This window comes from Bactrocera oleae, chromosome 5 (genome assembly GCF_042242935.1).
Source record: "Bactrocera oleae isolate idBacOlea1 chromosome 5, idBacOlea1, whole genome shotgun sequence".
Taxonomy (NCBI): domain Eukaryota; kingdom Metazoa; phylum Arthropoda; class Insecta; order Diptera; family Tephritidae; genus Bactrocera; species Bactrocera oleae.
In genome coordinates this window covers 6,049,182-7,192,926 of record NC_091539.1, presented here as the reverse complement: position 1 = coordinate 7,192,926, position 1,143,745 = coordinate 6,049,182, and the positions used below count along the sequence as shown (strand labels likewise).

Below are 1,143,745 nucleotides of genomic sequence, written 5' to 3'. Positions count from 1 at the left end.
TCACGCCAGCACTTAAGCGCTGCGGTCGGCGGCACGTGCCTCTAGTGGGGAACTTATGCAAATTTTCCATATGTGTGTGTGCGTACGTGTGTATCGAGTGATAAGTCACAGCTGCTTGCCATGCGCGAGCTAGGAAGGCTGTTGACAGCTGTTGCAAATGCAACTCTGCGTAAAAGTGGGTCAAGAGGATGTAAATTGTATGTAAGAAATTATAGTGTTGTTGTTGTTGTTGTTGCCATTGTTTTGGTCATAATAGCGATGTGACAGGTGAGCGCTGATGCATGGAGAAATTTTGCAATTGCATTGTAAGTGTATTCTAACTGAAATTGCACGAGTGCAAAAATGTTGCACATGTGAAAGGTGGATTTTTACTGAAGCATGCCGGTGAAGTCGCTAAGTGAATGTAGCAAGTAATTGCGTGTAATGGTTTAACGTGAAATATTGAAATTGTAGAAATACAAACTGTGGCAGCTGGTAATAAGTAGACTGTAATGAATTTCAAATTCCGTATACCACAGGTGAAATGAAATGTATACCGCTAAAAATGAAAAGAAAACGCTCCGAAAGTATTTTAATAACAGGAAGACTTTTAGTGCAGCCTTAGGACATTTTCAGGAAATATAATATTACTGCTTGGGACTCGGGATCCCGAAATTTTAAATTAACTAAATTGTGATAAAAGCATTTTAAAACTGTCTCTCAGCGTTTTAAAAACGCCTACAAAAAATATACAATAAATCCCGAATCCCGAAAACTGAAAATCCCGAAATAATTTGTATATGAATTTTAAAAATGTCTTACCGCAATCTACGAAACTTTGAATGCAATATATACTAAATCCCTAATTTTGAAAACTGAAAAACTGAAAATCCCGAAAAACTTTTTATATGAAATTTTTCTCCAATAATCGGTAACACTTACAAACTTCTAAACATTGCAGCCAAAAATAATAAAAGTATAGTTATATACAAATTTACTATATGAAAAGCTGAAAGTACATATGTACATACATACTATATTAAAGAGTTATACATCAAATATTCACACATTTTTTCATTTAGATCGGCAAAATCTTCCTAATTTCTTGGTTTTCAAAAATATTTATAATTTATTACAAGTTAAGTATTAAAAGAGTGAAAACTATTAGATTTTAAAAAAATAATCAGGATCCCGAAAACTTTATTTGAAATCCCGAAAATTTTAAAACCTTTAACGGACGAAATAATGCAACCACCTTAGGCTCCTGCTTGCGATACAATAATGGTACCATGAGTAATAAAAACTCATATGACGAGAGTTTAGCTGACTTGAGGTGTATACCTTTAGATATAATATATTCTGCGGTATTAGCAGTATAAAGCAGTCTAGTTAAAAGTTGAAAATAATTTAAAGCTATGAAAATTATAAATGTAATTAAAGAAATTTGGGTAGCACACTTTTAGGCGCGGAGACGTAGAAATGTCCTTATACTACCATATAGGCACTTTTTAAAGGCTATTTATCAACTATAAGCGCATTTAAATTTATTTTTAAAAATATTTAAGTTGATTACCTAGCTTTTGGCAGAGATTAGGTTATTTTATAGAACAGTTTACAATCGCAACCACTTCAAAGGCGGCTTTTTGGCTGAAGCATATATTGTACGCATAACAATAATATAGCTCAATTCGAGGACAATATGTAAACTCGACCTACATTTTTTAAAACCTAAACTCATAAATTTGAAATCTTAATATCTAATATACTATGTACATATATGTTATATAGCATTATGTGAGTTTTTAACTTCAACTGCAGCTTTAACGAACGCTTTACAAACTTCAAACTCAATATCGAGGCTCATTTTTATGCATAACTAATAAAGCATACCTTTAGGCGCTATTTTTTTTTGTCAAATTTATTTTAAAAAAAGTTACGGTAGTATTTAAGTTATTATTTTTGTAAAATGACACAAACTAAGCTGCGAATATGTATAAAAATTGTTAGTTTGTTAAAAAAATTGGCTATTAAGCACCCAAAAGTATGCAACGAATTAAGAAATCGTCTGTGTGCACGAATTATTGCAATTTTTTATCCGAGTTTTTATTTTGATTTATTTTTTCTTTTTGCTTATTTGTTACCTCAACACTTCCACCAGTTTATGCAATCGCAAAACATTTCTCAAAGTATATGCCAACATAAATGTTTTTCTGAAAGAGTTGTTGCATGTTGCAAATGAAGTATATGTTGCTCTTGTTGCTATAAACAGTAAAGATCCACACTACAGTCCGACAATCACTAGCTGACATTCTCACAGCCATTTACGCATAATAAGGCCGTATAACGGCTTGCCGATGCAGTTACTCAACATGCAACATGCACTCTGCCACCACACACACACACACAGCCACACGCATTGCAAACATTGTTGAGCAGCAACTGAGAGGTTGTAGCTCGGCAACCGGGGGCTGTTGGCGTAGAAAGCAAGAATCACGTCTTTAATTGGCTGCTGCAGCGACTTCTGTGCCTAAAGGTGCTACTTTGCGGTCTCTAGAACACTTTTTTATAGCAGTTGCTGCTTAATAGTTATGCTAAAAGCTTTTTGATGCTGCTGCGTTATTTTAAAAGCAGCTAAAAGCGGTTGAATTTTTGATGAATTGCCAGCAGAAAATGCTTGCGGCCAAGTATTTTGAGTAGTAATAATTAATAACAACTGAAATTAAACAAAAAAATTTCTCTTCTCAAAAAACAATAAAAAAGTTGAAAAAAATTTAAAAAATTAAAAAAAAAATATTTAAAAAAATTCAGTTTTTTCCACTTAGTTGCAGGCAAAAAGGTGTGATTTTTTGTGTCTGTCTTCACCCATTACTCACACGCCAGCCACCGCCAGTTTATTAAAATTTTGACAAGCAATTAAACTGCATTTCAAGCCATCATTAAAGGCCACAACTATTTTCTCTTAGTTCGAAAGAAATTCAAAGCGAAAACGCATCATTAATTAAGTACATTTTAGTTTTTTTCACAGCCACTTTCTTGCTTCATTTATTCAGCTGCAATTAATCACATTTTGTTGCACAAAACGAGCAATTTCCTGCTGTTGCAGGTACTAGCATAAGCATGTAACCGGCTGCAGCTGTTGGTGGCACCACAAAATGGCTTCCATGCCGCATACAATGTGCCACCAATTGGCTCTAAGAGCTATCAATCATTTATGCTTTTCTACGGCGGCTGATTAATGAGCGCCAAGCTGTGGCGGTGGAGTAGGGTGGCAGCGCATACTAGTCTAATGAAGTTCTAGAGTTGAAGTGAAATTATATTAAAAACAAAATTTGAGAAAATTATAAATATTGGATTGACAAAAAAATTTTATTTAAAAAAATTTGATATAAAAAATTTGATATAAAAAATTTGATATAAAAAATTTGTTAAAAAAAATATTTTAAAAAATTAAAAATTTAATTTGCACTTAACAAAAAATTTAAAATAATAAAATTTTATAATTTTTACATAAAACGTGCATCAATTTTTAGGGAAAAACAAAATTTTTATTGTCTCAAAAATTAATTTTTAAAGGCAAATACATACATATATCTCACAATAATCTTGATCGAAATAAAATATTCAAAACATAATTTAAATTAACCAAACTAATGAAGATTAAAAAAAAATAAATTTAATATAATTTTTTTAGGAAATATGAAATTTTTTTAAATTTTCTTTTCATGTTAAAAAATCAATATTCAGAAATTTGAAAGCCTTTTCTTATTTTAAAAAAAAATTCCGAAATAATTTTGAAAAAAAAAATATATGTGGAACTGAAAACAATGAAAAATAATAGCTAAAAAACTTTAAACTTAAAAAAAGTTTAATTATTTATACTTTATGTATTAATTTTTTTTAAATATTTTTTTGATTATGGTTGTAATATTATATTTTTTAAAGGCCAGTTTAAAATTATTCTTTATACCATTTTCATTTAACATTTGAAATTTTATAAAAAACAATTTATTTCCGAAAAATATTTTACAAAATATACAGAAAAATATGTAAGTTTTTAAAAGAAATTCATATAAACATATTTTTTTTTAATAAAGAATAACAATTTTCCTTGAAATCTTGAAATTCTATTTCATTTTCGTAATTTTTCAAAATAAATAAATTTTTGAAAATTAAAATTTTTATTATAAGTTAAATAGTTATATCCGAAAAAATTTTGACTATAAGGTAAAATTTAATATTATTTTTATGAAAAAAAAGTTCGTTTCAATAATTGCAATTTGTATCAAACAATTTTAAACTTACTATGCTATTAATTTTTTTTAATATGTTTTGTTTTTAATTTAATTTTTTTAATAATTAATAATAACTTTTTTTATATTCTAATTAACTTTTAGAAACGAAAAATTTTTCAACATAAATATATAAAAAATTAAATATAAATATTTATGAAATTAAAATGTTTGAATTAAAATATTTTAAAAAAAAGATTCTGAAACATTTTTGACTCAAGGGAAAAGTAACATAAACTGTTCATAAAAAATGGACGATCTGCTTAAATAGATTTTTATTACAAAATGTAAAATATATTAATCTATTTTTTTTTAAACATTTTTTTAATTAAGTTTTTTTTATGAATTAATAAACATGTTCTTTAAAACTCCGAGATTCTAATTAACTTTTACAAACGAACAATTTTTCGAAATATACATATATACAATATATATTATACATACAAGTAGATAGATTAATATGAGGTTTGCACTGCGACCTAGGGGCTATTGTGGCCTCCATACATATATATGAAAAGTCAAAAAAAAATTTAATGAAATAAAAAAATTTTAATTTAAATATTTAGAAAAAAGGCACATATTTCATTATTATTTAGTTTTTTTCGAAAGTTTCATTATACTTTTTGTCTTACATTCACAAACATATTTTGTTGAAAATTTTTCCAAAAATACCCACGCTACCTAAAGAAAAACTATAATATCATTCGGTCTTCTTACTTTTCAACGCCTTCTATGACTCCGCCCAACAAATTATGCTGCCTTGCTTTGCGTGCAAAATAACGCAGCACTGGCAATTCAATTCAATATTTTGTAATGGCTTCGAATTCTATTTTTATGGCATGCAATTATTTCTGCTTTACCAACAACTGGTCTTGCCACACCACCAATTATAGGCGCAAAAACAAGCAAACAGACAGGACGAGCCACATAAATGCCTCCAATGTGCAGCAATGCCACATTATAAAGGAAACAACAACAACAATAAATGATGCTTAATAGCAGTGGCAATGCACTACAGCCTGGTTGTTGTTGCCATCAGCAGAAAAAAAAAGTTATTAATGAAAATTACAATTCAATGCAAATTGCTGTGGCATGAACGATTGTGACACGGTTGCAACGAATATACGCTGAGACATTTGTAGGCGGCCGCAGCAGGAGCAACTAAGTGGTGAGCAACAAAAATATGAAAGCGTGTGGCAACTGCTGACCAGCCAAATGCAGTGCTCGGTAGTGGTGAAGCGGCAGTGCGCTGCATGTGGCAACGGTCATCCGTTGGTAGGCTGCCTGCTGCATGCATTTTCACGCTCGAATTAAAGTAATTTCGTTTTTGTCGCTGGCCGTTGTATTTGTTTCTGCAAGTTCGGGTGTTGCAACAGCAATTCGCCAACACCTCATCGTGGAGAGAAGGATTGATGAGCAGGAAGTCAGAGTTTATGCATTCAAGCTTGTTTGTTGTTATTGTTTTGTTGGTGGCCTTCAGTCGGCATTGAGGCAATTTGGGGATGTAATAGGAAAAATAAAGTATTCGAGGTGGAAGAAAATAAAAAAAATTCCGAACGAAATATAAAATTATAAATAAAACAAATTAATAAATTATAAAAATTAAAAACATTTAGCTTTAAAATAAATTTCCAAAAATTTTAAATATCCCAAAAAACAAATATGTGTTTAATTAATACAATTAGTAACTAGTTAAATTTATAAAAAAAAATACTTCAAAGTAAAAAATTAAAATAAAATTAATTAATTAATTAAAATAAAATACATGATTTGAAAAATTATAAAATAAAAAATTTTAATTTTAGATAAAATTCCTAAAACAATTAAATCTCAAACTTCAAAAATAATTAATAAAACTAGAAAAATAATTTAATTTCGAAACAGTCTGAATTAAATTTAAAAAAATAACTTGAAGTAATAAATTTAAAAATATTAAATTAATTAATTAAAATAAAAAAAATTATTTAAAATAAATTTAATTTAAATACTATACGGATAAAAAACAAATTTTGCTAAAATCAGAATTAATTAATAAAACTAGTTAAAAATTTATATTGAAATTATAGAGAAAATTCTGAATTAAAATTTATAAAAAAAATTTAACTAATTAATTAAATTAAAGTTGAATTTTAAAATAAATTTCCAAAATATTTAAATTGTCTCAAATAAATAAAACAATAACAAATATTAAATTAAAAAAAAAAAACCTAATAAAATTTATAAAAAAAATACTTTAAATTCATAAACTAAAAAAAATTAATTTAATTAATATAAAATAAGTGAAGTAAAAAATTTAACAACGAAGAAAATAAAATTAAAAAATAAAACAATTTAAGATTTCAGAACAAAAATTAAAAATAACTAATAAAATAATAGTATAAACAGTAATAATAGAAAAAATATTAAACTAAGAAAGTACCGAATGAAATTGAAAAAAATTAATTTAAAGCAATAAACAAAGAAATAATTTTAAAAAATTATTACAAGAAATTCAAAAAATTTCAAATTTAAATAAATATTTTATATGAAGGTTTTTTATAAAAGGTGATTGTTTGAAAAAAGTAAAATAATTAATTTCAACATATTTAAAAAATTCTAAATTTAGATTAAAAATGTTTTAAAAAAATTTATATAAAAAGTTTGTTTGCCATTTCCGCTCTAATAGTATTGGTGCTAGCTCTCTCTAAATGTTTTTTTATTGTCCGTTTAAATTATTTTTGTACTTTTTTACAAACTATCATTTTTAGCACCATTTTTATTGTCATTTTACTGCCACAAATTCTATTATTCACTAAAAGTTAAATTAAAATTTCTTTAACTTAGATTATATAACTTTTTATGCAAATTAAATGACCTCTCCAAATCATAGCTGAACTCACCCACAATAATTTTTACTGCTACAATTGCCTCTCTCTCGCTAATCCCCTCTATGACCACTCAGCACACTTGCTAAGAGATCACCATACACCCAACTTGGCAGGCTGTCCTTTCATGCCCACGCACCTTTTTAGCTCAGCACTGCACTTTGGTCATTAAAGCTGGAATTTACGATGGCAATGGAGTCTGTGATGTTTCTGCAGATATAAAATCTACAATTCGTTTGTTGCTGTTCTTTTTCTTGTGATTTTTCTAAGCATTGCACCTATTGTCGATTTTCTTGCTGTATTTTTATGCGTAGTTTTATAGCTGGTTTATGACTTGAGTGGGCGTTGTAAAGGCCAAATCTAACGGTGGTATTTGCCTGGCAGCAAGATTTAAGTGGAAAAATGCCAGTGAATTTGCGATGGAAAGGTGATTGTAAGCGGTCTCAAAAATTGAAAGATTTATTATAACTAAGAGTAATAAAATACTGAAATATAAATAAAAGCTTTGACTGTGTATACTATAAAAGCTTTCAAATATCTTTTTAAGTGAATATTATAATTTTTTTCCATTCACATATATTTAATAGGTAATTAATTAAGAAATACAAAAAAAACGTTTATGAGCTTTTAAAATTATCTACACTACAAAAATATTTCAAAGTAAACTTTAAAAAGTTTTACGTTTGAGCTTTTAAGCTTGTTAAATGGTTTTATACATGAAACATTCGAAATTATATAAATGTATTGCATTTTTTTAAGAAATGTGTTTAAAGGTTTTTCACATAACACACTTGAGAATAAAAAATGCTACAACTTTTACATCAATCTAAGCGGCTAAAGTTTTATGAAATTTTTAAAAGCTCTCTTATGATTTTGGTTTTTGAAATTTTAAACTCAAAACTTACTCAAACCGTACTAAAGAGCTTTAAAACTTTATAATTACTATTTTTTGTAAATTTTAGCAGTTTTACCAAAGCTTTAAAAGTTTTATTGAATCGGTTAATAAATTTTCAAATCGTACTTTTGAAGCTTTTTAAAATAAAAAATATCGCAAACTATACTGAAAAGCTCTAAAATTTAATGTTAGATTATATAGATTTATATAGAAAATTTAGATATAATAGAAGCAATTGATGAATGACAAAACCCTTACTACAAAATCGTTCTACAAACTATAGGTGAGATTATACAAAAAGCTTTCCAAGCTTTTACAAAGCTTTGAACTATACACTTTTGTAAAGCTTGTAGGTTTTGAGCATTGGCGCACCCAAATCGTTCCACAAAATGTAAGATTGTACAAAAAGCTCTATAAAAGCTTTAGACTATTAGTTTTGTAAAGCTTAGAGTTTTAGAGCATACAAATTTTACTAACTGATTCAATAATCAATTGCTTACAATTTCCATGTTTTGTAAAAAGTTCGAAAGCTCTTGAGCAAACTTTGAGCTTACATTTTTACTTTCAAGCCACGCTTCAATGTCGCAAAGCTCTAACTAAAAAGTATATAATTTCTTCAACTAAAATACTAAACCGCCCTCATCGCACTGTTCATATAGTTTTCGATAGGCAGCCGCATTCCTTACCCATTTAACACACTGGCTTCATGTTTCACTCGCCGTTCGCAGCAATTCCGAAACAAATTGTTACAATATGCCACATAATGTTGCAGACACTGCAGCCAATTGGCTATGTTACTTTATACCGCTGCTCAATCAGCAGCTTTTTCCACACACACGTTTGTATATATATGTGTGTGTGCATAAGCCTCGCACAGCCTCAGTGGCAATCGAGAAGCATCCGTTGTGTCGTGGCCTCACTTTCTTGCCGTTTCGTTTGCGGTTCTTTGAGTTCTTTGTGCCGTTATTTGGCATGACTTTACCGCAACATTGTCATTGAATGCGGAAAGCGTGTGGCGTGGCGAGCAGGCGCAATTGCACAGCGTTTGGAAAATCTAAATCAAGTTGGCAATCAAACGGACCTGAAGTGTAATAAAAGCGTAGAAGTAAAAAGCGACCACCAGTGATAATTTTTTGCCCCTAATTTTGTTGTTCTTTTTTGAAGACTTTTTTTCTACTTCTCGTATTGTCTAAGCCAATCATGAAGACGAGCGTTGCGCAGCAGGCAAAAAATTGTAGAAAATAAAGACATTAATATGCTAGAGAGGCGATGTTAGAGGATTGAAGGGTAAAGTGCTTATTTAAATAAAATAAATTTAAAAAAAATAAAAAACAAAATAAAATAAATGAAACAAAAAATTACAAAATGTACGCGTATGCCAAAATTTTTGCGTATGGGTTAAATTTAGTTAAATTAAACACACAAATTTAAAAAAATAAGATTTTTGACAATTTTTTGAATTCTGTTTTCAGAAAAAATAATTTTCTTTCATTTCATACAAAAAAGTCAATTTTTTTGGTCATTTGTTGATTATGCACTAAATATGAAGAAAAAATTTGTTGGCGATTTTTCGAATTTTAAATCAAATGTTTCAGAAAAAAATTATTTTCTTTAATTTTATATGATTTTCGAAAAATGTTTTAAACAATAGTTTCAAAACTTCTACTAAATTTCTATGGAAAGCTTAAAAATTTTAATGATTAAAAAGTAGGACATTTCTTCACTAGTTCTTAAGAAATTTTTAAATATTTAATTTTTGGTATTTAATTTATTAACCATGCTTGGTGCAAACTGTTTAAATTTTGAAAAAAAAATTGAACATTAAAAAAAAAATTATTTTGTTAAAATTTTTAATATATAAATAATTATAATTTTTAAAAATTTATTTTAATTTTCAAAGCTTTTATTTTCAAAATCTTTTTATTTAATCTTTTTTATTAAGTTTATTTTTTGTAGAATTCTTAATATTTAAATATTTAATTATTATTTTAAAGTATTAAGCTCAATTTTATTTAATAAAAGGTAGAAAAATTAAAAAAAAATTTAAATTAAAAAAACGATTAATTTTTTAAAAGTTTTAAAATGTAAATAATTATGATTTCGGAAAAAAAATTAAATTTAATTTTCAAAGCTTTTATTTTCAAAATCTTTTTATTTAATCTTTTTTATCAAGTATAGTTTTTGTAGAATACTTAATATTTAATTATTATTTTAAATTATTAAGCTCAATTTTATTTAATAAAAGGTAGAAGAATTAAAAAAAAATTTATATTAAAAAAACGGTTAATTTTTAAAAAAATTTTAAATATAAATAATTATAATTTCTGAAAAAAAATTTATTTTAATTTTCTAATTTCAAAATCTTTTTATTATATATTTATAACCTTAAAATTTTTTGCAGAATTCTTAGTTTTCATATATTTAATTTTTATTTTTACTTATTAAGGTGAATTTTTTTTAGAAAAAAGTAATAAGTAAGGTAATAATTTAAAAAAATCCAAATTTAAAAAAAAATATTAGTTTTTTAAAATTTTATATAATATTTATGATTTCAGACAAAAAATTAATTTTAATTTTCAAAATTTTTTTATTTTATTATTTAGAATTTTAATTTTTATGGTATTTTTATATCACAAATTTTAAGATTTCATTTCATAATATATTAATTTTTTCATGAGTTCATTGCCGTTTTCTATACAACAATGCCTCACACTCTCACCGCATAATGGTGATATTCTTTGAAGCATAACAACGAGACCGATGTGCATTCAAGTTTGAAATTTATACGGCGACGACATTACAAGATCAATGCTGTCTCAGCTAATTTTCCCAAAGTGCAAATCTTAATTTTATTGCCGGTAAATTAATTTCCCATAACGTTACACGCTCACAGCGTCAGTGAAGTTGAAAAGAAGGCTTCAAGCGGAGAGTCTTGCCTCAAATACCTATTTTGTAGATTAGTTTTTCTATTAATAAAAAATCTCAGCCTGAGCCCCGTCACCGCCTGAAGTCACATTCACACTTACACCCATTCTTCTTGTCTTTTGCAGATGCGATTACTACACCGTCAAACCGCAGCAATCATGTCCGGTTGGACAGCGCCGTCCGCCAATCTGCGCTTTGTGCTCGCCCTCTGCCTAGCCGTCGCGCTGATGCCCAGCTCCAGTGTGGCGCGCATGGCATTCGAGAAGCTCACAGACTTCGATTTCGCCGGCACCACATACTACAGCGTAAAGAATCTCTCGTTGTATGAGTGTCAGGGCTGGTGTCGTGAGGAGGCCGATTGTCAGGCCGCTGCATTCAGTTTTGTCGTCAATCCATTGTCGCCCTCGCAGGAGACACACTGTCAACTGCAGAATGATTCGTCGGCACACAATCCGTCTGCGGCGCCACAACGCTCCGCCAACATGTATTACATGGTGAAATTGCAGCTGCGCAGCGAAAATGTCTGCCATCGGCCGTGGGCGTTCGAGCGTGTACCCAATAAGATTATACGCGGTCTCGATAATGCGCTCATCTACACCAGCACCAAGGAGGCCTGCTTGTCGGCTTGTTTGAATGAGAAACGTTTCGTTTGTCGCTCGGTCGAATATGATTATAATAATATGAAATGTGTTTTGAGCGATTCGGATAGACGTAGCTCGGGTCAATTTGTGCAGCTGGTCGATGCGCAAGGCACCGATTACTTTGAGAACTTGTGTTTGAAGCCGGCGCAGGCGTGTAAGAATAATCGTTCATTTGCTGTAGCTCGCGTGGGTGTGTCCGAGGAGAAGGTGGCACAATATGTCGGTTTGCATTACTATACCGACAAGGAATTGCAAGTGACTTCGGAATCTGCTTGCCGTTTGGCTTGTGAAATTGAAACAGAATTTTTGTGTCGCTCATTCTTGTATCTCGGTCAACCACAAGGTTCACAGTACAACTGCCGCTTGTTCCATTTGGACCACAAGACACTACCCGATGGTCCATCAACTTATCTGAACCATGAGCGCCCACTGATCGATCACGGCGAACCCATTGGTCAATACTTTGAAAACGCTTGCGAAAAGACCACCTCACTGCCCGGCACTTTGGACAAGTTGGACACACTGCCTCTCAGTCTAGACACCACCGAAGATCCTAACTTGACCAACATCACCAGAAATGACGTGAACTGCGATAAAACTGGCACCTGCTATGATGGTGAGTACAAATACAAGTGAAAGGTTCTCCGAATCACGTTTCAAGGTCTGAGCAGATCTAATGAAACTCTCTATTCATAACATTGCGCAATTTCTGGTCTTACTTTCTTGTCATCAAGGATTTGGGGAGCTCATTTGAAACAAAGTTTATCAAAACCTCGTTTTACTAACCTCACTTTCCTCGCAATTTTTTTCGTTCCTTTGCTCTCCACAGTATCTGTTCACTGCAAAGACACCCGCATTGCTGTACAAGTCCGCACCAATAAACCATTCAATGGTCGTATCTATGCTCTGGGCCGTTCAGAGACTTGTAATATCGATGTCATCAACTCGGATGCGTTCCGTCTAGATCTGACCATGGCTGGACAAGACTGTAATACGCAAAGTGTGGTAAGTCAATTAAAATTTTTTTCTTCTTACTATGCCTTATATTCCCATAAGATAAAAGCGGTATGCATGGTTGTCAAAAAGTTAATGAACAATAAACCGTCTTGACCAAAAACTGGTCTCAAATATTGAAATCGCAACGATTGCAGCTCCCGACATCGTTTTCTTCATAGCTCTTGCAATGGTCTTGCGTTGTATGCCTTTGCGATATGAGTGTTTGGCATACAGATCTCCGCTTTGACTTGGTAGACCCCACGCCGTATAGCCGTCAGGTACTCGATAAGACCTTGCCGAACACGCTACGCCTTCCATACATCGATGTTAAAAACATTTTTTATATTTTTTATTGTTTCTTTTTATAAATTCTTACATAATTTTTTTGTGAGTTTGTTGCACACGTTTTACTCAAACCCCACCTAACCCCTAAGCACGTATCGCTTCTCTTATTTTAGACCGGCGTCTATTCGAATACTGTAGTACTCCAGCATCACAGCGTTGTTATGACCAAGGCCGATAAGATCTACAAAGTTAAGTGCACCTATGATATGAGTTCGAAGAACATCACCTTCGGCATGATGCCCATACGCGATCCAGAAATGATCCATATCAACTCATCGCCTGAGGCACCACCACCAAGGATTCGCATACTCGATACACGTCAACGTGAAGTGGAGACTGTACGCATCGGTGATCGACTTAACTTCCGCATCGAAATACCCGAAGACAGTAAGCGAAACGACTTGCTTGACAAAGCGCACCGAATGTCAACTAATAATTGGTTTATTTTTACCCTTTACTCCCATTTGATTTTGCTCAAGCTCCTTATGGTATCTTTGCACGTTCCTGCGTCGCGATGGCTAAGGATGCACGCACCAGCTTCAAAATCATTGATGACGATGGCTGTCCTACTGATCCGACCATCTTTCCTGGTTTCACCGCCGATGGCAATGCATTACAGTCGACCTATGAGGCTTTCCGTTTCACCGAGAGCTACGGTGTTATCTTCCAGTGTAATGTTAAATATTGTTTGGGTCCTTGCGAACCGGCTGTGTGCGAATGGAATATGGAATCCTTCGAATCTTTGGGTAGAAGACGTCGTCGTCGTGCTGTCGAGAGGTGAGTGCGCCGAGCTTTCTCTTCTTTTTGGCCCTTTAGGTTATATGTTTGTTCTATTTCTCTTTCATTAGCAACGAGACTAAGGAGGCTGATGATGATATGAATATCTCACAAGAGATTCTAGTCCTGGACTTTGGCGATGAAAAACGTGAATTCTTCAAGGCAGATCCCAGCACAGACTTTGCCAAAGGTAAATTGCGCTCTCACAAACTTGCGAAGCTCTATGTGATACTGAATTTTCCATGTCTTCCTTTCTCTCACCCACTTTTGCGATCTCTTTTCTCCCTCTCTCCCTGTCTTTCTACCTCACCTTCTGTTTCTCCGCCACAGATAAGACTGTCACCATCATTGAGCCCTGCCCCACGAAGACATCCGTTTTGGCGCTGGCCGTCACATGTGCGCTTATGATTCTGCTCTACATTTCGACGTTGTTTTGTTATTATATGAAAAAATGGATGCAACCTCATAAGATTGTAGCATAAACAAAATATTAAGCAACACAAAAACCACACTCATACACATACATTTACGAAAAATAATATATATTTTAACGGAAGAAACTCTAAAGTAAGCAACAAAAATTAAGTGGAACACAGGGGTATCGGACTAAATCAGAAAAGTAATTTTATGTAATGCAAGAAATGATATTACCACAAAAAATTATGCAAAATAAGATTTCAGAAAAAGCTCGCAAAAAGCTTTTGCAAAAAAGTTTCAAGCTAGTAATTTAAGTTTTAAATTAAACAAAGAATAATGCATTTCATAATATTAAGCTTAGCAAGAGTCTAAAACGAAAAGCTGGTGAGCCACTTTTCCCCGAATTTGGTGGTAGCGGGAGCTTGAAAGTTTTCGTAAACTTTTCATTTTCTCTAAAGGGGTAGTATAGGCCTACTGGCACGCAAGGAATTATGCAATAATAAGTAATAAACTATATGCGTATCATAGTTTTAGTTTTAACATATAGAAGTACTTATGCATAAAAGCTCAGTGGAATAGAGCTTTTTTTTAAATGTTAGTCTTAATTATAATACTTCATTCCTACATACATACATATATATTTGTATACACTAAACTATCATCTTATATGTTCCACAAAATTTAAGCTATCGAGTGTGTAACTGATAGATTGGACATGCTTTAGTAGTTCTGAAAACTGAGTGGAGCTTTCGGACATCGCAGATGCGGTACTTATGTTACGTAAATTTGAGAATTGCTATACATTCTTAAATGTTTTGTAGAGCTTATATTTCTCATTTGAGCTTTTTACGCTGCAATGGGAGTTTTTTTACATGAAATAATAGATGCGGTTTTTAAATAAGCTAACAAGAAAATAATTTATTATGCTGCAAAATCAGTAAAAAATATAAAGACCAATTCTAAATTAAAGCTAACTAAAAAAACTTTTAAAAGCGCTCAGCCGAGCTGGGACTTATTAGAGCTATACATTTTTAATAAAAAACTTATGATTGCTTATCTCTGGCAGAGACATTTTAAATAACATATCAGCGAAAGCTTCTGAAAGCTCTGAAGGTCAAAGTAGTTTGCAATTTAGAATGCAGTTATTAAAAAAGTGTGATGCCCCGCTGAATGTAGGAAAGTGGATGGTCGTTGAACGGAATGTTTCGAAGCAAAAAAAGGAAACGTTTAGTTATCTGCAGAGAGAAAGCTCTTGCTTTCTACTACTAAATGTTCTACCAACCAATACTCAAAATTATATGCAATTCAGTAGTGTTCAATTATAGTTATTGTTTTCATCAGACATATCAGTGAAAGCTCTTTGAAAGCTCAACTTTTGTCATAGTGATAGCTTCTACGCAAGCTCTGGCTATACTTTCGGCTTTCAGCCAAATTCGGTTTATTTTTGCACATTAGCAATATTTCAACACTACCAACAAAAGCGCATCTCTTAATCTTTAATATTTTTTTTTAGTATTTATCTAAAGCTTAACTATTTAGCAACAAGGCGCACTTTCTATGAGGTTCCGAAAACCATAATATACACATATTTCGGAACCTACTTATAGAGATTGCAGCTTTGACTAAAAAATAACGAAAAATATTTAATTTTTAATGTTTATGCAGACTTTGTACTTTTACTTTCGCTTTTATTTATTTAATTGTATTTAATATTTAACTAATTTATATTTAAAAACTAAAATAAATAAATAAAAACTACACATTAAATATAAAAAAAACTGTGCTTATTTATATTGCATTTATCAAACAATAAAAAGTCGAAATACTTTTTTTAAGAATTTTAGCAAATTTTAAACGTAACCTAAAAAAATCGAATTGCAAAATATTTAGAAAATGTCAATATCACTAAATAATTAATTTGTATACATTTCATGAAGCTTTTTTATAAGTTTGTAAATAAGTTTAACAAAATACAACAAGAACAAACAACAAATTTAAATCGATTAAATATTTTCTGTTTGAAAACAAAAAGGAGCAATCAAATTTTTAATTTTTAATAAAAAAGCAAACATCGAAAAATGCATGCGCACTCACACAGGCATAAAGCTGCCTTCTAGGCATACACTTAAAGAAAATAGTAGTTATTATTTAACTTTTATAAAGCGTAAATGAAAATGTAATAGGTAAAGCTAATACTTAAACACAATTTTGAAAAGTAAATAAAGTGAATCTTTATAAAAACTTTAAGGAAATGTCTTTTATTTGATATTTAAGAAAATATTTTAATTTAGAAAAATATATAAAGAAAAAAGCTCGCAGAGGTAAGAAAAGCTGCTCTTCACTTCAAAATTGTTTAATAATACTTGTAATTTACAGCTGTTTTTAGCTTTATTTAAAATCACTATAATGTTTTTATTGCATTAAAACTTAGTTTCGTAAAGAGCTTTCATCCAAGCAAAGCTTTGAAAGCAGTCAACATATTTTTTTCAACACTGACCCTAAATCCCTAAATGGTCGGAGAAATATTTAAAAAAAATTATATAAAATCTATACAGATAATTGTTTACTTAGCTCTCAGAGGCAAGCTCAAACCTGAAATGCAGCTCTTCATTTCATAAGCTTTTAAGGGTATTTGGCAGGTTTTGTGAACTTTTTTGAGCTTTACAACAGGGTTCACTTTCTTTGATTTGCTTTTGTTTGAAAAACTTTCACGCATGCAAAGTTTTAAAAGCTGTTAACATGTATTTTTTTTAATGTTGAGCTTAAATGGCCACAGAAAGCTCTAAAATATATTATGTGAAAGCTTTACGAATAATTGTGTTCTACGTTTTACGATGTAAAAGCAAATGAGCTTTCAAATACTTTCACTTCAGTGTACAATAATTTTTTATGCGAGTATACTGAAAGCTCTCCAAGCCACTTTTTCTGCAGTGTTTAAACTTATTGAAAAACCTCAGTATTCCAAAAAAAAAATGCAAATTATCTCCAGCTCAAGTTCAGCGTTGCAAAACCAACCTTTTTTGATGTTTTAATTTAAGCTCAATAAGCTCTTGAAACTTTTCATTTATATATAGCTTAGAATGCAAATAATACAGGCTATATTTTTTTGAAATCTATGTTGAAAACCGTGCAATTGATGAAAGCTCTCATCCTTTTACCTTTTTAAGTCCAATAAGCTTTCTACTATCTCAAAAGCACGGATTCTGTTTATTTTATAAAAACATACAAGAAAAAGCTTGTTTTGAGAGCTTTAAAAACACTTTGATCTTTAATTTTAACAAAAGCATGAAGTAAGCTTTTTAGAGGTTCAACTTATTACTAAATTAAGTACTAAGTACAATTGGTGAAAGCTCTCTTCAGTTGTTCATAATATGTTTTATGAAGCTTTCGAATATCCCAAAATCACGGATTATTTTATTTACAAAAAACTGAAAATTAAAGGAATAAAGAAGCTTATTCTGAGAAAGCTTTTTTGAGAAAGCTTTTACCTTTTCACAAATAGTTTGCACTTATAGATTAAAATTACAACTACATCTACTTCCATATTCATTACTCAAATAATAAATTCGCCGTGGCAACAGCGATGAAAGTAAAGCAAATTAAGTAAAAGTCATCTTGTAAGAATACTAGACCGGTGAAAAGAAGAACCAAGTGCATTCAAAAAATAGTTTAGGTTTTATAAAAGAAGACCGTGAAAATTTAATGCGCTCCTGAATTTTAAAAGTATTGCCAATTTGCTACCGCAACTAATGAAAGCAATTTCACACACTTTCCATGCAAGCAAAGCGCACAAATGAAAGTAAATCCGTAAAGTAAATAGCATTTGAATTTATGCGAATCATTCAAACATTTTATTTGCATTGGCAGAATTAAATTGAAATTGAAAGACAAATGGAACGAAATTATTTCAATTGAGCCATAAATTATAGTTTGCAAACTAATTACACGCTTTGGCGGCAGCGCGACTAATGCGATTGATGGCAGTAGGTGAGTTTACAGAATTATACGCACAAATGCAATAAACGTGTCTACAGATGAGTGCGAAAGCGTACAGTAATAAACTTGGTAGCAATTTCGAGCGGAAATTTATGAATGAAAAATTAGGTATAGCAACGTGTATAAAATGTTGTACGGTAAGCAACGTGAATTCGTATAAAATCATTACTTTTACGACCAGCACGGTTATTATCCTTACAATCATTACTTTTTAAATTACATTACCGCAACCATTACCTCTCTAATTACATTTACTATTTTAATTACTTTCTATATGATGTTAATTATCACTTTTACAATTACATTACCGCTATCAAGACCTCTAGAATCAGCATTACCATTACAATTACCTTCAATATGCGATTAATTCTTACTTTTACCATTACATTAGCGCTAATGATACCCCTGAAATTACCTTTTTCATTACAATTACTTTCAATATGCATTTAATTAAATCGCTAATAAAATCTCTGGTATTACCTTTATCCTTCCAATTACTTTGAATATGAATTTAATAATTAATTATACAATTGTATTACCACTACCATTACCCTCCTATAATATTTACCATTACAATTATTTTAAAAATTTATTTAATCATTACTTTAACAATTACATTACCACTACCATTACTTCTGGAGTCCCCATTACACTTACAATTACTTTCAATATGAATTTAATAATTAATTTTACAATAACATGACCGCTACCATTACTTCTGAAATTACCTTTACCATTATAATTGCTTTCAATATTAGCAACATTAACACTTTAATTGCATTTAGCATTACAATTACTTTTAATATGCATTTAATTATTACTTTCACAATCACATTAACGCTACCATTACTTCTGAAATTACCTTTACCATTATAATTGCTTTCAATATTTATTAAAGCATTACTTTTACCATTACATTACCGCTAATAATATCTCTCGTAATATTAATTATAATAGTGTTGGTCGGTTGTTACTTTCCAACCTTTACCATGTCAGCTTCGGCTGTACGTATTTCCGTTAATTTTCTATTTTAGACTGCCAGCCACTCAGAGAGGAAGCCGCTAATTTCCAACACGATTAATGCTTTCACCGACACCTTCGATTTCAATGCGCGTAGAAAAAAAGCACTGGCAACCTTTTTTTCATGAAATAAAAATAGTTCGGAAAATTAGGCATACTTTCTTCAGCCATGCCCTCGTGCCTGCCACTCACCTCACAGACTATAATTGCGTTCATTAGGCGCCTGACTAAGCATAAAAATAAAAAGCTCAAATACGAGTACACATACTTATGTATGCACATATAGCGTCATTCTGCCCTACCACTTAACCAATTATCCGGTCACTTATTGACTTCGTGCCTCATTCGTGCACTTGATATCTTCATTGTGTTTTTTTTTATTATTATTATTTTTTTTGTATGTACATTTTATTCTTACTATCTTATGATATTGACCTCACTCGTCTTTTCATTGTTATTCTTTAGTGCTGGTGTAGATCAAAGATTTCCTTTGTGGGCGTGTCAATGGGCCTTTATGCTTTCCTGTGTGTTAACTTTTTTGATCTCTTACTTTAAGCAGCGCGCAAAAGAGCCGCGATTTGTGTGCTTCTTTTGTGTTTTTATTTTTTTTACTATTTTTTACAACTTTATTTTCAACTTTCAACTCTAGTTTTTAACTGTAATTGTTGGGCATTTCGTAGGCCTCACTGGCCACTCCTTGGCATTGCAAAAGGTTTGCCTATTTTTCCTTTCCTTTGTAGTTTGTTTTTCTTCAAACAATTGCTAGTTACTTAAAACTGGGTGTGTAGTGGGTTGAGCTAAAGCTTTGGCTATTCGAATTTTGCATATAAAGATAAGATAAATTGAAATAGTATTTTTTTTTTTTAAATTTTGAAATTCTGATTATTTTCCGTATTTATATCATACAAATAAATTTTAGTTTTTTTTTATTAAATTAAAAATCTAAACTAACAAAAAAAAAACAAATAAAATAGCATCGACTCTCACACTTCGAATACCTCAAAGTGTTCCCTCTCTACAAGCAGCTCTGCTGCTGCCTCCTTCATGACTCACTTCTTATGCTGCTCGTTCTCGACTCGCTTCAGAATCGTTCATGCCACTGTAATTTTCTGTCGACAATTTGCATTGAATTGTAATTTTCATTAATAATTTCTGTTCTCGATCACAACAACAACCACTACTATTAAGCAACAGTTGTTGTTGCTGTAACTTCTTCTTTACGAGTTTAATGTAGCAATGTTGTACTTTAGTGGCATTTATGTAGTTCTTCTTGTCCGCTGGCTTTTTTCACTCCTATAATTGGCAGTGTGGCAAGACCAGTTGTTGGTATGCCAGAAATAATTGCATACCATAAAAATAGAATTCACAAGTATTACAAAAGTGATCGCTTGTTGATGCGTTAATATATTTAGAATAAGACTTGCAAACTATCACCTCAACCTTGAGAGTGTGCTTGGGTGAAAGGCTAGTGCAAAAAAGCTAATTTTTACTTGGGTTCGCTGGCTTGCTGAAACTCAAAGGTAATGGCTCAGATCTCTTCTCTGCAATTATTGCAAACTTGAGTCCAAAAGCTGAGCCTTTGGTTAAATCCTCGTGTTCTTCGGAGATCAAAATCTTCTAAAGAAACCGTTGCGAGAGCAGGCGGGCTTACGTAACTGAATAGTATCCAGATTTCAGCATAAGTATTTCCAAAAGCTGAGCCCTTTGTCAAATCCTTATGATCCTCGGAGATCAAAATCTCTTACGTAACTGAATAGTGCCCAAAATTCAACATAAGTATTCTCCAAAAGCTGTCAGGTAGTCCTAGGCTAAAAGTAGATCCTGTTGCTTAGGCTTAGAACTGTGAAACTTTGCGTGGACTCAGAAATTTTTCCGGTATTTTAATCGTCCACAGCGACGTATGGAATGAGTTTGCCTACCTCCATCCAAAATGCGAAAGTCCAGCATAGGCCAGGCTAAGATATCGTATTAAACGCCGACCGCTATTAATTTTGTAGCATGGTATTAAAGATTTTTTGCGATTCAGACCGAGCTCACTTCTAACTTCTATACGCACTTTACTATTTTTGAGCAACTGAGTTAACTAACTTGTTCTTTGGTAACCCTGTGGGCTTACACCCAATCTTTCTGCAGTACAAAGCTGCCTTCATTCCTTTAGAGATCGATTTATAATTTTTTATACACAAAGCAGAGTCGCCAAAAAGTCGTTGAAGTCAACAATAGTGTAGTCCTTCGTCTGTTAAGTAATATCCTAACATTTTACTGAGCTAATCGCTGAAACTAGCGTACCATCCCTTTACCATATAGTCGGAGATAAAGTAGCTGAACCTTAAGATGGGTTTCTATCTATCAAATCTATTACTGAAAGCAACAATTCATCACAAATATCTCTTAGAATCAAAAGAATCTGGCTTTTTCCCTACTTTGAAGACCTACATACATAGTTTTGGCTCTTCCAATCGGAACTCTTTTCTTCGCTTTTTTTAACGTGTTCTGAAGAGAGCTATCTCCCTTGTTCCAAGAGAAAAAATTTTTTTCCACTATATAAGATCATATTCAGTATTGTTGGACAGTGGATACTATGTACTATTTACCAATCCAAGCAGAGTTAGATCGCCGAAATAGCAGCGCTGTAACCCGGGGCTGATAAAAACTGGTCCAATTCAGGTAACGTACACTCGAGAGTGGGTCGTGAGCCTTGGTTATAGAGGATGCTTCACAGTCGTTTAGTTAAATACCCAGATATTCCCCGTAAATGTTTGCCTCCGTAGACCTATATATCCATGTATATATGTGTGTATGTATATAGGTATGTATGTAAATATATACAAAACAGCTGAGTTGGAATGTAATCAAATGTCACCGAGACAGTAAAAAAATAGGTCAAACTTTGGTTATGCTTTCCGCACAACAACGGAACCAACAACCACAGCAACAACAAGTGAATAACACGCTTACAATGGCTTAAAGATGACGCAAAGATTGAGTTAACACCGAGTGTTAAGAACATTGTTAAGCCAAACAAAGCAAAAACAATAGCAAAATAATAGTAATATAAAGCTATGCAAAACTCAAGCTGCACAAAGAAAAAAGTGGAACTTTTTGCGTAAACAACAACAACAGCAACAACACAAATAACGGCAAATGGCTATTGGGTTGCTAGCGGCAAAGTTTGTCAGCTTGATCAGCAACAACAATAACACATGATTAACATCAGTAAAACTGCTGTGATTTCAAACAAACAAATGAGAGCATGTGTGTGTACACACACATATACATACACATTTAGAACTGTAGTAAAGCATGTTTGTTTGTGGCGCAAATCTAATACCCAAACCACTTGACTGCGTTCAAAGTGAACGGAAGCTCTTAATCCGCAGCGACGAGCGCGAAATTATCAAGCTATTAAATACATACATACATACACACACATATGGCACACACTTGCTGCAGAATATGTAAAGAAATCATTGCTTTTACACAATTTCAATTTAATTGCGCTGAATGGGAGGAATGTGGGTCAGCGCATTCTTAGCAGCCCGTTGGCAAAGGAAATGAATAGAAAATTTGTTCAGCTCGCGCTGGTAACTAATAAAAGCCGCGCAGATATTAAAAAATTAATACCCATAATTGTTAAAATTAAGGTGCGTTTTAACTTTCAACTAAAAAATTTACTATAAACTCGAATATCCATACATATTTTAATTAACTACTTTGACAATTTGTAAAAAAATTAAGTTTGCTATAAAATTATAGCAACATTTTATAGCAACATAATATGAGTAAAAACAAATTTCTTACGTATCAGTTACTTTCAAATGTATTTTTAAATATAAAATTCGCTATATTAAGTTGCTATTAAAATTATGGCAACACAAATTTATACACATAGCAGCGCAGAAGCACTAAATGATTATAAATTAAAAAGACTTATGCATAAGAGACGAATTGTGTTTGTGTATCATGAAGAATTTAATGTCATCAGTAATTAAAATTTGTTTAAATATATGTGTGTATTAGGGCGGAACGAAAAAAAACATTTTTTTATGCTTAGCCTGAGGGTCAAATTTGTAGATTATAATAAATGAAAATTTTTGGGAGAAAAAAATTTAACATGTAGAGGCCCACTCACTTTTAAAGTAAATTTCGAGTTAAAATTTTTATTTCGTAAAAATAAATGTGTAAGTGTTCTAGATGCTGTGGAGTCTCCTCTTTCGGGCCAATTAAAATTTATCAACTTTAAAAATATGTTTGTGGTCATTATTGGAGTTATAAAATAAGTCTAAACGACAACATGATTTCCTTAAGCGTATAAATAAATTTTGAGTCGAAAATTCGGTAATTTTTATATAAATGTAAAGAGTTTAACCCAAAAAAATTTTTTTTGTCCTCTAGATGTTATGTTTTTTTCACAAAGTTTTGTATAAATTTAAAAATTCATAAATCTATAAAAATGAAGTTATAGGTATGCCACTTTGCCGGATTGAAATATATAAAACTTGTATAAACATAATTGGAATAATGTTATACGACACCAAAGCATTTATTAAAATACTTTTTTGGTTATAAAATTTTTTAATTTAATTTGCTTTAAAAATTATAGCAACTTAGTTATTGCGAAAACTCCTGCAAAATCAATTGCCGAGCTGATATAAGTTCTAAAGTGGCTTTGAATGTGTGCTATAAATGTTGATATTAAAATTATAGAAACAATTTTTTAAGGAAATATGACTAATTCTTCGGCGAAACTGTATTTACTAAAGTCCTTATCATCAACAGTATACAATTTTAAATTAGCTTTTATAATAATCATTATAATATTTTTTTTTCTATTAAAATTCGCTTTCGAAAGTAATTTGTTAAATTTTTCGCAATTGACAGAAAATTGTGTTAATTATTGCACAATACATACTTTAAAGGTAGTTGAAGTACCTTTCGCTTGTTGCCTGATAACAAATTGATTAAGTACACTGGCACATACCAACTTATATACATACATTTATGCGGGCGTACAACAACAAGCAGTAGTTTGTACATAATTTTTCCATTGTTTTTGTAAATTTATTTATCACATGGCCGGCACACTTTTCGTTGCGGTCGACTGCGGCGCGTTTAACTAGAGTAGGTGTGAATGAATGGATATTATATATATATATATGTGCATATGTATATACATGCATATATGTACATACAACGGTACGTGTGTATTGGAATACAATAACAAATGGTGTTTGAAAACTATTCAGAAAGTTATAACCAGTTTTCCACGTTCGCTGACTCTAAATGAGCAGTCAAACTATCTAAGTATGGACATTTTGAAAACACTGTATGTTTAAAAGCTTTCGAAAACTTATGAGTAGTTAACGCTTTTGTCGACTAGATTTTATTTTTATACCATTCAAACATTTTTCCAGTTTTTATTATATCCATTTAAGAATCTTCCTCACAAAACTCAACCTACATAGGTCGCTGTATTAAACTTAAAAGTTCCCAAATTAAATTTACTTCACATAGCAAACACTTACCGAAATATACTTTCACAAGACTACAAAGACTTTAAACATTACCATTTTTGTTTGCTTCAAGACACTTTATCTCCGAGGATACAGACCATAACTTTATAAGCATCACAGAGAGGCTTGGGAACTATTTTGAAAGCTATAGTAAGGTCCCATGCGGACAGAATATGTGGATAAGTTAAAAACTGCTCGATTATTTTTATAAATTTTAGAATATTAAGGTTTCCAATTTAAAAAAAAAATTTTTTTCAAAAATATTAATTTTAACAACGTAGTAATTAAGTTTTCGATGAGGATTTAAAAAAAATATGACTTTGAAGCATTAATTTCGAAAAAATATATGATTTTGAAATTTGAAATAAGTATTTTTTTTAATTTTTGGATTTTTGAAACAATTTTAGGCATTTTCGAAACACGAACTATGAGTGGAATAAATTAATAGATATTCAAAAATCTATTTTTGTATTTTTTTTCTTCGAAAGTTATATCAATTTTTAGAACCCGAAATTTGTGTGAATTTAAGCTTTCGGCGCAGAACTATAAAATAAAAATAAGATTTTAAAGAATATTTTCAAAAGTATATGGTTTTGAAAAGTTAGAGCAATTCATATTTATTGTTTGTTGATTTTTGAAACGATATTGTGAATATTCGAAACCGAAACAATAAGTGGAATAATCTTACATAAAATGTTTAAGATTCTGTGTCAATTAACTAACCTTACATATAAAATTTATAATTACGAAGTGTGCATTTTAGAAAATAAAAAATTTTTTTTTCATCAATAATTCCGAAAATTATAGATTTTAAAGTTTACAAATTAAATTCTTCACATTTTTATAACATTAACAATCATCAAAAATCGCATACGTCGTTAAAAAAGAATGATTTTTCAATATTTATAATTAATAATATTTTTTTAGTAATTATAAATTTCAAATTATGAAAATTTTGATTTTATAATTCTTTTTTTCAAAAAAAAATTTTTTTCTAAATTTAGATTTTCTTTTCAAATGCATTAAAGCTATTATGGTTGGAAAAAATTGAACAAAAAATTTCAATTTGAAAAATTATTTTACAAAATGTGTGAATTTCAAAAATTATTTTTCAAATATTTCTATATACAACAATCGATGGTGGGAAAAAGTAGTAACTATAAATTTTTAAAATTAAAATTCGAAATCTAAAACATTAAAATTTTCATTTCATTTTAAAAATATAATTTTTTTTAACTAAATTTAGAATTTTCTTTCCAACGGCATTAAACCGATTATGGTAAAAAAATTTTATATAATTAGTATTTAAAAATTTATTTCTCACATATTTCAGCATTTGAGAAATTATTTATCGCAAAGTTAACAACACATATTTCAGAATTTGAAAAATTATTTTTCAAACATTTTAGTACTGCAAAAATTATTTTTCATTAATTACTTATTTTAAAAATAATTTTTCATAAATTTTTTATTTTAAAAATAATTTTTCACACATTTTTCTACACGAAAAATAATTTTTTTTACCAATTCTACATACACCGATCAATTATGGCAAACAGTTATAAATTTTTAAATACAAATTTCAAAATCTTTAGAAATATTAAAATTTTAAAATTTTCCAAGCAACAGAACCATATAATGAATACTTTATTGCGTAAGACCTTGTTAATAAATACTCAATATTACACCCATGCATGTATGTATGTACGTATATTTTTATTATATATATTTTTCAAACATTCACATTGCATGCTTATTAAACAAATATTCATTTATAATTTTTATTTTTATGTAAATTTTATTTAATAATATGTGTATATGTATTTTTTTACTTTTTACAAAGTCATAAGATAGAGTTATCAAAGTAGTGTGATAAAATATTAATTTTTTTCATATAATTATTAGTGTTTTTTAAGCTTAGTTGACTATTCTTTTGTAATAATTAATTAAAAGAAAACTAAATAATAATTATTGCTAAGAAAATATACAGTTAACAGTTACAGTATTTAGTTTTTAGTGTTCCAGAAAAGCTCTATAGCAGTATATAGAAATTTAGACATACATAGTTGCAATTTAGAAATGTTTATTATATTTTTTTTATAGAAACCCGCTTGCCACATATCTTTTGCAATTTCTTCAATATTTCGCTTCACTCTCGCCGCACTTTCAGTCTAAAGTAAGTTTATTTACGGCTACGCATTTTCAAGTTTATCAAGGCACTTTTGGCAAACATTTGCATAACTTTAAATCCGAAAAGTGTTGTGAATTAGGAAATCGTGTTAGAAAGTGATAAAATTTGAGTGCTTTTATCTTTAATTACTTGCTAATGATTATGTTTATATATGTATGTATGTATTGGTATTTCAACTATTTACTACATACATTTTCGAAACAAATTTTTTTAATATTCTTCATTAATAACTATAATTATTTGGTAGAAAATAATAAATAGTATAGCATGGAAATAAAAAAATATACATAGTGGCAGTACTGTACTATATAAAATATAATTAGGAAAAAAATTGTCTACAGTGATTGTATAACAAAAAAATGTTTCAATAACAAAAAAATTTACTGACTCAATGTAATTTATTTCTTATACTAGAACCTATACATTTTAAATTAATTTACAAGCAAAAACAAAATACTAGCTTTAAACTCACACCTCAAGTAATAGTAAATATGAAAAACAATTAAAACACTTAAATTTAAAAAAAGGTTAACTATAAAAAAAGTTAAATTAAAAAAAAAAAATTTTAAAAATTATAAAAAAAATTTATTAAATTTTAAAAATTAAAAAAAAAATTTATTAAATTTAAAAAAAAAAAAAAATTTTTAAATTATAAAAAAAATGTATTAAACTAAAAAAAAAAAATTTTTAAAATTATAAAAATAATTTAATAAACTCATTTTAAAAAAAAATTTAATATTAAAAAAAAAATTTTAAAAATATATGCTCTATTCATTTATAAGAAATTTATAAAAAGAAATTAAAACAAAAAAAATTAAATCAAAAACATAATAAATAATAATTTTTAATTCAAAAATAATTTAAGAAAATAATTCAAAAAACAAATAGAAAAATATAAAAAGAATAAAACCAAAAAAAAGTAAAAATTTAAAAAATGTTCAGTTAAAATATGTTCAATAAAAATTTTTTTTTAAAAAAGTTACAAAAAAATTGTTTGAAAAAACCGTTTAAAAAAATTTTGTTTTAATTAAAAAATAAAGTTGAAATATAATTCAACAAAAAAAATTTAAAATTTATAATAAATAAAAAAAAATTAAACATTAAAAATAAATAAAAAATAAAAAATATAATTAAAAAAGAAAATTAATATGAAAAAATTAGTTAAATAAACGATTGATATTTATTTTTTCAAAAAAAAAATTTAATTATAAAAATATATTTTATTAAATATTTAAACAAAAAATTAAAATATAAAAAAAAATTAATTAACAATTATATTTAAAAAATTAGTTTATATGAATAATATATAGTGCTTATATTTTCTTTCATTAATACAATAACTTAGGTTTAAACTAAAATTACAACTTAAAACTAAGGTTTAGGCAGCATGACCATTTCTTAAACTACTATTGCTTGCTACCTCAGACGCCTGCTGTAGAGCGCCGAGTGAAACCGAAGTAGTAGGCAACAACGTCGTATTCGTTGTCGGCGCAGCATCAGCGCCATCGGGTTTTGACGACGCATAACGACAAGCCGCCGTTAGACACTTGCACGACAGATGGCGATTTTTGAAAAGCCAAAATGTGTCACCATAATCGAAACTGTTGGAGAAGTCATTTGAGTTTTGCATTAAAAAAATATAAATATAAATTTTCAAACTTACCACAACTCTTCACCCGCTTGTATGTCGCGACAAGCGAAAAATGCAATTTTCGGAAAACGGTAGTCCTGATGTTCGAAAAACACGCGTACCGACACAATATTCGGTTCACACGAGTGATTATAGAAACGACTGACATTGCCAAAGTAATTTGCATCGATGCAATGACCATTTTCCAAGTCGAAACAATAACTGTCGTCTGTGCGACGATCGGCTTCCGTATTGCTGAGTATTTCGCCGATATACTCGGACACAAAGGAGCCTTTCGCCACTTGCACGAGGGTGCGTACACCCCAACCTTTAGTGGTATCATTGCATTCGAACACTTGTAGTGGTATGCGTATGCCATTTTGAACAACACGATTTCGACAAGAGAGCTGAAAGAGAATAAAATTAATTTATTAAATATTTTTACATTAAATATTCAAAAATTTATTAAAGAGTAAACATATACAAAAAATTTTAAACAAAAATAAAAAAAACTATTAAAAAAAAATAAAATAAAAAAAATAACATAAAAAAATATAATAAAAAATATAACATAAAAAAAATAAAATAAAAAATAAAATAAAACAAAATAAAAAAATAATAAAATAAAATAAAAAAAAATATATAATAAAAAAAAAAAATAAAAATAAAAATTAACAAAAAAAATTATTAAAAAATTATAAAAAAAAATATTTAAAAACTTTAAAAAAATTATTTATTCTAACTAAAACAAATGTTCAAATTAAAAAACAATTAAATAAATAAATTGAAATAAAAAAATTTAATTAATAAAATGTAAAAAAAAATTATAATCAAAAAATTAAAATCAAATAAAATAATATTTTCCGAATAAAACAGAACAAAAATATTAAAACAATTTTATTATTTTAAAAATTGTAAACAAGCATATAAATTAAAAAGTTATAAATAAAATAATATATTAAATAGTTATAATAGTTAAAAGATTACTCGTTTCAAAATTATTCTTACAGTTTTAATATAAATATTTATCCCGATCCCCTGCAAACTCACCTTATTACAACCGCACACATCATTGCATTCGAATATGGGCACTGGATCTTCGAAATTGAAATCGCCACTCAAACGGCCCTCAGCAGTATACCAATTTTGACCAGATGCCTCGCCGCATTGGCACTGTGAGGAAATGCAGCTACAAATATTTAAAAAAAAAATAAAAAATATATATATACATATATTTATTTTATATATAATTTTTTTTTACACTACTCACCCATCCATACACGAGCAGATGCGCATTTGCGCCACCCGATAATCGATTGGCGTACAATTTTGCAAAATTATCGACTTTTTGATATACTTCAGATCGGGCAACATAATCTCATCGGACTCGTCATGCGCTATAGCGGTCGTTGAAGCGCCCGCCGACAACAGTAGCTCACTGCCGCCATTCTGCTCAGCGGCATTCGCACTGCAGCACAATTTCTGCTCATTACGCACCACTTGTATCGGACGCGCCTCTCGCCCATTCGATATATCATCGCAGATAATGCGACTGCGCAGACCCAAGGGACGGAATGAGCGCATTTGCATGTTGAAACCAACAGTACGTGCACATTCCGAGTCTTCGTGTGGTATACAATCATAGGGTAATTCGTCGGCTTTATTCTTGACCATCAAATCGGCGCCGTTAGCGATGAGCGCAATGCAAAGGCGGGTGATGGAGTGACGGCAGGCGATGTGACTACACAAAAAATAGTGTGGAGAGAGAGCGAGAAAAGAAAAGTAGAGTTAGTTTTTGTTATTTGATTCCGAAGAAGCATACTTACAGCGGCGTATCGCCCTCCACATTTTGTACATTGCAATCGGTGCCGGCTTGTAGCAGCATTGTGATCGTCTCCAAGCCATTACTATGTAGTGTGGCCCAATGTAGCACAGTATTATTGTCATTGTCGCAAATATTCGGATCGGCACCGTGATTGAGTAGTAAACTGTAAAGAGAGAAATGGCAGAAATCAGAGCATTACTATAGCTTCTTCTTCTTGTTGAAGTTATAATAGCAATTTCGATGCTGTTGTATGAATCCTTTGACAATTCCGTTATGTTGTTGTTGTAGCTGTAAAAAAACATCTCTGAAGTAATTTGGAGGAATACTCTCCAGTTGACAGTCTTTGGCCGGATAATAATCCAGATTCGTTCCGGTTACGTAGACCCGCTTGACATAAAAAACGTTATATAAAGCCACTCACCTCACAATTTCCGTATGTCCCAACTCAGCTGCCCACACCATAGCGGTCCAGCCACCATCATCTTGTGTATTTATGAAGTCCATAAAGTTCAATATGCTGCGACATGAACGATAACTATCGATTATTAATTGCGCCGCTTCCAGATTACCCAGTTTGGCGGCAATGTGCAAACAGGTTTTGCCATCAAGACCCTTAGGTGACATACAATGCAAAAAAAAAAAGAGCGAGAGAGAAAGAGAGAGAGGATAATTTTATTTTTATCTTTAAAATTTTTGCCACATACCTTTATTGCCAAATCGGCGCCGCATTGTATGAACAAATTCAGTATATCACACTTGTCACCCAATACCGCACACATCGACGCGGTGCGCAGCTCACGGTCCAACATATTCATAAACTCCTTGGCATAACCCTTGCAAAGTAACAGAAAAGCCATCGGCAATGTGCCGGAAAGCGCCACCAAATGCAAGCAGGTGCCATTGAGAAATTCGCGCATGCGCGTTTTCACATCAAAATCAGAGGCTGTAAAAAATGCCAAAAGAAAAAACAATATATATATTTTTTTGCGTTTATTTTTAATATCACAGCACGCACCGAGTATTTCAGCGACGCGCTCGAGATCATCATTCTTCACCGCATAGTACATGTCGCGCGTGGAGAATTCCGACATAGAGCTGCGTGTGCTGCTGGCGCCACGACGCGCATCGCGGTTGCTTGGCGCACGACCGCGCAGCACCACATTCATAACGGATTCGGGTATCAGTTGCTCGAAATTGATTTGATGTGTACGCAACGTACGTAGCGGCACAGTGTTGCTGGCGGCACTGCCAACAGCAGCAAGAGACGGTGACGCGCCGACGCCAGCGTTTACGCATGCAGTGCTGTTTACTGTCACAGCATTGGAATGGCCATTTGGTTGCGGTGTGCCGCTCAAAATAGGCAACGGTAATTTCGCAGCTTTGCTGTAAGCAAGAAATAATAACGGTTATTTCGCATATACAATATCTTTGGAGTGATGCCACAATTTGTATTTACATACATCTTTGGCGCTCTTTGACTAGGCAAGAATACAGGCAATGTTTGGCATTTCATCGTGACGATGGAGGTACGTTCTGGTGTGTCGATGCCGCAGTGCGGACACTTCAGCACTAATGTGGGACTAGTGTAGTTACTGGCCGTTTGTTGCGCATCTATTGGGCTGCTCAGTATGAATTTCTCGGCACAATCGGCGTGGAAAAAGTGTTGACGCTTACAAAGCACAAATTTACCCTACAGGTAGATGTAAAAGAAGAAAAAGTTTAGAAAGCATAGGCAAAACATATTCTATTCAACACGCACCTGCGTACAAAATATGCCACAACCGGCGCAGCAATTGTGCGTACGCAGCCGCTTTTTGTGGTCTTCGCACAGCACCATATAGCTAACGCGCTGACTGGGGCGCAGCAGATTGAACACTTCACCGCTCAGTTGATTGCTGCAGCCCACTTTCTGTTCCTCGATATTGTCAATGGCCCAACAGTAGGCCGTATCGGGCGTGTTGCGTGTGTAGAATTGTGTTTTCTTCTCGCAGTAACAAATTAAATTGCGTTGCTGCGCAGTTCTAGCAGGTGGCGTTGGTGACGGTATGGTTACCACAGTGCCAATTGCGTTTAACGCGCTGACTGTGGCAGCTGCCAAGCCCACTGAGCGGCTGCTAGGCGATTGTAGCTCTTGTGATGATTCATTTATTTCGATGACTTCAAGTGAGGGCGCTTTCAGTAATTTCTTTTTGCACACGCTTATGTTTGCAGTTTGCTTAGTGGTCGCTGCTGTTGCTGGCTTCTCAACGGCGTTACGTTGGCGCGCTTGCGGCTTACGACCCGCTTTTGCGCTTGTCGGCGAAGCGGTGGCAGCGCGCACTGGTATTGACGGCACAGGCGCGGGTGTTGGTGTTGGTGTGCTCTCCTTAATGGTGGAGCGTTGTCGCAGCGTATGGCTGCGTCGCTCCACCTGTACGCGCGTAGTCGGCACGAACTCCTCATTGTCGCTTAGGCTCTCTATATCGCTGGCCTCTTCGCTGGTATTACGGCGCAGTCCGAGCTTGCGCAAATTATTTTCCTTTTGTTTTGCCAGCTTGCGCTGCTGCTTCTTGGTGAGTTTGCGCTCCTCTAACAAGCGATTTGTATGCCATTTCGCCGCTTTGATTTCGCACAAGAACTTATCTACGTCTACACGTGGACGCGCGAGCTGCGCTTGCTCTTCGGCCAGCAATGCGGCGCGCGATGCTTCAATGTCGCGCAATAATTTACCGCACATTTTTTTCTTGACAGAGTTGGAACCATGCGTGGTAGCCTTTTCTTCAACGGTATCTGCGCGTTCAGGCTTCTCCGTCTTCACTTGCTTGTTAGCCGTATGCGCTTTGTCCGTTTCTAGCGCAGCGTTTGACTCGACGTTTTGACCGCCACTACCGCCGCTGTCCTCCCAGTTCTGCGCTTGCGTCAAACGCACTATATTATTCGTTTCGAATTCATAGCGCAGCTGGCTGTTCTCAAGTATTTTTGTCGTGGGCTTAATACGTCGCTGTGATCGCTTCGGTATGACAACATCCGCGTTGTGACTACTGCGTTTTGTTGCTGAGCCGGGCGGCGTGTGATCGCTACACTCGCTATTCGCGCCACTTGCGCCAGATTGTGATTTTTCTAACTGTTGTTGCTGCTGCAGTTGTTGTTGCTGCAGGTGATGTAGTTTTGACTTGCGTCCGCGTTTTTTTGGTGGCGTGCGCTCTTCCACCGCAGGTATGGGCGACTTACCAACACTTCCTGGTGCTTCCGTCAAGCTTAGCGGATCGACTAGTGTCAGTTGTGGATTTGCCACACAAGTCGTTGGTTCGATTTTGATTTCTTCAAGCGGTGGACCATCCTAAAAGTAACGGTATACATATTAATTTATCAAACGCACTGCAAAATATATTCAAACTTACCAACTGTTTGCTATTGCCGCTAGGCGTCGCGCTGCTATCGTTGCGATTACCCAGCCGCACGCTGCGGCGCATGCGCTTACCGCCATCCCCGCTATTTGCTGCGACGCCGGTGCCAGGACTCACTGAAACGTCCTTAGCACTTACAGTAGTATCGTCCTGCTCTATTTTAACGGCTGGCAACGTCATTAGCGTTGTACCTTCCATGTCATCCGGTTGTTTGCGCTTGCGCCCAACTGTTTTGCGTTCTTGCGGCGCGACGCTTGTCGTTGCTAATGTAGTAGTGTCCGTCGGTGCACCCAATTGCTGTTTATCCTCCTCCCTACCCGGCAAGTCAACACTTTGCTCAAAACCCTCCATCGTCACAGTAATTTTTCTGCCACGTCCACGACCACGCTTCACCGGCTGCAGCTGTTGGGTTTGTGCTGCAGCTGCCGCCGCTGCCGCTGTTTCAAGCGCGCCAGCTGCTATAGTAGTTGTAGCTGGTGGCGGACCAGCAGCGTCAGTTGTTGTGGTAGGAAGATTAAAGTTTTGAACCGGCTCTAGCTTTGTTGTTGGCTGCGCTTCGTCAACGTTTGCTGCAATTTCCGGATTTTCCACTTTGGTCACCGCCTTTGTCGTCTCAGCAGGTAGAGAATCAGGCGTATTAGTAACCTCGGACAATCGACGCGTGCGGCGTAAACGACGTAGTGGACTAACACTGGCGGCACGCGCATTTGTAGCCTGTGAATGACAAGATACCAGAGTTTAAAGATTTACCCACCTGGAAAAATATTAACTCTCAAGGGTGCAATCCCAAAAAATAGTAGCGGCTTAACCTTATATCGGTTAACACGACTATCGAACCGATAAACTTTGAATTGGCTCTAGGAAATTCACGTTGGGGCTCCGATCCCAGAAACCATACTACAGATTAGTTTGCTATGATATAAGATCCTGATTTAAAAAATGGTTACTGTAGGAAAAAAACTAACCTGAACCGAGATTCGTGATCTCTTATTTCTATAAGAAAAGGCTATTCTCTAATACCACAGTTCACGAGGCCTGCAATTTCCATTCCCTAGACAGTCGGGTCTACGTAACCGAAACGGACCCGGCTTTTAAGCCCACCAAAGGGCTGACAACTCGACAGCATTTCTCAAAATTATTACAGAAATGTTTTCTGCCGCTACAACAACAACAAGACCTTCACTTTGTAATCAATAATAAGCCCGAATAGGAAGAAACCGTGAACAAATCTCGTTGTGAAGGTATCGACGGTGTTAAGCTCTAATATTCAGCTTTTTTCTAAACTTATTGTTTTTATCTATGAAGATGTCATGTATGACGTATGGCTATACGAACGACGTAACATTTGCACATAAGTCTAACTACGAAAACTTCGAAAAATTCTAGAGAGTCTGAATTGGGCTCCCCACTTCGGACTCTTTCATCTTTGTCTCATTAGTACCTCATAGTGAGAGATGAGCACCTCAAGCACTACATAATAAGATACAAACAACTGCTAAAGCTTAGACAAACGAAGAGCACTGAAGCGATTTAGGCATCTCTCAAGAGTTTACCAAGTCCATTTCGATCTCTACCACAAAATCTGAAGCATCCATGCACTCAAACTCATGCAGCTATGCAAAGCACCAGTCATTCAAAACTTTACATTACCATTCTCCGACCTGACTCAAACACGAAACTTGGACACACCAAATAGGCATATACCACAAAAATGGTATGAAAAAAGCAAAAAATAAAATTCCATCCACTCAAGTAAACACAAAAATGATATCATTAGTGGCGTTATGCACGTGTTTTGGAACTGAAAGCTCTCGCTGCCTTGAATCGATATGTGCATATACACTTGTGTTCAATTAGTGCTGGCAATCCCGAAAGACGTGGCATAACTGAATTTCAGGAGAGCGCTCGTTATAATTTAAGGAAGAAAAGAGCCGAGTAACGAGTTACCAAAAAGGTCGGGTTTAAGTTATAGTAAAGAACTTATTGCCCTAAAATATAGAAAAAACTCTCCAAATAGCTGTCCCGAACGGTTGTGAACAGATTTAACCTTCAACTTGTTAGATAACATGGCCGAATATTTAGAAGCTTCATAGGGGTCAATTAGGATCAATTAGAGAGAAAAGTAAAAGCGTTACGATTGCCTGTTGCGGTGGAATTTTGTTTATAACTGAGTGAGAACGTTTAATAAACGTAAGAAATACAAAAAAAATTGGAACAACGTTGACGCTAGCTTTCGGAAAGCTTTTCACTGTGGCAAAAAGCTTAAATGTACAGCTCTGTGAACTAATAATAGCAGAGTTGACTCTTAAACACTTGTAAATTTTAAACTCGTCTATAAACTGAATTTTGGTTTAAGTACTGGGTGATTCGAATATTTATTTTTTTAAATAAATATTTGAAATTCGCTGTTATTCTGCATATTTTTTTTTATTTATTTACACAGAAATATATAAATCCGATTCGTAAAATATATTTCGGGATTCGGTAAAAATCGGGATTCGATAAAATTCGGGACTTTTACTTATACATTTTTTCCCGTTATTTATTCATGCTAATCAGAAAATTCAAATTCGATCCCGAACAATATATTTCGGTACTAAATCAATTTTCGGGATTTCGATTTAAGCTGACATTAACAAATCTAAGAGATAAGCATATACAAATAAAAATATGTACATATATACATACATATTTATATTTAGTATGAACGAATCGATTGCTAGTGGACAGCGAAAACTAAACATTTGCTAGCTTTCACGTAGCAGACGGCAGTGGCATCAAGTGAGGGAATTCCCTGAACTTTAAGCAAATGCCACATATTTAGTCAACACAATTTTCCTATATGCAGACTAGGATATATACCGTTATTTCTTGTCAATTTTATTTTTCAGAACAATGAGTGACAAAATGATTTACAAATAAGAGGAAAAGCTTCAAAAAGCTCAAGCACAAATATGCTTGAGGGCAAAGTGCAGACAAAACTATGTAAAATAACGCTTTATTAACTAAAAGGTGATAATGATTTGCTTATTTTTAAGTATTTAATAAACGCCAAGCAGAAATAGTAAAAGCTAAGAGAGCTTGCGAGAGCGCCAAAATTGGAGTGGGCATACGTATATATGTTTATTTTTATGTTAATTCTCTTAAATTTCAAACGTTTTTTCTAGCGAAATAGAAAGAAGTTGGTAACAACAAGCTCAAGGAAAAGCAAATATTTTTTGTAAAAGCACGAAATAAATTATAGTAATGTAGCCGAACTAAAAGTAGAGTAAATGTGATCGTAATTGGGTAGATGCGTCTTGCTTCAACCGAATTACACACGTACGAGTATGCATGCATACATAAGTGAATTATTGGGAGAAAAAGCGAAGCACGAATAAAACAAATGTTTGAGACCGAAGGCAAGGAAGAGACTGGAACACTTTTCGGGTTTATATTGAGCACTCTCAATCAGCGCGAACGAGTTGCCTAGAAATCTCTTTCGTTTCATTCCGGTTAAATAGGATCGCAATACATAGGAACTGCACCAATGACATCGTCCTTAACCAATAATGGACCGTAAGTTTTCAACTTTCATGTGTTATAATTTTAATCTAGAGGTTGTTGTTGTAACGGTTATCAAATCCCCGTTTGGGTGGCAAGGCTCAAGTTGCTTGTCAGCGAAACTATCTAATGAGGCCCGCGAAACGTGCTGTTTCGACGCCGTCGGTGCCTAGGGAGAGGGGTGTTAGTTGAGTGGGATTCATTGTGCCTGCAAAGAGGAGGTTGGGATCATGCGCGGACTCATTGCACGCAGGACATACATACATATGTTCATATGTATATTTGGTATTTCGCATCTTCTGGATGGTTAGAAGTTTACCCGGCTACAATATTCAGAACGAATTTACGCAAGAGTCACTTAAGATTCGCGAGGTAACTCAAGCTCTTCTCCACCATTGTTCAGCTTTTGCACGACTGAGGCTAAAACATCAACAATTTTGTGATTGGCACAAATCGCTTTTTTTTCAATGTACCACAACGGACCGGCGTTCTAAGCTGTGCAAGTGAGTTTCCTGTTAGGATCGACCTTTAAACCTAACCTAACCTAACAATAAATATTTGGATACAAGTAAACCGCGTTCTAACCATTCAAATAGCTTCTATCTTGCCTATAAATGGTTCGAACAGGTTTTAACTGAATTGGGTATTACGTTACTCTAATATGCATTATTGGAAAAAGAAAATAATCTGAACAAAAAACTTACTTTACTTACGACCAAATTCCTAATTTGGTTGCGGTCTTCAAAATTTTTTCCAACATAACATTTTTTGAATATTATCTAAATTGTTTGCCATTGAGGTTTTGCCAACTTATTATATTTATTTTATTAATTTCTTCATTTCTACATTCCGCCACCATCCGTATCCGTATTTAATTTAATATTTTTGCTTATGTACTTACATTTTTATCAGTAGCATCGCTGTTGACCACATCGCTATCGGCTGTTTTCGCACTCTCATGCTCCGCGGCTACTGCCTGCTCTAAGCTGAGTAGTGTGCCACTATTCATGTTGCTGGGTGTTGTGCTGGTGACTTCCTCTTTCGGCAGTTGTACTGTAGTCGTTAGCAGCATATTTGAAGTTGGTGTAATTGCTGTTGTTGTTATAGTATCAACAATTGGCATTTCGCATGAGTCACCTCTAGATGACGTTATAAGCAAATCCTCATCTATATCGTCGATATCTTGCTTAATTGAATCCAATTCGACCATAACTAAGTCTGCAGCATCCGCGCTAATGGTAGCTGCCACTAATGATGCTTCCAAATTATCATTTGCTGACTGTGCTGTCATAACACCATCCAGCTGCACATCGGTTGTGTACGGCACAACTTGTTGGCATGTACGTTTTGTGTCAATAACGCCATCATGAAAGCTGTCATCGGATTGACCTTGTGCGAGTGTGCCAATGCTGGCATTACTGCTGCTATTGTAGTTACTGCAGTTGCTATTGCTGGTGCTGGTGTTGCTGCGTCTTTTCCTGTGCGCACCATCAACGCCAGCGCCTGCAGCAATTGAAGTTTCACTTTCATGCAAAGATACTTTATCTTCTATAGCGATTGCTTCCTCTTTACTCACAGCCGATACACATTGTATATGCTCTGTTAGCGCAGCGCCACTTGTTTGGCTCTCAGTTGCTTGTGGCACATCCTCATCATCGGCCAACAAAGCTTTCATTTGTTCTTCCATAAAATCGGTTGTAGATGCACGATCTTCTTGATCCTGTGCCGTCAATTTTACTTTATTTTCTGTTTTGTCCAGCTTCTCCAACTTGTTGTCACCACTGCCCTTGGCTAATTGCTCGAGTTTTATATGCTTGGTGTTGTTATTGTTGTTGCTACTGTTGGTACTGCCGTTTTGGCTTTGTTTGCACTCCTGTTGAGTGCTGTTGGCCGACGTCGTTGACGCCTGCTGCTGCTGCTGCTTATGTGTTTGTGCTTTTCTGTCCTTATCTTTGCATGCGAATCGATTATTCACCATAGTGCGCCATTTCAGCGTTTTGTCTTCGGCCAAATCGTGATTGAGCAGCGAACCACCTTCAGCGGTGCTCGTAGCGCATTCAGCATCAAAAGTACTGGACATAGAGCTCAGCAGTGACTCCATACAATCGGCGGTAGTCATGTTATTAATTGGTATTAGTGCGGAAAACCAATGCCACTCTACAATCTTAAATTGTAGTTATATTTTTTTATTATGTATGAAATATTTACATGTACATATAGCTAATTTTATTTTCTATTCGACATATGTGCATACATATGTACATAAATGCTTGTGATATTTTGTATGTTTATATAGCAATCGCACGTTAGCAATGTATTGTAATTTCTTGTTATTTTTTTCTTAATTAGTCACCACGGATTTGTTCAAAACACACATATTGAGTAGTCAACTTCAATAATTGAATTTCGTTTATCACCTTTGTTATAGACAAACTGCACAAATTGTCCGATTTTTTAACATAAAAATTGTGTTCACAGCTGTTTACGCCCAACGCCCCCTCGTACACGTCGCCAGTTCTGCTTACCGAGAAGAGTGCGTTGTCTTACTTCATCGCAAAACGAGCATCGTGTTAACACACTTTTAAATACTTTACACCAAATATTTAATATTTCAAAATATTTTTATGCAATTTTATTATGTGAGATATATTGTCAATTTTTTACGCTCAATCAATTTACATATATTCACAGCTCCACAAATCTCTATACATCGGTAATACACTTATAGCTGCTCTTGAACGTAATAATGCTTTGCTTCTTAGCACTGCTGTTTTTTCTTGCATTACTTTATCTACACTTTTGCTTTTTCTGCTTCTTCTTCAGCTATTAGTTAAATACTTATGTATTGGCTTTTCTATATGTATGTGCTCACATGTTTGCTGTTTTTTGTATAATTAAAAAAAATTTATTTGCACTTTTAATTTCAATTTTCGAACATTTTCAATATTTTAGTAATACAATAATTTTGATCAATATGTATGAAGTGCATATTCACGCTCGGTATACATACGTTCGATTTACTTGCGCCAACGCTGCTTTCTTACTTCATTTTCACCTCACTGCCCCGCTCATTCCCAAGACCATACATCATCCATAGCACGTTCGCACGTCTCAATTTCATTGTAAATTTTATTTTTTCTTTTACACTAAAATTCACTTCATCGTCATACGTTTAATTTCATAATATTAGCACTTGATTTTATTTAAATTGTACAATTTTTAAATTACAAACATTATGTTTTTTGTCTTTACACAAATCTTACTGAAATTCTTCAGCTGCTTTGCTCCCGTCTTGTTGGAACGAACTCTTCTGTTGGCATACTCAATGCCGTCGTATAGCCAATAGACTCACATCAGCAACGTAGCCGTCACTGGCATCGCTGCCTCAGCTCTCGCTTGTCGCTCGCTTGCTTCCCATTCAATGAGGAACTGCTATTCGCCTGACAGCGCTGCCGGCAGGCTATACTCTGCCACTATGTGACGCCCCTGTTTAATTTGTTGTTGATATTATTAAACATACGCTCTTTAATCATTCAATTTAATTGACCAAAGTTCTCTTCCATTCGCGCGTAGTAGTTCCAAAAGTATGACTTTTGTTTACCCCCTCTCCAATAGGTACCCAACAACACAAACAACTCAATGTAATTAGCCCCTTGATGTTTGCTTTGCTATTGTTTTTGTACCGTGTGTCGTTTGTAGGGTGTCTTCTGTCGTGTTGTTATTGCTATTCAAAATTGCTGGTGTTTGTGCAATTAGCGGTTTCATTTGCATTCTCACATATACCCACGCTCTTTTTGCACTTCCCTAAACTCGTTTACTCTCGCTCTTTGTTTGCGGCTACCATACAGACGTTTTTCTTTTGTTACTACTTCTCAGCTGCTGATGTTGCTGCACCCCCTTTTTAATGAACTTTGTTTGCTGTTAATTTTTCGTTTGTTTTTCACGATATTCCTTGCTTGCGGAAATCAGCGCGGTTTTCCAATTTGATATGTTCGCACTTTCAATGATTTAATTTCACTTTTCAAGAGCTATTTTCATGTTTTCCTACAGCAACTGTTTTCAATTCTCTCGATAATGACTTTCCTTGCGTTTGTGCTTTCTGAACACACCCGTTCGGGAAAATTGAAATACAGAGTTGCCTCAAAAAAACATGATTTGACAGATGTGCGATAATTTAAATTCAATGATATATTCGTTATAACTTAATAAAAGTATTATTTATGCATTTATTTATAATGCGTTGAGATTTGCATTTTAATAATTAACAGTAACAAGTTTGTGTATAAATTCTAGTGATGGAGAGAGAGTGGAAAGTGCTACTATTTATATATATATTTCAAATGCAAATAAAATTCTCAAACTAAGACGGAAACGGAAATATAGCCTTGGATTATTTTATTTAATAGCACATAATTTTTTTATTACCACATCAATTTAATTCCGAATTGTTTTAAATGTTAATTATTATCGTCATTGGATTTAACTCTGGTTTAGAAACGTTGGATTTGCTAAATGCCATCTTGAAAAATTGATAATACACCGGTATTACACAAATTAAACAGTTAAATGCAAAAATCAATTTAATATATATTATAAATAAATTATACAAATATATTTTCTATAATAATTTTCTTCATAATGTACATGAATCGTTTGTATCATAACTATAAAAAATGTGTAGTACAACTGACTAATTCTTTGTCATCAGAAACACCCAGTACGCTGCTGCACAACACACTGTTCACGGTGAATTATGACAACCATGGTGAGTATATTGCATGGTGTCATTTGATGTTTTTAATATTTTGTTTTTGTTGCTTTGCAGAGCTGAAAAGAAAAGGTTATAGTGATTTTGCGCTCCGTCGCGGTTCAGTGAAATTATAAATTTTGTAAAGAAAAATCCGAAACCAAATTCTTATAAGGTGTGTGCATAGCACTGAAAACGTGTTAAAAGGCATTGCCAAAATTCGTTCAAGTGCGCGGAATTGTTTTAAAGGTTCAAAATAGAAAATTTATGCATACCACCCCCAGTGAAAAATTGTGAAAAAACACAGCCACACAAACAGGCTTTAACAAGCGTGAAAAGCTTTTTGCAGTGTAGAAAGGCAATAAGAGCAAATTCAGTGGGAATAAATAATTGTAAAGCAATTAAACATTGTGTAGTTAAACACCGAAAAAAATCAGGCATTCCATTTTGTCGCATAACTTTATTTATTAAGTACCTACAGTAAAAGCGTCAAGACGCCGCCAACAGCGCCAGCTTCACCCCCCGCGGAGCATACGTGCGTGATGCGTGACCTCGGCACCAAAATGGCCGAGCTGAAATTCGAGGCTCCATTAGCAAAATTCGAGGAGACTGATGAATGGGGCGGTTGTGACTTCATTACTAATCAAAATACGATTAATGATACATTGAATTTGAATCTGAAAGATTCGTCGTTGAAGCAGGAAAACAAGATGCGCCTACTTGAAGAGGCTGTGCGTGATGCACACTTAAGCAGGAATGGCGTGCTCATGACGAACGTCACTAATGCTGATAAAGCTGACAGCGGTGCAATAAGTCCCAATTGTAATTCTTTATTGGCCGCTGAGCTGGGATTGGATGTGGGTTCGGCGCCCGGTGATGACGGTTGCGATAAGCGTTCCACCGTAGGTGATACCGTTGATAATTTTGCTGAGACATTCGGCGGTAGTCTTGAGGATTTAGTTAATACATTTGATGAAAAAATAACCAAATGTTTTGGAAATTTTGAAGAGAATGTTGAGGATTTGGCACCGGTGCAAGTGCGCAGTCAAGAGGAGATCATGAATGAATGCCAGTGAGTAAAAAATATTTTAAACATTAAAATACAGAATAAGTGGGTGACTCATAGTGTTAAATCCATTTTAATTATCCATGCTAATAGCCGGCGCATATTAAGTCGATTATGCGACTTTGTAACTTGTCAAATTGGTGTATTGCACAGCTTATTTGTTGTGCTATTATTTTATTACATTATTTGCAACTATTATGATGTTATGGTCAAACGTGCGGTGCTTTATGTATTAAAAGTTATATTTTTTTTTAATAAATCATGCGGCATGTTTTCCATGTATGCACTACTCTTGACACTTATGCTAGCGCCTGCGCATTGAAACTGCACTACCCGCAAGCATTAAGCTGGTATTGTTTGTAAAATACGCTTGAATTTTCCTTCAAACAAAAAAAAAAAAAACAGCGCACACCCACTAATTCTCTGCTGTTACTCCTGACGAGCCGCTAAGAATATATGTATATATTTACATTTATATGATTCTACATATATATACATATATCATATGTGTATGTACCATATAAATACGCAGGCCTTACAGGTCATACATTTGTCACCATTTGCATCGCCAGAAACTCCAATAAGCTATATTCTGCCTTTGTCAAGTCTTGACGCTCGTATGTCCTGCCAAGCGTATGGTAACCGGGGAGAATGTATGACAACAGCTAAACACTAGCATACAAGTTATTTAGTACAAAAAGGAGGTGGTGGATTTTTATTTTGCTCAGCGCTATATTGGATCGATAGTCATAAAGTAGGTGTAGGGTTGGTGGTGGCACGAAATGATTTTATTCTGGCTGGTGAAAGCGCTACAGTTGGTAATATGAAATGTGTGCATGTGTGACATTTGGGGTGCCTTTAATAAATACATAAATACACAAATATTTTGGTTTGCGAAATTCATGTTAAATGTGCCATTTCTCTGATGAAATGTAAAAATATTATTTTAGTAAACTTATTAATGCTATAGCAAATAAATTTGGCATGTTGTTGTTTGTTTATTTAACTAGTTTTATTGGACAAATATTCAAACAATCGATAACCCCCTGTTGCTAGGGACAACATTTATTGTTAGAGTAAACAAATTTAATCCGCTATTTGTTTGAAAAAAGCCAAATCAAATGTTCAAATATGTGGAATTTCTTTAAAATTATTGCAATCAAATATCATTATTACACACAGTTGCTAGCGAGAATAGCGCTTGTGTAGCTGCCCATACTCTTGCATGCACTGTGCAAATGTAGAAATTAATTTTATTTGTTGTTCACATCACTTTATAAACAATTCCATCTATTGTACTTATGTTTGTATATAGTAGTAAACACAAAAAAAATTAGTTCAATTTAATTATGACCTATATACAGTGCCTGTGCATACATGCTGATAAGGAAGGCAATAATGACAGTTCAAGCAAATGTTTTTATGTGCAAGGCTACTTTAAATTGATTATTTGCTTTTTTTCTTGTTGTTTTTGTTTTTTATATTCCATAATTTACAAAAAATCGCTAAAATTTCTGTTGTATGTTCTGCAATAATATTTTAAAGAAAAGTAGTGATTGATTGTTCTATATATTATCGATTATTAGCGATTATTCTGTTAAATCGCAACAATATTTTGCTGATGTAAACAAAATGCAATCTTATCTCATTGACAGCGATATTTATAGCGACAAAATAAAATATATATATTTTGCACGTAATTGGCCAATATTTTCATTTAATTACAATTATTTTGATCATTGTTTTATAATAATAATGTTTGCATGTATTAAAAATATTTTTTCCGTGTATAAATTGTTATTTAGTCACTTTCATTTGTACTACCATATTTGCATCTATGTATTTATTCTCTGTATTTCTCTAAAATACGCTGTCACTACCATATATGTCAGAGCTGCACAAGTATTCTTATCAATTTAAGCATACTTACGCGTATGCTTGACAAATTTATACAATTTGCCTATGCAACAACGTAAAGTCACAAACAACACTTGACTTCAGACGGATGTGGAGTAGTTGTGTTATTATTTTTTATTTGATAATTTTATCAGAGTTTACCCCAGTTGCGTTGATCTTGTTTCAACAGACAAATATTACAAAAGTGGCTAGGCGCGACATAATTGCGGAAATAATAATTTTCTTAATGTCACTGCCGTATAAACGTAGTTGAAATGGAAAAATTTGCTTTGAACACCAAGCAAATAAGTAGATAGTTTTACACTTGAGATTTTTAGCATCAATGTGACCCCTGAAGGCTTATTTTAGTGCGTGATTTTCCAATTGTATGCTGTTTATAATTTTTAACGTAAAATTTCTTGTTTCACAAAAAATGTATTCCTATATCCGGCCCGAATTCTGGTCACTCAAAATTAAGCAAAATTTTGATTTTCTATTCCTATTTTATAATACATAGTGTTTGAAGTGATTTGTGACAATTTATAACGATTCAACGTTAAAGCTGTGCCAATCTCAGAAAAAAAATAACATTTTATTTAAGGTTTACCTACTTAAATTTCAAGTGTTGAAATGTATGATGTGTTGAAGTGAGAAAGCGCCCTTTTTTGTTTTTTTTTCTTTATTATTATTAACCTAAATACGAGTTTACACTACCTGTTATTTTTTACTTCATTGTTTTGTGTTTTTGTTTCAAATTGCTTATGTTCCTAAATAACCTTACAGACTCGGCGGCAGTTTTATCTGTTTATCTTTTACTAATGAGATAGGCACGCACAGACACATGTCTGTATGTTTGTATTGCTTATTGTTTTTATTGATTATTTGCTTCTATCAATTTCTGCTATATCTATCTGTACAGCAAACATAAATGTTGAAATTCTCAATGCTCGCTCGTGATGAAGAATGTTTACTTATAGCAAACCTTTTTGTCGCACTTAGAAATGATTTAAAAACAACTCTGGTACCTACCTGAGTTTTTATACCCTGATCAGCGTATATTAAGTTTGCCACGAAGTTTGTAACACCCAGAAGAAAATAAGAAAGGAGACTCAATAAAATCATCGTCTCGCACGTCTTTTTCTCCGCAAGAAGCTGTTCATTTGTCGGAATCGCCAATATCGGACAACTAACATATAAAATAACCGATCAAAATCAAATCCTTTTATGTAAAACTTTTTTATTTCACAAGATATCTTCACGAAATTTGGCATAGATAATTATCCAAGGCAGCACTACAATCTCCAAACAAATTGTTCCGATCGGACTACTATATAATTTAGCTGCCGTGCAAATTGAACAATTAAAATTAAGTTTTTGTATGGAAAGCTTTTTTATTTGTGAAGGGTATTATAATTTTTATTTATTGTACGTCATTCAAGTTATACTTACTTGTACCTTATGCCAAGCCTAAAAACAAACAGCTTCTAATTAAAAAGGCAGCAAATTGCGAATACCACCAATACCTTCACAAGCACTTATACATTATTTATGTGTGTGCATATGGATATGCAAAAATAAAAAGTGACGCTTGAACTTTCTTCACGTTTTACGCAGTTAAGAACAAGTTTATTTTTATTACGTCTTATTTTTTCGCTTTACCTTGCTAGCTTGTTCGTTCCTTGTGCCTTTTTTTGGTTTGTCCATTCAACGTTCTCCTGTGACCCATGCGATGCTGCGGCATTTAAATGGAGTACGTGCAAAGTTTACAATGCAGCAAACTGCTGGTCGATAATGCGGTTTTGTGGCAGGAGCACATTTAATTTATTTTTTTTATTGCTTTTGAAGCAGAAAGTTGTTTACCAGCTGAGCGTCCTCCTTTACATACATTGCTTAAAAAGTTGCATCCTCTTAATATGTTTTATTTTTTATTTATTTATATTATATATGTATAATTACCACCAACACCTTACTACTCAAAGTAGCTGCCTTTGTCAGCGCATTAATCTAATTACATCATTTACAGCTATTAATCTAAGTTATGCACGTTGATTGCCTACCTAATTTGCTTGATAGTCGTTGCTCAATCTCCACTGCAACCCATTTGTGCATATATCAATCTCAAGTGCTCAACATGCAAGCATTTCCATTCCGAATGCAAGGCAGCAGCGTTGCTGTCAAACGCGTTGACACTTCTCACGCACACATCGCTAATAAAAATAAAATGTATTTATTTGTTATGAAAATATTAAAGCCGCACAATGTTTTCAAATAAAATAAACAAAGGAAAAAAATAAATGCCGTGAGTTGAAATGCAATGAGAACGTTAAGTATGCGGAGTGGTAGTTTGACACGTCGAAAAATACTTACACACAATTATGTCACCTGAAAATGCATGTAATATATACATATATATATAAGATAGATATACATATAACTATTTCCACATTGGTATAAAATCACACCAGCTGTGGGCGTTTTATAGAGCCGGCACTTGATAAATGACTACTGGTATTTACTTTGCATTCTGCATACCAATAAGGTAAGGTAGATAGATAGCAGCACCGCGGTGTAGCGGCGCACTTCGTGAAACGTATTTTTTATTCCTTCGAATAGTAATAAAAGAAATAAAAAGAAAAATAACTAAAAAGTGTCGAGTGAAGAGCTAGGGAACAGGCTTAGCTCATTAACTAAAGTTCAAGCAAGTAATTTTCTATTTAATGCAGAAATAACAGCTAAGTAATTAAAACATAATCGTTTCTTTAACTATATTCGTGCATTTTTTTAACCTGTACGTTTATTTAACGAAAACATGTACAATAGTATTATTCAAAGTATTACACATCTGAAGCTACAATATTTAGCCAACTCTCTGACAATTTATGATTTCCGTCGTAAAATAACTGCGACAATTTTTGTTACACCGTTCTAATGGGAACCGTATTTTAGTGTGGTGTTCAGCGTCAACTGAAACAAATGGTAGTCAGAAGAGGCAAGGTCTGGGTCATGAGATAGGTGTAGCAAAACTTCCCAGCTACTGTTTTCCAAATATGCGGGTATTCTAACTTGGTGCTGAGCGTTGTCATGATGGAACATTTTTGCATCGTGCCTAGTCGCGAATTCCGACCGTGTTGTTGCTGGTAGCTAGCCTTTAGAAACATATAATACAACACGCTCTTCTGTTTCCACCAAATACAGAGTATTACCTTGGCCGAATATGCAGGCTATTCCGTTGATTTGGTTCGTTGGTGATGTTTTTTTTTGACAATCCAATGCAAAAACGACTTCTTTTTGTAACATACAAGCAGCATTTCTTTCGTCTTTCAACGTATCTGGGCTTCAATTCTTATGGCACTCAATTTCCTTGCTTTTAAATGTATTCGGCGGCTTTTAAACGTTTTGCAATGACTGCTTGAGTACATCCCAAAGGTTTTGCGAGCTCTTATCGGGTTTGTCAAAAATCTTCATCGTGTAATGCTTCTAGGTACCTCATATTTAAACTTTTTTGATCGCCTAGGGCATTCTTCGTTTTCCAAGTCAAAATCACCACTTTTAAATCGTACAAACCACTTTTGGCACGTTCGCTTAACATGCTCTAGCTTCACCATAAACTTCCACTAACTTTCGTTCACCTTCGACTGAGGTTTTTGTTTCATATTAAACTAATGAAGAAGAACTCACTACAAACACACTTTTTCCGTCGCAAGGTTCGTCAAATTTAAGTGAAAAAAAATTATTTTTGTGTACACCTCAAATGAATGACAGATGTATACTGAAAAATACACACAAGGACAGTAGCTTTCTAACGCATGTTCGGAATATTGGAACAATGGAATAATAATGAAGTTACGCCATCTCTTGGCAAACCACACCAATATAGTTATAGACCCGATATAATCAAATAATGTCGATAATAGCTACTTTTCTTATAAGAATATTGTTCCATTCACTGTGTTATTGGGTTCGAAGTTCAAATTTCCCACCAAAAACAGCAACCTAAAACACTAGACACATTACATATGTTTTATATTTGGTCTCAGATCAGCATACCACTGCTCTAGATGTAACCATTCCGAGTTAATTTCTCAGATATATTAAGTTTTGAATACAAATATAACGAAACTTCTCGTTTCGACCGAATGATTATTGCCTATGAGATAAAAAAAATTATGTTTCTGGTTTAAACGGTTTACAAAAATCTTGGCCTAACCACATAACCTTAACTTGAAATTTTTGCTGGATTAACACAAACCAACGCGCTTATAAACTTCCTGTGCTCGGAGGCGAAGAATTGATGACAGTTCGTCTTGCAGCTATATTTCTGCTCTTTCTATAAAAGTCAACAGTATTACCATGAGTTTAAACAACTGCAACTGTACTCTGTATATTTTTTGCAAACCCATTAAACATCAATAAAACGCCTGCGCAACAACAGCTCATTTTACATGCAAGCTTAGTGCGAAAAATTCAATTGCGCCTTAAATCATTACATTCTACCTGCGCTGTAACTACCACACATAAAATTGTGGCTGATCGTGCCATACATAACACCTACGCAGTGTATTCATTAACAACCGCAGCAAAAACGAGCTTCATACGCCTGCGTAAAAGTGAAAAGTGTCAAACAGTATGTCAATGTCAACGACGAAAATGAGCGCATACGCGTCGAGTACACCACATACGTCACACAAGCCACACACATAATTCTTTACCACCTATTCACTTTCATATCTAGTGTGTGAACGCGCGCACGCTTGTGGCACAAACCAACAGCGACAGCGTCTATTTTGCATGCATTACGGCAATGGCATCATAGACGATGCCAAAAGATAACTTAAACCGCTTCACATTACTTCACACGTGTGCTGTGTTTTATTGACATTTTACTGTGTGAATTGACTTTTCAAGCGACAACGTCATTAGCAAGTTGTCAACTTGTATGACAGCGTGTGCTTGTGTTTGCGCCTGCCGCTGTGCCCTGGAGCTACTGCAGCCAAGGTGACTTCATCGTCGCCAACGGTATTGTCTGCTGTGGCACGTTTTGCATTTTTATCTTTTTGTTGTTATTACACTTTATTGGTATGATTTTGCCAACTGTTTATTGGTTTTTCTTGCCGGCTACACCTTTGCTATATGCACGAAATGAAAACTGAAAGTCAAATGTAAGATAAACAAAATTAGGTAAATAAAGGTGTACACGTTTACATACTTATGCAAAGTAAGCAATATTCATTTGCGCTGTTTGCATTAGTCGCCATGGTTGTGATGCGTTATTATACCCCGAACGGTGTATATTAAATTGACCACGAGTCCCACAGTTTTTGAGATATCCATCTGTAATTTTGTACACTTTTTTTCGATCTAAGGAGTTGCTCATTTGCCGAAATCGCCATATCGGACTAATATAGCATATAGCTGCCGTACAAACTGTTCGATCAAATCAAGTCCTTGTATAGAAAACTTTTTTATTTCACAAGATATCTTCCGGAAATTCGGCATAGTTTATGTTCCATGGCAACGCTACAATCTCCGAACATATTGCTCAGATTGCACCACTATAGCATATAGCCTCCACACAAGCTGTTCGAACAAAATCACTATAATTATTTTGATAAACGATTTTTTTTTTTCTTATAAAGAAATGCAAGAAGTGCAATTAGAAATTCATTGTGAAGGGTATTAAAGCTTCGGTGCTGCTGAAGTTAACGTTTTTTTTCTTGTTTTTACTATCACTGAACAAATGTACTACTTGCCTCCTTTCATTCGTAAGAAAATGTATTATATGTGTTTAGAGATGAATTTAACTAGATATTATGTTGGCATATTATGCAATAAAGTGTGGATGGAGCGTATAAGTCTCTGACAAATGATGTATTTGACATTTCACTGCAAAAATTGGTACTCGTACAAGTCGATTGAAAAGTGTCTGCGCTCGAAATGAAAAAATACTGTTTTTGGCACGAAATATATATTTTTATTCAATATAATCTTCCTAACCCTCAATACACTTATTCTAATGATCATCCAAAAATTTTATGCCATCCCTATAATGACTTTCCGGAAGCGCTGCAAAATACCCGTCTACGGCTATAATATCTTTTTTATTAGACGAAAAACGCTTTCCACGAAGCAATTGTTTAAGGTTTCTAAAGAGGTAGTAGTCGCTGGGAGCCACATCTGGCGAATACGGTGGATGCTTTGGCAATTCATACTTTAATTCGTTGGATTTTGTCATTGTTAAAACACCTTTGTGAGCAGGTGCATTGTCTTGATGAAAAATTATATTTTTGTGCTGCAAACCAGTTATTTTCTCACCAATTTTTTTCATCCAGCTGATCCAAAGGACTGCAATAATATGCAGCGTTGATTGTTATACTTTTCTGCAGATAATCAATCAACAAAATTCCTTTTGCATCCCAAAAAATGAATGCCATAATCTTCTTTGCTGATGGTTGTGACTTCAACTGCTTTGGAGCTGAACAACCAGCTTCAGTCCACTGTAAACGTTCTTATTTCAATTTTGGATCATGTTGGTAGATACAAGTCTCATCCATAGTTATACAACGACGCAAGAAATCGAGTTTATTCTGCATAACATGCTCCAAATTATGCTGAGAAGTTTGTTTTTCTTCAATCATTCAATTCTGCATGAAAAATATGAAGTACTCTTTCGTCTGATTAGCAATTTCACGCTTAGTCAAGCTTGGATCTTCACTAACAATATTATGAACTTGCTCAATGATTTCTGGTGTGGTTGCAGTTTTTGAATGTCCTTCACGTGGATCGTCTTCAAGCCTAGTATGGCCACGTTTAAATTCACTCGCCTAAAATTCAACTGTAAGTTTTAAAGTTGAGGAGACAAAGAATCTAATCACTGCGCGATATGAAATTTTTTCCATATTAAATATATTCTGACACGTCAACTTCAAATGGCTTGTAAACAAATAATTAATTGATAGAATGACTTGTAACTTTGCATGTGTTCTCACGACAGATGTACTAACTTGAGAAAAAAAAAATTTGGAGCTAGTAGTGTTATTTCTTGGTAAGAGCAGAAACGTCACAACCAACCTGTAAGTCATATAATTTTTAGAATTTTTCTTTGTTTATTTTGGTAAATTATTACGTATTACAACACTTACAATATTTTGAAACAGAAAATGCTAAATTCGGAGAGTAAGCTGATTAAGATGACAACTCCCAAGTTTTTATAATTACATAAGTAGCTAAATTTCAGTTTTAAACTGTACTACCCATAATATACCCCTTTCCTAACGAAATCTAAAATAAAATATTATTATATTTTAAATTGGCTTATGCCTACCCTAAAGTTTACTTCAAACGAAATCTAACATAAAAAGTTATTATCTTTTGTAGAAGCAGAGACTCAAGTGTCTTAGTTTCCTCAAAAAGTTGACAATCTATCATTTATTAATATGACAGCTGAACAGCTGATATTGTCAAATTGATTGAGAGTCGTTTATCGATAGCTTAAGGTTCCAATTTTCGAGCGTTTTTTTGCTATTAATAAAAAAAATCAATTCTTATTTTTACTATAATTTTTTTTTAATATGTTTATTTATATTATTTGAAAAGTACACAAAATAAATTTCAAAAAATAATAATATAAATTTTCATGTTGCGTTTTCATAAAGTTGCGCGTTTTTGAAGTAAAGGAGTAGAAAACAGCTGCGTTCTCGTCGTCCGGATTTGTACATTTGTGATCATTTCAAAAATAAAGCAATGACGGATTTTTGTTTAGTATAAATGTCACTAGCGTATGAATCAAGAAAACTGAAGAAAAATTTTGTTGTGTAAAAATTCGTATTTTTTCACTAATTTTTTAGCTTTCACGAAGTTTTTTCAAAATATTACAATTTGGAAATTTTCAGTTTTTGTTGGTGCATACGGTAAGTAGAATATTCGTGCTAAACTGCAAGTAAATCGACGTTTAACTAGAACCTGAAATATCATGACGACCGCAACGAAAAAGTTTTTTTGTTAAGACTTAAACGGGCGAGTTGTCACGACACTAAAATGGCTTTAACAGTGAAAATAATTTGATTTTGAAAAAAATTTTAGGAAGATATTTTTGAGTATCTAAACTCTTGAAATATGGCAAAAAATCTGATGTTTTAAAGTTTCTAAACTAGAAGGCACCCTTAAGGTTCAACGAACTTAACCCTTCTATTTGCACTTATGAATTTCAAAAAAATGTTGCTTATATGTATTTCGTATGTACATATATGTATATAGGAATATATTCTCCGAAAAATTTTATCCGGCAAATAGTTTTGGAGATACGAGCGTGTTGGTGTAATTAGCTACCCAAAACTTAAAACGTAATGATTGAAGAAACAAAATTTTGAAAATGGTTTCGAGTTTTAAGCCAATCTGAAGAGTAAATTTTCTCACAAAATTAAATTAAATAATTGTTCAAAAAAAAAAAAAAATTACAAAAAAAACGTTTTTTCTGATTTGCAAGTGGTTATAACCGCTTAAAGAAATTAGTGCTCTACCTTTAGAAAAAAAAAAAACCTTTTTGACGCATACTTTTGAATGTCAAAATTATGTTTTCCATGTTATTTTTTTATTCCAAAAATATATATTTTACTATTATTGCACTGTATTACGTTTTTTTAATCATTTAACTTTCTCTCTTTACTTTCAGGTAAGTGCTTTATTATTATTAGACAATTAAAAGTTGAATTGCACACTTTGGTGGTAAGTTTAATGACATCATAGTTGCTATCTAGTTTCCGGCTTTACACTTTTAATATCGCCGCTCATTATACTGTATATTATAGCCTATGCACACAAATGCATTATAGCCTATTCACACCTACTTACAATGACAGATACTAGCGTGTTGCCAAATGATCTGTAAAAATGAATTTTCATAGTGTGCATCAACCAAAGAGTGTTCCATCTAAATATTATGGTAAAATATATAATATATAAAACCAACATAAAGGCAAGCTGTAACCTAAATTTCGCTTCCTTGGTTCATTGTCCTTCACATTTGCTGCCTTTCGGTTTCCTTCTATGCTTAGGCAGCATGAATAGAAAGCTGCTCATGACACTTACACAGCAAGCGTAGATTTTTATTTATGTATATATATATATATATTGTTTTTATTGCTCGCCTGTGAATCCCACTCACTTGTTGTTGACGCTCCTCTTAGTATTCTTTAGCAATGCTTTTCACCTTCGACTTCTTGCACAGTCAATGAATGTCTGGATATGCTGTGCAAATATTTGTCAAAGCTGACATTAGACTTCCTGCTTTCTATAGCAACATACTTTACTTGCCACTCTTGTCTAAGAAAAAGCTTAAAAAAATATAATTTGCGTAAAAAGGAAGCGCATTCTCCGTGATTGCTTTTGAGAATGCTTCCGCTCGTTTTATATGCCATTCAAAGTGACAGTACGCCCAGTTGTCTTTGAAGTTGTGGCAGTATTTCGTAAGCCATTTCCTTTAAAGTTAAAATTAAATATGCTTTAGTTGCGCAACAACTATTTTTCCGTCTCTTCGAAGCATTCGCATATTTCCTCTGTTTTTTTACTGCAATTTGCTGTCTCCGCTGTCAATTTCGTCTAAACCAAAACTGTCCTTGACCGGTTCGTTGCAAATATTTATTGCTGTATAAAAATTTCTTCTCACTCTCTGACATTTATCACGCTTTGATGATGTAATTTCTTTTGATTCATCATATCGGTTCAGTGCTTTTTTCGGTCACTATTTAATAATACGTTGCTTGGCCTGCGCTTTAAATACTCTCGAGAGCGCTCAATTCAATTGCTTGCTGACTTAATAGACAACTTTTTTTTATTATATTTATAATATAAGCTATATATTTTGCTACACAAGCACTTAATTTTTTATCTTACTTATCTCACAAAGTTTGCGGCCGCCGCCACATTTCCAGTTGAGGCAAGTCAAAGTTTAGCTTATGAATTGGCTCGCATTCAATTTAGATATTGCTTCAAATATATTGCCTCCAAATTCATTTAAACTTTTCTTACACTGACTCATTCATAACAATTTATCAGTAATAAAGTCTGACAGTTAAATAGAGCTGGTGGTCGTGTTGCTTTTGAAGACGCCAAGTACTTGAAATAATATTATATATATGGCATACATATATGCATATACTTACATTTACTGTAAATAAAGTATTTCATTATGTGAGCATTCTTAATTATTTTATTTTTAGGCTTAAAATGTTGACAGACCTATTAGCCATATATTTTACTTGACAGAAAAAATTCTTTTGTGTGCGCCTTTCAGAAGCGTTAAAGTGCTGCAATTTTCTTTAGCAATGCATACTTTTAAAATTGATAAAAAAATCGACAAAAAAATTTAAAAGCAAAAGAGTATTATTACAGGCAACACCGTATACTATTTATTACAAGTATTAGATGTTTAAATCTTTTTATTCTATGTTCGTTTATTTTTCTTTCATTCTAAATTATTCCAAATTTTTAGTACGCTCAAAATTGTATATAAAAACACTCATAAATAAAACGTTGCCTACATTCAGGCACATTTCAGCCGAACCACATACCTGGATCGAAAACACGAGCTTATTAACGTTTACTAGACATTTATATCATTTTACCTCCTATAACCTTTTGTGCCTTTTCCATTCAAAAACGTTGTACATTCATAAAACGGTTGTATTCGCAATTAAAATCACATACCTGCAATGAAAACTCCAGTTTCTAAATGGTTGAAAAATTTAGATAGCTTATTTTGACTTAAAACATTTTAGTAGAGCCTCAAGCTCAGCTTATCTGAGGCCAATCTGGGTGAAACGCCTAATTGCGTCACTCAAAATTGTTGAGTTCACACAAACGTTATTCTTTGTTTCATTTTTAATATTTCTTTTTCCAACACACGTCTTTATTTATCTACATATGTCTGTATATGTATATGAACGTCTCCAAAATAAATATTGTATAATTAGCAGGTTATGTAAATATGCCATTTGTCTTAATTCTCGGTATAGGCTTTATAAAACCTTTTTGACTGATTTTTTACGTTTTCATAAATTTGTAATAAACTTACCTGGCGGCATACTAACGTTTTATTTATTTTTTTTGCTTTTAAAACAGTGCATGTGTGCTCGTGCGCTTAAATAAAGCCTCATTTACTCGTTTTGTTGTCAGTCATTGTCCCTTGGGCTAATTTGCTATTCTGTATAATGAATGGCAGTTTAATGTTGGGAAAAGTGCTACGCTTTCTTGCCTCTCTGCTGCATGAAGTGCGGACGCACACATTTTTAAGTGCGAGTGCTTGACTTAGCGTAGTATGCTACTACTATATATACACATGTACATACATATATAGAAGTATTAGCATTTGATTATGTCAATACTTGCGTACGATTTGTAATTCCTTTTCCATTTTATTTTGATTGAAAAGTTGGAATTATCGCAATTCGATATACAATGCCATAGCGCTTACACCGCGTATACGTTATTTTGAATGCTTACAAGGAGTATGCAATATGCAATTGTAAATAGACTTTAAGAAACACACGTAGTGTGAAAGTTGTCAATTCAAGTCAATTGTTTAAAAATGTTAAGGGTATATTTCTACATATTTTAAAAATACACAGTAAAAAATTTTGAAGAAAATGGAAGATATTGTCCGTACAATGGCGTACGGTCAAAGAAAAGTATAAATTTTAGGCAAAATTTTGATTGTTTGGTCTGCCAAAATCGATTCGAATTATTTGCGTTGGAATAATCACTCAAGCAAATTTTAGGAACGTAAATAGTTATAAGAAAAACGCGTTTAAATATAAACTGTTGAAAAACTGAACGGCTACACTTCATAAGGCTATAGCTTAAATACTATCTAAGATATGGATTTCAAATTTTAGTGTATTTTTTAAGAAAAAAATCGATTTTTTTTGTTTACACTATATGTGCCTCTTAACTGACTTAATGGATCGATGATATTTATTAGTTTCCAGAAGTATTTCTGCTATGAAAAATCTACTAAACTAAATCAACCACTCAGGGGTGATTCCCATTGTAAAACTATACATTTATAGCCAAAAAAAAATGTCATAAATCGGCTTCCACTATACTAATATCTATATAAATGTGTTATTTTTTATTACTAAAATTATATTTTTTGTTCAGTCTGCAGTGATAAGCGTACCATAGAACCATGTTATTCAGCATTTACAATAGGTAGTTAGTTTTACTTATACTTTGTAAGCAATACTTTGAGGAAGTAGTGTGGGTTTGCATGCTATCATTGCGAAGGTTAATGTCCTCTTCCTGTTTGCGTTTTACCCGCATGACAACAAAATTATATACTACGTTGACAATGCTAACAAAGCGGTTAAATATAAAGCCAAACACACATATCGACGCACACATGCTGCTTCTTAACCATTGCGCACTGACAGTACATATTATGTCATCTCAAACACAACCCTGCGTCTAATAAATGGGATGGTGAGCATAAATTATAGACTGAAGTATAAAAGTACAATAAGATATTTCGAATTGCTTTTTCTGCAACTTTTTTATATTTTTATTTTCTTAATTTTTTTTGTTTGATTTGTTTGTACTGCGCATGTGTCGTCTAAATGTAACACAAGGACCTGTTATTGCGTGCTAAAATTACTGCAAATGTGTGCGTTAATAACTGGTAGAATACAAAATAACAGGGTTTAATTTGAAAGTCGTTGCGGTTCAATCATTTTGTTATTGGTTTTATGCAAATATATATATCCTTGCACGCCCGAAAGGACATAAGAAACATATTTGTCTTATCAATAAACTGAGAAATATCAAAGCTTACTGTAAGACGTTTGTTTTCTTGCTTTCATAAAAATTTCGCTAACCTAAACTATTTTCTATTGCAATTTTTCTTGTCCAATTAGAATTTTTTTCCGGCAAAAAGTTTTAAATTATTACATAATCAGACATGTCTTTTCAACTTATACGCCCCCATATATCTGTATATCGCACAAAGATATCTCAATCACGTAAGCGTATAAATATTTTATAAATGTTTATTACACGCATGGCTCATCATGAATTTGCTGCCAGAAATTTCGGTCATCCTAAAAATAAAAGTGTCGATTTCCAACAACCCACTAAACATGTGTAAGGCCATAAACAAAACTTACTTTTAAAGCAAACACATTCTGTTATATAATATAATATAATATAAACGCCTAATAAATTATTTAGCGCAGACTCATAAAGTCAAAGCGTAGAGAGTAAAGAAAAAACAAATACAAGAACTTTTTAGCACGATTGAAGGATATAAAATTTGCCAGCCATAACTATTACGTTGCGCTGCTTCCGGACACTCACTGCATATGGTAACGAACTGACTGATATTCGGTCTGTCTGTTGTTGTCGCATACCCTCTAACTGTACTACACATGAATTAAGCTCGCATATTGATATGACTCATTGTTAGCGCGCCAGTTTGCCCTCCATAACATCTTATGCTACTTCTTACTTTTCTTCTGCACGTTGTCCTTGTTGTGCCTTTCTGCCACTACAAATACTACGTCGTATCGAAGTTATACTGACATTTGGTGCGCAAAACATCAAAACACAGGAAACCTTATTAAATGTTGTTGGCTTCACGCGAATAAAAATAATAGCAGACATAGAGCGTAAATGCAAGCTGGTGATATGAAAATCGTCTCCAGTGTGTCGCTTGTGTGACCCAAAATCATTTATGTAGTTGCACAGTGCTGGTTTGGAAGTTGGAACGCCTTATTATTATTATTATTATTTGATTTAGTATCGAATAATCGTTTGAGTTTATCGAACTAAAATTTGACGTTTGTCTTTAGTAGCGTATTAATAGTAAGCTTCAGAGACTCAAGTTTCCTCTCGTTGCTAATATAAAAAAATGTGAAATGTCTTTCAGTCCTTCATCAGAATATTATACATTATAATATCTAGTAATAAAAAATACAATAAATTTGTATTACTCTGAAGGCTTTATTTAGATGATTAGAATGATGCGATTTATCCGATAACTTGTTGCCATTTCGAAGATAATTTCATAGTACTCTCATAGAAACTCACGTCGCTATGTGCGAAAAACTGGAACAGTCAAGATTCTCTTGAGTCGAATTTTTCACTAACAAAATCATTCGCCATAGACGAAAACAGGTAGTAATCACTTGTTGTCAGTTTAGGACTATAATGTGATGCATAAAAACCTCCCAACCAAGCTTCTGGCGCGTCACTATCGATTTGTATGGTCTGGCGTTGTCTTGATGGAACACAATTCCTCTCCTATTGGCCAAAGTGTGCCAATTGTTGACAGCACAGGTCCGAATTAAGAGTTTGGCCGCAGAGCAGCTCCTCATAGTAGCGATGCCGCGTTATTTAAAGGGTTACAAACAGTTGAATGTCTGACTTCTGAACAATAGAACAGCGCTTACATGGCGTCCGGACTCGAAAATATATTATAGATATTTTCGACAAATTTCGAAATATAGCGTATTTTCTTTTTGCCGGTGTGAATTTTTGACGCTTGCTCAAACTATACTGGTCGACCCATGACAAAATTGTCTGAGAAGTATTTTTAGTACGAAATATTATCTTTCTTACGCCAAATAGCATAACCCGATTGCACTTATACAACGCTTATTAAAGCCATATATTGGAAAAATTATTAATTACTTTTTACCAGATCCTTTATACATGTTTTAGAATAAATAGACTTAAAATGAAATTTTTTGTTCTCTCCCAAGTAGATTATTGATGATAAGTCGGCGGCGAGGCCCCGCAGTTTCAAATTGAGTACACTAAACAGCCAAACTCGTGCGCAACTCAACATGTTTCCATAATTGGTAATGACAACTAAGCAAGGGGGCCGCAAAAAAAAATAATATCGTCGAAATAGCCCACTTACTTAACTAAAAATTGCGCTTGCCAATTGCAGATAGCGCTTATTGCTGAGATATTTTTTGCATCATTACTTGCTTATAGTTTTGCCTTGGCGCTGCCAACGTAACTTTTGCCTTAACAGCATTGCTTTGGCAGTCAGCGAATTAATGTTGTCGTTCGCTTGTCCATAATTAAGCGCATGGTTGCCACTACACATTTAAAATGCATTTTCCATTTTTTTTATCTTTATGGTGACCATTTACGGTCAGAGTATGAATATTTAAATAACAAGTGTGCTGCATATTAAGCAATTTATTAATTAGGTAAGTGAGTAAGGTGGAAAAAGGTTGTAGAGAAAGAAAAAGAAAGAAGCAGAAAATATTAGCAGCCAAATAAATTCCTATACGACTCACAAACTTTTATAATAATTACTGTTTGCAGTTCGAAAAATAAATACTCGCGACAAACTGTCAAAAACCTTCCACCTTATTAGTTGCTCGTTTGTCTATAATTAGCCAACTAGTGTGCGAACTGTGCGCACATGTTTTATTACGATATGATTGATGGCTTTGTGAGTTTCTTTTTAATAAATTTGTCTGTTAGTGGAACAGGTTTTCGGGTAAATAGCACATAGTGGCATTAAATTTTGTAGATGTGGAATTTTTGTTTTTTTTTATGCGCGCTTTAACGCACTTGACACAGTTTGAGTGTTGTTTTATTAAATATCATTGTAAATGCTAAAAAATAAATATATTTTGAAATACCTATAGCTAAATCAATTTTGAAACTAATATTAATAAATGTTTAGTCGATAACTTATCGATGACAAAATTTGTATTTATATAAGAATATTGATTAATTGTTGATGACAATAATTATCATTCTTTGTAATACAGTGATAATGTAACGATAATTTACTTTACCTTTTCTGTAAGTATCGATAATTTATCGATGACAAACTTTATATATAATAAGAATATATATCAATTATTTTTAACAAAATATTTATTGTGCCTGCAAATATCGATAATTTATCGACAACAATATTTTTTTTTCGGAAAATAGCAATAACGTAGCGATAATTAACTAAACCTTTAATAATATTAATTGATTTTTTTCTGAATTCAAAATTTAAACAATATGTTATAGTATGTATTTAAAATGCATATTTGATAATTTATCGATAATAACAAATATTATTTTAATAAATATACATATACTTTAATCAAACATATTGTATATCACTTTTAATATTTTAGAGGGTTTGAAATGCGTTTTCGTTAATTTATCGGTAATAAATCAATAATTTTTATAAATATCGATATGTTCTACACAGCCGTAAACACATACATACATATATGTTTTAGTTCTTTCAGTTAGTAAATTTATAAATTTTTATTTAAGAAATTTGCCCTTACATTAATTATTCCATCCCCAAAATATAAATTCTTTACATAAACACACTAAACATGCCAACGTGGGCGCTAGTAAATGCTACTGTATACTACAAAAATGTATATACATATGTATGTATATGTACACAAACCTACTAATCTATATATACTCATCATATTGTCCAATACTGTCAGCCAACGCCACTTTTCTTTATTGCCAACCCTCTATTTCTAAATGCAGCAAATTTGGGGGGTCCCATACGCGTTGCGCTAAAACTACATACATAAGTGTATGCCAATGCCAGCACCGTCATCAACACAGCATCCACACACACGCACAGCCCATTTCAATCAAGCTATCAAGCATAAGGATGTGAATGAATAATTTGTGGGGGAACTAAATATAAACTATGTAACCATGTGAAAGAAAGTCAAATACATTGTAATGAAAAATATTTTGTGGGATAAAGTGGTTGTTTTTGCATTTCCGATTACGTAGTACATATTGTACATGAATTTGTGTATGTTTGCAGTATATTGTTTTTTTTATAAACCACCGGAATTTTTGTTTGATGACGCAAAAATGGCATTCCATAATTTGTAACCAAGAGTTTGTCAAAAATCTTTTCATAGGTATATACAGATTCTTTCGGTAAAGCTTATTTTTAACTGCAAACTCTGGTTTGGACCCTTGATTTCCTGTACCTGTTACTTCTTCGTCCGGCTTATGTATCTGCGGTGAAACATCCTCAATCTGGCTCGGCAAATTATTTTAGATATCGATCTGAAATTTTGCACACTTTTTTTTCCCCAAGAAACTGTTCATTGGTCAAACCGTGGATATCGGACCACTATAGGATATAGGATGTCATACAAGCTGAACGATCAAAATTAAATTCTTGCTCCCTTTTATTTGACAAGATATATACAAGTATCTGAAATTTGGCACGGGTTATTGCCTAAGGCAACGGCGCAATTTCCGAACAAAATGTTCAAATCGGACCAATAAAGCATATAGCTCTCATACACAATGAACGATCAAAATGAAGATAAAGATCTTTTTATATCCTTTATACTATAAGAAATGCATCTGTTGAGGGCATTGTGGCTTCGCTGCAGCCGAATGTAAGGTTTTTTTCTTATTTGAGGTTATATCGAAATATTTTCTACGTTGTTTTTCTACTTTTCAGCTTATATTAAAATTGAATTATATACAAATCACCCGAGAGCAATAAGAACTTATAAATGGATATGGAAATTGCTAGCATACAAAGTGTCCTATATGAAGCCACATGTGGTTTAAAAAAGTTTAAAACCTTAAAATGCTGAAAAGCAACTCTGTATAAAGTTTTTAAAGCAGGTTTAGGGACATTTTACGCATTTTTTAGTAGTAAGATGTAACTGAAAACACACCCTATTTATTTTTTAAAGAAGCTTTTCCACCCACTCTAAACACCACAAACACAAAATCAAAACATGTTTGGTATTTTAGTAGGTTCAATACTTTTCTAAATATGTGTTTGTATGTATTTATAAGCATTTAGGTATATCACACCGGCCTAAAAATTCTTAATGTAGCCAATTGAATGTAAATTAAACGGTCATTGTGCTACTTTTACACAAAAAAAATATTTTCGATTGCTTTTCATGCCACCTCATTTTACTTACATACACACATGTGAGTGTGTGCGCATTGTTAGCGCATTACGAGAGCTCATTAAACTTGTGGGCGCTTTCCATGACCAAATTATGAAAATAATTGATTTCTTGTCAACCGAGCAGTGAACGTGTGGACAATGAGTAATATTTTTTTAAAGCATAATAAAAATTGAAATACACATGAATGTATGTGCGTATGTGTGTGTGTGATATAAAAAATGAAAGCATGTCACATAATGTTATGCTCACTTAACGTTGACTGCCGCAGAAGGCGGCGACCACACCAAAAGCATGACGCGACGTCATAAATCACACAATTTTACTATATCAAAAAGCACATGCATTAAAGAAAGTACGAAAGCAAAGAAACAAAAACAAAGGAGTAATAAATGTAATGAATAAATGTGGATACACCGGCTTGTTGAGTGAGCTAAGCCAAGCAAATTGCTGGTGAATGCCGGTTGGCTGGCTTCGTGCCAAAGACATTTTTGAAATTCACAGAAATTCTCGGAAATATTTTTCAACGATTGCATTGTGTCATAAAAAAATCACACCAACCCACACAACAGCCGCGTCACTTACAAATAGACATACATACATATGTATAAAAATAATCTAGATGCAAGCATATTTATTATATACTATTTGCAAATCCATTGCAATTGCAACGTGCCTGCTGTATGAAATTCATAAAATTTACGCGTCTGTAAGTCATCATAAAAAGCGTTGTGCAGATTTATTTTCCAAACAAATACAAGTATGCGTAAATAATTATTTTACTACAAAAATATTAAAAATAAAAAATCCAAAAACAATTGAAAAAATTTATTGCGCAGATTGTATGTGTCAAGTGCATGAGCGGACGAAGAAAACCCAGCGCGCTAATAAAAATTTGCATGAATTTCGTTACAATGCAATTAATTGAAATTATTTTCACAGCTTTTGTGTTGCCTCTGCGTCCAGTTATTTGTAGAAACAAAAGTGAATACGTCAAAGTGACGCACAAACAATTTAACGGCATCAAGTATTTGATGGAAGAAGTTATTGCAAATGTAAGCAAAGCTTACCAAGAATTTAATTAAAACATTTCAACAAAACCCATATGATGTTTAAAGATTTGTTTGCAAATGTATGAATACAGCAAAATAGTATAAACCTTAGATTCTTTCTTATGAGTACTATAAACGTAGTATGTATACTCATCAGATCACAATATTAAACGAAGGATAAACGATTTTTGAAGGCATATATGGTATTTATACAATAAATGTCTATTTATATAAGTATGGTATACAATAAATTTTACGTGACAATCGATTTTCTTGTTTTTTAAAATTTTACGCACATCTAGTCATTTTTGGTGATTACATCAAGGTTTTGTATTTTTTTCGAATTATTTCGCTTTTAAGATTTTTTTTATTTTCTGGTAATCGAGAATTGATTTTTTGATATTTTTTCGATATTTTTTTTTCCTTCAGCGTTTTAATAATTTTTTTTCCTTATTCGGTTTTTTTTTAATCTATTTTTTAAAATTTCTTTGATTTATAATATTTCTATAAATGCATCATATTTTTTTTTTACATATTTTTCGAATTTCATAGATTTTTCATGTTTTTCCGATTTGTATGCTTTTAATCGAAAATTTTAATATTTTTAATCGATGTTTGGTAAATTTTTTTGAGTTTCCTGTATTTTTTTTATCGCTTTTTCGTTTTTAACAATTCTTCGTGTATTAAAATATTGTATATTGTAACGTATTTTTATCGATTTTCCATATATTATATTTTCCATTTTTTTTATATTTACGGATTTCTCTCCAATACAATTGGTATCATTATACTTTTGTCAGATTATCGATATTTCATGCACATCAAGAATAAGAAGTTCTTGAATTCATCGATATTCGTGTTATTTGTCGATATTGGTTAGCTTTACCATTTATTTATTTTTTTTTGAACTACTTGGCTTTTCATAAATTGTATCACATTCTCCTGATGTATTTTTTCTTATCTATCTATTTTTCAATGGCCTTATTTATTATTTATGCACTTCTCTCTCCGCTCATTAGCGACGTGATTATTGCTTCCTTCAAAATAGTCGACTTTTTGTAAATTTATCGATTTAGTATTTTTTATCGCTTTTTTCGATAAATCAATTTTATTTCTTATTATTTTTCTTGTTTTTGTATATGCACTTTGTTTTATTTTCCTTATTTCATCTAAATGCTAATTTGTTTTAAAATAATATGCGCACATCGCCTCATAGCCAGAGAGGAAGTCGATGATTTCATTAATTAATTCGACCGCACTACAACACTTTGCTGCTTTGTCGAAAGGGGATTACTCATATGACGCGTGGGATCACACCGACATGTTTGTAGATTTTCCCTGTCCATATCTGTTTGTTGTTTTTAGCGCACTTTGCAGGGCAAAAGCTCAGCAAATGACATCCACAACAAATAGAGGAATAAAAACCTGCTAGAAAATAACACTTGAGCATACGCTTCGAGCACATCTGTTTGCTAGAATGCCACAGACTGACATTTGTGTACAGCAATAAGTACGTAAATGTGCATACTACTTAATTATTGTTGTTATTGCAGCACATTTGCTGCGGTCTGTTTCTGGTATCGTCTGTCGCTCTTTTTTATTGATGTAGTTTTTGTTGTTATTTTTGCTGGTCGGCGGCCGTCATTAGCAACAATTATGGAATTTAACTATGTACGAAATTGCTTGCTACTGTTGTTGTTGTTTTGTGTTGTTGGCAATGATAATGAATTGTAATCGAATATCAAATGTAGCGCGAAAAAATTATGTACATATGTGTATGTATGTATATATGTTTGCATAATTATGAGCGTTTTCTCCCATGGGTTCTTTTGTATGTGGAAAAAAGTTAACGAATTTGAATGACAGCTGTGTACATATGTAGCTATAATGCGATCTGAACAAGTTCTTTGAAGCTTGTACTGTTGCCTTGGACAATAATCTATCCTAATTTCATGAAGATATTTTACATTAATAAAAAAGTGGGCTTGGAGCTACATAAGTCTTTGCTCAAAAGTCTTCAGACTTTTGCAGGAGGCTGATGGCTAAAATAGTTCTCTTCATTTGTTGCTTTAAATAGTGACTCAACAGCCGATTCATACGAATATCCCGTTATACAAAACGTGTAAATATTACTTTCGTAGGAAAATGCATAATTAATAATTTCTTTGTGCTCATTTTGGAATAATATTGCTTGAGGCGATGAGTGTGTATAAAAGTTATCGATAAATTTCAAAAGAGAAATCATTAAACTAATATTAATAATATATTTACGTAGGAAAATGTATATTTGCATTAAATGTAACTGAAAATAATATTTTGGTTTTTAAATAATAAAAATAAATGAAATTGTAATTATGAAAAACATACACGCTCGTACAAACAAAACACGAAGAAATTATTGCCATTTAAACAAATTGTATGAATTACGTTGCTTGATTTGAAATACGAGTTGTATAACATTTTCAACAACACTGAAGGTGTTTTTGTAATCAATCAGTGGCAGCATTACTATGATATAAATGTCTTGTGTTGTCAACACAACAATAATGCCAACTAATGCCACTTTCGTAAAAGTATAAGAAACTTTTTCATCAACGCTATCACTATGCAATGAGTTCACATTTTTTTCTACGAACTGCTTAATCACTTGCAGCATTCATTTACTTTTTTTTTCTAATAACACACACACACACAAAAACACACATATTTCTATGCATCACAAATTAAGCGTGGTAATTGCTCAATCAAGTCGAATTGTGTTGACGCAATGTTTGATGAATGCATGCTCTATTGAGTGAAAGAAGTTTGGACACGCAACAAAAACAATAAAAAAAACTGATACAACGAAGTAAAAACGACATAAAAGTTGACGTATGTAACGTACAAAGCGACAGCGCAGACTCCTTTGTTCAGTTATGCCGCTAATTGTTTTGTTTTTTTCTTTATTGTCAACAAAACGTAAAAAATAAAAAAAAGTTAAAATGGTATAAAAAGATCGTTTTTTTTTATTATAATCGATAATTTTATTTGACAGCTATGTGCTATATCAGACCGATACTGAGCGAACTGAACGATTTGTTCGGATATTATAGCTTTGTCGGGGACAATAATTTATCCTTACATACTTTATACTTACACGTTTCCTTCTGGGTGTTGTAAACTTAACATAAACTTTTCATGGTATAAAAAATTACAATCATTAACAAATTTATGACAAAAACTCACAATTTTGTACAATGCTATTGCAATAATTGAAAAATCAAAGTGTGGAACAAGTATAAGATTTACTAAAAATTTTAAATAGTCTGTGCGCGACGTTAGTGTTTACCATTATCAATAAATATTTATCGACTTTAATCAATTTATTTGCACGATTTGCGTTTAAATTAAAAATTATTTATATAACAACAAATACGGCGCACATTCAACATAATTTTTTAAGGGGATTATGAGCTTTTTTTATCACGCCTCGATTAAATAAGGAATAATGGCAATCCAGAGTTTGTAATTTGTTCAAAATTCACTTGGTATCTTCTAAGCCACCCACAATGAGTGCAACAACTCTGAACTAAATTTTTATAGAATAGAACCTTCTGCCATGTGCTGCCTTACCATATTCATATATACATACATACGTACATATGTGGAATAATAGCCGGCTGACTTCATTTGTCCGCCAATTCGGTCATGGTCATTATTTAATATTAAGGGTTAGAATAAATGAAACACTGCCAACATTTCGCACAATTAAAAGAAGTTTATCGCAACTGAATAGTCTTGAAACGACATCATTTTCACTGCTATCTACAGACAAGGCACTCACTTCCGTTTGCCTCCATGCACACAGTCACACATCAACATTTTTAGAAAGATAGTATGTGCCGACTTTGGACCAAGTAGAAAACGCATGTGCATTGAATAGATACCACGAAATTATGTACAACGGATGCATGGGATGGAGACGATATGAGGTGCTTTTTACATAAGTGCATGTATATCTGTACTTTGGACTAACGGTATCAAATGCACGCACATCTCTACAAATGCTTACTCATCAGAATATAGCATTGTTGTAGGCCTCATACAACAATGAGGGCGCAGTAGAGTAACAAAAACAAAAAAACAACAACAAAAAATCGCCCAAAACAATGTGCACCATCAACAAGTCCAACAAAATTCAATTCATTCAGCAATTCAACCAGCTAGCAAAACAATCTACTCAACACCATCTGTAGGTTCGCGGCAAGGTTGCACAGCCAACGCACACAACTGCGCCGATAGCTTTTAGCAGTCAGTTCCACATGCTCAGATCTTCAATTAATGTGTTGCGCCGTACTGAATGTGCATACGTACATATACAAACATATATCATATTTGTGTGTGTTGATTAAGAGCAAAAAAAAAACAATTACAATTTTTAAAGTGGGGGAAAAGGACGTGATAAATAAAAATATCAGCAAAAATGCATAATTGAGTGCCACTTCAGCACCCCGCACATGTTGTCTTTAATATTTCTTTCTGCTAGGCAGAATAGTTAAATGTATGCCAAACAAAAAAAAATTCCCTGGAAATCGTGTTCAATTTGCGCACATTTCGATAATTACGCGAGGTGTTGATGCATGAAAATAGAAATGAAAAAAATCGATTATTTTATAGATTTCCCATAACTACAAAGTAATCATAAATGTAGTTGTTGATGTATTTACTGAAATGATAAAACAGGCGCGTACAAGGTCAATGCAAATTAATTTGGTTTTGGATTGAAAATTTTAAATGTAATGGAGACATAAAATAATCTTAATATAATATATTTTGCTTTTTATTTTTGATAAAAAAAAAACGATTTTGTACTTTTCTTAAAATTTTTTACGCTTAAAATTTTTTAAACAGTATTTATCAAATAACTCTTAATTTCCAGAGGATAACTTTCACCAGTTGTTTCTTTATTAAGCAGTAATTTCCATAAAAAATATTCAATCCAGACAAAGTACCTTAAAAATTCTGAATAAATATAAATTAAGCCACACACGTTAGTTGTAGCTTAGTTGCGGAAACAAAAGTGAATCATCTAATAAAATAATTAAACCGCACATACATCATCTGCAATAAATTATAATAAAGTGAGTGATATGACTCGTGCAACTAACCACAAATAGCCACATAAAAATTAATAACACGCAATTTTAAAAACATAAGGCTGAGGTCACAGCGTAGCGAAAAACTAAGCAATGCAATTAAAGGCTAAATAAAACAAGAAAAAAAGGTTAACTTCGGTTGCACCGAAGCTATAATGCCCTTCACAGGAACATTTCTTATAGCATAAAAGGGTATAAAAGATCTTAAACTTGTTTTTGATCGGTATGTTTGTATGGCAGCTATATGCCATCGTGGTCAGATCTGAACAATTTAGTCGTATATTGTAGCGCTACCTTGGAAAATAATCCATGCCAAATTTCGTGAAGATATCTTGTCAGATAAAAAATATTTTCATACGCATGGTAGCTATAAGCTTTAGTGGTCTGATATCAGCGATTCCAATAAATGAACAGCTTCTTGGAGGGAAAAGAACGCGTGCAAATTTTCACAACTATATCTCAAAAATTGGGGGACTAGGTCACGTATATGCAGGCCGACGGACATGACTAAATTGACTCAGCACGTCGCTTTTTCTTCTAGGTGTTACAAATTTCGTTGAAAACTAATTATGAATATATTCTGTTCAGTGTGTAAAATTTGAAAATGCGCGATAAGCATTATATGTAATCATGATTATTACATTTAAAAGCAGGCATTTTTTATATATATTATAAACAAATAATAGTCTTAAATTCAAATTAAATGCATTTTTATTTAAGTATTTATTTAATTTTTTTGAGTTTTAACTCAATCTCGTTCAATACAATAAGAAATGCAAATTCCATTCCGTCTGGGAGTAATTACCTTTATAGCTTTGCGCGTGCGCAACTAAATTGCTCGCAATGTAAACACGCCACAGCTTGTTTGTCGCCGTTTTCTTTATTGTTTTGGATACTTGTCTCTTTTTGCGTTTTTTTTTTTTTATTTATTTTTTTTTTTTACTTGAAGCCACTCAACAAGTGTGCCCATCGCCACTCAGCGATAAGGTTACCAACGCCATCCATAACTATGTGCCTTCCACATACTTTCTAATATTTTTTTGCGATCTTCATGCGTGTTGACTTTGTGGTTGAGCGCATTGTTTTCACCAGTGTCTTTTTCGAGGCATTGCATTGTTTTTTTTTACGATTTTTTACGTTTTTCTTTCAATGCCTTATTAGCGCCAAGTGTCTTTTTATGTTAACGCTTCATACTTTCAAATGTTTGTAAAATTGCATTGTTTTGAAAGCGCCTACACAATTTTTACTGTCTGCTTGTTAGCTCTTTCACTATTAGATTTCAAGTCAATTCACCACACTCGTAATGACTAAATAACTATTTTTCAGGCGTAGTAAATGCAATTGATTGGCGCAACGGAATTTTAATTTTGTAATTTATACCAATAACTATTCGTGTTGGCGTGTTTGAACAGCATAATGCGAGTATATGTATATTTTATAAAATCAAATAATTATTTTAATTAAATCTATATTGAAGTTTTTTATATGAAAAAATCTGTTCGTGGTTTCCATGTTTCAAATATACACCCAAGATTAAATTTGACCAGGGCAGGTCCATAAAAACATTTTCTCCTAGATTGGTACAACCTTTTTTTTAAGTTCGTGTGAAGTTTGTTCTTCATATATCAAATAGTAAGTGCTTCGAAGCTGTTGTATCTTGAATATCTATTGTACAAAAATTTTTCAGTACACTGCATTTTGTTTTGAAATATCCGCTGTCGAGTTAAGGTTTATTTAGTGCATTTATGATGGGGACTCATTATGATCAGAAGGTTGAGGTCAACGGCCCTTTTGTTTACATTTAGCGAAATCAATAATCATTCCTGTTATAAGATCAATGATCCCTTTGTTTACCATTAACAAGGTGAGCAACCATCCCTGGTGAGTTCAATGACCCCTTTGTTTACGTTTAGCTCAGTCGCAAACCTTGTCGTGGACCATCATCCTTATGGTTTTTCACTATAGATGTTTGACTTCGCTAAGGATCATTAAAGATTGCGACAAAATCTCTGACATTTCTTATAGGATTTTCTTTTAGCTTAGATGTTTTCTGATAATAACACAATATTATCTAATTATGATTGAGAACCAAACAGAACACATGAAGGAAAAACTTAGAAGTATTGCTTATATTTATAAACTTTCGGGAATCATAAAGAGTTCAAACTATACTTTCAAAAAGCACCACTGTCAAATATTATAAAAAAATCGCACCGTTCTCTCGCATCAAAATGTTTCGCATCATTTTATTTATGATTGCTAGTAGTTGGGTTTCGAAATTAAACTTTACGTACCTATTATTGCAGAAAGTTTAACTAATTTCTCCCATGTTATGTATAAGTCATCGCAAAACACCATATATAATACATATGAAAGAGGCCATTGAAAGTCATGCTCATTGCAATGTGTAATGATTTGAAGTGAGAGTGTGCGGTTTGGGCACTAATTGTAATAACTTTTATTGCACTCATTACTTTTTAACTATTCGTATAGTTAAATGCCATTTTACACACCTATTTTTCGCATAGTTTTCTACACGAATGGTCATAATAATTATATACACTATTTTTAAGCGTAAAATCGCTCTTTACCGAATTTTACCGAAAGAAAATTCAACGTAATATAGTGTTACTTAATGGTTAACGCACAAATTAAGAAAGTTTTTTACTTGTAATATTTTATTTTTTATTTTCTCATTTGCTCAACATGCCAAATACTCAACATTTTACAAAAACGAAAATGAAAATGAAATCATTAATCCAATTAACCTACGGCAACCTCGTTTTCATTTAATCAATTCCAGTTGAGCAATAAAAATTCAAACTTAAATAAATGCTTACATACATGTCCTCCTTAACACTTTTTAATTACACATACCACACGCTGCGTGCAAAACCCACCCACCATTCGCGCCACAATTTCATCTAAGTATGTGTGCAAGTACCGTAAGGCGCTCTTGCGCCCATTTGTGACCCACATTTTAAAACAAGCGCATAACATTTCTTTTCGTTTTGTTTTAATTTTGTATAGGCATTACTACTATGCCGTTATCTGCGTTGCCATGCTAGAATTTTAATCATTTAAGTTGACATATTACGAGGAGAAATGGAGGAAAATTAAAAATTATTTCAGCTATTACTAGTTTGGAGAAGAAATAGTACGGTAAGGAAATATAATAACGGGGCATCCGCGGTAAATATTTGTAAGCAAAATCCAAATACGTATGACCTTAAATGTTTAACTAAGATTAGTCATTTATCTACTGCAATGTAGAAAATATTAGTGAAGCCTCGATTAGACGAAAATGATTTTTCTTTAATTTTTTTTTCTTTTTAAATCTTTTTTTTTATTCTTTTAAAATTTAATCGTTATGGTTCACGTAATCTCTTACGGTAGATGATTATCGTCAATTAAATTTTTTGTAATACTAATCGTTTAATCGCTTACATTCCATTATCTTTCACTTCTTTGTTAATCAATTGCAGAAAGAAAAGAGATTTGCTTTTGAATATTGGGTTAACAAAAAATTAACTGTATTTCTGGTTGTATAACCGTTATTTTAAATGTACAAACTTCATAGTATACTTTTCGGTATATTCATCTACGCATTGCTGCAGGTTTATGGTAGTGCACTTGACAAGTTACTTAAACTTTTTTATTGCCTTAGCCCAAATCTTGACAAGCCTTAAGCGCAAACAAAAAGACAAAACGTTATGTGCGTTAGTTTTAATATATTATATGTGATACTATATAATTTGTAAGCATATTGCTATGCATATATGGCTTGTAAAATTTATATAGTAAATTCTATATGTGGAACAACATGAATGTACGGCGATTGTCTGTGATTTTGTAACCTACATTTTATGTGCTGGATACTTAACTGTCTTAAAAACATTTTTTTGTTATTTTTAGTTTGTTTTTGTTAAAACTACTTTTGTTGGTTGTATATGTATATATATTTTTGCGATTTATAGTTTGTAAGTTGGCAAGCCGCAAATAAGTTGCTACAAGTTTTGTTTAACATGACTGTTAGTGGCAGTTGAAGTGCTCTTAGAAAATGTGCGCTAAAAAGACCCATTGAGATGTTTTAGAAATGCTTGCACATTTGTTTCGATTTGTTAAATATAATGGGTGTTGCTGGCACAAACTTGCTCATTAAAAAATATGCTATTAAAATGAGGTGAAGAGTTGCTGGCAACTGCGAAATATATTTTTCCATTATATCAAGTATTAATATAAATATACATATACTTTTTTCATTTTATTTATTTTTTTTTTATTCTATTTTTTTATAGAAAAAATATATTCGTAATATTAATAACTTTTTAATTTGCTTCACTCCTCAACAGAATGTGGTGGACTATTACTGGCAACTTTGGCAACATATTGCCTATCGATTGGTCGAAATCATTCACACGCCAAATGCATATGCCCACATTGAATTTGGGCCAAAATCAGCTTGGTGCCGGTAATGGCAGTATTGGCAATTCGCTTGATGCCACCACACCGGGTGATGAATTGACCAGCGAAGATGAGGCTGTAGCCAATGATCTCGATATGCATGCATTGATATTGAACGGGCTGAATGCCGAGCATGAGGAGCCTATTAAAACGGTTGAGGAGGTAATTAAAGAAATTGATGATATTATGGATGAGGCCGAGAGTCCATTGGATGAAGCAGAGACCTGTGAATCGGAGGTGATAGAGAAAGCTAGAGAGGTGTTGGGTGCGCCTTTGTATGCGGAGAGTGAGTATACACTTTCTTCTTTATTATTTCTTTTCTACTAAAAAGCTAATTTTCTTATAGAATTACAATATTTATCGATATCACAATTGAATGAGCTCTACATGGAAATGGAAATGCTCATACAGGAACTTAGCGAGACACTAATCAATGAGTTGGCGTTGCGCGATGAGCTCGAATATGAGAAAGAGCTGAAGAATTCGTTCATTTCATTGTTACTGGCGGTACAGAATAAACGTCGACAGTATCATGTGGAGAAGAAGCGTGGAAAATTACAAGGTAAGTTAGTTGTTAGCTATTTAAATGCACAATAAATATAAACGATTTTGGGTGTTAAGGTTAGATTGAGAGCGAGTCAAACAAAACCGAATTTTTAAACATTTTCATTCTTTTAAAACTTTAACGTGAATTTGAAAATTTTTCAAATTATTTAAACAAACCTAACCTAAATGTTTTTGAAATTTTGGATACATTCAAAAATGTTAGAAAACTAAAGCTTGCTCTTAAAAATACTTTTTCTATGCGTTTTGAGTAAAAAAATGTTCTCGTACGAAGCGTTTAAGGAGTTATATTCACTTGCAAGTCCGAAAGAAGCGTTTTTTGGATTTTTTTTGAAGCGGCATTTTATATATTAAATAAATGTATTGTTACAGAATTAAATGTAATTTTATAATTGAATATTTATTTGGAAAAATGTTTGATTCCCTTGATCACGTAGCCGATCTCCAGAAGAACCTCCGAAAAAAGATGTCTGGCGGTAAGGTCTGCTTAAAAATATCACAAATCCAAAAACAAAAAAAAAAGTGTTTTTAAAATAGATGAATAATGATCGGAGGACCTAGTCAAAATTTTGATTTTTCACAAAATTGTGACTTCCCAAAAAAGTCGTTTTTTTTTTAAAAACATTTACACTAAAAAGTGGTTTAGAAAATCAAACTTTTAAAATTATCGAAAATTAAAACTCTTATTCTTGCGATCATTACTTGACAAATATATCTTAGAAGGTCCTGTGAAAATTTCAAGTTGTTCGGAAGCAGAAAAAATTTTCCTCACCAACTGCGAAAATAGAGTTTTGAGAAAAAACGTGTTTCAAGTTTTGTGAGCCGATTACACTAAGTTAAAAAATCTTACAAACGCGATTATATCTTTTAAACTACAATATATGGTAGATCAATTTTATTCGGAGAATATTATTCGTATAATCGATAATTTTTTAATAAGAAATTAACTTCAAATCTTAGCTAAGTATCCGGCGGTAAGGTTTTCGACTTAGACCTATCTTTCTAACTTGCTTACAAATTTTATCAGTAGATATAAGTATATGTATGTATGTTTTGCGTGCACTAAATTGCTATATTGGTTTTCACCTAATCAAGTTGACAGTTATTAAAAAAATATTCTTGATCACCGGTAATAGTTTTAAATTAAACAAAACACTCAAAAATCAAAGTCGGCGCTTATTCTTTTTTTATTGTAATTACCAGGGCCGGAGCCAAAGTATCTGACCACTGTCATACCTTACCACATGGAGAATGGCACACCAAACAACCAGTCGTTGCAAGTGCTAATCAAAAGTGAGTACACCAACAAATTATCTATACAAAGCAACTAATTCAATTACATTTCTCTGTTCTGTTTCTCTATTGCTTGGCAATTTACAGTACTAAAAGCAATCAATGAGGACAGTCCAACCGTTCCCGCGCTGCTAACGGACTACATACTGAAAGTACTTTGCCCCACATAAATATGCACTGCGGCTGAGCAGTCAGTTGAGTTGTTAGGTGTTTTAGTACGTAATTGCAGTCGATACATTTAGAACAAAAAAGAATACAAAATACAACAAAAACATAAACAAAAAAGAATAGTAAACTCATATACAATCGAGTAAAAAAGAGAAGCTAATTTAAATGAACAATTCTAAGTTATATACAAATATATTTCTAATTAATGTTTTTCTATTTTTAGTTACTTATTAAAAGCAAAAAGTAAACAAAAGAGCATAATAATAATGGCTAAACATAGAAGATTTTAATTAAAAACGTAACGAGTACCATATATATGTAGGAGTGTATAGTTTATAGACCGTTATTTTTGTCGGCATTAACGAGCGTTAAAAATATCGAAGCGTATTGGCGATTTAGTGCTCTTGAAAAGCAGCAGAAGAAGAAGAAAATTCTTAAAATGCAAAGAATTTTTGGTACACCCCAAAGAATAATGCATAAATTTCGGCAAAAATATGTATATGTGCAGGCGTGTAATCAATTAAAAATGTACCATTTCGAAAAATTATGCAAATTTAAAATAATAGGTATACAAAATATATGCGCGTTAGCTAATTCTGCGCGCTGAAGAGCTAGTGAATTTCATTTAACCTAAACTGCCTACGAGTAATAATAATTTATATAAGTTTTTTGGTAGAAATAATAATTATTAAATCGTAAAAATTTATTTGTAATCGAGTAAAATTATTAAAGCCATATTAAATGATTTTTTTTTCGAGTTATTAAAGCCATATTAAATGACTTTAAGTTAAAAAGATATTCAACACGCCTCTTGACTTTAAATGCAAAATATTTGTAAACTCAACATAATTTTTTTTTTATTTATTACAAAAAATATTTGAATTATTACAAATACATTGAAATTCATACGTAATGAGCACAAAAATATGAAAACTGCTTCGATATTATTTGCGCACTTATGTATACATATATGGCATGTAGAAATATTTTGCGTAAAGCATGCTTATAAGTTATGTATGTACATATTAATGCCGCAAAAATTATTTATAAAAAAACTTATATGTATAATTTTGTAAAGCTTAATGTAAGTAATTGTAAGTTATTATTTTATGAAACTAATTAACTGTGTTGCTTTTCGTATTAAGTCAAAATACATTACATATAATATCAGTTATGTGAAAAATGCATAATTATAAACCCACTTAGGTACATACATATGTACGTATGAGTAATGTGTGCATTTGCGCAAAAAAAATACAAAGACAGAATACAAAACCTGCATTTTTTGCACACTTTTCTTTATTGTTACCAGCGTTTATTAGCCGAATTTATTCCTTGTACTCTATACTGCCTTGAAAGAAAGTTTTTGTAATTTCGAAAGCATTTGAAATTTTGTTGCTTTTAAGTTATTACCATATTAACATACATATGTTTGTATGTATGTATATAAAGTTGCTTTGAGAAATATTTCCAATTAACGATAATTAATAATAATGCTTTGCCTTTAATTTATGTGGAATTAATTAAAGATTTCATATTTTTAGTACATTTTCTCAATAATTTTTTGTTTGAAATTTTTTATTTGTAAACATTTTTGCTTGCAATATTTTGTATATAATTTTTGAAATTTCAAAATTTTTATATATATTTTTTAACTTGTAAATTTTTATAATTGCAAATTTAATTTTTTTTTAATTTAATATAAGTATTTAACTTTTTAAATATTTAAATTTTTTGCTCACTTAATCTTATTTTTTTATATGTTTTAAAAAGCTGAAATTTTATATTTGTAATATATACAAATAAATTTATTATTTTTATATTTTATATTTACTTAAATTTTTGTCTGCATTTATGCAATAATCTTTTTTGTTGCTAAATTTTCAATTTACACTTTCGTGCATTATTATTTTACATTATGCAATATTTTAAATACATTTAGTTGTTTAAATTGCTCATAATAATCAAAACAGGAAAAAAATATTATTTAGAAAAATACAAGCAAATAATTTAAATTAAATAAAAAATAAAAAGTAGTTATTAAATAATTTACAGTGGCCATATTAATGCTTTCAATATTGTAAAAATAATGCAAATAATATAACAAAATCTTTTCTAAAATAATGTTTGCCTAAAATAGTATAAAAATATATGCGTGCAAAAAATAATTTTTGCTGAAATTAAAACACCAACTTTTCAACTCAAATACTTTTAGCGACATACTCTTATTTTGTATTATGTAATAAGCAAACTATTTCTTCCTACGCACTGTGTTATTTTTATTTTACTAATTATAGCTATTGTTATTATTCTTATAACGTTTTGTTCAAAACTGCAGCAATGTTTTGTATTGATTTATTTAAAAAAAGATTGTATTGTATATTTTGAAAGATGAGATTTTAATCTAAACAGGTTTTGAAAATAAATATTTTTAATTGTGAAATATAATTTTAATAAAGCCTACTTCGTATATATGTATACAAAACTTGTTTAATTTAATTTTTTTTAATACATTTTTTCAAGATATTTCTTTTTTTCTTAATTTTAATTATCAAATCGGGTTTAATTTTTTTAATTTTTCAATCCCTTATTCAAGTTCAAATTTTTTATGGCAATATTTGGTTTTAAAAATTTATTTTTAAGTGTTCAATCCGGTTTTTGGGATTATAAATTTGAAAATTATTTTAATTAAAATTTATAGGCTTTCAAAATTTAAAAATAAAAATATTTAAATGTTAATTCAATAATTTTTTAATGCATTATTTGCAACCCTGCATAGTTCAATCCGGTTTTTGGAATCCGAAATGTAAACATAATTTTTTAAAAATTTTATAGGATTTCAAAATAAAACAAAAATTTTATTTTAATTATTTTTTAAAGCATTATTTGCAACTCTGCATATGTATATAGGTTGTTTTTGTTTTATGTATCTATTTAAAGTACTTTTTTTTATAAAACTAGTAAAGTTTTTTGTTTTCAAATTGCCATTCCATCCATCTTCCTTTCTTTTCTAACTGTTTGTTATTGTGCGTTTTAGTCGCATGCTGGGCAATTTTTCTTTCAAATAGCATAAATTGAAGGTTCGTTAGTAGTCTACTCAACCCTATTCTATTGTCACCACTATTATGAAATTCAACATAGTCTATAGTCACCATGATAGTAATAAGCATCGGGATTTGCTAGTCCATATGAAAAGCGGGGTTACTTCACTATAACTTTTAGTCTTTAACTTTGCGTCTATCTATTCTGACTGAACTCATTTATAAAATATATGACGTCTGATTGTAAACACACAATACGATTTGCTCTTGTTTATTTATTTTGACAGCGTGTAGAGATTATCATATGTGTCGTCATCTAATCCTTTATCATAAAGTGTGATGGCATCAGCTGACTAATCATATGAATAATCACATCATTAGTATTTTCAAACTTTTGTGTTTTCCTCATTATTGGTCATATATACACGACAAGGGCTTTGTGGGGTGGACCTGAATATTACTAACAACTGTTTATAGAAATAGTATATATATATATATAAACTCGATAATGACTTATTTACCGTACTATGTCTACATTTTCCACTAAAACAACTTTAAGTACTTCCCATTTTTTTAAGAACTAATTAAAAATAGCAACAGAAAAACTCAATCATATATAAAATAAGTCGAAAGTAACCGTGCATGCTTAACGTCTTAAAACATTTCCACATTTATTATATAAACTCAGCTTTGCCACACGCAGCTTTTAGAAAAATATTTCCAATTAAACCACAAACATACATAAATACATAAACAATCGCTAGAAAGTTAGCTAAAAATAGTACAGCTTCTTATACGAAATAATAAAAGTAGCCATAAGCAAATAATAAACAAAAATAAAAATGCAAACCCAGCAGTGGAATTTTGTAGTTCAGTGTCATATTTAACGTAACAAACAAGAAAGAAAAACCAATTACAACACAAACAAGCACCCTAGGTACCTTAAAAAATTCTATTTACACGCAATTATATAACGCAAACCTATTAAAAATTTGAACTTCAATAAAAAAAATTTTACACCACTTTTCGATATTCAAAAATAATTTAATTAAATTAAAAAATTATTGTACACTTTTTTACTTTCACTTAAAAAAAAATGGTTAAAAGGACATTTTTTAATGACAATTATTTTTATTTTTTAATGCAAAAGCATGAGAATTTATTTCAACTTCTTTAATAAAAATCTCTTTTTTTAAAGAAAATTCTTCTTAATAAAAATATCATTATTTTAATGAAAATTCTTAATAAAATTTTTTTTTTTATGAAAATTTATGAAAAAAAATTTTTTTTAATAATAAAGAGCACATTTTAATGAAATTTTTTTTGCTGTTCATTTTTGATGTACAGTTTTTAATAAGTAAATAAAAATCCATTCCCAAATTACAAAAAAAATTAAACGACTTCAAATAAAAATAATTTTTTTTTAATGAAAATTGATTTGCTGTTCAATTTTTATATACAGTTTTTGATAGGTAAAACAAAAAATCATTCTTAGCATATAAAAAAAACTAAGCGACTTTAAATAGAAATATTTATTTTTATTAATTTTTTTTTGTTACTAATTTCAAGCACAAGCCTAACTAAGTAAATGCCTAAATATATTAAACACAAAAATAATTGAAATTAAAATTTTTAAGAAAAAATATAATACACAAAGCAACTACAATTTAAATAAAATTTATATAAAAAAATTAATGTATCAAAAAAAAAATTCAAATAAAAATAAAAAAATTAAAATAAAAATAAAAAAATTTAAAAAAAAAATGATAATGGCGATAACTGTATTTGACGAAGTTGTTGCCTATCAAGCAAGTAAATTTAAAGAATGTCCATGTCTATTAGTTGTAATAAAAAATTAAATATTTATAAAAATATTGCAAATAATAAATAATATATATAATAAACGCAGAACACTATCAAATAATGACGTATTAAGCAGAAAAGCTTACGTAATTTAGTTGAAAGAGCGAAAATATTAAAAAAAAAAAAAAAACATTTAATACAATAATAATACATTAACACAAATTGACCATAAAAAGCGCGTAAAAATATTATTATAATAAATGTAATGCAATTCTCTATATACAAATATTTAAAAATGCTTAAATAAAAAATTATGGAAAATGCACAAAAAATTGGTTGAAAGCTGACTTCATTAATATTCGTGCGGTTAATAATGTTCAAAATATTACACATAATATTAAAGTGTAGGATTTTAAAGCCAAATTTCCGATGCATATAGGGCTCAAAGGTTTATGATATTTTTCAAAAGCTTGCTTATTTTCTCCAAACATTGCTACTAGAAATATTATATGTACCATATGTATATAGGAGGCTATAAAGCGCCAATTAAGGGGTTATATACACTTGCAAGTCAGAAAAATAAATAATTATTAAAAACAAGAAAAAATGTTAATGTGATGCGATATGAACAATTTCTACGAAGGTTGCACTATTGCCTTAGACAATAGCTCATGCTGAATTTCATGAAGATATCTCGTCAAATGAAAGAGTTTTGCATACAAACACTTGATTCCGATTGTTCAGCTTGTATGGTAGCTATATGCTATAGTGGTCCGATATCGGCCGTTCCGACAAATGAGCAGCTTCTTTGTGAGAAAAGGACAGGTGCAACATTTCAGATCGATAGCTTAAAAACTGAGGGACTAGTTTGTATATATACAGACAGACGGAGACACAGACGGGCATGGCTAAATCAACTCAGCTCATCATGCTGATCATTTATGTATATATTTTATAGGGTCTCCGACGTTTCCTTCTGGGTGTTACAAACTTCGTGGCAAACTTTATATTAAGTTCAGGGTATAAAAACAAAACTAAAACATTTATTATTACAATAGATGAATATACATAGGTAATCAGCGAAGAACTAGATCACTACAGAGTGGCTTATAAAATCGAATTGATTGTCAAAATCCTATTTATTCGATAATTAGCTGACAAATATACATATCTACGAAGGTCGTGTGAAAATTTCAATCGTTCTAGCCGTTTCGTAGAAATATTCCTCACTGACTCTGAAAGGAGCGTTTGGAGAAAAATACGTTTGAAACTATTTGCCGGATTAACTTAAAATTTTCAGACAATATTCTCAAATATATGTGCATTCGTTATAAGTATGTGCAAAACGAAAAATATAATCGATATAAGACACCCTCGGATCTACATTGAAATCATAACCAAAAGATTAAGTTTCTATTAATGAAGGTTTTTAGGAGCATATCCTTTTAAAAAAAGGTTCTAAATACGTTTCATCTTGAGGTGTTTCCAGTCTGAGGTCTTCGAATGTGTCTCTGCTGCTTTTGTAAGTGAATTACTTATGGATTATTCGTTTTTCAGTCTGCTACTATTATCCGCCGAAATTATAGAAGATATGCTTTGGAAGCACCCTAATATTACTTGAGCCATAGGTTTATCTACGAAATAGTCGTGCTTTGTGTACGATCAGTGTTTACGTTTGATTTACACACATTTAATTAGCTGAGAGTTAATATTTATATCATCAATTAAAAATGTTGAAGTATATTTTTAAAGCACAACCAGTTATGACCAGTTATCTTGTCAGTCTGCAGAGTTGAGCACACTTCGGTTGTACTCGAGATTGCTAGGTTTTATATTTGCTTTAGACACAATTTCGAAATATGTGCGAAAAATTTTCTTATACACTATTCCCTATATATATTTGCACTTTGGGGGCTGGCACTGTAAACACTTCTGATGTACTATAAATTTGCGATAAGCCAGAGAGTACGGCTGTCAAATAGCACAACACCGATCTCTGACAATAACAACACGAACCGACACACGAATATTACCGAAAGTATATTATACATGTATTTAGTGTTTATGAACTTTATAGCATCCCTCCAATGGCTAGACAAACAAAGTGTAATTATCTTATCAATCGCAAATTTAACAGCTTTCGGCTGCATAAAGTACGAGTATCTCGAGAAGCGTTTTGATTACGACCACTAGACTATAAAAATTTTTACTCTTCTTATCAGCGGCAGGCGCACGAGCTTATCGAGACAGCGTTTAATCACACTTATAATATTAACACAGCTTCCACGTACCGAATCGGTTCAAATATGTATATACGTATTGCAAACGTCGAAAATTTAGTTTCATTCCAACACTCGCGCGCAATGGTTGAGAAAGTAATTTTGGCGTATTCCGGCGGTCTGGACACCAGCTGTATACTGAAATGGCTGTTGGACAAGGGTTATGAGGTGATCTGCTTGATGGCCGATGTCGGCCAGAAGGAGGACTTTGCGGCGGCACGTCAGAAGGCGCTAAATATCGGCGCCACCGAAGTAATCGTCACAGATGTGAAGGAAAAATTCGTTGAACACTACATTTGGCCAGCCATACAAATGGGTTTGATCTACGAGGAACGCTATCTGTTGGGCACTTCATTGGCGCGCCCTTGCATTACCGTGGCGCTCGTGGAAGCAGCCAAGAAGTATGATGCCAAATATTTAGCGCACGGCGCCACAGGCAAAGGAAATGATCAAGTGCGTTTTGAATTGAACGCATACGCGTTGCTGCCACATATTAAGGTGAGGAGGTATTTTGGAAGGCGTCGAAGATGTATAGAAATTCTTAACGTGTAACACATTTTGTGGGATTTGTGCGAGTTCGTGCTAATTTTCGAAAAATCCAAATCAGCAGTCGTGACCGTGGAAATGCTACTTTCGTTCTCGAAATCGAACGATGTTTGTTTGTATTTGTAGAGATCTTCAAGAAATTAGCTTCTCACATCAAAGTAACCGTGTATCTCTTCATTAAACACTGCGAAAACATTACTAATGTTCTGTAGCTTCCGGTTCGTGCTTAACTAGATCCAATTTGTTTATAAAAATTACGAAAGAGCGAAAGCGTCGGATATCTTACGCGGTTGCTTAATGCATAACGTTCAAATTCTTGGACGAACGCATTTATTATGAGCGCCAAAAACGGTATTTATCTGCGAGTAAACGTCTTGGTCACCGCCAAGCACTAATCTTGTAATCACCTTACTGGATCAGTTCGTGCAAGGTTATCACGGCCGTAGGCTTATGCGCATGCACTTAGGTCAAACGCGCATTCAATTATTTTGAAATGCGTTCGAAACCGATCATTTGTCAGCATTCTACTAATGGATTGTGCTTAAAATATATGCGCTAGTGACTTACCGGCTGAGACGACACCCTTTTCTTTGTAGATTTACTTTTTATTGTCAATATCAAATAATTTCTTACAGATTATCGCACCATGGCGTGATGAGGAATTCTGCAAATGCTTTCAAGGACGCTTGGATCTTATCGAATATGCGAAAAAACACGGCATACCAGTGAGTGCAAAACCGGCTGCCCCGTGGAGCACAGACGCCAACATCCTGCATATCAGTTATGAGTCGGGCGTTTTGGAAGATCCCTTCCACGTCGCACCCGAATCATTGTACGAAATGACTGTTGATCCCAACACAAAAGCGCCAAAGTCACCTAAACGTGTTGCCGTACATTTCTCAAGCGGCTTACCCACTGCTGCGGTCGACCAATCTACGGGCAAGCAATACACAAGGCCTTTTGATATACTGCAATTTTTGAATGAGGTGGGGGGCGCCTATGGTATAGGTCGCATCGATATTGTTGAGAATCGTTTTGTGGGACTTAAATCGCGCGGTGTCTACGAGACACCCGGCGGCAATATACTCTACACTGCCCATCAGGATTTGGAAGTATTCTGTTTGGATCGCGAGGTGTTGCGCACGAAGCAAGTTTTGCGTAATCGCATGGCCGATTATGTGTACAATGGTTTCTGGTTCAGTCCGGAGGCGCAATATGCGCGTCGTTGCATTGAAATCTCTCAGGAGCATGTAAGCGGTGAAGTCATTGTTGAATTGGCACCAGGTTATGCGCGTGCTATTGCTCGTAAATCGGCCAAGGAGTCGGGTGGTTTGTACAATGAGGAGCTGGTCTCCATGGATGTACATGGTGGATATGTGGCAAATGATGCGAGCGGTTTCATTGCCATCAATTCGGTGCGCATTCGTGAGCATGTGCGCGCTTTTGGCGATTACGAACAGCACTGAAATGATCGTGGATCGTATTGAAGGATTGGGTAATAATAGTGAACGTGATTTTTTTTAAATAAAACTAAATTTTAGATATAGTATATATGTATATGTAAATATAAAGAAAATATAGATGTTTTATTCAAGCTTATAACATCAGGGTGGTCAGTTATTTTTTTTTTTTATGTTTTTTTACTAGCAATGAAAAATATTGAAAACTTCAGTAATTCTGCAGTTTTGTTTTTTTGTTTTTGGTCTAGTAAAGAAAAAATCGATGTTTTCTTCTCAGAAAGTTGATATGGCGCTCCATTTTTATGTATATTTTGCTCCAAATATCAAAAATATGGTACCTGAAAGGAAGTTATATATTTGAGAGCGCGAAAAGTAAATTTCCACAATATGCAGTTATAATGTAATAGGTAACTCTGCTCTTACGTTAAGTTAAGTGAAACATTAGTCAGCTGTTATAGTCTCATATGTAAATAAACAAAATATTTCACAAAGCCGGTCAGTTTATAATTATTTTGTGCAAAAAAAAATTAAAGAAAATGTTGGAAGAACATCACGCTGTAGGCAGCTTATTATTTATGTACATTTGCACGTTATATAGACGTTTAAAACGTGATCAGCCGGTGGAGCCTACACAAGCGCAAATTCAAGAAACACATCAACCTTCACATTCAGATGAAAGAAGTATTCAGCCCTCAATAAATTTTGAAACCTATAGTAAGTTTTGGAAACGTCGTGGATATTTTGAGACGGTGTTTTTACCAATGAAAGAACAAAATAGTTTAGAGTTTTTTAAGAATACATGTATGAATGCTGCCATGTTTGATTCACTTATCTCCATGATAAAAGAAGAATTAGTGCAGTCAAATGTACCAAAGGATATAACAGTTGAAGAACGGCTTGCTTTAACATTAACGTAAGTGAAAATGTTTTCTTTCAATGACAATCATAATAAATTATAAAATCAGTTTTTTAGCAAAAGGGCTTTCTTATAATCATGTAGTTCGTGTCCATAAACTGGACTGGATAGAACTGGCACGAACTATCCTATTGGAGACTTGTGATGCCTTATGGAAAGTGTTACAACCAATTTATTTTGCTAAGCCAACAGAAGCAATGTACAGTGAATTGGCAAAAAGTTTTTTGGAAAAGTGGCACTTACCTTACTGTGTTGGGGCAGTTACAAACAAAGAAATTACACTCTCTAATTCCGTTAGGAAAACTGAAACTGGTTCTATTATACTAATGGCCACCTGTGATACGAATTATAAACTTACATCGGTTAGTATTGGAAATAAAGGTGAGTTTGAGTATTTCTTAGCGCTTGAGTTGTGAATATATGTTTCTCATTCAGGACAGTTTTCTTCATCGTCTTACGGTCAAGCTCTGTTAGAAAATGTCTTACCGCTGCCCAGTAGAGGGGAACCCACTGAAGCCCAGCCGTCATTTCCACATTATTTGGCAGGCGATTTTTCTTTCCCTTTACTAACTAATCTTATGCGTCCTTTTCCTGGTATGGAACTAAATAAGCGACGACAAATTTTCAACTATCGCTTATCTCGTGGTCAACAGGTTATTGAGAATACTCTGGGTATTATTGCAGCGCGTTGGCATATATTTAAAAAACCAATAAATGCAAAATCAGATGAATGTAAGAAGTATGTGCTGACAGCTTGCGCTCTACACAATTTTATTATGTCAAACGATAGTGATCATATATATTGTCCGGAAAAGTATGCAGATTGGGAGGATGAAAACCATATGATTAATAATGGCGATTGGAGAAAGGATGCTGATAGAAGATATTCAGCAATATGTTATTCGAAATGTTTCATTCGAAAATCAATGGAATCTGCTTTTAAACAGAGAGAAGATTTAGCTAAATATTTTGAAAATGATGGAGCCGTAGAATTTCAAGATGAAGTTATAAACGCTATTAGTTATTAAAGTACTTTATTTATTTTGTTAATTTGGGGTTGAGTAAGAAGACATTTAATAAAGTTCTATAACTGATAAAAACTTTGGCTTTAATTGGGTTTGGGATATATGAAACTAGGCAAAAAAGAAATTATAATCTATTAAATTAGTTGTATCTTATACCATAATATTTCCAGGTTACGGAGATAAACATTGTTTCGAAAATAGTAAAGTTCTTTAATATTTAAATAGCTGCAACCGTCACCCTATTTTCAAATATTGTAGCACTGCGTTGCCCTGTTGTCATGTATACGGCGAAAAGAAGTGTCACTTGCAACCGATTATTTGTATCGACTTTATTATTCATCGCTACTCATATATTGCAGCAAAATTTAGTCAACTTCTGTGAGTACTTGTAGTGAATTGAAAAAATTATTAGCATCGAAAGAAAAGTGTAAAATTTATTCAGTAATTTGTGTGCGGGTGCAAGACGGAACCATAACGCGGATAAGGAAAAAGCATCGTAAAAAATGGCGTTGAAAGTGCTGGTTGGGCAAAGTAAGTGAAATGCAGAATATTTAACTGTATAGTGAAAATTAACCTTTATACATACTATATCTATAGTAAAAAGTGTTTTGGAGTGACCGACTAACGATAAGATTATGTATTGGAATTTATATAAATTCATTATATTATCTTAGAAGAATTTTATTTAATCTGACCCTTAATAATGAAAATTGCCTAGTATTCGAAAAGGTATTTCCGCATCCTCGTTAAGCAATTATTGATTTTCCCCCGTTTTGTATGCCCCCGGTGCGACCTTTTTCTTGCGCAGCCCCACTTGGCTGCGCTCAGCTGGAGTTGTATATCCGTACATACCTCTACAATTTAATTGTGTAGTTTTCTATTGCCAACGATATGAAGGTTGTGGTTTTGTTGCAAATGTTGCATACTGTATATAATGTAGGTCGATTGTTGTTGGTCTTATCAGCATTTATCCAAACACCCACTACCAACGCCCACTTATCAGCAATGCCGTATTAATAGTGCTGCGAAAATTGTAGGATTTTCCATTAGCGTGCGCGTAGATCTATCAAATATATGCAACGAAATGTCAATTAAAGAAACATTGTGACGTCATTGGACGAAAGCGGCTTTGTGCACACAATTGCATTGCATATACAAACATATATTTAAAATTGATAAACGAATGCAAATGAAATTTGTTGTATATGAACTTACATCTAAAAGATGTATTTCTTTCGTTTAATACACATATAGACACCTTTCGCTTGTGTTATTTAGCGCTAATTGTTTTCAGTGTCGTTTTGTTATTGTTTCTTGATTGTATGTTTGTTTTCATTAGCCATTCACAGGTTGCAAAATGATTCATTATTTGTTAGCATATTTACCTGCTGATTTTATATACGCCGATAAATATGTACACATATATAACTAATAATATCTTCCTAACACGGGAAATTTCTTTGGTAAAAAGCAAAGTAATTTAAATATCCATATAAAGAGAAAATTAATTCCAGACCGCCACCCATAATTGTTTACATACAATCATAATATGTATTTCTTTTAAACTAAACACGGAATTCATGAGAAGTCATGTAATAAAAAATAATCACTATCGTGATTCATAGTTTTTCATACACTCAACACTGGCAATAGATCAATAGTTATAAGTCATGTCCATAATGAAAAATCAATGTCTGGATTATAGCCAAGAAAACGCAAATAAAATCAAATATTCAGTTGCTGGAAAAGTCTGTGACTATTGACTGGCAATTCTATTTTTAATCGTGTATAATAAGAACGTTAGTGGTTTGTGTTTCCCACCACCAAGCTGTAGCACGCCATGTAATTGCTGCACAATGTTTAAACCTAAATTTGTATGATTTGCGCCTTGATAAATTGCAATCATATGATTTACACAACATTAAATTCACTCCAAATCATCACTCCACAAACCTGTTAAAGCGTGAATCACGGTTTGCAAATTTATGTATATATGTATATACAAGGTAAAAAAAAACCTAAGCTTCGCTTGCATAGAAGCTTTAATACTATTCATAAACTCAAAAGTATGCATACAAAAACTGAATTTTGATCGATCAGTTTATATAAAATCTATTCGGAGATTGTACCGTTGCCATGGACAATAATCCATGACGTTCCTACGACAGTCGGGTCTACATAACCGGAACGGATCCGGATTTTTATCCGGCCAAGGACTATCAACGCAGATAGGCGGCAGAATTCTGCCACTACAACAACAACAATAATAATCCACGCAAGAAAAACGCGTTGGAAAAATGATACATTTACTACAAGTATATACATACATATATATTATTCATACGGTCTCAAGCGTTTATTTCTTGATGTTACAAACTTCGTGGCAAACTTATTATACCCTTTACCGAATATATTAAATGACAGTATCTTACTACATTCGCTTATAAATACATAGTATGTATGGTATGTGTAATAGATGTATATTTATTGATGAATATACATAAATTAGCTTCAATATACTACCGATTTTTAATATTTATTGTGAGCTAAGCAAAATATATGAACATTTTTTACTTAATAATAAATTTTTCTCCTCATTTGCGCAGAGATTATGAACGAGGTGGTGAAGTATAAGCCTCCACCACCCAAGAAGGCTGGAGCTGTAGCTGCTGCAAAAGCGCCAGGTGGCATGGAATGGCGTGTATTGGTTGTCGATAAGTTGGGTATGCGTATGGTGTCTGCGTGCACCAAAATGCATGAAATAAGTGCCGAGGGTATTACCTGTAAGTAATTTATACCATAATTATTGCTCTTTTTCGGCTTATATATTATATTGTTGATTTTATTTATAGTGGTGGAGGATATCAACAAGAAGCGCGAGCCGCTTCCAACAATGGATGCTATCTACTTGATAACACCATCGGATGAATCGGTGCGCGCATTAATACGCGATTTCGAGAATCCGGCTAGACCGATGTATCGTTATGCGCACGTCTTCTTCACTGAGGGTATGTAGTGTTTAAAGAAAATTATTTTATTTAATATTTGAATTTGTTAATATTTTTTTGTGTTAATTTCCCTTAAAAAAACCTAAAAATCTTGCAGCAATACCTGAAGACATATTCCATATGTTGCAAATACGCAGCGATATTACGCGCAAATATATACGCACATGCAAAGAAATAAATGTTGCATTTTTAGCCTATGAAGACAAGGTAGAGCAATAAGTTAAACAAAACAATATATGTGTACAAAAGGCAAATTCGAAATTATTTGTTAAACTGCCTACTAATTAAAACTAATTAACCTATTACTGCTTATGGGAACATGGCATGTCATAACAAGCTGCTGTTTAGCAGCCTTTCCTTAATACTAAACCTTTGTGAAATCGCGCAAAACCACTTTGTGATATATAATATTACTTTTTGCGACAATTTGTGGAGCGATTTGTGATGCGAGTCCTTATGTCCTGTAAATAATTTGCATATGTCTGACATTTCAATATTTCATACGGTTTCGGTCATTTCTTGCGAACTCTATAAATTAAGTGCAATTCATGCGAATATACTAACTGAATGTCTGAAATTCTCTCTAAAATATCAATAATCCATTTCTATCTAAAAATGTGCATACGTGCATAAATATACCGCACTACTGTCTTCAAGTGTATTGCTTTATAGTTACAAGTATTTTACATATTTTTTATATATATTAAGAAATATTAAGTGATTTTTTACAGCAAAAATGGGTAAGCGGGTGACGCTAGATTTTTCGTTATGTACATTTTTCGTAAAAACTTATATTATATAATTACTGTTTTAAGTTCGTAAATATAAAGCTAAGCTGTTGTTTAGGAAAATTTTAAAATTAAAAACTAATGTAAAAAGATGTTTAGCATTAAAATCGTACTTTTATAAAGTAAAAATTATTATTTTTTAAGTCGTTCCAATTAAAATGCAAAAACATTAAATTTTCAATTTGAAAGTCGCGTCTGCACTTTTTCTATATACAATTTTTATAGAACATTTATTTTGAAATATAACAACAATAACATTTTTTGAATATAAAAACAAGTAAATAAATATTTGGAACTTACTTTGTTAATGAACAGCTACAGCTTTTAACTCACGTATAGATTAAAAAATTATGATTTTAATATTGAAATTTTAGAAATACATATACAAATTGATAATTATATTGATAATATCATTTATAAAATAATTTCTTTTATTGAAAATTAGTGCGTATTTTCATTAACGAACCAATAATTATTTAAATTTACATTAATTACGCAGGAAGCTATTTTTTTTTGTTGAAATTTTTTAATAATAATTTCGTATTCTTATTATTAATATTAAATATAGCAACAAAATATAAAAAAATAGTTTTTCCAACTTAGTTCAGTAATAATAATTTTAATATCAAAATTATATACATACCTACATATTTATGCACAATACATATATTTATAAATTTTAGTGATAATATCATTTAGAAAATATTTTTTTTATTTAAAATTAGTACGAATTTTTCATAATTTACATTAATTACGCAAAAATCAAAAAAAACAAGTAAGGAAGGGCTAAGTTCGGATGTAACCGAACATTTTATACTCTCGCAAAGTCAAATAGTATACTCGTTTGAGATTTCTTTGTGGATTGGCTGATATTTTCGGTAGAAGGTCAACTATAGGCACTGGGGTCCACATATTTAGTACTTAAGGGCTTAAACAGTTTTGGTTCGATTTAGACAATTTTTGGCCACAAGGTGGCATACTTTAATCGCATTATTCACGCAAAGTTTTATCCCGATACAGTCATTGTTGCCTGATTTGCATAGTGGAAAGTGAAATAATCAGATGGAATTTAAAATGGTGTTATATGGAAAGTAGGCGTGGTTGTAGTCCGATTTCGCCCATTTTTGCACTGTGACATAGAAACATGAAAAGAACGTTATGCACCGAATTTGGTTGAAATCGGTTAAGCAGATCTCAAGATATGGGTTTTCACCTAAAAGTGGGCTGTGCCACGCCCACTGTCTAATTTTGAACGCGGTTCCTATAAAGTCATCTCATACCATCCCAGAGATAAAATTTAATGACTCTGACGTGTTTAGTGCTTGATTTATCGCGCTTTTAGTAGTTTTTAACAGTACCCTTATATGGGGAGTGGGCGGAGTTGCCACCCGATTTCAACTATTTTCACACCGTCAATAGAAGTGCTAAAAATATTTGCTTCCAGTGAATTTTGTTATTATAGCATTAGCGGTTTAGGAGATATGCACATTAAACCTATTAGAGGCGGGACCACGCCCACTTTTTAAAAAAGTTTTAACTGCAGATGCCCCTCCCTAATGTGATCCTGTGTACCAAATAACAGTCTTGTATCTTATTGCGGAGCTTAGTTATGGCAAGTTATTTGTTTTTGATTAATGGCGTTTTGTGGGCGTGGCAGTGGTCCGATTACGCCCATCTGCAATACCAACCATCTTACGGTACCAAGAAACATGTCTACCAAGTTTCATAAAGATATCTCAATTTTTACTCAAGTTAGAGCTTGCACGGACGGACGGACGGACGGACAGACAGTCACCCGGATTTCAACTCGCCTCTTCATCCATTTATATATATATAACCCTATATCTACCTCGATTAGTTTTAGGTGATACAAACAACCGTTAGGTGAACAAAACTATTATAATCTGTAGCAACAGGTTGCGAGAGTATAAAAAAAGATGTTTAGCATTAAAATTGTACTTTTATAAAGTAAAAATTATTATTTTTTAAGTCGTTTTGCTGCTAGTTCCAATTAAAATGCAAAAACATTAAATTTTCAATTTGAAAGTCGCGTCTGCACTTTTTCTATATACAATTTTTATAGAACATTTATTTTGAAATATAACAACAATAACATTTTTTGAATATAAAAACAAGAAAATAAATATTTGGAACTTACTTTGTTAATGAACAGCTACAGCTTTTAACTCACGTATAGATTAAAAAATTATGATTTTAATATTGAAATTTTAGAAATACATATACAAATTGATAATTATATTGATAATTCATTTATAAAATAATTTCTTTTATTGAAAATTAGTGCGTATTTTCATTAACGAACCAATAATTATTTAAATTTACATTAATTACGCAGGAAGCTATTTTTTTTTTGTTGAAATTTTTTAATAATAATTTCGTATTCTTATTATTAATATCAAATATAGCAACAAAATATAAAAAAATAGTTTTTCCAACTTAGTTCAGTAATAATAATTTTAATATCAAAATTATATACATACCTACATATTTATACACAATACATATATTTATAAATTTTAGTGATAATATCATTTAGAAAATATTTTTTTTATTTAAAATTAGTACGAATTTTTCATAATTTACATTAATTACGCAAAAATCAAAAAAAAAAATTATGAAATTTTTTTTAATAATAATTTCTTATAAATATATTTCTTTAAATTTTTATACACAATTTATTTTCAAATATAACAAAAAAAAATATAAAAAGAAATAAATTTTCCAGCTGACTAAACTAAAAATAATAATTTTATTATAAAAATTTTGAACATATGTACATACATATATAAATGTATTATCAATGAAAAAATTTAAAAAATATTTAATTTATTCAAAATTAGTACGATTCCATCATTAACGAACCAATATTAGATTATTTTCATTAATTATGAAGATAATATGCATATACATATATGCATATGTATGTTTTTTTTTATTTTTACATCAATAATTATTTCGTATTCTTATTAATTTTTATTTTTTGAGTATTTAAAGTTTTAAATATAAACGTATTAACTTCAATACAAACATACCACATACAATAAATATTGTTTTTTCTTTTTCGTTTTGTTTTTGTTTTTTTTTTGTTTTTTTATAAATAAATATTTCGCATTCTTCATTCATATATAATTATTAACTTTAACACAAACATACTGATACACATTTGATTTAATTATTTTTATTTGTGTTTTTATTACTTTTGTTTTCTTAACTAATTAAAATTTTATTGAAAAATAATATTTTGAGCAATTTTTTTTAATAGTATGCTGATACACATTGAATTTAAATTTTTTTATTTATAAGTTTTTTTTTATTATTATTTTCTTATTGTAGCTATTTAAAATTTCAACAATACATATACGTAAATTTTATTAAAAAAAAAAAGTATTAAAAAAAATATTTTGAGCAATTTTTTAATAGTGTATAAGAATATTTTTGTTTTATTATTTCATATAGTATATATAATATATAAATTTAAGCTAATTAAACTACTAGCGGAGATGAAGTGTGTCAAATCCCCACTGGCTGGCGGCATGCTGCTGCTTACTCTGCTTAAACCCAGTTACAAAATCCTCTAAATTGTATTATTATTTATATGTCTAACAGAAAATGCATTTTTTTGCATAAAAAACAGAAAATTATTGAATTTAATTTGAGAAAATATTATCGTAGACAAACATACATAGTATGTATGCATAGATAAATATGTTAAGCGTCATTTGCGTACTTTTGCCAAACTATTAATTACATGCTCACGCAACATACATATTTACATCAATACATGCCACTTTAACTGCATACGTATACAAATACAACTATGTATATATGTATATGTATGTAATCATTATCATTTCTAATTTGTATCGTTTATCATTTCTTTATATGATTACATTTATATATTTATAGTTTGCCCGGAGGAATTATTTAACGATTTGTGTAAATCGTGCGCTGCAAGAAAGATCAAAACTCTAAAGGAGATAAATATTGCATTTCTACCATACGAATGCCAGGTGCGAAAAAAAACGAAATTTTCGAAACAAAAATGTTTATGTATATAAATACTATACTACAAAAGTATAACTAAATTGTGTGCAAGCATTCGGCAATTGTGTTTTTTTTTCAATTACAAAAACGTATTTTTTTTAATCAAATGAACTTTACACGCCTCTTCAACGCGCTCTACTTACTTTTCAACACACGCACATGCTCTAAATAGTAATTATTAAAAATCCTTTTAAAAGTTTGTATGTTTGTACAGCAATGTATCAAAATCATAGCGAAGGGGCGGCACACTCGGCGGTGCCAGCTTTGATATTTTTTCCTTGCTTTCTACATAATGCAGTTGTTCAGAACGCCTACTCAAGTGCGTACGTCTATCTGTTAAGGATTTTCGGTAGATATAAATTTAAACCGAAATTTGCGTTAATCCAATAAATTAAAAAGCAACAGCTGTTTACTGGGTCACAATGCCAGTTTGTATACCCTAAACAAGGTTAAGTTTGCCACACACAGAAGGAAACGTCGAAGACTCTCTACAAACTGTTTAGCTTGATAAGCTAAATCGATTAGCCATGTCTGTCTGTCTGTCTATGCATACGAGCATCGTCAGTTTTTGCGATATCGAACTGAAATATTGCACACGTTCTTTGCACACCAAGTAGCTGCTCATTTGTCGCAACCGTCGATATTAGACCACTATAGCATATAGCTGTCATACAAACTGAGCCATCAAAATCAAGTCCTTGTAAGGAAAACTTTTTTATTGAACAATATACCTTCACGAATTTTGGCATGAATTATTGTACAAGGCAGCGCTACAAGCTCCATAGATATGGTTGAGATCGAGCCACTATAACATATAGCTGCCATACAAACTGACTGACTAATCGAAATCAAGATAACTATCTGTTTACTATATCTTTTTATGCTATAAGAAATGCAGCTGTAAGGGTATATGGCTTCGGTGCATAAAAATCGGCTATTTGTCAAATTTTAATTAAAAATTGCTTAGAAAATATACCGATTTGACAACTACTCTCCTCGAGTAACACCTAATCTGCAACTCAGAAATTAATTTTCTTTTAGAAAATATAGAGTTTACAGCTATGTATTTTTAATTCAAAAGGATCACTTATATATCCATCATAGATAAAATGATCCGAAACTCCTCTCTTTATCCATGATATCCATTTCTCCATCGCTGCATTGCTGCGTGTGCCACTCCTCCTTAAACGCAATTTTTGTACTTTACTCACTGTTTGCCACAGTTTGCGCGCGCTCTTTCCTTTCTCTCTGTCTCTCTTTCTCCACTCTCCCTTTCTTTCTCTCTCTGTTTTACTATATCTCTGAATGTTGTAAATAACTAAGTAAAAAATATTGTTGTGTACTTTATATGTGTAAATTACTTGCTAAATTCAAAACTTGAAGTTGAAAAGCGCAAAGTGGTAAAAAATATTATATATACTTTTTACTTGCCACCTTATGCTTTCGGCGCTTCGCTACGTTTTTTTTTTTTTCATTGTAACTAAAGATGCATATTGCAAGCACTACACTGGCGCAAAAATAAATTTAATTTTTTTTTAAAGAGAATGCAACCTTGCGAAATTGCCACAGTTAAAGTGTTCGTCAGCAATGGCTGTCTGCCACTTTAGCTGTTTGCGCAATGCAATTAATTAACGAAACGAAACAACGAAATATCTCCTTAAGTTTTGTTTAACTTGTTTTGTAGTGTTCAATTTAATGTATGTAAATTGTATACAGAAAAGCAAATCGTTTACAAGCGGCGCCTCCATTGCCGGCGCTTACGTCTATAACTACGTCTATGTTGTTTTTATACTTTATTGATTTCTTTCTACTAACCAAACACGTGGAATGAAAGAATGTCAAAACAAAAAAATATATAAATTTAAAAAAAACAACAACAACAAATACTATATGCCAAATTACACGCCCAACACACAGCACTTGCCGCATGCCACATGCAACACAAGCAAAAACCAAACACATAAGCAAAGCAAATACTAGTGCAAAATGTTGGCAACAAAATAATAACAAGCATATTGTTGCAAGCAAAATGCTTGTTAGCAAATAAATGCGAAATTGCTGAGCAAATTGTGTAAATTTACGAAACTAGTTTATGCGTAAAATATTTAGTAGAAATTTTTATTTTTTGCTATCTATAAGCTATTAAATAATTATTAAAAAAAAACTTTTTTTGTTTGTTATATACAAGGTTTATATATTTTATTAGGACATATTATGTGCGAATATTGTATTTTTTATCTTATTGTTTTTATTTTTTATTGTTGTCTTTAGTACTAACCCAAGCGTATATAAATTTACAAAAACAATTTGCCAATTTCGCATTTATTCGCAGTTTTGTTTGCTGTAATTTGACATGTAACTCACGGGCTTTAGAAATACTCCAAATAAAAAGTAAAAAAAAAATTGAAAGGCACTGTTGAAAGTTCCCTTTTGAACAAATACTTGTATAGTTTATAAGAAAATAATATTTTTAGAGGAAACAACGTAAATCAAATAAAATACAAAAAAAAAAATAAAAAAGGAAAAAAAGTGTTAGCTTTGATTGTATAGTAAAGTTAGAGTTTGAAAAGCAATTCGATTGTATAACCAACGCCACTGCATCGGATTTTCAGTCGGTTCAATTTAGCACAATTAACCGACTTGAAACTGGTCGGTAAATCATTCACATTGTCGTCCCCACAAATAAACGTCAAAAACATGTGTTTACTTTGACAGCTAAAGAACTAGAAAATGTATATCATATAAAAATGCACTCCATATATATTTAGTACTAGCAAAATTTCAAACAATTGCTCTAAGATTAGCAGAATTAAGACTCGCACAGATATGTTTGCATATGCCTGAAAAGACTAGTTCAACTATTGATCTACTACTGAGTTGGAAAAAAGTCCACGACATCTGTTATTTGACTTCAAAGAGCTTCGAAAGAAGATATCTGGTATCCTAACTATATATAATGTGTTACAATGCAACCCTAAATATTTCATAGGCGAATCTTTAGCTTAAAAGGACTATCTGTCTAAAATGATTCCTCAAATTCAATTTCCCAAACGCTTAGTTAACCAGATTTGCATTTTTTTTAGCAATTTTTTTGGAAAATGAAAAGAAAGATGTTAAAACAATAAAAAGTAAATATTTTTTTGTAAAAATTGTAAAACAATTATATATATATTTTTTTTTTTGTAAAAGCGAATATTTTTGTAAAACAAATATAGATATTTTTTTTGTCAACAAGAATATTTTTTTGTAAAAATTGTAAAACAAAAAAAAAAATATATACACTATACTCAGATATTATCTTTCTTCAGCCAACGCATCGATTAAATTACAGATCTACATAAACACATCTGCCATTGCATAGCTGTATTCCTGCTTCCTTTCTTGCCGAAAAGTTTTACCACTGACTTTAAGAAAATCCATGACATAGTTTCTACAAAGCGAACTTTCAGCAGTACCCAATTAATTATAAAATTATAAATTTTTTTTTACGCCAATTTCACATTTTCTTATGGATCAGCACACTTGTTATATGGTGTAACCGAAACATTCCAGTAATTATGCTTTCCACATAAACACACCACATGATTACATATTCATAATAGATTAAATGTTCTTGCATGTAAATACAATAGATATGAGTATCAGATAATCATAATTGTTTTTTTTTATATTATTTTTATTTCGAGTAATTTTAATTACCTTTTTATATTACAAGTTTTTTTTAAAATACAATTTTTTTTAATTTTTTTTTTTTTGATTTGTTATTAAATATTTTTAGTTGCCATTTTATACTGCGATAATTTTATTTTCCATAGCTCAATTTTTTAAATCATATATGTATATAATTTTTTTTAATTTTTTTTTTTTAATAAAAATTGTTAACTCTAAAATTTTATTAAAACTAATTCCTTGAGACAAAAAGTCGATTTTTGAATTCAACAGAATATGGACTTGAAAATCTTCAATTCATTGTTTTCAGCTAGTTTTTCCTAGAATATTAAAAATTTTCAAATGAGAATTTGTTATAAAATAAATACATATTTCCCAATACTCGGTGTAAACATGCTATTAGTTTTATGTATTTTTTTTTTGGCAAGAGATCAGTCAAAAAACGTGTTGTGTTTACAAACATATTAACGGTATTTCGAAAAAGAAAAAAAGAAACATTTTATGTTTAAAATCGGCATAACGGTACTATTAGTTTATGCAATATTTCATTGATATTATTGTTTGAAATTTTAAGCAATAAATTTTGAAGTGAGCACTGCAATATGCATAAAAGATATTTTCCGCTAAGTAGCCTCAGTTGAAACTTAAAAACTTTAATACCGAGTCTCACTAGGTCTCTAAATAAAAAAATTGCAATTACCACGCCTGGGAAGCGCAATAATTTGGAATAATATTTCAAGAAAATACTTTTTACTCAATAAAAACGTGCTATAAGTTATACACACGTGCTGGACCTAAAAAAAATATTTTTTTATTACATAACCAAAAAAAAAATTAATTTTTTTTGTTACTAGCGCTATTAATTAAGTTTATTAACTTTTTCTTCTTTTTTTCTCATCCCTCATCTTAATGTTTTTTAAGCATTGTATATAAATCCATGCATTTGCAAAAACAAAAACGTATGTAGTTTTGTCAAATGTTGTTTGTGCCTAATAAATACGCTTGCTTGTTTTTTTTGTGATCCCATTAAATGTTAACTGCTAGAATGTAACTAACGCTTAGTCAGTCCGGACAGTCGTTATAAAATATTGCCGCTTTGTACAAATTTTGTAAATTTATTTTAAGTATAATTTTCATAAAAAATAATCTTTATGTATATATTAATTACGTTCATTTATTTTTATTTTATCCATAAACCCAAAACCAAAACAAAAACAATGTCAACTGAACCACTTCTCCCCCACACCAAATGCTTCGCACCATCGCTTTCGCCCACTCTATCTTCCAATCGTCTGTCGTGGCTATCGCTCCCTCAGGTCTACTCGCTCGATTCGCCAGACACCTTTCAGTGTCTGTATTCGCCAGCGTTTGCTTCGATACGCGCCAAGCACATCGATCGCATCGCCGAGCAAATCGCGACTTTGTGTGCCACACTCGGCGAGTATCCGATGGTGCGATATCGCACTGACTGGGATCGCAACATAGATTTGGCTGCTGCGGTGCAGCAGAAGTTGGACGCCTACAAGGCGGATGAGCCCACAATGGGTGAGGGTCCGGAGAAGTCACGTTCGCAGCTGCTAATATTGGATCGTGGTTTCGATTGTGTCTCACCATTATTACACGAATTAACGCTGCAAGCGATGGCCTACGATCTATTGCCAATCGTCAACGATGTCTATCGCTATACACCCGGCCCGAATCAACCCGAAAAGGAAGTGCTGCTCGATGAGAACGACGATTTGTGGGTGGAATTGCGGCATGAGCATATCGCTGTGGTGTCCACGCAGGTGACACAGAACCTGAAGAAGTTCACCGAATCGAAGCGCATGACATCGAGTAAGTGAGCAGAAAAAAACACAATATTGTATACATTACCCTATATTTATATGTGCAATTCGTAAAATGAAAATATTTGACTTTATTTTGCTTGCTTGTACTCTTCTTATGATAACTTAATCGATTTTTATTGCTTTCAATTTCATATTATAGCTGATAAAGCTTCCATGCGCGATTTATCTCAAATGATCAAGAAAATGCCGCAATATCAGAAGGAGTTGTCCAAGTATTCAACACATTTGCATTTGGCTGAGGATTGCATGAAGACTTATCAGGTAAATATAGATTTTCTGATGATATCGTGTTTAATATTTTGTTCCCCAAAACATATTAATTTTTTTAAATTGATTTTTTCTTGCCAAAAAATTAACAAAAATTCCTAAAAATTGTTTATTATTGTTTAAATTTTTATTTTTATTATTTAATATTTTTTTTTAAATATTATTACTTAATATATTTTTTTGTTATTATTATTTAATATTTCATTATTATTATTTAAATATTTTTTTTTTTTATTATTGAAACGTTTTTTTTATTATTATTTACACCTTTTTTTTATATATTTTTAATTTGTTTACTAAAAATGTTCGATCTGTCTCTACTTTAGAGCTACGCCGATAAGTTGTGCCGGGTTGAACAGGATTTGGCTATGGGTACCGATGCTGAGGGCGAAAAAATCAAGGATCATATGCGCAATATCGTGCCAATTCTTCTCAATGCGGTATATAAAAGTCTTCTTTTGTTAAAAGTCTTTTTCAATAAAACTTCCGATTTCTTTCAGGATGTCTCCAACTTCGATAAAGTACGCATAATTGCGCTCTATGTTATGATCAAAAATGGCATTTCTGAGGAAAATCTAACCAAACTCTTCACACACGCCTCACTATCGCCGAAAGATCAAGATATGGTGCGCAATTTAAGCTTTTTGGGCGTGAATGTGATTGCCGATGTAAGTTGGTGTTTATAAACATTTTTGGGCGACAAATATTTCTAGTTCAAAATTAATTCTTTTTGTTTCAAATAGAAATTTTTAATTTTGTATTACGATTATTGTCCAAGTAAACAAACAATTTATATAGAAAATAGTCTTGTAAAAAATATTCAAAAAAGCTTTAATAATAAAAAATAATATCCATTAAAAAATATTTTATTTTCTATGTGCAAAATATTTGATTTTTTTGTTTAGTTTATGTCCCATATAAAATTATTGTTTTATATAGATTTTGCATACCAAAAATTATTCAAAAAATTAATTTATAAAAAATAAAATATATTATTTTTTAAATTTATAAAAAATATTTTTTTTATTAATTCTGTTATTGTTGTCTCTCCACCCACCACAGTCACGCAAAAAAGTCTACAACGTGCCACGCAAAGAGCGCATCACCGAACACACCTATCAAATGTCCCGTTGGACACCTGTCGTGAAGGATATTATGGAGGATTGCATTGAGGATAAGTTGGATCAGCGTCATTTCACTTTTCTGGCCGGCCGTGCACAGAATACCAACTATCATGCGCCAACTAGGTAAAATTTCTCGAAATTTTTTTATATGTTTTTTTTGTAGTATGGAAAAAACGCCAAATTGTTGTATGTAATAACGTTATAATGCTGTCATTTTAACGGTTACCTATATACTTTTATCATTACGTAGATTCGAAGTCGCTATAATGATCTCAATATAAGACAGAATCCGTTTCGTTTCGACAATTACTAATAATCCATTTGCATATATGCGAACTAGTCTAGTCCCTCAGTGATTAATATATCGATCCACTATAGCATATAATTACCAGACAAACTGACCGATCAAAATTAAGTTATTGCACCGAAAACTATTTTATTTGACAAATTATTTTGCAAAAATTTGACATAGATTATTGTCCAAGATAAGGCTACAAGCTCGGAACAAATTGTTCAGATCGTACCACTATAGCCTATAGCTGTCATTCAAGCTGACCGATCAAATTCAAATTATTGTATGGAGAATTTTTATTTGTGAAGATTATTGTAGCTTCTGTGCAAATAAATAAATATATTTATACTAATTATATTTTCCTTTTCTCAATCACCATCACAGCGCACGCTATGGCCACTGGCATAAGGACAAGGCACAGGCGCAGGTGAAGAATGTACCGCGCCTCATTGTATTCATTGTGGGCGGTGTTAGCATGTCCGAGATGCGTTGCGCTTACGAAGTAACCAATTCCGTTAAGAATTGGGAAGTGCTCGTCGGTTCGTCGCATATACTAACACCCGAAGGTTTTCTCAGCGACTTGGGCAGTCTCTCCAAAGAGGATTAAGCAGCTACAGCGCAGGCTCTATAAATAATTAATTAAAATTTATTAATTTAAAGGTAAAATTATAATTCTTAATTTAAAAGCAAAACAACTAACACAAATGGTATGTAGATTAAATATATATCCTACTAATAATTGAATTCAGGTATTGAAAGAAAACGTACTTTAATGTACAAGCTTATGTTGTGTAGTTATTAGTTTAACAAATTTAACAAGCGTTATTGGTATTTTTGTGTATTTGCTTTGTGAAATTTAAATGAAATTTATTTAAAGTTAATGCAATTTTATTGAAAATATGTTATTATTACTACCTATTGTATTTGTAATCGATAATTGTTAGCGATATTTCGTTTTGTCTTTAGTTTAACTGTACACTGCAGTGTTTATATATGTATTAATAACTGTATTGATGACACTGTAACAACTTGTAAACATGATTACATGGTGTACGCACTGTTGGAGGCAACTCTAACGCGTATTCACATACAACTTTGGTAAAAAAAACAATAATTATTGCACACAACCATACTTGTGTGTGTGTTGTGTTAAATATATATAAATATATAATTAAATGCTAATAACAACAATATTTATGCGCAAGCATGTCAATAAAATCCAAAGTATACACGTTGTTTATTGCATTGTATTTATGTCGCATATTTAAATGGAAAAATATAAAGATTTTATGTAACTATAATTCCACTTCAACTTATATATGTTTATATAATACTTTATAACCTACTATTACTTGCAATATTTGAACAATTTATGCGCTTAGTATGTACTGTATTCAAAAGCAAAAAAATGTCAAAAACATAATAAATGCAAAAGAAAAATTTGCGCTAATTAACAAAACACCGGTTTTTAATTTGAAATTTAAATTAATAATAAATTAATTAATATGAGAAATAAAAATTCAAGTAAAAAGTTAAAAATTAATTAAAAATTTAAATTATTAGTTTAAAAATATTTTTTAAAAATAATAAAATTGAAGTAAAAAATCGAATTATTGAGAGAAAAAATATTTTCAAAAATAATAAAAATTTAGTAAGAAATCGAAATTAATAAGTAAAAAATCTGAATTAATTATAAAACAAATATTTAAAAAAAATAATAGTAAATAAAAAATTGTAGCATGCGCACAAGGCTGTTAATTTGAGCAGAAGTTGTCGGTAAAAATGTGCTGTTAAACAAAATTATATAAACAAAAATTTTCAAATATATTAAATTTAACATTTACTGCACTTGCAAAGTAACTGTATGCATATTTAGTATAAATAACATTTGGTGTAGCAGCAAACAGTCACAAACAACATTTGAAAACACTTATTTAACACTAATAAATTACATATATAGTATGTATTAAAAGAACGGTTTGTTTTCAACCTTATCCATAAAACGTATGGCAAAACAACTTCGCGAATTAAAATTAAATTTTCAAAAAAATAAACAAAAAATGTTTGCATAAAATTTATTCAACTATTAGCAAAATTACATATGCATTGTAAAAGAGACCACACGTGGTCGTAAACGTAACCATCTAAATGCGTAGTAGTAACAATAAGAATTATTATGCTTACGACGACGCTTCAATGAAATTCGCAAAATACGTGCAGTGAAAAGTTTGGCGCGGATCAACTACAGTAAAACTTATGCTAATAAACTAAAATACAATTTCAATTATTAACAAATTTTACAGCAATAAAACTTTATAATATTTTAAAATACTTAACAAATACAAATTACGAGTGCTAAATATTTGTATGCGTTGAAAACTTAAATAATTACATATATTTCGTTGTACAAATATGCTAAAGGCATTAGGCATTTATCAGCAAAGCAGCAAAGCTTTTCTCAACTCACTGAGCTCCGGTGATGTGCTACCGCAGTTTTGGTAGGCCGCTGTTTATAAATTTATATTATGCGAGCATCTATAAGCACAAATAGGCGCTTGTTTTTTTGAGTATGTAGTATATTTTGCATAATATGTTTAGACTTTCAAATACATTTTTAAATTATGGAAAAATGTTATAAATATAAATATAAATGAATTATAAATAATAAAGTATAAATTATTTACACTCTCAGATAAATTTTTTTAAATGTTCATATAAATGTTTTAAAGTTTCATATAAAATTTTTAAATTTTCAAATAAAATTGTTGTTTACTAAAAAAAAAATAATAATAAAATGTTTAATTTTTAAATAAAAATGTTTCAAATTTCAAATAAAATGTTTATTTTTAAATTTAAAAAATTTTACTTTAATGTTTAAATTTTGTTAATATTTTCAAATAAAATAATATTTAAATTTTCAAATAAAAACGTTTAAACTTTCAAACATAATTTATTTATTTTCAAATAAAATTTTTAAATCTTCAAAAAAAATTCTACATTTGCTAATAAAAATTTTAATTTTTTACATTTTCAAATTAGAGTTTTACATTCAATTAATTTTTAACATTAATAACAAAAATGGTTCAATTTAAAATAAAAATATTTACAATCCCAAATATAATTTTTAAGTTTACAAATAAAATTTTTATGTTTACTAAAAAAATAGATTTTTTGCATTTGTGTTTACAAATAAAACTTTTAATTTAAGTTTACAAATAAAATTAATTAATTATTAACATTAATAATAAGAATCTTTTAATATTTCAATAAATTATTAAAGTTTACAAATAAAATTTTAAATTTTCAAATAAAGTTTTTTAATTTTCAAATAAAGTTTTTGATTTGCAAATAAAAATTTTGAGTTTACAATACAATTTTTATTAATTAAATATTTTTTTTCAAATATAATTTTTTAATTTCGCTAAAATTAAATTTTCAAATACAAATTTTACATTTACAAATAAAATTTTTAAAAACACAAAATTTTGAATTTTCATATAAAACTTGCAGCTTTGCTGGCAAACGCTTAACAGCTACTTCCAACTATGACCCAAAATCACAAAAACTAATCTAAAAAACTTGCGACTTAACGTTCTATACATATTAGGTTTGTTATGTAACTCTATTTGCGACTAAAAAAACCGTAAAGCATCTATGCATATACATATGTATGTATGAAACACTGCGTATATGCGCGGCTGGCATACAAACTCTAATGACTATTCATCGCACCACATATGTATATACATACATACCTGTGTGATACTTCCAAAACAAAAAAAACCAAAAAACGAAAAACAAAAATATAAACTTACTCGTACACCTCTACATACTTACTTTAAATAATTTATAATAAAAGTAGATGAGCAGCGCGTGTAAGCGGCGCAGTTAAAAAAAAAAGTAAATAAAAAGGAATGCGTTTACAAAGTTGGCAAAGCAGAAAAAAAAGAAATCCATACGAATGTTCGAAATGCAATACAGTATTTTACAATTTACATAAATATAAAATAACGAGCTAGTGTATAACGGTATAACGAGCGAACAGCATTAAATAACGAGCAGCAATTTCAATTCTTTATATATACATATATACATATACATATAAATATAGTTAAATTCAATAAATTTAGTTAATAAGTATGGAAATTATAAAATATACGCTAAAGAGAAAATTATAATAAATAAATAACAAAAGAGTAGCAAACGCCTACACCGAAAGCGCTGCACCCGGTCCAAGCAACAACAACAGCTGACAGCAGGCGCACGCACCCACACGCGCTGCTGGCTATTGGCATTTTTGCGGCCACTTAAGCGACCAACCAACAACAACAACCGGCAAATGATGCTGCAATTTGTCGCATTGGCAAAAACAACAACAATTGCCGTGCATAAATTGAGGATCACATGACAAATTGTAGCATCTGCAACTATATTGACAGCTGGCAGCGATGCGTGCGCGCGTGCGCCACTTGCGCTTTGCTGCTGTTGTGCGCGACGAAGAGTGTCGAGCGCGCGTGTAGTTGTGTTTGCTATGCATATTTCATGTATTTAAGTAGTGAGAAAATATAAAATATTAATTGTTTATTGCTTGTTATAAAGAAAACATATAGTAGACAAAAAAAGTTATCGCAATTAAGTGTACTAAAATCAAAACATAACGAAAAAGTGTCGAATTATGCATGCAAGTAAGTATTTAGGCTATTTACATATGCAAAAAAAATTCAAATTCAAATAACATAATTATATATAAAAATTATAAAATTATATAAAAAATTAATAAAAATACAAAATTATATAATAATATACTAATAAATATAAAAAAATAAAAATACATACAAGCGTATATGTATACATTAGTATATGTGTGCGCAAACGTCAAAATTATTAATAATTAAAAATTAGTAATTGATTAAAAAAAATCCATTTACACATATGCATAGATGTATGTAAGCACAGGCAACATTTAGTACCAAAAAGAAAAATAAACACTTATACATTAATATTGCAAACATTTATTAACAACATACATATATGTAAACCGTATTAATAATTATACAACACATATGTACATTTAACTAATAATTGCAACAAAAAACAATATAGCTAATAACGAACGCATAACAATTTGCAATAACAGCGCTGAACAACTGGCAGCACGCGCGTGCTAACGGCAGAGAATGTTAATGAATGTCATTAAATTTCTCTGCTAACGAATATGTGATAGCAGAGATTCATTAACATTCTCTGGTGATAGCAGCCACATGTAAGCAAAAATGTAACAGCAGTCGAGCTGTCCTACGAACTGCAGCAGCAACAACTGACATGCGCATAACGGTAAACTGCAGGGCCAAGCATTTAGATTGTTAGAAATGTGGAGCAACTGGCGCGTGCGCGTTAATCAAACGAATTCGTAATCATTGTAACACCAAAAACAAAAGTCAAAACAATCGCTTAGATATTGAGGAAAACGCCTTGAGTATACATATGTATACCATACATAGGGTATATATGTATATATATTTCAACAAACGAGCAATAATATTAGAAGAAAACATATACATATATGTATACATATGTAATTTTCAATATATAAACGCAAACAGTAACAGCAACAACAACAACAAAAAAACAACGTTCAACAAACTCGTAAATAATTCTGTCAATTTTTTTCTTATTAACGCCACGCTGCTTACAGTGTGTGCAATTTTTATAGCGTAAGCAAATTTTATATATTTATGTATGCACGCCCAACGCACGTGTGGGGTTTTAAGCATTCAGCATAGCAATTAAAATAAACACAAAATAGAAAAAAATTCTGTTTTAAAGAAATTGTAATTAAAAAAAAAAAAAACATACAAAAATGTAGCGCGCGGCTGAGATATGAAGCAAAAAAAACATACAAAGTTTGCGAAAATTATTAGAAAGCGGACAAATGGCGTGCTTGAAATGCTAAAAAATGTATGAAGGCAAGCAAAAAATGTAAAGTGTAGATTGAAAAATTGTTAATAGAGAAGATTTTGCAAATTTCATTGAAGCCAAAGTTAATATATGTGCAAATAAATGCATTGCAGCCTAATATTAAAATTTGAAGAAAATTTTAATAATTTAAAAAATTTAAAATAATTAAAAAAATGAAATTATTAAAAGAAATTAAATAATAAAAATAATTTTAAAAAAATTAAAATAAGTTAAAAAAGAATTAAATAATTGAAAAAATTAAATAATTTAAAAAAAATTAAATAATTTAAAAAAATGAATAATTAAAAAAAATTAAAAAATTGTATAATAATGAAACAGTTGAAATGAGCATGGTAACTGTGAATTTATCGATATTAAAAAATAATATGAGCAGTGAAAAAATTTAAATTGATCTTAAAAAAATCTATGAGCAGGATAACGCTAAATTTATCGATATTAAAAAAATTATATGATGATGGTAACTCTAAATTTGTTTACATATGTATATTAAAAAATAATATTTGAAACTACAGCAGTAATGCTTTAAATTTATAAAAAAAAAAGCGAGGCACACGAAAGTCAAACGTTTATAAAAATGTAGCAAAAAAGTGTTAACTCTTAATATAATTGAAATACCTATGTATATGCCTAAATATGTATAAAATTACATAAAGAATTTCAACTAGCAAAAATTAAATACCATAGCGACACGTAAAAATCTTTGAATAGTGGATATTTTAACTAAAACAAAAACTACAACATATTGAAAGAATGTTTCAATTTATAAAAAAAAAACAATTTATTAAAAAAACATAATCTACTATAATATATTTATATAAAAAACTGCAATTTATTTAAAAAAAAAATTACAATTTATAAATAAACTGCAATTTATTTAAAAAAAAACTGCAATTCATTTACATAAACTACAATTTATTTAAAAAATTTACAATTTATAAAAAAAACTGCAATTTATTGAAAAAAATACAATTTATTTAAGAAACTACAATTTATTTAAAAAACTACAATTTATTTAAAAAATTTACAATTTATAAAAAAAACTGCAACCTATTTTAAAAACTACAATTTATAAAAAAAAACTGTAGTTTTTTTATAAAAAAATCTACAATTTATTTTAAAAAATCTTATTAACATAAAAAAAAACAGAAACATGTTTATGTTGTACACTTTGTGCAAAATATATTAGCACACATACATATTTATTACAAATTATATAATATACGAAAAAGTTATATAACATTAAAATATAAAAAAGTTATAAAATATGTAAACAAAACAATTATAAAAATATAGTATTTAAATTAGCAAATTATATATACAAACATATAAATATTATTACTAATCACACATATATACTTAAAATTACCGTTAAATTAGTGATACATGCGCGTATAATTTAACTTACACATAAATTTCAACTCAGTCAACTTAATATTAAATGCAACTGCTAATAATAAATGTTATTATGGTATGTCATTGAATTTAATTCCACAAATTCAGCAACTAAATAAATAAAAAATGTTATAAAACACAATGGTTAGATGCAGTAGTATTAGTATTGTTTGAATTATTTAAATATTTAAATACACACACACAAATGTTACAAAAAATTTTACGAAATATGCATACACAAATACATATAACGATAATCACACACACGCATAAAAATATACAAAAAAATATATTTAAAAAAAAAAAATTAATTATAAATTGTATGAAACCAATTCATAAATATGTTATTGCAACTCTATTAATTGATTGCTAATACAAAATACAAACGGAAACTATTTAAACAAACACTCTATATGTATATTATATGATTAAAAATATATACTAAATTTCCAATACTTATATATATGTATATTATTATTGTATTTAAGTTTACAGCACGTTAGTTACTTCTGCTGAATGAAGCAAGCTCTAATAAGCTTCTAATTGTTATGCGACATGAATTCAATTACTTTCAAATATATTTAACAAACATACATATATTGTACAATATTATACGAAAACTCAAAAAAGCAGAAATTGCAAAATATATTATTCTTATTATTATTATTATGTAAGCAATTACTGGTCTAACTAAGAAATACTGGTTCAAAAAGTGAAAAAAAAAATTACAAAAGCAAAGTATAAACGTGAATAAATAAGTGCGACCGAGGTGTATGTGCATAGAGCCAAAAATGGCGTAAAAATTATGTAAAAACATGTATGCATCTATGTAAATACTGTTGTGCGGCTCAATGTAAATTCGGATAGCAAATTATTAAAGATATGTATATCCTTACTTTGAATGGTATGTAGCTGCAGATCAATAAAAAAACACTTGAAAAACGACAAGCTGGTGTTTTCATTAATTAATATTTTAAAAAAAATTTTTTTTTGCTAATCTGCAGTTTTATTTATATACATTAAATATTATAAAATACATAAAAAAAATTTTTTTTTGTTATACAATAAAATATATAATTTTTTTTTGTTTTACAATAAAATATATAATTTTTATTTTGTTATAAAATTGTATATATATAATTTCTTTTATTATAAAAAAAAAATATTTTGTAAGTACAAATTAAAAATTTCAAAAATTGAGCTTTAAAATTATTTTTTATTTATGTATAACTAACGAGTAAATTATTTCTAATTAATTTAAAATATTATGCTTTCAAAATTTTCTTTATAATTCTTTTTTAAGTACAAAATCATTTAAAAATTATTTGTAACTCGTTTTAAAATTATTCTTTCAGAATTTGGCTTTAAATTATTTTGTACGTAAAAATAATTTTCATTTGCATTTTATTATTTATTTAAAAATGTACACACGCTTTCAAAATTTAGCTTTCAAATTATTTTTTATTTATTAATTCCAAAAAAAACGAATTTTGATTATATTTAAAAAATTTTCCACTCAAAATTTGACTTTAAAATAAATAAAAATAATTTTGGTTTTCATTTTGTTACGCATTTAAAAATCAAGTTTTCAAAATTTAGCTTTAAAATTATATTATTTGTGCAAATAACATAAAAATAATTTTGAATTCATTTAAACAATTATTCTTTCAGCTGCACCGCCTTCCTCTACGCTTCCATCTGACACCTCAAGCATCAAAATCGGTTAAGAAATGTATGAGTTATGCGTAAATAACTGCAGCCGCACCGCGAAGCACGTGTGCGTGTGTTTGTGCAAGCACGCAAAATGACTCGCAACTACCTGTTGAACGCTTCTGTACACCTGGTGCAATGGGGTGTGTTGGTTTGACATGTGAAATGTGTTTAGTTGCGCGCAATGGCGCTTTTACGCTACATGCTTTTAGGCGTTTGTGTATAGGGTGCAGCAGCTTATGCGAAATCATATTTTATGTGCCAGGTTTGTGTCTATGTTAAGTGTGTTGTTTGCAAGGTGACACGGATGAAATGAAATCGCTTGCCATGGTCACCTGTGTTGTGGACTTCTGAGCGCCTGCTGCAAATCCTGTCGCCACATGTGAGAATTAAAATTTCTGCGTTCACTAAAGTGGTGGCGAAAAAAAATGGAAAAATTGCAAGAATTTTAGAATTGCAGCGATACTTACGAACATTTTATTATGCCATAAAAATAAGCAAAATTCGGTTTTACAATTTTATAATATATTCATTTATTTTTTTTCTTTTAATTAAATATTTTTTTTGTATTAAATATACAGAACTTAGCTTGACTGTTGTTACTATTATGGTTACAATACTTAAAGCGCTATAATGTTATACTTTAATTTTCTACACTTATTGTAGCATTTATAAATTTATAGTGGAGTAATTTTAATTTTTAATTAAAAAAGAAATACTTAAATCAGCTGATCATCACGATTTGTTTGCTAACAATTGTACGTAGCTGTGCAGTTGTAATTAATATATAATTATGTATTGTGTATTTTTTATTTTTTATTTATTTACAAAATATCGATTTTAATAGAAAACTTAGTTGTGAAAGCGTGTGCTGCAAAGTGTTTAGCTGTGGCTTAGCTGATATTTAATCATTCTGGCATACAAATTATTTATTTTCGCTACTAAGTTTTAAGTATTTACATGTTTCGTTTGCATTTTTAAATAAGAAAATTCAATTTTGGTAAATTATGTTGTGTTAGTTTCGGGTAGGCGATTGAATAGACGCTTAAGCGTTAGGTTAGCTTTATTTTTTATTTTCTTTACGTATTTTATTCAGCATTTCTTGTAAAACAATTCATTTTACAGTTTGGAAACAATATTACAGATAATTTTGTATGCATTTTGCTGACTAAAAATTTAATTTCTTTTGCACTAAAGCCTGTTGAGCAATAAACAAATCAGCTAATAACCACAATTTTAAACTACAAATGAAAAATTGTGCACACCACATACTATACATACAAACTGTGATTACGGCCACAAATTACAAATTTAACGTGCGCGCACACAAGAAAAAACTACGCGCTGTTTATACTTTCAAATTTCCTTTTTTTTTCGCTTTTAAACTTTTGCTAAACACTAAGTTCAATTAGGCGTTTGTCAATCTTATCAATTTAAACGCTATTTTGCTTTCGCTACCTTCTTGTTAATATTTAAAGTCTAATTGTGTCTATTGTTGCATACGAACACCAACAAAAGCGGTGGAATCCACTCGCAATACGAGTACTTCTAAATGGCACAACCGCCATTTGCATTGTCTGCTTAGTATGGCCGCCCGTTTGTGGTGTTGCCATAATATGAAGGTCGTTCCGGCAGCTTGGGTGGCGCATTCGGCACAGGACGACTGTGGGAAGAAAATTTGAGCGAATTAAAAGTTAGAAAAGTAAATAAAAATGCATAAAAAAAAGTATCACAAAAGAGTGAAAACGAGATAGAGGGCAGCTGCATAGTTGAAAGAAACTAAATATACAAAATAAATACGTGTGCAGTTAAATATTAGTTATAGAGTTGCTGTGTGGCACAGACATTAGTTTTATATACATATATGCACTTTTGTTTGTTTTTAAATAAAATTTAGCGTACACTCACCTTGGCGTTTGTGGAATATACAGTGATTGTAGTAAAAGCGTGAAAGATTAGGTAAATAGAGAGAAAATGCCCAGCACCGAAAACAGACAAGTGGGCTATCTACGCACTAAATTGACAAAAGTCAGACAGAGCAAATGTTTATAATTTAAATTTTTAGTAGTTAAATTAACCGGCGAATGGTTAAGAATGCAGTGATGATTTGTGATCTATTGCAAGAAAATATAATACAATATTACTTTCTACCATGATTTGCCATGATTTCAAAAATAAAGAAATAAGACTGTGCGCTTATTTTGGCAAACAGTTCATCATAATGTCACTTTACGAACTGTATGATGTCAATTAATAAAATAACAAAATTTGTATTTAATATAATATATATTTTATTCATAACATTTCCTTGCGTAATTCACTGCTGTTTCATTTATGTTGCATTATAGATTCATATAAGGTGTTTTATAATGCAAACCTTAATTGCATTAAATGTTGATATATCATATATTTATTTATTTTGCTTAGTACGGTGGCTACTATGGAGGAGCCCAATAATTTGACACACAAAAAATTTACTTCAGTTATACATACATAAGTACATAGATATGAAATATATATTTAAATGCTTATAAATTATGTATTGTTTGAGTGAAATTCTAAAGGAGTAAAGAATGTGATGGTATTATAGCGTTAATCCATCAACTGACAGATGCGGCGTTGTCAAAAGGTTTTCTACAGATGAACGAATAAATTTAAAGCAATATTTTATTAACAATTTTTGTATAGCAACCAAAAAGAATGTATTACGAAAGTAGTAACGCTGAGAAAATTATAAAAAAAAAACTAATTTGTGCCAAACAAATGCAGTCTAAATAATGACGTAAAAGTTGTTTACTGTCCTATTTACTGAGATCGAACTGCAGTTTACTACCGAACTTGCGAAATTATGACAGTTTCGTCAGCAAAAAATCATGATTTTCATGTGACGTACGTATACATACAACCATGTACGAGTACATACAACAAAGTATTCGCGTTAAAGTACTGTCAGAAAATAATTAAATGCAAAAAAATGTACTTGCATATTAGTTTTTGTCGGCTTTTTGTTGTCATTTGACACAGTAATAACTTCCAACTAAGTTTTTCTTTATAAGCCATATAATTTATGCGTTCAAATTGTCAAAATACTGGAAAAAAAAATGAAAATTTTTTAGAAGAAATGGTTTAAAATTGTTTTATCAGGGTTGCAAAAATTGCAGGCGTGTTTTTCAGTGTCAAAATTATTAACGGTATAAATAGCAGGTAATTTGGTTTACTGTTACATACTCAAAAAGGGAAACAATATTTTCTTTGTCAGTTTGCTTCTAGTTACTTCCGCGTTTACTTGTAAAGATTGTTTTTATAATTATTTTTTATTTATTACTCTTATAATGGAATCTCAGCTCAAAATGTACATATATTATTTAGCAGCAATAATACATGCTTGATGTTATTATTTTTTTGTTTCCAAAAGCGGCTGACTCCTTTTCATCAATATTATTGCTGAATAGTATGTATGTTTGTATATTTTAAAACTAATAATTATACTTTTGCACTTTTCTCTGCGTTTTTCTAACAGTACTACTAAATTTTTTTACGCAATTGTGTTTTAGATGTTTCTATGCAGCAAGTTTGCAATATTTTTTTTTATTTAATATTTATTCTTATGTTTTGTTCGCTTCATACTTTTATTTTTATCATTTTTTATATTTTTATATTATGATCATTTTATAGGTTATGTTTTTTTTATTTTATATTTTTCTTTTATTTGTGTTTCGTTCGCCTCCCCATACAATTTGTCATTCGTTCACGCGTCTTTCGGTAATTTTCTCTATTCTACACCGTACACTTGTAAGTAAGAACACCAAAAACAGCTAAGGCATATTATTGGCATTTTCTTAAAAGCAGTAAGTATGTCATTTATAACTTCGAAAAAACGATTATTGCTCCCCCACCGCAAGTTTTTTATGTAATGTGTGGCATGTTTTGTTTTAATGTATCTAGGGTATATGTGGTGAGCACTTAGTTAACTATACATATTTACATATGTATTTTTATAGTTTTTTCATGAGATTTGCGTTGCTTTTTAAAGTTTTTAAGATCAAGGATCAGAGTAAATTTTTTCTACACTCAAAAAAATAACACACTAGTTATATGCATAGCAATAATTATTTGAGAATTTAAAGATATATAAATTTTTAATACATATACATATTGATAATGCACGCATAGTTTAATTGTAGTTTTTTTTATGCTGTCTATAATTTTACTTTGTAAAACTTTGATTTTTCTAAACTCACCTCAAATTATTCAAATGCCTCGAAAGCGCTACTACGTTCTGTACCTACAGTTATATGCAAACATATAAAGTCCGATAATTTTTTAACAGTATATTTTAATTTCATTTGAAATCTTCGAACAAACCGTTAGAGTTCTAAAATTGCACCTAACTGTAGCACGCTAATTGTTTTTACTCAATTAAAAAGTTTGCTCTTATTCTAGTAGTCAAGTTAATTTGCGTTGTATATACTTTGTAGCTTACCGTTATTTCTTAGTTAGGTTATGCATGGTTGTTTCAATTTTTATATTTTTTTGCAAGACAAAATTAATTTTAATGCGCTGTATGTATGTAAGTATGTCTTTTTCATAATTTTTTAATGCTCATATTTCCTACAATTCTTTTATTTCAGGGTTACCCCAATTTTCAACAAAAAAAATTAAATAATTAATTAAATTTGTTGGCAATATATTAAAAAACTTAAAATAAACAGATAATTCTTTAGCAGTTTTAATACAACTTTTTAGAGTTGCCATCAATTTGATTTAAAATAGCAATAACTTTTAAGTTAAAATCAAGTTTTAAAATATCAAACAATTATTAAAAAATAAAAAATAAACAGTTTTGATTGAAAATAAATAAATAAACAAAATTAAATATACAAAAAAATTATAGTAAAAAAATTTATATTAAAAAAATGTATATAAAAATAATTATATAAAATAAAAATAAAAAATATACAAGCACATATGTAGATATATATTTTTAAACTAAGTCGAGAAAATAGTTATGTTAAGCCGATAGAGCTTAAGAGAACAGAAATACTGTGGAATTTAATTTCTTTCGCAGCATATCAATTAATTGATTGCTAAAGTTGACATAATCCGTAGATTGTCAACTGACATAATCTAAAAAATTGCCTATTTATTAAAATATTTTTTCTAAATCATATGATATAATAGAATATAGAAATAAAAAATAATTATATTTCGTTTGCCTTGTGCACGAATCTCTGCATCCAACCTTACTTTGTTCGGGCACGCGCAATGAAAAATTTGTATTTTATATATATTTATGTATACTGTTTCAATTAACTTTATTATAAGCAACTATTTTAATACATACATACAATACAATTTTTTAGCTTTGTTGTTGTTATTGTGTACTTTTTTTTTATTAAAATATGCAATAATGTTCAACAATTGAAAGCAAATACACATAACTGCATTTAAATACTTTGCGAAATAGCAGTAAAGTGGTAACTAAATTCTAATATCGTTATAGAGTTGTCACAAAAACAACTTAGTTTGCATACGCAAAGTTGCATTTTTTACAACATTCAAATTTAAACATTTGTCATCATAAATCTATGTAGTTCACATATTAAGTGCGTATGCATTAAAAGAGCAGTGAATAATTGAGTATGTTTATAAATATTTTTTATAGTATAATAATTTTTTCATTATTTACTACATTAACACACAAATAGCAACAACGAATTTTTAATTCAATTACTTATGTACTTAAATTGTAGATTAATTGTAATTGTATTTTTCATTACTTTAAGAATTTTTCTTGTCTCTTCTTTTTTGTTTTTGTTTCAATTTTAATATGTATACTTAACGCATTTGTTTAATTCCCTAAATAATTGTTTATATGTATAATATTGTATATGTGTGTGTATACGTATTTAATTAAATTTGCTTGTTCATTGTATGTATGTAAATATGTATGTATTTAGGTTTGCTGGTTTATCGAAGAGTAATAAATTTATCGAAAATTCAAACGTCAGAGAAACGTCAGCATAATTAAAAAAAAAATTAAAAGGAAAAAAAACAATAATAATAATAAAATAAAAAATATAAATATAAATAAAATAACATGCAAAACAAAATAAAAAATATTAAATATGTAACAAAAATAAAACATATTTTAAATATGTAAGAAAAATAAAAAATATTCAATATGTCATAAAAATACCAAAAAATATTTAATAATTTTTTGAATTTTCAGAAGTTATCAAATGTATGACAAAAAATTTATTTATTAAAAGAAAAATACAAACACTAATAATGAATTTAAAGAATTAAAAAATAAAAAAAATTAAATTAAAAATTAAATAAAACAATATAAAAAAATATGAAATAAATATGAAATAAATAATCAAAGTACAAAAAATAAAATACTTTTTAGAAAATTAAAAAAAAAATGTTAAAAAAATTTAAAAAGAAAAAAACTTTTAAAAATTTAACAATTTATAAAAAAAATTAAAAATTTATAAAAAAAAATTTACAAAAAATTTTTTTTTTAATTTAAAAAAGAACTAAAAAAGTATAAAATATGGAAAAAAGGCTATTAACAAAAATTAAAAATATTACCTAATTAAAAAATAATAATATAGTACATATTATATTTACAACACTAAGAGAACTTTAATTGTTTTAAACAATATCGTGAATTTCAAAAATTTTTTTCCAATAACTTTTTTTTTGTTTTGAAATTTCTTTCCTATATAATATTTTATGGGGTTTTGAGAAAAATTTGTAAAAAAAAAAACATATTAACGAGATTTCTGATGAATTTTAAATAAAATAAATGAACTGATAATTAAAAGAAAGCATAACAATGTAAACTAAATAAAATTTATAATTTTAGTAATTAAAAAATGAGAAGCAAAGAATTCAGTATTTAGGAAACATAACAAACACATAAGCAAATTAATTAAAAGTCAATAATAACTAAAACTAATGAAATTCGAACACAACAACACATACACAACAAATGCGTAACGCAGTCAATACTGTGGTATGTGTGTATGTATATGGGTGCGTTTGTTTTTATGTGTAGAAATTTGCTTAATAAATGTTTGTTTTTAATTTTAGTTGGTTGTTTTGTTGCAGTAATTAGTAACCAAAGCTTAGCATTTCATATTTTAATTTCGCAAGACAAATGCAAAATTTTTTTTTGAAATTTTATTGGTAAGCTTTTTTTTCAATTGTTTACTTGAAACGTGTCGCAAAAACGTTCGAAAGTTCATTCACGGCTGCCTGGCCCACGACTTGGTTCACCTGTCCCTGCATACTCGCCGGTATGTAACGGTTTGCTCCAGATTGTTGCGTAATTGCGCCGCCAACCGCTCCGGTGACACGGCTTTAAAGGACAAGAGTTGCCGGTTGGCAAAAAAGATTTGTTGATTTTCATTTTTTTTTGTGGTATTATTATTTGGTATTTATAGAATTTGTAGGTGTTTCTGTGTGTCTCGTTTATTTTTTTATTGTTATACAAACAATTAATGAACAAACGAACAAAATTCGAAAAAAAAAAATATTTTGTAACGAGTATCGGTTGTGAAAAATGTAAATTTATCGAAACGTTTGAAACCCCTTTTTAACTAAATTTCTATAAGCGAGATTTTTTCGTGAAAATATAATTAACTACTACATTAATTTAAATTTAACTGCGAAAAAAATTATAAGAATCATTAGTGGAAAAATAATTAAAAAAATTTTTTAAAGTTAAAAAATTAAAAATTTTAACTAAAAATAAATAAATTAAAAATTTTACAAAAATATATATTAAATTTTTTTTATTTATTTGTAATATCAAATAAATAGAATATAGCTATTATATGATAAAATAAAATAATAACAAAATAATGCTAAACAATTAAATATTTTTTATAAAAAAAAAACTACAAATTACCTTGCAAATTTGGCCTAAAAACTATTCGAAAAAAATTTAATTAACTGTAAATAGCTGTAGTTTATGAGTTTAAATTTTTTTTTAACAGATTATTGTAAAAGATATATACATTTCATAACAAAAAAAGCAATACCTAATCAAAAAAAAACATTAAAAAAATATATATGTATAAGTATAACAATAAATGCCTGTTTTTGATAATGATAACAAAAAAAATTAAATAAATATATTTCCTTAAACAAAAACACATAAATTAGTCACAACAGAATGATGATGAAATGAACATACAAACATACAAAAAGCGCAACAAAATGATAGCTTGGTATGGGAAATATTATATAAGAACACTTCTCAAAAAAAAAAATTCAAAAACAAAAAACAACTTAATTGGGCCACAAAATTTCAGACAAAGATCTGTTATGAGCTAAAAAAAATTCCTAGCGCCGAATATAGCCAGCCGCAACTTATTTTTTCTTCTGAATAGCAAACCACAAGACGCTACTCGCTAGTTCGAGTTACATTGCTCTATGAGGATATTCACAATGTTGCGTGAAATAGTGAAAGTATTCATAAATGAATAAATTAATTTACAATAAAAAATGTTTAGACAATTATTTATATTAATTTTTATAAAGCAAAATTTTTTAAACAAATATCAATAACACAAAATTTTAACTGAAAAATATGTTTCTCATACAAATTTTAAAAACTGAAATACTTTAAAATTATACCAAACTTTTTTTTTTATACATTAAGGCATTCGTACTGCTCAAAAAAATATTACTTAAAAACATTATTCGTATTTTTTTATTGTAATTAACTTTTATTGCATATTTTCATTACAATCAATAACAACAATATGCCTAGAAATAATGGCAAACATTTTAGTGATTATTTAAATATAAGTATATGTATATGCAGTTGATTTACTATGTTTAACATTGTTATTTTATGTGTTATATTTTTTACTTTTCTTTATTTTTTATTATTAATTTTATTTTATTTATATATTTTGTTAAATATCGAAGTTTCTTTGCTATTTTTTATTACATTTTTAGTTTTGCAATAAGCGTTGAATTGTTTCTGCGATTTTACAAAACAACTCAAATGAAATTTTGTTATTTTTCAAAACGTTTTATTTCTCTTTTTTTTATTGTTTTTTTTTTTGTGTTTTGTGGCAAAAACGCGCTATCTTACACTAATTTTATATATGCATTTGTATAGGTTTACTTTATTTGTTTGCGTTTAATTTGCTGCTGCAAGTTTTCAAAAACTTAATATTTGGGTGACAATTTTTTTTTATTTTTATTTTTATTTTTATTTTTATTTTTTTTTTTATGGCAAGAAACAAATTGGTTTGTGGTTTATATATATTATACTGTTAATAAATATTTTTTCTTCATTATTGCCATTATTTGCATGAAATGTTTACATTGAGATGCCGGTAGATATTTGTTTGCTTATATAATTTCTTTTAATTAATTAGATTTATATGTAATGGTAGGAGGATAGGTATTTGTAAACACATTTCAAGTGCGATGTAGTTGATTTAGCGACGACTTTTAAAATAACCAAAAACGCGGAGTTGTATTTTGTATTAGGGTAGGTGGATGGTTTGTATGTAATAATTTTTTTGTTTATTTATTATGTTATTTAGTTTTATTATTACGTTAATTAGTTTATTTTATTATTTTTTTAAATTAAATTATTATTTTTGATTTTTTTGATTGTTTTATTTTTATGCATATTAATATAATATTTTTTGATAACATTTATTTTTTTATATTATATTTGAATTATTGTGATTGTGATAAAAAGAGACAAAAAATATGTTTTTGTTTAATAGTGCCATTTTTGGTGTTAGCAAGTTTTGTAGACACACACAGAATCGTGTGCAAAAAGTAAGCGAGCATTTTGGGAGAAAGGAAGAAAAGAGACAAAAACATTTTGGTTTATTTTTCTTTTTTTTCAAGTGTTAGAAAATATTGTGAAAATTCTATATACAACTTTAACCAAATGATCATGGATAAAAAAAAGTAAGTAGAAATTATATTTCAAATGTATGAATTTGATGAGGCATACATAAATATGTACATATTAGTTAAAATCAACAAATTAATACAATGAAAATGATGAAACGTTTGTTAAATTGGAAGCATGTAATTGAATTTAAAGCACCCCAAATAAATACTAGTTTTGAACACAGGTTAGGTACCGAATGAATATATGAATATAAAATATTTATTTAAAGAAAGGATTTATTGGTATCGATAAAAAAAATCGACAAAAATTATTACCGGTAAAAAATTCGTATCGATAAAAACTTTATCGGTGAAACTTTTTTTGATAAAAATTGTTATCGCTAAAAATTAATGAACACAAATATTATCGATAACAATAATATATTGTATATCCCATATTCAGATATTGTGTACCTTTTGTTTTAGTTCACGTTTTTATTTTAGTTCATGAAAATGTAGTGATTAGGCATGTAAATAAAAAAATCTTCCTTAACCCCTACATAGTTCGAGAAATGAACGCACATGGCTTAGGTTATGCATTTAAAAAGTATTTTAACTAAGTTAATAGATCCCAAAATCTTTTTCCTATTAAGTCTTAGGTAGAATTTTAATACATGACCTTGACAAAAATTAAATTTAAAATTATAATTATTTAAACAGCATTATTTTAAATAGTGTGTAACTTTTTAATCCTAATAGTAGTGCAAAGGCGTGTGTTTTGAAGCAAAAAAGAGGTCCCAACCGTCGATAAATTAAAAATTTCATTAATTATGTGTAATAAATATTCTACTTGTATTAAGAAGCTAATAAAATTGTATGATGACTGATTTTGTAAAATATTTTTGAATCAACTGATTTTGCTCAATACTTGTTGAATATTTGTTTCTTTGAAAAACGATAAACAACTTACAAATATAACTAACAAAAAAATAAAACTCAAGCAAAACTTAAAAAAATTGAATATTAGAAATATATGTATATAATACTCAAAAAAATAATAAAATAAAATTTAATTATCTATACTTACGAAGGTAATAGTGGTGGTGGCAAAGCGCCGCCAGGACGGCCGCCTGGCAATGGTGGTGCACCGCCGCCTGGGCGATTGGGAATCGCTGGTGCCGGGCGCCCTGAAGCGGGTGGTGGTGGTGGGCCGCGTCCACCGGCGCTGCCTGAAGAGCCCTGTAAGTGAGGAAAAAATAATTTAAATATAAGCGAAAAATATTTGATTATTTATTATGGTATAAACCGCGAAATTTCGAAAAAAATCAGTTATCAAATATTTACTAAAACTTAATAAATTATATTCAAAAATATTATACTGATCGAATAAATAATGATTCTTAGCTGATAAACTGTATTTGTTCCTCCAAGTTCCTAGAAAATTATATTTTGTCCGTTTTTTAATATATGAAAACTATATCAGTCAAACCTTTTATTTTACAATGCAGTGATAACAGTTAAAATAATTCCTTCAAAACCGATAAACTGTGAAAACAGTATTCACAAAATAAAGTAGTAAATATCCACAGCTCTCTCTGAGAGTGCTTAACTATTAGAAGCCTTAATATTTTTATATGGACCGAGCATCCGAGGTAATCATAATAAAATTTGTAATTTAAGTATCTATTTTTATATTTTACCTGTGATGTAGGTGCTGGTTTGCGTGGACCACCAGGACTGGGTGGTGAGAGACGTGGATTATCCAAGCCGCTGGGCAACCAGTCATTTTTGACGGGAGGTGGTAGCGGTGACGACACTGTGGCCATGGAAACATCGCCTGAAAAATAATATTATTTTAAATTTGTGTTTAAAAAAAGTTAAAATACAAAAAAAAATCATTAAAATAATATTTTTTTTTGTAAATAAATATGTTTTTTGAAATTAGAATATTTTTTTGTAAATTAAGTATGTTTTTTGAGGTTAAAATATTTTTTTCGAAAATGCTTTTTTTTATGTTAGAATAGGTCATAAATATACGTGCAGTGTTCAACATGTTAATTTAATTACATATTGCTGGTTTTTAGAATAACTAATAAAGAAGCAATCAAAATTTTGAAATAAAAGACTTAAAATATGGCTGAAGGCATCAAAATGCTTGTTTGTCACAGATATGTAACTATAACCTATTGTATTTTCAAATAGTAAATGGTTTAAATTAAAGCTCTCTATCTACAGCGCTATTTACCAATAATTCTAAGCGATTCCTTGCAGGCATGGTACATGCGTAACATCTCCTCACGTTTTGTAGCTGATTCCGCCGATTCTTCCATCATTTGTGCCTATAAAAGAAGAAGTGACATTATGAGTGAAGTAATGGACATTTTTCAAAATTTATAACCAAAAACCAGATCACATGCACTCACCTGATCACCTGTGGCATACAAATGCGCCAACAGTTCGCCGTTAATGAAATCTTTTGTATTATTAATAATCAACATCATTATAGATTTGGGTACCATATCACGTGTGGTCTTTGTGACAATCTTCATGTATGAGTCAACCAAATTGCGTATGGTCTCCACTTGACGTTCCAATTGCGGATCCGTTGCGCTCTCTTCGCTGGCGGACTGTTGTTGGATGCAGCGCATAACGGTAACAGTGGTGGGTGAACAAATTGTGTTGGTGATTTATGGTGATGAACACAAAGTTGTTGTAATTTGTGTGTAAACAGGTGTGGATGTGAGAGAAAGAGTAGTGAGTGTGTGTGCGTATGTGCAGCAGCAGCAAAGGTAGCAGCGGCAGCGAAAGCATTACACATACGTATTTTTTTTTATTTTATATTGTCAATTGTTGTACAATTCATTTGAGTAGTTTTAGTATTTTTTTTATATTTATTTTAAAAAATTTAAATATTTAGGAAAAGGGAAAGAAAAAAGAAAAAAATGGATATGTACAAATTTTCTTTCTCTCAAATCAATAAAAAATCATAAATATAATAATTATAGCGTAAGTAATCCCATTGCAACAAATTTCCATTAGAGAGTTTCTCATTCAATGTGTTAGTAGTAAACAGTCGGAAAAAAATATTGAAAAATAGGTAAATAGAAAATAGCTTATAAATTCATATAGGATAAATATTAAATATCAAGCACTTTCAAAAAAATCAAATGTCAAATAAAATCTCAGAGATATTCCAATGCAATGTTGTCACAAGATATTCAACATTTAAAAATTTGTAAATATTTTTTCTCTAGTAAATAAATAGTATTAATTTAAACAAGTAAGGAAGGGCTAAGTTCGGATGTAACCGAACATTTTATACTCTCGCAAAGTCAAATGGTATACTCGTTTGAGATTTCTTTGTGGATTGACTGATATTTTCGGTAGAAGGTCAACTATAGGCACTGGGGTCCACATATTCAGTACCTAGGGGCTTGAACAGTTTTGGTTCGATTTAGAAAATTTTTGGTCACAAGGTGGCATACTTTAAACGTATTATTCACGCAAAGTTTTACGCCGATATAATCATTGTTGCTTGATTTGCATAGTGGAAAGTGAAAGAATCAAGTGGTATTTAAAATGGTGTCATATGGAAAATAGGCGTGGTTGTAATCCGATTTCGCCCATTTTCGCACTATGACATAGAAACATGAAAAGAACGTTACGCACCGAATTTGGTTGAAATCGGTTAAGCAGATCTCAAGATATGGGTTTTCACCTAAAAGTGGGCTGTGCCACGCCCACTGTCTAATTTTGAACGCGGTTCCTATAAAGTCATCTTATACCATCTCAGAGATAAAATTTAACGTCTCTGGCGTGTTTAGTGCTTGATTTATCGAGCTTTTAGTAGTTTTTAACAGTACCGTTATATGGGGAGTGGGCGGAGTTGCCACCCGATTTCAACTATTTTCACACCGTCAATAGAAGTGCTAAAAACATTTGCTTCCAGTGAATTTTGTTATTATAGCATTAGCGGTTTAGGAGATATGCACATTAAACCTATTAGAGGCGGGACCACGCCCACTTTTTAAAAAAACATTTTAACTGCAGATGCCCCTCCCTAATGTGATCCTGTGTACCAAATAAAAGTCTTGTATCTTATTGCGGAGCTTAGTTATGGCAAGTTATTTGTTTTTGATTAATGGCGTTTTGTGGGCGTGGCAGTGGTCCGATTACGCCCATCTGCAATACCAACCGTCTCACGGTACCATGAAACATGTCTACCAAGTTTCATAAAGATATCTCAATTTTTACTCAAGTTAGAGCTTGCACGGACGGACGGACAGACGGACGGACAGACGGACGGACGGACAGACAGTCACCCGGATTTCAACTCGTCTCTTCATCCTGATCATTTATATATATATATAACCCTATATCTAACTCGATTAATTTTAGGTGATACAAACAACCGTTAGGTGAACAAAACTATTATACTCTGTAGCAACAGGTTGCGAGAGTATAAAAAAACTGAATGAACTAAGCGGTTATTATATTTATCGCTTTTGAATTATATGGAGAATACACTTAAACAAAAAATTTATATATAAATCAAAGAATCGATCAAAGGCTCAGAAAATTGTATAATGTATTGTATTGAATAAAATGCGAAAAAATGTATTCATAACAACAGCAATAATTAAAGTTTAGTTCAAAAAACACGATTCAGTAAAAAAATTTGCAGTATTACGTTAGAGAGTAGCAGTACTCACATAATTTATTTGAATTTAATTATCGGTAAAAGTTATCGCAATTGATTGACGTAGTGAGTACGTTTATGACGTGAAGAGCAAATAAAAAATATAGATATGGAGCAATTTTGTGTAGCAAAATAATAATGAAACAATAGAAATACAATGTAAGTATTATATAAGAGTATTATAAACATTTAAAAACGAAAACCCGAAAATTTTAATATCAAATTCACATTTAACCAAATAGAAACTTTTACTAACAATGTTTTATAATAAAAGCCGTTACCAATTTTGAATTACAACGATGATTATATAATATTATATAAAATAAAAATTCAACCAATAAGTATCATACACATGTTATACCAACTTATTATTTTTTCCATAATATTTACCAAAAATTAAAAAAACAAAAAATTAGACAGCTGATTGTGTGACACTTGTCAAATATTGACATTTGCTAACAGTCTCAGATGTCAATTAATTTGGAAAAAACTGTGCCACACCTTTTACTGAAACACCGAACATTTATGAAATAATGAGTTAGTATTTATATAGTAAGTGTTTATGTATTATGTGTTGTGTGTGTATTTCGATAAACTGTTAAAAATAACTTTGAACTTTAATCCTTTAGGGGACATACTACTGATGTTTCAAAAAAAAGTTTTGATCGTGGAAGAGTTTAACAAGAAACAGTGTTTTTTTCTAACACCCACTGATTGATAATTTCAGAACGAACGTTTAAATAAAATTGTTTTCATTTCGAAATAAGGCTATGTAAGTTTAGTTTTGTCACAATCGGTTGCAAAGAAGAAAGAATATTTAGAATTGGTACTCGAGTAGTATCTGAGTAAATTGAGCAATTAAATATCGATATATTATTCAAGGCGTTATATTTACTTGTGAATTTCAAAAAATCGATTTTTTAGGCTTAAATCTCGAATAAATAAGTACATACTTGTACAATGTATATTTAAAAAAAAAAATGTTTCGAAAATTTTAAATTGATGCGACAATAGCTCATATCTGCCTATTTGTAAGAATTTTTTAACTTGTGCAATCGGCTCCTAAAACTTTAAACACGTTTTTCTCGAAAACTGTTGGATCAAAACTAATTTGTGATAACACTTTCGATACCATTTAATTATAATAATGAATAATTATATCACGATCAAAAAATCGATAGTAGGAAATCGATTCATACATCGCAAAATTGTAGGGAAATTTTGAAATTTAATCATTATATTGAGGTTTTCATATTTATGGTAGTGAAATATTGATTTATTTGTTTAACTGTTTGAGATAAAAGGTACTTGAGGTTGTTTGTTTTTCCTTGTTTCATTGAAGGTATTTCAAATATGATGACGGGATGATTTGAACAAAAAAAATGTAAGAAGCCTTATATGGTGCAGGTTGGTAAAGACTTTTTAAGCCACTGAGATTTTATTGAACGAAATATAGAAAACGAACAAATAACGTATAACAAATAAACGTATAACAATAAACAAGAAATTAACCGTAAGCTAGTCGAAATAATTAATCCGAGAACTATGCATAAAAAAGGACGCATATATATAACATATTTAAATCGATATTTTTTGATCGATTTTGAATTTTAGTTAGAGTTTAGATATGTATGCGCCCATATTTAAAAATAGCAACAGCCGCCGAAGTTATTATGCAAGGAATTCCAGCAGATATTTCTAATACAAGTTGTTATGAACAATTCATAAAAACATAAATTAAAGTCTAATTTTATTACTTATTTAAAAGAAGAGATATAAATTGAAAAAATATATATAAAATTCGTTAAAAAAGTTTAAAACCAAAATTAAACTTTTTTCAGAAACTGAACGAACCCAACCCGATGTAAAAGTAAAAAAAAAAATATCAGTAATGAATGTTGAAATAATGAAAAATAAATAGAAAATTTCAATAAAATGTAACATTTTAAGCGAAATAAAAAAATAAACGAAATTAAAAATATAAAGAAAACCACTAAATAAAAAAACTTAAAAAAAAAATAAAATAAAATATAAAAACAGTAAAATAAAATTTAAAAACTATATAAAAAATTAAAAAAAAAAAACAATATAAAATATAATATATAAAAAATTAAAAAAAAAAACAAATAAAATAAAATATATAAAAAAAATATATATATATATAAATGTATATAAAAAAATTTAATAAAATAAAGAAATAGAAAATAATTAAATTAAAAATTTTTTGTTGAGAAATTTAATTTTAATGATAAATATAACAAAAAGAAACCTTAACGAAATTAAATTTATCTAAGAGTTTTATATTTAAAAAAAAAAAAAATTAACGCACTATTCAAATTTATTATCAAATATCAATTACAAGAATTATAATTTGCTGTATTTATCTGCATTTGCGTCGGTTGCTGTTCCAAGTAATATTTAACTCAAAGCAAGAAAAAATTAACAAAACAAATTAGCAGCGATAACAAGGAATTCGTTTTATCGAATAATTTAAATAAACAGGGTGGTTAATATGTATTCACATTTGCACCACACATACGCATAACAAACAAAATGAACAGTAAAAAAATTAACGGTTAAAAAAAGAATACGCAACAAAAAATTAATTTGATTGATTTTGCAAACATACGTTTTTCGTTTTCTGTAGTACATATTTCATATTTTTTACACATTTTTTCATTTAAGTATCGTACAAAAATAGATTTGGAAAAAATAAGAAAAAAGACGAATTAAAAGTGTAAGTGAAGTTCTTCTTTTATATAAAATTTACTGGCTTATTGAACTTAAATAATTATTTGTAAAATAAAATGAAATAATAATGAATGAATATAAAAATTTAACAACAAAAAAAAAATAAATAAATCATAAAAACTTATAATATAAATATACTTATTTATACAAAAAAAAAAATACACCATAACTTAAGTGTCAAGCACCATAAAACCAATTCACCAAATTAAAATTAAATTATTTTTGTTAATTTTGTTTTGCTTTTTTACAAATTTATATTTTCTTTTTTTTCCTGTTGTTAAAACCATGACTTCCATACATTATATAATGTTACGAAGTACCAATAAAATGCAAAATAAATACCAAAAGTTTATGAATTAAGTGAAACAAACCTCTTGTCCTTCCTGCTATGGAGTAAAATTCGATAAAACAGAGAAATATACGAAAGTTTGCGTTACAAAAGTAGTTTGGATTGTTGACATTTTTTAAAACTAATTTTCAATAATAATTATTTATTTTATTTACGTAGCTTAATGTGTAACTCTGTGTGTGTGTGGGTTAGTAATTTCAATTTAATTACATACATTAAATTGGGTAAAGGAGGTGGAAGGACAAGGTTGAAGTTAGGGTTCTTGTTCAAGAGCAATTTACAATCAAAATTTTGTTATATTTATTAAAAAAAAGTAAAACCAAATAAAAATTAGATTTGAAAACAAATTTTTGGCTAGGAATTGGAGTCATTTTAATATTAAGCCTCAGTTTAGAGAGAATGTAAGTCCAAATATTAGAGAAATAAAGAAACAGATAGACTCAGGTGTTGACAAAGTCGACTTTTACAACATTATTTAATAAGCAACATTGACAGTAGCGAACTAGGTAAGTTTTCAACCGCTATTGTTTATATAAAAATACTAAAAGTTTTATTAATTGAGACATAAATTTGGAATATTTTTTTTTAATCCCAAAAATATCATAATAATTTAACAAAATTTATTTTTTTTTTTTTAAATCAAACAAAATATTTTTTTAATTAAATAAAATGTGTATATATTTTTTTTAAATTAAAAAATTGTTTTATTTTGAAAATTTAACAAAATATTCTCTTTTTTTTTTTAAATTTACTAAATTTTTTTTTTATAATTTAACAAAATATTTTTATTTAAATTCCGTAAACATTGGCAACACAGGTAGTGGAGTGGGTGTAACGTTGTTTTTCATTTCAGGAATGTATTTATTACAAAAAAAAAAGGTTTGACATTTATATAGCCAGTTGAAAACTTCCCAGCCAGTCTAAATGTGAACAGGCCACAATTAATATACAATATATAATATATTCAATATACTAAATGTACACAAATAATTTTTCGCATATACATACATATGTGCAGCACATATGCATATACTTTGCATACCTACATGAAATTACACAAAAATATTTATTTTTAGTATGCAAAACAACTTACCTCATCACCATTCTCCTGTGCCACTTGTTTCTCGGGGTATACGCCGGCGCGTAGGAATGAAGCCTTCCACGATTCCACATCCTCGACGGTCTCACAGGAAAGCTCAAGTTGTTTGTAATCCTAAATGCGGGAAAAGTGCCAAAAAAAATTAAATATTTATTAGTAAACATGTAGAATTGTAATTGAAAACATGAAAAGCAAATTAAGCCAAACCAAATTTCAATGAGCAACAGGAGTAGAGAATACAAGAAAAAATAAATTCAAATAAAAGAAAACTTATAAATTTTGTACGCAGGAAGTCAGGTTTGGTGAGTATTTGAAAAACTAAAAAAAAAGGCATTAAAATTGGTGTTTAAAAATAAATGGAAATAACGTTTAGCAAGTGGCTACTTACGAAGAGCTAATGCAACTATTTATAAATATTTTATTTAAACAAGTTTTCATTTAAAATATGCAGCAGTTGACAAAAGCACAGTTTTCAAGACACTAAATGATTTTTTTTTTGCTAAACGCTTTGAAAATCATGCCATGTCCTGGCATATTGCAAATGAAAATTTGTTGCTGGGAAAAATGTTGATAAAAACATAGTAATTTTTATCAAATACAAAAAAATTTAAACGCCATTACCAAACAGATTGTTGCCACACAGGGTTGCAAATATTATTTTATCGTTTAATTTTTCTTTCGCTTACGCGCAACACGCTATTCAATTGAAATAAACCATCAGGAGCGCACACTTACATAATAGTACATTTGTATGCATGTACTAAATATAACGAAAATCAAATTTAAATAACGGGTACAAAACAGTATTGTGTGTGTGTGAAAGAGAGGCATACATACATTCAGTAATATACAATATTATAAGAGGGCAGGTAAATTAAAGAAATTATTACATTTTAAATTGTATGCAACGCAATTGTTTAGAAATTATTAGGGTAAGTAATTTGAATAATATTCGTAATACGCTACACACCACAGGTTAAAAGAGAGAAAGGTGAATGAAATATTTTTGAAATAAATATGTCAATGTAACAAAAACAAAATGTAAAAATATAACAAAAAAAAAAAACAATAGATTAAATATAAAATATAAAAAATAATAATAATAATAATAATAAAAAATATAAAAAAATTAAATAATAAAACAAAAGTCAAAAAAAAATTAAAAACTTTTTAAGTATAAAATAATAAAAATTATAAAAAGACAAAAAAAAATTAAACTAAAATTTTTCATTACATACAATTTTAATTAAAATAATTAATTGATGCAAATAAAGCACTTTGAACAAAATTTTAAGTTCAAAAATTTAACAATAATGAGTTAATAAATAATTATGGCAGCAATAAATAATGATTGAAAAGGGATTTTTGTAGAATTATATAATAAAAGTTAAAAAATTACTTTTTTTTCTTTCATAAATATTTGAATGTTTTAATTATGGAACAGTTAAATAAAGTTGTCTGTTATTGTACTTGTATTAATAAAAAGTAATAACAATTAATTTAAATTTATATTTTCTAAGACAATTCACGAGTATATAAAACATGATAGTTTATGTGTCTTTCAAAAGTATGTTCATTAATATTGTTTTAATTTTTTATTAAACAGCTGCATTACATTTATTATTACTTTTTATTTTTTTATTTATTTTTTATAATTTTTAATTGTTTTTTATAATTTTTTATTTTTTTTTTATTATTATTATTTTTTTTTTTTATAATTATTTATGGTTTTTTAAAGGTTATTTATTATATTTTATTGTTTTTAATTATTTTACATTGTTATTTATTATTTATTATTTTATATTGTTATTTATTATTTTATATTGTTATTTATTATTTTTTATTGTTATTTATAATTTCTTTTATTATTTTTACTTTTACATTTTTGTATGTTCATTTAATTTCTAGAATATTATATATTTTGCTGACTTCGTTTTAAATGATTTTATTATAAAATTATAACAAATATTAGCATGTTTCTATCAATATTACTTTGTCTTTAATAAGCGTGGTGTGTAGCGCTATACGTATTCGGTTGAAAAAAACTCTCATTACTTATAAATAAACCGTGGGGCAATACTTTACATTTCCTCTATGAAAGCAAACGTTTCAAAATAAAATTGTAAAACACCATGCGACATTGAGCTAAAGCGCGATTTTCATTTCTCTTGTTCTTGTATATTGTTTTTTTTTTACAAGTTTTTGTTGCTGTTTTTTGTTGCATTTTCTGTTGCTGTTACTGTTACTGTTTACTATTTTGAATTTTGTACGTGGTCTTTGGTGGTTAAACGTTGTAAAATTTTTTTGTACTTTACAAAAATTACTAACCTTATAAACATTACGTCCATCAGGACTGAATAAAGCAAATGTGACACGTCTTGACATTGACATGAAGCCCTGTTCAATATCGCGTAATTTCAAACCATCCAACGGCAACATAAATTTCTTCTCCTTCTCATCCTCATCCTTGTACCAGGAAATACTCTCCGATGTCAGTACAAACCAATAGGGACGCGAACCGCCTGCAATGTTGTGTTGTTGTTTTTTGAGGTGTTGGAAAACAAAATATTTCGTGTTGCAAGTTTGTAGTGTTGAGTGATAGAATGTAGCAAGTAATGGACGGAAGATGGCAGGTGTTTGTAAGTATTGAATTTCATTTTTTGTTTTTAATTTGTGAATTGTAGTGTCAAGTTTCATTTGCCCGGGAAACAGAGGTGTATTGGTGTTGTTGGCGTGCAGTCAATTAGAATTGTTGCAATTATGTTGTTGTACAGTTGACAGTTTTTAATGAATTTATTTATTTAGTTTTTTTTTTTAGGAAATTTTAAAAATTTTGTTGTTAAATATAAAGATGAGAAGCATAAGAAGAATTGGCGAATAAACAGCAATTGTACGATGAAGAAATGCAGATATAGCAATAAGACGTGCATGGAATGAGACAAAAAGGAAGAAAATTTCGAAAAAAATGATTATTAACATTTTAGTTGGTTTTCATTTATATAAACTTTATGAGCATGTAAAATTGATAACTCTATACAATTATAAACTATAATAATTTACAATGTACATACGTATATATTTGTGAGACCTAAGCTATACTAAATCAACCTATATATATAATATGAAATATTTTAATTAGCTTAATACACTATTTACAATAAGGAATAAAGTAGATTATAAATAAATTTAAACATTTTTCAACAGAACTATTTACATATTAACATGAAAATTTGCCAAAGGTCAGTTTAAAAATAAAAATGAGAATATCGACGAATCTAAACTTAAAACCGGAGGTACTGTATGGTAAAAACCGAAATCTCAACGAGACAAAGAAATTATGGAGATTAAAGTAGAAATGGTGGAAGGTTCGATATGCAGCAAGTGTGAGGTGTAATAGAAAATATATTAGGATATAGAGAAAAAGAAAGTATAAAGAGTTGTCGAAGAGTTACAGATAGGAAGTAAAAAAAAATAGACGTTAGATTAATATAAAAAAAAGAAACAAGAAAAAACAAGTAAGGAAGGGCTAAGTTCGGATATAACCGAACATTTTATACTCTCGCAAAGTCAAATGGTATACTCGTTTGAGATTTCTTTGTGGATTGACTGATATTTTCGGTAGAAGGTCAACTATAGGCACTGGGGTCCACATATTTAGTACTTAGGGGTTTGAACAGTTTTGGTTCGATTTAGACAATTTTTGGACGCAAGGTGGCATACTTTAATTGCATTATTCACGCAAAGTTTTACCCCGATATAATCATTGTTACCTGATTTGCAAAGTGGAAAGTGAAAGAATCAGATGGAATTGAAAATGATGTTACATGGGAAGTAAGCGTGGTTGTAGTCCGATTTCGCCCATTTTCGCACTATGACATAGAAACATGAAAATAACGTTACGCACCGAATTTGGTTGAAATCGGTTAAGCAGATCTCAAGATATGGGTTTTCACCTAAAAGTGGGCTGTGCCACGCCCACTGTCTAATTTTGAACGCGGTTCCTCGGAACCTCGCGGATGTCTCTGGCGTGTTTAGTGCTTGATTTATCGCGCTTTTAGTAGTTTTTAACAGTACCGTTATATGGGGAGTGGGCGGAGTTGCCACCCGATTTCAACTATTTTCACACCGTCACTAGAAGTGCTAAAAACATTTGCTTCTAGTGAATTTTGTTATTATAGCATTAGCGGTTTAGGAGATATGCACATTAAACCTATTAGAGGCGGGACCACGCCCACTTTTTAAAAAAAGTTTTAACTGCAGATGCCCCTCCGTAATGTGATCCTGTGTACTAAATAACAGTCTTGTATCTTATTGCGGAGCTTAGTTATGGCAAGTTATTTGTTTTTGATTAATGGCGTTTTGTGGGCGTGGCAGTGGTCCGATTACGCCCATCTGCAATACCAACCGTCTCACGGTACCAAGAAACATGTCTACCAAGTTTCATAAAGATATCTCAATTTTTACTCAAGTTAGAGCTTGCACGGACGGACGGACGGACGGACAGACAGTCACCCGGATTTCAACTCGTCTCTTCATCCTGATAATTTATATATACATAACCCTATATCTAACTCGATTAGTTTTAGGTGATACAAACAACCGTTAGGTGAACAAAACTATTATACTCTGTAGCAACAGGTTGCGAGAGTATAAAAACGTTAACTTCGATTGCAACGAAGCTGTAATGCTAATGGAAACAGTCACCGACGCAAAACCGTAGACCGAATCAGCTGATACGACCTATCTTATGGGAGCGCAATGTAAATGAACACTCACCACCGCTTCTACCGTACGGTAGGATAACCGTGTAAATTGGATTTTTCCCGTAGCAACGGGTCAGCTGATATATATATATATATACTCTGTGGTAATTAAAAATTCATGTTTAATATATTTGAAAAATACTTAAACTAACTCAAAATCACAGTCGAATACATATATTTACAAATAGGTACACTATTTATAAAAGTTGGATTTTAGTTTTGAGCTTTTACGTTATAAAAAATAATAACTAAAAAACTATATGTGTGCAAAATCATGTATACAAATTGAGCAATGTCAACTTTGGTGAAATGAAAACAAAAGAGAATAACAGATTTCTACGTTACCACTACGGGCATAACTTTTGACAAATTTTGTTTAATACGAGCGGTAAGTACGGAAGGGCCGAACGTCGGTGACTGTTGCCAGCATAATACCCTGCACAAATAAAATCAGTCAGTCACCCTCAATATACCCTGTTCAGGGTATAAAAATTCCAACCATAAAGTACTGAACTACGGAATCAACCGTACTAGATTAATGTTCGGTGAACAAGTAAATTATTTTAGAAAAACATATTTTTTTCCAGATGCCGAAAATATCGCTTGATACTTATGTAGTGAAAATAAAATATATATATAATATATTAAGAATGGCAATAAAAATATTATAAAAGTGTATTACAGTTATTTTTTTATAAAACAAAAAGTTCCTAAAACAGATTTAAAAATCCGCATTTATATTTTTAAACACGCCAAAAGCTCATTCATCGAAGTTTCAACTAATTTGTACACAAATCGAACACGCAAATAATCACAAATACTTAAAACAACGTAATTTACAACTGCGCTAACAGAAATATTAAAAATTATGCGCATGCGCAATCACCGAAAAAGGAATACTAAAGCCAGTGGTGCCGTGCGTGCGTTTAAACGTTCATTAATACTATTATATTATTTAGAAATTTATATAGATTCATAAAAACTTCATTTATTACACATAAATATGTTATATATTATTATTTGAAAATATCAAATAACAGTAAAAACGCAACACAATACTAATGACAATATTACTTTAAATTTAGTACACATAAATTGAAAACAAATTGCAAGAGGAGGAGAAAGAATTGCAACGAAAAATGCAAATATAAAAATTAAATTTTTTTTGAAAACTTTTTAAAATATATCGAGCATTATACAAACCAAGAATTTGTGGCAAAAATCGCTTCAAGGCTACAAAAATGAATAAAGAAAATCATAAACATAGGAGTAGGAGAGACAGAGAATCAAAATAAACATAGAAAACTAAATATATAAGTTAAAACATGCAATTTGTAATTTAAATTAAGTAGACGAACACAAAGACTCAGAACGAAAAGTGAAGCGATTACGAAACGAATAATAAAAAATGTATACATATATTTCTAAATAAAGCTTAAAAAACGTTACACGTTTACTTTTTATGAGGAGCTTAAAAAAAAAAACTATAATTGGTTGTACTAAGTAAATCCTAAGAAAAAAGTAGTAAATATACATTATTTATAAAAAATGTGAAGTACAGAAATTAAGTGCGCCAAAATAATAAATAATATTCAACACGTCGATATTAAAAACGAGTTATTGTCGTCGCTATATTTTTTTAGTTCTAAAAGTTATTGAACAAAAAAGAAGTGTTCGAAAAAACTAAAATATGAAAAATTAATGACTATATAAGTGTTATATTATATAACCAAACTGCAGAGTGAAGAAAACATTTTCAAAAAAATTGCGATTGATATTTTTAAAATTATTTTTAAACTTTGATTAAGTATAACTTAATTTAATACACGATTAGCTAGATGAATCCATTTAAAATCGACAAATATTTGCAATTTTGCATACAATGCCCTACTGCCGCCATTTTGCCATTTTTTAATTTTTTTTTTGACCGCAGGTCATTGCACGCACAATATCTTCAGACCGGCATCGCTGCAGTAGAGCAGGAACATTTTTGTTTTTAGCACCGTCGCAGTTTCGAATTACACGCGAAAAATATTTGCAGTTTTTTTCCAAAAACTTTACTCTGTATTCTTAAAATTTTAAAATAATTGATAGTAGCTTTTTGGATTTTTTTAGGATGTCACACCATGTATGCCCATTAATTTGGAAGTCACAATTCTTTTAATAAACAAAATTATAGACACATACAAAATTTTACTATTGTAAGCAGGTTTGCCAATAAAGTATTGAAAAAAATTTAATTAACATTAAAATATTTTTATTTTATTTTGAAAACCCAAAAAAATGTTTAAAAAATACTCCCAAATATCGGCTTAAAAATAAATGTATACCCACATTACGTTAAAAAAATTAAATTTTAATCTCAACATTGACATTAAAAGATTAAAAAATTAAAATTTAATTTTTAATCCAAAATGTTTCAATAAAAAAATTCGCAACGCTGGTTATAGGATTACAATATAGACATTTTATACACTTTTGTAGTCTAAGCAATCTTAAAAACTGTATTTTAAATACTAGTGGCCAAAATCCACATTTAAGCTGTATAAAGGCTTGAAAATACAACAAATTCCGATTAATTAACGGTTATTTGCACAAATTTTCATTACGCCCACAATACAAAACTACCTTACTTAATTATCATAACGATTTCCAAAGAAATTATTAACTAGTAAAAAATACACAAAGCGAAATAACTCGAAAGCAGTCATACAAAAACAAATACAACGAAAAATCTCACAAATATCTAAACAAACCTATTATAAACTTAAAATTACCATAACTAACAGCGAACAACCACAAACGCGCTGGAATATCTACACCCGCACCAAACTAATTAAATCACAATAGACTTATAATTTACAAAATACGATAAATATATACAAAACAACAATCATAAATCGATAATAGTAGACACTGCACGATATCTGGAATGACGTAAAAACTAAGCTACGCTTAAACTATTTACAGTACAACTAAAAAATAAACCAGAAACTTTCATTATATAGGTCACGCACCTTTCATAATGCCCAAATTTTGTATGACCATATAGCCTTTGCGTATAACCTGATTGCCCAACTGGCGTGTGCCAGTCTTATTGGCATTTTCAGATTTATTCTGAGCACTAAAACAAAAGAATTGCATATAAAAACATATTAATTGTGATATTTTGAAGAACTACGCACTTTGCAAAGCCAATGAAATCCTCATGATTGGTATTCATGTAGGCCAATTCGAAATCGATGAGCAATAGGATTTGTTCCTTACAGTACTGTTCACGCTGCCGTATGTGTGTAGTGATGATGCGTTCGGTTTCCTCACGTAAACGTGGATAGCGTGACATCTGAAGCGAAATTTACATCGAATTTTATTTGAATGGCATTTATATTTAAGCCAAAAATATATATGTATATACCTTATCTGTGCACATGCGCACCACAACGGACAACTCCTGCACGACTAGATCGACACATTTGATAACCGGCTCCTTTAATTGTGCAATTTGACGCTTGACAATCGCCTCGAATGCCATGTCGGGTGTGAACAGGCCCACACGAATACCATGTATATTACGAATGGCGAATGAGATTTCGCGACGTAATTCCTTTTCATCACAAGCCATTTTTACAATCTCGAATCGTAAACTGAAAAATGTTAAATACGTAAATTAATATTGGATATGGTACAGTGCTATACAATTCGACAATATAATGTAATATGTAAATTTTTTTTTTTAACGAACAAAATTTTTGTTTTGAAAATAATAATTTTCAAGCCATACTAACTCACCGTTCATGGAACATTTTATTGATTTTAGCACCACCAGAAAAAATTAACGTCGAAAAATGCTATTTCATAAAAAATTTAACTTCGAAAAATTGTTCGAAAAACTTTAACGTTTCAAATATTTTATTCAAATTATCCTCCCGCGATAAAACTTAATTTTAAATTTCGAATAATATTTTTTCGAACAAATAGAATTTTAAGTTACGGAAATAATATTTTTCAAGCCATACTAACTCACCGTTTAACAAAATTTTATTGATTGTAGCAAAAATTTTTACGGTCAAAATAATTTATCTGCATTATCTTTCCTCGAAAAAACTAAATTTTCAATTCCGAAGTATAATATTTTTTTCGAACCGAAATATTTTATATATAAAAATATTAATTGTCAAGCTTTACTAACTTACCGTTCATGGAAAATTCTATTGATTTTAGCACCACCAGATAGTTCATTTGTATTGACCAAAGCTGAACCGGAACCTTCAATGGTACGCTCAAAATCTGACTGCAACTGTTGGATCATTCTGTTACGAAATAAAAAAGATGAAGATATAAGCAATACGAATCCATATTTAACAACTATTGACGCCAACTTACTGTAACATCGCCTTCGTCTTAATGCTGGGGTCATCGGGTCTGAAGTGCTTAAATTGCTCCACATCCTTTTCCAGTGTCAACATTTGCTTTTGCAATTTATCACGTAAACCGGGAAGCGTATCACGAATATGATTGGTCAACTGTTGATTGAGCACACGCTGTAGATATGGTGTGCCCAAACGATCGGCCATATGTCTATAAGATGGATGACTAAGGAAGAATTTGCGTTCAGCCGATAAGGCTTGATGAATATCCTTACGTCCCTCAATATCCTTTTGTGAGCGATTCACCACACCAATGTAGCCGCGTCGCAGCGGCAATAATTTATTCTCTAATATATCACGCGCATCTGTGCCTTCGTCCATAAGATCGAGCTTAGTGATTACACCAATTGTGCGCACACCCTGTGGATCGACCTCTTTGGCCAATTTCAATGCATCCGAATTGGCTAAATCTGTATTAGCTGGCGTTACAGCCAAAATAAGACAAGTTTCCTTGCGTATAAATTGAAAGATCATTCCTTTAATTTGTTGTTCAATATCAACGGGCTGATCACCGATTGCCACCTTGGTTAGACCAGGCAAATCGATGAGTGTCAGATTGAGTACGTGTGGTGAGTAGACACGCAAATTGATTGGTATATTAGATATGCCCTTATTACTGCCTGTTACACGATCCGTTTCATCCTCGATCTCTTTGCGGATCTCATCGAAACTGGTGAATTTCTTACCCTTACAATGCAGAAACTCACCATGTTCTGGATGAATAAAATGTATGTAGATTTTGAGTGATGAGAAAAATAAAATAATACAACATTAACTTACCGGTTACACCGTTAATCAACTGCAAGATTAATGGTCGACGTGTTACAATGCCAGAACCACGAGGCAAAAAATCTCTGCAAAGAAAAGAAATCTTTAATCTTAACTGTTTGTAAAAATAAACGAAATGCATTTGTAAACAAATATTTTGTGTTGACGGCATACACAGCGGATTTATTTTAAAATTGGAAAGACCTGCATCTTCAAGACAAAATTTCAATTTTATAACAAATAATTTCGGAATATTAGGTCCAGAGCCTCTCGTGGATGAAAATAATTATAATGATTTTCATCGCGAATGATTGCTGAACCTCTCTCTTATTTGTGGTATACGGTCCAAGGTTAACTAACAAAATTGGAAATCCGAAAGGCTAATGAATCTAATGAGCAAGTCTTTCATGACCGGTATACACTCGGGCGTTCACTATTGCCTATCAAGTGGCATGAGATTCAAACTCTGTTTTGGTTGTTATAGCGGTTAGCTAGTCCCCGGGTTGGTTTTCATCGAAGACATCTAATGGTAGGCCCAGAAAACGTGTTGTTTCGACGTGGTCAGACCATAGGGAGAGGGGTGTTAGATGAGTGGGGTTCGCTGGGCATGCAAGGAGGTGGTTAGAGTCATGCGGGAAATCTTTGCACGCTGGTTATATAGTTGGTATTTCAGGGTCGATTCTGTATAAGTAGCAGTTGAATCTTCTATGTTACAGTATACAGAAAGAAGTTGCGCAAGAGTCACTCTAGCTTTTTGAGGCAACTCAAGCTCTTCATCTGCAATGGGTGGTTATTTTACGCTCAAGAGACATCCTATAATCGTTCAGAGTGCAGTATTTTGACACGTCTGAAGGCGACCATATCGGTGTAGCATAGTTTATTCAGACAATAAAATATAATTATCGAAAATATTTTCAGCTGGAAAGCTGTACTCGCAATTAGTACCAGCACGATACGTTCGTTTCCTCTATGAATACAAACATACACATACAGATAACTTGCGATTGTGGGTGTCGCTATGACGCATCGAGTCAACAAAAGTCCAGCGCATGCAACTGACTAATTAGAGAAACAAAGTCTAAGCGGCGTGTGAAATGATTTAATCAAGCGCTTGTGGTGGTGCTTCTGTGCATCAACAGCGTTGTATTTAAAACATAACATCTTCTACAAATTTGACAGCTGACAACTGACTGATACACATTATATATACTCATATAATCGTACAATGCTCATCAGCTGTGCACATTTACTGTTATGCAGACATTGCTTCAAAGTCTAACTGGCCGCTTTACAATGACTTATGGTTTTTAAACACATTTCCCGTTCGCTTAACGGCTTTTCTCTTTGTTTACAGTATAAAAACAAAATTTTTAATCATTTGACTTTGGAGTTTAAAGTTCAATACACCGCAAATGCTTACTTTCTTCGCGAGACTACCATATTCTTGGATTATATACGTATGTATGTTATGTATGAATTTAATTAATGAAAGTACAGAAATTCTTCGGCGACAAACGACGGTCGCGTTTCAGTGAACTTTGACATCCAGTAAATTTCACTTGAAATTTGGCAATGTTTGTTTTTTCTTGACTCTAAATTATGAGCGCAACAGCCTCGAATATTTTATTTTGTTGCATAAACAATGGCAATAGTCTTTAGGAGGTATAGACAAATCAGCCTATCAACCGTTCCCATGACAGTTGGATATACAATAGTGACCCGGATTTGCAACCAGACTGCTTTTTTGTTTAGCAGCATTCACTAAAATAAATTTTCATTAGATTGATTTCACTTAGACACGACTGTGGCTCGACAATTTAGAAAAACAGTCTTCCAATCAATCCCAGTTGGGTATACATAACCGAAACATACCCGGATTTGCATCCAGGCGAATAATTTCTTCAGCAGCATTCTAAAAAATCTATCTACATATACTTGGAGACGCTTCTAGTGCGGCAAATCAGAAAACCAGCCACCCAAATGTTCCCAGAACCACAACGTACCCGGATTTGCATCCAGCGGGATACTTACTCAGCAGCATTCTAAAAAAAACCAATTGGACTTTGCATCTGCAGAGAACTTCAGACATATGTTAAGCTGGATTTCTAGACTTAGTTCTTGGCCGGCCGATAATCAGAGCAGGAATTAAGTTAAACAGCTGTTCTCGAACAAAACAACAGGATTTTAACAATAAATACCTTGGAACTTTCGAATTCAAATGTGAGTAGAGTTAAGGTAGACTCAAAGACGACGAAACGTCATTCGCTTCAAAATATATTGACGGAGTATCTGTCTGATAAACGAGGGGATTAAGTTTTTTGTCGTCACATGAGAACTTTTGCGCTTTACTTGAGCTTGACTTGAGCCTTTTCCAAAAGAATTTAGGATTCTTAGTTGTAGTAGCAAATATTTAAAAATGAGAGAGTATACGGTATTTATGTATATATATACAAGTATATGGGTACTCTGGAATTCAAATAATAGTGTCCATTGGAGCGTTTTGTGAAACCCAAGTGGGTTTAATAAAAATATAAAAAGCGGATGTTTGTCGCCTAAGTGTTTTACTAAGCTGAATCTCTTCTCACGACAATAGACGGTACCGGAACGGACTCGGATTGTTTTCCGCCAGGTAGTTTAACAGGCTCGACAGCATTTCCAAAAAATAGGCAAGGAATGTTTTCTGCCGCTACAACAACCACAACAACAATAACGAATCTCTTTATTCGTAAGAAGTAGATTCACACGACAATCCGACAGTCGATTCGACTTTACCCGAACGCAACCGGAAATGTTTCATGTCACTGCAAGAACAACAGATTCGATCTTTCAAATCACCCTGAACAGGGTGTATTTAGTTCGTCATGAAGTTTGTAACACTGAAAAAAACCGTCGGAGAGCATATTAAATGTATACCATATGTAAATGATCAGCGTGACGAGCTAAGTAGATTTAGCCATAACCATCTGTCTTCACGAAATTTGACTTTGATTATTATCCAAGACAACACTCCAATCACCAAGCACATTGTACAGTTTGGACACTATAGCATATAGCTGCAATACAAACTGGAGAATCTTAATCAAAATAAAGATATTTGTATACCCTTTTATGTTATAAAAAAAACACTTGTGAAGGATATAGCTTCCGCAGCAAGTTAACGTTTTATGCTTGTTTTAAATACCGTTATATGAAAAGCGTGGAAGCCAATTTCGTTAATTTCGTATACCGTTTTTAATAAAACCAATTAATTTTAGTAGATAAAAGTGATAGAATTTTATTGCAAAATTATAATAATAAAGATTTTATGTGAATTTTTCACGCTAGCTGCATTATATTTACTAACTAACCTATATTTCGCTACATACTTTGTTTTATTTGTTACTTTTTTCACTTGCTCTTCAACTAATCTGACATAAGTCTACTAATTTGTCACATATACTCGATAAAATGTTTGTACAAGCAAAGTGTTCAAAGTGTCATTGTTGTTGCTAGTTTGCTGACGGTTGGCGTCCCCTTTTGTATTTATGGCCATACAAGGTGTATTGGCTTTACACACTAATTGACGACATATTGCATAATGGAAGTGTATGTATGTATGACAATCAAAACTATACAAACATTGGCACATAGTAAACAGCAATATCAAATTATTTATATATAAACATGTACAGAAACATGCTAACATATGTATGTATGTATAACATATATGACTAGGTATGTAGGTAACAAAAAAATTATAAGAATTATATAGATAAGAAATAGCAATAGCAGAAAGTGATCGGAGATAATGTACGTCGACAAATCGACAGCATTTTTATTGCACAGGTGTCATCGAATATGGAGCCATATGCATACAATGTATATGTATAAATATATTTATATAGTTAATAAGCAAGGCTAGCGAATTACGTTGGGCTCACCATAGCTGCTGCCAAGCTGAGTTTGCGTCCCCTTTTCCATTCACCACTGTGCATATCAAATGACCAATGCAATATGGTAAGCCCAGGAAAGGGGTATATAACAACAGGAATAATGAATTATGCTGCAGGTGTTGCAAGCAAAATCAATTGCGATCGACGTAAATCGAAACTCAATCATTCAAGTAATTAAATTATAAATGAAGAGTTGCCCGAGTGAATAGAAGATCTAAGCCCGTGGGTTTGAAACACGAACGTGGTGGTGATTAAGGCAGCACTTAAATTCAGTTGTGAAAAATATTTACTTATCCCTATATTTAAGCATAATCAGAATGTTGATGTGATTTGAAATGACATGCTTCTAGCTACTGGCTCTATTTAAGAAAAGATGTTGGTGTAAGCTAACTGCAAGCCATGTGACTGGATTGAGTTCAGGTGATGTGCAGTGGTGATGTCACACAATATAAATTGCCGTGCTGTTGGCCCCATATACGAAAGGCTATTGCGGTGGCTTACTGGAAGCCATGAGACCTGATTGTGTTGATTTGATGTAAAGTGGTGATATCATGCGAAGTAATTTGTCGAGCTACTGGCCGCCGGTTCTATATAAGAAAGGGGTGGTTGGCTGGATGCCATGTGGCTTGATTGAGGGTATGTGTGGTGAAGTGATGACGTCATACATAAAGCTTTAATCGCGGGTTTTGCTCAAGAATCGTAGTGTTACCACAAGCAGCTCAATTAAAATTAAAATTAATCATTTTGTGGAGTGAATACATAAATACTTGAGTTCTATTGCTTTGCAATATATTAAATTTCTTCTTATCACGAACAAAAAAGGCTTTCTGTGAAGTATACTTAAAATTTTTTTCAATATTTGCTTAGTCAGCTTATCAGCATAAAAAATTTGATAAACAAAAATAGAGAGCGATCCCGCTTGTTGGCTTATTTTTTATGCAAATTTGCTTAACATTTTTGAATTTATAAAAATGTTCCATTAAATATTAAAACAAAAAAATAAAGTTATATATAATTTTTACCTTTCATCGAGTTTACCTTTCGTCGAGTCAACAAAAAATTTGAAGTCCTTTATGCTTCAACTAATTACTAGGCAATTCACAATCACTGATAAATTTTGTTTATTTGGTTTTTTTTTTTTAATATAAACCAATAGAATAATTTTACCGTTCTGAGTCATGCACTTCAAGTGTACTTGTGAGCATTGAACTCATTGAAAATTGCGTTATTGCCAAAAAAGGTCATAATTGATAATGACTTCTGGAAAATGCTTGTACATACCAGCTGTCTACAGTATGCACTAAAAGTTGACTCACCACACCACTTTATAGATCATTTGGTTAAGTACCTAAAGTATTTCATTTTTGTTTATCATATAATTTTCCTCACTGATAGAAAAAATCACAAAAAAATCCACCGTTAATCACCCAAACCATGTTTTTAGTTTGTGTGTACCTATTTATCTGCGACTTTAATTGATATGTATGATGTTATGCTGTATATTCCGCTACTAAAATTTATTTCTTACATAGGCTTCCCATTTCTACTTGGTTTTACTTGTTTCTGTCTCTCCTCTAGCTTTTGGCTGCTTTAGCTTTCTTTATGCTTTATTTTAGTTCTAGTTTTTTATCTTTTCATTTCAGTTATTTTCATAGGTCTGCCTGACAGTTTTGTTACTAACAATTGTTTTGTGATCATTTCACTCAGAGACATATTTTCGACGTCAGAACATAAGCGACTTTTAAGGTTGTGTTTTCTCTACCGTCACTAACGTGTAATACATTAAATATTTTCTATTCACAGGTATATTTATCTTCGGTCGGTATAGTTTTGCATATTACAGGGTCTAGGTATATTGAATATATCCTAACTATTATACCAGCGCTGGCAGTTTTCGTTGCGAGTGAGTTGTACTTTGATTTATAAGGCTCCTTAGGTTAGGTAATACTGGCTGGCTGTCACGCCTAATATATTTTGTAATGCCAGATGGAGATTCACTGGAATATGAGCGAAATTTTATATCATGCACGACGTCAACACTTTTTGCGAAGTTTAATAGGACTAATCAGAGAGATATCTAATTCTGATGCTTCACCCAGGCTCTTAAGCTCTGAAATTTTTAGATAGAGGAGGTGTTCTAGCGTCTCTCTCATGCCCACTTCCCTGCACTTTCTACATGTGTCATCGATAATAATGTCCACACGGCTCACATGTGTTACCAGTAAGTTGTGACGTGTGACTAGGCCAACAACCGTCCTGCAGTCTTTTCGAGACCATGTGAGTAAAAACCATTGACCGATTAAAATCAAGATAAAGATCTTTTTATACTTTTTATGCTAGTAGAAATGCAGCTGTGAAGGGTATTATAGCTTCGATACAGCTGAAGTTAACATTTTTCTTTGTTCTTATTTAAAGTTCTCCAATTTACAGCTGTCAGGGGAGGAGTTCTTAAACAGTCGGACCGCATAGTGCTCAAATTGAATTTTTATAATTTTTAGTATCGAAAAATGGTTAAGCTTGAGAATAGATAAACAAACCATAGAGAGAACCTCACGTTCAAGTTCAATCTACGTATTCGCTGATCACTCTTTAATATACCCTACACAATGCAAACGCAAACGTTTGCTAAGTGTTTCCTTACCCGAGTAGCGTAGAAAAACATATTGAAGATGCTAGCTAAACATTACTCTATTACCCACACGCGGTAAACCGAAACTTAACACGTTTTAGGAATAGTAAAATCACATCATTCAAATAACTCACGCGCGTAAGGTACCAGTATGTTAAGGTAACATGTATAAAGCCAACAGAGGTTAGTTGCGGACGAAGAAAAAAAAACAACAAAAAACCGGTCAATCTGTCAAAAGCGACGCCATTGCCGCCTAAAACGATTGAAAGAGGGTAAAAAGAACAGAAAATAGTGATTTTAATGGCTGATGCTTTATACATATGTATATACAAAAACGTTGCAAGCAGCGCTCATTGTTTTCCAGTGACGACTGTTTTTTTTCAATAACTTCAGGCAACTGCAAATATCTTGCTTTGTGTTAGCTTTTGGAACCCTCCCTGTTTGGCAAGAAGAACGGTGATAAACAGTATATGAGAAGACATGACGGTATCCCCCCAAAAAATGGAAATTAAAATAATAAAGGTTGGAAACAACAGCGAATACACGAATACAAATACAAATCAACAATGTGCGATCAACAGCGATCACGTACAGCCAGCAAAAAGCTATTGAAGCTTACAAAAAAGTGAAGGCAATAATGATGAGAAGAAAGAAAATATAATTCACATAAAACATAAAATATTTAAAATAACGGTTTGAATGGTTAAATTGTGAGTAATTTTGCTCATTACTTTGCAATGAAATCAAATTGTTAATGGAGTGGTCTACGGTTTTAAAACATACTTTACAATGAAATGATATTGTTAATGGAGTGCTCTGTGAGTTTAAAGGATAGATTGCCATGTTCAGACGCCACGCACAATATTCACCAAATAAACCAACTCGGCGACAATAACCGCTAGAGCAGTACAAAATTTAAAATACTGAACATTTAAAATCAGAATATTCAATTAAACTAACCTCTGCTGATGTGATTATTGTTATCGAAAATCGATGTTCAATTTTATTCGGGAATACGATAGTTAAATTAAATGATAAACAAATGTGTTTCGTTCATGAAATTTGAATTTTATTAAATATAGAATAATTTATCGGTTTGCGAGATCGATAATGTAGTAAACAATTATTTTATGCCAAAATTTTTTAATGTAACCTAAAATTTTTTAATGCTTTTTTTAATTTAAATAAATTACAAAAATATAAATTTGAAAATTATTATATACCACCATTTTTTTATGTAACCTTTAATTTTTTGGTATTTTTTTTAATTTAAATAAATTACCAAAATATAAATAAAAAAATTATTTTAAGCCACAAATTTTTTATGTAACCTAAAACTTTTTAATTTTTTTTTTAATTTGAATAAACTATAAAAACATAAATTATTTTAAGCCACACATTTTTTATGTAACCCAACACTTTTTAATTTTTTTTTTTTAATTTGATTAAATTATAAAAATATTAATTATAAAAATATAAATTTAAAAAATTTTTTATGCCACAATTTTTTTTATGTAACGTAAATTTTTTATACTTTTTTTAATTTAAATAAAATATTGAATGTGGTTGCCAGAACGCTAAAGTAAAAAGTAAATATTTTATGCTCTAAATTTTTAATGTAGAATAACGTTGTTAATACTGTGTGAAATTATATGCCAGTCGAAAAGCCTTATATAGTAAATTCAATGTTTTATGTATTGTTTATATAAATTACTCATAGTCCAACCCTATAGTAAATGTATGGCATTTTATGGCATTTGTGCTACCAACCTTAAAATATTTTCAATTACAATAGACTTTTATGGGCACTCAAAGGCGAGAGCCAAAAATTAAGGTATAACCGGTGATTTTCAATACAAAATAATCCATTACTTGCCAACTAAAAGGGGTTGCGGTGGAATATGCGCAAAACAAGGGAGAACTAGAAAGCTTTTCCAACTGCCGCAAGCAAGGCACATGCAAAACCTACAATATAGACACAAACAGAATCGACATGTCGACTGAATGTTTTATGGACAAAATTCGCAAAGACTATTACAAAGCTGTTGCTCTCACCTAAGTGTGTAAACACACAAAGCCTTGCATAAGCTGTGCAGATGTAAAATTGCAATGCAGAAAGTAATATTTGTCAGCTTTTATGTGCAATATAAGGCATATAACAATAAAAGTATGGAAAAAATTGGGATGGAAGAAAAAATACAATGAATACAAATCGTTTGTTGAAATCCTAAGCAACCAAAGCAAATAAAATGTGTATGTCAGTGATGACAACAAAACTGTAGACAAAGTGAAAATATGAAAACCGCTAACAGCGAATGCCAAGTTGAAAGAAACTTAGTAGCTAAGTACAAGAATAAAAACAAAAAAAATTGTTTTCCACAATTGATAAAATGGCAAATGGCATTGAAGAAAAACTTTTAGCGTTCCCAAGTGTGTATTAACAACTAAATGGCAGGCATGTAAGAACAACAATATCCACACAATATTACTAAAAACTCCAACATCGTTACAACAAATCGAAAGCAAACGTTAACGTTAATGACCCAGATTTTTGTATACTGCTTCTGCTTTATTTTACTTCATACACCAGCGCATTGACCATAAATTTTCGTTGTAAGCGCAAAACTCAAATCTAAAAAAAAATTACCGTTGTTGGTCATAGTTTTGCATGAAGTCGGCAGGCGGCCGTTCAACTACTCGCTAATGTTAAAAAAATATATAAAGAACGTGTGTAATAATTGCGGCAAAAGAGTAAAGCGTTGTTTAACACACGCATTGAAACCACCAAGCTGTGTTCAATACGAAAATGAAAAAAATATCTGTTCAACTAAACTTCGAGCAACCAAGCTAACAACAGATAACAGTCCAAAAACGTGGCGTACTTGGTGTCAAACCACCACCCACGGCAGAAGAAGAGCTCGAGTTTCCTTGTAAATCTAGAGTGAGTGCAATTTCGTTCTGAATATTGTAACAGGTTAAGCTCCTTACAATCCAGAATCGACCCCGAATACCAAATATGCATACATATGTCCTGGGTGAAATGACGTTAACCCTCTTTGAATGCCCAATGAATCTCACTCATCTAACATTCCTCTCCCTATGATCCAAACCCGTCGACTTAAACAGCTTGCCGCTACATCAACAAAGTGTAAGGAAATTTTGCTCGCGGCATGTGCTCATAAAAACATCAAATTTAAACAATTTCAACCGTGAGAAACGTAGAAAAAACATACGTTTGTCCCGAGACTTATATTTACATCTTCAATTGGGTCTACAAGCCGGAACGAGTTATGGTAAATGTATGTCTGGAGATAAGTTTTATGTCACAAACACAATAGTTATCGATTTATCTTTTTCCACATGTCGCTAGACACCATCAGGGATCATGGCAGCGTAAACTTAAAAATATGTCTGTTCATCTCAGACTTCAATTATTTAGTTTTTTTTTTTTTTCTTGACAGGGCTCGAGACAATATCCTTTAATATTTTGGCCAATTTGTTAATTTAAAAAATCAAGTGAATTTTAACAAATTATTAAATTTGTCCACCTAGTCTACGACGGAAACGAATTGTGAAGTGAAAAGCGTTAAAAATGTCGTTTATATAACAAATTTCCGTCAAGCAGTGTACTTGCTTAGAACTTATAGGGCACTCAATGTTAGCTGGCAAGCATAATGAGTTAGGTATGCAATTAAGTCCTCCTCGCAGTGATTGAATGTGTAGGCTGGTTTAAGTCCCAGCGGATTAGTAGAAAATGAATTTGAAAACAAGCCAAATGATAAGTACGTAAGTAAAAGTCAGTAGGACATGAAAAAAAAGTAAATAAATAAATGGGTGGGGAATGTTATTTCAAATTTTTTTTATTTAAATGCGAAACAATTCACATAAAAATATATATGCTTTTGTGTTGTTATATAAAGTTTGTAGCGAAGTTTGTAACACCCAGGAATTAAGGTCGGAGATGCTATAAAATATACATATATACAAATGATCAGCGTGACGAATTGAGTCGTTTTAGTCATGTTCGTTTGTTTGTATATACGCGAACGAGTCCCTCAGTTTTTTAGATATCGATTTGAAATTATGCACACAACTATTAACGGTTATTTTGGTTTTACAATAAATTTTACAGGGTAGAAAGTTATCGATACCTTGAATCTATATTGATTTCAACTGTGTGCTCTTATAGAAGACTACCTTCAACTAAACTAAAATTTTCTATTAATATATAAACATATTTTGAAAATTTTACATGTCAAAAACAACACCATAAAGTTGAAGTATATTTTGATTCATTAATTTCTTAACTCATAATAATCGGTATATATTTCTAACTCACTTTAGTCGATAAAGTTTACCCAGCGCATGAAAATGTAATTTGGAAGTAATAAATTTTATCGATTTTATTTGCATTCCAATTAGGTTACTAGCACAGCATACAACCACGTGTAATTAAGTATATATGTATGTAATTGGCTATGTAAATATATATGGATTTACAAACAAATAAAGATAGCAGGTATTAAAAGATTTGTCGTAGAACTCGCCGTACAAAAATATTTTAACTAATATTTTTAAGGTATGTTAAATATAACAAATTAAATATCAAAAACAGATGTTTATTAATACCTATATGAATGTATGTACATTTAGTAGGCGGCAACAGGAGAATATTTCTGATATCATCTAGAGAGGGACAGCAAGCTTCCTGAACATATATTGTATATTTAAGTCAAATCCATTAATAAATACCATAGATGTTACGATTCATTTTTTAGTAGGTAAAATAACTCCTCTATTATCTGAATAGTAAAAAAAGAGACAAATTCTTTGATTTACATAACTAAACTTTTTCTACATATATAAACATATATGTGCCAATAGGTGTATGTTTATATGTATCCTTTGATCAAAAGGTCAATGAAAACTTCACAAAGTGGCAGCTCTGCACTTGATATTTACGCACGTAACACTACAGGGATGATAACACTGAAACATTAAAACGATATAGGGATAGTGTGAAATGGCGAAAAAAGCGTAGGAGTGCGATACAGAGAGTGCACATAAAAAAAAACATGTGATTTCAATAGAAAATATGAAACGTTCTCAAGTGTGCGATTTCATTGCATCGATTTAAGGTATGCTCTTTGAAAGCGTGCTCCCTAGCGCTCTCTTTCTCACTGCCATGACCTTTTTCGTCAGCTGATAGTGCGCATACGCTATGTGTAAACACCCCCTTAGGTTGTGATAATTTTTTTCTGTATTTGCAGTTTATGCTTAGTTCTTCTATTTTATTTAATTTTTTGTTGGTCTCATTTAACCCTTTTCATAACATAAAAGTGTTATTTTGTTTATATACTTTCATTAATTTTTTAAAATTTGGTTTGAAAATGGAAATGTATGCCGTGCGGAAGTACTCCCCCTTTTGTACAATGCTTTTTTTATTTCGATGCATTCTTGTTTCCTGTTGTTGTGGTTGTGGTTGTAGTAGAGGTTATTATCGCTATTTGATAATGTTTTTGAATGCGGATGCAGAAAACAAAGACTTACAGAGGAATTCATAAATGGAAACAAAATCAGCGCATGGTTAATCAAAATAACAAAAAAAAAACACTATACGGTTAGTAGAAATCAACGCCTCAAAAAAAAATCTGAACCACAGGTTTAACCAATATTTGCTTTGAAGAAAGAATCATTCAATTTTTGTAAGAAATTTAAAATGGAGCTCCAGCTCTGGCCATATTCGCGATGGTGTAGTTATACGCACAAATGTTAAAATTTTGTGCGTACAAATAAAGCACAAAAGGCAGAGGCGTTAAAAAACGCGTACGAAAAGGCAAAAAGTAAAAAAAAAATTTAGCTAAAAAAGTGATATATAAAAGTAAAAAATTAATTGGAAAGAAAAAGCTAGTAGCTACGAAAATATATGAACGTATTTATGTGCGTTTGGAACATGCTTTATTTTTAAAAATCCATTGAGTAAAGTGTATTCTGTATTTAATGATAGAAAACCACTGACGTTGTATTTTTTCTTTACTCTTTCAAGTAATAAATAGTTGCAGTTAAGCCTTCAAGTATGTATAGATTGGTTACAAAAATCTAGAAATGAAATTTAAAGACATTGATTTTTCCACATATTTCGCATTCATTTATTGCTTTGGCCACTCAGACAGCAGCCAGGAGAATAAGCCGCAATAAAAACCGAAACACAAAAGCAAGGCTGAACCAAATACAGCACAAGGTGGTCGGAGTAGGAGACAAAAATACATGCGAGTACATATGTATATAAATCTTTGCGCATGGCACCACCACGTCTTGCTTCCTGCTGCATAATAACCGCTACACAATGTACATTTTTCCTTTGAAAGTGTGCCTACCAACCAATCAGTCGGACACAACCACCAAGCTATTTTATACCACCCCACATACGACCCATGGAGCACAGCCAAATTCATTGATTATTCAAATACAAATTGTTAAACCATAAAAAAAAACATGCTTATACGAATTTTTTTATATAGTATGTTTATATATACATATATAATGTTATCTTTAGTGTATACTTACTTGCCAACGAAATTCTCCAACACAGAACTCTTTCCGGCCGATTGGCCGCCTACGACAGCGATCTGTGGCAAATCAAGCTGCATATGCACGCCCAATTGCGTGAATGCATCTTGTAGCTTATTAACAATTGGAATTAGTTGCTCCATTTTGCTGGTAGTTGTACTGCTTGGGCCTCTGCCCTGACTCGAAAAGTGGCTGCCTTACGGCCACTGATTACTGCGCGACTACGTTTATAGATTATTCGGTTGTTGTAACTGTTTTTTTTTTTCTTAATTCGTTTGTGTTATACCTAAATAAAGTTTTATTTTACAATTTACACATTTAATTTTTTCGTTAATTTCTAGACATCACATAGTGGTGTCCAGAAATTTTCGCATACACTGCACTAGCGATTACGCTTTTATGTACTGCGCCCACTTTTTTCTTAATCACTTTTTTTTTTTGCCTGAGATCTTCACAATTTGTCACCACGTACTTTTACACAATGTTGAAAGCGATTGCGAGTATTTTTCGATTATTTGTATATTAAATATTTTTAATTTCAACAAATGGAATAATATTCAGCACTTTATGGAATTATTGGAGAAAAAAAGTATACGTTCTTTCCTCACATCCACTTCTTTGGTATCTATCACGATTTTGATTCGCCCTCGACTGATTTCGATTTTTCGTTCCTTGCTTTGAATTGCTTTTACGTTACCATTCTTTTTCATCCGTTAATTCTACTTTTACTGCTGCTTCTTCTTATTTTGACAATTTTAACGAATAGCTTCGCAAAGAGAAATTTAAGAGAAAGCAACACAAAGCAGAATAAATAAATAAATGACACGAAGAAATTACAAAACAAAAAATTCCAATTGTCAAAAATCGAAAGAAAATATTACACACTATTGAAAATGAACAACAAAAAGAAAACAGCAACCAACAAACAAGTGTCATAAATGTACCAAAGCAGATGCTTTTGTTAAAATATTTCAAAACGCGCAAGTTACGTTTACGAGTAGAATTAAAGCGAATCCGGCTGCTAATTACTATTTCATTGCTATCTGACGCTGATTCATAATGGCAGTTCGGCTATCGAACAATACTTTCTCTACCGCACCCCACTTCGGCGTCTTTTCTAAAACTGCATTTTACTTTCTTTAATCAGAAAAGCTCATTTGTATTTATACACATGTATACATATGGTTATTAACCAATTTCAGGGCCAATTCACACCATCACTTGCAAAAACTTTGAGTTCGTTATTTCCTAGTTAAAATTTTTGTGGCTCGCCATTTACCGTTTTCTATGTATTTCACTGCGATTGTCAAATTGGAATGTATAAATTCAAAATGCTAGTACACGTCAAGTCACTATAACTTATTTTTTTGTTGTATAAAATGCTTTTGCATTTAAAACTTGTTTACTTTATCTGCAACTACTATGAAATTAATAAATCGTTTATACAGAAAATTTTTAGAAACACCAACGGCGGTGCACAAAGCAACTGAGCAAATTCGGAAAAAGAATGCTACCACTGAGCAGCTTATAAATATGATGAGCTTTGCCAACCAGTTTCAAAAACAAAATTTAACTAGTCGAACTGATAAAAAGCAATTTTTATTGCACAGAACTAATTGTTAATACATTCATTATTTTTATTATATAGTGAACATAATAAAAAATTATATAATTTTTACTTATATTTATTAATTATTTGCTTATAAGAATATGCTCTAACTTTTGCGGGAACATATGTTTAAATATATTCAGTATTATCAGAGAACATTATCTGGTAATAGATCATCGTATCAATTGTGAATATATTCATTACATATTTCTACGTTAATATTTAACAAAATAAATTGTTCAATGTGGTTATGATACTTACTTTCAAAGCAACAGCAACAATAATTCTATATAATATAGTTATTTAAATTAATTTTATTCATGTCAAAACATTAAATTTCTCGAAAACTATATTTAGTAAAATGCAACACTATTTTGTAGTAATAGCTTAAGTTACTGTGCAGTGGCGGTGAGACGGAAGTATCGTCTAAATGTCAACTAGTTGATATAGTTCTTTTCGTTCTAAAGTTTTTAAACGAAAGTTGTATTTTCTTGTGCTGTACACGTTTCGTGTCAAAAAAAAGGACTTAAAAGTAAGTTTATAAGAAAAAAATTAAAGCTAACGCGAACACAACTATCAGTGCATAATATTTATATGTTATTGGTTGCCATAAATGCAAGATGTTGAGGATTTTAAAAGATAAAAATTTTGCATTTCTCGAAGTTGGACAGCAGTTGTTGATAATGGAGCTGAAATGTTATTGTGCGAAAACTTTTGCCTAATACGCAATTAGTTTCTGATTGTTGAGTTTTACTAAAGAATTGATTGATATTTGCTTTTAGAATGCGTTACGTGGCTGCATACTTGTTGGCTGTTCTTGGCGGTGCCGAAAACCCCAAAAATGCCGATATCGAGAAGATCCTCAGCTCGGTCGGTATTGAAGTTGACTCCGAACGCCTCACCAAGGTTGTCAAGGAATTGAACGGCAAGTCCGTCGAAGAATTGATTGCCCAGGGTCGCGAGAAACTCTCGTCCATGCCTGCTGGTGGTGCCGCTGCTGCTGTAGCTGCTCCAGCTGGTGGTGCCGCTGATGCTGGTGGCGACAAGAAGGAAGCCAAGAAAGAGGAGAAGAAGGAAGAATCTGAGTCCGAGGACGACGATATGGGCTTCGGTCTCTTTGAATAAGTTATTAATTCTTTGTAACGGGGTCCACTGGCAATTGCTGGTGCAACTAAAAACGTGCATAAACTTCTGGGTGAGTCATTGCTAAATTAAGTTTTTTTTTTACATTATTGTGATGAATTAAACTTCACCATCTTTCGACTGAGAACAAACGTTGATGTCACATAAGTTTTATACTGACTAAATATACAACAAAACTATTTGATGTATAAATTAATGTGTACATAATTGCTAATTGAGTTTTTATCTTATTTACAGGTTACTGCTCAAGCTTCAGTCAACAACGTCAGCATGGGAGGGTTTAAAATGAATGTCGATTTCCTTGCAGAAAGCACAACTGTGTTTTTTCCCAAGGATATTTACAAACTGACAACCTATACAACATAGTTGAAATTTATTTCTATGAAATAAAAGAAATTAAAGTTTTACACGTTTAAAATTACAATTTTTAATTTAAAAATTTGGGTATAAGTAATAGGGTCATTAACATAATTGGTGGTTGGAGAAATTGTTTTAATATTGTATGGGAAGTTGTGAATTGTACAACTTTAAAAAATTAAATTTCAATTTCAAGAACAGTATACATATAGCTAATACATGGCTACATAAGTAAACAAAGATGAAGGAAATCGAGATCTATGCCGCTTGGTGCAAACATACGAGTTTATTTCTTTGGAACAACACAACCAATAACTACAATAATTAAGGTTAGTAAAAATAATTTTCCACACACAAATATATATGTGAATTTGATAAACAAGTTAATTTTGTTTTAACTTGATAACTTATGATGAATAAAACTTTCACCATCTTTCGACTGAGAATAAACGTTGATGTTACATAAGTTTTTAACTGATTAAATTAAAAAAAAATTAATTGCTATCGTATTTAGCTATGAAAAATGCTAATAACAATTTCTTCTATTTATTTTAGGTTAATATGGGACTGCTACCCAACAGGGTCAATATGATCAACATACCGATTTACTATTTCTTTTCAGCTACTATGAGGTTTCTTAAATTATAAAAAAATATATATTATTAATAAATAAATTAAAGATTTTTTACACTAAAATTACGATTTTATGTTATTAAACGACATGTATAGTTATTGCATTTATTAACTTGTATAGTTTTGCACAATTGCTATTTGTCATTTCCATTTCGTTTGTCGTCTTGATCTTCTAATATATAATCTTCAGACTCCAACAGTCTTCGTTGCGCAGGTGTGAGCACAGTGGCAGCTGCTGCTTCCAAAGCCGCTTGTTCAGCACGTTCATCCATCCATTCAGACGCACGATCGTGTCTTTTACGCTCTGGTGTATTTTTACGTTCACGTCGTTTAGCCAAAAACTTTTCAAAGCTTGCTGACTTTGCCGCCGCCTCAGCAAGCTTTTGTTGAATTTGCTCAAGCGATTCCACAGTATTACCTGCCTCGTTAGTACTAACAGTGCCGCTATCTTTTCTCGAATGCTGTTCCCAAGCATGTTGTGATTTTCGCATTTTCGTCAATATTTTGGACATGATATGCTGATGATCTAGGCCAAGTACATCTTGTCGCATTTCAGGAAATTGTTCCTCGTTGTCACACTTATTTGCATTTGCTTCGCTTTTATCATTTTTGCCATAAAATTCACGTTGCATCAGATTTGCCACCAAATTGTGTTGCACTTGTTCATCTACAGCTTTTATATTTTCCTCTGCTGTGTCTTCTGGTGTGCCAAAATCAATTGTGCGCAAAAGCTCTTCCACTTGTGCGATATTCGACAATTTTTTCTCACGTGCAAATTTAATCCTTGGAACTTCACTCATTAACATTAATTGTGACAGTTCATGCCGTAAACGTCCACTACAACGTTGCAATTCAGTTTCGAGTTGGGCATCTGCTAAAGGCTCACCACCAGCTAACCAATACACGTTAATATATGCGAAATCAGGTGAGATCTTTACGCGTGTCACTTGCAAACCACGTCCTAATATGGACTCCGAAGCTTCTCCAGTTGCCAATAGATCGGTTATGTGTTTCATAAACAATTTGTTCAATACCACCATACGACGTGTCGTATTTTTGCCACTACCGCTACCACTGGATTTCGTTATATGCGCACTGTTAAACATTTCAGCGTTACGCTGTCTAGTTGAATTCGACGTATTTAAATCATTACTGGGGTACCAACGTTTTTTGCTTCCTGATATACGGTGACCAACAAGTTTACTTATTACCTTGCTCTGAAACTTGATGTTATCAGCTTTTGAATAGCTAATGCCTCCACCAGCGGTTGAAATATGAGCATATCCTTTCGAACTCCATTCTATATGTAGCAGGTGTTGATTGCAGCGAGGCACATTTCTTAACATTGCACCGCAGATAGCAGTAATCTTTTAATATTTTATATTATATTTTGATATTATATATTATGTACTGATATTATGTATTAATTTTCTGTGGCTAATTTGCGTAGTGCTGGAGGGCAGCGCAACACATCAGCTGTTTATTTGTTTACAATTGTAGGGGTGGAAATACAGTTAATGGAGTAGCAGTGTTGCAATTGTTACCTAAAATATATTCAAACATTTTTTTAAATTGAATTTTGTATTAATCTTTCGTTAGTTTTAAAAAATTTCATTTCAAAAATCATAAAAATGTAATTGTAATAATTTTTTTAAATTGAATTTTGTATTAATCTTTCGTTAGTTTTTAAAAATTTCATTTCAAAAATCATAAAAATATATTTACTTATAATATTAAAATATCAACAAACAAAAATTCTTTTAAAGTTTTATTATTTTTATAGCATACATTTTTTAAAAACAATTGTAATTTCATACTTACGTTTATTAAGATTTAAATTATTACGCCGATTCACCAATCGTATTCATTATTGCATTTGATTTTATTATACACATTTTATTTTGTTTACACTTCCTATATATTAAAATATCGTACATTGTAAGTATTTTACAATATTTTTTCAATAGCGTGTTTATTTATAAATAAATTATAGTATTTATATACATTGATTTTTTATTAACTTTCATGCTATAGTCGGAATGCCACTACAGCTTTTCAGAATGCACTTATTTCTTTTAGAAAAATTACACACTTCTATTTAACCACTCTACTATGCCTATGTGTATGTATGTATATATATTATTTATTTTTCTCAATAACGATTTTACAATTCTTAGTTTAATAATAAATGAAACAAATTAATTGTTAATTGTCAAAAAAATATGTGTATATAATAATAAAAATTTATTTATTTTTTTTAGATAAATTTCGAACTCAAAACAGAAAAACAGTTTTATTACGTTTAATAGCGTAAAATTTCGAAAATTTAGCATATTTCTTTAAAATTTGGAACTTGTTTACTTTTGTTAAAACTGTCGTTTTAGCAAGTCAAAATAAGCTATTTAATTTAGTTTTAATATTATTAAATTATTGTACAAAAATTTAAAATTTTCGAACTAAAAATTTTCTTATTTACTTTTTCAGTATTTATTTTCAGCTTACAGTTGTAAAGAATTATTTGTAGATTTTCCAGGAAGATCGTTGATCGATCGACAATTTTTTTATTAAACTTTATAAACCTATTTTAATATGAATTGGTATAAATTATTATTTTTGGTTATAAGAAAAGCAATTATTAACGAGGTATATATAACCAATATTTTAATTTTTATTTGCATACTTTTAGGCTATTTCACAAGAGAATTGATATACAAAATATTTTCAACATAAATCTGATTAACTTTTGCGTAAAGAGGTATGTTTATAAAACATAAACTAATAACTATGTATTAAAGCATTTTTGATGACTAAGAAGTTTTTAAATTAATTTTAATGCAAATCACTGTACGTATGTAAAAAATCAGTTCGGTTTTAAAAGTTATATGGCAATTAACATTACTGAGATTTATTTTCCGGAAAAAATAAACTGCTATAATTATTATATTGAGAATAAGTTTCAATTAATTAACTAAATTTACCGAGTAGAGTAAAAAAAAATCAAACAACAAAAAATAATTAAAATATAGAAAAATGTATATGAATGTACATACATATGTATATGTAAGAAATGCTTTAAATTTTCGAAAATGTATATTTTTTCAACTAATTCTAAAGTTCCACACTTAATACATAGCCTTAATTCTAATACTGAACCACGCTGAATTGATTACTTTCGTTTACGTGGTTCTATGGAAAATAATACTACTTATTATTTGGAGTATTTAAAACTTACGTATAATGATTGTTAGCTTATTTAAAAATATACAAAAAAAGCACATGAAAGTTGCATGTATTTGAAATCGTATTAGCAAAGCGAAATATCGAAAATTACAGAAAGTCGTAGCTTTCAAAAACGATTCTGGAGTTCAGATTATTTTCGAAATCACTATTAAATGTTCAAATGCTCTTCAAAAACATTGAAAACCGACTGGTCATCTAGTTTCTGGTTTTCATTGAAAGCAACAAAAATTTAAGATATTTTTTTGAGGTTGTATGAATTCATGCTTCGTCAAATTTTCGATTAAACTTAATTGATTCGTTTAATTTTTTTTCAATGTAATTTTTTGCATGTTTTTTATGTTAGTGCTTACTCTACCACTCATTGTGTTCTTTGTATAGAGATTATCGCGCAGACATTTTTTTACTTTTATTTTATATATAAATATAATGTTATACACATTTGTATTTGTAAATATAAGTTTACATACTTAATATAGGAAACCCATGGAACTGAAGCATATGATAGCTAACCGTTATGAAGCGTACATGTGCTAGTGGAAGCTAATGGATTTGCACAAATAATTTTTTGTAAATTAAAAAAAGAAAATCGAAAATCAGTAATAAATAAAAAAAAAATATATAAAAAAAAAGTTAGTTATTATAAAATATTTATTATTTTAAAATTTTCCTATTTGTTTTTTTATTTATTTATAAATGAGTTATTGCAGAAATTTGTATTAAAAGTAAAAAAAAAGTTTTTTTTAGCACTAACACACTGAACGCTTCGTCAACAGTAATTTAGTTGAAGCTTAAAACTATTAACTTAATACTATAGTCAACTAGCTTTAAGTAGTACTAAATTAAAAATGCAAACGTTTTACTTTTGTGCATTAAAATTATGAACTTACTACTAAATATAAATATTTACAGCACGAAAGCATATTCACAATGACTGAATGTGAAAAAAACCACAACTAAAAAATTAATTGTTTTGAAGCATAGTTTTTTTGTAACAAATGCATACTTGGCATTTTGTTTGAAATGGAAAATGTTCGTGTATTAAAAATTAATTGAATATTGTAAATATTACAAAATTAAAAATCGAATTTGCACACAAGCGCAATGTTTTGTCGTTTGTCAAAAGTTTCACGTAAAATATGATACAGCTGCTTTTAACACATTTTAAAATATATAAAAACCTTAAATATAAATGCGATGTGCATAAAAATAAAACCTTTTGCGCGCAGCACAACAAATACGAACATTTAAACTGCGTATGACAATTTGACGTTTAGAAAAATATATATGTAAATTGCATATAGCTGCCGCTACTTATGAATGTAGCAAACTAAAATAATACTTTGTACATCGTAACTTGCTTATGTGTGCACACACAAGAATGATTTACGTAAAATTGAACTTTAAGAATAATAAAATTTTAAAAATAATTCAATATTAATGTATACCATATAATTACTTAAGTAAATTGGCGTTTGCGGTATATTTTCTTATACATACATCAATAGCTTAAGAGTATTTTTACTGTGTTTTTTCACCGTACGACGCTTAAGTGTACGTGTAGTTGTAGTTGTATAATCTCACTCGTAACCGTTGAGAGCTTTTGAACGCTTACTGCTAAACTTTACAAGTTTAACATGTCTTCGTTGCTGTGTTTGAATTAGATGTGTGCCTTGCCGCCAACACCGGCACCGCTCACCAACTGATGCGCCGGAAAGCCACTCGGACTTTCGGCACGCTTCATTTGCGATAACGCTTGTGCCATAGTTGCTGCCGCCGTGGCTGTCATCAAGCCACCACTAGCGGCGCTCACGCTATTCACCGCTGATGAGGCGCCACGTCCGCGCTTACGACGTGGCAATATACCCTTGCGCGCCATGAAGAAGCGTATTGTTGATACTGGTATGTTGAACATGTTGCTGACCGTTTGGAAGGTTTGTCCTTTTGAAACGCACTTTGCTGCTTGTGCCAGTGATGCCTCGGAGCGGCGTACACGTTTCAGCGAACCGGCTATTTCACCGGTATTAGCAGCGCCGCTATTCGCTTGCGCCGCCAGCATGCTGAGTAATGATGCATTGGCTGAGCTGTCGTGTTCAGTGTCTGCGCTAGCGCAATAGCTACTATCCTCATCATGCGCGGCCACGTAGTTATGATCATCTTCTATGGTGGAGTCCAGATGTGCGCCAGCAGCGGCGGCCGCTTGTGTCGTTTTCATATTATTGGCAGCCACTTTTTGCTGCATTCTATATTTATTCTGATCTTCATAGGCCTGATTGGAATTGGAATCATCGCCCGAATCGTCATCCTCGCTGTTGGCATTCGAATTTGTCGTTGCGCTAGCGGCGGCCATGGCTGCGGCGGCGTTGGCCACATGTGCCAATGTTGCTTGCGGCACGCGTTGTTGTTGCTGTTGTTGTTGTTGTGCCAATAGCTGTTGCTGATGTACGAGCTGTTGCTGGTGTTGTAGGTGATTTTGCTGCAAGGCGTTATGCGCGATAGTGCCGTTACTTTGCTGTTGATGTTGTAGCAATTGCTGTTGCTGCAACTGTTCCATTTGTTGTTCATGTTCCATATCCTGTTGAATGGGCTCCTTCTTAATCATAAATGTCTGTTGTTGCTGATACTTTTGTTGTTGCTGCTGCTGTTGCTGTTGCAGCTCTTGCGCCATCATAGCCGCTGCCATGCCGCCACCCGCATGCAACTGTTGCAATGCACTTGCCGCTGTCGCTGTTGTTGTTGTCGTCGAATTGGTAGCGGTATCCGTGTCCGTCTCAATGCCATCCGCATGTTGTTGTTGCGTTGCGGCAACAGCAGCCGCAGCCGCTTTATTCGTAAGCGCTTTCAATTGATTCAAATTCAATGCGGCATCAGAGCCATAGAGACCGCGTATGCGCAACTGTTCGGCACAGCGCAGTAGTTGCGGTAAACCGGCTTGTGTGACATTCACCTCACCTTTGTACATAAAGTCGACTAGCGCCTGGATCTCCCACAACTTGATTTCACTGGGCAATATGATGACTGGATGTTTGCAAGGATTTTCAGCCAAAATGCTATCAAAATACGATGAACATGCCGCCAAAACAAGGCGATGACAATGCACTTGATGCCCCTCACAGGCCAAGGTCACGTCAACGAAACGCTGACCGGCTAAAAGTTGAGGAAATGCGGCGCCGATACTACCCAAATGGCTGTTCCAGCGCACACAAAACTCCTGACGCTGAGACGCGTTCATTGTGGCGTTGCCGTTGGTAGGTAAACCGGGCGTTCAGATTCAGGTACAGGCTTTCGTTAGCTCGAGGTAAAATAATGCTGTTGCCGTGAGAAATTGACGTTTTCACTTAAAACTCGTCGTATATGTATATATATTCGTCCTAGCACTTTTCAATTAGAACTGTCGTGTTTTTTGATTGTAGGGAAGTCTAAACTCTTTACGGAGTCTTAGGGAAGCGCTAATAGTTCTAAGCGACGACAGAGAGTTACCCCTTCATAGTTTATTTGAAGGAGCCGCAATACTAAAAAGAGAAAACATAAACGATATTTATAACAGAACTACTAATATATTTATTGTTATAATTAAATACACGGTATTTGGAGTTTTATTAAAATTTACTAACAACTGCATAACAGGTAATTCACAACTGCCGGGTAGACTCTAATAGCGTTGTATCATAGCTACTTATATACGATTGAGAATTGCATTAAAACTAGCGTTTAATACACTTTTAGTAGTACTGTCAGATTCCTGCTATGGAAAAATTGCAGAAATTTTGACATCACCACACCACTGCAGATACGAGATATTCTTAATCGGAATGCTCAAGTCCACAGTTCTTCCAAGCAGCTGTGTCACTCATTTCTTATGGGTATCTGGATTTTATAAGCGCAATATTTTACTTATAATTCCCGTTCATCAATTAAAATCATTAACATGCACTTTTAGTTAATAAATAAAAAAATATTTTATATACCAAAAGTATGTGAAGATTTAGTTGTTTTTTTTTACCAAATATTCGCCTTTCGAAATTTGTGTTCTTATGCTGCTATCCGCTTCTATTTTTATTAGAAATTTAATTACTTGAGTTCAAATAAAAATAACCTCATACAGTTCATTTAGCAGATATATGTACATATGTTTTATTATTAAATTTTATGTATTTTGCTGCATAATATATTTAAATAGTAAATTATTTATGTTATAATTATTATCTATTTATTTATATTATTTTTGATTTATTATAATGCAAATTTTAGTAATTTTTTTTTTTTCATTTCATTATGAGCGTTTTTCTACAACCGCCAAATGTTGCTTTAACTTTACTTACTATACACACATACACATATGTACATTAAATCAAACCAAGGACAAAGAAGCAACCAAAATTAGTGTAACTGAAAATTCACTATATTTAACTATAAATACTTAGGTTAGTAGACCATAACCAAATTTGTGAATTAAATATTTAATAGATATATTTTTGTTAAAAACAATACAACACACACCGTTTTGAAAGAAAATTTCTTATTTTTCACATTCTTAAGACATAAATTTTCTGCAGCAAATTTATCTGTGCGCGAGTAGCGAATTCCTTTTTTGCATTTAACAGAAAAGGCCAAATGACAAAGAAATACTGAAATCGAAAAAGTAATAAAATAAAAGTAGCAGCAGCAACAAACAACTACATACAAGCAGAAGTTTAACCAGAGAATGTAAAGCAGAATGGCAACAGCAATTATAACAACAATAACAACTACAATTACTAAAGTGTAGCGCAAAATTTCGAACACTGTACTTTAGCATTTCTCAACAGCAAAAAGCGGAAACAACAAAAATAAAATAATATTTTAAGGAAAAATAAAAAGGAGAGCAGGCAGACAAACCGCCACCGCCTGCCTGTTAACCAGCTACCAAGCATAGAACAGGCGCGGCACACATGTGGCAACATAACCGAGACATTGCTGACAAGCTGAGAGACACCAAGGAACATTAACAAATACAATTTTATAAAAAAAAAAATAAGACAAGAAACAATATTGTGTACATGCAGCAGGATCGAGTAAAACAAATTGAAAAGCAAGCCGTATAATAGCGTGGTGAGAGCGCGCGCATATGTATTATGTTTAATATTCCAAGGAGGAGAGCGCGTAGAATGGCAAAATGTTTAATGGTGGTTAAACAACATTGCATGCGTAGAGAAGACATAAATAAAACTACAATATGGCGTACAAGGAAAAATAATAATTTTATACAAAGTAGCGGGCAAGCAAGCTACTTAAAAATATATACAATAAATATGTATCTGGTAGCTGTGCATATGCATTTTGTGCAGCAGAGGTCAGCGTCACAAAAAACGAAAGAGATAGCAAGTAAATTTGCTTGAGAAAAAATTTAAATAATTTTTTTTGTATCATATCTTGCGCTCGTGAAAGGCAATGAGAGAGAAGTTATAAAAAAAAACAAGAACAATATATAAAGACTTGCAACAACCACAAAAGGGAGACGCTAAAATCCGCAGTGGCGGCAGCAACTATAAAAACAATAATGATGTATTTTTGCGTATGTAGTTATATACTATGGCATATAAGTATTTATGCGTATGCGAAGCAAGCTACAGAAATCAATAACAATTTTTAAATAGTGAAATAAAAAACTGTAAATTATTAAACCTCCATATTGTTATTACAACAGAACACTGCTGAAAAACAGTCCTTGTCAGGGATATATACATATATATTTGCCTAATTAATCGGACCGTCTTGTGTACCTTATTGTTGTAGTTGTTGTATCGATTAACCAAAATCGTATCTAATTGTGAGCTGGTAGAAAGTTATTAACACTAGAACTACGAAGGTTTACCATATTCCTATTTCAAATAGGCCTCTCTCTCTCTGAAAATTAGAAGCGTAAGAACAAAATAATCTATAATATTATTTTATACACAAATTTAATAAAAATCATGACATTATCGTAAAACATTAAAAAGGAATAAATAGGAAATTATATAAATAAATGATGCAACCGGTAATTTTGACCGGTTCGTAGTTCTAGTGTTAAGTTCATACATATATTATTAACATTAACCTCTGCGAAAAATCTAACCTCAAATTTTAAATACATGAACGTTTTTTGGAAAGATGGTAAAAAGCTAGTAGAGCAGAACACAAATTCTTCAATATGTACAAAGATAACTAGATTCATTATCCGCCCACCCCTTACGTTTTAATTTGGCAACATCGCTGTTAACTAAAATAACAGCTTTCCAAATAAACATACATACATATATACAAAAAATGTTGGCGCAAAATTTACAATATTAAAGTTACCGCGAGATATTTTTATATGTATGTGAAAATTTACGTGCACACATATAAATGTTAACAAAACCAGAATTTTAAATACACACGTACATATATACATACAGCTATACATATACGAACATACATTTAGGCTAAGAGCAAGAAAGGATGAGGTATCTAGTGGATGAAATGTACCGAAACAGGAAACAAAAATAAAAGCAATAAGAAATGGATTTTCAACAAAAATAAACAAATACGATAACTCAGAGAGCGCAAAACCAAAAGACAGCACTGAGCACAAGAAAGAGAGAATTTATAAATAAACAAAACGTTTGATTGCCACTACGTTAATAAGGTGAGACTAATGATGGTAAAATTTAAGATAGTTTTTTATATAATGGTAGTGGTGTACAAAATTTAGAGTAAAATGTAGCAACATTTATTTTTTAGGTTCAGTTGGTAAAGTATTATTAAATATTTTGTATATAAATTTTTCATTTTTTTAGTAGGTATTTAATTTAAAATAAAAATAATTTTATAAGCTTAATAATCCATATAAAAATTACAAGATTAAACTATGGTTGTAAGTTTTATTTTTATATCAGAAACCTTACACATTTTTATTCGAGCACATTGTATTCAACCCTAATGCACGACGCCAAACTTGGTAACCTTGTCAAGGATTTAAACAAAATTTTGCGATGAGCGCGCTACATATAGAAAAATAGAGGGATGAACATAAGTACAAATCAAAAAAAACATATTTTAAAATATGCAATGTACTAATATCAGGCCTACAAATGCGGCTTATTATTATTTTTACAGAAACAAAAACGCCAATAAGTGAATTGTGCGTGACAAGCTATTTACAAACTTCGCAGTATAAAATCAAAGAACACATTACATAAAATAATGACAAAAGGACGGCGAGATGTGCAGGAAAGCGATGTATACATAGTGCAACATTAACTTTTGCTGTGTCATGCAGAGGGGAAGGAAACTTTGTTAAATACCAATGTGAAGACGATGGAGAAGAAATATGTTGCAAAAAAAAACAGCGACGAATGGATAAGTGAATAAATTAATGTATATGTACGTACATATTTTCGTATATATAGATATGTACATATTTATATGTGTATGCAATTTTTTTTTTGTAGGGAAGCCTGTACGTACACAACTTGAATAACGCTTGCTGGGGAGCCAGTGCTTCTTAACTTTACCAAATCATGTCACATTGCTAGCAAAATGCAGCAGCGAAAGAATCAGACGTTTCTAAAATTAGCAATAATATAGGAGGGTGGGTTTTGATTTTTTTTACAATAGGCACCAACTTTTCTGAGTGTATAAGTGGAATTAACATAGAATTGACACATCTTTCATTGATATAGCTAATCAAACATAACTTCCTCCATACGATTATTTGTCACAATCTGCATGATCCATATTAAAAATCACCAAGTGTGACTCGTCAATCGCAGCATTATATTGTAAACTTGCTTTTTTCCTTTTTTTGTTTTTGATTTTTATACAAAAAAAATTATCACTCAATTTATGCCAAAACATTGCACTTTAGCGCAGGCACGCTTCGCATATGAAAAGTATATAATAAAACTAGTAACAGTAATAACCACCAATAAGGTAGGGGACAGGAAAAAATTAAAAACAAGCTGTGCATAATAAAAATATAACAACAGCACAAGACAACGCCATTAAAGAGGAGTTTATATGGAAAAAACATAAAAACTAAATACAACGAATACAGCGAAAACTAGCAAAGGAACAAATTCACCGTACATGCTGCACATGGAGATCAAAAACAATCAAACGAAAGAGTCGTAGCCAAGTACAAGGCACGGCAGGAGGCGTCTATATATGCATGCAGACATATATATTTACATATATGTATAGGTATATAATTGCAAGTAAATCTGTGTGCAGCAAGTTAAACTAGCGAAGCACAAAATTTAAGCAATAATCGCAAGGTAGAATAATTCTGTTAAAACTTTTAAAATGAAATACAACAAAGAGTTGATGTTTATGTTTGCAGAAATTATAAATTCATATAAATTATAAGAAAATATAACTATAGTTATACACAATTATATAGCTTCTCAAAAATAGATACATATACCATAGAAATGCGTATGAACTATTTTTGGTGTAACTATGCAAAAGCTAGAGGCTATCACATTATGTTAAAAACTATTTTCACTTATTTCATATTTTTAAAACTCACCTTAATTCATCGATAAAAGAACGCGGCTTTTTATTACCATTATTATGTGCACATAAAAACTCATGCGAATACATACACAGTTATTCAATGGACACTAAACTTAAGTAAAATTAAATTTAGTACTTTCACTGTAGCTATGCTATATACTTCATTTACTAATTTATTGATTTTTCACATTCACTAAGACGATGCGACGCTCTTCACTTTGGCACACACTAAATACATTTAAATTTTTATTCACGAATTTTTTGCGTCCCTCCGCCACTGTACACTTTATTTGCTCTTTTTTTGCACAATTACAATTGTTTACATGCCTTGTTTGTTGGCTATTGTGACTCCGTGAGACTTGAGTTTGTCCGCACGCGCGGGTTCACTTGCTTACACAGGGTGGTATTTAATGGGCTAACTTTATTAAAGGCTCTATAGATTTAAATAAGCAGCTATGATGAAAATGCTTGATTGAACATTTTTATAGATTCTCTTCGTTCACGTCACGTTATTAACGTTGTAAAACAATTTTTGTTCTATAGTATCGAAAAAAAAAATTTTATTCGAGACGTATTCAATATTTATAAATCATTCAGTTTTACAGCCAAAGTCACTGCGCTTAAAATTTACAGCCCTGTCGATTATTTAAAAGCAGCCAACTTTTCTATGCATAAAATCCTACACTGCGAAAACCTGTACCTAAAAATATAAAAAATAGCATAAATAATTAATATGGAAATAATATATATGAACAAAAATGAATTGTGCAGCATTTTTTAGTCTATTCTGATTTTGGGAAATTTACCAATATTAAATTTATTTTCTAAAAATATAAAGCTTACGCTTGTTTTATGATTTCAATATCTTATCTGGAATATTTAAAATTATAAAACAAAGTTTTGTAACTTATAATTAACTTGTTCATTATTCGCTTTATAATTTTTATATAGTTTTATTTATTAAAGGGCCATCTAAAATTCCTCTTTTTTTATTGCAATCGAAAATCGAACAGTTCTTGTTGTGAATTCACCATGGAACGAATGCAATCGTATTTGCTTAAGTGATTTTGACATCAGTTGAGGAGTTTCATTTGTCAGAAGGAATTTTTCTTGTCATTTTCGCTTTTCGGTGGTGGAGAAATCAATATGGTTAAACTCGTTTTAAGTGCAATTTAAGTGGATTTTAAATGCGAATTTAACCAAATAATTAATAAAGAAAGCTTCAACGATAAATGGTAATTGTGTGGCATATGAAATATACCGAAAAATAAGTTTCTGTGCAAAGAAAGATGAATTTGTTGTAACATTATAAAGTGACCGAAAAGGAAAAGTGGAAATTTTTCAAGTTGGCTAGAGAAAGGGTAGACGACGTAAACGACGAAGAAACATGGTAGAAACAGAGATACTGTAGATAACTACAATGAAAAATGACTATCATTCGGAAAAGTTAAATACATAGCTTGTCATCTCATTCTAACTAATATGTTAAGGTATTGGATATCATGTTGTAGCTACGTTTGTTGCGCTTGTTGGCGGTGGGCGGTTGTTGACTAGCAATGAAGCATTACTTATTGCCGTATTCATGCATACATATTTTTTGTTTATGTGGCATACGTGGATTTTACAAAGCATTCTAGGTGTTTTAAACGAATTCTGTAGTTAACTAAAGGCGTTGATTAATTGTAATTACCTGCGTTGTTGTTGTTTTTGTGCGTTCGTACGTATGTCACACATTTGCTTTCTGTAAAATGCAGCATCACTTCATACATTTAATTCGTTTGTACTAAATAGCTGTGGTGAATTTTACAGCCTAGTTGTTTTTTTCTCAATTTCCTTCATACGTTTTGCATACTGAAAAACATGTCTTTCTTTAATTTGGCATATGGAAAATTAGAAGCAAACATGTAGTACCCTTCAAAACGCGTATTATTTCGAAAATTTCCGATTAGGTCATTCTTACCAAAGTATTTAACTTTGAATTCACCACAATTTATTATTTTTTATTTCTTTTCAATTCGCCGTTTTCGCTGTCAGTGGTGCACTTTCTTTTGCTTAATTTTTCATTGCTGTCAAATGAAAAAAAACCAACGATATCGGTGAGCAGTAAACGAGTTCCAGTGCAAAGTTAAAACCAATGCCGCTAAATTTTGTATAATTTTTTCACATTACCAGTTATTATATTTTGAATGATAAAATATTGCGAATGTAATCAAAATTTTAATGTAATATAGTAAGTTTATGATTTTTAAAAGTAAAAATTGGTGTATGTAGAACGCATCACTTTTTTTTTGTGCATTTGCTCATTGACATTTACTTTCTTTGTGAGGCGGTGACGTTCCAAAGTGAATCGGAGTAATTTTTCTATCTACCCACTTTCCGTGCGGTCACGTAGTTTTTTTTTTATAGAGCATTACACTTTATATACCTTGTGAAGATCTATTGAATTTATAATAACATAATTTTCTTTAAAATTTCAGTGTTTTTGTGGACAAAGCAAAGCAAAAGTGAACAGGTCAAAAGTCTTGTAATATACGGATGTGTGTTTTGTAACACCGAGAAGTGAATCTGAACATTGAAGTCAATTTTAAAAAGTAAAGTTTTTACGCAAAGCAGTGCAATTATTGAATTGCAGTGATTTCATTAGCTTGGCATTACATATTAGAATGCCATTCATTTAATCTTTAATTTTTTTTCATGTTATCTCTTTTCGCTGTAATTTTAAATGCAGAAGGTTCACTGAGAAGAGATTAATAATTAAATAAAGTGAATAAGTGCTAAATAAACGCTGGCAAAACGAAAAACAACTAATAGCAAAAGCACGCAATCGATCGAACGAAAAAAAAAGAATTTGAAGAAATTAAAATTAATTTAAATAGTGCGAAAGGTGTCAACTATAAGATAACACAGTGCGATCCTGAAGCACTAAATCATAACCGCAATCATAATTGCAGCAACGTTGCAGTTAAAGATAAGGAGTGTGTCAATATTGTAGCTGCATAAAATGACGCAAGTTTTGCCTATACGCTTCCAGGAGCATTTACAGGTGAGTGTTAGAATCATAGCATTGAAGATTTTGAAACATTTTTTGTAGGTTATTTAAAATTTTCGGACAGCATATTTGGTATAAAAATATGTTTGAGTGTTTTATCGGATAATAACCATTAAAAATTATGGTAAATGTATAGTTTAGGTCCCCCAACTAAGGAACCAAAATTATCATCTAATTCTTCAGTGTTACTAAAAAAAAACTCCCACTTTTCCGCTGTTCTCTTCAGCGCCCACAAGAAAAATTCAGTTTCATTATCGGCCTCCTGTGCTATAAAAAGCTCCAGAGATTATTCTTATATATACATACATATATGTATTGTACGTTTTCATTGAGTTGTGATAAGAAGACTGTTTTTTCATGTTTGCCTTATACACCCACATAAATCCTACATCAAATCACCGCTACATTTCCAACAATTGCTTGGTACATATGTATGTATATAAACATGGGTATATAAAGCAGAAAAATAATATAAATTTAAACTAGTTATCTTACTTGCACGGTTTTTTGATCAAAAATGAAACTGAAATTGAAACGCATTGTAGTTTACAATATATGTATAAAAAAATTGTATTACCGAGTGTATCGGTGACTGGTGCAACCGGCCGCCGGTTCGCTCATTATTTGTGTGTTCACTTGCGGCATTCCGGCACATTGCTGCGCTCAGTATAGCCGCTACTGTCATTCAATATATTTATGCGCCGTATACGTCTATGTATTTGTGTATGTGCCAGCATGTTTTAGTGTTCAAACAGCGAAAAATGTGACTCATCACTTGGCGTTTGGGGGTTAACGCAAATATAGGTTTCTTGCCTAAATGCTTGATTTATTTTGTTACTTACTGGTTTTACAACTTTTTCTTTTTATTTTTTCGGCTGTGTATTAAAATAGATGCATTATCTAAAAAATGAAATGGAATTCATAGTTCAGGTTCAAATTGTCAGATCAAATCATACGTTTCTAGGAATTACTTTTTTGAAATATTTTGTATTATACATTTTGCAGCATTAAATATTTCACTCAACGTCATTTGCTAATATTTTCTTTCATTCTTCATTATCTAATCACTAATTTTATGTTTTCTACATAATTGTTTTCTGCCTTCGTCAATAGTCGGTATGCGTTTGTCCAATGTAGCACTGACACCAATTCATCTCACGCTGTTGGCTATTCATTTCAGTTACATCAATAGTTCTTCTTTAACTATTACATACTTCTTACTGTGTTTCTTTTGAATTTTCGTTTTGGCTTCAGCTTCTGAACCGGTTCGTTGCCTTTATTTAAGTACAACGCGCTGGTTGAGTGAGCTTACTCATACTTTTGCGTCTTTTCCACTTTCTTATGATATTTGTGATTTATTAAAATTTATTTTCAACTTGTCTAGTATTGTAGTGAAAAAATATACAAATTTACAATTACTCCATTGAGTCTACCTGGCGGTGATTTAGCTTATTCACAGGCACTGTAATATGAGTATGTGCATTTGTATGTATTGTATTCAGGTATGCGTACTGTGACTCAAGCTTAATTTTTGTTAACCCATTGGTGCCAGAGAAACCTTTTTTGGCATAACAATGATTTTCGTTAGTTGCGGTTAAGGTTTCTTCATATTCTCTTCATTAATTCATAATTAGATTATTAACTGTGGGCCACAACTGAACACAATTGGTATATACTGTTATATGTTTGTATATGTTTATGTACCACTGTCAACAAATTTTATTTGTTACGTGCTTCTTTATGCACTATGCTGATTTCGTATACCCGAGTTCATTAATCCCATTTCAGAGCGTTGGTCACGTTTCCCGCGAAGTAAAACTCATGAAATTTTAATATTTGTCTTTTTAATAAAAAAATATTTATACCCTTAACAGGGTATATTAAATTTGCCACGAATTTTGTAGCACCAATAAGTAAACGTCGGAGACCCTTAAAGTATAAGTAAGTATATGTACATACATACATATGTATATAAATGAACGGAGTGACGAATCATGTCCGTCTGTCGGTATGTACGCGAACTAGTCCCTCAGTTTTTGAGGTATCGTTCTGAAATTCCTTAAGAAGCTGCTCAGTTGTCGGAACCACTGAAATCGGACCACTATAGCGTGTAGCTACCATACGTATGTATGTATGTATTTATGTAAAAAATTCCACATGCAATCACATTAATACTTGACCCACTGCTACTCAGTGGCATTACCGTACATATGTTTATACATATGTACATTCATATTATAGTAACAGAACTAAACTATAACGAAAATGCATTTTATGCCGTTATCCTCATTATAACTAATGTACTCGTATGTATGTATGCATGTATAGCTTTATTTGTACACATCTACACATCTACAATGTGTGTTCATTCGTCTGCTTCACCGCACAATAACAATAGTCAACTTTTACTGCTCCACAATTATTTACATTATTACCAATCACTTGTTGTTTTTGTTAACTCCCCTTATAGGCTCATACATAAATGCATGTGTTGATCTTACTTTATTCAACAGGCGAGTTTTCTAATGCTATGTGCTTCCATATGCTCTAAAGTATAAGCGAAAATTTGGAAAAAAGTGGAGTGTATTAGCAGATTACATGATACAAAAAGCAAAATCTTTCATATACATACATACATACATATATATTATTATTTAATATACTCTGAAATAAAATTTATTATTTCACCTAATATCTAATTCCTCTTATAATGATTGAATAATTTCATAAAAAAATTGCAATTTAATTATTTTCAAAAATAGTATTTTTTTTAATAAGATATACTTATGTACATATGCATATATATAAAGCCACAAACATTCACCTAACACCGTTTGCTCAGTTGGGCCCATGGAATTTGCAATCTTTAGTCAAATGAGTTCAAGCACACAAAAACGTATCCGTTTTTAACATATTCAACGTTCACACTAAGCTTCTTAGTAGATTCTAATAATTAGCGTGTAAATATTGAATACATATTTGCGAATCTAGCGTGTGATAGGTAAACCAAACAAGAGCTAATGTTCTGTTTTATGGATCATTTTTTTTTTAAATCCTAGAAGTTTGTAAATTTCAATTATAAGAAGTTTAAAAAAAAGTACGTGTGGCACTCGGGGACTGCTGCGGTAAAGCTTTTTTTTATCAACTTATGCAATTATAATATTTGATATTAATTCAAGTTACACATTTTGAGCGTGGTGGTCGATAAGAAAACAATTTTTTGATATTTGAATAAATGAGAGGTTGTGTAGTAGGTTATTCAGGAATTTTTATAATTGAAACTATAGGTTTATGGCAACTGAAATAAGAAACATAAGTTTGAGATTTGATATTCTCTAAATATCTGGAAAATATCGCGTCAATAGTGGTCCCATATTTTTGGATATTGATTCTTGTGGATAATTATTCATTTTCAGCTCTGATATTTTATCAGCGTAGTTGATGTTGAAATCGCCAGCCAAGATAAGTAGAAATTTATTAGCATTGATAATTCTATTGAAATACCTTATAACAAATGTATTTTTCAAGTCACACATGAAACTGTTCCAAAAGATGGGGTAGCTATTTACCAAAATAATAATAATGTTAGTAATATTATGACTCTGAATATTGAAGAATTTATTTTTTTTTATATAAATTTTATTATTTTATTTGCCATTAAAAAAAGTGTATCTTAAATAGTATTATTTTTGAATCACGCTCTCTTCAATTGATTTGTTCCGCTTGAGATATGCGCAAATACGCCTAAAAGTTTGCAAACATTTTGCGCATACTTTGTGATCGTGTTAGGTTTTCTTACGTTACGGAATTTCTTGCAACTAACATAAACTGACATTTCTGGACGCCTAAAATTATGCCTTAATTGTATGCTATAATTACTGATGTATAATATAATATATGTAAAATGTGAATTTTCGAATAACATTTGTGAAAACGGTGACAATAATAACGCTTTAGCGCCTAAAAGTATGCTTTATTTTTTATATAAGTTTTAATAGTTCGTTTATATAATGAAATGTGTAAGTGTAGGAAAAAGAGGTTAACTGAAAACTCGTATATATTGTATTGCATAAATAATCAACTCCTGAATGTATACTTCAAAATTAAACGATATTCCATACTTCAAGATTATTATTGTAACGGCATACTTATACGTACAAATGTATGTAGTGTATTATAGCCACAATGGCGTTAAATTGGGTTATTTTGGTTTTTTTTATCGCATTCTGCTTTGCAATCGTTTCGAAATCAAACAAAGAAATGCGCAGCAGCATTTCCGATGAAGAAATCAACAATTACGTCTCGATGTTTAGAATCGCTTGCAATATTTTTGAGAGCTGCTCTCTCTTTCTTTCTGTGTTCTGTGTGTGTGAGAATTTGCAGATGCGCCATCGCATCTTATCGCCGTCAACTGACGGAAGTTTTTCCCTTTCAAAAACATAGAATTGAAAACATTTTTCATCTAATCGTGATCACTCATCCGTCGGCCGGCTTCGCGGTCTTTATTTAGCTGATGCCATTGAATTTCTATTGAGAAAATAGCAAATTGCATATTTTAAAAATATACTGAGTGTTTTTTTGGTTGCTCTTGCTGTTTTTTACTAATAGTTTATTGCACTTCAAAATAAATCGTACTCACATTGCGTTTCGTGCGCCACTCAAGTGCTGCAGTATGTGTGTACGCCTTTCGCTTATCACTGATTATGCTCTAGTCACAAAGAGTTCAAAAAGCTTGTTAATTTTTCTTATGACTTTGACGCAGTTAGGCTCATAATGCATTTTGTATTTATTCTATAATATATTTTATATTTGCTCATGTGATTTGTCTCTAAATCTACTATGTACTTGTTGTTTCTGTTTTTGTTGTTTGCATTGTAAAATTTGGCCGCAATTTTCTTTAGGCACATGCCGACTTGCGGGCGCTATTGGAGCTAGAAGGGCTTGTATTGGGTGTAAACAAATGTTAACCTTGAACTCGACAGAATTTTTTTTCAGAAAAAAATTAATAAAAATAGAAAATGTTGGCGCTAAATGAAAATGATGACGCGGTTTTACTTCCTTTTATCTATTTTGTTTTTTTTTTTGGATTTTATTCCTTTGTTTTTAAATTTTTTATTATTATATATATTTTCATTTTTATTACTATTATCATTTTGTTTTTATAATTTTTTTAAATTGCTTTTTTTATAATTAAAAAATTTTTTTTTATAATTTTTTATTTTTTTTTATAATTTGTTTATTTATTATTATTTTTTTAATAAGCATGCGTTTTTATTTTCTTTTGGCTATTTTACTTTATTTATTTGTTTTGGCATTTATGTACATTTTTTTTTGGTATTTTATATATTTTGTTTTTATTCCTTTGTTTGTAAATTTTTTATTATTATATATATTTTAATTTATATTGTTTTTATTACTATTATCATTTTGTTTTTTTAAATTTTTTATTTGTTTTTATAATTTGTTTATTTATTATTATTGTTTTTAATAAGCGTGCGTTTTTTGTTTTTATTCCTTCGTTTTTAAGTTTTTTATTATTATTATTATATTTTTTTTTATTATTGTTATTATTACTATTATTTTTTTGTTTTTATTTTTTTTTTGTACAATTTTTTAAATTTTTTATTATTTTTATTATTTATTTTTTTTTTTTGATAATTTATAATGGTTTATTATTTTTATTTTTAAATTTTTTTTTAAATAATTTTTTTAATTTTTATTTTATTTATTATTATTTTTTTTTTTAAATTTTTTATAATTTTTTTTTTATATAATTTTAATAATTTTTTTTTATAAATTTTTTATAATTTTTTTTTAATATATTTTTTATAATTTTTTTATTCATTATTGTGTTGTTATAATTTTTTTATTTTATAATTTTTAATTATTCTTTTTTTATAATTTTGTGTTATATTTTTTTTTTTAATGTTTTGTTATATTTTTTTTTTAATGTTTTGTTATATTTTTTTTTTAATTTTTTGTTGTTTTTTTATTTTTAATGTTTAATTTTTATTTATTTTTCATACATATTTTTTTTTTTAATTTATTTTTTTTATACGATTTTTTATTATTTTACTCTTACATAATGAAGCGTGCGTTGTCCGTTTTTATTATCTTTTGGCTATTTTACAAATTTTGACATTTATGTACTTTTACCAAAATACATATGTATTCACTTAATAATATCCTTTAAATTTTAATTTATTTCCTTACAGCTCACAAATGTCGGCATCAATATCAATTCGATTTCGTTCAGCACTCTCACCATGGAGTCGGACAAATTCATTTGCGTGCGTGAAAAGGTCAATGACACCGCACAAGTGGTCATTATCGACATGAACGATGTCAGCAACCCGACCCGGCGTCCAATCTCCGCCGACTCGGCCATCATGAATCCAGCCAGCAAAGTTATTGCGCTCAAAGGTAAGGATCACATTTTTTTTTAAATATAAACACGATTATATGTATTTGTAATTGCAGCTCAAAAGACGTTGCAAATCTTCAATATCGAAATGAAATCGAAAATGAAGGCGCACACCATGACCGAGGATGTTGTCTTCTGGAAGTGGATTTCTTTGAACACGCTGGCCTTGGTCACCGAAACCTCTGTCTATCATTGGTCCATGGAAGGCGATTCCACACCGCAAAAAATGTTTGATCGCCATTCATCGTTGAATGGCTGTCAAATTATCAACTATCGTTGCAATCCAACGCAACAATGGTTGTTGTTGGTGGGCATATCGGCATTGCCAAATCGTGTGGCCGGTGCTATGCAGTTGTACTCGGTGGAGCGCAAGGTCTCACAGGCCATCGAAGGTGAGTGCCGATTATTGTAAATATTGTCTACAATTTATAAAAATTAATTAAATATTTTTCTTTTTTTTTTGCACTTAATTTTACGTGCTATGTCACGCAGGTCACGCTGCCTCTTTTGCCAGCTTCAAGTTGGAGGGCAACAAGGAGGCATCGACACTGTTTTGCTTCGCTGTGCGTACCGCAAGCGGTGGTAAATTGCATATTATCGAAGTAGGTGCACCACCGGCTGGCAATCAGCCTTTCCCCAAGAAGTCGGTGGATGTGTTCTTCCCACCGGAGGCGCAAAGCGATTTCCCTGTCGCCATGCAAGTTTCAGCCAAATATGATACCATTTATTTGATCACCAAATATGGCTATATCCATCTATATGACATGGAAACGGCCACGTGCATCTACATGAATCGTATCTCGGCCGATACGATCTTTGTGACGGCACCGCACGAGGCCAGTGGCGGCATTATCGGTGTTAATCGCAAGGGGCAAGTACTCTCTGTGACCGTCGATGAGGAGCAAATCATACCGTACATCAATACGGTATTGCAGAATCCCGATTTGGCTTTACGCATGGCCGTGCGCAATAATCTCTCCGGCGCTGAGGATCTCTTTGTGCGTAAATTCAATAAACTTTTTACAGCAGGTCAATACGCCGAAGCGGCTAAGGTGGCGGCGCTCGCACCAAAGGGTATCTTGCGTACACCGCAAACAATACAACGCTTTCAGCAGGTGCAGTCGCCTGCTGGCTCTACGACACCACCACTCTTACAATACTTTGGCATACTACTTGATCAGGGCAAACTGAACAAGTACGAGTCGCTGGAGTTGTGCCGCCCAGTCTTGGTGCAGGGCAAGAAACAGTTATGTGAAAAGTGGTTGAAGGAGGAGAAACTCGAGTGCAGCGAGGAGTTGGGTGATTTGGTGAAGACATCCGATTTGACATTAGCGCTATCAATTTACTTGCGCGCCAATGTGCCCAATAAGGTTATACAGTGTTTCGCCGAGACAGGACAATTCCAAAAGATCGTATTATACGCTAAAAAGGTCAACTATACGCCCGATTATATATTCCTTTTGCGTTCGGTGATGCGCACCAATCCGGAACAGGGCGCCGGTTTCGCTTCGATGTTGGTGGCCGAAGAGGAGGAACCATTAGCCGATATCAATCAGATTGTCGATATATTTATGGAGCATTCAATGGTGCAGCAATGTACTGCCTTCCTGCTGGACGCACTCAAGCATAATCGCCCGAATGAGGGTGCTTTGCAGACGCGTTTATTGGAAATGAATTTGGTATCGGCGCCACAAGTAGCTGATGCTATACTCGGCAATGCTATGTTTACGCATTACGATCGTGCGCACATCGCACAACTATGCGAGAAGGCCGGCTTGTTGCAACGCGCATTGGAACACTACACCGACTTGTATGACATCAAGCGCGCTGTGGTGCATACGCATCTGCTGAATGCCGATTGGCTGGTGGGCTACTTTGGCACGCTATCCGTGGAGGACTCGCTGGAGTGCTTGAAAGCCATGTTGACGGCGAATATACGCCAAAACTTGCAGATCTGCGTGCAAATCGCTACCAAATATCACGAGCAATTGACCACAAAAGCGTTGATTGATCTCTTCGAGAGTTTCAAATCTTACGAGGGACTCTTCTACTTCCTCGGCTCGATCGTTAACTACTCGCAGGATCCCGAGGTGCATTTCAAGTATATACAGGCGGCTTGCAAAACCAATCAAATCAAGGAAGTGGAACGCATTTGTCGGGAATCAAACTGTTATAATGCGGAACGCGTTAAGAATTTCCTAAAGGAGGCCAAACTGACCGATCAGTTGCCGCTTATTATTGTTTGTGATCGTTTCGACTTCGTGCACGATCTAGTACTCTACCTGTACCGCAACAATCTACAGAAATATATTGAAATTTACGTGCAAAAAGTGAATCCATCACGTTTGCCTGTTGTCGTTGGTGGTCTCTTGGACGTTGATTGCTCTGAGGATATTATCAAAAATTTGATACTTGTCGTAAAGGGCCAGTTCTCGACCGATGAGCTAGTGGCTGAAGTGGAGAAGCGTAATCGTTTGAAATTACTATTGCCGTGGTTGGAGTCGCGCGTGCATGACGGTTGTGTTGAGCCCGCTACGCACAATGCATTGGCTAAGATCTATATCGATTCGAATAATAATCCGGAACGTTTCCTCAAGGAGAACCAATACTACGATAGTCGCGTGGTCGGACGTTATTGCGAGAAACGCGATCCCCATTTAGCATGCGTAGCCTACGAACGTGGTCAATGTGATCGCGAGCTGATCGCTGTTTGCAATGAGAATTCGCTGTTCAAGAGCGAAGCGCGTTATTTGGTGCGTCGTCGCGACCCCGCCCTCTGGGTGGAAGTGTTGTCCGAATCAAATCCCTACAAGCGCCAATTGATTGATCAGGTCGTGCAGACAGCGTTGTCTGAAACACAGGACCCAGATGATATCTCTGTGACGGTGAAGGCCTTCATGACCGCTGATCTACCCAATGAGTTAATTGAATTGCTCGAAAAAATTATTCTTGACTCGTCTGTGTTCTCCGACCATCGCAATTTGCAAAATTTGCTGATCTTGACCGCTATCAAGGCCGATCGCACACGCGTCATGGACTATATCAATCGTTTGGACAACTACGATGCGCCCGATATTGCGAATATCGCTATTTCGAATCAATTGTACGAAGAGGCATTCGCCATCTTCAAGAAATTCGATGTGAATACCTCAGCTATACAGGTGCTTATCGAGCAGGTGAATAATTTGGAGCGCGCTAATGAGTTCGCCGAGCGCTGCAACGAGCCGGCCGTTTGGTCACAGCTCGCCAAAGCACAATTGCAACAAGGACTCGTTAAGGAGGCCATTGACTCGTACATCAAAGCCGACGATCCAAGCGCGTACATGGATGTGGTGGATGTCGCCTCGAAGGCCGACTCCTGGGACGATCTGGTGCGTTATCTACAGATGGCACGCAAGAAGGCGCGCGAGTCGTATATTGAAAGCGAACTGATCTATGCCTATGCGCGTACCGGACGTCTCGCTGATTTGGAGGAATTCATTTCGGGTCCGAATCATGCCGATATACAGAAGATCGGCGATCGTTGCTTTAACGATGGCATGTACGATGCGGCCAAATTGTTGTACAACAACGTGAGCAATTTTGCACGTCTCGCCATAACATTGGTCTATTTGAAGGAGTTCCAGGGCGCCGTAGACTCGGCACGTAAAGCTAATTCGACACGCACCTGGAAGGAGGTGTGCTTCGCTTGTGTCGATGCCGAGGAATTCCGTCTAGCGCAAATGTGCGGTCTGCACATCGTCGTGCACGCCGATGAATTGGAAGATTTAATCAATTACTATCAAGATCGTGGCTACTTTGAGGAGCTCATTGCGTTGTTGGAGTCCGCTTTGGGACTGGAACGCGCACATATGGGCATGTTCACTGAACTGGCTATACTCTATTCGAAATTTAAGCCGTCTAAGATGCGTGAGCATCTCGAGCTGTTCTGGTCGCGTGTCAACATACCAAAAGTGTTGCGCGCAGCCGAATCGGCACACCTTTGGTCCGAACTGGTATTCCTCTACGACAAGTATGAAGAGTACGATAATGCAGTGCTTGCCATGATGGCACATCCGACGGAGGCTTGGCGTGAGGGTCACTTCAAGGACATCATTACTAAAGTGGCCAACATCGAACTCTACTACAAAGCTATACAATTCTATTTGGATTACAAACCATTGTTATTGAACGATATGCTATTGGTGTTGGCACCACGTATGGATCATACACGTGCCGTTAGCTTCTTCTCGAAGACCGGTCATTTGCAATTGGTGAAACCATATTTACGTTCAGTACAATCGCTCAACAATAAGGCGATTAACGAGGCGCTCAACGGGCTACTCATCGACGAGGAGGACTATCAGGGTCTACGTAATTCCATTGATGGTTTTGATAACTTCGACACAATCGCATTGGCACAAAAACTGGAGAAGCACGAATTGACCGAATTTAGACGCATTGCTGCCTATCTGTACAAAGGTAAGTGAGGAAGTAGAAAACTGGCTAAAAATAAGTTGCTTGGTTTAAGGGAAAATGCGAAACGTTGTGGTTTTCTATCATTACAGACCTAGAAACACTGTACAAATATTATGAATTGTATAAACTTTCACTTTAATACTTTTTTAGGCAACAACCGCTGGAAGCAGAGCGTCGAATTGTGCAAAAAGGACAAACTTTACAAGGATGCAATGGAGTATGCGGCTGAGTCGGGCAAGCAGGAGATCGCAGAAGAGCTACTGGGTTGGTTCCTGGAGCGCAATGCCCATGACTGTTTTGCTGCCTGTCTATTCCAAGTGAGTGTGTAGTGGTCGAAAGACAGTATATAGAATAGAACGAGAGAATTTGAAAAAGTTAAAATAAGTGGCAAAAAACCATTTAAAACAGTAATGAAAGCACAATTAGTAGTAGTAAAGATATATTTTAAAACAATTTGTCATTAAAAATAATTTTTTTTGTAAATTTTTAAAAATTTTTTTTTTTTTAATTTTTTTTAGTGTTACGATTTGCTGCGGCCTGATGTTATACTGGAGTTGGCATGGAAACACAATATCATGGACTTCGCCATGCCCTATTTGATACAAGTAAGATTTTTCTAAATTACTGTTGTTTTTTTTTAACAAAATCTTAATTTGTATATGCTTGTTACAGGTAATACGCGAATACACCACCAAAGTGGATAAACTGGAACAAAACGAAGCGCAACGCGAAAAGGAGGACGAAACCGTCGAACACAAGAATATCATCACAATGGAACCACAACTGATGATAACCGCTGGACCGGCTATGGGCATACCACCACAATATGCGCAAAATTATGCGGCGGCGCCTGGCTATGCGCCAAACATGGCTTATCCCGGCTATGGAATGTAGGCAACAACTACAAATACAACACCACCACAACAACCACTACTACTACTACATTATTAAAAAGTGAAAATGAAACGAAATTCAACAAAAACAAAAAACTAGCAAAAAAATCTAGAACACAATCCGTAACGTTGCAAATATTTGAAACATACAAACACACACTCAAACACAAGTAAAATTGCAAATCGAAAACGAAAATTGAAACGCGAAATCAAAATTTCCCATGTAAATGTAGTTGTAGTTAGAGCGTATAAACGCTATAGCAGGGAAATACAAGCGAAAACACTGCATTACATACACATATATATATATATATATAAATACATATATACATACAAAGCGAAACAAAACAAAACAAAAACAAAGAGCGTTAGGCGTGTGTGTGTTCGGCATAGATTTTGCATATATTAAACTATATACAATTATACATAAATGTATTACAAGTATATATATAATAATTATTATTTACACATATACATTACCATTATTACGATTACCAATTAAAATTATAATTACAAGTTGTTTGTTTAATTAATTATTTCGTGCTTTGTTGTCTCTTCTTTGCATATATATAATTCAAATATTGTGTTTTTTTTTTGTATTTGTATTTGATGTATTTGAACTTATTTCATTACTGTACTGTTATAACTCCTCAATTGCTTGACTTGTCATGTTTCGATGCTGAAAACATAAAAAAAAAAATAATGATCTAAAAAGAAAATCCGTATTACAAAGCACGTGTAGTGTTGAACAAATGATGAAGAGAACCAACAAGAACACCAACAAATAACGTAAATGAAATGAAAAATTTATGCTAATTTTTTTGTCTTGATTATAAGTAAAAATAAAAACTTTTTAGTTAATAAATATCTATTAATAAAAAAACAAGAGGAACATTTTTATTTATACGAGGAAGTATATAAAAGTTAAATATAGACCACAAAATATGTCTTAAAAAGTAAAAACTTTTTGCGTCAATATATTTTCGAAAATTTATTACAACTATTTTCGAAAATTAATTACAACTGTTTTCGAAAATATAGCTTTAAGAAAATAGCTAAGCAGCGTTGCAAATTTTTTCGTTTAGATTTTTTTTATTAAAAAATATTGTAAACAAGTAAATTCAGATAAGATTAAAATTTGAAAATTTCGTAGTATTTTCGAAGTAGTAAACAATAACTTTTTTAAATTTTTAATTATAAGTTTGGGTTTAAATTTTTTTTATCCGGCAGTTTGTGTTTAAAGTTTTTTTCAAACGGTACTTGGTATTAACAATTTCTTTGTTTATTCGGTATTTGGGATTAGAAATTTAAACATTTTTTTAATTAAGGTTAACGGGATTACAAAATCGAACAAAAATTTCATTACAAATGTTAATTCAATTATTTTTTTAATGTATTATTTGTAACGCTGTATAGAAAGTATCACGGAGTAATTAACAAGTTTGATCAATAAACTTCAAAAAAATTAAAAATATTTAAATAAAAAAAAAAAATATTAATTTTATTAAAAAATATTATTTTAATTATTTAATGATTTTCTGAGAAAATCTGCAAATATATTGAGTTGAAAAAATGAATATTACATTCCTTTGAACAGTTTTGAAATTCAAATTATGCTTCTATATTTTTTAAAAACATTTTTTTTTTATTTCAATAATTAAACAACTATCACGCTTTTTCAGTATTACTTAAAAAAATATCGCTACTAAAAGTTTGAGTCATTTGAGAAAAAAGATTAATAAACATTTTTCAATTTCTTTACTCTCTTTTTTACAGTTACAAATAAGGTAAACGTCAAATCAAACTACACCAACAACCATTCAGTTATATAGCTTGGTTCCTCATTGTCATGTACAACTGTCTGCCCACTCAAACACGCTCTATAACATATGGTCGCACACTAGAAAACCGTTAAGCGATTATTGGAATTGCATAGGGAAATTAACAGTTATAATTAGAGATTTTTGTTTGGGAAATATGTTTTTAGAGCGTTTTGTACTAAACAAATAGCATTGGAGGAATATAATTTTTGTAAACTTACTTTAAAAAATAAAAAAAATTTAAATTTTTATAAAAAACAGTTTTTTGAAAAAAAAAAATTTTTTTTGAAGAAACAGTTTATTTAAAAAAATTCTTTTTTGAAGAAACAGTTTTTTGGAAAAAAAAATTTTTTTTTGAAGAAACAGCTTTAAGTTACTGATAAAATAATAATGAAATGCCTAATACAGCATAGAATATTGAATGAAAGTTGCATAAAAATGCGAAATGTACATTTCTTGAGGTTTTAATTAAAAAATATAGTATTACAATTCGTATTTTTTTAAACTCCATATTTTGAATTTTTAAAACATATTTTCATTGTACATCGAATTTAAGGCATATGAAGAAGTTGAAAATACGTTTTTATGTGAATATATGTATGTATAATACAAAAAAATATTTTATTAAAAGTTTTACTTTTAAAATTAATTTTTTTCGAAATAATTTCTGTTAGCCTAGAAAGCCAGTAAAAATATCGTATTCACAAATTTTATGTAAAGTGAGGTCTAAAATAATTGTTGTTTTTTTGGAGTTAGTTCCAAAAAAAATTTAAAATTTTCAAAAACACTACAGTACAGAGGAAGGAGAAGCACTTTGAAGGAGAAAATGTAGACACTATGACAGCGCAAGAAAATTTAATTTACAAAAAAATTAAATATACATATTTATGTTTTCGGTGAAATAAAATTTTGAAAATGCAATGCAATATCCAAATAAAAATGCTTTTGTTCGCCTGACCATTGTAAAAACACATAAACAGAGGTAGCGTATTTTAGTAAAGTCATTCATAATGCTAACAACTACAAACAATCACAAAAATAATAGAAAAACTCATTAGAAATGGCTTGGATTGAAATATTAAAAAAACTTACTTTAATAAAAAAATGTTTTAATCAAAAAAAAATTTTTTTTAATAAAAAAAAATGTTATAATTAAAAAAAAAATTTTTGTTTAAAAAACTACATAACAAATTTGAGTAATTAAGTACAACAAAAAAAAAGAAGACATATTAAGTTAACTACAATAAAAATACAAAAAAACATGTTTAAAATAGTAAATTTTTAAGGTTAAAGCATAAAAAATCTTAAAATATAGTTTTGCGCCGTATTTGCAAAGAAAAAGTTATATACGCGAAAATTACAGAAAAGGGAAGCATTTAAAATCATACGTTAAAAAATTAAGTCACAAAAACAAAATAAAACAAAAGTAATAAAATACAAATAAAAGAAACTTATTATATTCACTAACTAGTTCACAGATACAGTTTTTGTTGTTGCAAAATTGAAAATATACTACTCTTATTGTTTATTAATGTTAAAAAACGGCAGATTGCAAAGTGTAAAATATGAATATTAAAAATCAGCTATAAAAAATTATATGATAAATATTATTATTGAAAATATTTGTCTCTATTTTATTTAAGCTTTCTGTAATTGTGCTATTTGTGTGTGTATTTTTAAATTATTATAACTGCAACACATACATACATACATTATACATACGGAAATTAAGAAATAAAAAAATACAAAATTGAATTTATTTCTTTTTAATTCAAAAATATTATCAAATTCAGGAAAAGCGTAAAAAGACGCAGCTATAATACCGCTTAAAGATGCATTTCGAATAGCATAAAAGTGTAAAAAAAGATCGGTCAGTTTGTATGACAGCTATGTGCTATAGTGGTACGATCTGAACAATTTGTTTGGATATTGTACCATTGCCTTCGACAATAAATCATACCAAATTTCGTGAAGATATCTTCTCAAATAAAAATGTGTTCCATACAAGGATCTAATTTTGCTCGCTCAGTTTGTATGACAGCTATGTGCTATATAGATCCGACATCGGCGGTTGCGAAAGATGAGAAGCTTCTTGGGGAGAAAAGAACGTGTGTCAAGTTTCAGGTCGATATCTCAAAAACAGATGGAGACGCACATGGCTAAATGGACTCAGGGTATGAAAACGCCAAAATGTCAATAACCTAGAGGAATCGAGATTATCCTTCAGTTTGTAAGAGTAAAGTCGAGTTAGAATTTCACAATGACTATTAAGAGCAATTTCACAAGATCTTCAAAAGATTCGAATTCAATTATTGTTCAAATTATAGAAAATACTGTTATAAGTTTCCCAAACCATCTTTTAAATGGCAATTTTTCTACTACCTAATACAATTCAAAGTACTTGAAACCGTTAAAATCCTTTCAGAGTCAAGTTTATCCTTCAAATTGTACTAAAAAAACAGTCGGACAGGATTTAGAATGGTCTTTGAGAGGAGACTGCGGTTCAGTCTCCTAACAGCAAATACGACTACTGGAAATACAGACGATCTACGTGTACGTGAACTCATCCAAATTCTAAGCCCTATATTATTATTGCTTCATATAGGGTTTAATTCATTCATTCGAATATGGAATTAACAAGCATGGAAGGGTGAGTGACTGACTTCGTTACCAAGACGACAAAATTATTATTGACAAGCAATCAGAAAAAATATTTTACATATTTTACGCACACAAATAATTTCTAACAATATTTTATATTTTAGATTATATACCGAATCGATTAGAAGTTATCTGTCTGATAAAAAAAGATGCCACGTCTCAAGCCCACAACCAAAATCGACGTTATTGGCAATTTGGATTTGAGTCCGGAGAAGGCAGTTGGCGATTATATTGAATCTAAGCAGCAAGATGTATATTTCGTGTAAGTTGCTGTAACGATTTGTCTAGATATTGACTAAAGTGCTGACCTTGAATTCAACTAGCAATAGTTAGAGGCACAGGGCACATAGGGCCAAAACAGTGGGATAATTGCTTTGGTTACAGGGGTCACATATTACTTTATAGAGTTCACCATGCTAATACCTAACTAATATGAACTTTAAACGCTTACTAGCAAACCACCCAATTGGGATTCGGCAGGCGACTCCATTGAACTGCTTTATATACGCAATGAACGTGAGCATGCTGCCATGTTGCGTCTCCAAGATGAGATGCTGGAAAATTCGAAGCGTCAGGCGGCAAGTAATGCCAGTCGCATACGCAAACTCTATAAGATACATGCGCATTTGCGTAAACGCTTCATTGAGGTGAATAATTTCATCAAAGACTGTGAGGATAAGCGGCGTGTAGCTGATAAAAAGATAGCCGAAGAGACCGCACTGCATGCAGAGCTGGCAGAGAATATCGAAAAGTTCAAGCGCGCCATATCGGAGTTGGCTGAGTTTCGTGAAGTGCTGAAAGCGACTGTCGACGATTTGGAGCCATATGAGACGGTCATTCAGGAAGTGGTGGAGAAATCGGAGATATTCGATTCAGTGAAGGATTGTATGGATCGTTGTGATGCGTTAAGTAAGCACATAAGTTCAGCTGTACTTAACGCGTGGCAATTAGATATTTTTCTTTTTATTTCGTTTATTTTTATGTAGTGTTGGCGCAGGTGGAGATATCACGTTTAGAGCAAGAAAAATTTATGGAAATCGAAGAGATGCGCAAACGTATGGTGAAGGTGACAAATGAGGCCGCATTAACGGTATTGGGTTTGAAAAACGATTTAGCTGAGCTGGAACGTTCGTATAATAAGGCGCGTAGCGAGTGTCTGCATTGGGAGCGTATTTTAGCAAATGCCAAAGATTGCGTGGCCACAAATGAGCTTAATAAGGATCGTGCGTTAGATGGCATACGTGATATTTATAGAATGTTGCGACGCAGGCAAGGTAAGTGTTGGGATAATAGCCACAAATAAAAATTACATGAAAACAAAATTTTAATATTTTATAATACGTATACTTCTATAGAATGTGTTTGCTTAAAATTCCAGGACGTGATCCTTTGTTCCAACGACACGAAGTCGAAAAAGAGTTGGATTTTATTAAAGATGAAATTGAACTGCTGAAGGAAGTGGTAAAAGAGTGTAATAAGACGCGTGCTGGTACTAAACGTGGTTATGTAGAGAAGGTTGAGGACAGATGCTAAATTATAAATACAAATAATATGGTAAAAATATTATATATTATTTTATAAGATATTAAAAAATAACAAATAATAATACATAAAATAGCAAAAAAAAAAAAATAAATAATATAATAAAAATAAATATATTAATAAAATAATAATAAAAATAATAAAAATAAATAAATAATTAAAATAATAAAAAAATACAAAAAAAATAAATAAATGAAGTAATAAAAATAAATAAATGAAGTAATAAAAAAAAAATAAATAAAATAATAAGAAATAAATAAATAAAATAATAAAAAATTAATAAATAAAATAAAAAAAAAATTAATAAAATAATAAAAAAATTAATAAATAAAATAAAAAAAAATTAAAATAATAAAAAAAATAAAATAATATTAAGAAAAAAAATATTATAAAACAAATTAGTATTAAAAAATGTAATATAAAAATATAATATAAAAAAATAAAATATAAAAAAATATAATATAAAAAAATATAATATAAAAAATACAAAATATAAAAAAATTAAATAAATAAAATAATTAAATAACGAAAAAAATTGTGAATAAAAGAAAAAAGAGGCTAAAAAATATAAAATTTTAAGCTATATTTATAATTAAATACAAATAAACATAGAAATTAAAAAATAAAACAAAATATTTAATGTTATTGCAAGAATTATTAAGAAACAACGATAAATTAAAAACATTAATAAAGGTTAAAAAATTAAATGTTTTAACAATAAAAAATATAAATAAAATATAATATGTAACAATAAAAAAACATATATAAAATATGTGTGAATAAAAAAATAAAAATATATGTACGTATGTATATAAAATACATAAAATAAAATTATAAACAAATATTTTTAAAGATTATAACAAACATAAAATATAAACATTTAATTCTGAAACATAAAAATGAAGTCAAACAATAGATTATAATATAAAAATTATACAGTTTCATACAAAATACACGATCTTTTATTTTTTTATTACATTTCACGATAATTTGTGTATCATAGTGACTAATAAACAGTTTTTATTTCATAAAATCCGCAATAAACATATTTATTTATTTACACATTTAATGAAACGATTTAATAAAACTTATGTAATTTTTTCTTTCAATATTAATACATTTTTTGTTCTTTGCGAGTACATACATACTTATTAACGCATATACATATAAAATATTTAAGAAAATGCGTATAATCACATGGGTACATACATATAAATTTTATATATAATAAATCAAATTAATATCCATGAGTGCTTTGTGAAAATAAACGAAATTTAACAATACTGAGTAAGTGGGTATAAAACGAATGTAGAGAATATTATTCAACAATGTAACTCTAAATATAAACATGATCGAAATAGCGCCAAAAATTTGCAACAATTCAATTACGAATTGGTTCGGCCAAACTGTGTGTGTGAAATATTACAAAAAGAGAGTAGAGAATTAATGAAAATTAATACAATTAAATAATACAAAATACATACCGATGTATTTTTATGTAGTCGGAAGCTTCAATGGACATATCTTGTGGTGTCAAGAATACAAATTGACGATTAGGACGTTTTTGGCCTTCAAACTTCAATAAACGCGTCATATATTCGCGATTCACCTCATCCTAATGCAAAGCGTTATATATTTGGAAAATTTTGTTTGAAAAATTAATAAAAAAAAAAATATATTTTTACATACCGCAAACACATCGTATTCATCGAGAAAGAAGAATGGATGATCTACGCAGGCCCACAGTGATATTAGGAAAGCCACCGTTGTATACGAGCGCTCACCACCGGATAATGAACGCGTATTTGTAACAGCATCGGCGATGTGGTTGTCACGTGGCACCACAGATATTTCCATCGTTTGTTCTTTGTGATCGACCTCGATTTTGCCGGTAAAGCGGCGTTTACTCAGCACATTCTGTAAAGCGTTTGTATGAAATAAAAAAAACAACAATAATAAATAGTAAAAATATGAATAAAAAGTTAACAAATCAAACATAAAAAACCACTTACATTGAAAGTATACTGCAACATGGTAATCATGTGCCCCTTAAAATGTTTCACAAAATACATACGCCGCGAATGTGATTGCTTCAATTGTTCAGTGACCAGTTTGAATGTCTTCAAAGTGCTCCGATCAACGGAAAGTTTACGTCTCAAACGCTTTATTTCCTGCTCTAATTTGTCGGGGTCTTCTTTTAAGGGCGCACCTTGCTTCAATTTAACTTCACCTAATTTGATTTCATCCAGTATCTCATCGGGTGTGCGCTCTGTCTGCACACGTTGGCCACGCTTTTGCGCCACTTTCATTTGTTCATATAGCTCCTTTAACTTGACGGATTTGTTTCGCTGTGCGAATGTTTAATATGTTAAAAATATAAGCATAGAGACTATTTTTGGTTTTATTAAATATATATAACTATTTATACCCTGAAACTGTATATACCCTAAGTATGCCACGAAGCTTGTAACACGCAGCAGGAAACGTCGGAGACCCCATAAAATATATACAATATATAAATGATTAACCTGACGAGCTGACGAGCTGAGTCTACGCGAACTAGTTCCACAATCTTTGAGATAACGACCTGAAGTTTTGCACATGTCCTTTTCTCGCCAAAGAGCTCCTCATTTATTGGAACCGCCGATATCGTACCACTAGAGCACATAGCTGGCATACAAACTGAGCGTTAAAAATTAGGTCCTTGTATGAAAAACGTTTTTATTTGACAAAATATCTTCACGAAATTTGACATGAATTATTGTAGAAATCAACGCTACAATTTTACAGCATATTGTACAGAACGGGTTACTATAGCATATAGCTGCCATACAAACTGAACGAACAAAATCACGTTAAAACTCCTTTTATTCCCTTTTATGCTATAAAAATATGCTGCTGTGAAGGGTATTATAACTTCGGTGCAGCCGACGTTAACGTTTATGTACAGACGCTATATGAAACTTACCTCTTCTGTGTGTATACGCTCGTCAATGCGTCGTTTTTTATCTTCAAATTTCTGAAAATTGTCCTGCATGGTGCGCATGTCCATTTGTAATTGGTTTAATTCATTCTGTAAAGCAAGCACATATATATGTATATAGGAAAAGTAGGCGATATATGTCTCCTAATATAATAATACTTTCTATATACTTTTTTGAATCTAACCACTTCATAATCGTAAAAAACACATTTTAATAAATTAATTTACCTCTTTTTCGCGTATATTACGCTGAGTAACCTCTAGTTTATCCGTATGCTTGCGCATTTCAATTTCCACATTCTGCTTTTCAAGCTCAGCTTCAGCACATTCCTTCTTCTTATCCTCCATTTTCCTCTTATATTGCTCTAGCTTACTTTCATTTTCAGCGAGCTCTTTTTGCTTGCGTATAAACAAAAATATAATTGAAAAAATGTCTGCATAAGTATAGTATGACTTTTTCACTTTACCAGTATGCACAATTCATTCGTATTTGGATATTCGTAACTTTCCAAATCGGCAATACGTTGCTCCAGGCGCATAATTTTATCGCGGTGGCGTTGCATTAGCGCTTGCTTCTCTTTAAATTGTTCCAGAGAGGTGCTTAACTCACGTCCTGAATTCGCATAAGCTTCTTGCAGTTTTAATCTTTCGCTTTCGATGGAACGGTAGTTGTCGTTAAGCTGGCTGCGAACGAAAAATATTTCCAAAAGAAAAAAATATATAAAAATTATTATAAATAAAAATATTAAATATTAATATATTATACATAAAAATCTCACAAGCATTACCTAATGCATTCGTCAACATTCATTTGTATCAGCCGTGCTGGTCGTATATTCAACGAGTACATACGATATTTTGGCGCCGGAAAGTACTCCAAAGCCGGTTGTGTGTCTACGATAATTTTACGTAAGTTTTGCGGCACCTGTTCCTGCTGTATGGTTAAATGCTCAGCGGTCTGCTTGGCGTCTGTTAACAGTATGGTCTCAATACCCAACTGATCGATTAAGCAATTCATTACCACAGGATCACGACACTTGATGACGTCATAAAGTAAACGCGTGCCGGCGGGTGGACGTACGCAACCGGCACGCACATCATGTACCTGATAAATTATACATTTAAATATGATTATATTCAAAGTTATGGTTTCCATATACAATTATGTACCTTGTTTAAAAATTTCGCCGTTATAATTGTCACATGCATATTGGGGCAGCGTTGCTGTATAATCGAATTCAATAGCGTACGATCGGCTGTATTGTTGACTATGAAGGCGCGCAGCAAATCGGCAATTTGATTTTCGACAACATCACGATATTTTTGCTCAGGTACACTTAAATAACTACCAATAGGACCGCGCGGCCGCTCACTAAATTTCCGTGCGCGATATTGGCGTTCGATCTCTTCCAACAGCGTTTGCATTTCCTGACCATAAATCGAATAGCGATTCCTTTTGTTCGCTTGTAAATTGGTAATTTCACTCTTGATGCCATCTGTTGAGCAAAGTAGGCGGAAAAAATATAAAAATTTATACATATAAAAAAAATGTAATAACTTTCTATTGATCATTCAGTTTGCATGTCAGCTATATGCTATAGTCGTCCGATCTGAAAAATTTGTTCGGAGATTGTGCCATTGTTTTGGATAAAAATGGAATACATTTTGTTAACTTCAAAAGTTTTCCATACAAGAACTTGCTTTTAATCGTTCAATTTGTATGGCAGCCATATGCTACAGTGGTACGATCTAAGCAATTGTTCGGATATGGTATCATTGCCTTCGACAATAATTCATACCAAATTTCGCGAAGTTATCTTCTCAAATAAAAATGTTTTTCATACAAAAACTTTATTTTGATCGTTCAGTTTGTATGAGAGCTATGTTGTTGTAGTAGCGGCAGAAAACATTTCTGAAGTAATTTTGAGGAATGGTCCCGAGTTGACAGTCTTTGGCCGGATAAAAATCCAGGTCCGTTCCAGTTACTTAAACCTGACTATCGAAGGAACGGGTAGAAGAGGTAGCTTTATTTTTAAGTGATTCGATATTGATAAGCTACTTGGGGAGAAAAGAATGTGTGAAAATTTTCTGATCGATATCTTAAGGACTAGTTCACATATATACAGATAGACGGATAGACAAACGGACAAACGGACATGGCTATATCGACTCAACTCGTCACGCTTAATATACCTTGCTTGGCGTATAAATATACATAGTTAAATTTTAAAATATAAATTTCATGCATATAACACTATTTATTTGCATTTCTGCACCACTCACCGATTCGGCGCATTGAATTATCTATTTGAATTTTAATATTTCTAAATTCCTCTTCCTTTTGTGTTTTGTTTTCGACAAAAATTTCATAGTCACGTTTGGCTGATTCACTCATAGCTTTATTCTCCGCCATCTCTTTGCGTAAGCTCTCCAGTTCGGCTTCATTGCGACGGCGTAGCTCTTCGACGCCCATTGTTCTAATAAGACGGTATTAAATTTAAAAGCGTAATATTATTTAATATTAAATGAAAGCAATTAGCTAAAGCCTAACTTGATTGGACTTTTTAAAATCTATGTTGTTTTGTCTATACTAACTTTGAGCGTTGCGCTATGTTCTGCTCCAAATCTGTAGTAAGCGTTTCTAAATGAGAAATTCGTTTTTTTAAATTCTCCACATCAATTTTGGCACCATGACACACTGTTGCTTTCTCTTTCAAACGCGTATTAATCGCTTGACAGTTATCCTTTTTTTGACTGTACTCTGTGCGGTTCAAGCCAATGACTTCTCTGCAGGTACTACAGATTTATAAAAAAAAAAAATTCAAAAGTTTACAACGTTTAAAAGTGTTCGCAAACTTACTCCATTTCGGCTTTGAGTTTATTTTCGATTTCGTTTTTGCGGTTCGCCTGCTCCTCAAGTTTGTCGCGATCGCGCTTAACTTCGGAAAGCGCTTCTTCTATATCACTAAGGGCCAATTCCAACTGATTTACCAAAGACCACTCATATTCGGTCCTTTTTCGATTTGTTTCTTGCTGTAACAAATATGTGTAAATTTTTTGTACTATTAACAATAATTAGTTGCAATTAAAATTACCTTTAGTTGCGAAAAAGATAATATTTTACGGTACTCTGTCTCAAGTTCAGTTATACTTTGTTGATCTTGTTCCAATTTCTTTATTAAAACAATTAAACTTTTATACGTTATTATATATTTTATCGTCGTAATTATGATAACAAACCTTTTCAATATGTATTAAGCGTTGTTTATGGTCTTGATATTCATAATAGCATTTTATGAGTTGTTCTTGTATTGAATCTAATTGTGTAGCTTTCAGAAACAGCTGATAATTCTTCTTTGGCTCCATGCTGATAAGGAAATGACATCATTGGCATTTATTAGGCGTTACTTATATGATTTATTATTGAACTTACTCTTTGAGAAATTCACGCGCACTATCCTGGTTCATAACAAAAGCTGGATTGTCCACTTGTATATTGTGTATGTCCATAATACGTTTCAATTCATCCAACTTTTCTGACACAACACGCCCACCCGCATTCTTTATTTTATAATTACTTGCCGATTGTGTAATGGCGCGTACAATTGTTATTTCATCACCATACACCTCTGGCCGGAAAGCCTCAACACCCTCGTTGGAAATTGTGATTTCGACACGCGCAGAACTTTGACCATTACGGATTAAGCCTTAATATTAATAAAAAAAATTAAATTAAAAAAAACAAACGGCAAATGTTTAACAATCTCGTTTTTGTAAGTATTTGCATTTTTGAACAAAACGTTTTAAATTTCATTGTGCATATGAACTATAAAGTTTATACTCACTATGTAATGAAGTTGAGCGATTGGTGGCACGCGCACGCCCACCCATACCCACAACCAGTGCCGCTAATATAGCACTTTTGCCGCAACCGTTGCGACCGACCATGAAATTGACGCGCGGATGTAACTCAATGCAGTAGTGTGCATGGCACATAAAATTTACCAAAACCACCTTTTTGATTTTTCCACAGCGTGTAGCGTCTAGTGCAATTTGGGAATTTGACTATAATTAAAAAATTTATAAAGGAAATTCCAAAGCACATTCTAAACTGTTTACCAGTGTGCCCTCGCTCTGTTTTTGTCTTTTCGCCTGACTGCACGTTGGGCCATCTTCTTGCGCCACCGCTTCGTTTTCCACATTTTCAGTAGGCAGCTTGTTCCTTCTGCGTTGTCGTGCACTACGATGCTGCGTATTTACGGTTGAATTTGTGGAAATGTTAGACGCATCGTCCTGGTCCTGGACGCGCCGTTTCCGACAAAGGCTCAAACTCATATTTTTAAAATATCTATAGTATTATCACTTGTTTCTTTGGATCGTATATCTAAATAATTATATATTTCATTATACAATGTTGAACAACCATTTATATTAATTGAAATACAAAAATAACTAAATAGTTTTGGCAATTGGCTTTCCTTTGGCGCAAAACAAACCTTAATACCGTTGCCAGATGGTTTGATTTTGGTAAATAAAATAAAACTACAGGACTCGAAGTTATGTTTTGTGAGATAACTAATAACGTAATTATGTAATTACGTAAAAATTTATAAAAAAATATATATATTTGAATAATTCTACAATTTGAATTCGAAAAATTTAAACAAAATTATAATTTAGGGTAAATTTTAGAATAGCATCCCCCGAATATAGGAGTTAAAATGGGTATGTGCCGATAGAGGAAGTTCTCCAGATTCAGAATATATACACATTTAGTTGCCGCAGACTTAAGTTGCCGCTGATTTATGGTTTTTGGATATTTGCATTTAAAATTCAAATATTCAACTATTTAGAGTGTGTGTTTCTTTGATTTATAATCAATTTTATACTCATATTTTTAACTTTTTTATCCTCTAACATTTCACTAATCCGTTTCTACACATTTATTTTATATTATTGTAAATGGTAGAAAAATAACTTTAATTCAATATTTAACTTTTATGTGTTATTATTCATTTCCTGTGATTGGGGTATTATTATTTTTTTCTTTCTTTTTTCCTTTTGGTTCCTTAGTAAAATTTGTAGATAAGGTAACACTAATTATTTGTTACAATGCAACCCTTTTGTTATTGTGTGAATAAAAAGAATTTAACAAAAAAATACATTATTATAGATTTTTTAAGCTTTTTGCTTAGCTATTTTAAAGCCATTGTCATTACAAATAATGAAATAAAGTCAATAATATGTTATAAACAGAACTGTAAAAAATTATATAGTTTTTAGTAAAAGAGTTTTGGAAACAGAAACAGAATCGGCAACAGAAACAGAAAATCTTAAAAGCCTTTATATTGAGTGCCTCAAGCTATAGATAGTATGAACATAACTGTCTTCAAGAAGTCACAATAAATCTTACGTCGCAGGGCAAACCTCAATTTATTCTATTTCTATTTCTAATAGCTACAACAATAACACATGTGGTCTATTCTGTGTAGTTTCTATATCGTTCTGTTTCTGTTCTAAAGTTACGCTTTTATTCTGTTATACTTGACTCTCAGCGTTAAGCTTAGCAAACATTTATTTAGATATAAGTAAATACAAGAAAACAGTTTTTTTATATATCAAAAATTGTTTTTATTATAAATAAAATAAAAAGAAATATCCATTTTAGGTTGAAATAATAAAAAAATCGCTTAAACTTTGAAAACGGCGGAGTAATTTCAAAACCAGATAAATTGTGACTACTGATTTAAATTTTCAGCAAAATTCGTTAGTGTTTGTATAAACAATTATACAAATTATCAATAACCACCACAGCTTTTTGAATCGCTAATCCGCCTAAAATTAATATAAAAATTAAAAAAAAATATATATATAAATTTAAAAAAATATGTATATAAAAATTAAAAAAAAAATATAAAAATTAAAAAAAAAATATAAAAATTAAAAAAAAAATATAAAAATTTAAAAAAAAAAATAAAAATTAAAAAAAAAAATTTTAAAAAATATAAAAATTAAAAAAAATTTATAATAAAAAAATTAAAAGAAAAATTATATAAAAAAACAAATAAATAAAAATAAGAAAATAAAAACAAATAAAAAACAGAAAAACAAATAAAAAAAAAAACAGAAAAACAAATAAAAAAAAAGAAAACAAATAAATAAAAAAAAAAAACAATTTAAGAAATAAAAAGAAATGTTTCTTATAAATAAATAAAAAACAGAAAACCAAATAAAACAAAACATAAAATATGAAAAAAACAAAATATTAAAAAAAAGAAAAAAAAAATATTAAAAACAATACATAAAAAAGTAATCAAATAAAATATAAAAAAAATAAAAATTGCAAAAAAAAATAAAAAATAGAAAATAACTAAAAAATAAACGAATTTATAAAACAAAAAAATTATTAAAAAAAATAAAAAATTATTTAAAAAAAATAAAAAATTATTAAAAAAAAATAAAAAATTATTAACAAAAATAAATAAAAAAAAATAAAAAATTATTAACAAAAATAAATAAAAAAAAATAAAAAATTATTAACAAAAAAAAAATAAAAAATAAACAAAATTATTAAAAAATAAAATAAAAAATAAACAAAATTATTAAAAAAAAAATAAACAAAATTATTAAAAAAAAAATAAACAAAATTATTAAAAAAAAAATAAACAAAATTATTAAAAAAAAAATAAACAAAATTATTAAAAAAAAAATAAACAAAATTATTAAAAAAAAAATTACAAAAAGAAAAAATTAAACAAATACAATACAACCAAAAAAAGTATTAAATAAAATAAATTAAATTATAAAAAGAACCATAGAGAAGAAAATATGTTTTATAAACTTTAAAATTAAATGTTTTCATTTCTTTGTCTAATAAAATAAAAATATTAGAAAAATAAAAATAAAATTACTACATTTCTTTGTCTAAATTTTATTTCATTCAAAATAATATGCAAAACTGAAAAGATGATTTTACAAAACTACAATATTGTATCACACACCTTATAGACAAAATGTTTTCACACGATTTTGTTTACAACATATAATCGCAGCCACACACACACACACACACACACACACATTATCTAAAGCATACACACACTCACAGATGCATATGTTTCCACTTAATTATTGTTTGTTATAAGATGCACAATAGTTTTAATGATCTTCAAACCATTTTCGTGATTTAGCAAATTCAAACACGGATCGCTGATCTTTTCCTCCAATAATTTTAACAATTCCAAACGCAAACACTGTATCATCTCGGCCGTTTCATGCGTATGCGCCTTTAATATGATCCAATCCTCTTCTAGCAGAAATACAAAATCGCCGCCATGCAATTCGATTTTAAAATCACTACCAGCGAATAACACCAACGGCACCAGCGGCAACATAGAGCACTCACGTATAAATATACGCGATGTTTTCACTTTTTCCTGATAGATGAGGAACGGCGATTGAAAGCTGCCCACAATCGCGTTCACCGACGATGGGTGAATGGCGACGAAGCCGTCTTGACGTGTTTTGAAGCGCAAATCTTTGGCCGCATGCATTTTGGCCATTGCACCGCCGACAGTCGATATGTAGCTGCGTTCGGGTGTGAGCACCTTGACAATGTTTGGATAGAGCGCGGCGTAAAGCAACGATATGAGCAAACGATTATTGTCACCATTCACGTTCAGGTCCGCACCTGTGCAATATAGGTAATTTTATTAATTTTTATCAAATATTATTGATTTACTACGAAAATTATATTACCAGTTAAATCGAGTATATTATCGCTGGCGTTTTTGCGCTTGCGCGGTATGTTCATGGGCACAAAACCAATTGAGACTAGCAATTCCAGGAATTGATATTTTACCTCAGAAATGGTTTCCAGTGTTTTCAGTGAGAGAAAGTGCTCATCGGCGTAATTGCGACTGGCGTAGAAGTTGCGGCGCGACACTTCCAACCATTTCTGCAAGTTAAATGTGCGATAAGTTAAACAACGGCAATCAATTTTCAACACACTCACCTTGTACGCCAATAACATAGTCAAGTGGTCGCTATTGCATATAGCAAATTCACGTTTGCGCTTCTCTGCTTCGGCGCGTTTATTAAATGGACTAACAAAGGGCGATTTGTGACTCAAACACGCCGCTATTGTCAGCACGCTGTCCAAACACTGGAAAATGGCGCCATACAACATGAGTTTGCCGATACGCACATCGACCGGCAACGCTGACAAATGGTGACCCAACGCTGTCAAGTCTTGCGTCTCATCTAAAGCACCGACATCCTGTAAACGTCGCACAGCCGAAAGTATATTTTCTTCGGTGGGCGGTTCCAGTGTACGCCCCAACACCTCCAGCGTATTCTTGGCGCTGAAGCAAGGTAAGGTTTTTATGCGCAACACCAGCTGTTCCAATGGTACACGATGTATTTCTGGCACGGGTTGTGCTAGGAAATTGTGGCGGAAACGATGACCCGTATAGAGATGTATACAAACGCCTGGCATGACGCGTCCGGCACGTCCTTTGCGTTGCAGTGCGTTAGCGCGTGACACCCACACTAACTCCAGTGACTCCATGTTACGATTAGCATCGAAACGCTTCTCTTTCATCAAACCGTAGTCAACAACGAACACGCAGTCGTCGATGGTGAGCGAAGTCTCGGCAATATTAGTGCTAAGCACGATTTTTCGTTTACCTTTCGGTGCTGGTCGAAAAATGGACGCTTGTTCTTCACTGGAGAGTGATGAGTGTAGCGGTATGACGATAAAGTTACCGTTTCTGCAGAGAAATGACTAAATGATGAGCGTATGCAACACAAAAATTTAATTAATTGTAGTAACCTGTTTCCAAAGAGTGCGCTATCGCCGAGCGCTTCATGCACGGTTTGGATTTCTTGTAGACCTGGTAGAAATACCAATATTGTGCCTTCTTTGGGCCAGTTGTGCTCCCCTTCCACAATGTATTTGAGCACAGATTCCACTAATTCGGGATTGATTTTCATCGGCTCCATGAGGTAGATGCTTTTGCAAGTTTTCTTCGAATAATCTTTGTATTGTGTGAACAATAAGAAAATTTTATCACATAAAAATTATTTTAAAACACTACATAAATAAGAAAACGAAAAAAAACGTAACTTTGGCTGCACACAAGTTATAATACCCTCCACAGTTGCATATATTATTATTATAGCATAAAAACATATTTATTTTAATTTTGATCGATCAGTTTGTATGGCAGCTATATGCTATAGTGGTCCGATCTGAACAATTTGTGCGGAGATTGTGGCGCTGCCTTAGACAATAACCCATGCAAAATTTAGTGCAGATAACTTATCAAATAAAAAAGTTTTCTATACTAGAACTTGATCTTGATGGAATAATTTATATGGCAGCTATATGCTATAGGGGTCCGATCTGAACAATTTGTGCGGAGATTGTGGCGCTGCCTTAGACAATAACCCATGCCAAATTTGGTGCAGATATCTTATCAAATAAAAAAGCTTTCCATACTAGAACTTGATCTTGATGGAAAAATTTATATGGCAGCTATATGCTATAGTCGTCCGATCTGAACAATGATCGGAGATTGTGGCGCTGCCTTGGACAATAACCCATGCCAAATTTAGTGCAGATAACTTATCAAATAAAAAAGTTTTTCATACTAGAACTTGATTATGATGGAAAAATTTATATGGCAGCTATTAGCTATAGTGGTCCGATATAGGCGGTTCCGACAAATGAGGAGTTGCTTGGAGAGAAAAGAACGTGTGCAAAACTTCAGGTCGATATCACAAAAACTGACCGACTAGTACGTGTATATGCAGACATACGGATATGTCTAAATTGACTCAGCTCGTTACGCTGATCAGTTATACATATATAATTTTATAGGGTCTCCTAAGTTTCCTTCTGGGTGTTACAAACTTAATATACTCCTTTCAGAGTAGACAAATTGGAAGATATAAATAAATAACTATTATTGCTAAAAGAAGCACATAAATGCGTTGAAAAACTGCTTAAACAATAAAAAAAAATAGATAAGCAATTTCAAAAAAGCACTCACCACTATAGCGTCCATACATTTGCGCCAACGTAAGCTTGTCATCTTTTATGCTCCTGGCCGGCTCGGCCGCTTCCGACTTTACATCCGAGTATTCTAATTCACGCATTAGCTCTTCCTCTTCCTTTTTGGTTATTTTACGACAAAATTGTGAATCACATTCCATTACATAATCACATACTTCCAGAATATCTTCGAGAAATAATTGCTCGACGTGGAATGTGCGTCCAGGTATATCCAACACTGGCGCACCACCAAAATATTCTGAAAACAATTTGGCATTTAGAGTGGCGGACATGAGTATCACTTTAAGTTCGGGTCGTTGTTTGAGCAGGTCTTTAAGTATCATAAGTAGAAAATCGGATTCTTCACTTCTTTCGTGCACCTCGTCGACAATGACATGCGAAACGGTACTTAGCAGCGGATCGGCAGTGAGTCGTCGCAAGAGTATACCGGTGGTGCAGAAGGTTAAACGTGTGGTAGATGAAATTTTATTTTCTAGACGTATTTGGTAGCCCACCGTTTGACCCACACGTTCGGTGCGCTCATCGGCAACACGCTCAGCCACACCTATCGCTGACAAGCGTCGTGGTTGCGTGCACACTACTTCGACGTGTGGTATTTTATTAGAATCTTTAAGTTTGGATGCTTGAAATAGCCAATTGTCGAGTATGAATTGCGGTATTTGTGTGGACTTGCCACAGCCGGTCTCGCCTGATATCACAATGACCTAAAGGTATAATTTGCTTTTTAACAATTATGTTTGTTTTTTTATCAGCATATGAAAATACCTGCGATTTCTCTATTAAATCCAATATTTCAAGCATTTTCTCGAAAGCTGGCAAATTACGACGTCCTAACATCATTTTGCGGTATCTTTCATCTTCCTGTCGTTGTAGAAATTTTCGCAGCAGCACACGATCTTCATTTTCGGTTTGTTTGGTGGAACGCTGTTGTTCGGCATGTGACGTCTGACCACGTTCGTAGTGTGTTGGCAGTACTTCGGGCAGGCCGCCATTTGTTGTGGTTTCGACATCGCCATCATTGGCGAAAAGTGATTTGGCATCTGAAGGAAATGGATAGGCATCGACTTTTGGCAGCTGTGAGTAGGCCTCTTCGCTTTGTATAGCTTCGCAAATGCTATAAACACAACCCATACCGTCAGCGCAAATGCTGCGTGCCTCACAATGTAAACGACGCGCTACAAGCAGCAATATATCACGCGGTAGATCGTGGCATGTTGTTTTGAGGTAGATAAATGGCGCTTCATACGGATATTTGGTATCGGGTGGAAATCGTATTTCCAGAAAAAACCAGTTGTATTCTTCATTACCATCGAGGAAATCTGAAATTGCGGCAAAAATTTTTAAAACATCCGTGTTAAACAAATCACTTATTTCTACCATCGTGCTTTTTCCGCTGTCCCTCTCCTACTTCCACAGCAGGCGCTATGTGGGCAAAGCGGCACTTGTTGCCGAACCGACATGTGCCATCGCGTTCAAAATTACGACAACGCGCTTTTCCAATGACTGTTTGTTTAACTTTTTGTTTTGCTGCTGGGTTGGGTATACCAGTACGTTTTCGTCGCTCTGACGGACTGTGTACTAGTAAATGGTCTATTTTGAATTTCAAACTCCAAACCGTATTTTTTTCCTTTTCTTCAAAAGCTGTATCATAAATAGATTCTAAGGCTGCTTTTTCATCGTTACGCATTTCCAATAGATCTTCTTTGCTTATATCATTATTCAAGAACTCGTTAGCTTCGTCATCCGTTTGTGTAACTAGTACACGCATATATTTACGGTAAAGCAACAATAACGCAGCATCGGTGTCTCCATTGCAGTGATCAAAAGCTTCCGCACAATGCAAGGCCGCGAATCCATAATTTTCCAACTTTAGCAAAGCGAAACGCCGCAAACGGTCCTCTGGCGTTTCTGCCTTTTGATTGTCGGCTGAGTAGTTCGTGACACTATGTACAACTAATGTGCCACGATCTTCCCAGTAAGCCTTTTTCATATGACTACCGCGATCGGCGTAAACTGATGCGTCATTGAGACGAAAATCGGGGCCATGTATTGCCCGCAGTGTCTCCATTGTCATTTTTTGTGAAGCTTCCGAAAGACGCAGTTCTTGCAGCTCGGTCTTGATAGCAACTTTGGCAGGTGCGACTTTGATAGGAGCATTACTTAAATGAAAAATAATAAAGTTATACACTTAAGGATGAAAAAATATTAATAATGCACTCACGTTGTTCGCGGGTCGCAGAGTGGGCGGAGGTACCAGTTTTCGTCTTGCTCAGGTTCCATGGTGTTGGCCAATAACAACTATGTATATATTGATTGGTATCAATAATTAATTTCACTATATTTATTTACAATTTAGCTATTATTACATCTACTGGCGAAGTCACCAAAATTATAAATAAGTTGAAAGTTTGTAGAAAAAAAGCAACAACCAGCAGATATGCAATAAACGTGTCAGCAATGATCAGCTGGTCTTGCTGTTTATAGCGCTGCCGTATGCGATAAATATTTTTTTTTTCAAACACGAGGAAGAGGAAGAACACACCGGAAATGATTATAAAGTCAGTTGTATGATGTTACACGAAACTAATACGAAAACGAAAAACGCTAAACATATTATAATTGAGATGAAATTTAATAATTTTAAAAATAAAATGCAATTATTATAATAAGGTATTTGTTAATTTAAGTATCTCAATTACTTAAAACACTTATCGATTGTTTAATGGCAACCTATCGATTTAAGCCGTTTGCAGCTTTCACGCTTTTTGCAACTCTGTGTTTCTTTACAAATGCTAACGGTTCTTCTGTCACCTTGATTGTTATTCCCGTCTTATCAGAAATTAATATTTTTGATTGTTTAGTGATTTAAATATGAATTTTGTGGCTGCTCTTAAATGTGGTACTACACCAGATGTAAGCTTCTGCTTTATAAATAAACATATATGTGGACTATATTGTGAATATGTATTCGGCAGGTGGTGGCAGCGCGATGTATTAACCAGTTCCTGTTTCGATCCGGGCCTCAAGAGGAGCTTTGCCTAGAGACGTCAGCAGATTTTATTAATGAATTGTTCAAAGCGATTGGCATGCACACCCAGTTTACTGCACAAGATTTGGAAAAGGGAAAAGATTTCGATTGGGAGGCAGCTGGTTGCCGTTGCTACATTTTTCATCGTGATGCCATGTTCTTCAACAATTTTGAGCGTTTTCTTACTCAACTAAGTAAAGCAGTGCGCAAGGTACAAGCAACTGCCTCGGAATCCAAGGCACTTCTACTATACTGCGAATTGCTGGGTGTTTGGTGTAATTGTTGCATAGATTTGCAGAAACAAGATGCCGATATGCAAGTGAAGTTTCTCGTAGAGCCAATTGCGCGCATTAGTATACATACATAAAATAAGTAATTTTCGGCATACATTTCAAATTCAGTATTTTTACAGATTACATGCTCTTTCTTGGTGTGCACAAAATTAAAACAAAATGTAGTGTGGACTTTTGCGGTGTAGACACAATTTCTAAATACCTGCTGAACAGCGCGTTACATGGTTTATTGTATGTTTTGTAATGTAGTTTATAATTTAAGATTTCGCATTTTAATTTTTACAGCTTTGAGGAATGTCATTCATACATAGCTGAAGGTTTAAGTAAAATTGTAGAAAATTACTTTGCAACATCGAATGCCTTTAATGAAGATGCATTTAAATTCTATCGCCTTGTTTTTAGAGTGGGGGTAATATAGCCGTAGTATCCATATTTTCAATAATAAAAATCTGCAACATCTTCACGTAGCAACACAAAGCCACACATTGTGGTATTTTCAAAAGCCTCATACGTATGCTGGACAATCTTTCAATACAGCAAGATGTAAGCAACCACCGTCAGCTTGTACGCTTTCTTATTGAAAAGGATATGCAGGAGATTTACTACACATTTCTAAAATTGGAAAAGACAAAAGGCTTGCTAATGGCCACACTCAATTTTTTGCAGAAATTGCAGCCGTAAGAAATTCTTGAAGTTTTTGTTGTACGAAAAAGCATTTATTAATAGAAAACTCATTGTAGACAGTTAATTGATTTGGAATGTTTCTCGAAAACGTTTCTGGAGGCAATACTTGGGCTTGCATTGCATAAAGATGAAAATATTTCATTAACTGCTGCGGAATTGTACATTAAAATGGCACGTGCCAAGGCATGCGATGATGACCATATACTAAAGCATGTACTGGAGTTTTATTTGGAAGAAACGGTGCTGAGTACTTATAATACACGTAACAGTTATTGATTTAAATATAACTTTAATTTTTTCAGACAAATATTGAGTTGATGACTACTTATGTTAATGCTTTATGGTCATATTTTCCCTATATGCAGTCAATAGAAATATATTTTAACTTGCTGAAAGATGCTGAGAACGTGCCAATTGTCATGCATTATTTTGTTGCACAATTTATAGTTGTGGTGTATAAAAAAATGTTGGAACAACCAGGTATAAGCACAACGTTTGATATATATTTACCAAAATTTTAATAATTACTAAATTTTTATACGCTGAACAGGGTATATTTAGTTTGCCATGAAGTTTGTAACACCCAGAAATGTCGGAGATCCCATAAAAAATATATATAAATGATCTGTATGATAAACTGAGTCGATTTGGCCATGTATGTTTGTCTGTCTGTATATACGCGAACTCATCTCTCAGTTTTTGAGATATCGATCTGAAGTTTTGCACACGTCCTTATCACCCAAAAAAGCTGCTCATTTGTCGGAAACGCCGATATCGGACCACTATAGCATATAGCTGCCATACAAACTAACCGATCAAAATCCAGTTTTTGAATGAAATCTTTTGTATTTGTGAAGGGTATTACATCGAAATTAACGTATTTTTTCTTGTTTATTGTGAGTTTTAGGTCGTGAGCGATATACAAACGAATTTATTTTCGTTTATAAAACATTGCCATCATTATTCGAAGAATTAAATAGCCAATGCGTGAAAGGCATACTACTGCAGTTATATAGCTTTTCTGATCAGCAATTGTTGTGTGAGAATTGTGCTGAATTAAAACAAGTATAGTGGCATTAATACTAAAATAAAAATAGTATTATAAATAACTTTGCTTCCAGTTACTACCTAAGTATGAAGATCATTTCGTATCGACATTTAAAGGTGATACAAAGTTGCACTATCTCTATTTGTACGCTTCATTTGCACATTTTGCACGCTCCATTGAAAAGACAACAAATTTTTATAAATTAGATGTATGCGGATTACACGTTTATGCACAATATGTAGACATAGAGCGTAAGCTCCAAGCACTTGATACAGGAAAGGTACATATTTTTTCAAATTTTATAAAATTTCTTTGAAATATATATATACATATAAATATCTACAGTCACCAAGTGCGCAGCAAGTGAGTGCCTACTGCTATATAATACAAAAAATCGGCGTTTTATTGAAGTTAGGCTATAATGTATTTGATCAGTTGGAACATATTTTAAAAACGCTGCATGTGCGCTTGCTCGATACTAAACAATTAGAAAAGTTTGCTGCTAAAGAAATTTTTATTGGTAAGTGTCAATTGCTGTCTACTTAAATCAAGTATTTTTTTTAAATTTTCTAAATAAAATATTTTTCTACATCTACAAAATTTTCATAAATACTAGATGTTTATGCCATTGATTTGCTGGTGAGTGGCTGTATTCAATTATCACGCAACAAAGATTTCACGAAGTCTTCAAAATTGTGGCTTGTGCGTGAAATACACGCCTTGGAAACTTGTTTAGTTGCTTGTTTAAGCAAAGCGGAGTCAACAACTAATGCACAAATGTATCGTGTCAAAACGGTAATAATAAAAAAAATATTAAAAATATAACTTTTTTAAATTAAAGTCTATTTTATTTAAAAAAAATCAAATTTTTAAATCAAAATCTATTTTAATTTTACATATTCTTTCGTTCAATAGTATTTTCTCTGTCTTGCAAATTTGTATTACACATTTCGTGAAGCCTCTGACATACCCAAGTTGCAACTTAAGCTGCAACCATATCATGTCATGGTTGAAACATTGCTGTATAGTTGTTTACAGCGTAAGCCAAGAACACAAGTTGTCAGCGAAGAGCAGTCGGAATTGCATCCTAAGCATATAATGAGCTTTCAGCAAAGTATGTTTAACAAATTCACGAAGCTGCACTCAACGAAAGATATTGAACTGCCAACGCCAGCAGCTTGGAAGTTATGCTTGCGCTATGGTGTGGTGAGTAACATTATTCTCTTTTAAATATATTGCATACATTGAGGATGAGCTTTTGGAAAGTTACAAATTTTAGCGGTAAAATGTAAAAACAGATGCAATAAAGACCAAATTTTTTTTTTTTAATTTAGCTTTTTAAATTTTAACTTTATCGCATCTGGTTTTACATTTTACCGCTAAAATTTTCAATTTTCAAAAATCTCATCCGCAATTTCAACTTTACAAATAAAAAAGTGTCAATACAAGAACTTACATTTGATGCGTCAGTTTGTATGCTAGATAAATGCTATAGGGGTGCGATTTGCACAATTTGTTCGGAGATTGTAGCGTTGCCTTGAACAATAATCCATGCCGTTCCCATGACAGTCGGGTCTACCTAACCGGAATGGACCCGGATTTTTATCCGGCTAAGGACTGCCAACTCGGCGAAATTCTGCCGCTACAACAACAACAATAACAACAATAGTCCATGCAAATTTTCGTGAAGATATCTTGCCAAATTAAAAAATTTTAATTTCTACAAAAATAACTTATTATCTCTAAATTTTGCATTTACTTATTGAAACATTATTTTTTTTGTCATTTAACCATTTCTTTTCCACACAGACTGCACATAAGTTTTCCGATGAATTATTTGCATTTATGAAAGCTTTAACAAAATACCATTTCAAAATATTTACACATATTTCTGCCGTATTGGTATACAATTTGTACAATCAAAAGCCACCGTTCACAATGGACGTTATACAGGTGAGTCGTAGAAAAAAATTCTATGCTTTTAGGTTTTTGGTAGTACAAAATTAAATATATGTAAGTTGAAAATAAATAATATATATCACATCTCACGCTATTACGATAAAACGTAACCTCAAATTTGCTTCAAATAATCACAATATAAATATGCTAAACTTTCTAGCAAGACAATTAACTGTTAAATACGTATACAAAACAATAAAAGAAATCCCAAGCATATAAGCTCAAAACTTATCTGAAAAGCTGTAGGCTAGATAACTAAAATTTCTAAAAAATATCACATTTCTTTAGCGAAACTTCAAGACACTATATTTGCTTAGCAACGCCATCACTGACCCAATCGTTTTACTCTCGTTTTTAGTCCGTTATTCGTGCACAAAAGTCCTTCATTGATCAGCTTCCAGCAGAGAATACGCCCACTTTGATCTGTGTTAATGTAGTATTGCGTGTTTTGCAATTTCTACAACAAGCCCTAATAAAACTACCACCCATCACCGGCGGCAATCGTTTGACAGCTTTGAAACATCTATATCTCTATACACACAATTTGAATGTTAACAATGATAATGTGTTGCCCGATATGTGAGTAATGCCATACAATTTACACAAGTATTTCCGCAGAAATACCTGTGCACGCTTTTTAATTCGAAATTATAATATGTGCCAACGTTTTTTGTTTGTCTTTTCTTTTGTACTCGTTTTTGTAGTCAAGACCAAGCGAAAGCCTTGCAGAATCACATGTTAAATAATGCCGAACAAATGTGTTTAAAGGCGTATTTATGCGCTTTGAGCGCGAACACAGAAAGCCGTGCAAGAATATGAGCTTAACTTGCACACACAACAAAGTTTCACGCAAAAGTATAAAATTATCCCTATGTTGACAAATAACTAAAAATGCACTGCGGCGATATATTCTAGAAATTCATCGATATACTTATGTACTTACGCGTATGTCATTTACTTTTAAGTTTTAAGTTATTCTCATAAGTTATTCTCATAAATTAAACTGATTTCCTTTTCATTATCAATATTTGTAAACAATGAGTTATTGTATACACATACATATGGTATATACTTCTGTACGTGGATGTGTGAATATGAAAATGGAAGTTGCGAATTTGTACTTTTCCTATGAAATGAAAAAACGCCATATTTTCATAAATTATATTTTAAAGCACTATATTTATAAAAATACATACAAATAATTATATACCTATCGGTTTCTAGCAAATAATTTGTGATTGCTTATCACTGAGTGATTAATTAATAATATTTGTACATTTATTTCTAATGTTCTCATTTATTTGCATATACATCATATATATGCGTCTAATTTTACTTCTGTGCCAATATTTTATAATGAATTACCGCACCATGTTTCCTGCGCACCACGTTTTCATTCGTGTATTAACCTCAATCTTAAAAAACCTCAATCTTAAAAATCGCCCGTTTGTTAATATTGCCTGTTAATTTTTAACTTATGTGCATATGTATATAAGTAAAAGCATTATGCGGGTCATCGAAAAATATAAGCAAAGTTACTTAAACAATTTTAGATTTCATTGACTGTTTGCTTAAGTTATTAACAAGCATGAATGCAGTCGCATATGTAACTAACCAAGAGTCGTAAATTGTTTGCGAGTTGTGTTTTTTTGTTGCAAGTTTCTGAAAAAACCACCTATTTTTAATATTAGTTTAAGTGGGCTTTCGATAAAATTTGTTAAATATATATATAATTAATGCGCGCGAGATTTGGCAAAAAATTCACAAAATAATTAAATATTTTTGTTTTCAGTATCTGCACTACAACTTTTATGTGTTGTTTAAAATTTAGTAATTTTATGTATTTAAATATTGAAATCTGTTAAATTCAACAGCTTTAATAATTTAGAGGCTTATATGATTTATCTATGATTTTAGTTATAGCAATATGTAAATTTAACATTATTACTTATATTTTGATTAGTAAAAACATTCAATTAAATACTAATTATATATTATTATTTTATTTTGATTGATTGTTAAAAAACAATCGGTATTTATGGTGACAGGATTTAGTTCGATTAGCGTTTATGGTATGTTTAGAGGTGCAAGTTTGCTTAGATACATTTCAGTTATAAATATAAAAAGTGACAAGCAAAACAATTACTTAATACTAATATAAAATACATTTTAAAATAAACTAATATAATACAATAAAATTAAATGTTTAATTATTAAATCGTATATAAAATATTGTAAATAAATTATATAACTATGTAAGAGTGTGAAATTGATTAAACGATAAATAAATTTTAGTTTTATTGAATTTTAAAATTTAAATTTATTTCATCTAAATGAAAACAAAAAAGAATTCTAATAGTAATTATGTCTAATTTAAATACTAAATACTACCATATAGCGTTAAATTTTCAAATAAAGCCTACTTCACTGTTCAGAATTCATAAAATTTCACACTTCGATTTCGTTTAAAATATTTTAAAAAGTCTGCCAACAGCTAACACATAAATCACAAGACACTTTCTTTTTTGCATTTAGCGCGCATTTTAAAAATATAGTAATAATAAATTAATAGCAATCTCTGTAATAAAAATCTTTGTCGGCGGAAGTTTACATGTAAATTACGCATTAATTTGAATACCTAGGCACTTGTTGATGTGTCATTTACACTTGTCTATCTAGGCCTTAAGTGTGTACTTAATTTTTAGCTCTTGAGGGGAATTAAAGCAGACACACAGGTACTTGGAATAACATTTTTTACGCTATCTGATTGATCGGCGGTCATCCATTAAAATCAATTTAAATATATCTAGTGCAAATAAATTTAGAAATTTTGACAGGTGGAGATACATCGTGTTTCACTTAAAAGAAAAATAACAATTCGACAATTTTGATAATTTTCCAGAACATTCAAATTTTGGGTATGTATGCAAATAAAATATGTCAATAATCAACATATAATCATACCAAGGGCTAGTCTAGCACTCCTATAGCACACGCGTACGTCACAGGCACCCTTGAAGACCAGCGGCTTATGGTGATATCTCTGTATGCCCATCTGTTGCCCATAGATTTCAATATATGTATGTATGTAAAAAAACCAACTCCTTAGCTGCGCCTTCAAGTATTTATTTTATCTAAAGTCAATTATCAATTTTATTGGCGCGGTTAGTTGGTTGAAAGTGATGATACATATCTTCTTTTGCTTTCTTTTTTTGTATTTAAATTCTTTACGTAAAGGTAATAAATTATGTTTGTATATATTGTTATTTTTGACTAAGGGTTGACTACAATTTTCGATTTATGCTAAGAAAATGCATAAAATTCAAGTTTATGTATATTATTTATAGTAGTAAGGACTTTGATTTCAGTTGTTATATTTAAAATTTTATTTCTTTTATATATTTTTTTGATATTTTAAACTTAAATTTTATTTTTATAAACTTAAAATTTTTCATTATATTTTTTTTCACTTAAAGTTTTTAATATTCTATTTTATTTTTTATTTACTTTGTTTTATTTTTTATTTATTTATTTATGCTTTTTGATTACAAATTTTTATTATGTGTTTACACTTTTTTCTCTTTCACAAGCACACAAATATTTAAATATTAAATTTTCTGAGTCTCTACTCATTTTCACTTATGACTAAAAAATATTAATTTTTGCGTAAATCGCACTAAAAATGCGCCGGTTAGTCTCCAACTGTTAGCTCATTGTATGCTCTGCAGCCTCTGCGGCCAGCAACAGGCGCATCGTTAAGGTGATAATACATTTAATTCATTGCTACTGTTTGTTTGTGTTGCTTATTTGCAGATTCGCTACCTCTTACAGCTTGCTATTACATGAATGTGCGTGCGCATACTACATATAAATATACATATACTTATGTATTTGTATACATATACGATTGTACAATAATTTACGAGTATTGGTGTAACTTAAATTCATCTATTTTCGCTTTGTTGTCATTTTTGCTGCATTGCCATCTGAAGTAGTATATTTTAGCGTCAACAAATTATTTATTGTCATAATCAACACTTTTGGATTTCCTCTTATTTACAAAAATACAATATGTACACTCTTCCCAGCGTCGTGTTTGTTGAGTGTATAACTATTGAGTGTAAAAATTGGAGTAATCGGTTTTACATTTATTAATACAAACAATTTTAAGTATTTGTCAGAAAAACTATAATACACGCTACTAACAAGCATCATTAAAACTTTGCGTAAAGCCGCGCCGTCATTATTACAACAAGCAACGGCGTAACATTCTCAAGTAAACAAACTTCACAACAAGCACTTCCGTTAATCGAACGTCAATATCAGTCTGCCAACAGTTCAAACTAAATTTAATAGAAGTGATTTAATTGCCTGTAACTAGCCATTAAATGTACAAATATTTATGTTTAAAACGTGTTATGGTTTTAGTGTGAATATCAGTACGTTAATTGTGTTGCAAAAACGGATGCAAAATGTGCTATAGAAAAGTTCAGGAAATTCAAGGAAATTGTACGCGAACGCCCTTTGTGAAGTATGACATTGAAAAAATTCGACAACGGAAATTATTGGAAGCAGCACAAAATGGTAAACAGGTAAGTAGGACGTAGTTGGGCTTAGTTATTGATACATTTAAAATAAGATGCTTTGAAATAAACATAAAAATAATGAAAAAGAATAAAGGTTGGGTTTAATCTATCTAATTATGTAACTGAGGCAAAGCCAGCCACTCTGCCACATTATACGCGTTTACTAAAACTATTGTAAAAAAAATCAGTTAGTAAATTAATTCGAAACGCTCGCCTAGCAAAGCACATATAAAATCTAGGTCTTAAGTCTATTCCTTTCTGATTAAACAAAAACTGCTTTGAATTTTTAAATTTTTTAACTCAAAGTTTGCACTATAATAAGTGTTAATTTTGCATTTGAAACGAACTCACTAGCGAGTTACCGGTTTTTAGTAAGCTTTAGAAAGCGTTACCGCTATTTACACATCATTAGTGAGGTAGCAAAATGTAAGGAGTACGTAACTGCTCCGATTACTGTCTGTCTAAAAATATTTGCGTTTGAGAACACTATAATAAAACAAAAAAAAAATGCATACGATACTTACTACTTGCTTAGCTAAAATTTATCTATACATTGCAAAAATATGTTATTTTTACAATCTGTATTTATTTTATTTAGCTTTAGTATGACAAACTAAGCGATGTGTCGATACATATGTGCATACATACAAACCTATGCGAGTCGATCGCGAAAAGCGCTCTTCGCTTGCTGTTTTGTAATTGTGTTTGTGACGGCGTATGTGTGGGTGCGTAAGCAACGCTGAATTCGACAGGCGTATTTATATGGCCAACGAATTTTCGGGGAGCGTTTTATTTCTAACATAAATGTATGTACTTGTATGTATATATGTTTGACAACGTATTTTATGGCAAGCAATAAATAAAAGTTAAAAATTGAAATTGAAGACGACAGCAGAAATGTCAAAAAATTCAGCGCTTGTCACCACTGATTACTCACACACAAACACACACACACACACACGCACACACAGTCGTTTACTAATCTAAGTAAACAACTACCTGTTAATTTGTCTATAGATGTGCAACAACAAAGCGCCGGCGTATGGCTGGTGGGGGTGGTAGAACGTCAGCGACGTGCGCTCATATTGTGTTGCGAAAGCGAATTTGATTTATTTAGTGAATAGAATAAAATAAATTATAATAAAAGCTTGAAAAATATTACAACAAAATATGCGCGTTGCGCTCGAGCTTTGCTCAATTACGCGGATATTTGCTGCTGTGCTTTAGAAATCTTCAAAGGCGCTTTAAGCAGCGCTCTGAATGTCTGTCCCTACATACAACTGCGCGCTAAACCAATTTGCGTGCATATACATACACACATACATATATTCATCTCTGTGTGCCTGTAAGCAATAGCGCTTTTGCTCGACATTTTAAATCGCGCCGCGATCGACTTTAGCTGCAGCGTTAAACAAAATGTGTGCGCCGCTTTTTGTGTGTGAGTGTGCGCGAAAGCATTATTGTGACACCTACGCGCGCTGCTCACTTCTGCGCCTGTGTTATGCGCTTACGTGTGTATGCGTGCGATCGCGATTGTGATCGCCAACGTTACTTCCCCTAACGCTATGTAACGAATATACAATAATAACAACTCAATCACTAACACGTACGCAGCTATATAGAGCGGCAGCAATGCTCAGCGCTACTTGGTGTGAAATTGAAAATCGAGCAGCAGCAACAGCAACAAATCACAGTCGTGCCAATATCAGCAACAGCAACATCAGCAGTAAAGCGTTTAGGAGCAGCAGTCAGTATGCGCAACGACGTTAACAGCCACAACACAGTAAAGGCGCGTCAAGAAAACTCGGTTCAGCAATCTGTGTTGTGAGCGCGTTTTATCGTTACTTATTATAAAATTCTTTTTTTTTTTAAATATATTCGATTTTGTGCAAAAAGAAAATTTTCATTTAACGTTAGCGTTGCACATTGGCAAACGGTCAGTCATATGATGGACGTGCCGGTGAGCGTATGCCGGTTTGCAGTGATACATTTTTAACTCAAAAAATAATAATAATAATACGTAAATTTAAACCGCCAAGCTTACGCGCAACTAATACGTAAACGCGACTCAACGCGCACACACGCGTCTGAGTTTTACGAAAAATACGAACTTTATTTATTTATTCGAAAAAATTACAAAAAAAAAAATTAATTATTTTTATAAAATAAAAAAAAAATAAAAAAATAAATCGCATTACGACACGAGCAGCAGCTCATTACAAAGCTGTAAACGTCGCCTGGCGTTGAGCTGTCTGTCCATACGCACGCAAAACTCGATCAATCTGTGCGCTGAACGCTTGCAACTACAAACATATTTCTGTATATTTGACGGCCAGTAAGTCAATCAGACGCGGCGGGTGGTGTGGCTTTATCGGTGCTAAATCGTGTGTCAAGGCGTGAAAGTAACAAGTCTAAGTGCATACGCACATACACACAAATATACAAATATTGGCATTACAAATGTTGAATTTGTTTAATAATAAATAATATAAGAAAACGTTTAAATAAATCGCTTTTGGCGGCATATAAATTTCTTGTACAAGTAAAGTCACAAGCGCAGCATAAATATTACACAAAAAAAAAAAAAATAAAAAATAAAAAAAAAACAGATAAATAAATAATAAAAATAAGAGAAGCGCAACACAATTTGTTTTACAAGTCGTTAACGCCTTGCGACTTTTTAAATGCTACTTAAATGTTTTACAAGCGTGCAATTAAATAATAATAAAAATTATCATTTTGTGCCGTTAACACTTTATTTAAATTAAGTGTATTATTAAAAAGATTTTAAACGAAACCACACAGTCTGGTTACATTGTTGGCCACGCACAATTGTTGGAATTAACGCCGACGCGCAGGATCAGCGGCAGTGCAGCAGTTGGTGTGAGACATTTTATCACTGTAGGTTGAGTATTTACTACAAATAAACAAATTATTTAATTTAAAAAATTATAAAATCAAAAATGTGCAAAAAAATCATTTGAAGGTGCGACACATGCGTGGCAACTTAAGTACTAAATTAGCTCATAAAAACTCAGCTATAATCTACTTAAGTACTAATTGTGGCACTGAGTCCAATGTTTTCTGAATTTATTCTGAAAATTAAAAGTGCGGTTAGCCGTTATGTATGTCAAAAGGAGAAGCGTTAACTTCGACTGCACCGATTTTATAATACCCTTCACGGGTGCATTTCTTATAGCATAAAAGCGTATAAAAATATGTTTAACTTGATGTTGATCGTTCGGTTTGTATGGCAGCTATATGTTATAATTGTACGATTTGCACAATTTGTGCGGAGATTGTAGCATAGCCTTGGACAATAATCTATGCCAAATTTCGAGAAGATATCTTGTCAAATAAAAAAAGTTTTCCAAACAACAACTTGATTTAGATCGGTCAGTTTGTATGGCAGCTATATGCTAAAGTGTATCGTTATTGGCGGCTCCGACAAATGAGCAGCTTCTTGGGGTGCAAAGAATATATGCAAAATTTCGAAAGGGGAGGGAAGAGAGACTAGTTCGCGTATATACAAACGGATTTTTTTTCGGAAGATGGGCTTGCTTCGCTTCGGTAAATTAATCAGTAACTAGAAGAGAAATCCGATTTATGGACGGTTCAAAATGTTACTCGTTCCAGCAAATCCGTTAAATTTTTGCACCAGCCTAATATCAGCACATCTTTCTACTACTAAACCTTTTGACATTTTATTGTGCAAGTCCAGAATTTGCGGTTGATAACTCAGACGACAGCCACCAACGTCCTCAAAAGTGAAAACTTTTGCAGTTATAGCTTATAAATTTGCAGCTTTTTATCCAAATTTCGTAGTATGAAATGAGCTAAACTCTCAAACTGATGACTTCATTCACGTTTTCATTTTTTTAGACGTTTAAAGCGATCAAATAGTTATAACAATAGATCAGCAAATATCTCATTGATTTTTTCCCGAAGAAGTCTCCAAGTTATAACAATAGATCAGCAAAGATCTCGCAATAACTGCAAATTTATCGTCTAACGAGGGATGAAAAACAGTTTTGAGTCAGCCGGTTTACGTAAGCGGAAAGAACGCGGATTCTTATTCGGTCTGTCAACTCGACAGCTTTGGAGCAATGCTTTAGACAGGTTTTCTGCCGCTACAACAAGAACAATTTTGGTACTGAACTCAATTCTTTTCCGTCATGGGCTTCAACTAGCTTTGACCTCGAACGTGCGATGGCAGAAATGTGTTAAGAAATACATCCAAGCTATCGTCGGCTGTTAGAACAGCTCTCTGGTCTTCTATTCTACCTATTTTTGACTCTGGTCTTCTATTCTACCTATTTGGTACTCGTTTTTAGATAACGTCTGTAATCAGTCTCAAAGTCAGCTTTGAACTTCACTTTGCAATGACTTCAGCACTAAATAGTAAGTAGTTCGCGAGCTCGCGGCGCCTCAATGTGGCCTAACTCTAACGGCATAGCCAGAAACTGTACTACATTGCAACTTTTCAGCAACCGAAAAGTACTCAAGAAGTAAAGACTGTGGTTAACGAATTTTCCTGACCGCAGACGGCTTACGTATAGTATATACTATAGGTATATGCAGTTCAGTTGAAGAGCTTGATTCCAATGTGTGGGCGATTTATTTATGGAATTAATGTTATAGTGGCTGGCAAGTGTAATAATAAATATGCATAAATACCTGTTAACCGAGCCCTTAAGCTTATAATGTGTCTGACTTTAAAAAATAAACGGTTTAAATTCACTTAAGACGGTAAATATATATGCAAATATATGTAGATTTGTATGTGTGTATATAAAACCTTAAACGCTGTAAATATGCTTGATCTGCATTTCGTCTGAAAGTAATTAATAAAGAATACCCCAAAACACCGAATTAGAAAAGCAGCTGAATTTATTTTACAAGTGTGACGAATGTCTTCTCATTGCATTAAAGCCGATTCCGGTTTCCGTTGTTTTTTATATTGAAATGCTGTTGGCTGAATTCTGCCAGTTCAATAACAATTAAAAATTACTCATTAATAATATCAACACATTGTTATCATTATGTAATTAATAATATGTTAAGATTACATTAACCGATTTTGTAATTAGCACTCAAGTAATGAGTGATGTAAACAAAATGTATGACAAAAATACTTGTCTCTTCTTTCCTTTATTTTTTTTTATATTCCACTGTAGTTTGATTAGCTGTTCTGAGTATTACACTTTTTAGGTTATTATAATGACATTTTGTCATATGCTCTCACTCCTTTTATCATTCTTATGTTACTGATTCTGTTAATTAAACTCCAGTTAGCATGCATACAGTGGTTGCTGGCTTCATTTTAGTACTCTCATTCATCGTAGCAGAGCTCGAGCTCGTTTAATGAGCAGGCTCGGTTATGGAGGAATCCAGTTATATTTTTTTTCTGTAAGAAGTTAAAAAGTTCCGACAACTTTACGTTTGTCTCTGAAAAGAGATTTAGTACCGCTAGCTCATTCAGTCGTTTTGCGCTCAAACTTTGAAATGTTCTGAGGTTTCGGTCTATAGATTAATATCAGACAGCCTTTAAATAGTGTGGTATTATCGTTATCTTGGATTTGATCTACAAATAAATATCATAAACTTAAAACCCATAAATCTTTCGTGTAAACCAAGCAGTTCCAAAGGCATTGACAAGCCGTTGACACGAAAATCTGATCTAAGTAACCGTAACGAACTCGGTTTTATATCCGACCAAGGAATGTGTACTCGGTTATGTTCTCCCTATTATTTGGAGAATGGTTTCTGCCGCTATTACAACAACAACATTGAAAACCTACTATGGCTAAATGGCTAAAAGGATTAATTTAACAATTAATGTTTACATTTTCAGGCAGCGCTTCTGAGGTATCCACGCATTTAAAGCTCATAAATGGTTCATCAAAAACGGGAACCGCATTACCAGAAATTCGAAAATTTAATAATTCATATTATAATATTAAACTCAGATCCACGATACTGGTGTGCATTTTTCTTTATATTGGAAGCTTGAAGCCGCCTTTGAACTAATATCAAGTTAGACTGGAAAAATTTGTATAAAAAATTGTTCAGAATCGTCTATTGCTATGTTTTTCTACCTTTAGAACCACACACTTTATCATTTCATGGAGACTTACTCAACGACTGCGCCATATAGTTTTCAAAATTAAATGAAAAGAATTTATGGTTAGCTTTACTGACGCCACAAGTAGCCAAATCTGAGCGTCGCATCGGTGATACCCACACCTCATAACATCAAAAATCTAAGCAGATAATAACATGTCAAATGATGGTACGAAGTGTGACAGTTTAGATTTACAAGTAATGTTATCAAAAACAGAACGAACATTTTAATACCAACTTGTCAAAGAAGTTTCGAGAACACGCCAAATTAGTGGTATTGACACGCAGCAAAGACACTTAAATTGTTACTATGATGAGATAAGTAAGGAATTCTATGAATCTTATTTATGTTGTGTGCTTTTGACAGTGATTGGGCAAAAATTCAGTGAAAGCAATTGATTTTTTGTATTCAAAGACTTCTAGTGATGAGAGAGAGTAAGCAGAGACTTGATATTTAGAAAAGAAAAGAATGAGTCTAAAGCCTTGCCTTCGTCAGCTACTAGGCTGTAACTGTTATGGTAATGTTATAAATGATCAAAAAAGCTTTCTCGATATTCTCATAGAAATGCTATTAAAAATCCATCAAAATTCATATCCAAAAATTTAGAAGAGTGGTAAATCGAACCAACGACTCACTAAGCTTATATAATGGAGAGGGTTTACCACGAAGAAAAGAGTTTAAGACCAAAGACACAACTTTTCCTAGAGCTTTTCTACTAAAACCGAAATGAAAAACGAGTATTTTTGCTATACATTCAGCAACCATACTTATAATTTCGCCATAGCAACTTTGCCAATGGCATTTTGAAAAACTAATCTGCCTGCTTACTGTATTACTGTTTCGATAAATACGCTGGTTTGAATTTAATACCGCTATGCTCATCAATTATGAGCTTGTTCGCACACTTACATACACAATTATTCGATATTACCTTTTATGTTATATGATTATTATTAAAATGTGATTTGTCTAAATATTTGCGTTGTTGATATTATAAATATTAACATACTCGCCGTACTTACCAGCAAATCGTTGAAGGAATAAATAGGAGTTAAATATTGCCAACGAAAGCAGCGACACAATCAGCTGATTGATGGCTTTGAAAAGGCGTCACATTGTATTATATGAATATATTAATTAAAACGGTTTAATTGCCGTTATTAATTGTAAAGCACATTCGTTCAAATGATCGATTAATTATCGGTTTATGATCATTAGGCAAAATCTAACGCACTGAAATTTTGCACACTACCTTTTTTCTCTAAGAAGCTGCTTATTTGTCGGAACTGCCGATATCGAACTACTATAACATATAGCTGCCTTACAAAATGATCGATCAAAATCAATTTCTTGCACGGAAAACTTTTTTATTTAACGAGATATCTTTGTCATGTTGTTTTGTTTAAGATAATGCCACAATCTTTGAACATATTGTTCGTAGCGGACTACTATAGCATATAAATATGTTGCTGCCATACAAACTGGCCGATCAGTATTAAGTTCTTTTATGGCAACTTTTTTTTATTTGTGAAGGGTATTAAGTATATTACGTAAAATCAAAATTAATTTATTATATTTAGGAAATTTTTAAAAAAGTGTATTTTCATTTTATTCTCTCTCTCATCATTCGTTACACCATTGCGATTTTGATGACATTTAACTAGTATTTACATAAATAACGCATAGTAGGTATTAGTATTTGCTACTCCATTTGGTAGCCACTCTCATTGATACTTCCTCTTTGCCAGCGTATAAAAATATTCATGCATTCTCGGCTCAATTGCTATGCAAACAGCGTTTTTATTTATACCTTTACCGAACCGAGTTAATGCCCCGACGAAGGTCATGCTTTCAGCACTATGCCAAATGCCAACGTCATAATAGCCAAAACTCACCAACAAACATATATGCAAACACATAAATTAACCAGAAAATCCAGGCTTAAGTATATAACTGTTTGTAACATTGTACGTCTAAGCAATCTATTGTTGTGCATGCATTAATAGTCGATCGATTATTTTCATATACCATATGTGCGTTATCGACTCATACTCACCTGTGCTTACAAGGCATGCTGTCAAATTTAAATAGCAAAAGAAGCGCTAAAGCCAATACAAATCCTGCTTGCGAAAACAAAGCGCTGGCATTTAAACTTCAAGTGTTAGAGTATGCAAATATGAATTATTTACAAGTTTATTTGTAAACAATCAATCATAACTGATGTGTGCGTGTGTGTGTGTATACTTTGTGTTGTTCATTACTATTATAGCGTATGATTTGGCGTTGAACTTGATTTTACGGATTTTGCGGGGGACAAGACTTTTTTAACTTATTTTGTTGTTGCTACTGCACAGCCTATAATAGTTGGCCGCGTGCTGCATTTAAATTTATGAATAACATAAATTTTGTGCACCACTAATTAAGTGCCAACAATGCACGTGAGAGACAAGTGTTTGTGTAGTATTTTGTATTGAAAGTACTGCAAGTAAAATATATCACCAAGTATGCACACATATTAAAAAATAAATAAATAAAAATTAAAAGTTATAACAACAAAGTTGAATTACATGTGTAATTGCGTCAATACAAATATATACCTGTAATCAAATTGCAATGCTCAAGTTATGATATCAGTGTCGTTTGCCGCCAACAGCTTAGCTGTTGATCAAGCAAGTGGGCGGCTGGTAGGCAGGCCGGCAAGCGCGGCGTGGCATATGGGTTAGACCAACGCAAACTGGGGCAATCTTATCGAAGTTTACGCTAAATTGACACTCGAAATGTGTGCAATACGATTAAGTATGAGTTGATTTGTGCTAAATTGTGATTTATGCGCATTGCCAACTAGAGAATGGGCTAGCGCATGGTCAGCGTAAATGTTGTAGTATGCATGCTGTAGCACCATAATAGAATGGGCCGATTCTTAAACTTATTTTTTAAATTTAAAGAGCAATCAGCGTAATGGTAGAGTTGGCGTTAAAAGATATGCAAAAATGAACTATGTAATAAATAGAAATCATATTAGTGCGATGAGGAATTACTTTTGTTCATGCACATTTTTTTTCATTCAAAAATAGTAAAATGAAAGCTCAGCTTATATAATCATGCTCTGAACAGGGTATATTAAGTTTACCACACAGTTTGTAACATCCAGCAGGTAATGTCGGAGACCCTAAAAAATATACTCATTTGTCGGGATCGCTAACCGATCCAAATCACGAAATTTGACATAGATTATTGTTCAAGACAATGCTATTATCTCCGAACATATTGTTCAGATCGGACCACTATAGCATATAGCTGCCATACCCACTCACCTAACAAAATCAATATAAAGCTCTTTTTATCCTCTTTTATGCTATAGATAATGCGCCTGTGTAGCATATTATAGCCTCGGTGCGATCAAAGTTAACGCTTTTTCTTGTTCCACCAGAAAAGACTAAAGTGTTACCTTAGCTTCATATATAATTTTTCTTTAAGCGTCAACCTTGACTCATTAACAAAAAAAAAAAACAAAAAAAAAATACCACTATTGACACTTAATAGCAAGTATAACAGTAATAAATAATACTTACAATAATTAAAGTAACAGTATCATTAACTACTGTTCATTGACCTGCTTGAAGTATTGATAAGCTGTCGTCGCAATCGCTGGTGTTGTAAAGCGATTAATTAATGCGATGCGGTAACTAGGAAATACATATATATATGCATACAAAAAACGGCTACTTGCAAGAACGTTTAAAAATTGTAAAAAAGTATGTAGAACAGCGACCATGTGATTTATTTATAGCAAACTTTCTTTGTTCAGCAAATATAATGTGAAGAAAGCATGAGCTTTATTACAGTATTATTGAGGAGTTAACTTCAATTCGAATCGCTAAAATATTTGAAATAACTGTGCACTTTAATGTAGCCGAGTTCTTACGAAGTCACTGAGTATACATTTGGTACACTATATAGGCATTTATAGAGCGCTCAGTCCTATCTTGGGCCCACAAACTTCTACAGATTTTTGTTTTCTTAGATTGCGTTCGCACACGGAGTTTTTTGTTGTCCAAACCGATTTTTTTGTAGACGAGGGAACGACAAAGAAAGGCGAAGGGACCTTGCCGCTCTTGCTCGTATGTGTCTTTGTGTGGCTCTTTTGAACACACTGAGTGTTACCAAAACAGAATTTACCTATAATGAGCGACAAAAGCGTCCGTGTGTGCGCGCAGTCTTAGTTCTAATATTCACTGATAGGCGGTTATGTAGATTTTACGCTTTTGCATAGGTTTTTTTTGTAGTAAGCGCCTCTATTAGTAAATCTATTATGTAACTACATATATAGTCCAAATTGTTTATATTCGCGATGTTTTTGTGAAGCGCAGTACAGCTCGCTTCTTAATTTGGAGAGTTCTATTGTTTCACAATACATTTTTTTTTCTTCTTAATGGGTACGTTATTGTGCAGAGTTACTTAGTTTCGACACAGCGTCGAGTTATCAGCACCGCAATCATCTGTTTGTTCTTGTCTTCTTTCTTTTAAATATTTAGTTTCAATTATTTATTTTAAATAAATTTAGCTAACACCGTAAATTGCTATATCATTTGGGTATAATAATGTTTACTTGGAAGTATATTGCTACTTCGCTAGTAAATGTACTTCTAAATTATCAAATTTTCTAAAGTAAATTTAAATTTAGCAAATAAGCATTTAAATACATAATTTTCTTTATTATTTACTGATACATTTTGACAACATTGATATCAGCGCGCTTAGAATAAATACACCAAAAAAAAATTAAATATTTTGACACAGCGTATTTAGTCAGTAAACATTTTTTGTATAATTGTTTCGTTAATTATTTTAGTGTGCTTTTAAAAATTTAGAAATATTAATTTTAAAATGTGTTGTATTACTCATTTTATTATTCACTATTAGAGCAGCTATCACTTATTAATCTATCGATAATAATCGATTTTCATATTGAACACTCCTTATGTCGGCTGTTTGTTGCCGCGCAGACATAATTTGTTGGTTATAACATACGTAAATAATATATCTTTTAACTGATAAATGCAAAAGATATATATTTTAATAAAATTTCCACTACATCTTAGAGGCGTGTTTTTTTTAATAACTTGTAGATAAAATAAAAGATAAAACTCCTTTAAAATGATTAAAAACAGAAACCGACAAGACAACGCCTTTTTTAAAACTTTTCCATAAAGTTTATTTACTTAGCTAATTAATCTTAAGTAAATATTTCATTATTTACTTATTTTTCAATTTCTTATGAAAGGGTGTAGGTTATGCTGGAAAGTTTTCTGTCGAGCCCAAATAATAAATTCACATATATTTTTATATATAGTGCATATAACATCATATTGTGCCATCGCTACTACAATTTAACGAACACTTGTTAATTATTTAATGAAAATGTATAACGAAAGCCATGTCTGCGGCTTTGTTTTGGCTAAAAATATTTTATATTGTTTTATAATTAATTTAATTGACACTTTCGAACGTCGGGACGTACAGTTTACCATATGTGGGTGTTTTAATTTTAAATTTTTGTTCAAAACATCATTTATGGTTAGTCTCAGATTATTTAGTACACCATAATCGATAATACGATAATTTTTTTTAATATAAATTTGTGTACGCTGTTTTATTGCAAACACGTGGTTGAGCTTTGAAATGGGCTTGGAGCGTTTCTACTGCTTTTATTGTTAAGTTTAGTCTTTTCATGGTTAGATATCTTGTTAGATATTTATATATGATTTTTATCACTAAAGATCAATTAACAGCACAACGAGCTGAGTTGATTTAGCCATGTGCGTTTGTCCGTATATACCCCAACTAGTCCCCAAGTTTTTGAGATATCGGTTTGAAATTGTTCACACGTTCTTTTCTCCACAAGAAGCTGCTCATTTTTTGGAAACGCCGATATCGGACTACTATAGCACATAGATGATAAATAAACCCTTGTATGCAAGGGTCTAAGGCAACGCTACAATCTGCAAATAAATTTTTCAGCTCTTTTTATAACATTTTAAGCTATAAAAACGCAATTGTAAGGGGTATTCTAGCTTCTTGTTCCATTTTTAATTGTGTCATTTTGACATTTGTCGAAATCACGAATTTTTGCTACAGCGTGCACTGCGCCTAAGGATTTCTTCTTTTTCTAATCTGCACATATGTACATATGTATGTGCACTTTTCTATTATCAAAGATTATTAACAAATTTGAAATAAATGCACGTAAAAGCTGTTTACTTTTGCTTATAAAAAATAATTCACTGCAGTGCTACCGGTCTTTTGTCATTTTATTTGTGGCCATAATTTTTCTGCGAAAAAATCACGATCAATGAGCTTATTTACGTTTATCCGTTATTTACAAGACGTTTTTATTTATTGAAGTTGTTTTTTTTTGATATTTTTTTAACTGCTAATCATTTAAATTACATGTGACAAATTGCGGAATTCACACGAAAATTTCGGTAGTTAAATGTGTATGTGTGTGCATATGTTTGTATGTTTGTTATTGTATGTGTAAATATGCAGAAGTGTCTAGTTGACACAACAAATATGTCATAAGAATAATGCAAATATCGTTGAATATCATAATTGAATGAGGAAATATAAGCAGGTGAAAAAATGTTTGTATGTATGTACATATGTTACTTATATACTACTGATTATTTTTGACAAAAAATTAAGCATCTGTTGGCTAAGTGGTGGGTGGTAAGAAAAAATATATACTCGTATTTTATCGTTTTTTGTTTATAAAATAAATATATTTACACATAGCAACTTTAAATTAACTATATTTTTAAACTATTTTCTGCATTTCCCGTTGGTAAAAACAAACTTTTTAATCTCAAATATGCACTTCCTTTGCCACTCTAATTTAGCTTAATGTCGTCGAAAACGCCGCTAATAAAAACAACTTAGCGCTGATCACGTATAGAAATACTCGCAAATTGCATTGACACTTGTGCATATAAATACAAGTACACTTACATACATACACTCATACAAACATGCGCATTCTCGTTAACGTGTTTGTTTTGTTTACAAAGTTGTCAACTGACGCCACTGAGATTTAATTTTTCACTTCTTTTTCAAGAAATTTGCAACAAAAACAAAAAACGAAACCGCAGTTACTAATTTTTGAACGTAAGTCGCTAAAAAGGTATCGCGTTGTTACGCTGTGAGGGGAATTACCGTTCGTTATTTTGTCAAATAAATGTCAAACAAATGCTAATAAGCGGTGGAGCTGACAATATGTGCCAGGAAAGTTTGGAAAATCACGCCTTATCGCATATACTATGAACGGGGGACACTCGATAAATACATAGAAAATAATAGTTTTAACAAAATTTGAATGTTAAATAAAGTGATCCTTACAATAGTAAAAGTAGCAAAAAAGATTTGCAAATTTTTCATTTTCTAAAAACATAAAAAGGTAGTAACAGGTTTTTATTATTAAAAAATGTTCAATTTTGAATCAACTTTAGTCGTGATTACGCTCCGTTTACATTGTTTAAAATCAGGGTTGCAAATTTTGCGAATTAAAAAATTTTTGAATAAAAATTAAAATTTCAGGCGTGAATAATTTAAAATTTATTCGTGATTATGCTGCGTTTACATTGTTTAAAATCAGAGTTGCGAATTTAGCAAATTAAAAATTTTGGTTTAAAAAATAAAATTGCAGGCGTGAAATAATTTAAAGTTCTAAAACAATTTTTTTTTTAATTTTTAATTATAAACTTTTGATTAACATTTTTTTATTTTTCAATCCGGTATTTAAAATTAAAATCTTTACTTATCTTTATCCGATTTTTGCTGGTTTACATATTTTACATATGTATGTAGCCCTTACTTTTTCTGCCTTAAATGGTAATTTCAAGCGCCGCTAACATTTTTTTCTCAATAGTGTGGACATTTTTATTAGAAATAATTTAATCTTTATACGATTTTTTACTTTGAAAGTCGAATGATCGGAATATCGATAAAACTATTTGTCTGCATAGGTGATGAACTGTTTTCGGTGTCTTATTTTTATAGTTTCTACGTATCGAAGCAATTACTTGGACAAACCAGAGCTGAGGGCGGTCATCGATACTTCTTCTAGCTTTATATTCGACCTGCAGTTTGAATCCGTTATAAAAAATACAGTTTTCAAGAAACCACTGTCGTCGTATGACCTTTGACACAAGTGGATTTCATAAGATTTCAATCCTTACAAGACCTAAGGTCTTCAAGTCCTGAGGTTGAAATGTTTTTACTGCTAATATCGAAGTTATGTTATCTGTGTGTTTTAAAGTAGTTTTAATAGTTATTTTTACTGGAAAAATATATTTACTTTTCTGTCCTTGTTGCAGTATTTAGCACGTGCTTACCTAAGCATAACTGTACTTGCACTCGAAAAATTAACGACTTATAACGCCACTTGTATATTCACGTTTATGATAATGTTATTATAAGAATTAAACACTGCATTTCTGGAAATTTCAAACTTAACATATGACATTCGAGAAATTGATAACAGAAACTAAACATGTTCTTGATAAGTACTTATTTTCTTCAAGAGTTATGAATGGGATTTCTTTATAAATTTTAACGCCTGGAAACCGATAAATTCTGTAGTATAAAAAGTGCAGGAAAAAAATCATGTAAGAATTACAAAAATTATATTTGTATTTACACCTTCAAATTCTCGCCTATCTAGAGTGCCATTCATGCATTTCGTTTTAAAAAAGTAAAATCTCAAAGAAAGTTTGCAAAATATACTCAATTTTATTTACACTACACTCTTATAAATTCACGCAATCGCACACCGAAATTTTCCTCTCATCACTGTTATTTTCCTTAATTCAATGATTAACGTCAACGTCATCGCTCATTTATTTATACTAATATTTATTGCTTACAAGCGCGTATACATATGTTATGGATATTTACAAGTATTACTTAAGTGTGCTTTTTATCATCCGTTAAGCGCTTCATAATATTGTATAAATGCAAGCACGAGTTTGAGAATATCATTACGTTATCGTTAGTCGATGCGAGTGCTTGGCCCATACTCGTGAGCTATCGATTATTAAATGATAAGTGTGAGCCTTTAAGACTTTAAGCGGCTACTACTTATAGGTATGCGCGCATATTTTGAAATGAACACGCTTATCACGCAGAATAATATGTTTGTATCCAATTTCATGTATTTATAAGATGAGCTATTGTTTACAAATACTCATTGCTTGCTGAACAATCAATATACGCTATAAAGTTATGTAATTGCGATCGTTGCAGAAGGCTATTCAGAGAAGCTTACTTAGCGTTCGATAGCAAGCTAGTAGGAGCAATATGTTGAAGTAAAGCTATCGAACACTTAAAAGCTTAACACGCGCACTTCAAAGAGCTTTACTTATAAGCTACTGTATCAGAGAGTATGAAAGCTTTGGAGTATTCATTAGTGTTACGAAATTTCGAGTTCGCAGAAGTTCTTACTAAAAATTAAAGGATCTCTCATCTATCGGTTCAGAGTATAGTAGTATAATATAAAAAATGTCTCCTTATCAGGAAATTCGATATATCACGGCACTCAGACTAAAATAAGCTCATCGCAATCGGGTGTATGGGTTTCCGCTCGACTTTATTTTCTTCTACTTATTTTATGTTATTTTCGGCGTTTACCGATTCAGAAATCTCGGAACAGCGCTAACGTAAAGCCCTTCTGTTGAAAGATGGCTCCCCAAGTAATTGATTAACTCATTACCAAATGATGGCTCCAACGAGCGTAGGGTTAAGCATAATAACGGATTGTGGACGGACGTAGCCTCATTTTTTCCGAATGAGTGACTAATTTAAAATCGTTCTAGTTCTATTATTCATTATTGCTGTTATAATATGTCTCCTTATCACGAAATTCTGTACGTCATGTCTAATTCATAAAAAAAAACACAATTTGTTCCATTTCTCCTTGACTCCATGAAGTTTCTGTAATTAATCAATTCTACAAACCAATCACTTAAGTTATAAAAAATCAAAACAACAACTAAAAATAACGTAACCAATCAAAACACTCTTCTACATATAAATCACTGGTTTTTATGCTCCTATCTGCGCCGAAATATTCCATACCAATAAATCATAGCAAAGCGTATTCCTCTCTAGTAATCTTTATTTTGTGCGAGATATCAGTAAACAGGTTATAAAAAAGCAATTAACTACTTTAATAATTGGTTAATTACTTGAATTCTAATCTGCCGCCAGGTGAGGCACAAAATGCCTGGTATCAGACATACAAGTACGTCATCAAAAGAAATATAGCAACTATGTGATTACTCCAAGTTGAAGAAGAATTAACAGAACGTGTAAGCATGCGTATATATAATATTTATTTTTTTATGTGGGTTATGTTCGCACAATATGTTCTTTACGCTTTTAATACATACATACTTATATAAATTTTGTAGAAATACAATTTTTGAGTTTGATTAGCGTCTAATTCGTTTTCTTCGAAGACCGTGGGTATACAAATTTACAATGTGTTTAATAAATGGCTTTAAGAGCTAATTTTTTTCTGTTCTAAAGATAAAGTTGAGTGCTTTGTATAGCATTTTCCCGACAACTATCATACGTTTGTCAGATTTTTAGTGCAAATTCGATAAATCGATGATATTTGAATAGGTATACTTAGCTCTTACTGCAGACTGGATAATGAAAATTAATATATATACTTTAAAAGTGCGTGGCTATCACTTTTTTCTTTCTCTCAAATCACGTCTTAGATTAAAGTGGTACTTGAGAGTGCTGACAAGAGTTATATACCGCTATATTAAACAGTTCTACAACAACAAAAACATAGAATAATTTAAAACAATCTTCATTTTTACGTTGTGGTCATTTCAATTAAATAATAATAATAATAAAACTCCTTTGAATTCCTTAACACAGCTCCGCACAAAAGACATTGCATTATAATAAACAATAAAAAAACGTTAACTTCGGTGGTATCGAAGTTATAATACCCTTCACAAATACAAATCATTTATACAAGAATTTGATTATGACCGGTCAGTTTGTATGGCAGCTACATGCTGTGGTGGTCCGATCTAAATAATTTGTTCGGAAACTGTATCACTGCCAAATTCTCTGAAGATATCTCGTTAAATAAAAAAGTTTTTCACGCAAGGACATGATTTTGATTGTCTTAAGGGACTAATTCAAGTATATACAGACAGACGGACATGACTAAACCAACTCAGCTCCTCCCACTGATCATTTGTATATATGTATATATTTTATAGGCTCTCCGACGTTTCCTTGTGGGTGTTAAAAACTTCGCGGTAAACTACTGTTTAAGATATAAAAATAGTAAATATTGAATCTTCATGGCTAAGTAAACCATTTTCTATGAAAAGCAAAGAAAAATCTCTCTTTGTTCCTCAAAGCTTTAGAGAGAGAAAATCTAGGAATTTTGGTATAACTTTTCTCATATCTGCAACATGCAGCGATAAATCAAATTTAATCTGTTAACAAATTTTTTTCTTCCATTTAAAAAATTATAAAAAATTTAAATGTATGTATATATTATCTATATATATAAAGTACATATAGTATTTAATAAATACATAATCAACATTGTGCACTTCAATTAGCCACATGCCTTATCGATATTTGGAGTTTTTGATATTTAATTGCTATGTAACAGTTGTTCTGGTGATATATCATCCACATTTGGGTACACTCAGAAAAATTTTTAATACCCGAAAATATTTGATTTACTTTTTTTTCTTATAAAAAAAAATTATTATATTTTAAGCATTGTAAAATAAAACATATAATAATATTTAAAATTTTAATATTTAAGCTATTTTGAGTATTTATGTAATGTAAACTCTAAACCAGGCTTTGAGCTTACACGGCGTATGAGTAACCTTCTGGTATGATACTTGAATTGGTTAGTGCTGAGTATTTGACTTTATAATATTGTGATTTACGTATATGTGTATTTGCAGATTATGACTGTAAGTAATAGAGAAAGAAATTCTTATTTATAGATAAATTAACAAAAAATTTAAAGCTTCTAAAAATATGAATGATTGTGTACTTAGCTACAGGTCCGTTCAACTTGGAAGTTCGACTTAACTTTCGAAAAGCGGTTGATTAATTATGGTTTATTAGAGCTATTTTTTTAAGCTAGCGTGAGCATCATCATATGGTTATACTTAATTTTAAAATTCGACAAATTCTTTAATTTATTATTTTTTATTTTTTTAACTTATTGAATAAAATTGGCATTTTTTCATATTTATCAGATTATAATATGTTTTAAATTCACATTTTATTGTTTAGAAAAAAAAAATTAAATTTTAACTTTTAACAAATACATTTTCTAATGAATAAAATTTACTGCATATATATTTACAAAAAAGTTTTAACAATCAATTTTTTATTTTATTGTTATTTTAATTTATTTCCATTTTTATTGAGTAATTTGGTATTGTATTATTTATATATTCGAATTTTTTAATCTTTCAGTTTTTGTGATTTATGCTTAATTTTTTTTCCAAAAATTTCAAAAACAATTTAATATACATATCTGTATATTTTAATAATTTACCTACGTCCATTTTTGAAGTATTAATTTTATTATTTTGTTTTTGATTTAAATATACACATACTTCTATTGTATAACAGTTATATTACTTAATTTGTATATCACATTTAATTTTTTAGTTTTGGTAGTTATACTTATTTTTTTTTTTAACTATATTATATATAATTTTATAGACAATTTACATAAAATTTTTAACAGTATTTTTTATGTTGTGTTTATTTAATTTCTTTATTTGAATTGAATGATTTGGTATTACATAATTATAATATTAAATTTAATTTTATATCTTTTAGTTTTTATAATATTAAATTTAATTTTATTTCCAAAAACTTCAAAAACAATCGTTCATATTTTTTAAAAATTTGTTTATATTAATTTAATTATTATTAAACGTTTTTTTATTAATTTTTCTGCAAATATTTTTTTTTTATAGAAATTTCTGAAATATATACGTATATTTAATAAAAAAATTGTTTTATTAATTTTTTATTCATCTAACTCTTTTGATACTTTTAAAAATATATATTTTTATTTAAACTGTAATAGTTTTTTATTTTTTCATTTAGGTTTTAGTGTTTTGTTTTTCTTTCTTTTTAATTTGGTTTATTTTTATTTTATTATTTATGTATATATGTATTTCATATTAAAGCGATATATCTTTATTTTGAATTTGTCTATTTAGTTCTTTTATATTTACAATTTGTTCCAAGATATAGATAATAGAAAATTCCCGAAGAACGTACATAATCAATATTTAAGTATAATTAAGTGTCTCCTCTATCGCACTATTATCTTTAAGTTATCTAACTATTTACTCAATACTTATCGATTTTTTTATGTTCACTATTGAAAATTACTATCAGAAATTTATATTTTTAAAGTAAAACTTATCATTATTTGCCAATAATGATCACTAAACAATATAAGTTTAATAATGAACCTCGAACTGGGCCACCATAAAATAGATTTCGCCAAACAGCGCAATTTTTCGCTGCGTGTACACCTTCTGTACATCTTTAAGTAACTCTAATCTATTGCTCGCTATATTTTGTCAATAAAAATACACACCTGTCTTAGATACGCGAATGTAGACATTCTTGAAATACATACAACTAACGGTATGCATAAGCATAAGCAACGTCATCATCATTATGTTATTTATACAAAATACGCGAGATTTGCAGGGTCGATATCATCGCATCTCTACATTTTGTAATTAACAAATAATTATAAGGCGCTCAATTAGCAAAAAAATAAAAAATTAATTAAACAATAGCAAAATATCGCTGTTTATATGGCAGCAGGCGTAGACGCGTTGTAGTGTAGCAGCGCACAGGTGCTTGGCCGTAAGGCGCTGATAATGCGCTCACTCACTTCAAACAATACTTAAGCACTTACTACAATGGAGTATTTGGAATGTTTTGTTACTATTTTCTTTGATTTTATTTCTCTTGATATAATTTCTTATATCTACGCTGCCTTTGAATACACTTTTATAAGCGACAGAGTCAGCAGTTTGCGCGTAATACTCCTCGCGGCATGTGCATATTGCGTCGCTCAAACGCGTTTCTAGCGTTTAATTGTAAATTAAAATTTAAAGCGTTACACAAGTTGTTGGGGAGTTCAATAAAAATAAATTCGGAAATCAAAAAAAAAAATTGAAATTAAAATTTTCAATTTAAAAATAAAGAAAAGTTGAAAAAAAAATTTAAAAACTCCTTCGTCACCTTCAAATGATTTGCCGCATGCTTAAGTGTACAATAAATTTGAAATGTGCATTATTTGATTTGTTTTTGTTGTGCTTCTGTGTTTTTTGCTTTGTCCTGCATTCGTCAAACGTCGAAAAATCGCTGTGTCAATATGTATTGCTTGATGTTTGCCAAACTTTTGCGTGCATTTCCGCGTGGTAAAGTGCTTTGCGGAGGCGAGCGCAAACGGCCGCAGGATTGTGTCAGCAGAGTTATGTCGCCGCGACGCTGGATTTTATTACTCATCTTTTACATAGCGTACTTGATGTTCGGTGCCAGCATCTACTATCATATAGAGCATGGCATCGAGAAGCAACAACGTGCGACGGATCTGCGCGAACGTATTGAAATGAATGGTAAGTAAAAATTTAATTATGCTAAATTTATGTGGATTCCCGAAATTTCGAGATTGGTTAAGTTAGCTTTCGGGGCCACGAAAAACTATATTTGTGCCGTTTTTAACAACATACCTCTAAGCTTATCAAATAACTGTATATATTTAGTTATTTAAATGACAGATCTATTCTATTGAAATCAATATAAACACTGAAAAGCATCGTTATGGGATAATAAAGTTATAAATAATACATTAACCTCAAATTTGTTTATGTTACATATTGTAGCTGTTTATAGTTTACTTTACTAAGGACCTTCATGAGAGTTCACAGATTCTGAGATAAATTTTTATAATTAAAATAAAAAAATAACGGTTATATTTTTTAACAGCAAACTTAAAATTATAATTAAAACAAAACTATACAAAATATAAAATATTTAATAAAAAATAAAGTCCGCAAATTTTCGGGAACCCGAAATTAAAATCGCGTGGTTTCGGGATTCATTACATAAACTATGGTATTTTAGTAATATTGTATAACGAATAAAGTACAAAAACCTTCGGGATTCCGAAATTAAATTTCCGTGGTTTCGGGGGAACAATTCAAACTGAGCGATCCTTTTTTCTTTCTTGCATTTTCTTACTCTTTTAAACAATTGTACTATTTGAGATGGGAAATTAATATAGGATTTTAACAGATTTTATTTCAGTATCGATGTTTCTGTCTTGAATAAATTTCCACATCTGAATTCAGTCAATATGGATTGAGTGTTTAATTCTTCAGTGCTTTGTGTTCTTAAGACATTATATTGGGCTTAGACGCGCCACTTTTCGCCTTGAAATACATTTGAAGCTCAAATTCGCACAATCTTCAATTTGATTGAGGCCTAGTAAAAAGAATGCAAACGTGAATAAATTTGTGCATGAGTCAAAGCGAGGGCAATTGCTAAAGCAATTTACACTGCATTTCAAAGCATATGCGACACAGTTTTTTATTAATTGATTTAAAAAAAAAAAAGGGTTAATTTTAGTCATTTGTACAAGTAAAATATGCATATCCACCTAATTTGCATTACAAACCGTTGAAATGCAAATATTTGCCGTTCGTGCCCGATTTGCTATGCTTCTGGCAATTTGTTAACACTTCGGCAACTGATTTTTATAATAATTATTTATAATCTGCTACAACTAGCTGCTGTTGGAATGTGGGTTTGTTTGTTTATCGATGCTTCGATACACGTCAGTTTGTATGCACATCACTGTCAGTCTCACGAGCGCGCTCATTGTGCGACTATAAAAATCCAATTCATTAGCGTTTATTTCGTCAGGCGTTTATTACTTGTGTAAAGTAACTATAAAAGTTGTCTAATTTGTTTAAGCAAATTAGTGCAGACGCTTAGCTGAGATATTTGCTCTTGTTGTGGGATCAAACTTTTCACACAAGACTTTTAACTGACCAACGAAAAGAGAAATTTGGAAAGAAATAGCAAGTTTTAAGATATTTTTAATCTCTACTGACGTATTTAAATATTTACATATTTATTTATGTGTGGTTTCTTCTTTAAAGTGTTATTTCTAGAATAGTGCATTAGCATCGCACGTGTTCTTATTATATTTACATTGCATAGAAAACCAAGGGGTTCAAGGCTTTTGATCACCGATCCTTAATGTGCTGGTTAAGTAATACATCTTTCACCGAAGAATAATACGAAGTCAAAATGCCGATCTCTCACTAAGAAAGAGACATGTCGAAGACCATAAATCCCTATTTAAGCGAAAGACACGACTCTACTCTGAGCGTACAAAAGCTCAAGTCGTTGATTTTATACCGAGATTTCATAAGGGATCCCTGTATTAACTCTAATTAGTCTTGAGACGTGGAGTGCCAGTTTCAGCGTACAACAAACGAACGTAGAAACAAGCGTTTAAAACGAGAAGAAATATATAACAAGCCAACTGAAGCACAAAACTTTCTTCTGAGGGTATGATTGAATTAAATACATGTTCAAAACTTTACTAAGTCTATTGAAGATACGTTCAGCCTGGTATTACTGGAACTATAGGAAGTATTTTCTTAACATTCAATAAATCTATTGTAAGTTCTGAAAACCAGCGACGCCAAACTGCACCTACCGACCCACAAACTCATCAATGAGCGCTCAAACGCAAACGAAATCAAACAAAACATTGACATCGAACTTGAAATTTTTGTCGCTAACCCTTATTTAAGTAGTTGGTATTGTTGTAGGTTAGTTGTAAACCACACTCACACGTATTTTGCTTAAAATGATATGCAAATTCAGGCTGAATGCCCAACGACCAATGACCAGCGAAACTGCAAACACAGCTATTTCGGTAATGTATCGTCGTAAAAGCGCTTCCGTAAACGAACTTTGTTGCTCGCGCATGAATTAATTTGTATGTGAAACACACCTACGATCAGTATTTTTTTTTTGCAAATTTTTCTTTTGTCTCGTTTAGTTGATTGAAATTTAGCTGTGCGACTAAAGTAGCGTAAATTAAGCAAAATGTCCAATGAACCACATAAAAGTGACAACTCAAAGCTGCTGAGCAGCGGCATAGCCGATTTATGAGACTTCGGCGTTGTAATATCATGCGCTTAGTGGGGATAAGTGGGCGTTCGGCTTACAAAGCATGTGTTTGTGTATGCGTATTTTGACGCGGAAGTATTATATATTATATCTTCATTGGTGGCTCGTGTGTTTAGCCACAAGAACTTCGTGCGCGCATTCAAGTGAATAGATTGCGGCACTCAAAATAAATCTCTGCTCAAAATCAAAATCTTCTGGCATTGTCTTGTTCTAAATAACTATGTAATATGCCTCTAAACATTACATTCTTTTTTTTGTCTGTTGGTCATATGTTTCATTGTAGTTGCCGCCGCCACTTCGTGTGATGTCACTAATTGATGGCTTTCGGAAGTAACGGTATTTACGGTGTCACGGCTATGCGCTGACATAGTGACAGTGAAAATTAACAATAAAAAGACGAAAAACAAATTGTAGCACATGTTTTGCTGTAATCGATTTTAATTGCACGTGTTATCGATATATTGTCTGTGATTTTAAGTGCAAGTAACGCTTTCAGTTTTATACTTTTCACTTTCGTCGCCTATTTTTATGCATGATCGCATTTTCCGCATACATAATTTATACTATTATACAGACTGATAGCTAATATCAGTGAATCAGCGATTTTTACCAATTTATTTTAATTAATTAATTTCGTTTAAATGGCGCATTTTGTATGGCAGCTGTGTTTTATGTAATTTTAGGTGTGCATAAGTACTTACACATGTTTTTATATATAAATATAAACATTTACATATAGCTATACCGTTCAATTTGCACATATTTACTCACAGTGTGACGTTCCTATTTTACTTTAAGTACATTTTATTGACATTTACAATAACTTAATGACATTTTATTTATTTAATTTCATTTGGTTTTGTTGACTTAGTAGTTGTTTCACTGTTCGACATTAAGATTAGGTATTTGTATCGCTTATCAGTTATATTTCGCAAATGCAATCAAAATAAAATGCTTCGCTGGCAGTATAAAGCGTACTACATAGTATTGCACAGAAACAAATTTATGTATGGTTCTATGCAAACAAAAGAAAACAAAACAAAACAAGAGAAAACGTTAGCTTTGGCTACACCGAAGTTATAATACCCTTCACATGTGCATTTCTTATTGCATAAAATGGTATAAAAAGATCGTTATGTTGGCTTTGAACTGTAAGTTAGTACTGTAACTATATGTTATAGTAGCCCGATCTGATCGATATATTCTGAGTTGTTGCGTCGTCTTAAACAATAATTTGAGAGAACTTTTGTAAAAATATCTTGTGAAATACAAAAATTTTTCATACAAGAACTTGATTTGGAGCGGCCAGTTTGTATGGTAGCTATATGCTATAGTGATACGATATCGGCGGTTCTCGCAAACGAGCAGCTTCTTGGAAAGAAAAGGACGTGTGTGTCTCAACATCTCAAAAACTGAACATCTCAAAACAGGACATGGCTAAATCGACTCAGTTCCTACCGCTGATTATTTATATTTCTACCTTATAGGGTCTCCGACGTTTCCTTTAGGGTGTGACAAACTTCGTGACAAACTTAATACACCCTGTTAAGGGTATCAAAATTAAAATTTTATAATTTTTGTATAAAATGTTTGCTGCTAGCCGTTAAAAGTAGAGTTTGAACTTTTTTGTAGAAGTCAAAAGGAAGGGAAAAATTTTAAAAACGGTTATATGTTATTTTTTTTCAATGAATTGAAAGTCTTATTTAGCATAGTTAGAATAATGCAATTTAGGTAGAAAACCACGTCACTATTGGCAAAACCTACGATAGTCGATTTTCACCAGTTTCTCTTGAGGCGAATTTTTCAACAGCAAAATTATTAGTCATAGACAGGAGTAGGTAGTGCACACTTGGTGTCAGTTCCAGACTATAAGTTGGCATAAGAACTTTCCAACCAAGCTCCTGGAGTCTCTGGCGAATCACTATCGATGTGTGTGGCTGGGCGTTGTCTTGATGGTACACGATTCCTCTTTGTAGGGGAGCCACTCATTAGCGATTCGACCACGCCCGTTTTCGCTTGAAGCTGTCGTTAAACAACCACTTTTCATTAACCTAATCTACTTCAGAAAGAGATCGATTTCGTTTCAATTCAACAGCAATTCGCAGATAGAAGTTCGGTTCATGAGGTTCTTTAATGACATTATTTCTTCATTCTCAGCCATTGCTTGCTTTTAAAGCCCAGCTGAGGCTTAGTTTCGCGTTGAATTTGAACTTAGTTAGAATGAATTTGAACCTGATAAACTTTTGCGCTTCGGTGTTTACATAGTTTAATTGGTCCTTAAGCGAAAGGTGAGTTTTCAAAATTTAAACTATCGGCAACTTCAGCATTTTCTTGGAAGATTTATCTTCTGTAAATTTGAAAGAAAGTTATTCAGTTCGCTTTCAGAAGCACATTAACGCATGCATCTATCCGAAGGTATTAGGTAACAGGACAGTCAGGTTTACGTATGCGGAGCACAGCCGGATTTTTATCTGACCAAAGAGCTGTCAACTCGGCAGCGTTCATCACAACTATTTGAGAAATGTTTTGTGCCGATAAAACAACAAAAACATTGGTCGAAGGTGACTTCTTTTAGATCCAAAGCAATCGGATGACGAATCCAGCTACAGAAAAAAAATTGCGAAGGTTTAAGGATCTCAGCAATTATTAGTATTATTATTATTAAAATTATTACAAGACCACGAGAACCGATTGATCCTGCAATATATTTTCCTATCGCTTAATCTAATTAGCTTAGTGGGAAAACGGCTCTGAGGGTCAAAAATGCTTTAGCATTATTTTTCTCATGTAACTAATTAGTGTCTAGACCCGACTCCATTTGTTGCTTATGTTAATGCCGCCTGAACATTTTATATGGTTTTCCAATGTCAAATCATTAATGCAAGCAATTATAATTTTGAGGCACATTTTTTGATTAATAAACACAACGAAAGCAATGCCAAACTGTTGATTAGAGCTATATTCTTATTTTCTAAAGCGTTCGCAGAGGTCATAATGGTTACAAAAATTTTCTAATTAAATACGCCCGACATTACCTTTGCGACATGTTTTTCTGCTTCCGTTTGTGTATGCAAATTCTCCAAAGAAAAGAAATAGCACAATTTTCAAATTATTTACACAGTCATAAACGCCTACAGTTTTCTTAATTCACACACAATTCCTGGCAATTCCTACAAAGAAAGAAAAAAAGTAGATTGCAAGAAAATATAATGTTAATAACTGAAAATTGCTACTAATTTAAGCAAAACGTTTAACTTATGCAAACAAACAGCCTGGACAAAGCGACAACAAATCAAAGTAGTGTTGTATTTTGACAATGGCGAACAGCTGTTCGAATGTCCGTGGTTGTTAAGTGGCTGCCAAATGCAATTTGTCGCACAAATAAAGCAACTGAGCAACAATAAGCAAGACACCGATTAAGTGCAAGTATATTGCACTACTAAGTCACTTGTGTTATTATGATTATTGCTTTAAATTGTTGTAAATCTCAAGCTGTGCATGTTTACATGGTTGATGCGAGCATGTTTGCTTATATGATGTCTATAAGTATATTTATGAGTGACTGTAGTGCCTTCACGTCTTCTTAATAAGAAGTGTCGCTCTTCTTTTGTCGAAAGTTGTACCAGGTGAAGAATAGCAGAATCAGAATCATATTTACATTAAACTATTTTGTTGTAAGCTAAAACTAATTCAATTAATCTGATTAGTAACTAATTGACATTGCTTAGGTAATGTAAGAATAGAGCTGATTATAAAAATCGAATACGATTCGTAAATTGCAGTTTTGATCATTGTAAAGGTAGATACAGTTTTCGGATAGCTTTGTCTACTTTCGTAGTGACACCGAATTTACGTCAGGCATTTTAAAAGTTTTTATTTTTGCAATAAAAGAAATAGTCTCAAAGTATATTTTTTTAGTTTTAGGAGTAACTCTGAATTTGCAAAATGACTCGCAACTTTAAGTTTTTATTGTTGTTATAGAAAAAAAATATCAAACTGGTTCCTTAAGTTTTCGGAGTGACTCCGAATTTGCCTAATGGATGCTTAACTTGAAGTTTTTGTTATTGTTATAAAATAAAAAGTATTAGAATAGTAAAAAATAAAATTGTTTTCGGAGTGAGTACGAATTATTTGACAAAGGAACAAAGTATTCAAATAATGTTTCGGTTATATATATTATTTATTAATAAAGCCACATATTTTAACTATTCCTTTGCTTTAAACATTTCTGTAATTTTTTAAATGTTATTCCCAGAATACCTTGTTAGCGAATTAGCCGGCAAGAACGAGACAACCGTCACAGAGATACTTGAGAATATTTCCGACTATTGCGGCAAAAAGGTGACCAATTATACAGCGGATGAGTTTGAGCCACCTTATACATGGACATTTTATCATTCGTTTTTCTTTGCCTTCACTGTCTGCTCAACCGTCGGTTATGGCAATATATATCCCACCACATTAGCGGGACGGCTGATTATGGTATTTTACTCGATCATTGGCATACCGGTTAATGGTATACTTTTTGCGGGCTTGGGTGATTACTTTGGCAAAACGGTTAGTAAACTAAATACTTTTTATAATATTTTTAAATTAACATAATTATATCTAAATTTTAACTTTTAGTTCGAGTTAATTTATCGCCGCTATAAAAAGTTCAAACTAACACGCGATAAACATTATGTGCCACCACAATTGGGTCTGCTCACCGCTATACTGATCGCCTTGATACCGGGTATTGGTATTTTTATACTGTTACCGGCGCTTGTGTTTACTTATTTCGAGAAGTGGTCTTACTCCATTTCGATTTATTTCGCTTATGTAACTACAACCACTATTGGTTTCGGTGACTACGTGCCCACTTTTGGAGCAGATCAGGTGAGTTTAGTGGTTTATTATTAAAAGATATGATTGAATGGAAATTTTGCATTTTTTTTCTTCTCATTTCAGCCACGCGAGTTCGGCGGTTGGTTTTTGGTTTATGAGATATTCGTCATATTCTGGTTTATATTCGCTTTGGGATACTTAGTAATGATTATGGGCTTCATAACACGGTAATTATTTAATATTTTTATTTTTGTATTTAAAAATAAATATTTGTGTGGGAATCTATGTATGTGTGTTCATGTGTATTGTCTAGCTAATCGAAGTGCAAAATACGTTTTATTATTAATGCCTTACTTTTAATATTTTTCTAATACTTTCAATAAATGCGTACGAGTATATGTAAACTTATGTTTTTTTGAACGTTTTATATTTCTTCTTCAACTAATATCGTTACTAAAATTTGTAATATATTTAAATATTAAATCGTCGAAAAATAGTTTCTAACAATTATATTAAATTTTGCGTATTTCGTTTTAAAATTTGGTGCTATTATAAAATATTTTTATAAACGAGCTTTTTTATGTATATTTTTAAAAATTTTAAATCTCCAGGTTTTTATTTACTTTTTTCAAAAAATTATTATAATACTTTATAAAATCAATCAAAAACCTCTTGGTAGCTGCTGCGGTCAGTTAGTTTGCCTCCTTTGCTAGTATAGGTTTATGGTTTCTTATATCACGTACTCCCTAAGGCATTCAGTGTCATAGCACTCTTCACATAATATCACATATATCACATCACATCACTCTGCACCGTCTAAAATTAGCAGTTTCATATATAGTCGATAAGCCATTCGTTGTCACAGCACTTAAAACGCATCATATGATATCACGTCACAACACATGAGGTCACATCGTATGACGCTATTTCGGACCGCCTGCAGGCAGCTACCACTGTTTCTTATATATGTCACGTCACATCACAGCTACCATACATCATTTAATACACGTCATATCGTATGACGTCTTTAAAACGGCTTGTAGGCAGATACCACAGTTTCTTATATAGGCGATGCTGCATCCGCCCCAATCATTACTGGTGATATGATATCACGTCACATCACTTGGTGGCACATCGTATGAACTACCACGGTTTTTTACCATATATAGCCCTGGGCTGAAAACTGCCGCCTTGGCCATCACAACACAGCATAAGATATTCATATTATCTGAGACGCTAAGAGAGCACAAAAAATATCCTTATGTGTATCTATGTTTATAAAAAGGTGTTCGGTACTTTTATATTATATTACAATATTTCTATGTATACAGTTTATTCAAACTAATTTATTTTTTCATTACCATTTCTTTCTAAAAAATATTTTACAATTATTTATGTTGGGTGTTTTTTTTTAATAAGAATTGAGTTTTACGTTGATATATATTTTTTTTAAATATGTAACACATAAATGAATGTTTTTATAAAAGAATTTATACATTTTAATATATGCAATCTCAACGCTAACACATTAAAAGTTTCATACTGGTTTTGAATAACTAATTGCACATACATATAATATTTATAATTCGTATTTAATATGATCATTGAATAAATTTGCACCCTACATTTATTTCCAAAATCGTTTGCAGTGGTTTACAAAGTAAGAAACTAAAACGTTTAGAACAACAACTCTCTACGAATATAAAAACAACACAAAATCGCATATGGAGTGGTGTTACAAAAGATGTCGGACATTTACGAAGGATTTTGAATGAGCTGTATATACTGAGAGTGAAGGTAAAAAAAAAAAATAATATGAATAAAATAACAAAAATAGTTTTATTATGTATTATAATATAATTTAAATATTTAGTCTATATTTAACGTCGCCAAAAGTATAACTCATTTGAATTGGAAATTCAATGCTAAAATTACACATATTAGAACTTTGAAACATAATTAGTTTTAAAATTCAATGCTAAATACTTAATAGTACTTTGAAAATGTTTTTCGAAATGTCTGCAAACTACTTTTTAAAATAAAATTTAGCTAAGTGAGTTTAGAAGTCTCTCTATCAAATGTTTTTTTTTTATAATTAACAAATATTAATGACAGTCGATAGAAAAATCGATTTAAAATACTGCACTAACGCCATTTATAACATGACACGAAGGAGCTTGAAAATCGAAGTTCCTAATTTTGTATAAAATAATGCTCAACAAAACGTAATTTTATTGTAAAAAGATGTGTTGTTATTTTCCGTGAATGCTTTGTTTACATAACCAGATGTTCACACTATTCAACTTTATTTGCGACGATTTATCAATAAGTATTAATGTAAATAAATTAATATTTAAATAGCTGCTATTTACATTTTTAGAATTTTTTAAAAAGATATTAATTGGAAGTAAAATTTATTTTTATTAACACAAATGCTACCAGATGTTTTGAATAATGATGAGCGTGGTAAGATGATTGAAAAAAAAAACTGGAAACTTATTTGTAAATAGAAGATAATCTTGTTGTTAAGTACTTATTTATTTAATTTATTTTTTTATTATTTTACTCCAATAGCTAGTAACTTTTTAGTATACAGTAATCTTGGGTTATTTTCACATAAAATAAATTAATACCTTCAAGTAGAATATTTATAAAAGTGAATTATTAGCACTTTAACAAATAACACACCATTAATAACGGGTCTAAAACTTTAACCTTAAAATAATTGAACAATTTTGTTGTTTCCTGCAACTTTTAAAAGTGTTATTTTTGTGTACCACAATTACTAAGCGGGTTAAACATAGTTGACAGAAAACAAAGTGATTTAAGAAAAGTTTTATTCTCTTTTAATTCTTTATAGTTATTTTACTAAAGTAATCTTTAATATTGGACGCAAGAAATTTGCTGTAAGTATTTAAAATTAGTAATAAACAGCAATAAAAGAAACAAAAATTGTTTAAAAATTTATTATATAAAAAAAATAAAAATAAAAACTAAAAAAATTGGATGATTAATGTGCAGATAACGCAAAGATTACGCAAATATTATTTTTTATAATTTTTTTTATAAAATTTAATAAATTTAATCCGCTCTTCGTACAATTAATTAATTTTCCTACCTTTCAACTAGCCTGTATACGCCGAACCAGATCCAACAATGCAGCTGCACCGTTCGAGCTCCGCACCCGAGCTCACCATGTATCGCGAGGATGCGCCACCTGAATTCCTGCGTAAGCGCGCATTTTCCGAAACTTATGACGTCATCGAAGCGCGCGGCGCACTCGCACCGGTTCATGCTTCTTCCGATACTGCGCTCGATAAACTGGATAAGCAGAAATCCTTTCAAGACGCAGACGCTTTTCTGCAGACGACCGAACTGCTGGCCAAAGTGGTTGGTGCGTTGGGCGCTGTACGTGTGCCACCGCCAGAGGAGGATGACTTCAGCATATATGGTGGCTATCACGGACTGTCTGATTCGCAAATATTGGCTAGTGAGTGGTCGTATCCGAGCATTCATGAGGCGCCTAAGCCGCGTGGACGCGCTAACTCCGATTACAACTTTGAGCCACCATGGCGTCAACGTCGTCCCACAGCATTGCCAACGGAATGGACATGGAGCGGTGATAATGACCGCATACAAGAGGCGATCAATAATCGTTACAAGGAGGGTGATAGTCGTGATCTATATCGTTCCAGTTTTGGTTTGCCGCCACGTGAATACGTTGTGAATATGGAGGAGGATGAGCCACCAAAGCCACGTGTGAAGAAGTTCTCAATGCCCGACGGTTTGCGTAAATTGTTCCCATCAAAGAAGCGACCCTCACAAGAGCGCATAACTGCCGCTGAGGCTGGTACGGATGTTTCCATACCAAATGGCACACGCCGCTTTTCGATTATGAGCGTGCCAGAGTCGGCGCGTCGCGCACCACCGCTCGACTATTACAGCACAGTGGCAGCTGATGCGAATGCGCCTCCTTATGGTAATGGCAAACCTTCAGGTTTACCTGGAGCACCCAGCAGTTATCCTTCGGACGGCAGCTTGACGTCAAAACAGCCCAATGGTTTGGCTGGTACACGCATTGACAGTAATGCAGCAGTTGCTGGTGGTCCACGTAAAAGACGTGAATCCATATTCACGCAGAAACCGTCCGCAGGCGCCAGACGTGGAAGCCTGTTTCCCACTTCCAATGCGGCTGGACTTACACAACGACGCGGCAGTCTTTTCACGTCTGGTATGCAGCCAAATACAGGCGCACCGTCTCGTCGTGGCAGTCTTTTCCCCGCTGGCGGCCGTGGTGCAGCTGATCGTCGTCCTAGCCTCTTCTCGGTTGCCTCAGAGGAGGAACGTGAGGTGTTGGAGAATACAACAATTGCTGACCTGATACGCGCTCTAGAGGTGATGCATACGCAAACTGTAATGGAGGAAGCCGCCGACAGTCCACCAGTAATAACGCATAGCGATATGGGTGGCATCTTCGGTGCCAGTAATAATCAACGTAAAATGGGTAATGCTGGCATGGACTTGCCAGATGTGCCACCATTATTCTCACTCTTCAGCAATGACAATAAACGCGCTATGAATAACGCTGCTGCCAATCGTTTGTATGCACGCCGCTCCACAGTCGTTGGCGCTTTACCCACCTCTTTCAATGCGCCCACAGGCTCAACAACAACGCTAGCGGCGTCGGGTCCAACTAGCATGCTGACGCGTCGCCGTAAGTCATCAGCCGTGCAACAAATACCCGAACCGCCACCAAGCTACAGTGAACGCGACACTAATGTGTCCACAACAACTAACAATACTACTGCGCCTGGTAATAAATTTAAACGTCGCTTCAGTGTGCGTCCCACAGCGCTACAAATACCGCCCGGTAAAGCGCCACCACCGGGCGCAAATATGAATAGCGCGCTAGCATCACAAAATATAGCACCAACAGCGCCAACATTACCATCAGCATCTACGCAAAGCGTCTTACAGCGTCGGCTCTCGTTGCGTCCATCGCCGTTAGCGCGCGAGCTCAACATATCAACATCGTCCTCGTCGACAAGCAGTTCAGGTGATCCCAGTCCGACCAGTCCGACGGGCAGTGGTGGAACCGTGACGAGCACCACTCGTCTGCTACCATCCACCTCTCTCGCTTCGCCCACAGTTGGCGCGGCCACACGTCCACCTACAACTGGCAGCACACATTCGCCACTCTCGCGTATCGTGCAAATCGCGCAAGCGCAAAGAAAGAGCAGTATGCAAGAGGGATTCCCACTGGAGCGTACACAAAAGCCGGACGATTTGTAGAGGTGGGCAGTATTGAAAGTTGTTACTTGTTTAAGTAAATCCAAAGTGCCTATATGTAGTTTAATGCCAATAATAATGACAACTACTCATTGCTTGTGTACTGACAGCTAAAGCAAAGATGCATGTAAGCGCAATAACGGTATGCCATAAGTTTGCCACAGTTTATTTGAAATAACTGACACAATTAGTATTATTTGTTACAATGTTAAATTATGCATAAAGACAATGACATTTTAAAACATTCCTCAATCGCTATAAAAGTTGAAATATAGTTAATTTAACATTTATTTTTAGTGATAAAAACTAAATTTAATACAATACACTGTCTTATAATCCAAGACACAACAACCGCTTAAGTGTCAATCCCCGAAATTGCCAAAAACAAGTTATTGTGATAAGTTTAGTATTAGCCGAAAAAGTAGCTATTAGTTAATGCCGTCGAAATTGACAATTACCATAATTATTACACACGCAAAACATACTACACACTAAAAAACTGTTACATAAAAATCATATTATTTATTGTTTATTCATTTATTGTATTTATGTACCTACATAATGGTGCGTACACACTTATTCTATGAACACATCAAATGCGAACGAATGTAAACGTTTTTCTGCTTTCCTGTTATAAGTAGGGACTTTTATTTTAAGAAATATTCAATAATTCTTGAATGTATGTATGTATAGAGCGCATATGAACAAAAATTGTTACCAAATAAAGATGCTATGAAATGATAAACATGCTTTTTATTTTATTTTTTATTATTAATAATTTATTGTAATGTATTTATATGTACCATGTAAAAAAATTTAAAAGACATTTTAATTGTTTAAATACATTATCAAAATTTTCCTTTAATTATTATTTTTTGCTTTATTTTTTATATAATTTATTTTATTTCCATTTTTTAATTTGGTTTTTATTTCAATCTTTCCCTTGTCTTTTATAGTTTATTTGATTTTTTTTAAATATTATATTTCATTTTTATGTATTTTTTTAAATACTATTTTATTTTAGTTTTTATTTTGTAAATAAAAAATATATATTTTTATTTAGTTCTAGATTTTTAAAATATTTTTATAAAATTTTTATAAATTTTCTGATTGTTATAAACGTTTTATTTATGTTTTTTTTTTAATTTTTAATTTTAAGTTTTTTTTTAATTTAATTTTTAAATTTTTATACTAGTGTTTTTATAGTATTGTACGTATGTATGTATGTATGTATGTACAAAGGTATATTAACTATTAGTTTTCTATTTAAGCGTTTTTTATTTGATTTGTTTTGTTTATTTTCTATTTTTTTCGTAATTTTAAGTTTTTCTAAATTTTTTATTAGTTTATTTTTTTTTTGCTTATGTTATTTTATTTGTATCTTTATAATTAAATATTATTTTTAATGATTTTTATTGAAATCTCTTTGAATTCAGATTTTACATTATATCACACGAATATATTATATTCATAACCAATAACATCTTAAAAATTATATCAAATTTTTAAATTTGAAAAAGGGTTTCTAATATGATTTTACTTAACGGATATGGAAATCGGTTCACTGTGGACTTGGCAGCACTTACTTGCCGGATAAAAATCCAGATAACGTAAATTTACTCCTGCTGTCAAAAAATTATTTTGTATTGAAAACACGGTAGCTCTGCCGCTCAGCTGTTGTTTGGCACAGTACAAACTGTCAATTCATTCATAAATTTGTGCTAATTTCTTGTTGGCGACATCTATACTGTGGTTCATTGTGCGTTTACATTCTGGTATACAGACAAAGCAATTGGAAAATTGCAACGAAAGAACACAATTTTGGTGAAAAATTGTTTGAAAAATGCACAAATATAAATACTAGCTGGTGGCTTTGCTAACAGTGCAAGTTTTGTGTGGAGCAGTGCGAAGTGCTGGACTTCTCGACATTGGCTTTGTTGTTTGCCTGCTCCAGTAAAGCGTGTGTGCCTTTGTGTGTGCGTGTTTGAAAATTCCGTGGGCGTTAACTATTAATTTAATTGCAAGAACATAGTATAACTGTGTTTTTAGTTTATCTACACGCTTGAAACTTTTTCACTCTGTACAAGTGCGTAAAAAGCTATCAAAATAAGCCAACGAAAGCGATTCTACACCTGTAACTCGTTAATGCTGAAGGCTTTGCTCGGCTCAGAGTCTACAGATTCAACCGAAGACGCAGGCGGTGGCAGCGGTGGCAACGCGAGCGGTAGTGGCAGCGGCAGCAGTGGCGGAGGTGGTGGTGGCGTTGCAGGCGCTGGCGGCGGCGGAGGTGGTGGGGTTAGTGTCAGTCTAGCATCGAGTTCTATTTCAAGTAGCTTGAACGCTGCAAGTGTCAGTGTCATTGGCACGGGTGGCAATTCTAATCAAACGATTTGCGTTGGTAGTGTAGGTGGCGCTAATAGCGGCTTCGTTTGCAGTCTCTCCTCCAGTGGTTACTGCAACGTCTGCCTGGCAAGTGTGGAAAAGTGTCATAGCAACACGGGCAGTCGTAAAAGTCGGAAAAGTTTTTCATCGCGCAGCAAAATGTCGCATTCCAATTCGAGTTCAATGCGTGGCAGCAGCGGCAGCAGTTGTCGCAGTAGTGGCGCCGTCTGTATGTATGATGTCGTCAGCTGCAAATCAATATCACCGGGCAGTTATAGCATGAACGCATTGAATGTGGACTTTAGCTCCTACATGGCCACACATCAGTGGTCGAAAATGCTCGAATGTGCCGAGTTTGTAGGCGCCAAGTAAGTGTTGTGCCTACAACCATTGTTCTGCGTGTTTACTTATTTTTTTTTGTTATTGCAGACGTAGCAAACACACCGTGGTGGCGTATAAGGATGCAATGTTTGTGTTCGGCGGTGACAATGGTAAAACGATGCTCAACGATTTAATACGCTTTGGCGTGAAGGACAAATCGTGGGGCCGTGCTTGTGCAACCGGCGTGGCGCCGGCGCCACGCTATCATCACTCCGCCGTAGTATACGGCAGTTCAATGTTCATCTTTGGCGGCTACACCGGCGACATACATTCGAACTCGAATTTAACGAATAAAAATGATTTGTTCGAGTATAAATTTCAGACGGCCATGTGGGTGGAGTGGAAATTCACCGGACGGTGCGTAGCAAATGTGGGCAAAGTGAAGTGTTAAATAAATTGTTATTGTTATTTTTAGTGTGCCAGTGCCGCGTTCAGCGCATGGCGCTGCGGTCTACGATAATAAGATGTGGATATATGCCGGTTATGATGGCAATGCACGTCTAAACGATATGTGGACGCTCAATTTATTGGTGAGCTTTTAAAAATTTAAATAAAACGAGTTGAAAAATAATTAAATTTTATCTGCAGGGCGAAAACCATCAATGGGAGGAGGTGGAGCAAAAGGGCGAACGTCCGCCGACTTGCTGCAATTTCCCCGTCGCCGTTGCGCGCGACTGCATGTACGTCTTCTCCGGCCAAAGTGGTCTACAGATCACCAACTCGCTCTTCGAATTTCATTTTAAAACCAAAACGTATGTAAATGTGTGTACAAATAACTGTAAATATATGCATAAAACTTCTCTCGCAGCTGGCGTCGCATCTACAACGAATCGGTGCTACGTGGCGCTGCTGCAGCACCACCTTCACGCCGTTACGGACACACTATGGTGCATCATGATCGCTTTTTATACGTTTTCGGCGGCTCGGCGGACTCAACATTGCCCAACGATCTGCACTGTTATGACTTGGACTCGCAGGTGTGGTCGGTAATCACGGCCGAGCCGAATTCGGATGTGCCGTCGGGTCGTGTATTTCATGCGAGCGCTGTTATCGGCGATGCTATGTACATTTTCGGCGGCACCGTTGATAATAGCGTGCGTCGCGGCGATACTTATCGCTTTCAATTCTCCAGCTATCCGAAGTGCACGCTGCGCGACGATTACGGCAAATTCTTTCATGATAAACAATTTTGCGATATACAGTTTATAGTTGGTGCGGAGGAGATTAAAATTCTAGCGCATATTGCTTTTGTGGCTTCGCGTTCGAAGCATTTGCGCACGAAAATTTTAGCGGCACGTGAAGCGCGCCAACAGCAGATGGAGAAAGTGTTCGGGACAGCCATGGATATACGCAGCGCTTTGGTTGGTAGCGGTGGCGCTGATCGTGCGCCCATGCTGGAGGTACGTTTGGCGCAGGCGTCACCGGAGGCATTCGAAATCATCTTAAACTACATATATACAGATAGAATCGACCTGAAGGAGTCGTATAGCAAAAATATAATAATTTTGATAACCGATATATACCAGTTGGCGGGTAGATTTCTAATGCCGCGCTTGGCGCAAGGCTGCATACAATATTTGGATTTCAAGATCAACAAACAGAATGTGCTGGAGGCGCTGTACAATGCAGACAAGAACAAGTAGGTGTAGGTGGTTTCTTTTATTTTCTCTTTTATGCATAAACTCTCATTGTATATTGTAGAATACAAATCATCAAGGATCACTGCATGCAATTCATAATAAAGGATGAAAATTACGCGGACGTCGTGCTGTCGAGCGAATTTGGTGATCTAGACAAAGCGTTGATTGTTGAAATTGTGCGCAGGCGCCTTAATCCAGGCAAAATTGTTATGGAAAATAATAATTTCGAAAAGAGTGATGGTGCGTTGCACAAAAGCTTCTTTGCTTACAATTATTTTAAAATATTTACTAATTTTACTCTTAACACTTAGGCACTACGCTGGAAAGTGACATGGCGGTCTTTCTGGAGTCCACAGGCAAAGAATTTTGTGATATACATCTCATACTTGATGGCCAAGCCATACACGCGCACAAATCCATACTCTCGGCACGCTGCACCTACTTTCAAGGCATGTTTCGCTCCTTTACGCCACCCGATAATACAGTGAATGTAAGTATACATGATTTTACTGTTAACTTGCTGCCACTCATAACTCTCACTGCGTCTACTAGATACAAATCGGTGAAATCTCGCCCTCACAAGAAGCTTTCCAATCGCTGCTGCGCTATATTTATTATGGCGAAACGAAAATGCCACCACAGGATGCTTTGTATCTGTTTCAAGCGCCTTGCTTTTACGGCTTATCCAACAATCGTCTAGCCGCTTTCTGTAAATATTCGCTCGAGCATAATATAACGTATGAGAATGTCTTGCAGACGCTGGAAGCCTCGGACATAACGAGAATCTACGATATCAAAGATTATGCCTTGCGTTTAATAGTAAAGGATTTTACGAAAGTGGCACGCTTGCCGAAGATCGGCGCACTCTCTCGTGAGCTGCTCTTGGAGATAATACGCGCGGTGGCCGATTCGCAAGGCGAGTTTCTGACACGCATCAGTCTCAATACAGATATCTGAAATTTGGTATTGCTATGGCCGGCATTACAACTGCTTTTGGCTTGGCTGCAGATTGCCGGTGGGCGTGGCGGCATGGCCGAGGGGCTGGACGGCGCCAACGGTAGTGCTAGTGCAGTTTGTGATGAGTGCGCGTGCGCGTGTGAGTGTGAAAGCGAGCAGGAGTGATGTGCGTTGCAGGCAAACAACATAAATGTAGCAACAACAACGACAAGCATGAAACTAACACATGTTAGCCAATGTATAAAGCCGTAAATGTCTAGTTTTTTTATGCAACATTTTGCACTTACTGCACATTAGCGCCGTGAATTAGTGTAAATGCAGGCGATAGTTATGCAAAAAAGCAAATGAAAATCTAAGAAACGAAATCGGTGGCCAAATTGCTTCTAAAAATAGTATGTACAATTATTTACGCCCCCTTCCGCTCACTGTACGCATATACGTTTATGCACTTAAGAAATGCTTAATAAGCATTTGCATTTTTAATCTAAATATGTTTATCTTAAAAGATGTTCCATAATGTGATATAAAAATTTTTAAAGTTAAACCATGAAATTTTTTTATAAATTCTAGTTTTAAATGTAAGCAGTTGTAGTTATTACAAACTTTTTTGTGCTTCTTCTTATTATTTATAAGTTATATTAAAAAAAAAAATCTGTGTATAAATTTTTTTTGTATTCTTTTTTAATTGTTTTCATATTTTTGAATTTGCTTTTTTAGTTTGTTTATTTATGTATGTACATATATTTCAATGTTTTAATTTTATTTAATAAATTGTTCGGTATTTTAGAATTAAACATTACTTTTTATATATATTCAAAAATTGTTTTTTTTTAATTTTTTTAAATTTTATTTTTATTAAATTTATTTTATTTTAAAAAGTTTTTTTTTTTTTTATATATTTTTTTTTTTTTTTATATATTTTTTTTTTTTTATATATATTTTTTTTTTTTTTTTATATATTTTTGTTGTTTTTTCTTTATATATTTTTTTATTATTTGTTTTTTTATATATATTTTTTTATATATATTTTTTTAATATTTGTTTTTTTTTATATATTTTTTAATATTTGTTTTTTTTTATATATTTTTTTAATATTTGTTTTTAATTATTTTTAAAAAATGTTTTAATAATTTATATCTGTTTAAAATTTTTTATTTTATTTTATTTTTTTTGGAAGTTAAAATTGGCCAAATTCTCCAATATTTATTAATGAGCATACGAATTTTATTATATATTTATACAAAATAATTAACGAAATATAAATATATGTATGTATGTACTTATAAGTGTATGTTTATTTACGAAAAATATGCAAAACGTCAACAATTTTGTTAAGCATCAGTTATTATATGGCGAATAAAGCAAAATTCTGGCTGCGTATTTACGTAGCGCGCGTAAAATAATAAGATACAATAAAAAAATTATAAAATTGAAAAATATCTTTATTCATAGTAATATAGCAGTTAACTCAAAAAATAAAATTTGAGCACAATTAAAGTTGACTGGAAAAAAAACTATTTAAACTTAAAGCAAAATTAATAAACTAAAAAAATCTGACTTTTTAAAATAACAAAAAAAAATCTGTATATTAAAAAATATTAATTTTTCAAAATTACAAAAAAATTTGCTTTTCAAAATTACAAAAAAATTTGCTTTTCAAAATTACAAAAAAATTTGGTTTTTAAAATTACAAAAAAAAAATAATAGTATTATAATAAATATTATATATAGTATAAATTCGAAAAGTAGTTGTAGTAAACATTAGTTGTGAACACGAACTAGGCACCGTTATGGCAGCGTCAGGAACGAAATTCTTTTTACCCTTTCTCAACAAAAAAAAAACCATACAAAATTAATATCAAAATCATTCAACTATTTATTTCAGCAATGCGCCGTCTTTTATACTTATTTCACTAAAATACATGCATACGTACAACTATTACAAAGTTATATTAATAATACTACTTGAAATGCTTACAAAACTATTGAAAATTAAAAGCGAATTAAATGCATACACTTTTCTGCCCTATAAATGCCACTCAAAATGGTTTATATATGTTGTAAATGATCGCTTGCATATAATATTAATGTAACTGTAATTTACAGCAAAACCGCCGTCACTCCATCGGCTCTTCCATAATGTGCACTGCACTCGTTCTATTCTCCAATTCCAACAACTCCACTGAACGTTGCAGCATCTCCATTTGCTCACGCATATGCGCCTGTTTGTCCTTCAATGTGCCCGTTATGGGGCGTATGCTGCGAGCGGTGCGCTGTATCTCATTAACAGCTTCAAGCAGCTCCATCAGTTTAACTTCGCCCGCATCGTTAGTTTCGTTTTGTGTAGTAATGCTGTGCTCAAAGTCGCAAAGATCTTTGTAGATTACATCCAGACGCGTGTTAATGTGATCGGTCTGTGAATAAATATGCAACACAAAACAAAACCATGTACAATGTACTAATCAATAAAATTTGTATGACTGGGCCGCTTACCCAATCCTCGAGTGACATATTACTGGAGTTGTGCGACATGACGCTGTTGTCTTTAGACATCTTTGCTGTTTTCAAGTGTACAAGTCTTCTAATATAGTTTTTACAACGTTTTTGTTTTCTTTTTTTATAAAACTGTCAAAATAACAAGTTTTATTTGCTTAAGCAAAAATAATTACAATTTTTGTGGCGTACATTTGCAATTTTTAAACCAAATTACAGCTGCTCAAGATAATCAGCAGAGAACGTATATTATATATGATGCTATGACATACGTTCTCGTAATCAGCTGTTAATTGTCATGATTGCCACTACTATTACAACAGACAACGTAAATTATGATATACGTTCTCTGAAAAAAGTTGTTGAGACATGCTTCTACGATAGGAGGCGCAGTAAAGTAACAATAAATGTAAAATCTCTGCCGGAAGTTGTTACTTTAATTTGTGGTTTCAAAGCCTAAATTTCGTGATCAAGTGTCGGTCGAAACATGTTATAAGGTTAATTCATGCAAAAACAACAATTTACATTATTTTCGGAGATATAGACATTTTACTGAGGCGGTGCTAGTGCTTGTGCCAATTTTTTGATCCTTCAGCATAGTGGCGGGTTCACACTTAGACTGCTATATTCAGTCCTTTTTGAAGCCAGACGAAATACGCCTATAGTTGGATATTAGCTATCGACAAAGCGCCCTGCATCTATCACAAATCTGCTTAGCTGTTTAATTTCTATTTTCGCTATTTCACCTGGATGTCTGTATGTATGAGAGCCGAGGTGTTTTTTCCTTAATCTGGCAAAAGCGAAACATTCGAGAAGGAAGTGTTGAGATGATTATATCTCAGCTTCTTCCAAACATCCGGTATATTTAATCTTACTGCATGAATCTGGAACGGACGATGTCCTAGATCTCTCGCGATTTACGTTAGGCCAGACGGAAATTAAGACTGCACAGCTGCTGGTAGTTGACCAACGCTTGCTGAGCTGGTCTGAAGAACAAAAGTGCAGTAGTGAACCACAAGAAGCCAACGTAGCTTCTACCCGTTCCCATTTCGCAGTTATTGAGACTGAAGTGCCGGTGCTAGCAAGCTCATCAGTTACCTGCAATACCGCTGTAGCCAGGCGGCCAAACCAGTCTAATCGTAAAAGGGCTTGATGCTAGAGATAAGGAGTCTAGACATCCTTTCACTAGTCTTGAGTGCACAGTCAACGAAATTATGGCTAATATTGCTGCCCAATATACCAATCCAATTAATTTAAGTGCCTAGACTCGCAGTCATTTAAGTACTCAGTTTCTCTGATACTGAGGGAGGCTACCGCAGCCATGCACCTTGCGGCTATATCTACCGCTGCTATATGCAGCAAGGCATTCGGTGCTGTAATTGGTGTGGTTCGTAGTGTACCACAAATGCTGATGAGAGCAGCACGTTGAACACTCGTCTAACAAACAAGAATTTCGTAGAACATAAAAGGCTTAACTATTGTTTCATAGAGTCAAAGAACTACCTTTGGTGAGAGTCTATACCTTTTCCTAATGGTTTCCCTGCAGCAGTACAGCGCAACCGATGCCTTCCTTGCTCTATCCACGATGTTTGGTTTCCACGAGAGCTTTCTGTCTAGGATTTAGGTACTTAACTCTGTCACTTAACTCTGTCAGGCCGAAATTTTCCAGAAGTTTTTCTGCGAAAACTTTTAAATTTATTGATCCTAAAATTTATACACATATTATGGTATCTTTTAACAATATTTTAAGACTTGGTACTAGTAAAAATATTTATTTGAAAAAGAGCTACAGCTGTTCTCCAGAGCTTCTCTCAAAAAAAAAAAACGTTTTGCGGTAAACACTATATCACTGAACTGGATCATCTAAAATTAAAAAACCAAATAGATTTCGTTAAAGTAATATTAAATCTAGTAATTAATCGAAGGAATAAACAAAATACATTTTTTTGACAAAATGGCTGTTTCTCACAAAAAAAAAAATTGATTTTTCACCGACAATTTCGGCCTTAAATTGTTTATAAAAACAAAAATATTTATCGGAGAGAAAAACTCTTCGATTAATTACTAAAAAATATATTTAAGCAGCTCGTTTTTAAACTAATCGGCTTAGCCGTTTTCGACTAATGTTGGTCACCGATTTTGAAAACACCATGCTGAGAAAAAGTCGCTGCCGCCGGCCTTGTACTTCCAAGCACTCTGAAACGCCTTTTCAAATTTGCGTGTAACTTCGAAAATATTTATCGGAACGATATGCAATCTGTGTGTATTCCTAAAGATATGAAAATTAAGAAAAATTAAAAGAAAAAAAATCGATATTTGAAAATTCTAACTGCATATAACCCCATAAATCACGCGGCAAATGCACAGTTTTTTCATTTGCGTTTTTAGTTATGATTGCCGCGTAATATTCAAGCCTGCCATAAACAGCTCTGCGAAAACTTTCAATTTACCAAATGCTTATTAGCCCGCCAACAAGTTTCAACTATATTGTCTACTTTCTACGCATATGTCTTATTAGAATTTTATGCCTGCGAGCGTTTAATCAGCCAAGCAATACATCAGATAGCGTTTAATGCGAATAATTTCCGTTTGCACTATTTCTTTTTAATATCCGTTACGCCTGACGTTTACGACCGACCGGACTCACGCTGTTTTTATAAGCACAAACGCAGACCACTGACCCACCGCTCACCGCTGTGCCATGTTATTTCGTACGTCTCGGGGGGGTAAATGAATTGACCTTTTTCGCCCTCACTCACATATCAATTTCATGCCAATGTTGCACTACATAAATTTTATAAACTCCATTTGAGTGGAAGTGAGTGAAATGTGGAAAAAAGCATGTGAAAGTTGTCTGGAAAAAAAAGAATTATTATGCTTATTAAAGGGCGCATTTGTTGTTGGCGCAAATTTAAAAGCATTCAGCGGTACATATGTTCATAAAAGCAGCACTAAATTGGCTATCTTTTGGCAGCTTTGAAAGCTGCCGGCGCTTGTGCGTATTGAGGAGGCAATGTTGTACTGCTATTTTTCTGCTTTTATCTTTTGCTTTTGGCCTAGAAAAAACGTCCAAATTGTTGACCCTTTTCATTAATTTAAAAGATGTTTCCACCCCATTGTTTTTGTTTCTGCACTGGCGGCAAGTTTACATCTTGGAAGATTGGTTACTAAAGATAACCCTTTCCTAATATTCTAGCGCTCACTCCCTCCAACTGCAGCCAAGCTGGAGGTTATAAATTAACTAGCTTTCAGTTATTTACTTCCGCCTAAGTTAGCTTCAAATCAGTTAATTGGTTAGTATTGTAGGTATATAACCGGGCACTAACGCCAGGTTTGTAAAATTATCTTGCTTGCTGATTTTAATTACGGCATTTCTTCGTCGTTGCGAGACTTTTAAGTTCTAGTAAACCTTAAACTTGTAATGGAAACTGCAGTAAAAACCAGTAAAAAATTTAACTTCAGCTGCACCGAAGTTATAATACCCTTCACAGACGCATTTTTTTTTTAACAGAGAGTGTAAGCTTTATCTCGATTTTTATACCCTTGAAGGAAACGGCGGAAACTCTATAAAATAAATACATAAATGATCAGCATGATGAGCTGAGTTGATTTAGCTATGTCCGTCTGTCTGTCCATCTGTCCGCCTGTCTGTATATACGCCAGCTAGTTTCTCAGTTTTTGAGATATCCATCTTAAATTTAGCATATAACCTTTTCTAACCAAAAAGCTGCTCATTTGTCTCAATGGCTGATATCGGACTACTAGCTGCCATATAAACTGAACGATCCGAGCCAAGAGCTTGCATGGAAAACTTTTTCATTTGACGAGATATCTTGACAAAATATGGAACAGATCATTATCTAAGGCAATAATAGAATCTCCGAAGAAATTCTTCAAAACAAATCACTATAACATATTGCTGTCATACAAGCTGAATAATCGGAATCAAGTTCTTCTAAGGTACCTTTTGTATTTGTGAAAAGCATTAACTCAACAATTTATTCGGCGATTGCAGAGTTGCCTTCGATAATAATCTGTGCCAAAGTTCGTGATGATATCTTCTCAAATAAAAAAGCTTTCCATACAAGGCCGTGATTTTGAGTGAGCAGTTGCTATGGCATCTATGTCCCATTATGGTCCGATATCGGCGGTACGAACAAATTAGCAGCTTATTGGGGGGCAAGGGACTTTCAGATAGATATTTCAAAACCTGAGCAACTAGTTCGCATATATTCAGACAACGGACAGACGAACATGGCTAAATTGACTCAGCTCGTCACGATGATCTATTATATATATATTTCATAAGGTTTCCGACACGTTAGACTTGTTTTTATATCGTTCTTCCTTTTGATCCCATAACCTTTCTTCTTCTTTTAATTACTGCTTTGGCTTTCAGTGCTGAACCTCGTTGGAAAAAACAATGATTACTTCACCTTCACAACAGCAATTGCTCTCATGTTTCATGGCTACCGTCTAAAGACCAGCTATTGTCGCTTGGAGATTCTATTTCATTTGCCTTTTTTGCGATATTTTCAGCATTATTATTCAAATTTACAGCCAACCATGTTTTTGCTGTCGTACACCGATTTTCAGTAGTTGGTGTTGCCTCCACTAAGCAATTCTTCATTTTAAATAGGTTGAAGCTGAACAATGCGCAGTAAAAAGTTTCAAAATTTCATGAGATCTACAAGCCAACTGGAAACGGAGAAATCGATTATTAAAAACCATGAGTGATTTTTTATCGATTTCGCTGTTTCCAGCTTCATCCAAATTTCACATTTCACGAGATCTTGCAGTTGTTTGACCCTGGTCGATTGAATAATTGTTTTTTTACACTAATCCACTTCTATTTCTCGTTTCACGTTTTTCAGGTGATTGTTGTTGTAGCGATAGAAAATATTCCTGAAATAAATTTGAAGAATGCTGCTGAGTTGACAGTTCTTGGGCAAATAAAAATCCGTGTTACGTTTACTCGACTGTCGTGGGAACGGACGTGTTTTAGTGCTTCGTCTACGGTTTCCTAGGCAACTCTTCATGCTTAATGAATTGAATTTAAAAAAATTCACAAAAAAAGTATCAAAATCTAAAAAGGTTCTTAAAGAAGACTCTTCTTTGGGTGACGGCGCTTCTAGCAAGGTCTAAAATGTATAAGTTTACCATCAAAGAATTGCAAGAATATAGTCATATAAAGAAAACTGTTGACCAAGAGGTTCGACGCACTTTACTCTGTCGAAGCTGATTGATTAACTAATTTGCTGTGGAAATAATGTTTTTTGTAGATGAGATGAGTGACTCGTCTTGACTACTGTTAGAATAGCAAAAACAATGAAGAAATGTGTCTTTAGATTTCACTGTCCAATCATACAATATACTCGTATTCTAATAGCCGCACCAGGAATATGAACCGGCTTAACTGTCGGTGGTACATTTAAAAAGCTTGAGAAATCATACGTCTTTCCACACCCGAAACCTTCGCACACCACAATTTGCCCACAACAATGTTCCCATTCAACATTCTATTCCATTCACAATCAACACTGTCACCATTCCTCGAAACCCCAAATAATATTTAAATACAAATGGCAATTTCCAGCTTTGTGTCTGTGTCATTATGAGATATCTGCATTTAATTGATTTGTTTACAGCCTCTAGTCAGTGGACTGTCAGTCCGGCAGACGCACTGTGTGAACATAACACAGTTTCGGTTTGATTACACGACAAATTTGCTTAGCAACCCCATCGAAGCCATAGAAACAAAGACGAGAAAGGGTTCCACGAATTACCAAGCAAATAGCAGAACAATAGATGGTAAGCAAATATTTGCTGACTTATTGTTCCAAAATGAATAGTTGCTGTTAGTGAAGGCATATTTGCATTTAATATTGCGCCTAAGTGGGCTATAACACAATTGTATAAGACTGTCAGGGTATTTACACATAAATTTGTGGTTGGTAGGCACTGGAAACGATTATGAAATGATTAGAAGTTAGTCAATTGTCGGAACGGTTGAAGTTGAAGAAGAGAAGAAGTAAGTGGAGTTTGGTGAAAGCTAAAAATGAAATCCGTGTAGCACTGAAGCCGCCAAACGAGAATTACAGCTATTCTTTCATGCTATAGTTGAGAAACCTAGCGCTTGTGTGTATATAATTGATTTAAATATGAGTTTCTAATAGAAACTACTTCAACCCTACAACACTACTTAAAATTTTTGGACACCCTGAGTACTTTCAATATATAAAAATTTCTACATAAATCGTTTGAGAAGTACAGATTATGAGAAGACACGCTAGTGAGTTGAGAAAAAAGGCATCTCAAAAGACGGCATGGGCTACATTTTACATGAAATACTAGTCATTCGAAAGCTTTCTGCCTATTGGATACCGTCTTTGCTCTCTCCCGACAACAAGTGCAACCGTGAGTACGCTGCTAAATAGTATTTAATGCTGTTTAAGCGCTTTCTGAAGTTATTTCTGTCTCGTATCGAGACCGTCAACTAAACCTGGATCCATTGGCACACAACAGAGGCCAAGAATCAGTCGAACAAGTTGACTTTATGTGGCGAAGTAGCATTAAAGAAGGCGAATACTGCCTTATGAGTTGGAAACGTGACTCAGTGAGGGATTCACAGGCTGGGATGTACATCTCATTTGGCAGGAAAAGTGGTCTTGCAGGGCCACCACGGCCAAATTCGTCCAATATGTATACGAACTACTGTCTCATCCATCTTATACACCATATAAATTTTAATCTTGTTTTTATATATAATAATTTCTACCATATATATCTTACCTTATTTTTTTTTTACATATTTTTTTTGTTTGCATTAGTATTATTTTTTTTGTCACCCACAAATCTGAAGAACAAGTTAATCTTGTTTTTGACTAAGTGTCAATGAAAAGCAAATTGAAATAAAATTAGGCACGAATTAAGTACAAAACTAAAAGTTAGGCGAATAAATATTAAAGGTAAATACTAAACCAATTAAAATGCTTAGATGTAAAAAAAAGCGTAAAGGTGTTTATATTTTATGAGGTCAATGACCCTTTTGTTTACATTCAGCTAAGTCAACAACCTTTGTTTATATTTAGTTAAGAACTTTTGTTTACATTTAGCTAAGTCAAGAACTTTTGTTTACATTTGGGGCAATGACCCTTTTGTTTATATTTTATGGGGTCAATTACCTCTTTGTTTACTTTTAACTAAGTCAACAACCTTTGTTTACATTTAACTTTGTTTAAATTTCATGAAGTCAGTGACCCTTTTGTTTACATATGGGGTGAATGTCCTCTTTGTTTACATTTTATGAGGTCAATGACCCCTTTTTTTACTTTGTGAGGTCACTGACCACTTTATTTACATTTTACGAAGTCAATGACCCTTTTGTTCATATATAACCAAGTCAACAAACATTGTTCACATTTAGTAAAGTCAACAATCTTTGTTTATATTTAGTCAAGTCGAGAACCTTTGTTAACATTTGGGGTCAATGATCTCTTTGTTTACATTTTATGAGCTTAATGACCCTTTTGTTTACATTTTATGAGGTCAATGACCTCTTTTCGTTTCCTTTTAGCCAAGGCAACAACCTTTGTTTGTTACATTTGTTGTCAAAAACCCTTTATTTCATTTTATGACTTCAATGACTTCTAAGGATTTAATAAACATAAATATTTAACTTTAATTTCAAAATTAATGCTTTTCTTGATTTTAATCGACGTTTTTAACTAATTTATATAATTTCATAATCCCGACACTTCCAAATTTAATATGCATATTTTATTTTAATTTTGAGATTTTACGGGATTACTTCTATCTCCACCTTAAATGTTATATCTTACATGCATCTAACCTGTGAACCGTCAAAATTCGCTTACTCTAAGCGTAACTCAGCAAAGCATGAGTGACTTCTATTTCCCACAACAACAACACAATAATTTAATAAATTCCATATGCCAGTTAGCTTTTCGCGGCTTTCGTCATTTTACTCGTAAACTTACAATTGCACCACTTTTGCTGAATATGTGTTTGCTTCCTGTATGTGGTTGGTCATAGCTTTTCCTAAAATTTTTTACTTCCTTTTCTTCATATTTTTATTTTGTGAACTCACGTGCCTATTGCGCGTAAAGAAAAACTGAGTGAAAAACTAAAGTTGCTCGCAGAAAAGTCAAAAAGTAGAAATATGCGAAATTAAGCGGTTGGGGTAATGCCTACTTTTAGGCGCACACAAACACTCTAACATACACACACACATACACAATATATATATATATATGCAAGCACTCAGCAAATCCTCAACGCTGCGCTGATGAAATCTAAGGAAGTGGAACGCTTCATGCGCTTTATGGAGCATGTGATTGCATGCAGGCTGGCAAGCAACACATACAAGTACTCAACGTAGGGCTAACGCTTTGCCCTTACATGTTTGTGTGTGTGCGTGTACTCTTAAGTAGTTGGCCTAAAGTGGCGTGGGTAGCGGTTTTCAAGTGCGTTAAGTTGTATTTTTGAGAAATTTGTTTAGTTTGCCAATTTGTTAGTTGGAGCTTTTTAAAGGTAGTTACTCAGGGGAAAATCATTTAATAAAAATTGCTAGGATTTAGTTGCATTTGCGTATATATAAACATATAAACATAAATTGAAGCATTAAAGTGTGATTTGAAAAGTTATTTAAATTTGTTGCGTCACTTTCAAGAGCTTTGAAGATAAAATAAAAGCTTAGTGTGTGTTTGTAGCTGAATCGATGTGTTTCAGGAGTGTAAAAGTGATGTTGGAAAATATTATTTTATATATAACTTTTAACCTCTAATATGACGCTCTCGAAGGAGATATAGCTAGTAGTTTTCAACTGAAACCTCTTGTCGAAACTACTAAAAGCATTAACCTTAAGAATAACTGTGTGCTACTCGGCTTCTTATGGTACTTTTTATTATATGTCTTGGAGTAGTTATAGGAGTGAGTTTATTTTCTCTCGTCGTATTTTTCACGCAAACAAAATAGGTCTGAAAGAGTTTCTGTAGAATTTTTCTTATGGATGGACTGAAATTCCACTTAAATGCACTAACCTAGAAGCAGGAACGAAGTATGACACTAAATAGAGGCTTCTTATCGAATATTAGCTCTCTTGGTGAAAAGATCAGACACAAGGTATCGTACAATATGGTAAAGTTTTGTGTGGTGAGAATAGTTGTTATTGGTACCTTGGTAGACTTGTATGACTTTTTGGGTTCAGTTTTTCATAGCATAAATTTAGGCTTAAGATACACTTTTTGAATATCACAAAAGCTGATTATGAATTAGTTGATGAAGCAATGGATTATCTATATCTAGCAGAGTCGGTGCATGTCTAAAAATCTGTTCACAAAAGCGATACGGAGTAGTAAGTGCTCTCGAAGCAATAAATGTGGTATTTTCTGTCTATCCAATGAGGATTTTAGGGTTCGTCCCTATTCTAATTGGGTCTACGGAACTAGAACGGTTTGTAAATAGCACTGAATAGGGTTAATCGGTGGAACTTTCAAATAACGGTTGTTTTTAAATACCTACTAATATGCAAGAATATTGTGTTATCGTGTTCATATCAGGTAGTGAGGAACAGTTTTGTCATGAAAATAATATATGCAGAAAGGGATGTGGTCAAAGGAATTTCATGTTTCCGAAGCAGATAGCAGAAATTCTAAGATGTTGTAATGAGATTGTATATTTACCACAATTTTATTCTTATAATTATTTTGTTAAAAAGTGGGTTTTTTTTTTGAATCAAAGTCATATAACGGTTTACCCCTTTCAAATCGAAATTTTGAGCTTTAAAGCACAAATTTGGTATTCACCACGCTTACGACTGGCGTAAGCTCATTTTATGAGAAAATATTAAATTTTCATCCAATATACTTATATATATTATATATGTATATGTATTCACATGCTTGCTTTCTATCTGTCATATAACGGTTTTCATGTTTCAAGTGGAACTATTGAGCTTTAAAGCACAAATTCGGCATTCACCACGCTTACGACTGGCGTAAACTCATTTTATGAGAAAATATTAAATTTTCATCCAATATATTGTATACATACATAAAGGTACGCATATGCTTACTTACCATTAACGCCGCTTGCTTTTAAGGCAGCTCTCTATCGCGAACTCTTTGAAATAATTCTTATTAAATCGCTCCACTGCCAGCTTTTGATTGAATTTCACCAATAACTATAACTAACACGTACAATACGCATACGTAGCACGCTTCCGCCTTAATTCAATTTGTGATAATAAAATTTTGTGGCACGCCATATACACACACACTGGCATATGCACATGGTTGTGGCAAGCGAACGCGCAAGTGCAATAAAATATCGCTATAAATGCGCCACATTTATGATTTTTTGGTTAGTCGCTATTTTCAATAGCTTTTCAGTTATACAATTTACCACACAAACACATATACACCAACACCTACCTACGCACACACAAAGCGAGTAGTTGTTAATATGGCGCGCTGTTACTTTTAAGCTTTCTAAGCAACCGTTTTAAACCTTATGTCGTGTTTAATGTACATATATATGTTTGTGTGTGTATATTAGGGTGGAGCGAAAAAAATAATTTTTTTTTGCTTAACCTGAGGGTAAAATTTGTAGATTATATAAAAAGAAAATGTTTGGAAAAAAAAATTTTTTTAACATCGAGCTTAATAGTAAATTTTCGAGTTACAATTTTTTTTTTTCATAAAAAATTTTTCATGTTCTAGAAGCTGTGGAGAGTCCTCTTCCTGGCCCATTAAAAGTTATTAATTTAAGAATCAACTTTGGAGTTTTAAAAAAAAGTCTTAAACGACCACATGCTTTCCTTAAGTGTTAAAATAAATTTTGAGTCAAAAACCGACACATTCGGTAATTTTTATATAACTGTAAAGAGTTTAAACCAAAAATAATTTTTTCTTGTCCAAAAAAAATATTGACTCGAAATTTACTTTAAAACTGAGTGGGCCTCTAGATGTTGGAAAAAATTTTTTTTTGTCCAAAAATTTTTTTTTTATTACTTACAGATTTTACCTCCAGGCTGAGCAAAAAAAAAAATTATTTTCGCTCCACTCTAGAGTATATATAAAATGAAGCAGTCATATTTTACTACCTGTTCACACCATATACAAATGCACACATGCACAGTCAGCGAATGCCAGCCACTCAGCCATGAATGTTTGTGAATTCAAAAGTTGTTGTTTACATATAAGCAAACATACAGTTATGATACATACATATGTATGTACGAGTATATTTATAACAATATGCTGTTGATTTGTTGTTGTTGCTTTTTGATTGTTGTTGTTCTATTGGCTTTGTATTTGACAGTTGTTAAAAGCACGTGTGAAAGGCGTAAAAGCTCATTAACAATACAAGTGTGGTTTGGTCAGGTTATTATTGTTGTTGTTGTACTTGTTGTTGTTGTAAATAGCAGTGAATTCAATTTTATGCTTTCTTCTATATGTCTGTACATTGTGCAATGTGAAGCAGATCGTAAAGAAATAAAATGAATTTATATTTTACTGCTTGATTTCGAAAATTCGAGGTTTCCATTGAATTTTTGGTGAAATAAAATTTTATTTCAATTTATACAAATTGTGATTAATGCGAAAAACAAGTAAAACTTTAGAGGAGACAGTTTTTTTAATGCGCAATTAAAACTTTTGTGTCCCCAGGAGCTATCTGTAGACTTCCTCTTCGAAGATTTTGGCAGCTTTGGGGTTCTGAGCGGTGACCAATAGCCTTAGATATTGTTGCTTCTTCTTCTTTTTCTAAAGTTTTGATGACTTTTAGGTCCTCAGTGACTAGCTGTAGTCTTATACATACATATATACTTTCTTCTTCTTCTTTTTCTAAAATTTTGGTAACTTCTGGCTCCTCAGTGACCTCATATCTGTAGCTTTATATACTGCTGTAGCTTTTTATTCTTACTAATTTTCATTCAATTATTCCAAACCACATCTCATTCGACAAATCCCTAGAATACTTCGTCTTCCTAAATGTTCTGGCTGTCAAAATAAAGGTTCTGCAGTTACAGTTAGAGCTGATCTATGTATAATTGTCATACAGTTAAAGAGCTCACTATAAACTTTACGTCACGACTTATTTTTAGAATAATTCTTTAAAGAAATTCTCTATGCAATACATCAGATAAGTGCAAGACATCTGGATAACGTCAATTAGGTATTTGGACGTACAATTTGCTTTTAATAGAAGGAAAAAGAAGGAGAAAGGGATCTACAAGAGCTGGTACCAAAGTACTTCTACGATTGTCTCGAGCATGACTTTAATTGAATTTGTTTAGGAAAGCTTCGCAGAGTGCTTTTGCTATGTAAACTAGTGCAGGCCTAGTGAACATCTTTTATCGCTAATGTTTAGGTTACTGTTTTGGAATGAAGGGTTGAGTAATTTCATACATTGTTGTCCTTGTTTTATGTAAACCTAACCTATACCTGTCATATACTAGTATTTTGTAACTTTGCCTGTAAGAGAAACACTGCTGAAAACATTAGAATGCTTTGTTACGTCGAGGTCAACCGATCCAAAATTGAAGTTAAGAAAAAATGTATATGCAATACTATAGTACATACTTCCGTTCTTTTTATACCCTGGACAGGTTATATTAAGTTTGCTACGAAATTTGTAACACCCAGAAAGAAACGTCGGAGCCCCTATAAAGTATAAATAATCGTATAAATGATTATGCCGACTGAATCTATTTAACCGCGCTCGTCTGTCTGTATATTTGAGAACTAGTAACTCAGTTTTTGAGATATCGATCTGAAACTTTGCTCTCGTTCTTTGCTTCCCAAATAGCTACTCAATTGTCGGAACCGTCGATTTCTGACCACTATATCATATAGCTCTCATACAAACTGAACGATCGGATTCAAGTGCTTGTATGAAGAGCTTTTTAATTTGATGAGATATCTTAATGAAATTTCATATGGATTTTTGTCTAAGATAATGTTTCAATCTCCAAAGAAATTATTCAGATCGGATGAATATAGCATATAGCTGCCATACAAACTGTAGGATCGGAATCAAGTGCTTGTATGGAAATTTTTTTCATTTGACGAGATATTTTCACGATTTTTGGTATGGGTTATTGTACAGGGCCACAGTGTGAACTCCGAAGAAATTGCTCAGATCGAATCACTATAGCATAAAGCTGCCATACAAACTGATCGAACAAAAGCAAAATTTTTTAAGTAATCTTTTGTATTTGTGTAGGGTGTTATAGTTTCGTTAACGTTTTTTCTTGTTTTACATATGTATATGTAAATCTTCTTTTGCTTGCAATTTACATTTTTTCGTTTATAGTCCACTGTCCGCCCATCATCAAAATTCATTATCGTCAAATTGCCGCACACACACCCAACGCAGTTGAGAAGCATAATTGTCTAAAATAAGTATGCTCAAAAGTTCCCACACAACGTTGCAATCACATTGGTTGACATTAAGTTGTCATGATACAGTTATTTTTACGACAAACTTTCGAGGGTTGCCTTTTGATGCTATCTATTTCTGCCCTTCTCATTCTTTTGGCTTATGCCACCACATTTTGTGTTCTTAGGCTCATTAGCTGCTTTCGCTTAACGCTTATCGCTGTTTCACATGCTCGCTATTACTTTACCTTTTCAGCTGATATCTTTATACCTACTGACCTTTAAAGTTTTTACCTTTTATTTTGCTTGTTGCCTTATTGTTTGTTTACTTTTGTATCTATTAACGGCAAGCGTCTTTTCCAAGTGAAAACACTTCCTTCCCTTTAAGTATTCCTGCTTGACAGTCGTAGTCAGAAGGTGCTAAATATTTATGAGTGCAACCGTGTCATTAGCGCTTTTATTATAAATCAGATAACAGATGAAGTAATGATAAGTGGCAAAGCTAAAGTAGCGAGTGGATGCAAGTGAAAATGAAAAGAAAGTGTCAAAAAAGTTCATTTGTTAATTTATTTGAAATGAGAAAGCAAAAATCGGTTATCGGTTATTTTTCGGTTATACAGCTGAAACTGTTAAATATGAATTGTTTGCAATAAATTGAAGAAAATGTTGTGCAGACATTGAAATCTTAACTTAGTAGCCAAGCGCCTAAAACCGTTAAGATAATACTTGCAAAAGAAATTTTCAAATCATTGCTGCTGCTGCGATTATTACATTTGCTCTCCAAACACACTTTGCAATCCTGCAACGCACCCTCGCCATACTTCGTTGCTAGCAACTCGCAGGCGGTCCGATTTGCAGGTACTGCGATGCAGCCTTTGTTAATTTGCACTTTATTTTCACCTGAAATATTTGGGGAAAAAAATTTGAATATTAAAAAATATGAAAAATATTATGAAAAGATGTGTAATTTCGGAGAAAAATGATGAACCATTTAAAAACGTGGCAACCGCAAGAAAATCTAGCGATATCTCTTTGATGTGCAAAGTACTAACACAAACCCAAACTACGGCATCGAAATAGAAACATGTTCGATTCATTTCAACAGCATTTACAAGTTACAGTTATTTTAATTTAAGTTCTAAGTTCAAAATCTAAGATTTCTTTGAAAAGCAAGTTATGCCAAGCCCTTTCTTTGATGGAGCAAATGCAGATTGAAGTCATGTAGTCCTTTCAACAGGCAAGAATTATTAAAATTTTGAAATGATCTACGAAAAATATTACGTAGATAATTTCGACGTGCAGTCTTTTAACAAAATAAATTTCTTAGATTTGCAAAAAATACTTTACAACTTCGAAAACTCCCAAACTTCTCAAATTTGAAATTACTTTAAAAAGTGTTGTTAAAGTTTTCTTTACTTTAAATATCAAATAAGCAATACTTCTACGATTAGAGCTCATTCGTGGACTAGTCTTACCTTTAACGCGCACAGTGTAACATTTGTAGGTTATGTTCACTTGCTTCAGTCCTGCTATGTACCTCAGTTTACTATATTTGTTGAGCAAGAAGTCTGTAGGGTTTTGCTTAACCAGGAACTTCGTAGACTCCTGAATGGCGTTGACTGTTGATACCCCAGCATTTATAGTATTCCTTTCAGCGCGCAGCTTTCCTAAATTCTTCGAGCGTTTGCGAACGTCGTCTTCAGAATCCAAAAAGTTATCATTCTCATCTTCGTTCGTATATTCTTCGGAAATAGTCCATCCAGCTCCAGTTTGTGTATTATTTACAGTTGTTGCAACTGTTGTAATGTTGACATTTGATAATATTGTTGGCGCATTGGTTTGAGACTCTGTCTCACTTGTAACATCGCCTGTTTCATTGGCTATTAAATTTGGCAAAAGTGCTGTTGTGGTTATATTTTGCAGCATACCGTTCACATTTTGTAGCATACCATTAGTGTTTGCAGTTAATATTGCACTAGAAACATTTCCACTGTTGGTATTGGTTAGTTCCATTATTCCAGGAACTGTAGAATTACCTGATTCTAATGTGAATGTGGAATTCATGAACCCAATTTCTAATGTCGAGTCGCCTTTTGTTATCACGTTACCAGAATTTAGAGCTAGATCACTGCCTAGTGTTGTTTCACTTGCTCCCATAGTAGTTTCCAATATTGGCATCTCGGTGATCAGGTTACCTGAACTTATAGCCATTGTATTGACTTGTGTTGTGCCATTAAGACCCACGAAACTTGTGGATTCCAATGGCGCAATCTCGGTAGTTGTTACATTCCCAGCAGTTAGGGCTGTTGTACCATTAAGTTCGACAGAATTCGCGTTTCCGTTTTCTAATAACGATATCCCGGTAGTTATTACATTTCCGAAACTTTCGGTTGTTGTAATGTTTTCTATTGTACCATTAAGCCCCAAAGAACTCGAGTTCTCATTTACTAATACCGGCATGGCTGTAATTGTACCATTCGAAGAATTAATGGTTGTTGTATTGACTTGTATTGTACCATTAAGTCCTACAGAGTTCGTGAACTCATTTCCTAATATTGAAATCTCTGTACTTGTTAGATTGCCAGCATTCAGAGCTGTTGTATTGACTTGTGTTGTGCCACTAAGCTCCACAGAACTTATGCTTTCATTTTGCAATATCGACATCCCCGCAGTTGTTGGGTTGCTAGAACTAACGCCTGTTGTATTTTCGTTAAGCTCCAATGAGCTTGTGGACTCATTTCCCAATATCGAAAACCCTGTAGACATTTCGTTGCTAGAACTAACGTTCGTATTATTAACTGATGTGGTTTCACCTGCAGAACTTACGGCAATTGTGTTAAATACTGTTGCTCCATTTACTGCTTCGAAAATCGTGGACTCTGTACCATTTAGTTCCAATACCTCTGTAATTGTAGTTGTAGAATTTACGTTTAACGAATTATTTAGGGAATCTGCAACTGTAGTTTCGATCGTAGCAGTGTTGTTCTCAGAACTTTCACTCCATGGTATTGTTGCCGAGGTGGCATTGGGTGCTGTGGCAACTGTAGTTAAGTTCAAGAAATTATCACTTGTAGTTGCATTCAGTCCAAGCACTTCTGTAGTGTTCGTGGTAATATTTTGTTGTAGAGTGTTGGTCAAATTAATCAACAAGTTTGGCGCAGTTTCTGCTAACAGCATTGTGCTTTCTTCATCAGTTGGCTTGACGGTCTCATTGGCCGAAATCACAGTTGCGTTGACTAACAAAGTTTCCATTTCCGCATTCGTTCCATTCGTCGTTTCTATATGAGGTGGTATTGGCGATTCTGCGCTTTCTCGCTCCCACTCCATGTCCTCATAAGATTCTATGGATTCAATAGCATTGGGTATACTAACTGTAGTTAGATTTCGTTGGACTGCAGCAGTCGTCGACGTCGGATTCTCAAAATTGGCGGTTGTGACTGCTGCAGTCGTTGACGTCGGATTCTCAAAATTAGCTGATGTGGTATAATTGATTTCATTTGCTGTGGTTGTCGTCTGAGTGGTGCTGATGATCACAGCGGTCTCTGCTGTGGTCTCTACTATTGTGTCTATTAGTTGTAACTCTCCAAGAAGTGCACAGGACACTAGTTCGCCTTCATTTTCCTCGCAATCTTCACATACGTAGCATTGAATGTAGTCAGCATTGCCTGTAAAGAAAAGAGGTATCATCTTGAAACCAGTATTTTGTAAGGTTTTTTCTGGTTCGTGAGTGAATATTAACTTTTAGGAGAAGTGTGGCTGGACTATAAAGACAAGTTTTAAAGTACTTAAAGGAATGATGATGACCTGGTTCGTCTGCATAGATGTTAAGGTTTTGCAAAATAGTTTTGAATAATGGGTACTTATGATTAGCGAACGGGCCCGTATTAGTGAGTAGTGCGTGATGCGTCATGCGGTATGAAAGTTTCGCTCTCTTGTGTGGACGGTACTCGTAAAGATAATTTTACATGAACTAGGATACAGAAAAGGCGCGGAAGCTTTTATTTCGGAGCACATTTTTTAACATACGTTGGCTGTACGATGTCGTCAAGCCTAGAAGAACCGATCTTAATGAACATGGCTTGGGAATGTAAAGGTGTATATGTTGGTAATGAGCTATTTATCGGGGCCTGAGTCTTTTCTAAAGAAAAACTAAGTAGAAAAAAGATAAAAATGCTTCTAGACTGTTCCCAATGTCGCCTTGGCAGTTAGCTCTCAATAATTTGCATAATTAAAAATTAAATACTCGCTTTATATAAGTAGTCGAGGCAATTTATTTAATGAACGTAAAGAATTTCTTTTCTTGTACTTAACCGCACTGTTTTATCTTTTGAAAAGATAACTGTTATCAGTTATGAAACTAAAATATTTTACAATTATTTTTAAAGATCTCAATCAGCTATCGATTGCCAATACAAAAATGCGACTTCGAAGTTTCTAGCTATATTTTCTGACTCACCTTTTTTCATGAAAAATAGTAGAACAACAAAATATATATGAAATTTCATTTTGCAATTTCATGCGCTTTGCCAAAAAATTCTGGAACAGTTAATTTTTATGAGTTAAAACACGTTGCGCAGACTTTTTTTTAATAAAATTGTTTTATTAGAGTTTTGAAATTTAAAATTTTTTAACACTTGGCAATTTAAACAGTTGTTGTTTTTTTTTATAAGAATTTAGTAATTTATTAAACCAAAATTTAATGAAATCGTATTATTTTTTTATTTAAATTTAGATATTATATTTTTTATAATTTCGATTTTTGTATAAGTTTTTTTTTTATTTATTTAAAATTGTTTAAACTGTTTATTTTTCACACTTTTAGTATACTGCTAGTGTTTCCTCTTTCCACCTCTTTCCTATAGCGTTTTTACTTGTTTTATAAAATTTTCAATATAATTTTTCTGTCTTGAATAAATACATCCAGCAGCTCCATTCAGTTAGTACTCACTGAAATTTCATCAGTTTTCCATCATCAATTATTTCTACTTTTCACAATTGCCATTTTTATCTTAACGAAATAACAAACTATTTTATCTGCTTGCTTGCGCGTTTGTCACTTAACATCACGAACTGATAAAATTATTCAACCGTTAGACATATGTCTTATTTTGCTGCGCTTGTGCCTTATGTCGCTTCATTAATGTCGGAGTAGTAATCAAAGTTGTTTTCCTTGTCGAATGATTTATAATTACAATTCGGTTAAAAAGTGAAGTAGCTTCAGAGGTTTGTTCTCGAGCAATATTTCGAATGGGATGCATAGGAAAGTTAATAACGATAACGATATTTGCATATTTTTATCGTTAATAAAGCGAAATATAATTTATACGAGTAAAAAAAATGATTGAACGATGCCAATTCCGATCTGAAATATTTTTTTACAATGTAATAGCCCTTATTAAGTTAATCCATATTTTTTCAAGCTAACTGCAATTTCTAAAAATATGGCAACTCTAAACTAAATATATCTGTATTTAGTAAACCTATCTGTAATGCATTTCGTCTAATATCAATTTTGGTTTAATTCAATATTACTTATTATGGTGTTAGTTTTTTCTGATATGATTACTCTGTTTCAAAAACATACAGCAACACTATACTTAAAACTGTGTAATAGTATTTTTTAGTAAAAGATTTCTCTTCATAATAAATTTTTTGTTGTATGCCTTTTTTTACAATGGCAACCCTTAAATAAAGTCTTTTTGTAGTAAACAAATTTGCCTTAATACCAATTTTATTTTATAACTTTTTTTACATATGGCAACCCTATACTCCAAAATATGTAAGGAAGTCCTTTTTTAGTAAAATATTTTCTTTCATACAAAATTTTTGACCTTTTTATTTTATACACCCTTTTTTACATATGGCAACCCAATACTCAAAAATATGTAACAAGGTATTTTTTAGTAAAAGATTTCTGTTAATAATAATTTTTTTGTTTTATACTTTTTTTTACATATGGTAACCCTATGCTCCAAAATATCTAATAAAGTCCTAGTCCATATGGCAACACTATACTCAAAAATATTTAATAAAGTCTTTTTTTAGTAACAGATTTCTCTTCATAATCATTTTTTAATTGTTTTTGTTTTATACCATTTTTAACATATGGCAACACTACTACACAAAAATATGTAATAAAGTCTTTTTTAGTAAAACATTTCCCTTCATACAACATTTTTTAATTATTTTATTTTATACACTTTTTTTACGTATGGCAACACTATACTAAAAAATATGTAATAATAAACTTTTTTTTTACATAATTTTTCAAATTTTTATTTCCGTGTAAATGGCAAACATATAATGCAAAATTCTTTTGCTAACTCGTACCTTTTTTATTTTTGGGCAAGCTGGCATTTCTTTTGCTAGTCTACATACTTTGACCACATTATTTCCACCACCGGTTATCAATGGACCGAAGGATACCCTAAACTTTGACTCTCATTTTGAGAAAGTCCACATTGCATTCTATTAAATGACCATGTGGCTACTGTGAAATACTATTATTTAAAGGACTACTGTCAAATGCTCGATTTTTGAAATCAAAATCAGGCGAGATCAACTGATTTTAGTCCACTTTTAATTAAAAATCTATCACATAATTATAATCCTCCTGACTTAGATTAAATGAAGCCAGATATGTGCCGGATATATTATTTAAGTTCACATAAAGTAAAAGACCCTTAGAACATCCTTTACGTTCAATACATATTACAACATCATTCTAATTCTCTGACAAAATATTGTCGTACTCGGCTCTTACAGCAATAAATAGTGCTCGTATACGGCTTTTACAACTGCTAAGAGTGAGTACGCAGTAGCTTTCGCTATACCGCTCCGTTTTCGGTATTTTCCTATCTTACTTTGCCAACTAAATAACCCATAGAAAGAATTACGTAGCTTCTGAGGTCCTACGAAACTTGCTCATTGATAAGTGGAGATATAGCTCAGGTACTCGGTATCCCAAGTTTGAGCTTTCCAACTGGACTATTTTTCCCTTGATTTATGAAATGGGACAATTTAAAACCACCAACTCTTAAAACTGTTGAAGCTCCGAATCTCGCTTCTTAGAACAAAATCTCAGCTCTACCAACGGTTTGCAACATCTTTCGTTAGTACTTTGTGACTTTGTAGACTAACCGTAGAAGTGACCATTAATAAAGGCAATTAGTTGAGTGAAGAGTGTAAAAATAACAAGTGACTGTGCCATCTCTCATCAGCTCAACCGCCACACTAGAGTGGGCACTTGACCACAGCTGTGCATAACTATCTACGAGCATATATGCTTACACCCTTCTATTGTTTGCAGTTAAACTAGAAGAATACGATTACAAATTTACCTTTCCCAAACAAGAACGTACTGAGCAAACACCCACAGGCAACGCTACGACGAAGCTTAGCCGCTTGCATACACTCTTCGGAGCCCTTTCCTAGAGCCCAAAGGCTATTAAACACTTGTACCTAAGTGTTTCCGTTATTGTCGAGCGGTTGCTCGCTTGGCGCAGACGAAAACCAATATGACAACAACTATAAATTATGAATGTCGTGCAATTCATTATCAAACACTGAGTGTTGAGCATTAAGTGTGGCATGTAAACAGAGACGCGTGTCACTACATACGAGCAACACATACGAATATAGTACTTACTTACAGCTAACTCGTAGCAAATATATTTACTGGACCTTTCTACCATTTTGTTGTAAAGTAAGCGCTGTAAAAGCTGAGCACTTGCTTGAGCAAATACATTTTAAGTGCTTTAGCGCAGCAGCGCAATCGTTAAGCTTGCTGTGGATTTGCTATTAAGTGCAGAAAAATAAATGTGTTGTTATCGGTAATATGGAGTTGGCGTGAAAAATATTTATACACATTTATTTTACTATTTTTCCGATGGTCGTCTTGCTCTATGGTGCTTTAGCCATTCGTCAATTGAATCTTGGATCGTTAAGGCTTCGTTAGTTACAAGTACTTCACTCGTCTATTGCGGTTGCTAATATCAGTTAATTGTCGTTGCTTCTGTATGAAGTTTTGTTGGTAAGTGGTTGTTGTATGTCCAAGCTTCCGTCTAACCACCCTTTTCCATTTTTCAGATATACTAATCATCCATAGTTACCGTCCTTTTTAAGCTTCCAAACTCGGTTTTGGTGTGCTTGCTTGGTTTCCTTCTCAGTTTCTGACCAGCTACATGTATCCAGGAATTGTAAGAACTATTTATTCACATGCACCATCCCTTAAACAAGCCAGATGTTTTCTTGTTGCTAGGAATCATCCACGGAAGCGAATTATTCGAGATATTAGGATTATCTTTTCTGGCTTTGATGAAGGTTTTTGAACTTCTCAAAATTTTATATCAGCTAGTCTAAGCTCTTTAGAATTTAAAATTTTTAAGTTCTCTCAATTACTTCGGTCTTGCTCAGACATTCTTTGAGAAAAGCACATCTCCTTCGGCTAGAATTGATTTTTTATCTCTTACATCTATTGTAGTGGCTGCTTTCGATATCAATATCAGAGACATTGGTTCGTTGATATTCTTCCACAGTATTGTTTATAAACATCAACCAGAACGTTTGGACTACCCTTGAACCACACTGTAAGCAGAGACATCTCTTAAAAGCTTCACGAATGTCTGAAAATAGGTAACTCGTTGCTTTGTTAATGCTACAACAGAACATATTGATATCTCTTTAAACTGAAGAACCGTCTTGTTCTGATCAGATTCAGTTAGTTTCTGTGCAGCGGATGACCGAATTGAAAGAATTATAATAGTAAGATTTAAAATCCTTTCCGATGTGGTCTTTCTGATTCAAGATCTCTTTCATCCAACATAGGCTCTCTGTTTTTACAATAATTTAATGTTTATTTATGTGAGCTTTGTAGGGCTCTTAGACTTCCCCGGTTTCGAACGGACGGGAGAAGTTCCGCTAAAATCAAGAGCATATGTGGTCTATGGCATGTTTTAGGGCTACACATGGCAGTGGCTGGTGGCAGCTTGTTGAATAAGTTGCTTCCTAAGAAATAGGTTGATTTTGTAATCGCTCGGATACACTTCGCGGTCTACACGAAATAATACAATTGAATTGCTTAAATATGTAGGCTTAGGTTATTGCGGGTTAGCCGGGTTAATACGCTTAGATTTTGTAAGTTATAATTGTATAGTATGGCAAAAAGGAGAGTCAAAGTTAAAGAAGAACTATACAAATAGACAGATAGTTCGGCTGAATCTAGAAGCGGTCCGTAAAGCTAACAAACCTAAGACTCTATTCGAAAGTACAACAAAAACTGTCAGTAGCAAGTTTAAATTAATGCCAAGGTGCAACAAAACTTTTATCGTATAAAAATACTGAACCAAAGTTACATACTCTTATATGTTTAATTACATAAATAGTGTAAGAATTTCGAAACGTGTATACCTTATTAATGAAATTTCAAACTTAAAGTGCTTAAGCAGCAAAAGTTAATGAAAGAATGATGATTCCATAGGAGTACTTAGCCATGTTTCAATTGGTGTACCAAACACTTAAAATAAGGCACTCTTTTTGTCCCTCCTTCCCGGCTTATAAGCGACAAAGCACTGCGGTTGACAGATTTTTTACGACTATTCAATAGCAATCATGCAGAAATATTGATTTATTTCGCATAGCAATGTAAAAATTAATATGAAAAATACAAAAAATTGAATGAAAACTGTTTGGCGCACAAAAGTATGCAACACAATGTGGTATGCCTGATAGCGTATGTGAATGCACAGCAATTCAAAGCAAATCAAGTGTAACTTGCTTGTCCACAACAATTACCAGGCGCAGGCAAAATATTGGCGGCGGAACTGATGTGTGTGTGTAACTCCAGCGGTCTTCTCTCCTCTGTGTGTCCGGGTGGGTGGAGAGGAAACGGTGTGGCGAGCAGCGTGTAGTGGCGAGGAGTGTTTATGCGTCGAAAAATAACAAGCTTAAATGAAATTGAAGGCAAACTGTGCTATTATAACAACAACTTCGACGTGAATATAGCTTGTATGTGTTGGTTTGCGTTTTTAAATGCACACTTTTTGGCGTTTACTACAAGAAAATTCGAATTGTGTACTGTGGTTTTACTATTGTGAAGTATTTTGCGCTGCGGCGGTTGTGCTTGCTGTGCTACACATTTACAGCTTTTATAACTTGACGTGTATTTGGTTGTGAGCGTTACTTTGTAACGGTAATTTTTCATTTTGTGCGCGCGCTGCACTTGACGTATAACTTTTTACTTGGGTCTAACGCCCCATTTCGTTAAACTGCCGTATCGTTACGCTGAGCGACACTCAGTTTGGAGCTTACAGCTTTGTTGGTTATATATTTATACTGCGCCAATATGTAGGCAACAAAATTTCGTTACCAAAACATTTTTAAATTCATTAGCTACGTAAGTGATGTCACAATTTACAGCTGTTGCTTTGCCATAAAGAAATACGCGCTACTCTATAATTTTCAATTGTAGCATTAGCTCAATGCTTTTACGCCCATAAATATGCTATGCGATTTATGCGCTTTTATGCACAACAAAAAGTCAATGAAAAATTTTCAAACAATTTTACAACATTTTTATGTCGAAACCCACAGCTGTTGGGCATATCAAAAACGGAGTAGCAAGCTAACGGCATTGCGCGGCAGTCGCTTCTCCCCCGCCAAGCGAACAGAAAGACATGTTCGCTGACATAACTTGCGCGTAATGACATTTGAACTGTCAACATTTGTCATTTTACGCTAAAAACGTTGAATGCGCGCCAACAGCAATCTAATTAATACGCACAGACAGACATTATATTACGTTGTAAAATTCAATTTTGCCGCTGTCATTGAAATATTTGCTACAAATTTGATTTTCAAATTTATTTTGATTTTTTTTACAAATATTTCGTCATAATACAAACGCCTGCCATAGCCATGCACTTTGCAGCGACCCCACAAACATTTGCTGGTTGTTGCTTTTAGGCGCTTAAGCTTCGTCGAGATATTTCCCACATGTCAATCACCCAAGCGGCTTATAAGGCAATCAGCACGGCTATGAGTGTCGCATAGCATCGTCGTGTAGCAGCTGCAATGTCTTAGCTCACTGCATGTAATTATTTATAGCATACAATTAGGCGTAGCGGAAACACTTAAATAGCTACTACCCGAAATTGCAAGTTGTTGCTGTTGTAAGTGCAATTTACCCCTAAAGCTATGCTATGTCAACTGCAATTAGCCGTAATAATGGTAGATTTCGCATAGTAAGCAGCCTCGACGCCATACGAAGGACGTGAAGAGAGTGCCTGCGTGTGTGTATGTGTGTGTGTGAGTGCAAGTGGAGTACATGCATATCTGGTGTAGCTGAAGCGCATTGCTACAACATACCGTCGTAAGTAGCGCAGGATTAGGCACCTACAAATATTTTGTTACTAAATTTAAGCGCTTATTGTTGTTGTTGCCATCTACAAATGCATATTTAAATATGTATAGCTGTACATACATATGTATGCCGATATTCATGCAAAGTCCATAAAGTTAGCCTAATTTACGGCGTAAGCAGCTGCTGGCGGTTAAGTCGACGCGTAAGCTATATTTGATAGTTTCTGGAATATTATGCTTATGAGAGAGTTATGCATACATACATATGTTTGTAGACATACATACACACTCTCATTGTGATGCCTAATATATTTATATAACAAGGTTTTACTACATTATTGCGTATTCAGCTTACTGTAATTTAACATCCGGCATCCGGTATTTATTATCTACAATACTTATGTATACATTTATTTAAACTTCTTCATTTAAATGTCATTAAACTAATTCTGACATCATTAAAAAAAATAGAGAAACATGTGCATTTGCATTCCTACATCTCAACAACTTTGTTTAGATAACAAAATAAAATTTCCCTTTTGGGGAATTTTTTTTAACCGCTTTTTTCCACAAAATTACATTTAGCAGCACATAATTATAAGCACCTTGGACATTTCTTAAAGCAAAAGAAAATTTCCCTTATAGGCATCTTTTTGCAACTAATTTTTTGTACAATTTTTCACTTTTAAATTGAGTTTAGCTGACAAACAGAGAAGCCGCGCATTTATATTTTTACACAACTTTGTTTTGTAGAAAAAAAATTTCCTTTTTGGGAAATTTTTCTAAACTATTTTTTTCATGTGATTGTATTTCAACGCTAAACATACAGTTATTATGTAGAATAGAAATATGTAAAGGTTTCGAAAAATATCTTTGAGGGATATTTCTAATGGGGGTGCTGTTTAATGTTAAAGTATTTCGGAAATGTAAAAAATTGCACATATTTTCAGTCAAATGCTTTTTTGGAGCAATAATAATATTTCCCTTTTGAGGTATTTTTTTTTAAGACCGGTTCCTTGGTTGTCTGCACCCATAAATGTACATATGCAGATTTATTGCACGCTTTATTTAATTTTTGTAACCATACAAATCTGCAGACCCATATTTTTCAGCACTCTGAGTAAATCTCTTAATACCTTGAAACAATTGCTCATCGCTTGAGTATGTTAGTCTATGTTTACATACAAGAGGATAAATCCGGAGTATGTAAATATAAAGTAAGTCGATTTAAGGTACATTCAGTGTCTATGTAGCTGTAAGGCAGTGCCCCCACAGTCATACTTTCTTGCGCTCTGTTCTAAATATTTATTCTTCCTCTTCACATTCCACTAAACAAAGCTTAAAGGAGATTTATCTATTTTTCACTTGCTTGAACATGCACAGCCAGAAATTGCTTAAAAAACAGCTATTGTCCAATAATGGAAAACTTTTTTACAAATATTAAAATTGTTGAAAAATTAAATATTCAGTAGAATCCTGTTTTTTCGATTGTCTGCAACATTGTCGTTATGGCCTTTCACGCAGAAATTCATTTCACTTTTTAATTGAAACTACATGCAATAAAAATGGAAATAATTCAACTTTCAGCAACTTTTATTACACAGCATAAAATTGAAGCGAGCAAATTGAAAATTATACATAAAATGTATGCAATCAGCGTTGCATGGCTTACGGTGAGGTACTAAAAAAGAACACAGAAGAAGCAATGATGTGAAAAGTTGCAATAAAGAGCGTAATTAAAGTTGATGAATAAAGGTGGAAAGCATATTTGACTTAAAATTAAAAAAAGTGGAGGAAATAAAATTTTTAGCTGAATATACGTTCAGAATTTTTATTTGAAACAGCCAAAACCACAGCCAAAGTTTAAAAATAGAAATCACTGCTAAAGCTACACAATTTGTTGATTGCAAAATTTTACAAAATTTATATAATTATATTAAATTTATAATGTTTAAAAAGAACTATAGAATATATTATATAATATAAACACTAATTTGCAGCAGAAATTAAAAAATTTCCCTACGGAAAGTTTATTTAAATAGCCGTTTTTTTAAGCAATATCATATTTTCGAACAATGTTTTTCAATAACACACTGTTTTTTGAAAGAACACAAAATTTCCCTTTAGGGTAATTTGTTAGGAATTGAGTAAACAACATTGTTTTGTGTTTAGGTTTAAAAACTAAGTAAAATACGACAGCATAAACACAATCACAAAAATACCCCGTTGGGGAAATTTGCTAAAGTTGTGGTCTCTGCATACACAGCACCTAAAAATTCGTTTAAAATAAATATCTGCGTAATAAATTTACTAATATTAAAGGTAATTTATTATTATTTAAATATAGCAAAAAAGTAATAAAATGCAGCAAATAAATTCAGTATAAAATCTAAACCTTTTGTACTTAAATACTATCTCAATATTTGCACGGAAGTACTTTTTTATAAATTCTGTTAAAATCACAAAGCACTGTGGTAAATTTAATTATTGTCAATTTTAGTGACAGCATTTTTTTTTTTTGCAATTTGATCATATAAAAATATTATTCTAAATTAAAATTGGTTGCAGACAGTTGCAATGATAAAACTGGCAAAAGTAGCTGTGCAAAAAAATATAAAAAAAAAACTGAAACAAATAATTTAATTAATAATAAATAACAGCTTAAAAACGCTCACAGCTAGTCAATGAAAAAAATTGATAACGAAATTGTTATAAAAAACAGAAAACTGCAACATTCCCACACAACGCAGCTTAAATAAACTGCCATTTTCAGACTCACCTGAAAGTTTCGGCGAAAATTCGCTTTCAACACGACTTTTTTTTGTTTATATTTTTTTTCTGTTATTTTTGACCGTTTTTTTTAACGGTTTTGTATTTTTTGCACTATGCGTTTTTGCTGCTACACCAGCAAATATTGACAATGTCATCGAATAAGCGTAGTTGGCAACGCCGCTGTGAAAAAGAAAATAGATTATAAGCGCAAAGCTTTTTTGTTGGCAATTTTTCACCGCTTGCGTTCAATGCAAATGTGACAACACACTACCACTACATAGAAACGGCTTATTGTTTGCTATTTGCTGTTTTTTTTGTGTTTTTGGCAAACCGTTACATTTGCAGTCTTACAATTGCGCTGCAAAATTGCTGTAAGCAAATTGTAAGCGATCACGAGTGATGTGAGAGACCGTTTCAATGTTTACAATTTTCACATGCAGTTGTTATTGTAAATTTTATAGTTGTTGTTATTGTTAGTTTCATGGCTATTGTCTAAGCTATGCTGGTATTTAGGTGCAATTTTACTTTAGCAGCTGGCAACAAGAGCATATTGCGATTTATATGCTATACCATTGTTGCTGTTGCCTGTTTTTTGTTGCTGCTAAAGGAGACTTTGGCAGACTTTGTTTGTTATTGTAGCTGATTGTTTATTGTTTTGATTTTGTTACGTTCGTTTTGTTGGTTTACGTTCGCATTCGTGCGGATTCTGTGGATAATACACGCATGAATGCAATTTTATGGTGTTATACAGGGTGCTGCATTAAGGTTAGTTGTTAAAGTATTTAATTATAATTTTACTACTGTTACAAAAAATGATTAAATTGAAAATATAAAATATTTTTATACTTTTATAAAAAAGTAAACAAAAATATTTATATGAAGAAATATATATAAAAATGAATTATACATAAAAATTTTCTTCATAAATATGTTTTATATAAAAAGCTGTTTTTTTTAGATTAAAAAAAATTCTAAACATTAAAAAAAATTCATTTTAGAAAAGTATCATTGTTAAAAATTTCATTATTATTTTTTAAAATTGTTTAAATTCAAAATTATTGTTCTATTGTTTTCTTAAGAAAAAAATAATAAAAAATTAAAAACCTAATTAAAAGCTTTTTCTTAAGAAAAAAATAATAAAAAATTAGAAACCTAATTAAAAGCTTTTTTTGGAATAAAATAAATTTTAAATTGGAATTTTCAAACCTTTTTTTTATACTCTAGTGTCTTAAGTCAAATTTTTTCAATAAAAAATTTTTTGATTAAAACGCCTTAAAATTTTATACAACAAAATTTTCGGTGTTTTCCTATTTACGCTTTTCGTTTCCAATTTGCATTTCATTCTTCTCACTCTTCGGCTCATTTTTGCTACAAAATCGCCTGAAAGGAAAAATAAACCAATAAAGCTTAGAAAAAAGCACAATAAACAAAGGAAGTCTGTAAAGGGTATTTTGCTATGCATATGTATGTACAACTTTTACTAGTATGATTTTGTCAAATAAAGCCTTGTTATCAAATATAGTATTGTGATACATTTTTTTACGAATTTTTAATATTTTTTCAAAAAAAAAAATAATAATTGCAATTTAACAATATAATATAAAAATATTATAAAATGTTTAAAAAATAAAATTTAGGTAAAAAAATACAATACAACTGCCTGCTGTCAGTTGACAGCTGTCAACTAGAGTAGTTTTTAAAGACAAAGAAATGTATCCGTATGCATTAACTAACAGTTATTATCTTTATCAGTTGTCAGCCTGTCAATAATTGTCATTCAACATGTATTACTTCTGAAACATTTTTTTTTTTGTTTTGTATGCCTTTGTATGGATGAAGTCAAAAATGTTGATTTTGACACTAATTTTTCAAATTTTGGTATTCTTACTACCAAAACGTATTAAACATTAAAAAATATATATTATTTTTTGCTATAATTTTTAGCGTCATTACTCAACTGTCATGTCATGCATATCATATGCGATTTAATATTATACAGCTATATTTTTCGTTGAAATTCAGGTAATGGTTGCACAAAAACATATTTGTTGTTGGATTGAAGCTATGAAATTTCGACACAATTTTTTTTTTTAATTTTAGTTTTCTTACCACCAAAAGATATTCGTCTTTAAAATTTTTAAATATTTTATGCTATAATTTTTACTGTCAGCTGTCATGCCATACATACTATATGTTATCTAGTATTGTATAACCAGCGTTATTTTGCGTTGAAACTAAGCTAATTGGTGCTGAATTTATTTTTTTCTTGTAGTCAAGCCAAAATTGCGTTTATAGTTAAAATTGAATTGTATTTTATGCCGTCAGCTGTCAACTGTCATGCGCTATTTACAAAAATATTGAATTTTTGGTTAATCAAATGCATTTTTTGTACTTTGATATTAAGTGCTAATACTTAAATTGGAAATGTGGTTACATTTTCTGCTGTCAGCTGTCTGCTGTCATATATAATTCAAAACGAAATTTAAAATCTATAACTAAAATATTGCTTTCTTCAAAAAGTATGAGGTAGTCTTTTTACTAAAATAGGTAATATAAAAAAATGCAATAAATTTGAAGTTTCCTCTGTAAACTATCACTTTTTATTTGTCAATACTTAAATAAATATTTAATTACAAAAACATTAAAATTTAGTAGCTAGTCTTAAATTGTTAGCGCTTTAAATATATTTGCGAATACCTCAGTTCTTCACATACGCATTGCGCTTAGAAAATCAGCAGCTGAGCCCACATTTCCTTTTATTACTTTATGCCGCGCTGAAAGCACTGCAAATCAGCAACAAAAACCGGAGAAAAAAAACCAGCAACATGCGAACATTTATAAACATGTTTCAGCGAGTTTTTAGCCTTTTAAGTGGCAGCTGCAGCTAGAACATTAATCTCACCGCATACGCGCTGCTCCAGTACATGCTTGCTTAGACAGCGGCAGTGGGTACGTGGCGTATGCGTAACCTGCCATGGGCAAACGAATGTGCTGGCGAGGCCACCTGCGTTGCGATTGCGTTTGCAATTTGTGCGCATCCACACACATATGCATTTGTTTTTATTGTCGTTGTTATTGTTGTTGTTATTATAGCTGTTATTCGTGGGACGAAAAGCAAATATTGCTGCAATTGCTACAGTTGGTGCCCCTAGAAGTATGCAATAAAGTAGGGGATCACAAAAAAAAAAAGAAACAACGCCACAGCAATCTTTCTACACCGACAATGCATAATTGTTGTAGTTATTGTTGTTATGGTATTTGCACAACGTTGGGTCATGCGTGCACCTGCTGCAATTTCAACTGCCACACACGCAGCTTAAGGCAATTTTTGCATTGGCGCCGGTGTAAGGCAAGCGCTGTTTCGTTGTTGTTGCTGTGTGTAGTGTATTTGTTGTTTTTGTTGTAGCTTACTACTTTTATTGCTTTGGCAACAATGTGTAGCTTTGGCATTAACGTGCAACACTAACACATATACGCACCTATATACACTCATGCGCGATTTAACAAGCGCTACAGCGCCGGCAATAGCAGCAAAGTGATTTGCGCTACAGCAATAACAACAACACATAAAACTATATTGCACATTTGCATGGCAACAATTCTTCTATTGTTATTTTTCTTCGGCTGGTGTTATTCTTTCGCCACATGTCCGGATTTTGTTGAGCGGACGGATGCGTTTACGCGGTAATACCCGTCTACAAAAACAACAATAACAAGAAACAAGTAAAAACGTTAGCTTCGGTTGCATCGTAACTATAATAACCTTCATATATTGCATTTTTCCATAGAGCACATGAGATGTTGATCGGTCAGTTTGTATGGCAGCTATATGTTATAGTGGTCCGATCTAAAAAAAATTTTTAGAGATCATATCGCTGTCCTTGAAAAGTAGTTACACCAAATTTCGTGAAGATATTTTGTCAAATAAAAAGTTTTTCATACAAGAACTTAATTTTGACCGTTCAGTTTGTATGGCAGCTATATGTTATAGTAGTCCGATCTAAAAAATTTTTATCTGAGATTATATCGTTGCCTTGGAAAATAATCCATCCTAAATTTCGTGAAGATATCTCTTCAAACGAAAAAGTTTTCCATACATGCACTGGATCCCGATTGTTCAGTTTGTTTGACGGCCATATGTTATAGCAGACGATTCTGTTAAATAAACAGCCACTAGGCACGGCAGCGACGTGTGAAAAATTTCCAATCGATATCTCCAAAATTTCGTGGCAAACTTAATATACCCGGTTCAGGGTATAATAACAACAATAGTAAAGAAAGCAATAAAAATAGCAACAGCAATCTAAGCAATAGTGCAATAGTAACGGTATATACATATATAGCGGCAAAGTAATCATAAATTTTGCGCACATTTCGCTGTCAGTCGCTTTTTGTGTTTGCTGTTACTCCTTTAAACCTTTACAATAGTTTCCTGGCGCTTCGAATTGGCATCTATGGAAAACAGGATTTAGCGGCTTTTGAGTTGTTTGGCAATTTCCTTTGTAATATGTTTGTACGATAATTTTGGAGATTTTGCCGCTAAATGTTGTATGCCATGTGAGTGTTCTTAAAGTAAAGTATACTTTTTAGCGCGCATGCAAATTTCTGGGTACAACATTCATGAATTTGAAATGCTTCAACGCATTTTGTGTGGGTTTAGTAAAAATAATGAAAAATCATCAATTTGACCCTTAACTTGACTTTGCGCTATCCCTAGGTTGACCGTACTTGTCCCTTAGATAGACTTCACTTGTCTCTAAGCTTGATTTACCTAAGCCTCTAGCTTTACCTCATTTGTCACCTAGCTTGAGCACATTTTATACTTGAGCTTGACCTCTAAGTAGATTTCGCTTGATTTATAGCTTGACATCGCTTGACCCCTTTATTTTGCGTTATCATAAGGTTGGCCGTGCTTGACGCTTAGATTGACTGCGCTTGTCTACATGCTTGAATAACCTTGGCCTGTAGCTTTACCTTGCCCGACCCCTAACTTGTTATCGTTTGATCTCTAATATGACCTGGTTTAAGTTATAGCTTGGTCGCTCTTGATTTCTAAGTTGACCTCGCTTGATTTATTGCTTAGTCTCGCTTGACCTCTAATTTGACGCCGATTGATCATTAGCTGCACCTCGCTTGAACTCCCGTAACTGGACCTAATTTATCCAAGCTTCTTCCTTATATGGAACACGAATAAAGAAATAATGATAGTCATAGTTTATAATGGTTGGGTATTCTGAGCCGTTTCCTTATGTGGCCCGTACTACATTAGCTAAACATGTCGTAAGGTCGAAAGTTGTCTGAATCGAAGGCTAAAAGGTTATTGAGCTCATATTTCAATTAGTTTGAGCGCTACTCAAACAAAAAACTGCTAAGCAATCCATTCTACAAATCGAAATTTCGAGGTTAGAACCGATTTTTTGAAGGTTGGGCGATTAAAGAGCTTAAAAAATATCTTCAAGCTTGCAAGAGCTCTAAAACGTTTTCAATGTACTGGCTTATGAGATGCAGTGTGGTTATTTAATAATACGCTAAATTCGAAGGCTACATGGCGTATGAGTAACATCGAAAATGTATGTAATATTTGGCAACGTCTCACTGTTCAAATTTGTTTTCTTTACACTGCACACTACTTGCCACTACATTGCATTTCATTTCGCTTCCATTTATCATGCCTTTTCCTCATTCTATGCATATGATTTATTCTTGGATTTTAGCAAATAATTCTTAACGCCGGACAATGACGGAGAATATACGTTGCAGCTGGGTTCATTTTGAAAATTATTTCGAAAAATATATACTCATATGCATAGACATAAATATATAAGACAGTAGGATGCACTTACACTGACATATTTGCTCTTTGAGTAATGAATTAGCACTCATTTCCGCTTCATCACTGCAAAACAAATGAAAATTTAGAATGTTCGTGTGCAAAAATGCGGACACAAATAAATATGTGCGACAAACAATGCCAGGATATAAAAGTGAATGACATTTTTCAAAGCACATACCACAATAAGGACAATGGCGGCGCTAGAATATCACTATGTAAGGACATCAGTTGTTGCAACAAATGTTTAATGTTGCACACAGATGGGTCTCCGAAAAAATATAAATAGTGGAGCAGTGCATAAAGCAACACATGAAATAAAAACAAGTTTGGCAAAATAACGCTAAATAAAATTGAACAAAAAAAAAACAAAAATATATAAATGTAATTTTTTTTTTTAATTAATAAAAAATAAAAAAATTGAAATGACAATTGCAAAAAAATATTAGAAAACATTTTAACAAGAAAAGCGCATAGAAACAAATGCTTTAAAATATCGTATAATAGTCGCAACTCGCTGTGACAGCAACCAATATTTTGTTGCCGTTGCTTTCAATGTTGCTAACTGCATTTGTAAGGTTGTTTTAGAGTCGCTGCTGCCGCTGACTAGCGGTGGTGGCTACTGTCAGTAAAAGTGTTGCAAATAAATCGTTCGTTCACAGAAGTTGCCAACTATCATTTTTATTTGCTGTTGTTGCACTAAATATTGCTGTTGTTCTTGCCTTTGTGAGCTTGCCATTTTATTTCTTCTAACGCGTTGCTGTTTTTATTGTTGTTTGTTTGGCATTTGACACTTTTAAGAGTTGCTGTTTCGTCGCTTGTTAGCTGCACTGAGAGCAAAAATTGGTAGAACTTACTAATGAACAAAAAAAACGAATAAAACAGAATTTTTAGAAAATAAGTTTTGAAAAACAGTAAAAGTTTAAAAATGCTTGGAAAATGTGCTACGAACTAGAAAAAATTGGATTTTGTAGAAAAAATATTCTTGGCAAATACTTTATTTTTAGAAAATATTTTTGAAAAGGAATATTCGAAAAATTTTAACAAAAGCATTACTTATGCATAAAAAACTATTTTTAGAAAAAGTTTTAGAAAAAAGTTTAGACATTTTGAAAACTTTTTAGAATTTTGAAAAATTTTTATAGAAGCGTTTTTGTTAACAAAAACCAATTTTAGATAAAGTTTTAAAAAAAAGTTTGATATTCTGAAAACTTTTTGAAATTTTGAAAACTTTTAGAAAAATTTGGAATAAATGTGTAGTTGCCAAAAAAATGTTTTTGAAAAAAAAATTCAATTTTGGAAAAAATTTTGAAAGCAAGCTAGAAAAAAAATTGGAAAATTTGAAATAATTTTGAAAATTTTAGAAAAAAAATTGAAAAAAAAGTTTGACATTTTTTTTGATTTTTAGTAAAGTCTTATCACAATGGGCCTCCTATAGGTCTAGGTGCATCGTCAGACAGCCACTCTACCTACCTACCTAGTAAAAATTCTTCCAAAACGATAAATAATCATAAATTTCTTAATGAAAAAAATATAATTTTATTTCTACTACTTTGAAGTTATTTTCGCTGCATAGTGTTATATTTAAGCAACGCTGCCGCCAAAAGTGAATTGTTATACAATATAACGATCTGGTATGACCAATCTTCAAAATTATTGTTCAAGTTGTGTTTAAAAATCTAGGAATTTGTACCAAACGAAGGTGGATTTTAAGTTTTCGGTTTTTTTCATATTTTTAATTTTTTTCAAACTTTTTCACAACTTTTTTTTAAACTTTTTTCTATTTAAGATTTAAAAACGTTATTTTTTTCAGTGTAAACTTGCTTTAAGTCTCGCATTTGTATTGGTTTAAGCACATGTGTTTTTGTTTTTGCTCTTCACTTTACTACGTTGTTTATTTATCCAACCAAATGTGTCGCTCTTTCCAAAATCTCTGACAAATACAAATCACTTTAGATTTATTTGTACAATTTTATATTTTATCACTGAGTTGTATTACAATGTTGTTGGTGTGCAACAGCAAGACACAAATGCGTTAAAATTTAGTGTCTAAAAGTAACAGAATGAATTAAATTAATGAAGCTATAAGTTTAAGCGTTTATATGGAGACATTATCTTATCGACTCTTTGCTTCAAAAAGAGCATTAAACCACCTTTCCGTCACAGTGTACCTAATTCTGGAATGATACGAGTATATATATAAAATGACCCAGAAACTAGATTAAATCGGGATCTGTACTTAAAGTGGTATTAACCGTCTTATCAGTGAATATTTAGGTAGAAAATTGATGCAGGAATATCTGAAAATTGAGCCCAGAAATCATTGTGATTAAGTGTGTAGCACTTCGGTCTGTCAACTGGGTTAAAATTAACGAACCAGTGTTTCATTTTGATCAGGAGAAGGTTGGAGCTAACTATGGTGGTTTATGAAAAATTAGGAAATGCTGACGAACCAACTTTTTAAACTAGAGTGCTTCAAGTATTATGAAACTTCTGAAAAATTCGTTCGAAATTGTTTCTCTGGCTTCCTCCAAGCAGGGGAGCGAGTTGTCGAGCTCTGAAATTTATCATCAATTTATGAACAAAGTTATTGAACTGCTTTCAACCAAATGCTGCCACTTCAAGCGGCAAGAGGGCAGTTGCTGCACTTCCGTTGCAGCTCAGCCGGGTTATCATGTTTGAGACGGCTGTAGCCAGCGGACATTCAAATTATTTCTGTATGTCCAGACTTTTCAAGGAAAAATAATATGAAAATATGGACATGAAGGAAAGCAAAAGCCGGAGGGCGCAAGTACTCATAAAGTTAAGTAAAGATTTGGCATGGAGGAAGTAATACGCTGCACTTTTCTTGAGCTGGAGTGCTAGAACGTGTGATTTTCAGGTGAAGGGTGGGTTTATGGCAACCAAAAGCGAACTGCGGCTAAACATAACCCTGAAAAAAAAAACAAAAAAGAGTAACCACTAAGCAAAACTACTAGTCAGCAATTGTTTTTAGAACAAACAAGACCGCAAGGCTTACACAAAACCGACACAAACTAAACCAAGGTATGGGGGAAAAACTAATGTAACAACTGAAACAATAATAATAACAATAAAAATGATAATAATAATCAAAATGTGTAAAGTAAAGAAGAGATAGTCAAATGTTGTCAGCTCAGCAGTTGTCGTGAAGAAGTTCCAACAGCAATGGTAATAGCCCACGGCGGCCATACACTCAAATCAAAGTGGCAACAATCGTAGTAAGACGGACCGCTACTTATATTTGCGACGTTGTGCCACTTACAGGCACTCAAAGTGGTGCATGCGACGACAGTGGGTGAGCTCGTTTGGGTCGGTATGAGCTGCGAGTTCACTTGAGCTGCTCAACATCTCACTGTTGTTCCACCGGTGAGCTTGATGGTGACGATATGGGCTGTTAGTTAGAACCTGTGTGTTGTTGAACCGGTGAGCTCGTTGGACTATTCTTCATTTGAGTTTCTTGTTAGCTGTTGGATAGGTGTCTCGATGGCAGCTGACACGAGTGTGAATTCACTTCAGTTGTTAGTATACTCGCTGTTGATAGAGAGCTGACTGAGTCGTGTGCTTACTGGTAATATTGGGTGGATAACTAATGTTGCTGCCTAGGGGTTTCTTTCACATTTTTCATTGCCTTGGTAACTTTTACTTTCGAACCACTTAACCGTTACTACAAAAGCTGTGGATTATTGTTAAGTTGCAAGGTAGCTTGTCAGACACTTTGATGTCTGCAAATTGCTGACAATTGTCGCGAGTTGAGACACATTCCTGCATGAAGTGAAAAAGAAAGTGAGGTTTGGGTAAATATGAATATTAATTTGGGCAGAAGACTGTCAAGTGGCTAACTTTGGCGTAGATTGGCACTCTTAAGTTGAAGGAATTGTGTGGATTCTATTCTCAGAAATGGAATATGAATGAGTATTCATACAATGGAGCGTATAAGGTCGACGTGGTGTGGAGTCATAGTATATATTATAGCATTTTCGTTCCTGTCTCAGACACATTGATCTGAACTCATTGCTTGTCATCATTGCTGCGGCTGTTGCGAACTCCGAACCCACTCTGCCCTTCGTCTACCAACTCATTTTGGGCTTTGAGACTTTGTGTTTTAATATTAGGTAAGATCTAGTGAAGTGAGACGTCGATGAAGCCTACATATATTCCTTACGCGAGCGACGCAACGCTGCCCTTGTCTTAGGCTGTATTTAGACCAATTCGGTAAAGAATCAGAAGCGAGACCCAACAGTACTTATTGCTATGCAAATAATCCAACCGACTGTGGGTTTTGTGGAATATTGCTAAGTATACCTGAAACCAAAATCATTTGTTCACGCAGACGATGCAACGCTAGCCTATAAAGACTAGACTTAGTGTATAAAGACTCTATATATGTAGAGAATCAGGGAGTAATTCCAACCGAACTTATTGACTATGTGAATCATGTTTACCGACTATGGTTTTTGTGGATTAATAGCACGTATAACTGAGGAACTGGATGGAGGTAACTTCGAGCCAAAGTAGAGAACCCAGCCGAGCTCATTTTCTGAGTGGATAAGTTAGAAAACTATAAAATAGCTGTAGACTTTGTGGATTACTATTCAGTGAACACAAGGATTTGAACGATCATTAACATATGAGACCAATTTTTAAGTGGATGAAGTCCTACAAGGCTTACGTTTCCAGTTAGTATAGAATTCGAGGTTAAATAAAATATGCAGTACAGTTAAAGAATTTTATGGAGAGCGTAACCGAATTAATAGCTTTCGCAGATAGTGTCAGATCGACTGTGAAATTATTGTAATAGTGGATGGAGGTTACGCCGAGAACTTTTCTTTTGGAAACGAGGTCAATACACCGCGGTCTGGGATTTAGTTTTAAGTATCTGAAATCTGGGATAAAAAAATATTATATTTTAATAATGATTTAAATCGATGTCTGCCGGTCCGCCTGTATAAACACAAACTAGTCCCTCAATCTGAAAAGATATCGATCTGAAATTTTGCACACTTCTTTTTCTCACCAAAAGGCTTTTTGTTTGACGGAACCGCCGAGATCGGTTGACTATAGTACTCAGCTGCCATACAAGCTGACCGAACAAACTACTGTTCTTGTATGGAACCTTTTTAATTTAACAATATATATTCAAGAAATTTGGCATGAATTATTGGCCAAGGCAGGCCTATAATTTCTAGAGAAATTGCTCACATCAGGCTACTAGCGTATGAAAAACTTTTTTAGTTGAAAAGATATCTTCACGAAATTTGGCATGGTTTAACATTTAGGGCAATGATGAAAACTCCGAAGAAATAACTCAGATCAGACCACTATAGCATACAGCTGCCATACAAACTGTTCGTTCAAAATCCAGTTTTAGTATGAAAAACTTTTTTATTTGATAATATATCTTTACGAAATTTGGAAGAAATTATTATCCAAGGGAACAGTCTGTGAATTTTTTAGATCGGACAACCATAGCATATAGTAACGATTAAAATAAAGTTCTTGTATGGATACATGGATATGGTTAACGTTATTTCTTGTTCTTCAAAATTATACAACCATATCCAAAAAAAAAAAAAAAATAATATTTTTTCTTATGTAAAAATAACCTATTAGTGATTTCAACTAAATTAAAATTAATTTTGACTTTAGTAACAAACAAAGTGTTCCTGGACTTGCCAACAATAAGTCAACGCTGTCGAAAAAATTTAATTTCAGTTTGTTGCAAATCTTTTCTGGTCCAATTGCGACTTTGTGGCGCTGTAGTGCTTGCATGATAAGTCCAAAAAAATATATATTATAGTTTTCTATACAATTATTAAAAAAATTGTACTCACTTGTCATAAATATTAACTATTTTATACGAGAACCATTTACTTGTCTGCATTTTATAAGATTAAAAAAAATAAATACACCAAAATTGTTTACTTTTACCGCATTGCGAAACATATTAAAAAACGAAAAAAACATTCCTAACCTCAAAAAATATACATATAAACAAATACTTCATGCCAAGCGCTGCCAGACTAGTGAATTTTGCGTTGTCAGCAAATAAATAACTGCGGCAGTTTATGAAATATATTTGCGCTTGTGACTAAAGCAGAGCACACAAGCGCATAAAATGTGTTTGTCACAACAACACACACATACTCACATAGTGTATAATACACACCTACACGCGTAATTTAGGCCAACACAAACACACTGGCAACAATAAATTATTTGCAGCACATTTTTGGGTGCAAATCTGTTTGTCAGTTCTTGAGTTTGTTTTTCGCTCTATTATTATGTTTGCCTTTACCGTTATGTATTGTGTATTGTTGTTCTCCTTGGCTGTAGGTTGTTAAATTATAACAGACAGCATGTGTTGTTGTTGTGTTTGCTGTTATGCTCCTTGTTTTTGATTTAATATAATGGAAATTGGCTAGTTGAAACGGCACTGGAGAAAATTCACACACACACACACATAAATATTGCTTTGTCTACTTATATACATACATGTGTGTATCCTAATCCTTATTTGCCGCAACTTCTTACAATGATTTCTACTCGACTAGCTACTTGTATTAGTGCTGTGTTCGTCTTTTTGCGGTCAAGTGGCTTATATGCAGAAGCAATAATAATGAGTTGTGTGTGAAAAGGGGATGGTGGCTAAAAAAGTGACACTGTAGAGTGCTTAGTTGGGGCTTTTTTAGAGCTTTAGCGTCGAATTGTTGTGCATTTTTATCGATGACACAAAAGTCGAATTTTCGTATACTGCTTCGATATTTTTATTATCATATATTTTTATATCAATAACAAAAATTTCTCTGACAATTGGAGTTCAAAAAGGTTTTAGACAAATAGCAGTATGTGTTTATCTGAAGAAAAAGTCAGCATAAAAGTCGATATTTTTATACGTTTCTTCAATATTTTTCAGTTTTTTCATTTTTACAATATATTGAGCTTAACGAATTTCACGTTTTTTAAATAAATCGTTCATACCAATAATCAGTTATCGATAACTTAAAAATCGATACATATAATTTAGTGTCAACATTTTTCGGTTTCTATATCGATAATTCAAGTTTCCTTGCAATTTTAGCGTTTTGTAAATAGTTGGTTATAACAATAATCGGTTATCGATAACACAAAAATCGATATTTATTTTAATTTTAATTTATTTCATCAATACTTTCAGTTTACGGTTTTTAATGTAGCTGGCTATGAATAATTAGTTATCGATAACACAAAAGTCTATACATGTTTTTTCGTATCAAGAAAAGTCAATGTATGTTTATGTATTTTAAATTTTTCAGTTTCTATATTAAAAATTAGATTTTATGTTACAATTTTTAAATTAATTGATTATATGTGAATGTATTAATTACCAATTAACGGCAACACAAGAGTCAAAACCTTTGTCACTAAATTTGTTTGCCAAAAATCAGTCAGTCAGTAATCACTGAAGGCATATTTTAAAAATTAATTTGCTATATGCGCAAATTTGTGACCTTAAATATTTCCACTAACTATTCTATAAGTAAGTGGTAAATCTGGCAACCTTACTTCAGCTATTCTTATAATTTTATTATTAGTAAGCTCTATCTGCTATTTGTTGCGTAACATTTGCTCTGCCAAGACCACTTTGCTGCATCATAACTTTCAAGTGCTGGTAATTTATGGCTAGTTGAATGCGTAACCGTTGATTTGACGTCCACAGCTTCCACGCTACTGCCCAGTAAAGCAACTTACAATATAACAGTGTTGTACATACTCGTATTGCAGAAATATTTTGTTGTTTACTTTTATGCGCTTTTTTCTATAATTTATGCTTTTATATTTCAAGTTTGATTAATATTTTTTTAGATTTTTCCCATAAGTAATGGAAAATATGCTTGTTAGATTATTTATTGCTTGAAATGGTGAATAATTTTTTACTTCAAATGAACAATAGTCAAAAAGGTTGGTTGTTTGCTTTAAAACGATAAAATTTAATTTAATTTTAATTTAATAATAATTTTAATTAAATATTGTATTGAGTTTCTATATATAACGAAAAATTTCAGAATCCCGAAATATCGGGATTCAAAAACCGTTTCGGGATTCAAAGCCATAACTCTCAGTTACGTCAATGTGACAATGTCTATGTATACCAAAAAATTCCGGGATCCCGAAATATCCGTTTCGGGATTAAAAGAAATAGCTCTCAGATAAGTAATTTTGAGAATTTCTGTACACATACGTATGTACATGGTATGTATGTATACTAAAAAATTTCGGCATTCGTTAAATGTTTCGGTACTCAAAGAACTAGCTTTCAGATATGTATGTATACCAAAACTTTCGGGATCTCCAAATATCGGGGTTTGTCAACTGTTTCGGGATTCAAAGAATTAGCTCTCAAATATGCCATTTACCGAATGTGTATTATGTATAAAAAAACTTTCGGGATCCCGAAATATCGGTTTCGAGATTAAACGAGTAAGCTTACTTTCTATTTGTTAATAGTTTTTAGACGGTTAGCTTCCAACTTCCAGAAAATCGAAACCGTGATGCGTCGCTAATCAGAAGACGCTAGTATTCTGATTATCTATAAAATTGATTGGTATGGGGTCCGATAGAGCTTTTGTATTGTTGGAGAATGAGAAGGAAATAAAAATTATCATAAATTCCGCGCTGCTGTAGTCTTTAGTTTGCAGGTGGCATCACAAGCGCTCTATTTTTCAACAACTGCTTTCGACGTATCTAACCACTATTAAGAAAATTGCTTTCCTACAAACACTCTTCCTAAGTTGCTCCGGAGATAAATAACAAAAACTTTCAAATTGATTGATTAGTAAAATTTATTTAAAACTTAGCCCCAAACGCACACTGGTAAAAAAACTTTTTCCCAGCACAAGTGACTGCGAGTCACTTGAAATTCACTTAACTGCACGCCAGCTTCGCGAAAAGGGGCGCGATTGCACTCTATTAAGCAAAGCCACTACTCACACGCGCAACTACTTAACCACATTAACCCTTAACATACTGCAACAGAGGGTTGTGCCCCCGCCATTAACGGCACACGCATGTGTTGCGCTCGCATATGTGCGTGGAATTTATTGGCTTCATTGCCATGCAACGACAGCGGCGATAATTCAAAAATAAAAATATATCTAGAAATCATAGCATACTTGCAGGCGTGCGTGGCTTTGACGGGGGTGGTGAAAAATCAAAAACACTTAAGCTTTATTGTTATTAGAAATACTTTGGCGCTACACTGTTTTCTTTCAGCTTGGAGGCTATGCGGCGCTGAGTCTCTAGAATTTTCTTCCGCTTCGTTTGTTGCTGGCGGAAAGCGAAGACAGTTTTCCAACCAGAAACTTTCGTTTGTCGTGTCAGTTGTGGTGGCAAATCTACGAATTTATGACGGCGCACACATAGTTTCCTACAATAACAACGCTTGTCAATTAGCCGCGTATAGTATGAGCAGCTGTTGTTGAAGGGTAGAGAGAGAGAATATGGAGTATGGAGTGTGGAGTGTGGCTGAGAACCTAAGAGCTGTTTTGTGGTTTACAATTAAATCCAAATCATATTTCTTACAGTAAAGAAGTGCTGTTAATATTCATTTCGTGTAGATGTGTGAGTTCATGTGATTTCTGTAAGAACACACACTACTCTCTCGTTTAAAATATCTGTCAAAATGAACCAAGCGTGGTGTGCTAAGCTAGCCACAATACCAAAGGGTAGCAAAAAATAGGTCTTAAGTGATAGGAAAATGTAAATTTTAAGATTTTAGTCATGTTTTCTTCCTTAGTAGTCTATTTGAAAAGTCACCCAATCATGATTGTTTAGTTTAAGTTAGTTATTACACTTTGGAATCAATAGTTTGCGGCTACTCCGGTATTTAGGTCGAGTACGATCATTCGTAATACATATATCTGTATAAGATTCTTCGAATTCTCTTTAAAAACGAGCTTTTATAGTAATTCAAATTGATTGCATAGTCGACCTCAATGGGTCTCAGTAAATCATTTGACATTTTTATTGTAATAATTCCAAAATCTTCGCAGAGTTTTGAATTAAAAACATCGGGTCTCTTGTTGGTCCTTGTTGTTGTAGTAGATGTTATACAGACTAAGTTTGGCTGCCAAGACGCAAGCTAATTGTCATCAAAACCATCTAACGGAAGGCCGCCCAGAAAACCTGCGGTTTCGATCGGTTCGGACCACAGGGAGAGAGCTGTTAGATGAGTTGGTTTCAAAGGGCCTGCATAGAGGTTAGTTGCTTATAGTTAAGCGGGGACTCATTGCTCATGTAGAACATACTACATAATATATATTAGGTATGTCTAAGTCGATTCTGGATAGGAAGGAGTTTAACCTGTTACAGTATCCAGTAGTGAATTTGCTCAACGGTCACTTTAGATTCGCAAGTTCTGCTTCTGCAATGAGTCCGCCTCTACTTCATATAGGGAAAATATACTCTTATACTTGCATAGAATATGACCATTTCTCTTCGCCGTTAACCCCAAGAAAGCTTCAAAATAGAAACTTTTGAAGCCTTTTATAAATTTGGCTCATTGCTGATCTATGTTAAATGTCAGTTATTTCTAAAAAAGTCACAAAATTTTTAATTTTTGTAGCGGGCATATAAAAAAGAGATTACAAAAATTTATTTTTTTAGTCTTTTATCTAAGTTTTTTTTGTTTTTAATATTTTTTTTACTGCAAAATATTTTTGAAAATTAAATACATATTATAATTTTGCAACTAGCAAGCAAAAAATAATTACCGTTAATACTCAACGGGAGTTATTGGAAATTAAATGCCCGGCTAGTATTAAAGAAATGCGATTAATTTCTCAGTTGTATAGAATAGAGAAGAGCGTTGAAGATGTGTGGCTGTTGAAAAGATGAAAGAGGCGTATAAAACAGAAAATACAGCAAATAACAACAATAGCAACGTACAGGCCTTATCAGCCAACAAATTTTTACACTTATTCGTTGAATATGCGCTTATTTTTACAGCCGCCTTTAAGGCGTGCGCTTAAAACTCAAATTTAAAATTAAATTAAACCGAACCGAATTTTAACTCTCCCTTTTATTTATTTCGCGCTATATTGCTATATTATATAATGCTGCCCGCCTTCCCTATACCCATCACCATTTGAAATTTTCGGACATTTCTGACTTTAATCAAATTAGATTGAGTTGTTGTACGTGCTGCGCGCGGCGAGATAAAATGAAAAAGATAATAAAATAAAAATGAAACCAAGCAAAAAACGGTGCATTTTTCGCTCTCGCGCGTTGACGGCTGCTCCTGTTGGCCACCAAATGCTAGAGGTCAAATGCTGCCGGCGGCATTGCGTTTGTTTTACGATGTCAGCGAGTGTTGGTTGAGCGCGTCGGCGTTTTGATTTAATTTAAATAAAAAATTCTGCTTTGTTGTTGTTGTTGCTGTTTTCGCCGTTATTGTTTAGTGGCGTGCAATCTTCCTCTGGCTGTGATTTTACAGCCATTGACCAGATTGTTGTTATTGCTGTTGCTGTTGTTGCTGTCGTCTGTCCATCAGCGTACACGTTTGTCATAAGCAATTGTTGCTGTCGTGAATTGTGTAGCGCTGCATTATTCGCTTACAAGATTCTGTGTGCGTGTTTGTGCGATTCTTAGTTCCTTGGCTGTAGCATACTACTGGGCGTTTTTAGAAATTATTTTGAAGTAATTTCATTTAAAGAGCTGCCATTCGTTTGTTCTCTTAAGTTTTTTTAAAAATAAATATTTTATAATGGAAAAAATTAATTTCAAATACAATATATTTGTACAATCTACAAATCTACAAAAAAAAATAATTTTTAATATTAATAATTCTTCGTTTTTTAAATAAGTAAAAAATTTATTTTGGAAACACAATTTATTAAGGTACTTCAAAATAATTAAAATTTGTGTTTTAAATTTGGAAAAGATTCTGTTGTATAGTTTTTTTGTTTCACATTTTTTTAATTGTTTTCAAGTTTTGTATTGTATAAACAATTAAAACAAAAGTTATTTTAATATTAATATTTGTTTCTTTTTTAAATAAATAAAAATTAATTTTATTTAAATTTCTGAATTTTAAATTATTAAACAACTTTTTTTGTAGAAAAGTCTAAAATATTGTAATTAGTTATAATTTGTATTTGAAATTGGAAAAAAATTATAACCATATATACATTAGGGGGGAGCGAAAATTTTTTTAATATTATTTTTTTGCTTAGCCTCTGTAGATTATAAAAAAAGAAAATTTTTGGACAAAAAATAAATTTTTTTTTAACATCGCCTCTAGAAGCTCTCAGTTTTAAAGTAAATTTCGAATACAAATTTCTTTTGGACTAGAAAAACTTATTTTTGGCTTAAATTCTTTACATTTATATCAAAATTACCGAATGTCACGGTTTTTGACTCAAAATTTATTTTAGCGCTTAAAAAAGTCTAAAATATTGATAGAACTTACAGTTTTAAGTTAAAAAAAAAAAAAACAATTATATATTATTGTTTTTTTTTTCAATAAACAAAAATAAATTTTTTTTTTTATTTTAAACATAAATAAATTTTTTTATTTTTATTTTAAACAAAAATAAATTTTGTTATTTATATTTTAAACATAACCAAATTTTTTCATTTTTATTTATTGATTTGTGTTTAAAAAATGTAATGCGCTGGTAGGGATTTTCCAAAAATTTATGAAAATGTTAAAATATAAATAAAATTGGTGTTTGAAGTTTTATTGTGTCTTATTGAAATTTTTGAAAATTGAATGTTTTAAGAATTTTTGAAGTTGAAAAATTTTTGCACACGCAAATTTTTTTTAATATTAATTATTTTGTGTGAAATATTTTTATAGATAAAATATTAGGTTTAGTAAATAATTTTTTATGTTCAAACAAAAAATTCTAAAATAAATGTTTATTGAAATTGTTCATGGTTTAGTAATTAAAAATTTTATATTTGTACAACTTTTGTAAACTTTGTAGATTTTTTGAACTTTTAAGGAAATAATATTGCAAATAAATAAATTATTCTTGCATTTTTTGAGTTTTCTATCTAATCAAACATATTCGCATAACTGTGATAATTTTAACGAATTTATTCGAATTTATATACGAAAATAATTTTTTGATTAAATTTTCTACAAAATTACAATAAAATAAGAAGATGAAAATGATGTAATAAAAGCAGCAATAAAAATTACAGCACTATTTCAAACTTTAAGCACACGAAAGTTGATACGAAAATTTATCAAAGCACAATTAAGCACAACCACATAGAAAGGTAGTAGTTATTGTCACACATGGGGAGATAAGGAGAGAAGGGAGAGAGTTAGGTGAGTATTTGGCACTATGTTGTTGTAACTACTTTCAGTTTATTGTCACATGCATGCCCACTTTTCTTTACTGCCGTGGCAAATAATTCGCACTTCGAATTGCGAAATTTATTGTCCTTCATACATACAAGCACACACATGCATACAACTCACACACGCTCGCTTGTAGAGAGGGGAATACCATTCGTTTGCTTAAGTCAGTTGAATTTCTCAATGAGGTGTAGGTAATATAAACTCTTATGTATGTATGTATGTCGCCATCGCATGTACCCCCCGTTTGCTTGCTATTCACCCCCCACGGAGGGCATGCAATTGTAATTTCTCGCTGCTTACAAAGGTAATTCGCGTTAACTTATCGTGTAATGTGTAAATTTATGGCGTGAAATTCGCAGCGCACATTAACACACACACGTGAGATTGCGAACGATACTCGTAAATTCATATGCGAGCACTTGTAGTTATCCCCCTTTTGCAAATGAAAAAGTGTTCGCGTAAAATTTGTCGCCTTTTGGGGCCAAACCATAATTTAACTACTTGACTTTGGCTTTTGCTGGTTGCCGGCTGCCGACTGTTTTCGTGGAGTGCAAGTGCACTTGAACTGCGAGTGGCGCATGGTCACACACACATGTACATACATACATATCTACATAGGTGGCTGCAATGACAACTAGTTAATATTGTAAATTATACCAATGCGTGCATATGTTTGCCTTTTTTTGGGGTTTCCGCAGAACTATACATTTTTTTATTTTTTTTAGTTTTTTTACACATCAGTTAAGGTGGTTCTCAAATTATATATAATTTTTCTAAAGACAACAATTTTTAGTTTCTTTTTTATAATTTTGTTTTTTATTATTATTTTGTTACAATAATACATGTAAAAATTATTCAAAATAAATAATATTGTGTTAAAAAATGTATCAATAAAAATTTATAAGAAAATTTTTTAATAAAAAGATAAAAAGAACATAATAAAAAAAAATTACAAAGAAAAATATTTTTTATTGTTACAATAATATTTGTAAAAGATATTAAAAATAATTAATATTGCGTAAAAAAATGTATCAAAAACAGTTATAAGAAAATTTGTTAATAAAAATATGAGAAGAATGTGCAGTCAAAAAAAACACAAATTTGAAAAAAAAATATTTTTGTAAACAAATTTTTTCAATACAAAAGAAAATTTCTAGAAACAAATAAATTCGAAAAAAATATGGAAAAATAGTTTTTAATATTTTTTTAGTTTTTTGTTACAATATTTTTGTAAACAAATTTTTTCAATACAAAAGAAAATTTCTAGAAACAAATAAATTCGAAAAAAATATGGAAAAATAATTTTTAATATTTTTTTAGTTTTTTGTTACACACGAGTTAAGGAAGGAACAGAAATTAAGTTCTCAGATATTTTCTAATACTTTTCAAAAACAAAATTTTTGTATAGTGTTCTAGTTTTTGTTATTGTATGACTATCTCTTGTTTTTACAATAATATTAAAAAAAACTTTTTAAATATTATAAAAAAATTTTGTGAAAAGCATTTTGTAAAAAAAAAACTTTTTTAAAAAATAATTTGTAAAAAAAAATAAAAAAAAAATTTGTAAAACAAGTTTGTTAACAAAAATGTTAAGAAAAAAAAAATACATCTATAATTTTTTTAAATTTTTGGTAGAGAACTTAATAGAAACAAGTGAATTCGTAAAATATATAGAAAACTAATTTTTACATATAATATAAGACGTTATTCATTATAATACACTAAGAATTTCTTAATTTTTTTTTAACAGTACATCATTTTCATTATAATACAATAGTGATTTTTAGAAATTATTTTTTACTTTTTTATTCTTTTCTAATTTTTTGTAAACAATTTTTTTTCTACTAAGTAGTGCAACATATTGCTACTGAACACTATACTTTTTATAGTATACAAGTAGTAAAAATCAAAATTTTAAAATATAAGCACCTAGATATGTGGCAACTCTAATGAACAATTTTTGATCTATTTTTGTCCTCTGCGCTACGGTCTGCTAGTAGTTTACAACTACAGCCCTGTTTTTAACATAATAAATATTTTTTAAAAAGTATTTTTTCATTTGTAAAAAAGTATATATGAAAAGATTTTTAAAGGAATTTAAAAAAAAATAGTTTTTTGTAAACGTTAAACCATTTTTAAAGAAAATGACAAAAATATTTTTTTTGTTTATAAAAGTAGAATATAAAAAAATATTTTTATATAAAAGTGGATTAAATTAAATAGCTTATATTAACAAATATATTTTTTTATCTTAGATTTTTTTTTTAAATTTTAAATTGGAATATCTTATAAATAAAAAAATGAAAAAAATAAATTCGTATAAAATATTATTAGATTTCAAGTTTTAAAAGTTAAAAAAAAATTCTTCAAATGATTTTTTTCTCTCTCCAGAGACTAAAGTTATTTTTTATTGAAAATTTATTTAGAAATAGCGTCCAAGTATATTCTAAAAATATATTTTCTGTTAACAGTTTGAGCACTTTATTTTTTCCATTCTTTTGCAATAACATTTTTTTTAGAATTAAATGATTTTCAACTATTTAGAATTAAATAAATATGTTTAATATTATATATTGTATATATAATATAAATATTTGTAACCTCTTTTAAACTGTTATATTAGTCTTCAATGAACTTTAGTAATAGTAAAAATAGAACTTTTTTTTGTAAATATTTAAATATGATAAAAAAAAATATATATGGCAACCTTATTTTTCAATATAACACGAATGAATTCCTCAATTATTTGTAATTAAAGCTCACGTATATTTAAATGTTTTTGTAACACAATTTTTTTGTAACGCAATTTTTTTCACACCCTGTGATTTCTGTCAAAAAAAATTTTGTACCCAATCGCAAACCACAAACCATCATACATTTTATATGTGAGAGCAAATACCTATATAGCTGGCTTTATAGAGATAGATATTGTAGACATACCCCCTGCTTTTCACTCCTTCTAACTCTACTCCTTCACCTTAACCCGCCACAACGGTTTTTGCCATGAATTTACGAGCAATAGGGTTGCATGCTTGTTGCGAAATTTCTCAAGTGCGCTTTTCCGCTTTTATTGCCGCCAGCAGCAGCGCAATTATTTGCATTGCATACTTTTAGTTGTTCGTGAAAACTTACTTTAAACTGATAACATAAATGAGTTTGTTCGGAATTTGTTACCAATTGTGATTAATGCAAACAATTTATTGCTATGTGAATGAGCAATTTAATCAGTGGTTTATCGAGTAGTTTATTTAGTTGTTTAAAAATTGTTTTCATTGAGCGGTATTGTGGAGAGGTTTCATTTTTAAAATGGTAGATTATATTTTTCAACCATGTGAGGTTCAAAGAGTATAGCTTCATAAGCTTGCTTACTTGGTTGAACTATCTTTTTTATTCAGATATTTTCCGTTATTGGCAAGTTTAAGTTCTCATTCTAAGATAATTTATGGGTTTTGAAGACAGGAAAAAGCCAAAAGTCGCTCGGAATACGTGTAACCCGTCAATCTTATTTGAGTAATGAAACCGCATGAGTTTACTTCTCGTGAGACTAAGTTGGTAATTTTTTTTCCGTTGTGTACAGCTCTGAGAGGGTGTAAGGTATTCTCTGTCTCAAGTCCCCCAACCTACTAGATTCAGTTTTAAATTTAGCTATTTTGTAGATCGAACTAAGGAACTTACTGACAATTAGTAGAAAATTACCCTTAACAAAATTGCCTCTTTGATTTGTGAATTTCGAGATTAGTTGCTATTTTAAATGCTGAGTACATTTGCGGTGGTAATGATGAGCCATAGGCAACAAAGAAATGTTTAATGATAAATTATTTATCATAATTGTTTGAGCTTTGGTTTATCCAAAATAAGCTCCAGAGACCGTTGAAATCCGATTACCTTGATAAGCCAATAATTTGAGAAACACATTTTATCTATCAAAAGCTCACGATTTTGGAAAGTAGTAAAAGTTTCACAGTGCCTCTGCTCTAGCTAAGATAACTTTGGTATATTTTTCAACATTAAAGCTGATGTCTCAAACATTTCTTCAATCAACTCTTTTCTAAGATTATTAAGTGCCCGATAATACTTGTCATATTCACTTTAATCTGAGAGCTTCTAACTCTAACTACCAGTTATTTCGTAAGTTATTTGATAGTAAAAGGGTCCTTGGAACTGGCATGCCTCCTCTTTTTCCCTGCTAATACTATTGAAACAGTAAGCATAACCCCTAAGCCATCAAATTAACAACCACGTACTCCCCCCCCCGCCGAAAGTGTTGCCACAGCGCGAAGTCAGACAAAACGAAGAGTACAAAATTGGGGCTCAAACTACGAATCCGATGTGACAGCTGTACAATTCTACAATACTTTTGTCAATTAAATGTGTGGGTTTATTATAATTAAAAGCATTGTCAGCTGCATTAATAGTGGGAAGTCTAATCCGGCTACAACTTTACAAGAAACTAATAAAAGGGCGTGAAGTTAAAATGCTTAAAGAAATATAAACGCATAAGAAATGTACGTACTGACAACTTAAGTAACCAACAAGGGACAATGAAAATGTCAGCGCTGCAACACACAGCTTATCAAGGTTGTAACTGAAATTGCAGTGAGATTAGATTTTACGAGGATTGCACCCTTTGTGCTTAGCTTCGCGGCTAGTTGCCGGTAGATGTATTAAAAAGTATAAAAGTCTCTCTTTTACACCGGATTGACAACATTACCTTAGCTAAAAATTCCGAGCTTTTCGGTATTCGGCATTGCCAAAACCATTCGCTAAACATCCACTTACTGACTCAATCTCACAATCAAACTTGAGTGAACTCTAAACTTTAGTAAAATGCAAATGTGTCCAGCAAACGAGGAAGAGCTTGTCTATAAAAAATATTGTTCAGAATTACATTTTCTACTGCGTCTAAAAAAGAAATTTCTTTCGGCTATTTATCCTTTGTTTTCGGATTAAAACCAAACAATCTTGTGCAAGTCTGTTGTGTCTTCAAGAGCAACGGTCAGTTCGTAACCAATATTAAGCTAGACGATGAAGAGTGTGGTTTAGAAAAAAAGCATAGAAATAATATTCCTTAGTTTTAAGCTTTAATTGCTGTATTTTCCGGACTCCCTTGTAAAGTGTTTCATTTAATTACTCCAAAAGGTGAAAGGTAGTGCATGCAATGACAATTCCTTCTCAAAAATACCAGTTTCTCAACACTGTTAACAATGTAGCGAAATCTTCCGCACTCACACTAACAAAAAGCACTTTATTGCAAGAAATTTTTAAAAAATTTAAATTTTACTTTTCAAATTCCTAGGTAATTTCTTAATTTATATGCATAACGCTTTAGCTGAGACACATTCAATTAGACACACTTGTGACCATATACAAATGCATAACTGTAAAAATATTTAACTCAAAGACACATATGAATAAAAGCAATGTGAGCGTCACGTTTTTTACGACTTATTCTATTTAAAATTCAACATTGTATTATATTTGAATGAGATTTCCGCACCACTTTGTCGTTATGTGTTTTGGGAGGGAAATTAATTTTCCCCACAAAGTGATGAGGAGTTTGAGAGTTTGGTAGTTAGAGCAGAAGCCCAGCTGCCCTGGAGGAAATGTGAGAGCAAATGTGGTGCGAAGTTTATAAAAGTTCCCAGCCTCCGAAATCATTTGGATTCATATACATCTTTCCAATCTGGAAGGACTTTGAAGATGAGCTATACGAATATTTGTTTATTTTCAAGTTATTAAGATCCATTTCTCATAGTCGCTTCAACCGGACTTGCGTTTTTAAGGCGCTTTTCTAAAAAGTACGCACAATTTGTTGTACCACGGAGATTGTTGATTCTCGACTGAGTCATTTAAACCATTTCACTGAAGGGTAGTTGTGGTCCTTAAGAATATATTTATTATAATCGCTGAGTTTTGGTTCATTAGATATTCGCATCAACCAAAAATCTGAATTCGATGTTCTCAAAGTTTTTATTTCAAGTAATTTGTGAATTTCGAGATTAGCTGCTATCTTAAAAGCTGGGAACATTTAGAGGTTTGGCCGACCGGGAAAAGGTGACAAAGAAATGTTATCAGATAGAAGTCCGAAGTTCGTTGGTCAGTCTGTAGTCTGTGCATTATGAAAATGCCGAGTATGGATTGCTTTTGATTAGAAGAGTTGTCTAGATGACCGTAAGTAATGTTGATGTTCCAGATAAGTTCAATCGGCTTAGGTTAGGTTAAAACGTCGATCCTAGCAGGAATCCTACTGTGATATCAGTACACTTCGCAGGGCAAATATTTTAAAGCGCTCTTACAGCATATCTATAGAAGCTCCGACCATGAGCTTGATTCATCGAGCACTGTATGGAACACTCTGTCGGTCAGTTTTTCTTTCAGGTCACTCGTCTGCTCATCTACTTCTGCATTGGGCATGTGCGATCACGCAAAAGACATAAACAACTTTGAATGTGAGTAAAAGCTCGACGCACCAGTACAATGTTGCGTTGAATGCGGCATTGTTGTGAAGCATAAAATTGAATGAATGAGTGAATGTGCGAGCAGCGAAAGGCAAATAACGAAAATAAAACAATAATAAGAAAAGCGTCGACAGCATGACGTATAGAGCTGGCGGAAGGTGGAAGCTCTTATGACAGATTGCGGCAGCAACAATATATAAGAGGTGTATGCGACAGGGGAGCTCAGCAAAACTCATTACAAACCCAAAAACACCTGCGTGCGTGCAGAAACGGAACCTGTGGTCGGGCGAAAGCGGATGAAAAGCAACTGAAATGGCGCACAAGTGCCGGTTGACTACACACATGCTGAAAATATTATAACATGCCATTTGCTATTGTTGCAGTTACATTTAAAATAGCATTTCGTCATTTCACATTTGTGATGACTGCGAGTCGTTGGTGCGAAATATGCGAGCGCGCATTAATGTCAGTGCCGAACGGCGTCATTGGACGAGTACCGGCACGTATAAGTAGCAGTTGGGGCGACGTTCACGGTTCCGTTGTAGCTATGTTTTATTGTACAGGTATAAATAGGAAACACTCATCATAAACACTTGCGTGCAACAGAGTCGCCGTGTTGTCGTGCCGTCAACAGCTTCATGACATGCGAAGTGCCAGGTAAATGAGTATGCTGTGTGAAGTCCGTCCGTTCGGATACTCATATGGCTAAATGCGTGCGAGCGTAAATGTAGTAATTTGTATAAATGGCAGGCTGGCCACTTCTGGCGCTCATTTTCCCACACAAACTCTTGTAAGGACCTTAATACTCGTGCCGCTGTTGATTGTGCCAGCGTCACGTTTGGCCGTAAATGTCATGCAGAATTAATCTGAGAATTTCAATCAAATATAATCACAGCGGCACAGGAAATAAGCAGATGTAGGGGTCTCACAATGACAATGGTCTACTAGACAAAATAATTATTGTGTCGGAGCTTTATACCCCACGCAATCATGAAGCGGACCGGAAAGTGGTAGAGCGCTAGGAAAGTGACCACCTGAAGCGAAGATTTGCTTTGAAGTAGTGCCGTTCAGTGACTTTTTCTGACTACCTTGGTTAATTGTCATGGTCCATGGTTGAAGACATTCATTTACCGCTCAGCAGGCAGCAAAACCTCTAACTGAAGAAACAGTGTATGTGGCGAGTCTCTTAGTATCCGATAGTTAAAAATATTTTTCTAGAAATCTTTGGGAATCAAATTCTTCAGTTAACACAAAAGCTACTTCGAACTAAGCAACTTACTACACGAGGTTAAGTTTCACCGTCAAGTAGTCAGACTTCCAAGGTTCTTCGGTGGCCAAATTATAAATTGCTTAGGTGACCCCTTCCAAAAAAAATTAACTTTAAAGACCATCAGTACCTTCTTTGGACTGACCGCCCTGAAAGAATGAAAATATCCAGACTGAAGGCTTCAATAGTGTCGAAAGGAAAAAAATTCTAAAACCGCAATTGGACTTTGCGAAGCTTTAAGATATAGTACTCTAGCAAACACACTATTGCTGATACTGCTCCAGACTGAAATCTTATAAAGTAAGTTATGCTAAAGACTTAGTATTTCTGTGTCGTAAGAGCCTTAGGAGCGAGAAAGAGCATAAATTAGTTAGAGTCTTGTTAGACGTTATTCATCACCTTTAGTATTTTGAGTTTGCTCTTTTTCCGGACTTTGGATTAAGTTTAATATAAGCAAGGCCTTACCAATCATACTTTCCGTCGAGTAGGGGCTTGTGGACTCTGGAATGCGTTTCCAGTTTAAAAAGTTGTCAGAACTTAGATCGAAGAATCAGACGAAATGCACAACGGTGTATACCTCTACTCAAATCTAACTACAAGTATCTATCAGACGAGATGAGTTATTGAATGCCTTATCACTTGAGCGTGACAGCAGAAACTTTCTAAATAAATAAGAGTGTTTCTGAGAATTTATAAGCATTTAGGATTTATCATTATGACACAAAGGTCTAACCTCTTCAAAAGGATGCATTTTTCTTCAGTCTTTTTATGGTTCGTCACTTTTAGAATAGTGTGCGGATCCAAGTACGGAAATCTGTTTGTGGAGGCGCGGTTTTATTTATCCGCTGATGTCGTTTAAATTTGCTGTTCTTTTAATGAGTTTAACGTTATGTGACAACGAAAAAGTCGAATCTAAGTTCTAATGCAAAGTTTCTTAAAGATTAATAACTGTACCGATATAAAGGGACCAATGCTTTTTCTTCCATGATGGTTAGAGATTTTAGATTTTCATATTAGTATCCGCTAGTTTTATACTCCAATTGTAAATGGGCCTTCGATGTAGCTCGTCCACTAGTAGCCTGCGCTGAGCAGCCTTCAAATCCTGAAGGTATGTTATAATAGGGATGCGTTCTCAAACCCCTTCAGCTTTCATAGCTACCTACACATTGCAGGTTTGTCGGTAATAATTTAAATCTTTGCACATTTGCGCTATGACTGCATGATTTTCCGCACCCAACCTGCCATTTGCAGTGAAATCTCTTCCACATGCCATAACGTCATCACATATGTGCACATATAAACCATTAAACAATGCTCAGACACAGCAGAAGGACATGGAAAGGCGCACAGGACGTTGAACAAAATACCGTTGACATACTGAAGAGGCAAATAAATGCCAACAGACACACACCCCAACACTCACACTAACCTAAAAGCGGTAAAGCATATTGAAGTTGCAGTTGAAGTTGAAGTTGGTCGTTAGTGTTTGTAGTGCTATGCTGTGTAGTGTTGTGTAATGTTGACTTGGCTTGTCGGAAGTTGGCAAAAGCATATACCCAGCTTTAGCGTACACCTGTATAACGGCACAAATCAGCGAAGTGCAGTGAAGTGAGCAGACATTGCAAAAGAAAGTGCTTGCAACACACGAGCTCATGAGCTTGGCAATGAAGACACACGCATACAACGGTTGTCGGGAATTTTATGTGTCCAACGTACGTGCTAAATGAGAAAGTCAAGAAGTGAGAAGCTATCTGCCGCTTGCAGTCAGTGGAAATCATGTTGAGACGCCACTGATGAATATACTGATGCCGTTGATGTGCCAACTGATGACGATGTTGATGGTGGTGGTTCTGGTTCTGGTGTTGATGCTAAAGCTGTTAGCGTTCACTATAGCTGTTGCTGTTTTTGCTTGCGAGGCAACCGAGATTGATGTGAAATTGGATTTATGCGTATTGCAGCACTGACAAATGCTTAACGGAAATGCTAGTTATTGTACGAAATCGGTTACCTACAAAAGGTATTTTTGTTGAATTCTCTCTTTGTTTTGTACCATCGAGTGGTGTCCATTGCGTGCAATTGACAATTGCCCCTATTGAGTTGTTGTCTTGACTGTATAGTTGAATGGTGCTACACAGGTTTGCAATTGTTTTAGTACGAAACAATAAAATTTCAATACCAAAAACGATTTCGTTGCAAATGTGTATTAGTTGAAGCGGCTGTTGTGTAGCGTTTGGCGATTTACGCGTTGTCTGTAAGTTGTGAGCCAAGTATGCAACTAGAATTGGTAGCAACCCAACAAGCTTTCTCTTTTGGTGACAACTGAAATTTAATTTCTTATCACAGGTCTCTCAACAAGCTAGTTACCTCCTTAGTGAGCTTAAATTATTCTATCTAGTTCTCCAATAAATACAATATATAGCGTCATATATTGTACAGTATTTCAGCAAGCTTTTATTGTCGTTTATAGTGTTTGAATAAGAAAAATATCAGTCTCAAACGCATCTCAACAAGCATTGTATACATTCTAAATAGAATCTCAATAACCGTATCAACAATGCTTGCATTCAACGTTTAATTGTAAATGACTAAACATATATAATTATAGCATCCTTAGTGAGTTTAAACTGTTTTATAGTACTTGAGTCCCATGTAACAATCTTTTTTTTTTGGTTTTGTGGGCGAATGCCTTCCGCATCATCAACGCTGTCGTCACAGCAACGGTATGTGCCGCTTGTAGATCATTAAAAACTCCCCCTCTAAGAAACCGTCGCCCATCCTGGACCCACATTTGCATTACTTCAGGGTGGCGTTCCATTTTTCTCATTGAGAGATTTACATCTGCGCACCTCACCTCCTGGTCCCACTTTTTGCTGCGTAGCATAATTGCATAATATTTATGGATAATCCCCCAGTTTGCTTTGCTCTCCAGCAAAGCGTTGATTAAATTGTTCGCGTTTATTGGATCAAACAGGGCCTTCCCATTGTCATCGCGCACATTCAAAGAACCCCTTCAAAGAACGTATTTTCAGCGTCGTCTTCTGTTGCGTCGTTTGCGTCCTTGTATGGGCATGACGGCTCCTCGACTTTTCCCATTCTCTGAAGGTACTTATGGAAGTAACCGTGATCGGATAGCAGCTGTGTCGTGTAGAAGTCGACTTCTCCAAATTTTCGGCTTTTCCATAATTTTACATCTCTTACAAGTCTGGCCGTCCATCTGCTGCGACACTCATTCTCCCATCTTACTTGCTATGCTGATATCGTGTCTTTCTTTATTTGTTCGATTGCTTTCTTGTTGTTCAGAGATGTTTTCTTTTCCCATAGCTTTTTCCTTTCGTATGCCAGAATGTCAATTGGAATATTACCGCTTATTACTAATATTGCATCGCCTGACACCGTTAGGTAAGCTGTTGCAACTCTGGGCTGCCTTGGGGTGCACTCTGACAAATACCTTACGGCGGTTTTCTGTTTTAGCACATCTGCTCAAATCGCTGCTTCGTATAACAGGATGCTGATAGTCATGGATATTAGGAGCTGTCTCTTTTCTTGGCTGGGCCCCCTATGTTGGCCTTTAGTTTGTTAGTTATAATTTTCTCAAAAAATATTTTACCGTTTTCTTAACAGTAGCTCAAGAAGTAATAAGTCCATAGTTACAGCTTTAATATATCGTAACTTTGCTACCATATATTTGTCAGTTATAGTTTTCTCAACAGTTTCTCAATACACTTTCTCAATAGTTTTCTTAATTTTGAAAGTACACCCAAGTAGCTGTAAGGATAAGCGCTTAGCTTGATAAATATGTGAGTTTTCAACTCGAGAATTTTAATTTTCTCCAACGGCTCTAAAGAACATACATATCTCATGTTCAAATTTCTCAAACGCTTAAGAAAAACACATTTCACGCTCGCTGGGAAATAAGTTATCCTGTTTTTTTAGGCGAACACTTAGTAAAAATTCCAAAACGTTTTTCACTTGCCGTCTGCAGGCGAAATTCTTGGCCATAAATAACATACGTAGCCCTTAACCCTCAATACAAAAACCCACAGCCTAGCGCTCCCACAACTCTTGCAGCGTCTGGGCAAAAATAAAAGACTTGTAAAACAGCAAAGTACTTGGTCGGTCTGTCGATGAAATGGTCATCTCCAGAAAACCAAGTGAGATACAGAGTTCGACTGTGTGTGTAGCTGCTGCTCCTGTACGCCAGTTTATCTGCCTTCTAAGTGAATTTAATGGCATTTAAAGTTACATAAAGTTGCAGGTGATGCAACAGTGCATCAGCGTGTGAACTCAGATTTGCGCTCGTAACTTGGCAAGGAGCTGTGTAGCGTAGACCTTCACAAGTAAGAGAGTGTGAGCGAGCGTGTAAGAATTACAGCTCGCAGCAAATGAACATATCACAGCTGATGAAAAGCAGTTTTCAAGTCAAAGGAAGCGTTTCAGAGTGATGATGTTCGACAATAAAAAATACTCGCGAGTGATTTAAAGACCACACTTAGGAAGCACGAAATAATGTGCGATTTTAAATGCATTTCTGTGATATGTGATAAAAGTTCAGAGCATGCAACGACTTAGGGAGCTAAAATGAACAACAGAAGAGTATAATTTACTACAGATCTACAATGATGTCATTCCTTTATTTATATTTACTTCGGAATACGTTCTCGGCGAACTAATAAGTATTTAAACTATTGCTACACAGAAGTAGCTAATGATGGTTCTTCCCTGCCTAACCGAAACATCTTATACAGTTCAACTCAAACTTATACTTCTCAGTGGAGGCGATACTTGTAGTGTTGTACGTCATGTGCTCCTATGATCACCGTTTGCAATTACCTGTGATCGGGTTGACTTCATAACCTCATTTGTATGTTCAGGGCTTCATATCAAGGCAAGTCTACCACTCAGAAATCCAAGACATATCAACTTGTTAGATAACTAGTTTTGAGAGTAGCAGCCTTGCTGGGTTCAATGAATTTGCATACGGCTCCTCACAGTTTTATGTCTTCTTACCGGTCTGAAGTTACAGAACATTTTCATAGTCATATCAGCAGGTGGTTGGACCCAAAAAGACTAATGGAGAGCAACTTTTTGGAAAAAAAAAACTCAAAAGAAGATGAAAAGAAAGGGAATGTTTTGGGTTGTGGAAATTAAGTAGTAGGTGTACTTGTTTACATCTACTTTCAATTGTTGTGCTATTTTGAAGCGTATGAGCAACTGTTGAGGGGAGAAGTCGCTAAATTGATTAGCATTTCAAACAGAAGAAAATTTTTTTATAATTAAGGCGGACTTCTCTACTCTAGAAACATTGACCGTTTAACTAACGGTACCTTCATCAGTGATTATGTTTAGAGATTATATCAAAGCTTCTTAAAAATAGCTGAGCTAGAACATGTTGAAATGTTTGTTCATGGCAGTTGGAAAATATTTCAGTTGAAGAAAACATTTGCAATATTTCTCTGTCCTCTGACACACCCTGTGTGCATACAATAAACGCCAGCTAAAAGCACATGCAATTTTCTCTTTAACAAAAATAACACCAAATTCATGCTCGCTCAGGTGAAGAGTATCCATTTCCACATATGCAGTTAGTTGAGCGCATACTAAAGAGCGCCATTACTATATACAAGTAGGAGACCGCTCCAACTAGCACCACTACTCAATAGTTTGGCACAGTAAACAAGCGTACAAGTAGTGACATTACGTAGTCTGACTTCACAATAGGTTTCCAAATAATTTTCTTGTATGCCTGTAACTGCGTGTATATTGCCCTGCGGCTGTTGCTGATGACCTCAAAGAGCGTAAATTCCAATTGTGCGCCACCAACACACACACTCAACTGAGCATGAGAAATTCGCATGCCACAATACTGTATTTATGTATAGATTCATGTAGTTGTATGTGTGTGTGTGTGTGTATCGCCTTCATGCTTGCCACTGTTACTCACTGTTGTTGCCACAAACTCACCGACACTAATGGGCATGGCCCAACTCAGCTGCTCGCTGTTGCTTCGGCTTGCATAGCCGTCGACGAAACTCGTTGGGGAAGAGCAGTTTTTCTGCTGGCATTCATCAGTGAAGTTGTGTTGTCGTTGCCGTTGTAGCCGTCGTAGCCGTCGCGCGGTCCATTGTCAGTTAGTTAGTTGTTCGTTGCCTTAGCCCATGCGTTTGGGTTTGGTTTGCCGTTTTATTTCTGTGTGTGTTTTCCTCGATACTTTTATCGTTGCGGTGTTTTCAGTAAAGGTAAAATAGAAGAAAATAGAATATTTTTAAAAATTTATATAAATATATAAAACTCGCACTCGAATTTCTTGACGCGTAATTTTGTGTGTTTTAAGTGCGAAATAAGTGTAAGCGTTTATCAAATAAATATAGCAGCGTGTGTGTAGCGGCATTCGCGTAAGAAAAACAACAAAAAATTGTAGTGCTCGCGCAACAACAGCAAATAAGCAAAGTAAGTGCATGTGAGGGTGTCGCAAGTGCTGAATTTTGTAAAGTGCATTGACGTATAGTGTGGCAATTGCTTACATGCATACATAAATACATACGTACCTATACACATGCAAAAGTGCAATTTTACATGAAAAATATATACGTACATATATTTATGTATACATAAGCGTACAAATGTGGGGCTGTGACAGCTGCAGGCCTATGACAACTGCCAATAGGCCAAGCTATATGCCGACATATGTGAATTGGCGTGCGAAAATCGCTGCAAGCAGCGCCATGTAATTGCATGTGCATACATACATATGTATGTACATACTATATACATATATAGAGCGGCATGCGTGCAGTGAAGAGGCAAAACGCTCGTGTCGCTGGAAAGCGTGCTATTTTGACAGCTGCTAGCTGGCGTTTGTGCAAAAATCTGCACTGAGTTATTGTAATATATAAAAAACTACAATAAATTATTAAATATTATCAAAAATAAATATGCATGCCATTAAAAATTTACTCCAAATTAATATTTTATTTTACCGTTTTGTGCGAAAAATCGAATTGAGCCTTTGCGTTTGCAAAACAAAACAAGAAAAATAAGCAAAAAACGAATGTCAACGAAAAACCAACTCCCAAACTTCCTTTGACGTTTACGCCAACAAACAACATTAAAAAAAATCACAACAACAGCATAGCAATAGCAACAACAATAGACAAGTAATAGCAACTACTTACATATGGCCACCTGCTGGCACAGCCCAAAACATTGGCGCAGCCAACCGCCCACAAAAGAGCATAGCAAATGGAGAAGAGAGAGAGAGAGAGATTTAAAGTGCGCGAGAGCGTGTGCATATGCAGTAGATATGCTGAGAAAGTGCGTATTTTTATGCAAATAATAATAAAAACAAAGCCGAAGTGACAACGAGAAGATAGCAATTGATGCAGTTGCATGTTAGGGTGGAGTATTTGAAGCGAAAGTGCAATGATCAGGAAGTTAGAAAGGGAATAACAAAATAAAAAAGTCTTAAACTGAAGACAACTGCAATAATAAAATAAAAAATAATAAAAATACATATTCTATCTATTTAAAAAAAAAAAAAATTCAAAAATAAAAAATTTATAAAATAAAAATGTAATGATAAAATATGTTATAGGATTCAAGTTGAAATTTAACAAAACAAAAAAAAATATAAAAATAAATGAATTGGAAAATTTTTTTCAAAATTAAATTAATTATTTAAAATTAAGAAATATATATATGTATATTCTTTTTAAGATATTCTTAAAGTACAATAGTAAAAAAAAAAATTTTTTTTAAGCCAAATTTTTAAAAATTGATTTGTTAAAAATATCAAAAAAATTAAATAAATAAAAGTATAAATAATTAACAAGAAAATAAATTTAAAAAGAAATTTATTTAAATATTATGGAAATTTACAAATTAATAATGATAGTTTAATAATAAGAAATAACTAAAATTTTATAACTCCGAAAATTTTTTAAGAAAAAATTAATAATTTTTTAAATTATTTCTAAACAAAAAGTTGGGAAGAATAAAAAATATTAAGAACCATTTTAAAACATTAATTTGCTAGCAGTGTTTTCATTATAATAAAAAACCGTGTAAACAGTGACGAAAAAAATTTAAGTAACAAATTAAATTTATAAGTTTGGTTGATAAAAAAATCTTTGAATATTTAAATATAAGTTGGAAAATTAAGAAAAAAAAATTAAAAGTTGATTATAAAAAAATATTGCTAAGTAAGTTATGCACTAAAAAAATATAATCAAAAATTACAATTAAAAAAAATTAAAAATTATAAGAATTAGCAATAAATAAGTTATAAATTTAAAAAAAAACAATAAAAATTAAAATAAAAAATTATATTAACAATTTAAAGTAAAAGAGTTATCGATAATTAAGTTATAAATTTTGATAAAAAGATACTATAAAAAATAAAATTAGTTAAATAAATTATAGATAAAAAAGTTTAAAAATTTAAAAAAATGTTATAAAAAATTTATTTAAAAAAAAAAATTAAAACAAAATTAAACGAATTATCAATAAATGATTTTAAAATAATAAAAAAAAAATACTATAAAAATTAAAATATAAAATTTCATTAAAAGAATTATCAATAAATGAGTTATAAATTAAAAAAACCATAAAAACTAAAATAAAAAGTTACATTGAAAAATTAAAGTGAAAGAACTATCGATAATTAAGTTATAAAATTTGATAAAATAATGCAATAAAAATTAAAATATGCTTTATAAAATTATCGATAAATAATTTATAAGATCAAAAAAAAAAATTCAGTAAAACATAAATTAAAAATTACAATAAAAATAAAAATTAAATGAAAAGAATAATCGATAATTAAGTTATAAAATTTAATAAAATATTACAATAATATTAAAAATTAGATATAAAAAGTTATAAAATTTAATAAACAATTACAACAAAAAAATTAATTTAAAAATTACAATAAAGAAATAAAATATAAAAAACTTAAAAAATCATCGATACATTTTTTATATAGAAAGCTTTTAGCTGCATAAAAGAAGTACCAGCGGATTGAACTGTTATAACGGATTAGCTAAACTTCCATATTTTTTCTAAAGAGCCTAATTTCAATATTCAGGCTAGATATATATACATATTATATACTTGTATATAGATTAATTGGAACTCTCTCTGACTTAATGCTGATCCTGATAAACTGATCCTGAGGTCAATGATGTATGATAGAGTAGTCCTTGTTTAACAAAACCTTTTGTGTGACTTAAAGCTACTTTCAGAGTCTATGCCTTGTTTAGTGAAAGCTTCGAATTAACAAAAGCTCTTTTAAGCAAATTTCTATTGTGAACCTGTCATCCTTAAGTTTTTAGCTATACAAAAATATTGCTATTGCAATCAAGTTCTCTAAGGTTATATATGAACATAGGTATTCAAATTCATATAGTGTTTTAACGGAAGATAACAAAATATAAAGAAACAAACCGGAGGAGGACAAGATAGATTTTATTGTGGTTAAAGGTCAGATGTAGGGAACGCTCATAGTGTCATGAAAGCTTACGATATTTACAAAGTTTACCGAGAAACACAAATAAAGGTTTATGAAATTTGCAATGAAGGATCTTTGGGATTAAAGTAGTCTAATTGGTGTATGTTACTAGTAAAGTAAAAGCTCATTATAACAAACCGTTATGAATAAATATTTATGTATATCATAACAACAACGGCATGCATGGCACCGTTATTTGCAACACTGTTATCAGCGTACAGAGTTATAGGCCTCTGACTAAGCGTCAGATTAACAACATATGGACCAAAACAACAACAAATTTACATGTGTTAGTCATCATTGTTGTTGTAACTATTTTTACGCTCAGAAGAAAGTGCATTATCTGCAATTAGTAATGTTTATTTTAAAAACAAGTAACAAGACAATAACAACACAAGCGGAAAACAACAACAAGCAACAATTGGCATAGTGATAAGTGAAATTCCCACGTAGCGCCAAGCGGCGGTGCATTGCACCCACTCTCGTGCGCTCTCTCTTTTTGTACAAGACTCGGCATTTTGACGTTACACGCACCAATTCGCAACGCTCTCTGCTTTCGGTCTCTCTCTCGCTCTCTTATGCTCTTTATAAGTCACACAGCAACTGACGCTAATAATTCGTTTTATGTTTTTCCACTTTCTGCTATCTATCGAACTCAGCTGCTGGGCCAACTTGCGCTCCCTGTCCCGCAAAACCGTGTTACATGGCTGGCGTCTGCTAAACGCTGACGCTGCTGCTGTTGCATTTAAATGAGAACCACAGCGACGCCATTCAGTCTGCACGTTTTCGTCGTTATCAGCCGGGATTAAGGCTTAAGGATTAAAGGTGCTTCAACTGTGACAAGGAGCACTGAGCAAATGCAAGAAGGGGGCGCAGAAGAAACAACAACAGTGTTGTACATATGTGTAGCGTAGCATCTCAAAATGTCACATATTTAGATTTTACCTCAGCAAATCAGCTGTCAAGCTGCGGCAAGCCTCAATCTGCCATATTTGAGCTCACAAAGGCTTCGGTCTCAAACAGCGCTACCAACCCACCTGCGTCTTTAGCGCTTACTATGCCGCGAAAGCGGTACTTTTAAGTGGATAATTTACTTTGCCTCATAAGCATATGCATAAATGCATATAAATAAGCGGAAGTTACTAGTTCGTGCTTGTGCGGTTATGCTGTAGCCGGCGTCTGTGCATTGCTGGTAAATCTCAAAGTTTCCGGTTTTGCTGTGTTGCAGTATTTAAGAATAAAACCGCAAGTTGAGTCAGTGAAGGAGTGCCCTCTTTCAGCGGATATTTTCAGTGAACGGTGAGTTAGATCTTTAGATCTTTGAGTTTTCTGTATTTCAAGTGATGTATGCCATGAAGTCTTCGCTTAAAGTGCTCGAAAATACATTTTTTTTAAACAATTTTTGTAATAAATCAATTTAGAAACTAACAAAAAGCTACAATCCGCGTGAAGGCCTGAAAAGTTGGTACTCTCCGATTTTGGAGCTCCTAGTTAAATAAGGTTGAAAAGTGTTGAGGTAACTTAGACTTAAGTGTCGAGTTTCGCCGAAAACGTAAGAATCAAACATTTACTTCCAAACTTATCACAAAAACGACGCGTTAAGGTCCCTGACCAGTCTCAGCCTACAACAATCATGAGCGCTGATATTTAAGTTTCGTCATAAAGGATTTGTGCTTTACACTTAACGCATTTGGACCAGACAGGTTTTGAGAACTACTAGGTTTGAACTTTTATCTAGCCATTGTTGAGATATGTATTTCTGGATTTACCAAAAATGGATTATTATTCTTAAACAGAAAGGCTTATTCTTGCTTTGGCCGAATTAGTCCAGAGTTGTATTATGAGCGTGCTATACAACCTTGTACTTCATGTTGTCCCTTTTCAATCCAATATTAGAGTTCTGTGTGATCAATTTTTTTTTAGTTTTATGCCTAAAGTAGATGAAATCGGTTTAGATCTTGCTCTAGCCTCCGCAATCGTATAAAAAATATTCTCTAGTTGATTTTCTGTTCATCGAATTGGCTAATGTGGAGGATATTGTCATATTTATGAAAATATTTCCACGCCTTTAATTTTTAAGAATTTCAGCTGAGAGCTGAATCTGATGTCTGATAAAGATATAGAGAACTGACGCTTCCATCTCTGGTTGTATTCAAGTAGAGTGTTTTTGAAGTTTCCGCGATAAAAATCCACATAAAACAACAAAACACTTTGAGTGTATCACAAATTTGTTGAGACGGCTATAATATTAATTTCGTTCAATAGCTCTATTGGCTCGCTGGAAGTATGACTGCCAAGTTGTTTCAAACTCATTCTTGCAAAAGCTGAACAACTGATAGAAAAGTACCTAGAGGTTGCTACCTCGCCTTTCTCCATCCAACTTTGACGATTTGGTAGTTCTTTTCCTTAAGTGGCCTGCCATACTATTGTACTTCAATAGCCTTGATAGAATAAAAAATATGCGTAGAAATCTTCAATCTAACCTGAACTCTATATGTCTATCGATTATCGATTTTTTCGCATCAACTACAACCACCTTACGGCTGATTTATATTATTTTTGGCACACATTTTTCGTTAGCTCTTTTTCATTAGGGGAAACAACAAAACTATCTGTGAGTGTTCTCATTATTTTGCCCATTTTCAACAGCATTCAGGGCATTCACTAATAAATTTCAAGCGAAGAAGAGGAAGCAAAAACTGTGTCACTTGCATTACAATCTCAATGAAATGGCTTGAACAATGGCATAATAGAAACAAATGATGGCAAAATGTAGACAAGTGTGACGGTTGCAAAAGAGAAGTGAGTGCAAAAATGGAAAATGAGAAAAACACGAAATAAAAAATTAATAAAAGCAAAATAAACGTAAGAGAAGAAAAAATCACGCGAAATGGTTGGAGAGTAAAAAAGTCAGTACCAAATAAGTAAATACGAGTCACCAGCTGCCTGTCTGCTGGGCACTGCCGGCAGCAGGCGTCGTCAGTAGTCCATTCAACGCTGTCGCCGCCATTGATTTTTCTTACGGGAATTGGCAGTGTCTATGGCAACTTCAAATGGACTTGTAGCTGCTGTTGTCACTTTATTGCTTTGCCTGTGCGACGTGTTGTCCTCAGCGATTGCCTAGTTGACTCCGTGTCTGTTGCAGCCTTTGCCAGCCATGTACCGTTGGTTGGGTTGGTAACTTGGCATGTCGCCTTTTTTGTACACTCCTTGTGCATTTACGCGTTTTGTTTTACTTTTTCACCGTTACAACTGGAATTTATGCTAATGCTGACTGGCAGCTCGTTGTTTTTTGTTGGCGTTGAGGCTTTACTTCGCCATTGACTGGCTATAGTGCGAATGTTGCCACCCTTTTTGTGTTGGCTTTATGTTGTTGTGAGTAAAATGTGTTTGTTTCTGTTTTTTCTGCTTTGGCGGCGTTTTGCAGTTTTCAGCGGCAATTTGAATAATAATTTTGTTAATATCAGAGTTGCCAACTCCACAGTTGCGCTCTCTAGGGATTAGTCGGCGTAAGAAGTGTTGATACAATTGTGGTTTTAATTAGTTGTGTTAGAAAATCTACTATTTAAGGAGGAAATAGCAAGTTTGTTCAAAAACAAATTGGTTAAAAAATATTAAATAAAAAAAAGAAAACTAACTAGAATTATCAACTTCATAAAAAATGTTTAAGCAATGTATTAATATTAACTATAAAAAATTGAGCGGTGAGAGCGAGAGAGAGAAAACTTTGTTTTAAACAAAATACTATAAAATAGAGTTGCCAACTAAAATTTAGATATTTATTTTTCAATAAATACAATTTAATCTTATGAATTTTTAAGTAATAATCAAAAGTTTTTTCTATAAAATTAACAAAAATTGTGCTGCATAGGGTTGCCATATAAATTTTTTGCCAACCGTGGTAATGTTAAAACAATTTACTTATATATTCAGTAAAACAAATTGAGTGGAGAGGGAAAGTTTTGTTTTAACAAAATACTAAAAAACCGCATTGCCAACTAAAATTAAAATATTTAACTTTCAATATTTATATACGAGTATTTTCAATTTGCAACAAATTATATTTTTTGCTGATAAATTTTGAGGCTCTAATCAAATTATGATTTCTATAAAATTAAAACAGACTCCGCCACATAGGATTGCCATATAAGTTTGCTATAAGTATGCTAGGGTTGCCATCTACATTATTTTGCAAATCTTTTAGAATATGCTTAAAAAATGTTTCTGATGAATTTTCACCTTCTATTAAAATAATTATTTCTACAAAATTAAAGGATAGGGTTGCCGTGGCAATTTGTTACTAATAATCTTTTAAAATATAAATGAAAATTTATAACAATTAATTTCTTTTCAACACTTCAAAAGCATATGGTATAAATATATTTTTACGTTTAGGGTTGCCAATTAGTTTTTTAATAGCTAATGCAGTTTTTCAAGTATTTTTACATTAATAAGAAATCTCAAAACACTTATTAAAAATTAAAGAATTTTTTAGTAACTAAACTTATTCTTTAAATTTCTTGTCAATGAGAAAAAAAAATTTATTTTAGTAAAAAAAATATTAAAAATTTTTTTACTACATTTTTGTGCTAAAAATAAGTTTTTGCAACAGAAATATATTGAAAATTATAATTTATCCTTTATAAGGACTCTACGTTTACCACTCTTTAATATTGCCACAACAACTGCAATTACAATGTCTGCGCATTTTCATATCCAGCCAGAATCAACCTTGAAATCGCTCGCGGCTTCTAACTACGTTTAGTATTTCTTTAGCATTTCTGATATTGCCACTTTTCCACACTCGCATTTCATTGTTGTTGTTGCCGTTGCAATTATTTGCATTTGGCATAACAAGACTCCAACGCTTATCGCCACTTTTATATAAATACCCGCGTTGGTGAATTTGCCGGCACTTCCGGTCGCGTCGCTTAGCCGCTTTTTGTTGCTTATTTATCGCTGCGTTGTGATTTTATTTTATTTTATTTTTACCATTTCAAGACTCCTACAAAACTTCGTTCTTAGAAAGTTTGCGGCGTATGCGGCCGACGGCCTCCTTCCGCTGCAGCTGCCTCTTCTTCTTCTTTGCTGCTTTGCTTTTTCGCTTCGCCACATCGAATGTCAACACCCATTTTAACTGTTTTTCATTATTGCCATTATTTGCCAAGACATCGTGTGCGTTGCTTCACCACCAGCAGACATTCAAATACTGCTGCTTTGCCGTCTAAACTAACGGACTTTGGTAATCTCTTTAGTGCATTGGTTGGCAAATATGTATGTAGCATTTTTGCTTGTTTGCTCTTTGCTGCACCCACATTCCAGGCGCTTAGTTTGTTGGCGTGTCGTTCTTGTTGTTGCTTTTGTTGCAGCCGTTGTTAAAATATATTGCAATTGCATGTGGCAGGCAATAAACTTGGCCGAAATGCTAAAAACCAAAATAAACACCCACTCAGCAATGCACATGTACATTCACACTGTCTGTATAATGCATAAATATTTATGTTGAAATACAGTGGTGGCTAGTGAAATGTATATGTATAACTTAACTTACTTAAAATTATTAGCGCAAACAGTTTAGCTTCACTTAAGTAATTTTTGAGCATAAAAACTTAACGTAACGTAACTTAACATAGCTTTACGTGACGTAACATAACTTAACATAAATTAAATTAATGTAAGTAAACTTAACGTAAACTTAAAAACATTTAAATTTAGCTCCACTCAAAATACTTATACATTATATTAATAAAGTAACTTAACTTAACATACCTAATATTTACGTATTTTAACTTGACGTGAACTTCGTATAATTTAATTTTAACTTCATTGAAAATAAATAAATTTTATTTTTATAACCCAAAAAACTAACACATCCAAACTTAACATGACCTTGCATTATGTTACATACATACCTTAACTTAACATAACTTAAACTAACTTAATGTAAATTTGGCTCCATTGGCTTACAATATATTTTAATACCGTAACTTAACTTAACGTAATTTAACTTAACATAAACTTAGTAAAATTTAAATTTAGCTGTATTGAAAATACTTCTATTTTATTTTTTTATAAAACAAATTGAAATACTTTAATTTTTAAATGTTGCTTAACTTAACTTAGCTTGACTTAACATAACGTGAACTTAGTAAAATTTAAATTAAGTTTCATTGAAAATTCTTAAATTTAATTTTTATAATGTAAAAACTTAACACAACTTAACTTAACAATACTTAACTTAACGTGAACTTAGTGTAAATTAAATTTACTTACTGCGGTAGAGTTTTTGTACAATGCTTTTACTATAAATTCTCCTCAACTTTAAGTGACTTAACTTAGTAAAACTTAAACTTAACGCGATCTTAGTATAATTTAAATTAATTGAACTGCAATTTGTCTATAACGTGACTATAAATATTTCTCAATTTTGTATTACTTAACTTAATTGACTTAACTTAACTTAATACAACTTAGCACAATGTATTTTTGGCTTGACGTAAATTGACTCAATTTACTATAATTTTAATTAATTGCAATTATGTTTTCTATAACGTGACCATATATTTTTCTAAATTTTGAGTAACATAACCAAAATTTACTTAACTTAACGTAACTTAGCCCCGTGTATTTTTCACTTAATTTAACTTAGCGTAACATATCCTAATGTATTTTTGGCTTGACGTAAATTGACTAATTCTAATTTCCCACCACTGTTGCTGCTTGCCATTTACATATCATCTATATATAGACCGATGGACAGACAGCCTCATTTCAGCATAACAATTTCAAATGTTTACTTGCAAAAAATTTAAAAACAAAAACAAACAACACAACTCTTTCATAGACCCCTGAAAATGTACTGGCTTACCCGCTCACAGCCGCGCAGCACCGTACTTCATTGCTCGACTGTGGATATATTTAGTTTTTCTTCGCATACAGTTTTTGTCATGGCATAAATTTAAATTTACTCTTGACAGGATGTTGCTTCAAATATATACATACACACTATTCGCACACACTGTATGCATGTGGATACAAGTATTTATTTAAATGTAATGCTACTTTCTGCATATCTAATATAATAGTTTTGTGGACTTACAACATTGTAATACTGAACATTTCTAGTATCGTATTTTATTTCATACGTATTTTGCATACAAATGGTGTGGCAACACAATAAATATAGACAACGTTTATTCTTGTTTTCTTGTTGTCGAAGAAGTATGCAATGGAGCTTGAAATTTATGTAAGTGGTTCCATTTGTTTAACTTTGTTAGCCAAATAAAACACGATTGAGTTTGAGAAAAATGCAGAAAACCATTTTAATAAGTGTGTTGAGAATTTAAGGACAATTAAAAGCTGGAAAGAAATGGAAACTGTGTATGAAATTAAGAAATAGTGGTTTCGATATCGTGCCTAAAATCATTGCACTGACTTAGTTGGGAGTGATATTGAGTTTATAAGGCAGGTAGTAAGGTAAATAGTTTTAGAGCTGCGACCAGTATTTCCAAAAACTGAAGCCTTCCACAAAAAAAAAAAATTGGTCTAAATGCTCAATAGGTCTAGTCTTATGCTGTTCTTTCACTATAGGAATACCCTTGTACTATCCTAAAATCTTAGCACCCGATCATCAATAGAATGCTTTAACTTTTTGTTACGAGCTGAACGAACTAACGAAATATTTTCATGGTATGTCCGCAGATAGGTAGGCTTTTCACTCCCAAAAGGTCGTCAGAATGTGGATAAATGGAAATATACTTGCATGTGCCCCTCCAGTCATTCCCTTGACAGTCGGTTCTGCAAACTGAACTGATCCAGACCAAAGCCTTTAAAGCAGGTAGCATCCAGAAATACGTGTTCGCATAACCCATTATATAAGAAAATCTTATAATTTTAGTAAGTTGGACGCACCTATGAAAAACTCTAGTTTAAAAGCTTTTTTAGCCATAGAATTCGTAGTTAAGTTTACTCAAGAGTGCACTGGATTATTGAACTTTTCCAATATTGGCCATGTGCTCATCGGTAAGCACTAATAATTATTTCGGCTGAGTTCCATTCTTGCAAAAGGTTTCTATTAGCCGTTCGGAGGTGGTTCAAAGCTTTTAGAGCTATTTGCCGAACAACAGTACCTCACTAACGGCATTGGAAAAGAAACACGTCCAAAACATCTGGAAAACTCTAAGCGGACGCCATTGCACCTGCACACTTAGTTTGACTTTACTGCTTCGAAAAAACTATGCCGCAGCTCATTTAATCAAAGTGACGAGCTCTATATAACTTGGAGTGTATATGGTAACTACGATGCTTTTGACAAGACGGCAGCTTTGAAGACTGGCCAATTAGAAACTCTTCGTTATAACTTCAAATGTCGATTACCTATCATACGGAAATCTATCCGTTCTGGCAGACATAATTCTCCAACCGCAACTAAGCTTGTGTTCGGCATGTCAGCTTCAGTGGCGGCAGCCCCTTTAAATCTGTCATTTTCTGCGTAACAATAAAATATGTCACAACCGCATTTTGCAAAAGAAAGAACCCCACACACTTGCATATTTTATAAAGTCAATTACCGAGCTCGTAATCAGCCAACATTGTTTACTTAAAATAAAGCACGAAGACCTTTTGCTACTCACCACTACGAGTTGCCGTTATACTTATGTCTGTTTCCCTTATTTTTAACCTTTCTTCAAGCTCCCTCTCTCTACCACCCACATATTCTCCACCCTATCAAGCGCCTTTGCCACGTATGCATCACATCTTTCGCCTACAGCGTCTAAACCAAAGTTAACCAATTTACCGTTACAACCGTTATAGGCGGTCATTTAATCAATTATGCAAAAAATGATTCACAATAAAAATGAACACCTTTAAAACGTATCAGCGCCGTCACTTGATGGGGCCACACGAATACTAAGTGCCAACAATAAAAGACGTTGCCGGTTGCCGCAGTTTGTGCTATGAGTGCGGGAGCGCGCGGGCTGCTGCACTCATCATCACCTCACATATAATGTAACGGCACCGCGTCGCTCTATGCGAGACGTCAGTTTACATTCACTACAGAGGCTGCTTGTTGTTTGTGTTGTTATGTCGTAAATCGTCGCATGTCGTGTCTGTCGTATATGTGCGCCGTTATTATGTTTGTTGCTGTATTGACTTATTTTTTTTCCTTTCGCTGTTTTGTGAATGAAAATTTTTCCTTGGCTTGGTCGCTTTCTTTTCATTTTGCTGCCTTTCGGTTGTTGTTACGGTCTTCAGATGTTGCAGCACGTATCGGCGTCTTGCATTAATAATTAATTAAATGTACTGCATGGGCGTTGCATTCATGCTGCGGTTCAGTTTGCTGAGGGGTTCCCATAGGGAACTGTTGAGACGAAAAGGGGTAGTGTTGTATTTTTCGAGGCGTAGTTGTTGAATCTGATAGCCTAGATATTTAAGGTCCTAGTATACTGCCAATTGACTATTGTACAAAAGTCGACAATTTAACTCGACCGGTTCGTTTTCGATAAGTCTAGCATCCACTGGTGTCAGTCCAGACTGCGCTGAAAGAGGTACAGTTATATCCCGTCATCTAATACAAACCTACATGTCTTATCTTCTAGTCTTGCCGCTGTACTGGTCATCCACTTACGTGGAAAAATCACGATCCCAAATTTTAAACTTGGAAAGTGGACTTCGAAGATCTTCTAGGAAATTGTTGAATGCCGAACTGGCAGATTTCTGAACCTAGAGAGAGAAGGCCTTTTAATGTTTAGTGGGTTTCTATGAGGCTAACTAAAGAACACAATTAAGAAAAAGCAAGCAAGATATTAACGTATATATATGTAGATAGTTAACACCAGGCACTAAAAATATATTATATAACACGTGCTTCATAGAACACGCACATCGACAGAATCTGAGGATATATAATAGAAAAGTCCTCTTTTTAGCGCCAGGTCCACGAAATGACGAAGAACCAAACTACATTCAGCTTTACCAAAGCCTACTTCTGCGATGTTTTATCCGGGTTTCTTTTGTAACTGAGGCACTTAAAGTGTGGAGTTATGAGCTCACCTTCTATTCGTATCATTTACTTTGGAGGCGGATATATCAAGTTCAGCGAAACCAGAAACCCAAGAATTACTTAAGACATGAGATTTTTTTAGGATAGAAGACTAGAAAATATAGGTTTTTTCCTCCTATATACCTGAAATTGTAAGGAAATGGATGATTATCAGATCCTGTCGAAATCTGGGACAAATTTTCTTTTAGAGAGACGGCAAAATTTTTTAATCGAAACGTCAAATAAAGCGTCAAAGTTCTACATATTTCTTTGGTATATGAAAATCCAGCGTATCCGGCAGCTCTCAATAGTTTTGCCACCTGAGTCCTAGTCTTTTTGGAAGAACTCAGTGCGGCAAACAACTAAGAACATTAAAGTTTGCGAAAATAACTTTTTCAAGTAGAAACAACAAATGTCGACACCAAGCAAAAGAGACAAAAAGTGGAACACGCCAAAGGAAGGCGAGCAAGTGTTCGTAAATGCAGTCGGGAAATAGATAAAATCATTAAAAAGTTATTTCGCTGCTGAAGTGGCGGGCGGGCGAAACAAAGCAGTGAACAGCTAACGTGTATGAGGTCACAGAGCGGAACAGGTCAACAACAATAGCAATAACAATATTAATGCATAAGTGCATACAAACTATGAGAACCACAAAGCAATGATTGTGCAAAAACGGCAAAGCATGCGAAGTTAGAAATAATGGAAATACCACAAAGCCAAGACGCGAAGTCGTAGTTAAATCAAAACATGCAAACTGCTCGAGCTGTTGGGGGCACTCGAGTGCATGCGAGACGACGACGACGAGGCAAACTCAAAGGCGTTAAACTTATTGTTATTGCTGTTGTTGTGACGGCGGCGGTCACATGTCACGTGCAGTCGATGGAAAGTGTGCGACCTCAATGACGCCGAGCGTCAAAGTGAAGACGAAGCGGCAAACGCAAGTAAAAAGTTGTAGAAGATACTTGAGTGCAAAGGAAAAGAAGCAGTGGTTGAGACAAGTAGTTGAATCCGGGGTGTTGCAATAGATAGTGTGGATGTTAGTCGAAGATAAGACGAGAGGTAGTAAGTAGCAAGATAACGGTGCTCGGGTGGTATATAGTGAAATGCAGAAAAATGTGCAGTAAAGAAGCTGCTCGCTTGGGGTAAAAAGAAAGTTGGGAGGTAAAGAAAATAAAAGGTAGTCCTGATTTTCAACTGACGATAACCATTTCCAATTATTCTGATTGCTTAATGGCTCGAGCGACTGTACCAGTCTATTAAGATGTAAACCATGATATTGGAAATGAACTTGATGCTTGTACCTACATGTTGATTTTTTTTTTTTTTTAAGTTTTTTAGCCGCCTATACCGGAAGTCTGCGCGGTATTCGTAAAACCTATTTATGGTAGGTGGATCTGGTTCCAGCACTATCAGCTTGTAGTTCTTGCTCTACCATTTTAGGCGCTCCATTAAGCATGTTTACTAAATTTCAACTTCATCGCTTCATATTTATATGTTCTAGCTTAGGAATTAATAAACCGTTATATGACAAGTCGGTGTGGTTTCCATACGATCTTATAGATCTCCGAATAATTGAATTACTGGTTAAAAAGAAAAACTCGTGCCAAATTTGGACACGTTCGCGTTACAAATGTGGACTAGAGGATCGACGGTCTACCACAAACCTACACAGAGTCTTAACTATCCATGCACTGCGTATTTCACTCGAGGCAGCAAACTCTATCTAGCTTTAGTACTGACAAAAATAGGGTATACAAATTAGTAAGAGCTTCACTGATGTTGTGAGACTGGGCGAATGAGCAGTTACTATGGTGGCGCTCTTGGTGTGCCTCGTTCTGTTGTTGCCTCTTAGTTCGGTGGGGCAAAGCGCTGCTGCTGGCTTACTGCACACTTTTACTCGGTGTCAGTGGCGACATAACAAGTTACTGAAGCTTATTAGACGACATTTTGTTGTCACTGTGATTGTTGCTGTTGCTGTTGCTTTTAGTAGCCGTTTTTGCGATAGTTAGAGAAGTCAAGTCGTGCGCTATTTTACATACTATGTTAATAGCACGACAGCCAATGGCAACAACAATAATAATAATACAACATTAGCAACAACCACACATAACAATAGTAACAACAACAAAAACAATAGTAGCAACAACAACAGCGTCAAAGACAACGTTAAAACGAACATCTGTGTGGCATTGACGCGTTGCTGTGTGTCATAGTCTGCTGTTGGCGTTGCATGTTTACAATGTTGCATGTTGCATTTAGCTATTTCGCACTCATACATACGCTGGCACATAGTTACACATGCACACATACATATATATACTCACTTGAGCTACTTGCGTCATTTGCAGCTTTTTCTAAGCTAAGTAGTGTACACATACATATACATATGTATGTACTCGTATGTATATGTGTATATAAGTAAGCGTGTACTTATATATAGTCTTTGTTGTTTTTCTTGCTAACTAATATTATATACTTAACTATTTTTTTACACACAGCTGTGAATGGCAAAAGTAAAGGCGAAAAGGTGTAAAGTTCAAGCCACAAATAAAAATATTATTAGCATATATTTACTATAGCTAAGTATGTACATATGTATGTAAGTATATATGTATTTACTTGTTTGTACATGACTGCATGGGGCATGACACCTAAAAGTAAAACCTAGTAGTATTAGTTTCATTATCTTTATTATCTTTTTTCCTTGTTGCTATATATTGTTTGTTGTTGTCTATTGCACGCTAATGAGCAGCGTATTGCGGATCTACATGTGGGTGTGTGTGTGATGCTCAGTAGGGCAGTAATTAGTGTTGTCAGCGTGTGGGCGTTGATATGACAAGTGAGTGATGCTGTTATGAGAAAAGTGGCGCTTGGAGAGCAACTATAGAAAATACTTGGCGAAAAATTGAAACAAAAAAATTAATTTAATTATTAATTTTTATTTTTTAAAGTTTTTGTAATTTCTTAAATATTTTAAATTTTATTTAAATAATTTGCAGTTTTAAATAGTTTTGGGTAGTCAAATATTGAATAATAATAATTAATTCGTTTTGTTAAACCCTTATTTTTCTTAATATCTTTATTTTAATTGTAATTTTAAAACTTTTTTGGAAATTTTTAAATTTTGGTTTGATGTCTTAAATATTTTTAAGTAGCCAAAAATTGGATAACAATAATTTGTTTTTTATTTCTTAATTTATTTTGTGATACTTTAACGTTTTTATAATTTTCTTAATTATTTGTAGTTTTATTATTTTATTTTTAAGTAGAATAATTGAATTATAATAAATATTTTTTATTGTTAAATTCTTAATTTTTTTTAATATCTTTATTTTATTTGTAATTTTGAAAAAAAATTTTTGAAGTTTTAAATATTTTGTTGTAGCTAAAAATTGGATAATAATAATTTTTTTTAAAGTATTTTTTAAATTAAGTTTTAAATTCTTTGAAATTTTTTTAATTTTTTATAATTTTCTTAATTGTTTGTAGCTATAATTATTTGAAATAAACAAATATTAAATAGAAATAAGAATTTTTTAATTTTTGAGTTTTTATGTAACTTTTTATTTTTTTTATAATTTTCTTAACTTTTTGTAGCTTTATATATTTTAAGTATTTGACATATACTAATAAATTTTTTAACCATTTCTTAAATTTTTTATCCATTTCTTAATTTTTTTACCCATTTCTTAAATTTTTTACCCATTTCTTAAATTTTTTTATTATTGTTGTAATATCTTTGTTATGTTTTAAAAAAATTCTGAAGCTTTAAATATTTGTAATTAGCCAAAAATTGAATAATAATAAGTTTTAGTTTTAAATTATTTGTGATTTTTTAAATTTAAAAGTTTGGAAGTAAGTATTGAATAATAAGAATTAATTTTTTTTTAATTTAAAAAATTTTATTTTTTAATATTTTAATATTTTTTAGGCTTTTAATATTTTTGAGTGGATATATAAATATTGAAACAAGAAATAATTTTTTTGTTTATTTTTAAAATTATTTTAATATCTCAAATGTTTAGTAATTTGTTAATTTTATTGTAATATATTTGAGTTTTGAATATTTTAAGTAATCCAATATTGAATAATAATATTTATTTTAATTTTCTTAAATGCTTTTAGTTTCTTTGTAAATTTTTCCAAATTTTTTTTGGAGTTTTAAATATTATTAAGCAGCCAAATATTGAATTCAGTATTTATTTCTGTTAATTTGGTTTTAAAATGTTAGGCTTAAGTCCAATAAACTTTAGTTTTCGTTTAATTAACTTTATATTTTGAAATTCTCAACCAGTTTATGAAATAATTTTTTTTATAGCTTTGAGCTTGGTGCATCCAGCTTAATTCGATAATGCAAAAGTGATAAGATTGCTAATAACTTTTCAATTGGGGAAAGCTGAGCTCTTCTTTCGACTAAAATTTCTTACCGACAAGCCACATTAATAGATTTTGGCGAACGACCCTACTTCAGTATACTATTACTGATGATTTTCACTCATATCTAATATATGTATATTTCTAAACTCTCTCCCCATTGTCATCGCAATACTTGTAAACCTAAATCCTCCTTAGTAATACTTGGATGTAGGGGTTGAATTTTTTGACTAAAGAAATTGAAAACACTGCAGCTGTGCGTTGCTGTAGTAACTAACGGCACTTATATACACACGTTTCACTGCATATAAAAACTATCAGCGTTGTTAAAACTCGTACGGTTCTTTTGAAATGCAAATTAGTGTGCCAAAAGGTGAAAATATAATAGAAACGATTTGAAACTGAGTTCGTATTTCATCAGCAAGCCTATAAACGGTATTATTTGAAAATAATGCATTTACTTTGTGCTGACGCACGTTCGATGGAAGGGACTGGAAGGGATCAGGAAAGGTGTTGCTTATGAACAATTATATATTTTTGTATGTAGCAGAGAACTAATAAATACATAGAAACGTATGAAAATTTTTTGGATGGTCCACCAGCTCTCAAAACGTATTGAATTCGAGTGGAACCGAAATAAGGCGGACCAATTCGTCGGTAGGATATAAAACGTTGGTCGAGGAGCTTTTATTGGACTCCCGATACCATAATCGATATAATCGATGCAGGATTTACCGATGCCAGTTTTTACCAGCGCGACCTAAATATCTCAATACCAAATTATCGATGGATTAACTGTTATTATGATAAGACCTCACTATAGCCTAGGACCATTAATATTTCACTCAAAATACATGGGACAGCAAATGGAAAATAAAAAAGATTGGGTTAGTGAGGCGAGCACATATTCAGCTATACCCAATTGCTAAAGAATGGAGCTTAGGGAATAAATTTGACCAACACCTTAGGGCTCCAAATCCAGTAATGTGACTGGAATTAAGAATGCAGTAAGCTTTTTGGCAAGCAATTATACTGGAAATCTTAGTTAAAAGCGTCAGAGTCGGGTGATTTTGTGGAAGGAAAAAGGCATACGCTTTTGCTCGAAAATATACCAGCATAGTTCAAGCTTTTTGCTTGTAATTTCTTAGACTCTTTAAGGTTTGTAGCGCTTCCAAATTATTTTATAGACGCTGATCTGTATTTTAAGAATTATATAGCTTGTTCAGTAAGGTAAGAACTTAATTATGTCTTACAGACAAAATATAAGCATCCAACTGTTGGCTTGCATAAGCGCTGAGTGTAGTTTATGTCACTTTTATTCAGTTTGTGGGCTTACCAAATTTTCCATTGAAGTCTGTGTCAGATATAGAGTAAATAAATTGTCAAATTATAACGACAGAATCCAATCTGCAACGTCCGTTGGATGCAAGAAAACACGGTGAACTCTTCCAAAGCATACTTTGAGTTAAACATTAGCGCTGAGTGATAGTTTGGTGGTTCCGAACACCCGACCTGCTTCTACCACTCTTCCTAATCAAACACTTATTTCCTATTACTTGATTTCTTCGCAAATACTTTCCTCATGGAAAATATGCATTTACCAATCGTATCTACTTATTTATTGCTTTCCACCAATAATAACAACAATTGAAACTCTGACGCCAGCATATCTTTTGTTTTGCCACAACTTTTGTTATAACTCTTAGACGCGTGTGGCCGCTTTCCGTATATCCCCACACTTGTGTTGAGTAAAAATATTTCTTTTGCGCACAAAAATAGCTCATAACAAACAAATAACAACAAGTGTTTGTATGAGTAAGATATGGAGAATCTTGAAATATCGATTAAACAATCGTTAATGTAAACACAAGAAATAGTGGAAAGAGTCAATATAATAGAGTACATCTATTTTTATAGCAATTTTCCATTTCTCGTTAGAATTTGTTTGAGTAAATTAAAGCTCAAAGTGACCCTGACCTTATTCACTGACATAAAACATATGTAAATAAAAATTTAATTGCACACATTTGAGGAATTTTAATTGACCGTAAAAGCGATGGTCACTTCAGGAATCATTTACATGCGTGAATATGTGAGTGTGTCGAATGGGAATAACAGTAAATGAAAAACTACAATAAATGAAAAATTATTGCACAAAAACTATACGAGGGTGGTTTGATATTTAAAAATATAAGCTCGAGAAAAAAATTTCATAGTGAGCTTGTCGGTGTTGAGTCCACGTTTTTTTCAACTTTCTAAAGCGTTTTGAGAAGTATATTTCCTGAAAATATGCTGCATACTTTTTTTAGCGTGAAACTTCAACCACTGAACTCTATTCAGACATTTGAGAACTCGAACTCCCTGCGGTGTCCAGACCTGTAATGTATTTTAAGGGTGTGGCACCAATTTTCAACATATTCCAAGCAAATATGAAGCTCCAAATTCATTTCTGGGTAGTCTTAGGTAACGACGGCCTATAATGGGTCTGGGTTGTTTTAGTTGTTCAACTATACAGAGTATTATTGTAGGAAGAGTACGGTTTGAGTAAATTAATGTGGCTTTCAGTTCATTAACTGTTTTTTGAGCTCTTAGCCTATAGGAGGCCCATTGTGATACCACCGGGACTAATGTTCCCTCACTCTATTGTCTCCTGTGCTTCGCGGATAACCCTTCAACTTTTCTCCTGAGTTTGAACCATGGTGTATTGTTGACGAGCCGTATTCTGTCTACGTTTAAAATAAGTCGCAAAATATCATTTGGATAACGATATTACATCGACAGACAGGTTATGTAAGCACTGGAAACTCTAGCTTAACTTGACCTAGTTAAGACATTTGCAGCCTGAGGAACCTTGTAGATCTTACATTTCGGATAGTTCTACCCAATTCTATATAATTTTGTAATTTTCTTGCAGTGTGAACTCTTTTGGAAGGCCTGAATGAATGTTTATTGTCACTAAGGTGGGATTTAACTTACGTGTTAAAATTTTTGCTGAGACCTTATAGTGTTGGTACAACAGTGACTGTGTTTATAAAACTTTTATTGAACTTGGTCATGAAGCTTCGTAAACTTCAGTACCTCGATATCGGAGGCGTTTTCTACAAGTGTATAGGCTTCTCTAATCGGGGATGGACAAGTTTATCTTCGATGTTAACTCAAAAGGGTTTAAGTGATCAGCTATCAAAATGTTTGACAGCTGCAGGGTGACATTGAAGGCTAAGAATCGGGACTGTCACAACTTCGCTGACTTATCGAACCGCGCTCGTTTGCTATATAATTAAATTAAGAAAACCAAAAAGACATCTTATTGAAAAAAATATGAATAGAGTAGTGCGTTAAGTAAATGAGACTAATTAGAATGCAGCACATTTAAAACCACAAATGTACTCAAGAAAGTGAGTGGCTGGCATGAAAATAAAAGTAATCGAAAGAAAAAAATCCCTACAACTTAATGGGCATGCACACAATCGCAAAAGCTGAGACGAAGTAATAAGCGACAGAAAAGAGGAATCTACAAACAACTATTAATTGAAACCTTTTGCAGAGCGCAGAAGTGACAGTGGCTGTCAGAAATGCGGGCTGGCTGATGACTATAACGGTATGGCGCATGAAAATTGGAGCCAAGCTGGGAGAGGGAGTGAAGCATTGTACTGAAATGAGATGATTATGGATTATGTCATGAATAGCGAAATGGACAGCGAATGACAAGCGTGGCAAACTATATAAGTAACTTGTGAGAGACAAAAGGAAGAACTGAAGTTTCACTAAGAAAAATTGTAAAGATGTGGATAGGGAAACAGTATTTTTATGGAAAGATTATGAAGTTGAGACTTGCCATTGCTAGTAGAGAAAAGCTTTTATGAACCGTCGTAGCGATTTTCTGATATATTTTTGAACTGAAACAGACAGGCTTTGAGAGCGCATCAAGCGCCTTTTATAAAAAAGTATTAAGGATATTTGAAGAACCATTTGTATTTAGAGAATCGTAAACTCGGCACATACGTATTTGTGTGATTCTCTGGTGGCAATCCAAATCGGTTAGGATCATTCGGAAATTCGCTGTTTAAAACTTACCAGACTTTCAGGTGTGTCTAAAACATGTAGGATGTAGGATCATCCATTAAAGATATGGTGATGACAAAAAGTAGAAGAAATTCCGTAAAATACGTAGGCAAGGTCTTGGTACAAATAAGATTGCGATAAGATTACGAGTACAAATCAGGTTCCAAATATAGACGGTCTGTAATTAAACTAACCTATCTTTCGAAAACGTTTACCACCAAATAACAACAATCAAATAGTTAACATTTACATCGGTGTAAATTAGTACAGCCCTCACTGACATATTTACGCAGACCAAATAGCAGCTAGAGCCTTTGCCTAAGAAAATCTAAACGTCAAAGTCTCACAGCATTCTCACAAACATATCGAGTTATGTCCCACAGGATTGTCAATTCCCGCGAGAGCACGCACACTCTGCTAATGTCAAGTTTAGGCGTTTACCCGCTGTCAAAAACAGCTGTTCGCTATGGCAGCTGACGAAAGAGCTTGGAAGTTGAAGTTAAAAGCAGGAAGAGAGAAAAATCAAGAGTGAGTGCGTTATCAGCGAAAATATATGTACACTTAGCGACTTGTTTGCAAGAGCAGGCTCTTGTCGTTCTCTAAGAGTATCAATACTAACAATAAAGTAAGCGAGTTGTAAGAGCGCTTTTTGCATGTTGCTGCCAAAAAAAGAGACAAAAATGGCAGTGAGTGATTGTTGCTGAGAGTTGAATTAAAAAGCATGTATATTAGACTACTTGGTTGTGGTATCAAAATTTAAGTAGTTGTGGGGAAGGTCGTTCACTTATGTGCATTCCGTTAGGTTTTTTTGATACCACCCTACGGTATTAGATTTATCAGTTGGGATAAGGCTCTATTATTGTCCATATACTCTATATATGAGATTTTTCGATCTACTCAAAAGTTGACATAAGAGCATGTAACGACTAAGATTAATACCTGGAGATTTATTGATAATAATGTTTGAACTATTCTTAACTAAAAAAGCAATTAAAATCAAAGATTATTTCACAATTTATAAAAAAATTTACTCAAATTATAGACTGTGACTACAACTAACTTGTACTTTGACTAAAACTAACTATAAAATTATTTCAATGACTTTAGTTGCCAAATACTTTGGATTTTGATTAATAATTATATCAATTAGTAGACTGAAACTGAGTCATGATCATTGCATAATCATGTACCAAACATTTGACTGTAAACTTAGATATAATTTAGGAATAAATTTATAGTGGAGACTTTGTTCCAAAACTGATACTTTTTGCTGTCGTTAAAATAATATTTGTTTAAAGACTTTGACTGCAAACTAGCGACTATGAATATTTCATTGAATATGACTAAAATTAACTTATAGTTGCGGAATAAATTTGAGCTTATTTACAGCTTGTGTAAGACTAAGTCAAAGATTTTTGCTAATATTAATTTGATTTAATTTTTGATTAATGATTGGATGAGGTTAATTCAAATGTTTTTGGGAAAAGTAAGCCAAGTTTCTTGACTTATGTAAACTTACATACAGTAGATGACTATTTAATTATTATTGAATGAAGAATCTAATTGACTAAAACTTACTTAGTTTAACACTGTAACTAATTTAGATCTTCTGACTAATTTCCCAAATAATTAATTCTTCGGCTGATATGTAGATTGAGTGACTAATTTTTAAACACCAAAAAAGTCGAAGTACTACATTATGTACAATTACAAAGTACCCAAGTGCGCTTTAATATTCCCACAAGCTTGAAGCCAAAGGTAGATCAAAGTATACCTCCAACGCTTAATTAATTTTTTTTTACAAAATCCCTTCCGCTTTTAAGTTTACGACCGCAAGTAGCTATCATATTTATTAAATTTCCTCCAGACACATACTACATAATTATTAATTGATGCCGCAGAACCCATAAATTTATACCAAAAAAAAAATTCAACTAATTTAAATGTAATTTAGACAGCATGTACCCCGCTTACAAAACATGGCAAACAAGTTAACAATCGAACAACCAAATGGGGGTGAAACTTGTGGCTGACCAAACGTTGACGACGCCGCTCATGCACATTTGGCTGCCAGCCGACGAACAACAGGTGTTTAAAGCTTGTGAGCCGAAAAGCTCAAAACAACACAAAAAAGAAACATAACCACTAACCACAACAACAACAAAGGAAATAATAAAATACCACCACTTTCGTGATAATTCGTGACTGTGGCGAGTGGTCAGCAGTAGTAACGGGGCAGCAAAAGTCAGCGTCGAAGCAACAAATAGGCATGAAATTAAATATTTATCGGGAAAGGGGTCATTGAAATGTTATTGTTCGTACATATGTATGTGTTTTTGTAATGAGGTTTGGGTGTGTAAAATTGTACATTTTTGTTGGTGGAAAACTCGAATGCATTGCAATGTGCGGCGATTTCATACGAAATTCGATTAGGTAGTTAGCAAAGAGTGGCTTTTGGCGGCTTCATTTCGAAGGCTCACTGTTGTCAATTTACAACGATGAGGCGGAAATCTTAATAGAATTTGAGTGATTTTAGACGCTGTTGCAATCTTTACGAAAGTATTTTAATTAAATAGCTTGACTTTCGTTTACGTTCGTTTGCTTTGTACTTCTCAATTGGTTTAAGAAATATCTCAAATTTCTTATATAGTAAACATTTTTCACTTTGTTTGTTTGTAGAAAAGTTCTAGTGACAATTTGGCGTTGCAAAAGGTGGGATTGGCTATATATAAGCCTGAGTTAAAGAAAGCCAAGAGAGTCTCATGGAGTGCCTTATGCGGAAGTGTAGGTGGCTGTCACTAGTTCTCACGGTTTAGGCACATTCAAGTGACAAATTCTATTCCACTGGGGTATCTAAGAAACGTTGATGGTGATTGGACCGTGAGCAGCGAGGTGTCGTTGAAACTACTCCTGTATGCTCATTCTCGTTTGAACCATTCCGCTGAAGATGTGCCACTAGGGGAGTTTTGTGAGGGCACTGGCTTCTTGAACTTTTCGGTTGAACGGACGATCCGCTCCACTTATTCTACTGCGAATACCTGGAATTTCTACATAAAAGGCTTTCATGGAGACCAAATATTGAGGAGAACGTAAAGAAGGCATCGGTTGCCTAATGGAAAACTTTTTCATTTGACGAGAAATCTTCACGAAATTTGGCATGAATTATAATCCTAAGCAATATTGTAATATCCGAAAAATTGTTCAGAAGGGATCGCTATTGTATATAACGGCCATATAAACTGACCGGTCAATATCAAGTTTTTGAAAAGAATCTTTTTAATTTGTGAAGGATATTATAGCTTCGGTGCAACCGAAAGTTTACGTTTTTTTTGTTCTTACTTAGCACGAGCAATTACCAACAAATTTATGAAGAAAAAAATGTAAATTATAAATTCTTTCAAAATCTTTGACGATCAAATAAAACCAAAGTGGAGCGCGAAATTTGTGTGTGCGAGTGACTGATTCAACGGCGCACGCCTGAATAACGTCGAAACACGTCGAAAAAGCACAAAAAAAAATAATAATAATACTGACTGCTAGCATGCAAGCGTAAGCATGGCGCAAAAACAATGCCTCGTCTGACGTTCGTTATGTTGCAACGGCACATTTCGTCAGCTGGGACAGGTGATGCTCAAACATACCTACAATTTTTTGTTGTTTAGCCCAAACACGTTTTATTTTGTTTTGTGATTTTCTTTTTGTGTTTTATTATTTGTGTTATTGTTTATATTAGCTGTCGGGCTGTCGGGCTGTCGGTAAGTAAGTTGAATTTGAAATTGAAGTGCGCTCGTCAGACTGCTTGACAGCGTAGGGTATAGGCGCGCAGGCGAGAGGCGCTGAAAATAATTTCAACTGTAGCAAAAAACAACACGAAACAACATAGTGAGGAGCAGCCAGCAGTGGTGTAGACCAGCAGGCACAGCATAGTGGTTGGAGACTGTGGCGGCGGAGGCGCGCCTAAAACGTAAACAGTGAAACAGTGAGCCGTTTTGTAAATCAGATAAGTTGGTAGCCGCGTATAATTAGGTAATAGCATTGTGCTGCCTTGAGGGCGTTCTCATGTCGAGTTAGTGTTGTGCCGCCTTAGCGGTTCAACAATAATTGCCGTGTTACGAAATATAACGATTGATTGTTGTGAAGCAAACGCTGATTTAATACAAACAAATCATTTATTTGTATTTAACTTTCGTAGTCTAGAAAGTTCATTTAGCCAATTTACGGTATGTGAAGTTGATTTTGGAAAAGCAAGAGCGCTGAATCGTATCAGATATGAGAATAAAAGCAACCAAAATAAAAAAATCTAGCGCAGAAATCAACGAAATTCCCATAATTAAATAGAATGGGTTTTTAATTACTTTACCTTTCTTCGGCTAATCGTTATTATAAAAGCTCTGAAGGCCTAAACTGAGAATGTATGCAGACTGACATATAATAATTCACCAACCGACTAAAGAGAAGTATGCCCTTGGCAAGTTTGGTTAGATGACCTTGAAGGTAGTAGGTTTAGACCGCATTCTTGTTGTTGTTATAGGTTGTAGCACAAAGTCAATTAATTTTTGCAACAATAAATCTAGATATTAAATGGGAAGTGCTTGGAAGGTGCTACCTAAAGCGCTACTATATTTCTTGGAAGCCTTAAACATGTATCCAAATCTCTAGATCATGTCGGTAAAAATACAGACTCTTATTACAACTATGTAAAACTTTTAGAAAATCTGACAAATTAGATTTCTTCCATGGTTTGCAAATTCTTCTAAAATTCTAGCTATATCCTAATTATGTAAAACTTTGAGAAAAGCTGATAGATTCGATTTCTTCCAAGGTTGCAAACTCTGGCTCTATCCTAACTATGTCTATCATTGAGTTGTGGCTTCTAGTAGCCAGTTAGACTAAAACTTCAGCTTGTAGATAACAAAAGTGTACAAATATCTTTATAAATTTAGTATTAGAAAAATATATCATACCTAGTGAGACTATTGTAGCGATAGAAGATAGATAGTAGAGATTTCTTTTTAAACTTTGTTCATTGAAGGTCTGAAGGTCATAGCAGATGAAAGTGATCTACAGGGGATAAGAGGAATAGCTTTTAATGGACGCATAGTTTGAGCTCATTGCACTGAAATATACATCAAATATGTAACCTATCTTTGATTCAAAAGTAGTGTAGTCGGTATCGGTTCTTCCACACAGAATAGCGCGACAAATAACTCTTACTACTGATTCAACCACTTTTCATTCATCTTTGGTATTTCACTTGATTCTGAGACCTTTGTCTGTAATGGTTTTTCGAACATTGTGCGAATCTTATCTGTGAACTGTCGAATAAAATATCTGCTCGACTATTGTTTCGATGATATGTAATTGGTTTGAGTCTGTTATACCATACATATACTGGTCCATTTTGGTAATGAAGTTAGTTGAAAACCTTAATCTACGGTGCTCATAAGAACACACCTATTTTCAACTTCAACGTGCTTTGTAGAGTTCTAATCTTTTTCTGTTATTATGCGCTAATAACAACTCGTTTCTGTTCCAGTCCGGCTAGAGTGACGTCATAACTCATTCAGGCGCTGTTAAATAAAGCGAACTTCGAAAATTTCTTTTTTTTTCACATTTCAATTTAAAAGCGATTTTGTAATTCTTGAAAAAAGAATAGTGAAACATTTTATATGTACGATCTTTAACCAGAGCAGTTTCTCAACTTTCATCTTTATGTAAGGCATATTCGTTTTTATTCGCCGCCAATTTGCGTTCATTTAAATTCCATCGATACATATATATATTATTGTATATACATGGTATGTATCACAAAATATTTACTTAATCCATTGCACAAGCTGACTCTCAGTTTTCCTCCTTTCACGCTTTCGCCTTGCTTTTATTCGCGTAATTTTTCTGCACCTACAACGCGCCTTAATCACTGTCAAGCAACGCGCCTACAAGCACACCAACCGAACAATCAATACGCCAGGCTTTTGTGGTTGGCAAACAGCCCATACATACATATATACATGTGACTATGCGTAATAAAAATGGCGTATTGACCGAGCTGCCAAGAGCGAAACACCTTCAACACAACCTTCAATCCTTCACCAAGCGCCTTTTCAGCGCAAGTGAGTCCTTCGAGCGTTGCAACAACAATGTTTTACCTTAACCCCATTGTTTGTTGTTTGCTGAAGTATTATTACTTAACATTTGTTGTTATTGTTGCTGATGCTGTTGCATTATGCAAATTGCTGCAGCTTAAATATGTTGGCGACAAAAAATGCAGCCGTCCAATAATGCAGCAACAAAAATAACAATAGCGAATGCGAGAAGAATGGCAAATCCCCAACAAATGAACGAATGAATTGCTGACTGGTTGGCAGACTAAAGGTTGGCGGGGGTAACTGACGGTTTATCTGACTGACTGGTTGACTGAGTATCTGAATAGCGTGTGTTGGCGGCTTGTCGCTTTGGTTTCTTTATTTCAACAGCAAATCTGTATACAATTATGCTGTGGCCCAGCATTTTTGTGAATTTTTGAGCACAATGTAAAATTTTAAGCACAAGGGCGGTCTCAGTACAAATGGATCAAACATTATTTGGTCAAAAACAATGTAGAAACAAATAATTAAATTTTTGTTTTTAAGAACTCGCGCTCATAAATCTAGCTTCATTCATAAAGATTTACCCTTGGTTCTTTATTCCTCATTTATCAACCATCTTCTTCATTCATTGCCGTATCACTTATTATTTTCATAAGTCATTATTTTTTCTCAATCATCAACCTTAATTCATCAATCTTAAATCTTTAACCTTTAATCATCAATTGTCAACTATCAGCCATCAATCATCAGTCATCAATAATGAGTCATCAATTAAGAGTCATCAATTTTAAATCATTCATCAATTGGTCATTATCAGCCATCAATCATAAGATATCAATCATTTATTAATCATTAAACTTCAGTCATCAAATGTCAATTATTAGTCATCAATCATAAATCATCAATCATTATTCATCAATCTTTAATTATACACCAATCAATTTACTTTAATCAGCAATTGTTAATTATCAGTTGTAAATCATAAATCATCAATCATGATTCATAAATCATTGATCTTCAATCTTCAATCATCAATTGTCAATTATCGATCTTTAATCAAAAATCATCAATCATGATTAATCATTCATCCGTTATAAATCAGCAATCATCGCTTATAATTATTCACTTTTCATAAATAATTCATTACTATCGTTCGTTCACTAGTTCCTTATATGATGTATTTATAAGATCTACTTTTCGATGATTTTAGAGAGCATATGCCATCGAAATATTGCATTTGAGTTATTCCAGTTTTAAGCAGGGCTAATTATAAGCAAGTAAAACATATTTAACTCGACTGTTTTAGTAAGGCTATGTCATCGCAACGATGCTCTCTCGACCTTAAGTTGGACCAAAACTACGTTTATAAACTTTGAAAAAGAACTAGGTGCTGTTTTGTTTAGTGAACTGTTGAGGGAAAATAATTTGTTTGATTCAGTTTTTGCATTGGTTTAGACTTATTCATAGAACTATTCCAGTAAGAACGGGTCTCTTTAGGGACTACTTTATAGAGTGCTTTTCTCTCTAAGCAGCTGCTCATTTGTCGGAACTGTCTATACCGGAACACTATAGCATATAGTTGCCATACATACTGACTGATAAAACTCCAGTTCAGTCCAGTCGTATGAAGAACTCTTTTATTTGTCAGAGTATCTTCATGCAATTCGGCATAGTTTATTATCCGAGGCAACGCTATAATCTACGAAGAAATTTTCTAGATCGGATCACTATAGCGTATGGCTGCCATACAACTGTACGATCAAAATCATGACCGTGTATGGAAAATAAGATATCTTTACGAAATTTAGTATAGATAATTGTCTAAGACAGCGCTGCAATTTCCGAACAAAATTTTCAGATCGGACCAGTATAGCATATAGCTGCCATACAAAATTACCGATCAAAATCATGACCGTGTATGAAAACTTTTTTATTTGTGACGTGTACGTTTTTTCTTCTTTTGATTTTGGCACTCCTAAGATTTACAGTTTCAAGCACATGCGAATTTTCGTTGTTCTTTCAAGCGTAGTCTGAATGTTACTCACACACATGACAAGATTTTCTCAAAGATTTAGCAAACAGATAGTCAACTTTCGACATTGCCATAAATTCTCTAAAGTATAATTTGACGCATAACAACAACAACAACAGCAACAACAACAACAAGAGCAACAAACAGCAAAGTGCAAATAAAGTAAGAAATTCAAGATGAGCAAATATTATTAGAGGAAGGGGAAAGCAGGCGAGCGGAAGTGAGTTAAAATTTTCCAAATTACTAGTGCCGTTGAGCTGACAATTTTCGGCAATCAACTTGACATGTGTAATAAGTGTTATATGAGCGTAGATCTATATGCATCATTGTATGTGTATGTATATGTGTTTGTACAATATATATATTATATATACATATGCAAACACTCATGCCGTTATTTATGCTTACATTTCCATCTACGTTTAAGACATCTGCAATTTTGTAATTTACTTGAAATCTTTTTCATATATGCCTTTTGATCTCTCGTCGCTTGCGCCTAAGATGCTGCTACAGTTTTATTCGCCATTGCTTTTGGAAAATTTTTGCAAGCTGCTTAACAGTGTGCAAGCACAATAACAAAAGCAGCAACAAATAGCTGCTGCTGCTGCGCTACTGCTGTGTGACAATCACAACAACAGCAACAATAACAATAAAAAGCAACGCCTACCAAGGCAAATGTGCATATTGTTGCGCAAATATGAGTAGTTAATGAAAGGCAAGTTCACTAACGACAAAAATAGCTAGCAGTGCTGTGTCGGCGCCACACACACGCCTACTGAAAGGCATACATACATGCATTTTATATGCATATGTGTGTGTTATTTAAGCATTGCTATACTTTTAGGCGCTAAAATGTGTTAAAATGTGTATGTATATGACATTTTTTCCTTAAGATTTTACTTTTCCTCACCCATTTTTGCCCTCCCTCATAAACTCCTTTTACCTTCTTGATAAATTGTTAAAATAATTTAATTTATTAGTGCTGCCACATTGCGCTAGTGCACACTTAAGCAATTGTAATTGAGCAGCTGGCTTAAGACACACACACCCATACACATTCATAAACAAATAAAGGGTGTTTTTTTGAGACATGTAGTTTTCAAGTAGATATAAAATGTATATAATTTAATGTCATAGTCAAGAACTCGGCTATATTATATAGAAAAAGCTTTGCCAATATGTATCAGAAACAAACAAAAAAAAAAAGAAACGTAAACTTCGGTTGCACCGTAGTTGCAATACCATTCACAATTACCAGCGGTGTTAAATCACACGATCTCGTAGGCCAGACCATAGGCCAACCATTCGATATATTACGCTCCCTAAAAGTTTCTTTCAATAAATTGATTGTTTCGTTGCCTGTGGCGCCGCCTTGTTGGAACCAAAGATCGTCCACATCAACATTATTCAATGCAGGCACGAAAAAGTCATTAATCATGGCTTTATAGCATTCTAACGTTATGGCCGGTTTAGTTTTTGATTAAATATGGACCAATGATTTCCTCTCATTATGAAATGGCCAACCAAACTGAGTATAAATCAAGTAACAGCTTTCAGAAAGACCAACTCTGTAAAAAGCATTGCCACACTGAAACCCACACGTTAAAAAAAAAAACACCCGTTACACTTCACTTTTACTCCAAAAAGACTCGGAAACTTATAAGAACCCTCTATCGAGCATCTTAACAAGGTCCAGCTAACCATCAAGTGTCCATGTGTCTGCCACTTAAGCATATGCTTTAAGTGTACTTAATGAAAAATTCTAATTGATTTTACAACAACACATATTCTAAGTGTAAAGTTTTTCCGACTAGCTTATGTTTGTCTTGTACTTCCAGCTTTGCCATGAGCGCAATGGCGCTTCAATAAGTTTATTAATGTCTCGCATATGTACTTTAGTATTCAACTAAGTATGCATGTATGCATGCCTGTAGATATATATTGTAGCCCTACATTCCAACTGCTTTATTCACTTGCAACACTTGCAGCATTTTCTTGCGCTTTTCGTAGTCGTTTCTTTGCCACAAAAGCTCGTCCGCCAGGAATTGCGCAATTTTCTTACTTAATGAATTATGAACTTAAGTGCATTTAAGTGAATTGCAAATCACTTTTAGCCGATTTATGTCTGCCGCATTTAATAAATATGGTTTCCCATAGGCAAGCACTTCAAATCACAATAAATTTGTGTTGCGTCATGAGGCTGGATGGTTCGGAAAGTTTGAGTAGTTTCGAAAGTTTGTGAAGCGCTGAAGCTTTAAGAAATAATCTGCAACTTAATTGATGTTATAAAGTTTCAGCAGGTATTGCTGAGCCCATAAATGTGTAGCATTGTTTCTTTTGCGGATTCCAAAAACAAAGAGAGTATAAGTTCTCCACAAGATATTTTCAAAGCAAAAAAGGAAAGTCGCGTCTTCTGGGTTTGGTTCTATTCAAACCGCTTAATTTTTTCAGCGAATCTCGTTGATTTGCTGAAATCGAGTATACCCATTGGGAGTTTAGCGTTTTCAGTCCAGCAGATTTCACATCATCGTGGCTTCTTTAGCTTAACTAATGATTTTACTATCAAGTAGGAGCAGACTTTAGAAGCCGGATTGGTTTCGAAGTTGTATTTGCCAAGTTGTAATGCTTAAATCAATTATTCAATTGACTAAAAAACTTAAAAATGGTCTTCGTTGATCCAGTGAGTTTTGCCAGAAAGTTTAAAAGGTGATCAGTAGCTCTGTTTTACTCATTTCCACTCTCCACTCAGTCTCTCCTTTTGGTTGTCATCTCTTTTGAAGTGAAATGTGTTGATCAGTATTTCAAAAGCTCTTTAAAGCTTTATACAAATAATGAAAAGCAAACTTGGTTAGTAGTTTTGTGGGCTGTAAGTATTTAAATACCTCAAAAATTCCTGAAAGCTTTGTGAAGCTCATAAAAACCATCTATAGGTAGAGAGTGGTTCTTGAATGCTCTGTAAAGCTCATAAAACCCTCCACAGTACAGATTTAATTGATATTTTAGTGCTGAAGAACCTTAAAAGCTCCTGAAAAATCTTTGAAGCTCATACCAAATACCTATAGATATAGTTCCTAACAGCACCGTAGAGCTCAGAAAAATCACCATAAATGCAGGTTTTGTAGATTCTTTAATGCTTAAGAGCTTCAGAAGCTTTTAAAAGCTCTAGAAAGCCCCACCGCTCTTTAAAACTTATTAGTGCAGACCATAATTATATATATATTTTGGTAGTTTCGTTGCATAAGATATTTGTATAAGTATGTATTAGTATATATAATATGTATGTATGTACTATGCAAATAGCGTGAGGTTAAATCAATTTAAGCTTACTTCAATACGCGATTTTCTTCGCGTTTCCATTTTTAGTTTCGCACTATTGAGTTGTCGCGAAGACTTTCCGGGGGCAAGAAGGGAACGTAGCAAGACGCGTTGTTTGCCATTTCGCATGCAAAGGCAAAGAGCACATAAATGCCATGGCGCGCGACGCAGTCACGTAAGTCACAACAGCCACACACTCGCACATTCAGGAGAGTATTTACATGCAAGCAGCAATGCAACATATTAATAAAATAGTAATGTGGCACGCACTTTGTGGCATGCATATATGTACGCTTACATGCATTTGCATTTAAATTTGCACGCACACACACACAAACTCATATATCACATTTATCCATAGTTATGTGACATAAAACACTATGTAGCACACTCGGCGAACCATTAAAACGCACGCCACGACTCGCTTTGTTTAAATAATTTTCGTATATTATTATAGTTGGCGTTGCTGTTGTTATTATTGACTATTTGCTGTGCTTGCCACACATATGCAGGAATAGTGTGTCGCGCAGCGTGCAGTAGTTGCTGCAGCTTAAATTAAAATGCGCGACACATGAGCGCGCGTATTTTATAAAGGCATGTGGGTGCATGCAAAGGAAACAGAAGAAGCTACATAAAAAGTATGTGAAACTAGCTTAAAGATGTGTATGATACAGAAAGCTAGTGCTAGCTGGCAAATATGAAGTAGCAAAATGCTGTGATACAGCTGAGCAACAAGTAAATGCATGTACTACAGTGTTAAGCAAATAGCTTGGAAGTATATTTTATATTTCAGAACTTTAAAAACAATGCATCTGGACATTACATAAAATTGCATAAACGCTATATAATAAGTTTTAGAATTTTTCGTTTAAGTTTCGAGATTTTCGGTTGGCTTTATTATTTTTTAACTAGAAAAAAACTCGTTTCGGAGTATATTAAATTAAGAATTTTATCGTTTCGTGAAACCGAAAATTTTCGGGACTTAAAAATTATTCAGCTAGTCATTACATAAAGTTACATAAATTTTATATAACAAATTCTAAAATTTGTCTTTTAAGTTTCGGGATACAAAATTTCGGGATACCGAAAATTTTCGGGACTGGTTAGCGTTATTATTTTTTAACTATATGAAAAACTGTTTGAATTAAAAACAATTTTGAATGACTGAACTTTTCGGGATTTTTTTTAGTTTTATTTTATGGACATTTAATGAAATTAAATTAAGAATTTTATTGTTGCGGAATCCCGAAAATTTTCGGGATTGGTTGGCGTTATCACTATATTTTTTGTAGCAAATAAAAAATAAAATTATATGAGAAAACCAATTTTGAGTAAAATTTTCGGGATTCCGGTTTTTTCGGGATTGCGTATATTTTATGAAAATTAAAACAGTTTACTTGAAAAATTTTTATTTCCAAATAATTGATATAAGAAATTTGAAACTTTCGGGTTAAATGATGTAGGCGATATTTATATTATTCGAGCTCTTGTGTCTCAGCTCTTTTCTCTCTGGTGCAGAATTTGTGTGGAGTTGTGAGAAAAGTTCCTGCGCGCATATTAATAATTTTTAAAATTTGCACACAAGTATACAAACATACATATATTCTCATAAACGAACATATACACATATGATGCAATATTCCCGAACCGCTTTTATGGCTGCAATTTTCTTGCATATCGTGCACCCTGTCTCACTCACAGTTTCGCCTTTGGCTTTGCCAGCACCTAAAAAAGCCTAAAACAAAATGCCTTTGAGTTGCGCAGCAATTTTTAATAAAAGCTGTCGCATTTTTATACACGTGTGCTATGCGCTTCAGTGTGGGTCAGGTAGAGGATCTGTTCATATTGAAGCTTGAGTTTGGTTATAAAATAGCGGAGAAGCAAAATAAATGCATAGCTTTTTTGCACAAGCGCCAGAAATTGTGAAAAATTTAAATAAAACTAACGGTAAACTTCGAATAGGTATAAAAACATTGCAGCTAAATAACCCAGAGAGGGGGAGAAAGTGTGTGAGAAAGAGTAGTGAGTTAAGTCGATACTCGTTAAATTGATCATTGACCTGGCGACCTTTTAGGATTCTTGATAGATTGTTCTTTTTAGATAGAAACATAAAACGTATATTGACGTATACCTAGATTATTGCATATCTCGCAATAGAAGTCTAACCAGAACATTTTTTGTGGCTACTTGTTTTGAAATCTCCTGTAAATGTGAGTAGCATAGCGGCATTGCGAATATCCACTTCGGTTCTCACAAAATCTTATGTCAAATTAGAATTCTTACTGCGTACACATGTCTTCCGGTCTCTGAAACAGCGTCGCTTGCGTCTGCGTAGAAGGAAGTCACATGCATTGCTTGCAAAATGAGCATTTTAAATGCAGCAAAGTACGTCACTGTCCATCCATGCGCTGCGAAAGATTTGCAATGCAGTAACAAACCACTCCTTCACACATTATGAATTCGCGACTATAAATAGAATTGCACTTTATTTGCATTGCTTACCGATTTTGCAAAAACCTACAAAGAAAGCATGTTCCAACTTTCGTGAATACTTTCATGACGCATTTCAAGTAATTTCCGTTACCTACCTCAATGACAAGCTGTATACAGCGTCAACAGGTTCGACAACTGTATTGTTTATGAAAAGCGTGCCTTCCCTTTTCATATATTCTATTGTCCCGTATTTCAATAACTGTCAGTGTTTTTTGAAATTTCCGTCAGTGTGGCACGCAACATGTACAGGAAATTATTGGCGGTTGTCAATATATGTTACCTTCAAAGTTTTATGGTGATGTGTACTCTATATAAAAATGTGGATGCAAGTGGGTGGATATATTCAAATGCCACTGCGCAACTTTTTTCTATTGTTAAATTTCAAATATATATATTTGCGTACAAAGACGAAAGAAACAATTACAAATACTATTATTAATTTCGTATTTTTTTTTTTAATTTAACTTCTATTGGACATCCCGAAAAATTCAGGATCCCGTTAAATTTCGGAACAGATCGGGATAATAATTTTGTGAGACCATCTCTCATACAATAACATTTCTTATTAAACTTAAAATTTTTTATGGCTTTGAATTTTTTTTTAGTGGCAACCCTATCCCAAAATTTTTAAAATTCTTTTCCGTCTTTCATAAAATATAGTTTTTATTAAACTTAAAATTTTTTATAGTTTATGAAGTGTGTAATGGTGGCAACGATATCCTCAATTTTACAGAATACTTTATGTAATTTGTGAAACCGTCTTTCAGAAAACTAAGTTTTTATTAAACTTAAAAATTTTTATAATTTTTGAATTGTGTAATGGTGGCAACGATATCCTCAATTTTACAGAATACTTTATGTAATTTGTGAAAACCTTTTACGGTTTTTGAATTTCTTAATGCTGGCAACTCTACCCTAAAATCAGAATATTTTTTGTAACCGTCTTTCATAAAATAAGATATTTAAAAATCTTGAAACTTTTTATCGTTTCTGAATTTTTTAATGGTGGCAACTCTACCCAAAATTTTGGTTTTTTGATGCTAAAAAGTATTTTTTATATATTGTATATTGTCATTAACTTTTATTTCAAATATATACCACAACACATTTTTTTACCTTTCTCTCTCTCTCTCTCTTTCTCTTTCTTCACAGTTACGCTATGTTTACTTTGCGCGCGCCAAACATTTAACCAAGCGCCTACCCCTCGAATACTTTAAACACGCACTTTGCTTTGCTCAACAGCGACGCGCCCACAAATGTCTGACGAAGTGCCTTCGGGGCGCTTATCGCAAATCTTCGATTCGCTTACCAATCTACAACAGCAACAAGTGTTACATGCGCGCCGCCGTTCTGCGTCTTCATCTTCACCTTCGCCAGCTAATTCTGGCCGCGCCACGCCATCCACTGCCAGCGCTGGTCAACAACCGTTTGCCTTTCACCATCAGCACTTCAGCAATCATGCGCATGCGTATTATATGCGGGCGCAGGATGGCAACGCGTATATGCATACCTTTCCAGCGGCGGCGGCGACGCAAGCGCATCATCATCATCACTTGCATCACATGCAATCGGCGCACTACTATGCGCATCAACAAAACGCACAACAGCAGCAGCAGCAATTGTACTGCGGCGCGCAGCAACAGCAAATGTCCTTACCACCCATGTATGCCTCACAGTCGTTGAACTCATCGCCTATGCTCACCAAACGCGCCACATCCTTTAGCGGTAACATGCCCTTAACGCGTCCGCACTGTGAAAATATCGCCGCAATGCGCATCTCTGTGGCCACATCGGGCGCGAGTGGCAATGGCGTCTCGCAATCAACGCCAAATAGTCCGCGTTTAATGCCACGACGTGTGCAGCGTCCACCGCCCATACCAGCTAAGCCAAGCGCGGCGTCGCTGCAAAGCGCTAGTGGGAGCGGTAATGTTGCTATGGCTAAGAAGCACGTGTCAGCGTCCGGCAGTGATGCAGCAGAAAAGTCAGATTCGGGCGCGACGCAGTCGGTTACTGGTGCGACGATTAATCCGGGTTTGGCCGCATTAGATACCGATGCGCCTTGGCCGCATTTCTCCACGCTCACCGAACATTTGGATGTGCATCAGGTGAATAACTACGCGCAACCAGTGCCGGAGGTAAGTTTTTAACCTAAGGAATACTTTAATTTTAGTTACCTTCTATGGTTTAGCCTAGAAGACAGACACATTTGTGGATCAACAAATTTTCGAAAGGAAATACACTTTGTTGACTTCATCAGCTTTCCTCACTTTGCCTGCAAAGACATCTGTAGAATTAGGACTAGGAAAACCTTAATTTTTTCCGTTCTTGACTTCATCAGCTTCCCTCTTTCTGTCTGGAAACTATATATAGACCATAGACTAGAGTAGGACCTAGTTTTTTCCTTCCTCGGCTTCAACAGCTTCTCCAGGTCTGCCAGGAAAGCTACCTTTAGATTTTAGACTAGAGAACTTCTCGACTTTATGACCTACTCCTTACCCATCTGCAACGGTATCTATCTACTATAAACTAGAGAAATCCTTAATTTTTTCCTCCTGAACTCAAGGATGTTCTTTCGTTCGATGATGAAACAACCTTTCTGGTTCGAACTCTATAACAAGAGCACAGCGGTAATATTAGATCTGAGCTCGCTAACTGTGTGCTCAAAGCTAGTCAAGGAGTGTCTGTCATTACTAGAAATAGCATCTAGTTACTTCATCATCAGGCATGGTCATAGCGGAATCGCTGATAATTGCCAGGGGGAGGCGGGTGGGCATCCTTGCCCCGCTCGCATAAGAATGAGACCGAGTTGGATCTCTATTGGCATCTTGCGTTCTAGTACTGGACTAATGGACCTCGAGTCATAAACTTACCTAATCTAAGGTGCTAAGAGGTTTTCAGCTACAATTCATTCTTGTGGATTTCTGTAGACTTAACTTTATGAACTGACTTTGTGGAGTTAATAAATTTCGAAGCTTGATTATATTGGATCAGATTTAAATTATAATTAGGAATATGTTCTACTAATGCCATTTTTAAAGCTGCTTTCTTTTTATTTAATTCTCTAAATTCTCGGTTTTCAGATTAACTGGCAAGAACGTTGTGTAGAACTTCAACTCGAGCTGCATCGCTCCAAGAATCAAGCCGGCCGCATACGTGATATGCTACGTGAAAAGGTGAGTTCGTAATGGTTTTCCTGTTTTTTCAAATCTCTTTTATTTGAATATTGTAAATTATGTGCCTAAAAGTAGACTAGACACATTTTACGGCTTAACATGTCTCGACTGAGGGCAGCTTGTATGCTGTCACGTAGAATGAAAATTAAATGCGCTTTTGGGAATAATTCAAATGTGTGTATGAGCAGCGGCATAGGCGAGAGGACATTGAAAAATTAAGAACAAAAAAGTGTGTGTGGCACGAAAGATTATCCCATTGGCGACACTCAGCCGTTGAAATTAATAGAGCGAAATGAAAAAGAATGTTTTGAGAGTTTGGAAGCCAGTTTGCTGTAGTTGAATTTTGGCATTCTTAGTTTGGTTTGACGCAGCCCACTCTTTGTGTGTGTGTGTGTGTGAGAGTATGAGTGAGTGTTTTTTTATACTTTGGCGCGCATAGGCGCTTCATTTATTATTTTCGTCATTAATTTGGCGTGCACGTATGACATGCAATTGTGTATACATATGTGTGTGCGTGGGGTGGCTCATGCGGCAGCTGTCAAGGAGACTTTAATCCTCGTCATAGAATCATACGCACATTCAGCAGCCGCCTACCCACTCGCGAACTCTTGTTTAGGCCACTCAAAGCACATTAGCTCGCTACCTTCAGGGTGTCCGGGAAAATATGTATTAAAATTGAAGTGAAAACGTGGTGAAAGAACAGCGACATTCCAAAGTCTGGCTATCTATCAATTTTTTTGAATCGGCCTTGAAAGCAATATGTATTATTAGCTGTGTTGTTGTAACGACTAGTATTTTTTGTAAGCCCAAAGAGCTGCTAGAACTTCAAAATAGAATTTTCCGCAATTTGGCGAATCCTGCCGAGTTGAGAGTTCCTGCGGATCTTTTACGGTTTCCTAGAACTAATTGTCATGGAAACATTGCTTGAAATCGCTTTTTTGAACTGTTTAGAGTCTTGTTGTTGATTGTTTAGAGTTTAGAGTCTTAAGTTCATGTTAAGCGGTGATAAAAGGTCCTTTGGTTTGTTAAGATTTTATATTCTGAACAATCTCAAAGAATTTTAGTAAATCCAGCAGGTCCATAACTAATAAGTCCGATTTGTCTTTGATTACTTCTTGACAGATATAATTTTTTCAGTTTCTTGCTAGAGTTGCTCTATATTTTTGTTGTCGGTACCTTGTTGGTATTCGTCCAACGTAACGCCTTTTAAGTTTTAATTGCCGCCGACTAGCTATAAGATGTTTTATAAACAATCCGGAGCTCTTTACCTGCTGTAACTTGAGACTGTCTGCCTTTGGGGTTGCGATTTTGCAACAGAATTCCTTGCTATTGTTTCGGTTTTTATCCATATTTATAATCATCTATATAAAGTTCTACGCTTTGATGATGTTGTTCGCTGCAAATTGGTACTGGAAGCTCATCGTTTTAAAAAAATTATTTTCTGGTATATAAGAAAGTGGGATTAAGTCAGATTTTTAGACCAAATATTATATATTCCGAGACTCGTGTTGCTTTGCCTTTAACCGGCTAAATTTTGGTGTGATTATTATGAGTCTTACATAGCGTTTCACAAATTGAACTTTAAAATTTTGTTAAAAGTTCGAAAACATTGGATCTCCATTCTCTGGCACCACCTTACTTCCTTTCTTTCTAATCATCAACTTTCTAATTACATTTCTACAAGCATAATTTTAACCACAACTTGTCATATTACTGCGCCTTACATCACCACATTCTCAAAAACCCTTTAGTCCTGCCGCATACGCACGCATTTATTGTCAAAATGTCGTACGTTCTGCGCATATTAATTCACCACCAAATAATTTAACCCTAATAAAGCTTTCCTTGAATCAGTCCATGCAGCGGCGCACCCGCAATTTTGTTCAATACTTTTTTTGTGGAACGAAGTTTATGGGTTTTTCAATTGCTTAGACATAGTTAAGCCTTTTTTAATAGGTAAATTTCATTACCAAACATGCTTCGTAAATATTTGAAGAAGAAAATAATCAATTAAGCCATCCACTCGTTATGCTTAATGAATGCTAACGAGCGTGTAAAGCGTGATCGAATTGAGGGATTTGAGCTTCACACCACTCCTTTTGCATCGTGTGTGTGATTATGCGTGACTTGTAAAATTATCGTGCGTGAGAGGTTGAAAGGCAGCTTTTTACTCAATCGAAGTGAGTTTCATTTTTTTATTAAGAACGTATTGACGTATCTCATAGTCTGTCTCAGATCACAAGGGGACCAGTTAAAGTCATAGGTGCAGATATTCCCTTCCATTAAATGTTATGTGTCCGCTAAAAAAATCGTCACAACATCATTTCTTGTCTCAAGTTTCCAAAAGCTGTACCTTTCGATTTATACTTATAATCTACATCCGAAAGAAAGCACCGCGTGGTAAGGCTTTCTAAGTACGATACATTGTCTACCCGAATATTAGATGGATAACCAAGCGAATCAAAACGTAGGAAGCTCTCGCACGATCTCTCGAAAGCCTTATACAGTCATTGTAAGGGAGGAAGATCCTAGTCTATCAGGCACTGGTACTGAAACGATTAAAATAATAAATATTTGTAGGCATTCGGCTTGTTGTAAGATTAGCCGTGTATGAACACATCCGTTTTATAACAGTAGTATTCTCTAGATAGATGATACTTCGATCAAATATATATTTTTTCTTGATAAATACGATAACGAAGTATAAACGGTCTTACTTAGTATTGAAGTGAATTTTGTTCTTAGGTTGGTCGTATTTCTTCATCTAAGCGTCGATCCCCCTCTTTTTATGATAGTAGTAACAGAAAAGTTCCTGGTAATAACTCACTTAGACCGAAATTTATCAAGAAGAAGCATAGAGAGTCAAACTGCATCTCTCTACATCAACTCTAGCTTCAGGCTACCAGATCACTGCAGTGTCTTCCAAATGAACGTGGCTGATGGCAATTTAGCAGTTGATGTACTGCTCCGAACTTCAGCTTCCTGCAGAGAGATGTGCATTCATTCCGCCAGCAGAACAGTTATATTGGCTTTGAATTCGCCGACCGTGCACTTAAAGCTAGTCAAAGAGTGCATGACTTCATTAGTAATAGCGTCAAACTTCTGCCGTATTAGATTTGCTAGGGTACCGGGTCACAGTGCAATCGCCGGAAACTGCAAAGCCGATGAGCTTGCTAGGGAGGACATTCTTACCCCAAATTCTTTATCCGATTGGAAGTGAGTTAATTTTTGTTGAGTTTTTGGGTATCACAAAGTACCAACGTTCACAGCTATCCAAGTGAGATCCACCGCTACGCGCTAGGATCAGCGCTATGACCTAACCTAACCTAACCGGTATAGAGTCAAAAATAGGCAAAAAAAAAAACGTTTGAAGGCCACGCATACTTTCATATAACGGTATTCTACTTTACTCACTAGTTCTGCCAAAATAGCAGATAACAAAATAAAAGTCGGTACTAACGTCGCTTTTGAACACAAACTTCGTATATTGAAAAATATATTTGATGAGTCAAACCATCTTCGAAAATAACGGTTTAAGCTTTAAACGCTAATCGTTTGGTAAAATTGAAGCTTTCAGGCGGAAATTCAGCACCCTTTTATTGTGTTCATCAAAAGCCAACTTTGATTTTTCAACATTAGTTGATTTTCAAATTAACTATCCCCTTACCTCCTCTACCAAAAAATAAACTTAACGCTTTTAGCTTCCAATTTTCTAACATTTAAGCATGTGTTGCCAAATTTTTATTGCCATTAAAATTTTATTGTCAGTTTGCGATTTGCTTCGGTTTTCGTAGGAACTTGGCTGCCCTCTGCCTCTCACGATTTCTTCTGCTGTGGTATTTGTGCGGCATTTTATGCGCAATTTTTTCCTTAACGGTACTAAACTTGTATTTTATTACTTTACAAGAATGTTGCAATATGTTTGCCCATAATTTTGTTGCGAAATACCGTTATGCAGTTAACTATTGGTGTGTTTTTTTGGAACAATTTTGGTTTTCAGCGGTCAATTCGCCTTAACTGCTGCAACACAAAACTTACTGAGTTTATAGCTCAGTTGTTTTTGTGTGCAGATTTCTTGTTTTTGTATTTTTTTTTTGGCAAGCGTTTATACTTTTGTGTTATATTTGGTGGAAAAAATATTTTTTGGGTCTAATAACTTTTGGTTAAAAAAAATAATAAGAAGTCAAGTGAAGGTCAAATATAGGCTGATATATTTTTTATTCTCTATGCTACGCTTACGGATGTACTTTTCTCCCCCTAAACTATTTTTTAACCTGCTTCTTCCCCGCTCTTTTTTAATTCTTCATATTACAGCTCCCCTTGCAACTGTTTTCTCCCCTTAGATCTTAGCCTTACTGTACCATATTAACCACCTTTCTTCACTTTTTTCCTACTCACCTTTATCTACTTCTCCACTTCCCCTATTTTACCTTCTTTTTAGCACTACATTTGTTATTAGTTAGTTGGGCATCTTGCCAATTGTCCTTTTTGTATTATTTGACATTTTACTGCATATTTTCAGGCGCAACATTGTTGCCCAAAACCATTCGCTTTTGCCAGCTTTTACAGTGTTGCTGCAATGCATGCACTTTACTGATGTTTTCTTGTATGTATTTTCACTTTTATTATTATTGTGTTTGTATTGTTGTTTTAACATCACTATTTATTGCCACACAAATTGCTTGCAACGTGAGCATGAAATATTGGCGTGTTTTGCGGTTAAGTTGTACTGTTATTGATGCGGGATTTTTACGGAGATTAAAAAATTTTTTATGTGCCAAATATTTTACCCACATAATTTGTGGGAATTTATGCACTCGGACCTATATTTATGGTAAGAATTGTGATTTATTTTATTCAAACCATGATATCGTGGAGGAGAGTAGATGGATAAGTTGCGTCTTCCATAACTTTTAGCCTCACCGTGTGAGTGCCAATGAGGCAGTGTCCAGTTAGGACTGGTTGCTGAGCAACACTTGCGTCGCGCGAAGCCCATAGATCCAGCGCCTGAATGCACGAATGATTCCGCTGTGGCCAGGCACCCAGGCAAGTTTAATCTGGAAGTGGCTTGATGCTACATAAACTCCTTGACTATTTTGAGCTCGATGTCAGCGAGTTCAAGGCCTGTAAAGCATTATTTATATGCTATTGGAATGGTGGCATACTTCCCTAAGAGAAGCCGCACTTCGGAGAGGTACGTCTGTTGCTAACTTGGTGGCTGCTACTTCTGCTTGTAAGGCACTACAGTGGTCTGGCAGTCTGAAACAAGAGTTCAGTGAGAGCTCCTGATAGAAGATGGAGGGGAAGTCTTTCTTCCTCATGAGTTTCGATCCATCCGGAACCCTTAATATGTCTACTTTCCCGAAGTCTCATAGCAACCTTCGCAGAAATGCATTTGCCGGCTGTGTTCACGAGTGCTAAATGTTGAATGGCATTGAGTGCCATTGTTGGGGTTGTAGGTAGATCACGTTTCCTAAAGAACTCGCAAAAACATTTGAAGAATTTTATAAACAGGTTGAGAATTATGGATTTGATTCCATGGAGCTAATGAAATGTATATATATATATATATATATGTACATATATAACACTTAAGATGACAAACACAGATAGTTATGTTCCCCTTTAGGTCAATTATGTTGAACTTGAACGCAAGTTCAAAACATTTAGCTTATCAAATTATTTATAAATCAGTGGAGAATTGCGACAATATTGTCAATGAAGTTAGTATATCGAGTGAGATGATGGATTAAGACTGGCGGCTAAAGCATTTTAAGAGCGACAGTGTAGTATAGGGAGTACAAACGCCTATCGAAGCTATCCTCGCTTTTTCTTTGAATTTTAAAATTTTCCACTGCATTCCACAGGCCTCTTATAGTCTACATTTTGCGCACAAAACTATGCAACTAATTTAATGATACTTTGCATACCGAATTCATTGCACACTTAGATTGAACTATGTAACTAGAAACTTTCCAATTGCAAAAAATAAAAACGCTATTTACATTCAAATTTAATTGTTTTATGAGTTTGCTACTTCAAAATTCCATAAAACTTTTGCGCGCATTCGCAGTGTTGAAACAAAACTCCACTCACAGTGTGCATACTTTTAAGCTGTTAACGAATTCCACTTTCAGTTTGCATACTTATAGGCTGTTAATAAATTCATGTCCATTTCCAATCTGTATGCGCGCAAATGAAAAATAAAAGTTGTGTATATTGGAAAATATGGTACGGAAATCAAAGCGGTATAGCATACTTTTGGGCGTAAATATCATATATATTGCTAAATTTTTAAAAGCTTTCGCAACCAAGGTAAAGAAAAATTTTTATTTTGGAAAAAATTTAATTTCGAAATTTTTTATGAAAATATTTATTTTGAAAAGAAATATACTTTATTTTAAGAAAAAAAACATATTCTTAAATTTTGTTTTTAAAACCAATTTTTTGGATATAAAATTTTATAATGCGCAGAAAACTCTTATCAACATTGTCGTTATATTCGCACAAGAACTTTATCACGCTTCCGCCCGTGCATTTCCGCTGCTGAAAAGCGCATTTATTATTAACAGTCATTGTTGTTGTTTTGCTTTATTTATTTAAATATTTTATTGTTATTGATTATAATGCGTATGATTGCATATATGCTGAATGGCAACCTATGTCGGTTTGACATGATTTGCTGCGGTTGGAACTGTCGTCATCGTTAAGCGTTGGAGCCAAAAATAACGAATAGTGTTATCGATGACTTTCGAAAGTAATGAAAGTTGCAAAATATATTTCATTTTGATTTGTGTTATTATTTTGCAATTAAATGCTTGAAACCTTTCAAAAATTTTTAAATATTATTTTATACCTAAAACCGGTTACTGAGGTTACTAACCATTTAAAATTTTCGCCTTTTTCTATACTAAACAATATTTTGAGATTTAGAAAATTACAGATAATAGCAAAACACCGGTTACTGTACTATATGGGTACTTTTTATTTCCTATCAGTTTAATCAATGCTCAGTTTTTGACTCTATTAACATTATATATATCGCTTTAGAATGCAAAAAATAAAACCGGTTACTGAATGTCTATAACATTAAAACATATCAGAATCGGTTACTTAATATTCACTAAGTAACCATTTGACGTTTTTAATAATGAGTGTAGTAAAATAAATTTCCGAAGTGTTGGAAATATCAGATAATAACAAAAAACCGGTTACTTAACTACGTGGGTACTTTTTCTTTCGCTTCAGTTTTATAAAAACCTGTTTCTCAACTTTACAAACATTATTTATTTCACTTTAAAATCTAAATAAACCCGGTTACTTAATATCGTTTTTATACCATTTCTAATATGAGAAAATCTTTTTCAAGGTAAATTTAATAGAAGTGTAAAATTTTAATAAAAAAGAGTTCAATGCATTTAAAAAAATGACGAAAGTTGTAAAACCTAAAGTAGGAAAAAACCCGCTTACTTTTTACCCGCACATATTTTTAATATTTTTAGTGCATATTTAGTTGATCAATATATAAAAATTCATATTTCAAATGTAATTATAACAATTATTTGGTAATCATTTACATATTACCAATCACGGGTACTTGGTATTCACTTTCAAATATTACGCCAGTTATCAAAATGGCTTTTAAAAAGTGTTTGGCAGCATAAAATTATATAAACACTGCACTAAAATGTTATTAAACCGATTACCGGTTACCCATTCCATGTAACCATATATTTTTCTACATCACTATCACGACGAATTTTTAATGTTCCACTTGCATACATAGATATGCAAATATATGCAGTCACTCTCGCATACATTCACACTACAACCAACACTCAGCGCCTATGCATATGCAACAGTTACCGGTGTATTCATATTTTCAACACGCCATACGCTTAACAACCATATATAAGTAGTTATATTGTATGTCGAATATTTGCTTCGTGTTTATCATGACTTGTTCTATTTAAATAGACACAATGAATGGCGTACAAGTCATTGCGCCTCGATGTAGGCAATGCATTATATTGAGATGAGCAATAAGGTGGGTGGTGCGCAGGGCGCAGTATATACACAAAGCGCAGCTATGGAAAGTGTGTTAGTATTTGCATGGCTTTGTTGCAATGTTCTATGTTTGACTTACATACATATGTATTTGCCTAGATGTATGCTTCAATAGTATCAACTTGCAGCATACGGGCATGCTGCGAATGACAGTTACACGGAAGGATACGCGTAAGCGATCAAATGAAGTGAAATGAAGGCAATGGAAAATCGGTGTAGGCAAAGTGAAGTGGAGACACGAAGTGGCGGCTCGAATAAAATGGGCGTTGAAGCACACATTTTTCCTATCCATGCAAAATCTGTAAAACATTAAATCACACACATATGCAGCCTTGTAATACGGATGCTATAAATATATATGCTTGCATAAAAATTGCCATATTTCACCAACATATGTATGTCATTCGTGATAATAGTAGCTGATGGCTGCTGTGCTTTATTATTGCCTACATGTAGGCGTTGCATTTTATGTTAACTTCAATGCGCTACATTTTGCTTTCATTTCCTTTTTCAACTGAAAAGTTAAAGTTTTTGAAATGCATTGCAGGAAGTTAGTGTCTCTGCTTATGTATTTGAGGAGTTGAAGTGCATTAATCGACTTTTAGGCGTTGAAATAGGTATGTTTTCACAAAAATGTTTAAGCCCTTTAAATTCAGAAATATTTAGTTAAAATATATTTGCTTTGTAGAATTATTTTTAATGCCAAATATGTATTCATGAATGTTTGCATATCTTAGGGCGTTTGGTTCAAAATGACACAGTAAAGGCAAAGGGGTTTAAAGACAATTTTACAGTTCTTTAAAGAATTCTTAATTCATTCACGTTATGCAGCATATTTCGGTATGCTATTTAATACTTATTTTTATGCAGTTTAACATATAATTAGGCGCTATTATCAAAAGATTTAAGAATAACTATTTTTATGGCTTTGATCATAAGACTGAAACGAAATCGAGTAATGTGATAAAATTATAATGGCGTTCGGTTGCACTGGCATACTATTTAAATTTATTATTAAAAGTTTCAGAAGTATACTTTAAGGCGCTTGATTTTTCAGAATCCTGAAATGCTTCACTAAAGTGTGTTATTTAAGAGTGTCACACACTAAGTATAGCACATATTTCAAAAAAATGTTCACTCTGCATGTTTATAATCGCAATTTTTAACATACATACGGGCGCTAGCATATCGTTATAGGTGTATATTAGAGTTAGTTTGCAATTTATCGTAGTTTTTGTATACTTTAGTATTTTTAATATATATTTTAAATATTTTATGTGGGTTTTAATGCTTTGGCAGCTTAAAACATATACTTTTAGGCGCATTATGATGTTTAAAGGCTGAGTGCAACACGTAATTTTCAACTACTGAGAGCTACAAAACGCTCTTACGTTATTTGCATCTAATTTTACTTTGGCTCAACGTCTCACAATCCACATACTTTTAGGCGCCTTATAGAGATTAAAGTATTTTAAAGCATAACGCCAGTTTCAAAGCATATTTAAATAGTTTTCCTACGCATTAACAAATGATACATATGAAATACGCTTTTGTTTGACGTTCGGTACAACCTTTCCATTCGCAAAACTACAACGCCACCTCATATCACAGATTACTTACCCCATGGGAACTCTTTATGGCCGCACATTGCTAACCAACAACAACAACAGCAAAATTTTGGTGGCAAAATTACCAACACATTCATACTTGAAGTCGCTTTAATTATTGTGGAGTGTGTTTTGATGGACGCACTAAATGATCGGCAATTGCGTATACGCAGTGTTACGCACTCACACCCATACATATAACCGGTGCTGCTGTGCTGTGTATGTGCGTGCGTGTAGGGCGGTAAAGGCGCAAATGTGTTTTAGTATTCCCTCAGCGACGCACAACTAATGCGTCGGCCAACTGACTGACGAATGAATGCGCATTAATGAGTAAACGCACACACAAATATATAGAGTGTATATGTGTGTGTGGTCATATATTAACGCATATATGTTTATTTAACAGCATTAATAGTGAAAATGAGTTAATAAGTAGGCCAGCGGTAGACAAAACTGTGCTTATATTATATATGCTGCATACTCTCGGGCGCACTAATTACACACAAATATATTTACAGTAATGAGGAATACAAAACAGCAAGAAATTCATATACTCTATTTATATAAGCGTAATTAATGTTATCATAACATAGCTAGCGACAGTTCTTCATATATATACACACACACACACATATACATTTTTGTTTATGTAACTATATTAGCTTATCATTTCGGCGGTGTGTGCACGTTTGTTTATAAGACACAGCAATGAGCAAATGTTTAACATCAAAAAATAATTAACACCACACAAAATAAAACACGCAGAAGAAGAAGAAAAATGCCAAAAAGCTTTCAGTGTACGTGTGTGTGTGTGCATATAAATGCTTCCGCATGAGTTATAATTACGTTAGTAAATGGCCAACCCGCAAATATGTAGACATAAAGCAGCAGCGTTGTCATTTCAATGGCAAATAGGCTTTAAGGCGCAATTTTCGGCCCCAAAAATGTTGTATTACCTAAAAGTAGGCTTCAAATTTACATAAAATTGTTTAGTGGCGCTAGTAGAGTCTTTAAAAGTGGCTTAACATTGTCGAAATTATTTACTTAAAAAATCAATAAATATAAGAATTGCTGATTTCATACCCAAAAGTAGTAGTTAAAATTATATAAATAGTATTAATAACGGCATTTGAACCTTCGAAAGTGGCTTAATTTTGTCGATTTATTTATTTACGCGTAAATAAGCGCGCATGTAAGAATTGCTGTTTTTTGACCTAAAAGTATGCTTCAAATTTATATAAAAAGTAATAATAACGGTATTTAAACATTCGATGGTGACTGAACTTAGTCCTGTTTTATTTATGCGAAAATATACATAAATAAATATGGCAATTTGAGAATTGCTGTCTTACATATCCTGAAACTATGCTTCAAATTTATGTAAGCAATGTCCCTAACGGCATTTAAATCATATAAATAATATTTTATAATAACGGTATTTAAACCTTCGAAAGTGACTGAACTTAGTCTTATCTTATTTTTGTGCAAATATGCTTAAACTGATATGAAAATTTAAGAAGTGCTATCTCACATATCCTAAAACTATGTTTTAAAAATTTATGTAAAATATGTTATTAACGCTGTTTGAATCTTCGAAAGTGACTTAAATTGATTGAAATTGTTTATTTAAGCGAAAATATTGTTAAGTGATGATGCCAATTTAAGCACTAAGTGCTTCTGCAAATATAAAATGAAAATTTTTGATATTTTTTATTTTAATGTATAAAGTTTCTGCTCGATACACAAAAACTTTGTTAATTCTGACGTAATAAATATTTCAAACGCCTCTGGGTATGCAATGATAATTTAGTGTGCAATTTTTTTGGAGCAAAAATCAATAGGTTTAAGAGGTGAAACTTATTTGTTTTATTTTATAATAATAATAATTATTTTTTTAATAAAAAGTAGGTGCCTAAATGTATGTTAATGTCTCAATAAATTAGCGGTTCAGGTTAAATAAAGCTTATAAGTACCCTCATTTACTATATTAATGTTGTCTTAAGCTTAAATTTTGTATAAAAACTTCCTTTTACACTACTGAAAATTTTAAAAGTTAATTATATAGTACGTTCAGTGCCCTAATTCAACTTACGGCATTAAAACAGAAGTAGAATTTGTACATAATTTATTTAAAAAAAAAATATAAATGAAATGACAAATCCATTGTTTAAAAATTGTACAAAAGGAAAAAATTTAAAAAAATAAACTAAAATAAAATAAAAAAAAATTCTAAAAAATTTCTAAAAAAATTAAAATTTTTGTTTTTAAAAATTATATTTCATTTAATTGTTTTTGCTCGTAAAGCTTACTTTTTTAATATATTGGAGCTTAATGTTTATAAATACATCAACATTTTTAATTACTTAAAAGTTATTGCCTACCCATAGGCTGATATTATTTATACTAAACGTTTTTTAGGTATTGTAAAATCAAAATTGAAATCTTTTGCTTACGTAACAATATTTGTTGTTAACAAAGCTGTTGTTGTATATAATTAATTGTATATAATTATTATAGTATATATGTACATGGGCGTACAGATTGATCTAAATTAATATATGTATGTATATTAAAGCGAAAAATTAGTTTTTCGTCGGGAAAATTGATGAATTTTTGAAAAAAAATATTGCTGATAAGATAAGCCATTTAAATTAATAAAAACCATTTAAATTAAGTAAAAATATTTATATAAAATTTTTTTTTCTTTTTTGCATTTTATTATTATTATTATAAATTATTATACTATTTCTGACGTCAGCAACTCTAATTTAAGTATTTTACTAAAAAATCTTGCCAAAAAGCTTTGTTTTTACAAAAAAAAAATCATCTTTCAAGTAACCACTCCATATGCTTCACCTCTCCACCTTCAGCAGCATAGTATGCCACATTTTTCAGACACAAGCACCCACATTGCTTAAATAGTACAGCATTTTGTACAAATTTATTTTCTTTGCTGCTCTCCATTGACTAGCTGCAATTGTTGAGAAAATGTGGCAACTAACTTTCCGAATGAAAACCGCAAGCTGAAAAGCCTTGCCATTCTACGATTTAATATATTTAAGTAGGCAGCCAGTCGACAGCCAGTCAATGCACTCAGACAGCGCGTGCAGACTACGGAGCCACGTTTCTAAAACGAAAAATGCCAACGAAGTACTCAAGCGGCACAATTACCCCCCAACTCAACAAAGCGGGAAATGAGCACGCTCCTCCTCCATTGCCGGCCTGCCAAATACATTGAGGAAGTAATTTCTGTGGAATGTCACCGCAAAATTTTGTTTACTAAAAATATTTTCGTTCGCTATGCTGTATTCGTTAAACCACTCGAAATATATTTCGACCACAAAATAACTTATTGTCATTTTGTGCTGATGAAGGAAGTTATGCTGGCTGCTTTTTGTGACTTGATTTTCTTGTATGCCGCTTTTTTCGCTGGCATCTTTGTTTTGCATATTATCTGACGCTGGCAGTATTTTCTTATGGTTTATGATAGGATCGCTTGACAAAGTGCCAGTCATTTGCAGTTTTAATACAGCAATTGGTTTAAGTTTCGCAGCTAGTGTGATGGCTTAGGTGGCGATAGTTGAGCAGTGTTGCTAAAACGCAATTTGTATGAGTGAATTTTTGTTAAAGCATACTTCTGAGCGCATTAGAAATATATTTTGCTAAAGATAGTTCTAGTTGTGCATATTGTATAGAAAAGACGACACAAATAAATCGTTAAATATTGTAGAAAGAGTGAAATGCAAAATGATGAAGCATACATTTAGGTGCTTTATACGAATTTATGCAAATTTCGCACATAAAAATGGTTAATGATGAGATGTATACAGCACATTTATGTTTTCCTGAACAGAGTTTAGAGTAAATGACTGATAAAATATACAATAAAAATATATATAAACTTTTGCATCACAAAATATTTGTATGAATAACCGAAGCATACTTTTAGGCGGTTTCTTTCAAATTAAATTACAATCTCGGCTTTACTGCTGCCTTATTGTTTTTTGACTTTTAAATTATGCTTTTGCGTCTACAACTAATGTAGCTGTAATTTTAAAGTATACTAGCTCACCAAGAAAAACCGACTGCTGTGTTATTATGACCGAAGTGTAAATTTGCCACAACGAGGATTCGACATCGCTATCAAATTTAAGAAATTTGAAAGCAGAAAACCACGCTCAAGACTTAGGGAAGTTAAAGTTCACAGTAGCTATGGAATAAGGTATTTGGTTGTGAAGAACCAATTTAACTAAAGCCAGCAGCAACACACTCAACTGCTATAATTATAGTCAATAATTCTAGTGCTTAACACACACTGAAGCGCCTCAAAGTAGGCAACACATTTTATAAACATGCTTTATACAAGATTATAAGATTCACCTTCAAAAAAGAAAGACTAAATGATGAAGTGGCAACCAAGTAAAGAGGCTATCTTAGATGAAAAGGGTTATTTACCCCACGTACATGCAAAATGAGGAAGTAAAGCTGAGTGGAACTCAAAAAGGAAGCACGAAACTAGCATGCTAAGTGCGTTAGCTTGTAGAGGTAGCGAGCCGCTGAGGAAAGCATGTAGTTGGCGTGCAAGTAAGATGTGTGGTGTGTGTGGCATGAGCTTGCGTCGGCTGTCAATGTACTGTTATGAGCACATTTTGACACAGAAAATATGTTTGCATGCATTTGAGCGCAAACAACGTAACGTGTAACCGAAAATACACACACATACAACTACATATACTGAATATAAACCTATATGCAACATAACCGTCGGTGTATGCCAAGTGAAAGTGCCAACCGCAGATTGCCTTTCACTTCCGCATTGCCTACTTTTGTGAGCGCACTTACAGTTATACACATGTATACCGAAATATTTTTATGGCAGCTAGAAAATTGTCTACGCCACAGCATTCGCAATTCAGCACAGTAAAACAATGTTTATGGTGTATGTGTTGTGGAATGCAAAAAATTTGACATTTGCTTAAGGCATGTCAGCGTGGACTTTGGCTGACGCTGGGTAGGCAGGCAGTCAAAGAGACGATGATGAATGTGAAAAATAAGAATTCAGAGTAGTGGATGAAGTAATGGCAAAATATTTGTTGTTGTGAAATGCAGAAGCTTTAAAGTAATATGTACGCTGTATGCACGTTTTCTCAGCATAATTGCAGGTTGCCTTCGGTGAGCTGGTTCACAAATTGTTGTAAAATGTCAAAGAAAACGAAAAAAAAAATATATTGCTTTCTTTTTAATTTGTCTACGCTTTACACAAATCAACGCTCTTCTATCAAAACCTTAAATTAACTATTAAGAAAAATGTGTACAATAATTTCAATTCAAATTATGAAATACAAAATTAAAAACATGTGCCACAAACGCATGACATTAGAAATTATAGCCTACCTACAGACGTCATATTGAAAACTCGCCTAGATCTTTCTAAAAGCAGAACTTAGTGAAAACAAAAAGATATTATATTAATATTGAGCGACATTAATTAGAACCAATTAATTACAAACAATTAAAAAAAAAAAATTATTAAACACATTTTTAAGCAGATATTATTCTGTTTCAGTTGTTAAAACAGTAAGTAGGATGTCTTCAAAGTCTTTCAAATTAGATTTCCTATTTAAAAATATGTTTGTAGGTGCGAATATATTTATTAAAATCTGTAAATTATGTTGTGACTGCCCGAAAGTATGCTTACAAAAGTAATTTTCAATAGTTTTGGTAATAAATAAACTGCATCGGCTTACTAAGCCGAAAGTAAGCTTAATTTATTTTAAAAAAATTTCTTTAGTTTGGTTAGCCTGACCTACGAACTGCTTTACGACCTCTTTTAGCTTTCCTGAGTCTGGAGATTGGTTTTCTGCTTTCAAATGTCTTCTTTCTTTCAAATTTCTTAAATTTTGTAGCGATGTCTCGTTGTAGCAAATTTTAACTTCGGTCATAATAACACACCGCACCGTTTTTATTTGAGACTTAGTATAGCAAGAGACTTCTTCTTTCTGCAACTGTTCTAGTTCAATAAGCTCACTTCCAAATGCTTTCATTTTCAAGTTTTCTTGTGTGTCGCCAATGTCTTCACCTATCTCATATCTTGGTAGAAGGTTCGACTGAGACCAGCGACTGAGTCTGTCTTCTTCTGTTCTCTATTTTTATCTTATTATAGTTTATCCTAATTAGATGAGTTCCCTTCTCATATGCCTTATCGACATAGCACGGATTTAAAACCGCTTCTTATACATAGTTTTGATCATTGTCAGTTAAGATCTCATTCACTGTTGATCCCTTTATTTTCTTAACCTTTTTACACTCCCTTGTTTATTTCATATAAATTCATTGCGTCACCTGAAGTCAACTCAGAACACCGTCTCATTTAAAGCATTCGTATTCCTTCTTCCGACCAATGAAGCTAAATCTAATGGAGTTTCTACATTCAATCTGACTGAAACGTTTATAAATCCATTAAATATTGCACTGAGTTGGTTGGAGCCATCGAAAAAATAAGTTCTCCCATCAGAAACTTTTGAACTTGTACACTGCGGCCGCAGCAGTTGGGAACTACTGTCTCGATTTTTGAAATTATCGCGTAAGATTTTCGGTTTTTCTAAAAATACAGAGTTCTTCAAGGATTAAGTCCGCTGACATTGCCTCGTTGAATATCAATATGCATAAATATGGGAACTGCAAAAATCTGTAATGAAGTGCGTGGAAAAAGGCAAATACTTCCAAAAGTAACGGCAGCCATCTTAATCCCACTTTAAGCGGTTTTAATACATTTAATCCTTTTATGTGTGGAACTTTCTTACTCTTTAAGCGTGGTCAGCATATTAATGTGTGTATGTGCCCTTAACCTCTAAGTACGCGAGTCTTACCACTTGTAAGTACACATAACACTTGCCACTATTCAATTCTTCTTTTCACTTGGTTCTAATACTACAAGTAATGATAATAAGCGGATTGTATTTGTGGTGAAATTTATGAAAATTACACTTTCACCGCATTTAATGCATTGACTGATCATATTTTTGTTTCGACGTATACATTAGAAACACCAAAGGTATAAGCATAGCCAAGCATATTGTCTGAAGGGACTGCTTCTCTAAGCGAATCGCTACTTATTAAATTTTCATCCGACCAGTCTATGAAAATTTACTTCAAATACAGTTTCCTACAAACTTCAAGCGTAAAGTTCGTTAAACATTGCCTCCCTTTGTGCGCGCACAATATTTGAAGACTTCAAATTTCCAGTAGCTTCAACTAAATTAATGTGCACACGCTGTGTTAGCACCGCTAACTTCTGTGTCTAAAAAAAAATGAAAAAATAAAGAAACATTAAATGGAGAAAGCAAATGAAATGAGCAATCATTTGGCGAACGTCAACGTCACAGCCCAAAAGTATGCTACAGCTGTTGTCGATTACTTCCGTTGTTAACTTGTCGCTGTGTCTTGATATATGCTTGTATACTATACATATGTACATAATTTGTCGTGCGCTTCGTGTCGTCTGCTGTTGTGCGAAGGACACTATAGGAATTTATTAAATTTGACGTTTGGGTTTTGATTGACGGTTGTTTGGGGATATATTCGTGCTCTATTTTCAGTTCTATTTTGCTGTAACTAATAAAAGGGAAATTATTTGTTGAGCGTGAGAGCATAACACAGAGAGAAAGAGCGCTGCAGAGATTACTACACGAATATACTGGGACATTATTGTCACAGGTACTCAATGGCGCCTTAAAGTATGCTTTAATTCTGGTTATGTGCCTGCATTTGGATATGTTTTTGCATTTGTTTATTAACATTTTATGAAAAAATGGCAGTATAAAAGAAATTTAGTTAAGTAAAAAAAATCAAATATTTATATGCTTGTAAGCCAGTAATCATAGCGCACAAAAGTATGCTTTGAATTAGCTGGGAGTCTGAAATTACCTAGATTTATACATAGTGCATTAAAGTTCTATTAAAAATTGAAATTGTATATATGTTGCTACTTATTATTGGCTTTATTGAAGCGCTGAAATGTAGGCAACTTTTCCATAACAATTATTATAGCATACTTTTCAGCTGCAATTAAACTTTTTTAAACCTTTGACCGCATTTGAACTTGAATTTTTCTATCCTCCAAACTGCAGGGACCTTATAATTTACCTTTAACTGTTCAGTGCTACCTTCCTTATATCACTACTCCATCACACGCCTCACAACAATTTCAGCGCCTAAAGGCATGCAAAGAATTTTGCGGTCACAACAAAACTAGCCACAACATTGAATATTGCAAAAGCAGTGTATATCTGCACTCTCTCACTACGTGTTCTCTCATTTTCTTTTTATCTTTTCATCGCTGCTTCGTAAATTCTCTGCAAAAAATTCCCCGTTTTTCTTTCGCAACATCTGTTTGAGGGATGACGTTTTTGTCTACGACATTCCACGCAATACAGCTCGGATTTGCTAAATCACAACCACGAATGTGTTGCTGGTGTCGCTAGTCTGCCAGTTGAATTTTTGCTGTGAAACGCGTTGCGTGTCTTCAGGCGTACTAGCGCGTTCGTGTGCACGCTTTGCAGTGGCGTAGCGTTTTTTTCGTGCGCGTTTTGCTCTCGCTATAAAATATCTTTCTGTAATATATATTATTAAAATATTACCTAGTGAAATTGTGGTGAAAATAGTGAGCAAACGAAATTATTGCCTACATATAGGCTTGCGAAAAAACAATATAAGTAAATTGTCAACTCTTTGTTCTTTAATATACTTTATGTTTGTCCGCATAATTTTTGGTAGTGCTTGGCTGGTTCGTTGGTTGCATTGTCTTTTGATTTTCGCTTGGCAGACTTTTGTAATGTTGAGCGTTTAACTGCGCCTTAATTTATGCATAGAATTTTAAATTTAAAATAAACCCACAAGAAGTGCTGTTGTGTTCGTTTATGCTATCCTGCGTTTTCGTTTCAAGTGTCTTCCGCTTTTCCCTGCTGCTACAGCTTTGCTGTCTTCTATTTGGTTGCGCTTGAGTTAAAGCATAAGGCATACTTTTAGGCATCTAATGGCAGCGATGAAGTTATAAGCACTTTTTGCTAGGCATATGCTTGGCGGATTAACCAAAGTAAGCAAAGCGAGACGTTACTAAGCATTTTTGATTGCAGATGTCGAGTTAGAGCAGTGGAATATACTGAGTACGCCGGCAAATATGCTATGAATTTAAAATTGTATACTAGTTTCCAGTGAAGGCTGCATGAACAGATTTATTTTAAAGACTTTTTAAGTGTAAGAATGCATATTTGAGTAAGTGACAAATTCTTTGGAAGTTTTCACAAATTTTTTTAGTAAATAATTTTTCTAAAAATGAAAAAAGAAAATTAATGAAATATTATAAAACAAATTTTTTTTTGCTTATGTGAGAAATAAAAGCAACTGAAATTATCAGACGGCGGTGATTTAAGTGAAAACTCCTGAAAGTATGCAACATATAAGTAATTAGTAATTCAGAAATAGTTTAAGTTTGCACGTGTTATGAAATTTTTTAGAAATAGTTAGAAGTGCATTGAAAAAGGCCTTATGTGCAAATGCAGAAATTTGTTACGCGCTCAAAAGTATGCAAATATTTTCACGTTGAACTTTTGTAAATTTTTTTACACAATTCGCACAAAGTGAAGCTTTTACTTAAATAACAATATAAATAAGAGCAAAAGATTTTGTAAAATTTTTGAACTTGAAAATAAATTTTTTTTTTGTAAAATAAATTTTGAATATGTTGTAAAAAACTTAGAAAACTATGTATAACAATAACTCAGCTATTGAAAACATAATTTTTTTTGTTAAAAACATAATTAGAACTTGGTGAAAATTGTTTTGCAAATTGTTGAATTTATGTTCACAAAATTTTTATCTATTTCTATCAAAATTTTTGTCTGATTAAAGTTTTTTTGGAAATTTTGTGTAAAATTTAAATTTTAATAACTAAAAAAGTAAAATTTTTACACGTACTTTTTCACTTTTGAAAAGGAGTAAATTTATTTTACTAGAATATTTAAAGAACTGTTTTGGTAAATATATGAAATTTGCCAAAATTTTGAAAGAAGTATTTTTTTTTTGATCAAAAAGTGTTCAATTTTCCAGAAAAGGTTTAACGAATATAATTTATTTATTTTTAATTATTTTTCAATTGTTTTAAGTGATATGTTAAATATTTGAAATACTGAAAAATAATATATTTTTTAACTAAAAAATTTTAAAATTCCCCGCAAAGCTTTAACGAAAATATTTGATTTGAACTGATTTTTAAAAATTGCTCACATTTTGTGTTGTAAAAATTGTAATTTTTAAATTTTTATATGAAAAATGTACAATTTGTTCTTCATCTTAAGTTTTTTAAAGCAACAAATTTTTTGAAAAACACAAAAATGTAAAAAAAAATTTCAAAAAGAAAAGTTATTTTAAGGTTTTTGAAATTTAGTTAAAATTGTAGAATTAAAGAAATCAAATTATATCGAATTTTAAAATATATAGTTTTCCTGAAATATTAAGATATTATATATAAAATTTCTAATTTTTCAAATTTTGCTTATAATGTTTTTACATGTCAAAAAATTACCAATTCCTAGTAATTTCAGAAATTATAATATTGAACTTATTTAAAAAACAGTAGTAAAAAATTTTATTTAAAACTTAATTTCTTTCTTTAATAATTAAAAAAAAATATTTATTTTGTACATTTGAGCTATATTAGTAAAACTATTAAATATATCTCTAGTGTAACATTAAATCGAAACTCTACTACACTCATGTGTGTTATAATCCCAAAAGCATGGCTACAATTATTAAGCCTGTTTGGTCGCCGTCTGCGGCAAATAAATAAATTTACTTATACAATATTTTTGTTTTCACACCATAAACCACAATAAATTCAATTGCTGCACATAAATAACCCAATTGCAAGCAACAAAGTAGCGAAAACAAAAACAGCAAAACTAAATAGCAAACACACGCAAACTACGGCATTGTTGCATACTTATAGGCGTGCAAACGTGTCAATGTCAGTGTCGCTAGTGAGGCGTAAAAGCGCTGAGAAGACTTTTGTAAGCGAACAAGCGCAAGCAAGTGCAATAACAAATAAATTCGATTATGGTGGAGGCCAAGCGAAACAAAAAGTGCAACAAACAGCTGAACAAAAAGTGGAGCAAGAGCAAAAAAAAAAAATAAAATAAATAAATAAATAAAATAATAAAATTGCTTCAAAATCAGATTTAAAAGCGAAAGAGAGCGTAAAGCATGTGAGGAAAAGGTAGAGAGCGTGAAAATTAAAAAAAAGTTGAACAAAAATTAAAAAATTAAAAAAAAAGATTAAAAAATAAATTAAAATAAAAGAACTAAAAAAAGTTAAAAAAGTATTGAAAAATTGAAAATATTACAAAAAATTAAAAGGAAATAATTTTAAAAAAAAAAAATTAAAGGAAATAACATTGAAGAAGAAGTATGAAAAAAGTATTCATAAATATTTCATGCCGCTTAAGAACTGGCTTAAATAAATTCTCTGCTTGTGTATGTACTTGTATGTGTATACACTCATATGCCGTTACACAATTTTCTACACAGTTATGCTATAGTTTCAAGGCAGCAGCCACTTGTTTGTGGTCTAGAGAATGCCCGCACCGGTTAGGCTTCACGCCACCCACACCTTTTGGCTTTTCACACACACATATGTATATGTACGTGCTTATATATTTGTGTGCGTGTTTTAGTGTTACACTCGCATTGTTTGTTGTCCAACAACTGGCCCTCACTGACCGGCGTGTAGTCTGAGTACGCTGAACCCATGTGACTCGAGTGCGGGTTGTGGTTTTGCTGACGCTGGCAAACTCGGGTCACCAACCGATCCGACGTAACCAGTGTTGGCTCATTCGGTGGCAGAATAATATGTCTGTGCATGTGTGTGTCTGGCCATATATGTACTTGTATGCGTTGTTTATCCAACCATAATTCACTAGCGTTATAAAATACAGTGAGCTTTAGATAGTTCAGCTGGCACTGCAGTTTTTATGCACACATACGCACAAACATACACTTTCAGAAATGTCGCCGCAGTCTTCTCATTATACCGTTACTGCTTTCTGGTGTACGTTAGCAGACCGCTTCACCTCGGTCAGTTGCAGTTTTTTGTGCGTTTAAAATTTCCTACTTTTTTTTTGAAAGGCGCAAAAATAGTGCGACACATAACCTCAAAAAGTTAATATAGAATACCTAGACAAAAAAAAAACAACCAATAAATGAATAATAAAAATGTATAAGGCATTTAATATAATAATTAAATAAGTAAATAAAAAATTCACAAAAGCCGTATTAAACAATGGAACCTCACTACACTACATATTATTTTTTTAAATAAAATTTCTTCACATAGTAAAAATGTATTTCATGACATATTTTTTAGTTTTTTTTTATCGCATATTTTTTATTCCTTTTTATGTTCATAACCCTTTACTAAATATCTAAATATATTATCTTTTATACTTCTTTGCTTGATTAATGCTTTGAAATCCAGCAATAAATTAGCTTAATTAAAAATACTACCTATTCCTAAATATATGCAACAATGTTTTTCAAAAATTTAAATTATTATTAAAATCACTAATTACAATAAATAATAAATTTTGACATTTAAATAAAACTAATATATACATAAAATATTTTTGTTTACATATGCAATAAATTAAAAAAAAAAGTTAGAAAATAATTTTTCCCAACATAATTAAAATGATTTAAAGCCAAAATTCGACAAAAGACAACACGAAAAATTATTTAGTAACACGTCAGCAGAAAATTTAAATAAATAAATATTTTATTTTAAAAAGCACTTCCTAACGCCTTAATATATGCCACATTTTATGAAGAGCTTTTTTTTTGTGATTAAAATATGCTAGTATTAATGCCAAAAAAAATGTTAATAAAAAATTTTAAAAACTTGAATCATAGGACAAAATCAAGAATACCACAAAGCAATTTTTCAGTTACAACTTGCAGAAATTTTAATCGGAAAATTAAATAAATTAAAATAAATTAATATTTGCTGCCCAAATGTATGCAACGCATTAAAATATGTTAAATAAATATTTTAAATTAAAGCACAAAATCGAAAAAGTCACAAACCATTTACTTAAATTATAATCTAAAATTTCTCAAATTTGATGATATCACTATTAAATGCCTAAATATATGCAACTAATTTAAAAAAATGCTTATTTTTAGTATATTTTATAATATTTTTTTTTATACCAATACAATACTAACGAACTGTTAATCCCTTAACATTTGGTTAACTTCTTTAAAATATTTTGGAAAGCCTTAAAGTATGCAAAGAAAATATTATTAAAAAAGTAAATTAAAAATAAAAGTAAATTAAAATAAATTACTTTTTTTGTCTGATGCTTAATTCAACTGCCATTAATCATTTAATATTTCACATAATATTTATTTAATACTAAATTTTAGCTACTAAAAGCATGCAATAACTGCGTTAAGCTGCCTCAAAATATAACAACTTTTAAGTTTTATTAACACTATTAACCTCCGGTTTGGAAATAGTCTATTCTAGTATTCGCGGTATTGAAAAATTTTTAAGCGCCTGAAAATATGCATTAATATCTTTAGTTTGCTATTACAGCATAAATTTTCGTAAATTTTAAACTGAATATAGAAATAAAAAAATGAAATAAAAATAAAAATATAGAAGTTAAATGTGCTTCATTTTAAAAGTGTTTCTCGATAGAAACAAAGCCCCACTCCCCGAAAAGTATGCAATTTTTTTACGTTACTTTATATTTATATGCAAAGTAGTAGTATGTGCATGTCTCAGTATAAATTTACTAGACACTAAATCTGAATTTTGACGACTAACATTCCAAAAAATAGCATTACGCCTAAAATAATGCAATTTTTCTTTATATTTTTATAATAATATAATGCGGACATCCATAAATATTTATGTTTGTATAAATGTACTTGACACTGACCCTCAATTTTGGCAACTACCATTTCAAATCAAAACTTAGTTTATTAAAAATTGTATACTTTAAGGCAAATAAAATGTACAAACTTATTTTTTTTTTAATATTAATATCAAATATATACAAACATGGTTAAAACTTTTTATCGACTCAGTCAAGTGGACAACTAACTAGCCTGCGAACCACAATCAAAAATATGCGCCAAAAGGTATGCAATAAAATTTTATTTCGCAGGTTATTTTACTGAAAAAAAGTTGAATTAAAATATAGCAATAAGTTGAAAAAACAATTTAAATATTGTGTACAATACGATATGAAACAACAATTGAAGCCGAAAAGTATGCTAATTTTTTTTATGTAGTATGAATACTACAATAAAAACATATATATGTATGCTGTGGCGATATTAAGGTGATAAAAAAGTTAAAACACGCGTCAAATAAAACTTAGATAAAAAAAAGCAGCAATAGCGCCTAAACGTATGCCATGATTTTAAAGTGAAATTTTGTTATCGCGAATAAAACTTATTAAAAAGTGCTTATATAGTGCAAATAATACAATTACCAAAAATTAAATACCCAAAAATGGATGCCACTGTAATGCTTGTTGATGCCACACCCGCTCAATTGGAGGTGCAACAGCAGCACTTACGCAAAAACAGTATGTCACCACCAATGCCAAGTGGCTCTGGCCCACACGCCATGCTAGACGTCGACACCACAACAACCAACAACCATAAACAGCAGCTGCACACCAACAGCGCTGCTTCCACGACCGCCAATAGCGGTCAAACGCCCAATTCAAATTGCTCTTCGACCAGCGCTTCACCATCAAAGATGATGCTTGTTGGCGGCGTCGCCGGCGGTGTCAGCTCAGCACTTTTTCACCATCACAACAATCAACATCTGCAGCATCAGCATCAGCACCAACAGCATCATCATCATCACCATCACAACAACGGTCATGCGCATACATTACATACGCTGCATCAGCATCCAGCCATTGTTAATTTGAAACAATGTGCGGCTGGTGGCGGCAATGGCGTTGGTGTGTGTTGCAATTTAAGTGGCTGCAGCTTGAGCGGCAGTAGCACGCCAACGCCACCGCAACAGACGCTACATCACACACTCTATCCGCTGCTGGTGAGCGGTGTCGGCTCGAGTGGACCCAGTTCCTTGGTCAACTCGCCAGCAATGGGTAGGCGTAAGCGTTACACGAGCACTTCATCGAATTGTTCCAGTCAATTTAATAACAATTATGCAGGACTCGACATGGAATCACTGGAGGATATGCTGAGAAAGGTGAATATTTTTTTAATGTTTTTGGAGTGTCCTTTAGGTTATAAATTTGAGTAATAAGTAGTAGTAGTTTCAGTTAGAAAATATATTTCCATTGTATATGAGTATGTCAAAAATAAAAGTTGGAAAGACATATACTTCATAAGTAAAATAATTCGCTTTACATTTTTTTTTAATATGTGCCATAAGCGTTTTAACGTTTAAACGAAGTTTTTACAAAATTTCCCAGAGAGGAAATTTCTCAAAAATGCTCTTAAAATTGTTTGCTATAACTTAGTAATGTTTTTTTGCTTCAGTTTTAAGCTTTTTTAAAATTTCCCATTAGGGAAATTTGTGGGAAATTTTTATTTTTTGTTACGTTGTGCTAAAGTAAACTATTTTGTCTATTTCTGATTAGGTATTTACTAGATTATTGTGTGTATTGAAACCTAAGTACATACATATTTTCACATTTTTAATTAAAATAGTATTTGTTAAAATTAATTACACTTCCTGCTTGACGTGCTTTTTTTGTAAAAGTAATATGTACTATTGTAGCAATGTTCAAGTTTTCCAAGATCACTAGCTATTCACACAGTTCTTTCTGAACACTATTTACTTGAGAAAGTTAACTGCTGTGCTTGTAAGTTACATTCCACTGCATTTAAGCCGAAGTAATCTACAAAAAATTCTCTAAGTTTAATAAAACAAAACTAAGATTTGCAATCCTTTAACAACAAAAAAATATAACTGAAATAGTTGTTGAAGAAAATCTTTTGGAATGCTAAAACAAACTAACCGACGATTCACTTGAACTCCCTAGTTTATGTGCGCCAAGCCAAAGCAATTTCGCCGTATTTCAACGCCACACACTCTGCCGGGGAAATCCTATCAACCAGGCCACATGTCGGCAATCAATGCGGCCAACAAGCAAGTGAATATAAAAATATCTAGCAAAATAATAAAGAAAAAAACGAAGCTGAAGAAAGGAGTCTAGTTAGAAATCAGAACGCTGGCGCAAATGGCTAGTGATGAAACCCCAAAACGCAGAAGAATTCAAAAACATAAAATACCAAACTAACGAACTAAAAAAGGGTTGCATACATCAGGGAGCCCCTTAAGGGCGAAGCGATAAGTAGTAGCTGGAGCAGCTAAAGGGTGTAAAAAATGTTTGTGGCGTTAACGGGGCATGCTATGTGCTGACTTACATATAAATAGACATTTATTTAAACTTCTGCACTACTACACACACACAAATACCCATATGTGTGCGTGAGTGTGTGTGCGCGCATATCTTTAGCACTAAGTAAGCGTCTATGCTTCAATTAGGTTCAAGTTTGTGCGATAGCGTTTGGAAAAAAGTGCAAAATAACACAAAAGAAATGTGGCTAAGGAACAAAACTTAAAAAAATGCTGAAAAAATGCACAAGAAGAGAGTAGAAAAGTAACAGAGGCTACCAAGTAGCTGCGCTGCCGCAGAAGTATCGCCCATAAATGCCTGCAGCCGCAACTAACTAGGGTAATGTGTTACTGCTGTGCCCCAAAGCAAAAGCTGCCTCGAAGTCAGCGCAACGGTATATGATAAGCTGTGTTTATATGTGTACTTGTGTGAGGGAAATTTTTTCTTTTCCAATTGTTTTGACTTTTCGGCGTGAATTGCACACAATTGTGGTATTATTAGCAAAGTAGTTGTATCCGTTTGTTTTTGTACTATTTTCTGTTACAAATTTGTTCGAAGAATGAAAAATAAATGACAACAATACCAGAAAACAAAAAAAAAAAATATCGACAAACTACACAAAATAAATTGTCCTACTTTTTGCGACATTGCTCGAGGAATTGTTATGAAAATCTTGCTTGGCGCAGGAAAGTAGGCAATGTAAATTTTGTCGAACGTTTTTTTTTTCTAATAGTCACACAATGAAAATAATGCTTTTGTTATCTTTTTTTGCAACGCATTTATACAAATTTCTATTTCTTTGCATTCAGCCACAGCCATTCATCCGCCTCCCCCTCTGGCGCACAAATAACTTCGAGGTCATTTAAACTTTTTGACACTTTTGCGGCATTGCGATGCGTCGCAGCAGTGTTTTTCTCAATTTCCCCAAAAACTTTTTCACTTCCGCTTGCGTGTGGCGTTGTTGGTCAGCTTAAAATTTATTGTGCTTTAACTAATAAGTTGTGGGATTTAGCTGAGGTCCTTAAAAAATTTTGCGCTTACATAGTTTGCAAGCGTTTGTTTTTGCTGAAAATAGGCCCACACCAAGTTTTTACTTATAACTTTTGATATTCTGACCATTGTTCTTGCTTTGTAAACACTTCCATTTACATTCTCTTTCACAAACTTTTTTCGTGTGTTTTGCAAATTTCTCTTCTTTATTGTATTTGCTGTCAAATTAAATTTGTACGCATTTATTTCAAAATTTAATAGCGGCAAAAGTTTGTTGTCAACAACAGGCTGAAACGTGTGGAAAAATATATTTGTTGCGCCTAAAAGTATGCAAATTTGCTAAGTCAGATTATAAACTTTTCCAAATAAGGGAAATGTTATTATTTAAATTATAATTATTGAATTACAAACACAATGGAAGGTTGTATTAGCGAAGAAGGAAAATAAAATAAAAACATAAAAACTTATATTGCAGATCAAAAGTAAATTATATTTTTTTTGCAAAAAAATTGTGTATGCAAAATTTCCTTTTTGCGAAATTTTTATGGCAGCTACTATGTTAATAAGAGAATAATTACGCTAATGCTTACCACTTGGTAGTTAAAAAATAAGTTAAGTAAAAAATTTCCCTGTAAGGTAATTTTCGCATATATCTTACTTATCAATTAAGATAACTAAAATCGAAATTTCTGGTATTTTTTAGTAAAAATTAATCGTTTTAAAACATGTTTCAGCAGTTTGTACTTAAACTTTGAACAGTATTTGTTCTTGGTAATTTTTAATATATTATAGTAATGGTTTACGTTTTAATAAAAATTTGAAACTATGCAACAATTTTACATATAATTCACTAACACTAAAATTACCCTCAAGGTAAATTTTTAGGAAAACGACATTAGGATGGAATTTGATTTTAAAATTGCGCAGACTATCAGATGTCAGGATTCCTTGCCTGAAATATTTTGAATCAAAATTAAACTTAAGGAATACTTGAAGTACAATTTCAAAACTGATTTTTCAGTCAGTAAACACTGCCAGAGAAACAGGCTAAAGCACTGAATTCTAATGAACTATAAATTAATTAGAATTGAAAAAATATTATTTAGTGAAATTTTTTTTGCTTCTAAGTAAAAATGTATCAGTTGTACTTTCTATCGTTTTGTGTGTAGCTCGAAAAATTTTAAGGAAAAATAAAATTTCCCAAAGGGTAATTTTTTTAAGTCTGATTTTTGCTATTGTTTTCTAAGTTTAGCTTTGCTATTTTCAAGCATTATGCTCCCACCTTCGCATATATCCACACATTCCTACCAGACTCTGTAGCGCGTGGCACATGGCAAGTTAAAATCCTATACGCGGCTTGCATGTCATTACCACATTAATACTCGCCACTCGTCAGGTGTAATACGATATGTGCCATACATTTCTACACAAGTGGTTACGAAATTTGCCTGAGCAGCACAGCAAATACTGCCGACCGCAGGTGGCACCAAGCTGTCTGGCACAAAAAAACTGCACAAGGTGGTACACAGCAGTACTCGAGTACAACGAAAACCAGGACAATGATGGTTTGCGCCTAAAACGTGGCTAATATGGGCGAAACCTCGCAGTTGTGGGCTATATTCGTAAAAGTGCGCATATTCGCATTTTATTAGCATAAATGAAGCTTCCAAAAAGCACACATAATAGCGTATTAATTGCGACGCCATTATGCATTGCATAGTTTTGTGCGTGCACCTCAATTTTGCTGCATTGTTTTGCGCAACACAACTGCGGTTTTGTCGTCAAACTTCTGCCCGGCAGCACTATTATTGCAATTTGCTGCGTATGTTTAGGCGTTTATCCATTTTTGTAACGATATTTTGCTTTTTCGCACACATGCTCGTGAGACGTGCATTACTGGCAAAATGTAGTTTCAATTTGACTAAAGCGTAGTTTTAGGCGCAATTATCCTTTTGCCATAAAGGGTTATTTAACTTTAAGCAAACACCTTATCGCAGATATCAGTATACAACACTCTTAACTGGCTAATGTTTTGATAAATGCCAATCTTTGACCTTTTCGCTGTCGTGACACCGTATTGCCTACTTTTAAGCGCGAAATTACCTTACGTTCACCTAACCTCCATAAAAGCAAGCTTTCGCGCTTTGCCTCTTTTCAGCTCAGTGAATATCAACTAAAACTTTCCTTCGTCCTTTGTATGTATTGTAATTCCCAGCGGGCAGCGAAAGTCGGTTACGGAAGAGCTGAGTGTGCCAAACGCCTGAAAGTAGCTTTCGTACTCTTTAAACAGCGCTTTATGGCGCCGTTAGATAACCTTGAAAAGTGCTTACGCCTTACAGCTACATATGCATATGCCAGGCGTCCTTAAACCCCTACTCTCACCAAGTGTGGTTGTTTGTGAGTAAGGCTACTAATGTCGGGCGTTGCAACAACAAACAAATATATTATTATTTTTCTAAAAACAAGTTTTGCTTTCTTTCTCTGTGCTCGCTATTCTCATGCATTGCAATTTTCCTGCTGCTGCGTATAATCATTTGAAATAAATCACCGCGGGAATGAAAAGTTCTAAATGACATGCCACATGCTGAGCGCTTTGACCCTACTGCGGGTGCTGATGGTCTCGTAGCTGACGGTTGTGCGTGCCACCTCCTTTCATTCGCTGTTAGAGGTTTAAATTTCAATGTTTGGTTTCCTTCTCTTCAAGTTCTTTGTTTTGCTTAATGTGAAATGTATATATGCGCCTAAAAGTATGCTTTTAAACACTGTAAACTTGCCTTAGCATTGGTTATGAAACTGAAAAATATTTTAAAATAACACACAAGAAGGTAATTAAAGTTTTTGAGTTATTTTTTTTAATTTGAAAAAATATCCCTTAAAAGAAATTTCAAATTTTCTTAAAGGACATGCGTTTTCTTTTAAAGGACATGCGTTGAAATTTTAATGATTAAGATATTTTTTTAGTTAACACAAATGATAAGTTTAATATGTCTTTTGGACACTTGTTTGAGTCCTGAGTCTTTAAAACTTACAAAAATAAAATTTCCCCTTGTAAAATAAAAATCTCCCTTGAGGGAAATTTGTGAAAAATTTGTTTATAAAAATATATCTGATACTAAATCATTACATTCTTCAGTAGTGTTTAAAATGAGTTAGAATCCAAAAAGCTATGTAGGGAAATTTTTGAAAAGCTGATATAATTGCATAAAGGAAAGCCATATGTGGCCAGTAATAATTTAAGTGTTATTTAAACCTAGGAAAATAAGTGCAAAAATACAAAATTTTCGTTCACATGCGCCATAAAGTATACATCAATAAATAATGTTGCATAAATAAAAATAGTCAAAGAAAAATAAAGCCTCTGTTGTAAACACTTAAAAAGCATACTTTCTATGTGGCAGGTAATAAATCGTATGCGGGGTATGCTAAAATACATTGTGAACACATACTCGTACACACAATCGCCCAAAATATAAAATAAAAAAGCTGAAAGCAAAAAATGATAAGCCAAAACAATATTTTAAAATAAAAATTTTGGCGCAGAAACGTATATATTCCCGAATATAGCTGAATATTGAAAAGCTCGATGTCTGCGCGCCTGTCTTCACTTCACTCGTTAGTTTTTAAGCTTTCTCAGCCTAAATATATGCTGTGGGAAAATTTACATTTTCATTCAGCATTGCTTACTTTGGGCTGATGGCAGGCAGCATTGCGGCTTAGAATTCCCTCTACGATGATATTTCAAAGTTTTTAGTGCAATAATATTTTTGTAGCATCTAGCAGGTGTTTTGCAGACGTGTAGCATGCTTTCTAGCGCAACGTATAGAAATAACTGACTTTTGCTGAAATTCGAATTTGTCTGGTAAGTCAGGGGAAACTACAATTTATGCAACTGTTACTTTCTCCAGCTAAAATGTATATTTTTTATGTATTTTTAGAGGCCACACACCTGTCTGCCAGTATTGGCTTAGACTGCCTGTCGTCAGGCCACAAATCCCTACAACTTACTAACCATGTGGTCCGCTGTGGCGGCAGCCAACGAAGTCGTTTGAAATTAAATACACTTTTTAGTAGCGTTCAGCGTTTCCCCCCATGTCTTTTCAATGTAAAGTACTTATTTTTATGGTGTAATAAATTTTTCGGCGTTGCATACTTTCGGGCTCCATAGCTAACTTGGTTGTAAAGTGAGTGTTGATGGCAATTGAAATGACTACTTAGAGAAAATAAAGTTATTGGAACACATACATATGTACATATATACAAGTATGAAGAAAAGTTATTTGTGTTACATAAAATGTGCATACTTTTTGGCGCTACGGTTATACTATTGGAATATGTTAAATACCCATTTTGTGGGTATATTTTATATTATTTAGACACAAAAAAATTACAAGAATATTGTCACAGCTGTTTCTAAAGCAATATAGCGCCTAAAGGTATGCCTAAATTTTAAAGTATAATGCATATTTAACTAATGCTTCGACATATTTACGCTCCAAAAACGATTTGTTTCGTGCTACAGTGATACTTAATCCAGTCTTAATAACTTTAGTGCCTAAAAGTATGCAATTTTATTTAAATATAATACAGCGCCTACGCTATAATAAAGCCTAGTTATTTATTTGTGTGAGCTAATTATTATTTGTATGCATTAAATATCAGCACCTAATCGGAAAAGCTCTGCTATTATTTTTATAATTATGCGCCTGAAATTATGCACGAATAAGCATAAAATAAACAACCACAGCACATGGCATACATACCTGCATGTCGCGATTGTGATAAATCTCATAAAATGTATGCGGACGAATTTGCGGAAATTAACAATATGAAAATTGCATTGCCTATTTTTAGGCGCATAATACCAAACAGCTGCATTCATTATGTCTACGTAGTAACTAGCTCATAAATTTTATTACCGTTGCTGGTTTTATGATCGCCATGGCTGACCAACTATACCACGATTAATTTGCTGCCTAAAAGTATGCTACATAATTGCACATGTGTATGTGTTTTTGTATTTTTGTTAGTATTTTGTGTGTGTGCTGCTGCATTTATATGTATCACCGTTTCCACTATACTAATATCTGTGTGTATGTGCATGTTGCTCTATGTGTATGTATGTGTGTGCCACGCCTCCGACCATTAAATATTTCTATGGCGTATTCATTGAATGCCCAAAGTGCTCGTTAGTATGACCATATAAAATGTCAATTGTCTTTTACGACAACAAAAACTACAACAACATTCAATGAACTTACATGCCACGTCATTACAACAGCAACAAAATCCTATAGTTAGCGTTTGTATTACGGCAGTAAACATGCTTGTATAGACATGCATGTATGGTTGTGAGTATTAGTATTTTAGTCTTAATAGTTGTTGTTGTTGTAGCTGTTGCCCAATAACGGTCATTATTTAAGTCATGCGACACTTGTCTACCAGCCAGCCAGCTTTCCATCCTTGCCCCTGCCTTTTGTGTGCAATAGTGCTCTGGTGGTATAATTTTAGTCGTGGGCTGTATTCTTTTAATTTGCGCCTAAACTTCTACATAGCTTACACATATTAGTATGCAGGCATACAATTGATTGTTTGCTCGCAAAGTTATGCTACAGCATAGTTAAACCAAACAATGTTTTAACTGTGCTTGTATTTGTTTATACAATATATGTATTCATATGTGTATATGTCAAATTGTATTTATTAAATTTGAAGTAAATAATTACCCTGGCCTCTTATAAGTCATAGAAATTATTAGTATCGTCAAGTTGTGGTGAATTAATGGATATGTCAAGAAAAAAAAACATACATTTAGGCGCTAATGTCTTTTATGTGATGTCTGGGATTCTAAAGATGTTAATAAATAAACGAATTAACCTACTTTATAACAAAAAATAATAAATATATATAAAAAACTAAATTATGGACATTCTTTCATAAATTTCAATTGGAACCTAAAACTATGCTGTTTGAAGTGAAATACACTAAATTTGTTATTGTGGAAAGGGCAACCCATTTGTTTTAGTTGATATTGAATATTAAAAAATAATTTAAAAAAAACGTTTAATATAATTTATTCGCTCTTAAAAGTATACTAAATTTGTAAAAATATTAGGAATCTATAGCTTATTTGCTCCCAAGCTGCTTAAAAATTCATCTATAGTGTTTATAACCATAATAAATACTATAAAAAACATTATTGGAAATTTTGCTTAAAATTCTACAGTTGCCTAAAACTGTGCTTTTAAAACTGAGATACAGTAAACAATTCGTATTGCATAAACTTCATACAATTGGCTTTAGTATACGAGTATATTATTTTGGTTAAATTACACAAAAAGTATAAATATTAATCATCGCACCAAAAAGTATACTTATTTCTTTTTTAAATTTGTCATAGATTTTATTAGATTTATTTGCTTTTAAGTTAAAAAGACCCTTCGAAAAATTGGTTTCTTAGCTCAAACTTAACGTGATGCCTTCATATAGTAAGTAGAAAAGTACACTGCTATATACCGTAGTCTCCGGTAAAAAATTAAGTTTTGAAAAATATAATCTCTTTTAAACTCCTTGACTACCCATATCTATATTCAAGAACAAGGTATACGTTTGAGGAGTTGTTTTACAACAACTTGTACCTCAGCTTAGATATTTTCAGAATTGTAAAATATAAAACATTTCAGGAATCTACTTGAAATGTCAGTAGCTTTGAACCATGGCTTCACATATCTTTATAAATACAAAATAAGTCGGATAGTTCACACTGGTGGCTTGAAGGACGAAATGAATGAATTTGCTGAAAAAATTTAGTATCTCAGATCAAGGAAGCAATAACTAAACAGTTAAATTTGGTCGTTCTTTTGACTAAACCGTTTATATGAGCTTTTGTTTGCCGATGCAAAAACTTGCAAAATTTTGTTTAGATCTCCAATTTTGGGGTGATAACATTGGTTAATAAATATAATATTTTAAAAATTTGAATATGAAACATGTAAGGAAATTCCGATTAAGAGAACTAAAGAAATTGTATAAAGAAAATTTCCGCTCTTAAATGTATGCTTTGATTTTATACAATTAAATTTATTTAATACAACACAACACATTCAAAATTGTAGAATTTTATAGAAAATTATGTAGGTTCATTTTTCTTATAAAATATATTAGTATGCTCACTATTTGCTTATATACTAGTTTATGTCCAATTGCGAATTGAAAAGTATGCAATAAATTTTTTAAATTAAATATTTCGCAATATGATGCTGTTCATACATAACATGCTTAGTTTTCATGGTACACTTTATATATTGCTTTAAACTGATGTACTTGTCAGCAAATGCATCTAAAAGTATGCAATATTGTTTAGGAAGTTCCCAATTTATGCACTTTAGCAGGCAATTGTTGTTTCTAACCTTTATAGATTTGCTGCATCAGCTTTCCACTCCACTTTAATAATGTTTTGTTTTTTCCATTACATGCCGTTTGTCCAAAATTATGTCACATTTTGTCATGGCAAATATTGAAAAACTCTCTTTATTACTATTTGCATTCTAATGCCACCACAATTTCCGCTTAGCATGCAATTTCCGGCACTTTCAAAATGCTGCACTGCCGCCGCGCCGTATGCGTGCCATTTATTTGGCAAAAACTTCACTATTCGCCCAAAAGTATGTAAGGATTTACTTCTCTTGGCATTTATTTCATGCGCACACACTTACGAATATTCATACTTTGCGTGCTCATATTTACAAGCACTTTTCGCCCTGCTTTAGTTTGCCTGCGTGTTGGCACCCATTGTTAGGCAACACTTTCCCCCCTCGCCTCCACCGCATTGTGCACACAATTTTGAACAAACATTTTCTAAACAAAATTCAAAATTGAATCAGAAATTCATAAATACTTTTTGGCTGCACTCAGCGACTGCCTTCATGCCTAGCTGTTTATATATTAAACTGCGTATGCTTATGCGCCTGAATGTATGCAAATTTAATGCGATTTTAATTTGGCTGCGAGCATTACCGAAGTGCCTGCGCTTTGTCTGCACACTCCACAGCACAATTCTTCATTTATCCATTCATACACGTTCATTCATTGTGCGCAAATGGACCAAAGATGGTGGTGATTTGTATATGAGCGTCTAACAGTACTTTGGTTGAGTCCTTTATGAACTCGAAACATATGAATTCATTATGCAAATGCAAAGTGGCACGAGATAATATAGCATATATATTCGTATGTAAATTGCTAGAGAGAAATTTTTCACTTAAAAGGCGGAAGATTATTCAAGTGAATTGTTGGTTGGTAAATGAGTAGAAAGTGTGTAAATGAAGGTGGAAAAGGGTGGTAAAGGTGGAAAATTTTAAAAGGATAAAGTTTAAGGGGTTACTGGGACGCATTGATTCATAATATAAACTCCACAAAGATTTTGATTTTCCTAAAATTCATTTCTTTCTGTTTTCTTTTTCAGGTGAGTGAATCTTCTTGTTTCTATCGAAGTATAAATTTAACGTGAATCGTGTAAAATTTACGAGAAAGCATCAGGTATGTGCACAGAAAAGTATTGTAACATTAAGGTCAAAGTGCTTCAATTTTTAGGCTTTAAGTGTATAGTGAATACCAAGACTGATCTGAAGCCGACTGCGATAGTGTCCTCAGATAATAACATAAGTACGACGAGATTGACTAAAACTATTCAGACGTTTGAATTCGACGTTTCTTTATACTTGATCCAATAGACTTTTCGAAGCCAAATTTGACCAAATTAAACTTTGTATAGGGTGAACTTAACACGATTGAGACGATCTCTCAATGTATGTTGCTTGAAAATTTTTCTAAGACGGCTTCAACTGATTTAATGTGAGGCAATTGGGATTCGTAAAACCTCTTTTGGGACTGGTTCGATATGCGAAGACTATTAGCGGGTAAGAGCCGCTTTTGACTGAAAAAAAAACTTATCTTTAGCTCTTTCTGTTTACCTTTAGTGAGGACAACCACTCGAGATCAATGAACTCTGGGGTGATCATAACGCTTTGTCAACCATTAGCGGGGTCAACAACCCAAGACCACTAACCTTTAGTAAGGTCAATGACTCTTTATTTTCCTTTAGCGGGGTCAACAACCCGCGGTCGGTAAGCTATTTACCGAAGTGAACTGGTAAGGTGACCCGTTTTTTTTTATGAGCAATTATCTTTAGGAATTCACTGACTTTGTGTTTACCTATATACAAAACAGCAACCCTTTGTTTACCTTAATCGAGGTTAAAAACTTGAGTCCAGTGATCTATAGCGAGGCCCTCCCCCTTTTCCTTTCTTCATATACCTTCTTTCAGCTCGATAAGAGGTACTTAGAAGTTATAGAGCCTGTCTTCAGTATTTCCTCATCAAATTACAAGTCTCACAGCTCATAACCCTCTAACATATTTATCCAAGTATATTTATTTTGTTATGATTTTTGCCTTGACTTCCCATAAAATGCTAAAACTTCATTTATTCTTATGAAACTGCCGAAAAGTTTAAAGTTTGTTCGCGATAAACTTTCCTTCCCCACCTACTAAAAATATTCCGACCATACCACATATGACATTTTTAAAACGACTCCTCATGCCTCTGTGCTACAGCGGTATACCCGCAGTCACCTTGGTGGTTGCGCCACAAGAGCAAACAGTTTCTTTTAAATAACCTTGGCGTAAATCTAATCAACTCCTTTGCCATTCTGTGTAATCTTCTGCCTGACTACTTTCAATACGTTCAGCGCCTTAGTACACGTATTCGATCGAGTGTCTTTGCTCTCATCCCTTTTGGCCAATATTTTTTTTCTGTGGCTTTTACCAAATTAAGTAGCATTCACACACATCAGCGCCTCAGAGATTGCAATGCGTACTTCCAAACTCATAGAGAAGCGCGCTTAAAAGTACATTTTACTAAGAAACCACGAAAAAGTCAACAAGCCGGCAGATATTATACTGAGCTGCTTTTGTGGTTTGTTCGCTTTTTTGGTAACAAATTGTCGTGAAAGAGAAAAAATGAAATAAAACAGTGCTTTCCTAATAAGTCTTGTGGTGAAGGAATAAAAGACTAAGTTAGACCATATAAGCTGTTCCATGTAGGAATTGTGAGCGTTGAAAAAACATTGAAAAATGTAGAACAATATATTCAACAGCTAACAAGAGCTCAAAGCTCATTGAGGTGAAGGGAAGTGTTAGGTACGGTACTAACGGGCAAAAAGGCGGCTACAGTACCAGGTTCCCAATCGATGTAGAGAACAAAGAGCAGGGAACTTGCAGGAACCGGAGCATGATGTGCGGACCCAGGCTTCCAACAGATATCGAGGTGTAGCACGTGATATAAGGTGAGCTCGATCTGAACGGATTGCTGAGGAGAAGATAGTGAAAGAAGCCTAAGTGAAAATGGAGTCTTTCATGAGCTTGATCATGAAAAGATCGAAGGTTTGATCATGAAAAGACCGCATGGTATGCGGTATAATTTCGAAACTGAGAAGAAAAGTAATCCTGACTTATAGCTTTGGATTTAAATGAATGACGACCAGTGAGCAGAGTTCATGGATTACGACTATGCCAATAGTCACCCTTTGGGTTGATCCAACTGACGATAACTGGGTAGAGTTCGTTGTCATCACCGTAGACCTTAATACAAGTTGTTGAAAATTGGAATGTAGTAATTTGGAAAGTAGCTCGTTAAAGAAGTTGAAGTAGAGACCAAATTTTCTTGCTTCGGCTTTGAGTGATGTTATGAGAATCAACCAGAGTTCTGTAAGGCCTTTGCGGTTGACACTCTGCGAAAAGCAGGACTGAAGTTCCACTAGATGAAAACTTAGAACAGAGCTTGCTAACGTAGTTGGGCTCAAGTCTAATTATTATGGACCTGTATAAAATTAGGAGTTATTCGATGAGATATTTGGAGCTGAAATGCGTCTTTAGAATAGTTTTCGGACTGAACGGTATAAAGTTACTTGAGTTTTGTTTAATATACTATAAAAGCTAACAGAAACCTCGTGGAATGGAACAATTTTTTTCGAGTAAGTAAGGTTTCAATGTAAGGCAGAAGTCGAGTTCAGACGATAGCTATAAGGAGGCGCATAGAAAGCCAATTTGACGATACTTAAGTTACGTTCTGAGGTTATAAAGATCTCAGTAGAAGCTTCAAAGAGCTTTTCTCACCAAATTTTCGTTCGGGGTCAGTCTAACAAATTTGTTGGCAACATAACAGCCACATGTCCTGCCGCTGGCTGCATGCAGTCCGCTTGCAAGCAAAGACTCTATAGCGAATGTGGAATGAAAGAAATGCCAACGGTTGTTACATAAGGTTTGTTTCTACACATATTAAACCAGTTTCTCATTTTACTTTTAGATTTTTTTTTGTTAATTTTCTCGCTCTATTTTTCGACTGCCAACAGTCAAAAGGCGCAATTCAACCGCAATGTGAACGTGTTGTTAGAGAACGTGTGCGGACACACACACACACACACCTTCGAAAGATTCTAAAGCTTGTGCCCTTTGGTAGCGCTCTATATTGGTCGGTGTGTATTGCTCCCTTCATTGCATGAAAATTGCACGGGCTTTACGCGCTGTTTGGTAAGCAAACAGCAATTTTTGGTGGCGTTTTTCGCATTTAGACGACAGCAGTCGCTATGCTGTCATTTTCATAGCATACTTTTAGGCAATAAGCTTGCATTCGCGCTTGTATTGCTCGCATGCGCCTAATACTGAACCACTGTGTGCTTTTTCTTTCATTTTCTTCCGCTTTCTTCACCCACCTCCTACGTCTTTCACATGCCTCTGACGATTTTCACTTCATTGCTGCAGTTCATTTCGCTTCGATAGTTTGCTTTGGCGTATGTTTACTTTGTGTTTGTGTCAACCCTCGTGCACTGCCTAATTGTATGCAATATAAAACGTGTGCTTGCATGCGCCAGTGCCGGCATTTCTTGTTTACCCAGAGACCTAGTGCAGGTATGTAGGTATTTGTGTTCGTGTGTGGGCGGTAGGCGGAGAACCGGGTGTGTGTAAGTGGCATTGTAGATGAAAATTGTGTTTACATTTTGTTCTATTAATTGTTAAAAAGCTATGACTCTAGGCGGCGTATGCCGTTTGGTGTCGGAACTGTCTTTGAATTATTTAGCAGCCCACTTTTCGGCTGAGTGTTTTCATTTGCTGTAAGCAACTGTGAAACAAATAGATGCCCAAATTTAAATATATCAATTGTAGTTAAAAACGTATACATATTTTGCTTAATAAAATGATATTTAAGTATATTAAAGCATACCTTTAGACGCACTGTAATTTTATTTATTAAATGGTAATATTTCTGAATAATATTTTTAATAAGTATGAAGATATTTAAAAAAAATTTAATTGCAGTTAAAAATGTATACATATTTTGCATAATAAAAATGATATTTCAGTATAACAACGCATACCTTTAGGCGCACTGTAATTTTATTTATAAAATGGTAATATTTCTGAATAATATTCTTAATAAGTATGAAGATATTTAAAAAAAATTTAATTGCAGTTAAAAATATATACAAATTTTGCATAGTAAAAATAATATTTAATAGTAAGGCATACCTCTAAGCGCACTGTAATTTTTTTTTTTATTAAAAAGTAGTATGGCTGCATGATATTCTTAAAAAATATGAAAATATTTAATTCTATTTAGTAATTGTACGTTTGTCAAGTGAAACGAAAATATATATTTGCATACTTCTAGGCGTGAGGAGGGTTCTAACAGTTGCTCATTAATTCTTTGCAATTGCATTTTTTGGGCGATTTTTGATCACTAATAATATAATATAACTATCTACATATTTCAATTCAACTGTTCGAGAAGTTCTTAAGCCAAAAATATTGTTTGCATACTTTTCTTTTGATATGCTACACATTTTTAGAGGAAAGGTATACCTTTAGGCTTGTATGATTGCTTTGGAGCCGTATGTCTACGCTTTATTTTTAATTGTTTTCAAAAAAATCGTTTATTTTGAATACTCATACCTTCTAACTTCCAGCTCAAATCAAACTGGTCTATTACTAAAACTGTAGTATGCTTTTAGGCTAACATTTCAGCCTTATGTGTACACTTTGATTTTTTGACTTGTTGTATTTTGGAATTCTTTCCTAGAATGGCTTTATTTTGCTGCAAATTTGACTAAAAAGTTAACTCTATAAGATATTTGACATAGAGATATATGGTTTCTGGCGCAAACGATTTTTTAAGCATATTTTAAAAATTTCGTAAGAACTTGCAACAGTTTAGGTAATAACTTTTAGCTATTGTGAAGAGAATCTCGATCCTTTTTGTATTATATAATAAATCTATAAAATTAAAATTAAGTGCTGCACACTTTAAGGCCCCATGTAATAAAATTTTCTTCAAATACTTACATTTTCTTTATTGCTTAAGGTATACATTAAAGAAAATCTTATATCACCTTGCCGCTATGTGTTTAAAGCCTGCATTTAGTTTACTTTTAAAATATTTCCTCCAATCGCCCACATATGCACTGCTTCTCCTATAAAACCCACACAATTATTTCTTTGTACACATTTGCACATGCCCAAATTGCAAATTTGTCTGCGGCACACGAGTCGTTTGCTTATTAACCGAGTCCTTTGTGTGTTTCCGCACGCCTTTCAACGCATGCAGTCCCTTTGCAGATTGTCACTACGCCCTGCCATCGCTATGTTAGCGCTTGCCTCGATTTCTTTCAGCTACTTTTTTCGCTGACATTCTCCCAATGGTCGTATAATTCTTTTCCGCAATTTTTCTTTGACACTGTTTGCTTTCGACACCGTTTTTTTTTTTGGGGTGCTCCTTTGTTGCCGCCACGCAGGCCAGTTGCTTGTAAAGACCGCAAAATTCAGAAGTCAGCGCTCGAAAAGCATTTCTGACTTTTCTTCACCGCAACCTTGCAACCTTTAGCTTTTGTCTGCCACCTTTACTTTTTAAGTATATACTTTTTTTAACCATTCGCTGTACAAAGAATGACTGCGCGGAATGAAAACGCCAGCATTTGCGGTCGTCGTGTTTTCCTCTCTTTACATTTCCTATAATTACATGTATGTAAAAGTACGTACACTTTTTTAATGCACTGTCAATATGCGTTTAATAAGTTATGGAAGGTAAAGAATTGCTGATGATTGCAAATTCCTTTAGCGAGGCAGGATCAGGAAGGTAAAATTCAGAATATAAATTAATGTTTCCATTTCGTGGCTTTTAGCAAATGAATAATGTGTGAGTTCGCATTTTATTTTATTTATATATTTATGTTCAGTAATATAGCTTGATTTTTCAGGAGAACCACGATACGTTTATTCTTTCCTTTTTTCAGACTTTTTTTCGAACTTTTTTCCTCGAACTCGTATCCTTCAAACAACAAGATGATCTCGTTCCTTACGCAGTTCTTCCAAAAAATCAAACGAACGAGAAGACCCCAGACTAGTAATGAACCAATACTTTCATTAGGCATTAAAGTATTAATTTGTCTGAAGATCTGAAAGAAGCCCATATTTAGAATGTCACTTCAAACTCTGTGCAATATTTGCGCTGACAAAAAACTTCATAGCAAGCAAGGCGTATCCGCAGCTTCTACGCAAAAGTATACATACAAAAAATGCGCGTATTGCAACATAAATGCGCTTAAATGTATGTAACTACAGTGTCACTGCAGCCATCGCCAACACCGCGTGGTCTACTGCATTAATGGTTGTGGTATTAAAAATTGCTGCGCCAGAAAGACCACAACAAACTAGCAGCTGACCACCCGGTCAAACGGTCGACCAACTAACCGACCATCAGCTGCTTTTCATATGTGGCAAAGTTGTGCGGTGTATGCTTTTAGGCGTCAGTACTGTATGCATAAGTGCAGGCATTTCGTTTTTGGCAAATACCCGCATACGATTTGGTGGCACAATAGAAAACAGTTGAGTGGAATGCATGGTATTTGCGGCTAAAAATATGCAATGCATATGCAATTGGTTGCCTGAATTCCTAATGAAGGCGTATGACCCCAAAAGTATGTTATGTTTTGCGGTACGCTTTTGTCTTCCATATTGGGATTTGGCTAGCTTTGCTTTAATAGTTGCTGAGAGTTTAAGTACTTATGTTTCTTTGTAAATTATTTGTAATTATTTTCCGCCTTAAAGCATGCAATTTTTTATCAATGTCGCACATTTATAAAATATAATGGCGAATCCCATATCAATAGCTTCTTAAAAAATTCCAGCAAATCTTCTTCTATGCGTCTTTATCTGGAGGCTTGCCAGCCTTTAAGGTTTACAAGTACGTTTCATGCTGGAGCTTGCCCAGAGCTACCCATCTGCCAATACAGCGGTTAGTAGTAGATCAATCGAATTCAGCTGAAGAATCTAATGTCTTAGTAGTTGACGGATATTTTTTTTGGGAGCCCTGTGAATCAACTTTGGTGATTTGAGGACTTCTAATGAAGAGAGAATCCAGAGAGCTGTCTGTTTATTCTGAGAAAGTATAAATCTTTGGTGGGAGGCTTTTGAGGAATTTTTGCCAGAAATGGGAAGTAAAAAAACATTATAAGTAGATTTACTTCTCTACCTTACTCGCCTTTTTGACTTCAGCGCATAAAATATTGTAAAAGTTTCATTTGAAAAACTGTTTTAAACTAAGGTGGAACCTACAAAATGTTTCGAACTTCCAAACTTTATTGCTCTAAAAATAAATCACCACAAATTGTCATTACATAAAAATATGCCATTTATTATGTATTCCCACCCCCGAACAACTGACCTTATGCCATGACCGCGCTTAAGTCACACTCAGCAGCCGACCATTTCAGTTGCCAAAGATGCCGTTAAAACTTTCTCGACTCAGCTCGTCAAGCAGGCAAGTATTCAGCTAAATCATTTTCGCCTAAAAGTATGCTATGCACAACAACATTTCAAAAAGTTTTGTCAACACGTTTGAATAATTAAAATGCTCCCCTGTTGACTGTTGCAGTTGACAAGCAAGGTTGACAAACAGGAAGTGCGGCAACGGCGGCAGCAAAAGGCACAACAATGTTTGGTAGTTCGTCTGCAAGCTCTAAACTCATCAGCAATTCTCAATTGCTATTATAATTTCCCGCTTTTGTGCTGTGTGAGTGTATGTGTGTGTGCATTTGAGTGCCTGTGAGTGACAGCCGTGCGGCACTTTGGTGATTGTGATGGGATTTTGACTACTCGCGTGCTATTCGCTCGCCTATAACTAGCGGTACTTAGCTGTCTATGACACACCTGAGCACTCATCTGACGTTCTTGCTCTCACGCGCTTCCACCTTCATCGCCATTGCCGGATTAAGCCACTTATCTGCTATAGTATACATTTTAGGGCGCATTTGAGTTACGACTATTAGAAAAATTCATCAACTTTTGCTTGCATAATATTTCAATTGAATATGCTGGAGATGCTGGGTGTGCTTGTTGGAATGTGTCGTAAAATTACAGCACACTTTTAGGCACTTTCTAGGCGTTCTTATCTACGCTGCAACTGTGCGCTGGGGAATAGGCATACATGTAGGTGCTTGTTTGGAACGCTTAAGCTGAGCGTGTTTTTAAGTAAATTAATGGAATGGAATTGTATCGCAGCGTTCTGAGGGTAAACTTTATTAAGTTATTATTTTTTTTAATATATGTATTGCTTTAATAATTCATTTAAATATTTTTTTTCTCAAAAATTTTAAATTTAAAAAAAAATTGTTTCCTTCAAAATTTTTATATTTGACAAACAATTTTTAAATGTTAATTTAAAATATTTAAATTTTATGAATATTTTTCATTAATTGTATCCTCACAGAAAAAAAATTGTTGCTTAAAAAAAAGTATCTTAAATTTTGAAAAAATTTCATATAAATACATATAATGATTTCAATTTCAAACAAAAAAATTTCCTCAGTTTTAGTAAAAAAATGCAAAAAGTTAGTTTAAAATGTTTATAATATCTGATAACTTACAAAAAATAAACAAAATCTCTTGACAAAAATTTTCTCTGTCAAAATATAGACATATTTTTTTTAAATTAAATTAATAACATATATAATTTCGAATAAATTACAAAGAATATTGCAAAGCGAATATCAGTAAAAATTTTCTGTGGCAGAATTTTTTTCGAAACAGCGCATTAATCATTAAAAAAAAAAAAATTTAATTTTTAGAATATATATTTTTTTAATATTTTTAATCAATTGTATCTAATTTCTGATAAATCCGAAATTTTTTAGGAAACAGTGAATCTATCCTCTTAAAGAAATTTTACAATTTATTTAATTATTTATAATTTTTGATAAATTCAAAAAATAATAATAAATTTTGCAAAACGAAAATTAAAAACTTTTTTCAATATTTTTAGTAAATTATTTATATATTCAGATTAAGTTATAAAAAATTTTACAAAACAGAAAATTTAAAAAAAATTTGTATCAAATTAAGTAAATACTTTTTTTTCAATTATTTTAATAAATTATTGTATTTATAATATCTGATCCAATAAAAAAAGTAACCAAACACTTTCTTCTGTCAATATTTTTTTTGCAAAATTTTTATATTGATTACTTTTTACATTTTTTTCTTAATTAGTTTTTGCGAAATTCAATTTTAAAATATTTTTGTTTATAAAAAAAAATTTTTTAGCCTAAAATTTCTTTTCAACTTTTTTTTTTTTAATTTTACAATTTTTTTTTCTTGTGTGTTGAAAATTTTTATTGTGATTATTGCAAAATATTGTTTCGAAAAATAACGAATTCTATAAAAAATAAATTAATATATTTATATATAAAAAATAATTCGAAAAAACAATTATAGTAGTTGTTGTATTATTTAAAAAAATTTAAGAAGTATTAAAACTCACTATTTTTAATTTTTTAAAATTAAAATAATTTTTCAATTTTAAAAAATGTTTGTTTATAAAAAAAGATTGAAGTTATTCAAAATTTTTTAGCTTAAAATTTCTTTTCAACTTTTATTTTTTTAATTTTTCTTATTTTTTTTTATGTGTTGAAAATGTTTAAGCTTTTCATTGTTATTATTGAAAAATATTAAATATGTTTCTAAAATCTGGTTTAGAAAAATTACGAATTGTCTAAAAAATAAATTAATATATTTATATTTATAAAATAATTCAAAAAAAAATTTAGTAGCTGTTGTATTATTTAAAAAAATTTAAAAATTTTAAACTCACAATTTTTAGTTAAAAATTTTTATATTTTATAATAAAATTTTTCTGGGATTTAAAAAAAATTTTGCTTATAAAACTCACTATTGGTTAGCTTAAAATTTCTTTTTAAAATTATATTTTAATTTTTACATTTTTTTCGTGTTTTTTTTTAACTTTTATTAAATAATGTTTATATATATAATATATTTCATTGCTTATAAAACTAAGGCGTGTTTTGTAAAACCTTTTTTTTATTTTATATATATATATTGTTTTTTAATGATCTTTTTTATTTATTTTTTATTATGTCATTAATTAAACAAAATAAACAAGTTGTACAATATTAACAAAATACTACTAAAAAATAAGATTTTTTAGAGATTACAATATATTTTTTACCAAGCGTGTTTTTACATTTTAGTAATAATAATATATTTGATTCTTTATAAAACTAAAAAAAATTAATAGGATAAAAATAATTTAGAAAAAGTCTTAGAATTCTAATAAGGCAACCGTTAAAATTGCTTACCAGTTTCGGTTTTGATGGTGACTTTTCCACAAAAATCTTCGAATCTATACTTAAATATGTAGCATAAATTTCGGCGTTTTTCTCATCAAACTTGCCTGTGTATGTTTAATTTTAATCCAATTAAACTTAATTAACTTATGCTGTGCACACAAGCAGTAAATAACACCAGCAAGCAAACTTTTACACCGCACACACAATAACGAAAATAAAAGGCTGCGCATAAAACTATGCTACATTTTACGTATTCATCCTTTTTCTCCCGGATTAACGTGCGAAGTTTGTATTTAACGTGCGGCTACCGCAAAACGTAATCATTAGCACTTAAGGCTAAATAGTAACATGAAGCCGCTTTGCCGGTACAGTTATAACAGAAACAACAAACAGGCACTAGGAGCCAAGCAAAGTTTTCCAAAACAAAATAACAAAAAAGTGAAGTAGTAAAAGTTGCCGTCATTTGAAGTTTACCTACAAGCGACTGCTGATATTATTCATACGCCTACGCGGTCGGCAGCATACATACACACTCATTTAAGCATACTTAAAGGCGCGCAGACATGTACACACAGCAAAAGCTGCCGCTTGGCGCAAACTGAAACAAACAAAGTCATTTGACGGCCAACGCTTCGCCAGCGCTAAGTCTGGTTTAAAGTTGCCTGTGTCTCCCTCCACCCGCACTCGAGTCTGATGCTGCTTGCGCAAACTTTCCTGCCTTGTTGTTGTGCAGCGCCGCGCTGTTGGCCGATTATACTTTCACTCTGCCGCTGCAGATAAACACGTAAACCTGCTTTATATATATTTGTGCAGCATATTTTCAGGCGTACACGCCTTTCACTCGGGTACGGGTGAAAACAATTTCGAGTTGCGCCAAGTCGAGCCGTACGCATAAATCTTTGTTACGCCATAAATACGGCATCGTTGCGCGGCGACTTTGGCTTTGCCGCTTGTTGTATTAAATCACAGCCGTCTTTTAGGCGCACAGCTGGTAATTTTTGCCACTTTGTCCTTGAGGCTATCGCAACACAGAGAGCGGCTAGTGCCGAAAGCTTCGTTGTTATTGTTGCATTAGTTGTTGTTCGAGTGAAATTATTAGCCCTTTGCTGGGATTTAAAACGATGAACGCCTGCAAGTAGACTATCTTTGTAAAGTAGTATGAATTACAGAGTAATTAAAGGTTTCACAAACAAAGCAAGTGAAACGCAACTGACGTTAGATTTATGGCTGCGCATATGTGTGCTGTCCGTGGACAAAGCAAAAGGTACGTAACGCGTCGCTGGGGGCAGTTAACGGAAGACAGTTTATTGTGTCTAGTGGCTTAAAAAGGCTAGCTTTTACTGAGTTGTCGTGAAAAAATCGCTTATAAAAGGGGTTGTTATAATTCCAATAGAGCTTTGTTTTTAGAATCATCCAGGTAACGCAGGAGATAACTAAAGAAAATAGTTCGCCCGGTTTCCAAGTCGGTTTATAGCAATAGCAAGTAGTTTTGTGATTCGTTGTAAATCCTCTTCAATCGGAGCTCATCCTGAGCCATGTAGAAACCTTTTTTGCATGGCCTATTCTTTACTAGGCGGTAATCTAGTAATTTTTCATCTAATTGGTTACTGAAAACACAACCTCTCATACCTTTCTTGCATAATATACCCTGATGAATCAGCTGAAGGCTTCTCTTTCACACGTTGCAAACTTTGAGCCGTTATCTAACCCTTCTTACATAACTTATTCTCGTAAACTAACGAGTTCTGACCCTACTTCCATAGTGAAAAAAGTATTTCCCAGGCTATTCTTGCTTAAGCTACCCGACACAAGTAGCTGTTTCAATAATGTGCTCGTCCACATAATAAGAGTTGACAAAAATCGAGGCATTGGAGTGATAGATGTGGTTTTCCATCTCTCGGACTTACAGAGTACTTTATGTACGTTGCAATGCTAAGACTTTAGTGTTGAATACTACCAATATCACATTCTAACAGACAATATTAACATCTTTCAAGCAATAACCTATAAATATAAGTTAGTCGCTTTCGTTGCACCGACCTAGAGGGGAGACAAACGCTTTTTTATAGATATTCAGATTCCTCAAGTGGGATGGTCCCCGCAGCTTCTACGGAGTTCCCATCCAGTCCAGTCCAAGAGAAAAATAGCATTTTGAACAAAAGTTAAGAAGATGTATATTTCGTGAGCAGAGACTTAAGCTTAACAACTGGCAAAAACATAAACTTTAGAAAGTTCTGCTACCTTCGTTGCATGCCTTCTTCGGTTGATCGTGAACAGTTAGGTTCCCTTCAACTAGCCCACTGAGTTTCTGTAGAAGACTGGACTGTTGGAATCATTTCTTTTTTTGACTACAGCCTTGCTATTGAATCCTGTGGAAGATTAGACTGGTGAAACAACTAGCCTTGTGACTTCAGCTGTCTTGGAGTAATGAAATCGTTACATTTTTTACTCCAGCTATCCTACCGAATCGTGCGAAAGACTGGACCACTACTTTTCTGACTTCAGCTATCTTGGACTTATGGAGTCATTATAAATTCAGCTATCCCACTGAAACCTGTGGAAGATGGACCGCTACTTTTTGACAAAAGTCTTCGTCTCATGCACTTTTTGTGTTTTGTGTTTAATTTCTTTAAGCCGATTTTCCATTAGTTGAGTATTCAAAATGGTTAGTGGCAGCGTCATGAAATCCTGTCGCATATGTTTTCTTTAAAAGGATTCGTCTTCTTTTCTCCTTTTCTCCTCTCATGTGACTCACAACGTGTATATATTATAAATCCTCATAAATTTGATTGCCAGAACAATAAATCGTTTCATCCAAAACTGCTAATGATGCCAAATAAACACCAAATATATTGCAGTTATGTGATTTCGACCATTCTGAAACCTCCAAAACACGTCCGACCCAAATTGATTGTGTGATAATTGCTCAGTGCAAATATTGGGCAAAAAATTATGAACAAACGACAGCGGTGCGCTCACAAAATGAATTTCCAAATGAAAATGTGGCATATTTTTAGGCGCACCGACATTCGAAACGCCTTGCTCGTTAGCTATAACGCAGACTAACTATTACAAAAATACACGCCCACATTAATTGGCCGCCGATGTTGTGTTCAGAGTTTGGGTATTGCTACTATTGTGAAATGGCACGTTTTAGTGCGCCTAAAATGCGACTATGCTATTATGAATTTCGTGTACGTAGCCACCCATATTTGTAACAGAAGTTTAAGTGAATGTTAATGTCGCGTGAGCTGCCAACGTATATACTTTCGTATGTGTGGTAGCAGTCTGTGTCCAGCCAATGTCCACACTGTAGGCGAAGCAAAGCCAACCGGGTTCGGCTAATTAATGTTATCACTTCGCATGCATCATTTGGCAATTGTTATCGATAAATTTTATTACCGCACAGCACACAACAACAACAATACCGTTTATAAGACAACAACAATCTAATAATAACAACAACACAGCAATAACATTAATAGATTATCGCTCTGCGCACTGGCTCTCACACTTTTCTAACGTCACCGCCCTTGCCTTAGTCTGCTTTAAGGCGCGCTCACCACTACTGCCACGCTTGAACATGGGATTTTAGTATTATTTAATTTACGAGACAAATGTTAATAACGGTTAAGCGTACAATGGCACGTTCAAGGTGGGCACAACCAGCGGGGTATGGGCGGTGTATAGATAAATGATTTGTGAAATCACGTGTATATAACAGGATGTCCGTAGGCGAACAATCGGACAGTCAGCGGCTGAAGGCAAAGCAGCCGCTTGACATATTGCTTGCGTAGAAATAAATCAGGCTCACCGGTATGGACATGTGCGAATAGGTAGTGGAGCCAGATCTGCGTATGGCGTGAAGGCGAGGTATTGCGCAGCAGAGGTTAGAACACATTGTATTTAATGCCTAAAAGTGGACTAGCATAAATATCGATTATATAAAGATTATATAATATTTTCTTTAAAGAGCTATTTTCGTCTCGCATATAAATAAAAGCTACTGAACTTTTGCTCTTAATAGCTTAAGGGCCACTTGTGAACTTCAAATAATCGATTTTTTTTCATATACATATGTATGTTTATCGATTGTACATTTATTTAAAAATATTCTGCCAAAATTTGAAATTGATTCGGCAAATTGTTAATAATAGTAGATACGAGCATGAGCTTATTTTTTAACTTGTGTAATTGGCTACCAAAACTTTAAACTTGTTTGTCGTGAAACGTTTCTTTTAGAGTCGGTAAGGAAAATTTCTTCGAAATGATTGGAGCGATCGACTTCTTCTAAGATATGCTTATCAGATAATGATCGAGGGAATCGGAGAACCCGCCATTTCATCAAAAGCCAAAATTTTGACTAATCGCCTAATCATTATCTGAATTTTGATATTGTAATAATAGATATTTTGGTTTTTGGCTAATTTAAAGCAGAAAAAACTGCTTATCGGCAGGTACCTGTTTTCGTAAGTCTTCCTCTAAATCGGCCACGGGATCAAGGGTCACTAAAAATCGCCAATTATTAAAGTGCATTGCTCTCTCACTCTCAGCTCACTCGTTTATAAGAAATAAAAGGTCTTTTAAAAAAATAATCACAAAAGTGGCAATTTTTCTGAATTGCAAGTGGTTACTTAAGTAACATTTCTTACTTTCTTAAATCTCGCCGTAATGTTGCCCAGTTTTCCACAGTGCGTAAGCTTTATTTTGTCAAACTTAAATTAATTTAGCGTAACTTAACTTAACTTGATATAATTCAACGTAACTTTATATAATGTAAAATAACTTAACGTAATTTAACTTAACTTAACGTCGTTTAATTTAACATAACTTAACGTAGTTTAAATTAACGTAACTTAACTTAACATAGCTTAACCTAACATATTTTATTTAACATAGCTTATCTTGAGAAAACTTTACTTAAAGTAATTAAATGTATCGTAAGTTATCTTAAGAAAACTTAACTTAAAAAATCAATTTAAGATTGTTAGTTTAGCATATTATTTAAATAAAGTCAGCATGCTATTGCTACGCTTTACTCTTCCGCCTTAACTTAACAAAGGTAGTACAAACATACCTACATATGTTAAACCTTTTCACACTTATATTCGTTTTATTTTTTAACTTGATTTCACTCAGTTTAACTTAACCTAACTTAGCTTAACTTGACTTAATTTAAATTAACAAGACAAGGTAACTTAACTTAAAGAAGCTTAACATAACGTAACTCAACTCAACTCAACTTAAAGTAAAATCTTAATCGAACATATTTTTGCTTAAATTAACCTAACTTAACTTAAATTAACATAACTGAATTGAGTTTTACACGCGCATAACATATAACTTCTAATAAGATATTTTTCCTAGCTAAATAATCACCCGTATATTTTTTGCTTTGTTATATCGCGTATATGCTACTTCCGTTGCACAACTACAACAGCAAATTCCTGTAGACTAGCCGAACTTATGGCGAGTACGCAAATGTGTATTGCTGATGCGCCCATAATCGCTTCAGCAGCTGTACAACGCTGACATTAACATTACTTAAACATAGGGGAATATGAAATGATGATCGCCAAGCAGCAGCCGCATATAACTACACATACATTTACACATATATGCATATGTAAATCTACTGCACTATGGCACTGTGGCTGCTGCGGATGAAGCTGCTTTGAGGGTATGTGTTGACGGCACTTGTCAAGTGTTTAGTATATATATGTGTGTGTGTATTTAAAGGCAGTCTATAGCTGATAACAGTAATGACAATGAATGCAATAACAACAAACACTTGCAACAAAAACCATTTAGTGCAAGTTCAGCAACAGCTGTTCACTGTTTACCTCAAGCGCTTTCAGTAGCGGCAGCGCTGTCAGTCTGTCAGTTGATTCTAACTGCTGCAAAGCGCAGTTGTTGTTGTTATTTCGCCATACAATTCTCATAACAGCAACTAAGCGTACATATGTTATATGTTTGTAACAAAATAAAAAAAATGTTCTCCAACGCTTTAAGTGCTTGCAATTTACAACTATAAAAATGTTGTTTGCATATGCACAGGCGTCTGCGTGCTGTATATGTTTGTTAAGGTGCAGCAGTTGACTGCCCGAATGTTGTTGCTGATACCATTTATGTTTTTGTTAACAAAGCAACAACTATTACTGTCTGAACTCCACTAAAAAAGCAACAACAACACAAATCACTCCAGTTATAGTTCGTCATAAAAAAGTCGGCGAGCTCATTGTCATTATTTCAAGCGCAAAGTTCAGCCATGCAGCCGTCATTGTTGTTGCCAACGCAAACATTTTGCCACGGGCATACTAGTAAACAGTTATCAGACACACATATTACGCTTGTGTGTGTTATGTGTATAAACGTTTGCTTGTGCGTTCCTCTGTGTATGCTTTAAATGAGCGCATTCCAACATTCATTCTATGCTTAAGGCGTGTTTAAAGCTTATAGAGATGTAAGCGCATATATTTAATTAAAATAATGCTCATAAAATAATGTATACAATCAAGCTTCTGTAGGACGATGGTCATTTTGAAGCGGTTTTGCTGTGATCGTTCAGTTTGTACGGCAGCTATGGGCTATACTGACTCGATGTGACTTAATTTTTTCGGAGATTGCATCGTTGTCTTGGCCAATATTCCGTCCCAAATTTCGTAAAGATATCTCTTCAAATGAAAAAGTTGTCCATACAAGCACTTGATTCCGCTCGTTCAGTTTGTATGACAGCTATATGCTATAGTGATCCGATATCAGCGATTTCGACAAATGTGCAAATTTTGGCGAAAAAAGGGACGTGTGCAAAATTTCAGAACGATATCTCAAAAACTGAGGGACTTGTTCCCACTGGGTACTAGTTACTATATACAGACAGACGGACATGGCTAAAGCAGCTAGTCACGCTTATCATATATGTATGTCTTACCAACATAGTTTATACTCTTTTCGGGGTAGTTCAGAGGTCAATTTCGGTTTCCAATTTTAATGTTTACGATCTGATATGGCAACCTGATGTATAGAAATCTAATTTTTAGTAGCTGTATAAGCAAATATTTTTACTTATAACCATATTTTTATACTTAATTTCATATTTAAAATTCAAATTCGAGTACGCCGGCAAAACATATGGCAACCATTCATGTGAAAAAAAACATTAATTTCTAGCACATACATAAAAAATATTTAATAATATATATACCTTTTTTTAATATTTTTGCATATCACATATTATGTGGCAACCTTTATTAAAATTATTGTCAACAATAAAAAACGGGCATTAATGAAAATAACATTTCGCTTTACTTCTATATACCAAATGGCAACTCTGTGTATACAATTTTTGTTCACAATCAACCTTTAATTAACTCAATATGATTCTCTTAGAAAAAAATTCTTTGATATACATTGTAAATCTCATTTAATTAATTTTTGTGTATAAAAATGTTATCTGGCAACCCTATATATACATGAAATATAAAACTAAACCCGCTGAAATTTTAAAATCTCGCTTAGAATATAAGTAAATTTCAGTTAAAAAATATATTTCATAATTCATACTTTTTATTTGAAAAATTAGTGGCAACGCTTATTCTAAATCTGCATGCAGAAAGCAAATATGTACGAAATATTTTACTGCAAATATCATACAAATTAAAATTACATGGCAATTCTAATTTTTTGAAAGCTTTCATAAACTAGTAATTGGAAATGTCATACATACATATGCACAAAATATATTTTTTAAATATCTTACAAAGAAAAAATTATATGGCAATTAAATTTTCTTAATACTTTTCTTTTTAAAAATTATGGAAATTGAGTTTTTACACTCATGCAAGTTTCGATAAATTCTTTTATAACATAATTAAATTCTTTAATTTTTTTTATTTAAATATGGCAGCTCTATTTTTAGAAATATTTAAAAATACATTAACAAATTTGTAGTGGTTTCGAATGTTTAGCTATTTTAATTAATATAATCATAAGTTTTAAGTCAATATAACAATAGATAAATAAACTACATGGCAGATCTTTCAAAAATTTACATATACATATGCACAATGTATAATATAAATTTGTTTATTAATTTAAAAAGTATATATTTTCTGCTAAAATTTTTCACATTAATCTAGAAAAACAAATAACTTGCTTGCTTTTAATAAAGAACAAAAATACATTTTATGTGGCAACCCTATAAACTTAATTATTTTAGCGGAGCAGTTCAAAGCTTTAGACCTAAATAAGGCTCAACTACAAATAAATTATATAAATTTTATTTAATTTTTTTTCTAATAAATTTTTTACATTTTTTTATAATTTTTATCATTTTTTATAATATTTTTTATTATTTGTTAATTTATAATTTTTTTTTAAATATTACTTTTTTTAATTTCTTAATTTATTTTTATTTGTTAATTTTTTTTTTTAATTTTTTAAAAATTGTTGGCTTATGTTTGAAATGTGGCATTAGTCGTTTTATTGCCAATTGCACTTTCTAATTGGGAGAAGCTCATAGTTCAGCTTTAACTATTTTTACATTTCCTATTAGGCAGTGTCTTTTGTTGGTCATAAAACTGTTTACATATATGTATACGTTTGGATATGTATATGTATATTATTGTATATACATATACAAATATATACAGCAGCAAACGTCTTCAGCTGACTTGTAGTCTTTCACGCGCTCGCGGCTGCTATAAACACAACGTCAAATGTCAGCGCCAGCACTTCTACCCTCACTTCATTCTCGCCGCTCAAATTCCACTGCCTTGTAGTGCTGTGTCCTTTGGCCTTCACTTCAACTACATATTTAGTACTATCTGTCCGTTCGTAATTTATCGATAATTGTGTATTTATTGTTGTTAATTGCATTGACATATGGAAATGAATACTTATGAAAGCAATTACTGCATGTGTTTGTATGTATATGTGTGTGTGTGAGAGTGGTTGTAAATTGCTACATGGGAATGTGTGTATATACGAATATATACATTTATAAGTATAAAGACTTTCGATTACAAACAGCATGCACATGTAAACAAATTATCTGTGGCATTGGCCTTAAGCGCCTCAATCTAGGCACTGACCATTTATTTTCAACTACATTCAGGCATGTTTGTATGAGTTCCGGTCGAAGCTGGCGATATTTTTCAACGAGCCAACTTTTGTTGGTAATTACTGAGAAATAAAAAGTTAATTTGAGCGTAAATAAATTCGTTTGGTGCGATTTCAGTTACATGAAATTGGGATTAAAATGTTACGTATTGAAAAATCATATAATAAAATAAAATACAACAGCAGTAAACAAATTTTATAAAAAGAAGAGGAAAGCTAAAAATAAAATTAAAGCAAGTTAACTTCAGTTGTACCAAAGCTACCAATGCCAATACCCTCCACAAATAAGCAAGTTTTTCATACAAGAATTTGATTTTGATCGTTCAGTTTGTATGGCAGCTATAAGCTATAATAGTCCGATCTGGAAAATATTTCCGGATACCTTAGCGTTGCTTTGGAAAATAGTTCGTGAATTCCGATATTGCTGATTACGACCTTGCCTTCCAAAATTAAATAATTTTTTTATTGCTACACACATCTTTTTAAATTTTCTTTAAAATTAATTTTCAAATATTTTTTTATATAGAAAACAAATGGTCTTCGTAAAAAGATTAATATAGTAATTTGTTTGTGCAATTTTGATTAAAATTTTCAAAATAAATAAAATAAAATAATTTAAAATAATTTTAGAATAAAAGAAAGTCTTAAAGGACAATAAAATTTGTAAAGAAGACAAAATTTTAAATGGCAATAAAGCTTTTAAGAAAAATAAAATTTTAAAATAATATTTTTTAGAAAAGTTCAAAAAAAATTCCATCAAAAAATGCTTTTTTAGAAAATTTGATTTATTTAATAAATCTGATATTTATCTCTTCAACTCAATAATCAAATATTTTATTAAATTTAAAAAAATGGCAATAATGCTTTTAAGAAAAATAAAATTTTAAAATAAAATTCTTTAGAAAAGTTTAAAAAAAATTCCATCAAAAAATGTTTTTTAGAAAATTTTATTTATTTAATAAATCTGATATTTATCTCTACAACTCAATAATCAAATATTTTATTAAATTAAAATTTTGAAACAGTTCATTAAATTTCATTTTCTTCCCACGTAAAATTAATTTTTTTAATTTTTGGCGATCTAATTTTTGTGTTACTACTTTTAAAAAACATTTTTTGCCGCATTCATTTAAATTTGAAATTTTACTTGTAAAATGTTTTTTCTTTAAACTTTTTTTTTGGTACTATGCATATAAATACATATGTATACATACCGATAAATATTTTATATATTTATTTATTTTTTTTGTACTATATTTTTATTGTTTTGAAAAATAATTTAAATATTTTTTTGTAAGCAAAATTTTAAAATTCCTCTACTTTTTGTGTAAAAATCTAGGGTTAGTGGTGCCTAAAAGAAGGCTAAAATTGTTAGGGTGTGCTATATTGGTGTCTTTACGTGGATAGTCTTTCAATACTAAGAAAATTTTGGCTTTTAAAGAACGCATTGTTGATATAATATATAATATTACTACACTAAAATATTTTGAAATTTTTATAATACAGGTATATTTGAAAAAGAGCATATTTAATATAAATATATCTAAGTATTTCCAATCCATGTAGATTTTTATTTGGCGGCTTAGAGTAGGCAATATTTCTAGTCTGCCTATAGCTAAATGTATGCGCTAGCTTTTCAAATTAATATGTTATATCTACGTTCTAAAAAGCAGTAAAGCTGATTTCATTTTAAAATTCCATAATAAATACTGAAATCCTTAAATTTCATCCAGTTGCAGAATTTTGCTTTTCTAAATTTTTAGTTATTTTTTATATTCACGAATGTTTAGTTGCTAAGCTCACAGCTTTGACTGCTTATATAGGTATATTTTGCAGTACATTCGCGTTGACATCCAACTCCATTAAACTCATTGACACGACTACACTTTGTTTTGCCGCACGACACCTTCTTCGCAAACTTTCTTCCATTTTCAGTTTTTCCCGTCACATTTCGCACGGTTGTCATATGTGTTTGAATTTTTATTTGACAATCACAAAGTGTGACATCGTTTTATTATCGCCCGCTGCATCGTGGGCACATATGTACTCTACCTACCAATACTTATATATTTGTTTATGTAAAAATACATAACATAGATACAGGCGCGGCAACTAAACACACTCACATTTGACTCTATAACAAGCGTTTATTGTTGTGTGCGTTTGCTTGTGGCAAAACGTTTTAAACACGCACAAATTCACTGGCAGCCATAAGCCAAGTCAAGTATTTTCAAGCACACACATACTCACACAGCTTTATGTAAATGTTGGTGTACAACAACAGCATACTTCAAAGTAGCGCGGCGCAAAAAATATCACGCGTTCGGAAGCGCCTGTCAACGCTTATCTTTATGCGTTTCCGCTTTACTCTAAAAGTCATTGACACTGCCGACACACCAGCACTAACAGCAAATGTATTGCATACTTTTAGCTGGCAAGCAGGTGTCAAAAGTGCTGAAAAAAAGCAAAGATGGCTTAAGAGAAAAATGTGCGCAGAAGATGCGGCCACTAGAAGAAATAAATGTAAAAATAAACTATGCGACGAAATATATGCTTTTTACACCACTAATACAGCTTGCTTTTTGGCGTGTTCACACTACCTGCGTTTAAGTTGTATATGTTAGCGCGTTATCTTATAAGCCTTATACATAGCTTTGTTTGCCTCGCACTACACTTAAGGGAACTCGCAAATTGCTGTAAATCGCTATTGTGCTTTTAGGCGCTGAAGCGTTGTGAAATACATAATAAAGTGAAATCTTGTATGCAAATAAAGTACAGGGTATACCTTCTGGACCTTGCTATTGTGCAGACACAAAGCAGTAATATGTATAACAACGAAATTGGCGCAAATTAGAAAATATAATTGCTAAGAAAAACGTTAAATGTGCATACTTTTAGGCAACGCTTATTTTTAGCATGCGCTTTTGAACAATGATTATTGCTTTAATTGGGAAAATTTATCTCCATAAGTAAATAGAATAATATGTGTAATTATATTGCTAATAACTGTCTACCTAATCTGCTTTTAGGCGCAACTTAAGTTTTTGTCAAAATTAGCGCTCCCGAATGAATTTTATGGCTGTGGGGTAAAAAAATAAAGCTATTTAATAATATAATTAACTCTGAGTACGTGAAATATTTTATTGCCCCTAAATTTATACAGCGATTTTTTATTTGTTCTTATAACTCAGTTCTTTCAGCCAATTTTTCTTTTATAATTTTTTGACAGAAAGTTATTCTATGTAAGTCTAATCTTTTATTGCCCCAAAATGTATACTAAGATTTTTTATTTATTCTTATTACGAAGTCTTTTCTTTCAGTAATGTGTTCTTTTATTAATTTTTTGATAGCAAGTTATTCAGTAAATTATTAAAAGCAATCGTCCCATCTTTCATTGCCGCTAAATGTAGACTACAATTTTTTATTTGTTTTCATACTGATGTTCTTTCAGTAAAGTGTTCTTTTATTAATTTTTTGATAAAAAGTTATTCAGTAAAATTACTAAAAGCAATCTTCCCCTCTTTCATTGCCCGCTAAATGTAGACTACAATTTTTTATTTGTTTTCATACTGATGTTTTTTCAGTAAAGTGTTCTTTTATTAATTTTTTGATAAAAAGTTATTCAGTAAAATTATTAAGAGTAATCGTCTCATCTTTTAATACCCCTACATGTATACTACGATTTTTTATTTGTTTTAACAACGAAGCGTTTTGATTAAAATTCTTTTTATTTATTTTAAGTTATATTCTAAACTTATTAATTTTCTTACAATTTTAAGGCATTAAATGTAGTTTCATATTTTACCGTTATTCATTCTTTTTCACGTTTCCAATGTTTAATACAAATTTCCAATACAGAACTATACCAAAAACTCTCCACTTGTACAAGGTAATAACGTAAGCGCATATAGCCTATATGCGCCTGTAAGCATGCTGTCTTTTTCATATATGAATAAGTATGAGACAACCTTTTATAGCCAGTCCCTAAAGTGCAAAGTAGTACACGACATAAAAAATTGGTTTGGAACAGTTTTGTATGTGAGAAAATTGTTGTAAAAAATTTTTACAAAAAATATTTCCAAAAAAAAAATTGGAAAAAATTTTAAATTTTTTTTAGAATGTTTATATAAAGCGAGTTTTTTCTTAGCAATTCTTAGTGAAAATTTCAATATATTGGGTCTTATTTTAAGCATTAGGTAAGCATTTTATAAAAAATTATTAAAGAACGTTGAGAAAAGTTCAAAAAAAAATTTTTAATATATCAAAAAAAAATTTTTTGGTCTTATAAACATTTTTTAAAACGCATATTTAATACTATTTGCTCAGTCAGCATAATTCTATCAATTCATAATTAATTAAAGACTGTCTTTTCACATAATGCCTAAAGTATGCAATTTTCATGCACCTCAAACTCCCTCTCACTTAAGTCAAGCATTACGGATTACATGCGCTGTCATTCAACCTGTCAAAAATAATATTTAATGCTAACAACCTATCAATTGAGGCAACTAGTGCATGTGAGCGCCTACAAGTAGGCTTTGTTTGCTTGTTTGTTGTGGTTAAACAGCACGTATGCATTAATTAATATGCAGCAGCACACAGCTGCACATACAAACACATGCAAACAAATAAGCAATTATTAATAACATTACAATAGTAAACAAATAAACGCACGTTGAGCAAACAAAGCGCCTGAGTGTATGCAACACTGTTTGTTTCTGTGAATTTTCAATAGATGCGCAGGCTAATCGCCACTGATTGACTTGCTGTCATTGCATAAATGCCATGTATTTGCGCGCCAGCTAAGCTGCATAACGGTAGATTTAACAAAACTGGCATATTTAGAGGACTTGAAATATTTAAAAGCTTAATTGTTGTATTACTTTGATTGGTGCTTAAAGTGAATTAATCTCGGTTACACCGAAGCTGGAATTTCCTTTACAATCACAAAAGCTTGCCATACAAGAATTTTTGTTCGGAAACCCAAGTAATGCTATGGACAATAATCCACCGTATCGTAAAGATATATTTTCAAATAAATAGCTTTTCCATACAAGAACTTAATTTCGGTCGTTCAGTTTATATGACAGCTATATGCTATAGAGCAGTATAAATATCAAATTAATAAGAATAATATATACGCAATAAGAGATTTTTCCTTATATTTGCTGCATACATTTAAGTATCCGACGCTTGAGAAACCCTTCCATCAACCTTTTGCCGTTTAGTAATTCCACTGTCGATTGCATTTCACTTACTTAATTTCATTGTGACAAGTGACGAAGACATATTGATTGCTGCAGAAGTGCATTAAGTGCTTTTTCCAATACGCCGAAAAGTATACAAAGATAATAGAAGTCAGCCAATAATGCTGAAGAGAGGGGTATGTAGGCATGGAAGTCAGTATTTGTAGCGTGACTATTTCTTTCATTTGTTAATTTGTGAAATTGAGTTCATTAATGTTTGGATTCTAAATGATGCAAGGTCATAGTTCAAGTAAACAATAATATAAGTTTTAATTATTAAACACTTTTTCATGTTGTGCAACTCAAACATTAGCAGTTTTGAGGTAGTATATAAATTCTGTTACAAAAATTACACAATTAATGTTTCTGATATACTCGTATGTCTATATTTTGGGTATATCTTTAGGCGTTTATATGCAAAAAATTTTAATTTAATTTAAAATTAAAAATCACAATAAGTTGTGCAAAAATTTCAATTTACGATAGTATATAAAGTTTATTTGCGTAGTTTTATCAATAATTTTTAAATGTACGCCTTAAAGTATGCAGATATTTGTATTAAACTACTTTCTTACTTTTAAATTTAGTACATTTTTGGTTATTTGTAGTTGTTGATAACTTTCATTTGCTTTAATTACACTTGTGAGTTATTTATAGCCACTACAATTGTTAATAAAAATTATTAAAATTTTATCAAAAAATATTCAATTCCTCTTGCAAAAATCCCTTCGACCACACTTTTCGTCCAATTAGTACACGCTCGTTTGCTACAATTCGCTAAAACTTTTCTTAACTCGACTTTTATAAATGAATTCGCTCTTACATGCGCCCGCAAGTATGCAATGTAACAGTGTAAAACAAGATATTAACTAGCAGAAATGTTGCTGAAAGTGTAAAGTGCAATGAAGTGCAATGTTGTAAAGTTCTGATTACTTCGTTTTATTTGAGAATATTGTAAATCGTATTGAGAAGTAAAGAGCTTGATTAGAAACTGTTGCCAGAGTAAATTGATTCAATATTTTTGACCAAGATTTAATAAATAAAAACAAGTGCGTTGAAAAAAATATATCAAATTCTTGCATTTAATTACATGTTACCATTACCATTAGATCTTACATTACCATTATATTTTAATTATAATAGAAAAAATATATAAAATTATTGTATTTGATTACATTTTATCATTACCATTACTTATACATTACCATTACATTTTGATTACCATACATTTAGCGCAGACTAATACCAAAACCAACATCATTAAATGTACCATTACCAAAGCAGATTAATATAAATATCAATGCCAGTGCAAATATCTAAATCAACAATATACCAATACAAGTATCAATACTAATATCAACGCCAATACCAATACTACTGTCAGCAATAAATCTATTACTAATAATAATTCGAATACTAAATATATTTTTTATATTCACAGTGATAATTAAAATGGTATGGTTTGGATATTTGATAAGGTATTGCTACTGTTACTGCTATTATTTGTTTAAAAGCATTGCTTTATTATTATAAGACTCTGTTAAATTACGATTTCCAATACCATTATAATTGCCGTTACCAATACAATTACCGTAACCCTAACTACTATTAGTATCATTACAAATAACATTACCGTTACAATTACCATTACAAATATCATTACCATTACAGTTGTATTACCACTGCCTAGTCATTTATCTTTACCATTACGAATAACATTATCATTACCATTACAATTACAATTACCCATAAAATTCATATTACTTTTGCAATAATTTTAAAGTATTACAAATACCATTACGAACAACATTGTCATTACCATTAGAATTACCATTACCCTAACAATTATCATTACCAATATAATTCGTATTACTTTAACAATAATCTTTGTCATAATTTAAAAACATTTTATGTCCTATTCCCTTGTGCTATTTATTGTGCAAAATATGAATTGACAATTAAAGAAATTGTAGTAAAACTTTGTGCTGAACTTCTAGCTTGTTAACTTCTATATTCTCATACCTATTAACCAAATATTACAACAACTCCACTGCTATCAACACAGCACCCGCTTTACCACTACACCCAATCTAGTGATGAGCGCCTCAAGTTTGCAGTTCAATACTCACCAAACAACACTCGACTTGACTTACTCGCTGGCTCATCATGCCGAAAAGAAGCAGGACATTGCATGTCCGCTACAGGAATCGAAAGTTTTAAAGTGTCTAAGCACACGCTGGGCGAAAACTTCCAGCACACAGGGCACCGAAAACACAGCATGAACTCGAAAACTTTTCAAGATGTCCAACAAGACACCAGCACTTCGGCATACTTCAGTGAGCAGATAACGCGTGGATGTGTGGTTGAACGAAAGTTGAGAGAGGGAGATAGAGGTTGCGGGTTGAGTATAGAGCCTGTGAGGCAGAACGTTCGTTACACCGCAGGACACTTGCAGGAAATTTCTTGCGGATCGCACGCTTAACTAGTGGGTGGGCAAGTCAATAAACTTTTCAGGATATATGAAGGAGACTTGGGAAATATGCGAATGTCCTGCCGCGAAAATACTACTTCCTCGTATTTTCGATTTTATATTTCGTATATTCTTACTTGCTAACTTTGGTCTGCTTTTTATTGTCTTCAAGTGAAGCGGAATAAGTGAGTAAGTAGTGGTGTGATTGAACGCGTATAAGTTGTAGCAAATAAATGAAGTACGCGCTGGCTGCTAGTGGCGCCGTTAGCGGCGAGTTTTCGGTAATGAAATTGAAATCAATAACTTACTTCGGTTGCCTGGTTAGCAGGCGGTGGTGAATGGTGGAATTGTCTTGTTTAACTTAAAGCGCTTTTAAAATTTTAAAACAGCTAAAAGTTTACCAAATAGGATTCTACGTCGCAAGGAACAGTTATAGAATTAAGTGCAGTATTTTAGAATTCTCTAGCTCAGTATCTTAGCATAAACATTTCTAAAAGTACCGGTGGTAAGAGGTAAAGTTAACCGAATCCTTAACAGCTCAATTTGCCTGGGTCCTTGAGAGAGCTCGAGACATCAAAACCACTGGTATTCTAGAACACTCTAGCCCAGCCTTGAATACTGTGAAACTGGGGAATCAATCAGTCAAGTTGTTTCATTGCCCAAGTCCTTGGATAATTCTAAATTTTGCCTCAGGAACATGAAGATGGAATGTACATATCTAATTAGCTAGCAATTTGAGCTCTGAGTTCAGAGATTTCTGGTTTCAGAATTCAGACACTGTGAAAGGAGAAAAATCAGTTCGAGCTTAGCACAAACCACAGCCGAGACCATCTTATGAATGTCACCACCTCAAAAAATGATCTTTTGTATAGATTCAGCCTATAGCTTCATCTAAATTTATCTCAAAACTTAATGCCAGCTGTTTTGGTAGTTAAGCCGAACTTACTAAACTACTATGGTAAAGTTTTAAATACCACTGATCCAGAGCTCCTTCAGGAAGCTCGAAATCGTTTTAAACGGAGCTCCTTTCGATAGATTATATTTCTTGCCAAATTTTTCCCAGAATTTTAAAGGTTTATAAATAAAGATAAGGCGAATGAGTTCAGCGTAAGTTGTCGAAATGGATCTCACGAACCCTATAAATTCTATAACGACGGCAAATACAATTTTTTTTCGCTCCAAGATTATATGCCAGAAAATTAAACATTTTCCTTTGAAACGCTAAGAGTATAAGTTTCACATACGTTTGATTTTAAAGTCTACATGCAGGCGCGTTCACTTAAACCCAATAATACCGCGTCTCTTTACTCAAGTATTCCAAACATAAAGTGACACCACAAAATCCCTCTACATTTCATTCGCTTATCTAATCTACTTGAATACCTTGTGTTCAAACGAAAAAGGATTTGCGTACATACTAACATACTTTCGAGCGCACACAGGCAATTTTGCACATAACAACGTAAAAGCAAAAAGTATACTCTAAACAACTTCAAAATTCTCCAACTGGCTACATGCCTATATCGATTTTAAGGTAACACCACCACAGGCCATATAAATGTATGCGCCTAAAAGCACACACACACACACCAGCATGTTTTCCGCTGTGCGTTATATATAAAACAAATGGTTCTTAGAAAATTGTGTAGAATTGACAATTTCTGCAATTGTCTTTGCTTTGTTGGCAGCGCAGATTTTCGGCGATGTGTGGGTTGTCGGTTCATGCGCTTAGCTATCGACCTTATTTTAGAGCCTGCGAAGTTGCTGCCAAAAATCATGGCCGTACAAAGGCAGCGCGCAATAAATTGGCGGGCGTGTCGATATAAACATTTTGTCAACAATCGAATAGACAGCCAAACTTGTTTGCCAATTGCCAATTTTTGTCGAGGATTTTCGTTTTCGGCAAGCCTATCGTAAAATTTCTCCCTACTTTACACCGCTGACATTGGGTTCCTACACTGAGAGATGTAAAATGTACAAATATACAAATAATAAAAGTGAAATCTGTTAAGTGTTGAAGAGAAATCAAATTTATGATTGCCATTTATTGATTTTCGTTTCGGTTATGCGCGAAAGTGTAGCATATTTGTAGGCGTATTGTGGAGAATATATAATTTTACGATTTCACAATATTTGATATGGCAATTTGAATGCGAAATATGCGCCGTTTGATTTGCTAGCTGAATAAAGACAAGAATAATATGCGTACAGTGTTGACTTTGTAGGTCAAACGCTTAGAAGTAGGCTATAAAGTAATTTAAAATACGGATGGCGTAATATTTAAGTGTAGGAAAAATAATACAAAATTGTTGAAAAATATAAAAATGTTGCTAGCTTTTATATTTTTGGTAAACCGCCTGAGTTTATGTTAAGGTAAATTGTTTCTTAACAGGAAATGAATGATTAGTGATATTTTTTGGCATATATTATACAAAATATTTAATTTTTTTTACATATTTTATGAATTTATTAGCTTTTTCAAAAGTTTCTCAAAACTTTATTTAGAAAATCGTTGCGTCTGAAAGGTTTGGTTTAATATTCAAAACATAATATTCATCTGTTTAGTCGTATTTAATAACAGTTATACGCCTCTAAATATTTATTAAGCTGGTCTTTGCGTTTGAAATAATGTTTAGTGCCTAAATGTATACTTAAATCGAAGAAACATCCATTGGTTTTATTTAATTATGAACTATACTATTTGCTTCATTTTAAATTTTTTAGGAAACAGTTCCAAAACCGCAGTCAGTTTTAGTTAATAATTTTATAAACTATTAAAAAGTGTCTACAAAAATGTGTATTCATACTATTCTCCTATAAATTAGCTTAGGCAACGTTAATATTGCAGTAAATCAACTACATAACAGCTCTCTTAAATTGTGGGCGCCAAAAAGTATGCTTCAAATATTTTTGTTTGCGAAAAATCAAAAAATTGGTGAAGCGAAACTATAATATAATTATGAAAAAGTTTAAATTATTCTATAACATGCAACAATTTTATAAGAACTTGTATGTTCGACAAAGAAAAATTAAAAAAAAAAAACGATTTCACTTTCCACCAAAGTACAGCAGCAGGCAACTGTAGTCAAAGGCAATGGAAACCGCAAAAAATCACTTTTACCGCACCGTCACGTGACCCGGCCACATAAATTACCTTCACCACACAACCAACCTGCACCACTCAATGCAATATATTGTGACTTGCGCCCAAAAGTATGCCAGCCACATTAATTTTGTATTAAAGTGCAAGCAATTACAGTTTTATTTTGCAATACTTGAGACGAAAAACTTTCAGGGCAATATTTCAAAAAGAAAGTAACCAAAAAAAAAAACACAAAAAAATCTGAGGTGAAGATATGCTACCTCATGCTTGCTATATATAAACGAACGTGGCAAAGGGGTTGATTGCATGCTGCCAGCAAACACCATTATATTCGTACAGCCATACAAGTATATTGCACTTAAACGAATTTATCATGTGCCAATTGCATTCGATTCATGCCCGCACTTAGTTTGTTTGCACGCTCAGCTAGTGGCTTGGTAGCTGTGTGTGTGTGAGTGTGTTTGTTTGTCTGTCTGTCGAAATGGATACAAAGCAATCAGAGGTAGCACGTGACCAATCAGTTGTTGAGCCTGTATTTTCATCTTCGATGCTCGAGCAGCAAGCAATAGTTTCAATCATATATTCTATGTATCCAAGTTGTGTATCTGTATGTGTGTCAGTAGTTTCGTTAAACCGCATTGGGAATATTGAGTTACTATCGGCGCCAAGCAGCAACATCATAGTTGAGTAAATACTGCAAAAGTAGTTGGTAGACACGTAAATTCAGTTTGAGTTGGTATTAAAGTGTATAAAAGTTTGCTTTTAGGCGTGCTTGCTTAAGTTTTCGGTATGCGGGCTAGTTTAGAGGCGACATAACACAAATAAAGCGAATAAAGTATGTGTGTGCGTGAACTATTGTGTATGCTGATTGATTTCGTGAAATTTTTTGGTGAAATGTTGCCTACTTTTGGGAGCTAAATTAAAGTATATGCTGTAATTCAACATATTTTGATATTAACTGGCATGAAGTTTTCTAAATTTTAAACTGGGGTTAATTAAATTTTCCATGAACTAATTTTTGAAGGTTATTGCAGACTTTTAGGATGTAATATCTAACTAAAAAGCAAATGAAGAATTTAGATTTAACGCATAATACTGTGCTAAACATTTGGCGATTTCATGTCAAATACGATTGCTTTGATTATGCATTTAAAAGTTTTGAAATTAACTTGAAATTGAAACGCTACTTGAAAACATATTTAATATATGATTTCAATATTCAACACTGCCTAAAACTATACTTGTATAAAATAAATATTTAAAAAATTTAATGCAATAAATTAGGTCCAGATCTGTGAAGAATGATTCTGAAGTGAACAAAAATTTAAATAAAGCTTAGAAGTCCTTACCAACGCCTACAAGTACGTGAACTTTTTTCGATACCAAAAAAAATTTGTGTATAAGGAATAACTAAGATAATAAGTCAGTGTATACGAGTCAATATTATGCACAAAACCCTTAAGCAGCACCTAACTAGTGTGTAAACTATTAAGTTTTCTTCAAGAGTGCTAAGTTTAAAATGAAATGAGTAGGTGTAACTATATCAGAAATAATTTCAAAGCAGTCAGATAATTGGAAGCAAACAAGAAATATAAAATATTGTAATAAAATTGTGAACTGTTCCTAAATATATACTGCGCCTCATATACTTAACACTCGACAGCTGTTTAAAATCAAGTTTTAAATTTAATTTCTTTCAAAGCATATTCTATTTCAAATTTAAGAAAATATTTAAATATCTTCTTTATTTTCTACTCAGCTTTGCTCTTTTCGCTTTGCCTACTTTAAGACGTGCACGCATAGGTTGGCAACCGTTAAATCGTAGAGAAAATCCGGTCAAGTAAATAAAATGAAATGAGTTAAATTACGATGTGACGAAGCGAGCAATGAAAAAGCTTTATCACATTAATTTCAACCTTTTTCTATGCCGTCACTTTCTTTTTTTTTATCAAAGCTCCTGCCACAACGCCGTAAAGCAGGCAATCTTGCAGCGGCAATGCCGTGTTGCTGCATTTATTATTTAAGCGCACACGTAGCGTGTATAAAGTGCCTAACGCCGGCAAGGCAAAGCAAAGCCAGCTTATAAAGGTGCACATACGTAAACTCGGCTCGTGGGTGTGTTCGTGTGTGTGACTGAGGGTATAAGCGTGTTTTTGTGGTAGCTTTGATTGGTTTATGCAGCCAATGAGTAGCCAAACACATATGAAATGCTTAAAGGAAATATTTTCGAATGCAAATTTGAAGCCAAAAAAAAGTTTGACTTAGTTAAAATTCTTTGAAAAAATTTTTCTTCGAAAAATTTTCGTATTCACATGTTTAGTTTTTTTTTAAAATAACCTTACTGCATTTAAGAACCAAAAAATTTTAACTTTCGACAAGTAAATCGGCGGCAATGTCAACAACTCCTAAAAGTATACTATCGCTTACGTGTTTCAACACTTTCTTTTTAAGCACCAAGCTTGCATCAGCTTTTTGTGGCTCCAACATACGCTTGCTCGCATTTTAACTAGCCACCTAACTGAATTTTGCCACTTTAACAAATAGTCTATGGCAATGGCTTGTGTCTGCTACCGTTCTATATGCCGTGGCCCAACATTTTTCTTTACTATATCGCCTAAAGCTGAGCTCTCGTTGCTCTCTTTCAGTCACTTGCTTTGCGCTGTATTTGTTTTCCACAGTAATTTGAAATTCATGCGGTTCGTAAGTGGAATAAATTTCAGTTTCCACTTTTTATTTATAGACACTTGTTTTGCCACATACTGCTCAGCCATAATGTCCGTTGCCGTATGTTGACGCGCGACGTCGCGATTTTGATACACGTGACGTGAACCTGCTGGTCAGTGGTATAAATAAAACGCTGAAGCAACAAAGAAAGTGACAGAAAAATCTAGCGAAATTTACAAACGTTCAAAACGTAGCAGACATTTCGGCTGTTTTGACTTCAAAGTAAAAGAAATGAAATCTGTAAATTTTTGTTTTAGAATTTGTGCTTAGCAGATATTTTCAAAGCTTGCTAAAGAAAAGAAAATGTTTTTGAATACAGATATTTTGTATTTTCAATTAAGTTTTTTGTATTTGAAAAATCGTAATATAACTTGCATGGTTTCTTAGAACCATCGACGATCTTTGAATCTTTTAAAGAACTAATTGAGAGCATGCCTGCTTTTCTCTGCTCCAAAACTGAAGCTAGGTGACTAACTGAAGGTAATTATAACTCGTATTTCATCAAACTATTTGAAGAAAAAATGGGATGCTTATGGCATTAAAAGCCAAAGAGTGAAGCCGCGTCTTATCACTCCAAGCGCCGCCTTTCCCCTTTACAGCATATTGTTCAAATATAGTTTCCATTGATTTTACGCATCCTTCTCGTAATAGTCTTTGTTGTTGCAGAATTCTATTAGCGTGCGCCTAAAAGCAAGCAGCTGAAGCTCACTCATCCTTTCTTACGCAAAAAGACAACTGATGTGTGACACAAAATTTGAAGCTTACAGAAAAAGACGAAGTATACAAGGAAAATTGCCAACAAGGGCTGAGCGAGAAGGAACGGCGCACATACATTTCCTTTGTGTAAGAGCGCACGGCAAAACTGTGTAGCGATTTTTGTCAGCTGTTGTGAAGTCTTTTTTCGGTTTTTAATTTTCTGCTTTTATCATGCGAAAATCCTCGCATAAATTTTGACAGCAACGACAATGACTTTTGACATTTTCAATTTTGCAAACGCTTAACGCAATCAAACCGGAAGCTTTTTGGGACACAGCGTGCCTGGCTGGCTGACTGACTGAGTGACTGACGGTTGGGCTGTTTGAAGCGAAAAGCGAAATTTGAAAGAGTGATGGATGGTCGCTGAGAGAAGCGCAGCTATGCTACTAAACGATTTTCGTGAGCATGTGTGAGCGAAGATGAAAACTTTTGGTGCTGTAGTCCTGACAAGTAATGGAAATAATATACAATGACTTTGCTTAAATATGCCTGAATGTAGGCAATAGTTTTGCTTTTGCTTTATATCTCATAAGTGAAAGATATAGTATATCTTTGAGATGATATTTGACAATTAAACAGCCAAGTTAATTATACACGAAGTTTGAGGAAAAAAATTATAGTTTTCTTGGACTTTTAAATTTTTAATAGTTTACTAATATATTATTTTACTTTATCCCATTATACTTTCAGGTAAGCAATGCGATGGTTATTTAGTTCAAAAGTCAATTATAATATCAAAAATGTGGTAAGCAAAATTAATAAATATATAAATAACATTATTTATCAGTAATAAATACCTAAAGCACCCAAATGTATGCTACACCTAAAAAAGGAACATAAATGTTATTTTACCTCGCCCAGATGCTGATCTTTTATTTTCTATTTAATTTATTTAACAAGTATATATATATACCCATAAATATATATATTCTTGACTAAAGAGCACACATATTATTACTCGTCAGTGCTCCTAAATGTATGTGTATACATCTACTTGACTTAAGCATAACTGTGGCTACATCCTATTGGCCACTCGCCACTTTATCTTCTATTTGCATCTAATTCACAAATATTTGTGCATTTTGTGGTTTGATTTGTGGCTGCACTTCAGCAGGAAGTAATTTAATTTCAATTTCGATATTTTACAACACTATGCGCCTGCAAATATGCTATAAATCAAGCATGCAATTTAATCGTTAATAACTAGCAAATTGTGCGGTCGCAAAAAATTATGTTTAGATGAGTAATTATTAGATAAAAGCGGTGAATGGGATATTTTTTTTAATAGTTTATTTAATTCAAATTTAAATTGATTTAGTCTAAAAAAAATTAATTAATTATTAAAAAAATTAAAGGGTCTGAATTCTAACAAAAAAGGGTGTGCATTTTATTTAAATCAAATAAATTATTTTTATACTCTAGCAACATGTTGCTGCAGAGTATAATAGTTTTTTTCACCTAACGATTTGTAGTGCCTGAAACCAATCGAGATACATAGAGTTATACATATATATACAATATATATGATCAGAATAACGAGACGAGGTGAAATCCGCGTGTCTGTCTGTCAATGCATATGGATAAAAGTTTGCATAAATAGCACCTTTGAGGTGTGTCACCTTATGACCAAAAACTTTCCAAATCGGACCAAAACTATTCAAGCCCCCAGATACTGAATATGTAGACCCTAGTTTCTATTGCAAACTTTTTATTGTAAATACCGATCAATCTGTGAGATATATTGCAGAAATTCGGAGAAAATTATTTTTTGATAATACAAGTAGTATGTCTTTTTGTCAAAAATGGGTTGAATCTGATCAATAACTCTCATAGCCGCCATATATCTATTATAAAGATATTCGTAGTCTGGCTGACTTTATACCCCATATATCGGCAAATATGTGAGTTAAATAAAGTTATGCTAACACCTGAAGTTATTTCTCCGGCTTTGATCCTGGCAAGCTGCAAAGGTTGCGGTTACACCCGAGCTTAGATCTTCCTTACTTGTTATAATTGGTTTTTTTTTATCGTTTTGTTATTAACAAATATATATTTTTTCCTTACAAAGTAATTAAATTAACAAATATATATTTTTGGATTTTTTTTGTAAATATTCTGTGTACATGTTTTTTTGTTTTTATAGTGTTTATACATATGCATAACGGCATTTAAAATTTTTTTTTTTTTTGACTTCTATCGAAGTAATTTTTATTGTATTTTTTTGGTTTTAAAATAAAAGAAAAATATCTACATACATATGTATTATTAACCTAAAAAAAATTTAAACATGCGTTAAATTTAGTTATTTAAAAAATTAAATTTTCTTACAAAGTAATTAAATTTAAAAAAAAATATGTTTGGATTTTTTTATAAATATTTTTATATATGCATTTATATATTTTTTTTTTTGATATTATTGTATTTGTATAACAGTAGGTTCTCGTTTTTTTTTTTATTTTATAGAAAAAAAAATTATTTTTATTTATGGTTTAACAATTTCAAATAAATTTTAAATATTATTAACCTTTTATAATTTTATTGCTAAATTTAAAATTAATTATTTAAAAATATATATTTTGCGTAATTAAAATAAAATCAAATTAATTAAATACTTTTGATTATTTTATATATTTAATTTAATAAATTAAGTTTTTTATAAAAAATATTTTTTTTTATATATATTTTTGTAATTAATTTTATATGTATATTTATATTTATAGAAGTAATTTTTTTATTTTTTTAATATTTTTGGTTTAATAATAGGCCTTTTATAAGTTTTCTTTTACTTTAACTTTTATGGAAGTATTTTTTTAACATATTTTGTAGTTTTACATTTAAAAAAAAATACATATACACATACATTTGAGTTATAACCATAAATTTAGGTTTAATTAAGTATAAAAATTATTTTTTTTTTCTTAGAAAGTAACTAAATTAAAATTAAAAAAAATTTTTGATATATTTTTAAATAAATTAAGTTTTTTATAAAAAATAAATTTGAAATATGTTTTGTTTTGGTTTGCGTAGAATAATGTATTTGTTATTTATTAATTTTTTTATTTTAGTAAAATAAATTTTTTTATTTTGATTTTCATTTATTTTATATTCTTATATATATATTTATTTTTATTTTAATTTTTTTTTAATTTTTTTAATTTTTTTTTATTATCCAACAATATTTAATATTGTTTTGAATAACCAAAATTTTAACGTTAAACTTGATTTCAAACCAAAAAAATTAACAGTATATGTATACCTATGTATATCTACATTTTCATTTCCTTAAAGACTACCATAAATATTGATTACTTTTCATAAATTATTTTGATAAAAATTCAGTGCTTTTATTCAATTGCACTTAGTTAAATGCACACAAATTTATTCATGTCCCATTTGGTCATTCATAAGCCACTCAACTACACCACACACACATACACACACAAACAAGTGGCATAAATATGAGTAACTGTGTATTTGTGGCACTCAACTGAACTAAATTCGCTACAGAAATTCATCAACTGAAAGCCGCAAATGTTTTGACAATGGAAGTGAAAATACAAATGTATATAGAAATACGCATACAAACACAAACACACTCATATAAACATATATATTTATGTATATAAATTTACAGCTATTCATAGATATTTTTGTACATTATAAAGTGCCTTAGTTCAAGCCCTTAGCAGCGCACCAATACTAATGTCACTCCAACTCAGTAACCCACCACTGTTCTTCTACATCTTTCCCCTCCTCTCCTTTATTTATTTATTTGCTGAATCTATTTATGGCTGGATATTTGTTACTAAAAATTTTACTCATATTTATATTTGCAATTCATATTTCAAGCGAGTAAGGCGCACGCATACAAGCTCAAACACATGCACATACATACATACACCCAGCCACAGGGAAACTGTTAGATATGAAATACATACAAAAATTATTGAAACACTGTTTGCTGTTGTTGTTGTAGCAATAGTTTTTGGAGCAAGTTTTTTTTTATTTGCAATTTGTTGCTTTTCTTCTTCACCCATTTTTTTATTATTTATTTTTGTATATTTTTGGTATCCGCTGTGTAAATATTTCAAACACGTTCGACGGGTTAAGTGTGGCATCACGTAGTGCTGCTCAATTTAGGAGCCAAACAGGCTCACAGACACAATGCTAAGCTAATATATACACATACAATATATATACAATATATACTATATATAATAAGCATTATTGTATATATACACGCATACATAGACACATAACGTATGAGTGGCTTCACAGCTGGCGCCTAAAGCGCAACAGATTTGCTATTTTTGATAGGAAGAGTTTCGTTGGGGCATAATTTTTGAGCTTTATTAGCGCTTTTGTTCTTGTTTTTATAATATTTTCATGAATTCGGTCAGTCCACGCTCATAAAATATAGCTTTAGGAAAAATCATAAACATTGCTGACTTACTCTAGACCCAAAAAACGTGATAGACTAGCAATATGTCCAAAAAAAATGTTTACGAGAAAAATCGTTAAATCGTTATCCTCGGTTGCACCTTGCATGCATAATAGCCTTCACAAATACAAAAAATTACTTAAATAACTTGATTTTGACCCGTCAGTGTGTATGTCAGCTATATGTTATAGTGATCTGATTTGAAAAATTTCTTTGAACATTGTACAAATACGTTGAACAATAATCCATGCAAAATTTCGTGAAGATATCTCATGAAATGAAAAAGTTTTCCATGCAAGCATTCAATTTCGATCGTTTGTAGGCAGCTATATGCTATAGTGATTCGTTATCGGCGGTTCCGACAAATGAGCAGCTACTTGAGGAGCAAAAGGCGTATGCAAAATTTCATATCGATATCTCAAAGCTGAGGGACATGTATATACAGACAAATGGGCATGGCTAAATCGACTCAACTCGCCATATTGACCGTTTAAATATTAAGAGTATAAAGAAAAAAAAAGTATAGCCCTGATAATCATAACGAGATCCAAATGCGCGTAGAATCCCGTAAAATACTCGGATTGATCTTGAAATGAAATTATCGAATTTCATTTTGTGGCACTTAACATCACAGTCCCCCTGTGAAACCATTCGCCAATCTGTTGACTGTAGGTGAAGAATGGTCACCTCGTAAGCCTTAGAAGGTACTTTTTCTAAAAGTTGGCCTCTTTGAAAACTGTGGTACCTCCGTGAGCTAGTTCGATTTCAAATCAGACTCCTGATCAGTTATATATGCCTGCTTGATGACAGTAACGTGCCTCAAAAACTATTCTTCAATATATTCTAAGCAAGAGTTTCGAATAGCCACCAAAGCACTGCCATCAGATCGTAGTTCGGAATGTCTGAGATCCCAATTTGATCGACAGCAATGTCTTCATGAATAAGTTTCTGAAGAAATGAAGATTGTCAAGACTGAGAAGCTATTTATAAATAATTATATCTACGAAAGAGAGTATTGAGCAGAAAAATGGAGTTAGGCTGTGTTGCTGGCACTACAGTATATAAATAATTTGGCCTCATTTTAAACTCTTAAGAAAAATATTGTTTTAAAGAGATTAAAGTTAAGTCCAAACTGTAATCCATGATCCATGTTTGACGAGGTAAGATAGAGTGTTTAAGAAATTGGACTTAAAAACACCGGTGGACATAATTTATGCCGCGGTATTTTTTCTTGGAATCTCGAAACCTTTTCTCAAAGACCTAATTCTATTATTACTATACATATTTGTCAAAATGAAAATTTGCATGAAAAATCATTTAACATATTCGGAATTTCATTGTAAAATAATCCACTTCAAATAAGGGTGGCGCCCAAATGTATACTTCATTAAATTAAAAATTGTATCTACAAAAGAATCTTTCCACCTTTACTCAAACCCTATAACGACTATTTACACAACCCCAAGAATGACAACAAGTATGATTAATGTATTGCATAAGCGCAGGCAGCAAATTCCAATAATTCTAATGTATTGGAGAGCGCTTGAAATAAAAATTAACGAAATCAGGGACGAATATAATCATCATAAGAACCCCTTTTCATGAACATGAAACCCCCTTACACTACAGCTGTGCTCCGAAGTTACACAGTTGTGGTACAGCGCCCCAAAATGTATGCTACACTTGATATAAACAAGTGGTAAGATACACCAGCAAGTGCTGAGGGTTGCGTAACTTCAAAGTCTGCAGTGCAACTCCATTGCTCATCTTCGATTTGTTAAACACAAAAACTTATAATGGAAATTTTTGGGCAAATACACCCCCATAAATATGCTACAAAACGTCCTGAGGCGTGTGGCAATTTGCGAAAGCCTCAAAATTGCTCAGGCACGAAGCAGCTCGGGCTGCGCATGCAGCACAGCAGGAGGTCCAGTTGTGGTTTGTCTGCTGATTTGTTTGTGTAGCCATTGCGATTTTAACAAATTACCGATGCTCGAGAATTCGTAGCATATTTTACGGCGCAACAATGTTTTGTATCTTTACTAGAAAATTTTGTTGTCTGCCTGCGGGCATAAGTTTCCTTATTTGTTATTGCTGTAGCGCAAAATCAGATTTTCTCATTGAATTTGTTTGCTTTGCAGTCGAAAATAGCAGGGAGAGTAGTGTATGTGTGCGTTTATAAATGATAATTGTTAAATGCTAACTGGAAAATGTGAAATAATAAAAGCTGCTGAATGCTTTGTGGTCACGGCCACTTGATGTGTATTTAATTAACGTTAATTGCATTTGATTTACGACTTATAGTCGTTGCGCGCCTATGTGCAGGCAATATGAATGAGTTGCGGTCTTAAACTAGCATTGGAATTAAAATGTAATTGAAGAGATAAGTATAAATTGTGCGAAAATAACGGGATTTTTAATTTTACAAATGGTATGTGCTAAGTTCTACAAAAGCTTTTACATATCAAAGCATAACTTAAGGCGGTGCACTATTGAGTAAGCATATATCTTACAAATTAGTAAAATAGAAGTGGCATTAAATGGCATAGAATCAAATTGCATAAATTTAGCTGATCAATACTTATTTTGATTGAGCGCCTAAAAATATGTTAAGGAAAAGTTGAACATTTAGATTGATTGGTACATACATACTTATTTATGACAGTCATTTCCTTATTAATATCAATTATACAAAACAAATTCTTTAACCCACAAGTTTACTTTTACAAAGCGCCTATAAGTAAGCAATTAAAAATTATGCTTTAATTTACTTGATTATAGTTGAATAATATTTAAGTTATATTATTATATATTCGCGAAATTCTATGGCAGCTCATCATTAATAAATAACATAATTACTTACATACCTTATTCTGCCTATAAGTATAGTTTAAAAAATTGGATTGCTATTTTGAAGCATTTTACCGAATTGCTTAGTTCGAGAATACAGATTTCTTATATTCTGACGTCATTGTATTATTAAATTAAGGATTTATATGTGAGAACACCTGAATGTATACTACAAAAACAAATGTTTCCTTATCGTGCTTAAGCTAATGTTAAGTATATACCATAGGCTATAGCAATTATGCGGAAAATACTTCGCTTATTTTACGCAGTTCATCATCAAGGTAATTTTTTCACTGAAAGCTCCAAAAAGCATGCTAAATAAATCAATTGTATTAATTTAGCTAAGCTAACCTAGTTTATTGCCTGAAAATAATTAAAAGCGTTAAGAGATGAAGTAAGAAAGTAGAAATGTTTTAATCAATTCGCGTTTCAATACTTCCTTGTGCAATACTGGTGCCTACGACTTCTAAAGGTATGCTGAGCAAATGTTATCTTTTAGTATCTATCTATTATATTTTATAAGGTAGATGCACCACCTTAAAATTAAAGTTAGTATTACTTTTTAAGTTCAACACCAGTATTCCACGCTTAAAAGTATGCTTTAAATACATTTTTAAATCACATTAAATTATTTTCACACGCATGAAAGGGTTGTTTTCAGCAATCTTTGAAATTTTTGTATGTGAGAGGTGTCCACTCCCCTTCAGCGGTATTCTAAGTCCTCTGAATGAGCTTGCACTATCTTTATTGCTTTGTTTTAACAAAACCGTCACTTCATTCAGTGTGACAGCACTTCATATACATCATTATTTGCATATCATTTCGTCAATCTTCTTTCTTTACTATAGAATTTTCTCGGATGTGGAGATATTTAAAATTAATAAGCGCAAAGGTTCAAAAAGTTGTTGGCTTTGAAATCTGATATTTTCTGCGAAGCAAAACTTTAACAAACATAAAAGGCGCGCTACAAGTACTACCCAACAGTTTTTGTGAGGAAAGTAAGAAATTTTTTGCATTTCAGTTTTGTGAATTTTCCTCATTTTATATATGAAACTCTACACCAGCATTATTCTTTTTTACATTTTAGTCTTTTTTCTACCAGCTTTGGCACTCAGTGTATCCCTTACGCTAGAAAACCAAGCATTATTATGTTTTTGCGCCTGAGGTTATGCAAGCTCGTATTTTGCGCTCGTTTACGATGTATTTAAATATTAGAAAATAAGTAAAGTACATTTCCCTTTTCTGCTTTGCGTGGAGTTATGCAGTAACTGATATTTTTCTAGTTTGCAAGCATATTTTGCGGCGCTGGCAAACTAGAAATTCCGCAAATTCATAAATGTGACTTGTTTGAAATTATATATTTCTTTCTTGAAGCAAATTCTAAGCTGCTTAGTATATATTATGACTTTGAAGACATAACCCTAATTACTTGATAAGTCGCTAAGCATTTTCAAGGTTTCTATGGCACTTAAGTAGCATACCTATAGGCTCTGTTGGTATAAATTGACTTTAACATTGTTTGAAACAACGTTAGCGAATGAGTTTAAATAGTTTGGGGCTTGCAAAGAGCAGTTGTTTTATAAATTACTGCAAATTTAAAAACGTAGCATAACTTTAGGCTTAAAAACTAAAACCTAACTTTAAAAGTGGTTGACACAACGTTAAATGCAGAAGAATGAATGGAGTGTAGAGTTTGCAAAGGAAAGTTGTCTTATAAATTTCTGAATATTAAGAAAAAATTTTAGCATACATTAAGGCGTTTCATGCTTAGTTAACACAATTTTAATTTTCATTTATTATTTACAGTAAACCAGTAGTATACATTAAAAGGCTCTATTTTATATTGCTATATAATTGATATACAGTTAAAAACAACACCGAAACTGTTCAAAATTGCCACTTTTTATTATTTTTAGCTACAATTTTCTTTCAGTTTAAATTGCATTGTATACTTTTAGGAGTATCAGACGGTTTTTCGCTACTATATATTGTGTAAAGAGAAATTATTAACAAAACGCATTTCATGCGATTAGTATTACATACCTCAACCGGTTTTATTACTTCTCACCGTGCTGCCAACGTTTTCTGACAAATAAAATTTTAAAGTTGGTACAAATTTTTAAGCAATTATACATATTTTTAACGTATTTCCTTTTCTTAAATTTCAATTGTAAAAATAAATAACAATTTTTACTCTCAGTGTTGCCACCTGTTTAAAAAATAACTGAATAAATCAAAAAAAAAAGTACACTCATACTTACTTTCATTCCATAACTTGTCGCTGAGGTAATAACTGTTATTGCGCTATTTGCGCGTTGCCACCTGTCGCCGAAGCAAAGACAAAGTAAAATTACACACATCTTACCGACACTGCTCTATCGGGAGTAATTTTGACTAAGCAGCATTTGCTTGTCACACTCCTGCAGCATTACCAACATTGGCTTTTACACTTGCGCTTACAAAAATATGTGTATATTGCTTACACGCCTGAAAGTATATGTCTCATATGTACGTATATGTTAACAGTACATAAAAAGAAATTGCAATGGGGTGATTATTGAACAATTTGTATCAATTGGAAAACACTTGGCAGGACTAAAGTAACAAGCAGCCCTTGAAGTATGCTACAGTTTTCGTTTAGTCATTTTGTTTATATAGTATAGCTTTGTTGTTGTTGCAATGCTTTTAGTTTGATTGTTTGCTTAAATATATGATTATTTATGAATTGTTGGCAAAGTAAGTTTGAAATTATATGCTGCTTTGTTTTGAAGAAACTCATTCTTAAGCCCTAAGAGTTTGTCATGGCATAAATACTGTGGTTGACGGTGCTGCGGGACACTTTGTGGTTGCAAACTTTTTCTGACACATTCTTGTTTGTAATATTTCGTATGCGTGGGATTATATTTGCGCATATAATATGAGTGCAATAGAATGTTTCAGTTGTTAAGGTGTTAAACTTAGACATAAGTAGCCAGGGCTCTAGCAGGTAGCAAAAATAAACGCTGTAAGGTATGCTACCATTTAAGCATGCATAGACTTAACTCTAGTTCTCTTAAAACCTTTATTATTTGTTTCCGAAAAAAATTATCCAACTGCTCTGCAAATGTGTTGAAACTTCAAATATGTTTCTCTACAAAAATACATGCATACATACTAAACACAATGACATTGAAGAAAACTACTTTCTCCCCAAAAAGTTTCCAACAGTTTATTAAAGTAACATAAAAGTGTCGTCATTGCTTAATGGACCAAAGATTAAGTGCCAACACCAAATGACCCAAAGTATAGAAACTCCAATTTATTTCTTTTTTTTTTCAATATCACCGCTGCCTGCTTCTGAACTTCTCAACATGTTAATTGATTTTTTGTGACCAGCTGTTATTTACTGCACTTGGTAACTGTGATTGAAATGTCAAGCGCAATAGGTGACCATTGCTTGCTTATGACTTTTAATTACTTTTTGTTGCATACTTTTACTTGCTAACGTGCAAAATGTACCTATATGTTGACTAGTTGACACTTAGCAAGAATGTTAGTGCTGTCTTTAGTACGAAAAGTCATATAAGTTGCTGAATTTTGTTGTGGTAAAACATTTTTGTGTAGCATATTTGTAGGGGCAAGGCAAATTTTGTAAAATTTTTCTATTTTTGTAGTGAAAAATAATGTACGCTATATAGTTCATAGTTTGTGGGCTACGTATAGAGATAATTCCAGAGAAAATAAGATTTCGAGTATATTTTTATAGCATACCTTTAGATATAAACAAATTTTCAATTCCCGGTTTTATCTGCAACACAATATAATTTCTTAGTATTTTATATGTAAATATAATTTTATTTCAATGTTAGCTGTTTTCTAAGTATTACTGCATACTCTAGCGCGCTTTATTCTATAAATAAATGTTTCATCCTTTGTTGCTATAACATAATTCTTTCTTTGCCATAAATAATTTTCATACATTTTTTGTTGAAATATAAAATGTTGTCTACTTTTAGGCGCAATTCTCTATTTATTACCGATATAAACATATATGGTTCTAATATGTTTATAGTATATGCTTTTATAATTATAATAATCAGCTAGTTATATACGGGCAATCTATGTATTGTTAAATATGTATAGATGTGTTGTATACTCTAAGGCTCTTTTTTATTCGAAAAAATTAACGTTTGTGCTTTTCTTATTTGCAACATTACTTTTCATTTATCCTAAAACAGTTCGTTTTAATATAATTTTATATAATAAAAAAATCGAAATTATGGATATATTTAGGCGCAGAAATTTTTTTTCTGCTCTGATAGCACTGCTAGATGGGCAAAAACATGTTTATAGCTCTCTTTTTCCTTTATCTCAATTATACGTCATCGCAATATATTATTATTATATTGAACATAATAAATAATATTAAATCTGGCATATATTTAGGCGTAGAAATTTCATTTCTGTTCTAATAGCACCAGCAAATTAAAGCATAAATGGTACCCGTTTTTCCTATTCCTTTAACTTAGCTGTATTTTAACAGAATGTAATATAATGTAATAAAAAATAAATAAATAATATGGCCTACATTCAGGCGCCAAAAAAAATTTTTTTGATAGCACTGGAAGATTGAAACAATACTTTTGCATATATTTGGGCCCAACATTTTTTTTGTGTTGATAAATTTGACGAAATGCCAAAAATATGTTTTCTTCTCAAAGAATTCGTTGCATGTAAGTATACGTTTGATGAAAAAGCTGTATTTCGCATTTTACGATATAGTGCATACTTGCAGGCGCTCTTGCGGATTTGACATTTTCAGCCACTTTTGAGTTGCGCTTTATAGCGAATTAGTATCTAATGAACCTAAAGCCGCTTAAACGTTGATTTTTTTTTTTTGAAAAAGAAAAATTAGTGTTTTGAATTAAAATTTATAAATTTTTTTCCAGAAAAAGTATTTCGAGCTACTAATTTTTCGAAAACCCTATTCTGTTTAAACAAAATATAGAACAGTAAACGAAAAAAGTACAAAAACATAGAAATAAAATGACAAGCGAAAATATTTCAAATGCCATAAAATTGCTATCCTTTGCACTGCAAACGCACCTGAAAGGGCAGACCGACGCAACAGGGAAATATTTGTGCACAAATAGTTGAGCAGACGCGACATAGCAAATTGGAACTGCAGCAGCCAGTCCTAAAATTCTAGTAAAGCCAAAGCAGACGGACTAAGGGACAAACAAGCTGACAGACAGCGGACAGACAGCTGCAGATAGAGATTAGAGAGATGGATGGTTGAATGAAAAGTGCAACGAGCAATGGCATTTAGGTATGCGCCAGCTGCGCTAAAGCTGTCAGGACCTTTTCACAAGCGCACCTAAACACACATACACATACATGCACAACATCAAAAAAAAAGAAAAAGATTATTTGAGTAATTTTGCGCTATTTGCTGTGAAAGCTCACTGCTGCTGCGAAAAAATGTATAATTTCGCATTGCTGTTTGTGCGCGTGCTTTTGATGCGCCCAAAAGCATCCAATGCTTTGCTGGAAATGCTGCATGTACGTGTGTGTATTCCCGAAATTACATTGCACTTGCGTTTATTCGTTGCTTCACACACACACACACTTACACATATAAGCATAAATAAACGCATATGTGTACACCTTTGGTAATTCGTCGCTCGCTGCATGTCCTTTCAGTTGTCATTTCCCATTTCTCTTATTGCTGTTGTTTGCTTGCGCTCCCTAAACGCGCGCAATTCAATTATTTATTAAACGCATTCAGTCGAGTTTTATTTAAACGTATGAAATCAATGGCAGCATTTTTTCTTATTTTTTTGGCACATCGTTCTTTTCAACGGTCCTTTGACAGGTCACCATAAAATACATTTCGCCAGCTGTAAAGGTGGTGCTGAAAAGCATAGCGTAAATAATTGTGTTTACGTGTTGGCTGTCAGCAATTGACAAATTGTAGAGGTATCTCGATTTCCTGTTTCAAAATTTCAAATTTATAATATTTTTTCGAAAAATTTAATTTTAAACATCAGTTCAAATCGGACAATTTATATTAGTTGAAATAAATACGAAAGGACTTAGCTGTACGCACACAATCAAAAAAAAATATATGTAAAAAAATTTGAAAAAATAATAAAAAAATTAAAATTTTAAAAATTAAAACTAAAAAAAAAAGTTTTAACAATTTAAAAAAAAAAAACACAAAAAAAATAACTTGACAAAAATAGAAAAAATTTAAAATTTTTAAGCTTAAAAATATATAAAAAATTTTTTTTTTAAAATAAATTTGATAAAAGGCGAAACACTATTTTATATCAAAATAATTATATTGAGCCAAATTTTTTTTCTTGCGCCATTCCTCGATTTTAATATAAAGTTAGCATATTTTTTTGTTAAATCTAATGTAGAAATTTTTTTGCAACTTAAAAATTTTTTCAAACGACAAAATCGAAGTAATTAACGCTTTGAATTTTTTTTTGTAAGATTATTTTTTACATCAGTTTCAAATAAATACGACAATTAGTTGATTCTTACAACAACATATAATTAAAACAGAGAATTAAAAAAAAAATTATTTAAAAAAATTAAGAAAAAACAAATAAATTAAAAATATAAAAAAGGGTAATAGATAAAAATTAAAAAAAAAAAAACTTATGAATTAAAAACAGTATTTTATTAGAAAAAAATTTTAGTTTCGACATTCTTGACTTTTATATTAATTTTTATTTTTTTTTTGAAATTGAAATTAAAGAAATTTTTTTGCAACTTATAAACTATTTTTTGGGTAAACGAAATCGGAGTAGTTACCGCTTTAAAGTATTACTTTATTTTAATTAAAAAATTTAAATTATAAAAATTAATTAATTAAAAAAATATGTTTTCCAAATTTTCTTTAAATTTTATATGATTCTTACATAAATGTTTTTAAATAATTTTCAAATTTTATAAAACATATTATCCAAAATTTATTTTAAAAATCGTAAAATACCTACCGAGTTAGTAATTGTAATTTGGTTTATTTTATCTTCATATCACATTTATATAATAAATTTAGATTGTTTAGTATATTTTTATCTAACAATTTTTTAAAACTTTTTTTAGCAAAATATATATTTTTCTTTATTTCAATCAATTAAAAATTTTTTTTTCCAAATTCTCTTGAAATTTTTAGACTTTATTTAAAGTACATATTATACAAATAAACAGTATAAAATTAGATAGGACTATTTTCAAAAAATTGTATTTTAACTACATATCACATTTATTTAATAAATTAAAATTTCTTAATTAATATATTAATCTAATTTTTTTTTAAGTATTCAACTTTAAATTTCAAATAATTATCTTCTCTGCTTGTCAGTAACACATTTTTATTGAATTTTGTTTACGCTTTCTGTTTCGTTATCTCTTCGCGTTAATTATGCTAATTTTCTATTCACCACAGCGCCTGCTGGTATGTAACACTAATTACGAAATTCATTAATAGAATGACAAGAAAAAGCATTAACGAGAGTTTGAACCGGCCAGGCAGTCGTCAGCTAAGCTGCTATGCTAAAAATGTGTATAGAAAGGGAAGAGAGAGTAGGGAGAAACTAAAAAGAAAGGTTCAGCAGCAGCAGCTGACCGTAAAAAATAAAGCAATTTGAGCTTAAATATGCGTGCGATGCAAAGTAGCTGCTGCCGCTGCTGATTATAGCTGACCACAAATAAGAATTAAGCGTTAGTCCCGAGCCATAACGGCATATCAATAAGCGTCTCAAAAACAGCTAAACTTACATTATATCCAGCACTAATACATAGAAAAATCTATATATAGTACTATATAGTTAGTATTTATGCTGCTAGCATTAGCCGCAAGCCATTGGATGCCACAAGCAAAAATAATTAATTACATAATCGGATTAACTCGTTAGTTGTGTTATTGTTTTTGTAATTTGTTGTAATTTGTGTGCTGCCAACGAGGCTGGTTTGGCGCGTCCAAATGGGCAGCAGCCAGTAATTAGCATAAGCGTTGCGCAAATGCATTCAAATTAATTGTGAGTGGATTAAGGCGAATGTGGTGGAAAAAGCGAGCAAGTTTGAGGTGGACTGCATGTAGGTGTGTAACCTTGGCGTAAAGCTCGTTGTAAGGCTATTATATATGAATATATGTGTGTATGTGTGCAGGTGTGCTTACTGGTGCTCCGTGCAAAAATAAAACGTTATAAAGGGCATCAAACAAATTCTATTTAATTAAAATTCATTGAAATTCATGTAAATCCAGGTTACGTATACGCCACGGCTGCTGCTGATATTTCATACTTTATGCGCTTTGTGCGCTTAACGGCATTGCATTTCCATTAGAATTGCGTGAAACCAGCAAAATAATAATTTTATTGTTGTTGCTTTGGTTTTTCATTGTTGTTGTTTTGGTTTTTTATTGTTGTTGTTTTTCTTTATAACCTATATAAACTTGTATGTTTTATTGAGAAAAAGAAAAGTTTTCCACACGCATTTTTCATTAAAATGCCATTAAGGCATTGGCAGCTCTGCCGAAAAGTATACATGCAACGGGAATATGAGCTTTCTTTATGCACGAAAACGAAAAATAAAATTTCGCCTTACTAAAAAATGTATTACAGCAGGCGCAGCGAGCTAGTAAAAATTTCCAAAACATTAATTTTGTAACAATTTCATTACAGCATTATATGAAAATACACATAAGTACCGTTGTAAGCTGATTTCTACTATTTTATTATAGGCGCCTAAAAATATGCTATTTTTATTTAATTAGAAACACGAAACTTTGGCGCATAAAAAGTTTGCTTTGCCGTAATAAAATTTTCGTCGAACATAATTTTTATTGCATACTTTTACTGCATGCAATATGTTTGATTTTCGCTTCAGGTCGGGCACATAAAAAACACTTGAAGTCCGCCAGCCAGCAGCAAGAGTAGGCTACCACCATCAACACATAATAACTGTAACGTAATCTGCTTTTAGGCGCACATAAAAATTTACAGCAAAAAAAGCTATAAAATGGTATCGAAAAGTTGCGTAGCAAATAAAATGAGTATGATAAAACAATCGTAAAAAAATTTCAGCGCTGATACGCACTTGAGCGCCTCGCGCCTTACTTTCGAAACTCTCCATTAAAAAACAAAAACGACTCTTCTATTAGCTGCCATATGGCCAATAGACAGCTATTCATTTGTAGCATCACAAATCACTCAGTCTGTTTGACTGCGTAGCGTAACGCCTTTTTCTTGGTTTTGATGTTGTGGCTTTTTCTGACACTCTTCGGGCCGCATTTTCACTCGTCATTTCACAGCTAATCAAAGTCGAAATGCAAAAGTCTGCAATTTGTCATAACAAGCGACGCAGCGCATATAAAATAATCCATGTGGAAATACACATGACTATGAAATGTTGTTGTAAATGCGTGTGAAATTGTTGTTGTGCTTTTTCTCAAAGGGGTCATATAAACTAGCGCCTGTATGTATGCGTGGGAAGTGTGGAAAATATGTTTTTGCTCGTGACGGATATCAAATTGCTTTAAAAGCATGTGCGTGTAGCGTGACATTTTTGTTGCGGGTGTTTGAATAATCTCAAAATTCTGGAATCGGAAAGAAAATAAATAAAAAATTTTTACACCGTTATAAATTTTTTTCATACAAAAAGGAGCTAGAGACGATTTTAGAATTTATTGATTTTTTATTTTTTATTTAAATTTTAATTTGAATAAAGGAATTTGGCAATAGTCGCAAACATTTTCTCGAGATAAGCAGATACCTTAAAAACAGGGTTGCTTTGACATCAGTCAGGGCCTGCGCAAAAGTCTTAGGATTTCCTATAACCTTCAAATCAAAGGTTTATGTCAAATTTAATGTATATTTTTTTACAAGCCAATGGTACTCTCATATAAAAATGCGAACATGTACTCTCCACCAGAGATTCTGAAAATGTAATCCTCTGGGGTCTTTCTTTCAAACAGGTATCAAGCTAAATAGCCAAGTAAAGCTAAATTTTCTTTCCAGTTGGCGTTTAAAATGTTTATAACTCTTAAGCACTGCTCAATACTTATGCTGAATAAAAGATAGATTGTTAATATAACGAAAGAATATAGTTTCTGGAATTCCTCCTCCTACGTGTACACCCTAAAATGTTAGAAGCTTTAAAATGTTCCTTTTCCCGTCCACATATCTCTAACTGAAACATCTTAATTAATACCTAATTGTACAAAGTTGGGACATAGTGTTGCAATTTAATAATCTAATCAGCTCAATGTTCCATTTCCAACTGTTCCACTGTGTTAACTCCATTAATTCGACTTATATATAAGTAAAATTTTATTTGCTTTTTGCGAAAAACGTCTTTGATGAATTTTAAAATACTCCTCTGTTCCGTTATTCCAAATGTTTAATTCCACTTTGTTCCAGTGCTTAGTTTTTTCATTTCTTTTCACATTAGCTATACATACATTTTTTATATATCCATTTTAATTGTTTTCCGCTAAAAAATATTCTTTCGTTTCATTCCATTTCATTTCTTTCCAATTTATTTCATTTTTTCATTTTTATCCATTTCTTTACAATTTTTCTATAATTTTTTACATTTCAACGCCAACACAAATGGTAGTTAAATTTTTTCTATATTATTTCTATTTACTACTCTTAACTATGCTTCGTACAGCTACTTTTCAACTTGTTCATTCTCATTATTTTATTACGTTTTATTAAGTTAGTCATGAGTTTTACTCTTTTAAAGGTGGCAAAATCCACTAATTTGAACATACACTATTTCAAGCCAATAAATTCATGTTTACTGTTTCCACACATTCACTTTCATTTCGTAAAATTGTTTCTAAAAAATAATATTCTGTAGTTTTTAATATCTCTTTTTTTCTCTCAATTGTTTGTATAATATTAATACATAATTATTATAGACTTTTAATGTAATATTATTTTCTTATTAAGTTTCATACCTTTTAATTTCGTACTTACAAAATTTTTTATAATTAATTGCCTTAATTCTATTCCACTTTACTAAAATATTTTTTTTAAATTTAGTTCCTTTTCTTACATATGTTCCATTCCATTTTGTTCTTCAATGTTCCATTCCACTTCGTTTCAATTTTGTTATTATTTTCTATTTAATTTATTAATACTAGTGATCCATTTAATACATTAATATTATTAATATGTAATTATTATAGTCTTTTAATGTAATATTTTATTCGTTTTGAAGTTTCATTCCATTTCGTTTCATGTACCAAAATTTTTTAGTTTAATTACTTTAAATTTTATTCTACTTTAGTATCATATGTTTTTAAATTTATTTTCTATTCTTACATATGTTCCATTCCACTTCGTTTCTATTTTGATAGTATTTTCTATTAAATTTATTAATACTATTTGTCCATATGTTCCATTTAATATATTAATTTTAGTAATATATAATTATTATAGTATTTTAATATAAAATATTTTTCGTTGTAAAGTTTCATTCCATTTCATTTCACCTACCAAAATTTTTTTAGTTTAATTACCTTCAATTTTTTGGCACTTTGCTAGCATATTTTCTTAAATTTAGTTTCTATTTTTATATACATATGTTCCATTCCGCTTTGTTCCCCTATGTGCCATTCCACTTCGTTTCCTTTTAAGTTAGTTTCTTCTAAATTATCAAGCGTAAACAATTTTATTTTCGCATTTTTTGTTCGCTACTAAAACAACAACAACCAGAAACCACAGCCAAATTGCAGTAAAACGAAACAATAATCCTTAAAATGACGGAAATCCTTTGGGATAATCAGCAGCATCTACACAAGCTAACTGTACATGGCGGTTTTTTTGCGTCAACACAACTGAAAAAATGTAGAATTCCGACTGTAAGGTTATACATTTATCTGTGCTTGTACAAGCTTGGATGTATGTATGTGTGTGTGTGCCATGTGATTTCCATTGTTTTCGCTTAATTTTCTTACCACCACACATTGTCTGCCATTGTCGACTGCTGCCAATAGCCAACCGGTTATCCGGGTGTTGCATCTGTGATTACAAGCGTAAATACATAAATGCTAAGCGCCGACCCGAAAAAAAACGAATTGTAACGGAAACAACAAATGAAATAAATGCTGCTAGTGGAATAAAACAAATCCATCAAAAATGAAAATGTGAATGCCAGCAACAACAACAACACACACACAATCCAAAATAAAGCAATTTGCTGTTGGCTTGCAATGTGAGCCAAAGCATTTGGACGGTGGTGTGCGACTATTTTGAGTATAAATTCACACACACACATATATACATGTGAACGTACATATAGATATGCATACATATACCGTTGTAAATGTGTATGTACGTGCCAGTAATTGTTTTGTGGGCATTCGATTGTTAGCAGCATATTTGAAATGCCAATTACCTACGCACGCACACGCACACAAGCACATACATATGTATATTGCCAATCAAACATTCATATACACGCACACACACAAATTCACACATACGCGCTCTCTTGTAAATATAAACTAAGCCATGTTCGTTGCTGCTGGTAGCTTTTGGCATTTGCTGAGCTCGTCCTCGTAATCCTTAGCATATCACAAACACTGATAAAAAGCCACAAACTCACACGCAGTCATATTATTAGTCACACACACTTACTTTCATGTATCGTATATGTTCACACATGCATTTCATTTATGCGTTCGTGTTTAGTTTGAAATTTTATGCTTTCTTTTTGGTTTTAACTAAAAGCCTGTCAGGCTTATCGAATGTATAAAATTTCTTTATATTTGATTTGAATTCGATACACAATTTCGTGCGTACTAAAACTTTTTCATTTCATTCATTTTATTTTTTATTTTTTTTTTGAAAATTAATGGATGTTTTGTTTATACAGTTGTTGGGGTATTGCAATCCAATTTCATTACTTGTGCGAAAATTTTTTTAAATCCTTTTTCTTTTCTTCAGTAAAAATTATTTTTTGCTTATTTTATTAGTTTATTTGCTTAGGTTGTGAGACATAACCCATTAGCTCGGTTATCCATTATGAGCAAAAGAAATTTAAAAATTTCATTCTTCTAAATTTTATTTTTACTTAAATTATTTTTAGTATAAAATAAAATTATATTCAAAAAAATATATATTAATTAATATAATATTCTAAATTAATTATTGTAATTTTAATTACTAATAATTAAGTTTTTTTTTTTAAAGTTTTTAAGAATGAATTCCTTTAATTTTTGAAAAAATTAAGTTAATTAATTTAAAACAATTTTAATAAAAAATTTGTTTGCAGAAAATTTTATATGTTTTATAAGAAAAAATATGGGTAAATTTTTTTAATAATTTTAATTAACCTACTGTAATTTGAAGTATTACTCATTAAATTCTTTCATTTTTTTTAAATAGAAATTGTTTTAAACTTTAAAAATAATTAATTTTAATAAAATTTAGTAATTTAGTAATTTTAATTACTAATAAATAAGTTTTTATTTAACTTTTTTAAGAATTTTAATTAAAAAATTTTTTGAAGAAAATTTATGTTTTATAATAAAAAATCAGGGTAAATTTTTTTTATAATTTTTGTTAATTTAGTTTTAAACCTTTAATTTAATTCCTGTAATTTGAAGTATTACTCATTAAATTCTTTTATTTTTAATCGATATTGCTTTAAATTTAAAAATGAATTAATTTAATTAATTTTAATTAAATTTAGTTAACAAATATTTTTCAAATTTTTTATCCCAAATGCCAGATTGAAAAATGAAAAAATAAAAAAGTTGTATTGAAATAATTCCCACATATTAATTAATTAAAAAGCTAATTTTTTTAAAAAGTCTATTAAATAAATTTTAAAAATTTAAATTGAATTAATAAAAAATTAGTAAATTAATAAAATTTGTCTTTTAATTAATTAACTGAATTTATCGGAGTTATTTCAATCCGATTTTTGGAACTATTTTTTTTTCCCACCCGGTGTTTGGAGTTAGTTTAATTAGTAATTAATTAAATTTAACTTAAATCATTTTTAAATTAATTAAATATAATAAAACTAAACAATTAACTAAATTAATTTTTTAAATAAATTCAAGTAATAAAATAATTTTAAATTAGTTAAAATTAATAAAACTAACTAATTAAATAAAATTAATAAACTTTCTTTTTAAAATAAATTATATTAGTAAAACCAACTCGAAAAATACCGTGTTGAAAAAAAATTTCTTCCTAAAGTCAGAAAAAATTCCTACAAAAATAATTAATTTTGGTTAATTAAGAAATTAATAAATATAAAGTTACTAAAATTAACTTTTAAAAAAATTTACTTTTGTTAATCGGAATTAATTTAATCCGGTATTGGGAATAATAATTTTAAAATTATTTATTAAAATTAACATATTAATTAAAATTTCATTAAATTTGTAATTAAAAAATGTCCAGCCTTTATTTTGATAATTTTTTTAGTAAAAATATTTTATACCTTTTAAAAATTTTTTCAACTTAAGTTTTATCCAACTATGATTTTTCAATTAATATTATATTTTTTAAAAAAATTTTTTTTTATTATATGTATGTATATATATACATAAAGGTTTTATTGAAACAAATTTATTTTTCACTCACAAATATTTTACGTTTTTTCTTTTCAGGTAAGTGTGTTTTAAATCTTACAACGATGAGTATTAATAAAACGGTATGAAAAAAACTTACACATATGTACGTAAATATATACAATATATTTTTTTAGATATACAATTTTTTGTTTCAAGTTTATAAGACTGTTCGACTTGTTGCTACAAGTAACTTAAATTTTATGCTTAAAATGTTAACCAAGCCAGTTAAAAAATAATAAAATGGCTGGTCAAAAAGTTAGAAAACCCTCAGAGCTGTAAAATTCAACTGAAATTTTAAATTCGTGAGCTTTATGGATGGAAAAAGAGGATTATAAAACCTCGACCAAACTCAACAGGTCCTTTCACTAACTCACTGTTATTGTCTCTGTAATCTAAACTTGCGCTTCTCAGATATTTTAGCTTATGTCCAACGCGGCTTGAACTCTTTCTTTTAACCCTTCAAGCACTTTAAATATCTCACAGCTCTACTATTGTCTCTTCTCCTACGCTGAAAAATATGTGGAAGTATTTCATGTAATTCACTATAAAATCCACTCGGTGTCATAAGCGATTATTTTCTGAATATCCGCATTTTCCCAACCAAGGTTGCATTTAGCCCACACTAACTGTTGCATATTTACAGGTGACGCCAACAATTTAATTTTCAAGCGCAAGTAAATAATTCAAAGCAGAAAGGGTGAAGCTAAAAGAGCAGCGGGTTCAGAGACAGTGGCTAAACGTAGACAATAGAAACAATTTACAAACGCGGCAACAAAAGCAACGCACAGTAAATAGTGGCAACGTAGTCACATAAAATACGCCGAAAAGCTGGCAACAATTGCGTACCAGCGCGACAACGACGGACAATAAAAAACAGAATGCAACAATAAATTGCAAAGAATTCGGGAGGGCGGCGAAAGAATATTATATAGAAACAATGCGACGAAATGAAAATTTATTTATTTTATTCTTATAAAATGGGGAAAATGAAAGATGGAAGAGGAGAATAGATGTGGAAAATGCACTGGCTTGGCTGGCTCATCTCCTTGCCTTTCCAACAGTTTAGTTAAAGATAGAAAATTTCACAATACAGCTAAAATGTATGCTGTACAAATGCTGCGCCAAAATGTATGCTACTAAACAACTACTATATTAGTAGAAGTAATAGAAAGTAGACTATCTTATGTGTGCATGCTAGAAACACTACTTTATGTACTCCGCTCCAGCCAAGCACCAAACTCCAACAAAATTATATTAACTTTGTGTAGCATAGCGTAAGGCGTTAAAAGCTCAGTTACAGCGTGGCGTTCAAATTTGAACAACAGCAGCTGAGGTGTCTTTGTTGTGGCTTCTTGTTATTTTTATTGTTTTAGTCTACGAGGATTTATGAATTATTTTCACTGAATCATTCTTTGCGTCCCTTTTTCACTCATTTCTTTGAATACTTGTAATAATATTTGGTCTTTGTACACTCGTGCAGTTTATTGCCACAAATACCTAACAGGCACACGCCTCAACAAACAATTTAGTGCAGCGGCTCGGACGCTTTGAACTAAAAGAGTCCTTCTGGTGGACAATCGGACAGAGAAAGGGATTGTGAAAGCTTTTGGACGTAGTTTAGGGTTGTGATAGCTCGTTGGGTACTGACTATTGCTTGCTTTCTGGTTTCATAAAAATATAACTTCTACCACTGCTATGGTCGTAGACCCTTTTAGGGAAAATCCTTCTGGAAACTTCAGTTAAAAGCTATAGCAGTCAAACAGGGTTCGACATATCAAAAGGTGTAAAGGAAAGAACCAAAGCCACTAGGGAAAACAAATTTTTCCTTTTAATAAAACCCTCCAGTAACAGACGGGCGGAACGATTTGATTTCTAAAAAGCTCAGCTTTAAATTCATTATCCGAATTCCAGCAGAGACTAAAAACTGACTTATATTTTATCCGGTAATAGTTACTTGTTGCTTATGAGCCCAAAAATTTCCGATAGAGAATTTCGCTGTGGTTAATATAGTTCACATTGAAATATCTTTCGTTTTAAGAAGTCCAAACAGTCACAGTTCAAAGACGTCAACTTTTTGAAAAACAAGCTATGCTTGAATATAAATTCGACTAAGTCTGGATGGAGCTGCTTATTGAATCATAGGTCGAATTTCCGATTAAAAGTCTTTCTGTGGTCGGTGTATTTGAAACCAAAGCCTTTCAACGATGTTTTGTATCGATCTCTTTCCCAAACTGGCGCTTACACGTCCAATTGAATATTCAGTGATATATGAATCAAAGCTTTAACATACTTTTCCGCTCATTAATCGGAAAATTATAAAAATAAGTTCCGAAAAAAATATAATAACCTGGCAACTCCACAATTCCTAAAAGTAACCTTGCTGCCCCTATGGAACTCATAAATTAACTAAAATGGTATAAAATTTAATTTCCAAAAAAAATTTAACAATCAGGCGCACACTTAACACCCCTAAACTTTCTCCGAATTCTATGGAGCCCACCAACTAACTAAAATTATACAAATTTAAATTTCCAAAAAACTATATAACAATATATCTGGCAACAGCATAATACCGGATATTCAACATTATTCCCTTATTTTAAACATCAGTTGACCACATTTTATACAAACAAAGATCTCTAGCAAACAATATGGAACATACCTACATTAATGTTGCACACTTTTAGGCGACTGCGCTTTTTGTGCGCAAAACAATATGTTCTCAAACCTTTTCGCTTTTACTGCCAACAAAAGAAGCAAAAGAGTAAAAATTATTAAATTTTCAAAGTGCAAGCGCGAGTAGGGTCACTGAGCACAGAAAAAGTATTTACATAAAAGTTTGTATGTAAAAATCATATTAATTTTTTTACGCCAAGAATAAACACGTTTTCAGCATTACACTGAAGCGTATATATAATAAAATTTATGCGAACAAAAAGTCGTGGTCGTGGCAAACATGCCGACTTAATGGCTTATACTTATTACAAATAAGAGTATGAGATTAAAAAATTATTTATAGCATACTTTTAGGCAACATAGCATGGCATTGTGGTCAACAGATTTTGCGCCGCACAATTTTTGTCGCATACTTGCAAAATACTTTTCACTTTGTTTTCAGGTGATTTTTGAATTTTTTGTTTGCCACCTTTTCGTTGTTGTTGTAGCGGAGCTTTTTAATTAGAAAAACCAACAGTGAAGAGGGCAGGGAGGAAGCGTGGAAATCGTAGCGTAGTATGCAGTTGTTAGCCGATGCAATTTCGGTACGTGCGTGACACCTTTGCAACTATAACTCATACAAACACACACACACACATTTGCAATCGCACACATGCATATATGTATAAGCGCACTTTGGTGAAAACTGCGCGTTTCTCTGTATGTTACGTATACCACCTGTACACCCTTATCGGCCGCTCATATAGAGTTGCATTTCAGCCGGTCTACCGCAACCTAGTTAAGCTTGGGGAATTGAAATTTTTAATTATTGCAATTGTTTGCTCGAATTTTTCGGCCACTGCTCTCGCCTCTCTCATTCATTAGCGGTCCTTCTTCCATTTGTATATGTGTAAATTATACATTTTGCACATATTCCGGCTTTTATTGAATTTGCAAACCAGCCAAAACAATGTTTGCCGTAATGAATGCCCTAACTTGTTTGTTCGCAAATTATTTAAGGAGTTTATGCAAATTCAAGCTGGTTGCTGTTTGCCAAACTTTTGGAAAGTTTATGGATTAAAAATTTGCAGAGACGAGGTTATGGCAAATATTTAGTATCATGTTGGTGTATTTAGCCATTATGGATTAATTGAAAAGCCATTACGGGATTTCGGGTATATTTAGTGACAGTCTCGAATTTCGGGATTTTCCAAAAAAATGCTACGTGAAATCATTTAGAATGTGATAATTATTGAAAAGGTCATTCGGGATTATTCAATATACATATTTATCTTAAAATTTAGTAATTTTTGGAAACAGCTTTCGCGATTTCGGAATTATGTAGTGACAGTCCCGACATTTCGGGATTTTCCAAATAATGCTGCAATTTACGTAAAATCATTTGAAATGTAATAATTTTTGGAAAATTTTTTCGGGATCTCGGGATAATAATGCTTATACGTAAAATCATTTAAAGTGCGTTAACTCGAAAAAATCCCAAAATTTTGGGATGTGATAGAAATTAATACCGATGTTGTGAAATTCATAATTGAATTTTTAGTTGCTAAAATATAATAATTGCGATATTTGCAACTGCATGTCTAACATAGAGGAAGAAACTGCACAACCCGATTCCTTCACTGGTGACACTTTAATTATTGCGATTCTTTTTGTTATAAAATTTGTTTGGGACTTTGTGGGACTACCGACATTATTTTCTACTCTCCTTAGCAGTTATTTATACTTTCATGAAAGCTTTCTTCTGCGTTAATACTCAGCAATGTAGCATCTCCACTTTTTTCCATTTTAAACTAAAGTATCTTCAGTAGTTCAAGGATTCAATCTACCGAAAGCTACTATTAGTCTGAATTGGTTGCACTTCGACGGTTTCCCAAAGTCACTGAAGTTTTAAAAGGGTTTAAGTTGGCCTAGGTCCATTCTCAGCTTTACTAAGAAGCAGACACTGACTTGATTGAACACTTTCAGACTTTCCGGGCTATCTTCGCGAATGTTAGTAAGTTCCTCTTTCTCGAGACCACTTACTTGCTGTCTGTGAGTTGTATGAAAAAGAGCTCGTCCCTTGTTAACTTCCTTCAGTTTTTTATTCCACAGTTTATTCTTCTAGATCACCACTACCCTTTTTAACTAGTCTAGGTTTTTCTTTTCAAGAACTCCGTCTTTATAAGGTAATCTCTATCAAGAATCTTCGCAGATGTGTGTGGTGGTTTAATGTCTGGGAGAAAGTGTCTAAGAGTGTGTAAGAACACCGGCAGAACGTATTTTTACCACTTGCATTATTTGGCGTTATTATCCTCCGTACTTCCCACCCACACTCTTCCACTTACTCAAATTGCGTATTTTTCCAGCTGCTACTTTGTATTTGCAACACTTTCGCTTCGATTTTTTTTTCTTTCTTCTCACACCCTCACGTTGCAAGTTCATAGTGAAATAGCAAAAGAATTGATTTTCCACTCTTCATCAAGTAACGTTACATTTGGACCAACTGCTGCTCCACTACGCTTTTATTTTTTTGCTGCTCTTACATATTAACTGCATGTGTGGAAGCTTAGTACCTGCAACCAAAGGTTGCAATGTGCTGTAAGTGAATTAAATAAATTTTCTGCCAAGTTATGCAATCCAGGGAGGTGAGGAGGGTAAGCTGGAAATGCGTGGCGGAATGAGAAAGAGATAGCAAAGTCAAGTGGTAGAAATAAAAACGAAATAAAAGCAGGAAAAGTAGTAATTACAAATAAAATATAAAGTATTAAGTAAAAAAGTATTAACGAAAGCAAAGAGTAGTAGAAAGGTGTTGGAAAATTGTAGTAGAAACCATAGTGGGAAAAGTAGTAGTATTAAAAAACCAGAAAAAGTTGACTAATTTTATAAATAAGAGGATAAAAAAACAAACCAAGCAGTTTACGGAAATAGTGAAAAGTTAGAAGCAAATAGTACTATAAAAAGTAATAAGTACTAACACGGAAAAAGTGAAAAAGTGCAAAAATTCAACGACAAACAATGCTGTAAGTTTTAAAGAATTCACTGAAATAGCGAAAACGTAATTCAAAATAGTAGTAGAAAAAATAGTAGTAGAAAATGTAGTAGTACTAAAATCGGCAAAAATAATTACATGTTTACTAAAAATAATGCAAAAACAACAGTGGAAAAAGTTTATTGAAACAGTGGAAAGTTAGTAAAAAAATGTAGTAGAAAATATAGTAAGAGCGAAAATGTGGACAATTTTACTAAAAAATAATGCAGAAAGTGTCAAAATTTTTTCTTGAAATAGTAAAAAGTTATTGAAAGATAGTAGTAGAAAAAGTAGTAATACTATAAACTACAAAAAATATTTAAAATTTTTACCAAAAATAATGCAAAAAACAGTAGAAAGAAGTTTACTGAAATAGTGGAAAGTGTAATAAAAAATAGTAAGAAATATAAAAAGTAGTAGTATTAAAAAAAACGAACAAGTGGAAAAGTTAACAACAAATAATACAGAAAGTAGCTAAAAATTTATTGAAATAGTAAAAAGGTAGTGGAAAACAGTAGCAGAAAAAGTAGTATTATTTGGATTTTCAAAGGAAGTAAAAAATTTTACGAAAGATATTGCAAAATTTAGTAACAAATTTTCATTGAAAATTAATGAAAAGTAAGTAGGACAAATATTAAACACGCAGTGAAAAATAGCAGTAGAAAAAGTAGTATTATTAAAAATATAAAATTTTTACTATAAAGAATGCGAATTGTCACTAAAAAATTTCACTGAAATAACACCAAAAATCTGAAGCAATTTTTTCCACTAAATGTGCTGACTGCCGGCTGCCAGCAGCTTGTGCAAACACGTCAGCCATGCCCAGAAGACAAATGTACTTATTGACTTCAAATGGGCGCGCATAAATTTTCGACAACCCAGAAAAAAGTAGGAAGAAAACAAAAAACACTCAAGTTACTTCCTTGCACCGTTAGCTCCGCACTGTTATTGCGCTAGCGCCAGGTGCAACTGCGCCAGCTATTTGCCAGTAGTGAGTTAGTGTGGCAAGTGAAGCGCGTATTTGATAGCGTGTAACGAACGTGATTCTACTACATACTAGCGCTTACAACCGTTATGTTAGCTGGCTACCTGCCGAACACTCTCAATTGATATTCACACCCGCCGCTGTCGTAGTCACTGAAGCGGCGGCTGAGTTGAATCGCCGTAAATGGTGAATGAAGTACAAATGCAGCAGCGTGCGCTGAGCTGAGCTGTGGCACGTGAGTGATGTTGGAATGTTTAGCTGTCAGTGTGACAGCTGCGCCAAATGCAACACACCTATTCATGGCGTTGAGTGATGTTGATTTAGCGTAGCTAGCTTGCTGTTTGCTTTTATTGTAACTGTATAATATGCCATAATATTTTTCCCGTGTATATCATTCGAGTGGTATCGAAATCGAGCGTTAAAGACGAATGTTGTGTAGTTTTAAGGAGTTCTTCAAGGATTTGTTTTAAAGTTTCTTAAATTTTTTAATCACTGAAATTTCGGCAAAAGGACTGAATCTTTAATCGCACCTTAGCTTTAATTTTCCCTAATTAACCTGACCAAAATTTACTGTACTTTAGAGTTGAAATAAAGTTAATCAAAAATATACGACAAACCACGTCAGAAGTCCAATTCGAATCGCGTAGTAAGCTGCAAATTGAACGTTTCATTCATTATCGAGCATTCTTTTGTAATTCTCAACTGATTTATAAATAATTTAAGTTAATTTAAGTTAAACGCGAACATTGCAAAATAAAGGCAATAACAGATCGTATTCTGTATTAGCTTAAGTCTGTTCTGAGCGAAATTTAATTGCTGCATTTTCCTCTCACTCCTGCCTTCGCAACCACTTATTACCAGGTCTCTGTAGGCGTTGCCCTTAAAACTGTCTGAGTGAACTTAAAAGTAATGATTATTAGGTAAAAATGACGTTAGCGAAAAGGTCAAGAATAGCGGCTACAAAAGGCACATAAAGACGTGTCGCACACAATAGTAGTAATACAGTCACACCTTGTAATAGCTGCTAATAGTAGTTAATATGTACTTATATTGTCTTTGACTATTACAAATACATGCGAATACAATGATGACAAATATTGTGTACTAAATTGTTGAGTTCTACACCTTAAAAAAGGGAGATTGAATTTTGATATATTTGCCCATCTTGTGAAAGACCGATTTTTTTTCTCCGGATTGGCAGTTAGGCCGTGACCGTTTTTTCTTAGTAGAAAGAATGTTAGACTGATCGGTTTATAAGATTTTAGGAAGGATAAGTATTCTCTCCCGGTTTCAGTTTTAATACGCTTTAGTACTAAAATGTTAGTACTAAAAATTTTTAGTATTTATTTCATAAATAAATATATATTATTAATTCTATCGTTAAATTGTACTTAAAAATAATTAAATTTTGTCAGAAACCATTCTTTTTCTAATTTTGCTGTACACTCTTTTGAATTCGCTGAGCACACGTGCACTTGAAAGCGTTAAAAAATATGGCGCTGAAATACTTGCACAAACAGCAAAACATTAACTAATAAACTCCACCAGCAGTGACCACTTCAAAGCCAATGAGCTGTACTCGCTCCACATTGTTGTAGCAGCATAAATTTTGTATTCACTCCCTCGTCCCAACCACCCAACTCCACTACGATAAAGAAAACAATTAAAATAAATTTCAGCTAATGCCTTTTCGACGCTTAAGTGCCCACATTTGGTTCACTAACTTCGCGCACACCAACAACTCACACCTACACTTTCACTTGTTGTTTGGGGTTTCGCGCCTAAAAGTGCGCTAATTTGCTGCGTAAACACTCAGGCAAATCCGCATGCAAATTCGACTTAAATGGACTTAACGAAAGCGTAGCCAACAACAACCGCAACAACAATGGGCTCAAGCTCAACATTAGTACACTTATTTCCTCAATGTCGCTCCGTCCACTTTCTCCCGTTACATTTCGCCGTGATTCGTTTGCTTCGTTGGCTGTGTTGTCCGCCTCATTCTATTTGCCAACTAATGAAATTTCGTATTCGTTACTATTATTTTTCCACTCCATTTAACAGCTGCAAGTTCTCGTCTAATTTTTTATATGTCCAGTTATATTTCTCTGTTTGTTTGTGTGTGTATTTCGCTTTGTTTTCACTTTGTTGTTGTTGTGACATTTAACATTCAACAGTCACTCTTGGTTGCATTAAAATATTTCGTGCACAGTCCAGTGCTCACTCACACAAAATAATACTTTTCATTTCGTTTTGTTGCTGTTATTTTGCTTATTTTCGCCAGCTTGCTTGTTGTGCGCCTGAAAGTATGCTACATGTTGGCATGCATCTTTGCATATTTCATTAGGCAGTGAAGCGAGTGTTTTTGCTGATTTTAATATGAATTCTGTTAAGGTATATGCAAAAACTACATTAAAAAATGTATTTTGAAAAAAAAAATAATAAAAATTATTATTTATATTGAAAATTGAATATTTTCGAAATGTTTCGAAACCACTTTAAGTCACAGATTTTTTACGCTGAATTTTAAGCCACTGTAGTAGTACTTTTTTAGCACTAACTTTTTGTAAAAATTTTTAGTACATAATTTTTAATGTCTAAAATCGATCTGGTTTTGTTCAATTTTTTTCGCTGGAGCTATGATTTAGCTTGAACCAAACTATTTCGTACATTTTTATCACTAACATTTTGTAAATATTTTTAGTACTTAAATTTTTTGTTGCAAAACAAGTTTGCTTTTATAAATCTTTATGAAAAGAGCACAATTTTTGAACGAAAAATCATAGTCAAAGATTATCAGAACTAAATTTTTTAGTAAATTTATGCCTAACACTTTTGGTACTTCATAAATTTTAGTACAAAAAGTGCGTCTGAACAAATTGTCTATACAAACAAAAAACAAATGTTTTTCGTACTATATTTTTGTTTAGTCCACATTTTAGTACAATTGAAATATTATATTTTGAAAATCACCCGCATAGATACTAATGCACATTACAATTTACCAAAAAGGACACTGTAGTATGTTTATAATACTATTTTTAGTACAAATTTTATTACAGGTTTTAGTAATATTTTAGCACAATTCAAAATTTTTGAAAATTTTTTGCATTAGTATTAATATTGATCACAATTTATTAAAAAGGATACTTTAGTATGTTTTAAATATGAGTTTATCAAAGAGGGAACTTTTAGTACACTTTAGTACAAACTTTAGTACTATATTTTTAGTAAATATTTTTAAGGTTTTGCAAGCAAATCTAATCACTGTTCAAAAATTTATCAAAAATTAACCGCTAGTACACTTTTTAGTACAAAATTTAGTACTTATTATTAGTTCATATTTGAGTTCAATTTATACATTCTTAAAACTTTCAGCGTAAGTATTAAAAATTACTAGAATTTATCAAAATCGAACTTTTAGTACACATTTTAGTACATATTTTCAGTAGTATACTTTTTAGGACAAATTTTAGTACATATGACAATATTTTATCTGATCAATATTAGCAATAATCCTTATAGAACATACTTTCTTTCATTATCATAATGCGGAAAGCTGAGCGCAAGGAAAAATTCCGTAATCTTCTCTACTTTACTCTTTTTGGGGCCATTTTTGCACAAAGTGCAACCAAAAATTGCCAATAGCAAGCTTATACAGAGCAAGCAACCAGCATTAGAGTCAAGTATGTAAAATTAGTACAACAACGCGACTGTGTAAAACGACAATAACGGTAAAAAAAATTGCAAAAAATATACACAAAGAGTGTACGAGAGCAGACGCAGTAAGGAGTAAAAAAAAGGAAAGTTAAAAAATCAAAACAAAATATTATTTTAAAAGTGCAAATTCATAATATGTGCAAAGCTAAAGGTGGACGCAGGTGCAAGTTTTCCACTATACATTGTGTTATTTCTTTATTTTGCGCTTAAAACAACCGTTGCACGCAAACCCAAAATGGCAACTTCATAGCCCGAACACGACATATTGAAATTGCCGACAAAAAATCACTAACAATTCTCTAGAAATTTTTCCAAACGACTGATATGCAATGCGCGCTGCATATGAACGATACATATACATATATCTATATATATGTATATACATGAAATCGAAATGGAAATTTGTTTTAGCACAGTTCAATTGCTTGCCACGCGTGCCACATGTGCGCACACGTGCAAAGCATGCGAAGTGATTTCAGCGCGCGGCGTGTGAGAAGGAAGTCACAGGGTGAGCGTGAAGTGGGTGTAGAAGCAATATACATATATACCACTGCTGTGCTAGTTCGACCTAGCTATGCAGACAAGCAAATTGTTGGTTGAAAGACGAGACGCCGCCACTTGCAGGCGGATGCTGCATGGTCAGACAGTGCAGCAAACTGCAATTGACACAGCAGGCGGTGGAGCTATTCGATATCTAACTATTTGCTAGAAATAACAAAACTATGCGCCAGCAATAGGGGTAAATGTTTGAGCGTTTGTGCGTGAGTGTTGCCTAAGCGTAGGCGTAGTTGCTTGCAGCCTGCTGTGTGTCATCCTAACTTTAGTTATCTAGTATAGTATAGACTCGTATCCGCCAAGCGCCTGACTGTGTTGTATATATAACTACATATACTTAGCAGCGTACTAGACACCCAAGCACCACACACGCGCCTCGCCAATGGATCATTACTTACGCCCGCCTGCGTTAGTTTGCCTAATAGAGGCGAGTCTGCCATTTTACCTTAACTTGTCTAGGCAATACATAGTCTATTTGGCATTACATGGTTGTAAAAGCAGTGCATGAAATCCTTCTGCTGCTTCGCGCTCACACTCACTTTCTGCTCAAATACTCGTTAGCGTCTATTGCTTCTAATATAACTTGCTCTCTCCCTCTCTCTCCCATTTTCTCGCTGCTTGTCGGCCGAACTTTTACTTTATTCAGTTTATGCAAATATTTTTCCGTCTATAAAATATCCATTTGCGTTTTGTAAGGCTCCTAAAAGTGTGCTTGTTCTTTGCGTGCATCTGCTGCAGTCGCAATGTCATGTAAATTTTGTTGTAAAACAAATGGTCTTAAAATGTCTGACAATTTATAGATGCAAGAATTATGTTCATATTGGAATTTATGGCAATTTTTCGATAGAAAAAAATAAATAATCGAAAATAAAATAAAAAGTTCAAAACAGAGACATTTTTCATGAATTTGTTCATAGCAGGCGCCTGATTCTCAAATAAATGATAAAGTGGCGTATAACTTTTAAATTTATAAATGAATATGGTTGCATTTCGATATATGCTGCTGCTTTACGAAATAGAGTTGCATAGAGGTAGATACAGTTATTTAATAAATAAAGCTAAACACTTTAATTTAAAATTAAATTGAGACGAAAGAAAGTTAATTAAAATTTTTTTTGTACTAAATATGTTTAGATAGTACTTTAAACAGATTTACATTTATTGACTATAAATTTTATATTTTCAAATTCAATAGTAACTAAAATTTTTTTGTACTAAAAGTGTACTAAACTTGTTTTAATAATCATGCTTTCAAAATATCTACAAGTATTTACTGACTATAAATTATATATTTTTAAATTAATAAAGATCTACTAAAAATTTTGAAGTACTAAACATTCTCGATAATACTTTAAATAGTTAGACAAGTATACATATGTTGACTATAAATTGCACACTTTCAGTGGCTCAAATATTATAAGTTTCTTATTTGCAACCTATGTATACTTAAGTGTTTAATTTTGCTGATACAAAATTGTGTACTAAATATACAAAAATCTGGTATTTAATGAATTTGCTATATATATTTTTAGTACAAAATTTTTAATACTGACTGTTCTTTCGGTAAATATTCATATTTAATATATTTTTTTTACAAAGAAAAATAGGTTAACAATTTTAGTACTAAAACAACAAATCAGTACTAAAAATATTTCACACAAAAAGTTTCAGTAAAAATTGCAGAAGTACAAAAATATTATGTGCCAGATTTTTAAATTTATTATTATAGCACTAAAATCAGTTGTTCTAAAAAGTATAAATTTTGCACAAAAATTCAAATGCTGAAAATCACAATTTTAAAAAAAATTCATGTTATTTTTAAAAGTTTTGTTGTTATACCTATATAATATATTCATATTTTATTTATTTGTTTGCCAAAAAAAAATTTGATAAACAGTTGTAGTACTAAAACAACATTTGAGTTCTAAAAATATTTCTCATCAAAAGTTTCAGTAAAAACAGCAATTTACAAAAAAGTTAGGTGTCAAATGTTTTAAATATTTCAATTTAATATTTTAGTTCTAAAATTTCTGTTCTAAAAATATTTATACTTTTGCGCCATCACAACTTTTCTAGCGTACAATTTTTTATGGAAAAAAACAATAGTAAAGTTAAATTTTTTCAATTTTCGTAAACTATTCAGTCTTCTAATAATTCTCAACGGCTTTATAGAACCACAAAAATTAAAGAGATTTTCTTCTAGTCTAGTCTTCTATATTTAGGAAATCCATGTCTTAAACTCAAAAATAAATTATTTATTTCCTTTAATATGGTATAGCTAGATACAAATTCACTCAACTAAACCCCAACTCCTTAGAGCTTACTAATAGGTCGCTAGTGCCACCATACTCCACCGTAATCAACTCTGCGCCAACTAAAAACCTTTATTTAACCAAATTAGGTACAACGCAATCCCCGGTAGCCTATTTATAATACCCGCTTAATGCCAAAATCCTTGTGCTAAATTACATTTTAAATATTTTATCGGTGAATTTCTATCAGTAACATAACAAAAACAAAACCAAACAACGCTGCCGGTCTATACGGTATCGAGAGTTTTAACAGAGAAGCGCGTTTCAGCGCTGCAACGGACAGCAAATAGCATTGAATGCGTTGAAAGTGATGACGAAAGACGCTAAAGGGCAGCAGCTACTCGCCGCCTGCGAAGGAGCTATGTACATAAAAGGACGTATTACATGACGGGGTTCGCGTTGCTGATGATGATGACACTATTTCAATATTATCATAATAGATAAAATGAACGCAGCAAGCCATCTCCTACTCAACACAATAATAATAAATGGAAAACGGGATACGAGGGAGCAGAGAGCGGCGAGCGGAGTTTGTATGAGTAGTGTGAGAGCACGTGGACCAATGTGATTTGCATATTTCTTTATAAATAAGCATAAATGGTTGAGAAAGACGGAGTAGGTAATTGAAGAGAGATAGAGAGATAGATTAATGTAGAAATTACTTATAAGTTGCTGTAACCTACAGACTTGCTTTAGCAGCGTTGTCATTGTTGCGAACTACAAAGCGCTAGACACCAGCTGCCGCTGAGGCACACCTACGCGCCCACTAACGTATCGATTATAAGTGCCACACCGCTTGCTTGCCGTGCTGACTAGCGAAAGCTGGCAGGTGCTTTTCACACTTACGGTCGGCGCTGACTAAAGGTATGATGGTAAAGCTTGCCGAGAAGCAGGCGTAAATCTTAATTAAAATTTTGATTACGCATTTTCATTTATATGCCCCTACTATTCGCTGTCTATATCTGCACGGCAATGTTCTTTAAAGTGCTAGCTACAAGTCTTGCTGCATAAGTTCCAGCTTTGTTAAGATTTTGTGCGTGAAATGAGTGCTAGTAATGCAAAAGCGTTGCAAATATGACTTGAGCGTCGGTGTTTCATCTTTTTTCGCTATCCTTTACACTTCATCTTCCATTTTCCTGTTGCTCATACTTCTTCTACTTCCTTCCATTTCCGCTCTGCTGCGCGCTCGCATAACTTTATTAGTATAACGACTGCTAATAATTTGCAACATCAGCATTCATTTCATTGGCTTTTCATATTTTCGCAGATATCACGCAGTTTTCGCTTTTTATTTCATTCTATTACGTGTTTTTTTTTTTCATTCTGCATAGTTCTACGCATATTTTTCGTGTCACCTTCAGCTTGTATGCTACACGCTGCGTTCTTTTTACACTGCCAGCAAGGAAATTAAAAAGGAAGTCATGTTGCGCTTACCTCTTGGTGGCATTTCTTCATTTTCGCGTCAGCACAGCGGAAGTGTCAATGCAGCTCACCGGAAATTAGTTCAAAATAAATAAGTGTATGAATAAATTCAGAGAGTTGTCCAAATTGGAGGTTAGAATTTCTTGTAACTCAGTGTGGACTGAGCTCCTTTCTTAAAGACAGTTGCTGCTACACAATTCAAGCGGAACTTTTACGTAAAGTCTGTTCGTGTTATGAGTCACAGACAGAAAATCAGATTTCGAACAAATAGTAATCCGAAAGTTCCGAAGCTTCGGTGAATGAGTAAAAACACTTCCACTTCAGCTTTCTCTCAAATTTTTAGCAGTTCTTTGGTTAGCTATTTCTCGGAAAGTTTTAAGCAAATTTTAGTCAGTCTATCAGTGATAACTGTATAAAAGAGTCCCTTGGAAGATTCCTGTAAGCTTTCGATTTCAGCAGTGTACTAATTCTACCAGCTGGATAGTATAATTTAGTGTTCTAAGTTAGATAATTTGGAGTTTGAAGCTTCATCAACTTGAGTCACCATCTTAAAGTGGTCGAAGGTTTACCTTATTGGTAAAACTTGAGAACATTTTTGTGTTGTCTAAAAATTGCTAAAATTTAAAAATTCCGAACTATTGTCTTCCAATACTTCGTTCATGCTTCAAGACATCTCTGCAGCGATAAAAAGGTTATTGTAATAATATTTTAGAAATATTTTCTTCGATCTTCGATATCAAAAATTTCAATTTTCGCAAGATAAAACCTCAGGATTTGCGAGCTTCATTAACAAGTAGGTACTACAGCAATTATGAGCCAGGAATTTTAAAGACTATATTATATGAACTCCACGAGAACATAGAACAGCTTACTGTTATAAACAGGTTCTTTTGGGTATTAAGTTTCATGTAATGGAGTCAGAAGATTGCCTACGTCAGCTGGTCTTTCATTGAATAATTCTAAAATCTCATTGCATCCCTGTTATCTCGTCGAATATATAAAAGGTCCCTTTAAATGATGAAAATGCCAAACAATGGCCCGCTTGACTCTGTTGTGAGATCCTCTCTATTATCGTTAAACTTTTTAATTATCTCCACACACACTTTGCTTTCGAATATAACTACCCGCCAACGACTTTTGAAGAAATAAAGATATAAAAAAATGCTTCTTGCGCAGTAACAACAAAAATGGTCCAATATATTTCAGAGACAAATGAAAAACTTTAAACGAAAACGTATGCAAAGTGAAAAATCAGCAATGAACAATTGCAATTACCGTTGCCGGCACGACTGACCACAAAAATATTCCCGCACCAATGTCCTGACCGCTGCGCCAGCTCCCCAGCGGTGCGCACATTGACCGCCACTTAATGACACTCCATCTTCTATAGTCAGATCTCGCGTTGCCGATGTGTGACTCTTGAAATATTTGCCATACGCTTCTGTCACCGATAGCTGTAACCTGACCCATGAGCTCGAGTTCGACTTTTTCGAATGGCCAGTGTGTGGCTGGCAAAAAGAAAACATAAAACCGATAGACAAATAAAAGATGCACGAAAGACACACTTGAACAAATACAAAAAGGCAACAGAAAGCAAAAAAATGCAAATTAAAAACTGAAATTGAAGCATTACTGGAAAAACAATTCGCTCGAAAGGAGACGTGCACTACGTAAGGGCAGCCGACCCCCCGAGAGCCCACATTGCAGTGGAGTTGCAAGGTAGGAGCCTGGATGAGTTCAAATACGGCTACTGCCGTATCGGTGGACTCCAACTCAATCCAGCGCCACCTCAACTGAATGCTACTCGTCTGCTGAGCTACGCTACCCCCGTTCGTTCTTCTTTAACGCGTTGCTGCTTACTTGTTTGGGGAAAATAAAACGCTTGATTGGATTTTCATGTGGAAGCTAACGCGTTATGGGACCGTGCGGGTTGAGCTTCGGGCTTTTTCATTCTTCCTCAGCTTTTGTCAACCAAACGTTTGCCCCACTCCCGGTACAAGGTCATCTATCTCTTTTATTGATGGGCGCGCGTTGTTAACTACCTTTCGAAAAAAGGGCAATTTGAGACGCGAACTTGCATTGACATTGCACCGCAGCCCATTTACCAAGCGACAGCAGAGAGGATAAAAAAAATTGCTGTAACAACATACACATACATATTAATGGCAGTGAAACTGGTCAATACGACCCTGTGTGCGCCTGTGGGGTAAGCGCAAGAAATAAACAACGCAAAAATGCTCATTGTATAAACCAAACAATGTCAATGAGAAGGGGAAGTTAACCGAGAAAGGTCTACATCACGTGCGAGCGAGCGAGTTTGGCCCGTTATATTGCACAAAAACGGTTATAAAAATTTAATTGCAAATTTAAATAAATTTCGCTTTGTTGGACAGTTTTCACATGGTGGTGGATTTATTGGACCAAAAGACCGATGTTGAAAAGCAGAGAGGGCCGTCTTCTATTTTCATTTCGTGACGGATTTCAAGGGATTAAAGATATCTATTAGCGAAAATGTTTTCGATAGACTCTAGGCCGCTTAGTGGCTACTTACTGTTAGCTAAATCTCTGCTCAGCTCTCTTAATTCACAATACAATAGAGGCTGAGCTCCTAGCGTTATTTAAACGAAGCTTCGTATTAGCTTTTATTGACGTTTGACAAAACGGATAACGTTAGCCTTTTACGATATCAAGACTAGACTTCAATTGTCGAGTTGAATGAAGCAAAAGCTACTCTTTTCATAAGATCCGCCCAAACCAAACTTTATGAAACACCTTTTATTTAACCAATCCTGCACTCTCAATAGCAAAACGGATATATTGCGACGGTCTTTTTGCAAAAAACTTCTTTTTTGCTTCTTTCAAGAGTCAGTAATCATCTAAATTCTAGAAAAGCAAAAATACCGGTATTTACTTAACTAAACCAACAGTCTGCCATTGACGTCAGCTGAACTCGATCAGACTAACAAAACATTTTTTTACCATAACCATCTGAAAAGTCCATTTAAGCTCTGACTGCGTACTTGACCAGTAGATTGTTTTGGAAGTACTTTCATATAACAGAATTTTATCTCTTTAGTAAGAGTTTATCTAAGTAATCGCAGAGCTGACGCTTCCAATTTGGAGCACCTAGATCCCACTACGGAGGCCTCACGTCCATTTATATCGAAAAACCTCGAGTGCGTGCAGTTCAAATATACTACATTAGTTGAAGAGTTAACCAAACTATCTAAAGTAGCCTGGAATACACAGAGTCTAAATCAAAAAAGGAGACTTTTTTTACACTTCTACCGCATGTAATCTCTATCTCCAGCCATTAGCTCGTATCCTTAGAAGTGCAGTAGAGCCAATTATCATAAACTCGGAACTAATTTCAAAGCTTTGAAGTATTTGAAGCTTTGTAGCAACTGATAAGACTTCCTTTATCGCAATTCCTAAGGGTTATCTCAGTAATTGACCTACTCCCTACAAGAGTCGATGTGGCTACAGCCATTATTAATTGAATTTATTGTTTTCCGTACCTGTCCGCCTACGCTCATTCAACTTAGTAATTCATACGCACAGCTTTCGCTTACTTCTCCCCTTGCGTCCGCACCATTCACCAACTCAACACTTCAATGGTAAGGGGAGAACTTCAAATTCCATTGAATTAAATAAAAATCCAAAGTAATGATTTTTCAACAGTTCGCAAACATTGTTTTTGATGTTTCTTTCCCTAACCTTAGTTTTTTTTTATTTTTATTTTTGTTGAGTTCTTGGTATTTTTTTCCATTCTTACGCTTTCTCTTGACAGCTTATGAGCTCATTACAATGTTGTTATTACTACGAAAGTTACCGACATAATACACAAGGACTGCCAAGTGGCCACAGTAGCTACAAGAAAGCTAAAAGAGATATCCTCATCACATATTCATATGCGACTATATACATTCGAGTTGGTCTGTAGTCACAGTGGGCGCTTTTCGGCAATGATGCCATTAAATATTTACAATGCAAGTAAGAAAAGATAAACATAACCGTTACATTTTATTGTCGACAATCATTGCTTTTGATTGTTGTTAGCGGCAATGCTGGCGGTGTTGAGCACCGACAAGCTAAGGAACAGCAAGCAAAGTGAGAGAGAGTGAAGGGGGAGGGGTTGATGTGTAAAGTTGCTTCAGCGTAGGTGGAGTAAATGAACTGCCGACGCAAGTAAGTAGCCGGGCATTTGGTTCGGCCAAAGCGGTGTGCCAGCAACAAAACAAACAAAAAGCTGAAACGCCTTAAAGACTGCAACAGTTTATTAAACAGCAAACGTCAGTGTTGAGTTGTTAGTTGTAACACAATGTGTGTGTGTTTACCAAACAAATATGTCTGTATTTAATATATCGCTACTCTCGCCCTCGCTGACACACTTCCTCTCTCTCTCTCTCGCCTTCTCTGTCTTTTATATGTGTGCGCCCTTGTAGGCTTTTGGCAAATGTTTGCCATTTTATTTAAATTAAATCTATACAATGCAAAGGAAATACTTGGGATTTGTGTTAAGTAAAGTTTAACATAATTTTAGGCACATTAAAATAAAATGTCTCCTTTATTGCTTCAAGTTTATACATTTATCTTTTGTTATAATAGTTTTGCTGGTACTTTCTATTATTACTTCCAGCTGCGAGGTTTATAAAATTTTACAAGTCTTTAACTTTTCTGTTGCCTACATTTGGGAGTTCGCTTATTTTTTTATGAAATTCATAGAATTTTGAGTTTTCTGGCCTAATATGTGCTCTATAGTTTACGTAGTAAAACTCTAAGTACCATCTGCGACAGTAGGGTCTGCGTAATCAGCAAGGATCCGGATTTCGTTCCGGCCAAGGAATGTCAACTCGGCAGAATTCTGCCGCTACACCAACAACTGCACATGGATATGATCTGTCATGGATAACAAACTTCAAAACCGAGCTCGGTACTTGCTTAGGGAGGTAGTTCCCTTACGATATATAGTTCTTCTTTCGTCCTAAAATATATTCGAGCTTCGTACTTCCTCGATGAAGCATAGTTCTCCTTAAGTTTATGGTTCCAAAGCACACTTTAACAAAAAATAGTAAGTTTCTGAAGAGCGCTTCTTAGAAATCATGACAGCTATATTTAGTGCCCGAAAAAAAATTAGAGATTTTAAAAACTAATCCGTTTAGATTAGTGTCTTCGTACAGAAATGAAATCTTATTAATACTTTCGATCTCAATGCTTTTTTGTAGTGGACATTTTCGATCTTGCTTCTTTTTCTGACATTTAAGTTCAGTAACTTTGAGCCATACAAAGCTTAACTCTGCATGAAAGCAAAGCTAATTATCGACTCATTCTATCAATCCTCTATTGCCAGAAGAACCCACAGAGTAGACTCATAGACTCATCGCAAAATTATACTACTTGTTGGGGACGCTTAATAAAATTGAGCCTCCGTGTCAACCGGCGTCACCTTTAGGAACCGACGGTTGACGCGAACCTGCCGATCGAGAATATTACACCAACTCATCTGTTATTGTCGCAGACGTTCCTCCTTACACACACGGGAGGTAACACATTTAAATAATAAAAAAATTATTTTCGAATGAAAACCAACCAATCTTTCGGTTATTGTACCTGTCTTTCGCTGGTGCACTAGATTAACAAGCCTTTTAAAAAACAAAAGATTTTCTACTCAATGAGGGATTGCAAAATAGAGCTCTCATTGCGTACTAGTTTTTCAGCTTTTAAATTAAAATGCATCATATCTTCGGCGCGAAAATGTTTTCTCGCTTTTGCTTTCGGCTAATCCAAGCATAAGCGTAATTACAACTCCTGGGAAGACGTGAAAAAATTTGATTAGAAACAAAGCGAAAAACTAACTAATTTCATTATGCCGAAAGGCATTGTTTACCTACTGCCTTCTGCGCTGAATATACTCAAACCTGGACGCCAAAAATTCAGCAGCTGAAAGGTAAACGACAAAGGTATGCGCCGAGCTATCGATGCCAGACCGTGGGGAATCGCTGATGTGGAAATAAACAAAGCGAAGCTGTAACGGAAACGCGAAAAGGCAATCAAATTGAAAATTGAAAATTTCATTATGAAAGCAGAAAGCAAACAGCAGAAACAAAAACTCAACGAAAAAAGTAGCTGTATACGAAAGGCTACGTATTGACTTAAAGAATTGCAAAGGAACTGATTGCGAGTATGAGAGTAAACAGTTTGTAAGGCGAGCATGTGACTTCGGCACAACGAGCAGGAGTACGCGGCGTCACTTAGCTGCCAAAGTTTCCATATTTTCATTAACTTTTGAAATTTTGCGCAAACAATTGATGAATGCTGACTTGTGAGTAGTTGACGAGCGCGGTAGCAGCGCTGTATCTGTCAGAAAATACAGCGTCGCTAAGTCAAAACTATGCGTAGCGCGCGCCATCAAAGGCTCCAAAGAAACTTTATCCATTACACGCGCAGCAACAGCGTTGCATTTATGTAGCTCCCACTTGTGCAATCATCATATAATTGGCATGAGCATATGAATGAGTACTTTCGTACCGCCCGCGGAGCCAAGTCGGCAACGTCTAACGATGCACTCAAACGCTTGGTATTCGAAAAGTAATTAAATTTTGTGAAATTTTCATTTTATTTACAAAGTCGCTAACGAATATGAGTGCAGTGCGCAAAATTGCGCACGATAATGCATATATGTAATGCAGGGTTGCATTCGCACTACTAATGGTTACGGCAAATTGATATTTCCATACAGAGTTGAAATTGGTAAATATAAGTGTAGGTGACTCAAGTAGGGAAAGAGCTGCTGCAAAGTTCAGCGATAATAAAATGTGAGAAGGTTGAAGATGGAAATGCTGGAGCCAAGCTCAAGCCATATGCTGCTCAAATCATTCAAACAATTTAATTTAGGATAATTGAATGTTCTTTACGCTGAGGGATGTCTTTACTTGCTGGGGATATATGCATAATTTTGCCCTACAACAGTATATCTATTACATTTCGACATTGAAGACAACGAAGTAGATCAAATGTGTAGTCTTTCTATGGACGATTTTAACAATAATTTAGGATGTTGACAGTCGGAAACGGTCTTAAAAGCATTCTGCCTTATACATATACATAATATGTTGAAAGCAGCGGCATTTGGTTTGCAGTGTTTCGAAGATATCAGGAATAATTCAGACTAACTGAGTAACTTTTGCAAGAAGATTGTCAATATCGTACTTAGTTTCAGCGAAAAATATTTACAGAGCTTATATACTTCGAACTAGAAAACGGCTCTGCAGCGTTATGTGAGTTTGGTTCGAAGCTTTTATTCCAAACTTGTTTTAGAGTCGTTTATAAATCAGGGTAATTAATTTGTGAACTGTACTAGTATTAGAGCTTCTCAGGCAGAGATGAAGATATATGGTCGAACAACGGGATGAGAATGAGGATGAGGTTAAGGATGAGGATGAGGATGAGGATGAGGATGAGGATGAGGATGAGGATGAGGATGAGGATGAGGATGAGGATGAGGATGAGGATGAGGATGAGGATGAGGATGAGGATGAGGATGAGGATGAGGATGAGGATGAGGATGAGGATGATGAAGATGAAAATGCAAATAAAAATAAAGATGAAGATGAAGAGAAGGATGAGGCTGACGATGAGGATGAGGATAAATATGAATTACGATTAAGATTGAGATAAAAAGAAAGGTAAAGCTATAGATAAAAGATAAAGATAGAGATAGAGATGGAGATGAGGATGAGGATGAGGATGATGATGTTGAGAGATAGAGATAGATATAAAGATAGAAATAGTGCTAGAAATAGATATAGGGATAAAGATAGAGATAGAAATAGAAATAGAAATAGAGACAGAAATAGAGATAGGGATAATACAAAAGCAAAGAAAGACAAGCTGTGTCCATTTAGCCATGTTCGTCTGTCTGTCTGTTTGTATATACGCGATCTAGTCTCTCAGTTTTGAGATATCGATCCGAAATTTTGCACACATTAAGAAGTTGCTCATTTGTCGCAGCTGTGGATATCGAACCACTATAGCATATAGCTGTCATGCAAACTGAACGATCAAAATCAAGTAATTGTAAGGTATCCTTTGTCTTTGTGAATGGTATTACAGCTGCAGTGCAGCCGAAGTTTAAGTTTAATTTAAATAAACTATTTGTGCTGGCAGCGCCGTGCGCAAGAACAATATTATTAAAATTACCTTTATTATGTTGAACAACAGCAACCGGCTATATTATTAACACATCCATCATTTCTGCTGGCATGCTTATCACAACGCATCCAAACCAGCAGCCATGCGCTGCAGACACGGACTCAGCTGTCATTAGAGCAGCTTAGCTGGCGCTCTTAAGCTTTCGCAACGCTTGTAACAACTGCTTTAACGACAGCAATTTCATCACCGCCATCAACAGCACCATCAAAACAATAATAATGCCAAACAACATAAAAATTAAGAACACTGCGCATTTCAGCTACTACTAGCTGCTTACGCTTTTACGCGCGGGTAGCTACTTACTGCTGATTTTCCCTGCCAGCGGCTTGATGTTGCGCACTCGTTTGTGAGTTTATGAAAATGGCTGTTTTAAGTATGTTATCTGGCAACGCCATTGACTGCACCCTTATACTGCTCACGTAGGGTTAACTCACACTCTCTATTTCCACTCAAAATGTTTGCACTTCACTCATGGCATACCTATAACTCATATTTCTACAGATTTAAGATAGCATCAACTCTCTTTTCATCTTCCTACACAATTTTGTTCTTTGCTACTCTGCGATTATATTCGTAATATCGCAGGTGCGTGAAAAAGCTTGTTTATTATCCATTGAAAATAAATATTTTATTGCTAATGCATCAGCGCTGTAAAAGTTATGGGAAGTTATATGCCCTCACAAACACACACGTACGCACTCGCACAGTCTCAGTTATACTTAAATATATAGCGGCATTTATTTCTTAATCGTAAAGTTTTGATGTGTGCGCTTTCCGAGCAATTACTGATAGACAAACTCAGCTGCTTGCCTTGATGAGCTCTACGCGGTCGCTTTAGTGAGTGTATTTTAAAATTCAATTTAAATTAATGCGTTGAAAGCAAACGTTGAGCCTGTGCCTCTTTCTCACTCTCTGCTGAGTTTGTGCCATGAGTATCGAGCTTTTTTTTTAAGCTTAAATAATATTGCTTATACAAGACAATGTTAATGTAATCTCACTTATTAATCTACACAAGTGCGACCATAATTCTGTCCCAAATTTATCTAACCTTATATACTGGGGGCTGGATCAATGGATCTCGCTCGAGCTCAGCAAGTGTTGATCAGCAACCAAAGCTTGTAGAGTTACGAAAATTGTCTGTCCCAAAGTCGAACGTAAAAGGTACATTGAACTGCTACCTTTTAGAAAAGCTTACATCGCCGGAATGATACATGTTCTCACTGAACACTGTCCCTTGGCACACACGCGTTGAGTCTATAGATTTTGACACCTTCTCCTCCACTGTCCAGCTTTCGCCAGACTCAGATTAAAGCGTATTGGTTACCATACTTGTTACCAACCCCGCGAATTAGCTGAAGTTGATTTTAGTCGCCTCAATAAAATTGTGGCAGGCTCTAGGCTTTTTGTCGAAGTGCGACAGTCTTTTTGATACACACCTAGAAGTTCTGGGCATCACAACGAACAGGCGTCTCTAACTGTCCAAACCTAACCTTAGTCCGTCATATACATAGACGTACATCTGAGGTCTTAGACATCAGTTTTTCTGCTTTCTTAACGTGCTTATAAGCTCAAAGCTTTGTACTTGCTTCATCGAAGCTCGTATTGGACTTTGAACCAGTCTCTATGGAACAGATGAGTAAACCAAGACGAAGCAGTAATTGTGCTTTAATTTTCATTATATAATATTTATAAAACATACAGCTCAAGCAATTTTGTTTAAGTAAAAGACCTTAAGCCACGAATTGATATTTTTTATTTTATTTATTATTATTAAAAAGGCCGCTTGAATTTTGCTAAACTAGTTCACAACTAGTTGTTTTGAGAGTGGTTATTTTATTTCCACAAATATATACATATTAGGCTAATTTACGCTAAATTTCGTTTTAGTTAGATTTGTACAAACTAGTTCTTAAGTAGTTGTTTTGAGACCAGTTATTTTTATTCAATTAAAAGTAGTTTTACGCAGCAGTAAACCATAATTTCTACAAAAATATGTGTAAATATTTCAACAAAGCAACAAAACTGCCTGAATTTAACAAAGGCCCTTGTAATATTTTTAATATTTTGCTTCAAGTTGGCCTATCAAATGAAAGGCAAATATGTTACACGCGCAAGCTTTCATGCAATCCATATTATTTTACATTGTTGTAGGTATACACATGCATATATGTATATATGTATGTACATATGTATTTGCGACTGTTTTTTTTTTTGTAACTAACGGTTTTCATCCATGTGTTCACCCACACACCCACTGACCACTCAATCATCATGGCAGTTCAAGCGAAACACTCTATCATCGACCAGCTAAAATAACAAATGCCAGCAGGTATTTTCACTAACATATATACAAGTACATCATATATGCACTGCCCTCACTTATGTGCATGTGTGCGTTTGTGTGTAATAAAAGCAATAAAGTTGAGCGCACAGCTGGCAGGAAGGATATAAAAGCTTGCATATGACACCGTGTCAGTAGAGGATATGAGCACTAAACCAATCACAAATACATGCATATATGTGGAGTGTAAGGGTCAGCTAGTCGATGGCTAGCGCGCATAAGTACACATAAATACAGGGCAGCTGTGTGTAGAAAGTCATCTAAATTAAAGATCTTGTGTCATAAATTGTGAGTTGACCCTTTTGAGCTTGGTTTTTCATCTGCTGTTTTCTACTTATTTTGTGCAAAACTTGTGTATCAAAGGCAAATGGTTCATAACCAAAAATGTGTATTTTCATTTATGCTCACAATTTTGTGTATAAATTTTGCAAGAGCTCATTATTCAACTGAGCTGACTATACTCAACTAATGACTTTTTGTTTCGGTAGTTTTTTTTTTTTGAGGTTTTCTGTGCCGTTCACTCTATAGCTTAGACGAAATTACCCTAATTAAAGTGAATAGCGTCGGAAAAAAATAATGTTGGTGCTTTAGACAAAGAGCGAGTGTATAATTGAGCGAATGGAGAAACATGAAGAGTAGTTTATTGTTTGCTTTTACTTTGTTTATATATATGGTTGCAATCTCAAATATAAAAAATTCCTCAAACGTTACATATCCTGCAAGCTAATTAAAAATTTACTACAAAAAATCACTTATGGACTAGTTATTTGGAAACTAGTTTCGAACTAGATAATTTTGGTTGAGTTGTCTTAAAAATACGGAAACAAATTTATTTACTTACAGCTAGTTAAAATTTTATTACACAAGTCCATACTGGCCTAGTTACTTACAAACTATTTACTTACAAACTAGTTACTTACAAACTAGTTTCAGTTAATTTTGATTTATTTGATATTTCGGACAGTTAGTTAAATATTTGCTACAAAATGTCACTTATGGACTAGTTACTTACAAACTAGTTTCTACGTAATTAATTAAATTTGACTGACTTGTCTTACAAATAAATGTGGCTTATAAAGTCAAATAGATATACTTTTGAACACACTTAAGCATATATGTAGCAACTGATTAAGAATTTCTTACCAAAATGCATTTGAAAAGTAAACAACCATGGACTAGTTTCGAAGTAGTGACTTAAGGTTGAGTTCTTAATTGCATTTATCACGAAATATAAGAAAACAAAACAGTACAAAATTTTAACAGGTTAAAAGTAAACACAATTTATTAGAAATCTAGTCACACGACTAGTTACAAACCAGTTGTTTTGCGCTTAGTTTCCTCAAAAATATTATAAATTTATTTTGAAATTATGTTTTACTTCATATAAATTTCAATTTGATTGTTAAAATGTGTTTTGAAAGTATTTTGCGCAGAAACTATTTCATAACTAGTACATTTCGGAATAGTCAATCGTTTTATTAAAAAAATTAATTTAGAAGCAAAAACTCAAAAATTTTAAAAAGTGTTTGAAAAATCATACTTTTGAACAATTACTTCCTCAACTAGAACTAAACTAGTTATTTTGGGGTCACTCAACAAACTTATTATCTATGCTGGAATCTTAAAAAAACAGACAAAAACCGACATAAAAATAATAACAGTTGACCGAAAATTGTTGTTGCAATCATACATATAACTCTCAAATGAGCCTGCAACAAGCTTAACTAGCAGCCCTGAGCAAAAGATAACATTTCAGTATACCTTTTTAGCAGTTTTTTCTAATGGCGCAACATCATAGAACCTACACACATACCAGCGCATAATTATTTACATTGTATTTTAACATATACAAGCATATCAATCATTTTCCTCAAGCACTCACACCAGCACACTGCGCCAAACTCACACTTCTGTGCAATTACTTGCCATTCATCTTTCGAAATTACACTTTTACGCAAGCAATCAACAGAAGTAAGGCAAAAAAGGCAAATAGAAAGGAGAAATTACCAACTTGAAAAAGTAATAGAAATATATAGTGGGATGTATATAATATATCTGTATATATATAATAAATACATAGGTATGTATTTCAAGTTAACCAGCCAGGCATTGCTCGAGTAAATTTCGAAAAAAAAAAAAATAAAACCATTAAAGGTCCGAGATTAAAGTTGCCAAACATACCACAAAGCTCCAGCTACGCTGGCCTAGCAATCTACATGAATGCGAGCGTAAATGAACGAATGAATGAACTAACGAATGATTGAATGTGTAAGCAATGTGAAAAAAGTGAAAGCATGAAAGCAGAAAATAAAACAAAAATATAAAAGAGAATTTCTATATTGTACATACATACAAACAGGCGAATAGCAAACGAATTGCTTTTGCAAAACCCGGAGCTATGAACATTAGTGCACCGCAAATTGCAGGATATCGTGCAGCGGGCAGTTGCGTTGAAATTGTATAAGATTTCCATACTACATAGATAGATGTAGATGTGTCTTCTGGGTTTCGATAAGCTGTGACGATGACCACAACTTGATTGGAGAGTTGTGTAGATGAAAGCAACTAAGACAACAAAATTGTAAGTTGAAAAAACTTAAAAAAAAAACACACTACTAACTTCGTGCGACTTATGTAGAGTAGTAACTAGTTGTAATTTAGTTGTAAAAGAAGTAGTTTTAAACTAGTTATATATAAACTAATTCATACCTAATTACAAATGAGCCAGTGTTTAATTAACACAATTTAACTATTTGGTCATAAAATAAGTAAGTTAAGCCAATCCTTTATACACCAATTCCTAACTAGTTACGTATGACTCAGTGTCTAAGTAACACAATTCCCCTTAATTATGATCTTAATCTCAAAGCTGTACTTTTATACTGGTTTTTTGTTAACCACACCGACACTAATTACTTCTGAACTAGTTTTTTAACCAGCTCATGAATATATTTAATGAATTGTTTTAGGTTTTATTAATCTAAGTTTGCGAAAAAATATTTTTCGTTACTTTTTAGCAATCTCTCTTACACTCCACACCAACTAGTTACAACAGGTGTAGGTTTTAACTAGTGAACTAATATTTGTATCAATAAGTTTTTGTATGCTGTCACATACTTAATTACTTTTTGCATCAAAAGTAATAGTAACGTTCATAATACATACATACTTATAAATACGCAGAACTCATGTACGCCTTATTATTCGTAGGAGCGCGTTGGCGTATACGTAACCTATCCATTGTTCGTTGATTACATTGTTATGACGGGCATTTGTATGATGATGATACCAATGTATGTATGTATATATAAATACATACATGGCTACATAAATAAATGAATGCATGAATACATTCATAAATATATATACAGTTAACTTTATGGTGTATGCTTATCTGTGTGTTGAAGGTCGTTGTGCTAGACGAAACTACTCTTAAAATTAAACTTTTTATACTCTCGCAACCTGTTGCTACAGAGTATAATAGTTTTGTTCACCTAACGGTTGTTTGTATCACCTAAAACTAATCGAGTTAGATATAGGGTTATATATATATAAATGATCAGGATGAAGAGACGAGTTGAAATCCGGGTGACTGTCTGTCCGTCCGTCCGTCTGTCCGTCCGTCTGTCCGTCTGTCCGTCCGTCCGTGCAGATATTGAGATATCTTTATGAAACTTGGTAGACATGTTTCATGGTACCGTGAGACGGTTGGTATTGCAGATGGGCGTAATCGGACCACTGCCACGCCCACAAAACGCCATTAATCAAAAACAAATAACTTGCCATAACTAAGCTCCGCAATAAGATACAAGACTGTTATTTGGTACACAGGATCACATTAGGGAGGGGCATCTGCAGTTAAAATTTTTTTTAAAAAAGTGGGCGTGGTCCCGCCTCTAATAGGTTTAATGTGCATATCTCCTAAACCGCTAATGCTATAATAACAAAATTCACTGGAAGCAAATATTTTTAGCACTTCTATTGACGGTGTGAAAATAGTTGAAATCGGGTGGCAACTCCGCCCACTCCCCATATAACGGTACTGTTAAAAACTACTAAAAGCGCGATAAATCAAGCACTAAACACGCCAGAGTCATTAAATTCTATCTCTGGGATGGTATGAGATGACTTTATAGGAACCGCGTTCAAAATTAGACAGTGGGCGTGGCACAGCCCACTTTTAGGTGAAAACCCATATCTTGAGATCTGCTTAACCGATTTCGGTGCATAACGTTCTTTTCATGTTTCTATACTTTACAGTGCAAAAATGGGCGAAATCGGACTACAACCACGCCTACTTTCCATATAACACCATTTTAAATTCCATCTGATTATTTCACTTTCCACTATGCAAATCAGGCAACAATGACTGTATCGGGATAAAACTTTGCGTGAATAATGCGATTAAAGTATGCCACCTTGTGGCCAAAAATTGTCTAAATCGAACCAAAACTGTTTAAGCCCCTAAGTACTAAATATGTGGACCCCAGTGCCTATAGTTGACCTTCTACCAAAAATATCAGCCAATCCACAAAGAAATCTCAAACGAGTATACTATTTGACTTTGCGAGAGTATAAAATGTTCGGTTACATCCGAACTTAGCCCTTCCTTACTTGTTTTAAAATAATTACAATTTTTTAATTAATTTTGTTTCCTTCTATTAACAGTTGACAAACAAATTTTTTTTTTTGTGCTTTTTTAACTAAATTTTATTGATTTAATTTTATTTTATTTCATTACAAAACTACTCTGAAAATTAAAGTTTTTTTAATTAGTTATAATTTTTCAATTCATTTTTTTTCTTTCTGTTAACAGTAAGCAAATAAATTTTTTTATTTTCTGTGCTTTTTTAATTACTTTATTATAATTTTGTTAATTAAGTTAATTTAATTTTAATTTATTTTGTTTTATTTTATTTTATTGAGTTTTATTTTTTTATTTTTTATTACATTTTCTTTTAATATGTTTTTACTAAATATTATATTTTATTTATTATTATATTTATTCCCATTATATTCCAGATTTCTCTTACATCTCTTTCTGAAAATTTTATTTCCCTTTTCTGTTGCCTGATCACTCCCACTTCAAACTTTTTCAACAAAACTCGCAACTCTTTCACCAATACACGCACACATGGCAACATATGTAACTATCTATGTATGAGTTTAAGTATTTTTTCGCCCTCCAAAGAACTTTTAATTAAGACTTTTTCGTGGCGTTAATGTAACTGGCGGCAGCCAAAACTTGCAACATGACTTTCAGGCAAAATTACAAGTTAGAGTTCGAATAAAGTTTCAAGTTAAAAGTTAAACGTGTATATAAAGCCACTCCACTTGGAGCTGCAGCGGCTGGTAGAACGGTTGAAAGTGAAACTTATTGTAGAATAAATATTTAAAATAGTGGATTTTAGTGAATTTTGCAAATTCTGCAAATTTTTTAAAAATGTTTTTTTTTTGTATTCGATTATGAGATATAAACATAATTCCTGTTTTGAAAATTGTTTTTAAATTTGTAAAAAAAATTAATATTATGTTTTAAAATTCTTCTATATTAAAATATATATATAATAATAATTTAGAATATTTTGTAGAAAAGGAAGAAGTTATTTAAAAAAATTTTTTGGTTTAAATATGGAATTTATTTTTGAAATATTTTTTTAAGTTATTTATTTTTTCACACAACATCAAATGTTTTTCACACAGATTTAAAGTTATTTTATTTTCAATATTTATTTTTAATTTACTTTAAATTAAAAATATTTTTTTTATTGTATTTTTAAATTAAATTTTTTTAATAGAGACGTAAATAATTATTTTTAATATATACATATATATATATATATATAATTAATATATTTTTTAATTAAATAAGATTAAAATTTTTTCATTATTTTAATATAATTATTTAATTAATTTTGTCTATTATATAATTTACTATTATAAAATTTATTTATCAATAAAAATTTTTAAAATTCCATATATATACTTATATTATTCTTTAAATTTTTTTTAAATTTTTTCATACAAATTTTAAATTTTTATTAAATTTAATCACCCTATTATTTCTCCATTATTAATTTTAACTGACATATTTACTTAATTAAACTTTAATTTAAAACAAAAAAGTTTAACTTCTGAAAATTTGTATTCTTCAAAAAAAATTTTAACCAACCTCAAATCACAATTTGTACCACACTCACTTCTTTTAAATTTTAATATTATCCAACTTAACAATTTTTCCTGCAATCTTCCCTTATCCGGCCTTATAAGGGCGCTGCTGCGTCATTGACGCAATATTATTGTTACAGTGTCTCCTATGTCGCACGCTTCGCTGTCTGCCCTTACCAAACATACACGCTCTCTGCATCTTTCTCAGCTCAAAATATTATTTGGCTTTTGTTGGTGTTGTTGTTGTTGAATGTTCACTTTCAAATTGAATGAAATTAAAAGTTTAATTGGATTTACGTTTTTTCTTTTCGCATTTAATTAAATATTGTCATGTTATACACGCTCAAGCCACAACACAAGCGCGTCTACGAACCTCTGCCCCGACTGCAAGGGGTAACACGAAGTAGAGTTAACAATAAAATTGTATACGTATGCAGGGTGTAACATGTTTTGACAAAAGGTTTGTCAGGTATTACTTTGTATACTTATATGTGGGGTTTAGTAGAGAGCTTTAGTTAGATTAAATTAGGTCAATATTCCTAGAAGATTGAAAATTCTACCACTATTAATCTATTAAATACTACCATATTTGTATATCATCAGGCAAGTACATATAACATCTTACGAAAACCATTCAGAAAACCTCGAATAAGTATCTATGTTTGTTCGAAGTCAGTTTTTCGAATCGGATATAGTATTATTAGAGACTCTATAGACTTATTAGAGAATATTCGTACGACATTTCTGTTTTCCACAAACACTCTTGTTACATCTATGCAACGATCCGCTTTGAGTTCGGATTCTACTCTAAATAGCTGACTGATCTGCAAATTAATCTTAAAGCCTGGTCTACTGTGGGTCAAGCAGAGTCCCTGAATGTCAATTTTTTTTTAATAGTGATTGGCAGTGAACAGCAGAACAAGAAATTGTTCAGAAGTTAGCTTGGAACTCAGTTTTCTAGATATTTTGGTCGTTTCAGCAGATTTAATTATGTTATTTCTTCGTATAGGAATTTCACACAAAGTTAAATATAAGACCAGAGTGTCGTGGGAGATAAATTTTCGGAAATGAGCTACCTTGGCTTTATACTTCTTAAACCTCTCCGGAGCTCTGGCGCTCCTGGAGAATAAAAGGGGAAATTATTTGAGGAATTCCGTATTTATCTGCAGCTATAAGATTTGTACGCTGCTAGCGTACGCTAACGTCGTGCTGCCGATTATAAGTGACTAAAAAGAGCCCGTTTTAAGAGAGTTGCCTCTAGATATCTGAAATTTATCCATACTTCTGTACGCCCAAATTTCAACTCGCCAAAGTTTCTAAATATAATTAGTGTATGTTATATACCTTTAGATCAAAAACTATACTGTTCGATTTCTCTAAAAATCACGTTCATCTTTTTTTTGAATATTGACAAATTCTGAATATCATTAAGGTAAGTCAAATATGAAAAAGCCAGTGTTCTCTTTAAGTCAGCTGGTTTCGGTTTTGAATATTATATAATATATCCTATAGAAATTCATACAAACTCAATACTTACATATGAACTAATTTTGTCGTACCTTTTTTTACTTGCAGGTGAGTTCACTTAAAGTTTTAATAAAAATTGTGCACCAATGGCAACAACCAAACCGGCATATAGAAGGAGGAAGTTCCGAGTAGTGTTTATGGTATTTTAATTAGCTATAAATTTAAATTTTTCTATTTTGACTTAAACATAATACTCATTTAGTATATTTCCCATATTTTGAAATTCTAGGCATTACTTTTTCGCTTACATAAAAATACCAATAAGGATAATAAGGTAGCTCATAAGCTGCCGCAAATTTCTCAATTAACTTGCTTACCATTCTCAGTGCAATTTGTGTACAGCTCACCAATTCTACTCTTCTCAAAGATTTCAATTTTTTATTACTCAATTTTTATAGCAAAGACTATTTAGCTTCTCACTACTTTTATAACTACAGATAAATGTGCTGGGATTAGAGTTTACCTAAATCGATTTAAATTTTGATTAATCGGAAATTATATATTCAAGCTTGATAACAGCTTAAAACACATAACGGTGGTATTTGTTCCTCACACTTTGTTTCTGCGTCCAAACTAGTTTGTTGCTTTCGAACTCTCATATTATTCCAATTTTCAGAACCACCAATCATAATTTGTTCGTTCATCATAAGTACGAAAGTTCAAAAACAGTCAGAATTTTTTTGAAATATGTCATCTAATCTTAGAACCAAACTTGATGCCAGATACTAATCTTGTAATATATATATTACAAATAATCCGTCTTGTCTAACTTCACAATGGGGATGTAAAAATTTTGCAACCATTGAACTCATCAAAAGTCCTTGAGTTCCAAGTTTCATGAGTTTCATTACATAGTTTTATCGAAGATAAAACTCAAAGGCATTTAAGCTCAATAAATCTGAAGATTCAGTTTAATCTTACTAATCGAAGATATCGTTTGAGTAATTCTTTAAACCATTTGCCGAAGTAGAGTCTAGAACTGACATTTATGAATATGTAATGTAGAAAAAAACAAGAAACTCATCAGCGCTTGGAATTATCACTTCGGTCTTAACATATATTTTGATTCTGTAGTTTAACTAACCGAAGAAACTGGACTTCCGCTCCAAGAATCTTGATTTTTTTAGAAATTTCGTTAAGTCAAAGTTATTACAACTTATATTAGAGTACGCGGAAACATTTTCTTTTTATTTATAACTGCACGGTCTCAACATATATTCTGATTCTATAGTTCAACTGACTAAAGAAACTCGACAACGCGTTCAGGAATTTTCATTTTTTGAACATTTTTTTAGGTAAAAATTATCATCATTTCTATTAAATTAAGCCGGAACATTTTTTTTTTTTATAACTGCACGATTAAAACATATACCATATACTCTGGTTCTAACATCGGAACATTTTTAGAAGTCTTAATAGCGCAAATAAGTACTTCTCCCTTTATAAATTTTCTTAAACTTGTATAAAATAGTCTGACAACAGTGCGAATAAACTTTTAGTTATCACCATTTGCTAAACGCAGTTTTTGTTATATTCCATACATTCTAAGACATAATAATGCACGCTTATGTGATTTTAATGACGCACAAAAGTATGCAATGAAACAAGTATGCACAATGGAGATTCCCGGAATCGCTTAGTGGCCTATTATATAATATATGTATAATATGTGTATTTATATATGTTGCTAGTTCTCTTATGCAGTTATAATAACAATTTAAACCGGCCAAGCTTTTAGTGAACAAAGCCAATGAAGTGCATACAATAAGGCGCCTGCGACAGGCAACTAACTGAACTTCAGAAGGCTGACAACAAGCAGGCTTTTGTTACGTTTTAAACTAAATGAAGAATTAGCTCATTAAATACTTGAAGAAAGAAATGCGTGAAATGTGCGCACAAACGACTAACTGTTTTCCAAATAGAATTTCAAAATTATTTAGACAAAAACAAATAAATAATGCGACATAATTACTTGCGCATAAGTGCCGTTAATGGTACTGTAGCAACGCTAAAAAATTGTCCGCATTCGCGCCATCTTATGCTCATAAATTACGCGCTTGTTTATTGGCCTAAAAGTATGCAAAGCAGTTTAGGCACGATTGCAACTTAATCTGTTTAAGGGCCTCAAGCCGTCTGCTGTTTAAAAATCTCACAAATTCCAACTTAAATGTTAGGCAATTAAGTTAATTAATGTAAAGCGCCTAAAAGCTGCTTACACTTACAGTAAGCATATTTATTTATCTGCATTCTACTCGCCAGCATTCATATAATTCTTTTGCTGAGTCCACCCGCCCGTTAGATTTATTTGCTGCACAGTGTTGAGTGCTTATGCATGGCTATTAACTTGATTGAGCCTATAAATATGCTACCATTAGCAGTGATTATTGCTTTGCTGTTGTAAAATTGCTCACCTTTCTTTTCTTACACGAATTTCCTCCTTATTACTTTAGTAATGCTTACGTTTTACTAACGTCCACATTTTGTGCATACTTTTAGGCGCACCAACAAACAGCCTAGTGGCACTAATTGCGCGCTAAGCCCTAATAACGTCAACCTTTTCACACTAAAGGTGCCAGGTATTAAAACAAACATGGATTTTCTTCTTTTACAGCTATTTCGCGCGCACGCCTAAAAGTATGTAGTATGTGTAATTAGCTAGCATTTCATTAGCGTTAAGTGCTTTGCGAAATGTTTGCTTTTATATGTATTTTTTGTTTGATAGCTGAAATACATGTGTAAGCGTTATCTCGTAATGGCAATGTTTGAATTTGCAGCGCCTAAAAGTATGCCAACGAAAGGGCTGCACAAGGTCAAATGCCTATGTAAAATTAAAATGTACAACGCATGCGAGCGGATTTTGTTCTTCGCCAGCTGCATTTTACATTTTCATTACCTTTTTTTTGCTTTTCAATTTCTTCTCCTTCTACTCATTGCCAACTTTCTATGGCGACAATAAGATTTATATACGTACATACATACACATATATATCTTTATTGTCAAATTTGTTAAATCTGCGGAGTACAGTTAGAATACGATTTTGGCATGCATGTGACCTTGACATCTAAGCGAAAGGGATAAAAGGAGAACAAGAAAATATGTTCTAAAAATAATGAAATAGAAATTTGACTGGCTGAAAGAGTAAAATTCTACGTTTTGCACGTGACTGAAATTAATGTGTTAAAATTTTTTATTTGTGTACATTTTTTTGACGCCGAAACGTAGAAATTTCTTTTGGACTCTGCATAAACAAAAAGAGGACTGGTGTCTTTGTAAAAAATCTGACTGCTGTGAAGGTTTTTTCGTCAATCAGTGCTGACACAGGGTGAGGAGGTTCCTTAAGGTTCTACCAGAACACCTCTTTTCTGAAAAGAATCGACTTTTCGAGTTAAATGTAAGTAGATTTATTCATAAAAGCTCGGTATTATTACCTAATGGTATCGACAAATTTCGATATAGAACTTGTATATTCTCAGGATTTTTTTAAATTCTCAAATGGTTAGCAGCTTTTAAATCCTGGAGCCATTTGATTTAATTTCCGTTATGGGTGCTTTTTTTCCTCGTCGGAATTCGTATTAAAGTGTAAAAATCCACTTCGAAAACTATGTATCTTATCTTTTCAACTTCGTCTCTTTTAAAGCTCACAAATATACGTAATGGTCCAACCGAAAATCCATTTTAGATGAGTTTTTTATTGAGCCTAAGAGTTGAATACTTAGAAACTTTTTTGTTAATAAATATTGCGTCGCAACTTGAAAGCTCGAACGGCATACAATACAAAATTGTTTCACGAACTTGCGACTTCTTTGTTGTAATTTTTTTCTCTTGCTGTTGGTAGACATCACATATTCTGGATTTGGTGTTAAGCAATTCTATGAAATTTCTTTCCAACAAACCAACTTATGGTGCAGAGGTTTCGAGCGACATCTGCGGGCAGCCTTAAAAAGCTCGAGAGTTTTAGTTCGCTGAAACATATCTTACAGATTCCAATTACAATATTCAATAATTCGAGTGGATCCTCACACCTCATTTTAACTGAATTGTTTTTGTTTCCGACTACTACTCGCGACTGGAAATATCGAGAGCTTTGACTTACAGGAATTGCCTGTATCTAAAGGTTTCTAAGTTTCCTTAGAGACAGGACTTCCTTGGAAGTATCGAGAGCTGGGACTTTCAGTTTTATAAGGACTGCTCCTAGAACTGTTTCAGTTACAAGTTTAGAAGATTTCTTAAAGATCAGAAGGCGTTAATTAATGTAATTTCGAACAAATCGGCACGTTAGTAATAACGGCGCTCTTTGCTGCTTTTCTCGGTTCGCTGCACAATTTATTTTTCACCCTCAGCCCAGCTACCAGCAAGGTCGAGCAACTCTCCATGCGTAGTGCGTGGCACACGTGCGTTCGAACGCGACTTAAAATTATCCAAACTCACTGCGGCTCGTTAACGGTATTATTTGGCCATTATAGTGCAACTTTTGGTAATTTCAGATTACTCGCTGCTGCCACAAGCTTTTGCCTCCAGTTTTTTTTTGCATCGTCTTCTTCTTAAGATTTAAATCAGCACACAATTTACGTGTGGATTTTAGCTGTATTGTCTTTTGTGTCTTTTGTTGTTGCTGTTGTGCATTTCTATTTGTTATGTTGCTCGTTAATCTTTGCATAGACATTATCGGCGTGAACGTGAGCAAATAAATATAAGAACTAGGTGGCAGAAAAAATTACGCAGCTATTTATTATGTGTTGCTGCGCGGAGTCGGAGAGAGAAATTGTTGTGGTTGGGGAGTCAGGGCAAGGTTGTGAAGGAGAGAGAGTGAATTAGCGGGTGTGAGAGGAAATCTTAGTCAAAAATCCTATGTGTGCTAACGAGTATAAGCCAGACGAGGCAAAAATGTTTCAAATTTAGTATATAAGTTTCAATTTTTTTTTTAAATTGATTTTATTCAAAAAAAATGTTTAAAAAATTGTAAAAAATATATTTAATTTACAAGAAAAAGCTTTGATTTTTCTTAGTTTTAAAATTATAATTTTTTATTAAATTATATACTTAAAATTTAAAATTTTTTAAATATTTATTTTATTTTAATTTCCAGTAAAATACAATGGTTCAGAAAACCGAAAAGTTGAAAACATAATTTATTTTAATAAGATAAAAATTAACTTTTTAAAATGTACATTTCGTAAAATTTTAATTTAAAAATATTTTTTTTTTATATAAAAATTTTAAATTTTTAAATTGTTTATTTTATTAAAAGATAAAATTTAATTCAAATATTTATTTTGTAATTTTGTTTTCTAATTTTAAATAGTTTCATTTCTAACATTTATATAATAATATTTTCCGCAATATTTTAGTTATTTTTCTTAAAAGAACGAAATAAATTACACTTAAAAATTTTTTTATTAACATTTATATAATAATATTTGACACAAGCATAATAATATTTTTCGAGTGTACGTGAAGTTAAATAAAATAAATATAAAAAACTTTAAATAATGATATTTTTCACAAAAATAAAATAAAGAAAATTAATAATTGTTTTTTTTTTGTTAATTTTTAAACTTTTTAAATAATATTTTTCACAAAATGTTCATATGTGTTAAATTGTGTTTTTAAAAATTTAAATAATATTTTACAAAAGAATAATATTTTAAGATATTTAAATAAAAAATTTTTCACAAAATTATAATAAACAAAATTTTTATGTTTAATTTTTCTGTAAAATAGATAGAAACCCGAAAATTTAAAAACATTATTTATTTTAATAAGAAAAATATATATATTTAAATAATACATTTCTTAAAATTTAAATTTGAAATTAATTTTTTTCATATAAAAATTTAAAATTTTTAAATTCTTTCTTTAATTATTTTATTAAAAGAATAAAATTTAATTTTAATTAATTATTTTATACAATACTTTCCAAAAAATTTTAGTTAGTTTTCTTAAAAGAGCGAAATATTTTTTATTAACATTTATTTAATAATATTTTACACAAGGATAATATTATTTTTAGAAGGTACGTGAAGATAAATAAACTAAATAAATAAAAAATTTAAATAATAATATTTTGCACAAAAATAGAATAAATAAAATTGATAATTTATTTTTCACTTTGTTACTTGCTTGATTCTGATTTATGATTTTGATTTTCATATTGAAAAATTGAAATATTTATTTTAGAATTTCATATTTTTTTTCGATATATTTAAGATATATTTACAAAAAATTTTATTTATAAAATATCTTTTGTTTATTAATTTTTTTTTACAAATTTAGACAAAAATTTAACTAAACTTGTTTTAAACTTTTTTTTTAATTTTTTTAGCATTTATTATGATTTTTTTTTTTACAAATCTCAGCAATTTTGACGCCAAAAAAAATTACTTTTAGATTTTATTTGTTTTTTCGAAATTTTTATAATGTTTTTTTTTCATTTAAGAATTTTTACAGCAATTAAAACTGTTTTTATATATTTTTAAAATAGTTTTAAAATTTTTTTATAATTATTTTACAAATCTAGACTATTTTACGCAAACAAAAATAATTTTTAGATTTATTTTTTAGAGTGTTTTATAATTTTTTTACAAGTTTAGAAATTTTGTGGGCAACCAAAATAGTTACTAATTATTTTCCTAATTTTTAGAAATTTTTTATGATTATTTTTTACAAATTTAAATATTTTTTAATATTTTTTTATATATTAAGAATTATTTTATCGATTTGACAGTAAACATTTTCGTTCGTCAATTTTTAAATTTTTATATATATATATTTTTTTTTTGATAATATTTGCTATTTCGATAAGAAAAAGTTAGAAATTTTTTTATTTACTTCACCTTGTCAATTATTCAATATTGCTGATATTGATTTAACCTTGCTTTCACTTTTATTTCCTTGTATTGTCAAAGTCTTCTTAACTTTTTTATATCAATTGCATTTTTCCATTTCTTTTTTTTGTGTTCTTTCATTCTCACACTCGTTATAAGTCACAATTTATCGATTTTCTCTAAACCATGCTCAATTTCACAGCGTTTGGCATTTATTGCCAAGTTGTAGGTAATTTGAAGCGACAAATAAAGACGCCCGCATGCTCGACAAGCCTCACACACACACTAATACATGACTTTCCTTCTCTTGTAGAACCTTTTCTTGTTATTTGCCATTCTATTTTTCCATGTCAATCCCTGGCGGCTCTACAAATTGCTATCACATGTGTGATATTAATGCTGACTTACATTTGTCTGAAGCATACATATAGGCGCTTAAAGGTTCTTACATATGTATGTGCGTTTTGTGTGTGTGCAGGCATTGATATTTACTAGTGTATAAGTAATTGCCCTTGTAAATATATATTCGCTCATAAGAAACTACCTTTGCCCAACGCAGCTTGTCACTAAGCAGCTAGTTGTCAGCTTAGGTTTTAGCATACATTTGTGCTGCAGCTCTTTAGACGCTTGACATCTCTATTTTACGCAGCACACAAGGTCTTTTTGGCTAAGCGCATATTTTTTGGTGTTTCTGAGTGGAAAAAAACATTTATGAAAAGTCGAGACCACTTTTAGGCTTTTAAAATTGGAAATTAATTTTTTCCTACTCTTATTATATACCTTTCAAACATTTTATCCTGTACAATTATGTACCATAAACGCAGTGAAAATTTTCGAAATGTGTTGCATAATTTTAGGTGCAATATAATGTCAATTGAAAAATATAGTATTTAGTTCAGTAATAAGCTATCTTGCATTCTAAAGAGTGCAACAATTTTAAGTTTAAACAAATTTTCCTTTTCTCATTTTATTTTAATTTTTAGGCTTTTAGAGGCTATTTGACTCATCATTCAAAACATTTCCTACTTAATATGTCTTTCTGGTATAAAGTGATCCTATTAAAGCAAAATATTCTTGAAATTTTTGTTTTATAAAATGTGTAACATATTTTTAGGCGTCTTAGTCAAACATTAAAGCTAGTAATTTAACGCCAAATCTTAAATTGATTTATTCGAACTGAAAACAGATTTAGAATATTTAATTAAATTATGACTACGAAACGTTATTTACAGCCGTACTATAAGCATACTTTTATGCGCTAATATTTTAAAATGCATTTTTCGCTTGTTAACTTCGCTAATAACCTCTTGCCTTCGATCTATGAACCTAATACCAATAGCCTTCACGTATCCACATCTTTTCATTTATATATGCATACTTTCAGGCAAATTGATATTTTAATTCACATTAGCAAAACTTAAGGCTTATTTGAATTGTAAAATTTAATATTAAGGAATTTACCTAAATTTTATATGGTATACCCGAAAAAAATTAATTTATTTCCACAAATTGATAAAGTAAACTTTACCATAGTACTACTGCCCATTTTGCCACTTTTAATTACAATTACAGCTCAGATTACCAATTGCGCACATGAGCTGAAATTAATTAAAAACAAAGCAGCTGTGCAAATATTTATATTTCGCACAACATGATACATAATTAGGCATTAATCAGGTTAAAGTGATAATATTACAGTTTCTGTTTTTGTTAGAGTTAGTGCGAAGAAATAATCGTTTTTGCGAAGAAACCTGAAATCTGGAAAGTAAGTAATGATAGTGAAAACTTGAATTTTAAAAAGTTATTAAATTTTCTAAAAGATTTAAAGCCGCATAAAATTTATTTTTCAATTCGTATCTTGAATCCTTTAAAACTATGCATTTCATAATTTTTAGTTCGCAAATGCCTTATATAACATAATATAATAAAATCAAACATATGAATTTCTGAAATCGATATTTTTTTATTTGCATATATATCGCATGTACATTTATTGGAAATAATTCTGCGAAAATTTGAAGTTGATCCGGCAAATAGCTTCGGAGATATGAATTGTAAACATTTTTTTCAAAAACTTTCAACGCGTTTTTCTCGAAGCGCTGTTTACAGAGTGGTGAGAAAAATTATTCCGAAACGGCTCAATCGATCGACACGAGATTATCTTAGTTATATTTTTCAGGGGTAGATCGAAGAAATACGACTTTTGTTAATAATTTCAACTAACTGTTAGTTGTAACTTTTTTTTCACAAAACAACATTTTTTTGAAAAGCCGCTATTTTGCCAATTTTGCTAACATTGAACTTGTGAAACACTAAATTAAAGTAAAAATGCTTAGTGACAAGCTAACTCAAATCTGCGAAGTTTATTTATAATTGCATTCATTCAACTGAACGCGTGAAACGCCAAACTAAACGAGAGCTATGATAGTGGTTATAAGAAACTTTTAACAGTACTTGGTTAAAAAAAAACTGCCATCGTTTTTATTTTCAAAAATTAATTTGTTGATAAATTTAGATAAATTTTCTTTTTATTAATATTTATGTGCTAAAATCTCTTAAATAACACAACTATCAAAATAAATTGTCAAAGACTTTCCATTTCTAAAGCAAACTGCAATAAAATTTTATTGATAAAAAAAGTATGCAACTGCTCTTATAAAAAGCAAAGCTTTAGGGTATGAGCATTTCAGTTCAGAAAAAACTGAACTTGTGAAACGGCTAAAAAATATGAGTTTTAGTCTTAATAATGTTTCATTTAATAGTTTAAACATTTCATAAATAAGGAGAAAAACTTAAATCACACAACTGATCTTGTGAAACTCGAAACTTCAGATATCTTAAAGTTGTGAAAACAGACAACTGAATATGTGAAACGACACTGTACGGCGAGTGTAAAAACTTGAAATCACACAGTTGAACTTTCGAAATGGCAAAGCGCAAATCTCTAAATATTAATTAAGCATAACTGAACAAATGAAACAGTTTGCATGCAATTTTTTCCAATGAGCACATCATTTTTAAATGCACATTTTTAATTGTTCGTAACGAGTACGCAAAGCACTCAACCGTTTTTTGTTTTCTCCAATAACGCCAACAAAACGACACATTTAATTATGCTAACATTCGCTGCAGCCAGCAACACTAACTGTGCATTAACGGTATATCTAGTAGCGCACATTATTATGCAAAATATTGCAACTACACGCACGCACACACACGTTGCCTACACACTCGTTGGATTTGCCATGCAAATACGCCATTTTATCTGACTATCTGTCTGCTTTTGATCCCAATGGATTATGTTAATTTTTATGCTTGCGACATTTACCACCACTGCTTATGTGCCATTTTCCTTTTAATAACTAGTAGCGCGCTACTCGCTCGTTTTGACGCCCCTTTGCATAGAAACACGCCGGCCTTTGTAGCTTTGTAGCTAAAACTCATTTCATATGCGCATAATTATCGCATTGTATTGCAATTTAATGCGATAAAAGTATGCTATGCAATAAACTGCACAACAACAACAACAACAACAACATTGCCATTAAATGCCACATGCAACAAATACGCTACAATTTAAGTGAGTTTGGCTTGTAAATTATAAATCATTTTGTGTGTCGTTTAATTTTGTCATAATTAATTACAAATACACACACCCAAGCACGCATACAAACAAACTACTGGCAGCGCAATTAAACCAGCGCTTAGCGCGTTTGCAATGACACTTTGTGTGAATTTGCGGCAACTCGTTTGTGTCCTTTCACCGTTCGTGCGCCTATTTGTTGCTGCAGCGCAGTCATAAACGAGGTTAAGTGTCGTTTAAAGTGTATTAAATGCATTTGCAACGATTACGTACACAAAAAAGTCAAGCAGTAACTCTTTAGAAATACTAGTTATGTAAAGTAACGAGTTTTTAAATGCAAACAATTTAAAATTTGCGCTTAAAGCGTATAATAAATTGATACTGAAATATAACAAAATTATCAAAACTATAGCAATTTGGAGCACTCGTTAAGAAGTGACGAGCAATTTGGTCGTGCAAAAAATGTAAAATTTGCACTTAAAGCGAATATTAAATTGATATTGAAATAAAGCTAAATTTCAATATTATAGTAATTTTGAGCACTCGCTTTGAAGTAGCGAGTAGTTCGGCCGTGCAAAAAATTAAAAATTTTCACTTAAAGCGAATATATGTAAGAAATTAAATATCGAAATATAACAAAATTTGCAATATTAAAGCAATTTTGAGCACTTGCTTTGAAGTAGCGAGTAGTTAGATTGGCAAAATTGTTGACGAGTAAAGTTAATACACGAATCCCTTTTGACTTGCTATCGTCTTGCAATTCAATGATAAACTAAGCATTCATGCTGCGAAAAACCGAACTTATCACTCGTAGCATACCAACGAGTAGCTTCAAACCGACACAATTGACTCAATTATAAACCTATAAACAAAAAAAAACTGACTCGGACGTCTCAATATGTTTAATATTTATAAAATTAAGTAAACAAGTGGAAAGTATGGGTAACTCGCATTTTACGAACGAGTAAAATTTTTCTCGCTGTCGCTGCCATAAACAACGAGTAATTGGCGTATTCGACTAATATTTTTATATACTTACAGTCATGGCATATTTAGACAAGCTCGCCAATTTCCGAAAAAATGTACTCGCTGGTTTTAGAGAAATTACAAAATATTTTTTAAATTATATTTTTATAGTTTATATGAAAGTAGCAAAAAAGTTTTCTTATTTAATTTATTTTCAAAGTGATCCAAAAGTTTATACGCCTGAAAGTATGCAATATTATGCAACAATTGCTAACACGTTCTTGCCGGCCTATAATGACGTTGTTTATAATCTTCCTAACAACAGCTATAACCAAACTCAATCTCAACAACAGCAGCAACATTCTCTGTCACCTGACATTGATTAAGCACCGAGTGAATTTGATATGAATATGCCTGTTGTTGTTGTCGGTTATACACTTGCCGTATATTTCACACTTTTTCCTCCATAACATGGCAATTTATTGGCATTGGTTATTATTGCTATTATTGTTGCTGTGGCATTGTGAAATTACTCGTTACTGGCTAGACAGTACGGACGAGTGAGCATTGCGGACACATACCAGTACTAAGCGAGCACAGTGGCGATTTATCGCTTGGTTGGTGACAAAATGTATGTAGCTGTGAGAAATTTATTTCAATGTTTTGTGAAAAACGCTATATAATGGCACATACATATATAATGGCACATATGTATAGATATACATAAATGCAAAAACAATTTTTTGAAAATTAGGTACTCGCTGGTTTTTCGACTAATAGTTAAGCTAGAGAAGTGTTGCAACTATTTATTTTCGCAACTAGTGCTAGTTTGTTATCATTTTTGAAACGACTCGTTACTTTTATTTCAACGAGTTGACTCAATTTTATAAAAATATATTTTATTCCAACTTTTTATTGAACTTGAATACTATGAAAATATAAATAAGTATTTTCTCTTGAGGAAAAACCAACGAGTGCAACCAACAAGTAGGTAATATTCGTTATTTTATAACGATAGTTTTTGTTATTCAAGAAGCTATAAATTAAATTTATATTTCGTTCAATGGTATGATGTTTATTAAAATTTGCATCAAAACGTTGTTTCGTATAGCAGTCGTTATTTGTTCCACCGAATCCACTTTGGCCACTCGCTTAGAAACAATTAGTGCGAGTATTTATATAAAGATTAAAAGTATAAATATTTATACGCCAAAGAGCTCTTAAAATTATGTATATTTTGTTTAATACGCATTTGGTTTGATACACGTTTAAAGTAACTCGTTATATTTCAAACACGGTATTTGTTGTTCTTAATCTTTTCGCCATATTATTCCGTAGCAGCATTTTCTTTTCTTTATAAAAAAAGTGTCATTTATAGGTCGATGTAATAAATATGTGTAGTATTTATTGTACATGTAATGTTACTCGTTACTTTTTGGAACGAGTATTTCACAAATATGAAATTTGTTTATACATATAATAAAACAATTTATTTTTATTTAATACACTCAGACTAGTCTGTATGAGTTTTGAGCAATTTATACATTCACTCGTTACTTTCATCGCGACCATTCTAAAAGTAGTACTTTTTTATTTTCTGCTTAGTGTGTAAATTTTTATATATAAAAAAGTCACTCATTAGTAATATAACGATTAATCAGAGTTTGTTTTGAGTTATATTGTTATATACATGACTGTTCGTTGCTTTTTTGAGCGAGTAATTATAAATTAACCCTTTAAAGTTTATTTTAATGTTACTTCAGGATATAGATTTCAATGAAATCATACAATGTTGCTTACTTGGTATTTACGTTTTTACTCGTTACTTTTTTCAGCGAGTGTTGTAATAAAAATCACATTTTTCAGAAATTTCGTGATTTGTAAGCATCTTCACTGAAAACTGATAAATTAATTGCGAGTTGCAAGTAACGAGTAGCTGTTATTTTTCACTGTTCACAAGTTTTAAAATGAGCAAGCTGAGTTTTACTGCCAATTCTGTTTCTAAGCGCGTGTATTTATTTATTTTTAACTCAGCAGTTTGTGCTTAATTGCTACTCATTAGTCGCTTAGTTAGCATACTCTGCAATTTATCTAACTATTTATACAGAAATTTCCATCTAAACCACAGTTGTTTTTAGATATTCTTCAAATGTCTCACATTCCGGTGTAAATTGTATGCACCGAATTGGTCTACGAATTCACTTCATGAGAGCTTTACTATTTTAAAAGCTCCAACTATTTACTAACTCAACCCTCTGCTCTCTCTTACCTAATTAACATTTCCAAATAACAATTAAACTCTTTCATTTCGCTTTCCTTTTGTCATTTCCTTTTCCTCTCGTGCCATTTTCGTCGCATTTGGTTTGAAAAATTATCCACTGACATTTGTTACTTAATAAGCTAACGGTAACACTACTCGCTCCATCACTCAATCATTGCCTGCTTGTCACCTACTCACTCGCGCTTAGATTTTATAATAGTAAAACGAGCTTTCCGTTGTACCAGCATTAACACTATCTCTATCCTATCTCTCTCTCACTCGCTCCCCTTGCATGCTTCTCCACCTTTTTAATTGTGATTATCCAACAAACTTCAATTAGCTTGTGCATATATTTAAACTTCCGTATAAACCACTTGCCTATTTCAAATAAACTGTATTAACCGTCGCCTTCATCTCTGACCTGAATGAGCGCACGCTCTCAGCTCTGCCCTCCACTCCGCCCTGTTTCCAACCTACTCGTTAACCTTTTAAATGTTTTGCCGAAAATGTCAAATGTTACAATGCGCGCATTGACTGTTGACTGTTACAATCATAATATGAGTATTAAAGCCTCCAGACCTCATACCGCAGCCCTCCCCACCCCCACAAATATGGTGTACACACTCTCGTCTGCATTACTTTCATTATTTACTTCACCACATGCCCTTCCACATACGTTGTCTTCCACCATATGCGTTGTAATTCAAGCTACGATTACTTTTCTGGCAACCCCTTCATCACTCGCTAGCTCATGACCCATAAAGCTTTTAATTGCTGAGTTGCGTTTTTTTTTTGTCCTTTTGAAGGTGCTTGTTGTTTGTAATTGTTGTAATAGTCCTTGGTTCAATTACTACGTCTATTTGTTTGGCTTTCGCTGTGTAACTTTGTATTTCAACATGTTGTAATACTCGTTACTTTTGTTTTGATAACTAATGCGCAGTTGAAAGCCAACATGATATATCTATTTGTCGAAAGCTTACCGCAATTGATGACTTAAGCTAATGCTGGAAGCTGTATTTGCTATTTTGGTATTTGTATTACATTTGTAGGGCACTCGCTACTCGTTGGGGTGAGTAATGTTGGCTCTCCCTTAAAGCGAGGTAAAAAATGTTGGCTTTAAATGAAAACAAAATGTTGTAAAAGTAATATTTTTATGTTTTCAAGATCAAGTATACTATCTATAGGTCACTCGCTACTCGATAGAATACGTATTGCTGCCTGTACTGTAAAGTCAAACACAACATTTTGGCTTTAAGTATATAGAAGGAAAACATTGGAAACTGTTTAGATTTTCCAGAATTCATGTATTCATTTCTAGGTCACTCGCTACTCGTTAGAGTGAGACAAATTTTTGAGAAATTTGTGTCTGAATTCACTTGCAATATATTATTAATTGAATTAATGACAGTTAGCTTTGGTTTGACTTGCTGTCAAAGCACTCGACTGACAACGACATGATGTAAGAAAAACGCCGCTCTCTACAATTTAAACTCTTCTATGTGTGTAACCTAAAAATATGACTAGTAACCAAGTTCTTCGGCAAATCAGTTAACAGCTATATAGTATGCTACTAAATAGTTCCACTGACCAAGGTGATTTCTAGAAAATGTTTCGACTCCATTCCATCACACTTCTGCCAGTACCAGCAACCGTTTGTAAACCTGTCAGCTGTCAATCAGTTCTTTAGCGGCATTATTTTAAAACATGTGAATAAAATTCTAAATTTTTGTGAGTAGTGTTGCCATCTGTTTTGTTATATAAAATCAATTGAGTAGACATTATTTAAGTCTCGGTATCACCTTAAACGTGTTTTAAAGTGATATATTGAAAATATTATTACATAGAGTTGCCACCCAACTAAAAATGTGTTACAACATTGTGGTTAAGAAATTACTGTATTGTTTATTTTCATGAAAATTTATTTTTATGATAATAGATAAAAAATTATTAACACAATTTTGCTACATATTTAAGCGTTGCCACCTACAATCAGTTAACTGTATAGTTTGTTTTGTTAATTGTATTGTATACATATTATTTTGCACATTAATCGAAAGGCAGTGCAATATATTTTAAAAGCAATATTATTTGTAACAGGATTGCCAACCACAAAAATAAATATTATCAAAAATTAATATACTTAAAAGTGTTGAACACACTTTTTTATTTCTCTGTTATGTACGAGTATTTTTTAGAGCTGCCGTCATAACGACTGATTTTAAATGCAATATTTTGTCGAGCTGAGTTGCCATCTACAAAAATAAATATTAATAAAAATATTTAGAAAGTTAAAAAAAAGTATTGAGTACAATTTTTGGTGAATCTAAAGTATACTTAAATGTTTTTCTATAACAACTGAAAGTTATATGTAGCAGAGTTGCCAACTTTAAAACTACATTTTTTTTATATATTGTACATACATAATACTAAAAAAAATTGAGCTGAAAATGCATGCCATGTATAGAAACTACACATATAAAAACAATATTTGGAAAATATACTCCATAGGATTGCCATTAATTTTGAAAAAACTTAATTTTACAGTTTTAAAAATTATATATAAATAATATTTAATAATTTTTTTAAATACAAGACTGGGTAATTTTTATAAGCAAAAATTTTAGGCTGTTACAAACAAAAAAAAATAATGCAAAAAATGGCATTAACTATTTATATAAACTATATAATATTTTATACAAATGCATTTTGCCACACCCACACATATATGTCAACCGTTAATGGATATATTATGCAAATACCCGAACAATACCAATGTTAATCACAGTTTGCTTCAATGGCCAAACAAAATAAACATCAGAGCTTGTAGCAACAACAACATTGACAATTACAATGACACCAAATTTTAGCACCAACAAATTTACAAAAACCATCGGCTGCAGCATCAAATAGACAACAACAAAATTGAGTTACAACTGCGGTAGCTTGCTTCTAATGCAGTGCGGAATGGCGTTGGCCTACACGGCGTATGAGTAACATGTGAATGGTGACATATGTTTGGTGTCAGCTGTTGCCGCTGCCGCTGCGGCTGCTTAACAACAATGACATCTGAAGCGTTACGCATATCCGTTTCCTGCGCTATTGCGGTGTTGATATAAAGTGCAGCTGCTGAAAGACATCTCCTAAAACAACAACAAAAACAGCAGTATGTCAGCTTACTTGCGAGCGCATGAAGTGTCTGCGACGCCAAACAACATTGCCTGTGCAAATATTTTCATTGCGGCTTAGCAATTCCGGTTGTGTGGCAACAAACGCCCAGCACACCAACATACACACACACTTACACCGCTAACGTGTTTGCTGCATGCAGCGGCCGTCGTCAACCGACCGCCAAAGTGCTTGTCCGCCATTGTATTTGCTCATATTTTGTTGTGTCCAAGTGCAATGGACACTGGATTGCATTTGATGGTGTGAAGTGTACTTTTCAGACTGAAGTACATATGTATGTGTGCAGCATAGCTGCATCTGCAGCAAGTCCACTTAAGTCTGGTTACCGCTGTCGCTACTCGTTACTCACTGACATTTAAGGCCACTTCACGGGGTAGTACAATGTGCCGAAATGTAGAGTAGCGTGGCAAATGATTATATAGTGGACACATGAGCACTTTGTTAGCAGAAATATATACTTGTATGTGCTCACTCAGACATATGCTTGCGCTCGGCTTGTCACAATCTTTGTCCAAGTGATTTTGACACATTTGAAGTGTTTGGAGTGGGGCTTCTCGTCAAATATGACTATTTAAAAGGAACTAAGCTTTAAAAAATACAGAAAAATAACAAAAACTAAAATGTTTGGTATTTGTTACTAGTTACTCGTTTATTTACTTATATACATATATGAAAAGTGTACAAATTGAAAAAAAAACTTATAGGTAAGATACGTATTCCTAGTAACACAGTTTTAAATAGAAAAATAGGTTTTTACAACAAAACTATATTTTTACTCGTTACTCGTTGAAATTTTTTTCACGCGCATATGACTAATATAAGTTAGTTTAGTCTGTTTCTAGAGTTTCTTAAGCTATGAAAACATTTTAACAAAAGGCTTACTCGTTACTCGACTGCCAGTTGTAATTTTTTGCATCATTTAACTTAAAAAAATTATATATTTTTAACCTTGATATGACAGAAAAAAATTGTTTTTAGTTGTTAATTTATTAGAGTCTTAAATTTTTTTTAGCCTTGAAAAACTTTAAAACTGAGCATATTTCATTACTCGTTGCTATTAAAATTTCTTTTCAAACGTTCAACTACAAAAATTTTATTCAAGCCTCTATTTTTTCTATTTCTATATTAGACATCTGGATTTTATATTGCTCAAAATTTCTTGTTTAGTTTCATTTGATGTACTACTCGTTACTCGTTTTTTTTTTAACTGACAAGTTTGAGTTTATATGATTTCTAAGCTAATGATTTTACTCTATATTTAACACATGTCTATAATTTAATAAAATATGCGCAACTGTTTTCTTGTAGCTTCAAACTCGCTGCTCGTTAGAAATAACTTATGTACATATGTATGTATATTAAGTACTATTAATTTTTAATGTATACAAACCTTGTGTCGTCGGTTCAGCTTCTCTGTATTTTAAATTGTTTAGCATATATAAACGAGTTGTGTAAACTAATAGCAAACAAATTATTAGTACTCGTTACAAGTGTTTGCTACTATTTATTTAATTTTTGATTTTACGGCTTTTGAGAACTGCAATAAAAGTAATTATATTCTTGCAATATATAACATCCGATCATTTTTCTACATGAAAGGTACTTTACTCGATACTCGTTGCAAATTTACTTAACATAAATTCTCATAATAATCCACCAAAAGTGCATATTTTTCATTTTTTATGAAGAGTAAGTTCGTTACTCGTTATTTTAAAAATTATATTAATGCATAAAAGTTAATTGCATGCCTTAAAGCTGCAGTTTCACATCTTATTTGAATGCAATTGCAAATAACTCCTTCCGGAAGAATAACTCGCTCTACCACATTAACCACTAACGAATTGAAACTATTTGCCTGTACACATTTTCTATAGTAACAAATAAATATAAAACCGACTCGCAATTAAGTCATTCATTTGTCTGAGTAGTTGGCATACCAGCTGCCATGTTGACCAGTAATTACGAATTAAATTAACTCGCTACAAAACACACAACGTCATAGCAGCGAGTACTGTCAACGGCTAGCTTATAACGACAGTTTAACGTAAGTAGTTGCTACAAAGCTGGCTGATGTTTGTTAGTGGTTGGAGAATTAATGAGCTGGTGTTAAGTTAACACGCATACAAGCGCACACAAATTTACTCGTTACTCGTTTGTACTGGCATTTGTGGTTGACAAACGTAATTTAGTGTCAGCATTGCACCTTTTTCCATGTCATTTAGAATTTCGCTTTGTTGTAAATTGCAAGTCGAGCGAAATTTTACACAATACAAATGCAGTCAACACACACCCTTACACATACGCATATTTAACTCGCATGTAAATTGCTGCATACCAACAGGCGCCCTACCACATTTGTCACATAATGAAATGCAAGTGTGGCGCATAGCTGGATGGAGCGATTGCAGGCATTGGTTAGGTGCTCGGTTATACCGCACAATATATTGGCACACACAATGTTGTCTGCTCACATATAGTGCATTTGTTGCTTTATTCGCCAGAAGTGTAGTACCACCGACTATAATTTCATCCTTTAGCCACATCAAAGTCGAAACCAAAATTGAATGTGGCGTTGATTTGATGGAAATTTGATTGAAATTTGTCGGTTTGCTTTAGTCGTCAAATTGCAAAATACTCACTGAATCTCCTCTACACCTTGCTACTCGTTATACATTTGAACAGACATAGCAATTATTTTCTGTGACGCTTTTATGCAAATCGTCTACTATAACGATCATAGATACTCAGTGTGCTGTCCAACAACATTTTTTATACAAATTGACACTTTTATGATTTCTACTAGTTACTCGTTATTGCTGCGTAAACGGAATTCTGACGCGTGCGTTATTATTTTACTTTATGCGTTCATATTTTTTGTTAAACTCATGAAATTTACAGTTAACTGACATAGAAGATCGTTTAATTATTACTCGCTACATTGAAATTGCGAAAACTTAAAATAATTTTGTCAAAAATCATACTCTGCACCACAAAAAACTACATTGTGCTCACTACATTACAACTGTTTACTCGTTAATATTTACTCGCTGATTTTTCAATAATTTTTATTCAAAAGTTTTTTAACTCATACTATACATATATTGGTATCAAACATATTTTTTACAGCATTATGATAATTGTATATTTACTCGCCACTCGCTAGTTATGCACATACCTTTTACAATGCTATATTTGCTTTACTTTTGAATGTCGTTTATAGCATATAAATATAATTTCATTATATACTCATGCAAAATAAAAAGTACAACGAATTAATCACTCGCCACAAAGGCTGTTAGCCTTCATGTTCTTTTATTGATACTTATGTCATATCCCTTCACTGTCAAACGGGCTTGCTGCACAATTTTTAATTTCGCATACAAGCTTGTCAATAAATTTAATTGAAATGCAATTTCAACAACTCGATATTCATCGCGCGTGTACATTAATATTTATTTCATTGTTCAAATACAAACCAACGAGTGCAAATACAATATGTATACTTTTAATGGCTTACAATTACAAAAGCAACACACCAGGGTCATTAAAGCTGATACCCCACAGTCACATTGTTTTGCTTCTTCCGCCTTCTCGTTTGTCCACTCGCCCGCAAATCCATTTACTCGTTACATATGTACATTTAATTAATGTATTGTATATTTTTATTATAATATATTTCACACACACCACAAAAAAAAACAGAACTCAACTGCTGCATATTTGAAATGGCCTGCCATTAAAAGGCGGTTACGATCCGCGTACGACGCTCGGCAGTAAGCGTGCTTTGACCGCCCACACAGCACATTCAACGAGTGGCGAACAATAAAAATGCATTTCGTCCGGTCGACAAAGCATTCTTCTTCTATACATTTGCTTCCTTTGTTGCACTTTTGTGGCCAACGCGCCAACTACGCCACCGGCCTCTAGGGGGTACGTACTGGGCACTGGCCCGCACTGCACATTGGTTGAACGCCAATGAGTTCATTAGTGCGCACCGCCATTTATGAGAGACAAACAAGTGGCATAACAATTAGTCTACAGTCATTATTGTATTATGACTGTTTGCTTTTGTTATTGTACTTTTTTTTTGTAGCACTGTGGTTTGCCCTGCATTCTTTTTCCCTGCTGATTTTCTTTATTTTGTTCTCTGCGTCTTTATTTTCTTCAGTTGTTTCGTGCTTTGCTCGTTTTGCATTGCATTTTTTAATTAACGCATAATGATAATAGCTGTAGTCAGTGGTGTGCGCAGCTTCCGCTTGCTTGAAAGCACATATACACTCATTTCATTAATAAATTTATAAAAGTTAAGGAATAAGCTTAATAACGTGTCGCTGAAAATATCTCTGCTAAAGTTTCTACCTGAGCTTTTATGTGCTTTCACTTAAAGAAAGCTTTCAATATCTATAAAAGCTTTAAATGGTTTACTAAGTTTTACTAAGTGGTATAATAAAGCTTTCATATTAAGTGGTATAATAAAGCTTTCATATTTCTAAACTAAACCTATTACCAAAAAATTCAGTATGCAGATAAATATATTTCATTAAACTTTCTAGAGCTTTTGGTCATCAGTTAAGATTTCAAGAATTCCGTTATATTTTTAGAAATCTTAAAACTTTTTGTTGTTTTTTAAGATTAAAGTTAGGTGTAATAATCTTTGCTAAAGTTCCTACCTGCAAGCTTTCTTGTGCTTGCACTTAAAATAAAATAAAATAAAGCTTTCAAACCCATTATTACTTAAAATTTTGCTTCAAACATGTTGAAATAGAAAGTATTTTCCTAAAAAAATAATAATACGGAATTGCATAAACAAAAATACTTTCATCAAAGGTTCTGGAGCTTTTGGTCATAAATAAACTATCTGTATTCCCGTTATATAAAAAAAAACTTAAACATTCGTATTTTTAAAGCTAGAGTTTTAAACTTTGCGTTTTTGTTTTATTATGTTGTTAGAGCTTTCACTAGTTTCTCATAGCTTTCAGTATTTTTTTTCGACTTTGCATATTTTAGACATATAAAATAACCTTCCTGCATAACACATAAAACATCCTCAATTATGTATAATGAGCTTCTAGAGCTTCAAAGTTTTTCAATCGCGAGAAAACGTACAAGCTTTTAATTTTTAAGACTACTTATAGAACCACCAATCGGTTGTGGAAAAGGCTCCACTATAATATGATGAAAGCTTTAGTACTCGCAACTTTCACCAAAAACAACTTAGTTGTCATAGTAAACTCATTGTACAGATACATGTAAAGTTTTCAACAAATGTCTACAAAAATAGAATAACTGCAGCATTTGCAAAAGCATAAGCGCCTATGGATAGGCTACAGTTTTTAAAAATATCTGCAAAATGCCGCTCTTAGCAACTTCTGCCTTTGTCTTTGACACTCAACAGCGGTAGGCTTGAAGCCCTTCGCAACACAGAGTGATAAGCAGCGAACAACAACAAACAACAAAAGTGAAAAATGCTACAAAAACAACAAGGCAGAAGTAAGAGTCAAAATCACTTGACTTTCATGTACTTGAAGGGGACTTGAAATCGCAAAGCAAGCAAGCTAGTCAAGCCAATAAATGACAAGAAGAGCGAAGGAGACAGAGACGAGTGAAAATTGAAAACTGTAAGCCGCATGAGCGCGCCTAAACTGCCTTTGTGGCTGTTTGCAAAATATGCTTTTGCAGCTATCAATGCAGCTGGCTTGCTGCAGCTGCCAAACGTTGAGCTAGCTTTCAAGTCCCTCTCGATGGGGTAATATGCAAAAGGCACTAAGGGAAAGATTATACTCAGAGTGCCATGTCAATTTCCTCATCATCAAGCAGCATTACACACACACACACATACATGCGCTTTGCCGCAAAGGTGGCTTTCTGAGTTAAGGAGCCTTTAATGTGAATTGAATGGATTTTCAGTGTATGCTTGTGAGCCGACAGCACTCACACTCATGCAGCTCGTGTAGCAACTGAGCATAGCGTCGTTTATCGCCACCCCCTCTTTCATTCAACTGCTATTGACTGCGGTTAATTTCGAGGTGCCTTCTTTGATAGCAAGCCAGCAAGAAGCGACGGCAGCAGCGCTAAATGTTAGCTGGATTTTTTTCAATTCGTCTATGTTTGTAACTGCCTTTGTGTTTATGTGTGTGTGTGTGTTTTAACGTGTTTTAAAACTCCACGAAATGTCGCTGCAAAGCGGTCGGTCGGCCTTTTGGTCGGGCGTCGGTTGTGCCTAAATGAGCGTATGAACTCAAGAGTCTTTTGTGTTGGCTCAAAGGCGTAAAGCACATGTGGGTATGTGTGTGTGTGCCTTGTCTTAATGTCTTGCTAACTGCACTCAAACGTCATTTTAAATTTATTATTTTATTTCTTTTTTTTGTATTTATTTACGCATACTTAAGCATTCAAAATACTGTACTTTTAACACTTTGCTTTGGAGCGACGCCTGAATGTATGCAATTATGTGTTAAGACAAGGTGTTGTGACGCCACTTGAATGAAGATATATTGCAAAATTAAACGCGCTATCCGTTGCAAACCAAATAAATGCGCTTTCTTTTACATAATTAAATTCTAGATTAAAAAAATACAAATTAAAAATGTATTTGTATAATTTTTATTGATTTATATATTTACAAAAATGGATCAACAAAAAAATATTAATTTAAGAACATTTTCTAATTATTTTTTTCGCTACTAATTTTTTTTCAGGTGGCAACTCTGACTTCGGTTGTTGTATTTCTTGTAGTTTTTAGAGGATTCATAAAATAATAGTTAGCTAAATTTTTCACAAGTGGCAATTCTCTTTTCAATTTTTTTCTAAAGTCTTCCGCTTTCAAAACCTCGGCTTTATTTAATTTTTTTTCTTGTTACGTATTCATCTTCTCACGGTTAAAGATACCTAGACTTTTGTATTGAAATTAGTGAAAGTTAATATAATTAAGAAATATGTGGCCACACTATGTTTGCTTAGAAAACATGTTATTTTATAGTGCATTGTATGTATGTATAATGAAATTTAAATTTTTGAACTAAACAGGTCTTAATTAATGGCAACCCTAGATAAAAATAAAGTATAAAGGCTATTTCCAACATTTGTGCTACTACACAACTAGGTTTTTTATTATGTTTTAAAATTTAAAGCAATTAACTTGAGACTTTTAATAAACATTTTCAATTATTGGCAACCCTATCCCACAAACCTTCTGTAGCAAAAATTTTTCCAAATGCTTATTGATACAGCATCACACACAAAAATGCGATTAAACTTAATACCAGATATACGCATATTATTTTTTTCAAAAAATTTTGAAAAGCTGGTAACATTTTCTAGAAGTATTACAACTTAAATATTATTTCAATATTTTTTTGATTCGATTATACATCTATTTATACCTTTGATATGCGAAACTTTAATAATACTATTATTTAGCAATATGGCAACCCTTATGTTCCTTACTTTCAAAATTTTACTATTCATTTTCATAAAATGAAAAATTATAATTGCACGCATTAGCTGTACATGTTTTATTTGCCTCAAACTAACTACAAAGGTATTTAAACGGTCCGTACGCCTAAAATTATGCAAAAAAATATATGAAAATGTTCAAGTGCACTTTCACCACTCCCTCTATAGTTTACATAAACTTGTACAAGTAAAAAAATTCGTTTAATATGTAATTCTAAACTATAGCGCCTAAATGTAGGCTATGTCAATTCCGTTTTTCGCTTTTACCACCGACTTAATTATGCATTGCCATAACTCTTCTAGGTTAGCTATGCGTAAACTTGACTACCTCAAATACACCAAATGCCTTAGTGCGCCTAAAAGTATGCCATTTTCTTATATTAAACCATATAAAAGCAAATATTTTGAAAATATCTACCACACTTAGGTACACATGCTAAATTACGAATTGAGCGCTATACAGGATATTAGCCAGAACAAGTTTTCTTATATTAATTTACGTCCTGCGCTATACTCATGAATTATTAATGAACTTTAGGCGCATCGAACGAAATTAACATAAAGAGATTAATTTGGGTAATATACAAGGCATCGACAAAGCAGTACACATGCTTGTGAATTATGTAAGTCTGCATGAAAGTGCGTTAAGGATCAGTTACTCGATTTCACTCCATCTACAATTTCTCTTCTTCTTGTAAGCTGCTTTTAGGCTGAATTTGGTAAAGTTCCCATATCAAATAACCCAATTGCTGCACGATTAAAAGCGGTGCCTAACTATCGAGTTGCTGATGAGTTGTTCATGACCTAGTGCTAAAGGAAAACTTATGTAAAGCAAGCCTACTTTTACGCTTGACTCAATGTTGAAAGGGTTCACAAAAATATTAAAAAGATAAAAACCCTTTAATGTTATGCAATATTTTTGTTTACCTGCTTGAAAAGAACTAAAATTTATGTAGAAATTTATAAATCATACCCTAAGGTGCCTTCACGCTAAATAAATAAAGTGAATTTATAATAATCAACTAATTATATTGCGCAATGAATAATTTGTGTGCCCTTCTAATGCGAGGTAAAATAAAAAAGTACTGTATTACGGCTATTTGAGTTGTGTTAGCATACTTTTTAGGGCAATATAATATATTTTTCAGTAGTATGCGTTTTATAAAAAACGCTTACTTTTCAACTTGGCAGAACTAGGCAAAATTCAAAAGATAAACTCCTTTGAAATAATTATACATGTAGCATACATATAGGAGTAATGTGTCTCAAATACTGAAATTGTTGAAATAATATGATTCTATATATCAGTACGGTATTCAGCAGCAACCAACAGTAGTTTTTTTTGTGCTTAGAAGAAAGTCAATACCTGTGGCATACATTTAGGAACACTAAAGCAATTTGCTCATATTTTATTTCTCTGTCTAACTGCTGCCTTAAAAGTAGTTCAAGCACAGCTAACAGGCAATACCAGTTACATTCTTCACAATTCACGCAAACGGCTGCATGTATGTGAGCGTTCACAACGTACAGCGACCGCGTTGCATATTTTTAGGCACACGCATATAACTTTGTAGATAGCACTCCAACTACAAACCGCTGTTGTAGTCATTAACCCGCTTTTGTTTTGCACAACAGCGCTGATTTTGATTACTATTTTTAATATACCGTTGTTCTCTTTACCGTTGCATACTTTATGACTGTCTTCAGTGTACATCTTTGTACAACTATTTTATGTTCAAAGCAACTTTTGCGCGCAAACGTTTGTCTACAAAGCGCAAAAGAGAAATGAAAAGTAGAAAATACAACGTGCACGCTACAAATAGTCTACTTTAAGGCGCAACTAACAAGCAAAAACATTAAAAAAATGGCTGACAAGCGTGTGAGTAAGTGAGTTCATATGAGTATACTTTTTCTAGTTACCACGCTGCCACTACCACTTTGTCTTGAGCGAACGCAAAGTGACATTTTTGTATTTGTTTGCGCGCAACCTGTGGGTATGCCCCCAAAACTGTGCTACACTTTCGCTTTTTTCGCATTTATTTTTAGTTTGCTGTATAGCATATCAACGGATGTATGTAAATTACATATGAACATAAATAAGTTGTTGTAATTATTATTGTTGTCAGTGGCTCGTAGTGCTTGCTCAGCCTAAAAGTATGTTGAGTGCCTGAGTTGGCATTAAGGGTCGCAATTTCGAGTTTGTCGTGTCGTTTAAAGTTTCAATGACTGACAGTTGACCGCATTTCGAGTACGCCGGATCTGCAACAACTGCGCACAATTGACACAGTTTGCCATTAAACCGCTTATTGCGGCGTTCTTAAATATATAATTATATTCTTATTAGAGTATATACAAATACACATATGCATCAGTAAAATAAATAAACAGTGGAACTGAATACATTGAAGTAAATTGAATGAAAATAATATCAAATTTCCTGTTGCGTGCAGAGTGTTGCAATTAAAAGGCATTTAATGCCTGTTTTCTCACGAAAATTGAGGGATAATGCTAATGTTGAAAAAATATATACTTTGAATTTCTATAATAAATTTAGTTGGTCAGAACGTTTCTAAACAAAAATTTTTATTTCAAAACCTTTTCTAAAAGGCATTTTTAAATATTGTTATATTTTGCAATTTAATATATTATTCCAAAAACGAATTTTATTTTAATTTGTGCTAAAAATTTTTTTTCAAAATTTTTCCGAAAATAGCATTTTATAATAAAAAAAAAAATTTTTTAAGTTTTCAAAAAACTATATAAGGAAATAACGAAAAATTTCAGCCAAACACTTTTAAATTAGGAAAATATTTAAAAATATATACTTTGAATTTTTTCAAAACAGTATTTTTTCAGAACTTTTCTAAAAAATATATTTTTCGTTTGAAGATTTTTTCTAAAAAATATTTTCAAAAGGTCGTGTTAATATCCGATTTAAAAAACAAAGTTTTTTAATTTTTACAAAACATTTCTAAAAGTATCTTAAAAAGTTTTAATTTTTTTCAAAAGATATAAGTTTTTTTCAGCACTTTTCTAAACAATGTATTTCATTTCAAAACCTGTTCAAAGAAATATTTACAAATAGTTATATTTTTATCTTTTTTAATTCAATATCCATTTCAAAAAACAAATTTTTTTAATTTTATCAAAAAATCTTTTTACAAAAACTCAGTTCTCGATTTATAGTTTTCAATTCAAAATCCAATTTAAAAAAATGTTTTTCAAAATATTATTTTTTCAAAACTTAAAAAAAAAATATTAAAGACATAATTTTTTCAAAAATTTTTAACTTAAAATCGTTATTTTTTCAAAACGTTTTCAAAAACAAAGGTTTTTTAGGCCATTATTTATCAATTCAATGTAATAAGTGTATTTTAAAATAATTTGCTTAGTTTTTTCTTCAAAATATTCTGGGTTTAAAACTATTCCAAAAAAAAAATTTTAATAACAAAAATATAAAAAGAAAAATAATTCACGGCAATGCATTTCGCACAAAGCGCTGTAAAACTATTTTTCCTGATTTTTTTTTTCTTTTTTGCCAAATTTAACGTCGAATTAAAAATTATTAAATTTTGTATATCGAAAAGTTTTAAATCCTTAAAGTTAGATGCTATCCAATTATAATTACTTAAATAATAATAATTTTTTCACAAATAAAATGCAAAGAGAAATATGCAATCATGCCAATAGTGTCAAATATTTTGGTTAAAATTCCAATAAAGCTCTGCGGTTGCATAGTAATACGGATATTAAATTAATGACAGAGTGTGTAGCGAAAAAATACCAGAAAAAATGCATAAATTTAAAAATTAAGCTTAGTCAAATACTACATATAAGCACAGGCTAGACCAAGCGCCTAAAAGCAGCAAAAAACAAATAGTATTCATAATATATTGGTTATGCAGTGTATTTCCTATGAACTTTTTTGCGAATGTGCAAATGTAATTTTTTTACAGTTAAAATTTTGTCACTCGATTTTTAGAATAAATTTTAATTAAATTATGCATTGCACATTTCAAATTGCATTTATTTCATAATGATATATAATTTTTATTTTGGTACGAAATTTTTTTTTTTTGTATATTAGATTTTATTTTTTAATTTATTTTTGTTGTCTTTTATTTTTATTTGAATTTTTTTATATATTTTTTTTTGCAAAATTTATGCACTCGCCATTTATTACAATAACAATAATATAGTAATTAAATAATTAACAAGTTTGCCAGTGCAACAAAAGAGCAATTGTGCGCACAATAAACCGTTAGTCACAAACAAAGACCATTTGGATAGAAAAAAAGGACTACAATAACAACAAACAATGCCAAATGTAATTAAGAATTAACGCGCAAATTTCGCATTACTTTGTTATTATTGTTATTGTTTTTATCTCGCATTTCCACGCTTTTATTGCTTACACTAATCCATTATGGCTTACATAATTAAATGTCAATAAATATTCAATTACAGTGTATGTGGAAATTATATTTACAGACCGTTACAATGTAATGCATAATTTAATTTATAAATATGTATGTAAAAAATTGAGAAAATCATCAATAATTGCATCACAGTAAACAAATTGAGTAAGGAGAAAGCGAAGAGAGAGAGAGAGAGATAGAAACAGAGTATATTGAGTGAATATATATAAATGACATCTGGTGGATGCGGTGGGAATTTCTATATGATAAAGTGCAGAGACATAACTCGTCACTTTTTATATGTATACCGTCAGTTTAGCTTTTGGAAGACGTTAAACACCCTTCACAGTTCCATTTTTTATAGCATAAAATGATATAAATTGATATTTTTCTTGATTTTGAACGGTCACTTTGAATGACAGCTATATGCCTAGGGAAATTACCATTTATCGACTTCTTTTTAAACTGCCGAAATGACAGCCCTTGATTGGATATAACCCAGGACAATTATAGTGTCGTAGAACCGACTGTTGTGGGACATCCTTATTGCCTTCTCGTTGATATCAGTTTTGGGACAGACGCCATCTGGTGTTTATAATAGCCAAATAGTTTTTAGATGATCTTATAGCTTATAGTTACAGATTTTTCCGGGACTCTCACCTTGGTGAGTCTGAGCCTTTTGAAAGGTTGCCAGTTATATGTATCTGTAGTTAGTGTAAGTCCTTAGCTCTTAAGTTCGGATTTTTTAAGTCAAAAATAATAATTAGAGTTAAAGTTTAATGTCTTAAACTCTGAGACACGAGGCTTCAAAATATGGTAAACAAACATCTTCTTTTGGAACTTCCAAATTGAACGTTATGAACGCAATGGGTCTTACTAGTAGCGGATCCGGGAGAAGAGATAACGAAACCAACCAAAATTAAAGATTTTACGATAATTCAAATTCAGAAGAATTTACAAGTAACATCGATATTAAAAATTTGTTGGAAGAAACCATTCATTTTACTGTCTAACTTCATACCTGTTCATCATATATTGAGCACTAAACAAAAGAGCTTCAACAGCTACTACTAACCTAAAATAAAACGGCATATGGTAGAATAGAAGATGAATGTCGAAAAAGCTCATTAAATATTTACAAACACTCAAGCAAATCATAATAAACCTATATTTTCACACTCTAAAAGTAGACAGACATCTCACATTGATGAGTAAATATGTACTAAGCAGAAACAGGTGCACCCAAAAATATGCAAAGCTTATTGCAGTGGCATTGATAAGAGGCTTAAAAAAGCAAAAATGTTTGGTTGCGAAATGAAATGGGTACTATTTTGTTAAGAATGGAAGGAAGGAGTACATAGAACAGAACGTGTAGATGAAACCGAAAACGGTGAGCAAGAGAAAGCAAGAGGGTATGTTAGGGTTATGATAAAAGTATATAGAACATTGTTTGTAACACTCGACAGTGGCTTAACGCATGTTCGGATATGAACAGTTCACGGTTTTGGAAGAGAATTTTGTTTATAACTTTTGAGGTCTCCAGTGAAGTCGTCCAAATAAAGCTTTTGAAATGGTTAGAGCGCCTACCGAAAATTACATCGAACCACTACAGTATCTGTAGTAAGTGTAAGACCGCAATGGATCTCTTGAAATCAGTTCTACTTGTAGTACAACATCTAAAAGGTCAACGACTTGATGCATTATTATATTCACTGCTGAACTGAACTTAGATGGTCCAATAGATGACATTTGTTTGGATAAAACCCGTGGTTCATTGGCAAGCCTGCTCCAAAGCTCCATAAGAATGTTTATGGTTACACATTTATAGGCTGCTTTTCTTTAGATCCAAAGTCGCATATGAGCTACCTGCAAATCTTCCGGGTTCCATTCGATAGCTAGTTGGAAAAAAAGAATGATCGCGTTTATAAAAAGCGGTTACTATATTGACAGTGTGCGTTGCAAGTGCAAAAAAAGCATAAAACCCTCCACCGTTAATTGACGGAATTCATTTCACCGAGTTTCGAGCTCAGCTGCTTTTCTTTTGACTTTATACTGTCGAACTTATTTTATTACGAATCAACTCTACTACCATAATGAGTTAAACTTTCAGTAGTACGCTTATCTTTCACGCTTGGTTATACTAAATTCCCGAGCTACAATACTTGAAAAAATGTCAACTTTGAGTCCCACAAGATGTGTCTGAACTCTTGCGGTCTAACTCTTGTATAGACATTACTAAAGCGTCCAACGAACTCCAACGATTTTCAGCAGTGCGTCCATCTATATAAAGACCTTAACTGTGCTAACTTTCCGATACGCCGCTCTCATCTAAACTGTAAACAGCTGAGTTTGTGACGCAGTAACCCAGTTAATATGTAAATTAGATTTCCAAGAGGAAACTACAACTCATGCGACAAACAATAAAAAATAATTGCTATCAAAAGTGAGCCAAAAAACTGGCACACAAGTAAACAACTCTAACCTCACAAACAGAATGGAGACGCTGAAAGGTGAAACGAAGAAATCTATGTTGTGAGTGCATAGATACACACACAAACAAGATATTGGGGACAACATTTTAAGTGGCATATTCAAGCAGCAAACGTCAAGTGTGGGGCGGATGGGCGTTGACAGAAAATCAGAAATTGAGCCTCAAAGCATGAAACGCAACGCTTTCCAGCTTGTGTCGCCAACAAAACAAAATTCGTTGCTAGACATATACGAAAATGCTAATACACTTCGTTTTCAAAATTCTAATAGCATTGAAATCGTGAGCTACTCAATGAACTTCAATGGCATTTCCGGCACTTGTATATTGTCCGCTGTTTGTGTTAGCGCGCTAAAGCGCCATTAACCTGCTCATAAAGGAAATGTCTTTTGCTGCCTTTTTCAGATTTTTTTTTTCGGTCCGCATTTTTTCTGTTCTCCTCAAATTCCGTCAATTAATCACAGTCGTGTTTCGTCTGCGCTGGGCGTCTGCTTTTACCAGTCTTTCGAAATCGCTGACTCGCGCACTAGCCAGCTAGCGTTCCACTATTAAACGTCTGCCTGCTGCGGCGTCCGCCCAACAGCCATAACAGTCTACTTACTAGCAGTATTCTAATATTCTTTGAGGCCACTCCCAGTAACATTTGCAGCCAGCTTGGCTCCGCTAGCGCGCATGAAAACACTTGTCTCGACTACGCTTTGTTGTCCAGCCAGTCGTTAGCCTATTTAGCTATTTCGCTGTTTGTCGTTTTAAAGCTCACAACCACTCAATATGTGCAATCATTTTACGCTGTTTCTACCTTTTAATCGCTTGCTGCGACTCGTTGCCGTATCGGCTCACCCACACCCAGCTCCACTTGAGTTTTCTTCTACCAAAAAAAAAAAAAACGCCTTAAGTGGCTGACTGTATGTGCTTTCAAGTGCACGACCACCTCTAGTCTGCTATTTCTCTCAACTCCGTCCTAAATACGGTTTTCTTTCTAGTTTAGCCTACACACCGTTATTCTAACTTCGCCATGCAGGTGTGTTAGTGTGTATGTGCTATTTTCTGCTGTCTCTGACATGTCTATCGTTGTTGTTACTGCAGTGCCCTTTGTAGGTGTGTCATCTCAATGTTTTTAAGTGCATTTGGCTGTCAATGGCTGTGACGCACGCCATATAGCATATGGCATTTACATACATACAGACATATATAGAATACATGCATATGCATATTAACTTTAAACGTTTTCTGTTTTTCGTCTTTTACTTGAATTTAAGTAAATTTCAAAGGGTCTACAACAATATTTAGTCATCAGAATTAATATTTACAAAGCGCCAAAAAGTAGACTTCAAAATTTTGAAATACGTGTTAATCGTTACTTCATATATAGAAGGTTGGAGCGAAAAAAATTAGCCTGAAGATAAAATTTGTAGATTATAAAAAAAAAGACATTTTTGGAAAAAATACAATTTTTTTTAACATCTAGAGGCAGCCGGGCCTAACTTTTATTTGACCAAAAATAAGACTCTTCACAGATCTAGAACACTTATCAAACATTTTTTTGTCCAAAAAGAATGTTAACTCGGAATTTACTTTAAAAGTAAATGGGCCGCCCCTAGATGTTAATAATATTTTTTTTTTTCAAAAATTTTCGTTTTTTATAATCTACAAATTTTACCCTCAGGCTAAACAAAAGAGAAAAAAAATTTTTCGCTCCACCCAAATATATGGATATAAATGTCATTATTTTAAATTTATGCATTCAATACCATATTTTTAAGAATAAATAATATATTATAATAATAAAAAATTATTAAAATAGAAAACATTTTTGAAAGTTAAAAAATCAAAAATTTTGAGGTTAAGTAAATTTCCAATAGTCTACAATTACACTTAGTCCTGTCAAGTCTTTAACTTGATTTATTAATCAAAGCGCCTAAAATTAAACTTCAAAATTTTAAAACACATGTTAAACCCATTATTGCATATATTCATGCACTTATTTACATTTTTTGAATACAACACCAGATATTTTGGAAATTCATTTTTTGTATTATATTTCATAAATATAAAAATAATGTATACGAAATCATAAATATAATCATAAAAAAAATTTACTGTATATGGTATATAAAATCCCTTCGCAACATATAAGGATCGTCATCCTCCGTGAGTGGTGATACCACTAAAATACTGCCGCCTTTTATCATGCATTTTTCCCTAGCTCTGACCGCATACGCATTTCTTCAGTGCAAAGTTTCCACTATGGACCAATTGCACGTGAATTTTTATTCTCCTTGCGCTCAGATATACCTACGATTTTGTAGCCAGCATCAAGCTATTTTGCTCTAAAGAGTCAAAAAATGTGTTTAAAATAATAACAAATAAATAACAAGTTACTTTTAAAATTTTTACTTAATATATACATATTTAAAATAGTAATGTTATCATAAAAATATTTCCTTAATTCCAATAATACTCAAAATATAACTTGAAAACGCGCAACATTTTTCATATTTTTTAAATAAAAGGTTAAGTTTCGGATCAATGTATGACGCCTTAAGATATGCTTAACACTATACAGACATTCTTATGAAATCCTTAATCAAAATATCCCAGAAAAATACCATCACCTGTTTGTTCGCTCCATCTATCGGCCGAGAGCTGCAATAATATCTCGCTTATTCAATACGAAGTATGTTTTGCTACTTCAAAGGGAATTTCCTTTGTACAATACAAATATCCCGCCTTAAGTATTTATTAAGGTTGCTGCATTTGCTAAATTTCCCAAAATATAGTTCCCGTGTTTTCTGCTAGTAATATGCATAAGGTTTTCGTTTTACAAATATATATATGTATGTTCAAAAAATTTTTAAAAAGCAATAACCATTTCTAATTTCCTAAAAAAATAATTAACATATTAAATAATCGTAAAAAATATTTTTTTTAATATCGTAATTAGAAAATTGTATATTGTTTGTTGTTTGGGGATATTTTTCACTTTATGCATAAATTAAATTCTAATTTAATAACAAAATATATTTCTTTAAAAAAAATTTTATTGAAAAACACAAACTTTTATTATATTTACATAACCTAAAAAAAATTAAAAGAAATTTAATTAAGAAAAAAATTATAAAATTATAAAGTTTAATTTTAAATTATTGAAATGAACAATTTTTATGTTTAAAAATTTTTTTCAAATTTTAATTTTTTTTTTTTAATTTTCTTATTTTAATCGTTTTTATTTCTCTTTAATTTCAATATTTTTAAATAAAATAAAATAAAAAAAATTTTTTGTGATACTAATACTTTTTTTTTATTTTTTGTAATTTTGCACAAAAAGCAATAAATTAACTTCACATATTACCAAAAAGAATTCTTCATAAATCCATTCATATGTAAAGCATTTTTCAACAATCTTTATTGCATACTTTTCAGCGCCACTTTATTATATGCGTAGTACACTCACATATTCTTATGTGCAAACAGCAACAACCCTAAATTGTGTAAAGCCCCTTGCGCGAATAAGGAAAAAATCAAATGCCACTTATCTAATTCCACATCATTTGACTTTTATTATGGAAACTTTTGCTAACCCAACTTTATGCTTTTTATTATATTTGCAGTTATCCGAGTTGGAACAGCGCGTTGTAGAGGCGGAAGAGCGTGCTGAAGAAGCGGAAGATAAGGTAAGTGAAAAGTGAAGCAGTTACTTTAATGAAATATTTTGACTTAAAAAAAAAATCAGAAATTTTCTTTACACAAAATTTCATCCACCACGTTTTGTCAGCACCTAAAGGTATGCCTCACTATAATTTGTACTTGAAAACAAGCCACTTCAGTACAATCTATTTGTATCAAATACTTAACAATTGTTGTGGCATCAGCGTCTACATGATATTAATCCACTTTAAGGGTGACTATGGATTTCTAAATCTTGCAATATTCTGTACTGAAACCGCAGCAATATAAATCACTTTAAGCATTTGCCGAGTTTTACATAAATTTGTACATATTTTAATACAGTTTTCACTTTCACTCTGGGGGGTAAGCCGCCAAAACAAATACGCAGCCACGTGCCTGAGTGTATGCTACGGATTTGTACCTTGTCATTAGTAAATACTTGTAGCTTTCAAGCGATCACAACAACGTGAAGGGGTTGGAGTGTTTGAAAGAGCATTACATGAAATGTACGAAGCAAATTTCGAAATTGGGTAGCACTAGAAATACATTTTGAGAAAAATAAATCAAAAATTATAGTTTAATATTCGTTACAAATTTAGAATTTTGTTAATAATTAAATTAATTAAAAAATCTGTCAAATTTTCACGTTGACATTAAAATAATTTAAAAATAAAAATAATAAAAAATAAAAAATTTTAAATCCTACTAAAAGAAATTGGAAATTACATATAAATTAAAAAAAATTAAAAATTTACAAAATTTTGTAATTTTTGAATTTGAGCAACAAAAATATTTTTTTATAATTTTCAAAAACTTTTATGAACGAATTAAAAACTAAATAGTAAAAATTTTAAATTTATTTAATAAAAAGTTTCAAAAAAATATTTACAGTCGCTTTATAGATTTATGTAAAAATGTAATATTTATTTAAATATTTTTGAAAATTTGAATTTGAAATGAAACCATTTAATAAATAAAGCAAACTCACAGTGTTTTAAATTTTACATTTTGTAATTATTTAAAAAAAAAGTATTATACTCTGTAGCAACAGGGTGCGAGAGTATAAAAATCAAATTTACCAAATTTTATTCAAGTAAATTTTTTTTCAGAAACATACTAAAACAGAAATCAAATTTTCCATTTTTAAATATTTATATATTTTATAAATAAATATGTACGTATATACATTTTTTTTTTTACTTTTTTAATACTTTTATTTTTATTTTTTTTTATTAAAAGCAAACTGACAGTGTTTTAAATTTTCCATTTTGTAATTATATTTTATATGTATATTTTCTTAATTTTAATTTTCTAATTTTGAATTGGTTTTAGTAAAAAAAAACTCACAATGTTTCTACTACAGCAGAACAGCAGAATATATACAAATTTCACTTTAAAGACGTTTATTGCCATTTTAATTTCTTTTTTTTAAACTAAATTATTACAAATTTTTTAATTTTTAATTCTTTTTATTTATTAAAAATATACGGACTTATACACTACACAAAAAGATTTGCCAAATTGTTCTTTTTTGTTACATCTTGGCGCCATTAAATTAAATTTTTTTTTTGATAATTTTTTTTTTATTTTTTGTGATAATTTTTTTTAAATATATTTTTTTTGATGATTTTTAATTTTGATAATTTTTCTTTAATAATTTTTTTTTACTTAAATGTTTCTTATTAAAGGCGTACAGACTTATTTTTATTACCTCGCTTTAAAATGCAAAATGTTTCTTTGTCTCTGTTTGATCCGTCCTGCCGCCATTTAATTTTCAATTACCTTCTTCTCCACAACTTTGAAGACCTTCCACACAGTTTACTCATCGAAAACTACCCACCAATGTCAGAGTCACTATCATTCACTACCTGCATTACCTAGCAACTACATGCTACTTTAAACCATAATGCGAAATAATGATGAAGTTGCGTTAATAACCCTGCTACCGCACACTTCGCACCCGTTTTGCACCCGCAAGCCAGCAAACAGCGTTGCAACCATAGCAATAACAAACAGCATAGTCATCATTGCCATGAACAACAGCTCTACCTACTGTTCCCCGTTTTGTCATTAAGCAACCGCACGAACAGCAACAACAACAAGAGTAAAATTTACAAGCAACAATCAAAAGCAGAGAAGCTCTTGCTAGCAAACCTGACCAAGGCAGCGTCAGCGCTAGCTTATATTTCCGTTTTCATTTCAACCGTTTTCACTCTCTCTACTTCCTCTTCGTTTTCTCGGCTACACAACGCGGGGCAACAAACAAAAGCAAAAATATTATAAATAACAACAGCATTTTGCATGCCGAAGCGGGCTGGGTTCCCTGCGCTGGGCGAAGCTGTAACACAGTTGTAGAGCTCGTCGCACCTCGCTTCTCTCCTTTCGCTTCGGCGCTATCAGCCCAGCAGCAAACCGGAAATACGCATTAAATGCAAAATGACTGCCTGTATGTGCTTGTGTTTGTGTGTGGGAACGCGCTGCTGTGGAAAGTGACTGCGGAAAGACCTTCCCGGAAGCTTTAAACGGGAGGAGGTGAGGGGTTCTTGTAGCTGGCATTACCAACGCTACGGTTATGCTGCTGCATAATATACAGAGATTTACTGGAGTTTGTTGGCTTAGAGTATTATTTTTGTTGTTGTTGCTATTGTCTTTGTTACTGTTATGACTGTTGCTGTAGCCGTTGTAACCTTGTAATGTCAGCATCCCCCTCTGGAGAACTCAACCAGCCAACCAAGCATAACCACCAACATATCCTTGCCACACACGCCTACCAACCCGCCCCTCGCGTCACAAAATCGTACAAACCATTAGCGACAATGCTCTTTGTTTGCCTGCTAATGCCACAAGCACGCCAGGCAGGTGGGCGGGGTATATGTGTGTGCGCAGCGCGTGGAGTAACACATAGACAGTGGCCAACAGTAGCAACAATGCTGCCGTATTAACACGTCCTCAGGGTATTTTTCATTATGCAAACAAACACCGTTTACAGGCGCATCTCACAGCAGCACAACAACAACAAAGAATAACAACAAAACCATAAACTTTGTGTGTTGTCGTGCTGGCGGTATCTTAAATCATACAAATATGTAGTTATATGTAGATTTATATATATGTAACGGTATATATGTGAGTACTGTTTGCAATGTGCAGTCACAGGAACGGTCATTCACTTATTTATTGGCTGCCCTTCATTTATCATATGCGCCTTATAACGCAGATGGTGACCCAACGCACGCTCTGCCGCACTGCGCTCACAAACCAGCCACGCCGCACTCACAAAAGCACACCTCACTTTCCCTCAAATACTTCCCTCTCTTCCTCTAATACTTCCGAGTTGCTATTCTATGGGCGCCCACATGCAGCGACCGGCTGACTTATGCCTTCACTCTCTCCCAAACCGATGCGCTCTCTTCCCTCACTAATTTCTTATAGTAACTTCAGCATCCCTGCTGGGTTGTGCAACAAATTGAATTTACCTTATTGCATTCATTAAAGTATTTAAGAATTAAATGCAAATACTCTTGACGCCACAAGGGAATAAACAAAGACAGCATAATCTCTTATTGCCTCGAAGCATTTTGCAATTTACAGTAGTTACGTGAACGCGCCATACTCCCCTCACCTAACGGAAGTAACTGCACATATATACCCTTATCGAGCGCACATTATATGCAGTCAGGTCGCTCACTCACTGTTTAAACACTAATCTCAGTCAGCATGATATGCAGTAAAATGCTCCCCTGAGACTTAGGATAAACAGCATTAAAATGAAGAAAGAATATGCGTATCGAGTGAAAAATTTTTGGAGCGAAAAATAATACTATGAATTATGTAACAGACTGACCTCATAGACATCGATAGAAAAATTGATATATTTATATATTAAATACCAAAAAAAAATACATGGCAATCCAGCATATTTTTTTAAATAGACGGTATAACAATACATAAATAATTGGCGTGACGGGTGTAACAGTTTTGTAGAACGAATATATATTATGAATTTCATTACAGGCAGGCATTAAAACAAGTATATTAAAAAATAGAAAAATTAATAATAAATGGCAACCCTGCTGAATATATATATTTTTTAATTTTGCTACATTATATTCGCATTTCTTGCAAAAATTAAGGTAGCAACGTCTTAAAAAAAATTCAAAAAATTATAATCCATGGCAACACTGCTGAATATTTTGTTAACTTTAGTACGCTAAATTCGCTTTTCTAGCAAACATTTTAGTAGCAAAGTTTAAAAAAAATTTAATAAAATTATAATCCATGGCAACACTGCTAAATATTTTTTTAATTTTCGAACGCTAACAAATCCTTAAAAAAATTACAATCAACAAGCAACTCTGCTGAATATTTTCTTAAGTTTAGTACGCAATATTCGCATTTTTGGTCGAATTATATGTAGCAAAGCTATGAAAAACTCTTAAATTTTATTTCGCTTTTTGAATTCATATGGCAACCCGTTCATAAAAGTGGCTAGAATACTAAAAAAAATTTTAATAATGTTAATCGATTAATAATTTTTCTAATAAAAATAAATAACTATTATTATTACAATCAAATGCAACTTTCTGTATATATGGCAAGCCCAGATTAATTTTTTTTTCTATAAATGGCAAAAAGTTCTTTTGCAAGCTAAAACTAATTATATACATACTGCAGTGAAATAAAAAAATACAATTTACAAAAATACAAAGTATATGGCAGCTCTGCTAAATAATGTCAAAATCCACGAAAAACGGTAAGAAATTTTATTAAAATGAAATTATGGAGTTGCCAAAAGTACATTTATTTTTTATTTTGTTTTAACGCAATTCTTTACAAAGTGATGGTTTTAATAAAATTTTTATATTTATTACATATGATGTTGCCAGAAGTATGTATTTTTAACTTTTATTTTTATGAACTTGTTTTATTTTTTGGTATAAGTGATGGCCGTATTTTAGTTTTTATTTTCATTACTTATGAAGTTGCCAGAAGTATATATTTTTAATTTTTTTATTGAATTTTTTGTTTTTATTTTTTTAATTTTTTCGTATTTTTTACTGCATGGTAACTCTGTTCTTTTCACAGGAGATGCTATCTTCAATTTCAAAACACAATTAATATTTTCATTACTTATGAAGTTGCCAGAAGTATATATTTTTTAATTTTTTTATTAAATTTTTTGTTTTTATTTTTTTAATTTTTTCATATTTTTCACTGCATGGTAACTCTGTTCTTTACACAGGAGATGCTTTCTTCAATTTCGAAACACAATTTTATTTTCATTTTTTTAATTTACCTGCTAGTTGGCAACCCTATAACTGTTACTTCCATTATTCAAAGACTTAAACCAAATATTAAATCACTCAAGTTTTGTTTTTTTCTTTTTAATAATTCATATGTTTAACTTTTACAGTTTAAATACAAACTGGCAACGCTATTTTAGTTTTCCTTGTAATTTTCTCATATAGCTGTTAAATTCTAAACTAGTTTTTTTAAGAAAACAAAGTATTTTTTAACTTGTCGAAATTAAAAAAGGAAATATAATGTTTTTGTATCCTCCCATCACCATTTACTTTTCTTTCCCCTCATTTGAATCTTCTTTTAAAGATTCATTAAATTGCAAATTCTGCTTTGACATATCCAAAAATACATCCATAATTAATTATTTGCATTTTCTACTGTCGCCTTGGTTACTCTCCCACTTGATTGACTGACTGTCTAAATTGTTGCATACTTTTCGGAGTGAACCGAAATTAATTTATTGCTGTAAGCTCTGAGCGATGTCTCTTTGATCAAACGGTTTCAATATTTGTGTGTATATGCTAGAATAACGGTTGTACTCTTACACTGCTTATGTTTATATAATATATTATAATAGCATAAAGGTAGATATTGTATACTCGTATATGTATATATTGTATGTATATAAGTATATAAGACTCTTTGGCATATCGCGTCTTTTTAATTAGTTCGACGGTTTATTAAATTTTGCTTGTTTCACGTCTTTTTCTTCGTAACAAACAAAAATACCGCATAAAGTCATTGTGCTGTTAAGGGCCCATTTTCATAATTGCCTGTTGCACTCACACTTTTAACTTGCTTCACAATTGCTTCGAGGTATTTGTGTTGTCCGTAAGTAAATAACCGTTACCTGTCGGGCAATTCTATCTTTTGCTTGTCTATAATTGCGCATCATGTTTTCGCTGCCACCTTCGTTGTATGTTTTTATGGAAAGATGTTATTTTCCTTTCATCTCTCTTGCTTTTTATTTCAGTTTCTACATGTTTTTTTGTCTAATTATGCCATTTTCTTGTTAGCCAAGAATTCTTACGATTTTCTTCGACATTTTTTCTACAAAAACCTTTTTCTCTATTAGGATTACTCGCTTTATTTCCGCTAGCAACAGTGTTTTCTTTTTACTTATTTGTTCTTTCAACTTCACCTTCCCATTTCCAATAGTTTTCGCTTTTAATCCTTCGTAATTGCTTTTCTTTTATTGTCTCTCATTCTATACATTTCCTGAAGTCATTAAAGTTCTTAGACTTTATTTGCACTCCCTACATTTCTATAAAGGAGTCCCTTGAATTTTGATTCTCTTTGTTTCTTTTGTTCATATTTTAAATGTGCTGTTTTTGCTCTCTCCACTGCTGAGCATCATTATCCATCGCAATACATTTCTTTACTCTGAGACCGGTAATTAAGCGAGTAATTTAAACGATCTCCACAATTTGATGACTTGAAAGAAAAATTAAAAAGTACCGTTAGATAAAAGTTACCGTTAACATCATGGCGTCATATTTATTAAATTGCAAAATTTAGAGCCATTTATAAGTTAAAATCTAAGATAAGCCTCAGTTAATAAATAAGTATGAGGGTAAGATAAGTAGGTAATGATTTTTTGCTCTACGTAATCATTACTTTAATAAATATTATTTTTGATACGATTTCGAATATATAGCCGCATCTTACTTCAAGGCTTCTGGTAACTCAATCGGCGGTTGAATATTCATACATGTTTTTGAGTTATTTGAACCTAGAGATTAAATCGAAAGCAGCTCAGAGTGACTTTTATTGAGATGGCCTTAAGTTTCCAACCAATCAATAAGGATCAACGCCCAAAGAAACCGTTTTACGAGCCAACTAGAAGCTCATGCGGTGAAAAGAAGAAAACCTTATGCAAACCAGATCGAACCAAGTTTCCTATGGTCTTGAATGTATTACCGCTAAAACTTGATAGAATTCAGCGGTAAAAAGTTTTTGAAGGTCCCAGACCCACGCAGTGGAACATCTGATATTTACTAAAAATGCAAGAATTTCCACGGTTTCCTTAACACCTAGATGGATTTTAGCGGATTTTTTTTGAAAGTTTCTACTCTTATTGCATAATTACCTTAAAATAATTAGTATTCAGTTAGTCCACAATCCAAAAACGAGCGTTCGATCTACCGTGATCCAAGAATACAACATTGAAAGGAGTTTTCTGTCTATCATGATCCGAGAAACTCTCCGCTTAGTTCAAAATGTTGGCACATTTTTACTCTTGGTAATGCCTTTAGCCACACTGAAAGGAATATCTAACTAAACTCTCTAATGCATCAAATGATTCGCTTTCCATTATACCCTCATCTCCCTACCAAATCGATTCACCGTACTTTACAAACTTTTCCAATGCATTTCGTTTTCGCTTTCACCGACGTTAGCGCTGCATTGCCGAAGCAAATATCACACGATTACAACTTTCCTCGTCATTTTCTATGCATTTGCATGGTCGATTTGTGTTCGTAAGTGTTTTCGAAACTTCTGACAGCTTTTGTGAGCCACTTTAGAAAGCGCCTCAAGTCATTACAACTCTCGATGACTGCAACATTTTACAAAATAGCGAACTTCACTAAAATGTGCGACGCGGCAAAGTTTCTGGCATTAGCAGCTGATACTTTGTTGTCTCAAGTGATGAGTCTCTGTGTGGGTGGCGGTGAAGGCATGAGGGCAGTGGAAGAGGACTTAAGGAGGTGGAGTTCGAAATAGTAACTTAAATTTTTTATTTAATTGCATATTATATTAAATATTCAGGGTCACCAGAGATTTTAAATATTGTCAGGAAGGCTACGAAACGTTGAAAGCTCGCAGACGATAAGCTAAACATTTTTACCACAACAGGCAAGTTTGTCTTGAGTTCTAGAAAGATTCTGTTTTTCTCAAACTCTTGTGCTTCAATGAAGTCGGGATACATAACTTAATAGTAGATTTCATGTTAGATAATGCTAGCTAGACTGCTGTGGAAGTAGATATTTCAAAATACGTCCCAAAGTTATAGAAGGATTCTGATTTTTCTTATTGGTTTTCTTCAAACTCTTTTCTATCAACGAAGTTGGGATACCTAAACTGACAGTAGATTTCAAACTATGTTATGATAGCTAGACTGCTAAATAGAAGTAGATATTTCGAAATAGTTTCAGAAACGCTGGGAACTTCCTCTTTAGAACAACTTGTTTAATAAGTACAATCTAAATCTGTCTTCTTCTGTATGAGGCTCAAATTAAGAAGGCTCCTGCAAATTAGTTGGATCGCTTCGTTTTTTGATGTCAAGTAGATATTTTTAAGACGTACGTCTCGAACCCAGAGATCAGTAAAGTTTCTTCTGTGACTTAAAACTTCATCAAGCTCAGAAACATTAACAAATTAAAAACTGAAAGTATTCACCGATATATTTTAATCCTCATGTATTGTAAATAGCTATAATACGGTTCTGGATTCATTAAGATGTTACTTTAAAGAGTTGTGTACACATAACCTCTAAACATACAATTTTCTGTCAAATATTATTCACATTGGCAATGCCTGCCTAACACACATCCAGTTGCGTGAGCAAATTTCCCTTTTTGTTGCATGGACTAGCTCCTTATAGGTTAAGGGTGACACTCAACTCCTTTCTTTATTATTTTCCAACTTTCAATCCAAAAGAGCGCACAACATGCGGAATTCTCACACACAATCTCAATTCATACACGCAAATGTCAGTAGCAATTAGCGACTTTTAGGGTTGAATTCCACACAAACTGCCGATGTATGAGTATAACTGTAGCGTAAGAATTACCATAATAATGAGGGACAAGCAAATTGAAATTATAATATTGAAAATTTACCTAAGAACTGCGGACAAAAACAGTTAAGAACAGTGGATGCAAGAATATGCGATTATTTGAATAAAGTTCAAGCCATCATATGAACATGTGAAACAGCTGTGTTGAAAAATCATGGTAGAGGTGAATAAAATGTACGCGCTGTAGAAAGTAGTGTGAAGAAAGTGGAGAGTAAAAAGCGTAATATCAATTGCAATTGACACGAAAAGCAAGCAGAGCGGAAGAAGTGTAGTGACTACTTGTCTGCTTGCAAGGATGTGATGGTCGTAGACTCAAAGCAGAGCAATTGGCTTGTGTACGTAACTATAACAACACTGCTGAGTAGCAGACAGTGGTTGAGAGGTGATGGCATATGCACTAAAAAAAATTATTTATATAAATAACAATTATTATTTTTGTATCGCTGAAAAGAAAGAGTGTTGCATATAAAAAAACTAAGCAATAAAAAAGGGTATGACAATTAAATTATTAAATGTTGTTAAAAATAAAAGATACATCAAAAAATATGTTTACATTCATGTAAAGAGAGTATGTTATGCCGTTACGTGGTATACCATAAGAAATGGTATGACCTATAAAATGCTATGACATATTTAAAAAACCAAATTCTTATTTTGTTATGTACATATTTATCAAGCCTGAGAAATGCTATTTAAGTAAAGCCATTAAAAATGGTAGACATTGAAAAACTAGCTACCAATTCTGCCTAAAAACAAAAGATATGTTTAAAAGATATGTTATGCCATCAAAACTGTTGTGTCTAAAACAAAATATATATATATAAAAATAAAAATGGTATACCATTAAATATGGTATGACATATTTAAAAAATACCTTATTTTGCAACCAAATATATTTATCAAAATTGTTATGCCTAAAAAAAATATGTTATATGGTATAATATATTTTAAAAAATATTTTATTTGGCAAAAATATATATTTATCAAGCCTACAAAATGCAATATTACTAAAGTCAATAAAAATTGTATTAGAGCCGATTTTTTGCGCAACTAGTGGTGAAAGACCTTAAACAAATTAGTAATTACTTTTAGAAATCATGCCTGTCTCCTTTATTTCGCGCCATTTTGTACCAGTTTCCTAACAGCTTTAGTCGATTATGTGTTCGATGTTTACAAACCGTTCAAAAGCCCATCGCTTGTTTGACAAACCTCTTAGTAATGCAGAGTAATAATTCTGAATCTACCGCGATTTTATTAATTCAGGGTGTTTTGTTTTGAAACTACTCAGCTGCTGCAGAACTAACTCTTCAAATGTAGTATTCCACTTGAGATGAATAAAGTGATCTTGTTAGACTTATACTCTTCTGAATTCCAAAGTTTTTTTTCTTAGGTCCTTTAAAAAATAAAATATGTTTTTTTTATACAAAGAATTCAAATTGCAAATTTTGAAGAAAAATGTTCAGTAATCTAAAACTTTCAAAAAAAATTATATTAGAAATTTTAAATAAAAATCTTTAAATATGTATAAAGTAAAAAAACTTTGTTAATCAGAAATTTTCGCTTAAATTTGGAATAAAAATTTCAAGAATATATTTATACAAATTTCATTTTATAGAGACTTTTCCCTGTGAAAAAATAAATTTAAAAACTTAATTTTTTATACTTTGTTTCTAAATAGTTTTATTTAAGAAAACAGTTGAAATAATAAGTCCTAAAATATGTAGTATTGAAAAGTGCTACAAAATCAACCCTGCTTTCCAGTCCCTCTAAATTCAACTTACAACATTAGGAAGATTGGTTCGGGCACTCAAAGAAGCTTTTTAGTTAGGAAATCGGCTTTCAAATGTTTAATGGTACACAGTAGTTTGAAATATCTACTCTGTGTGACATCAAATTACAAATTTAACTGGAACCATGTTTCTGCAAAAGAACTCGGTGTTAATAAATTTAAGGTTTCCTGTTAATTTATGGAGAAACTTCAAAAAAATGTTTTTTTTCACCAAAAATGTTAAGCTACATTTAATCTCAATTGACACACTGTGCTCTCCGCTCACTTGCGCTCCGTCGTTACGCTTTTTACGCTCATATGTGGCATGTGTATTTAAACAATAAACAACAACAACAATATGAAAGAAGCTTGAAAGAAAGCAAAGGTGAAATACACGCAATGAGTAACTACCACAAGCAAAAGCATTGACGCTCGTTATTTTTTGCTTGCAATAGACGCCGAAGGCTCGTACTTTATCGGGGCGATGGAAGGCAGCGACAGCGACAGCGACAAATAACTATAAAATACTAAATTGCAAAGACGTGAACGTGAAAAACTGTTTGTGCTGTGTTTTATAATTTTTCGTTTAATATTTTTTTGTATTAAAAAAGTGGAAATAATTATAACGGTAAACGTAAAATGTGCTAAAATTACATGAAATGCGCAAATAAGAAGAAAAAATGTGTGAAGGTATGGCAAAAAATGGAAAAAAATCGAAGTGAACTTGTGAATGGAAGTGTGGAATTTGTATAAGTGAAAAAATGTCTACAAATAACAATAGTGAATTTTGGCTGAAGCAGAACAAGAGCAAAATAGTGGTTAAAAAAGTTAAAAAGTTTGCATGAAAAAACTTTGTGTTGGCATTTTGAGTTGTAAAAAAGGCATATTCTAAAGTCGTGCAAAAAAAAAAATTTATAAAAATATATTTAATATACAAATTTTTTTTATTTTTTTTACATTTCCCAAATAAAACTTTTTTGTATAACAGTGTGATTTAGCGTATAAAAAATTGTAAATCACTTAAAGTTTGAATAAATAACACAACAAAATTCCCTAAACTTATCGAATTGAAAAGGAATTCTGCTAAAACTTTAACGTACTCAACAGACACACACACTCCTGCCAGCGCCAACCCACTTTCAACCCCTCAAAGTGAGCGCACAAACAAACACACACATACAGTTGAGCGCTAGAAAGCCAGCAAACAAACAACTGACACCACAAGAATTTCAGACAAACGCAATAATAACAACAAACAATGCCAAGACTGACAGTTAGGCTGCCACAGCCTGGCCAGAGGGGCCACAAAGCATTGCGAAAAGAAATAAAAAATATACGCACACACAAACAAATAAAGCATACGCAATGCAATGGCTGAGAGCAAACTTATGAGGGGGAAAACAAAGAAGAAGAAGAAGAGCGTGCCACCGCGAGAGCCAGCAAATGCAGGCAGGCAGTTATAAGCATAAAACAGAAATTGCAACCCTTTCATGCGCTGCAATTGCAACAAACAAAAAAGAATTATGAAATTTAATTTTTTTTTTAATTTTTTAACTTCAATTTGAAATTTGACAAATTTACGTATTATGCGCTTCTGCTGCAAAGAAAAAATAAATACCAAACTAATGAAAGCAAATCACACATCAATTTGCCAGGCAGCAATGCACTGACCGCACTGACACATGTCATTGACAGCTGACACATTTCGTGCTTGTAGTGTTTGTGTTTTTGTTGCTTATGTTATCTTTCCCCTTTCGTTTGCGCTATTGTTATTATTATTGTAGCTTTTTAGTTTGCCATGGCTCTATTGACTTTCTGGCTGCGTTGGCTGGTAATTGTGTCAGTTTGCTGCTGGAATTTTCGGAAAAATTTTGGGTAACTCAGAAATTTTTAAAAACAATTTTAGAAATTAAAGCGAAAAATTGTATAAAAAAAGTTATTCTAAACCTCATAACAACGTTCAATAAAACAAAGTAATTTTAAATATTAAAATAAACAAATATTATAGAATAAAATAAAAAATATATAAAATAAAAAAAATTACTAACAATATAAAATTTAATAAAAGATAAATAATGAAATAAATTAAAATATAAAAAAAATACTAAATTAGAACTTACTTTTAACTTTTATTTTACTCTATTAATAAAAATAAAACAATTGATAAATATAAAATAATGTAGAATAAGATATATGTAAACTAAAATAAAATAAAAAAATTATAAAATTCAAATAAAATAAAATAAATTATAAAAATTTTGAATAGTCTCAACACGCCTCTACTGTACTCAAAAAAATAAGTGAAATAAGAAAAGTGCATTAAAATAATTTGTATTTTAACAAAACTTTAAGAAATGGTAAATTAAAAATTTTATTTAAAACAAAAATAATAAGACAAAATAAATGTAAAGTGCGTAAAACCAACCTATATTAAAAAAAATATTAAAAAATTAGTAAATTCAAAATTTAATTAAAAAAAAAAAACAATATAATAAATGAAAAATTCGAAATCAATACAAACGCTACAAACAAAACGACGCTCAAAAAAAAATAAATTATCGAAAAAATTAGCGAAAAGTGACTAAAAACAACTTTTATTAAAAATTATAAAACAAAAAATATATGTTAATTTAAAATATCATAAAAAAGTACTTAAAATGAATTCAATCAATATTAAAATGCCAAGTCAAATTGTTATAAAAAGATAAAAAACTAATATAATAAAAATGTTTGCCAAAATTTAAAAAACTATATATTTAAAATTAATTTAAGTATAACAAAAAGTTTAAATTAAATTTGAGATAAAATTCAAAAAAAAGAAATAAATCAATAAAATAATAATCAATAAATAATAAAAAAATAAAACCTACTGTAATAAACATAAAAAATTTATATTAAATTTCAGATAAAATTTAAAAAAAAAGTTTTATTTTTTCCATTTTTCCCCCTAAAAATTTTATTATTGTAATTTAAACTGCTTTTAATTGAAATTATTTTCACACACCACTTTTTTCGGCTAAAAAACTTTTTCTAAAAAAAACTATTTATTAACTGCTTTTTAGGGGTTTTTGTGGCAAATAAAACTTTTCAAATAACTTTTAAAATATAAAAATAATAATTTAAAAAATAAAAACAAATTTTAAATACAAAATTATGAATATTATTAGAAATTTGAGGTTCGCAATTTTTTTCATCAGCTGAATGTTTTTCATAATATGTATTTTTCCACTGTTATTACACGTTCAAAGTCTAATTTAACAAATTAATACAAAAAAAAAAAAATTTTAATTAATTAAACTTATTTTAAATTAATTAAAATGTTTTAGAGTACTTTTTTATAAGTAAAAAAAATTAAAACTTATTTGAGAAAAAACATATATTTACTTATTTTGATGTAAATTTTATAATAATTTTTATTATAATATTTAAAAAAAATTTAAATTTTTATTAAATTATATTTTTTAAAAGTTTATTAAATATTTTTGCAGTAAACTTTTCTAAAGTAAAAAACACTTTAACTTTATAAGTAAGAACTTTAATTACATACTTTAAGCTAAATTTGTATGTAGGTAAAATTTTTCCTGCATATTTAAATACTTTTTAAATTTTTATAAATTTTTTTTTTAATTGTACCAAATTTTTTTGCCTTAAACTTTACTGCAGTAAAAAAATTAAAACATTTTGAAGTAAAAAAATGTAATACATACTTTGAAGTAAATTTGTAGATAATAATTTTTTCTATATATTTAAATAATTTTTTTAAATTTTTATTAAATTTTATTTATTAAAAGTTTATTAAATTTTTTTGCAGTAAATTTTCCCAAAATAAAAAAAATTTAAAAAATTTAATTAAATACTTTGATGTAAAAAAAATTTACAAAAAAGTAAAAAAATTCTATTAATACCTTGAGGTAAATTTGTCTTATCTTAATTTTTTACATGATTTTTTAAATAACATTTTTTTCCTGTAATTTTAAATTTATTGTTTTTTGTTTTTGTCAATTTGGATTTTAGCTTCAAATTCTTATACAAATTCAGTAAATTTAAAAAAATATATATTTTTTTTTAATATTTTACAGTTAAATATTTTACAATTAAATTTTTACTCTTCCACTTTTATACAAAATTTTGAAGTAAGTTCTATTCTTTTTCGAATCTTATAAAATACTAAATTATTGATGAATGCCGATTAATATTATAATTATCAAGGTAATTAAAATTAAAAACAAACACAACGGATTTTCGAAATCGAAATCATATCACCATAAAAAACCAAAAATTATTGACAATCACTCGTGTAACAAGATACATATACATACATACATATATCAGTCATAACATATCAGCCTTGTTCTACTGTCACAGTCAGCTGCACAGCTGCCAAACTACGAGCGGTCATACATTTTATGCCATCCAAATGATAATTCAAAAAAAAAATACAAATAACTAAGCATAAATTAATTTTTCGATTATGTTTGGCTCGCACGCCAAAAAGTAGATAACAAAATATGTGAAAGCATCGCGCACGCGCTTGAACAACAAAGCTACGAAGCATTGCCAGCCAGAAAGTCAATACAAACGTCAAAAGCCGATAAATGAATGCAAGAAGAGGTAGAAGAAGAGAGAAATAGAAAAAAGTGTAGACGAAACGTCAAAGTGATTAAGTATGAGTACTCAAAAGTGCGCTAGTGAAAATTATTGAAAAAAATTACATTTTTCGCTACGAAAAAAACGCCAAATGAGCGCCTGAAAATGCGCTACACGCCACGCGTGCAAAGAATATTTGTTAACATTTCGCCGAGTTGTGTAAAAATTATGGAAAAACACGCGTGCGAAAAAATGCGTGCAACACTTGGCTGTGCATAATGAAGCCCTACAGTTAGGCGCATTCCACCGCCCCACTCAAGAAAAAGCAATAGCAATAGCAACAACAAAAACAACGAAGATAGTAAAGCCGTGGCCGCTGTGGCACGAGCAAGAGGCAAACACAACAACAGCAAAGTAACGTAATACGAGGCAAGCAGTCAACGCGCTCAATAGCATCCACACACAGGCACGCTCGCTCATAATTACGTTCCACAACAACAATTGTGCTGGATATGAACTAGAGGCAAAAGAGCAAAAAAACATTTTATGAATGGACAACTACAGGAAGAAGGTGGGTGTTTGCTTTAATAGCTGCTTGGGTTTATTTTTAATTGCCGGTGGCGCCTAAAAATAGGCCGTGCAGTTTGAGATATAATAAAATTGGCATATTTGTACGGCCTTTACAACAATTTTAAAGAAATATATGCGCTTCTAACGAACTGTATTTCTTGTTTTTCTTAAGCAGTGTTCAATTTACCGAAATTGAAATTTCCTCCTGAAAGTAGGCACAGTATTGTTTAAAATAAATTTTACTAGAAAAAGTATTAAGAAAGAAATATACTAAAAGCAAATTGTCCGCTAAAATACAATAATTGGTAAAGTCAATAACATTAAAATGTAAATGTTCTGAATATATTCGCCAAAAAATATGCAACCACTTTTAATTTATAATCAGATACTATTTTTTTCTGCTCATAAAGCCTTGGAAAGGTTGCTGTTGTAATAGGAGTAAAAATTGATGGTTATAAAAGTTACAAGCCGAAAAGTATGCAATAACTTTTAGTTTTTTAACTAAATAACTCTTGTCCCTGCTTCTAATAAAACATTTGTGCTAGAAAAATTGGTTTACTTAGTAACGCTTAATAATTGTTTTATAAAATTGATAATACGCCTAAAAGTATACAAACAATTTCGACTTTCGAACCGATTGAAGCTTTTTGGTTCAGAAGTTTGTTTAATAATCGGTATGCAATATTTCAAAAATGGTTTAAATTAACTTACAATTTACGGAACAAGCCTAAGAGTATGCTTTGAGTTTTAATTTTTGACGAAATCAGCTATGTATCTTTACCTTTTGATCCCGTATCCAGCTACATATACTACCCACTACAGATACATATCATATATATATACAAGAATTTTTCGTAATTTTTTTCAAATATTTCAAGTTTCTTTTCGTCTCTAACTAAATTTGAAATCGATTTAAAAAGTTTTAAAGTTTCCTACGCAAAATTAGAGATCTTAATATCAAAAGCACAATGAAGAGAATTTATAAATGATACATACATACATATTTACATAGATATGTAATAATGTACGCATAGCAATCAACACTGCTGCCACCTTGCCACACTTTTGCGTTCAAAAAGTGACAAGCAACAAATCAATTTCGAACCATAGGCGCCAAACTACATACATACCCTGAACCATATATAAAAAATGTCTAGAAAAAAATCATATAGAATTGTAAAATGAAAACTAATATATCACTTAAGCGCCCCACACGTAATGTGTCGTATGTATGTATGTCTATTTATTGAATGAAAATCAAAACATATCTCACTTGCAAACGCTCCACCGCGCCAACTTGCCAAGTGAAGGCGCGATGATCCTGCTGATTGCCGGCACAAATAGCAGAGTGACTGACGACAGCCACATAGACTGAGCAACACAAATGGAGGGACTGACACACTGGCGCTCTGTCTGTCAGTCTGTCGACTGTTTGACCAAGCACAGCGACACATCTAAGAGCACCCACTCGCCAAGAAGCGTTCGGCGTTTGTTATATGCTTGCAGATGGCAATCAATCAGCGATACACTACTATCTCTCCCCTCTGGTAACAGAAACACGGCAACACCTAAATATGTACATACGTATGTGTGTGTATGACTAGTGTATTGTATTTTCCTGCCACATGCCAAAGAGTCAGTCACATAGCGGTAACGTGAGTAAGCACCTAGGAAAAATTAGCGAAGACTCTGAGAAAAGAGAGAAGAGTAAGAAAAGTAGAGCAAAGTTGCGGTGCGCTCGGTGAAGTTTTTTGGAAGAACAAAATGTACCATAATGTGTGATGATTAACTAATTAGAATTTTAAAACTTTGTAATAGTTATAAAATAATATATTTTGTGAAATATTGTAACTAGTAATAAACTAGTTACGGCACGTACATTTCTCATTTGTTAAGAAAACTACTTGTAAAACACTCATAAAGTTGTAGGAAAGCTATTTTTGTATAAATAAAAAGATTTTGTCACAGCCACTCAACTAGTTACAACCTAGTCACTTTCGGCCCATTTCGAGTTCGTTAGAGCAATTGCTGATTAAATCACAAATAGTTTCAAACTTCACAAAAAATATTGTGCTCTAATTTGCTTTTATAAAAAGTATTTTTTGTAATAGCTTCACAATTAGTTACAAGCTAGCTACATTTGGTCAACACATATTTCATAAAAGAAATGCTAGAAAACTCAAAAAATGAGTAATAAAACAATTCTCTTAATAAGAACAATAATTTTGCAACTCAACCACAACTAGTTACCAACTAGTGACATTTGATACAAGTCACATTTGGAAAAATAAATACTAGAAAACTCCAAAAAGTTCATAATCAAACAATTTTTTAATAAAAAACAATAATTTTGTAAAACCGCCTCAACTAGTTACAAACTAGTTGCATTTAGTCCAACTCATATCTGATAAAGGAAGTGCTTGAATACGCAAAAAAACTCGTAATGAAGTAATTTTTATTGAAATCAATTCTTTTATAAACTGCTTCTCAACTAGTTACAAACCAGTTATATTTGGTGTGATTTTATAAAAGAGATGCTATAAAGCTTATAAAAATTCGTAAAAACATTATTTTACTATATTATTTCATTATATATGAAAATTTGTTTTCTCAAATAGTTACGAACTAGTTACATGCTGTTGATCTCGATTTTAATGAAAAATTTATTAGTTTATATGAACACTAATATAAATTTTTCTAGAAGACATTATTGTTAATAAAGCTGCTAACTAGATTTATATGTATCTGCAAGTGTGAATTACGACATGTTTTACTATGTGTACGAGTACATACATATGCATGTGAGTATATGCGTGTTTGTAACCCGATGCCACTATAATTTGCCTCACTTTAGCATTTAATCCGCAAAAATGCCCACGCAAAGCATTTGCCGCCGTCTACAAACATACCAACAAATGTTTCTCACATATATGCATACCAATATAGCTACAATATGTCTGTATATAATTTTCTCATTCCTGCTGCTGTCCTACTTTTCGTCGCATTTATTGTAGTTTATTTGTGTTGTTTGCCTTTTGAAAAATAATCCACTGCATTTCATTTTGCTGGCGTTAATTGATTTTGTTGTTTGATTGTCTATTCCCTTTATTTGTTTGTTTATTTTTATTTAGTGAAGAATTGGTTGTAAGCGCTTGGATCAATCATATATCACATCGGGAGACATGTGTGCTTATCTACATATGTATGAATGTATGTATGTGAGTGTGTCTGAGGAAGATGCGCATACTGCATAGAAAAATATACACGACCAGAGGGAACAAATTAATTTCGCTATCCTTTTGAAAACTAAATTGAATATCGATGAAAATTTAATTTAAAAGTTCACTCGAATCGGTTCATTCGCATTGACGTAGAAGCTACATATTATATTTCAGCTTCTTTGAATGTGCTCTTAAAATCATGAGATATAACTAAAGAATTAATAAAACTCAATAAGAGATTTTTTTAGCTTCAGAGGTCACCATGAGTTCATCTTCCTTTTCCTTAGAAGAAGAAGAAGAAGAAGAGAACAGCTGCTCCCAGAGTGTCGATCTAGTAAAGCCAACAGGCCTTGCATTCTCGTCGTCTACAAGTTTTCGAACTAACAACGACTGCGTTGTATAAAGATCAGTAAAACTTTAGTCCAAGTCTATAAAAGCTTATAAATTCAATTTGAAAGCAGAAGAAGCACCCTTAGCTGAAATCCAGCATGCACAGTGAATCTTAGGTTTCATTTTAAAATATATTACATTAAAGTTATGAGACATGTGCTATCTTAATGGCCATTATATCTCGACAATCATCTGACTAATGCAATTCGTCTCAAACTCGCTCGGTATCAAAACTTCTCCATATTTTTTGAGACAGTGAGCGATCTGTACCACTTAATCTCCTTTTGATCAGCGCTAAACTTCATTTCAAGCGCTGACTGAGACGACAGCAACACTTGTATTTCTTGCTATTTTTGTCTGTGGAAGTTTTGACACACTATCCATAAAAGCCAATATATTTAGACCAATTTCTTAAGCTGTCAGCTCTCTCTCATGTACAATACCGACTATACAGTGATGATTTGCTTCTCTAAGTATACCAAAGTATTATTTTCGAGTTCTTCAATACAGCCGATCTCGTAGTCTCAACTGAGCTTTTGTTAAGTTGGATTAACATTGTCTAAAAAACCTTTAATGTTCCAAACGACAGCTCAGATAAAAAAATTCATCGCTGCATTGTGCCCTTGCTTTTATGTTAATTTTTTTCCGACGACCTCCTTCGAGCTCGCGAAACCTCAAAACCTAATGTTGGGCTCGAAAAATTGTTAAACTTGAAGATTCTAGAAAGAAATATATGTATGTGGTACCAAAGATAGCAATACAAAGAAAGTGGTCATATGAAAGACTAGTCAGCACGTATCAGATATTCATACAACTGGGCTCTCCTTTTGTACCCTTGCCTCTTGGTTAGTTTTCTTTCCGAAGACCTGTCATCCCAAGAGCTCGCGAAAACTCAAAATCCAACGCTGAGTTCGAATAATTGTGAGACTTGAAGACTCTGCAAAAAAAAATATATGGCGTTTCGGGGATATCAATTGAAAAAAAAAATTCAATTAAGAGTTTATATGAAAGACTAGACTGCATCGGTTAGCTATTCATGCGGACGTGCTCTTCGGTTCAAGTTTGAGCTGCAAGCTACTAGGAGTTGTCTGTTTCTTGCATGATTTTCCACTTTTTTAGAAGAAACTTTCGGGTCTTTTCTGGGCAGGCGATTTTTGAATATTGTGATGGCTATTTTGCATAATAGTATGGTCACATGATAGATATATGTATGTCTAATAAAAAAACCTTGACTCCAACCTTATGAATGTGGGTTGAAATAAGGCCACAGCTTTTCAGCCAATGTGAAGCTACGAGACCAAACTCAAAGTAGCTGCGGTCGACCATAGCTCAGTTGGTCCTTCAGCCAACTAATTCAGACTACCATCAGACCAAGCGTAATGGTCTTACCCGCTACCAAATACAAATCCACATTACCACTAGCTGTGCCTCAGTGCATGCCAAACAACCCGCAGCGCGCTACCAAATCAATTAATTTTTAATAAAAAGAACACAACTATAAATGAAAGATAACACGCTTTGCGTGCTTGCCTTTAAATAAATATGCACGCATCTTCAATTCTCTATACAAACTTACAAACTAAAACCACCTATATCGGCGTACAATTGCAGAATGGCTGAGAAGATGAATGTTTTCGATACGTACGAGCTGACGAGTAATCCGACATGTAGCAAACAAACTGGCAGGCGACTCAGCTGGGCAGAGCTATTCCAAGCCCAAAGCGCACGCTGCTCACACAACGGTACATACATGCAACATGCTGCGTATTGGTATTAAGACAACATCGCAGACAAATTTTCCATTCGAAAGTTTTTCATTATTTCATGCACATCCTTTTATTTCGCTCGCTTTTGTGGCAGCCAATGAAGTTGTTAGTCAGTTTATGGTACTTTTTCATATGGCTTCACTTGCTTTAATGTTTTTCAGTAGATTTTCAGTTTTTTGACATATGCATTTGTATTATTTATACGCTTGGCAGTCGGAAGTGCTATTGACTTTGCTCGCTGGGCGGTCCAGATATTTGTTTTGCGCTTAAACCTTTCGTCCACTCGCAAAATAAAAATAGGAAAAACTGCTCACGAAAGAAACCAACTTCCATAGACAGACAAAACTTACAAAAGCTGTTAATTTTTTATACTTTTATAGTCGTTAGAGACTTTTTGCTCATATTTGATGAGTCATATGACATGAATGGCGTCTAAAACGCGACTACTTATGCGGAGTGAGCTCCTTTTAAATACAATAAGGCGCAAAGCTGAATTTTTTGGGGTGGTGGAGCGCACACAAGCTCGTAACATGAAGCATTCTCTATTCCATTAACTCCATTATTAGATTTCTAGACATTCTAAAGATTCTAAGATTCTTTCGAAGAGTTCAGCTTACAAAATAGCGCCAAAAGATCCCGAAAAGTACATATCAGATGGTATAAGATAAAAAGATCTATCCGTCCAACCATTCCTAGCTATTTTCGGCCAGCTTTTGAGTTCTTTTATCCTGACTACGACCATTAGTGGTGTTTTCTTGAAATTCATATAGCTACCTTTTAGATTCGAATAGTTCGGCATAAAAAAGCATCTAAGGATCTCTTAAACTACTTATTAAGCCGTTGGATTCATCCGTCTGACAGTCACTGGCTACTTCTTGTCAACTTTTGTTTAGTTCCATTGTCTTAATTAGGACTGTTTGTAATCTACAATATGTGTTATGACTGTACAAGTGGCTCTCTTCTGTACCTGTGTTCCGCTCGTGGTTTCTATTTTTCGTTAAATCCAAACTGAAGAAACTTATTAACTCTATTCTGATGTCTATATGCATTTAAAGTTTATCTGGAGAAGTGTTACAACTTCATCATGGTTATACAAAAATACGCTTCTTATATCTTTGAAGGAACGGAGGTGGATACCGAAGAGGAACCTTAGAGAAACTTAAACATTATTTCCATATCCCAAATATTATCGCCAATAAGCAGTCTGTAATTTGACCCAGCTAAGCTAAAATCTTCCGAAAACTCGCGTTTATAAGAATCAACTTTCAACAAGATGGGAGTGCTTTCCGAAGACCGCTGGTGTTTCAGATAAATCGAGAACCAGTTCATATACTGAACTTCTAAAATTGTGTGGTTTTAAAGTTCATTCCAAGCTGCGAACCTCATCCACGGCTCAATTATAAGTAATCGCTTAAGCTCGGCATGAGTTACCATATAACGGGTTTGTCGTGTTTAAAACTTAATTTACAGTTACTATCCCTTTATATTTTTCGCACTTTTTTTGCCACTTTTTTGCCACTTAACTTGTCATTACATTGTCGCTTGTTATTTTTACGCCTCTTATTATGGTATGTGTCATCAACTAAAGCATGCGTTGTGATGCAACAAAGCCAGACGTCGCGACTCGGTGGCAGCCAAGTGGCGATTTTTGAACTTGGCGCACAGCAGCCAGAACTACATACAGTTATAAAAAATAAATGGTTGCTATAGAGATCGTTATAGCGATAGAAAGGGAAAGATGAGACATTTATTGAAGAATGTGAAAGAAATTGAGAAATTGTTAGAAGCACGCTGGAAGCGCAGCTGGAGCTTAAGGATTAAAGTGGCAAACAAAAAAAAATGAGCTTGAGAGTGAAGGAAAAGCTAAAAGCAAGCTTAGTCTATATACTCCATGTTTACTGCATAAAAGGATAATTTTTTGTTAGGAAAGTGTCTGTAGAATTGTTCAAACTTACGGTTTCCGTTTCGCTAATGTTAGCTATCAAATTCTACTTGATAATACTAACCGAAATTATAATTTCTTGGTTTGAAATACCTGAAGTGGACCGCCGAAACCACGCCAGTTCTGACAATCGCAGTATACTACAATTTCAATCTAAATATCTTGCCATAGAGAAGCTGCATTTAATCCATACATTCTCTATATAACAGAAAGCGGAATTTTTCTGCAAGGATTGCTAACTATGGAGTTTTCTTCGCGATTTATTGTTTGATTTTGATTTTTTCAGATTGTGGGACTGTTCTCTTGGTCATATAGCTTGTGAGAATATTGTCTTTCTTTCAAATATGTGAATTCAGACTTTCTTTAAAGTACTCATAATTACCGGCATCATGACATCATTGAACGCTCCAAATCTTTCAGCATTTTCAGATATCCCAAAGGAGTTTAACAGAATAGATATTGCGGGAAGAATTGACATATTATTGAGTTCTTGGTGACTAAAAACCCTGTTGTTGATTACCTTCCGTTCTGGTTAAGTGTAGATTTCGAGCCCTCGAACCAATGAAAGATTAAAAAGTTGCTGCTGGTCTCCTCAGCTGCGATGATACTCTTTGAATAAAGCATAGAATGAGTGGCTATGATTGTCAAAAGATCTGAAGGTTCATTCCACTGTTGTCGTAGGCTTGAAGTCGAGTTTTGAAAATATCTCTTTAAAATCTCAGTAAGTATGTCCAATTCAAATTATATCTAAATTAAATCTTTTCCGTAGAAACTTTTCTGGCATATTTAAGAGTTTCGTGCGGTCTTCCTTAAAACCTAACGAAATCCACGAAATATGCTCATACATAAACATACGTATATGTCTATATAGGAAAAAAGGAACATAACTCCCACAACCGCTCGCTCTCATCCACATTGTTATTCAAATTCTTTGTCGCTCTTTTCATACGCAACGCTGATTCCCACTTTGCTGACTCTCTGGAAAATCAAAAACTTCCCAACAAAATATCCCTTCGGTGCAAAAGATCTCTACATATAAAATTGCACTCGCTTGCCCATTGCACGAAGGTGCGTGTGTATGTCCCAACCGCCGTTGCTGCTATCCCGCTAAGGTACACCAATCCAATTGGAACTTCAGCACAACAGTCTAAAGTTGTTAGTCGTCGCGTTTGGTTGCCTCGGTCGCAACTGAAATTCGAATTCGAACACGTGTTGAAAATACTTTGAAAATATGAAAATTATTTTTACTTTTGAAAATTGAGTGTTAAAGACATTTTGAAAAGGGTACTCCTAGATGTCTTCTGTCAATAAAATACTTGGAAAAGAAATTTAAATTATAAAAAATTTTGTATTGTGCCAGAAAATTTGTGTTTAATAAACTAATATAGCAATATTTCGGTGAAACAAAAATTAACTGAAAAGTATTTGTAAAATAAACTGCTTTCAGTTATAAATGTAATAAAAACTAAATTAATTCTTTAGACTTAAAGAAATTTTTTTTTTGTGGAATAATCTAATGCAAATTTGAATAATTGTAATCGAGTTAAAATATTTTTTTTAAATTAGTTTTTTAATCGAATAAATTTATGAAAATTTGAATAATTGAGTAATTTTTTATACTAAATTTTAAATACAACTATTTTTTTAAAATTAATTCTTTCATTTACATGTTTCTTTTAAATTGCTCCACCCTACTGTGTACATTTAAACAATAATTTGTATAAGGAAATTTTTTTTGTGTTTTTATATTTTATTTGTTTTTTTTCTGATATCAAAAATTTTATATTTTTCGTAAATTTTTATGTTTTTATTTCTGTTTTTTTTTTTGACTTCAAAATTTTTATATATTTTCGTATTTTTTTTTAATTTAATTTTTAGCTTATTTTAGTTATAAATCAAGCTCCTCTTAATTTCTCTCTGTATATGAAAATTAGCAGCAAAATTTTTAATAAAAATTATTATTTTTAATTAATTCTAAGCTTCAATTCTTTTTAGTTCCAGCAAATAAAAAGTTAAAACCTAATAAACCTAAAAAAGTTAGAACCTAATAAATAGTTTTTGAAAGCTATACGCATAATAATAGCTAATATTTAAAATTTTCAAATACTAATAATAATCTTAAAATTTGAATAACTTTTCTTATACCATTTTTCAATTTTATTTTTTCATGGTAGATATAAATGAAATCTTCAAAAATTTAAATTTTAAGTTTTGGAAATTTAACAATTTTCGTTTTCTTAACATAAAAGTTTTTCGCATTTCTAGTAGCAAATTCGTATATATTTATGTCTGTTAGTAAAAATAAATATCCTCATAAACAACTGTTCAATAAAAATAACCAAAAAGCAAGACAAGCTTCCAAAATATTACCGTGCCACCCCACTGACATGTGTTCAAAGTGGCCCACCCCCTTTTTCCAAGCTGACTTACTGCTTAAACAAACATAGATGAATACTAACTTGTATATAAATATGTATGTATATACGCTTATCCTTAGCAGAAATCAGTTTTGACACAAGTTTAGCCTGCTTTTAGTCCAAAATTTAGCCTTGTGCACACTTTCAATTTCTGTCGGCAGCCTAAGCGTACACACGCACCCTCAGACAGTCAACATTTCGTTGTACCACTCTTTAAGCGAGTCATAAGTGACACCTCATATGCTGTTTGGGCGAATTTTTCTATTAGTCACCTCATATCTGGGTTTCTCCCAAACCAAAAAACCACTCAACACTGCGTATATGAGTATATATGTGGCCACCCTCGCTAGCATACGTGCCGCTTGCTGGAAGCGCGGCATTTTGCGTAACCTACCCCCAACCACTTAGGAACGGTGATTGTTAGGGCGCTTAATCAGCATTTACCATTGTGTTTAACTAACATCCCTGTGCTCATAATTATTTTTATGCTTTTTCCTAGTTGTATAAATTTTCTTATTTACACATTCAACTCATTCTGCTTACTTTTTCAAGCTCTACAGTCCTGTTTGCTTCCGCCTTTTCGCTATTTTTTGTTTACTCGACTTTTTTCGCATTGTTTGCAAGCTTCGAGTTGGAAGCGTGTTTTTCCACTTGGTACTCAGGGGTGCTCGGTCTTGTTTGCTGTCACATGTGGCTTGTTGTCACCCTTTATGTGTGTTTCACACATTTTTCCCATTGTCCCTTCAGAAATATATGTGAGTTGTATCCTTCTCGGTTTTTTGTATTAAACATTTGCGGTAATTCAAGTTAAACCTGGTGTTATTTTTTACGATTTTAAATGAGAGTATTAAATTTGCAAAATCTTTTAAATATCTTTAATAAATTGAGTTAACGAACATACTAACTGTTATTATAATTTTTTTTTGGAAATTTTGTGATTATTTTATTATTATTTGCTTCCGCTTTTTCTCGATTTTTTGTTATGAAATGTCTATCATTTTAGTTTGAATTTCGAAATCTAAAATGTCGCGTCGCTGAAAAACTTGTAAAAAGTAATATTCGATTAACATAATCGTATCCCCCAAAAACTCTTGAAATGTTCCACAAGTTTAATTAAGCATATTTTTGTGTTACTCAAAACGAAATCATATTTAACGCGTTTCACAAGTTCAATTTTACTACGTTTACATAGTGTTTAAAATTTCATAAATGAATATATCATTGAAATTAATGAAAAGTGCTGTTTCACAAGTTCAATATACATTTGGTTTAAAGATAAGTGTACTAGATGTTCTACATTGAATTAAATTTAATCAAAAGCGCCGTTTCACAAGTTCATTTTAACATTTGAGCTAGTGAGCAAAACCGTTTCACAAGTTCATTTTAACATTTGAGCTAGTGAGCAAAGCCGTTCCACAAGTTCATTCAAACAGTATGAATAATTAAAGAGTGTCGTTTCACAAGTTAAATTTTCAATATTATTAGTGCTTTGAAAGTGCTTAAACTTTATATAAATAACTGAAAAACACAATGCAACGTGCTCAATATTCAACAACTGGACTGATATGTCAGAAAAATTCTCTATTCATGGCAAAATGTATGTATAATATAAAAAATAGCATTTCTTTTTATTAAACAGTATATTCAGTTTAGAGTTAAAATATTATAAATATGTGTCTGTAATCTACAATTAAGTGGCTTTAGGAGATGATATAAATTCAAAGAATCTTTAACCAACTGTACGTATTATGATTATATAAGTCTCCGTTTCTGGCCAAAACCAGATGTCCACTGAGATCACAAAAAATTTAACCCATTCCCGGTAGGTCAACTAGTACAAAATTTTTAATTTCATTAAATTTTCAATCTATGTTACCCTAAAATTTACTAAGAGCTTGGCAGCTTTTATCTAACATTATTTTTCGCGATATAAATTTCCAACTCAAAGCTTTCTTAGTGAATTTCAAGTAATCCAAGCCAAATCTAATCTCAAAAAAATCACTCCTTATACTTAAAAAAAACATAAAGCAACTCTCTCAACGCCCTCACTTGGGGTTCTTTGCATGCTAAAGTAAAAACTTTAAATCGAAACTCTACAAAGAAACAAAGTAATAAAATACAAGTAGCAACCACACCAGCAGAAAACTTTGTCACTCTTCAACGACTTTTTCACGCTTAATTAGACACAGTGACAATACAATGCAGTAAGTCACGACTCCCCCAACTAAAACCAATCCACTAGCAGACAAACTAACGCGTCGAGGGGAAAAAAATATTACAAAGAAAATAGTAGACAACAACTTATAAAACAGTGGTATTGGTGGAGTACCTAGACATAAAGACAGACGACAGACAGACAGTCAATCATGCTGGCCCGTTGGCGCACCCCCAAAAAAATCTAAACTTCATTGAAGCAGAAAGCTGTTACAAAAGCGCATTGGCTGGCACAGTCGGTAGTTAAAGTAGTTTTAAAATTGGTATGGAGAATCTTTGTGTGTTTTGTTATGGAAACATTTTGCTTTGAACTATTTTATTTTGAGTGTAGGTATCAAAGTTGTCAGAGGTTTTTATTTATTCAATATTTTTTGGTATCTCTATGTTCTATATTAAGTTTGCCACGATGTTTCTAACACGCAAAAGGAAACGTCGAAGGCCCTCTAAAGTACAATATATATTATATATATAAATTATCAGCGTGGCGAGCTCAAGCGATTTAGCCATCTTCATCTGTCTACCCGTCTCTGTCCGTCTATATAAAAATATAATATGCAAACTAGTGTCTTTAAGATATCGTCCTGAATTTTTCACACATCCTTTTCTCCATCCGATCCATCTCAAATCATTGTATGGAAATTTTTTTTTTTTGACAAGTTTTCTTCACGAAATTTGGCACTGCTTATTATCCAAGCCATCGCTACAATCTCCGAACAAATTGTTCTGATCTGACTACTATAGCTTATAGCCATATAAACTTACCGATCAAACTCAAGTACTTGTATGGAAAACTTTGGTTTTTGATGAGAGATCTTCTTTAAATTTGTCATGGATTCTAGTCCGAGGCAACGGTAGAATCTCCGAAGAAATTATTCATATTAGGCTTCTATAACGTAGCTGCCATTCGAACTTAACAATTAATCGAGATAAATATCTTTTTATATCCTTATATGCTATATAAAAAATGCATGTGTGAAGGGTATTATAGCTTCGGTGCAACCAAAGCTTAAGTTTTGTCTTGTTTTTAGTTTTTTTTCTTCGAAAGCACTCTGTAATTTACGGCATAATTTTTTTCGCCGCTTTCAAATAGTTTTTCTAAAACTATCAACTTTAAATCTTATAAATTAAACATTTTTATTTTATTTTTTGTATATTGTTTTACCTCTAAAGCATTCTGTCATTTACGTTATTATCTTTTTCGCCGCTTTCAAATAATTTCCCATATTTATTTGCGATATTTTTAACGCTCCGTAATTAACTTTTACGCACACGCCACGCAAAGTGCCACATACTTATCAACGCACACCTATAAAAGAACCGTTATATGCAAATTCCTTGCGTTTCTTCGTTTGTCACTTACATCCGCTAGCTGCTCAGTGCAAAATTCCGCAACGCTCGTTACAAATCGCAACTTTTATTGCGCTGCTTTGTTAGCCACTACTATGTCTGCTACTTCGTGCGTCCGACCACCGCGGCGCGCATTGCCATTTTAATTACACTCGACTGCGCTCGTCTATCATAATTTTGCTTTGCCATAGCTAATGCCCATTTTTCGCTTTTCATCTCCTTTTTACGGCTAGATTATTTTTTATTTTTAACTTGCGCTCACACTTGCAGCGTGCGAAATTTTTTGCATAGCTGCTGCATAATCTGAAAACGATGCGCAGCATGTGCTGCCGCCTGCTCACTATCCTTACTCCACTCGCCCCCTCTCACTCTCTATCTCTCTCTATGCTGGTATTCTGTACGTGAAAAATAATGCCGCAAATGCCCAACACGTCCGCGCTAGCATGAGCAGCGAAAAGTTTACGCACGTAGCGTTGCATTTTTATGACAGCTTATTTGAAAAACATAACTGTATTTTTTATTTATGCTCTTCTCGCTTGCAATCACAGTGTATGGGTGGGGGAATAAAGTATGCCATTGTGTGGAAACTTTTTAAGCAGATTTTGTTTGGAAATGTTATGGATCTTCTAGTCGAAGAAAGAAAAAAGTGCTTTTCGTATAATTTATGTGTCTTCTAAGCTTTACTAGACGAAGATATAACTTTTTTTCTAGTTTTCAGTTTCTTTTTTTCTAGAGTTCTTCGTAACTAAATTTAATAACCATTATAAAACTGTAATAGATCAATTACAGTTTATAAGCGTAAAGAGTCATTTAAATGTTTGTATTCTTCTTTCAAATTAACCTAAATTTTATATTTGGAGAAAAATTATTACGCATACAGGAATAGAACCTTATATAAAAAAAATCACTTTTAGAAACATTTTAGAAGCGCTATTGATTTGGCTAATATGCTAAGCATAAACGAAGCTACTTTCGATTATGTTCCATCGAGTTAAAACCAGTACCTTTCTTCAATTATTTTGATAACGAAAAACTAGAGCTAGTATAGCCTTAAGCCTCGTTGGCAAGGTAGTACTGAGTTTTAACTTTAAATTTCTCCACCAATACTCTTCCTTATCATTCAAAACCCAAACATATGATTTAGAGTTTTAATCTGTTCATTTTATAAGCTTGCCGGATCATTTTCTTGGATTCTTGTCATATTTCGTTAGCTTATACGAAAAAAGATTTCCAAAACTAATAATACTAGTCTTAAGACACGTGGTCCGGATTAACCCATAGATTCAGGATTCTTTCAAAATCTTTCCAGCAACTGGCAACCACATATAAATTTCTACTATTGATAAGTTTTCATGGTTTTCATGCGTAATTTTACTAAGATATCTTGAATTAAGGGTTTTCTAGTCAATTTATTGTTCACCACGTATCTGAAGACTAAATCACTGAAGCGGAAGTACTTCAAAGATCGTCATCAGAGCAGCTGCGTTTGGAAGCTACAGAGATTTCACTTACATCTATGCCCTTGTCAAATAAAAAATTGAGAGAAGATAGCGTTTTTATGATAATTCTTGTGGGTGGAGTCTGCTGTTTTCTTGAGTACTAAATTAAAGCAACTCATCAACAGTCTCGCTACTGGTTACTTTTGCTTCAATATTATTGACATTTTTGTACACCCACCCAACTGTCAGTCTCTAACTATCGTACCCTTCTTAAGTAAATTTCTTCAAACTCTTACTTATTCCATATCGTTTCACTTAATATCGTTCCATGGATTTAAACAGCGTCTTCTAGAAATTGCCCCCACTTATCCAAATAAATGTATTCCATATCAGATATATTACTCTCATCTTCTCGAACACAATCCAGCTGTCAGCTTGTCTATTATCATTACAAAATCTCTACAAATAGCATTGCATTCACCAAAATTATTTCTTGCAAACTGAAGTCTTGTCCCATAACTGTTTACTCAAATAACTTTTAGCACCCTTTCACGTCACTTTTTTGCAGCGCATTTTATTCTGTATTTCTTGTAGACCGGTTACGCCTTTGCTTCCCAATTTACAACTCTGTTTTCTACTACTTGCGCTCCGCTTGCAACGCGTTTGTTTATTCAAGCGTAGCATTGTGTGGAAGCCCTTGCTCATATTGCCGTCATTTACACTATATTTAGCTGCCATTAGCTGTCAAAAACAAGGAAAGATACTTTAAACTCGTGTGCACTATTATAGTGGGTGAGTATCGGAGCGTTGCCCACGATAGCTTTGATAGGAATATAGTGAAGCGTGCTGATTTAGAAAAGTTTCAGCAAACTCAGAAAACTTAGCTACGCTGACACTTAAAGCTTTGTTGTGTTCTTAACTGAGCTTCAAGCTGGAGGCGGCAGTTTCGGCATTCTGTAATATGATTGTATTTGAAAGTGTTATTTTCAGCCCAGCATATACCCTAACTACCTTAAATTTTCAAAGCTGTTCTCTTCATTAATTTTAAGTCACGAAGAGAGTTACCATTGCCCTTTACAGTTGTGTGCTTGTCACAGCATATCTCTAAAATATTTCCTTATGCTTTCTCAAATCCTTTCTTTTTTCTTCTTCTCCAATTTTTTTACACCCAATTTTTAATTCCCTTTATAGTAGTATGTTGTGTCTCTGTCATTCCAGCACTCAGCTGGTCTTCTCTGTTTACATCATACAATGCAATGTTTACTGTAAATTTTCCATTAACGTTGAGTGTCAATATTTCTTAAGCAAATATTACAAATGTTACATATTGTGACATTTACGAAATTGAAAATGTTCACCTCACTACCGTTATGCAGGGTGGTAGAGCAAACGCAATATAGAGTAAGAGAGTGTGGTAGCACTGTGCATTATATGAGTTAGCGGTGTTGTAGAATGGCCTGTCACTTGACAGCCTATAATGGAATTATTGATACGTGATATTTACACGAAATTTCGGAAGTCGCTGAAAACAAAGAAAAACAAATAAATAAAAGAAATATAAGATATACTGAAAATGTTTAGAAATTTTAAATTTAAGCTAAAAAATGTTTGAACAACTAAAAATTTACAAAAGGGCTGCCATCTACATTTTATCGAAGGAATTTAAATATACTAAAAAGTGACGCTAATATTTTTTTGCTTTCCATCGGAGGCATATTTTACGTAAATATTTGAAACGTGGTTGCCAGCCTATTTTTTTTCTTAATTTCTTCACTTTGATGCAAGTAAAAAGCATTTAAAAACTAAACTTAAACTCATTTATAGTAAACCAGAGTTGCCAAATAGAAAGTCATTATTATATATCTCTATATTTTGTGATTCCGTTGCCTTCTATTTCTGACTTATATAACATATAGTTGATAGTTATTTATTTTACTCCAAGGTATGCTATAATTTTGCTTATTTTATATTTGTTAAAAAAAATTCAAGCAAGATTGCCACAAAGCCTAAATGAAATAAATTTTTAGAAAAATATTTTCACAACAAATATTTATTACCAATGTAATTGGCAATGGAAAATATGTAAAGTGTTGCCAAAATTTATATTATATTGTATAATATAGATAGTTTAAATGTGAAGGAAATTGCGAAAAAATGCCACATAGTACAATAGTAGGAACATAAAGTTGCTAAAAACACATTTAAATATTGATTTTAAAATAATATTTAAAATAATTTAAATATTTCTTGAAAATTCAATTCAATTAGCTTTTTTATAACGATAACGAGGTTTCTTTTGTCCAGAGAAAGTGAAAAATATTTTTAATTAAAAAAAAAATTTTTAAATATAATTTTAAAATACTAATTTATTAATATTTTATAAAATATAATTTATTCAATCTCTTTTTATGCTGAGAAATTTTGGAAAATGTTTCTAAATTTTTAAATTAGTATAAATTTAAAATTCCTAATTTTTTTTTAATATAATTTAATTGTTATTTGTTATGACAAGGAAATCGTTTAATTTTGTCCTGAAAGTGGTTAAACATTTTAAAAATTAAAATTGAAAAGTTAAAATAATTCCTAAAAATATAATTTATTTATTATATTTATACTAAGGAAGTTGTCCAGAAAGTTTCCAAATATTTTTAATTTTTTTTTTTCATTTTAAAATTTTTTTTTTGTTTTTCTATACAATAAATTTAAATGTGTTAAAATTTTTTCTGAAATTTTATAGCACAAAAAATTTTAATATTTCTTGAAAATATAATTAATTATTAATTTTTATAATAATAGTTATGTGCAGAAAGAGTGAAAAATATATTTAAATTTTTGAAACCATTTTTTATTTAATTTTTTGAGAAATTTTATTAATTTAAAATTAATGAAGTTTTATATGAATTTATTTTTACGACTTTAATAAGTTTGTACCTTTCAAAACCGCTCCCAACATTTTTAATATTTCTATGTTTTTTTGATTGTTTGCATTTTTCTTAAACAACAGCCACACACAATTAATTTCCAGCATTCTTTCCTCCAAACGCATTTTAATTAAAAAATACTTGACGTACACGCACACACCGCCACCTTACATACGCGCTCACCACCCACCAGTCCATTTGAGTAGCACTCTCGTACAGCAACTGCTTTCAACTGTCATACTGTTTGCCATTTGTGTCTGACCATCTGTCAGCGCACGACGAGCTGCCAACTTAGAGGCGGCTGCTTCAAAACCGACATTGCGCTTCCGCACTTAGTCGCAAAGCCGCCCACGCGTGCATTTCACAAATTGCTTGGGTTTTTCTACAAGTATACAAGGGTTCCTCTCTGCTCGGATGGTGAGCTCGTCTCTGCTGCCCGCTTGTCTACTCGCCTTGACATTTAAGTTGACGTACATCACATGTTGGCGGTTGGAGTGTGCCTGAAGTGTCATATTCATAAAAGCAGGGTCGCATACTCAATGGGCGCACGCTCGACTTGGTCGCACTCTATATTGTGTATATCTATTGAGATTCTCACACTTTTCACTTGCCGCCGCACACACTCCGTGCGTTCGCTTTTCGTATTTCTAGTCCATACAGATATTATCGTGCCAACTTAATTTTTAGTATTTTTATTGTCTTACTCATTTTTATAGCCTCTTCTTACTTATGTGCATTGTTATTATCTGTTTTTGTTTTGTGTTCTTCAATATTGGATAATGTTTTTGTGACAGTTAAAAGCTCCGCTTTTAATTAGCGACAAACATTTAAGTATTATTGGGCAAGCAGCTGCTCGATCCGTCCCCTTTGTTTTGGAAATGTACCTACAAGGCATGAAATGTTCCTTTATTGCCAATGAAGTGGCGATGGGACTTAGCTGAATTAAATAAAGATACCCATTATTGGCTTTTAGGTCATTCTTTTTAAGCTAAAGCTTTAGTTATTGCGTCGATTACTTTTTTTTTTTTTGTTTTGAGAAGAAGAAAAAGTTGCTTTGGAGCAAAGCAAATTAGCGTGGGAGCTCTAAAGCAATTTACTCAAAGTATGTACGTTGTCGTTAAGATTCTTTAATAGTTGCTACAAACGCTATTTCTTAATGAAATCGCTGGCTATACATATATTATTGAATGATTTCCTTTGAAATTTAATATTTTTGGAAAACATAAAGCTTTTCCAAACATTTTTAAGCTTCAGCTGAAAACTTCGATTTTCAAAAGAAGCCTGTAAATCTTCAATTCAGAAAGCGTCACCAGATAATATGTTAAATAGCCTTTGTGAACTGTGGATTCATTAATCGACGCTATTTAAAGAAAAAAACAAAAATTACCCCAAAATAGAACAATTCAACCCGGGAAAATAGAATAATATATATCTTATATTGTCAAAATATTCGAATGAGAAGAAACTCTGTTCAGAAGGTGTCGAAAAACCAAACAACTAGAAATCAATAACCTGACAGGCGAAAATTCTATTAGTTCGAGCTTTGAAAGAGCTTTTTATTAGAAATCCTGATAGGGGAAGATTATGTTGGTTCAAGCGCTTAAAATACTTTTTCATTACATTTTGGCGAATGTTGAATCGATAAATATACAACAGGTTTATGTCGAAAGACTCGTAAAGAAAAATTTGGTCGAAATATACTGGTACAACTTTGGGAGGATTTCTCCACACCCACATGAGATTGGAATCCAAGAAAGTGATCGACCTTATAATTATTTCTTGTGGTCTGCGGTTTCTAAGGCTCTGTCAGCAAATTTTTGTTGAATCCGGAATGGTCCACTAGGTATATTTTTAACCTATTCAATTGTGCCGGAGTGCCGTAAAATAGCACAAACACATTGTTATAGACTAGAGACTAGACTCTTAGCTAAAAATATAGGATAAGTTTGATGATACTATTTAAGTATGCCCTCAAGACAATGAAAATCTAATTAAAACTCTAGCTTTGTTGCTGTACCACTAAAAGATTATGGTAAGTGGAATGAGATGAGTCTTTGATTGGATATGAAGTTATTGGCAGCAGAGCTTCGAATACTCCATGAAGCAGCTTTAAAGACATAATTGAGCTCTTTGCCAGATTCAACAGAAACCACTCCCAAATGGTTTGCAATATTTCGTAACTTCTTTCACAGTCTTCCAAGAAGCCTTAACAAAAAACTTAAGAAAATCACTGATTTATCATTTTACTATTATTTGAACATAATTTTTGTTTATCCTTACAATAGTTTAACCAGCGTCAATACATTTCTCGTTCTTTTTACTCAACACCCACAACTCCAGCTCTTTGCTTTGAGTATTTGTACTGTCAACTTAAACAAGCACCATTTGTCAAATTGCCAAAGCACAAATACTCCACCACACTGCCATTAGCAATTTGTATGCCTGAGACCCGGCATGTGTACCGACTCGACTGCCGGTCTTTGGCGCACATACATACATACATACCACATTTCTCTATTTCGTGCTTACTTGGGTAAACAGGAATTGAATTGAATTGTCACACAACACAAAAATAGCTATAAGGGGGACACATGCCCACAAATGCGTCTGTATTAGATGACAGCTAACGGAAATGTTGCAATTTCATTTTATATCGAACGTATAATACTTAACAGGAAATTACGTTCGTGCAAATGACAGCGAAATGCAACCATAAGAGCAAATTTATGTGCATGCGAATGCCGTGTGCGGAGACGCATCAGCTGTTCTGTGCGGTAAACTGTCAATTGGTTGAAATGACATTGACAGGAAATTTGATTTGTTATTATGGAATAATGGGAAGTTGAAGGAAGGTACATATTTCTTTAATCGACATTTTTTCGCAGAAGCAAAAAAAAATTTTAAAATTTACTATTAAATTTAAATGTGCTTCAAAATATAAAATTACGCAATAAGTATTTATTAATTCAGATGTATACTGAGGAATTTTGATACTATATATATGAAATAATAATAACAGTTAATTTTTTAATAGGTATACATATTTTAGGAAAATTTTTAAAAATTGTGCTTTTGAAATTGAATTATATTAAAATAATTTGCAAAATATTTTTCAAGTTTTTTCCAAAAATTTTTATTTGAATTTTTTAAATTTTGTTTTTAGTCTTTACGTATATGAAGGATTTTTTATATGAAATTATGTTCAAATAGCAGTTACTTTTTTTAATATATTTTGAAAAAAATTGATTTTTGAAAATTATTTAAATTTTTTTCCAAAATAGTTTTCCAATATTTTCCATAATACATATATTTCAAGTTGTTTCAAAAATGTTTTCATATTTTTCTTTTTTAAAATATTTTTTCAAAACTTTTTTTTTACATTTTTTACGATAAACTTTATATCTCCCAACAAAAAATTTAATGCTTAATTTTTTTAATTTTTAATCGAAAAATTGCTTCAATCACATACATGTATGTATGTATTGCAGTGCTTTGTAGTACGCGACTATTCTTATATATTATATATAATATATCTTTTGGCTTTTGCTCTGCATTGCTTATCCTTGAAATTCCCAGCTAAATAGCGATTTCGAATAGCAATAAAATTTAAAGCTGGCAGCATGATACCATTTTATAGAAGCTTACGCTGAGTTATGAGCGGCTTATTCGCAAAGCGTTCATATGACATTTGCAACAAAAATATGAACATTTAAGGGAGCTCTCATGCAATTGAGAATAATGTGAAAGCAGAAAATCGGACAATTAAAATAAATGTATTTTTTATCTTTGATATTTATAAGATTGTCTTGTTGTGTACTTCTCTTTCGACTTCGAATGAGACTCTAAGAAAAAGCAGCTACTACTATATATAACAAAGGACATTTAATCTAAGTTATCAATTTGTGGAAATAATATATTTTTCTTTCGAAAAATATGCCATAAATACACGAAAGTTGAGACTTTAACTTTCGGGTTGTGAAAATTTAATTTAATAAATTTAATTAATTCGAAAAATTAAAACTTAAAATAAAATTAGAATAGACAAAATGGCATTGAAATTTTATTTTTTATTTTAATATAATTAATTTTTGGATGTTATTCTAATTAAAAATTTTATTTTTAAAATGTAATTGAAATTTAATTTTGATATTTTTTCGAATATTCACAGTATAGAATTATTTATTTTATCGTGTTAAAATCTTTAGTTAAAAAAAAAATTATTTTTGAACTATTTTTAATTGCGCCTATGATAAATTTGTATAATAAAATATAATGTATTGAAATTTTTAAGTCAAACACTCTTGTGTTAAAAACATTAAATTCAATTAATTAAATTTAGAAAAAATATTTGAAAACTAGTTTTTTGTTTAATTATAATTAATTTTTGTGTTTTGTTTTAATTTTTAAAAGGAATTTTGCTGTGATTAAAAATTATATATAAATAAAAAAATTTATCAAAAAAAATTTAAATTTATTGTTTTTTAACTATAATTAATTTTTTGTATAAAGTTATAGTTAAAATATTTTTAAAAATTTTTTTATTATTTTTATTTTTAATATTACTGCCAAAAATTCAAAATAGTTTTATAAAGTAAAATTCGTATAATTAATAACTTGATTAAAGGTTAAAATACACAGACAGCAAAAATAAAAGTTTTAAGTTTTTTAATATTAAAAAAAGTTATGAATATGAAGCACTCAAAAAGTTTTTTTGGCTAAACGCTATCATTCATTCTTTCCTTCCGTTTCCCACTCAGCCACTTCAAGTGAGAAGCATAAAAATTATAAATAAAATTTTTGAAAAGGAATCACACACACACATACCATTTCAACTACAAGTACATCATAGCAATAAGTGCATTTAAAGCATTTGAAGTGCCGCTGGAAAGTAAAGAAAATAAAATTCCAGTTCGTTGCAAAGGGGAGTAGAACAGAGGAGGTGGCATAGAGTAGAGTCAACGGTGGCTGCGTTGACATGATGAAGCGCGTGTGGACGCGTGGCATTAATAACACAAGCTACATATGTATATACATAAGCGCTTATATATATATATATATATGTGTGTGTGTGTGTTAATGCAACCAAATATGCTTGAGTGTGTGTGTATATCTCGTCTTTGTATGTGTGTGTGTTTTGTAGGCTATAAATAACCAACGCACAGCGCTGACTAAACGCTAGAAAGAGTTCTAAGAACGTCAAGCAACAAATATGCACTAATTTTTACACACACACATATGTACTACATATATACATGTATTAATAGGTATGTAGATATTTTCATATGTTTTCCTGCTGTTTTTGGAAAATCAAGTAGCTGGCTATAAGCGGTGGCAGCTTATTTATTTTAAGTATTGTGGATAATGACAAGAAAAATAAGTGGAAAATACAAAAAAAAAGTTGAAACATTTTTTTTTAATTTAAAATAAAATGGAAATTTGAAAAGGGGCGTCCGCAAAAGCAACAGAAGGCATTTGAAAGCCTTTTCAATTCACTAGATTTCAGCGGAAAATCATATGCTGCCTGTAATATTAAGCTTTCGTTACATCGCCTTTTATTTCACTTTTTAATTTCCTCCCTTTAGTATTTTTTTTTATATATATATTTATGCTCTTTCTTTTGTTTTTTTTTTCATTCGGTTTAACGCGAAAAAAAATCAATGTAAATTGTTGGTGTGGCTGGCATTTCAGTTGGAGTCTAGAATTTTAATTGCAGTGAAATGACAATTTGTATCAGTAGTCAGTATTTGGCTGTGTGTGTATCTTCTACATGTAACGCATCCTTATATGTATATACTCGTATGTATTTAGGGATTTTATTCTTAGCATGCTTCACGTTTAGGGAACTAAATTCGCCAAATTTGGAAAAAATTAAATTGATTGGTTTTGAATAAATATCTATACATTAAAATTTTAATTTACATTTTAAAAACATATTGCAATTATTTGAATTTTTTAGTCAAATACATTTTATATATCACTTTTTTAAATGAAACATTTAATTAAATGTTTACACTGTGATTAATTTCTATTTAAAAAAAATTTATATAAAATAAAAAAAAAAATGTATTTCTAATTTTACACTTTTATAAATTTAATAATCTATTAATTAAATAAAACAAAAATACATAAAACATTTCAAAAAATAATCTAAACTAAAAAACAAACAAATATTTTAAATTCAATACAAAGTATCTATCAAATACAATATAAAATACCTAAATTCTTGCGAAAAATTAACATAATAAAAAATGTATAAAATTATATAAATAAAATATATTTTTAAAATTAAATTTTTTTTTTCAATATGCTTACGCTTTTTGTTAAAAAAAAAGTTTATATGTTTAAAAATGTATTGAAATTTTAATGTTTCTTAATAAAACATATATACAATATGCTTGGGAACACAATATTAAAAAAAAGTTTTTTTTATTTGAGTTTTTTCGTTTAAATAAATTTTAAAAAATATATTTTAAATTTTTTGTAATAAAATAAATTTTAAAAAAAATTGTAATAAACTAAAATTTTGAAAACATATAAATAATATATAACAGAATAAAAATAAATTAATTTAATTTGATTAACTTAAAAAACACTGCATTTATTCGAATTTTACAATTTATGTAAAAATAAGTTTTAAGAAATTTTTTTTTTCATTTACTTGAATTTTTCGATCAAATAAATTTTAAAAAATTTATTCAAAGTATTTTAAAATTTTCGTAATAAAAGAAATATAAAAAAAAAATTGTAATAAGCTAAAATTTTTAAACAATATAAAAAATATATTAATTTATTTAAATAAACTTAAAAAGCATTGCATTTATTTGAATATTTCAATTTTTGTTAAAATAAATTTTATAACAAAATTTTGTTTCATTTATTTGAATTTTTCTATCAAATAAATTTTAAAAAATTTATGAAAAGTATTTTAAAGTTTTTGTAATAAAACAAATTTTAAAAAAATTGTAATATGCTGAAATCTTTAAACAATATTAGAAATAAATTAATTTAAATAACATTGCATATATTTGTATTTTACAATTTTTGTTAAAATAAATTTAAAAACAAAATTTTTTGTTTCATTTATTTGAATTTTTAAAAAAAAATTTTTAAAATAATATTTCATAATTTGGCAATAAAATAAAATTTGACAACAACATAAACAAATTAATTTAATTCAATTTAATTAATTTAAAAAATATTGCACTATGCAATGCAAATTTGAATTTTTCAATAAAATATATTTTGAAAAATTTATTAAAAATATTTTTAAATGTTTGTAACAAATAAAAATTAAAAATTGTATTTAAGCAATATAAGAAATTACATTAAATTAAATTTAATAGAAAAAAAATTAAGTTTAATTTAAGAAATAAGAGGTTTTTTTTATAATAAAGCAATTTTTTTTAATCTAATATCAATTTGTTTCTACACAAATAAAATAATTTTCTTAAATAATTAAATTTTAAAATTTTCGAATTAAAAAAATTTGTAATGCTAATTAATTTCTGAATATAATATACTTAAATATATAACATATTCCTACTTATCCATAGTACTGAAAATTTATGTAACTCTACTAAGATAAATATTTTTGAACCCCTGCTTCTCACAATACTTTGGATATCAGAAGGAACTTGCAATTGAGAATTTCGCTTTCTACTATGTAAGTCACTGTAATAAAAACTCAGAATAGTAATTTAAGCGTCATAATTAGGATTACTCAGCGACTTCTTTCTTTTTTTCTAGTCTTTCATCTTCTAATATTATTTCTTTTTATATGCATTCTTCTTGATTGAGGTCACAACTCTAGCTCTTGAGCTTCTAATAGAATATTTTCACGTCCAATAGTTAAACCTCTTCCTTAGCTCTTTCTGGACTATTTTAGATTCCGAAAACCAAACAAAAAATGAAAAATGGTTTTCTGAGAGCATGCAGAGCTATTGTGGCTTACCATTCGTTGAATATTACCGAAACTGTCATTCTTTTTGTATTGATATTAACAGCAAACAAAAAGGAACGCTAAATCGCAAGCATACACAACCCACTCGCAATTTATGAAAAAAAAAAAAACAGTTCAATGAACTGTTAAGACGAGAAGCGTATGTACATATGTATGTGACGCCAGTTGCGAGTTAGTGAGTGTGACACTCGAAGAAGAAAGAAATCGAGAAGTTGTCAGTAATGGCTTGAGATTAGTCAACATGCATCTGACGTACATATGTGTGAGTGCATGAGTATTGAGTGGAGCGAAATCCTTCAGTGCTTTTAAAAATATCTCCATTTGGATATATGTACATATGTATATATATATATATGCATGTATGTTCTGTATATATAGTTACATATTTACAGTTATATTATACATATATTATAAACATACATATATTTTTAGCAAATCTTTCTGTATGACTTTATGGCTTCTTCTTAAGTAGACAATTATATATATATTTTTTGTATATTTATGTGCTTATGTTTGTAAGTGCAAATATTTAGTGGGAGTAAATGTCGTTTATAATTCTCATTTTGGCAATATTTATTGCCACGTCTACAAAGCACATATTCACTTTATGGCTTTTTCAATAGGAATATTTAGCATACTTTTTGGCGTTATGTTTTTTTCTACATTAAGTGGCAATTAATTGTGTGTATCCAAACATAAATTTGATGCTTTAATGGCCAGAGAGAAAGAATTAATCGGTTTTTATCTGCTTCTGCATCCTTTTTTCTGTTCCTATGTGTTTTATATTGGAAAAAAGTAAACACAGAGTGGTCTGTGATCAAATTACTTTTTGTAGAATATAATAAATCATTATACAACCACTTCCAGCTTTCATATAACGGTATTTTCAATAAAAAATTGAAAAAATCGATTTATTTTAGCAATAATGCTTCAAGATTTTCATATATCTTCGGTTAGTACAACACTTTGTGTTTCATTTTTCGAAAGAAAAAAAGTGTATTGAGAACCGACAGGCTTACTTCTAGAACGTTGGCGACAAGATCTCGAATTGCTTCTTCATAAAAAAAACGAACTATCAAACTTTCACAGTAATTATAAACCAGGCGTTCTTCTTCGCTTCAGTACGGCACAAACTTAAATATTTTACTCTCGAAAGCACACCAAAAAGGGTAGCAAGAGCGAACTGTTATAAACTGAATAATAGAAATATCATAGTTGGACTTATTCTGACAACATAATTGAGATTATAACCGCTTTTTCGCTTTCCGAAAACAATATAATCTAATATTATATATCTTTTTGAGTATATCTTCAAAAACTAGAGTCGCGATTTACAGACATTTAAGTCTTTCTAACTGCATCATACCAGAATAGAGACAATAAATATAGATTTATCCTTCCTATTATTTCCATCTGTTCTCATGTAGCCAGAGACTGGATATAACTATAATATAATATAATATTAAAGATGTTCTGTGTAAATACCGCAAAAAAGCACGTCTGTGTACCGAGTTAAGTAAAATCATGCAAGTTATTCCCTTAAGCTTCTCGGCGCTCTAAAGCTCTGATGTGCTCTCTAAATCTCACATAGAACTTATAGCGAAGTTCAGTTTACTTTTGCTTTCGAATATTTTACTAATACGGTCAGTGTCTGACTTAGTTTTTTATATCTGAGTACTGAAATTGCTTTGAACTCTCTTTTTACGAGAGTTTGGTATAATGTTTTGGGTTATTAGAGTTCTCGGTGAGACAGTAATGAAGTTATGTCAAATGTGTTATTGCCCTAAGCCAGCGAATTTAGTTAAACGTAAACTCAAATTGTGAATGCAGAAATTTAATTAACTCAGTGCTAATCTTTGCTTAGGTATATTTTAATTGTTAAGCCAAAATCAGACTGCCTCTGTGATGTGCCATTGCCAAATTTGAACAATCAAATCAATCAATCAAAATATTACGTTAAATAAGCAATCAGATGATTACCTCGTGTGAGGACATTTTTAAGAGCAGTTGCTTAGTAAATTCAATTGACATTTCTAAGTGATTTTTCTCACATTAATCACGTGTAGTCAATGCATATAGTAGTATATAAAAAATAAATATACAAACATTCGTCTATTTATATATGGTATACATATATAGGTATATTATTTCAAGTCATGCTACATCAGTAGAGTAATAATCAGATAACTCATATATTATTTATTTAGCAGCACACAAGTCATTCATCCATCTTGTTGAGAGTGTGACTACAAAAACAAAAAATGGAAGAAATATATGTGCACTCGTATGTGCGACGTATTCGACCATTTTATGGTATATGGTAGAGTGTAGGGTTCGCTAAAATAAATTTTAGCTTAGACGTATATAGCAAAAAATATCGTAAGAAATATACAACAACCTCATATATCACCTTGAGCGAGTGCTTAAAACAAATACCAAATTCATGGCAATTTGTTGTACTGAAGCTTTTTGCAAGATTTTCTATTTCTTTTTTTTCTGTTACTTTGCACGCGAGAAACTGATTTACACCACAAACCAACAGGCAGTGGGTCTCTAGGGTGGCATTCGTATTAATAATTGAAGGCAGTATGTAATGTAAATACATGTGGAGGGGAGTGGGAAGGAAAACACTTATTTATTTTTCACAAAGCTCAGAATTTTATTCTCTATATTGTTTTTATGCCAAAAAATATTTTCCAAACTCTCAATACTGAGCAAACAAGCCAAGAAATATTCTTAATTTTACACTTAACACAAAGTATAAGATATTTCAAATTTTCAACAATAATTATCATTATTTTTTTTTTTAATTCTGAAACTGTTTTCTTTTCTATATTAATATAAAGTGTGATCCATTTCGAGGTTCCCACAGAGAAAATTCAAATTAGCAATGACTTGTTCGAGCATTTCGACTGGTAACTGGCGAATGACACGCGTGATGTTTTGCGCCAAGGCCTGATTTGAAGCGGGTTTGTCGTCATAGACTTTAAAGGACCGATGATTCCACCGGCTCATAAACCACACCAAACCGTTGTTTTTTCTGCATTAAATGGCAGCTCTTGAGTCTCTTCAGGTTGCTCTTCATCGCAAATGCGGCAATTTAGCTTGTTTACATACCCATTGAGTCAGGAATGGGCCTCAACAATATTTGGCTCGAAAACGTCTGATCTTCTTGGAACTTTTCAAGAGCGCATAGAGCGAAGTGATGTCGCTTGGGAAGGTCAAGCGGCTTCAGTTCTTGCAGAAGCTGTATTTTGTATGTTTTCAATTTAAGATCTCGACGTAAAATACGCCAAGTCGTTCCATACGTCAGTCCGAATCGCACCGAATCGATTCTCCACGGTCTTTGTGAACACTCTCAGCTACGTCCGCTATATTTTCTTCACTGCGTGCTAGACGTGGTCTATTCGGTCGAATATTATCCAATAATGGATGCTGGGTCTCAAGATGACTGATGGTGTTGCGAATAATACGCTCAGAACGTGAATATTCGTCATAAAGTTGAACAATTTTTAAACGTTGTTCAGGCTTAAGTCTTTCCATGATGAAATGCCATACAATACCAAACAAAAGTAACATGACAGCTAGACACAAATCACGCGTGATTTGTCATAAATAGCTATTGAAAAGATTACCTCTACTTGGCTCACCCGTTAATTCATAAAAACAGTTAATATATTTCTCTTGTAAGCATTAAACATAACGATCTTAAAGGTATGCAATTATTTAAACTTGAAAAATAATTATAAGCTGCCTAGAAGTATGCTATAACCTTTAAAAAATAGAAAAGCTGTATTTTAATTTATTTTTGGGGCAGCTTGTATAAAGACTCTATTTAGATAACTGTTTAAGCATTCTTGTTACAAAATTAAAAAACCTATATTCGACAGTAAACACATAAAAAATATTTTTAAATATCTAATGTCCCCAAAAAGTATGCTAAGAAAAATTGAAGAGCGTTCAACTAGAAATTCCTTCAACACAAAAAGTCTTGCTTCAATATATTTCAACTTAATGAGACACCAGAGTAAATCTGGCTACAAATGCCTACTTATTTTTAAAGTGCCAACTATAAAGTACGCTCACATGCCTGACGCAAGTGTATAAATATAAAAATATTCTACTTGCTGCCCTTGTGACTTTTTATACACGTTCGCATACATTTTTACGATTTTCAAATCCCTTAGCTAAGCTATAAACCAGCAAACTATCGTAGTTCGCCACCTGCTATGCCTAAAAATAGGCTATTCATTTGGAGCGCCGGCAAAAGAAATCTTAAAATGGCTTTTTAGCGTCGCACGGCTGTCGGCTGCTGTTCGCTTATCGAAATGTGCAAAGTTAGTGCTAGCGTTGCACTTTATTTTTGCATGCACTCGATAATTTTTTTCACACTTTATGTTTTTTTACACTTTGTACAAACTTCTTGCATACCCTAAAAATAAAGCAAAACTTTACTAAAGAAAGCTAGCTAAGCGCTTTGGTACCAAAGTGGCATTCAAGCAAAGCCGCCAAGTGCGCTATACAACCGCCTTGATCTTTCTCTCTCCCTCTTGCACGCTGAAAGCAAAAAGCGTACTCAAGTTGGTCCTTGCCATTGAAAGTGTTTGTTGTATACTTTTGTGCATATAATTATACAATGCGTATATGGTAGACCTAGGCGCATATAGCCGCTGGCGGCGCCTAAAATGTCACTAAGAACTAAGCAGCTGCGCTGAATATGCATTATATATACATATGTATATAATATATAAAGACTTCCTGCCAAGCATGTTTGTGTGAAGCATGCTTATCGCCAAGTATTGTCGTCGGGCGAAATCTCACGCGACTGTCACGCTGGCGCCGCTAATGCATATGGGCATGTCTGTGTAATAACATGCATGTTTTTGCCCATTTCAGCGAGTACATGACTTTTATTGCATACTTTTTGGTGCTATAGCGCTTGCTATTTTATTATGTGCATGCTTATTGGCAAAGTTGAAGTTTTGCACAATTGTATTGCTCGTAAAATGGTAAAATATTTTCACTGCGACACTTCTGCATTTCTACGAAGGCGCATTTCTCACTCTTAACCGCACGCTTGTCGTCGCCAGCGTTTTGCGTTGCATTTCTACATTCCTGCTGACTGCCTTTCCCCCTTTTTTATTTGCTGGCATGCTTTATCGCTTTTGACTTATGCCGTTAGCGATTTTTATGTCTCCAAAACCCATTGCATACTTTTGTGCACACCGCAGGCGCCAGCATTTTTAGCTTTGCCCTTCAATAGCGCCATTAATTATTTGTGCAACTATCAAATAAATTTTCTATTTTCGCCTCATACGCGTAAAAAAGATCAGTTGCTGCCCCCAAATATATGCAATAATTTTTTGTATAACTAAAATGTCGCATGTTCTCGCATAAATAAGTACACCCACACACAACCGCCATGTCTATAAATATTTTCCTTATGTATATTTGCATATTTAACGCTATCTGCGCATATTGACATTTAATTTAATATCCTTTACTGTTAGCCAAATTCGCCGTCGGGCAGCAAAGCAACTTATCTTACTGTCTGCCATAACTCCATCCACGGCTTTAATGCTGTGTTCGCAGGATGTTAGATCATATGCCTTGCGAATTTCCCTGCCGACTCTCTCTCTTTCTCTCTCTGTCCCTTTATTTAGCTTTGCGTGTAACTTCTCTTTCGAGCTCAATACAATTTATTCGTCTTTATTTTCGGCACATTTGCCGGATTGGCAGTGCAAATATTTATTTTCCGAGTTCAGACTCTGAATATTCATAAGTACTTACGTAATTGTCATTTTTAAGCATTTATTCAGAAATGGCCTAAAAAAATATTTTTGGTTGCAATAAATCAAACTTAATAATTAACTTAAGTTCTTGGAAAAAAATTATTTTAAAAATATTTATTTCAGCCGCTGAAATAAAGCATTGTTTCTTTAAAGCTCGCTCTCTCACTCTCTGTCGTTCCAGCTTTTTAGCATCTTGTAAGTGTGCCATATCCAAAGAAGAAGCTTCCGAAATCGACATTTCCAAAAAATAAATGTCTCTCTTAAACTATGAGGCATGTTGATAAACCTGCTTATCATAATATATTTTTTACTCTGAGCTAAAATAAATTTCTGGAGACACATTGTATATAAGAAAATTAGCATATATCAGGAGCAATTGATCTCGATAAACTTTTGAGAATTGTCTTGCAAATCAAGTACATATCATCTGTATTCTCTTTACATTGCTTTTTTAAGTTAGTGTAACCTAGTTAAGAGTTTATGAGTTTTGTTTTAAAAGGTATACACTCACTTTCGGTAAACTGACTTAAAACACCAGAGCACAGATGCTGTACGTAACTCAAATGAGGTGATGTGTCAAATTTAAGTCGTATCATTAGAATTCGGATTAAATAGGTGTAACCTTTTACTAATTTCGCGAAGCTCTGGTTTATTTTTTCCCTAGAAATGTCTTATATAATATATAAGATCTCAAGGATGAAGTCATAAAATATTTCACAGAGTGTCAAACAAATAATAATAAATTCTTACACCATTCCGTCTAGTAACAATGATCTCACACAGTTCATTCGACCGCTTTCAGTTCTAGAAAAGATTCTTATATCAAGACAAAGATTTTAAGTGGCTATTCTCTCTTCCTCTCTCTCTCTCTCTCTCTGTCCCTCATTTTATTTATATAACATATTTCTGTTCAAAAAAGATATGTATTCTACATTCCTTAGGTATCCAATGTAAAACATTTACATAGAATTTTTCATTTCTATTCTTCATTTTTTACGAGCACCACTCCAAAAATTTATTTGCCTGGGAATTACTAGCGCAACTGACAGCTGCATTTTATATCCGCCAGAAATAGCAGAAAGTTTGTTTGTGTCAAACGAAAATTGCATTTCTGTGCTTTCTTAAAACCAAAAAAAAGACTTATATCAAAAAATTTGGAACAACAGCAGACCCAAGTACCGCTATGTTTATTACAACAACAAAATTAAAGAAGACAAAAAAGTGGTTAGGCTGCAAAAATTTTCTTCAATATAATATTTTGCTGCATTTTATTGATATTTTTTCTATTTTTTTTTTTTTTTGGCAACAAAAAGTACCTCCTTCCATTGCCTTGCAAATTTGGCTGTTACCTGCGGAAATGAGTATTGTTGTAAATCATGTCAAGGCATTTCCACTTTTGGCAGCAGTGAGATGCAAATTTATTGCTAATAACTGTCAACTTGCAAGTTGTGCCAAGGCAGTTATTTCGGCAAAGAACTATAAAGTATAGTTATATAAATTGACATAAAATTAATAAAACATCGCAAAACATAATCCTATAACATAAACCAACAACACAGAATGGCACAACTCTAAACAAACGCATGAAACGTTTAAAAAAATTTAAAAAAATAACACAGAATTAATTACAAAATGAAATTTAAATAACAACATAGCATTGAATTGCATTGCTTAACAACACCACATTGACACCACTTTGTGCATAAAATTGCAAAAAAAAACATTAAACGATAAGTTAACTTAACGCAAGACTCCACAAAAAACATAGCATCGCATAATAAAAATTTAAATAAAATATTAAATAGTTGAACAAAGTTGAATAAACTTTCATGAGAAGCTCTAAAAGAAATTCCCAACAAATACATTAAAAGTCTAAAAAATAATATAGAATCAATTATAAAAGTAAATTAACATAACAACGCATAACATAGAATGGCATAGCAGAGAGTCACATAACTTAACAATAGCTCACAAAGCATAAGCAAAGCATAGACAAATAATTCAATAAGCTAACTGAACATAATATAATACAATATGAAAAACATAGCATGGAACAATACAACTTGAAAAAAAATTTTAATCAGAGAACTAAAATTGTATGAGTAACTTATATAACGAATTCTTAACGAACCCACCAGAAGTACAAAAAATAACATAGAATTAATTATACAACTAAATTAACATAACATCGAATAACATGCAGCTACATTAAATTTTCTGTTCAACTTCTGCAATAAACTCTTAACAAATGCGTTCAACATGTAAAAAAGAACATAGAATTAGTCATAAAGTTAAATTAATTTAACATCAATAAAATACATATATATATAACATAGAATAGCATAAGATCCAAATGCATAACCTTGTTAGGTTAGTGTATAAAATAGAAAAAATAAGTTAACTTAACATTAGACTCCATAAGAAACATAACATTGCATAATAAAAATTTTAATAAAATATTAATTAACTGAGTCTGAAATCTAAAGTCAGACTAAAGTCAGTTATATTAAATTTGCTCACCAATTTCTGCAATAAACTCTTAAAAAATGCATTGAACGTGTAAAAAATAATATAGAGTTAGCTATTAAATTAAATTAGCATAACATCGCAAAACATAGAATAACATAGCATCGTAGGAAATAACTTAAAAGCAACTCGTACTGCGGTAAATAGCAAAATATATAATAGTATGAACATAACGTAGCATAAAAACATAGCAACGCATAGTAAAAATTTGAAAAAATAATGTATTAGTTAAATTATTTTTTATGTATTTATAATATAAATAAAAAGTAAATAAACTTAACACCGCAAATTATAGAATGACATAGCAGCTAACAAAATAACTTAACAGCATGCTATAACGCCAAAATAGCAAAATGAATAATTAACTACTTAACATAACGCAGCATAAAAATCATAATATAACACCGCGTAACATAGAATGACATAGCATCGAATGGCATAACTAAACAACTGCTCATAATGTGCTACCTATATGCCATACGTACAACCGCTTTAAGCTACGAAATGTGTCTATAATTTACTATGAAAACTATTTTTCGCAGCTCCGCCACCTTCATCTGCTTAGCAGAGTTGATTTTAACTTTAATCAAGCTACTTAACAGCCAATATAACAATACCAGCTTAAAATTAACTAACCGGCCTGCTATCTTCCGACTTGAAATACACAAAAGCTATTGTCTCCATACGATATTGCCACTTAAATACTTAAATCTTTCTGCAGCTCAATAACTAAGCACAACTTTTGTGCCTGAGGGCACTGATTGCTTTTACTATGTATGTATGCCTGCACTTAATTGCACTTATGCTTTGACAGCGTGCCGTTATCTTCACTCTGCAGCATAATTAATGTGCACAGGTAATCCTTTACAACAGCACACACATACATACACTTTTATACATACCATACAACTAAGCATCGTTAACTACATACCGGAGTAAATTTGAAAAAAAAAATACTAAGGTTTAATGTTACCGTTAATGCCAATACACTCGTAAACGCCTTACAACTTACTAACTACACTGATTCTAAAACTTTTAAAGTTCTTCTTAACGCCTCAAAGTCACCTGACCTTTATCACTTATTTTCAGCTCCTTCTTTTCTTTACAAGAAACTATAGTAGGACTTCGTACACGCTTTGGAAATTTAATCAACTTGTTCTTCACCCTTCTATCACTCTCAGTATTGCACCAATAATTTTGTAGAAACTTTTTCTTACACAACTTAATTGCTTTTGTCTTACGTTTGACAGCGTAGAACGGCCAGGAATGCATTTTAGTGCAATTAATTGCATAGTGGTAGTCAGGCAAAAATAAAATTGGCTATGCTGGATCGAAAAAGCGACCAAAACGTGACCCATTTTGATCGTGAAATAATTCTCAACACTCTCCAATTATTTTTTGAGAATAAACGAAAGAAACTGCTAAAGTCTGAGCCTTGAAGTCATAAGTCGGAACCTTGCTCAATATACGTTTGCAGTTTCTGAGGCATTTTAAGGTCATCTTTCTCTTCACAGAGCTTTAGGATGATTGCTTTTTGGATGAGGAACCTTCTTTCGAATTCTTGAAATCATAGCTCGGAGCGTTAATCAAGATTGCTTTACAATTCCTGACACAAAGTGTGTTCATCTCTCTCACCACCGAGCTTTAGATAGCTGTTTCCTAGATTTCTGAGATGGGTCTAGACCTGCGTAATTTATTTTATATTGCCCATGAACGCGCTCATTTCCAAAAACTTTCGATAGCTTAACATAACTATTCACTCTAAGGAATTTCAAACTTTGAGAAGTTTTCTCTTACTTTCCACACTTCGACGAAGTAATGAATTGGAACTTAAATCATGAATATAATGTGAGAGAACCTTTCAAGAAAAGTACAAGTACTTGTAGTAATAATATAATTTTTTGTAAAAACGACTGGGAATTAAATCATCATAATAGGGTGCGCTCCTCACTTTGTCGAGCTCATTTGGGAAAATTCCAATAAAAAAAAGGATTTATACATAGAGCAAGGACCACAAATAATAAGGTTATTTAAAGTGATGCATTCTGCTTTTATATCTCGAAGTGTTATGAGTAATCGTACGTAGAAAGTGCCAACGTTGAGTCAGAGCAGCTGATCTAAGACAGAGGACCGGTCACAGAGATCGATTTTAATGCTATAGCTGTTGTCTACTAATTAATTCTTCTCTTTAATACTTTAATCTCTCTCGACAAGTCTATAATCCGCATTATAGTTACTTAGCTTACGTAGATAACCTCAAATTAAAAACCACTTTGTAGTTTCAATATCTACCTTAACTTTGTGCTACGCCCTAAGTTCAACTGGGGTCTCTCGCGCTTCTTTACATCTTTAAAATGTAAGCAACTTTGTTCAGACTCATTCTTACTGCAGTCTCTTGCACTCACCTAACAGCTTGTTAATATTACGGTCGAACACAATAACTTAATTTGTCGCATGCGTGAACCGCGTATCGTGATTTCATGCGCTAAACGGAGGCTGTGGAGACTGCAGTGCCGGATAAGCTGCTACCTTCCTACCTCATCTACACATGCTGCTCGCTATTGGTGTAATAAATAGCAGAAACCCAACAACACTAGCACTTAAATATCTAAGTTTCACGCCAAGTTTTATAAACTCTTTGTCTACACGCGTGTTGGCGGCTTTGCTGCGCGTCTTAGACACGCTACTATGCGGCGAAGACTATTTTCTCGTCTTTGTCATGCCATAAAATTGTGTGGTGATGTCTTTTACGTTTTATACTTACATACGTTGTCGACTACAAGTAAGTACTTGCGACTAATGGTAGCGCCAGCCCACCCGCTGCTTGCGTGACTCAAGTGCGCGTCACAATGAGCGCCTGCAACCCCTTTTCGCGTAATTCGAACTGGGCGTTTCTTTAACGCAAACCAAATTGATGCGCTCGGCGTTGTGTAAAGAAATGCTCAAAGTTTTAAATTAAATTAACTTTATCGCCAACTGGTTTTGGGTCGTTAACTATTAATTGACGTTAGACGATATTCAAATATTTTTGCACTTTTGTGGGAGTGAAAGGGTTGTGTGGACAGAAAACTTTGCAGACAACCACAGCAGGGTAGCAAATGTTCATGAAAGGCAAATATGGGCGGAAATATATTGAAATTCGAATTTCTCCACAAAACTTTGAAATTCAAAGATTTATGAAAGCTTATGTAGGATGAGAAGGGATACCAGAGGCATCTATGTGATATTTGGAAAGAAATGTTCAACATAAAAAACTCGCGGCTACTTTAGCTCGAGCCGAAAGACCTGCCATATCTATAATTCTTTACATTACTCTTTTTCAATATCTCTGACTTTTCTATTATCTTACATTATCTTCTCTGTATGCATACTAATTATTAATTTCGTCTTTTTCTCCATTTCAGGTGCGGGCTATGGAACAGCGGCTGAGTGAATGGCCCAAACCACCACAGTCAGCCACTGCCTCGCCGATCCATCAAAGCCAACAGCAGCAACAACAACAATCGACACTAACCGCACAGCAATCAGGTAGTCTTCCTACTCAAGAGGCTGAAAAAACCATCACCTCATTGGAAATACAAGTTGAGGAGCAACGTCAATTGCGTCTACACGACGCTCGACAAGTCGAAGCAAAAGCGGCAAAAATCAAAGAATGGGTCACCAATAAACTACGTGAACTCGAAGAGCAAAATCAATTGTTGCGCGAACAGAATGTTAAATGTAATCAACAATTGGAGCTATTAAAGAATCATATCGCCAATCAATCGAACCGACACAGTATCGTCGGACCACATCCAGTGCGCAATAGTCTGAGTTTGGATGTGCAAGAGTTCGCCGACTCAGCAGAGGGACGACGACGTAGCGAAAGTTTAGATCCGCAAGAGATCATCAATCGCCCATTAACCGCTTCATATCCGCATCATCAGCATCGACGCAATCTCAGTATGGAACCGCAAGAGCTCGAACGTAATTTGGTTGCGGCCGTAGATGGTTTAACGCTCACACCACTCGCCAGCATCTCGAAAGCGTCCACAACGCGACCAGATAGTTCAGATACAGATACTGCACATGATTATGCTGAAATCTATACTCCATCGTGTGAAAAGCTGCCAGCCTGGATGAAAAACAATCCAGCGTTAATGGCGAGCGGCGGTAATTCGAGCACGACAACCACTACCAGTGATTTGGGCGTACCACGTCCACCAACGCCACCATTACATCGTTTCCCCAGCTGGGAGGCGAAGATTTATCAAGTAGCCAACGATGGGCTGAGTGGCGTGAGTGAAGAGAACCTTGTGCAGCATCAACAAGATGTGCACGCAACGCAGACGCAGTCACAACCGCCACCCGACATACAGGAGTCCACAAGTGGCGCGGCGTCGGGAGGCAGCAATAGCGCGTGCAATACGCTAGCAAACGGCGGCGGCCATGGACGTGCTACGCCTTCAAACAACGGTACATTGGGTAGCACGCGCGGTGAGAGTGGCGCTGGCGGTAATGGCGTACCTGGAACACCACAGCTGCCCACACGTCAACAGCAGACTGCAAGCGGAGGTTTCTGTGATATATCGGTGCCCGTTTATGCGACCGTCAAAGGGGTGAGTGTAAACACTCTGACATATAGTTATCAAAGTTAAATTATTTCGTTTAACCTTCAGCGCGCCTCACAAATACGTTCCATGCCCTTCACGGGCGACTCCAGTGATGACTCGAGCGATGGCGAAGATAATGCCGTTATGCTAACGCACAATTCACATAACTCATCAAGCACCGACAACACGGAAACATCAACTTCGGGTAGCGCATCGAGTCCTTCGAAGAGCCTAAAGACATCCTCGAGTTTGAGTCCAGCTAAGCGTAGTGGTTCGGAGAGTCCAAAGAATACGAAAGCTCGTGGTATGTATGAAAGCATGAAATGGTTTTGGGAAAACAACGTAGTTGATTGTGCTTGCAGACCTTCTAATCGAAACACCTAACCAACAACAACTTAACACCTATACTCCAATACTAACTATGTTAAAACTACCTCTATAACGGAATCTGAATGCACTATTTTAATTATTATATTTATGTTTTGTTTTGATAAAGTACAAACAGTAACTCGGTAATTCCCGTTTCTGCAGCCAACTAGTGGCTCGAATCTTTCTTTATAATTATAAAACTCTCAGTTTTCGTTTGTCTATATTTTTTTCGAACCACTAAGTAGCCTAAAACCTTTTAGAACCAGTAAAACTCCTGATTTTAATACTTAAAGTCGCTTCAACCGCAATTAAAAGCTTCCAACATTGACTTTGTAGCCAACAATGGAGCTCTTTTCTCTACCTGGGGAGATTGACTTTTAGGGGATTCTATCATTCGAACAACCAAATAATGAAAGCCTGTATAGACCATCTACCCTCTTTAAACGACATCTCTGTATAAGTTTTTAGCATCCGCACGTCTTTAGCACTTCATCCTGAAAACCTTGCGATTACTTTATGCCTTTAAGCTCTTTTTAGAATATTCCGTAATAGTGAGACAGTTCTGAGGCTTGTCTTATATATACCTTTTGACTATGGCCCAGCCGCTCGTGTAAAGAAATAGTTTTTATACACTTTTTCTACAGCGCTGTAGCCGATAACGGTTTCACTGTAGCTTCAGTTTTCGGAGAAAATAATTCCACTCATTTCCGAATAGAGTTGTACCTTACAGGTTAGCTTTTCTATAGCTGTCTACAGATAGAGCCGCTGAGATCTTATACAAGTTGGTAGCCAAGCCTAGGAACTTTTTTAGAGTGCTAGATTTATGAACTTAAAGATTTCTTCTACAAGTCATCCTGTGATCCTCCTCCTTATAGATACTAAGTTCAATGTACTACAAATCTGCTTGATAACTTATTCTCGGCGTATCGCTGGAGCGATGTCATAACAAATCGAATTCTCTAATTTGTAGCTCCATCAGTCCTAGCGCCTTAGTCGACCGATGAACCATCAATCCATCTTTAATAAATGCTGGGGACGACTAAGCTGGGACAGTCCTACAAACCTATTCATAGTAGCTGTGTGCTCCGATTCTCATTCGTCCCGTAGTAGTTAGTAGTCTAGTAACCTTTAGTCAATCCTTCCGCAACTTTCCCCTTAATAAGTAATTTTCTTAAATAAATAAAAAAAATAAATATTTTTTGCAAATTAAATAAATTTTCTAATAATTTACTTTCTATATGCACCCATTAAATGTCCTGGCCTCATTAACCTTACTAAAACCAACAAAAATAATAATTTAAATCACAATTTCAAAATATTTGGCTCTCATTTCCAATTACCTTGTAACAACTAAAAAAATTCTCTTTCGAAGCTCACCAAATGCACATATCCAGCACACATTACACCAACGCCAATATCAAACACAACAATCATTACAACACAATGCACACATACAACAATACACAACATTTAGGTCCTTACACCAATACACATACATTACCATTACCAAATCACAACAACAATGCCAACAATCACGCGACTACCAACAATCATCTACGTCTCCCCCACATGCGTGGAACAGTAATTTCAGATATTTCCTTTGAATCAGGCCTGTCGGATGATTACGCCTTACCACCGGATGCGGTATCAGAGTCCACGTGCATGGACGCCTCCATGCCGTCGCTGCTAATGCGACAATCGTATGTGGACTCGCCAAGCAAGAAGCTCGAATCGCTCGAAAAGGTGAGTACTTATGCGAAGTACCGCTACAAAAACACAAAATTTGACTTGCAGCTCACTTCCTCTCTAACTCAAACTCATGCTGACGTTCTAACCGTATCACTTTTTTTCCTGTCTTTCGCTTAGATGGGTCATCTTGCCAAACTCGGAGGCAAACTGAAGACGTGGCGTAAACGTTGGTTTGTCTTAAAGAATGGCACACTCACCTATTGGAAGAGCCAACACGATGTCAACCGTAAACCACAAGGTCAGATCATGTTGGATGAGGCGTGTCGCATAAATCGTGCCGAAGGTGCTTCCACTTTTGAGATTGATACCGGCAAGAAGGTCTACTATCTCACCGCTGATTCAAATGCAACAATGGATGATTGGATACGCGTGCTGCAAAATGTGCAGCGTCGCAATGCGACCAAGCTGCTGTTGAGTCGTGACGATCAGAAGCCCACCATACAGGGTTGGGTCACAAAAGTGAAGAATGGACATGCGAAGAAGTGTTGGTGTGTGCTTTTGGGTAAAATGTTCCTCTACTTTAAGGCGCCAGGCGAGACGGTAAGCTAATTTTGCACTTCCCACTTACTAGTTTAACCCCAACTTACTCTTTGATTTTCACTAGAATCCGCTTGGTCAGATAAATATGCGCGATGCACGCGTCGAAGAGGTGGAACATGTTTCCGACTCTGATTCGGAGGAGCGTGAAGATCCGACACAGAGTCAGGCACGTCTTACCGTCGCCATTTATCCAGCACATCAAGGTCCCACATACCTTATACTACCCGGCAAGCAGGAACGTGATAATTGGCTATACCATTTAACTGTGGTGTCGGGTGGTGGCCCAAATGCGGGCACACAATACGAACAACTCGTACAAAAACTTATGGAGACTGATGGAGATCCCAGTGAGTATTTTATTGTTATTATTAACTCGATTTCAATATAAAGCGGTCGGATAGCTCAGATTCTCCAACGGAGACTGGCAGTTCGACTAGTAAAATGCAACAGACATTCGAGAATGGTTTATATCACGCTTAGATGTGTATCATGTTAACAGAAATTTAGAGCCGTTAAACCTCTGACTAGTTTGCTAATAATTTCACAAGTAAAAATTAGGCTATAATTCCTTCTCTTATAAGAAGTGGAACAGCTCGAAGTTGTACCACAAGTGAAACTCGATTCGACTAACTACTAAACTTAAAACTAAGACTACGTGCCATATGACTTGCGCTTCCCCTAAAGTCCATGAATTCTTCGATCGAAAGTGAAGACCGTTGTATAAAGCTCATCTAGATTTTGCTTGTTATTTCATAACCACACTTTCTTTTGTCTTCCAGATTGTGTTCTATGGCGCCATCCAATTTTATTGCATACCAAAGACGCCATCACTTCACCGCTTACCTCGCTACACTCAGAAGCCATGCAGCCCGAAGCTATTAAATTGTTTAAGGTAAGCTCCACGTCCATTTATCTTCAACTTATATATAAGACTTCAGCTTTTAATAAAAAAATACACATTTCCTGCAATCCATAATATATTCTTTCTTACTCATTCGCAGAGCATTCAACTCTTCATGTCAGTAGCTGTCAATCAACCCGGCATCGATTACCACGTCGTCTTGGCACAAAATGCTTTACAACACTGCCTGGATATGCCCGAATTGCAAACGGAAATGATCGGCATATTGGTGAAGCAGACATCACGGCACACGGGCCAGAAGCTTAGTGTCGGCGTCCAGGTAAACAAGAAACTGGGCAAGCAAACGCGCGTAAGTTTTTTAAGTTGCAAAAGCTTTTCATGTTTAGTTCCCTTGTCGATTTTTACTTTAGTTGTTTTACTTTGTTCCTTTAGTTTTCAATTCGGTTCATGTTGCGTTAGTAGTTCCACTTAGAGCATTAGTGTCGATATTACTAACCCAAATTGAACTAAAACAAAGCACCAAATTAGTTAACTAGATGGGTAGTTATTTAAGTTAATATTTTAGTGTACTTATATTTTCATACATTTTAAAGTTCATAGCTAAATTTAAACAAGAAATCGCGACCCTTGAAATTTAATGAATATCACAGCTCCAGATTTTTAAGAATTTTTTTTTAACTTAAATTTGTATCAGTTGACCGTTGTCTTCTTTCAGCTCCTTGCAGAAAAACATACATTAATCTTCAAAATTTCACGAATCCTATAAATCTATACATTTCTGTGTTTTCAAAACTCCAAACTCCTTCCTTATAGATTTGCCTTAACTATAGGACGACTAATTTATATACTTAACACTCGAGCTCTATTATGCATATATTTGTGTAGAATTCCTCCTAAACGACAGTGCTTGGGCAGACATAAATCCATATTCGTTCTAGTTCCTTACATCCGAAAGTCTTGGTAAACCATCCGTATGTTATTTTGTCTCATGACATTTAAATACATTCAAGCATAGATCTGTTATGCGATCTAGAAACCAATTTCACTACCGAAAAAAGCATTTTGTTCTTTTTTTCTTTAAAATCTGAAATCTATTTTGGAGTTTCTGCGAGGCCAACAACCATAAGAACTTCTGTAGTTGGTACTGGTTTAATTTAACATTTTTTAAATAAACACTTCTTTAAACAAAAGTCTGCTATTAGTCCTACTGCCCATCTTCAAAAAACAGCCTTCAGTTTCTGCCTAATCTGCCGAAATTCCAATTTTGTGCACCCATCTGAACTATCGGCTGCTAGCGATAACAACTCTCTCATCTTCTTAGTGGAATGCATTTGGTTTATGAGTCCACAAATTCTATAGAATTTTAAAGGAAGTTGGATTATCTTTTAATACTAACTAACGTTGGTAAACGTTAGCAAGTTTTCAGAAGAGCCCTCTTTCGGACCAAATAAGCGACATTGCCGATCAAGCCTTAATAGATTGAGAAGCACTTTGGCAAGTCTTTAAGCTATGGAAGTATTAAACTATCCACCACAATTTCTTCTAATTTATGAAGCTATCTATACGCGAAAACTCTTGGCATATCCTTCCTTCATAAAATGGGGAAATTTGTGAACAAAATCATCCCCACAGCGTTTAGTTAACAATTTTCGATTAAATTTTTCATAGGTTATTTTTTGATAGTTTTTATTTTCATAATTTATTTTATTTTTATAGTTTGCATTTTGCTACTTAAAAATTTTTATTTAACACTGTAAAAAAAAATTGAATAGATCTCGTCACTTGTAAATTAATTTTTCAATGCGCTTTTAAAGAGCTTGCGATCGCCTGCGTAAAAAGTGAAATGTAATACAATTTGTGAGTGTTTTTGACGTGTATTATAACGGTTCAAGTACACATAACGGTACACAAAAAACATCACTTACATTAAAAACATATCATAAGCAATAAACATATCATAAGCATTTTATAAGATAGGGTTCATAATTCAGATGACGTCTCGTCAAATACATTTTTTTTTTGAAATTTTTCTAAATGTCAATTTTATTTTTGAAAAAAAACAATTCTTTAAGATTTCTATAGATGAGGTTATGCTCCTTTGGAAAGCATGAAAGTGCTCAAAATTATGCGTATAAATTTATTCAAAAATCATTCGAAAAATGTTTAAAAATCTGTTTCAAACTTTTTGAGGTTTGGAATAAAACAAAAAAAATTTTTAAGCTTAAATTAATAGCAAATTATCTGATAATAAAAAAGAATGTATCTAAATATTTTTTTTATTTTGGAAAATTTTGTATCTCAAAAAATCTTCAGCTTGGCTAATCTTGTGAAAAAAAAAAATATTTAAATTAATTTGTTAGATAGTTAAAAGCAATAAATAATAAGCAAATATAAATGTGTTTATTAAAAAAATTACAAAATAAAATATTTTTAAAATAATTTTTTTATGGCAAAATTACAAAATAACATATTTTATAAATATTATTATTTGTTGCAAAATATTGTTATTATTGCAAAATTACAAAATAAAATATTATTAAAATTATAAATAATAATATTTTTTTGTTTCTAAAGTAAAAAGTTTCGAAATTTTCTATCTTCTTAAATTTTGAAAAAATATTTTTTTCCGCTAATCCCATAAATTCGTTAAATTTTTTTTTTTTGAAATTTATAAAAGTTAAAAAAACAGATTAATTAAATATATTTTTATTTTAGTTTCTTGCTAAGTTAGTCTGCACTAAGTTCTTTTTTTTATTTTTCTGAAACTGATTATTATTTACTAATAATTTATTTGCTTTAGAGTGCATGCCCAGTAGTCAATTCATAATAATTTTAAAATATTTAGCATTTAGCATTATATAAATAGTAGCTTGTGCTTGTCAATATGAAACACATACTTATATATAAAACTCATTAAAGCCTTATTCATAAAAAAAAATACGAATTAAAAAATAAATTTTCTATTAATATAATTTTTATGAATAAAGCTACTTATTACTAACATATTTAACAATTTCCCCTCATAACTGTCTTTCGAACATGAACTAGCCACTATAATAGCAAAAAGTGTTTTCATAATGAAAATAAAAAAAAAAGTTTGAAATATTTTTGAAAACTTTTTATTATTAAAAAAATTATTTTTCACACCACTAAGTCGCAGACCCTCTTTAAATGCTTATATTTATATACGTGGGTGCATTAAAAAGTAATTAATTCGCGTGGCTTTTGCCCACGACCAATTACAGTCTAACCCAACCTCGTAGCTATAACTATTCATATAGAGCATATAACTACTATATATTGTATTTAACAGAAATTTTTCAAAAAAGAATATTTTATTATTTGTAAAAATAATAGCGTCTCACTCAGCAACTGCATTAGAACTCGAAAAAATCTCATAAATGTCTAAATAGTTACATATATACTTACATGTACTTGCTGTAAATTTTTATTACATTTTCGTCTACTACACATATTGTACACTTAGAAAATTTACAAAAGAAAACTGCATACCACATACATATGTATGTTGCTCAATATGCATATTTTTTTTTTAAATCACTCATCCTATACTCTTTCACTCAATTTTTTTTTTTTAATTTGGATTTGTAAATTTTGTAAATGCTCTTTTAACAGTTTTTCTTTATAAAAATTCGTTTTATAATATTTTCTTTCCTTAAATTATTTCACTCCAACATTTTTTACCCAAATTACACACACACACGATCGGTTGTTAATACTTTTTCATACTCAATAACATCGTGTACCAAAGTGCTATTTTATAAAATGAGTTAAACTTAAACACAGCCATTTACTTCACTCAACATAAATTTAAAAAACTCAACTCAATTTTACGCTTACTTAATATATATTTTCTTGTTTATTGTCTATCTTACTATTCGTACCCAAATTTACTCAATGCGTGTTTATGCTCTCTTGAGTTATTACACTCAATGTCTGTTAAAAAATCTCTAAAATAATTATTGTGCTCTCATAGCGTTATTATTTATATCACAACTCTATTTAAAGAATCATACTATTCTCTCAGTGTAAATTATTCTTTCACTAATATTTAAAATGCCTTTTGTAAAATATTTTTTTAGCGAATAATTCATGATTTTTATTGTAATGAAATGAATGTATTGAAAATAAAAAAAATAATTTTATTTTTAAATTCGGAATTTGAGGTTTTTTTTAATTTAACACTTTTTTTAATTTTTTTGAAATATTGTTTTATTTATCGTTTCTTGCAATTTTACAGCTAAGAAAAAATTTGCCAATTTTAAACTAGAAGCCTCAAAATAGAAAAAAGGGAATTTAAAAAAAAAAAATGTTATTATTTTGTTATAAAATTTATCAGCAGAGAGCTTTAATTTCTTCCAATTTTTATTAGAATATTAAAAAAAACTGTTTCCAAATTTTATTAAAAATAAATATAAACAAGTAAGGAAGGGCTAAGTTCGGATGTAACCGAACATTTTATACTCTCGCAAAGTCAAATGGTATACTCGTTTGAGATTTCTTTGTGGATTGACTGATATTTTCGGTAGAAGGTCAACTATAGGCACTGGGGTCCACATATTTAGTACTTAGGCGTTTGAACAGTTTCGGTTCGATTTAGACAATTTTGGCCGCAAGGTGGCATAATTTAATTGCATTATTCACGCAAAGTTTTACCCCGATATAATCATTGTTACCTGATTTGCATAGTGGAATGTGAAAGAATCAAGTGGTATTTAAAATGGTGTCATATGGAAAATAGGCGTGGTTGTAATCCGATTTCGCCCATTTTCGCACTATGATATAGAAACATGAAAAGAACGATATGCACCGAATTTGGTTGAAATCGGTTGAGCAGATCTCAAGATATGGGTTTTCACCTAAAAGTAGGCTGTGCCACGCCCACTGACTAATTTTGAACGCGGTTCCTATAAAGCCAATTTATACCATCTCAGAGATAAGATTTAATGTCTCTGGCGTGTTTAGTGCTTGATTTATCGCGCTTTTAGTAGTTTTTAACAGTACCGTTATATGGGGAGTGGGCGGAGTTGCCACCCGATTTCAACTATTTTCACACCAGATATGCACATTAAACCTATTAGAGGCGGGACCACGCCCACTTTTTAAAAAAAAGTTTTAACTGCAGATGCCCCTCCGTAATGTGATCCTGTGTACTAAATAACAGTCTTGTATCTTATTGCGGAGCTTAGTTATGGCAAGTTATTTGTTTTTGATTAATGGCATTTTGTGGGCGTGGCAGTGGTCCGATTACGCCCATCTGCAATACCAACCGTCTCACGGTACCAAGAAACATGTCTACCAAGTTTCATAAAGATATCTCAATTTTTACTCAAGTTAGAGCTTGCACGGACGGACGGACGGACGGACAGACAGTCACCCGGATTTCAACTCGTCTCTTCATCCTGATCATTTATATATACATAACCCTATATCTAACTCGATTAGTTTTAGGTGATACAAACAACCGTTAGGTGAACAAAACTATTATACTCTGTAGCAACAGGTTGCGAGAGTATAAAAAAGTTAATATCCGAAAAATTTTCAACCACAAATGAGTTTGAAGCTGCTCAAATGGAATTGAATTTTTTCTCAAAGCTGACAAAATTTAGTTGAATTTTTGAAATAAAAAATTTAGTATTGTTTTTTTTTTTAATTTTAATCCTTTTTGGATTTATTTTATTTAGCGAATTTGGATATTGAAAATGTATAACAAACAAAAAGCAACTAGAGTTGTCTAAACTATAAAAAATTAAAACAAAAATCGAATTTAGTTCAAAATTAAAAAAGAAAAATGTATATATTTAAAGATTTGTTTAAAATGGCAATAGCAGGCACTTAATTAACTAGTTCTAAAAAATTTCAATATTAAGTTTTAGTAAAACTATTTTTCTTATTAGGAAATTTTTTTGCGAAAGCAAAAAAACCACGATCTGAAAATTATATATACTTATATTTTTTTCCATAGAAATTTTAGTGAAATTATCAAATTCATAGCTCATTTAGTAAACACAACAACATTTTTACCCAAACTTTCCGCTTATTTTAGAATAAGCATGCTGAAAAAAAGATTTTACAACAACAAACTAAACACATTCCTCACATTAGCACAACTCGTATTTCCAAATATACACACATACATATTTACATGCGTAATTATATGTTTAGAAAATATCTACGAAATTTTAATCAAAATTTTTAACGCACCAACCAAACTCAATACCTTTTTCTCTCGCTCTCTCCGCTCTTTTTGTTTTTGTTGTTTCTTTGGTATACGTATGTGCTCAATCCAAAACTCCAAAACCAAATTTGGTGACGCGCCCCAACCCAAAATGGCTAACAAACTAACTATAACCCGCGCCCGCCACACGCCACTCGCTCGTTTATGTATAACGAATGTGTGAAATTAAAAACCAAATCAAAACAAAAAAAAAAACACAAAAACGGTATTCGAATTTGTTAATCGAAATTTACAGCAACTACTTCTGTGCGCCACGCAGAGCCTCTTTACTTGTGATACACAACAAGGTGGCGCCGCACAGGCCAACGGCAGTTCACCAACATCCATACAGGTATGGGTGGAAATTAATTTACTAACAAACTACATTAACTAAATAAACAATTTTTGATTTTGCATAAATTTACTCTTTTTAAAAACGCATGCGATTTTCAAACAGTAATTTCCGAGCGCTCAGCATTTCCGCTCAATTTGCACACACAAAAAACGCTAAACTTTTGTAAACTAATATTTTTTCGCTCTTTCTCTTCTCATTTTAAAACCTAGGCTCCCGCTCCGCCACCTATCATCGATTGCAAATCAAATCCACCCGCCTACTCGTTCGTCCAAGGCTGGCAATTGCTCTCGCTCGCCGTCTCGCTGTTTGTACCCAAATCGAGTCGTCTTCTATGGTATCTGAAACTACATCTCTCACGTAATGCGGACACGAAAACTGAGACGGGTAAATATGCCGCCTATTGTGAGCGCGCATTGGAGCGTACATTGAAGAATGGCGGTCGCGAGACGAAACCCTCACGCATGGAAGTCCTGTCTATATTGCTGAAGAATCCATATCATCACTCACTGCCACATGCTATACCAGTACACATGATGAATACCACTTATCAGGTAAGTGACCATTTTGCAGAGTGTCTAAAACTTTAATGAACTCTGTCAAATCTCTTTGTAAGCTACTTTCAAAACTACTTATTTTCTTTAGACTTCATTTGATCTCCCATTCATCCTTTAATTATTTTCAATACAGACACTATACGACTGCGGCTTTCTTGATCTATCAGAACAGACTCGAAAAGCTTTGTAGCTGTTTGCATGAAAGCAAAATATTCCATCAAAATATTTTTTTAATGTTCGACACATTTTTCAACCTATTTTTCAGGTCGTCTCATTCGACGGCTCGACTACAATCGAAGAGTTCCAAACTACGCTCGCGCAGGAGATTGGCACACGTGACGCCACCAACGGTTTCTGTCTCTTCAGCGACGATCCAATCGAAAAGGATCTCGAACACTATCTCGACCCGCTCGCTAAACTCTGTGACGTCATCTCAAAGTGGGAGACCGCCTTGCGCGAAAAAGGTTCCGGTAAATTCGAAAATACACGCGTCATACAGTTGACCTACAAGAATCGTCTCTACTGGCGGCACACAGTCAAATTCGAAACGGACAAGGAACGTCTGCTATTTTGCTATCAAACCAATGCACAGATTGTGCAGGGACGCTTTCCGTTGTCGCGCGATCTAGCGCTCGAGTTGGCTTCGCTGATGTCACAAATCGACATGGGCGACTACTCGCACGAAAAATCACGCGGCACGGGTAGCAATGTCGGCATCAAAGCGCTGGATAAATTCTATCCCTACCGTTATCGTGATGCGCTCAACGCCGAGCAGCTGAAAGAGGTGCAAGAGCTGCTCATCTCGAAGTGGATGCTGCTCAAAGGACGCTCAACGCTCGACTGTGTGCGCATCTACTTGACATGTTGCCGCAAGTGGCCCTACTTCGGCGCCAGTCTCTTCCAAGCCAAACCACGTCACTCTGATCAAGCCATGGCCTGGTTGGCCGTCTCCGAGGATGCGCTTAATGTGCTCGAGCTTAGCTCGATGACGCCAATGGCACGTTATCCCTACACCTCGGTGATGACTTTTGGCGGCTGTCAGGATGATTTCATGCTGGTCGTCTCCAACGAGGATACGCTGGCTACATGTGGCACACAAGAGCAAAAACTGCTCTTCGCTATGAGCAAACCAAAGATACTCGAAATAACGCTTTTAATCGCCGACTATATGAATGCGCTTGGCCACACCGTGCCCGGCACGCCGCAAATGAATACGCTCACCCGCAATGGCTCACATCGTTCGCTGCGTTCACGTCCCGCTGGCGGTGGCACTGGTACCGGCACCGGCACGGGCACCGGTCTCGGTGGTTGCGGCACCACCACAGCTGGCATGTCCACCAATGCGACCACAACGGCGCACAACACGCTCAACTCACATGCCACTCATACACTAAACTCGACACATTCGCATACGCTGAGCTCGTCGCACTACAGTGGCGGCGGTGGTGGCATCGGTGGTACGCATGTCGGTAGTCATCAGGGCACCATGAGCTCATCACATGGGCACGCTCATCATCATCAACCGGATATATTGAAGAGTACGCCCGATCATCAGCGCATCAAGTAGAGTGAACGTAATTGTAAATAAATTAGTATAGGCATATACTAGCTGGTTATTTATTATAATTGCGCGCCAAAAAGTATGTTAAGTTTACAATTTAGCGACCAGATGACCCAAAATAAATCATTTAGTTCAACTATTTTTATCGAGCTGAAGTAATTTATAGCTAACATGCTACACCATCTCTTTCGAGCTACCAAAACGGACTTAGCTCGAACCAGGTTTCCGTGGTAAATAAAAAAGCCGACCTTCCGTTAAACAATACACATTGTTGCCGAGAGATTTTGCTTACAATAATACAAATTTTTCTCCTAAGTAAAAAATTTGTTTACATTCAGCAAGCTTGAAAAGCTTTATGAAGGGTCTGTAAAGCTTATGAGATTTTCATTCCTGGGCTCGGAAGTCTTCCAATGCCTATGAAATATTCAACTACACCGTAAAACTATAACTACAACCTTAAACGTTTTCGGTCGTCTCTAACTGTACATTATACTAGAAACTTTCTTTTTTAATCAACGACGATGATATTAAGATATATCTTAGGTTCTTTAAGAAAGAAATATCAAGAATCGAAAGTCGAACTGCTATGTTTCCTATTTAAAAAAACAATAACAAAAATTAATGTTGAAAAAAGTATAGTTGAAAAAAAGTATAAAAATAAAAGCTTAATAACGGTATTTTGGTGCTACTAAAGCACAAGTTAAAGCGATTAATATTAAGTTTTTTCAGTTTTTGAACGTTTAACTTTTTGTAAAAGCTTATATCTCTCACATGTTACAAAAAGCCAGCAATCTTAGCAACTTACTGAAAGCTCAATAAAGCTTTCATTGGTTTTTATACCACTTCAGTGCTCACTTAATAGTTGAGAATTGTTATGAAACTAATTATTTTTCAATGTTTTTGTATGGAGAATATCACCTTCTAAACAAAAACTCTGCCATAAAAGCTCACATAGCTTTAAAGCTTTTATATATAATATATAATAATTTATTTATTGTATGCGTGCCTGAAAATCTGCACAATTTTACAAAAGAAAGTTATATAGTTAATATTAGAAAGTGAATGGCAACTTTAAAAAGCAATCGGAGTTTCAGAGCTTTAATTGCGTATGCTGTAAATGCGCAATTTTTACGTAAATGTAATTATTTGGAAGAGAACATAATTTTAGTAAGCATTTTTAAAGCTTTCGATTTTGTGTCGTTGCTGAATAAGTTTGCACAAAAAGCTTTGCGTGTTAGGCAAATGTAATCATTTGAATAATTTAACAGTTGTTTTTTAGAAATTGCATAAATTTAGTAAGCTTTTCAAAGCTTTCAAGCTTGTGTCGCAGGTTTTGAAAGCTTGGACAAACATTTTTGTGTGTTTGAGCTAAGTTGGTTGTTGCTGAATGTGTAATTTAATGTTCTGGTTTTAGTTAGCACCAAAATACCGTTACAAAAGCATACGAAATATGAAATCAAAACAAATGAGCGTATAAATACAAGCAAATACACTTATAACATAAATGTATATTTTATGTATAGCTTAGTTGCACTCATTGTTATGCTGAAAGTCACAAATAGTATTTTTGCTTATTACGGAAATGGAAATTTTCACTACAAATTTATTATATAATATTTATATATATTTGAACGTATACACTAAATGTATTGTAAATTAAAGAAAAAAAAATTATACTACACGCAAAAAAAAAAACAAAATATTGAATTGCTGAAAAGGTTAAGAAAAAATAGCAATTAAATTTTAGAAAAAATAGTATTAGCCTAATATAAAATAAGTAATTATTATTATTATTATTGTATGTGTAACTATTTGTATGACATATTTTGTCCCGCTGCGTGACGTGGAGATATATTTAGCTAACTGGCTTACATAACATACTCCAAAAAAATTATATATGTATATATATATATATACAAAAAAATTTAAAACTAGCATAGCATTTTAGCAATGTAAATAATTTATAGTAAACACAAAAAAAAACAAAAAAAAACTTTGAAAAAAAATTCAAACACGAATTTTTCTCTACATACCATAAAAGTTCTATAGAAACTGCATATGCAGAAATAAATCATATTTGCATTAGAAAGCGTGCGAATTTCGGCATATTAATACAGCCAAGCATACGAACATATAAATATTTGGCGAAAACTAAATAAAAAAGGGCACCTCAACGCTCTTAAATATTTTAAGCTCGTTCACCGAAGATTAAAAATATTTATAATTGATTTTTCAATTATAAACAAACATATTTATAAATGCATACTCATTTGAAAAAAAATTGTTAACTTATTTTATTTTTTTGAGTTTTTTTTTCAAAAACCAAAAATTTAAAAAAAAAATTATTTGTACAAAAAAATGGTTTTCAAAAAATATTGTACGAATAAAGAAACTTATATATGTATATTGTAAAAGAAAATTTTTTTCGTCATGTTTTTGAATTTTTCTTTTTAATTTTATTGAAAAAATTTTAATTTTTTTTTCTTAAAATTTTTCTTTTTTCAATATTCAAAAAAAATTAATTTAAAAAAAAATTTTTTTTTATTTGTTTTCAATATGTATTCTAAAAATTGCTTGTTAAAAAATTATTTACAGAAAATATTGTACTAATGTATACACTTAAGTATACATATGCATATGTTTGTATGTATTTTGCAAACGAGATTTGTACTCTTATACTTAACAATTTTTTTTCTTAAAAAAAATTTTTTTTTAATTAAGAAAAATATACCTTTAAAAACTATTTTCAAAAAATATTGTACCAATATATATAACAAATTGAATTTGAAAAGTTATTTAATATTTTTCAAATATTTTTTCGGAAAAACAAAAAGTTTGAATTTTTCAAAAAACAAATATTTTAAAAATTATCTGTTAAAACAATTATTTTCACAAAATATTGTACCAATATATTATATACACTTATATATAAACAAACATTGTATAACGCCACTGTATAAGTACATATACATACATATGTATATTATATTTGCTATATATGTATGTATGTTTGTAGTTATAAAAAAAATATTAAAAAATACACGAACAATGAACGCGTACTCTACTCGCAATTAATATTATGTATTTATTATAATGACAATTATAATTTTTTGTATGTAAGTAGCAGGGCAATAAACCAAAATAAAACCAAAAAATTAATAAAAAATATATTACATAAAAAACAGTCATTTTTATTATTACTAAGCGGCATATCTAAAGGTTAGTAATTTGTTTCGAAGTATAAGGCAGCACGGAAACACTATTAATGGAAATAAATATTAATACTTAATCACAGGTCACAGGTACTGCTATAATATACAAATTAACTACCTTTTCCGCTGTTAAGTTTCCGTCTTATTAGTCTTTAAGTAGTTGCGCAAAATCATAACCTTTCATATGACACCTCAATCGTCCAAATCAGATCCGTAGTTATGAATTTATAAGCCTTTACAGCTTGAATAACTATACAATACGCGCTTGTGGCAGAGAAGAAGAAGTAGCACAGATCTTCAGCGACGCAAAATTTGCAAAATTGATGCAGCCAATTTATTACTTATAAGTAATTACCATTAACTTGATTCTTCTTACCACTATCTGCATAAACTTACGCTTTAATTTTTCTTTTTAAAATAACATACTCATATAATAAAATTTAGTAAACCTGCTTTCAAAATCAGCCCCATGATTTAAGCTTTCATTTGACACCTCAATCATGCAAATCGGTGCAGTAACCGCGAAGTTATAAGCGAGCACTCAGCTGCTTCAAGAATACTCACACCTACACACACTCGCATGCATGCAAGCAAATTTGTCAGCATGCGATATTTGCCTGTTTCTGGCTACCAGCTACCAGGCCAACAGAACTGTACAGTAGGTAGCTGCCGAAAGCTTTTTCGCATATAACTTCGTTAATAATAGACCGATCTTAAAGAATGAGCTGTCATATGAAAGCTTAACGCTTGACGCAGCTGATGGGCTATGCTACATCACGTCTAGTATAGTGATAGACAAAGTGGTAATGATTTTTAAAAGAGTTCTATAAAGTGAATGGACGATAAAATCGTGTGGTAATGATGCATTGCTGCAAATTTTTTAAAGCGTATGTTGGACGCAATTGTTAAGGCAGCTTTGGGTTTTTTATGTTTTAAAAATATGTCGACGGTCACACTTATGTAAAAATTTATTTATTAGCACTTACTTTAGTTATTAAAAACTATTTTTTTAATAAAACAATGTGTGTATTTTTATGCATAATTTTTAATTTATGTATTTCTTTAAATTATTTTAGTACTATTAGCGCCATTATATATAACTTTAATAACAGAAAAAAAAATTTTTTTACGATACTTATATCTTTTTATTAAAATATTTTTTTATGATTGAAAACCAAATTTTATAAAATAATAATAAATTAAAACAGCTTATACAAGCGTATGTGTATATATTTTTTATTGATTTTATTTAATTAATTCACGCTAACACATTTTATTTCCCTTCATATTATTTCTTCTATATGTAGTTCAATTTGAAATTTGTGAAAAATTTTAAAATAAAAATTTTAAAATAAAAATATTAAAATGACATGAAATGTTTATTTTCAATTCATGTTTTTTATTAATTTGTTAATAGGTCTATGTATATGTATACGCATATATATATTTATAATTTGTTATTTTACTAATTATTTTTTGTTAAATTCTTATTAAATGCAATTTTCATATTATATTTTATAAATATGTTATATATATCATAGTTTAATATAGCATCAGAATCAATATATTTTAAGCTTTAATTTAATATTTTAGAATTCTTTAATGTTAAAAAATTATATTTTTTTTAAATAATTTTATACTGAAAACTTTCGATTTTTTTTAATTGGTAAAAAATAGTAAACTAATGATAAATGTTCACAAAAATTTATTTTTATAGAAAAGGCTTAACGAATTTTTATAAAAAATGTTAAAAAAAACCAAAAGTATTTTAAAAATTCAATTCCTCAATTTATAAATGTTTGCATATTTTTTAAATGTAAATTAGTTTAAACAAATAAAACAAATCAACAATAATTTAAAAAAACCTTTTAGGTTGTATTAAAAAACACAAAAAAAAAACTTTCTTAAAATAAAATTTAAAAAAAAAATAATAAGTTTTAATATTGGTGACCATTTTTTAACTTTATTTAGCCGAAGATCTTCTCCACTGTCGTTTGTTGCGGTGACCAAAGCAGCTAGTTCTTAGGGACTAGTTGTTATTCTCTCTTTTTCATCAAATAAAGAGAGCACGAAAAAGCTGAAGCATATTTTCAAATTTGCGGCTCCTTAAAAAAATACTTTAAAAAATATTTATATTTTGTTTTAATGTGCACTTCTTTAACTTTTTACTAATTTTTAAATAATTTGACATTATTAATATATTATATATATATAATGTTAAACAATTTGAAAATTAGTGGAAATTACAAAAATATAACTGTATAAAAAAAATTAATCGAATAACTAAAAATTATTTAAAGTAGTAAAGAAAATATTTATTATGTAAGATGATGTTATAATCTAATTAAAAACAAAAAAGAAAATTAAAAATTAATTAACGTGATTCAAAATTCAAATTAACTTTCAAAATACTATTTTTAATTTTTTTCATGCAATTATCATCAAAATTAAAAAAGTATAACAACTTGAAACAAAAGCAATTTAATTAACAAATAAATAAAAAATACAAAATTAATAAAAATAATAATTAATAAAATAAAAAAAATTTTAAGATTTCAATATAAATAATAGAATGTTAAAAACTAAAAAAAATATATAAAATTAAAAAATAAATACTATATAAAAAATTAAAAAATATATAAAAAAAGAAAACAAAAATTTTTAACAGTTAAAAAAAGTGTCGAACAAAATTTAAAAAGATACCAGAAAACTTATATAAAAAAACAATAAAATAATATTTCAAATTTCAAAATTTTAAATTTTAAAATATAAGAAGAAATTAAATACGCAATACAAAAAATAGTAAACATAATTGTTACAATACTGTAAAATATAATATTAATTTCAATAAAAATTTAATTTAACAAAAAAAATATAAACAAAAGAAATTAAAAAAATTAGCATTTTTCTCCGAAAGTGAAGAAAAGCACCTAAATAAATAGAACATGCATATGGTATGTAAAAATTCGGAAAAATATTGAAAAAGAAAAATTAAAAAATGTGAACCAAATACAAAACAGAAATAAATAATAACAAACAAAAAAATATATTAAAAAAATAATATAACTAAAAACCAACATACAAACATAAAATAGAAACAAAGAAGTAGAAAAAGAATTTAATAAAACAAATGTTTAAAAAAATGCAAGAGAATTAAACAAAAAGTTAGACAAAAACTTAAAAAATAAAAAAAATTGACAGTTTGAAAAACATTTTTAGAAATTACATAAAAATTTTAACTGCACAATATACTAGAACTATTAAATAATTTAAAAAATTAAAGGGAATAACAAATATAATTTCAAAAATTAACAAAAAAATATGTAATAATGTAACAGAAATTAAAAAAAAATTAAAAAATAAGAACTAAACAAAAATTAAAAGAGAATATTAAACAAAAAATTTAACTGGGCAAAAGATTAAAAGTATTAAATATCTAAAAAAATAAAGGAAATAGGAAATTAACACATAATGAAAAAATATTTAACAGTAATGAAAAAAAAAATAAAAAATAACAACTAAACAAAAATTAAAAGAGAATATTAAAAACAAACGAAACTGGACAAAAGATTAAACGTATTAAATAATTTAAAAAAAATATGAATAAGAAAATATAATTTTAAAAAAATTCACAAAAATAAAAAAGTTAAACAAAAATTAAAACAAAAAAATTGAACAAAAAATAAAGGAGAAAATTAAAGAAAGGCTTAACAAAAATTTAGACGAAAATTGGAAAAAAAAGCTGGGCAAAAGATTAGACGTATTAAATAATTAAAAAATAATAAAAAAAATATGAAATATAAACAAATAAAAAAATAAAAAGTATTAAAAATTTATGTTTTTATGTACATGATTCGCATTTCTGTATAATAATTGCTACTGCTTTTAAGAGAAGTCACTTTCCACAGTTTTTGTTGTTGTAGCAGATATTTATAGGTTTTATTTAGTTATCGTTTCGCCTTTTTTGTATTTGTTTTGTCTTTAAGAACTAAAACTATTTAACAATTTCTTTAAGCAATGCTGTTCACAAACAATTACAATATTCATAATAAACATATTAATATATATGTATAATTATATTTAGATTAATAATTATCATAATAATAATAATAGTAGTGATAAGCATATTTAGATCATTTTTAATTATATAAATTTAAAAAGGTAATTTAAACATAAACACATAAATTGCAAGTAAACATTTATTTATTTTTATATGTATATATGTCTGTATGTTTGTATGTATATATGTGTTTGTAGCTTAAGCAATTGAATTGTTTTTTTTTTGCTTTTCTTTTTTTTATTTCGGATCTTTTTATTTAATTTTAATATTTTACTTTTAATTAATTACAAATGATTACAAGCAGCAGTACAGTTATAAGTCGCATAGTATTCGTCGTTTGCATTCCATGTTCTAGTTAAGACTTTTACTTTGTAATTTACAGCTACAGCTACAGACATATACATATATATTTTTATTTATTTATTTATTTATTTAATTTAAGACAAATTACCAGTTTCCCGTTACGTTTGTTTTATCTTAAGATTTACAGTTGTTTTCAAACACATACATTTATTATAATTTTTTTATTGAAATTCATTTTCGTCATTATTACGTTTGCCTAATGTACTACAACGCTACTGCTACACACACAGCTTCAGACTGATCGCACGTGCCTCACGCCAAGCAGTCTATACATTTCCCTATTGATTTATGTCGTTTTCTAATTTTGTTGTTGTTTTTGTATAATACTATTGATTTTATTTTTTTTTGCAATTGAATAACTTTTTTATTAAAATTTAACTATTTAATTATCTGTATAAGAGTATGACTATTTTATTCCCACTGTTATTTAGTTTGTATGTGTACATGTGTATGTGAATGAAGGTTTGACTGTCTTATCTAATAAGCACCACCGCTAAATTGATTTGGATTGTAGAATTGTGGCACCTAGAATTATAAGAAAATAAAGAAAAAATTTTGTTATAAATATTCGCAAGCCTTAAAAATAATTGGTAAAAATAATTATTATTAAAAGTTTATGTAATATTTGAACTAATTTAGAATAATCTAAAAAAATTATTTTAAAAATTTGTTAAAAAAATAAACAATGTTATGTGAATAATATTTAAATTAATTACTTTTATTATTTATTATTTATATTTATTTTTATTACTATTATTTTAATATATGTAAATAAAAATTTTACTGATTTTAAACTTTTACATATTATTATGTTTTTTTTTTAATTTTTTTAATATATATAATTTAATTTTCGAAATATATGTATATATATTTGTATTTTTGTAATATATATTTTTATGGTATGGTTCAAAAAATTAAATATTTTTGAAAGTTAATAATACAACTAAATATTTGAACACAAAAATATTTGAAATTATTTAACAAACATATTCTAAAATAAATAAAATTTAAATTTTTCATAGCATATTCTAAAATAAATAAATAAAATATCGTTGAAAAAATTTTTGCAATTAAAAAATAATAAGTTTTTAAATTTGAAAATAATTTTTTTAAATATTCAAATAGATTAATAAACTATTTCAAATAAATAAAATATTGTAGTTGTAATAAATTTTTTTTTGATTTTATATCTGTTATATTTAAGATATTTTAAACAAAAAAACATATGCAATCATTTATAGTATAACTATAATTTTTAAAATACTACAATACAAACTTTTTTTTCAAATAAACATAAATTGTTAAAAAAAAATTTAAAAAAATAATATTTCGTAGTATGTTTTTTAATAACAATAGTTTTCGAAAACAATTTAATTGAAATTCCAAACGCTGCGGCCTACTAATTTGTATAGAACTTAAAATTTTTTACATTACAAAAAAAAATTTTTTAATGTAATAAATAAATTATGAAACATTAAATATCTTTTACAAAATTAAAAAACTAATTTTGGATTTTGAATTACATTTAAAAATAAATTTCTTAATCTGTTTTGAAAAATGTGTGAATATTATTAATTAATTATTCAAAAAGTAAATTTTTTAGATTATTTTTAAACTTGAAAAAAAAATTAAATAAACAATTTAAATAAAAACATTTGTACACGAATTTATTAAGAAAAATTTTGAATACAAATTTTGAATTCTTAAATTTTAAAATTTTTCATAATTTTGGAAAGGCAAATTTTTTGAGAATTGAGAAAAAATTTAAATAAAAAGATTTGAATATACAATTTTTAAGAAAATATGAATGCGAAAAAAATTTAAATAGACAATAACAACATAAACAACAAATAAGCAAATTTGAAATTTCATTACAGAAAAAAAGTTGAATATTTGATATTTTTAAGCAAAATATGCAACAAATAAATATTCGTTCCCGCGACACTCGGGCCTACGTAACCGGAACGAACCCGGATTTTATTCGACCAAGGATTGTGAACTCGGCAGAATTCTGCCGCTACAACAACAACAAATAAATATTCTAATAACACATACATTATTATGAATTTATTTTACAAAGCAAAATTTATTTTTCCATCATTTTTGTTAAAAGTAAAATTTCTATATTATACAGAATTTTAGATTGAAATAAAGTAATTCACAATTTATAATCAAGAAATCCTTAAAACTTCATACTCACATCTTGTTGCGGCATTTGTTGTTGTTGCTGCTGCTGATATGCGCCAGCATCATTATTATCGCCCGTAGCGGCAACTGGCGCTGGACCTGGTATAAAGAAGCCACTTTGCGGCACTGCAGCCGGTGGCAAGGCCGGAGCCAGCACATTTTCCACCGCCTTCATAGGGGCACCTGAGGGATTGAACACATCGACGTAGGAATTCTTCAAGGCTGAAATTGAAAATTTAGGAAATTGATTAAAAAATAATTATATATATTTGTTTTTAATCATTTTATACTTAAAATAATCGACTCACTTCGATTGCGTTGCATTTTGAACATATTTGACTGCAAACTGGGTGTTTTAGTTGCACCTGCCGCTTCGGCGCTGGTCACCGCATGTGCACTGTAGCCAGAGACGGGTGCTAGGGAGGCGGCAGGGGCTGCTGATTGTGTGGGAGCAGCATATTGTTGCGTGTCGAGCAATGGTGAGGGCTGTTGCTGTGGTAGCTGAGGTTGCAGTTGCTGTTGTTGTGGTTGTGAATACGGCTGAGACGCAGGTGGCACATTGAACGCACCCATTGCTGGTGGCGCTTGTGCCATTATATCGCTCATCTTTGGTGGCGGCTTGAAGCTTTCTTCGGCCGCTTCGTCACCATCTGTATTTACCCATTTTTTCTTCTCCGGATCCCAAACGATACTGGGATTCTTGTCATCAGGCAATATCATTTGATTTTTGGGCTTGAGTGAAAGCTTGTTCCAAATGCCGCCGAACCAGCCGGAGTTTTGATTGCCTTGCTGAGAGCTGCAAAGTAAATTAGTTTCAATTTGAAATAAAAATTAGGTAATAAAAATTTTAAAGCTTTGTGAAAGCTTTAGTGGAAGTAAATAAAGCTCTTAATTTCCAGATAAGAACATCAATTCCATTACATATAAAAATATGTTGGTAAAGGGTAAGAGCTTTGTGAAAGCTTTAAGGCGAGTAAATAAAGCTTTCAAGTAGCAAGAAAGTACATTAAATTCAATTAGAAATAGAAATGTGATGTAAAAAGCTCGAGAGCTTTGTGAAAGCTTTCGTTGGAGAAAAAAATACTCTCAAGTGTCATGAAAGCTTTAAAGAAAATAATAAGAAAATTACAAAATTTTGGTTTCGGAACGTTTAGGCTGTAAATAAAAATTATTAAATCTCTACATTCTAAGGTCCAAGTGAAGCTAACAACAACAAATTACAAAGCTTTTATAGAGACTTTAAAGTTTCTGTATCCTTAAAAGCTTTCATCACAACAGCAAAACCTTCAGCAAAAGCTATATATATACACTTTTTACGTTCACTCACCTCTTCTGCGTCTCCCTGCCAGCATCATTTTTACCGCCCTTCTGCTCACTCAATTTATTGCCGGCATCGTTAGATTTTTGTTGCGCCTGCTGCTTTTCATCTCCCGAATCATAAATTTTCGATTTCGGCAAGGATATGGTGGGCCGCGCATTCTAAAGGTTATTGACGAAGTTTTAATGTTACATTTGCAATGCATTGTTAAGGAAATTAGAATTAAAATAAAAAATAATAATAGCTTTTTATATTATAGCTGTAAAAGTACTAAAAGATAACTGTGTTTAGTTAAAATTTCAGCAGCTATCGATAAGTCAGCCGACGTTAGTAGCTTATATAAGAGAAATTAAATGAAATTAATAAAAAGCAGGCTTTAAACGCTTAAAAGCTTTCATAGTCAACTGAAAGTTGCGCGCAACTTTTAACGCAGCGAGCAAGTAAGTGTATTCCACATGTTGAAGCGAAGTTTTTTGAAGCTTCCGCACTCAGCTTTCATCTATAGTCAGCAGATTTCGCTGAAAATCAGACGCTTTCATATAGAACTGCGCAGCTTTTCTTAATTTTAATTACTTCTGTGTTTATAAGTGACTACTTTAAATTTATCACTTTAACCGAAACAAGTTTAAAGCTTGTTTTACTATAGGCGAAAAAAGCTTAGAAGGCGAAATTAGTAAGACAAAATGCTTTGTTCGTGTGTATCAAACTAATTTACCCCTTAAATTATTTGCTGTTAGTCTATAAATATGCTTTGGCTGTAATATAATTTATATTAATACAGTTATTTTTATGCTCGTAAGCTTTCATACAGTTTATATCGGCGTAACTACTTAATTAAGCACATTTTTTATATTTTTAATTTTTAATTTTATTTTCGTATTTTTACAATGAGCACAAACAGTTACAATTCCATTTTTCAATTTTAATTATTGATATTTTTAACTAAGGAATAAGACTTCTTAGAGACAAAACAAATACTTTTTGCAAGCGAAACTTTTTTTTATTCAGTTTGCTGATTTAAAAAAAAAATATATGTACTTAAATAAAAATTCTGCTTCAAGTGTACTTATAGTTGTAATGTGCTTGGGTGTTACAAATTTTTAAAGAAAATGAGAATAAAAATTACTCAGAAAAAAACCTATATTGTATATATTATTTAATAAAACAAAAAATATTAGAAATTAAAAATAATAAAATAAAAAAATGTATAAAAATAAAAAAAATTTTATGTAAAAAAAATTGAAATATAAAAAAATTTTAAACATTTACAAAATTAAAAAAAAAATTTATTAGTAAAAATATAAAAAAAAATCAATAGAAATAAAAAAATCAATAAATATATAAAACATATTAATAAAAATAAAATAATAAATAGAAATAAAAGAGGTAAATAAAAATACAAACAATACAAAAAAATAAAAATAAAAAAAATTTAATAAATATAAACTGAAAAAATAATAATTAAAAAATAATAATTAAAATTAAAATAATTAAAATAAAAATAATTTAAAAAAAAATAATTAAAATAAAAATAATTAACAATAAATAAAATTTTAAACTTAAAAAATAATAATTATTATAAATTAAAATTATATAATATTATATATTATGTAAGAAAAAAATTTTTAATATTTCAAAAACATTTAAAATTGAGAAAATTTTTTTCGTAATATTCAAAAACCAATTTAACAGAATGAGGTCAGTTCAAATGCATTTACAAATATTATACTACAAATGCATAAATACAATTTAAAAGTTAGTAGATTTACAAAATTTTATTTAGAATAAATTTAAAAAAAAATGTCAATTTGCACAATAATATTGTGTGCAATAAAATATTTACATTCACACGAATTGTTATCATAAGCAAATTGAATTAAATAAAAAAATTAATTAATAAAAATAGAAAAAAATTAAATAAAAAAAAATTAAATAAAACATTTAATATATAACTCTAAGATTTAGAGCATTAAATTTCTTTAACGAAAAAATTCGAAATATAAAAAATAATAAAAATAGTAAAAGTTTTGATACACATTTTTTTAAATTACGTAAAAAAATGTCTACAAGCAACGAGTTGCAAAATTATGCACTTGGCAGCGCTAATTTACGCAAAATTTTCAAATTATGTCACTTTTGACGCTTGTGATATTCTAAAATGTTGTAAAACAGTACTGAATGTACTTAAATGGCATTAAAATGCAAAACAAACAGCGCACAAAAAGTCTACACAATGCTTTTGAAGTCTCCAAAGTGTATTGAAGTATTAAAAAGTTCCTAAAAACTGCCAAGCAAAAGCGCGCAGCAATTTACAAGCTTTTGTCAAAAGTCTCAAAAGTCTACAAAATCTAAAAATTTGGTAGAAATTGTAAAAGTTCGAATTTTAAGCAGAAATAATGAAAATACGTAGTATTTAACGAAAATTCATTGCAATATTAGAAACAAAATCTGAAATATCGTAGTGTCAAAACATATTGATATATTGACAATCAAACAAAATCTGAAATTTTGTAATATTTTTTGACTATTGACAATTATATACAAACATACATATGTACGTAAGGTTGCAAATAAAAAATTAGACACACATATGGTAAAGCTAATTATCGATAACAATTCGTGAATGTGATTTTTTGCTGAGGTTTGAACTCGATATTAAAAATAAAACCATTTCATTATTCGCTTTGAGATTCTGAAATGTTAAGAAACAATTTTGTGGCTTTAAAGTTTGATTTTTTAATACAACTGTATACACAAAAAGGTCTACCTATTATGAGATTAATTTTTTATAATAAAATTACAACAAAAATACGGTTAAATACATAGATATATTATATATAATATATATGTACGTAACTCAAATTAACACAGAACATAGCATAACACATAACAGTTTTATATAACCATATCGCATTTTGTAATTTAAATCGCTTTTAGAAACTATTTTAATATATTGGAGAAAAGTCGATATTTTCGTTAGGCAAGTAAAGATTGGCAGAGCACTTCAACATTAACCATTATTTAACATGCCATATTTTACTCTCGAAAGTCTACCAAACTAACTCATACTCTACTAAAAGTCCCACTAAATATCTACCGCTTTTATCAACCGCCAATTTAAATATGCTTCTTGTCCTGCGGCTCGCCAATCGGCCCATCAATATCATATGTGCGCACTGGCTGCTGTTGCGACTTGCGCTGCTCGAAAGTTTTCGAATCCAAGTACTTCTCGAACGACGTCAAACTCTGCTCAACTTCATGACACATCTTTTGATAGTTGAGCGGTATTGCCGGGTTCGCAATGAGCTCTTGCATCGACCAGACAGCGTGATGATTGCTGGTCGTCACAGTGCCGGCAGCGTCAGCAGGCTCATCGCCGGCTAGCGACACGCTGTTGGAAGTGCTTACCTCGCGTATAACGCCAAGTCTGTTGAGCAATGTGCCGCGCTCAGGCCGGCCTTGGTCCGCTAGAAAGGCAGCCATGTCATACGGCATGTGCTCATCCACTTTATTGAACTCGAGCTCATCCGCTTCGTTATAATCGTAAGCGTTAGCATCATCGTCATCAACCACAAAGTCGTCATCGTCTTCGTCTTCGTCGTCGTCATCCTCATCTTCCTCGGCCACATCGTCAAGCAAGTCGTGCTCATCCAGGTCGTAATCGTTCAGTATGTGTGTGTATTTGAGGCGTGTCGTTTGTGCATTCGCTTCGGGGTCATAGTCGCGTCCCAGCGCTTCGAAGCGCGATTGTAGTGGCAAGTCGATGGGATAGGTGCCGTTATAGACGATTTGCTTGTAGGGCGAAAGGTGTATTCTAGCCAATTCGGCGCGATTGGAAGCTTTGCGTGCGTAATGCGGCAGTGTAAGTGGCTTGGAAGTGTAATTAGCCGAGGCGCTGGCGCTTCGTTGATAGGCGGCAAGCGTTTTAGTCGCTTGAACGCTGCCAGCTAACGGTGTGGTTGTGGAGTTAGAAGCGCTTGCGGAGTTAAAGCACACTTCACCGCTAACACTTTCGCTGCCGAGTGCCGCTGCCCTACTATTTAAATGGCTGCTACTACTACATCTACTATCACTACTACTAATACTACAGCTATTGCTGCTAGCTGGTGTACTAAAAGTGGCAACACTGGCGGGTGGCGGCGGTGGCGGGCAATTCCTGTTTACGGACTCAACTCGCGCCGCTGCCGCCATGCTGTCTACTTTTTGTGGCAAATCGAAATTAACGCGCTTTACTATGACATTCGCATTGGCATTCGAAGTTGTGTTCGAATTCGAACTTAAATTTCTAGTTAACTTATCATTGCATGCATTAATGTTTTGTGCAAGCTTTTGTTGTTGTTGTGGCATATTCTGCTTTTGTTGTTGCTGCATTTTTTGTAGTTGTTGTGGTAGCACACCATTATTATGTTTACTTACATCTGGCGGCGCACTGAGAAACGATGTGGTCAAATTAGCTGCGTGTTGTTGTTGCTTCTCATTGTTGTTGTTGTTGTTGTGATTGGTATTTGACTTTTTGGCGACACGCGTTTGTGGCCCATCATAACTATTATATAATTTGGCTGCTGCAGCGGTGATTTCCACTGGTTTGTCTTGTTGTTGTAGTTTTCGTATACTCTCCAAAGCAGTTTTATACGCTGTAGTTGTTTGTGACTTTGCTTTAAGTGGCATTTGCTTCAATGCCAGCATATCATCGTTATTCAAGTAGGCTTCGACGTTTTTTGTTGCATTTTTCAATGTTTTTTTTGTTATTCCAACAACGCGCTCATCATCATTTGTGGCGTGCTGCAGCAGCATTATTCCAATCAAGGTAAGCATGCGTACAAATTTGTAGGATTTGTGGTCAATTTATGATAAAAGGCATGTAAACATTATTAAATGCTGGTGGCCAAATAAAAGTGATTAATTGGAGAGTGGGTGTTATACTCATATGTTCGGGCGATTAAAGGTTCAACAATTGGAGGATACACTATAAACCTTGTACAACATTTATACAGAAACTACAAAAACCTTTCAAAAATGCAAGATACGAGTTAAGGAAACTCTACACAACTATTATAAAGGTAACCAAAGTGTATAATTATTAAAAAAAAAAAACAAAAAACGCGTGCAATTAAAAATTTGTAAGAGTCTATACCCAAATGTCAAAAGTCTCCAAAGTCTACAAAACCTAGGAAGTGCATTTTTTCCAATTAATACACTACAGCGAAGTCGCAAGTTACTAAATTCCTTTTTTAAGCTGAAATTTCAATGTCTACACAAGTCTCCAAAAATTGTAAAAACTTTTCAATTGCACAGTTTTTTGTTTTTAACAATTGTTAACACATTTAACAGTAATAAGCAGTAAAACCACAATTATGGATATGAAAATAAGGCGACGGCTTCTATTCTATTATTTTATTTGACCACCTTTGAATGCTTTGCATTCAGCATCAAAGCAAAGCTTTTCAACAAAAACACCATGTGCGTAAACTTTTAATGACAGTGCAACCGTGCGTATATTGGGTAGTGCGAGGGACATGTTTCTCATAAAAATTATACGGACTCTGCAGGGATCTCCTTGTCTTATTTCACTTTCGTATAAAAATTTTTATACAATTCATACTCATTTAAGGGCAAGCGTGCAAATTCACACCACTTACCTCGTCGCCATAACCGGCATGTTGTGGTTGCTGTTGCTGTTGATTTTGTTGTGCCCAGTAATCATAAGTGGCAGCATTATGTTGCGCATCCACAGCTTCTGCACCATAACCTTGATAAGGTTGCTGTTGTTGTGTGGGATCATAGTACGGAATTGAGTGAGGTTCCTGTTGTTGTTGTTGCCGTTGCTGTGTATCTATTGGCTGCATATCCTGTTGCTGCTGTTTGTAATATGCATATGATGCATCGTTAACATCTTGTACAACAGCAGCTGAGTGGCTTGGAGCTTGTGGAACTACGCTCGGTTGCTGACTATTATAGTCGCCAGACAATGCTATTTGTTGCTGTTGTTGTTGATTGTATTGTTCAGCAGCAATATCGTTTTGTTGTTGTTGCTGCTGCTGCATTGCGTCTGGATTATAAAAGGTAGGCGCCTGTTCGGCATTGCCGGGAACTTGATATTGCAAATTCAGCTCATTAAATTGTTTGTTTATCTCGACAAATTGTTGATCGATTTGACTCTGTGCATCGGCAATTTGTCCATGCACTGCTGTAGCAGAGCTAGTATATTCGCCCTAAAAAAAAATCAGTTTGAAATCGTAAATTATAGAACACATTAAAGTATAAATATGTACTATAGCATAAAAGATTTCGTCGAACTTTCTCTTTCATAGCGCTGTATACTTTATAAGCAACAATTTTGCAGTTGAAACGCGCTGAATATCTAATAAAAGATACTCAGTTACTAAAAATACTAAACACACATTATAATTCGCTTTGCAATGCGCTGAATAACTATTATGAGTACCTTTATGCATTGAAGAACAGTTTGTGCATTTAAGAAAGTACGCTGAATAGCTGAGCAAACGTTAAACAAATTATTTCTGAACTTAAATATGGTATAAGGTAATTGAAAAAATGTGCTTTCGCTATAACCGCGCTGAATAGCTAAATAATAAATAAATTAGCTGTGATGTAGACACGCAAATAATAATTTATATTAAACAATAAAAATACATAACAAAATATTATTTAATAAAGTTGAATATACTTTATAGCCACTTATGGCATAAATATTAATTTATAGCTCTTCAAAAACGCGCTGAATAATATTTATAGTAACTTTTACGAGTTGAGAAATAGTCAGTACGTTTAATAATTTGCGTTGAATAGCTGAGTAAACGTTGAGCAAAAGATTTACCAACATAAATTTGGTATAAGATAAATTGAAAACTTAGCATTCACTACAATCGCGCGGAATAGCTGTGCTGAATACACATAAAAAATAATCTTAATATGCCATAGAACTTGCTTATGCAATTATAAAACATAATCTGCTATGCTTTAAAAAAGCTGAATACGATTTTAACCACTTGTGGCTTAAAATTGTATAATATCCTTGAAAAACACGCTTATGATAACTTTTAAGATTTAAGAATTATTCAGAGTTGTTTTATTTTATTTATTTTCTTAGCTAAAGTAAAGTACAATGAAAATTAAATATGTAACGTTTATTACAAACTCGCTGAATAGCTGAAAATATATACCTTTGCTTATTAAATACGCCTTAACACTGGCTTATGCACTAATAGTACATAATAAAGTTTTAAATACCGCTGAATATGTATTTATTTTATAAAACAAATATTTATTAGGTAAAATTAAAATTGTATTAAAACTTTTAGCGTAGATCTTTCTGCACGTCTCTCAAGGGCTTAGAAAAAGTTTTGGAATCAACTTTAACTTAAAAAAAACGCAAGCTGAATTGGAGAATTCTAATTTAAGATGCCATAATACCACTAAAAAATTAAGTGTATATGACATTATGACATCCAATTGCTCGCTGAATTAATAATGACTTAATAACATTGATTGCTTGATTGCATCATTGAGCTAGTTATATCCATTATAAATTGATTATATATTATTTTTTATATTTTATTTTAGAATATTCATTAGTTGAATGGAATTATATTCTAGAATATTTATGACAACGCTACGTCATGACACACTCACCTTATGTTGCACTGCAAGGGCGCGCAAGTCTTGCAACCACTTTTGCTCCTCGAAGTTCGGTAACTGATTATTCAAACCACCGTCAGCATGGGGTTGTTGATCGTCCAAGGAGCGTTCCAACACTGGGTCGTAGTATTTAAGACGATCGGCGAATTCGTAGATCTACGAAGAAAAAGGGTTTTTTTTTGTATGTTATTTTAATAACATTTGCATTTAAGTCAAAAAATCACATATTGACTCACCTTATTAATGAAGCTTGGCTCGTATTTGTTCGGATCGCGTTGTATATGCAAAGCTATTTGTTCAAAATACATTAGACTGCGTAAATTATAGCCATAATCTAGCAGGCGTGTGGCCAGCAAATATTTATAAGGCTAGATAAACACAGAAAAATATATTATAGGCATGACAAGGATTGAGTAAAAGTCTCCAGCTTACCTGAAACTCGACTAGCGAGAATTTATCATCATTCAATGAGCAGGCATACTCATATATCTCGGTCATCATGATGGCTTCGTTGGCGGCGAAGTCGTTGAAGAATTTATAATGCGATGAGCCAAGCAAAACAAGTCTGCAAATATAAAAGGAGAGACCATACAATGGGTTGTAAAATAAAATACTTAAAAATAATAAAAGAGAAGTTGAAAAGTTGCCATAATAATAATACAATAAATAATTTTAAGCAATTTTGTAAAAAAATATTAATAAAGGATATAAAAAATACAGCGATACTTGTAAAAAATATTTTAAAAATTTGTTCATTAAACGTAGTAAAAAAATGTTTAAAAGATATGAAAGAGAGAGTAAATTAAATCAATAAATCAAATGTATATATATAAAAAATTTAAAAAATTATATAATAAATATATATAAAAAATATTTAAAATATATATAAAAAAAATTTTTGATATATAAAAATACCATACATAAATTAAATTAAAAACAGAAATGTAAAAAATTATATAAAAATTCGATATATAAAAAACTACATACATATGTAAAAATATAATATAAACCAGTAAGGAAGGGCTAAGTTCGGATGTAACCGAACATTTTATACTCTCGCAAAGTCAAATGGTATACTCGTTTGAGATTTCTTTGTGGATTGACTGATATTTTCGGTAGAAGGTCAACTATAGGCACTGGGGTCCACATATTTAGTACTTAGGGGTTTGAACAGTTTCGATTCGATTTAGACAATTTTTGGCCGCAAGGTGGCATAATTTAATTGCATTATTCACGCAAAGTTTTACCCCGATATAATCATTGTTACCTGATTTGCATAGTGGAAAGTGAAAGAATCAGATGGAATTGAAAATGGTGTTACATGGGAAGTAAGCGTGGTTGTAGTCCGATTTCGCCCATTTTCGCACTATAACATAGAAATATGAAAATAGCGCTATGTACCGAATTCTGTTGAAATTGGTTAAGCAGATCTCAAGATATGGGTTTTCACCTAAAAGTGGGCTGTGCCACGCCCACTGACTAATTTTGAACGCGGTTCCTATAAAGCCAATTTATACCATCTCAGAGATAAAATTTAATGTCTCTGGCGTGTTTAGTGCTTGATTTATCGCGCTTTTAGTAGTTTTTAACAGTACCGTTATATGGGGAGTGGGCGGAGTTGCCACCCGATTTCAACTATTTTCACACCGTCAATAGAAGTGCTAAAAACATTTGCTTCTAGTGAATTTTGTTATTATAGCATTAGCGGTTTAGGAGATATGCACATTAAACCTATTAGAGGCGGGACCACGCTCACTTTTTTAAAAAAAAATTTAACTGCAGATGCCCCTCCCTAATGTGATCCTGTGTACTAAATAACAGTCTTGTATCTTATTGCGGAGCTTAGTTATGGCAAGTTATTTGTTTTTGATTAATGGCGTTTTGTGGGCGTGGCAGTGGTCCGATTACGCCCATCTGCAATACCAACCGTCTCACGGTACCATGAAACATGTCTACCAAGTTTCATAAAGATATCTCAATTTTTACTCAAGTTAGAGCTTGCACGGACGGACGGACAGACGGACGGACGGACAGACAGTCACCCGGATTTCAACTCGTCTCTTCATCCTGATCATTTATATATATATAACCCTATATCTAACTCGATTAGTTTTAGGTGATACAAACAACCGTTAGGTGAACAAAACTATTATACTCTGTAGCAACAGGTTGCGAGAGTATAAATATTGTTTTAAAAAAACTTTTGAAATTAAAAAAAAATAAAAAAAATATTTAAAATACATTGAAAAAATATAAAAAAAGATAAGTTGATAAAATTATACATATACATACATAATACGTATTTAAAAAAAAAAAATTTTAACCAAATTTCATAAAAGTAATTAAAATTAATTAATTTTCAAAAAAACATTAAAATACAGTTTTTTAAAAAAAACATTGAAATACAGTTTAAAAAAAATATTTGAAAAATATGTAAACCAAAATATTAATAATAATTTTAAATATTAAAAAATTAAAAGTTAATATAAATAAAATTTTAAAATTTAAAAAAATATTAATTCATTATTTCAAAAAACTTTTTAAATTTTAATAAATAAAAAAATATTTAAAAACACATTAAAAGAAAAGTATAAAAAATGGGCATTTTAGTACTAGAACTTATACAATAAAAATTATGCATATTTTATAAAAATAAATTAAACCAAATTTCATAAGACTTTAATTAAAAATAAAAATAATAATATTAAAAAAAAAATAAATGAATCAGAGAAAAAGTGATTCCTAAAACATTTACAAGAACGTAAAACATCATAATTGAGAAAAAAAAGTTATTATAACATTTAAAATATAAATTATATTTTGAAATACTTATTTTAAAAGTAAAAAATTTTAATTTCAATAATAATAAAAAATTTAATATACAAATTATAATTTTTTAAAAGTTAAAAAAATATTTTCATTTTAAAAGTAATAAAATATAATAATTAATAAAAAAAATTATATTAATAAAAAAATAATATTAATAAAAGAAATAATATTAATAAAAAAATAATATTAATAAAAAAATTATATTTCTAAAAAATAATTATTATTATTTAAATTTTTTAAATTGTTTTTTTTTTCCAAATTTAATATAGAAAAACAATTTTTTTTAAATATTTTAATAGGGAATTACAAAAAGATAAAAAAATATATGAATACCTATATTAAAAATTAAAAAAAAAATTATAAAACAAAAAATTACATCACAATGTCATAAAAATAAAAACAACTTACTTTGGCAAATGCTGTTGCAAGGTGGTCTCCTGTGTGGCACTCTCTTGGTAGCGCCCGAAACCCACTTGCGCCATTAGATAGCAGAAGTGCGCCGCGAATAAGTCACCACGATTGAGCAACGAATCACCAAGCGTTGTAATCGATTTGCGATCTAATTCGGGCTTTTGTGACGTATTTGAAAGTATCATCGAAAGATGTGGACGCCAATCACCCCATTTCTCATCCTGCACACTAGTCACACTAGATGGTTGACGGCCGCTCATCAGCTGGTATAGGGTCTGTAGTGGATCGTTAAGCGACAGCTTGTTCGCGAACTTCATCATGACATTGGCGTGTGAACGACGATCCACTTTGGAGGCTAGGAAGAGCGCATGACCCCACAAATTGTTATCGGTGGCCCAGTCGAGCGCCTCATTCACATTGCCATACAGCAAATAGTTACGGAACTTTTCGGTTATCTCATCATCGGTGAGCACTGGTGTATTGCTGATGGTTGTAGTTGATTTGGCGGCTTGCTTGGACGTGTTATTGACGGCTTCAGCTTCGTTACCCGAGTCACGTTCGATATCATTATGTACGGCGACAGCAGGATCAGTGGCTGGCGCCAGCTGTTCATCTTCCTCATCGCCACTCAAAGCTGATGAGTCGCCACCGTCGGTGTGCTCTATTTGATAGGGGAATTGTTGTTGATTTTTCAAAAGTAATTCCGCAATATCCGTGCCAACAACCATCTGTGTTTGAATTTAGTTATTAATATACGAAATATTTAAAAAAAATATATATACAATTTCTTTCTCTACTTACGCCATTTTGACGCAACAACAAAATCAGCAGGTTCCACATCAACGTATAGGAGCCACGATATTTCTCAATATTATTGGACAACAGCTGCTTGGCGTAGATGGTGGTCTCCATGGGACCCAAACGTATTTGCTCTTCGCAGAATTCAATAATTGTCTTCTTGTGTGTGAGACCACGCACCAACGGACCTGGATAGGCCTGGAAGAGTTGACGCGTTGCATCGTTGACACCTAAGCGCTGCAACTTCACAATATTACTAATGGCGCCATGTGAAGTGTACTTCGGTTTAACGGTAACGAGTATGCCGGCCGACAGCGAAACGATTGAGTGCTCATTAACGAATTTACGTGGTGTGAGTCGTTGTGGATCGGGTTCGGCGATGACTTCGGCATCGCGTAATGACAAATGACCCGATCTAGAAGTGAAACGAGAGGTAGAGTTAGTAAAATATTTAAAAAAAATTTTGAAAAATAAAACGAACTAAATAATATACTCAAAATGAAGCGATCATATGTTTTGAAGTAATAGAATATATAATAAAATAAGAAAAAAATATCTTAAGCAGACATACATAAAAAAAAAATATTTATTTAAATGTACAGCTGCAAATTTAATAATTGTAGTACTGCGCATGCGCAAAATAAAACCTTATTAATTGCTCCGAAGACATGCATTTCTTGATAAAATTTAATAAAATTATATTTTTAAATAGAGTATATGTATATTTAAGTGAAAATTTTTTGTGATAAATTTATATACATACATATGCATATTTGTTTATCTGGTAAATAATTAAGAAAAAAATCGATATAAGTAGTGGCAAAAAAAACCTTTTTTCAATTCATACATAGTCAGTGTTGCTAATACTTTTATATATACATATATATGTATATATATTTTTAATATTAACTTTTTTTAACTGCACTATTTGAAAGAAGCGGTTTTGAATAAAACCCTCGGCTTTGCTGTGATACCTTGTATAGGAGGTAATACCCCTATTGCCAAAGAACGCTTGCTTCAAGAAGCTTAAAATTAAAATAGCATTTCAACAAAAAGTCTTTGAAAAAAAATAGCAAATTTTTAAAAATATTTTTCAAAACAATTTTTTTTTTTGAAAACCCAAAAAATTAGACATATGTTTTGTATGTACAGTTGCAATGAAAATTAGTACGAGAAAATGCATTTAAAAAAAATTATATAAATTTTGAGGGTTAAAATATACAAAAGTTTGATCTATACTATATATCTATATATGTATATTTATATGTATGTATGTATATACATATGTAAATAAGGACATGCGAAGAGAAAGACACACGTACATACATACATTTTTAACTAATTACATAAATTTCTTTAAAAAAAGAAGTTTAAGAAAGAAGATTTATATATGTAGATTAGGGTGGAGCGAAAAAAATTTTTTTGTTTGCTTAGCCTGAGGGTAAAATCTGTAGAATATAAAAAAAGAAAATTTTTGGACAAAAAAATTTTTTTTAACATCTACAGGTTTCTCAGTTTTTAAGTAAATTTTCGAGTTAAAATTTTTATTTCGTAAAATTTTTTTGATAAGTGGTCTAGAAGCTAGGGAGAGTCCTCTTTCTGACCAATTAAAAGTTATCAACCTAAAAAAAATTTTGTGGTCATTATTGGAGTTTTAAAAAAAAGTCTTAAACGACAACATGCTTTCCTTAAGCGTTAAAATAAATTTTGAACCAAAAACCGTCACATTCGGTAATTTTCATATAAATGTCCAAAAGAAATTTTAACTCGAAGTTTACAGTAAAAAAAATTTTTTTGTCCAAAATTTTTCTTTTTTTATAATCTACAGATTTTACCCTCAGGCTAAGCAAAAAACACATTTTTTTCGCTTCACTCTAATGTAGATATACATAATAATAAAGTAAAAAATAAAAAAATAGAAAATATATAAAATAATAAAATTCAAGAATAAATTATTTAAAAAAAATTACATTTATATTTTAATGAAAAAATAACAAAAAATTCTTGAAAAAATTGCTGCATTATAATTTTTTTTCTAAATTTAAACTGGATCAAAAAAATTATTGCTTAAATGAAATTAGACGTTATCTTCGGTAGCACCGATGCTATATTTAATATATCCTTAACTAATAAAAAAGTTTTTCTATACAAGAACTTGATTTTGACAGATCAGTTTGTTGGGCAGCTATATGCTATAGTATCTGACATGAACAATTTTTACGATGATTGTACCGTTGACTTGGACAATAATCCATGCCAAGTTACGAAAAGATATCTTGTCAATTAAAAAAGTTTTCCATACAAAGACTTAATTTGGATCGTTCAGTTTGCATAGCAGCTATGGTACTCGTATATGCTATAGTGCTCCGATATCGGCGGTATCGACATATGACTAGCTTCTTGAAAAAAAAAGATGTGTGGAAAATTTCAGATCGATATCTCAAAAACTGAGGCACAGACGGGCATGACTTAAGCGCTAAAAATGTGAATTTTAATAATTATCAATGTATAAAAAACTTACGAGTTAGTTCAAATTATTTTGATATTTGGTTGAAAAGAAAATTACTGAATTATTGGCTGCGAATTCAAATTTCAAATATTTGAAAAAAAAACTTAAATAAAGAAGGAACTTACATTTACTCGAAAATATCATTTTTTGTGGACAAAAAATATTGTTTTTTTTTAATATATCTAGAAAATATTTCAAACAAATTTGAGAAATTTAAGTTAATAATGCGAACTTATGAACTTTACGCTATTTACAAAGAAAAAAGTTAGAAAAATGATAATTGAGTGTTAAGTTTGAAAGGCACTGTAGGGCATTATTGAATAATATAAAAAACACACTAACAAGACAGAAAGCTCAATTAATTTTTGCTTAAACCTCTTGTAAGTATTTCTCTGTACGCAGCTTAGAAGGACTTTAAGCAGTAATTGTGATATGTATGATTGTGTATATAGACAATATCGCACACCAAACGTTGGAGAAAATCGTAAAATAGATCTGAATAATAAAATATGTAAGGCAAGCAGAAAATTGAAAGTATGTTCCATAAGTTCATAAAATATGTTAATTATAATGATTAGAGAGCACCCATATAAAATTAATTATATAAGTTTCCAAAGAACAAGTACCTAATCTACAGAATAATATAATATAATATAATATAATATAATATAATATAATATAATATAATATATATATATATATATATAAATCTATGTGTATAAATATGAACATACATGTATATATATTAATAATATATGTTTAAAATGCATTAATATACCATACATGAATAAAAGTGTAGACCCCATATAATACTTCCGATAACATTAGAGAAACATATACCGATAGAGTTATACATACATACAACAATATAGATGTGAATATGTCGAAATCGAAGTAAGAGTTAATGCAGCCAATAGTCATATACGAGTATGTATGTGTATATGTGCCAGATGTATGAAACTATGATATATGTATATCAGATATCAAAAATGCACTTATGTAATGAGACTAAAACTAGTTTGAAAAATTTACTTAAGCCGAAAATTGTTAATGTAAGCCAATGTAGGTCAAACAGAATGCGCAGACACGTGATTAGGGGTATTCTCAGCGTGATTTATATAAAAATTGATAATGTGAACTTATGAATTTTACGCTATTTACAAAGAAAAAATTTAGAAAAGTGATAATTGAGTGTTAAGTTTGAAAGGCACTGTAGGGCACAATCGATTAAAAGCAATTTATATATATGAGTAATGCGTGTAATATGTTCTGTGACAGGAAAAGAGTAACAAACAATATTTCTAAGCACGATTGCTAGAATATTGAATACTATTAAAATCGTTTAAGCGCACAAATTGTTTTAAAATATCTGTTAACTTAATTTATATAGCATATAGAATATATAACGAAAAGTTGGTCTCAACTGGAAAATTTAGGTTTTGAAACGCGTTATCCGTCATTTTGCTGCAAAATTTTCACACATTCGATGCGTGATACAAAAGAATTCAACTAATTTTCGCACAGACTGTGAATACCCCTAACGCCTGCCGGCGGACTAGCATATGTCTACGTATATAGAGTAATTTGTAACTTGTAGATAGATTTTTTACTAGCAAAACGAAAATAAATGATAAAAAGTAGTAGCTTTTGTTGCTTGGCAGCACCTGGACTCCGCGTAATCGGAACGCGCATAATAGGCCGCGCCAACACCGCCAACACCAGCGTAGTATGCTGTTAAACTACCGCCACCGACGACGCCGCCCGTTATGGCACTAATGCCGCTGCCAATTTGCGACAGATTGCTTGTGGAGCGCGCGGCGCGTAACGCCTCGCCAACGACTCCATACATGTGGCCCGTACCGTCGTCTAACGTTGTAGAGTTGAGTGACATATTTGTATGCTGTTGACTATAAATCATATGATGTTGCTGTTGTTGTTGTTGTTGTTGCGAATGCAGTTGTCGCTGTTGCAAATGACGATGGTATTCATTGGCTTGTGAAATGTATGCATGTGTATACCTAAAGTTGAGGAAGTGATTGATGATGATTGCATATTGGATTTGTACAAAATGACTGCTAGATTTTAAAAATTTTACAAAAGTTATTAATTTTAAATTCCATTAGGTTTTGGTTAAGTTAAAACATTTTTATTTTTGTTTTGGATTTTATGTTTGTATACATAATTACTTTTCATTTTTATTTTGTAAAATTTTACAAAATTTTTTTTTATTTGTTGTAAAATTTTCAAGTTTTCTTTTAATGTAAAAATTTCCATATATTTGCTTTTTGTTATATTTAAAATTTTTTTTAATTTTGTAAAAATTTCCATATATTTTTGTTCTAAAATTTTCAATTTTTTTCAATGTAATTTGTTCCAATCTTTTTTTGCACTTTTTCATATTTTAGAATTTTTTTTGTCGTTTTAGAAATGCTAATTATGCTAAATTTTGTAAGACAATCACATTCACTTTACTAATAATATTTTTTAGTAATACTTAAGGACATCAAATAGGTTTAAGATATTAGCCACACACACATACATACATACAACGCTACGTTATTGACGGGGAAAATACGTAAGAAACGGAGACTTTTTGATTTTCGTTTCTGACATATGAAAATATTTAATCATTTTTAATTTAAGAAATACAACTCTGTAAAATATTTATGTATTTTAACTAGGTCCCATTACTTTTTAATAGTAAAAAAATATTTTTCAATAAATATTTGTCAGAAAATTAAAAAATTTTAATTTGCAAAATAAAAGCCGCCCAGAAATTAACTGTATATATGCATATTGCATTTAAAATTCCGATAGATTCAGCTAAGAATGTTTTTCAAAACGAAAAACTTTTTTTAAATTAAACATATTACATCGATAACATTAGTTTTATAGTTGCAACCCTAATCACTAAAAGTTATCGACCACTATCGAATATAAGTATCTTACAAAATATAATATTTTTTAGGTAGCTACATATTCAAAAAAAAAAAATTTTGACCCAATTTTTTTGTTCAACCAACATTGAAAACGCCTCAAAACTTAACTGCAACAATCACTCGACTTCCTGAACTTCGGTTTCGTTGTTCTTTGAAATATTCGAAAGAAATACAATATTTATGTTCGCAAATGTTTAATAGTTACTCAAATCTATAAATATTATCAATAACATCCTATATATGTATAATTAATATATTGTTATCGATAACTTAAACATTCGATTAAACAAACGCCTATCTAACAAAATAGTAATTTAGAAAATGTTTCTCGACAAGCAATTATAAATTTCTTTAAAGAAAATTTTAATTAAAAATCGAATTACAAATTTTTAAATTGTATCAGCAAGTCGATATACATACATACATATTCATTAAATATGAACGCTTAAATTTGTTGTAAACAATTATTTTGCAATTAGGTACATAAATTTGCGCGGTAAACAAATTTTTACTCGTAAAATATCTTTAAAATATCTTTTTAAATCTTGTGTTTAGAAATTTTTCACGAAATCTTTCATATGTTGCAAACGAAAATCAAGCAATATTAGTTAACAGTAGGCAGCAACGTGTAGGCACTGTTTGAAACACATAGTGAAGTGGAAGGGTTGAAGGGTTAATTGTTCTAAGCTAGAATTTTATAATTTTAGGAATACTTCTGTTTATCGAAGCGAGATTTCAGGTTTATTATGATTAAGATTCTATAACGGTATTTATTATATACAACTATGGGCACTATGCTAATTAAAATGCACTTAATAAATTGTATTTGGATAAGTAGTATTATTTAGTTTAAAAGTTAGCTTGGTTTATAAGTATGTAAGCGTTTTTATGGAACTCGCTTAAAGAGGTACTTTAAGCACAATACTTTTCAAATTTTTTAGAAAACTAAACTTAATGTATATATCAAACAATAACCAAAATAAAAACTAAAAAAAAAATAAAAAAAAAAACCAAAATCAAAAAAAAATGTAAATTTAAATTTAAAAAAAATTAAAAATACAAAAATTTTTAAATAAAAAAATATATTAAAAATAAAATAAAATTATAAATAAAAATATAAATAAAAAAAATCTATATAAACAAATCGAAAAATATTATAAAAAAATAACTAAAAAAATAATATATAAATATCCAGAAAAATTTAAAAAAAACAAATTTACATTTTTATAAAAAATTTATAAAAACAACAAAAATAAATTAATAACAAAAAAATTAATAAAACATAATTAATAAAACAGATACAACTATTAAATTAACTTCAATTGTAAATGTCAAATGTAATTAATTGCAAGCTAATTAAATAATTTTGTGCCTAAAGCACTAGAAAATTAGTATTTAAAAAAATTATCTTCAGATGTAAATATGATCCTCATACAATAAGAACGTCAAGACGGCTTCTTAGCTAATAAGTAAAAAAATATTTTCCTAATCTACTATCACTAATGACAACATTTTATATTGTTATCTACATAAATAAATAAAGAGTTAGTGCATACAAAAAATAAATAACAACAAATAAAGAAATAACAAAAACTAAAATAAATAATAACAAATAAATGCTTAACAACAGTTAAATAAATAGCCACAAGTAAATTAATATTTATATAGCGCCCTCAGAGCGTTAACGCTTGAGCAAAAGTAGAAGCAAATGACTTAGCAGTTTTGGTGAAACTGATTTTTTAATTTTTTTTTTAAAAACCATTTTTTAAGGTTTCTTTTTTAATTTTTTTTTTTATAATAATAAATTATTATTATTTGTAATAAAAAAATTTAATTTAATTTAATTAATTTAATTTAATTTTCTTAGTGTTTTATTATTTTATCTTATTTTTTTCAATATTTTTACGTTTTGTATTAGTTTTAAACTTATAATTTTAATTATTTTTGCTTTATTTGTAATATAATACTTATTTTATTTGTATTATTGGACATTTTCAATGGCTTATTTTTATTGATTAATGTATTTTAAATTTAAAATTTTATATGTCTTGCTTTATTTATCTTTATTTAAAAGGTATCACTAGAATTCTATTTTGTTTTTAATTTCATTTATTTTTACTTTTAGTTTTTTATTGCTTCATTATTAAATTCTTTTAATTTTTAGGTATAAATATAATGTAGATATAAGTGATATGTAAATAAAAAATATTTATTTCGTAAAACAAGAAAAGCTAAAATTAAAAAAAAAAAAAAATTTTTTATATTAAAAACATATTTTTGAATTGGCCATAGACAAAAATATGTTTTTATTTTCTTTTTTAATTATTTTTTTTTTAATTTTTTTTTTAAATTTTTTTAAATTTTTTTTTTAAATTTTTTTTTTAAATTTTTTTTTTAATTTTTTTTGTTTGTCTGTTTAAAAAAAAATTAATATTTTTGGTTTTAATATTTTTTTAAATTTAATTAATAATTTATTAACTTAGTGTTTTTTCAAAACACAGTTTGCATTAACACAAATATTTTAGAGGTTAGTACGAACTAAAAACAAAAAGCGGGTTTCAGAACAAAGAAAAGCAAATTGTAAGAAACATATTAAAGGGTTTTAGTGAAGTAAAGTCTACGTTGATGGTTCTCATACGCAATTCATACTCGAGTTAAGCTACTTATATACATTTTCAAGGCAAAGCATAACAAAAAATTTAACGTAAAGAAATTTCTAAATAAATGCAATCTTAAATATAAAATTATAAATTAAATGAAAAACTAAAGATTCGAAAAAATTCAAATAATAAAAACAAAATTGTTAAAGATAATTTGCAGCCAACTTACCGATCATTTTCGTTTTGCACCGAACTGCGTCCCGAGTGCACCGACTCACGTCCATCGGCAGTGGCAGCCGCCAACGAGCTGCTATTCAAGCTGGCGTGATCTCCACCTGCAGCGGCATGTGCGCTCAAACTTGATGCGGTTGTAGCGACTGCATGTCCATAATATTTCTTATACCACTCCGAGTATGCCTGAGGATTGGTGCGCGCCATTTGCTCATAGTAATACGAAGTGTAGGGATCGTAACCATACGCGCCTGACGGATAGCCATACATTGCGGCATGACGTGGATCGTAGCGTGCGCGCTCTTTCTCCAAATCACTCTCACGTGCATTGCGCGAGCTTTGCTTGCGATACTCTTCGTATTCGCGCAAATCGGTGCGTTCGCCACGCATTGATTTGTCACCACCGGCGCCGCGATGACGACGCTCAATTGTATCGTAATCACTGCCACGATCGCGACGTGTGCGCCGCTGCTCACGACGCTCATCATCCACATAGTTGCTGCGGCGTCCATCGCGTCCATCGTCATGGATTTTGTCGGTGCGTTTAGGCGCGCCACGTGGACGACGATTATAGTCGTCGTAGTCGCGTTCGCTACGGTCGCTGCGTCCGGCACGTTCATCATTGTGATGACGCGCACCGCTGCGACGCGATTGCTCTTTACGTCGTCCGCTCACATCTTCCACATCGTCCTCATATTGACGATTGTGACGACCACTGCGCCGCAATGTATCCGATTTGCCGTTATCACGTGTATAATACTTATCGCGTAACTTATCACGTTCATCGCGTTTATCAGCACGTTCGCCAGCGCGACGCCTTTTATCCTTGACATAGTCGTGGTCTTCACGTTCGCGATCACTGCGCACACTACCCTCACGGTAGCCGCGGCGACGGTCACGCTCGCGTTCGCGCTCACGGTCACTTGAGTAGGGCTCAGAACCCTCGAGATCATCGCTCTCATAGCGATCGGCGGAGCTACGTTGTTTGTCGCGGCGCTGTTGACGATCGGGCACTTTGCGCTCCAACTCGCTGGTTGAATGTTTGCGTGACTTGTTGCTGCCGGCGCCAGTGTAACGTGCGGTGTGACGATGATGCTGATGCTCTGGCAACGGATCACTTTCATCATTACCCGTCGAGGCATTGGATAGCTCCTTTGATTTAGACGAATGATGATGATGATGGTGATGTTGCACATGGTGATGATGATGTACGTCCTGACTCTCATCAACTGTTGGCGGTGAAGGCTCGTTGCTAGCGGCAGCGCCCTCTAAAGGCGGCTCATCGCGACTGTTCACCGTGAGTAGCGGTGGTTGTTGCAACTGTTGTTGTTGCTGGTGCTGTTGCTCCTGTTGTTGGTCCTCTAAATTCTCGCCGTCCAGCTCGATCTCACGTTGACCACTAGCGATTTGTGGCGGTGGTGCCGGCGCATTACTTTCCGGCGAGCGTTCGACACCGGTAACGACACGTTGCTCGTTGCTTATATTGCTCTCACCAGGTACCAAGTACAAATTGCGGTCTGTTGTTATATCTATGGTGGTGCCATTGTTGTTTGGCGTATTAGTTGCTATATTAAATACAAAAATTAGTTATTGTATTTTAAGATCATAAAAATGAAAGCTGACGAAATAGACCACAACGGCCGTCTTACCTGCCAAATTGGCGGCATTGCTCAAAGCGCCACGCTGCGATGCATTCAGCAGCGGTACTGCTGGCAACTGCTCCAAAGATGTGTCCTCACCGTCGGCGTGCCGTTCGTCCATATGCATATTGGCCGGCTCCTCCGTACCGGTTACCATGCGCTGTGTAGCTTCCAGCAGCTCAGGCTGTCCTAACACGAGCCGCGACAGACCGGGCGGCGGTAGACTATCGGCCTCCAAATTAAACTCCTCATCGGGATTCTCCGAAAGTGGACTCGTCTGCAAGTACTGATTGCGCTCATCATTAGGCGGAGGCGGTAGTTGTGCCTGTGCCGCTGCTGCTGACGCACCAGGCAAAGTAATAGTTTGTGTGTTAGGAAGCAACAACGATGTTGGCGGTGTTGGTAAAGTCGTGCCCAACACTTCTTGATTTTCATGTAAGATTTCCGAATTATCTGGTTCCAAATGATTGAGTAGTGGATTGGCAAAATCTGCAGGCGGCGGTGGCACAGCAAAGGCGTTAGCTACGGCGGCAGCTGTAATCGACTGCGTGGCTGTAGGTGGCGCTGCGATATTGACAGCGCGATGATGCTGCGCCGCAACTGCGCGTTTGAAAGGATTACCCGCAGCGGCGGTAGCGCCGGGTGGTGGCGGCAAATTACTTGGCGGTGACAAAGCAGGCGGTGGTGGAGTGTGCTGTGGTAGACCGATAGTGGCGACGCCGACAGGTGGTGCTGCGGGCGGCATAGCTTCGGACTGTATTGCGCCTACCTCATTTTGGAATGCCTGCGGCGGTGTTAAAGCGTTTTCCAATGGCTCATTGGTAGGGCTGGCAACGCCAGGTGGCGAAGCATATTGACGTGAAGGTCGCGAAACCGGTTTTGCTTGTGACACATAAACGGAGTTTGGAATGCTGGTTGGTGCAACACCAACTGCGGGTAGGGGTGCAGCACTAGGTGGCGGCGCGGGGGTTGGCGCCGTGGTGTTGTAGTTTTCATTGGTCGCTTCGGAGAGTGTTAGTGTGGCGGACTTGCCTGTAAATGTAAAAACGTTATGAAAATAGGTGGAAAAATTAATATGTTAATATACAAAGTGTCTGCTGCCGCAGGTCAGAAACATATTATTTTATTACTACTGCTTTTTACGGTACTCACCCACATTTGCTGCTGCTACCGCGGCAGCCCTCACATCATTCGCGTCAGTCACTGCATATTCAGCGGCTTTCTGCTGAGGCACTTGAACGCTGCTCGCAACTTGTCGCGGCACTTGTGTCGCTTGACGATTATTTGTAGTTGGCACTTGTGGTGTTAGCGTTGTTGCTTCGTTGTCGACGCCTGTGTTGTGCACATTCGCATTAACATCATCGCCAATATTCCAGCTCCAATTGTCGTTAGAGTGTGCACCAAAACTCTCCTCGATTACATTCGGCACGTTGTAATTCGTTGATTGTGGTTCAAGTGCGTTGTGCGGCGGTTTATGTATGGGCATTTGCGTAGAGGGTGGCGCCTGCTGCCCAGCTGGCGTTTGCTCCACTTCACCGCCCACCACATTGCCATTATCATTCCAGTCCCAGTCGCCCCAACCATCGCTTCTGTTGTTCGCATTGCTATTATCGAACAGCTCAGCGGCGGCTGGTTGTTGTGCCGGCTGCTGCTGTGGCATTTGCGGCAGCTGCTGCTGCTGATAGTGAAAATAGTTGGCCGCGTCAGGCGCTACTTGTTGCGGCTGCTGTTGATATTGTGGCGTTTGTGCAGCTGGCTGTGCTGTTGTTGGTTGCTGCTGTGTCGTTTGATTTTGGTTTGCTGTGAAATAATTGTCGTATGTGGTTGGATGTGGATATGCTTGTTGCTGCTGCTGCTGTGTTGGCACGTTATTCGCACTTGGCAGATCTGGTGGTTGCCAGATGTTATGCGGTGCAGTTGTTTGTTGTTGCTGCGACTGTGGATATAAATTGTTGGCATTTTGTTGTGGCTGCTGTTGTTGTTGCGGCCAATTATTGTTCGCGGCGGCAGCATTCGATTGCATTATTTTGTTTGGTGGCGCGTAAGTCTGTTGCTGCCAGGCGTTCGCTGCGGCTGATGGCTGCTGCTGCTGCAAAAATAAAACTAATGGTTATTTGAAGGAAAAACTGGTTTACAACTCGCAATGTTTGTGCAGAAATATTGCAGTCACTCTTGGTGGTGTTTATCTTTCACTTTACATATTTACATACCTATGGTACATATGTATGTACACAGGAATTGCAATATTATGCTAGTTGGGTTTGTCTAAATTCTATTATTATTTTTTTGTTTCTTTAATGTCTTAGTATATTTAGATGTGTTACTATTGAAAATTAGCTATATTTTTCCGATTTTTATATCGTTTTCTTAGAGAAGATTTTTTAACTAACTTTTTCTTAATTTATATCAATTTTGTATATTAATTTGTTATGAAATATTTTTTTCTTTATGAATTATTTTGTTTTAAAAATATTTTTAAAGAATTCATTTTTCATTCTTGTAAAGGAAACCCTAAATTTTACTTATTTTTAGAAAATATTTGTCAGATTTTATTTTCGTCCAATTATTGCTTTTAAGTTTAAAATTTAATATTTTTATTATTATAAATTGTATTATATTTATATTGATTTTCAAATTTTTTAAATGATTTTTGTGATTTTATTGATGTTAAAAAAAAACGTACAAAGGTATTCAAAAAAATAAATAAAATAAATAAATAAAAATAAAAACAAAAAATAGAATAAACGATAATAAAAAGTTATAACAAAATATTTTAGAATTTAAAGCTAAACTCAACACAAAAGTATAAGAATTGACACATTGTAGAAACCGATGACGCTCATTGGTCAGGCTTGTTATAAAAAAAAAACAATACAATTTGCATACGTGTATACTTGCAAATTGTACTTACTTGCAGATAAGAAATAACACTACTGAAATCTTAAAGCCGAAACCAAATTATTTATTATGATATATAAACATGCAAGTACTGGCAATACTGTTTAGCTGACAAGCAGAAAAAAATTGGAAAGAATTGCTAGTGAAACCAGCTGTTAATATCAATAAATGCAAATATTATTAAAATCACCTTTTATATACTCGATCTACTTACATGCATACGTCTGCATATATGTATATAAATGTATGTATATGGTATGTAAGCGCTATTCACGCACTCACACATACTTGTATCGCAGTGCAAATGCATATGATAATGAGGTCGTGAACTGGCATTTTCAATACAATACACGTCGTATTTGAGAGAATTTAAATGCACCAAATAAATATATAAAATCTACTATATGCAAACATGAAAAGTTGAAATAAATAAAGTATTATTTATATATAAACCCAATTGCAAGAAAAAATTACAGCCCGGAAATGTAATGACCGAAACTGGCAAAACGCTTCAATAAATTTTCTATATTCTCTACGAAAATCCGTAGATATGTTTGTATGTATACTAACAAGCATTGCACCAGTGACAGGACCAAACAACATATTTGAACACTTTCACACATACGAGACCCAGTTAATGCAAATCAAGTTACCTGTTGTATGCCAAAGTGGCCAGGCTGCTGCGGTTGTTGGTGTGTACCGCCGTTGGCATGCATTTGTGAGCGCATAGAGTTAGGCTGTTGCGACTGATGTATGTTATTGTTAACGTTTATCGGTTTGCTCATATAAGCGCCAGTGGTGGAAGCCAAATTGGATGCAAGGGGTGGTGCCGGATTCGTGTAAGCATTAGTTGCAGCAACGGTGTTTGCTTGTGCATGCGTTTGTGTTGCTAAATACTGTTGCTGTTGTTGTAAATTTAGCGGTGGCTGTTGCTGCTGAGCCACCGGTGGAATTAGATGTTTCTGCTGTTGTGTATACGAGTGTTGCGACTGCTGCTGTGGCAGCGTAGGCGGTGGTACATTACTTTGCACCCAAGACATTTTAACAATTTACGCACCGAAATTGAAGCTGTATGCGAAAGATTGGAATAAAACAAAGCCCATGAAATAATGTTGATGAGAAATGTACAAATATATGAATGTTGGTGATATGCAAGTAAATTTAAGGTGATTGACCGTGTTCAAATGAAACCAATTGTCTAAATGAAATGGGTATGTAGTTAGGTTAATATGTACATGAAGTGAAAATGATTTGTTATCAATAATGCAAACTGAAAACATCATTAAATATTATATAAAGTGAAAGGAAAGGAGTCGAAATAAAGGTATTGTAACCCGATAAATTCAAATTGTAATCATTATATGTAAGACTTATTTCACGTTGCAATCATAGTTGCACGAGTTATATGCCAGTAAATATATTACACAGTTATCACATTTTATGCCAATTTGAAAGTAATAAACGCTTCGCTAACAATATTTATATAAAAATGCTGCATAATGTTCGCTGTTTTTCATGCCGTATGCTTTACGACCAACAACCGTACAAAACGCACCAGACGTATATATAAATTATGGATATGATTCGAATAAATACATATGTATATATGGATGCCAACTATCTAGCCCCATTTAGTCCACGGACCATACAAGAATAAGAAAACACTATATTGTATGGTTTAGTTGTCGGTTTGTTGTTGGCACTACTCCCATACTCGAGTCATGGTTGTTGTTATTGCGTTTGTACGACTGGTGGTGCGGCAAATAAGCATAAACGAAAAAGTTTACGTGGAAGTTTTCATGGTTTCACCAACCACCACCAACACCAATGAAGTTTTACCTTTTGCTTGCTTGCAATACACAATCAATAACACTTGCACTTTTTAAGTTTTATAGCATATTTCTAATTTAAACTATAGTGTATAATTATCGCTCCGTTTAATCGAAATATAAATTTACAGGTGATTTTTGTAGAAGTTATAAATTTTTCAGAGAAAAATCTACACAGTGCGAAAGAAAGACCACAATGAACAAATTGGTGACATTTGAAAAAACGCGATGTCAAAATGCAGTTTATGTTGACAAGTAGCGAAACTAATGATCAAAGGTAACACAAAATTAGCAAGGTTGCATGCATAGCGAATTGTACACTTTACGTCGCATATATAATATTTATTCATAGTATTTACTGCAAGCATTGGTAATGAAAATTATGTAACTAAAAACACAGAAATAAACAAATGTTCTTCAGAACGCCAGTTCAATAACCTAAGTTTGTCGTTGTGTAAAGTTTTCGTGTGCCCTTATATAGGATTTAACTATGTATATTTATTCAACACTACCCTTTTGGTAGTACGCCATTTCATTTGTAAAACACTAGCAACACTTTCACATATGATGAATGCGTAATGCAGTAAATGTAAATTTTTTTCCTTCAAAGCTTTTGGTTTTCAACTTACGTCTTTGTTGTTCAATTAAGCACTTTCAATTAAAGTTTTTGTGTTTACACAAACAATTAAATGCATAATTTCAATTATATAGTACACGCCAATTAATTCGTTTTCGTTTGTATTCGATATTACTTCGTTTGGCTTGCGAATTTTTGACAAATTTACAATATTTTCACTAGGTTGAAAATTTCATACAATACAAAAGAAAAATTTCACTGCCAACTCAAAACGAATTTATTATCTGACGTTTCTCACCTGTTTATGGGTTTTCCGCAACAGAGTGAATAGGAGAAAAAGAAATTAATTATTTTTGCAATATATTTTTTGTTTAAATGAAAGACAAATTTTCAGTATTTTTGCAGTTTGAAAATATGAGTCAAAAATATATATTTAGAAAAAATTTAATTTTATATAAAATAAATTATAGCATATTTAAGAATTGCGATGACTTCGTAACCCTGCAATACAACAACAATCCAATTGCCCACTGATTTTGACATTTAGCTGACGTGTTCGGTCGCTTAAACTTATAAATTTCACCAATTTGCAGCGAAACGAATATATTAGTTGTTTTGTTGCGTTTTTTGCTCATTTTTTAGACTGTAACTAAAAAGAACAAGTGGATTTATACAGAAGATAAATAAACGTAAAAGGTTTCTAAAAACCACAAGAGGTTGTAATGAGTGCAGTGTTTGCAAATTACAGCAAGTTGTGAAACATATTCCCAGGGATCTAAGAAGTAGTAAGTGCTCTATCGTAGCACACGAAACACAAAGATGGCACTGCTAACTATGATTGCGCGTGTAATTGATGGACTTCCATTGGTTGGTACCATGCAAGATGACGAACAGGTATGTATAATAACTGACAAATAAATGCATGTTTCGACAATGTCAAGGGTCAAGTTTTAATTATTTCTAATTGTGTTTCGCACACGCTAATACAATATCTATCGTGTTTATCATCACCAGTCCGGGCGCAGTATATTGGAGTATCAGAATCAAGCGAAAATGCTTTTCAGAAAATTAGGATCACATTCACCGGCACGATGCAGTATCGAAACAGGACCATACTTATTCCAGTAAGTTGTATGCAAAAAAATTAGTACAAAGTGCAAAAATTTATGTAGTATTATTCAAATCTTTTGCTTATGTGGTATGTTTTGTTTTTGCTTGGTTTCTTATCATTGTTGTTAGAGCTATTTCACATTTTATACGATAAATTTTCACTACACAATTTTTATTTTAGCTATCTAATTGAAAATGATGTTTGCTATCTGGTGATGTGTGATAAAATGTACTCCAAACGTTTGGCCTTTAACTATTTAGAGGATTTAGCACAAGAATTCCATGCCAACTATGGACGGCGTGTCAATTCTGTGACTCGCCCCTATGCATTTATCGAATTCGATGTTTACATACAGAAAGCCAAAAAACAATTGACGGATCGGAGACGAAATATAAATGCGATTAATACACAATTGCAGGACGTGCAGCGAATTATGGTAAGAAAAAGTGGTAAGAAGCATAATGTGATTGCCAAATTAAAATTTTGTTTATATCTTTTTTAAGGTACAAAATATTGATGATGTACTGCAGCGCGGCACAGTGTTGTCAGGTTGGTCATATTTATATCATTTTCATTAATTTAATATTCCACAGATGCGTTTTGCTTTTTGTTTTTACAGAATTGGACACAAAAACGCAAAATCTGTCGATGATGTCTCAGAAATATAAAAAGGATGCGACATACTTAAATCGAAAATCAATGTATTTGAAACTGGGCGCCGCCGGTGTTGCTATAGTAGTATTTATTTTGTACTTTTGGGTTTTGTAATAATTGTTAAATGTTTATTAAAAAGAATAATGATAAAAAAAAACTAACTACTATTTGTATATCGAAATATTGTATGCATGACATACCAATATAAAAGTGCATAACATAGGTATATTTTTTTGGGACAACTGAATGACAAATTGTTTATTTTTAAATTTGTTTTCTAGGTAATTTATCAAACAATATTTATCAGAATTATAAAAAATTTCCTGTAATAAATATTTTGCATGAAACAATGTATTAATTCACTCGATAAAAACAAAATATATTTGAGTTTGTAAAATATCAATACGTGTCTATTACAATTAGAAATGGGTTAAACCTACTTACGTACTTATTCACGTTTGTATGTATATACATATGTGAATTTTCACTAATTTTTTGGATATAACTTATTACTTAGCTTTTGCTGTTCTCTTTCTCTGTTTCTTCACCTGAAGACGATAACATTTCCCACAATTGCTCGTCAGTGAAAAGGAAATTGCTGTGTGCTTTTTCGAACTCCTCACGTTTGCGCGCACGTGTCTCACGACGTTTCTCTGCTAGAACATTGGACAGTTTTTCAGCATCACGCGCCACTTTTATATCACCGGTGTCACCATTTTCGCTTTTTGTTGAATTCTCCACCAAACGATGTTTGTGTAAGGCTTCTATGGTGGCTTCGTGACTTTTGGTCTCCGCTTCGACATCTTCATCTGTTAAAAAATATAGTATGAAACATATGAAGCAATGGTTTAATAGCAAAAAAAAATACCGCTATCAATAATATCACAACCCGCCGGATTTTCTTCATAACTGACGTAGATGCATGGGAACTCTACTAATGTTTTGCCTGTTAAATTGGCTTTTAATGTTTTACGCACATCTAAAGCATAATATCGCGTACGCGAAGATTTAATACCTTCCGCCTTTAGTAGCAACTATTTAATTTGCAAAAAAATTCAAATTATTAAGTAAACGCATGAATATTAATCTACTTACCTTCAGTTTATTAAATCCTGCACTTTCATAGTATTCCAATGCCTTCCTTTTTGGAACGACTTCTGCGCTTTTTAAATTCACATATTTGTCCAACAGCAGTCCCAACCTCAAATCCTCATCGCAACGCTCATCCACATACTGCAAGCCACCCGCATTGACGAACACCCACTCGATGCGCCAAAAAATTTTACGTAAATTCCAATCAAAGTAGGTGGTATTATTTTTGTGGCGCGTAAAATTAGGCAACAAAAATCGTAGCACCGTACGGCGTTCTGCAGCAGCACCGCGTAAACGAAACAAATGTGTTGGCAATGTTTTATTGTAACGTGTAAAACGTTTTATTGTATCCATCTTGCGATCACTGACATAACGTGTGCACTCTTCCAAAAAGTAATAATCGCTCATAAAATCCATCTTGGTCATTTTCCTCAGTGGTATGAATTTGGTACGTTCGCGTTTGCCATCACAGTCGAGCTCCTTTTTATGTATTTGTACGCAACGCAAGCAGCAAGTTTTCACCTCACATTTAGGGCAGCAATAGCGTGCATTAACAGCGGCGCAAACTTCGCATTTACCAAGGCGTGGTAAGTGACGTCTTAGAAATAAATAAATATATATTTATTATTTTAAATAGTCTTGATTACTATATAGCCACTGAGAATCTCATGCGAACCGCACAAGAAAGATTTTGTACTATCAACACCCTATCGAAAATTTCATTTCACTTTACCTACTATTGAAATCTTCATTATCACTATCGCTGCTGCTACCCTCATCTTCTTCACAATCAGCATCTTCCTCTGATGTGCCAGACTTATCTATCTTCACTTGTTTCTCCTTATCAACATCAGACGGTACCCGCAACTTCGTAGTCGCCACTGTTTCATGTAAACGCTTCATATTTAATAGAGCTGAACTTATTTCAATTCAAATTTATATTCAATAGGCTAGTATATTAATTATATCGACGGCTTCCGTACGTTTTTGACAGTGTCCACTTTTTATTTTGTTCTCTTTTTGCTGTGCTTCTCTACTGTCTTCAAAGCATCAGCTGTTAATGTCAACTTAAAAGCAAATCAATTAAGTCGCTGAAAATCACCTGAACTTTTCACTACATCACAATAAATCGTAAGTATTAAAATTATTAATTCTGTGTTTAAATAAGAAAAGCTATCCAAACGAAGTGTTGCTGTGTAGTTACTTTATGGTGGTTTTGTTCCCAAGTTGTTTGTGCTCAAACTCAAGCGTGGTATTGTGTTTTAATATTTATGTAATGATTTTTACAAGCAAAAAGATATGGTGCTTTTCCTTTTGTCAAAATTTCATTTACAGACACGTTTAAAAACCCAATTGAGTGCACTTTTTATAATTTAAAATCATACAATATGTTGACAAAAGTTTTCTAATGTCAGAGTTGTTTGCAAACCACGTGTGTTGTCAAATCTTGAAAGTGTGCTTTGTTCTCTTTTCGTAAACAATTATATTCTGTTGTTATCACAAAAGCAAGTGTTCAACCAGAGAACATAAATGGACTTCTAAGTTCTCTGGTTCAACTATAGCCCAATAAAGAACATACAAATAAAAAACATTAACCCAGTAGCAACTTTTTTGCATACATTAAATAGTATTGATACGCATTGGGAACATGGACATCGTCTCCAATAACTTCTTTAAAGTCGATATTAAAAATTTCTATTATTTATGCATTGCTTCATCTAGTGTTTACATATGTATGTATATACGGAATAAAGACAATTCTATTCTGCATATGTGTCTAAAGAGAACATTCACTCAATATTGTTTAAATGTCAGAGTTGATAGTCATATTGTACAGAGTTTGATAATCTTAGACGGCAGAGCCCAATATTATAAATAAATGGCTATTAATTTTTTCAGTAGGTTTTTTTTTATCAAATTGTATACAAACATAAGAAATCCGATACTTGTACTTCGAACTTTATATGCAGAAGATATCGATAACTTTTACATATTTTCTTATCAGCGATTGTGAACGAAATACATTCATATAGTCAAAAAAATAAATGTTTTTGCGTGAAGTTTTTAAATAAATACATATATATGTATGGTATATGTGTACATATAGTATATATACTGACATGTATATGTACAATATAAGTAAATTATTATTATTGTAGCTCCTAAGAGATAACGAATTTTGCCACGATTGTTCATTGTTTCAAAATCTATTTATTATAAAAAACAGTAAGTTACCATACAGCATCAGAGAACTATTATTATAATTATTACTTAGTAATGGTAAGAAAGGAAAAAAGCTCCGCAAAGTCTGTAAAATGTTTCCAAGTGTTTTTGGATACAAAGAATAATTTATAATGCATCTAGCGAGTATGAGAAAAAAGTTGTGTTTAAGCAAGTGTGCACTAAAATTTACTCCAAATATAACTAATTTAAGTTTATAAGAACTGACAAATGCTTGTCTTGCCAAAGGTGCATTTTGGTGTAAGGTTTATTATTCTAATAACAAAAACATTTGTCATATAACTATGCTACATACATATGTACGTATGTATATGTATATTTGTAGATATTGTTTTCGTTTCCATGAAAATTGCAAAAATCGTACACATAAACGTGCTCTGACGTATTCAAACCTCGAACTGACGCATATTTTACATGTTTATGCACATTTAACTTTTAACAGTCCTAAGATGTACATGTGTACAAATGATGAGTATAAGGTAAAGTACCTACATGTATATAAGTATGTATTCTATTAAAACTTTCTATAATTGGCCAGCATGACGCTACACAATTAATTTAATTAATTTATTCTCTTGAAAAGGCTTAATATTCCGTAACTAATTTAAAATAATTCTTCAATAATAAAAAGTCATGCAATAACTTGTTTAACGGTTGATTAAATCTTAATCAGAAATAATCATTGTCGTAATGCTGTATTCTATCATTATTGACGATAAATTATCCGCTATTCAATTACTTACGTTGCCGTAACGTTAACTATATATTAAAAATAACAATTTTCGCTACAGTTGAGTACGATAATAATTTTGTTAAAAGCCCAGAGCTTTGTAAAACTAAATTTTGGCCTTATAATTATATACATAGGTTCGTAAGATAAGTTTACGCAGAACCGCTTTGTTTTAAGTATTTGCCATTTTTGCGCTCAATTATTTGTTAGCCACAAGACAATACATGTGTTTGCCCCTACTGAGTGTAAAAGTTTGCTATTTTTTATTTATTCATATTTCCAGTTTGTGCTCGCGCAATATGGCTCGACGAGTGCTATTCAGTCGCTTGTCGGTTATTGAGCATCGAGCTTATTTTTCGCATACTACACGTACATTTCTATTGCCGCGGCGTGCTGCCACCAACATGTTGAGTACTGAAAAGCCAGCACCAATTGGAGCTATTCCACAAGGATTAACAACGCCATCGCTGACATGTAATTTTGCCACACAGAAACAACAGAAACAGCCTGAATCCAGTATTGAACAACAATATGAGGTGAGCCAAAGTGCATGGAGTGCATGCACGCATGCGTTTTTTCCACTTGCACTGATATACAATAATAAATGCGTTGGATTGCTGCAAGGCGCTGCTGCACGTTTATTTTATGCTATACAACACTTTTATTTATAGTTTAGTTTCTAGCTAGTAACGTCACTGCATGTGCTGCCATCGCCAGCGAAATATTATACACGTGTTGTTTAGAGACTCATATGTATTTGTTGTTGTTAATGTTATTTATTTTTTCCATCTGGTATTAGGAATGTATTAGTGATTTGAATACCCTGCAATCAAATGCGATAACGTTACGCCGTTCAATTTTACTGAATAATAAACAATTGCCATTAAGTGATATGTATAAGTATATGGAGCGAAGTGGCCTGAGTTTGGAAGAATTGGAGAAGATACCTTTTATACACGTGTCTGGCACAAAGGGAAAGGTAAGCAGTAGCAATAAGTAGAAATAGCTAAAAAAATGTTCATATGTTTGGCATTTGAAACCTTTTGCAACATATTTCATATTAAAATATTAAATCTACAAATATTCAGTAAAGCTTTCAAATACTTTTTTGTTTTAGCCAAATTTTGCTATCAACAGAAAAAAATATTTGTATATGTATAGTGAAATAGATCAAGTGCATCAATCAGAAAAAAAACTTAAATAGCGATTATGAAAGGTCTGCCAATAGCCAAACACTCATATTTATTACATGTATTTGTAAATTTCATTGCGTAGCTAACACGCGTATTAAACTAATACGTTATCTACGCGAATTGTAACAAATAAGTGCCCTAATGAGTACTTACATACCAGTATAGAAATGTCCCGTTTTAAATGTCGCCGGGATTAAAGTATAAACATTTGTTAATACCTGCGAAAAGTATTTTTTTACTTGAAATTACTTTGTAAACATTAGATAAGTTTCTTTTAAGTTTGCACTGACATGCAATTTGAACAAAAACTTAATGGTAGCACTTTGCAATTTTAATATGTTAAATCGTTTTAAATATGAATTTAAAATTTATGTTATCAGCTGCTCTAAAGTTATCGATATCATAGCCACCAGCTCCACAAACCATTCCATTTAAGCTAATTCCGCAGTGCATATATTTTTACAGATAATTTATCAAAATCAAGCATTTGAATATTCGTATCAAAAAGAAAGCTAAAGAATACATATTTCTAAGTATTAAATCATTTTATTCAATGTGAAAAAAATGTATACAGAAAATTAAAAAATTGTTTATATAGTAAGCTTTTATGACTTAAAACTAAACAAAAAATCAAGTAGACCCACAAAATTCATTGCATATTTTTGTTTGAATTTCATAATTTAAAATAGAAACATTTCTAATCTTATCTTGCTCATGAAATATTGAACTTGATAACACCCTTATTTATTTCGGTACAAACCAGTTCACAATTACTATTTCATTCAATTTAAATGGGTGAGGTTTTCGAAGCAAATATGCGCAATTATATATGTATGTACATTTGTATGTTTGTAACTCTAGCTAATTGGAAAAAGAAAAATATTACTCATAAAGAAACCCAAAAATAAATGTTCAACCTCCAACCTTTTCAATTTTACACAGTCTAAGCTTTTTTAAAAAAGCGTTTTTCGTGATTGTTTTTTTTTTTTAAAGAGGCACATTATTTAATAAATAAATTAAAATAATGTGCAATTAAATGATTCATTTAGAAAATTTATGGACTCCCGAAGTCGATTTCTTGGAGAACTTGTGGTAAAAAAGTTGTCTGAGGTTGAGGAAGATTTTGCAGCTTAAAACTATCTCAGATCCTAAAACCAAAAAATTATATTACTATAATAGCTGAATAAAGGTAATGATTGAAGGACCAGTTAGTTTTTTTTTTTTTTGAAAAAATGGCAACTTCCCAAAAAAAAGTCTGTTTTGTGAAAAAATTTACACTTCTGAGTGGATTAAAAAATCGAAATTTTTATAAAAATCTTATTGTTTTGATTATTACCTGACAAATATATCTAAAAGTGAAAATTTCAAACCGATCGGTACAGCCGTTTCGGAGAAATTTTCCTCACCGACTCTGAAAACAGCGTTTCGACACAAAACTTTGGTAAATATGTATACATACTTATGTATGTACATTCGATATATGAGCAAAAAAAAATTATTTTTAAATTCACAGGTGAATAAAACCTCGTAATGAGAACGAAAAATGACTAGTTAAATATTTCAATATTCAATCCTTTTATTTGTCTACAAGTTGTCCGTGAGCCTACTAATCAATCAAAAATAACAGTAATAACAATAGAACCGTAACTAATTACTTATTTCAATCGAATTGAAAACTTCAGACTTTTACTTGTGTGCACTATATCTTATCTTTGCCTTTTAGGGTTCAACTTGTGCCCTGACCGAGTCTATACTTCGTGCACATGGCATCAAAACCGGCTTCTTTAGTTCACCACATTTGCTGTCAGTAACTGAAAGACTACGCCTAAACGGTCAACCCATATCGAAACAGAAATTTGTACGCACCTTCAGACGTGTATACAATCGCCTGCGTAAACAGCAGCAATATGAGGGTGATATGCCGGCATATTTTAAGTTCCTAACGATACTAAGTTTTCATTTGTTCCTCGAAGAGAAAGTGCAGGTTATCATATTGGAGGTGGGCATTGGTGGCGAGTTGGATTGCACAAATGTGATAAGGTAATTGACAAAAGACAACATTTTTGATAAAATATAGTGAAGATAAAATCGCGTACGATTCATGTGTCAACAAGAATCCCAATGAAGCGCCACCTTTATAAAAATTTTTATAAAATTGCTTGTTTGCCAAAAACTTTTGAATATTTAAATTCCACTTCGGAATAATGTGACGAATATTCATTTTGAAATAACATGGTGTTTAGAGCTGACTGACAATACAGTATAATATGGTGCTTACATCTTCACTCAATGGTTAAACGACGAGCTACTCAATTCGTATTTGTTGGGCATGAAATTAAAAAATATTTAATACTGAAAAGTTTTATTTATTACTTGCAGCAATACACAAACCGTGGGCATAACCTCACTTGGACTAGAACATACACAATTGCTAGGCGATACACTTACTGAAATCGCTTGGCAAAAGTCGGGCATAATTAAAGACAACGCAGATGTTTACACATCTGTAACACAAAAAGAATGCCTCGATGTGATCAAAAAGCGTGCCGCGGAACATAAGGTAAGACTAAGGGCATAGTGAGTTGTAGAAAGTAATAACTTTATATAACATTTTTTAATAAACTTCCAGGCCTCACTACACATAGTGCCTGAATATCGGGAATACTTCCGTACGCACGAAAATGCAGAGCCACTCTCCAATCTCAATGAAGTGATACGTCTTAATGGCTCTTTGGCCATACAACTATCCTACGACTGGTTGCGCAAGAATGGGTACGCACAGTACAAACAAATTATGCCTACGGCGCTAACCAGTGAAGTGGAAAAGGGTTTGCAGCAGTGTAATTGGCCGGGACGTTGCCAAATATTGGGCATTGATAAACTGAAGTAAGTTTTCTTTTGTTTAACAAACACTATTACAAACAACAGCTACTAAATTTTACCATGCCTTCTTTAGTTTCCACATCGATGGTGCGCACACTGTCGAGAGCATGCGCGTTTGCAGCGATTGGTTTAAGCGCGTAACGGAAAAGAGGTTGGTCAACTATTAAGTAACTTTCAAAAATGAGTATCAAAAATTCTCAATTTATTTTTAGCACAAACCCACGTGTGCTCATCTTCAATACCACCGGCGAACGTGATTCGCGGCGCCTGCTTGAGGTTCTATACAGCACTATCGACTTCGATACGGTTTACTTTGCGCCAAACATTGCTTCGGGTGCCTCAAATCACAATGACAATACTACTGTCTTTGGCATAACGGAACAGTTGAAACGTGCTCGTCTGCATGCGAGCATTTGGTGTCAGCTATGCCTTGAGTCGGACGAAAAGGATACGTCGAAAACGTTCGGTTCGATACATGATTGTTTTCAAGACGTGCGCATCGTTTACGGCCTGGAACAACCGGTTGATGTGCTAGTTACCGGTTCCTTACATCTGATTGGTGCCACAATGGCAGCATTCAAATATTTATAAATGAAATCGGTGACAAAGTGTCTTTAGAAAAATTTACATATACCATATTGTAATCTTATTTATGTATATAATATATAATATACAAGTATTGTAAAAGAAATAAATTTTGTCCCAATACGGACACTTAAATAAAAGCAGGGCTCCAGTAGATAACAGATACATATTAGGGAAGGAAGAGAAAATATTTAAGTCAGCATCTCTTGTAAAGAAGCTTACGAATTGCAAAAATTGATTTATTTGAAGCCAAAAAGTAAGCGATGAAAGGGTTGTGTAACTAAAGAGAAGATTTTCGTTGAGTTCTACACTGAACCACTACTGCGCGAGAACTCTGAGCACACCATCCGCGATTCCGCTTTTTACAAAGAAAAGGTTGTGGTAGCACAAGAAGCCAACTGAGGGAGTGAGCACTTAAACTTCGTCGTTTTCTATCATAAGCCTTCTCAGCCTCTCTTTAAGGTTTAAGCGAACCTTCGAGTAGTTAATGGATTTTTGTGAAAATATTCTTAATTTTTGAGATATATGTACGTCGGGAAGAGCAAGTAGAGTGGCGTGATTGGATTCTTAGGATTAAAAACGGTTCAACTCGATTTACGACGAAATGGGTTTCATCCTATTATGAGTTTTTTTTGCTTTCAAAAGTTAGCTACCCTGGTCCATAAATGATTCTTCTGAGCCTACCCTTAGGCGTAAATCGTCCGATGAAGATTAAGCCAGTTCTTCTGCTCAGAAGAGTATTTCCCCTCCATATAAATCTTTCTTCACCTGATGCTCAAGTTGAGACGCTTTCTACGCTCATAGAGCATACTTCTTCTAAAGGTCTACTTAACAGTTTTAAGCGTCAAAGAATTCAAAATTGAAAGAGTTACGTTGCCTTCTAGTAAGCAAATGTTTATTTAGACGCAAGATTAAGAAATGATTTATCTGCTGTCATTCGATATTAAATTTAACGGTTTAACTAAGGAAGTTTCCATTTCCCGAATTATTGAAAAGAAGTCTACGCATTATCTGACTTTAAGAAAACAAACACAAAAAATGGCTTCAACAATAAAAATTTTTCAAGTGTTATCCTCAGCACAAAATTGTTGCCTAATTAAGCGGCAAGCGTTAGCCATTCGAAGCCAAAACGCAAATATACCATACATATGTACGAAGACATTAGCAAACCAAAACTTTGATGCGATTTGCCTAAAATGTCAAGAAATTATGCTAAACGCGCCCACACTACACAAGCTTACAAAGCGGCGCGGATAGAAAAAAGTGGAAACATTTATAAAATCTACAGGGGGTTGCTAAATGTGAGACCAATCAGCGCAAGGCAATGTAAGGTAATGTTCTCCGCAGGACATGCAGTAACGGCGAGTGAGTGGGTGGCGGATTGAGAACAAGTGTATATAGTAAAGAAGCTTACGCGAGAGAGAGAGAGAGCGAGAGATTGCATTAAGCGTACTAGAAAAAGCGCATTAGTGCAAGCGAGTACGTAACGGTATTTTTTTCAAAAACAAAATGGCCAACATATGCCCGATGTGGGTGGGTTGGGTGTCTGCCCAAGAGTAAAAGTGTGTTAGTGTGTGAGAGTAAACGCATAAGGATGCGATTGCGATAAGCAGATGGCAGTTGTCAGTGTGCGCGTGGCAGGATGACAGCAAGCGCTTAGTATAGCGTAGAAAGCGCGTACATGTGTTTGTAACAAATATGTGCTATTAATATGCTATTTTATTAAATAACGGTTAAATGTAATGCAGCAGCGGGTTCTGCTTTACACACATACTGAAAGATTTGTTTTTCATATTTTACTTGTTTACACGCTCTAAGCAGCCGACAATTTGCGTTAATTCATTTTATCAGCAGCAGCGCTATCATATTCGCACTGCCGTTATCCTGCGCATGTAACATTAGTGTTTTAACCGTTAAACGGATTAAACGGCACAATCAGTTGGCCATTTGACTTCATTTGCAACGGTAACGCGTTAACGAGAGGAAGTTCAAAAATTTAATAAATAAAAAATTTAATAAATATGAAATTAAATACTTGTTAGCAAAAAACTAACGTAAAGATTTTAAATAAAAAATATATAAAAAAATATTGACAAGAAAAAAATGTATAGACAAATGGTTTTTTAAAAAAACTAAAATACACAAATTTAAATGTGTTCATAATTTAAAGTGTTACAATAAACACACTTTTAATAAACGCTGTGAAATATTTCAAAATTAGCTCAAGTGAAAACAATTTATATTTAAATATAAAAACTGAAAAAAAAAATTTTTTTTCAAATTAAATTTGGTATATAAAAATTGTTTAACCGCATTTAGACTACAAAATGCATCACCCGAGCTCTAAATCGTTTTTAATACGAGATCTGTTGGGAGATTTAATAAACCGACCGCCGCCGGACAGCGGTAAGAAGAACTTCAATTTTTAGTATAACAAATTTGTCACAATGAATGCTAGAAATGTGTTTATTTTAAGTTTTTTGAATATTGATTAAAACAGAAAATAGCATTTACAATTTGCATTTACTATTTTTAATGTAATAAAAACGAACTTTAATTGCCGTCGGTCACAAAAAAGTGACTAAGATGTTTACTACCATAAACTTACATATGCGTAGTTACTAAGACTTTTATGTGTAAACACGTTATAATTTCAAAAAATATTGAAATTATTGAATATGAAAAAAAAACTGGCTTTAAACGTTAAAATAATAAGAAAACATGCTTGTACAATCTTTGGGTCATAATTGCTGCCAAAAACGCTGAGATTGAGCTTTAACCGCTTCACATTATGTAGCATAGTTCGAAGTGTTATTTTTAGCAACCTATGGAATAATACCCCGTGCTATTAACTCACAGTTTCGGCGGAAATGTCAGAAAAATTAAAAGTTTTAAGTTCAGTAATTGATAATGGTTTTATTTCATATTCTATAATCCTAATCCTTGGACTTTATGCATTTCGAATGACCATCTTCCACAAATCCAAGCACTGTACATATTCTAGTTTAAGCCATAGTCTTATAAAAATTACAAAAGTCTATCTCATGCACCTTTAATCGGCAGTATGCCATTATGCGGTCTTCCAACAATGAATCCTGACAGATATGGCTCTTTTTAAATTTTTCTAAAATACGAGCTTGGTTTGCTAACAGGGATTTCGCACAAGCCTCTACATTTTAAAGGGGATTTTATGAAAAAAAATTTCCTCAGAGATTGTTAACTGCTAACAGAGTCGACACGAATAAAAATAGTGATGCCGAAGACACTGTTTTCCAACCTTAGTGGTTACATACTAGTACAACTAGTTTTATACTGCTTGATTCTTGCTTTAAACTTACCAACTGCCAAGAGTTGCATTCGGAACTGTGTTTCTACATTAACAAAAAAGAACTTATCACCCAATATTTTGGTCTAGTAAAAATACTGTATTTCTACATGAACAAAAAAAAAACTTATCACCCAATTTTTACGGTCTAGTAAAAAGAAATCCATAATTTTGCCAACATATGGCTTTAGTAATATATATCTCGCATTGTATAAGTACGATCGGGTTCCGCTACGAGGCGTTAGAAAGATAAAATTTCGTACTAAAAAAACTTCTCAGACAGTTTTGTGATTGCTTGACTTAATATTGTTTGAGCACTCGCAAGGATGAATATCAACAAAGAGAAAACATGTCATATTTTCTAAATTTTCTTAGATAAAGGCGAAAATGCAAGTCAGACAGCCGAATATGCACTTTGTGTTTATTGGGCCTGATACTGTAACAGCCGAACACGCACAAATTCATTCTGGTAATTTTGTTGTCCAAGATGCAACACGCTCTGGGAGTACAATTGACGAGAATAACGGTAAAATAGTGAAAATCGTTGAGTACGAGCGTCGTAGAAGCACTGTTTCGATTTTCCAAAAAACCATTTGGAACCATTTAAAAAGACTGGATACCAAAAATATCTCGATGTACACGAGCTAACAGAAACCTCATGAACCGAATTTCCATTAACCAATCGCTGCTGAATTGCAAAAAAAAATCTGAATTGCAAAACAAAATCGTGATGAAAAGTGGGTTACTTACGGCAACGTCAAGCGAAAACAGTCGTGGTCAAATCGCGTGCAGCCAGCGCAAACAGTAGCCAAGCCAGAATTGACGGTCAAAAAGATTTTGTCTACTATGAGCACCTCCCCTACGGCCGTACTCTTAATTTGCACCTATACTAGTTACAATTAGACCGTCGTTAGGCTACAATTGCCTAGAAGCAGCCAGCTTTTGTCTAATACCAGAGGAATTGTGACCCACCAGAACAACGGCAGGCCACATAAACCGATAGTGACTCGCCAGAAGCTTTGCTGTGAAAAATTCGCCTCAAGAGATACTTGCAAAAATCGACTGTCACAGTTTTTCGCCATTAGGTATAAGGGTTTTTATGTGAGTGGTATTATGAAATTTCGCTCAAAGTGGCAAAAACTTCTCGAGCTAAATGCTGTATTTTTGATCTAAATCGGTTCATTCTAACAATTCTAAATAAAACCTTTAATTTATTAAATTATTTGTTATGTTCATGACTACTCGTACAAATACACTGAGCTTCTCCCTAAAACCCCCTAATATACTCTCTAATATACCTGCTAAAACCTGTGGTTGTATTAAATTTTGTAACCTCTAGTGCCGAAGTAAGATCAAATGCAATTATTTCGGCTAGTTTTCTTCACATTATCTCTAACTCCATAGTTCACAGCCAATTACCGGTGCATTGTTTGCAAACAACCGCTTACAAAAAAAAAAAAAAAAAAACATGCTAATAGGCCCAAAATCTTTTTGGCGCAAATGTTGTGCAAAAATATTAGTCTACATGCATATACATATGCTAGATTTAAGTACATACACACATACATACATAAGTGCATAGAAATGCGAAACGCTCGAGGTAATAATTTAATTTGTCGAATTGAGAATGTTAACGTGTTCATAAGCAATTTGTCACGTACAACCACTTTGCCATGCTGGCAATAACAAAGCAACAACAACAACAAACAGCAAAACATATGCATGTCATATACGCATACACGGTTGCAGCTATACTTTGCAGCAAGCATCTAGAAAAAGGATGCCAAAAACCAACACGTCGTTGTGGATTTGCGTAATGCATGCGGTGACGGGACATTTTGCAAGCTCAGAGAGTCGCATGCAATTTTTAAATGAGTGCAACTTATGCAGTCACAGCTGCATTTTTATACGCTTATATGGCTGTATGTGTGTCACTACTATTTTGTAGGCAATTAAAATGTTAAACCAACACTTTCAAATGCGCTCGGCCTGCTGCCATGCAAATTTCTAACTGTATATGCGCCTGTGGTAATTGAAATATCCTTGTACGTTCAAACTGTGTATGTATTTGTGTGTGTTTTGGAAGTGCCATGACGGTAATTATGAGTAACACACATGACTGATATCAGGCCAAGTTGAATGCGCTGCTTTTCGCAAGCAGAGTGACAACGCTGCCTATTGTTCAAACAATTAAAAAACTATTTATGAGTTAATTGCAAGTTTAACTGCGAATTATATATAACCGTTGACGAGTGCATGCTTTTATTACGATTATAAATTTGTTTTCCTACAAAAATGAGCACTTGAAAGTGCCGTGCAATGAATGCGCGCGGCATCTCTTTGCGTAATGTTCAGTGTGAAAAGTTGTCAAAAGCGCAAATTCTTTATATGAAAGAATATAGTTGTATTTACAGTGAAATTCACAATAAAAAATAATAACAATTTTATGTTAGAATCTGCGTCGAATATGTAAAATAATTATATAAATAAAAAAAAAACTAAACTTTTTCTGTCTGTTTGTTGTCCGAAGGGAGCAAATGTCTCATGCCAAATATTGCGGAATGATAGTTTGAGCTGATAGTAGGCAGCTATCAGCTATCTCATGCACCTTTAGTTGGCGGTATGTTCATTATGCGTTCTTCCAACAATGCATCCTGACAGATATGGCTCTTTTTACGTTTTTCTAAAATACTCTTACTCCTCCTCTTCCACACGCGACAAAAGCAAAAGTATTCGTTTGGAATTTTGACAGTAGTAATCTACAGGCATCTACTAGATGAATTTATCTTGCGATAGTGGCGTGATCGAGCGTTGAGGTTAGGTACTTATCGGTATGCCCTCATAGCCGATAGCTGGTTTTATGAAGCTAAAAATTTAGTTTGGTGTGAAGTTATATGCTTTTTATACCCTGAATAGGGTTTAAGTTTCACACGAAGTTTGTAACACACAGAGTGAAACGTCGGAGACCGTATAAAATCTATATAAATGATAAGCGTGACGAGCTGAGTCGATTTAAACATGTTCATCTGTATACAAGCGAACTAGTCTCTAAGTTGTTGAGATATCCTACTGAAATTTTTTCGAAACATTCGTCTGTGTCTCCCTGAGAAGCTGCTCATTTGTTGTTTGTTGTCATCCGTCGATAACGGATCACTATAGGCTATAGCTGCCATACAAACTAACCGATCCAACTCAAGTGCTTGCATGAAAAACTTTTTTATTTTTCGTGGTATCTTAAAATTTTGGCACAGAGATTACGATCTGCGAAAAATTATTCAGATCGGCCGTCTTTAGCTTATATGTAGCTGTCATACAAACTGACTGATCAAACTCAAGTGCTTGTATGGAAAACTTTTTTTATTGGTGAAGGGTATTATAGTTTCGGCGCGACAGAAGTTCATGTGTTTTCTTATTATTGATAAGTAATTGCTTGTTTAGTACTGTAACGTGACTTTTTGTTCGAATGATGACAATCAAAATCGAATAACCTGAAGTATGTTCAATTGAAGACATGTTAACAAACAGAAAAGCTTATAGGTAATAAAATAAGGATATACAAAAAATTCCATAAATACCCTGTAGGAATATTACAAACGTGCATAAAATATAAAAATTCCATAACTCCTATAACCGCAATATTTTGTATATTAATAAAAGATTTAGGTAGCCGATTTTCTTACGGCGGTATGTCGGCCATATCTAGTAAATTCGGTGCCATTTACCGGTATTAAGTACCTAAACGCTTAAAGGAAAAGCAACAAATGTAAAAATCATACTCGACTTTGGAACTTTTTTTCATGATGTAGCTACCGACTAAAATATTATTTGTTGTATGTTGGTTCGGTTATGGCTCTGCAGAAGACTCGGCTGGGTAACGGACCAAACCAGTTTTTTTTGAGTGATTGAGTCGGCCGGCATGTCTGCCAATTAGACAGTGAGCTGTTAGCATTTCTACTAGAGTTCTTATGTCATTCCTTTTGAATTTTAATAGTCGGCATGTGCGGCCCATATTCCATTCATGCCATATTTGCCTGCTTGTTAAGCAAAATAGTTATTAACTCCATCGGGACTCAGCTATATTTAAACATGTTTGTCGATTAAATATCTACAAGTAGCCAGATGCGTATAAATTTCCACTTTTTCGCGATTTTATTGTAGGGTGGTGCCTACTCTGGCTAGTTCATCTGCTACACAGTTACCAGGAATATCACTATGTTCTGGAACGCATAGCATAGCATAAACTGCAATAAAATGTATAAAAAAGTTTAAAGATTTTTTAAAACATGCTTTAGTGTCCGATGAGGTCTACATAGTAATAAAAACACAGATATATTCTACACATCAACATGTCATACAAATTTCACAAAAAATCAAAGGTGCGATAAGGCAAGAAAAAACAGTCAAATATAACTTGTAAATAGGGGTTAAAATGAAATTTATCGCATCTATAGCAATATGCTTATACTCTTACATTTAACTACATATGAGTACGCAAGCTTTTCAGCAATGAACACATATAACTTTGCTGTCCTGCTGCGCGGCAGACACACGTGATAGCCTACGCATTTTTTTGCCAGCGCAAGTTGCTTGCCTTCACTTGCTGGCTGCTTCACTTTGGTAAAATTAGAATGAATACGTACGAGTGGCTTCAAACGAAAAACGCTTTTAGCTAAAAAATTCCAGCAGGAAGCAACAATTGAATTGACTATCACGACGGCACGTGAATATAATCAGCCTGCGGTGCAGTGAGTGGCGCAGTAGATATATGTACATCGATGACGAGTACGTGTACACATGTCCACTTATGATATACTATACTTATATATACTTATATAGTACAAGTATATCTGCATGCGAGTGCATGAATGAGTGTCTATGTTTAGGTATTAGGGTTACATCCACAGGATATACGCATATCTCCGGCGGATATAAATAAACCGCTGCTGCTTTTTATACACGTATAACTTTTTTTGCAGTTTTTGTTAGATTTTGTTTTTTTATGCACAAATTGAGGCTGATTTGAAAAAGTCAAAGTCAATGTGAAGAGGTTAAAAGGCTGAGATGTACCAATTTATTTGTACATAACTACAATGCATGTAGACATAAGTGGTAGAACACGAGTTCGTCTAGGTACTTCAAGTGTTGCCTAATGGATTATTCGATTTTATTTTTTATTGCTTTTCGCATTGTTTTGTCGGCTAAAGTGCGCAAAGCTAACTGTGAAGGCGTTGTCAGGTTTGATGTAGCAGTTTTTGTGCGTTCGCGCACTTGAAAAATATTTGAATGCACATATGTATGTATGTAACTAAGTAATAACCAAAATTATGCCTTAAAAAAGAAATACAGTTTGCTCGAAAACTTGTTGCCATTTTAAAGGTAATTTCGTAATGCCACTCTCATAGAAATCCTTGTCACTATTGGCCAAAAACTGAGGCAGTTGATTTTCGCAAGCTTCTCTTGAAGCGTAGACAGGAAGTGTGAATGTATGCGAGCCCCCAAGTCAAGCTCCCGGAGCTTCTGCCAAATAACTATCGATATGTGGTGGCCTCGTGTTGTCCTGAACATAATTTCCATAATGAGGAGTTTGGCCTTTGGAAATCAGCTCATAGTAGAGGATTCTCTGTCAATACCACTAACCACACATGGTCCGTGCTTGGCCGCATATGCGCCGGCTCACCGCGATTCGACCAACACCGCCTTCGCTTGACCTTGTCGTTAATGTTTCACTTATCATAATCGGTAACAGTCTGCTGCTGAAATGTATCGATTTTGTTATGATTTAGAGATGGAAGTTCGGTGCATGAAATTAAAGTAAAATATGGTGCATTTTCTCTTTGCTGATATCCTTCTTTTACAAGTGTTGAAACGGTATGAAACGATGTTTGTAATACCGTATAGCTTAACGGCATTTCACTTATACAACTATACTGAAAAAATAATGGATTTCTTTTTACTAGACTTTAATATGCAATATTATATTATATATACTTGTATATATATATAATATAATACATATGTTTATATGTTGACTTCATTTGCGTGGTCGTCTGTCTAAGCACAAGCACATCCAGATGACTATCCACATGTGCGCTATTTTTAAACTTTCAAACGTTGCTGCATTCTGCTTGGGCGGTTAAGCGTTTACACGAGCAACACAACGGGATACTAATGAGCCAAGTAGCGGTTGCCGTCACAGCGCTGCCTGGCACCAGCGTTGTCGGTTGCAACTGCTGTGTTTGCACACGAAATTTGACTTCCTTTCGGTTCGTAATTGATTCTCTATTTAAATTTATAAAATGTCTACAATTTTTCTGTGGATTTTATAACAACAAAAAGTAGTGGCTTATGTAAAAATCGTTTTCCTAAAGTTCACGTCTTAAAATGCCGCAAATATGTGCAGTTCACGCATTTCGCTGGCTTAGTTTGCCAAGAACTTTTCATATCTCTAACAAAAATTCGCTGCAGCTTCTTTGAATGCATGAAAGCAATCACTTTGACGATAAATTAAGCATTAGATGTACGTATAAATTCGGAATATATTTTCGGCGGTTTCGGGTCGGAACAACTACTGCTTGTTGGCGGTGCATAACAGCTAAGATTATTGTGTCTGTCCGGTTTTCTTTTTATCACTTATTTCTTCACTACGACGTACAAATTTGTGACACTTGATGGCGTTGGATAGCCCAAGCCATCATTTCGCCTGGAGAGTCATTTGATTAGAGTTCACAGTCTTTCATATGTTGTTAAATGACAGATGCATGCTGCGAGGGCTACTTACGATTGACCAAATTAAAGGCGCTTAATAACCCTTTTCTTCAAATTCTCAAATATTTCATCCGCCTAGCATATGACGGGTCAAGCTCGCTATAGGGCTGATAATTTAATTTAAAAACTAATAAATTCAAATCTTACGATTCTCTAGTTATAATGTTCCCTTTTGCAAACTTACGTGATACCATTAGGACACTACAATAGAATGTTTAAAATATCAGCAAATATCTTTGTTTTTCCTTGCAGATTCCGATTTGTCCGATGAGAACTCAGAAATCGACATCGAGGATCGTTCCTCACCTGATTCGGATATGCTGCACAGTCATCACTATGGGACAGCGGCCGGTGGCAGCACAACGCAACTACACTTTATGGTCAACGAGTCCAGCGTAGAGTCGAATCAGCATTCTCCAAATGGCGATGAGCGCGGCGCTAATCGCAATACGAACAATAACACGAACAGCAATGCGACATCAAACACTAACAATCAGTTGGATATGCAAGCAGCACACATGCAAACACATGGTTTTGGCGGAAGTGGTATTGGCGGCAGTGATCATATGCATCACAGCAAGCTGGGCTTAAATTTGAATAAGAGTGGACGCAAGCCGCGTCGAAGACGCACGGCCTTCACACATGCGCAACTCGCCTATCTCGAACGCAAATTTCGTTGTCAGAAATATTTATCTGTGGCCGATCGCAGCGATGTGGCAGAGACGCTCAACTTGTCGGAAACGCAAGTGAAAACTTGGTATCAGAATAGACGGTAAGTCGCCGGCAACGCGTTTTTTTCTTTTCTTTTCTTTTTATGGCTTTTATTTATTTACTAACTTTAGTAACTCACCTTTTTTGTCATTTAACCAATTTACCAACAGCACGAAGTGGAAGCGCCAAAATCAGTTGCGTCTCGAACAGCTGCGTCACCAGGCGACGTTAGAGAAAGAGTTCGTTAGCGATGGCACTACTGGCGCAACGCTGGGCTGTTGCCCAACGGGCTTATCGACGTTTAGTCCAACGAATCCATGCAATTTTCTTACTTCCGCCGCAGCGGCGGCGATCTTTCGTAATGTGAGTTACGTGCATGGCTGTCCGCTGTAAGGCAGGCGGCGCAATTAGTGAAATTCTAATTTAGCTAAGCGAATTTTTAGTATGTTTGTGTTTTTGCTTTAATTTTATTGTAAATAAAACTTTAAGTTGCTTTGCAATGAACCAAAATATTTGTGCGAAATTAATTATAAAAAAAACGGCAACAAAGCTTAGTTCAAAAAAAAAAAAAAAAAAATAGGTTCGATTAGAAGTTGATGTAATGTGAAAGTAATAAAAATTAGCATAAGAAAAAATAAACTTAATTGCTGTTATGGATAGAATAAAAAGTAATAAAAACGTCACGTAAACGAAATAAATATTGTTTTTATTAGTGGTATGGATATTGTTAGGTTATTTGAAGAGTTTAGTTTCACTATAGCATTAATGGTGTGGAACTTAGCTGAAACGCATGTGTCGTTGCAGCAAACTTATATTTTGACAGTTGACTGACTTTTAAAATTTGGTTTAAAAATTATTAGAAGAAATTTCAATATTTTTTAAGCTTAGATTACTCGAAATCTGATCGATTTTGTGCTTAGAATGGATGAAACTTTAAGTTTTTTTAACATCATTTAATAACTCGAAGAAGAATGCAGACTTATCTGGCAAAAAGGTGGCTATGGTATACTTTATTTTCGACTTTAATCAAGCGTCAATGTCTTTCGTTTAAGCCTTAAGTTCATTAAACATGAAAGACTTCTACAAAGTGAGTAAAATAAGTAATTATCATTAATTATAACATGCTCTGTAACCAAAAAAAAAGAAACCTTTATAGTACAAGTTATGCCCTTTTCCGTTATCCATTGCACCAAATAAGCACACCGATGTTCTAGAAATTTTGCTTTCCTACTATAAAATTATTGGGTGTTACCATTTGATTGGTAAATGCAAAAGTTAAAATTTTTCTCCTCACACTTACTAGCAGACACACTTCTCGCTGATTCTTTTGTATACACTTTATTCCGATTAAAAAATTATTTCAACCATAAAAAGTTGTTACATACACCACAAAGGATTACAAAAACAAAAGCGTTTTCAGTTGGTTATTTGCGGTTTTACGTTTTTCATTAAAAGTTTCATAGCTTGAGAGGTTGTGGCACTCAAGTGAGACGGCGTTGGTCTGAGTTGAGTGTTGAACAGTGAAATATACCTTACAGTCTTCTGACACTTGTGTGTGTAGGTGGAAAAAGTGATTTTTAAATACGCGCGAGTTAGAGATTGATGAGAATATACGGTGGTATTCAAATACGCAGTCATGCCATAAGTTCTGTTACAAGGTTAGGCCGTTATTCTGTGAAGTATTCGACAGGTCAAATTCTCCAAGTTTGATTACAACCTGTAGTCAATGGATTCGAATATGGGTTTCCAGATGGCCAAACATCTGCAGGAAGCCAGGCATATTTCGTTTAAGCCACTGCTGTGTGGGGTTTGCCTTGTGTGCTGGAGCAGAACCTCTCCATCGAAGAGATTATTGCTTAATTGCTTTACCAGACCTTCTAAAATATTCTGCTGGTATATTTTTGCGTCAGTTTTAACCGCTTTTTCACAAAATGGAAGAGGTGTAACGCCTTTACAGGTGACTACACCGAATCATTACAGCAACTCGGTGGTAACCCTTGGAATAAAATTTTTTACGTCTTTGAAAGGTTTGTCGTAGATTGAACACTGATCTTGGTTATGAAGTAAATATTGCAATACCATGGTAACATTCTTAGACTTTCTAAGGATATAAAGAAACACGCCGTTTTACACTAGACAAACTATTTCTTATAAAGAATTCCAAAGAATATTAAAAGCGACTAGTGTATGTTGGTTTCTTTATCATTCTTAAGCATATAATTTAATGTTTTGGTCAAGAATTTAGCTTTATTGGTGACCGCCGCGGCTGGCCCTAATAAATTCCAGGCGAGAAACCCAATTTTCAACCACTTTTTGCAGCAATTGGGGAGAGTGCAGTAATGCACCGAATATTCTCTTCCAAAGCGTCAATCATCTCAGGTTTATCTGAGCTAAATATAATGAGGCTAAATCACATGCTTTTGGAGGGTACGACGCAAGATAATGCGCTCACCAAAAGTTTACTTCAATAAATTGATTGTTTCGTTGGCTGTATGTAGCGCCGTCTGAGTCCTTCACTCAAATTCTTTAAATTCAGACGCCAATCATGGCTCTACCGTTCCCCATTGACTGTAACATTATGTTGTTGGTTGGCTTAATTTTTGCAGAAATGTGCAACCAAAGACTCCCTCTGCCCATAGAGCACAACAAATAGTAACTCTTTGAGGATGTAACGTCGTATGAAGAATGGCTTGTTGATTGTCATCACTTCAAATGCGATAATTTTGCTTAACATATTAAGGTGCCCATTTAAAAGTGAACTTCAACTCTGAACAATTGTTCGGCTTTAATTCTTCCACGAGTTGGATTTTGTAAGCCCACAAACCACGATCCTTCCGTTAAATCTACCACTGTACGGCATATCTGAGAATGCGCCTTGTCCACTGGAGTAAACAAGGTGCGAAACAATTATTTATGTCTATTCGCAGCTGAATGCCTTGTCGCTAGTGCTGTTATATTTTATAAATATTATAATTATTTATATTTGTATTTCCTTTAATAAATAAATAAATAAATAAATAGGTTTATGTATTATGAAACGGCAAACCAAACAGAGTATTAATCAAGTAAAAGCTGTAAAAGAGACCAACTCGGAAAAAGTAAGGTATCATTGAAAAACACACGTCTCAAATAAAATACTCGTTATACGGAAGTCTAAAGCCTTAATAAACGCGACTTTGCGAGCAAGAGGATCCCTTTAGCTTTGTTTTCATGGATAAAGTCAAATTTTTCAAACTCTCTTGTTATTCTTTTCCAAGCATGGTATTCAAGCAAGCTTTCATTGTGTTTGGTTTTCAAGGCGTTCCAGGTTTACCACGGTCGATAGTATGTTGGTACGTTAGGTAAACCATTAGCTACGGTTATTTACTGTTACTTATTCGCAAAGTCTTAATATGTTAACGGTGGAGAGTTATCCAGTATCGATGGGTTTCTTCTGTTATTCATTCGTGAAGACTTAATAACACCATAGTAGAGCCCGAGTAGTAGTTACTCTTTGTGTAAGTAACTTTAAAGTCAACCAAAGAATGCGGTTATGTAATCAGTGCATACTATACTACTGATGAAGAAAAATTTACAATATCCATCAGCCGTGCTGCCATTTCTGCAACACGCTTCGAGTTTCTATGAGTCTTATGTGTGTAATTTTTACTTCTATGTAGATTATACATAATTGTACATGAAATTGTTGAATAGCTGTATATATGAATATATTTCTTTTGAAAAAAAAATGTTTTTGTAAAAATGCACTTCTAAAATGGAAAAGATACAAAATGTAGCCAACTGGAAAACAACCAACAAGCATGCAATTATATGTGCAGCACAATAAAAAATGCAACAGTATACAATAATAATACCAACAACAACAACAAATAGCATCACAGTGATACATTTTCATGCATATTTACACCGCAATGCGATGCTTGTGCGCTTCAATGGAATGGGAACGTCGGCAAAGTGAATGCAATTGCAAAACGCAGGGTTGCAACATAGTGAAAGCCACTTGTAAATAAAATCGAATGTATACTAGGCACCTTTATATGTGTATGTGCGCATATGTATAGCTGTCAAACGTAAAAATAAAATGGTGTAGAAAAATTGCATGGTTTGGCAGATATTTTCTTACTACTTTTCACATTTAAACGAGGCAAATTGAATGGCGAATGTCGAGTGCTGACTGCCGACTGTCGACTGCAGCGCTGAAAAGCGTGAATTGGTGCGCGCGGTGGGGTGCCAGCATGTACATATGTATGTATGCATGTATATGAAAAAAGTTCTGAAATAGAAATTGCGCGGGGGAGCCGAATGAATGCAATGCTAGGCTACGCCAAGCGCTAATTAAAAGCAGCACAACTGAAGGATGCTCCAGGAAAATCAGTGAAAATCAACTGCAGGTGAATTGGAAATAAATTGTAATGAGTGCAGCAACAAAATATAACGGCGGATTGTATATACATACATAATATATATACATATATATATACAGCAGCGCGCAAAATAGTTGTTAAGCAGAAAGAAATGTGGCGAATAAATCAGCGCTTAATGTTGCAAATTATCTGCAGTTGGCTGATAAAAACAAAAAAAAAAAAACAATAATAACGCGCAATAAAATTTGCGTAGTGGAAATGTTAAAAAATATGCGCGCAGAAATGCATTCATAAGCTGTGTGGCTGCGATACTTGCAACATAATTCAAACGGTTAAGCTGTAAACTTTGCAACATCAGCGCTGTTTGTAGCATCTTTATTCGCCTTTTATGCGTTGGCCGCCATCGATTATGGCTAGAAAATGTACAATGAAATTGGAAAATTCACTCAAAGTTAATATATTGAATAATATTGTGGAAAATATAACAAAGTGAAGGGTTTTAAATGCGCACAAAAGTCAAAATACGGCAGCGCTACTTAAATATTCGAATTATACAAATTGAGGGAGATAAAATATCGAATGCTTAAGCTAAATTTGTAAAATATAGAAGAACAGCATTTGCATATAAAAGCTTATTAAGAAAGCCTTAGTTTAGGAGAAATGACAGCTAACAAACGATAACACAAAAAATCGAAATCCGATTACAAAAAGAAAACTCAAACTGTAGTCTCGAACTGCGTTCTTAACAAGAAAGTTCGAAGAAAGATCGTTTCTTAAGCGAAAGCTGGTGCTTACCTTAGCGCTCTGCCTTAGACTTAAGAATTTTTTTGTTATTTCAAATAGAAGAAGTAGCTGGCTTTACGTAATTTAATGAATAATGACAGCTAACTAACGATAAATCAAAAAATTGGAACACCGAACTCACTAAAAGATCTCGAACTTTTATGGCTAATTGCATTCTCGATAAGAAAAATCGTAACTTATTTGAGAAGCGGTTCTTAAACTGACGCATTTTTTGGTTATTTTAAATTGAAAAGGAAAGCTTGCTCTATGGAAGTAACTATTTCGATTATTTTCTTCATTAGATGCACTCAATAGACAAGTGGCGCAAAGTAGTTGAAATCAGCGTCTATCGGAGAACTATCTTTATATTGATAAGCCGTTGGAAATGGTTGGTGTTTCAAAAGATCCAACATTTATGACAAAAAATTTGACGAAAATTTCAGCTGAGAGAACTTTCTCGCGCCAGCTATCTACTTTCTGTTTCCTTTTATTTCGAAAATATACCACTTAATTGGAAAGATTCCTATTGAACGAACTGAACTCTCCCTAAGAATTTGCCCGCGGTAAGGTATGCCTGTCGTAAGAGGCGACTAAAATCCAAATGCACTATGACTGTTATTAAGCTATGGCACGAAATATGAGCATAGTTACGTCAGCAATAGTGCTATAATACGCAGCTCGAACTGATATTATAGACTTTAAATGAGATTCCAAATAAACAGACATTTGAAGTTCAAGCGACCAATGTCAACAGTCATTGAGTTGATAGGTAGCTCAACTGGCAGTAGCTTCGGCTACACAGTCTTACCGGAGACTCAACCCTGTTACCACGGGTAGCAGAATGCCCTTGGACTTCGGTCCAACCTACTCATTGGTTTTGGCCCATTGTGGAGATACGTGGTGGCTGTGGTTTAAACCTAAATGCTAGGAGAACTGAAAATTCAGTTCAAAAGAAAAAGTTGTTGAAGCAACTGGGTTACGTACCCGAAAACGGAAGAGGTTTTAGGTCGGCCTCGAATCCTACCAAGATGGTAAGTGTGCCCATATACACTGGCCACTGGTATTCAAATAAATACTTGCAAATAGCTCGTATTGTTTGGGGCGCTGATCAACACATTGTATTGATACGCTGTGCTTTTGAGCACCGTGAGGTAAGATCGTCGACGGCAGGTACTCACGTAAATCACAACGAAAGTTGAACGAACTGAACAGCTATGATCTTGAAGATCGAACTCTATAACGTTTAGGACGAGCTTTCGGAATTGGTGCATTTAACATGACACGTTGTAGCCAGCATAGCCTCATCGCGCCGTTATTTCAGGGGTTTCTTGATTTTTTAGTTGATGTCCGCAGCTATTTAGCTCTGTCCTTGTTCACCACACGACTTAAACATACTCCTTCTTTATATTTGGTAATATTGAGATGCGAAATATATCGCACGGTTATCTCTTTCGAACTTATAAGCACTTTTGAATTATTACCACAGTTTGTTCCTGAAAGATTAAATGCTCGAACTCTTCGACAACTGTTGTGGTTGATATAAGCTCCTCCTTGGCACAGTCCGTCCCGAGCTTCGGCATTTTAAGTGGTATAACTTAACTTCATATTAAAAAGCCATTTGATTTTTTTTGTGTTTCATATTCCGATACAGCATTAAAAATGGTTTTCAGTTGGCCTTCTCTTTTAAGAACATTGCTAAGGTACAATAAAATAACTGGCAAATATACAGTATCTAAATTTCTATTGATGAATCTAATCATCAATTCTTCAGACAATATGTTTGGTAGAAGAATGCGCTATATTAAAATGTCCGTCATTTGGCGCAGAGGAAACTTTTTGTGGATTAAACGGAGCACTCTCAATTTTTAAACATGAGATGATATTAAACATCACTTCACGTCATAAGAACATTGATTGACGGATTCATGACGTTTACATTGATTGTTTATAAAGATATTTTTAGCCTTTGAAGGTCTTGAATACACTAGGCTTCGGTGTAGAAGTTTCCTTCTATAAAAGTCTTACAGGAATTCATTCCGTCTTGAGACTGTATCTTTTGCTAGGCAGTCTGGCATAGTTAGATTCTTAGATAGTTTGCATTTCTGTCTAACAACTAGAAGCAACAAAAATCAACCCTGTGTAGGAGTAACTTCTTTTCAAATGATGTTTGGAAAGCTCTGAAAAAACATGTAAATTAACAAATTCACCATAGAACTTGCTGCGACGCGCTAATAGCAACAAAAACTGCCGCAATTATAAGGATATGAGGAATGCTACTTCTCACATTGACACGCAAATTATTTTGATCTACATGCCTCAAAGCGCAAATACAATTTGTAACAATTTTCCAAACGGATAATATTGTAGCAAACATTTTAATAGTCATTCAAACACACACACATACATGCATACATACATACATGCATACATACATACATAAATAGAAGCCAGCACTTGAGTGGCAAGTAAAATGGAACCGCAAAACGAAGTTGCGCCGCACAGTCAAGCAAATATTAGCGACAAAAAGGCGCAGAGCGAGAACGCAAACGAGTAACAGGCAAAACCAACAACAACAAAAATCAAGCACAAGCAACAATGCACCAGAATTTGTTTGAAAAGCAACAAAAGACGGTAGATATATAAATGTATACAGCGGTAGAAACATACGCACAGGCGCAAACTCCTTTACACACACACACAAACACAGTGTAGCACATGCGACCACCGCAAATTGGTGGTGTCTATACAATTTTTACGCAATATGGCGAGCCCTTCAGCCGGAAGTCAAGTGCGGTGCTCACTAATGATGACATAATAGCTTGGCATTTGACGTGCTTGTTTGTTTTTGTTATTATTGTGTGGGTTTGTGATTTTGTTGCTGTTATTGTTATACGTGGGCAATGTAATTGTTATTGCTTTTTTGTTACACGCCGTGTTGTTGCGCGCGCTGATGAGACCAACTGCTGTGCTTGGTTGATTTTGCTTGATTTTAAAAGTAGAAAAGTTTAAAAATCATTAAAATCAAGTGCCGCAGGTTAGAAAGAAGAAAAAGGAAAATTATATTCGTATTATTTACTGTTTGCGGCAGTTGGCAACTTCTTTACCATTTTTCTTTTTTTTTTGTTGTCATTTATAGCATTTGTTTTTGTAGGCGAGTTTTGTTTGGTGTAGAGGGTGTGACAGAATTAATAAAATATTTAAGGTAGTCGTAGTTTGAGGAATAACAGAACGATTTAAGGTGCGGAGCTCGAAGAAAGAACCTTATATTCGTCAGGCCTTTAAATTAGACTTTGTGATTACAAAACGACCTAGTATTCATGCGGAACTATTTTTTGGGAAATCCGGCGCTCAATATTACCTTATTTCGGTATATTTAGTCGAACTCTAAAGTTTTTATACGCTGAAGAGTGTATATGCTATACATATTTATTTACTTATATAAATGATGAATGAATGAGCCTGACAAGCTAAGACAATTAAGTAATGTTTGTGTGCCTATTTACGTTTTTTTCTGCCCAAAAAGCTCTTCATTCGTGAGAACCGTAGATATCGGACCCCTATAGCATATAGCATTTTGGCGATTGCTGTTACCAAATATCTTTTATTTATTCATTCATTCATAAAATTGAAGAAGGGAAAAATTTAGTGGAGTATATGTATGTTGAGAGATCTAGCGCTATGTTGTATGTCTCCACAATACTTGATTTAAATAGGATTTTCTAATAGAAAGTAGTCCAAGTAGTTACAATTTTTGGACACAAACGGACTTTACACGGCAAAGTAGCACTAAAGAAGGCGAATACTCTCCTACGGGTCGGAAAGGTGACCCAGAGAGGCATTCACAGGGTGGGGTCTTACACGACCCCCACCAAATTTGTCAAACTATTGCCCCATCCACCGTATTCTCCATATAAATTTTAATCTTGTTTTTATATATAATAATTTATACTATATATTTCTACTTATTGAACCGATTTTTTTAATTAATCTTGTTCTTGAGATTTTATTAGATCAATGACCCTTACGTTTAGCCAAGTTAACACCCTTTGTTTACATTTAGCCAAGTCGACAACCTTTGCTTACATTTGGGGTCACTGACCTTTTTGTTTACGTTATATTCGGTCAACGATCTTCTGGTTTACATTTGACGAGTTCAATGAACCTTTTGATTGCATTTCGAAGTCAATGACCTCTTTGTTTACATTTTACGAAGTCAATGAACCTTTTTTTACATTTAGCCAAAGCAACAACCTTTGTTTAAATTTAACCAAGTCAAGAACATTTGTTTACATTTGGGGTCGCTGACATTTTTGTTTACATTAGATTGGATCAATGATTTTTTTGTTTACATTTTACGAGTTTACTGAGCCTCTTGTTTACATTTACCGAAGGCAACAACCTTTGTTTACATTTAGCTAAGGCAATAACCTTTGTTTACATTTGGGGTCAATGACCTCTTTGTTTGCAATTTATGAGCTTGTGGGCACTTACGTTTCTACATAGGTATTTTCATTTAATTAAATTTTGTTACAAAACTTTCTTATAAATAAAACTGAAACTAAAAACTTAACTCAAAATTTAAAAGTTTGTATTACTACGTAGTGTTGCGCTCTATGACATCTGTAACGTGTGACTGTTTAACTACGAGTGAGTTGTAAAAGAAATAGGAGTTCTTAAAAAAACCAACTGGTGTGAAGAGAAAACGAAGAATTATGAATTTCTCTAAAGGTAAAGAAACGGGTAATCGACCTCGAATATTTAACTTCGGTAAAGGTAAACAAAAGGGTTGGACTAAGGTTGGCCTCAGGAAAACATTTAAAAATTGTCGAAATCGGACTACACATTTTTAAGACCATAGATACCCATTAAGAGGACATTTGAGTCTATGAATGACTCTATAGCGAAAATACCGGTCCATTGCCGCACCGAACGCGTCTAAAAAGAACTATTCGACGGTAGAAGATTATAATCTCACTGTAACGATAAGTTCTATTTTCCGTCCAATGTTCTCACGCGACAGCCGATATGTGGTAATAAAGATGCTCTCTGCACTTTTCTATATTTGTGGCATTGTTTACATAATACGATAAATTAGCAAGATTATCTTTAACGTTATCAACTAATAGCTTTGTTGGAAAAATAGGCATGTGAAACTAAAATAAGCCGCGCATAATTGCAGCTCACCAAAAGTCAAGAGTATCGCAAGCAATATGCGCAAGTGGTGAGTAGTGAGTGTCAAAGAGTCGCTAAACACACCCATGACGACAATATGTTAAACACACGCCCTTTTTTGTATAATAGAAAGTGGGTTGAAAATGCTTGAATACGCGCACAAACACAAATGTGTGATTATATAAAAAGCTATAAAGCATTATTTATAAAAGGCAACCACAACAATTGCAATTGCTATCAATAGCACATGAATTACAAGTAGTATAACTATTAAGGGTTCAATTTGCAAATGCTTGTTATACCCTAAACAGAGTATATTAAGTTTGACGAGCTGAGTCGATTTAGGCATGCACAGCCTCAGTTTTTGAGATATCGTTCTGAAATTGTGCACACGCTCTTTTTTCCCCAAAAAGCTGCTTATTCGTCAGAACCGGCAATATCGGACCACTAAATCATATAGCTGCCATACAAACTGAACGATCAAAATGAGGTTGTTGTATGAAAATATTTTTTATTTGACGAGATATCTTACGAAATTTTGCACGAATTATTGTTTAAGATAGAGGTATAATCTGTGAAGAAATAGTGCAAATCTAATCACTTTAGCAAATAGCTGCCATATTACCTGAACGTTCAAAATCAAGTTCTTGTATTGAAATTTTTTTATTTGTAAAAGGTATTATTAACTTGTTTTTGTTGTTATTTTAACAAATATTGCACGAATTTTCGTTATTGTTGTTTGAGGTAGCGGACTGCCGAAATATCGAGAGTGAACTCCGTATGTGCATATATGTATGTATGTATGGAAGTCCTTTATTAGACGTGTTGTTGCTTTTATTTTCTATGCTTATGCTAATGAAAGGGCACTTGTTGTAACAAATCACTGCTTTTGTATATTTTACGCTTAATTTAATGCGAATTGATGTACGAATTGATGAAGTTCAACACAAAGTAGAGTTAATAGGCCTGCAATGCTTTTTGTGCCATTCACTAGCGTTAACTGTTGTTGCAAAGCGCCTGAGGTAGTGTAGAAAATACTGTGTTGGTTTAGCACATCAAAAATATTTGGCAAATATATTTAATGAAAGGACACTTGCCACCGCAAGCACATTTGTCACTTGCCACTTGTCTGCACCGTATAAATAACGAATATATACTTATGCACCCTTACGTTTCCAGGCTTTTTTGGCTTTATTAATCAGCTTTATTGTTTGCTTAAGCGCAATTACTATGCTTTCAAACTACAATGCGGTGGGTGTGTTGCAGCGCAAAAATAATCAAATGGCAGCCACTTATTTGTAAACAAAAATGCGGTGCACACAGCTGAGCTGCAGTTGAGGTTGTTTGTTGTTTGTGTGTGAAAGAAGATCACGCCACTAGATAGTGTTAATGCTTTGATTACAGCTGTTTGACAATTGTATTTTCTTATTTTTTTTTTAGTGAATATCACTTTAATTGCATAACAAGTGCATACTTAAAATTGGCAAATAAGAAATATGAAAGGCAGCAGTGCACAAGAGCGTGTGAATTGTAGGAATATGGGAAAATGTAATTATTTTATAAGAAGAAAATATGCAAACAGAAGAATAAAATATATATGTAGGTTCGCTGCACTATTTTAATTACTGTTACTTGTGTATATACTACATAACTGGAACTTTACATTACATATGTGTAAATCTGACATATTTCTTTTTAATTTGCATACAAATTGCAAGAAAGTTTTCCGGCCGCATCTTTGTGCTTTATTACTGAAGTGAGCAATGCAACTATGTACTTAAAATTTATTTTACACAGTAATTATAACAAACCGCTCCAGCGATTTTTCTTGTAAATTGCAATTAAGGCTCTTAACACATTTCTTATACGTTTAAAGCGACTCGCTTGTTGAGCTACACTTCGCAATTCAATTTTATAGCTAAGAATTGTGTAAAAATAATAAAGAACTTTAACTTTGTTTGCTGTAATACTCTTCACAGGTGTATTTCTTATACTATAAAAGGTTATAAAAAGATCTTTATCTTGATTTTGATTGGTCAGTTTGCATTGCAGCTATTTGCTATAGTAGTCCGATCCGAACAATAGCTTCGGAGTTTGTAGCGTTAACGTGAGCAATAATTTTTGCCAAATCTCGTAAAGAAATCTTGCCAAATAAAATGATTTTCCATACAAGAACTTGATTTTGATGGGTTAGTTTGTATGGCAGCTAAAGCTAAAGTTGTCCGATATCGCCGATTCTTTTTTTTTATTTTTTGAGAGAAAAGGAAAAAAAAACAAAAGTTTAGATCGATATTTCGCTATATACAGACAAACGTAGAGACAGACATGGCAAAATCGACTCAGCTCGTCACTCTGATCATTTATATACATATGTATATGTACCTACATATTTTATAGGGTCTCCGATGTTACTTTTGGGTGTTACAAACTACGTGGCAAACTCAATATACGCTGTTCAGGCTATAAACATTTTTAATTTTAGTCTCCATGTACTAAAAAATCGAAAATCGAACTAATTAATATCGAACGATAGATATTTATTGCTCATGAGTACGAAATAATAACACTGATTTCTAACAACTTTTGTTCTATAATATTATTTTTTAAACATAACTTAAAAAACAGGAGTATACAGTGTAGCGTACAAACGTTAAAATGTGCAACACATATACAAGTAGTATGCAAGAAAAAAATCTGTTTAAATTTATGCAAAGAAATGTCCTTGTACAACTTTTGCAGTCGCTTCAAAAAGCAAGAGCTTGCTTCGCTAGCCGCGCAAAAAACTGTATGGACAATTATGGTAAAGTTTATGAGCAGCGACGTATGCATATTTATGCAAGCAGAAATGTGAGTCGCTGTGCATTTGTATAAATATCTCATTATAAATTCATATTTTGCAATTATTTTTTATTTGCTGCCGCTGCAACTGCCATTTTGTTCACTTATTCGCACACTTCGTTATTTACATACTTGCTGTAGCTTTTTTCGGTTGCAGCGGAGTGCAAGACTGCTTTCTTTCAACAGTATTTTTATAGCAAGTAATATTTTTGCATACATTTACACGCATATTTATATGAATTGGTGTGCGCTAAGTGCACATACCTTTTGCTTGTATTTTTTTCTTGTTTTTGTCAATTTAAAAAGCGCAGCAGCAACTGCCTAACGAGCAAAAACATTCACTTATTTCCTACTTACTGCCGTTAAGGTGATGCACATGCATATTTACATATACATATACATACATAGGTACACAGGCACATATGTATGTGTGTTGTACATAGCGGTGACTCTGGGGGGAGATTGCTGTTTTTGTATGTTGCAACAACTTTGCTGTACCCAATTCTTGAGTGAATTTTTCGTGCTAAAAATGCTGAATTTCTTTGCCATTTATTTATTCATTTTAATTATGCATGCACATGAAAAAATTATCAACTTGTAAACTTATATGACGTTGCTTATACCTATAATATGTTTGAGTGTGTTGATGAAGATTTTGGTTGAAGCTGAGGTGCAAAATAATTGGCATTATTAGTAAGAAGTTAATGTACTTAGGGTTGTCGTTTCCACGACAGTTGGGTCTACTGATTTTTATGCGGCCAAGTATTTCTTTCCAACGCCTCGCAGGTCTACATAGTTAAATAGAAATAACTCGGATTTATACACCCGAAGCTGGAATGCATGTATGGGAATTTATTATGCAGATGGAACAATAGATATAGAATAGATAGAATAGAACGGTTTGATTAATTTTTAATGGAAAAATTAGTGAAAAAAATACAAATATATATATTTTTTTATAATAAACTAACTTTAAAAAAATTTTAATATCTTTTTCAATATTTGTATATATAGTAAAATAAAAAATTATATAATTTATAGTATATTATAATTATATAAAGAAAAGAAAAAACATATATTTCTAATATAATAAACTTAAACAATGAGTAATTAAAAAAATTAAATTATTTTCCAATATTTGTATATTTTTATTTGAATTTTGATAATAAACACAAATAAACTACTAACTTTTTTGCTTAAGCGCATTGCTAGCAATCAGCTGTTTAACCAATGTAGTGAACATACCCCGCGCACACCATTGTGTGCTTTTCCACATTAAACAGGCGGATCACCTTAGTAACATAAACAAATAGCTGAACAGCCATCTAAATAAGGATATAAATATGGAAAGCAAGGACAATCGATCGAAAGAGTAAGTGTAGTGTAGTGTAGTTACAGCTTAGCGCTTATGAAGTCATCAATTAAATAACTTTTTCTGAATTGCAGTAAACGCGGCAACATGAAAAAATATCGCAAAAAACCGCCAACACAACAGAATAATAACACCTCGTCCAGCTCACAGGTGGAGATAGTACGTGGTGTAGTCGATGTGGCCGATTCAAGTGATGAACGTTTTTTTTCACGACGCGGTTGGGCTACTTCACGTCCACAGCCACAAACACGACGCTATTCGCTAGATGATGAAGATAATGATTTGAATGAAGCAGAATCGGCACAAATGCATGCGGGTGATTTCGGTTTAATGGCACAATTGCCGACATCTGTGGGTGGATATTTCCAGTTCTCATCTGAGAAAAACTGGGACACAGTGGAGGGTGAACAATTGTTGGACAGCACTGAAGCTAGTCAGTATTTTACATTAAATTTGAAATTATTAAATGTTGGCTTGCAAACGATACCGTTCTATAAGCGCATGGATTATGCGGCTTCCATGTTTACGCGCGAACAATTGCAGACGATGGAAAAAGCTGCCGAGGTGGCAGAGAAGAACTACCAAAATGTACTGCATGAGCACAAGACAAATCCACGCATTAAAATTAATAGTGGTAGTCGAAAAAGTGGCTCCGGGCGTTCACAGAATAGTGTTAAGCCCGCAAATGTGGAACAAAGTGAAACTAATGCACCCGATGAATTAGATGAGCTGCTGAACTTAGCGACAGCTGCTGTTACAAAAGTGGACATCAGTGGTGGCAGTGGTGCTGGCGCTGAGAATGAAGCGGCGCCTATACATAATGCAAATGAGAACGCTGCCGCAAACAAGGATGACATACAGGAGTGGTTAGATAATGTGTTGGAGGAATAGTTGAAGCAGAGAACGTATATCATTATATTTGTATATTTTACGTTCTCTGGTTGAAGTGAGGACTATGTCGAGATGTTTTTGCAATATAAATACAAAATACATTCGCATATATACATACAGTATTTAGTATGGATGATTGTTTTAATATATACGCGGTTAAGGTATATAAATGAAATTATACTTACCTTAATTATAAATTTTTTGTCTGCATCTCAAATTTACTTAAAGCGTGCACTTCCGGCAGGTGTGAAAAATATTTAACGATACATAGAAACTCACTTGCTTATCACAAATCAAACTATACATATAAACATACCCATTTTCTTGTGAAAAGTTTGACTTTTTTAATTTAACAATTATCAAACAGGTAAATTAACGTTGTTAAAAGTTTAATTTTGATTTTTTAACAAATAAATCGTTCGCCTTTAAAGTAAATCACAGTTAGCTAACGTCAAAAATACCCGTCTTTCGTTTTACATGCAATACCCTGCTGCGAAATTCCTCTGATTTTGTTTCGCAGCTTTTTTCCAATATGTAACTTTAAATTTTTTTGTTTATTTATAATTGAAAACCATATTTTCTATTTTCACATAAAAAATATTTTAGCTAATTTTATTTTAAAAAATTTATGCTAGAGACACAAACAAAAAATACTTAAAAATTAATATTATAAAAATTTTAGTGTATGTGGCAACGCGATAGAACTGTCATTGTTTTGCAGAACGTGTCTTTGTTTTAATTTTTACTATTTTCGTGCCCTTTTCAGTTGAGACTAATTGTGAAATTTGTTATTTATTAGTAATTCGCAGCTAAATTTCATATTACTTAGGAATTGGACACTTGTAAGAGACTATCAGAATCAATATGTCAGCGTTTACATGCATAAATTGCTGTGTAAAATTTGCCTCGGCGGATATACAGCGGGACCATTACAAAACTGATTGGCATCGGTTTAATCTAAAACGTCGCGTTGCTGAACTGCCAGCAATAAGTGCCGAACAATTCCAAGAGCGTGTGCTGCGTATGCGGCAAGAAAAGGCGATCGAGGAGGAAGAGAGTCAAATGAGCTTCTATTGCAATGCCTGCCGCAAGCAATTTGGCAATCAGAAAGCCCATGATAATCACCTAAATAGCAAAAAACATAAAGAAAATCTATTGCGTTTCGAAAAAGAACATAAAGGCGAAAGTGCAGAGATAACGAAAAAGAGTGTAGTGCCACAGAAACCACATCCAGCGTTAGTTGCAGCAGCACAAGGCAAGGGCAAATTTGCATTACAGAAACAACAACAGAAAGAAGATGAAGAGGATGAATACGAAGATATGGATGACGATGATGACGAAGACTATGAGGTTGTGGAAGAGGAGGAGGTATTAACAAATTTAATTTACAAAAAAAAATATTTACATATGTTTGATTATTATTATTTTTATATAGACTGAGCAAATTGATTCAGATGAGTGGGAGAAACTGCCTGTAAATCCGTTGAGCGAAAAGGACTGTCTCTTCTGCCCACACGTCAGCGAAGATATGGTTGAGAATTTAAAACACATGTCCATTGCGCACTCATTCTTCATACCCGATACAGAATTCTGCACTGACTTAGAAGGACTGCTAAATTACTTGGGCGAAAAAGTCGCAAATTACTTCATATGTCTCTGGTGCAACGATCGCGGCAAAACATTCTATACGCTAGATGCGGTACGTAAACACATGTTAGACAAAGGGCACTGCCAAATGTTGCACGAAGGTGTAGCATTAGCCGAATATGCAGATTACTACGATTACAGTTCCAGTTATCCAGATCACGTAAGTGTGAATAAAATAATAAAGTATTTAACTTAAATTAATATGCTATATAACCTAATAGCAAGAAGGCATGAATGTCGATGAGGAAGTGGTGCCCGATCTGCTTGATGGCGATGAATATCAATTGGTTTTACCCTCCGGCGCTGTCATCGGACATCGCTCACTGTTGCGCTACTACAAACAGCGACTCAATCCAAGTCACGCGCTTGTGCCGAAGAAATCGGATCGTCGCCTGCATAAGGTGCTTAGCGAATATCGCGCTTTGGGCTGGAGTAATATGCAACAGCAAGCGGCTGCGCGTAAAGCGCGCGACTTACACGTCATGAAGCGCGTACAAGCGAAATGGCAAATGAAACTTGGCTGCAAAGCCAACAAATTTCAGAAGCATTATCGCGCGCAAGTCATGTTCTAAACTGTTGGGAAGCCTTCTTAAAACTTGCTGGTTATGCTTTTAAGTGCTTTTATGTTAAAACTGTAATTTTCAAGTGAAGAAATTTAGCATAAAACAATTTGATTTTGATTGTGGTAGCTAAAAGTTATGCGCCAAAACTCTAAAGCCACTTTTATACCTATACTCGTAAATACATACCTATGTATATATATGTGTACAACATTGTCTTTTAGCATATAACGTGAAATATAACATAGCTCAAAGTAGTAAATAAATGACGTTGCGGCGGTTGTGCTAAAACAATTTTTAACTGTATTTTCTTTTACTACGCATGTGTAGTTTCCTTTAGTTTACCGTAAATTAGCGGTACTCTCTTTTTTGTAGTAGAAAATAAAACTGCAAAGTAGATTAAATTTTTTTTTGACTTATCATATATCATATTTGTATATTCCTTATGAAATATATGTATGTATATATACTATATGTGTAATATAGGCATTGTAATTAAATATTTAGTATTTATGTGTGTAGAGATTTTTGCGCACGTAAACGTAGTTTTTTTTGTAATTTTTATTTATTTTTTTTCTTAAGCATTGCTTGCTGTTGTTATTGTTATGCCATGCGGGCATTTTTCCTAGACTGTCTTAAACTAATAATTTATTTATTAATAAATTGCGAGAAAAATAATATTTATATGCATATGCAAGTATGTATGTATGTAAGTGACTACACTAAAATACAAAGTAAGGTAGTGTCGATTGGCTGAGCAAAAAATATGAAACAACAAAAAAAAAGGAAAAAATAGTATGTACGTTGTTGCATTTACAATTTTACAGCGCAAAAACAAAATAATAATAATAAGAAATACAAATAGTCTAAATAGAATTATTACTATATATTTATTATTTAGTTAATCTGTTTCTGTTGTCAACAAATTAAGTTTGACGTTACGAATATAATCGTATACGTGCTGTTTTACGTTAACGTTAATAACCATTGAAGGCAGGCAGGCAACAAAATAACTGTATTATTATAGTTTTAAATTACAACTAATTAAAGGTAGAGAAATTGGAACGAAATCAAATTTCTTTCACAATCTGTATAGAAATGTTTGCTGCCGGCAGTTGTTAGCACAATTTCATAAGTGCACCAAAGAATATTTTGTATATAAATATGTACATATATACATATGTATGTATATATCTGGGAGGGAAAAGTGCATGTGATTCTTCTAAATATGCGCCTGGTTGGATTTCTTGATTTCGCTGTGTTTAGTTTTATGCATATTGTAAACTCATTAGATACAACTGTATATATGAGTTGTTTGTGGACTGTAAAACCACCAAGTGAAATAGCACACTTATCAAAGCATTTTTATGTGGATTGCATGTGTGTATCGTTAAAAATGTGTATGCAATATTGTGGACACCTTTTTATACACGCTGTTTTGCAAAGCAGAGTGAAATTTGTAGTGGAACGCATGTGGATTGCATTACAAATCGCGCGCAAATGTTTTGTATGTTTTAAAACGCTATAGAAACTTAATTTTAAAGCATTAAACTTTGTAAAATTGCATACAAAAGTAAGTGGATCATAATTCAAATTGCAATTAATTGTTTTGTGATATTGTTTGTTTTTGGCAATGTTTCCAAATATCTAATGTAGAGCGCAGTTTCGTGAGAGATTTGAATTTAATGCATACTATCCTTTGCTTTACTCTCCACAACTTCCAATTATGTATACTTGTTAAATTTGCAATGGTAACTAGACTGATTTAACGTAAAACAAAACAGAAAATGCATACCTTATTTTGTCGAAGCTTGACCGCAACTGCTGAAACTTTTGTGCTTCACTCGAACTAACTGTATGTTCATTAACGTTTCTGAATAATTCATGGCTATAAACTTCCCTGCACAAAATATGTATACACTCCAATGGTTATGGGTAAAAATCAAATAGTTTGCAAAACTTGCAAGTTTAGGCTTTTCGTGTGGCACATATGTGTATGCCAACTTTTGTGTGTTTCAAATAGTGCTTAGCGTTTGTACAATTAATAACAACACAAAACTTTTTTTGTGTGTGGAACGTATGTGGATTTCATACGAATTTCAAAATTTTGCATTTTTTGCATTTCATCATGCCTGCTAGAAATGAAATACCAGCAATCACCATCACTGGCGCAACGAACTGCCAAGTCCACACTTTTTACACATCGAACTTTGATTGCTTTGACAATTGCTCGCATTTGCGTTCCAGGTAAATGCGCTGTGTGCCTGGTATGGTGCTTGTGGTGAATTTCGCTATTGTTTAACGCGCTTTTAAAACTAAATACAAATATATTTATAATATGCATATACTCGTACACATAGTCTGTATGCCTATGCACATAAATATACATAGTATGTATGTATGTAGTATATATCATTATCAACTAATTAATGAATAACTACAGGACTCTGCTGAACACAAACGCCTACCATAGGCGACGAGGCATCAGCACCGCCAGCACTGGAACCGCTGGTGCCACTGACAACACCACCACTACCGCCGCCAGCGCCAACATTGCCGCTGACGTTACTCATGCCACCGCCGGCACTGCCTGACATGCTGGCGCTCATGAGGCTGCTGCCGCCACCAACGCCTATCAAACTACTGTTGCTGCCGCCAAAGCCGCCACCCACGCTGCCACCACGCCGCTGATGTTGTGCGAGTTGTTGCTGTTGCTGCTGCAGGTGGTGATGCTGTAGCGACATGTCACCGACGGACATCATATGCTGTATCGGCATTGAGCTGTACATATGAGCGGACGCTTGCGACTGTTGATGTTGCTGTTGTGCTTGTTGCTGCTGTTGTTGTTGTTGTTGAAACAACAGCGATGTGTAGGAGAGCGGTCCAGAAGCATTCCCAGCCGCGCTGGCTGTTATGACGCTCGAATCGGTCATCATAAGATGGGAGGCAGCCGACGACAGCGGATGATGCACCAAATCGGCGGGCAGTGAGGTGGGTGCATAGCTGTTGTGTTGCGTGGGCGCTTGTTGTTGCTGTTGTGCGGAAGCGAGGTGTTGCTGTTGTGTTTGTTGTGCAGCATGTGGCGGCTTCTGTGGCGGTGCAATAAATGTGTGATGCGCTGCACGCATGCGACCGGCGCTACTATTGCCGCTGACGCTGCCGCCGCCGACACCACTGTTACTGCTATTTGAGGACGACGAGGCAGAGGCGGAATTGGACATGGTGCTGATGAAGCGCGTCGGCGGTGGCATCTGCGGCGGATCACAGTCCATGGCATGCGGATAGCTGTTACTATTATTGTTGTTGTTGTTGCTCTGATTGCAATTACTATTGCTGCCGCTGCTGCCAATGCTATTGTGACTCGACGCCGAAGGCGATAGTAACGCCTGCAGACCCTGTTGCGCTGCCAGCAGCGCCGCAGCTTGTGTTTGCTGTTGCTGCTGTTGATTCTTATACATCGACTTGGGCATGGAGTACGCAGCGGCGTGTGCGGCATTGCCGCGCAAACCGCTGCGCGCGTGCAGCAAGCTGTTGGGATGATGGAGACCTGTTAAACTGTTGCTGGCGCTCAAACTGCCGAGGCTGTTCGGTTGCTGCTGTTGGCTGCCGCTGTTGTTGCTGTTGCTGTGCGCGGAAGAATTGGACGCGGCTAAGTTCGAGGAGGAGGAGTGCGTGCCGAGATGCAGAAGCATGCCTGTAAGAGAGAGCGAGAGAGAGCGGGGTATTTAAAATAGTGGAAAATTTGCGCAATAAAGAGAGTAATAAGTTGTTGTACAGATGATGGCAATGAATTGAATTGAAAGCAATAAAATTAGTATATTTTTTTTATCAAAAAATATGATTTTGTAACTTACATCTTCTATATTAAAAAATATTACAAAAAAAAATATTATTCAATGAAAAAATTAAAAATTATTATTTATGAAAAAAAATTAACAATACTTATATATATATATAAATAATTTTTCTGTACATAAATTAATTTTTTTTTTTCAATAAAAAATTAATAATTATTATTTTAGCAAGTAATTCTTTATAAAAATTTAAAAATATAATTATAAATTAAATATAATTATTAAAATTTATACTAAATAATTATTCTCAATATAAAATAATAATTATTATTTATTTAAATAATTATAAAAATACATATACATACATATATAAAAATAATTATTCTGTATATAAATTAATATTTTTTTCAATAAAATATTAATTATTATTTTAGCAAGCAATTTAAACACATAATTATAAAAGAAATATAATTATTAAAATTTATAAAAAATAATTATTCTCAATAGAAAAAATTTATTATTCTCGATATGAAATAATAATTATTTCAATGAAATATTATAAATAAATATTTTTATTTTTCTTATTATTTTTATAAATACTTAATAAAAAAAAATATTTTTAATGATAAGTATTATACTCTTATATGAAATATATTATTAATACACTTGTTAATACATATGTATATAAAACACCTTACATACTCAGCTTCCGTCAATAGCTGCATGTGAATGAGAAAAAGCAAGTTTTTACGTAAAAATAATTGAATAAAAATGCGCACAAAAATTGCGCAATAAATCAACAACATTTTTTGGTTGATTATATCATAATATTTTTATTAAAGATTTTGCAATTTTTTTGTTAATAATTTTTTTTTTCAACTTATAATGCTTATTCTCGATTTCCACTCTTAACTGTTGCAAATTTTCAGCTTGCAGTTGCTTTAATTATTATTATTTTGTTAGGTTTACATACTTAAGTTTTTTATTTATTATTTTTATTATTTGCATTGTTACTTTTATTAATATTATTATTTGTTTATGAGTTCTTAATGCTGTTGCTGCTGGTTTTCCGTTTTCAATTACTTTTTTGTTGTTGGTAATAAGTGTTTGGTTTTTTATAATTATAAACTTAAACTCATCAAGTTTTATGCTTAAGTTTGTTTTTTATAAATACATACATGCATTTGTGTGTGTGTGTGTTTGCTTAAATTACGCTCGTTCGCCCATTTCTTTAATATTACTATTTGCATTTGCTTTATTTTCCTTTGTGTTTTCGAAAAATATGCAAACGAATATTTATATTTGTTTTTGTGTTGCTTGTTGTTGGTATGCACTTACATCTGCGGCAGATATCGATAATTTTTAATTGAAAAATATTAAATCAAATTCGTGAAAGATTAAAAATAAAAGAGTATTAACACAAAAAAAATTACAATTTTTTAAAAATAATATTTAATTTTGCTAAAAAAATAATTTTTGTCAAAAACAAAAACATAGTAATAAAAAAAAATTAAATTAAATTTGTAAAGAATGAAAATTAAACTTTTTAATTAACATTTTTTTTTTAATTTTAAACAATACAAATTTTTTAAAAAAATATTTAATTCTACAAAAAAATTTTTTTTTATCAAAAACAAAAAAATAGTATTTAAAAACAAAAATTCGTAAAGAATGAAATATTAAACTTTTTAATTAAAAAAATTTTTTTTTAAATGTTATAAAAATTTTATGTACCTTTGGTTCATGTAAAAAAATTTCCTATTAAAAATAATAATAATGAAAATTAAATAATATTAAATTATAATAGTATTAAATTCTTCTAAAAATTGCTGCATATTAAAAATAATAATAAACAAAAATTAAATAAAATTTGTAAGAAATTAAAAATTTAACTTTCTTTAATTAAAAAAAAAAATAATAATAATAATTCAATTTTAAATAATATTTAATTCGTCTAAAAACTATTTTCTATTAAAAACAATAATAATAATGAGAATAAACAAAAATGAAATAAAATAATAATAATAAACCAATATTAAATAAAATAATTAAAATAAACAAAACTGAAATAAATTAAATTCTTCTACAAATTGTTTCATATAAAAAAAAATAATAAAAATTTTTTGAATTGTTAATAAGTTTCTAAATTTTTAAGTTGTGAATATTTTAGAAAATCTTTATTAAAACATGTACATGTATGGAAAATATATACTTAATAATTAAATTGTTGAAAAAGTCTAAAAAAAACATATATAAGAATAAAAATGTCTCAAAAATTAAAAAAAAAAATTATTATAAATTCAAAAAAAAAAAATTTTTTGAACTTATTGTCAAAATATTTTGTAAACATACAATTTAAAAATCGTAAGCAAACAAATATAATATTTATAAAAATATTTTTAAATACTAATTTGGAAATAAGTCATTTTTTTTTTAATTTTCAAATGTAAAAAAAGTAAAAAATAACAATAACTAAACAAATCATAAATTTTATATAATAATATATTAACATATATACAATTGTAAAAAAGTTTTAAAAAGCGAAGAATATTATCATAATTCTTATAGTGAAAAAATTTTTTTAAAGATATTTAATAGTTGTGATAATAAGAAAGAAATAAATAACAAATAAAACAAAAAAATCGTATACAGCTAAAAAAATTTACGACCGAAAATTAAAAAAACACTATGAAAATTCTTATTATAAAATTAAACAAAAAATATTTTAGCAATACCTAATTCTAAAATTTATTAAAATCTTAAAAAATAAATGAAATATTAGTAAAATAATATAAAAATATGTTTAAATGTAAATTTGAAAGTTAGAAAATTTGTTTTCATTTTTCATATGTGAAAATAAAAATTGAAAATCATAATTAAAAATATAATTTTGTTCAAAGATATACATATGAACAAAATTAATTAAGAAATCAAAACCTTTTTTTCAGAATATATTATATATGTATGAACAAGGTTAATTGTAGAAAGTAGCAAAAATAAAAAAATTTAATTATTTTAATTAAAATTTATATAAACTTGGAAAAAAGTACGCAAATACTTATTTTAAAATAAAAAAGATGCTGTCTTTAATAGCACTCGGTTGTAAAAAATATTAATTAAAAAAATTATGACAATTTTGTGTAATTAAAAAAAAACTATTTTTGAGAAAATTGAAAAAAAAATATTTTAGAAAATTAACAAAAAAAATGTTTTTGAAAATGAAAAAAAAATATTTTAGAAAATTAAATAAAAAAATTCTTTTGAATATTTAAAAAAAATTATAAGAAATTTTTTTACAGATTTTTTTTTCCTCTAAATTTCAAATTAATATTTTTGATATATTCCGTAAACTGTTTGGGTCATTGTCTGTCTGCCTGTGTGTTTGCACACATTTATTTATTTGTTATTGTATCAAATTTTGTCTGCACGCAATTTCCGTAATTATATATGTATGTAGTATGTGTAATGCAAATATATTTTTATTTACTTTCTGTGTTTTATTTGCTTGCTCTTGTGTACGCGTAAATGCTGTTAATTTTATTTTATTTTAATTTTAAATAGTATAATTTTTTTTTTAATTGTTATATTTTTATAATTATTATGGTTTTTTTTATTTTTATTGTACTTTATTTTTTTGTTTTCAATTTTTATTATTTTTTAATTTTTATTATAATTATTTTTTTTTTAATTTTTATTAGAATTATTTTTGTTTTTTAATTTTTATTAGAATTATTTTTGTTTTTTAATTTTTATAATTATAATTATTTTTTTTTTGCTTTTTATTATGTATGTAGGTATTTAGTTTTTAACATACTCATCGCCTAAAATAATGTTATTGTAAACTTTTTACATGTGCTGCTTCATGTTTAAATTATATTAGTTACCTGGTATGTATGTATGTAGTAGAGCTAGTTTGTTTTAAATGTATGCTTTTGGTTTGGTAGTTTAATTTTATGCTTACTAAAATTAAATACTATGATTTGTGTTTTCTCAATGAATTAGAGATAAATTTAAATTACTTTTTTTGCACATAATTATTATGCTTACTTTATGTTTAGTTTAGTTGGTATACTAAATATATTAACTTTTTTGTTTTTCGCCTTTTTTGCTAGACTTAAATATTTACTGTTAATATTTATAATATAAAGTTTTGTAGTTCAACGCGGGCATACGTTTCGTTTGCGGGTTATTTTTTACAGTGTAGCGCTGAAGTAACATTTTCGTTTGCAGTACAATTTTATTTCATTATTTCAATTATATATTATTTTTACTTATTTAGTTTTTTACAATTGTATTTTTTAGTTTCTTTCTGATTTTGCTGTTTGGTAGAGTTCTATTTTTTATTCTGTTTTTGTATTAATTATTGTTTTTTTTTTGTTAATTTTTTTTTATAGTTTAATATTTTTTTTTACAAATTTTAATTTTTTTATAGTTTCATATTTTTTTTATAAATAATTTTTTTTTAAATCAATTATTATTATTTCTTTTATAAATTATTTTTGCTTTTTATAAATTATTATTTGCAAATATATATATATTTTGTAATTATTACTTTTTTTGTTAATTATTTCAGCGGCTTTTGCATGAATTCCTTTTGTAGTGGTTTTTCTTTCTTATAATTATTACTTTGTTGGTGTTATGGAAAATGCTGCAACTTTTTCATATTTATGTCTGTATGTATTTCAATTAGCTTATTTGTTGTTGTTTAACTTGTTTGTGGGTTTCTGTACTTTTTTTTTACGTTTCATTTATTTTTACTCATAACTACTATGTATGTATGTATGTATTGTATATGCATGTCTATATGTTATGTATGTAGCCTAAATGTGTGTTTAGTGAGTAAATTGTAAATTCTATGGTGGAAAATTCACCTATAAATGCAATTCATTTCGTTATGCCTAATTCATTTCATTTCTGTTTCATAAATCAATTGTTTTTATATTCACTCATGCATGTCTATTTGCTTATTTTTGCATTGTAAGTTTGTTTTTATTTTGTTTTAGTTTTTGTTTTTTTCAAAATATGAACTTATGCACTTTTTACAGGTTATCGCGTAGATTAATTTACATTACTATTGCTGAAAGTACATTTCATTTTTGTTTATTTGAAATTTAACTGGAAGTTGGTGAAAAATTCAAAAGAAACAGATTTTCGAAAATAAAGTAAAGCAATAAATTAAAAAAGTTTTAAATAGAAATTTATTTGAAAAAATTTAAATAATTAAACTCATATATGTTTAAAGCTTCAACATTTTTTTATTTTTCTTAATTTTTTTATATCATAATTTGTAAACAAATTTCTAAATATTGACTTGTGAGAGAAAGCCTAAAAGTAGGCTACAAATTCAAATATTTTTCGACAAATTTTCTTTACACCAATATGACTGAATAAAAAAAATATTATATAGAATTAAAAAGAAAAAATTATATGCAATATCCAAAAAAATATAAAAAATCAAATTCTAAAAGTAGGCTAAAAATGAAATGCTTTTTTTACAAATTTACACTGCACAAATATGACAGTACTTTGTAAAAAAAAAATTTTAAAATGAAAAATTTTAAAATCGAAAATAAGCAAATTTTATTAATGTTTTAATTTATTTTTTAAACCCTCAATATTTTCATTTATTAGCTTTTTGTAATATTTCAAACCTCTACTTTTAGGCTCTCATTTCCCGTTGCTTGAAGCAATCAAGTAGTCAGTAGCCAAATGAATTTTTAAATTTTCAATTATATTTCATTTATTAAATTAAAAATGTATAAGCAACAAATTGTTCTTTTGTTCAAATAAATTAACTTGCTTTTCATTTTAAAATCAGTTTACCTAAATTAAATTAATTTATCTACAGAGCTGCAATGCAGGGCAATAAGTGGTAATTTTTCAAATTTCAAAATAAATACACATACAATAATAATTATTAATAAAAATAAAAAAAAGGTTAAATTAATAAGAACAAGATATATATAAGTATGTATATAAATAAATAATATATTACTTAAAAAACATATACATACATTAGAAAGCATGATTTAAAATTTTTTTATTATGATTATTTATTTTGATAACCTTGAAAACCAAAATTTATTTAAAAACACAAAAGTAAAATTAATAAAATTATATGTATGTACATATGTATATACATACCATATGTTCTACCAATGTATTTATGTATATTAGGGTAGAGCGAAAGAAAAAAATAATTTTTTTTGCTTAGTCTGAGGGTAAAATCTGTAGATTATAAAAAAAAAAGAAAATTCGTGGACAAATTTTTGGACAACTAGAGGAATTTTTATTTCGTAAACAATTTTAATTAGTGTTCTAGAAGCTGTGGAGAGTCCTCTTTCTAACCAATTAAAAGTTATCAACTTAACAAAATTTTTTGTGGTCATTATTGGAGTTTTAAAAAAAAGTCTTAAACAACATGCTTTCCTTAAGCGTTAAAATAAATTTTGAGTCAAAAACAGTCAAATGCGGTAATTTTTATATAAATGTAAAAAGTTTAAACCAAAAATAATTTTTTCTTGTCCCAAAAAATTTTAACTCGAAATTTACTTTTAAACTGAGTGCGCCGTCTCTAGATGTTAAAAAAAATTTTTTTTGTCTAAAAATTTTCTTTTTTTATAATCCACAGATTTTACCCTCAGGCTAAGCAAAAAAAATAATAAAAATATAAAAAAATATATAAATAAACATATTTTTTTTTGCTCCACCCCAATGTATATTAAATTACATAAAAATATTTAAAATATATAATAATAATTTAAAAATATATATAATAACAATAATTAAAAAATATATATTGCAAATAATTTATAAAATCAGCAAAAAAAAATTATTTGAAAAATCTTTAATAATGAAATTTATTTAAAAATAAAAAGTTAAAATTTAAGTAATATTAAATGTTTTTTATAAAAATACTAACATACATAAATACTACTAAAAAAAAAATATTAGAAAAAATTTAATAATTTTTTAAAATTAAATATACATAAGTTTACATTTTTTTTGTAATAAAATAAATAAAAATATTTGTTAATATAATTATTTTTTTATTTAATCAAAAACGTACCACTCATTGCCCACACGCCGCATTATTTTGGCTATTTCGTAGTTTTGTATGTGTGTGTACTTAAAATATTTTTGTTACTTTTTTAATTTGTATTCTTTGTTTGCCTTTTTCTTTTAGTACGGAGAACGGAAATTACGGATTTTAAGGTAAGTTGTGTTGATTTCGCTTTGTTTAAATTTTATTTAAATAATTTTAGCTTAATTTTTGTTTCCTTATTTTAATTTAATGTTTGAAGGTACTACTCTGTAACCGGTTTTGGAGGAGTATATTTGGAAGTACTGGTTTGTTTTGGTTGGTTGGTTTTTGGTTCTTTGCTTGTTTTCATCAATGTTTGTATGTAGGTATGTATGTATATTGTTTATGGTTATTTGAATTTGGTTTTGAGTTAATAACAAGAACTGTATGTATGTGTGTGTAATTGTGGTTTTATTGTACATAAAAAAAAAATAATTGAACATAATATTGTAAGTGTTTTAAACAATAAAGAAAGATTTGTTTTGGGATGAAAAAAAAAATAGTTTTAACACACTTGAACTTTATATTATTTATAATTTTTTCAAGCGCAGTTAAAAGCGTCGAAATTCAAGCGGCTGATTAGTGTTACGGTCTAAAAGTACGCAGAAGTGTTACTATTCTCATTCGAAAACATATATTAAAATGGTTTCGAACTTCAATATTACGCAGTTGTAAAGGTGGCAATAAAATTGCATTTAAAAGAACAGCCTGAAAGTATGCAATATTAGATTTTTGTTCATCAACTGATTTAGGCTTTAAAAAAGGTTACACTTTTACGCCCATAATATAATTTTTTTTTTCTAATTATTAGCAAATTTAAACACTGCAATGCCAATGGAAATTATTTTTAAACAATTTAATGCAGTTTAAACTTTGTTTTACTGCGCACAGCCGAAAGGTATGCAATACTATTTGTGTAATAATTCGCTCATTAGTTTAGACAAAGTTTTGTGTACAAATATTACTCACACACCAGGCGACAAGCATTTCAGTAGCTTGTTGAAACGCCTCAAGGTATGCAATGCATGTTGTATGTACCGCTTTTAAGAAAACTACAATAACACCAAAAATTTTCATCGAAGTGCTTGAAAATGCTTTTTGTGCATAAGCAGCAGTGAGATTTAATTTAAAATATATGCAAAATAAAAAATTGCATACTTTTAGGGTGTAGCAGTGCTTACAAAAAGCCTACTTTTTTCGTTTAAATATTTCAAAATATTAAAAAACATACTTCAGCACATTTCAACGCTCTAGCTGCATGCTCGCTAGCCATTTCGTACGCCTTCAATTGCGCTACGTATTTAACTGCACGATTAATTGGTTAAACATTGCCATAGAGTGCCTAAAATGCATTTAATATTACTTTTTCTTAGCTTGTCAAAATTATTATTTTTAATTTATTTAAATTTTGCGGTAGTAAATTTTATTCGAGCCGAAAGTTTGGTTTTGTGTATAATTTTATCTTGACATTAGGTATTTTTTTGTTAGCCCATAAAATTATGCAGCATTAATTTTTTTCCTTCTAAAGTTTTTATGAGTTTTCAAACGCGCCGTAATATTTTTCTTTTATTAGGTTTTCAATTTCTATTTTATAGCCAAAAGCAACTGAGTTTAGTAAGTGAGTTTTGAGTTTTCTTATGCAAAGCTTTTTCTCTCATATAAAGACGTTAGTTGCATAAATTTAGTTTTACGGAAGTTTTTTTTTTGTTTGTTTTCCGCAACTTTTACGAACATATATGCCGAAAAGTTAAATTTTTCATTTAATTAATTTTAATATTTTTTTTGTTTTTCTATTGCGTTTTTTGTTTTTTGCCAAACATGTATATTCTTAAGTATTTTTTTTTAGTTTCTTTACCAAAGTACTAAATTATTTTTAATTTCTAATTCTAATTTTTTTTTGCTTGAAGTTCTGTCTGCGCTTTTCTTTTAGTTTCGTTTCTACCAAATAGTAACTTTTGTCTGTGTTCGTAATAAATTCCACATTGCACATATGCCTTTTTGCTGTTTTATTACGCATTTATTTCTTTTTGTTTTGTTTCATATATTTCTAAACTTACAATTGTTTAATTAAATTTCGATTACGACAATGTTGTACCCAACTAATCTCTAAACTTTACTGCTGGTCTATTAGTTTGCATTATTTAGGTAACTGTATTTTTTTTCACACTGCGGCAACGCTGCATTTTTATTTTTATTTTCGCCACAGTATTTGTAAATACAAATTGTGTTCAAATGAAGAAAGCTCTCATACAATTTTTTTTTTTTTAATAAATTTCAGTTTTTTTTATTTGTTGGCAGTCAAACGAGCAAATTTTTATTTTCGTATGAAATATTTCGTAGTATGTAGTAGTATATGTATAAATAGTAGTAAGTTGTTTATTTTTTTCATTATTAGTACGAAGTGATAACTTAAGTACTTAGATGCTTTTTTTTTAATAATGATAATTAACAGTAAACGCTGTTGAAAAAAATATGGTCGATCAAAAAAGCGCAAAACTATTTAGAGCAGAAATGCTCACAAGTCTAAAATGTTGCCAAAATAATAAAATTTTACATTAGTGGCTTTTGAAAGCTTTTTGCGAAATAACTGAGAACTGCTCAAGAAAGCTCAAAATATGTAAATTAAGTTGAAGCATAAAGTTACAGTAAAAAATAATTGCTACCAATCAATTCGACATTTTGTCTCAAAAACTTCTTACCAAAACTAAAACAAAAAAAACTAAAATTTTAATAAAGCAGGGAATATCAACTACAGTTTGGTTGAAAGCGCTGTAGAAGCGAACAGCTTGAAAGTGATTGTGATTAAGATAAAATTTGCGTTGCATTAAAAACTGCAACCATAGTATTTCTAGTTAGTTAGCTTTTTTAAAGCTTTCTGAAAGTGTTCGTTGCCGATCTTTGGGTATGTGCAAAATAACACAAAATTTAAGCTTAAAAACTTCAAAAGAGCTTTGAAAGCAAATTATGAGCCAATTTTACTTGCAAGCTTAAACTTGCGTCAGCTCATGTTTTCATATGAAGGCACAAATAACTGAATATTTAGGAATTGGTTAAGTTTTCGAAGAGTTCGGAGTTTAGAGTAAAATATTTTTTTTTAAGATTTTAAGCTTAAATTTGGTTCGAGTGCTTATTTAAAAAAGTAAAATATGTGCTTTGAAGTATGTATTTCCAATTTATATTACATATATAGGACATAAAATTACTTAAAAGATTATTAGACAGTTGAAGCCTTACAATTTCAAGAGCTTTCGCTGAGCAGCACGCTTAAAAGTGCTAAAAGAAAAAATAAAAGCTCAAAAGCTTTAAGGAAATTAATGAATTAATTTTAGGAATTCTAACATACATAGCTGTGATTTATTGTACAAACGTTATTACGTCACTTTTTTCCAAAAGTGTGTAGTAAGCTAAGCAAGAAGTCTACAAAAAGCTTTCTAATGCTTAAAAAAACATTTCCCATCTTTACTGCGGAACAAAATTTGCTTTTTTGAAGTAACCGTATATTTTTCCACAGCTTAAGCGCCTTAAAATATGCAATATAAAAAGAAACAATATAAAAAACAAAGAAATTATTAACGGTTTATTTGTGTAGTGTGTTTTTCAATAATTTTGTATTTCTTTTTTACTTTTTCTTTATATACGTGTGCTTTTGTAGAGATCGCTTGGTGTAATATGGGTATGGTTGTATGGATGTAAGTAAGTTTTTGTTTTTGGTTGGCTGTTTGGGTGTTTGCTTGTGTATAAAACTACATTTTTAGTAAATTTTCTTCTTCACCGCCATCCCTTTCTTCCACTTAAGTGCTCTTATCAACCAGATTGCGGCTTAATGCTGACATTTTCTTTTTCATCAATTTAAATTAAAGTGCTTTTTTCACTTAATTAATTTCACTTTCGCATAAATATTATTAAATATATATTTATTTATATATATATATATTTGTATATATATATATATTATATGTACGTAAATGTAAGTATGTATGTATAAGTTAATCGTAATTTTTTTTTGTATGCAATGAAGTGTTTGTTGCGATGTTATCTACAAAATACCACCAATGCTTATTATGCACTTGCGTTATGTTGATGATGACAATAATGGTTGGTGTAACTGATGACGAACCGTTGCGGTTAGGTTTAGCACAATGATTTTTTTCTAACGACTGACTAACTGGAATTTTTCGTCTTAACAGCCTCGTCTCTAACTTAATGTCCACTTGACATTGTTTTCCGATTTATCAGCAGACTTCGCTTTTGTACACAGCTTCAAGTTTTTGCTGCTTTGGTTGTCGTGTGCTCCTAATCGCTGTGTATCTGTGTGTTTCATTTGTGTATGCGCTTAGACGTAGTGTTGTGTCTGTCCGGTACCGCCGCCAACGCCACTGCCTCCACCGCCATATGCACCTGACATGGCTGCTGTTGTTGAACCTGAGGAAGCTGTTGAAGATGAAGATGATGCTAAGCTGCCTTGCTCCCGAGGCAATGCCGGTCATCGCCGATCGTCTGCGTGCGCGTCAGTTTCCGTGTGAGTGAGTTAGTAGATGAGAGTTAGTGGATTTCATTTGTTTATTCACATAAAATTCATTTGGATATTTTTATTTATAAAAACAGTATAAACATATTTATTGTTCAGTGTTGCATTTTATGGTTAAGGAAAAAGAGAAAAATTATGCAAAAGTTAGTAAATAATATCTGCAGTGGATTTTTGAAGTTTATCTTCACTACTTTTCATGCAAATGCAAAGAGACTGAAAAAATTTTGAATTATAAAAAAAAAATTAATTATAAAAAAATTTCATTTTATAAAAAATTAATTATAAAAAAATTTCATTTTATAAAAAATTCATTATAAAAAATTTGAAATATAAAAAATAATTTCATTATAAAAAATTTGAATTATAAAAAATAATTTCATTATAAAAAAGTTTAATTATAAAAATAGGTGATTTAAAAAAAATTTAAGTATTAAAAATTTGAATTATATAAAAATTTCATTATTAAAAATTTGAATTATAAAAAACAATTTTAAATATAAAACAAATTTAGTTAAAAAAAAATATGATTATAAAAAAATGTAATTATAAAAAAAATTTAATTATAAAAAAAATTTTATTGTAAAACAAATTAATTATTAAAAAATTTAATTATGAATAAAGTTAATAAAAAAAAAAATTTTTTTAATAGATTTATTCAAAAATTTAAATTGTAAAAAAATTTAAATTAAACAAATTTTCATTAAAAAAATTTATATTTAAAAAAAAAATTATGAAATAAATGTAATTGCATGTCATATGAACATTATGAAGCTTTATTAAAAATTGCGCCAAAATTAAAATTGAAATTTCAATTAAAATATTTTACAATTATTTTTTGATTAAAAAAATATTGGTTAATAACTCAAAACAACTTTTTATTACAAAAAAGTATGAATTAAAAAAAAAAACATTTAAAATTTTTCTACGTTGCACAATTTTTAATAAAGTATGTTATTTTGAATTAAAAATATTTCAAACTAATTTTGTCTTGGAAAAAGTACTGAATTATGTTAAAAAAAATATTTTAATTTTTGTACGAAACAGTGTGAAAATAATTGTGTTTTATACACGAGCTTTGCTGCGAAAAAAATATGCTAATACAGAAATGCACAAAATATTTTGACTTGCAAATATGGTAAACCCAAAAGTACGGTTTTAAAAACAATTTTTTGTAAAAAAAATCATATGAGTATTTAATTAGAAGCTAGCTTAGCTCAAAAATTTATAACCTTGTACTATGACTTTCCCAAAAATTCTTGTATCCCAAAATAATATTTTAATATATGAAAAAATCGAAAACCAGTTTTATAGCTTTTAAAGTTTAACTAGGGATGTACCAAAAAAAATTAGCGTTCTAAACTTTTTTTAGTGTCTCAAAATTTAATTTCAATAAATAAAATACCACAAGTTTTAAAATATGCAGCGAATTTTCAAACACAATTAATGCAAAATTGTATTAGGGATGTCCCAAAAAAAATTTGTGTAACGCAAAATTTAATCTCAAAGCACAAAAAATAAAAAATTTAAAAATACCTGGTGAATTTTCAGATACAAATTATCAACAGTTGTACTAAGGTTGTGCCAAAACTTTTACTCATGCCAAAATTCTACCGGCATGTACAAAAAAATAAAAATTTTGATTTTTTTTAATGAAACTGAACACATAACATAAACACAATACTACAACAAATAACTAAAACTACTATTAGTGTTTCTAATATAAAACTAAAACCCCCACAGCAACAAAAACATGTCAGCGCTGCTGCTTTTTAGCATTGAAAAAAGTTTTGTCTGAGCTCATTTTGTATGCCACTGTGCTTGGAAGCTACAGTTATTTTTTTATTTGTACTTTCGTAAGGTTTACAAAAATTATTATTTTAACTCATAGGTGTATGAATCTTGTAAAAATGTTAATAAATTAAATATATGCTTGTTTGTAAATAAGTAAATCATAATAAATAAGTGCATGTCATTTATAATAAATTACAGCTGTAAGTACAAGTTCGTATGTATATATGAAAAATATAATATGTATAAATATATAAATATTTGTGTAGTACGTATGTAAATGAAAAACATACACAACTATTGCAGTTTTGCGCTGGCGACACACGCGTGCGTAAGAGTGAAAGCTAATAATTTTCGTAAAAATTTTAAATTACTGGCTGTTTAAACCGTTATATTGTGGAAAAAATATATGTACAAATGTACATTCGTGTGCAAAACTGCATGTCGCTATATGCAAGCGTGCGTCCCAAGCGCCTAACTTCAGAAAACTATGGCTAAGAACACAAAAAGATTTTTTATTTTTTTTTTAAATTTTTTTAGCACGTTTTGCTATGTAAATACTTAAAAATAAATGTTCAATAAATAAAATCTACATTTGTAATTAAATGTATAATCGAAAACATAAATGATGAACAAAAAAAAAATAATAATCAAAGCAAATCGTCTTATTCTTTCCACTATTTTTTTAATATGTTAAGGGAATGCATTTTTATGTATGTATGTTTGTATGTCTGCATGTGTTTTGTAAGTTTGTGTAATTGTTTGTTTTTACTTTAGAAATATTTGAAGCGTTTAATCGACTCACCATGCGCTTGTGGCTCTGGATGTTGCAACGCGGCGGCCGACACCAATTGTTGCTGCTGGCTTTGTTGTTGCTGCTGCTGTTGTTGATTACCCACTACCATCGCTACAGACGATGATGTTGAACTCACCGACGGTGATGATATTGCTATGCTCGCTGCTGTATTCGTACCCTCATCGGTTGTACGTTTAAAGAAATTATGTTGCAAGGCATAGTACGGTGTTACACGTGTCTTCGGATCGAAATCCAACATTCGCAATATTAAGTCTTTGAATTTCAAATAATCCGCCACCGAATGACCCGGCTCATCTAGGCGCCGGCCACCTGGTCCACCCGTTTCAACGCCAAGTATATCGTGTAGTTTACGTGAACCTGGCGGTTTATATTTACGTCCATTTTGACTCTTCTTCAACACATATGAACCGTCCGTAACGACTTTATCGAAAAATTTACGCGTCTTATGCGCTTGATCGAGTAAATATTTCGGCGGCATGCCGAGCACCTCGACGATTTTGTTCATTTGATCGGCTTCGTTGCAGCCGGAAAAGAGCGGCTCACCGGTATGCATCTCAACTAGAATGCAGCCGAGTGACCACATGTCAATCGCCAAATCGTAGGGTATGCCGAGTAGCACTTCCGGCGAACGATAGAAACGTGACTGAATATATTGATATATCTAAGGAGAAAAAATAAAGTCAAGTTATTTCGAATGTGTTACAAAAATGTAATAATAATAAGTGGATTTAGTGCATTTTTGTACCGTTATTAGATAGAGCAAATGCCACAACAAGAAAGAACGTCAAATTCTGCTGGACCGTAACTTTAATACGCTTCACAGCTGTATTTTTTATAGCATAAAATGGTGTAAAAATAAAGGGTATAAAAAGATCTGTATATGTATATGCTATAGTGGTCCGATCTGTACAATTTGTTCGGAGATTATACCGTTGTCTTGGACACAAATTTATGCAGATTTTCGTGAAGATATCTCGAAAAATACAAAAAGATTTTCATACAATAACTGGATTTTGATCCATCAGTTTGTATGACAGTTATATGCTATAATACACCGATCTGATTAATATGTTTCGAGATTGTACCGTTGTGTTGCAAAATACTTTGTGTCAAATTCCGTGAAGATATCTCGACAAATACGAAAGTTTTCTATACAAAAACTGTATTTTGATCGATCAGTTTGTATGGCAGCTATAATCTATAGCAGTCCGATATTAGCGATTCCGACCAATGCGCAGCTCCTTCGAGAGAAAAGGATGTCAGCACGTTTTCACATCGACAACTCAAAAGCTGTGGAACAAGTTACAGGTGGTCATAGCTAAATCGACTCAACGCGTTCTGCTGATCCTTTTTTATTTGGGGTCTAATTTTATGGGGTCTCCAACGTTTCCTGTTGAGTTATGCAAACTTCTTGGCATACTTAATATACCCTATTCAGTGCAAAAATTCAAAATATTTTAATTTTTGTAAACTTCTTTAATTTGCTGAATTTAGTTAGCGCTCATTTCAAAAAAGTCTTCAAAATTTCTGTTTTCAATTAAAAATTTCTTGTATTTATATAATTATTCACCATTTGTTAGTCACACAAATCACTTATTTGCATTGGTACTCACTCTTTGTCCCAGCTGACATGAACTGCCAAAGTCTACAATCTTTATTGCTGAACGCTTTGGATTGCAAAGCAATATATTCTCGGGCTTTAGATCACAGTGGATTATATTCAGTTCTGGTGTACTCAAAAAGAGCAGTGCAGTGCAAAGCTGTTGGGCAAATTTACGTGTTAGATTCAATGAAACACCGCGGAAATTCGTATTCCGTAGTAGATCGTATAAATTGTAGGAGAGCAATTCGAACACTAAACATAAATGATTGCGCCACATAAAATGCCGTTTCAATTTAACTGCAATGGAAAACAAATACAATTCAGGTTATGTAAAAATTACAAAGAATATTTAAAGTAACCAACAACAACGTACCAATATAGTATTTGTTCTCGGCATCTGCACGATTCATCATTTCCAATAATTTCACTTCGATTTGTGCCTGATTTAGGAACGGTTTCTTATTTTTAATAATTTTTATCGCTACGTGACACTGTTCTTCGTGATCGTAAGCTTTGACCACTTGTCCAAAACTGCCTTTTCCTATACGATTGAAGAAAATTTGAAAATAAATTAGTAAGCGTCATATATGGTATTAAAAGAAACTGCGCGACTCACCAATGAGCGAATCAATTTCGTAGCGATCCAAGAATTTTTCACCATTTTTAATTATATAATCGTGATTATCATCATCGTAACCGTCGTTATATAATTTTCGCTCCTTCTTATTCGACGAGTCATCCTCGCCTTGGGTTTGTTGAGCGCGTCGCTTCTTTTTCGCATAGTAAACCTGCGAATATGTAGAAATAATGTTAGCATTTTTAATTCGAAAATTATTAAAATATATGTTTTTTATTGGTATGTTGTTAAAAAAAAATGTAGGAAAAGTGCTGCGCGAGTCTTATGAACACTTACAACTTTATTTTGACGATTATCAAATCCCATAGCAAAATAAAAACTAAAATTTACTACTAAAAATTTGAAGAAAAAAACTACGACAAAACACAGAATTGTCAAATTTGAATTTGAAATTTTATTCTTAAAGGCTAATAGGAAAAATTTTATCCTTCCTTTTTAAATCAATTAGTTCAAATGTTTGAAATATGTAAAAAAAAAAATCATATACAAAAAATTTTAATACAAAAAAATTATATATAAGAAAATTATATGTATAAAAAAAAATTTTATGTAAAAAAAATCAAATATAAAAAATAAATTAAATAAAAAAAAAGCATTCATTTTTAAAATATGCAATATTTAAAAAGTTAAAGCTTATACCAAAAGCTCACTTAATAGCTTTGACATTTATTAGGACATAAGCCTTATTGTCACACTGTGGCCGAAGCTTTCGCGCGAGATTTCATATTTCTTTAGCCTAAAAGCAATTTTTAACTTAAGGAAAGCTCTTTTCTTTGAGTTTTAAAGTTAATTAAAAGCTTTAAGTTATGCGAAAAAAATGTTTTTCCATTTTTTAATTACTACACTTACAAGAAGCTTTTAAATACTTAGTAAAAATAGAGCTACCTAAAAAGCTTTCTTAAATTTGTGTGATACAACTAATGCTTTTAGCTTTTAATATCCTAAAAATTAGAGCTTTCCAGCACGGTTTTATTTATCCATTGCTTATGAGAAAGCTTTTTGATATAAAACTTGTAGGTAGTTTTGTTCACATTAAGCGCATAAGCAGTTTCAAATTTGAAACGATATAAAAAGCTCAAAATAAAAACATAGCGAGCTTTTATGAAGTTTAAAAAAAGGCTTTCATATTTTTTGCAGCTTTTAACTTTCATTACAATATTAAAGAAAAAGAAATTGATAGAAATCGAATCTAAATTGTGTTTGCAAAATATTACTGAGCTTTCAAAAAACTGTTTGACTTACGTCACTCATATAAGCCCAAGTGTAAGTTGAGCTTTCAAAATATTAATGAGGTTTCGTGAAGTTAGAAGGCTTTCAAAAAATATATGAGTTGGGTTAATGAACAAAGGACAAGAAAAATTAGTTATATACTTCTTTGAAATAGTTATGTACTAATTAACGCCCAAAAGTATGCATCTGTTACATAACCAATGCTAATTTTAAAACTGTTGTCGTTGATATGATAGCAAATGAGATGAATCTCGCTATACAAATTTGTTTAAACTATGAAATGACCATGATTTCGCTTTTATAGTGACGCCTAAAGGTATGTAACACTTCAAGAGAATACACAATGTTTCAATACTGCAAGTGAATGTATAAAAAAAGAAAGTGAAGGCGTTGTGATTAATTATCTTCCTGACCCTGCAAAATGAGCGCCTCCAAGTATGCAAAATTAAAACGTTTATAAACGAAAAGTTGACAACATTTTTAAGCGCCTAAATGTATGCAAAATATGTGAACTAATAGCAATTGTTTTGGCTATTTACAGCACACAATTGTCTATAGCTAGTGAGTTCAATATTTTTATATGTAAGGTGTTTTAATTGCACGCCAAATGGTATGCAAAACATTATAGAGCATAAATAGTAATACAAAAGTTAAGTTACCTTACCAAAAGGTTGCACAGAATATAAAAAAAAAAAACTCACGTTGAAAACCAGTTGATAAAAAAAACAAAAAACCAGTCTGTAAATAACAAATTAAAAGAAATTGCAGAGGAAGGAGGTGTAACAAGCAACGAAATAAGAGTAGTGGCAACAAAGTGCAAAAACTAATAGAGAAGGAGATTGGTGAACAGAAAGGGCAACTAGGAAAAGAGAAATGTAAACAGTAAACCGGTAAAACGACAGGCAGTCAGTCAAAGCTAGCCAAGCAGGCGGTTAGACAGAAAGTAATTTTCATAGAAAAGGGGCGAACAAAGTCAGGGAAGCAGAGCATATGGCAGAAGTTACTGCATGCATGGGTAGGGGCGCGCTTCACACGGGGGTAGCAACAGTGATAAACCTAAGCGAACTCTCATACAACCATGCCATAAGAAATATACCTACACAGTCGAAACGGAATGAAAAAGCGAATTGGAAGAATGGCAAAGCGGAAAAGTTGTTGCTAACGCCACAAACATTAGCAGGGAAAGTCAAAACGTCGATAATGGTCAGAAAATGCGCGCGCCTGTTCGTATGTGTGATTGTCGTAGTGTCAACATTTACACACACAAAAACGAACTAACTGTATGTACATACATATGTAGAATGTATGTAAGCGCACGGATACGCAAGCGCGCGCAGTGTATGTATACTGCGCGTGTAAATGTAAGGACATGAGTCGACTATGTCTCTATACATATGATGAATGAACGAGAAGGATATGAGAAGAATGATGCTGCAACATTTTGGAGAGATTTGCAGACATTCAAAAATCAACAGCCCAAGTCAAGGCGCTGAGCGACAGAGAGAGCGCGCGTAATGGCTTGCAGCTGAGCGCGTGCGAACCAAAGGCAAACTGTTTCGTGTGCGCCTAAAAAGCTGCAAGGCAAGCCAACATCTAGCATTAGCATATGTGTGTGTATGAAAGTATGTGCGCGGCAGGCAGCAAACCAGCAAGCCAGCCAGCCAGCCAGCCAGCTGCGGCCGCAATACAAACAAGCCGAAACAATGTAGGGAAATTGTAGAAAAATATAGAGAAATAGAAATGAAACGCTTAAAAATGGGTGTATGCCGACGCGTAGACGCTAGCCGCGCAGTGGCTGTTGACGCGCTGCAACACGTCAGCCGACCAGACAGCACCACTGAATGCGCCGCGTAGTGGGTCTATGGCGACAGACATCCAAGCTGATTGTCGGCTGTCGTGCGCCGCGGTGTGAAGTTGGCTGTGGTGGTGTGGTGTGGTGATGGTGTCAGCCAGCAGCAGCCACTGAAATTGAAGATGTTTGCTGTGCTCTGCATAGTGAAGCGTCGTCCTTCGGCGGTATAAAATTTCCGTAGCGGCACAACAATAATAAGAGTACAATAATAATAAGAAAAAACCAAAGCGTTTGTGTACAAAAAAAATGATGCAGGAAACTAGTGAAGCAGATGTTGGAGGCCATGTTAAGACGGGCAAAATCAATTGACGTTTGAAATAGGAAACCCAAACAGCCTGTTTTCGGCCAACACTGAGGCGGTGTGTAAATCGGTTACAATAAGAAATTGAAAGGGTATGTAAGACTTACAGGATGTTATTACTGGGCATGTACATATGTACATATGAATATAAAAAAATATACATATATATACTTACATATGTACTGCTAAATATTGTATATAGTATAACGGATATAGGTACTTCATATTTTTATTAAACTTAAGATAAATTGAATTGACTTGTTTAAAAAAAGGAAAATAAGGATTAAAATATTTACATATGTATATATTTATTTTTGAGTAAAATTTAAAAATTTTGCAAACAAAAAAAAAATAAATTGCGATTTAAAAAACAATAATTTTTGGCGTTAACATTGAAATAAAACCAGCAAAATAAATTCAATCGTATTTAAACATGTATTAACAGTTATAAAATATTCTATGTTTTCTATGTTTTTGAAATAAGCTATAAATTCAATGAAAACTGATAATATAGGTTCAAAAGAACAAATGCGACCCCTAAAAAAATAAATTGCGATTTAAAAAACAATAATTTTTGGCGTTAACATTGAAATAAAACCAGCAAAATAAATTCAAACGTATTTAAACATGTTTTAACAGTTATAAAATATTCTATGTTTTCTATGTTTTTGTAATAAGCTATAAATTCGATTAAAACTGATAATTTAGGTTCAAAAGAACAAATGTGACACTTAATATCCTTTAAAACACAGCGAATTTGAAATTGCATGTATTCTATGTTTTTAAATATAAATCAAGAATTTGCTTGTATGAAGATTAGAAGAAAATGTACGGAAATATGTTGAAAGTTCTTTTTACCTATAACCTAGCGTTTTTAATATGTCATGAGCCGTAATTTTTTTCTTCATCGTATTCTTTAATGTTTACAATTTCATCGTGAAAAGATATACGCAAGAACAACGTTTACAATTTGTTCAATTTTATTATCAAAATAATCGTTTTTCAATCGCAATTAATTTAAGAAAATCATCTTCTCCGATGAGGCTCACTCATCTGAGTGCTGCGGTAAATAAACAAAACCGTCGATTCTGGTGCAAAAAAAATCCACAAATTATTAATTAACAACCATTCACCAAAATTGACAGTTTGGTGTGGTTTTTGGTCTGATGGAATCATTAATGTTCCATACTTTTTTCGAAATGAAGCTGGTCACACTATTACTGTCAATGGAGAGCGGTATAGATCGATTATGACCAACTTTTTATGGCCGCAGTTGAAAAAAGTTGATCTTGACAACATCTGGTACCAACAAGACGAGGCTACGTGCCACACAGCACGTGCAACAACCGAATTATTGCGAGAAAAGTTTGGGGATTCGATAATTACAAAAAATTGTGACATTAAATGGCCTCCTAGAAGTTGTGATTTAACACCATTAGACTACGTCTTGTGGGGCTATTTGAAGTCATTGGTCTTAAGCAATAAACCAGACTCTCTTCAAGCATTAGAAGTCAATATTGAACGTGCTAATCATCACATACGACTTGATTTAGTGGAAAAAGTACTCGAAAATTAGGTTCATCGCAAACGTTCCTGCAAAAGAAGTTGTGGAGGCCACATCGAATCGATTTTACTTCACAGATAAAATTGACTTTATGTAGCGTGCAAGAGCGTTAAAGGCACTTCAAAAGTATTCTATGTTTTTCGATGTTTTTTGAAATTTAAAAAGATAAATTTGCTAAAAACTATTATCTTGCGTGTTACATGTTTTCTTTGTTTATATAAAAATTAGTTATTTTAATCATAATGCCGCATTTTTATTATAATACATATGCAGAAACAACAAAATTAGAGTTTATTTAGTGTGTAAGGGTTTTAAACACACTTTCAAAATATTCTATGTTTTTGATGTTTTTTTTGGAAAACCATACGAATTATAAATAGTAGCAAAGCATACAAATTTTAAGTAATAGTAGAAAAAAAATTCTATGTTTTTATAAATATTCAATAGGGCATGAATCACACGCAAATATTTATAGGGGAACATTTTTACATTGGCTTGCACATTGTTACTGCTACAAAATCAATGCCAGGGCACATGTTAAATGATTTAAAATCAATTTGCAAATCAGATATTTTACTCGATGTCGTCAATTGTTATTTGCAACTATCATTGTTGGCTATTTTTACAAACGCAAACACACACATATGCATGCATACAAGCGTACGTGCGCCGAAAGTAACAAAAACTGCCAAGAAAGAGACTTTGCGGACAGTGAGTGTGCGGGACGAAGGGCTGAAAATGTACAAATAAATTCAAGCACTGAAGAGAGCTGCAAGAGCAAAGTGCACATATACATATATAATCTATATGTACTTATGGTACATATATGTGTGTATGTATGTATGTATTACGGCCAACCGCAGTAGTTTAGAATTTCACAGGCTCGGCGCGCGCGTTGTGTATTCCGCCAAACGCCAGCAACTAAAAGGCAACTCAATGACTTTGATTGCGTATGTGTTCAAATGTGAGGCTTTGTATGTGTATTTGTGTGCACTGACGCAGGTGGCAACAATGTTGCAAATGCGAAATTTCACCACCGTTGTTGTTCTTATTGCTGTTTAAGGCAGCTGATGATGAAAAGTCATCGCTGACGAGTGCTTGGGTCAAGGGCGGTGACATACAACTACTAATGGTGCATCGTTTCGGTTTAGGGGTTGCCATTGCTAAAGCGACTAACTATGTATAATGTACATATGTATGTTGCTAATATTTTTTGTTGTACTCGTAACTGTCAGCGGCAGCAACAATTATAGCAATGATAAAAGTTGAAGAAGACGCAACCGCACATAATGTGAAAATAAAAAAGGAGCAACAAGAAAAAAAACTGTTGGTTATATGGACAAGTTGCTATTCCAAAATGTGTTATTGCTATTGCTAGTGATGACTTTGTATAACGGTAAAAAGTAAAAAAATAGAATGAAAGAGATGTAATAGCTTAATATTGTACAATACCTTAACAGATTAATGTCAGGAAAAAACATAGAAAACATAGAATACTGAAAACAGTCAAAAAGCATATAATTCGATTAAAGAATTGTGAATGATGACTTACGAGTTATGATATTTGCGCCTATATGAAAAACATTGCAAACATAAAATGTACAAACATATTTTAAAATATGAGTTTCAGTAGCAAAAGCAAAAATATTATAACAACGGCTGTTTAAGGATTGCGAATCATCGATGCAACATCGAAAACAAAAAATGTTTTGGAACATGAGTTTCAGTAGTAAAAAGCAAAAATAAAATAACGGTTGTTTAAGGATGCCGATACTCAAAATATAAATACAAAAAAGCTTTAATTTCATTTATTTATAGTGTAAAAATAAAGCTATCTAAAAAATACCGCTCAAAACTCAGAATTTTAAACAATTACAAATATCGAAAACATAGAATGGCTATCTTATATACAATTAATTAATGGCATTATATATACGAATGCTTAAGTGCGCTGCCAAGGCAGAACATATCTGATCCTAGATACGAACTGTATAACTGTTAAGAAACTGTGTAACTTTATAACTCGCCATCGCTTCGGTTATTAATTCAAATAAAAAATATGTTCGTACTTACCTCATTTATATGCTTGTAGGTCTTAATTAAATCCACACTTAATTTTCGCAACGGCGCCGTAGCTGGATCACGAAAATGTGATGGAATTCGTGCCTGCATGGCACGCACTTCAGACGATGACGTCGGACTAGATCGCTAAAAAAAGGAAATAAACAAAGCAAAGAAATGTATGTTATAAAATTTATAACAATGTGGAAAAGTATTGCATGTATGTTAGCTACAGAGTAAAGGTGGCTATCAAATCAAAAATAAAGAAAGTCATAAAGTAATAATAAATAAGCAATTAGTAAATTGCAAAAAAAAAAGTGAAAATTAAAGCAATTAAATTGATAGCAAACCCATAGGCTGAGGTGATATTTATTTTTGCAAAAACAGATAATTTATGAAATTTGGCTTTTCTTATATATTTTTCATAAATAATTTGTTTTGATTTTTAAATTATATTCACTTACATGATGCATAACATCTCGATGTGTTGCAGGAAGCTCTTCTTCGTCCACAAATCGTCCGTAGAGCGGCGCATGACGTTGACGTCCTGACTCGCCGCTCACTGCCGCGCTGGATACATAAACTGCGGATACTGCAAAAGAAAACCAAAATTAAGTTTTAATTTATACTTTGGAAAAATTCAAATATTTACTTAAATACTAAGCGGTAAAGTACTTAACAGATATTTTATTATTAGTAAATAAACTAATTTAACTTTATGGTTGAAGTAAACATTTTTTTTAAATCCAAAAAAAAATGTATTTCTGCATTTATGTGAAATTTTTATAAGCCTTATTAGACGTTAAGAAGATATCATTCGTAATCGTTAAATCATATAAAAATTATGATGATTAAGATTTTTTATTTCTTATCGGTATGTAATCGATTTTATAATAGATATTTTCTTTACAACGTGTACACATTGCAGTCAAAACATGTTTATGGTTAAACATAACTTACTTATAAAAAAAAATCAAACTTAATTAGACTGAGATGAGATAAGATTTTTAAATTTTTTATTCTTAAATTTCGTCGTACTTAAATAGAGACAAGTTTAATTGAGTAGAGTATTTTTAAAATTAAAATCAAAATTCAAATTAAAAATACTTTTAAGCATCAGATATTTTATGTTTGAAGTTAAACTTGTTTTGACATCTGGATTGAAGATACATGGCAAGAATTTTTCGATGAAGAAATAGAGACAAAACAATTAAAAAATTATTTATAAATTAAAATCAAAATTCAAATTTAAAATAATTTTATGTACTATGTAGTAGATAATTTGAGACTAAAGTTGTTTTGACACCTGGATAAAGTATACATTCTAAGAATGGCGACTTTCCTTATTTAATATTTCGCTAAGAATATGCTTTTAAAACTTCTTCAAAACGTTAAATCTTATTTTAAAAACTAAAGTGTGAACGTGATGTAAGAATGAGTAGAAATTAAAAGAAATCCCTAGATTGCTCCAAATTGTTACCGAATATTTGACTACCAAATTACTTTTTCCAGGAAAAAATTATAATTAATCAGCTTTAATTTTGATTTTTTTAGTGTGAACAGGTGTAAGGATGTAAGGAGAACACTAGACTTTTGGAAATTATTTGATTATCAATGTTAAAAATTTACGAAAATATAAAACAGGTAAACTTCTTGTCTTCAATTAAAGTGTGAACATGGTATAAGGACAAGTTAAATGAGATATTAAAGGTTTTGTAATTACAAAATTTTAAGAATCCAAGCCTTTGGTTCGATTATAAAACAATTTTTTTGACGACTAAGTAGAAAGTGAGAATCAGAAGACAGAGAATCAATAGACCTATCTAATAATATTTCCAGCTGTAAAACAAAAAGTCAAAAGTGCATTGCACCGAAATAATGCAAAATTATTTATGAAGTGGCCAAAAATAATCATAATAACATCGAGCGCACGGAAATGATGATTGTCAAACTGTGGCAAACCGTTAGACATACATATATATGTACATATGTGCATAGGCGCAGGTGCTGCCTACGCCGCAAATAGCGAGACGTCAGATAATTGTGAGCATCACCTAAATACCGGGCGCTGCCAAAAAGTGAAATAGTCGCGTGAGCGCCAACACAAACACTAGTGCATGTGCATTTATCTGTGTATAAATTACAGCGGAAAAAAACTAAATACTTAATAAAAAGGTGATTATATATGTACATATGGAAGTGTGTGCAGTTTACGACCAGGGGCGACCTACTTAAATATTAGCAAACTGATATGACAAAAAAAATCAATGAAATTAATAAAACAAAAAGCTAAAATATAATATAAAAAAATTACAAATTGCAAAATTTATAAAAAAAAATTACAAATTACAAAATTTATAAAAAATAAAATATTACAAAAATTAAAAAAAAAAATTAAGAAAAAAAATAAAAAAAAAAATTATAAAGAAAAATTTTAAAAAAATTAAAAACTACAAAAATATTTTAAAAAAGTCAAATATATTTACAAAAATATAAAAAAAAACTAATAATCAAAACAAAAAAACTTAATATATAATTTAAAAAAAACACAATATACATACATATATAAATATAATATATAAAAACAAAAAAAAGGAATGCAGAAATTGAGAAGTGTTCACTTCTTCAAAATGAGGGAAAAAAAGAAATAAACTATATAAAAACTAACATACGTTAAATAAATATATCAAAATGTATAATAAAAACAATTTAAAAGGATGAATGTTTCTAAATTCTAAATTGAAAAAGAAATTAAAATATAATACAAAATAAATAAAATATAATTTAAAGAAACAAAAACATTAAAATTTTTTAAATTTATTTATTAAAAATTATTTACTAAATTTTTATTAACAATTATTAATTTACTCAATCCGATCCCGCGACAGTCGGGTCTACATAACCGGGACGGACTCGGATTTTATCCACTAAGGACTATCAACTCAGCAGAATTCTGCCGCTACAACAACAACATTAAAACACATTAAAAAATATACATATAATGTAAGTATGTATATACGGTATTCTGAAATATAACCTGAAATCAACTAGTATAAACGCATATTATGATGGTGATGACTTTCTATAGGTGCAAATGTGTATAAATATGCATAAGCACGAGAGCTAGATTATTTAATCTGTAAGAATATTACACAATTTTCACCAAAAATTCGAATATACTTTTGGCACAAACAAGCAAACGCACAGCCAAAAAAGGTAGCCGCGAACATTTGTGTGCATATAGTATATACTCGTATGTATGTACATAAATACATACATATATACCATATTTATATAAAGACAAGAATTTCTTTGCGCTTAGTTATGCCGTTATCGCACACACATGACTTTCTCATATGCACACACACACACAATACACATACACACGCGTAATTTGCAGCTGAGCATTTATGGCTGCTTTTGCTTTGCTGTGACGGCCACCCACTCAGCTGCGCTGCGAATTGTCAACCGTCAAATTAACCAACTCAGTGCTTGTTTGCTTGCGCCGTGCATCCGGGTGGGCGGGTCAGTTAGTGGATTTTGCTTTTATCTATAGTTTCTTTCGTCTCACTTTTGGCGCATTTTTAATAGTCATTTCGCAATTTTTCGTTGCACATTTGGCAAAATAATGCGTTACAGCTGCGCTTATGGCGACTGTGTGGGTAATTGTGTTAAATTTACATAGCATTTTATATGATTTGTAGAGAGTTCGTTACCGATAGCGTATTTTTTTGTTGGTTTTGTGAGAATCGTGCATATGTACCCACACATGTACATAATTTTTGTGAATTGACATGTAAATTTAAATATATTTAAATTCATTAGGTGACAGCGGAAATTAGTGATTAAGAGATTACAAAAATTCGAAATAACGAAAATATATAAAATTTTAATTTTTATTTTAAATAAGTGTTCGGAAGTGTGTCGTAAGTGAAATATCAAACATTTTTCTTTTAATGAACCACCGAAAAATTAAAAAAAAACGTATAAACAAAAAACAGAAAAAAAAATTAAAAGAATTATACAAAAACCTTTAATTATAAAAATTTTCTAAAAATAAAAATTACACAAAAAACAAAAAAAAATTATTAAATTAAATTATTCTTTATATAATTTAAAAATTAATTAAAATATTAAATAACTGAAAATTTTAATTAATCTTTGTACCCATCAAAAAAGTTAAAAACTTAGAGAGTAATTTAATTTATAAAATTAAAATCTTAAAACAAATTGAATTATTATTATTAAATAACTCAAAATTTTAATTAAATTTCATACACATCAAAAAAATTAAAAACTAAGAGATAAATTTATAAAATTATTTATAGATTTAAAAAAATAACAATATAAAACCAATTGATTTTTTATAATTTATGTAATTTAAAAAATAATTCACATATTTAATAATTCAAAATTTTAATTAAATGTTATATAAATTAAAAAATTAATAAAAATAAAAAATAAATAAAAATAAAAAATATAAATAAAAATAAATATAATTTATAAAATTAGTCAAATTAAATATAATTTAGGTAGTCTTATTAATATATATAAAAAAAATTACAAAAAAATGAAATTAAAACCAAGAACAAAAACAAAATTTAAAAAATTACCCAAATAAAAAAAAATAGACATAATTAGTTAAAAAATGGTATTAAGAATTGAAATTCAAATCAAGAGACTCTAATTATAAAAAAGTACGCTATATGAAATAAAAGATATTAAAAAACATAGTTAAGTTTTTTTTTATATGGAATAAAAAATTTTGAAAAAATTTGAATTTAAAAAATATTTAGTTATTAAAACCAATTTAATTAGTTTTAATACAATATATGCTCACTTTATTGCAGGAAAAAAATTTTCAAATTTAATCAATACGAAAAATACTTTTTCAAACTTAAAATCACAAGTGAAAGAAGATTATGAGAAAATATTAAAAAAATAATAAATAAAACAAAATGCATCAAAAAAACCAAATAGGTAAAACAAAAATTAGTTAAAAATAATAATAAATACAAAATAAAAAAATTAAATAATATCCCCAAAAATATAAATATTACAATAATGATATTATAAAAAAAAATTATAACAAAATAACCAAATTGTAATGTCACAAAAATATGCAAAATAAATATTCAAATTAAAAACAATACTTAAAATAATACTTAAAAAATAATAATAATGTTTAGAAAATGAAAGTTTATTAAAAAATTAATAAAAACAAAATAACCAAACTGAAATATAATTTAAAAAAATGTAAGATATTACAACAATAAAATTAGATACACAAAAATATTGCAAAAGCACAAATAAAATAACTAAAAAATATTTATAATAAAAAGTACCACTAAAAAATTATATTGATTAAAATTTTTGCGAAAATTAAGTAGCTACAAAAATAATTAAAATAAAAAAATTAAATAAAGTTAAAATAAAAATAAAAATTATTAATTCAAAATTTTATCAAAAATAAACTAACTATTAAAAAAATATTTAAAATAAATTGTAAAGTAACAGGAAAAATTTAATAATTCAAACTTTTAATATCTCTAGTAGTTAGAAATTTAACAAAAGCATAATTTTGCAGGAGGTAGAAAAACATAAAGTTAATATTGCTGCAAATAGACCTACAATTTCTCAACAGTTGCTGGCCATTTGTGACAAAACCATTGTAAACATTTACATTCTTGTTGTTGCTATCGCAATGATTAAAAACGCGGCGATTGTTGTTGGTGCTGGAGCTGCTGGTGGCTGTGTTGGTGCCATCCAACATTTCCCAATCGTTATTAAGTCTTGTGGTGGTGGCCAGCGTTGGCCAATAACCCAAAGCGGCGGCGGACATGCTGGCGGTGGCGTAGGACGGTCAGTTAGGCTGAGTTTGTTTAATCACTTATTTCAATTGAAAACGCGCGATTCGACAGATTTAATTAGGTGGGTAACTTTTTTGTTGTTTTTATACAAATTTTTTCAACAAAGTTTGTTTTCTTACTTTTTGTGCGAAAAAAAAATTTGTTTTTTAAGTAAGCAGCTAAAGTATATAATGTGCAGAGTAAGGTGCCACGGTTCGTTTTAGTATTTATTTATTTATTTTAAATTATTTCGTGCTTTGTTTGTTTATCGTTTTCACTTTTTATATATAATTACTTAATTTTTTAATAATTTTAATTTTTTTATTTTATTTTCTACTAAAAACTATGTCAAGTACATTTGTACGTACGTGTGTATTATTAAAAATAAAATAAAAATTATTTCTTCTAGGTTAAAAAAAAAACAAAAAACTTTTCACTCAATTTTTTTAAATTTCTTCTGCCTTAGCACTAAGAAACAAAATCAGCGAGCCCCCGACAAGCTACAAAATATTTATTCTTTCGCACTTTTGTCTAGCGCGCCGCACAAATTTCCACTGAGCACTGCAATTTTTCACAAGACTCGACAAGTTTCAACGCTATTCCTCTGTCCGTCTGTTTTCGTTTTCAAAAATAGCAGAATAATATCTGTAGGTATGTATGTATTTGCGCTTTTTGCATTTCGTTTAAAAGAAAATAAGAATATGTTTGTGTATATCTTTTTTTAGATGTGAAAATAAATTTAAAGTGAAGCGAAGTGAAAAGTTGAAAAAAATCAATAAAGAATTTAAAACAAATTTTGTGATGCGTCTAAATAAGGAACACAAAAATATAAAAATAATAATAATAAAAGAATAAAAAAATACAAAAATAAAATTAATAAAAAAATTAAGAAATAGAAAAAATTTTTGAATAAAAATACAAAAACAAATATAATAACATTTTTAAATTATTTAAAGATATTAAATCTAAAAATATGCAATTAAAAACGAGAAATCAGAAGTTTTTCAAATAAAATAAAAATATTTATTAAATAAAAAATATTTATTATTAAAAATTTATTTATTTATTTTAAAAAAAAATTTTTTTTTAAAAAACAGAAAAAAAGGTCAAATTCGGCTGCACAAGTGCATTTTTCATAGCCTAAAAGGCATTTTATAGCCTTTAACTAGATTTTGATCGGTCAGTGTGTATGACAGCTATATGCTATAGTAGTCCGACCGGAACAATTTCTTCGGAGAGCCCGGTACAATAACCCATAACAAATTTCGTGTAGATATCTCACCAAATGCAAAAGTGTTCTTTATGAGGACTGGATTTTGAACGTTAAGATTATATGACAGCTTTTTGCTATAGTGGTCTGACATCGACGCTGCCGACAAATAAGCAGGCGCTCGGGAGAAAAAGGACGCGTGCAAAACTTCCGATCGATATCTTAAAAACTGTGGGACCAGTTCAAGCACGGACAGACGGTCATGGCTAAATCGTGTCAGCACGTCACGCTGATCGTTTATATATATATACTTTATAGGCCCTACGACGTTGCCTTTTGGGTGTTACAAACATCGTGGCAAACTTAAAACAGCTTGTTTAGGGTATAAAAGTACAAAAAAAATAAAATATGAATTTTTAATACAATATAGGCATAATAAAAACAAAATCTACAGAAACCAATCAGAGTCTTACAGGGTTAACTGCATGAAAAAAATGCTATATAGTATATAGCACATAAAACACATGCTATGATTTTTTAAAGTCTTTCAAAAAGCCAAGGCATACTTTCAAAAAAGCAATTGATAAAAGTTAAAACAATATGTGTCCATACATAAATCACAGCAAGTGCTAACGCTAACACTGCTACAAAGAAATGCTGATCGTGAGCATAAATTAACGCAATCACTTGTTATCCCTGACTTTTTTCAAATGCTTTCAATGCCTTATTGCTATTGTTGTTGCTGCTGCTGCTGTATACAGCGCATGTGCACTGAGTGCGATGTGTGACGAACGACAACGTGAAATTGCAAGTGTGTATTTTTAAAAAAGTCAAAATATTCCGCGTCACAAACTTTTCGATTGTTCTTTGGAATTTTGTGTATGTGTGTGTAGTTGTTGATCTTTGCATGGAATGTGTTTTTATACTTAATCGTTGAAGGAACTTTGACAGCGCTGGCGATAAATATATTTTAGTTTGGTAGAGAACCAGTTTGTTAAGTTGCTATCTTCCACTTTTTATTGTCATAGTATGGTTGTTAGGCGATGTGTGTCTTTAATATTCAGTGGGACATGATTAAATAAATTAATTAAAATTAATCGGGGAAATAAGTTTAACATTTGAAATGGGTAGAAATAAATCAAAATATTCAAATTCAATTTTTTAGTGTTATTGAAATAATTACCCTAAGCATAGAGTATCAATTTTTTAGTGTTATTAATATGATTATCCTAAGCATATACCATAGTGTAAATTTTTTAGATGATCAGTGATCAGTATTAAAATAAATGCATTGGGCTGCAAAATGCAAACTGTGTTGCATATTTTCTTTTTTAAAAATTGCAAAGTTTAAAAGCACTTACATTTTTTATTTCACATGCTTGCAATTAAGTTGAGGTTTCTCATACGAAATACAGTGTACGAATTTTCTAATTAAAAAAGTGGCATTTAAATAAAATTTCCAAATTTTTAATTCTTTTTCGCATTTAAATTTTGAATTTTTTATGACAAAAATTTGGCGAAACTTTAAATTAAAAATTTGACTTTTAAATTGAAAATTTTATTCCTAAATTGAAAGTTTAAAATAAAAATTTAAATTTAAAAAGAAGTTAAATTTAAAATAAAAATTTTAATTTTAATTTAAAATTTAATTTGTAATTTCAAACAATATAGAATATTTTTTAATTTAAAAATGGGAGTAACAAATCAAAAAAAGAAAATACCTTCTAAAATCAAAGACAGGAATGTAAAGCGATGAAGAAGAAGAAGAATTTGCATATTTTTAATTGATCTATAAATAAAAGTAGTTAAATGTAAATAAAACAAAGAGTTTTAACTATGTTGAAATTCTATGATAAATAAACTTTGCTCTTACAAAGATAGCTAAAATGGTGAAACACGAAATACGCAAACAATAATTTAAAATTCAAGAACACATTATGTATATACATATATAGATTTCTTTTTTTTTTCGAATAGTACTTAGTATTAAAATTTGTATTTTCAATTTTTAAATTAAATTATAAAAAAAAAATTTTTAATTTTTAATTATAAACTAGCGAATAAAATTTTGGGTTTAGAAATTTTGAAATAATTTTTTTAGAATATTACAAAATTAAAAAATTTAAATGTCAATGCAATTATCTTTTTAATGAATTATTCTGGTGAAATAAACAAAATTGTTAATCAAAGTAATTTAAAATTTAATACATTTTTAGGAAATTCTCAAATTAAATATTTTAATTGTAAATATATTAAAAAATAAAAATTCTGTAAACAGTTTATGAAAAATGCATTTCCTCAACATGCTGTTTTCTAAATGTATGTCGCATTATAAAATAAAAAATCATTTTTCAAAATTTACTCACTTAATTGCGTTTAATTTATGTATGTTTGACTTTTGTTGCATTGCTAATTATTTTTTTTCATTTAATTAATTATTTAATATTAAATTAACTGAGTTATATTGAAATTTTAATTTATATATTTTTATAAATATATGCTTTCTAAATATCGCTTATCGAGACACACGGTAATTGCACATTTTTGTATTGAACACATCATATAAGTCTCACTTCATTCAGGGCGATCCCGTTAGGAACCAAGAAAGAATATTCACAGCGAATGGCAGTCAAAGTTTACCGTTTTAGAGCACATTCGTTTGCGTTTGCAAATATTTATATATCATAAGTATTTAAAAATCAATTCACTAATTTTTTTTTTTAAATTTTTTTAAAGCGATAAACTACTAAACAGCCACAAATAACCATTTTTATTTAGCACTCACACCAATTCAGCACTAAAATTAGCAACTCTGTGTTGCTTGCGAATCACAATCATTAGCTGAATGCATTTTAATAAAATTAGTACAATTTAGAATTTCTAGAGTACTTAAGCGACACTCGACAGCCTTTTATTAAAGCATTTCAGTCAAATTAGCATTTTTAAGACATACAATAAATAAATTAATTAATTCAAGAAACAAAAAGATTAAATTAAATTTAACATAAAATATTGATTTTAATTATTACGTCTGGGTGGAAAACTCGGCAACGGCAGCGCATGCGGCGGCACCGGCAAGTAAGGCCGCACGTTTTTACGCGGCTGTGGGTTGTCGAAATTCGGCATGGGTAGAGCGTCCGTTGGCACTGGCAAATATTTACGACGTTCGATATCTATAGGAGCACTGCGCGAAGGACGTTGTGGTAAAGGTGAGCTTTTCGGCGCAAAATCTCTAGCACCAGTTAATTGAAAAGCCGATTTGCGTAGCGTTAGCGAATTTAGTTGTCGTGTAGCTGTATTTAACGCTGTGTGGTCAGCTGTTACAGTAGAATCTGCGCTGCACGCTACAGCTGTTGTTGAATCTTCGCTATTATCCATGTTTGGTGCTGGCGATTGAACGTTATCGGCCACATTGATGAGAGTAGTGGTATCGTTTGCTGCGCCCAACGCTACAGCTGTTGTCAAATTGCGTACGCACAACTCGTGATTATCAAGCATAATCACTCTTATAGCATTATTTCTTGCATTCATGAGCGCGTTAAAGAAGACCGGATCAGTTGGTGAGATACGAATCGAACCCCTATTGAAATAGGGGTAACGAAATTGTAGTCCCGACATTAATATTGTAGAAGCGCGTGTTATTATTTGTAAGTACGTTTTACAAAAAAAAAAAAACTATTAATAACCGTAAATGAACCGCACACGCGTATGTACCGCAAACGACTGGAAAGAGTATGTCACAAGTGTCACTTTTTTATTTTAAACACTGCAGGTCGCAAACCTTCATAAATGATCTTTTATATTTCAGACAAATCCAGCGCGTATACCTGCTATAGCGCTAGGCAGCACAGATAGTTGCACCGTGCAAATATTCTTAATTGCGTTCTACGCGATCTTTTGTTCGGCTTTGTTTTCCTTTTGTGAAATACGCGTCCTGTTTTGCATAAGCGGAACGTGAAAATGTGGGTGTGTGCAGTGCATTTCTTTATTACAATAAAGTGACCTTCGAAAAATTTAAATTTGCGTGATCCCTTCTCAGAAGCCATATGGATTTATAGGATGTTTTTTAATATGTGAAAAATTGGAGTGAAAGTGAGTGGGAATAAAGAGCGTACATAACATATATGTAATATGGAAATAAACTATATACAAAAGTATATATACTTATTCATTGATGTAAAGTCGAACAAAGAATCAATATTAACTGTCGCATGTCTCATTTATACTATCAAGTAAATAGAAAAGAAATAAAATTGAAATTGAAAGGTGTTTTCATCACAACGCTTACGGTCATTATATACAGACAATTATTACATATGACTGTGGATTGTCTATACAGCGTCTAGCAACAAGAACGATGTGATGTTAAAATTAAACAAAACACTAAAATTTGTTTGAGAAAAATTTTTGTTTTACTTTTTTATTATTTTATATATTTTTTATTTATTTTTAATATTATATATTAATTTTTTTTATTTTTATTTTTTTTTTTTATTTTTTATTATTTTAAAAAAAAAAGCACCAGCATGCTGTAGAAATATTTTCATTTATACTATAGTATATAAAACTTACAGCAGTTGCAATATTTTATTCGATAGATGGCGCTACCGTTATTTGGAAAAAATTCAAATGGCTATATACTATGGCCTAAGTACAAAATTATCTCTGAACAAAGAATTAAGTTGTGTGGTCGTATTTGGTCATGTTTTCATCAAAATATAGTCAAAAATTGTACAAACTAATCTTTTTTTTTTGGTTTGATGAATATTAATTTCCATGTGAATAAATATTAGTTGTTACAAAAAAAAAAAAATACTCTAAAAAAATTTTATAATTTATTCAGGGTTAATTAGCGAAAGTTTTTGAGTTATACTTCGAACAAAAATAATAAAAGTTTGAAGCTAACATAAAAGCTCTACCAAAAAAGCTTTTCTGCTGCACTTGCCTTCAAGCTTATTAAAGTTTGAGATATTTGAGTAGGGATTCAGAAACTAAATTGTTAGTATAAATATTTTCAGTCCACCAACCAAATAAATAAACTGCATAGATATGTCAAAGTTTATCTCATTTGGGTTAAGCGCAGAATTCTAGTAAAAGAATAGAAACCAACAAATTGCTTTTTTTTATTATTTAAAATGCCTTAACACCAGCTGATTCAAAGCAAACAAAAAAAAAAAAAATATAAACAGAGAAGAATGCATAATTATGAGCACAAGCAATAAAATGCGAACAAAAAGCCATCTATACACACACTGAGTTTAACTAGCGACATTCATTCAGAATGTTTGTGCAAATCGTAAAAAATGCGGCATAACAGTGCTTGACAACGGGCGGCAGTTTTTATTGACAATTTCGAAAGTGAAATAGAGCAGTCTGTAAAAAGGTCGGTTTCGCGATGTTTAAACATGTTTGACGTAGAAAATATGGAAAAAATATTTGTATAAAAAATATTTTCAAAAAGAAAAAATATTTAGAAAATAATATTTGAAAAAATTAAAAATAAAAATTAAAATAAAGATATTTAAATAAATTAAAAAAAAAAAACAAATATTAAAAATATTTGAAAAAAAATTAAAAAAAAAAACAATATTAAAAATATTTGAAAAAAAATTAAAATTTTTTTTTTTAAATATTAAAAACAAAAAATCTTAAAAATGTATGTACATGTAAACTGATTGTTTCAAAATGTTTAGCGTAGGAAATATTAAAAAAAAAAAAAATTTTAATAAAAACATATCGGTATATTTCTGAATTTTTTTAAGGATTTTATTTTATTATTACTGGTTTCTGCTTTTTTGCAATTATGTAATTTTTTTCCCAGATCTAAGTTTTTAATTATTGCTGTTTCTATGTACATACATAAATATATAATCGATCATTCAATGGCGTTTGCACACATATGTATGTATGTACCTCGAATTGAATAGGCGCGAATATTTTTGGTTTTGCGGTAACCACCACTGACGGCCTAATATTTCTGTTACCAGCGATCATCGCGAGTATTTTTGACAAATACACACACATTTACACATAGATTAACAATTAGAAAATACTAACAGGACGTTAGCGGCTTGGCTGCATCATAACTTTTTTACAAAGACAGCTAGCGAATAGCTGTTGAAAACATAAATCGAAATGGTATCAATATTGCATTTTGACTATATACATATTTACATTTGTATGTATGTACATACGAGCGTATACTATAAGTAAATTTTCTAAGCAAAAAAACTAAAAGGCAAGCAAAGATGTAAAGGTATAAACAAAGCGAGACCAGGCACGGCAAGTTGGACTGGATATTTTTTTATTTTCCATTTTATATTTCAAGCTCACTATTTGTGAATTTTGTAAAAAAAAAAAAATATTTCAAGTATTACAAAAATAAGTACAGTATATGGAGTTGGTAGCACGAAATAAGAGCAATATGTTGTTTAATTTCAGTTCAGCAACTTAATTATATGTTAGCAACATAGTTGTACACGTTATTAACGAATTAGAGCGCAGTGGTGTTTCTTAAAAGCATGTTTAAAGTGAAAAGCGTAAAAATGTAGCACAGCCACAGGGTTCACCGTCAGTGAAACTCATATTTCAGGGTAGCTGCAAAACAATTTTGGATTAAATAGAAAACAAATTTTAATAAAATATATAAGTACATATAAAATATGTAATCTAAAATAAATTTAAAAAATATATATAACAGAAAACCCAAAAAATTTAAAAATCAAATTTAATACAAAAAACAATTAATATACAAAAATGTTACAAAAAATAATAATAATAATACAAAAATAATAAAAAAATAAAATAAAAAAAATTAATATATAAAAAAAATTAATATATAAAAAAAAGAATAATAAAATTTAAATATTATTATAATAAAAAAAATGTATTTAATAAAAAATTTAAAAAAATAAATAAAACAAATTAAGTTAAAATAAAAATATACATAAACTTAATAGAAATTAAAAAAAAGTTGTATATAAAACAAGTAAGGAAGGGCTAAGTTCGGATGTAACCGAACATTTTATACTCGTTTGAGATTTCTTTGTGGATTGACTGATATTTTCGGTAGAAGGTCAACTATAGGCACTGGGGTCCACATATTTAGTACTTAGGGGTTTGAACAGTTTTGGTTCGATTTAGACAATTTTTGGCCGCTTTTAGTAGTTTTTAACAGTACCGTTATATGGGGAGTGGGCGGAGTTGCCACCCGATTTCAACTATTTTCACACCGTCAATAGATGTGCTAAAAACATTTGCTTCTAGTGAATTTTGTTATTATAGCATTAGCGGTTTAGGAGATATGCACATTAAACCTATTAGAGGCGGGACCACGCCTACTTTAAAAAAAAAAGTTTTAACTGCAGATGCCCCTCCCTAATGTGATCCTGTGTACCAAATAACAGTCTTGTATCTTATTTCGGAGCTTAGTTATGGCAAGTTATTTGTTTTTGATTAATGGCGTTTTGTGGGCGTGGCAGTGGTCCGATTACGCCCATCTGCAAAACCAATCGTCTGACGGTACCAAGAAACATGTCTCATAAAGATATCTCAATTTTTACTCAAGTTAGAGCTTGCACGGACGGACGGACGGACGGATAGACAGTCACCCGGATTTCAACTCGTCTCTTCATCTTGATCAATTATATGTATATAATCCTATATCTAACTCGATTAGTTTTAGGTGATACAAACAACCGTTAGGTGAACAAAACTATTATACTTTGTAGCAACAGGTTGCGAGAATAAAAAATTGTACAAAAAAAAAATAATTTAACATTAATACATAAAAAATTGCAAAAAAGTAACTTTCAATGTTTTTCGGGTTTTTAGTAAAAAAATTAATTTTACGACCCATCCTAATAATCAAGCCATCGCAGCACTTGTGCGCAACCATCTATCAATACAGCTAAAAATACCACATATGTACATACGTGTGTAAAATAAGAACAGCGGGGAAAAAGAAACCAGAGACGTTTCTTAAGTGTAGTGCAGAACTGTCAAAACGTCAAGTGTCAAGTAAATGTTGGTGACAATATGGCGACGCGTTGCAATGTTGAATAAGAAACAAAAAAAAAATAAATAGCTGTACAATTCATTTAGTCATTCCTCGCCGTGGTAAAACAAAATTCAATCACAAGTTGAAAGAGACGAGTGAGGAGGAAGAGAGCGGCAAAGAGCGGTGGAAGGTCGAATTAAAGAGCGACATACATACATATGTATGTCTATATATGTATATGTATATACATGCAACATGCTGCATAATTAAAAGAGAAAAAATTTCAGTAAATTAAAAAAGAAAATAACTAATGCAAACTGCAAATTAAAAAAAAATAATAATAATTGAAAACAAAAATAAAATAAATTAATGAAATATTTAAATATTTATTATATATATGAAAATTATTTAAAAAAATGCTTATAATAAATATTTAACATGTGGAAATTGAAACACAAGAAAAAAAATTATTTAAGGAAATACATTTATTGTAGCAATAATATAAAATGTATGAAATATTCAAGAAAAATTTATTCCAAATACCAAACAAAAAAAATTGTTTTAAAAACAAAAAAAAACACAAAGATTACAAAACCAAAAAGTATAGTGTATACATAACTAATAATTCAAAAATATGCAGCAATAAATTATAAAAATTAAGAATTAAAATTGTTTAAAAACAAATTTTTAAAACAAACAAAAATTCATAAAATTAATATTTTGAACTTTAAAACTATTTGGACATAAAGAAAACTAAAAAAAAACACTTTACGTAATGAAATTTTCAAATCCACAAACAAATTGATTGAAAAAAATGAATTAAGAAGCTATAATATAAAATAAATAAAAAAAATTATAAATAATAAAAAAAATTTTTTAGTAGCAAAAATCATAAAATTTCATAAAATAAATAATGTGAAATTATAAACTACATATTTGGAAACAAAAATAAATAAAAGCCAAAAATTTGACAAGAAATAAAGTATGCCTTAAAATAAAATATTGTTAAAAACAAAATATATATATGTATATATATATGTATGTATATTGTATTTAAACAAAAGAAATGCCAAAATAAAACTGTTGCCTTAATTAAAATTAGAAAGTTCGAAAATCGAATAGCTTACGTCAAAAGCCATGTTTTACGCTTTTCGAAACAGAAAAATATTCCCACACTTCGGCACTTTCTATTTTCGGCAACATTTTATTATTTTTCCCCCTAATTTGAGGCTTTCAATTTTTTCCACTCGAGTTCAATAAACCGGCGAATGAATGAATGTGCGCTTTTGCTTTACTTTTATTTTAATGTTTATTCTTTTACTCTTTAACTAGCTGCTTGCCTAATTTTAAACAGCTGTGGCGCGTAAAGAGTTCAACGACAGCCCACCAGCCAGCCAAACAGCCGTTCCTTACGCAGTCGAAGAACCCTGCCTGCCATGAGCATGCCTTCCCATACCCATACCCAACTGTTCACTTTTTTTTTAAATTTTTTGTGAGAAATGATTCTTAATTTTAGTATTGGGGAGCGTGGCGTGTTGCACATTGAACCCTTCGTCGGTCGATCACTCGCTTTGTTGCTTCGTGTACGACTGTGCGCACTTCCTGCCACCTCTACGTCCATGCGTGTGTGTTTCCTCCTTACACGCTTCGTCGTTTACTTGAAAATGTTGCATTATCGTTTATTCAACCGTTGCTTTGACATTTTCTGCTTTTGTTTTTTGTATTTCCAACGAAAATAAAATGCTTGCTTATTTTCGTATTTTCAGATGACTCGTTTTTATTTTTACTGAAAACAAGACATTCCGTACGCTCTGACGGACTGTGACTTGTCGTACTTAATTTGATACCGTTACTTGCAGTTGTTAGTTTTTCCAACTTTTTTTTATTAAATTTATTGTTATTATTTTTCGACAGCTAAACTTAGAATGTTTGGTCATACCTATCAACGCCACCGGTCCGCTGCTCTTTTGGATGTGCTGTGTTTTTGCTATTTTCCCCCTCATTTAGCAATGCATACGTGCGAGCATTTTTTGGCTAGCAATCAGCTGCAAATAGACAAAAAAACTACCACCAAGCACTTAAGCTTTCGTTGAATCTCTGACATGTTTTTCTTCTATTTTTACATTTTGTTTGACCATCTGTCCATTGCTGCGTTGCCTTTGTTGTTGGCGTCAAGATGTCATCAACATTGCATGTGTGTTTTTGTTGATTTTCGATATTGAAAATACAACCCTGTTTCTTAAGCGCTTGTCAATGCTCTGTGACAGCCGCTAATCATAGTTAAACCAAAAGTGATGAGCTTTTGTTGTTCTTATGCCACTACGGTTTCGCTATAACCATTATACACCCTCGTATGCACAACACGAAGGTCATCAAATAGCTTTAAACTCATTCGATAGCATTGAACGTCCACAAAAGAAAATCTAGCGGTTTTGCTTAGTCTTAAGTGAGTCAATTGGGAAATTTTTGCTGAGGTGTGGGCGTATATGTTGGGCTTGGATACTATGTCTAATGAGCTAATTAATTGGCGTGCGATTTTTTATATGAAAATTCTATTTTTATAAAAAAAAAAAACTCAGCAGCATGACGACACGCTATTTTTTATTAGCGAGTTATTAGCGAAAACGCGACAATTGAAAATGCTCACTGTCTGAGTCACGTCGGTGTCATAGATGTGAGTTGTTTTGTGTATGACTCCGATAACCTATTTCTGGGTTAGTAACTAAGCTTGACTCATGATGGTAATCAGCTAATAAATATATATAAATGTACGAGTATATGCAATCTTTTGAAATCCGTAGTATCTACCCAACTGAAACTCTTATTTGCCGGAAAATATGATGATAAGGTTTTGACCTTATTCCGCGCAATTTTGTAGTGAAAATAACGAGCGAGTTTAATATTGTCAATCATATTTTGGTCACAGCTTGAGCTTAGGTTAAAATAAGCGCTGTCAGTTTGAAGAAACACTCAGCAAAGGTGAATCCACGCCTTGTTGATAATTTTGGTATGAAAGTTGGTAATTTTAAAGTTTATGGCAGTTACGGATCCTTATGATCCAACAAGGTTAATTATTGATCTAAGCATGTTTTATGGAACCGAGTAACAAATTCGCCAGAGAAGCCAGAACTATCATGACATACTTGTAGTAGGAAAATTCTAAATATTGCAAACCGATTTAATACTTAAAAACCAACTGTAATATCAACTTTAGATTCCAAGAAATGGATTGTAAGGTTTACAGACATAAATTATAAGAGCTAAGACTTCAATATTTTACGCATTGTTGATGGTTTTATACGGTAGCTAATGTTCATCTTGAGTGACACAACATTTCAATGCGGTCGATAGTGTGGCCTTTAGCAGTTTGTTTCATCTAGACATTCTAATTTGAGTGAAATATTCTTCCAGTGAGCCAGCTTTCCAGTCTGGGGAAAGAACAAATTGTTGCTGGGGATAAAATCTGGAAAATTCGGTGGATGGGGGACAAGTTCACAGCATAATTCCTGCAGTTTTCAATATGGTATCACAAGCTGAATCTCTTGTACAGACCAAATGCTCTTCAGCACATTTAATATCCTTTTGTTGCATTTTCATATGTAACAGAGGAAAGTTTAGTCGTTACCTCATATACCGACTGTTTCTCCAAGTTGAGCTGAGCATATGACTGAGATGAAAGGGTTTTGTTATTGGATAATGAGAGGTAATTCGGGTTCTGGTCTTTGCTACATCAGAAACAAAATATTAATAGATTAATAATCGGGTACCAAAGCCCAACAGTATCGGTTTGCAGATTCTGTTGCGAATGAATTCGGAAAGAGATACATGATCTCGCAAGTAGTCGTTCAGCATTTTTTTTTTCTTGTACTGTATTTGCTTTCAAAATACGAAACAGTTCATCGGCGATAGTAGAAGAAACCCTCAATTATTTGCGTTTATATTTAATGGTCTAAAACAGCAGACACCTGTGGATTTCCACGCAACTATTCGTGTCATTAAAAGCCGATCTGTTTGAAGGAAAAAACAATTATATACACATTTTCGGTGGACGGAGCACAATATATGCTTTTTATTATTTACTTATATGGAAGGACACAAACACAGAGACACACACACATTATTTATAGGAATGTATATATTTATGGAAAGCTTGTGGGCGCCGCTATAACTGAAGCTTAATGAATCACCCCAAAAAACATTAAAAAAAAAACTCAAATTAGTACAAAAAACCAAGGTTTTGCCAGTTGCGAGATAATTAGCTGAGGTGAATGTATTTGGAAAAAGGTCAAAACGGCTTGTTGGGAAACTTTGAAGTTGAATACAAAAACAGTTGTTAAAACTCAAAAGCAAAACTAATAAGTAAAAAAATAAGTTTTTTTTTGAATTAAAGGAAAACTTCAACAACTTTTGGTGTGTACTTTGGTGCGACGCAGAAAACATTTTAAATTCAAATTTCACAGGTAGGCAAACCAAATAACAACAACCAGTACCATTGTCAGCAGGGTTCGATGCCGTAGGTGGCCACACTAAAAGCTATAAAAGAAAACTGTATGCACAGCCTTTTTGTGAGTCAGAGTCATAAAAAAGCTAAATTGTACGAGGGGGAAACCCCACAAATGTGCGACTATATTTACAGGCACAGATGGTTGTTGTTGACAACAATAAAAAAAAGATACACAAATTGAATTGCCGTTGACGAGTGAAGTAGAAAATTTGTTTCGCACGCTACGGCAATAATATGGAATATACAGATGAATATACATATGTATGTATATATTAAATGAGAATGACGTGAGACCAAGAAACTTCACAGTTTTTAGAGCTCTTTATATAATATATATAAAATTAGTTTAGTAGCAGAAGTACTCAAGCTACTAGAGCATACATAGCGCTAACAATCAAGTAGTCATGGGTTCGAAACTCGTTCTCTTAGTTTCTGCTGGAAGGCAGTTTAAGAGTTCTAGCATCATTGTTTCGATTGGTAAAATCACAAGGCAAAATCCTTAGAGCAACTTAGTAACTATTTCTACACACGCACTTTTTAGAACTAGGAGCTTCCTGTTGTGGGTTCTCTGCGGAGAGCTTAGGACGCACCTTGCAATTTTATAGAAATATCCTGCAACAACAGTTAGGACATAATTTGTACATCATCAAATACTATTAAAAAAAAAAAAAAAAAAATATCAGACAAACAGTTTTCGAGAGTTTACGGAAAAGGAGAGAAGTAAGAGCTGTCTGAACGAGTTTTTGCTTAAACTTCGTAACAGCTTGGTACAATCACAGTCTAGCGCTGGCTAATGTTGATGCCAAGACAAACACGAAAGTTTAATCGATCTCTAAAAACACAGCTCAACTCTGACTGTTCTGTGCTGTTTCAAGGCATTATGCTCTACCATCATCTGTCGAAAGCACGCTTGATTAGAAAACTTAATAAGCAACTTATTGCGATTCACAGGGTGACTCAAATTGTCAAAAATTTCAAAGCTGTCAAAAAAAAAAGAGGAGTTTTGATGTGGCAAAATTACGCAAGAGTTAGTAAAATAACGATGCAAAAAATATTTTTCAAAATAACGAATAATTCAGAAGCAAAGGAAACACAGAGTGGCTACAATACAAAAAAGTAAAGCTGAAATCAGCTGTTTAACGGAAAAGTTGTAAATGCTGAACATTTTTCTTGGCTGAAATAACTAAGTTTTATTTATTTATAACTTTTCATTTATTTTTAAGCAGGCAGTGTAGCCAGATTTTTAAATAAATATATAAAACTGGTGAGCATTTTTCTTGGCTGAAGAAACTAATTTTTTTTTATTTATTACTTTTCAGTTATATTCAAGCAGGCAGTGTTGCCAGATTTTTAAATTAATAAAATGTAATTTATTATTATAGATATAGACTTGCATATGTTATATCAGCTTACATTTATATGATTTGTTAAAAATATATGTAAATATATGCATACATACATAGCAGACTAATGTACATAAATTTTACTTACATTTCTGCTTGGTTTTATCCATTGCGGCACCGCTGGTATCCTCTATTCTGTACATAGATGTAAATTTCTTTATAACAGCTGCTTAACGAAGAAATTCTATAAATTCACACGGACGCACATATAACAGTGCGCACGCTGGGTGTGATAGCGAGAGAGAGAAGCGAGAAAGTAGGATATTTGGGATGTAATGTGTTTCGACAACTACAAAACAACTAATGTTGACACTTTGTTGTAGAGAAATAAATCAAATATTTTTACTTTTCACTTTAACGCGCTTTTTACTAACTTTTTGCCGCAAGATTTTCTTATTTTATTTTTAAGTTGAATTTAAATATTTTTAGTATATGGAAATTTCACAATTTCTGGCTTGCACGACGCTTAAATCTTACACTAAATATAGTTTCACTGTTGTTTTATGTTGTTACTTTTAAACGGCGTGTACTCTGCACTGATATTTGCACACATTTTTAGTTGCTTCACATGCACACCATTGCACTGTGGTACAAAAACGATGTTTGTTTGCGCTGCCGCAAAGTACTTGGACGCTTTTTAACATTTAAAAATAACGGTGACATTTTTACACGGTGTTCTCTTTCTTATGTGCTTTTATGTTTGCACTGTGCACTTTGTTTTTATGCAATTTTCTTCATTTTAATTGTTAACATTCAAACATCGATTATTTTAGACTTATATTTTTACATTTAGATGGACACACTTTTTATTGATGCTGCACAAAACAGATTTACAAAAACATGCCTCTGAACACTTTAGTCTGCATTACTTTTAATTATTTGTATTATTTTGTATTGTAACTTTATTTAATTTACTGATTTATATTTCAGTACTTTTTGTCAACTTTTTTTTTTCAATAATTTCGAGATTTTTTTTAACGTTGTAATTAGTTACAACTAGTGGAGATTTTGTAGAGCAAAACGACAACAATTCAGAAAATTTGAATACTCAAGAACCCGCGGCCATTTGAGCTTGGAATTGGCTGTAAAGAGAAGAACGAAAAGTTTAAAAAATTAATACAAAACATACTTATTGGTTATATAACTGTAGTTATTTAAATTAATTAACTAAATCTTATGAAAAATATAATATTAGCAAGAAAATTTTCTTTGGAGACAGCAACTGTACTTACACTGTTCCGGTTATACAAAATTTGTATTTGACAGTAACTCCAGGATTTTGTAAATAATAGCTTACTTCCAGGCGAAATTGCATTTCATTAAACTAGCAGCATTTTACACTTCTCAAACACTTTATAAAATACGTCAGCATTAACTGTTACACAATAAATACAAGTAAGACAACTAATTGGCGTTCTCCCGCGTAGGAAAACCCACTGAATTAATAATCGATCAAGATATATCAGTCATTTTTGCGTAAACGGCATCAGCTATAAATCCGATCGGCCAAAGATTCACGGTCTTGCTAGCAATATAACGCAATGCGATATCTAAAAATCACTGATGCACAACTACAGTAGTTCCGAGTGATTTTTATAGTAATCGATGCTAGGTACTGGTGCCAACCGAATTTATAAACAATCAACATCTATCAGTCAGTTGGAATCGGAATCGGAACATGCTTGCATTTATAGTCCCCAAAAAGCTCACAATCTCTTTAGCAATTTATAGATGCCGCTTTTTTCTAGCGGCTGTGACTTCAATTCACCAGGTCCACATCCTCCTCAACTTACGTTATATAGCACACAAGACGCTGTTATTTTCAATTCCGCACGCCGCCCAAAATGCTCTCGAACAGCTGCGTAAACATTTATGGAGCAACAACTAGCTACAAAGTAGATTTCCGGTTGATATCAAGCAAATTATTGGAACGAAAAGCAAGCCGTGACGTTATTTGCTGACAAAATTGTTGCCACACAGATTTATTGCACGTATAGACCAACAAATAGATGTAATTTAGAAACCAGACTAACACGCTCCACCACATAATATTGTGGTCTAAGCAAAGGAGAGCATGAGATTACTGCAACTGATAGAAGCAACGAAGATGCGATAAGAAAACAAATAGGAGAAAGTTATAAGCGAAGTACACGCAAACGCAGAACACCTACAAGCATGTAGCGCAGGCGGCGCAACACCATTAAGATTGCAGTTTCGCAAGCGTTGCGAGTTTATTGCCTGCTTTATCTCATGTAAGCTCCCACACATGTGAAGCGCTGATGCCAGACGGCAGCTAAAATATATAAATCAAATCAAATTATGGTTAGCATGTAAGCAAAGCGAACAGCTGCAACGCGCACGCGCGACAATCGAACTTACCACCAACGAACAAGCGAGCAAACGAACAACTGTCGTGCTATAAAAATAAAACATATGTACTTGTGCGCGCATGTTTGGCGTATGAACGCTTAAAGTGATTCTCACTTGGCGGCCTACGCCAGCGCGCACACGCGCATCCATCCAACGCCAAAAAGAAAAAATGTCTGTACAAATAAGAACAAATGCGTACGTGAGTCAAACGCCTAATGTTTTCAGCAACACGCGCGGTAGCAACAGCAACAACAGCAGCAGCAGCAACAGCTAGTCTTGCGTTTATGTGGTGTCTCCGCCACTTTCGGTGTTATTATTGTTATGACAAGTTTCTTTTTTATTATTGTCATTGCTGTTGTTGTTGCTTTTAATAAACTGTTGGCACGATCAGAGAGTGGAGAGATATTCAGTTGTTTGCTGGAAATGCTCCATTTGTATCGATAATATGGATGGAAAAGCAAGCGGGCAGAGAGCAGTGTGAAGGGAGCAGGTTTTTCTCTTATTTTTTTTTCAATTGTTAGCCATGTTATTGCTGTTATTGTTTTTGGTGTTATGCTAAAGCAACAGTAAAGAGGTTAATGATCGCTAAAGACGTTCGTCAAGTTCATATAAGAGACGCAAATGCGAGTTGTCAGCTCATCAGCAGTTTTAAATGCGAATATGGAAATGAAAACAGAAAGAAAAGTCACAAGAAGAAGCGTCACAAAGGTAGGAAATAATATAAAAATACACAGCAAATTATTAGACTGCAAACGTTGCAGTAAAATATCAATAAAATAGAAGCATATAAAAAAAATACAGTAGTGTTCATAAGAATGGGGATGCGCAAAAAAATTTGGGATTATAAAAATGTATTTGTTGGTAAGCCGCACAGAAATTTTTAACTGCAATAAACACAATAATAAAATAAATGACAAATATGCGACGAAAATCAAAAATACAGTGTTGGCCATACGAATAAGAAAAATTTAGCAATTGTACAACTTTTGACTTTTTATATTTAACAATTCTTAAACAGTGAGTTTGCAAAAAAAAAAAAAAAACAAAAAAAAACCCGTTAACTTCGGTTGTACCGAGTCTGAAATACGCTTCGCAAATATAAAAAGCTTCCATATAATAACTTAATTTTGATCGGTCAATTTGTATCTCAGCTATATGCTATAGTGGTCCGATCTGAAAAATAACTTTGGAAATTGCAGAGTTGTCTTGGACAATAGTCTACGCCAAATTTTATGAAGTTAACTTGTCAAATAAATTTTTCCACAGAAGGACTTCTCTGGTTTTGATCTTTCAGTTCGCGTGACAGCTATATGACATGCTGATCCGATAACAGTGGTTTTGAATGAAATGAGCAGCATTTGCGTAGAAACGGAGGTTTGCAAAATTTCAGATCGATATCTCAAACTCTGAGAGACTAGTACGCGTATATACAGACAAGATTTCACTTGGGGTTACATGAATAAAACTACCCGAGTACTACCCGAAATATTGTATATTGTATATATGTTTCTTGATTACATCATTATCGTATCAACAAACAAAACTCAATTTTTTTTTTCGTAAAATGTGGGCTACTCAAAAAAAAAACAATTTTTTACTATATTTCAATTTCACGATTTTTTTAATATTAGAAATAAGAAATATTCAGCTTTTGTTAGTTTGGAAATACATATTAATGCCAAATTTTATGTATGTTTTGAGTTATCGCCACGACACCAAAACTGCTATAACTTTGAGACAGGATTTCGAATTTAAAAAAAAAAAATGCTTCTATGGAAATAATTTTAAAACTCTAAACTAACGAAACAGAAAGAGAAAAAACTTTGGAGGTTTTGCAAATTTCTAGACAACAACACGAATTCATTTTACTTGAATATTTTTTTCTTAATTGACGTGGTTGCTTGCTGATGACAATAATTTCTTTGCTAGCAGCAAGCTAGATACAATAAATAACTAAAAGAAGCATCCACATCAGCGGTTAGATTGTATTGATCTCATCGTTTTCTGGTCTACCATATGCTATTAACCTGTCAGTGCAAACGTACTACTGCCGTTTTAGTCTTTCTACTTTGCTTTTCGGCTAATACTTTTGATCTTTCTTCTTCTGTCTTTCCACAACACCATTTTTTGCTGTTTTAATTTTTCTCACAAAATCTGTATTTGAAATTTTTTTAATATTTTTTAACAAATTCATCTATTTTTATTCAATATTTAAGCATCATGACTCCTACCCATAGCTTGCGGCTACTCGGCGCATTTGTTCGCTGTTTCGCACCGTTCGTTGCAGTTCGTTCGGTTCATTCATCTTCGTCACACACTTTTTCATTGCTTCGCGTGCTTTTCACGCCATGCCATGCTGTGCTGCGTGCTATCGTTTGCTTTGCTTTGGTTATTTACGTATATTGGCTTTAGCTTCACAATACGACCTGTTGTTTTCGGTGCGGTTCTAATACCGTTTCGTGGAATAATTCCCTACTTGCTGTTTTTTGTTTTTTACTTGTTGGCTTTTTTTTTAGATGTTTTACTTTGTTAATGCCGCGTGTATTTATTTTAAATTTATCAAGCGGTTTTTGTGTTATATTTTTTTAGGATTTAGAATAGAAGGCAATATAAAGCTTTTGGGTTACGCAAAAGTTTGCGAATTTCGAAACTAACAAAAAATTCTAGCCGAAAAATTTGTGTAGTGTAGTCGTTCAACCGGACTGCTAATGTATTCTTCGGTTTTTCAATGTGAGACTCGCGTAACGCTTAGTTGACCGCATAGAGATCGCAGAAACAAATAAAGTACTACAGTTGCTAAGCCACCATAACGTTTCGCGAGTTTTTATACGTTGAACGGCTTAGAAATACGAGCTAAGGTTGTTGTCAACGGTTTTTAAGAATTCCAGCATAAAATTCCCAAAATAAATACTTACAAGCTTGAACGTTGACGACAACTACTAAGCCGACTCTCCATCATATACGCAGAAGCGTTCGGCGTGCTACGGTGGTCACCGCCAAAATGGTTAAAGTCATGTTCTAGCGAATCTTAGTAGCAACGAGAGAAATAAACCGATATGATATATATGATATAGCTGGATGTTCAGCCAAATACCATCATATGACCTTACTTTGTCCTAATACTCTGGACTAATAACACAAGTCAATAGCATATTTTTATCAAGCTTTTGAGATCAAATACAAATTAGTTAGCTAGCGCGCTTAAACGCTGAGAGCGTAAGGGAAAAATTGAGAGTATATCAAAACAGTTCGTGCAAGGTAGAGTCTTATTAACTAGTACATATTTGAGTGAGCTTACGAATTTCGCGGTAACGGTGGTATAATTTCTTGTGAAGTGGAAGTTTAAGTGAGCGGTTCAGCTAGATTTAGCCTCGGTTATGCAAAATGCCTTAATTATCTGGAGTGCAAATAGATAGTAGTAGCATTATTTCTTTCCAATATAAAACCTGTCAACTGAATGAATTGGAGTTGATTGTTCGAGCTCCGTGCGCCAAGCACACTATTTTCATTTATAACGAGTTTTGGCATCTACGAGTATGCTGAAAATCGTGTATTTTGAACCTGAAACGAATCCTCACAGATAGTACGAAACATGTTCTAGGGCAAACCTTTGCAAAAACAAAAATCCAAAAACAAAAGCGGTTATTAAAAGAACATATACAGCATTCAATTACACGAAAGTGACAGACAACGTGCAGGAAACGTGTTTATAACACCGCCAACTAACTGTGGAACCACAACGTTGACAAAAGTACTGAAGACGCGGCGCAATAAGTTTAATGCAGCAACAACGAAGGAACGAAAAGGCCAAAACAAAAGAGACTACATGCATATACCAACACAAGCCGGCAATATGGCGATGCAAACAAACATATACGAGTAAGAGCAATAACAAAAATCGTGGTTGGTAGGTCCAAATGCACATAAACCAGTTTTTTGGCCGGCTGGCTGCCTTTCTTGCTGACAAATAGCAGACGCTGACAGCGACGAACTGGTTGCTGCCCGGCCGGCTGACTGGATTAAGCGCCTGTATCGTTAGCTGCAGCACAACAGCAACAATGCTAACAACAACTATGAGATCGGTTGATTTTGTGGCAGCATGGCGTGTTATGGTGTGGCAAGATACGGTTTGCTCGCATATAATCGGTCCGATACCATACAATAGCAACAGCGCCATTTCCTACCTCATTTATTTGTTTGTCCGGCATTGCCACTTCATTATCGGTTTGGCCACTGCACAATACAAACAACATTTGTTTGCACTGTTTTTAGTATTTACCGCCAGGCGGTGTACCGCGTTGCCGGGCCGGGTCGGTCGAAGCCGTTTCATGCAAGCGTCCGGTGCTAGCTAAAATGTTCGATCTGCTGGTGCTTTAGTGTTGTTTTTGTGTATATGTATTAGTGCTTGAAAGCGCTGCTGGTGTCGACGTTGCCACTGAATGAAGTTGAGCTTTTTTTTTTATTATTAAGTCGATTTGTGAAAATATTTCCTTTTGTTTTGCGTTTGGGTACTTTTTCGGCTGTTGCTTTGCGAACAAGGTGTTCTGATCAATGTAACAAAAGCAAAACAAAGTTATATGAATTTCAACATGCAGCTGTTTGTTAACGTCGTACATAAGGCTGTGTACACACTCTGCATGATTTTCAATTAATTTACTTTATTTCATTTGAACATTCCTGCACTCATACATATGTTTGTATTGTAGCAGCGTATATTTGTTGCACTTTTTCGCTTAATCATCCGCACTGCCGGCATGGCAATTGAAATAACCAATATACTTGCAGCTGCTTGCTTAGCAACGCATGCATTGCAATAGCGCTGAGTGTAAGCTTATAGAAACTTGAAATCAACTCTCGACTTTGCGTGCACGCTTACGTATTGGTTGCTATTTGTTGTTATTGTCGTTGTGTCATTTGTCTGGTTGTTGACTTCCTTTGCCGTCTCGTCACGCTTAGTTTTGATCTCCCCTTTATATTTGCCTCAATTTTATTACGGCTGTTTCACTTCAAATAGCAGCCGGTGTTGCGCCTGCGTCCATGTCTGCGGTTTCTTTGCCTCATCCTGTCTATGACAGTTTAATTTGAAGACGCTGCGACTATGCAACTGTAGGCCAACATATTTACAAACAATAATATGTACATATATATATATAATAAATATATAGAGACACAGTAAGCGTTGTTGTGGTAACCACTGTCGACTTCGACTTTCTTGCTCAGGTGCATTCATAGCAGTATGCTTTACCGCTGCTTCTGGCTATTTTTAGAATATTTTTGTATGCTTAGGTACTCTTCAATTGCTTGCCTTTCTGCCTGTCTGTATACAAGGTATATCTGTTGTTGTGTTGCTGTTGTGAGCGCGTACAGTTGCACATTTCTACCGTGTGTATGCAGTTGGCAGTAGCGCGCTTGCGCAGCGCGCCGTGTGACGCTGGCAGATGATCAATATGTAGATGTGAGGGGCGCAATTCGAGGGTGACAGCGCCGAGTATGAACTCAGCATCTGCACTTCATTATTAAAAAGCTATAAATCAATGTGTGCCGTGAAACAACTGCAGCCGGCAGTTATATCAATAACATTAAAGAGAGTTCAATGCACTTTTGTATGTTTTCTGTTTAAAAGTAAATAGTGTCTGTTCATAGATTGAAGAAATTTGCATACTGAGCGACAACGAATATACTTTTCTACCTCATATAAAGTTTAGTAAAAACAAATACTTCATTTCTGCATTAGATTAGAGTTTAGCATAGTTATAATGAACAGATTTAGGTCAAATATGCACATTTTTTCCGATAACTTGTTGTCATCCCCATTGGCAAATAAGTGGCACAGCCGTTTTTCATAAGTATCTCTTGAGTCGAATTTTTTAGCAACAAAAATCATTCGCCATAGTCAGGAACAGTTAGCAATCACCTGTTGATCCGGACTATAAGTTGGATGCATAAGAACCATCCAACCAAGCTACCCGAGCAACTGGCGAGTCACGATCAATTTGTGTGGCGTGGCGTCGTCTTCATGGTACACAATTCCTTTCCTATTCGCCAAAACTGAACGCTTTCGGCCGATTGCTTTCTTCAGACGACTCAATTGTTGATAATACGGGTTCGAAGTAAAAATTTGGCCGTGAGGAACAGCTGATAGTAGATGATTTCCTGCGAATCCCACTAAACACATAACAAACCGTTCTGACAGTCAAACCTGGCTTACTAACATTTGCGCAACCACGACCGTTTTCGCTTGTTGTTATCGTAAGTGACCTTTGACACTTTTCATCACCAATAATCACTCGCTTCAGAAAATTATCGATTTTGTTGCGATATGGCTGAGTTTCGCAGTTCGAATTTAGGTCCATGTGTTTGTTTTTTTAGCGTTAACCCATACATCGAGTTTCTTTTTGTATCCATGTTTTTTTTTTGTGCAAGGTTTATCCGCTAGACAATCGTTCCAGTTCTTAAATGACTCGCCGATTTCCACTATTTTTACAATATTTCTGACACGCATCCAAAGCGTGGTCCATTTTTGACATCAAAATTACCTGAACGTGAAATCGACGAAACCAAAATTGCGGGTGATTGGCTGTTACAGTATCAGGACCATAGATACTATTCACATTTTCAGTCGCCTGTCTTGCATTTTCGCCTCCATCGAAGAAAAATATGGCTTATTTTCTCTTTGACGCGTGCTCAAACAATACTAAGTCATGCAATCATAAACGGTCTGAGAAGTTTTTTAGTACGAAATCTTACCGCTCTAACTTTTCAAAGCGTAATCCGATCGTACATTTCAGTTTACTACACCTTAGATGTACAGCAGAATCTCATGACCTCGAAATTAGCCAGAGATTGAACCAACATAAAACTCACTCAATGTTCCTTGAATATATACATAAGTAAAGTGAGAGTAGGTTGATATGGAGACCTCAACGAGCCGGAACTACAATCGTAGATATGTTTAAGAATTGAGGTTAGGAGTGAAGCGTTTTGAAGATCACTGTTGTAATGGCAGTCGCTGGATATAATTCCGGATAGTTTCGGTTACTTGACGCGCCTGACAGCCTGTTCGCTTCAGCTCAAGCGATTATACAGCAAAAAATAAAAATATATTTTTTGACATACAATATTTAGGTGAAAAAACTTGAGAAACACAGCTTGGGAACAGAGTTATTTAATTACAGCGCGAAATTAAGGTCGACTAAACATATCGTCATAACAGATACTTAAATAATATACATACATATGTAAATTATTGCGCATAAAACTGTTGATAAACACGAAAATGCTTTTTACCTTTTAATGTATAAGAAAGAAATTGTTTTGTGGCAGGCAAGAAATCGCCCGGCAGGAAAAAAATAGTCGAACATAGAAACGAAATCACGCTCTTAACGACCAATGCTATTTCCAAGTGTGCCGCTACCTACGTTATATACAACAAATCTATATATTGTAGAATTGCCACCAAACACCTCCACCGAGCGCACAACAAATGCCTCCACCCACAAACCAACTTGACGTATGAGTTTTTAGCGCACAGCAACAGCGCGTTAAAACGTTTTATAAAACTATGCAGCAACAGTGCTGCACATGTCGAAGACATAGACAATGCGTCGGTCGGCTGATTGAACCAACATACAGACAGTTGGACACATAAGCGCACACACAAAGGGTTAGTCAGACGACAGGCAAGTTGGCGTGACGAACGTATTGGCGTCTAGCTCCGTGTACGGTCAAACGGCTGGAAGCGCCAAACATACATATATTTTGTAGATATGGTATGTATGTATTCAAACATGTAGCCAGCGTGTGTGCGAATCGGTTGTACGTTTGTATATTGGCACATGCATAAAAGCCGACAGCATATAGTCGGCCCGGCCACTCGTTCGTCATCATAGCACAGTTGCTTGGCGCTGTCGTCGTCATGTGTGACCTAAATTTTATTAAATTTGCTGCTCTTGCCACCGTCGCTAACAATCACTACCTAGACACACACACACACACGCACATTAAGTTTGCTTGCTATTCGTTGGACATTTTCTTTCCATTTCAATTATTCGTTGCCGCTCTTTGTGTTGTTACTTTTTCTCGCTTATGCTCGCTAGCATCTGCCTGAATTCTTATGATTTTTTTATTTTTAGTTTCAACTTTTTATATCTTTTTGGTGGCTTTTTTTTGTGTGTTTGCTGTTGATTTGGTTAAATTTTATTTTCTTGATTATATTATCGCGTCGCTAGTAAAATGAAAATGAATTATGTAGACTTATTAGACGCAAATGTGAAATGGTATCTAAGCAAATATCATGATGTTTGTGAAGAAAAAGAAATTGTAAAAGTATGTACGCAGCAGCTTTATGACGCCAAGCGCAAAGTTAGACTGTGTTCACACAAGAAATCTTTCGTCACCCAAACTGTTTTTTGTTTTTTATTTAGACGAGGGGAAGACAAGTAAATACCAAGGCAACGTGTTGCGCGTGCTCGGGATGCACGCTTTGCGTTCTTGTTCGTAACAGTTCGCTATTACGCAACTCAGCATTTCTTTAATTTTCAAGTTCTTTTCATTGTTACAATAGCGCTTGGTTTCAAATGAATATTTACAATATGTTCGACAATTTGCATTTGGAATAATATATAATAATGAATAGAAATATTTTAGAAACAGCTGCAGCAGAATAAAAATTAGCTAATTAAAACTATTTGCATGAAGCGTACAAGAATGTGTGAATGTCATATGAAAAAAAATGCAGAAAATTGTGCGACTCAAGTTGTCAAGCTCATTGTGTTCACATGAGCGACACCAAAAGAGAATTTAACGATAATTAGCGACAAAAGCGTGCTCATGTGAACGCAGTCTAAGCGCAAAAAGCAGATGATAGCTTAAGATTTAACGGCATGTTTTGTGTTTGCTTTATTTGTTTCGGAAAATAATCGCATGAATCAAAGCTTACTGCTCATTGGGGAGAGCTCGTGCAAAGGTACAAAGTCGAAATATTGCATAACTAAGGCGCTGTTCAAAAGACTGCAGTTTAAACTGGTTGTATTTTTGACATTTCAACTTCTTACTACTTACTTCTATTAGCTTTAGTATAAATTTAGCAAATTGCTTTTGCCTTTTTATAAATATGTAATTAATATTTTAAGTGTATTTATCCATTTGTTCTCCGTTAGCCAAAACTTAAATGTATGTTATCAATTACTATCAACGCTTATTATAGCATACAAAAATATCAAAATCAGTAAACTGATTTTGTGTAATTGTCTACACTATTTGTTTGTGCACATTGAATATCTTTAAAGAAAATATAATATGTACATATGTATACATTACTTTTATTTTTTCACGAACGTATTTAAATGTCATTGCTTTAAGTTTCATTTTACGTTTTTTGGTAAAAATTTGAGCATTGCTTCCATAAAAATGTAAACTCTAGACTGTTTGCGACTTTTTCAAGTATACTGGCTTCAGTAGCCAAACGCAAAGCAAAATACAGTATCCAATTTAGTTACGTCAGCAACAATACCCCCGTAGCTTTTCACAAAAGGAGTGCTGGGTTCGCGCGTAAATTTTTTCTTTTTAATTTTTTCATTTTCAAACTTGAATAAGCCATATCTTCCTTATCTTTTCAATAGAAATGCTTGTCATCATTTTCAGACTATGAGACATACATACATACCTGTTCACACGGTGCACGATTCACCTATTTATATATATATGTACATCCCCTCTCACTTTCTTATCTTTCCTATTCTTTTTACTAATTTCTTTCCAAATTATTGCAATTATATGAAGCTGGAAACGCTTATCAAAAGTTATGACGTCAGACAACATCGAATTTCACATGCGCCTATCTCTATTGCGCGTTTTTTGGAATTTTTTTTACTATGAATGCGTTTCTACGTTTGCGAATTTAACAGATAGGAATTTTGATAGAAGTTTGCGCCCTCAGCATTTGACAAATAACCTTTTCACCTTGACGCGGACTGTGCAAAATTTTTGCATTTACTAAACGAAAAAAAGCTTTAAGTTTCTCTTATTATTATCTTTTCTCTCTCTTTTAATTAAGTTAAATCAAAAGGAGCATGTTTATTGTTATTTAAAGCGCTTAATAGAGTTACAATCTATGTCCCCTAAGCCTAGGTTCATAATATCAACCTAGTTCTTCTAGTTATTGCAATAAGCTACTTGCAAGGCTTCCCAACTATATATTATATTTCGCACAGTTAGCTGCGATACTTGAAATCAACTTAAGCTTGCGCTCCCTTATTGCCACGATATTTTCGAGAAATTTCCTTATATGATATTAAATGAAGGCTCTTTTCGAGGGAAAACTTCAAATTTAATGTCTTAACCACATATTCATTATTGCTTTTATCTCTGTCAGAATAGCTACTATAATTAAGGTCTGAAGTGAGCTCAAGTGCATGGCGCCAGCAGCCATTAAGGTGAATTTAAACGTAAACAAATGAACACCGTTATGATTGCACCTGTCAGGCACAATGTTGCAATCAACACATGCAATGAAGTGATATTTCTTATCACAATGACAAAAACTCATTTAATAAAAACTCGAAATCATAAAATACAGACACAAATACACGCTCGTAGATACAGATATTGCTGCTTAAAGGTGCACACACGACACTAGGTCAATTGTATTCCACAGCAATATTAATTGCTGGTAAATAAAATAAAAAGCGCACAACGACACGTCAGAAAACTAAAGTTACAGCAATATTAATTGCTGGTAAATAAAATAAAAAGCGCACAACGACACGTCAGAAAACTAAAGTTAACACACTCGTAAACTAACGCTGCGCGTGCGAGCGTGTAAAGCGATGAATGAGTTACTAAAAAATTTAGAAATAATAAAAATTCCAGAATGACTTGACAGAAGAAACACATTTGCCTGCATTAAAGAAAACAACATAAATAACTGACATAAAACGAATAGACGAATTCGCTTGGTTATTCAACCTTGATGGCGCAGTTCGTTAGCCACCAAGGCCATACAATGCCCGCACCAAACGAATTATATGCGACTTTGCATCTAACTGCAAATGGAGCAGAATGTCTACGCGGCCGCGTCTGGCTTTTGATTAATTTAAGACCCTAAACAAGTACAAAAGAAAAGTTATATGGACAAAGTATAATAACAAATGCACGATAAAAACAAAAAACAAAGAAGGTGGTAGCATTTCAATATGGAAAAAATATATTTAAAATGCGTTGTAAACAACCACAAAAACAATATCAGTAACCAAAACAAAAATAAAACATGCAAAACAAAAAAAAGCGAATCGAAGAAGCGTCGTCGGTACTCATTATAATAAATAACAACTGTAATAAACAAATGAAAAAATCTAATAACAACAATAAAAGGAAAACAACAACGACATAGGCCATAAAAATAATCGAGAATCAGCGATGAAGGTGAGCAGACTCAAGCTCAAATGACGAATAACAAATGACGCCGTCACAAAGCACACCTCAACAAACACACAGCAAGTGCATTAGAATGTTAACTCAGAGATGGAATATGCAATAAAAGACGTAAACAGGAGAAAGTAAAAAATGCGCATATGAAGCCAACTGTATTAGTGTCAGTTCACACATGGTGAATATTTTTGCTGTTGGCGAATGAGCGTGGGGTCGACGAGGAAAGCCGAAGGAGGAAAGAAGTTGCTCGTGCTCAGGCAACATGCTTTGTGTTATTGTTCATTTTGAAAATCTTTTCATGATTGCAACTGCGCTCGGTTTCAAATGATTATTTAAAATGTGTTTGGAAACTTGCTAGCAGCTTTGAAGCGTTTAGTGGAGACTTCTAACTAACTAACAAACGTTACAGGTCTTTTTATTACCTACAACTTTACCATTTAACTTTCTTACATAGAACTTGTAGGTTTTTTCCTGGAAATCGAGATACCCTTAAAAACTCAACCACCCCTACCTTCTACTTCCCGACCACAGGTCGCCTGTACTTTATTTTGCCATTAATTTTTGTTATACTCTCTGTCATTTTCAATGGTTTTCATCCTACTATAATTTTTCTTCACTTTTTATCATTTTCAAAGGCTTCCGCCCTGATCTGTAATAGGTATGTAAACATAGGTATATTTAATTTAAAATTAATTGATTAATATTTTATATATTTAACAGAAATATGTTGGTAAATGTTGAATGGGGATAAGAATGATAATAATTTTTGTGTACCACGTAAATGAAGCGTACAAAAATTTGAGAAAATGCAGAAAATTGCACGACTCGAGTTGTTGTAAAAAAAGTTGCCAATATTGAGTAACAAACCAAAAGTTCCGTGTATGAACTCAGACTTAGAAGTGATTGCGGTAGCAAAGAAATAGAAAAACAATAAGTTAAACGAATAAGCGTTGTAAAAAAAAATATACAATAAAAAAAAATTAAAATGTTATATGTAAATACGAAATTAGTAGAAACGTGCTTAATCTATCGAGCTAATACATATGTACATATTTATTTATATACGTATTCTGGTTGCAGAATTTTTATTGCTAAAAATCACTTTGAAATAAATAAGTACAATTTTTTCCATTAGATTTCCAAGAACTCATTATTTCAATGAGATAATGTGTTGACTATTGATTGGCTACAGTCGAAAAGTTGAACGTATGCACACCCGCTCAAATTGACTAACATTAATCAAAACGATAATTGCTATAATCGATAGTTGTAGTTCTTTTTTGCTCAAATGCCTGTTTATTTATATGAAAAATTTGCAAAATTTCGAAAAGAAGCTATGAAGCAGTAATACAAATTATAAATGTGTCAAAATCATAATGCTAGAAATGACAAAATTGATGCTAGATAATTACAATGGAACGAATGTAATGCCAATTTCCCACTGAAAGATGAACCTGGGATCTCTAAATTTACACTAATAAAAGAAATAATAAAGTGGCGGCTCTGGAGTCATATATGTGGTAGCAGATACGTATGGCAACAGCACACACAATAAAAAAAAAATTAATTAAGCAAGGTAAATAAAATGACGGCAAAATACAAAGCTGCTCATCAAGCCGCGGCAATACAGTGAGCAAAGGTAGACAACAAAGAAAACAGCGCTGTTAGCTGCGCAGATGACGATCAGCGGCGAATGGCGATAAAAACAATGCAAACTAATAAAATTAACCGCATCAGATTGGTGTGTATGTGTTGCACATACATACGTATGTATATATGTACATATGGCTATGTATATGGGGGGGGGAAATAGAAAGCGCTGTCATGTGGGGGACGGCACTGGGTGCAGAATGTATTATTCTACCTAAAGAGACATAGTTGTGGGTGCAACAAAAAAGCAACAACATGCACACAACAACTACAAAGAGTAACAGAAAAGTTGTGAATGTATACGACAACAAACAACAAAGGAATTTACGACTGAAATTTGACGCATAAAATTGCAAAAACAAAAACAGAAATACTAAGAAAATATAATTTTAAAAAGGCATACTTCAAGATTGTGTAGACATTTTTTATTATACTTTTTCTTTATAACTGCTAACGCATGCAGTGCACAAGCTTTAAACGTGATGACCTTTTTAGCTGCTGACTCATTACTTTTGCACTGAAGTTTCTGTGGAAAATCAAAAAGATTGACATAAAAAGAAAACAAAACTGCCAACAATTTACAATGACAGCGGCAAAATAGCAGTTACAAGGCAATCAACGATTGGATGCAGTGAGTTGCGCGCTTTGATTTATTACACGAAAAAATTTAAATATTGTATACTTATATTTCGCGCGTGCAAAATGAAAGAGGCGAAAACAAGACAAAGCAAAAACAAAAACAAAATAAACAATACAAAAACGAACAAATGTGCAAAAAAAAAAACAAAAAAAAAAACAGAGCAATACAGGCAGTAATTAATTGCAATGTGCGCATTTCATGACACAGTCGTACAACAACCGCAACAACAACACCAATACCAACTAAATGCAATGCTCCAATTGTGCTGACAAGTTATACACATAATTATGCACACGCATACAAGCACACAAGAGCGCTAGCGGCGGAGTGAAACGGAAGTACGACACAACGATCGCAGCATGACGCGCGAGAAAGTGAAAAATTCCAGCCAATCAACGGGCACAGTGCCGGAAGTTACAAGTGGCGAGAGCAACTACAAGGAGAAGGATGTTGATACGAGCAGAGCGCCAACAATAAAACTTACACAGGCGGTTGACAAGCGTGAGGACAACAAATATTACAAAAACAAATTTAATAACAGAAAAAATAATTTGCGTAATAAGATTGCACAGAATAAGTGCAGAGATCATGAGCAGCACGCGTTTTAAATGAGTGTATATAAAAGAGAGCGCGAAAGTTTGATTTCGGAGAGGCATTGACACTACAGTACGAAAAAAACGCTTGTGCAAATACAGGAAAAATTTGCAAAAGTCATTGTAAAAGATATGTATGTATGTATATGTAAAAAAAAAAAAAAACCTACAATTAAAAATTGCAAATAAAAAACAATAAAATTTAAAAAAAATTGAAAAAAAAAATAATATTAAAAAAAAAAAAATTGAAAAAAAAAAATAATATTAAAAAAAAATATATAAAAATTAAAAAAAAAACAATTGAATTAAAAAAAATATGAATAAAAAAAATTTATTAATTAAAATTTAAAAAAATTAAAAACAAATTTTAATTGAAAAAAATAATAACAATAAGAATAAAACAATAAAAAGAAAATACGAAAATAAATTAAACAGACGTTGCACTTTGTAAACACACTGAACTCGTAACAGAACAAAACCTGCTGTCATTAGCGTATATTTTGAAATATGAGCATAACCAGGTACGAAACAGCGCGAAAAATGCAGAAACCTTAGACAACTGGAATGCTGATCGACGGCAGGCTAAGTTAAACGGAAATGCGTCAAGTGCTTTTACCATACACACACATATGTATGTATGTACGTTAATTTTATAACAGGGTGGCAATGTCGTCGAGAGAGAGACAGAGTGCACGAAGTAAACAATTATTATATATGTAAGTGCCTGTTCACACGCGAAGACCTTTGTTGTCGCAACTCGTAGTTTGTAGGTGAAGCGACGACGAGAACAGATGACAAGCATCAAGTGACTCTTGCTAGGGCAACACACTATATTTATTTGAAAATATGATTTAAGAGCCGGAAAATGGTGCGATTGTCCGACTGTAGACACGCGTGCGAACAGAATAAGCCAGAAAATAAGCAACAAAAGTTTCCGTTTATGAACGCAAACTTGGGGTATATCTAATAAAAAAATAAATAAATAAAACAATTTAGAAGTGCGCGCACAAGTGCATTCGCAGTGCGGCTTTGCGGGAAAACTATTGCGCCTTTGCAATTATTTATTTGTTTACATGACTATGTACATACCAGCAAGCGCCACATGACAATGCAGTTATTAATAGAAATTTCGCAGTTTATTTACCGGAAACTTGACGTCAACGGGAGTTAGTGAAAGCATCATGCAAATAGAGCATTTGCCTTTCGCTAACTATAATATTCTACAAATCAAACAATATATGTGTATTGTAATGCTTACCACTATTTTTATCATAGAAAGTGAGTGCGCTTCTGCGATTTGAATCGCTTAACTAAAATTTAATTTAGTGCGAAAGGCGATTACTCAGTTTGACACTGCTGATTTATTGCGTATACTTTTTGAATAGAAGTTTTCATTTGAAAATGCCAATATATTATCGAGCAAGCAATAAAGACTCTAATGTGCAATAAATGCCGCAGGATGAAAGAGAGCTGCTAAAGCATAGCGAGAGTCTGTAAATGTGTAGACCATGAAACAAGCAAATAAATTAGCGGAGGCATAATATCGATTTCAATTTCTAAAGAACTTGGTTAAATTTTTTTTAAACTAGTAAAGGGTTGGCAACGCTGAAATATTATAAATATAAGGTTCAGTAAAAACAAATCTATTATTTATACAGATAAAATACGCTATATTTAATAGTTTTTCTTCGATAAAGGCCATAACGCAAGCCAGGCGGCTGAAAAAGTGTATAGTGTCTATGATCTTGTTACTGTAACAGTCAACCTCGCGCAACTATGGTTTTGTTGAGGGGTAACATACAGTTAGAATTTTCAAAAAATCAAATTTTTTTTTTCTTAATTTACATATATTTAAGAATACACACAGAAAATTGCATACCGTTCCGATGAATATTTTCGAAGTTACATGCAAATATAAAAAGGCGTTTTTGAGCGCTTGGAAGTACAAGGCCGGAGCGGCAATGCGTTTTTCTCAGAATAGTGTTTTTAAAGTCGGTGAGCAACATTATTAGAAAACGGCTAAGCCGATTAATAGTTAACACGAGCTTTTATTTTGTTTATTCCTTCGATTAATTACTACATTTAACATAACTTAACGAAATCTGTTTGGGTTTTTAATTTCAGATGATCCAGTACAGAAATATAGTATTCACCGCAAAACGACAAAAATCGTTGGAAATCAAACCATTAAAAATCTTTTCGGACCAGCTTGGAAATGAAAATATTGTTCGGAAACCCCAAAAACCATGCACATACTTCAGCACACAGCATGAGATCCATCTATTAAAAACAAGCGTTTAATAAAACCGACACCATTAACTGCTGCGAAGGCCTTGTACTTGAAATAAAACAGTATTGAGTACCACTTTTAACGGCACGGCGCCGTTATGGCAAATTTTAGCAGGCAGCAAAGTGGATAGCTGCCAACAAGAGCAACGAGCAGTCGTTATAATTTTTATTAAGCGATAAAAGGTGAACTATTAAAACGCATAACTACAATCACCACGGTGACAAACAGATGCGGCTTCGCAACTGGCGTAATTTGTTGGAAACCATGCGGTTGCAAACAAAATTAGCCGCATTAGAAAAATGACGAGAGCGGACCGTTAAAAAAAAAACACAAGGAATTCAATAAATGTACAGCGCTGCCACATATTCGTCGTTGACTGTCTTTGGTAAGAGTGACTCGGCGGGAAAATGGTGAAAGAAGTTAACAGCGCAAAAGACAGTGTATAACGCGACGCTGTTTGCCATTCATTTCATTGTTAAATAACTTGGCACGTTTTGGAGATTTAAACGTTTGAAGGAATGCAGGCATACTACATCTTACATAGCTACGTAGACACAATTGGCGACCAAGCAACGGTATTAATGAATGAATGTTAAAAAAATGAAGAAGAATGTTGATTGTTTGCGTTCACACAATAGTGATAAATTGACTGGTGGGATGACGGTAGAAAGTCAATGCGTAGAAAGCGGTAAACAAGCTGATGAAGTGGATGAAAATGTAAGATTGCGCATATTAAATTTAAAAAAATTAGGGCAAACTCTAAGCGGTTGCTTTGCTTTTGGGATATGCTATTTAAATTAAAAATCATGTGGCAATAATGGCGCAAATGGAAACAATGCAGTTTTTACACTTGAACTGATAGCGTAGTTCGTGATGTTTGGGTGGCAAAGCATAAGTTATTTCTCAGCGAAGTCATCTAACGGGAGATCCGAGAAATGCGCTGTAGGGTCCGGAGCATAGGAAAAGGGTTGTTAGGTGAGTTGATTTCATGGGGCTCTCATTGCAGGCAAGACATAGGTTCGGTATATACATATATCGGAATTTAAACTGCTACAGCATCTAGAACGAAGTTTTATAAGGGTCACTCTAGATCCGCGAGACAACTCAACTTCTGCTTATGACATTGGTGGTATTTGAACTCCTCACTGGATATTATACAATCGTAGGGATTCTGTAAAGGTGTTATTAGCTTCACTGCAAATGACGTACATTGCTTGTCTGAAGTCAGTTGCGTCCGTAGTCTGTTCGGTAGCGTTCAATATCGTCGATGTAGTCTAAAAATGTTCGCTTAGTGCTACTAGTAGGCCTCAGAAAACCTCCCCGAAGTAATTAGGGGGTATTCTGCTGTGTTGACTATTCTTACGTATAAAAATCCGGGTTGGTTCCGGTTACGTAGATCCGACTAACTGTCGTGCTAACGGTCCACACTGCATAAGTGTTCGATAGAAAACACCCGGATATTTTACAATATTCTAATAAGTCTGTAGTTTCTTGGTTTGTATCCAGTCAACGATACCGGCGCTGCGTAGTTTATAACCGGACAACCGTTTACATGCTAAGTTGCTAACGTTTCTTTGTCGTTTCTGCTTCCGGCTAGCGAAGGAATTTTAGGTTTTGGTGGTTGGACGAGTTTCGAGTTGTACAGTACAGTAGCGGCGAAATCAGACCTAGAAGGAATACTGATGATTGAGGATCGGTCAGATAATTCATGGTGCGCCTTTTCAAAACTGGAGGGAGCAAAAATTGGTCGTTGGCTTCAAGAAGCATTGTATGATTGACTGTGTCAAAAGCTTTGAACAGGTCCAACGCAACTTAGATCTTTCGCTCAGAGGGTGTTTTTTGATTAAGGCCACGGGTTTTTTGGACTACTTCAACGCCAAGTGCTGTGGTGATGCTGCACAATTTACAGAAACCATATTGGTGATCGGCTTGGCTCAGATGGTAAGTGAAACTTGGAAGTAATCCGAAGCTTGTGTAATTGTTATCGATCTTAACGCGATACAATATATGAAGCCACCGGGAAACCACGTTATGTTTAATGAAAATATGTGAATGGCGTGCCGACTGTCATTTTTTTTTTAAATCTAACTGACTGTCTGAGTTGTGCTGTCAGTTAAAAAGTCATAATTTTCACGATTTCTAAATCAAAATATGTAAAAATGGGTATCATACTAGATTCCGCTAAAAATAAGAAATATATGATTTCCCTATTTCAACAATATTCCAAAAAATTAATAAAAAAAAAAGTATTCAAAAGCAAATGTATAACATACAAAAGTCCAAAATCGAACGTCAGGTACAACGACCCACCAAAAGTGAATGCTTTTGCAAAAATCGAAAAAAAAACTTAAAAAAATAAAATGTTAAAAATAACTCAAAAGCGTAGAGATCGCAAATTAGCAACGCAAAAGCGCGGCGAAAGCGTACAACGAATTGCGCGTGTGGCGAATATTAACACACACACACAAAAAATTAAAAATAAAAACAAAAACAAACTAGTGCAAATCTCGAAATTAAGCAAAGGTATAAGCCATAAAAAATATGAATATCGCACATAAAACCAGAATGCTGATAAAATCGCAGCAAAGATCAAAGCTTGCGCGCTGAATAGCACAAGGTAAGCGATCAACTGCTTTTAACAACGAAATTGCGTCAATGCGTTATTATCAAATCTACATTATTTCATAAAGTTTTGGTTTTAGTAAACATAAAGTGATATATCGGCGCCGATATTTTCGCACGCCATTGACATTAACGGAAGTATGCGCACAAGAAAAGCAGAACACATGGAGAAGATAAAGCGCTCAAGTAGCACATCCGCTCGGTGCTTGCAATAGATTCGTTGTCAACGTAATGCAATGCAAATTTATAGAAAAATAAATAAGCACAACAACATAAAGAATTACTGATAAAAAGCGGTATCGTGTCTTTTGTTGTTGTCGCTATAGAAATCTCTTTTTCAATTGTAAAATGTTCGCATGTTGTGTACAATGCAATTAGGCGCAAAATTTTTATAAGACTTGATTATCTCGATTTTTTTTTAAGAGATCGTCACTTCACTGTTTCGACAGGTTTGGAACCGAGAGAATTTATTTTATACTAAATAAAAATAGGTTATAAATAATTTAGTGACTTCTTGTTGTTGTTGTAGCGAGTGCCTAAATCCTGTTTGTGTAAAGTCAAAAAAAAAATCAGATGTCATAGAATGCACAAAGCAGGTGTAGGTCCAAAAAAACGATCTGTTTCGACGAAGTTGACCGTTCCCACGACAGTCGGGTCTACGTAACCGGAACGAACCCAGATTTTATCCTGTCAAGGACTGTCAACTCGGCAGAATTCTGCCGCTCTACAACAACAACAAAAACAACTGCAACGAGTTTGGACCAAACAGGGAAGGTTGTTAAGTGAGTAGTTTTAGCGGGGCATGCGAGGAGGGTGACTCTTTGTAGAACATAAATCCGTATGCCGGAATCTTTTCTGGAGTTTAGGTGTTACAGTATTCAACACGAAATTTGTGTTGGGCTCACTTTTTTTTCATGTGGCAACTCGAGATCACTGTCTGCGATGGGTTACTCCGTTTTCGATAGGCTCCTTTTTCAGTATACATTACTCTTATAAGAAACTTTTTCGTCTGCATAATTTTAGACGTTTCTTCTCAGAAACCCAAATGCTGAGCGCGGTAAAAATATGCCACGCCAGTTTTTCGTCAAAACTTTTAATACAAATTTGCTATTGCTTTTTTATATTGTTACCATATGTCCAAATTTTAAACTATCAACCATCCTCGTAAACATAAAATTATTCCAGAATCCAATTAAAGTAAAGTTCGGTGTATCCTTCCACCTGTCGGGTTTAAAAGTAAACAAGAAACCTGCTAGACGTTCCTGCGTACGTTTTTGTTACTTAATCTAACAAATTTGCTTATGTTTTGTGTAGCGCGCTGTATGTTGCCGAGCAACTTCAACGCCAACAGTCAGACGGCAGCTTAATTCTAAACTCACGCCAAACTCCACAATCAAAGTAAAAATTAAAATGCAACACTGCGTAAAACAAACACACAAACAATACCAAATCGTACACACACACGCATACGCGCAAAGCAGTAAGAAAAAACGCAGAGAGCAACCACCATTATAATTAGCAGACGAATGCGGCAGCACAAAAAATACTAATAAGAAGCTAGCAGCAGGGCGGTAGCAACAACAAAGGCCAACCAAGTGAACAGCAAATAAAACTAACAATAATAACGCCGCCACCACCGCCGCCGCGCTATGCATTTGTTTGCCACAGCAACAACGCCAAAACTCGAATTCAGCTCGACCGCTTTATATTGTTATTTTTTCGATGGCTTTATACAACTACGCATACAGCAAGTAGGCAGCGAGGCAGCGCGTCACTGAATTTCTTCCCTCTTCACATAAAATTTTCCTATTGGCTTTTGTTGGTATTGCTGTTGCTAAAGCTCCCACTGACGTTGCTGTGTTTAATTTTTTTTTTTGTTTCTGTCGCTACTGTTATTGTACTTTTATACTGCTCATGGCCATTCGCTCTTTGTGCTCCCATTTATGCTCTTTAATACTCATATCTTATGACGTCGGCAATGCGAGAATGCGCAGCAAAACCGACGGCGGCAGCGTCAGTATTTCTTTCGCTCTGCTTAACGCGTCTGCACAATTTTTCTCCAAATTTCCTTTTTAATCACTTCTATTTCATTACACTTTTCGTCCGCTTTTAATGCCAATAGCTTATATTACTGCTTTCTTACTGCTACACTTTTCATTTTCGTTTTATGCAATGTTTCTTCATAGTTTTTATGATGTTTGCTGGTTCTGTCTTCTACTTTTCCTACCTTTTCTGTCTGTTTTAAATGGCTCAGGTTGTGGCAGCGACGACGACGTCGACAGCAGCAGCATTCTGCTACAGTCACAGTCGCAGTCGCTACACCCAGAAAAACTAATTTATGTCAATTCTTTCAATATTTTGCAATATCCTAAGCTTAAATTTAAGTAATAACTGTTTTTCAGATATCGTAATTAAACTTATTACAATATTTATTAGATTATTTAGCGCACCTTTTTTCCCCCGGCCACAGGGCATTTGTTTCGTTGTTGCCGACTCGCTGTTGGCTGGGTATTGGCCCGCGTCACTGGTGTCGTTCATTCATCGGTACAGCGATTTTGTATCGTTCAAAGCTGGCGTTAAAATATCCATATCCAATTGGCGGTTGGCGCTCAAAAATTTAGCGGCCACAGACACTGTTTTTGTAATATTTCACAATTTATATTTCATGCAAATTACATCGTCGTCATCAAATTCATGAAGTACTGAGCTGCACATATATAAATAATTGATCAAAGTATATGATCAAAACGGAAAACAGTCCGTCCGCCTGTTCAATTTTATATAGGCGGCGGCGGCGACAATGACGACAAAGACGACGCACCAACGGCTACCGCAAACACACGCACGCACAAACACAGACACTGGGCGCGGGCGGTGCTTTGCGGGACAACGACAACGACGTAAACCGCACTTGCAAATGGCCACACAAAATATTTTTCTTTTCACCAACAATATCTGCAATATTACACGCGCGTCTCACTCACATTCAATAACCGTACTTGTGTTGGTTTATTCCGCATTTTTTTAAACAATTTTCAACACACAAAACCCCAAATCTTTTTTAGCTTGGGTTAGTGAAAATTTTTTGTATTGAAATTCACATACAACACACACAAAAGAAAGAAGATTCTCCTTTGCTTGCTGCTGCCTTTTTCTTCTTCCACACAGCTCTGCTTCTTCCTTTGCTACTTCTACTAAAGAACGACGACGACAATGGCGAAAAAGCAACGCGGCGAACGAGTGAGCGAACGAAACGAACTGATTCCCCTTTTGCTGTTTGGCAATAGGACAATGGATAAGAAAATCCAAATGACAGGGTTGCTTATAGGGTGTACATTATTTGAATGGATAACAACTAATTGTACATTTGTGGCAAGCTAGCTTAGTTAATATAACATTTAAAAGCTTTTTTAAATTATATTTTTAGATTATAAAGACAATTTGAGGTGTTTTTGTTATAATTTACTTCATTACAAATCATTTCCCTTAGTAAATTCGTTAAAAAAATAAAGCAACAGCAACCCTATAGGAATACGTTCCAATTTGCGGAAAAGGAAAAGAGCACTAGGCTGTAATATATTTTATTTATTTCAATTAGTAATGAGAAAAAGAGATGTCGATCGTATATAGAGAATTGCAGAAAGAGGATACGAGTAAAGGGTGTTTCACTTGCAACTAAGCTATTATGCATGTCACTATCAGCCAACATGATATGGATAAACAACAGCAACAAAGGTAAACTCATATTAATTTTCAATAAATGTCTGCAACTATATTATGTATTAAGTTTATGTAATTCGATGGCTTAAATAATTTTAATACTTACCCTGCAAGCCACCTATCGTTTAAGTCATCGGTTTATTACCCAACAGAGCTACCAGAAACTTCTGTTCTAATTTCTATAAGTTTCTTAAACCCAATTGACAATTCTAACCAGAAGTTTTGTGTATGTTTAATCGTTTATCATTTTCTTAAAGAAGGTATGTGTTAATTTCCGCGTTACTTCTTTGGATGTTTCCGAGCTCGGTTTCTGTGACTTTCTATGTAAATTGAACCAATTATTTCAAAACACAAAATATTTATGTCAAAAAAGTAAATATAGTTGGTAATAACATTTAACATATATATGCGCGTTGGCAACGCGATCGACCATAGCCCTTCTCTTTGACAAACACTAGCTAGCAATTCTATCAAAAACACAAAACAAAGTGAATTGCATTTTAATACATCCGCCATTAAGAACTATTACAAAGGCAAACATTGAAAATAATAGTTTTAAACGCTTTTACATGGATATGAAATAGTTTAAAGTCAACACCAATATTATTATAACTTCTTGTGGTAAAAATATAAAGGACATAATAAGTCGTTGGTACTTATTTTGGTGAGTACAAATTACCGGCTAGCAACAAAAATATAAAAAAACGAAACAGTTTTTTTATACACGCAACTGGGGGCGTGAAGTTTAAAATATATATTAATTATTTGCAACTAAGGGCGAACACAAAACCCTATAGCGATAACATAAAAGGAATAGAAGAAGCGTAAAGGGTTTTCGTAACAGACATGACGCCCTTCGATGATTTCGCATATCTGATTAATCATGTATTGTTGGGCGATGAACCGGTAAGTGCAATCAAAGTTGGTAAATTAAAAATTTACAGTTAAACAGTTGAATTTTAAAAATTTAAATTTTGGTTACATGATTCAATAGACGATTGAGGATTTTATACTCCTGGTGGGCACGCTGGTGGCGTTTATAGCGTTTATATTGTGGTGTTGTTTTCCCATACAACCGAAGGTAAGTCTTTTTGTGCAAATCTTTAAGAAGTAAATTTGTTTAGTTGTTAGCTATTATTTTCTTGCGAATTCTCTTCCGTAGGATGGTACTAATCATCGGCAGTTCTCTTGCAAATCCCTACAAAATTCACTTGAGTCTGCACAGGTGCATAGCAGTTACAGTAAATTGGCGTATAACGAATACACAATGAAAAGTGGCGGACATGTCTATCATTGTTGTACTTAATTAAGAAGCGACGACGTAGTCCACGTGCGTGCGTAATAATTGAAGAATTAATACAAATTAATACATTTCAATTTATGCGGTAGTCGTAGCGAAGCGAAAATCCTGAAAAAAAACACGCTAACGTATTTTGCATAGTAAAACAAAATGAATTTCATTAAAAGAGTGAGCCAACTACCCAAAATGTAGGTAAAAAAACTTAAAATCGAATAAGTAAGAAGCAAGTGCTAAAGGACTTCTATAAAAACATATTTATTATATAGTTATTTTTAATTAAATTTAAAAAAGGTAAAGCAGTGAAAGTCAAATATATTGCCTATACATTATTAATATAAAATTTATTTATTTATTTAGTATAGTTGTAGTATGGAATAATAAAAATAATATGTTAAGTTCTAACTTAGATGAAAAAAAGGCTGCGCCTCGCTAAAGCGACGTTCGTAATGTAAAATGAACTTTAAATGACAAAGCATGAATAATTTAAATATTTTGACATGCCTTTTCGCTGCAATTGAAATCGCGTGTAAATAAAATAATTTAATTGTAATAAACGCATTAATTAATGAATGACACATAAATATATATACAGTACATATTTACTAAATTGAATACATATACATATACATGATACCAAATGCAAGAAATAACATTAGAAAACTAAATATGTCTTAAAAGTAAGGAATTATTTGCTGAAGGTGCTTTTCCGCTTTATTTTGATTATTATTATTATTATTTATTTAAAAGCTAATTTTTTAAGCGAAAACAAAATTTTTTTATATTAATGACAATTTTCATATAATAATTTTTATATTTATTTTATGATCTAATTATTCGAACAAAATGTGGCATAAGTTGTACCAATATTTTAAGCGAAAACAAACATTTTTTATATTAATGACAATTTTTATATTTATTTTATGATCTTATATTCGAAAACAAAGTGGCATAACCTCAGTATTTTCCAAATTTCGTGGAATCTGGTATTTATTACACTGTAAATAAACGCAAATTTTCTTCTTGTTGAGATTATATTTTGTTTATATAGACTTGCCTTTGAATTGTTGCTTTTTTGTTAATAAGTTTTTATAAAAATATTTTTAGGTTAAGAATTTACTAGATAATTTTTGAAAAAAAAATTTTAGTTATTCGTTTTTAGTTTTTTTTATAAACAGTGAATTAAGCCATTTTGTAAAAGTATAAAATTTGGTTTAGACGATTTTAAATTTTAATTAATTTTGTCTACTAAAATATTATTTCATAAACATTATTTCGAGTCATTTTGTAAGACCCAAAAACTAGTATTTAATCATTATATAATTCAAAATAAACAAAAATATATAAACAAATACATAATTGTATATATTTTTTCTTAGTGCTAAAAACATTTACTCCATAAATAAAATAAAAATCTTTACAATAATTATACCTGCTAAAGAAAGAAATAACGCCAACTAAAAATAAAAGTACGAATTGAGAAAATATAAAAAAATAGAATTTTTACTTTAGTGGAAAAAGTTAAAGAAAAATTGCCATAAAATACTGCAACAACCATATAAAAAAAATATGTAAAATTTATATATATATTATATATTATATGGTATATTATATATATTTTATTTTACTTTTTATTATATATATATATATTTTTTATTATATATTATATATAAAAGTGATTTTTAAATTATTTAGGAAGTACTTTAGTTTCATATGAACTTTTAATTGTTTTAAATTTTTAATTTTTTTATTACTCTCTATATCCGTTTTAATAAAAGTCATAAAAATTATTTTTTAAATATTTAATATATTTTCATATGTACTTTTTATTCTTTTAGATTTTTAATTTTTCTATATATTTTTTTATGTACGTATTAATAAAAGTCGTTTTATAACTGTTTCAAAATTATTTATTTTTTCGTTTTCATTACATCATTTGCTTATATGCTAATTCGTTGTTTATATTTTTTATATTTTTAGTATGAATTTGTTTGTCGTCTTTTGTGTGTGCATTTGGTGAAAGCAGTTTCAAGGTTAATGTTATTGTAAGCACTTAGGAAAATTGAACTATAGGAAAATTAGGAGGTTAGATGAAGTTACATAAATTTTTTCGTTTAAAAAAATCTCAATTAAAAGAGTCTAGACATGAATTATAATTATGAAAGCCAATTTTAATATGTCTGCCTCCATACATTTTTCGACAAATCTAATTGTTTTACAATAATCAACGTCTTAAGTTTAATTTAAATTGCAATTTTAATTACATGCACATTATCTTCAACTCAACAAAATTAAAAAAATTTAATAATAATAAATAAAGTAATATATGTACATTATTACTCAGCTGAGTATAAATTCATTAAGTACAAGTTTACATAGCCTTATTGCATTGAAAGCGGTTTTACACAGTGTACCTACGTACAATTTCACAACCGCCTATTTCTACTTTTGGCACTAATTAATTTGCTATAGCACAATTTTTCGGCTGAGTTGTAATTAAATATATATATTTATATATAAATCTACTTAAAATAATATAACTTTAGTGTTAAAGTCGGTGTACAAGAATATAGGCAAACTTAAAACTGATATTACCTAAAAATTCAACAGCTAAAATTTGGCTTCGCATTGTGTAATTAAATAGATTTGGTGTTTTTATACATCGCACTTACAGTACTAAACAGTCTTAATTAGCTCACGTAATAAAATTATTAATTTTTTTTTTTACAAAAAATATACAAGAAAATACTATTATTAGTTTCACAACGTTCTAACTTTTCAAACATCCATTTTTACTATTTTCGATTTTGCTCACTAGCATTGCTTTGGGAAGAACACGTTCATCTCAATCAAAATCTGCAGCACAATAAAAACTAAATAGATGCCGATCAATGCTACGCCCGCGCGTTTCGTTAGACGATAACCGCTAAAACTCAATATGAGGAAGAGCGCTAATGTGCAGAACAGCAGAATGATAATGTTGAACTCAATACCTTGCGCGGCAATTTGAATCATAGCGCTGCCATCTGTTTTGCCATAATTCATGCAGTTTTTAATAAACCATGGCACGCCCAGCGAGAGTAGGATGGCAAGTGAGTTAGCGCCCAGCGAGTTGGAGACGCCAATGCCGTTTTCACCTAAATAAGAGTGAGAGCGAGAGAGAGATAGTAAATATAATATCGTTTGAGTGATTGGAAGAGAAAAGCGAAAAACGGAGAAAGGACGTAAAATAAAAGAGAGATTGAGTGTTGTTAAATGAGTTTACAGTTACTTTTTAAAAAATTTAAAAAGAGAAAGAGAGAAGACGAGAAGTGAAAGAGAATATACAGAGAGAGAGAGTGAAAGAGAAGACGTGAAGTGACAGAAAATAAAAAAGGAGAGAGAATGGAGAGTGTACTAATTTTTGAAAAAGTAAAAGTGGCGTGAAAACCGTTAGTTTTAATAGATAGCTACTGTGACATCAGCAAAGTAGCTGATATTGACAAATTCAATTTGTAAGAAAGAGAGAGTGAGATAGAGAGAAAGAGTTGTCTAATTGTTTTACTCACCATTACGCAGTGAAATACAACTGGAAACCGCTTCGGGCATAGTTGAACCGGCCGCCAAAAAGGTGAGTCCCATAATTATTTCAGGTACATTTACCGCAACACCTGTAATAGTTACAAAAAAGTTTTATAAATACAGATTGCAAAAAGATTTACTATATAATATATATTATACATATATTTAAAAAATATATTTTTAATAATTTAGCTTCTAAACAATATATTTTAGTAATGTATTTTTAAGTTGGTATTCATTTCTTTTCTGAATTGTCGTTCTTAAACTGTCTTTGTGATCATATGATCGATCAGCAAAATCACATGATCATTCAGCATATGATATTTTTCAAGTCACATCAATAAAAATTAATTTAGTACAGACGCAAACCTTCTAATAGTAAACTGCTTAAAGACGCTAACATTTTACCTGATATAATGATCATTCTAAACGCATTGTGTGATCTAGTTTGTAAACCACCAGAACAGAATTTATATTAAACAAGCGGCTAATTAATATTTAATTAACAAATGTAAATTGTTCTTATGACGAATTTGCTGTCAGTTAGATTGACTTTGAGACTAATTAAATTGCGAACTTGAGCTACCTTTATTCACTACAAATTTAATTAACATAAAATTACGAAAGTCAACGGAAAAGATATCGCTTGTTTTATAATGTACTGTATCAGTAATTTTAATTGATTACTTAAATCAAGCTATCGAATTAATTTGAATTGTATTAGTATTTTTTATAATTTTTACTCACCAAATGCTGTCAACATCCAAACAATCATATAAGCATTGAGACCAATCGCAATGATGCACATCACAAATGAGAGTGGATAGAGGCGACGATGATGTGCGGGATTGGGTATCACAAATGTGAGTGTAAATTTAATGGGAAATATGAAGGCCCACCAGAATTTTCTAAATGCCGTCTCACCATGTGGTAGAGAGAAGAGTTTTTGCGGTTGCGGTGGCACGTCATCGCTTTCGTCGCTATTAACTGCAGAGAAAAAATTATTTAAATAAAAATTTTTCTTTTAAATTTTAAACATTCTAAAAATATATATAATTTTTTTTTATAACTATTTGTTTTTTTTAATTATTTTTTCAATTATAAAAAACAAAACTTTTTTTTTAATTTTTCAATAGTATTTTTTCAATTATAAGAACATAAACATTTTTAAAAAATTTCAATATTATTATTTAAATTTTTTTAATCATCATATATCACAAAATAGTTTAAATTTTAAACATACTAAAATTTGTAAGGAATATTTTTTTTAGTTTTTTTTTTAATATTTTTATTACATAAAATTTTCAAAATTGTAATCACATGTCTCATATTCAGCAGTTTTTTATTTATTCATTTTTAATTTTTTTTATGAACTTACAACTTTTGGAATGCGTCAAATTCACTGTCGAGGTATTATCGGGTAAATTTATCACAAACAGTCCATCACCGCCCAGATGATCCTTTTTGAGTGGCAGACGCGCCTTGGCACTATTCTCTGGTGGTTCAGTAAAATCTGTAAAAAAAATTAAAGATTGAAAATAAAATATAATGATAAAAAATAAAATATAATAGTAAATATATAATTAAAAAAAAAAAACTAGTAATTACAAAATATATAAAAAAATGCAAATATTTGCAAAAAAAAACATACAATATAATAATAATAAATAAAATATAATAATGAATATTTATATACAATAAAATGCATAAAATAAAAATAAAATATTTCAAATATTTGCAAAAATACAATAAAAATAAAAAATTTCAAATATTTGCAAAAATAAAAATATTAAAAATAAATATAAAAATAATAAATAAAACACAATAATAAGTATGTATTAAAATATTATAAAAATAATAACTGCATAAAATAAAAGTAAAAAAATTCAAATATTTGCAAAAAAAAAAGTTTATTCAAAATAATATATAATAGATAAAAAATGAAATAAAATAATAAATATATATATAAATATATAAAATTTAAATTTGTTAAGAAACTAATTTTGTTCGAATTTCATTTTTACTATTCATTTATTAACTATTACTATTCATATATCGACAACTAAAATTTAACGGTTCATTTTCAGCGTCATCATTAAGTTGAAATTTTTTAAGGCACACATTTTCTGAGAAATCCAATTTTCATGAAGCTATTATTTTTTTTGTTTCATTAAATTTGAATTAAATATTCTCATAAAAATATATTTTTAATAATTCTATAGAATAATTTTAATGAAATGAAGCAAACAAAAAAATGAAATATTTGCGAAAAAAATTATATTTAACTAGGTAATTTACAAAATCCATTAAATGCACAAAATATAATTAAATTTAATAAAATAAAAATATTTTTTTAAGTGGAAAAGTTAACAGTTACGAAAAATATAAGCAAAAATTTATCAATTTATTTTTTATTCAATTTAAATTTACTTATGACAATAATTTTCTGTCGAAAACCAATTTTTATCAAAAAAAAATTTTCTAGTTTTCATAGAATTTTTTATTTTGTTAAATTATAAATAATATTTCTATTTTTGTTTTTAATAATTTTTTAGTTTTTTGTTTTTTTTATTTATTATTGCATTTTAGTATTTTATTTTCTATTCCCGCTATTGGTTTCTCCAATTTACTCACCATATCGCTTCGATATGCAGCAATTCATCTTATCCTCTACGAAAACACGTATGGCTGGCATAAATTTGTTGTTGTTAAATGTAAGAAAATAATAGAAAATGAGGAAACCCATCATGATGCATGATTCGGCGAAGCTGACATAGCCACCCCAGGCGAGTATAATGAGTATAATTGTATTAAAACTATATATGACACAGTCACGCGCTATAGGCCACCAATCGAGTTGGACAGGCTGTAAAAGAGCGTTTAAAAACGAGAGAGAAATTAAAATCAAAGAAATATAAACTGTTTACATATACGCCTTACCTTTTTTATGCATAACGCCCCCAGCGCAGCCACGCCCAATGTATTGAACATCAGCGAACCGATAATCGTGCCCAAGCCCATATCCGAATCCGTTATGAGCGTACTTATCGTATTCGTAAAGAATTCGGGCATTGAGGTGGCGGTGGCCATAAAAGTCGCCGCAGCGACATCTTTGGATAAATTCAAATCTTCACATATACATTCAACGGTGGGCAGGAAAAAGTCATTGCAAATAATGGCGAGCAATATGAAGAAATAGACGGCGGCAATGACATGCAACACGACCCAGCCTTGACGTAATTGCTCCACTGTGCAGGGAAAATATTTGGTAAGTATTATAAAGTTTTGTTTATTAAAAGTTTTTGTTATAAAAAATGTTTGTCAAAAATTCGATACTATATAATTTTTTTTTATAAAAAATGTTTGTTGTTAAAATTTTTTAATTTTTATAATAAAAAATGTTTACTTTTCCAAATTATTAATTTATTAACTTTTATCAAAAAAGTGATACTAATTTTTTTTTATTAAAAAACTTTGCTTTTCAAAATATTAATTTATTATATTCAAAATTATTAATTATTATCGTGAAGTGATACGCTATTAATTTAAAAAAAAAAAATTTTTACTCCTTTAAATTACTAAAAATTATCAAAATATTAATTTTTTTTTAAGGCAATATTTTATTCATTTTTTATAAAAAATGTTTACTCTTTCAAATTATTAATTTATTATAATCAAAATAATTACTTTTTTTTGTAATTTTTTATAAATTATTTTTTTGAAATTATTTTATTTTAACGCAAACTTTATTAATGTTTACTCTTTATTTTTATTTATTATAATAATATAATTATTTTATTTTATATTTAAAAATATTTTTTTTTAAATAATTATTTTTTACTCTTTCAAATTATTAAAAATTATCAAAATAATTTTTTTTTAAGGCGTTACTGTATTAATTTTTTTTTTTTAATTTTTTACTCTTTTTAATTATTAATTTATTATAAACAAAATATTTTTTTTTAATTGCGATATTTAAATAAATTTTTTTATAAAAAACTTTTGCTCATTCAAATTATAAATTTTAATAATCAAAATTGTTAATTTTGAAAAAAAGTAATACATTCTTAATTTTTTTTTAATTATTATATTTTGTCTTCTAAATTGTTAATTTTTTTTTCAAAAAAGTGATACTTTAATGTAATATTTATTTAATATATTTTATAAATTTTTTTTTTCAAAATTTGTTCATAATTTTAATATATTTTTAAATTAAACAACAACAAAAGCAAACACTATACAAATAGTAAATATTTTTTAATCGGTCAATTTCCGGCCTCTTTTAAATAATCTCAGAAATCGCCTCCTTCAAATTGCTACCAAATTATCTTCTAATTAGCTGGGTTTTCCCTACTTTCAAATTGCATTCCATTGAACTCAGGACTTGCAATGTAGATAATTCGCTAATGACCGCCGATTAAAAAAATTGACTCACTCTGCGCGGTACTTATAAATCCAACATGTGTTAGTTTCGATAAGCGTAGTGCAAAATGTTAATGAGATAAGCTATAGCTATATATAATATATAGCTCACGTGCTGATATTTATATATACATATACATATACATATATATTAACACTGGTTTCACGAAAAACTCGGCGGGAATTTTTCACCGAAGCATTTAATATAAAATTTGTTAAACTCATAAAAATAAAAAGTTGTAAAAGCTCATAACGTTGAGCTTTAAAAAGTTTTACACATCTACTTTAAAACTTTTATTGAACTTTGAAGCTTTTAAAATTTACGCCATGAGAATGCTTTTTATAGTGAATTATATAGCATTGTACATTAACAAAATACATACATGTTAGAACAGTTTGGAGCTTTCACAGCTTTTTAAGCAAATGCAAAACTTGAGCTTTTTCCAGGTTTTACTAAAAATTTCAGTGTAATTACGATTTTTTTTAAAATTTTAAGAGTTTTTAAAATTTTGTAGTCCATATAAAAAAAAATGCAGTTCTAAATTCTAAAGTTTATAAACTTCTTTAAATAAAATTCGGCATAAGAAAAATGTAGCGTTTAAACTTTGAAAGTTTAATAGGCAACGTTTTCATTTCGTTTTCAAAATAGTATTCCAACAAATTTGTATCTTAATTTCAAAGTAAAAAAGAGCTTTTTAGCTTTTGTCAACTTTCCGAGCTAAATTTTAAATACCTATCCATTTATATTTTCTCGCTTTTTATACAAACAAATATTCAAATATAACGAAAGAGCTTTTGAGTTTGAATTGTTTACGACTTTGAAGCTTTTAACTGCTAGAAAATAAAGCAGCTAAATTTTATTTAATTAGTTCTTTCTCGTACTTTTTTCTTTTTAAATAATTCTGCGTACGAAAAATTGAGCTTTTAAGCTTCGAAAGTTTAACTAGCAACGTTTTGTCGTTTAGTATTTTCAAATATAACAAAATAGTATTCCAGCTAATTTTTATCTTATATAAAAATAAGCATTAAAAAATAACGTAAAAGCTTTTGGGCTTTTTTTTAACAGAAGAGCTTTTGAGCTTTTTTTTTATACATTTCTGTGACTTATTAAAATACTTAAAAAAAATTACAAAAGAGCTTTTGACCTTTTTTTTTAATACATTTCTTTGAATTATTTACAATTTTCTGAGTAAAAAATTAGCAGTTCAATTTTGAATAATTGTGTATTTCTATTTTCGAACTTGCAATTTATGTATATTAGTTTTTAAAGCTGTAAGCTATTCGCCGTTTTTGTTTCTACTCGCAAGCTTGAAGCATGTGCGCTCTGGGTATGTGAATTATGGTTTGTAAGTTTGCTTTGTGTTTTTGTAAAATTTACTTTTTTTTACATGTTTACTTTTATATTGTTGTATTTGACATAATAAACATACCTGTGAAAAATTCAGGAAACTCATCTAACGGTGTACCGGTAGTATCCTCTTCACAAAGCTGGTCCTCACGTGCCAATGGCTGATGCAGTACATATTCAATATAATGGAAGGTTTGTTCCAGAAACGTTTCATTATATTCTGAAAGAGATGAGTTAAAAAAATTGATATTGAAAACAAAAATATTTAAAAAAAATTTGCTAAAAAAATTTTAATTTTTGACTCAATTTTTTTGTTTTATAAGCGTTTCGGTTTTTGTTTATATAAATTTTTTTTTTAATTTTGGTTTAATAAATTTTGTTAATTTATTATTTTTAGTATTCCGCTTTTTTGTATAAAAAGTTTTTTACTAAAATTATATATTAACTATTAACTTTTTACTAAATTTTTTTTTTTTAAAGCGTTTCAGTTTTATTTATATACATATATAGAAAAAATAAAGTTTTCTTAAAAATTTTTTTTATAAAAATTTAAAGGTTTTTCTAATGTTTTTTTTTTGTTCTATAAGCCTTTCAATGTGCGTTTTTGTTTTTTTAAACTTTAATTTTTTAAATTTTGTTGATATAATACTTTTAGTATTCTGTCTTTTAATAATTTTTTTATTTGCGTGTGCGAATTTACATTTTTTACAAATTTTTTATGTGCTTTTAAGCTTTTTTTATTTTTTATTTTTGAATTTGTTTGCTTTATTAGTTTTAGTAGTATTCTGTATTAAATTTTTAGTTACTAATCTAAATTTATGAGTTTGAAAAATATTTATCAACTTGTCTCTTTTAGTGTAGTCATAATTTATACGCTCGCCTTAAACCTCAAATATTTTTTATTGGCATAACTATAATTAACTTTTATAAGGTGCCAGCTTACTTTTATTAAATATTCGGAAGAAATTTAATTTCGTGGAAAATTCACTAACACCTGTTAAATGCGAACAGTGTGTTTGAGAGAGAGTAGAGCGTGATTATATGTATGCTTGAATAACGGAACACTTAAATCACGTATTCTAAAGAGAAATGTATTTATTCTAATATCTCAATTGGCTCATTAACTTTCAGTAAATATGCCAATATGCAAATCTTTACGAGCTTAATTATCGCCATTAGCATTGTACACACTATAGAAGTTGTAAAACAAATCTGCTTATCTATTCCAGAAAAAAATCTCCGACGTGCAGGAGTAATTAATATTCGGCAGAGGAAAATTTAGTAACTCTTATTTTCAAGCATTCTAATTCTATGATATATTGGGCAAATAATTTTCAAGTTACTAACAAAATGCAGCAAGTGCTATTTATACAGCGGTCTGGTTCTGCTGCTCAATGACAATTGTTTTTGTTTGGATATTTGAAAAACATTAGATGTGATACTTTAGAAGTAACTAGTTTCAGGTTTAAATGAGTTGAAGATTGCATTAGGGACCATATTATTGTTTTGTTGTTCTCAAAAAATCGATTTTTTTCGATTTTGCATCATGCTCACATATCGAACGTACATGTATTTGAGATTGTTCAACGAAAATTTGACGTTGATGCGGAAAATAGTTTCGGAAGTAGGCGCGTAATTGCAAGAATGTTTGAAAGTGGTGTAATTGGCGCCTAAAACTTTTAACGCGTTCTTCTCGAAACGCTGTTGCCAGAATCGTTGCGGAATATTTTTTTGAAACGGCTAGAATCGGCTTGAAATTTTCATGCGACATTCTCAGTTGTATTTGACAAACAGTGACCGAAGGAATAAGATTTTTGATAATTTCGATTTTTTAAGCAAATCTAGAATGTAAAATGTAGAGAAAAGTGTAAAATTTTTCACAAAAAAGATTGTTTTTTGTAGAGCCAACCTGTTTGAAAAATCTAAATTTTTAATGATCCTTCGATTCTTAACTGTTTTGATCTATAGTAATAATATTTGTTTTTTTTGGATACTAGACCGAGGGTAATTTTAGACAAAAAATCTTTCTCAGAGTCCAACATAATTTTTCGGAGGTCCTCCTGGCGATCGGCTACGTAAACAAGAGAATACAAAATTTTTCAAAATGAAACGCCGCTTATTAAAATTCAATGAAGACTAAAAATTGATGGAGTTGGAATTCTTAAGTAGTTTTTATATTATTTACGAAATTTTCAAAAGGCTGACAGAGAGATCTTAAATTGAGCTATACTCTTACAGAAGCTTGAAATCGCACAAATATCAAATCACTCAATCACTTTGAGCTAAGTGTTTAGTTGTTCAACATAATGAGCAAATAATTTGAGTTGAAAATACATTAATGGGTGTAAAATTGAGCAATTTGTACTAAATAAAACTGATTTCTGTTCTTTAAACCAAAACCAAAAATACGCCTAACGGTAAATTATTGAGTGTAAAAATATTGCAGGCAGTAAATGTTTGCGTATATTTGATTTTTCAGCATATATAACGGTTTTATGGTGTATAAAAATTATTTGTGAAGAAATTAGTATTACTTTTCCACTATGACAACAAAAAAAAATCACTCAAAGTGCATTTTTAAAATATAAGGTTGCCACTAATAACTTTTAAAAATTCTTTTTATGCGTTCATTATTCTGCTGGCACTTATTTATCGCATGAAAATAACACAACAAATATGAAAACAACAAAAACAAAGGTTTCAATTCAAATATGTACGTAACAGGGAACACAAATTGCATATTGAACGAGCGCCTACAACAACAATGCTAACAACTAAAATATACTAGTAACGACAACAAAAAGTGTCAATAAATTATTATTATTATTAATGCGCGCATTTATTCATTATTTACTTATCAGTGTGATTACTATGCATTACATTGAAGAACAACAATAAACAGCTAACAGTATAACAGCTAAATTACAACAACAAAAACAAAAAAGAATCACTAACTAACAGCTAACATTAGTATTGTTTATTTACACTAAGTATGAAGCTTGATGAGTGCTGTGTGATGAATGATGAGTGTACTGATTGTTGCACTATGTAGAATGGCAGTAGCGGCAAGAGTAACGGTTTTTGAGTGGAATGATTTATTAACACGCTGCTGGCAGTGGTGCAGTGCGCTAATTGTTTAGCAGTGTGTGCTCATTGTATGTCATAAATAACGTATGGGTATCGCTTAAAACAGCTGTTTGGCGTGAGTGGGGTTAGTGCCAGTGCTGTTGACGCGTAACTTTATACAACGCGCAAATGAGTGTGGGTACTACGTGAGCCTACAGCAGTTATAGCTGTATTTAATAATTCATGATCATTTTATAAAAAAGTCTCTTCGCTCAATGCCATTTATGCGCCTTAAACATACATACATATATGTACACATTTGTTTATCAATTTATATGTACTTAAAAAAAATGTATATTCTTATATCATTATTAATTTGCCTTTTGGCGTGCGTTCTTGTCAACACCTTAAGTGTTGTTGACGAAAAACGAAAAAAAAATGCAAAATAATAATTTAAAAAGCTCTTAACAACTCAGTCACGCCGGTTTGATAGACTGTTAATATCAATGGTAACAAATTGAAAATTATATAATATTACATAGTAGATTTTGATTAGTTTAGCGACGCGCGATATTAGTTTAATTAAGTAGGAAATTTTTCCGCAATTAATGAAATAAGCTTAACAAAAATATTGTTTATATAAAACCTAAAATATATTATAATAAAAAATTCAAATAAAATTAAAAAACTTTTATTAAAAATATAATAAAAAAAATATGTTTAAATAAAAAAATTTAAAAGAATGTAGAAAAAAAAAATAAAAAAAATTAATAAATGAAAATTAAAAAACAATTAAAAAAATTAAAATAAACTAAAAACATTCAAAGAATAATTGAAAGAAATTAAAAAATACATACGTAAATGAAGTTAAATAAAACAAGTTAATATAAAATATTACTATAAAACTTAAATAAAATACTAATAAAAAATTATTAAATATAAAAATTATATAAAATACTGATAGAAAAATTAATGAATATAAAAATTAAATAAAATACTCACAGAAAAATTAATAAAATAACTATAAAATTTAATACGCAAAAATTAAAAAAAAAAATTAATTTAAATTAAAATAAAACTTAAAAGCATGTAAAACAAACAATTAAAAAACGAATAGAAAAAAAATCCAAAACAATTTAATAAAGCAAGAAAAAAATTTAAAAGTAATTAAAAAAAAGATTTTAAGAAAATAAATCATTAAATAAAATACTCTTAGAAAAATTTACAAAATACCTATAAAGGCTAATAAGTAAATATTAAACACAATATAAACATGTATTTTAAAAAATAAACAAAAGCATTCAAAAATGCAAAAAAAAAGAAAAAAAAAAATTAAATATATTGAAAATATTATAAAGTTACTACAAATGCTAATAAGAAAAAATTAAAAATATTTTAATGAATCAAATTAAAAATATATAAGAAAAAACTAAAAATATTTTAAAGAATCAAATTGAAAAAGTATAAGAAAAAATTAAAAATAATATAATAAATCGAATTATAAAACATCAATTTAAAAAAATTTTATATATATTGTATTTATATTAGCATAAATAAGAATAAAAAAGTAAATTTTACATATAATACTAAAAAACAAATTAAATAAAACATTTATTGAAAAATCGTCAAAATTAAATAGTAATAAAATAAAAAGTTTAAATTATTAATAAGTAAAAAAAAAATATAAAAAACTAATAAAAAAGTAAAACCATTAATAAAATAAACCTCATTAACACAAAAAGTTATATATATATAATTCGGCTATTATAGCATAAATATCAATAAAAAGTAAACTTTATGTTATGGTATGTTTACCAAATAAATTAAATACAATTTTTATCGAAAAATCTATAAAATAACTATAAATGTTTATGAAAAAAATATATTAATTACCAATTCCTCGATATTTCTATCATTGCTGAGTAAATTATTTGTTTTGTGATTAATCACTTTTTGCATTACTATTTACATATCCAACAGTGATAATTATAAGTCACCAAAATAATTTACGCTTTTTCTTATCAGTAAACGAAAAAAAAATAAAAATATAAATTAATTTGCAAATAACCAAATATTATATATAAATATATCGAAATCATGCTATCGTATATATGTAATTAATTATAGATCAGATTAAAACACGCGGCACTCAAAGGCAACTAAAATCAACAACACGTGCATTACAAATAAAAAATATAACTTTTAATTTTTGTTTATTTATTTATATTTATGTTTGAACGCGCGTGTGCGTATATCAAATTGCTGCCAAAAGTAATGCATTTTCGTGATTAATCATGCAAGCGCCGTTATCAGCCAACAATCATTTATTTTCTACTTATATATCATAATTCTGATTTTCAATTTATTGTATGTCAATGATTTTGGTTGCGGTTGTGATTGACTGCTTGAATAATCCTTATCAAAACTTATGGTAACTTGCTTAGTGGAACTTGACATTTATCAAATATAAAACCAGATATAAGTATTTAGCAGTGTTATCACTCATTTTAAAACCCTCTCATTGTGTTACTGTAGTCCACGTCAAGTGATGGATTTGTTGCATGTGAATCGCGATCAAGCTTATTATAAATCGTTTACACTTAACTCAATTTATAATTATGTCATAATTGTTATCGATATCATCATTTCGATATTATTTTTTAAACAACTATGACTAACATTTGTGTTTAATTATATTTATAACTATTTATAATGACTGTCTGCTGATAAGCAAACCACTTTAGGCAGAAAATTTCCAGTATTTCACTAAGAAATTTTATCTTCAAAATTTTACTTAAACTCGTTCATAACTTTTTTAACATTATCTTATCAAATGTAAGTGGGGGTTTCGGTTTACTTATAAAATTAAAATATTAATCTTTCATACTTATCAAATTTGAATTTAATATTTTTTTGCAAATTTTAATTTATTTTTGCAAATTTAAATTAGATTTTTTTTTTCCAAATTTGAATTTAATTTTTTGCAGATTTAAACTTATTTGTTTTTCAAATTTAAATTAATTTGGTTGGCAAATTTTAATTAAATTTTTTGCAATTTAAAATTTTTTTTGCTAATTTTAATTAAATTTTTTGCAAATTTAAATTGTTTTGTGCAAATTTAAATTTATATTTTTGTTATACTATTATTATTTTTTAAAGCTTTAAATCAATTCCAACGCGTTTTTTTAAATTGCAAATATCAACCACAGCTGACACGGCGTATGCGTAATTTTTTGCTGTCACAACTCAGCTGATTGGCATTTGTTGCTTGTGATTACTTATAAATGTAGCTGCAAAAACTTTTGCCGCAAATAAGTCAATTTCAATAATTTGATATAAAACACTGAATTTAAAATTATATTAATTCCTGACTCTTAAAAATTATAAAATTATCTAAATTGTCCACTTAACTCTTCCTAGATAGCCACAACAGTCATAATCACAACAAAAAATTTCAAATACGCATAAATGTTTAATAATTAATTACGCTTATTAAACTTTGCGAGCAGTTGGCATTTGGTCATTAGCCTGTCAATAAATAAAGTTTAACAATTAAAGCAAACTTTGCTGCATAACACCAAATTGCGCGCCTTCATTGGTTAAGTATGCATTATCAATACGTAAAATAATCGATTGTGAGAATTGCAATGTGTCAATGACGGCTGCTCAAATCTTTGTGTTGTATTTGTTTAGAAAATTGTTATAATTATAGCAAAAGTTAATTGAATTTGCGATTCTAGGCATATTTTAGACCCGTGATAATTGCACGTGAATATTTCATTAGCAGTGTGTTAAGGGTTGTCAAGCAATATGTACTTGCTGTTAGTTAATTAGCAGATGAATCAGGAAAATCATTTTTTATGTGAAAGTATTTAGTGCACTAATTAGCAATAAAGATTGTCACTGTTATGTTTAAGTATATACGTATCGATTATTTTTTATAGATTTTGTATTGGTCTGTGTTTTAAACCACAATGCTAGTCACGTGCTCAGCATATCCTTTCTTCAATACTGTGTGTTTCCTATATGATCAACTAAAGGTGCGAACACCTTATAAGCGTCAATGAGCTTAATATTATATAATATATTCGAAAGATTAATCGATTCTCGATAATTTTGTAGTTTCAAACAAGAAGAGTACTATTCAATTTTCAATTTTTTTTTCTATTTTTATACTCTGAACAGGGTATATTAAGTTTGCCACGCAGTTTTTAGCACCCAGAAGGAAACTGCAAAAGCACTATAAAATATATATATGTATAACTGATTAGCTTGACAAGCTGAGTCGATTTAGTTTGTCTGTATATACGCGATCTAGTCCCTCACTTCTTGAGATATCTATATAAGTAGCTGAAATTTTGCGTACGCCCAAGAAGCTGCTGATTTGTCGCCGATATCGGACCACTACAGCATATAGCTGCCATACAAACTGAGCGATTAAGCTCACATCTTTGCATGCAAAACATTTTTATTTGACATCGCTACAATCTCCGAGCATATTGCTCAGAAACCGTAGAGTATAGCTGTCATACAAACTGAACGTTAAAAATCAAGATAACATTTTTTTCATACCCTTTTATGCTATAAAAAAGCAGATGTTATTTTTCATCAATCGATTTTTACTATTTTTATTTAGAATCCCTAAAAATCAGTATTAAAGCACTATGCATAATAATAATTGCAGTCAAGTAGTCAAGCACTTAAGAAAATGCAAATACTATTTAAAAGTCTGACTTCTTAATTATCAAGTTATAAATACTTTAGAACTACGAAGATTTACCCTATACCTATTTCAAATAGGTCTCTCTCTCTCTGAAAATTAGAAGCGTAAGAACAAAATAATCTATAATAATATTCTATACACAAATTTAATAAAAATTATAACATTATCGTAAAATATTAAATAGGAATAAAGAGAAAATGGTATTAATAAAAGATACAACCAGTCATTTTGACCGGTTCGTAGTTCTAGTGTTAAACTGTAGCCGTAAACATATGTTTATTTGTTTTTCCATTTCCTAATTATCAACGCATGAGGATGTTTTTACCTAAACTAATATGAGCTGATGTCTATTTCTGTAAACAGCTGTCATCTGTCAAAAATAGTGGGCATACGTCAAGGCTCTGTTTGAATAAATTTTATCCCTTCCCGAAAGAAAACTGTCATAAAATATTTTTATTTTACTGTATTGCTGCTATTTACCGCTCTTTTTTTTGCGGTTTTTTACTATTACTATTCTCTTGTTTGCCGAATTTATGAGCTAAGTGCTCAATGTTTATTTAATTCGGTTATGAGTGTAAACGAAACCCTTTTGGACTGCGAATATTTAGATAAGTACCGCTACTTTGTAGCAGCATTGCGCGAAAACGCCGGACAGTCAGTCAGTAGAGTAATTAATTAGTCAGAAAACAGCCAAGTACTTATTTCGTTTATCAGAAGTATCAACAGTGAGCACAACTATCAGACAAGCAGTCAAATAGTTCTATTACTCATTGAGTTAATTCTAAATCTATTAACTCATGTTAATAAAAAAAATAAACTCGCATGTATTTCCGGCAAACAAATAAAAGTGCCATTGTAAATACTTAGGAACAGGAAAAATGGCATATAAATAAAGATAAAAAAGTGAATAGGTAAACAAAATTATTACAACAAAAACAATAAAAAGAAAACAGCACAATGAAATTATCACAAAATTTATCGTGATTTCAACTTTATTAATTATGCATTCATATTTATTGCATAGCATGTATATGTGAATGTGTGTGTGTTGCTCGGTTTGCAATTGTTTGTTTACTTTTTAGTTTTCTTATCACACAATTGACATGCACTTAGCGTGATTTTTAGCGGCATATTAACCTTGTGTTATATTGTTAGTTGTTTAAGTTTTCTTGCCAATATGAATATTGCTATCGATATAAATGTTTGAAATTTCAAATTTTGTGGAGAAAAGCAAGAAGTGTTACAAAAAAATCATGATTTAGTCTATAAAAGCTACAGAGCTTTTTTCTATTGTGAGAACAAGTTTTTTTATCCGTATTACATACTTATATGTTCAAAAATTCATTAAACCTACTGAAGCTTTCAAGCATATTCTAGTGAAAGCCTCAGAGCTTAATTTCACTGTACAAAAGAAAAATCATTATTGCATACGTACATGTTACATGCATTGAATTCACTGAAGCTTTCATGCACATGAGAGTTCTAGCTTAGTGACAGCTGCGAAGCTTTCTGCTTTTGCGAAAAGAACATTTTTTATCTGTATTACATACATGCAAGACTCAAAAATGCATTAAACTTACTAAAGCTTTTATGTATATGAAACCTTTAGCATAGTGAAAGCTGCGGAGTTTTCTTTTTGTGCGAAAATAAAAAGTTTTCCATCTGTATTACATACATGTATGTCTCAAAAATGCAGAACTTACTAAAGCTTTTGTGCATATGAAACTTTAGCATGGTGAAAGCTGTGTGCACGTTCCAAGCGTGTAGTAAACTTATTGAACGCTGTCATGCAGATAAAAGTTATCGCTTAGTGAAATCCGAGAACTTTATTTTGTTCAAAAAAGAGTTTCTAAATAAAATTTTAATTATTATGTTATTTTTTAAGACAAAAGAAATGTTTAAAAATAGTTGGTGAGCATAAGTAAATTTTTTAGGATCAAAAAAGTCTACCAAATTAAAGCTTGTAACCATAAATTTGAGTTTTTATTATAAGATTTTTGTTAACTTTAAATTTTAATTTAAAATAGTTAATTAATATAAAGCCTTCACGGCCAAAAGTTTTCATTATAAAAGAAATTATTTGAATAAAAAGCTAAAATATTAAAGCTTTTAGTGACAAATTTGGTTTTTCATAACAAAAAGAAATTTTATGGCAATATTAATTTAATTTTTTTAATATATCAATTAGTTATAAATTTTGTGAAGATATTCTTACAATATTTGTGCATTAAAAACGCTAAAAATGATTATATACACTTTGAAAACTTTTTACAAGTAATTTTTGTGCGCTTTTATTGCCTTAATTCATTTCGTTTTTATTATGAGTATGCATTTACAATGAAAATAGTAAAAAAAATCTTCACTACTCACTCGCCAAACCGGTCGTGCACAATACATACATATTTATGTTACTGAGTTAAGCCCTTTATTTGATAGTGCAGCAGTGTCCCTATTGCTCATAAATAACTACTGAGTGCAACGAGTGAGAGCGTGAGTATATGAGCTGTAGCAGTGATGTGTAGGGGAATAGCAATCAATTAAAGGTAGTTTTGGGTTTAAATAAGTAAATTAATGAAAATGTGTGCAAGGCAGTTTAAAAAAGTTTAAATGTGGTTTTAAAAGAAAAAATATGTAATTTAAGTCATAAAATTAAAATTATTAATAATAATTATCTTGATATCATCTTAAAATTTTAATAATTTTAAATTTTAATGTTAAAATAATCAGTTTTATGCTAGTTTTAAATCTAAGCTTTTTTAATAATTTGAAATTTAAATTTTAGTATCAAAATAATAATTTTAATAATGATTTTAATTTAAACTTTAATAGCAATTTTAAATTAAAATTTGAATACAAAATTTAAAATAAGCAAATGTAATTATAAATAATTCAACTATCTATATAATTTAACAGCACTAACGCCTGAGAACTCAAATTATTTTAGTTTTTAATTTTTTTAAGTTACAAATTTTGTTACGTTTTGGCGAGTGAAATAATTTTTTTTAGTTAAAAATTTGCGTGCAGACACCTTATAATACTTTTACAAGTGTGCCAACTAGTGGTAAATCAAAACAATAACATTAAAACTTTGCTGTAAACAATAAATGAATAAGAAATTTGTTACAAATAATTGAAAATTTGATTGTTACTGTGTTAATGTTGTTATGAGAATATGATTTATTATACATAACAAATTAAAATGTTTGAATTTTTGTACAATCTTTGGCATGAAATTGCAAAATATTTAAAATAGCAAAATTAATAACAAAAAAAAATTAAATTTTTACAATTATTATTATTGCAGTTATTAAAAATATAAATGCTGCTAATTTTTGGCACACGGCTGTAACTAGTTTGCATGTAATTACAGTGGTGCTTCACGCCAATAAAAAGCATTTAGTTGACTGACCCAGCAAAATTGAACAAAATTCATAAAGAATTGCCCTTCCTCGCTTTGCAACAACAACATAATTGAATTGTTAACATACGCCAACAACTAGTAGCCAAACAATACAACATGCGCGCTGGCGGATGCGTTGACTTTGAAATTTTTTACATTCTTGTCACAGTGCCAAAGCGGCTAACTACATTTGATTTGCACAAACAATTGGTTATCTTCAATTATTAACGCCTGACTATTATAAACATTTATTTACAATACATTTCAATATAATTTTTTTTTCACAGAAGTACAGCCAAAATGACTGGCCGCAATTAAGGCCAAGCTTACTAAATATAATGCCCATTTGTATTTGTAGGCGCAGAATATGTTTGTTTATATGCACGAAGGTGGTTTAAGCAGCTGCCATAATTCTCATGCGCAAATAAATAAAATTTAATTGTTGAAATGTGTGCGTGTTATTGCTTTTGTTTACAATTTAATCAAATATTCAAATGATATTTGCAAAATTCACAGCTTGGAAAAAATGCAACAATAATAACTATTAAATTGTCTGCAAACATACATATATACACATTTTACAGCTTCAAGTAATTTTACATGTAATCAATGCACTTTAGTTTATTTTAATTTTTATTATACATTGTGCGCGCTGCGCCCTTAACTTTTACCAGCGCGCTTCACCCACTATATGTTAAACTTGTCAATTATTTTTAAACGTTTAATAAACAATTGGTTTTAATGAAATTTTTTTTTTAAAACGCAATTAATGCGTTTTACATGCATGGCATTCGAGAAGTGTGGCGCGAAAAAGGAGAAATTATGTATTACTCATTTTCTTGCGCTGCAGACAGGCTTTTATCTGCGCTGCTTTGCATATTTGTTGCTATTTTTGATTTTTGCTGTCTGCAGGGCTTAATTGCTGCTCCTCGTAACATAGCACAAGTGTGGCACACATTTCTTAAGTGTCCAAAACAAGTTTGCACAACACAATATAATGTTTTTGTTTTGATCATTAAAGGTATTTTTTTTGTTTCGGTTTTTTCTCCATTATATTTTTCTGTTTTGGGTTTTTATTTTTATTTTTCTTTGTAATTTTTATTTTTTTAATTTTGTACTGCTTTCTTCATGTGTTGCTGCTTGCAAAAATTACATACACTTTTTGCGCTCATATAAACAATAATTTTCTGACACATACAAGTTATAAAATGTTTATTTACTTTATTACAATATTCACGCGGATTTTTGCGCTAAGAATTATGCGCAGCATTTGCAAATTGAGATTGCAAGCTAATTGCACAAATTGCCATTCATAAAAATATTGTTATTTTATAAATGCAGTGAATTTTGTACAGAAGCGATAAATTGGTGAGTTTCAAATTTTATTTAAAATATCGATAATTTTTGTAGTAAAATATGTGTTTAAGCGCAAAGGCATTGTTTCCGGAAATAATTTAGAGAAAATTGAAATTGTGATATTCTGTATATATATGGATGTACTTATTTATATTAGGGTTTGGTGAGGTTAAATTAGATTGCAGAATTGATCCTGATCGATGGATCTCACTTAGACAACTGTTCATCTGTTATGTTACCCATAAACCCCTAAAAATGGATCATCAGATCCTCATAGATCAACATGGCGTTTTAAGTTTACCACAAATTTTATATTAGAATTTGGTTGCTGAAAAAATTATACTTTTTTTTCAACTCTCACACTCTTAAGTGCTTCTATTTGTTGCAATAAAAGTCCTCACCAAACATAAAAGCGTTAACTCTATTGTTTTCCAATATTATACAAAAATATATGTGATCATTATTCTCATACTCGTATAACTAACATGGGAAATGTTTTTATAAATAAAATTAATTTTATACATAATTTACGCATTCTTTTTTACGAAAAAACATTTTATATTCTTAAAGTGGAGTCTCTGAGCTTTACTCAACTCTAAGACATCTGTATAAGAAAAGTAGTTACAACTGTTTAAAAATGACAAAATTTCTCCAAATTTCAAAAAATTTAAAAAGTTCTTAAGGTTTCCAAATTTTTCTAATTTTCAAAAATTTCAAATCTTCAAAATTTCAAAAATTTATAACTTCTCCAAATTTCGAAACTTGATTATTTTTGATAATTTACAAAATTTTTCGAAATTTCAAAAAAAAATTCGAAATTTCAAAAAATTTTCCAAATTACAAAAATTTAGTGACTAATAATTTTTGATAACTTACACAATTTCTTTAAATTCAAAGTTTAATCATTTTCGAGAGGATAATATTGAAAAATATTTTTGGAGCACCCTAATATACGTATATAAAAAATATATGTATATAATATTATAAAATGTTCCATTAAAATGAATTTTAGGTAAAGTTAGAGCGTCATATTTGACCTTTATGCGCTTAAAAGCTTTAACAAATTAAATTTACACTTTAACAAACCTATCAAAAATATAAATAAGTGCTGCGTGGTGGATTTACAAATTTATTGCCAACTAACACATAGTCATAAAGGTTGTTTATTCTATAAATTTCGCAGGATGATTTACATTTTTTATTATTTTAATAATTTCAAACAAAAAAATATATATTTATAGTGTTCCACATTTATTATTTCTATAATAAAACTATTTTTGATAATACTCAATTGCAATAAATTATTCTTAAATTAATATTATTATTTCAAAGTGTTAATTCAAATTATAATGTATCGATAACATTTTTGTTTACATTTATTGCAGCGATTTACGTGCAGACACCTTACCATACTTTTACGTGCGTACGAACTAGTGCTAAAGCAAAACAATAACATCGAATAACGTAAATTTAAAACTACGATGTTAACAACAAAAAAAAAAACAATAAGAAACTAGTTACAAATAATTGAAAATTTAATTGATTTTGCGTTAATGTTGTGTTGTGAATATGATTTGTAGTGCATAATGAATTAAAATGTTTAGAATAGTATAATAAAAGTGAAAGTTTGTAAAGCACGTGCGTGAAAGTATGTAGCTGGAAAATTGGCTTCAAAATTCAGCAAGCTGCAGAATTGTAGTGCGCCAACGATTTATGGGGAACTATTGAAATGTAGCACATACAGTAGTAAAGGAGAATTTATACCGCGTCACATAACCTTAATGCAGTTGATGAGAAAACTGAACTATACATTTTATTGTAGTTATGCGGGTATTGCCATTTTTATTTTTTATATTATTTTTTATTTTTATTTATTTTGTGATTTTTATTTTTTTGTAATTTTTTTTTTATTTAATAATTAAAATAAATATTTTTTAGCATATTTTTTTATATTTATAGTATATATTTTTTTTACTGTACATTTCATTGCAGTTTTTTGCCATTTCATACAAATATTCACCATACAATTTTGTAATTGCTTATTTATTTATTACTATTTATTACCTTTCGCCATTTGTAATAGAATAAGCGACTTCAATTATATCATAATAGTAAATTACTGCCAAGTAATTTGAGTAGCTTTAATTAGTTCACTTTTTTCGCAAGTCTTTTGCACAATTTTTTCACTCTGCGGTAACGTATTTTGTGGTTTCATTGATAAAGAAAAAAAAAAATTTTAAAATACATTTTAATAGTATTTTTGCTTCTTTTTGTCACTTTTTGCTTATTTATTGTTTACACACTTTGTGGTTAACCGTGGCGTATACTTCTTCAATTCACTGCTGGCGGTGTCAATAACGCGCGGCGCAACACAAAAGCCACTTTTGTCAATTTACACCGGCTAATGAGCGAACAGCGTATACTCCAAGCACAATAGTATTTGTAGTGCGCGTAGTTGTTGGCGGTTAAGCGTTTCACAAGCAAATAAGAGTGTTGTCTAGTTTTATCGACGTTTATAAGCGGTAAATGTTGCGACGTTGCCATCACAAACATACATATTGTATATGTGATGTGGGCATTGGAGCGCCAATATAGTGGATAAAACAGAGAAATAATAAATATATTTTATGTGAGTAGCATAACAGAGAACCGATACCATGGCAACACCGATATAATTATGCGGTAGTGCAACAATAACAACAACAGTGTGGTGCATAAAAACAATTATATTGACATTGTAAAGTGTTGTAAGGAAATGCGAGTTAACTGCTGTTGCATGCGCGCTCATACAAACTCGCTACTAGGTATATGTTCTCAGCACGCCACGTGCTCTCCACTCTTTAATACTGAGAAGTCAAAACTTGTTGCTCAGCTTAGTCGCGCGATTTTGGTATTTTCTCAAGTTCGCTTTATTTTTTGGCTAAACAGACAGCTGCTTTATAGCTTTATTTACCGCCGCCACATCTCCACATAACGTCGCGCCTTCTACTAAGCTGAGAACTTGCCTACCAGCTGTGCAATTATCATAAGTAGCGTCGATCGGTCGGTTTTCATGCTTAAACGCTTTGATTTACTTATAGTGATCGATTTTAGTGTCATTAGCGCGCATTTAATTCGGCTTAATTTCATTTTTATTAGTTTTTTTGTTGTAAAAAGTAAAAATATAAAAAAGCTTTTAAAAGTTCCAAAGCTTAAGCGCTTGAATTGTTTACTTTACGTATTTTATTTCAAATTTTGTTTTTATATGTATTCTTCTGTGTAACCAGCGCTCAGGCATGGCATTAGGGGATATTTCTGGTTGTTGTATTTTCCGCTCAAATTAAGCTGCTTAAATCTGAGCTATATTCGGCACTGGCAGGTACCACATAAATTACTTTTGAGTGGCAAAATAATTTTGTGAAAAGGGGAAAAGTTGATATCACTAGCACTATAGGCTCTTTAACGCTCTGAGTTCATTTCGGGCTTGAAAAGGCTTCTTATAAAAATGTGTGCGTCATTTGGTGGCTGTTAAAAATTTGCAGTGCGCTCAGCCGAATGTCTTACAAAGCAGCAAGCTTGCTATATGTATCATATAAAGTTTGTTTCGGGGTAATGCAAGAAAGTTTGTGTATTACGTCTCAAGAAACTTCCAATTTGATTCTTCTTTGTACTTGAAAGTTTCGCTTGAAAGTTTGTTTTAATTACAACTTACTTTCATATTTCTGTATATGTCGGGAACGAAGCTTATAGAAGAAGCGTCAGTTTTGCAAAATTTTATTTTTTATTAAGCGTTTGAGAAGTGTCGATGTGTTGATAAATCGTAAGAAACTACGAAAAAGTGTGGCCGCCTGAATGTATGCTTTAAATAACAACTTACTTTTATATTTCTATACAATTTGGGGGGGGAAAAAAATGATAGAAGAAAAGCAACAGACTGGCAAAATTTTATAATATAAATCATTGGCATAGTATAGTTGTTCAGCAGATGAAATAAAAACAACAGAAAATATTGCTTGTTTTTGCCTAAAAGTATACTAAGAAATTTTTTAGGAAAAAGGAATACCTGTCCTAAAGTTTTGAGTAACTCACTACTCCTACTGCTATAGCACTTAAAAACCTATCTACACTAAATCGTTGTTAACTAAAATAATATTAGCTTATTATCTCTCTAATTTTACCAAAATTATTGTATATATCTTTGACAAATACAAAAAATATCTTCCATATAAAACGTAGCGCTTCGTGGTGTCTTAACTACCGTCGCTTGTATTAAGTTATGCTATATTTGGCTCAGAAATTCCCCAACACAGCTCCCAGCTTTTAAATCGCGCTCTTTGCTTCACCCACATCTCCACAAACGTTTGGTAAATCAATCTCAGCAATTGAACTTTGCTTGCGGGTATGCAATTAATGTTTTTTTTTTGCGTCTAATGAGTTAAATAATGCTAAATTGTACTTTACATTTTCTAATTACATCACAACAACAGCACAGATTTTTTAGAAGAATTTACTAAGTCAACAACTGCTAATAAAGCATAGCTTTGTTCTGTTGTTATATGCTATTTCTGTTGTTGCTGTCATTGATAGTTGTTTTTGTTGCGTACATTTCAATCGCGCCGGCGTGTTGGGAAAATACGCGCATTTTTTTCTGTTAAAATTAGCGCTAAATAGAGAATATGCGTGTTATGAGGTGAGTAAAAGTGAAAACACTAAAAAACATTAAATATTTATATACATATTATATACATTATATATATATATATATTGTATTAAATATATATTATATTATATAAATTATATATATTGAATATTTATTTTTTTTTAAATTATTTTTTGCATTAATATTTGTATAAAAATACAATATAAACATTATAAGTTTATTTTATTTTATTATATTAAAAATTAAGTTTATTTTTAAATAAAATTTCTTTTTAGTTTTCTAATTGTTTTTCATTATTTTTTTTTTTATTTAAATTAAAATGTTTAAAACATTTCAGCATTTTTGGTTTTTTTGAATAAATACTTGTATAAAAATACAATATAAACATTTTAAATTTTTTTTTGTTTTCTTTTAATATTAAAAATAAAATTTATTTTCAAATTAATATTTTTATTTTTTTTATTGTTTTAAGTTATTATTTTTTTTTAACTAAAATTTTTAATTAATAACAATTTCAGCATTTTTAGTAAACAAAACAAATGAATTTTGTTTTTTAATAATACATTTTATTAAAAAATAAATAAGTTTTATTTGTCTATGTTATTTTATTGTTTTATTCTAATTATTTTATTTTGTTTTTTATTTTAAAATGTTTTTTTGTTAATTGATATTTTTGATAGATTTGATACAAATTTTATTTTTTATTAATTTTGTTGATTATAATTATTTTGTTAGTCAAAAAGAGACAAATTTGTAATAGAATTAAATAAATTACTTAAAAAATTTATTTTGTAATTAAATAATTATTAAATAAATACTTTTTTTAAATAACAATGTAACAAATGTAGTATATTAAAAATATATATTTTTTGTCCCTTTTTTTTTGTTTTGTCCTATGTTTTATTTTTATTTATTACATTTCAATTTATTTAATTAATTTCATTTTATTATTTATTAAATTTATTTTATGTTTATTGTAATTTTTTCTTTTAAAAGTATTGTTTATTTTAGTTTTAAAAATCTGAATTCATTATAATACAATTTTATTTTTTAAATATTTGATTTATGTTAATTTATTTCATTGGTTTTATTAAGTGTGAAAAACTTTAAGTAACGTATAGTTCTATTTTATTTTCATTTTTTTTTTTAGTTATAATTTATTACTTTTTGTGTCAAATAAAACTAAATTGTTTTAAATAAATGTATTTTCTCTTTTTGTTCCTTTTTTCATGTTTTTTTTATTTTAATAAATTTATTTTATTTTTTTTTTTGGTTTTGTATAAGAGATAATTCATTATTTTTCATATACTTTCAAATTATCTTTAATATTAATTTAATAAAAAATTGTTTTATATAATTTTATTCACATTTTTATTATTATTTATTTTTACTAGCTTAATATCCATCACTTTGCCATTACTAACATTATATATTTCTGCTATTACAACCATTTATGTATCAATTACTCGCTGTGTATTGCGCGCGCTTTGACGTGTTGCGCGTGCGCGATGCGCAGTCGGCAATTGCAAACATTTTTTCCGCTGCAGTTTTTATTGCAATTAAATGGGCGTCTACTGGTTTTGTATTGCTTGCCACTACGTCTATCGTAGTTCAGCTTCTTATGAACAAACTTTAATTGCTGTAGTTGTTTTTGTAGTTGTGTTTGCGCTCTCTCACACTGAGCAACTGCAAACAAGTTTGTTGAACTTGCTTGGCGTTGTGCCAATTCCAGTTGACTGGGAAATTTTGGCCCAGCGCCAACGCTTATAACAACAAAAACAATGACAACAACAGTAGCTAGAACAATAAGTCATCTTACAGTAGTGTTGTGCGTGTGTGTGTGTGTGTGTGTTTACAGTGTATACATTGATGCTGTCGTTTGTTGTGTTCAATAAATCACGACTGTGTTCAATGTACGCTGTTTTTGCATGAAATTTTTATTTAATTTTTTATTTCACGAATTTTATTTTTTGCTTAGTTTCATGTATTTTGTTGTTGTTGTAGTTTATTTAGTGCGATTTCTGCCTGGTTTTCGTTAGAATTTTATTGCCTTTGATCAGCGCATGTTCAATTTAATTTTTTGCTTTTTGGCAATTTCAATAAATAATTGCGACGAATTCGAGTACAAAGGTTAGCTGCGCTTAAACTGGTTCAAGTTCGTTAAAAAATGGTGTTGACATTTTGTTAACTTTTTTCGTTGGAAAAGGCACTTTAAAAACAAATACACAATAAGAATAATATGTTATGACAGTAGCTATAACTTTTACTTGATCTAATAATTTTTTTTTTATTTTTTTCTAAATTAAAATTAAAAAAAAAATAAATAAATTTATATACATATATATTTAAAAAATTTTTTTTTATGATTTTCAAGTAATTTCCGGAAAATATGGCATATAAAATAAAACTGTTTTAAAAAATTAATTTATTTTATTTGTGTCTATTTATTTTAGTATTAAGTAATATTTATTTACTATTTATTTGATTACAGTTTTTTTAATTATTTCATTTAAGATGCAAGATGACTTAAAAAGCAAAGCTAACTATAATTAGTTATAAATTAAAGCTTACATATTTTTTTGTACTTTAATTATTTCTAAAAAAAAAATTACCTGAATAATGACAACAAAAATCAATCTTTTTAATTACTTTTTTTAGTAAATAAGTAATAACAATAAAAATAAAAAAACTTAAATTATTAAAAAATAAACTTAAGAGAAAAACAAAAAATTAAAAAAAAATGTTAAATAAAAAAAATAATTAAAACAAAAATTTTGAAATAAAAGATATATAAAATCGATTATGAAAATATTTAAATGATATTACTGTTTTTTTATTAAATTCCCAAAAATTTTTTTTGATTTTTCAATTGCCATTTCTATAGCATATTAATTTTAATATATATATATAATTGTTGCAGAAAAGATTTTAAATTCTTAGAAATCAAACTTCTGAAGGAAGAAATATATTTAAGAAAAATATAGACTTAAAATTTTTATTTAGAATTTTATGAAATTACTTTTAACTGTTTTTTCCTTTGAATTCCAAACAGAAAAGATTTAAATTCTCAAAAATTAAACTTCTAATGGTATATGTCAAAACTAAAAATTAAAAAGAAAAAATACAAAAAAAATATTATCAAAAAATTTTATACTTAATGCCATTTATATATAATATTTTTTTTATTATTTTGATTTTAATTTTAATAATAATTATAACTTTTGAAAAAACTGTAATGTAGTAAAAAATAAATTTATGAAAGTAGTAGAATTTATAAAAATTAAAATATTTAAATAATACATTACAAAAAAAAAATAATTAAATCAAGATTTCGAAATAAAAAATTATAAAAACAATTTAAAATATATATGTATATTAATATTACATATTAAAAAAAAAATTGTAATGTATTAAAAAAAAAAAATTATGAAGGTAGAATAATTTGAAAAAAGAAAATAATTAATTTAATCAATTAAACATTAAATTAATTAAAACCAAAATTACGAAATAAAAAATATTAAAAAGAAAAAAATTAATTAAACTTAATTAAAATTATTAAACTTAATCTTTTATTCAGAATTATTTTATTTTATGTATCATTTAGAATTATTTTATTTTATATATTATTATTATTTTTTTTAATACATAAAATTTTTTATTTATTTTTTAGCTATTATTTTTAGTTATTTTTTTTATTTCATTTTAATAATTAAATTATTTTCAGACAAAACATTTATTTTTAGTTATCAACTCATAAAATTATAAAAATAAATATATATAAAAATAAAAAATTATTAAAAAAAAGAAATATTTAAAAAAAAATTTTTAAAAAAAAATTTTATTAAAAATACAAATTTTAGTAATAAAGTTGAAAAAATATTAAAATATAAAAATACAAATTTTTGAAATTTTCAAATTCAAAAAATTGAGCATACATTTTTTTTTTTCTAAAATATGCTCTGCTATTTTATATTATAATATTATATTTTTTGCTGAACTGCAAAAGAATCGAAATAAATTTTTGACTTATAATTTTAGATTTGAAATACTTTTTGAAAAAAAAAGTAATAATAAATGAACACATAAACGGGAACAAGCGTATAAATTTTATAAAAATAACAAAATATTAAAAAAAATTGAAAAGGTAAGCAAATTACAACAAAATAAAACAATTTAGATTTTTTTTTTATTTTATACTTTTATTAATTTAAAAAAAATCGAAATTGGGGTTTTAACTATTATCTCATACTTAATATATAACACAAAAATTAAAATTTTCGGTAAGAAACATAATAAATATGTAACAAAGTGTAATGAAACTAAGAAAATAATTAAGAAAAAATATCAAATAAATAAACATTTAAACAATAAACTTTTTTATCTTGTAAAGTATGTAAAGAAATTTCGCTTATAAAATTCTTTAGTTTAGGAAAATTTTTATGGCATAAAATAGCGTAACGATTGATTGAACACCCTAGAAACTAAAAATCGAAAGATAACCAAAAATTATGAATTAAAAAAAAAAAATAGAAATATTAAAAAAAAACATTAAGTTAGAATTTTAGAAAGTTTTTAGAATAAACACTTTTTTACTTTGTTATTTTTGAGAAACAAATCCCTGATTGAAATCACAGCACATGCGCCTTAATAAAACGCAATTTCGGTTTACAACAGCTGCCGTTTATTTATCATAAAAATAATTACATTGTTTAAAATGTTTTTTACTGTGGCGCAGCCGCCGATATCTATTTATATAAGAAAAATCATTATTATTTTCCCTGTCAGACGCTTTGCGGGTTTTTGCATTGTTGCCAGGAATGTGTTAATTAAAACAAAAAAAAAAATACCGCCCGCAAAAATCAGAAAACGTTTAATTCTACAGGAATCCCATTTAACACCTGTTTGCCTTTAAATCACTCGCACACGTTATCGTAGGCAATTAATGTGTTTCAATTTGTTTTATTTGTTTTTTATGCATTTATTTTCCACCGCAGCGACTTAAACGTCGCGCTATAGGCGATTAACCGATTGCCGGTCACGTTTTTGAAACAGTGCAAGCGACATATGCGCATGTGGCTATGTGTGTGTGTGTCTACTTGCAAGCACATGTGAGTAGGTGAGGTCGAGAATCCCCTTTTTCCAAAATAGGGGGTGTGTTGGGATTTTTTATGCTTTTTTTTTACTTTGCTTTGACTTTGTATATATTTTTTATACTTATATATTGTATAAATTATCCTCGGCATAAACTAATTATTTCGAGTTATTTGATTTATTCAAATTCTTAGAATTTGTTAGCAGAAAACTATGCACCTAAGTTTTATAACTGAGAAATAATTGCCTATCAACCACAAATGGAAATTGATGGGCCGCTAGAAACCCACAAGAAATTTACAAAACAATTTACAATTATTCGCAGAATAGTAAACGAAAGTGATGAAATGCGAAATATTAATTTTTCTTGGTATATATGTATAACCATACATCCATATACGACTAAAATCCGGTTAAGAAAAAAATGTTTGAAATTCATGTATTTCATATAAATAATTTGTTAAGCGAAAAAATTGTTTAAAAAAAAAAAACTTTAAATTTTTTTTTCCAAAAAAAAAAATGTTTAAAAAATTTTTTTTTTCTATTAAACTATTTAAAATTTTATTTTCCGAAACCAATTTTTTTCGCTTAACAAATTATTTATATGAAATACATGAAAAAAATGTTTTAAAAAATTATTTTCGAACAAACATTATTTGTCAAAAAAAAACAAAATATTTAAAGAAACTACTTCGATTTAGTTTAATAATTTTTAATGTCAAACATTATTTGTTATGTATACAAATTTTATAAATTTACAATAATACGCAGTATATAGTAAACGAAAGTGATGGAAATATTATATTAATTTCTTATACAAGTACATGTACTCATACAACCATAGCCACTAAAATCCGGTTAAGATTAAATAAATTTTTTTCTGAAATTCACATATTTCATACAAATAATTTGTTTAGCAAAATAAATGTTTTCCAAAAAAATAAATATATTTAAAAAAAATATTTTCCAAAAGAAAAATTTTTAGAAAATAATTTTTAAATAATTTTGTATGGCAAACATTTTAATTTAAGTATAATATATATATAATAATTTTATGGTTTTTACAATTAAAAAAAAACTAAAAAAAACTGTGCAACTGAAGTTAACGTTTTCTCTTGTTCTCATCTAAGATTGTAGTATTATATATTAGCCACGATTGAAAACATGACGCAAAAGCGTAGCGTTTATCATTTGAAAAAAATATTTTAGATTTCGAGAATTTAATAAATTCTTAATTAAATACGTTCATGAGTCAATTTTCAAATGTTAAGTATTGAACATATGATAAACAGTCAATGACAGACAATCGATAATGGTTATCAATAAACTGATTGCACACGTGATAAAAAAATGTATTTTTCTGACTTCTTAACATAATCATTTGATAAAAATATTATTTTTTCGAAATCGCCTACAGTGGGTAAACCACACGGCGCGAGTGGAAAACCCACAGTGCCGCTGAAGTTTTCATAAGAAAAAATTTACTGTCTTACTGTTTATACTTTGTATTAACTTGAATTATGAAATAATCGGAATTAAATTAAAAATATTTCACAACCCAAGCGAGCAATTATCTATGCATTTGTATGTGTAAATGTATGCATGTATGTATTGTGATATATGCTTAAGTGGCATCACAGCTACTCTGAGCACACGTTAAGAAAACTTGCATTATTTGCACATAATTACAACAACAATGTAAATTTGTTGAGTTAGAGTCCATTTGAAACTAGCATTTAAAAATATTAACAATTGTTTAGTGCACTATTAGCAATAATTTAATTTTATGTTACATTTTTGCAAAATATTTTGTTGTGAAAATTAATTCTTTTGTAGTGAAATATGCCTCGATGTAATATTGAACGATCGGAAAACCTGGCTCGAGATTTCGATCTCGAAAATTTTTAATAGTTTTTTTTTTAAACTGTTGTTAATGCATAAAATCAATAAATACATAAACAAATAAATATTAAGAAAAATATCACTTAATATAACATTCATAGTTAAAAACGAAAATAAAACATAACAAAAAAAAATAAAAAAAACATAACAAAAAAAAAATAAAAGAAAAATTAAAAAAAATAATTATAAAAAAAAATAATAAAAAAATAAATAATAAATAATAATAAAAAATAATAATAAAAAAAAAAAAATAATAAAAAAAAATTAAAAATGTTATAACAGATTTGAAGCGAAAACTGCCGTAAATATATTTTATGTCAACCTCGTATGTGCCTAAAATGTATAAAATTATGAGAAAACAACAAAAATTAAATAAAAATATTGAGTTTAAAAATTGAAAATTTAATTAAATGATGATCATAAAAATTTAAAAAATTGTTTTAATTTGTATTAAAAAGTAAACCGTTTTATATTTTATAGTTTGAAATTATTATTTTTTAATTACAAATTTTTGTGTGTTTTTATATATACATTTTTTTAAATAAAAAATTTTATTTCAGTTTTTTAAATTTTAATTTTTAAATTTTTAAATATTTTTATTTAATTTTACCTTTTGTTTCCAATTTTTATTTTTTATTATTTTACTTTCAATTATTTTCTGTATTTTTGCTTGTAACCTTTCATGTAATAAAACTAGTCGTAATCGTTTGCTATCAGTTCTATTTTATTCTGCGCACTTACTAATTATTGATTTAAGTGGCAATTTAAAGCGATTAACGCCGAGAAGAAGCATATGTACATATGTACAATACATACATATGTATGTGGGTTTGTATATTTATAAAGCTATTTTCATGCAGTTAATAATTTTACGAGTTGAAAATTGTCGGCTATAGTAGACATAATTTTAGATAATTCTCAGAATTTCACATAGTGTGATATAAATTCTTTTATATGCGTAAATAAAACCATATTCGCAGTACACGTTTTAATTATTTTATTTTAAGGTTTTATCCTTTTTTTACACATATATTTTATTTGTTTTTTTATTTCATATTTTCATTTTACGTTTATTTTCTATATATGTATATATATTTTTTTTATTAATTGTTAAGATTTGAATTTTTTACATTTCATTCTTAAATATTTAATTAAAACAACATTCAAATGCTGGCACCCACGCAATGTTACTCATACGCCTAGTAGCATCGTTCGCCAAATATATGAATGTTTAATGTCGGCATACTATGTATGTTATATTAACATAGCACCAAAATTGTTTGTTTATTAATTGTTACTCATACGTACCGTTGCACTGTATCTGCTCAATGCCAGTGGCCAGCACGAGCAATGCGCTTAACAGCAAATGTAATCCCTTCGCCATTGCTGTTGTATGAATTTTTCGCTGAACGCTTTTAGCACTGTTATTTCAAAAGTTTTTTTTTTATTTTGCAAATAACGAATCGTATCGAATTTAATATTTTTTTACTTGTATAACCAAATAAACGCGCCACTAAGCATTAAGCTTGCTTAAATTTATCTGAAAATAAAAATTAAATAATTATTTTAATAAATAAAATAAATTAAACGATAAATTATTAATATTAATTGCTTAATTATTCTCTATTATTTAAAATATTTTATTATTATTGTTAAGCTTATACTTTTTTCTACAATATAAAGTTAATACAATATGTTAAAACTACTGAAACTAGAATAGAAAACTATTATAAACAAAATTGTGAGCAATGTTATGCATTTTGGTACTTTATGATTTTTTTTGCTTAAATTTATTGTGAAATTTTTTCGGTATTAGTTTTATATGAGTTTAGAAATTTTAAAGTATTTTGTTAATTATATTTTAAGTCTTTTATTTTTTACATTGATTTTATATATACGAACTAGTTTACACAGTTTTTGAGATATCAATCCGAAATTTTGCACCCGTCCTTTACTCACAAAATAGCTGCTCATTTGTGAGAACGGCCGATACCGGACCACTATAGCATATAGTTACTCCACAAACTGAGCGATCGGAATAAAGTGCTTGTATGGAAAACTTTTTCATTTGACGAGATCTCTTCAAGAAATTAAAAAATGGTGTAATCTCCGAAGAAATTGTTCAAATCGGATCACTAAAGCATATAGCTGGCATACAAACTAACTGATCAAAGTTCTTGTAAGAAAGTTTAGTATATGTGAATTGTATAGCAACCGAATTAAACATTTTTCCTCCTTTTAAGATAATATAGTCTTTGCCGTCGGTGTAAAAAGATTTTCTTCATCATTTACCTACTTTTTTAAACTTTTGTATAATTTTTTTGTTGCATATTCTTGTAAGCATATTTTCGAGAATTTATTCATTAATTTTTTTATGTATTTTTATGTATATATTTTTTTTCCAAAATTTTAAATTTTTTTGCTACAGTTTAAATTTTTTATTGTAGAATGGTATTTTCTGCTCTTTTTTAGATTTTTAAGTATTGATCTCAGGCTTATTAATATTTTATAGAAAAATAATGATTTTTATTAATAATACTTGTTTTTTTTACTTTATAAACATATTTTATTTAGATATATAAATATTTTTTAATTTCATATTCCACAGTTTAAATTTTTAAAAATAGTTTTTGCTTTTTTTATTATAAATTTTTAAATATTACTTGTGTATATACATAGAATTAAGAAAAATAAATCAATTAATTATATATTTATTTTTTTTTCGCATTTATTTTAATGTCTTATGCCACAGTTTCAATATTTTCTAATGGTTTTTGCTGTTTATTATACTTTTTTATTAAATTTTTTTTATTTCTTTCATGTGAGTTTATAGTATTTTTTTCTTTAATTTTATTTATTTATTAATTTTTTGTGCAAAAAAAATTTTTTTTAAGCTGAAACTTTTGTGAATATTATTGTATATTTTATGAACATTTATATATTTATTTATTTTTGTAAATTTTTAGTTTTATAATATCAGAATTTTTTTGTGCTTCTTTGCATAAATTTGCTTTTAGTTGTTTTTATGAATAGATGTATTTTTATTTCAAGTTTTTAAAAAGTTTAATTATTGTTAAGCTATTTGTCATTGTTATAGATAATATTTTTTTTTTTTTTGAAAATTTATTGAGTTATTTGCTTTTTGTAAAATAGAAAATTTTTTTTAGAGTTCAAAATTTAATGAATATTATTGTATATTTTATGAACATTTCTTTAATTTGTAAAGTTTAAGTTTTTCAATTTCAGATTTTTTTTTGTGTTGTTTTGAAAACTTATTCTTTGTTGCTGTTATTATGATTTTTTTCGTTTTTATATATAATTATTTTTTTGAAATTTTATTTATTTACTTATTTATTTTTTGCAAATTTGAACATTTTTTTTCAAGTTCAAATTTTTATGAATATTTTTTTATATTTACGAAATTTTATTTATTATTAATTTAGTTTTGTTAATTTTAAGTTTCTTAGTTTCAAGTTTTTCAAGCTTATTTTCCTTTTTGTATATTTTATGAATATTTTATTATATTGACCTCTTTCAATTACCTTCACTATTCCCACCACTTCACGCTAAGTATATTTTTTAATTCCGCGCTAACGAGTTAGCCCTTTAAAACAAAACCGACATATTCGAAAATATTTAAATATATATTTTCTTTTTCGATTCCGCTTATAAGTCGCGACGCTAGCAGCCAACGCGTCAGGCTTAACTTTCGCCAAATCAAAAGCACTTTTCGTATGCTGATTTCTTGTTTCTATATTTTACTTTTTTTAGAAAACGCGATAATTCTACTTGCCCGCTATTTAGCCCGTTAACTGTGGTATGATTTCGTTTTGACAGTACTCAGGCACACATATGAGGCGCAACTCATCCGCACGGCTGGAATTATGGCGTTCAACTAATTAAATGTATGCGCAGCGTTGCCGTCTTAAAAAGACGGTTTGTCAAACAAATATTCAACAATTTCAAGTACTGATTGTTTTCATCATATTTATTATGGTTGTTATTATTGTTGCTGTTGATGGTTGTTGTTGGTTTTTTAATGTATTTGTGTGTGGGTCTTGCAATTATTTATCTCTAGCATTGTCCGATTGAAGTGCGGTTCTTAACGCTGATATTGTAGCTAACTGGCTGCTTGTTGTTGTTGTTGTGGGTGTATATTTTTTTTATTTGTTGTAATTTATTTACACTCATAAACACTTCACTAAGAGGGCTACAGCGATATTGAAGTTGTTGCTTTCTTCTTGTTGCTATTGTCGTTATCATTACTGTTATAATGAATCGTAAATTCTGTAAGATATTCATAGAGTTATATATGTGCGTATGTGTATGCGAGTTATTAGTTGATTACGTAGATAATTATGAGTATTTTTTTTTGTTTTTGCGGGGGAGGTTGATAAAATGCCTTACGCATAGTCATTGTGTCGTCACAGCAATGGTATATGTCACTTGCAGGTCACTAAAAAACTCTCCTTTAGGGAACAGTCGTCAATCCGGGGACCGCTTTCGCATTACTTCACATGGCGTTCCATATATCTCGTCTTAAGACTTATATGTCATTACCTGCGTTTTTAAATCCGTAGTACATTTTCCATATAATTTTTCACGTTCTTCTGGTTTTCCTCATTTTGAAGCATGACAGTTATGATGTTTTCCGCATTCAGGGGGCCGATCAAAGTGTGGAGCCTATTTCGCCGCGTTTGCCAGCGTGTACATTTGAAAAATGTGTGTTCAGCGTCGTCCTCGAACGCGTCGTTGTATATACAGGACAGCTCTTCGACTTTTGCCATTTTATGTAGATAATTCCTAAAATATCCGTTCCCGGATAGCATCTGAGTAGTGTAAAAATCCACCTCACCATGTTTCCTGTTGGACCATTCTTTTATGTTTCGGATTAGTCTGGCCGTTTATCTACCGTTGCTTTTTTCTTTAAAGTCCACATTTTCTTTCGGTCAAATGCTAATAAGTCGTTGGCTATGTTTCCGCTTACTACATATACAGCTTTGCCCGTGACTGTACGATATGCCGCTACTATCCTTAGAGCAGCTGTGCGATATATATTTCATGTGTAAATACGGCATTAACAATTTTATATGCGTTCAGTTGGAGAGGTGGGGCCCGACCACCTAATTTTTTCATAACGACTTTGTACCCTAGACCCCACGGGTTTATGTTTAGGTCGTTTCGAAGCTGTTCCTATTTCGAAAGCCCGCTTTAGTTCTTTCTTCGCGGCGTGAAGACAACACATTTCGTAATGACGCTCCGTTGTCATTTAAATGAGGACCGTGTCCGCAGTAGCTGTTTCCTTTTGTTGGCTTAATAATGACAGCTTTCGATTGTCTTTTTGGCTTTCCGTCAGTTTTTTTGGAGCCCTTTGTCGATTTTTGACGCTCGTCGGGTTTCCTTGGCTTCTTCGAGGACGTGTAGCGGTGCTTGTTTCTGCAGCACTGCTGGCGTGTCGTTTGGATGTTGTGGTCTGGGAGTATTGTAATCGGTTAGTTTCAACTATAGGCAGCGATTTATTCTCTGACATCACCCAGTCCCTTTGATATCCCAAAGCTCCTTCAGCCGCGCTGCTCCGTGTTTTACGTCGACGCCACTATATTCAATAGTCATCCGATATTCGCGGTTCCAACAAATGAACAACCTCATGATCATTTCAGATCTATATCTCAAAACCTACGCGACTTGTCCTTCTGGCTGCTACAAATTTCGTGACCAACTTAGTATACCCTGCTCATAGAAAAGTCCACGACAAACCTATTCCCCGAAATTTTGTCTAAAAAGCCTTACCTTACCCACGACGTGGAAGGCGGTCGTGCTCTACATACAGGAGAGTTATGCATTGAAAGCTATTTGTGTATCCTTTGTAAGGTATTCGTAGCAATCGGTAATAGATTCTTCAGCGTCAGAATCTAGCGTTAAATCTGGAACAGTGTAAATATTTAATACACCAGAGCCTTTAGCCTCTCCTGCGAATAGAAGAAACAGAGAGTTTGCCGTAATTTTAAAATTTTTTGAGAGTACCGCAATCCTTGCGACTTTCTAATAGCTCCATTAGCTTTCTCTCAGCTACAGACGTACAGCTCTAATTTTGAGTTTATACATAAAACTCTACAATAAGCATCTTTCAGACTCAAATTTCTAGAAATCAGCTATAAACCAATATCCTGTTATTTTAAAAAATAAAAATGCGAAAAAAATATTCATTACGACTGCACACTCTTAATAGACATGACGTTTTCACTTAAACCATTATCTCTAATCACGGGAAATGCCTAATAAAGTGTAAAAAATATTAGTTACTTACAAAGCTTGGAATATTTATTTGGATGCGGTTCTTAAATATTGTCATTAGCAAAATTTTCATTCATAAAATGAATATGTAAATAGTAAAACCAGTTATATGATATTTTTATTACAAGTTTCACGAGTCGTGCGTCACAACTTTTTTGAGCAGGTTTAATAGTTGTTTTTTATAAAATTAAAATTAACAAATTGCTGAAGTATTTTCATATTTTCCGTTAAGTCCAGTGATTTATTGAATAAAACGTTGCAAACTATTGTATTATAAAGAAATCTGTATGATTTCAAAAGGCAAAATTGATCAGAGAATCTCGAAATTCGTTGCACAAATTTATAATCTCAAAATTCAAGCCATGTATCAACTGAAAAAACTTCTCGTTAATATTGAACACAGACATAGACCTGCTCTGCTAAAAACATAAGTGTAGTGAGTGAGTTTCTCTCTTAGTTCTGCCAACCAAAGTGCTTTTGGAGAGAGCATTCGCCTACAAAAAAAAGTTTTTTTTTAAGTAACCGCACCACAGCGCCAACTTTGATTAAAAATAGACAATATTCGTCATTTCAGTTGTCAACTATGTAAGTCTTGCAAATAGGTCCGCCGTTATACTCAGTGTGTAAATAATGCCAAAGCATTATATAATATCAACAAATCAAGTTCTCCACACAGTACACACAAGACGGCTGACTGTCATGCACACAATGAGAGCGTGCGTAATAGATCTGGTGAGCTGGTTCACTACTGCGTGTGTTCTTTTTTGTCGTCTAGTATCAACGAAGTCAATCTCACAGTAAAATGTTGAATGAGCTCGATTGCAAATCAACAAGCTGGTCTTTATCACACTACCGTGTTATATTATTATTATTATAAAAACTATTAGTAGTTATTTGCGCAAGTAATTCGCACATTATTATTATCGCATAGCTGTAAATTGATTGGTTTGACTTGTCACAGGTCTTAAATAGCACCGAGTGAACGCTAAGTGGGCGTGAGATTGCGAAAAGTCAATGAAAATATCAGAAAAAATATATAAACCGACAATAAGAAAATTAGTACGGTAAGCAACAGAAATTTATTAAATTGTCTAAACACTAGTCGAAACTAGTTTGTTATCGATAACACAGATAAAAAATTGCATATTCTATGATCTTAAATCACTTCAAAATTCAATGGCACTTCGAGTAGAAGGACTCATTGCCTACGTCGCTGTATTTGCTCACATTATGTACTCCACTTTTTTTGTATAGTATAGTCCTATAAGACTGCACCCAAAACCAGTTATAAATCCAACTCGTGCAAAATGTGCGCGAGACTAAATTCTTTGAGTGCGGTACTTTGTAGTCACAGCAAATACTAGAGAGGACTTGCGATCGTCGTAGAATAGGTATTTATTTTGCTTGATCTAAGATGTATGCCCTCATTCTTAACTATTTTTTCGCGAAACAAAATTCTTCGTGACGGTACTGGTCTTCGGTAATCGGGTATTCAGTTGTAGGGACTCGAAGCTAATTAATAGTAGAGAGGTCTTGCAATCGTCGAAGGATAAAGTTTTTCTGAACCCCGAATACGAGTATATGAGTATACAATACCAAGTTGATAGTTTGTATACGGTAGTCTGTGCGGAGCGTAGTAATTGTGAAGTTGATTACTGTAGAAGTTTTGTGTTTACCTATGGTCCGTCGTGACCATCGTATTCAGATTATACTTATATTTCAATTTATCGCTTCGTAGGTGGACATGAAGATTAGAGCGATAAAAATGGGTCGAATTAAGCATCGTCATTGCCAGATACCGAAGTTCGGAGCACAGAAGGAGGCAACTTTCGTTGTAGATTTACGTGAGTACCTGCCGGCGACGGCCTTGCCTCACGGTGTTTCAAAACACAACGTATCAATACAATGCGTTGATAAGCGCCCCAAACAATACGAGCTATTTGCAAGTATTTATTTGGATAACACGAGAGAATAAGAATCATTGATTTTTCGAACTGTTCTTACATTGGGTATGATTGTATGAATTGTCAGGGACAAAAGATGATTGTTCAAATCTCAGAATTGGTCGTCAGTTCCCTTTTATAAATATTATAAATATGGATTTACATTCTTAAGCCCTTAAGCTCAAGATGCCGCTTACGTTAAATTTATTAGTTCTCCTACAGACGCGTGAAAAAAAATGTTACATATGTCTAAAAAATTAAAGCATTTATTCTTTTGACACAGAAGGAGGCAACTTTCGTTGTAGATTTACGTGAGTACCTGCCGGCGACGGCCTTACCTCACGGTGTTCAAAACACAACGGATCAATACAATGCGTTGATCAGCGCCCCAAACAAAACGAGCTTATGCAAGTATTTATTTGGATACCAGTGGCAGTGTGTCTGGGTCCACACTACCATCTTGGTATGATTCGAGGCCGACCTAAAACCTCTTCCGTTTTCGGGTACGGCACCCAGTTACTTGTGTAACTTCTTTTTTCGAACTGAAAATTCAGTTCTTCCAGCATTTAGGTTTAAACCACAGCCACCACGATACTCCCCAAAGGGCCGAACCCAATGAGCAGATTGAACAGAAGTCCAAGGGCTTTCTGCTCCCCGTGGTACCGGAAAGTCTCCGGTCAGACTGCGTAGCCTAAACTACTGCCAGTTGAGCTACCCATTACTCAAATGACTGGTGACATTTGTCGCTTGAACTTCAAATGTCTTTTTATTTGCTTTTTCATTTAAAGTGTTTCTAATATCAGTTCAAGCTGAGTATTATAGCACTATCACTCCATATACTATGCTGATATTACTGGGCAAAGAATATAATAACAGTCATAGTGCATATTGGCTTTTAGTCGCCTTTTACGACAGGCATGCCTTGCCGCGGGCATATTCTTTCCCCAAACCCGACAGAAGGAGGCAGTAGGATTAACTATCTTATCTATACTTGTACAAGTCGTTATAACAGCTATTACGTGTATTTCGAGATTTTCTACAAACTTAAGTGCGTATTACTAAATTAGATCCCTTTAAACTCGTTATAATAGTTAAGGATTCCTCATAAATATTTAGCGGTTTATAAAGTTAATACATATAACAAAAACTGCGCTAAGTGGCTGGCATGAGCGCTTATGAACCTAAGTTTCTTCATTCTGTCTTTGCAAATCGGTTGCCATAAATGTAAATAATGCCTACGTATAACCTACCTACGTTATAGCTACATTCGTCCGATGACAATAGCTTTTTAGAACGTAGGTTTCTTGATTGCATCTTTCGAAATAGCGAAAGGTCTCTCCTATATCCTCCTATATATTAGATATCTTAACTGTTATCTTGTTAGGAACAGACGGTGAATCCCATTTTATGCGAGCTCTCATATAATCAGGCGAAACCGCAACAACAAATCACGTCTAATCGTTTTTTGCAATCCCAATCTCTATTTCTTTACAATCTGAAGTTTTATTACTTGACCTTCGCCTTGCTTTGTTCGAATTTTCAATTAGGGTTTAAACTTTAAAGTAGTAGTAATAAAATACTCCATTTTCAACTGTTTGTTGCACCTGATTCGATAAAGTGGAATTTTAATAAGTAATAAATGCAATAAAATTGAGAAAAATAAAGCAATTCAACCTTAATGCATACTAATTGCCTAACAACAAATCAATAATCGTCTAAAAAGTAAAGGTGAGAGTGACATATCAGATGATGATAACGCGAAGAAATAAACAAATGACATAAAAATTGAGATTAGGTTAGAAAAGCACCATATTAAAAATATAATAAAACAAGTAAGGAAGCGCTAAGTTCGGATATAACCGAACATTTTATGCGCTCGCAAAGCCAAATGGTATACTCGTTTGAGATTTCTTTGTGGATTGACTGATATTTTCGGTAGAAGGTCAACTATAGGCACCTGGGTCCACATATTTAGCACTTAGGGGCTTGAAAAGTTTTGGTTCGATTTAGACAATTTTTGGTCACAAGGTGGCATACTTTAATCGCATTATTCACGCAAAGTTTTACCCCGATATAATCATTGTTGCTTGATATGCATAGTGGAAAGTGAGAGAATCAGATGGAATTGAAAATGGTGTTATATGGGAAATAGGCGTGGTTGTAGTCCATTTTCGCACTATGACATAGAAATATCAAAAGAACGTTATGCACCGAATTTGGTTGAAATCGGTTAAGCAGATCCCAGGATATGGGTTTTCACCTAAAAGTGGGCGGTGTCACGCCCACTGTCTAATTTTGAACGCGGTTCCTATAAAGTCATCTCATACCATCCCAGAGATAAAATTTAATGTCTCTGGCGTGTTTAGTGCTTGATTTATCGCGCTTTTAGTAGTTTTTAACAGTACCGTTATATGGGGAGTGGGCGGAGTTGGCACCCGATTTCAACTATTTTCACACTGTGGGTAGAGGTTCTAAAAAATTTGCTTCAACTCGTCTCTTCATCCTGATCATTTATATATATATAACCCTATATCTAACTCGATTAGTTTTAGGTGATACAAACAACCGTTAGGTGAACAAAACTATTATACTCTGTAACAACAGGTTGCGAGAGTATAATAAAAATATATGCATTTGATAACAATTCCAATCTCACTTCGGATAGTAACAACCAGGGGATCGAATCACACATTTGTGGAAACGCTGACTTAAATAAAACCAGCTCTTTTACTGCTTCGAATTATTATCATTTATTGTTGGGTAAATATTAATAAAATTAATTGTGCAAAATCTAAAGTTCACAAAACAAGGTTGGCTAGATCGGGCAACTTGATCATCCAATCAAAATGTCATCCTCTTTCGTTTCCCTCAGTGCTCACATATAGGTACATTAACAGCAAAGAATACATTGAGCTCGATGAGTGCTGCACAAACAATGAAACAGACATATAAAATGGCGCATATTAAACCCACTTTACGATCCAATTTAAAACGATTTAATAGCAATGTTAGAAAGAGACAAATAACAGACGCAAGCAGAAAGGTGACGGAATATGTGAGTCCATTAGAATTGGGCACAACCCACATTTCATCGGGATGGTTTGGCAAATAATAAGCTTTAATAAACCAAGGCACACTGAGACAAAGTAAAATGTCGAATGTATTCGATCCAATTGCATTACTGATGCCCATAGCGCCAAGTCCCTGTTTCGTGACAATAATGCTGGATACGGCTTCCGGTACACTCATGCCGGCGGAGAGTATTGTGAGACCCATAACAGAGTCGGGTATGTTGAGCGTATCGCCTGTAAAGAAAGTGAGAGAGATTTGTTTAAAGTCATATGCTATGAAGCGATGAAATTGGGAGAGTTCTACATAAAAACAAGAAAAAACGTTAACTTCGGTTGCGCCGAAGCTATAATATCCTTCGCAAATACAAAGGCCCCTTACAAGAACTTGATTCCGAACGTTCAATTTGTATGGCAGCTATATGATATAGTGATCTGATCTGACCAATTTCTGTGGAGAATAATTTGTTGCCTTAAGTAATAACTCGTGCCTAATTTCGTGAAGATACCTCGGCCCCTTACAAGAACTTGATTCCGAACGTTCTTCTTTGTATGGCAGCTATATGATATAGTGATCTGATCTGACCAATTTCTGTGGAGAATAATTTGTTGCCTTAAGCAATAACTCGTGCCTAATTTCGTGAAGATACCTCGTCAATTAAAAAAAATGTCCATGCAAGCACTTTACTCCGATCGTTCAGTTAATATGACAGCTATATGCTATAGTCATCCAATCTATACAATTTCTTCGGAGATTAGATTAATGCTTTAAATAATAGATCGTTCAGTTAATATGGCAGCTATATGCTATAGTCATCCGATCTATACAATTTCTTCGGAGATTAGATTAATGCTTTAAATAATAATACATGCCAAATTTCGTGAAGATACCTCGTCAAATTAAAGAGTTGTCCATACAAGCACTTTATTCCGATTGTTCAGTTTGTATGGCAGCTATATGCTATAGTGGTCCGATATCGGCCGTTCCGACAAATGAGCAGCTTCTTTGTTAGAAAAGGACAGGTGCAAAATTTCAGATCGATAGCATAAAAACTGAGGGACTAGTTTGTATATATACAGATAGACGGACATGGCTAAATCAACTCAGCTCATCATGCTGATCATTTATGTATGTTTCCTTCTGGTTGTTACAAACTTCGTGGCAAACTTAATATACTCTGTTAAGGGTATAAAAATTAATTACTAAGAAATAACAAAACAATACGAATTTAGGAGAAACCAAGGAAAAATTTTATAATTATAATAGATGCTGGAGGGTGAGACAATTAAATACAAAAAAACAAAAACGGGAACGGAAAACTATAAAGGAATGAGAATATAGAAAAATGGCGGGTAAAGTAAAGTAAAGTATCTAGAACGAAGAAAAACGTCATTCAATTGAAAATACAGGTAATGGAAATCCAAGTTATGTAGAGCAAAAAAATTAAGAGAGCAAAAAAGAAACTAAAACAAGTAAGATTAAAAAAAAACAAGAAAGCATAAATGATAGAAGGAGAGTAATATGGAAACCACTTAAAGAAAGAAGAGAGGTTTGGAAGGAAAACTAAAATATTGTTATCAATTCATCCAATTGCTTTTAAATGTACCATATTATAATTTTCAGCTATTCACCAAAGTTCTTAGCTATTTTACAGATTTTCAGCTATATATATGGTATGTCGATTTAATAGGCTATTTACGATATTTTAAACATTTTATTGCTTCTGTTGCTTCTGTTGCTAAAAATGAATTCAATTTCTGATTAGTCTTAAGTACTTAATTGTGTTGCCCAACAGCAAACATACATAAAACTAGAAGTAGGCAGCTTATGAAGGAGTTAAATATAGTTTTAGTTTTGGTTTACAACTTACCTATTACGGTTATCGCGTAGGCCACTACATAGGAGATCACTGCAATCCACATAATCGATGCCGCAAATGCTATATATTTAGCTTGAGGATGTCTGCGACTATCCGGTACCGTTATGTACAACAAAAAAGTGATGGGCCAACGGAGTAAGAAATAGAGCCACGAAGCATCACCGCGTTGCCAAGGTAGATCAGTGTAATCTGTTGTGTTATAGTCTATAATGAAGAGAGAGCGAGAGAGAGAGAGAGATAGTTAGCGGTTGTATGCGAAAGAGAGATTTTATTCAAATACTTGTATCATCAATTTGTATGCCACTCACCAGTTTCATTAACACAATTTGCTTCGGCATCTACCGTCCAACTATAACTGTCATTTTGTGTCGTAGACGTGCGACAACTTTCGATATCCTCCAAACTAGCACAAAGTTGTATAGAGGATTCAGGTGTATAAAATGTTGCCAGATTATTGCTTGAAGAACAGTTAATAATGCTATTAAAAGTTGTTGCTAAGTTGTTGGCAATGCCGTTGAAGGTACGCTGACGTCCAAGGAGTGGCGTTAGCTCACTAACTTTACGATAGGAAAATACCAAACGCAGTTTACGGCGATAACGAGAGATCAGACGACGTGCTGAGCGAGCGACCTTATCGTTGTAGTACATCACTGCCAGAGTGAGTGAGGGAGGTAGAACAAAAAAGAAATTAGTTTGACTTAATCAGAAGCAGAGTTAATCTGTTCGCGATTTAATCGATCAGATGGAATCAAGAGCTTACAGAACTTGGTTTTTCCAATCGGAGATGACACAAATCGACGCTCACTGAAACATAGTACATATCTGTTTCTAAATTCAGGAGCCCAGAGCTCTCAGTCTCTTGGGTTAATAAAAGCACTCAACGTTTTTGCACTCAACACTTACCTGCCATATAGAAAAAGTATGCCAAGAAGAGCATCATCGATTCGTACCACATCACCTTGCCGTCCCAGAGCGTGCAGATCAGCGCAATCACAGCCAGGCAATACATTAGACAATCTCGACTTACCGGCCACCAGTCCAAAGGAACGCATTGGCCCACAAAGAGACCACAACATGCCGGTACAGCCAGCAAATTAAATACAGACGAGCCCACAATTGTGCCAATGCCGATATCACCCTTTGTCACGAATGTACCAACGCAATTCATAAAGAGTTCCGGACTTGATGTTGCGACTGCCATAAAAGTGGCACCGACTACATCGGCACGCATCTGTAGCGCTGATAAGAGGAAGACACGTTAAATTTTAACGTTATATGTAGCATTTCCGTTTTAACTTACCTTGACATATTAACTCGATGGCTGGCAGAAAGTAATCATCACAAATTACCGCCAACAACCAAAAGCAATAGAGCGCCAATAAAATATGCACTGTAATCCAGCCGTGTTGGCGTTGTGTACGCGTCAGTCCGTCTGTGGGAAATTCCAAGATCGCCGGTGCAGTGCAATTCGCTGTGGCTGTGCTTGGGCTGTTAACGGCCCACGGCAAGTTCGCGCGGGAAGCGTTATAAGAGGCGATTGCTCTTACTTTCTCTGTTGTTATTAGCTTATGCTCATTGAGTTTTTTGCGATTTGATTGATGTCTGTTGTTGTAATGTATTTCTGTTATGCTCACGTTTTCTTGTGAATGCTCCAAGTCAATAGCGCTGGTGCTCACGAGACTCAGTAGCTGTCTAGTTGACTGGAATTGTTTGGGAGGCACTGTTGGGGTAGCTATTTTAAAATGTTTGTTAGTTAGTATGTGTTCGGAAGTGCTGCGCATATGGTGTGAGCTTAGTTTAAGCGCTTCAAATAATTTGAAATTTATGATGAAAGAGCTTTAAAGCTGTTTGCAATTATATATGACTTTTCTAGAATTTGCATAATTTTGAGACTAACGGAAATATATGCGTAATACAGTAAAATCCCTTTGTCTTCGACTTATATATATATACGATACTAAAAATCGGAAAATTTGAAAGCCGCTAAAAGGGCTATGATTTTCTTTACATTTGGACTTAGCTGAATATAACTCTTTACTTACTTCAGTTGTGCCGAGAATGTTCGATAAATCTCTGTTATAACTAAATACACACTTTTTACTCACCTTTCTCCGCGCGTCTACGCCAGCCGCTGTCAAACCATAGATAATTGGTGTAAAATAATAAAATTACACCAACATAAATACAACAACGTAATTGGAGACACAATTTCGACTTAATTCGAATATTTTTCGATTTCACATATGAATTCTTTACGAAAGTTCGACTTTCACTTGTTTCCGTTAAATTTTCGTCCATCATTTGCAATGCAAATAACTGTGCAAAAATGCCGTTTCACGTATGCGAGAGTGTTGGCAACTTGAAAATTGTTTGCCTTTTGAAACACAGGCGGCAAATGTTTGAAACTATTGTTTTGCAATGAATCTATTTGTATGTTTGAACACAATTTTTTTATGATTTTTATGTTTGAAAATAATATTTTTTTATTTTTGTCTTTAATAACAATTTTTTTTATAATTTTTATGTTTGAAAAATTTTTTTTTTTAATAAATTTGTTTTATTTTCAAAATTTTTTGTTTTATTTGAAATGAAATCACTAATTTTGTTGCACTTTACGACACTTTTGTTCTTTTAGATTATGTGTTCGCCTCGCCGCTTATCGGCCTTCTAAAGCGCGTCTTAGGGATAAACACCGCATTTATAGTAATACCGCGCTGCAGCATAAATTAAGTTTAGGCATAAATATGTGCAAGTGTTTGTGTGTAGACTTGTTTACAGGCGAAACAATGCACTTGGTGATAAGCCTAATTTTGGGTTAAAAACATAAGCATATAACTATTATAAATATGTACATACTATACATACATATGTATATGTAGTATATGTATGTATGCATTTATTTATGCGATTGTATGTATATATGACATACATACATACATATGTACAAAATCAGGTATGTATATATAATCACATTTGTTTGTGGAAAATTTTGGGCTGTCACTCCAGTGGCGCGTATCAATAGCGGGATCAGAGCGATAGTTTTTTTGCCAGACTATTTATGTTATATGTATGTGTTTGACAGGTAGTTTTGCACGAAATGATCGATGGAAATTCTGAATTTAAAAAATTATGATCTTGTATAATTATGAGCGTAATTGTTTTTTTTATAGATATTTGCGCTTTACCGACGGCGTATTATGCAAATGATGGGCTATCCTGTATTGAAATACAAACTTATGTTCGTTGACTGCGTAATATAAAGTAAGAACTTGATTCTATAAGTTCTTTCAACTCTTTGTACAACTTTTTTAAGGAACGATAGGCAGGCTAAAATTCAGCTCTTTATTTAGCTCTTTATTTCGTTTCCTCTAATATCTACTTTCAAGTTTTAAATGCAAAAGAGCTTCGCTCAATCTTTCATACACTCTTGTAAAGAACTTTGCGTTATTCTATTTTTGATCTATAACATTGCTGAAGCTCCGAACTTAAATGCTTTCGCAAAAGCATTCAATGAAGCTTACACACGTTAAATGCTTTTCAGCTATATCGAGTAAGTTTTTACAAAAGCTTTCACTGTAACTTGCACCCGTACGAAACCTATAAACGTAGGTGCTAGTGATAAGCGGCGTCATCCCAATTGAACTACTCGCAAAGGTGAGAAAGGCTGGTTATGTTCTTAAATTTATATATAATTAAATCTATCATAGTTTCGAATATTCGCGGATAGCATTGTTTAGAATGCTCAGCGCATAAAATAGTACATCGAACTTTCGCTTCGATAGGAAGTTCTAATTAAAAACCCTCAAGTTAAAAATACATGAAATCAAATTACTAATTTAATTTTGTGAATTTGTTTTGATTACTTTATCACTCTTGTTGGCAACTTGTTGAAATCAAAACTTTACGCACTTGCGTTCAATATCGACGATACGAATTAAAACACAGTAATAAAAATCGGATATTTATGCCGTCGTTGGCACTTATGAACGCTGCAGTTAGTATTGATTACTTGCCTAAGATAATTGAGCAGTTTATTTAATATTTATGCCCTTATATATGACGGTGTTAATTTGTCAAAAATTATCGATAACAGTTACTACTTTTGGACACTTTTGGACATGTAAAGTGTCCATCAAAAGTAGAAACAAAGGCGCGGAAACGACGTCATAATTGGCGCATTGTACTTTGTTTATAATTAATGATTTTTTTTTACATATATAATGTATATTATGATTATTTTACTTTTATTTCAATTTGACAGTAAATTTCAAAATATCGATAACACTGTTAATATAGTTAATGTAAACAATTATATAAATTAAGGATTTATAAGTAAATAAATATTATTTATGATAGACAGTTTTCACTAGCTGTTAACTCGGTGGACATGAGATCATGATTTATCGTTAATATGTATTCAATAGAACATTCTAGAGTCAATAAAAACTTTCGAAGAAACTTTCGAGATAGCCTTGGCTTAGAGCTTTCTAGAGTATATAGTGATTTATGGTAAATATATAAGTATACATATATATACATTTAAATATGTGGTCAAAACTAAGGTAATGTTATTTATGTTAGACAGTTTTTACTATCTGATAACTTTGTGGGCACAAGGCTATGATCTACCGTTAATTGGTCGAGTTTCCGAACCAAATAGCGAAAAATTTAGGCCGAATATGTATTCATTAGAACACGCCAGATTCAGAAGAAACTTTCGCGAAAGCCGAGGCTGTTGTTAGGAAGTGTGGACATTTAGGAAGTACTTTCGCGTTAAAATAATCGCAAATTATTGCGAGATATATAAGTTATAAGAACAGTTGCGATTTGGAACAGACCTTTTATACTGACTATTCGAACACGTAGTAGATCAAATTTGTTCGGTTTAATATGACTTAATAAAAATCGACAGAAGGAGTTGTTAGTTCGCTTCACAGACGAGCTGTACATAAGATCGTGATTGATGTGAGGTATGTCGATTTTGCAAGTTTCATGGACGGGTACTCAAGAAGAAGAACACAACAGTGAAACTAGTCAAAAGTAATCAAAAGTATAGCGTGGTAAATGAATCTCTTTTAAACTTGACACGTAGGTGGTTATGCTAAGGGTTGCCACAAGGATTTACCACCAGGTTGGACTTAACCTACAAAAGAATTTGTTTCCGATAAATATTAACTCTTTAAGATCTTTTCAAACACAGACTTTACAGATCGGCAGCGCTCTGGTTCTAGAAAAACATTTCAATTGTCTTTATCACACTTTGAAAGGTTCACAAAACGGCTTATTACACGTTTTCAGCCATTCAAATTGTATAAGGCAACAAATAATTATATACAAAAAATAAAGCAATATGAAAATACCACCAAACCAGCGGTTTATAACGAATTGTGTGCACAACAATAAAATATACATTATGATGAAACAAAAACAAAGCAAAACGGTCATGGTGATCAGTTGCGTAGATAGAGGGATTATATAGAATTTCGTTGGCCACAGCAGATCCAATGTAATCTCAAACGCATAGGCAATGCCGATATAGAAAAACATCTTTATATTATTTATTGTCCACGCATAATATATTCCTCTAGCGCTATTAGCTGCGAGTAAGCCAAATTATAATTAATATAGCATCAATAATTTATGAATTTATGTTTTTATGGGTAATTACCATGATGCACCATTAATATAAAACTGAGTATATCAGGCGCAGCAGCACCGATTGCTAACAACGTGAGACCTACTATTGATAGAGGTATGCGAAGTTGGTGACCTGGAAGTATTTGAAAAATATTAGTTAGAAATAAAGCGGCTTGTTTAGCGATATTTATAGTTTAAGGCTTTTTTTATATCACCGTTATAAAAAAGATGGTTTTCAGAAAGTTTCGAAACATAAAATCGAGAATCGTAAACAAATTTATAAGCAGAATTCGTTTGAGTGAGTTATAAGATCAGCTCGGTTTGTTTTTTTTGTTGGTTTGAATATCAGCAATATAGAAGAATTAGCTTTCCCCGCTTTTTTCCTAAATAATAGAAATCCAATGAAGCGTTTTCTTTGGATCTTCATCTTCTAAGAGCAGCTTAACTACACCATACAACTAACCGAGCGTTGCAGCAATTTAAAGAGTCGACGGTAGTAGGTCACATTAGAAAAGAACTCCAGTATAACGGTCCAATAGTAGGAATATGGTTAGGAAAACGAGAGCGTAAAGATCTGAACAAAAATTCAAGAGCTCTGATGGGTTTCTATTGCTTTCACAATGATTCCTGAGATCGCCTGCTTATTTTTGAATATCGGAGATCACGTCAGCAGCATAGATGCGCTGTATGATTATTAGTGAAAATAAAAAATGCCGAGTTTCTGCACCTTCATAAATGTTAAGCTTTGAAAGTCGACGAAACGACGAAACAAAAGCTGATTTCTGATTTCAGGTGAAAGTACGATTTTTAGTTGAATACTAGTACGGATTAGTTTCAGTTACGCAAAACCGACTGTATTGGAAACAACAGGTTAGCCAGAATTGTAAGGCTATAAAAAAGTCTGTTCCTTTTATTTGATGGCAATTTTTCTCTAACCTATCAACCTGAGATACGCCTCATAGTAATTCCATTGGCTTGCACTTACTAAGTATTGCAGCACACCAAGTGACTATGTAGGATAAAAACATGACCCATACGATGCACATCAACACTGTCAGTCCGTAGCACGAACGTAAACTTTTACGCCTACAATCCGGTATTGTCATTATGAATAATACTTGTAAAGGCCAAGAGATAAGCCAGAGCATTTTTAAACCCGCATTAGATGTAGGCCAACGGCAGGGATGTAATGTGATTTCCAAACCCTCCTCCACGACATATTTAGCGAATTTCTCACGCATAACTGGCACATTGCTAGGATTCGTACGAAAACACTTAGCGCCTGTACGCGTTGTCTCCTCATTCATATCTAAAAGTGTGTGAGAAATGTAATGAAATATTCGTGAGCGCATATGATATGGTTTCCCCAACTCACCACGTAACTTTTCTTGCAAGAACTTGTCACAGTTTAAGTAAATTAAAAAGATAACATAGAAAGTTATCAGCATTACCGATTTGATGAACCAACTGATGCCTAATAGCGTAAAAAACACGAAGCAAATAACACCGAAGCAGACAGCGCCGCAATCTCTGCTAGTTGTCCACCAATCCAGTGTGAGACGCTGAAAATTTTAAGAACGATTAGTAGCGCTCTTTTGTACTTGCATGTGTTTTAGCGCACACCTCTCTGGCGATTAAACCGCATAAGCCGACCACAGCGAAGCTGTCGAACGCCACCGAGCCAAGCATCAGGCAATAGCCCGCGTTCGTTTTAGCCACATTAATGCATATTATGCAAATACACAGTTCGGGTAGTGACGTGCCGAACGCTAGCAATGTGGCATCAGCCATAACAATCCTCATATCCAGTTCTAAATTAGAACAGAAGAGTTTCTTGTATTGTTATGTTTTATTATTATACTTACGATGACATATCTTAATCATGGCGAATATCAAATACTCTTCGCAGACAATGGCGAGACCTAAAAATGCATACAAAGTGATAGCAAAGCTGACAATGATGAGTTCATAGCTCGTCGTTGAATAGGTAAATATTTGTGGGAAGTGTTCAATGCCAGTTAACGTGCAATTCTCTGAAAATACGAAAAGTGACGGTCAACTTTGACTAAGCCGAGGAAACCAATAAAATGCTGCGCTCCGGCATACCCTGCTCCATTCTACCGATAATAACCGATCTTTAGAAGCAAATTGTAGAAATTTTCGATATTATGACAGGAAAATTAATTTTATTATGACTCTTTCGTACTTGTCATTCAAACTTTTTCGCAACATAACTATCTTATAAGACGTGGCAATATTTATTGCCGACACAAATAATTAATAAATGTTAACATAGAAAAAGTCGTACAACTCGTTCGGTCTCTGCCGAGTTAAGGTCTCAAATTTTAGAAATGGCACTTTTCTAACTGTAGTAGATAGAATATTCTATAGAGGCATTTCTAGAGAACAAAATAAAATCTTGGAAAGTGAATTAAGTTTAATTTAAATTTTTATTCAATATTTAAAATTACAAACCTTAACGACTAACGGTCTAGAAACTGCGCTCATTATTATAATAGTTTTATTTTTTATATTTATATATAAAAATTGTATATGATGCACTGCACAATAAACAATTAGGGTTTGCATACATATAAACATACATGACAACAAAGAAAAAAATTTAAAAATAAAATTTTTAGTAGCGAAGGAGTTTTATTTTTGAGGAGTTTGTTTAAAAAAAAAAAAATTGATTAAATTTAAAAATATTTAATTAATAAAAAACTTAAAAATTGAATAAAAAAAGTAAAATTTTATAAAAAAAAATAAAATCAAAAAAATTAATAAATTTTTATAAAAAAAATATAAAATAAAAAAATTTTAATTAAAAAAAAGAATATAAAATAAAAACATTTAAATTTTATAGAAAAATTAATTTTTAAATGAAAAATTTTCATAATACAACTTTCTTTTCAATAAAGCTTAACGTGATTAAAAAAAAAATTTAATTTGCAAAAATTAAAAAAAATGTTAATAAAAAAATTTGCAAATTTTACATTAAGAAATAAAAAATTTTAATTTTATTTAATATAATTTAACATAAAATAATTTAAAAAATCACTTTAAGAAATTTTAAAAATTAATTAAATATAAAATAAATTTTTTAAGAAAAAATAAAAAAAAATTAAATACAAATATGTATACATTTTACATAATGAAATGTATGAATTAAATTTTTTTAATAAAATATATTTAATGTAAGAAATTAAAAAAATTACATACATTTCAAAATTTATATATTACAAATATTAATATTAGGTAATATTTAACGTAATTAAAAAAAAAATTATAAGAAAATATTTATATAAAAATTAATAAACCAAAAATTAAAACAAATTAAAACTCCTGTTTAATAATATACAAAAAAGTAACAAAAAAAAGAACGAATAAAAAATCTGATGATCCTAAATTAAAATTTAACAAAAAAATATAAAAAAAATAACGTATAAAAGTTTTTATATTAAAAAAGGAATAATATTAAGTAAAAAATGGGATTTTCTTAAATAAAAATTTAACGAAAAAATAATAATATAAAAAAAGTTTTTAAATCAAAAAACTAAAAACTATTAAATCAAAAATCGTCTTGTCTTTTTATTTAATGAAAAAATAAACAAAAAATGTATGTCAAAGTTTTTGATGAAAAAAGGAAAACTTTAGCTGATTTCAGAAAAAAAAAGTTTTTAATTAAAAAAAAACTAAAACTGATTTTTTTAAATTAAAATTTAAGGAACAAAAATATGTATGCAAGTTTTTAAATAAAAAAATTTTAATTTCTATTCATTAAATTAAAAGAAAAAATGTAAATAATTTAAATATAATCATCAATTTGAAATTTTCGAAATAATAAAATATAATTTTTGTAAAATTAATTAATATTTTTAATAAAAATAAAAAAAGTATTTTTTTAAATTAAAATAAAAAAAGTAATTTTAATGTAATTAGCAATTTGAAATTTTCGAAATAATAAAATATAATTTCTGTAAATTATTAATATTATTTTTAATGAAAATAAAAAAAGTATTTTTTTAAATTAAAATAAAAAAAAACAACAAAAAAATTAATTTTTTCCAATAATCTTTATGTGTCTACATATGTTACTTTGCTGTTCTTCTGGTGCATTTAAAATATTATGCATAAAACTTATAAAATACTCAGCTTATTTTTACATAATTAAGCATTAGGATTTTTATTTATATGTTATATATAAAACTATAAATGTTTGCAAGTTTTTCACGTGTTTTATATGTGAACTCCAATTTGTTATTTATTTAAATAGAGAAAGCGATTATAAGAAGTATTTTCTTGATTTTATTTACATTAAATTATTGAATACATTTCTCGCACAAATCAACGCGCTGAAGAAGATGCGCTTCTCAAGCGCAAAATAAAATAAAATATTAATAAAAACAAAAAACGAAGAAAAGTAAATACAACTTAAACTTATAATACCCTTGTACAACAATAAAATGAAGAAAAATATTTTGCAAGTAGCAGAGTTAGACAAACAACTCCACGAGTGAAACTATCAAATATGTCGCTGGTTTATTGTTGCTGTTGTAAAGTTTAATCAACACCCTTTTCTCGCAGTGACGCCACATTTATATTCGCTTCTTTTTTCGCATATTAAAATTTGTACGTATGTATGTATATAAAACGCGCGCACACGCCGCCGCCGCTTCTTCTTTCTCTTCTTCGCCACACTGTCTGCCGCACTCACTTTTGCGCTCAACACTTTTCCACGCTTCACGAACGTCCACAGGTTGGCAAATTGACCCGAAAGAATACATTCAATTCTATCAGCGATGCGAATATCATGAAAACCAAATACATAACCAAACAGGCCATGCCCACTTTACGATCCAATTTGAATTTGTTGAACGAGAATGTGATGTAGAGCAAAAATAGTGTGGAGAGTAACGTTATAGCGGAATACTCGAGCCCGGCCGAATTGATGCCGACATAATTTTGTCCCTGCTGTATGGGAAAGAAGACAGCTTTGATGAGCCATGGTACGCCCAAGCATAAAAGTATATCGAACGTATTCGAGCCGATCGAATTACAGATGCCCATTGAACCGTGACCTAGAAGGTAGATAAAGTAGTAAGTGAGTGTGTTGTGAGATTAATAACTGCTGTAAATATGGAGGTTAAAAGTAATTAATATAAATAAGATTATTAAGGTTATAAGGTATTGGCGATTCCAATATTTTCACAAAGGATCAGTAGAAATGCGTAAAAAAGTTTGTTGCACTCAGAACTTTTGTAGATGATGCTAGTAGTGACTTATGTGCTGACCCCATGGAAGGCAAGACAGAATGAATAATTTTTCAACACTATCTTTAAACCAGAGGAAGCAATGCAAAGTCGCCAAATAAATATAATTTTCGAAAAAGATGCGGTTGTGATCCGCGGAATGTTTCAAAACAGTCGGTTGAGCGTCCAGTATTGTTAAGGCTACAGTAGTGCTCTAACGTTTTACGAGCTCTGATAGTTTTCAATTACCTCTTTTGGCCACAATAACACTGGAAACCGCCTCGGGCACACTTGTACCCGCTGCCAGAAATGTAATACCCATCACTGAGTCCGGAATTTTCAGCGTATCACCTTTAAAGAAAAAGAAAAGCATTACCGAAAGTTTACGCAAATATCCATACAGTATTTACTCACCTATGATCGTAATCATCCAAGCGACCACATACGACAACGAACCAATCCACACGATGCACATAATAAAAGTCAAAGGGAATATTTTATTATTCTTTGTCTTCTTACAATCTGGTATCGCTATACGAAAGAGCAAGTGTATGGGCCAAATAATGATCCAAGTGAACTGTGCGAAACAGCTCTTTTCCTTGGGATAATGCAGCAATGAATAGTGCTCTTCCTCCACCTCCTCGTCACTCGCTGTAGATGCGGCGGCTGCGACTGAGGCGGGCACGGCTATGGAAATGGCGCCAGTTGGTTGCAATTCCACTGCGCCTTTCTCCATGGCAAGGGTGCTGGATATGAATTTGGCTTCGGCTGGTGTTTGTAGTATAGCTGCTGTCGCTGTTGTTGTTGTATTGGAGTTCGAATTGGTGTTGGAATTTGCGGCGGCAGATTGCGTAGGAGGCGGTGATGCCGTAGGCTGCAGCTTTGGCGGCTCATTATTAACACCCCCATTTAGTTGTATTGTGGAGAGCTTGTGACAGATGCGATTCTCCACAAGATCTGTAAGTTTATGCTTTTATGAGTATTTGTGATGCTTTGGGAACTCTACTGCAGGTCGGTTAGTGAGAAGTATGTTAATATCTGTTATTTCATAATTATTTATCTTATAAGCTTAAACGGTTTTCATGCCTCATCGGGTATTGTTTAAACGTGCACTAGATTAGAACAAACAAGACAATGCCAGATTTTTGATTTCCGTTAAATACCTACATCTGTCCACTGAGCTCCATAAACTACAGTGAAAGATAGGCTAAACCCGACCTATGTTTTTCATATGTTCTGTAAGAATTGCTTTGATGTTGTAGATACGGTGTTGTAATGGCAGAAATCGGGAAAGATGCCATGCTTTGATATAGTTTGTAATAGTAATTCAGAGGTCCTCAACTTCGAAGCTTTTAGTGTTATAAAAAACTTAAATTATTGACTATTCGATTGTGTAACTAAAAGCTTATAGGTTCTATATTATTTGTCTTCCTATGGAACTTTCCATAAATTGGATATAGATAAAATTTCAAATACAACTCATTAATTTTTTTTTGTTAATTCTGTATAATCTAGCTTTTACTGGCTATCCATTTGACTATATTAGGCTTTATATTGTCGCTCTACAATCTTACTCCAGCATCTTCTCGATTTGGATATGTGTGGATACTCGTATATTCCATTATAACGTGTTTCTTCAACTAATTGTTTTTTGTGAACTATCTATCGGAGTGGTTGCATAAAAAACTCTTACGGTATTTAAACATCACATCAGGATATTTTCAATAGTGTGAAGATGCTTTTCTCTGCCACGAAAAATGGCCATTCATGTAATTTTTTTTTATATAAAACTCTGTCAGCTATAAAGATCTGTCAAAAACTTAATATATATGGGCCCAAAGTAATTTTTCATTCTCGTTTTCGTGGCTTTTTAAGACATAAAAATTAGTCTCATAAAATCCACCAGTCGTTTGTTGGTGGGTTAAAACTTGAAAGACCCTCCATGTTTTCACCTAATAATAAGACAACCAGCACAACTAGATCACTTGTCTGTATATACGCGAACTAGTTCCTTAGTTTTTGAGTTAACTTTCTGAAATTTTGCACATATCCTTGACTCGCTAAGAAGCTGCTCATTTGTCGGAACCGCCTATATCTGACAACTATAGCATATAGCAGCCATACAAACTGATCGATCTAACTCAAGTTCTGGTATAGAAAACTTTTTTATTTGTCAGGGTATCGTGACGAAATTTGTCACAGTTATTACGAAATAAGTTTCAAGAGTTTCTGAAAGAGAATTTTTATACTCTCGCAACCTGTTGCTACAGAGTATAATAGTTTTGTTCACCTAACGGTTGTTTGTATCACCTAAAACTAATCGAGTTAGATATAGGGTTATATATATATAAATGATCAGGATGAAGAGACGAGTTGAAATCCGGGTGACTGTCTGTCCGTCCGTCCGTCCGTCTGTCCGTCCGTGCAAGCTCTAACTTGAGTAAAAATTGAGATATCTTTATGAAACTTGGTAGACATGTTTCTTGGTACCGTGAGACGGTTGGTATTGCAGATGGGCGTAATCGGACCACTGCCACGCCCACAAAACGCCATTAATCAAAAAAAAATAACTTGCCATAACTAAGCTCCGCAATAAGAGACAAGACTGTTATTTGGTACACAGGATCACATTAGGGAGGGGCATCTGCAGTTAGATGTTTTTTTTTTAAAGTGGGCGTGGTTCCGCCTCTAATAGGTTTAATGTGCATATCTCCTAAACCGTTACTGTTAAAAACTACTAAAAGCGCGATAAATCAATCACTAAACACGCCAAAGATATTAAATTTTATCTCTGGGATGGTATGAGATGACTTTATAGGAATCGCGTTGAAAATTAGGCAGTGGGCGTGGCACCGCCCACTTTTAGGTGAAAACCCATATCTTGGGATCTGCTCAACCGATTTCAACCAAATTCGGTGCATAATGTTCTTTTCATGTTTCTATGTCATAGTGCGAAAATGGGCGAAATCAGACTACAACCACGCCTACTTCCCATATAACACCATTTTCAATTCCATCTGATTCTTTCACTTTCCACTATGCATATCAAGCAACAATGATTATATCGGGGTAAAACTTTGCGTGAATAATGCGATTAAAGTATGCCACCTTGCGGCCAAAAATTATCTAAATCGAACCAAAACTGTTTAAGCCCCTAAGTGCTAAATATGTGGACCCAGGTGCCTATAGTTGACCTTCTACCGAAAATATCAGCCAATCCACAAAGAAATCTCAAACGAGTATACCATTTGACTTTGCGAGAGTATAAAATGTTCGGTTACATCCGAACTTAGCCCTTCCTTACTTGTTGCTATTAGTTTTGTTTTTTTGAAATGAAAATTTATTTAACTAAGTTTAATTTGGTAAAAATAAAATATATTGGGAATTTGTTTTGGAATTGTGTTTAGTAAAAAATATTTTTTTTTAGCATGTTATTGAAATTGGGTGTGCTATATTTTTAAAATTTATTATATGCAAAAATTATTTTGTTTGTATATGCTTATGTATATATTTTTAAGCGTTACAAAGTATTATATTATATATCTATATGTAAATAATTTTATAAGTACAATCAGTGTATTTATGTACATTTGTGTTAGTATATTATGTATTTTGTATACAAAATGCATTCTGTTCATCAACCTGGTTCTTTTTCATTGCTGTTTTTCGTTTGTATGCTGCAATTGGAGGAGCGACTGCGAGAGCGAGCCTGCTTAACGCCACCTAAATGCGTGTTTGTGTGTGTGTATTTGTTTGTGTTGGAGTAGTATGAAAGTGTAAAAATGTCAATTAAATCAATTGTCATGTATCTGTGTGTAAAAGTTTTGAATATTTTCTAGCTATGTAAGCAGTATTATGTTTTCAGATAGTTATCTTCGTATGTTTTATTGCAAATTTATCGCTTAAAATCAGCGCACGTACCTTTTGCGCACTTCTGAAATGTTTTATCAAAATACATCACTGCCAAGTAAACGGCATAGAGAGAGACTAATATCAGCGCCTCATACCACTCGACGCGTTCGTCGTGCATAACGCAAATCAATATGGCGACTGTGACGCCATAAGCTATGCTATCGCGCGTCAAGGGCCACCAATCAAGTGGGATGGTCTAATAGAATTTAGAAGTAGATATTTAAAATTAATATACATTACTAAAAACGTTATGTGAGAGCTTCTAACTGGGTTTTAGCTACTCACCATGCCCGCGCCAATCCCACAGCACGCGGCAACCGCTAAAATATTGAATACCGCCGAACCGACAATGGTGCCCACGCCAATGTCACCCTCTGTGATGAATGTACCTATCACATTGACGAAGAGTTCGGGCGCTGAGGTGGCCGCAGCCATGAAAGTGGCGCCAGCCACATCATTTGACATATTTAACGCTGTAGTGAGATTGCAGAAAGGCCAATTAATAAATAAATGTCAAAATAGTAACATAAAATTAAAAATTAAATTAAATTAATATAAAAAAAATATAAAAAAATATAAAAAAAAATAAAAAAATTATAATAAAAAAAAATATAAAAAATTAACAAAATGAAAAAAACATATTAAAATTAACAAAATATATGTAATTATTAAAATAAAATATTAGCTATATTTTATTAAAAATTATTAAATAAAGAGTAGAATATTAAAAAATAAATAAAGACTAAAAAACGCACATTAAATTAAAAAAAAAATAAATAAATTTAAAAAAAATTAAATTAAAGAAATGTTATAATTAAAAAAATAAAACAATATTTTTTGTGATCACAATATCGGATCACTCACCTGCGCATATCTTTTCGACTGCAGGCACAAAGTACTCATCACATACTACCGCTAATGCTAGAAATAAATATAAACTGGCTATCACATGAAGTACAACAGCACCCGACTGTCTTTGCGCCTCGGTGAATAGATCCTTTGGGAAGTCGTCGATGGCGGGTTGTGTACAATTTATATCTAAATGAAAGTAAATTGAACAAAAAAAAGAAAACAATTTGAAAAGAAATATTTTCGAGTTTTTTAGATAATATTTTGTAAAAATAAAAAAATAATACAATTTGCAATGTTTCGGATTTTTTCATAATTTTTTGTATAAACAAAAGTAATAATTTGTAAGGTTTTCGAATTGTTTGATTTTTGGATGCAACGCTGTTGTTATAAAATAAAGTCATATCAATAAATTTATAATATTATTAAATTTCCTTTGTTATTTTCGATTTTAAACAATTTGTTCAAAAAAATATTTTTTTTAATGAATTAAAAACATTTTTACTGTATACTAAACAAAATCCAAAAAAACTAAAAAGTTTTAGAAAATAATAAGGAACAAATAATTTGTTTCAAAAATGCATTTGATTTAAAAAACTTCGAAAAATTTTTTGATAATTTTTTTTTAAATGCAGCAGTTTTGAGTTTTTGAGAAATTCTTAAAATAATCGCTGGAGAGTGACCGGTAGTACTTCTAATGTCATCAGCTTACCGAAAGGTGTCAGACGATGCAATATTACTTATAAGCGGTAATACCCAATTCACCTTCTGGCATACGAAAGGAAAAAGCTGTGGGAGCTAAAGAAAACATCTGAGAATAACAAGAGGGCAATCGAGCAAATAAAGAAATATACGATATCAGCATGGATGGGAGAATGAGAGTCGTGGCAGATGGACGGCCAGACTTATGAGAGATGTAAAATTAAGGACAACCAAAAATTTGGAGAAGTCGAATTCTACACGACACAGCTGTTCCAGCAGCTTATCTACACAGAATGGGAAAAGTCGAGCAACCGTCATGCCCAAACAACGACGCATTCCTTGAATGCGTATACTGGCAACGGGAACGCAGTGCCGCAGAAGACCTGGTTGGTCCAATAAACGCGGAGCAACCTAGGTGGTTTAGCTTTCGTAAGTGAGCTAAAGCAGTAAGCCGCAATAGAGATCCGAGACCTGCTAGATGAAGCAGTGAGGACCCCAAACACTCGCGAACAAATACGCGCATATGTATGTATGTATGTATGTGACGTTGTTAAATATATATATGTTAGGGTGTATAAAAATAAACTCGAAATTTACTTTAAAACTGAGTGCGCCACCTCTAGGTATTAAAAAAAATATTTTTTTGTCCAAAAATTTTCTTTTTTTATAATCTACAGATTTTACGCCCAGACTAAACAAAAAAATTTTTTTTTTCACTCCACCCTAATACATACATATATATATTTTAATACTACAAAAAAATTGATTTACATGAAATATATTTTTCATTTTTTTTTATGATGTACATATTCATTAACAAAATATTATTTTGTAGCTATAAGGATTTTTTTATTAAAAAATTAAAAAATTTAAAAAAAACATATAATTTTTAAAACCTTTATAAAAAACATATATATTTTGTCTTAAAATATGTCTTTTAATTTTAATTTGTCGCTGTATACGTATTTTTTAAAAGACAGAAACTGTTGTTACTATTACGACCAAAAAATGTTAGTATTATTTTTTTAATTTTGAAATTAATTAATTAAAATATTTTTTAAAATGCATAATATCTGACATAATATTGATTGTTGACAAACGCAAGATAATCCATATTACTGCACGAATAACAACGACTACTCATTACAGCGTTGAAATTTTTATAAATAAATAAATAGTATGTGACAAATGCGGCCAGTGACATTAAAATGCGCGCACTGCTCTACATATGGTATATGCCTACATAACGACTATAAAAGTGATTTGCTTAAATAAATTTATTGATATAAAAACAAATTACATATGTACGTTGCTCTTAGTAACTTTTTTGTTGTTAAAGCGTTGCCATAAGTGCATATATTTATGGTCAAGAGTACTCCAAAACCAAATTTACCCAAATTTCAAAATATGTATCAATGAAAAATGTGAAGTAGAAATCGTCTATTGGGCATCAAGCAAAAAAATATCGTTATAGCCTTTTACAGTTAATTTATGGAAGAACTTAGCAATTTTTAGTACTCTGAAGCGCAGAGTTGTTTTTTGTTTTTCAATTTTAGGTCGATTACTGCAGAAAATAATCAAAATAAACTTGTTTTTGCATGCACTTATATCGACTATGATCGATATAATGTTCACATTTATAAATGCTCAACGCAAAACGAGACTTTATCCATAACTCGACAAGGACATGACATATGGCCATACTTTTTTTTGCTTAGGTTGGCAGGACTGTTATATGTTTACATGTCAAATTCCTCGAGTGTATTTTTCGAATTTTACTATGGAAATTAACGTTGAGCAAAAAGTGTTTGTTTGAAATTTTGTTATTCCAATGGAATAAGTGCGACGGACGCAATGAAAATGTTGCAGAAGGCATATGGGGAGTCTTGCCTATCACGTGCACGTATTTTTGATTGGTATAAGTCGTTCAAGGACGGCCGTACATCGCTGGAGAACTTGCCCCATGATCGTCGTCCAGCAACGTCAATAAACGAAGAAAACGTCGAAAAAGTAAAGAAAATTGTGTTGGAAAATCGTCGTGTGACTGAAAGAGAGATAGCTAGTGAGCTCAACATATCAAATGGATTCGCTCATAGCATTATTCACGATGTTTTGGGCATGAGACGTGTGTCTGCTCGACTTGTTCCAAAATCCAGCTCATACGTCTCGTCTTGTACGCGATTATTTGACCAAAAACAACGTAAATATTGTTCCGCAAGCACCGTATTCACCCGACATGGCACCGTGTGACTTTTTTCTTTTCCCTAAACTCACATTGCCGCTTCGTGGAAAGCATTTTCAGTCGATTGAAGTCATAAAAGAGAATTCGAAGAAGGAACTGAAAGCCATACCTAAAGCGGCCTACAAGAAGTGTTAGGAAGATTGGAAAAAAAGGTGGCATATGTGTATCGCCTCTAATGGTGACTATTTTGAAGGGGATAAAATAAATATTGAAGAATAATTAACCGTTTTTGTTGTTTGAGCCAGTCTCGTTTATATTTGAGCAGAAGGTATAACTGATTATATAACCAATCATTCCCAAACATTTCTACACTTCTCCACTGGAAAGATGTAAACAAATATCATATGTTTTCCAGTGATTTTGCCGTCAGTGTTCTATATACTAGTATAGTCTGTTTAAATACCTCAAATATACATACACTTGCGGTCAATAAAAACGCAATGCCACCTTTGTAGACTATCTTCAGCTATATAACTCTAAATTAAATAAAAAAAATCTACTAGATCTGGTAGCCAATACGAAATAAATTATTTTTTATAAAATTGGTTGCACACTGTTCAATTATAGTCGTGTTTTGGTTGTATATTTGAAAAATTCTGCAAAATATCAAATAATCAGAAGAAATTAACGGGTGAACAAAAAATTCGCATATTGGCGTTAGACGCAGAAAAGTTATCTTCTCGGCAAATAGCAGCTAGTATTGGTTGTAGCCATTCAATTATTGTTCATCTTTTGGAAAAAAAAGAGAAAAGTTATGTGTTGGAGCGTAAAAAGGTATCAGGTCGTCCTCGAAAGTCAACTGAGAGAAAAGACAACTTACTGCAACGTATGAGTTTAAGCGATCGCTTCAAAAAAGCAGTTTCTATAAGAGCGGAGATGCAAAATTTTCGCAAAGTGAATTTAAGTGTCGAAATCATACGCCGACGGCTTAGAGATGTGTGTTTATATGTAAGACGCGCTGTCAAAACAACTGTTAACACAAAAAATGAAGGCTGCATGACTTTCTTGGGCTAAAAACTACAAAATTTGCGATCAAAATGATTGGCAACAGATGATGTGGTCTGACGAAAGCAAATTTAATTTACTAAGCTCACAAAATTTGCTTTACGTACGTTTTAGGGTAATTGTGTAGTACAGAAAGTTAAGTTTTCTCTAAGTCAAATGATTTGGTGCTGCTTTTCATACCAAATTTTGGTGCCTCTACACCTGGTTGATGGAGTAAGGAATGCATAAAAATATGCAACAATGTTTAAGAATTTTTAAGTACGCGCAATTGAAGAGCATTATTCATATACGAATCGCCTAATCGTACAAGTCGACTCAGCGCTATGCCAACGTACAAAATAGGTAAATTTTGATTGGAAACAAATCTTGTATAAAACATTTACTCAATATTGGCGTGTTTGATGCTATTCAGCTCGAATTCTTATTTTTAGGTGGCCAATACATTTAACGATCTGGGGGATGGTAGGTAGGTACTTAGGTAGGTAGAAAGAGTGGCTGTCTGACGACGCACCTAGGCCTATAGGAGGCCTATTGTGTTACCACCGGTACTAATGTTCCCTCACTCTATTGTCTCCTCTCTGAACCAACCTGTGCTTCTGATGAAGTTCATCTGTATAAATAGTTTTATGTGAGCGACTTTCGATACGTCTACAAGGAACCATCGACAATAGTTGCGATTCTTTTCCTGTATAGAACCTTACATTGACATAGAAGATGTTTTACAGTCTAGTCTTCTTCTACCTCCTGACAGCTTCTAGTACGATCTAAGGATACAATGCTTGGAATGACCTGGAAACTCGCCCGATTTAAACCCTATTGAGCACTTATGGCATATAATAAAGTGTGAAGTTGCTAGATTAGCAGACAACAAATAAAAATCAATTGATTAATATTTTAGAAATGGTTTGGTATGGTGCCGTTATAAGAAAATCAATTGCGGGCCTAGTGAATGACATGCCTTCAAAATTAAGAAAGATTTCGAGGCTAAAGGAGGAACGACGCGTTATTAGAAGAGTAAATTTTCTTAAATTAATTGGCTATTCTTATAAAAACCATTCCCGAAAAAAAATTTTGTGTATAACTATTTTACACTATGTAGTAGGGTGGAGCGAAAAAATATTATTATTTTTTTTTTTGCTTAGCTGAGGGTAAAATTTGTAGATTAAAAAAAAAATTGGAAAAAAACATCTAGAAGCCACTTTTATTTCGTAAAAAATTTTTGGTAAGTGTTCTAGAAACTTTGGAGAGTTCTCTTTCAAGCCAATTAAAAGTTATCAACATAAAAAAAATTTTTTTGTGGTCATTATTGGAGTTTTAAATAAAAGTCTTAAACGACAAAATGCTTTCCTTAAGCGTTAAAATAAATTTTGAGTCAAAAACCGTCAAATTCGGTAATTTATATATAAATGTGAAGAGTTTAAACCAAAAAAAATTTTAACTCGAAATTTACTAGATATTAAAAATTTTTATATTTTTTTTTTCAAAAATTTTCTTTTTTTATAATCTACAAATTTTACACTCAGGCAAAGAAAAATTTTTTTTTGTCCCACCCTACTATGTAGCCAAAAAAATAAAGTAAACTTTATAAACAAATTGCTCATGTGCTCTTATTTCAATTAGATTTGGTGGTGCGTTTTCATTGACCGCAAGTGTATGTATATACATATACATAAGTAAATACCACTTGCATATAATTACAAGCAAGCAAACGCTTTCCTAACTTTAAGTGAGCATCAAATAGCATTTCCTCTACTAATTGCTTGTGTCGTCATTTTGTCACTATTTTTATTACTATTTATAATGCCGCTTGTTTTAGTATTATTGTTATTGTTGTTGTAGTTTATTTTGCGCTTGTTTATGTTTTAAGTTAATTTTCAATTTGTTTCGCATTTTTTCTAATTTTTTCACTTATTTTGCCCTGACTGATCGTTTTAATTGTGTTGATCGTTTGCCGCTTGCGTAGCTGAACTTAGCTTGGCGCGCGGCTGAGCGCATGATTGTGTATGCGTGCATATGGTGTGGGTAATCTAATATATATTTATTTAATTAGCTATACTGTATTAATTTAAAATATTTACAATAACATTAAAACTGTCACAGTGCTAACACAGTAAAGGTTAATTGGTCTGGGTCTTCGAAACACTAAATAACATCAGTTAATCATTAGAAGCAAAGTAAACTTATATGGCCTATGAAATAACAGTGAGTTTCTCTACCTAAATATATGAGTATATAGAGCATTCTGTGCTACGTTATAATAAACCATAGATTTTGCCGTTCTTTACGAACACATTAGCTCTCTCGTAAATATTTTTAAAACTATGGTGATAGAACCAAATGAGAAGATGAGTTATATAGTGACCTTCACCTTTGCTTAATAACGATTTGTAAATCTTTCGCCACCACAGTTTTTGTGACAAAAGTGAACTGTTCTTGTAGTAATACTATTAGGCTCAGACTAGTCCGCTTTATTCACACACATAGGTCTCGAAGTACTTAGTAGCTTAGCTGCCAAAATCTGATAAAACTTTGGTGCGTTTGTATCAAAAAAGCAAATATTATTGTAGTAGTAGTAGGCCTAGGAATGCCAGTATCCTTTAAACTGTCGTATAAGTTTCGAACTGCTCTGCCTTACCCGTAAAACTCTGGCGAAACTTCGGTCGTACAGTCGGTCGTTGTTATAAATAGCGAACTAGAGTTACCCCTCTAAATCCGCCGAACTTTGACAAAATTTCAAGCCTTTTATTAGATTGATCTCATCTTTATCCACATTTTTTGGGTGTGTATATAGTATGTGCGTTATTTGCGAAATGCCTGCATATTGCTCTAACTATGTACCCCCTTATAGATATATTCTCTAAAGCATAAATCTATTCATATTGAGTCAATATCATTTGAAAAGTAAGCAACTTGAATTTAGCTTTAGGTATATAAGATGAATCATCATGGAAGTCGTTTTTCAATTTCATAAGTTTAGTCAAGTTTTCTCGAAATACAGAGCTAGAGCTCGTGAGAAACTGCGACTCTTGTAATGCTACCAGCTTGGCCTAAATTTAGTATAGAAGATAGCGGAATTCGATCTTAAACTTAAGTTGTTTGGAGGATAAGCTCTATTAAAACTTCGATTGAGGTCTTGAATAATTGGCGTGGAGCATATAAAGTTGATTACTTTACGAAGTAAGCGTGACGGTGTTAATTTTGTTGACACAGGGTACTACAACCACCGCTGATTCACAAATAAAAATATCAAATTACATTTATAATTCATTTTTAATTTTGTCGAATTGTAATCGGAGTGGCTACGCCGAACCACTAATTTTTTTTTAAAGGGTAAGAATAAACACAAACTTCATTTGACATTGTCTGTTTGCAAATGACCGCCGCTAAAAAAATTTATTTTATTTATAAATTAGAATCATCCACCGTGTAATAGTAACCCACCCGTCTACCTACGCCCTTTAGCACCTCCCAGCGCTTACTGTCCACGCGTTAAACGCATTATTAATTTTTATACGGCAAACAAGGTACATTGGGTGAATTTGTAACACCTTGAAAGAATGTATATATAAATGATCAGCGTGACGGGCTGAGTCGATTTAGTCATGTCGTCCAACCGTCTGTCTGTCTATATAAACGTGAACTAGTCCCTTAGTTTTTGAGATACCTATCAGAAACTTTTCACACGTCCTTCTTACCACAAGTAGCTGCTCATTTGTTGGAACCGATGTTAACGCAACATTATAGCATTTAGCTGCCATACAAACTGATCGACCAAAATACGGTGTTTGTATGGAAAACTTTTTTATTGGACGAGATATCTACATGAAATTTGCCGTGCATTATTTTCCATAGCAACAGTACAACAACCAAAGAAATTGTTTCGATTGCGACACTATAGCATATAGCGGCCATATAAACTGACCGATCAAAATCTAGTGCTTGTATGGAAATTTCTTTAGTGGTGAAGCGTATTCCAGCTGTGGTGCAACCGAAGTTGACATTTTTTCTTGTTTTTTTATTGATTGCGCTGCTTTGTTGACTAAAAGCAATGAACTATAAATACTCAACGAATTTATAAATAATTAAAAAGCTTTATATTTACAAACAAACAACTGGCAAAGCGCAACGGAAATGTCTAAAACACGCTGAGGGACGTCAGAAACGCGCGCCAACTACTGCAAAGCTTACATTACTTGTATGCAAATGTCATTTCTGGTCGACAAACACCCACGCACATACAACTATAGAACTGCGCTACATTTCGCTGTCATTTGAATTTTTTTAATTATTTAATAATTTTGCATTGCAGCGCGCTTAAACAACACTTGGTGGCATGCCACATCGACGCTAATGAGTTGAACGCTATTTGCATTTCATTCGACATTTAATAGGCGCTATAGCCATGTGGTTACAAAGTACTGGCACACAAACACTAATTTACACATATAACGGTAATTGCGCTCATTAGTTGTGTGCGGTGGCAAAACGTTTGCGTTGCGCGCGCGTTTATACAGCAACAGCGTTGCTGCAGGCGTTCGCGGCTTGTTCAATTTACATATGTACATATAAACAATTTATGTCTATTTTTCGGCATTTTGTGCACACTGTACGAGCGTAGCATGACGCTTACAGTGTGTAAAAAAAGGGGCGGCGCAGGCATTTACTGCTAATCACATCACTAAATTACTAAATTAGTAGTAAAATTTCGACAGCGCGGCGGCGAAACAATGCAAAAACATTTATATACATATATAGATATATATATTATTCATTCTAAAGCTGCATATACATATATATGTATGTATACTTTACGGCGTTCATTGTTTTCATTTCCACGGCAGCATTGTTGCCGATTTGGCTTATGTTTCCTCAAAGCAATTAATTTGTTTTTGTTTTCGTACTTTAGTCGTAACTGGCGCTTACTAGCCGCGCTTTTATCATTAATTTTGCTTTTAAATGTCATTTCTTAGCTGTTTACATATTTAAATTTGAGTAAAAACGTTAGCGACTTTCGTCGAATTTGAGCTAACTGATTGATTTGTTTCCGCATTCATAAATTGTTTGTGAGATTTGTTCGCAAACTGTTATTCTATAGCATGCCATATCCATTTGACAGCTGTATAATCACTTGTGACATTTATAATTATCAATTAATGTGGGATTCTCGAATTTTTTAGTTAAATCATACAGTGTGCTTTTCGTTTGACAGTTGTAAAATCACACGTGACATTTGCATATGCAAATACATTTCGTCTGTGGAAATAATATGCGATTTCTGATATATGTGATTTTATTGTTTGAGTGCTACAATCGGTTATGACGTCGTAAATGATCAATCACCATTAATACTAGGTTTACTCTGACATTATTTATGCTGTGATTTTTACTTTGACAGTTGTAAAATCATACGTGAAATATTATATACATACATTTGAATTTAAATGCATATTTGATTTTTTTCTGTTAAATACTTTGTACTTTTTATTGCACTTACATAGAATCTTTTGTGCTATTTCTAAATATCGTTTAATGTGAAATTTTGTAGCTATTGTTGGATGCTATACATTGTGATTTTGAGTTGACAGTCGCAAAATCATATTTCACATACTAATAAGCAGTTTAAATTAATTTTTGAAATTTTTTTTTCTTCTTAGTAGTTTGTGATTTTGATAGCACTGCTTCAAATCACATGTGTAATTTATACTTATCGATAAGTGACTTGACAGATACGAAAGCACATTTCACATATCAGATCATTATCAATTTAAATGAAAGTTTGTTATTTCTTTTGAAGTATTGAGATTTTCATCTGACCAACATAAAATCACTTATGTTATTTATAAATATCAATTAATTTGAGATTTTGTTAATAATTATACTCTCGCAACCTGTTGCTACAGAGTATAATAGTTTTGTTCACCTAACGGTTGTTTGTATCACCTAAAACTAATCGAGTTAGATATAGGGTTATATATATATAAATGATCAGGATGAAGAGACGAGTTGAAATCCGGGTGACTGTCTTTCCGTCCGTCCGTCCGTCCGTCCGTCTGTCCGTCCGTGCAAGCTCTAACTTGAGTAAAAATTGAGATATCTTTATGAAACTTGGTAGACATGTTTCTTGGTACCGTGAGACGGTTGGTATTGCAGATGGGCGTAATCGGACCACTGCCACGCCCACAAAACGCCATTAATCAAAAACAAATAACTTGCCATAACTAAGCTCCGCAATAAGATACAAGACTGTTATTTGGTACACAGGATCACATTAGGGAGGGGCATCTGCAGTTAAAACTTTTTTTTTAAAATTACATTACGGTTACATCCGAACTTAGCCCTTCCTTACTTGTTTTTGTTTCTATTCATTGTGATTTTGACTTGACGGATACGAAAGCACATTTCACATATCAGATCATTATCAATTTAAATGAAAGTTTGTTATTTCTTTTGAAGTATTGAGATTTTCATCTGACTAACCTAAAATCACTCGTGCTATTTATAAATATCAATTAATTTGAGATTTAGTTAATAATTTTTGTTTCTATTCATTGTGATTTTGACTTGACGGATACGAAAGCACATTTCACATATCAGATCATTATCAATTTAAATGAAAGTTTGTTATTTCTTTTGAAGTATTGAGATTTTCATCTGACCAACATAAAATCACTTATGTTATTTATAAATATCAATTTATGTGAGATTTTGTTAATAATTTTTGTTTGTTTCTATTCATTGTGATTTTGACTTGACAGATACGAAAGCACATTTCACATATCTAATGAACAGTTTAAATATTGTACATTTTTGTAATTTTTTCACTGTTCCATATTTTGTGATTTTCATTTTACTTCATCAAATCACTTGTGATATTTGTAAATATCGATGCATGTGAGTGATTCTATGTATGTTTTGTAATATTCATATGACAAACTTAAATATTATCAACTATGACAATTATATCTGAAAATTGAGACAGATTTTTAAAATGTGCGTACATTGTGAGGCATGATTTACATTTGTCAGACTAAACTCAATGATAATAGTTCTGAAGTTGAAAAGTTAAAATTCTCTGATTTATTTTGTGATTTTTATTAGACAGTTGAGATTTTAGAAATGTTTTTATATTGATTATTTGAAGTGAGCTTTCATTGTCTGTTTCAATATACTAAATATATAATTTTCACTTCAAAATAAAATCGTTATACCACAAGATTTTTCGATATACCACAGGTTTGACTGTCAAAAGTGCATTATGACTTGATTTTTGAGCGATTTCATATTAACATTTAGAGGATATGTGTTGACTGAACACTTATTTCAGAAGACTTATATGATATTCCTGATATTTTTAGCTTAAATTAAAATAAAATACTTAATATCGTAAGCATACTTGGCACGTTGCTTGATAATAGAAAATATACCTAATAGATAACCGTTAGTTGTGATGCTGAAGCGATAAATGGCGCTTATGTTGAAATGGTCAAAAATGTTTTTCTTGCACATTTATTTATATAAGATACAGAAAATATAGTATAAAAAGAAATATGTGTCAATAGGAAAGGAATCTCTAACTTGCAATGGACACGACTATCTTAGCAAATTGTAAGTCTCAAAGTTCCATTAAACATTTTTTACATTTCAATTAATTTCAGTAAAGAAGAGGCTACTTATAATTAAACAACGCTGGTTCTATAATATATATTCAAAAGAAAATTCTGTAAATATTATATAAGAGATGAGATATCGATCTGAAATTTTCTACACGTTCTTTTCTCACAAGAAACTGCTCATCGGCACTGCCGATATCGGACTATTATAGCATATAGCTAACATACCAACTGACCAATAAAACCTAAGCTCTTGTATGGAAAACTTTTTAATTTGAAAAGGTATCTTCACGAAATTTGGCATATAATATTAATCAAAGCAGCGCTACAATTTCTGTAAGAAATTTGCAGATCGTACGACTATAGCATTCAAAATTCATTCATTAAAAAAAGGGTCTATTGATCCGGCTCATAGGAGTTTCGGGTACCACAACGGACCGGCGTTTAAGCTGTCCAAGTTGGATCCTTTTTAGGATCGACCCTCTAACCTAACCTAACCTAACCTAACCTAACGACTATAGCATATAGCTGCCGTACAAACTAATCAATCAAAATCGAGATAAAGATCTTTTTATACCCTTTTCGGCTATGAAAAATGCACCTGTGAAGGGTATTATACCTTCATCTTAAGCTGTCACATTTTCACATCTATCGTGTCTTATTTTAGCTTTTGTGCATTAAATTGAGATCAATTAATTAATTTAAGAAATTTAGCTGTAAAGTCAAATGAAGAGTTGACGTCGGCATGACACGAAATCAAAGCGGTCAAGCAATTGTTTAATTGATGATATTTTTGATGTGCGCAATATTTAATGACAATGTTAATTTATTTACGTGGACGGATTAAACTAGAGTGTGGCGAATTGAATGCACGTACTTAGTATGTGGACATGTGTTGTACAAGAAAAATAAAGAAAATATCAATTTGATTCGAGTACCTTAGAAAACGGAGAAACTAGTTGTAAGAGAGGCTAAGAAGGTGCACAAACTACTTGTATAACCAATTCTAACAGTAAATGCGCCTAGCGATATTTTCCTAAATATTTAAGAAAGTACAATATTATTGATATCGAAATTCATTATTCATTATAAGAGAGAAGTTTGGGGTAAGATTAACGTATTTTTACTACCAGCAAGCTTACGTTTAGGAAAACTTTGTGATTTTCCTGTTATTGTGTTGTATACCGAGTGTGCATACACCAACTAAATGAGATTGAATTTGGTAAATTAATGCTCGTAGCACATTTAAAAAGCGAGCGAGAGAAAAACCAGTGAAAACAGTTAGTTCTAAAAGTTTTGCTAGATTACATTTATAAGGTTTAAAACTAAATATTATATATGTGATGTGTTGTTCTATACACTCTATATATTTATATCGATTAGACAGTGTTTATGAAAAACGTTTTCGTTTAAAAGTTACATAAGCGTTTGATATTTTATATATATACGATTATGCAAATTTTTGTAATTTATACAGTTGTGTGTTCGATTCAGTGCTCTCCAAATTAGATGAACGTAAAAGTCGCCTCTCATCAGTCTCATCTTCTCAATTCCAATGCAAGAAGTTTCGATAGTACTTTGCATATACAATTTTGATGCTAAACTCACTTTACTTTACAATCATTAATAGAAATCGATGATTTCTGCCTTTCGCTCAACTGTATTTATAGGTTATCAATGATAAATGTAGTGAAGAGAATGAGAATTAGTTAGTCTTGGGTTCAAGTTTCAATTTAAGAACATCTATATTTATAATACAAACTGTTCTCGCCGGACCACGCCAAATCTTCGAGTGTGTTTCGGGTATTACTAAATATTTTTTTCATTTGAAAATTTGAAAATATATACATAAATAATCAGCATGATGAGCTGCGTTGATTTAGCCATGTTCGTCTGTCTGTATATATACAAACTAGTCCCTCAGTTTTTAAGCCATCGATCTGAAATTTTGCACCTGTCTTTTCCTCACTAAGAAACTGCTCATTTGTCGGAACGGCCGATATCAGATCACTCTAGCATATGGCTGCCATACAAACTGAACAATCCGAATCAAGTGCTTGCATGGAAAACTCTTTCATTTGACGTAATAACTTCACGAAATTTTAAACCGGTCATTATCTAAGGCAATAATGCAATCTGCAAAAAATTTTATAGATCGAATGACTATAGCATATTGCTGCCATATTAGCTAACCGATCAGCATATAGTGCTTGCATGGACATTTTTTTTATATCACGAGGTATATTCACAAAATTAAATCGGAACTAAGTGCTTGTAAGGAACCTTTGTATTTGTAAAGGGTATTATAGTTTCGGTGCAAACGAATTTCACGTTTTTCCTTGTTTTAGTTATCAAATATTTATTACGAAATAGTTTAATACCATAATATTTAAGTCAAGCGCAAACTTTTTTTTCGTTTTTGAGACAAACCAGCTAAAGATTTAAAATAAAGCTAAAGATTAAAATTTTTCTATGCTGCTGTTTTTACAGCGACATCTACATATGTATATGTTAATATATATATATACAGATTACTATAAGCTAGCGCTAGAAAATCTACAAGAATCTTCTTTAATGCTGCTTAACTAGCATGCATACTAGCAGTGTATTAAATCACACACACACAACTACATGTATAAATTTGTATACATTGCTGTAATATGTATGAAAATAAAGTCATGAAAAGAAAACGATATCAATCACGCTAAATTAAGTTCACTTTAATTTAATCAGTCGCTTATGAATGCACATCTGTAGCCATAGATATATGCATGTGGCTGTTAAACTACTTGTATATATGTATGTATGTGTTAATACTCTCTCCGCTTGTTTTTTTTTTTTTTTCATTTCAATTATTTACTTCGACACATAAGCAAGCAGAGCTTGAGTTGAGCAATAAGCAGAAAGTGTGAAGGCAGCGACACTTTATTAAGCTGCTAGTAAGTAAGTGCACAAAATAAATATATATATAATAATGCTATCTTCATGCATATATACATAGTGCATAAGTAAGCAACTTTGCGCTGAAAACTCTCAGCGCACACGCTTGCGCTCGCATACTTGTCTTCGCTCACATTTGAACGTTTTTCAACTACTTTGTTGCGCTTATTTTCAAGCATCCTTTCAGGCGCACGAGCGTGTGTCCAATATGTAATACGTGAGCACTGCTCAGCTGTTAAGCGCTCAGCGCTTGTAAATATTCAATTTCAACTGTTCGCTTGCTACGCATTCAGCGTAGATTTCCTTTTTGCATTTCGCTTAGCTTTCGGCACACACTTTGCTGCATATATTTCGCCGTTGCTTCGCTCGCATCGCGACCTGTAACTGTCCTTTAGCTCAATATTTCTTGTTATATACATATGTTTGTGGATATATTTATTTTAAGTAAACCCACATATGTATATACTTATATGTTTAGCCACAAGTATTTGTCCGTTCATCGTTTGCTTTTGTGTATTATCTTTACTTAGCAAACATGCTCTGTGTTCAACTTATGCGGTCTGTCATCATTTGGCAACGCTTTAATTTCATTTCTAAATTGTTCGCCTTTTGTGTGACAATTTACGTTGATTTGATCGTTGAGTATACAAATACAGAATATAGAATAAGAAAGTCAAAGAAGTAACTAAAATTATTTGAAAATTGTATACGTACATATGTATAATATAATCATAACTGTGCTGTCGGAGCTTTACAGTTTAAAATAACATTCGAAGAAGTAGCAGAAGATTTATTTGAATGTGCATTACTATCAGCAGAAGTGTGGTCTCTACAGAAAGTACAAGCATACATAAGTTTTACTAACTAATACGGAATATTAAAACCGTTATTTGACGGTCCCTAAGGCCTCCAAATTCTTTCAAATATGCAGGCCGCGACTGAGTCATGATTTTTGAAAAATATGTATATCCGCTTTAAAAACATGGATTTGTACTTATGCAAGCGAAAAAATGCTCAAATAATAGATCTAGTTAAGAAACCAAATAATAGCTTGCGTTATTATTTTGATTTAAAATTCGAAACTCGCAGATTCCAGTAGCTCTAAAACTTCTCGCGTTGAGATCTGGCGAGTCGGTTGCTTGATAAAAGTTTTAGGTTGCTTTATGCTAAGAGCTTACAGAAATCTATTGGTACAAGTATTTACGTGAATATAATACCCTTACTTATTGCGTTCTTGATTAATAGTCGTTTCAATAACCTCTTTATGGTTTAAAACATAACTAGGTAGTTCTAAGATTAAACAAATAAGACTAAAATGTATCAACCAATTTTTCTGCGCCAAGCTTCGGAACATAAGCAATATTTTTTGTAATAATTGTCATCTATCGGCTGTCCAGATCAAAGTTTTGACTATATTTTTGTCAAACTCAAGTTCCCATCCGGAAAGCTATCTTATTTCAGCAGATATCTGCACGAAATTTGGCATGTATTATTGTCCAAGGCAATGCCAGAAACATATAGCTTTATATGGCAGCTGATCGTTCAAAATCAAGATACAGATTTTTAAAACCTTTTATTGTATGTTATAAGAAATGCATCTGTGAAGTGTATAATGTAGGTGCAGCCGAAGTTAACGTTTTTTTTTTGTTTTTATTATTGTTTATTTTTATGTGTAGGTTTTCTGTCACTATTAATATGAACTTATATGTTTTAAATATTGTTTATTGTTATATTGGCTTTTTTATTATAATTTTATATATAATATAATAATATTTATTTTAAAATAAATAAATTTTTTCATATATATTAAAAAATTATATTTCATCAAATTTATTAACAATTTTGTTTTGTTAATTTGTAATATATGTTATTTTCCGTTTTTTTTTAATATTTTGGTTTCACTTAATAATAAAAAAATTAATTTTATTTTTGTAAGATTGCTAATATTTACTTTTTTTTTTGAGTTTTAAAATTCTATTTTATATTTAAAATTTGTCTTTTATTTTGTAAACTTAAAATTTTTATTTTGTTATTTAATTTAATATATTTTTTTTTTGCTTTCTTTATATTTATTTTATTTTTTGTTTTTATTTTTACTTGGTTTAATTTTAATTTGTCTTTTTTTAATTATATTTATTAAAATGTTATGCTTTTATATTTTTAAACTTATTTGCATGCTATATTTGGTTTTTAATTTCTTATTTTTTATTTATTTTAATATATGTTATTTTATTTTCCTTTTTTATTATTTCTTTCCATTTTTCATCAGTTTTTATGTATTTTTACAATAATACTAATATTTATCTTTTATTTTGGATTATAATTTTTTTATTTTTTGCAATTTTAATTTTTTTTAAATTATATTTAATTTATATTTTATATTGTTAATATTTCTTTTACACAATTTGACATAATTTTTTATTTATGACATTTTATTTATTTTTTATTTTTTTCTAAGTTTTTAATTTTATAACCTAAAATGTTATGCTTTATATTTTTAAGCGCATTTTCATTTCATTTTTGATTTTCCGTTTCAAGTTTATAGTTTTCATTAATTCTATTTTATTAAATATTCGCTTGTAAATTCATGTTTCGTATTTCTCTGCTTCTTGCTATTCACTATATTTTTCCGTTGCGGTTCCGCATCATTACATCGGCTGCTTATTGTTTCATGCTCAGTGTCTATTGAATATTTGTTACGCATACGCCATGCTGTACATATACTCTTTGTTTAATTTGTTTCAATTTCATAGAAGCCACGGCTGCAACTGAAGTAAGCTAGACACAATTGTTTATAGATTTATTTCAATAGAGCTTGGCTTTTGGTGTTTTTTATTTATTTACTTTAACCATTCATGTTTTCGTGTGTGTGCGTTTAGTTTTTCAATGGCAAACATTATTTTGTTAATTAATATTATTTCGCTCCATTTGTTTTGCATTGCATTCGTAAATATGTATTCGTTGTTGTTTTATTTTATAATATTTACCTACATCTTGCATTAATTATACCAAATTATTCTGATTATCTGCAGATTTAGCCTGATCCAATAGAAGCTGTTTTTCTATATGAAACAATATTGCTAACCTCACTTAATAGAGTTTATTTTAAACTTTTTAAGAAAAGTTATTGAACTATTATAAAAAAGTTACCAAAAATTTAAATAATTAAATATATGAGTTAAATTATTTAAAATTATTATATTGTAGTTTTGGTAAAGATATACAAAACCTAAACTATAATTTGTGAGTGAGATAGTTCTCTAAATATGCCGTTCTTGGAAGACAAAGAGCACACAGTAAAGTGAAATAATTTTGGGGGAAAGTTAACAACTGCTACCACTACAAAGAGTAAGAGATGGAGGACTTATTTGATACACCAGACTAAAGAACCAGGATAAGTTCAACATACCCGAAGAACGGAATTCGAAACAAAAAAACTTTAAAACAATTACCAATGGGACTATGAAGTCAATGGCACTAGATGGTTTCGAGTCTTATATAAAACCTATAGCAGTGTTATTTCAGATAATTTGAGCAAGAAGACACCAAAGTTATAATACCCTTCACAAGTGCATTTATTATAGCATATATAAGGTATAAAAAGATATTTGTATTGATTTTGATCCTTCAGTTTGTATAGCAGCTATGTGCTATAGTGGTCCAAACTAAACAATATGTTTGGAGACTGCAGTGTTGCCTTGAAAATTACCCGTTTCGCCAAATTTCGTGAAAATATCTCGTCCAAATAAAATAATTTTCGATACACGGACTTGTTTGTGATCGGAATTTGTATGACCGCTATATGCTATAGGAAATTTATTTAAAAAATTTAAAAAATATTTTCGAAGATTTAGTATTGTCTTGGAGAATATTCTGTGCCAAATCTCGTGCAGAGATCTTGTGAAATATAAAAGTTTATCATACAAGAACTTAATTTTGAGCAGCTTTAATCTATAATGATTCGATATCGGCGCTTACGCGATAAATAACAGTGATAAATTTCAGATAGATATATCGATAACTGAGGGACTTAGCTCGATACGTTGAACAGGACTTGTAAGCCAGTGCGCTACTGCGGTTTATACAGCTCTTTCGAGCTGATATGGAGGCCAATGACGAGTTGTAGAGGTCACGTTTGGTGTGGAATCCTTTTAGAAGCCTTAGCTATAAATTTGCAAAGTTCTGGCGAAGGGTGGAGCATGGAGAACATGGTTTTGCGAATTTTTTCGATAATCTATGATCTATGTATTTGGAAATAACAGGATTTCCTAATAGCTAAGAGCAGTTAACTTAGCAGATGCCGCCAACGCGTAGCTGAGTATATGTGAATGGAGAATATTCCATATTGACATTTTATTTAGAGAAAATATTTTTTCAAAAAGTCTTGAAAGCACAAAATATTATATATTATGCATGTATATCGATATATCGATTTGTTGGCAGGACTACTCATTCAGCGAGTTTGCTTATAAGGTTAGATAACACTACACAGTAAATCCATATGTACCGGTTGTGCTGCTGAGGCCCCAATGATCTTCCATGTTGCTGCTAAATTTACTTTACTTCTTGACAACCGCAAAGCGTTAATTCTGCACTTTAACCGACGCTGACACTGAGTCGAGTTCAGTGCGCGTGTACTCAGCGATTTTTGTCAGCTTGTGGTGCAAATGCAAATTCAAAAATACGCTTTTTTCACGCAATTTCAACACATACGCGCGATTTCACATAAATTTCTTATTAACAAAACTTCAAAAATTGATTAATGATTTGGAAAATTAATAAGTATTCTTCAGTATTTTCGCATAACTTTTTTCTGTGTTTTTTTTTTTACTTTGGTACACTGACTGACAAAAACGGTTGTTTTGCGTTGCACATTCGCGCACTAATCGACAGATAATCCAGCCACCGCAAACGAAGTGCTCGCACTGCCCGCAAACGTTTACTAATTCACGCGCTGTACCAACGCCATGCGCGTCTTAGTCGTTGTCGTCGCCACCGTCGTCACCCGGATCGAGTGTACGCCACTCGCTACTAAACGCGACCGGATACCGTTTAAGTTCGTATTACAGCTTTCGGCAAATCTTCTGAGACTAACTAACGGCAGCCACACAGCTTAAGCAACCGTGCAACACAAGTATATACTACATACAATATGTACACATGTATGTTGTTATGTATATATCTATATAGCACATATGAATGCCGTCAATGATAATCGTTTGCGCCTTTCCGTCTTCGTTTGCGCCGCTCACGTTGTCGGCTTTTTGTTCGACGTCGTGCACCGCCTTAGACGTTGTCTTTGCTGCAATGTTGCGCGTTGCCGAGTACCAATCATTCGATTTTCAACATCCTATTGTTGCCGTAAATTGTTTTTGTTGCTACTGCTACTGCTACAATTGTTGTTGTAATAATTTAATTTTCGGTGCTTAGTCAAAGGAATTTTACTAAGTGACTTGAAAAATTTGCCGCGCGTACTAAACGTAAGCCGCCATTGCCAGTGTCGTCGAATAGCATACTGAACGGCGGGTCAACGTGATGCACCGTGCCGAGTGCCAACGACTACGACTCCGATTCAGCAAAAATACAGCACCGACGCAAGCGTAATCCATGACAATTGACAGTGATGGCAACAATTGTCGCTGCTGTACGTTTGTAGGCATTGTGTATTTATGTATTTAACGCGCTGCGGCAGGTCGCATGAAAAGCGTGGCAAACGGAAAGCGCTATTTGTTGACGCGTTGCGCTTGTATAAAGCATATAAGCTGCAGCAGTTGATTGTCGTTGTGTGTGTGTGTGTTTGCGTGTGTATGTGTATTGTGCCTGCCGCCGGCGGCTGCTCAATCAGCTAGTTCAACGCGTCGCGTTTGACTGACGCGCAATCAGCAACGCCAACGTTGACGGGTCGCGGCAAGGTACGACTTGATTGTGCACCCACCCACCCAGCGCGGTAGTATGTCTTTTTTTAAAGTACATTTTTGTTTTTTTTTGTAGTAATGTAAGTTTTTTGAATGCGCGTATGTCTGACGCGTTTTTTAGACATACATACATATATATATATATACATATGTATATATACATTTTTATTTGTATGTATATAAGTATTTTACATATACAGCAAACGCGGCGCACGACAGCGCTGTAATACAGGTGGATTTCATTCGCTTGAATTGCTCGTGTATTAATGAACTATGAAAATCATTAGAATTAAGAAAAAGAAAATTTCCAAAAAAAGGTATGAAAAATGTTCGATTCAAAAATTTTATAAATAAATTTAAAAAAAATTTTCAAGAAATAAATATATATTACATATATGGAAATAAAATGAAATAAAAAAACTTATCACAAATATATATAAAAATAAATTAAAACATGAAAACAAATTAAAAAAGAAATAATAAAAACAAAAAAATAAAGCAAGTAAAAAAATAACGATTAATTTAAAATATAAACAAATTGCAAAATTTGAATAAATAAATATAAAAGTGTTGTAAACAAAAAATAAATTAAAATTCAATAAATCAATTTAATAAAAAAAAAAAGTATAAAAACAAATAAGTACTAAATGAATAAATATATCAAAAATAAATTTAAAAAAATAACAAAATAAATATATAAAACTTATAAAACAAATAAAAAAATTAAAAAGGAAATAATAAAAATTTTAAAAATAAAAAAAATAAAAAATTATAGCAGGTAACTCTTGTTTGAGGTTAGTTTTAAGCGGTGTTTTTTTGGTTTTTTACAACTTTTACAGAATCTGAATACAAATAAGTTTTTTAACAATAAACAAAAACATAAAAATTATAAAATAAAAACAAAAAAATTCTGGAAAATTAAATATGTATGTATAAAAATATTGGGTAATTTACTAAAAAATTTCGTTTGATGACAACAGCTGGTCATATTGAATTTATTCGCAGCCAACTTCACACTTAACCGCTTTACCGTTATATATTTGAATTGCTGATATAGTAAGGCTTGTTTGAAAATTTATTTTAATTTTTTTAGAATAGATTTAGTTTGGTGCCCTGTCAAAGATCGAAAATAGCATTTTCGGCATATTTTACAGTTTTATTAACAAAAGGATAAAAATGCTATTCAAGCAAGGCGAAAATTATGTGATATGTACGGAGAAGTTGTGTTGACCGAAAGCCAATGCCAAAATTGGTTTGCAAAATTTCGTTCCGGCAATTTCGATCTTGAGAATGTGGCACATCCTGAAAGGCAACTTGAAGCCGACTTCACTTCAAAGGCCGATAGTCATGCAAAAAAGTTTATTTTGTATGTTTGGTGGGACTTTAAAGAGGTCGTTTATTTTGAGCTTTGCCCGACAACACCGCATTTAATGCTGAAGTGTATTGTGGTTAACTGGAGAAATTGAGTGATGCACTCTAACGAAGTGGCCAGAATTGCTCAATAGAATAGGTGAACAAAGAAAAGAATAAAAAAAAACATATTAAAAAATTAAAAAAAAGGTTATAAAAATTAAAAAAAATTGTTATAAAAATTGAAAAAATATATGTATAAAAATTTAAAAAAAATTATACAAAAATTAAATTATTTGAAAATTAAAAGAATCTGATCTAAACTGAGATTTAAACAGGTGCAGTAACAATAAAAAAAATATTAAAAAATTATAAACAATTAAAAAATAATAAAAAATATATTAAAAAAATTGTGAGAATTAAATAAAAAATTTTGTGAGAGTCAAAAAACAAATTCTATGGAAATTAACAAAATTAAAGCAGATGAATCTTGTTTGAGTTTAGTTCTTTGCGATTTTTTGTTCTACAAAAAATTTTTTTTGTTTACAACTTTTGGTCGATTAAAATTAAATTAAAAAGTAAAAAACATAATAATAAAAAAAAATTAAAATAAAACCAGTTGATGTTTGTTCGAGTTTAGCATTTTTGATTTATTTTTGTTTTTTTAATTGTTTACAACATTTCATTTAAATGTCCATTATTTTTTTCTGCTGTAAACACAGTCATTTGATTTAATCTTTATATATTTTTTATAAGTTAAGAGGCTTGGCCACCGATTAATTTTGGACTTGCTACGCGTTATGCACACGCGCCACGGCATTCAGCCATTTTGAATGACAAATTTTTGTTTTATGTTGTTAATTGAGTTGCTTTGTCTGAAAACAGTGCGTATGTTACTCATACCATGTATATACAGTATCTGCCCCTTAAATTATGTACACTAAAAAAAGCCGCTTGCAATTTTGAGTCACCTGCAAATGTTTCACTGACTTTTTCAGCGGTCGAATCCTAGCAGAGTCGCAGCAATGAGATTTTTTCTCGGTTGTCAAAACCAACACGGAACTAAAAAATATTGTTTTATTGATTAGATCTATCCAGTGTATTTGAAAAATTAATTTTTTTGACTAAAATTACACTGACAGCGAGAAATAAGTTTCCTTTTTTCTTACTCTCAGCATAAATTGGCAAAGTTCGACTTTTTTGGGAATTCTAGTTTGGCCTAACTTCCTTCTCTCTCTTTCACACACTCACTCTTTCTCTCTCCCTCTCTCTCGCACACACTCACTCTTTCTTTTCATCTTTCTTTTCATCTTTCTCTCTCTCTCTCGCACACACTCACTCTTTCTTTTCATCTTTCTCTCTCTCTTTCGCACACCACAATCCGTCCTTTTATTTCTCTCCCTCTATATCTATCTTCCGCTTGTGCGAACTCTTATTTTGCTGTCAAATTGAAAAATATATTTGATTAAGCGTCTAAAAAGTCCTATGTAAGCGTCATTTACAACTTTTTACAGACGTAGAGTTGCATCGACTTATTGTAAATAACTGTATAATCACAGCCTCTTTAGCCCTCCCGCTTCCTTCTTCTCCTTACATACACAAACCGATTATACTCGTACTGTGGAATCAAAAGAGATAATCTTTTGAAGGAAAAATACCAAAAGAGATGATTCTGTAGAAACTGTCAACTGAGCGCGCAAGCTACAGGCACCCAACTGTGCGAATGCCATGCAAGTAAATAACCGAACACGAGTTGACAAGCAATAATTTAAAAATTGTCTTTCTTGCTCCGTTACCTCTGCCATTATTAAGTGACAATAACTATTAAGGAGAGTGGTGGTCATAAAAGCAACGGTTCATGATTACTGCATATACAAATAAACAAACACACACTTACATTATACTTTATATTATTATTATATTTAAAAGACTACAATGTGTTTTTTGTTAGCTTTCAACAAATTAATGCTCATACAATGGACGGGGATAAAAGTTAGACTGAAAGCAGTGAGAAAAAGTAAAGCATAAACAGTTAAATCAGCTGTCATATGTACATATATACATTTGTATTATTTATATAGGAAGTTTGTAGACAGTTCAGTTATTTATGAAAAATAGTGTGTGGTATTGCAGGGCTGTTTTTGAAAGTTAGCCAAGTTGTGATTTCAAGAATTGAAAATTGAGAGTTTGAAAGTTTTTGCTTAAGACTTTCCTCAAGAATTTATGCTCTTTGCTATGAGATACGAATGTATTACATTGTACATCCGATTAGAAACAACAGCGAATACGGCAGAGTATTACAGACTGTTCTGCGTGCTCGTTTAAGCTCGCTTCATTCAGGCGAAAATATTGTAGTAACATGAGGGAGGGTATATACGTTGTTAACGTACCTTACAAGTAATGCCAGATGACTTTTGTCGACACCATGATGAGCAGTCTATAGAAAGTCTATGATAAAGCTGACTTGAACCGCTCTTACTAACGGAAAACTAGCCTGTGGTGCAGGTTTTCTACCAAAAAGATAGTCGGGTCGCTTCATTAGTTGTTGAATCACTCGTGAGCATATCGTATCAAAAAGGTCCGTCAAATAGAACGAATCGAAAATCAGTAATTAAAACGACGAATCAGCAAAGATTAAAGATATAAATATATTATATATGGGGCTAGTTAGTTTCTACAGCGAGTGCAGCCAGTTCCTTCTCCACCTGAACTTTCCAACGGCGTGGAGGTCTTCCTCTACTTTTGCTTACAACGGCGGGTACTGCATCAAGTACTTTCAAAGCTGGAGTATTTTCATACATTCGGACAATATGACCTAGCCAGGTCTTTTGTTTCGCTGAACTATATCTATCGTCGTATATCTCTTTAGTATAGCTCCTCCGTTCCATCGTCTGCGGTATACAACATTGACAATATACAAAGCACCATAAATTTAATGCAAAACCTTCTTCTTCAGAACTCCTGACGTCGAATCAACGGTTGCTGTCATTATCCATGCCAACGCGAGAATGATGAGTGACTTGTAGAGTTTAGTCTTTATTCGTCGCGAGAGGACTTTACTTTTCGATTACCACTAACTAGGTACCAAAGTAGCACCTATTGGCAAGAACGTTTCTACGTTGGACTACAAGTCGTCTAGCATTCGACTTATGTCTGAATGTAACTTTTATGACTGTCAACAGTGTTGGGGAAGCCAAGTCGCGAATGCGCTGACTATTTGTTTGATGACAGAAGATACTATTGTATCTTCGAAATATTTTTCGACTTGTGCTCGTTAACAACCAGATCCATACGCTTCGCTTCTTTAACCATTACTATCTTCCGCTGGAATCCTCAATTTGAATTATGTAGAGTATAAAGTAGTGTAGAAGCTTAACTAAGCACCCACTAAAGCTGGCGGTAATAGATCGCGGCTATAACGCTATTGAATTTGTTATAGGTTTACATACAGATGCTGCGATCTAAAACAAATTCTTACGACGCTCAGTCAAATTTAATTTGACCAACCTTAGCACTCGTTTTGCTGAGCAGAGTGCTAGAAAATATTAGCATACCTATACGTCATCTAAGCAGCTTTGCCAAGATTATGTTAACTAATATTGTTATGCGAAAATTCGCACATTTTTATGCAATTGAAAAATATTTAAATTACATGATTATTTTGTTGGTGTTTGCCAAGCTTTAAATTGTGACGTGTGCTCTCTCAAATCGTTAATGGCGACTAAAATTAGATATCTCAAATGAACGCAAAGATCAGATTTACACGTACACAAGCCAGTAAATACTTGTATATAGTTATATATTATATACTATATATGTATGCACGAATATATAAGCTAAACTGAACTTTTGGTAGAATTATTAGTCGCTGGAGACTTAAAAATACTTGTATATAAACAAAATGTTTATGTATAGATATATATACAATATATATATAAAGTGTTTGTTCTCTTTATATAAAATAACATTTTTCGACTTAAGTATTTGTATGTTCCAGTGTGCTGCTGTATTAATTTAGACGTTGATATCGCACCCATTAAAAGTAATTTATTCATATACTCGCACAAATATGTATATATGTGTGTATATACATTTATATACATATGTACATACACAAATGAGCATATTGAAACCCATATACACTATAGGTATAGTCTATAGTCTACTCAAATACCTAAGTGGGTGCTCTAGCACCGATCGCTTCATGAAATAATCAAGCAAAGTTAGTGAGCAAACGCTCAACGTAGTCGTTCGCCTAAGCAACAGAGTGAGGCACACTTAATCAACAACGTGTGTTGCAAGTTATTCAAACTTATATGCTTACCATATGCATATGTATAAGTATATATAACATAGCGTTTGTATTTTCTTCACTCCCTCAAAATGTACTGAAATCAAACCACTTTCATTGAGAAAAATGGAAGTTTCGTTCCGAGACTCTAAAATTTTTCACAGTAGACTTTCCTGAAAAGTTTCAAGCATTGCATCAGCTTTCTCTTATCTCTTGGATTTTTCGTTCTTGCAAAAAAGCACGCATAATTTTGTGTACCGAAAACTTCCTTTTCTCTACAATCACTGTAAATAAATGCCATTCAGTCCAAATAGTAGTAGCAAATCTCTTTCTCTGTCGTGCATAAAGACACTTGCTTCCATGTAGAGCTAGTAGTCCGAGTAGAGTTCGTAATATGACAGAACCGTTCATCTCAAACGCAAAATGCTTATAAAAGTCTAATAAATGTAAGCCCTACCATTTTTAGACCACATACGAGATGTTACACTTTTATGAGTAGCATTTTTTTGTCAGAAATACCAGCTCCAAGTTTCGGCCCAGAGGTCGCCATACAAAAAATATTTAGTTTTATTCCGGGCGCTTTTTACCACACCATTTCCTAAGTTGAAACCTCCGACTGGACATTAACTTCCACGGAGTGAGCAATATTAAAAAAAAACGCAGTTTGTTTTGCTTCGAAAGAGGTTTGAACCCGCCGTTCTTCGCGTTACGTTCTGTGTTAGTAAACTATTACTAGAATGTAAAAATGGTACAAGCTCTTGAAGGTTAAATGTTTAACAAAAAAAAAAGAAAAAAGATGGTGGTAAGATTCAAGTTGGTTTTCATCGAAATTATCTAACGGTATGCGCAGCAAACGTGCAGTTTCGACGGTTTTCGACTATAGTGCGAGGAATGTTAGATGAGTGGGATTCGCAGGGCATGCAAAGAGGTGGTTCGTGTGATGCGGAGACTCATTGCATGCAGAACATATATTTAGTATGTCGGGATCGATTCTGGATAAGTGGGAGTTTAACCTGCTACAGGAGCCAGAACGAAGTTGCGCAAGGGTCACTCTAGATTCTCGTGGCAATTCGAGCTCTTCCTCTGCGATGGGTGGTGGTTTAGGAGTCAAACCACCATTCATTGAAAGGGAGTCGGTGAAGTTGCTGATGGCTCCACTGTGTTTGGCGGTCAGTGCATGTCAAAAGTTCGTTGCGTCGGAAGTCTAGTCGGTGTAGTGTCTATTGTCGTCGACGTAATTAAGGAAGGACCTCTCCTCCTGTTGCAAGGAGGCGATTTCGCCCAGCAGAAACTGCTTGGATAGGAGCTCGTTATGTTCCTTAACCAGAAGCATACGGGCCTCACTGTGTAGGTGTTCGATTGGGGACATCAAGAGGCATTCCGTGATAGTCCGGAGTGCACTGTTTTGACATGTCTGGAGTTTCTTCGTCTGCGTTGCCCTACATCCATTAAGACCAGCCGGCCGATTGCCTTGTAGTATCCAGCAACGTTTCTTTGTCTTTTCCCCAAAAGCTGCCGGCAAGGATTTTGTTGCGGCTCTGTACTTTGGCAGTTATCGCGGTCATCTGGGGAGTGAAGGAGCACAAGCTGTCAAATGTAACACCTAAAATTTTAGGGTTATTGACCGTCGGAATTGTAACGCCATCGACTGTAATGTTTAGTTCCAGTCTGTACTCCTTACGGGTTATATATAAAACATTCTTCGCCTTACTCAGTGATATTAAGGGTCTTTTCCCAACCCCAACCAAGTCTCTCCATACTGTAAGTCGATATTGTTACCGAAATGCCGGGTCCTGCTAGCGCTCACTCTGCCAACTTTACTTCACGCAGAAGAAGTTTTCAGCGTCAATTAAGAAAGGTCAGCAATCCGTTCCCAGGACAGTCGGGTCAATGTAACCGAAACGGACCCGAGTTTTTATCCGACCAAGGACTGTCAAACCGGCACCATACCGCCAAATTACTTCAGAAATATTTTCTGTTGATATAACAACAACAACAACAAAGATCAGCAACTAAATGTAGCTGCAGTCATGAACTGTCAGCTGACTTCCTATTGCCTTCTACAAAAAATATTAGCTGACTCAGAGTTCGCTACAACAAACAACGCCACGACATTCGACTTCGCGTTGCTTAACGACATATTTTTTATTATAATTTAATCAAGTTACAATTAAGGTATTATACTCGTACCAGCAGTGTGGTGTATATCAGCGTAAATGTATGTATATGCATATATTGTATTTATGCATGTATGTATGCCTGTGTATATGTATGGCATATTGCTGCTTCCTTTTGATAGAACAAATTGTGTTGTCGGCGCGGATATGTTGCAACATCAGTAGAAAAAATATTTTTAAGTGAAATTAATACTTAAGTACAATAACAACAAATTGCTGGTGCGTGACCCGCTATTGTGGAATGCGCCAATGGCTTTAAGTGCAAGCGTACGCGCGCCGCCGCAGCAATTGATATGGAGGTGTAGCTTGCAGTTATGCCTACTAGTGCGCACACACACACACATATATATATACCTAAATACATACAAATATTTGTACATATGTTTTTTTTTTTATAATTAAAATTAATATTCAACTGCTTTTTAACTTTTAATAGTGAATTTTACGCCAAAAATTCAGTAAATATCCCGTTCTTCCATTCTCCGCTTATAAATTCCAAAATATCTCTTTATTATTTAATAACTATGGACATTTTTATTTTTATTTTTTTTATTGAATTTTTATTAACTAAATATCCCACATTTATAAATTTTTTTTAAAATTTAATTAAGTTAACTGTACTCATTTACTACTACCTAAAAATTAATCAATCCTTTTCATGCATATTCTCTCTTCTTTCTACATCCGTCATTAAATTGTTTTATTTTGCTTGTTCGTTTCATATTCCTTCTTTTTCAATATAAACACGCACAAGAACATTAAATTAACTTTAACTTATATAATTAATTTTGCTTCAAAAGCAACAAAGAAAATAACAAAAAGCAAGCAGTTAGTCTTTCTTGAATATATATATATTTTCTGCCATGGCTTCTAACTATTTTACTGGCTACTTTACAAGCAATTTCTCAAATTTAACGAAAATTATTTTCCTTACTAAGTCAACTTCTTATGCATACAAAAAATATTTTATTTTTTTTAATAAAAATAAATTTTGTGTTTTACTATTGCAGCCGCTTACGTCTGTATATATTTTGGAGACCGAAGTTGCGCTTGAAATTGTTACAATTTATGCTAGCGCCAACCACTACATACTACGGTTCGTTCATGCTCAGTTCGGCATTTTTATGCCTTGTTGAAATTCTAGCGTTTGTTGTTGTTTTTTCACTTCATCCTGCATGTCCAAAGCCATTTTCTTATATTTCTCCGCTTCCTTTTCATTCTTTTCAATACCATCGCCACGCGCATACATCTGACTCAGATTTGCGCATGCGTACATATTGCGTAGTTCACAAGCTTTATAAGCAAATTCGAATGCCTTCTTCATATCCTTGTGCAAAATGTAATCGCTATCTTTTGGTGAGGCTTTTTTGATATCCGTAGTGCTAACTTGTGTGGACGTTTCCGGTTTCTTTTGCACGCCGGAAATATGCATGCCAGAGAGGTAGAAACAGGCGGTGGCGTTATTCATGTCGCAGCTCTTCGACAAGCATTCGATGCCCTGAAATATATTCAAGAAATAATTAATATAATAAAAAAAAAAATAATACAAATAAATAAAAAGCAAACATTTTCTGAAAATATTACAAGCACAAACATTAATTAACTTCGTTACGCCGCAACTATAACAAACTTCACACATAAAAAAGTTTTTCACAAAAGACTTGATTTTGATTGTTCAGTTTGTATTAAATGCTAGTGGTCCTATATCGACGGTATAGTGTAATGAGTAGCTTTTGTCGAATGTAAAAAGCCAAAATTTTCTTAAAATATGAAAGTGTTTTAAATAGTATACAGGCATAAATACACTGTTGTTTGTTACAGCAGCGGCATAAATACACTCTTAATACTAAGCGCTATCTCAAGTGTTATGTCACTAGCACATCACATACTTATATACACATAAACAGCAATATTTTACTGCGAAGTTCACTAATTAACAAATAAGCTCGTCAACACTCCAAAATTAGCATATTTTCTTATGTACACCATCAATTTATACCTTGGGCACATTACGATCAATTTCCTTGTGCATGGAACGCGACACCAATAGCAAGCCTGTATGCAAACATGCATCGGGATCGTTGAGTTGACAACCTTTCTCATAATATGTATACGCACTACGCGGATCACCCTTGCTCCCGCTTTTGCCTTTACCTAAGAAACTGTAATTACCAAATTTGAAGCAGGACTTCGCATAACCGTAATCGTCACATGTGGATTTGTAAACTTTAGCCGCCTTTTCAAAGTCCTTCTTTATGCCCTCCAAATAATCGCCCAAAAGATGACAAACTATAATATATATGTACATAAGTTAGTTGTATTAAACAAAAAAGTGTGTACGTGCAATTTGTATAATTGATAAAAGCAACAAATATACAAAGCAAACGCTTGCGAAACAGGCGCTAATACAATGGGGAGGTTAGGTACCCCCTCGACACCCTGGAAGTTACATGCGTAGACCTCAGCGATTGCATATGCGGCTGTTGTATTTTGCTTTGCAAGGAATTAGCGATTTACCCTCTGGTTTCTTCTCCGAATAACAGCCAAAACGATATTCGACGCCCAATTTATCTAAGTACTCCTTAACATCTGATTCTTTCTTTAAATCGTAAGCCATTGTTTATAGTTTTTTCTTAGATATTTAACACTTTTATTGCTAGCGACGTCTGCAGAAGTAGAAATTTGCCGTAATAAAGTAAAATTTGCCGAAATCTGGTGAACTGTCAAAATCACTTGTAGAACAAGATTGCCAAAATTACTTAATCTTGCGATTTATAAAAAAAGTTTGAAAGAACATTGTGCTGTCTTATATTAAATACAGTTGCAAAATTAAAATATTAATTTAGAAATTACAAATATACAACATTTTTACCATGAAACAAAATTAGTTAATTAAATATTTTTTATCACATTATTAGCAACACAGGAGCTCTGAAAATTTCACATCTAGATGTCGCCCCTCCATGAGCAAACTGACAGTTAACGGATATTAAATTTGTCGTGTCATAGAGCGCGTTAAATCAAAGTATATTTTGTTCTTTAATAATTCAAATGTATTTAATAATAGTGTGAATAGTTTTCATTTAAAGCGTAGTAAAACTAGTGAAGGCGGTGTAGTGTAAATAAGTAGTACAAATCGTAAAGTAATTAGAAAAAGTGATTTAAGTGCAATTGCAAAGCGCTTAGCAGCCACAAGGGCTGTACTGAGCTGCTCTTTGATTGAAAATCATGAGCAGAAGCACAAACAATACTTGTTTTCTAATATGTATACACTTGTGTTGTAAAATTTGTTATTGTGCATTAAATTTAATGAATACGCAAAGTGTTGATTCGTAATTATAGTGTGTATGCGCGACCAAATAATGTGTAAAGTTGTTTAAAGCCTTGAATTTATATTACGGGAGCAATATGCAGTTGCCAAGAATTATCTTCAAACAGCAATAAATATATTAACGACATAAGAAAGAGCTTACAACAATATCTCTGCTGAAGCGAAGCTGCAATCTCATACTCACTCAGTTGCTACTAACACGAAAGCAGTTAAAAAAGTATGCCAAAATGGTGGGTTTTATCTTTAACTTTTTCGCCAATCAGCAAGCATTTATTTTTAAGAGTCCTTGCGAAATCCTTTTCTCATAACGAGCTAGTTTGCTAATTTTAAACAAATCCACTATGTCTTAATTTCCACAAAACAATTTAATAGGACAGCAAAAAATGTTTGTTTATTAAGTTTCCAATTATTTATAATGCTTACATGCACATTTTCATTATTCAGCAATATTTTCAACACATATTTATTTGTCTATTAACTAGCACTTTATCCACTACGTGCGGTTATGCGTCTAAATAAATAAGTACTTTGTTATATTATTGTTTAATAAATTTGTATGTAATGCATTAATATATATTAAAATGCGCTTATAAATAGTTATTGTACGCTTAACAACACGTTTGAGTGTGTGTTTTTTTTATATTCCAATGTTCGAAAGTTTTTAAGTTGGAAATTAAAGCTCGTAGGAAAGGTGGGTAGGGTAATAAAAGAGTGGCATTGCTTGGTAGTGGAAATGTGCAATACAAATAAAGTAGAAAAAGTATGGAAAATTACGGAAAAGGGTTTAAAATAAACCAACCAAAATTTAAAATATTGTATTATAGAAAATATTTTAAAATAAACAACGCAAAACTATTGAGGACCTAGTATATTTTAAAACTAATATTCTAAACCTTTAAGAACCTACTGCTAACAGAAACCTATGTTGATAAAATTTAAATAATTTATTTAGCATTACTTTGAACACTCTTGTTCTTATCCATGCTACTCCCTAAAAATTAATATATGCTTTTGTTTGTTTTCAATTTTTATTTTTCCTAAACATTTTTGACTTTGTGTGTTTTTTGTAATTGCCATGTACTTCCTTTATCATATATGAAGTTTTATTATGTTGTCTTTATTGAACAGTTTTCAAGTGCAAACTCTTAGCAGGGTTGCAAATAATGCATTAAAAAAAATTTATTTTTTCGTCCCGAAAATCTTAATTAAAAATAAATTTCCCAAACATCGGATTGAAAAAAAAATTATTCCAAAACCAGATTTATTGAATTTATTTTTAATTTTTATTCCGTTGGTTAATTAAAAATTTAAAATTAAATTTAATAAATTTTTAAAACGGTTTTTGAGATTCATTCATTAATTTTTAAACCGCTTTTTAGGTTTATTGAATTTAATTTTAAATTTATTTTTAATTTTTAATCCGGTTTTTATAATTTATATTTTTGTTTAAATAAAAATAAAAAATAAGCTTTTGATTAAAAAACTTAATTGTTTTAGAATTTACATTTTTGCGCGTTTGCGTACATCGTGTTCTACCATTTTTAACTAGAGCTCGCACACAGTCCTCATCTTCTATGCTTTAGAACCGTGGTCGGCAAACTTAAATATCTTATTGCTTGGATAATGTTTCAATTTATGATCCACGCTGTTCGGATTTAAAAAATAATTTTTCAAATTTTACTATTAAATTAAAAAAAAAAATCAAATATTAATTCCAAACATTTTGGATTAAAAATAAAAATTTTAAATTTTAGTTCTGATTTTGCAATTAAAAACTAAATTTTCAATTAGATTTTACATTTTTAATGCCTACATTTTGGCTTAAAAATTAAATTTTTCAAAATATAAAATTGAATTTCAATTTGAAATACTGATTTTTAGTTCGGATTAAAAATTTAATTTCGTGGATTAAAAATTTGATTCAAAAAATTTGAACAAAAAATTAGATTTCAAATTGGAGTTAAAATTTTGATTTCTTGAAGTAAACAAAAAATTAAATTAAATTTCAATTGAAATTTCTAATTTTTAGATTCTTAAATTTAAAAACAAAACATTCAAGAAAACTAAAAAAAAATTAAATGAAAAATAAAATCAATTGAAATTTTAATTTCAAAATTAAAAAATATTAAAAATAAAAAAAAATCAATTAAATTTTAAATTTTTAATTCCGATTTTGGGTTAAAAAGTAAACATCTAATATTAAAATTTTAAAGAAAAAAAATTCGCAAAATTCTTGAATTAAAAAAATAAAAAACAAATTTTAAAAATTACATTTCGATTGAAATTTTAATTTCAAACTTAAAAAATAAAAAAACGTAAGTTACAAAAAAAAATAAAACAGTGATATTTAAAATTTTTAATTTCGATTTTGGGAATAAAAATTAAAATTCTAATATTGGAATTTAAAAAAAGAAAAACATCGCAAATTTCTTGAATCAAAAACTAAAAAGAGATTGAAATAAAAATAAAACTACAATTGAAATTTTAATTTCAAAATTAAAAAATAAAAAAGTTAAAATTAAATGAAAAATAAAGCAATTAGTATTGAAATTTTTAAGAAAAAAATTCGCAAATTTCTTGGATTAAAAAATTAAAAAAAAATAAATTTCGATTGAAATTTTAGTTAAAAACATAAATAAAAATATTAAAATGAAGAAAAATTAAAAATTAAATTTTTAATTCCGATTTTGAGTTAAAAAGTAGAAATCTAATATTGAAATTTTAAAGAAAAAAAATTAGCAAAATTCTTGTATTAAAAATTAAAAAAAATGCAAGGAAAAACAAAACTTCAATTGAAATTTTAATTTCAAAATTAAAAAATTTACAAAGAATTACAATAATAAATATAATTTAATTTTCAGATTTTAATTTCGTTTTTAATCTAAATTTCAATTCAAAAGTTTTGAAGCAAAAAAATCACAACCCGGCTCTTAACAATAAACTCAAATACATTTTTTTGTTTATGTTTTAATGTTTTTAGTTTTTCTTTATTGTTTGTAGCTTTCTCACTTATTCTCGAATACATGTTTTAATATTTGTTTTTATTTCATTGAATTGCAACAACTCACAAAGTAATAATGCCGTTTCACAAGATACTTGTTTGTATATTTTGTATACATATACATATGTATGTTATATACGTCATAATATATTTATATATACATAACTATGTATGTATGTATGTAGGTATATATGTATATAATTAATGCATCACTTTTGATGCAGGTGAAATTTTTTGGGAATCGTTATTACCATGTACTTATTTAATTAAAACAATTTATTTACTTTAAAGTAATTTAATATCATACTTTTTAGCTCAGCTGTTGCTCGAAATTTTTGTTGTTGTTTTTCGTTTTTGTTTTTATTGTTGTTGTTGTTGTTGAAAGAAATCCACATTTTGCTTAGATTATTAAACTTTTTTCTACTTAAAATAAAATAAGTTTTGAAATGGGGATATTCTTAGCTGTGTTTAGCGCTAGCTGTTTCTGCTCGTTAAGTTCTCATTTAGTGGCTGTGGCGCTTATGCACGCAATACGCTTAAATGTAATAATAATTAAGTTAAAATTAGAAGCGTTTCAAGTTGTTTTGCGGTGTAGTGTTTTTGTTTTTTGTTTTTGTTTGCCTTGTTGTCTCTGCCGTTGTTGGTAAAATTGTTGTTTTTGTCGTTGTTGTTGTTATCGGTGCATAACAATAAATATTTTCATTTTGTATTCAACTAAACGCATTTGCTTCATCATTTACGAATTTCGCTGTTGGCTAATTTATTTATTTTTGCTTTTCAAATAAAACTATTTCGCAATTTATAGTTATAGGTTTTTGGTTATTTCCACATTTGATTCACGTCTTCTATCCAACAACAAATCGGCGCCTTCGTTATTGAACACTTTTCATTTTCACTTTCATTTACTTTTGCACCATTTTCATCAACATATCGGTCGACAAGGATTTTGGTCGCTCAATGGGCAGACCCAAGGCACGATCCCAGATCAATGAAGCCAAGACACCAAGCGCACGCGAAACACCGAACAATACGGTGTAGTAATTCATTTCTTTCATGCCGTAGTATTGCAGCAATACACCGGAGTGAGCATCTACATTGGGCCATGGGTTCTTGACCTTGCCGGTTTCGGTTAGAATTGGTGGCACAATCTTGTAGATCTTCGACACCAGTTGGAAGAGATCATCGTTAGGCAGGTGTTTGAGCGCGAACTCACGTTGGCAGGTGTAGCGTGGATCGGTCTTACGTAGCACAGCATGACCATAGCCGGGCACAACCTGTCCCGATTTTAAGGTCTTCCAAACGTAATCCTTCAACGCATCCTCAGTTGGGTTGGCACCCAATTCCTTTTGCAATTTGCGCAACCACACCAACACTTCTTGATTGGCCAAACCGTGCAATGGACCAGCCAAACCGTTCATGCCAGCAGCGAACGATAGGTAGGGATCGCTCAAAGCGGAGCCAACCAAGTGCACAGTGTGTGCAGAAACATTGCCACCCTCGTGATCGCTGTGAATGGTCAGGTAGAGACGCATCAATTCGGTGAATTTGGGATTGTCATAGCCCAGCATTTTGACAAAGTTGGCAGACCAATCCTGACTGGAATCGATCGATTTGGAGCCTTTGCCACCACGATAGGTATTGCAGTAGATGGTTGCCGCAACGACAGGCAATTTGGCAATCAAGTCCATGCTGTCCTCGTACACGTACTCCCAGTACTTGGTCTTGTGTACACCCTTTATGGAACCAAATAAAAAAAACATATAATTTGCATTAGTTCAAATTAAGTGTAAAATAGTTTACAAGAAGCGAGAAAAGTCTGCAGACTTCTCTACTTACCTCTGAGTAGGCCTTAGCGTATTTGCTGTCGTGATTCAATGCGGTGACGGCGCATGCGAATTGCGACATTGGATGCAAAGTGGTGGGCATGTTATTCAACATGGTGACTACATGTTGTGGCAGTGCAGCGCGTTCGGCCCATTCCTTCGACAATTGTTTGACTTGTCCCTTGGTTGGCACATCACCGGTAAGCAACAACCAGAAGAGACCTTCGGGCAATGGCTCTTCACCGCCTTCGGCCTTGGGCAAGACCTTTTGGCATTCGGGAATGGAAAGACCGCGGAAACGGATACCCTCATCGGCGTCCAACACGGAGGTTTCGCAAACGAGACCCTTAATGCCACGCATACCACCATACATCTGCAAAGAAATAGAGCGTAAACAACGTGTTAAGCTTTGAATTGATTTTGCTTCTCAGTCAAGCAGGTTAAGGGGTTTACTAATTGTAGTTATTGTATAATGAATAATATATTGCAGAAAAGTTATAAATTTATCTAGAATGCTGAAAATAGAACTAGAAATTATGCCAGTTTCGTTCCGTTACTTTTTATATCCTAAACAGGGTATCTTAAATTTGCCACGAAGTTTGTTACACGCAGAAGGAAACGTCGGAGACTCTATAAAATATATACAAAATTATTTTTTAAACATGTTTTATATATTTTATATTATTTTATTATTATATTTTATTATTATTATAATTTTTTTAATACGTTTTTATAATAATTTTTATTTTTTTATATTTTATTACTATTATTATTTGTTTTATAATAATTTTTATTTTTATATATTTTGTTATTATTATTATTTTTTTAAATAATTTTTTTTATACAATAATAATTTTAACTTTTATATTTTTTATTATTTTAATAATTTTTTCAATATATTTTTTTATAACAATTTTAATTTTTTTATTTTTTATTATACTTTCATATTATTATTTTTTAATATTTTTTTTATAATAAAGTTTGCTTTTTTTAAATTTTGTTAATTTTTACTATTATTTTTTATTATATTTTATAATAATTTTTATTTTGATATTTTTTATTACATTTTATAATAATTTTTATTTTTATATTTTTAATTATATTTTTTATTATTAGTATTATTTATTTACGAATATTTTTTTAATAATTTTAACTTTTATTTTTTTTATCATATTTTATTATTAAAATATTTTTTTTATAATAATTTTAATTTTTTTATTTTTTATTATATTTTCATATTATTATTTTTTAATATTTTTTTTATTGTAATAAATTTTTCTTTTTTTTAAATTTTATTAATTTTTATTATTATTTTTTTTAATTTTTTTATAATTTTTTTTTTTGTATTTTTTTATAATTTTTATTTTTTTTATATATTATTATTGTTATTTTTTATAATAATTTTATTTTTTTTTTATTATATTTTCATTGTATTATTTTATAATAATTTTTTTTTATAAATTTTTATTATTATTATTATTTTTAATTTTTTTTATAGTTTTTTTAAATATTTTTTATTATATTTTATAATAATTTTTATTTTTATACTTTTTGTTATATTATTATTTTTTTTTTAATATTTTTTATATAATAATTTTTATTTTTATATATTTTATTATTATTGTTATTTTTTTTATATTTTTCTTATAAGATTGGTTTTTTTTATATTTTTTTATTATTATTATATTTTAATAATTTTCTTATAATAATTTTTAATTTTATATTTTTTATTTAATTTTATTTATATATATATTTTTTATTTAATAAAATGTTTTAATTTTTTTTTTATAATAATTTTTATTTTCATAATTTTTTATTATATTTTATTATTAATATTTTATATAAATATTGCATTGAATTGCAAATGTGACTTATAAAGCAGTGTGAATTTATAGCACAAGAATACTTGCCATTTTAAAATTTTCTTTGCATTTTGACCCTTTGACCTTCGCGAAAGATGCCAGCAGCGCAAATGTTATTGCTAAGTGTAAACGACATGTAAAATTCGCAGTTACATATAATATATTTAATATAAGTACATACATATATTTGATTGAATTGACCACACCCACGCTGTTTTATCTAAAGCAATAACAATGGCAATAGCATTGCGTGACGAATTGGCGTAGCTTTTGCTCAAAAGAACGAGATTGCATTCTTTCGCTATTGTTATGTTTTGTTTTTTTATTAAACAAGCAGCATTTTATTTATAGTATTTTTTAAATATATGCCAGTATGTGCTATGTATGTATATTTAAAAACTACATAGTATATATATATATATATATACCGATACATACGTATAGTATGTTTTTATGTATATTCCTATTGAAATGGCCAAATGCCAGCAATTATCTAATAGAAAATTTTTTAGTTGCAATGGCAGTTTTTTAATATATTTTCTTGTTCTGCTTGCAACTGCTGTTTTTTGATTACATAATCACCATTTGCAAGTCAGAGAAATAAGTATACAAATATATTGTATATGCTTTCACATATATTTTTAAGGGTCATATATAGGGTTATATTTGCGTATGTAGTATGTACTTATATGCAAACATTTCTAAACACATATATGTATGTATGTATGCATGTATGTATTGTTATTTTGGCACAAATTTTCATTTCACTTTTCTCTCATTTCCTCAAATTCTTGTATTTATACGCTTTCACATATTTTTTTGCTAATTTTTTTCTTGAAAATTATTGTATACTTGAGTTGCAAATATTTTAGGGTGGGTTTAAGTGAAAAAAAATAACTATTACTATAGATGAATGAAAGTAATGTTCGAAGGACAAATTTTAAGGAATTTTGATTTTTGACAAATGCCTAAAAAAATTTGTTTTTTGTGAAAAAAGGTATGCCACTGGCTTAAAAAATCGATATTGTTATCGAAAATCTTATTTCTTCGATTACTACATGACAAATATAGCTGAGAAGGTCGTGTTAAAATTTCAATTCGTTTGGTCTAGCCATTCGCAAATAATTTCCTCACGGACTATGAAAACAACGTTGCGAAAAAAATGCGTTTAAAGTTTTGGGTAATCGGCTACCAGTTTAAATTAAAAAATTATTACAAATACGCTCATATCACCGAAGCTATTTGCCTGAACAATTTCAAGTTTTCGCAGAATATTCTCAAATATATACATTCAATATTTACACAAAAAAAATAATAAATAGATTTTTGAAATTCACAATGGGCTACAACCGTTTAATTAGCTATTTAAATTAAGTTACATTTCTTATTTTGTCTCGATTAAAAATTTGTTATTATACATATAAACAATTGCTTGCATTATATGTAAAATAACAGTTTACTCATTCAAAGAATATTTGGCTAAAACAGCTATGCTACATATTTATAGCAGTATAAATGTTAACGCCTTATCAGTAAAAGTTAGGTGTACCAAATTTATGATTTTTTTGTGTTGATTATACCAGCAATGTAAATGAGTCTAATTTATATAGCGATAGTGCTACTGTATAAGAAAACAAAAAATATGGTTGTCGTCTAGCGGTTTAATTTTTGCTATCAGCATTTTTTATTTGATAATGGCGTTTAAAAAAATAACTAAAAAATTTTGATAAGGAAAACTTAGTTACTTAATAATTATATCATAATTAGCAATATTTTGATTAAAAATGGCATGCGTAAATTTTACCACTGCTTTTTTTTAATTTTCGTATACACATTTCAAAGCTCTAAATTTTATAACCTCAAAACTATTTATGCTTGCCATATGAAATTCATTTGTATAGAAATTTTATTGCTAATACATTATTATTTATTGCCAAGTCATCGTATTTAAATAACAAATCATGTGAAATTAGAATTTATATATATATATGCATTGTTTAAAATTAATTTCACACCACAGCGCCGCTTGCGGCTATTTCGCTTTGCACTAACTTTCTAAAACAGTCGTTTCGAAAAGACAAATATTGCTAAAATGTGTATAAAATACTTAATATTATATATATTTTCGTATAAAAAATTGTTTGAACTTCAACTCGCGCGTTTTTAGCGTACTAAGTGCGCTGTTTTTCTAAAACTTTACTATGTGGCGTTTTTCGCTATGGACTTAGGCGCATTTACGCTATGCAACTAACTGCTAATTTTAGTTATCACGTGTTTTAGAATATATTAAAATCTTTTTTGTATTACAAATCAATAATTTTTTTTTGTGCCCACAATAATTTTTTTTGTACCCCCCTACTTACCATATCAATGGTGGTTTCACCCATTTTGGTGGCACCATATTGCTTCCTGAAGTTCTTTACACGCTCCTGTTCGGCTGGAATTTTAGCAGCGAGCACATCACGCAAGCTCGAATCGGCAGAGATGAAACGCACCAAAAGGCCATTCAGTTTCTATAAATGCAAAAAAGCAAAAAAAAAAAAATTAAATAAACTACATAAAAAAAACAATTCAATTAATTTAAATATGTATGTATATTGTAAAAGAAAAATGCTTTCCAATACTAAACGCTACAATTTGAAACGCCAATTGCAAAAACTTCATAATAAAATCGACATTTCATTAACCAGCAGTCGCTAACCGCTACGTACGCAGCGCGCGCCTTTAATCAAACGATCCGCTACACAATTCCATTTCAAGGGTCAAACCAACAAGCGAATTGCGTGCGCCAAGCCATTGCACATTATCACTTGGCCGCTTGGCAGCCGAAGCCGAAGCGCGGCTTGACAAAAGCAACAACGTGTGCTAGCGCGCTGCATTGTTGTGTAATATGTCATTGTCATTGAATTGTACCCAACAGTTTTGATAGCGCTTAAACGTTGCGAAATTTCACCACATGTTGCGACTGCCTGTCTGTCTGTCCGTCTAGCACCTCAGTTGTGCAAGTGAGCGTAAAATGTCTGGCAGTCATAAATCTTTGCAAGTGATAAGCAGCTTGCTGCGTATACTAACTACTCCAGCCGCTACTCTGTGATAATATAAAAAATACTTGTAGTATTCAAATGATCGTAAAGCGTGGACTTGTGGCGGCGCTAGATGGGCTGATACGCACACTGCACTACACTATATACATATACACGAACAAATTACTTGTGGAATATTTTCATTTTTAAATAGTGTGACTTTCCATACATATTTATGAAAATTCAATGTCAATATAGACCTACATACAAACATACAACATGCGCTGATAGCAAAAATTTTAAAAAGTAGTGATTTAAACGTGTTCCTTACGGCGTGTCACATACATATTTCGGTATAAAAATATAAAATTTGACATTTAAGCATGTGCAAAGGTCTAATGGATCTGCAGCACACTATCAAAAAAATTTTTTTTCACAACGCTATTTATAGGTAGTGAATTTTCTAATTAAAAAAATTTGAATTCTCAAATTCATTCAAAAAATTTTGAATTCTAAAAAAAAAAACTTTAATTAAAAATTAAGTTTGAAAATTTTTTAAAAGTTAAATATGAACATTTTATTTTAAAAATAATTAATAATTAATTTAAATTTTAATTCACTTTTGACATTTCAGGGTTGCGAATTTTTTAAAAATAATTTTGGCAACTGTTAAAAAATTTAAAATAAAAAATACAAATAAAAATTGCCAATTCTGAAGCACAAATTTTTAAATTTTATTTTTAGGCCTAAAATCAAAATTTTCCAACTTCAGGCTTGCAAATTTTCTAATTAAAAATTTTTGTATTAAAATTTTTATTTTCAATTTAATTTATATTTAAGCTTATAATTAAATTTATATTTAGTGAATTGAAGTGCAGCGAAAATGTTAAAAAATCGTAAATGAAATTATTAATTGCAAAATCGAAATTAAAAATTGGAAATTTAATTTTCATACCAAAAATCAGTTTTAAAATGTGACAAAATATTTTTTTATTTTAAAAATTCCAGCAAAAGTTAAAAATCTTATTTTTCAAATCAAAAACTGGAATAAAAAGTGATAAAAACAATTAAATATGTAGTTATCAAAATTTTTAGTGCTCTTCTTTCAAACTAATACATATAAACTACATATTTCTAGCAAGTACATACATCAAGTGGCTCACTTTATAGGTGATCTCCGCGATTTAAGCATTTTATACATGTAAACAGTGGGCTTACCAATTTTGAATTTATCGAAAATCGATAATTATCAACAAATGGCCAGTACAATGTAAATGCTTTGTTTACATTTTAAATGTCCCACTATAAAAACATTGTTATAAAAAATGTCATAAAAATGATTTTTAAAGTCCAGTGAAACCGTTATTCGTGTAATACAATAAAACTTTGGTTAATAGTCGCGCTAACGTAAAAAGCTTAATGTATGGAATAGGTTGGGTAATATACATACATAAGTGTTGAATAAATGTCTGGGTGATACCGAGGAAAACAGTTTTGTGTAATATTTTATACATATGTACATACATACATATGTGATCTTTGCAATATTTTTTTTGCGTTTTTTTTTTGCTTTAATACGTTGCAAGCATTCAAACTCCGTAGACTTTACGCGCTGCATTTGCAGCAATTTTACTATGTAATATATTTATAAACAAGTAAGGAAGGGCTAAGTTCGGATGTAACCTAACATTTTATACTCTCGCAAAGTCAAATGGTATACTCGTTTGAGATTTCTTTGTGGATTGACTGATATTTTCGGTAGAAGGTCAACTATAGGCACTGGGGTCCACATATTTAGTACTTAGGGGTTTGAACAGTTTTGGTTCGATTTAGACAATTTTTGGCCGCAAGGTGGCATACTTTAATTGCATTATTCACGCAAAGTTTTACCCGGATATAATCATTGTTACCTGATTTGCATAGTGGAAAGTGAAAGAATCAGATGGAATTGAAAATGGTGTTACATGGGAAGTAAGCGTGGTTGTAGTCCGATTTTCCCATTTTCGCACTATGGCATAGAAACATGAAAAGAACGTTATGCACCGAATTTGGTTGAAATCGGTTGAGCAGATCTCAAGATATGGGTTTTTTCCTAAAAGTGGGCTGTGCCACGCCCACTGACTAATTTTGAACGCGGCTCCTATAAAGCCAATTTATACCATCTCAGAGATAAAATTTAATGTCTCTGGCGTGTTTAGTGCTTGATTTATCGCGGTTTTAGTAGTTTTTAACAGTACCGTTATATGGGGAGTGGGCGGAGTTGCCACCCGATTTCAACTATTTTCACACCGTCAATAGAAGTGCTAAAAGCATTTGCTTCTAGTGAATTTTGTTATTATAGCATTAGCGGTTTAGGAGATATGAACATTAAACCTATTAGAGGCGGGACCACGCCCACTTTAAAAAAAAAGTTTTAACTGCAAATGCCCCTCCCTAATGTGATTCTATGTACCAAATAACAGTCTTGTATCTTATTGCGGAGCTTAGTTATGGCAAGTTATTTGTTTTTGATTAATGGCGTTTTGTGGGCGTGGCAGTGGTCCGATTACGCCAATCTGCAATACCAACCGTCTCACGGTACCAAGAAACATGTCTACCAAGTTTCATAAAGATATCTCAATTTTTACTCAAGTTAGAGCTTGCACGGACGGATGGACGGACAGACAGTCACCCGGATTTCAACTCGTCTCTTCATCCTGATCATTTATATATATATAACCCTATATCTAACTCGATTAGTTTTAGGTGATACAAACAACCGTTAGGTGAATAAAACTATTATACTCTGTAGCAACAGGTTGCGAGAGTATAAAAATTTGTATTTTAAACGACTTCAAGCGTACACATTCCGCCATTATGCTGATAATGCAATCGGCACAATTTCATTTAATTTGCAAAATATGAAAATTAATAATATACATATAATGATTGGAAAAATGACAAACGGCGCGAAATCTTATGACCAAGCAGCGATAAGTCAAAATGAATACGAAACTATGAGCGCATGCTTAGACTTTGTTCACAAGAGGACAATTTTGTTGCACAACCCGGTTTTTTGTAGGCGAGAGGACGTCAAGAATAGACGTGGCACGAGTTTGGGTGGCACGCTTTGTGTTCTTGTTCGTAACAGTTCGCTGCTACGTAATACGGCATGCCTTTCTATTTTGAAATTATTTTCATGGCTGTAATCGCGCTCGGTTGGAAATTAATATTTACATTATGTTCGGAAATTCGGGGCTGTATGAGAATAAAAACTACATAATCAAAAATAGTTTTGTGCACCGCGTACATGCAGCGTACAAGGATTTGAGTATATAATAAGAAAGAGAATGCAGAAAATTGTTCGACTCTAGTTGCCGCACTCGTGTCACACGTGTGAACGCAATAGGCAATAACATAAGAGAATTTCCTTAAAATTAGCGAGAAACTTACCGCGTATAAACACAGTTTTAGAAAGGCTTTGGCGGCAATGCTCGTTTGTGGAGCGTAGCTTGTGTGTGCGAAAAATATAATAAATATAATAAAAAGCAAGCAGCCCTTTTTCTGCCGTTGATGGCAATATAGCGCTTGCCTACATCGCTAAATCTATCAACATACAACCAATTTGTGCGATGATGACAGCGATTTAATTTAAATATGCCAAGCGTATAGATGCATATTGCTACAGAAACATGCATAAACAAGCATGTGCTCGCTAAATGGGTTTGTTGTCACCAGAGTGCGGCAGTGGGTCAATGAATTCGATTGACTGTTGAACTTGCTGCGCGCATATCGACCCTGGCCGTGAATGCAATGGAAATTTACACGATTTGTGTTCGCAAACATTTTGCAGTTTTTTTTAATTTTTTATTGAGCATTATAAACAGGTGTGCGGTTAAAAACTGGCTTTAGTGGTAGGATGGGGGAAAACGCAAACATGCGTGCCGCGCGCAAAAAATTAAATTTAAAAAAAAAACGCTCAAAATAATAGCTGCTGATCACGCTATCGATAGCTAGCTCTACAGCGCTAATGAATTTGCTGATTTTTCACAGGAAATTTCACGAATAATGCCAGTGATGTTTCAGCAAAAAATAAACCAGTTTGCCTTCAAGCTTCAGAATGCAATTGGAAAATAAGCGTGTAACAATAATAATATTGTCTATAAACTTCGTGCCTATTTACTTACTAAATTAATGAATATAAAATACATGAACTTGCACTTCAGCGGCAGCGACTAACGAGTGCAGCGGAAATTGCCGATAATTAGCAATTAAATAGTAAGCTTATATGTAGCACACGAATACGCATATAAAGATGTTTGAGAAAGAGATAGCATGCTGGAACTTTAGTTTTTACAACCGTTAGCATTAATAGCGCACTAAGCAGTTAGGCGCCTTGAGATGTTATGCTTTTGATAAAGTTGCGCTTTTGTTTGCGGTTTATTTATGGCGTCATTTGCTAGCGCTGACTGCGATTAATATTTATTTTTTTTTTTCGCTTGGCATGCATTTGGCAATTAAATGACTGACAAATTGCACATGTGATTTGAATTAAAGCTGATATGTGCTTATATAAACTGTTGTCATGAACGGCAACGACATATATAATTTTTTTTTAAATCATTGACGCCGTTGCTGTGAACATTTTGTGCTCAAACTCAAGACCTCATATGGCAAACTGTTTGTATTTGTTAAGATATTTCCCGAAATTCGGCGTAGTTTATTTTCAAAAGCATAATTAGCACAAATTTCATGAATATTCCGCAGTAATACCCCACGTTAAAACATGTTCAGCTTCATTCACAATTAAAAAATTTTTTTTTTTTGTCAAATATTTCATATTTCTATTTGGTACAAAGCACGCGCGTATCACTTGCTAAAATCAGCTGATCGCACGACATCAAAATGACTACTAGATTAATTGATATTTGCGAACACGTGTTGGCTGCTGTCAATTGTTAGCAAGCGAAAAGACAACGCCGCTAAAATAATAATTTCGTGCAGCGAAAAAAAACTAAATTTTTTTTGATTGGCATAAAACGGTAGCGGCTGCAAGCGATACGCTGTGCACTGCATGTAAATAAGTGCTGCGCTGAAACGAATATATTCATGCACATAAATTTGCATAAATACAAATAAACAAAAATTTAAGTTCCTCCAGTTCAGGCAGCTACAATCCACACTTTTATCACAATTTACATAAATTGTTTGTAGAAAAAATCGCAATTTTCTTGCATTTCCGCAAATCTTTTGCAACCGCATAAATCATACTCAATAAACGCAAATCAAAGCAAGTGCTAAGCGTATGGTAAGGTGAAAGGCCTGAATGGCAAAAACTGCTGTCGCTTGAACTTCAGCTTCAGCTGCTATTTTTGAGCAGAACAAAATGCTGCAGCAATTGCATAATAGTTTTGCACCAACTTTGCTTCATTGAGCAGCGCTTAGCACGTCATAAGCCTAACAGTATTTGCTGTATGTATACGAGGCATTGAAGCGGAAAATATTATATGATATGGTGTTAAGAAAGCTTAGCTGTAACAAAAAACTACAAATACGGCTGGTGTAAGGTGAGCGCGTTTGTCGGCGCTCAGGTGACAAAGTTTAATTAGTTACTTTTTGTTTTGCTAAATAAGTGCGGCGTAAACAAAATCAACAATCATGAATACGTTAAAAGCTAGTCAGTTTAACATTACACCGTATTTACACACAGCTTTGAATTATATAATTCAAGAATACACTTTTGTTGCATTTTTTTTTGTTTTTGTTTAATTGTCATTATTAAATAGGTCGATTTTGTGTGTTGAAAGTACATATGTATTAGGTTAATATTGTTTATTAAGGGGGTATTGGTGAAAAATGGCGTGTTCTGGTGTGTAGGATAACTCCCAGTAACCCGAACTGGAAATTGTTGAGTGATCCTTGAAGAGAAAAAGTGTAGTTATAGCACTACGAGAGGATTTTGGAAATTTTTTTTACACAAAATGGCGGCTTTTTGAAAAATGTGTTCCATTTTTTCCCTATTATTTTGCAGTTCGGAATTTTTTAAAAATACAAAAAAAAAATTGTTTCCAAAAATCCTCTCGTAGTGCGATAGTATAATGTAAAAAGAAGCTCTGTATAAAATTTCAAGTAAATCGAGTGAGTAGAACTTGAGATATCATGCATCATGTTTCTAAAATAAGTAGTTAAGAGAAAAACGACTTTAAAGCTCGCGCCGAGCTGCCAGTCGACTTTGTCGGCGCATCACAAAATGAGCTGTAATTCCGAAAATAATTGACAATTTTTGCGACATATTCTTAAAGGGCTATACTACAATAATATGCAAAACAAAAAAAATCGATTTTTTTTTTACTTCTAAACCAGAATACCCCCTTAATAAAAAAAATTGCGTCTAAAGTAGAGTTTTGTGCTTCAGTCATAAAAAGCCGGCGTTTTAACCTTTCAAAGACAATTAAAAACTAGCTTATAACCAAAAATAATGAGCAGAAATTGAATCTAACGCTTAGCCAAGTTGTAGCTACCAAATTCGTGTAGTTATGTACGTACATATGTCAGTATGTAATAAATAGAAAAAAATCGCATAGCTTACTACATATATAGTAAGATAGACAAGATGCACTGATACTCGTTGTGGTTTTACTTTTTCTAATAGCGCGCAATTGAAGCGTGTAATTGACAAAACCAGAAACAAGCTTCTGTGACAAAATGGTTACATATCAATTATTTATTTATAACTAAAAACATATATATATATATATATATATATATATATAACACAATTATAGATTTCTGAGATTGCCGATTAAAAAATCGTGTTATCGCCCATTTCCAATTACAACTGTTAATTTCAAAGAAACATGGTTGTGGCGACCATTTAATTTGAATGCAACTCTGTGCTGGTGTTATCAGTATATAAAAATAAAATATTGTAATTTTAATGAATATATTTATAAAAATATGGATATTATTTCATTTTTAGTAAAACATATATGGAAAGGCGGTTCCTTTGAAACTACAGTACTCTAAACCCGCAGAATAAGTGGAAAAGGAAAAAATTACAATTGTTTTCTTTTAAAAAATGCCTAGTACCGTTATCTAGAATGCAAGAATTCGAGATAAAAAGAGAGCCAAGATAATGTATAGATATAATAACAGTTGTTTTTAAGTTTCATAAATTTATTACTACTACTTTTAAAGCATTTAAATATGCATTGCCGGTCATTGTCGAATTTGGCACAGAAAATGTTGGCGTGCGACACTCGTCATTTGCACTCATGGGGTTAAATAAAACTGACAAAGGATCAAATATGAATCTTACAAGCGCTGACAATCAAACAGCTGTTTGTCACAGCTTAAGCGTAAATTGTCAAAATGCGCTGCAAACAGGTTGCAAACTGCGCATAATTCCTAACAAGTGTTCAATTCTTTAAATCCACTACAGATTAAAGTATCATAAAATAATTTGAGCTAATCAATTTCATATGGATTATAAATTTCTTGCAATATACTTGTCTACATATACATATGTATTACATTATATATTTATGAGGTATATGAATATGGAGACCTTGAAAATGTGTGAATAAAAATTGTCAACGCGAACTGATAAGCTTGAAAACTCAGATAAAATCATAATAGTTTGGCAAATATAATTAATCATATAGAAATATTGCGTAATCTTATCGGATCTGATAGCAGCAGGAAAAATTACAACAAATTTGTAGATACGAGTATGATTGTATATACACATACATATGTTTGTATACATAAATATACATATACAAGTACATATGGACGAGTGTAGTTGGTTATGCATTAACGCAAAAAAAAAAAATTTGAATGTTCGCACAAATACTTGTACAATAAAACGCTGTCTAATGCTTGTAGATCATTCTTATTATCAACATCATGTGATTTTGGGACGATACCTACGTTTGCGTTTTCATTTATATTTACATTGTGGCATTCGCAAACACGAGTGCTAACTGATAAATCAGGTGAATGTGGCATACATATAGCCATTTTTGAAGGTGGGTCTAACTAATTAGATACGTTTGCTGTGTGTGGTACAGACATACACGCATATATGTATATGTTGCAAACCTGCCCCTTTCTTTATTTTATTATTTGTTTATCATTGCTAAAAATTGCATTCTATTTCCTAACCAATACGGCACAGTTGTAGCTTTATAACCTGCAGGTGCGCTATATTATAATGCTGGCTCAGACGCAAAAACTTTTGTTGCTACTAATAACTAACTAGTAGTTTTTAGACAAAGGGACGACGAGCAAAGACGTAGAGCACCGACTTGCTTTGTGTGCTTGTACGTAACAGTTTGCTGCTATGTTACTCGGCATTCTATTTCATTTGTTAAATTACTCCATGGTTTCGCTTGTAACTACGGAATACCAACATTTTCTTTGAAACACAAGCCATAAGCACATTTTAACGCATTTCTTGCTAACTTAAGTGCATAGCACACTAAATTATGTGAATTTATGTCTTAGCTGTTGCATTTTTATAGCAATTAGCATTTTGTGTCTAGAGAATTTAAAGTATACATAAACAATGAATTATCGATTATTTACTAATGCATCGATAATTATGCATTTAGTTGTTTTCATTTAGCAATAAATATGATTGTAACACAAAATGGTTGCCCATATGACAGCAAAATGTTGCATATTTTAATTTGCCTTACAAGTTTACAAAATTATAAGGCAAAGATATCCAAGCAACTAATTGACATATAAAATACGCATTTACATACTTAAGTTTTCTATACAACTGTAGATTAATGTACGCATCTCAGCGCAAATACTTTTCTGCTGCATTGTGCAACATTTGTAAATAGAATGTTGAAATGTAGCCTGTTACTAACTCATTTTTACTGATTTTACAATTTATACGTACATTTCGATGTGGCAAAAACTAACTAAATGAATTGGTGGTTTAAAATCATGTTTTGAGCACAAAGACGACTGCGCGACAGCAAAATTTTTTTGTCGGCAAATGTCGTCTTGAAGTCAGCTTTGAAGACGATAGTGACATATGAAACAGCTGATGTATGCAATTTAGTTGTTGCCGTACTGAAACCTGTCACTTCAATGAAATTTAAATATTTTGCTCGAAGTGAAATTTTTTGTGCAAAAATAAATTATTGTAATAAGTCGATTCACTGGCTTTCAATTATCAATTGTTATTACAAGTATAAATGATACATCAGAGCTATTTTATGTTTCTATAATAATAATTTATCATAACTTTTGAACCTTTTATGATAAACTTTAAATGTATAAATTTCTTCTTTTTTTGCTCATAAAATATAAATATAAAAAAAAGTAAAAAATAAATTATATATAAAAAAATAAACATATACAAAAGAAAATATAATAATATAAAAGAAATTAAAAAAAAAAATTATATATATAAATACAATTTTTTATAATTTTTTTTAAGCCTTTTCCATACATTTTTTTACATCACATATTTTTGAAGAGCATACATACATACAATTTTCTAAAAAATCTACCTCAGTACTATTTTTCAATTCAAAAAGTCGTATATATAAAAGTATTAAAAAGCGAACTTTTAGCTCACATTAATGTTGTACAAAAAGGAAAATAAAGACAATAAAAAAACACATAGGTATGACTAATAAAACGCTGTTTAAAAAAAAAAAGAAATCACGCAAAAGTAAACAAACAATTCATTATCAAATCAGCAAGTCAACAAATATTCATAAGTATATACATATATAATATATTACCACACGAACTATTTATAAACTTAAGCACCAACTAAGTACCCGCCTTAAGTCGCCTTGATTGAATGTGTTAACTAACGTCACTAAACCAGCTGACCAACTGTCAAACATAAAATAATGCAAAGCTGTCTTAAAACACTCGGAAGCTAGTAACTTGATAGCTTATTAGCGAAATAACGGTATTTACTGCATATTGTCGTTACTGAAAAGTTGACAGCACAAATTACGCTGCACGCGCTAAAATATTTTATCTTATCGTAAAACATAGAGTTCAAAATTGAATAAATACGGCTGAGTGGGCCGTTAGTTTTTTACACACTATGCATTTGGTGCTTTTTATGGGCTCAATAGGAGCGCCATTGCACAGCTGCTAAGCGCAAATTGTGCGACAGATGTGCTCGAGTTGAGATGCTTATTTTGTTTTATGACTGCATGTGTGGTTTTTGTAATTTTTTTTTGCGGTACTCAACGACTTAACAAATTATATATTTTGTTAAATTGACGTCAACTTAGTAAATTTTTAGTTAAGTCTGTGCATGCAACTGTAAATTATATGCAGGTTTCTGTGGCATACAAGTAAAATAAATTAGTTAATATGGCATGCGTGACTATATAATTGCAGTTTATCTATTTTGTCATGAGAATGCTGGTGGCATCAGTCAGGCGAGGCGATTTATGCAGGAAAAAAGATTTATTTAAAACAAAAAAATAAAAAATAAAAAAATTGATAAAAATATAAAAAATAACAACATAAAAAATTTTAAAAATATAAACATAATAAACATATAAAAAAGAATATATAAAAATATAAAAAAATATAAAAAAAAATATAAATATAAAAAAAATATAAATATATAAAAAATTAAAAATATACAAAATTAACAATATGCATATAATTACAACAAAAAATAAATTTCAATCAAAAATTAATTTATAAACATATTACTCTAAAGTCACAAGATGCAAATGCAACTGCAAAAGCAAAAAGAAAGTCAAAAACTTGTAATAAAATATTTAAGAGATTCCATTAATTCTCTCATAAAAAAAAAAAATTATTATAATAATCAGATATCTCACAAATCTCGCTCTTCTCTTACTCTCGCTCGAAACTTCCGTTAAAACTTATAAACCCGCATCACTTCTTGATGCAAAGTGGCAGCGCTGTGTTAGTCAAATACACTATTCACCCTTTAACGCGTCAGCGAAATTAATAATAACACAATCAATTTAGAGATTTTAAAAATTTTCCAAGCGTTGCAAAGAAAAAATACAAAGAAATTGCGAATTAACAGAAGGAAAATGTTTTGCACTTCTAAATGTGTACGTCATGTTTACGTAACAGACGTTGCGGCCGTGCTAAATATTTCAGCTGGCTATTGTTGTTGTTATCTTTCGTATAGGCGTATTTTGTGAAAAATCGATAAATCACTGAAATGCTGCGAGAGAGCAAAGCAAAATTTAAAGGGGATGATTTTAAAAGTGCTCAATTTTGTGTCTACATATGTATGTATCAATATATGTATGCACATACCATATATGTACATATAACTTGCCGGCAAATGCATTTTCAAATTTATTCAATATTTTTTTTACTCTTTGTTTATACACTTAATTATTCTATTTTTTTCTAATATTTGTGCAAAAATTACAAATTGTGCAAAATTCCAGGTTTTATTATTAACTTTACTGTGTTTACATTTTTTTTGCATATTAATTTGCATTTTTGAACAGTGGCTACTTATAAAAAATTTAATAATATTTTTGTAGAATTTATAGTTGATATGGTAGATTTTCAATATTAAAAACTAAATTATAAAATTTTTTTTTTTTTACAAAACCACACAATTCACATTGTAGTTAATCATTTAAATTAAAATAAGTTTTTTTTTTTTAGATTATATTTCCTTAAATTTTTGCATAAACCAAAAAAAATATTTAAAAATTCAATGCTCAGCTCAATGAAATAACAGTTGAATAAACCGCACACACAAAATTTTTTTTAAATCTCGTATGTGTATATAAAACCAGTTTAATCAGTCAAACATATGCATATTGCATATAATTAAAAATATTTTATAATAAATGACATTATAATTACCAATAAGCTAACTAAAAAGCAATAAACAAATGAAAGGAGTATGACTTAACGTTGCAAATCGGTTAAGTACGAGTATAAGCCAAATATAAGCAAAAATGCACGCGTAGTCGTTTCTTTCTACATTTCCGGCTGCTTGCTGCCGTCTGTTGTACAAGCACTTAATGTAATGACTTTTTGCAAACAAATATGTAGAAAAATAAAGTATTACGCCTTACGCCAGTTGATTTTAATCTGCACTTTTTTGCTGTCACTTTAATAGAATAATTGACATTGCGCATTTTTACTCATAAATCATTTAATTCAAAAGTGTTTGTTGCTCAAATTAACTAGATGCAGTTGTGAGTATGTAAATATGTGTGCAAATATGTGTTTTTGCATTAATTTAACTATGCTTAAAAGCAAATATTTGTTTCAGTTTGCGACTTTATTTTGTTTACAGTATCAAAAATCGATAACATCGATAACAGAGCTTTACATTAATTGTATTGACTATATGAATGTAGTTATAGAATAGTTGTTCGCAACTTTAGCAGAAATGTTTAATTTATTAAATTAATTTTTTGAATAAAATAATAATATTAAAAAATTTTATTTATTTCTTTAACTAAAAAATTTAATTTTAACCAAAAAATATTTTTTAACAACTAATAAACAATTAAATTTTGTAACCAATAATTCTTTTTAGCTAAAAATATTTTTTTTTAGCAATTGCAGCCTTTTTGCAGCATTCGCAGCGGTGAATTATTTGCATAACAAAAAGCAATACATTTTTTTTTTAATAAAATATGTAAAGCAACACATACGTGTTCTTACATTTACGCATTTGGCAGTTGCCCAAATTTGTTGTTGCTGTTATTTATTTTAATTTGAGTTATATTTTTAGCATACAATTCGAAATGTATTTGTGTAATTTTCTTTCCAAAGATGTCATATTATGCCTGCGCCTTTCAAGGTTACACTTTTAATACTTTATTGAACTCCGCAGTATAAAAAAGCATACATATTTTCTTTTTTTATTTTCTTGTTTTTTTTGGGAAATTCGCAAATTATATATGTATTAAACATATATAATTTTGTAATCAAGAAATGTAAATAAATGGGAAGTATTTATTTATTGCTGTAAGCAATAAATTTTCGAAGGTTAATAACTTTTTTTATTTTTATTGTGAGCGCAGCCCCAATCACATTTTTTATGAGTGCGCGGTGTTTTTTTTTTTTATTGCTTCTCGCATTGTCAGTGTCATTAATCGCAACGTCAAGTATTTACACAAGTGTAATTGCATTTGTTTTTAAATTTTTCGATAATTATTTACTTTTGCCATAATAAATGTCGGTGAAAATACGCGACTAATTATCGACTTGTAGCACGATGAAATGCAAGCTCATATGCGGTGTCGAAATGATAAATATTAATACAAAATGGAATAAACTAAATGTGTTTGGAAAATTTCGAAAAATGCTGGAAACCCCATTACGAAAGAGCAAAATATAAATATTTTTTCAAAACATAAAATATACTTAAAATAATTTATATTAGAAAAAAATCGTATAATAAATATTAGAAAAAAAATTTAATGCATAACGAATTTTTGATAAAACGAAAGCATTATCCGTTTATAGATATTTATTTATATATTTTTTATTATAACTACACCCAAACGTCAGCGTTATCAATACAAACGTCATAAAATAATGTTACTCTACTTTCATGGCATATAACGCGTATACGCCCACAAAGGAGAGGGAAAGGTCACGCAGCGAACAAAAATAGCATGCGAAAACTAAAACAAAAAAAAACCGAGTCGAAAAGCCGATGAAAGATAAATAAGAGCAGTGTGCTCACACTCATGTCTGGTGCTGGAAATATTTGAGCTGCGTTCCAAAGGACGAGCCTCCAGCATGCTACGCATTTATTCGCTATTAAACGTAGTAGGAGTAGAAAATTGGGTAAAGCACGTGTATAGAGTTTAACGACTCGTGCGCTGTAGGATTTCACTGCGTGGCGGTGACCGATGCTAATAGAAGACAATGAACTTGTTGTTGTAAAACAAACAATAAGTAAATAAAAATGTAATTCAACTAAAAGATTAAACAAGGTTTGGGAAAAAGTAAGAAAAAAAAGTCATAAAGCGTTAAAGTTGTTAATGAATTGTTAATAAAAGCGGTTCTTAACATTTCGAATTAAATTTATTGCGTAAAAATATTTATTAAAACATCCTTAATTAAACAATTTCTAGTACCATAGACTTTTGAATAAAAAAATTTAAGCTCTAAACAGAGTATAGCCCGGTGTTTATGCCACTTATCGAAAACCGATTAAAAAGTATTAAAAAATGAGTTTCGTGTAAAATTGGCATGTGACACGAGTTTATGTCGGATTTTTTAATATTTAATACTTAAAATAATATTGCAACAAAAACAAATGTCAATAGACTCAAGAAAGGCAGCCACCTATCAGTTTTGGTAGATAAGAATGCATACAAAGATAAAAGATATACGCAGTCATTTAATGCACAAAACAAAACAAATAATACTATAGAACTTCCCATTAGCAACAAATATAAACAGAGATACATACGTATGTACGTATTTTTCTTTGAAAATTAGCACTCGTATTAGCATTGCGCACGAGCCAATAGCCCAGAGTGAGTGCTTTGGGGAAAAATCGCACCTAGTACGACGGCGGTTATGTAACGTAAATTTTTTCTATGTACATACTCAGACATACATACATACATACACACATATGTACATAAATGTGTATAAATACGCACACCTTTGTAACATACTTGTTTAATAATAATAGTATATAATCTTATCACTTCATTCTACTCATAATCGACCGCAATGAGCTTGAAAGTTTTTATGCAGGCAATAATATACGGCAATACTGTGTAGGCGCGGCCGTTAAGTTAAATAAGTAGAATGATAAAAAAAACGTCGAAGTGTGGCGTGGCAATATTTAATTCGGCAATTGTCAAGCAATAATTATGTTATTTCTATTATTTAATGGCCTAAATAATATTTGCACGAAAAAAGTTATAATATATAATTTAAAATTAATTTTAATTAATTATGCTATTTTATTAATAATATGTATGTATATATAACATATAATACCTACACTTGCATAAACGTTTCGGTCTGCTAATCATTTTGACGTAATAAAGTGGTGTGATTTTTTATCGATAACAATCATTTCTACTCTACGAGTATACTATTGCCAAAAAAATAATAAATTTAATTATAAACATAAAATTTTTCCACTAGCAATCGTCTTTGCATAATAGAATGCTGCTTTCACACAAGCAGCATTATGTAATGTCAAGAAAATTTCTTGCTTGCTTTTTACGCAGCCATTGCGTCGCTGTCCACGACCAGCACAGCGATATCGCGCCAGCCAGACAACCAACAATGACGAGCGCACTCGGTTTCTGGCTTTTTGTTTGCTTTTTATATACGTTTATTATTTTATAAATTTTGTTTGTATGCTGCTTAATCACGAGTTCGCGCAATAGTATCGGTTTTTCACTAATGTAAGCAGAGCACTTGCCATTTGTTGTTGTTGTGTGCTGTAAATATTATTTTCCCACGGAGTTTTTTTGCATTATTATTTTGCAATGTTTTTTGTTGCACTTGTAAACAAGCGAGAGCGCTGAAGTAGATACTCTCGAAAGCGGAAGTTCTACTCGCGCCTGCAATACAATATTTGTTGTAAAGTGGTTGGAGAGCGCAATTGAGCGCCAGTGGAAGTGCGTACGAGCGGCGTAGCGTTTCTTTGCGATTTGCAGTTATCAAAGTTTTTTGTGAATTTTGAATTAAGAAAAATTAAAATTGATTAATTAAAATGCGAAGAACGAAATAAAGCATAAATAAAGTAAGAAAATTAATAAAATTTAAGCAAATAGAGTGCTGGTATAGCAGGCGTAAATAATTCGATTAGAGCGCGCTGCTTCCGATTACAGCCATAGTAGCAGCGACTGCGACAACGACAGAGGCAGCGTTTTGTACTCGTATTTACGTGGGAAAATTTCGCTTAAGACGGAGCGCAAACTACTCATATTTTTTTTGCACAAAAGCAAAAATGCAAAAAGAAAATTATGAAAGATTTTTACTTTTGTGCTAAATTCTGCAAAAGCAAAAGTATGCCAATACAAATTCATTTATTTGAACAACAACCATGTGACTGTATTGATTGTAAGCTCTTGACATGAAGAATAATATATCAGCGCAAAGGTTGCTGGCGCAGACGCCGACGTTAGCGCTTTGTGGGGTTGAAATTGAATGGTTGGCATAAATATTATTTAATAACAAAAAAGAAAACAGATTATAAAATTTTATGTAACTAATATGTGGTAAAAGTATGCAATAACATACGAATTTAATAAATAATTAATAAAATATTTTTAATTCAATATATGTATATACATATATATTAAAAAAAAATAACATGAAGATTCTAAAATAAAGGTTTAAATAAATTACATAAATAAAATTAAAAATTTGTTACTTTAAGTATATTAAGAAAATATAAATTAAATTATTTAAATAAATGATTTTAAACAGAAATAAAAAATAATAAATATTACAAAATAAATAAATAATAATTATTAAAAAGTTAAAGTATTAACATATATGTATTAAAAAATCAATAAAATTTAGTGAATAAAACGAGCTCAAAAGCAAAACGTAAATAGTGAAAGGAAACTGTAAAATAATTCGTCAAATGTCTTGTGACTTAAGACACCGTATTATTTTGTCATTTTTGAGTACTACAGCTATTTATGCTATTATTTGGCCTTGTCCTCTAATTCTATTTTATTTATTTAATTTTTTTGGTTTTGTTTTTTTCTAATTTTTACCGTCCGTTTTTTCATATTCACCGTTAAAAAATATATAACATGCAAAAATGTTCGAGAACGAAAAGCAATGTATGTATGCCAACGTTATGCTTAGCGCTGCTAAACCGCGCTGCCAGCACCTTGCCTGCAGCCTTACGTCATGTGGCCATGTTCATTAGCGCTAACGCTCGCGCATAGATTTAACAAATCATACAACACAACATTTCCAATTTAAAATGAAATAAAAATATATTGCAATTCTTCTGCCATTTGTGAAAAGCGGATTTTCTAGCTGTTAGCGCAGTTTGTCTGTCTGTTTCTCAGTCTGCTGCTGCTGCTTCAGCAATGAAAATTTTCCTTACAACGTGTTATGTAAATCGCGCTGCTTACCGCGTGTACTAAATTCACTACATTCACTACCTTTAAAATTAAAAATTAATTTCTTTAATTCTTTTACATATTTTCTAATTTTCTTAATACAGGTAAGTGCAGCATTACAAAGACCAGCAGTCACGTACACACGCACGGTCTATATAAAAAATAACTTTTGCGTCCATGTGCCACCTAGCAAATAGGTTTTACCGCTGCCATGTTGCTGGCGTCGACATTGACTGCTGCCGCTGCGCTTTTGACTTCGCTTTAATTTGGCATTTTTACTATTTTTCTACAATAATTTAAATTTTTTTTAAAAATAATTTTAACAAAGTTTAAGCATTTTTCTCTTCTTACACATATTTAATTATACCGTAATTGTAGTTTTATTCTTATATATTTGTTACTCACCTGCGCTTCGGGCAGCTTACGCGTTGAAATACGATAAATCGACATTTTTCACGTTTAATTGAAATGTGTCAGCAGCGGCGTGTAAATCTTAACTCTTTTGTTAAAAGAAGAAAGTAAAACAGAAAATCAGTAAAAAAAAATCCTTGCAAACGTAACTAACAACAACAAAAATTGCTACAGTAAAATGTCTGCTAATTCTTAATTTTCTTATTAATACTTGCTAATCGCTCAAAATTATTTAAAAGAAAGAAGTTTATGCCGCACACGCGCTTATATTCACAAAATTTCCAAATTTTTATTTTTTTGTGCTTGATTATATGTATTTTTTAACACAATGCTTACAAATTGTGTGCGCTCACGCTATAGCAGTTTGTATATATGTATTATGTATATTTTGTATGTATGTAAGGAAGCGGATTTTGCACTGCCACTCAACCGCACACAGCACAAGCACAGCAATCGCACTTGATGAGTTTACCAAACGGACTGACTGATTGACTAACTAAACTTACTGCCTAGTATTGGAACTGTTAGACCGGAGCGACCACACGGTTCGACCAAACGTCAACTGACTAGGAAAAAGAACAAACTGCTGGTTGTGGCTTCAGCTATTTTCGCTGATACCGTTCGCTGCGCTGGCTAATGTCACGCTAATGTGCCGTATGTGGGCGTGCAGGGGTGTGCAAGTGAGCGGGAATTGATTAGTTTTAATGACAAGTAGCGACAGTGTTGCCACATTGTCGGCGCTGTTGTTAGTTAATACTGTGGCAGCATGTGCGCGTTGGAGGAATTTCCGATTGGTTTCGTTGTCGGCAAGGCAGAGTAGTGCTTGTTACTGCTTTGCCAGCTGCCAAATTGTTTTATATAAATTAAATATTCCTTAAACATTTTGCTGTACATATTTACTTTTTCTTAATTTTTGTAAGTTTTAATTACTAAACACAAAGAAATAAGAATAATAAATTTTCAAGTTTTTTCCGGTACCAAATTACAGCTGGGTTAAGCGCTTTGGCTGATAACAGTATGCTATGGCAAATATTGCATACTTTCAGGCTAGTAGACTTGTAGTAACATTGGCGGTATTCATACAGAGTGTAATAAGTGATAAAAATATATATAAAAAAATTATTAATAACTGAAAGAGATAAAAAATAACAAGAAAAATCAAAAAAAAAACTTAATAATAATATTTAATTTACCGAAAACGATAAGAAATAATAAAAAAAAATTTTAAATAGCACATATACAATATAAAAAAAATTATATTAAAAAAAAAATATCAATAGTATATAATTTACCGACAAATATAAAAAATAATATAAAAATCTAAAAAAAAGAACATATACATACAAAAATTATAAAAAAATTCGAACCAAAAAATATTAATAACATTTAATTTACCGAAAAAGAAAAAATACCCAACTCATAATATAATTCGAAAAAAAACTAATATTAAAAATATTCAAAAAGTTATCTCCTTAATATTAATATAATAAATAATAAATAATAAAAAATTCAAAGATAGAACAAATATGTACTTATAAAGAAAATATAAAAGAAATATAAATAGCATTTAATTTACCGAAAAATATGAAAAATATTCAAAATTCCAAAAAAAAAAATTAATAAAATATAAAATAACATATTAATAACTTTTAATTTACCGAAAGAGATAAAAAATAATTCAAAATTTCAAAAAATGAAACATGTATACATATAGAAAGTATAAAAAATGTTTAAAAAATATTAATAGCATTTAATTTATTTAAATGTTTAATAATCCAAAAGAAATATAATATTAAAAAATAAGATAAATAAAAAATAATTAGAAAAATAAAAAAATTTAACATAACATATAAAGAATACAAAACATATAAAAAATATAAAAAATTAAAAAAATATATATTAATAACTTTTAATTTACCGAAAAATATTTATAAATCCAAACAAAAAATAAAGAAAAATTAAAGAAATAAGAATTAAAAATATTAGTAACACTTAATTTCCCTAAAGATATAAAAAATAATAATAAAAATACAAAAAATAAAACATATACATACATACATATAAAAAATATTAAAAAAATTAAAACAAAAAAATATTAATAACATTTAATTTACCGAAAAATATTTATAAATCCGAACAAAAAAAAAGGAAAAATTACAAAAATAAGAAGATAATTTACCTAAAGAGATAAAATAATAATAAAAATACAACAAATAAAACATATACAACATATAAAAAAATAAAACAAAAAAAAATTATTGTAGTAGCATTTATTCTACTGAAAACGATACAAAAAAAAATTGGAAATATTAATAATATTACAATAAATTATATTAATAACATATTATATATCAAAAGAGACAAACAAAAATAAAAAAGAAATTAAAGAACATATTTAAAAAACATTAAAATTATAATAAAAATCGTATATAAAAAAATAAAAATTTCAAATATTATAGATAAAAAAAAAGAAATAAAAAAAACTTGTTTTCAATATCAAAAATTATTATTATTAATTAATATTGAAAAAAAGTATTTTAAAGTATTGTATTTTGAAAAAACTTAAATTGTTTTTTTTCTAATTTGTAATTATTTTGCAGAATCAAGTTTCATGTTTTTGTCTTAAACGAAAACTTACTTATATCAATATAACATTTAATTACAGGGTGACTACTTTTGCAGTATACCGCAGACTCACCACCGTTTAGTTGCACTGGACAGAAATCGCAGAAAGTCGTTGTATGATCGCTACACTACAATTGGAGCTTGGAGCTTTAAGCGCATTATATTACCAAAAATGGTTTACGGACCTCCGCCGTCATTAAGCTTTTTCTCGAAGCTTACATCGTTGTGCGTCTGAGGTAGTTCTTACGTTAATTTGTTTCTGCTGCGATTTAATTACTCAATATGCTCTTAATTACTTAATATAAAATACCGTTATTTTGGAGCTCTTCAATACACTGGAAGGAATGTCTTCACATCGATCAACAAGTCCACATTCCTCGAGATTGGCGATGATTACTGCATGCCAGCTTTTGCGAATGCAAGTCTTTGTGAGGTGGTCTGTATCCGATTTTTTAAGGTAAGTTTATTATAAATTAATTTATAATAAGTTATTTTAAGTTGTATATATTCTACTATTCTGATTGATATTTATACAATTTAAGTCAGTTGATTATATTCTCCTGCTTTGAGCAAGGCTTTGCTGCTATCGCTGATCAATCTGTAGTATCGCTAGCTCGCTATATGGTTTGGAGAGATCTCATCTACAATGCGACCGTATTAGCTCGAACAACTCAACGCAGATCAGTTATGCAACAGTGATTATCAGACGATTTCACTTTCTTTATACTCTCACGGTGTAAAATTTTCAGCACTACTTCGGTCAGCCAACAGCACCGTTTCTGAAAGTTATCTACAATATAGTGGAGGTTACAATACGAATATAAAAAACCAATACGACATTCGCATGATCCGAACTCTTTGGATATTTATACCGTTTTTATATTACCTTTCGACTTTCCACAGCTGCCTGCGTAAATTTGCATTAAAATAGAAAATTATAAGCTAATTATATACGTATGCGCTTCCTTTCGTGAGCTGAAGACAGCTTTCTTGGTAACTGGAAAAGCAACCTTATCGAAAACTGCCAAATTCATTGCACAAAATTTAGCAGCTGCACGAGCAGTTGTGTGAAGATCTGCTATATTTGTCCGGCAGCTGACCACACAGCTTCCTTTAATCAGTGACAGCCGACGCAACCTAATCTAGACCAGTTTTCAAAGCATACAATTTTAATTGAAAATCTCAAATGTCCAGCGTACTTGTCAAGATCTTACAAAAGCTGAGAATTGCTGGATATTTTATACTTCCCAACCTTCGCTAACCGACCTGTTTCGCAAGTATCGTTTCTTCCACCGCATGGTCACTCCACTTTTTCTGTTAGTGGACAGTCCGCAACGTCGACTCGCATAGGCACGCATAATTTCTATTATTCTTTGTCGTAAAGCAACTATGCTAATACCGTTATGCTGTCTTACTTGTTCGGCAAACATCTTAGAATGTATAGCGTTAGCATAACGTTACAATTGTGGTCGAAACTAGTTCTCTCCCCAGAGTGACCGTTGGCCTTCGCAATGAAATGGAGCGGATACTAGGCTAATAGTTTGCACCCCTTTTCATTATTTAAATCATAGTTGAAATCATTGTGTGACAGCTTTTCGGCTTTTGTTTGGCTTTCGGATGATATAAAATTTTGTGGGGCATCCTATTGTCCGGTATTTTCTGCATTTTATTTTTCAGAAGTTCGGACAAGATCGTCCTTTTGTTATAAGACACGCTGGAGTCATGAGAACCATGTGAATAGCAACTTTCTGTGAATTTTTGAAGGACATGCGCGTCCAGTATGCCTTTGAAGCACAAGCTACTGGTTCGACTACATTTTTGTGTAGGGGTTTGTTCTCGATTGCTGGAAGCTGTGATCAGCTTTGACACTATTGTCTTCTTTTTTATTAAGCTGCCTAAAATTTAATTAGCATTTTAACGGCAATGCCTTAAAATATGGTTTCATTGTATTTTCTGAGTTTTTACGAAAAAGAAGCATCCCTTTGTATCCTCAGAAGGACTAAAGCATTTTATTTCAACCAGACTGAAGTATGTGAGAATTTTGTCAAATGGCACAGACGATATGCTTCTTCGTGCGATGTGCAAAAGTTCGCTGTGAACTTTGCCAACCATGACTGAAAAAGTTTGGTGTGTATTTGGGATATCTGAACTCTTTAGTTGCGTTGTTTCGCAGCCGAGATCATTTTTGGGACGGTTCTAAAAATTTCATTAGTTGTTTCATATAATTGGAGAAAGTTTTTAGTAGTGTAAACCAATTTTCTCGAGCTCTCATTGAACTACGATTCACTCTGTATTGGTTAGTTGAAAGTGTAACGGCACTTAAGATCTTAGGAATAATGTACTCCGAAGAAAGACCCAACAATGCCACCTTTAACAACTCAGTGGATTTTATGTAATTTTTAAGTATCTTCCAGCCTAAATTGGTAGATTGAGATTCGTGGAAGCCGGTAGCTTTCTAATAGTCTCAAGCGGCTGAGGCCTAAATCTTCCAAGGTGCAGTTGCAATGTCAGTTTCGGCTATGTCTGCTGGTACGCCAAAGGTATGACTGCAGAGATATTTCAAACTGAACAATGGAGGAGAAAGTGCCTGGATTTTTGCACCTCATCTTCTTCCATACAACTTTGACAATTTGCGTCCGACTGGATTTTAGCCTTACTGCAGGAATGCCTCTTAATATTGAGTAAATCTTAAAAGATCAAAAATCTGTGACATTCAAATCTTAAGCTTCGTACTTTTGTTGGACGCACAACTCAGCTTTTCTTTCTTTCACGATTGTGGTAGTTAGGATAACAGTTGACCACTACAGTTAATGTGAGAAAGTTGAAGTTATTGTTCAACGATGTCAACGCTCCGCTAGTTTAGAACATTGTTTAAGGATTAACGTTATGATATATATTGTGGAATTGTATGGTAAAATCAACGAAAGCAATGATGATGAATAATTATGCTATAATGTTAGCACTCAACATTGACATTATTACTTTCTTTCACAAACGCCTTTTTAAGGTTTAAATTGAAATATTCTTTATTTTTTTATTGAATGTTTCACAAGTTTTTTATTGGTTTAACACTTTTGTGATAAAAATTAATACTACGATTTTAAACTCAGAAAGTTTTGACGGTTGGTAGCGGAGATAGCGATTTCATACATTTACGTTGCGCAAAGAGGTCGGAATTATTTCGAATGAGGTGAATTGAAGATCCAATCCCTCTTTTTGTTGATTGTGTGGGGTGTCATCGTGTATGGTGGTAACTTCTGTGCTGACATCGTGTGCAGTGTGGTCGTTTATGTTGTGAGTGCGTGTTGTGTTCCAAGGTGTGGTGTGTTGTATTAGGGTGTGACATTATTTACCCTGAAGAAGCGGTGTAGTTGGAAGGGGAGTTTATAGTCATTTAAACACTAAGAGAGCGAAAGTTTCTAATCAGTAAAGGACACTGAACAGGCGTCTTTGTCATAACTTTTTTTGATCATTTGTAGATCTAAGCTCTATAATGGGATAGGATGATAGTAGAATATCGCAGCGTTTAATTAAACAAAAGCTTTTTTAGTAGAGAGAAAATTGCAGATCTCTTATTCTACTGTCCTTGGATATGTTGGTTACAGTAGTGGTATATTTGGAAACCTTGGTTTTATGAGCTTCGTCTACTTCGTAATGAATTAAAATATTAAGGAACTATAAGTCATTGTACTTAGTAGAGCAGATCGCTAATTAATCACATTTTAGTTACAAATCGCACATCTGTTCATTTCATCACTCCAAGAGATCTTTGTTTAATACAAAAAATTATATTATTGGACGATGAATGAATGTACTGCCCAAAGTACAACATTACGTCATTGTAATGGAATGTACTTGTAAACAAATACACACACAAATATACGTAGATACAGACGAGAAAGTCAAATTATTCAATGAACTGCGGGAATATGAGTGGCATAAGGCGACAAGAATTACATGACTCGCAAGATAAGCGCTTACAAGTAAAAATTAACAAACGAAAAAAACAAGCAACAATAAATGTAAAAAATGCGAAAGCACAGATAAGGAAAAAGAGAAGGAAAAGTGTTGTAATATTTCGTAAGAGTGTTGCGCACAAATTTGAAATGATAAAGTGTGAGAACTACGCGCGAGAGAGTTGAAGCCAGACGATCAGACGATTAGAAGGGCCCCAACAATTTGCTATGTGTCATTGTAGGCAAACAGAACGATGACTGGCGATACGAATGCGATAAAAGAGAAAATAGAATACGATTAAAATTAAAGAAATGGAAAATTACTTTACGAGTACGAAGAGATATGACAAAAGTGAAAAGCGAGTGAAGTTTTATGCACTCAATTCATGTGTGTGTGTCTATATATATTCTAGTAGCTTGCAGTGGAATTCGAAGAATGCTGGAAATGTGATAAAGTGTAGGAAGTAGAGTAATAAGCGCAAATGCACCTGACGCCATATACGAGTATATTTATTTAGTTTATCACATTATGCGTGTAACATAATTTTTTGTTTTGTGATACGATTAATATAGCATATATATGCCATATAAACTGACCGTTCCAACTCAAGTCCTTGCATGGAAAACTTTTTTATTTGACAAAGAAATCTTCACGAAATTTGGCATAGCTTGTTATCTAAAGCATCGTTATATTTTCCGAACAAATTGTTCAGATTGGATCACTATAGCACATAGCTGTCATACAAACTGGCCGATCAGACTTAAGATAAAGCTCTTTTTATACCTTTTCAAGCTTTAAAAATGTAATTATTTTAGACTTTAGAAAGAAGTGAGTGGCCACTGCACACTGTTGTACCTTTAAATAATTTTCAATAAATGTTGTTTATCGCAAGTTTTCGTCCCTCGAGTAGCCGTTAAGTTTATGCGGCAATTTTTGATGTCCGAAATACTTGTAGGCTCTGTCATTGTTTTCTCGAAGGACAAACATTTGTAGAATCTAAAATTTTTAGCTTCTGCACGTTTGGAAATTGAAATAAGGATGCTCCGTGTAGGGAAAAAACACTCTATTCACTCGCTTACTGAAAGCATACAAACTAAATGACGCATAAACTCGGTCTTACAGTCTGCAGAGCGTGACTCACTTCCGGGCATGTCTTCTTATTAAACATTTTTCATATAATATCACCAGTAAATCGGTTCGGATTTATAGTAGTCTCGAGTTTCAGACTAGTATTGATGTATTGATTCATCAATTCAACACAGCAGTGTCATAACTGTCTTTCAGAGCAGCAAAAATCGCGGCGGCTTCCTTCGTCCGAAACGGTCTCCGATTTTTATTTGGCTAACACTCGGCACACTGTTAAAGCGGCAGGAGTCTTCAAAACAATATACATATTTGAGAGATGACACCACAAGAACAACAATAATATTTTCGTCCGTCCGTGAAAATTAGTTAATTAGAAATATGTATGTTTTTTATTGCTTTTCATTTCAGCTTTTGATTTTGAAAAAAATATTTTTTTTATTTGTTACACCAATTTTTGACTAAAAAGTAATATTATATTATTAACTTTTAATTTAATTAAATTTTAAATTTTTAATCCCAAAAGATTGCAATTAAATTTACAATTTTTAATAACTATTTTGCAATAAAAAAAAATCAATTAATTTTTCAATTAATTGTTTTTTTTTTAAATTTATTTATTAAAAATGTATCTGATTTAATTGAATTTTTTTATTAATTTAATTGTAAAATTAGTTAAATTAATTTTTTTTTAAATTTAACTAAAATATTAATCAGCGCTTTTTCGCAAGCGCATAAGAAATTCCCTGGCCCCACATCCGAAAATTAAATAGAAGCAAAAAATACGCTCGTCCATACACCACAAAAGGCAGCAATTAGCGCATAGCAGCAAAGCCGAAAAATTAGAAACAATATTGGCGAAAACGGAACACGGCAAAGTACAAAAGCTCTGCCAGCTATATAAACATATATACACACGTACATAAGTATATGTGAATGTGCCGCTTGCTGTTGTTGTTGTTTCACAAAAACTGCAAAAAATCATATCAAAGCAGCAATAAAAAAAGCAAACAACAGAAAAAAAATATACGCAAAGTTTTGCTGTTTAGGCGGCGGATGAAGTTGGCAGCGGCGAGTGAAGAACGGTGACGATCGCTGATCGAAAGCGGCGCGGCAGCGGTCCCAGCGGCAGAGGCAAGCAAACAACACGCGCAGCGCACACAAACGTACACAACACAAACTTATGTATTTAGGTGCCTTATATATGTATATATATATGTACAATATTAGTACATATGTATATATTTTTTAAAATTATATAAATATGTAAGCAGGCACTTGAGGCACGTACAAAACATCGCACAGATAAGCCAAAGCGATTTAGAAAAAAAAGCGTTTGGCAAAAATTAACGAATTTGGAAGCAGCATAAAGAAGTAGTGAAGAAGAGGAATTGCGGCATCTGAACAAAGGCGGTGGAGCTAATAAAAAATTAGTAAATATGTAAATGCATATGAACGCGTATACATATTTATGTATGTATGTACATGCATATGTTTTTGTATGCAGGCAGCTTGCCTCAGCAGTTACAGACGCTAAAAAAATTTTGAATTTGCGAAATTATGAATGAATGAAAGTTTTTGGATTACAACGGTGCTTTGCCTAAGCGCTTTAGTTGACAACTAATTTTTACCAAATTAAGACGTTTTAAATGTTATATTCTTAAACTGTTGGCGTATGCATTTAAATTTAGTTTACTTTTATAAAGCATTTAATTTTAAAATTTATAAAAATTTCTCAAATATTAAATTTTGAGTTTTTAAATTTTTTTTATTTTTTTGCACCGAATTGCATACTTTAAAATTTTTTTATTTAAATGTAATTTTTTAATACCTAAAAATATTAAAATTTTTGTAAAAAATTTACTTTCAGAATTTAAATAAATTTTAAAATTTTTATAAAAAATTTCATTCTAGAATTTAAAAAAATTTTAAAATTTTTATACAAAATTTAGTTTTTGAGTTTTGAGTTTAAAAAGAATTCTCTTAATTTTAAAATTGTTATTTTATTCTAATTTTTTAATATCTGAAAATTTTAAAATTTATAAAAATTTTATTTTGAGTTAAAAAAATTTTTTAAAGTTTTATATAAAATTTAATTTTTGAAAAAAAATTTAATTTTTTTATAAAATAGTTTAAATAGTTTGCATTTCAATTTAGTTCAATCTTATAAAATATTTAATTTCCGAATTTATAAAAATTTTTTAAATATTTTTGAGTTTTCAAACATTTAATTTCTTTGCACTGAATCAAATTCTTTTAAATTTTTAAATTTTTATAAAACATTTTTCAATTGAGTTTAAAAAAATTTAAAAATTTTTATAGTAAATTTAATTTTTGAGTTAAAATTATTTTTTTATTTTTTTATAAAAATATATTAATTTTTTAGTAAAAAAATATTGTTTTTTGAGTTAAAAAAATGTTTTAAAATTATTATAACACATGAATTTTTGAGTTTAAAAAAATGTGAAATTTTTATAAAGAATTTAGTTTATGAAAATTTTATTAATTAATTTTTAAAATAAAATTTTTGAGTTTAAAAATATTTTAAATTTGTATAAAAAATGTGAGTTAAAAAGAATGTTAGGTTTTACTTAATTAATTTGATTGAATATATAAAACATTTAATTTTTGAGTTTATTTTGAGTTTTGTTCAAACTCAAACATTGAATTTAAATAAATATTTTTTTTTTAAATCCAATTTTTTTACAATATTAAAATTGTTATAATATATGTAATTTTGAATTTTGAAATTTTTTTTACAGAAATTGCGAAACGCCATGTGCTTTTTCGCCAGCTCTACTTAATAAAACAACCTTCAAACGTGTGCACACTGCGAAATAAATTTTGGTACATGCGTACATACTTACTATCTACATGCATAAATATTATTTGCAAAAATTACCATGTGTGCTCATAGGTACACTTGAGTTGAACGCGCACACAAACATTTTGCTATGCTTTTCACTAAACGCTGCGTATATTTTTCTTCATTTTTTGCTAATTTCAGTTGTATATATAAATTAAAATTTTTTTTCTTGTTTTTATTTGCGCTATTTTTTTAAACATTTTTTGTTGCCAAGCGTGGTGTGTTGCTCTGTACGCGTTGGCAAAAAAGCTTACGCGATCTCATCTATGCATACATATACATATACAATATATATGTACATATATATATGTATTTATATATATTTTTCATGCAAAATATTTTTTATAAGTATTTTATTATATGTGTTTTATTCTAATTTTTTTTACGTGCTTTTTTTTTGCTTTTGCATTTGCAAAATTGAAGCTTAGTCAGCAGCATTAGAGTGAGCGCTGCGTTGCGGCTCTCAAAAGTGCTGAGCAAGAGTGTTTTCTCTGTACAATTTACGCTCAAACTCACTGACTAGCGGTGAGTAGGCGTTGTAAGAGTGCAACACATGATTGTGTGTCGCAGAAAATTTCTGCAAACTCTTTCATATGCCGTTTAACTATAAAATTTATTTAATTTGCCGTGCTTTACTCGCCTACAGCGCGCTCTGCTAATAATTAAGCAGCGCAGAGACACACGCGGCTGTAGTCAGCGCTTCTCTTAGTAACACTCCGCTGATTTATCGTACCTCTGAGCTGGCGCTCTTCTTAGTTATCACTCCTACGATTTAGCGCTCTCTTAGTCAGCGCTTCTCACATTTTTCACTACTCTTCTTTAGCGCTTATAGGAGCACTACTCGTTGTTGCGTTCAGCGCTTTTGGCCCCCCTAATATATTACTGCACTTGCCCCAACACAATTGCCCCAGCTTTCGTACCCCAACAGTTCCAATTTCAGCGCGCCACAAAGCTCTCATACATTCCACTTTCTATTATACAACTCCCACACCCATTCGCTGGCGCTCTTTCTGGCTGTCTATCTCTCTTTTTTGTGTTTAGCGTACACTCTTTGCTCATACAAAATCAATTAGTCGTTTTTCAAACCTTCAAGGCATTCAGTTCATTTCTTTGTCTAGCATTTCATGCTTAAGCTCTTTGTTCGAAATGCCTCTGCGCATCGAAGAGCATGCTCTAGTTTGCTAATTTCTAATTGAGTATGCGTCATTTTCATATATTTAACGCTGCGCACTCTAGAATCTAGTGTTCCATGAAATTCCACAACATTTTCTGTTAGCAACCAAATTTTTTCGCATAGCCTTCCCCACATAATCTATGCCCCAAAATAGTTTTTATTGTTTCTTTTCAAATACGTTTGCTCGTAAAGAAGATTTCCCCAACTGAAGCTTCATAATCTCTCGACATTTTTTGTGCTCTCCAAATACCGTAAGCGCAAAGCTATAAAATTAAAATTTTTTCAATTTGAGCTCTTTATATTTATGATTTTTTTAAAGAACTCAGTCTGAAAACTTATGCATTTTCTGTTTAACTGTGTATCCATTTGCTACTAGCTCTATCTGTTAGCTGCATGAAAAGCTCTTTTACAAACTTATATATTGCTAAAAAATGTTCAGTTTACGTTTTATCATATTGACATTCTATATAACTTCAAATGTAAAACATTTGCTTTCTTCGCCTCGAGAGATCATTAACACTTTTATGAAGTTCAAAATCGCATTCGTACATTTTGAAAGCTTTCCAACGCGTAGGCCATTAAACGCATAATTTTAATACCTCAGCGCTGCTAGTTCACCAACACACCAATATATAAAATATAAAAAAACAGACACAACAATACTTACATATAAACTTCCAGCATGTTTATATGTGCTTATGTAGCTTTAAAAGCTTTCCCTAACCGCCTTTGTTTGCCAGCCATTTCAGCAGCAACGCATTCGCCCCATCAACTGTCCCACACGTTGATTAGCGCAAAAGCTGCCACATACTATGCAGTGTTCTCTCTAAAAGCTTTCTTTTCATAATATATATATATATATATACAAGCGTTCTCTTGAATTCCACCAAACTTGTGCACGCCTTGCCGCTCCACCGCCATTTTGCAGCTTTTTTTCAGCGTGATCGCCAAGAAAGCTCAAGTTATACCCACACGGCAATCAACAAAATGGTGAGCGTAGAGCTTTCGGTAAAAAAAAGTGTTCTTGCGATGTGTTTTGTTGTGCTTTTGCGCTCATATTTTCACACACACTCACTCACTCACACTCTTGCTCTTTCTCTCTTTCTCTGCTTCAGCGTTAAGATCACTCACCTACACTTTGCTGTGCAAAAATAATTAACTTTGCATGTGTGCGCTAACAAACTCACGCTCTTATTTTCTCTCTCATTGTCACGCTCACCCACACTTCTAAGCTTACTGCGTGCGTGTGCGTGCGCCTTCTGCCGCCCACAAGTGCAGACATTTTCTTGTGCTTGTGTTTGTGTGAGTTCGTTAACTGTTCATTTGTATTAGTGTGCTCTTTCCGCTTAAGCATGCTCTCACGCCGTGTTCTCATCTCGGCCATTCGTATTTTTTTCTTTGTGTGTGTGTGTGTATGCCGCTCCATTCAATTTTTCTATTGCTAATTTGTTTTGTGCATTTTTGCTTGTGTTTGTTGTTATTGTTTAAATTAGTTGTTGCTTTGGTTTTGCATAGCGGCGCGCACATTTGCTGTCTTCTTTCTACCAGCTATGGTGGCGTTTTTGCAAAAACAAAAATGCGTCAAATGCCGCCATTATAATAAATACAACACATGCAATTAAATTTGTAAACACAAATGAAAATTTGCAATTATATATTTTGATATTCAAAAAAAAATTCAATTATAAATAACAAAATACTTAAAAACTATTTTTAAAACTTTTCTTTCTTAAAAATTTTGTATTAAATTATTTTAAAAAAAATTTTATTTTAAATTGTAACAAAATATTAAAAAAAAAATTTTGAGAATTTTTTTAAAACTATTTTTTTAAGATTTTTAAAGATTATAATTATTTTTTTTTGAACTATTTTTTAAAGTTTTCGCAAAAAAATTTTTTTTTAAATTTATTTTTTAAAAGATTGTTTCCATTTAAAAAAAAATTTCAATTTTTTTCACAAAATTTTTTTAGTTAATGCATAAGTATGTATGTACATACAGTATAGCTAAATACATAGGTAGAGTGGGTATCTAAGAACGCACCTATGCCTTTGGGAGCCCATTGTGAACGCACAGCGACTAAAATCCACTCATTCCATTATGTCCTCTCTGAACCAACCTGTGCTCCTGATAAAGTTCATCATTACAAAAAGTTTTATTTGTGCAACCTCCGAAACATCATAAAGAAACCGTCGGCCATAGTTGCAATTCTTTTACTATACCAAGCCTTGTATTCGCTTATAATATATTTTAAAGTCTCTTCTTCTTCTACCTCCTGACAGCTTTTATAATAGTCAGCTTCTATAATGGTCTGGTAGCTTTGCTTCTCGAATAACTTTTCAAAAAGAAGTCAGGCCGAGTCAAATCTGGAGATATTAGTGACCTGTCATTGTCCGCTTGACAATATACTTTTTCTTAACGATACTTTATGTGGTAAAAAATCAAATAAAGCTTCAAAATACTCGGCAAGTGGTTCCACTGACGTCAAAATACCGACTGCGGCGCGGTAAGAATCTTGTAAGTTCTGAGCAGTACCCTCTCTGACAGCTTCGAATAGTTCATTAGCGCGTGCGATCTCAAGAACACCAATGAACTGTAGACCGAAGTCAAGCGAATGGGGTAAACTGCTAGACCCACCAGCAATGATGTAATCTTAATAAAAGTGGAAGATTCATGAAACATAATCTCTCAAAAGGTGCCAGGACTCTAAGTCAAGACGTTGGTCGACCGTTATTTTTAAATAAAACTGAGCTAAATATTAAATGCAACTAAATATTGAATCAAAAAGCAAATTATTTATTTATTTCAGTTAATTTTTATTTTATTTTTCTTTACAAAATAACCAAATATTGTACAAAATAATATTTTTCTTTACAGAAGAACCTCAATTTTGTTTTATTTTTACAAAACAAAAGCACTAAAAATAAAAATTTGTTAGCCATTAAAAATGAAAATGTTTTTTTTTCCAGATGTTGAAGAGCTGCTGTGCTATTCTTGGATTAAATAAAGGGAACTCGAATAAAGCTTGCCCTGGACTTGTTTAGATCATCAAAGTGCTATTATTTTTGGCGGCACTGTATGTATGCACACTTCTCAGCTTTCCCGTCAGACCAAGGCAATTGAAGTCCCGCGAAAGTCACGTTATTTCCTGAACAGATAACGGAAGTATTTAGTCCAAAAATAGCAATAAAAAACTTGGGGTTAAGCACGTAAATGAAACAAGTCGAAAGTAAACACACAAAAAAAGTAAAACGAAACATAAAATTTATAAATTTGCAAAAAAATTTTAACACAAATGGAAAAAATAAATGCCACAAATGCAAAAATTTGCAAGTTTTTTCTTAAAATGTTTTGAATAATTTATATAAAAATCAGTAAATTTGCAAAGATGCATTGCAAATTGCATGGAATGCTAAAATTTGTAAATAATTTTTTTTCATAAATTTTTTTAAATAATTTAATTAAAAATCGGTAAATTTGAGGAAATTTTTAAACACAAATGTAAGTTTGACATAAATGCAAAAATTTGCAATTTATTTTTTTTTTAAATTTCTAAAACTTTTTTTCATAAATGTTTTATTTTAATATATACATTAAAAATTAATAAATTTGCAGAAATTTTTAAACACAAAAGAAAATTGGCATGGAATGCAAAAATTTGCAATTCACTTTTTTTAAACTTAAAAAATTTTTTTTTTCATAAAGTTTTTTTAAAAAATTATATAAAGATCATTAAAGTTGTAAAATTGTTAAACACAAGTAAAATTTGCAAGGAATGCAAAAATGTTTAAGTATGTTTGCGATTTTTTTTCACAACATTTTTTTAAAAATACCTATGCATATAAATCAGTAATTTATAAAATTTGTAAGCACAAATGAAAATTTACAAATAATGCAAAATATTGCAATGTTCTAAATTTCTTACTTTTTTTTCAATATATGCTGTACATATGTACATATATAAAAATCAATAAATTTTAAACACAGTTGTAAGTTAGCAAGGTATGCGAAAATTTGCAATTTTTTTTAATGCTTTCGAATTTTTTTTTGATACAATTTTTTTATACTCAACCTGTTGCTATAGAGTACAGTAGTTTTGTTCACTAACGGTTGTTTGTATCACCTCAAACTAATCGAGTTAGATATAGCGTTATATACATATATATAAATGATCAGCATGAAGAGACGTGTTGCAATCCGGGTGACTGTCTGTACGTCCGTCCGTCTGTGCAAGCTGTAACTTGAGTAAAAATTGAGATATCTTTATGAAATTTGGTACACATTTTGCTTGGTACCGTAAGACGGTTGGTTAGCAAATATAAACACCATTTTTTTTTAATGGAAAATTAAATTTTTAATCCAAAATTTGCAATTAGAAAATTAGCAACCCTGCATAAAATACACAAATAATTAATTATTAAATATTTTAATTATTAAACATAAATACAATATATTAAAAGTAAAGGAAAATCAAACATAAATAAATTATTAATTTCACGAGAGTAAAAAAAAAATAACGGTTCAACACTAACTTGTATCAGTTACAACACATTAACCTCAATCGACACAATCGCCGGCCGCCGCCGTACATGCGCTTTTCACAGCTGTTGCAACAACACCAACAAACAATGCCACACACCGCAAAAACGCAAGCGATGGCGAGAGAAAAAATCGCTTATTATTTAATATTTAATACAAACAACCGCAGGCAGACAACAACATAGCTGCGACACAAAAATGCCTGCGCATACTTACATATGTGCATGTGTGCGTGAGCATATAAAATGTCAAACTGTCAATAACTGCCAGCAGGCAAAATTATTGGAATTATCAACGGCGCATGCGCGTATACTAAAATACCCGCTAAGGCTGTTGGCGTACTTACTGTTGTTGCTGCGAATGTAAACGACAAGCGTAATCAATTTGCGGTAATTAATTTGTGACAAAAAGAGCATGAGGAGGCTGTAAGAAAAAAATTGATTGTTACAAATTCAAAAAACAACAAAAAAAAGAATATAAAAAATACAAAAAAAAATTTGCCAAAAAATTAAAAAAAATATACATTTTTTTTTAAATTTAATAGCTAAAAAAGTGCCACAAAAACGAGTAACTTGTAACTTACACAAAAAGTAAAAAAAAAAATTTTTTTAGTTTAAATAATTAAAAAAAAAAAATATTGCTGTAAAATTGCCACAAAAACAAGTTACTTGTAACTTACACAAAAACTAAATTTTTTTAAAAATTTAAAAAAAAAAAAGTTCGCTAAAAAGTGCCACAAAAACGAGTGTAAAGTACGCTAAATTAATACCGAAATTGTGCAGCGCCTATTTTTGTTGTTGTTTTCTTTTATTGCGCTACTCTTATTTATTTTATTTTATTTCATTTTCTACTTTGCCGTTTTCTGTTGTGCTTGTTGTTGGCGATATTGTGTGGCACGAGCGACGACCACTTAATGCATGCCATGCCAACGGCTGAGTTGCTGATTTTTATTGCTTCGTTTTTGTTGTTGTAGGTTTTTGGTGAATTGCATGCACCTGTTTTTGTGTCGGCAACCGACAGCAGACATACATACACAACTATATGCATATATACGTGCGCGCAGAAAGACAGCAGCTACGCAGGCTGTAATGCAGCCTCTTAAGGATATCGACTTAATTGCGTCGGACTATAGCACATACATATATACAGGAATATACATACACACATACACAGGTATGAGTATACACTTCTGCGAATCTGTCTGCTTACATATCTGTTGGCTATCATGCCACTTGGCTATCGGCGGCACGCGTCAAGGATACATTTGCGATTTCACTTCGTATGCGGCGCGTGTGAGTTAACATGTGCGTAGTTGAGCGCTACAGCTGGGACAATAGGTCGTTTACGAATTTGGAGCATACTGTAGAGATCACAGGCAAATGGGTTTTACTGACGTTTTGTATGCAGAGCTAATACTGCAATACGCTGGTTGGGTCAAAGACACTTGAAAACTCAATTCTGTGTTGTTGGTAGTGGATACCTTGCCACGGGCAGGAAGTCCAATATCTGTGCTCATTCTCACTGAGCTGAAATATAATTTAGAGGTTATTTGACAGAAATATACCGAAGGTATCATATATGCAGACCTTGACTTATGAAGTCTATACTCTTTCACTTTTATACTGGACCGGTATGTGCTTTAAGTCCATAACACTTATTCGAAGTCATTGTAAACTGAAATTATTCAGTATCTGAGCTCCCAGCTTAAGCCCCTTTGAGAAAGTTGCCTAAATTCAATATATCACAGAAGTAAGAGTGGAAATTCCTGATCAACGCAGCCTTTCGAAGAACGCTGATCTCATAAATATTTTGCTAAAATTAACGGCATTTCGAAAAGAATTCATTAAGCTATGTGGCTACTATAACATATGGTTAAATGAGCTACATACTGTTATCAGATATTGGAGTAAGACTTTAGCTCAACAAAGCTTATAAGAGCCATTTTAGTTTCGGTGCTCTATGAAAATCGCTGCTGTGTGGATTTTAAGGCACACAACTGAAATGGCAACCTTACGATCGTAGCTCCGAGAATTTCAGCTTGGATTTCGCATGCTGATTATTTCAGCCTTAAAAGAAGTCAACGTTTGGAAGTACAGTGGTGTAGCGCGTTGGACTAATGAAAGATTTCTGTAGAACTAAACTCCTGTGCGTGGTTTAACAGGGCAGGTCTGATAGCTATTTGATGACAGCCACGGAGTCTCTGTCGATACAAACAGACTTCTTTGATTACTACTGGCTGAGATCTGAGCTCTGTTCGAAGCGAAGTCTGTGTCTGGAAGTGCAATGATGTAATGTGATTGACTGATGAAAGATGTCTGTAGAACTTAACACGTTGTCAGGTTGGTTGGTCGATCTTATGAGCTTTTCTTTTTTATTTTCTACGGCCTGAAGTTGGTGCGGGTACAGAAAGCAGCTCTGTAACGCTTTTGCAGCGGCTTCTATTGACTTCTTTGAAATTTATTAAAGATGCCTTGGAATTTTAGATCCACTCATTGTCTATAACTAATTTTTACTAAACTATGGCTTTGTGGCAATTGTTTTTCATACTTACTAACACATTCAGAACTGTTCGTAGCATGCCGTGCATGTCCTGCATGTCAGCTGAACCCAACTGTACAATTTCTTGTCAGCCCCTGCTCTCTACGCAGTCATGATATCGATATTAACCACAAGCTTGTTTATCATTTGTTGTGTTTGTTTAATTTTACGCTTTTGTCCTGGCCGCAGGCTGAAATGTGTAAGTGCATACGTATATCTGTGGCAACAGCGGCAGTGATAACGGTATGCGTAGCAAAATTGTTACCGCAATGGAAAAAATAAAAACACAACATCAAAAAAAAAAGCAAAAAGGTAAACGCAATGCAACCGTAGTTGAATTTAAGCAATCGCAGGATACACACGAGGTAAGCTGGTAAACAAATCGGCCAACCAAGCAAGCCAGCCAGCCAGCCAGAAAGCGGCAATGGACTAATGTGCGCAGGTGCAGTTGGATTGGCAGACGCCAAATGGCTGGCCGGTCGATTGCAGCGAAGCTGAAGAAGAATGTTGCACGACAGGAGCGCCGTACATTTGAATGTTATTGCGTTTTTATCGCTGTTTCTGTTATTGTTGTTGTTGTACGTCTTTTTCATTATTATTATATCATTAAAATTGCTGTAAGTATTTGAAGTGGCACACAACGTATGTGCAGGCGAATGGAAAAAAATTCGTGTTTTTCGTTTATGACCTTTATAATGGCAGCAATCGCGCATGCGCAGCGTACAGCTAATGAACTCGACGCTTTGCTTATTGCTGACTTGTTGGCTGGCTAGCTGAGGGTCCCTTGCTGCTTTTGATAGCTGCACTCCTTTCGGTTCGGGCATAGCCTTGATCTAACAATCAAAAAATGCACATTTCGCCTGCGCTTCTTGCTGCACATTCGTCAAACGGCAACAACAGCAATAGAGTTGAAAAGAAAGCGCTATACGCTTGTCGTGCAGCGTCTGATTGCGTCAGCGATTGTGTGTTGCATCTGCTAATTAATTTCCATGCGGCAACTTTTTTTGCATGTGCAAATATTTAAGTATAGGTATCGCTCCACGCAGCGCTGAGACAACGAAATAACTGTCTACATATATGTAGCGTATGTGTGTGTGTATGGCGTTTGCTTTGACAAAGCGCTTGGCACATGCAACGGCAGCACACAACGGTTCACGCCCACCTCATTTGTTGGACACGCCCAGTTTTGAAAGGTTTTGTTGTAATTTTTGTTGTTGTTTTGAGCGCTTTACGTGCTTGTCACATTGCTGCACAGCTCCATGCGGCTGATTACTTTCTTAACTGCCATCTTATTTACATAATTACTTTCGTACCTTTGCTTAGCGGACTTTTTAGCAAGTGGAGCTGCTTTGTGTTACGCCCACTTGCATGACGCAACCAAATGACAACTGTTGAATGTTGCTACTCGATTTTAATTTCTATTTTACTATGTCTTTCCAAGCACCAAAATCAAAAAGATCTCATAAAATTGTGTTAGGTTAAATGATTGAACTTAGAAGGGAATGTGGTTTAAATACAGTGGTACGAAAAAGCTTTTGAGTGGCACTTAAGAACCACTATTACCATATATATTATAAATATTTTTAAAGAAAATCGAATTTTTTTAAAGCGCTTATCTAGTAAGCTTTCGTTAGAATCAATAAGGTCCTTCAATAATGCTTCCATGTTTTCTTTCCACACCTTCCCAACTGCGCCTTGGAATCGGTCAAAGCAGAGATTAAATATCTAATTGTGAATAGTTGAGATTAGTCATACCAACCGTCTGCCGAATTCGAATTGCTGTTCAGACAATGCTGTGGTCCATAAATTTCTAACTGCTAAAATAACCACGCCTTGGAATTGAGCTCAATATTTATTTGTGAATTATTGAGATTAGTCGTACCAACCGTCTACCGAATTCGAATTGGTTTTCGGTTGGTCTTGTGGTCCATAAATACTATTATGAAAAACCCATCTTGGAACTCCATAATGAAAATATTATTAGTTAGTTAGTCTGCGACGGAGAGCTGCGACGGAGAGCTGCCTTTATTAGGTTATGGCACACAAATGTCTGTGTTCACAAATTATATTGAGCGTACCAAATGTTTTGAGTAGTTGTGCTGTAAGCACGAAGTAGGTTCCACAAACCAATCAATATCATAATTTGATAGTAGTGGTTAACTGGACAACTCTACTGCTGGATTTGCTGGTTGATGCACGTAGCTTAACGTAATCAACAAGCTATGTGCGCATTCATAATAAACAACTGAACAAATCTGCTGCCAGAAACCAGTGTGGTTATGTCTCTTTAAGACCGATATATCATATTATATTAAATTCGCTTGGAGATCTCAACGATTGATCGAATTCGCAATGTTTGCTAGTAATAACGTCGCATCTTGTGTTTAACAGCGATCTAACTTAAAATTAAGTTTTTAGACTCATCGCACAGCAGTTTCAAAATAGTTTACTCTAGCGATCAAAAGCTTTCTAGCAGCCTACATTTTTATATTTTCAAAGACTGCAAAGCAGATTTACTGCTTTAGTGTGATCAATGTACCGAAAACCATTAAGCAGTAGTTCCTCAAGGAATTTCGAATTTTTACAGATATATTTTTTGTTAATTCTAGCATGTTTCGAAAACGGTTTTAACTTGAAAGTTAGTAACTTCGGCGCTTTAATGAACTCAAAACTGTAATTTGGTGTTTTAATTAAGAACTGCAGGGTGTATGGTATAGATAAATTGAAATATTGCTACATTAATGGCTATTGGTGGCAAGAAACTTTAAAGTAAATTTAGTTTTTGGAAGCTCACCTCACCCTTTGTCAATCTAACTGCCATACCATCTCACCTAACCGAATACAACTGTTCTACCGCTCTGCCAATTGATGATACCAGAACCCAACAATGAATTCGAATTTTTACAGACAGATATTGTGGGTATATTTTCTGAAAGCTGTTTACTATCAAAGTTAAGATCTTTGACTCTTTAAGGGGTTCATTGGGTCCTATTTTCAATAATTTTTTTTTTTCATATAAAAAACTAAATATTTTATTCAAACTTTTTATTATTCAAAAGATACGTATTTGATAAAGACTTTGTGAAGTTTTCAAAGGAAAATATTAATTAAGTAAAATTAATTATTTCCGACAGTTCCTCGGAAAAAAGGTGCTACCGCGTTGACAGCAGAACTTCTGACAGCATCAGCAAAAGTAAAAATAAAAAAATACGTGTTTGAACTAGGTATGCAAATTGTAATATGTTTGGCAGACGTTTTTACAAAAACATGCAAATTTTGGTGTACATTTCTCGACGGTTTTGGTTTTTTAAATCGTTGCAATTGAACAAAAAAAAAATAACTACCACAGCAAGACCTTGTAAATTATATCGCAAAGACCTCTGTAAAAGTTCATTAAAAACGGTTGAGTATCACGTGAGCAATCTTGACAACCGACTTTGTAAACACAATTTCAAGAAAAACGCGTTTAAAGTTTCAAGTGATTATATAGCTGAGATCGAGCGCGTAACTTTTCAAAGCTGTATCTCCAAAACTATTACCGGTAACAACTTGACAATTTAGGATAATATTCTAGAGATGTTATAGCATTAAATAAGACAATAAAAAAAATTTTTTTTTTGAAGCCGGTAACTGTAACTAACGTGTAACTCCTTAATGAACTCAAAACCGTAAGTTAGTCTTTTATTTAAGAGTTCCGTGTTGGATGGTGTAGAGAAATTTAGAGTTTGATACATTTACGACTATTGGTTTCCAAGACTGTATTCTTTGGAAGCTCACTGCTCTCATAAAACCAGCTGCCATCAAATATCGTCTAACTGGCTATATCGGTTCTATCTGTATGTATGTCGGTTAACGGAGCCCACCAACGCCGTTATCATTTAAATTTATGGTCATGCGCAGTCGCGTTACGGATGATCTGGTGATCTTTTAAATAGTTATACATATTTAATTGTATATGTTCTTAAAGTCTTTAAAATATATTCCAACAACTCATCAGTACTAGTCATTATACTCGCCGATTAAGTACAAGTTTTGTGAGCTCCATACAAAACGCTGTGTGGCCTATTTGGTAGTTGAGTGCACGCTTTGATCTTTTAATCGGCTAGTAAACTAGCAATTGTAGTTTACTCTAATTGACAATAAAGTTTTAAATTTTTAAACAATAATTTTCGTAATTAACAGCGTTAAAGGTATGAATTAAGCAATTGCTTAAGGCATCTACAACTAACCCCTCCGACAAGACTGTGTTGCCAACTATTCAGAGCAATTAGGAAATAGTATTTAAAATACTCATATTTATACGCATTTTACGCTCGCCACAATATAGTGCGATTTAGTCGACGAAGTGAGACTGGCTTATGCAATTGCGCATTTAATAAGAGCTGCTATATTCGTAAGCTGACTATTGTAGGTTCGTCTTTGTGGTGATACGCGCCAGTTGCGTCGTTGTTGAGTGCCCAAAAAATAAGAGGGGAGCGATTGCCTGACAAAAGTCAATGATCGCACGCGCTTGCGCAAAACAAAATAACACATTTCAGGTGTATTTATCAGTGAAGTACAGTAGAAACTAGTAGGTGACTAAAAAAGTATGAAAATATGAGGCGCAATGTGTATTTTAGCACCAGTTCGAAGACTACTGCTTTTGGTGTAGTCTAGGTTAGGTTCGTTATACATAAGCGCTCTCTTATAGTATGTGATCCATCAAATGATCAAATTTTGATAAAAAAAAAACATTCTGTGATATTTTGAAGGCTCAAATTGCTTCACTCGATAAGTTATTTTGATAAAAGTCAAGGTAGTTGCTGATCTCCAAACATAGAACAGACAGCCATAGACAGCGCTGTTTCATAGCCTCCATTTTTAAGACTGCGTACGACTAATTTGACCTCTATTAGTTACTATAAATCTGATATAGTTTTAATAGCTGGAGTATTAACCTTATAGGCGCTAAAAAAATTTGTCTGTGACGGCCACTTTTGCAATAGAACGAATCTTTACGCCTCTGCAGCTAATGTTTATTCAAGAAAGCTACTGTTATTTCTTCCAATATTTTGCAGTTGCAGAACAAGAATGAGAGATATTTGAGAAGCAAGCCTTGAGGATTTTGTCTTTCGGAAAAATTTGCCTTTCTTCTATATAAAATATATCCATACCAGAAGCCGAACAAACTCTGATATCTGGCAGCGATTATAACTGGTTAAAGGTGTAGGCCTTATTAGACAACTGAGTATCCTTTTTTTACGGAATAGAAATGATGCAAGATTTTATGTTATAAACTTTAGTTAAAATTGGAGTTTCTTGTATTGATATCTGAATGTACCTTACAGAAATTCCAGCCTCAGCTTTATAAAATTAACTCTCCATTAGCTACTGTAGCAATTTTTTGACTTGAAACTTGACACTATAAAGACCAAATATTTTCAATAAACTTTCGAGGAAATATATCAACTTTGGTGGTCGAAGCTCGAATTTTTGAATATGAAATCGAAATTGAAAGGTTATTAGCGCTTCTCTAACATAAAAAAACGAGCTTAGGCGCATGCTTCGCTAAGGCAATTTCAGCACGTAAGTCGATTCTTGTACCGAAAATCTGAAATTGTTGGATGGGAAAGACGGGCACGCGTTAAGCGGTTATATGAACTGAGATTCTAAATGGTGATTTTGTAAACAAGAAACAATTAAATTAACAGTTCGACTATAAATAAAGCGTGAGACGTTCTTTTGAGTTTACGGCATACTGACTGACAGCACACATTCCTACTGGGTTCCGTCGAATCGAACCGAAAAAGACGCACATCTGTGTCTGCGTATCTACACATATTGTGATTGTATACTCGTTTGTAGTCATATAGAATGAAGTTTTGACACGCACAGCCTTTATACGCGTCCACAACAATCGGCTGTCTGACGAAGGGATAATCAGCAATAAAGCGGCAGGATCAACAGATCGCGTAGGATCAGTGACTTGTGCCAAAGAATTGCCGAACACGCAAACTAAATTTGACCGAAAATTGTATATATAAATATATTATATATACAAGCATAGCTACACATACACACAAGCATATACAGTTAGCAAAACATGAATACCGCTTTTCTACAGGTTGGTTGAAAAGTTGGTTGGTCTCAGCAAGAAATAGCACTACTAGCTACAAATTTTTTTACTCTCAAGTTGATACATCTATCGTGAGAGCACATGCAAAGTTACAAGTCAATCTGTCAATTATTTCTTTGTTTACAAACCATTTAAAGTTGACGTGACACAGTATTTTTTTTTATATGGAAGAAATTTAATAATAGATTCTTTGTTTTAAAAGGTTTAAAAGCAAAGGAAATTTATGAAAAATTGTCAAAAGTGTATAAGAAGTGCTCACTTTCAAAACGCATCGTTGAATTTTGGGCTGATGAATTTAAACGTATGTCGTACAAGGCTTGAAGACGATCTACGTGAAGGACGACCAAAAACCACACCACAAATCATTGAGCAAGTTCATAATATTGTGAGTGAAGATCCTAGTTTGACTAAGCGTGAAATAGTTAATGCCATAGGCATCTCAGACGAACGAGTACTTCATATTTTACATTACCGTTTTCTTGCATCGTTTTATAACTATAGATGAGATTTGGGTCTACCAACATGATCCTTAATTGAAACAAGACTGAAGCTGGTTGCTCAGCTCCAAAGCAGGTGAAGTCACAACGATCAGCAAAGAAGGTTATGGCATCAGTTTTTTGGGATGCAAAAAAATTTTATTGATTGATTGAATAAAAAAATTTCGTGAGAAAAGACCTGGTTTGCAGCACAGAACACTCATTTTTCAGCAAGACAATGCTACTATTAGCTCTTCAGAAATTTGAAACGTTTGCTGCGTGGAAAGCGTTTTTCGTCAAATGAAGAAGCTATTACAGCCGTAGACGGGTATTTTGCAGAGCTTTCGGTAAGTTATTATAGGAATGACATAAAATTATTGTAGGATCATTGGCATAAGTGTATTGTAGTCAAGAGAGATTATATTGAATAAAAAAATATATTAAAAAATAGTATTTTTTTCATTTCGAGCGCAGAAACTTTGCAACCAACCTGTAAAGTTTTCGAATTGAGTTTGGGTAGGTGATAAGGGACATATGTAGCGGTGATCGGGACGAGCTAACGCGAATCAAAAATGTTAACGTATTTAATAAAACAAGAAAGTGCGGAAAGGCGTAGCGCAGTGCTGGCTTAGGATTCTTTAGCTTTTTTTCTTTGTTATATGAATCTTTAAGGTATAAAGCAACAGTATTTTAGTTTATATATAAATTTTAAAGCTTCGGACGCGCTGCTGTTGGCATGTGCCTAAAATATTTGCGATTTTTTGTGGTCGCAGACATTTATATATATTTATATATGCTACATGTACTGCGCACATAAATTTGCTTAATTTTTTATTACTTTCATTATGCCTACATTGAACCGCCTGCAATGTATATTTTGCAATGCGAAATTTTGCACCTGTCCTTTAGTTTTTTTTTGCCGCATTTTTGTATTGTAATTGTTGTTGTTGCATTGTTTGTTTTTCGTTTTGTTGGAAAATTTATAATTTCGGCTGGCTACATGCTATGCGCCTGCGCACGGCTTAGCGCTGCATGCCGCAGCATATGCGTCGCGGATCAGCAGAACTGCAAAGGATTCAACGCAAAGGCGCAGGATCAAGCAAACATTGTTTGGCAAACTGTCAGAAAACGGGCAAAAATGCGCATACGTAGACATGCATGCCGAAATTTACGGCACACCTTTTTATGGGTGTACAATTTTGTACGTTGTGGGTTAATATTTTTTGTAGAGTTTTTTTGCGTTGGCGTGGAGTAATATTGAACGAAGCCAACACTTTTTGGTTTGAGGTCATGCCGCAGAATCTAACGACAAATTAAGTGAGGCAGCTGTTCACAAATATATGTACATATGTATCTTAATGAAGTGACTTCTAAATCTTCCTGTCGCCAAGGCAGCGCTGTGAAAGTATATACTAACTTACATGATCTGACATAACTTTATACTTGATTTGCGGCTAAATATTCTAGGCAAGCATTATTGGAAAGATGGCTTCAACTTGAGATCCACCATTTTTTTTTAGTGCCGGAGGATGCTTGGAGGAGTTAAGTATACGAATGTATAGCATTTTTTTTATAAAAAAAGCACTTACAGCTCATCACTGCCATACCCTAGAAGAGCAATCCTTTCTGACTACTTTCGACAAATAACAAATAGCGCTCGGGCACTTCAAATTTTAGATGAATTTCCAAGTACTTATGATTGTGACCGCAAGCACCTTTTTTTGGAACTCGGTCAACACAGACAGCTATAATTTTGGAAATGAATTTTTTTTTTTTTTTGAAATTTTCGGGACTTCAAGCAAAACATTGTGTAATAATGCCAAATTACTACTTTTGTAAAATAACTTGACTTAATAGCAAAAAAAAAAATTACCGAAGATTCTAATTTTTTCGTGCCTCTGTCTACCCCTAACCCCTTAAAAATGTATCTACACGAACGTATTCTCAAAATCGTATAAATTCATATACTACTACTGCAGTATTTTTTGATCGTCATTGACTTTAAAGCACTGATCTCTTTGCAGAGCTTAGTAAAGTCCAACGAACTCGCCTCTTCTGAATTCCAGGAGGCCCGGAACTTTCTAACTGGGCAAGTAAGTTCGGCCCAACGATTTTGCGAAGTGTAAAAAGTTTTTGTGTTAAACTAAACGCCAGTTGGACTATCCACAATAATCGAAAAAGAAAACATCGGCAAGCAGATTGGTATTTCTGTTTGCCTTGAAGAACTTTTACTTGATGATTCATCACACCAAATAGATAACGAAATCAAGTGGAACTTACTAAACAGCGTTATGTGAGCGAAATTTAAAAGACATAATTGGAAAAAAAAAATTAATGAAAAAACTTTCTTTTGAAGTAAGAATACTTTACTACCTCGCCTTTCAGCCAACCAACAAATATAGTTAGAGTTGTTGGAGCTTCTTGTCGGTATGACTAAAAATATTTAGGCTTAGAATACGAAAAGTGGAAATAAGAAAATTTGAAATCGTTTCTTTCCAGAAGTACCGAGTGGATCTTCAGCCTCTATCGCTCGAGCGTTCTTCGCTACTAAATTTTTTACTAACTTACTACCTTGCATGATCTATTGATGATAATTCTGAATATGGAAGTGCTGAAGAACTGGAAACTGTCAATTCAATGTCGAAGCACTGGAATATCTTTTTCTAGACTTTTTGTATATGTACGCGTATGTGAATTTTTGTTTCAAGCTTTAAGAATAAAATTCTGTTGGTTCAATGGATGGCGCCACCAATATTTCTCACTTATATGCTTTATTTCTTATGAATTTCGTAACGAAAATTGAAACCAATATAAAGTTTCGGCACTATGAATCCATTATCAAGTTATCCTTTATTATACCCTGAATAGGGAATATTAAGTTTGCCACGAAGTTTATAACACCCCAAGGAAACGTCGAAGGCCCTATAAAGTCTACATATGATTATGGTATATAGCGTGACAAACTGAAACGATTTAGCCATGTCCGCTCGTCTTTTTCTCACTAATAAGCTGCTCATTTGTCGAAACCTTCGTTATAAGCCAACTATAGCATATAGCTGCCATACAAATTAACCGATCCAACTCAAGTCCTTCTATGGAATGACAAGGTATCATAACGAAAATTGGCACAGATTACTATTCAAAGCTATGTTATAACATCCGAAAAAATTGTTCAGATCGCACAACTATAGCATATAGCTGCCATACAAATTAACCGATCCAACTCAGGTTTTTGTGTGAAAGACTTTTATATTTGAACAGACAGCTTCACGAAAATTGGCACAGATTATTATCTCAAGCAACACTATAATTAACGAACATATTATACAGAGAACACCATTATAGCACATAGCTGCCATATAAACTGAGCGATCAAAATCAAGAAAAAATCTTTTCATAACCTTTTGTTCTAAAAAATGCATGAGTAAGAGGTTTTTTTTTACCCGTAAGGGGTATTATTACTGGTGCATTTTTTAGCTATAAAGTTAACGTTTTGTTCTTGTTTTTCTAAAAGTTTTTTCTTTGCTTGTTATTGAAACCCACCAATAGGTTTGAACTTAAAGAGAATAGTAAATTTATGATACCCCAATAGATGACGCTGTTCTATTCTACCCATTTACCCTTCGTCAATTTTTAACATTTGAATATATTTTTTGATTTTTTAGTGCAGTTCTTGGATATTTATATTATTATATACGCCACACTTCGCCGCGCCACATGAAGTTTTATTTCAAAATAAACAGCGTAACCGTCAAAAGTGCACAGTTTTTTTGCAGCAACAAACAAAATTGTTGGTCATGAAACGCGAAAATTATTCAACTAAAAATGTTGCATACGTTCCCATTTTTTTGTGTGTTGTTTTTTTAGTAATTATTACCCTCACCTACAACTTTTAATCCTTGGCGCATGCGCCTTTTCATTTAGCGATTTTTTCGACATACACACACTCCTTTCGCAAACCGACTAAGCCGTCGTTTTTGCGCATACATGCAGACAAACATTTGCATAGACACGTACATATATACTTGCACACATACAAGCATTTTATGACGCCGAAAACATGCATCCTTGCATTTATGCACCCAAACGCCATTATTAGCCGAATTTTATTATCCTCTCGTAAATAAGCTTTTGTTGTGTTATATTTCCCATATGCCTTTTTATATTATACGCCCCACACGAAAACTTAATAAAATTATGCCAAAATATTGCATTTACATTTGCATTTTTATGCCGCGCTTGCTATTGCCGAAAGTAATTAAAAAGTGTAGCTGCAAATTTTTAATTTATTACAATTTATTACGAACTGTTGTTTTTGTACTTAAAAGTCTCATTTCAATTTTCTCACAACGAAGCAAAAAAGAAAACAAAAATGTGCACTTAATTTCGGGTTTAATGTCCGTATTTGGGATACCTTTACGGCAGTTGAAATTTTTATTAACTTGCTTTCTTGCTGTTGTTGTTGCTTGGTTGTCTTTTGCACAAACAGCTGCAATCTTCTTCAAATTGTCCTTATGATATATTTGCGCGCACACCTTTCATTTTCGAAAGGCGGCAATGTGGCTTAGAGTCCTTTTCGTTTTTTTCCCCCTTTTCTTGAATTAATTCGCAAACATTTAATTGGAAAAGAATTGTTTACACTGGATTACACTTATGATTTGAACACCGGTGGGGCTTAAGCTAATTGGTGAAATTACAAATGCATTTTTATTTTCGCAAGGAGAAATTAAGGTTTAATGCAATTTGAGGCGCTTAACGGCAAAACAGATCCTAGTTGAGGACTACCTAAGCTTGGTGATGGTGTTAGATGGTTAAAGAATAAAGCTTCGCGTTGGGAAAAGTGCACAAGTGGTGACGGTTTCAACAACTATATTTATAATATACTCCTTGACCTAGATGAGAACTGAAAAACATAGCACAGTCTGAAACTATGTGAAGCCATTGAAATTAATCTATAAATCGCATGAGAATTGTAGAATTTTGTGTAAGTCGCATAAAAGTCTGTTTATTCTTCTGCTTTGGCGATTAAGCGCTGCTAAGTGAATATACAAAATACTGCAATAATTTTTAGTTGTTGTTAGTCTTTCTATACTTGGAGTGAGAGTCGTAATCTTTCGCTTGTAGTTGGATCTCAGGCGACACTTCAAAGTTTCGGATCACCGCAGTATCTTCCAGGTAGAAGGTTTTGCAGTCATGAAAGTGGCTGAGATAGCTAACAATGCAGGAACAAAACATATACATAGGATAAATATAAACGTCGATAGACAGTCGGGCAACAAGGCAATAATCTCACATCGTATTACGTCAGAGCATGTCCTTAGAAGCAAGCAGGTAGTAGCTATAGTGGCTGTCAGAAAACGGCTGCATAAGTACTGGGTTTCAGGCCACAAAGATATTCCAGGAAACGAAATAGCTAATGAGATTGCCAAAAGTGCCATCCGACCAAACCAAAAGCACACGGATTTATATACATAAGTCCAAAAAATGTTCAGACATAGTGCTTCACAAAATATTTTGATCCTCGCCAAAACTATTGAGCAATTATTTTTTGCTTCCAAAACTAAAGCAGAAACTCTCTTATGGTCTCTTGGTGATACTTAAGCAGGACTTAAGCATGGACTCAGTTTCCAACTGCGAATTGCTGCTGAAACGCAACAAAATCGATCCAGCGCTGCAATGTATGATTACTGATAATAAAGCGGAAGCCATTTCCGTTACTTATGACAACATCAATTGATCACGAATTACGGTGAACTGACGCAAACGTTGGCCAAATCAGAATTGACGGTCGGAAAGGCTTTGCTAAGTGTTTGGTCAGATTCTTAGGGAATCAACTACTATGTGCTGCTCCTCTACGGCCGAAAACCCAATTCGAAGTTATACTGTTGACAATTGCACTGTCTGTAGTAAGCAATCGTCGATAAGCGGCGACGAGCTTTGAGCAATAGAAGAGGAATTGTATTCCAACAGGACACGTACATAGGCAGAAGCTCCGGTAGCTTGGTAGGTTGTTTCTTATGCATACACTTTACAGTCCGATGCTGGCACCAAGTGATTACCAACTGTTTCTGTCTATGCCGAATGGTTTTGCCCGTGAGAAACTCGTCCCAAGAGAAACTTTTGAAACTCGAGTGCCTCAGTTTTTTGCCAATAGGAACATATGTGTTTATATGAGAATGAGATTATGAAATTAACTGCAATAGCTCAAAATATTGAAAAAAAAATATTACATATTTCGTCTAAGCCGAAGCATTTTAACTATGCTAAATAAACCCTTCAATTTAATGCAAAAATGATGAATAATGAATGAGTGTTCTGCTAGACCTTATATTTTGAAATGCGAGGCAATTTAAAAGACATTGAAAACTCGCAATGCTTCGGAACATGAAACTTATGGCAAGGTCTTTCGAAAAATTGGTACCTTAAATTCTTTTTAGTTTTTATATAGTTTGTTGCATTCATTTATTGAATGAAAATTCATACTAAGGGGCTACTTTTATCGAACTCCCATTGCATGAAATCAAAACATATTTTAAAGAAGTGAAAAGGTTGCAAATTTTAACACTTGCGTAATGAAATGCACGCAAATTTTTGTAAAAAATTAAAATTGAATGTCAACTGAAATTAACTTTACCGCCTGGTGTGAACCTAACATATGTATTTGTGGGCATAAACGCGCTCATGTGCGGGTTTTTAGCCAACGAGAGCAGCGCTGTAAGTTTATAAAAAGTAAAAAGCGGCGCTTCTAACACCAAACTGCCAATAACAACAACATGATACCAAAAGTTAACCACCCTAAACCGCTTAGACACTGCTAGCGTAGTGGACTAGACTCTAAACTATGCTACGTAACGCGATTTACGCATTTCAACGCGTCTATTTATACCCTGAACAAGGTTATTAAGTTTGCCGCGAATAAAATATATTTGTATATATGTATGAAGGCGCGACGAGCTGAGTTTAGATCAAAATCATGCTCTTCTAAGGAAATCATTTTTATTTGATAAGATAACTTCACAGAGTTTGAGATAGATTATTTTGCAAAGCCATGCCATAATCTCCGAAGAAATTGTTCAGAGCGGACATTAATACTTGAACTGAGCGCGCGATCCCATGCAATCAAAGCTAGTCAAGGGGTGTCTGTGCTCACTAAAAATGAGCTGGCCAGGGGGGGCAACCTTGCCCCGCTCATATCGGAATAGGATCTAGTTGGATCTCCATTAACGTCTTGCGTTCTAGCTCTGGATCAATGGACCTCGCGTGCACTCAGCAGACGTTGGTCAACGACCAACTTCTATGCGACCAGCGAGTTTATTCTGGTCAAGAGTGGATCGCAGGAGATCGGCGAAACTTCTCGCCTTGAGCAAAGTGCATCTCGCCGCTATGGTAGGAGTTCTCACTGGACACTGTCCAAGTGGCACTCATGCGGTACAGCTTAGATACTATCCGAGTTGCCAAAGTTGCATGGAGGAAAGTGAGGTGGAAACATCACTGCACTTTCTCCTTCACTCTCCAGCTTTTGCTAGGCTAAGATTTAAACATCTCGGCAATCACACTTTCGGCGAACCTGAATACTTAGCCGAAATGGATATTGGCCGTCTCAACCAGTTTGTTATAGGCACAAGCGCTTTGTCGACTTGCAAGTGTCTTTTGATCCAATCTATAGTAATTTTTAGGTACCATAACGGACCAGCGTCTTAAGCTGTCCAGGTGTGATCCTTCTTGGGATCGACCTCCTAACCTAACCTAACCTATCTTTACGAAATTTGGCATGTATAATTGCCCAAGGCTAAGCTACAATCGCCGAACAAAGTGTTCGAATCGGCCCACTATAGCATATAGCTGCAATACAAGCTGAAAACTCAAAATCAACTGCTCGTATGTACAACTTTTTTATTTATGAAGGTTATACTATGTTCGAACTGCAACCGAATCTACCATTTTTTCTTCTTTGGGAATGGAATTTAAGCGTCTATTTATTTGCACAAACTTTTACTATGCCATAAGCGGTCTAGCGAAGTGCCAGTTGCTAACGGCAAGAAAATCCGCGTAATGGCATAACCATGCCACAACGTAAACAACCGAACATCCACCGTACGCACCGTATGCGTTCTCGTGCAACAGTGTGCATGTGTGTAGTTGTGCGTGCACGCACCCTGTTTTGGGCCTATCCGGCAGCGGTATATGTACGCATTACGCAGAGTCCAACAACCACCGCTACAATGGTGGCACATGCAACGCAATACACGCGCAAAAACACACACACACACATACATGTATATGGATATCCATGCTGGCTTCCTGCCTTATTTCATTTTTGCACACAATCGCAGCTACAGTTTGGCTTTCTGCAACTGCGCGCATCCACCCTATGTTAAGAGTCCTTTCGAGTAGATTTGATTTTTTCTTTGCATTTGTATGCGTGTGCCCTGTATTTAACAATGGGATAGTGTGGTGTGGTGGCCAGGGGTTTGGCCATGAAAATAGACGCTGTGCGTATATTCTTTAAATTTATTGCTGTTCGCCCACTTTGTTGTGGTTGTTGTTGTGGCTGTTGCTGCTACTGTTGGTGCTATGTGATTTTCTGATTTCTGTCAATGCTTGCATTTCTTTTGCACTTCAAATACATTTACTTTTGCTATTTTCTAGTTTTGCGGCGCGTTTTCCTGTTTGCGCCCTGTGCGCCTGTTCGTCTGTTCTGCGTATCGGATATTTAGAAATGTGCGTACTGCTTGATGCGTATAACATATGTGTTTGTATGTGTGTGCGTAGTTCCTAGCAGTAAACGCCACCGGTCTGCGTGTGGGACAGCAGTTTCTGTACGCACTTTATGACTACTGATTTATTATCTGAGAAATAGGGGTTGCAATTTCCCCCTTTGAGTTGGTACTTTGCGCAAAGATCAGGGTGTTGACATTGAAAAAATTATAGTAAAATATTAGAAGCTAGAAAAATTGCGAACTTATTTACAAATTGCACTATTTAGTAGAAAAGATTGCAAAGAAAAAATAATATTGTGATTTTTTTTTATAATTTTTCGTTTGTAAATTCGCGTAAAGTTTAGATAAATCAGCTTTTTAATATTTTTCAATAATATTTTTTCAAAGCTTTAAAAAACGGTTAAAAGATCATACTTAAAAGAGTTAAATAGTGACAAAAAATAGTTTCGGAAGAATATGAGCAAACAATTCGCGTACTAATACATACAAAACTTTCTCTGGTGGGAACAGCGTTATTTCTAGTTGCTGCAGTAAATCTGTTTCAAATCTTCTCAAAAACTCAGCAGCACAATCCCCAAAGTATTAAGTAATTATCGACTAATTATCGACTATATCACAAAAGCCTTACCTCGTTTGCGTCTGTCACACTAAGTTGCTACAATTGGTAGCGCTTTGACAGTGCTTTATTTCTGAAATATTCTGTTAGGCACCCATGTCAATTATAACAAAAAATCTCTGTGCGCATCAATTTAGCTGCAAATCCAAAAAATTATGGATTTTAAAACTAAACTTTAAAGCATTTTTCCAAGCTTTCATATTTCTTTTTGGAATTTACGCTACAAATTCATATACTTGGAGATTTGACATTAATTGCGAAAAGTAAAAAGAACCTTCTATAATTTTAGATTTGCTTTCGACGGAGTTTTGAGCTCAGAATCCTAAACCGATGTGAACAATTTGTTTCATTAACATTGTAAATAACAAGAATTTTGAAAACTGACTCTGAGGTGTTCTTGACGGAGTGATCTAACTTGGCGTTCTTTGTTGTACGTCGTACCATTAAAAGCTGTTTATTATAGACAATGTTCGACATGAACTCAATCTCTGTACTATTGCGGACTCCTAGTCTACACCACCAGCACCATTATCTAAGTTTTTTCAAATGTAAAAAAGTGAAGTGAAGGGAGTTTTGTGCCATGTTCCCGACTTATGGGTGGATTAGCAGAGTCTATCCAACATAAGTAGATATGGACTAAAAAAACAAATGTGGACACCATAACCGTTGATAAGACAGCTGCTGCGGTTGTTATTAAGTAAGAAGAACTTAAAATGTTACTAACCTGCTTCATAAGGCCTTTACAAAATTATATCCCATAATAACACCATGCTTGAGCCGCGCGAATATATCCGTCGTTTTGTGCTGCTCCTTAATAAATTATTTGATTGAAATTCTAATCACCTTAGCTTGAAACTTTTCAAAGCTTTGTAACTACAGCTTTCTGAGTCGATTTTGTTTTTATACTACTACATATTGCTGACTCCATACAAAGACTAAATCCAGTTAAAAAGCTGTGAAAGATTTGAAAGCTTTCAAAGATATTTGAATATACCTTGAGAATATTGACGACTCAGCAACAGTAGATTCCAAAACCAGGTAAAGGTTGGTATGGTTTTCCTGGTTTTTAGCAGCAGTAGATCTCAAGACAAAGCAAAGTATGGTATATTGTTCTGGTGGTAAAGCTGCTTACTTCCGTAAATCTTTATGATTTACGGGTAGAAGTCAAGTTCAAATAATGGTAGTTCAAAAGTGGTCACGAATTTAGAAAACGAGCACGGTTTATTTTATCAGTGTTCTGAAAGACGACAATTCGGAGACGATTGTTGGAGTTAACATAATGTTATAATATATATCACAAAGCTTCTGTTGCTAAAGAGTTTGTGTAAAGATAGCATCTTATGAAAGTAAAAGTTAAAAGACACTTGATACCGATGTTGGCCACTAAATATATTGGAAGTGATATGAAATAGTAGCATCGAGATCAATGTAAGTAGAAAATCGAGGTAACTCAAAATAGAATAATAATCGAATAAGTTAAAACTATCTTCGAAAACAGTGGTAAAATTCGACGTCATACAACCTTCATACAAAGTCAAGGTAGGTACATACTATAGTTTATGCTGTGAGAAAACCGGAAGCCGGGGATGATTGCAGTAAATTGTTATATGTGCAAAAAATTGTTGCAAAGCACCGGAAGGCCTGAGAACTACGCGCCTGGGAGGATTTGTGCCCGATCTTTCCCAATTCTCTCGCTCACTAAGTGGACGTTTACAGAAAGTCACAGGTCTATTTTCATAATAGAAGTATTCGTATTAATACTCCTTCCATTGAATTTTAAAGAAAAAATCTCTAAATATGATAATTACTGAAAGAGAAGAGGAAAAGAGCAAACGAAGATTAGACGGACGAAACATAATTAAATGTAATGAAACTATAAACATCAAAATATCAAAAATTTGGTGCAATGCCGCCAACGAAGCATGGCATAGTAAAGCAAAGAAAATGCTAACATAGAAAATAGAAAAAAGAAAGTAGATGAAAGACAAGACAAAAATACAAAAGTACGACAAGCAAAATTAAAAAAAAATAATAATAATAGTAAAAAAAAAGTTGTGTTTGTGCTATTTTATATGTGCAGAGGTAAGTGTGAGCGTGTAAGTATGTATGCCTGTGTACCTGTGTGCAAACAAATAATTTCCAATACGCACGCTTTGTGAGTGAATTGGAAATTAGGCAAATGCTTGCCGGTACATGACGCTTCAAACACAATGAAGCCGTCATATGTGGACATGTGTGTGTGTGTGTGTGTGTGTGAATGCATTAAATACACATATACATATATGCTTCACTTTATACAGTTAAGAAAATGCTTGAGTGCATGCGCTACTATTCGAAGCGCCTTAATACACACTTACATATATAGGTAAATCTAAAAATGTATGTAGATGTGTACATATGTATGCATGTCACTCTCTCACTCCCTTTATTTGCGCTCCCACTTTCGAAATATAGAGCACACCCACTCTCATCCACGCGCAGTTTGCTTTTTCTTTACATGCGCACATGTGTATGTTTGTAAGTGTAAGTATGTATATGTAGCGCCTACTTGTAAAAATACAATTTGTGTATGTATCTAGGTTTTTTCTTTGTATTTGTAGCATTTCCAGTCAAATTTTCCAAAGCGAATTTTCCGCCGTCGAGCCACAACGTTCGCTCTAGTGTGTGTCTGTTAAGTCGCTGTAAGCAGACAGGAAATGTTAAAGCGCGCGACCTAAAAATGTATTGGCACAGTGGTGCGTTAGGTTAGAAATAATTTATAATGGCTTTGTGGTAAAAAGTACGATTATTATTGGGCTCAAAAAAGTTTAGATTATGCGCACATTAATATAGAGTAAATGTTATGTAGTGCTCTGGAAATAATATTTCGATTTTTTTTTTGTAGAATTGGTGTCAAAAAAAGCATATTACGGGTGGTTTTCCTACAGCCCGCTGTAAAGTTACATATTTTTTAAAAATATTAAAAAAAAATATTTTCGGTGTAATTATTTAAATTTTTTGTTCTACATTTGGTCGACTGTTTTATTATATACAATTATGGTACTTATTCTACAACGTTTTGCTCGACTGTAAGTCAAGCAAATTTATCTTATGCTTTCATACAGCTTGTAGTTAATTTTTTAATTTTTTACAGCAATGTAAGTCAATAATTTTTTGTTAATGTTTTTTACCGAAAAACTCCCAAATTTTTCAAAAAGAGGGTGAAAATTTAGATAACAAATACTTTTTTAAAAAATTTCACAAAATAAAACAATGTGAATTTTTCAAAGTTTTTAATTTTTGTTATTTTGTCCCACTGCAAGTTTTATTTAATTTTATTATTACTATAAAAAGTTCGTAAAAGATGTATGTAAAAAATTTAAGCCAATTTTTACATTTTCATAGCAATATAACTCAGTAATTTCTTTCAATGTTTTTTTTTTTTTAACGAATTTAATTTAAATTTTGCCCCATTACAAGTGAACATTTTTGTTCAATTCTCCATAAAAAAAAATTTTTTGTTGTTTCACTGTACGTCAAAAAAATTATTACATTTTTTTTTACATAAATTTCTCTATAAAAATGATGTTAAAAAATATAGATTATTTTTCCAAAAAGGCGGTAATATTTTGTTAATGTTTTTTATCAAAAAAAAATTTTTTATTTAAATTTAATTAAAATTTTTAATTTAAATTTTTGTTATTTTGCTCCAACGTACGCCACAAAATTAATTAATTTCCCCAAAAAAAATTGTTTTGTTCCACTGTATGTCAAAAAATTGGTTTAATTTTTCAAAAAAAAAATTATTTTATTCCACAGTACGTAAGAAAATTTACTTAATTTTTGCGCAAGAATTGCTATAAATTATTATGTACCACTGTAAAGCGACAGCGTATTTTTGAGAGTGTCGGCAAGCAATTTAAACAGCATATGTAAAACTACATACATACGTACATGCGTACGTATTAACATAGGTGCTGTTGGGTTGTTTGTATGTTTGCGAATATATGTACAGTTCGGAAAATTGGCTGTTGAAGACGCCACACACAGCTAATGAATTTTCCAATTCGCTTACCGGCCGCCGTCGACTGCGCTTATAGCGTACAGAAGAAATCAAATGCTAGATGAGCGTCAACGACGCTAAAGCGCTGCTATGCCATATAGCTGTATACGCTATACGCTCGAACACATACGAAAACATGCGCACACACACAATATACACATGTCCGATGTATTAATGGCGAGCAAGCGTACGAGCATACGACCGGCAGCGGCCATTTTGATTTTCGTTTTTCCGGCATGTAACCGAATCAAAGGTAAAGCAGCAAGCAACGTATAGCCAGCAGTCAGTGACGTTGACTGCGCTGTCGCTGCAAAACATTTTGCGTTTGCAATGCGCTTTTCCAGGTCTGTTAGCCCATTAGCAGCAGCGCAGCATAACAGCTAAGCGACATTGTAGCGTCGAATCGGCAGCAACTGTGGCACACAGGCAGGCAGAAACTCAGTTTTACGGCGTTTTTCACGGCGGTGTTTGAACGAATCATTTTCCTGGCGAGAAAAATTCTCAAAATTTCTTAAAAAGAAGGTGAAAATTTAAATAAAAAATATTTTTTTTTTTAATTCACAAAATAAAACAACGTGAAATTTTTAGCAGTAAAATTAGGCGTCTAAAAGTGGCATTTAACTGCAGCAAAATACAATACAATATTTTTTCGTGTACAAATTTCAAGCGTACAGTGCGTGTTTTAAGGGCTGTGCTCCGATCGAGCTGAGAATATGTGAGAAAAAATTTTATTGAGCGCAGCGGTGTATACTACATACTGGATACATAATCTCAATAAGTGAAGCGGTGTGAAAAGAAATTGAGAAAATACAAAAAATAACACAAAAATTTGTTTTAGTAAATCTTTTTATATAAATAAATATTTTCTAAAAAGTGTTGTAAAGCATACGCAGTCAGCAGAAATTTGCGTGTAAACGTTGATATGAAAAAAAATTTGAAGCGCTAAATTTATTAATGCATATTGCATATATAAATACAGAGTGCAAACATTACTCGTGATAACCTTTAAGTAAAAAAAGTCAAACAACATTTGCAAAACGGCATATAAAACGGGTTAATGTTATAAACCAAATCTAAATTTTTAAAATTTTCTATAGAAATCTTTCGCACAACAAAGCTTAAGCATTGTCTTAGAAATACAAAAAAAAAAATCAATAATTTTCAAATATTTTCTTAGTAAAAACAACGCACAAAAAATGGCAATAATATGAAGTGTAAAGATTTGCTAATTATTTAAAAATAATAATAAATAAAACAAGAATTTAATAATTCTCTCATAGAAATATTGCGCATAAAAGAGATGCTTAAACTTTTGCGTAGAGTTACAAAAAGTAACAAAATTTTCATTTAAAAATTTTCAATATTTCTCACTAATATTGCACAAGAAATTAAAAAATGCAACGTCTGAACTATGGCTAAATATTATTCATACCGATTCTCCTAACAGTTTTGACACTTTTCGATTTTGACAACTGACCAAACATTTCAGACCAAACGGGTTCTAGCCAATGTACGACGGCTATATTTTCAAACAAAAACTTTTTTATGCCAGCATTATACACGAAGTTTGGATATTGCTTGCCTACTCGGCGAGATTTGATGAAATTTGAACCAATTCAAATTCCGAATTCGACCATCAACACATTTTGGCTGACTTTTTCTATACAGACTAAGTTTTCGAAGTATTTTCGAGTGTATTAGAAAAGTATTAGACGCATAGTATTCATATTTTATATCAATACTCGTAAGCACTGTTTATAGTCTGTAAAGGCTTACAACATCAAGCAGTTGACAATATTGAGCCAAATATCATCTAGAAATAATCCAAGTGGTTTCAAAATCATACATGTTTACTGTGCCAATTGGATTTTGAAATAAGCGCTTTCAATTCGAAATTATTTTCGATTTCAAAAATGCCTGCAGCAAATTTTCTACCAATTTAAGAGAGTCTATTACGATCTAATTTTCAATTACGTGGAAGATGCTGCCAATGTCTTGAATTATGGTGATATGGTTTTAAACTGAGCTTAATATCTGTGTAATGGATCTTTATGGAATAATTATTCGTTTCTAGAAAACGCATCTTGCTCAGATCTTCCGTTGGGATAGCCACAAAGCGAAATTTTATAGAACATAGCACCGTTTTTGAACACGGGAAGTCTATTTATCACATCAGTGCTAAGTACGCTTCAAAAGCCGAAAAGTGTTCTAGGCATCAATCAGTGGTTTCATACGACTTGTGTGTGATATTTATATATCATATATTTGATATTTTAGCGACAGTGAAGTTGAAGTCACTGGGTCTCGCATTTAGGCATATACATATATCTGAGCAAAGGTTATAAATTTAATTTTTTCCAAAAAATTATTAATTTAATTTTCATAAATAAATATATTTTTATTAAAAAAAATTAATATATTTTTATTTTTTATAATTTTTTTTATTAAAAATACTCATAAAAACCCCCTAAATATATTTTAGCGCTCATTTTCATAAAACACTAATCTTTTTTATTCAATTTATGTCATTAAGTTCTCAAAAAATGCATAAAACAAATGTTCCCAATTTTATTGAAGTGATTTTCGACACATTTTGAAAGACCAAAAACCATTTACTAACTAAATGCTACCAAAAAAAAAAACCCCACATTATTCTTCACATGTTTTTTCATTTATGCAAAACATATTGGAAATAAATTAAAAAATTATGTAATTTAAACAAAAGATAGTGCACAAAAAAAAAAAAATTATACACAAAAAACAAAATTACAACCAAATATACTAGTACTCGCATATTTGTGCCTTCCCTAACACACAAAAAATATTTCGTTAGCGACAACAGCCCTTAAACAACACGAAACTATGCTGAAAAAAAGAAAATATACACACTTCTTACTACTACACTTTTACTACTAGTTTTACTACGCTACGTCAAATTTCCACTCACAATCCTTTATAGTAAATTTTTTGCCAATTTTTTTTCGTTTACTACTGCTTGCGTTTGCTGCCTCTGCCACAGTTTTCCTTCCAATTTGCTTAAAAAACAGAGCCGCTAAAAACAAAGAAATGCTTTAAAAAATGCCAACAATTAGCTGGCAGCAAAAATTTTCAACAAAAAACGAAAAAAGCGTACGAAAAACGAATGAAAACACGAATATGGTAGCGGCGCAGCGCAGCGTGAATCCCTACAAGACAATTTTCATCACCAACATCCATCAAAAATGCCAAACATTTATTCACTACTTCATTTTTTTTTTCTGCACTTTTTCACATTTTCCGCTGTTTAATTGCTTCCTTTTACTTTCTTTCGTTCGCCTACAAGTTTTTCACTGCCACCCCCTTGTTTCCATATACTGTATATAGGTACTTGTATGTGCTATGGCTTTTCTTCGCTCTCACTGGAGTTTTCATCGCCCTACTCATGCTCTATCAAACATATTGTATATACTTCCATTACCGCTATTCTCTTTACACATTCATTCGTTTTGTTTCTATTTTTGTTGTCGGCGCTTTCCAGTCGGTATACAGCGTCGGCAACCATTGAGCCGCGCTAACCCCACAAGCGGTGGATTTGCTTTCACAAAAGCCCACAGTGGCTCCTCATATATTTATGCCTTCTTATTGGAAATTCTTACAGCATGTGTTCCGAGTTGCAAAAGAAGCAAGCGCAAATATTGCAACATACGCACAGCTATAGTAGCTATATAAGGTTAGCAGGCGTGGAAGCACTAAAGTCCCACTTACAAGCCGGTAGCGTTTTGAGAATGTGTCTTAGATCGATCTTTAAACTCTATAAACGCGGATGTCCGTAGAGCCAAAAAACTTGTGCTCTTGAGATCTCGCTGGAATACTACAGTATTCCTAACATGATACGGTTCTAAACAATTAGTTACAAGCTCAGCACAGCGAACTTTTTTGCTTGCTCAGCGATCCTTCATCGAATTTCCACCTTAAGTAGGATGCCAAAAGTCTCAGATATTCGATAATCTACAGTATTTCCAGTGCCTGCCGAAAAAAAAACTAGCTTAGCGTTTCTGCATCAGATTTCCACCTAAACTAGAGTGCCAAGAGTTTAATCTAATTGTTTATTTCCAGTATCTGCCGAAAAAACCTATGGTTCAAACCAATATATTTTTTTTTCTTAATCATAAAGTTCGCAACTATAATGATATCAATAGTTTTTGTAGTTGTCTTTTTTCCTACTGATACCACTGGCGGATATCATATCAAATGCTTTTAGAGTTAGAGAGTCTACATCTTGATTAATATGCAGAATTAAGGAATAATTGGAAAATTTTGACGGTATAAAATAAAAGAAATTTTTAATTGAAATTAATCTAGATATTACATATCTTATATATAAGTCCGGTAGTGGACATGACTTAACGTAAACATCGTCGTCAAAGTTTACGAGAAGCTGCCATAACATCTTAGTTAAATAAGTGCAGCTTTGGACTGCTTTTAAAATATTGAGCTCGCAAGCTTTTTAAAAATTATTTCACGAGATTTTTCTGCCGATAAAACAATTTTTCTCTGCAGTTTTTTCGAAGATTAGTAAACTTGTGCTCTTAAAGTGCTGAGATCACAATGGTCCCCAAGTTCAAACCATTACGTGTCGATAATTAAGAAAATGGGAACCTTGCTGAAACCTTATTATTTCGAAAAATTATCTGGTAATTTTCAATAAAACTTTTGAAAATATGCCAACAAGTAGAAAAAAATTTAAAAAATTCCTGGCTGGGTTCAAGTGGCACCTACGCAACTTTTGAGCAAAGTTTCGCTGACGTTCTTTTATCGCCTTTCACATACACATACACACACTCACTCAAACGTGCGTAATTTTCAATATTTTCTCTATTTTCACCAGCAAACAGCTGGAAGACGCATAAAAAAGGACACAAAAATTAATAAAATATGTAAATACAATGCCTTATGGCGGCTGAGCGCTAAAAAGAAAATACAAAAAATCAATAAATAATATTTTTCTTTGCAGGCATTTAATAAAGTGTGAGTGAACATTGGTTAGAAAATATACAAAAAATTTGTAGTGTGTTAAAAATTTTGAAAAAAAAAATTTTAGCAAACAGAAAATTTTTGAAATAAAAAAAAGTGAATAAAACGTTGTGAAAAATAGCGTTAAAAATTCTTCATATAAAAATTTTATAAAATTTTCATAAAAATCACTGGCATATGCAAAGTATGCCAACCACTTGCAAGAGCAATCAACAGCAGTTACAGCAACAACAGCAACAGGCTAATTCACATACGGCCAACGGCAGCAATTTGGATTATAACACGTAAGTGCAGCGAAAACTAATTTTTATAAAGAAATTTAAATATGTTTTCTATTACAAAACAATAAAAAATAGTAAAATTATGCGCTGAGAAAAAATTTTTTGAAAAATGAAATGAAAATAAAAATCGAAAAAATTGCAGCAATATTTGGAAAATAGAGCAAATGAAATAATTGAAAAAAGAAAGTAACTTAATTATTTTGAAACTTGCAATCAAAAACTTTTGAAATTTTTTTGCATATTTTTAAGTTTTTTTATTGTTGTTTATTTTTATCGAAAAAATTAAAAATTTTATTAGGAAAAAATATTTTTATTATATACATATGTATTTTTTTATAAATTATTTTTACATTCTCATTTTGGATTTTCTGTTATGTTGTTTGTATCAATATAAATAGCTGCTTCTCATATTGCAACAGAAGGTTATGCCTACGCATTGCAACTAAAAATAGCGCCGAACTTGACACAAGCCGCATCCACATAACAACCCACACTCCCACTTTGACGCCTACAATGTCTGCATTAGCAAGTTTTTACTGTTAATTATATACAAAACTCACCTATTTTTAGGCGTACAACAGCTGTGAAGCTGGGTTCTCAACTGTCAGTTATCGAGCATTGACACAACAAAGTTTTAATATTAATCAGGAAAGAAAATTCTAAGAATCGTATATTAAAGCATGACTGTGCGCTGCCATGGCGTAGTTCGTACCATTCGTAGAAAGGGAATAGCTTTTTTCTGGCAAAAAATTTCTTCAAACTGGCAAAAAGTTTCTTAGCACTTCTGTAATACTTTCGTTTATCGATGTTTTGCATGTCGACTAAGTGAGAAAACCTCTTTTCCGTGATATACTTTGATAGCGCATTTATAGTACTTTCGCTTAACTTTGATTAGTGCAATAAATTTAGAATTTATTTATGTAATTTATATTACAAATAGTACTTGGTTTTAATCGAATTTATTTTATCACTTATTGGGAGTTTAATTTTAGTAATTTGTGTTTTAGTAAGAGTAGCTTTTTAACTCTTTTGGAACGTAAGGTTTTAGGATATATACAAATTCGTAAGAGTCCCAATAAGGTTGCGTTGATAGAAAATCCCCAACCATTTTGTGATGCAATTAAGTTATTTACTAACAAATAAACCTATCCTCTTTTTTTTAATCTTATTCCTTTCTATTTTTCTCCTAATTTTTCTTTATTTTTGTCTTTAGTTGCTTGGTTGTGTATTCCTTTATTTATTAAGTTATTTTCTTTTAATTTAGGATTATCATTTATTCTGTATTGTACTTGTTTAGGAGTTTATACTGTTTTAATTGCTGGTTGATCGTCTAATTCTAACTATGATTTTGATGTCAGAAGAGAGTGAGCAGCTTTCTTCTCGGAAAAACTTCTTTGGAATTTTTGTATTACTTTCGTTTATCTTAATTTGCATGCCGGATAAGTTAGAAAAACTTTTTTTCGAGATATATTTTTGTAGAGCTTTTGCAATCTTTTCGAAAACCTTACTCGGCATGATATATATTTGAACGAATTTCATACACCCAACTTGGGAATCTATGAAAATCTTCAAATGCATGCCAAATATGAACACTCTGACCTATGCGAAATATTGAGATTTAGTTTTAAGGCGATCAGAAAGTCGTATTTTATTTTCTACCGCAAGCAATTCATACCTAATTTGATAATGAAAATTTCAAGTTATTTGATATAAGTATAGCAGATCAAGCCATGCTTTTTTAAACATATGGCCCCGAAGGGAATCGGGTTTATAGTAAGTAATCGAACCAATCATACATTTATCTACGAGCAAGAAATTGACCAAGGCAACTACATAACTACTCCAAAGCTTCGGCGTTCAGAAAAAGTATTTCATTTCTACTTATTTTTCACTAAAAAATCAGTTTTGGCTACCAATCAACACTCTGCAAAAGGTGCAAAACCGTTGAGACACCCATTCGTTGCTGTCTGGTTATAGCGCATTGAAAATTCGAGCAGAGACAGCGCGAGTGAACATGTTTACTACAGTTTTTACTGTTACAGGCGATAAGTGTCTTATCCTAGATGAGTTAGTGAATTGATTGCATCATTTCCAGCATTAGCTTGCTAATTTTGAAATAATAACCTCGAAATTTGCCGCAGTAGCGAACTTTTCAAAAATTTTGAAAACGCTAACATTTCGTTGTATAATTCAAAAAGCAGTTATGTGCCAGTCAGTCTTGAGCTCTAGGTCAAGGAATTGCTTACTTGCCGATTTGGCTTAGTTCTCACGTGATCGGCTCTAAATTCCTAACACCCTGCTACACAAACTCGAAAATACGCATTTTCGTTATTCCAAAAATACACCAACGCTAGACGTTTCCGCATTCATTTCCGATTTACAACGCGGAAAAACGATCAACATGTTACATGAAAAGTGCCATGCATTAGAACGGTTCTTGTTTAGCACTTTGTATGCGTACGCTTACTCACTCACTTACGACACACGTTCGTGGAAAATCGAAATACCCCATCCAACTACTTAAATACAAAAATAAGCATACGTTGAAAAAACACGCTATTGCATCACAGACAGGCAAGAATTTTCCCACTTCCGTGTCTGACTAGCAGACGTGGTAGCTTCCCCACAAGCTAGCGTCTAACGCCCCGCCAACATCACACATCCCACCCAGCGTCAATGCTAAGTTTACCGCAAACAGTTTTTTCAGCGCCCAAAGTAACTTAGCAATGCGCTGTTTTGTCTGTCTGTCTGCACCACACAACGGCTGTTGAACTTTAAAATTCTATAACAACAAAAACATAAACATCATGAAAATAGTTAGCGTGCGCGCGTATGACTCTGCGCCGCATATATTCTGACTGCGGATGCTGTGACGCTAAATTTAGCACGATCACACACTTCTCGTTTCTTCCGTTTCGTGTGGCCTCGTGCGCCACAATCTGACGAAACGCTGTGACAAATGCATAAAAATACTAGACAGTGACGACTGACTGCAGCGTTAATCAACGCTTAGGTGTTCATTGAAATTTTTCGTCGCTCTTCGTACTCGCTCGTTTCTGTGGTTGTTCTGTGAATGGCTATACTACAGTGACTTTACTTATTAATATTTTTTTAGCGCATTTTTTTGTTTTTAGAGCAGCAAGCATTGATGAGTGTCAAAAGATCAACCAACTATTACATCACTTTCGCATTACTAGATTGTTGAGCTGCTAAGACAGACTACATGTAAATGACTAGATTGATTTTGCTGTGGTCCTGCAGTAAGTTGTCCTTCTAGTTCTTTCTAATGATCTTCAGCGAACAATTTTCAAATTTTGTTCGCGTACCAACACCTTCAAAGACCTACCTTAAGCTCAATTCTCTTTCTACTGATCTTCAATGATTAACATTGAAATCTTTCTCGGTTAAAAACACATACAATTATGGGATCCAATTATGGGATCCAAGCATATGATCATTTAGTGTATGTTTTGAACTCTTGAACGAGTTTTACTGTCCTGACAGTACTGACAGTACTACACAAGAGTTAGAACTGACCGCATTGTCTTGTGAACCCAATAAATTTGATGAGTGATGCTCTTAATTTGTATTTAGTCGTATGCACCGCAGAGTTCACGCCTCTAAAGCATATGAGCTGAGCTTCGCTTAGAATGCAATAAATACACTTTCAAATCATTTGGTGCTTTGACTAGCACACTTCTTTCTCCAAAGTTCTTCTTGAATCTACAATAATTTAAAAATTTGTAAATCTTATTGCACTGAAAAAACACACAGAGAACCAGCAAAGCTTCATTTCTCTAACAACCAAACAGTATTTGACTGAATTAAAACCCAGACTGTCGTAAGAACGGTACTTTGTTTAACTCAAGCGGTATTGCCCGACTTGTGAATTTTTCGCTAGATCAAGAGACTGCGGGTTTGCTCCTGGAATATACTTATATATGATATATGATGAAGAAACATAACAAAAATTTCTCATTTTCTTTGTAGAGCAATGCAACATGCTTTTCTATATACTGGAAAAGAATCCTTGAATATCAGATATAGAGTTAAGATTCTGCAAAATTCTCAACCCTTCTCTCTGCAAGTAGGATCTACAGATTAGCGACCATTTCTGGTATTCTAATATATATACTGGGAAAACACTGTTTTAATTCCTCCTACATATATATATATATATATATATATATCAGAGACATCAGCTTAGAAGATATCGATTCTCAAATTTTGCACCGCGCATTCTATCGACAAGTAAGTAGGCTCTACAGATTATTGACCAGTTGTGGTATTTTATATACTGGGAAAATATGTACTTCTACAAGTAAACATAAACATATACAAGTAGGTAATGGAAATAAGTACAATCTATAGATTAGCAATTTCTTCGGAAATATTTAGAGATTTTAGTTATTTCAATAGCTTACTTGGCTGGCATTGGGTTTCTTACGTCCTTCCTTTAAGATTTTCGCTTGAAAAGCTCTGCCTCCGCATTTGCTCATTTTGCATAATACAAATCCTCAGATAATTGGGCTAAGGCACTCATTAATACTATTCAGACGACTAAGCCGGGCAGAGTGCATTCTCTGGAGGAACTCGTTGAAACATATGGCAATCAAAAAAGTAAAGAATTTATATAAACATGATTTTCTAATATCGATTTCACATGGACTGACGTGGTCATGTTTCAACGAAGTGCCACCCTTGGTACAATTTAGACAAACTGCTTGCTAAGAGGGCTTGATATAAAAGTAAACAAATATGTAAAATAGTAACAATAAAATCAACATATTAAAAATTAATTAAAATTTAACGACTTGATCAAAAACAATATAAAACGAAATTCCAGTTTGGTTCCTACCAAAAGTTCTTTTTGAACTAAAATACAAAAGACAAATTTTCTCAAAAGCATTAAGAGCGCGACACTGCAACAGAAGGAAGTGCGAACAATGCATTAATTTAAACAGAAAACTAGTAAACTATAAGTAAAACCTTTGTGGGTATAGAAAATCTCGACACTAAAATCGCACAAACTGCACACAACTCATTGTCTATTTGCGAGCAACAAGATAACACTACAAAAAAAACAACAACAACAACAGCACGTATCATTGCAACAGCCAACAAATCTTATAGTTTATGAAAAAAGAATGAAAAAAGAAAACGGGTACCCTTTTGAACTTATAGTGGCTGTATGATCCGAAAAGCATACGCAGGATATGCCGATACGGCCTATTGTGCAAGTGACATAAGCGAGCATTTTATGTGTAACAGAACTAAACAAGTTGGGGTTGTATGGTAGTAGAGAGAACAATAGAAGTGTACGCAGAAACCAGTCAAACAGCCAACTAACGAACTAACTAACGCCAAAACTTGTACAACGATACGCACAGGAGACGCACATGCACAGACTTACGTAAAAACTTGACGTAGTTATTGCGACGGCGCCCAAAAGGTAACGTGCCAAACAATTGAATTTGAATTAAAATAGAAAAAGAAAAGAATTTGTAATGGAAAACATACGCAAATGGATGATTCAAACAGCTGGAAAAGGGAATGGCAAAGTTGTTGGCAAAAGCTTTCAATGAGCACTGCTGCAACTGGATATTTGAAAGTTGGTTTGCCGTTTGCTCTTATTTCAGTTGTTTCGTGTAGTAAATGGATGTGTTCTATTCACGTGGTGTGTGAAGCTAGTTGGATGGGTCGATAAGCATAAACGAGCGCAGAGTGATGAGTCCGTGTAGTTATGAATCATTTTTTTTTTTATTCTATAATAATGGTTTTGCAGTATCAATGCACGCTAATGAAGAACAAATTTTCTTAAATATCTTAACTTATCCATAAAGCATGTGAAAAAATTCTACTTTTCAAACTTTGGATAAAATTCTCTCATAGAAACTGATATTTGGTTGTATTATTGGACCTTTAGATGAGTTGAGCCCTTAACAAAGTATGAGTTTCCTCAAGAACCATTCTGGTCCCATAAAAACTGTCAAACCATTGTACTTTACCAGCCATTAGGATAAAATTCTCTTATAGAAACTGATATTTGGTTGTATTATTCTATTATACCTTTAAATAAGTTGAAGAATGAGTTTCCTGGGAACTTTTACGTTCCCATAAAAGCTGTTGGATTATACTATTTTTCACACTCTTTTTAAATTCTTTCATAGAGACTGATATTTGGTTGTTTAAATAAGTCGAGTCCCTGACGAAGAATAAGTTTCCTTAGGAGCCTAAACGGTCATATAAAAGCTGTTGGACTATTCTATTTTCCCCCATTCTTAAATATTCTCACATAGTAACGCATAGAGAAACATTAAATTGAATTCGGTTTTATGTTTTGCTATATCCGGATATGTTGATATTCCTTGATTAGATACAAGTTCGTGTTCCTTTCAGTTACATAGACATGACTATGTCAAAAACGGTTGCTTTTTCTTTCATGTTACCAGATTTATTTTGCTATCAACATCGCTAGTACTCTTTCCTTTTCGCACTATTCAATAGCACTAAAAATATTTTGACTTAACCTCCTTTCGACATTTAACTATTTAAGCAAACTTAAATGAGAACACTTATTGCTTTCACAAGTTAGAGCAATTGTGAAACCAAGCGCTTCCGTGTTTCCTTAAAATACCGCATTGGATAACGGTAAGCTTGCTGTTGATGACTTCATACGTACGGTCTAACATCCCTGAATTTCATTTCGCTTAACTATGTTACTACAATAATGTTTTTTACTTATCGAACAGCTCTCGTATAACCCCCTTTGGGGAGTTTAGCTGACAAAAATTGTACTATAGAGTGCCATAACGCGTGTCTTATGTACAGTGCGTATGTGTTTTGGGGCATAGCAACAGGCTGAGACTACTTCTATGCAGGCAAACTTCAAGAAAGGTACAGTAAAAATAAAACTACTGTCATTGTATTGAGTGTTAGGTAAGCGTTTACATTCATAAGCTCTACAGTTGGCAATTAAAAGTTTTAGATGAATAAAAATTTGCAAGTAGCGAATAGTTTGCATTATTTATAATGATAAACTTACATAATAACGTAGTGCTTAAACATTTTTTCGTTTGCATGTAAACTCAAAATTTACAAGAATCCAGGGTTTTTGAATCTAAGCATAATTATATTTCGTGAAACTCTCTTTAAATTTGCGGTAAAGAAAGAAACAAGTTTAGACTGGATATCTCTTCGACAGCTTTTTCATGTCCTCTGAGCGACACAATCAAGGAACAAGGTCACTACCGTTTAAGGCTCTATTTGGGAAACCATTGCGTGGTCGCGCTTTATATATTATATAAGCACGTTCGCTTAGTTTACCATCATTAAGTGGCTTAAGGCTATAAGCGTCTACCAAACTGATTCTCTGCACTTTTAAAGCAAACTCTACTCTTTTTGTATGATACTATCTACTGAGTTGTGAACGCTTTCTTAAATGTATACGTTTGTAACACCTGGAAAAAATGTGCTGTGTATACGCAAACTAGTTGCTCAGTTTTTGAGTTAACTTTCTGAAATTTTACACATTTACTTATCATCATATAAAGTTGCTCATTTGTCGGAATCGCCGATATCGGATCACTACAGCATGTAGCTGCCATACAAACTGAACGATCCAAATCAAGCTCTTGTATGGAAAACTTTTTTATTTGACAAGATATCTTCACGAAATTTGGGTTAGATTATTATACAAGCCAGCGCTATAATCTACATATATATTGTTAAGATCGTACCACTATAGCATCAAGCTGCCATACAAACTCTCCGCTTCAAATCAAGCTACTCTTTTACTCTTTTTATACTCTACTGTGTTATAAGAAAAGCTTCCGTGGCGTGTATTATTGCTTCGTAGCAATCAAAGTTAACGTTTTTTCTTGTTAATTTATATATATATTTATACTTTCAAACCGTCGAATTTCATGATTTCGATGCAACAAGTTATAGCAAATATATTTTATTTCATTGGCATTTTAGTGGTTCAGTATGTCAACAAGTTGTTTAAGAAAAGCTGCTAAAAAGTTGAATTATTATTTTTTAAGTACATATTTATATATTCATTATATATATATATATACATGTAAGCAAATGATGTCAACGTAAAGCCAATGGCACTAAATACAAGTAGCTCATATATATTTATTCCGCAAGTCACATTGCAAAATAAATATGAACGCACATATACATATATACATACATATGTAATATATAATTTAGTATATATAGCAATAATGTATGTTAAAATATGAAAGAAAGTTTTTATAAATAGATATGTACATAGTTATAAACATAAAACGGTTGTGTATATGTGTCTATAATGCTTCTCCATTGCTAAATTATCAACTCGTTCATAAAGCACTTATCAATATAAGCATTTATATATTTATTATGTATGGTATATGCAATACTCATGTGTGTAATACTAAGAAATATATAGTATGACTATATACATACACATGTATATAGTATATAGCAAAGTGCTGCACTCAATCAACCAACCAAAAGGCCTAACGAGTAAATAAAAGCCTTTCGATTGCACTAGAGAATGAAAAACCATAGAAAGGGGCAATGCGCTGAAATAAGCATACATATGTAATACATACATGTGTACAATCCAAACACATATATGCAAATGTATAAAAGCGCCCATGCAAATTCAGTTCATTGCATGTACTATATATATGTATATGTACAGAAATATTTACAAACCAAACATATTCATATACGTATATATGTATGTATGTGTGTATATATGTGAATATGTGTGCTTGAAATATTTACAAAACAAACATATTCATATACGTATATATGTATGTATATATGTGAATATGTGTGCTTGCATGCAGCACTTGCATTGGCTGCAATGGTTGCACAACAAAAGCAAGAACAATAATAATAGCAAAAGCAAATTGTCTATAAATATATATAGACAAACATATGCAAATACGCACACATATACATACATATGTATGTACACTATATATACGAAACGTATAAAATGACGTTCGACACCAGCAAATTGCAAGTGTATGTGCGTATGTGTGAGCTTGCACATACTTGTATTGTATGCACAGAGCACAAGAGTTGCCATGAAAGGCACAACATGCTGAAAGCCAAAAAAGAAATTCAACAAAAAAAAATGTATTAGAATAGCAACAACAAATTACCACAATAACAACGAGCCGGCCTTGTAGGCGTGCACCCTGGCGATATGCAACAACTTGTTAGTAGTCTACTGCTTGCACTTTCCCACATTCGTAACGCATGCAAGTGGTGGCTATTTTTAGACACGCTGTGTATCTATTGTTGTTGCTGCACTTGTGTGCTGGCCCACGCCAATCATGCCGCATGCCCAGCTAACCCCACACACACTCACAGGCCATGCCTGCGAAAAAAAGGTGCAAAAAGTCAAGCGCGCGGCGCTTCTATGGCAAATTGTCGGCGTTGGCAGTCAGCCATCAAACCTGCAAGCACACATATACATACACGCAAGTTTGAAGTTTCTTGTTTTTGTTTTTGCACCTATACATTTCTTTGCACACTTATTGCAGTTCTTGTTGCATTGCCGCACATACACGTACAATTGCATGCATGCGCGCAAGCTCGCGCTCTCTTGCTCACTCGCGCTCTGCCGCTCAGCAACACGTCGTTTATGCGCATACATAGCCGCTTCCAATGCAGCATTGCAATATTGCACCGGCCCCGAGGCGCAGCCAAGCACTCGTGTTATGTAAAAAAACAGCAAAAGCAAAAGCCATAGCAAAAATAACAAAAGCAATATGTATTGCGTTGACATGCAATCGAAAGGGTTGCATCAAGTGGCCACTTTGCTCTTGCAACGTGCGCATCACACACACACATACGCACACACTCAACACTGCTGCACCCCAGTGTCCTTTTTGACGTTGCATGCAATCTTCCTTTTTGCTTTGTTATTCGTATATTTGCTTGTCATTCACTTGAAGCCGTCGTCGGCTTCACCCAACTCTCGTTGCACTAACTCGGGCGTTCAAGTCAAAATTCTGCGATTGTGATTGTGGCGCGCGTGCGTTGCATGACTGCAGATTGCGGCCTGCCAGCCTGCGCATTTTTGTTGTTTTTTGTTTTACTACTTTTTATTGTTTTTGTTGTTTGCTGTTATACGACCTCCCAGCTGCCCAAGGTGCCACGTACTATCCTTGCCTTCGCTGCTTGCTGCTTGTTGGCTGTAGTTGTGCGCTTACGTGTTGCTAGCGCTGATTTGCGCAATTTGCGGCTCTTTTTGCATCAATTTTTAGCAGTCATTTATTTTTGCTTTGCTTAATTTTTTTCTTCTGCTGCTGCTGCTGCTCATCCCCTTGCCACTGCTTTTATTGCTTTCAACGTGACAGATGCTGTTGGTGTGCAATCGCTTTTGCTGTTGTTGTTGTTATTATTGCAAACGCAATTCACAGCGCTATTGCGGACATTTATTGCTGCTTTTGACTTATGATTGACGTGTTTTCGCGAGCGTATAGCTGTCATCATAGCTGTCTGTGTGGGAATTTTTATTGCATTGGCGTATATGTATGTAGAGAATTTCACGCTTCACCGATAGCGAAGGCATTGAAAAAAGAAGAATTTGTGTTGAATTATACTTAATTAAATTTATATATATAAAATATCATAAGAACGCAATATAGCATCAAATTAAATTTTAAAAAATAAAAATAAATAATTAAAACACAATAAAAAAAAATTAAATATTCCAATTAATAAAATAATATCAAACTAATTAAATTAATACAATTTTAAATACATTTAAAAAAATATATATTTATTTAATTGAGATAAAATTTAAAGTAGTTAATATATGTATATAATACATGTATACTATTAGAAAAAATAAATAGTTAAAAAAATTATAAAAATCTAAAAATAACTAAATTAAAGAAGCATTAAATGATAATTATAACTTAAATAAAACTAAAAATAATATAAAATTTAATAATTAAATTGTTGTGAAAACAAATAAAAATTTATAAAACATTAAAATTAATTAAAATACAAAGCATAAAAATTAAAAATTAAATACAAAAAATGTTAAAACACAACCAAAGTTAGAAACAACTAAAAAATAACTAAATTAATAGAGTGTGCTATATGTATTTCATATTAAATAAAGCTTTAATTAAAACAAATAATAATTGATAAATATTTAAAACTAATGTAATACAAAAAAAAATAATTATAATTAAAATTAATCTTTAATTAAAATAAATTAAATTGAAAAATAGTACAAACATTTTTATAAATATTAAATAATTTAATAGTACAAACATTTTTGAAACAATAACAGTTAGAAAAAATTTATTTATATAGCATAAATTTATTTTAAAAAATTTAAATATTAAATTTAATATTTAATTAAAATAAATTAAAATTAATATTTAATTAAAATAAATTAAATAATAAAATAGTACAAACATTTTTAAAATAACAAAACTTACAAAACAATTACTTTTTAACTAATTAATACAGCATCAATATAATTTTATTTAATATTAAATTAAATTTAATTATATTTAACAATAATTAAAATTAGTCTTTAATTAAAATAAATTAAATTAAAAAGTGGTACAAACATTTTTAAAACCACAAAAGTAACAAAACATTTATGTTTTAACTAATTAATACAGCATGAATTTAACTTTATTATATATTGAATTAAATTTAATTATATTAAATAAAATTTTAATTAAAACAAATAATAAGTTAAATATTAATGTATTAAAAAAAAATAATTAAAATTAAAATAGTCAATCAAAAAATCGTCAAATAAAAAAGTTTTCCATGCAAGCACTTTACTCCGATCGTTCAGTTAATATTGCAGCTATATGGTATAGTCATCCGATCTATACAATTTCTGCGAAGATTGCATTATTGCCTCAAATAATAATCCATGCCAAATTTGGTGAGTTCAGAATAACTTAAAATTTAGACAAAAAAATAGAAAAATGCATATAAAATTAAGTTTAAATTAAATTAAAAATTAAAAAATAAAGCAAATTAAATTAATTTAAAACAAAATATTTTACACTAAAATTGTTGAAGCCAATTAAGATTAAATTAAATTAAAAACATTTGCACATCGATTGCGCCCATTTTTGCCACTCTAAAATCGATTTATTATCGGAATATCTCACATAATGAGCTATAAGAAGATATAAACCGATTTCTTCTATTTCAATTTTTTGATAAAAAAAACTAAATTAATTAAAATTTAACTTTATTGAAAAAAAATATAAATGATTCGAAATCGCAACTTTGTTTCAGCCCTCAGCATAACTACACTTGCAGGAGTGCCACCAAAGCTGTCAATACACAAACAAATAAAATGCAAAAAACTCCAATTGTGTACTGGTCAGCCAACGAACTCGACGCAGGCACTTGCTTTTATGGCAGTATTATATACTGCTTACCTAGTGCATTTGCGTGTGTGTGTGTGTGCATTTAGTGCAAGTGGCACGTGTGTGGTTTGCTAAATCCACCATATGCCTATGCAACCCTGTCGCTAGTGCGCATGCATGCTAACGTTGTTGTTATTCTCGATTTTTCGCCAGGCAATGCAGTTATTATTATTGTTGTTGTTTATTATTTTTTTTTTTGCAAAAGTTTCATATGCAACTTGTTGTTCGCGGTGCGTACGTCCGTCTATGGTGGATGCATGCGCAAAACCTAGAGCGGCGCGGTGTTGTTGCACCTTTTGTGTTGGCATTTCTTTGCCCTTTTCATTATTTTGATTTGCTAACTGTTATTGCTGCAATGCGTGTGTGTGTGCTGGTGCGTTTTTTGCCGACGCAGTTCCGATTATATTGCATTCGAGTTGCTGAAGGTGCCGTTGTTGCATCACAACATAAAAAAAACATGCATTTATATATAGTTGTTGCTGTATATATATGAATATCCTATTAACTGTGCAGTTTTGTGCACATATGATTTTTGTTGTTGCTGTTGCACATTCATTGCACATGTGCGTATGTACTCGCAGCGGAAACAACCTTCTTTTAAGGGAGCAAAGTGCAACGCTGTTGCATGTGCTCTTGACTGGTAATTTAGGTCAGCACTGACTTAATGAAAACCAATAATGCCGGTTTTTTGAGCTTTACAGTTTTAAGCTTTAAGGAAAGCCAAGTTTTAAATGAAAGCTCTGCTGGTGTTTTTTATCAAAGTTCTGTGGGGCTAATTTTAAAACTTGTAGTAATAAAACACCGATTCTTTATCGAAATCTTGAAAACTTAATCATATTTTTTTTTTAATTTTTTGAGCTTTTAAACTTTAGATCAAAAAATGTCGAATTGCAAGATTTCAAGCGCAATTGAACGTTCAAGCTGTCTAAGCATACGCATTCTTAAATATTAAAAGCTTTGTCAATTATCACATCAGAAAAGTGTTGGAAAATCTAGTGTTAGTGGTTTCAAATTTTAGTTTTCAGCCTGTGACAAAAATTCTTTTATTTGAGCTTTCAACAGTTTTTAACATAATTTCTTGAAAGCTCTTTGGTTGAAAACTGACAATGAAAGCTGTTAGAAGAAAAAATTTAATAGCAAGACGTATATTTTTGCTTTAAAAGCTTTCAGATCGTGATGAATAAAACGTTCACTTAAATTTTAAACACTTTCCTTTTTCCATCTTGTTGCGCCGTATCCCAGAAATATACTACATATACATATGTATACATGCATGTCTTTATAGTTTTCAGAAGCCAACTCTTTTATTCGTTTTTTTTTTTTTTAACATTGACCATTGCGGTTTCTGTTATGTATTTCGTTAGCATTTCGTAGTGGCGCTTAATGTGTGGCAACAAGTGCTAAGACTTGTACTATGCATGCATGTACATATGTATGTACTGCGCCTAACCAATTCACAGCAATTTATTCACGCTTTACTTCTGCAGTCGTCTAGAGCCCAGTTACCCAACCCTTTCCTTTGACTGTTATCTTTTGCGGCTTTTTGCTGCACGCACTCGCCAACTGGGTGTGGCTAATTATGTTGCAATTGTTGCACTTGCAACTCGCTTTTCGTTTTGTAATTGGCCCTTTGCGCCAATTAAAGTGCACTCGGACGCCTACTTCGACACCTTCTGTGCATTAATTTTTGTTTGCGAATTTTTTTAATTGACTTTGGAATGGGAATAAGTGTAGAAATGTTTATCAGTGGGTTGAATTGGTAAGAAATTACAAAAAAACACAAAAAATAAAATTAATATTAAAAACAAATAAATTTTCCAAAAAAATAAAAATTAAAAAAATTAAATCTAAAAAAAAAATAAAAATTAAAAAACCAAAAAATTTTTTAAAATAATCAAAAACAAAATATCCGAAAAAAATTAAAAAAAAACATTTGACTAAAATAAGGTAAAATAAAATAAAATAGTAAAGTAAAATAAATCAAATTTTATAGTAAATAACATTATTTAATAAATATACATTCTTCGCAATTTTTTGATAAATTGCTTTAAATTAACTTCTAACCAAATGTGCTTTTTCAATCATTTATAAAAAATAACGCAAAAAGACTGGCTTTGACTCGCTTTATCTCTTCGCTAACTTATCGCTTTTCTTTTACAAACAATTAATCTAGTCCTTCTCTCAGTCACGTTTCGATTCGTAGCTCCCACCATATGTCAAATCTATGAAACTATCAAACACAATTGGGAATTTATTAAAAATTACTGAGAGTATGAAGAGTAAGATATTTCCGTAGCTCTATATAATATATATATAGACCAGGTACCGAGCCTAGTTAATGACATTTGATGGTTATGGAGGATCTAACTGGCAGTTTGATCTAGATATGTAAGAAGACCACGCCTCACGCCTGGGCTCTGCTCAAGCGACTCTGACCAGCCAATGTGATGTGATCTGTCCTACATATGAATGTGATGTGATGTGACTACTGGTGACACAGGCGGCAGATAGCTTTATATAAGAAGTGTAGAAGATGTAACCGGGCAGTGTTGGAGTGATGTAGGTCACTGCGTAGCTGTTATGTGACCTGTCGCTTATGAAGTGACCTAGACAGCAATGGGATCTATATAAGGAGAACGGCATCCCAAATGATCGTATTACCTAAGCTAACAGGCAAAGTTCATGGATAATCCTCTCAAGACAGCTAAATCTATAGAAGGAGAACAGGTATAGCTGCTCAGATGACTATTGTGGCTATGAGTTCTGATTGTATGGTATAAAGAGCGTAGGTTACTTGCTTAATCGAATCTGTAGTAATTTCGAATATTTTGTTTTAATTTTGAAAGTTGAAAACATATTTTTGAGGTTACAAGTATATTCTTCTAAAATCAATGATAAGTTGATTGTCTCGAAATGAACTGGCTATACTGGCTAACTATAAAAAACAAAAGGTTGCATCTGGTTGACTACCCAAGTAGTTTCGAATCATTTTAACCAAATATTGAGAAATTTCGAATATTTTGTTTTAATTTTGAAAGTTGAAAACATATTTTTGAGGTTATAATCTTCTAAAATCGATGATGATTCGATTGCCTTGAAATGAACTGACTCTTTATAAAGAGAGCTGGTTCCATTTTTGTACAATGACCTTCGATACTCGTGATCTAATATTTAAAATTTTCGTAAAATGTTCCTTCTGGTTTATTACCAGGATGGTCAGTGATATATGAGAGCCGATTTTGGGAAATTTCGAATAATTTTGATTTCTATTTTGAAAATTGAAAAAAAAACATATTTTTTAGGGCATATTTCCACAACAAAAAATTTATTGCAAATAAACACAAATGTGTACTCATTAAAGAAATTAGGAAGATACAAATGCAAAGATATTGGTAAAAATGCCTCAAACGAACTGAAGTGACGAAGTGCCGAGCGACAGGAAGCAACACAATACAAAAGCAAAAACAACAAAAGCAAACATTCTCATGCACATGAGCGCATACATAAATTACACATGCACATATATATGTGCGTATGTGTGCATGCTGGCGCACGAAAACATTCCAAGAAGGATACAAAACCGATTTGTGCCGAAAAAGTGTTGGTTGCTCTGCTGAGCTGGTGGTGGTGGTGGCAAGGCAGCAAGCAATGCTAAGCAAATTCAAATTCAAATTCAAGTCCAAGGCGAAGGCGAAGCCGAAAACACACACAAACCCAACTACTTATAGCGCGCATTGTAGCCGAAGTCGAACACATGCGCAGGCGAAGGCCAAGGGTTTATGAAATTTCGTTTTCGTCGGCAATGCTGGTGTGGCTCCTAGTGCCCTTTAGTACATGTACGGTTGTGTGGCTGCGTGCGTTTATGCTGCCGCGCTGCTGCTCTGCGCTGCTTACAACGCATACACATGCAAATACACTTCCTTTATAATTACTCGCTATGTTGTTGTTATTGTTGTATTTCTTAGCTCCTTTGTTTCGTTTCCTCTCAGCGTTCGCTGACGGCAGCATTTTTGGCAACGCCGGCGTCGTCGCGAAAAAAATGTCACTGCATGTGTATGTGTGTATATGCGCAGGATAAGAATTACGCGCGCTCTCACTCGTACCCATGCATACTTACATATACATATATACATATGTAGGTTTGTAAAAACTCACTCAAAAACGCTGAGCACACACTCAAGACGCGCAAAGAAACACTCAAATTTTCTTGGAGCAACTTTTCGCCTCCTTAAAACCCGTTTAACTTCCACTACACACGAAGCTTACATCATTTCGTGTGCTCTATGCATTCCTAGATTTATTAGATTCCTAGATAATATCGCTATATATTTATGCAAATTTTCTATTCAGTAGATTTTCGATTTTATCGCTAGCTGTTCATATGTTTGTGTGATTAGTTTCTAGATCGGCAAGTAAGTTGGCTACGCAACTCTTAAGGGTTGCTTTGAAAGGAGCAACACTTGAGTTTGAGCGCTTAAAAGCTTATTAACAGACAATTGAATGATTTCGTCAAAAAGATAAATTTAGAAAATGGTGTTTTCTCTACAACTTTGGCGATCGTGTTGATCGTTGATTGATCGTCGCATCTGCTTTTGCTTTGAGTTACACAACTTAAGGTTGAAGGTTCAAAATTGGCTACTTGACGGTCAAACATATGTGTAATTAGCAAAAATTTATTAGTTTATATAAATTTTTACTGAACATGCTGGATTACAAGATCGTTTATAAAGTGAGCTGTAATGGCGCGTTCGAATTTTGAAGCGACGCTCTTTAAATGACGTTTTGGGACTTAAAAACCGCTTAGAAAATGTTCTTCTAATGTCTCTAGTAACAAAAATCGTATGAACGTTTTTTCTTAAGTATGAATCTTGCGAATTTTTTAGCAACGCACTTTAAATAACGTTTATTAACTCGAAATTCGCTTAGAAAATGTTCTTCGGATATTACCTTGAATATAGCTGACATCTCTAGAACTAACTAACATAAGTATGAACGTTTTTCTTGAAGTACATTCATTCTCAAGATCACTAGTATTCAGAAATTTCAAACAACTTCGTTATGCTTAGAGACTTATTGTCTATATGCGATTGATACGCCAGTCTTTTTAATGAGTAACAAAAGCTCTAAGCGGCCTCTAATTCTGAATACTACAATATCAAACAAACACCAATGGTAGCTGCTTAAATTTCATATAGCTTCTGTAGAAGTAAGCCTAAAAATAGATATACATATACACCGCAAATGTAGACTGAATACAGCTCACACGAAAAATCTGTTTAATTTCCTACTTTTTGAGCGAAATAAATCTTCTAAGCTGAACAAATCTATGCGACTGGAGAGAGTTCATCCCAGCCTGCAGACAAGACAGCACCAATATTTATGCTTCGTCAGTTACACTTGCTCGAAAATATCAAAGAATTCAGACGGTTAATCATCTACCTTCTGCGGCAGTTACACATATTTCATATAGCATACTACTTAATTGGGCTATTGCTTCTTATTGGACGACTACACGCGCTTAAAGCAGTGAAAAATGCGGATTAAATCTTGCGGATCCTACGAATGCGTTGCAGTCTCATAGAAGCGCTTAGCTTTCTCATAAACCGATCAGCCATGAAGTTGACTTATTTATTTGCAGACTCAGACGTTTTTGCGACCAACATTTGTATCTTGACGTTCTGGTCTAAACGCAGAACTCATAAAAAAAAACGTTTGGTATAAACGGAAGCCGGTTTAGGACTTCCATGTGATTTTAGTGTAATATTCCATCAGGTTCAGCCTAACGCTTCAAGTTATTCCATGAGCTACCGCGGAGAAGTACAAACGATCTCTTGGAGAGGGGTTGTTGTAGAACTGCTGCGATATTGTGCAAAATGTTTTGTGTGCGAAATGAGTGTCGTAAGATTACAGATGAATCCTCTGTTCATAAACTTCTTGCAGCGGTTTGGAGATGGCTCCAAATTTTAAGAACTTGAACAAAGATCGCTCGAAATCGTAGTAAATTGGAGCCCAGAAAAATATATGCGCATGGGTAGTTAATAGTTATATATTTTATGCGTTCTTTATAGAACTGTTGAAACGAAGCTTTCGAGCAAACGAAACAAAATTTGTGAATGATATTACAATCGTTATGAATGGGTGTTAATATTCGCTCAAGGATTTTTGGGATATATATATTTTTTAATAAATTTTGTTATATAGCTTATTGTTATAGTTTAGAAAATATACAAATTGCAAAATTGAAGAAAGTGCGCTTTAATATTTCGAGGGCGCTTTCAAAAATTGCGGCCAAATGAGATCATCAAGCGCGATCACAAGCGTTTGCTGTATGAAAATAAGTGAAATAAAATTTTTTTTTTATATTTTTTAAATTTTGCAAAGTAAAAAACGATTGCAAAATCAAAACTTTGCAAAAAATCTTCGCAAAAATCAAACCCAATAAGGCAATGCAAACTTATCGATATTTAGATGAGTCAATGCCAAAAGGCAAATGGCTGGCAAATTTATGCGCTACAAGGGACACACACACATACATATGTGCATATGCAGTTGGGCGCAAAAAATAACAATTGTAGGTGACACGAAGAGCGCCACTACACACGCAAGCGGCATTAGCGTTGAGTTAGTGCAAAGACGACGGCGCTAAAATTGCAAAAACCATAAACAATACAAAATAATAATAAATAACAAACAAATAAACAACAATTAAATTAATAAATAGAGTAGAGAGCGTGTGAGAGAGCGCGAGCGTGTACTGTTGCTAATCACATTGCGGGCGTGCAAACCGCAAAATTGCACAAACAACAAAACCATTCGAACTAATAACGCGCTGAGCGGTGCACAACCGCAAACAAATGAGTGGCTAATATTTTAGTATAAAGTTGTAAGCGCGCATGTATGTGTGCGAAAGAGCGTTTGGCGTTTGTACGCTTGTATACGTAGTGGGAGAGGCGGAAAAGCAGCAACAAAATAGTAAAAAAAAAACTGCAAATAGACAATAGGTAAAGCGAGTGCGGTTAGAGCGCATAAATCGGAAACGGATGTGAAAATAGTAAAACACAATTTTTTGCGAATTTTTTAGCGCCAACGACGAAGGTGAAAGTAAAATTTGTATTGTTTTGTGCAATGCTTGGTCGAGCGAATGCGCTAACGGCATGCGAGTTGAAGCAATGCTATGTGCTATGAAATTATATACAAACACACGGCACACACATGCACAAAAAATACGCTCAACTCACGTGTTTATATAAATCTATACATCTACATGTATACACATATTATATGTATACACACGTAACTGTATATGCATATGTATATATGTGTGTATATAAATGCGTGTATATGTGGCATTGCGCTTGTATGCATCTAAACAAAAATTAGCCGCACTTTTCTCAATTTTTTTTCGGCGTCTCCCTACAACAACTTTTTGTTGAGCGAACTTTTTTGTTCGATATTTCAGTTTCTGTGTGTGTTTGTTTGAGCTCAATGTACGCATATGTGTGTTTGTATGTATGTACATATGTATGCATGTATGTGCATTGAAGCGTTAAAACATTTTCTTAAGCATTTTATATTTATATGCTGGTATATGAGCAAAAAAAGCCGGTTATATATGCTAAGTAAGCAGAACTTTATAGTGGGTTTTCCAATAGCGATGATATGTTTTCTAAGTGTTGTTTCCGCCATTTCTAATATGCCAAGTACTGTATTTATTTTTCCATTGTAATCAGTAATGTTTACAATTTGATCATAGCAAGTTATACACAAAAGCAGTGTTTACAAATTATTCAATTTTATTAGCAACTTTTCGCTGGCCATTTTATGGCCGTAATAATTGTCCAACTCTGCTCGCTATTCGTCGAATAAAAAAACAAAACTGTCGATTCTGGTGCGAAGCAAATCCACAAATTCATGAACAACCCCTCACATTCACCTAAATTGACAGTTTGGTGTGTTTTTTGGTTTGGTGGCATTATCGGTCCGTACTTCTTTCAAAATGAAGCTGGTCACACCGTTATTGACAATGGAGAGTGGTGAAGATCGATAACAACCAACCAACTTTTTATGACCGCAGTTGGAAGAAATTGATCTTGACAACATCTGGTACCAACAAGACGTGGCTACGTGCCACACAGCACGTGCAACAACCGAATTATTGCAAGAAAAGTTTGGAAATTCGAAGCTGTCAAGAAATTGTGACATTGAATGGCCTCCAAGAAATTGTGATTTAACACCATTAGACTACGTCTTGTGGGGCTATTTGAAGTCATTGGTCTTTAGCAATAAACCAGACTGTCTTCAAGCTTTACAAGTCAATATTGAACGTGCTAATCATGACATACAACTTGATTTAGTAGGAAAAGTTCTGCAAAAGTAGTCGTGGCGACCATTTGAATGATGTTATATTCAGTACTTAATTGTAACGATTATACTGCACACTAAATAAAAAACATTTAAATTTCTTAAATTTTACAAAAAAAAACTCATATCACTCTCATAGGAAAACCCGTTATATTTACTACATATATATATATACCTACATACTTGTATATTAATATATTTTGATAGACTTTAGAGAATATTAATTAGCTAAGACTCAAATTTCAGCTCATTTGATATTATAATATTACAATTATAATAATAAAATTATATACTATTAAAATTAGAAATTTCTCAAGCTCTCTTTAGAGCACTAAAACTGCTTCTTTGGAATTTAAAAACAAGCAAAATAGTTAACTGCGGCTGCACCAAAGCTATAATACCCTTCACAGCTGCATTTCTTATAGCATAAAAGTCTATAAAAATACCATATATTTATCTTGATTTTGTTCGCTCACTTTGTATGTTAGCTATATGCTATAGTTGACTGATCGGAAAAATTTCTTCAGAGATTGTGCCGTTGCTATAAACAATAATCCATACCGAATTTTGTGCAGATATCTCGTCAAATAAAACAATTTCCATACAAGTACAAGAATTGGATCGTACAATTTGTATGGAAGCTATATGCTATTGTGGTCCGATATTGGCGGTTTCGACAAATGAGTAGCTTCTTGGGGAGAAAGTGACGTGTGCAAAATTTCAGTTTGATATCTTAAAAACTGAGGGACAGACGGACATGGTTAAATCGACAAAACTCAGCATAATAAACACTTATATACTTGTATGTATATATTTAATAGGGTCGCCGACGTTTCCTACTGGGTGTTACAAAATACGTGGCAAAACTTAAAATACCCTGTTCTAGGTATAAAAATCCAAAACAAACTACCCAAAACCGAAAAGAACACCAGAGCAAATCATGCATTATCACCAAAGCCATCGCAACTTCTCAAACGCCTTGTAATATAGCCCTTTTAAAAGATATTACTGAAAAGCAAAAAGAACCACTGTGCATAAAAATGTATACCTCTACTAGATGTTACTTCGAGCTTTGTGGTGACACGTCTCCAATTTAAGAAAGTGTATTTAAAAATTTAAATAATAATTAATAAAAATTTACTAAAGTAGCTGCTCAATTGGAGTTTTGACCTTGTTTGCTGAAAGTAAAACTCTACAAAGCTCCTTGAGGCCATGAACACCTAATAACGCACTGAGGCAATCGCACATAGAACGCGCTCGATTATTGTTCAGCATCTAAAGATGTACACATAACCTAAAGTACAATGTCAGTAGAACCAAGATCAAAATATTCTGTTGCCCAATAATTGAGCTTTATGAAGTGAACGAGCTTTCTAGGTTAACCTCTGCATAAAAAATATCACATTTTATCCGCTTTGTCCAACTTGCGCGTGGCTCACCAAAAATACACGTGGCACCACATTAAAGCTCGTTAAAACAATTTTTGACAGTCGCCATCGTAAGAGAAACCAAGCGCACTTTCAATTCACTGCATGGTTTTCCTGTAATGAAAATAATCGAACCGCCGACCGATTTCCATTTACCAAAATCCACAAACACAACATTCATACGGTCAAAACAAAACTAGTTGTCCCATTCGGCTGAAAATTGGACGGCAGTAGTCCTATGAGAATGTACTACACTACAAAACGTTTGACAATAGTGGCATCGAGGCTACTTATAGAACTGCATTCACTCTTTTGATCAATACAAGAAACCTTGACTAAAGCGCATATCGAGAATGTACCAGATATATAGTACGATCGCAATCTTTCTCTGACCCGTTGGATTAGAAATAGTGTACCGAAGCATGAAAAGTCTCGAAAAAAAAATTAAATCGAGCTGAGAGTTGTGCTCGAAGGAATCTTCCACATGTGAACAGCCTGGGGAAAGGATCAGTTAGCATTTCGAAGATGAAAATGACGTGAAAATAAGAATTAGTATTGAAGTATTAAACTCAAACCGAAGTAGAAACTTCAGAATTCAATAAAGATACTGCGTTTGAGGTCGTCCCAAAACCCGCTACCACTGCTAATACTAAAAAATATCGAGTTGATTCCAACTTGTCGGAGTGCAGACTATAATCACAAAGCTGCTAGAATGATACTGTTAGGCATTAAGTTAGTCAAAGGCCTTCTTCCCTTTTACAATCTTGAATCCCATAGTTGGAAAAACAATTCGACTAAAAAGTGCTATCGTTTCTTTAGTCAAAGAAGTTTTTATCACCATAACCACAGGACCCTGCCTAAGGCAGATAAGATCTTCTGAGCCATAAAACTGCAAATCAAATTAGTCAAGTGACTTCTCGCTAAAGAGGTAAGAGTTTTTTTTTTTTTTGCCACGAAGAGCTTGCAAAGAAGACGCATCTGGCTATAAGACCAAAAAAACTTCCCAATCAACTATATTGTACCAATCCCATTTGCGGAACTTCTTCTGCTCAAAAAGTGATTCTAACGGACAATTTGAAATAATTCATGGATCCTTATACAAGAATAGCAAGCTTTGAAGATATCAGAAGTGATCCCCATAGAAAACCGTTACTTATAGTTACTTATAAAAATAGTAAGCTTTGGGTATACCATAAGTGAACACCATGGACCACTGCCAAGTTATGGATCCTTACACAAAAAAAGCAAGCTTTGGCGATCACCATGGATCACTGCTAAGCTATGGACTCTTATAGGACTTTGAGGATAACAAAAGTGAACACTATAGAAAACCGTTATATATGGTTATTTAGGTTTTTAAGTTAAGGTTTTATAAAGATACAAAATTTGGGTGGCTGAGGAAGTTTGTCTGGAATGAATGTAAGGTTAGGTGCAACCATTTCCGTATTTCTTAACTTCGGTAAAGAAAACGAGAAGCACTCGAAATCCATTTGAGGAAATAATTTGTAAAATCTATTGAGGATATGACTTGATATTGGTTTTTCTTAAAAATATAATATATACTTTCGCTTTCTGCTCTTCCTGTAAACGCCACACGCAACGTGACACGTGGGCAACTAATTAAAAATATTAAAAATTTAATGTAACTAGCCAGTTACAACAAAGAAAGCGTAAAAATATCCTTACAACGACAACAAAAAAGGACACAAAAACCAATTACGCTGCCTGCGTGGATGACATTACTTGACACATGCGACAATATTTTAGGCGAACGACCGAATATGGCATGAACACATGTAAGCTCACACTTGGCTCCAAAACGCGAAACGGTTTTTTGAGTGCAATATTCGCAAAAATAAACCAAACTCACGAACACCAATTACACTCAAACTTTTTTGGCAATATATATGTATGTATGTATGCGCGTGTATTTTATTTGGTTGCTTTGCTTTTGTTGATTTTTTGCCTTTTACAAGCAGCTGCTCAGCGCGCTCAACAATGTAGTATGTTAGTATGCGCCTGTGTATGTGTGGCATATTTGTTTGAGCTCCATTGAGCGAGCGCAGCCAGCGTGTTTTTGGTTGCAGTTTGTTGGAATTTCAGTCACACATATGCGCCTATACAAAACTTTGCTAAATAAAGTGAAAATGAAATATTTTCGACACCAATACACACGCATATAACAGTTGGTTTGAGTGCTTACGCATACCAATTCAAAAGCATACTTGAGCTTTAGGCTGCTTGTTGTTGCTGCTGTTGTTGGCATATTTTCGGCAATCGCCTGGCCAAGTGACAGCCAAGCGCCGACCGTCCAGTCAGTGTCTGAAAACGTTCCTAACCGTAAGCAACGGAGTAGACGACGAGCCGGAGTGCGCAAGTCAGTACAAATACAAGACATAAAGACCGAAAAAAAGCAAAGTCAAAACCGTAATCAAGACCTAGACCAAGAACACGACGCAGACGAAGAGCAAATTAGACCGACCTATTAATCGACCGACGGACAGACTGTCAAATGACCGCTAAAGACACCGCTGGCAGCTCATCTAGCTGAGACAAGTAAAAAAGTGCAAAAAACTTTTTGTGCTTTTTTTTTGCTATTTTTACTTTAGTTACTTAAATATACTAAACACACTTTCCACCGCCGACACGATTGTTTGCTTTTTTTAACGAACGCCAACGACAAGAACGACGACTATGTGCCGCGCGTCTCGCTATTTTTAATTCGTTTGTTGTTAACAAATAAATACACACACACACTCATATGTTCCTATAAAAAATTAACAAAAAAGAAAAGACTGAAAAAATTGTTGGAAAATTAATAAATAATTTAGCAAAAAAATGCAAATAAAGTAATGAATTGCGGAAAGACGCCAAGCTATTGCTAGAAAGACAAGTGTAAAGTGTTTGGAAAATTGGAAATATTTTAAGCGCATTTTCGTGCAACTAAGACACTGTAAACTATATGTATTGCGATAAATAAACAATTTCGAGCAGCAAAGAGTGCAAATAAACAATTTGTTTTATATGAATTTTTATTGCATTTATTTTATGTGCAAAAAAACCAAAAAATATTTTAAAAATATAACAAATTTAGAAAATGTTAACATTTAATATGGCGTTTGAAAATTATAAGTAATGAGAGAGATAAAATAAATAAATAAAAATATTTCAATAAAAAATATAAATTAAAAATTGCGAAAAAAAAGAAAAGAATATAATTAAAAATAAAAATAAAAAACTAAATAATATTTTTTTTAAATTATAAATAAATACCTATATAAAAATATTTATTACAAAAAATTTATATAAATTATATAAATTTTATATTTAAAATAATATTCATATGACAAAATAAAAGAAAAATAAAAACAAACAAATAGCAAGAAAATAAACAAAACTTGCAACCAAATTAAACTAAAGACATAATATTTATGTTTAAAATTAAAATGTCATTATATATGATATGAAATTAAAATTGTAAAGATGTCAAATTTAATTATGAAAAAAGCTACAAGTATATTTCGCCTTAACTACTTAAATCATACTGAAATGATTGCTAATAAAACGAATAACATTAAACCAAAAAATATTAAAACGCCTACAAATTGGTCTAAATTGCATAAATAATTTACTGCATTAAAAAATAAAATAAATAAAAATCTCTGAAAAAATTTTAATTTAACTTAAACATGAAATTTAAAAATTTAATAACTAAAAATATAAACAAACAGTTTTGAAATTTTAATAACTAAAACTATAAACGCAAGAAAATTATACAATAATAATTATATTAAAAAATAAAAGATATATAAAAAAAACAGAAAAATATAGAAAAATTAAAGTAAATAAAAAAAAACTTTTTTGTAAGTCCAAAATTGTAATTAGTTAATATTATTTAGAAGTAATCAAATTACTTTATAAAAAAAAATTAAAAATTAAAAAAATAAATAAAACATAAATAAAAAATAAACTAAAATAAACTTTTTTTTGTAATTCCAAAATTATAATAATTAAGCTGGATTTTTAAACTACAAAAAAATATTAAAACTATATTATAATTATAGCTTAAATATAGAAATTTTAGTACTTTAACTTTATTGAAATATAATTGGCAAATAAAATTTTATTTAAATTAAAATATTTATAAAAATATTGAGGTAATTTAGTTGAATCTAAATTCATAAAATAAAAATAAACATATTAGTTTAAATGAAAATAATTTGGCAACACTAAATTTAATTTGATAACTTTATTTAATTTAATAATATTAATTTTGACAAGAAAAAAGTGAATAAAAGTATAATTAATAAAAAAAAAATATCATAATTTATTATTAAAAAAATACTAAAAGTTTGAATATAAAAAATTGTATTATTAAATTTGATCTGGCAACACTGAAAACTTATTAAATAATCAGAAAATTATTTAAAATCATCATGTATATAATTAAAAGTTATGGATGACTAACCTAAAATTTAACACTAAAATGAAATAATAAATAAAATTTAATCAAAAAACCCCTATCGTAATAACGTAAAAATTGCACGCGTTTAAACAAGCCAGTTCATTTTATCAAGCAAAAGACACGTACAAACACAAAGACATAAAAAAAATGAACGAAAAGACCAACTCAGTCGGCTGACATCATTTGAAAAAATTAGCAACCTAACAAGTTGAACCAAAAAAGCAAAAACAAAAGCAATAAAAATCAAAAACACAAAAAATTAAAAACGTTGCTTTTTTATATAAATTTATACATTTTTCACTTTGTTTTGTCACAGCCGCATTTTTATCATCATTTTTCCCTTGAAATTTTTTTTTTGGTCTTTGGACAAAGTCAAATTCAAGTCAACGTAAATGTCAAATGTTCCAAAACGACGCAAAAATTCCAATAAAAAAATTTTCATAATTTCTCAATTTCGCTAAATTTGGAAAACAAAAAAAAAAAAAAAATTCTACAACAAAAAAGAAACTGCTGTGACATCTTTTGTGCGGAAAAATTATAACAAATCGTAGCAAGAAATTTGTGCAAATTTTTCGGACCATTTTTATGCTCAAAACGAATATTGTGTGAGAAAACATACACAAATACAAACGCAACAAAGCAAAAAAAAGAAATTGTTTTACAAAAGTACCAAAAGTGTCAAGTGCCCAAAAGTTCGCAAGAAATTGAAATTTTTTTTCTGATTCGACGGAAAGTTACCAACTGCAGTGCAAAAACAACGCAAGCAACAGCAGCAACAACAACTGCGCCACGCATAGCTAAAGGTAAATGCAAAGCTAAAATCGAAGCAACAACAACAACCGCTAGGCGCGATTGTCAAGCAACAAAAGCGTATGACAAGCGACAAACGCCCGAGATCTGAGAGCAATCAAAAGCAGTAGTCGACGCCGCGGCAGCAACAACAAGTAGCAAACAGCAGCAGCAGCAAACCTGTGCGTGTGTGTATACAACTGCCAAAAATTTGTTTGGCATTACTGTGGTGCGTGTATGAATTTAAGTTTGTTTGCATGTGTGCTTGATTGCGTGCGCGCGTGTGTTTGTGTTTAGCAGCGACATTTTCCAACACCGCATCGCCCAAAAATTTCGCTTTTATTAACTTTTTGCACTAATTTTCACTACCCTCCCAAAGTTTGGCATTCGCTGCTATGCTTAGCGCCCTCCTAATCCACTCTCCGCGCCAACCATATCACTTCCGTCGCACACAACCGCTATAGCCTGCTGATTGGCATTAGTTCATCAGCCTGTCTGTCCGCCCAACCGCTCCTTTGGCCAGCCATTAATTTGTTAAATTGCGGTACTCTAACAACTCTCCAGCGCTCATGAGCTCTCAGGCGCGCTCACTCGTTCTCTTGCTTGCCATTTTTTTAAATTTTTTCTTTTTCTTTTCGCTTTCATGCGCTTTTATAAATGTAGAGGTGCACTTTTTGGGAAACGTACTCCGTGTGTTTGCTCCTGCTACGTACATATATGTATTATATTAGATATTTTGTTGTTGTGTAAGTGTAATAGTTAAGTCTTTCCCATGCGCATAACGTAGACCCTCCCAAGCATCTGTTCAAGTTGCCGATCTTGCCGTTATCAGTTCTACTGCATTATTTCTCATATACTTTATTGGAGATTTAGAGTCTTGGTTTTTGAGAATAATAGTTTATTTTAATATTTCGAATCTCAAATCCTGCTCTTATGGCCCAATCAAGATTACTGAACGCAATCGGAGTTCGGTATACAAAATCAGATCATAAAAATAACAATTTTGCCGCTAAACGTAGCGTATTCTTTAATCATTTTCTTGATTTCTTGAGCTCATTAGTGCAAAAGGTATGATGATCCATTGTACCAAGATTTTACAACAATTATCGCAAAGTACTTCCACAAGCATGATAATTTGTGTTTTGCTACTTTGGGAAACATCTTCTTGAATCTCAATGAGATTTCGGTTGAAATCGTAAATAGTGCGTAAGGTTTTTCATATTGACAAAACATTTTATAATTCTTAAACGATATTCCAATACCGTTAACATCGACTAAGCGAAATACTTTATTTATCGGCTGGATAAAGCAACTGCTGGAACTTTTAAATCGAGATTTACATAAGCCGCGCATACACAGCTGCCTTTATGGAGTGCACAGTATTTTAGGAACGTTCCAGGTATTCCTTGAAAAGGCACTTGAGAAAAAACAAATCACAAAAATGTAGTTATTAGCTTCCGTGCCAAGTATCCACACTAGAAATGCATTAGACTAGTTTTTATCACTTCACCAGTCACAACTTCATAATTTTATAAACCACGAACGTCACATAAAAATCAATTCATAATAAAAAAAAGTTTTTTAAATGCTCATCGATTATGCTAATGACCACATAAAATACGCACGCATCCTAACCACATATTCTAACCTCAATCAATTGTTTGGTGAATATTACGTTGTATGTACCTATGTAGTCAAGGCAAATTATCGATTGTTTATGTTTATGGCGCAGGACAATGATTTGCTGTCGAATGCAGGTCCTGGTTTGGGCATAATGTTGTATTACACTTAAACTGTGAAAATATTTACATATATATATATAAATACATGTACATATGATGTCATTTGTGCGTGGAAAAGCGCTGTTGCTTTACAATTGAAGAGAAAGTTATTTTATAGATGGAAAAAATTAAAATAAAAGAATGACCAAAAAAAAAACATTTCTACAACCTGTATGTCTTTCGCAGTTTGCACGAATTTCATTCGCTATGCAATTTAACTTTTTGCATACTAATATCTTGTCATATATTTGTTTTGTTATATTTTCTGAATTCTTTTTCGCTCCTAATTTGCATTTTTCGATTGCATTAATTCATTCATTTTTAAATTCCAATCGTTTGCTTTGATCTTTACGCTTGTTGCAAAGTAACCGTTAGGTTAACTGATATATATAAAGTAGTTTTTTTCTAGCTTTTTGAAGGCTTTCAAGCACAATTTTTTGAGGTTAGTTAAGAAAATTAAAGCAATGTGTGGATATTTTCCGCATGAACTCGCTTAAAGACACTGAAAAAACAATAATAGCAAGAAACGGATAACGCTACTGCAGATTTTAAGTTAAATTCAACTTATCCGAAAGTACATAAATGAAGATTATGTACAAAAAATGCGTTAAATGTAGGTTATATGCTTTACGTCAGCTCCGGATAACCCAAATACTACGTTAAAGTATACCAAGAGGCATCAATAAATCCAATAAAATAATTTGAAAGACTTTATGAAGCTGTGGATAAAGTTTTACATGGCCGGATAACCGTTATTGAAGGCGTACTTTCAAAAATCATCACGCCATTAATGTTAACTAATTAATAAAAATAAGCATGCAGGGAAATTTGTACTGAATTAAATACATAAATAAAATTAACTTTTATAAAACAATTTAGTTGCAGTTACGCTTTTAAAACTACGGATAACGCCATTATGGCGTTAGCATGTATTCAAAATCCATGCTAATGATGTTGTCATCTTGAAAGGTACCTAAAAACATAGATATGAAATTATCCGCGAGTGGATCGTATGCAAATTTTGGTTAAACTATGAAAATGTTTTTTATATTCATATATATAAATATGGAATACTCTACAAATCAAAAAAAGTTTCAGAAGAAGTTTTTATTTGCAATTGGTAAAGACGGATAATTGTTTTTGTTAGTTGTGACTGTTTTTATGAGGTTTCAAGCGCTATTTTGTTGCGGCATATAATACATAATACTAGGCATCAACAGTTTAATAAGCTTAACAACTTTTTACCGCACATGGATAACGTGAATAACAATAAATATTGTATAGCAAGCTTCCGGATAAGTTTTAAAAAGTTTTTTTTATATAAATTTATAAATTTTTATTTTGAAAAATCGTTCTATATAAATTTTAGAAGGTTTTTTGATATCGGATAAAAGTTTATAGCTTGATCGCGCCCTCGAATCGCGTTTTCACTTGTTTCTGTGCACGGCTTTTGTGCTATAATGCATCGGATAAACCTTAACATTGCATTTAAAGAGTAATTTCCCATTTGCATTTTCTCAACACACCTACTCTTACATACACACATACACTCCATTGATAATTAGGGTGAGCGAATTCCGAAGATTTTACAAATTTAATTATTATCTTTGTTTAGCTGTCAACCTGTTTTGATCGATAATTAATTAGCGCGACAAAGCAAGAAAATAAAAAGAAACACACACAATAAACGTGATTTAGCAAACTGCCATTGTCAACGCGCCGAATGAGCGAGCGCTGCCAGACTTCATGGCTATCAACGTATGAACACAAGCACACCGTTAACTCCGCCACAACAAGCTACACATACTTGTCTGTCGTTACTGACGCGCTTCTTCACAAAACTGCTCTACACGCTTTTGTGGCTTTAGAAAAAAGAATACTAAAAAAATATTTAAAATAAATTTATATTTGAAAATTGTTTAACTATGTATGTACATATGTAGCTAGCTACAAGCTTTTTATACATTTTTATTAAATATTTGTGTTAATTTTTTCTTTTCTTTTTTTCGTTGTAGGTTTTTGGCAAATTATTGACATTTAACATTGAATTTGAACAAAACAATTGGATACAAAACAAAAAAAAAAAAAAGAAAATACAAAAGCAAAATTTGAAAGCAAGCAGTTCTAAATTATAACAATAAAAAATATTTGAAAATTTTATATTTTGCATTTAAATACTAAAACCGATTTTAGTATTTGGTTGTTTTTTTTTTTTTGTTTTCGAAAAGAAAAGCTTAAAAGTCTACAAGAAAACATTCCAAAAATTTCCGCTAACGCACAAAAATAAATTACAGTTTTTAAATTTTATAAATTCAAAAGTAAATAAGCAACGCAAAAGCATACAAAATGGCTTCTGAATTGGACCAGTTCGCTGACTTGGAATTGTCAAAGGAAGATCGCGAACAGATTTTTGATCCACCTTTGGATCGACAACCGTTGGAAGGTGCTGGCACCTCAAGGTATTTAAAACACATGCAAAAAACTTAAAATATAAAACAATTTCATACATTTTACTAACAATCGAAACATAAAAATGAAAAGTAGTTGCCACTAACCAAAACTAATTTTCTGCTAATTATTTTAATTACTTTTATTTTATACGAAAAGGCTTATAACTTATATGCGCTTGTAGAATTCTGCATTAAATCACGCAAAAATAGCTTACATGAATATAGCGGCTAACTACTGCTGCTATTAGAAATTACAAAATGCCCTCAAGGTAAAAAACAATTATTCTTTGCAGAAATTTATGAATTAAAAATTTTCAAATTTGCATACAAGTGTTTGCAAGCTTAAAAAAATACTTATAGTTATTGAATTATTTTTTTGAAAATGCTATACTGCATGTGCTGTACACTCTCAAACCCTTTCTAACGCATTCAGGCGGCGGAAACGGATGTGACGAACAAAGCAAACATTTTTTCTATTCGTTAAAAGGATTGCTGATGTATATAATGGGAATGTAGCATAAAAATTGGCACTCCAAAAACAAAATCAATTGAAACAAATAACTGCTCTTCAGCAAATGAAAGACAGACCAAAGTCTATTAAATACCGGCTAATTTTTGCCACAAATAAATTAGGCATATCAAAATACACAATGACATGCCCACACATATATGCCTACATACGCACATAATGGGCGATCCTTTCGTGTGGGGAGAAAAACAGATGGGGGAAAACTAATAAAAAATGCACCCCTCTTCGTCGAAAACCAGCATAGACACAGATGTACGAGAATTCAATACGCCAAATACTCAGAAAGTACAGTTGCAATACTAAAAAAAAAGCCATATTTTTTGCTTTTATTGAAAAACAAAAACAATGCGTTTGAAAAGTATAGATAAGTTGTGTGGCATGAAAACTGACACAACACCGCTAAGCAATATGTAAATAGTGCGCAAATGTTCGCATTCCAATTTTATATGTGAACGGATAACTCATTTTAAGCATCCGCAGGCACAACTGTTACTATTTTTTTTGCTTCTTTACAGACATCTACAGCTATTTTAAGCAAATTTTTGCAATTTCGTAAGGTTTTATCACAACGGTTAAGCTACTTTTCAGTGAAATTGTATACAAAGCAACTGAAGTAAAGCAATTATCTGTTTTAACGTTTATGCGCATGCATTCAATATGATATGTGAGCGGATAAGGCATTCCATGCTTCCTCAGATCTTTTACTATTTTTAGTAAATTTTGGTAGTCGAAAATAACTACTTTAATGATTATTCGCATGCTCGGATACGTTTTAACTAATAGCCAAGCTACATATATTATATATGTAAAACGTATAAAATGGCACTTTTTAAATTATTTAAATTTACTGAGTCGGATAACAGATTTTTAAACTTTGAATGTGCATCTTATCGTTATTGGAAACAATTGTGCCTTTTATTAACAAATAATGTATCAAAATTTAAATAGCGCCATTTTTAAAATTTACATTTTGTTAAATTTCTTTTATATCCTTGCGATATGCTGAATTGTCATGTGGATAACAGTTTTGCACGATATAACATATTTGCGTGGTTCTGAGAACATTTACACTTTAATTTAACGCTCTAAATAAGCTTTATTTTAATGTGTTTTTTGGGCAGTTGTTACTAATTAATTTAGTACTAAAATCAATGATTTGCTTGCTTTATCGACGTTTTTGACTGCTCGGATAATGATTTTTCCAGCTAGTTAATGTTTTTTGAGACTTCTTAACTTAAGGAATGCTATATCAAGTTATCCCACATACACGGATAACAGATTAATAACACGGATAACAACATTTCTTACCCAAACACTCATTTGTGCATTGCTGTGAAACTTTACGGCATTTCTTGTTATTTTTTTTAGACAGTTAATGTTTTTTGAGACTTCTTAACTTAGGGAATGCTATATCAAGTTATCCCACATACACGGATAACAGATTAATAATACGGATAACAACACTTCTTACCCAAACACTCATTTGTGCATTGCTGTGAAATTTTACGGCATTTCTTGTTAATTTTTTTAGACAGTAAATGTTTTTTCAGTCTTCTTCACATATGAAAAACTAAATCAAGTTAACCCACATACACGGATAACAGATTGACAATACGGATAACATAGTTTTTTACTAAAACTTACGTTTATGTATCGCTGTGAAATTTTACGGCATTTCTTGTTAATGTTTTTCAGTTTTCAACTACCTTTTTCCGTTTTTTTTTTTATTCAAGTGCTGCAGGCCAAAAAGTCGTAATAAAAAACAACAAATAGAAATACTAAATTGAATTTTTTTTTGCAGAAAAGTATACAATTACACTTCATATACGCACATGTCCTTTCTGCCCACAGGCGAGGCAAAATTGTACACAAAAGCCATGTTAGCAAATGTTTGCTGCTTAGCAAATCACTCAATTGGGGTTGGGGCAGTGTATTGTAATTGTGTTGGCATTTCATCAAACGGTAAACTAAAATAGATTTGAAACCTTTTTTTCCAATACAACCACAAATGCGCATATAATGCGTCAAGCGCGAAAAATGTGACTTGAAAAAAGTTAAGAAAAATAAATTGCGGCCACGCTATCTTTGCGCGGCGTACCTTGCTTGATTAGAAAACGCCAATATGCGTGTATACATATGTTTGTGTATTTTTTCAATTTTATTTCATTTTTTTTTTTTAATTGTTTAATTTTCTGTATGAGTTTGAATTTCGTATGCTGAAAATTTTGACAGCGCTTTAGGGGGAAGTGCGCGCGGCTTTATGAGTGCATTTCTAAGACGCTGCAATACTTTTTATGTAGAGCTGCACACAAAGCTGTGTGTGCGCCTGCGAACTAGTTTCCCATGTTAACCCTTTTCGTATTTGTTGCTGTTGCTGCAAAGCACATATTTTTTCATGCCAAATATATTTATATGTGTGTTTATAAAGCCACCTTTTGAATGCGCAAAAATTTTCTACTAATTTTTGTCGGTGGCATTTTGTTGTTGTTGCTATCTTTTCCACTTGGTGCGCCAAAGAAATGAGCGCGCGCACACAAGTATCTAAGCTAACATGCATACATACACGCGCGCGCATGCATATAACACATTTAACTGTCATGCCGCGCACCTTCCCTAAAGCGCGCAACTCTTTTTCCTTAAAAACACACAACAAACATATATGTATACACACACGCACGCATACATCAGCGTCAACTCGCGCTACAACAATCGCCAACATGATCTGCATAACCAAAATTCTCAAAACCTTCTTCCTGTGGCGCTTCCTGTCATCCCACCGCACGCCTCTTCTAACCAAACGCCTCTGCTTGCAGCACTTCAAAGCAGTTCACTAAGCGTATCACATTGCTGCAACACTCCTGCTACTCATAACGCTGCGCAGCGCTTCCTTTCACATAAATGTATAAGGTATGCGCGCGCTTATGTCTTTTTACCGGCAATTTGTCTCTCATAGTTTGGCCAACATTAGCCATGCCAGTGGTTGTCTTACATATAAACAAGCATGCGCGTGAATGTATATCCTTTGTGCCTGCGCATTATACACAACGCCGCTCTAAGCACAACGCGCTTCTAAATTCACTTAGAACTTTTGCTAGGTAACTTGCGCGCAGGCATTCTTCGCTTTTTGCTTTACCTTTTTTACACATGTGCGCCTGTGCGCTTGCGTAACCAGCTCTTCAACTGCCGCCTGGCAGTTTCAAGCATAGCGACATGTCAAGCCAGCAAATAGACTGGTTGACTGCGTTTCCCTCAAATAGTTGTATCTCTGCGTTTATCTTTTTCCCCGATTTCTGTTTTTTTCTAAACTGTTTTTTTTTTTTTTGCTGCGTCCTTATTGTTGTTGCGCTTATTTGCTCCTTTGACACCAGCCATGTTGTGCGTTTATTTTGTGCAAATGAGTTACAGTTGCGCTTCACATGTCACATGCTATGTACATATGTATGCAAGCGCATGCGAAAAAATTTCGGCATACTGTTACTTTGTAGCCTTTGCTTTTGTGCTAAAAAGCAACAAAAGCAATAATAAACACAAAACATAACAAAAAAAAAATTGGTTCGCATTCTTCACTCGCCTTGTTAGCAAGGGTTATTATGCTTGCAAACTTTTCTTCTAAAACATTTTTTTCTTGTTATTTCTTTTATCTGCAGAATTTTTCCCCTGCGCCTTGCATGCGCCCCTATACTGCAGCGCATCATTTGATTCCCATCGATTATGTAATGTTAAAAAATTAGCTGTATGCATTGCACTTTTGATTGACAGTCAAATTAGTTGAAGCGCAAAGCAAAAAAGTTATAAAAACAGAAATAAAAAAAAAACTCAGAAACTACTAAAAAACACTTACAAAAAAACAAACCTCCTTTCGGTGCATTTTTTTATTTTTATTATTATTCTTTTTTTTCAACTGCGACCTCTTTCTTGCATCTACTGATGAGGTGCTAATAACATTTCATATTCCGTCAAACAACAGTTATCGACTTGCGCTTGTTGTTTTTGCTTCCTTTTTTGCACTGCTCGCCTGGCGCCTGCTGCATAATTCATCATTCTTCAGGCGCACTTATCATTTGCGCTTCAGCATTATTCATTTCATTCAAAAGTCAGCGCTCGCTGCATACACGGTTGCATTCACACTTAATTGACTGATTGGGATACATAATCAAATAAAAATATTTCATAAAATTAGCTGTTAACGCCGCCTTATGTAATTTGTTATACGTTTGTCAAAACACTCTCGATCGCTCTCTTTCAATCTCTCTCTCGACTGCTCTATGAAGAGAGTTTTCCTTTCTCTAGTCTAAACTCGATTGACTTTTTTTAAGCCTCTCCATGAAACACGTTTTCACTTTCAATATTCCTTCCACAACGAGATATCTCAAAAAATTTAAGTCGTTTTATAGATTCCGTATCCTTATATGATCCACGCTATAAAGTCATCGCACTAAAAGCTGCTTTTAAGCGTGTGCCAGAATCACATATTACAATAGATATACACAAAAGAAGGTTTAACGTTGTGGACTATGCAGCCAGTTGTGAATCGGCGATCACTAATGATAAGCTTTATTTACAGAGTCCCGATAAAAATCTCAAAAGACCATGCCACAAAAGTCTTATTGAAAGCTCAGTTTAGTAACTCTCTCAGCACAGAAAGCGTTCCTTTACGCTTCTTCGCTCTAACGAATAGAGAGCGTGTAGTAGCAATCAAGTCTCGCATTTGTTAGGTATTTAAGACTTCTCTGAGAGAAAGCGTTAAGCTATACTTCTTTGCTCTAACGAATAGTGTGTAGTTACCAGCAATAAAATCTCACATTTGTTAAAGTAGTCAAGGAGTGCATGACCTCACTAGCACTAGCTTCAAGCTACCATATTAAACATGTCTGGGTATCTGGCGGTATCGTCGGCAACTGTAAAGCTGATGAGCTTACAAGAAAGGCCACCCTTAGCCAAATTCTATCAGGATATGGGCCTCGCGCGCGCTAAACAAGCGTTGGTCAGCTAGCAGCTGCTAGCTAGCAAGACTCACATCGTCACATTGGCACTCACGCGGCGAGGCTGAAGATTTTGGAGAACGCAACTTGTGAAAGCTGCAAGGAGGAAGACGACGTAGAAATATTTTAACACTTTCTCCTCCACTGTCCAGCTTTCGCCAGACTAAGGTTGAAGCAACTCGGTGGTCATACTTTCAACGAAGCCGGCGAATTGGCTGGAATTGATACTAGCCGCCACAATAATTTTGTAGCAGGCTCTACCCGTTTTGTCGATATGCGACGCTCTTTTTGATCCATACCTAAAAGTTCTGGGCATCACAACGGACAGACATCTCATGAGTTAACCTAACTTAACTCTAAGCTCAAAGAAAATTTGGCTAAATTGGTGTGCGAGCTCCTCACTTGCTCCTCAGCGCCTTGCCGAACAGCCTACCAGTATCAATGGTAGCAGCCCTACCAACAGTAATTTTGACATCTGTCAACGCGCTTTTTCACCACCATACACAGGGTCCACACCAAATATCTCACAAAACAATAATTTATAAGTAATAAATTGAATTTAATTACGCCTTAACGTTTATTTCTTCTACTTTTTTAACAAAATTATAAACGCGCAATAAACAAGTCGCCGCGCTGGAAAAAACGCATCGCATTAAGCTTGTTTCGCTACAGCTGTTCGGCCAATCGACGCTAAAACTAATACAAATACGTGCGATTTGGCAATCGGCTGCTCCGCTGATGGCAATAAACGATGCAGCACACAATTAGCATTGCTATTAATAATAAAATACGAGATTAGCTGAGTTCTGTGGAATTGTGAGAAATTCGATGCGCTGCTGAGCGCATACCAAGCGTTGTTGCGGTCAAAACCAGCAGCAGCACTAGCAACATGAACGGCCAAAAGTGGCTCAAAGCTGCCGCTACTAGCGCATAAAATATGCGTAAACGTCAGCCGCATTGTTTTTGCTGTTGTTTGTAATTTTTTTGTGTTAGAAAATCAATTAATTTTTGGCCAAGTTTGGAATGCAAATGCTGCGGAGGCAATACAAAAGCACAAAAGACGTCAGCAGTAGCCGCTGGAAAGGCGCATATAACGCTTAGAGCGCTAGCGGTTAGCGGCTAACTGAAACGGGTTTGCTAGCATTGAATGGCATGCTAACAAAGTGCGCACTAATTGAGGCAACAACAATTCAGCTTTGCTAGTATATTGTATGCATTTAGTTTTGTTGTCGCCGTTAAAAAGCAAGCTAGTCGGCGCAGTACTCTGCAGCCAGCTACAGGATGCAACATATTTTGGCGGGATGCCGGTGTTTTCAATCAGCAGGTAGCTGTTGCTGCCGCTGCGCCGTGTGCAAATCTCCGCAGGAAGCGCGCGCGTAAACACCCACTCAGCGAGACAAAACAATTTCCGTTTCGCAAATCACCGCTTTTATGCTGTGTATTTCAGTTAGAAAAGTGCTTAGAAATGATTTATTGTAGACGCTGTTATTGTGTTTTTCTTTTTTTTACTGGTCGCATACACGTTATGAATTTGTATGCGCATACGTACTGTACGTGACCTTTCCCAGCTATTGGCAGCAATAACATGGCAAAAATACATGTTACTTGCGTTGTTGTTGTTGTCGGCTCGCTGGTTATGGCACTCTTTTGCGCATGCGTCTGCTATGCGCACGGGCAAAAAACAAAAAACCACATAATCGTCGCAGCGCGGCTTCTTTGCCTTTGCTTTGACGTTTTCATTCATTTATTGCGCTTGAATTTGTCTGCGCTACGCTATAGCGTCCTGTACACGCTACAAAACTAATAAAACTTTGCCGTTCAGTTGTTTTCGTTTGCATATTTGTTATTTTAATTTTTTTATTTTTTTTCCTTTTTTGTGAGTATTCGCTTCGTCAACTTAAAAATCCGCATTTCATTCGGCGCTCTGGTCGCTCACACTTAGCGTCCAATTCACGGATTTGCAATGTACTTACAGCTCCTGCCTTTTGACTATAAACGCTACATCTGCTACCTTCACTTAGCAACACCAAGTTCGTACCACTTTAAACAACACTACCTTGTGCGCAGTGGCGGCGCGTTCAGTGGGCTGTCTGGGGGTAATCAGACAAGTTCAGTGGAACTACATACACCGGCGCAGGTGAATTTAAATTCAGATAGAAAAAATTTTTTTTAGCGAGAAGTCTCGTGTATGGTTTTCATACCATAAAAAATTCGTCTAGATTTTCATTAAATTGGGACATACGAATTTCATAAGCTTCTCTTGTGGCGAATTTTTCACCACCAAAATCATGCGCCATAGTCAGGATCAAATAGCAATCATGTTGAACCACGTACGGACTAAAAGGTGTATGCATTCGAACTTCGCAACTATGCTGCCAGAGCTTCTGGCGAGTTCTTATCGATGTGTGTGGCCTTGCGTAATCCTTAAGGAACACAATTCCTCTCTTAGTGACTAAAACTGGCAGCTTCTTAGCGTTTGCTTTCCACATCGGTTCATTTAGTTGGCAGTGCAGATCCAAATAAAGAGTTCAATACTTTATCTAAGAAAAACTGTAAAATATGGCGTATTTGCTTCATACTGGTGTCGCAGCTTTGATTTGTGTTCAAACAATACTGAATTATGCAAACAGAAAACTGTCTGAGAAACTTTTTTAGTAAGAAGTGTGGTCTTTTTAGCGCCACATAGCATAAGCCGGTCCTACTTATACAACGCGAGTTATAGGTTACTAAAGCTGTTATATACAAAAAAGTATGCATTATTTTACTAGAAGTTATATTAACTAATTAACTTCACTTAATTTTAGTTTTAAGCGAAAATCTACAACTATCGTTTATTTGTATATATATATTGTATTAAACAGACTGATAAGTGACTTATGCTAGCTATTTAAGTTGGCTTTTTATAACCAACTCAGCATACAGTATACACATGGCTTGAAAAGTGCAAACGAAGTTTTTTTTTTTATCGAAATCAATTACAAGACGTACAGACTACCGCATAAATTGCTTTCTTTGATTGATATACGAAATTAGCGTGTTAAATTTTGTATGACCCCTTTACAAAGTAAGCACGACAGCGTCACTGTGCTGCAACTTAGTATATCCTCGCTACCTGAGCAACAAAATTCGGCAGCATTCGCTAACACGCCTTCATTATACTCAAAATATGCATACATATTTACATGTATGTATGTATAAATAAAAACATTTGTATGTAGTAGCGTGTGTAATTCCCGCATAAGCAACTCTGTTTTCAATAAACGTATATATATTATATATAGTATGCACGCATTCACATGGTCTTTTGTTTCTACAAGCATAGCTTCTATTGCCGAAATATTATTAAGACCGAGATAAAAGAAAATAAAAGCATTAAAAATACATGCACACATGTATAGTCGAGTTATAAGCAGCAATACAAAGCGAAAGGTATAAAAATTTAACCTTGAATTATTGCTGCTGCACACACACACCGAGCGGCTACCAGCAGCATCCAGTCGTCCCAAATGCGAATATGCTGAGAAAGGTATACATATATATATGTATGTATATATATATATATGTATATATATATAAATATATGTATATGTATGTGCATTTATATGTTTTTTTCTTGTTGTTGTTATTGTTGTAGGCAATGTGATCCTTTGCCGCCAAGCATACCTTACGCTGTTTTAGGTTATGAATTTGAGCGCCGCCACCGTCATCGCTTATTTGACTGCTGTTTGGACACCTTTGCTGCTATGTGCGTTTAGCGTTATTGTTATTGTTGTCGTGATGCGAGTTTTGTTTTACGGTCAAACGTGCATATATTGATATATAGTATATATATTTATACATTTGTCGTTATGCATTTTTCGCTGTAAACGCATTCGCACATATTTATGTATATACATATGTATGCGTGTGCTAATGTACATTTTTTTCCACTCAACTTATACACGTATTAGTCCATTTTTACGGCGCTTGGTATGCACTGATTGCTGTCACACCGTACCCTTACCTTTGTCGCTGTGCTTTGCCCACCTTTTATAGGTTATGTTATTCGTTAGTTCATTAGAAATTTCCGAGAATTCGGCATGTCCTAAATACATACATACACACACAGGCACAGGCAAAACAAACGACCTAAATACACAGAGAAAAGGTACGCAAGCGTTTATTTATTTGTATGTGTGTAAATTAGTCATGCGCTTCAGTCCATCCAGCTGCTTATTTGTTATACGCGCTCCAAACGGGACTTGATTGCACCAAGTTACTGTACTGTGCGCGACACACAACGCCGGATTGTGCTCTAACATGCATATGTTTTTGTAGGTACGACTGCGCCGTGCAGACCTTGAACAGGACTTGTGCGCATAGATGTGGGCTCGCATATTTGAAGGTTACGTTTTATGGCACCGCCGGAAAATAGAATGGAACTGTGCATGCGTTTGCACTAGAGCGCTTTCCAAAAGAGACCTTGATCACTTCGAATGATAGCATAAGAAAATACAGGTTTCTTAGCGAGTGCAATACTTACGCCGCAGCTACTAGAGTTATGGTCTATTGGTCACTGCAGACTCAAGAAGTATTTATTCAGCATGGGTATAGCCTATTTTACAATTTATCGATTCTGCGACATGGCGCCGGAAACTGCGAAGCACCTGCATGTAGTTTGCGTAGCGAAATGCTTAAATAATGCCTTTAAATCCATATATCCGAGTAGAGAGCACATTGATCTCAACGGCGCGCAGCAAGAGCCGAAAATTAATAAGAATGCTTAGCCTATATGAGTCCTTGTGAAAGAGTGGCGGGCACAATAGACCTCAAGTCACATTGCATACCTTAATATGATTACATTTCTATTTCTTAATCCGCATGGAAGTATGCGCTCAATTTGGTGACACTTAAACACTTAGTATTAGCCTTTACAAATAAACCAGCGCAGGCACTTAATCCAGCACAGATGCAGATATGTACATAAGTATGTAGCTGTGTATTTGTGCAGCTGGCGGCTTATAACAACAACATCATGTGCGTCAACAGCCGGCACTGGCTAACCAATGCACAAACGCAGCTCAATAATGGAGCCAGAGTCGCACAATACGCATTACGGTTTAAGCTACTTACATACATAAGCAACTATGTACATTTGTATGGCGGGGGCTGCGATGCAGATGCCGGTAGTAGTAAAACAGTAACAGACAAGTTACAAAAATGTTAAAGAAAATATTGTGCAAACTCGTTCACAAAAATGAAAAGGGAATGCGAATGCGAATCCAAACAAATATACATACATACATAGCATACGCGTATGCTGTCGGACTGGCCGACAACCGAAAACGCAACTGTCATGGCCAAGCGGCAATAGCAACAGTGGCAAACTGAATCGAGTACGCGGCCGAGTTTGCGTTCGAATCCGAGCACAGTAAGCCCAGCCAGCCACACAAACGGCCGCCACAATATTTTGTACTGCTTTCGTCGTATATACGTACATTAGTGTGTATGCTTTCTTTACTTTTTCCACCTTGTTTTGAGACGGCGCGGTTCATTGGCCTCGATAAAGTGGCGATTTGGCTGTTTTGATAGCGTTCGCAGCGTCATCAGCTTCAGCGTGGTCGCTGTTGGTAGTCGGCTGTCGGTTCGACACTTTGTGTACGCATAAATAGCAATATTTAGACAATTTCGTAAATTTCGGCCAACTGCGTGCGCCAACAAGCTAATGTAAGCGCTTACGTTATTTACACCGCGTCGGCACTTGAGCGTAACAGCCGCTTGCAGCGCTAATGTTTTTTGCCGCAATTGCATGCATATCGGTTTTATCCATTCTACATACATTTCTAACCACCGTCAGCTAATAACAACAGCAACAACTGGCAACATAGCTTAATCAGCCGATCGGTCTGCCAAAGTGCATTTGCAGCGCGCCGTTCGCTTCGTTTCATTTGTGCTTAATCCACACAATTCGTGGCGTGGTTTGGTCCTGCTGTTGCAAATTGTAATTTTATCAGCGAAATGCTTTCTCTCCCTTTTCCTGCGTGCCGGCGTACACGGCTTTTGTGGCGGTCTGCTTTCTTTGCAGCGCGCGCAGCCCTTTCTTGCTTTCTTTAACGCCGCATTTTGGGGTTGTTGCCAAATTGCCAAATGCAATCAGCCGTCGTATGCAGTTTGTTGCGTCAGACGGTCATCAGCTTATTTAGGTGTTCCCATTTCTGGCTTTCCGCGCATCTGTCGCTGTTGCATTACTTTCCCATTTATTTATTTACTCGTATTTATTGTTTTGTTTTCAATTTTTTTTTTTTTTTTGCTTGCGTACGTAACTTTCTTTCCGTTGCCAACACATAAGATGCGAGTGCTGATGTATCCTTGCAGCTGACTGTACTTTTCGTTGCCAGCAAGTAAGAAAATAAAATTTTTAGCAACAGTCGCGCTTTTCCAAAAATGCCACGTACTTTGAGAGCTGCTATGTTTGAGATACAAAGATCCTTAAACGCAAAAAGTCCACCTGAAGACCAAAAGTTGAAGGTGTGCTTTGAAGAGCTTCAAATTCGAGATACAAAAATCGTTCTTAAACTCAAAAAACCCACTTGAAGATCAAAAATGGCGAGTGTTCTCTGAAACAATATCTAAATTTGACATACAAAAAGGGTACTTAATCTCAAAAAGTCGACTTCTAGATCAAAATTAAACTCTCGTACTTTTGAGAACCCGCAAGTTCGATATACCAAAATGGTATTATGTCGAAAATATCGAAAGTTCTTTGACATAGCATCTAAATCATGCGCTTCCATTACTTTGAATTTGATAGCGCAATCTTTAATCAGTTCTAAATTATTATTTACTTAAAGATCAAAAAGAACTTCGAATGGTATTAAGAATGAGAGCTGTATATTCTTACATTGTGGTCGATTCCGTGCTAAATAGATGATAGGGCTTTTTTCATAATACTACTTGAAGATCAAAAAGTAATAAATAAAAGGAATTAGAACTAAAATTTAGAAGTTTAAACCCCAGTATGATCACTGTTGTTTCGACTTGATTGGAGCAAGGTCGCGCGTTTACTTAAGAGCGGTAGCCATGCTTTACAAAACAACTCAGCATAACAGCATATGAAATGAGGATGACGACTTTGAGTGGTTCTAAGTTTGAGATACAAAGTCGTACTTAAACTCAAAAACCTGACTTTTAGACCAAAAATAGCGAGTGTTCTTTGAAAAATGAAAATACATACATTGTAGTCGAATGCGTACATAATTGATGAGCGCTTTCTTCAATATCACTGGTGTTTCGACTGGACAAGGGCTTAATCTCACGATCACTTAAGATCAGTAGCATAAAAAAATATGAAATGAGGAGTTATAAAATGAGGAATTACCGCCTCAATGATAAAGAAAAGAAGGACAATGAAGATTTTAGTATAAAAATTACTGCGCGAGTAAGAAGTTGGATATATAGATATATATAGATCGGTATACGAATGGGAGTTTGTATATGGCTGAAGTTTGGACTAACCATAGGTGTGAGAAATAGTATGGCAAATGTGTGCTTAAAATACTTTTGAGATTAAATCCAAGATAAATAGTAGAGCGCTGGGTTTGAGGAACGGCATACAGACGATTGTCAAAATGAGAATGAAGATGTAACGAGTAATGATGCGAATAAATTTAGCAATAAATATGTGCATGTAAATTATTTTATTATAAGTATGAGGATGCATGAGAAAAGTATAGAAATGAATAAGGGAGAGCAAAATGTGATTTACCACCAAATATAAAAATATATAACAAAATTTGTAAAAAAATTATGAAAAAAATTAATTGGAAAATGCAAAATTAAACCAAAAATCAGAAAATGACGCCAAAGAGACAACAGCAAAAATTGTGAAAAGCAAAAATATAACGGTTACTTTTTTGTAGACGTGCGGTTTTCAATGAGGCATTACTTGTTCACAGTTAGTCTTTTTGACAGCTATTAGTTGATTTATACTCAGTTTGGTTAGCCATTTCAACATAAACAGACTTACACCAGAAAAAGAAATTTGAAAATCGTACAAGTTTATTACCAAAATAATGGTTCGGTCATTACTATAAAAAGTGGACAAAACCGCAACTACAACAAAAAAGCATATATAGAAAATCTGCAACACAACAATTGTCGCAACTGTCAATAAAAATTATGAAATATGTTACAACTAAAACGGCAGCAAATAGATGAGATAATCTGATAATTAAGCGTCTATTTGGCAGCGCTGACAACTGCTTATCTACCCCAAACACTCGTAACGCTGTTGAACCGATAACTGCGTGTGGCTGACTGACACAGCAAACATAAAAGTATATGTATGTTTATATGTGTATACAATATATGTATATATATATGTATATATATGTGCATACATATATATACAATATATATATTAGGGTGGAGCTTAGCCTGAGGTTAAAATTTGTAGATTATAAAAAAAGAAAATTTTTGGGAAAAAATTTTTTTTTTTTGGTTTAAACTCTTTACATTTATATAAAAATTAACGCATTTGACTGTTTTTGACTCAAAATTTATTTTAACGCTTAAGGAAAACTTTAAAACTCCAATAATGACCACAAAATTTTTTTTTTAAGTTGATAACTTTTAATTGGTCAGAAAGAGGACTCTCCACAGCTTCTAGAACACTTATCAAACAATTTTCACGAAATATAAGTTTTAACTCGAAATTTACTTTAAAAGTTAAAAAAAAAATTTCTTCCAAAAATCTTCTTTCCTTATAATCTACAAAATTTTACCCTCAGGCTAAGCAAAACAAACAAAAAAATGTTTCACTCCACTCTAATATATACTATCTATATATACATATATATATATTATGTATGTATATAAATGAATATTTATATATGTATGTATAAAAAATTTTTTGCCTTGCTAAAAGCTCTTGGTTGGCAATAGCTTTGTGTCTAATGCTGCCGCCATATTAGCAAAGTGGGTGGGAGTTGTAAACCTTAAATATTGCTGATAAAAATTGCAACGAAACAGCTGACATAACGTAAGCATTTCAAGCATAAGGTACACGTCTTAAACGGCAAGTAGACAAAACTTAGAAGAGTTGGAGTAAAATTATAAAGGAAAAGTCATAGTATATGTTTTTTGAAAATACATATGTATATAAATGCATACACATAAACATGTGTATATACATACAATTGTATTGTACGCAATTATATGCATATATCAACCGCAATCAATTATAGAAAAGTCTATGAAAGAAATTAAATCAACAATAAATAGTTGCTAAATTTAAACGCCTTCTAAAAAGGCAGCTGCGGAAGTGCTTTGCCTATATGGATATATGGTGCATATGTATATGTAATTTGTATGTATATTTGTAATTACATATATATATTATAATTACTGAATTTTTATCGCTAAACACTTAAAAACTATTACAACATACTTACATTTGCACATACATATCATATATAATACCATATACTATGAATGTATATATTTTTATGTACATATGTATATTATACATGCATATTTAGGAATATCTATACATGTACTTAGCCAGCAACAACAAGCATTAGCTATATGTACCGCGCATTATACATGAAATAATTTAAGCTTCAGCGAAATTTGTCATACAACCTAAAAAAAGACGACATTTATTTGAGAAAAAAAGTCAGAAAAAAAATAAAACAATATAATAATATGAATAAAATCAAAAGCTCCGCTATATGCTTTACACTTTTAGCTAATCTACATGCCTGACAGACGCTCACATGCAAACCAAAATACCGGCCGGCAGCCAGCGGCCAGCCAGCCAGCTGTGCGAGCGTAAATTTGCAAATACAAATAAAGAAAAACAAAAAAAAACACGTTAACAACAAAAATCTATTAAAGCAAGTAATGCAAGCTACACGTAAAGAGAGCAAAAAGTGCAAGAGACATATGCTCCATACACACAACAGGGGAAATAGCGCTAGCGATCAGCGTGCTGAATAGCTGTGTAAAGAGTTGACAATGCCCCTTAACGTATAAGAGTTTGTAAGCGCGCGCGCTGACATTGTAAGCGAGGGGCAAAACACGTCGCTTTATAAAGAGCGTATACCGCTTGTACCGCTAGCGCACTTTGTCTCTAACGCGCTAATGCAATAACAAAATGCAGCAAATGATATGGCGCAAGTGACAAGAGCAAAACACTTAACCATATACAATGTGACTCTGCGGTAGGCGCGAGCGTAAGCTAAAGAGAGTATGGTATGGTATAGCAGAGCGCTTGCATGCGCTTCTACCGCTGGTATTGGTGAGCAAGTGCAGCTAACGGCGGCGGTGGCGTACGGCAGCTAAAACTACATTGCGCCACAACAGCGTTGGCGACACCGTACGTCGACAGCGCATTGGCCGATTTGCGAATTTTTATCATTGCTACCGCGTTGGCTTGGACGGATTGGTTGTTGTGGGTTGGGGAGGAGAACGCACAGTGGTGCGCTATGCACTAGCGGTGGCTGAAAAAAAGTGTATTTTAGTTGCATATGGTAAATTTTAACGTTTATTGGGTTAATACTTACTTGATGTGTTTTGTTTTTATATAATATAAATTAGCGTGTTTAGTAGTTCCGATTTTTGGCTACACAAATTCTTTCAATTATTGTCATTCTCTTTTTCAATTGTTGCTTTTTTATGTACCTCGATCTCAACATTTACACATTACCTTCTCTTCAGAAGTCAAAGTAACAATTTTCTTTTCTTATTTTCAAAAAATTTACATTTGAGATTGAATATGTGGCCAAAAAAACAATGTGGACTATAAAAATAATTTTGCCCACGACTCTAGATTTTACAGCAAATATTTAATAAAAGTGTGAATTTTATTGTAAACTCCAATTTTCTTAAAATTTATGAGCTTTCGAAAAAATATTCACAGTCTTTGAAAAGTAACGCTATAAAATTTGGCTGTTGAAATACATATTTACAACAAAGATGCTCATTTTTTAAGTAAATTTTTAGTTTTTTTGTTTAATAAAATTTTTTTAATATAAATATTTATAATATTTAAAACAAATTACATATATTATAGAAAACATTAATTCAAATATGTGCAAAATTTACAAATATTGAGTTCATAATACATACTCACTGCGTTCAATAATTAAATTCAGCGAAAAAATTAATATTATGCAAAGCATTATAAGCTTTCATTGCATTAAAAATCAAATTCTTCAAAGCCTTTAATATATAGTGAAGAGAAGTTGAGTGACTTATGCATTCTTGTCAAGTGAAAACATGTTCTTATATAAAAATTTGCAATTTTCGTATGCAATATTGCTCATTTCAAATTTATTTTCTTTGCAAATTGATAAATTTATCGAAAAACCTGTAACTTAAGTGAAGCTATAGATCAAGAGGAGAAGCATTATTTTAGAAAAATCACTTAGTGGGGAGATATAATATTTTAAAAATTTGAAACGACAGAAATATTCGAGAAAATTCACCAAGCTAGTAGTGATTTGAACACATGCAGGGAAATTTGCCAAATTGCGAGTTATTTCAAAAAAAATATTTTGAAAAATGCGGTAAATTTGGCAACTATTTCAAAAATATTACAACAAATACAATTTTAACTAAACAGAGCGAATTAGTTAACAATGTCTAATAAATACCAATACTAATTAAAAATGGTATTTTATAAATATATTTTTATTTTAATTTCTGTGTTATTTCATGTCACTACTTTTGTAGAAATTTTAGTTCCTTGCAACTCTTCCGCAAAATATACATCGTAAAGTCATAAAGGGTTCAATAGTTAGTATGACTATATATTATAACTGCATCGATTACTTCCACAACACGCTGAAAGTCATAGCGCTTCAACAGCAAAGTGAAAAAGTTCAGCGCACAATGACTACCACACGTGACCGAAACGTTTTGTAGATAAATAAATATACTAGTGCGCCCATTGCGCACACATACGTAATTATTTCATTGCAAAACAACAAAAACAAAACCAAAAAAAAAATAAAATAAAATACGGAAAACTTGTGTTAGAGTCGGCGTCATACAAATAGCACAAAATTGCTACACCGACCAATGACCCATTTTTGCTGCTATGCCTCGCACTTTCTTCTGTTTTTAAACAGTTCCCTTATAAGCGACGCTACACTGTGCGCTGACGTCGGCTAGTGACGACGAGTCACTAACTGGTGGTCTGTCGTGGCGTTTTTCACTTTTTGGTTTTTTTTTTCCACATACATTTCGTACTTGTCCGAGAAGAGCGTAGAATGTACGTGTGTTTTTGTTAGTGTAACCTGTACGGCTGCTGCTACTGTCGGCAACGCCGCTGCCACCGCCGCCACTGGTATGAGCGAATGTAGTACGCTAGGCGACTGTATGTTTGTGTGTTAGCTGTACATTTGTGCAGGCGCCGTCAAACATTGAGACCACAATGCCAGCAATAACAGCAATGCCAGCGACTAAGAGCGGCGCGTATTGTACGAATACCGGACGAGCTAGGCGACTTTCAGTTTAGTTTAGTACGTCACGTTTTGCGGTGTGTCTACGCGGAAGAACGCAAACTTCTCATTTCGTATCAAAGGAAAAAAGTGCCTATACAATAATAACAACAACAAGAAATCTTTATATTAGTGGTGTTGAAAATAACAACAGCAAAAATAAAGAAGCAAGTAAACAATATTGAGCAGTCACAGAAATTTTAAAAAAAGAAGAAGAAGAAAATCTAGCATACAACAACAAGTGCGCGTTAAATTAAAACAGCACTAGCAACAACTACAGCAAAAACAGCTATACCAATAAAACAAATATAAGAAACATAAGCAGTGCAAAAAATAGCATAATACTTAAAGTGTTACAACAACAAAGCGCGAGTGCAAATTTAGCAACAAAGAAGAGTGTAATAAAAAAGTATATTAAAAAAAAATAGTTTTTTCTTTAGCTTTTAAATACAAAAAGTCTTGTTGTTGATATTTTCGCTGTGCTGAATTGTGCGAAGAGCGAAATTTTTTAAAAATCTAATTGCAATTGAGTAAAACATATTGCATAAAAGGTGTGTTGGTATATAATTTTTATGTGCTAAATTACATTAATTAATTTAATTTTTTATATTTTGTTTGAAAAAGTGCTTAAAATGCATTTATTACGTGTTCGGCGATTTTTTGAATTTTTGCTACAAATTTTTTTTTTTGGTGTGGATGCCGCGCATTAGTAAAGCAGAGTGCAGACAAAGTAGATAAAAGATAGTAAAGTAAAAAAAAAAATACACTCACATGCACACACATGCAAATACAACATTACACAGTCAGCGCTGAAAGCGTATAAAAAGTAGCAGGAGGAAGTGGCGCTAGCAAAGTTAGCAGCGGTAACGCCGACATTAGCGTCAAAGCAGCAATAATGCGGTGCACGACAGCGGCGGCATAGTGAGAAAATAATAGAGATAATTGTTTTTGCTTTGGAAAAAAAGCAGCGCAAGTGCAAAGAATTAAATGAAATTAATTAAGCAAAGAAAGTAAGGCAAATCGGCTAACGTTACGCCAGCGGTTTGGTTTAAATGCGAAATGTTATTTAAAATTGCTTGAATTACTGATAAAAAGAGAATACATATTTTCGAAAAAAATTACAATTTACACAATTTTTAAACAAAAAATAGAAAAAAAGTCGAGCAAAAATATTTATGAAAACAAGTTTTCCTGATTAAAAAAAAATTATAGCAAATATGCAATTACAAAGTTTTGCAATGAAAACTGCGACAAAGTTGCGGAAAATAATTTTTGAAAATAAAATCTTTATTTAAAATATTATAAAAAATATGCGATTGAAAAGTTTTGAGACAACTTGATTGTCTCTCCGTTAAAAAATAAAAGTTGTAGAAAAAGTAAAATTTCAAAGTTTTAAAAGAAAAAAAAAAACGCATTAAATTCTAGAAAATACATATATTTCTGAAAATAAATCAACGATTTATGTTAGTTTCCCCGATAAAAAAAAAGTTTTGAAAAAAATACAATTAAGTCGAGGAAAAATATTTCTGAATATAAAACCTCTATTCTCTCTACCGATTTATGCTAGTTTTCCCGATAAAAAAATAAAATCATACAAAAGTTCAAAGTTTTGAAAAAAATACAATTAAGCCGAGGAAAAATATTTTTGAATATAAAACCTCTATTTATGTTTGTTTTGAAACAAAAAGTCGAGAATAGATATTAAGAAACAAAACTTCCTTTGAAAAACAAAATACATGTTTTTGGAAATAGAAAAAAAAAATGTTTTGAAAATAAAAATATTTATTTACAATGAAAAAACAATTTTTTGAAAGTAAAAATACTACATTCTTAAAATTAAAAATAAATCAATACAAATTTTGTGAAAAAAAAAATAGTTTTGAAAATAATATAATGAACAAAAAATATTTTTTGAAAGTAAATATATTAAATTTTTAAAATTGAAAATAAATCAATATGCATTTGGTGGTCGTCTGAGGCAGCCAAATTGCCAACATGAGAAATATTCATGTTCTACGAATTGTGAATCATTTAAAAATTTCAAATTAAATGATTAAATTGACGTCGGCGCAAACGTAATAGCAGCGATCAGCACTGCCGCCGTCAATAAAGCAACGCATCAAATTGCAGCGAAAATAACAACACACGGTTGCGTTAAAATATACATACTTATGCATATGTACAGATGTATGTAGATGTTCACATATTAGTGTGTGTGTGTATGTATGTGTAAGCATTTGAGCGGCGATCTTTAGCTGACTGGCAAATTTACTCGGCTCTTGATGCGCTTAAAAGCACAAACAAAAGCCATCAAATTTTTCTTATTTGCAAAAAACTTAGAAAAAATAATTTAAACAGCCGGAAACCGCACTGTACATATGTTTACTGTTATTATTATTATTTTTTTTTTTTGCATTGTAACAAAACAACAACTAAATGATAAAATAAATTCAAGCAAAATTATTCCGCTACTAAAGCAAGCGCAAAGCAGTGATAACATTTATACACACAAATGTAGATAAAGCTATGACGTTTAGCAAACGGCGCGTCATAAGCGAGCGCCGCAACAGCCGAACGCTGCTGCGCTGCACATCCGCGTCATTATCAAAGTTTAATTACATGTTTTTATAGCTGCTAACGGCTAGCGTTTTGCCTACTGGGACGGCTGTCTGTGCGGTCGGTCCAACGTCATTGTCATTATCGTGTCGGCGCCAAGACTTCGGCACAAAGCGGCACCACACATACCACCTACAGTTGTACGCAGCGCAACGCCACTTGCATACACAGGCACTTACGCTGGCGCTATGTATGGACGCGCTGCTACTGCCGCGCTGCCTATGGCTGTACGCGCTGTCATACGCTTTGGTTACTAGTGCAAAATTAAAAAAAAAATATTTTTTTATGCGATATTTTCGCGAAAATTTATTTACTCTTACGTAGCAATGAGCGTAATATGTTTTGCTTATGCGTGTGTGTGCGTATGCGTCGTGTAACTGCAGTCGGCTTGCGAGCATTGTATGCGTGTCATAAATTTTATTTATTTTGACTTATTTGCAGTTGCTGATCAGCCGCTGCAAGCGTGCGTTTTTGGCGCGTTTGTTGTTGCTGTTTTTTCAACGCTTGTTTATACTATACGCAATGCGTTCAATGCTCGAGTGCATTGATATATAATTTTCCAAATAGTTGTGTATATATGTATGTAGGTATAGTGGCGCAATTATTCAGGCGCGCTTATCAGCACAGGATTCCCCAGCGCCTGCCTTCAATAGCAACAACCCGCTTTAAAAGCGGTAATCAGCTGCAAAATGTGCAAAATGCCACGTACCTAATTGCATTTTCTTGGAACTCTAACCCATAATTCAGCACAAACACATACATATAAAAGCACATAACAGTATTGGCAGCCATCAGCGCTCACCAGCAACCGGCTAACTGCCCACACACGTTTGCTAAAATGACGCGGAAAAATCCACCAACTCCCTTGCGCGTTGTCTAACGCCGTCGTCATTGCTTGCGCGCACACTCACATATTTAGGTACATATGTATGCGATGTGCAACAGTTAGCAGCATAAAATTCAATTGAATTGCAAATGTATATATTTATTTGCTCGGCCATTAAGTCGTCTGTACACCTTCAGCAACGACTTCACAACCATAAACATATACACGCACATAATAAATAAAATGCATAAGTATGTGTATGTGTGCATAACTGTCTACCTGTCTAGCCGCACCTACTGCACTCAGCCACCATAACCGACGACAAAATCCACCACCGACTAGCAGTTGACCTACTTTTTTTGCAATATTGCCAGGTTGTAGCGTTAATGTTGCTAGTTAGTGACAGTGTTGCCACGTAGGCGTATTATTTGCAATATGCGCGATACTTTTATTGGCGTTTACTGTAATGAATTTCGTACCATTTTCTAAGTTGTGCCATCACTCGTCTTAACTTCGGAAAACTCCGTTATTTCAGGAATATGACGATTCAGTGTGCAAATCGTGCATTGCCTCGCTAAAAGCGTCATTTTTTCTTCGCTTTATTTTGAAACAATATAGTTTGCCAAATTTTACAACAAAAAATGCAAAACAGTCGAGCGAAAATATTTTTAAAAATAAATTTTTCTATAATAGAAAAAATACAATCGCAAAGTTTTGAAAAATGTTTTTGAAAACAAAATCCCGATTCACGCGTATTTTTCCATTGGAAATTATTTTTAAAAATATAAAATAGCAAAGTTAAAAAAGAGGAATTAAGTCGAGGAAATTTATTTTTGAAAATAAAACCCCGATTTAGAGGTTATTTTCCCGATAAAAAGCATAAAGGCGTATTACTTGCAATGTTCGCAGGAATTTTTTTCAAATATTGGCTTTCATTTCCGAAATATTTCCATCAGCTATTTAAAAATGGCGCGCTTACTCGTTCGGAAAAACCCGTTGTACATATTATTTCAGGAATATGTACATATGCGATTCAGTGTGCTAATCGTACATTGGCTCGGAAAAAGTGCAATTTTTTATTTTTTTTAGAAAACCCCGCCGATCTGTTCAACATGATGAGTATAATACTCAACTATGATCGTTTTATTGATCGGTTAACGGTAGTCGGTAATCCGTAATCGGTGCGTTTGAAATCACTTTCAGTCCCGTATTGATGATAAAAGGTTCCCATTTTAGTCCCTTGTACTATCCAAAATGCTCATTATAATAGTCAACAATGACAATCGGTTATCGGCAATCGATGCGTTGAAACCGCTTGTAATCCAATTTTGCTGGAAAATAAAGTCTTCTTAGCCCTCTTGTACAAGTTTACCACGCATATTTTCACTATTTTAACTGTTCTTTCATATCTGGGCAGTTGTGAGGGTTGCCAATTATTAATTTTAATTAAAATAGTTGTCAACATTGACACCACATTATCGCAATATAAATCATAGGCAAACAAATGCGTGCAGCGTAGCATAATTCGATAAGAAAATTCAAAATGAAATGCATTGATTTTAAATCCAAATGACGGTATTGTTAAAGGGGCAGGCAAAAAATACAACAACAGTAGATATAACATAGCACACCGATTTACATACATATATGTATATTTATGCATGTAGACGTAAAGTTATCGGTAGCTGTAGCGCCTTATCGCTGTCAATGCGATAGGCGATAACTCAATGACCATTGCTAGACAAACAATATTTTTGTTTTTGTTAACTGAATGTGTGTAGGCGTTGTGGCGAGTAGTATAAATAGCGGTTTCTGATTTTCTGGTAAAACTATCGAGTTTGTTTAAAAACAGAAAACAAAAATAAAAAATAAAAATATAGCAGAGTCTGACACTGAAGTCATATACTCTAACAATAAAATAATTGTATATTAAAATGTGTTTCATCAAATATGAGCAAATCAAGTGTTGCACTTGTTTCATTGTGCGCAAAATATTTGACTCGCTAAAAATAGGTTTTATTGCGAGGGTATTATTCACAAGTGTATTTCTTCGACTTTTCCGCAAGTTCGTAGTACGTTTTCACAAGAGAAAAGAGACACGGCAAAGTGTTTTAGAAGTTCACTTGTCATTAAAAAACAAGCTTTTAGTTCTTTCAAGTCTATAGATACAATAATCTTAAAACTGTTTGGATTTCGTTAAAAATGTAGGAGTATTATTCCCAAGTCCATTTTCGAACTGTTTCCCAAGTTTTCATGGTAGAAAAGCGTTTCAAAAGTTCAATTGTCACTAAAAGACCGATAATAATGCTTAAACACTTACATTTTCCAGAAAATAGTAGGTTTAAGCAGGTTCAAGAACTTACTTGCACAAAAAATTAAGCTTATAAGGCTGCGTACAGCTATTAAAGACTGTTTCACAAGTTCAAAGTCGTTGAAAAGTGTTTCGAAAGTTCAGTTGCCATTAAAAGACAGGTTTACGACTCTTTCACACCAACATTTGCCAGAAAAAAGTAGGTTTGAGCTGTTTCGAGATCTTACTTGCACAAAAAATGAAGCTTTACACCGTATGTGTTTCAAAAGTTCTACTGTCCGTATATTTTTTTACGGACTTTCATTTATCTACTATTAGTTGTCATTTTGCTGCACTTTATTGCTTCAACATATGAGTGTATTGCTTCAACATATGAGTCTCCAATGACTCATACGGCAAATGCGGCGCGTCGAAAAAATTCCCTTTAACTTAAGCACAGAATGTATGAGTACAAATATACTTCATCTTGCACTTTTCAATTATTTGTATTAGAGAATAAAAACAGCAGAATATTGGAGACATCGCCGGCATTAACGGTACACATAGGCGCTTGTTTATGCGTGTGTATTGCAGTTACATATGGTACACACATACTGTAGTATAGCGTAGCAAAAAGCTTTACAAAACTGTGTTTTTTTTCTCACGAGCGCTCTTCGAACAACGTACTTGCTCTTAAAAAAATTTTTTTTGCTCTTTAATTATACATTTAACGCATTTGTGCTATTGAATGGCGTGCTGCATTAAGCGGTTCACACATTCATTCGCAAATTGATTGTGTACGGTTACGCGGTTACTCATACGCCATGGCGCACAATTGAGTGTATGGTGTGCTCAAATAGACGTTGATGCTCTCATGCAATATTGCCATGCATAAAGTATTTATATTTGAGTTTTTAGCTTACGATCGTATACAGTCGGATTAAATACTTAGTATATGGTAGAGAAGGCCATGTATGTATATATTATTATCTTAAAATTATAATTTAACCGAAATATTATTTTTGAAATAATAAATGAAAAAATATTTTTTCGGTGCTGACATTTTTTTATTTTAATTGCTAATTGATTAAGCAAACAGTACTTCAATTAAAAATTAAAAAAAAAAATCGAATTGTTTATTGTTTTTGAAAAATTAATAGAAAATAAGAAAATATTATTATTATTATAAAAAAATCAAAAATTTGTATGACACACCAAACAATTTGTAGCAAAAAAATTCCAAACACGTAATACACATATGCACAAAATTAAAAAAAAAAAATAAATAAAATTTCTATTTGTTATAAGCTTTGAATTAGCAAAAACAGTCAATACACTGGAAAAAATCAGTAACTTACTATCTTCTTTATATCCAAAGCTACGAAAATATTAGCATAAAAGTGCTCGTACACATATTTTAATTACCAAAAACCTAACCAAAGCAGTGCTTTGAAAATTAAAAACAAAAAAATTAAAACAAAGCCGTGCTTTAAAAATATTTCTAAAGAAATTAATTTATCAAAGCTGTGCTTTGAATTTGTACGCAAATACATAATCAACAACAAGGGCTGCAAAAATAATAAACAGCAGTAGGAATCCAACAAAAAATATACAAAAAAACAGTAATTACTAAAAGTCAAAATACACTACAAACGCAACATGGCTTATTATCACCACAGGTGAGTTTACAAAGGGAATTTTAGTTTTATTGTTTAAAAATATTGGGGAAAATAAGAAAAATTTTATAATTTCATAAACACATCACATCGGTTGTTTTTTTAAATATTTAATACAATTTTAAATAAATATATATTCTAAAATTAAATATGTATATAAAGTGTTCTCCCTGCTCAGCTAGACCAAATGGGTTGAAATCAGTGTTGAAATGAGTGTTTTAAAAAGTTTTAATATTTTTAATTTAAAAAAAAAAAAATGTTTTATAAGTTTCAAAAAGTTTTTGTTTCAGAATTTCGTAAAAAAGTTGTCTTAAAATTTTTTAAAATTTTGTGTTTCCAAAGAATTGTAAAAAAATTGCGTGTGTAAAACTTAAAGCAAAAATATAAAATTTAAAAAAAATTTGTTTTAAAAAATTTGAATTTGTTTTAAAATCGAAAAATAGGAAAATGAGAATTTCGAAAAAAAAGTTTTGTTTTAAAACTTGCGAACAAACCAAATTACAAAAAACTTTAGTTTTTGAAATTTCGAAAAAGTTGTACATACATACATACATAAATTGAAAATTACGAAAAAATTATGTTTCAAAAGTTTCGGAAAATTATATTTTAAAAATTGCTAAATATTTGCATTGAAAATGCTCCAAAATATTATGGAAACAATGGTATATCGTTAATTATTTGTGGCAGGAAATTGGTAAAATGTACCAAAACTCAGCGATTTTATTAACTAAACACACATTTAGCGATAGAAGACAGATTGACTGCTTTATATGACTTTTAATAATTAATTTAATTTCAATATCATATTTATCACTAAAATATTTATTATTTTTTTTTTACTTTATTCAAAAAGCTTTATTGATATCGAAAATCGATAACCATCAGCGCTGTTATATGCATATGATTAAAGATTATGCGTTGTTCACACTCTTGAGACTTGCGAAAACATATAAAAGAAATTATGTGGCAGAAAAATTTTATTTATAAATAATAAAAAACATATTTATTAGAGTGTGTAATTTTTACACAAAAAAATTAACAAATATATAAAAAATAAATAAATAAAAAATTAAATTAAATTAAAAATTAAAAACAATGGAGAAGTATAATAATAAATTATGAACAAATAAATTGTATTAAAATTATAAAATAAAATATGATAATAAAAAAAGGAATAAATAATAAAAATAAAAGTCATAATTTCATACATTTGGAACTTCAAGTCGAGATATCCTTAGTACACTTCACTGTATGAAAATATGTACATATGTAGCAAAGCTTTTTTGCAGAGGGTTCAATTTTCTGCCAAAAGGTTCAGTTCATTTTTTCAACGTTAAACTGTCAAGCTACAAAAGTAAGCCAACAAATTTAAATGGAAAATTGAGGAAAAGACACCAATAAAATTTAAGAGGCTTTTTAGTTTGCCATCATAAACCTTTTTAGTCTGCTTTCTAGCTGGCAAAAAATTGGCTATAATCACACACCTTAATATGTATAATAATAATATTAAATTTTCTTTTAAAGTTCTATTTTCAAATTTCAAATGTATTTAAAAATTAAATTACTTGCTCTGGTAAGCATATGCTGGCTGTTACTTTACTGGCGAATATCTATTTTGTTTTGATTTGTTGTAATTTTCCCACATAGCAATATCACTTGTTTGTGTTTTTTACACTCATGAGAAATCTCGGCTATATTTTTTTGTAAACGCTGTGCCCATAAGTAAGTAAGCGTGAATTTACAAACTGCGCCAAAATGCAACAAAACAGCAACAAAAGCACCAAGCGGCCACAAAATAACAACAGCAATGCACAACGGATGGTAAAGACGGAAGAAACAAAAAATTGCGAGCATTTCCAGCTTTTGCAGAAATAACACTTTTTGTACTTGTATGCGACTGCGCGCACGTGTGTGTGTGAAAGCCGAGCAGGCGACCCGAATGCCAGCGCATTGAACTGACATGCGCTGTAGTCGGCGCATTTTTGCTGTTTTTTGTGGCACAATGATGTTGTGATTGCTTTCGCTGCAGTCAGTACTTGTTTTTATTGCTATTGTTGTTTTTGTTTTTTGTGTAAATTTTTATGAATGAAAATTTTGTGTTGGCTGCAACAACGAACGAACGAACGAATGAATGCCGAACCGAACGTCTACGCACCATACCGACATAACCAACAACACGCATACCACCACCATCACTAGCAATTGCAAAAATTGCTGCTGTACGGCAGCAGGAATCACGCAAGGCGGCAAGCGCTTACGTTGCCGGTGTATGCATGTATGTATGTTGTTGTGTACCTTTTTGTTTTGTTTTAGTCAATGCACTTGCCATTACTCCGCCCCTCCTGAGTCACTACTTGCCACCCTACTGCTTTGCATTCTCACTAGCATTTTATTGCGCTCGCTCTTTTTTGCGCTCTTGTGCTCTCTTTGCACCACACAACGCGCTCCACGTACTCCACGTGCTACATACATGCATATGTATCTGTCAATTAGACGCCGTTATTTGCAGTTTTTCATTGCTCCCCTCTCAATGTGCACACCTTTTGGTTGCATTGGTTGCGGCGCTGCTGTTGTCAGTCAATCGGACAACACGCCAGTCAATATTTGCTTCTGCGCTGCCGACATTTGGTCAGGCAAACAACAACCACATAAACACGAATATCTATGTATGTGTGCATGTGTATGTATTGCGCTCTCCCGTGCCTGTGGGCGCCGGTTAAGCCACCCAGTCAGCGTTGTCTGCATTCCATCATTGCGGCGGCTTGCAATATAATTGTATATACCAATGTATATGTATGTATATATACACAAATCCAAATGTATGTATATGCATTTATTTGTGTGTGTTTTTGTTTTTGTTTTTATTGCGAATTTTCGCGTTAAAATGCATTCCACTAGTCAAGCAGCTGCGCTGCGCACGTAGACGTTGACGCTGTCCGCAATAATGACTTGGCTTGACTTGGTTAATGCCGTTACAACTATTTTCACACCCCGCTACCATTGCTGACATGCGGGAGTGTCTCTATGCGTTGCAAAAATGCAGAGAAGAGCGCAGCATTTTTATTTATTTTTGAATTCACACTAAAGTTGAGCCTTTTTTATATTTGTTTTTTTTTTTTACAAAAGTTGCAAAAATTGATTTAATAAAACAATAATGATTATTTATGGTATATACAATAAAATGTGCTAAAACAATATTAGTGCTGTAAGTGGATTTTCTTTAGACTAAACCTCTTATTAATGTTTTAAAATATCGATAGATGAGTTGTTATCGACATTACAAATCAACAGTAGCTTGAGGTTTAAGAGCATAAATTAAATATTTTTAGGCGTTGATAAAATACATATAAAAAATACAACTTCAGCTACAGCGCTGCTAAATTGCCCTTAACAGGTGTATTTCTTATAGCATAAAAGGTTATAAAAAGATCTTTGACTTGATTTTGTTTGCACAGTTTATGCTATAGTTGTCCGACCTTAACAATATGTTCGGAGATTGTAGCGTTGGCTTGAGCAATATTTTATGCAGAATTTCGTGAAGATATCTCGTCAAATAAAAAATTATTTCATACAAGAACTTGATTTTGATCGGACAGTTTGTATGGCATCAAATTTGAACAGTCAGCAAATTAGTAAACATTTTTTAGTAATATTGTTTTTGTATTAGCTGCATTCTCGCACAACCACCGTTATTGCCCCTTAACAATCAACAGTAGGCGTGTATTGCCACAAATCAACCAGCAAAGCAACATACAAATAAACAAAGCGTACGCAATAAAAGCCAATATGTGCACTGCAACAACAACAACAACAACGTGAGCGACATCGCCACCACCATCTTGCACGATTTGCACTTGTCTGCACTGCCGTTTCAGTGTTATTATTATTTGTTGTTGCGTTTGTTTTCGTTTTCGCCTCTTGCATTCTCACCAATATGCAAGCAGTGTAAAAGTGCAAAAGTATGTATGTACTGTTTGCACTTTGTACTTTCACATGTTTGTTGTAACTTAAGAAAAAAAATATTCACACAACAATATACTCGTATGTAGTTGTTTTTGTTGTTGGCCGGCGCGCGCAGTACACACAACAATTTGCGTCTTTTGTGAATGAGTGGCGCGCAGCAAGAAGGCAATTGGTGACGCCAAAAAGCCCCAGGCAGCCCGCCCCGTCGTAAACACCACAAATATACGTACACGAGTTTGCAAGTGTATGTGTGTGTTACACACACGTACGTTCGACCGCCCAACATACACACACACACACACACACATTTCTGGCATATACTTTCCCACCGCTGCAGACGGTTTATGACCCGCCCTCCATAAATGCATGTGCATGTAGTATGCTACACTCTCGGCTGCAGTCGGCACCAGCCGATGCTCGAGTGCGGAATATAGCGAAAGCAATAACAACAAACAGGGTGAAAATTGTAAACAATCATATTTGCTTGGCATTTATGTATATATATACGTATGTATATATGCGAGTGAACGTGTTGTTTTGGAATTGCGTTGCAATTTTGTTGGCATATTTATGCATTCGTTTTTGTACTTTTATGTAAATTAGGGTGTTACTTAATGAAAAATTTAACTTGCAGCTAAAACTATATATTTTTTAATTTTAAAGAAAAAAGAAAGCAATATGGCATATGACAATTGCTGAATAAATATTTGAAAAAAGACGCACACCCTAATATGATTACATTTCTGTATGCTGTGTAGATTTTGCAAGAAATCTTTGTAGAAATTAATTTTGGCGCTACAAATAATATTGTGAATTTTTAGTTGTATTTTTAAGCACATTAGGGTGTCACTTAATTGAAATTTAAAAATATATAAAATCTATAAAAATATATATGTGCATATATTTTTTAATTTTATAGAAAGGACAAATAGTCATATGACAATCGCTAAAAAATTAGTTTGTAAAAAAAATACGCACACCCTAATATGAATACATTTCTGTATGCTTTGTAGAATCTGCAAGCAATTTTGAAAAATATAATTTTGGCGCTACAAATATTATATTAAAAAATATGATTTGTGTTTGTAGCAATATTAGGGTGTTACTTAATAAAAATTTTCAAGTTTATTGCAACTAAAAAAAAATTTTTAATTTATTAAAAAAGAAAGCAATGTCATAAGACAATTGAAAAAAAAATGTATATTTGAAAAAAAAAAAAACGCGCAGCTTAATATGATTGCATGAATACTGCTTAGAATTGACAGAAATCATGAAGAATATAATTAGCTATAATTGCTATTATTATGTTTTAGGGTTATAAATATATAAATATTATGAATTATTATTTGTATTTTTATGCACATTAAGTTGTTACTTGATCTCTTAAGTTCATTATATCTAAAAGGAGATTTTTTTTAATGAGATTCTTAAAGTTTATTGCAGCTAAAGAATATATGTTTTTAAATTTTATTAAAGTGAAAAATAATACTGATAGCAATATAGCATACAGTACTGTGCAAAATATTTTTGGTTGTTAGAAAATTCCGACGCATATAACAAGTATATAGTGGGTGTTTTAAAATAATTTAATGTCTATCTGTTATTTCCATTACATTTTATAATATGCGAACATTTTTGTCGAAGGACCGAACAACTAACTGTTATGATAAAAAGTTTACATGAAATTTCGTTGCCAAAACTTAAGAAATAATTTAAAAAGTTTAAAAAATAATTTATAGAAAAATAGCTGTAATTTCAAAAGCTCACACAAATGAGTTATTCTAATAAGAATTATGTTGCTTAAATGCTTGGCAATTACTCTTCGTATTATTGACTTACAGCTTGATACCGATACGAAATACTAAATGAAGTCAAACACTTATACACTTGCTTACCAAGTTAAAATTTAACGAATTCAGTACACAAAATTAATAAAACAAATAAAAATAGTAGCGTAAGTGCACCTTATAGCGTGAAATTATCGAAAGTCGATAACAGTTGCAGTTAATGTAGTGCAATAAATAGGTTGTGTGCAGCTGAAAGTAGTGTGCATATAGAAAACGTAGTTCAGTGAAATAATATTTTTTTTTAATTTAACTTCTATAATTGTAAATGTATTACAAGTATTAATATAAATAAATTTTCATTTGTAAGCAGTCTTTTAGAGCCTGCTACTACTTTTTATTGCACATATAATTGTATTTATGCTGATTTCTTTGTCAAAACGCTTGTGGCTGTACTTTTCTGAAACTTCTACGTCAACAAAAAATTGTATATTAACTCATCAGCGTTATTGCGCTGCTCAGCATAAATAAGCACGTCACTCAAGTATCCACCTTTTAACGGTTTTCAATATATCATGGCACTTTATGAACGCGCAAATGCAAAACATGAAAAAAAAAAATAAAAGCAACTCTTGAATTCTTAGAAGGCAAGCAGGAGTATGCGCTTACTTACATACATACATACATATGTAATGCTAATGCATGTAGCGCATAAGCCGCTAACTACTAGTCTCTGCGCCTTAAAAATCATTAAGCTGCGCCATGACGTTGACTCATCAACGACGCCTACTCAAAAAAATTACGAAAAAAACAAAATTAACATAAATGCAACCGTGCGGATTTATAAAGCTGATATGCAAAACAAATAAAATAAAAAATAAAACAACTACACAAGTATGATTTTTATAACAGACTGAGCGTTGTGTAGCTTGGATTTGTAATTTTTTTTTTTAATAAAATTTTTATTTTTCTCTTTAGTTTTTTTTCTTTAATTTTTTATATTCAATTTTTTTTTTAGTTTTTTATATGCAAAAAAAAATTTTTTTTAAATTTTATTTGCAACGTCATAATAGCTGTTTTCAGCACACAACAAATTTCTGTGTTGTCCACTTATACCTTGCGGTGTCGTTTCAGTTAATTTCTTAATAAACGTTGGCTCCGATCAAATAAATTCCCATTCTCATTAACATGAAAACGGCTGAAATGGCAAAAAATACTAAGCAAATCCTAAAACAAAAAATTGCAATTTCAGCAGTGCAAAAGCATTGCTGCGCTTTCGACGAAGGTAGCACAGAGTTGCAAAGGTATGCGCAGCCACAAAGCCTTGGCCGACAATACCAAGAAGTGCAAATATTTTCGCGCATTTTTATTTTGCTTTTATTTACACACTTCTACTGCCGCATAAAGCGTTTGTATAATTGCTGTCGCTGCCGCTTTTGCTATTGTTGTTGTTATTAAATTTATGCTGATGCTAAAACGCGCGCCAGCGGCATATAGAGTGGAAGAAAGCCGACACGAAAATGCAAATACTGCAACAGTAACCGAAAAATAACTCATTTTTTCGATAAACAATTCCTGGAAGTGCGGCGCGCGCATCAGCAAAAACACCAAAAGCAACAGCAACAGCAACAACAACAAAATACGACGGCACAGCCATTGGCGACCGTCCACATGGAGCCGGCAAGTAGCATAGCCGTCTACGCAGGCGTTCGACTTGTTGTTTTCATTAACTATTTCGTATGCATGTGTGTATGCACAACTCTATATGTGTGCGTTGTTATTGTTTGGCGCAGTGCAAAAAGTGCAAATAATAACAACAACAAAATGTGCTAAGGCAAAAAATGCTTACAGTTTTCGCTGCGCCTAAGTCAGTGTTGAGAACTGCAGGTTCAACACACTCGTCGCTGCGACACGAACACGGACGACTAATGTTGAACGCGGCGACGCTGTTGCGTTTTCTACATGCCACAAATGCGGTCAACAAGTATTTCTTTTTTCGACTTTTTTCAAAACAGATACATATTATCAATAACAAAATAAGCAATAAACTTGTTTAGAGCGCGTTCGGTAAAGAGTTGCAGCAAAGAGTCGCTCATAATAAAAGAGATTATGTGGAGAGTGCGGCAGCGCGCTGTAAAGTAGGCCAGCGAATTTGCGTTAGAATATAAAATGAGCGCGCTTTGGCGTTGCCGGAGATTTTCTAATGATCCGAGCAGAAATTGCGGCGGTTTAGTGCATATGACTTAAATTAGATTATACGTAGATCCAAGCGCCTACTTATTAAAAAAAAATATAAAATAAATAGACTCATTATAATTGAAAAATTCTAGCAGCGGAAAATCACTATCAAACTAGCATATTTTTGGAAAAATAAAAAACTACCTGGCGCATGTTCCAGCTACGGTTTATCTTGCTTGTAAGGCAGCTGCATACAAATTACAGCGTTAGTTTTATACCAAGATTTACCACATCAAAAATATGCTCGGGGTTGAACCGAGTTAGTAAAGATATCAAACAATTCGTAGCAAAGTGTGCATGATAATCGATGACGCGCTTATTGTAGTGCTTACATGAAACATAGTCTGTGCACATTAGTTGCTAAAAATAAAAAAAATTGAAACAGCTGCTCCGATATACGTGTTCGTGAGCTTCGGTTTCTCTTGCTTTTAAGGCAACTACAAACTACAACCTTAGTTTTTTAACCACATTTTTCACATAAAAAATATGCTAGAAGTTTGAAAATTTTCTGTCGAGGAGGAACCGAGTTAGTAAAGGTATAACATATAGATTTTTTTCGTCTAATTTCACAATTTGTCGTACGTCGTACTCGCTTGACTTTTCAGTTCTCACAGCAGTGTGATCTTGCTACTTTGTATGTAATATAACCTAAATTTGTTGTTGTGCGCATATGGCAACACTGGCAGACAGTTCCGCTTTGCCGAGTGCATTAGGCGTATAAAAGTCGCTGCTAACTTAGTGACCGAGCGAAAAATAAAACAAAAATCAAAAACAAAACTAAACGCAGTGTTGCAACAAAGACAACAAACGCCGCAGCACATAGGAAGTGCAATGTACATGTCGGGGCCCAAGTGGGTCGTAGAGTGTGCTGCAAAGCCAAGCGCAATAATGGCATGCGTTGCGTTCCAATGGAAACCCAAACAAAAATAATAATAACAACAACAACATATATGTATATTATGTATGTAAAGGTGTGCGTGTAATGGCATGCGATCAGTCAAAAAACACAATAACAACTTGAAAAATGTTGATTGCTTCCCATGACTTGGACGCCCGCTTGCTGATTGCTGCGGCAAAGCGGCGGGACGAACGCGCACCGCATGCTGTTGCATGCACCGTGTCAGGCTGTGGCGCATTCCTGTGGCATTTCAGTTTTATTTTTGCAGTTGTTTTTTCATGCCATCGCCACTGCGATGATGACGTTATGGCAAAATGTAACTGGATGCGCGGCGTGTGCGCGCACACATACGCACACGCACACCAAATGCCAGCAACTTGGCTGCTCGAAAAGACACAGTCACTCAGGAATGCCAACCGGTTGCTTGGCTAACTGACTAACCGGACGCTGCATAGTTGGCCAAGAAGAAGAACTAGAACAAGAATGAGAAAAAGAAAACGAAGAGGCAAAACGCGAGACGAGGTAGAAGCGCGGTCAGCAGGCGCACTGACTGGTACTGGCCGCATGCCAATGCCAAAACCAAAACAACAACACAGCGAATATGATCGTATTGATACAGCGACAGCATTCCCAGACTAGACAACAACAACAAGAAAATCAAGTTGAAAACAAAACAGCAGCAACAAGCAGTTAGCAAGCATAGAAGCAGCAGCTAAAATAGCCAGCAACCAACAACATTTAGACCAACAACAACCGCAACAACTAGTTGCAGCGACAATGTGAATGGACTCGGCTGACGACCCGCGTTGCGACGCCGACAGTGGTATGCGCTATAACAACAAAATACTGCAAAAGTAAGCAAAAAAACAAAAACAAAAAAGAAGCAGCGAAAAAGAGAAGACAAAACAAAAAGAAAAACTATAAAATACCAAATTGAACTTTAAAGCTTTTCCATGGAATTTTGCGCAGACGCACAGGAAGCAAAAATAATAAATGTTGTGGCATACAAAAAACAACAATAACAAGAAAGAAAAGCAACAACTGCAACTAATAATGTATTGCACCAATTTGACAACGGACACAGCAGCGGCATTAACAGCGTAGCGGCAATTAATGCTGCGTTGCTGACAGAAAGTGGCACACACACAAGCCTATGTATATACATATATATATGTATGCGCTAAGCAATGACGGTCCGACTGCCTGCCTGCCTTTGCAACATGCTTAATGAAAAAAGCGCCAAATAAAAGCAGCAGCAGTTAAAAGCTAGTAGCAGTAACGAAAGCAACAACAACAAATACCAACGAAAATAATAATAATGAAATAAATGACTTCCAAGAAATTTGCGGTGATTTTTTAAGACGCTTTAGCGTTGCAGCTAATTTATGTTTTAGCTGCATTTTTGCAGTGCGCGCTTGCTTTGATCCACCATTTTGATTTTTGGTTAATCGAATTGATGCTTAAAGCTTGTCGGTTATTGTTGTAGCAATCAAGTCGTGTTTAACGGAGCTTTTCCCACGTCTGCATATTTTTTAAGAATGTTGAGGGCAATGAGTTCTTTTTAAATTTCGAATTTTCCAAGTTTTTTTTTTTTTGAAAAATTTCTTTGTAAAGTTTTTAAAAATAATTTTCATAATTTCTTCTGTAGAAAATATTTTAGTAATATTTAAAAAAAATATGTTTTCTGTCAAAAATATTTAGTAATATTTTGCTAACATTTATTTAAATATTTTAGTAATATTTTTAAAAAATATTTAAGTAATATTTAAAAAAAAAGAATTCCTTCAAAAATATGTTTGTAGTATTTTGATAATATTTTTTTTAAATATTTAAGTACTATTATTTTAAGTATTTTTATAATATTTTTTAAAATATTTAAGTACTATTTTTAAAAAATATTATCAAAATACTACAAACATATTTTTGAAATAAAATTTTTTTTTTCCAAGCAAGATTGAAATTTTGTTTCTCAAACGTTTGGAATTAGCCGCTATTGCTGTTTGAAGTCGTGATACCGCATGGTGTTGCCAAGGTGCGCAACTGAGTTATTTATTTGCTTGAAATATTTTGAGTTTTAAAGGACCGCGATATTCGCTAGTGTTGCTAACGTGCTACTGCGTTATTTTTTTATTGCTATAGTTAAGATTTTTAATTAATTATATTTTTGTATTTTTATTTTATTTAACTTTCGTTATTGGTAATATTTTAGTTTACTTCGTTCAGAGTTGCGAGTTTTCTAATTGAAAAAAAAAAGTTCGATTAATAATTAAATTTTCAAAATTTGGGGTTAAAAATTGAAAATTTTAGTTAAAAATTTAGAATTAAAATTTACAAATTTAATTAAAAAAAAATTTAAAATTAATACTTAAAATTTTATATTTAAAATTTAATTTGAAAAACTAATTTTCAATTAAAATTGATTTTTATTGTCAAAGCGGAATTAAAAATTTAAAATTTTATTTAAATTCAAAATCGTAAAAAAAATTGATAAAATATTTTTTAATCAAAAATTAAAGTAAAAAATTAAAAAAGTATATTTTTCAAATCTAAAGCTGTATTGAGAAGGGAAAAAGGAGTTAAACTTCGTTTCAGTTTTATTAAAATTTTTTTTTACTGTTTTTCAATAATAACCAATATGGTGGCACACGAAGGAAGTACGTCAGCGCGAAATAATTTAAAATTCAAAAATAATTTTTAAAATTTTGTTAAACAATTTTTTTTAATTTTTAATTATTAAATTGGTATTAACATTTTTTCTTTCAATACGATATTTACATAGCATTAAAATTTTCATTTTCAAGTTTTAATCCGATTTTCGGGATTAACAATAATTTTTAGTTTTTCAATGCATTATTTGAGATTAAAAATTTGAAAATTACTTGAAAAGTTTTTTGGGGTTACAAAGTAAAAAAAAAATATTTTAAATATGAAATAAAGTGTATGTTTCATGCATTATTTGCAATCCTGATTTCGTTTTATAATTTTCGCTTATTCTATTTAGCTTAACTTGCCTTACCATATTTAAGTTATTTTTCTCAGCTTTGAATTATAATTTGTTTTTCTATTTCAATTTAAATGGTTTTATTTAGTTACAAATTTTTTTTCGTTTTCATAATTTTTATTTTGTTATTATTTCTTAATTGTTTTTTTTTTCTTAATTTTTCTTTATTTTTAAAATATTTTTGTTTGCTAAAATTTTTTTTATTATTTTTAAATTTTTTTTTGTACTATTACCCATAATGTCTCAAATTTTTTTATTTGTCTTAAATTTTTTTTATTACTTTTAAATCTTTTTTATTACTTCTTAAATTTTTTCATATTTTTAACCTTTTTTTGTATTATTCTTACTAAACTTTTTTATTATTTTTAAATTCGTACTATTTTTTTATTATAATATAATTTGATTTTGTATTTTAACACGTACACGCATACATACATATACACATACAAATGCATATGATCGCGCGTTGCACTTTCCACTCCACTCTTATAAAAAAAATCATGTGACGCTTTGAACCGCATTTTCTGTTAAATTTTACATTTCTAAAAAAAATGAAAAATTAAACTTCAAAAATTTTCCGTTGTTTTCAAAATAGAAATTTATTATAGTTTTCAGCCAGTCAACAATTTCAAAAATTTCCTGTAGATATTTTTTAAATATTATGTTGTGGATTTCGCAATAGCTTAGTTTTCTCGTTCCGCCTTCGTCGTCACACATTTCGTCTTAGTTTTCCGTCATTTTGAAAAATCAAACACAAAACAAAATTTACTTTCGAAAATTCGTGCAGTGAACCGGAGCTAAACAAATTTCGCCAACGCTTTAACCAATATCCTGTTGAGACAACAAATACGCTTTCAAACGCACTTTTCTGTGTCGTGCGTTTAGTATGCGTGTTGCGGTATTTAAGGCGTACGTGTGTTGTGAGCAAGAAAATTTATTGTTGTTTTACAATTTTTATACAAACTTTCTGCATAATTTAAAAGTAACTGACTTTCTTGCGAAATTTTACATTGACAATTTGTGCCGTCAGCCTAAAATCGTCAACGCAGACAGCAATATTTCGGTAAAATTAAACGTAAAATAAGTGAAGTAGCAAGCAATAATTGGAAAATTTTAAATTAAATTTTATTGTGAAAACCTGGTTAAGATCATGTTGAGGTATGTGTGTGCAAAACGTAGAGTTTTGTCATGTGTATGTGTGCATGTGGATGCGTGCATACTCTCATGCACATTAGTGCGCTATTTATTGGTCACTTAGTGGTTTTATGTTTTTACGCCTTAGAGTATGCTTTAAAAATGTAATTAGCACGCAAACATTTATGTAGGCGTAATTATTTTCGCAAACAACGCTACATACACATAGCTAGGGTTTATTGGCACACATTCAGCGTACTCTTAACAATTTTTAATAAAATTATATATAACATACTTTAAGGCGCTATACAGCACGAGCAGACTTGTGCGCGCTTTTGGCTTTACTGTTGTTGTTGTTGTTGTTTAGAAAATATGTTTAATGCGTTGGCAAATTGCTTACATTGCCTACTTTTAGGCGTATTTATTTTTTTTTAATTCAACACACTTTTAGGCGCTAAACAACACAAAACATACTCTCGCGTGTTGCTTTGACTGTATTGTTGCTGTAGTCTAGTAAATATGTTTAAATACATTGACAATTTTCACATATTGCCTACTTACAGGCGTATACTTTTAAGATTCGGCAATTTAAATTTAGTAAGTGTAAAAATTGGCAAACTTTTAGAGCAATAGACATTTTAGCAATCGCTTACACTCGTACTCTCCTATGCAGTTCCACTTTGTATTGTATATTTTTTGTTTTGTTTGGTCATTCTACACATACATACATACGCATTGTATATTTTTCGCTATATTGTCACACCTCCACAAATTTACTTCACTTATGCGTTGTTGTTGTTGTTGTTGTTGTTATGCATTGTTGTTGTTGTTGTTGTTTTATACTTCAACTTTTATCTCTTCTTTGTTCACAGCGTTTCGACATCGAAAATTCTTATTAGCGGCATACCGCTGCAAACGCGTTTCGAAGACATCGAACCTCTACTGAAGCCATATGGCATCGTCAAACAGTGTGAGGCTGTGTCTAGTAAGGACCCCAATACTCAGACTGTACATATAACATTCGAAAATCCCGATCAGGCTCAAAGGTATTACATTATGCAATTTTTTCTTTTCTTTTCTTTTCTTCATTTTATTATTTGGCACTTTTTTTTTTTTTGTTGTTTATTATTTTTTTATGTTGCCTCAATATTTTTGTTACATTTATGATTAGAGTTGCACTTTGTTAATTACATATTTCAAATATATTTTTGTTTTGTAATTTTTATTTTTTATTATGTTTATAATTTTTTCGCATTTGCATTTGCCATACGCATTTTCTTTCTTAACCCTTCGAAAAAATGTAATACGAGTGTTGAAACGGAGCTTTGAATGTTGCAGTTAAAACTTTACCGACCGATAGGCTTGTCTAACTAAGTTTATATATCTTTGAAATTCAAAATATTGGTTATTTTGGGTATTTTTTTTTTTAACAAAATTCTACAAATTTTTCGTGTTCATAAGTTTTTGACCGAAACTTTTTCTCTTGATGTGTTCCAAAATCTGCGTATTATCAAAATATAAAACATATATCAGGTACTTGGTCTCTATTAAAGAGCCGCAAGATTTGTAATATTTGATTTGGATAAAAGCAAAGATATATGTATAATGTGAGTCGTTGAGTCCGAGTACTCTTCGACTTTCGAACATTTTCGAATGTGTAATGAAACATATATATTTTCGCATTGTTTTTCATCAGCACGACAAAAATGCCAAGTCTACGAAAGAGCTAATCCAACTTTTAATTTTCTCTCGCTAATTACAGAGCTGCTGGCGGATTGAACGGTGTCGAATTTGAGGGCAACAAATTGCACGCCGAGCCATTGGATAAGAATCAACGTCGCACGAATCGTAATCAGCGCAATCCATATCCCGGTATGCCAGGACCCGGACGTCAAGCTGATTTTCCGCTGCGCATTCTTGTGCAAAGTGAAATGGTCGGCGCCATTATTGGCCGTCAAGGTATAACCATACGCACGATTACACAACAGAGCCATGCGCGTGTCGATGTGCATCGAAAGGAGAATGTCGGCTCGCTGGAAAAGGCGATCACCATTTATGGTAATCCGGAAAATTGCACGAACGCGTGCAAACGCATTTTGGAGGTGATGCAACAGGAGGCCATCTCAACGAATAAGGGGTGAGTAATGACATTAATATGAAGATCGCATGCCATAAAAGTAGTTGGTTCGAGCTTCACAACGAATTTTGAAATTAATTGAAAACTTGTAGCATAGTTTTATGAGCATATCAAAAATGATTTGTCCAACCTCTTTTTTTCTCTTGCTCTTTCTCTCTAATTCTCCAACAGTGACATATGCTTGAAGATTTTGGCCCATAACAATCTAATCGGTCGCATTATTGGTAAAAACGGTAATACGATCAAACGTATTATGCAGGATACGGATACGAAGATTACCGTTAGCTCCATAAACGATATCAATAGCTTCAATTTGGAACGTATCATTACGGTTAAGGGCGTAATCGATAATATGTCACGTGCCGAAGCGCAAATTAGTTCAAAACTACGTCAAAGCTATGAGAATGATTTGCAAGCAATGGCGCCACAAAGCCTAATGTTCCCTGGCCTCCATCCGATGGCCATGATGTCGACACCCGGCAATGGTATGGTCTTCAATCCAAGCATGCCATATCAATCGTGCCCGGGCTTCCCGATGTCCAAGACACCGGCTAGTGTGGTACCGCCCGTCTTCCCCAACGATATGCAGGAGACCACATACCTCTACATACCGAACAATGCGGTGGGCGCGATTATCGGCACCAAAGGCTCCTACATACGCAGTGTCATGCGTTTCTCCAATGCCTCGCTAAAGATCGCACCAATCGACAACGATAAGCCGGCCGAGCAGCAAACCGAACGCAAAGTGACAATCGTCGGCACACCCGAAGGCCAATGGAAAGCCCAATATATGATTTTCGAAAAAATGCGGGAAGAGGGCTTCATGTGCGGCACCGAAGATGTACGACTAACAGTCGAAATTATGGTAGCCAGTTCACAGGTGCGTAGCAAAATAACTAAACCACAAAAACTTAACATGCTGTATTTAATAATGCATTTTTGTGAACACTATAGGTCGGTCGAATAATCGGCAAGGGCGGCCAAAATGTGCGCGACTTGCAACGCGTTACTGGCAGTGTTATCAAGCTACCAGAGCATGCGGTGGCGCCAGCATCGGGTGGCGATGAAGAGACTCCCGTCCATATAATCGGGCAGTTCTACAGCGTACAGGTAAGCAGGCAAAAAACAAAAAAAAAAAAATGCATATGTTTTTATTTACGAATTTAATTGCATAAAAATATTGTGTTTGTTTTTGTAGTCGGCACAGCGACGCATACGCGCGATGATGATGTCGACGAATCCGCCACCGGTCACCAAAAAACAGAAAGCCGCCAAGGAGCAAACCGCCGCCGCCGCCGCTGCAGCAGCTGCTGCCGCTGCCGGCAGTGGGACTCAGCAGCTGCAGCAGCAGCAAGTAACACAACAGCAGCAGCAGCAACAACAACAACATCAACTGCAGCAGCAGCCGCCGCAACAACAACAACAACAGCAGCAGCAGTCGCCGCCGCAGCAACAACAACAGCCACCTGCGTCAAGTCAGTAAGCAAAGTAGTAGAAAAAAAAACACAATTAAAAATTATAAATGCGTTTCAAACGTTTTGTTGAAACTACTAATATTTTTTATTTTTATTATTATTATTTTTTTTTATTAAATTAAATGCAGAGAAATGTGTATGATGATGATGTATTTAGGTTTTCTAATATACTATTAACATAATTATTAAATATATATTGCTTTTTTAAACAACAACGCTGATGAGTCAACGTTGTGGTTGTTAATATATAAACCATATTGCTGAGTAAATGCTGATGACAGAAATGATGATGAGCACAGAAATAGTAAAGAGTGGTAAATTTCCATAGGAGCAGCAGAAAAAGCAAACGAAAATAATAGTAATTTACAACAAAACCTAAAATAACAACAAACAAAACATATATAAACAAAATTTGAAGTCCAATGAATTACAAAAAAAAAAATTAAATTGATGCAAAAAATGGAAAATACACAACACACTGAGGAAAATATTTAGCAACACTAACAGCAAATAAACATACTTGTAAAAACAACAACAACACATTTGTTCGCTTTTATAGCAAATGGAAAGCACGCAGTGTCGCTTTTTTAAACGCCAACAAAAAATAAAAATCAATTTTGAATAAAAACTAATTTTGTATAGTAACCAAATTGTATAATAAAAATCGCGTGTAAATTCCACATAATAAATTGTTAAAAAAAAAAATAATTTAGACCCAAATGTCAGCAGATACACACATTTGCAATATTAAAAACAAAATCTATAAAATAGTAGCTGTAACCAAAATTCAAAAACAAAAATTTCATGCGCAGACACTGTTAAAACAGCTGGAGCCCACCAACACTGAAAAGAATACAGTGCGACAACAAAAAAATTAGAAACGTCAACGCTGCATATGATAAAGATTGAAAAAATAAATATAGTGAATGCAAAACTGCAAAAATTAAAGGAAAAAACCAAAAAAAAAATAAATAAAATAATAAACCGGCGTGAAAAGTTCCATTTAGCGAAACAATATGAATTTGCAGAACAAAACAAACATTAAAAAATATATATATATGTAACGGTTGCATTAAAGCATATTTAAAAATAATACAAAAGTAACATTTTCGAAAAGCGATTAAAAAAGTTTTAATAATTTTTGAAAAACAAAACAAAAATATTTAAACTGCAAAAATTAGTATATTTCAAAAATTACAATTTCAGTGTAATTTATGATTTCAAAAATATATGCAAACACATGATTGAAACAGACTAAAACAGCAAAATAAAAAAATTTAATCTTTTACATAAATTTTTTTTTTCAAAAATTTGGTTTTTCAAAAATAAATGCAAACACATACTAAAACAGCAAAATAAAAACCTTAAATTATTAACGTAATTTTATGTCAAGTGAACACACTGAAATCAAAGTTTAAAGATATTATATAAATAAATATAAAATATCGTTTTTTGGTAAAAAAAATTAAAATAATTTGATTACCGTTATAAACGCGCTTTTAAGCGCAAAATAAATAGAGAAAAATTGCAAAAGTCAAACCACATAACTGTTCTAAACTAAATAACGAAAAATATACGGTTTCACAAAATAAAAAAAAATACAAAATTTTATAAAATTTACGTGGAAGTGAGAAATCGCTTACAGAAAATAGCGACAAAAACAAAATGACCAAAAATCAAACTATTCTTGTTTAAACATATGCAGTGTACGTTGCGCATCAATTCATAAAAAAACCAAAATTGAACAATAAAAATTTGGCAGCATTAAAAATAAAAAACAATAATGCAAAAAAGTTAATTATTGCAAAATGTACAATAACAATTTTCTATTTTTGCAAGCAAAGCAGATAAATTAAAGACATTATAAATAAAATATTTAACATAAATATAGTTTGGCGAAATTGAAAAATGTGTGTGCAAAAATCAACCAAAAATGGCAATACAATAATGAGCTGCACGCGGTAGCAAATCTTTCTTTAGAGCAAAAATAAAAAATTAAGCTGGAAGTAAGAATGCTAATAAAAAATTGAGAACACTACATAAAAAGTGCAGTCGCATGTGGTATACAATACTCGACTTCGAAAAAATATTTTTGTTTAAAATAAAAATTATAAAAAAATTTATTTTCTTATTTAATTTTTTAGTTTTTTTTCAATATTTATATTTTTTTTAATTGTATTACAAACTGCAAACACAAAAATTGTTACAAATTTAGTACTTTAAAAATTTTTTTAATTATTTTTTTTTTTATTTGTATTACAACTTGCAAAAACGTAAATTGTGTAAGTTTAGCATTTTAAAATTTTTTTATTTGTGTTACCACTAACAAAAAAATTTTTTTTTTCAAGTGTAGCATAGCAATAATTTTTTTAAATTTGTATTACCACTACTAAAAATAAAAATTTCTTCAATATTTTAAAAGGCTTACACAAACTGCAACATTATCAAGCAAGCGCTGCCACACTTTTTTTTTGCAGTCACTTAATTTTTTATTAGCAAACTAACTTACTGCAAAAATCAACTACATATATTCCGTCGTAATTTTGAGAGACACGCGAAAAGTCAGCGAACAAAGAGCAAATGTGTTCCTACAAAATTTAGTGGTATAAAAGAATAAAAACAAAACAATAACAAGGTTGGCAGTAAATTGCTGTAACTTTGTGTTACTAGCGTCAGCCTAGCAGGTATATTACACTAAATTAACCGAAAGTAACTACTTGAACAACTAGTTCCATTGAAAAAGTTTCTACATATTTAATTTTTTTTTTGCGTCTAGTGAGAAATGTTAATTGCGTTTGCCTTGAAACGGTGCTGAAATGTTTTAATTGCATACAGACTAGTATGAAAAATGTTGTTTAATATGAGTATAATGATTAAAGTAAAGTAAATAATTCCTTTTTTTTATAAAACACACTTAAATTTTAAATTAATTTTACATATACATATATACATATATAAATATATTGTTTTTTTTTTTTTGTTTTTAATGCAATTGACAGTTACAATAAATAAGCTACGCTAATTGCTTACCCAAAACAGTTAGAGCGCTAAAATGCGAAAAATATAATAATTAATTAATAAAAATAATATTTTAGAATTATAATAATTTTGTTACATGTTAAATATGTTTTCCGCCTTGCCCTAAGCATTTTTTTTATTCACTTTTTAAATTAGTTTCAGCATTATTTACAATAAATATTTATATATTATACATGCATACATATAACTGTCATATGAAAAGTAACTGTAAAACATAGTATACGCTGTAGCAAGTGGTGGCAATTAGTCGTTAAAAAAACGAAGAAGAAAAAATAGTTAAACCAAACAAGACACTTACACTTAGTAAATTTATTAATGAGCAGCAAACAATCAAACAAACAAAACAATCAACTTGCATGCCAACAAACCAATAGTTTAATGTGAAAAAATAGAAATAAAATAGTTTTTTTTTTGTAAACAATAGCAGAAATATTAACAGATTTTGCAAAGCAAAAACAAAAAAAAATATTTTTACCGCAATTTTTACTAGTAACCACAGTAGTGTGCAGACAATAGCCCGAGTTAATGCAAAATAAAGTAGCCTATAATAGTCCTTAAACTACCTAAATAGCCAAGCTGAACTTATTGTTTTTTTTTTTAATAAATATATAACAATACCATATACATACTTACATTTATGCATAAATAGTTTATTAAAGAAATGTATAAACAAAATAGCGCCGTCTAAAGACACATTTACCTACATACGCATATATTTGTACATACATACAATAAATACATATACATAGCCGCAATTTTACATACATACATACATAAAACCCAGAGTATATTAATGAAACAAAAAAAAAAAAAAACTAAATAAACAAAAAAATAAAATAAATTTATTGCAAGTTATACACACATAATTAATAAATATACCAATACAATAGTATACTGCAGCAAATTACTATATTTAATTACTTGAAATTACACAATATAACATAATTTACACAATAACAATATTTTAACGACATATATTTTCTATTGTTGTAATCGTTTTCTACATAATATTAACATATTCAATACATAAATACAAAATACAAACAAAATAAATCATCATATATAATTAATTACTGTTATTCAGTGTAGCTAATGCATTAACTACTTTTTAAGTACAAATAGTTTCGAATTTTTTGCTATGAAAAATTTCATTGATGTACGGTAATTGCAACTATTTGCATGCGGGGGTTAATATTTTGCAAAAAAAAAAAATACTCTATACAATTTTTAAAAAATATTAATTTTTGGTAAAAGCTTGCAATGAAACATTAATAGGATGTAACTTAATTTTTTTCACTGAATCACAAACACGAAAACATACTGTCAAAACACTAAAACAACTTTTTTCGACAAAAAAAAACTTTCAAAATGTTTCAAACAAAAAATATTGCATTTGCATTGGTGCCGACGGTTGCAGTGGCAGACGAGCAATTAAAATTTTGAAAAATCTATAAAAATCAAAATAATTAACTAATTAAATCATTTAGTATGTTACTAGCATTATGCCAGCGACACAATATAACCTGTAAGCTCTAACGATATTTTAGCGAGTTTTCAAATATTTGCATATTATTATAATTGTTTATATAATACCAATGTTATTAGATCTTGTAAACTTTATCGTTATTTTTCATAGACTTTTCTGTTATAATATTATTTTAATTTTTTTTTTTTAACATTAATGTAATTATAGCCTGCAAACTGTATCATTATTTCAAACGCATTTTTACATTACTTTCATATTTTTATGTTATATAATATTAATGTTACTGCCACAGCAACCGACGCCATGCAAAATTCATTAATAAAATTAAAAAGAAACCTTTCGGCAAAACGCATAAGCAAAAAAAAATCTCAAAATTATCGATAATAATAAAACATTACAGCAAATAGCAGGCAAATTTAACGATAAAAAAAAAAAAATAAAAACATTACAACAAATAGCAGACAATTGTAGGCAACAAGAAAGTACTACTAATTTTAGTTTCTAATAAAGGGTGTTTTCTTAAACTAAAAATTGTACGAACTAAAAATGCTGAAAAATTGTTGTTGTGAAAGCAAAAGATGTTAATGTTGAATAAAAGCGAAAAAGAATGATTGAATTAACGCAAATAATTACCTCAATATAAGTGCATTATCTTCTTATTATAAAGGAAAATTAAAAGTAAACAAAAAAAATTAATAAAATTTAAAATACCACGAAAATTCGATGATAAAACAATAAAATTTAATTAAAAAAATTAAAACTAATAATGAATAACAAACCAATTTAAAACATAAACATACATATATTGCCCGAAATAAAACATGAAAAGTAGTAAAAATAAGAAAACAAAACCGTTATCAAGCATAATTGTTGCAAAGAAAACAATTACATATATACCGACAATTAGTGTATATAAACATTATTTGCTAAGGAATGCACCAAATTGGACAACAGGCAAATTAAAAATAAAAAATAAAAACAAAAACAACAACAGCATTACAACAAAACAATGACCGGAAATACACTGCACGACTTTAAAGTTATCGATACAAGTTTAGCAACTGCAAAGCTAATTCAAAGGCATAGTCAACGGTAACGGTAACTATTAACAACAAATGCGCATATCAATAAAAATTTAAACGTATGAAATTTAAGCAAAATATTTTAAACATACAACAAAAAACAGTGTAGATCACAAACAGCGCACGTCACAAATAGCCAGGACATAGATCAAAACATAATGTGAAAAGATCACCACACAATTGACGCTCAAACGATAAATGTCAATTTAAGCAAAAAATAATTGACACAAACACAGTAAAACACAGCATTAATGCAGAGAGTTGTGGAACGGCGCTGCAACGAAATTGCGCAAATGAAAAGAGAGGCGAGCGTTATTTAAATAAGTGGCGGCAAAGTTGAGTAAACGCAAAGAAAAAAAATAAAGTAAAAACTAGCGAACTTGGTAGCTTAAACGTATCGGAAACAACAACAAAGCAATCGAAGCTATATTTACACTAGATTATACAGATATTTTCAGCTGAAATTTTTACGCTTATGAAAATTTTTCAGTAGCATATTTCGCTGTCACTGAAGCAGCTGCTTTTTTAAGTTACGCTCTTTGCACTTTTCGCTAGCATAGCTTGTTTGTGCGCGCATTAGCGGCATGTCGCATGTTGCATGTCGAAATGTGTAAAAACGCAATTCTGTTTGGCGATTGCAATTAGTCGTTGTACAAGCCGTTGCACTGTCATTTACTCGAAAAAAAAGCGTTTACCCGCTATTGTACCGATTGAAATAACAAAACGAAAGCCGATTCAAATACCAAAAAACAAAAAGTTCTAATACTAAAGATTTTAAAAGTTTGAAGAATATGAATTGTGAAAAATATTTTCGCGTGAAGTTAGAAATCAGTTTATTTTTACTAATATAGTATTGTTTAATGGGTAGAGCGATTGCAAGCAAACGAGTGTAAACGCTGTAAGCAAACGAATCTTAAAAATAAAAAAATGCAAGAAGCGTGTATGTAGTGAAATAACAACAACAGCAAGCGAACTACAACAAAAATTGCATGGTGCACCATGACTACGCCAATTTCGAAGCGATTCAAATTGAATAAAGTGTGTATATAATATTTTGTAGGTATACCTTTTATATATATATTTTTAAAAAATATATATTTATAAAATTTACGATAAATATATAAGATTTTGTTGAAATTGTTTTTTCTCGCTCATTATAACTAAGAAACCAAAAAAAAAAAAAACATACAAACATTCTTACAAGAACAAAACGAATGAGCTGAGAAATTTGAGTAAATCGAAACTAAACTGTTTTTATGCGGAAAATGTACGGGTAATATATATATTGTAGGCTATATTTTCTTTAATATATTATATATATTAAGAAAACAAAAAGAATTAGGCAGAGAGTTCAAGGAAAAACAAGTCAAAGCGTGGACAAAGTTCGAACAAAACTTCAACAAGAGTTTCAACCAAAATGCAACTAAATTTGAGAAGAACTATACAATTAAAAAAAAATACATATGAAAAAATCCTACATGCAAAACAAACAAAAATTAATAACTGTCAAATAGCTAGGCGCAATGTCAAAATAAACAGCTGTTAAGCTGTAAAACATTAAAACGACAACGACATGCGCGCTTATAACCAACCAACAGTGACAACAAACCCAGCTAGTAACGCCAACAAAAACATGTCCGACACGATTTTGTCCAAACTTTACGACTGCGTTAGAGATAAAAAAATATGTAAGGCAAAATTTTACAAATATTTGCATTTCGAAAAAGAAATTTAAAAATACTGCGTAGATTTCATAGAAATCGAAAGTATATTTTACAAACTTATACGAGTATACAAAGTAACTTGGGGTATAAAAAAAACAAAAAAAATCATACATATATTTTGAAAACATTTTTTTTTTTTTGTTAAAAGGCAACTTATAGATATTATTGCAAAAAAAATGAAAGAAGTGAAAAGTTATGTTGTGAGAGCGTAAAGCGCACGTAAATATTAAATTATGAAATAAAAATTAATAATAATACTACGTAGTACGCGTTTGCTGGCATTTATAGGTGGTGAAACCAAGATTTATTTATTAGTATTTAGAGGCTATATTTATATCGTTTTTCTGCAAAGAGAGGAGAGTGGTAATGGCACAATGCGTGAACATTTTCAAAAACAACTTCACAGTAAGCTAAAAACGTATACAAAACTTAAACTGCTTTTTAAGAAAAACAATTTTTTTTTTTTGAAATTTAGAAAATGACTAATAATACTTACTTTTCACTAATAAGAGCACGAAAAATATTTTCAAAAATTATTTTCTATACAACAACGTACTTTTTCAGTAAACGAAACATAAAAAACTATGCTTTAAATATGTTTCTAGCTTAAGCTTTGCACAAGTGGAACACAGACGTATCAGTTACGAAGCAAGTTGTGCAAGCAAGCGAAAGTGAGTGAGATTTGCGCAAACGCTTGTGTTGACTAAAAAACTGCAGTGAGATATGCGCTAATATAGCGACCCGGCAAATAAAAGTTGACTTAAGACATGGAATGCCCAAAAAATTAACAAAAATAAGCGAACGTATGTGTTTTGTAAAATCAGCGAGTTAAAGATGGTTTAAATTTGTTATTTAGCGGTGCCAAGTACTGATAAAATGTAAGTTTCATAAAATTTCTTTGAAATCTTCACTGATTTTAAAAACAATATGTTAAAAATTTTAATTTAAAAAAAAAAGAATTCAATTCCCATGCAATTTTAATAAAACATTACAAATTTTAAGCACTTAAATACTCTAAACAGTAAAGTCTAAATTTTACTTGTGCTATGCTAATTAATAGAAAAATGTTTGTCTAACAGAATTTATATTTTAAATTGAAAACTTAAAAAAACTTTTACTTGCGATATTTTATTATTATTTAGCGCAGCTTTGGAAAAATATACATTTGAAAATTTTTTATTACGAATTCCGCTACTTTACACTACTTTTTACCATAACTTCTACATCTAACAATTCAAATAGCGTTTGCTGACAGTTTACGAATTTGTTGTCGTTTTAATGACAGTTTTATGCAATTTTTGCACATTTTCTTACTGCAGCTACAGCCGTCATGCAACATTATTTTCTTGCGAATAGGTTTTTTATGTAATTTCTACAGGCAAATAAAAACTAAAACTAAAAAATTCTTTACTTTTACTTCACGCCATCATGCAGATTCGTGTAGAATTTTATGAATTTTCAATTATAGAATCGTACAAAAACGAGTACAAAATATAATTATTTAAAAAATAACGAAATTTGAATTTTTTTTAAATGAAAAAAAAAACTATATATAATAACAGTTAGTTTATAGTAAGTAGGAAAGCAGAAAGCGTATACACTTTTTAGTATATTTGGTTGATGTAGAACAGTACATACATATAACTGTACTTGTTAAGCAAGATGAATGCAAATAATGAAAAACGTATCAATATAGCAACAACAACGGCAACAACAAACAAAAATCAGACATTTACTGCATAAATACTAATAAAAATTTAAAAGCAAGAGGAATTTAAAGGAACCGGCCGCAAAAACGCAAAGTATAGCATCAAGCAGGACAACATAGAGTATGCGACAGTTAAGAAAAAAAAAACAAAAACACACAAAAACGTTAAAGAAAAATATATCTATAAGCTAGAACAAACCAACCAATCTAAGCCCAACCAGACAAAACGCTAATTACTAAAACAGCAGCGACAGTAATGTAACTATACCAAAATTGACAAAACAGCACTTGCTGCTTTTTGAGTGTGCTGAGCGTAATATAGCCAATGTTTTATGCAATGCGTATAGAACAACAAAGCATAAGACGCTTGAAATAAAAAACGCGTTGCAAATAAAAGCAGCGAGATATTAAAAAAGCACGCTCTAAAAGCAAAAACATAAAAATACACATACAGAGTAATAAAAAAAAAGTAAAAATAATTGTATAATAACAAATACTAAATAAAGTAGTAAACCAATAAAGGCAAAAAACACGACTAAACTGTATATGCATATTTGCAGTTTTAGTTTTACAAAAATAGTTTGTAAAAAAGCAAACAAACAACTAAAAGAAACGTGTTTTCTACACTGCCCAAATCAGGAAATTTTTATTTTTTTTGAAAATTAAATACATAAATGATGGCATTTCAAAGATAAAAGCTTAAGAAAACCAGAAAAGTTGCTAAAAAATATTAAACAACCAAAAACATACAAAAATACAATAAATGTTTGATGTAAGAACACTTATAAAACACTTAAATGCTGTACCAACAGATTTGTTATAAAAAAAATACAACATAAAATATACAAAAATGAAACATATTAATTAAACAAAATAAAATTTAAACTTTAATATTTAGCTAATAAGTTAAAAAGCATACATAAAGCATATAACTTAAACAGAAACATAAGAATTGACACAGCAACACCGATAGCACCGTTGTACTAGTAAACAAAAACAAAGCAACACAAAACAATAATATAAATAACAAAAATAAAATATCAAAAAAAAAATCTAATAATAGTAATAAAAAGTATAATTGAAATGAAATGAAAAGTAAAGTCAGGAAACAGCAGTAAATTATGTAACAACAACACAGACATATAAAAAAACGCATGTGAAAAAAAAAAAAAATTTATAAAATATATATTTACAGTTTTGGTTTGTAATAACTACTAAACACTATATAATAATAGAGCTAGCAGCAGAAATAACTTGTAAACGTAAGTGCAAAATTGCAAAATGTAAGTAAATAAAGCAGTTATAAAAAAGAAAATCAGCAAACAACGTAACTCTGTAAAATTTGCTAATAAAAAACAAAAGAAATTTAAATATAAAAAATAAATATTTATTAGCGCTTAACAAACAAATTATTAGTTTACAAATTGCAGCAAGCAAAAATCGAAATTAAACGCTTTACAACACTAAACACAGCGGTATTTACAGCAGGTTTGTGGTGTAAACGCGTCATAATGCATTACAATTAGTGACAGCTGGCGAAATGCAACGGCAAATTGTAATTTGCGCTGCAAAGAGTTTATTACCACATTTTGCAATAAACAAAATGCTGCTGAGCACATTAAAAATATATATGTACTATATATAAGCTACAATATAAAGATTAATGAAAAAATACACCAACCAAAAAACAAAAACAAAAACAAAAAAAAAATAAGTATAACAAACAACAGTTACACATACATAAGATTGCGTAAATATTTTCTTAACATTATCTGCGCTAAAATTTTAATTATTGTATTTTTGTCAATTTTAATGTATGCATATACTAACAAAAACTACATTTTACAAACAACGATAGTTTTTTTCGAAAATTTTTTGCAACTTTATTTTAGTTATTATTTGTATGACTTGTAATAGCCACGTAATGCATGAAAATGCGTGTAAAATGTTGACGCGCTAATTGCCTGGAGACTGAACTACATTTTTTTTAATTGGTGCCGACAATATTTTGCACATACATTCATGCACACATCAAACCACAACAACAACAACAACAAAAAATTATATATACATATACAGTTAAATACATACAAAAAATAATAATATAAAATAAAATATATATATACTATATACATATTACCACATACTATATAAATGTAATAATTGAAGAAAATAATAATTTTACATAATAAAACAATTATATATAAAAGCAAGCATACAAGAAAAACAAAAACAAAATAATAAAATAATAATAACAAATTAGTGTTATGCATATAAACAAAACAGACATATTAAAATATGTTTATACAAATTCTCCTATATTTTGTATGTTTACTTTAATTAATTAAATATTACGTAATTAAAACATAGAATTTATATACACGTAAAATGGAAATGAGCTAGTTTTTCTATAATGCAAACATAAATTGTCATATATACTAAACACATATATAAAAAGCGCATTTTTTAATAATAATTTGCTATTTAATTTAAAAAAAAAAAACGCATAATGTCAGCAAAAATTTGAAAAAAAGAGGTTAAAGCAAATAGTGTTGTTTAACAACAAGCAGTAATTAACGGCATTTTGTCAAAGCCAGCGGTTAAAGAAAATAGACAAAAACTGTTAAAATGTAAAATTTCGCTGTTGCAAATAACACTCTTGGAAATTAAATTTAAATAATAATCAACTGAAACATACGATTATCAACGATTTTTATAATTCGCATGTTAACTTCTTTAATGTAAACACTATATATATATTTGTTCTGTTTTAATCTTTCAAAACAAAAACGTATTTTGCATTTACAAATAACGTTCAAACATACAAACAAAAATATATATACAAAAATACAATAATAAATAACTATAATATTGTAAACCCTTTATGTCTATCAAAAAAAAAAAAACACACAAAAACAACAAAGTTATGAAAAAAAAAATAATATTCAAAGATGTGTATGTAACTATATAAACAAGCATTGCAACTATAATGAAACTAATAATAGTTAAAGCAGCGGGTGGAAGTGGAGCTGGTTAAAATCAAAACTCATAAGTAATGTTGTACAAATTGCACATACATACATACATACACACACATTTGTGTTCGTGTGCAACGCGCATGCGTTTGTACATTCGTATATTTTCATTAGTTTGCAACATATACGACCTTGCTGGCGTTTGCCGCTGCAACTTGGCATGCGTGCCTTGTTTAAGTTTCGGTTTTACGCAACTCCACCGGCGCGTTGTACGGCGACGTAGCGCCGGCTAACGGTTTCTCTGTGTGATAGTAGTTTATAATTAAAGCCGTTTGCGGGCCTGCGCATGCGTACAACGCGCTGCATTAATTTTAATTGAAAATGTATCAAGTTTATATAATATTATGTTTATACATTTTTTTTTTATAATAATAAATAAAACTTATTTACTATATACTTTACTTACTATTATAATATAAATATTACCAAGCTTTTTTTTTTAATTTACTTACCGCAGCATAAGCATCCATGATTACTTATGTATGAAATAAAATATTTGGTTTTTCATTTGTATTTATAAACAATACTTGCGCATTTTCTTTTCTTCTTAAAAAAATTAGCTATGTTTTACTTTTTAATAAGTATTTGCTTTTTCAAATTGTATTTTTTTTTGTTTTTATTTTTATATACAAAACTACGAAATGCAAAAATTTAGCGTAAACAATTTAATATGTAATTTTTATTGCTCTAAAATGTTTTTATTTTACTTGTTTTGTGCGAAAATTATTTGTGAGTCGGAAAAGTTTAAATTATTAAGCAACGTACAATGTAATTGAAAGTAAAGTAGTTGTAAATTGTATTAAATGCAATTGTAGTGGGGGAGAAAATGTATGTTTATGAAAAGATTATATTATTATTATTTTTTATGAAGATTATAATATAAAAGAAACGATGAAAACTAAATTTACGCTAATTAAGTAATGCTAACTAAAGGCAAACATATTAAAAAACAAAAAAATACAAAAAAATCGTAAAACTCAAAAAACTGCAGAATTAAAAGATTTGTTTTTGTGTAAAAATCTTATATATTTTTTGTGGCTAAAAAAAATATAAGAAAAAAACGAAAAACTCTGACTTTTTATTTTAATATTTATTTCAGTTATTACATTGAATACTGATTTTTTTCGAAGGCAAGTATTATTTATTTATTGCCGGATTTTTTGCACATTGAATGCTGATTTTTTTCGAAGGCAAGTACTATTTATTTATTGTTGGATTTTTAGCACATTAAATACTGATTCTTTACGAGCAAGTATTATTTATTTAATATTTGTTTTTTTTTTACTACTGCACACACATACACGTATATTATGATTTAATTTACATTAGTTTAGCTAACCCAATCTTTTACATTAAGCTTCTTTTACTTAGCACACAATAATTTCGATTAAAACAAATAATAACAGCAGTGCAACCGCCACATTACAATACTTCTATAAACTGTAGTTTTAACAACAGTTTGACATCGCGGCCATTTTGACTTGCTGTAAGAAATGCTTTGCAATGCACACGCAAAAAGTACAATTTGCAGCAAAAGATATTAAAACGGCGTTGCTCTACCATGGCAGTGTTTATATACAATGAAGGGAGCAAATGCAACTCACTTGCTTTTCTTTATGCAACAACACTTTTAAGATATGCGTTAATGCACAGTCATAATAACAAACACTTTCAAACATTTTGTTGTCATTATTTCAAATATACAATACGTATATCCGGGTAAAAACGGTTTTTGACACAACTACCACTTCTAGCAGCTGTAGCACAGAATTTAACTGTCAGTTATGGCATGCCAAACTAAAATATTGATGACACGCTGTTATCGATAAACGCATTAGCAGCCGTTGGTACTTTTTAAACAAATAGAAAATAAACAAAGCAAAAGCGAAAAATAATAGAAATTTATTATAATAAAACATAATATAAGAATATATTTAAACAAGCAAACAAATTAAAAATGAAAAGTTTCTTGTTTAAAAAAAATCAAAACTGAAAAAAAGTTTTAATGGAAGATATGCAAAAAACCAAACAGAATATGCTAAATATAACTAATATAAATGTGTGTAACGTCGAAAAACCAAATATGGGCTTTTAAAAAGTAAATGAGAATGAAAAAAATTAACTACCTCAAGGTCATATGTATTAAAATAAAATTGATATAGTAAAACAAAGAATTATACAGTGGATAACTATTTACGAAAAAAAAATATTCATACTATATAAAATATTAAAGGTACACCTAAATCAAACAAACCCAACAATAAATGTCTTTGAGCTGCATTTATAGTGTTATTTACATGAAACTATATACATATACAAAAGAGACAACTACATTTATATGTATGTATTTGACAAATATTTATGTCAAATAGCCCCAATATATAACTACTTATATGCAACTAAAATTATAAAAATTAAAAAAAACAGAAATATTTTATGTATTTATTTTGTTTTGCGCTAAATGTAATAGAACGTATTACATTGAGTTGCCACTGAAACAAAAATAGCAAAATTTGTTCTTTGTATTTCTATTAGCAATTATGTAGTAGAAAAAGACAGCTAATTTCAAAAAATATATACACGGGCAAACTTAACTCCATCCAAATTTGCCAGTTCTCCCAGAAAGCAACAAGAAATTAAACGCAATAAAAATTGCTAAACAATAAAATTACTAAAATATACTGAAGATAAACTATAAAATTTCTACGTCCAAATATATGCGTGAGCATTAAATAATTTTGAACAATCGTATTAGTAATAACTACATATATACATATATTCACCAAAACAGCAGCCAAATAGGACAAAAATATACCGTAAACTACACAGTGCACGAAAAATAGCAGGCAAATTTCGTAGTGTTGCTATAATTAAATAATAGAAAAAATGCTATTGAAAACTCATAAACAACTCAATAATTGTGGAATCAAAACTATTGTATTTTTTACATATAGTAAAAATATAGTTGTATTTCATAACATACACGAACCATTAGCATGAAGTTTATAATAGCAAAACAACATAGCCAAACCTAGAGCACAATAAAAAAAATACCACACAAATACAAAAAATAGAAAGTATATAAAAATAATTTGCAGGTGTCAACGAAGCAACTGAAACGCCAATACAGCAGATTTAATAAACAATGTATAACAATAAAAATGGAAAAACAATAAAATTTGTGCAACAAATAATTAAGTACTTACTAAAATGCCAAACTGTACTGAATCATTTACATACAAATGTATTAACGTTTAACAAACAAAATATTATTGCATGTTTAGTCAACTATACTACTGTTTAGTCGCATATTCACTAAATCATATGTCTCCCGTGAAAATCAAACAATATTTAATGAAAGCATAGCAAAAACTCTAAAATCGTACATACATACATATATAGTGAATAAACACATACTCAAAACATAGCAAAAAGCATTACATACTTAAAAAGATAAAAATAAAAATTATCATTATACGTATTATGGCTAATTGTTTTTTAGCAAAGCGCAACAACAAAATTAAAGGTGTCATTAAAAATTGTCAAAAACATAGCAAGGGTCTTAATTGTAATTAGATTTTGTGTCATTTATCAATGTCTGCAGCAAACTATATTAACCACAATATGAGCATATATTTAAAAACTCTCTTACAGTAATGCAAGCAAAAACTACTTGTATGTTTACAAAGGAACAGTAAAATATATGTATGGAAATTGGATTGTATTTGCAAAAAATTTATTTAATAAAATACATAAGAAAATTACACACGCGTGTTTTATTAAAAAAATATTAATATTAATATTGTTTTGCATAACTTTAACAGCATAATTGTGATACACACATACTTAGGTAAGTATACATCTATTATGTTTGTATGAAAATACATATACACATGGACTTGTGGCAGCACCGTTCGTAAAATGTAAAACGCCATCATATGCACTCACCTGTTACCCCTAGCGCAGCACTAACAAAAAGTAACTGTAACAAATTGCAGGTTATGACATGATTTGCGCCCGTACACTGTCATAAATTTGCACTATTTATGCTACAAATCAACTCAATGAAGTTGTACACATGCACACTTGCACACACTTTCGTTTATATAATTTTGAATAAGCAATACATTTAAATGTGTTATTAGCCGGAGAACACTTTTAAAACATAAATCACTGCTAACAACTACAGCTAAAAATTTGAACGTCAGTAATGGTATGGGTAGCGCAAGCACACTAAAAATTTGATTGATTGCTGTTATCGATTAAAAGTTTGTTAATAAATGGTACTTTTTACGAATTTTAAAGCAAACATTATGAAATTAGAGCGTAATAGCACATTTTTGTTATAATTTTTACATTAATCGCACTAGCGTTAATCGCATTTGAATTTTTTAATTTCAAAAAACATGAAGGATATCCGGCACTATTTTAAATAGCAGCAAGCAGGAAATAGCTTTTGCAGCACATGGTTGCATTTTAGCACAGTTGTAATATTTTTATATTACAACTTGAAATAAAATGTTAAATCAGTTATTTATTGCAATTATCACAATAGTTGCCAAGATTTACTTTTATTGCAAAATTTGTACAATGAAAGCAATAACATTAAAGACAAAGCGCGTTAGAAAGCTTACATAATTAACAGCAGTTAATAGAATAGACAATAAAATGGCAACACCGCATGTGGAACGCATTCGTGCGCTAATCAGTCGAACACAAACAGTCGGAAGCGATGCTAGTAATTTAGCAGCTGTATTTTTAAAGTGCTGTTTATGTGTGCAGTATTATTGAAATTTTCTAAATAGCTGATTATAAATAACTTAATTTATTTATGTACAAGAGAGAAATGTATAATATTTTAGTGCAACGTTAATACGTTTACTGCTTATCATAAATATACTACGCTCATAAGTGTGTAAAATTTGAAAATTGAGCTGCACGAAAAATCGATGCAACTAACGCGTATGTGTGTGTGTGTTAAAAAAGCGCTGGAAAGTGCAATGCAAACAAGCCGGCTTTCAAAAAATATCAACTAAATAAACACAAAACAATTGTCGCAGCGGAAAAGTGTGTGTCAATTTTCTTATTATTTGTGACTTAAGTACATATGTATGTACATGTATTAGCCTACATATGTATGTATGTAAATAACTGTATACAATTGAGAAATGCCACAGTTAATTGTGTACCTAAATTATTTTTGTTGTGCTTTCATGCATTCCATTTATGAATATGCCTGTGTTTGTGCTTGTGCGATGCTGCACCCTTCGATTTGGCGGCATTTATTGTTGTGCCACTATTTTCTGCTTTCAGCTTTGTCCCCTGTACGTTACAACCCGCCATATACATGTACATACTCGTATTATGCATCCCTTCTAGCGCCGCGATTGCTTACCGGTCGTTTCCTTTTTAGTTACGCTCCTCCATTGTCGATAATTGCTATATGCTGGTGTGAGTTTGTTTTCATTTTCAAAGCAACAACATTACAATATTACATACATTTGTATGTATGTATGTTGTGTATTTGTTAAAATTATATACATAATTTCAAGATGTATTATGCTGTAGCAAAATGCTAAAGCTTTCATAATATAATTTATTTTTCTCGTTCTCCACCACAATTGAACAATTTTTGCTCTAGAACGGTTGTTATAGTTATGTAGGTAGCACTTTCGGTTATTGATAAGTTAATAAATCATAGTCATGTGCTAAGCATGTCAATATTAGTTGCGTTATATGCACGATAGTGCGGAAAAAAATTAAACAACTATATATCGAAAGCATTTTTGTAAATATCACGTACCATAAACAATTAAAATGAATAAATTATAAAAGTTCTATTTATCTTGCATCATTTTCGTAATACTGTGTATTATACGTAAGCACATATTGTGTTACGTTTACTACTTATGTTTTCTAGAAGTTATATTTTCTCACAACTAAACACAACAACTAAGATTGAAAACTGGTTTAAATTGTGTAGAAATGCAAAATATATTGGGTTTACAGCTACTTTCGTGCGGTTTGCAAAGATTTGGCATAACTTGTTAATATTTACATTGTTCTAATATTCTAAACATGCAGTTGCAAAGCTTGTAACACCCAAAAGGAAAAGTCGGAGGCCCTACAAATTAAATATGTATATATGAAAATGATCACCGTGACAAGCTGAGTCGATTTAGATCAAACTGGAATTTTGTACACCTCCTTTTCTCCCCAAGAAGCTGCTCATTTGTCGGAACCGCCGATATCGGAAAATTATTGCATATACCTGCCATACAAACTGACTGATCAAACTCAAGTGCTTGTATGGAAAAATTTTTTAGTTTGCAAGATATCGTCATTAAATTTGCATAGAATTCAATCGAAAGCATCCCTATAATCTCCGTAAAAATTGTTCAGATCAGATCACTATATCATATAGCTGCCATACGAATTGAACGTTCGGAATCAAGTTCTTGTAAGTAGCCTTTGTATTTGTGAAGGGTATTATAGCTTCGGTTCAACCGAAGTTAGGCATTTTTTTCTTGTTTTTTACTCAAATATGTCGAGCTTTGTACATGAAACAGTGCTTTACGAAAGAACTTTTTTATTACTTTAGTACAAAAAAACGCTGAGCCGAAAGTCATCGTATTTTGGTGGAAGTTTATGGTGAACATGCTCTAGCTGAGCGAACGTACCAAAAGCGGTTTAAACGATTTCAAAGTGCTGATTTTGGCTTGGAAGACGAAGAAGGTCCTTAGTGACCAAAGAAGTTTGAAGAGGAGGAACTGGAAGCATTACTCGATAAAAATTATTTCCAAAGACAAAAAGCGTTCGCAGAAATTTTGGAAGTCGCTCACGCAGCCATTTCAAAACATTTAACCGGATACCATCCAAAGCAAGATAATTGGGTGCCATATGAATTGAACGACAACGCAAACTAAATGCAAAAACCAAATCATATGTGAAACCTGGCCGACCAGCCGAATATCCATGATGTAAAGGTAATGCTCTATATTTAGTAGGATCAGAAGAGCGTGCTGTATTATAAGCTTCTAATACCGGGTGAAATGATGGGGAATGCTACCGACAATAAACTCAAGAAATTGAAGCTAGCGTTAGTCAAAAAACGTCCATCATGACAACAGTCGGCCTCATTATAAGACAGTTTGAAAAATATTTGTAAAACAGCGGCTGGAAAATTTTGTCTCAACCGCTTTATTGACCAGACCTTTAAAGGTCACACCTAATTGGAAAATTATTTCTCTCATATTTTAATAGCTTATAGCTTTAAAAACGATATCTTAAATAGTTTTTGTGTTACAGCTTTTTAAAATGTAGCCGCTGAGTGCAATTAGCTCTATCAGTTCTTACTTTTTCTCGAAACAGCATTTTTGATTTTGCTGCAATGATTACTCAAGGTCAAATGGTCCGATCGGTATTAAATTTTTTCTACATCTTCTGTGTATAGTTCTTCATGCAGTGACTTATCGGTCTTTTGATCTCAATTTTTTTTTATAATGCCGTCAATTTTTAATTTTTTTTTAGACCTGCGGTCGTTGTATGGGCAATATCTTCTAGTAGAGATTTTTTAAATTTTATTTCACCTATTTTAATTCCGTCGAGTAACGTATATAACTCGAAAAATATTAAATTTTTCCCTTAAAAAATTTTACTGTGTATTCTCAAAATATATATAAATAGGTATAGTGTACCCTTAAAATTTTTAGATTGATGGATTATTTTTTATTACCAAAAATCGCTGGGTAATGTGGTCCCACTATGTGTGCCCCTTTACCGTATCTAAACATTTTGAGCTCTGTTTGGACCAACTATTTTTAACATTTTGTAATCTGTATTCATTGCATATAAGCTGGGTAGTGTCAGAACTACTCACCTGCATAATTGATTTCAACCAGTCACCACTAGCAATACATAATTCACAGATGCTTATTCCTATATGAAAGGCCTCAAGCGCACTTTATAACAGCAAATTCGCTTATAATTTTTTTTAAATATTTTTCAGCAATAAATTTATTTGTGAAATTTACATACAAAAAAAAAATCTTGTAAGTGCAATGCAGCAACAACATAAATATAAAAATATAAGAGCGTTGCATAAAAATCGATAAAATGTGTTAAGAGCAGTAAAGTATTTCGATGACGTACGGCATATAGTAAAATCGAGAGCAGACATAAAACCGTATTAATAATAAGAAAAAAGTAAAAAAATTCTAAGAAATGCAAAATTTTATAATTAATAGTCAAACGAATCTGTGGAATAGCACAAATCTACATGACAAATTTTTCAATTGTTTCTTAAACGTACTTATGTCGGTATTTATTTACATCTGGTGTGCACAATTTACTTAAAAAACAACGAAATTGCCTGGTCACAGCATAAAATATATAAGTGGCGGCAAAAAAACCACGAAAATAAATAACGAAACTAAAGTGAAATATAACACATTAAGTGAAAGCACAAATTGAAAATAAAAATCCAACACAAATGGTGATTAGCGCACAAAACTGTGCAAACCGCTGCTTCACATTTCATAAAAAAATCAACACTTATTTGAAAAACGAGTAACTATTTGCATTTTCCTTCAAAACAAATGTATTTTACACAACGTTAAACGCTAAAGTACACAAATAATTAAAATAACTAATTGAAGTAAATAATAAAAGAAAAACGCACAAAACGTAACTGTCGTACGTAAACAATTGCTAAGTCTTCACCTGTAAACCGTTATACACATATTCCAGCTCGCATTTCCACCATGACCTCTTACGTGGAGTTGTTTGTTTTGTTCCTGCTCTTGATGCTGCCCTTCCCGTTCTTCTACGAAAACAGCCATATGTTTCGCTATTATCTGAAATTTTTCATTTACTACGGCATTGTATCATTCAATGCACTGATCCTTATACCGGCATTTTTGTTACGACCGTTTGATGTGCGAAATTTGCTGTAAGTATAAAAAACAACAACATATTTTTGTTTCGCAGAAAATGCAGTTAAAACTGTGTGTTTTTTTTTAGTTTTTTTAGTTTTAATATTTTTATTAGTATTAAAAATAAATTATAGTTTTTTCTAGTTTTTGAATTATTACATTTAATAAATTCAAAAACACAACAAAATTTGTTTGATTTGCAGAAAATGCATGCATTTTTTTTGACTTTTTTCAAATTATTATTATATTTTTTGTTTTATTTTTTTACATATCATTACATATATTAGTTGTAAAAAACAACAACAATTTGTTGATTCGCAGAATTTCAAATTAATATAATTTTTTTAAATAATTTATTAGTTTTTTTTTGTATTTTTTAATTTTAATAAATGTTTTTTGGAATTTTAAAAATTTTGTTGATGGTTTATTGTTGTTCTAATTTGGTTTTTGCTTCTTTATATTTTTTTTATTAAATTTGTTGTTTTTTTAATTTTTATATATTTTCTAAGTATGTATAAAGAACAACAATTTTTTATGTATAGAAAATGCAGTTCAAGTTTTTTGTTATTTTTGTTTTTTTAATTGTTTCTTTCTTTTTGTTTTAATATTTTTATTATTATTTTAAAAAAATTGATAGTTTTTTCTAATTTTTGAATTATTACATATATTAATTATAAAAAACAACAATTTTTTGATTCGCAGAACTTTTTTTCAAATTATTATTATTTTTTTTTAATATTTTATTAGTATTTGTTTTATTTAATTTTTTGTTTTTTTTAATAATAATAATTTTTTTTGCAATTTCTAAAAATTTTGTTGTTGTTTTAATTTTGTTTTTGCATTTTTATACTTTTTTTAATTCAATTTATTGTTTTTTTTATTTTTATATATTTTGTAAGTATTTTTGTATAAAGAACAACAACATTTTTTTTACTTGTAGAAAATACAGTTAAAATTGTGTATTTATTTTGATTTCTATACAGTTTTTTTTTTTTATTTTGTTATAATAATTTTTTTTTGGAGTCTCCTTTATGCATTTTTTTAGGTATTTTTAAATTTTTGTTTTTAATAATTTTTTCTACTTTTTTCCTTCTATATTTGGTTTAATTCAAGATATGGGTTGGTTTTGAAGTTTTTCTTTCAAAATTTTTTAATTTTTATTTTTGTTAGTTTTTTGGTTGTAATATTTTTTCTTTTTGCTTTTTTTTATCTAATATTTATTTTAACTTGTTGTTCATCACTAAAGTAGTATAAGCATGTCGTAAAAGAAAATCGATAATTATAATAAAATGATTGGCTGGCATTTGTAAAACTTTATACCGTTAGGAATTTTGTACTTATGTATGACAGGCGGAATAAATATTTAAAGTGCTGCATAAATAAAATATGTGGAATATCTATATTAGCTTCTTATTACGGCAAATATTAAGTGTTTTTCTCGAAGCGCTCTTTTCAAAGTCGGTGAAGGAAATTTCCTTACTTCCCTCATCATTATCTAATTTACAATAATAATAACTTTTTTTTTTGATTTTTGGATTTAAGATAATTTTAAGCAGAAAAATGTTTCTCAACGCCTGACACTTTTTTCAGAGATTCTCCTGGAGATCGGCTACGGAATCAAGTGTATCAACATTTTTTCAAAACGAACCACCGATTATTAAAATAAGTTAAATTCTGTAAATGTACATTATTTTGGTTTCATTATTAAATAAAATTGCTCTTCCAAAAAATTTACTTGCGTACTCGATATAATATTTATATTTTTCGACATTTTTTATGAGACGAAAATTTATATTAACTAGTCTATATTGCTTAAGGCATTATATGCTACGCTTATGACCGATACTCAATGTCAAAGCCGTTATGTTTATAACTAACGTGTGGTGGGTGCTTAGTCGTTGTTGTGTTTTGTTGCATTTATTATTATTGGCTGTAATTCAATCGCCAAGGTTACACTTGAGTGGTTTAGCTTTTATTTTTTATTTACTTAGCCATCGCTAATCACACGCTTCAGGCAACTTATCGTAAATCGATTGTACTAACTCATACTAAGCTATATATATACATGCTTTATTATTTATTAAAATTCTTATGACGATTGTAGTTAATGTTTGTCAATGATAAGATTTATTATTTATTAGTTTGTGTAAAAGCTTTTTAAGATAGTAAAACATTTGTTATGATATTGTAAAGTATGTTTGCAATAAAGTTCTAATCTAATTGCAAGCAGTTTATTATTGGGAACGCGATGTCCATAGTTTTTTTTATAAATAAAATCTTCCGAGTTTATTGCAAAAAACCATGAAAAATAAGTAATGCATTTACTATTATAGCTGATGAATATGACAGCCAATATTATTGAATGATTGATTGATAATTTTAGAGCTGCTTTTTTTTTGAAAAAAAATTGTCAAACTTCAGATATCAGAATTATTTCTAGGTTGAAGTGAATATGACAGCCCCTTTTCATATTCATTAAGTGTATTTTTCTATTAAAATGTAAATATAAGTATACCCAATGCATTCAGTTTATCTGAACTCTTAACTCTGAGCTTTGAAGCTCGAATACATTTTTATGTATTTGTATTATTTGCTATTATTGTGGGTATTATGCGTTTCCTCTAATATTCCACAAATATCAACTTAAATTATGGCAATGTCAATAAATTTATTGAAGTGCCTGGAATGGGTGGTATTATTTTTATGTTTGCTTATACGCGTTTCTAAGTATTTTGCTATGTTCTTATTAATTTGTTAAAAATAACGGAAAGCTTAAAAAATAAAGTTTCTCGCTTAAATTGTGCGACTGGAGTCTTTTATCAATTCTTCTTTCATATTAATATTAATTTGTATTATTTGTAGTCAATATATTTTGAATATTTTATAGTTTGAAATTAAAAGTTTCAGAAGTCGTCCAAAATTCAAATTTTGTAGCCTTACAACATGTCAAAACATTTTATATTATCGCACAACAAATATGTACAAACTTCATTTGTAGATAGAGGACAACTGTATTCACCAATGTGTTAGTGCATACCCTGTAGTAGAAAGTTATCGATATCAAAATCAATGACTTTCAAGATAGTAGGTAGAATTGTGAAATTTAAATTATGTAAAAGGAGAAAATTAAAATCAATCAAATAAAAGTTTGAGAAAATGCAATGCATATGCAGTCCCAAAAAAAGTTTACACTCAATTCCAATATTTAAATAGCAGCTGCTTAGTTGACATTCCTACAAGGCCGCTACAAAGTTATACAAATATAATATATTTTAGAATATGCTCCATTGCTTACTAAAGATTAATTAACGCTAATTGAATTGAAAGTTGGCAATTATTGAAATCAAAAACATAAACAATTTAGTTTGGAAAGATTGAATTGTATACCATGCAGTAATAGACATAACACACAATAACAATATTTATAAAGTTTCAATTTACTGTCAGAGAATAATTTTTTCTAAATATAATTGAAAAATATTAAACCAAAAAAAAAATTGAATGCCGAATACACTTTACTCCTCTTTGGCTCTTTGATTTCCGGTTGTATCTAAAGGGTCACCAAACCTTGAATCTAATTAGAAGAACTACCATATTCCCGGAATAGCAGCCTTTTCCAATCTAGCATAACCTAACCAAAAAACATTTGTCTTACTTTCCTTAAAATATAGCTGGGTCCATAGCATATAAGAGTAGTATTTATGAAATTTTTTTGTTAACCATATACTTATAAAATTTTTTTTTGTCCGGCATAAAAAAATAATGTTGTACCCATTGGCATTAAAAGTAAATACCCAACAAAGAACACAGTTCACTGAAACCTCTAAACCAGTGGCGGATTTGACACTCAAAACCACCCGAAATCGGCGATTTTACAGCCAGATTAGGATTAGAGGCTCTAATGAGCTGCACAACACTTGTCCGTGGCCTGAATGGGGTGTCTTTCTTGTATTTTAAAGTTCGACCGATCTGTCGTCGTCGAACGCAATCATTTGCGTTTGGCACTGGTACCACCCGGCAACCGTGCATGACTGTGGCGGATCCGGATTGCATAATAGCACTTCCAACAGCTCGTTTGTCAGAGTCTGTGAATTTTTCCTTCGAGATCTCTCTCATTCAGCACACCAATCATAATGCGGTTCAGGACCACATATGCAAATAAATTAGATTATTTTATTTCACATCCTTTGTCTTCGGCCTTTTAGCTGACGGCCTCTTCAGCTGACCTCTGTCTCTTGGCTGCGATTCAAATTTAAATTGGGTATTCGAAGCTTCTCATTGATTGGCGGTTGCAGCTGTACCCTTCTGAGTAGGTAGGCAGCTCGACGCTTCTCCGCATACTCCTTCCCCACCCTTTTTTGTAACCATACTTTGGCTACTGAGTTTGGTTCCAGCTGCTGCTGCTGGTGTTGTTGCCTTTGCACCTAGACCAAGCTTAGCTACAGTCTTTGTGCTGGCTACTTTCTAGCTCATTGCAAACGCTGCCCTCTTCTCGAAACAACTAGTTCCCTCCGGCTTTTTTCCAAGAAATCCGGACTCATTTAAACCTTTATTGTTGTTTTTATTATTCTGGTTCATATTTTGGACTTACGAGTGTAGAGGCAAGTAAGTACGCTTTTGCATAGCCACCGCTACGCAAGTGAGGCTATCTTATTACAGAGGGCGCCAGGTATTCGTAAGCTCCGTTCGTGACTAGGCTATTTGTGGGCACCCAGCCAGGCTGTTCCGCGGCATGGGTTCCATAACAGCTTGATTCTGCACTTTTTTGTATTTTAATCACTTTTTTCTAAAAATTTGCAAATATAATTTGTGAAATATATAACTGCTTACTCTCTTTATAGTTGGGCGAGTACATTTTGTCATCGCGTCTCGACTTTAATCGGTCTACGCTGGGAGCTGCGCGGCCGGGAACATCTCGAAAAGGATCAGGCATGCATAATTGTGGCGAATCATCAGAGCTCATTGGATGTGCTTGGTAAATAGCTTGAATAGAATTTCCTAATTGCGCGCTAATTTATACTGCTTTCTCAAGGCATGTTCGCAATCTGGCATGTAATGAACAAGTGTACAGTGGTGGCAAAACGTGAACTCTTCTATGCTTGGCCCTTCGGTTTGGCTGCCTGGTTGGCCGGTCTTACCTTCATCGATCGTGTGCGTGGCGAGAAAGCGCGCAATACACTGAACGCTGTTAATAGTCGCGTAAAACTGGATAATATCAAATTGTGGGTATTTCCCGAGGGTACACGTCGCAACACCGGCGAACTGCACGCCTTCAAAAAAGGTGCTTTTCACATGGCAATCGACGAACAAATACCCATACTGCCGGTAGTCTTTAGCTCGTATTGCAGTTTTCTGAATGACAAAATGAAAATATTGAATGCAGGCAATATAATCATAACCGCTATGCCGCCAATTAGCACAACAAATCTAACCAAAGATGATCTACCCGAACTGATGGAGCGCGTACATCGACAAATGGCGTTAACACTGAAGCAAACATCAGCTGAAGTGCTGTCACGTTACAAAACAGTCAAAACGCCGCCAATCACAGTGGCAACCAACAGCGGCGGTAGCAATAATATAAGCGCCAGTAGTGGTCGCAATACTATGAGCGGCGCTGGCAGTGGCACCAGTTTGCGTGCTGCATCTGACAGCGCGACACTAAAGCGCACAATAACGCATGTAGCGCCGGCAACTGTTGTCGAGCATGTGACGCGCGGCAGCGCGCTGGCAACCGAGAAGTGTAAACGTAGTACTAAGCTTGGTGTGCCTGCGCCAACAACCGCGAACACATAAGGCGGCGCGTGTTAGTGGGTCAACGCATAAAGAGACTATTTTGCAGACTTCTTAACTGTAACACTAATAAAGTTGCATAGCTTTCCAATACATTTAGGTATTATGTATGTATAAAAAAATATATATTGCTTAAGATACTTGTGCGTTATCACATTTTCATACATATTTTACTAACTGACGACACATACATACGTACAATATAATATCAATTTATGGTACATTTCTCACTTAATTGCTATTTGCAATTTAACTATCGGTTGGAAATTGTTAACTAAAACTAAAAATGTAACGGCTGCGCATAGCAATTTTATTGCAAACGTTATTTTTTCATAGTCTTAAACATATACATACATACAAAAATTTGTAAATTTAATTAAGCAAACGAAATTTTTACGCACACAACTGTACATGTCTATGGCATGGTTGACAAGTGAAAAGTATTAAATTTTTCTAATTAAATATTTAATTTCATTAACATTTGTAAGAAATTTTATATACATATGTATGCTTACAAACCTACAAACATATATAGCTCATTTGGCACTATATAAGTAAATTAATGATTTACAAAATTTTCAATTTTTTTTTTCGTTATACAAAAAGCATATATGTATATAATTAACATTTATGTATATTTATATGCGCAACGAATTAATATATTTATAATAATTTAATTGTTTTTCAGTAAACGGCATGATTCATCATATGCGTGCTGAAAGTTAATATAAAAATAGTTTTTTTTTTTTTGATTTAAATAGGAATTTTTTTAAATTAATATTAGAATTCATTTTATTTAAATACTATTAATTTATTCAATTTTTAAGTTTGTTTTATTTAAACATCAAAAATTTTGCAAATTAAAATATGTTAGTCAGTTTTTTCAATTTTTTTCTGCTTAAATAAATTTTTTTTGTTTGTATTTAATTTTTTGTTAGAATTCTTTCAACACGTTTTCTGCTTTTGAATTTTTTTAAATTAATATTAGAATTCTTTTTATTTAAACATTATTATTTTTTTCAATTTTTGAGTTTATATTACTTAAACATCAAATATTTTGCAAATTTTTAAATTTTTCTGCTTGAATAAATATTAAAAATTTTTTTTTGTATATAATTTTTTGTTAGAATTCTTTCAACACGTTTTCTGCTTTTGAATTTTTTAAATTTATATTAGAATTATTTTATTTATTTATTTTTCAAATTATTTTTTATATAGAACTACGAAATTTTTCTTATGCTTTTTATGTTGTTGTTGTAACGGTTATCTTACCTTTTATCACGTCTCCTGCTTAAAAAAATATAAAATTTATGTGTTTTGTTAAATACAAATTTACATAAAAATTAAATACTTTTTTAAATACGTATAAAATTTTTTTTTTTTGTGTTTTTTATTTAAACATTACATTTTTGGAAATTAAAGTATATTGAATTTTTTATGCCATTTTTCTTGCACACTTACGTGCTTAAATACATATGTACATATTTAATAAATGTTAAGATTAGTTTACTATAGTAAAATAAATTTTTTTTATTAACTTTTAATAACAATTTTTAATTTATTTTTTTAATTTTTTTTGTTTTGTTTTTTGTAGTTCTTTTGTACTTTTTTTGTTTTTTTTTTTTATTTCTGTATTCATTTTTTTATTAAACACTTTCAGATTAAAAAATTTGAAATTCTTTATAAAAATTCTTCATATTAATCAAAAAATGTAGTTTTTTACAAAATATTTTTGTTTTATTTCCTTGCTTTATTATACGTTTACAGTTTGCAGGTTAGGTTATGTTCAATCAAGTTGAGTGTTCTAGCTAAATACAAGCTACAAGCTTACTTTGATACCAAAGATTATGGTAATAAATAATATATTTCATTAGAAAAGGCGTAACAAAAATATTTGAAGTAATTACCTCGCATACGCGTTCACTGTTGCATTCCGTGATTTTTGTTTAATTTTTGTAAAACAATTTAAGTGAATTTTAAATTATTTAAAGGTGCAAAGGCGTATAAATAGAATTTAATTTAGAAAAAATAATGCTGTAATTATAACATTTTTGTTGAATTGAATAATAGTTTTTAAACTACTGGGTATTCACATTCATTTATTTCAACAATTCTAAACAATTATTTTTAATTAACCCAACATGTATTTTTGTACTTTCAATCAATTAAAATAAAAAGAAAAACATGACAAAATTTCAAAACTTCTGCAGTGAAAATTAAAAAAAAAAAACGTTAGAATGAAATTAATATAATTATATATAAATGTTGTTGTTTGTTTAAAAATTGCAGCCACTGGTACTAAATAACTCCATACGATCGAAACAGACCTGGTTTGGTAATCAGTCCAGGTAGGTAAATACATACGTATACACTATGCGAACCCACCAAAATAATAGTAATGATTGTACACATTAAATTGCATATGGACGCTTGGGTGCTTTTTATTAAAAAATGATTATCACGTATTCGCTTAAATTATTTTTTAGTCAAGTAATTAAAAAAAAAACGCTTTAACATAAAAAAATTTAAATCGTTTGAAAAACATAGATTAAAGTATTTCCCAAATACATAAAAAAAAAATTGATAAGTATTATATAAGTATTGATAAGTCATTAATATGCACTTTTCACGCAACTCCTATATTTCTACAGTTGTTTGATATATGTATGCATTTCTTGTATATACGTTCCATTTTGATTTTTATATATTATATGTATATTTTGTTTTTATTTTTTATGTGTTTTATTTTCGTGTCAATATATTTTAACACTATTTATTCAAACGTTGGAATAGCTTGCCACGTCCTGATACTGCAGTTAGATCGCTAGTCGAAGATACGTTATTGCGCATTCTGCCACGCCCATAACCGACTGGTGCGGACGACTCAGAGTCAGTGGTCTCATCGCGTGTATAGTTTATATCGAAGTATGAAGTATCCGGTTTTCGTGGTACATTACGCGAACGCAATGTCCACGGATTTATATCAATGGTAGAATCTGGTGAGCTACTATCCATTAACTGCTGTTGTGCAGTGTGTATGCGGCTATTTTTAGCTGGTGCAGAGGAAACCATGAATCCGGGCTTCTTACGCGACGAACCAGCTCCAAGCGTTGGAAAATCATCACCATCGTACGGCCACGAAGAACGATCGGTGTTATTTACACGCGCTGGTGTATATGCCTTTTGATAATCATAGTAAATTGTTCTCTCGGATACGGCTTTGGTAGCGAAAGTGCTTTCACTATTTACTGAAATTTGCGATTCAGTGTCAGCATGTGTGCTTGGAGCTGGATTTATAATGGCGTCTAAATTAGTTGTGGCGGGCACATGACGACCAGGTATCAAATCAACAGCAACTTCGCCACAAAGTGAATCAGAAAACATGTATCCCCAGCGGACTACACATGATTGTGTACAATATTTACTTTTATCAATTTCTTCATGATACTGTTGGTAGAAATTATATTTATATAATTATTTGCACGTGGCATCAATACAAAATGTTTATAGGATTTTTTTAATTAATAGTTTAAACTTACAGCGCAAGCTATGCCAGTTTGATATTCAAAAAAGTCCCTTTCAAAATCAGCATCAGTAATGTAGCTGGAAATTTGTTTATCCGATCCATTTATTTTCATAGCAGATTCTTTGAGTATATACAAGAGATATTGTATAGAATATGTGTCAAATACGATATCTCTAGCGGATACATCGGATTTGAGAAATTCAAAAACAGATTTAACAACTGGTATGAAATCACGGTGAGTATAAATTGGCGGATACTCGCCAGTTTCTGGATCACGTATAAAATCTAATATATTATTATAAACTAAACCTAAATCGGTTTCGCCTTTAGCATTTGGCGGTAACGGTAGCTTATGTGTATTTTCCGAATGATGCTGTGCCTCATATTGTAAACCGTACATTTCAGGTCCTAAATATTCGAATAAAAATTAGTATTTTTTTTTTGTTAGAATTCGAAAGTTGTAGTTAGAGGTGCGTACCAGGATTTATAAAACTATGATATGTGCGGCAAACACCTTCTTGTAATGAATATTTAGCAACAGAAATTTCGGCTGGCACATAACAACCGCTTCCGAGTGACCGTGTGAAATAATTAACCATCACAAAGTAGTACGGTTGTGTTTTCAATTCTATAAAAAAAAAATCAATCAAATTGTATTACAACAAAAATATTTTCGCAAATACAGTTAGCTTACGGTAATTCTTAACGCTGTTTCGCACAATCATCTCGATAGTCCGTTTAATGCGCCGTTCACGCTCCTCGGCATCCTGTCGCTCCCTTTCTACTTCTGAAATGGCCTTACCCGTACATGTAAGTTTTGGTCCTGCGCTAGATTTTAAGCCCATTTTTTCCTGCTTTGCGCGCTCATTATATGGAGCACGCTCCTGCACCGACATTGACTGTATGCAGTATATATAAATTTTATGGTTATAAAAGCTCAGAAGCGTTTAAAGGTGGAGTTTACCAAAGAGCCATAATTTCGCTCAAATTATTAAATTTAACTTACCCCCCATATTCGGCCAGATTCTGTTGTAGCTTCGGACAATGTTAAGTGTTTACCATACTTAGACTTCCAATCCATGGTAAAAATCATAAAACCATTTCTTGATTGTTTTTTCGGCATTTTCTTAATATTCTTACGCGGCAGACAAAAGCTTTCTAAAAATATAGAACTGATAGTAACTTTCAACCAATGTATAATTGAAGTAATCCTCTCAGCTACAGTAAACACTTGTGTACACTTTTTAATAATGCTTTATTTAGCAATAACAGCAAGTGTTTTGTCTGTATATATACATTAACTTAACTTATTTCGCGTTATATAGTATTTAATTATTGCTATCTTTAATCACACTTTAAAAAATAAAACACAATAGCAGACGCTGTAACATACCGCAAGTAATTCCAATTGGTTGACAGTTGGAAATCGTTGAAAGACAGCAGCGGGCTGCCATACTTTTCGGTATTTAAACAAATTATCATAAAACTTAACTGTTCTTAAAACTGTGTATGACGATGGACTTTATCGTGTTTACGAGAAAATCACATAAATCAAAATTATGAAAATGATACCGAGCATATATTTATAAAAAAAATATCTACAATTTGTTATTAATATACCCCTGGAAAGTGTGCTTATCAATCTTTAAATCCAAAACTGTATTATTCTTAAATGATGAAATCAAATAAATTGTTTAAAATTTATTTTAAGCAGAATTAGCGCATCTGTATAACAAATCAAAGATTTACGTTACGTGATTTGTTCTCAGATATTTTCAACGCCTTAAAACATGTATTTATTACGAATCCAATGATAATGATAATTGTGTTCTTTGTGACGGCACAGGCCCTTATTGGCATATAGATTAATATCAAGGGTTTGGTCCGTCTGGTACATCTTCCGGTTCTGGTTTAACAAATACGTCATCATCCTCTTGATCTTCTTTGCTGTTCTCATGCAATAATACATATTCTCGTGTACTAAAGCCAAATTTTATAACATCCTTTTCAATTAATTCATAATATTTCCGCGGCTCAATTTTCTTGTTATTTAAAAAAGTGCCATTCGCAGATTCCAAATCAATCAGATATAGCCGGACACGTTTACCCTGCGTGCCATCTTCGCGTTCGAATGGTACAAGCCGATATTGTAGCGCGGCATGTTGTTTTGAACAACTCGGATGGTCTACAGCTAAATCGGCTACTTTTCGATCTCTTCCAACCAAGAAGCAGCTTTGTCTATGTATATGCAATGTAGGTAGCGCAGTTTCACCTTTGAATGGGTATAGACGCCAACGACGTTTAGGTTTTCGGGCTTCTGGCGGCTCAGCATATTTTACAACTACGCCATTAACTTTATTCGTATCTTCTAATAACGCTCCACTTAGACCGAAATTGGGTTTCTCTTTTTCGACGGGTTCCTCTTTTATTTGTGACGCATCATTTTTATCATCAGCACGTCTACCACCCCACTCATAGTTTTTACTGTCATCGTCGCGTGAGTGCCTGCGATTTGTACGGCCACGTCGAGCGGGTGAGTTTTGTTGTCTAGAGTGTTCTCTGGGTTCCCGTTTAAAACGTTCATGGCCTTGTGATCTATTCTGTTGTTTATCAGTACGAGGACTGCGACTTCGCCTAAATTAAAACATTATTAAATATAATATGCTACCGATGTTCAGCAGTACTTGACTTACCCTTTTCGTTCGTTTTGATGTCCACGATCATCTCTCCAACGTTCCTCTCTATTTCTATTTACATAACGATCCCTGTAGTCATGTCTGTCTGGCAAACGCTCTCTTCCTGCATACTCATTATGTGAACGATTTCCGCGGTCGTTTCGATCTCCGTGTGACCGTACTGCATCACGTTGTGCACTTCTTTCACGCTCTCTACTTTGCCTTTGCCGCTGGCGGCTTCTACTTCTGCTCCGTTGGCGATTTCGCCTCTCAGGACTGTCCCATTTGGAAACATGTGGTTCACCGCCGCTACTTATTTCTTCACGCTCACGACTATGCGTGCGTCGACGTTGCCTACGTTCCTCTGGTTCATCATCATTATGCACACGTTTTGGATTATTTTTTTCACGTCTTTTAGAATGCTTGCCTGTTTTACGCGTTGCAGAGTCTGATAAATCCCTTGCCGGTGTAGAGCTGGAAGTAGTGCTATTTGAATCTTCTGTGTCCAAATTCTTAGATGATCGATTTTTCTTGTTTGAATGTTTTGAACTCTTTTGCTTATGATGTCGGGTTTCTGATTTAGAGTTACATGATTCATTATCACTGCTATCGGATTGCTCCTCATCTTGGCTACGTCTATTCTTTCGAGACTTCTTAGATTTTGGCATTTTTTCTTAAGTATATTTACAATAATTGAAAATGAAAATAAAAATATTTAGCGCCTTTTTTTATCGAACTTGACAGCAATTTTATGAACTTCTCAAATGATAACAAATGCTGTCACCATTGTTGTTATTCTTGTCACCAAGCTGGCGCTAGTTTGGCACAGGGTGGTCTTTTTTAAAAAAAGAGTTGTTAATTCTAAATTAAGAACTGTCATTGACTTTAAAATAGATTTTTAAATAATGCATTTTCACGTAATTATTTAATATGTATGTTATATGAAAATTTTGCAGACATGTAACAGGTTATTGATTTTGTATCAAACAAGCTTTAACTTAGCAGCAATTAACAGCTCTGTTTCATCATTCGCAGCTGTCAAGCTACAACTGCTGATATTGAAAGAGCACCTTGCCATACTTATGTTAAATACTTTACCAAAAAGGTGCTCGTATCATACACTTAATATATTGCATAGTTTATTATTGCTGCAATTTACTAGCTAAAACATATAATGTAAATTTGAATGATTTATTTTATTGTATGTTTTACAAAGTTTTCTAACCAATTGTTATTTATAAATTATATATTTCGTATCAGAATTTTGATGGATTAAGTTATTTGTTATCTGGCAACGTAGAAGTTGTCTTTCACGTTCAACTCGCGAGGAAAGTGAAAATTTTAAAGAACTTACGAAAAACCCAAATTGATAGTAATTTTTATCAAGAAATTTTACATAATAGTTTTAGGGGCTTATTAAGAATATATTTGTAACCTAATTGGAATGCGAGAGTAAAATTTGAGAGCGTCGGTTAGATCAAGGAAGGTGCTGGATGTGATTGACAGAAAGCAGGGCAAGGCAGGGGACAGACATTAGTATTATACGGTGAAGAAGATATTGTCAAAGACGGGTGACTTCGCGAAGTAAGTACTGGGCCGAACTAAAAGAAGATTTTAACCAGTGGCATACATGAAGTTAGTTTTCAAAAATAATTTTAACTTATAGACGACAAATTTAATATTTCGAGGTAAAACTAAACTTAAAAGCAAACGAAATATAGAAAAATGTTTTAACTGTATGAATTTATAGCATATTTAAGCAAGACAAAGTACAAGTGATCAAGGCAGGAAGTGTCAAACAAGTGCTGTGCGGTTAACGACACGAAGAAGTGCTAAGCGATAGAGTTACAACAAATACCAAATAAGGCCAGGACAAAGAATATTGTCATTTTAAGCGCTTAATTTTTGTTTCATACAAAATTTGCGTGCTTGTTCACAAACAAAAAGCAATGGATAATTCCGCAAGTGCCATTGTTGAACAGCAGAAGTTAGCAACAACACAGAAATCAAAGAAAAGGCCGAAGAGTAAAAGGGCAAATGGGAAGGTGCCTGCCAACGGTCCCTCAAATGACAACTTGCCGGATGTTGCTAAGGACGTTAAAAAAGTTACGAATGTTAGTGGTGAAGCAGAAGTCACAGCGAATGGGATTTCAAAAATATTAGAACAACATTTACACATAACAGGAGATGGTCTACAAATAAACGGTACTGTTGGGAAGTGCAGCAGTCATACTGCACAGAATGGGCATCATACACCCGCAACTAATATTGCAAAGAACAGCACGAGGACGGCCAATGTACAAACACAACATCAACGGTCAGCCTTGCAAGAAATATCAACGTCTGGTGCTTTGAAAAAATCAAAAAGTAAAAACAACAAGCAAAAGAACAAAGAAACTAATTTAGAAACTGAAAATAATAAGTCACCACAGACGAGTCATAATAGCAATGGCGAGTCATCTGAATTAATGTACACAAGTCCGACGGAAGCAACGCTCAAACCAACGGAAGCAGAAATGGTGCAATTGAAAAATGGTTTCCATGATTTCGTTAATGAACAAGACGAAACGTTGCATAGTAAAGAAACGCAACAAAAATGCGCAGTCAGTGTTGAAATAACTAAACCCACAACCAACAATACTGAACCGAATATATTAAATGCAGCAACGGCGAGAGGAGTTGCGGCAACTGCAGCGGTATCAATGTCTGACACCAGCTTACAACACAAACAATTGTCCACACCAATAGTGGTACAACAAAATACTATATATGCTAACCCTCCTACTGCAATACACAATACGAACAACACTGCCAAGCAGCACACAGACGATGCGCAGCAAACTGATCAAAGTAACCCTAAGGAAGCGCCGCTAAGCGTATCAACAATGCCCGCACTGGCTGCGACAACCGAATTGGATTTGAGTAATGTGCATATTGAGTATAAGGAATATGAATCTGAGTTGCAAATGCATGTGAGTGAGCGGTTTGTTGTATATATATATTAACAATTTATTGATATTTTGTGTAAAACAGAAATGTATTTAATTGTTTTCTTTTGCTGCAGGATATAATGCGTCTAATACAAGCCGAATTATCGGAGCCTTACTCTATTTATACGTATCGTTATTTCATATACAATTGGCCGAAATTGTGTTTTCTGGCAGCGCATGGCAATGAATATATTGGTGCCATAGTATGTAAGCTTGATATGCACAGAAACGTGAGGCGTGGCTACATAGCAATGTTGGCAGTGCGTAAGGAATATAGGAAACTTAAGATTGGCACAACATTGGTGCAAAAAGCAATTGAGGTAAATTGGAACAAGCGTTTTTTTTTTCATTATTACTTTTACTTTTAATATAATTGACATATTTTTATGCTAATTTCTGCATTGCAATTTTCAGGCTATGCTTGCCGACAATGCTGATGAAGTTGTGCTCGAAACCGAAATGCGTAACGTGCCCGCTTTGCGCTTGTATGAGAACTTGGGGTTTGTTCGTGATAAACGCTTGTTTCGCTATTACTTAAATGGCGTCGATGCGTTGCGTTTAAAATTATGGTTTAGATGAGATTGTGTTTAGTTGAATTTCATTACCACATTGCATGCACACAATATAAATGCATATATATTGAATTATAACATAATAATTTGTATGCGAAGCAAATTCGGTTGAGACATTCTCTTTCACTTTTACATACATACAAATGTTCATGTTTAATTAAAAAAAGGCAAAACAACAAAAAAAGCAAACAAACGTAAATATTATGAAAATCAGAAAAATTATATGAAATATAACCTGCAAATAATTGGTTTCTGTTATAATTTTTTTTTTTAACCGAACTTATAAACAATTGCTGTAAGCACTATAAATATTTGAGCAGAATGTCAAATTTACCGAATTTATGCGTGTTGTTATTTCTAAAAAAAAATTTTTTTTTTCCTTTTGGAATGACATGCGCAGTGGAGCTTTTATATTCAGTCTTAAAGTCTTTTAAGCGGTTGAAGTAAAAGGGAAGCTATTTTTAAGTCAATATAATGCTAGTTTCTGTTGTATGATTATCAGTTGACACATTCAACATATAAAACGAATTGAGTTATTCACGGAAAGTGTTTATTTGTTAAGTGACTTTATTTAATTAAATTAATTTATATTAAGGTCTTTTGCAGCTGATCTTTAAAATTTGATTTTATTATTACATATAATTTACTTTTCATTTATAAGTCACTCAAGTTGACTGAGTTTCTGTTATGGTTTTTATTTATTTTTCTATTAAAAATTATTATTTTGCATTTTAAGTTCTATTTTCATTTGCATACGCAAAAAAATGTCTAGTGCTACTTAAAAAGAAAGCTTTGTAAATAAATAAAAAAATAACAAACGTGAGACATATTTTATTACTTCATTAATATTCTTTCATTTTATAAATAAGTTTTTTATAATTAATTTTTATTTCTAATATAAAAAACAGTTACATGTTGCATACTTTTAGGCGTTTATTTTGTAATAATATCGACGCATACGTGAGGGTGTCAAAACTCCCCCATAATCGGTGATTTTAATTCAAATTCAGAAGAATTTATGAAGTAACATCAATATTAAAAAAAAGTTGGAAGGAAAAGTTCCACCAGAAAGAAATATTGGATCCGCCACTGACTTAAGCAATTATTTATTTGCATGAAATAAAAACAAAATTAAGTAAAAAAATGTAAATCAAAAATGAAAAAAAAACAATATTAATAAAAACAAATAAAATATAACTGCGAACACTTAAAATTATTTGGTTGGAAAACAGAGATACTACATAAAAAATAAGTATAACTAAAATATACTTTATAAATTAAATAAAAGCAGAGATGTTACACAAGCAGAATTTGATTAGTTTCGATGTATGACAAAGAAAGAAATTGTGTGTGTATACATACATACTATATATAATTAAAAAAAATTGTTTCATAGCGACATTTTGCGCATTGTAGAAATTGCACACAACATTGTAAATAAGAAATGTAAAATAACACGCAAAATCATATCTAAAATACGCCTTCTGCAAAGACTTTGTATATACATATGCTTGATTAATAATAATAACTAAGCCGAATTAAGTAGTTTATAAAATTTAATAATTTTGTTTTACACAAATACCCATACCATACATAAACATGCTCTCTTGCGTTTAAATTTCTGATACACATGTAGTCAAGATTATCACATAAATGCATGTTAACACAATCAAAAAACAAAAACAAAAAAAAACATTAATTTTCATTAAAAAATCGTTTAAATTTAAATTAAAATACATAGTTGCATCAAATTTATGGTTATTTTCTAAAATTTTATCGATAGCCACTTATCGGCACAAAATATTGCATATCCCTATTTAAACCGCCATTTTGAAGGAAGTAAATTTGTCAAGGCGGCAGTTGAAGCGTATCCATTTGTTGAAAATTCTTATTAGTTTATTAATTTTTAAGTTTTATTTTATTAATTTTTTGTACAGTTTATCGCGGCATAACAGTGCTTTGAAATACATAAAGAGAATTTAATAAGCAAATATTAAACAGTAAATGTTGGCAATTTGCAACAATACACAAGAACGCTGACCCAGTTATTTTTATAATGACTTGTGATGGAGTAAAGTTACACAACTGCTAATAAAATTTTATTGCTATATAAATTTAACTTATTAAGTACATTTTATATATTTTTATTGCTAATTAAAAAATAAAAAGCTTTTGCGAGCATTGGGCACTTTATTCCAAAGAGCCTTAAGCTGAGACACCTGAAACAGAAATTTATTTATTTATTATTTATTAATATTCTCTGGTAATAGTAAGGTTAAGTGTAATCAAATAAGAAAAATTATTAATTGGTATAAAATGTAATAATATGAAAAGCATAAAAGTGAAGAAAACTCTTTATATAAGTGAATCAAACGAAAAAAAATATATATATATTTATTTAGCAAACAATTAATATGTAAGTTCAATCTTTTATAGCAATGTAAAATTAGTTGGCATTAGGAAATAATTGTGCATATTGAAAAAATAAAATAAACGCAAATATATAGTATCATGTGTATGTACCAAGATGTAATAAGATAAATGTGCATATATACACCCCTACTAAAAAGTGCGCTAAATATTTAATGCAATAAGTGTAAGAAAAGAAAAGAAGTGTTGATAATGATAATAAATTAAGCAATGATTACAAATATTGATAGCTTAATGCCGTTTAAGTTACAATCAGGTGAGTTACACGTTTTGTTAATAATAATAAATATTTTTTATTTAAGTTTTTTGTTTTTGTATTATATTTTTTACATTTCAAACAATGTAGTTGAGCTATTTTCAAATTTTTCTGTTTTAAAATATGTGTGTATTTAGTAAGTAAAGTAAAGCTTCATTAGTTAAATTGAACTATTTTTAGAATATTTTTATTTATATGAATTCACAATTATTTCATTGAAAAATAGAATACATTTGGTTATAAAAAACTGCAATAAATTACATATTAAAAATTTAGAACATTTTTTTTTTAAACCATTTTAAAAATGAATTTGAAAACATTTTATTCAAAGGTCTACTTATTCAATGAAGTATTGGCGGTATAATTATTTGCACTTGAGTATGTCATGCTCAAAATCATATTTCATCATAGTTAATTAAATCACCAATTGCAAACAAGCAGGAAAGCTGAATTGAAACAAAAAAATGTGATACTTATAATTATTTCTTATAATATCACACGTCATTCATTCATCTTGCCGTTTGAATTTTTTTCGCCAATGGTAAGAATACGTCCATTCAGTTATAAGCCACATATTATATATTGCTTCGTTCAACATTAAATGGATAAAACTGAAAGTATACTGATATAAACACTTAATACCAGAGAATGTTCATTCAAACATACCTTTGTCTAGAAATTTTTGAATGGGTTATAGCATTGTACACGAACACTACCAGCACTTTTTGAACCACCCAACACAAAAACATATCATCCTTTTGCTATTGTCCACTGTAAAGGGTTGAGTTTTGCTAATGGTAATATACTTGAAAAAATGCTTTCTCTTTATTTTTTATATATTTATAACTATTTAAAATATTTTGCTTAAAACAAAATTAGTCTAGCTTAGAATGTGTTACGTATCTCGCTATTGTTTATGCCTGAAATCAACGATGAGGTCATATACTGAAACGAAAAATATTTAAGCGTATCCTTTTGTTTTCATTTGTATTGTATTTGAACAGCATATTTGCAAAATAAACTAAATTTCTTATTCCACAAAGGAAGCCCATAACAATATAAACAAAAACAGCTGTTGTAAATAATGCCATTAATTTATCGTTGCTATCGATAAGTTTTCTTACAAGAAGCTATTTAATTCAATACTTAAATGACAACAATTATACACTTACGCATTAGCAAACATTTTATTTAAAATTATCGAATTTTTTAATTTGACCGCCCATAAACAACACGAAAGTTTGTACATTATTCGCTAGTGCATATTTAATTATTTGCAAACAAATTTAGCAATGTTACCAGAATTCATAAAAAGCGAAACTAAAACAATTATCAATATATTTTTAAACAGGAAACAGCATACGAAAGCTGTTGCGGATCTTCTTTTACATATTTGCCGGCGTTACGTTTAAATACGTATGATTAATTGAATTGAAACGTATGCATTTTTTTTATAATAAAAATAATATAATAATAATAACAATTAAAAGAAATATTGTAATTCATTAATAAATTTACATATAATTTTTATTACAATGCATTAAAAAAAAAATAAAATAAAAATAATATTAATAAAAAATATATATTATTTCTACAAGTTTTTTTTTGTTATAGGCTAATTTTTCATATCGTTTTCTACAACTAAAAAATCACTCGTATTGGTATTTTTATGATTTATAGCGGAAGTTTATGCATGAAAAATCGCGCTTTTCATTTTCATTATGCCACTGACCTGAATTTGAATTTCATATCAAATTTAAACAAAAATGCAAAAAACATGCGATACATGAGCCTACATACAATTAAATCCATACGGTATCAATACTTCCTACCCAGCAATGGTAGCTGTACGTGCCTGCTCAAACAATCAGCTCATCAATACAAATACATACTAATATGTACATACGCATCATATATTTATATATGCAGGTGATTCGTTTAATCGTACGTATAACCCCAGTGTCTGCGCAAATATGTGCCATATTTGATTTCCCGATTGATTTTATTGCAAAATTGTATTTTAAAAGTTGAAGCTGGTATATTTTGATAGCAAATGTAGATCTCTTATTTGCTAGTTACGTATGCACGTAATGTAACTACTTATGTTATATTTATGTTTCGCAATAAATAAAACTGTCTAAGCGCATTCTTTTTATCGGGAACTCGATAGATTTGGCAATCTCTGTAAAACTAATTTAAATTTAATTTAACAGCTAAAAAGTTTTATAGTATTAAACCTAATTTAAGTCGCTGTGTTCAATTTTACGTATCAATTGAAATGAGAGAATACAGTGTCTATTCTACAGCTGTGCATATTCGGCATTTTTATGTTGATTACACACATTACAATGGTTAGTGCATGGCGCAATAGCTGCTGTGTATATTGTTTTTGTATATAGGAAAATGTCTTTACATATTGCGTTTTTTGCTAATTCGTAAATATTTGCGCTATTATTTTAAATTATTGTATTATCCCACTGGCTAAAGTAAATCGAGTGTGATAGCGTAAAATATATACTTATATGGTATATGAACTCACGCGATGGCCTATTGGAATTTCTTTGTGCGAAATTGTTATGGCAAGCAAAAAAAATGTTTGTGATTTGCTCAATCGTAACAAAAATGTTTTTTTGTAAACAATCAAAAAAAATAATAATAATAAAAAATAAGGAATATAAATCAAAAGCTTGAAATAATTGTGATATGTTCAAAAGTAACAAACATATTTTTTTATTTAAAAAAAAAATACAAACAAAAATATAAATAAAAAAATTAAAAATTTGAAATTCAAAAACTTAATCAGCTTACAAATTTTGACATATATAGAGCCGTACCAATTTTTAGAAAGTATGAATAAACATAATGACAAGTTTTCACATAGACAAGTACAATATAAACTCAATTTTATCCTGATTGTTTGTATGTATATAGTTTCTCATATTTAGTATAGGCGCGAACTTATTTTTTTAATTGGTCATTAAAATAAAATATAACAAAAACTAAAACATTCATTTAACCGCTGCCCAATTTACCTATTACGTAGCCAAATCGCTTGAATAATTGTGGGCATAACATGCAAACATTTTAATTACTATAACTGAGTTATGAAACTTGAACAAAAGGATGGTTGTTGACTACTCGCCACTGACAGCTGACTGCCGGTTTGTTGGTTGTCCGTTGTGAAATGGTGAAATGTGACGTTAAAACTTAAAAATTTGCACTCACTTATGCCTTTGAGTGGGAAACATTTTTTCCGCCGTCAAAAACGTAAAACAAATGGCAGACCCATAAATGTACATATGAACATGCATTTTCCAGCTGATTGGTTTATTGTGTACGTCTTGCCACTCGGAGCTGCTGACTACAAAAAAAGAAGTATGGTGTGTGTTTTTATGGAAATTTCGTAAAATTTTTTATGTAGTGTATTTTTTTTACAAAATTCGGTGTAAAGTCATAAAATAAAAGCTATCAAAGTTTTTTCTCAACCGAAAATAGTGGAAAACGCGCTGATTCGCCTTCAAATATGTGTAGAGGAACCAGCATTTTTGTAGTTTGTTAAACATTTTTTTTAATTCCCTTTAGCGCACCTAAACTTTACTGTGCGCGTCCTTTCTACTTCTCTTCCACCAACTACATGCAAGTTAGCCAGCTTTCAAAGCCTATTATTTCAGCTAAAACAGTTCAGCAAAGGCTCTGGCGGCATGCTTGTAAGCTTTGCTATCTTTCTAAGTGATCTCATAACAACGCTGTTAAATGCCTCACTTCTTTCTGTCAGATGCTTACTTTCCTATAAATTGCTATGCACGCATAAATCTCTAGCACAAGCAGTGGCAGCACATATGCAGCTATGCGCAACAATTTAGAGCAATAGCAATTTTGTCTTTGCATAAATAGAAAAAATAAAATGAAGTAAAAATTGATGTTTTCGCGCATGAAAATAAATTGCAAAAATCGAAAAAACAAATATGTCAATTTAAATTGGCCGCTTGACAGATGCAAACTTATCGACAACATAACAGCACATGCGGAAGTTTGCTTCAATGTAAATGAAGTCAAAAACAAACAGCTTGCAAAATAAACAAAACAATACATTAATTTCGACTGCACCGAAGCTATAGCACTCTTTACAGTTTTTAGCGCTGCCTTGCACAATAATCTATGCCAAATTTCATGCAGATAACTTATCAAATGAAAAAGTTTTCCATAAAAGAGTTTCTTTTTGAACGGTTAATTTGTATGACAACTATATGCTTTACGAAGACTTGATTTTGAACGGTCAATTTGTATGGCAACTATATGTTATATCGGTTCGACATCAGCTGTTCTGATAAATGTGAGACATATTGGAGAGAAGATTTCGGTACCATACCTCAAAAACTGACTGCAAGACAGATGGGCGTACAAACGGACATGGCTAAGTCGACTAAACTCGTCACACCGAATATTTATACCTATGTGTAAGTATATGGTACTTCCCAGGGTCTCCCACGTTTCCTTCTGGGTGTTACAAACTTTTTGTCAAACTTAATATATATTGTTCAGGGTGTAAATATATTAATAAAGTATATACAGGCCATACTACCAATAAATAGTGTAAGCAATTTGTATGCTTTTGCTAAAGTGACGTCACTGAAACGGTTGTCATTGTATAATTCTTGCATTTGAACTATGTATGTCTCCCCATGGCTTTAGCACCTACATGCTTTATAAGTCGTCATGATAGCATCAGTTATTTGAGAGTATTAGCATTTTGACATTATACCACTCAATCGAATTTGAAAAAATTTCCTGAAATTAAAAAAATCAATATTGTTTTTGAAAAGTTTTGCTGATTTATTTTGTTGCACTACTTTTGTAAAAACTTCGGTTTTTTTTCTTTTTTTATAAAAACTTATATATTTTACAAAATCGTATGGTGTGAACGTGGTGTAAGCTTTAGATTACTTTACTTTTGAACATTTCGACATGAATGGACATAAATCTGCACTAAGTGATACCCACAAATAAGGCCCATATATTGTGGAGCGCTCCATTTTTTATGAAGGGTTATTAAGAGCAACAATGTGCAATTTTTGACAGTTGCGCAAGTAGTACGAAAACATAGATGCATAATATGTACAAATGTATTTTGCGTCAACAAGTGAATGGAGAATGTGTCAAAGCAAGTTGGTTGGTTGGAAAATTATAATGACAAGATAATAAAACACATATAAAGATAGTGTGCAAATCTGGACCACTGCCAATAGATGAATGGTAACGGCGCGCTTTTACAGCGTTGTTGAGTTAAAGAGCAGGAAAGCTATACAAATGATAATTAAAGTTAAACCAAGCTAGTTTAATTGGCGCATTGTTAATTTATTGCGGAGTTGCTTACTTTTTTTAAATTGTCAAAAAATTATATTAAAAATTGGTGAATGTAAATATTAAAAAAATTTCAATAAATAATACCAAAAATCAAAAAGAAAAAAAAGATAAAGAAATAATAAAATATAAATAATAAATTTTTTTGTTATTTTTGCTCATTTTAAATTTAACGCAAACGAAGCGTAAGCATTTAAAAAAAAATTTATAAATAAATAAGAGTTCTTAAAGTTTTAATTTTTTGAAAAAAATTATTAACTAAAATTTTCGTACATACTTATTGTACATTTATGTCTTTATAAATGAACTTAAAATTAAAAAATCTTGTAAATGTATTTAAGCTTTTTAATGGTTTTTTATATGCGATTTGATGCACCTTCATGGCAATTTAACGAGACATTTACAAAAATTATAAATTTGTAAAAAAAAATTATGAAAAAATATCCATGTTAAAAGTAAAAACTTTTTTAAGAGTAAAAACTATTTGTTCAAAAAAAAAATTTTTTTTGTTTTTTTTTAGAAAAATGTCAGAAAAAATATTTATTTTACATTTTCTAAATTTTAATTTTTTTTATTTTCCTAAAAAACTAGTTAAAAAAATATTTTTTTCTTAAACGACAAATTTACAAAAGTAATGAATTTGAAATTTTAAAAAAAATTCAAAATTGAAAATAATTTAAAAAAAAATTAAAAACCCAGAAATTTTTTCCTCAAAAAAATTAAAAAAATTAAATTTTTTTAAATATGAATATTTTTTTAAGATCGAATTTACACTAAAAAATACACACTTTTTACTCTCAAACGACACTTAATTGGCAGCAACACTTGTACCGTTAAATGAGTGCTAATGCCGCGTCGCAAAAATATTATGTAAGATTTAATAACATCATGGATAAACGTACGTATGCAAATTGATATGTAATTTAGAATTCTATAATACTAGACTGAGACTGGAAAATTGGTTGGATTATTAAAAACTGTTGGGAAAAGTAGAAAGTGAGCCACGCCGTTATATAACGGTAGCAATCTATGTAAATCTTAGGTATATAGTGCATAAAATATGTAAATGTCTATATTAAAAATCTATGAAATTTTTTATTTACTTTGTAATGTGTCCATACATCCATGGACCAGTTGACAAATTCCAATGACCGAATATATGCACACATAGTATTATATATATTGCGTAGACCACGCATGCGCACAATTTGTTACCTTGCACTTGTGGTGCGTGTCAGTTAACGACGCATGCGCATATATTTAATTGCAAAAATATTTAGTTGTGATAATTAAACTTGAATTTCTTGATTTTTAGTTTCTATTTTCATTTGCTTCTCATCAAGTTCGCTTCATCTTGCATTTTTTATGTTTTTCTCAGTAATCTGTTGAGGTTTTCTGATAACTGTTCATTAAATTGTCATTACCACCTGTCATAGCTCATAAAGTTTTTGTATTGTTTCATTATCAACATTTTTCAAATGGTCACTGCTGTTTTTGGTCATTATTATTGCTGTCATTGTTGGGCTGGTACGGTGCGTATGCGTAACATTTACGGTAAAATTTAGAGTTTTAAGAGGCATTACATTTGAGAGCTTCAGATTCCGATGATGCCGGTGGCGAAATACCCTTTTACATTTTTGTTTTCATAATACACACCTATATAATATTTACAATACAGAAAGCTTCACCAATAAACGCTGCCAAACGGCTGAGCTTTTTCTTACAGCTTTCCATTTTGATGCTTTTGAGGTTGCTCTTAATTAGCGCGTAGTGTTGTATGAAGAGTTAAGCATTTAAACTTAATTTTTTCATTCCTTCTGAGTGGTCTTACGCCACCAATTAAAAGCACTAAAGCTCAACTAGTCACTTTTATTTATATTTTTTTATAATTATTTTATTAATTCGTTTCTGACGCTTTGAGATTTGTGATGATTAAAGCTTTTTAGCTCCATCAGTCAACGTATGAGGTTAAATTTTTTATTTTTTTATTGGTTGTATCACTTTAATCCGTTTTTTGGTGAAGCTTTTATATATCTCCAAGATAGTATGGGATTTATTTGGTTTAATTATATCCTAGTTACTTTGTGATTTTATTACCGCGAGTGAGCTTTAAAGCTTTTTAGCAAGGATAGGTTATTTAGAGTTTTCTCCGATCTGTTATATTTCATTTGATTTTATTTGCTTTGGGAATCTTTTTACATTTATTATTATTCCTCTCTGCTTTATAATGAAGTAGAGCTTTTGTGCTTTTGGGGTATATTTTTCTATTGCATACAGTTAAATCAGCCTATTTGGCCATCATACGGTAATTTTTTCTTAATATTCCTCTCTCTCTCTCCCCTCTCCTCTAGCTCCCTTGATCTACAGTGTTTCGTAAGCGCCTGCAGAGAGTAAACGTGATTTTTTTTCAGCCTTACTTACTTTCGTTGACATGTTTTCCAGTTTTTTCTTCTGTAACGTCATTCCTTTCGAGCAAGTGGCTTTTTTTTTGGTTTTTTTTTTCAATGGTTTTGGTACCCTTGACAGTTTTTTTTCTATAAGAACCCTGCTTACTCTTTTATAGATAATTTTTTTGTTTAACGGTTTTTTTTGTTGTTCTTGTGATTTTTTTTCGATGATATGCTATAAAATGAATACTTTGCCGAGCCATTTGACATTAAATGCAATAACGGTATGCTCTTCTCCGCCCCCGTTTTTAACTAACCGTGTAACGAAGCTGCTCGCGTTGTTTAAGCGTTGCGATTTCTTGCACGTGTTGCAAAAAAAAGGAGTACTTTGAGGAGCTTGGAAATATTTTAAAAGATTATTTAAACGAATTTAGTTTGTAATTTACCAATTGCGACTTGTTGGATATTAACTAGTGAAAAGCTTAAGAAAGTAGCTGTCATAAATAACTGTTTAACAACAACATAAGCGCTTAAGCGTTTAAAACTAAATAATAGAAAAGGAAATTGGCTGGGAAAATTGAATGCAGCGAGTTCGTTAGCTTTACGCTAACCCCGCATACTGCTATTGTTGTTCATATTCAATTTGTTGTTTTTATTTTGTTGCTGATACTACTCTTTTACATTTTTTTCCAGCCTGTTATTTGTTGTTAACGCCACCGTTAAATACAAAACCGGGTGCCGATCGCTTCACCAGTTCGCCAGTACGCGCACGATTTTCCTTTAAATTTTGAAATGTTGTTGTTGTTTTTGTTGTTTAGCTGTGGCTCAGCGGCGCATGCCAAATGGTATAAATCGTATCTGGTAAGCGCACATTGGCCACATTCAGTACGCTAAGCTGCCACGGTTAACAACGTCTCTTCGAGTTCGAGTGTTGCGACGAAAGTGTGTGTGTAAACAAGCAAAGTGCAGGCAAATAGAAAAAAAATAAAATATATGTAAACAAAAGTCCTTGACGGACGTTCGCTTAATACCGTGCATTTGTGTGGGTGTGCGCTCACGTGGCTGCTGTTAGCTGTTAATTTCGAGAAGTGTTCTGCAAAATGCTGAAATTTATCGTAAGAATTGAAGTGAAAATTATTTGAAAAAAAAGCAATAAAACATATACTTAAAAACTTAAGTCACACAATTATTTTATTTTCAATAATTCAAAAACAGAATTTATAAAAGAAGAATCATAATATAATTGATTAAAATCAATAAAGTAAATATTTTGTTTAGTTTATTAAAGTTTTTTAATAAATCTTGACAAAAACGAAAAAATAAAAAATATTAATGAATAAAATAAGTAATGAAAAAAATTTTTTTTTGATAATGCTTTGGAATTCAATTTTTTAATTCGAAAACGTAAAAAAATATATTAACAACATGTGCTTATATTAAGTTTTGCTATGAATATGAATTTCAGATAAAAGATATAGAAATAATAGTGATTAAAATATATTATGTAAATATTTTATTATTGGAAAATGTTTTTTTAATTCGAAATTACAAAAAAAATGTTTTGAATATATTCTATTGTTTTTTTTTCCCAAGTATATGGATTTTTATGACAAATTTTGAAAAATAGTAATCAAAATTTTAAATAAATAATTAAGAAACAATTTAAAAATATAAAGAATAATAACTAAATTCAATAAATCTAAAAAAAAAATTAATAAAGAAAAATATAAATAATAATAATAATATTTTTATTTAATAAATATTTTAATTTCTGAAAATGCCTTTAAAAACTATTTTTTTGATTCGATAACACACAAAAACATGATAAACATACATACAAACAAACACAAATATGAGAATTTTTAATATAAATCTTAAAAACTATTAGTAAAAAAAATAATAATGAAATTCAATAATGTAAATTATTTCTTATAAAATTTTTTATTAAATCGATAAAAAATTATAAAAATAATAAATAATAATACCAATAATAACTGAAATCAGTAATGTAAATATTTTATTCTTTGACTTATTAGTTTTTTTGTAATTCTTTTAATTTGAAAACCTACAATAAATATTCAATATTTGCTATTATTATTTGTTTGTCAAATATAGCAATTTTTAATATAAATTTTGAAAGGAAAAATTACTTTAAAAAAATTTTAAATACAATAATATAATAATAATCATAATAATTAAATTGAATAATGTAAATATTTAGCTACATGAATTTTTATTATAAGTCTAAAAAAAATAGTTTAGAAAAAAATAATTATTATAAACAATGTAAATATTTTATTATTTGAAAATGCTTTAGAAATTATTATTTTTAATTATGAATGCTTTTTCTAAAAAAAATTCACGCCAGCAATTTCACCACTTTATTAAAATATTTTTATTACGACATTTATATATTTGGGATTTTTATTATTAATAAAAAGCTCACATACTCATTCCCCTTCTACTTGCCACTTAAATTCTCATGATAAAATTTCCTTACAGTTACTTTCTTTTGCTTGTTTGCTAACCTTGGCAACAGCTTTGAAAATACACGACTTCGAGCATCACGAGTACGAGCATCACAAGGAACCTGAGGAATCGGAGCACCATCATGAAGTGGAACACAAACATGCCACTTCACATCAAAGTGTCAAATTCCATCATTTCCATCCGGTACCGGTCTATATCAAGGACAAACACTTGCTCAAGAATCCCATCGAAATTGGCGGTACTAAGCAGAAATTAAAAATTTTACATCCCAAAACTGAGCACAGCCACAATTACGGTTTGGTTTTGGAAGAAGAGAGCGAGTCACATATCCACGAGCACGGACATCACGAAATCGAACATCATGAACCACATCTGGAACACTACGAACACTATCATCACGAATAAGACGAAGAGAGAGAGAGAGAGAGGGAGAGAGAGAGAGAAAGAAACGAGTTGAGTAAAGCTTAAGAAAAGCACTGAAAGCCGCAATCGTTTGCTTTTAGTGATCTAAAATTGGTAGTTTGACCTTGGTTTTCATAGCAGTGCCGCCAAATTTTTAGTAAATGTTGTGGTTAATTTTGAAACTTTTTATACAATGGTCACACTTGTTGCAAATGGAGCGCATTCACTAATTATTATAGAACAATTAACTCGTATTTTTAAATGTGTATATTGTTTAAATAGAAGACTGAGCATTCGAATGCTCGTCAATTGTAAATTAAATAAAAAGAGTGTTTCATAAGGAAAATATTATTAGTTCAGTCGACTCGGCGTGAATTTGCTACGTTAAAAGATCTCGGCGGTATTTATAATTATAACGCAAGCTTTTTTACAAGCTCTATAAGGACTTAAGCAACACTTCCAATAATTTGGACCAACATTTAATATTTGCTCCTAGTAAGGTTTCTAATGTTTCGATACCAGGTTTTCTAGCTAGTCCATGTAAATATAACTAAAAATCTCGTTACTAATCATCGATATCAACCAGGTCTAGATATTCTAAACCATATGCATCCTTTTTTGACCAAGTGGAGAGTATATAAACTTACTAAAGCGTTTGCAGTAGTGAATCAAGCTATCGATAGGCCTTGGAATGGTAAGGCAGAAAGCTTGCTTCACTTGTATAGTTATTAGAAATTGATGTAGACCTCGCTAAATATAAACCAACACCGTAGATTTATATACTGATTATAGCTACGACTTTCCCAAAAAGTTTCCAAATTTTATTTTTATGCATTTTCGTTCCCCCTAACGGGTCAGCTTCTACGTCACTTTGACACCCATAATAATTTCTTAACTCCTTCTCCTTTAGAAATAGAGTTTAACAGAGTTGTTGGAAATTCTGAGATTCGTCATTTTATAAATTTATTCTTGTAAAGCAACACATAGGCCAAACAACAAACTTATATATCTTTTGGAGCTCATATGATGCTCTTCAAACTTCAATAAATTAAGATCGAACCAAACAGTTTGTTTATAGTTAATGAAATTTATTTCATTTATTTGCTTGTGGTTAAATATATGACAAGCTATTATAGATTTTCGAAAATCTCATTTAAGATTATCGGCCAAGCTTGTAGGCATTGCTACACAATCAAACTTTCCAGTAACCGGTAATTTTTTCTTTACCAGCCATTTATCGCTGGTCACATTGTAAACCTCGACAGTATCGTCCCACTGTGCAGGACCGATCACGCCACCAAATGCCCACAATTGATTACCTATCGAGGCGGCGCAGATGTATCTACGCGCGACATTCAACGAAGCTATCTGTAATAAAAATATTTAATGTTTCAAAAAAAAAATCAAAAAATATCGTATACGACCCAACCTTAGTCCATTTGTCTTGCTTTGGATCGTAACGTTCGACGGTTTTCAAGTCACTAAAACCTCCACTCATTGCGTAAATATAACCTTGATGCGCAACCACCTGAGATGGAAATATATTGTATTGTGATTTGGTAAAGTTGCTTAAAAATTAATACTGGATCGAAAAATATTTTTCATGTAAAACAATTATGTTCATTTGGTGTACAAATAGTGGTACAACTTAATGCTTATACCTAAACATTAACAACTAATTATCGTATTAATTATGTCTCAATTTACAAAATATAATCGGCAATCGGCCAAATTATCAATCTTTAGCCAAATTTGTACTTACAGCTGGACTTTCTCGTGCTTCAGTCATTGGGTTACAATAATGCCAGCTATTAGTGGCAACATTATAACGGTCTACTTTGTTTAAGGCGCGCAAATCCTTACCACCTATTAAGTATATGTCATCATTCAAGATGGCAACGCCGGCTGAAGCCCGACGTGTAGGAATGGCAGATCTATACTCCCAACGCCCAATTGACGTACTGTAACTGTAATATATAATATTACATAAATATAATATGATATTAGAATAGCACTAATATCTACTGTTTACCAGACGTCTTACCATTCCACACTAATCAGCGAGTCATTGCCAGCCTTACCACCAAAAACATATATAGCATTATTCACTACTGCAACACTAGTGCTAGTACGCTTATCTTGCAATGACGGCATTTCTGTAAATTTTTTTGTTAGCAAATTGTAGCCGAGCACAGCCTTGCTTATACCATCCATGCTGCGGCCGCCGATGAAGAAGAGACTATTCTCCATAAATGCTGTGCTGAAATAATATCTTTTAATTTCCAAGCCTGTAGCTTTTATCCATTCCTCTTTAGCCTGATTGTAAAGTAATATATCCTTATAACCTAACCAATTCTTAAAAACCAATTGGTTCGTTATTAAATATATATGTAAATAAAAATCCCCACTTACTTCACCCCAGTTCTGTACCGCCACCCACGTAGCCAAGTCGCCACGTCTTTTAAGCGCTTCTGTTGCTAAACCTTCACAACCGGGTAATGGTTTAATTTGCTGTCTTAGAAAATCGTTGTCAAATTCGGTAAGTGTAAGCGTACCGATCAAATCGGGCAGATATTGCTGACGCTCGGTTGCTTTGTGCTCATACCAGCTTTTGATGGCCCAAAATATATCCGCTTGGGAAACTACATTGACGTCCAATTCTTTTATGATAAATTTCCACTGTGCCACATTGAGATCAAATATTTCGCCATTTTGTTTCAACTAAAAGGGGATTTTTGTGTAAAAGACTTGAATAAATCAGGGCTTTATAATAAAAGAAAAAACAACGTTTCATAAATGGTGCCAAATTAGCTATACCTGACTATTTGTCTAGTGAGGTCCTCCTTGACTCTTTCACTTATAGAGAAGCGAACAAACTTATTAGTTCTTATCCCAATTAACTCTTAAACTAACTCGATCTTTCACGGGTAATCAATAATACCCTCCAAAATTTTATGAAAGTAAACAGTGATAAGAAGCTTGACTAAAAACAAGTTGTGTATAATAGCTCTACGAAAGATGATGGAAAATTCAATTATCCCTATATTGTAGGCATGTTTCATAAGAGGTTCGAACTTCTCTCCCCCTTCTCTTTCAACAATTTAGAGTTAAAAGCTTAACCCATTATTGCGTGAGCTCTGAACGCATTAGACTTCTGAATTAAGTACTAGATGACAATTGAAATATGTCTGAGTTCACACTCTAACTTTGCAATCAGTTTGGCGAAAGCCTCCAGTCTAGCTCCCTTCCATACCTTTTCAACTCAGCCTAACGCTTCATTATACAGCTTGTTGATATCGTAGTTCCAACCCGCACTCTCACACCTAGGATCTGACGCGGCGTTTGCTTTGATCACCTTTACGAAGGCCGTGGATATAGCCGCCGTGACCCACTTGCGATCACACACTCTCAGTTCTATTGAGTCAGTCCGTGTAGCGATTTCGCCGAAGGTTGGTGCTGCTCCCTGCGAGTTTTCTTATCGAAGGAGTATTCCCTATCATGCTATCCGCCATCGGTTGGGACTCACTCGAACTCTATGTTCAGCAATTTTCGTCGCCATTAAGCACCCTTCTAGCCCACTCAAGTGTACTGGCATGTTGCTCAGATTCCTCAACAGTCTTCCTACCACCTTACCGAGCAATTATCTTTGCTGCCATGCGGCTGTCGGACTGCTACTACTTTGCTGCCGTCGCCTGATTTCCACCGGAGCATTAAATATTGCCTGAGGTCTCCGAACCCCACGAGTAAACTCTGCTTGTGCTGGCGAATCCGCCTCGCACATCAGCCCTACCTTCGTTTCCAGCCAAATCCTTTAAAATGTAATGTTTTTCACTCACTTTCATGGAGAACGATTCCCAATCGGGACACTGTCCAATTTCAAGGTCCGACATATTTCCACCCAGATCTATTTTGTTTTTCTTTGTTGTTGTTTTTGTTTTCCCTATTCATGTGAAGTGACTAACTTATAACCCACAGAGAATTCTCGCAAAAATTTTAACTCACCTCCTTAAAGTTCTTCACAATATGAGCGAGTAAACGCGTTTCAAATTTTTTGTACTCCATTTCCGTTGCCAATGTAATCAGCTTGCGTACTAAGAAATCATTTATATGATCCATCATGTAATTTACACAAATGTCAACAACATCGTATAAACGTAACAGCATAGCGCCTTTGGCCATACGCTCCGCATTACCAGTCGTAATATCCGTCTGTCCGTTGTAACAGTAGATTACCAATTGTTCAAAAGTATCACTTTCCATTGTCGTTACCGTTAGCGAGTTGCAATCGTCGTCGGCATTTTCGAAGAGTTCTAGAAAATATGGGCTTGCCGCTGCGAGAATCAGGCGATGTGCTGTAAATCTAATTAAACGGGTTTATTCTCAACTCAGATATATGTAATAATCTGAGTTGAGAATTTCAACAACAACAATTCAAAACAACAATTTACTTATATTTCGAGTAGGGAAACTCGAATAAAATGTCCGTGTACTTCTGTTTGTTGTAGAGTTTATATACAATTTGCATGACTTCCCAATTGTGGCGGACATCATTGCGTACATTAACGGGTTTCGGTAGTCCAGATACGCTAAGTGACATTTTTCTGCTAGAAATAACAATAAAAACAAAATTAAAAAATACAACTCCTGCTCTTGTGGCACTGCAATGTACTGACTCGACGCCACAGTGGAAATTCCATTTTATACTGAAAGCTTTCGTGAAGCTTGTGCGTGCAACCGCAGTTGCAAAGTTCTATTTTAAACTATTCTCATGGAAATTTATAATATATATTGCTATCAATTTCGAATTATTATTTTTTCTTTGAAAGAGATAAGCGGAATATATGCATAAGGGTGGTCGCAGAAGTGTCTTACTAGATAACATAAAGATACTCTTTTATGCTTAAAGTTTATGAAGATAAATGGGATGGAAAAATGAAAGCCAGCATCAAGTAACTGGAAAGCTCTCTGATGTACAACTTTTGGTTGAACATGTTATACAAAGCATATTCGCGAATTTCGTTTAATTTCAACTGTCTTGAGAACTTTCCGGCGCCGCTCATTCCAACTTGTGGTCCCTATATTTCTCTGTAATTTACCTCACCTCATTGATATTTTCCAAAAAATAATATTCTTAAAAAATGTTTGAGATTACGGTTTTTGTTAAGTTATGATTCCGAGTTTTCACGTAAGATAGAAATGCTCTTCTCTTCACTTTTCGGCTATTGCAATGCCAGCGCTCTACTAAGCAATAAATAAATCATTGTTAAGAAAAAATAGTCCCTTGAACAGCATATGTTATATAAAACAACCCGGATTTGTAATCCGTTATCATTCGACCATTGCTATCAAAGTTTACAAGTTGGGTTGGGTACTTTAGTATCACCCTACTATGTATAAATATATATCGACAGAATTTGTAGTGATATTATTGGTATATATGGAGCGTGGGAACTTTATAATTGTAATTACAAATCAGAAAAATAAGCGGGAGAGAGTAAGACCAACACAGGGAACCTTAGGAATCGAAACAGCATTATGTGATAATACACAAAAATGATAAATCACATCAAAGTGTTCAATTTCATTATTTCTATCCGGTACCGGTCTATATCAAGGACAAACACTTGCTCAAGAATCCAATCGAAATTGGCAGTATAAAGCAGAAATTGAAAATTTTTGTCCCGAATTTTTGCCACAATTACGGTTTGGTCTTGGAAGAAGAGAGCGTGTCACATTTCCACGAGCATCTGGAGCCCTACGAACAGTATCACCACGAATAAGTGAACGGAATAACAAACGATGAAGAGATAGATAGAGAAGCGAATTGCTTTTAGTGATCTAAATTTGGTAGTTTGACTCCGTTTTTCATAGCAGTGCACATTTACTAATTATTATAGATAAATAAATTTGCATTTACTCGTTGTAGATTAAATTTAAATAGTGTCTCAAGAAAGATATTACTGGTTTATGAATGTTGTAGTCAAGCCGACTTTGCGTGCGTTTGGTTCATTACAGGATCTCAGCGATATTTATAATTATGACGGAAGCTTTTTTACAAGCTCTATAAGGAATTAAGCAACCCTTTCAGTTTGGACCAACATTTACTATTTGCTCTTAGTAAGGTTTCTAATGTTTCGATACCAGATTTTCTTGTTATTCCATGTAAATATAACTAAAAATCTCGTTACTAATCATCGATATCAACCAGGTCTAGATATTCTAAACCATATGCATCTTTTTTTGTTGAAGTCGGAAGTTTTTATATTTACTAAAGCGTTTGCAGTAGTGAATCGAGCTATCGATAGGCCTTGGAATGGCCTAGACTTATCACGATCAAAAAGGATGAACCGAAAATCTTAATCCAGGCATTATGTAACACTTTTCTTGACTTTAATAGACATACAAATCGAAGATTAATATCGTAACATCCTTTAGCTTTGTTTAAACGTTAGGGTTTTCAATCGTTCTGGTAAGGCAAAAAGCTTGCGTCACTTTTATAGTTATTAGAAATTGATGTAGACCTCGCTAAATATAGACCAACACCGTAGATTTATATACTGATTATAGCTACGACTTTCCCAAAAAGTTTCCAAATTTTATTTTTATGCATTTTCATTCCCCCTAACGGGTCAGCTTCTACGTCACTTTGAGATTCATAAAAATTGCTTAACTCCTTCTCCTTTAGAAATAGAGTTTAACAGAGTTGTTGGAAATTCTGAGATTCGTCATTTTATAAATTTATTCTTGTAAAGGAACACTTAGGCCAAACAACAAACTTATATATCTTTTGGAGCTCATATGATGCTTTTCAAACTTGAATAAATTGAAATCGAACCAAACAGAATATTTATACATAGTTAATGAAATTTATTTTATATAATATAATATTTGTTTGTATTTCAATATTTTATAGGCTATTATATTTTTTCGAAAATCTCATTTAAGATTATCGGCCAAGCTTGTTGGCAGTGTAACACAATCAAACTCTCCAGTTACCGGCAATTTTTTCTTTACCAGCCACTTATCGCTGGTCACATTGTAAACCTCGACAGTATCGTCTCTCTGCGCAGGACCAATCACACCACCAAATGCCCACAATTGATCACCTATTGCGGCGGCGCATATATGTCTACGTGCCACATTCAACGAAGCTATCTGGAATGAAATATGTATAAGCAGTTTGAATAAAAAAAAATCGAAAATCTGAGAATTTCGTATAGGACCCAACCTTAGTCCATTTGTCTTGCTTTGGATCATAACGTTCCACAGTTTTCAAATCTTTAGGACATCCACCTATTGCGTAAATATAACCTTTATGCGCAACCACCTGAGATGAAAATATTTTCCTTACATTATTCTGTTATTTTGGAAAGATTCTAAAAAATTAGGAATAAATCTAAAAGTAATGAGAGCGATCAGATCATAGACGTAAATATAAATAATACGAAAATGAGAAAAACTATAAAAACTCTTTTGCTGGTAAAACAAGTATGTCCGCTAGATGTCGGTATATTCATAAATAGTGAATAATCATATGAACGGTACTTAATGCTTATATCTAAATATAAACAACTAATTATCGTATTAATTATGCCTCAATTTACAAAATATAACCGGGAATGGGCTAAAATATCACTCTTTAGCCAAATTCATACTTACACCTGGATTTTCACGTGCTTCAGCCATTCCTTCGCAATAATACCATCGTTTTGTGACAATATTATAACGCTCTACACTATTTACGACGTGAAAATCCTTACCACCTATTAAGTAGATATCATCATTCAAGATAGCAACACCGGCTAAAGTGCGATACATAAAAAGGTGAGACGTATACTCCCAACGCCCAGTTGACGTACTGTAACTGTAATAAATCATAACATGGTATTAGAACAGCACTCGTACCTGCTGTTTACCAAAAATCTTACCATTCCATACTAAGCAGCGGATCCATACTATCATTCGTACCACCAATAACATATATAGAATTATTCACTACTGCAACACTACTGCTAAAACGATCAGTTTTCAATGATGGTATTTCTGAAAATTTGTTTGTTAGCAAATTGTATCTGAGCACAGTCGCGCTTGCGCCATTCGTTTTAATTCCACCAATGAAGAAGAGACTATTCTCCATAAATGCTGTGCTGAAATAAAATTTTTCAATTTCCAAACTTATAACTTTTACCCATTCCTCTTTAGCCTGATTGTAAAGTAATATGTCCTTATAACCAAAACGATCCTTCAAAATCAATATGTTCGTACACAAGTATATAAATATTATATAACTACCGACTTACTTCACCCCTAGTCTGTACCGCCACCCACGAAGGCAGTTCGCCACGTTTCGTTAGCGCTTCTGTTGCTAAAGCTTCACAACCGGGTAATGGTTTAATTTGCTGTCGAAGAAAGTCGCTATCGAATTCGTTAAGTGCAAGCGAACCGATCAAATCGGGTAAATATTGCTGACGCTCGGTGGCTTTGTACTCATACCAGCCTTTGATGGCCCGAAATATATCCGCTTGCGCACCTACATTGACGTCCAATTCTTTTATGATAAATTTCCACTGTGCCACATTAAGATCAAATATTTCGCCATTTTGGTTCAACTAAAAGGGGATTTTTATGTGAAAGACCCAGTGCTTTATAAATAAAAGGAATTTTTAGTAACAGCGTTTTTTCAAATGGTGTGAAAATAGCTATATGTGACTATTTGTCTAGTGAGCACCTCAACTTTCCTTGACCCTTTCGCTTATATACACCCAGCAATCTAATTGCTTCCTATTTCAGTTTGTGCAAGTGCAAGTTATATTATCATATCTGAGCTTTTATACCAGTTCGATCTTTTAAGGATACTCTCTACGAAATTTTATGAAAGTACAGCGTGATAACGAGTTTCACTTACGTTAGACTAAAAACAAGTTCTGTATATAAGCTCTACAATAGATGTCCCAAGTTGCCATAATCTATTGTACAATAAAAAGGTTTTGTAAGCGGTTCTCTCCTTCTTTTACCTAGACATTTTTGGTTCAAAAGCTTATCCGCTTCTTATGTGATCTTTGAATGCCTTGGACTTCTGTATTGAGTACTTGATGGCAATTCGAATGTTTCTGAGTTCACACCCAGACTTCGAGTATATCTATAGTTAGAGTATGAGCGTTTTCTAAGAGTACGTTTGATTCAACGTAGTTAAGAGGCGGGTTAAAGCTTTTAAAATCATCTTAATGTCAGATAATTTCAATCACCCTTCATCTATCAACTCGAAGAAAAGCCTAACTAAAATCGGAAAAAGAACTTATAAAATATTGTTCTGTTTTATTTCTTTGGTAGAGGAATTTCCGCAGGAATTTTCACTCACCTGCTCGAAATTCTTCACAATATAAGCGAGTAAACGCGTTTCAAATTTTTTGTACTCCATTTCCGTTGCCAATGTAATCAGCTTGCGTACTATGAAATCATTTATATGATCCATCATGTAATTTACACAAATGTCAACAACATCGTATAAACGTAACAGCATAGCGCCTTTGGCCATACGCTCCGCATTACCAGTCGTAATATTCGTCTGTCCGTTGTAGCAGTAGATTACCAATTGTTCAAAAGTATCACTTTCCATTTTCGTTACCGTTAGCGAGTTGCAATCGTCGTCGGCATTGTCGAAGAGTTCTAGAAAATATGGGCTTGCCGCTGCGAGAATCAGGCGATGTGCTGTAAATCTAATAAAACGGTTTTATTCTCAACTCAAATATATGTAATATTCTGAGTTGAGAATTTCAACAACAACAATTCAAAACAAAAATTTACTTATATTTCGTGTAGGGAAACTCGAATAAAATATCCGTGAACTTCTGTTCGTTGTAGAATTTATATACAATTTGCATGATCTGCCAATTGTGGCTGACATCATTGCGTACATTAACGGGTTTCAGTAGTCCAGATACGCTAAGTGACATTTTTCTGCTAGAAATAACAATAAAATCAAAATTAAAAAATACAACTCCTGCTCTTGTGGCACTGCAATGTACTGACTCGACGCCACAGTGGAAATTCCATTTTATACTTAAAGCTTTCGTGAAGCTTGTGCGTGCAACCGCAGTTGCAAAGTTCTATTTTAAACTATCTTCATGGAAATTTATAATATATATTGCTATCAATTTCGAATTATTATTTTTTCTTTGAAAGAGATAAGCGGAATATATGCATAAGGGTGGTCGCAGAAGTGTCTCACCAGATAACATAAAGATACTTTTTTATGCTTAAAGTTTATGAAGATAAATGGGATGGAAAAATGAAAGCCAGCATCAAGTAACTGGAAAGCTCTCTGATGTAGAACTTTTCGTTGAACATGTAATACAAAGCACTTTATTTTTGTAATATCGAAAAATCACTCTCAAACACAGTTCGAGATTATAGGTTTTGTGCGATTAAGTTTTCGAGTTTTCTGGAAAAATAGAATTGCTCTGTGGGAAGCGATGCTCACATAACTCTCCTACGCAATTACAAAATTATTCCTAATAAAAATAGGCCTGTGAACAGCTTATTGAAACAACTCAGTTTTGTAATCCATTAGATTTCAATTATTTCGATCGTAGTTTACTGGTTGAGTTGAGTACGTTTAGTAGCGCCCTCCTGCTATGTATAAATACCATATATAATATATCAACGCAAATTGTGGTTTTGATATAAGGAACGTGGGAACTTTATGGTTGTATTTGATAATAAGAAAAGCAAGTGCGGTGGTTGGAAGTTCAAACGGTATAGCTGATATTTGCAAATTTTATTGTGGAGAATATAATTTCGGAAAGAAGTTTTTCCGTAATAATTTAAAATGTGAAGTAAACACATGATGGAAAACCTTCACTCTTTTCGCATTAGAATTTATTTATTATCAAGCATCCTACTTCAGACAAATCAGATCTTCAGAATGCTCTTATATAAAAGCTCGTACAAATTCTTTCAAATTTTAAGGGAATCAAATTATTTTGGTCTGAAATCCAAAGTTGGCAACACTAATTCTCTCTATAATCTACATTTAGGCGTTTATATTAAACTAAATTACGAAAATTTTACATTTTAAATGGTTTATTATATAAATAAATACAAAACGGTTTAGATATAAATAATAATATTCACTATAATAGAAACACAATTAAATACCGTTATTATTTTATTATAAATATATGGTATACTTAAGCTAACATTGCACTTGAAAATTGGCATATATTTTAAAATGTAATACGTAATTTGTAGAAATATCGTTGCATAACTGCAGACGGGCATACAACAGTGCCATGACAGTTATATAAAATGAAAAGATAAATTAATAAATAAACGAAAAACTCAAAATTATTGCATGTATAAAAATCAACCCTATACCGTTAATTTTTCGGTGGCGGACGTAGCGCCAAGTTCGCCTCAATATCTTTCACGGCCGCATTACGTAGCGCCTTCTTATTTACATTCGGATATGGTAAGCCACCGCCGCGCTTACCTCGCTTACTGTTACCACTGGTAGGCAAGCGACTAACGGCATACTTGTGCCCGCTATGCTGTGGTTCACGTTCCCGTTCGCGTTCACGTTCCGCTTTGTATGTGTGCTGATAGCCATAGCCTTCAGGATTATTGTTAAATTTCGGACTGTAGCTATCATATTCTAGGCCCTTCTGTGAGGCGCTCAATGCCGCGTATGAAGGCTTAGCACGCGCTTCAACCCAACTGGAGCTGGGCTCTTCATACTTTTGCGGCAGTGGTTCCTTCTTCAGCACGTACTGATAGGGATTCATGACGGGGTAACCATCTTCTGACACCTGCGCGCTAGATCCAGCGCTTGTGTCTTTCTCATCGGAGGTGTCCGCTTGTACACCAGGTTCGGCAAAATAACCGGAGTAACCCTTGTAATCGACGCTTAATTCACCATTACTAGCTTTTAGTTTGCTATATTCGGCAGCTGCTGTGCCAGCGCCAGCCGTGGACAGAGTGCGTGATTTTTCGTGCTTGAATGGCAAAGAGTTAATATCGTGATAGATTTCCGAGTTAAAGTAAAGCTTATTTGGCTTGCTTGTCACACTCGCACTCAACGAAGATGGACGCTCATCGGGCTCTTGCGTGGTGACCACATGCGAAAGATCAAAGTCCTCGATATGTTTCAGCGCTGCGCCGTGATCGAAATGGTCATAGGTACCTTTAAGTGGCAACGTATATGGTTTCGAAATTGTTTTGACGGTGGCCGTTTGCAGTGGTGCGCGTGTCTTGATTTTGTAAACAAATTCAACATTTGGCGCCAGTGCCTCGGCGACCTCATGTGGCTGATGTGTGCCAGCTTGTGCGCGATAAGCAGTCTCGGCTTCTGATTGATAGCGTTGAGTTGACTTTAGCTGATGTTTGGGCGCGTGATGGCGTGAACTGGAGTAACCGGAAATGCTGTCATGCGTGGACGTACGGTGCGATGATCCAGTTGCTGGCGCTAATGAAGGATTGCCACTTTCACTGCCACTCGTATACACAGCATTGAGCGCGGGTGTAGCGCCGGAATGTTTCGGACGTGTTGTTGTCGTTGTAATATGCTTCTCTTCGACTGGTACAGACACCATTTTGTAATATGTTTTCGGCTCTTGCGGCGAAGTGACGATCTTGCCTTCAGCTTCAAGCTCTTTCATATATTTCATCACTGATTTTTCGATCTGCTTCATTATTTCCGCTTTGGGTATTTCCGTTGATGCAGAGCCGCGCAGCTGCTCTGGCTCGGGCTTTGCCGGCGCAACGCTGACTCCTTGATAGGCTGGTTGAAAGAGATATTTTGTGCGATAGTGGCGATCGACGCCATCACCGTCAGTGACAACACTACCACCACTTGCACCAGCTTCAACACTGGCTTCGTAAGCATTGCTGTCATCATAAACCTCGTAAGAGCGCGTTACCTGGTCTCGATTATAAGCAGATGCTACCTGTTGCGGCACGCCATCATTGACAGTCCCCACAGCAATTGCCTGACCACGTTCCGTTTGTGCCTCGAGCTGTTGTTGCTGACTCTCCGCTTGCTGCTGCGCTTGTTGGGCCTGTTGGATTTGCGCCTGCAATTGTGCACGCATTTGTGCTTCCAAAAGTGTCTGATGGTTATTATCCAAATGTTGGGGCGTTTGTTGTTGTAACTGCTGTTGCTGTAACTGTTGTTGTTGTGATGCAGTATGGTAATACTCAAATTTGATATTGCTCGGCGGTGGAGCATTTCTCTCGTCGGCTGACTCGTCGTTAGATTGTGGTGACGGCGTCTTTGGTCCCGCTTGTAACGCATCTTCAGTGGACAGTATGCGTATGGGCTCGCGCAAACGTGTACCATAACGTTGCATCTTCATGGCATTAGCTACATATTCCTCAGCAGTTTCGGCGTCTTCCAATGAACCTGATTCGTAGGGACGTGATGCACTTAATGTGCTCGTATACTTGGCTGTGATCTGTGTGTGTACCGGTTCGCTCTCTGGACGTATAAGATTCATTTCCAAATTACCATAAGGATATTCTGTGGAACAGAATAAGTTTATGCGAGCTTCGCAATTAGAAACTACCAGTTTTCTTTGGACTTACCATCTCCATCTCTAGCATAGGTGCCACTGCGTCTTTGTGGATTTTTATCTACATGCCTAGCGGCGAGTGCTAGTTGATCAGCAGCACCCTCAGACTTTTCCGTTGCATCTTCGACGGTTTCTTTAGCATTACCTAATGCTGGTCTGCGCCGACTGTAACGTGCATTACTTTGCGACTCGACTGAGTGAAACAAAGCTAAGAGCTGTAAAAGAAAAGCAAAAAAAATTAGTATACGATTTTTATGAATTCATAAAATACTGTGGAAATTGTATTATATAATAAGTGTTGTGGATTGACTCAGATTGTTAAGTTATGATCTGTTGAGAAACATGTGTAACTTTCAGTATCAACTTAGATGATATGAAGAAAATATCAGCCAAAAGTCTATGGTGGACATGCTCTAGCTGAACGAACGTCACAGACGTGGTTTGCACGATTTAAAAGTGGCCAAATATCTATAACGCCAATGTAATGCTCGGTATTTAGGGGATCAGAACTAGGTGAAACCATTAATGGCGAACGCTACATATAACAAATCATCAAATTGTAGCGAACGAGTGCTGAAAAACACGGAGAATAAACAACCAAGCACAAGGCAATAGTTTTCCATAAAGACAAAAGTCGGTCTCATGTTTTAAGACCGTTTAAAAACTATTTGAGAAAACAGTCGTTGCGAGTTTTGCTTCCCTGTTCCTGCCCCTTCTGACTACCTTTTGTTTCGGTCAACGCAGGACACCCTCACTGGAAAACAGTTCACATCAGAATAGGATATCAAATATTGGCGCAGTTCTTTTGGGTTGGAAACCACAAATTGCCAGAAATATGCAAAAAGGTTATAGCTTCCGATGAGCAATGTTTTGAATAATACTATTGTACAAGTTTTTCTTAAATATATGCTCAACTTTGAAAATACAAAACGCACGAATGTAGTTATAAACCCAAAATTATCGGTAGACGAACAAATCTGATATCTGGGTTTTTATTTCGTTTTGGCTTTCGGTGTTGCTTTTAGTTTGCCGTACCATAATTTCTGGTATGACAATCTTCATACAAAAATGATCTAAGGCTAAAAATCATGAATACCGATCTTTGAAGGCTGATCATCTTATTTTGTTCTAGCTTAATAATGTTTCTTAAATTTTGTAGTGATTATCCAGCAACAGGATTGAATTCCGTAATTTGTAACTGCTTATCTAGGCGAACTTTTATAGCAACGAATTAGCTTGAACTACCAGCTTACGATCGCAAGCCGCGATCGCTGATCAACGAAGACAGATTGTCCTATTACGAAGTGAATTCAAATAAGTGCAGTTCTTTTAACTACCAACTAAGTTTATTATCGACTAGTTCTTTTTATAAGCTAATAATTTGGAATCTGTATAGTGTTCTAGAAGCTGTGGAGAGTCCTCTTTCTAACCAATTAAAAGTTATCAACTTAAACAATTTGTTTGTGGTCATTATTGGAGTTTTAAAAAAAGTCTTAAACGACAACATGCTTTCCTTAAGCGTTAAAATAAATTTTGAGTCAAAAACCGTCACATTCGGTAATTTTTATATAAATGTAAAGAGTTTAAAGCAAAACTAATTTTTTCTTGTCCAAAAAAAATTTTAACTCGAAATTTACTTGAAAACTGAGTGGGCCGCCTCTAGATGGTAAAAATCTTTTTTTTTCCCAAAAATTTTCTTTTTTTTAAATCTACAAATTTTACCCTCAGACTAAGCAAAAAAAAATTTTTTTTTTCGCTCCACTCTACTAATTAATGCCTTTTTATATCCTAAGTTTGCCACTAATTTTTTAGAGCCCAAAAGGAAACGTTAGAGACCCTACAAAGTATATACAAATATAAATGCTCAGCGCGTTGGGCGTTGGGAACTAGTCTCCCAAGTTTTGAGATATCGATCTGAAATTTTGCACCGGTTCTTTTCTCACCAAGAAGCTGCTCTTTTTTCGAAACGGCCGATATCAGAGTTCAGTGAGTTCAGTGAGCGCCGACGAAAATTATTATGGAACCAATTAATCTAAAACTTATCGCGAATAAATCATTAAGGTAAAGAAGAACGTTTCTACGTCACGAGTTACTTTCTTTCTTCCATCCTGTAAATTATAAAAAAAATCATTTCCTCCTCAAACCAAAGCAGGAATAACGCATCCTGCAACAAGCGCACAGCTGTCAAACCAGTACGAAACGCAGCTAGTTTTTGAGCTCATCAACGCAACAATAGTTGCATGTAACAAGTTTCATCGTCAGTTGCATCATACGCCATATATGGACATAAGCTCACCCCGATTCCGCTAAGTTCAAATCATTTGTGCCATGCAACCAAAAACAAATGTATTTGTGGATGTACATATATAAATATTATTATGTATGATAGAGCCACACGCCCCAGACGTGCGTGCCACAATGTTATTGACTTGTTGCAGTGTGTTTATCTTCCAATGATTTATCTAAATGACTATTAACGGTAATTACGTAGTAGAAACGTGCAGCAGTTGCAGGCAGCACGCAGCAAAAGTTGTTGGCAATAGTCCCAATACAAAAACAATTATACAAATAGCGGAGAAAGATTAAAAGAAATCGAAAAGCAACTAAAATTGCAGCTACTGCACACACATATACATATATACTAGTTTTAAATACTGCAAAAGTTGGCAAGCAATTGCAGCGCTGCTACTCGTACTTTCGCTTTCTTTTTTGGCATCGCATATGCAACAGTGCAAGGCGCAGGCGAATGCGCGTACGTAATATGCAGTTACAGGCGCTGCGCCGTTCATTCACTTCGTTTAAGTGGCAAGCACCAGTGTTGATATCAGCTGACAAATCAGAGTGCAAGTTTATACAATTTTTTTTTTAAGTTAACTGTCTCTTTTAATATTTAGTTAAAAATTCAAGTTTTTTTATTATATTTATTGTATATATTTTTTACTTTTATAACTTTCTTGTTATGATTATTTGTTTCTTTTTTTTCATAAATTTCTTGTTTTCATTATTCGTTTTTTTTTGTAATTTTATCATTTTAAATTCAATAATTTTTTCTGTATATAAATATATTCATTTTAATTTTCCAATATTTTTTTATATAATAAGATATTTTAATTGTTTTTTGTGAAACTTAGTTAAGCAAAATTTCAAATTTGAATTTTTTTAAATGATTTTTAAAATTTATTTTCTGAAACAATCGATATTTTTAAAAATAAGTTTTTTGAGTAAGCAATTTTTTATGTATACATTTTCAAAACTTTTTGATTTAAAAAGAAATTAATTAAAAAATAAAAATCGAAAATGATTTTAAAGTTTATTTTCTAAAACAATCGATATTTTTTAAAGTATTTGAGTAAGCAATTTTTTATATATAATACAAAATTTTCTAAACTTTTTAATTTAAAAAAAATGTATTTAAAAATTAAAAATCGAGTGGATAAATTTTTATCTTGGTATGTACATATGTATATATTTCTGTTTTTAGTTTTGTTATGTTTATTATAGTTTATATATTATAAATTTTTTTTAAACTTGTGCTTTGACAATTTGTCTGACAAAATTTCTGCATACTTATTTCAGCTTTTATAATTGACTTTTTAAATTTAATATCTATAAACCAAATCATTATACCTTTTCTCTTAAAAATCCATATATGTATATTCAATTAAATTTTTGAGTAAACAATTTTTTTTTTAATTTTTTTATGCTTGAACTTTTCAAAACTTTTTAAGTTTTTCATTGTTTTAACTAAAAATTTTATTTTAAAATTTAAAAACAAAAAGAAAAAAATATTTCCTAATTCCAAGTTCAAAAAATATATTATAAGATTAAACATGAATCTCTAAAAAAGATAAAAAAAATATTTTTACATCAAAAATAAAATTAATTATATTAGTAAATCCAAAATTGGAAAACACAGGAAGTGTTTTTTGCAAACGATTTATTTTTTTCAATTATTTTTTTATGATGTAAATATTTTTTTCCAATTTGATTTTCAGTTAGAAAAAAAATCTGGATAAGTTTTGTTTAACCTTCCTGTTTTTTTCAAACAATTTTTTTCTTTTCAAATATTTTTTGTCCTCGTAGATCTGTGTCTATAAATATGTACATGTGTATATATATTTTTTTTGTATTTTAGTAATTTGTTACTTCAATTAAAATCCAAAAAAAAATTTCAAATTTCTTTTAAATTTTTTAATTAAAAATTTTAATTTGGTAATCTGTTACTGCAATTAATATTTAAAATTTCAACGTTTTTTTAATTTAAAATTTTATTTCAAAATTAAAAAAAAAATATTTTTTTAATATTCAAAATTAAAAAACTTATTCAAAATTAAAAAAAAAACATGAAGTGAAAATTTTTTCTTAAATTAAAAAAAAAAGTATTTCAAATGCGAAATAAAAATATAAATATTTTATTAAAAAATCCAAAATAAAAAAAATTAATAATAATAAACAAATGGAAATTTTCTGTTTATATATTTTTTGAAAATTTTAAAATTGCTTTTTTTTGTTATATTTTTGTAAAGTTCTTTGCACTGTTTGCTTCATTGCTTTTCTAAGTATTCTTTTGCTTTGTGCTGTTATCCTTATTTAATTAGCTGTGTTTGCGTTGATTTCGCTGTTGTAACAAATTTTTTGCAAGCACTGTATGTTGAAATATTGCATTTAGAATGCAAGACTTCTTGAATTTTGCAACAAATTTACACTTTTTTCTGCAAAATCACAGCAAAATTTCATGCCTACAACAACAACAACACCAACACCACTTATACACCACACTTCCACTGTCACTGCCGCCGCTATATACATTTAAGTCCAGCGGACTGGAGAAACAGCTGCTGCTGCCGCTCTTGCTCTACTTTTTACTTACAACCAACAGCGTTACTAAATAATAATATTTCATATTTTGCGCGCACATTTTTACGATTTTACGGTCTAACAGTACAAAATGAATTGGTGTCGATGTCGGTCCGTCCATTAGCTTTTATATGAAAATGTTTCGTCGCTCTTCGTGTGTGCACCCACATTCGGCGGTGTGTGGCCGATTGGCTGCTTGTTGTTACATGGCTACAGAGCGCATGCTTAGCTGGTCATTTGGCAGCTTTTCAAGCGTTGTAGCGTTGCTTGGCAGGACTGACGGCTTGATCGACTTGATCGAGTTGAATGTATGTGTGCAAACAGTAATGTCGGCAAGATAGATAGATAGATAGACGTTTTCGTAATGAGCAATGAAAAGCAGGAGGGCAGAATAAAAAATAACGTAAAAGAAAAACAACAACTTGGCTGTGATAGTTTATGAAAAAGTAGGCTGCAAAATCGAAATGAAAGAAATGTAATGTTACATTGTTACGAGAAAATACAATATGTCGGTTTGATTGAACTTGTGCATTGCCTTCAAATATTGCGTTTCCAAGGCAAATATCAAGTTCGAAGGGTCAAGTACACATTTCGGTTATCTTCAGCGGAGAGCATATGATGAATGTTAAAAATTGGAGTCTTCATAAAGCTTATCTAGGGTTTATATGTATAGATCTCACGCTATGTTTCTTAAACCAGCTGAAGCGACATAAGAAAACTCATTCACAGTTCCTTGAAATATTTATGGAGTTTTGTCTTATGCTATGTTAGCCATTTAGTATGCGTAGCTAAGTTCATTTTTGCCTAACAATATTAAGTTCTACCTTAGTAACGTTGTGTTATCTTCTGCTGTTAGTATGAGACTTTTGCGTTGTGTTGTGTTATGTAACGTTATGTTGTGTTACGTTTTGTTATGTTGCGTTAAGTTATTCATTTATTGTGTGCTCTTGAGTCTTGAGTTCACCGGGACTGCTGTGCGCGCAAACGCACTTTGTTTGGCATGAAAAAATTCGCATGAAAGAATATGGAAAATATTGCGTGAACTAGTATTATCGATAGTCGTTTAGTATGTTGATCACTATTGAAATTCGTATGGTTGCAAACTGCAATATTATTCTGTATATAATGAAACATTTAATTTGTTTATAAAACAATAAAAACGAATAAATGCTATAAGCTCGCTTAGAGTTCAATGTATTTTTTCGCAGTATCGCTTGTCAACACTAGTTGCCAATAACTTGTTGCAATATGTCAAATTTCAACAAACATAAATCAAATATTGTTAAATAATGTCCGTTACTTTTCGAAAGTTATTTTTTTCTTTATCAAAAAATTTAAAATAAATATTCCGTAAGCATTTCGCTCTCTTTTAAATGACGCCACCGCCACTATATAACTGTTATGTTGCACTCAACTGTTGATTAGCATGCAAAAAGCTGTTGCATTTGTAAGCAATATTAAGCGCTTGAACGTTAGTGTCATGGCAACGGTCATCACGCTCATGACAGCCGATAAACGTCAAATGTCGTAGCATGCGGGGTTAGATTTCTTTGCATACTTAATCACTTACCGTTATCAATGCCATGTTGAGTTTGTGATTTTTTTTGTTTTGAAATTTGGCGAAATGTTTTATTTTGACTCTTACTGATTTACGAGGTGTTTCTACGTGACTGCATTTCATTGACGAAAGGTTTTTAATTTATTTTTTGGCAAATATTTTCTTTTGTAGAAAATATATGTGACAGTTTTAATGCATTTTAAATTGTTTTTGAAAAATTGCAGGTGTTATTTTTAAAATTATTTTTATTATGCATTACTTATTTTTCTTCTTCGCAGTTTTACATCAAAGCACAAAGTCAGAAGGTAATAAATTTACAGAGTCCTGTATGATTTGAAATGCGCACTATAGTATCAGCCTAAATGTAGGCAGTATGAAAAAAATTGCCGATATTGTAATGTGTTTTCGAAGTATAAAATTAAAAAAAGGTAAAATTTTTTTTGAGGAAAGTAATACAATTAATAAGTTCATAAATTTTTTTTTTTAAATATATAAAAAAAAATATTTTTATTAAAATATATATATTTATTAAAAATTATAAAATTAAATATATTGTCTACATTTAGGCGTAATTTTAAATATGAAAATTAAAATTATAAATTTTGACATTTTATTTTATTTTTTTCTGAAATTTATTTCAACAAGTTTATTAAAACGGTTAGAACTTGAAAATTTATTGAAATCAAAAATTGCCAAAATAGGCTTTGTATTAAATATAACAGTACATTATTGACATTTTGGTTTTTTTCTTTAATATAATTTCTAAAAATTTATTAGCAGTCAAAATTCGAAAACTAATTGTAATTTACTGAAATTAAAAAAAAAACCAACGCCTCTAATCAGGCGTAGTTCAACATAGAAAACAGAATATTATTACAAATTTCGAATACTAAATATATTTTTATTTTCAGAAAATAACAATAATATTACTGTAAGAGATAAAAAAATAAAACTAAACTGATGTGGTTGCCTACAATTAGACGCGATTTGAACTCTTATAAATAATGAAACTAAAAATTGTGCTAAAAGAAACAAAATTTAAAAAAAGTAGTAAAAAATGACATCTAGCTCAAACCTGAATTGAAAAGTAACAACATTAAAATAAAAAAAAAGTTACAAAAAAGTTATAAAAATGTCTCTAATAAGGCTGAGTCACACCAATATTTTTATTTGCCTACATTAAGGCGTAATTTCAAGTTTTAAAAATTGCGCTCATAGTATAAAATTATATGAAAAAATATGTCCTCTTATAAGGCTAAATTAAACTAATAACAATAATTGCCTACATTTAGGCTCAATTCGTATTATGAAAAATAATATTTAAACTAAAAAAGTGCTTTAGTTAGTATCTGCATTCAAAGATTATAATAATAAATTATTTTGTACAAAAACTTCAAATATTGAAGCTAAGTTGAACTAATAATAATAGTTGCCTACATTTAGGCTCAATTATAATTATGAAATAAAAACTAAACTAAAAATTGTTTTCAAAAAAGTACTTTAGCTAGGATCTGCAATAAAAGGTAATAATAATAAACAAATGCTTAGAAAAATCTTAAAATTCTAAGGCCAAATTGAACTAATAATAATATTGCCTGCAATTAGGCGCAATTCGAATGCTCATAAATAATAATTATTATAATTGAACTAAAAATTGTTTTAGTAGCAAAAATTTAACAAAAAAATATTTTTCATTATAAAAATACCTCAAGTTTGGCTGAATAACAATAATAATAGTATTTACCTAAAATTAAACTAAAAATTGCTCTTAGAGCAAAAATATTTTTAAAAAAATTTGTAATGAAAAAAAAATGTAATTAAATGTTAAATGTTATTAAATTTTTTGTTTAGAAAATAAATAAATTATCTGGCTTAAATATATATATTTCACTATGAATATCATATCTTTAACAAATAAAATTTTCACACAAAATTATGACTTGGAAAAAATATTTTTCTTGTTATTATTAATTTAACATCGCTGGCTGCAATCACCACTCATTAGTCGAAAATAATTATTTCATTTCCAGTCTTGCCATTTCCCCATTGTAATGACACATTTCCGCGAAGGGCAAATCATAGCTGCAACAATATTTCCTAGATTTTCAAGATCGCAAAGAGGGGCACAAACACCCACACACACAAATATATGAAAATACTTTTCTATTTGTTAGGCAGGTCTATATACATACCAAAACCTAGTTTTTTAGCAATTGCGCGCTTATAGTATTTATGTAAGTGGAACATGCGGCATGCCACTTGCCACATTTACCATACAATTCGCGCGTATAACACAATTTATGCAAATTTGTGCCGCAAAAAGTGCAAGGAAAATTGAATTATTGTACAACAAAAAAACAAAAAACGCCAAGCGTAGCAAATTAGCCAGAAAAAGCGCATATTTTGCGTTACTTTTTTTATTTGTATTATATATTCGCTTCTTGCTGATTTTAATCGCTCGCTTAATAACTGGCATCCTCATAGGTAATAATACCGTTGTTTTACAATTTTTCCTTTCATTACATTCAATGCTACATTGAGCAATACTTTTTGCCACGGCACTTTCAGGTGCAACAACCTCTTTACCGGTGGCCGCTTTGCCAAAGTGCTATGGTGGCAAGTCCAGCGTTATATTTGTGTAATCACTGTTACGTGGTAACAATTGCAGTGAAACATATGGGAGTATATGTGTATGTATGTATATAAATATGCGCACATGTAATGCCAGAAAATGCAATTTTTTTTTTCTTTTTTTTCTGCCTGCGCGCAACGAACAATATAAAGAATTGTGTTTGTGGCAGCATTTGTGGCAATGTTTAAAGTGCAACTGAAACATATATAAACGCCACTCTCACACACTGCTTTTTTGCTTGCTTTTGCTCTCTTGTAACTATTTATTACTGGATTATCCAATAAAGTTTTCTCACTTTTTTTGCTTTTGCTTTTTCATTTTCGTTTATTTTTATTTTTTCTGCCATTTTTATTTTTGCGTTTATTTATTTTTTTTTTGGTTTTTATATTACATGTTTGTTTTGCTGTTTTTTTGTTTTTGCTTTTGAAAAATTTCGTATTGTTGTTGCACTCATCACTACCGGTAATTAAATAATCTATATTATGCATTTGTCGTAATTATTTTGACTTAATACGACGTCGGAATGGACAGTCGCACGACTTGGCGCCTTGACTCTGACTTTGGTGCCTGATTGCTGTTGGTTGAAAGAAAATCTCGCAATAACCTGAATGATTAAGACTGCGCGACCGGCTTTGCTATTAGCTATTACATTCACCTATGTACATATAGTAGTTGCAATTAAAAGTGATCAAGCTATGTACGTACTTTGAGGATGTTGGTAAATTGGGCGCGTGTCAAACACTTCATCAACTTGAATTCGTTTCAGTTACATTCTTTTCTTTTGTACAACTACAATAATAGGACAGTGTTTTCCTTGTTTTCTGTTTGGTTGGCACGACAGCTGTCAAACATATTCAATAACCTTACGGTCATTGAACAAACAACGTCACATTTTTTCATTGTGTTGCAAATGTAAAATTTTGTACCGGAAAGTGCTGCAGAGTCGCATCAAATGCTTGTCGAGGCACACGGTGATTATGCTCTGTCAGAAGCAATATGCAAAAGTTGGTTTCAACGGTGCAGAGAAAATGATATTGATGTGAGAAATGTAGAACGTGGAAGATCACCAAAAAGGTTTGTAGACGCCGAACTACAAGCAATATTGCATGAAGTTGATACTTTGTGTCAAAAGCAAATGGCAGTCATGTTAAATGTTGCACAACAAACAATTTCAGACCGTTTGAAAGCTATGGGAAAGATCCAAAAGTATGGAAAATGCGTGCCACATGAATTGTACGAAAGACAAATGGAAAACCGCAAAACCGAAACAAAACATGAAAGAAAAGAAAAGTTTTGCATTGTATTGTCACTGACGATGAAAAATGGATTTATTTTAATAATCCTCAACCGAAGTCGAAACTTGGTTGTCAGTTCGGTTTGCTTGAAAGGACGAACATTTCAATTGGCATGGTATCTACAAATTGCCAGAAAGGTAGTCAAAAAGTGTAAAAAGCAATGGTCAATACTTTGAATACATTTTTTTTTACTTTCCCATTCAAAATTAGTAATTCATTTGCACAAAAAAATGCTCATTTCATACCGTATGCTTCTTGACTCAGACCCGTTATCAATATTTGATCTCAGTCCTAACACCAGCCAAACTTTTTTTCCTAACACATTACATATATTTTCAGCTACTCTCAATCTAAAATTTAGCTGTCATAAACTCGAGTTTAAGGTTTTGTGTTTATTGTTTACTGAAAGCACTAAAGTTTTTTCTTTGAGCGCCTAAAAATTGTGTGTTTAATTTTATTTATAATAATGATGTTTAATTTAAGTGTTTTTGAAACTCTCATATTTATTAGAGCTAATTTACAGTAAAAATAGATTTAGTGCCGCCAAATTGTTCTTTTTTAAGCCTAAGCTCTATTGCACTTTTCATTTAGTTAAAATTTGAAATTCGGATTTCATAAACTCGTGTTTAAAGTTTAGTGTTTATTGTGCTTATTGAAAATTCAACAGAGTAAATTGTTTTATTGCTCTCCGTGTCAGTCCGAGGCTCAATTCCTGTTTTAGTTATAGTGAAATTTCTAGTTTTTCTCTCTCAGTTACAACTTTAGTCACAGTCTACATAAGCTCCAGTTTTTATCGCAGTCTTGTACCTCTTTTTGACTCTCAGAGTCTGCTTTCGTATTTTATATACAGTGCCATTGTGGTTACTATCTCAAACAAATCTAGTTCCAGTTTCGATCACAAGCTACAAATCTCGGTCTCGGTCCAAATCTTTGCTTCTCCTTCTCCGCTTTCCTCTCTACTCTAGTCCCCATATCGGAATCATCTGCAAGCGAAAAGTATTCAGACCACTAAGCCTTTTTTTATTAGCAACGCTTAGAACCTTACTTTTTCGCATAATTTTTCTAGAAAAAATACATATTTTGTTGTAGCTAGTTTAGTGTACAGAGAGTGAATAATCGCTGTTGGGTATTTCGGTGTAGATAGATATGGCCACCGTTATTTGTCTATTATATCACATCAACCTGTGTATCGCTCGAGTTTCTTATATTAGAAGCATGTCTTATATTAGAATTGACGAATGACCTCGCGCTAACATAAGGGTTAACGTTCACACGCATTCGTCATACGCCGTGGCATCCCCATAGGTCACGCATACGCACTGACCACCGCGCTACACCAAAGTCATTAATTTCGATTCAGACGCTTATTTTCAAGTTGTATGTAAACATGCACCAACTTCAAATTATATATAAGTATAAAATTAAATTTATTTTAAATTAATCTGAATTAATAGAAACCATTTCGCAATGTTTGTGTCCTGTTGCAAAGCAATCAAACAAAAGTAAATACTCTACAAAAATGCGCATATATTATATAATTCAGCTGTGCAGTGAGCCTTTATGCGCTGCAAAGCAAATAAATTCAAAAATTTAGCAAAGGTAATTATAAATACAAAACAGCGGTGAACAGGAAAACAAAACGTAAACGAAACTGTTTCTGCCTTCACCAGCACCAGATAGCTGAAGCTAACGCCATAAAGTAAGCGACGAGTAAACATGCAAGTTAGATTTACTGTTCGCTAGCTGTTAGAAGCGGTCGCCTCTCCAGCTGCAAGCTGTGCTGTAAGGTGGCGACGCGGCTACGTAAGCTGCGCGTACGCTAATTACAATGCATCGAATCAGCGACCATGAAAAGTTGCTGTAGTCTGCGCTAGCAACACAAGCGCTACTAGCAACAGCTAGCATTCATTAATAAGACACGATGTAGTTTTCCTTTTGCTGTGTGGCTGATGAGCATTTTTTGTAATTTAGACATGTAACACTTTCTGCTGTAGATTTTTTATAATTTCTATTTTTCGTGGAAATCGCTAACGCCTAGTAATTTTGAAAATTGTATTTTTTAAGGACTATATCCACAATTTCGGAATATCTAGAAAAAAATTATTTTCATTATTTTTTTTTATATCATTTTATAAATAATATTATATAATATTAATATTGTTAGTTCAATTTTTATTTATTTTACTTATTTCAAAAATATTTTATTAGTTAAATATTGAATACAAAATTGTGTCAAGATATGTATTTAATAAGTTTTGTGTTTCTTATATTTTTATTTTATATTATATAACTAAAAATTTTTTTTTTGAAAATTAAATTTTTTTTTTTGAAAATTAAATCTTTTTTTTTGCATGGAAATTAAGAATAATTTTTAAGAAGGTTGAAAGTGAAAAAAATTTGTTTTATAAGTATTTTTTTATACTAAATTTTACAAACTTTAAGATATATATATATATATATATATTGCATATATATGCTTATGGAACACCTGTTGTTATATTAACAATATTCAAATTTTATTAAATAAAATGAAATTGCATAAAATATTTAATCAATATAATTAATAATTTTGTATTTTTCATATTAAAATACTGTCTAATTAAATTTTTTTTTTTTAATTAAATATTTATTTACATAGAAACTTTTAAGAATATTAATATTTAAAACAAAAAATAAATGTGATCAATACAGTATTATTTTTTGGTTATTTATATTATATATTAAAATATTATATAATTTGAAAACATTTTATGTATGAAAAAGGTAATTTTTTCGAAAGTAGAAAGAGATTTTTAAGCAGATTACGATTTATTTATTATATTTTAGGATGTCATTTTTTTAAATATTTATATGTTTCAAATTTTATATTTAGAATATTAAGAAATGTGTTGGATACATTACTTAGTATTATGACTAATTTTTAATTTTTAAACTAAATTTTTCTTAACATAATACTACAACTTATTTTTTTACACAGTACGCCAGATTTTTCTAATTAAAACTTCTTTTGCAGCGTAATAAAAAAAATGTAAATGTTATGTAAGATTTCGTTATTTTTTCTTTTAGTGTGATATTTAAGTATGTACTTGAAAGTAATTTTCAATAGAATTAATTCAAAAATTTTTTAATTGACGAAATATTTTTATTTTATTTTATTAAACAAAAATTTTTTTTGTTATTATTACAAAATATTATCATTATAAAAATTTTATTTTTAATATTATTACAAAATATTGTTATTTAAATTTTTTTTATATGTTTTAATAGCTTATGTATTGTACGATTTTTTTCTTATGGCTTATTATATTTAAGTTCATGAAAATAATTTTTAAAAACTTCATTTTAAAATTTTTTGAATGAAATAAATATATTTTTTTTCAAATTTGTATAAAATGTATTATTATTTTGTACTTTTAGTTTTTAGCATGCTATTTAAGTACATGAAAATAATTTTCAAAAAATAATTTTTAAAAAACTTCATTTAAAAATTTTCAAAAAATTATTTTTAATTGAAATAAATATATTTTTTCTTTCAAAAGTATATATATTTTATTATTATTTTGTTGTTTTAGATATTATTTTAGTACATGAAAATATTTTCAAAAAAACTTGAATTTTTGTAAATGACTATACACGTTTTTATTTTTATATGTTAAAAATTTTTAAATACCTTAATTCAATAATAATATTATTAATTTAAAATTTCTAGTTAGTTTAAACTTTTTAAATATTTTTTGCTGTAATTGTTTTTTTGTTGTTTAGTGCACAGCAGCATAATTTTTAATTTTCTTTTATAGGTAAGTCTTTTTTTTTAAATATGTTTCTTTAATTGAAAAAAAATTCTTTTTAATTACTTAAATTACTATTATAATAATAATTTTTTTTTTTTGAAGTTTCGAATTGTAATTTTATTTAATAAATATAAATTTATTTTAAAAGCATAGTATTTTAATAATAACTGAAAATTTTTAAAATAAAAAAGCATATAAATAAATACATTTCAAAAATTTTCTTAAAGGCTTATGAACTATGCACAAATTAAATAACAGCACAGAATTTATTTCCCTTTTTCACACAAGAAAAAGTTACCTGATATGTTTATAAACCTGTTGAGAACTACAAACGCATATTTAGAGTCCAATCCCAAAATCGGAGCAGTTTATGTAAAAAATCGGGGTTAAAGCATTTTTAGTGCTCACAAATGTCTGGCTTATAAGTAAATTATTTTCTATAAACCTTAGGAGAATTACAATATTTAACAAGTATCGAACGAAAAAACCATTTAAAGGCTAAATATATTGATTTTTTAAAATTCTTTCCTTTTATATATTTTAAAGTCTTATAAAAGATTGCAACTTTGTGCATAACGAGTGTTCCATCAGCAGTTTTCTAATGTTTTTTCTTTTCTATAAATCTCATTAGAAGTACTGTTTTCGGGGAATTAATGAAAAATTAATTTAATTAATTAAGCTCCATTGAATTATTTTTTTACTACATTTTACTAGGGAGTCCTTGAAGCTTAATGTAAGAATGCAACTTTATGTATAACAAGTCTTTCAAAAAGGCTATATTTTTTTTTTTATTTTTATAGTAAAAATATTTTAAAAAAATTTTTTTCAATTGGTAAAACTAAGTTAAAATTATTTTCAGAAAAAGCTATGAGTTCACCAATATTTTTTTTTCACATTTGTTAACAAATGTGCTTCATTCGTATTATATTTGGGTTATGGCAGTTTATGCATGCAGTCTTTCTGTGTCCGAATTAATATAGATTTTCTATTTGTTTTTGCAAAAAATCTAAACAACTTTGTTTTGTGTGTGTGTCTGACCGCATTTGTGCCATTATCTTTACTGTGCCGTTAAACATTCGAAGCGGAAATCGATATAACTCATACGCCATGCGCATGCAATAATCGCTAGAGATTATATAATGCGGCGTCGCAGTTTTTAAGGAAACGCCTTTGCAGCTGCGCAACTTTTCTATGTATGCAATTCGTATATAACTGCATAGCCACCTGTAGATATGTACATACATATAGATTAGCTGATGAAGAAAAACCAAAAACCATTCAAATCGATTGAAATCAAATGTGATATGCATTATGTTGATGCAGCAAATAATAAATACCGCTATAAATGCCAACACGCAAGCGCACATAATTGATCGCCAACTTCACCATTGGCATTTTAAATGAACAAATGGTCAATGAGTGTAGACATTTTGGCACTGTGCAGGCAGTTGCCATAATATAAAAGCATTTGTGTACATATATGATTGTGTGTATGTATGTATAGCTTGATATAGACATGCGCGCTGCGGTGAATGCCTACAACTAAATCTATGTATATGTGTGTGTGTAAATGACTAAAATAATTACCAATGGTATAACGGTAAAAATTAGATAAAAAATAGAATTCGGTTGCACCGAAGCTATAACACCCTTCACAAAATCAAAAGAATCCATACAACAATATGATTTTGATCGGTCAGTTTGTAGGACAGCTATATGCTATAGTGATTCGATCGGAACAATTTCGTCGGAGATTGTGAAGATACTACATCAAATAAAATAGTACAGTATGTATGTATGACAGCTATATGCTATAGTGCTCCGACAGGGTCTCCGCCGCTTCCTTCTGGGTATTTTGGCAAACTTAATATAGCCTGTTCAGGGTATAAGAAAGATTGCTGAAAAGATTGCACATTAAAACAACGGTAAACAAATCGTCAGATAAATGATAAAGATCTGCTGCGTTGCGCGTGAAAGTGCGACGTGTGGCGATATGCCAAGCTGTGAGTTGCGCTCGCATTTTCTGATTGCATTTATTTTTTGCAAATGTAACTCACTGCGAATAGTAAACATAAAACAATAAATAATAAATTATGAAATGAAATGTACAACACAATATATCATATATATGGCAACGCTATTGTGTCCTACAATTGCTTAGCCTACTTTTAGGCTTCATAGAAATGATTACAGTGCTTAATTCGTCGGCTTGAGTTGGCTGTGGACTCAACCAGAGAATGTTAATGAATAGAGAAGTTGCAAATGTTAAATGAAATCTTTTTGAGTACTAATTTGTAATTCCAGATGAGGTAACATCGAAAAATATAACTTCGAAAAAGAAAAATACACCACGCAATGTGCGAAATGCTATAAATAGACACAACGAATATTCCTAAATGAAAAATCGTTGCGCATACCTATTTAGATTTATGTTTTCAATTCCTATGATATGACAAATTTATAATTATGAAAAGCCTTCTTAATTTAAAAGCTGTATTACCGGTAAAAACCCCAGAATTCATAATAATTCATTCATTAACATTCTCTGGTGCCGGCCTCCGCTACTGAACGAATTAAAGAATAGTATTTGTGGTATAATCCGCCTAAAAGTAGACCATAATTTCTTAATAGTCATTAAGCCTAAGGAAAAAGTGAACTAGTGGAACGTTTTTAATTTTGACGTTAATTTTTACTTACCTACAAATAAATGTATCATGAAAATATAATAACGATTTTTCATTAATGTGTATATAAGTAATTTTATTAAGCACAATGTGAAAAAGTAGTTTTTATATAACTTAAATGCTAAATATTGCACAAATCTAATACAATTTGTTATAAAAATTATTTTTTTTAGTCTTTATGTAGTTAGTGTGAATAATAAAAAAAAAATGAAAAACATAAATTGAATTTAAATAAAGTAAAAAAAATATATAAAAAAATAAATGTTTTTTTTTTAATTTAATACAAAAATTTAGCAACATTTTGGAGGCCATAATTTTTTATATATAAAAAATAGAAATTTTATGAGAAAACATTTTGAATCGTATAAAATCTTGTATATAAATGAAATTAAACTGATTTGCAAAAGCAAATGTAGATACGATTTGAATTTTGCAAAGTTGAACATTTTTACTTAGACTAAAATAAAAGATTTTTAGAAAGTACACAAAGATGTAGATAGATATAGATGTAGAAAATATTAAGAAAAATTCTTTTTTCTTTTGAAATTGTTTTAGAGAAAACATTTGCCCCGAAATGTTGCTGATTACGTTCCAAATTCGGTCGGGTATTTTAATGTTGTCATGCAACTCATTTTTTCAAAACATCAATGTATTTAGCGTTTGTTCCAACATTCGCCAGTTTGTAAGTAAGAAAGTAGAACATTTCGGAGTTAAAAGAAGCTCAACACGTTAGATGCATTTGAAAAATCATTGCAAGTGTTTCACTTGTTCACTTGCGTTTGCTAAGCATAGTACTAGCGTCTTCGAAACACCACTTAGCTCTTCACCAATGCTGTGGTTTTAAACTCCACCGCTGTGCTCATTTGAGCGCCCAAATTTTCGCGCACAAATTTGCGTATTTTCTGCAAATGCTCATCTACCTGCACATCGGTTGTGACCGCGGTGGTGCTCTTCAACGCTGGCGCACCGCGTTTACGATTTACGCGTCGCAACGCTTTGGCGCCATGCGCGTGGTAATTGAATGGCTCCGGTTTAATAGCGGCCGAACGCTGATGCGCATGCTCTTGCTCTGAGGCGGCAAGCGGCAGTGGCGCATCATAGTCAAATTGTTGCTGCTGCTCCAATTGTTCATGTTGCTGTTGTTGTTGGTGTTCATGCAACAATTGTTCTTGCAGTTGCTGCTGGTGTTGGTAAGCGGGCGCGGAAGCGGCGGCGTGACGCTCGTATGGACGCACTGACGGCAACGCATAACTGCCGGTGTAGTCCGCAGCGCCTTTCTCGCTGTTTTGCGTGTAAATCACTTTGGTGTGCGTTTGACGTGGATTATTTTCACCATGCGCTGTGGCAGCTAGCTCATGCTGCGCTTGTTGGTGTTGATGGTGTTGCTGTTGCAATTCCTGTTCTTGCTCCTCCTCCTGTACATAGATGGGCTGGTGTTGTAGCGCAGCAGCGTGTGCGGCATGCGTCGTATAATCACTTTGTGGTGCGATTGCCATGAAGTAGACATTCTGATAGTGATGACTGCCATGCGGGCCAAATTGCGTGCCTGGTGTATAATAGTATTGCTGAATGGCTGATGGTGGCGCGGCTTTTAAGAAATATTGTTGACCATGTTGCAGCTGTTGTGGCTCTAGCGCTTCTTCGTGCTGCTGTTGCACATACTCCACTTGCTGTTGCTGCTCGTGGTGTTGTTGTTGTTGCAGCGCTGCCTGCGGCGCGTGCAGTTTACCCTTGTAGCCTTGATAGATCTCATCGACATCCGAGTAGACAACCGCTTGTGGCGTGGGCGCTATTTGATGCGCGTACGTCACTTCCGGCGAGTAACCGTGTTCCTCATTAACAGCTGGTGCATGCTGTGCGACATGCTGTTTATGCGCTGGTGGTTGCAGTTGAAGTGTGGGTTCCGCGTATTGCTGCGCTGGTACGCCGCCATGTTGTATCAGCGCTTGCTGTTCATAAAGCTGCGCCTGTTGCTCGTGCTGCTGTTGTTGCGCGTGCTGCTGTTGTTGTTGCTGCAGTATATGCTCTTGTTGCAGTAGATGTTCTTGCTGCTGCTGCTGCTGCTGCTGTTCCAAATGTTGGTGCGTATGTTGCTGATGTTGCTTGTGCAGCTCATTTTCCTGTAATATACGCAGATATTGCGCGGCGCGTATCTCCAAATATTGCTGCAGCAGCGTTTGCAAGTGTGAGGCATACTTCGTAGGTCCGGGTATACGCAAAACAATTACCGGCTCCTCATAGCCGCCCTGTGCGCCATGCTTTGGCACGTCAAGCACCTCTGGTGGCTGCTGTGCGCCATGTTTCTGCACATAGCTTTGCGATTGTAATTCGTAGGAGTAGGAGGGTTCGATGCTGACATCAGTCTTGGGTGGATAATAGCCAGGCGCGTCGACTGGTATGTTTTGCTGAGAGTAGGGATAGAACATGAATTTGGGGCGCTCATACTGGTAGCCATTGTGCGCGTGGTATGCGCCATAGCTGTAAGTAAGTAAATGTTTTAAGCATAGTTGCAATATATAATTTATTACCGCTTCTGCTTACCCCAACTCGCCGTCAATGGTGCGCTTGCTATTCTGTTTTTCCGACTCAGTACTGTTATCGTGTTCCACTTTAATTTTGATCTTCTCACCATGCAACTGAAATTGTTTATCCAGCTCATTAATGAATTCAAGATCGTCCGCCGGCAGATCCTTGAAAGCGGCCGTCACATCGGTCACCTTCTTGCGTTTATTTTTCGAGTTCTGCGTTGCCGACGCGGTAACATAACTTGTCGGCGTTTTCGTAGGGCGCTTCTTCAGCGAGTGTACTTTCTTCGGATAGCTTGCCTTCTCGTTGATTTTTGTTGCGTTGTTGATTATGCGGTCGCTGCTCACGTTATCCGTCAACACCGTCTTGCTCTCAACATCCCCAGTTGTGGTTGTTAGTGTCGTATTTGTGCCCTTCGATTTTCCATTCTTAGCGCCATCTATTGGCGAGCTTGCAAACAGCAATGCTACGAGTAGCATTATCTGAAATAGAGTGAAGGAAATTAGTGCGACAAAAATTGTATGAGTCGTGAAAAGATTGCTTGGGCGAGTCTAAGTTTCCTTTGAAGAAATCGTATAACTTAGGAGGTAAGAAATGCAAACACTGCGTGCTACTATTAAACCATCTAGGCAAAAGTGGTCTTTATTCACAAGCCTATGTTCATTTGAATTACGTCTAAGAGTTTTTTAATCTCAATTGTCTCGCGCCTTCGTTGACTATCTGACTTGTTTTATGCTCAGTGTTTGGTACTGAAATATTTGATCTCTGGATTTTAGTGATTTGAGAGATTTTGAGTTTTCGCTGACTGGTATGCTTTACCATGCTTCTGTTATTTCTTCTGATTTTGCTCTTATGAATCTATATCTCTTAACTCTGTTACTGGCATTTGGTTCTCACTCTCTTATCTCCGATCGCCGTTTGTTTATTGTATAACCTTTTATCTCTCACCTCTAGTATCAGGTCTACATCCACGGTCTTTGCTGACCTAAATGGACTTGACTGTTTTTACTAGATCTGTAATTTCGGCAGTCTAATCTTCCCCTTCGTCTTCCTCACCGTTTTTTTTTTGTATAGCATCTGATTTCTGCAGGTCGCTTTTTTGCACTTTAGTCCCTGATCTCTATCTTTAGAGACGTATTTTATTTTTGCATTATATATTCTGTTCCGCGCTCATTTGTTTTGTATCTAATGTTTACTGATCTTCGTACCAAAAGGCTTTTATATTGTATCTATACACTACAGTTTTTGGTTTCGTAATCATTAGACTCTGATCTCTGACCCGGCATATACATATATAAGCATTCCTCGGTTTGCCTAATAATCGGCACAAAAAGAAAGTGAAGTTAGATGACTTATTAAAACTCTTAAGAAAGTATGTGTCCGAAGCTTTTTTTTAATTTTGAAAACCAATTTTTAATTTTTTTTTTTTGCTTTTAGCGTTTTTTATTTTGTTCCCGTTACTATACTCCCCTCAAAATTTGCAACAAATCACGCTTCGTTGCATTACTTGGAATTCTTCGCTCACAATTGACAATCTTTTTTACATAAGTGGCAGCGGACCACAGATTAAAAAGCAAAAGAAAAAAATCGCATAATAATAATACAATAAAAAAAATATTATCGGCAATCATAGCGAGTGGCAGTAGTTTAAAATACCATAGCATACATACAAAACATACATCACACTATGAGATTTGAATGGCAAACAGGAAAAGTGCCATAAAAGCCAAAGATCACTTGTTAAGCATGCCGCGACTCCAATAACAAAAAACAAACAAAATGTTGCTGCTGCTGCCACCAGCCGCCTGGCTTATAAACTACCTGCCACCCAAAAGATGCAACAACCAATAATGTTGTAACAATTTTGGCTAACTGGCTAAGAGCAAACATTTCTGCATATATCCGCATACAAACACATACAGTATACACACATATAAATAGATATAGTTGGCATGTATGTGTGGGTTTTGTTTGTTTTGTCAGCCAAATGACTTCCTGCTTTGAGTTGAAGATGCGAATGCCACTTTAAATTAGTCATTACACTGCGCATATGTTTATTTAAGCGGGTATAATGTTGCAAGTGAAAATTTCAAGCAATTTAAATCTATTTTTAATGATGACACACTCTGCCATATTTTTCAAGTATTTAAAAAGGAAAAAATCGAAGTCAACCTTTTTCTTTAATTATCAATTAAGAACTGACCAGGTAGAGCGAGACAGTTCGGGACTCCGTAATTTCGGGATACGTGTAAAATTGTGTGTTATCTTCTACATTGTTTGGTTTATTAAGGTATAGTATAGTTTTATACTCCTTATACATATAATGCAAAAAAATTCGAGATCAGTGTTTCGGGATTCTGTAATTTTCGGTTTTGAATAAATTTTTTTTGTATATTTTTTTCAAATATTTTAAAAGTTATCGACCGTTATACCAGAAATTCTGACAGACGGTGGAATATTTTTACTATCTTGGATTTATTTCATTTCCAACTGCGTAATGTTAACTTTCTCAGAAATAATAAAAAAATGTATGTCAAAAGTTACCGATATTTTCGGGAATTCTATACATTTTTTATACCCTGAACAGGCTATATTAAGTTTGCCACGAAGTTTGTAACACCCAGAAGGAAACGTCGGATACCCTATGAAATATATACATAAATGATCAGCATGATGAGCTAAGTTGATTTAGCCATGTCAGTCTGTCAGTGTATATATTATACAAACTAATCTCTCAGTTTTTAAGCTATCGATCTGAAATTTTGCAGCTCTACTTTTCTCACTAAGAAGTTGCTCATTTGTCGGAATGGCTGATATCGGACTGCTGCCATACAAACTGAACAATCGGAATCAAGTACTTGTATGGAAAACTCTTTCATTTGACGAGGTGTCTTCACGAAATTTGGCATAGATTATTATTTAAGGCAACAATGTATTCTTAGCAGAAATTGTTCAGATCAAATCACTATACAAATTGAACGATCGAAATTAAGTTCTTGTAAGGAGCCTTTGTATTTGCGAAAGGTATTATAGCTTCTGTGCAAACGAAGTTAACGTTTTTTTTTGTTTTTTATTACTTTTTTTTTATTTTTCGATTATTTTAGTTAGCATCATTATTCCAGCTTTTTTTTAATTACTCTCAACTAGTTATTTTTTTCTTCAATTTCTTTCATTTCTGGCTCTTAAATTTGATAAAATTATTAACAAATTAATTTCCAAAAAATCTTTTTGAGCTCTTGTACATACTACCACGCAATTCAATATAGTTATGTATATCTGCACATTTATGTTATGTTTAGTCAGATATTATTAGTAACTGTCAGCTTAGAATTGCGGCCAAGGCCGAAGTCTGCATTGTTTTGCTTAGAACGAGATATTTAATTTTGGCGAAGATCAAACAAACCACTTGTCAATTCAAAGCTGCAGTCTGCATCCGCTCTAATGTGATTACAAATAATTTATAATTGGAAATTTACTTAAAAAATTGCATATAATTTTTTTTTAATTTTATAAAAAAAAAATTGTTATTAAAAATTTTTAACTCAATTTTTTTATTTAAAATTTTTCATTCAAATTTTGTACTAATTTGTTTTATTATTATTTTTTTTTTTTAATTTTATTAGTGTGCTTATAAATAATTTATAATAAATTTACAAGTAAGCAATTAATTTATAATTGGAAATTTACTTAAAAATTTGCATTTAATTTTATAAAAAAAAATTGTTATTAAAAATCTTTAATACAATTTCTTTATTTAAAATTTTTTATTGAAATTTTGTACTAATTTGTTTTATTATTATTATTTTTTAATTTTATTAGTTTGCTTATAAATAATTTATAATAAATTTACAAGTAAGCAATTAATTTATAATTGGAAATTTACTTAAAAAATGCATTTAATTTTATAAAAAAAAATTGTTATTAAAATTTTTTAATACAATTTCTTTATTTAAAATTTTGTATTGAAATTTTGTAATAATTTGTTTTATTATTAGTTTTTTTTTTTTAATTTTATTAGTGTGATTAGAAATAATTTAAAATAAATTTACAAGTAAGTAATTGGAAATTTACTTAAAAAGTTAAACTAAACTATATATTTTTTTTACTTTATTCAATTTCTTTTTAATTTTATTTAAAATTTTTTATTGTATTAAAACCTTTTATTAATTTTGTTTACAAAAATGTTTATTAGTGTGATTAGAAGTTATATATAATAAGTTTAGAAATAAATAATTAATTTATATTTTAAAAATTAATAAAAAGTGTCACTATTTTTTTAATTTTATTTAATTCTTTTTTTTAATTTTTTTTTATTAAAAATTTGTGTTAAAATATTTTATTAAATTTATTTTTTATTAAAACTTTAACTAATTTTTTTGTAAAAAAAAATTATTAGGGCGATAAGAAATTATATACAATATAATTAGTTTAAAAGTAAATAATTAATTTATATTTTAAAATTTAATACAAAAGTGCCACTATTTTTTTTTTAATTTTACTTAATTTTTGTTTTATTAAAACTTTGTATTAAAATCATTTATTGAATTTATTTTTTATTAAAATTTTTTATTAATTTTTTTTACAAAATAATTATTAGTGTGATTAGAAATTATATGTAATTAGTTTAAAAGGAAATAATTAATTTATATATTAAAATTTAATACAAAAGTGTCACATTTTTTTATTTTTATTTAATTTTTTTAAATTTAATTTTTTTATTGAAAATTTGTATTAAAATCTTTTATTAAATCTATTTTTTATTAAAAATTTTTAATAATTTTGTTTTATTAAAAATCTTTACTAGTGTGATTGGAAATAATTTAATCTATTTTTGGAAATTTATTAAAAAAGTTTTACTAATTGTTTTTATTTTATTAATGCGTTTTTTAATTAATGTAATCTTTTTTATACTCTTTCAACATGTTTCCACAGAGTATAATAGTTTTGTTTTAGTTTGTATTTTAATACAAATTGTTTGTATTTTAATATAAAATGTTTTTAAAAAATTTTTTTTATTAAAATCAATTATCACGGGCGCAGAAGTTAACCATAACAGTGTCGACTGTTACTCGCTAACGATACTTTTGCTACCACTTAGCGGTAATATTATTTAAATTTTTTCTAAACCAGCTTGTCGGCCGCTTGATTCGAAGATACATTCTTCACTTTGTACCTTAGTTCTCACATTTATTAGCCACTCTTCTTCTTGCATCAACTAATTCATTACTATTATTGCAATTAATTGGTTCTTTATGCCACAACAACACCTCTTTTAAATACTTGCAAGCTTATTTTCCCACAATACCGCTTTGCAACTTTTACTTTTGTTGTCGAGAAATGTGACTCAAATGGACATTCATTCAAATTATATGCAATAATAAGCAAAGAAATATGTCAATCATTAAAACCGCAACAAATTTTTTAAACAATAATAGCAATAAATGCATATTAGCATAAATAAATTGTTACAATAAATGGCTTCCCACTCGTCAGATGCTGTTAGACACACACACACAGACGCGTTTATCTAACGGCACATGTGCCAACGCCAAGCGCATTCTTTAAGATTGCAGACTTGTCGTACACGTCTGTGTGTTTGTCTCTATGTATGTTCAAGTATTTTTCTATGCCACGCTTGTGGCAAGCGAAACGTACGCAGCGCCGGTGAGTAAGCAATTGTTGGAGCGTGTGAAAGATGAATATGAGATTTGCAATTGAAAGCGTGATTGCAAAAAACAAAAAAAATGCCAACAAATTAAAAATAATAAGCGCAATGTTTTGTAGAAGTGTGGAAAAACAAGTCGCATAAACAACAACAAATGGAGCAATATATTAAGAAATATATACAGACATTTACCATTCATCGGCATTCATATGCAAACTAGCTGCAGTGTTGAAAGCCCTTGTATCATATAAACACAAATGCGTTGCAAAAACAATGCGTCAGCAACAAAGTGGCAACGATGATAGATAAAAACAACAGGAAAATACAAAAAATTATATTAAAATATGCCAAACAAAGTCAACAAGCGCTACAAAGCAAAGTTTTATGTTGTTGTTGTTGCTCTTGTTGTTGATAATCTAACTAAATATTAATACATATTTAAATGAATTTGTATGTCTGACAGCATTGTCACCTTTGTCGCACAGCAGCCGCCAGTTCATATGTTTTTGCTGCTCTAGTTCAGCAAACAAAAGACTTAAGCAACGAACTTGAAAGGTCTCACTGAAAATACATATGTATGTATAATATATCTTGTGTACAAAGTAATACAGCAGCTAAGAAAATATTATCATAAAAAACATTAAATGTGCAATTTAAATGACCTTCAGCTATTTTTGAATTGATTTATTTTTTTAATTTTGAAAACAATGTTTTAAAAATTACAAAAAACTGTAATTTAGTCGTATATCGTAAAAATAATAGGAACACACAACAAACACATAAAATATGCAATCAGAATAACCTTTAGCTATTGTTTTTTTGCAAATATACTTACATATATACCAAATATATTTTTTAAAACATTTTTCAAAATATTTATAATAAACTTTTATATCAAAAAATAATAAAAAAATATATCGTAAGCAATTGTAATAACTTTTAGCTATTTATTTTTAAACTTTTTAGGAAAAAAATAATTTAATGGAAAGTATATAATACAACTTTATAACGGAAAAACGTAACGAAAATGCAGTTGAAAAGTTCAGCAAGTTTTGATTTTATTTTTATATGTGAAAAAAAAATGTTTTAAAAATTAGCAAAAATATATTCCGATTTACCTTAAGCTATTTTTCTACAAACTTCTATAATTTTTAAAAACCTAAAATTACAAAATTATTTAATATTATTTAAAAATATTATATTTTTAATAATTGATAAAAAAAAATTATTTTGAAATAACTGTTTCTTAATTGTTACAATTTAATAAACAAATATTATATATTTAATATAATAAAAAAATATTTTCTTAATTTCTACATTTTAGTAAAAAAATGTTTGAAAATTTTGTTACAAATATTTATACATAGTTTTCAAAATTTGAAAGTTTGGTTTTTAATTTTTAAAATTTTTAATAATATCAATTTTTGTTTTCATAACTTTTTCAATTTTTTTTTTAATTTTTAAAATCAAAATTATTAAATTAAAAAAAAAATTTATTTCAACTTTTGTTTTAAATTTTTTTAAAATTTTTTAAAAATTTCTTAATTTTTCCGATTTGATAAAAAATAATATTATTTTATTACTATTAAATAAAAATATATTTTAAAATTACATTTTCTTAATTTTTGCAATAAAAAAAAAAAATTATAAATAATAAAAAATTTGAAATACTTGTTGCATAATTTGTAAATTTGAATTGAAAAATTAATTATAGAATTTAAAATTTTTTAATTTGAAGATATTTAATTTTTCAAAATTTTTTTTTTATTACTTTGATTTAATTAGTGTTTTGATTTAAGTTTTTATAACGATTCTAAAATTCAGATTTTATCAATTATTTTAACTTTAAATTTATTTTATAAGTTTTCTTTGAAGAACTGTGTTTTAATTTTTAATAAGCCTTAAAATTAAACAAATAAACAAACTAATTAGTTGCAATTCAAAAAATTAGTTGACATAATTTTCATGGTAAACTTTTGTTGTCTAATTTTTTAAATTAAAATATTTAACAACTTGAAAATTTTTATATTTTGGTTTAAGCTTTCATATATTTTAATAATTTGCGTCCAAAATATTTTTTTAAATCAAAAAATCGTGCAAATTTGTAAGCATTTTTTTTTAATTATAAAAAAAAATTGTAAATAGTGAAAACATTAAACAAAAAAATATTTATCGCAATTTTCATGTCAAAATAGTCTGCTCTTTGTTTTTGTTAATTGAATTTATTGCTCACGACCATCTCGCAATGCATTTCAACAGCAGTTACTACGACGGCAAAAGCTAGTATCGCAGCAAGTTTGTTGCTTAAGTCTTTTGTTTTACTTCTTTTGCCATCACTCAGTTTTTATTTCATTTTTAATTTAATTTTTTTTTTTGATTTTTTTCAAAAACACATTTGGCGAAAGTGTGCGAGGCGTCTTTCATTAGACAAGTGCAAGTTGTTCAACATGAAATTTACGGAAAAATGCGAAATTTTAGTGTGATGCAATGCTGCGCAAACAAGTACGCACCAACACATTGCCACAGTAAAAAACGTAAAGCCATAATTATGGCTAGACTGTAATTAGTGGTAAAGTGGTATGATAAAATTTTGATGTTTCTTTAGAAAAATTTAGAGTTTTTAATTAATAATGAAATTTTGATAATAAATAACTATAAAATATTTTAAAACTTAGTAATAAAGTATTTATAATTTTTATTTAATATTTGGAAAAATTTTTAGTAGAAAAGATATTATATTGAACTAAAAAAATATAAAAATAAAGGAATGTTTGATATAAAAATTAAATGTTTTCAAAAATTAAAAAATGGCTACATATTGTATAAAAAAAATTAAATAAAAAAAATTTGAAAAATTTAATAAATTTGAGTATGAAAAATCAATAAAAATATTAAAACTAGCTATGAAGCCACAAATCATCATTTTAGAAAATTGTAGAAATTTAAGTTTAAAAAATCTTTAAATTCTATTAAATATATTTTTATTAAAATTTAAAAAAGAATAAAAAGTTTTTTTAAAATATATATATTTTTCTTGCAAAAAATAACATTTTATTTTATTTTGAAATTAAACTTTTAAATTTGAATAGAATTTGTTTTGAAATTTACATTTTAAATGCATATCGTGATTTATATAAAATAAAAAAATTAAATTTCGAAAATTAAAAATATTTAAAAAAATGTTAAACAAAATGTTCAAGTTATAAAGAATTATTTTTTTATCATATTATTTAAAAAATGTATCCAACACTAAGCTAAAAATAGCAGCTAACTAAAAGCACGTTATAGCTTCTTTAAAATCGCAAATTGTGGTCACTCAATAAAGTAATGAAAGTCAAACGCCCTCATTAGTTGCGCCCCATTAGCACTATGCGGCATGAAATCGCTACGTGTTTGTATGTATTTACGCATAAATATGCGCATAAGCTTATGCCGCTTTTCAGCAAACTTTTTTTGTTTATTGTTGTTACTTTGCCCGCTTTTGCTGCTGATCTGCGTGATCTGTGCGTATTGTGCTTTGAACTTGTCTTGGCTTTATTTGGACAATGCGCGTCAGAAGTAGATACTTGACAAACAACAACAACTGTTTTCTTCAGTTTATTTGTGATGAGGTATTATTATTTAAAATTTTGTTTTTATTTATTTTTTTTATAGATTTTTTTCGTTATTTTTCAATTATTTTTTATTTTTATTTTTTTTTTTTTTAAACCGTTGCAGTTGTGCTACTTTTTGCACTAAAATAGCAAACAATAGTTATTATTATTACCTTGCCATTGTTTTTGTTGTTTTTGCTATAATTGTTGTACTATTTATAGCATTTAAAATTTTATTGTCGCAATCAGGCAAACAGCGATGAGCTCAATGTCAAGTGTAAACTGTGCTAATGTGCTCTTTGTTTGTGTGTGTGTGTGTGAAATGAGCACACTGACCCAGCCAAGAAAGCCGTCTGCATTGGTCAATTGTGCGTGTGGCTGCTGTTTACTTGCTCGCTTGGTTTTTCGTGTAATTAATTTACTTGGTCGAGGGCATTGCAAGTGTGAAATGCAAAGCGTTTTGTAATTTTTCAGAGTAATTGAACTTGCACTATAAAGTAATAAAAAGTAATGAACATAATAAATTTAATTAAAAAAATGATTAAAGAGTTAAAGTGTTTTCATTTTAAACAATTCTTGTAACAAATAATTTTCTAATTAATTTTTTGTTATACAATTTTTAGCTTTTTCTTTAGACCTTGAACAGGCTACATTAAGTTTGACTGTCTGTATATACGCGAACTTGTCCCTCAGGCTTTGAGATATCGACCAGGAATTTTGCATACGTCCTTTTGCCATCAAGAAACTGCTCATTTGTTGGAAACGCCGATATCCGACCACTATTGCAAATAGTTGCCATACAAACTGAACGATCGGAAGCAAGTGCTTGCATGGAAAACTTTTTTCATTTGTAGAGATATCTTCGCGAAATTTGGATCATTATCTAAGGCAATAATGTAATCTCCGAAGAAGTTATTCATATCGGTTCACTACAGCATATAGCTTTCATATAAACTCAACGATCGGAAATAATTTGTGTAAGGAATTTTTGTATTTGTGAAGGGTATTATAACTTGGTTGCTACCGAAGTTAACGTTTTTCTTGTTTTTACCTAAATTACTGCAAATTTTATGGCGAAAGCTTTGCTATAATTCTGGAAATTCATTTTCTTTTTCCTTTAATCAAATTTAACATTGATTTTTTTATGACTGGAATCAAAAAATACATCTACATATATTTTTACAAAAGCAAAAAAAATTTCGATATTTTCTTATAATATAGAAAAAATAAAAAAAATTATCTGTGATATCAAAAAAATCTTAAATGTATAGACTTTTAATCTCTACACAATATACATACTCAAAATTAATAAGTATTGAAAATTTCCAAAAAAAATTTTTTTTTCTTAGTTAATTATTTTTCTGAAAAATATTTGATTAATTTTTTTTTGAAGAACTAAACATGTGTGTCAATTTTTTTATGCAAATTTTGATAAATTTATACAATAATTTGAAATCTAATTAAAAATCAAGCAACTTCAATTCAAATTTTAACAGAAAAATATTTAAAAAGATTTTTTTTAATAAAAATTTATTTTGCTGTTGCAAGTAATTTTCTTATATATTTTTGCCCATTAAAAATATATTGTTGTCATTTTTTTAAAATACAATATTTTAAAATTCTGGTTTTGTAAGATTAATAAAATTGTAATAAAAAAATTAAAAGTTTGAGCTAGGACTTATATTTCTTCTTGATTTTAATAAAATTAAATTTTTTTTAATAAATTTTTCTAAAAAAATTCTAAGCTTGAACTTTGAACTTTTCTTAAGTTTATATTTTTTTTGTTTTAAAATAAATAATTTCTTAAATATTACGATTACGAAATTACGAATAGAGAATTTTTTAATTTTTGCTTGCAATAAGACTTAAAAAATTTGGTTTTTGTAAGACTAATAAATTTGGAATGAAAAAATTGAATATTAGAACTTTACATAACTCTTATATTTTTAAAAATTTTAATTTTTTTAAATTATAAAATCAAGAATTTCTTAAATATTTATATTACACCGTTAGAAAATGATTTTTTTTTCTGATTTTTTTTAAATACTAAATTTTTCTTTAATTTCTGAGATATTTCGATTTCAACAATAGAAAGTGCTTTTTTGTTTTTGTTGAATTATTGTTTGAAATAAAGTTTGAAAAACTTTGATGCTGTAAGATTAATAAATTAGGAATGAAAAAATTTAATACATACAAAAATCATATAATCAAATTTTTCCCTAAAATTTACTACAATTTTTAAGTTTTCTATTAATTTTATACAAATTGGTTATTTAAATAATCGTTTTACAATTTCAAATTTTAATTTTTTACATAAATATAAACTAAATACTTTTTTTACAATTTCAAAATTAGATTTTTATGTAATTATTAAAAAATCAAATTTTGAAATTGTAAAAAAATTATTTATTTCAAAATTAATAGAAAACTTAAAATTTTACAATCATTTTTCAGAAAAATATTATTTACTTAAATACTATACAATTTAGCCTTTTTCTCGATTTGTGTCGCAATAAAATAAATTTTTCATAAATAAACGTTTTCTTGCTAAATATTTTTTTATTATTAATTTTTTTTTATTTAAAAACTTAAAATTCGAACTTTGAACTTTTCTTAAATTTACTCAAATTTGTATTCTTTTCGTTAATTTTACAATTAATATTTTTTTATACAATTTCAATATTGCCGTAAATATAGTTTTTACGTAAATATTATACAAAATTTTGGATTTTTTCTTCAAATTGACACATTTAACTAAATTTTTCATAAGAAAACATTTCTTGGTCCAACTATATTTTTTTATTTTAAGCTTTTAAATTTATAAAAAAATTTAAAATTTAATAAAAAAAATTTTTATTAAACTTTTTTTTGTTAATTTTTTTTTTGAAGCAACTTAAACTGGCTATAACTACCGCAGTTAGTTTTATAACAGTAACACCCGCTAGCAAAGCCTTGAGGTGTGAGAGAGAGTGAAAAAACAGCCAGCAGATTTGTTGCGACTTGCTCATGTTGTTGATGTGTGCGCTTGCCGGAAGTGTACGTGCACACTGAGCGCAGCGCAATTAATTTCGTAGATGGTGCTTAGTCAAAGATTTTTTCTCTGTAATTTTTTTTTCTGATTATTTAAGTATAATTGTATGTTTGTTTTTATTTATTTATTTTGCTTTAACTTTCTTCTTATTTATTACGACTACTTTTCACCGCTACTTGCAGCATGTAATTTGGCTGCAATGTTTGCTATGAAGCGCACAAACACGCTCATACATACGTATATATAATATTTGTATGTTTGTATGTGTCTCCTACACACGAGGAGCACTGAACTGGCTGCTGGAGTTCAGCGTTGACTTAATTTTATTTTTAGTTTTGCTTTGTTTTGGCTCCACTGTGGCCTGCTTGCTGTTGTTGTTGCTTAGATTTGCACAATTTTTCACGCTGACTTTTACTTTTATTGATGCACAGCCGGTCGAGCAGCATTTTCGTCGCATAACGGAGGCGTGCGCGCAGACATAAATTACATATTGTACAAACAAACTTTCAAACATATATACATACATTTCATATGTGTTGTTGGTGTTGCCTGCACACCCACCGCACATCCATTATGATGTATTGCTTGCAACATTTGTGAGCAATTAAAACTGGCACTGGTACAGCGCTGCGCTCTGCCCCTCCAGGCACCGCCCGCTTGCCAGTTTTCGGCGCATGCGCCAATTACCGGCATCTTCTGGTTTGATTGAATGCAAATTTTCCACTTTTAAACTAATAACTACTGCGCCCAATGTATTTCAACCCAAATTTTAATTTTCCTAATTTATCTTTTTTACTTTTCTTCTTGATTTTTCGTCCTAATTTGCATATCTTGATGGCGTGCAGCCCGCAACAGGGTATATGCAAAACTTAAAGACAATTGAAACAATAAGAAAGTTTTTATGTGACCCACGTGCTGACGCAATGGGTGAGGTGAAGAGTTTTGCAAAAATTAGTGCAAAAAAAAAAAATTTTTGAAAATTGAAATAAACCCAAAATGATGCAAATTTTGCAATATTTAAAATGATAAATATCAAAAAAGTAATAAAAACACAATAAACTTTCCAAGTATGATATTGATAAGTATGATATAAATATAAAAAAATTAAAAATGTTTTAAAAATAATATTTTATACCACACAAAATTAAACAAAAAAAATGTATATTTCAAAGCTTAAAAAGGTTAAAAAATAAATTTGAAAAAATTCATAAAAAAAATGTTAAGAAAAAAATTATTATTTTTAAAAAGTTAATTGGGCAGCTCTTAACACTAAAAAAATTCCATAAAATGTTACAGTGCTACGTCGCCAACATTCATAATTAAAATAAAAAATAATAATTTAATAAACTTCACTTTAATGGGTTAAGCTTGGTAAAAGAAAATTATAGAACTTTCAATATTTAATGCGTAAAAACAAAATAAATTCAAAACAAAAAATAGGTATTGTTTTTTTTTAATTTTCTTGGCATAAAATAATTTATATGAAAATACTTGGCAACTCTAGACATAAAGTGCTACAAAAATATTAAAAATTTATATTGTTATTCCATTGCAGATAAATAAGCACAATGCTACAACTCGACTTACTCTTTTCTTAAGTGAAAGAAAATTAAATAAAAATAACTGGCAGCACAAACCTTAGCAACTTTTACCCCACATTTTTGTAAACATATTATACAAATTTTTTTCTTTAGTTTTTTTTTTGGTTTTTAGCTAAGTTTAGTTTAAAAACATAGGGTTACCAAAATGCACCAAAATCATGAAAATGCTTTATTTGTGCTTACTGTGCATTTTCTCAGTAAATAAATTTTTCTATTAATCAAAATAATTTAAAAATGTTACTTTCTTTCAAAGATATTTGTTTTTAAATTTTTTTTTATTCTTTTTTTTATTATTTTTATTATTATTTTTTTTTTAATATTTTTTTGAAAATTATTTTATAGGAAAAAAATTTTGGTCGCCATAGGTAGCATGGTTGCCATATCAATAAATTGTGTTTGAAAATAAAAACAACGGTTGAAATAAACCAAATATTAAAAAAAAAATTTAAATTAACGTATTTTTACATTTTTTTATTTATTAATGTTTATTTATTATTTTTATTAGAAAATATTTTTGAATAGTTTTTTGGTCGCCTTCTCCGTTTATTTTAGTAAATTCGTAATACAAAATTTAAAAAAAATATATAAATTTATTTTAGAACTTTCGAAAATTCTGTTTATTATTATATACTTACTTAACGCAAATGTTTTTTGTACAAATTTTCCAAACTATTTTGGTTTTTAACTTTTCATTTTTATTAACTGTAAATTTTCTTCTTTAATTTTTTTGAAATTACGATTTTTAATTTTTTTTTTTTGATTTTGGCAATAAAATTCTCTACAATAAGCTATAAAATGTTTTCAAAATATTTTTAGAAAAATTTTAAATAAAATCTATCAATTTGAAAATTCATTCTACAAATGTTTCTAAAATAATTTTTAAAAATTTTAAATTTTATCTATAATTTTTCTTACTACAAATAGTTGAAAATTTTTCCTACAAAGATTTTTAAAATAATTTTTACTTTAAAATTATATCTTTATTTTTTCTTACCACAAATAGGTGAAAATTCATTTTTTCAAATTGTTTCCACAATTCTTAGGCGCTGGGAAATCCTTGTAAGCGAAAAGTTTGTGTCACAAAAAAAAATAAGTTTTTGTTGCTTTTAGGTTAAACAAAAATTTCGAAATTAATTTTTAAAAAAAATTTCGTTGCACTCGAAATATTGTTGGTCGTTAATTTCACTAAATTTCTTTACAAAAAAAAACGTTTTGCTTTTACAGCTAGTCAGTTGCACCCAACACACACTAGTGTTGTTGTGGTTTAACGTTCACTTTGTTTGCTTTTCTTATTTTCTTCAACACTGAACTCCAACTGCCTTAATAAGTCACATTTAATTGCCAACAATTGCCTTTTGCCTTTGGTGTCTGCGTACTACCAAACGTTGCACTAACGGGTCACTCACTGTGGCTGGCGCTGGCACTGCAATTCGTTTTTATACCACAAGTGAGATGGGCAATCAGATAACCAGCTGATCGTGGCAAACTTCAAAGACGAAGCCAACTTATTTGTGCAGCTGAGCGTTGAGCAAAGTGGTGAATTCCATGGGCAAGAGCTAACGGTGGTCGTGTGTATTCCTATAAGTATGTATGTATGTATGTGTGTGCATGTAAATACTCAGTTATACCGGCAGCCGGTAATTAAAGTCTGCATATTCACCATAGCAGCAAAACAACTTGTGTGGTGAGGTTATCCGCTCAAGTGAGGGGGAAGCAGATGAGCAACTCTGATTTCGAAGTGTTGCAGCGTGGTGGCGATTGAAATGTTGTAATCACTTGTTGTTGCGGTCATAGCACCAGCGCATGCGTATTTGTGGAAATTGTAACAATAACGGTCGGTTCAAGTTCAAAACGATAAAAAAACTAATACAAAAGGGTTTGTCAATTCTGTAGATCTGCCTTGACAGGGTACCTTTCGTTTTTTTCGACTTTCAATAATGTGGAAATGTGTGCATTAGATGATGGCGTTAAATGGTTTTACCTTTATGAAAAAACACAACAAATTTTACAACAACTAGTGGCTTTTAGCCGAATCTTTATTATAACTAGTCTGCTAATATTTGGAGCATTCCATAATAATTTCATAGCTGCCTGCCCCTGAGAGGTATTGAACGTGAACGAACGATAGTTCGTTAGATAGCAGCAAGAAGTAAACAAATCTTCGATCTTCATAAGAAAAAGCTTGGTTTTACGCCAACTTAGGCTCAACAAATGTTTTGCCGAATTTTCATCCTTCAAGCATTTAACGCTGTTCGCTAAATGTACATTCAACTGACATACGTAGCGGTCGGAGACTAACTTATTGCCTGCGACCTATAGAGCAAGCTGGGAACGTAAAACCCTACTACAATACTTCAGGTCCTCGAAGCGAATGTCCATAATCTTAAAACTGGACTCCCGGAGGTCCGAAACAAAGATATAGAAGCTTGCAGATCTACTTGCTGAACTGCAGAATGACAAGGGTTTTAGTGCATACTAGCACGGACAATATCCCGGCGATTGCTTTCAGAAGTGGATAGTCCTAGCCATAGTCTGAAAACCCGGTCTTCGAATTTACATAATAAGATTGTCCTTATCATCGGAGATCAGTTGTTTGTGCTGACAATGTCCACCAGGTATCGGCAAAACTCTATTTGAATAGCTCCTACGCTATCCTTTACTCACACATATTTTCTCAAGCCAAAGACAATTTGGGCCAAATTTTAAATCGATCCAATCGCAACCTGTTAATGAGCGCTTGACCGTTTTCAGAACCTATCTCTGGGAGAAAAAAGTTTTGTTTCAAGGGCAAATAGTGCTAAATATTTTCAAAATATGTGTTCCCTACTTTGATTTTTACCATGAAAAATGCTCCTAGGAAGAATAACAAGAGAGAGAGAGAGAGAGAGCAGATCTTAGAACTCAAATATTTGTACGAGCGCTCCAAGCTGACCTTTGTTTGTTCAGTTAGAGCTCTGTTAGCTATTTGACACCATTAAGTGTGTCAAAGCTCAGTAATTGCTTTGTCGAGGAATGGCGGTTGGAACTATCTTTAAATGATATCTTTTGCTTAAAGACACTAAACGTATCGCAGCCGGAGATGCTTTGTCGAGGTATATGCTGAGTTAAACCTCTCTTGAGGTATAGAGCTCCTATCCGCCGTATATCGTTGAGTTAAAAAGCATGTATACATATATACATATATATATTCATTTGTTGATATGTAGGCAAAACTGTGTCCAAAAAAGGCATTATAATCCTCGCTAGAAATAAAGAAGAAAAAGAAACGATGAAATATGCATAACAAAGGCATGCATATATACAAATTAACGACTGAAAAATTCATAAATGCACAATAAAGCATACAAACACGCACATACGCACACACCTACATGTATGCCACTAAATATTAACTGCCGCCTCTGCAATTTAAGTTAGTTTAGCCTTAACTAAAAGATAAAATTAAAGCTAAATTTATAACTAAAAATGTTGATTACAATTTTTTATACAAAATAATTTTATTGAAATTTTTTTAATAAACAATATCGATGCATATAAACATAACAGATATTTGCCAATTTGACTTGGTCTGCTGGCGTTTTTGTTTGTTTTTTGTTGTACGGCAGGTAAGGTGTTAAGTGAATGTCTGTCCATTGTTTGAAATGTTTTTGTAAAGTGTAAAAAAAACAATAAAAAATTTATGAAATTAGTGTATGTATGTATGTGTGTGTAAAGTCATAAATTTACATACGTTTTGTATGAAATAAAAATACCCAAAATGGCAGAGATTTGCATCAAAATGATTTTTTGTTAAAATATTTGTTGGTGGCAAGCAATATGTCAAATTTATTTCAAAAGCCACATCAACTGCTCTTCTTTCAGATTGATTGCGGCGTTGGCAAGCCTAAAGACACACTGTAGGCGCTGCGGTCAGTAGGTGAGGCGTTTTTATTATAGTTTATTGAATTTTATTAAAGTAAGAATAATGAATTTCAAAGCAAAATAGGCACATTTTGTCTCTTTTGATTTAAAAAGCACAAAATTTAAGTTATAATGAATTTAATTTCCAAACAAAAGAATTTTTACTATTTTTTATATATTCTTGTAAAAAAATTTTATTCAATATTCTTTTTATTAAATTTTTTTTTATAACTTGTTTTTTAAAAATATATTATAAAAAAAAATTAGTAAATAAAATATTTTTAAAATATTTGTATTATCAAATATTTTTTTAAAAATATATATAACATATATACAACTTTAAAAACTTGTATTTACAATGTTTTTAATTCTTTTCTAACTATTTTAACTTGTTTTTTAAAAATATATTATAAAAAAAAATTAGTAAATAAAATATTTTTAAAATACCTTTGCATTATAAAATATTTTTTTAAAATGTTATAATATATACAACTTTAAAAACTTATATTTACAATTTTAATTCTTTTCTAACTAACTTGTTTTTTTTTTTTTAATTTTTATAAGAGAACAAATTATAAAATATTTTTCAAATCATTTTTTATTAAAAAATATTTTTTTATTATATAATATATATAAAATATATACAACTTTTAAAAACTTGTATTTACAATTTTTTTTAATTGTTTTTTAACTAATTTTTTTTTAAATATTTTATAAAATATTTTTAAAGTAACTTTTTATTATAAAATATTTTTTTTTATAATATATATAATATTAAAAGTTCTATATTTAAAAACTTGTATTTACAATTTTTTTAATTATTTTCTGTTTCAAATATTTATTTTATTTTTTTACCTATTTTTATTTTTAATTTTTGATATGTTTATTATTTTGTTATTATATTTTTATTTTTATATTTTATATTTTTTTTTATAAAAATTCTCCAATTTTTTAGCAATAAATTTTTCAAAATATATGCTTAAAAATTTCAAATTAAATTTTGTGCAGCACTAATTTATCAAAAATATACAACTTGATTAGCAATGCATGAGTAATTAGTTAGGAATGCTTGAGTGTTTGCTTCCCTTATGTACGAGTATATATGTATGGTATGTACATACATCGTTAAAATAAATGCTTGTAAGAGTTTAAATTGCGTTTATTAGCTGTAAAATTTTTTTTATTATCGTATAATATTCAATTTTACTAAATTACATAAGTTTTTAAGTGATTGTGTGCACCACATGTGATTAATGATGTCGATCAGCTGTTCAATTGAAGATCACTCCGAAATGCTTAACTGCAATACATTCTCCAATACGTTATGCATATATATATATATATATATATATGTTTACAGATATTAAAAAAAAAAAACAATAAAAAATAATAATTTTGCATTACTCAACAGCAAATCATTTAATGCAAGCGTCAAAAAGATTTCTTTCATCTCTCTAAAGTTACCTAAGCGCTCAGCTAATCATTATTGCCTTTTGTTGGCTTTGTATCTCTACTTCTTAGATATTTTTGGGCTTTTGTTCAAAATTAGTTCAAACTTTCTGTATACCATATATATTTCTGAGTGTGTATATAACTGATCAAATGTGCGGAATCAAAATACCTCGTTGATCTTGCATTACACATGCACTGACCGAACAGCGGGGAGGGCGTAGTGCTAAAAAAGTTATGCAATGTCTCAGATATAGCCTAGATTAGCAAATATTTATCAAAGGCGTTGTGTTTTTTCACCTGTGATTTTTATTTGAAATTTTCTTTTGCAAGCTGTGAAAATTAAACACAAAACAAAGAATTTGGAATACTAATTTATTATAGAAAATATATTTTTAATCAATTTTGAAAAATTGTGTTTTTGGAATGATGTAAAAAGCTTTAAAATTATATAAAAGAGTATTGATGTTTCCAAAAGGTATCGAAAGAGACTAATAATAATTTTTCTTGGCAAAAAATTATTTTTGTTCAAAATTCGCCACTTGAGCCTCTATCGCCTATACAGTTAGCTACTTGGACTCCTATGTAATTTCTTCGTAAAACATAGTATTTACTATTGTATATTCAAATAAAAAATAATATTTATAAATAAATAAGACTCTCTCAAAATTTACCATAAATTAATGCTTTTTAAAATTTTAATTATTATTTTTTATTTAATTTGACTTTGTTGTCACTTCTAGCAAGTAAAATACGTTATAACAATTTAGAAATAAATTCTATGTAACCGAAATTGTTGTACCTGTTGATACATGGTTAAATTTCTGCTAACTATATACCGTTGTAATTGAAAATCGGTTATTTATTAATGCTTCATTATTGAATGCTTGAGAATTTGTGTCAGAAATAACTAACGATAAAAATTGCATCTCTGTTGCCTACATTTAGGCGCATTGATTTAATAGCAAATTAGTGAGAATTTCTCTAAAATCATTAACAATAGTGTGTAGTTTAACGGACTAATAACATTTGTAGTTTGCAATCTTAAAATCTTATTTGAATAATTATTTCAGCAATAATTACAATATTTGAACTCAGTGCCACCTAGCCCTGAAATATTATGCTTAGTTTTTTCAATAGACCTTTTTGCTCCTCACACCTTATTTTAAGTTTTTGAAAAAGTTTTTGTAGTAAATACTGTTGCTGTTACCGGGTATTTTAGCTGTATTTTTCGAACATAACCTCTTTGGACGCTACCTACAACGTCTCTGCACTGTCGCCGCCTTCAACAGCGCTATTAAAATGTATTCGCTTTTATTGTCACTTTTTGTTTTTCAAATTTCGTGCCTTTCGCTTTGTTGCATAGTTGTTGTAATGCGGTGTAATAAACGCCTAAATCTGTATTGACTATAGAGTCAGGAGAGGGAGAATGAAAGTTGCGGCAGATGGGCGGCCGGACTTATACTTACTTGTAAGAGCTGCAAACTTATGGACGAGTCAAAAATTTGGAGAAACTCACTTCTACACGACACAGCTGCTATCCGATCACGAATACTTCAAAAAGCACCTCCACAAAATGAGAAAAGTCGCAGAGCCGTCATGCCCATACAACGACGCGACAGATGGCAACGAGAACACAGCGCCGTTGAAGACCTGGTTAATCCAATAAACGCGGATAAATTTAATAAGCGTGATGCTAGGGAGCAAAGTCAACTGGGGGACTATTCAGAAATTCGCAGCAATTTTGCGGGACCTCGACGCAGCTGCGCAGATGTAAAACTCTCAATTAGAAAAATGGAACGCCATCCTGACGTAATGCAAACGTGGTTTCGGGGTGGGCGACACTTCCTTACAGGGGAAGATTTTTAGTGTCCTGCAAGTGGCACATACTGTTGCTGTGTCGACAGCATTGATGATGCGGAAGGCATTTTCCACACCCTCAGCCACAAAAAAAAAAAAAATGGGTCAGGCAAGCAATTCGTAAATGGTACTGATAGCTTAACTTTTCAGACTCGATATTATTTGGCAATTTTTGGTAACAGAAAAAAATCATACATGAACTTGCCCTACTTCTGAAAAATTCGACGAAACGTAGATTTTATATGTTATCCATAACTGTAGAACCATTATCTGAAGACCCTATTCAAATGATCTGTATGATGGGCTGAGATATCGAAAAATTATTCATATCGAACTACTATAGCATATACAAACTGACCAATCAAAATCAAGATACCCTTTTAAGCTATTACAACTGCATCTGGGAAGGTTATTATAGCATCGGTGCAGCCGAAGTTAAGGTTTTTGCTTGTTACCTTTAACTTATTTGCCATTAGTTTCTTGATTTTTTTTTCATATTTTTCATCAATCACTTACCTGATTGATTTTGATCAACTCTTCAGAGCATGATCTTCATATGTATAAATAATTTTTCTCCCTTTTTTCCTTAATATTGGACTTGGTTTCGATAATCTCAACTTTTTTCACATAAAGTGTTGATCTTGAGCTTCTTCTTTGAAAGTTTATGAATTTAAAATCGAAGTATTAAACTTCGTTTTAATTACGATCATGATCGCGATCGTGTTTTTAATGTTGTCGTTTTATAAATAAACTAGATCTTAAGCTGCTTTTTGTTTTTGTTTTGGTTTTGAGTTTTATAATCTTCGTCTTTATTATGATCTCGAGCTCATTGTAATAATGATTTTGATCTTCATCGTTATATTAAATTTTGTTGTGCTCAATTTAGATTTTAACCTCATCACTTCCATTTTGTTCTTGAATTTACTCTCCATTCGCTGTTGCTCAAGATTTTGTTATACATAAATCTTTAATGTTTTCTTGATTCTTGTAGTGGCCTAAGTATATTAAGTTTTCTTATGTTACGTTCTTTGATTTCTGTTGAGAAACTATACTGATTTTGATGCTCTTCCAATAATATGGTCTTACTTTGATATTAAACTTGCCACTTATATTAACGGCTTCAAGTAGATTTTCATCGTGATCTTAGTCATAATTTCGATCTTGGACTTTGACTTTGATTTCGCTAATTTCTTATCTCATTTTTGGTTACGTTGTTTTGATCTTAATCTTAAGTGCTATCTTGATTTAGAACTTGATTGTGTTCTTAATTTTTATCATGACGTTAGCGTTATTCTTAGCTTCAATCTTGGTTTCTTTTTCGTTTTCTATGCTACTTTCTACCTTGGTCCATGTTTTTGGGTTAAGACTACTAGTTTTCTTTACCCAACCCCATCTCTGATTTTTATCATACTCTTTACAGCACAAAATATCGTTACCTTGTAATATACTTTGTTTAAAAGCGTTTAGCTAGCTTCCTGAAAACCAAACTAATAAAATTTTCTCAAATAAATCAATATTTTTAATTTCCTTTTACATTTTGGTTTTTTTCTTTTGTTTTTTTTTTGTTTTGTTTTTTTGCTTATCGATTTTCTAACTAACTATTGAAGCAATACCTTCGCAACTTATAGTATTTTCGGCTTTACTTTTTGGCAACTCAATAACTAGCGATTTTCACACTGTCATGCCGAGACATTTCATTTCACTTCTATTATTTCTGCTCTTTCAGAAATTGTTGGTGTGTAATTGATGGCGCCAGAGCTGTCAGCGCGTGATTACATTACCAACAACTAATTCAATGCCGGCTATAGAAGAAATGACAATAAATATGTTGATGATATTTTTAGCGATCAGCCATAGCTGCATCGCAGCTCATCACAATCGTGCTTCAATTGAATTTATTATTGCAAAAAATAAAAATTAAAAAAAAAAACTAGATAGTCACTTTTAATTTATGCATGCAGGAAGCAGTTTAAATGTTGGAAACACGAATGTACAAAATTTTCTTGAACCATGGCGGATATGCTGAGAAACTATAAAGAAGAAATTTTGTGAAGAAAGTTTTGTAGTTTAAATATGTGTATATTTAGTTGTAAAAATCTGAGGTAGCAAGGAAAATCGCTAAGCTGGATTGCAGTTCTTGAAGGCAGTTATCCGTAGCCAAGCGGGGAAATACATTCAAGTGTTGACGAAAAACTTATTTTAAACAAAACTCTTATACTCTGTACTCTATTTACATGCTGCAATAGTATAAAAATGTTCCGAATGAATTCAATAGTCATTGTTCGCGGAAATCGTGAATGAATTACAATCAAATTTGTATCTGATTAACTTATATAATAGGTTATAAACTCAATTAGTTTTATAGCTACAATATATTTTACTTTCCGTCAGCGAAAATTATATTAAAATCATCTACAAATGAGATATATCTGATGTAAACTCAATTATTCATCATTCATGTGCAAAACGTCAACCAGAGTATCAGAATTGATTAAAATAAGGATATGAGGTTTGGACCAAGGTCTAAACCAATACATTCATATTCAACGCTAAATCGCATAATTTTTAAGAAAGCTTGTCCCCTTAAATTTCTTAAAAATATCAGCTATTTTCACTAATCTAAAAAAAAGTTAAAGATAGGTGGTAAGTCGGAAATCACTATAGAGAGTATATTGAGGGCAGAAAAGGTCTGAGCTGATTACAGTAGCTTTTGACATTACTCAAATATACTTGAGAACATATTTTCTAGCAATTTCATAAATATATAACTCACACGTTGACCGAAATATTCGGCATAAAGTTTTTTCACTATTTGTAGTATATGGTAGTTGGGGTGATTCGTCGACCAACATCACATATTTTTGGCATAAAGCTATAGTATATAGTTGGCGTGGCGTGGTACTCTGTAGCAACATGTTAAAAGCGTCTAAAAATAATACGTGTATTGTAGATATGCTAAAGATACGCACTTGTCGCTTTACTATTTGTCAACTCATTTTTTCTATCCTTTTCACGAAGTTAAAAATTTTGTATGTGCTGTCATACTGTATAGTTTTTAAAATATCGTATTCTTTAAGTCGCAAATAAAAACTTTACTATGAAGAGATTTTAGATATAGGTATGTATATGTAATATGTATAAATAATAAAGACGGTTGTAATGTTGTTTGTTAAAATGTATTTAATATATAATAATATGAATAACTCAGTAATGACTACAAATTCAGATATACAACAACTGAAGAAATACGAAATAAATTCCGCCTAAAGGTAGACTACGCGCGCATAGCATAACCTATTGCCTACTTTTGGGCATACGTTTTTGCAATTGGATACGCTAAAGTATGTGTAGCAACAAATTTATGGAATTGCTTTTGTTGTTGTCGCTTATGTTGTTGTTGCATACGCAACATCACCCAACTGGGTATATACGAATCCAATAATGAAATATGTTGACGTTTGGCGAAAATATCTGGAAATTGATTGATCTTATTTGGGTTGGTATCCACACTTCTCAGCCGTGCATTGTAGGTTGGTGATTGCGTTGTAGTTGTGCTGGTGATGCTGATAAAGGACGGTGGATAGGGTAGTTGGTTGGTATAACCTAGTCGAGTGTCCTTTTCAGATTGTCGTTTCGGCGCATGAAGTAGCTGATTCGAATGACTTTTATGTTTATTAGCTGCGTGTGCAGTGCTCGCTGCGACTCCCAATTGGTACTGAAGTAACGGGTCTCTGGCATATAAAATTTCTGAAGCCAAGGGTGGAAGTGACGCTTGACTGATTACCGGTTGAGGCAGTTGATAGATGCTTGTTGGTAAACTATATTGGCTAGAAGATGTAGTAAAAAAAAATTAAAAAGTCTTTTGGTAAATTGAAAAAAATAAAAGGGAGAAAATAAAGCTTAGCGGAAGCTCTATCAGAATTAACTCTTAAATAAAAATATATCTAGGTTGTGTAAAATTTAATGTTGCGGCTATAAATACTTTCGGCACGACTAACAACAGCTCTTTTGGAGCGTTATTTAAGCCACACATCTCTTTGGATTTAAGGTATACGCTAAAACTAAAATTAATTGAAAATAAAATATATTATTTCATTATTAAAAATTTATGTATATTATTTGTCGAGCACTAGCTTCTTAAAAATTACATATCTTTAAATTATATAACTCGATGCATACATGTTGTCTATCCTTCCATTATCCAAATGTGTTATATGAACTTTATATATAACCCACATGAGAAGTGCAAATGAGTTAATGTTCGTATAAAATACTGCTTTTAAATCGACGTCGCCTAAGTTTGTATACAAGCAGTATGCTGGATTAAGCAAAATATGATTATTACAAAGTAAGTTTCTCTAAAATCTGAACTTCGAAGCCTTCGTGCAGATAAAACAGTTAAAAAAGCGGTAAATTATATATATTATCCTATCTCTACGAATATGAATGGAAATATTCTGAATAATAAAAAATTGTTAAACCAAATTAATTAAAATAAAACAAATGTATCTTATAATATAAAAAAATTAACAAAAAAAATGTGTTTAATATTTTTTTCAAAAAGCAAAAATTATGAAAAATTTATTTAAAAAAAATAAATGATTCAACACAAAATCGAATTTAATAGACTGATACAAATCAAAAGAAAAACATAATAATTAAAAAAAAATAATTATTAATTTACTTTAGTTTTTTAATTATTAATTACTTTTAATGAATTTTAATTCATAAAATTACTTAATGTTAAATAGTAATTAAAATAATTTTTGAAATAGATTTAAATAATTTTTTAATTAAGTCAATAATTAAATGTTTTTAATATTTTAGTAAAAAATGCATAAATAAAATAAATTCCAATTTAATAGTTTGATAAAAATTAAATAGAAAAAAAATTAAAATAATTCATTAATAATTGTAATGGTTTTTTAATTAAATTTGAATAATTATTTAATTAAATTATTAATAAATTTTATAAATTTTCCTCAACAAAAAATTTTAAAATTTAAAATTCAAAAATTTTAAAACTTTACAAAATAGTTACATTTATAAGTAAACTAAAAAGCTTTTATATTTTATGAAGTAATTAAACATAAATTCGAATTTAATAGTTTGATAAATATCAGAAAGAAAAAAAATTTAAAGAATTAAATTTAATTAATTACTGTATTACTTAATTAATTTACTGTAATTTTTTAAATTATTATTTAAAATTAAAAAAAAAATTATTAAATGTTAATAAGTTATAATTAATTAATTTACCTAATTTTAAAAAATAATTAAAAATTATGAATAATGAATGAAATACAAGTAGATATATTTGTAGCTACAGAATTTTTATTTTATATAATATCTTTTCTTTTGCAAAATGTTCACCTTATTTTTCAATAATAAAATAATATTATTGAAATGTTATAAAAAATTTTAAAACCTTACATTTAAAATAATATATATGTATAAGTAGTATATGGATACATACATGTATTATTTTTGTTTTTATAAAGTTGCACTTATTTTGTTGAGTTGTTTTTTAAATAACCGCTCATATCAATAGCAAAATATTATTAGCTTATTATCAAGCAATAAACAGTAATAGTTGTTATGAACTTTCTAGATAAATTTCTCTTAATTTGTAGAAATGTCAATAATTTATTAAATAATAATAATAAAAATTTATTTTTTTTAATTTCCAAATTTAATAAAAAAAAATTATACATTCTTTTAATTTTTTTGTTTTTTTTTTTAAGTTGTGCTTGTTTTGTGGAATTTTTTTTAACTTACTAAACCTTTTAATAGCGAAATATTATTGTTCCAATATTAATTAATAATTATTTAAATATTGTTGTCATTTTTTTTTTAATAAAAATTAAAATAGAGAAATATATGCATATACTAAATTATAACTTTCATTTTAATTTTAAAAATTTTTTTCTGTGGTAAATATTATTATTATTTTTATTTTTTACTTGTAAATTTTTATTTTATTTTTTTTTTTTGGAAATTTAAATTAATTATTTTTTTTTTAATTTTTTTGAATTATTTTTTTTAGCTAATCGAACATTTCAATTTCAAAATTTAATTTTTTTCATTATAATAATAAATAATTTTTATCAACTTCCCAAATAAAAATTTTAATTTAAGTTTTTTTTTTACAAATTTTTAAATTATATTAAATTGCTTTTGTAAGATTTATGGAACTATTTTTAACTAACCAAACATTTTAATTTAAAACTTTATTATTGAGTAATAATTATTAATATATTTTAAATTCTATTTATGAACACTGTGCGCTCTCCAACTGTTCAACATTGTAAATCACTTAATCTGTTTATTGCGATTTTCCTACTCGGAGCGCCTTTCATCATTTCTACTTTTTTTTACTAAAAAAAAGCACAGTCTTATTACACATTTTTTGTGCGCTTAAATAATTTTTCTTCTTTATAATGCTTTTATTATTAATGCCGCCCGCCGCGTGCTGCTAATAAGTGGCTAACCGAAATATTTTGTAACGGTATGTTGGCATTTTTATTCGCATTACGGCTGCTGTATGTGCATGACTAACAATCACTCCATCACTCAGTCAGCCAGTCAGTCATTTGGTTGTTTGAACGCGTACCACATGCAGTGACACAGCGCATTTGAATGCATTCGAAACAATTATAACTTTAAGAACAACAACATTCATTACAAATATGTATTACTAACAATACAATTATCTAATATAACAGGCACTAGCACACTGCGCTGTTAGACTGAATGAAATAAATATATATATGTGTGTGTGTCTAAATGCGCCTCTTGACTCGGCGCGCATGCGTTGTAACGCATCAGCTGACAGCTGGCCAGCGGTGTCGTCAATGCATTGACAAATGCCAATTGCGGCAATTATTACGCTTCGCTGTCAATAGTAGAAATATTGAAATGCTTGCGCATGCGCGTGCAAAGTGCAATTTCTACGAAAAAAAATTTTATATTTTAATTTAATTTTTGAATAAAACCAAAAATTTTTCTTTTAATTTCAGCGCTTATCAAAACTGCGATATTTTCACGACTTTAAAAAAATTTAAATTTTTAATATTTTATGATATCTACTAATTATCAGAATTATTTTTATACAAATTAATTTTTTATAAATTATATTTCTTATAAAAAATAATTTTTCGGCATTAATGATTTTTTTTTATTTTTAAATTTATAATTAATAATTTTGAGCATTAATAAATTATGTTGTATTAGTATAGTTTAAGTTTATAATTTTTTAAATTAATGAAATTTTTTCTCATAAAAATCACTGTTTTCAAATTTTAATTTAATTTAGTTGAGTTTCGATTTTAGGCAAATTTCTATAACAAATATTAAGTTTTCAACAAAAATTTTAAAATACTTCTTTGTTAATATTTTTGAAATTTTTTAATATCAGGATTTTTGTTAAGTTTTTGAATGGAATTTTATTAAATCGCTTTGTTTTATTAAAATTTTTATTTTAGTTAGTTCAAAAAAGTTTATTAAAAGTTAAGCAAAATATCAATTACAAAACAAAAATTGTAAATAAAATTTTCCAAATGAAACAATATAATAATAATTTTTCAAAAAATATTTACAGAAATTTTTTTTTAACACCAAAATCGCAAATTTTTTAAAATTTAATATATTTGGTTAAACAAATTTAGCTTCCCAATATTTTATTTAAAGTTTCTTTTCTTGAAAAATTTGAAAATTTCGCATAAACCATCTGCAATTAACTCTGTAGGTCACATGGCTTCTAGTGCAAATGTTTATTTGAAGAGAAGTATATGTGTGTGCACGTGTATGGGTAAGTATGTTTCCGTGTCAAACCCAGTTAACAAAGCCTGTTCCCGAACTGTACAACATTTTTCAACATTTTGTTTTTGCTGTTGATAGCCTTTGCTTCGAAAAAGGAAGCAAATGTGTTAAAAATTACCTGTAAAACCTGCAATGCCAACAAGGAAGCGACAGCAGATGAACACAGTTATTTGCATAAAATATGTGTACACACACACATGCATATACATATATAGCTTAATACATATCTGTAGGAAAATATTTTGCTATTGAAATTTTCGGTGTTTTTGTACAATAGCTGGATATTGGTCAATGACAACTTTTCATTTGTTTTGTTCAAAGCAGTTCGTTGCTTAACTCTTTCGTTTACTGAGCGAAGACGCGAACAACTAACGGTCAGAGTTTGTTGTATGAAAAGCTCATTTTCTGGCTTTTAGCACAGCTCAAATGTGGAATGTAACTATTTCTATGAAAAGCGTTTTATTAGGGGTGTTCGTTTTTTTATTATATTATATATCAAAAATTTAATTATAAATAATGTTATAAAACATCAAGTAAAACTGTTTAAAAATTTTATTATATGACAAATATAATAAATAATGAAACTATATAAAATTGAAAAATCAAAAAAAGAAGTATTTAATTTTTTTAACACAATATTGGTAAATTTTTTTTTAATATACACTTGTTAACCTCTTTTTAATAAAATTTGTATAAAATATATAAATATGTTACTGGAGACATAACACAAACAAAAAATTAAAAAAATTTTTAAGCTAGGCATAAATCGAAAGTTCTTCACTCAAATAATATCAACAATGTGTTTTTTCCAAAAATATTTTAAATCAATTTATTTCAATCAAACTTGATCATATTTTTTAACTAAAAAATTTTATGAAATTGTTTTTAACTAATATTTTTTTCTTTGAAAAAATAATATATTTTTCGACTAAAAATAGCAAAGCTTTTTGTATTTAAAATTGGTTTTAACGCCTTTTTAGTTAAAAATTGTTTTCATGGTTAGTAATAAAAAATAATAAATTTATAATATATATAACAAAGTACATAACAAACTGAACTTTGAAAAATCTAATAAAAGTAATTAATTAATTAAATAAAGTAAATATTTACACTACTTAATTATAATTATTTTTACAATGAAAAATTAATTTTTTTTTTTTAAATCATTTGATAAAAATTTATGAATTTAAGTTTAATTAATTTGGTTTTTAATAAATTGAATTTAAATAATTATATATAAATTTAATTTAAATAATTCTTTTAAATAATTAAATTTATTATTTCCAAAAAATATTGTTTAAGAATTATTACATTACATTTTTAAACCAAAAAAAAAAACTAAAATTAACCAATAATGTATTTTCTTTAATCTCAAAAGGTTAAAAAAATGTAAAAAAAATTAAATATCTAAAATCTAATTATTTAAAGAAATGTTTTTAATTTTTGTTGCTAAAAAATCTAAATTCAATTTAGTTTAAAGTTCTTTTTATAAAAAAAAAATAATATAATGAAATAATAAACCTAAATTAAATTTCTTGAAAAAATAATAATAATGAAACAATAAAAATAAAATAATCTTAAACATTTTTCTCTGATTTTTATGAAATTTGGGTTAGTAATTTCTTTAATAAAAAAATCATATATAAAAAAAAAAAAATTAAATAATTTTGTTTTTGCAACAAAAAAATTTTTATATAGGTATATGTCTATCTATCTGTATAGATATATGTAATAAATATGTATGTACTTACTACATATATTTCTGCTTTGCCACGTGGTAGATATCATCAATATCTTGCTGCTGTGTTTGTTGGTCATCATGCAGCTGCTTATCAACGGCATATAACGGTCGCTCATAGTCTGCGTTTCTATAATTTTGGGTATACGGCTCGATGCCATTGAAATTTGTTGGTTGATATTTTTGTTGTTGTTGCACTTTAAGCAATCTGACGGGCTCTTCGCGCTGTGCATAAAGTGTGTTTGACATAGACGGTGACTTGTATTGATAAGCGTGGTCCAGCGTTTTCAAACGCTGCCGCTCTGGTGTAGCGCTGTAAGCGGTTTGCCAGAGCAAAATGAGAGAGAAATGTAACACGACTTGCATAATATGAGAGTAAGCTGTTGCTGGAGCCTATAAAATTAGAATGAGATCACAAAAAATTTCAAAAATTAAAAAAAAAAACACTACGCTAAAAGAGTATGAAGAGAGACTGAGATTTGGTTCCGTCCAAATGTAGCTCTGCCTTATTTTTAATAAAGCCGTAAATTCACTTACTACAAATATTTAAGGGTCATCAGCAATTGTTTTTGCGGCATTCAACAAAGTGTGTACAAGAGCTTAATTATGTGCGGTGAAAGATAAAAAAAAAAAAAAAATAACAAGCAGAAAATTAGGTTGTGGAGAATGCACAATAAAACCAAAATTACATAAAAACACTTGAACCAAATTTTGACAATGTCATATTTTTATATATGTATGTATGTATGTGCATACATATTCATGGAAAATGAAAGTTAAAGTACCAAATTTCAAAAAAAAAATATACAGATATTAAAAATACTTGAAAAACAAAACAAAAAAAAAATAAAAAAAACTAAATTAATTAAATTGAAAAAAAATTAAATGAAAAGAAAAGAAAAAACTATTTAAATAAATTTTAATTAATAACCAATAATTAAAAATTCAAAAAATAATTTAAATTGAAAAAAATAATAATAATTTAATAAATTTTTTATTAAAATTTTTTTGTTGTTCTTTAATAATAAATTTTTAAAAATTAAATTTGGAAATAAAAATAACAAAATTTAAATATCTTCCTAAAAAAAAATTGTTTTTCTAAATTTTCCTCAACTTAAATTTTGGCTATAGTTCTTTTTTTGCAAATTAAAATTGGTTCAGAATTCAGACATACAAATAGATGTGGGCTCTTCATTCTCACCAAAAATGTTCAAAACTAACCTGCAACGGTTTACAATTAAAGAAAGGGGCACATGTTTGAAGTGAATGGAAATAGCAGCAGTCAAAAAACTACAATAAAAGCAGTAACTTTTTTAAATACAAAACTTGATTGGCCACTTGCTGGTACATTTCAGCCGCTTTAGGAGTACGTTGACGTACTTAAAATACGCTCGAGAGCTTTAGCTATAGCTATAAACAAACATACAAACACACACGTCCATATAGAGTCATCTAATTATTTAAGGCATTGAAATTTTTAAATTAAATTTTCTTGGGTTTCAGCTTTGAGATTAGTCAAAAATTTGAACGAGTATTCGAAATGAAATTAAGAAGAATATACATAAATTTCTGATATTTTAAATTTTACGATTTTTTCAAAATAGTATTATCTAAATCTTACACGAAATGTTAATTTTCCCTAAAAAAGTTTTCAAACGGTATAAAGCTGAAATATATTTTTTTTCAATACACAAAAACATAATTTTGTAATTTATCGAGTTAAAATGAAAATTTAATAATATGTACTATTTTAGTTAAAAAACCTGATTTTTTCGAATTTGTTTTTGTTAAAAACTATCTTTTTCTGTATACAAAACGCAAATAAATACATATTTGCATACAAAAAGTTTTTTTGTAAATAATTTTGAATATTTTTTTATTTGTTTAAGAAAATTTAGGTGTTAATAGTATTTTTGGTTAAAATTTTTTTTTTTTTTTTAAATATTTGTTTTTTTTTTTTGGTTAAAAGAATAGTTTTTTGTTAAATTTTTTTTTTTTTTGTAAAACAAATGACTTCCATTCAATGCACAAAAATATATATATTTTCATATAAACAATTTTTTAACTAAAAGAAATATTTATAGAAATTTTTTACCACTAATTTTTGCAAAACATTTTATTTAGCAGAAGAGAAAAAACGTTTGAAGTCCAAATAAATCTTAAAAGTAAGTGAAAGCACGTTATAAATTTTAATATTTTAATATTGCAATTTTTTAAAATATTTTAAATTTTTTTTTTAATTGTCAAAAAAGTTAATCAAAAAGAGGCTAGTTAAAAAAACGCCTATAAACAACAATTTGGTTTTTTCGATATAGCATTTTTTTTTTAATTTCAAAAACAAAAGTCATCCATATATCAAAAAATAGAACAAATTAAAAAAAAATTAAATTAAAATATTAGTGTTGGTATTTTTTGTGTCTGTTATGAATTTTTCTAGTTTAGAACTCATTTAACTATCCAATAACCGTTTGTAGTTCGGATCTATGTATCGCTTGACTTATTTTTTATATAAACAGATATTTTTTATCGCATGATATTTTTCACTGGCTTTTGCGCTCTGTCATTAATTTGAATAACGTTTGAATGCATTCAATTAATTTTTCAGCAAAGGATTGCCTTACTTCTTGTTTTAAGTTTTTAATATCACATGATCTTTTATCACACACTGCACTTACATAGGCTACATCGTGATTTATTTCCAGTACTTCTTACGACTTTCACTGTTTCTTTTTCAATGTTTTTATATTTTTATTTTTATGTCTCTAATGTTATCTTTTCTCACATTATGTCCATCCGCGCGATTAGTTGTGACCAATACCATATCTTCTATACAACAACGTTTTCTAAATTTTTCCTGTTAGCTTCCTGTTATGATGTGATCTTTTATCACATGATCATGTGATCCCACCATATGATCCGTTGTCTGACTTTTTCTATCGCTATTTTATTGTTTTCACATAACTTTTCTACATTTAATTCTTTTGTTTGTATGCTTCATTTATCAAGTGTGCTATCATATCTGATTGTGCATCGTGAGATGCTTCATCATATAACATGTTTTTATTGAAAATTTTATTGCTTGCTTTATCTAAATCATATGTATCAATATTTTGATTTTATATCTGACTATACATTATTTGATGTTTCATCATGTGATTTTTTCTTCATGTGATATATTTTTAATTGCTTTTGGTTTGTTTGATTCAACTATCAATCCTTTGTGATTTCATATCTGATTATACATCATGTGATGTCTCGTCATATGATTTTTCCTTCCTATGATATTTTTTATTCAACTAATTATTTATTCTGTGTTCTAAAATTATTCATACTAATGTCAGAAAAAACATATTTTTACGCTAATCACATCATCACTAATAAGCATAATAATTTCGTGTGATGTGAAAAACCTGCTCAGTGACCATCTCGCACCAATATAGTTTAAGCTTTGTTTTTCCCAAATCTTTTACAACAAAAAATAGACTTTTCGCAAAACATGTAACGAGATTGCCTGCAAATTATGGAATCTACGCGAATCGCTTGCCATTGATCAACTGCATTTTTCGAATACAGAAAGTCCAAAATCTAAAAGTTTTGCGAATTTTTCTACAAAATTTGACTGCGTTTTGTCTTTTTTCTGAAATAAAGCCCAAATGTGATTTTAACAAGTCAAGCTCAGTGATAACTCGTATTGACATATTTATGTATATGTATGTATGTGTGTTTATGTTAGTGCAGCTGTTACCATTAATGCACTGAATACATTTGGCCAGTCACCAACGAAACTCATAAAGATCACGTGGTCAACTCGGAGTAAAAATAATAAATAAAAAAAATTGTTAAGTGTTTCGTATACATATACATATGTATATACGTATATGTGCGTGTGTGCTTAAGGCAAAGCGCATCTGATGGCGTGCAAATGGAATTGATGGCAGTCTCTTGCGATTGGGCAGAAAATTACTAGTTATTGTTGTTGTTATTCTAACAATTACTATCCGCAATGTACATTCACTTTTTGTGACAGAAGAAGCTTAAAAGCAAGCTATGTGTGCACATACATACGGTAAAATAAACATGTTTAGCAGACAAGTGTCAAAGCCATGAAATAAAAAGAAAATATGTACAAACAAATGTAAAGTTAATAAAAATTCAAAAAATTAAAAATACGAAACTTTTTAAATTAAAAAATATTTAAAAAAGGAATAAAAATTAAAGATAATAATAAAAAAATATTAATAAAAAATAAGAAAAATAATAATAAAATATTAATAATAATTATAATATAATAATAATAATTATAATAATAATAAAAAAATTTAATAAAATAAGTTGTTGGTTTAAAAATATAAAAAAATGAGAAATTTTTAAATAACAAAAATTAAAATAAAACTAAGAAATGTAAAAAAGTAAATAAAATTTACTAAACTTAAATAAAATTTCCAAAACTTAAAAAGGTAGAATTTAAAAATTAAAAATAAAACTTTCGAAAATTGAATTAAAAACAATGACACAAATATAATAAAGTAATGGACAAAAAATCAAAAAAAAAGGAGTTGTTTAAACATAATAAGAATTAAAAAATTGTAATTTAAAAATTAAATGTTTAGATTTGTATTTTTTTTTTATTTAAATGCAAAAATGGTTAATTAAAAATGCAAACATGAAATTAATGAAACTGAAAAACTAAGCCAATTTCTCAATGAAAATAATAACGCTTCATTTTCTTGTGTAAACTTCCACTTTTTAATTCTTATAATAAGTTTTATAAAAAAATAATAAAAAAAGAAGTAATATAAAATAACTAAAAAAAATAATAAAAAAAAACAACTAACAATAAAATAATAAACAAAAAGCTGAATAAAAATTAATAATTTGTTTAAACAAATAAAAAAAATTTAAAAATCATATTTTTGCACAAAATTATTTTTAATATTCGGTAAAATTTTTTGATAATTTTTTTGTAAAAAAAAACCCTTTTTTTAAATGTTTTGGTGGTTTTTTAAAAAATTGTGTAAAACAAAAATGCAAAAATTAAGTGAATTTCTTATTAAAAATAAATTTCTTTTATGAAATTCCATTTCCTAATTCTAATTTGTTTTATTAATGCCTTATAAATTCGTTAAATAAAATAAACAAGTTTTAATTTTCAATTCAATAATTCAATTTCTTTGAGTAATGCTAATTTTTATGAGTGTACCAATTTAGTGATTCTATCCGATTCTTTAATTATTACAGTTTTACTTTACCCTATGTGAATAAAATTCTTTTTAAATATTTTCAATATTAAGGTTTATTACAATTATTCAATATCAACAAAGAGTTAAGTAATAAAAAAAAGTTTCACAAATTTTTAATTTAATTTTTTTGTTAACTAAAATTAATTTTTTGTTTAAAAAATAGTTTGTATAACAAAATAACTGCAGTTCTGTTTAAATTTAATTTAGAAAATTTATGATATGAACTTCATTTTCATTAAATTGTCTTTTTTTAATCATCCTAATTTTTTTTTTAATTTTTCGGGTCCCAACGAATTTTTACTAAAACTGTCTCAACGTGGCATATTTTAAGAACCATGTTCATATTTTTAATTTAATTATTCTCCGTTAGATTTTATTATTTTGAATTTTATACAATTTTGGCACCTTCATAATTATTGTTTTTGGATTTGAACCGCTTTCAGAACTTTGCGGGATAACAATACATACACAACCATATATGTATGTATATATATTAGTATTAACTCAATTAAATTTTATTTATCGTTTCTCTCTCTTTTCAAACACCGTTTTACTGTATTACTTTTGCACTACTTTTTAGTTTGCCAAATACAGAGTATAATTATTGCGTTAAGCCGCGCAGACGCTTCTTAAATCTCTGAGCTTCAAAGACAGCAACTTACCATTTTATACAAGCATTTTTGTCGTGGTGATTGCTTGTAGATTTTGTCCACAATCATATGCCGTTCTCACTATGTGATGGATTAGTAAAACTAACACATACAAACTACAGTGGTGAGTTAAAAATTATACAATTCATACAAGGACTGAATTTTGATTGATCAGTTTGGAGATTTCACCGTTGCCTTGGGTAATAATTCATGCAGACTTCAGCGAAGATATCTCGTCATATACAAAATTTTTCCATACAAGGACTAGATTTTGGTCGTTCAGTTTGTATGAAGCAATATTTTCGGAGATTGTACCGTATGGCAGTATATGCTATAGTGGTCCGATATCGGCGGTTCCGGAAAATGAACAGCTTCTTAGGGAGACAAGGACGTGTGCAAAATTTCAGAACGATATCTCAAAAACTGAGAGACTAGTTCGCGTATATATAGACAGTTAGACAGACGGACATGGCTAAATCGACTCATCATCGATTACTTGCCATTTTTATTGAATGTTATTTTTTTTAACCTTTCTATGATTATCGTAACTGTGGTTGTAATAAGAGCACTGTTAATTTTGGTGCCCATCACTGTTAGCGATCACACTCTCAAGTGTGCCGTTCTTCTCTTACTCTCTTATAGTATTTTCCTAAAATCAAAGCGCCATTAATAGAAGTTCTATTATAGATCTAATACAAATATATGTACGTATTACCCGTGTATGTATATATTTATACCAATAGTCGTCAAACTTGCGCATTCATTTTAGAATGAGGTACATATTACTGATTCCCAACTTTCAGTTCAAGTGCGTTTAGCACCATCTCTGCTTTCAAAATAATTAGTGAAGATTTTGTTTTTATTATTTCTCATAAGAGAATTTATTTGAAAAGAATTTATTAAATAAAAAAAGGTACAATTTTGAATCATTTCGACGACAGTAAGGATTCTGGCACAACAAAACATTCACGCACGTCTGTTCTGGGACATGAGCATTTTTGTTGCCAACGATTATTTTGCTCGTCATAGACTGATACACATGCCTCCGAAGAACTGCTTGATTGGTTCCAAATAGCCCATAGTTTATTGTCTAGCGATACTAAAGACCTATTGTTACCATCCAAAGAGCAAATCTGCGAAATGTTTTTAAAATTATTTAGTTTTATACCAAGCGATTGGCAAAAATCAACTTAATATACCTGATACCACATGTTTCGCTGATGATCGTAAAGTTCAACACTTTTATTGCCTGCAACATAAATCTGAGCGTTATATGCAGCTACCTGTAATATAAAAAGTAGCAATAAATATTGTATGTAATTTTAATGGGGTAAATCAGTAACTATTTTTAGTTAGACAATTTTTTGATCACTCCTTTTGAAGCGGAGCTACTTTTGCTTCTAGCGAAGGCTTACAAAGGTGAATTCAAGTGGAATCAGTTATTGCAGCGGCAGTATGTAGTTCACAAGAAAATTTGAAAACGCTAGACCAGATATGACTTCGACTTTATTCCACATACTTAAATACATCTGCAGTAAAAAAAAATCCAAGAAGTCGAAAGGCTTTGGGTATAGCATTAGCCTCTGAAACATGGTTTTAGCTCTTACAAATTTCAAAACTTAAGTAAATTTGTTATATGCTCTTCTTTGACTCTTCGCCATTCTTCCAAATTTAGGCATGGTGAACATCCTCCCAATATTAACAATTATTTTGAATCTAACTTACACCAGGTTGCTGGTAATAATTTCTTATATCCGCACAAGAAGTCCAAGTATTCGAATCCGGGTTGTAGCATTTGACGGATTTTGATTTAGTCCTATCTTCATTTACCCCGCCCACTACGTAAATTTCACCATTCAAAGTCACTGCACTGGCGTCGTATCGTCCAACATTCAAACTTTTCACTAACTCCCAACCACCGGATGTCGTATATCTGGAAATAAACAATAAAAAAAAAAAAATGAGTGCAACTATCTAAATTGAAATGTAAAGTATTGTGTTTGTTACGTTAAAGCGCGTCGACGATGAAATTGTCTAATAAAAACTTAGAATTATTCTAAAGTAGTCGCTGGTGATGTCAGAGAGTATACTCTATCTCTCTAAAGCCAGAGGCATTAAAATGTCGAGGTAATATTCTAATGTTTCATTGTCCTCTGCGCACTGCGCATTCTCTGTATCCTGTCGATTTCCCTGAATTTAGTTTCCGAAATTTAGATCTGAGAGGCTAGTGCCCTGTTCTGACCCATAATATAGTATTCAATTCCCTCCTTCTTAAATGTAGAAGCACTTTGTTTTGTCCACAATCCACACTACCCTAAAGCATCTAGTCTAAAGTGCTTTCAACGTTAAGCTTAAAGTTAACCTTTAATTGTCATTGCTCCCAATCGTCATCGTTACAGATTCATATATATATACCTTTCTACGGACGACAGAACATTTTTACCATCAGCACCACCAATCGCGTAGATGTTACCATCTAATTCGACAACGCAGTGCTGATATCTTGCTACCTTCATGTTGGCCAAATGTAGCCATGTTTTATTTGGTATATTTCAGCTGAGGGCGATGTTTAATGAAGCACGACTTTTCCGACCGCCAATAAATAATATATTGTCATCCTTTATAATAGTACTATAATAACTGGAATCGATTTTTAAACACGCATATTCTTGCCACTTATCCTCAGCTTTGTTATATTGCAGCAAGTTTACATTGTTCGACGGCTATTTCAAAATAATAGTGTACGTACATTAAATAAAGCTTTTAAATTTGGAACAAAAGCCGTTTGTGCTTACCCAATCAATGCAAACTGCCAACAATGTTTTCTCCCCACAATTTCCAGCATTGACCCCACGTGGTTCTGTAAATCGGATATTTATCTTTGGCCGTGATGCAGGGTCACTGCTCCATAATGACGCCTTGAAAGCCAGTAGCTCACAACCAGGTAATGGCTGTATGTGTGTCAACAGAAAGTCGGCATCGCATTGCGTAAGCCGCAGACAAGCTATTAAAAGTGGTAGTTGTTCCTGACGCGCGGGAACATCATAACTAAACCAGCGATTTATGGCATCATAGGCATCTTCCTCACGATTTATATTCAATTTGTCCGATTCCAGAATGCATTGTAATTTTTCCACATCAAAATTCAGAAACTCATCGCTTCGACTGATCTAGTATTATCAGAAACAAAATTTCAATTACAAAGTACCGCCATTGTTAGACATTGCGTGTACTTATATTTAGACTCACCTCCATGAAATTCTCTCTTTCATGTTCGTTTATTCTTTTTTTTAAACATTCACATTGCGTTTCGCGCGCTAGCGTATAAGCAGCCTGTAATGTGAATTCATTGATATGCGTCATTAGGTAGTCCACACAACTGGTTATGATATCGTCTAATTGTAAAACGATTGCCGCCTTTAGCATCGCACCGACATTGCTAACGGTAAACAGAGCCTGGCGGCCGGTATAGCAAAAGGCTATAATACGCTCAAAAATATCGCTATCAATATCTGTTATTTCGATTACAGGATTAATGCCCTGATGACCGTTGAAAAGGTTCTCGAAGTAAGGGCTCGCTGCTGCGAGTATCAAACGATGCGCGGGTATACTGTGCAAAAATTATAATTATATTATAAATCGTATTATTTTTTATAAGCTGAAGTCAAAGTAATACTTACACAGCCGTTGGGTTTGAAACTTTAAATGACACATCAATGAGAGACTGTTCGTCGTAGAAGACACATATTTTCTTCATTAATTTCTCGATGGAATAGTTCAGCTCACTCGAATTACTCTCTAGAGCAGGTGTTTGCGCAGAACTTGTGGCCATTATTAGTTATTAAACTTTCCTTTTGTAAAGAAACAAATATTATATAAAGTATTTTAAATAAGTAAATTCATCTTGTGTAGGTATGCGGTTGTTTGAAATGGCAAGACCACTGGAAACGACGAAATATAGTTTCTAGATATCAAAACAAATTTTTCTTAAAATTATCGATATCGGACAATAATTTATCAAATTCATATCCTATAGCTGACTTTTAAGCGAAAAGATCGGTCAATCTGTGAGATATAGTATTGAATTTCAAACCGCAACCGTCATTATAATAATGTGACCTTGTGTTAAAAATGGGTAAAGCGGGTCATTACTTCACTTAGCCACATATAATACTAAAATAAAGATTTTCGAACAAAAAGAAATAAAAGTAAGGAAGGGCTAAGTTCGGATGTAACCGAACATTTTATACTCTCGCAAAGTCAAATGGTATACTCGTTTGAGATTTCTTTGTGGATTGACTGATATTTTCGGTAGAAGGTCAACTATAGGCACTGGGGTCCACATATTTAGTACTTAGGGGTTTGAACAGTTTTGGTTCGATTTAGACAATTTTTGGCCGCAAGGTGGCATACTTTAATTGCATTATTCACGCAAAGTTTTACCCCGATATAATCATTGTTACCTGATTTGCATAGTGGAAAGTGAAAGAATCAGATGGAATTGAAAATGGTGTTACATGGGAAGTAAGCGTGGTTGTAGTCCGATTTCGCCCATTTTCGCACTATGACATAGAAACATGAAAAGAACGTTATGCACAGAATTTGGTTGAAATCGGTTGAGCAGATCTCAAGATATGGGTTTTCACCTAAAAGTGGGCTGTGCCACGCCCACTGACTAATTTTGAACGCGGTTCCTATAGAGCCAATTTATACCATCTCAGAGATAAAATTTAATGTCTCTGGCGTGTTTAGTGCTTGATTTATCGCGCTTTTAGTAGTTTTTAACAGTACCGTTATATGGGGAGTGGGCGGAGTTGCCACCCGATTTCAACTATTTTCACACCGTCAAAGTGCTAAAAACATTTGCTTCTAGTGAATTTTGTTATTATAGCATTAGCGGTATAGGAGATATGCACATTAAACCTATTAGAGGCGGGACCACGCCCACTTTTTAAAAAAAAATTTTAACTGCAGATGCCCCCACCTAATGTGATCCTGTGTACCAAATAACAGTCTTGTATCTTATTGCGGAGCTTAGTTATGGCAAGTTATTTGTTTTTGATTAATGGCGTTTTGTGGGCGTGGCACTGGTCCGATTACGCCCATCTGCAATACCAACCGTCTCACGGTACCAAGAAACATGTCTATAAAGTTTCATAAAGATATCTCAATTTTTACTCAAGTTAGAGCTTGCACGGACGGACAGACGGACGGACGGACAGACAGTCACCCGGATTTCAACTCGTCTCTTCATCCTGATCATTTATATATATATAACCCTATATCTAACTCGATTAGTTTTAGGTGATACAAACAACCGTTAGGTGAACAAAACTATTATACTCTGTAGCAACAGGTTGCGAGAGTATAAAAAACAAAAGCTGGGGAAAGGCGTATGGATTGGTTTAATTGTGTTGGTTATTATTTCATCGTCCCTGTCTTTCTCCCCAACGAAGGAGGCCACAAAAACTAAAATTCTTTATTTTAAATCGTCTTATTTTGATGCGAAGATTACAAATACAAGAGCGGAAAGTCGATTTCTTTAATACTTCAATTTTTTTGGAATTAAAAAAAAATTAGAAACTTAACACACTTTGCATATGTTCTTTCGTAGCTCCTTTCTACACCTAACCCTGGTCGGTCCAAAACTGGGGTGAGCATAATTCATTCGTCTCGAACTTCTTTCTGCCGCGCTCCAAAGAGTAACCAGTGCGGAAAAGAGTTGGGCGATCTCCTCTATTTGTCCATACCATCAGATCGCAGCGCAAAAGAAACCGTAATCGTGCCTGTTACATTACAATTGCAGTATTTCTTTTCACAAGAAAATTCCTGTTTTGTTGAATTTGTAATTACAGCTACGTGATCTGAATTCTGCAGAATATTGTCGCTCAACAACAACTAATTTATTTGTAAGTATTGTGTTATATATACCTTTATATATGTATGTACATTTACATGAAATATTGAAAAAAATATACGTCCCTCTTACGGATTTGTAATCTTCGCGTCAAAATAAGACGATTTAAAAAAAATACATTTTTGAGGCCTCCTTCGTTGGGGGACTTAAACTGTACATTTACCGAAATTTCACTGTCACTTCGAATTCGGGGATTTACCAAATTAAAAAGTGGAAACTAAACACACTGAGCGCTATAATTATTAAGCGCTCCCAAATGCATAGTATGCAACATAGATAAAATAATGCAAAACTCCTCTCTTTGCCTTCTGAGAGAGCTCATGAACTTTCAGTGCTGCCAAGAAAAACCACGAGTTCATGAGCTACTGAACAGATGACAACCAAAACAATGAACTACCACTAAAAATCCCGCAGAAATAAAATGCGAAATCAGTGGGTAATTTGTGATATCAGATTTTTTGGTGACTTTTACGTATATTTCTAATCTTTATGTAAAGAGTTTTAATATAGTTTCGTTTTTAAGAAAGAACGGGTATTTTGTCGCAGAGCATTGGTTTGCTTAGCAGTACCAATTGTCAACGTATATACATATTTTGGTTAGAATTCCCAGCATATGTTATGTAAAATTTGACTTCCGAATAAATTATCAAAAGATATTTGTTTATTGAGTATATAAAAAAGAAATAAGGTTCATGTTTAGGTTGTAAGTGTTTTAAAATAATAGAATATTTTGTTAAATTTAGTTTTAAACGTTAATTTTGAAAAACTTTTGTGATTATAATATCCATGTACATATATTTTGACGTCATATAGGATATCTAGCTTGTTAAACTAATTTTAATTATGTATATTTTTCTCTAAAATGGAAACCGATAAATACCCAAGAAATACATTAAAAAATTCCAAAACGTATTTCTTTCACTAGTGGCAGCATTGTCAAATGTTATAAAAAAATGTAGACTTTGGCAGTACTCTCTCAAATCAAAGAGTTTCAGATCATTTTATCCATGGTGGTGAGTGTTCATTTATATTGCACTCTCATAATATAGGTCTTATCAGTTGAGGTACGGAAGGGAGGAATGTCGGTGACTGTTTGAGCTATAAGCACTCCTAAATGTTGACGCATACTTTGCGTCAGACCGGATGAGGTCTCGGCACAGAATGCATAGTACTTGTATGTTCATAAGAACTGTTCTTTTTTGTTCTACAAATATGCAATAAAGTGTAGAAACAATAATCGAAATGAGTAAAACTTATGCTTTCTGATAATTTAATATTTAAGTTATATATTTTTGTATATACATACTTACCGATATATTATATATAAGTATACTCGTTACAACACAACAAGTTTAATAAAACTGAACTTATTCGCTTTGCTACTCACGCTATACTATGGTATAAGGGAGTAGGGAAAGTCCCATTCACAGTAGTTTCGCCACCTCTGAGGCGTTCGTTCACAATAAAACCAACATGGCGGCCATGGTGAGTTAGGATGGCGAGGTTTTAAAACGGGTTGCGCATAGCAGAAAACGCCTAAATAATTATTTATAAATATTTTAAATATTGGTTATTAATTGATGTTTAATGCTAACAATATATAATATCATACCATGTTGATATAGGTAAATATGCGGCATATTTTTAAGCATTTTAAATAACTTATTAATGGGCAAACTGAAAATTCAATTTAACTATGAGTGGACGGGAAGAAATAACTATTGTAATAAAATTTAATACTATAAGTAATAATAATTTATATAATCAAAAAAGCAAAACTTATCATTGCCATACAAGTGATAATAATTCATTTAAACAATAAAGCAAAATTTATCATTGTGCTTATATCAAGAAACTTTACTAGTGCTCTAATTTAAGTATAGATTTATTTAATCACAAATTTTATTTACGTTTTATATATCAGCAATTAATGGTGGATATATGTACAATAGTTTATTACAACTTTTGACATACAAAATTACCATATTATTATATAGTTCTTAGTTTAGTTTTTAAATATATAGACTTCTAAAATAAATTATTTTTTGAAGTTGCAATATCTTTACAGTATGAAATACGGTAGGCATATCAGGTAGTTGTCTCTGTATTTCAGCATGTAGCCATTATAATATGTACAATATTTTACATATAACTCTTTACATAAATCAATTACCATATTGTTATATAGTTCTAAATTTAGTTTTCAAATATATAGACTCCTAAAATAAATTATTTGTTGAAGTTGCAATATCTTTATAGTATAAAACATTTTATAAGGGTGTAAAATACGGTAGATATATTTATTTTTTAAAAAGTATTATAAAATTAGCTTGCGCAACACTGTTACGCAATGCTCAATAGCAATACTGGCATTTGAATTTATTAACAACTTTTAGTCAAACGCATTAATACACACCTGCTTATTGATAGAAATTCTTGTGTGAGCAGTTTTATCAGGAACAATATGAAATATTTATTATTTTACGAAGATTGTATTGCAAATTTATAAACATTGCTCTAAGTTTCGTTGAATAAGCATTTTCCGCATCCCGTTATTTGACATGGTTGCTTAATTGCACTTACATTTTTCTGTGGTGATTATTTATTAAGGTACCACAGTTAAAAAAAGTCATAAATATATATCGTAATTATTCTGAAATTTGCCAATAATAGCCGCTTTTTTAAGAACATATATTAAAATAAACTTATTTTATTTTGAAAACATATTAAAGTTTTACATATAATCAATATTTTTTGGACAACTTTTTCATACATTAAGAGAAAATAGCAAGATGCAACCATTTTCCGGTTAAAAGTCGGCCATCTTGGATATCAATAGAAACTCAACCCCTAGGCGGACTTGACGTTTCTCCATGGACCCCTCTCAGCTGTGCAGTTGCTTACATCGATCAGCTGATTCATGCTCTACTCCCCCTTTACGATGCTGAAAACGATGAGCGTGTTTCGCCACAATTAACATCAGGGAACTCAAAAATAGTTGAATAGAGCATTTTGAGTGTAAAATGAGTAATGCTCATTACAATGTTAAGAAATGGACGCTGAGTCGGCTTTTACACACAGATTCTTTTGTAACCCAAACCGGTTTATTGTGGGCAAGGGGACGACGAGGAAAGACGAAGGGACCGTGCCACTCGTGTTCCGGTGGCACGCTTTGTGTTCTTGTTCGTAACAGCTCGCTGCTACCCTTTTCAGCATTCCTTTTCACGTTCAAATTCTTTGAATGGTTGCAAGAGCGCTCGGTTTCAAATGAATTCGTTCACAAATTTGAATTCTGTTATCTATTTTTTGTATGTGATATGCAAATATGTATGAATAGAATACATAGAATAATAGAAATATTTTGAAAAATTGTAAATAAGGAGAAAATTAAGATATAGATTATGGAGTAAAGCAATTATGAATTTTTAATACTTAAAGATTAGGAAATTCCTGTTATAAATTTGGCCTTGAATATATTAGTAGCGAATATTCAATACATTCTGGTGGATTAGGGAATTCCCGTCTTAAGTATTTCTTTGAAACTATTAAGCGGGTAGGTATTATACATATTGTTCTACCATATTCATGGCAATTCATTGCAAGCAAAATGTGTGACCATCATCTCAACATACAAATGAAATATGCAGCACGCTCTAAGTGTTGCGCAGTCGAACCGCACAAATATTTACGAAAATTTTGTGAAAAGGAATGCAAAAAAACTAGACTCGAGTTGCTGGACTCTTTTTGACTGGGTGAATGCACAGAGCGACACCAAAAGAGAATTTGCCGAAAACGAGGGTCAAAAGAATCTGTGTAAAAGCCGACTTACAGATTGGTTTATTTACCAGAGAACGTATATCAATATATCAATATACGTTCTCTGCTTTCTCTATAATATACGTTCTCTGAAATCCGAAACAAAAACTAAACTAACAGCTGTTCAGTCAACCATTCACAATAGAAACTTTTGTAAACTCATGGCTAAATTATTTGCAATGGACAATTTTCTACATAATTACTTGACTTTTGATTTAGCCGACTATTTTGAAGCGTACTTAGGTGGATATTAGTAGAAATAGAATGTAGTGAAAGATTTTCCACTTATGTAGATTTTATTTGGTTTTCGTTTCAAGCTAAGTATAAATCCATTGTAAATATTTTATACCGATTGCAGATTTATGAGGATTTCTATTGCAGTACATGTAAAAGATCAGCGTGACGAGCTGAGTCGATTTAGCTTAGTCTGTTTTTCTGACTGTCCGAATATACGTAAACTAGTCTTCCAGTTTTAGAGATATCGGTCTAAAATTGTACACACGTTCTCGCTGATCGCCGATATCGATACCTCTATACCACTATAGCATATTGATGCCGTATAAACTTTCCGATCCAAATCCAGTTCTTTCATGGAAAACTTTTCTTTATTGGACAAGATATCTTTTCGAAATAAGGCATAGATTATTGTCCAAGGTAATGTTAACATTTCCGAACTTATCAATCAGATCGAACCACTGTAGCTGTCATACAAACTGACCTATACAATTTTTCAAAACTTATATACTTACATATGTATGTATGTCTGGTAAAAAGAAATCCATTATTTTTTCAATAGATGGCTTATAATATGTATCTCACGTTGTATAAGTGCGACCGGCTTACGATATGTGGCGCTAGAAAGACAAGATTTAGTGCTAAAAAAGCTTCTCAGACAGTTCACCAGCTTTAGCTAATAGGAGAAGAATTGTGCTCCACCAATACAATAGCAACTGCGGGAGGGTTGGGAGATTCTTATGTATCCACCTTGGTCTGGGCCTGGCACCAAGTAATTACTGCGTACTACTGTATGTGGTGAGTGATTTTGCTTATGAGAAATTCGCCTCAAGAGAAGCTCAATAGTGGCGAAGGTTTTATGAGTGTAGCATTATGAAATTACCTTTAAAATGGCAACAAGTTATCGTACAAAAATCATAGGATCATTTCATTTATGTTAAACAAAACCTTCAATTTACTTCAAAAATAATGTAAATCTTTTTACTAGACTTAATATTCAGTTTGTTTTTAACAAAACAGCAGACTTTGAGTATGTCCTTTTAGGCTGTCAGAACTGGAATTTGAAACGATGTACCCAATACTTTTGAAAGCAGCAATAACAGTCTACTTTTAACATAGTTTTCTTCGAACATTTCATTATAATACACATATCCTTGATTATTTTATGGATTGGCAAATTTTTATAGTAAAAAGTTAGTATCAACCTTTGAAAATATGTTGGGGAACTCCAAGACAATAAACAACTTATGACTTCCATATCTCCATATCTTAGATATTAACAACATGGAGTAAAAAAGCTCTTAGTCAAAGCATTTTTCCATCGATAGAACTTCTGAAAGTGCTAAATTTTAGGTGCGATATTTTTTTTCCAAGTTACTACCAGCTTCTCTAATATAGTAGGGTCTTCTTATTTGGAGAAAACCGAATCTAAAGAGCCTCATCGTGCGTCTCACTCTTACTCAACACTAAGTACCCAAGTTTATCCAGATACAAAACCTTGATATACGGTAGCTTATTTGAATGACCGTGCTCGGTGTGTCTGAGTTTAAGTTGTGTCCTTTCGTCGTTTTGAGGCGTTGGATGTCATCAATACAAGCGCTATAAATATAATATACTTGTAATATGTGTCAGCTGACAGTTCTGCTTCACAGCTATCAAACAAATAATCGTCTTATAACGCAGAAAGCTCGAAAACTAAACCACACTGTATTCAGAAGCGCCGTTATATAAAGATTAAAAAATCATTTCAAAACCGTATATTTTTTATTACTAACCATCATATGAATGGTAATGCTTATCTAATTTACAAAAATAAACTCACGGTCTGCCGCGCATATATAGCGGTCGCAGAGTCTCATTGGGGCCCGGTATATATTCGTTCATATTGAGTGTCAGTGTGCCGGGAAAATTCTTAGCCTTCGCCTCACGATTTATGCGATAGCTGCTGCGATACGGTTGTAAGGCATTCGCGTATGTGTGTATACCGTATGGCGGCGATGGCGCAACATTCGACATGTCTATCCAAGCGGCAGTCGCGGCAGCATGTTGTTGACTATTAATGGGCTCCGCTGCTAGCATAGGCGGTGAACGGGCGCCATAATCCATTGGTGCAGCATTGATGGCGGCCGCCAATGGTGGGTGTAGCGCATGCGTTTAAAAGTTATAAGAGGTTCACATACATCCACACACACACACATACATACAGACATACGGACATCATCGTAGAAATGTTCGAGGAAGCTTCCTCGACCCTCAGAACGTCGAGGTCTGTTGAGAACTCGATTTTTGCAAAATGGGGTGAAACCAATATCTTCCCGATTTTTAGAAAATTTTCAATTTTCTTAGCGGGAAGTTAAAAATTAAAAAAAGTATTTTAATTTTTTTAATATAATATCGGAACATTTTTTAAAATATAATTTTGTTAAAATTTTTTTAAATAAAATTTGTATAAAATATATGAATTTGTTACTGGAGACATAACACAAAAAGAAAATAAATCAAAAAAATGTTTAACACAGGATTAAATCGAATGTTCTTCACTCAAATAATATAAGCAATGTGTTTTTCCAAAAAATATTTTAAATAAATTTATTTCAATCAAACTTCATCATATTTTTTAACTGAAAACATTTTAATTAATTGAAAATTGTTTGTAATTAATATTTTTTAAGCTATTGCATAGCTTATATCGCAGGCTTTCAGCTCGGGGACTAAATCAAGAAATTCCGTAACGGAAATGATGCTTATGCGCTCAGTGTTTGCATACTTTTAGGCGTATCGTATTTCGCATATCTCAAGCGGAACAAGTCTATTGAAGCGACAGCAGGGTGATTCAAAAATAATAATATTTAAGAGACTATTTTTTTAATGGCATATAAAAATGTGGAATTTAATAAAAATTTAATTAATGAAATTATAATAAATTATTCAATATTCGGAGTCATAATATTAGTAACATTATGACGAGAGTATAAAAATGAAAAGTAATCGAAATAATTTTAAATTTTAAATAGCATTGAATGCAGTGACTTGGACTTACACAAAAAGTATAAAACAAAGCTCAGAGTTCAGCGGAATACTGAAGATTCAAGAGCGTTAGCTATAAAGCTTACAATAGAAACTTTATACAACCTAAATATAGAAAGTAAAGCAAGGTTCCAATCACTATAATTTTTGTACTCTCGCAACCTGTTGCTACAGAGTATAATAGTTTTGTTCACCTAACGGTTGTTTGTATCACCTAAGACTAATCGAGTTATATATATATAAATGATCAGGATGAAGAGACGAGTTGAAATCCGGGTGACTGTCTATCCGTCCGTCCGTCTGTCCGTCCGTGCAAGCTCTAACTTGAGTAAAAATTGAGATATCTTTATGAAACTTGGTAGACATGTTTCTTGGTACCGTAAGACGGTTGGTATTGCAGATGGGCTGCCACGCCCACAAAACGCCATTAATCAAAAACAAATAAATTGCCATAACTGAGCTCCGCAATAAGATGCAAGACTGTTAGTTGGTACACAGGATCACATTAGGGAGGGGCATCTGCAGTTAAAATTTTTTTAAGTGGGCGTGGTCCCGCCCCTAATAGGTTTAATGTGCATATCTCCTAAACCGCTAATGCTATAATAACAAAATTCACTGGAAGCAAATGTTTATAGCACTTCTATTGACGGTGTGAAAATAGTTGAAATCGGGTGGCAACTCCGCCCACTCCCCATATAACAGTACTGTTAAAAACTACTAAAAGCGCGATAAATCAAGCACTAAACACGTCAGAGACATTAAATTTTATCTCTGGGATGGTATGAGATGACTTTATAGGAACCGCGTTCAAAATTAGACAGTGGGCGTGGCACCGCCCACTTTTATGTGAAAACCCATATCTTGGGATCTGCTTAACCGATTTCAACCAAATTCGGTGCATAACGTTATTTTCATATTTCTATGTTATTAACACCATTTTCAATTCCATCTGATTCTTTCACTTTCCACTATGCATATCAAGCAACAATGATTATATCGGGGTAAAACTTTGCGTGAATAATACGTTTAAAGTATGCCACCTTGTGACCAAAAATCGTCTAAATCGAACCAAAACTGTTCAAGCCCCTAAGTACTAAATATGTGGACCCCAGTGCCTATAGTTGACCTTGTACTGAAAATGTCAGCCAATCCACAAAGAAATCTCAAACGAGTATACCATTTGACTTTGCGAGAGTATAAAATGTTCGGTTACATCCGAACTTAGCTCTTCCTTACTTGTTTTTATTTAACGTTATTTTCTTAACCTTTCTATTATTTTCGTAACTGTGGTTGTAATAAGAGTACTGTTAATTTTTGTGTCCACCACTGTTAGCGATCACACTCTCAAGTGTGCCGTTCTTCTTTTACTCTCTTATATTTTTTATCTAAAATCAAAGCGCCATTAATAGAAGTTCTATTATAGATCTAGTACAAATATATGTACATATTACCCATGTATGTATATATTTATACCAGTAGTCGGCAAACTTGCGCATTCATACGGTTTTAGAATGAGGTACATATTACTGATTCCCCACTTTCAGTTCAAGTGCGTTTAGCACCATCTCTGCTTTCAAAATAATTAGTGAATATTTTGTTTTTATAATTTCTTTTAAGAGAATTTATTTGATAAGAATTTATTAAATAAAAAAAGGTACAATTTTTAATCATTTCGACGACAGTAAGGATTCTGGCACAACAAAACAGTTAAGTACGTTAGATTTGGGAATTGAGCATTTTTGTTGCCAACGGTTGTTATTCTCGTCATAGACTAAATGAAAGGTGCCACCAATAGCCCATAGTTTATTGTCTAGCGATACTAAAGAGCTATGGAAATCTTCCAAAGAGCAAATCTGCGAAATGTTTTTTAAAATATTTAGTTTTATACCAAGCGATTGGCAAAAATCAACTTAATATACCTGAGACCACATGTTTCGCTGAGGATCGTAACGTTCAACACTTTTATCGCCTGCAACATAAATGTGACCGTTATATGCAGCTACCTGTAATATAAAAAGTAGCAATAAATATTGTATGTAATTTTAATGGGGTAAATCAGTAACTATTTTTAGTTAGACAATGTTTTGATCACTCCTTTTGAAGCGGAGCTACTTTTCCTTCTAGCGAAGGCTTACAAAGGTGAATTCAAGTGGAATCAGTTATTGCAGCGGCAGTATGTAGTTCACAAGAAAATTTGAAAACGCTAGACCAGATATGACTTCGACTTTATTCCACATACTTAAATACATCTGCAGTAAAACAAATCCAAGAAGTCGAAATGCTTTGTGTATAGCATTAGCCTCTGAAACATGGTTTTAGCTCTTACAAATTTCAAAACTTAAGTAAATTTGTTATATGCTCTTCTTTGACTCTTCCAAGTTTAGACATAGTGAACATCCTCCTAATATTAACAATTATTTTGAATCTAACTTACACCAGGTGACCATTGGTAATCATTTCTCATATCCGCACAAGAAGTCCAAGTATTCGAATCCGGGTTGTAGCATTCGACGGATTTTGATTCAGTCCTACGATCATTTATACCGCCCACTACGTAAATTTTACCATTAAAAGTCACTGCACTGGCGCTGCATCGTCCAACATTCAAACTTTTCACGTACTCCCAACCACCGGATGTCGTATATCTGGAAATAAACAATAAAAAAAAATTAGTGCAACTATCTAAATTGAAATGTAAAGTATTGTGTTTGTTACGTTAAAGCGCGTCGACGATGAAATTGTCTAATAAAAACTTAGAATTATTCTAAAGTAGTCGCTGGTGATGTCAGAGAGTATACTCTATCTCTCTAAAGCCAGAGGCATTAAAATGTCGAGGTAATATTCTAATGTTTCATTGTCCTCTGCGCACTGCGCATTCTCTGTATCCTGTCGATTTCCCTAAATCAAGTTTCCGAAATTTAGATCTGAGAGGCTAGTGCCCTGTTCTGACCCATAATATAGTATTCAATTCCCTCCTTCTTAAATGTAGAAGCACTTTGTTTTGTCCACAATCCACACTACCCTAAAACATCTTGTCGTAAAGTGCTTTCACCATTAAGCTTAAAGTTTAGTTGTCATTGCTCCCAATTGTCATCGTTACAGATTCATACATATATACCTTTCTACGGACGACAGAGTACTATCACTATTACGACCACCAATCGCGTAGATGTTACCATCTAATTCGACAACGCAGTGTAGCCATCTTGCTACCTTCATGTTGGCCAAATGTAGCCATGTTTTATTTCGTATATTCCAGCTGCGGGCGATGTTTGATGCACCACCATTACCACCGCCAATAAATAATATATTATCATCCATTATAATAGTTCTATTAGAACTGTAATCGCTTTTTATAATCGCATATTCTTGCCACTTATCCTCAGCTTTGTTATATTGCAGCAAGTTTACATTCTTCGACGACTATTTCAAAATAATAGTGTACGTACATTAAATAAAGCTTTTAAATTTGGAACAAAAGCCGTTTGTGCTTACCCAATCATAGCAAGATGCCAACAATGTTTTCTCACCACAATTTCCAGCATTGCCCTCACGTGGTTTTGTAAATCGGATATTTATCTTTGGCCGTGCTGCAGGGTCACTGCTCCACGATAACGCCTTGAAAGCCAGTAGCTCACAACCAGGTAATGGCTGTATGTGTGTCAACAGAAAGTCGGCATCAAATTGCGTAAGCCGCAGACAAGCTATTAAAAGTGGTAGTTGTTCCTGACGCGCGGGAACATCATAACTAAACCAGCGATGTATGGCATCATAGGCATCTTTCTCACGATTTATATTCAATTTTTCCGATTCCAGAATGCATTGTAATTTTTCCACATCAAAATTCAGAAACTCATCGCTTCGACTGATCTAGTATTATCAGAAACAAAATTTCAATTACAAAAGTACCGCCATTGTTAGACATTGCGTGTACTTATATTTAGACTCACCTCCATGAAATTCTGTATTTCATGTTCGTTTATTCTTTTTTTTAAACATTCACATTGCGTTTCGCGCGCTAGCGTATGAGCAGCCTGTAATGTGAATTCATTGATATGCGTCATTAGGTAGTCCACACAACTGGTTATGATATCGTCTAATTGTAAAACGATTGCCGCCTTTAGCATCGCACCGACATTGTTAACGGTAATCAGCGCCTGGCCGGTGTAGCAAAAAGTTATTATACGCTCAAAAACATCGCTATCAATATCTGTTATTTCGATTACAGGATTAATGCCCTGATGGCCATTGAAAAGGTTCTCGAAGTAAGGACTCGCTGCTGCGAGTATCAAACGATGCGCGGGTATACTGTGCAAAAATTATAATTATATTATAAATCGTATTATTTTTTATAAGCTGAAGTCAAAGTAATACTTACATAGCCGTTGGGTTTGAAACTTTAAATGACACATCAACGAGAGACTGTTCGTCGTAGAAGACACATATTTTCTTCATTAATTTATCGATGAAATGGTTCAGCTCACTCGAATTACTCTCTAGAGCAGGTGTTTGCGCAGAACTTGTGGCCATTATTAGTTATTAAACTTTCCTTTTGTAAAGAAACAAATATTATATAAAGTATTTTAAATAAGTAAATTCATCTTGTGTAGGTATGCGGGTGTTTGAAATGGCAAGACCACTGGAAACGACGAAATATAGTTTCTAGATATCAAAACAAATTTTTCTTAAAATTATCGAAATCGGACAATAATTTATCAAATTCATATCCTATAGCTGACTTTTAAACGAAAAGATCGGTCAATCTGTGAGATATAGTATTGAATTTCAAACCGCAACCGTCGTTATAATAATGTGTCCTTGTGTAAAAAATGGGTAAAGCGGGTCATTACTTCACTTAGCCACATATAATACTAAAATAAAGATTTTCGAACAAAAATCGTGTGAATTGTCAAAATCTAGTGAACAACGATGTGTGGATTTCACCTCAGCTAGCTCGGAAGGATGCCCCAACAAAGGAGGCCACAAAAATTAAAATTCTTTTTTTTAATCGTCTTATTTTGACGCGAAGATTACAAATACAAGAGCGAAAAGTCTATTTCTTTAATACTTAAATTTTTTTGGAATAAAAAAAAAAAATTAGAAACTTAACACACTTTGCATATGTTCTTTCGTAGCTCCTTTCTACACCTAACCCTGGTCGGTCCGAAACTGGGGTGAGCATAATTCGTCTCAAACTTCTTTTTGCCCCAGCGGCCCAGTGCGGAAGAGTTGGACGATATCCTCTATTTGTCCATACCATCAGATCGCAGCGCAAAAGAAATCGTAATCGTGCCTGTTACATTTCTGCAGTATTTCTTTTCACAAGAAAATGCCTGTTTTGTTGAATTTGTAATTACAGCTATGTGATCTGAATTCTGCAGAATTTTGTCCCTCAACAACAACTAATTTATTTGTAAGTATTGTGTTATATATATTATATATACCTTTATATATGTACATATGTATGTACATTTACATGAAATATTGAAAAAAATATGCTAAATGTATTGTTTAGGTCCCCCAACTAAGGAGGCCTCAAAAATTAAATTTATTTTCTTAAATCGTCTTACTTTTAGGAACGGAAATTTTTTCAATAATTTATGTATATTTTTCAAAATTTATTTAACACACTATGCACATATCACATATTCAAGTCACTTAATTGTTGTTGTTGTAGCGGCAAAATTCTGTAGAATTCAGATCAATTATCTGTAATTACCAGTTCATTTTCTTATGAAAAAAATATATTGAAGAAATGTAACAGTCACAATTTCGTTTGCCCCGCGATCTGATGGTATGGACGAATATCGGAGATCGTCGAACTCCTTTTCGTACTGGCGGCCTTCGGCCGCGCTTCAAAAAACAACCCTGGTCGGTCCAAAACCGGGGTGTTCATAATTCAATCGCGTCAAACTCCTTTTCGCTGCTCTCAAGCTCAATGATGATTTTCATCACGATGCAGAGTATGTAATAAAAGAGGCGTAAATAAACCAAAAAACTTGAACAATATGTGATTTTTTCAAAGAAAAAATAAAACAATTAATTTGAATGTATCACAATTTTTTATTTGTAATGCATATTTATAAAACTAAATAAAAAAAGCTTTTTTTGAAAAAATTTAGAAAAAAAAAAAAAAAAGCAGAAATATTGAAAAAATTCACTTTCCGCTCACGGATTTGTAATCTACGCGTAAAAATAAGACGATTTAAAAAAAAAATACATTTTTGAGGCCTCCTTCGTTGGGGGACTTAAACTGTACATTTACCGAAATTACACTGTCACTTTGAATTCGGGGATTTACCAAATTAAATAGTGGAAATTAAACACACTGAGCGCTATAATTATTCAGCGCTCCCACATGTAATAATAGAGTGTAGAAATAATAATCGAAATGAGTAAAACTTATGCTTTCTGATAAATCAACATTTAAGTTATATATTTTTGTATATACATACTTACGGATATATTGTATATAAGTACACTCGTCACAACACAACAACTTTAAGAAAACTGAACTTATTCGCTTAGCTACTCACGCTATACTGCCGCTATAAAATTATGCTATATCCGAGTTATTAAGAACAACGATAACTTAGAGAAGAGATCGCTTTGTGCCGTTTCACACAGGGATTCAAAAGAGTCTGAGTTTTTTCAAATTTTCTTTTGGTGTCGCTCTGGGCATTCACACGGTCAAAAAGAGTCCAGCAACTCGAGTCTAGTTTTTCTGCATTCCTTTTCACAAAATTTTCGTAAATATTTGTGCGGTTCGACTGTGCAACACCGCGCAACACTGCGTGCTGCGTATTTCATTTGTATGTTGAGATGATGGTCACACATTTTGCTTGCAATGAATTACCATGAATATGGTAGAACAATATGCATAATACAAGTACCTACCCGCTAAATAGTTTCAAAGAAATACTAAAGACGGGAATTCCCTAATCCACAAGAATGTATTGAATATCCGCTACTAATATTTTCAAGGCCAAATTTATAATAGGAATTTCCTAATCTTTAAGTATTAAAAACTCATAATTTCTTTACTCCGTATTAAAAATTCATAATTTCTTTACTCCATAATCTATATCTTAATTTTCTCCTTATTTACAATTTGTCATAATATTTCTATTATTCTATGCATACGTATTTGCATATTACATACAAAAATAGATAACAGAACTCAAATTTGCGATCGAATTCATTTGAAACCGAGCGCTCTTGCAACCATTCAAAGGATTTGAAAGTGAAAAGGAATGCTGAAAAGGGTAGCAGCGAGCTGTTACGAACAAGAACACAAAGCGTGCCACCCGAACACGAGTGGCACGGTCCCTTCGTCTTTCCTCGTCGTCCCCTCGCCCACAATAAACTGGTATGAGACTCTTTTGAATCCCTGTGTGAAACGGCACTTTGTACTTGCGTCAAAATTACATACAACCCTACAAGAAACTGCTGATGGGTTCACCAATGCACTCACATTTATTAGGTCAGTACTGACAGTCAAATGAACAGTAAAATGACCATCAATGTTTACGATTTTTCCAAAAGCAAGTTCTATAGACGTCGAAAGGAGGCAGCATACATAGAAGTTTCGAGAAGTTGTGAAATACTTGTGTAGCTGTTATTTGGTGCGATAAACCAAAAGTGTTGCGTGCTTCTGTGCAATAACAATTTTGGTTTTATTAAAAATAAATAAATAACAAAGGAGTTTTAAAATATAATATACGTAAGTTATTATTAAGTTTAAAATAAAATTATATTTTTAGTTAATTTTCATTTTTATTAAGGCATTTTTAAATTCCGATATTCATGAACTGGAGAAATGCGTACAGCAGAGCTTTTGAGAGTAGCAAGCATGGAATTGTGAAAATTTCTTTTCATAACTTATTATTTAAATATATATTTTTGTTACACTCTTTTTTTTATATATATGTATATTATTATAGCTAATTTTAATGAAAAGTTTTGAATTTATTAAAGAAATAAAAATTATATTGTCTACTGCGCAAAATAATTTTTCATTTGTGATAGATTTACAGTCATAACTGACAATTTTCAGCTATGATGGATTTATGGTGAGCAATGACTCAGAAAAAGACATGAGAGTGAGCAGTATAGATATATAGCGAATCACACACATGCGTTTGTTTACATCAGTTTTTGCACAAGGATCTTAAGAAAATGATAGAAACTTTGTTCTGCGCGATGACAAAATTTTTTCAGCTATGACTGTCATATTACCTTTTAGATGACCGTCACTGTTCTTGTAGGGAAGCCTTTGTTTTGATCAGCTTTGGAGACTGTTAAATAATTCCATCAACGCTTAAGTGTGTTGGTGTCGTCGGCTTTTGTCGGTTACACGTACATAAACTGACCTGTTGTCGGCCCTGCTAGATGAAATTTTTGATAATTGAATTTGGCGGCCGCTAAGTGCCAGTTCACACACGCACTCTTTTGTAACCCAAGTCGGTTTATTGTGGGCGAGGGGACGACGAGAAAAGACCAAGAGACCGTGCCACTCATGCTCGGGTGGCACGCTTTGTGATCTAGTTCGTAACAGCAACGCTACGCAATTCAGCATTCCTTTTCATTTTGAAATTATTTTCATGGTTGCAATAGCGCTTGGTTTCGAATGAATATATACGACATGTTAGGAAATTTGAATGTTGTTATCTATTTTTTGTATATTTACATAAAATATTAAGACGCTTCCATATTTATTTCTTTTAACCGCAAATTTTAGTTCGAATATCATTTTATTTAAAAGAAGAATTGTAATTAATTTATGAATGTTTTAAAAAAAAAGAGAAAAAAATATGGAGCAAAAAATTATGGGTTTTTAATACTTCACGAAAGATTGGGAAATTCCTGTCACAAATTTGGCCTTGAAAATATTAGTAGCGGGTATTCAATACATTCTGGTGGATTAGGAAATTCCCGACTTACGTATTTCTTTGAACTATTATGTGGGTATTATGCATATTGTTCTACCACATTCATGGAAATTCATTGCAACTAAAGTGTGAGACCACCATCCTAACATACAAATGAAATATGCAATACACTCTACGTGTCGCGTAGCAGAATCGTACAAACATTTGCGAACATTTTTATGAAAAGGAATGACAGAAAAACTCGATTCGATTTGCTGGACTCTTTTGCTCGTGTGAACGCGCGGAGCGACAATAATGAGTTCGCATAGAAATATAGAGAAGACAGAGGAGTTTAAAAAAACGTTAAAAGAAAGTTCTTTTAAGTTCTCTGCAGACACATCACTTCTCCCCGAACATGTCTTTGCCCACAAGCGTCTTTTCGAAGAATTTTCTGAAGTTCCTTCTAGAGGGTAACAGTGACAACACCGCAATTTTTAAATATTTTTCCGTGGCTCGCAAAAATCTGCGCCATTATTTATGCATGTTCATATATAAACATACATATTTACAATGATTAACCGGCAAAGCTGTTAGAGCGTCAAGGGAAGCGATGGCACTCGGCGAGCGTTCGTATATTTTTTCGGCACAGCTCGGATTTTCTACCAACAACACAATGTTGCGATGCTTTCTCGTCGCGTCAGTCCTGCGGCACATTGACGCTTTGACGTGAAAGCAGAAAACGTGAGCTTCGGTCATTGGTTGTCCGTGTCAACGGAGATTTTAAATGAAGTAAAGAGTGTACATATTTACATACAAAGTTGTGTGTAGACAAATTTACAAACATGGGTATGGTTCTTTCATATTTATTTGTTGATATGCACACATAATTATATACTGATGTACATATGTATGAGCATAAGTACATATGTATGTATGTGCGACCGCTTCGGCTTTTCAGATGTTATCAAAACTTTTAATGACCAAAGGAAATAAATACATATGTATACATAAATATTTTATTTATAAAATCTAGGTAAGTATATAAATTAAATATTTAGGTAATAATGTAATCCTTACTTTGATAGGTACATACTTATGTATGTATTTCTATTTCGGAAGATTTTATGGAATTTATCGTGATTCATGAAATACATAAATCAATTTGAACACATGTATGTAATTCATATTCAAGTTAACGGCAGGCTCCACACAACAGCTTTACGGTAACTGTATACAAAATATTACTTAAGCTTTGTAATAATGCAGTCGCATGCTTTTTCCTTTCTGAATGGAATAATACATTCTTATATAGCTGGTGGCCCTCACACGAAGATAACTGTAAACTAAACAGAACGCTTAACGTTCTGCTGAAATATGCCGTATAAGCTAATATTGTAATTGACACTCTCTTATTGTAAGAATAAATCATTATTGTGAAAGAGCTTTAAGTAAATAAGAAAAATGTATAAGTAAGAGTAAGTTGTAAATAAAGCGTTTAGTATGTAGGGAAGTTAATTTCCATGCTCATATATTATGTAAACAAACATATTTACGATGGTTTGTCGGCAAAGCTGTTAGAGCGGCAAGGGAAGCGGTGAAAATCGGCAGCCGTTCGTTATTGTTTTTTCGGCTCAGCTCGAATTTTCTACCAACAAAATGTTATGACGCTTTGTCGTCACACAAACACTCGTCAATACTTCGACTCTTTGACATAAAAACAAAAACATGAGCTTCGGCCATTGGTTGTCCGTAGTGGCGGATCCACGAGGGGCTTGAATTATAGTTCGGTAATAATAAAATATTGAAGACAAAATTTATATAGTTAACAGATCGATTCACAGAGTCCGCTACTGTCATAAAATCAGAGCGCGGAAAATAATTCTAATTCAAATTCAGAAGAATATACGAAGTAATATTAATATTGAAAATATGTTGGATTATTCCATCCAGAAAGAAATTCTGTATCTGCCACTGGTTGTTCGGGACAACGGAAATTTCGCATGAAGCCATTAGTGTACATATTTACATACAAAGTTGTGTGTAGACAAATTTACAAACATTATGCGTTCTTTCATATTTATTTACATGCACACATAATTATATACAGTCAAAGACAAAAGTTTAAATGCACCAATAAAATTTAACTTTTTATTGAAAAAAACTATTTTAACAAAAAATGTAAGTAGGAAGTTTATTTATAGTAAATTATTTACTTGCATTGAAATTAAAAAAAAAAAAACCTTCAATGTAGCTTTCATAACGGTAAATTCATCAAAAACATAAAATGTTTTATGTTAAATCATAACTTCTTGGTGACCATTCAATGTCGCAATTTCTTGAAATTATCGAATCTCCTAACTTTTCTCGCAATAATTCTGTGCAGGATGTAGCCACGTCTTGTTGGTAGATGTTCTCAAGATCAACTACTTCCAATTGCGGCCATAAAAAGTTGGTTATCATCGATCTATACCGCTCTTCATTGTCAGTAACGGTGTTCCCAGCTTCATTTGGAAAGAAGTACGGGCCGATGATTCCACCAGACCAAAAACCACACCAAACTGTTATTCATGAATAATTTATGGATATTCTTCGCACCAGAATCGACAGTTCTGTTTATTAACCGCACCACTCACCATAACCATAGCGACCATAAAATGGCAAAAGCGCCATTGGAGAACGGTTATTTTGGTAATAAATTTGAATAATTTGTAAACGTTGTTCTTATCTATATCTTTCCATGATGAAATTGTAAGCATTACTGAATATAATGAAAAAAAAATACAGATCAGGACATATTAACAATGGCCGAAACGACACTTAGAAACCATACCATGCGTATTGGAAAACCCTATATATGCAGAATATCTTTAAATTATATACAAAGTCGTTTGCGCATTGTAAATAAACGAATATGTAAGCGTACATTTCTTAACATTGAAATTAGCATTATTTTTCTCATTTAACACTCAAAATGCTCAATTCTGTTATTTTCGAGTCCGCAGAGGTTAAAAACTGGTGAAATCCACTTATAATTTTTTAGTGGTGAAATTAGAGAACATAAATGATTATTAATTTTATTTTATTTTTATTTTTATTTTTATTACAAAAGTCTATTTTATTTCAATACTAATTTCAGTTGATTTTCCTATAGAAATTTGACTGGCGTAGAAGCAAATGTGCAACAGGACATACATACATATATTATGTCGTTTACACATTTGTATGTATTTTTATGTAGATATGTACACTCATTACTTCATGTGAAATCTCCGTTGACACATTTTTTGCTTTTATGTCAAAGAGTCAATCTGTCGAAGAACTGACGCGACGACAAAGCGTCACAACATTGTGTTGTTGGTAGAAAATCCGAGATGTGCCATACACACTCTTACAAACATACATCGCATATGGGCAAGTGCAAAGTCAATGTGTGTACAAAAAAAATCGAACGTACTTACATAAATTCTTTGACAAATACAGTCAATCCCGGTTAAGTGCCAAAACCAAAGATGCAGATTTTTTGTGCTTTGTAGTACATAAGCGGTTGTGGTACTTAAGCGAGTGGTACCAAAAAAAATTATTTCTATGTATTTAAAAAAAAATTACCGTTTTCTTTAAAAAATTAAGAAAAAAAAAGTGAGATGCAGCAAGACACCGGCAGATAAGAGGGATTGGAGGAGTAATACTTAACCGGGGTTTACTGTATACATAAATCAGAGGAATATTGAATATTTTCTTTAAAAAGTTTCTTGAATTGTAAATCGACAAATTTACTATGTTGTCACTTTTATTCTAAAATATTTTAATACTCATATTTGCGGGGTTGTCACTTTTCCCTTCTAGAGGGAATATCAGAAATTTGTTCAATTTATGATTTTTAGCTTTTGCCATCGTCGCGAAAAGACGCTTGTAGGCAAACGCATGCTCGGGGAGATGTGTAAGGCGTTTGCTTTTATGAATGAAACGACTTAGCTTATTGCTTGTGCGCCAGCGTTCATGAATGAAAATGTTGTTGGTGTGTGATTTACTACAAATTTAGGATTTGTCAATTTGGCTGCCATATTGATTTCTGGTGCTGATGCTATTTGAGACAATTGTTGTTTTTGTACAACAATGTTTGTATTTTTCCTATTGGCTGACGTACTTACATTTGTACGCTTAAATGTATGTAGATTTGTGTATGCATTACTTATTTTGCGCGGTCATATGCATATTTGTACATACATACTTACATATAGAGCAGTGCGCTCACATGTATTTATTGATAATTGATAATATATTATTATATTATATAATATAACATATTGATGTACATACATAAATTATTAGTTCTGTAAAAATTGAAATTAGAAAATTATGAAAATAGTAAAATATCATTTTTTGCATAATTTTTCACATTTTATCAATGTAGCATTTGTGCAAAAAATCATATTTTATCAATTTTTTATCATAAAAATCGTTTATATGGCAAAAAAAAATTCATGCATACTTATGTGAAGTGGCATTTGTATTTCTTGTTTTCTCATTCATTTCATTTCATTTTTCTCTTTATGTTGGGAGATACGTATTTTGTCAGAGAACGTTGTTATAAATTCTCATTTCTTTTAAATAACAGCAAATACTACAGAAAATGGTGAACTCCTTGATCTCAATTTTTCAGCCAACCAATCGAGCATCATACAAAATTCAATTTGCACCTTCTCATTGTTTTAAGTTCTCTGGTTCAAGCCCCTAAGTACTAAATATGTGGACCCCAGTGCCTATAGTTGACCTTCTACTGAAAATGTCAGCCAATCCACAAAGAAATCTCAAACGAGTATACCATTTGACTTTGCGAGAGTATAAAATGTTCGGTTACATCCGAACTTAGCTCTTCCTTACTTGTTTTTATTTAACGTTATTTTCTTAACCTTTCTATTATTTTCGTAACTGTGGTTGTAATAAGAGTACTGTTAATTTTTGTGTCCACCACTGTTAGCGATCACACTCTCAAGTGTGCCGTTCTTCTTTTACTCTCTTATATTTTTTATCTAAAATCAAAGCGCCATTAAAGAAGTTCTATTATAGATCTAGTACATATATATGTACATATTACCCATGTATGTATATATTTATACCAGTAGTCGGCAAACTTGCGCATTCATACGGTTTTAGAATGAGGTACATATTACTGATCCCTGACTTTCAGTTCAAGTGCGTTAAGCACCATCTCTGCTTTCAAAATAATTATGAAGATTTTGTTTTTATTATTTATTATTTCTCATAAGAGAATTTATTTGAAAAGAATTTATTAAATAAAAAAGGTACAATTTTGAATCATTTCGACGACAGTAAGGATTCTGGCACAACAAAACAGTTCTCCACGTATGTTTTGGGACATGAGCATTTTTGTTGCCAACGATTATTATGCTCGTCATAGACTGATACACATGCCTCCGAAGAACATTCTGAGTGGTTCCAAATAGCCCATAGTTTATTGTCTAGCGATACTAAAGACCTATTGTTACCATCCAAAGAGCAAATCTGCGAAATGTTTTTAAAATTATTTAGTTTTATACCAAGCGATTGGCAAAAATCAACTTAATATACCTGAGACCACATGTTTCGCTGAGGATCGTAACGTTCAACACTTTTATCGCCTGCAACATAAATGTGACCGTTATGTACAGCTACCTGTAATATAAGAAGTAGCAATAAATATTGTATGTAATTTTAATGGGGTAAATCAGTAACTATTTTTAGTTAGACAATTTTTTGATCACTCCTTTTGAAGCGGAGCTACTTTTGCTTCTAGCGAAGGCTTACAAAGGTGAATTCAAGTTGAATCAGTTATTCCAGCGGCAGAATGTAGTTCACAAGAAAATTTGAAAACTCTAGACCGGATATGAATCCGCATACTTAGATGCATCCGCAGTAAAAGAAAAAAGCTTTGGGTATAGCATTAGCCTCTGAAACATGGTTTTAGCTCTTACAAATTTCAAAACTTAAGTAAATTTGTTATATGCTCTTCTTTGACTCTTCCAAGTTTAGACATAGTGAACATCCTCCTAATATTAACAATTATTTTGAATCTAACTTACACCAGGTGGCTGTTGGTAATCATTTCTCATGTCCGTACAAGAATTCCAAGTATTCGAATCCGGGTTGTAGCATTTAACGGATTTTGAGCAAGTCTTTTCAATACCGCCCACTATGTAAATTTTACCATTCAAAGTCACTGCACTGGCGTTGGGTCGTCCAACCATCAAATTTTTCACGAACTCCCAACCACCGGATGTCGTATATCTGGAAATAAACAATAAAAAAAAATTAGTGCAACTATCTAAATTGAAATATAAAGTATTGTGTTTGTTACGTTAAAGCGCGTCGACGATGAAATTGTCTAATAAAAACTTAGAATTATTCTAAAGTAGTCGCTGTGATGTCAGAGAGATAGAGTATACCTATAGAGGCATTAAAATGTCGAGGTAATATTCTAATGTTTCAATGTCCTCTGCGCACTGTGCATGCTCTGTATCCTGTCGATTTCCCTGAATTTAGTTTCCGAAATTTAGATCTGAGAGGCTAGTGCCCTGTTCTGACCCATAATATAGTATTCAATTCCCTCCTTCTTAAATGTAGAAGCACTTTGTTTTGTCCACAATCCACACTACCCTAAAGCATCTAGTCTAAAGTGCTTTCAACGTTAAGCTTAAAGTTAACCTTTAATTGTCAATGCTCCCAATCGTCATCGTTACAGATTTATACATATATACCTTTCTACCGACGACAGAGCATTATTACCATCAGCACCACCAATCGCGTAGATGTTACCATCTAATTCGACAACGCAGTGTAGCCATCTTGCTACCTTCATGTTGGGCAAATTTCGCAATGTTTTATTTCGTATATTCCAGCTGCGGGCGATGTTTGATGCATCACTTTTAAAACCGCCAATAAATAATATATTATCATCCTTTATAATAGTTCTATAAGAACTGTAATCGTTTTTTATAATCGCATATTCTTGCCACTCATTCTTAGCTTTGTTATATTGCAGCAAGTTTACATTGTTCGACGGCTATTTCAAAATAATAGTGTACGTACATTAAATAAAGCTTTTAAATTTGGAACAAAAGCCGTTTGTGCTTACCCAATCAATGCAAACTGCCAACAATGTTTTCTCCCCACAATTTCCAGCATTGACCCCACGTGGTTCTGTAAATCGGATATTTATCTTTGGCCGTGATGCAGGGTCATTGCTCCATAATGACGCCTTGAAAGCCAGTAGCTCACAACCAGGTAATGGCTGTATGTGTGTCAACAGAAAGTCGGCATCGCATTGCGTAAGCCGCAGACAAGCTATTAAAAGTGGTAGTTGTTCCTGACGCGCGGGAACATCATAACTAAACCAGCGATTTATGGCATCATAGGCATCTTCCTCACGATTTATATTCAATTTGTCCGATTCCAGAATGCATTGTAATTTTTCCACATCAAAATTCAGAAACTCATCGCTTCGACTGATCTAGTATTATCAGAAACAAAATTTCAATTACAAAGTACCGCCATTGTTAGACATTGCGTGTACTTATATTTAGACTCACCTCCATGAAATTCTCTCTTTCATGTTCGTTTATTCTTTTTTTTAAACATTCACATTGCGTTTCGCGCGCTAGCGTATAAGCAGCCTGTAATGTGTATTCATTGATATGTGTCATTAGGTAGTCCACATAACTGGTTATGATATCGTCTAATTGTAAAACGATTGCCGCCTTTAGCATCGCACCGACATTGCGACGGTAAACAGAGCCTGGTGGCCGGTATAGCAAAAGGCGCAATACGCTCAAAAACATCGCTATCAATATCTGTTATTTCGATTACAGGATTAATGCCCTGATGGCCATTGAAAAGGTTCTCGAAGTAAGGGCTCGCTGCTGCGAGTATCAAACGATGCGCGGGTATACTGTGCAAAAATTATTATTATATTATAAATCGTATTATTTTTTATAAGCTGAAGTCAAAGTAATACTTACATAGCCGTTGGGTTTGAAACTTTAAATGACACATCAATGAGAGACTGTTCGTCGTAGAAGACACATATTTTCTTCATTAATTTATCGATGAAATGGTTCAGTTCACTCGAATTACTCTCTAGAGCAGGTGTTTGTGAAGAACTTGTGGCCATTATTAGTTATTAAACTTTCCTTTTGAAAAAAGAAACAAATATTGTATAAAATATTTTAAATAAGTAAATTCATCTTGTGTAGGTATGCGGGTGTTTGAAATGGCAAGGCCACTGGAAACGACGAAATATAGTTTCTAGATATCAAAACAAATTTTTCTTAAAATTATCGAAATCGGACAATAATTTATCAAATTCATATCCTATAGCTGACTTTTAAGCGAAAAGATCGGTCAATCTGTGAGATATAGTATTGAATTTCAAACCGCAACCGTCGTTATAATAATGTGTCCTTGTGTTAAAAATGGGTAAAGGCGGGTCATTACTTCACTTAGCCACATATAATACTAAAATAAAGATTTTCGAACAAAAAAAATAAATAAAAAAAAAGCTGGGGAAAGGCGTATGGATTGGTTTAATTGTGTTGGTTATTATTTCATCGTCACTGTCTTTCTCATTCCCTGTTTTTACCGAATTTGATCAGAGAACGTAGATATATCGAAAAGGTTCAATTGCGGACAATCGTGTGAATTGTCAAAATCTAGTGAACCACGATGTGTGGATTTCACCTCAGCTAGCTCGGAAGGATGCCCCAACGAAGGAGGCCACAAAAACTAAAATTTTTTATTTTAAATCGTCTTATTTTAACGCGAAGATTACAAATACAAGAGCGGAAAGTCGATTTCTTTAATACTTAAATTTTTTTGGAATTAAAAAACAAAAAAAAAATTGAAACTTAATACACTTTGCATATGTTCTTTCGTAGCTCCTTTCTACACCTAACCCTGGTCGGTCCAAAACTGGGGTGAGCATAATTCATTCGTCTCGAACTTCTTTCTGCCGCGCTCCAAAGAGTAACCAGTGCGGAAAAGAGTTGGACGATCTCCTCTATTTGTCCATACCATCAGATCGCAGCGCAAAAGAAATCGTAATCGTGCCTGTTACATTTCTGCAGTATTTCTTTTCACAAGAAAATGCCTGTTTTGTTGAATTTGTAATTACAGCTACGTGATCTGAATTCTGCAGAATATTGTCGCTCAACAACAACTAATTTATTTGTAAGTATTGTGTTATATATACCTTTATATATGTATGTACATTTACATGAAATATTGAAAAAAATATACGTCCCTCTTACGGATTTGTAATCTTCGCGTCAAAATAAGACGATTTAAAATAAAATATACATTTTTGAGGCCTCCTTCGTTGGGGGACTTAAACTGTACATTTACCGAAATTTCACTGTCACTTCGAATTCGGGGATTTACCAAATTAAAAAGTGGAAACTAAACCCATTATTAAGCGCTCCCAAATGCATAGTATGCAACATAGATAAAATGATGCAAAACTCCTCTCTTTGCCTTCTGAGAGAGCTCATGAACTTTCAGTGCTGCCAAGAAAAACCACGAGTTCATGAGCTACTGAACAGATGACAACCAAAACAATGAACTACCACTAAAAATCCCGCAAAAATAAAATGCGAAATCAGTGGGTAATTTGTGAGATCAGATTTTTTTGGTGACTTTTACGTATATTTATAATCTTTATTTAAAGAGTTTTAACATAGTTTCGTTTTTAAGAAAGAACGGGTATTTTGTCGCAGAGCATTGGTTTGCTTAGCAGTACCAATTGTCAACGTATATACATATTTTGGTTAGAATTCCCAGCATATGTTATGTAAAATTTGACTTCCGAATAAATTATCAAAAGATATTAGTTTATTGAGTATATAAAAAAGAAATAAGGTTCATGTTTAGGTTGTAAGTGTTTTGAAATAATAGAATATTTTGTTAAATTTAGTTTTAAACAATAATTGTGAAAAACTTTTGTGATTAAAATATCCATGTACATATATTTAGACGTCATATAGGATATCTAGCTTGTTAAACTTATTTTAATTATGTATATTTTTCTCTAAAATGGAAACCGAAAAATACCCAAGAAACACATTAAAAAATTCCAAAACGTATTTCTTTCACTAGTGGCAGCATTGTCAAATGTTATAAAAAATGTAGACTTTGGCAGTGCTCTCTCAAATCAAAGAGTTTCGGATCATTTTATCCATGGTGGTGAGTGTTTATTTACATTGCACTTTCATAAGATAGGTCTTATCAGCTGAAGTACGGAAGGGAGGAATGTCGGTGACTGTTTGAGCTATAAGCACTCCTAAATGTTGACTCATACTTTGCGTCAGACCGGATGAGGTCTCGGCACAGAATGCATAGTACTTGTATGTTCATAAGAACTGTTCTTTTTTGTTCTACAAATATGCAATAAAGTGTAGAAACAATAATCGAAATGAGTAACACTTATCCTTTCCGATAAATCAACATTTAAGTTATATATTTTTGTATATACATTCTTACGGATATATTGTAGGTATAAAAGTGCAGTCGTCACAACACAACAAATTTAAGAAAACTGAACTCATTCGCTTCGCTACTCACGCTATACTGCAGTTAAAACATTTTTCTATGGCTCTGTGTTGATCCAGAGAACTTAGAACAACGAGAAGGTGCAAATTGAATTTTGTATGATGCTCGATTTGTTGGCTGAAAAATTGAGATCAAGGAGTTCACCAATTTCTGTAGTATTTGCTGTTATTTAAAAGAAATGAGAATTTATAACAACGTTCCCTGACAAATTACGTATCTCCCAACATAAAGAGAAAAATGAAATGAAATGAATGAGAAAACAAAAAATACAAATGCCACTTCACATATGCATGATTATTTTTTGCCATATAAACGATTTTTATGATAAAAAATTGATAAAATATGATTTTTTTTGCACAAATGAGGCATGATAAAATGTGAAAGATTATGCAAAAAATATATATTTTACTTTTTTAATAATTTTCTAATTTCAATTGTTACAGAATTAATAATTTATGTATATACATATGTACATCAATATGTTATATTATATAATATAATATAATGATATATCACTTATCAATAAGTACATGTGCGCGCACTGCTCTATATGTAAGTATGTAGGTACAAATATGCTTATGAATAAAAAAAACCAAAAAACTTAATAAAAATTGTTGGTTTAAACATTTACAAAAATTAAAAAAAAATTAGTAATAGTAAAAAAATACTTAAAAAGTTAAAAAAAAATTAAAACTAAAAAAAGAAAAAAAAATTTACTAAATTTAAATAAAATTTTCAAAAATTAAATTCAAAACAATGACACAGATATTATTCAAAACAAACAAAAACTCAAATAAAAAAGTAGTCATAATAAGAATAAAAAAATTGTAATTTAAAAATTAAATTTTTTATTTAAATTCAAAAATGGTTCCTTAAAAATCATGGTTTTTATAAGTTAATGAAACTGAAAAATTAGGCCAATTTCTCAATAAATCTATTAACGCTTAACTTTCTTTTGTAAACTTCCGTTTTTTAATTCTCAATAAGTTTTATAAAAAAAAATAAAAATAAAAAATAACTAATAAAAAATTAATAAAATACAAATAAAAAAAAACTAACAAAACTAAATAAAAATAAATAATTTGTTTAAAAAAATAAAAAAAAACAAATTTTTAAAAATCATATTTTTGCACAAAATTATTTTTAATCTTCGGTTTAACTTTTTGATAATTTTTTCTTAAAAAAGAAACTAAACAATTTATTTTAATTTTCTTGATTGTTTTTTTTTAAAAATTGTGTTTTTTAAAGTTCATGAAACAAAAAAATATTAAGTGGATTTCTTAATAAAAATAAATTTCTTTTATGAAATTCCATTTCCTAATTCTAATTTGTTTTATTAATGCCCTAAAAATTCGGTAAATAAAATAAAAAAGTTTTAATTTTCAATTCAATAATTCAATTTCTTTAAGTAATGCTAATTTTTATTAGTGTACGAATTTAGTGAATCTATCCGATTTTCTAATTATTACAGTTTTACTTTCTCCTATGTAAATAATATTCTTTTTAAATATTTTCAATATTAAGGTTTATTACAATTATTCAATTTTACTTCTATTAAAAAAATATCAACAAAGAGTTAAGTAATAAAAAAAAGTTTCACAAATTTTTAATTTAATTTTTTTGTTGACTAAAATAATTTTTTGTTTAAAAAATAGTTTGTATAACAAAATAACTGCAGTACTGTTTAAATTTAATTTAGAAAATTTATGATATGAACTTCATTTAGGCTTTTTAAGCACTAATTTCATTAAATTGTTTTTTTTTTTAACCATCCTATTGTTTTTGGGTTTGGACCTCTTTCAGAACTTTGCGGGATAACAATACATACACAACCATATATATATTAGTATTAACTCAATTAAATTTTATTTATCGTTTCTTCTCTCTTTTCAAACACCGTTTTACTGTATTACTTTTTAGTTTGCCAAATACAGAATATAATTATTGCGTTAAGCCGCGCAGACGCTTCTTAAAACTCTGAGCTTCAAAGACAGCAACTTACCATTTTATACAAGCATTTTTGTCGTGGTGATTGCTTGTAGATTTTGTTCACAATCATATGCCGTTCTCACTATGTGATGGATTAGTAAAACAAACACATACAAACTACAGTGGTGGGCTAAAAATTATACAATCCATACAAGGACCGAATTTTGATTGATCAGTTTGGAGATTTCACCGTTGCCTTGGGTAATAATTCATGCAGAATTCAGCGAAGATATCTCGTCATATACAAAATTTTTCCATACAAAGACTGGATTTTGATCGTTCAGTTTGTATGAAGCAATAATTTCGGAGATTGTACCGTATGGCAGTATATGCTATAGTGGTCCGATATCGGCGGTTCCGGAAAATGAACAGCTTCTTAGGGAGAAAAGGACGTGTGCAAAATTTCAGAACGATATCTCAAAAACTGAGAGACTAGTTCTAGTATATACAGTCAGATAGACAGACGGACGTGGCTAAATTGACCCATCATCGATTACTTGCCATATTTATTTAATGTTATTTTTTAACCTTTCTATGAATATCGTAACTGTGGTTATAAGAGAACTGTTAATTTTTTGGTCCACCACTGTTAGCGATCACACTCTCAAGTGTGCCGTTCTTCTTTTACTCTCTCATATTTTTGTTCTAAAATCAAAGCGCCATTAATAGAAGTTCTATTATAGATCTAGTATAAATATATGTTCATATTACCTGTGTATGTATATATTTATACCAGTAGTCGGCAAACTTGCGCATTCATACGGTTTTAGAATGAGGTACATATTACTGATTCCCCACTTTCAGTTCAAGTGCGTTTAGCACCATCTCTGCTTTCAAAATAATTAGTGAAGATTTTGTTTTTATTATTTCTCATAAGAGAATTTATTTGATAAGAATTTATTAAATAAAAAAAGGGACAATTTTTAATCATTTCGACGACAGTAAGGATTCTGGCACAACAAAACATTCACGCACGTCTGTTCTGGGACATGAGCATTTTTGTTGCCAACGATTATTTTGCTCGTCATAGACTGATACACATGCCTCCGAAGAACATGCTGAGTGCTCCCAAATAGCCCATAGTTTATTGTCCAGCGATACTAAAGATTTATTGTAACCTTCCAAAGAGCAAATCTGCGAAATGTTTTTAAAAATATTTAGTTTTATACCAAGCGGTTGGCAAAAATCAACTTAATATACCTGAGACCACATGTTTCGCTGAGGATCGTAACGTTCAACACTTTTACCGCGTGAAACATAAATGTGACCGTTATGTACAGCTACCTGTAATATAAAAAGTAGCAATAAATATTGTATGTAATTTTAATGGGGTAAATCAGTAACTATTTTTAGTCAGACAATTTTTTGATCACTCCTTTTGAAGCGGAGCTACTTTTGCTTCTAGCGAAGGCTTACAAAGGTGAATTCAAGTTGAATCAGTTATTCCAGCGGCAGAATGTAGTTCACAAGAAAATTTGAAAACTCTAGACCGGATATGAATCCGCATACTTAGATGCATCCGCAGTAAAAGAAAAAATCCAAGAAGTCGAAATGCTTTGGGTATAGCATTAGCCTCTGAAACATGGTTTTAGCTCTTACAAATTTCAAAACTTAAGTAAATTTGTTATATGCTCTTCTTTGACTCTTCGCCATTCTTCCAAATTTAGGCATGGTGAACATCCTCCCAATATTAACAATTATTTTGAATCTAACTTACACCAGGTGGCCGTTGGTAATCATTTCTCATATCCGCACAAGAAGTCCAAGTATTCGAATCCGGGTTGTAGCATTCGACGGATTTTGAGTAACTCCCATTATTATTTGTACCGCCCACTACGTAAATTTTACCATTCAAAATCACTGCACTGGCGTCGTATCGTCCAACATTCAAACTTTTCATGAACTCCCAACCACCGGATGTCGTATATCTGGAAAAAAACAATAATAAAAAAAAAATGAGTGCAACTATCTAAATTGAAATGTAAAGTATTGTGTTTGTTACGTTAAAGCGCGTCAACGATGAAATTGTCTAATAAAAACTTAGAATTATTCTAAAGTCGTCGCTGGTGATGTCAAAGAAATAGAGTATACCTATAGAGGCATTAAAATGTCGAGGTAATATTCTAATGTTTCAATGTCCTCTGCGCACTGTGCATGCTCTGTATCCTGTCGATTTCCCTGAATTTAGTTTCCGAAATTTAGATCTGAGAGGCTAGTGCCCTGTTCTGACCCATAATATAGTATTCAATTCCCTCCTTCTTAAATGTAGAAGCACTTTGTTTTGTCCACAATCCACACTACCCTAAAGCATCTAGTCTAAAGTGCTTTCAACGTTAAGCTTAAAGTTAACCTTTAATTGTCAATGCTCCCAATCGTCATCGTTACAGATTTATACATATATACCTTTCTACCGACGACAGAGCATTATTACCATCAGCACCACCAATCGCGTAGATGTTACCATCTAATTCGACAACGCAGTGTAGCCATCTTGCTACCTTCATGTTGGGCAAATTTCGCAATGTTTTATTTCGTATATTCCAGCTGCGGGCGATGTTTGATGCATCACTTTTAAAACCGCCAATAAATAATATATTATCATCCTTTATAATAGTTCTATAAGAACTGTAATCGTTTTTTATAATCGCATATTCTTGCCACTCATTCTTAGCTTTGTTATATTGCAGCAAGTTTACATTGTTCGACGGCTATTTCAAAATAATAGTGTACGTACATTAAATAAAGCTTTTAAATTTGGAACAAAAGCCGTTTGTGCTTACCCAATCAATGCAAACTGCCAACAATGTTTTCTCCCCACAATTTCCAGCATTGACCCCACGTGGTTCTGTAAATCGGATATTTATCTTTGGCCGTGATGCAGGGTCACTGCTCCATAATGACGCCTTGAAAGCCAGTAGCTCACAACCAGGTAATGGCTGTATGTGTGTCAACAGAAAGTCGGCATCGCATTGCGTAAGCCGCAGACAAGCTATTAAAAGTGGTAGTTGTTCCTGACGCGCGGGAACATCATAACTAAACCAGCGATTTATGGCATCATAGGCATCTTCCTCACGATTTATATTCAATTTGTCCGATTCCAGAATGCATTGTAATTTTTCCACATCAAAATTCAGAAACTCATCGCTTCGACTGATCTAGTATTATCAGAAACAAAATTTCAATTACAAAGTACCGCCATTGTTAGACATTGCGTGTACTTATATTTAGACTCACCTCCATGAAATTCTCTCTTTCATGTTCGTTTATTCTTTTTTTTAAACATTCACATTGCGTTTCGCGCGCTAGCGTATAAGCAGCCTGTAATGTGTATTCATTGATATGTGTCATTAGGTAGTCCACATAACTGGTTATGATATCGTCTAATTGTAAAACGATTGCCGCCTTTAGCATCGCACCGACATTGCGACGGTAAACAGAGCCTGGCGGCCGGTATAGCAACAGGCTATAATACGCTCAAAAATATCGCTATCAATATCTGTTATTTCGATTACAGGATTAATGCCCTGATGACCGTTGAAAAGGTTCTCGAAGTAAGGGCTCGCTGCTGCGAGTATCAAACGATGCGCGGGTATACTGTGCAAAAATTATAATTATATTATAAATCGTATTATTTTTTATAAGCTGAAGTCAAAGTAATACTTACACAGCCGTTGGGTTTGAAACTTTAAATGACACATCAATGAGAGACTGTTCGTCGTAGAAGACACATATTTTCTTCATTAATTTCTCGATGGAATGGTTCAGCTCACTCGAATTACTCTCTAGAGCAGGTGTTTGCGCAGAACTTGTGGCCATTATTAGTTATTAAACTTTCCTTTTGTAAAGAAACAAATATTATATAAAGTATGTTAAATAAGTAAATTCATCTTGTGTAGGTATGCGGGTATTTGAAATGGCAAGGCCACTGGAAACGACGAAATATAGTTTCTAGATATCAAAACAAATTTTTCTTAAAATTATCGAAATCGGACAATAATTTATCAAATTCATATCCTATAGCTGACTTTTAAGCGAAAAGATCGGTCAATCTGTGAGATATAGTATTGAATTTCAAACCGCAACCGTCATTATAATAATGTGTCCTTGTGTTAAAAATGGGTAAAGCGGGTCATTACTTCACTTAGCCACATATAATACTAAAATAAAGATTTTCGAACAAAAAAAAATAAAAAAAAAACAAAAGCTGGAGAAAGGCGTATGGATTGGTTTAATTGTGTTGGTTATTATTTCATCGTCACTGTCTTTCTCATTCCCTGTTTTTACCGAATTTGATCAGAGAACGTAGATGTATAGAAAAGGTTCAATTGCGGACAATCGTGTGAATTGTCAAAATCTAGTGAACCACGATGTGTGGATTTCACCTCAGCTAGCTCGGAAGGCTGCCCCAACGAAGGAGGCCACAAAAACTAAAATTTTTTATTTTAAATCGTCTTATTTTGACGCGAAGATTACAAATACAAGAGCGGAAAGTCGATTTCTTTAATACTTCAATTTTTTTGGAATTAAAAAAAATTAGAAACTTAACACACTTTGCATATGTTCTTTCGTAGCTCCTTTCTACACCTAACCCTGGTCGGTCCAAAACTGGGGTGAGCATAATTCATTCGTCTCGAACTTCTTTCTGCCGCGCTCCAAAGAGTAACCAGTGCGGAAAAGAGTTGGACGATCTCCTCTATTTGTCCATACCATCAGATCACAGCGCAAAAGAAACCGTAATCGTGCCTGTTACATTACAATTGCAGTATTTCTTTTCACAAGAAAATTCCTGTTTTGTTGAATTTGTAATTACAGCTACGTGATCTGAATTTTGCAGAATTTTGTCGCCCAGCAACAACTAATTTATTTGTAAGTATTGTGTTATATATACCTTTATATATGTATGTACATTTACATGAAATATTGAAAAAAATATACGTCCCTCTTACGGATTTGTAATCTTCGCGTCAAAATAAGACGATTTAAAAAAAATACATTTTTGAGGCCTCCTTCGTTGGGGGACTTAAACTGTACATTTACCGAAATTTCACTGTCACTTCGAATTCGGGGATTTACCAAATTAAAAAGTGGAAACTAAACACACTGAGCGCTATAATTATTAAGCGCTCCCAAATGCATAGTATGCAACATAGATAAAATAATGCAAAACTCCTCTCTTTGCCTTCTGAGAGAGCTCATGAACTTTCAGTGCTGCCAAGAAAAACCACGAGTTCATGAGCTACTGAACAGATGACAACCAAAACAATGAACTACCACTAAAAATCCCGCAGAAATAAAATGCGAAATCAGTGGGTAATTTGTGATATCAGATTTTTTGGTGACTTTTACGTATATTTCTAATCTTTATGTAAAGAGTTTTAATATAGTTTCGTTTTTGAGAAAGAACGGGTATTTTGTCGCAGAATATTGGTTTGCTTAGCAGTACCAATTGTCAACGTATATACATATTTTGGTTAGAATTCCCAGCATATATTATGTAAAATTTGACTTCCGAATAAATTATCAAAAGATATTTGTTTATTGAGTATATAAAAAAGAAATAAGGTTCATGTTTAGGTTGTAAGTGTTTTGAAATAATAGAATATTTTGTTAAATTTAGTTTTAAACGTTAATTTTGAAAAACTTTTGTGATTAAAATATCCATGTACATATATTTAGACGTCATATAGGATATCTAGCTTGTTAAACTAATTTTAATTATGTATATTTTTCTCTAAAATGGAAACCGATAAATACCCAAGAAATACATTAAAAAATTCCAAAACGTATTTCTTTCACTAGTGGCAGCATTGTCAAATGTTATAAAAAAATGTAGACTTTGGCAGTGCTCTCGCAAATCAAAGAGTTTCAGATCATTTTATCCATGGTGGTGAGTGTTCATTTATATTGCACTCTCATAATATAGGTCTCATCAGTTGAGGTACGGAAGGGAGGAATGTCGGTGACTGTTTGAGCTATAAGCACTCCTAAATATTGACGCATACTTTGCGTCAGACCGGATGAGGTCTCGGCACAGAATGCATAGTACTTGTATGTTCATAAGAACTGTTCTTTTTTGTTCTACAAATACGCAATAAAGTGTAGAAACAATAATCGAAATGAGTAAAACTTATGCTTTCTGATAATTTAATATTTAAGTTATATATTTTTGTATATACATACTTACGGATATATTATATATAAGTATACTCGTTACAACACAACAAGTTTAATAAAACCGAACTTATTCGCTTTGCTACTCACGCAATACTATGGTATAAGGGAGTAGGGAAAGTCCCATTCACAGTAGTTTCGCCACCTCTGAGGCGTTCGTTCACAATAAAACCAACATGGCGGCCATGGTGAGTTAGGATGGCGAGGTTTTAAAACGGGTTGCGCATAGCAGAAAACGCCTAAATAATTATTTATAAATATTTTAAATATTGGTTATTAATTGATGTTTAATGCTAACAATATATAATATCATACCATGTTGATATAGGTAAATATGCGGCATATTTTTAAGCATTTTAAATAACTTATTAATGGGCAAACTGAAAATTCAATTTAACTATGAGTGGACGGGAAGAAATAACTATTGTAATAAAATTTAATACTATAAGTAATAATAATGTATATAATCAAAAAAGCAAAACTTATCATTGCCATACAAGTGATAATAATTCATTTAAACAATAAAGCAAAATTTATCATTGTGCTTATATCAAGAAACTTTACTAGTGCTCTAATTTAAGTATAGATTTATTTAATCACAAATTTTATTTACGTTTTATATATCAGCAATTAATGGTGGATATATGTAAAATAGTTTATTACAACTTTTGACATACAAAATTACCATATTATTATATAGTTCTTAGTTTAGTTTTTAAATATATAGACTTCTAAAATAAATTATTTTTTGATGTTGCAATATCTTTACAGTATGAAATACGGTAGGCATATCAGGTAGTTGTCTCTGTATTTCAGCATGTAGCCATTATAATATGTACAATATTTTACATATAACTCTTTACATAAATCAATTACCATATTGTTATATAGTTCTAAATTTAGTTTTCAAATATATAGACTCCTAAAATAAATTATTTGTTGAAGTTGCAATATCTTTATAGTATAAAACATTTTATAAGGGTGTAAAATACGGTAGATATATTTATTTTTTAAAAAGTATTATAAAATTAGCTTGCGCAACACTGTTACGCAATGCTCAATAGCAATACTGGCATTTGAATTTATTAACAACTTTTAGTCAAACGCATTAATACACACCTGCTTATTGATAAAAATTCTCGTGTGAACAGTTTTATCAGGAACAATATGAAATATTCATTATTTTACGAAGATTGTATTGCAAATTTATAAACATTGCCCTCAGTTTCGTTGAATAAGCATTTTCCGCATCCCGTTATTTGACATGGTTGCTTAATTGCACTTACATTTTTCTGTGGTGATTATTTATTAAGGTACCACAGTTAAAAAAAGTCATAAATATATATCGTAATTATTCTGAAATTTGCCAATAATAGCCGCTCCTTTAAGAACATATATTAAAATAAACTGATTTTATTTTGAAAACATATTAAAGTTTTACACATAACCAATATTTTTTGGACAACTTTTTCATACATTAAGAGAAAATAGCAAGATGCAACCATTTTCCGGTTAAAAGTCGTCCATCTTGGCTGTCAATAGAAACTCAACCCCTAGGCGGACTTGATGTTTCTCCATGAACCCCTCTCAGCTGTGCATTTGCTTACATCGATCAGCTGATTCATGCTCTACTCCCCTTTACGATGTTGAAAACGATGAGCGTGTTTCGCCACAATTAACATCAGGGAACTCAAAAATAGTGGAATAGAGCATTTTGAGTGTAAAATGAGAAAAATAATGCTCATTACAATGTTTAGAAATGGACGCCTAGTCGGCTTTTACACACAGATTCTTTTGTAATCCAAACCGGTTTATTGTAGGCAAGGGGACGACGAGGAAAGACGAAGGGACCGTGCCACTCGTGTTCGGGTGGCACGCTTTGTGTTCTTGTTCGTAACAGCTCGCTGCTACCCTTTTCAGCATTCCTTTTCACGTTCAAATTCTTTGAATGGTTGCAAGAGCGCTCGGTTTCAAATCAATTCGTTCACAAATTTGAATTCTGCTATCTATTTTTTGTATGTGATATGCAAATATGTATGCATATAATATTAGAAATATTTTGAAAAATTGTAAATAAGGAGAAAATTAAGATATAGATTATGGAGTAAAGAAATGATGAATATTTAATACGGAGTAAAGAAATTATGAATTTTTAATACTTAAAGATTAGGAAATTCCTGTTATAAATTTGGCCTTGAACATATTAGTAGCGAATATTCAATACATTCTGGTGGATTAGGGAATTCAAAAAAATATAAATATACATATTGTTCTACCATATTCATGGCAATTCATTACAAGCAAAATGTGTGACCATCATCTCAACATACAAATGAAATATGCAGCACGCTCTAAGTGTTGCGCAGTCGAACCGCACAAATATTTACGAAAATTTTGTGAAAAGGAATGCAGAAAACTAGACTCGAGTTGCTGGACTCTTTTCGACTGGGTGAATGCACAGAGCGACACCAAAAGAGAATTTGCCGAAAACGAGGGTCAAAAGAATCTGTGTGTAAAAGCTGACTTACAGATTGGTTTATTTACCAGAGAACGTATATCAATATACGGTTGGTTTTCGTTTCAAGTATAAATCGATTGTAAATATATTATACCGATTGCAGATTTATGAGGATTTCTATTGCAGTACATGTAAAAGATCAGCGTGACGATCAGAGTCGAGCTAGTCTTCCAGTTTTTGAGATATCGGTCTAAAATTGTACACACGTTCTCGCTGATCGCCGATATCGATACCTCTATACCACTATAGCATATTTATGCCGTATAAACTTTCCGATCCAAATCAAGTTCTTTCATGGAAAACTTTTCTTTATTAGACAAGATATCTTTTCGAAATAAGGCATAGATTATTGTCCAAGGTAATGTTAACATTTCCGAACATATCAATCAGATCGAACCACTGTAGCTGTCATACAAACTGACCTATACAATTTTTCAAAACATATATACTTACATATGTATGTCTGGTAAAAAGAAATCCATTATTTTTTCAATAGATGGCTTTGTAATATGTATCTCACGTTGTATAAGTGCGACCGGCTTACCATATGTGGCGCTAGAAAGACAAGATTTAGTGCTAAAAAAGCTTCTCAGACAGTTCACCAGCTTTAGCTAATAGGAGAAGAATTGTGCTCCACCAATACAATAGAAACTGCGGGAGGGTTGGGAGATTCTTATGTATCCACCTTGTAGTCTGGGCCTGGCACCAAGTAATTACTGCGTACTACTGTATGTGGTGAGTGATTTTGCTTATGAGAAATTCGCCTCAAGAGAAGCTCAATAGTGGCGAAGGTTTTATGAGTGTAGCATTATGAAATTACCTTTAAAATGGCAACAAGTTATCGTACAAAATCATAGGATCATTTCATTTATGTTAAACAAAACCTTCAATTTACTTCAAAAATAATGTAAATCTTTTTACTAGACTTAATATTCAGTTTGTTTTTAACAAAACAGCAGACTTTGAGTATGTCCTTTTTGGCTGTCAGAACTGGAATTTGAAACGATGTATCCAATAGCAATAACAGTCTACTTTTAACATAGTTTTCTTCGAACATTTCATTATAATACACATATCCTTGATTATTTTATGGATTGGCAAATTTTTATAGTAAAAAGTTAGTATCAACCTTTGAAAATATGTTGGGGAACTCCAAGACAATAAACAACTTATGACTTCCATACGTCAAAGCATTTTTCCATCGACAGAACTTCTGAAAGTGCTAAATTTTAGGTGCGATATTTTTTTTTCCAAGTTACTACCAGCTTTTCTAATATAGTAGGGTGTTCTTATTTGGAGAAAACCGAATCTAAAGAGCCTCATTGTGCGTCTCACTCTTACTCAACACTAAGTACACAAGTTTATCCAGATACAAAACCTTGATATACGGTAGCTTATTTGAATGACCGTGCTCGGTGTGTCTGAGTTTAAGTTGTGTCCTTTCGTCGTTCCGAGGCGTTGGATGTCATCAATACAAGCGCTATAAATATAATATACTTGTAATATGTGTCAGCTGACAGTTCTGCTTCACAGCTATCAAACAAATAATCGTCATATAACGCAGATAGCTCGAAAACTAAACCACACTGTATTCAGAAGCGCCGTTATATAAAGATTAAAAAATCATTTCAAAACCGTATATTTTTTATTACTAACCATCATATGTATGGTAATGCTTATCTAATTTACAAAAATAAACTCACGGTCTGCCGCGCATATATAGCGGTCGCAGAGTCTCATTGGGGCCCGGTATATATTCGTTCATATTGAGTGTCAGTGTGCCGGGAAAATTCTTACCCTTCGCCTCACGATTTATGCGATAGCTGCTGCGATACGGTTGTAAGGCATTCGCGTATGTGTGTATACCGTATGGCGGCGGTGGCGCTGCATTCGACATGTCTATCATAGCGGCAGTCGCGGCAGCATGTTGTTGACTATTAATGGGCTCCGCTGCTAGCATAGGCGGTGAACGGGCGCCATAATCCACTGGTGCAGCATTGATGGCGGCCGCCAATGGTGGGTGTAGCGCATGCGCTGCAGCATTGGCGGCATTTTGTGCTACAGCCGGTGGTGCATTGCCATTCAAGTACGGACTTATGGGCACAATAAGCGGACGCGTCGGTATCAATTGCAGATATTGTACGCCAGCTTCCGGCATTACGTGTGGCAGGTATTGCATTAGAACTGGTGTGGGCTGTGGTATGTTATTGCTGGCAATGCTATTGGCATTCGGCGTGCCGGCAATTGTGGTTGAAGGCGCCGCATGCCGCGGCATGCTATTACCGTTATTATATGTTTGTAATGGTGTAAAATTATTCTCGACATCGGGCAATTTAAAAGATGCCTTAAAGTGGTTGCTATTTGTGTGACTGCTCGTGCTGCTATCTGCATGGGGGTTAGTGTTGCCACCTTGTGCTGGATTATTAGAGAATTGTGCGGCAAAGTGTCCGTAGTTGGTAGCATAGGCATTCAGCGAGTTCAATTGGGCGTCTTGTGGGCTCGGCTTGATCAGCAATGCGGCGTTTGAAGATGAACCGGCAATATTTTTACTAGATTTGCCATTTATTTCGGGTATGGAGACAGGATTGGCATCTGATCGTGTTGTGGTGTAGAAAATTAAGAGCGTGAATAGTAGCGCCTGTGTTTTATGTGCGATCTGTGTGGATCTACCCAAGGTGAGCACGCCACGTTGCATCTAATTGAGAAATTGAGTGGTTACTTAAATTCAATTAGTTTATGGTTTTTAGAAATAATTATAAAATGTGTGCTAGCAGTTTTCCAAATATGTGTGAGCACTTCAAACACGCTTTACAAGTACCGTTTGTGTCTTAATAATTGCGGCATTTGAATTCATGCATCTGTAGTTGAATATTTACTACCTGTCTTCACAAGAGGCTTCAAAGCTATTGAGCTGCTTCGTGAGAAATTCTTATATAGATTGTAATACCCTAAAATGGATCTGAAATTGTCAATTATAGTTATTGAAGACTTGTCAAGTACGTTTTCAACACGTAAGATAACCGGTTTCAGAGCAGGAGACGATAGTCCTTCAACCAGCTTACGAACCGTTATTAAAAATGACACTTAGAAAAATTTTAAGTAACTAACTGCTTATTCGGTGGACCAACATTTTTTCCAAATTTATTTTATGGTTATGGAAAGCTGCAAAAAAAAAATTATCCCCGCAGCTTACATACACTCCCATGGGATTAATTCTTCATTGTAATACAAATATAGACATCTCTTTGAACAGTCTGGTCCAACGGTGACTGATATAGGGTTATACACAGTATTCGATTTTTATAATTTATTACGGATGTTTTTTTTTTAGTCGGACCCTTGCCTGTTCCTTACCAAAATATTGAAATTTGAGAGACACAAGAGCGCACTGCTGCTGAGATATTTATTTGAGTCTGTCAATTCGAGCCTGAACAGTATATGTTAAGTTAGCCACGAAGTTTGTAACACACAGAAGGAAACGTCGGAGACCCTATAAAATATATACATATATAAATGATCAGCGTGATGAGCTGAGTCTGTCCGTCCGTCTGTGTGTAGATACGCGAACTTAGTTTTGAGATATCAACCTAGAATTTTGCACACGTTCTTTTTTTCCCGCAAAGAAGCTGATTATTCGCAGCAACCGCCAATATCGGATCACTATAGCATATAGCTGTCATACAAATTGAACGATCAAACTCAAGTCCTTATATGAAAAACTTTTTTATTTGAAAAGTTATCTTTACGACATTTGTCATAGATTATTATCCAAAACAACGCTATAATCTCCATACAAATGCTACAGATCGGACCACTATAGCATATAGCTGTCATACAAACTGACATATCAAAATCAAGTTCTTGTATGTATACTTCTATATTTGTGGAGGGTATTCTAGCTTCGGTGCAACAGCAGTTGACGTTTTTACTTATTTTTCAATTATTTTCACATTAATTTTGCGATTACTGCTCAAACAAAGGTCTTTACAGTGTGCATTGTCTTGGCTTACGTTTCGGATTTTTCACTATCAATCGTAGTTTTGATAAATTATCTGCTCTGGTTTATACACATATACTTCTTATTTATTTTTTATTTTTGCGTAACCGTTATGCGTCTTTATATCACTGCACTTTCTTGACTGACACTCGCTTAATAACGCTCCTGACGGCCTTCATCGCTTATTTAACAGCGCAAGTCTTTAGCCGTGCCGCTTTTATAAGCCAAACATAAATTTAGTCAAACTGCTGTGTTTATGTTCAAGTTGTGCTGTAATATGTTGATTACAACAACCATTCCTCATATATTATATTTTCACCAATTTTCACACTTTTCTTCATTTCCCGTTCGGGCAGAAGCCAACTGGAACTGGTGGAGTGTGCGCTGTTCGCAACAAAAGCCGGTAAAAAATGCATAACAAGTTGTATGTTTGTTTGTGCGTGTACCAAATGACTTTATTTCATGGCCAATGTCAGCCAAATATAATATTTCCGGAAGTCTTTTAATTGGTGCTGTGTCTAAAAAACTAAACGAAATTTATAATATATATCTGGTGGAAAGTCGGAAATCATTATATGAGCTATATTGGGTGGGAGAGAAATAGAAGCGCTGATTGCATTAATTTTTGACATTGTTCCGTTATATTTGAGTACTTGTTTTCAAGCAATTTTCTAAATATATACCATAAATATAAACATAATCAAGTATAGGGAGTAAAGTTAGTCAAACGTTTGAAAATTCTGAATATCCGTTGTATGGTAGCTAAGGCAAGTTTTCGTCCGATTTTATACATTTTAGGCACAAAGATATGCTGTCATTAGAAAATACGCTCTCTCAATTTCATTAAAATGATTCACATACTACATATTGGCCGTTAGATATGGTATAAAGTTGGACTGGAACTTCGAACTGGAACTTCGAAAATCTTTATTATAGATATGTACCATATATGGCGAAGTATTGATCTGAATTAACCCATTTTTGACACAAGCGTTTATTATTATCAAAAAAAAAAAAACATTTTCGCTGAATTTCAATAAAATATCTAAGAAAGTCAGCCATACGCACTGGCGTCAACATACAGTTTGGTTGAAAAGTCGGTTGGTCTCACCAAGAAATAGCACTACTAGCTCCAAATTTTTTTTTCTTTTCACATGCAAAGTTACAAGTCGTTCTGTCAATTAATTTTTTGTTTAAAAAGTAGTTATAGAGTATTTTTTTAATATGGAAAAAATTGAATATCGCGCAGTGATTAGATGGTTTGCCTTGAAAGGTTTAAAAGCAAAGGAAATTTATGAACAATTGTTAGAAGTGCATAAGGAGTCCTCACCCTCAAAACGCACGGTTGAATTTTGAGCTGGTGAATTTAAACGTGGCCGTACTATGCTTGAAGATGATCCACGCAAAGGACGATCAAAAACCGCGGCCACGCCAGAAATTATTGAGCAAATGCATAATATTGTTGGTGAAGCAACAAGTTTGACTAAGCGTGAAATTGCTAATGCTATAGGCATCTCAGACGAACGAGTATTTCATATTTTACATGGAGAATTACATATGAAAAAGCTGTTTGGAAAGTTGGTGCCGCACACGTTAACAATTCAACAAAAACTGCAACGAAAACAAATTTCTCAGCATAATTTGTAGCGTTTTAAGCGGAATAAAACCGATTTCTTGCGTCATTTTATAACAATGGATGAGAATTGTTTCTACCAACATGATCCTAAATTGAAACAAGAACGTTTACAGCGGACTGAAGCCGGTTGTTCAGCTCCAAAACGGGTGAAGTCACAACGATCAGCAAAGAAGGTTATAGCAGAGCTTCCGGGAAGTCATTATAGTGATGGCATAAAATTATTGCAGGATCATTGGCATAAGTGTATTGAGGTTAAGGGAGATTATTTTGAATAAAAAAATTTATTTCGTATCAAAAACAGTATTCTTTCATATCGAGCGCTAAGACTTTACAACCAACCTGTATGTATTTGGCTTCTGGGTTCTCGAAAAGTCAAATTTTGTTTACGAAAACATGTACACTAGACATGGCTGCAGTTCGAAAAATGTGATTTGCATATACTTGTAGCATATGATATAGCTATCTCTTTTCATTAATGCTGTTCGGTGCGCACATAATTTTTATTAACCAAATTCTATTATTTTTCAAGCCAAGCTAATATATACATACCTATATAAAACAAACATAAAACGTTACCTGTTTTCCGATCGGCGACCGCTTAATTTTCGTAGATACCATGAGTTCAACGTTCGTCATGCAATGCTACGTAAATCGGCTGTGACGAGCGGCATATACAGTTAACTTGCTTATCCAAGCCATCACTGCTTGTATTGTGGCATTTTACTAATGATAACCGTGCTGTTTGTCGCATTACTATTTAATAACTGTTTTGTTTGAAGTCGTCCAACTGGTTCAATGGTGACGACTTTTGCTGTTGCTTTTGTTTGTTTACACAACTGTGTATTTTTGCACGCAAGTGTACATTAGCTTGAATGTGTGTCACATCGCTGCCACTTTGATAAACAACTGTGTGAAAACTTGAAAATATTTTTTGGTAAATTAAAAAATCGCCTAAAAGTAGACGTAGATAGAAAGCTTAAAGCACACAGCCAAACAACAAGCTTTTGATGTATGTTGCTACATTTCGAAATGATAATTTCCTGATAGCTAAAAAAGGAAGCGTATTATTGCTATAAAGAAATTTGATATACTGGTTATGTAATAAGTGTGTTGAGCTAGTGTTTAGAGCAAGTAAAAGCGCTGAATTCGTCGCAAATCTTAAAAATCATTAAAGAAATCACATATTTGAGCTCAAAGTAAGCGCTGAATAAGTTTTTGCTATATGCAAGCGCGCTGAACGTGCAAACTAACTACGTTTATGTGGTCAACATTACAATATATGTTCAAAAATATTTTTAATTTTACAAAGTAGTAAGCTGAATTTGAATTTCAGCGTACAGCTGCATTGAATAACGAAAATATTGCAGCAATTTAGCTGAAAAAGTGTCTTTTTGAATTTACTGAAGTATGAAAAAATCATAAATCTACAAATATGTATATTAGTTATGAGCTTAATAAGTTAAGACTACTCTGATTGAAATAATATGTACACTGAATGTATTTTGGGCACGCTGAATTTCGCGCTGAATGTTATGAATTCATTCTAGAATTTAATTACTGGCTTCTAAATATACTTTATAGCTATAAATATGCTGTAAAAAATAATTTTTGATTTTGCCGTTACTTTCACTTATGAAAAATAACCAATATCAATGTTGAAAAACAATTTTTAACGAAATATATGCGCTGAATAAGCTACAGTTGATATTAATGTAACCGTTTGTGTGCTGAATATAATTTGGTTACGTAGGGTATCACGCTGAATGTGCTGAATTTATATTAGGAACTGATTACTGGCTTCTAAATATACTTTATACCTTCAAATATGCTGTAAAAAAGAATTTTTGATTTTGCCGTTACTTTCACTTATGAAAAATAACCAATATCAATGTTGAAAAACAAGTTTAACGAAATAAATGCGCTGAATATGCTACAATGGATACTAATGTAACCGTTTGTGTGCTGAATATAATTTGGTTACGTAGAGTTTCAGGCTGAATGTGCTGAATTTATATTAGCAACTGATTACTGGCTTCTAAATATACTTTATACCTTTAAATATGCTGTAAAAAAGAATTTTTGATTTTGCCGTTACTTTCACTTATGAAAAATAACCAATATCAATGTTGAAAAACAAGTTTAACGAAATAAATGCGCTGAATATGCTACAATGGATACTAATGTAACCGTTTGTGTGCTGAATATAATTTGCGCACATACAATTTCACGCTGAAAGTGCTGAATGTGTATTAGCAACTGATTACTGGCTTTTAGATATATCTTTTACTTCTATATATGCAGCAAAGATTTCAAGCTTTTCAAATACCGCTGCTAAATGTGCTGAATAAGCCGGTAACTATTGCCGTATAACGTTATGCGCTAACTGTCATGCAACAGCGCTCGCTTGACTGCATCGAACAAGCTTTTAATCAATTTATCTAAGTACAAGCGGCAATTTGCTGATTTTGCTGTAGGTACACCAAATGGTTTATAAAAGTGAACACAGCTAGGTGATGCATGAGATTAAACTGTCTCTAATAAAAACGCTTAACTACTTTCATTAAAAGTAATTTTTGGAGTTTTGATTTATTTTTGTATTTTTTTTGGTTGTTGAAATGGTAATTTGTAGCTGCCAATGTAAAGTTGGCTTTTGTTAGGTTTAAGTCGCTTGATTATCGCTGCATTGGCTTATGCCTCACTTGTGTTGCTGCTTTTATATTATCAATTTTACTCGCGTATATTTTTAATTTATTTTTTTGTTTTGATTATTATTTAAGCTTTTTGTGTCTTTGTAATCCACTTGTTTTGTTTTATTATGATTTTTTTGTATTTCGTTTTGTTATTCTCCTTAAAAATTTTATGCCACAATGCCGACATTCACTTTCGAAAGCAATTGAGTGCCGTTATAGTGATATGATGCAAAGCAGCAGCGTAGTAAGATCGTCTCTTCATAGCTTTTACGCGCGTTAAGTTGAGGAAGCGGGTTACTATGCTTAGTTGTGTTTGGAACTGTACACAACAGACGGCGGAAGTGATCAGCTGTGCATGACGTCATTCATCTGCATTAAATTTAACACTTTGAATGCTAGTAATTTGCTAGCGAGTGCCTAGCCGAGGCTTATCGTGTAACTTGGGTTGGTAACTAAGTAATTACGGATTTTTTTTTTTAAATCAAAGACAATTTTTTCATGGAACTATATAACTTTACTCTGTAATGCAACCTAAAAATTCAACTGAAGCCATCTATGAGTGAAATCCGCAATTACTTAGTTGCCAACCCAACTAATGGTTCGTAATGGAATGTTAATGCCGTGTCCATTGACGCAACCGCATCTAATAATATAAGCTCACCTAGCTCCCTTTAAGCGCGGCAGCCTCACAGCTCTAACGGCATGGTTAGTGCCCGTACTTTCTCGTGAATTGCTAGTGCGCTATTTGGGTTTGGTTTTGCCGTCTTCACTTAACATTTCGTTGTCTGAAGCATTCAGCGCACTGATGAATTGATGCCGTTATCAATTAAGCATATTGAATATTGGATTTGTGTCGTTAAATCTCTTCGTACATTTTTTCTACATTTCTATTGGTACTTTTCTTATCGCTCAACATTTCAAGCACTTCTTTTTTAGTTTGTGTGCGTTAAGCGCAGATGATCTTAATATTGTTGTGCCATTTTTGAAAAGTATTCCTAAATAACAGGTATGAGTGTTGAGCGAACTCTGTGTAAAGATTCGCTCTATTGAAAAAACAGATTCGGGTTGTCAGACTTTGATTCTTAACATTTCAGCAGTGCGTCCGAATATTTTGGCCATTTGTGTTTCAATGTGTGTCTCATCCAATTATTTCAAGATTATTTTTCGTCGTAGCAGTTAATGTTTTAATGCTGCGGCAATACCGTTACTCTGGCTGCTGTAAAAACCATGGTCCCTGCTGTTCTTTTAGACAAGATATCTTAGAGATTAGAAATTACTTCAGACTCTGTTGAGGCGCACTCTTTTTTCAATGAGCCGAAGTACACGGCTATTAATCACCATATCTTCATTATCTTTCATCCTAGCACGTTTGAGATATACCCTCCAGCGGGGGTTGCAGCCAGTCTTACTGTGAAATCTTTATATTTCTAGACTTTGTCTTACGGAAAGGGTAGAAGACGAGATCTTAACTGCTGAGGCTAAACGTGTAAGGACGATTGTCATAGAGTTAAAGATTGTCAGTGAGGGTGGACTCGAAAGTTTTTATCCTCAATTTCGATGTCGTGTTTTCGGGCTGTTTCACAACTAGGAAGTTGGAGCTAGTGTCGATAAGATCGATTCAGTTTTTTGGTTATAGAACAGGTAACATATTATTAGAGCTTCGTAACAAAGACGATCGAATCTTAAGCAGCGCCGCTTTGCTATTTATATTTGAACTCGTAAGCTAAAGTTAGAAAATCAGAGCTCAATAATCCAGCTACAGATCTACATTAAGTTGAATGATACCAAAAAATTTTTTATACGCTTCGCTACATGGCATATTCGCGAATTTCGCACATTATGTCACTTTTCCATCACAGTTTTCGCCAAGCCGTAATGGTATTTGCAACAAATTGAGGTAATATTTTTTTTTTGCTGAAAAACTTCTTTTGTAGCCTGTGCTATCATTTGCAGCGTACTCTGTCTTTTATTGCTTTTGTAATTATGGTATATACGCTAAACTTTATTG

The 1,143,745-nt window shown here is 32.1% G+C and overlaps 50 protein-coding genes, 7 long non-coding RNA genes, 2 other non-coding genes and 2 pseudogenes across 113 annotated transcripts; 27 read left to right on the top strand and 34 right to left on the bottom strand.

The window, feature by feature from the left end:
- The first annotated feature begins 11,077 nt into the window (after nucleotides 1-11,077).
- On the top strand, nucleotides 11,078-16,182 carry tyn (trynity). Its single transcript, XM_036376945.2, has 6 exons — nucleotides 11,078-12,209; nucleotides 12,423-12,598; nucleotides 13,048-13,321; nucleotides 13,414-13,711; nucleotides 13,783-13,901; nucleotides 14,042-16,182. Exons 1-6 carry the CDS (start codon nucleotides 11,078-11,080, stop codon nucleotides 14,191-14,193), a joined length of 2,151 nt encoding a protein of 716 aa, XP_036232838.2. The 3' UTR covers nucleotides 14,194-16,182.
- An 11,961-nt stretch (nucleotides 16,183-28,143) lies between these two features.
- On the bottom strand, nucleotides 28,144-41,321 carry G9a (histone-lysine N-methyltransferase G9a). The gene is made up of 13 exons (XM_036376946.2): nucleotides 40,243-41,321; nucleotides 38,134-40,111; nucleotides 33,684-34,403; nucleotides 32,063-33,622; nucleotides 31,764-31,993; nucleotides 31,319-31,686; nucleotides 31,008-31,246; nucleotides 30,725-30,915; nucleotides 30,305-30,466; nucleotides 29,749-30,219; nucleotides 29,529-29,667; nucleotides 28,512-28,885; nucleotides 28,144-28,449 (listed from the first exon to the last, which is right to left on the bottom strand). Exons 2-13 carry the CDS (start codon nucleotides 39,349-39,351, stop codon nucleotides 28,227-28,229), a joined length of 5,895 nt encoding a protein of 1,964 aa, XP_036232839.2. The 5' UTR covers nucleotides 39,352-40,111; nucleotides 40,243-41,321; the 3' UTR covers nucleotides 28,144-28,226.
- Nucleotides 41,322-42,039: 718 nt separating this feature from the next.
- Nucleotides 42,040-78,038, top strand: Unc-76 (fasciculation and elongation protein Unc-76). Its single transcript, XM_014231163.3, has 5 exons — nucleotides 42,040-43,051; nucleotides 73,417-73,814; nucleotides 73,875-74,090; nucleotides 75,296-75,385; nucleotides 75,473-78,038. The coding sequence occupies exons 1-5, from the start codon at nucleotides 42,522-42,524 to the stop codon at nucleotides 75,553-75,555; spliced, it is 1,317 nt and encodes a 438-aa protein (XP_014086638.3). The 5' UTR covers nucleotides 42,040-42,521; the 3' UTR covers nucleotides 75,556-78,038.
- Nucleotides 78,039-82,687: 4,649 nt separating this feature from the next.
- Nucleotides 82,688-84,824, top strand: Ass (argininosuccinate synthase). The gene is made up of 2 exons (XM_036376961.2): nucleotides 82,688-83,174; nucleotides 83,858-84,824. Exons 1-2 carry the CDS (start codon nucleotides 82,704-82,706, stop codon nucleotides 84,686-84,688), a joined length of 1,302 nt encoding a protein of 433 aa, XP_036232854.2. The 5' UTR covers nucleotides 82,688-82,703; the 3' UTR covers nucleotides 84,689-84,824.
- Nucleotides 84,825-84,930: 106 nt separating this feature from the next.
- Nucleotides 84,931-86,698, top strand: LOC106615068 (uncharacterized). The gene is made up of 3 exons (XM_014231100.3): nucleotides 84,931-85,595; nucleotides 85,648-85,979; nucleotides 86,034-86,698. The coding sequence occupies exons 1-3, from the start codon at nucleotides 85,219-85,221 to the stop codon at nucleotides 86,624-86,626; spliced, it is 1,302 nt and encodes a 433-aa protein (XP_014086575.1). The 5' UTR covers nucleotides 84,931-85,218; the 3' UTR covers nucleotides 86,627-86,698.
- Nucleotides 86,699-86,960: 262 nt separating this feature from the next.
- On the top strand, nucleotides 86,961-110,005 carry Rop (Syntaxin-binding protein Rop). 2 transcript variants are annotated; one of them, XM_014231145.3, is made up of 10 exons: nucleotides 86,961-87,154; nucleotides 89,230-89,406; nucleotides 89,476-89,631; nucleotides 94,347-94,450; nucleotides 99,470-99,989; nucleotides 100,143-100,264; nucleotides 100,597-100,710; nucleotides 100,771-100,938; nucleotides 101,333-101,517; nucleotides 102,071-110,005. In XM_014231145.3, the coding sequence occupies exons 1-10, from the start codon at nucleotides 87,127-87,129 to the stop codon at nucleotides 102,291-102,293; spliced, it is 1,797 nt and encodes a 598-aa protein (XP_014086620.1). In that variant the 5' UTR covers nucleotides 86,961-87,126; the 3' UTR covers nucleotides 102,294-110,005. The 2 variants fall into 2 exon arrangements, with proteins under 2 accessions (XP_014086620.1, XP_014086619.3); XM_014231144.3 differs by lacking the exon at nucleotides 94,347-94,450 and adding an exon at nucleotides 89,729-89,838.
- LOC138857282 (uncharacterized) lies at nucleotides 86,988-88,519 on the bottom strand. The gene is made up of 2 exons (XR_011396372.1): nucleotides 88,009-88,519; nucleotides 86,988-87,686 (listed from the first exon to the last, which is right to left on the bottom strand). It is a non-coding gene; the product is annotated as an uncharacterized lncRNA (long non-coding RNA).
- A 1,270-nt stretch (nucleotides 110,006-111,275) lies between the features above and the next one.
- On the bottom strand, nucleotides 111,276-154,073 carry shi (dynamin-1 shibire). Of its 8 annotated transcripts, none has more exons than XM_070109571.1 (17): nucleotides 153,916-154,073; nucleotides 152,634-152,922; nucleotides 139,518-139,591; nucleotides 138,694-139,450; nucleotides 138,504-138,620; nucleotides 137,726-137,954; nucleotides 137,496-137,653; nucleotides 137,328-137,434; nucleotides 131,876-132,069; nucleotides 129,542-129,661; nucleotides 128,471-128,485; nucleotides 123,073-123,276; nucleotides 122,895-122,988; nucleotides 122,350-122,486; nucleotides 121,737-121,888; nucleotides 117,990-118,136; nucleotides 111,276-112,430 (listed from the first exon to the last, which is right to left on the bottom strand). In XM_070109571.1, the coding sequence occupies exons 2-17, from the start codon at nucleotides 152,777-152,779 to the stop codon at nucleotides 112,349-112,351; spliced, it is 2,733 nt and encodes a 910-aa protein (XP_069965672.1). In that variant the 5' UTR covers nucleotides 152,780-152,922; nucleotides 153,916-154,073; the 3' UTR covers nucleotides 111,276-112,348. The 8 variants fall into 8 exon arrangements, with proteins under 8 accessions (XP_069965672.1, XP_069965676.1, XP_069965674.1 ...); XM_070109575.1 differs by having other exon boundaries at nucleotides 154,043-154,066; XM_070109573.1 differs by lacking the exon at nucleotides 153,916-154,073 and adding an exon at nucleotides 153,830-153,850.
- Nucleotides 151,760-152,931, top strand: LOC138857281 (uncharacterized). The gene is made up of 2 exons (XR_011396371.1): nucleotides 151,760-152,140; nucleotides 152,236-152,931. It is a non-coding gene; the product is annotated as an uncharacterized lncRNA (long non-coding RNA).
- Nucleotides 154,074-154,695: 622 nt separating the features above from the next.
- On the bottom strand, nucleotides 154,696-157,874 carry LOC106615066 (putative ribosome-binding factor A, mitochondrial). Its single transcript, XM_014231098.3, has one exon. The coding sequence runs from the start codon at nucleotides 157,722-157,724 to the stop codon at nucleotides 156,513-156,515; it is 1,212 nt and encodes a 403-aa protein (XP_014086573.3). The 5' UTR covers nucleotides 157,725-157,874; the 3' UTR covers nucleotides 154,696-156,512.
- On the top strand, nucleotides 155,029-155,806 carry RpLP2 (ribosomal protein LP2). The gene is made up of 2 exons (XM_070109680.1): nucleotides 155,029-155,440; nucleotides 155,626-155,806. The coding sequence occupies exon 1, from the start codon at nucleotides 155,029-155,031 to the stop codon at nucleotides 155,368-155,370; it is 342 nt and encodes a 113-aa protein (XP_069965781.1). The 3' UTR covers nucleotides 155,371-155,440; nucleotides 155,626-155,806.
- On the top strand, nucleotides 155,475-155,555 carry LOC118683674 (small nucleolar RNA Me28S-Am982). Its single transcript, XR_004979501.1, has one exon. It is a non-coding gene; the product is annotated as a small nucleolar RNA Me28S-Am982 (small nucleolar RNA).
- Nucleotides 156,150-156,231, top strand: LOC118683673 (small nucleolar RNA Me28S-Am982). Its single transcript, XR_004979500.2, has one exon. It is a non-coding gene; the product is annotated as a small nucleolar RNA Me28S-Am982 (small nucleolar RNA).
- A 2,125-nt stretch (nucleotides 157,875-159,999) lies between the features above and the next one.
- On the bottom strand, nucleotides 160,000-170,374 carry LOC106615083 (protein bric-a-brac 2). 2 transcript variants are annotated; one of them, XM_036376959.2, is made up of 4 exons: nucleotides 170,047-170,374; nucleotides 169,826-169,986; nucleotides 168,149-168,835; nucleotides 160,000-163,127 (listed from the first exon to the last, which is right to left on the bottom strand). In XM_036376959.2, exon 4 carries the CDS (start codon nucleotides 162,845-162,847, stop codon nucleotides 161,276-161,278), a length of 1,572 nt encoding a protein of 523 aa, XP_036232852.1. In that variant the 5' UTR covers nucleotides 162,848-163,127; nucleotides 168,149-168,835; nucleotides 169,826-169,986; nucleotides 170,047-170,374; the 3' UTR covers nucleotides 160,000-161,275. The 2 variants fall into 2 exon arrangements, with proteins under 2 accessions (XP_036232852.1, XP_036232853.1); XM_036376960.2 differs by lacking the exons at nucleotides 168,149-168,835; nucleotides 169,826-169,986; nucleotides 170,047-170,374 and adding an exon at nucleotides 164,116-164,239.
- LOC118683666 (uncharacterized) lies at nucleotides 166,550-168,154 on the top strand. Its single transcript, XR_004979492.2, has 3 exons — nucleotides 166,550-166,651; nucleotides 166,735-167,001; nucleotides 167,070-168,154. It is a non-coding gene; the product is annotated as an uncharacterized lncRNA (long non-coding RNA).
- On the top strand, nucleotides 169,210-183,845 carry Chc (clathrin heavy chain). Its single transcript, XM_070109679.1, has 8 exons — nucleotides 169,210-169,370; nucleotides 170,613-171,178; nucleotides 177,400-177,607; nucleotides 177,665-178,000; nucleotides 178,101-182,069; nucleotides 182,217-182,383; nucleotides 182,585-182,671; nucleotides 182,739-183,845. The coding sequence occupies exons 2-8, from the start codon at nucleotides 171,137-171,139 to the stop codon at nucleotides 182,958-182,960; spliced, it is 5,031 nt and encodes a 1,676-aa protein (XP_069965780.1). The 5' UTR covers nucleotides 169,210-169,370; nucleotides 170,613-171,136; the 3' UTR covers nucleotides 182,961-183,845.
- Nucleotides 175,276-176,252, bottom strand: LOC138857316 (uncharacterized). Its single transcript, XR_011396408.1, has 2 exons — nucleotides 175,824-176,252; nucleotides 175,276-175,711 (listed from the first exon to the last, which is right to left on the bottom strand). It is a non-coding gene; the product is annotated as an uncharacterized lncRNA (long non-coding RNA).
- Nucleotides 183,846-187,465: 3,620 nt separating the features above from the next.
- LOC106615074 (cilia- and flagella-associated protein 73) lies at nucleotides 187,466-189,066 on the top strand. The gene is made up of 4 exons (XM_014231107.3): nucleotides 187,466-187,702; nucleotides 187,895-188,349; nucleotides 188,427-188,714; nucleotides 188,819-189,066. Exons 1-4 carry the CDS (start codon nucleotides 187,590-187,592, stop codon nucleotides 188,971-188,973), a joined length of 1,011 nt encoding a protein of 336 aa, XP_014086582.1. The 5' UTR covers nucleotides 187,466-187,589; the 3' UTR covers nucleotides 188,974-189,066.
- An 847-nt stretch (nucleotides 189,067-189,913) lies between these two features.
- Nucleotides 189,914-196,450, bottom strand: SMC6 (Structural maintenance of chromosomes 6). The gene is made up of 17 exons (XM_014231166.3): nucleotides 196,085-196,450; nucleotides 195,811-196,030; nucleotides 195,399-195,672; nucleotides 195,206-195,332; nucleotides 195,061-195,138; nucleotides 194,826-194,998; nucleotides 194,561-194,761; nucleotides 194,249-194,442; nucleotides 193,136-193,461; nucleotides 192,754-193,070; nucleotides 192,433-192,649; nucleotides 192,194-192,364; nucleotides 191,951-192,055; nucleotides 190,995-191,330; nucleotides 190,672-190,899; nucleotides 190,467-190,597; nucleotides 189,914-190,388 (listed from the first exon to the last, which is right to left on the bottom strand). The coding sequence occupies exons 1-17, from the start codon at nucleotides 196,298-196,300 to the stop codon at nucleotides 190,364-190,366; spliced, it is 3,339 nt and encodes a 1,112-aa protein (XP_014086641.3). The 5' UTR covers nucleotides 196,301-196,450; the 3' UTR covers nucleotides 189,914-190,363.
- A 2,430-nt stretch (nucleotides 196,451-198,880) lies between these two features.
- On the bottom strand, nucleotides 198,881-212,396 carry LOC106615090 (putative ATP-dependent RNA helicase DHX57). Of its 2 annotated transcripts, none has more exons than XM_070110379.1 (9): nucleotides 212,020-212,396; nucleotides 204,265-204,341; nucleotides 203,421-204,202; nucleotides 202,809-203,362; nucleotides 202,021-202,747; nucleotides 200,799-201,003; nucleotides 199,980-200,736; nucleotides 199,724-199,922; nucleotides 198,881-199,655 (listed from the first exon to the last, which is right to left on the bottom strand). In XM_070110379.1, the coding sequence occupies exons 2-9, from the start codon at nucleotides 204,321-204,323 to the stop codon at nucleotides 199,090-199,092; spliced, it is 3,849 nt and encodes a 1,282-aa protein (XP_069966480.1). In that variant the 5' UTR covers nucleotides 204,324-204,341; nucleotides 212,020-212,396; the 3' UTR covers nucleotides 198,881-199,089. The 2 variants fall into 2 exon arrangements, with proteins under 2 accessions (XP_069966480.1, XP_069966479.1); XM_070110378.1 differs by lacking the exon at nucleotides 212,020-212,396 and adding an exon at nucleotides 204,410-204,489.
- sunn (sisters unbound) lies at nucleotides 204,820-210,023 on the top strand. Of its 3 annotated transcripts, XM_014231141.3 has the most exons (15): nucleotides 204,821-204,956; nucleotides 205,019-205,424; nucleotides 205,484-205,595; nucleotides 205,650-205,773; nucleotides 205,833-206,041; nucleotides 206,105-206,288; nucleotides 206,351-206,528; nucleotides 206,956-207,113; nucleotides 207,170-207,376; nucleotides 207,442-207,616; nucleotides 207,713-207,891; nucleotides 208,012-208,302; nucleotides 208,906-209,049; nucleotides 209,414-209,634; nucleotides 209,760-210,023. In XM_014231141.3, exons 1-15 carry the CDS (start codon nucleotides 204,915-204,917, stop codon nucleotides 209,872-209,874), a joined length of 2,745 nt encoding a protein of 914 aa, XP_014086616.2. In that variant the 5' UTR covers nucleotides 204,821-204,914; the 3' UTR covers nucleotides 209,875-210,023. The 3 variants fall into 3 exon arrangements, with proteins under 3 accessions (XP_036232851.2, XP_014086616.2, XP_014086617.2); XM_036376958.2 differs by lacking the exon at nucleotides 208,906-209,049 and having other exon boundaries at nucleotides 204,820-204,956; XM_014231142.3 differs by lacking the exon at nucleotides 204,821-204,956 and having other exon boundaries at nucleotides 205,343-205,424; nucleotides 205,473-205,595.
- A 986-nt stretch (nucleotides 212,397-213,382) lies between the features above and the next one.
- Nucleotides 213,383-247,936, top strand: Ork1 (open rectifier K[+] channel 1). Of its 4 annotated transcripts, XM_014231146.3 has the most exons (7): nucleotides 216,402-216,542; nucleotides 234,291-234,482; nucleotides 241,331-241,632; nucleotides 241,702-241,953; nucleotides 242,026-242,129; nucleotides 243,552-243,699; nucleotides 245,032-247,936. In XM_014231146.3, the coding sequence occupies exons 2-7, from the start codon at nucleotides 234,341-234,343 to the stop codon at nucleotides 247,192-247,194; spliced, it is 3,111 nt and encodes a 1,036-aa protein (XP_014086621.2). In that variant the 5' UTR covers nucleotides 216,402-216,542; nucleotides 234,291-234,340; the 3' UTR covers nucleotides 247,195-247,936. The 4 variants fall into 4 exon arrangements, with proteins under 4 accessions (XP_036232845.2, XP_036232846.2, XP_014086621.2 ...); XM_036376952.2 differs by lacking the exons at nucleotides 216,402-216,542; nucleotides 234,291-234,482 and adding an exon at nucleotides 213,383-213,639; XM_036376953.2 differs by lacking the exons at nucleotides 216,402-216,542; nucleotides 234,291-234,482 and adding an exon at nucleotides 213,557-213,647.
- LOC106615091 (uncharacterized) lies at nucleotides 216,379-240,482 on the bottom strand. Its single transcript, XR_004979491.2, has 3 exons — nucleotides 240,331-240,482; nucleotides 240,111-240,245; nucleotides 216,379-216,558 (listed from the first exon to the last, which is right to left on the bottom strand). It is a non-coding gene; the product is annotated as an uncharacterized lncRNA (long non-coding RNA).
- A 940-nt stretch (nucleotides 247,937-248,876) lies between the features above and the next one.
- Lztr1 (Leucine zipper like transcription regulator 1) lies at nucleotides 248,877-253,175 on the top strand. The gene is made up of 8 exons (XM_014231095.3): nucleotides 248,877-249,941; nucleotides 250,003-250,311; nucleotides 250,370-250,484; nucleotides 250,543-250,706; nucleotides 250,763-251,593; nucleotides 251,656-251,834; nucleotides 251,906-252,084; nucleotides 252,147-253,175. The coding sequence occupies exons 1-8, from the start codon at nucleotides 249,337-249,339 to the stop codon at nucleotides 252,549-252,551; spliced, it is 2,787 nt and encodes a 928-aa protein (XP_014086570.1). The 5' UTR covers nucleotides 248,877-249,336; the 3' UTR covers nucleotides 252,552-253,175.
- Nucleotides 253,176-254,403: 1,228 nt separating this feature from the next.
- LOC106615073 (uncharacterized) lies at nucleotides 254,404-255,283 on the bottom strand. Its single transcript, XM_014231106.3, has 2 exons — nucleotides 255,045-255,283; nucleotides 254,404-254,965 (listed from the first exon to the last, which is right to left on the bottom strand). The coding sequence occupies exons 1-2, from the start codon at nucleotides 255,102-255,104 to the stop codon at nucleotides 254,669-254,671; spliced, it is 357 nt and encodes a 118-aa protein (XP_014086581.1). The 5' UTR covers nucleotides 255,105-255,283; the 3' UTR covers nucleotides 254,404-254,668.
- Nucleotides 255,284-269,000: 13,717 nt separating this feature from the next.
- Nucleotides 269,001-273,534, bottom strand: LOC106615057 (mucin-21). Its single transcript, XM_070109833.1, has 4 exons — nucleotides 273,264-273,534; nucleotides 272,904-272,983; nucleotides 269,923-272,112; nucleotides 269,001-269,347 (listed from the first exon to the last, which is right to left on the bottom strand). Exons 2-4 carry the CDS (start codon nucleotides 272,950-272,952, stop codon nucleotides 269,133-269,135), a joined length of 2,454 nt encoding a protein of 817 aa, XP_069965934.1. The 5' UTR covers nucleotides 272,953-272,983; nucleotides 273,264-273,534; the 3' UTR covers nucleotides 269,001-269,132.
- Nucleotides 273,535-315,176: 41,642 nt separating this feature from the next.
- Nucleotides 315,177-581,684, top strand: LOC106615088 (uncharacterized protein CG43867). 15 transcript variants are annotated; one of them, XM_036376966.2, is made up of 15 exons: nucleotides 315,177-315,737; nucleotides 319,666-320,305; nucleotides 352,566-353,548; nucleotides 354,494-354,586; nucleotides 513,408-513,470; nucleotides 566,830-568,023; nucleotides 568,084-568,321; nucleotides 569,759-570,129; nucleotides 570,253-570,675; nucleotides 570,740-571,022; nucleotides 571,455-571,567; nucleotides 571,677-571,886; nucleotides 578,032-578,127; nucleotides 578,340-578,681; nucleotides 578,950-581,684. In XM_036376966.2, exons 3-15 carry the CDS (start codon nucleotides 352,670-352,672, stop codon nucleotides 580,249-580,251), a joined length of 5,607 nt encoding a protein of 1,868 aa, XP_036232859.2. In that variant the 5' UTR covers nucleotides 315,177-315,737; nucleotides 319,666-320,305; nucleotides 352,566-352,669; the 3' UTR covers nucleotides 580,252-581,684. The 15 variants fall into 15 exon arrangements, with proteins under 15 accessions (XP_036232859.2, XP_036232865.2, XP_036232863.2 ...); XM_036376972.2 differs by having other exon boundaries at nucleotides 315,177-315,948; nucleotides 569,996-570,129; nucleotides 571,677-571,856; XM_036376970.2 differs by having other exon boundaries at nucleotides 315,177-315,948; nucleotides 569,996-570,129.
- Nucleotides 581,685-587,365: 5,681 nt separating this feature from the next.
- Nucleotides 587,366-618,662, bottom strand: LOC106615086 (uncharacterized). Of its 6 annotated transcripts, none has more exons than XM_014231130.3 (17): nucleotides 618,358-618,662; nucleotides 616,553-616,967; nucleotides 614,154-615,090; nucleotides 613,011-614,033; nucleotides 611,360-612,926; nucleotides 607,256-607,609; nucleotides 603,086-603,497; nucleotides 602,282-603,012; nucleotides 599,477-599,609; nucleotides 599,281-599,412; nucleotides 599,039-599,200; nucleotides 597,025-597,597; nucleotides 595,802-596,167; nucleotides 591,395-591,546; nucleotides 590,376-590,863; nucleotides 590,081-590,289; nucleotides 587,366-588,405 (listed from the first exon to the last, which is right to left on the bottom strand). In XM_014231130.3, exons 2-17 carry the CDS (start codon nucleotides 616,937-616,939, stop codon nucleotides 588,358-588,360), a joined length of 7,674 nt encoding a protein of 2,557 aa, XP_014086605.2. In that variant the 5' UTR covers nucleotides 616,940-616,967; nucleotides 618,358-618,662; the 3' UTR covers nucleotides 587,366-588,357. The 6 variants fall into 6 exon arrangements, with proteins under 6 accessions (XP_014086605.2, XP_014086604.2, XP_036232873.2 ...); XM_014231129.3 differs by lacking the exon at nucleotides 618,358-618,662 and adding an exon at nucleotides 617,739-617,929; XM_036376980.2 differs by lacking the exon at nucleotides 616,553-616,967 and having other exon boundaries at nucleotides 618,358-618,660.
- LOC138857559 (uncharacterized) lies at nucleotides 593,368-595,794 on the bottom strand. Its single transcript, XM_070110437.1, has one exon. It carries the CDS (start codon nucleotides 595,754-595,756, stop codon nucleotides 594,503-594,505), a length of 1,254 nt encoding a protein of 417 aa, XP_069966538.1. The 5' UTR covers nucleotides 595,757-595,794; the 3' UTR covers nucleotides 593,368-594,502.
- A 185-nt stretch (nucleotides 618,663-618,847) lies between the features above and the next one.
- LOC106615096 (box C/D snoRNA protein 1) lies at nucleotides 618,848-655,408 on the bottom strand. Its single transcript, XM_036376996.2, has 5 exons — nucleotides 655,201-655,408; nucleotides 621,896-622,276; nucleotides 621,166-621,760; nucleotides 620,939-621,104; nucleotides 618,848-620,879 (listed from the first exon to the last, which is right to left on the bottom strand). Exons 2-5 carry the CDS (start codon nucleotides 622,063-622,065, stop codon nucleotides 620,584-620,586), a joined length of 1,227 nt encoding a protein of 408 aa, XP_036232889.2. The 5' UTR covers nucleotides 622,066-622,276; nucleotides 655,201-655,408; the 3' UTR covers nucleotides 618,848-620,583.
- On the top strand, nucleotides 619,020-620,473 carry Sec22 (vesicle-trafficking protein SEC22). Its single transcript, XM_014231153.3, has 5 exons — nucleotides 619,020-619,199; nucleotides 619,320-619,429; nucleotides 619,597-619,852; nucleotides 619,920-619,965; nucleotides 620,036-620,473. Exons 1-5 carry the CDS (start codon nucleotides 619,125-619,127, stop codon nucleotides 620,182-620,184), a joined length of 636 nt encoding a protein of 211 aa, XP_014086628.1. The 5' UTR covers nucleotides 619,020-619,124; the 3' UTR covers nucleotides 620,185-620,473.
- On the top strand, nucleotides 622,158-628,934 carry Fpgs1 (Folylpolyglutamate synthase 1). 3 transcript variants are annotated; one of them, XM_014231151.3, is made up of 8 exons: nucleotides 622,158-622,293; nucleotides 624,417-624,669; nucleotides 624,933-625,112; nucleotides 627,050-627,366; nucleotides 627,706-627,886; nucleotides 627,956-628,212; nucleotides 628,283-628,360; nucleotides 628,422-628,934. In XM_014231151.3, exons 2-8 carry the CDS (start codon nucleotides 624,433-624,435, stop codon nucleotides 628,798-628,800), a joined length of 1,629 nt encoding a protein of 542 aa, XP_014086626.1. In that variant the 5' UTR covers nucleotides 622,158-622,293; nucleotides 624,417-624,432; the 3' UTR covers nucleotides 628,801-628,934. The 3 variants fall into 3 exon arrangements, with proteins under 3 accessions (XP_014086626.1, XP_014086625.1, XP_036232884.1); XM_014231150.3 differs by lacking the exon at nucleotides 622,158-622,293 and adding an exon at nucleotides 623,734-623,882; XM_036376991.2 differs by lacking the exon at nucleotides 622,158-622,293 and adding an exon at nucleotides 624,256-624,270.
- On the top strand, nucleotides 630,457-640,293 carry LOC106615078 (homeobox protein ceh-31). The gene is made up of 3 exons (XM_014231110.3): nucleotides 630,457-631,200; nucleotides 639,137-639,656; nucleotides 639,766-640,293. Exons 1-3 carry the CDS (start codon nucleotides 631,122-631,124, stop codon nucleotides 639,986-639,988), a joined length of 822 nt encoding a protein of 273 aa, XP_014086585.1. The 5' UTR covers nucleotides 630,457-631,121; the 3' UTR covers nucleotides 639,989-640,293.
- On the top strand, nucleotides 653,980-655,137 carry Aven (Apoptosis and caspase activation inhibitor). The gene is made up of 2 exons (XM_014231162.3): nucleotides 653,980-654,124; nucleotides 654,199-655,137. Exons 1-2 carry the CDS (start codon nucleotides 654,096-654,098, stop codon nucleotides 655,013-655,015), a joined length of 846 nt encoding a protein of 281 aa, XP_014086637.2. The 5' UTR covers nucleotides 653,980-654,095; the 3' UTR covers nucleotides 655,016-655,137.
- Nucleotides 655,409-655,763: 355 nt separating the features above from the next.
- On the bottom strand, nucleotides 655,764-730,293 carry mnb (minibrain). 3 transcript variants are annotated; one of them, XM_014231116.3, is made up of 9 exons: nucleotides 729,489-730,293; nucleotides 705,535-706,528; nucleotides 684,946-685,073; nucleotides 684,494-684,628; nucleotides 677,453-677,624; nucleotides 677,210-677,377; nucleotides 676,847-677,133; nucleotides 675,222-675,894; nucleotides 655,764-660,916 (listed from the first exon to the last, which is right to left on the bottom strand). In XM_014231116.3, exons 2-9 carry the CDS (start codon nucleotides 705,587-705,589, stop codon nucleotides 659,649-659,651), a joined length of 2,886 nt encoding a protein of 961 aa, XP_014086591.2. In that variant the 5' UTR covers nucleotides 705,590-706,528; nucleotides 729,489-730,293; the 3' UTR covers nucleotides 655,764-659,648. The 3 variants fall into 3 exon arrangements, with proteins under 3 accessions (XP_014086591.2, XP_014086589.2, XP_014086590.2); XM_014231114.3 differs by lacking the exons at nucleotides 705,535-706,528; nucleotides 729,489-730,293 and adding an exon at nucleotides 694,570-695,259; XM_014231115.3 differs by lacking the exons at nucleotides 705,535-706,528; nucleotides 729,489-730,293 and adding an exon at nucleotides 690,113-690,603.
- Nucleotides 655,880-657,516, top strand: LOC106615102 (cytoplasmic 60S subunit biogenesis factor ZNF622). The gene is made up of 3 exons (XM_036376994.2): nucleotides 655,880-656,383; nucleotides 656,451-656,822; nucleotides 656,884-657,516. Exons 1-3 carry the CDS (start codon nucleotides 655,880-655,882, stop codon nucleotides 657,232-657,234), a joined length of 1,227 nt encoding a protein of 408 aa, XP_036232887.1. The 3' UTR covers nucleotides 657,235-657,516.
- Nucleotides 730,294-731,192: 899 nt separating the features above from the next.
- LOC106615069 (uncharacterized) lies at nucleotides 731,193-733,119 on the top strand. Of its 2 annotated transcripts, XM_014231103.3 has the most exons (4): nucleotides 731,194-731,422; nucleotides 731,535-731,664; nucleotides 731,753-731,839; nucleotides 731,921-733,119. In XM_014231103.3, exons 2-4 carry the CDS (start codon nucleotides 731,605-731,607, stop codon nucleotides 732,062-732,064), a joined length of 291 nt encoding a protein of 96 aa, XP_014086578.2. In that variant the 5' UTR covers nucleotides 731,194-731,422; nucleotides 731,535-731,604; the 3' UTR covers nucleotides 732,065-733,119. The 2 variants fall into 2 exon arrangements, with proteins under 2 accessions (XP_069966539.1, XP_014086578.2); XM_070110438.1 differs by having other exon boundaries at nucleotides 731,193-731,664.
- An 823-nt stretch (nucleotides 733,120-733,942) lies between these two features.
- On the bottom strand, nucleotides 733,943-769,483 carry LOC106615056 (sodium/potassium/calcium exchanger 4). 2 transcript variants are annotated; one of them, XM_014231087.3, is made up of 9 exons: nucleotides 769,106-769,483; nucleotides 766,872-767,103; nucleotides 741,469-741,606; nucleotides 738,557-738,864; nucleotides 738,251-738,482; nucleotides 736,995-737,129; nucleotides 736,364-736,603; nucleotides 735,604-735,705; nucleotides 733,943-735,192 (listed from the first exon to the last, which is right to left on the bottom strand). In XM_014231087.3, the coding sequence occupies exons 2-9, from the start codon at nucleotides 766,945-766,947 to the stop codon at nucleotides 734,870-734,872; spliced, it is 1,554 nt and encodes a 517-aa protein (XP_014086562.2). In that variant the 5' UTR covers nucleotides 766,948-767,103; nucleotides 769,106-769,483; the 3' UTR covers nucleotides 733,943-734,869. The 2 variants fall into 2 exon arrangements, with proteins under 2 accessions (XP_014086562.2, XP_036232891.2); XM_036376998.2 differs by lacking the exons at nucleotides 766,872-767,103; nucleotides 769,106-769,483 and adding an exon at nucleotides 755,996-756,374.
- Nucleotides 769,484-776,525: 7,042 nt separating this feature from the next.
- On the bottom strand, nucleotides 776,526-781,432 carry LOC106615060 (sodium/potassium/calcium exchanger 5). Its single transcript, XM_014231093.3, has 6 exons — nucleotides 780,854-781,432; nucleotides 780,049-780,480; nucleotides 779,652-779,987; nucleotides 779,057-779,398; nucleotides 778,740-778,952; nucleotides 776,526-777,105 (listed from the first exon to the last, which is right to left on the bottom strand). Exons 1-6 carry the CDS (start codon nucleotides 781,047-781,049, stop codon nucleotides 776,669-776,671), a joined length of 1,956 nt encoding a protein of 651 aa, XP_014086568.3. The 5' UTR covers nucleotides 781,050-781,432; the 3' UTR covers nucleotides 776,526-776,668.
- Nucleotides 781,433-783,319: 1,887 nt separating this feature from the next.
- LOC106615055 (sodium/potassium/calcium exchanger 5) lies at nucleotides 783,320-786,817 on the bottom strand. The gene is made up of 7 exons (XM_014231086.3): nucleotides 786,492-786,817; nucleotides 786,251-786,418; nucleotides 786,009-786,196; nucleotides 785,761-785,947; nucleotides 785,371-785,694; nucleotides 784,417-784,518; nucleotides 783,320-784,345 (listed from the first exon to the last, which is right to left on the bottom strand). Exons 1-7 carry the CDS (start codon nucleotides 786,499-786,501, stop codon nucleotides 784,002-784,004), a joined length of 1,323 nt encoding a protein of 440 aa, XP_014086561.3. The 5' UTR covers nucleotides 786,502-786,817; the 3' UTR covers nucleotides 783,320-784,001.
- A 1,625-nt stretch (nucleotides 786,818-788,442) lies between these two features.
- On the bottom strand, nucleotides 788,443-814,423 carry zyd (sodium/potassium/calcium exchanger zydeco). 2 transcript variants are annotated; one of them, XM_014231105.3, is made up of 8 exons: nucleotides 813,405-814,423; nucleotides 794,414-794,587; nucleotides 793,835-794,022; nucleotides 793,559-793,745; nucleotides 793,280-793,360; nucleotides 790,052-790,594; nucleotides 789,887-789,988; nucleotides 788,443-789,466 (listed from the first exon to the last, which is right to left on the bottom strand). In XM_014231105.3, the coding sequence occupies exons 1-8, from the start codon at nucleotides 813,436-813,438 to the stop codon at nucleotides 789,129-789,131; spliced, it is 1,647 nt and encodes a 548-aa protein (XP_014086580.1). In that variant the 5' UTR covers nucleotides 813,439-814,423; the 3' UTR covers nucleotides 788,443-789,128. The 2 variants fall into 2 exon arrangements, with proteins under 2 accessions (XP_014086580.1, XP_036232892.1); XM_036376999.2 differs by lacking the exon at nucleotides 793,280-793,360.
- Nucleotides 814,424-823,459: 9,036 nt separating this feature from the next.
- On the bottom strand, nucleotides 823,460-825,343 carry Coa7 (Cytochrome c oxidase assembly factor 7). The gene is made up of 3 exons (XM_014231096.3): nucleotides 825,148-825,343; nucleotides 824,630-824,919; nucleotides 823,460-824,128 (listed from the first exon to the last, which is right to left on the bottom strand). The coding sequence occupies exons 1-3, from the start codon at nucleotides 825,245-825,247 to the stop codon at nucleotides 823,739-823,741; spliced, it is 780 nt and encodes a 259-aa protein (XP_014086571.1). The 5' UTR covers nucleotides 825,248-825,343; the 3' UTR covers nucleotides 823,460-823,738.
- Nucleotides 825,344-829,293: 3,950 nt separating this feature from the next.
- kdn (citrate synthase) lies at nucleotides 829,294-853,808 on the bottom strand. 2 transcript variants are annotated; one of them, XM_014231156.3, is made up of 5 exons: nucleotides 853,651-853,808; nucleotides 853,139-853,232; nucleotides 835,011-835,160; nucleotides 830,799-831,158; nucleotides 829,294-830,695 (listed from the first exon to the last, which is right to left on the bottom strand). In XM_014231156.3, exons 2-5 carry the CDS (start codon nucleotides 853,181-853,183, stop codon nucleotides 829,865-829,867), a joined length of 1,386 nt encoding a protein of 461 aa, XP_014086631.1. In that variant the 5' UTR covers nucleotides 853,184-853,232; nucleotides 853,651-853,808; the 3' UTR covers nucleotides 829,294-829,864. The 2 variants fall into 2 exon arrangements, with proteins under 2 accessions (XP_014086631.1, XP_014086632.1); XM_014231157.3 differs by lacking the exon at nucleotides 853,651-853,808 and adding an exon at nucleotides 853,481-853,641.
- Nucleotides 853,809-928,648: 74,840 nt separating this feature from the next.
- Nucleotides 928,649-982,883, top strand: Imp (IGF-II mRNA-binding protein). 6 transcript variants are annotated; one of them, XM_036377004.2, is made up of 7 exons: nucleotides 946,892-947,438; nucleotides 953,998-954,298; nucleotides 968,186-968,359; nucleotides 969,076-969,450; nucleotides 969,622-970,330; nucleotides 970,405-970,560; nucleotides 970,649-982,883. In XM_036377004.2, the coding sequence occupies exons 2-7, from the start codon at nucleotides 954,279-954,281 to the stop codon at nucleotides 970,931-970,933; spliced, it is 1,719 nt and encodes a 572-aa protein (XP_036232897.1). In that variant the 5' UTR covers nucleotides 946,892-947,438; nucleotides 953,998-954,278; the 3' UTR covers nucleotides 970,934-982,883. The 6 variants fall into 6 exon arrangements, with proteins under 6 accessions (XP_069966860.1, XP_069966859.1, XP_036232897.1 ...); XM_036377002.2 differs by having other exon boundaries at nucleotides 953,928-954,298; XM_070110758.1 differs by lacking the exons at nucleotides 946,892-947,438; nucleotides 953,998-954,298 and adding an exon at nucleotides 928,650-928,900.
- An 8,878-nt stretch (nucleotides 982,884-991,761) lies between these two features.
- Agpat1 (1-Acylglycerol-3-phosphate O-acyltransferase 1) lies at nucleotides 991,762-998,453 on the top strand. Its single transcript, XM_014231097.3, has 3 exons — nucleotides 991,762-991,949; nucleotides 996,774-996,907; nucleotides 996,965-998,453. Exons 1-3 carry the CDS (start codon nucleotides 991,762-991,764, stop codon nucleotides 997,726-997,728), a joined length of 1,086 nt encoding a protein of 361 aa, XP_014086572.3. The 3' UTR covers nucleotides 997,729-998,453.
- A 1,688-nt stretch (nucleotides 998,454-1,000,141) lies between these two features.
- mael (germ-plasm component protein maelstrom) lies at nucleotides 1,000,142-1,002,743 on the bottom strand. The gene is made up of 6 exons (XM_014231154.3): nucleotides 1,002,645-1,002,743; nucleotides 1,002,258-1,002,409; nucleotides 1,001,946-1,002,150; nucleotides 1,001,730-1,001,879; nucleotides 1,001,265-1,001,659; nucleotides 1,000,142-1,001,172 (listed from the first exon to the last, which is right to left on the bottom strand). Exons 1-6 carry the CDS (start codon nucleotides 1,002,703-1,002,705, stop codon nucleotides 1,000,495-1,000,497), a joined length of 1,641 nt encoding a protein of 546 aa, XP_014086629.1. The 5' UTR covers nucleotides 1,002,706-1,002,743; the 3' UTR covers nucleotides 1,000,142-1,000,494.
- A 194-nt stretch (nucleotides 1,002,744-1,002,937) lies between these two features.
- Nucleotides 1,002,938-1,004,716, bottom strand: LOC106615099 (uncharacterized). Its single transcript, XM_070110757.1, has 2 exons — nucleotides 1,003,945-1,004,716; nucleotides 1,002,938-1,003,885 (listed from the first exon to the last, which is right to left on the bottom strand). The coding sequence occupies exons 1-2, from the start codon at nucleotides 1,004,592-1,004,594 to the stop codon at nucleotides 1,003,123-1,003,125; spliced, it is 1,413 nt and encodes a 470-aa protein (XP_069966858.1). The 5' UTR covers nucleotides 1,004,595-1,004,716; the 3' UTR covers nucleotides 1,002,938-1,003,122.
- A 499-nt stretch (nucleotides 1,004,717-1,005,215) lies between these two features.
- On the top strand, nucleotides 1,005,216-1,010,140 carry Naa30A (N(alpha)-acetyltransferase 30 A). Of its 3 annotated transcripts, XR_004979496.2 has the most exons (5): nucleotides 1,005,216-1,005,614; nucleotides 1,005,677-1,006,898; nucleotides 1,006,991-1,007,236; nucleotides 1,007,331-1,008,307; nucleotides 1,008,418-1,010,140. XR_004979496.2 is itself a non-coding variant. In XM_014231092.3 (4 exons), the coding sequence occupies exons 2-4, from the start codon at nucleotides 1,005,876-1,005,878 to the stop codon at nucleotides 1,007,493-1,007,495; spliced, it is 1,434 nt and encodes a 477-aa protein (XP_014086567.2). In that variant the 5' UTR covers nucleotides 1,005,216-1,005,510; nucleotides 1,005,677-1,005,875; the 3' UTR covers nucleotides 1,007,496-1,010,140. The 3 variants fall into 3 exon arrangements, 2 of the variants coding, with proteins under 2 accessions (XP_014086567.2, XP_069966857.1); XM_014231092.3 differs by having other exon boundaries at nucleotides 1,005,216-1,005,510; nucleotides 1,007,331-1,010,140; XM_070110756.1 differs by having other exon boundaries at nucleotides 1,007,331-1,010,140.
- A 194-nt stretch (nucleotides 1,010,141-1,010,334) lies between these two features.
- Nucleotides 1,010,335-1,011,243, bottom strand: LOC118683670 (uncharacterized). The gene is made up of 2 exons (XR_004979497.2): nucleotides 1,010,841-1,011,243; nucleotides 1,010,335-1,010,785 (listed from the first exon to the last, which is right to left on the bottom strand). It is a non-coding gene; the product is annotated as an uncharacterized lncRNA (long non-coding RNA).
- A 7,562-nt stretch (nucleotides 1,011,244-1,018,805) lies between these two features.
- Nucleotides 1,018,806-1,021,160, top strand: LOC106615076 (uncharacterized). The gene is made up of 2 exons (XM_014231108.3): nucleotides 1,018,806-1,019,037; nucleotides 1,020,425-1,021,160. The coding sequence occupies exons 1-2, from the start codon at nucleotides 1,019,023-1,019,025 to the stop codon at nucleotides 1,020,815-1,020,817; spliced, it is 408 nt and encodes a 135-aa protein (XP_014086583.3). The 5' UTR covers nucleotides 1,018,806-1,019,022; the 3' UTR covers nucleotides 1,020,818-1,021,160.
- Nucleotides 1,021,161-1,021,881: 721 nt separating this feature from the next.
- LOC118683442 (kelch-like protein 3) lies at nucleotides 1,021,882-1,025,469 on the bottom strand. The gene is made up of 7 exons (XM_070109848.1): nucleotides 1,025,263-1,025,469; nucleotides 1,024,817-1,025,174; nucleotides 1,023,227-1,023,535; nucleotides 1,022,859-1,023,169; nucleotides 1,022,577-1,022,781; nucleotides 1,022,244-1,022,342; nucleotides 1,021,882-1,022,182 (listed from the first exon to the last, which is right to left on the bottom strand). The coding sequence occupies exons 1-7, from the start codon at nucleotides 1,025,409-1,025,411 to the stop codon at nucleotides 1,021,964-1,021,966; spliced, it is 1,650 nt and encodes a 549-aa protein (XP_069965949.1). The 5' UTR covers nucleotides 1,025,412-1,025,469; the 3' UTR covers nucleotides 1,021,882-1,021,963.
- Nucleotides 1,025,470-1,027,658: 2,189 nt separating this feature from the next.
- Nucleotides 1,027,659-1,030,843, bottom strand: LOC106615053 (kelch-like protein 3). Its single transcript, XM_070109847.1, has 7 exons — nucleotides 1,030,619-1,030,843; nucleotides 1,030,173-1,030,530; nucleotides 1,029,115-1,029,423; nucleotides 1,028,743-1,029,056; nucleotides 1,028,474-1,028,678; nucleotides 1,028,043-1,028,141; nucleotides 1,027,659-1,027,969 (listed from the first exon to the last, which is right to left on the bottom strand). The coding sequence occupies exons 1-7, from the start codon at nucleotides 1,030,765-1,030,767 to the stop codon at nucleotides 1,027,751-1,027,753; spliced, it is 1,653 nt and encodes a 550-aa protein (XP_069965948.1). The 5' UTR covers nucleotides 1,030,768-1,030,843; the 3' UTR covers nucleotides 1,027,659-1,027,750.
- An 834-nt stretch (nucleotides 1,030,844-1,031,677) lies between these two features.
- On the bottom strand, nucleotides 1,031,678-1,039,360 carry LOC106615079 (uncharacterized). The gene is made up of 3 exons (XM_014231112.3): nucleotides 1,039,253-1,039,360; nucleotides 1,034,396-1,034,597; nucleotides 1,031,678-1,034,330 (listed from the first exon to the last, which is right to left on the bottom strand). Exons 1-3 carry the CDS (start codon nucleotides 1,039,358-1,039,360, stop codon nucleotides 1,032,193-1,032,195), a joined length of 2,448 nt encoding a protein of 815 aa, XP_014086587.3. The 3' UTR covers nucleotides 1,031,678-1,032,192.
- Nucleotides 1,039,361-1,051,489: 12,129 nt separating this feature from the next.
- LOC106615052 (LIM and SH3 domain protein Lasp) lies at nucleotides 1,051,490-1,069,024 on the bottom strand. Its single transcript, XM_070109928.1, has 3 exons — nucleotides 1,068,610-1,069,024; nucleotides 1,053,741-1,054,207; nucleotides 1,051,490-1,053,677 (listed from the first exon to the last, which is right to left on the bottom strand). Exons 1-3 carry the CDS (start codon nucleotides 1,068,628-1,068,630, stop codon nucleotides 1,052,015-1,052,017), a joined length of 2,151 nt encoding a protein of 716 aa, XP_069966029.1. The 5' UTR covers nucleotides 1,068,631-1,069,024; the 3' UTR covers nucleotides 1,051,490-1,052,014.
- An 8,954-nt stretch (nucleotides 1,069,025-1,077,978) lies between these two features.
- LOC106615077 (uncharacterized) lies at nucleotides 1,077,979-1,090,540 on the bottom strand. Of its 5 annotated transcripts, none has more exons than XM_036377021.2 (3): nucleotides 1,090,286-1,090,540; nucleotides 1,084,397-1,084,776; nucleotides 1,077,979-1,078,642 (listed from the first exon to the last, which is right to left on the bottom strand). In XM_036377021.2, the coding sequence occupies exons 1-3, from the start codon at nucleotides 1,090,340-1,090,342 to the stop codon at nucleotides 1,078,126-1,078,128; spliced, it is 954 nt and encodes a 317-aa protein (XP_036232914.2). In that variant the 5' UTR covers nucleotides 1,090,343-1,090,540; the 3' UTR covers nucleotides 1,077,979-1,078,125. The 5 variants fall into 5 exon arrangements, with proteins under 5 accessions (XP_036232914.2, XP_036232913.2, XP_014086584.3 ...); XM_036377020.2 differs by having other exon boundaries at nucleotides 1,077,979-1,078,651; nucleotides 1,090,286-1,090,509; XM_014231109.3 differs by lacking the exon at nucleotides 1,090,286-1,090,540 and adding an exon at nucleotides 1,090,029-1,090,271 and having other exon boundaries at nucleotides 1,077,979-1,078,651.
- A 584-nt stretch (nucleotides 1,090,541-1,091,124) lies between these two features.
- Nucleotides 1,091,125-1,097,560, bottom strand: LOC106615050 (kelch-like protein 5). The gene is given in 8 exon segments (XM_070110737.1): nucleotides 1,091,125-1,091,406; nucleotides 1,091,473-1,091,556; nucleotides 1,091,999-1,092,206; nucleotides 1,092,689-1,092,996; nucleotides 1,093,069-1,093,443; nucleotides 1,093,523-1,093,883; nucleotides 1,093,954-1,094,124; nucleotides 1,097,501-1,097,560. Coding segments are annotated over 7 exon segments (1,695 nt in total). The 5' UTR covers nucleotides 1,094,106-1,094,124; nucleotides 1,097,501-1,097,560; the 3' UTR covers nucleotides 1,091,125-1,091,199.
- A 7,342-nt stretch (nucleotides 1,097,561-1,104,902) lies between these two features.
- LOC138857611 (kelch-like protein 5) lies at nucleotides 1,104,903-1,109,826 on the bottom strand. Its single transcript, XM_070110738.1, has 8 exons — nucleotides 1,109,727-1,109,826; nucleotides 1,107,646-1,107,816; nucleotides 1,107,218-1,107,575; nucleotides 1,106,763-1,107,137; nucleotides 1,106,386-1,106,690; nucleotides 1,105,702-1,105,912; nucleotides 1,105,187-1,105,270; nucleotides 1,104,903-1,105,120 (listed from the first exon to the last, which is right to left on the bottom strand). The coding sequence occupies exons 2-8, from the start codon at nucleotides 1,107,795-1,107,797 to the stop codon at nucleotides 1,104,935-1,104,937; spliced, it is 1,671 nt and encodes a 556-aa protein (XP_069966839.1). The 5' UTR covers nucleotides 1,107,798-1,107,816; nucleotides 1,109,727-1,109,826; the 3' UTR covers nucleotides 1,104,903-1,104,934.
- Nucleotides 1,109,827-1,110,068: 242 nt separating this feature from the next.
- LOC138857612 (uncharacterized) lies at nucleotides 1,110,069-1,111,278 on the top strand. The gene is made up of 2 exons (XR_011396764.1): nucleotides 1,110,069-1,110,990; nucleotides 1,111,052-1,111,278. It is a non-coding gene; the product is annotated as an uncharacterized lncRNA (long non-coding RNA).
- A 6,094-nt stretch (nucleotides 1,111,279-1,117,372) lies between these two features.
- LOC138857610 (kelch-like protein 1) lies at nucleotides 1,117,373-1,122,758 on the bottom strand (annotated as a pseudogene).
- A 2,819-nt stretch (nucleotides 1,122,759-1,125,577) lies between these two features.
- On the bottom strand, nucleotides 1,125,578-1,131,009 carry LOC106615051 (kelch-like protein 5; annotated as a pseudogene).
- A 4,028-nt stretch (nucleotides 1,131,010-1,135,037) lies between these two features.
- On the bottom strand, nucleotides 1,135,038-1,139,795 carry LOC106617937 (uncharacterized). 2 transcript variants are annotated; one of them, XM_070110266.1, is made up of 2 exons: nucleotides 1,139,624-1,139,795; nucleotides 1,135,038-1,136,109 (listed from the first exon to the last, which is right to left on the bottom strand). In XM_070110266.1, exons 1-2 carry the CDS (start codon nucleotides 1,139,681-1,139,683, stop codon nucleotides 1,135,114-1,135,116), a joined length of 1,056 nt encoding a protein of 351 aa, XP_069966367.1. In that variant the 5' UTR covers nucleotides 1,139,684-1,139,795; the 3' UTR covers nucleotides 1,135,038-1,135,113. The 2 variants fall into 2 exon arrangements, with proteins under 2 accessions (XP_069966367.1, XP_014090890.2); XM_014235415.3 differs by lacking the exon at nucleotides 1,139,624-1,139,795 and adding an exon at nucleotides 1,137,425-1,137,614.
- Nucleotides 1,139,796-1,143,745: the final 3,950 nt, after the last annotated feature.

Bases quoted from the DNA above. Each gene is read 5' to 3' on its own strand.
- Fpgs1 (XM_014231150.3), top strand. The intron at 627,887-627,955 runs GTAAGACTAAGG...ATAAACTTCCAG, and splicing joins AGCGTGCCGCGGAACATAAG to GCCTCACTACACATAGTGCC. The intron at 628,361-628,421 runs GTTGGTCAACTA...ATTTATTTTTAG, and splicing joins AAGCGCGTAACGGAAAAGAG to CACAAACCCACGTGTGCTCA.
- LOC106617937 (XM_070110266.1), bottom strand. From the start codon at position 1,139,683: ATGACGAACGTTGAACTCATGGTATCTACGAAAATTAAGCGGTCGCCG. The intron at 1,136,110-1,139,623 runs GTAACGTTTTAT...TTTCTCAATTAG, and splicing joins GGTCGCCGATCGGAAAACAG to ATGCAACGTGGCGTGCTCAC.
- LOC106615102 (XM_036376994.2), top strand. From the start codon at position 655,880: ATGTCAGCGTTTACATGCATAAATTGCTGTGTAAAATTTGCCTCGGCG. The intron at 656,384-656,450 runs GTATTAACAAAT...ATTTTTATATAG, and splicing joins AGGTTGTGGAAGAGGAGGAG to ACTGAGCAAATTGATTCAGA. The intron at 656,823-656,883 runs GTAAGTGTGAAT...ATAACCTAATAG, and splicing joins GTTCCAGTTATCCAGATCAC to CAAGAAGGCATGAATGTCGA.
- Ass (XM_036376961.2), top strand. From the start codon at position 82,704: ATGTATATACGTATTGCAAACGTCGAAAATTTAGTTTCATTCCAACAC. The intron at 83,175-83,857 runs GTGAGGAGGTAT...AATTTCTTACAG, and splicing joins CGTTGCTGCCACATATTAAG to ATTATCGCACCATGGCGTGA.
- LOC106615056 (XM_014231087.3), bottom strand. From the start codon at position 766,947: ATGGCGAAGGGATTACATTTGCTGTTAAGCGCATTGCTCGTGCTGGCC. The intron at 741,607-766,871 runs GTACGTATGAGT...CATCTCTTTCAG, and splicing joins TGAGCAGATACAGTGCAACG to AATATAATGAAACGTTTCTG. The intron at 736,604-736,994 runs GTAAGTTCATAA...TTTTCTCTGCAG, and splicing joins TTTGACGCATTCCAAAAGTT to TTAATAGCGACGAAAGCGAT.
- LOC106615057 (XM_070109833.1), bottom strand. From the start codon at position 272,952: ATGAAATTTCATATATATTTTGTTGTTCTACTATTTTTCATGAAAAAA. The intron at 272,113-272,903 runs GTGAGTCAGAAA...TTTTCTTTACAG, and splicing joins ACTATTTTTCATGAAAAAAG to GCAATGCTGACTACATTCAA. The intron at 269,348-269,922 runs GTAAGACTAGTC...CAAATATTTCAG, and splicing joins TTACACTGTGCGCGTTAAAG to GTGAAAATAAAGTGCAAATT.
- LOC106615078 (XM_014231110.3), top strand. From the start codon at position 631,122: ATGCATCACCCGAGCTCTAAATCGTTTTTAATACGAGATCTGTTGGGA. The intron at 631,201-639,136 runs GTAAGAAGAACT...TTTTCCTTGCAG, and splicing joins CCGACCGCCGCCGGACAGCG to ATTCCGATTTGTCCGATGAG. The intron at 639,657-639,765 runs GTAAGTCGCCGG...ATTTACCAACAG, and splicing joins ACTTGGTATCAGAATAGACG to CACGAAGTGGAAGCGCCAAA.
- LOC106615066 (XM_014231098.3), bottom strand. From the start codon at position 157,724: ATGTTAAGAAATGTGCCTCGCTGCAATCAACACCTGCTACATATAGAA.
- Sec22 (XM_014231153.3), top strand. From the start codon at position 619,125: ATGGCACTGCTAACTATGATTGCGCGTGTAATTGATGGACTTCCATTG. The intron at 619,200-619,319 runs GTATGTATAATA...TATCATCACCAG, and splicing joins CCATGCAAGATGACGAACAG to TCCGGGCGCAGTATATTGGA. The intron at 619,430-619,596 runs GTAAGTTGTATG...TTTTTATTTTAG, and splicing joins ACAGGACCATACTTATTCCA to CTATCTAATTGAAAATGATG.
- LOC106615088 (XM_036376967.2), top strand. From the start codon at position 352,670: ATGTCTGACGAAGTGCCTTCGGGGCGCTTATCGCAAATCTTCGATTCG. The intron at 353,549-354,493 runs GTAAGTTTTTAA...CTCGGTTTTCAG, and splicing joins ACGCGCAACCAGTGCCGGAG to ATTAACTGGCAAGAACGTTG. The intron at 570,676-570,739 runs GTAAGCTAATTT...GATTTTCACTAG, and splicing joins TTAAGGCGCCAGGCGAGACG to AATCCGCTTGGTCAGATAAA.
- Agpat1 (XM_014231097.3), top strand. From the start codon at position 991,762: ATGACCTCTTACGTGGAGTTGTTTGTTTTGTTCCTGCTCTTGATGCTG. The intron at 991,950-996,773 runs GTAAGTATAAAA...CTCTCTTTATAG, and splicing joins TTTGATGTGCGAAATTTGCT to TTGGGCGAGTACATTTTGTC. The intron at 996,908-996,964 runs GTAAATAGCTTG...TGCTTTCTCAAG, and splicing joins GAGCTCATTGGATGTGCTTG to GCATGTTCGCAATCTGGCAT.
- mnb (XM_014231114.3), bottom strand. From the start codon at position 695,158: ATGTCGGGACTACAATTTCGTTACCCCTATTTCAATAGGGGTTCGATT. The intron at 685,074-694,569 runs GTAATAATTAAA...TTTCTTTTGCAG, and splicing joins GCCGAGTTTTCCACCCAGAC to TATCCGCAGTTTATGTATCC. The intron at 677,134-677,209 runs GTACGTTGTTGT...TTTCCATTGCAG, and splicing joins CGAGAACAAATACTATATTG to TTAAATTGAAACGGCATTTT.
- Lztr1 (XM_014231095.3), top strand. From the start codon at position 249,337: ATGCTGAAGGCTTTGCTCGGCTCAGAGTCTACAGATTCAACCGAAGAC. The intron at 250,485-250,542 runs GTGAGCTTTTAA...TTTTATCTGCAG, and splicing joins TGTGGACGCTCAATTTATTG to GGCGAAAACCATCAATGGGA. The intron at 251,594-251,655 runs GTAGGTGTAGGT...TGTATATTGTAG, and splicing joins TACAATGCAGACAAGAACAA to AATACAAATCATCAAGGATC.
- Rop (XM_014231144.3), top strand. From the start codon at position 87,127: ATGGCGTTGAAAGTGCTGGTTGGGCAAA. The intron at 100,711-100,770 runs GTATATAAAAGT...GATTTCTTTCAG, and splicing joins TGCCAATTCTTCTCAATGCG to GATGTCTCCAACTTCGATAA. The intron at 101,518-102,070 runs GTAAAATTTCTC...TCACCATCACAG, and splicing joins AACTATCATGCGCCAACTAG to CGCACGCTATGGCCACTGGC.
- LOC106615079 (XM_014231112.3), bottom strand. From the start codon at position 1,039,360: ATGGACGGACCGACATCGACACCAATTCATTTTGTACTGTTAGACCGT. The intron at 1,034,598-1,039,252 runs GTAAGTAAAAAG...TTTCTTTTACAG, and splicing joins ATTTAGTAACGCTGTTGGTT to CTCTTAGCTTTGTTTCACTC. The intron at 1,034,331-1,034,395 runs GTAAGTCCAAAG...TCTGTTCCACAG, and splicing joins CTATGCTAGAGATGGAGATG to AATATCCTTATGGTAATTTG.
- mael (XM_014231154.3), bottom strand. From the start codon at position 1,002,705: ATGGCAGCCCGCTGCTGTCTTTCAACGATTTCCAACTGTCAACCAATT. The intron at 1,001,880-1,001,945 runs GTAAGCTAACTG...TTTTTTTTATAG, and splicing joins AAACAGCGTTAAGAATTACC to AATTGAAAACACAACCGTAC. The intron at 1,001,173-1,001,264 runs GTAAGTTTAAAC...TTCTACCAACAG, and splicing joins AAACTGGCATAGCTTGCGCT to TATCATGAAGAAATTGATAA.
- LOC106615074 (XM_014231107.3), top strand. From the start codon at position 187,590: ATGCCACGTCTCAAGCCCACAACCAAAATCGACGTTATTGGCAATTTG. The intron at 187,703-187,894 runs GTAAGTTGCTGT...AACGCTTACTAG, and splicing joins CAGCAAGATGTATATTTCGT to CAAACCACCCAATTGGGATT. The intron at 188,715-188,818 runs GTAAGTGTTGGG...TTAAAATTCCAG, and splicing joins AATGTTGCGACGCAGGCAAG to GACGTGATCCTTTGTTCCAA.
- zyd (XM_014231105.3), bottom strand. From the start codon at position 813,438: ATGGAAGATCATTGGGGCCTCAGCAGCACAACCG. The intron at 793,746-793,834 runs GTGAGTAGCTAA...AAATTCTATTAG, and splicing joins GTGGGATTGGCGCGGGCATG to ACCATCCCACTTGATTGGTG. The intron at 790,595-793,279 runs GTTGATGAACAG...ATAAACTTACAG, and splicing joins CAGCAATGAAAAAGAACCAG to ATCTTGTGGAGAATCGCATC.
- LOC106615053 (XM_070109847.1), bottom strand. From the start codon at position 1,030,767: ATGTCACTTAGCGTATCTGGACTACTGAAACCCGTTAATGTACGCAAT. The intron at 1,029,424-1,030,172 runs GTGAGTGAAAAT...ATCCCCTTTTAG, and splicing joins TTGTGAAGAATTTCGAGCAG to TTGAACCAAAATGGCGAAAT. The intron at 1,028,679-1,028,742 runs GTAAGATTTTTG...GATTTATTACAG, and splicing joins CCGCTGCTTAGTATGGAATG to TTACAGTACGTCAACTGGGC.
- LOC106615073 (XM_014231106.3), bottom strand. From the start codon at position 255,104: ATGTCTAAAGACAACAGCGTCATGTCGCACAACTCCAGTAATATGTCA. The intron at 254,966-255,044 runs GTAAGCGGCCCA...ATTTATTCACAG, and splicing joins ATATGTCACTCGAGGATTGG to ACCGATCACATTAACACGCG.
- Ork1 (XM_070110380.1), top strand. From the start codon at position 234,239: ATGTATTGCTTGATGTTTGCCAAACTTTTGCGTGCATTTCCGCGTGGT. The intron at 241,633-241,701 runs GTTAGTAAACTA...TTTAACTTTTAG, and splicing joins GTGATTACTTTGGCAAAACG to TTCGAGTTAATTTATCGCCG. The intron at 242,130-243,551 runs GTAATTATTTAA...AATCGTTTGCAG, and splicing joins ATTATGGGCTTCATAACACG to TGGTTTACAAAGTAAGAAAC.
- LOC106615055 (XM_014231086.3), bottom strand. The intron at 786,197-786,250 runs GTAAGTATAATA...GTTCTAATTTAG, and splicing joins CATGATTAAGATATGTCATC to AACTGGATATGAGGATTGTT. The intron at 785,695-785,760 runs GTGAGTTGGGGA...ACACACTTTTAG, and splicing joins CTTGCAAGAAAAGTTACGTG to ATATGAATGAGGAGACAACG.
- Imp (XM_070110758.1), top strand. From the start codon at position 928,788: ATGGCTTCTGAATTGGACCAGTTCGCTGACTTGGAATTGTCAAAGGAA. The intron at 928,901-968,185 runs GTATTTAAAACA...CTTTGTTCACAG, and splicing joins GAAGGTGCTGGCACCTCAAG to CGTTTCGACATCGAAAATTC. The intron at 968,360-969,075 runs GTATTACATTAT...CGCTAATTACAG, and splicing joins AATCCCGATCAGGCTCAAAG to AGCTGCTGGCGGATTGAACG.
- LOC106615083 (XM_036376959.2), bottom strand. From the start codon at position 162,847: ATGAACGCGTCTCAGCGTCAGGAGTTTTGTGTGCGCTGGAACAGCCAT.
- Naa30A (XM_014231092.3), top strand. From the start codon at position 1,005,876: ATGGATAATTCCGCAAGTGCCATTGTTGAACAGCAGAAGTTAGCAACA. The intron at 1,006,899-1,006,990 runs GTGAGTGAGCGG...CTTTTGCTGCAG, and splicing joins AATCTGAGTTGCAAATGCAT to GATATAATGCGTCTAATACA. The intron at 1,007,237-1,007,330 runs GTAAATTGGAAC...TGCAATTTTCAG, and splicing joins TGGTGCAAAAAGCAATTGAG to GCTATGCTTGCCGACAATGC.
- LOC106615099 (XM_070110757.1), bottom strand. From the start codon at position 1,004,594: ATGCCAAAATCTAAGAAGTCTCGAAAGAATAGACGTAGCCAAGATGAG. The intron at 1,003,886-1,003,944 runs GTAAGTCAAGTA...GTTTTAATTTAG, and splicing joins CATCAAAACGAACGAAAAGG to GCGAAGTCGCAGTCCTCGTA.
- LOC106615090 (XM_070110379.1), bottom strand. From the start codon at position 204,323: ATGGAACCTGAGCAAGACGAAAACTGGTACCTCCGCCCACTCTGCGAC. The intron at 201,004-202,020 runs GTGAGTGCTTTT...CACAATACAAAG, and splicing joins AATGTATGGACGCTATAGTG to ATTATTCGAAGAAAACTTGC. The intron at 199,656-199,723 runs GTAATATAATTT...TATATTGCACAG, and splicing joins TAATATACTCGATTTAACTG to GTGCGGACCTGAACGTGAAT.
- LOC106615060 (XM_014231093.3), bottom strand. From the start codon at position 781,049: ATGATGGACGAAAATTTAACGGAAACAAGTGAAAGTCGAACTTTCGTA. The intron at 779,399-779,651 runs GTAAGTGTTGAG...TCACTCTGGCAG, and splicing joins ATACTTTTTCTATATGGCAG to TGATGTACTACAACGATAAG. The intron at 778,953-779,056 runs GTGAGTGGCATA...TCTTCATTATAG, and splicing joins AAATTGTGTTAATGAAACTG to ACTATAACACAACAGATTAC.
- shi (XM_070109571.1), bottom strand. From the start codon at position 152,779: ATGGAGCAACTAATTCCAATTGTTAATAAGCTACAAGATGCATTCACG. The intron at 137,435-137,495 runs GTGCGTAGTTCT...CTTTTGTTTTAG, and splicing joins GATTTCATTGGCTTTGCAAA to TGCTCAGAATAAATCTGAAA. The intron at 122,487-122,894 runs GTAAATAGCGCT...ATTATTTTTCAG, and splicing joins GGAATCGCTTAGAATTATTG to GCGATGTTTCCATGGCCACA.
- LOC106615052 (XM_070109928.1), bottom strand. From the start codon at position 1,068,630: ATGAATTTTCACCTATTTGTG. The intron at 1,054,208-1,068,609 runs GTAAGAAAAAAT...ACTCTATTTCAG, and splicing joins TGAATTTTCACCTATTTGTG to ATAATGCTACTCGTAGCATT. The intron at 1,053,678-1,053,740 runs GTAAGCAGAAGC...ACTTACTTACAG, and splicing joins ACCATTGACGGCGAGTTGGG to CTATGGCGCATACCACGCGC.
- kdn (XM_014231156.3), bottom strand. From the start codon at position 853,183: ATGTCGATTTATCGTATTTCAACGCGTAAGCTGCCCGAAGCGCAG. The intron at 835,161-853,138 runs GTGAGTAACAAA...TTGCATTTATAG, and splicing joins GTAAGCTGCCCGAAGCGCAG to AAACTGAATGGCCTTTTGGT. The intron at 831,159-835,010 runs GTAAGTAGGGGG...ATTTCTTTGCAG, and splicing joins GTGAAACCACCATTGATATG to ATGTATGGTGGTATGCGTGG.
- sunn (XM_014231141.3), top strand. From the start codon at position 204,915: ATGAATTTTGTGGCTGCTCTTAAATGTGGTACTACACCAGAT. The intron at 205,596-205,649 runs GTATGTTTTGTA...TAATTTTTACAG, and splicing joins AGCGCGTTACATGGTTTATT to CTTTGAGGAATGTCATTCAT. The intron at 207,892-208,011 runs GTAATAATAAAA...TTCGTTCAATAG, and splicing joins AAATGTATCGTGTCAAAACG to TATTTTCTCTGTCTTGCAAA.
- Aven (XM_014231162.3), top strand. From the start codon at position 654,096: ATGGAAAGCAAGGACAATCGATCGAAAGA. The intron at 654,125-654,198 runs GTAAGTGTAGTG...TCTGAATTGCAG, and splicing joins AAGGACAATCGATCGAAAGA to TAAACGCGGCAACATGAAAA.
- LOC138857559 (XM_070110437.1), bottom strand. From the start codon at position 595,756: ATGCAGCAACAACAAAAGCAGAATATGCCACAACAACAACAAAAGCTT.
- Unc-76 (XM_014231163.3), top strand. From the start codon at position 42,522: ATGCGTGACCTCGGCACCAAAATGGCCGAGCTGAAATTCGAGGCTCCA. The intron at 43,052-73,416 runs GTGAGTAAAAAA...ACTCCTCAACAG, and splicing joins GAGATCATGAATGAATGCCA to AATGTGGTGGACTATTACTG. The intron at 74,091-75,295 runs GTAAGTTAGTTG...TGTAATTACCAG, and splicing joins GAAGCGTGGAAAATTACAAG to GGCCGGAGCCAAAGTATCTG.
- LOC118683442 (XM_070109848.1), bottom strand. From the start codon at position 1,025,411: ATGTCACTTAGCGTATCTGGACTACCGAAACCCGTTAATGTACGCAAT. The intron at 1,022,782-1,022,858 runs GTAAGACGTCTG...TATATATTACAG, and splicing joins TCGCTGATTAGTGTGGAATG to TTACAGTACGTCAATTGGGC. The intron at 1,022,343-1,022,576 runs GTAAGTACAAAT...TTTCCATCTCAG, and splicing joins AAGCACGAGAAAGTCCAGCT to GTGGTTGCGCATCAAGGTTA.
- SMC6 (XM_014231166.3), bottom strand. From the start codon at position 196,300: ATGAGTTTGAGCCTTTGTCGGAAACGGCGCGTCCAGGACCAGGACGAT. The intron at 192,365-192,432 runs GTAAAGTGAAAA...TTTATACGCAAG, and splicing joins CGAATGAATTGTGCATACTG to CAAAAAGAGCTCGCTGAAAA. The intron at 192,056-192,193 runs GTAAATTAATTT...CTTGCTTTACAG, and splicing joins GTAATATACGCGAAAAAGAG to AATGAATTAAACCAATTACA.
- Coa7 (XM_014231096.3), bottom strand. From the start codon at position 825,247: ATGGCTTACGATTTAAAGAAAGAATCAGATGTTAAGGAGTACTTAGAT. The intron at 824,920-825,147 runs GTAAATCGCTAA...TATATATTATAG, and splicing joins TTCGGAGAAGAAACCAGAGG to TTTGTCATCTTTTGGGCGAT. The intron at 824,129-824,629 runs GTATAAATTGAT...AATATATTTCAG, and splicing joins TTGATCGTAATGTGCCCAAG to GGCATCGAATGCTTGTCGAA.
- LOC106615068 (XM_014231100.3), top strand. From the start codon at position 85,219: ATGTTGGAAGAACATCACGCTGTAGGCAGCTTATTATTTATGTACATT. The intron at 85,596-85,647 runs GTAAGTGAAAAT...TTATAAAATCAG, and splicing joins CGGCTTGCTTTAACATTAAC to TTTTTTAGCAAAAGGGCTTT. The intron at 85,980-86,033 runs GTGAGTTTGAGT...TTTCTCATTCAG, and splicing joins GGTTAGTATTGGAAATAAAG to GACAGTTTTCTTCATCGTCT.
- LOC106615086 (XM_014231130.3), bottom strand. From the start codon at position 616,939: ATGTCTTGGGTGCAAAGTAATGTACCACCGCCTACGCTGCCACAGCAG. The intron at 596,168-597,024 runs GTAAGTGGTGTG...ATGCTGCTGCAG, and splicing joins ATGCCGGTTATGGCGACGAG to CACGCCACAAATGATGATGA. The intron at 591,547-595,801 runs GTAAGTAAACAT...AATAACCTTTAG, and splicing joins TTCTCAGTGCGCCGCCAGAT to AATGCGCGGCCCACCATATC.
- LOC138857611 (XM_070110738.1), bottom strand. From the start codon at position 1,107,797: ATGGCCACAAGTTCTGCGCAAACACCTGCTCTAGAGAGTAATTCGAGT. The intron at 1,107,138-1,107,217 runs GTGAGTCTAAAT...TGATAATACTAG, and splicing joins AAATACAGAATTTCATGGAG to ATCAGTCGAAGCGATGAGTT. The intron at 1,106,691-1,106,762 runs GTAAGCACAAAC...ATTTTGAAATAG, and splicing joins TGGCATCTTGCTATGATTGG to TCGTCGAAGAATGTAAACTT.
- LOC106615077 (XM_036377020.2), bottom strand. From the start codon at position 1,090,342: ATGATTGTGGACAAAATCTACAAGCAATCACCACGACAAAAATGCTTG. The intron at 1,084,777-1,090,285 runs GTAAGTTGCTGT...CTAATTTTATAG, and splicing joins AAAAATGCTTGTATAAAATG to GCTCCAGCAACAGCTTACTC. The intron at 1,078,652-1,084,396 runs GTAAGTACATAC...TACATCTTCTAG, and splicing joins GCAAAGCAGAAATATATGTA to CCAATATAGTTTACCAACAA.
- G9a (XM_036376946.2), bottom strand. From the start codon at position 39,351: ATGACTACCGCCGATTGTATGGAGTCACTGCTGAGCTCTATGTCCAGT. The intron at 31,687-31,763 runs GTATGTAAATAC...TCTTGCTTACAG, and splicing joins AGTCAAAGAGCGCCAAAGAT to CAAAGCTGCGAAATTACCGT. The intron at 30,467-30,724 runs GTGAGTGGCTTT...CTCTCTTTACAG, and splicing joins GGACATACGGAAATTGTGAG to TTTACTACTCAATCACGGTG.
- LOC106615069 (XM_070110438.1), top strand. From the start codon at position 731,605: ATGACGCCCTTCGATGATTTCGCATATCTGATTAATCATGTATTGTTG. The intron at 731,665-731,752 runs GTAAGTGCAATC...ATGATTCAATAG, and splicing joins TATTGTTGGGCGATGAACCG to ACGATTGAGGATTTTATACT. The intron at 731,840-731,920 runs GTAAGTCTTTTT...TCTCTTCCGTAG, and splicing joins GTTTTCCCATACAACCGAAG to GATGGTACTAATCATCGGCA.
- RpLP2 (XM_070109680.1), top strand. From the start codon at position 155,029: ATGCGTTACGTGGCTGCATACTTGTTGGCTGTTCTTGGCGGTGCCGAA.
- LOC106615096 (XM_036376996.2), bottom strand. From the start codon at position 622,065: ATGAAGCGTTTACATGAAACAGTGGCGACTACGAAGTTGCGGGTACCG. The intron at 621,105-621,165 runs GTAAGTAGATTA...CAAATTAAATAG, and splicing joins CAGGATTTAATAAACTGAAG to TTGCTACTAAAGGCGGAAGG. The intron at 620,880-620,938 runs GTATTTTTTTTT...ATTTTTTAACAG, and splicing joins TTGTGATATTATTGATAGCG to ATGAAGATGTCGAAGCGGAG.
- Chc (XM_070109679.1), top strand. From the start codon at position 171,137: ATGACGCAAGTTTTGCCTATACGCTTCCAGGAGCATTTACAG. The intron at 177,608-177,664 runs GTAAGGATCACA...TTGTAATTGCAG, and splicing joins CAAAGTTATTGCGCTCAAAG to CTCAAAAGACGTTGCAAATC. The intron at 182,070-182,216 runs GTAAGTGAGGAA...ATACTTTTTTAG, and splicing joins TGCTGCCTATCTGTACAAAG to GCAACAACCGCTGGAAGCAG.
- tyn (XM_036376945.2), top strand. From the start codon at position 11,078: ATGCGATTACTACACCGTCAAACCGCAGCAATCATGTCCGGTTGGACA. The intron at 12,210-12,422 runs GTGAGTACAAAT...TGCTCTCCACAG, and splicing joins AACTGGCACCTGCTATGATG to TATCTGTTCACTGCAAAGAC. The intron at 13,712-13,782 runs GTGAGTGCGCCG...CTCTTTCATTAG, and splicing joins CGTCGTCGTGCTGTCGAGAG to CAACGAGACTAAGGAGGCTG.